This window comes from Euleptes europaea, chromosome 17 (genome assembly GCF_029931775.1).
Source record: "Euleptes europaea isolate rEulEur1 chromosome 17, rEulEur1.hap1, whole genome shotgun sequence".
Classification (NCBI taxonomy): domain Eukaryota; kingdom Metazoa; phylum Chordata; class Lepidosauria; order Squamata; family Sphaerodactylidae; genus Euleptes; species Euleptes europaea.
In genome coordinates, this window is record NC_079328.1 from 853183 (window position 1) to 2006615 (window position 1153433).

Genomic DNA, 1153433 nt, shown 5'->3' on the forward strand with positions numbered 1-1153433 from the left:
CAATTTCAGTGAATGGTTCCATTAATATTAATATCACATATGATATTTTATATCTTTGAGGATTTATTGAGTGAATGATAAAATTACACAGAAATTTATTGTACATGTAAGAGATGGAAATGTGATGATTCAGAGTTCATGTTCTCTTTTTCTTTGTCTGATTTAAAATAAATGTGATTAGGTACCAACTCCCTTGAGCAGACTTCACTGTAATTTGATAAAAACACTCTAACAGAATATAATCGGAGAGCTAACATTCTATTAGTTATTTGAAATGAAATCTTTCCACATTTGATTTACCATTTATAACTCACTACAGAACAATGCGGGCATGCCAGTGTATATGTGTGTGTTAAGTGCCGTCAAGTTGATTCTGACTTATGGCGACCCTATGAATTAATGACCTGTGCAGGCAGGCCTGGGGTGAATGCCAGAAGATTTCTCATCGGAGGACTCATCTGATGACCTTTAGCTGTTGGACTTCTTGTGCCCCCTCGCTGTCATGCCTTATGCCACTTGTGATGGCTCTTCTTGTAAGGTCTGCCTCACTCAGCCGTGTCCTCGGAGGAGCTGCAGCTTGTGGGCCCGCTAGGGGACTGTGCCTATGGCTTCCTCCTGGCTGGCTACGTGGATTTTGCAGAGTGCGCCCTGGAGCGAGAGGGCCTGTCCGGAAGTGCCACACCAATCAGGAGCCCAGGAGCCCACAGGAGTCAAGCTGCTCTACCTGCACTGACAGGTGGGCCAATGCTCTGTCTTCCACCGTATTTGCTACCCCTCCCCAATTTAGTATAATCTGCAAATATAATAAGCATCCCCTTATTAAATTTTAGAAATAAATTGTGAAAATTATTAAAACCAATGTTTAAAACAATGTATAAAAATCAAGATTTGAGGGATGCTAAAGCACTAGAAAACTGGACCACAGGTTGGTAAATAATCATAGGGCTGACAACTCTAGGTTGGAAAATTCCTGCAGATTTGGAGACCGAGCCTTGGGGAGGGTGGGGTTTGGGGAGGGGAGGGGCTTCAGCTGAGTATAATGCCACAGAGTCCGCCTTCCAAAGCAGCCATTTTATCCAAGGAAACTGATCTCTGTCATCTGGAGATCAGATGTATTTCTTGGTGATTTCAGGCCTCACCAGGAGGTTGCCAACCCTAATGAGTAGCCATATTAGTTTTTAAAAAATATCAAAATAGTCCCACTGCAACTGTCAGAATAATGGATTTATAAAAAAAAAAAATTAAACTTGCTGTGTATGCTTCGTAGGCCATGGGTTGTGTTCGACTATCCACTCATCGTGCCCAGGACCCAAGTGCTTCCAATGCACCAGATAGTAGAGCACTTTACCGCAGATCCGGGAATCATAGAATCATAGAGTTGGAAGGGACCACCAGGGCCATCAAGTCCAACCCCCTGCACAATGCAGGAAATTCACAACTACCTCCCCCCCGCCACATCCCTAGTGACCAGAAGATGGCCAAGATGCGCTCCCTCATCATCTGCCTAAGGTCACAGAATCAGCATTGCTGACAGATGGCACCCTCCTCTATAAGACAGCCCTTCAAGTACTTGAACATGGTTATCATATCCCCTCTCAGTCTTCTGTTGATGCAGTCCAAGATGCAGCCTTTTTAGTTACCGCATCACACTGCTGACTCATGTTCAGTGTTTGGTCTACTAAGACCCCAAGATCCTTTTCACACACACTACTGCTCAGACAAGTCTCCCCCATCCTATAATTATGCATTTGATTTTTCCTACCTAAATGCAGAACTTTACATTTGTCTTTGTTGAAGTGCATTTTATTAGTTCTAGCCATTTCTCCAGCCTGTTAAGATCATCCTGCATCTTGGCTCTGTCTTCTACCGTATTTGCTACCCTTCCCAATTTAGTATCATCTGCACATTTAATAAGCATCCCCTCTATTCCTTCATCCAAATCATTTATAAAGATGTTGAACAACACAGATCCCTGAGGAACGCCACTAGTCACTTCTCTCCAAGAGGATGAGGAACCATTAACTAGCACTCTTTGGGTACGATCTGTCAACCAGTTGCAGATCCACCTAACAATAATAGGATGTAACCCACATTTTCCCAATTTGTCAACTAGAATACTATGTGGAACCTTATCAAAAGATCTTGGACACTTCGAAATGTTCCTCCCCCCCCCACCATCACCGGGAGCTCGGGAGTAGGACCGGGGTGCCAATCTGGTGCAGGCACATGCCTCTTTAGCAAACTGACATGAAACACTGGGTGGACGCCTCACAGGGATTTCGGAAGGCTGAGTTCCACAGTGACTTCATTAATGAGCCATGAGACTGGGAATGGTCCCACATACTTCTCACTGAGTTTCTTACAGGGGCGTAAGGAGCGCAGGTTCTTTGTGGACAGATATACCTGATCCCCCACTTTGACATCCCACCCTGGAGAACGGTGTTTATCTGCTTGTGCTTTGTATTTGCGTTTGGCCCTTTCTAGGTTTTTTTATTACCAGGGCCAAATGTTTTGTATTACGTTTACCCAATCGGCCACTTCAGTGTCAGCCCCCTCCCCCGTAAGATTCACATTTCCTAAGAGTCCAAAGTCTTTACCGAAGATCACATGGAATGGCCTGAAACCTGTGGACTGATGGATGGCATTATTATAGGCACACTCTGCAAAAGGCAAAAGATCCACCCAATCATCCTGATGGTGATTTGCATAACAATGCAAATAACACTCTAGTACTGAATTGACCCGTTCAGTCTGACGGTTGGTCTGGGGGTGGTAGGCACTAGATAACCCCTGTTCAACCCCCACCAATTTCAGGAAAGCTTTCCAAAACTTTGCCATGTATTGTGGGCCCAGATCCGAGATCACCTTGCTCAGAAAAGAAAGATATTTGAAGACATGTGATACAAACAATTGACCTAGGTTTTGCGCCGTGGGAAGTCCCGTGCAAGGGACTAAATGCACTTGTTTAGCAGAAAAGGTCTGTGACCACCCATAGTACAATCTTCCCTCGGCTAGGAGGGAGATCTGTGAAGAAATCCATGGCAATAACTTCCCAGGGAGCCGAAGGTGTCTCCAAAGGCATTAACAGTCCGGTGGGTTTCCCCACCACCCTTTTGGCTGTAGCGTATATAGGGCAACTGCGAATGAAAGAATCTAAGTCCATTCTCATCCCTGGCCACCAGAATTGTCTGCGCAGAAGATGCAGGGTTTTAACGAAACCAAAATGCCCTGCCACCTTGGAGCCATGGCTCCGATCCATCACCTCCCTCCGGAGGGAAGCTGTGTTCCCAACCTTCCTGTGCAAACTCCATAAAATCACCTGCTCAGACTGTCAGGCAGAAACAAGGAACTTTATTGGAAGCTTCAGGTAGTACAGGCCTTACACTGGTAAAGTTGCAAGTGAATACAGTTTCACAAAGACAGAATTATAACCCCTACAGGGAAGCAGATGTCAAACGTATGTTATGGGAATCTATGAGATAATTGTGCATGGTACAAAACATCAAAGAACTCAGAGCTTGTTAGTACTATCTACCCACCAAGGCCACAGTGGTGGAAGGGAGTCAGTGAGAGCAAGGGAGGGACGTGGGAAGAGGGAAGAGACATTCCAACCTGGGGCCCGTCAGACGCTGCGCCTGAACCAAGGAAAGGCAAAAGGCCTGGACTGCTTTTACGAGTCCAGGGAGGGGAGGGAAAACATACAAGGCAAAGCGTACAGACCCTCACATTCTGCCCCCCTTAAGGCCCCCCTCCCCCGAATCCGGGCAGACGAGGCTTGTCAGGATAGGCAGAGTGAAACTCTCGAACCAGACAGGGAGCTGCCACATGGGGAGCAGCCACCCACTCATCCTGGGCGGACCCCAGGTGCTTCCAGCGGAACAAATAGAACAGTTTTCCCTTTTTCAGCTTAGAGTCCAACACTTTAGAAACTTCAAGATGCGATTCCCCTCCCACAACTGTAGGAACTTCGGACTTAGGGAGGGGGTGGAACTGAGGGGCAGCGACGTACGGTTTAAGTAGGCTGATGTGGAACACCGGATGCACCCCTCGAAGAGACTTGGGAAGTTCCAACTCTACCGTGACGTCATTGATCACCCGGGTGATGGGGAAAGGACCTACATACTTGTCACTAAGCTTTTTGCAAGGCCGAAGTGACCGTAGGTTCTTTGTGGAAAGGTAAACCTGCCCTCCCACCTTGAGTTCCCACCCCGGAGACCGATGTTTATCGGCCTGGTCTTTGTACTTGCGCTTGCCCCTTTCCAGGTTTTTCTGCAGCCAGGGCCAAGTGGTCTGCACTACTTGTACCCAATCCTGGACCTCCTGCACCCCCTCAAGTTCAGGACTGATGTTAGGAGAACCAAAGGGCCCAAAGTCCTTTCCATAAACCACGTGAAAAGGACTGAAACCTGTGGAGGAATGGGGGGCATTATTGTAGGCATATTCAGCAAAAGGCAGTAGGTCTACCCAATCGTCCTGGTGGTAATTGACATAACACCTTAGATAGCATTCTACTACAGCATTGACACGTTTGGTCTGACCATCGGTCTGGGGGTGGTAGGCTGAAGAGAGTCCTTGCTCTTCCACCCCCATGACTTTCAGGAAGGCCCTCCAGAATTTGGCTACGAACTGGGCCCCTCTGTCAGAGAGGACCTTCCTCGGAATCGAATGATGCTTCACCACGTGATTAATAAACAGTTTAGCCAACTTCTGGGCCGATGGTAGCCCCGCACAAGGAACAAAATGAACCTGTTTGGAGAATAAGTCTGTTATCACCCACAGTACAGTTTTTCCCCGACTTGGGGGCAAATCCGTGATAAAATCCATGGCGATCACTTCCCAGGGCATGGTCGTGGTCTCCAGAGGCTTTAAGAGTCCGGGAGGCTTTCCCATCCGTTTTTTGGCCGTGGCGCAAATGGGGCAGCTGCGCATCGGCCCTCATACCTGGCCACCAAAATTGACACCGCAATAAATGCAGTCTTAACAAACCCAAAATGCCCCGCAAGTTTGGCCCCGTGAACCAGTCCCAGCACCTCTTTTCGGAACACTTTGGGGACATAAAGCTTACCCCCCTGCAACCACAAGGAGCCCTGTTGGTCGAGATGTGCAGGGAGAACCTGCTGATCCGCTTCCCTCAGAGAAGCGTCCCGGAGCCGCTGTTGAAAAGCCTCCGGGATTCCCTTGAGGGGAGGAACATCCTGGCGGTGGGACTGGGACCGGGTGGTCACTGCAAGTCCCGAGACTTCCCCTCTCTGTTCGGGGGTAAACAAGGAATCCACCGGCCGGTCAAAGTCATTGCGGTATTGGGGGAGCCTAGAAAGAGCATCCGCTAACGCATTGTCCTTCCCTGGCACATGTTTCAGGACAAAGCGGAATTTGGCAAAAAACTGTGCCCAACGAATCTGTTTCGCGGTGAGCTTTCTAGCCCCTTTTAAAGCCTCTAGATTCTTGTGATCGCTGCAAACCTCAAAAGGGATCTCTGCCCCTTCCAGAAAATGCCTCCAAATGGTGAGGGCATGTTTAACAGCAGCGGCTTCTTTCTCCCAAATGGCCCAGTTGATTTCGGATTGGGAGAATTTTTTTGAAAAATAGGCACAAGGTTTCAGCTGACCGTTCTCGTCCCGTTGCAAGAGGGCCCTCCCCCCATGGCGACGTCAGAGGCATCGACCCTGACCACAAAAGGTTTTTCACAATCAGGGTGCGCAAAAACGGGTTCGGACGAGAAAAGCAGCTTGAGCGTATCGAAAGCCTGCTGGCAGTCCGAAGTCCATTGCAACCGAGCAGAGGGCAAGGCGGCTCCCGCCCCTTTCCCTTTTGTGCGCAGGAGCGAAGTGAGAGGGAGCGCTACCTGGGCAAAATTAGGGATGAAGTTTCGGTAAAAGTTAGCAAAGCCCAAAAACTGCTGTAAATGTCTGTGCGTGGGGGGGGGGTCCCACTCCATTACCGCCCGAACCTTCTCGGGATCCATCTCTAAGCCTTGATGGGAAATCACATACCCCAGGAAGGTGATGGAGGGTTGATGGAAATCACATTTAGAAACCTTAGCAAACAGTTTGTGCTCGCGCAGCCGCTGCAGCACCTCGCGTACCAGTTGTACGTGCTCCTCCATGGTTTTCGTATAAATGAGAATATCGTCCAGGAAAACCACCACCCCGCGGAACAACAAATCATGAAGCACTTCATTAATTAATTGCATGAACACACTCGGAGCCCCCGAAAGTCCGAATGGCATCACTAAATACTCAAACATTCCAAAACAACTGGAGAAGGCAGTCTTTGGTTCGTCCCCTTCTCGTATGCGAATTCGGTGGTAAGCCTCCACCAAATCCAATTTGGTGAAGATTCGGCCCTCTTTCAATTGTGCGAGAAGGTCTGGAATGAGAGGGAGGGGGTATGCATTAGACTGAGTGACAGCGTTCAGTCTACGGAAATCAATACATAGTCTTAAGTCTCCCGTCTTTTTCTTGACAAAGAAGGCAGGGGCTGAGTATGGAGCCTTAGACGGGCGGATAAAGCCCCGTGCCAAATTGGTGTCCAAATAGTCTCGCAACACCGCCTTTTCATTAGGACTCATGGGGTAGACCTTCCCCTTGGACAATTTGCCATCCCCCACTATCTCGATAGCACAGTCCGTTTCCCGGTGGGGGGGCAGTTCGTCGCATTCCCGCACGTCAAACACATCGGCAAACTGGGAATACTCTTTGGGAAGCAGGGGCAGTGGAAGCCCGATAGAAGGGGCCCCTACAAGGGCGGCTGCGGGAGTGTGCAGTACTCGGTCTTTATCATTAAGTTCACATGGGTTGCGGGGAAAGGTGAGCGTCCGCTCAACCCAGTCAATGGAGGGATTGTGCCCCAGCAACCAATTCATCCCTAATACAACGGATGCGGTGATGGGGGCAATGGTAAAATAAAGTTGTTCCCAATGCTCCCCTATAGCCATGATGACCGCGGCGGTGCGGTGAGTTACAGGTCCTTTTTTAAAGTCACTGCCATCCATCTGGGAAAAGCGGATGGGTTCAGGTAGCCACTTTCGCTTAACGCGCAATTGGCGGGCAGTCTCTTCGCTTATCAGGGTGCGGGCACAACCCGAGTCAACTAGGGCCGTAAATTCTAATGTGGGCCCCCCTTTTGGCAGTGAGAGATTGACTTTTACATACACATTGTCTTCCTGAGCGCTTACCATCAGTGGAGCTCCTTGCACAACGTTCGGAGCGGTCTGCTGAGGAGCCCCCTTTACAGCAGACCGACGGCGTTTTTTGCCGGCACGTCCCAGTCTTCCTCCTCGCTGGAGGAAGCAGCTGCGGTATTTGTAATCCGTGACTCCGATGAGTCAAAGGCTTCATTTGTAATCCGTGGCCCCGATGGGCCGGGAGAGCCCGAGGCTTCGACCTCGGCGCGTGCGTGCAAGGCCGAGGGTGTGCTCCGTCGGCTTGGTGCGCCGCTCCGGCGGCAAGGTTGCCCCTCGGGAGGGGGCTTCTCAGGTTCGGCCGTTGCCGGACGAGACGGTCCCGGACGTCCGGGTCGTGAAGGGCATTGAGAAGCAAAGTGTCCTTTCCCCCCGCAAACGAGACAGACCCCGCTCTCAAAGCATTTACGGCGTTCGGTCGCGGAGGGTCCTCCCCCCGAGGGGGGACGAGAGTCCTTCGGACCGCCGGGCCTGTCTCCACGGGTCTTGGTCTCCCGTCCGGTGCGTTGTCGGGACAGGAGCAGCAGTTGCTTTCGGTTTTCGATGTCAGCGGCGTGACGAACCCACCCTTCAACATCGGGAGGGTTACCTTGCATGAAAGCCCAGTGTTGCAATTCCGGGTTCAAACCTTTGCGGAAACACTGCACCCTGGTAGCTTCACTCCAGTCCAAAATGCGACTCGAGAGCGACTGAAATTCGCTTGCATACTGCGTGACAGATTTAGTCCCTTGGCGCAGTTGTTGCAAGGCAGTTTTTGCTCGCTCACCCAAATGCGGGTCCTCGAAACGGTGTCGAAGGGCGATCATGAAGTCATCGAGACTTCGCAAGACCGGAGAGCGGAGCTCATACTGCTGTACCATCCATGCGGCCGCCTCACCTAGTAGGAGGGATGCCACGTATTGGACCCGGGATTCTTCCGAGGTAAAAGTCCGGGCCTGTTCACGCATAAAAATGTCCACTTGCACCATAAAAAATGTCAGCTGGTCACTCGACCCGTCGTACGTGATTTTCAAATCTCGGCGGGCCGGTGGAGCGGGACGGATGGGAGGTGCGGGGGCCACGGGTGGGCCTGGCTGTTGCCCTCCGTCCGGCGGAGCCACGGGTGGAGTCTGAACCTTCAGTTCGTCCATGGCTTGGGCCATGTCCAGCATCACTGTGTTCATGGCATCCATCCGGTCCAGTAACTCCTGGCGCTCATTCTGCCAGCGCTGCCGCTCCTCATCCATCTGGTGAAGCAGCAGGGCTTCCTTTCGGGGGGGATCATCCTCGAACCCCAACCCGTGAACCACAGTCCGTCTTGACTGCGCGTCGCTCTGCGGGAGCGACCAATGCTGGGGAGATTCCAGCCAGGTCTCCAAGCGGGTGGGCTTGGACTTTGCACCCAAACCCGATCCTGAGTCTGCTCCACTGGGCGTCTTCCCAGTCGACTTCCCCTCCGAAGGGCCAGGTCGGGCTGATTGGGTACAGCGTCGTCCTTCTTGTCATCGTCATCCCCGTTGCCTGCCATAGCTGTCCAAGAACGGTACAGGAGCAGGACAACGAGGCAAAGGACTTGCAACTTAATGTGAGAGTTCCCAACCTTCCTGTGCAAACTCCATAAAATCACCTGCTCATGCAGAAACAAGGAACTTTATTGGAAGCTTCAGGTAGTACAGGCCTTACACTGGTAAAGTTGCAAGTGAATACAGTTTCACAAAGACAGAATTATAACCCCTACAGGGAAGCAGATGTCAAACGTATGTTATGGGAATCTATGAGATAATTGTGCATGGTACAAAACATCAAAGAACTACTTCCGGGTCAGGTGACCCCCCCGTTGCAAGCGCGAAATCGCGCTCCTGCCGTCCGCTGCTACGGGGCATACAATTAGCCCCGGGAAGAGCTTGCAAGCGGCACCCCTCGGGACAAGAGGGGATGCAGTCCTGGGTGCCGGTGGCGGAGCTGCCATGGGAGCGATAGCCACCGAGAAATCGGCGGCGGTCGCTCTGGCAGATTCCACCGAAGAGCCGGCGCCATCTTAAAGAAGACGGCAGGAGAGAGCGAGGTGGGACCTGACTTTTTATTTTATGAATTATCAATAAAGTTTTTTTCTGATTTTTAAAAATCACTATTTGGGGTGTGTGGCAGTTTTTTCTTTCTTGAAGGACAGTTCTGAAACTATCTATAATTCAGTTACGCTTTCTTGTTCTGTTTTTTGGCTTTTTGCCAGTTGAGTGACGCACTCAAAAAAAAAAAGTTTCTTTTAAAACCAAAGACCATTGAGCTAAGAGAAAAGAATTGGAGGACAATTAAGTGACATGGCATAGAGACTTTATTGTGGTCACAGTGATTTTTTCTCCAAAGTGGTTTGTTCTGAATGAAATGAAATAAAAGAAATTTTCTGCCCCCCCCTACCTTCCTTTGGATTATAATGGATTTTTAACTTCAGTCTCCAGTCCTTTTTGACTCACCAATGGGTGAGAAAGAGAAACATACTAAGGACATTTTAAAAGACACAAAGTTGGTGGTACAGCCTCCTGTTAGACGGCCCTCTGTGACTCAAATAACTCAAACAACTAAACAGACAACTTCTCCAGTTGCAACAACATCTATTGCTGCCAAGATGCCTTTAAAAACTAAACCTGAAGTGACTTTGACTTCTGTTTTTGAATTGCTAACTAAGACCCACCAGGATGTCACTGAAATGAAACAGGAGCTATCTCAGAATACAGCTACTATAGCTCAGAATTCAGCTGCAATAGCTGCCCTGCAGGATACAATCTCATCTTTGGCTGTCAGGCAAGACAGGGTAGAAACCAAGCTCAAAAAAAATTCACAGGAAACTAAAGAAACTAAGAAGAAGGTGGATACCCTGGAGATGTCAATAACATCTGTAGCTGACAGACAGGAGACCCAAAATGATCAGATGGCAATGATGGAGCTCAAGATAAAGGAATCTTCCCTACGTATTCGTGGATTGTGAGAGAAAATTGAGGATCGGGACTTGTGCAGATATCTGTCGGTTCTCCTGGCAGATTTTTTGCAAGAATCTGAGGAGGTGACTGCAGGGATGATTGTGACAGCCTACAGAATAAATTCAGCATATGCTACCAGGAATAAAGTACCGAGGGACTGCCTGATTCAACTTTTTTCTAGAAGCCACAGAGACTTAATACTTAATACTCATTATAAAACACCACTGAAGGTTGGAGATGAGTCACTGAGGCTGATGAAAGAAATACCTCCAAGACTACTGAGGAAGAGGAAGGATTTTATGGAGATCGCCCAGCGCTTAAGACTCAGTGGAATCCAATACAGATGGGAATATCCGCAGGGTGTCTCTTTCATTTTTAAGGAGAAAAGGTTCAAGTACACAGAAGTGGATAAGGCAGACCAGTTTTTAAGAAGATATGATGCAGAACTGGTTAAACCTCTCAAGTCAGCTAAACAAGTTCCAACTAGAGAATCTACAGAAGAAGAAAAGGCATCTGAAGCTTCTGGTGGCGGAGATTTGCCAGTAGTTTCATCAGAGGACTCTCCAAATGATGAACCTGAAGACTGAAGATTGAATAGATGGGGGGTAGAGGGGGGTTGTGGTAGTAGCAGTCAAGTATGTACTTACTGTGAAAATATATGGAATCTAACTGATAATTTGATATGTTACAGCTTATATCTTGGAATGTTAATGGATTGAACTCTCCCAACAAAAGGAGGAAAATATTTCATCATTTACGAAAATCTAATGCTAATATTATTTGCTTACAGGAAACGCATATACTCCCAAAGGATGTTGTCAGGCTGGAACATGCTAGGTTGGGTACTTTATTTACGGCTTGTAATAGCACTAAAAAAACTAATGGTATAGCTATGTATATATCTGCTTTATTACAACCAAAAGTTATTTATCAAGATATAGAGGGAAGAGTTTTGTTGTTGGAGGTAATAATTGGTTTTCAAAAGGTACTGCTTGTGGGAATATATGCACATAATACAAATCAAAAGGTATTCTATGAGAACTTAGCATTATTATTAGCTGAATATGCTACTGAAAAAATGATATGGATGGGGGATTTTAATGGAGTTAAGGTACCTAAGCTAGATAGATCTGGGAAAAAGAAAAAAGCAAGTAATGAAGGAAAGTTACCAGGGATTTTTGATGTTCTTATAGATCAGTGGGACATGTTTGATGTCTGGAGGTTGACACATGGTAATAGGAAGCAATATACTTTTTTTTCACAGAGACATCTCACGTGTTCCAGGATAGATATGATATGGATGTCAGAGGGTCTGGTACAGAAGTTAGAAAACTGTGAGATTTTACCTAGGGTGCTGTCAGACCATAACGCGGTTTTAGTTAAAATTGAAATGGGAAATAGAGGTTACAAACCCTGGAGAATGAATGACTTTCTCTTAAAAAATAAAAAAATTGTAGATAAATTGAAAACTGAAATATCAAATTATTTCAGAGAAAATATGGATAAAGGTACCAGTGAAGACATAGTTTGGGATGCCGGCAAAGCAGTAATTAGGGAATTTTTAATTCAACAAAACACAAGATATTATAGAGAAAGGGAGAATAAGAAAAAATGCATATTAGATGAAATAAAGCAAGCGGAGAGATATTTAAGTAGATTGCAAGATAAAGAGGCTAAACAAGAGCAACAGAATAAGATTAGAAACTGCCAACATCAATATGAATTCTTACTTGCTGATGAAATTGAACAAAAAGTTACGTATACTAAACAAAGATTTTTTGAACATGCTAACAAACCAGGTAAAATGTTAGCTTGGCAAATTAAACAGAAAGATAAAAAAACACCAATAACTCAAATAAGAAGGGAGGGCAAGATAACAAGAATTAAAGAGGAGATAGTAGATACATTTGTGAAATTTTATACAGATTTATATAAAAAAAAGTTAGTTTCAGAGGTAGAAATGGATGTTTATCTTGCTAAATGGGATTGGCGGAGAATAACACAAGAAAACAAAGAACTTTTAGATTCTCCAATAACCAAGGATGAATTGGAGCAGGCTATAAAAAAAAGCAAACTGAATAAATCTCCTGGACCAGATGGTTTTACAGCATATTATTATAAAACATTTAGAGAACAATTAACCCCCTATCTTTTGGAAGTTATGAATTTAGGGATGAAAAAAGGTATTATCCCTCAGACATGGAAGCAAGCAAATATAGCTTTAATACCAAAGGTGAATTCTGATATATTGGAAGTTAAAAATTATAGACCGATTTCATTGTTGAATATTGATTATAAATTATTTGTAGCAATTTTAGCTACTAGACTAAAAGGAGTATTGAATCAATTAATACATTATGATCAAGTTGGATTTTTACCAGGAAGATTGATTAGTCAAAACGTTAGGGTGGTAATAGATCTTTTAGAATATGCCGAACAAGACACAACACCAATTGCTTTAATATTTTTGGATGCTGAAAAAGCTTTTGATAATGTTAATTGGCAGTTTATGATTAAGGTATTAGAATATACGGGTTTTGGTGATAGTTTTAAAACTGCCATAAAAAGTATATACACACATCAAACAGCTAATTTGATTATGAACGGATCATTATCACCAAAGATTGAAATTCAAAGGGGAACGAGACAGGGTTGTCCTCTTTCCCCTTTACTTTTTATTTTAGTATTAGAGGTTTTATTGAATAATCTTAGAAAATCTAATGACGTAGTAGGGGTAAGAATAGGGAGAAATCATTATAAACTTAAAGCTTATGCGGATGATTTAGTATGTTTTTTGACTGACCCGAATGAACAGTTTGACAAATGGAATAAAATATTGGAGGTTTATGGAAAGATTTCAGGTTTTAAAATTAATAAGGCAAAAACAAAAATTTTGGTTAAAAATATGACTCTTTCACAGCAACAAACATTGACCAAAAAGTCGGGACTCAATATTGAACATAAAGTTAAATATTTAGGAATATGGTTATCGAATAATAATCTTAATTTATTTCAGGACAATTATGTGAAACAATGGCAACAAATAAAAAAAGATTTGATAAGTTGGGAAAAGATTCCATTATCACTTTGGGGAAGAATATCAGTAATTAAAATGATGTTATTGCCCAAGATGCTTTTTTTGTTTCAAAATTTACCAATAGTGACAGGGGTACAGACATTTGAGGAATGGAAAAAAGATATTCTGAGATTTCTTTGGGGTAAAGAGAGACACAGGATTGCATATAATAATTTAATAGAACTAAGGGAGACGGGAGGACTGGGATTACCGGATCTAAAAATGTATTACCAAGCGGCATGTTTCACCTGGATTAAAGATTGGATTCTCTTGGAGAATCCAAAGTTATTAGAATTAGAAGGATATAAGTTACGATTTGGGTGGCATGCTTATTTATGGTATGAGAAGCAGAAAGTGAATAAGGAATTTTATTTTCATATTATTAGGAAAAATTTATTACATGTATGGAATAAATATAAAGATGCTTTAGAAAGTAAAACTCCCGGTTGGATAAATCCTATAGAAGCTTTTATGCGAAGAGGTGCACATCTAAATTTGGACGGTGATATCTATAGAGAATTGATAGACTATAGAGATGGGGTATGGATATTGAAAACACGTGAAGAACTTCAATTAAAAGACTGGTTTATGTATTATAAATTAAATGATGTTTTTACTAAAGATAATAGATTGGGATTTAATCATACTAAATCTAACTTTGAGACAGTATTAATGAAAGGTAATAAAGGATTGATTGGTAGGATTTATAAAGTACTTATAGAATTGAACTTAGAACAAGAAAGGATTAAACCAGTCATGTTGAAATGGATGAGAGATTTAGGATATAATATTGATTTGGAAATTTGGGAAAAGCTTTGGAAAAATGAATTTAGGTTTACTATTTCGAATGAAATAAGAGAAAATTTATATAAAATGTTTTATAGATGGTATATAACCCCCGTTCTATTGAGTAAAATGAAAAAAGATGACAAAGCGTTATGCTGGAAGTGTGGTACGGATATAGGAACGTTTATGCATAGTTGGTGGTTATGTAAAAAAATTAGAAGATTTTGGCAATTAGTTATGAATGAAACTAACAATCTTATTAAAGTAAAAATCAAGCGAGATCCCGCTTTTTGTTTATTGGGCATTCCAAATAGAGAATTGGATAAAGGTGATAGAGTCATATGCCAATATAGTTTTGCAGCAGCTAGAATTATAATTGCAAAAAAGTGGAAGCAAACGATTAAACCTTCAATTAGAGAATGGAGAGAAAAACTATGGTTATATATGCGGATGGCCAAAATTACAGCATCTTTACATGGTAAAGACATGGAGGAATTTAAAATTATGTGGTCAAAGGCCGCTGCATATTGGGATAAATCGGCAAAAACGGATTTTAAAAATTTAATTAACGAATTATAGTATAATGTGATTTTAATTAATCTATAATAATGTGATTTTCTTTTATTAGTCACTACACCCCATCGGAAGTCCATTGGTGATGGGCACTGTGGTGGGTGGTGGATTTTTGAAGTAGGGCGTAATATATATTTTTATATGTATAACAATGTATGTGTAATAGAATTGTACGCTCTATCTATGTTTGTATTATTTTTTGTCTTTTTATTTTACTATTATTTTTTTTTTTTTTTTGGGATTTATTATAAAAATCAATAAAAAATTATAAAAAAAAAACATCAAAGAACTCAGAGCTTGTTAGTACTATCTACCCACCAAGGCCACAGTGGTGGAAGGGAGTCAGTGAGAGCAAGGGAGGGACGTGGGAAGAGGGAAGAGACATTCCAACCTGGGGCCCATCAGACGCTGCGCCTGAACCAAGGAAAGTCAAGAGGCCTGGACTGCTTTTACGAGTCCAGGGAGGGGGGGGGGAAACATACAAGGCAAAGCGTACAGACCCTCACAGAAGCAGGGATGTACAATTTATTCTCTTTAAACCAGAGCCCCCCTGCTAAGTCATTTTTTCGGGCAGTTTATTTTCAGTTCCTTCTGCCTGGCAGGCTTGAGTCAGGGCAGTCTTGAAGGAGTCGGGTAGTCCATCCATTGGAGGGGACCATCACATTTGGGAGCGGGTTAGGACGGTTAGGCCAGGCAAATCCCCCCGCTGCTCCGATGTAAACAGTGAATCCGTGGGACAATCCACTTTACTCTGATACTGGGGGAGACAAGAAAGCGCATCGGCCAGCTGATTTTGCTTGCCGGGTACATGCTTTAGAACGAAACGGAATTTGGAAAAGAATTAAGCCCAACACACCTGTTTTGCTGTGAGTTTCTGCGTTCCCTTTAAAGCCTCTTAATTTTTATGGTCTGTCCATACTTCGAACAGGACCTCGACCCCCTCCAGGAAATGTCTCCAGACTGAGAGTGCTTTTTACGGTGGCCGCCTCCTTTCCCCAAATGGGCCAGTTCAATTCAGACTGTGATTCCACTGTAAAACGACCTTTAACTAAATATGACCTTTAACTAAAACGACCTTTAACTAAAATGAACTAAATAACAAGCTTCACCCCCCCCTTTTTCTTTCTTACTGGATTACAAATATCAGCCATTTTAAGCTTTTGGGGAATGGGAGATAAAGACAAAGAAAAGAAAGATACAGAAAAACATCCCAAAGGAATTATAAAAGATCCTAGACAACTCCAGGTTCAGCAAACTTTACCATCTCACAGAAGAGCCTCTGTTACCAGCCCAGCTGTTTCACCTGCCACCTCACCAGTAACAGCAACACCTCTAGCTATAAAGATGGCTCTCAAAAAACCTGATGCTACCTTGAACTCTTTACAAGAACTGCTGACTAAAACACTTCAGGAGGTGACATCAGTGAAACAAGAGGTGACATCAGTGAAGCAGGAGATGGAATTAGTCAAGAAAGAGGTGGAATCTGTCAAACAAGGTCTGAACCAAAATACAGCAGTTGTAGGTCAAAACACAGCTGCCATTTCTGCGCTGCAAGACTCTATTTCATCTTTGACAGTGAGACAGGACAAGTTGGAGGCAAAACTTCAGAAACACTCAAAGGATAATAAAGAAACCAGAAAAAGAGTTGACATCTTAGAACTGTCAATGGAGGCAAGTCAAGAGAGAGAGGAAAAACGTGATGACCATACAGTAATGTTAAAATTAAAAATAAAGGAGAGCTGGATTCGCATATGCGGCCTCAAAGAAAAACTGGAGGGGAAGGATTTAAAAAACTATCTGAAAGGGCTGTTGGCTGATTTTCTTCAGGAAGAGGAAACAATCGTGGAAGGTATGATTGTAACAGCCTACAGAGTCAACTCTGCTTATGCAACAAAAAACAAAGTTCCAAGAGATTGCCTGGTTCAACTCTTTTCTAGAAGTCATCGGGACCTAATTGTGAACAAGCATTATACAAATCCACTTACAATAGAAGGTACACCGGTGAGGCTAATGGAGGAGATTCCTGGAAGACTACTGAGGAAAAGAAAGGATTTTGCAGAGATTGTGGAATGTTTGAGATTTAATGGAATACAACATAGATGGGAATATCCACAAGGTATTTCTTTTCTCTTCAAAGCAAAAAGATTTAAGATCACAGACACTGTCAAAGCTGAACAGTTTCTAAGAAGATATGAAGGAGATCTACGTAAACCACCAAGTCAACCATCTAAAGACTTAGTTGGAAAAGATCTCACCGAAGAAGAAAAGGCAGCAGAAGCAAGCGGGGGGGGGGGGAAACCATCATCGTCAGATGAGGACTCTCAAGAAGGTGGCTGAACTATATATAAGGGAAAGTAAAAGGAATAGGGGGGGTGGGGGTGAGATTAGATTTGGAAAAAATTAATTAAAAATGGGGTTTGATTGAACATTAAAATGTTACAAATACTGTCTTGGAATGTTAATGGTTTGAATTCTGCTAATAAGAGGAAGAAAATATTCTACCATCTACAAAAATCAAAAGCTAATGTTTTTTGTTTACAGGAAACTCATATTTTAACAAAGGATATTATAAGGTTGGAGCAAACAAAATTAGGTAAATTATTTACATCATGCAATAATAAGAAAAAAACAAATGGTATTGCTATGTATATTCCCTTTTATAAGATTTTATATAAAGATAACGATGGGAGGATCCTGTTGGTAGAAATTGTAAGTGGTTTCCAGAAAATTTTGTTAGTTAGTATCTATGCACCTAATATTAATCAAAAATATTTTATAATAATTTGGCAACAATACTAGCTGAATATGCTAAAGAAAAAATGATCTGGATGGGAGACTTCAATGGAGTGATGGATCCAAGGTTGGACAGATCAGCAAAGAAGAAAAAGGGTAAATGTGAGGGTAAATTACCAGGTATTTTTAACCATCTTACAGAACAGTGGGAAATGTTTGATATATGGAAACTGGTAAATGGTAATAAAAGGGATATACTTTTTATTCATCTAGACATTGTTCTCATTCTAGAATAGATATGTTTTGGCTTTCCAAAGGTATTACAGGTTTGGCTGAAAGTCCTGAAATTTTACCCAAGGTATTATCTGATCATAATGCGATTTTTTTGGAAATTAATATGGGTGATAAGAGAAATAAACCTTGGTCTATAAATGAATATTTATTCAAAAACAAGAAAATAGTAGACAAGTTAAAAATAGACATACAGAATTATTTTTTTGAAAATGTAGATAAAGGAATTTCGGATGAAATAGTATGGGTAAAGCAGTAATTAGAGGACTATTAATTCAACAAAATTCAAGATGGTTTAGATAGAGGGAGATGCAAAAGAAGATTTTAGAGGAAATTAAACAGGGTGAGAGACAGCTAAGAAAAATACAAGATAAATTATCTAAAAAAGAACAGATGGATAGGTTAAAAAATTACAATATCAATATGAATTTTTAATAACTTCAGAAATAGAGAAAAAATAATGTTTAATAGACAGACATTTTTCAAACATGCCAATAAACCGGGTAAATTATTAGCTTGGCAACTCAAACATAAAGAGAAGAAATCACCTATATTAAAAATAAAGAGGGATGGTAAAATAACAACAGATAAGCAAAAAATTATGGAAACCTTTATAGATTATTATTCAGATCTTTACAGACAAAGAGTTGTTTCAGAGAGGGAAATAGAGGTCTATTTAAACCAATTTGATTGGCATGGAATTTCAAAAGAACATAAAGATTTATTGGATTCTACTATTACTATGGAGGAATTAAAAACAGTTATAGGTAAAAGTAAATTAAATAAATCTCCAGGTGAAGATGGATTCACAGCATTTTATTATAAAACTTTTATAGAACAATTATCTCCACATTTATTAAGAGTAATGAATAATTGCTTGCAGAATGGATCCATTCCAAATACCTGGAAGTTTTACACCAGTTTAGGCAAAACTTTTATGCATGTATGGTGGATATGTAAAAAAATTAAAAGCTTTTGGAAAGAAGTTATTAGGGAAACTAATAATCTGATTAATGGTAGAGTAAAAAGAAAGCCTGCATTTTGTTTATTGGGAAGTCCACAAAAAATATGAGTAATAATGACAGGGTTATTTGTCAATATAGTTTTGCTGCTGCAAGAATTGTAATAGCTAAAGTTTGTAAGCAAGTGAATAAACCTTCAATTTGTGACTGGAGAGAGAAATTATGGATGTATATGAGGATGGCCAAATTAACGGAATTCCTACATGGAAAAGATATGGAAGAATTTAAAAAAACTTGGGCAAAGGCTGTCACATATTGGGATAAACTGGCAAAAATGGATTTTACTACTTTAGTGAGTTATAGAAACTAGTTTTTAATATTTTTATATTTTACTGTTAATAGATATTTTTAAAACTGTTTAGACACTTCTTCGGAAGTTGGGTGATGGATCACTTTCTTAGGGTGGGTGGAGGGTCGAAGGGGTATCTTTTTGAATCTTATAATTTTGTTACCATGAATGTATTAATTGGCATATATAGATACTCTTTCTTTAAAGTGTCAAAAGCCTGCTGACATTCTGGGATCCAATTCAACCGGGAGGAAGGCAGAGCCGCCGAACTTTCCTTCTCCTTCGTTTTTAGCAAGTCCGTTAGGGGTAAAGCCACTTGCGAAAAGATATTGAGAAACCCTCTGTAGAAATCAGCAAACCCAAGGAACTGTTGCAACTGTTTGCGCGTGGCTGGAGGCTCCCACTCCAAGACTGCCCTCACCTTGTCAGGATCCATGGCTAGGCCCTTGTGCAAAATTACATACCCTATGAAGGTTAATGTATCCTGGTGGAATGCACATTTGGATACTTTCGCAAACAGTTGATTGTCCCGGAGGTGTTTTAGCACTTCTTTGACCAAATTCACGTGCTCTCCGTAAGTTTTTGAATACATCAAAATGTCATCTAGATCCACAATCACCCCTTTGAACAGTAAGTCATGTAACACCTCGTTAATCATTTGAATGACACTAGGAGCCCCACTTAACCCGAAGGGCATAACCAGGTATTCAAACATTCCAAAACAGCTAGAGAAGGCTGTCTTCCACTCATCTCCTTCCCGTATCCGAACACGGTAATAAGCCTCAATCAGATCCAATTTGGTAAAGATGTGGCCTTCCTTCAGTTGGCTGAGCAGATCTGGAATCAATGGAAGGAGGCAGGCATTAGTCTGGGTGACTGCACTGAGTCTGCGAAAATCAATACATAGGCGAAGATCTCCTGTTTTCTTCCACAGAAAAAAGTAAGGAGCTGAGCAAGGCGCTGATGAGGGTGGGATAAACCCGTGGGCTACATTCTTGTCTAGAAAGTCCCGCAATACCGCCTTCTCCTTAGGACTCATGGGATAAACGTTTCCCTTCGGCAGTTTGCCCTCCCCCACCAGCTCAATGGCACAGTCTGTCTTGCAGTGTGTGTGGGGGTAGCACATCATACTCCTTTTCATTAAATACATCTGCAAACTGGGCGTATTCTACAGGCAGTTGAGGGGGTATAGGATCCTGATTCTTTGCAGCCATGGCACACCCCCGCACGGCCACCTCTCTCCGGTGTCGGTCGCACTGCGGCTGGGTGAAGGCAATAGTCTGGGCAGCCCAATCTATTGTGGGACTGTGCCCTTGTAACCAATTCGTTCTGAGCACCACCAGGTATTGGATGTTTGGAGCTATAGTAAAATGAATCTGCTCCCAATGAGTCCCAACTCCCAAAGCCACTCGGCCTGTGCGCCGGTGAACGGGTTCCCCCCTAAAGTCACTGCCATCCATTTGAGTGAAGTGGATGGCTTGGGGCAAATCCACCGCTTTCACTTTTAAAGCTTGGAAAGTCTCCTCACTGATTAAAGTTTGTGCACACCCTGAGTCAACTAAAGCCTCCACAGAAACTTGAGGGGGGCCCTTGAAACTTTGGAGGATGATGTCTAAAAATAAGGTCTCCCCCATCTCTCTCACCATCACTGGAGCTCCCTGCTGTTGGTCGGTTGAGGTCTGCTGCGGAGCCCCCGTTACAGCAGACCTGGGACTTTTTTGGCTGGCGACCCCACGCCTCCTCCTCCTCCGAGGTTGACGAGCTGTCCGGGCTTGGCACCCCGTTGGGTCAAGTTGTGAAGTATGCTGTTCCTCTCGGCTAGTCGGTGTGAGGTTGAGAGCGGAGGGCCCTTGTCTTCCAGGAGTGGCACTCTTCCGACATGATAACCATGTTCAAGTACTTGAAGGGCTGTCATATAGAGGAGGGTGCCGAGTTGTTTTCTGTTGCCCAAGAAGGTCGGACCAGAACCAACGGGTTGAAATTAAATCAAAAGAGTTTCCGTCTAGACATTAGGAAGAATTTTCTAACAGTGGAACAGGCTTCCTCGGGAGGTGGTAAGCTCTCTTTCCCTGGAGGTTTTTAATAAAAGGTTAGATGGCCATCTGTCAGCAATGCTGATTCTGTGATCTTAGGCAGATGCTGAGAGGGAGGGCATCTTGGCCATCTTCTGGTCAGTGGGGGTGTGGGGGGGGAGGTAGTTGTGAATTTCCTGCATTGTGCAGGGGGTTGGACTTGATGGCCCTGGTGGTCCCTTCCAACTCTATAATTCTATGATTCCTTGCCTCCGGGTCGCGCCTCCTCCTCCTTGCTTGAGCGCTGAACGGTCAGAGGCCCCTTGGGGTGGGAAGGGCAAGCAGCAGCGAAATGTCCCATTCTGCCACAAACCAGGCATGCCCCGCTCTGAAAATGCCTTGCTCTCTCCGTTATCGGGCGGCCATCCTCCCTGACAGTTGAAACCCCCACTTCAGATCAGGAGGGTCTCCTTGCATGAAAACCCAGTGGAGAATCTCTGAGTTCAGTCCTTCTCAGAAATACTGCACACGCATGGCTTCACTCCAGTCCACAACTTTGCTTGCCAGCAACTGAAATTCGCCTGCATACTGCATCACTGATCTGGCTCCCTGGCGAAGCTGTAAGAGAGCTGTCTTGGCCCGCTCGCTCTGGTAGGGATCCTCAAAATGCCACCTGAGCACTACCATAAAGTCATCCAGGGCCTGCAGCACACGGGAACAAAGGTAGAAATGCTGGACCATCCAGCTTGCTGCCTCCCCTTCCAGTAGCGAAGCCACGTATCGCACTCAACTCTCTTCCAAAGTAAAAGTAGCCCCCTGTTCTCTCATGAAACCGTCCACTTGAAGCAAGAAGTAGGGGAGCTTCTCCCCTGAGCCATCAAAGGAAGCTCGCAGCTCCCTTCGCGGAGCTGGTGGTTGAGGCTGGGGGGCGGGTTGACCCGGAGGAGCGGGTGCTTGCAGAGCTTGCAGTTGTTGCGGTGGCGGCGGAGCTGGCTGTGCAACCGGCACTTGACGGATCTCGCCCACCTCCTGCCAGAGTCCCTCTAACAAGCCCCGCAAAGAAGCAACCTGTTCCACAAGCTCCTGGTTCTGGTGTTGAAGATGATGATAGTCCTTGTCACTCTTCCACCCTCACTGCATTTGGCATTGGAAGCCCACTTCTCTGTCCCGCCAGTTTTGCGTTCGGCAGAGTTCCATGCCCCACACCGGAGACTCCTCCAAAACCCCTGTGTCTCCCATCATCCTGTCGAAAGGGAGATACCAGGGCCCCTCCCGGACACCTGAGCTCGCTGGCCGCCATTGCGGGGTAGTCACATTGGAAGGCTGCCCCGCCCGGGGATAGTGCATCCACAGTTGTGCAAAAAACTCCGACAGCCCCGAGGCCCTGCGAACAGCATTGCTTTCACCCGCTGGCAACTCCGCATCCAGAAATAGCAGCTTCTCCGGTCTCCTCCCTGGGACTACTGGCTCCTCGACGGTCCACCCGGCATCCTCCTCGGTGGTTCGGTCAGCACCCTCCTCAGCACTTGGTGAGCCGCTCAGTGAGCCTCTGGATACTGTCTGGCTCACCCGCCATGGCGTTGGAGGGGAAGGTGATACAGCTGCCCATAGGAGGTTGAAAATGGATTACTAGCTTAATGTCAGGATCAGGCGTCTGTCCCTAGCATCCCATAAGCAAACTCATCCAGGCAGGTAGTCCTGAAGCAGTAATACTTTATTAGGAGCAAAAAGACAGATAAAGAGCCGACTGCTTACACGCAGGTAAAGCTAGTAATGGTGAAACATTGGCAGAGTACCTGTTTAAAAGCATTACAGGCTACGATGGTAAACACGGCTACGCATCCCCAAGATAAGCTATTCCCAGGACAGGCAGACTAAACATCAGCGCAGCTGTGGGAGAAAGGAAGAGTGAAACTGTACACAGAGTTTACAGGCATGGGAATCAAGGACTTGGTGTGTAGCCAGAAGCTGGCCTGCTCATGTCAAGAGCCTTTACCCCTGCTAGCAGCAAAGGCCTGACACTGGGGTCCTTCCCTCCCCAAATCTCACCCCAAATCTCCAAGATGTTATTTGACACACTGGGAAATAACATTTTCCCCCTTTGTTTGGTTAAGTTCAGTAAGGCACATGCACAGTTTCATTTGACAGTTATGCAAACTGTGGCAGCCTATTTGTTCTGGGGGGGGGCATCAGACCCACATTACTACACTGGTCCTGTAGTCTTTTCACTGCCTGCCTGTTTGTTTTCAGGTCCAATTTCAGGTGCTGATGCTAACCTTTCAACACTTCCTGACTTGGGGCCCACAGACATTGAGGACTGTCTCTACCAATATAGACCCATGCAGCAACTGTTCTTTTAAAAACACCCTCTCTCAGCAGTCCCATTGTTCTCTTGAGAATGATCTGATATGGAACAGGCCCAGGCTGTTTCTGTTGCTGCCTCAGTGCTGTGGAAGAGTCTCTTGGAACGGGTGAGGCCAGCGATACCCTTGGGGTCTGCCAACAAGAGCACTGTTGAAGAGAGCTAACAGGTCAACTTGAAAGCTTTGCATTACATGTTTTAATTGTGCATTTTAACTATGTTAACATATGATTATTTTGTATCATATTAATTGTTGCTACACCTCTTGGGTCCTGACTATGCTGTGGAAAAGGCAGGATATATAAATACCCTACATAAATAACACATCAAGCAACCTGTTTCATACCATCAACTAAGCATTCTCCACTATGCAGTCCAGAACATTAATTTGTTGACATCTCAATGCATGCTATTGGACAAATATGTTTCAATTTGCAAACTAGGGCTACTTAAATAAAGATTTCAGATTGCCAAGGTATTTCAGGAATTCTTATGGCAGGGACAGCGAAAGGTTAAGCCCTGAGGACACAAGAAGTCTTCTGGATTCTCGAACGGGCAGCTACTCTGCTTGATATCTTTGGATGCCAGAAGAGCTTATTATGACCATCTGGTCTGATCTTCAGCACAGCCTCAGCTGCAAACATATTTTACTATCCAAGCTGAATAACTATATGGCTGACCTCACCCTTGTGTTTCAAAACATCGTAATTTCCAACATCAGAAAATCTTCAGTATCTTTTAAAAAGTTCATTCTTTGGGCAATTAGTAACACTATCTTTTTTACCATTGAACTTTCTTTTCAATCTGAATTTATCCAGTCCTGTTTCCAGACACAGTATTTGTGTGTATGTGGAATATGCAAATTTAAAATAGTCCACCTTCTACCTGTAAAATAATAAAGCAAGGCCTTGTTTCACTTTAGTAATCATCTCATTAATCTAAGATATGTCCGCAGACCAGTTCTCTCCATGCCTTAACACAGTTCAACTGAAAGTTCATCCATATTATGGGGGGTGGAGGGAGACAGGGAGGGGGGATGTTAACCATGTTGTTCGAAAAACTCTGCTAATTCCCAGGAGATAGAGCAGGATAGAAGACCAATAAATAAATAAATAATCTGGTCTGCTATGCAAATGCTCAGGAACATAATTGGAGGGCAAAAGAGATGACAGGAACTAATCTTCTTGGGGAAAATCTCTTGGGACTCTTCACCAATTTTTCAACCTAATATAGCCACATTAGCAACTCTCCTCCAATTTTTGGAGGATCCTGAACTACAATCATGAGACATCAGAGTCACCTGACAGGAAGAAGGGGAACAAGAGCTGTGACTTCAGTAGTCTCAAGGCCAGGGCCATGAGCAGCATACCATGACAGCTGGGGTATAATGCATTCTTTATTCTCAACAAAGCAGCCCATAAAGCACAGCAGGTTGTTAGACTTCTCTCATACACATAAAAACACATGAAGCTGCCTGACACTGAATCAGACCATGTCACGTCAGTATTGTCTCTTCAGGCTGGCAGCCGCTCTCCAGGGTCTCAGGCAGAGGTCTTTCCCATCAACTACTGGCTGATCTGTTTTTAGCTGGAGATGCCGGGGATTGAACCTGGGACCTTCTGCAAGCAAAACAGAGGCTTTTCCACGGAGCTACAGCCCTTCAAGTCCAGTCACCCAATACAAAGATTGAAAAAGCTACATTGTAAACAAAGAAACAAAGAAACAAATCAGGAGCCTCAGAAAATTCACACAATTAAAGAATATATTGTTATATTTTAAGATACCCTGGCATCATAAAATCATCGTAAATATCTAATGGGGGCATAATGTCTTGCCACTAGATGGTGGTTCTCTGAAGCAGGACCTCACTGGAAGATCTCAACTCCAGGTAGATGCATGTCAGAGAAGGCATTGCTTCAGGAGTGCTGCCTCCCCTCTATCCGTTTAAGGCTTTAAAGATCAAACCCAGCTGTTTTAATTGCTCACGGAAACAAATATGTAGCCAGTGTGGCAGAACTGGCATTCTAGGATCCCGGAAGTCATTTCAGACTGCAAATGGGAGGCTAAATTTTGAACTAATTTTCTAAGAGCTTGAGATATAGAATGTATTACAATAATCTAATCTGGGTGAATGTAGGGTATGTACATATATGGCCAGGTCAGAGTTCTTCAGGAAGAGTGGCAGCTGGAGTATCAGCCAAGAGTGGCCACTGCTGCCATCCAGAAGTAAGGCTGGTTAAGATGTAGCCCCAAAAGGTGACCCTGTAAAGACTCCAGGGGAGGGTGACTCTATCCAAAAGAGCCTGAATCCCACAACTAACGGCACCTCCTTCTTGTCTGGATTAAACTTCAGTTGGCTCACCCTTATCTGGCCCATCATTACCACCAGACACAGGTTCAGACAACCCACTGCCTTCTTAGGATAAACAGGAGGTAGAGCTGAGTATAAACAACATTGCTTACCTGTATCTGTTGTCCATTGAGTGGGATCTGCGCATGCACAGGCCAGCCGTGGAGAACATTTGCATAGAAAGCTTCTAGAAGGGACTATTCCCCTCCCCATCAGTGTCACACCTCAACCAATGGCTCTTCCTGCCAAAATGGTCACATGACAGAGGGGAGGGGGATCGGCTATCCTTCAGTTCTCCCATTGGAGCAGCCTCAGAGCATAGCTGAAGCAGTACACGGAGGGGATAGGAGGAGGGATGTGTGCCTGCACAGAAGACCACTTGATGAACAACAATTACAGGTAAGCAATGTTGTTTTTCATCGTCATGGCCTCTGTGCACTACCACATGGGAGATAAGCAAGCTAAACACTCAGGAGGTGGGAGTGAAACTGCAAATAACTTTATTTAAACACAGAATTTAAATTGGTTCTTGTAGGTTATCCGGGCTGTGTAACCGTGGTCTTGGAATTTTCTTTCCTGACGTTTCGCCAGCAACTGTGGCAGGCATCTTCAGAGTAGTAACACTGAAGGAGAGACACTGTCCTTCAGTGTTACTACTCTGAAGATGCCTGCCACAGTTGCTGGCGAAACGTCAGGAAAGAAAATTCCAAGACCACGGTTACACAGCCCGGATAACCTACAAGAACCAATGAACTCTGACCGTGAAAGCCTTCGACAATATACAGAATTTAAAATTGCTATTCCCAATGATGCATCATTATAGGAATCAACATCCACAGCATAATGTCGAATAAATGCAATGGGGAATACCATGTGGCTGCTTTACATACATCATGGATGTCCACAGCGGCAAAAGAAGTCGAAGAAGCTTGTGCCCTCGTGGAATGTGCACAGATGTCCAGAGGGCAATCACATTTGGCCACTTCATAGGCCATTTTGATCGCCTTAACAATCCAATGTAAAAATGTCTGGGCGGAATCCGCCTTACTCTTATTGTGCCCTTGGAAACAGATGAACAGATTCGGATCCTTCCTAATTAGAGGGGTTCTTGTGCAGATAGAACAATAAAGCCCTCTTTACATCTAAAGAAGGTAGTCTTCTAAATGTGGTTTAGATCCTGTTACTGTTAAGTGGATCTGTAGTTGGTTGACAGATTGCACCCAAAGAGTGCTTGTTAATGGTTCCTCTTCCACTTGGAGAGGAGTGACTAGTGGAGTGCCTCAGGGATCTGTCCTGGGCCCTGTGTTGTTCAACATCTTTATAAATGATTTGGATGAAGGAATAAAGGGCATGCTTATTAAATCTGCAGATGATACTAAATTGGGAGGGGTAGCAAATTCTGTAGAAGACAGAGCCAAGATACAGGATAATCTTGACAGACTGGGCTAAAACTAATAAAACGCACTTCAACAAAGATAAATGTGAAGTTCTGCATTTAGGTAGGAAAAATCAAATGCATAATTATAGAATGGGGGAGACTTGTCTCAGCAGTAGTGTGTGCGAAAAGGATCTTGGGGTCTTAGTAGACCAAACACTGAACATGAGTCAGCAGTGTGATGCTGTAACTAAAAAGGCAACTGCAGTCTTGGGCTGCATCAACAGAAGTATAGTGTCCAGATCACGTGAAGTGATGGTATCACTTTACTCTGCTCTGGTTAGACCTCAGCTAGAGTACTGTATTCAGTTTTGGGCACCACAATTTAAGAAAGATGTAGACAAGCTGGAACGTGTCCAGAGGAGGGCAACAAAGATGGTGAGGGGTCTGGAGACCAAGTCCTGTGAGGAAAGGTTGAAAGAGCTGGGTATCTTTAGCCTGAAGAGAAGACTGAGAGGGGATATGATAACCATCTTCAAGTACTTGAAGGGATGTCATATGGAGGATGGTGCTGAGTTGTTTTCTGTTGCTCAAGGTCAGACCAGAACCAACTCCGGGTCGTGGTGCCAGACAGGGCCCACTGACAGCAGGTTTGGGATCAGTGGGCACCACACATGCGCCCTCCCTTGAGACAGTCCCCACAGTATGTGGAACTAAGGTCGGTTGGGCCACATGGGGGCTACTAGAATGGCTGTGGCATGATCTGTGGCTATTTTTTGTACTGTCTTGAGCAGCAGAGGGAATGTGTACACAAACCAGCCACCCCAATGCATTTGAAATACATCTCCCACAGAGAGCTGTTGCTCTTGAGCAGAATACATTGCATTTTGTGTTGTCCCGAGTGGCAAAAAAATCTATCTTCAGTGTTCCCCACTGGTTGAACACCAGTTGAAGGTGGTGCTGGTTGACTGACCACGCATACTGAGTGACCATGTCTCTGCTGAGGGTGTCATCAAGTGTATTGGATACTCCTGCTACATGGATAGCCAACAGGTGGGTGTGGTGGTGTATAGCCCACTCCCATATCAGCATGGCCTCCTTGCACAGGGCAGCAGAGCCTGTCCTGCCTTGTTTGGACACGTAGAATTTCTCCAGTGTTGTCTGAGGCGATCAGCATGCTTTTGCCTTGTAGAACACCTGCAAAAGAGACAAGTGTGTGTGTTATAGCCCGTAACTCTATACGGGCTATATACCCCTACCCCTTATACCCATAACCCTAAAAGGTTTATATGCAAGGAAGATTCCGCTGTCGACCAGTGGCCTTTGGCTGAAAGTCACCCACACTGATCTCCCTAACCCCCTAGGGAGGTGTCTGTGAAAACTTGGAAGTCGTGAGACTGTACGCCAAACAGGACTCCCTGAAATAAAATCTGTTCCTGATTCCACCAAAAAAGGGATTGTATAACTGAATGGGAAATAGATAGTCTTTTCCACTGGGGATCCAAATTAACCTTAAAAGGCAGATAGGAACCACAGTTGGAGCTGTCACATTTTCCACTTTGTGTGCAGACCCATGGCTGAAAAAGTATAATTAAGCAGGATAAACAGCAATGAATGAAGAAGCAGTCTGAAGCATGAAAAAATTAACTGACAGAATGGAGCAGGTGCAGATGAGAGCAACAAGGATGATCAGGGGCCTGGAGACCAAGCCCTATGAGGAAAGGATTCAGGTTCCAGGGAAGGAATAATCTCTGATCAATCAGCTTATCTAGGGGACCCTAGATAAGGGAAGCAACAACAGAACATTCACAGAGCACATGCCAATCATCTTCCCACTAGCTCAATAGGAAAAAAAGCACAGGACTGAGAGATTTAAATCCCATCAAGGGAGAAGCTGTGAATAAGGCATGTGCGAATAAGGCACGAAGGGGGAAAGAAAGGAACTGGGAAAGAAAGAAAGAAAGAAAGAAAGAAAGAAAGAAAGAAAGAAAGAAAGAAAGAAAGAAAGAAAGAAAGAAAGAAAGAAAGAAAGAAAGAAAGAAAGGAAGGAAGGAAGGAAGGAAGGAAGGAAGGAAGGAAGGAAGGAAGGAAGGAAGGAAGGAAGGAAGAAAGAAAGAAAGAAAGAAAGAAAGAAAGATTGGGGCATAGGGGAAAGAAAAACAGACAGTTACAGGGAAAAGAAAGACAGGCAGAGGAACAGGGGGAGGAAGGAAGGAAGGAAGGAAGGAAGGAAGGAAGGAAGGAAGGAAGGAAGGAAGGAAGGAAGGAAGGAAGGAAGGAAGGAAGGAAGGAAGGAAGGAAAATAGAGAAAGGGAGAAAGAAATGGAGGGAGGGGGAGAAGAAAAGAAAAGGACGGAGGCCTGGGCCTCCGCGAACGCCCCGGGGAGGAGGAGGCAGGGGGGGAAGACGGCAGCGGAGAGGCACCTGAGGAGGAGGATGGCGGCAGTGGCCTGGAGCTGGACTTGTTGGAGCTGCCTGAGGGGGAGGAGGAGGAAGGTGGCGAGGCGGAGGCCCAGCCTTGTTGCTGCTGGCCACTGCTGCTGCTGTCATCCCCCAGGCTGGGCTTGGTGCTGCTGCCACTGGCAGAAGCCTTCGAGGGGGGCGGCGGGGGGGTGCCGCTCTATGGGCCGGGCGACGATGCTCTCACAGGCCAATGGAGGAGGAGTGGCAGTGGCGCCGCCGCCTCCCGGGCTGGTTTTGAACGGCGAGCAGGCGCTGCTGCTAAGGAAGAGCCTCTCCCACACATGCGAGCGTGCGCCCCCCCCCACACGCAGCCCTGCATGGCTGGGCTGAAGGCTTCCCGGCTTCCCCCCCCCACACACACACATGCGCGCGGCCTGGCCAGGCTGAAGGCTTCCCCCACTCCTTCCTATTATCTCCCAGCTCCCAGTAGTCAGTTTTTGGTGCTGAGGGAGAGAGAGGGATTGCCTTATTTCTTTTTATTTTACCAGAGTGTATTATGTGGAGATTATTTTTCTCCTTCTCCAGTCTCCACTGGATTTTACCTCAGAGAGAAATAGGACACAAGAGGCTTCTTAAAGATAACAAAGTAAACAGGGAAATTTATTAAACAGTATTCACAAGATGGATGTTGGAGGCAAGGCTGAATTGGAGGGAAAGCACAAAACCATATATAGATATATAGATAGATACATAGATAGATAGATACATAGATAGATACACACACACACAAGATTCACTTCAGAGAAAGAACTTAGTTTAGATTTAGCTTAGATGTTACACAAAATGTCTTTAGCTCAGATGTTTCTCAAGTTAAGTTCCTTCAATTCTTAAGTTACAAGCTTAGTTCTATTCCTCAGAACTCACACAGATTCAGTTTCACAGACTCTGTCCCCAGCCTAGCTACCAGGAATGGAGAGACTTTCAATCTCTATTCCCAGAGAACAGCAGAAGTATGGGGATTTTCCAAAATCCCTCTTCCAGTTCTCACTGAACTACCCCATAGCAGTGGCAGTAATCCTCCACACCAGAATAGCTCTCTCCCAGAGACTAATTCCCCTTTGTGACCTGAGAAAGGGCCCTTTTCCACCCTATCGCAATCCTGCCACTCCACAGGTTCTTCTGCAGGAGGATATATAGCGAAAGTCGGCTGTTTGATAGTTCCCACAATAGGAAAAGGGGAGGATTTTTTGCAAAGCTCCTGTAGGGGCATTTTTGGGGGTAGAGGTCCCAAATTTTCAGGGTAGCTTTCAGAGATTCTTCTTGCATGAACCCCAAAGTTTGGAGCAGATTGGGTCAGGGTGTCTGGTGTTATGGGATCTGTAGAGGTCGCCCCACCCTTCTCCATAGACAAGCATTGGCAAATTAGTGAAGGAACAATCTGACTCTTACCTTCCTGCTTGTGTATGGAGGCGGGAGGGGGTGACCTTTTCCAGACCCCATAACATCGGACCTCCCAACCCAATCTTCACCAAACTTGGGGTTTCTTGCAAGGAGAGTCCCTGCAAGCTACCCTGTGTGTTTGGGGGCTCTACCTCAAAAATTGCCCTCCCAGGGCAGATTTCTTTCAGAAAACCTGGAAATAAACCTAATCCCCATATTTACCGATATGGGAATTTGGCTTATTTCAGGTTTCCTGATAACAAATTATGCCCAATAAACCCAAACCCAAATTTTACCCAATTTTTTTTGCACACCCCTAATTGTAGGTCGTTAATATTACGTTGGACTGGTTTGAGTTGTGAGTTGCATGTGACCACCAGAGATGTTCTATTGTCATTTTCTTTGGGTTTGTCTTGTAGCAAGGTGTGCCTAGGTATCCTTCTGGCCTTTCCAATCATCTTTTTTACCATATCAGCAGGATACTGTAGTTGCAACAATGCTCGCTGTAGCTCCTTCAAGTGAGTTGGAGCATATGCGACTGTAGTGTAGTGCTTAGCTATAGACAATGAACTGTTTGATATGGTTGGGGTGGTACCTGGAGGCATGCAGAAATGTTTGCTGATCTGTCAGTTTCTAGTATATTGTGGTGCTTGTGAGTCCCTCGTGTATCTGTACTGCGGTGTCCAGGAAGTTTATTTCTTGTTCAGAGAAATTCATAGTTAGATTGATGGTGGGGTGGAAACTGTTGAAAGCCTGGTGAAATCTTTTGAGGGCTTCTTTGCCATGAGTCCAGACAAAGAAAATGTCATCAATTAATCTCAAGTAAAGGAGAGGTGCTAATGGGTAGGAGTTCAGAAAACATCATCATCATCATTACCTTTATTAGGCATTTACATCAGTATACCATAAACAGAATTACAAAATCGGTTAAAACAGATTACATTAAAAGGACATTACTTAGAAATATGTACAAGCTGCTCGCGAATCCTTTGTGCAGACAGGAGAAAACTAGCTACTTGTTGGGTAACAGTAGGGTTTCTATCAGATGGTACATCACCGACTGCTGATCTGAAAGACTCTCTTCACTAGGCAGTAGGGGTTTAATATAAGTATTCCTCGGCCTCATGTAAAGCTGGCAGTACATCAGCACGTGAGTTAAGTGTTCAGGATCCCCAGTCTTACATGGACAATAAAAGGGATTCCTTTGTATCTTCCTTGTAGGATAGCTGAGGGAAGAATGTTAAGTCTAGCGAGCATGAAAGCTCTGCGAATGTCCGGTGACTCCAAATAAGACAAGTAGGAAACTGCAACTCCATAAACCGGAGTAATACCATGAAACATGGGGGAACAGTGTCTATTAGCTAGGGAGGTTAGGGTCTGCATTTCTATATCTAGTAGGCGCTGACGTATCAATCTAAATGCTTGCTCTTTCCCAAGCATCAAAAGAGAATCAAATGGGATACCGACAGACTTGATTTTCCTGATAATTAATTTTGACCACTGGCTTATGTAACAATCTCCCAACAATGCAGGAATATAGCCAGGATATTCAGTTAGAACGTGCAGATGTAACCAGAACTTAATGGTCTGGATCCAAGCTCTGGTCTCCAAAAAACCCTGTCCCATCTCAAGGCACAGAGCTGCATACCCTACGCAATTGGGGACACCAAGAATGCGGCGTAACAAGGTGGACTGAATCCTCTCAATGTCCTGATTAAAGGCACTTACCCAAATAGGAACTCCATATAGGAGTTGGGAGATGGATTTAGCCTTAAACACTCGTAAGGCAGCAGGAACTAATTGGCCACCATAAACATAAAAGAAACTAATTGTGGCCTCGTTATTACGTTTAGCTGAGGACACAGCATAGTTCCTGTGAGTTGTCCAATTGCTGTGAGTTCAGAAAACTAGATGCTTCATGAAAAAGTTGGCATACTGTGGAGCCATGTGGGTGCCCATGGCTGTGCCACTGATTTGAAGGTATAACTCCTCACCAAACCTGAAGTAGTTCTGGGTGAGAACAAACCTGCAGAGTTCAGTGGCAAGATCCTTTGTTTGGGCCATAGCAACAGATCTTTTAAGACAGTGTATAACTTCTTAATAAACACAAAAATACATGCTAGCAAACAGGAACAAAGGCCCACGGAATCATGGAAATAATAATATGATACAACAGAAAGGTAGGGCAGGACTTTGTTTCAGCTGCCATTGTAACTGAGCCCCTCCTGTGGGCACTGGTTGCCTGGGGGGGGGGCTCAGCCCCCCAGCCAAGTTTGGGGGAGCTCGAGCCCCTCAGCTCCCACCATAGTTTACATTTATGCACCCATACGTTGTAATGAGGAATACTATGGTATGAATCATCTTGATCTTGGTTGTCAGCAACACACCTAAGAATCTTTTCTAGCTCCTTCATGGCTGCCCTTCGCGGTCTCAATCGCCTTCTGATTTCTTGGTTGCAGTCTTCCTTTTGGTTGACGATGGAGCCAAAGTCTTCAACAATTTAAATTTCTTCATTGTCAACCTTAAGGTTGAGTAATTCCCTAGTCGTCATTACTTTTGTCTTCTTGATGTTCAGCTGTAATCCTTCTTTGGCATTTTCTGCTTTAACCTACATCAATAGTTGTTTCAAGTCTTCACTATTTTCTGCCAGTAACATAGTATCATCAGCATATCTCAAATTGTTACTGTTCTTCCCTCCCCAATTTTCACTCCACCTTCATCTAAATCTAATCCAGCTTTCCTTATGATATGCTCTGCATATAGATTGAAGAGACAGAGAGATATAATGCTTCCTTATCTGACACCCCACCAACTGGAAACCATTCTGTCTATATTCTGTCCCAACAGTAGCCTCTTGTCCAGAGTACAGGTTGTACATCAAAAAAATCAGATGTTGTTGCATACCCATTTCTTTTGAAAACAATCATAGCTTTTCATGATCTACACAGTCAAAAGCTTTGCTGTAACCTATTTAAACATAAACTGACTTTATTCTGAAATTCTCTCATATGTGCCAGTAACCAATGTAAATTTGCAAATGTAAATTTGTAATATGATCACTAGTGCCTCTTCTTTTCCTGAATCAACCTTGAATATGTGGCATTTCTCATTCCATATATGGAAACAGTCTCTGTTGTGAGATTTTGAGCATCACTTTACTTACCAGACATGGTAGAAAGTCCCTTTCTTCTCTTTACATCTCCAACATTTATCTGAGTTTGTTTTGTCCATCTTTGCCAATAATACTGGAGAAGTATATTCTCTAGTGGAATGTATATTCACCATTTCCAGTTTGTGGACCATTGTTTTGTTTTCCATATTTGTTGACATATTCTTTCTAAGATTTTGATGGACTCCATTTCTGTGGTTTAGAATAGTTCTACTGATATTCCATCTACTCCTAGTGCTTTTTCAGTGCAGTTTCATTTCACTTTTCAAAACTATAGGTCCTTCTTCAAACGATTCTTCTTGAAAGAAATCTGCCATCCTTTCATCTCTTTTGTATAGTTCTTCAGTGTATTGTTCCCATCTTTTCTTTATTTTGTCCTGTTCAGTTAATGTATTTCCATGTTGATCTTTCTGTGCCTGTCTGAAGGCTGCTGGCTGCAACACCTCACCTCCTCACCGGTTTAGTAACCAACTGAACTCCCATAAGTATCAGTCATCTTTATTGATCTTCACATGTATCCAAAAGGCAGTCAGACTTTTGATCTTGCTGGTGTTGGGCAGAGGGATCATTTCTTGTGATCGGAGTCCTTATGTATGAGTCTGTGAAAAAAGAGACTGAATCGGCACATCTCTCACAGCTGCCAGTCCCTTAACAAATGAACAAAGGCAGTAAAACGTTTTGCGGGTGAGCCGTCTGTTGCCCAGAACAGGAAACTATGTTGACCAATGAGTCAATACAAAAACTCTTGGCTTTTTTTCATCCAAAGGTGATAATGTAATCCCTCTTTCATGTCCACTTTCTCCAACTTCATTAAGTTTACTTCTGGGATTTTAATCCAGCCACCTGATAATACAATTTCAAATTTGGTAAAGCCAGACTACCTCTTCCTTTTTTCATCCTGCAGTATTTTAAATCTGATCCTTGGTTTTTTTTAATCATTCCAGACAATTTTATTTAATTGTTATTGCCTGCCAGTCAGTCAGTCAGTCAGTGTCAGGCCCAGCCTGGGCAGTGTACAGAAACTGCCAGGCATGATCTGACAGAGGATGTTGTGCTATCACCAGGTGCCGGCCAAGGTAGGCACAACTGCCAAGTATTTGTTTTGACTCAGGACTCTGTGGGAATCTAACCTCAGTGGGAGGGGGGTTGCCATGGCATCCTGAATTGTTCCATGCCTTCTGATATAGGCCCTGCACCATGCTTTTAGTTTCCGTTAGTGCCAATTTGACTCCTAGCTGCTGTTAACCTGTAGATCTTCCAATAAACCAACTCTCTTTTGGACTACTCATCTGTGGATGTTTGTTTATGGGAGTATCACAGGACAAGTGCTTACATTTTGGTACTAACCTCTTTGACTTGGATTCTAATCCCTGGCTGGAGCCCTGGAGGATTTGCCGGGGTCTCGGGTTAGAGCAGAGGACGTACTCCCTGAGTGAGCTGTTCCTGGCCGGAGCCCTGGGGGGTTCGCCTGGATCTCGGGTTGGAGCGTAGGTCGTGCTCCCCGAGTGGACTGTCTCTGGCTGGAACCCTGGAGGGTTTGTCTGAACACTTGTTTTCTTTGTTGGGAACGCCGGACGAGCTCCCCGGCGATCCTGACTTATTGCGGGACGTTTTGGAGGAAACACTGCGAACGGACGCAGAAGCCTCCCGGCTAATTGGGTTTGTAGCTGACCAGTGGCATCACCTGGCTGCAACGTCCCCCTGGAAGACACCGGACGCTGATCAACGTGCCCAGGACAACCTCGAACAACTGGACATGCTCCTGGAAGAGGTCCAACCGGCGCAAGAGGACTTGGCAACACTGACTCATTTGTTGGCGAGACTTACGCTCCACGAGACTCCATCGGCACCAGCGGTCCTGATCCAGGGACCTAACGATTGCCCATGGTGGGAGCTGTAGGGGAAGCAGTTCCGCAATCCGTTCTGAATCCTGCCCTTTGCCAATGGGAGGCACAGAACGTGGCAGCCCAGACGGTCATGGTTCTGCTGGACTTGCCACCGGCTACAGCAACGGCAGCTGACATTAAGAAACTGCTGACTCCTGAGTTCGGCTCAGCGTCGGCGGATCTGGCTTCCTGGGTCCAACCGCTATTGGGCCAACCCAAAGAGATTGAGCTGCTCTTACAGCGGGAGGCCTTACCGATCGTGACGGCAGCTGCTGCCGTCCAACTTGAAAAGGATCGGGCTCTCGCTGACCAGAAGCGAGCGGAGGAGCAACTGTTGGCCGATGTGGCCGCCGCTCGGGCGCGAGCGATGGCAGAAGGCGATGTACGACCAAAGGGGAGTGGGGGACTGGGACAGTTTTTCCCCTCGTTTTCCCCAGATGGTAGCTTGCCTCGTGATGTGGCATGAAGATGACTCGCTTTTTCTTCTGACGTACTGGAGTACTCGGATGATGAGGGCTTATACACTGGGGAAGAATGGAATAGCCATTTCCGAGTCAGTCAACCCCGACATACGGGAGGATCTGAGGAGGAAATCCATATCCTACAGTTCCAAAATCGGGACCTGGCGGATCATTTAGCCCGTGTGCAGGACCAAATGGACGTACTGATGCGGGACTACGACCGTCTGAAACGAACTCAAGTAATTCCGGCGCAACCGCCCCGGCTCAACTGCCCCCGGCGCAACCGCAAGCACCTCCAGTGCTGCCGGCTCAACCACCAGTGCCTCCAGTACTGCCGGCCCAGCCGGTGCCAGCCCTGCCACTCCCTGGGCAACCTCCGATGCCACCAGCAGCGGCGGCCCCAATCGTGCAATGGAATCAGTCTCATTTACGAGTTACTTATGATGGCTCCATGGATACGTTGCCCTGTTTTTTACACCAAGTGGACAGTTATATGAGGGAACAGGGGCACCACTTTCCCCCGGAAAATAGCAGAGTACGGTTCATTTCCTCACTTTTGGTAGGAAAGGCAGCGGATTGAATGGTCCTCCAGTTCGACACCCGGGCCCGATCCATCCGCTCTCTCAACAAGTTTATGCGAGCAATAAGATGATGGTTCGAGGACCCGTTTCAAGGGGAGAAGGCCAAGGCTGCCCTCCTGCAGCTCCACCAAGGATCCTCTTCAGTCAGAGACTTTGCTGATGAGTTTCAGAGACTTGCGAGTAAGATTGTGGATTGGACTGAGGCTACTCGGGTGCATTCCGTGAAGCCTTACACCCCGAGATATTGAACTGGGCTTATATGCAATGGTATCCAGCCACCCTGGAAGAATGGATCCTACTGGCGGAAGAAGTGGAAAGCCGCCACCAGTTCATAACCCTGGCCCGACGGCGGGCCAAGGAGGGAGGAATCCAGAAAACCCCTCCAAAGGCCGCAGCTCCTGCTCCACGACCGGCTCAACCCGTGCTAGATCAAGTGTTGCGCTTTCAAAGGGGAGCCTGCCTTGTTTGCGGTGCCATGGTTCATTTTGCCACGGCCTGCTTATTTCAGTCGGAACAACCAGCTCCCACTCCCCGCCTGGAGGGGATACCTCGCGGAAAAGGACGTGCTCGGAGTAGCGCCGCAACGGATCGCAGTGCTGCACCGGGACGGAAAGCGCCCCCAGCCCTCCACGTCGAGGAGCCGGTACACGAGGTCTTGCCAGCGGACCCGTCAGGGTCCCGGATTACAATTGCCCCATCAGGGGATGGTTCTGCATCATCGGATGAGGACCGCCACTGGGAGTCTGCTTTGAACCTAGAGTCTCCCCTGGATCTTTCAAAAAACGGACTGGGTCTGCGGTGAATGGAGCGGCCCCGCAGACCTCCACAGATGTTTCTGCCAAACCCAAGGCTCCTGTAATGGTGAGTGAAGTGGGAGAGAGTGTATATGTGGACGTAGTCTTACAACATTATAGAAAGGGACCCCAGTTACAATTTAAAGCCCTCATAGACTCGGGATGTGCGCGCTCTTTGATCAATGAAGCCACTTTCAAGGCACTCAAAGTAAAATCAGTACCTCTGCCGACCCCTGTTCAGTTCGCCCAGATGGATGGCAGTGATTTTAAAGGTGGGCCGGTTGACCGTCATACTTGGGGTGTGGCGATGGGCATAGGCCATCATTGGGAGCAAACTGACTTCACTATAGCTCCCAACATACGATACGCTGTGGTGTTGGGAATAAATTGGCTGAGGGGACACAGCCCTTCCATCGATTGGGGGGCCGATACTTTGGTGTTTTCTAGTCCAGGTTGCGAACGGCATCGGTATGAAGTAGCTGTTAAAACCGTGCTCCCAACAACCCCTGCCTTGGCTTCAGATGCCCTTGAGTCATCCCAACTATCTGCCGAATATCAGGACTTTCCAGATGTCTTTAATGTTCAAGAGTGCGATGTGCTACCCCCCCACCTGTCAGGCTGCTATCTCGGTTTCGTTATTGCCTCTGTCTCTGTGCTGTATTGTCTGCCCCCCAAGGTCGCATACCTAGGCCTGGGAACTCAGCTCCTGGGAAACTGTATTCATGCGTGTAATCTCCCGCCTTGCCTGCCTTATAATATCTCCCAGCTAGTGAGCCTCTCAGAGCTGTCATTTTATTCGTTTGCACTGTATGCCTATTTGATCAGTAAAAACCATCTGTTTGGACTCTATATGACTTTGTGGTGATTTCTGGTTCTGTGGGCCAAGGGCTGACATTATGACAGCTCTCCCTCATCTTCACCGTTCTCCTAGCCAGGCTGGAGCCCAGGGGGGTTCGCCTGCCACTTGGATGGGAGCTGTGCAGCTCTCCAGGTGATCTACTACCCTGGAGCCCTTCTCAGAGGATCCTACTCTGTTACAAGACTTAATCGCTGAACTTTTCCGGACGTCCCGAGAGGTTTGCCGCTTGAGGGGACTGGTACAGGCGCAGTGGCAATCTCTTACAGGACGTCTCTGGATGTTAACATCGGAGGATACTGATGCTCGTTTAGATCTTCAGGACTTGGATCAATTACTGGACGATGCCCGATTGGCGACTGAGGATTTACAAATATTAACTGGACTTTTGGATAATCTTATTTCTCGACAAACTCTTTCTACCATGGCGGGAGCCCCGCCGGAGGGTTTTTCCCTGATCCCGGATGCGGCCAGCTGCCAGGCTGAGGCCAAGCGAGTCGCTATTAGCACCGCTCTTCTCCTTGTGGAATGTACAAAGGACACCCCGGTAGCCACCTTGGCTCAAGTTTTGACCCCGACGTTTGGAGCCGAGGCATCCGCACTGGCGGTTCGAGTACAACCTCTGCTGGGCGGGGAACCTGACCCCATACTCTTGCTCCTCGAGACAGAACTTTTGCCGCGTATTACGGCAGAGGCTGCCCTAAGACTTGAGAACGCCAAAGTTCTTGCGGATCAGCAAGCCGCCGAAGCGGCTAGGGTCGCAAGAAAGAGAGAGGCGGCGGAAGCAGCCAGGGCGGCTGCAGCAAGGATTAGGAATCAGGCGAACGTGGACACGCGCCCCAAGGACTATGTACTGGGACTATCAGGTCTAACTTTTTCCCCGGCGTTTGTCCCGTCGCGTGCGACCCAACGCGCACGCCGTTTGGCTGACCGACGTCGAGACTCAGATGAGTCTGAAGACGAGGATTTATATGAGGATAGCTCTCAATGGGCCACGAGCTTCCGAACCAGTAAGCCTCATCTTACTGGTGGCCCAAGTGAGGAGGTTCATCTTTTACGAGCCCAGAATCGGGAGCTCTCCGACCGTGTTGATCAACTCCAGGAAGTAATGGAACTTATGCTTCAAGAGAACAGGCAATTACAACACACCCTGATAGCTCAGAGACAGCCCGTTCCGATACCGGGTCAGGGGGTACCCGTACAACCACCCGCTAATGTGCCTGCTCCACCCTTACCTCCTGGAGCTCCTGTTGCTCCTCCGCCCGGACCACCCGTGCAACCACCTGCTAATGTGCCCGCTCCACCCTTGCCTCCTGGAGCTCCTGTTGCTCCTCCGCCCGGACCACCCGTGCAACCGGGTCAACCCGCGCCCGGCCCTTGGAAGCAACTCAAATTGAGGACTACGTATGACGGATCTCTTGAGACTTTGCCTTGTTTCTTGCATCAAGTGGACAGTTATATGCGAGAACAAGGTCAACTTTTCCCCACGGAAGATAGCCGGGTGCGGTACGTAGCTTCCCTCCTGACAGGCAAAGCGGCTGACTGGATGGTCCTCCAGTTTGACACCCGCTCTCGTGCGATTCGTTCCCTCAACAACTTCATGACTGCCCTGAGAAGGAGGTTTGAGGACCCCTTCCTGGGGGAAAGAGCCAAAACGGAACTCTTACAATTAAAACAAGGCTCTGCTACAGTTCGGGAATTTGCCGATGAATTTCAGCGACTGGCAAGTAAAATTGTAGGTTGGCCCGAGACCACCCTAATCCATCATTTCAGGGAAGCCTTGCATCCTGACATTCTGAACTGGTCTTACATGCGGGGCGATCCCGATACCCTCGAAGGCTGGATCCTATTAGCCGAGGAAGTGGAAAGCCGCCGCCGCTTTATTTCTCTCGTCCGTCAAAAACACAAGGAGAAGGGCACCCAAAAGCCTCAACCCAAGGCACCACTGCTCGTCCCACGAAATCCCCCACGTCCGCTCCAGGAACGTGAAGCCCGATTTCAGAGGGGTGCCTGTCTTACATGCGGAGAAATGGGCCACTTTGCAGCCGTTTGCCCACGCCGCCAGGAATTATTTCGTCCCAGCACGACAACCCGCGCCCGAGGTCGTCCACCACGCAGAGGCACCGCGGCCACCCGCAGCGCAGCTCCGGGAAGGCCCACACCCTCTGCACTCCATGCCGGGGACCCAGCCTCCCTGCCTGCTTCCAACGACCCCGCCGGGTCTCGGATTACAAGTGCCCCATTGGGGGACAGCTTTCCCTCTTCGGATGAGGAAAACCCTTGGATTTCTCCAGCCTTAAACCTGGAATCTCCCCTCGACTTGTCAAAAAACGGCTCCGGTCTGTGGTGAATGGAGCATCTCCACAGACCTCTCAGGATCTTCCTATCAAACCGAATGCTCCTACCAAAATCAAAGAAGTGGACTCCACCGTCTACGTGGATGCAGTTTTACAACAACTTAACGGAGGTCCACAAATCCCCGTCAAAGCACTAATTGACTCCGGTTGCTGTCGCACTCTCATAAGTGAAGCCACGTTTGCTGCACTCAGAGCCGACTCAGAGGCTTTACCCGCCCCCGTCCAATTTGCTCAAATGGACGGGAGCCAATTCCAGGGGGGTCCAGTTGATCACCGCACCATAGGGGTGGCAATGGGAATTGGTTCCCACTGGGAACAAATAGACTTCACTATAGCCCCTATCCGATTTGAAGTGGTCTTGGGAATTAACTGGATTAAAGGACATAGTCCCAGTATTGATTGGGAAACAAACACTATCTCTTTCGCTAGTCCCACCTGCGACCAGCATCGGCAAAACTTTGCTCTGCCATTTCCGCCCGTTCCAGCATTAACCTCTACTGCCCCAGTACCACCAGCTCTACCCGCTGTATACCGGGACTTTGAAGATGTCTTCGACCTTAGGGAATGTGATGCCTTACCCCCCCACCGGGCCTCAGACTGTGCGATTGAAGTAGTAAAGGACTGCACATTAACCAAAAGTAAGATTTACCCTATGAGCGCTTCCGAGCGCACTGTCCTCCGGGACTTTTTGGACAAAAACCTCGCCAGAGGGTTCATTCGCCCTTCGAATGCCCCAAACTCGGCCCCCGCGTTTTTCGTCCGGAAAAAAGAGGGCGACCTTCGCCTATGCATTGACTTCAGAAAGCTCAATGCGGTTACCCAGACCAACGCCTATCCTATCCCATTAATATCGGATATTTTGGGACAATTACAGGAAGGCCGTGTGTTCTCTAAATTAGACTTGGTGGAAGCCTACTACCGAGTCCGTATCCGCGAAGGAGATGAACACCTCACTGCCTTCTCTAGCTGTTTCGGAATGTATGAATTCCTTGTAATGCCATTCGGATTAAAAGGGGCCCCGGGGGTCTTCATGCAACTCATCAATGAAATCCTACATGACCTTCTATATCGTGGGGTGGTGGTCTACTTAGATGACATTCTCATTTATTCGAAAACTATGGACGAGCATGTGACTCTGGTCAGAGAAGTTCTACAACGTCTGCGTAACCATCAACTGTTCGCTAAACTAGCTAAGTGTGAATTTCACCAAAGCAAACTCACGTTTTTGGGATACATCATCTCCCACCAAGGTCTTCGCATGGACCCCGCCAAGGTCCAAGCCGTTCTCGATTGGACTCCCCCCACCAACCGTAAGCAAGTACAGCAATTTCTGGGATTTGCAAACTTCTATCGGGGATTCATCCCTAACTTCGCCCAAGTGGCTCTACCCATTACGGACCTGCTGAAAACTAAGGGAAAAGTAAGCTCGGCTGCCTTGCCCTCCGCAAAAATCCTATGGACTGAGCAATGCCAAGCCGCCTTTCTGGCCCTCAAACGCCTCTTCACTTCGGAGCCGGTGCTACGGCACCCAGACCCAAATCGAATGTTCATTGTGCAAGTCGATGCTTCCGATGTAGCCATGGGAGGGGCTCTCCTCCAGCAAGGACCGGACGGTCTTCTTCACCCTTGCGCTTACTTTTCAAAAAAATTTGCGCACGCTCAATTAAACTGGCCCATCTGGGAGAAAGAGGCCTCTGCAGTTCATCATGCACTGACTTTATGGCGGCAATTCTTGGAAGGGTCTAAAGTACCCTTTGAAGTTTGGACCGATCACAAAAATCTAGCTGCCCTCACGGGGTCCCATAAGCTATCGGCGAAACAACAACGGTGGGCGGAGTTCTTTGCTCAGTTCCGTTTCACCCTGAAGCACGTCCCTGGGAAGCAGAACGTTCTCGCGGATGCCCTCTCCCGTTTACCACAATATCCGGTAAAACTCGAAAGACCCACCAACTCTCTGTTCACCCCTATGCAACGTGGGGCCCTACCTATGCTGGCTGTGCAAACCCGATCCCAGCATCAGCACACCTTCCCTAACTCGCAAGCTCCGCCAGCCCAACCGGCTGCCCAGCCGCCACCGCAACAGACCGGAGTTCCCGCCCCTCCTACCCCTCCGACCGCTCAGCCGCCTGCAGTCTGCGCGCCGCCGCACGTAAGCACTAGCCCTATAACTGTTTCTCAGATCTCCATGACCGACGGGGGGGCTCCCTCCAAAATCCCCATCTCCGAATCCTTTTTAACTGTCCTTCGGGACCAGTGCCTTTTAGAACGTTCCGCTCATACCCTACCTCCTGGTGTTTTGGAACAAGGGGGGTCCTGGTACAAAGACTCAAAATTGTATGTACCCAAAGCTCTCCGGAAAGACGTTTTACATTTAGCTCATGGAGCCAAAACAGCTGGGCACTTTGGGTTTCTGAAGACCCTTCACTTATTGCGCAGACAGTTCTGGTGGGGGGGAATGCGTTCCGACATTGACTCCTTCATCCGCAGCTGTCCCGTTTGTGCCGCTGCGAAACGATCGCAGGGCAAACCCCCGGGACTGCTACAACCTCTTGAAACGCCCAGCAGACCTTGGGAAGTGATTGCTATGGACTTCATGACTGATCTCCCTCTCAGTGGGGGTAAAACTGTGTTGTGGGTTGTTACTGATTTGTTTTCTAAGCAAATACATTTGATTCCATGCGCAGGGATCCCCTCTGCTCAGAAACTGGCCCGCCTCTTCGTGACGCATATCTTTCGTTTACATTCGTTTCCGCGTAAAATAATTTGTGACCGCGGAAGTGGTTTCGTTTCTAAGTTTTGGAAAGCTTTCCTCAAGTTGGTGGGGGTGGAACAGGGATTGTCTAGTGCATACCATCCTCAAACTGATGGTCAAACTGAACGTGTCAATGCTGTACTTGAATGTTATTTGCGTTGTTATGTTAACTACCACCAGGATAACTGGGTGGAACTGTTACCTTTAGCAGAATATGCCTACAATAATGCCATGCATCAATCCACAGGTTTTAGCCCGTTTTTTGCTGTGTATGGACAAGATTTCAGTCCCATCGCTCCTACAGATGATGTAGAGGGGGAGGAGAACCCCGACATTGCCTCCTGGGCACACGCCCTCCGTACCACTTGGCCCTGGCTCGTTAGCAACCTCGACCGGGCCAAACGTAAATACAAAGCGCAAGCTGACAAACATCGCTCCCCCGGGGGTGATCTGCAAGTGGGTGCTTTGGTTTACCTTTCCACCAAAAATCTCCGTTCCACCCAACCGTGCCATAAGCTCAGCGCCAAATTCATTGGCCCTTTCCCCATTACTCGGGTCATAAACCCTGTCACAGTGGAACTGGCTCTCCCCAAATCCTTGAGGCGTGTGCATCCTGTTTTCCACATAAGCCTCCTCAAACCCCATGTTGCTTCTCCACGGTGGCATCCGGACCCACCGCCTGCGCAACCCATCATGGTGGGGGGGGAAGAACACTTCGAAGTCTCCAAGATCCTTGACTCCCGTATTCATCATGGCAATCTGCAATATCTAGTTCGTTGGAAACATTTCCCCCCTGCCTATGACGAATGGGTGCGCGCACGGGATGTCTCCGCCCCCGACCTCGTCGACGCCTTTCACATTGCTTACCCGAACAGGCCAGCCCCCTTGCGAACTGGGAGGGGGCCTTGAGGGGAGCAGAATGTCAGGCTGCTATCTCGGTTTCGTTATTGCCTCTGTCTCTGTGCTGTATTGTCTGCCCCCCAAGGTCGCATACCTAGGCCTGGGAACTCAGCTCCTGGGAAACTGTATTCATGCGTGTAATCTCCCGCCTTGCCTGCCTTATAATATCTCCCAGCTAGTGAGCCTCTCAGAGCTGTCATTTTATTCGTTTGCACTGTATGCCTATTTGATCAGTAAAAACCATCTGTTTGGACTCTATATGACTTTGTGGTGATTTCTGGTTCTGTGGGCCAAGGGCTGACACCACCACAGATCAGACTGTGCTATTGAAGTGGTGGGGGAGGGGAAACTACCAAAAAGCAAGATTTACCCCATGAACGCTTCTGAAAGAACAGTGCTTTGTGATTTCTTAGACAAAAATCCGGCTCGAGGGTTTATCCGACCCTCTACCACCCCGTATTCGACCCCTGCTTGCTTCATGCGCAAAAAGACCGGTGACTTGCGGTTGTGCATTGACTTTCGGAAACTCAATGCGGTCACCAAAACCAATGCCTACCCATTCCTCTGATCTCAGATCTTTTGGGGCAGTTAAAGGAGGGACGCATTTTTACCAAGTTAGACTTGGTTGAAGCCTATTACAGAATCAGAATTCGAGAAGGGGACGAGCCCCTAACAGCCTTTTCCAGTTGCTTTGGTATGTTCGAATTTTTGGTGATGCCTTTTGGATGGAAGGGGGCTCCGGGGGTCTTCATGCAACTCATTAACGAGATACTACATGACTTGTTATATAAAGGAGTGGTGGTTTATTTATATGACATTCTTATTTACTCTAAAACCATGGATGAACACGTTGCCCTGGTTAGGGAAGTGTTACAATGTCCCAGAGACAATCAACTCTATGCCAAGGTGTCCAAGTGACTTTTCTGGGCTATATTATTTCACACCAAGGACTCACAATGGACCCGGAGAAGATACAAGCCGTAACCAATTGGGAACCGCCCTCAACCCGTAAACAGGTTCAAAGATTTCTTGGATTTGCAAATTTCTACAGAGGGTTCCTCCCAAACTTCGCTCAAATTGCACTGCCCATCACAGACCTCCTTAAGACTAAGGGAAAGGGAAGCGCAGCCACTCTGCCCTCGGCTAGGGTGATTTGGACGCCCCAATGCCAAACTGCATTTGACAGTCTCAAATGACTGTTTACCTCCGAACCGGTATTGAAACACCCTGATTCGGACCAAATGTTTATAGTCCAAGTGGATGCTTCTGACATTGCAATGGGGGGAGCATTGCTTCAATGAGGGAAAGACGGTCAACTCCATTCGTGCGCTTACTTTTCAAAGTTCACGCAATCTCAGCTCAATTGGCCGATCTGGGAAAAAGAGGAATGTGCGGTTAAACATGCCCTCACTGTATGGAGACAATTTTTAGAGGGTTCCAAAGTCCCTTTTGAAGTGTGGAGCGATCACCAGAACCTGGAAGCATTGACGGGGGCTCACAAACTGTCCGCAAAACAGGTGCGATGGGCGGACTTCTTTGCCCAGTTTTGCTTTGTATTAAAATATGTGCCAGGGAAGCAAAACTTGTTGGCTGATGCTTTGTCTAGACTGCCCCAATACCCTACCAAGATTGAACGCCCCACAGAGTCCCTCTTCACTCCTGCTCAGAGGGGTTTGCTGCCCACCTTGGCGGTGCAAACCCGGTCACAGACCCGGCTCCCAACGCAGCCTTCGCAGGAGGGGAAGCCCAAAGCCTGACCACGTCGGTCAGCCTGTCCACCCCACTCTCCACACCTCCTTCACCGGCTTGGGTTCCACCCCTCATGCGATCCCAAAGTATCAGTCCCGAGGAGCAGGGGCCCGTCCGCCTAGGCGACCCGACAGCCCAACCTGCAGCAGAACCTGCAGCAGAACCTGCTGGCGTGGTGCCCACAACGCCGGACATGGAAGGGCTAACTGAGTCTTTCAAGGAATCTCTTCATTGTGGTTGCCAAGCCGAACTTTCTGCGAAAACCCTCCCAACTTCTCTGATTGAACGCAGGGGTTATTGGTATAAAGAAACTAAGTTGTATATACCTAAGGTACTACAGAGGGAAGTACTGCATCTGGTTCATGGGGCCAAAACCGCGGGACACTTTGGGTTTCTTAAGACTTTACATTTACTGAGGAGACAGTTTTGGTGGGTGGGCATGCGAACTGACATGGATTCGTTCATCCGCAGTTGCCCAGTATGTGCTACGGCCAAAAGACCCCAGGGCAAGCCGCCCGGACCGTTGCAACCTTTAGAAACCCCCACCAGACCCTGGGAAGTGATTGCAATGGATTTTATGACTGATCTACCCCTCAGCGAGGGAAAGACTGTTCTTTGGGTAGTCACAGACCTGTTCTCGAAACAGGTGCACCTTGTACCTTGCGCAGGTATCCCTTCCGCCCCAAAACTGGCCCGCCTCTTCGTGACGCACATCTTTCGATTGCACGGATTTCCGCGCAAGGTGGTCAGCGACCGCGGTAGTAGTTATGTGGCTAAATTCTGGAAAACTTTCCTAAAATTGGTTGGGGTGGAACAAGGACTGTCAACCGCCTTCCATCCCCAAACGGACGGCCAAACAGAACGTGTGAATGTGGTATTGGAATGCTACTTACGCTGTTATGTCAATTAGCGCCAAGATGATTGGGCTGAACAGTTGCCCTTTGCTGAGTATGCTTACAATAATGCTGTGCACCAGTCCACTGGGTTTAGCCCTTTTCAAGCTGTGTATGGACACGACTTCGGCCCCATTGGCGGTTGGACCGTAGATTTTTGGTGGACAAACCATGTCCCCCACTGAGTAGACCTTACCTGGCGATCGATGTTTATCAGCTTGAGCCGTGTATTTATGTTTAGCTAGCTCCAGGTTTTGTACCAGCCAAGGCCAGGTTGTTTGAATTGTGTGAACCCAGTCAGCAACACTCTCACCCCCCTCCACTCTGGAGACATTGTTATGGTTTATGGGCCCGAAGTCTTGCCCATAAATTGCCCGAAAGGGGCTAAACCCAGTGCATTGATGCACAGAATTATTGTATGCATATTCAGCAAAGGGTAACAATTCAACCCAATCATCCTGATGATAGTTAACATAACAGCGCAAGTAGCACTCTAGTACAGCATTTACTCGTTCCGTCTGGCCATCGGTTTGGGGATGGAAAGCACTTGAGAGGCCTTGTTCTACCCTCACTAATTTTAAGAAAGCTTTCCAAAACTTAGCCACGTAGTCACTCACAACCTTGCGCGGAAAGGAATGTAGACGGAAGATATGTGACACAAAGAGGCGGACTAGTTTTGGGGCGGACGGGATACCTGCGCAAGGGACGAGATGCACCTGTTTAGAGAACAGGTCAGTGATTACCCAGAGTACAGTTTTCCCTCGCTGAGGGGGAGGTCAGTCATAAAGTCCATCACAATTACTTCCCAGGGTCTAGTGGGGGTCTCTAACGGTTGCAATAAACCGGGAGGCTTCCCTTGGCCCCTTTTAACAGTAGCACAGACTGGACAACTGCGGATGAACGAATCCACATCAGTTCACATGCCCGCCCACCAAAACTGCCTCCGTAACAAATGTAATGTTTTCAGAAACCCAAAGTGTCCCGTGGTCTTGGCTCCATGGACTAGCTGTAGCACTTCCTTCCGTAGTCTTTTAGGCACATACAGCTTAGAGTCTTTGTACCAAAAACCTCCACGTTCAGTTAGAGTGGAGGGAAGGGTTTGCGCAGAGAGTTTGGCTTGGCAATCGGAACAAAGCGAGGCCAAAAAAGAGTCAATTAGATCCATCCCATCTGGCGGTGTGGGCTCCGTGTTGGCGGGAGGGGTTGTCCCCGAGGGGGGTTGGCTGGTTGGGCTGCCAGGGCGGCCAGGTGCCGGCGGAGCTGGCAAAGGAGGCGAGGGGGTGGGGCGGTCGGGCCGACCGGCGTGGTTGGGCTTGAAGTGCCGCCCCCGTGGAGGCTGTGGCAGAAGCTGGGTTTGTGATCGAGTTTGGACTGCTAGAGTGGGCAGCAAACCTCTTTGAGCAGGAGTGAACAGGGACTCCGTGGGGCATTCAACCTTGGTTGGGTATTGGGGAAGTCTGGACAGAGCATCAGCCAGGACATTCTGTTTCCATGGTACATGTTTTAATACAAAACAGAACTGTGCAAAGAAGTCCGCCCAGCGTACCTGTTTCGTGGACAGTTTACGGGCCCCCCTGAGCGCCTCCAGGTTCTTGTGATCGCTCCATACTTCAAAAGGGACTTTAGAACCCTCCAAAAATTGTCTCCACACCGTAAAGGCATGGTGGATGGCAGCCGCTTCCTTTTCCCAGATTGGCCAGTTGAGTTGAGCTTGCGCAAACCTTTTAGAGAAGCGCACGGATGCACAAGACCGTCCCTCCCCCGCTGTAGAAGCGCACCCCCCATTGCCACGTCTGAGGCGTCAACCTGGACTATGAACATCTGATCAGGATCAGGGTGATTTAACACCGGTTCAGAGGTAAATAGTCACTTGAGAGTATCAAAAGCGGTTTGGCACTGGGGGGTCCAATTGATTCTAGCTGAGGGCAACGCGGCGGCACTGCCTTTTCCCTTAGTCTTAAGGAGATCCGTGATGGGGAGTGCGATTTGAGCGAAGTTGGGGATGAACCCCCTGTAGAAGTTAGTGAACCCAAGAAATTGCAGGACTTGCTTACGGGTGGAGGGTGGTTCCCAACTGGTTACTGACTGCACCTTGTCAGGATCCATAGTGAGTCCATGGTGTGAAATAATATAGCCCAGGAAGGTTAATTGTTTTTGGTGAAATTCACACTTGGACACCTTAGCATAAAGCTGATTGTCTCTGAGGCATTGCAATACTTCCCTCACCAGGGTAACGTGTTCGTCCATTGTTTTAGAGTAAATAAGAGTATCATCCAAATAAACCACCATGCCCCTATACAACAAGTCATGTAGGAGCTCATTAATGAATTGCATGAAGGCCCCTGAGGCCCCTTTTAATCCGAAAGGCATCACTAAGAATTCATACATGCCAAAGCAACTGGAAAAGGCTGTTAGAGGTACATCGCCCTCCCAAATCCTGATTCTATAATAGGCTTCCACCAAATCAAGTTTTGTAAAGATACGCCCTTCCTTTAATTGTCCCAAGAGGTCCGAGATTAAAGGAATGGGGTAGGCATTGGACTGGGTGACTGCGCTGAGTTTTCGAAAGTCGATGCATAAGCGTAAGTCACCCATTTTTTTGCGCACAAAGAAAGCAGGGGCCAAAGAAGGGGCGGTAGACGGCCGGATGAAACCTCGACCCAAATTCTTGTCCCAGAATTCGCGTAGTACGGTACGTTCGGAAGCGCTCGGGATAAATTTTACTCTTAGGCAGTTTTTCATTTCCCACCACTTCAATAGCACAGTCAGTTTGGCGGTGGGGGGGGGGGCGGCAGAACATCACATTCCTGCACATCAAAAACATCTGCAAAGTCTTGATATTCAACAGGTAGTGGACAGGACGAGGGGGTGTCTGAGACTAAAGCCGAGGTTAATGGAGGTATAACAGCCACCTCGAGACAGTGTGGGTCGCAGTTAGGATCAGAAAACTTTATAGTCCCAGCTCCCCAGTCAATACAAGAGCTGTGCCCCTTGAGCCAGTTAATTCCCAACACCACTTCGTATCTGATAGGGGCTATGGTAAAGTCAATTTGTTCCCAGTGGTGGCCAATGCCCATCGCCACCCCGCGAGTGCGACGATCCGCTGGCCCACCCTTGAAATCACTGCCATCCATTTGGGCAAACTGAATGGGAGCTGGCAGGGTTTCTGACTTGACTTTGAAAGTGGTTTCGTTGATCAGGGAGTGGGCACACCCAGAGTCTATGAGTGATCTGACTTGTAACTGGGGGCCCCCTTTATGGCGCTGTAACACTACGTTTACATACACAGTCTCTTCGATCTCACTCACCTTCACTGGAGCTTTGGGTTTTGCAGGAATAGCTGCGAGGGTCCGCGGTGTCGCTCCATTCACCGCAGATCCCGCCCGTTTTTTGACAGATCCAAAGGAGAGTCAAGGTTCAAAGCAGGGGGGTCCCAGTCCCTGTCCTCATCCGAAGATGGTGAGCCGTCCCCAAGTAAGGCACTTGTAATCCGGAACCCCGATGGGCTCACTGGTGCAGGTTTGCGAGGCGCATCTCCGACGTGGAGAGCCGATGGCGCGGTCCGTCCTGGAGCAGAGCTTCGGTTGGCCGCGGTGCCTCGGCACTGAGGTCGTCCCCGATTCCGGGGCGGTTCATTCAGTCGAGAAGGAACCAACTGGTCTGGTCGAAGCGGGCAGGCTGCTGCAAAGTGGCCTATGGTTCCGCAAATGAGACAGGCTCCCCTTTGAAACCGAGACATGCGGTCTTGCGAGGGGAGAGCAGGTCTCCGCGGTGTAGGAGCTGCAGCCTTAGTAGGGGGCTTTTGGTTGCCCCCCTCCTTGGCTCGACGTTGGGCCAGCAAAATGAATTGGTGACGACTTTCCACCTCCTCAGCTAGTAAAATCCATTCTTCAAGAGTGTCTGGGTCTCGTCGCATATAAGCCCAGTTCAACATCTCAGGATGTAAGGCTTCCCAGAAATAATGTATTTGGGTGGCCTCGGTCCAGTCCACTATTTTACTGTCGAGCCTTTGGAATTTGTCCGCGAATTTCCGCACTGGTGTAGAGCCTTGTCGAAGTTGCAGGAGGGCTGCTTTGGCCTTCTCTCCCAGGAAAGGGTCCTTGAAATGTCATCGTAACGCTCGCATGAATTCATTGAGTGAGCATATGGATTGGGCCCGAGTGTCAAACTGGAGGACCATCCAGTCGGCGGCTTTCTGTCAGGCTGCTATCTCGGTTTCAGTATTGTTTCTGTGTTGGTACTGTACTGTCTAGCCTCAAGGCCGACCACACATACCAAGGCCTGGGAACACTGCTCCTGGGAAAGTTGACTCTGTCTGTGTATGCTGATGTTGTATAATCTCCCGCCATTTACTGCCTTACATAATCGTTTGGCTAGTGAGACTCTCATAGCTGCCATAGTTCCCTGTATGCACTGTATTGCCTTTTTGACCAGTAAAAGCCATCTGATTGGATTCTATATGACTCTGTGGTGATTTCTGGTTCGAAGGGTCAGGAGCTTACATTAAGGCAGCTATGAGAGTGTATGCTGATGTTGTATAATCTCCCGCCAAGCGGGGGAAAAACTGTATTATGGGTTGTTACCGATTTGTTTTCCAAGCAAATCCATTTGGTTCCGTGCGCAGGAATCCCCTCTGCTCAAAAAATGGCCCGCCTCTTCGTAACACGTATCTTCAAATTACATTCGTTTCCGCGCAAAATAATCTGTGACCGCGGCAGTGGCTTTGTTTCCAAGTTTTGGAAAGCATTTCTCAAGTTGGTGGGGGTAGAACAAGGATTGTCTACTGCATACCATCCCCAAACCGATGGTCAAACTGAACGTGTAAATGCTGTCCTTGAATGTTATTTACGCTGTTATGTTAACTACCACCAAGATAACTGGGTAGAAATGTTACCTTTTGCAGAATATGCCTACAATAATGCTGTACATCAATCTACAGGTTTTAGCCCATTCTATGCAGTGTATGGGCAGGATTTTGGTCCTGTCACTCCCACAAGCACTGTGGAGGGGGAGGGAGATTCTGACATTACTTCCTGGGCACACACCCTCCGTACCACTTGGCCTTGGCTCATTAACAATCTTGACCGAGCCAAGCGCAAATACAAAGCACAAGCTGATAAACATCGTTCCCCCGGGGGCGAACTGCGAGTGGGTAAATTGGTCTATCTTTCCACCAAAAACCTACGTTCCACCCGTCCGTGCCTTAAACTCAATGCTAAATTCATTGGCCCATTCCCGATCACACGGGTCATAAATCCTGTCACGGTGGAATTAGCTCTCCCGAAAACTCTGAGGCGTGTGCATCCCGTTTTCCACATTAGCCTCCTGAAGCCCCATACGGCCTCTCCACGATGGCATCCCGATCCGCCCCCCGAACAGCCCATTATGGTGGGGGGGGAAGAGCACTTCGAAGTTTCCAAAATCCTTGACTCCCGTGTTCACCATGGAAACCTACAGTATTTGGTCCGGTGGAAGCACTTCCCCCCTGCCTACGACGAATGGGTTCGCGCACGAGATGTCTCCGCCCCCAAACTAATCGATGCCTTTCACACTGCCTACCCGGACAGGCCATCCCCCTTACCGACTGGGAGGGGGCCTTAAGGGGGGCAGGATGTCAGGCTGCTATCTCTGTTTCAGTATTGTTTCTGTGTTGGTACTGTACTGTCTAGCCTCAAGGCCGACCACACATACCAAGGCCTGGGAACACTGCTCCTGGGAAAGTTGACTCTGTCTGTGTATGCTGATGTTGTATAATCTCCCGCCATTTACTGCCTTATATTATCGTTCGGCTAGTGAGACTCTCATAGCTGCCATAGTTCCCTGTATGCACTGTATTGCCTTTTTGACCAGTAAAAGCCATCTGATTGGATTCTATATGGCTCTGTGGTGATTTCTGGTTCGAAGGGTCAGGAGCTTACACTTTCCCAGTCAACAGAGAGGCAATGAAGCGCACCCGGCTGTCTTTCGTGGGGAAGAGCTGTCCCTGTTCCCGCATATAACTGTCCACTTGGTGTAGGAAACAGGGTAGGGCTTCAACTGAGCCGTCGTAGGTCACTCTTAACCGAGGTTGTTTCCACTGTATGGGAGGGGGCACTGGGGGCAGCACTGGAGGCGGCAACACCGGTGCTCCTGGAGCCGGTAAAACCGGTGCTCCGGGGACCAGCTGAGCTGGAAGTCTTGGAGGCAGCTGGGCCAGTAGTCCCGGAGGGGGGAGAAGTGGTGCCCTCAGCGGCGGAAATTGCGGTCGTGGAGCCGGCACCGGTTGGACTGGGGTAGTTTGAGCTCGTTGTAAAAGTTCATTTTCTCTAATTGCTCCATTTGGTCCTGCAGACAGGCCACACGATCGTTCAAGTCCCGGTTGTGGCCGCACAAAAGACGCATTTCGTCCCCAGTACCCCCCGTGCGTCTGGCCTGGCTAACCCGGAGATCAGTAGCCCAGTGGGTTCCTTCACCATACAGGTCCTCCTCATCCGAGTAGTCCGGTTTGATCAAGCGACCTGCAAGCTGATGTGCGCAGTTCGCGTCATGAGACGGGCCAAATGTCGGGGGAAATGGGGGGATGAACCCGAATCCTGTGCTGTCTCTGGGACGTGCATCCGTGACCGTGCGGGCTCAAACGGCGGCCAAACGTTGTTCCTCTTCTTTCTCAGCCCGCGCCAGAGCTGCCGCCGCATCTGCTGCCCTCAGCTGTTCCTCAGCTCGCTTGCGGTCAGCGAGCACTTGGTCGGCCTCGAGCTTGGCGGTAATCGCCGTTGTGACGATCGGGAGAGCTTCTTGCTCCAGAAACAGGAGGAGTTCAGAAGAATCTGGTAAGTCCAATAACGGCTGAACCGAACTGCCAGAGCAGCAGCGTCTGCCCCAAACCCAGGGGTTAAATGCTTCGTGAGTTCAGCCGCCGTGGCCGTGGCCGAGGTCAGTCCCACCAACAGTAAGGCCGTCCGGGCCGCTACATCTCATGCCTCTTTCAAGCACAAGCTGGGATCAGGAGCGGTTGGGATCGGGGCCTCCTCTGCCCGTGTTCCCGCCATGGATCGGGGCGAAGCGGATCGGGGCTGCTACCGGCTCTTGTTGCTCAAACCCGCTAACATACGGGTCAAGGCTGCTAAATCCTCCTGCACCAGTCGAACTTCTTCCACAAAACAGTATCCGGAGGTCGTGCTGGGCACTTTGATCTGTGTTGGGGCTCGTCCAGGGGGTCGTGTCAGCCAGGCGACGCCACTGAACTCGACTGAGTACAATCAGGCGATTGATCTCCGCATCCGTCCGCAGCGCCTCAGCAAGAACGTCATTCAGCAAAGAAGGGTCGTTGGGGTACTCGTCCAACATTCCCAACGGAGGGTACCAAGGTTCAGGACCCTTTCGGCCAGAAACCCTTTACCCGGGGAGCGCTGTCTGTACTCCCACCCAGGACCTAGGCAAACCCTCCGGGGCTCCAGCCACAGGTAATTCACTTGGAGAGCACGTTCCCTGCTCCCATCCGAGACCCTGGCGAACCCTCCAGGGCTCCAGCCAGGCAGGTAAAAAATAGAGAAGTGAGTCGTGCCAAAATGTGAGTACTTGTCCCCGTGGTTATCCCACAAACAACATCCACAGACGAGAAGTCCAAAAAGAGAGTTGATTTATTGGAAAACCTACAGGCTTACAGAGCTAACAGGTAAATTGCCATGACTGGGAACGGGTAGCACAGTACAAGGCCTATATTGGAAAGCATGAGTCACAATGGGTCACGGTAACCCCCCTCTCAACGAGGAGCCGTTCCCACGGGAGATAGCGCTGGAATACAGGAATTCAACAGTTAGCAGGCTTGGCCATGAGAGGCCTTGAAACCAAAACATTCTTAGTCTGACAGACTGCTGAGAGCAGAGGAAAGCAGGCCTGACACATATTGACATGTCTGGGGAGGAGGGAGGTGCAGATGTGGCTGCCTGGGTACACATGTTTCAAACGACCTGGCTGTGGTTGGTAAAAAATCTGGATCGAGCCAAAGCAAATATAAAGCTCAAGCAGACAAAGACCGGTCATCAGGTAAAGAGTACGGAGTGGGAGATACAGTTTTTTATTTGCTGATTTTCTCTACCTTTTAAGGAGAATCAAACCAGCTTACAATTGCCTTCCCTTCCCCACAACAGAGACCTTGTGAAATAGGTGGGGCTGAGAGAGTTCTGAGAGAACTGTGACTAGCCCAAGGTCACCCAGCTGGTTTCATGTGGAGGAGTGGGGAAACCAACCCGATTCACCCGATGAGCATCCGCTGCTCATGTGGAGGGGTAGGCAATCAAACCTGGTTCTCCAGATTAGAGTCCGCCAGTCTTAACCGTGACACCACGCTGGGCTCTCATGCACCCGCTGGCACCTTTCCTGGCACCTGCCAAGAGTTTCTAGTAAGTGAACGGGGTCAGGGAGGGCTTTTGCCCAGCAGGGCTTCTGAGTCGTCAGTGGAGATACGGTTGCCTGAGTGGGCTTTTAAAAGTGACTTTGCTGCCACCACAGCACAAAGATCTTCACTGAAGGTAAATGGCGCGCATGCAAGAAAATCCTCGTCAACAGTATGCGCCTTCTAAAAGGCAGCCTGTGAAGCAGGGCTTCTTCTGCCCCAAATCTGTGAAGCAGGGCTCCGCTCCGCGATGGGCCGTGCTGGGCCCCACCTCTTGCGGCAGCCATTCTGCGGCTGCACCCACCACCCTGGCCTAAGGACTCCAGAGGGGCCCGCAAAGGGCGGGGACCCCTGCCCGAAAGCCCGCTGCGCGCCGATTCTGTGGCCACCCCTTCGGCGGGGCTCAGCAGGCCACGGACGACGCTGTTGCTCCCCGGCGGGGCGGGGGGGGGGTCGGGCCCAGCCTCAGCGGGTCTCCTCGCCGTTCGACGCGGGCCTGGGCCGCAGGGCTTCCCGGCCGCCTGAAGAGAGGGCCCCGCCCGCCCGCGCCGCGCCTGCCCCCCGCGCCGCAGGGCCGCTGGAGCCCCCGCCTGGCTTCTGCGCCGACCCCCGCGGGGCGAGGGGCGAAGGGCAGCGAGCGGGAGGGCCGCCCCCCCCCCCCAGCCGCAGGGCCCGTCCCCGTCCCGCCGCCCCCCGCACTCTCCAGCCCGCAGGCCTCTGTCCCGCCGGGGCCCCGCCTGACGAGGCGCGGGGGGGGCGCGGCGGCGACGGAGCAGGGCAGCCCTACCGCGGGGGGGGGGCGGGGGGCGCTCCCGGCTGCTCCTCCCGGCGTGCCGGGGGCCGCCAAGGCCGGAGGGAGCCGAGCGCCCGGCGGGGTGAGGCGGCCTTCTGCTGCCGAGGAGACCCCCCCCCCGTCCCTCACCCCGGGCGGGCGCTCGTCAGCCCGCGCAGCCCAGCCGTCTCGGCGGAGCTGGTTTGGGGGAGCGCGGAGAGGGGCTGCCACCACACCCGCCCCCGCCTCTCCGCTGGCCGGGCGGGCGGGCGGGCGGGCATCTGCCAGGGCCCTCCGCAAGCCCCCGCCCCGCCGCCCGGCCCCTCCGACGCCCCCAGGAAGAGGCGCCGCCCCCCCCTCGCGCGCGCGCCGGCGCCCCTCCCCGCCTTGCCCAGCGGCCTCCCCCCTCCCCCCGTGCCACCTGCCCGCCGCCCCTCGGCGGGTTTTGTGCGCGGCGCGGCGCGTGGCGCGGCGCTCGTTGGCGGCGGCGTCTGCGGCGGGAGGGCTCCCTCCGGCGGGAGGGCTCCGGGGGACTGCGGCAGTAGCGCGCCCAGCCTGGTGGCAGCTCCGAGCGCGCCTCCCCTCCCAGGCGCCCCCCCCCCCGCCGCCGCCGCCGCCGCCTTCGCCCCGGCCCTGTCGGCGCGGCTGCCCGGACCCCTCCTCCTCCTCCTCCTCCGGCGGCGGCGGCGGCGGCGGGGAGCGTCCTGCGCGCCCTCGCCCTGCCTGGCGGCGGCTGCAGCGTGAGCGCCCCCCCCCCCCCCGTCTGCAGCGCGGCTGGGCGCTGCCCTCCGGACGCCCCGAGGCCCGGGCAGGCGCCGCCGCCCGGAGGACCCCTCCTCGTCCTCGTCCTCCGGCAGCAGCATGCCCGCCTCGCCGCCCGGGCCCGCCCGGCTGCTGCTGCTGCCGCTGCTGCTGCTGGCCGCCTGGGCCGGGGCGCGGGGCCCCCCCCGCGGGCCGCCCCCGCCGCCCCCCGCCGCCGCCCCGCTGGCCATCATGGGGCTGATGCCGCTGAGCGAGGCGGTGGAGAAGGGCGCGCTGGGGCGCGGGGTGCTGCCCGCCATGCAGCTGGCCCTGGAGCAGATCCTGCGCGAGGCGCTGCTCAGCCCCTACGCCCTCGACCTGCGCTACTACGACACCGAGGTGAGCGGCGGCGCCCGGCGGGGAGGGGCGGCTGCATCTTCTCCCCCCTGCCCCAGGGGCTGGCGGGGGGCCACAGGCCCGGGGCGGGGGAAGGGCGAGGGGGCGGGCGCGCCGGACACTGGCTGCCAAGCCCCGAGGGCCTCCGCCCCACGCCAGCGGGCTCGGGGGCGCTCAGCCCGCGGGGACGGCGGGCGGGCGGGCGGGCAGCGGGAGGAGAGCCCAGGAGGCCGCCGCCACGCAGCCCCCGCGCCCCGGGGGCCCAGCGATGCCGTCCCTGGCGGCCCCGGCCTAGAGAGGGAGGGAGGGACGGGGGGGCTCAGCGCAAAGGCCCTTCACTGACGCCCGCCGGCAGCATGCGGACACATCGAACGGGAGCTGGCCTGGAAAGAGTTAATCTTGCAGTCTCTCTCCCTCTCTCTCTCCCCCCCCCCGGTCCTTCTCTTGTGTCTGCCGTGCGTATCCCCCCCCCCCCCACACACACACACACAAGTGCTGGGGACCACGTCTGCCCTCTTCAGGTGGGTAGGAGAAGGCGGGGGGGGCGGGCCGAAGCCCCCCCGGCCTGCAGGCCGGATCCCTGGCCCGGCCGCTCTTCCCTGCTGGGGGCGGGGCGGGGGGGCCGCGTTTCAGAGGCGTCTTGCGCGGGTTTTGGTCGCAATTCACGCAAACGTGTTTGCTGCAGCACCAAACGCGGCTGCGACGCCAGGCCTTTCCGGGAGGGGGCGCCATTTGCTCACGCGATGCCTGCGGGGCCCGGGGAGAGTCCGTTGCCCGGAGACGGGCGGCGGCGAGCGCGTCTGCCCGGCGCCCACAGCGGCCTGACCCCACCGGCCCCCTGGCGCGTCCCGGCCTCCGTGGGGCGCTCGGTGGAAACCCCGAGCGGTCGGCAAGGGCAGGCGAGGCTCCGGGCACGCGTCTCCCCCGCGCCTTTTGAGTTCCCTAGCTGCTGGTTTCATTGAAAGGTGTCAGCGGCGGCGGCGGCGTGTCCTTTTCCGTCTCTCTTGAGAAAGCAAAACTATGGGTGGCAGAATTAACACGACAAGGAGAACCACCTAATGTGGAGGAGGGCAACTGTTGATCAAACTAAGTTTGTAATTACTTTTGCTGTAAGGAAAGTGTATTTCAAGAAATTAACACAAAAGGAAGATCTACCTTGATCTTTGTTCCCAAAACCTTATTTTCAGAAACAGAATAGCCTCATTTATTTGAATAGCCTTTCAGACAATTTGAACGTTTTGGGATCGTCTGAAATTCAGATAACAGGAAATGATAACCGTATTCATGGGACTGCATGAGATCTTGCAGCAAATTTGGGAATGAGGATGGCTGGTTCCCACAAGCACGTTTACCACATGACAACTGCAACATCACGTGATTAGTTGCATGTGAAAATGCATTAAGGCACATTAACAAAAGCGCAGAACGTGTCTCCTTGCATTGCCTCAAACGTAATGCAAACGGTGGAGTCAGTATGAAGGATTTCAGCAGTCAATCATCCCATCAGTATGCATTAGTCAAGTATAGAGAAATAATGTGCGTGCATTGTGTGAACCGGAGAAGTGGGTTCCGGCTCACAAAAGCTGATGCCACAACACGTTTTAAGGTACCACAAGGTCAACACAGATGACTATCTGAGACTCAGCTTCGGATAATGCTGCCTCTGGATTACTGTACCGTTAGACTAGGAAGGCCTGAGACAAGCAGAGCCAGAGGGAAGCCATTTGTAGTAGCCTGAAACCAGAGACCCAGAGGCCTGGACAAGTCTGGAAAGAGATGTGTCATTTTGCTGCTTCGTGATGAAACACATTGTCAGGGGCTCCAGGGCATGGAGACCTGATGACCCCAGAGTTTAAGTTACTGCAAATAATCCACCAGGCAAAAGGGTAAACAGAACAGGGTGGGAGGGGGGGTTATATGGCTGCTGCCAGAGAAAGGGGATGGGGTGTGTGAGAGCCCCCTGGACGATGAGATACATGTTTTAACTTGTATACTTCTAATATACTTTAAAAACCCTAACCAGATGAGCAAGAAAGGGAGGGTAGAAGGTACTCACATCAGGTTTTCCAAACCTCACAAGCCAGATGGATCTTTGGGAAGGGAATGAAGCTGACTTGAGCTGAAATCTCAGAAAGGGGGGAGGGAGTGAAATGCGGTAGCTAGAAAGGCAAATATGATTTTGTTCTATAACAACAGAAGTATAGTGTCCAGATCACGCGAAGTGATGGTATCACTTTACTCTGCTCTGGTTAGACCTCACCTAGAGTACTGGGTTCAGTTTTGGGCACCGCAATTTAAGAAGGATGTAGACAACCTAGAAAGTGTCCAGAGGAGGGCAACGAAGATGGTGAGGGGTCTGGAGACCAAGTCCTATGAGGAAAGGTTGAAGGAGCTGGGTATGTTTAGCCTGGAGAAGAGATGATTGAGAGGTGATATGATAACCATCTTCAGGTACTTGAAGGGCTTTTATATACAGGATGGTGTGGGGTTTCTGTTGCCCCAGAAGGTCAGACCACAGCCAACGGGTAGAAATTAAATGAAAAGAGTTTTCGGCCAAACATTAGGAATAACTTTCTGACACAGTGCATTCCTGAGATTCGGAGTGGGGGAACAGTGGAGAGGAGGCTCAGCCACGCCGCCTCCTAAAGTCGTTCTCCGCACGCCAACAAACAAACAAACTTTTAGCGGCTTTTTTGGGGTATAACTGGGCCTTTTCGCCCCATAGAGAAAAGCGAAGCTACGCCTGCTAAAAAGCAGGTGCAGCTTCGCTCTTCTTTGCACCGGCGTTCACAGGGCGAAAGGGGACAGGAAGCTGACTAATGGCAGCTCCTCCCCCTTTGCCCGCCCCCGGAATGCCTTCCGGGATGCCGGAACACCCCCTGTGGGCTTTTATGCCGGTGGGATGTTGGCGCAAGGCCCCGTCGGCATCCCAGAGCGGCGCTGCCATAGCAGCGTCCTGCCCTTCATACCAGCATTCTGGCCACTAACATCGGCGTAAGTACTCTGGACACCAGTGCGGGGGCCCCGAATGCTGTCACAGCACCTTCCTGGCCTCCTAAGGGCTTTCACCCTGGAGGCTCAGGAATGCGCTGTTTGAGAGGTTCCTTAGTGGAACAGGCTTCCTCGGGAGGGGGTGGGCTCTCCTTCTTTGGAGGTTTTTAAGCAGAGGCTAGATGGCCATCTGTTAGCAATGCTGATTCTGTGAACTTAGGCAGATTATGACAGAGAGAGTAGGAAGGGCTGGGTCAGTGCTTGGCTCTCGTTGGCTCTTTTTACATTCTTGGAGAACAGGTGAGGTGCGAGAAGATTGGAGGCTGGCAAATGTTGTCCCCATCTTCAAGAAGGGGAAAAAGGAGGATCCGGGTAACTACTGACCCATCAGCCTGACGTCTATAAAAGTCTTAGAACAAATCATCGAACAGTAAGTCCTTGAGCATTTAGAAAGGATACATTTAGAAAGGAGCCAGCATGGGTTTCTCAAGAACAAGTCATGTCAGTCTAATTTTATCTCTTTTTTTGAGTTACTTCCTTGCTGAGTCAGAGGAATGCTGTAGACATAGCTTATCTTGATTTTAGTAAAGCTTTTGAGAAGGTTCCACATCATATTCTTGTTGACAAATTGGGAAAATGTGGTTTAGATCCTGTTACTGTTAGGTGGATCTGTAACAAGCCCAAAGAATGCTTGTTAATGGTTCCTCATCCGAGAGAAGTGGATATGCCTCAGGGATCTGTCCTGGGCCCTGTTTTGTTCAATGTCTTTATAAATGATTTGGATGAAGTAATGAAGGGATGCCTATTAAATTTGCAGATGATACTAAATTGGGAGAGGCAGCAAATATGGTAGAAGACAGAGCCAGGATACAGGATGTTCTTGACAGGATGGAAAACTGGGCTAAAACTAATAAAATGAATTTCAACAGTGGTAAATGTGAAGTTCTTCATTTATGTAGGAAAAATCAAATGCATAATTATAGGATGGGGGAGACTTGTTAAAGTCCAAATAGAAATTGGGAAACGAGGCAGAGAATCTGATAAGCGTTTTTGAATTCAGGTTGATGCAGCTGAATTCCTTGTTAAACTGCTGAAGCAGGAGCAAACAACAGACACCCTCCTTCCTATCAATTTGAAATCTGTTTTTCCTGCAGTACATTATAATGTTACACTTCTGTGTAACCATGAAGCTCTGCTATGCTATAGAAATTTATGTCATAGCATCATAGAGTTGGAAGTGAGGCCTCCAGAATTCCAGGTGCAGCCTAACAAATGTGATGTCTGTAGTGGGATATCTTGTGATTTGGATGTTACGCCTCTGTTGATACATCCCAAGATCCCATTACCCTTTTTTGTCGCTGCATCACAGTGACTGCTCATGTTCAGCATACAGGCCACCTGAACCCCTAGATCTTGTTTGCACACAGAAGTGTATCCCCCGTCCATGTTTGCATGCTTCTCATTTTTGTTACCCAGGTGTAGAACTCGGCACTTGCCATTGTTGAATTGCACCTTGTTTGCATCTCGCCCACGTTTCCAGTGTGTTCTGATCTCGTTGAATTCTATCTCTGTCTTCTGGGGTGTTTGCTACTCCTCCCAATTTGGTTGTCATCTGCAAATGTTATGAGTAGTCCCTCACTGGCAGCCTTCAAGCAGCGGCTGGACAAACACTTGTCAGGGATGCTCTAGGCCTATCCTGCATTGAGCAGGGGGTTGGATTTAGGTGGCCTGTATGGCCCCTTCCAACTCTGTGAATCTTTGATTTCCGTCCCCCTCATCCAGATCATTTGTTAAAATATTGAAAAATGCTGTACCCAAAACCGAGTCCTGTGGCACCCCACTGGACACCTCCCTCCAATCAGGTGAAATGCCATTGATGACTAATGTCATGTGTCTGAACACACCTGTGCCATGTATACATTACTGTATCCATTATGGTTAGTATCCAGAAACCCCTAAAAGGGATGTCTTTTTGGGGGGGCTGGGGAACTGTGAATGTAAAGAAGGGGTGACTGTCACAAAAGATTTGATTCTAAGATGGATTCTGCCAGGAGATGGGCCACAGCAGCAGAGTTGAGCACCATGTGGAAGTGGTCCTGTACAGTCACAGCTTAGGATGACCTTATCCAACACTGTTGGGGCTTTCTAACAAGGGAAAACCCAGTCAAGGCACATATGATTTTTTCATAATTTTTGGATGACCATACGAGAATTTTTACCAAAATATTTGTGAAAAGACCCTGTCAGCAAATTGGTAAAAATCCACGATGGGTTGGAGAATTCTGATTGGTTTAGAAGAATAAAGCTGAATCAAGTATAAAAATGAGGGGTCTCTAGCAGGGAATCAGTGAGAGAGGATACAAGCGCCTCTCCCCCCCCCCCCACCTCATCCTCTCTCTGGATGGGGTACCCTCTGGAAGTGCCACCCTTTGCTGAAGGGAAAAAGGCCTCCTTGCTGAATGGCTCTGGTCTCTGTACCATTTTTGTGTGCGCCTTGCTGCCCCCTTCTGGTGGACTGGAGAGATTACTTTTTTGCCATTACTGTTTTATGCCAGGTTACTATTTTAATCTAGGTTAGATTAAGCTATATCCTCTGCGAATTTCTCTGTGCTGGGGTGCAGTCTGGAAAATTTCTCATGCAGTTAAAGGGAGGTAAAACTCTTGTTATCAATCCATCCCCATAAATCAATAAATCCCCATAAAATTGCGTAACCTGGTTCCAAACTCCTTTTCCAAGGGGCTGCTCCTCCCTGCACAAGAATTAAAAAAAAACCCTCACAACACAGGTTTAGCCTGGGAATGAAGCAGGTTAACAGTCGGCATTGAGCTACTTGTGCTCTTTTAGATAAGTGGATAGTCTTTCTGCCGTAGTTACATATTTAAGAAAGGTTTTAGTTGTGCATAGTTATATGTGAATAACTACTGGGATGTGGAATACATGTATATTTGACAGCAACACAGTGTGGATGGATTGATATCCATGTCTAAATGCACATCACCCACTGGTCTTAATCTAGAGTAGGAGATCTGTGCATCTGTGAGCAGATCTTCCCCTTGGGTTTGGGGCATATGGATCAAGTAGCCCTTTAAAAAATATGTGTACTTTCACTCTTTAGTATTCTTGAGAAATAAGAAATAATGTAAACCAATGCAGACTTTGATCTTCTGAGTAGACTCATGCTTGTTAGCATATATGTTACTGATGCCAAAATTGATATAGTTGATAAGAAAAATATACCACATCATGCTGAATGGGTGATGGGAAGGGCTTTTGAATCTGTAAAAAAAGCATATAGATTTGCATCTGTAAGCTGCTTCACTCATGAGAAATTTGCTGCAAAGATATAATTTTGGTGTTTGGTGCATTAGGTGACTTTTGTGTACTCTGTCATGTGTGATGATGTGTGATGAACTCCATATACATACAGGTTTGGAAGGTGCGATCATAGGCCTGTATGTAGCCACATCTTCTGTGCTACTCACTGCTCTTCAGGTCATCGTCGATGACCCTACTTGTATGGAGCCCCTTCCCCTAAAGTGAGCTTTCATAGCTGGGCCTCATGCTTCTTTTGCTGGAAGTTTTTTTGGCAAGAGATGTATAGAAAGCATGTGTATTGTGTGTGTACATATGCAGGATAAAGCAGAGGTGCCATCATTAAGTAATACAGATTGAGTATCCCTTCTCTGGACTGCTTGGGACCAGAAGTGGTCCATATTTCAGATCTTTCCATATTTTGGGATTTTTGCATATACATAATGAGATATCTTGGGGATGAGACCCAAGTCTAAACACAAAATTCATTTAGTTTTATATATGTTTAATATATACTTTATCCACATAGCCAGAATGTAATTTTAAACAATATTTTTAATAATTTTGTGTACATTGAACCATCGATGGCACTGCTGAGGGGGCCTGTGAGTTAATGCCTGCGTGCTGGCTCAAAAGGTCCCGTTTTCAGATCTGTCTAGATATCAGATATTTGGATAAGGGATACTCTATCTGTAATGTAAATTTATCTGTTTCCTTCACTTGTAACCTGCCTTCTCCCCAACCCAAAGTGGCCTATGTTGTTCCTCTCGCCTCCATTTTAATCCTCACAACAACAGTCCTGTGAGGTAGGTTGAGCTGAGAGAGTGATGGTCCCAAGGACACCGAGCAATGTTCCGTGGCAGAGTGGGGATTTGAACCCGCGTCTCCCAGATCCTAGTACAGCTCTCTAAGCACTGCACTACACTGGTGTAAATATACATTGAGTGACTGTTGTTGTAAGCAGTGAAATGAGGCCATGAGCAAGGTGGGGGTGCGGAAGAGCTACAAATCCCTTTGTGCAAAAAAAAAATAATGTTGCTACTGTTGCTAACATTTGTTAACATAGACTATATAGAATCCCATATAAAATTTTTACTAATATTTCTATAGTTATTCTGAGATTTAAAAGATATATATCACAACAAGGGGTTGAAAAGTACATTGGGTCTTTTTTGGTTTCACCTTGAATGCATCCAGGAGCAGCAGTATGAAATTTGTTTACTCCTGTCCCTGTGCAGAATCTGACGTGCTGCTCGGGGTGGGGGTGGGGGTGGGGGGGATGAAGTAAGGAGATGACAATATGCTAAAATATTAAAGTCTTTCGGCAGGGTGTCTAGAAACCCTCTGTTTAGTGGTAACTGTGCCATTGGAAATTGCCTGAGATGGTGAAAGGAGAGAGCTGTGGCTGAGCTGGCCATGGTGCTAACTCTCCCCGGCCCGGCACGCACAGCCAAGACCTGAGCGATAGCCCAGCAGCATCGAAGGCAAGGCATGACTGCGGTTTCGTGCATCATGGGTCTTATGCACATTTACACAGAATTTAGCCCGATTGAGTTAACTGGAACTCACTTCTTTGAAAGTGTGCTTAATACTGCAGACTTACTTATGCTCAAACGTACATTCTCTGGTTTACTGACCTCCCCCCCCCCCTGTCAAGTCACAGCTGACTTATGGCAACCCCTGGTAGGGTTTTCAAGGCAAGAGATGTTCAGAGGTGGTTTGCCAGGGCCTGCCTCAGCGTCACCACCCTGGTAGTCCTTGGAGGTTGCCCATCCAAATACTTGTCAGGATTGACCCTGCTTAGCTTCTGAGATCTGACGAGATCAAGCTAGCCTGGACTATCCAGGTCCGGGTGGTTTAGTGACTAGTCAGATGTATAATAGCAACCATCATCACAGAAGATTGATAGGAGTTTACAAAAGCAGCTTGCTTTCAGTATCTAGGGGTCTTACAGAGGAAATTGTCCGTTTCTCTGTTGCATCTAGAGAATGCAGGGGGGGGGGAGAGAGAGAGCCCTGTGAAGGCGGGCAAGTCAGTCGAGGGTATGATTTTTCTCTTCTGTGGAATTCTGTTTTCCCCCTCCCTTCTGTAAACAAAAGCTTTAGTTTCTGAGATTTCACAACATGATCCTTCAGCGATCCAACTTTTAGCTTGACAAATTTTTAGTGTTACAGTCCACGGTTTTTGAAACTGATCTAATGGCTAGAATGCTTGGTTGGCTGTAAAAAGACCTGTGCTTGGTTTATGAGTCATTGGGCCAAAGAGTACATTGCTGGTAGGACATTACAAGATAGTGACCCACACGAGGAGTACTCTGTAGCCATATTAGCTGCCTTCCAGGAAAGGGCAGACAGACGGGTGGAGAGGGGGAGATAAGACAAAAGAACATGGCTAGCTCCCTTTTCTTTCCTGTAATTTGCTGTAATGCAGAACTGTTTGTACTGCCAGTTGGACTCAAAATCCGCAAGCCTTCAATGCATACTTTTGGACTGCTTAACTCTCCTTGATTTCAATGGGATTTAAGGAGCCTGGGAGAAGGACTACAACCATGGTGTTTTTAATCTTATGCAGGAAATGTCTACAATGAATTAATGTGATTTTTAGAGGGGGGAATAATTTGCTTCATGCTAAAAGTAGGGGGGAAATGTTATCTACCTTGAGCCTTTGGAACTGGCTGGGTTATATGTCCGAAATAATGTGTTAATGAAAGAGGTTAAATTTAGCAGCACACAGGAAACAATGAACTACCTTTCCTTTGGTATGCAAAATTTTTAAATGTTTGGATAGTCAAAGTACTCACTGTTCCTCTTAATCAATAACAGTCAGAAGAATATTGAAAATAATGAGGCTGTGCGGCTAAATCAAGACCTTAATCTACTGCAGTTGCTTTAATTTCTCTGCAAATCATGATCAGGACTTAAATCGCTTTATGGAAATTCTCCACAGAGCAAGAATTTGCTCCTGTGTCTGTATCATGGATATGATAGTTGCACGAGTGTAGTTTTGCATAGATGACTTGCAACTTTTTCTTCTCACACATATTAGGCAATTAATGGTGTTCATATTGTGACTCATGTCAGCCTGGAAGTGGTGGTTAAAGAAGTACTCTCTGTACATGCCTAATGGCATTGTTCTTCCAACCAGAGAGGAAAACATCTCAGAATCATAGGGTTGGAAAGGACCTCCAGGGTCATCTAGTCCAACCCCCTGCACAATGCAGGAAATTCACAACTATTTCTCCCTCCCCACACATACACACTTCCAGTGACCCTTACTCTATGCCCAGAAGATGCCCCAAAAGCCCCCACCAGGATCCCTGGCCAATCTGGCCTGGAGGAAAATTGTTTCCTGACCCCAAAGGGGCACTCTGCATTACCCTGGGCATGTAAGAAAGGGCCATGGGAGCCAAGCACTGACTCAATCAGCCCTTCCTGCCCTCCCTCTCATGATCTGTCTGTTCACAAAATCAGCATTGCTGTCAGATGGCCAACTATTTAAAAACCTCCAAAGAAGGAGTGCACACCACCTTCCGAGGAAGCCTGTTCCATTGACAAACCGCTCTAACTGTCAGAAAGTTCTTCCTAATGTTTAGCTGAAAGCTGGTTTGATTTAATTTCAATCCATTGGTTCTGGTTGGACCTTTTGGGGCAACAGAAAACAACTCTGCACCATCCTCTATATGACAGCTCTTCATGTCCTTGAAGATCCTCTATATGACAGCTCTTCATGTCCATGTCAAAGATAGGACATTTTGGAGGACTTTCATTCATAGGGTCGCCATGAGTCGGAAGCGACTTGACGGCACTTAACACACACACAAACCCTTGAAGATGGTTATCATATCACCTCTCATTTGTCTCGTCTCCCGGCTAAACATACCCAGCTCCTTCATCCTTTCGTCATACAGCTTGGTGTCCAGACCCCTCACCATCTTTGTGATTCTCTCCTTGACACGTTCCAGCTTGAGTACATCCTTCTTAAACTGTGGTGCCCATAACTGAACACAGTACTCTAGGTGAGGACTAACCAGATCAGAGTAAAGCGATACCATCGCTTCTCATGATCTGGATACTATACTTCTGTTGATACAGCCCCAAATTGCATTTGCCTTTTTAGGCAAATCTTAGTGAATATACAACATGGATAGATAGAAGACAGAAGAATGTCCTCAGACAAGCTTCTGAAGCAGCTTTTGCGGTCCAGTTCCTAACTGGCTAAAAGTATTGCTAGCCTCCATCAATTGTATGTATACTACAGTCTTATGCAGATTTACTTAGGAATAAATCCCACTGAACTCAGTGGGACTTTATTTCCATGTGCCCATAGTACAATTAGGCTGTGAGGCCTAAGTCTGTGCACACCCACCTGTCAGTGAGGCTGATGGAATAAGGGGGCACTTTTGCGTAAACATCCATAGGATGGAATTGGGCTATCAGGAACAAATTCTGATTTGGGCTCTCTAGAGTAGATTGATGGTTTGACTGATGGCTGTTTGAGAATCAAGGAGCATTTTTGCACAAAAAAAGCAATCAGTTTCCCTGGTGCAAGTTAGTATTAATGGTTACTTTCCAGGCAGCAGATGTAGATGTGTCTTATGTATTTGTTGGTGTTCAGCTGTTTCCTTCTCAGTCAGCTAACATAAAAAGACAGATTAGAAATTCAAGACAGGCTGATCCCAAGAAGGTTTTTTTTTTTTTTTTATCATCATCAAGTCTTTATTGCATTAGCAAAAAAGCAACAATACAGAATAAGCAACAATATAGCAGTATACAGTATAGCAACAAGACAGTATAAGGTGGAAATTCCACCAAAATAAAATTTAAAAATAATAATTTTTTAAAATTTAGACACTTTTCAGAGAGTATTAAAATACAAATCCTTCATTAAAAATATATCTAGTAATAGGAAGAAAGAAAGACCATATAGTCCAGAGAAAAATAAAAATGACAAGTGACCCAGAGTGGACCCAGTCACAGGTCAGACACACTCTAGTCGGCCTCTACCCCCGTCATCTTTTTATCCTCCATGATGGCGGCAGCAAATCTTGCCATTTGGAAAGTGATGAATTTGTCTCTATCTTTCAGTAATACACCTATTTTCTCCTGATCTTCCTGGGAAGTGGGATATTATGATCCACAAAAATCTATTATATTCAACCTCATATCTTGGACATTGGAATGTGATGTGGGATAAATCCTCAATAGACTTCTGATCACAAGAGCAGACTCTTTTTCTATATGGGATCCCAATAAAACGTCCTTCCAATACTGTGAATGGTTAAACATCTAAGTGTGCCCTGGTGAAGGCCTTTCTGTACTTGCAGTTACTCAAACTGGTAAGGTGCCCTGAAAGAGTCAGGAGAAAGGAAGACAGTTGTCTATAAAGTATAGATGTTCTCAAGTTGCCTACAAGACAATTGGGTTGAGTACTCTGATCTAACAATCCTTGTTTTATGAGTAGTTTGGTTGCATAAAATCCAAAGGTCCTTAAGTATAGTACTGAGAAGCCAAGGCTAGCCACCAGTCTCAACACAGAACTGTGCCATGAGTTATTCTTCATCTCTTCATATGCCAAGGTCAAAAGGCCTGGAGATGTGCAGAAGATGACCTTCAGCCAGTAATTAATGGTGGTTTTATAAACTAGAGTTGTTATCAAGGGCAGAGATAATTCTGCTCTAACCATAGCTGAAGGTGTTAATGGCGGAACAACTAGCAACCAGCGTGCAAATTTGTTTTGAGAAATTTTTAAAGATTGGAGATTTCCAAATTGGTGCTCCATTCTGACATTGGAACAGTAATTTCATTTTATAAATTTCTATAGGTGGAGGACTCAGACAGCCTCTCCCTCCTATAAAATCAAAGAAGACCAAGGACAACCTTTTTGAGGTTATACTTAGCATAGTCAATATGGGTTGTCCAAGAGCCTGTCTGATTAAATATCACCCCTAAATATTTAAAGCAAGGTGGGGAAAAAATCAATAATTTTTTAAAATTGAATTTAAAATTTAAATCGGATTTTTAAAATAAATGCTTTTTGAAAAAAAATCTATCTAAAGATAATTTAAATAGTTTTCTGTTTAAGATGCATTATAGTCCAAAGGTTATTCATAATGAAATAAGGATTAGTTTTTAATTATGTAGCATGCTATGACTACTCCCCTCCTTCCTATTATCTCCCAGCTCCCAATAATCAGTATTTGGTGCTGAGGGAGATAGAGAGGGATCGCCTTACATCTTTTTATTTTGCCAGAGTATATTATGTGGAGATAATTTTTCTCCTCCAGTTCCCACCAGATTTTACCTCAGAGACAAATAGGACACAAGAGGCTTCTTAACGTTAACAAAGTAAACAGGGAAATTTATTAAATAGTATTCACAAGATGGATTTTGAGGCCAGGTTGAATTGGAGGGAAAGCACAAAACCAAGTGTCAGGTTCAACAGTAAACACACTCAGGCAGGCGATCCTGAAGCAGTATACTTTATTAGGAACAAAAAGGTAAATATAAGATCTGACTGTATGGAAACAGGTGAAGGCTGCTAATGACCACAATAGGGAACGCTCTAGCTTAAAAGCACTTTAGCCACTAAAGGAAAACACGATGAGGTAAACCCGAGATAAGAATTCTCATGAGGCGTAGACCAAACAACTAGGCAGCTGCAAGAAGGGAAGTACACACAGTATTTACAGGCATGTGAACCAAGGTCGCTTGACACGGAGCCAGAGCCAGGCCTGAACCAGCAATGGTCTGACGGAATCATGTCAAGGGATCAGGCCTGAACCAGCAAAGGCCTGACACCAAGATTTACTTCAGAGAAAGAGCTTAGTTGAGATTTAGCTTAGAATTTACACAAGATGTCTTTAGCTTAGATGTTTCTCAAGTTAAGTTCCTTCAGTTCTTAGTTTACAAGCTTAGTTCTGTTCCTCAGAACTCACACAGATTCAGTTCCACCGATGCTATCCCCAGAATTTTCTGCTGGCGTGACTGCGCTTGCAGTGAGGGCCGGTGCAGCTCCGTAGCTCCCCAGTGCCGGCGTGTTTGCTCCTGGGACCGTGTAAGTGCCTCTTATCCCGGGTTAAATGGGCATTTACACCACCGCAGGGTCACGCCAGCTCCTACGGAGCTTCAGCCCCCCCCTTAGGATTGCAGCCTTATTTTTCTCCATAAATGATATCTTCAGATGGAATCAAATGTGGCTTTGAGATCGATGAATGCCACATATAGTTGCTTAGATGATTCATTTGGGTATTTATTGATAAGGTGTTACAGTAGAAGGCAATTAATGTTCCAGCCTAAATCCAGTTTGCTCTGGTGCTAACAAGTTACAGTATTTTCCATTACCCATGTCTCCAGCTTCAATAGGAGAGGTTTCCTATTACATAGGAAGGCTTCCTGTTACACCCAGTACCCATGAACCCATGAAGCTGCCTTATACTGAATCAGACCCTTGGTCCATCAGAGGAAGGTTGTTGATGTGAAAGACCCCTGCCTGAGACCTTGGAGAGCCGCTTCCAATCTGAGTAGACAATACGTTCTCAAGTTGCCTTGAGCGGCTCTCCAAGGTCTCAGGCAGGGGTTTTCATGTCATCTACCTGCCTAGTCCCTTTAGCTGGAGATGCCGGGGATTGAACCTGGGACCTTCTGCATGTCAAGCAGATGCTCTACCACTGAGCCACAGCCCCTTATTGGTCTATAGTTTAGTGTTGGGTTTAGTTGGGTTGGTACTGTCAGAAACGCCAATCAATAATCAATAATCAATACTCTTATCCCCTTACCCAATCTTAGGGATAGAGAAGACCAGACACAGAGAGATCTGTTGAAAGCATTTATTTGGCCATAATAAATGGGAGACAGCTTAGCACATGTAGTGCTTCTAGCTGCTCAAAGCAAATGGTTCAGTGCTCGCTCTTTTATAGCCACAGATGTCCAGCCCCTACTGATGCCCGAACGCCAGCCCTTTTGGCTTCCCATGATTGGATAAGCCAAATTACAGTCTTTTCCGACCGCCCTAAAATCCATACATGGTATACATTGACATAATTGAAACACCCATCTCTAAAAATGGTTAGTTTGCTGATTTGATCAGTTTCAGTTCCCATGTCCTTTGAGTTGTTTATTTGTCATGTGTGCTTATCTTTGCAAAACATTCTGCTGACAAGACAGGTTATTTCTGATGTTTTATGATCTCATGACTGTCTGAGTCTCTGTTCACTTCCTCTTTCTCAGTAGTCATCTGTTGGGTGCTTTGGGTAGAGTCCAGACTCCCCCTCCCTTCTCTGACCACAGCCTGACTTCTATTTCTTAAGTCCCATCTTGTACTTTTAACCTTTTATTATTTTATATGGAACTCTAAAATCTTTTAGTATCTTATTGCTAAATCCAGAAATCAACAGTAGAATGTATTTGGAATTGTCTCTTTATCTTAGTCATGAAGCAGTCAGCCTGTGTGTTGAACTACTTCCTCAATATTCCAAATTATCAGACTTAAGGGCTTTACATTAACATTCTTCATTAAACAGTGTTTTTCTGTAGTCTGCCTGCTTTCAATAACTCTCACAGTGTTGTAAACTGTCTTTAGAAAGAAACTTGGTTTAGATTACATCTCCCATAGAAATCTAGGCTTCTTATTTTTAACTCTGCATAATTCACTTTACCCATTTATTTCTCTCTAGCAAGCTTGCTTCCCCCTCTGGGATTGTTTAATGTCTCTACCTATCCAGCCCCTGAAAGAGTTTTCTATTTTGTTCCCCAATGTCACTTTGGCTAAAGCTGACTAACTTTAAACTAGCATTTAGTGGCATAGATTGCATTTCCCATAGAAATCATGTTTGTCTGACTGCACTTAAGCCAAATTTTTAGCTGGCTATCTGCAAAACAGAGTCTGTGTCAGAAAAACGGGAAGTATCTATTCTACCTAGCAACTGTCCTTCTTAAGATTTCTTAGTTTGTTAACTTGGTTTTCTTATAGTGCAATATAAACTAATACTTAATAAATGTCTTTAATATACTGTTACTATTAACTGTTAAGTTTAAGCCTGCATTTCTATTCTATTCTCCTAAGCATAATTTTTATTTTACCCTTAATTGCCAAGCTTAGATTCGATTCCTCTTTTTCCCACATGCTTTGCATCTCTGGGTGCCTCTCGACCTTTTGCACCCGCTGTCTGTGCTTGATGGGATCTTGCAGAACCTCACACTGGAAGTCTAGGAGCCAGACCAGTGAACAGAGATATTTTTGGGGTGAAATGGCCCCACTCATCAACTTAATCAGGACACCCCCCCTTCTCTCTGCTATCTTCACTCTTTTGCTCTCCCAACCTCAGTGAGACCCATGCTTGCAAGTCCATTTATCAACCTTCTCATAGACAGCCTGCATAGTCTTTCAAGCATGGGAAAAGAGAACCTTGTCCATGCTCTTATTTCTTTAATCTATCCATATATATGAAACATTCCTATACTTTGAATATATATGCTTTAAAACAGAATAAATCTTAAACATTCTTCTCTTAACCCCCCCTCCTGCCTGTGCTATTTTAGAATCTCTCTGTCTGCTACCATGAGCTCAACAGGAAGTCTGTTCCTAGCCTCAGAAAAAGCGAAACTTCTGAGAGGCCCTGTGTGTTTCACAGAGTTAGAAAAATTTCAGCCTCTTGTCTTCTGCTTCTCTAAAATCCTCCAGCTCTCCCCGGGAGATAAGACATCTTAAAAAGCCATTGTATATATACTTACCACCTTTATATTTACTGTCATGGGTAAACAGGCAACTGTCTCTATCAGTATGCTCCTCCTTCTTATAAATTGGGACCACAATAGAAGAGGTCCATTCTTGAGGGAACCTAGCAGTCCTATTTATATGAGTGAACAGGGTGGCTAAAACAGATGCCCACCAGTCCTGGAAAGCCTTAAGCAAATCAGGGGGGATACTGTTTTTGTGTGTGTGTGTAAAGTGCCGTCAAGTCTCAGCCGACTTATGGCGACCCCTTTTGGGGTTTTCATGGCAAGAGCCTAACAGAGGTGGTTTGCCAGTGCCTTCCTCTGCACAGCAACCCTGGTATTCCTTGGTGGTCTCACATCCAAATACTAACCAGGGCTGACCCTGCTTAGCTTCTGAGATCTGACGAGATCAAGCTAGCCTGGGCCATCCAGGTCAGGGCTACTGTTTTTACCTGGGGCTTTATTACTCTTCATTATAGAAATTAAGGATTTTATTTAACTACTTTAAATAAATAATCAACATGGCATCCAGATTGTATTGGAACGTAAGGAGTTTATTCAAAGAGAGGCTTGTGAAAAAGCCAACGATGGTTCTACATGCCCCTGTGAAGCAATCAGGAATACCTATGCAGGACAACAGCCTGCGGGTGCCTGATTTGAGATTTCTTTGTGGTCAGCACTACCATACCAAAGGCCTTGAAAGGTAAGCTATGTAAGGTTGGATTCAGCCCGAGTATTCCATCGTTTGTGTTCAAGCCATCATCCCAATAATTTCATTCCAGCAGCTTCCCAGTAAACCATTGAGCATCCTTGGATCTACAGATCAGAAGAGGGTGTTGAGGAACAAATTTGTTTGGGTCAATTCCCAATTCTAGGTGTTGACTTGGTCTTCAACAGGAGATCCTGCAAGTCAACTGATCACTTCCCAAGAGCATCCTGGGAATTCAGTGACTCTCATAAGTTTCAGTGTTACCAAGTGCTGAGCTGCAGGACACTGTAGGTTCAGCAGCCCCATACTCCACTCTATTCTGATGCTGTGCAAAGCAACAGATCAAATGTATGACCTGCAGGATGATGGAGACCCTTCAGGCCATAGGACAGCTCCATGGTCATTACTGATTTCATACCTTGAGTTGCACCAGTTCTTGGCACGGATGTTGACATCCAAGCCTAAAAGGTGGTGTGTGCTCATTCCAACACCACAGCCAGTACCACCACCGTGAGCTCAGTTGTGCAGCACCTGACAAGGATTTTCTAAGCCCTTAGGGGCTTGTAAACTTTGGTTTTCCATCTCATCCCCCCCTGCTCTGAACATCCTGCCCCTTTTGTTAAAAATTGAGTCCTCCCCAGGCTGTTTTGAAAAGATTTTTTAGTTCTCCATTAATTTGCAAAGTAATATTCTCCCACCCCCTGCAAACCTGAGGATATGTTGAGACCTGTGTCTTGTGGCCCTGGTTTGTGGGTGGCCTGGTTTTGCTGCTTTCATTTACCAGCCAATTTACCAGTAAATTCAGTGATAGCTGAGGTGTGATTCTCCCTTTCCTTTTAGTGTTGAATTTCTCTTGCTAACTAATTGTATTCTTCTGTTGGGATGAAACAGGAGATCAATATGGTCAAGCAAGCAGACATAGTTTATATAATTTTTTTGGTAGTGGCAACTTTTGAGAAGAGTACAGTGAGGGGAAAAAAGTATTTGATCCCCTGCTAAATTTGCCCATTTGCCCTCTGACGAAGAAATGACCAGTCCATAATTTTAATGGTAGGTTTGTTGTAGCTGTGAGAGACAGAATAACAACAGGAAAACCCCCAGAAACCCAGAAGACAAAAGTCAGAGATTGATGTGCATTATAATGAGGGAAATAAGTATTTGATCCCCTATCATCCAGCCAGATCCTAACCCTAACCCTCAACCTCCTTGTAGCTGTGAGAGACAGAATAACCCCCAGAAACCCAGAAGACAAAAGTCAGAGACTGATGTGCATTATAATGAGGGAAATAAGTATTTGATCCCCCATCAACCAGCCAGATCCTAACCCTAACCCTAACCCTCAACCTCCCTCGGTCTGGGGCTCCAATTGAGATCTCATCTCGTGGAGTTGCAATGATCATGAGAACGGTGATGAAGCAGCCCAGAACTACACGGGGGGAACTTGTCAATGATCTCAGGGCAGCTGGGACGATAGTCACCATGAAAACAGTTGGTAACACACTACGCCGTGAAGGACTGAGATCTTGCAGAGCCCGCAAGGTCCCCTTGCTCAAGACAGCACATGTACAGGCCCGTCTGCAGTTTGCCAGTGCACATCTGAATGACCCTTCAGGGGACCCTTCTTGCAAGAACCCCCAAGTTTTGTAAAGATTGGGTCAGGGGGTCCCAAGATATGGGCCCCGGAAGGGCCCCCCCCAAAAAAATTGCCCATTGGAATAAAGCCACTGGAATGAATAGAAATAAATAGACCGTTTGGACCTGGAGTTTGCAAAACCATGCAAAGCAACACGTGACGCGACCTTGGGAAAGGGACAGAGGCTCACTAGCTATGCATAAGGAGCAGGTGGGGGTTGAATTTCCCCTTTTGCATCGGACTCGGGAGTCGGGAGTCTCGGGACCGGGAAAATGCATTGTTTAAGTCACAATTTGAAAACCAGTTTTGAGCGAGCATCAAAATAGACCTAACCGATCTTATGACTGAGGGAAAACCTGAGGACACACAACTGAAGCATCCCCCCCAAACCAGGGAGAGAGAGACACGAGCGGGCACACCCCCCCAGGCAGAATGGGTGAAACCCCCCCTCTCAAACCAGTACAGCTCGGCCCCAAATGGGAAAAAAACCAAGGAGGAGGAGGCGCGGTTGCCAAGCGGTGCCGGGGAGAGACGCAAGCCGCACCGTCGCACTCAACCCCAGGCTAGGGGGGGGGGGGAAAGCAGAGCACAGCACACACTCCTGCAGAGGCGAGCGGGCACACACCCTCTGCAGAACGGGCGAAGCCGCCCCCTCAAACCAGTACGGCTCGGCTCAACCCCAAACAGGAAAAAAAACAAGGAGGAGGAGGCACCGCCTGGGTGCCGATCATAGAGAGACTCGCTAGCCACCACACAGACTCAGCTTTAAACTTTAAAAATTTAAAAGCAGAACACACAATCCTGCAGAGGCGAGCGGGCACACACCCCTCAGCAGAATGAGCGAAAGCCCCCTTTGGCTTCCCCCCACAGAAACTGCTCCCCCCCACACAGACTCTGCTTCCCCCCCACACACAGGAGAAAAGGTATCGAGAAAAAACCCCAAAATCAAACTGTGTGGATGTCTTCCAGCAGGAGCACGGAGGACAAGTAAATCCAATCCTATTCCGGTAAGGACAAGGAAGGTGTCCCCCCCCCCCATCCTTAATGTGCATCTTTATTCCATTTACAGCACAGGTGCAGCTTTCCGCAGCTCCGGGGGAGGCATTTTTGGAGGTAGAGGTCCCCAAATGCAGTGTAGCTTCAGGGGACCCTTCTTGCAAGAATCCCCAAGTTTTGTGAAGATTGGGTCAGGGGGTCCCGACTTATGCCCCCCCCATCCAATGTAACTATGCCGAAAGTGCATCCAACAATGCTCAAAGCGTAAGTAAACAGCGTAACTAGCATGGGTAATGTTATCGTTTCATTACAACACAGCCAAAGTGCATCTCATAAGGCTACTAGCGTAAGTGCGACCTGCGCCAATTGCGTAACTTCAGTATTGATAGATTTCAATGCTGCTGGATTCAAATCTTCCACAGCAACAATCACACTCCAAAGAATTCAAGCTCCCCCAGGACAGGTAACCCCCCCCCCAAATCACACTCCACAGAGGTAGTCAAGGCCACCTCCCAGCAAAACAGGTAAACCTACCCCCCGTTGGCTCCCCCCCTCTCTCTCTCTCTCTCACACACACACAGAATCTCCCCACCACATACACACACACAGGAAAAAATTATAGAGAAAAGCCCCAAAATAGGTCTTACTGTGGATATCTTCTGACTCTTCTCTTCCATCAGGAGCAGGGACTGGGAGTCAGGACTCAGGAGTAATCCAATATGATTCCATTTATGCGCGGGAGGTTTTGCCTTGGATTTGCCGCTCTATAGATGCACAGGATCGCCTGCTTCCAATCATTCCAGTGGGTGGATGGAAGGGGACCGCATAACTCGGACCCCCTGCCCTGATCATTACCAAACTTGGGGGTTCTTGCAAGAAGGGTCCCCTGAAGCTACACTGAAATTTTGGGACCTCTACCTCCAAAAATGCCCCCCCCCCCCGGAGCTGTGGAAAGCCTCGAATGTGTTCTTATTTGCTTTATTCCAATGGGCAATTTTTTGGGGGACCCTTCCGGGCCCCATATCTTGGGACCCCCTGACCCAATCTTTAGAAAACTTGGGGGTTCTTGCAAGAAGGGTCCCCTGAAGCTACACTGAAAGTTTGGGACCTCTACCTCCAAAAATGCCCCCCCGGAGCCGTGGAAAGCCTCAAATGTGTTCTTATTCGCTTTATTCCAATGGGAAATTTTTTGGGGGGACCCTTCCAGGCCCCATATCTTGGGACCCCCTGACCCAATCTTTAAAAAACTTGGGGGTTCTTGCAATAAGGGTTTCCTGAAGCTACACTGAAAGTTTGGGACCTCTACCTCCGAAAATGCCCCCCTGGAGCCGTGGAAAGACACGAATGTGTTTTTAATGGCTTTATTCCAATGGGTAATTTGGGGGGACCCCTTCTGGGCCCCATATCTTGGGACCCCCTGACCCAATCTTTACAAAACCTGGGGGTTCTTTCAAGAAGGGTCCCCTGAAGCTACACTGAAAGTTTGGGACCTCTACCTCCAAAAATGTCCCCCCCAGAGCCGCAGAAAGCCGCGTCTGTGTTGTAAATGGAATAAAGATGCACATTAAGGATGGGGGGACCCCTTCCGGGTCCCATAACTTCGGACCCCCTGACCCAATCTTCACAAAACTTGGGGGTTCTTGCAAGAAGGGTCCCCTGAAGCTACACTGAAATTTTGGGACCTCTACCTCCAAAATGCCCCCCCCCAGAGCTGTGGAAAGCCGTGAATGTGCACACTCACCCCCCACAGGGATCTCTCTCACACACAGACACTCTCTCTTTCTCTCCCTGGGCCGCGCAGCAGCTGGGTTCATGCACTCAACCATGAATGATTGGCCAGACGAAGACCCAGCTTGGCCACCGATTGGCCGCAGGAGAATGCTGCTTACTAACTGGCGGTTATGCTGCTGTTTCTGAGCCCCCGAATTTGCCGAATTTATTCAGCGCGCCCCAAACTTGCCGAATTTGGCTCATCGTTTTCCTGCCTTTTTTGTTAATTTGGTTCCATCCGAATTGAAAACCGTTGAATCGGGGGAAATTCGGCTGTTTTTCGGTTCGGGACAAACCAAATCAACAGCCCTAATAACCATCTTCAAGTACTTGAAGGGCTGTCATATAGAGGATGGTGTGGAGTTGTTTTCTGTTGCCCCAGAAGGCCGGACCAGAACCAGTGGGTTGAAATTAAATCAGAAGAGTTTGTGGCTAAGAACTAGGAAGAATTTCTTGACAGAGCAGTTCCTTAGTTGAACAGGCTTCCTCAAGAGGTGGTGGGCTTTCCTTCTTTGGAGGTTTTTAAGAAGAGGCAAAATGGCCATCTGACAGCAGTGCTAATTCTGTGAACTTAGGCAGGGATTGGCCAGGGATCCTTGGGGGCTTTTTTGCCATCTTCTGGGCATGGAGCCAGGGATCACTGTGGGTGTGGAGGGAAGGTACTTGTGAATTTCCCGCCTTGTGCAGTGGGTTGGACTAGATGACCCTGGAGGTCGCTCCCAACTCTATGATACTATGCTCTCTGGGTTGCTATCTGGCAACCGTATAAATACCCCAGCTACAAATGGAGCCCTTAAACTTAACAAATGTGGGGGGCAGATCATATTAACAAAAATGCCATAGCAACTTTGTACTTGACGATACGTAGAAGCACTCCAAATTATATATTAATACATTGAAATTTCACTGAAGAGACAAATCTGTAAATCTGATTTGTTTGTAAATTTGTCAATTATGAGGTGATAATTTTTGGTCACAAAATGTCCAGAAATGACAAATATTTTCAAATTAGACTTCCCAGAACAATTTGCCTCAAGAATTATTCTTGTGAGGAACTGATTCACAGCAGCAGTGCTGTGAGCGGGATTATTGTCCAAATTGGAAAAGCCAGCCTTGGAGAGCACTTTATCCTTTAATAGCAATTAGCTGCATTCTTAAGAGGGACACGGCAGACCGAGGCAGTGGGGGCAACGAGAAAATGTCAGACTGACAGGCAGGCTGAGGCTTGTTGGCTCTAGAGATGAAAGCACCAAAGGGGAGAAGAAAGTCAGAGAGGAAGTCAGAGAAAGATGTTTACTTGGAAATGGAGGATGGGCATGTTGGGAATTTGTGTGCTTCTAATGATCAGATGTTCTGAGGAGAGACCTCGAGCTCTCCTATCTATTCTTGGGCTTTTACCCATCAACCATTTTATGGAGCCCGGTAATCTGTCGGCTGGAGTGTTACCTGCAATTCATATAGCCTTGCAACATTTACACAGGCATGCGTGGATTCTGAAGAACTACAAACTCCAAGTATCACTAAAGGACACTCAGGTAAATGCTGATGCATTTATGTAAAACATTGCAATTCTGCATTGTTTCTAAATCCTTCTGAGCTGCTTGATGTGTTTTCAGTTCCCCTGTGCACTAGGCAACTGGGCTGCACCACAACGCAGCTGAATACGGGAATCTTTAATTCCCTCCACCCTGCTCCCCAGTCTGTTTTGGAGCAGTGCTTCCTTCAAATGTGGTGTCTGAGGGTCACCAAATTGGAGAGGAAGGCATGGCTCCTATGTGATAGGTGTGTGGAGGAAGAGAATTTTGACCAGTACAGTTTGGGTGATATCATTGAAGGTGTCTTATATTGAGTCAAGGCATCAGTCCGTCTAATGGTGGTCTAGTGTTTCATGGTTTCTGGGTCAGATAGTGGGTCCCCACCCCTTTTATCTGGACAGAGCGCTGACCAGCTTTGTGCATGCAAGCATTCGCTGCAGACCTTTGGCTCCAACCTAAGAAAATCTGCATTTGGTGAAATTCCTTCTTTTCCCTTAAGGTGTTAGAAATGCAGGGTGGATAAAATTCAATGATTAAAAATATATATTAAAAAATCAGATTTTTAAAATTTTAAACTGGATTTTTAAAATTTAATTCAGATTTTTTAAAATAAAATGCTTTTGGAGGAAAAATCTAAAGATATTTTCTATTTAAGATACATTATAGTCCAAAGGCTATTCATCAGGAAATAAGGATTAGTTTTTAATTATGTAGCATGAGGCTGTACATTTATGCAATGTTTAAATTTTTTGGTAAATAAATCCCATTAATTTATTCACAATGTCATGCTCTTCAAGAGGTTTCTGTAAGATTATTTTGGGCAGTTTTTCTAATGAGAAGATATTATCACAGATGTTTGTTTTTTCAGTTCTCAAAAGTGTGAATTTGTCAGCAGAGATAACATGCTTTTCTTCACTGCAAAAATGTTATAAAATAAACATGCAGAGTTGAGGAAAAAACCTTAATCCCATTGTTCCTTTGCAAATCTAAATACACAGAATCAACCTCTTATCTGTTAAGTGCTCAAAAAGGGCAAGAGTCCAGTAGCACCTTAAAGACTAACAAAAACATTTTCTGGTAGGGTATGAGCTTTCGTGAGCCACAGCTCGCTTCTTCAGATACAGCTAGAATGTGAATCCATCGGTCTTTAAGTAGAGGAACAGTATGTAAATGTGAATAGCAGGCTTGATGGGATTAGGTGTGATATGCAGAAGAGTCTGTGATGTCCAGGGGAGAGATGGGTGTGGAGAAATCAGCATTGGTAATGGGCCATGAATGCAAGGTCTTTATTCAGCCCAGGTAAATTCATTGACTTTAGTTTGAATATCATTGAATATTTGAATAGTTTGAATGTTAAGTGCTGAGTTTCAAGAGGTTCAATGAATAGATTGTTTGGAGTGGAATAGATTTACGCAAGTAGCTAAATGTGAAGAGAGAGGGGCAAGCAGTAAAAGTGAAAATGCAACCTTGTGAGCAGAATACTCCACAAGTCTTGGGATCTTCGTGTAATAATTGTGCAAGTCAGTTGCGTGCCTGTGCAACTCAGACTTGAGGCAAGTGCTGAAGGCACTTCCCAACTCCAGTAGGTTCCAACAGCTGCACTAACACTTAACTGTGCAGAATAGGCACTTGAATGGACAGGGAGAAGTGTTTCTCCCTCTCCCATAATACTAGAATGTGGGGTCATCTGCTGAAGCTGGAGGGTGAGAGATTCAAAACAGATAAAAGGAAGTATTTTTTCACACAACGCATAGTTAAATTGTGGCACTCCCTGCCCCAAAATGTGGTGATGGCTGCCAACTTGGGAGGCCTTAAGAGGGGAGTGGACATGTTCATGGAGGAAAGGGGTATTCATGGCTACTAGTAAGAATGGATACTAGTCATGATGCATACCTATTCTCTCTAGTATCAGAGGAGCCTGCCTATTATTTTGGGTGCGGTGGAACGCAGGCAGGATGGTGCTGCTGCAGCTGTCTTGCTTGTGGGCTTCCTGGAGGCACCTGGTTGGCCACAGTGCGAACAGACTGCTGGACTTGATGGGCCTGGGTCTGATCCAGCAGGGCTTTCCTTATGTTCTTATGAATGTAGAAGCAAATCCAAAGGGGTGGTGGTGGTGGAAATAGTAACTGAAATCTGTAAGTCCTTGGCGAGGCCTTAAAGTCCTTGCCAGGCAACTAATGAGAGTTCACTGGTTCCAGGCCCTTCTTCCCAGGGCTCACCTGACACTGTCCAAACAACAAAGTCTCTACTTGGAACTTCAGTCCTGCAGCTGGAATCTCTGAAGTTATCTGGTCCAGTTCTTCGTTCCCCTTTTCCAGCTTTCCACAAACCCGTTTCTCCTCCTTGGCCTGTTTTTCCTGCTGGCCTGCTCCAGCCTAGGCCCACCAGCTGTATCTCTCCTCCTCCCTCTTCCCCTCTGGAACAAAGAAGGCCAGCCCCTCCAGAGCCAGGGCTGCTGGGAGATGTGGCCCCTTTGAAATTACATTACATTTGTGTGTGTGTGTGTATAGCCTGAGGTTTATCACAATATCCTCTCCCTGGAGGAGAAAACCTATAATGGCAGCAGGCTGTAAAAGAGACCCAGTTTGGGAATATTTTAATGAAGTTCTTCTTCCTTGCAATAATTGCATAATTATCTGTCTATGTACTTCTAATAGTATAACCAAATCAGTAATTTTGATATAATTGTAAAAACTACTCTGAAAATTTATTATTCCAAAAATGAAACCTTCATCTGGTTGTAAATATTAAGATTATACCAGCAAGAATGAGTCTTTCTGTAAAAAAAACCCATGATTTAAATCAAGCCTTACTGACTAGTGATTTAAATCATGATTTAAATTGATTTGATTTAAATCAAATCTACCCTGTAGAAATGTGTAGGAATTCCTTATGTTTTCAAAATGGGATGTGTGCTATTTTCAAATGCTGGGGCTAGGGAATGAATTTTTTCGAGGAGGGGGAGCAAGATTCAACAACAACATCAATGTAAGATAAATGCAGCTTAAGAACAATTAAGGATAACTGAAAAGCCAACTGAAAGGATAACTGGCTAGGAGCCATGCAGATCATTTGAGGAGAGAATTCCAGAGGCAAGATGCCCCCACTAGAAAGGCCCTTTCTTTAGTTTTCGCCCAGGTCAATTCTGATAGCCCGGAAGATGTGTGATGAGGTGACCCTCCAAGAATCCTGGCCCTTGACCAGTTAAGACTTTAAGGGTAATAAAATAAAGTATCTTGAATTGTGCCTGGAATAGAATGGGCAGCCAGACATGCTGAATTTTTTTAGAACAAGGGGAGCATATTTTGTTCCTGCTGCACTAAACTATTTCAGGTAAAGTCGATTGCCCAGATGTTGTATGGAACCTTTCTGGGGCCACCGCTGTCCAGTTTTGCACCATTGGAGTGAGTCCAATCTAGGTTCCTCAGGGCAATTTTCCAACTCCCCTGTTGCATTTCAAACTCATGGATTAGGCTAGAGGCAGGCACTCTGGAGGTGGAGGCTAGGATTGCTCTTTCTTCCATTCTCCTCTGGCTGAAAGTACATTGGGCCACAGAAGGGCTCCTTCCGCTTCTCCGCAGTGGCAACTTTAAATCTAGGTGGTGGCAGTCGACTTTAGGGAGGATCAGTAGTTTAGGCTTTGCCCCTCCAAGTTTTTGGGAGGTGAGCAGGGGAGCGGGTAAAGCGGGAAATCATGCAAGGGCTATTTGACACTGATCTCCAAACAGACCTCTCGAACTCCCCAGCATTTATGGCACCCAATAGGACCAGATTTGTTCTAGCACCAGCTGAGTATTTATCCCTGTTAGAGGTGAATACATATAGGCGGGCCTTTACATTGGCAAGATGCTCAGCCCTATTGACAGCAATTCTAGAAGGCAGATATAAGAAGGTACCAAGATCAGAGAGACTCTGCCCCTGCAAGTCGGGAGAAATAGAAACAGTTGAACATGCTTTCCTTATGTGTCCCTTTAATGAGGAAGCCAGCTCCCTTACTCAAAAAAACTACTGCTAGCTCTGAAGAGGGAAAAACCAAGAACTTACTTTGGGAGGGGGATGCCCCTGGCCATAAAGCAGGTCGCTAGATTTTGTGCATTTATTTGTAAGACTCGCCACTTAAGAGTGGGACTCGGAAACTTAAATGAACACTAATCTTTTAACCTCTCGCCATGCATAGAATTTTATATTGTTATAATAAGGTAGAATTTTTATAAGTATCCCAGGCGTCTTTTAATTTTGTATTTTATAAGAGTTTATATATATTGTTCTGGCTTGTGCTGTATTAATAAATATTCATTCATTCAAAGGGCAGCCAGAGGGGAAAATTATTGTGAGGGGGCACATTATTAGAGGTGAGCACAAGCGGAAGTAAAGTGTTTTTGTGGGGCACACAAGGGCTGTGCAATTGGCTGAAGCTGCTAGGCTTATGCCAGATTTGAATGTATGAACATCAGCCTCAGATTCATCCTTTAAAGACATCTGAGGCTGATGTTCATAAATTCAAAAAGAGAGGCTGGGTGGTGTAGTGGTTAAGAGCATTGGTTAGGAGCAGTGGACTCTAATTTGGAGAACCGGGTTTGATTCCCCACTCCTCCACATGAGTGGCGGAGGCTAATCTGGTGAACCGGGTTGGTTTCCCCACTCCTAGACATGAAGCCTGCTGAGTGGCCTTGGGCTAGTTACAGCTCTCTTAGAGCTCTCTCAGCCCCACAAGGTGTCTGTTGTGGGAGGGGAAGGGAAGGTGATTGTAAGTCGGTTTGATTCTTCCTTAAGTGGTAGAGAAAGTCAGCATATAAAAACGAACACTACTCCTTCTCTTTCTTCTCCTTCTCCTCCTCCTCTATGGAGAACATTGGAGTCCATGTGACAGAGGCAATTGCTGTGAACATCAGCCCTAGACTGGAAATATAGTAAGGCATTTAAGTGTCTGCATGTCTGGGGTGGGCACCTCTGACCCCACACACCACTGGTGGAGGAGCAGCTCCTGGCCCAGTCGCCTCAAGCCTGGTATCTGGAGCGGAGGCAGCAGCGGAACACCGATGGGAAGGCCCCAAGAGGAGGCAGCTGCAGCGGGGTGGCTGTAGGATATGGGGTGGCACCAGCAGTGCCAGTGAAAGTGAGCCTGGCACGGTAGCCACTCAACCCACTGGGAGCTGCCTGGCTCAGAATACGGCCTTTGGAAGAGGCAGGGGCGCCACTGAAGACTATGGCCGTGGGGAGCAGCTGGGCACAAGGGCAGCCGGATCTGTGGAAGATGGCTGGGTAGGCAGGGCAGGCCCGGGCACCTGACAGACCTGGACAGACGCCAGGGAGTCTGGAGCCCCAGCAGTGCTTGCAGAGAGGCAGCGGGCCCCGGCCCGACAGAAGATGGTCCAACCGCTGTCAGCCTAGCCCAGGGCCCACCACCAGAAGGGTGGAGGAAGGAGGAGAAAGTGGACTCAGCTTCCTTAGGCCTGCATGAGCCAGATGCAAGGCTTTTTGGGAATGAGTGGGAGGGCAGAGCAAGAGGGGTGGGCATCCTGTTGGGAGCCCCATTGGCCCTGGCCCCCGTCAGGGAGTCAAGATCCACCCCTGGGACAAAGTGACTGGGAAGGCCCGGAGATGTCCCTTCCCCAGAGAACCCTTTAAGAGGCAGACTGAGGAGGAGCCAGGGAGGAGGAGCCAGGCTCCTCCCCAGTGGTGGTCAGAACAGAGGGAGCCAGGTGTGAATTAACCCCCCTCCTCCTGGTAACTGAGGCTCTTCTGATGCCCTGTCAGGGAGAAAGGGAAAGCTGGAGGCTGCCACTGCCCTGGACTCTGTCCCTACTCTGAAAGTCAGACATTGCATTAATTATAGGCTCAAAGTGAAGATGGCTATGAGATATAAGTTTTGCAACGTCTGATAGTTTATTTTGTGTGGCGAAGTTTCTTAGAAGTAGGTTGAGGTATCTGCACCTGTTCTGCCTGCATCTCAAATGTGTATGTGTAAAACAAATAAAAGATTTTTCAGATTGCCATTTAAAATAAAACAAAAAAACTATTTGTTTTTTTCCTCCTTCTAAAAAATCTGGGTTGGACCTGCAATTATTTCCACAGGTGAGAGGCAGAGGATGGGAGGGGCAAAAGTTTTCAACTATTTTCCCACTTAAGATCCCACAGGACACCCCATGTTGTTCCTTGGGATATTCTGAACCCCCAGGGGCAGTTTTTGGATGCGGAGACTGTGGCTGTAGTGGAGTGGGGAGGCAGGAGAGCTCTGTTCCATGAGCAGGGAGAGATCTACTTACCGTTTGCTGGATCAAACTTTCTAATGCTGCTTATCTTGCAATTATACCTTCTGCAGTTTAGATTCAATAAATTAATCATAAAATAAATTAAACTTGCAAATATTCTGCACAGTTGGTTTGATCTAGCTCTTCAGGTCATGCCTGCATCCCCTGCTTATCTAAAGCACAAGTAACATTGTGTAGAAATATTCAGTGCAGAAATTAACACTTGGATGGACTTTAGGTTCATTTTCAGTCTTCGGTGCAGCCTCACATATGTGACTGCGCCTGTGCGCAGGCCTGCCATTGGAAACTTTTATTAGCCTCAGGCCTCTAATTGGGGATGCCCCTCCCTCTGGCAAGCGGGCTGGCTTCCCGCCGAAACCACCATGTGATCCTGGGCAGGGCCTTCCCTCCCTCCTCAGTTCCTTCTTTGCCGCCGCCGAGAACAGAGCTTTTCGACCTCAGCGTGTTTTTCTTCTTCTTCGGAGTTACTTTTGATTTTGTGAGTCATCGTTTCAGGCTGCCGCTCAGGGCTTCCTGACCAGCCCCGGTCTCCCACTCTCTCCCGTCGCCCAACCTCTTGGGGAGAAGAGAAATTCGGTGCCTCGGTCCCCTCGGCTGCATGCTGAGGGCCGGTATGTCCCCCAAACCGCCCTTCAAGAACTGCCCCAAGTGCTCGACTAAGATCCCTCACACAGACCAACACAATTTGTGCCTGATCTGCTTGGGCGAGGGACATAATGACTCGGCATGTAATATATGCCAGAAGTTCTCAACCCAGGCACGCAATGCCCGTGCTGACCAATTGAACATGGAACTGTGGAAGAAGGCCCTAATGGCCCCATCTCCCTCTGCCGGTTCCAGGACACCGCAAGGTGCGCAGTCAGTTCGCTCGGTTCCCATCTCCCCGACACCCGGATCCGGCGTTTCGGATCCTTCCCCTCAGTCGGATCTGATGCACATTTCGAAGAAGCACAAGTCCAAACACAGGGACAAATCCAGCGGCTCGAGCCGACCAAGATCGACCCCGACTACACCCGCTCTAACAGCTTCTGAACTGACCCACCTAGAGTCGGATCCGCCACTGGTTCCTAGGACCCCGTCATTCCACTTGGGTTCGCCCCTCCACGGCTTCTCCGATGTGGAGCTGGATCCGTTGGAAGAGCCTCATCAACCCTCAGATCCGAACCCCTTGGATCCGAAGCGGAACCTACAGCCTCATTCAACCCTTGCTGCCCAACCCAGCATCTCTCCAGCTCTGGTTCAAGACTGGATTGAAGTTTGCAGGTTTAAACAGCTCAACCTACAGGGCAGATCACTCGTTCACTGTGCCTCACCTTAGGTGCCGACTCCTTTCACTCCACTCACTCAACGGAGCCCAAGGTTGGAGTCGGAGCCAGAAGACTGTGGACAGTTCGGAAGGCGTCTCAGAACCCTCCCCAGATGAACTAGTAGGGGATACTGAGGCTGTTTCTCAGAGGATTTACGTCTGAGGACTGAGCAAATGATCCGGATGGCAGAGGCTTTAGACATAAATATCACCACCTCGGACAACAGACCCAAGGATAAGATTCTCAGTCGTCTGTATCCCTACTCCCCGGGCATTGCAGCCTTTCCTATCCTTGAAGGCCTATCTGACATCACGGAGGCAGTATGGAAGAAGCCAGCATCCACCCCGCCTTCAACCAAGAAAATTGAGAACCTCTATAGAGTCAAACCAGACTCAGCGGAGTTCTTAACCATTCATCCTCCTCCATCCTCCATAGTCATGGGGGAAATGCAAACCAGACAAAGACAGGGCCAACTACCCCTGCAGAGAAAGAAAGCAGGAAAATGGATCATTTAGGCAGAAAAGCTTATACTTCCTCAGCCTTGAGTTTTAGAATTGCCAACTTTTCCTCTAGGAAAAATCCACTCCCCATCTGGAACTTCTACCGGAAGAATCCAAGGCTGCCCTGAAGCTGATTCAAGCAGAGGCAAGTGCGGGCGAGCGCGCTGCAGAGATCGCATCCCGGTCCATGGCTACGGCAATCACTCTATGACGCCATTCCTGGCTACGCACCGCTGCCCTCACCCTGGACACAAGAGCTCAAATCGAGGACCTTCTGTTTGAGGGTGACATGCTTTTCACTTCAAGCACTACAAAGTTCCTGACAAACATCAAGAAGGATCGCCAGACAGCAAAGTCACTCGGCATCACACCCTCGTTCTCCTCCCAGAGAGAGAAGTTTCAACCTCACCAACAGGGTTTCGGGGCACCCTACTACAGAGGAAAGAGACACCAGAGATACCAACCATATCCTCAACAAGGGAAATTTCATCACCATCAATCATGTCAGAACCAACCAGGGCAGCGCAAGCCAAATTACAAGCAGAGACCCACCAGTAGCCCTCAGCACAAGGTTCCACGGCAATCCACCCAGAGATTCTGACTGCCTGAGCAGGCCACCCAGGAGAAGTTACCTTTCCTGGAGAGATTGGCCAGATTTGCTGAAGCTTGGCGTTACATCTGTTCAGACTCTTGGGTTCTTAGAGTCGTTTTGGAGGGCTACCACCTAGAGTTCAAGGCTCAGCCCCGATGTTTTCCTGCTAGTTTGGCAGGGGATAACCCCTTCCCAGAGTTTGCCTCACAGTTGCAGGAGCTCCTGCTGAAAGGCGCCATTGAGAGAGTTTCCCCAACTTATTTTGGTTTCTTCTCCAGGATTTTCATGGTGGAGAAAAAAGATGGGGGCTCTAGACCCATTATTGACTTGAGAGTCCTTAATAAAGAATTTCAAAGTTCCGCATGGTCTTGTTACCTTCTGTGATGGAACTTATTACCCCCAATACATGGTTTGGGGTACTAGACTTCAAAGACGCGTACTTCCATGTGTCTATACATCCCTCCCACAGGAAGTACTGTATGTTCAGATATGGGGAGGAAGTTTTCCACTATACAGTCCTTCCCTTCGGTCTAGCTACAGCCCCGCGAGTCTTCATGAAATGCATGGCCATGGTCATGTCATACTTCCGGAGCAAGGGGTGTAGCATTTTTCCGTACCTGGACGACTAGCTCATTACAGCCAACAGTCCAGCTACCTTGTCCTCCCATCTAAAGCTGGTCCTCTCCAAGTGTGAAAAGTTAGGCCTTATGATCAACCTGAAAAAAATCTAAGTTGACACCTTCCCTGAAAGCTCAGTTTGTGGGTGCTGTTCTGGACTCCAGCAGTGGGAGGGCTTTCCTCCCCCATGATAGGGTGATAGCAATCAAACGCATGGTTGAACACTTCCTACGGTGCAGACATCAACCAGTTATTTCTAACCAGAGACTACTGAGGCTAATGGCCTCCACTACAGCTGTAACCCCCTTTGCTAGGTTGCAGATGAGGGGACTCCAAAACTGGTTCCTCAAGTCCTTTGACTGCCCTCAACACTCCCAGTTGCATAGGCTTTCCATTCCATGAAGGATCCTAAAGTTGCTGAAGTGGTGGCTCTCAGAACCCAATTTCCTGCTGAGAATACCTTTCGGATATTGGAACCCTAATTTTACCCTAACTACAGATGCCTCCCAGGAGGGTTGGGGTGGTCACTGCGAGGGTATTTCAATACAAGGCAGGTGGGATACCACGGAGCTTTCTCTCCACATCAACATATTGGAGTTACGGGCTATCCGTTATGCACTTACCTCCTTTGCAGATATCCTTCTGGGGTCCAGAATGCTCCTGCAGTCCGACAACACCTCCGCGGTGTATTATATCAACAAGCAAGGGGGCACCAAGTCCATCCCACTATGCACAGAGGCACAGAGGGTCTGTCAAGTGGCTCTGTTGAACGACATTCACCTGAGAGCCATACATATAGCGGGCTCCCACAACACTTGGGCAGATACCCTCAGCAGGAAGTTCCACACGAACCACGAGTGGGATCTCCAAGAGACTTTCCTGCACCCAATTTTCCAGCTGTGGGGAGTTCCGCAGGTCGACCTCTTCACCACCCGAGAGAACAAGAAGGCAGAGAGTTTTTGCTCCCTGGCGGGAAGCGACCCAGAATCCTTAGGGGATGCCTTTCAAATTCCCTGGTCAGGCACTCTCTTTTATGCCTTTCTCCCTTTTCCCCTACTAGCAAGAGTACTGGGGAAGATCAGGGCGGACCACACCTCGTGCATACTGATAGCACCCCTGTGGTCTCGCCAGATCTGGTTTACGGAACTGTTACAGCTAGCGGGAGGGAACTACAGGGCCTTCCCAAGGAACCCGGGTTTACTCAGATGGGGCACCCTCAAACACCATGATATAGACAGGCTACACCTTGCAGCATGGAGAATAGAGCCCAATCGGAAGTAGGTCTATCCACCCAGGTGAAGGAGGTCATACACCAAGCCAGAAAGCCCTCCACATGCTACTCTTATGACAGAAAATGGGAGAGATTTGACAGATGGTCCACTTCAAAGGGATTGTCCCCCTTTGTTTGCCCTCTCTCTAGTATTCTAGACTACCTTCTGGAGCTAACCAAGACAGGACTCATGGTTTCCTCCGTACGGGTTCATCTAGCCGCTATTTCGGCTTTTCATGAGGGGTATACCGCATTTTCACACCCTCTTTCAAAATGCTTCTTAAAGGGGCTCATTAACTTGCTCCCACCCACGCCCAAGCTGGTACCACAGTGGTCCCTATCTTTAGTCCTGGCTAAGCTCATGTTGCCACCATTCGAACCCTTGGCCTGTTCACACTTGTCACTGCTCTCGGCCAAGGTTGCATTCCTGGTGGCCGTCACATCCACCAGAAGGGTGGGGGAATTAGCAGCCCTTAGAATTGATAGTCCATTCCTGAAGGTATGCAATGAAAGGGTGGTCCTACACCCCAGCCTTCAGTTTAAACCCAAGGTGGTTTCCAGATTTCATATGTCTCAAGAGCTGGTGCTCCCGGTTTTTTTCCCAAGACCAACTTCACCAGCTGAAAAGTCCCTCCACACCCTAGACGTTAAGAGGGCCATTATGTATTACATTGATAGAACAAAACACTTCAGGTGATCAAAAGCTCTCTTTATTTTCTACCAAGGTCCAGAGAAGGGAAAACCTGCATCCTCACAGTCTATCACTAGGTGGGTGGTCTCCGCAGTGAGGTCCTCTTATAAAGAGGCGGGCAAGACATGTCCGTTAGGGGTCAGGGCTCACTCTACCAGGGCCCAGGGCTCTTCTGCCGCTCTCCACAGAAAGGTCCCACTATGTGACATCTGTAAGGCGGCGACGTGGTCAACCGAGGACACGTTCATCGGACACTATGCCTTAGACCTGCAGGCGAGAAAAGATGCCAAAGTGTGGAAGGCGGTCCTCCAGACGTTGTTTTCCTAGATCGACACCAACCTCCAGATGTGAGTAGCTTGTTAAAATCCCATATGTGGGGCTGCACCGAAGACTGAAAATGAAAACAGAGTTGCACTTACCTGTAACTGCTGTTCGTTGAAGTCTTCTGTGCAGACACACATCCCTCCCACCGACCCCGCTATCGACCAAAAAAATAAAAATAAAGGAAAGAAAGAAAGTTGTTTCTGCCTAGGTGAAGTACTTTACACTTCTCCCTGTTGAAATCCATTTTATTGTTTATGGCCCAGCTCTCCAATCTATCAAGGTCATTCTGAACTCTGACCCTATCCTCTGGGGTATTAACTGCCCCTCCCAACTTAGTGTCATCTGCAAATTTAATTATCATGTCCTCTCTTCCATCCTCCAAGTCATTTATAAAAATGTTAAATAGCACCGGTCGCAAGACAGACCCCTGTGGCACTCCACTCGTCTCTCCTCTCCAGGATGAAGTTGTGCCGTTACTGAGCACCCTTTGGGTTCGGTTGGTCAAAGCCTGGAGAGGACCTGAAAAAGCCAGATAATTACCCTTTTTCGGTAATGGCCAATTCAGCTTTGGCTTTCCCCCCAGGTTTTGGAATTCGGTAAACCCGAACCCAAAATTTACCGATATGGCTTTTTCCAGCTTATTTTCGGTCCGGGTTTATCGATATGCACAGCCCTAAACATAATGAAAACCTCTGCTATATAGAGATGTCAAAATATCTAAGAATGCAATCTTATGCACCTTTCTTGCAACTGGCACATAGAATCAGATGTTACACATAATGGTTGAACCGTTATATTTGAGTTCAGTAGCATCTTGGAGACCAATAAGATTTTCAGGGTATGAGCCGTTGAAAATCAGAGCTCCCTTCATCAGGCAAAACTCCGTCAGAGCTGTGACTCTTGAAAGCTCCTGCCCTGAAATTCTTGTTGGTCTCTCAGGTGCTGCTGGACTTGAGTCTTACTGCAGACCGACATGGCAACCCTCTGAAACATAAAGGTAGGGCAGCATTCCAGCATGTCTGGAAAGTCCTCCTGAAGTCAGAGTTCAGAGTGCGCAGGGTAGCAAGTAGTGTTGCCTGGGCTTTGGTCCTGAGGGTGAGAGGTTGAAATTTCAGGACCGCCAGCTAGCCTACATACTTGATGGCTCCTTGTAAGATTTCTGTGCATGGCTGCTTCTGATAACTACAGTATAGCACAATAGGACAACTATTGACACAGAATTAAACCCTATCAAGCAAAAAAAAAAAATTGAGTGAGTTGGCAGAAGGGATTTTTGCTTTCTCCCATTTTCCCATGACAACACTGTACATGCCCTAAAATGCCATTCTTGAGGGTTGGGAGACCCTCAGGAATAATGTGGGATATGGTGTAAGGGGCTATATTCAAAAAGGGGAGTAGCCAGAAAATATCCCTGCACATGGAAGGTTACAGTGGGAATGAGAATACGCCAGCAGTGCAGTCTACAAACACACTGTGTTCATAGTTCAGTAGGATCCAATCCATAAAGATTAAATTGAAATGCAGTTCAGATGGTGGCAAACGGATGTAGATCAAATGTTCTTCTGAACAGTGTCTCCCTACCCAACAATGACTCTCTCCCAAATGCGTTTTATTACACTTTTTGAATATATTATGAATCTGTGGTGACTTCAGCATGCATACTAGACTTGAGTCCTAAATTCTGTCGACCACTGAGCCTGAATAGCCTGAACTACATTATGAGCCGTAATGAAGTTATCAGTAGTGGTGATATGAAGTATGGTGCAAATCTGTTGGCAGGACCATTCACTGATTTTTAGAAACTCAATTAGATTCACTGAAGTGGAATCTTTGAAATGTCTTTCAGCACAGTTGAATCTTATGAAATGTGGTAATTAATTGTTTTTAATTGTTTAATTTATTACATTAGATAATTCTGGAGGTTATGACCTTTCCCATTGGCCCTTATAAAGATTTACATATAATACATTTTATTCTGCTCTTCCTCCAAGCCTCTACTTAATTCTCCCTTAATTCTCACAACTGCCCTGGGAAGTGGTCTAGGCTGAGTGAGCCTGACTGGCCCAAGATCACCCAGCAAGCTTCATGGCAGGGCAGGGATTTGAAACCCGGTCTGCTATATCCGAGTCCAGCACTCCGACAGCTACACCAGACTGGCTCCTAACCTAGCTATGTCTTCGTGCATCTGTACCACCAAATGTATGTAATGAGTAGCTATGTCTGTGTGACTTCTGTAGGGATTTTAGTGTTTTGCTTTACAAATGACTGCTTTATATTCATTTTCATTGTTCAACTACTTCTGAAATAGGCTGTTTTTTCACTGTGAAGCTGACAAATTAAGCTGAGGGACCGGACTAATGTCTGCATACATCTAGTGAGTAAGTCTTTTTCCAAATATGACCCCAGGATGGTCTCCCATTTAGACAGTTTTTTTGGGTCAGATCTGCTCAGCTTCAACAGTACAGTTGCCATATTTCAAACCATTCAGACCTTGAGGTTTCAGTCCCTTATCCCCTTGGCCTCTCTCTAATGTTCTTCTCTGGACCACATAGTCTTTATCTGTCTCATAATTCATGGCTGTTACTGTGCCCACATTCCACATTCTCTTGCATACCCTGATCCTTAAATGTTACACCATCTGTTTTCCTTTGAAGCCTTTCATGTTCATGACCCTATCTTTGATATTTCATTATGACCTATTCTCTATTGGTGGTCGTCTTTGGGGATTGGCTGTTATGTCCTAAATTTCTCTTGCTTTTTTTTCTTTGACACCTTTCGGCATCATTTTTATTGTATGTAGGGTAGATGATAGCCCTGATCTGGATGGCCCAGGCTAACCTGAGCTCGTCATATCTTGGAAGTTAAGCAGGGTCAGCCTTGGTTAGTATTTGGATGGTCCAGGGTTGCTATGCAGAGGCACACAATGGCAAACCACCTCTGAATTTATCTTGCCTTGAAAACCTCACAATGTCCAAAAATAAAAAGAAGACATTTAAAAATAGAAGGTTAAAAAAAAATCTGTTGTAAGGCATCACATTCTCTTTACATGTAATAGCCTGTGCAGAAGATGCCAAGAAACGATGTAGTGCAGGCAACACTGGATGTTAACTTGGCAATACATTAACAAAGCCCTGCAAAATAAACTGGAATTCTCTTCCTCTTAGTAGAATGGCTTTGCTATTACCAGTGTTAACTTCTGGCATAATGGAGCATCTGACCTGTTTGAAAATCCCAGTCAGAGTACAGATGGTGAATTGCCAGATAGTGATTCAGAACGACGATGGTATCTTTCTTATCCACTTGATCATTGAGCATATAAACCCCAAAGTATACTGTATTCATTTACCCATAATTATAGACTCAGAGGCTTGTAAAGGTGCGGTGCTTGAGTGATTGTTGCTAATTTTAATGAACAGGTAATGCTGCTGCATCCTGGCGTTTTCTGTTTTTGACTTTCTGCTGCTCATACTAAAGCACAGCCTGAAGCCGTGCGCACTCAACAGCTGACCTGGCTCAAGGGGCTCTGATTCCTGAAAGCTTATGGCACGGGAAGTGTTAAAGATGCCACTGGACTCTTCAGTATTACAAAACACCCTGAATCTCAACACTGATGAAGCTAATACAGCAGTTAGATTGCCAGACAGAAATTCTAGAGACAGGTGTCAGTAAATAAGAAGCCAGCATTTTTCAGGACAGGGCTCCTTTTCCTGTGACTGCTGTGTGAAAAGAACATTCCACAGGTGAAACATCTCCCCTTGGCAATGTAGGAGCGTTCCCTCTTTGAACATATAGATGGTTGCCAGAAGCACCTTTTCCCAATGCAATGAAAACTGCCTCCTCCCCTTTTTGGATACAGCTAATCCGGCCCCTCAGATCCATGCTGCCAAAACCATGAGATTAGATTACTGCAAAGCATTCCATGTAGGTCTACTCTTGAAGATGACTTTGGAAACTGCAGTTGGTGCAGAATGCAGCAGTCTGTTTCTTGACAGATTGTATTGCAGCAGTATTGGATCAGCTCTGCTGGTTATCATTGTGTTCCCAGGTACAATTCAAGGTGCTGGTGTTGACCTTTTAAAGTCCTCTGTGTCCTGGGACCCACTTACTAGAAGGATCCCCTTTCTCTGTTGGAGCCCAGGGAGACCCTTTAGCCTTCTCACCAAGGCCTGCTTCAGCCCCCCGTCTCTCTAGGAGTGGCCAGCTCCATCCCAGAGGCTACAATGGACGTTCCTTCCCAGGAAGAACTGGCATTTTTTAGAAGTGCTTTTGGCTGAGCGTTGTTTTAAACTAGCTTTTTGAGTACCGTATATACTCGGGTATAAGCCGACCCGAGTATAAGCCGAGATGCCTAATTTCACCCCAAAAATGGGAAAAAATTAGGCACCCACGTATAAGCCGAGGGGGAAATGCACCCCCTCCCCTCCCACAGGCTTACCTGACCGGGCTCCAGGCGCGCAGACAGGCGGTGGCGGCGGCGGCGGCCCCCTCCCTGTGCGCAGGAGGCCCCGCAGGGTCAGCTGGCAAGCGGGAGGACCGGCCTGGGTGAGGTGGGGGGTGGGGGAGGTGGGGGGGGAAGAAGCCGCCGCCGCCGCTGCGCAGAAGGTGCGATTGGGTGGGGTGGGGGGAGAAGGCGGGACAGCCCACCCATCAGCTGGCCAGCGGGAGCACGCTGGGAGAGGGCCCGGCAGGAGATTCAGCGCGGCTCCGAAGAAACCGCCGCCTACCGAGAATTACCGTATTGACCCGAGTATAAGCCGAGGTGAGTTTTTTAAGCCAAAAATCATGGGTAAAAAACTCAGCATGTACTCGAGTATATACGGTAACGAATGATGTTTTAATTATTTACTTTTATATGCAGTTTTTGTACCTGGAAATTGCTTTGAGCTTTTTAGGAAAAGTGGTATAGAAGTACATTAAACAAATAAGTATACCGTGTGTTTTCTGAGGTTGTAAATGAGTGGTGAGATTCCTCATTCATCTTCACAGTGTTTTCATTTCCTATGGCAAATCCAGTTATTAATGGAGATGTTAGCATAGGATTCCTTGCTTTTGAATTATCCTTTCAGGGTGCTGTTGACGGCCCTTTGAACTGCAGCAATTAGCAGGTGACATTTCTTGAAGCCAGTGAAAAGCATCACCTCCTGATGTCTGTAAATCAAGCTGTGCTTTAAGAACCAGGCAAGGTTTTTTGGTTTTCTTGGCCACTCTGTTTCAATTTAACAATGCAGTCCTAAACAGAGTCACACCCATCTAAGTCCACTGAAGTCACTGGTCTTAGAAAGGTATAACTCTGCTTAGGATTGCACTGCAAATGTTGCAAAAATTTCTAGCAAAATACCCATGTACATAGCATCAGTGTGTGATGTTACAGTATTATTAAAACAACAGGTCACACTTTTCTAAAAACAAAAGGCACCTCTCTCTTCTATCACCTGAATACAATAATAATACTTGAACTGTCAGTATGTATAGCTTTAGCTAAAGCTCACCTCTTTATGTTAGGGAATTTGACCTCTGAGCAATACAGTTGCAACAGAGCTGTCCAGTTCAGCCTGTGTTCATGTCAGTTAAACATATCTATTACTAAGCCTACTTAGTGTGCCTAGAATAGATGTGTTGACACAAGGGGAGGGGGGAGGAACAGAAGGAAGCACAGCTTGCCAACCCTGCTGACACCCGTGTCGCTCGCTACTTTCCTGGATTCCATGTCACAGGAAATGTCTCGCTGGGACTGGGACTGTCTACATCAGGGGTGTCAAACAGGCGGCCCGCAGGACAGAAGCGGCACCCGGAGGGCTTCCGTCCGGCCCGCGAGGCAGCCAGCCCCCCTCCCCCGCCCCTTTCTGGGCTTCCCGGGGCTGTTCCGGCCCGAGCCCAGCCATCCATCCTTCCCCCGAGATCGTGCTGTCTCCCCGCCGGGAGGCAGCACGATCTTCAGTCCCTCCCCCACCCCAGGCAAGCTCCACGTGGAGCTTGCCTGGGGTGGGGGTGGAGAAGGTAAGTGAAGATCCTGCCATCTCCTGTCCGGGAGGCAGCCCGATCTTCAGTCCCTCCCGTCCCAGGCAAGCTCTCCATGTGGAGCTTACCTGGGGGTGGGGTGGGGGGGAGTGAAGATCATGTCATCTCCTGGCCAGGAGGCAGTGGGATCTTCAGTCCCTCACACGTGGAGCTTGACTGGGGGGGATTGAGGTTGTTCACACCTTCCCCTCTTCAGCCCAGAGGGACCTCTGTGTGTGTGTGTGTGAGAGAGAGAGAGAGAGAGTGAGTGCATGTGTGTGAAGTGCCATTGAAGTCGCTTCCAACTCATGGCGACCTAGGGTGGCCAACCTCCAGGCACTAGCTGGAGATCTCCTGCTATTACAACTGATCTCCAGCTGATAGAGATCAGTTCACCTGGAGAAAATGGATGCTTTGGCAATTGGACTCTATGTCACTGAAGTCCCTCCCCTCCCCAAACTCTGCCCTCCTCAGGCTCCACTCCAGAAACCTCCTGCTGGTAGTGACAAGGGACCTGGCAACCCTATGGCGACCCTTTGAATCAATGTCCCCCAAAACGTTCTATCCTTAACAGCCTTGCTCGGATCTTGCAAACTGAGGGCTGTGGCTTGCTTTGTAGAATCAATCCATCTCTTGTTGGGTCTTTCTTTTCTCCTGCTGCCTTCAACTTTTCTGAGCATGATTGTCTTTTCCAGTGACTCTAGTTTTCCTATAATGTGTCCAAAATAGGACAGGTTCAGTCTAGTCATTTTTGCTTCTAGGGCCGGTTCTGGCTTGATTTGATTTGTAACCCACTGATTTCTTCTTCTTTTTGACAGTCCACTGTATCTCTAACACTCTCCTCCAACACCCAAAATATGTATTTCCCTCCCTACATTACACTGCTCAAATTATGCAGCATGATGAGCAGCTTCCTGCTCACTAAGTGTAAATCTCAGCAGGTGGAGCTCTGGGGCAACTTCTGAGGGTCAGGACTAAGTGAGCAAGATGCTGATCTCCAATCCTCAAGCCTCAGCAATCTTACACTGCTGCTCTATAGGCAGGAAGAACTTCCCAAATGTTAATTCTCTGTGCAATTCCTAAAACAAACAAGGGGATGTACTAAAAGGAATGACAGGATTGCCCATTGGAAACAATGGGAGAGGCTTGCAGGCCCACTGGAGATAATGTGATCCAGGAATACCAGTTGACTTATGAGCACATACTGAATCAGACCCTTGGTCCATCAAAGTCAGTATTGTCTACTCAGACTGGCAGCGGCTCTCCAGGGTCTCAGGCAGGGGTCTTTCACATCTCCTACTTGCCTAGTCCCTTTAACTGGATTGAACCTGGGACCTTCTGCATGCTCAGCAGCTGCTCTACCACTGAGCCACAGCTTCCAACATCTCAGTATAAAAGGATTATTCTCTGGATCGGTGCCTCCTTTGCGTCTCATGAGGATGGTTCTGACTCTGGCAATCCAAGGCTGTTTTGCCTTCCAAGTTTCCCGGATCCCCCTGGCCCTTCAAATTGCCCCCAACCCAACCTTCCTCAAACAGAAGCCCCCCCCCCAGACCCCTTTCCCTTGCACCAAATAGCACGATGCTATGTAGAGTCACCCCCACCCTTAGCCCACTGAGCCTTAGATGGGAGTAGCAAAGCGATCCGACACAGGTCTTCTCAGAATCCCGCTCCAGTCTGATCAGTGGTGCTTACACCCCAGGAAAGCGATCTCAGGATGGCACTGCGCGGGATTGCATCGGAAAATCTCCCTTTTGCACACCTCCTCGACTCCCCTAGAGTGGCGGTGACCTTCCTGGACCCCCCCGGCCTAAAAGACACCCCCCAAAACCCCAGATTTCCCCCCTTTGCAGACAGCCCCCCGTTTTGCATTGAGTTCAGGATGGCAGTACACAGAGTTGCACTGGAAGATCTCCCTTCACATGCCTCAACTCCCCAGGGGTGGCAACGATCCTCCTGGATCACCCTCCCCCGCCAGAAAGACGCCCTTCCAATTTTCCCCTTTGCAGCCCCCCATTTTGCATTGAATTCAGGATGGCCCTGCGCGGGATTGCGGATTGCACTAGAAGATCTCCTGTGCACCTCCTCAACTTTCATGGAGGCTCCACTGAAATACATTACAGCACAAAAAGTTGCAAAGAAAATGCGGAATGGATTTTCCATTAAAGTCTCTGGGCCCGAATAGACTACTCTGGGTCTGGAATGACAGGTCACAGAGTAGAATGACAACCTCCGGGTAGCAGAAGTGTTCTGGGACTGGAATGGCAGCCCCCAAGAGGAATGACAGCCACTGGGAGTAGCAGAAGTGTTCTGGGACTGGAATGGCAGGTTGCAGAATGGAATGACAGCCCCTCGGAGTAGCAGAAGTTTTCTGGGACTGGAATGACAGTCCCAGAATGCATCTGCTACTCCCAGGGGCTGTCATTCCACTCTGTGAAATGTCAGGTAGACACCCTCCCAGTCCAGATCAAATTGAATGCCAGGGACCAGAGATATAAACTGTACAGAAGACACAGGCAAAGCCAATTAATGATATTATTTTTTACTTAAAATACAAACACGCTTAAAACAATAACAAAAATAATATCAGTAATTGACTTTGTCTGTTTCTTCTATGAAATTCGTATCTCTGGTACCTGGCACTGCATTTTATGGTATTTATTTATTTATTTGGTACACATGGCCCGGCCCAACCTATTGACATTTATGTTGTATCCGGACCACGTAACAAATGAGTTCGACACCCCTGGTCTACATCAACGTGCTGCCTGCTGACCTGCCCCTTCTTGATTCTCTTACTTGAAAAGACCAGGCCCCTTTCTCCCCCTTATGATGTGAGTCCGCAGGGCAAGGACACACACTGGCTCAGCCGGTCAAGGGGAGATAGGCTTCAGGTATGAACAATAACCCTCACATGTCCCTTCCTCATTTTCAAAAGACTGTTCAATTGCTGCATTCCACATCTGCTTCCTAAGGTTGTATTAGATCAGTAGTACTCTCATAGAATCATAGAGTTGGAAGGTACCACCAGGGTCATCTAGTCCAACCCCCTGCACAATGCAGGAATTTCACAACTGCCTCCCCCCCACACCCCCAGTGATCCCTACTCCATGCCCAGAAGATGGCCAAGGTGCCCTCCCTCTCATGATCTGCCTAAGTTCATAGAATCAGCATTGCTGACAGATGGCCATCTAGCCTCTGCTTAAAAACCTCCAGGAAAGGAGAGCTCACCACCTCCCGAGGAAGCCTGTTCCACTGAGGAACCGCTCTCTTAGAAAATTCTTCCTAATGTCTTGACAGGAACTCTTTGGATTTAATTTCAACCTGTTGGTTCTGGTCCGACCTTCTGGGGCAACAGAAAACAATTCGGCACCATCTTCTATATGACATCCTTTCAAGTACTTGAAGATGGTTATCATATCCCCTCTCAGTCTTCTCCTCTTTAAGCTAAACATACCCAGCTCCTTCAACCTTTCCTCATAGGACTTGGTCTCCAGACCCCTCACCATCTTTGTTGCCCTCCTCTGGACATTTTCTAGCTTGTCTACATCCTTCTTAAATTGTGGTGCCCAAAACTGAACACAATACTCTAGGTGAGGTCTAACCAGAGCAGAGTGAAGTGATACCGTCACTTTGCGTGATCTGGACACTATACTTCTGTTGATAGAGCCCAGGATCCCATTTGCCTTTCTAGCTACCGCATCACACTGCTGACTCATGTTCAGTGTTTGGTCTACTAAGTCCCCAAGATCCTTTTCGCACACACTACGGCTAAGACAAGTCTCCCCCATTCTATGATTATGCATTTGATTTTTCCTACCTAAATGCAGAACTTTACATTTATCTTTGTTGAAATGCATTTTTTTGGTTTTAGCCCAATTCTCCAGCCTGTCAATATCATCCTGTATCCTGGCTCTGTCTTCTACCATATTTGCTACCCCTCCCAATTTAGTATAATTTTCAATTTTAATAAGCTCTATTCCTTCATCCAAATCATTTATAAAGATGTTGAACAACACAGGCCCCAGGACAGATCCCTGAGGCACTCCTCTCCAAGTTGATGAGGAACCATTAACAAGCACTCTTTGGGTGTGATCTGTCAACCAGTTACAGATCCACCTAACAGTAACAGGATCCAAACCACATTTTACCAACTTGTCAACAAGAGTATTATGTGGAACCTTATCAAAAGCCTTACTGAAATCAAGATAAACTATATCTATTGTTGGTTCTTGTAGGTTATCTGGGCTGTGTGACCATGGTCTTGGTATTTTCTTACAGGCAGGCATCTTCAGAGGAGTAACACTGAAGGACATTAGCACATTATCTTGATACTTACAGGACAATGATTAGCACATTACCTTTGATACTTTTGCAGGACAATGACTCAGCTCAAACCCAACCCCCTTTTGACTATATATATTACTCTTCCAACACACTTGACACTGAGAGACACTGTCTTTCAGTGTTACTCCTCTCTGAAGATGCCTGCCACAGCTGCTGGCGAAACGTCAGGAAAGAAAATACCAAGACCACAGTCACACAACCCGGATAACCTACAAGAACTGATGAACTTTGACCGTGAAAGCCTTCGACAATATTATGTCTATTGTATTCCCCTGATCTAGCAAGGCTGTAACTTTCTCAAAAAGGTAGAAAAAATTAGTCTGACATGACTTGTTCTTGAGAAACCTGTGCTGGCTCTTAGTGATCAGATCCATCCTTTCTAAATGCTCCAGGACTGACTGTTCGATGATTTGTTCAAAAACCTTTCCCGGTATAGAAGTCAAGTTACCCGAGTCCTCCTTTTTCTCCTTCTTGAAGATGGGGACAACATTTGCCCACCTCCAATCTTCTGGCACCTCACCTGTTCCCCAAGAATTCTCAAAAATAATGGACAGAGGCTCAGAAATTATATCTGCAAGCTGTTTGAGTACCCTTGGATGCAATTCATCTGGCCCTGAGGACTTTGTTTCATTTAAAGAAACTAGGTGTTTGCGCACTACCCCAATGACATTCCTCGGCTGCAAGTCCCTTCCCTCATCATGGGTTCTGTTTATACCATGTTCAGCACTTATTCCCCAACAAGAAAAGACTGAGGAAAAGTAGGAATTGAGCAGTTCTGTCCTCTCTTCATCTCCTGTTATAATTTCACTTTCCGATCCCTGCAATGGGCTTATCTTGTCCTTGTTCTTATTCTTACTCTGTACATAGGAAAAGAACCCTTTTTTGTTATGTTTAGCATCTCTTGCTAGCCTAATCTCATACTGAGCTTTAGCTTTGCTAACACTCTCCCTACAGGCACTAGTTATCTGTTTATATTCCTCTTTGGTTATAAGGCCCTCCTTCCACTTCCTAAATGAGTCTTTTTTTTAAAATTTCTCAACTCTTTAAAAAGCTGTTTATGGAGCCACCCTGGCCTCTTTAGGCTCCTTCCATTTTCCCTTCTAATAGGAATGGTTTGTGATTGTGCCTTCAGTATTTCATTTTTAAGAAACTCCCACCCTTCTTGAACTCCCTTCTCCTTAAGTGTTTCTGACCATGGGATTCTACCTAGCATAAGTTTAAGTTTGTTAAAATTTGCTCTCCTAAAGGCCAACTTATATGTCTGACTAAGTACAGGTTTTCCTTTCCCCAAGATTGTAAATTCCAACAGTACGTGGTCACTACTACCCAGGTGCCTACTACTTTAACCTCATCAACCAGTTCTCCCCTGTTGGTGAGAATCAAGTCTAAGATAGCAAATCCCCTTGTTTCCCTGTCCACTTTCTGGAATAGGAAGTTGTCAGCAAGACAAGTCAGGAATTTATTGGACCTTGCATTTTTAGCAGAGTTGGACTTCCTGCAGATATCCGGGTAATTAAAATCTCCCATGACCACTGTGTTCCGTCTCTTTGAGAATTTCAGCTTGCAGAGAGCCACGTTCACAATTACCACCAACCAGAAGAGCGAAGTTTACTTCCATTCCTGGCATGAAGCCCGCATTTCAGGGGGGCTAGCAGCTGATCTGTTCTGTCCTCAGCTGTTTCAAAGCAGCCCACTTTTTCTGAAACACAAGGCAGGTGCCCCTTTGTGAAACCGTGCTTTTTTTAGTAGACTTCTTTCCATCTACTTCAAACTCTTTCTTATCCCTTCAAGAATATATATATATATATATATATATATATATATATATATATATATATATATATATATATATATATATATTCTTTCTTGCAGTCACACACAAGGCAGGGCCTTTGGGAGCCCTTGGTGGTGGAAAGTGCGGTCAGGCTGCCACTGACTCATGGCGGACCCCTCATGGGGTTTTCAAGGCAAGAGATCTGCCATTGCCTCTGCCTCTGCATAGCATCTCTGGCCTTCCTTAGTGGTCTCCCATCCTCATACTCATCAGGGCCAACCCTGCCTAGCCTCTGAGATCTGATGAGATGGGGCGAGCCTAGGCCATCGGAGTATAAAGATGGTATATAATTTTAAAGAAATAAACCAGTAATTCTCCAAAAGGAGAACTGAAATGATCCTTCAACTTCTCTGGTGATAAAGAAAATGAAACCCTGTTCTGTCTAGCCTGTAGTGTCCTGGTGTATAGTGGTAGCAATTTAATGCAGCAACAGTTTAATATTAGCATTTAGATTTCTTCCTGTACCCTGAACACACTTCCAAAACATTAATCAGCTAATGTTAACATTGGTGTACTGTGAGGTAAATAGGTACTATGACTAAAACTGAAAAAATAGTCATACTGTAGCACCTATTTACCTCACAGTAGGCCAGTGTTAACATTAGCTTATTAACCAAGAATTTTCATGCAGAGAGAAGTTAAATGATTTACTCTTTGGGGCATTTTTCACAGTAGATTTTGCTTCTGTTTTGCCACGGATTAAAAAAACCACGATTTAAATGTTTTTTTTCATGGCCGCGATTTATCCCCGTCAGTTATCTGTAGTTTTGGTTTTTCATGGGAACAAAGCACGCTGTATTTGACAACAGTTTGGTCTGTCCCTTTTGCAGGAGGCCTCCCCTTCCAACAGGCTCATTGTTTATGCCTGCCCCCAGCTCCGCCCCAACTCCGCCCAGCAGATTACCTCGGGCGGTTCACCAGCCCCAGCGCAAAAAACAAGCACCAGTCCCTCTGGTCTCCTCCATTTTTCTTCCACCCTCGCTCTGTTCTGCTTTTGGAACTGTCAGATTCCAAATTTGGGGGGGGGGGGGCAAGGCAGCGCTTTCCTCAAAGCTTCCCTCTATTTTCTATAGGTGTGGAACCCATTGCCCTTTAATGATAGACAGGATTGGAGGGGGGCAGGGAATCCATGTGCCCAGAGAAGTGTTTAGCTGAAAGTGGGAATGGCGGGGGGGGGGGGGGAGAGGAAAGACGTCCCCTGGCTTGCGCGCCGGCCATGATCCGGCCACATTGCATCGTGAGAGACAGGAGGGCTCCTAGCTTGCGCGCCAGCCCAGATCCAGCCAGTGTGCATGGCGGGGGGGGGGGGAGAGGAAAGAAGGCCCCTGGATTGCACGCCGGCCATGATCCGGCCACAGTGCATTGAGAGAGAGGAGGGAGATAAGAGCAGGCTGGCCGCCCCTCTTCAGAAGAGTGATGGGAGGGAGTTTCGCCTTGGGTTTTCTGCTCTCAGGATGCACATTTTCCCATATGATTTCTCAAAAATCCCCCCTCCCTCTGGGGCAGAGGGGCCAACAGCCCTTTCCCTTGAACATCCCCCCCCACAGGTCCAGCTGCCCTAGACTGAGCTGCCACCACCACCACCCCCAGCGCGTGAGGAGCACATGGTGTGGCCCTGCCGGTCTCCCCCTGGAGCCGTCCGTCCGACGTCCCCCTGGGCTTGGAGGTGTGGGCCCAGCTCCAAGGCCCATCCTGGGCGAGGGGCGGGGAAGGCGTGCGGGGACGGAGGGAGAGAAGTGCCAGGATTCTAGGCAGGCAGGCAGGCAGCCAAAGGGGCGGTATTCTTGTCCAAGCGCGAAACTCCCCCAGCCAATCACCGTTCTTGGGGGAGGAGAAAGGAGACGTCCCGGGGAGCGAAGCAAACATTTTTTCATGGGCATCCGTGCAACAAAACACGCGTCCACAGGAAAGATCATCTCAAAAGTGGTTTGGATTGCCTCTCTTTTAACCTGGCTTATTTTGCTCAGTGGGGGAAAACACGGATCTGCAGTGAATAACCAAAATTTGACTCTGACGCAAATCAGCGTCGAAACAGCAGCAAATCTCCATGAAGAATACCCCTTTGAGAAAGCCTCCACCAAATCTTTCACCCACAGACTTGATCTGAACCTTTTGATGTTAATGGAAAAATTCCCTTGAGTTGAATGAATCGGAATTGGGCAGTGTTTCATACTCCTGATTCAGTGTTCCTGTCCATGAACAAGTAAGATGAAAGCTGGTCAGAGGTTTATTATGTTTTTTCAAGAGGAAGCCCATGCCAGGAACGGCTTGTGAGTTTGGCCCTGCCTTAGATTATGGATACCCCAGGACACTTGTGGGCTTCCCTGGTTCTCTTTCAGCGCCCTCCTCTCAGAGGCTGCTGCCTGTGGGCTGGGTTTGGGTCTCCTCTGTTGAGCCTCCAGAAGAAGTCTGCTTTGTGTGTTTTGCCCTGTTTTTTGTTTTAGTTCCTTGCTAAGCTAGTGAATCCTGCAGACTTTGGCTGGAAAGAATAACAAAGGAGTAGCCATGTTGGACTGTTATGGCAAAATAAAAGTAGAATGACACTTGAAGTACTAACCGCATTTATTTCCAATGTGAGCTTTCAAGAGTCACAGTTCACTTCCTGAGAGATGGGTAAGAGTCTCTCTGCCCTATTCTGTTCTCAACTTTCCTGGACATAAAGTTGCCCAAATCTGGCTATATTTCATCTTTCCCCCTGACAGCCTAGGGTTGTGTTTCCCTGTGCGCAAGTCCTGTGTGTTTATAAGAGATGTTTCTAGTAAAGGGCAGACCAGAACACCATCGTGCACCTGTGCAGGTCTTTTTGGAGAAAGGGGGCCACCTGTGCAGAGCCCTAAGGAACAAAGTCTATGGCTTGGCCATCAAAACCCAAACTGGACAATGCTTACACCAAGAGGAAGCGTTGATCAACAGTTTCCCCCATTTTACTATTACTTTTTACATTTTAATAAGGTTGTGACATGATTATGATACTATCTTAATCTGTCCATGCATGCATTGCTTCAACATAGGTAGTTTCTACTAGATGTTGGAGTGGGAGAGTGTGGTATTTTAATAAACAGTGATACGTTCTCTAAGCACTGTTGTTTGTGTGTCTGCTCATCTATTAAAGTATGACAAACCTGGGATATTGTCTGGTTTATCTCTTAAAGGTAAAGGTAGTCCCCTGTGCAAGCACCGCGTCATTCCTGATCCATGGGGTGACGTCACATCCTGACGTTTCCAAGGCAGACTATGTTTCACGGGGTGGTTTGCCAGTGCCTTCCCCAGTCATCTTCCCTTTACCCCCAGCAACCTGGGCACTCATTTCACCGACCTCGGAAGGATGGAAGGCTGAGTCAACCTTGAACCGGCTGCCTGAAACCAACTTCCATCGGGATCAAACTCAGGTTGTGAGCAGAATTTTGACTGCAGGACTGCAGCTGACCACTCTGCGCCACTTTGGGGCTCAAGTTACAACCAACTTATGGTGACCCTTTGTGGAGTTACGTTCATGGCCTTACCTTGCCCTTTCTACTCAGTCAGAGTTTGGCCTAGTTCTCACAGAGAGGGAGACTTTGTTTCTCAATTGCCTCCCTTCACACTGGAGGTGACAGGTTATGTGATTGAATGTTCTTCCATATCTTAAACAGCAAAAGCCTATACAGAAAAAAACAGAACTTTCTGTGTGCAGGGAATTTTTTTTACTTCTGTGAATACGAGGCCTCTTCAGGATATTGTTCTTTCCCTCCTCTGTCCTACCATCTGGGCTGGGCGACCTGCCTTGTCTCTGTGGGCAAGCTGACATTTGTGCTGCAACAGTCCCTGCTGCATTGTTTGAAGCAAACTATCTGGAATAGGGGATGAAACCCGTCTTGTGAGTGTGCTGCAGCTTCCGTGCCTTTAATAGCAGAAATTAAGTCAGTGAAGAGAGGATTTTTCTTGGCATAGAGATGCAGTGGGAAAAACTCCACCTGCTTACTTGACATATAACATATTGTTGATAGCACAAGATCGGGGCCACTAGGAAGATGGCAGCCCAGGGGAGGGGCATCGAACTCCATTTCACATTCCCCAGAAAACTCTGAGTTGATGAAGGGATCTAGTTGTGTTGGTGGCTAAAAAGTAGCATGATTTGCTGAAGAATCTTTTGCATATTAACTAATTCAGCACACAGCCAACAATTAAAGTCAGAGCCTAAAGGGTAGGGTGTCTTGTCAGGGACCACCAGCAGAATATGATCAGATGACTGTAAAGGTCTTTGGGGGGGTATACCAGGAGAGGCAGTCCTGAAGATATAAAGGTCCCAGGCTGTTGTTAGTCCTGAAGGTGCCACAGGGCTTCTGTTGTACCATGAACAGAAGGAGACCAGCCCAGAGCAATTACTTATGAAGAGGCAAAATAGGTAATCTCCCGAGAGCAGGTAAGTCTGATACAACTTTACAGGAAGTGATTGAACGATCTGTTTGCACTCAACTCAGAGCTGCGGAAATGCCCCAGCGGGTGCTGATAGGCCCAGAGCAATAAAATGCCGTAGCTGGCAGCCATCTTTACCCAAGAGATCTTTGTTTCTCATGGCACATAGTTTGGGAATTGGATCTTTGAATTGTTCTCAATTTTAGTTTCCCATTTACTTTTACAATACAGGCCGAACATCCCTTATCCAGACTGCTTGAGACCAGTAGGATCTTTCCCATCTTTCCGAATTTTGAAATATTTGCATATACATAATGAAATACCTTGAGGATGGGACCCCAGTCTAAACACAAAATTAATTTATGTTTTATTTATGTTTTATATACACTTTATACACATAGCCCGAATGTAATTTTAAACAATATTTTAAGTAATTTTGTGTACATTGAACCATCAGAGAGCAAATTGGTGTGCTGCTGAGGGCCCTGTGGAGTGATGCCTGTGTGCCGGCTCAAAAAGTCTGGGACATCAGGTATATGGAATTAATACTGCCTATAATCAACCAGATCTTTGATCTACTGAAGATTATAAGACTTCCTTTAGAATATTTTTATCCATAGATACCTCAATACCTTTTGCATTCATGCTCCCCTCTTGGTTTTTGGGTTGTACTTTTATGCCTGGAAAATGGGGTAGCAAGGGAGACTCTGTGTGCGCCAGAGATAACTGCTGTGTAGCGTTTGTGGTGGAAAATGGAGTAGAGTGGAGCTGTCCAGCAAATTGTGCTGTCTCTTTTAAAATTCTCAGTAGCTGTTTTCTCATCACATGCCAGTGTGGTTAAATCTGTAGTTTGTAGACACAGGTAAAATGGTGGCAGCCTGTTCGGCATTGTGAGATTGCACACAGATCGTAGCATTCTGTATCAACAGATCTGAGGATGGACTGTGTGAAGTCTTTTGTACTAGTTTGTGTCCTGGAAGATATGTAAAGACCAAGAATGCCATTTACAGAAACCCTTGATATTAATTTTTGTGAATCGATTGGATCCTGAGAGGCTTGAATGAGAATTTTTCTCAGCAGTAACTTGGCAACTCTGCTTCCATTTTGCACTCAAGAGGCTCATGTGCAATTTGCATGGGAGCCAGTGTGGTGTGGGGATGAAAATGTCTAACTAGGATCTGGAGACCCATATCCAAATCTTTACTCTGCCATGAAGCTGATGAATGTGGTTGTGGAATAGTCACTTTCTTCTCTCAGCCTAATCAACTTCACAGGGTGGTTGGTAGGATAAAATGCCAGGTGGAGCTAGTATGCCACTCTGAGCTTTTGAGGAGAAGTGAAGTTCTAGCTTTGGGTAAAATATAGGAAGTCCTGCTGTTTGTGCCTGTGTGTGTATGAGAGAGATGCAGCGCTGTACAGATATACCATTGGAAAGTATCTAGGTGAGTGTAAGGGAAGGAGGGACAAACGGTATTGTGGTTGGACTCTGCTACAGACCTCCTGACCAGGGTGAGGAGGTGGAGATGCTGCCCTCCTGGAGCAGCTTGACAGGGTATCCAGGCAATATGACATTGTAGCTTTGGGTGACTTCAGTTTTCCTAATGTGTGCTGGGAGACAAACTCTGCTAAGGTGTCCACAGTCATGCAACAGTCATGCAACTTCCTGACCTGCCTGGCCAACAACTACCTTTTTCAAATGGTGAAGGAAGCTATGGGGGTCTGGGCCATACGTGACTTAATATTAACCAACAGGCAAGAATTGATTGATGGGGTGAAGGTAGTGGGGACCTCGGGGAAGTGACCATGTCTTCTTATAATTTCTTTTGCAGTGGAGGACCAAGGAACTTCGTAGCCAGACGTGTATGTTAGATTTTAGTAAGGCAGACTTTAATGAACTCAGAGGCATGATGAGAGTCATTCCACGGGCAAGAATTCTGGAAGGGAAAGGAGCAAGTGAAGGGTGGGCTCTCCTAAAACTTCTTGCAAGAACAAGCCATCACTATTCCACCAAGAAAGAAACTTGGTAGGGGATTGAAGGAGCCAATGTGGATGAACACAGAACTCCGTGATGAACTAAGGAAGAAAAAGGAAATTTTCAAGAAATTGAGGGAAAGACATACCTCTGAAGAAGAGTATCTGTGGGTTGCTGGGCACTGTAGGTCAGCCATCAGAGAGGCCAAAGCTCAAAGTGAGCTGATGCTGGCCAGGGAAGCTCACTACTACAAGAAATGCTTCTTCAGATATGTGAGGAACCAACGCAAGGGGAAAGAGGCAATAAGTCACTGTTGGGTGAAAATGGAGAAACGCTGACAAAGTACAGAGAGAAAGCAGAAAGGCTCAATGCCTTTTTTGCCTCAGTTTATTCCCTGAATAAGAGAACGGGCTCAGTGTCCGGGCTGCTGGTTGACATGGACCGAGAGGTTTTTGAGAGGCACCTGGCTGCATTAGATATGTACAAATTCCCTGGGCCAGACGGTATGCACTCGAGAGTGCTCAAAGAACTTTCCAGGGAACTTGCAGAGCAGTTGTCCATCATCTTCAAGATTTCTTGGAGGATGGGAGATGTGCCATAAGACTGGAGGATTGCAAATGTTATCCCAATCATCGAAAAAGGGAGGAGGGATGACCCAGGAAACTATAGGCCAGTATAGGCCAGTCAGTCTGACCTCTGTCCCAGGGAAGATACTGGAGCAGATTTTAAGGGGGTCAATTTCTGAGCATCTGAAGGACAACTTGAGGATCCGGGAAACCCAGCACGGATTTGGTCCTAAAATGTTCTGTCAGACCAATGTCGTTTCAAAATATTGTCGAAGGCTTTCACGGTCAGAGTTCATTGGTTCTTGTAGGTTATCCAGGCTGTGTAACCGTGGTCTTGGTATTTTCTTTCCTGACGTTTCGCCAGCAGTTGTGGCAGGCATCTTCAGAGGAGTAACACTGAAGGACAGTGTCTCTCAGTGTTAAGGGTGTAGGAAGAGTAATATATAGTCAGAAAGGGGTTGCGTTGAGCTGAATCATTGTCCTGCAAAAAGTATCAAAGGTAATGTGCTAATCATTGTCCTGTAAGTATTAAGATAATGTGCTAATGAGGGTGTGGTATGTTAATATGGAACTATTGTATCCTGAAGTGATCTGTTAATGTGTGAAATCCAAAGCTAATCTGCATGGCTATTGTTGACTGTTGACTGTAGTCTTTGTTAGTCTGGAGGTTTTCAGGACAGGAAGCCAAGCCTTATTCATTCTTAAACTCTTCTTTTCTGTTAAAGTTGTGCTGATGTTTATGAATTTCATATGAATGGCTTCTCTGTGCAATCTGACAAAATAGTTGGTAGAATTGTCCAGTCTTTCAGTGTCTTGGAATAAGACCCTGTGTCCTGTTTGTGTCAGTCCATGTTCAGCCACTGCTGATTTCTCAGGTTGGCCAAGTCTGCAGTATCTTTCTATCTGTTGTATTTTCTTGGTGGGTTTAAACACTGTTTGTAGGTTATGCCATTAAACCAAACAAAAATCAGAAAACTCAGGAAAAACAGTCTCCCATAGGAAAGGTATTCTTGCCATTTATTAAAGGAGTCACTGATAGGATGGAGAAACTTTTGAAAAAACATAACCTACAAACAGTGTTTAAACCCACCAAGAAAATACAACAGATGCTACGATCAGCAAAAGACAAAAGAGACCCCCTCACCTCTGCAGGAGTATATCGCATACCTTGCAGCTGTGGACAAGTTTACATCGGGACAACAAAACGCAACATACAAACAAGGATAAAGGAACATGAAAGATACTGCAGACTTGGCCAACCTGAGAAATCAGCAGTGGCTGAACATGGACTGACACAAACAGGACACAGGGTCTTATTCCAAGACACTGAAAGACTGGACAATTCTACCAACTATTTTGTCAGATTGCACAGAGAAGCCATTGAAATTCATAAACATCAGCACAACTTTAACAGAAAAGAAGAGAGTTTAAGAATGAATAAGGCTTGGCTTCCTGTCCTGAAAACCTCCAGACTAACAAAGACTACAGTCAACAATAGCAATGCAGATTAGCTTTGGATTTCACACATTAACAGATCACTTCAGGTTACAATGGTTCCATATTAACATACCACACCCTCATTAGCACATTATCTTGATACTTACAGGACAATGATTAGCACATTACCTTTGATACTTTTTGCAGGACAATGATTCAGCTCAACGCAACCCCTTTCTGACTATATATTACTCTTCCTACACACTTGACACTGAGAGACACTGTCCTTCAGTGTTACTCCTCTGAAGATGCCTGCCACAGCTGCTGGGGCAATGTCGTTTCCTTCTTTCATCGAGTGACAAGCTTATTGGATTGTGGGAACGCCATCATCTTTGGTTCTTGTAGGTTATCCGGGCTGTGTAACCATGTAACACGGTTACACAGCCCGGATAACCTACAAGAACCAATGAACTCTGACCGTGAAAGCCTTCGACAATGCCATCATCTTTGTTTACTTTGATTTCAGTAAAGCTTTTGTCAGGGTCCCACATGATATTCTGGTAGGCAAGCTGTAACACTGCAGACTAGACTCTAGAATAGTTAGGTGGAGCGGGAACCGACTGGAGAGCAATACCCAAAGAGTAGTTGTCAATGGCATTTCATCTGATTGGAAGGAGGTGTGTCCAGTGGGGTGCTATGGAGCTTGGTTCTGGGCTCGGCACTTTTCAATATTTTTATAAATTATCTGGATGAGGGGGTGGAGGGACTGCTAATTAAATTTGCAGATGACACCAAATTGGGAGAAGCAGCGAACACCCAAAAGATAAAGATAGAATTCAGCGAGATCTGGAAAAGTGGGTGGATGTGAAAAAGATTCAATTCAACAAGGATAAGTGCTGAATTCTACATCTGGGTAACAAAAATGAGAAGAATGAATACTGGATGGGGGATGGACTATAAGCTGCATATGAGCAATCAGTGTGATGCAGCGACAAAAAAGGCTAACGTGGTATTGGGATGTATCATCAGGGGCATAACAGCCAAATTGCAAGATGTCATAGTCCCACTGTATACTGCATTGGTCAGGCAGCACCTGGAGTCCTGTGTGCAGTTCTGGAGGCCTCACTTCAAAAAGGATGTAGACAGAATGTAGCAGGTGAAGAGGAAAGTGATAGGGATGATCAGGGGCTTGGAGACCAAGCCCTACGAGGAAAGGTTGATGGATTTGGGAATGTTTAGTCTAGAAAAGTAGAAGTTAAGGGGGGACATGATTGCTCTCTCAAAGTATTTGAAAGGCTGTCATTTAGAAAGCAGGGAGCTGTTCCTGTTGGCAGCAGAGGATAGGACTCACAATAATGGGTTTAAATTGAAGGCTGAAAGGTAAAGGCTGGACATTAGCAATTTTACAGTAAGAGTTATTCAACAGTGGAATCGGCTGCCTAGGGAGGTGGGTGAGCAGTCACTGGCAGTCTTTAAGCAGAGGCTGGACAAACACTTGTCAGCGATGCTCTATGCTGATTCTGCATTAAGCAGGAGGTTGGACTAGATGGCCTGTATGGCCCCTTTCAGCTCTGTGATTCTATGATTCATTGAAACCACTTGCTACTGCTATTTATGAATTCCTATTAGACTAATTTTATCAAAGGCAAAAAACATTAGTATCATCTAAGCAGAAATTAGTAAGTGCTCCTGCTACAAGGGAATGCAACCTTTCTAAACCCATGGAAGCAAATGGGTTCAGAAGGGTGTAACTCTGTTTAGATTTACACTGTAAATTTTAAAAAAGGAAGTCTAATAAAAGTATTTAAAACAGAATTGCTGAAGACAGACCTGAGAGGCAGACCTGAGTCAGCAGAGCTTGGAGGAGGAGGGGGGGGCGAGCTTCAGGAGTGGTTTGTAGCTGATTGTGCTGATTGGGGAGGGTCTGTTCTCCTGGAGGGGATTGCTGGCCCCAACCTCTGCCATGGCTGTGGAGCCTTAAATGCTAGAGCTCCTCATCAGAGTTGTGAGCCGAAAGGTGAGAGCTAAAAGGCTGTTGGCCTATGGCTCTTGGCCTGGGGGTCAGGCTTAAGAAGCTAAGAAGTTCATACATCCTATATGTGTTAAGTTTTTTGCTTCTACAGAGAGGGAGTCTTGTGAGGCAGTTTGGTAGGGGAGCTGTCAGGGGAGTGCAAGAAAAACTGAACCACTTCCACAATGGATCGAAGCAACATGGCTGGTGAGGGAGCTGAGGCAGTAACCTGCAAAATCTGGGGCACTGATTGTTCATATTCTTACCTGAGGGTAACAGCAATTACACTTGCAGCAGGTATAAGTTGGTAGCCCTACTGGACTTTAGGCATGCTTGTCCACACTTCGTTTTATAAGGGAAGGTGAAAAATGAATGGACAGAACGCATGAAGCACTCTTGAGGGCAACAGGAGTAGTGAAAGGTATCTCCGGAAATGGAGGAGCACCCAGGAACAGGAAAATCAGGAGACATTCTGAGTCTCTGTTGCTAAGCAATCAGTTCCAGGATTCTCCCCATAGGTATGGTTTCTGAACCATGGGGCCTCCCTCAGCCTCCATGAAGCTCGAAGGAAATTGCTCAGACCTCTGTGGATGAGAGGACTTGAGCTTCCACTCCCCAATATAGGGTAACTAGGAATTCCCTACTGAGAGGAGTAGAGGCTAAAGTGTGCCGACCAGAATTGTTGTTTCAAGAGGTATGCTGTCTGTCAGAGGCACACATCCAGGATGTGACAGAAAGACTCATCAAGCCCACAGATTATTATCCTTTCTTTCTCATCCATGTGGGAACAAATGATACTGCTGGCACAGCCCAGAACATAATAAAAGAGACTTAGAGGCTCTGGGTAAAATGGTGAAGGACCTGGGAACACAGGTTGTATTTGGGTCAGTTCTTCCTGTTGAAGGCCATGGCTTAGGAAGAGTGAGAAGAATACTGCAAATAAATGTAGACGGTGTCATCAGGAAAGGTTTGGTTTTTTGGACCATGACTTACACTTTTGAGATGAAGCTCTTCTATTAGGAGATGGTTTGCACCTAATGAGGGTAGGAAAAGTGTGTTTGGTAAGAGCCTTGCAAACCTGATAAGGAGTGAGACAAAGTCCTGCGTTGGAGTGAGACAAAGATTCAAAGCCTAGTAAGAATTGGCACATGTGTGAGGAAACATTAACTCGCAGGTAAGTACAGAGGTGAGATCCTCAGGGCACATAAACCATGGATTCCAATGTCTCTTCATTAATGCACAGAGTATGGGAAACAAGCAGGAGGAAACTGAAGTCTTAATACATGATGGGGACTATGACCTTATAGGCATAACTGAAACTTGATAGGATGACACTCATAGTTGGAATATTAGGATTGAGGGGTACAACTTGTTTAAAAAGGATAGACAAATAAGGAAGTTGGGAGGAGTAGCATTATATGTCAAAGATTTGTATACTTGTGAGGTAATACATGAATCTGAGCATGCAGGGTGATTTGAGAGTCTCTGGGTAAAAATAGAAGGAGTAAGAAATAATCGTGATATTGTCTGCAACTTCAAGTTGTCTGCAACTTCATTTTCCAGAAAGTAGAGAGGGAAACAAGGGGGGTCTGCTATCTTAGATTTGATTCTCACCAACAGGGAAGAATGAGGGTAAAGTAGTGGGCACCCTGGGTAGTAGTGACCATGTAATTTTTGAATTTGCAATCTTGGGTAAGGGAATAGCTGTACGTCGTCAGACATATAGGTTTCACTTGAGGAAGCAAATTTTAACAAACAAAGTTATGCCGGGTAGAATCCCATGGTCAGAAATACTTAAGGGGAAGGGAGTTCAAGAAGGATCTCTTAAAAGCGAGATGTTGAAGGCACAATCACAAACTATTCAAATGAGAAGGAAAAATGGGAGGAGCCTAAAGAAACCAGGGTGGCTCCATAAACAGCTTTCTAAAGATTTGAGAAATAAAAAAGACTCATGTAGGGAAAAAAAAGGAGAGCCTTATAACCAAGGATTAATATAAACCAATTATCAGGAAAGTGAAATTATAACAGGTGATGAAGAGAAGGCAGAACTGCTCAGTTCCTACTTTTCCTCAGTCTTCTCTTGCGAGGAAAACAGTGCTGAACCTGGCAAAAACAGAGCCCATGATGAGGGAAGGGAGTTGCAGGCTCCAATCGGCATAGGGATAGTACATTAACACCTAGTTTCTTTAAATGAAACGAAGTCCTCAGGGCCAGATGAATTGCATCCAAGGGTACTAAAGGAACTTGCAGATGTAGTTTCAGAGATTATGTTCATTATTTTTGAGAATTCTTGGAGAACAGGTGAGGTGCCAGAAGATTGGAGGCAGGCTAATGTTGTCCCCATCTTTAAGAAGGAGAAAAAGGAGGATCTGGGTAACTACCAATCTGTCAGCTTGATGTCTATACCTGGAAAAATATTACATCAAATCATCAAACAGTCAGTCCTTGAGCACTTAGAAAGGATGGCTGTGAGTACTAAGAGCCAGCACGGGTTCTTAAGAACAAGTCATGTCAGACTAACCTTATGTCCTTTTTTTGAGAAATTTACTGCCTTGTTGGATCAAGGGAATTCTGTGGGCATAGTTTGTTTTGGTTTCAGTAAGGTTATGATAAGGTTGCACAAGATATTCTTGTTGACAAGTTGGTAAAATGTGGTTTGGATTCTTTTACTGTTAGGTGGATCTTTAACTGGTTGACAGATCGCACCCAAAGAGTGCTTGCCAATGGTTCCTCATCCTCTTGTAGAGGAATGTCAAGCGGAGTGCCTCAGGGATCTGTCCTGGGCCCTGTGTTGTTCAACATCTTTATAAGTGATTTGGATGAAGGAACAGAAAGGACGTTTATTAAATTTGCAGACGATACTAAATTGGAGGGGTAGGATGAGGAGAGACTTGTCTTGGCAGTGGTATGTGTGAAAAGTAGACCATACACTCAACATGAGTCAACAGTGTGATGCAATAGCTAAAAAAGCAGATGCTATTTTGGGCTGTATCAACAGAAGTATAATGTCCAGATCTGAGAGGTAATATGATAAACATCTTCAAGTACTTGAAGGGCTGTCATATAGAGGATGGTACGGAGTTGTTTTTTATTGCCTCAGAAAGTCAGACCAGAACCAACAAGTTGAAATTAAATCGAAAGAGTTTTTGGCTAAACATTTGGGAGAACTTCCTAACAGCTGGAGCAGTTCCTCAGTGGAACAGGCTTCCTCAGGAGGTGGTGGGATCTCCTTCCTTTGAGGTTTTTAAGTAGAGGTTAGATAGCCATCTGACAGCAATGCTGATTCTGTGAACTTATGCAGATCATGAAAGGGAGCACAGGAAGGGTTGCATCTGTGTTTGTTCTCATGGCCCTTTCTTAAATGCCCAGAGTAATGGCGATCACCACTTTGGGGGTCAAGAAGCAATTTTCCTCCAGACCTAATTGGCCAAGGATCCTGGAGGGTTTTTTGCTATCTTCTGGGCATGGAGCAGGGGTCACTGTGGATTTAGAGCGGGCGGTAGTTGTGAGTTTCCCGCATTGTGCAGGGGGTTGGACTAGATGACCGTGGTGGTCCCTTCCAGCTCTATGATTCCAAGACCAGAATTGCTTTGTAGGGGGCATCTGGTGCTTTGGTGGACTGATGACTCTCTGTTCTTCAAAATAACTCAGAATAGTGATTGGGGTCCTCTTCCTCTTTTACAGTTCACATATCATGAAAGCTTTGAATAATCAATTGTGGCTGAGAACTCCTCCCCCAACCAATTTCTTGACCAGCTTTCTTATTTTTAAGGTAGCCTTTATTGAAAGCATTTATTTTCGCTGGAATAAGAAGACAATGATTTTGCTCAATGATAGTTCTATGCAGACTCTGTACACAGCGGTAGGGCTGTTGAATTTTTAAAAATTTTGTATAATTCGGATTCGGGTTTAAATGGCCTTTTTTAATTCGGGAAATCCCGAATTCCCCTATAGGTAGGAATTTGGGTTTAAATTCGGGATTCCCGAAAAAATTGGCTATTTAAAGCCATTTAAACACATTCGCGGCTTTCCGTGGCTCCTGCGGGGGCATTGTTTGAGGTAGAGGTCCCAAATTTTCAGGGTAGCTTACACGGACTCTCCTAGCAAGAACCCCTTAGTCTGGTAAAGATTGGGTCAGGGGGTCTGGAGTTATGGGGTCTGAAAGGGGTTGCCCCCATCCACCCATTAGAAAGAATAGAAGCCAGCTCATATTTATTAGTATGGGAGAAGGCCCCCCCTTCAGACCCCATAACTCCAGACCCCCTAATCCAATCTTCACCAAACCTGGGGGTTCTTGCAAGGACAGTCCCTTCAAGACACCCTGGAAGTTTGGGACCTCTAACTCAAAAAATGCCCCCCCAGGAGCTGTTCAAATATTTCCTTATTCTTTTTAATGGTGAGAAAATGTTGTTAAAAGACTTCCTTGTTTGCTGTTCACACTATAGGCGTGGGAACTCCCCCCACCTATTTTATCCAATGAGAGTTTTTTTGCACAGCTCCCGGGGAGGCATTTTTGCAGATAGAGGTCCCAATCCTTCAGGGTGGCTTGCAGGGACTCTCCTTGCAAGAACCCCCAGGTTTGGTGAAGATTGGGTCAGGGAGTCCGAAGTTATGGGGTCTGAAAGGGCACCTCCTTCAGACCCCATAACTTTGGACCCCCTGACCCAATATTCACCAAATCTGGGGGTTCTTGCAAGGAGAGTCCCTGCAAGACACCCTGAAAGTTTGGGATCTCTACCTGCAAATATGCCCCCCAAGGAGCTGTGCAAAAAAAATTCCTTATGCTTCTCAATGGTGGCAACAGCTCCTGAGGGGGCATTTTTATAGGTAGAGGCCCCAGATTTTCAGGGTAGCCAGAAGGGTCTCTCCCTGCAAGAACCCCCAGGTTTGGTAAAGATTGGGTCAGGGGGTCTGGAGGTATGGGGTCTGGAAGGGGTTGCCCCCATCCTCCTCCATTCAAATGCATTGGCAAAGTGGCTGTGTTCAGACTTTTTAGTATGATGTTTGCAATGTATCTGAATGGAGAATCTGGGCTTTATAAGGTGGGTACGTTCACCCCACACCTCCATAGAGGTGTGTATCACAGTGTATCTCTATGAAGGCACCGGGTGAACTTTCCCACCCACCGTTTAAAGCCCAGCTTCTCCATTCAGATACAGTGGAAAGATCATATTAAAGAGTCTGCCAAAGCATTTGAATGGAGGAGGATGGGGGCGACCTCTTCCAGACCCCATAACTCCGGACCCCCTGACCCAATGTTTACCAATCTTGGGGGATCTTGCAAGGAGAGTCCCTGTAAGCTACCCTGAAAATTTGGGACCTCTCCCTCAAAAAACGCCCCCGCAGGAGCCATGGAAAGCTGAATATTCTGGAACGGCAAATTCGGCTTTGCCAACCTCCTGGATTTTGCTGATTTGGTATACCTGAACCAGAAATTTACCGAATTTGCATTTATTCGGTATTTTTCTGGTTCAGTTTTTACCGAATCAACAGCCCTACACAGCAGCCAAATATGTTTCTTCAGATAGCCCTTGATTTTTATTTGATGATAACCAGAGGTCTCATCATTGTTATTGGCTGAAAATACCTTTCCTTTTATCCCTTAGAAGCTCCTTGATCAATTGATCTTGAGCAGCATATATCTAGTGTTGGAGGGATATAAGACTGAAACAAATCTTGCCACTGACAATGTAGCCTTGGGGTCCCTGTCGCTTAGTAAAAAAGGCATTATGTCAGTCACAGAAGCATTGGATTTGTATATTAAAAGGGGGGAAATATAGTGCGATCGAAGTTCCTCGTAAAAGCGGCATTCCAAAAGGGCATGGGCTAATGTGTCAATAGAGCCAGAAGAGCAAGGGCAGATCCTGTCTGAGTATGGTATATTCAGAATTCTGCCCTGCATTACCATAGAAGGATTAGCATTCAATCTAGCCAAGCAAAAAGCTCTACAGAGACGAGGAGTTGTCAGATAATATGTATAGGCAGGCAGACCACGTGGAGGGGGTATTCCGAAGAACTGGGATGAACAGACGCGACGAGCACGAAAAGTAGTGCTGTTATAATCGAGCTCTTTAATGCGCTTTTTAATTTTGGCAAAAGCTTCAATTTTCCCAAGATCTGATATCATATCCTGCGAGAAGCCCAGCAACGCCAGTTTCTCATCTAAGATTTTTTGCCATGAGGATTTGAAAGGGTCATGCTTCAGAGAAGCTAGGAACCCCTCAGCGCTAAAGCACAGTTTAAGGTGGAGTTTAAAGGCGGCCAACCACGCCCTAGCTTCAAGTGACATTTGGCCAAACTCGGAACGAAGAGTAACGCCAGCAACACATCGAGGGGCATTTAGGAGTTTTCGTAAGAACTGAAGCAGTGGACGATCTATAGATTCATTGATGACTGTAATCCAGATGGCAACACCAAAGAGGATAATTGGGGTAATTTTCAGGTTAAAAACCTGAATAGCCCCTGGAATATATTTGCCACCTTTGGTGTGAAAAAAATTGACAATAGCACCAACCCCAGGTTTAATTTTGTTGGACACTGCTTTTTGATGGGCATTCCAATTTAGGTTATGGGAAAACAGAATGCCAAGGTAAACAAACTCCTTGACTTGGTCAACCTCAAAGCCATCTAATACCCAGCGAAAAAGAGGCATTTTTCTCCTCTTAGTGAAGATCATGATCTTAGATTTATGATGGTTTACTCAGAAAAAGTTTGCAAAGATATTTTCAAACCAATTCTTGTGCGGGACAGGAGAACTGCATCGTCAGCATAGAGTAGAATCGGGGTGGAATGACTTGCAAGCTTTGGGGGGTGGCAAAACTCTGAGAAATTGGTTGCCATATCATTCAGGTATAGATTAAACAAGAGAGGAGCAAGGAGGCAACCTTGTCTAACTCCCTTGGCCAGTTCAAAAGGCTCGGTTAGTTCTCCTTGGTTGCCACAGCGAACCTGAGCTGTGAGGTCAGTATGAAATTGCTGGATAAGCCATAGTAACCTCCTATCCATAGTAGAATGTGATAGTTTCAACCATAGCCTCTCCCTCGGGATGGTATCAAAAGCTCCCTTAAGATCCATAAAACCCGCATAAAGGGTGCCATTTCGGGCGGAGGAATATTTCTCGGCTAGATGGGAGAGCACTAAACAGTGGTCCATGACAGACCAACCCCTTCTGAAGCCAATCTGTTCCCAGCCAAGGATGTCATTACTCTCAACCCAGTCCAACAGCCTCTTTAATAAGTAGGAGGAATACAATTTGCCTAAGCAAGACAAAAGGCTGATTGGACGATAACAGCTTGGGTCAGAGCGCTGACCTTTTTAAAGATTGGGACGATAATGGTATGTCTCCAAGATTTTGGAATAGCTCCTGATGCATTAATTTGTGTGAATACAGGAGCAAGAATGTTGGCCCACCATTCGCTGTTGACTTTAAAAAGTTCATAGGGAATTAGATCAGGACCTGGGGCTTTGCCTGAGCGTAGGCGATCAATGAGCGGTTTAATGTCCTTAGGAGACACATCTGGCCAGGAATTCAGCAAAATAGAAGGTGCTACAGGTATAAGACCCTGGTTTTCCACAGAGTAGAAAATACAGCACACGGGTTTAAGAGGAATTGATTCTTAACTGATTGAAAACAGGAAAATGCTGAACTGGGAATTAATCAGGAAGAAAGCAGGCTATTGTGGATCTAAATTTTAAAAGTGGATATTTGTATAGTGCAGGAACTGGCCTGATTGGGTTGAGAATATGTGATATTCAGTTGTTGGTTATCATGTTCTTGTTCCAAACAATTCTTATTCTGAAATATGAAGGAGCCTCTCAGGGTTTGATAGTACATTCAGGAGACTGATTTTACAAGGCAAAATCCTGTGGGCAAATAAGACAGAGATGATGAGAATGTAAAATTATAGCAATGATACATTAATAAGGGGGTTAGAAACTTTTTTTTAATTTACAGGCCTAAGCAGGTTTACTCAGTATCCTACTAAGGTCAATTAAATGGGGCTTATTCCCATGAAGGTGTTTTTAAGACTGCACTGTTAGTGGAATCCGTTAAAGAAAAGTCTCACTGGCATAAGAAAATCCCTGGTGTAAGAATATTCAGTTGCTTGTGAGGTCAATATCCAGCAGGGCCTTTCTTATGTTCCAGTGGAAGCCATTTTGCAGGGAGCTGATAGCACGCAACCACCGGCAGCACTTCCCCCCCCCCCGAGCTGATCAACTCAATTAACTAAGCATTGAGAGACTTTAAGACAAACAAATAAACACCATTCCTCCGGCTATGCAAAGGAATGGCTTCCTGGACATCGCGATGTGCAACCCGTGTATGAGCAGCAAAGCCCATCAGCGAGAGACTCCTGATTCCCCCAGGGTTGCACAAATCAATAGAGACAGTATAGTCTACCAAATTATCATACTTCCTCACCCCGGCAGCCGATCGTTAATCCTTTTGTCACCTTTTGTCTTAGCTTGGGAACCGCGAGGGTAATCCCATCACTCTCCCCCTCGGAAAATAGTATAACGGGTCCCCAAGATCTATACGTTACCTTAGGTCTTCCCTTGGCTTCTTTGCCGTTACTCTGTGAGTTGGGCTTTGCGCAGCCCATCCCCACTCTTTCTCTCCCTGGGAACCCCTCCACTCTGCCCCATTTACCCCAGTGTTTTAGTCCACGAAACTCAGGACAACTCCTCTTCAGGACAGGTACCGTATCACCCGTCATCTGGGACCTGCCACATTGGCTACCGTCACTCTTCTCCTCCCTTTTTGCTCTTAGAATCTGTATGAACATTGTGTATATGTTGTTTGTGTGCTTGTGAACATATCTGATTAATTAAGTAAAAACCTTTAAACTGAACCCATTTGCCTTCGTCTTTTCTATTGAATCTTGGATTGGACTCCCGTAAACGTTGGTTAACGATCCCTAGGTTATGCCCACTGCTGGTTATTGAACGCTAATTTCCCCATATTATTCATAACCGAGCATTTTGGCTAACACACTGACCTTTTTAGAGGATGTTGGGTGGAGCAGCCAGCTATTTAAAGAGGTCCAGGGGGAAGGGCCAGTGAGCTCATCATGCTAAGTCAAGTATCCATTGGCCCAGGGGCTTGTCATTCCCCAGGGCTGGATTGGAGAGGGAGGATTGGCTGAGCCCAGGGTTGGCCCTCCCTTGGGGACGCATATAAAGGGCATGCCCAGGAGCAGCCAGAGAGGAAGAGCCAGGCCTGCTCCAGGGCAACAGGGAATAGGGAAATGGCAGAGCAGAGGGGGGAACTTGGGTGAAGAGGAACCCCCTCCTCCTACCCTGTCCTGGGCCACCGGCCCAACCAGAAGCAGCCCTGGCTTTGGAAGGCCAGAGGCAGTCCTGGACTCAGACCCAAGAGCAGCAGAGACTGATACTTTGCTTGGGATGGGTGTGTGTGTGTGCCAGCGCCCAGATCAAAATTCAGTTTTGGATAAACAGGAAAAATTATGTCTGTGTCAGAGACAATCAAAGGTATAAAAAAGGGGGATAGGAGTGTGAGAACATTCGATAAGGAAATTCTTTGATATACTGTAAAGCTCTGTAAAACCACACACATTGTACAGTGTGAAATTAGTGTAGGCAAGATTGAAACAAGACCTGCCAGGTTCCCTTTGCTCTGCTCTTTCTCATCTGTTTTCATCCCCTGGCCTAGTAGCTTCTCTCCCCCCACCCTCCAATGGCTATTATGGTGTAAGACAGATGAATGCATTATGTTTGTGGCTAAATTTTGCATATAGAAGAACATAGAATCATAGAGTTGGAGTATTTGGTATTTGGGCAAGTATCAATTGGTAGATTCAAGAGCTTTGTAACTTAATGATAAATTGCCCAGTGAGGTGTGTATGGACTTTGTTTCCTGGACTTTTCATTTAAATGATGCAACGCCATCTCTGCTATGTATCTAGCCCCTTTTCTTTCAAAGATATAAAATATACACAAAGGTAATGCTGTACGCAATTTTTCACTAAGAAGTGAACTTACCTTCCAGCGTTGTGTCCAATGAGTTGTATGATCTACAAGCAAGGAAAGGAATTTGTTTATTAGTTGATTAAAATGTAGTCTGCCATCTGTCAGCTAGGGGGCAGTATATTGTGCTTGTTTTCGTTAATTGCATTATAGCTCCCATTTAAAACAAACAAACTCAATTTAACTGTTTTTTTGTGTCAGTTGGCTATGGTTTCTGCCTTTTCCATTCATTGTCTTACATTCGTCCAAGCATGTGGTGATAATGAAAATAAAAGCTCAGGACATGGAGTAGAAGTCACTGGGGGTTGTGGGGGGAGGTAGGGCTGAATTTCCTGCATTGTGCAGGGGGCTGGACCAGATGAGCCTGGAGGTCCCTTCTAGCTCTATGATTCTTGGGCCCCCAGACTTACCTGGGCCGATTGCAGGCCTGTGTGGGGTGGGGTGGGGAGGGAGGTGACACATCTTCAGCCCAGCTGAGGGCCGGCAGTGTGGCTGGCTAATGGCTGGAGGGGGGGCCTCCACACATGCAGTCTTTCCCAGCCTCCACAGCCTTTTGGAGCTTCCTGCCCCCCACCTGCCAATCAATCTCGGCCAGGCTTGGCTGGGGGACAAGGCCTGGCTGGTGGACTTCTCCCAAGGGGGTGTTTTCCCTCCCATTATATTAGACCCTGCCACGCTGCAATATTAGACCCTGCCACGCTGCCGTGGCCCAGTCAGCCTCGTGGTTTTTCCTACCCTTTCCTCTGTTTATGGCGTTTTGGGAGTGTTGTGTTGGGTCCGCAATTCATTATAATGTTGTCATTTTATTTCCTTTTTGCCACAACTGTGTTGGGTGGTATTGGCAGGGCTGGGTTCATTGTCCGGGAAAAAGCAGCCCGTGTGTCCGTTTCCCCCAACTTTGGGGATCCCCTTAAGGGACTTTGAGGTGAGGGCTTACAGGGGACATGCCCAGCTCAGGGGCTGTCAAGGTGCCCTCACTTTCAAGTGGTGGGAGCGACCACACAGTGGCTTCAGCCTGTGTGGAATCCTACCCCTGCCATCCTACAGTAGATTCTCTCCCCAGCAGGTGGTCTGGGGCGGGGTGGTATACATCATCTGGCAGGCGGATCAGTCGATGCGGAGATCTGACGCTCCAGGCTGTGCCAAGGCTCTGACAGCTGCTGTACCAATAAAAGTTGGGCCATTTTCTATCCAGAAATGTTTTATATGGTTATTGCATGTCCATGGGTATGGTGTGTGTGTGGGGGGGAGGGGTGCCTCACCTTCTCCTCACCCCTTCAGCGCTGGGGCCACAAAGGAAACTTCAATGGAACGGAGCAAATTAAACAATGGATGACTAAGTGTTGGATCATTCCACAATCCACATCTCTTTTTATTTATTTTTTCATTTTTTATTGATTATTTGAAAAAACAAAGAAAATCGATTTAAAATACAGAATAGAAAAATACAACAGAATACAAAAGACCAGAATATGTTAACTAAATTGAATACAAAAAGAATCCCTTTTATGATATTTTTAATACCCCCCACCCACCAATAGTGTACCCCCCTTATGTCTATCTCTATTTGGGCTTGGCTAACAAAACTCTGTGCCAGATAACAGCTAAAATGACAGGAAACGTTCAGCTGACCACATGCAAAGTTTGTCATACACTTTCAACACAATCCTGTGTTCAGAGAGTTGTCTGCGGTTTTCCTCACTCTGACCTTTCCCCTGTGGTGCGGGTAACCTCTTTACAGCTCAGCATCTTCTTTGTGTAACTAAGCAGTCTTCTTGACTTGGGGTGCATAACCCTTTCTTTAAACTGAGACTTTCTTTTCACACAATCACAGCAGCAAATCTTAGTTTACAGTTAAATGACAGGGAATAGCAAGCAGTCCTGACCTACATTGTGCCTGATACCTAAAGGATTGTACATGTTTTCAAAATGTCTTTGTTATATCCCCACTTATATATTAGTTGTTCACCTAAAAAAAGTAATGCTTGAAAAATCTCATGCACTGATCATGTAGAGCTTATAGTCATTGAATGTGGGTGAGTTAGATTTCTTCATTAAGTGTGGTCTTCTCTTGTTCACGGCTGCACTCGATCTATCAGCTTGACATGTTGTCAGGTGCATATAAATTAGCCTGAAATCCTCTCAAGATCAGAACAACAATGCTTAACCTTGTGTGTCAGATTTGGGATTAGTGTCATGCGTTGTACAAAATGTACAGTGTAAAAAATATTTGGAGCCAAAGATTTTCTGTATTTTCTCCCCCCCCCCATTTATCATAGTTGAAAAAAGGTAGATCGATACAAAAACATAACAAAAGCAATGCAAGAACAGGATATGACGCATGCAAAAACAATACACTCCAGACCGAGTGTCATGCAGTGCGGGCCCATGTTTGCAGGATTCCTCCCCGATTCCCCCCTGGGTAACCCCAGAGGACCCGCCAGCCTGATTGGCCCGGCGGCAGAGCCTGACTGTGACAGGAGGCCCACTTACCCCAGAAAACATGGGGTCAACGGGGGGAAGGACCCCGAGGAGCTTCAGGACCAGTGGAGCCCAGGCAGCGAAGCCAGCGGCCCCAGAAAGGCAGCTGGTGGCAACCCAAACGGGCGAGGCGGCCCGACAGAGGGCCAAGCCCAACTGCCGAATGCCCACTCAAGTGTGGCTCCCTCCGTGCTACAGCTGATGCCCTTGGGCCCATCAAGGGGAAGGTCTGCAATGGGAACAGGAGGCCGGGTGAGGGCAAAGGCTGGCTGGTGCTTCTCCCAAGGCAAAGAGAGGGAATGCTTAAAAAGGCCCCCTGGGGGTACCGCTCTCATTCCACATCCCACCACCTCACTCAGCTGCTCCAGCTATTTTTTCCATGATAGGGTCCTGGAAATATTGCAAAATACTAGAGCCAACTAGAGCTCTTCAGGAGGATGAAGGCCACCGTTCGTTCATGACATTAATGGTATGCTAATTTCTTTGCAACAAGCTAGGCCTAATGCAGATATTACCTGCAAGGAATACTGTAAACAACTTTTATTTGTTGGTTTTCTTATTTTCTGGGCACCATCGCTGCTAAGCTTACCATTGAGCATAGCAATATTTGAGGGGAAATTGTCAATAGTGCACAATCTTTCTGCATTTCACCCCATCCCTTCTAAGCAGCAAGCAAGAAGGAAACTCTGCATGGCAACCGTTGGTATATCCAACAACACAACAACAGATCTATTACAGCAATACTCTAGAGGGAGTATGCTTCAGTGAATAACTTCAGTCTGAAGGCATACAGTGAAGGTTATTACAATAAAGGAGTGAAAATGACAAATACGTTGATGGATTCTAGTTACACAGTTTGGACAAACAACTAAGTTTGTCACAGTTCTTGACTTTGCGTGTGATTTCAAGTGACTTCTGTTTTAATGCATGGAAAGGGAAGCGATAGCCATTATCCTCAGTACAATTTGAAATTATAATTGTTCTTTAAAATGGCCTATTACTGTCCAGTGTCTAATCAACCTTTCCTGAGGAAGGTAATTGAGTGAGGAGTGGATGAGCAGGCCCATGTCTTCCTGGATGCGACATTTCCTCTTCACAAAATCACACAAGGGTGGAAAAGACCACAAGGGCCATCCAGTCCAACTCCCTGCCATGCAGGATCCCACAATCAAAGCACTCCCGACAGATGGCCATCCAACCTCTGCTTAAAGACCTCCAAAGATGGGGACCCCACCACCCTCCGAGGCAGCGCATTCCACCGTTGAACAGCTCTCACCGACAGAAAGTTCTTCCTAATGTTTAGGCGGAATTGCTTTTCTCTTAGTTTAAATCCATTACTCCGTGTCCTAGTCTCTGGAGCAATAGAGAACAAGCTAGTTCCCTCATTAACATGGCATCCCTTCAAATATTTAAACATGGCTATCATGTCACCCCTTAACCTTTTCTTCTCCAGACTAAACAAACCTAGCTCCTTAAGTCTCTCCTCATAGGGCATAGCTTCCAGACCTTTGACCATTCTGGTCGCTCTCCTCTGGACACGCTCCAACTTGTCAACATCCTTCTTAAATTGTGGAGCCCAAAACTGGACACAGTATTCCAAATGAGGTCTGACCAATGCAGAATACAGTGTTAGTATTACTTCCCTTGATCTAGACACAATACTCCTATTGATGCAGCCCAGAATTGCATTGGCCTTCTTAGCCGCCATATCACACTGTTGACTCATGTTCAGTTTGTGATCCACTAAGACTCCCAGATCTCTTTCACATGTACTGTTGTCAAGCCAACTCTCTCCCATCCTGTACCTGTGCCTTATGTTGTTTCTGCCTAGGTGAAGTACCTTACACTTCTCCCTATTGAAATCCATTTTATTACTTATGGCCCAGCTCTCCAGTCTATCAAGGTCATTCTGAACTCTGACCCTGTCCTCTGGGGTATTAACTACCCCTCCCAACTTGGTGTCATCTACAAATTTGATTATCATGTCCTCTATTCCATCATCCAAGTCATTTATGAAAATATTAAATAGTACCGGTCCCAGGACAGACCCCTGTGGCACCCCACTGGTCACTCCTCTCCAGGATGAAGTTGACCCTTTTCAATTGGGCTTCAGGCCTGGCTTTGGGTCTAAGACTGCACTGGTTGCTTTGATTGACAATCTCCATTTAGAAGAAGAAGAGTTGGTTTTTATATGCTGACTTTCTCTACCACTTAAGGCAGAATCAAACCAGCTTACAATCACCTTCCCCTCTCCACAACAGACACCCTGTGAGGTAGGTGGAGCTGAGAGAGCTGTGACTAGCCCAAGGTCACCCAGCTGGCTTCATGTGTAGGAGTGGGGAAACAAATCCTGTTTACCAGATTAGCCTCCACAGCTCATGAATCAAACCCGGTTCTCTAGTCAACCACTCCAAACTACCACTCTTAACCACTACATCACACTACATCTGGATAAAGCCATGCTGGCACTGTTGATTCTTCTGGATCAATCACTGGCCTTCGATACAGATCAACATTTGGTCCTAATCGACTGCCTTGCCTCCCTGGGGATGAGGGGCACCACCATTAGTTGGTTCTCCTTGGTCCTCTAGGGACGCTCCCAGAGGCTAGCTATCGAGGAGGAGAGGTCTTCCCTATTAGACCTGAATTGTGGGATCCGATGTCAGGAGGTTTGGATTTCTGTGCCATCAATATGCTTATGACACTCAACTCTTCCTCCTGCTGGAGGAAATTGTCAGGGCTCAAAGCACTACCCTAGGGCCTAGATGCGGCAGCCCAGTGGTGAAGGAGGAGCTGGCTGAGGTTGAACCCATACAAGACGGAGGCCTTGTGGCTGGGAAAGACTGAGATGGTAGCTGTAAGGTCACTCCCAAGACTCGATGGTGTCCAGCTGACAGCTGTAGACTCTGTAATAGGGGTGTGCAGAAATAAAATTGGGGGAAATTTGGATTTGGGTATAATGGACCCAAATATTTTTTGGGATTCCCAAATATTCCTGACTCTCCATACTGGTATGTGGTTTTTTTGGAATCTGAAAAAATTCAGCTCCGTTATAGCCGATGGGGAATATTTCCGGGACTCTGGGGGCTGGTTTTTAAGGAAAAGGAACCAATCTCCAGAATAGCTTCTGGTGTCTCTTCTTAAAATAACCGCCATGTTTGGTAAAGATAGGGTCAGGGGGTCCAATTTTATGGGCCTTCAAAGAAGGTGCCTCCATCCATCTTCCTTTGTTTCAAAGGTAGAAAAAATGGGGCCCCATAAAATTGGACCCCTTGACCCAATCTTTATCAAACTTAGGGGTTCTTGTAAGGAGAGTCACCAGCAGCTTTGCTGAAAAATTTGTTACCTTTACCTTAGAAAACATCCCCCCCCCAGAGCCCCAGAAAGTTTCCCCATAGACTATAATGGGGCAGAAGGGAGTGGGGATTTGAACTTTAAAGTGCTGCAGAGTTCTGTGGGGATGTTTTGAAGCTGGTGTTTTTCTTTTAAACTAGGTTTCTACTGCTGTAGCCAGCAATTCCAAAAAGGTCCTGAGAAAAGCCAATTTTTTTCTGGCTTTTTTGGGATCCGGATTACCAAGTGCAATTCAAAAGCCCCTTTTCAGCCCCCCAAAAAGCTGAAAAATACCAGCAAGGTATTTTTCGGCCTTTTAAAGGTTCTGCTTTACTGAATGCATGCCCTTACTTTGTAAAGAGCCTCAAGGTGTGGTTGGATTCTGTGCTTTCATTGGACAAATAAGTATCCATGGTAGCAGAGTTGGTGTTATGTCACCTATGCCAGGCTCCTTATTTGTCTGGGTCGATCTTGCCACATGGATCCATGCAGCGGTCACCTCCAGATTGGACTGCTGTAATTCACTCTACATAGGCCGCCCTTGAAAACGCTTCAGAGACTGCAGGTGGTGCAGAATGCAGCTGCCAGGTTGCTGACTGGAACATCACGGCCAGATCATATTACTCCAGTTTTGTGGCAGCTGCACTGGCTACCAAATAGCCTTCAAATCTAATTCAGGTTTTAAGCCCTTAATAATCTGGGACCCTCATACTTACGGGACTGCTTCTCCCATTATGACCCCCCCCCCATACTCCCTTCTGTCATCTTCTAGGGGTCTCTTGCCTGGCCGCAGGATGGCTTGGTTAGCTGTCACCAGGGTGAAGAGGGTCGTGCCTTTGAGTGACTAGGCTCTTAGAATGGACCACTTCCTGTGAAGTGATATGTTATCTTATTCAGCCAGTCACCTATTAATCAGGACTCAACGACTTTACCTACTTTTAAAAAGCAAGTCTTTTTATTGATGTACTTCTAGTAAATATGTGTAAATGCAAGTTACAAAGGCTTTACACTCAGTTATAATGTATGCAGTAACAATGTATTCAGTTACAATGTATGTAGTAAAGTAAAGCAAGCAAGTCTCACATACTATTCAGTTTTAAAATCCAACTCTTAAAATATAACAGTCAAATAAGTCTGATTTAGTTCAAAGTATCTAATTCACAATATCTAGAATAAAATATTTTAGAGCCATACATACCGATACCATCTTCGAGACTCTCTGAGAGAGGTCTGAAAATCTAGCCTTTCTGTGCCTGTATTTATACTGTTTCAAACCCCTCAATACTGCTGATTCTGAGAAAATTTGGGCTGAGTAGTCCTCCTCCATTGTACTGCTCAGTCCTCCTCCATTACCTAATATGGGCTTCCTTTTCTTTTAGTTTATTTTACTAAACTATAAACAATCAGTTTTGAGCTTTGTGATCACTCTATATACTCAATTTTAACATTATTCTCATCTCCAGCATTCTCATCTCCATTACATTCATTTATGAATCAATAGTATCATGTTTACATGTTTAAATCATTAAACCCAATTATTGCTTATATTGCATTATGTCATCATTAGTTAGCATTGAATAGCCTTGTAGTGTGGAGGGTGGAGAACATCTCTATTCATGATGTCTTTGGAAGGGCAGGAAGACAGTCTATAGCTGAAAAAAATATGAAAAGGGCTCTGCTCTTCTCCATTGAAATGGCTGGAGAAGGTCAGGAAAAATTATGAAAAGTGCAGCACTGTATCCCAGCACTGACACTGAAATATCTGCCAGTATATTTCAGAAACATAAGCCTCTGGTTTAATATTTCCAGGCTTTCTTTCCTTCTTAAAAAGTAACTAAAACTTCTGCTATATAGTTTGCAATTTAGTCTTGTTGTTTGTATGTGTAGTTGTAGTTTTATAGTGAATTATTTCTGCATATGTGCAACTCAATATCATAGTTCATGTGCTGTAAGATGTCAGAGACTGTGACAAGGGGAAGGGCCTTCTCAGTCGTGGCCCTTACCCTACGGAATACACTCTCTGACGACACCCTTGCCCTGCTGATTTCTTTACTTTCCGCAGGGCATATGCAAAGGCCAAATTGTTTAAGTTGGCCTTTGCAGCATAAATCACATGTTTGAGTTGTTTTCTTAGTGGTTATGGTGCCAGCCACATATTTTAATGGTTTAACATTTTAATGTTAATATGTTATATTTGTTATCTGCTTTTATGTTGTTTTAAACTCATTTATACTGTTTTAATGTTGTAAGTCATTGCAAGACACGTTGGGTGACCGGCAATGAAAAAATCTAACAAATAAATAAAAATGTCATACAAATGATTTGAATTCTCAAAGCAAAATGTTTTCAGGTGTTTTGTCTACTCTTTTTAGCAACAATTTAAAGTTTGTTGGTTGTTGAATATTGAGCAGCTTCTCCAGCATTAGTTAAGCTAACACTTAATGTTGACTGCATTTTTTAAAAAAAATTATGGCCAATATTCAATGTATTTATTGATTAAGTGTTTTCCCTCCCACACAGTGTGACAATGCAAAGGGGCTCAAAGCCTTCTACGATGCAATAAAATATGGACCTACACACCTAATGGTTTTTGGCGGAGTATGTACAACTGTAACATCCATTATTGCCGAATCCCTAATAGGATGGAATTTGGTCCAGGTAAGAAACAATTATTTTTATACTGGATTGGTGAGTGCCTTAAAGCTATTTTGATGTTCTTTGGAAAATTAGCTTGAAGTTTGAACTTCGTGGGCAACATAACTGTTTCTAAGTAGTCCTGTCTAAAGATTGCCCTGGGTCCTTTAGTCCTACAAATTCACAAAAAAAGTGCTCAAAGTTCATTGGGGTCTCCTTGCCATACCTGTATAGACCCTTATGGTGTAATGCCCTGTTCTGTAATTGGTTTTGTGGTGTTGGTGGTGGTTATGCCTACACATACTGGATGCTTTTGTTCTCATGAACAAGTCACGTCAGACAAATCTTATCTCTTTTTTCAAGAAAGTTACTACCTTGCTGGATCAGGGGAATGCTGTAGACATAGTTTATCTTGATTTCAGTAAGGCTTTTGATAAGGGTTCCACATAATATTCTTGTTGACAAATTGGGAAAATGTGGTTTAGATCCTATTACTGTTAAGTGGATCTGTAATTGGTTGACAGATCGCACCCAAAGAGTGCTTGTTAATGGTTCCTCGTCCACTTGGAGAGGAGTGACTAGTGGAGTGCCTCAGGGATATGTCTGGGGCCCTTTGTTGTTCAACATCTTTATAAATGTTTTGTATGAAAGAATAAAGGGGATGCCTATTAAATGTGTGGACGGAACTAAATTGGTATAGGTAGCAAATATGGTAGAAGACAGAGACAGGATGCAGGATGATCTTGACAGGCTGGAGAACTTGGCTAAAACTGATAAAATGCATTTCAAGAGATAAATGTAAAGTTCTGCATTTAGGTAGGAAAAATCAAATACATCATTATAGGATGGGAGAGACTTGTCTTAGCAGTAGTATGTGTGAAAAGGATCTATGGGTCTTAGTAGACCAAACACTGAACATGAGTTAGCAGTGTGATGCGGTAGCTAAAAAGGCAAATGGGATCCTGGGCTCTATCAACAGAAGTATAGTGTCCAGATCACGCGAAGTGATGGTATTGCTTTGCTCTGGTTAGACCTCCCCTAGACTATTGTGTTCAATTTTGGGTACCACAATTTAAGAAGGATGTAGACAAGCTGGAACGTGTCCAGAGGAGGGAAATGAAGATGGCGAAGAGTCTGGAGACCAAGTCCTATGAGGAAAGGTTGAAGGAGCTGGGTATGTTTAGCCTGGAGAGGAGAATATTGAGAGGTGATATGAATATTGAGAGGTGATATGAATATATTGACAGATGATATGAATATATTGAGAGGTGATATGAATATTGAGAGGTACATCATCAAGTACTTGAAGGGCTGTCATACAGAGGATGGTGCCAAGTTGTTTTCTGTTGCCCCAGAAGGTTGGACCAGAACTGATGGATTGAAATTAAATCAAAAGAGCTTTCGGCTAAACATTAGGAAGAACGTTCTGACAGTTAGAGTGGTTTGTCAGTGGAACAGGCTTGGGAAGTAGTAGGCTGTCCTTCTTTGGAGGTTTTTAAACAGAGGTTAGATGGCCATCTGACAAATCATGAGAGGAAAGGCAGGAAGTGTTGATTGAGTTAGTGCTTGGCTCTCATTGCCCTTTCTTACAAGCCCAATGTAATGCCGATTGCCACTTTGGGGTCAGATTGGCCAGGGATTCTGGAAGGTTTTTTTTCTGGGCATGGAGTAAAAAAGTTCTTTAGAAACTTTAGAAAGCATGGAGTAAAAAAGTTCTTTAGAAACCAGGGTGGATGACTAAAAAACTTTTTGTTGAGATAGGATTTAAGAAGGGCATGTACAAGAAATGGAAAAAGGGAGAAATCAAAAAGAGGAATTCAAACAAGTAGCCAGCACATGTAGGGAGAAAGTCAGGAAGGCTAAATTGCAGAATGAGCTCCGGCTAGCCAGGGAAGTTAAAAACAACAAAAAAGGGTTTTTTGGTTATGTCCATAACAAAAGGAAGATAAAGGCAACGGTCGGGTCATTGCGTGGAGAGGATGGTGAGTTATTAACAGGGGAGGCAGAAAGATTTGCCCTGATGATGTAGGTGAATTTACCTTCAGCATTCAGAGATTGTGTGGAATCCTTTAGCGTAGGTGACTGTATTGTTAGTGACCATCTCCTTCTGATGATGAAGTTTAATGTAGAACTCCCTTTGTTTCTTTCCATTTTAACTTTGGGGTTGGAGAAGGAAACATATAATTTCCCAAGAATTCACTGGTCACCAGATGTAATTCAAAAGATATCTCAATTACTTAAAACTGAAAAAATATCTGAGTACAGAAATACAATAATTTGCTCAAGGGATCCCAGGGAAGCTGTTAATCCTTATGAAAATTTAATTACATGCATAGTTGATTCAGCAAAACAGCAATACAAGTGGCAGACAGAATTTTTAAAAATTCCCACCTATACCTGGTTTGATAAAGATTGCAAGACCTTAAAAACTCACATCTGTGACATCTATCGCCAGTATCGGAATTCCAGAAATGCCCTATTACCGATAGAATATTTCAACCTGAAGAATGTATTGCATCAACTTATCAGAGATAAGAGAAGGGAATACACCTATAAACAATGGGAAAATCTCTTTCAGGCCATAAACTCCAACAATTTGAGGGCATTTTGGTCATTAGTCTCTGGAGCACTTAATCCCAGAGGCCCAAATATGTCAAACATCTCACCTAGCAATTGGCACCAGTACTTTGCAGAAGTATTAGAGGAGGTTGTACTGGGCGGGAATGAGCTGTTACCCCCCCTGCCAGCTGAGACTCCGAAGTGGCCGCCTGTTTCTTCGGAAGAAGTGGTTGAGTTAATCCAACACATAAAACTGAGGAAAGCCCCAGGCCCGGATGCTCTGAGCCCTGAAGTACTTAAAGCAGATCCCAATTGGTGGGCCCCTGTATTGGCTCAATTGTTTACTTGGGTGGATAGAACTGGCATTATGCTAGAGGCATGGACCAAAGCAATATTGGTGCCCATACATGAGAAAGAGACTATACAACTCCAGCTAACTTTAGACCCATCAGTCTCCTCTCAATTGTAGAGAAACTCTATGCCAAACATCTATTTAATAAACTCTTAGCTTGGATGGCAGAACATAAGACTTTAGGCCCTGAACAAGCGGGCTTCTGACAGGGGAAATCCACTTTAGACCACTGTATTGTACTTGCACATCTTGTTAACAAGTACGCTAGGAAAACCAACACCAAGTTATACTCAGCCTTCCTGGACCTTAAGGGAGCATTTGATTCAATCCCGAGAAACCTTCTATGGGATAAGTTAATGAGCTTGAATATTGACAAGAGATTAGTATTCCTAATCAGAAGGTTGTATACCAACACAAGTTGCCAAGTCAAGTGCACACCGCTAGGCAAACTATCCCCGAAAATCAATATCAATAAAGGAGTTAAGCAGGGCTGCATTCTGGCCCTGACTCTTTTCAACCTCTTCCTAAATGATCTGGCTACTGTGTTAAGAGAGGTTGACGTCCATTGTCCCAAACTCAGTGCCACACATACTCCCCTGTTATTTTACAACGACGATGCTGTGCTATTGTCATGCTCAAGGGTTGGCTTAAAGAGATTACTAAACCAGTGCTATGAGTATTGTACTGCAAATGGTCTGGTGTGGAACTATGCAAAATCTAAGATCCTGGTATTCTCAAAGTCCTGGAAACCACTTAAATGGATAATTGGTGGCAACTCACTTGAGCAGGTCAAATATTTTAAATATTTAGGCATTTATTTCCATCATAATGCATCTTGGAAAACCCATTATTAATTTGCAACTAAATCAGCAGATTTAGTTGTTGTTTTTCAATAGAGGAAATCAGTATATTCCTGCTGCCCTTAAGGTCTTTAACGCCAAAGTCAATGCACAATTGCTGTATGGTATTCCTGTCTGGATCAGTGCACTAGGTTATTCACTGGAACTCACCCAAGCCAAATTCCTCAGAAAAATAATGGGTATGCCCTGTTGTGTCCCATAATCTGCATTGTGCTTGGAAACTGGCCAAATGCAACTTGAAACAAGAGCGTGGCTCATGACTGTAAAATTCTGGTTACACCTCCATTTTAAGGCAGATTCCTCTTCTCTTATCTACTATATGCTCATGGAGTCACATGCTTCTAAGTGACTTCAACATATTGAGAGCAAAATTAAATCTATTGGCTTTAACCTCGACTCCTTGAAACAAGAGCTTGGCTCATGACTATAAAATTCTGGTTACGTCTCCATTTTAAGGCAGATTCCTCTTCCCTTATCTACTATATGCTTATGGAGTCACATGCTTCTAAGTGGCTTCAACATATTGAGAGCAAAATTAAATCTATTGGCTTTAACCTCGACTCCTTGTTTATGCTTACTGAGGCAGAAGCTTTTCAAAGGATAAAGTGCAGACTCTTAGCTATAGGATTTCAAGACCTTAACAGCGCTGCTAATAAAACATGCTCCCCATCAAATTTAGGGGTACCTTTTGATGTTTATCAGCCCTCCGCATACTTATCTCACCTGTGTGATCCTTCTCAATGTAGAGCCATTTCTCTGGCCAGATTTAATGTTTTGCCATCTGCGCTACTTGAAGGCAGATTTCGGAAAACTCTGTCTGACAGGCTTTGCCCTTGTGGCATCAATTGTATTGAAACGGTTGCTCATGTCTTATTTTACTGCAGTTTCTACACAGAATCTTGTAACGAACTTTTAAGCCCCCTGTTGGTTAATAGACAGAAAGTCTCAGATTTTTTTAACGTTTCCTATTTATTGAATAACCATTCGTCCCATACATTAGAGACTGTGGCACAGTTTTTAAAGTTTGTTTTAAAAGCCTGCCAAACGGTTAATTAGATGGCAGTATCAACAAACAGCGCTCTTTGATGTAACTGTCTTTTAACTATGCCATAAAGGACACTTTTTAATATCTCCATTCCTTTTGCACCCTTTTTGTATTACATTTTTATGCCAATAAAGGAATGATGATGATGGCAGAATTACTTAACTCCTTTTTTGGATCAGTCTTCTCCCAAAAGGGGAATAGTGCTCAACCTGGGAATAATGGAGCAGAGGATGCAATAGGGGAATTACAGCATAGTATAGACACTGAGATAGTACAGGAATACCTGGCTACTGTTAATGAATTCAAGTCTCCGGGGCCGGACGAACTGCATCCAAGGGTGTTAAAAGAACTGGCTGAAGTGATTTCAGAACCACTGGCAATAATCTTTGAGAATTCATGGAGAATAGGAGAGGTTCCAGCAGACTGGAGGAGGGCAAATGTGGTCCCCATCTTTAAAAAGGGGGAAAAAGAAATCCCAAACAATTATCGCCCAGTCAGCCTGACATCAATACCAGGTAAAATACTAGAGCAGATAATTAAACAGACAGTCTGTAAGCACTTAGAAAGAAATGCTGTGATCACTGACAGTCAACATGAGTTTTTCAAAAACAGGTCTTGCCAAACTAATCTCATATCTTTTTTTGAAAGAGTGACAAGTATGGTAGATGAAGTGAATGCTGTAGATGTAGTGTACCTTGATTTCAGTAAAGCTTTTGATAAAGTCCCCCATGACCTTCTTGAAACAAAGCTAGTAAAATGTGGGGTGGACACTGCTACTGTTAGGTGGATTGGTAATTGGTTGACCAACCAAACCCAAAGGGTGCTCATTGATGGCACAACTTCATCCTGGAGAGGAGTGACCAGTGGGATACCACAGGGGTCTTTCCTGGGACCGACACTATTTAATATTTTTATAAATGACTTGGATGATGGAATAGAGAGCATGCTAATCAAATTTGCAGATGACACCAAGTTAGGAGGGGTAGTTAATACCCCGGAGGGTAGGGTCAGAGTTCAGAATGACCTCGATAGACGGGAGAGCTGGGCCATAAGCAATAAAATGGATTTCAATAGGGAGAAGTGTAAAGTACTTCACTTAGGCAGAAACAACATAAGGCACAGGTACAGGATGGGTGTCAGGCCTAGCCTGGGTGATGTACAGAGAATGCCAGGCATAGTCTGACAGAGAATGTTGTGCTTTCCCCAGGTGCTGCCGAAGGTCAGCCTCATCAACGGTCAACTGCCAACTATGTATTTTGACTCTGAACTTCGTGGGAACTTATTCCGGTGGGAGGGGGGTTGCCATGGTTTCCTGTGTTATTCTGTGTTCTTTCATTTATACCCAGCACCAAGCTTTTAGTTCTCATAAGTGCCGTCTTGATTCCTAGCTACTGTTAACCTGTGGATTCTCCAATATATCAACACTCTTTTGGACTACTTGTCTGTGGATGTTGTTTATGGGACCATCACGGGGCAAGTGCTTACATTGGGAAAGAGTTGGCTTGACAACAGTACATTTGAAAGAGATCTGGGAGTCTTAGTGGACCACAAACTGAACATGAGTCAACAGTGTGATATGGCGGCTAAGAAGGCCAATGCAATTCTGGGCTGCATCAATAGGAGTATTGTGTCTAGATCAAGGGAAGTAATACTACCACTGTATTCTGCATTGGTCAGACCTCACTTGGAATACTGTGTCCAGTTTTGGGCTCCACAAATTAAGAAGGATGTTGACAAGTTGGAGTGTGTCCAGAGGAAGGCGACCAGAATGGTCAGAGGTCTGGAATCCATGCCCTATGAGGAGAGACATAGGGAGTTGGGTTTGTTTAGTTTGGAGAAGAGAAGGTTAAGGGGAGACATGATAGCCATGTTTAAATATTTGAAGGGATGTCATGTTGATGAGGGAACTAGCTTGTTCTCTGTTGCTCCAGAGACTAGGACACGAAGTAATGGATTTAAACTAATAGAAAAGCGATTCCACCTAAACATTAGGAAGAACTTTCTGACGGTGAAGGCTGTTTGACTGTGGAATGTGCTGCCTCGGAGGGTGGTGGGGTCCCCGTGTTTGGTGATCTTTAAGCAGAGGCTGGATGGCCATCTGTCAGGAGTGCTTTGATTGTGGGATCCTGCATGGCAGGGAGCTGAATCCGCCCAGCAGATTACCTCGTGTGGTTCACCAGCTCCAGCGCAAAAAACAAGCACCAGTCCCTCTGGTCTCCTCCATTTTTCTTCCATCCTCGCTCTGTTCTGCTTTTGGAACTGTCAGATTCCAAATTGGGGGGGGGGGGAAGGCAGCGCTTTCCTCAAAGCTTCCCTCTATTTTCTATAGGTGTGGAACCCATTGCCCTTTAATGATAGATAGGATTATGGGGGGGGGGGGCAGGGAATCCATGTGCCCAGAGAAGTGTTTAGCTGAAAGTGGGAATGGCGGGGTGGGGGGAGAGGAAAGAAGTCCCCTGGCTTGCGCGCCGGCCATGATCTGGCCACATTGCATCGTGAGAAACAGGAGGGCTCCTAGCTTGCGCGCCAGCCCCGATCCAGCCAGTGTGCATGGCGGGGGGGGGGGGGTAGAGGAAAGAAGGTCCCTGGATTGCGCGCCGGCCATGATCCGGCCACAGTGCATCGAGAGAGAGGAGGGAGATAAGAGCAGGCTGGCCGCCCCTCTTCAGAAGAGTGATGGGAGGGAGTTTTGCCTTGGGTTTTCCGCTCTCAGGATGCACATTTTTCCCATCCGATTTCTCAAAAATCCCCCCTTCCCTCTGGGGTAGAGGGGCCAACAGCCCCTTCCCTTGAACATCCCCCCCATGGGTCCAGCTGCCCTAGACTGAGCTGCCACCACCACCACCCCCAGCGCTTGGTGTGGCCCCGCCGGTCTCCCCCTGGATCCGTCTGTCCGACGTCCCCCTGGGCTTGGAGGTGTGGGCCCATCCCAGGCCAGCCGCCAGCCTCCGGGACGGAGGGAGAGAAGTGCCAGGATTCTAGGCAGGCAGGCAGGCAGCAAAAGGGGTGGTATTCTTGTCTGAGCGCGAAACTCCCCCAGCCAGTCACCGTTCTTGGGGGAGGAGAAAGTGTGAGGGTTCCCAACCTCCCTGTGCAAACTCCATAAAATCACTTGCTCAGACGGTCATGCAGAAACAAGGAACTTTATTGGAAGCTTCAGAGAAGTATAGGCCTTACACTGGTAAAGTTGCAAGTGCTTACAGTTTCACAAAGACAGAATTATAACCCCTACAGGAAAGCAGATGTCAAATGTATGTTATGGGAATCTACGAGATAATTGTGCATGGTACAAAAACATCAAAGACCTCAGGGAGCTTGTTAGTGCTATCTACCCACCAAGGCCATAGCTGGTGGGAGGGAGTCAGTGAGAGCAAGGGAGGTGGACGTGGGAAGAGGGAAGAGACATTCCAACCTGGGGCCTGTCAGACGCAGCGCCTGAACCAAGGAAAGGCAAAAGGCCTGGACTGCTTTTACGAGTCCGGGGGGGGGGGGGGGAAACATACAAGGCAGAGGCGTACAGACCCTCACAGAAAGGAGGCGTCCTGGGGAGCGAAGCAAACATTTTTTCACAGGCATCCGAGCAACAAAACACGCGTCCACAGGAAAGATCGTCTCAAAAGTGGTTTGGATTGCCTCTCTTTTAACGCGGCTTATTTTGCTCAGTGGGGAAAAGCCGGATCTGCAGTGAATAACCAAAATTTGACTCTGACGCAAATCAGAGTCGAAACAGCAGCAAATCTCCGTGAAAAATACCCCAGTGTGTCCCAGGTTCTATTCGAGGACGGGAGCCAGCCCGGGCTCAATGGGAGATGCCTTTCAGGCAGTTTGGAATGGGGCTCTGTTTTATCTCTTTCCCCCATTCCCTCTACTTCACAAGGCCCTAGCCAAGGTGAACCACGACAAGACAGATGCCATCATTGTCACTCCGTTTTGGCCCAGGAGGTCGTGGTACGCAGTGCTCATGTCACTTGCACAAGGGAATTACATCCTTCTTCTGAGGAATCCCTCCCACTCCCCCCCCCCCGGACCTGCAGCTTGTGGCCTGGAGGGTGCTACCCCAGGGCAGTGGTCCGACAGGGTAGCTAAGGTTCTGCTGCATTCGTTAAAGTCTTTCACACAGCGGTCCTACGACGCTAAATGGAGATGTTTTTCTGATTGGGTTAAGGTTAAAAAATATTTCACCAATCAATTGCCCACTGTCTGTTGTGTTTGATTACCTTCTATCCCTCAAAGATGATGGCTTATCTAATTCTTCCATTAAAGTTTATTTAGCCGCAATATCGGCTTTTCATCCGGATATTGACTCTTTCTCAGTTTTTTCTCATCCCCTTTCCAAAAAGTTTTTGAAGGGTCTCAATAACTTGTACCCTCCTGTCACTCCACCAGTTCCCCAGTGGAGTCTCTCCTTAGTCCTTTCACAACTCATGAGACCTCTGTCTGAGCCATTAGCTACTTGCGAATTGGCCTTACTGTCGTTCAAGGCAGCCTTTTTAGTCGCCATTACCTCGGCAAGGAGGGTGAGCGACATGTCAGCACTGTCACATTCCCCTCCTTATACTAAGTTCCACTCGGATAGGGTAGTATTGAAGCCTAAGATTTCCTTTTTACCTAAGGTTGTTTCAGCCTTCCACCTTACACAGGACATTGTCCTTCCCGTTTTTTCCCCTCACCTATCCTCTGATGCTGATAGAGCATTACATTCCCTCGATGTCCGCAGAGCCCTTCTTTTTTACATTAAAAGGTCTCAGAACTTCCGTAAAGATGACAACCTTTTTGTTTGCTTCGGCGGACACCGCAAGGGTCGTCGAGCTTCTCCTCAGACCCTCTCGAGGTGGATCACGTCAACCATCAAAATGGCATATGAGTTTGCTCACCAGGAGTGCCCTCCTATGATCAAAGTGCATTTTCTACCAGAGCGTATGCGGCTTCCATCGCCTTTTCCTCTAAGATAGATCTCTGGGACATCTGTAAGGCTGCTACCTGGTCCACGCCCTCTACATTTATGAAACACTACGCTGTGGATGTGGACTCGGCAAGAGATGCAGCCGTGGGACGTGCCGTACTGAAATCTTTATTTCGGTGACTCTCCCACACCCACCATCCTGGTAAGCGAGCTCGCTACTCTCCCAATGTGGGACTGCATAGAAGGCACGCAGATGAAAACAGAGTTTCACTTACCTGTAACTGTTGTTCATCTGGTGGATCTTCTATGCAGGCACACATCCCTCCCTCCTTCCCCGCTGTGGGACCTCTCCGCTAGAGCAGTGGTTGGTTCTGTGGTTGGAGAACTGGAGGGAAGAGTGCTCCTTCCCCCTTGGGTCACATGACCGTGGGCGGGGAGATTGCATGCCCCAAGGGGAGGGGGAGCACTCTTAGATTTTGCTAGAAGCTGACAAATCTTATCTGTGGCTGGCCTGCGCCTGCGCAGTCCCAATGTGTGCCTGCATAGAAGATCCACCAGATGAACAACAGTTACAGGTAAGTGAAACTCTGTTTTTATCATACTGCCCTTATACAAATCTATGGTGAGACCACACTTGGAATACTGTGTACACTTCTGGTCATCACACCTGAGAAAGGATATTGCAGCGCTTGAGAAGGTGCAGAAAAGAGCAACCAAAATGATCAGGGGACTAGAGCAACTGCCCTATGAGGAGCCATTAAAAAGCTTAGGGCTGTTTTTAGCTGGAAAAGAAGGTGGTTAAGAGGAGACATGATAGAGGTCTATGAAATATTCATGGTATGGAGAGAGTGGACAGGGAGAAGCTTTTCTCCCTTTCTCAAAATACTAGAAAGCAGGGTCATCTGCTGAACTGGAGTGTGAGAGATTCAAAACAGACAAAAGGAAGTTTTTCTCCACGTAATGCATAGTTACATTGTGGAACTCCCTGCCCCAGGATGTAGTGATGGCTGCCAACTTGGAGGGCTCTTAAGAGGGGAGTGGACATGTTCATGGAGGAGAGGGTTATTCATGGCTACTAGTCAAAATGGATACTAGTCATGATGCACACCTATTATCTCCAGGATCAGAGGAGCATGCCTATTATCTTAGGTGCTGTGGAACACAGGCAGGATGGTGCTGCTGCAGTCGTCTTGTTTGGGGGCTTCCTAGAGGCACCTGGTTGGCCACTGTGCGAACAGACTGCTGGACCTCATAGGCCTTGGTCTAATCCAGCAGGGCCTTTCTTATTGTGACACACACACACACACACACAGAGAGAGAGAGAGAGAGAGAGAGAGAGAGAGAGAGAGAGAGAGAGAGAGAGAGAGAGAGAGTGTGTGTGTGTGTGTGTGTGTGTGTGAGTGTGTGAGAGTGTGTGAGAGTGTGTGTGTGTCTGGGGAAGGTAGAGGACCTGGCTGCCAGAAGCCCCCCTGCTTTCCAGTTTTGTGGCCGTTGGGCCAGTTGCCCTCTTTGGTGGCAGGACAGTGGACGTCAGGGAGACCATCTCGGGGGTGGGGGAACTTCACAAAGGGCTTGCATGCTGTTTGAGCAAGGTGATGATTTATTCTTTTGTCACGCTGCCATTCTTGTACTCCTCTGACTCATCCGACCTGCAAGCCAACAGTTGCGATTTCTCCCTTCTACTGAGTTAGTGCTTAAACCTTCTCCCATGAAAGATGGAAGGAATGTTACAGGATTGCAGAGCAATTTGCAAGATTTAAAATTGGAGCACTCTTGTCTACAAAACCTTCAGCAATGCAGAATGTTACATATATGATTGTGTCTCACTGAGTCATGGAATTACAGGAGTATAAAAATTCTTGCAGGATGTCCACAACATACAGAAATACGAAATGTTATACACTCCCAGTCTAAGGGCACAGCTAGATGATACAGTATCTCTGGAAACAGCCAGGGAATATGCCACAGTTATTTTACCTCAGGATTTCTGTTGCTTTAGCAATGCTGTGGAGGTCCAGCCCTGCTTGAGACCATGGTGTTGGGGCGAGGGGCCTTTGGTGCCCGCCCCTGCCTTGTCTTTCTTTTCTTTTTTTTTATAATTTTTTTATTGATTTTTATAATAAATCCCAAAAAAAAGGAAAAAAAAGAAAAAAAATACATAATAATAATAAAATAAAAATAAAAATACATAGAGCGTACAGTTCTGTTATTACACTGTTCATATAAAAACATATATTGTTAATATTGTTCTACATATATTGTTATACATAATTTGTTATACATATAAGGATATATATTACGCCCTACTTCAAAAATCCACCACCCACCACAGTGCCCATCACCAATGGACTTCCGATGGGGTGTGTTGACTAATAAAAAAAAAAATCACATTGTTATACATTAATTAAAATCACATTATACTATAATTCGTTAACTATATTTTTAAAATCCGTTTTTGCCGATTTATCCCAGTATGCAGCGGCCTTTGACCACATAATTTTAAATTCCTCCCTATCTTTACCATGTAAGGATACTGTAATTTTGGCCATCCGCATATACAACCATAATTTTTCTCTCCATTCTCTAATTGAAGGTTTAATCGTTTGCTTCCACTTTTTTGCAATTATAATCCTAGCTGCTGCAAAACTATATTGACATATGACTCTATCACCTTTATCCAATTCTCTATTTGGAATGCCCAATAAGCAAAAAGCGGGATCTCGCTTAATTTTTACTTTAATAAGATTATTAGTTTCATTCATAACTAATTGCCAAAATCTCCTAATTTTTTTACAAAACCACCAACTATGCATAAACGTGCCTATATCAGTACCACATTTCCAACATAACGCTTTGTCATCTTTTTTCATTTTACTTAATAAAACCGGGGTTATATACCATCTATAAAACATTTTATATAAATTTTCTCTTATTTCATTCGAAATAGTAAACCTAAATTCATTTTTCCAAAGCTTTTCCCAAATTTCCAAATCAATATTATATCCTAAATCTCTCATCCATTTCAACATGACTGGTTTGATCCTTTCTTGTTCTAAGTTCAATTCTATAAGTATTTTATAAATCCTACCAATCAATCCTTTATTACCTTTCAATAATACTATCTCAAAGTTAGATTTAGTATGATTAAATCCCAATCTATTATCTTTAATAAAAACATCATTTCGTTTATAATACATAAACCAGTCTTTTAGTTGAAGTTCTTCACGCGTTTTCAATATCCATGTCCCATCTCTATATTCTATCAATTCTCTATAGATATCACCGTCCAAATTTAGATGTGCACCTCTTCGCATAAAAGCTTCTATAGGGTTTATCCAACCGGGAGTTTTACTTTCTAAAGCATCTTTATATTTATTCCATACTTGTAATAAGTTTTTCCTAATAATATTAGAATTAAATTCCTTATTCACTTTCTGTTTCTCATACCATAAATAAGCATGCCACCCGAATCGTAGTTTATATCCTTCTAATTCTAATAACTTAGGATTCTCCAAGAGAATCCAATCTTTAATCCAGGTGCAACATGCCACTTGGTAATACATTTTTAAATCTGGTAATCCCAATCCTCCCGTCTCCCTTAATTCTATTAAATTATTATATGCAATCCTATGTCTCTCTTTACCCCAAAGGAATCTCAAAATATCTTTTTTCCATTCCTCAAATATCTGTACCCCTGTCACTATTGGTAAATTTTGAAACAGAAAAAGCATCTTAGGCAGTAACATCATTTTAATTACTGATATTCTTCCCCAAAGTGATAAAGGGACCTTTTCCCAACTTATCAGATCTTTTTTTATTTGTTGCCATTGTTTCACATAGTTGTCCTGAAATAAATTAAGGTTATTATTCGATAACCATATACCTAAATATTTAACTTTATGTTCAATATTGAGTCCCGACTTTTTGATCAATGTTTGTTGCTGTGAAAGAGTCATATTTTTAACCAAAATTTTTGTTTTTGCCTTATTAATTTTAAAACCTGAAATCTTTCCATAAACCTCCAATATTTTATTCCATCTATCAAACTGTTCAATCGGATCAATCAAAAAACATACTAAATCATCCGCATAAGCTTTAAGTTTGTAATGATTTCTCCCTATTCTTACCCCTACTACATCATTAAATTTTCTAAGATTATCCAGTAATACCTCTAATACTAAAATAAAAAGTAAAGGGGAAAGAGGACAACCCTGTCTCGTTCCCCTTTGAATTTCAATCTTTGGTGATAAAGACCCATTCACAATCAAATTAGCTGTTTGATATGTATATATACTTTTTATGGCAGTTTTAAAACTATCACCAAAACCCATATATTCTAATACCTTAATCATAAACTGCCAATTAACATTATCAAAAGCTTTTTCGGCATCCAAAAATATAAAAGCTATTGGTGTTGTGTCTTGTTCCGCATATTCTAAAAGATCAATTACCACCCTAACATTTTGACTAATCAGTCTTCCTGGTAGAAATCCAGCTTGATCATCATGTATTAATTGGTTCAGTACTCCTTTTAATCTAGTGGCTAAAATTGCTACAAATAGTTTGTAATCAATATTTAGCAATGAAATCGGTCTGTAGTTTTTAACTTCCAATGTATCCGAATTCACCTTTGGTATTAAGGCTATATTTGCCTGTTTCCAGGTCTGAGGGATAATACCTTTTGTCATCCCTAAATTCATAACTTCCAAAAGATAGGGGATTAATTGCTCTCTAAATGTTTTATAATAATATGCTATAAAACCATCTGGTCCAGGAGATTTATTCAGCTTACTTTTTTTTATAGCCTGCTCCAATTCGTCCATGGTTATTGGAGAATCTAAAAATTCTTTATTTTCTTGCGTTATTTTTCGCCAATCCCATTTAGCAAGATAAACTTCCATTTCTACCTCTGAAACTGACTTTTTTTTATATAAATCTGTATAAAATTTCACAAATGTATCTACTATCTTCTCCTTAGCTCTTGTTATCTTGCCCTCCCTTCTTATTTGAGTTATTGGTAATTTTTTATCTTTCTGTTTAATTTGCCAAGCTAACATTTTACCTGGTTTATTAGCATGTTCAAAAAATCTTTGTTTAGTATACATAACTTTTCGTTCAATTTCTTCAGCAAGTAAAAATTCATATCGATGTTGACAATTTCTAATCTTATTTTGTTGTTCTAATTTAGCCCCTTTGTCTTGCAGTCTATTTAAATATCTCTCCGCCTGCTTTATTTCATCTAATATGCATTTTTTCTTAGTCTCCCTATCCCTATAATATCTTGTATTTTGTTGAATTAAAAATCCCCTAATTACTGCTTTACCAGCGTCCCAAACTATGTCTTCACTGGTACCTTTATCCATATTTTCTTTAAAGTAATTTAATATTTCAGTTTTCAATTTGTCTACAATTTTTTTATTATTTAATAGAAAATCATTAATTCTCCAGGGTTTATAACCTCTATTTCCCATTTCAATTTTAGCTGATACCGCGTTGTGGTCTGACAACACCCTAGGTAAAATCTCACAATTTTCTAAATTCTGTACCAGACCCTCTGACATCCATATCATGTCTATCCTGGAACACGTGAGATGTCTCTGTGAAAAAAAAGTATATTGCTTCATATTACCATGTGTCAACCTCCAGACATCAAACATATCCCACTGATCTGTAAGAACATCAAAAATCCCTGGTAACTTTCCTTCATTGCTAGCTTTTTTCTTTTTCCCAGATCTATCAACCTTAGGTACCTGCCTTGTCTTTCAAGAGCCCAAGTACCCCAGGGTTTGGGGCTGTTGAAAAATAACATGCAGGTTGGAGGAGATGGGAGCTCCCCCTTCCAGTGCCATGTCCCTGAGCAGGATCGGGACCGTGTACCCTTTTTCAAGCAACAGGAATCCTGAGGTAAAATGACTGCAGCATCCCTGGGGTGTCTGTCTCCAGGGACGCTGTATCGCCATGTTGCGCCCTTAGATCGCCTGCTCCACTTATAAAGTCTGAGAATTAATTGGTGTGTGGGGGCATTTGTATGAAATTCACCACATCAAGTCTACCCCTGAATGGTAGCCAGTACTGGCAGAAAGCAAGCCAAGAGGTATTCTAGCTGGAAAAAGGGCTTACAGAATGGAGCAATGTTGGATTTCTCTGGCTTATAGACTTCAAGGCCTGCTGTATGCATACAGTGGAATGAAGTGGCAGACAAACAGTACCACTTTAGATTACCGCTGGGGGCTCACATCCCCCCCCCCCATGAAAGCCTTGATTGCTGGTGCAAAACTAACAAAATAGGGAGTGGGTTACATTAGGCCAGGGCCCCTCATTTTTAATATGCTGATTTATTTGGCAGGAGCATTTCATATGTGACAGCAGTCCATTTGTTGTCCTGTGGTCCCACCGTCTCATTCTGCTGCATTTATAAATAAGACTAATTGCTCTGACTGATCTGATCGAACTGTCTTTGGACTGTTTAGGTAGAGGGGTTTCTGTGCTTACAAAAAGAAAGTTACAGTATCTGGTTCATATATAAAATGACTGCTGAATCAAATTATACACCATAACAATCTGTATTGCTGTTCAATCAGCTCCTGAGTTAATTATATTCACAAATTGGTGGAGATGGCCTTAATGGTTGTGGCTCCAAAACTGGAACAGAAGTTCTCCCCGTGCAGATTCATCTGTCCACTTCTGTTGTCATTTTAAGCCAGCGCATGAAGACTTCTGTTTTGTTTGGTGTTGTCTCACTGAACCCCCCTTCCTCAATGAATGGTTTAATAGTTGTTTTTATGTCTTTGTACATGTTCTAGCTCTGTTTTAAATTGTTTTGATTATGGTTTTAATGGTTATTTTATTATTTATGTTTTCGTTTGTTAGCCACCTTGTTGACCCTTGTGAGGGCAGAAAGTTGGGATATAAAAATCTTGTAAATAAATAAATAAGGTGCCAGGTAGTTGTAGCCGACTTATGTTTACCCAATAGAGTTTTCAAGGCAGCAAGAGATGAACAGAAGTGGTTTGCTGTTGCCTGCCTTTGTGTAGCAACCCTGGTCTTCCTTGGTGGTCTCCCATCTGAGCACCAAGCAAGGCCAACCCTGTGTGAGGTTCTCCAGCCAACCTTGGCAATCCCAAAAAGTCACTCGCTCAGACAGGCAGATCTAAAGCAGGTAAACGTTTATTCAGGAGCCGCAGGTACAGCATAAGCAACCCACAGATTCAAAGCTGCTTATGACCATCCAGTCTACAAAGCATAACTTTAAGCACAAAGCAATCTCAGGTGCAAGATCAAGCAGGCCTGGGAATTGGGAGATAACAGTGCCTGGTGGGAAGCAGGGAGTGAGCAGCCATAATACTGAAGTTGCCTGCTTGCGACTCAAGGTCAGAGCAGGGGGGGAAGGCAGGGAGCGGGGATAGTTTAAACAGCTCAGGGAAACAAAACCAAAAGATGCTCTTGAACAGAAACGGGCCTAACTCATGTCAAGGGCCTGCCTGGACCGCACGACTCCTGACATTCTGCCCCCCTTAAGACCCCCCTCCCGGTTCCGAGACAGGTTGAGGTTTCTGAGGGTAAGCGTCATGAAACTGTCGTACCAGACGGGGTGCTGCTACATGCGAGCTGCAACCCATTCATCATGTGCTGGCCAAAATGCTTCCAACGTACCAGGTAAAACAACTTCCCCTTTCTTATTTTGGAATCCAAGATCTTAGAGATTTCTAGATGTACCTCTCCCCCCACTACAGTTGGTACTTCAGGTTTAGGTGCAGGATGGAATTGGGGAGCCGCTACATAGGGTTTGAGGAGACTGATATGAAACACTGGGTGAATTCCCCTGAGGGCTTTGGGAAGCCCTAGCTCTACAGTCACTTCGTTGATTACCCTGGTGATGGGATAGGGACCCACATACTTGTCACTGACTTTTTCACATGGTCGTAGGGTCCGGAGGTTCTTGGTGGACAAGTAGACTTGATCCCCCACTTTAAAATCCCACCCCGGGGAACGGTGTTTGTCCGCATGCTCCTTGTACTTGCGTTTAGCCCACTCCAGATTCTTCTGAAGCCACGGCCACGTGTTCTGGACCACCTGTAACCAGTCCCCCACTTCGCCTTTTACCCCCTCCTCCCGGTGTAGGTCTATGTTCCCAAAGGGACCAAAGTCTCTGCCGTACACCACCCGGAAGGAGCTGTACCTGGTAGACGAGTGGGGAGCATTGTTATAAGCATATTCAGCAAAAGGCAATAGATCTACCCAATCGTCCTGATGATAGTTCACATAACAGCGTAAATAGCATTCCAACACTGAATTAACTCGTTCCGTTTGTCCATCAGTCTGAGGATGGTGTGCCGAAGACAACTCTTGCTCCACCCCCATTAGTTTCAAAAAGGCTTTCCAGAATTTAGCCATGAATTGAGCCCCCCTGTTGGAGATTATCTTATGTGGGAACGAGTGATGTTTCATCACGTGTGTAACGAACATACGTCCTAGCTTCTGGGCTGTCGGTAAACCCGTACAAGGGACAAAATGCACTTGCTTAGAAAACAAGTCCGTCACCACCCACAATACCATCTTCCCCCTGCTGGGGGGAAGATCCGTAATGAGGTCCATGGCAATGACCTCCCAGGGAACGGACAGGACTTCCAATGGTTTGAGGAGTCCCGGGGGTTTCCCCATGAGTCTTTTGGTGGTTGCACAAGTGGGGCAACTGCACACAAAAAGGTCCACATCTGCTCCCATGCCCGGCCACCAAAATTGACGTCTCAATAAATGTAAAGACTTGACAAATCCGAAATGTTCTGCAGTTTTTGCCTCATGCGCCAACTCCAACGCCTCCCTCCGAACAGTCTCCGGGACATACAGTTTTTCCCCATGAAACCACAACTCCCCCCGGTGAGGGAGAGCTTGCGGGAGCGTTTGGCCCCCTTCTTCCTGGCGCGCGGCTTCAACAACCCTCGCGCGGAACGCTTCCGGGAGTCCACTTGCTGGGTTCGCCGCTCGGCTCTGAGAGCGAGTAACTATGACTAACCCAGGCACCTCCCTCCGTTGTTCCGGAGTGAATAAGGAATCCACTGGGCGGTCGATTTGACTGCGGTACTGGGGAAGACGGGACAACGCATCTGCCAAACAATTTTCCTTGTTTCAGGACGAACATGTTTCAGGACGAACTGGCATTTGGCAAAGAACTCTGCCCAACGAATCTGTTTGACCGACAATTTTCTAGACCCTTTTAACGCCTCCAAATTTTTGTGATCGGTCCAAACCTCAAATGGGACATCAACCCCTTCTAGAAAATGCCTCCAGAGAGTGAGGGCATGTTTCACGGCTGCGGCCTCCTTTTCCCAAATGGGCCAGTTGAGCTTGGCTTGGGAGAATTTGTTAGAAAAATATGCACAAGGTTGCAATCATCCACCCTCACCCATTTGCAAAAGCGCCCCTCCCATAGCCACGTCTGAAGCGTCCACCTGAACAACAAAAGGTTTCTCACAATCAGGATGTTTCAACACGGATTCAGATGTGAACAACTGTTTTAGCGTGTCAAACGCTTGTTGGCATTCGGGAGTCCAAAGCAACCAGGAAAAAGGCAATGTGGCAGCAGACCCCTTCCCTTTGGTCCGCAGCAGAGAAGTGAGAGGTAAGGCAACCTGCCCAAAATCATTTATAAAATTGCGGTAAAAATTAGCGAAACCAAGAAATTGTTGTAGTTGCTTGCGAGTAGTGGGGACTTCCCACTCCACTACTGCCCGAACCTTTTCTGGGTCCATGGCAAGACCCTGCTGCTATACTAAATACCCCAGAAATGTTATCGATGACTGGTGAAAGTCACACTTGGAAACCTTGGCATATAACCGGTGGGCCCGCAGTCGACTTAACACCTCCTTCACCAGAGCCACATGCTCGTCCATACTCCGAGTGTATATTAAAATGTCATCTAAATAAACACTCCTTTAAACAAGTCATGTAACACCTCATTAATCATTTGCATGAAGACACTCGGGACCCCAGTCAATCCGAAGGGCATCACTAAATATTCAAACATTCCGAAACAACTAGAGAAGGCAGTCTTGTGTTCATCTCCTTCTCTGATCCTAATGCGATGGTACGCTTCCACTAAATCTAGTTTAGTAAAAATCCGACCTTCCTTCAACTGAGCGAGCAGATCTGGAATGAGAGGAAGGGGGTAGCCATTAGTCTGCATGACCACATTGAGTCTGTGGAAATCTATGCAGAGTCGCAAATCACCAGTCTTTTTTTTCACAAAGAAAGCGGGTGCCGAGTGAGGCGCCGAGGACGGACGTATGAACCCCCTTGCCAAATTAGTGTCCAAATAGTCTCTTAACACCGCTTTTTCCTTAGAGCTCATGGGGTAGATTTTCCCTTTTGAAAATTTGCCCTCCCCCACCACCTCAGTTGCACAGTCAGTGGCTCGGTGGGGGGGGGCAATTCATCACATTCGTGCACGTCCAATACATCTGCGCACTATGCATATTCCTTGGGGAGTTGAGGTGGCGGAGCCTCTGCTGGCGGATGCTCTTGCAATGCGGCTGCTTGGCCTTACGAGAACCACAAACCACAACAGGAGATGAAGTTGTCCAAAGAAGCTGGTTTTACTGGTCACAAAGGTTAGCAGAGCACAGAGAACCTAAGACAGCAATGGGGCAAACTAGCTTGCACTTGATAATATAAAAGCATTGAAAAAAGCACTCAACAGTACAGTACAGCTTCAAGAGCTTACAGATTACAAACAGCACAAAGGCGCCGTGGTTCTCACGGACTACTGTCGGCTTCTAAGAGTCCAAAAATGCAAAACAAACCTTGAAGGCAAATTGGTGGGAAAACAAAACTAACTGAGACATAGACCTGACAGTTCTCTGAACGCCACCTCCCTCCTGTGCCGGTCACACTGGGCCTGCAAAAACGTAATAATCCGTTCTTTTCAGTCTATGGTAGGACTATGACCACGTAGCCAGTTCATTCCCAATACTATGGGGTACTTAATAGTGGGGGCTATGGTAAAGTGGAGCTGTTCCCAATGCTCCTGTCAGCCCTTGCCCTAGTCCGAACTAATAACCATGACAGGAGACACACTGGTCCAAGGAAGATGGTTTACTGGCAGCATAGGTAAACAGCATGTAGGATCTAAGACAGCAATGGAGGGCACTGGGGTACACTTGACTATATAAAAGCATTCAGAAAAAAGCATTAGCATTCAGCAGCCCAGGACAGGCTCAAGAGATTACTATTTCAAAACAGTCTAGAGATGCCTCCGTTCTCACGGAGTACCGTCTACTTCAAAAGAGTTCAAGAATGCAAAACAATCCTTGGGCAAGTTGGTGGAAAAGCGAAACTGAGACACAGGCCTGACATTCTGCTCCCCTTAGGGCCCCCTCCCAGTCGGCAAGGGGGATGGTTTATCAGGATAGGCGTTGTGGAAGGCGTGCACTAAGTCCGGGGCGGAGACATCTCGTGCCTTCACCCATTCATCATAGGCAGGGGGGAAGTGTTTCCAACGAACCAGATACTGTAGAGATCCATGACGTATGCGAGAGTCTAAAATCTTAGACACTTCAAAATGTTCCTCCCCCCCGCACCATCACAGGCTGTTCAGGGGGCGGTTCCGGGTGCCAATCGGAGGAGGCGACATGAGGCTTGAGAAGACTAACATGGAAAACAGGGTGGATACGCCTCAGGGTTTTGGGGAGAGTCAGTTCTACAGTGATGGGGTTAATTATCCGGGCGATTGGGATAAGGTCCCACGTACTTGGCACTGAGTTTATGGCAAGGTCGGGTGGACCGCAGATTCTTGGTGGAAAGATACACTAAGTCGCCCACTTGAAAGTCTTTACTGGGAGAACAATGTTTATCTGCTTCCGCCTTGTATTTGCGCTTGGCCCTGTCTAGATTCTTTACTAGCCAGGGCCAGGTGTCATGGATGGCTTGGGCCCAGGCATCCACCTCGGTACTTCCCTCTACCCCCGTCATATCCACATGAGCAATGGGGCCAAAATCTTGACCGTACACTACATAGAATGGACGAAACCCAGTATACTGATATACAGCATTATTGTAAGCATATTCAGCAAAAGGTAACAATTCAACCCAATCATCCTGATGGTAATTGACATAACAACGTAAATAACATTCCAGGACAGCATTAACACGTTCAGTTTGCCCATCCGTTTGGGGGTGATAAGCGCTAGACAACCCCTGCTCCACCCCCACCAACTTGAGGAATGCCTTCCAAAATTTTGCCACGTAGCTACTTCCGCGGTCGCAAATTATCTTACGCGGAAAAGAATGTAGACGGACAACATGTGACAGGAAAAGGCGGGCCAACTTGGGGGCAGACGGAACACCTGCACATGGAACCAAATGTACCTGTTTGGAAAATAAATCTGTAATAACCCAAAGTACAGTTTTTCCTTCACTCAGAGGGAGGTCAGTCATGAAATCCATGCCAATCACTTCCCAGGGTCTGCTGGGAATTTCCAGTGGCTGTAGAAGTCCCGGAGGCTTACCCTGGGCTCGTTTGACAGTAGCACAAATGGGACAACTGCGAACAAAGGAATCCACATCAGTACGCATGCCCACCCACCAAAATTGCCTGCGTAATAAGTGAAGGGTCTTTAGGAAACCAAAATGTCCCGCCATTTTAGCTCCATGAGCTAATTGCAATACTTTCCTCCTAAGTACTTTAGGCACGTACAGTTTCGAGTCCTTGTACAAATATCCACTCCGTTCAAGCAAGCCTTGGGGTAGAGTTTGAGCGGAGCGTTCGGCTAGGCATTGAGTACGAAGGGAGTCCAGGAAGAAATTGGACAGGATCACTCCCCCCCCACAGAAGAGGAGGGATCCGGAGCCGCTGGCGGAGGAGATGGAGGGGGGGGACTGCGGATGCTGCGGAGCGCCGGTGATGGTCGGCGCAGGCTGATTTGGAGAGGGAGTTGATTCTCTTGAGCCCGATGCTCTGCTGTCCATTGCTTGGGTCTGGGATTGAAGCAGAGTGTGGGATCGAGTTTGTACTGCCAGGACGGGCAGAGCCGCTTTGTGCGCCGGAGTGAATAAAGAGTCCGTGGGATGGTCAATTTTTACTGGATATTGGGGCAATCTGGAAAGAGCGTCAGCAAGCACGTTCTGTTTCCCAGGTACATGTTTAAGTACAAAAGGGAATTGGGCGAAGAAGTCAGCCCAACGCTGTTGTTTCGCGGACAGTTTGTGGGTCCCCGTGAGGGCCTCTAGATTTTTGTGATCGGTCCAGACCTCAAAGGGGACCCCGGACCCCTCCAAAAACTGCCTCCATAGGGTGAGGGCATGATGAACCTCTGCCGCTTCCTTCTCCCAAATTGGCCAATTTAATTGAGCGTGTGCAAACTTCTTGGAAAAGTAAGCACAGGGGTGGAGAAGACCGTCAGCCCCCCTCTGGAGAAGAGCCCCCCCCCCCATGGCCACACCAGATGCATCTACTTGCACAACAAACATTTGGTTCGGGTTGGGGTGCTGTAGCACCGGTTCAGAAGTGAAAAGCCGTTTGAGGGCTGTAAAAGTGGTTTGACATTGATCAGTCCAAAGTATCTTGGCGGTGGGTAACGTAGCTGAAACCCCTTTACCTTTAGTTTTAAGGAGGTCGGTGATTGGCAGTGCCACTTGAGCAAAGTTGGGAATGAAGCCCCGGTAGAAATTGGCAAAGCCTAGAAACTGCTGCACTTGCTTACGGTTGGAGGGAGGTGTCCAGTCAAGGACTGCTTGCACTTTAGCAGGGTCCATGCTGAGGCCCCGATGTGAAATGATGTACCCCAAAAACGTTAGTTGTTCTTGGTGGAATTCGCGTTTGGACAACTTAGCATAGAGTTGATGTTCACGGAGATGTTGCATCACTTCTCTAACTAGAGTAACGTGTTCCTCCATGGACTTAGAGTAAATAAGGATGTCATCAAGATAAACTACCACGCCACGATATAATAAGTCATGGAGGACCTCATTAATGAGTTGCATGAAGACCCCCGGGGCCCCTTTCAACCCGAATGGCATCACAAGGAATTCATACATGCCGAAGCAGCTAGAAAAGGCTGTGAGGGGTTCATCCCTGTCACGAATCCGCACCCGGTAATAAGCCTCAACCTGGTCCAATTTGGTGAAAATACGCCCCTCCTGTAGTTGTCCTAAGATGTCTGAAATCAATGGGATAGGATAGGCGTTAGTCTGGGTAACGGCGTTGAGTTTCCGGAAGTCTATACACAAACGCAGATCGCCTTCCTTCTAATGGACGAAGAAAGCGGAGGCTCAATTAGGGGCGGTTGACGGCCGAATGAATCCCCAAGCAAGATTTTTATCCAAAAAGTCTCGCAACACAGCGCGTTCAGAGACGCTCATAGGGTAAATCTTGCTTTTTGACAGTGTGCAGTCTTTTACCACTTCAGTGGTACAGTCCGTGGCACGATGGGGGGGTAAGGCATCGCACTCTTTCATGTCAAAAACATCTGCAAAGTCTCGATATACTTCAGGTAAAGCTGTTGGCATTACTGTATCAGAGGTTAAGGCAGGCGCGGGTGGAGGTACAACCGCGAGTTCACGTCGGTGTTGTTCACATTTTGGGCTGGCGAACGTGATTGTGTCAGCGTCCCAGTCTATGTAAGGGCTATGACCCTTGAGCCAATTAATCCCCAAAACCACTTCGTATCGGATGGGAGCCATGGTAAAGTCTATTTGCTCCCAATGGGAACAGATACCCATCGCTACTCCCCGTGTGCGACGATCGACTGGCCCCCCTCTAAGCTGGTTGCCGTCCATTTGGGCGAATTGGACGGGGGTCGATAATTCTTCGGATTTGACTTTTAGGGCTGCAAACGTGGCCTCATTGATTAAAGTGCGTCCGCAGCCAGAGTCTATTAGTGCTTTGACAAGTATTTGGGGGCCCTTCTTGTAGTTTTGTAGCACTACGTCTACATAAACAGTGTTTTCCACTTCACTCACCTTGACAGGAGCCTTGGGTTTTGCAGGAGATTCTGCAGGGGTCTGTGGGGACGCTCCACTCACCACAGACCATGCCCGTTTTTTGACAGGTCGAGAGGGGTTTCCAGATTAAGGGCTGGGGAATTCCATTGATTATCCTTGTCGGAAGAAGGAGAGTTGTCCCCCACTGGGGCACTTGTAATCCGGGACCCTACGGGGTCGATTGATGCAGCGAGGTTAGACGCCTCTTTAACGTGAAGTGTAGAGGGTATGGGTCGTCCCGGCGCTGCACTGTGGGTGGCCGCGGTGCCTCTGCGTTGAGGTCGTCCTCGAGCTCTTGCCGGTATGCTTGGGCGAGTGGTCTCAGGGTGTTGAGGGCAAGCCGCTGCAAAGTGTCCCATTCCCCCGCAAACGAGACAAGCTCCTCTCTGGAAACGGGTCTTGCGATCCAGAGGGAGCCGGGTTGGTCTCTGTGGGTGGGGAGTTGAAGGTTTGGTGGGCGGCTTTTGTCCGCCTTTCTCCTTAGCTCTATTTCGGACTAGCGAAACAAACTGCCGGCGGCTTTCCACTTCCTCAACCAGCAAAATCCAGTCTTCGAGGGTGTCTGGGTCGCCTCGTATATAAGACCAGTTTAGAATGTCTGGGTGCAATGCTTCGCGAAAGTAGTGGATAAGGGTAGCTTCTGGCCAGTCCACTACCTTACTCACAAGTCTTTGGAATTCGTCTGCGAACTCCCGAACTGTAGAGGAGCCTTGCCTGAGTTGTAAAAGTTCCGCTTTGGCTCTCTCTCCCATGAAGGGATCTTCAAACCGCCGTCGCAAGGCGAACATAAAATTGTCGAGGGAACGAATGGAGCAGGACCGTGTATCAAACTGTAGAATCATTCAGTCTGCCGCTTTTTCCGTTAATAGAGAGGCAACGAAGCGGACGCGGTTATCTTCAGTTGGGAAGAATTGCCGTTGTTCCCTCATATAACTATCCACATGATGCAAAAAACGTGTTAAGGTCTCAACAGAGCCGTCGTAAGTAACTCTCAGTTTAGGCAGTCTCCATGGCATTGGGGGTATAGGTGGGTAACCAGGGGCTGGAATTCCCGGTAAGGTGCAACAGGCACTCCTCCGGGCGCTGCGGGGCCAGGAGCTGCTGGTCCTCTGCCTGGTGTGACGGGTCCCCCACCAGGGGCTACAGGACCTCCTCCTGGAGCCACAGGTCCTCCATCGGGCGCGACGGGCCCTCCGGCGGGACCTCCTCCGCCAGGAGGACCCACCGGGGCAGCTGGTTGTTGCGGCAGCTGCTGCGGTATCACGGGAACGGGGGTAACGAGCGCAGTTTGAGCCCATTGTAACTGGTCATTGTCCCTGAGTACTATGGCCAGTTGATCTTGCAAGCGTGCGACCTGCTCCATGAGATCCATATTTTGGTTACATAGTGAAAACATCTCGTTGCCAGCACCGCTAGTTCGGCGGGACTGGCTGGATCGCAAACCAGTGGCCCAAGTGGATTCTCCTGTATATAAGTCCTCCTTGTCGGAAAGATCCGATCTCTCAGGCAAAGTCCCCGCCAATCTGCGGGTTCGTTGAACGCTACGAGACGGGACGAAAGACGGGAAGAATGAGGGTAATTCATAGTCCTTGGGCTGTCGGGGACGTGTGCCACTCCGTGCCCGTTCACGGGTCAAGCGATCCCTCTCTTCCTGCTCCGCCCGAGCCTTTGCTGCGGCTTCAGCCGCCGCTCACGCTTGCTCCTCCGCTTTCTTACGCTCAGCCAAATCCAGGTCGGTGGCCAGTCGGGCGGCCAACGCCACGGTAACGAGTGGGAGAGCTTCTTGTTCCAAGGTGTAGAGGAGTTCAGCGCGCTTATCCGGCAGGTCCAGCATGGGTTGGATCTGTACCGCTAAGGCCGCTGCATCCGCACCGAAATCAGGGGTAAGACGTTTCGTAAGTTCAGCCACAGAAATAGTAGCCACAGTGTGTCCATGAAAGAGGGCAGTCACTCGCTCGGCTACCGCTTTAGCTTCAGCTTGGCAGAGCTCGGGGGGTGGTGTGATCTGGGTCGCCATGTCAGCAGGACGGATGGGGAGCACATTGCGTTTCACGAGCAATAAGTTCGTCCAACAATCCAGTCAGTAGTTGTAAATCCTCAGCCGCCACTCGAGCATCATCCACCAACCGGTCGAGGATCTGGAGGTCTTGGCAGGCGTTGGTCGCGTCAGACATCCAGGGGACCGTTGCGACTAGAGAACGCCATTGAGTCTGAACAAGCCCATTTAGGCGACTAATTTCAGTGTTAGTTAGAAACAGTTTGGCTATAACATCCCGTACGAGGTCGGGGTCGTTGAGCGGCGTTCTCAATGGAAGGGACCACAGATGGAAACCTTCCAGGGCTCCTAGCAGGAACCCACTACCCGGGGATCAGGTCCACCAGGCCAGGGGCGAACCACACAGGGCTCCAGCCACAGAGAGATCACTCGGAGAGCACTGCTCTTGCTCCCATCCGAGCGGCAGGCGAACCCTCCAGGGCTCCAGCCTGACAGGTAAAAGAAGAAATAAGAGATTGCTGTCTCAATGTCAGCCCTTGCCCTAGTCCGAACCAATAACCACGACAGGAGACACACTGGTCCAAGGAAGATGGTTTACTGGCAGCATAGGTAAACAGAGCATACAGGATCTAAGACAGCAATGGAGGGTACTGGGGTACACTTGACTATATAAAAGCATTCAGAAAAAAGCATTCAGCATTCAGCAGCCCAGGACAAGCTCAAGAGATTACAATTTCAAAACAGTCTAGAGATGCCTCCGTTCTCACGGAGTACCGTCTACTTCAAAGAGTTCAAGAATGCAAAACAATCCTTGGGCAAGTTGGTGGAAAAGCGAAACTGAGACACAGCCCTGACAGCTCCCCAACTCCCAAAGCGACCCGGGCTGTCCTATGCGTGACCAGCCCCCCCTTAAAGTCACTACCATCCATCTGGGCAAACTGGATGGGTTCCGGCAACTCCACCCTCTTTACCCGTAATTCACGTGCAGTCTCTTCATTAATCAAAGTCCGAGCACAGCCTGAATCAACTAGCGCTGATACTCATAACACTGGTCTTCCCCGGGGTAATGTGAGGGCGACCTTAATGAGCACATTGTCTTCATGATCGCTTACCATCACTGGAGCTCCCTGCTCAAGGTCTGGAGTGGCCTGCTGTGAAGCTCCCTTTACGTTTTTTGCCGGCGGGCTCCACTCTTCCTCCTCGTTGGAGGAAGAGGAGTCTTTATTTGTAATCCACGGCTCCGATGAGCCGGTAGCTTTCGGCGGTTCTTGGGTGGGTTTAAGCTGAAGAGCATGGGTTTCCCCCGTCGTCCTGGCGGGGCGCTTCTGCGGCCCGCCTGTCCCTCGGTGCGCGCCTTCTCCGATTCCACAGTTGCAGGCTAGACTGGGGCCGTTTTTTCTGACCGGGATAGCCAACGAGCGGCAAAATGTTCCAAGCCTCCGCAAATGAGACAGGCACCACTCTGGAAACGTTTAATCTGTTCCGCCGCTGACAGACCCCCTCCTTGCAAGGACCGAAAATCTTTAGGGGCGCCTGGCCTGTCTCCATGGGGCTTGGCCTCCTGCGCAGTACACTGCTTCAAGAGCTGCAAAAGCTGCCTACGGTTTTCGATGTCGGCTGCATGTCGCACCCATCCCTCCACGTCCGGATGATTCCCTTGCATGAAAGCCCAGTGCTGCAATTCAGGATTGAGTCCCTCACGAAAGTACTGTACCCGGGTGGCCTCGCTCCAGTCCAGGATTTTACTCGAGAGCAATTGAAACTCGCTAGCATACTGCACCACCGACTTAGTCCCTTGGCCTGTTCCCCCCGGTGCGGGTCTTCAAACCGGTTACAGAGGGCTATCATGAAGTCATCCAGACTTCTCAAAACTCAGGAGCGCAGTTCGTATTGTTGCACCATCCACACCACCGCTTCCCCCTGAAGCAGCGATGCAACGTATTGAACCCAGCTTTCGTCCAAGGTAAAGGTTGCACCCTGCTCCCGCATGAACACGTCCACTTGGATCAGGAAATAAGACAAAAGGTCACTCGACCCATCAAACGTCACCTTCAACTCACGTCAGGTTGGAGGCGCTGGACTTGGCTGCCCCGGTGGCGGTGGCGGTGGCTGGACCGGTTGGTTCACAGGAGCCGCCGGTTGGTTGTCGGGAGGACAAGGCTGCTGTTGCCGCAAGTCGTTCAACTCCTGCCACATATCTTGCATCAAGGTTTGAATGGCATCCATCCTTTCCGCCATCTCCTGTTTCTCGAAGTGGAGTTGCTGGCGTTCCTCCTCCCACTCGCGCTGCCAGACCGATTCCCTATGGGCCGGGTCTTCCTCAAACCCCTCAAGCATCCCAGAAATCGCTGGCCTCCGGCGCCTACTGTCCGCCCCTGACCCCATCCAAGGTCGGGGAGAATCCATCCAGGATCGAATATGAGAAATCTTAGGTACCGCACCCTTCCCCGTGCCACTTGGTTTCTTGTCCACTGGCTTGTCCCCCTTCGAGCCAAGATCGGGCTCCTCCTTCTTGTCGTCTCCATTCCCCACCATAGCCATCCTCACATTGGGTTGGGAGCGGAGAATGGAGCAAAAAGATTAGCAGCTTAATGTGAGGTTCTCCAGCCAACCTTGGCAATCCCAAAAAGTCACTCGCTCAGACAGGCAGGTCTAAAGCAGGTAAACGTTTATTCAGGAGCCGCAGGTACAGCATAAGCAATCCACAGGTTCAAAGCTGCTAATGACCATCCATTCTACAAAGCATAACTTTAAGCACCAAGCAACCCCAGGTGCAAGATCAAGCAGGCCTGGGAATTGGGAGATAACAGTGCCTGGTGGAAAGCAGGGAGTGAGCAAGCCATAATACTGAAGTTGCCTGCTTGTGACTCAAGGTCAGAGCAGGGGGGAGGAAGGCAGGGAGCGGGGATAGTTTGAACAGCTCAGGGAAACAAAACCGAAAGATGCTCTTGAACAGAAACGGGCCTAACTCATGTCAAGGGCCTGCCTGGACCGCACGACTCCTGACTTTTGACACCCTGCTTAGCTGCTGAGATTGGGCTAGCCTGGGCCATTCAGGTCACGGCAATATATGCCTTTAAACTCCTTTAACTCAATTTGTATCTGGATCCTGGAGTAGGGGTACTGGATGGTGCTGTATTCAGAGCCTCCATTTAGAAGTCTGAGCTAGAGTCAAATTCAGTAGCACCTTAGAGACTAACAAGATTTTTGGGGTGTAAGCTTTTGCAAATCCCTTCATCAGATACTTTGAGACTTGAAAGCTCATATACCCTGAAATTCTTATTGGTCTCTAAGGTGCTGCTGGACTCGAATCCAGCTGCCCTACTGCAGACCCACGTGGGCTGCCCACTTGAAACTATCTTCACAAAGTTCTGAGGGCATACTGTATTTTCATTCAAATGATTTATAATTCATTGGACAGTACTTCCACATGGTAGTCTCTTCCCTTTTAATATGCTTCGCACAATCTGGGATAGTCTTGGATGTAATATATTTATATTGTGTTTTAACAACATTGCTTAATCTGTGGATATAAGCCTTGAGCAGCAATCCCATTGCTCCTGAGCCCCAGGGAGACGAATATTGATGTGAAAGCAAAAGAGAGAGAGAGAGAGAGAAAGCTGGAAGGAATCCCTGCAGGAGTCTGTAGCAATGGCCAGCATTGCTTGTCCAGATAGAACAGAATGATGGAATACGATTTCCTTTTCCTACCAGTTGCCGTGTGAGCCCAAGGCTAAGCCTGTGACCTTCTGTTTGGACTGTGCGAATCAAACATATAAGATTACCCTGCCTTAAGCTTTATCAGGATACCCCAGTATGTAGAAAAGTAGCCTTGGTTGCCATTGCAAAACGTCCTTAAAAGCGCACATGGCAAAACCCTCTTTCAGGTCAGGATTTATATATTGTCAGGTTATGAATAAATGTAAAAGAGAACTGAAGTGGGACATTCTTAGTGGTTGATGTGGCAACAGTGAATATAGCCTAAACTTGTCAGGCGATGTGACGGTGATATTGCTATAGCAATGCAGCCTTAATTGTGCCTCAGCACGTTTCTATGTGATGAGCAGTTGAAGGACAAATCCTGCTTACCTACCAGGCTTACACTTCATTAATCTTTTTTTTTTTTAAATCAGAATTTAAGTTGCAATATATTGGCAGATCTCTGTGTAGGCAATGGTGAAAGGTACAACAGCTTCAGGCAAGGTTTTTGCTAGGAAGAATATTCATTAGCAGGAAAGGAACTAAATGAATGCAACCATATCAAGGAATTTCAGTGTGTCTTTGGGGAGCATATTAATAACTCTGGCGAGGGCAGGAAAATCAGTTGTTGGTATATTCCTGGCTCTCCCCTGACTGTCCGTCTTCCTTTCCTTTCTTTATGAGCATGTAAGACAAGACAATTCAGCAGAATTCTGCCCAGTTACTCAAACAACAGTAACCTGTGCTGGCTTCCACCGTTAATGTTTAACGAGTGTGAATACACTGTGTACAGTGCTGGCTGTATGGCCTGGCCCAACGGGACCCATGTTGACTTTGGACTCCCAGGGGTCCAACCAGGAAGCAGGCCAGCCCCCAAGACAGCTGGGAAGGCAGAGCCCACTTGCCTGGCAAGGCTGGTTACCAGGGATGCTGAGGGAAGGCTTGGCTCCCTCGAGCCCATGGCAGGAGCAGTGGCGGTTTGATGGGGAAGCCCCGCTGATGTCCTCGAGCAACACCGATACTGCCCAATGGAGGGAAGACATCTGGAGCTGCAGCTGGCTGCCCAGATGCCTGATGCCGGGTGGGATGGGGCAGATCGCACCCCTGTGATTGGCTGTTGGCAGTGGGCGGCCAGGAAGGGTGAGGGTCCAGGCAGAGACTGGTGGGGATGGGGCAACAGGCCCAGCCCAGAGGCCTTCTGGGTAAGTGGCAGACTGAGCCATGGGAAGATGGAGCACGGTGGGGTGGGGAAGACTGGGGGATAGGAAGGATCAGGGTGGGAGGTGCACAGGAAGGAAGGCCCCAGGACCAGGCCAGGGAAGAAGCGGGTGCTGATGAGCCCAGGTTGCAAGCAGCAGAATCCAGTTGGGAGAAGGAGGAAGCAGGTGATGCAACCCCCTCCTCTCCCATTCGGGGGCCTGTGGGAACCTTCCTCCCTTATTGGGCACTGCAGCAGCACGACAACCAGCAGATGGGGCTTCACAAACTGGGATGATGGATAACCTGTTGAACAACCCCACATGTGCTTTTCTGGGAGGCTGTTCTGGAAGGCAGGGCAAACGCTGGGGCAAAAGCCTGACCAGCAGCTGTTGTGGAACAAGCCCTAGACAAAGAGGGCACAGAAAAAAGACCTTACCAGAAGTAACAAAGCTGTCCTGTGTAAGTGTAGTAAGAAAAGGTCTGATCCATCCTCCGGTGGGTAGTGCCGTGCCTATGGGCAGAGACTGCCCATAGTTCCTGAAGCTCTAAGTTGTATGCTGCCTGCATTGGGAATTATGCACAAGGGAAGGCTGGTGCTGGCACCCCAAATAATGATTTCTCCCCCTACCCCACCCCTGGACCCCTGTGCTCAAGTTAGAGAGCTAAATGTGGTGTAGTGGTTAAGAGTGGATTCGTATCTGGGAGGCCTGGGTTTGAATCTCTACTTGTGCTATGAAAACTTTCTGGGTGACCTTGGCCCAGCCATACCCTCTCAGCCTAAGCTACCTCACAGGACTGTTGTAAAGATAAAAAGGAGGAGAGGAGAAGGATGTAAGCCGCATTGGGCCACCGTTAGGGAGAAAGGCAGGGAACAAATGAATTAAATAAATAAATAAGTTACTTCTGGCTATAGCAGCACTTCTGGGCACAACTGGTCTGACTTCAAAATAAAATTAACATCACCTACCTGTAAAAGATTCACAGTTACAGAGCATGTGAGCTCATGTATAGCGTAACGCCCAGTTTTGTACACTTGACACATCCCATGCAAAAAACACATTTAATTTGTTTTATGGAGACTTGCTGATTGTGTTGCACAAGGGGGCTTCTTTTAATTGATGCACGTAGCGCCAGGGGCGTGTGGACTGTCCAATTTCCCAGTGGGGGGGGGGCTGGGGCTTGACCAGAGGCATTACTATGACATCATAGGGAGGAGCCAGTGATGTCACAGAGAGGGGCCTCTGTTGCCACTATCTATGGAGAAAGGGCCATGGGGGATTTAGGGATGGGCTCCCCAGAAATTTAGGGGTGCTTCTCATAAATTTAGGGGGGCTTCAACAAATGATCTTCAGACAGCTGAAATAAAACTTTAACTTTTAATTAATACGAACTGTTTATTTACATTTTTAGAATTACAGTTAAATTAAATATTGTCCCAGTCCCCTATTACCTCCTGCTGCTGCTCCCACAAGCATCCTCTCCTGCCATATTCAACCTATTCTTCCCAAATTCCCTTCACCTCCCCACCCCAATAGTTGCCATGTGTTGATATGATTAGTGGTAAACCTAAACAGGTTGCTCCATCTAGTTACAACCCATTTGTTAAGATTCAAAATAACCATTCAAAATAACCTATACTTAAACCTCCTTCTTTAGAGGTTTTTAAGCAGAGGCTAGATGGCCATCTGTCAATGCTGATTCTATGACCTTAGGGGAGGGCAGGAAAGTTTGCATCAGTGTTTGGCTCTCATGGCTCTTTCTTGCATGCCCAGGGTAGTGCCGATTTCCGCTTTGGGGTAAGGAAGCAAGTTTCCTCCAGGCCAGATTGGAAAGGGATACTGGAGGGCTTTTTTCCATCTTCAGAGTATGGAGTAGGGGTCACTGGGAGTTTTGGGGGGAGGTAATTGTGAATTTACTACATTGTGCAGGGAGTTGGACTAGATGACCATGGTGGTCCCTTCCAATTCTATGATTCTATGACATTGAATGTTAGTTCTAATTGACATTCTTTGAAAAAACTCATTAGCTATAACATTGAGATCAGTTCCCTGAGAGATCTGTTTATGCCCACGAGGAAGAGTCATGTGACTGGGCCTTGCCTGTCTCATGCTTGACCATAGAAAAGTCTTTATTCCATAAAGGCACGAGAAGGCACCTTTCTTTCTTTTCTTTTTTTATATGTTTTTATTTTTATAACATAAACACATAAAACAAAACAAACAAATACAATAATAAAAAGAAAATACAAAAGAATATCAATTATATAATCTACTTAATATAATCAAAATTACAAAATTCATAATATCCTTTTGACCCACCACCCACCCAAAAAGTGACCCATCACCAGACTTCCGGAGAAGTGTCTAATCAGTTTGAAAATTACATTATTAACAGTAAAAAAAAAAGAAAAGTTAAACTTATTTTTCATCTGAATGGCTTCTATGCAGTCCCACATTAGGGACTGCACAGGCGCAGGCCAGCCACGGATAAGATTTGTTAGCTTCTAGCAAATTCTAAGGAGAGTGCTCCCCCTCCCTTTGGGCATGCAATCTCCCCGCCCCTCGGTCACATGTCCCAAGAAGGAGGGGGCACTCTTCCCTCCAGTTCTCTTTCTGCCGCCACGGAGAGAGAACGTGTTAGCTAGTGCTCTAGCCATGGAATCCAAGAAAATTCCATTATTCAAGAACTGCACCTCTTGCGGCTCCAAAATGGCAAAGAATGATACTCACTCCGCGTGTCTCCTTTGCTTGGGAGAGGGCCATATTCCCTCAACCTGCAAGAGCTGCTCTAAGTTCACTCAGAATGCCTTGAGGATGAGATCTACTCGTCTTCTATCTCATCTCTACAAGGAATCTCTTCGTCCAAGGGGTCAATCGGCTGAACCGAGTACTTCTGCGGGTAAGACTCATTCAGATAAAGGTCCCCCGTCGAAGAAATCCAAAACGGGGGGGTCCCTCCAAAAAACCTTCGTCGGTGATTCTTAGCCCAGCAAAGCTTATTGCTCCGCCATCCCAAGATGGCCGCCCCGCAAAGTTCATTGCCCTATCGTCCCAAGATGGCCGCGGACGGGGTTCTTCGGGCCAAAATTCCCTTCCCAAGATCGCCTTGGCATCGATCACCATCGACCTCCCCTCGACGTCGATCCACAGCAGCGTCTTCTCGCCACCGATCACCATCGACCTCTCCTCGACGACGATCTGCAGCGGCGTCTTCTCGACACCGATCACCATCGACCTCTCTTAGATGTCGATCCGCAGCGGCGAGACTCGCCGAAGTGGCTGAACAGCCCATTTCCTTAGAGGCTCCTCCTCATCGCTCCCTGGCTACTGTGCCGGTGCGGCCGAGCAGTAGTCAGGATGACCCTGACGGCTTTAAGCAGAACCTCCTGCAGCTGTATAAGGACGTCCCTCAGGTGCGTGAAAAGTCCCCACGGCCTGCTGAGTCAGCGCCTCGGGCAGATCTTGCAGTCCCTCAGCTCAGGACCGAGCAACCAGCCGTCCATGGCGGAATACAGCAGGACCCCCAACGTTCTGCAGAGCAGATACAAGTGGAGTCTCCAAAAGGCTCTTCGAATATAGAGCCAGGCCAACGGCCTCGACTTTGGTCGTCCTCTCATCATTGATCTCCAACCCCACCCTTGGATAAGGGTGATCGATGCCGCTCGACTTCGAGTCATCGATCATGTTCGCAGCACCGTAGAACGGCTATACGTCAGAGTTGGTCGAGCCGTCGGAGTCGGTGAGCTGTCGGAGTCGGTCGAGCCATCGGAGCCGGTCGAGCCGTCGGAATCGAGACAGCTGTCGAAGTCGAGACAGTCGCCGGAGCTGAGATGGCCGTCGTCCTCCAGCTCCAGCTCAGTGAGACAGAGGCGCCGCCATTCCAGGAGCCATTCTAATCGGAGCAGGGAGGTCTCTCGACACCGTTACCCCACTCCTGTACACTCCGGCTTGTCGATGGGCCACCGCCGTTGCCGGATTCGCTCCCTATCACCATTGCGGAGCCCCCGCCTACGTTGCCACACGACATCGCAATACCCTGATGTCACAGAGGACACAAGTCGCCTAAGGCAAGCACTATCTCCTCCTGTGGCAAGGGACGCTGATCCATCCAAATACGACGAGTCCTACTCTCCTGATGAGGATGAGGAGTCCTGTGCTTCAGCCCTCTCGCCAGAGGACACTGTGGGAGACTCTAAACCGGGTTCCCCCACGGGGGACACTCGTTTATAAGCGGAGCAGCTAAGGGCTAAGGCCCTTAAAATTGAATGTAAACCTGAGGACTCGGGTCCCATTGATGACATAATGGATATCCTCCACAATCCAGATCTGGGCCCCGTAGCCTTCCCCATTGTAAAAAGTATATTGAAAGTGCTTCATGCTAACTGGGCTAAACCAGCCTCAGTTTCCTCCTCCAAAAAGGTGGAGAACATGTATAAAATACGTAAGGAAGGGGAGGGATTCCTTTTCCAACACCCTTCCCAAATTCAGTTATTTTAGAAGCCCTGCCAGGGAAATATAGGTCGGGTATACACTCCTTCCCACAAGATAAGGAAGGGTGCAAACTTGACATCCTAGCCAGAAAAATGTATTCCTCCAGTGCAGTGAATATCCACATCTCTAATATCCTCGCCATTATGGCGAGATGGCGCCAGCAATCCTCATGATACCTGAGGATCATCGTCCCTCAGCGTTAGCCATACAGAATGAGGGCATGTCCTTAGCAAAGCAACAGTTGACGGCAGCACGCCACGTTGCTAATGCTACTTCTCTCTTTAGCGACCAGACGGACACGTTTCTGGATCGGCTAAAAAAGAATAAGACCAATGCTAAGTCCCTAGGAATAGCACCTCAGGCATCTGACTTCAAAAGACGGTACTTTGGCCAGCAATTGGGCCAAACACCCCACCCGTACCGCTTTCAAGGGCAATTCTTGCAATCCTCTTTCTGCTCTTCCTTTCCTCATCCCCAGAATGAGAGGAAATTTCAGGGCAGACCCAGAGTACGGAAAGGCCCTAGGGGGCCTCCAGGGCAGTTTTCAAAAAACAAACAGGCATGACTAGTCGTACCTGTTGATTTCCGGGATCGGTTATCGCAATTCTTTCATGCTTGGTTTTCTATTACCTCCGATACCTGGGTATTAAAAATAATAAATGTTGGCTACTTTATCGAGTGTACTAGCTTGCCTGCATATAGACCTTTGGGTCGTTCCTGTTCGCCGACGCCTACCCTCCTGCTACAAGAAGTTGATTGCCTCCTTTCTAAGGGGGCTATTTGATGAGCATAGAAAGGGGTTTTATTCCCGGTTTTTTCTCATAGATAAGAAGGGAGGTGGCAAATGCCCCATCTTAGACCTCCAGGACCTTAATAAATATGTCAAGACTAGGAAATTTCGAATGCTATCGCTTTCAGAGGTCCCGCCGCTCTTGCACAGGCACATGTGGTTTGCGGTACTAGACCTTCGTGATGCCTACTTTCACATTGCCATTCACAAAGAATGTCGTCAGTATTTGAGGTTTTAATGCAGGGGTAGATACTACCAGTATAATGTGTTGCCATTCGGATTATCCACAGCCCCCAGAACCTTCACGAAATGCCTTGCTGTAGTGATAGCTAATCTAGTACTCAAGGGATGTGTAATATTCCCTTATCTAGACGACTGGCTGTTAGTGGGTACCTCCCAATCCCAATTGGCTACACAGGTCGACCTAATTTTTACAATCCTTAACACTTTAGGATTGATGGTTAATTTTGACAAATCCAAACTGGAACCGGCACAAGTTCAGAACTTTTTTAGGGGCACGCTTGGATGCAGTCCAGGCTAGGGCCTTCCTTCCGGTCGACGGGTCATGCCATTCAGAAACTGGTCACCAGGTTTATAAGAAAATGCCTCAGCCGAACATGTTCAACAGCTGTTCGGCCTTATGGCCTCCACCATGGCTGTGGTTGAATTTGCAAGACTCCGCATGCGTCTAATCCAAAATTGGTTTCTAAGCATTCAGAATAAATGTGGACCCCCAATATAAACAATTGTCTGTCCCTAGATATGTCATTGCCTCCCTACAGTGGTGGTTAGACGATTCCAATATCTTTTTGGGAGTCCCATTTCTAGGCCCTTCACCCGATAGACACCTTTTTCAGATGCCTCCCTCTCAGGGTGGGGGGCTCATTGTGATAACTTTATGTCAAGAGGTACTTGGTCACATCTAGAATCTTGATTGCATATAAACCTATTAGAACTTCGTGCCATCCGTCTCGCTCTGTCTTCGTTCACAGGGCACCTGGACGGACAGCACATTCAGATCGCTACGGACAGTTCCACTGCCCAGTATTATGTAAACAAACAGGGTGGCACAGGGTCCGTTTCACTCTCCAGGGAAGCCAGCAAGATCTGGGAATGGGCCATAGCTCACCAGGCTACCCTAGTGGCAATACACATCGCAGGGGTGACCAATACTCTAGCGGACGCACTGAGCCGTCTTCCCAACCAGATACACGAGCTCACCATATCCGACAGTTGTCTCCATCGGATTTTTCATCTATGGGGCCATCCACAAGTGGATCTTTTTGCGACTCACCTCAACACCGTTTGTCACAAATTTTGCTCAAGGGCAGGAACCGGTCCGGGCTCTCTGGGGGATGCCTTTCAGATGACTTGGAAGGGCGCTCTCTTTTATCTCTTTCCCCCATTCCCTCTGCGCCACAAAACCCTAGCCAAACTGAGTGTGGAGAACGCAGATGCTATTGTGATTGCTCCATTCTGGCCCAGGAGGTCGTGGTTCGCAGTACTAATGTTGCTTGCACAAGGGAACTATGTCCTTCTCCCGAAAGATCTCTCTCACTCCTCTCCAGACCTACAACTGGCAGCTTGGAGGATACAACCCAGGGTCAGTGGTCTGACAGAGTAGCCAAGGTTTTGTTACATGCCTTGAAAAGATCCACTAGGCATTCTTACGACACAAAATGGAATCGTTTTTCAATTTGGGCTGAAGCCAGGAATGTCTCACCAGTTTCATGCCCCCTGTCGGCTGTGTTTGAGTTTTTGATGTCACTCAAGGATGGATGGGGGTTTATCAAACTCTTCTATTAAAATTTATTTAGCCGCAATTTCGGCGTTTCACCCTAATATCGACTCCTTTTCAGTCTTTTCCCATCCCCTTTCCAAAATTCTTTTGAGAGGTCTCACTAACCTGTACCCTCCGGTTTCTCCTCCTGTCCCTCAGTGGAGCCTATCCCTCCTTTCGAACCAATGAAGCCTCCTTTCGAACCAATGGCTACGTGCCAAGTGTCATTGCTGTCATTTAAAGCTTCCTTTTTGGTGGCAATTACGTCAGCAAGAAAGGTGAGCGACCTTTCAGCACTTTCACATTCACCTCCCTTCACTAAGTTTCATTCAGACAGAGTGGTTCTCAGACCACAACTTTCCTTTTTGCCCAAGGTAGTCTCAGCCTTCCACCTTGCCCAGGACATTGTCCTCCCTGTTTTCTTTCCCCATCCCTCCTCGGAAGCGGAAAGAGCATTACATTCCCTAGATGTCAGAAGAGCCCTTCTTTTTTATATCAAAAGGTCTCAAGTTTTTCGCAAAGATGACAACCTGTTTGTGTGCTTTGGAGGGCATAGGGTCATTGTGCCTCCCCTCAAACTCTCTCAAGGTGGATCACATCTACCATCAAACTATCTTATGAGTTTGCCCGTCAAGAATGTCCTCCCATGATCAAAGCGCATTCCACGAGGGCATATACAGCCTTCTCTTCGAAGATAGACCGGGACATCTGTAGAGCTGCCACCTGGTCCACTCCCTCGATGTTCATGAGACACTACGCTGTAGATGTGGACTCCGCGAGAGAGGCAGCTGTGGGACATGCCGTGCTGCAGTCCTTATTCCAGTGATTGTCCCACACCCACTGTCCTGGTAAGCGAGCTCGCTACTCTCCCAATGTGGGACTGCATAGAAGCCACTCAGATGAAAAACAGAGTTTCACTTACCTGTAACTGTTGTTCATCTGATGGAACTTCTATGCAGTAACACATTCCCTCCCTCCTTCCCCGCTGTGGGACCATTAGGCTAGTCCTAGTGATTGGTTCTGTGGCGGCAGGTTGGAGAACTGGAGGGAAGAGTGCCCCCTCCCCCTTGGGACATGTGACCGAGGGGCGGGGAGATTGCATGCCCAAGGGGAGGGGGAGCACTCTCCTTAGAATTTGCTAGAAGCTAACAAATCTTATCCGTGGCTGACTTGCGCCTGCACAGTCCCCAATGTGTTACTGCATAGAAGCTCCATCAGATGAACAAGTTACAGGTAAGTGAAACTGTTTCTATAATTCATTAACTAATATAGTAAAATCCATTTTTGCCAGTTTATCCCAATATGTGATGGCCTTCATCCTTGTTTTTTTAAAATTCTTCAATATCTTTTCCATGAAGTAATTCTTTTAATTTGGCCATCCTCATATCCATAATTCCATAATTTCTCCATAATTTCTCTCTCCAGTCACTGATTGAAGGTTTATTTACTTGCTTCCAAACTTTGGCTACTGTAATTCTTGCAGCAGCAAAAGTATATTGGCATATGACCCTATCCTTTTTATCCATTTTTTCTTGAGGAATCCCCAATAAACAAAACGCAGGATTTCTTTTTTACTTTCATATTAATCAAATTATTTGTTTCTTTTATTACTTTTTTCCAAATTATTTAAATCTTTTTGCATATCAACCATGCATGCATAAAAGTTCCTCTTTCCCTTCCACATTTCCAACATAAATCTATATCTCCTTTTTTCATTTTACTTATCATCATGGGAGTTATATACCATCTATAGAACATTTTATATAGGTTCTCTCTAATTTCATTGGTTACTGTAAATTTAAATTCTTTTTTCCATAAGTTTTCCCATATTTCCAAATCGATGTTGTATCCTAACTCCTTCATCCATTTCACCATTACTGGCTTAATTCTTTCTTGTTCTAGATTTACTTCAATTAATAGCCTATATATCCTTCCTATCAATCCTTTATTTCCCTTTATTAATATATTTTCTAATTTAGATTTGTTTTTATTAAATCCAACTTGCTTATCTTTGTTAAATATATCTTTTAATTTATAATACATAAACCAATCTTTAATATTAAGTTCTTCTCTACTTCTTAAATCCCAATGTCCTTCCTTATAGTCTATAATTTCTCTATATACATCCATATCTAAATTTAATTGTATCCCTCTCTTCATAAATGCTTCAACTGGATTAATCCATCCCAGAGTTTTATTCTCCAAAAACCTTTTATATTTTTTCCAAGTTTGAAGTAAACCAAATCTAATAATATGAATATTAAAATCTTTGTTTACCTTTTCCTTATCATACCACAAGTATGCATGCCATCCTAAATGTAAATTAAACCCTTCTATTTCCAATATTTTGGGATTCTCTAACAAAATCCAGGTCTTTAACCAAACAAAACAAGATGCCTCATAATACATTTTCAAATCTGGCAATCCCAAACCTCCTGTTTCTGTTGGTTAAATTAAATTATTATCTGCTATTCTATGTCTTTCTTTGCCCCATAAAAAATTTAAAATATCTTTTTTTCCAAATTTTAAATATTTGGGCCCCTTTTACAATTGGTAAATTTTGGAACAAAAAGAGCATTTTAGGTAATACCATCATTTTAATTACCAAAATTCTACTCCATAATGATAGTGGTATCTTTTCCCAGTTTTTTAAATCTGTAACAATTTGTTGCCATATCTTGATATAATTATTTTTAAATAAATTTAGGTTGTTTGAAGTTAACCAAATACCCAAATATTTTATGTTCAATAGACAAGCCTGTCCTTTTTGATAGTTCTTGCTGCTGCAAGAATGTCATATTTTTAACCAGTATTTTAGTTTTAGTTTTGTTTATTTTAAAACCTGCAAGTTTTCCATAAACCTCAACCGTTTTGTTCCAGATATCAATTTGACTAATAGGGTTAGTCAGAAAACAAACTAAGCTTTAACCTTGAAATGATTTCTCCCTAGTTGACATCCTGTTATATCTGGAATATTTCTAATCTTTCTCAATAAAACGTCTAACACTAAAATAAACAATAAAGGTGAAAGAGGGCAACCTTGTGTAGTACCTTTTTGAATTTTGAATTGTAATGTTAAATTACCATTGATCAACAGTCTAGCTGATTGATAAGTATAAATATTTCCAATAGCTGACTTAATTTTCCCCCCAAGCCCATATATTCTAATATTTTTCATAAATTTCCAATTTACATTATCAAACGCTTTTTCTGCATCTAAAAATATCATTGCTATAGGAGTACTGACTGACTGCATATTCTAAAAAATCTATTACTATTCTAACATTTTGACTAATCAGTTTACCTGGGAGAAATCCAGCTTGGTCCTCATGTATAACCTGATTTAATACTGTTTTAAGTCTATTTGCTAAAATAGTTATAAAAATTTCACTATTGTGAAATTGGTCCATAATTTTCAACATCCAATAAATCCAAGTTTGGTTTTGGTATTGAAACTATATTTGCTTGTTTCCAGGTTTGTGGGATGGGTCCGTTCCGCAAGCAATGATTCCTCACCTTTAATAAATATGGAGATAATTGTTCTATAAAAGTTTTATAATAAAATGCTGTAAATGCATCTTTGTCTGGGGATTTATTTAATTTACTTTTACCTATAACAGTTTTTAATTCCTCCATAGTTATTCTAGAATCTAATAATTCCTTATGTTCTTGTGATATTCCATCCCAGTTAAATTGATTTAGATAGACATCCATTTTCCTCTCTGAAACAACATTTTGTCTATATAAATTTGAATAATAGTCTATAAGTTTCCATAATCTTTTGTTTATCTGTTGTTATTTTACCCTCCCTCTTTACTTTTAATATTGATGAGTTCTTCTCTTTATGTTTAAGCTGCCAAGGTAATAATTTACCTGTTTTATTGGCATGTTCAAAAAATCTCTGTTTAACATTATTTTTTCTCAATTTCTGAAGTTATTAAAAATTCATATTGATATTGTAACTTCTTTAACCTATCTGTTCTGGTTTAAATGACTTATCTTGTGATTTTCTTAGCTGTCTTTCTCCCAGTTTGATTTCTTCTAATATCTTTTTCTTTTGCGCCTCCCTCTCTTTAAACCATCTTGAATTTTGTTGTATCAGATGTCCTCTAACTACTGCTTTACCGGCATCCGAAACTACTTCATCTGAAACTCCTTTATCTTCATTCTCAGAAAAATAATTTTGTATATCTATTTTTATCTTATCTACATTTTTTTTATTTTTTTTAAAAAAATTCGTTTATAGACCATGGTTTATTTCTCTTGTCCCCAATCTTAATTCTGATTAAAACAGCATTATGATCAGATAATACCTTGGGTAAAATTTCCGGATTGTTTGACAAACTTATAATTCCTTTAGAAAGCCATAACATATCTATTCTTGAATGAGTAAAATGTCTAGATGACTTCCAGGTCAGGGGGGAATCGCCGCGGCTGCGCGACTGATCACGGGCCGGCTCAAAGCTGCCGGGGGGCAGGTAAACCACCCACCACCACCCGGCAAGTGGCACCCCTTGTGTAAGAGGGGATGCTGAACGCGGCACCGGTGAGCTCCCCGTCCTAGGAGCGGCTGTCGCTGCAGAAGCGGCGAAGATCGCTTGGACTGGTGAGCCGAGAAGCGGGCACCATCATTGTTTCAAGCAGCCGGGAAGAGTGGCGGGGAGACCCTGATTTCTATACTGCAAGTCTTTTTTTCTACAATACTTAACTAAAAGTTTACACGACTGAGGTGTCTAACAGTATTTGTTAATAAACGGAAAGCACTCTGGACTTTAGCTAAAACTCACTAACAACTACAAAGTGAAACTTGGCTTTTTACCAGCTGTGGCACACCCAAAATTCAGCTCTGCCATCTTTACTAACCATTTTAAAGAGCACAAATAATTTCTCTGATGAAGGAAAGCTGGCAAATGAAAGCAGACTGAAGAAACTAATGTGCTAAAGTGCTCTCTCGGGTCTGGACTATGAATCAAGTCTGATTTCCTGTTCTTTATGTGATTTTTAAACTGATGGTTTAAACAACAAGTGCAACCCCCCTTCTTTGGATTACAAACTGCAGCCAAGCCAGATTTTTTGGAATGGGAGATAAAGAAAAAAAAACACAGAAAAACACCCTAAAGGACTCCTTAAAGATACTAAACAGCTCCAAATTCATCAAAATCCACTACCCCAGAGAAGAGCCTCTGTATCCAATATAACTGTCCCATTAATCACCTCACCAGTTCAAACAGGGGCATCTGTGATTGCAAAGATGACACCTGAACCAAAACCTGAAGTCACCCTAAACTCTTTACATGAATTGATGACCAAAACATTTCAGGAGGTGTCATCAGTAAAGCAGGAGGTGGAATCAGTAAAAAAAGAACTGTCTCAAAATACAGTGGTTATTGGACAAAATACAGCGGCCATCTCTGCTCTGAAAGATTCCATTTCATCTTTGACAGTGCGACAGGACAAATTGGAGGCTAAACGTCAGAAACACTCAAAGGATAACAAAGAAACCAGAAAAAGAGTGGATACTTTGGAAATGTCGATGGAGGCAAGCCAAGAGAGAGAAGAAAAGCGTGATGACCACTCAGCGATGTTGGAACTTAAAATAAAGGAAAGTTGCATTCGCATACGCGGCCTCAAAGAAAAAAGATTCAAGATTTTGGACACTGTCAAGGCTGAACAATTTTTAAGAAGATACGAAGGAGATCTCTGTAAACCAACACGTCAGCCATCCCAAGATCTCTCTGAAAAGGATATCCCTGAAGAAGAAAAGGCGACAGAAGCATGTGGTGGGCCGAAGCTACCAGAAATTGAGGAGGACTCTCAGTCAGATGATGGCTGAACTATTAAAAATAAAAATGATACCAAAAGAAGTAATGGGGGGGGTGGGACGGGTGGTTAGAAAGTTAAGGTTAAGAAATGAGGTTGATTGAACATTAATATGCTACAGATATTGTCATGGAATGCTAATGGTCTGAATTCTCCCAATAAGAGTAAGAAGATACTTTACCATTTACAAAAGTCTAAGGCTAATGTTTTTTGTCTACAGGAAACTCATATTTTACCAAAGGATATCATAAGATTGGAACAATCAAAACTGGGTAAACTCTTTACTTCATGTAATGAAAAGAAAAAAACTAATGGAATAGCTATGTATGTCCCTTTGATATTGGAACCTAAGAATTTATATAAAGATAAAGATGGTAGGATTTTGTTGATAGAAATTGTAAGTGGTTTTCAAAAGATATTGTTGGTGGGTATATATGCACCCAATACAAACCAAAAAATGTTTTATAATAATTTGGCATCAATATTAGCTGAATATTCTAAAGAAAAAACAATTTGGATGGGAGATTTTAATGCAGTGGTGGAACCAAGATTGGATAGATCTGCAAAGAAAAAAAAAGGGTAACTGTGAGGACAAGTTACCTGGTATTTTTAATCATCTTATAGACCAGTGGGAAATGTTTGATATATGGAGACTGGTAAACGGTAATAAAAAGGGCTATACATATTACTCATCGAGAAGGCACCTTTCTGAAGTGCAGGAGGAAACAGGTATGGTAAGGGCTATTCTGATAAGTTTAGCAAATTCTGATAGTAGCTGTTGCAGACATTTTCCTTGTTCTCCACTGAATAGATCGATCACATCACAAAGAGCTAAAAGTTTGACTTTCCTCTCCCTTGCAATATCCAAAAACATATCCCAGTGAAGCTGTAGCCAGGCAGCATCCAAGTCAGTTTTGTACAAGTTTTGAATGTATGTACTATCATCCTCTCCTATGGCAAACTTTTCAATTTTGCTCATGTGTTCAGACACATCTGAGGAAAAGTGATTGTGTAAACTGCTGTAGATATTATCAATGACTTCATAAAAGATTTTCCTGTAGAAATTCTCAGGAGATTGAAACTGGTGAGAATCACACCTGGCATCAACCTGTCGTTCAGGCTTTCTGCATCTAGGAACTGTAGGACTCTCTAAATCTAAGTCTTTTGCTGTCGTGACTGTCTGTGACCAGTCCAGAACTGTTCAAAGTTGTTCCGCAGTTGCTTCGTACTCTCCTTTGCAGAAGCAAGGAGAAGCTCTGCTTGATGGACCTGTAGATGACTTTTTTGAAGAGCTTTGTTTCATGTGTCCAAATGACCAAACACAAGCAGCAGTAACTATAGCATGAAGTAAGTAACAAATCTCCACAAGCTTTGTGCATATCCATCTGCTTTTACCCCAGGATCTCCTCTCTCCTCAGAAGATTCCATGCTGGCCATAATTAGACAAGGAGCAGAGAATAAAACTGCTGCTACCATTCTGCCCTTATACAAATCTATGGTGAGACCACACCTAGAATACTGTGTACAGTTAATGCGGATTAGAGATCAGTGCTTGAACCTTGATGGTCGTTTTCTTACCTGCGGCCTATTATGACCATGTTATTTATTGCCCTACATTGGGCTGATGAATCCAAATGAGCAAAATGTGCCAATTTGATCTAGATAACACGTACCAGAAGACTCAAGTCATCATCCCTGGACTCTTTAATAACATGACAGAACACGGCTGCGTCTTCTAATGGATTTGTCTACTTGCATTTGCCTCTATTATGAACTTTTGCATTGACTGCCAATTTGGCTTTGTGAATTTTCCAGGTTTGATGTCGTTTTTGTTTTGTATTTCTGTTTGCATATTTGTCTTGTAGGTGTTTTGTATGTTTGCACTTTCACTTCTACAGCACTTTTTGCAAATATATCACTCTTTGTAGTTATTATTGTTCTTTGGTACTGTTTTTTCCTAATACTGACTGTAAGGGAGCTGCTCTAACAATCTACCTAGTGAGGCAAAAGTGTCTCAGATATATGTTCTCTGCCTGCTGAAAGTGTTTAAACAAAGCAAGACGTTTTGGTGAATTTTTCACAAAGGTGATCATGTCAAAATATTGTCGAAGGCTTTCACGGTCAGAGTTCATTGGTTCTTGTAGGTTATCCGGGCTATGTGACCGTGGTCTTGGTATTTTCTTTCCTGACGTTTCGCCAGCAGCTGTGGCCGGCATCTTCAGAGGAGTAACACTGAAGGACAGTGTCTCTCAGTGTCAAGTGTGTAGGAAGAGTAATATATAGTCAGAAAGGGGGGGGGTTGAGCTGAATCTGTCCGGCAAAAAGTATCAAAGGTAATGTGCTAATCATTGTCCTGTAAGTATCAAGATAATGTGCTAATGAGGGTGTGGTATGTTAATATGGAACCATTGTATCCTGAAGTGATCTGTTAATGTGTCCACAATACAGTCCACAATAGCCATGCAGATTAGCTTTGAATTTCACACTAAAAAATTAGCCTCCCAGATGCAGAGAAAAAGCATACAATGTAAGAGATGTGCAGATTTGTTTAATTGGAGCATGTTACATGTTATGTATGCATGGGTGTGTGTGATTGAATCAAGGGAATAACGATCCTTGTAATTGCTTCAGGGGAAACCCTGGGCAGCTTGGTGTTCCTCAAGGCTCCTGAACTGTATGTTCCCATTGGCTACTGGGGTTTCCCCCCCAATCATGGACTGGGGGGGAGTGGCTGCAGGCGGCCAGGGGGGCATATAAGCAGGGGTCTGGTCACTGTAAGTTAGTTCTGTTCTCGTTCACCTAATAAAGCGGTTGCTGTTGGAACTCCGTCTCTGACCTCGTGTGTTCCCCCACGCGGACTTAACATTGCAGAATTTAGCTTTTCTTAGCGCAGAATTTGGATTGCCCCGGTGCATCGCTCCCTGGTTATATCACACTGACTAAGCATTTCCTTGATTTTCAGCTTCGTGCAGAGGAGGCGGTTGTACAGAGGTAACCCTAATTCCGTGACAAGAGTATACCACATGGTGTCATTGAACACCATTTGCCTTTCTGTTTCGCAGTGTACTTTTCTCTGCTCCTCTGGCTCCTAGAGTCGCAATTTTGGATAGGATAACCCAAAAAGGTCTACTCCCTTGGTCTATGGTGATAACAAACTTTAGTCTAGATTTAGAGCCGCTTCTCAGCACAGAGACTAAGCCAGATAAAAAAACAATTGAAGGCAAAATAAACGTATCTTGCTGATAGCTGCAGTAGGCCACGTCTTAACTCAGTGCCATCTTTGCCGGAAGTCAACTGCCTCATTTTGGATAGGAATGCATTTGATTTCTTTTTTATTGCTTCCAGAAGAGGAATTGTCTAAAGAGCCTATTACTCACTGTACCGCTTGTGAGGTGTGCAGACCTTGCCATTGAACAAACCTTATCAAAGATAAGTGCTTAGAGCACTATTGTGCTGTTCAGATTCCTGTAGTTCTGATGTACATCAGTGGGTGGGGGATCACGATTGTATTGGCCCCGTATCTGAACAAAATGCTGGGATGGGCTTGCAAACTGACTGCACAATCTCTTAGGAAGTTCTTTTGTGTGATTCCCCATCAGGATGAAAATATGTGATGTCATATCAGTTGTTTCCAAACATCTTGTCAGGAGCAGGCCATGAAGACAGTTCATGGTTGTGCTCCCAGGTGTTGTTTTGCAGTTCACTTCCAAGGCCACTCCGTGCCCTGTGTTTAGACTTCATAGATTCCTTTGGTGTGGGAAATACCTAGTACTCCTTCCTGCCTCTGGGAGGGGGGTTGCCTGGGTTACCAGTTATCTCCTTTGCTTTTCCATATATGCCAAGTGCCTTGCCCTAGCCCCTCACTTGTGTCATTCTGAATATGGCTTCTGTAACCTGTCGAGTCTAATCAATAAATCTGCTTTTGTGGACCTGCTGTCTACTGGAATCTGTTTATGGGTTTGCCGCAGGGCTAGAGCTTACACATCTCCTCCTAAAGTGCAGAGCTGTCGCTGTGTTGTGTTCTTGCTCGGTGCCCCATTCCCATCAATGAAACTCCATCAAGAGAACCTTCTGGATGGCATCCAGGTTTTGTAGTCTTGTCACCCTGTGCTGCCATCCCTGGAACAGATCTACAGCAGTGATACTTAGGAGCTGCATGTGGCTCTTTGACATGCCACATGTGGCTCTTCTGAGCACCATTCCCCAGTGTGGCACCTGCCTCATGTTTCAGGGAAGTGGGCAAGGCCCTTGCTCCATTGGACTCGTGGTTGGCAGGTAGTTCCCACTGTTGGAGCAACAGGTGAGCTGCAAGCCTCCTTCAGGTGCAGTCCTCATGCCAGGGGTGGGAGTAAATGTGGCACTCCCAAGAACCGGGGCGTGAGCAGCGCTGATCTACATCACAGGGAGGAATTTCATGTGTGTCGCTGCATTTTGTCTGTAGCAACAAATCTAGATTATATTACACTGCAGAAATGCAGTGATGTGCATATCCAATCCTAACGGTCTTTCATGGTTTATCTTACAGTCCTGCAAAGTTTTAATAAAACTGGTTTGTTTATCCTTTGTTGGGTCTTCTTGCCTGGCTGTCATAAAGCTGTATACACTTTTTTTTTGGGGGGGGGGGGGAAGCTGTTGCAGACTTTTTATCAGATTCACTCCTGTCAAAAAATGGGGCATGAAACTGACAGGACCTTTTTGAACATTCAGAAAATATATGTTGCTTCATTTTTTAAAAGGAGAGGCTTACTTAGATGTTTATGAGAGGAGGTAACTTAGGTGATGTTTGGGCCCAGAGGTGCCATTTAGGGATGGTGTGAGCAGATTCCCCATCCTGCTGGGTTTCAGGGCCCGCACAGTTATTCCTCAGGAGCACCAGTATCTCTGCTGATGCCTTCATTCTACTTAATTATTGTTACAAACAATAAAAGGGATCTATGTAGAAGGCTGTGTTTGCTGAAGGAAGAACTCGCTTTGCTTTAAAAAAAAGATGTTTGTCGTGAGGCACATGACTGTTACTCATGTGACATAAACAACAACAAATTCTCCTAAAATGCCGTTAGTGCCATCAAGTCTCAACTGACTCTTGGCGACCCCAGCAAGGGGCTTTCAAGGCAAGTGAGAAGCGGAGGTGGGTTGGCCATCGCCTTCCTTAGCAGAGTCTTCCTCAGTGGTCTCCCATTCAGGTGCTGACCCCCCTTAGCTTCTGAGATCTGACAAGATCAGGCTGTACCATGATGCCTTCCTTGCCCTGAATATATCTAAAAGGGATCATTTAATCTTTCCCTGTTGAAATCTGAACTGGAACCCCCTGCTTGCTGCCTCTCTCTCTTCTTTGAGAAAGGCTCATCTGCTTGTACAGTACAGCAGGTGAGGGCCTAGTTGAACAAATGAATTGAGTCATTAGTGATGTCCCAGGCACTAACCTATTGGTAGCTGGGATGCTTGTGGTAACTACAGATCAATCAGCAACCAATTATAGCAGTGGGGCTACAAACCTATGGGAGAATTTAAGTTGTTCCAGGAAAAAGAAGAAGGTGAAGAGTTGGTTTTTATACCCTTCATTCTCTACCTCTAAGGAGTCTCCTCCCCACAACAGACACTTTGTGAGATAGGTGAGGCTGAGAGAGTTTGGAAAGAACTGTGACTTGCCCGAGGTCACCCAGCAGGCTTCATGTGGAGGAGAGAGGAATCAACCCCAGATTAGAGTCCACTGCTCTTAACCACTGTACCACGCTGGCTCCCAGGAACAAAATGTTGTATTTGAATGCTGAAAAAATGTGAAGCAAATTGCCCATCCTGCACTAACTGAGGTTTAACCGCTGGGTCACTTTATGAACAAATGTTTTGATAATGGGCACTGCTTCGTTTTTTATGATAAAAATGATCATGTAGACAGGAATTCACACCTGTAGACCCTAGAGGAGAATCTGCCCCTCCTGAGGAGTTCCACTTGATTCCTTAACTGGTAGTTTGTGTCTGCAGCATTAGAACTTTATGTCAGGACATTTTAGATGGTTGAGCTACATAGGAGACCAAAATTATTTTGTGTGTGCCTCATAGAGATGAAAATATGTAGCATTATATAAGTTATTTGTTTCCAAATATGTTTCCAAACTCATCTTCTCATGGTGATCCCCTCAAAGCCCAGCTCCTGAAGTTTAGCATGACCAGTGCAGGCATAAGATAGAGAAAACCATACTAATCTTTCTTTCTTTTTTTAAAGATATAAGAATATATAGGGTTTCCCCCCAAATTTATATTCTGGACATACTCTTCCTCCGACTTCACCTATTTAAAAAGATTTAAATCTTCTCCTCTGTTGTGAGCAAATTTATCCCTATCTTGTTATTGATAGCTCATGTATAGAGGCTGCTTATTTCTTACTTGTTCAAATGTTCAGTCCATGCATAGTGGTGTAGTTAATGAAAGAGAAGAGACCAAATCTTTTATTGTTCTGGGTGTATGAAATTGGGGTTAAAGTGTATTAAGTTTATTAACCACAGTAAGATCTTCAATATACGTTCTAGAATTTAAAATAAAACTGAATGCAGACTGACAGATGAACACATGTGTCAGTATTTTAAGCTGCCTGTCATGGAATGGGGGTGGGGCCTCATGGGTTTGCTCCCATTGATCTCTCCCTCCCCACACACACACACACACACACACACACACACACACACACACACCCTCCTTGCCTCCTGCCCCCTTCAGGCCTGGAGCAGGCAAGAGCCCTTAGCTTCCTGCCACCACTCTGCTTCTATCCAGCGGTTGCTATAAAGGGCATAAATAGTATAGATTTCAGCAAAGATGTATTTGGTTCCATTTGAACAGCCTTTGTGTGTGAGACTAGCAGTGCAATCCTAATCAGAATTATATTTTAAGCCTGTTGGCTTCAGTAGACTTAGGGAGAGGCCCACAGATCAGTGATGGAGCTCCTGCTTTTCATGCAGAGAGCCCCCCCGGCATCTCCAACTAAAAGGATCAGGTAGAAGGAACGTGCAAGACCTCAGCCTGAGACCATGGAGAGCCACTGCCCATGAGAGTGGGCAGTACTGACCTTGATAGACCAATGGCCTGGCTTCATGTGTGCGCATGTGAGAATGGGGTGACTTTGCTTAGGCTCTCTAGAAAGGAGAGGCTCAGGTCTTGTGACCATAACTGAGGCCTTGTGGTGGCCTCTTCTGTTAGTTGGCTGTTGTGTTCCAATAAACACAGTTCTTGTGACCACAACTACCTCCGATATGGATCCTTTCCCTCCCTAAAGGCATGACACACTGTAAGGTCACAGCCTTACATGCGTACTCACTTGCTAGTACTGGGATATAGTGGGAGAGGAACGAATATGCATTGGGTTGAGCTGTTATTCACCGTGTTTAATGGTTCCTCACAAAATCCAAATTAATTGGCAGGGAAAGTTGTAGTAGGATTCTTCCTATGCTGGATTTCCATGTTGCTGTCCTGAGAGTAAAGCACAGTGACTCAACCTGCGTGATTTATGTAAAGAGGCAGATGCAAACTGAAAGGGAAATTTATCAGACCCTGCAAGAATAATGGCTGTGGCGGTATGAAAGCTGCTGCAAGCATGCTGCTCCCACTAGAAGCAACCAAAAGGCTTAGAAATTACATTTTTACCCTAAATTATTCATTTTTGACCTTGCTGGTGGCTAGTTCCTCACAACAGGGTGCCCGCTGGTATTCAGCATCTGTTTCCTATCCCTAGTTCTGCAGATCTTCTCTCCATTATCCTGGCTCCGCTACCAGTGTGGACTTGGCTTCTCCTTTTCCTGCCATGTGACACTGATGCCACATAACTCCCATGTCGTGGGCTTGCAATTCAGCGGCTCCCAGGTTTAATGGCCACTACCTTAAAACACAAAAGGCCACGAAGAATGGCAGTGGCTGGGTGGGGGTTCTGCTGTGAATGTGTGTGTGTGTGAGAGGGGGAATCAAAATTGCTATTTCCCCCCTCACCAACAGAAAATGATCGTCATCCAGATGCTCTTGGATCATCACTCCTCACAAATAAGCATGCATTGGAAAGCATACATTTTATTCAAGTAGAAAATCTGTTTTTATTTAGAAATAAATTAGTTTCTGTTATGTTTTATTTTATAAACTGCCTTGAGCAGATTTCCTGGAGAGGTGGCATACATTTTTTCTAAATCAGTCAATTAATAAGGAAGTGTAGTGTTTGAATGCATGCTCTGTATGCTAAAAGTCCAAGTTCAAACTGGCATTTTACATTAAAGACTGTGAGACATTTCCCTGGGACCTTGGAATGCTGGAGTAAAGAGCACTGGGGTGGAAGGAGTGGTGGTCTACCAGGGCGTTCCTATGCATGTACACACTCAGAAGAAAATCCCATTGTTTCAGTAGGGCTTACTTCCAGGAAAGCATTCTCACGATTCCTTTGCTTTTCAGACCAAGCTTTTGTCATGGGCAGGATCTGTATTGTTATATTTGTACAATGACTGGATAAGTTATCTGTAGCAGAACATTCATCCTCTAAGAATGATAGTAAAAATTCTACTTCTGACAAAGAGCTTTGCTTGAAATTAGGGATCTGCAGAAACAGTCTCTTTATGTCTGCAGCTATTCCCATCTTTCAGCATATTGGTGTCCACAGCATTAAACTGCAAAAGTGGGTATTTCTCAGTTTGTATTGGAATCATACATTTGCTTGGATTTCCATGGAAAGAAGGCGGGATTCCCCCAGCTACTGCAGTCCTCCAAACCCCCCCCCCCCCGCTGTTCCTGTTGGCCCTTGTCCTCTGGAGCAGCGTTTGGGGTACAGCAGGAATGGGTACAGCATCTGATTGTTTTGATGCACAACCTGTTCTCTGGACAAGAGGCTACTGAAAGGATGACAGATTCCTTCCAAGAAGAATCTTTTAAAGAAGAACCTACAGTTTTGATGTCATCAAATAGTTCTCCCAGACGGGCCCAGTTTCGTGCAGTATTACTTGATCTACCAGGAGGAATATAAACAGAAAATAAAATAAGTGAAGAAAAAGTCAGGTTTACTCTAACTGCTAGCACCAACTCTTCAGCCAAAAGAAGAGCTCAATTGAGCTTATGCTTAAAGAAGTGGAGATAAAGCATGCTAGTCCTGCATGAGGGCGGCCCACAGAGCCTTTGATTGCTTTTTGGGTAAAAGAGGTAAAGCCTGGGAGAAAGATCTCATTTGTGGCCCAAGTTTCCTGAACAAGGATGATATCAAAGGTCGAAAGAAATAACTGTATATCAGGATCAGTAAGTTTAGCTGACCATCCAGCAACATTCCAGCTAAGAAATTTGCAGCAAGATGAGAGTCAGTCCTTATCAGGGAGATCTGTAGGAGACATCTCCCTAAGCAAGTTAGAATTTGCTGTAGGAGGACACACTATTATGGTTGGTTCCAGAGGAACTGGGGCATTGCCTTGAAATAGGTCAGACTCTTGGGTTGGCTGGTTTACTAAGTCAGGAGCCATATCAGCTGTGTGCTTGGAATTTGGTTGGTGCTCAGTTCTAGTACAAAGGGAAGGTACCCTTGGTTTAAAAGGGGGTAAATGGGCCTGTGCTGACTTAATCTGGGTAAGGTTATCTTTAAGGTTCCCTATCCTCATTATTATATTGTTTTGTTCCATTGTCGGGAGAATGCGAAAAGAATTAATTAGTTTTGCATCCTCCATTTCGAGTATATCATCGACCGAGTTACATGGCTGGAGCAGAGAGCATCTAGAATCTGGTGGTAAGCTTGATTTACGGTACATGAATTTTAGATTTGGATCAACTGGGGTGGCATTCTTTATACTAGTTGGAGACAGATCTTTTAAAGTCTTATCAACCTTGTGAGACTCAGCCTGGTTTTGGGGAGCAAATTTAGTTGATTTTTTAAAGAGGGGCTTGGGAGGGATCTTAGATGAGAGCAGAGGTGCTATTGTTGTTGTGCGAAAGGATTCTTTGGGGAACCTACAGTTTTAGAAAGTGACCCTAGAAGCTAAAATGACTAAACTGAGGTTATCGTAATATTGTCGAAGGCTTTCACAGTCAGAGTTCATCGGTTCTTGTAGGCTATCCGGGCTGTGTGACCGTGGTCTTGGTATTTTCTTTCCTGACGTTTCGCCAGCAGCTGTGGCAGGCATCTTCAGAGGAGTAACAATGAAGGACAGTGTCTCTCAGTGTCAAGTGTGTAGGAAGAGTAATAGATAGAAGGGGGTTGGGTTTGAGCTGAGTCATTGTCCTGCAAAGTATTAAAGGTAATGTGCTAATCATTGTCCTGTAAGTATCAAGATAATGTGCTAATGAGGGTGTGGTATGTTAATGTGGAACCATTGTATCCTGAAGTGATCTGTTAACATGGAATCCAAAGCTAATCCGCATGGCTATTGTGGACTGTAGTCTTTGTTAGTCTGGAGGTTATCGTACTTTGGGCACATTATAAGAAGACAAGAGTCACTGGAAAAGACAATCATGCTAGGAAAAGTTGAAGGCAGCAGGAAAAGAGGAAGACCCAACAAGAGATGGATTGACTCAATCAAGGAAGCCACAGCCCTCAATTTGCAAGATCTGAGCAAGGCTGTTAAAGATAGGACGTTTTGGAGGACATTGATTTGTGGGGTCGCCATGAGTCGGAAGCGACTTGATGGCACTTCACACATAGGAATGGGGAGGGAGGAAATCCTTTCCATGTGCAGAATTTACCAGTGGATCCAAACTATTGCGTCCACACTGTTATTTGTGATGGTCTTAATTGAATTGTGTATCTAATACTACTTTGACTTAAGGCATTTCCTTCTTGGGCAAAAAGCGATTCGCAGTCCCCTTGGGGTTTATTTTTTTGGGACAGTATCCCACTATCTCCCCATATAACTTTGAGTTAATCGTGGAATAAATGTAATTTTTTGTTTCTCCCCCAAAACTCTTTCCTTAGGCTTTATAAAATATACTTTCTGTATTTTGCTATTAATAATGAGTATTATGTTTGTGGTTTCTAGACAACTTGGCTGCATTCCTGATCACTGGTAGGCATAATGATCTTGGTGTGACCCTGCCTCCCCCCCTCTTTCCCTGCCTCCCCTCCGGGGGGGGGGAAAGAGCTTGTAACTGCCCCCAGCTGCTTGGTATCCAGTGCCTTCAAGGCTGCCCTTTTCCCCCAATTGACCTAGTTTACTTGCCCACACTTCACTCCCCCGTTTCCCCTCCCCATTGGTTGTGAGCTGGGATCTAAAAAAAGGTCTAGGAATCACCCACTTGAAAAGACTTCCAATTCACCCTTGCATAAGAAGTCAGCTGTGAGCAGTCTTTAGAGGCCCGGGCAAGTCTGCACTTGGACTGAAATGTTAGATCAGCATGAAGCAACCAGCAGACCAAAGTTGGAATATTGTGATTTTTAAATTTACACTTCTAAAAAGGATGTTGGGAAATATTATATTGTGGGTTGGATCCTACAGCTGTGCAAATAAAAGGAGCTCACACAAGAGGATCTTCCCCCCCACCCACCCCCTGTGAACTCCGAGGGTTGGGGAACTCTCGTGATCAAAACGCTACGCAGCGGGGGGGGGGGGATAAATTGGGCAGATTCATCCTGCTTCTGCCTTCTCCAAGCTGTCTGGGTTGTAATTATTTGTGATATTGTTGCCATTGGGTTGAATGATGAAAATTACCCCTCAAAAATTAAATGTATTTCTGTGAAATATTACAAAATATGTGGTACCTATTTCTAAAGGTATCTTGGTAGTGAGAGCATATTGTAGATAATCAGTATGCCATGACAGTCTACAAGTAACACACTTGTTAATTGCTCTCTTTATCATAATAAATGTTGGTTAAGTAACACACTTTATGGGGGAAGAGGAAAATCCTGCGAAGATATATAGCTTTCCCTTTCCCTCCCCTGATCAGGAATGGAGATCACAAAAAAATCATGATTAAACCACTCCAATGAAGCATAACATGAAAAAATTCATGCCTTATTCTTGTAACTTATAAAAGTGTTCTGGTATCTAGCAGATTATCTTGCTAATAATAAGCATCATAATTGGGCGCTGTAATATTTATTCACACTTAATTGGGAGCAACTTCAACTTAGCTTCTGGAACAAAAAACAAGTAAGATTTGGCTGATAGCTGATAGCATTTGGCTGATAGCAACTTCCTTTTTCAAATGGTGGAGGAAGCTATGAGGGGCTCGGCCATACTTAACTTAATATTAACCAACACAGGCAAGAGTTGGTAGATGGGGACCGTAGGGGAAGTGACTAGGGCTGTTGGGGGGAAAAATTCAGTAAAATTCAAATTCGGGTTTATTGGCCACCCCCCCCCCCCCGGGAAAACTTGAATGCCAAATTTCCTATACTGGTAAAGATAGTAATTCGGCTTTAAACTCAGGTTTCCCAAAAAAATCAGCCATTTAAACCCTATGGGGGCTTTTTGCGGCTCCTGGGGGGCATTTTTGCTGGTGGAGCCCCCATATATGCAGCATAGCTGCAAGGGATACTCCTTGCAAGAACCTCCGAGTTTGGTGAAGGTTGAGTGAGGGGTTCCGATTTTATGGGGTCTGGAAGAGGTCACCCCTTCCACCATTGAAAAGCAATGCAAACACTTTGCATTGGATTTCTATGGAGGAAGGGGGCAACCCCTTCCAGACCCCATAAAATCGGAACCCCTCACTCAAACTTCACCAAACGTGGAGGTTCTTGCAAGGAGAGTCCCTTCAAGCTTCCCTGAAAGTTTGGGACCTCTACCTGCAAAAATGCCTTCCCAGGAGCTTTGCAAAAAAAAAAGCCCATTGGATAACATTGGTGGGAAAAACTAATAAGTGCATTTCCTCCTTCACCTGGCGTCTAGCCATGCGAACTGGGTCAAACTAACAAGCTTTTCCCACCAATGTTATCCTATGGGTTTTTTTGTGAGGCTCCTGGGGGGGGGATTTTTGCGGGTAGAAGTCCCAAATTTTCAGGGTAGCTTGAAGGGACTCTCCTTGCAAGAACCCCCAAGTTTGGTGAAGATTGGGTGAGGGATTCCAATTTTATGGAGTCTGGAAGGGGTCGCCCCCCTTCTCCATTGAAAAGCAATGCAAAAGAGTCTTAAATTGCTTTTCAATGGAGAAGGGGGCGACCCCTTCCAGACCCCATAAAATCTGACCCCCTCACTCAACCTTCACCAAACTTGGGGGTTCTTGCAAGGAAAGTCCCTTCAAGATATCCTGAAAATGTGGGACCTCTACCTGCAAAAATGCCCCCCCCAGGAGCCTCACAAAAAGCCCATTGCCTTAAATTTCCCCAGCCCACTTTCTTCTTCCCTAACAACTAATGCAAGCCCTACACAACCACCAGATAACCTAGCATCACAACCTAGCTACCTAGAAGCACAACAGCCTAGCAGCACAACAAACCACATGGAGAAGTCTATTGAACCGAGACTCTTAATAAAACCCCTAAACACAACGCACCACAACAAAATCAAAAGTGGGGGCCCTTTTGCCATCTCCTACAAAACCTACACTATGCACAGAGCGGAGGCTGGACACAGCACCCAGGCATGCTCTGGCGGCACACACCCCACAAAACCCACGTCCAGCCACACGATACCAAGTAGCTGGAGGTCTGGGGGCACTGCTGCCAGCCCAGATGTGGCCCCAACCAAGCCAATCCGATGCACAGTGCCAAACCCGATGACAACAGCAACCAGGCATGCCACAAAGATAAACAAACACACATTTTCCCCATGGAAGGAAGGCCTAAGACAGTGAGAGGGAGGGGTTGGTAATGCACACAGCCCACCAGATGGAAACTGTGGCACTGTGGCTGCCTTTCACCCTCACAGGCTCTCCTATTTCCACCTCCCACCCCTGCCAAGAAGAAAATTAAGGGGTACACACACACACACTTACACTTGAAGACCTTCATTACTCTGGTGTCCACACTGCTGGTTTCTGCGGTTTTGGTGCAGCTGCATCAGTCTTGGCAGCATGCAGATTTGGTGTGGGTTGTGGTGTGTCCAAGGGGCTGAGTGAGTGAGCCGAGAACTACCTTCAAAATCCCCCTGTGGTGCACGGCCACGAAGGGTAAATGGAGGCCTCGGTGTGCTTGCGGGTGTGTTCCAGGTGGCGTTAGGGGTTGGGGAGGGGAGACAGTGCCAAGGGCCAATCTAATTGGGAATCTGACCTGCCACTTCTTTCTGATGCTGATGACTTTTTATTGCGGGAAGAGCGCTTCACCCAAACTTCCCAAGACAGGCCCCGAGGAGATGCGGGCACAAGCATATACTCACCTCATGCATCCTCAAAGTCCAGGGCTGGGAAGCCAAACAGAGGCAAGTTGATCTTGTGGAAGACCATCTGCTCTGCATGCCAGGGTGCCAAGCATGAGCGATGTGGGCTGAGCACGTCGCCCAACTGAGAAAAAGGCCGCTGACTCTGGACGCTTGTCGGAGTGCACGAGAGGAGCCTCTGGGCCACTAGAGAGAGGTCCGGCCAGACCAACTCCTTCATGGCCCAGTAGCTTAGCGGACTCGTGGACTGCGACTAGTAGGGCTCTGCAAGATAATCCCTTACCATCACAGCTGCTGTGTCCTGTATTGTGCGCCTCATCCTCCCAGAGGGGCCAAGTTCCCGCCCGAGGAGCTCCATCTCCAGGCTCATCTAGGCAGTTGCCCCGGGGGGGGGCATGGCAGATAGGGGGAGGTGGGGGACAAGCAGAAGAGGAGCTGCTTGGGCCCCCCGCCTCCTCCCCTGACAAGGTTCCCCTTTCGGCTTTCATTTGCTGCACACACTGGGGGAGCTCGTCTCTCCAGTGCAGCAGCTGGTCGGCCCACCCGGCGAAGCTGCCCTTGATGCGCAGGTCACACATGGTCGCCAACATGTAGACTGGCTCCTGGCCAACAGGCTCAAGACGGGTTGTCACACCATCTTGCAGCCTCTGCACCAGGGTGCACACTGCTGGAACTAACTCTGCCTGTCCTTCAGCTGGCTCCAGAAACTCGGCCATCCTCTCACTAAGTACGTGCGTCATGGGGACAAACAGAGCCAGCGTTGCCGTGTCAGAGGAGAGCACCTGTGTGTATTCCTTAAAGGGCTTAAGGACCTCCACAGTTTGAGAGATAGTCAGCCATTTGTCCCGGCTGAGCTGCCTCTCTCGCCCCATGGCATCCGTCTCTTGGAACAATGCCCTGAGGGCTCTCCTGCTCCACCAAATGCTCAAGCATGGCGTGGGTGGAGTTTCAGTGAGTGTCGACATCACCCTTTAGGTGGTGCTCTGGCACGCCTTCCCAGGCCTACATGTCACGCAGCATGTAGTTGTCCTTCAAACTGCATGAGAAGTGACTCATGAGCTGCTTTCATGATGAGATGCCGGAAATCACGAGTTGCGGCATCCAGCCTGGATTCCTGTTGGGAGCCCAGGCCCAGGGCATCCCTCACCACAAGGTGGAGAAGGTGGGCCGCACAGTAAATATATGCCTCCAGACCCAATGCCGCTGCCGCCGCCCTGATGTTTGCACTGCTATCCATCACCATGAAGCCCATGGCGACATCCCTGCCTACCCAGAAAGCTAACTGTGTTTTCAGGGCAGCGACGATATTGGCCAATGTGTGCGCCATGTCGAACAACTGGACATGGAGCATAGCCTGGCGATAGCCGGCCCGTCGGCACTCACCCTGCCTAGCGCTGCTCCCCACCCCACCCCGAAGGTCGTTGGGTTGCCACCAGTGCACAGTTAGGGAGAGGTACCCATGCTGCGACGGTGGGCTTGTCCACAGTTCGGATGTGAAGTAACAGTTCTCCCGGCAGTGCAGGAAAGCTCTGCCTTCACATACGCCCTGGCAGCCCTGTACAAAGAGGGTATCATGGACTCTGCCATTGTGGAGCGAGCAGGAAACTTGTACCAGGGTGCCAGGTCGTGAATCATCCTTTGGAAGCCGACTTTCTCTACCATGCAATAGGGCTTATCATCAACAGCGATCATCTTGCTGATGAGATGAGTGACCCTTCTCACCGCTGCCTTAACCCCACCTCTTGGCACCCTACTGGCACCACCCTCACCAAGCACCTCAGTCAGAGTTGCTTGGCGTCCCTTCCCTACCGGAGCCACTGCACTGTGTACAGCAGAGAGAGCATGAGGGGAGGGCGGTGATTGCCTCCCCCCTCAGCTGGCTTCTGGCCCCGTGGGCACACCAGCCTCTCTCTCTCCCCCTGAAGAAGCACCGCATGGTGGTGCTTCCTCAGATGGTTCCGGAGCGTGGAGGTCAAGAGATTATTAAGGTCTCTCCCTCAACTGACCCGCACCCTATAGAGCTGGCACTCTGCTTAACGTGTATTCACCTCCACCCAGAAGTGATTCCAGACTGGGGATGTGAAGGGGCACCCATGTGGACAGGCTGCCGCAGGTGCCACGGGAGCAGCCTGCCTAGAGGGGCTCGGGGCAGACACACCATGTCTAGAGAACGCAGGGGGAGATGGCGGCGGGGGAAGGGGTTGAGATGGCTGCACCTCTGGGTGCACCTCCATCTCTTCCTCTACCCTCTCCCCCTGTCTCCCCTTGGAAGGACTGCTGGGGTGTGAAGGAGGAGGCAAAGTCGATGGTGTGTCCAGCGACTGTGCAAGCTCCTCCACCACCCTCTTAGAAATGGGGGTCAGCTTTGAAAGACTCACATCCAAGAAGCTCAGCCCCAAGTCCTCCTCAGGCTGTTCCTCCTCCCCCTGCTGCTGGAAAGGCTCAACAACAGCAGCAGCAGGAGGAGGGACAGCCTGAACAGCAGACCCCCGCTCAGTGCCAGCACCTGCCGTCACCTGTGCGGATGGGGCAGCTCCAGAGGCCCCATCGCCAAAAAGACTCCTCCGTGGAATCTTGGATGGTAGCTCTGGCGCTGCTCCCTGCACAGGTCGGGGGCAAGCTGCAGTCCTCCCCCACGCCCCGCCCCTCTAGTCTTCTCCTTTACTTTGCCCCCGGGCCCCCTCTTACCTGCACCCCTGCCACTCATTGTTCCCCTGGGTCAAACGCTGGCTATCTGTAATGCGGGGACGTTTAAGGGCCTAGCTTGCTGTCCTGGGGTGCCCTGCCCTGAGAACTTTTTATGAACCCCCAAGAAAACTAAAAAATTTTTTTTGCAAACAAGAAGAGGCCCTAACCTAACGTCCACTTAATAATTTCTGGTATGTTTGATTTTTTAAAGAACTATCTGATGAACCTGGTCTAGAGACTTGTCTAAGTTTAACCTCTCACACTGCCCAGGAGATGGACTTCGTAAACTTTTTAAAAGGGGAAAATAGTGTACTGAGGATATATTAAACCCTATCTAACTCTGTGCTCCAACAATGGATCCCCAAGGAACCAGGAGGAGTTTACTCTGCTGTCAGGCTGTTATCTCGGTTTCTATGTTGCCTCTGTTCCTTTGCTGAACCGTCCAGACTTCAAGGACGGCTCCACATACCAAAGCCTGGGAACGCTACCCCTGGGAAAGTGTGCTCTGTTTATGCTTTGTGTGCTTTGTAATCTCCCGCCGTTTTCAAGCTTTATATTGCCAACTAACGAGCAAGAACCTCATAGCTGTCATCTTATCCTCAATGCACTGTATTGCCTATTTGACCAGTAAAAGCCATCTGCTTGGATTCTAATTGTCTCTGTGGTGATTTCTGGTTCTTTGGGTCAAGAGCTTACATTATGACAGCTATCTCTACAACTCTTCTTCAACGATCCCCTAGTCAGGCTGGAGCCCTGGAGGGTTCGCCTGCCACTCGGATGGGAGCTAGGAGGTCGTTCTCCGAGTGAACCGGGACTACTATTTCTTGGAACCCTGGAGTCCTCATTTGGGGATCCTACCCTTCTACAGGACATAGTCGCTGAACTCTTTAGGACTAATTTGGAGGCTTGCCGCTTGAGGGGACTGGTACAGACACAGTGGCAATCTCTAGTGAAAGTTCTCTGGATGTTAACGTCGGATGATACTAATACTCGGTTAGACCTCCAGGATTTTGATCAGTTGCTGGATGATGCCTGGCTGGCAACTGAGGACTTACAAGTACTAACCGGATTATTGGACGAACTTATTGCCCGTGAGTCTCTCCCATCCACGGCCCCTGTTACCCTGAGAAAAGGTACCATGGCAGGAGCCGCAGGTCTTTCCCTGATACCCGATGCAGCTAGCTGTCAAGCTGAAGCCAAGCGGGTCGCTGTCCATACGGCCCTCCTCTTTGCGGATTGTACAAAGGATACTACGGTAGCCACCTTGGCCCAACGTTTGGCCTCGACGTTTGGGGCTGACGCACCCACAATCGCGGTTCGGATACAACCATTGCTAGGCGGGGAACCCGACCCCATACTCACACTCCTAGAAACGGAACTTTTACCGCACATTACCACAGCTGAAGCTCTGAAACTTGAAAACCGGAAAGTTCTCGCGGATAAAGAAGCTGCTGAAGCGGCTAAGGCGGCGGCCGAAGCTCAAGCCGCAAGGGATAAAGAGTTACAATTGGCTGCGGATCGTGCGCGGACCAGCGGTCGCCCTAAGGACACTGTAAGGAGCGGCCCTCCGTTAGGTCTGTCTTTTTCCCCGGTGTTTGTCCCGTCGCGCACGACCCAACGCGCACGCCGCCTTGCAGACCGACGCCAAGACTCCGGAGAGTCTGAAGACGAGGACCTATATGGGGACAGTTCTCAATGGGCCACGAGTTTCCGGACAAGTAAACCTCATCGTACCGGTGGCCCCGGTGAGGATGTTCACCTGTTACGAGCCCAGAATCGGGAGCTATCTGACCGTGTCGATCAACTCCAAGAGCTAATGGAACGAATGCTTCAAGACAACAGGCAGTTGCAGCAAGCCCTGGGAGCCCAGGCACAGCCCGTCCCAATACCGGGTCAGGGGGGGCCAGTCCAACCTCCTGCACCACCTCCGCCTCCCGGAGGTCCCGTTTTACCTGCACCCGGGGCACCCGTTTTACCTGCACCCGGAGCACCTGTGCAACCGGGTCAGCCTATACCCGGTCCTTGGAAACAACTCAAACTGAAAACTACGTATGATGGATCTCTTGAAACCCTACCCTGTTTCTTGCATCAGGTGGACAGCTATATGCGAGAACAGGGACAATTGTTCCCTACCGAGGACAGCCGGGTGCGCTACGTAGCTTCCCTTTTGACAGGTAAAGCAGCCGACTGGATGGTCCTCCAATTCGACACCCGATCCCGCTCTATCCGTTCCCTCAACAATTTCATGACTGCTTTACGTAGGAGGTTTGAGGACCCCTTTCTGGGGGAACGGGCCAAAGCGGAACTGCTACAACTAAGACAGGGCTCTACTCCAGTCCAAGAATTTGCCGATGAATTTCAAAGACTGGCAAGCAAGATTGTGGGCTGGCCCGAAGCCACCCTAATTCACCATTTCAGGGAAGCCTTACACCCTGACGTCCTGAACTGGTCGTACATGCGGGGCGATCCCGACACTCTCGAGGATTGGATTCTATTGGCCGAAGAAGTAGAAAGCCGCCGGCACTTTATTTCCCTTGTCCGCCAAAAACACAAGGAGAAAAGCGTCCAAAAGCCCCAGCCCAAGGCACCACCCCCCGCTACACGGAAGCCGACGCGTCCACCCCAGGATCGCGAAACCCGATTTCAAAGGGGTGCCTGCCTCATTTGTGGGGAACAGGGCCACTTTGCAGCGATCTGCCCATACCGCCCTGAACCCTTTCGTCCCAGCACGGCAACTTGAGCTAGGGGACGACCGCAACGCAGAGGCACCGCGGCCACCCGCAGCGCAGCGCCGGGAAGACCCACACCCTCTGCACTTCACGCTGGAGACTCATCCATTCTGCCTGCATCAACTGACCCAGCCGGGTCCCGGATTACAAGTGCCCCATTGGGGGACAACTTTCCCTCTTCGGACGAAGAGAACCCATGGACTTCTCCGGCTTTAAACTTGGAATCTCCCCTTGATTTGTCAAAAAACGGCTCTGGTCTGTGGTGAGTGGAGCGTCTCCACAGACCTCTGAAGATTCTCCTGCTAAACCGACAGCTCCCACCAAAGTAAAGGAAGTAGAAACCACCGTTTATGTGGACGCAATTCTACAACATCACGAAGGTGGCCCCCAACTACCTGTTAAAGCACTTATTGACTCTGGTTGCAGTCGCACTCTCATAAGTGCAGCCACATTTGCAGCACTCAAAGTTGAGTCCGAGGCTTTACCAGCCCCCGTCCAATTTGCCCAAATGGATGGGAGCCATTTCAAAGGGGGTCCAGTTGATCATCGCACTATAGGGGTGGCGATGGGAATTGGCTCCCACTGGGAGCAAATCGACTTTACCATAGCCCCTATTCGATTCGAAGTGGTCCTGGGAATTAACTGGATTAAAGGTCATTGTCCCAGTATCGATTGGGACACGAACACAATCTCCTTTGACAACCCTAAATGCGACCAGCACCAACAGCCAGTTGCGGTGCTGTCTCCACCCGCTTCGGCATTACTCTCCGAGGTCCCATCACCATCAGCCCTCCCTGAGATATACCAGGACTTTGCGGATGTCTTTAACATTAAAGAATGTGATGCCTTACCCCCTCACCGGGCTACTGACTGTGCAATTGAAGTGGTGAAGGACTGCACATTAACCAAAAGTAAAATCTACCCAATGAGCGCTTCCGAGCGCACTGTGCTTCGGGACTTTTTGGACAAAAACCTTGCCAGAGGGTTCATTCGCCCATCAAATGCTCCCAACTCAGCCCCCGCGTTTTTCGTCCGAAAAAAGGAGGGCGACCTACGCCTCTGCATTGACTTCCGAAAACTCAATGCAGTTACTCAAGCCAACGCCTATCCTATACCACTAATTTCAGATATCTTGGGACAACTACAAGAGGGACGTATTTTTTCTAAATTGGACCTGGTAGAAGCCTACTACTGCGTCCGTATCCGCGAGGGGGAAGAACCCCTCACTGCCTTCTCTAGCTGCTTTGGAATGTTTGAATTCCTTGTGATGCCCTTCGGGTTGAAAGGGGCCCCGGGGGTCTTCATGCAACTCATCAATGAAATCCTTCATGATTTACTATACCGCGGAGTGGTGGTTTATTTAGACGACATTCTTATTTATTCGAAAACCATGGACGAGCATGTCACATTGGTCCGAGAAGTTCTACACCGCCTACGCAACCACCAACTCTTCGCAAAGCTGGCTAAATGCGAATTTCACCAGAGCAAAATAACTTTCTTGGGATACATAATCTCCCACCATGGCCTTAGCATGGACCCGGCCAAGGTCCGCTCCGTCCTCGAATGGGCACCCCCCTCCAACCGCAAGCAAGTACAACAATTTCTGGGCTTTGCTAATTTCTACCGCGGATTTATTCCTAACTTTGCCAAATAGCACTGCCCATCACCGACCTTCTAAAAACCAAAGGTAAAGAAAACTCTTCCACATTACCCTCCGCTAAAATGCTGTGGACTGATAAATGCCAAACCGCCTTTGTGGCTCTCAAACGCCTTTTCACATCGGAACCTGTGCTACGGCACCCAGACCCTAACCGAATGTTCATTGTACAAGTCGATGCCTCCGACGTAGCTATGGGGGGGGGGCCCTGCTGCAAAAAGGACCAGATGGTCTCCTTCATCCCTGCGCTTACTTCTCTAAAAAATTTGCGCACTCCCAATTGAACTGGCCTATTTGGGAGAAAGAAGCCTCAGCTGTTCACCATGCTCTTACTCTATGGCGACAATTCCTAGAAGGGTCTAAATTCCCCTTCGAAGTTTGGACCGATCACAATAATCTGGCCGCCCTCACAGGAACCCATAAGTTATCCGCAAAACAACAACGTTGGGCGGAATTCTTTGCTCAGTTTCGTTTTGTCCTGAAGCATGTCCCTGGAAAGCAAAACGTTCTCGCGGATGCTCTCTCCCGATTGCCTCAATACCCGGTGAAACTCGATCGGCCAACAGACTCTTTATTTACGCCCGCACAAAGAGAAGCCCTACCCGTATTGGCTGTACAAACTCGATCCCAAACGCTGCCCCAGCGACAGCACACGGTCACCAGCGTGCAAACCCCTCCAACCCTACCGGCTGCCCTGCTGCCTCCGCAACGGAATACCACGATGACCGACGTTCCGACTCCTCCAACCCAACTGGCCGCCCAGCCGCCTGCAGTCTGCGCACCGCAACACGTAAGCGCTTCCCCCTCATCAACCCGCCTAACTGCTCCTACTACCACTTTAAACAAGGGGGGGGGTTCCCGTCTCCGATTCTTTCTTAAAGTCCCTGCGGGAACACTGCCTTATGGAACATTCTGACCAAACCCTGCCTCCTGGTGTAGTTGAACAAGGAGGCTCTTGGTACAAAGACTCTAAATTATATGTGCCCAAAGCGCTCCGAAAAGACGTCTTACACTTGGCCCATGGAATAAAAACCGCTGGACACTTTGGGTTCCTAAAGACCCTTCACCTGTTGCGCAGACAATTTTGGTGGGGGGGAATGCGTTCTGATATTGACTCTTTCATTCGCAGCTGTCCTATTTGCGCCACGGTCAAACGACCTCAAGGCAAGCCCCCAGGACTACTGCAACCACTTGAAACACCCTCCAAACCCTGGGAAGTGATTGCTATGGACTTTATGACGGATCTCCCTCTCAGCGGGGAAAAAACTGTATTATGGGTTATCACTGACTTATTTTCTAAGCAAATACATTTGGTTCCATGTGCGGGGATCCCCTCCGCTCAGAAATTGGCCCGCCTCTTCGTGTCACATGTCTTTAGGCTACATTCGTTTCCGCGCAAGATAATCTGCGACCGCGGCAGTAGCTTTGTTGCAAAGTTTTGGAAAGCTTTTCTCAAATTGGTGGGGGTGGAACAAGGATTGTCTAGTGCATACCATCCCCAAACAGATGGCCAGACCGAACGTGTTAATGCTGTACTTGAATGTTATTTGCGCTGTTATGTCAATTACCACCAAGATAACTGGGTAGAACTGTTGCCTTTTGCAGAATATGCTTACAATAATGCTGTACATCAGTCCACTGGTTTCAGCCCATTCTATGCAATCTATGGACAGGACTTCGGTCCTATCCCCCCAGTAGAAGATTTGGAGGGGGAGGGGGATGCCGACATTGCCTCTTGGGCACACACCCTCCGCACCACATGGCCCTGGCTGATTAGCAACCTTGACCGAGCCAAGCGCAAATACAAAGCACAAGCTGACAAGCATCGGTCCCCCGGTGGGGACCTACAAGTGGGTAACCTGGTATACCTATCCACCAAAAACCTGCGTTCCACCCGTCCGTGCCATAAGCTCAACGCTAAATACATTGGCCCATTCCCCATCACTCGCATCATAAATCCTGTCACGGTGGAACTATCTCTCCCCAAAACCTTAAGGCGTGTGCACCCCGTTTTCCACATCAGCCTCCTGAAACCCCATAATGCATCTCCGCAATGGCATCCGGAACTGCCTCCCGAACAGCCCATAATGGTGGGGGGGGGGAGAACATTTCGAGGTCTCCAAAATCCTAGACTCCCGTATTCACCATGGGGTCTTGCAATACTTGGTCCGCTGGAAACACTTCCCCCCTGCCTATGACGAGTGGGTTCGCGCACGAGATGTCTCCGCCCCCAAACTCGTCAATGCCTTTCACATTGCCTACCCAGACAGACCAGCCCCCTTGCAGGATGGGAGGGGGCCTTAAGGGGAGCAGGATGTCAGGCTGTTATCTCGGTTTCTATGTTGCCTCTGTTCCTTTGCTGAACCGTCCAGACTTCAAGGACGGCTCCACATACCAAAGCCTGGGAACTCTACCCCTGGGAAAGTGTGCTCTGTTTATGCTTTGTGTGCTTTGTAATCTCCCGCCGTTTTCAAGCTTTATATTGCCAACTAATGAGCAAGAACCTCATAGCTGTCATCTTATCCTCAATGCACTGTATTGCCTATTTGACCAGTAAAAGCCATCTGCTTGGATTCTAATTGTCTCTGTGGTGATTTCTGGTTCTTTGGGTCAAGAGCTTACATCTGCAAGGACACGCTTCCCTCACTGTTGAACTGTAAATCTAATGGCAGCCACTGGGCACAATACAAGCCAGGAGGCTTTCGATAACTGTTTGACCTATTGATCTATTTAGAAATCAATATCCCTTGCTCTTTTAAAGACCTAACAGAGCCTAGTTGGTAAGAAGTTGAGGCCCTACAGTGAGGGTTTAAATGTGAGGGACCAATGTAGCCCTGCGACTTCCTAACAGATCTTATTAATGCTGGTTGTGTGTCTGTGAAGTCACCTCACCCTGCTAGACTACCAGAGAGAAACTATCAAACCAGCCCACTCAGACTAGGAAGTGCAAGACCAAAGCCCCAAATTCAGTGGAGTGATATTCACACCAGCAAATCACTCCAGCAGCAGGTGTACTGCCCCCCCTCCCACAGGCAGAAACAGGAATCGTTTTGAAGAAAAGGCCCAATTAAAATAAAATGATAAGGTCTCAAATATCTGTATGTCTTCTCCTCCTCCAGGTAACAGGCAGGAAATAATCCAATGGATTCAGCTGGCTGTAATCCACCAGATCAGCTCAGGATAGGCAGCAGGAACAAAAGCCAAAGTTTTTGCCCAGGAAGTCTCTCACTGAGCAACGACCAGAAGATATCAGGGAGTATTATAGCCTTTGGCCTACTCAGAAAAGTTTGTATGGGAGAATCAAGCTTCTCTGCCTGACCAAAGAATGCTCTTGCCCCAAAGGAGAGCTTTCTCCTTGCAAAGGTGGGAAAAGGTGGGGGAAAGCCGAAGCTGGATAAGCCGAATTTTTTTGGCTTATCAGAGAATATCCTAAATTTGGGTTTGCCTTTTCCCGCCTTTTTTTTTTTTTTTTTTTTTGCTCCAGTAAAACCCGAGTCCTGGAAAGCCAAATTGGCATTTATTCGGCTTTAATCCGGTTCCGGTTTTACCGAATCAACAACCTAGAAGTGACCATGTCCCCCTAGAATTTGTGTTGCAGTGGAGGACCAAGGAAGAAGAAGACAAAGGGTTGGTTTTTATACCCTACTTTTCTCTACCTTTAAGGAGTCTCAAAGCAACTTACAATAGCCTTCCCTTCCTCTCCCCACAACAGACACCTTGTGAGGGAGGGAGGGAGGGAGGGCTAAGAGAGTTCTAAGAGAACTGTGACCATCCCAAGGTCAGTCAGCAGGCTTTGTGTGTAGAAGAAGAATGGAACCTTGTTTTACTCTCTGAGAAGTGATTCTCGTCCATTGCTCGGGAACTAATGTTCAACTTCCTGTCTCCTGATGAGGATCACCTGAACTTCCAGTTTTTCTCTAAACAAGCTAATAGAGACAGGATAATGTATATAATTGAATAAACAACAACACTCTAAATGTGAGAAGTAAGTAGAAAAAAGGGAGCATAAAGGCACTACTAAGCATTAACAACTGTTAGCACAAGTGGAAAGGAAGAAGTCTTTATGATGTCCTCTTCCAAGAATCATCAGGCAACTCTTGATTGATCAGATCTCTGAGGCTACCTGAGGGAAGGGCATCTTGAAGATTGGGATATCTAGGAACTATATGCCTTTGGGTGGGAACTAATCCTTCAACACATGTTGTAAAATTCTTCTGCCGAATGCTGCATCTGCCAATGTGGATGTGTTGATGTGATATAGTGTCTCGTGGAGGTGGAAATAGTGGATCAGGTGGTGGCAGATCTCCTCGACAGAGGCCTCTTTGTTAAATGCTGCCGTGGTAGCCACACTACAAATGGAGTGAGCAGTTACACCCTCTGGGATTGGTAACTTGCTGGATCGGTAGGCCTCGATGATGCATTGTCAGATCGTGGAGCGCAGGGCCACTGGGGACATTTTTCATCCCTTGTTCAGGGCCGAGATCATGAAAGGAGCAGTTCTTTTGATGTAGATCTGAAGGGCTCTACGAAGGTCACATGAGTGCCAGTCCTTTTCCCTGGAGTTTAAAGGTTTGGGGTGAAAGGAAGGTAGATGCAACTCCTGCTGTCTATGGAAGGAAGTGTTGACCTTGGGAACAAAGGTGGGTGGCTACCTTGGGACCTTGACTACCTTGACCTTGGGAACAAATGGGGTCTGTCCACAACACCACCTTGTCTTTGTGGAAGACACATTTCAGGCCCCTGAAGCGCCCAGGCCTGCTGTGTGACTCTGTAGTGGTGCGTTTTGTGGATAAAATTGCTCACATCCAAAGTGACTTCAGTTCCTCCGCTGGTGGAGCCAGGGTCTCTTCTGTGAAACTACTCACCTTCCTTTTCCAGAAGCAACTGTCCCCCATTTAACTTTTGACGTGTTCCACATGCTCTCTTCCAAAGGGATTAAAGTACTGCTCTTGTAAGCAAAGCATCTTTACTTCCTAGGTTTAGGAAGGTAGACTTTTATCCCTTAAGCATAATGCTTTGTTGAGATATTTGATTTGGTTTCTAGTTTGTCACATCCCAAGGGCTTAATGTTTTGTAAAATGACCTTATTTTTAGTGAACACAATAGTGTCTTTGCTCCAAGTGGACATTTGCTTATGCTACTCAGCAAATTTCAGGATGGCATCACATAATATAGCTGTTAAATAATGTTGTGCTCATAGTTGAAGTGTTGTTGTGAGTATTATTTATTGGTCTTGTAACTTGCCGTTCATCTGTTCAGACAGAATTAAATGCAGCTGCGCCTCAGCAAGCAGGCCACATGGCAAATAACATGGCAGTGGTCACGGGAGGGTCTGTGCCTGGCATTTTCTGTCTCAATTGTGCTTTAAGGGAAGCCTCATAATGCTTCCTCTGCCCATCGGTTGTCCAAGGTAAGCACCCCCGGAAAATCTGCCCATGGGCTTCAATTCTTGCTGTGTAGGGTGAATGAGCCCAGGGAGCAGTCATTTCTCTGATTTCTCCTTGACCTCTGGGTCTAGGGAAGTCAAGGAAACTGCTAGCTGCAGATCTCTCCGTGTGTTCAGGTATCTGCTGCAGGGGCAGGATTAAGCCCACAGCTACCATTTCCCCCCTGAATTCATGAGTTGAAATGAAGCAGTGGGGTGGAAGATGGGGATGGAAAGAAAGCAAAGGAGTCTGGTAACCGCCTGCCCAGCAATGTCTTCTTGGGCTTCCTGTATAACCCTGTTGCACTTCTGAAAAATACCAAAGTAGTCTGTTCTGGTGAAATGAATACATAATGTCATTAATGCTCTTTATAAAGGCACCTGATTTATACGTGTTCATATAGAGACAACAGATGCGAAGGAAGGCAGAATTGCTGCCTTCCTTCCAGTAGTTGTGTAGAGGAGGGGATGTCAGTGGGTGTGGCCTGCCATGTAAAGGTAAGAAAAACGGTACCTGCCTTCCTTTGCATTTGGACACTCTAGTTTTGGTATCTTGTGGTTTGCAACTACAACAGGGGTTCCCAACCTTTTGGAGCCTGTGTGCATCTTTGGAATTTTAAGGCAGGGTGGTGAGTGTCACTACAAGATGGCTGCCACAGGAGATGGAGCCAAGCACACATACACAAGAGGAAGGGGGGTGGGGAAATATCAACACACACATATGGGGTGGTGGTAACACACATAGAAAAGAAGTAGGGCACGGAGGAATAAACACACACAAAGGGGGAAAAAACCAAGAGGGCAAAGGGTTGCTCCACTTTTTTTGATGTTCCGTAGCCCCACAGCCTCAAAGCTAATCCACAGATCCTGTTTACAGGATCCTGAATCATTTTCCGGGGGCTGGTGGGGAGGATACAAATGAAAAGCCCCTGTTTCTGCTTTCGCAATGGCCTACTTTCCTGCTTGCTTCCCTGATGCTCAAGGCAGGCACCCAGGGGACCATGATGGGGAACCCTGAGCGACAACATCCAGTGAAATTTATACGGCTGCCCACAGGTACAGAGATGCATCGCAGAATGTACGTTACAAGTCTTGAGTCCCGCACACTTGAGATGTAGAGTTGAGATGTAGATTGAAGACTGTACATTCATATTCTTGCAGTATGATTCCAAACTATGTGTGTGTGCGTGTGTGTGTAAAGTGCCATCAAGTTGCAGCTGACTTTAGGGATTTCAAGGCAAGAGACCTACAGAGGTGGTTTGCCACTGCCTGCCTCACTCCACCTTAAAGCTGTTGATTCACCTGAGCTTAGACTAGTGTAACTCTGCCTAGGATTGCACTGTAACACTTCCACTGAGTGTATTTATTTTAAGGTTTAAGATGAAGCCATTTGCCCCATCTTCTGTCTTGGCTAGTTCAATATTTATTTTCTAGTCTTGGTATGGCTCCCCCCCACCCAAAAAAAACACACAACTGACAGAAATGAGGGTCCGCTTTTACTTCCACGTCATCCCTGCTGGGAAAAGGTTCAACTTTTAAATTTCTGCCTGTTATACAAGATTGCCATTAATAACACAAGTAGCACTAACAGATTTTCTATCCTATACTTGTCTTTTCTCCTTTTTAATAATTATGAATAACACTGCCCACACACCACCATATACTTGTAATAAAAGGCAATATAATCTGTACTCGAACAACTTTATTCCAGGCAGAGACATTGAGTACATATCACATCTTTTTTAAAAAAGATTGTTTTCATTGATTGTTTTGTGAAATATTGCAATCTAGTGTCGATTACTCGTTTCTGAATGTAGCCTTTTGTTAGCCGCACTCCATAAACTCTTAAGACAAATTAGAGGTAGAAAGCTGATGTGACAGCTTGATTGTTGTGATTACAAAGCCGTTACTGTCGCAGCTGTTTTCACACTTGCAAGCTCTCAGCTCTAAAGATATCAGCTGATAGCCCATGTGTAACATTAAGTACGAGCGTTAAGAACAACTGAGAGTGAAAAAGAGGATTTAAGGGTAATTAAACTTTCCACTTGTGTCACCTGCGGAGGGGTAGCCGATCTGTTCCTACACTAATTACAAGAGGGGTTACCAACCAGTATCCTACCTGAAGCCTTTCTCCAAGCTAAGGAGACTTCATCCAATATAAGCTGCTCTTTGTGCTGGAAAATGAGCCAGTTCCATTAGAGGAAAGATTTTTAGGCTGGAGGAAGGCTTCACATTTTGCTGAGTAGAGCGGTAGGATATGTACGTACATAAGTGCTGTCAAGTTACAAGCGACTGATGGAGACCCCAGCCAGAGGCTTTCACGGCAAGTGAGAAGCTGAGGTGGATGGTCATGGCCTTCCTCTGCAGAGCCTTCCTTGGGGGGATGTCAGGCCTGCTTTCCACTGCTCGCAGCAGCCTGTCAGACTGAGAATGTTTTGGTTTCGGTTCCACCAGGTGCATCTGAACGCGGAGCCTGCTAACTGTTGAATTCTTGTTCCAGCGCTATCTCCTGTGGGAACAGCTCCTCGTTAGGAGGGGAGTTGCCATGACTCGTTGTGACTAATGCTTTCCCATATAGGCCCTGTACTGTGCTACCAGTTCCCATTCGTGCCAATTTACCTGTTAGCTCTGTATACCTGTAGGTTTTCTAATAAATCAACTCTCTTTTGGACTCCTCGTCTGTGGATGTTGTTTATAGGATTACCACGGGGACAAGTGCTCACATTTTGGCACGAATCCCTTCTCAATTTTCACCTGCCTGGCTGGAGCCCTGGAGGGTTCGCCGGGGTCTCGGATTGGAGCAGGGAACGTGCTCTCCGAGTGAATTGCCTGTGGCTGGAGCCCCGGAGGGTTCGCCTAGGTCCCGGGTGGGAGTAGAGACAGCGCTCCCCGGGTAGAGGGTTTCTGGCAGAAACCCTGGAGGGTCCTGAACCTTGGTACCCTCTGTTGGAACCGTCGGATGAGTACCCTGACGACCCTTCTCTGCTGAATGACATTCTTTCTGAGGCGCTGCGGACGGATGCGGAGATCAATCGCCTAATTGTGCTCATTCAAGTTCAGTGGTGTCGCCTGGCTGACGCGACCCCCTGGACGACCCCAACGCAGATCAAAGTGCCCAGCACGACCTCCGGATACTGGATAGTTTGGTGGAAGAAATTCGACTGGCGCAGGAGGATTTAGCAGCCTTGATCCGTTTGTTAGTGGGGTTAACTATACATGGGGAGCAACAGGAGCCAGCAGCGGCCCCGATCTGCCCCGCTCCGCCCCGATCCATGGCGGGAACACGGGCGGAAAAAATCCCGATCCCAACCGCTTCTGATCCTAACCTGTGCTTGAAGGAAGCACGGGATGTAGCGGCCTGGACGGCCTTACTGTTTATAGGACTGACCTCGGCCACACCCACGGTGGCTGAACTCACGAAGCATTTAACCCCTGAGTTTGGAGCAGACGCTGCTGCTCTGGCAGTTCGGGTTCAACCGTTATTGGACCTAAAAGATTCCTCTGAACTCCTTCTGCTTCTGGAGCAAGAAGCCCTTCCGATCGTCACCACGGCAATTGCTGCCAAGCTCGAGGCCAACCAAGTGCTCGCTGACCAAAAGCGAGCCGAAGAACAGTTGCGGGCAGCGGATGTGGCGGCAGCTCGGGCATGGGCCGAGAAGGAAGAGGAGCAACGTTTGCCGCTGCTCGAGCCCGTGCGACAACCGTCACGGACGTGCGTCCCAAAGACAGCACAGGATTCGGGTTTATCCCCTCGTTTTCCCCGACTTTTGGCCTGTCTCGCGATGCTCAACGCGCACATCGGCTTGCAGGTCACTTGATCGAGCCGGACTACTCGGATGAGGAGGACCTGTATGGTGAGGAACCCCACTGGGCTACTGATCTCCAGGTCAGCCAGTCGCGACGCATGGGGGGAACTGGGGATGAAATGCGTCTCTTGCGGGGCCAGAACCGGGACTTGACCGATAGTGTGGCCCGTCTGCAGGACCAAATGGAGCAGCTACTTCGAGAAAATGAACGTTTACAACGAGCTCAGATTCCCCCAGTCCAACCGGTGCCAACTCTGCCAACTCTTCCGGCTCCACGACCACAAGTTCCGCTGCTGAGGGCACCACTTCTCCCCCCTCCGGGACAACCAGCCCAGCCGCCTCCAAGACTTCTGGCTCAGCTGGTCCCAGGAGCACTGGTTTTGCCACCCCCAGCACCCCCTCTCATACAGTGGAAACAACCACGGTTAAGGGTGACCTACAATGGCTCAGTTGAGGCTCTGCCCTGTTTCCTACACCAAGTGGACAGTTATATGAGGGAACAGGGGCAGCACTTCCCCACCGAAGACAGCCGAGTGCGCTTCGCTGCCTCCCTATTGACTGGAAAAGCCGCTGACTGGATGGTCCTCCAGTTTGACACTCGGGCCCAATCCATACGCTCACTCAATGAGTTCATGCAAGCGTTACGGCGATGTTTTGAAGACCATTTCCTGGGAGAGAAGGCCAAGGCAGCCCTCCTGCAACTTTGACAAGGCTCTACACCAGTGCGGGAATTCACGGACAAATTCCAAAGGCTCGCCAGTAAAATAGTGGACTGGACCGAGGCTACCCGAATACATTATTTCCGGGAAGCCTTACATCCTGAGATATTGAACTGGGCTTATATGCAATGAGACCCAGACACTCTTGAAGAATGGATTTTACTAGCTGAGGAGGTGGAGAGTCGTCACCAATTCATTTCGCTGGCCCGACGTCGAGCCAGGAAGGGGGGCAACCAAAAGCCCTCGACTAAAGCTGCAGCTCCTACACCGCGGAGACCTGCTCTACCCTTGCAAGACCCTGTGTCTCGGTTTCAAAGGGGAGCCTGTCTCTTTTGCGGAACCATGGGCCACTTTGCAGCAGCCTGCCCGCTTCGACCGGACCGGTTGGTTCCTTCTCGACTGGATGGACTGCCCCGGAATCGGGGGCGACCTCAGTGCAGAGGCACCGCGGCCAACCATAGCTCTGCTCCAGGACGGACCACACCATCGGCTCTCCACGTCGGAGATGTGCCTCGTGAACCTGCACCAGCGAGCCCATCGGGGTTCCGGATTACAAGTGCCCCACTTGGGGACAACTCACCGTCTTCGGATGAGGACAGGGACTGGGACCCCCCTGCTTTGAACCTTGAATCTCCTTTGGATCTGTCAAAAAATGGGCGGGGTCTGCAGTGAATGGAGCAACACTGCTGACCCTTTCAGCTGTTCCTGCAAAACCCAAAGCTCCAGTGAAGGTGAGTGAGATCGAAGATACTGTGTTTGTGGACGTAGTATTACGGCACCATAAAAGGGGCCCCCAGTTACAAGTCAAAGCGCTCATAGACTCCGGGTGTGCTCGCTCCCTGATAAACGAAGCCACTTTTAAAGTGCTCAAAGTCAAGTCAGAGACCCTGCCAACTCCCATCCAGTTCGCCCAAATGGATGGCAGCGACTTTAAGGGTGGGCCAGTGGAACGTCGCACTCACGGAGTGGCGATGGGCATTGGCCACCATTGGGAGCAAATTGACTTCACAATAGCCCCTATCAGATACGAAGTGGTGTTGGGGATTAACTGGCTCAAGGGGCACAGCCCTTATATTGACTGGGGGCTAGGACTATAAAGTTCTCTGATCCTAATTGCGACCAACATCGTCTCGAGGTGGCTGTTGAATATCAAGACTTTGCGAAAGTTTTTGATGTGCAGGAATGTGATGTACTGCCCCCCCCCCGCCAAACAGACTGTGCTATTGAAGTAGTGGGAAATGAAAAACTGCCTAAAAGTAAGATATATCCCATGAGCGCTTCCGAACGTACCGTGCTACGTAAATTCTTGGACAAGGATTTGGGTCGAGGTTTCATCCGGCCGTCTACCGCCTCTTCTTCGGCCCCTGCTTTCTTTGTGCGCAAGAAAATGGTGACTTGTGCTTATGCATCGACTTTCGAAAGCTCAATGCAGTCACCCAGTCCAATGCCTATCCCATTCCTTTTATCTCGGATCTCTTCGGACAATTAAAGGAGGAGCGTATCTTTACAAAACTTGCCTTGGTGGAAGCCTATTATAGAATCAGGATTCGGGAGGGCGATGTACCTCTAACAGCCTTTTCCAGTTGCTTTGGCATGTATGAATTCTTAGTGCTGCCTTTCGGATTAAAAGGGGCCCCTGGGGTCTTCATGCAATTCATTAATGAGATCCTACATGACTTGTTGTATAGGGGCATGGTGGTTTATTTGGATGATATTCTTATTTACTCTAAAACTATGGACAAACATGTTGCCCTGGTAAGGGAAGCATTGCAACGCCTCAGAGACAATCAGCTTTATGCTAAGGTGTCCAAGTGTGAATTTCACCAAAAACAATTAACCTTCCTGGGCTATATAATTTTACACCACGGACTCACTATGGACCCTGACAAGGTGCAGTCGGTAACCAGTTGGGAACCACCCTCCACCCGTAAGCAAGTCCAGCAATTTCTTGGGTTCGCTAACTTCTACAGGGGGTTCATCCCCAACTTCGCTCAAATTGCACTCCCCATCACGGATCTCCTTAAGACTAAGGGGAAGGGCACCGCCACCATGTTGCCCTCAGCCAAAACCAACTGGACCCCCCAGTGCCAAACCGCCTTTGATACTCTCAAACGTCTGTTTATCTCTGAACCCTGATCCCGATCAGATGTTTATAGTTCAGGTTGACGCCTCAGACGTGGCAATGGGGGGTACACTTTTACAGCAGGGGAGGGACGGTCTTCTGCATCCGTGCGGTTCTCTAAGAAGTTCGCGCAATCTCAGCTCAACTGGCCAATCTGGGAAAAGGAAGCGGCTGCCGTCCACCATGCCCTTACGGTGTGGAGACAGTTTTTGGAAGGTTCTAAAGTCCCTTTTGAAGTATGGAGCGATCACAAGAACCTGGAGGCGCTCAGGGGGCCCCGTAAACTGTCCGCGAAACAGGTATGCTGGGTGGACTTCTTTGCGCAGTTCCGTTTCGTATTAAAACATGTACCAGGAAAACAGAATGTCCAGGCTTCCCCAATACCCAGCCAAGGTTGAATGCCCCACGGAGTCCCTGTTCACTCCTGCTCAAAGAGGTTTGCTGCCCACTCTAGCAGTCCAAACTCAATCGCAAACCCGGCTCCCGCCACAGCCTTCGCGGGGGGGGGGGCACTTCAAGCCCAACCATGCCGGTCGATCCAACCGCGCCACCCTCCTTGCCTCCTTCGCCAGCTCCGCCGGCACCCGGTCGTTCTGACAGTCCAGCCATCCATCCCCCCTCGGGGACATCCCCTCCCTCCAGCACGGAGCCCACACCGCCAGATGGGTTGTATCTAACACACTCTTTTTTGGCCTCACTTCATTCCGATTGCCAAGCCGAACTCTCTGCACAAACCCTCCCCTCCGCTCTGACCGAACGTGGAGGTTTTTGGTGCAAAGACTCTAAGCTGTATGTGCCTAAAAGGCTACAGAAGGAAGTACTACAGCTAGTCCATGGAGCCAAGACCACGGGACACTTTGGGTTTCTAAAAACGTTACATTTGTTACGGAGGCAGTTTTGGTGGGCGGGCATGCGAACTGATGTGGATTCGTTCATCTGCTGTTGTCCAGTCTGCGCTTCTGTTAAAGGGGCCAAGGGAAACCTCCCGGATTGTTGCAACCACTAGAGACCCCCACTAGACCCTGGGAAGTAATTGCTATGGATTTTATGGCTGACCTCCCCCTCAGCGAGGGAAAAACTGTACTTTGGGTAATCACTGACCTGTTCTCTAAACAGGTGCATCTTGTCCCTTGCGCAGGTATCCCGTCCGCCCCAAAACTGGCCCGCCTCTTTGTGTCACATGTCTTTCGTGTACATTCCTTTCCGCGCAAGGTGATAAGCGACCGCGGAAGTAACTACGTGGCTAAATTTTGGAAAGCTTTCTTAAAATTAGTGGGGGTAGAACAAGGTCTCTCAAGTGCTTTCCACCCAACGATGGCCAGACGGAACAAGTGAATGCTGTACTAGAATGCTACTTACGCTGTTATGTTAACTATCATCAGAATGATTGGGTTGAATTGTTACCCTTTGCTGAATATGCGTACAATAATGCTGTGCATCAATCCACTGGATTTAGCCCCTTTCATGCCATTTATGGACAAGACTTCGGACCCATAAGCCATAACGATGTCTCCGGGGTGGAGGGGGGTGAAAGTGTTGCTGACTGGGTACACACGATTCAGACAACCTGGCCTTGGCTAGTACGAAACCTGGAGCGAGCTAAACGTAAATACAAGGCTCAAGCTGATAAACATCGCTCTCCAGGCAAGGACTACTCAGTGGGAAACATGGTTTATTTGTCCACCAAAAATTTACGGTCCAACCGCCCATGTAACAAACTTAGTGCCAAGTTCGTGGGTCCCTTCCCCATTGCTCGTATCATTAACCCAGTGACTGTGGAACTTTCACTCCCAAAATCACTCAGGCGGATCCATCCTGTCTTTCATGTCAGTTTGCTTAAACCACATGTACCTTCTCCCGAGTGGCATCCTGAACCACTTCCTGAAATACTGGTGATGGTTGGGGGGGAGGTACATTTTGAAATTGCAAAGGTCTTGGACTCGCGTATCCGTCATGGATCTCTCCAATATCTAGTTTGTTGGAAACATTTCGGTTCGCTCACGATGAGTGGGTACACGCATGTGATGTGTCTGCACCCTGTTTGGTCCGCCAATTCCATACTGCCTACCAGCGCCCCCGAATGGAACAGTGGGGGAACAGTGGGGGGGGGGGCTAAAGGAGGGCAGGATGTCAGGCCTGCTTTCCACGGTTCTCAGCAGCCTGTCAGACTGAGAATGTTTTGGTTTCGGTTCCACCAGGTGCATCTCAAGGCCGAGCCTGCTAACTGTTGAATTCCTGTTCCAGCGCTATCTCCAGTGGGAACGGCTCCTCGTTAGGAGGGGGGTTGCCATGACTCGTTGTGACTAATGCTTTCCCATATAGGCCCTGTACTGTGCTACCAGTTCCCATTCGTGCCAATTTACCTGTTAGCTCTGTATACCTGTAGGTTTTCTAATAAATCAACTCTCTTTTGGACTTCTCGTCTGTGGATGTTGTTTATAGGATTACCACGGGGACAAGTGCTCACAGGGTCTCCCATTCAAGGACTGGCCCTGCTTAGCTTCCAAGATCTGACGAGATCAGGTTATTCCTTGCCGCCTTCCCTCGAGTGGTAGTACACGAGCCATCATATTATAAGAGTTGCTTCTTCCTCTTGCAACACGAGTTACCAGTTTTTGTTGATTGAAGGCAGAACCACTGTGTGTGCGTTGCAGTGTGTCTTATATTTTCTTAATGTTTTGCTCCATTTCTCTTGCCAATGTCTGCTTAGTACTATTTTATTTGCATACATCTAAGAAAGCAAATTTCACCTAAAACACTAAAGAGTTAAGCTCTTTTAAGTGGTCATTGTCTTAGAGTGAGATTATTAAGCAGATCCTTAATTCTCCTTTTTGAAAAGAATGAAGGGCATTTAAGTTTGGCAAGAAATGTAATTTCGGCATTGAACATGAACCAGAAAGAAATGGAGTTATGGATTAAAATAAACATCATAAGAACTTAAGAACTTTCTGGTTTACACCCAAATGCTATTTAATCTAATGTACTGTTTCAGTGGCCAAGAAGCCTATGAGGAAAGATTAGTCACAGCTGCTCTTCTGTCCGGTGTACATAAATCCATTCTCTGCAATGAAGCTACTTGGGTGGGTCAAGATTTCTTAGCCTAACCGACCTGTACAGGGTTGTTTTGAGGATAAAATAGCAGGAGGGGTAACTTGTGCTGCCCAGAGGACCTTGGAGGAAAGGGGCACGATAAAAATAAGCCAGTTGCTTGTTCACATTTATATGTATGTATTTAACTCATTTATACCCCCTTACACCCCCCTTCTCCATTTTATCCTTACAACAACCCTGTGAGGTAGGTTAGGCTGAGAGAGCGTTATTGGCCCAGGTCACCCAGTGAGCTTCAATGACTAAAGTAGGGATTCGAACCCGGGACTCTCAGATACTAGTCTGCCGCTCTTAACCACTGTACCACACCAGCGGTCTCTGTCTCTGGGCACAGAACGTCCATTTTAAACTATCATGACTAGTATCCATTGATCTGTATTCAGTGAATTTGTCTAATATATTTGTCTAATAAATTTCAAAAAACTATATTAGCTAATGGCCGTTGGTACGTCCTACAGTAATTAATATGCCACTTCAAGATGTGTTTAAGGTGGCTCAAAAATACAATACAATAACATTGTTTAGTGTGCATTGAATGAAAAAGTACTTCTGTTTATCCTGAGCAAATGCCAAAAGACTTGGTGTGTGAGAACATTTTCTCTCTAATCAGTTTCTCTAGATGGAACATTATTTTACAGCTGATTTCCCTCATCACTTCTGATAAGTTCAGTTGCCCCTTTCAATACCTTCACCAGCTCCCCAATAATCTTTTTCAAAGGGAGTGACTAGAACATCTGAGTACCGTTCGCGTGTAGCAATCCCTGTGAGGGGCACAGACAGTGGGCCGGCCTCTGGTGGGTATGAGTCCCGCAGGAACATCAAGAGGGTGGGCCACGTTGCCAGGCAGCCGAAGCCCGGCTGATGGCTGTGATGACTGGGGTGTGGATGGCAGAGGCAGGGTTGGCAGTTGCCACGGGCGGCTTTGGACAATGCTCCACTCAGCTCTGAGTACCATGGCAATGGGGGCTAGTGGAAGGACACACTCAGAGCTGATGCGGCTGATAGAGGGGAAGGTGTGGCCATCCCCGGCAGGGAAAGACCAACAGCTGGCTCTGCCCCGGGGATGAGGAGAGTACAGGAAGAGAAGGGCTAGCTGGGAATGAGGGGATGGAAATCTGGTCAGCCCAAGCCAGTTAGGACTTCCTTGCAGCTCTGGAAGTTCAGAAGGAGGGGGAAAGAGACAAAGAAAACTGAGAGTGCTGGAAACACAGTTTGAGGCATCCAAGGTCCACTGAATGTGGATGCCAATGGTGTTGTATACCTCCTCTCTCTCATCTGGGTGCCAGTTGGCAAAAGGGTCGTTTCAGGGAACTACTAAATGTGGTCCCTCATGGTACACTGCAGATTTACAGTGGCATTATTGTACTCATGCTTTATTCTCAGTTGCTTTTCCAATAATTTATATGGTACGTTTGTGTTTTTCATTGCTGCAGCATATTGAGCTGACATTTTTTAAAGAGCTTTCTACTGTGACTGAACTATCTTTCCTGGATAGTGACGTCCAATTTATTTCCTGTTTCACTGTATCTTTGGAGTTAGGATTTTCCTCCCTTCAACATGCATCACTTTATAGTTAAAGCACTGAATCTCATTTGCCATTCTGGTGCCCAACTATCCAGTTAGGAGAGAGGTTGGTTGCATCCAGATGTCATGGTAAACAGAGATTGATTTAAGCCACAGTTTGTTAAACAAATCATGGTTAGTACAGGAGGTAAAACAAACCCGAGTCTGTCTGCTACCTGCTTGTTTTCCTGCTGCCGAGTGGATCCTTCCTTGGCCTGCTCTCCCCAGAGCCCTCGTGCGGCCCTTCCTCTGGCATAGCAGCCCATGGGCCCATGGTCAGGTGAGGGGTAGAAAGGCTCACTGAAGCCCAGAGCAAGCCAAGCAGCTTCAGGGATTTTCTGGCTGCTCTCAGCTAAACCAAATGTCAGCTTCCTTCTTCCTCTCTGCCTAGCTGCTTCCCAAAATAACCTTTGAAAACACATGCAGTCTTTATCAACTCTTCCACCACACTTGGTTTTCTCACAGAAATAAAATAAATGCTCCCGAGGATGCTTGCCAGCGCCATCTTTCGCTGCATGCACATAGGGTTTTGGAAGGTTTGCAGGCATCCCTGGCTTGTGATGTGGGAAAGGGGGTGACTGATAGGGCATTTCTGGTTTTGGGGTGAGGTGGGGTTTCTGTGTTGCTCACAGCTTCTTATTCTCAGCAAGGTACATCTTCTTCCAGACCTTCCTCCTCCTCTTCGTTAACTCATCTCCCATCTGCCAACTGTCCTACACACTCCCTAACCTAAGTCCACTTTTTCACACTTGGATGCCCCCCCCCTTATGAATTAAACCTCAGGCTGCCCCCAGCACCTCCCTCCTTCAAATGAGTTTCAGTGATGACAGATACAAATTTTACTAAGGCAACAATGGAGCGCTAAATACAATAGCAAAGAGCAAGAAGCGCTAGTGTGGATTTCGCAGGTGCCTGTGGGAGCAAGGATTTAAAAAGGGACAGTGCACGGACTGGTGAATAGACAAAGTTCAGCGGATTTCATGCTTATCCATTGCCTGGGTTCGGATCAGAGTCAGCAGTGGCTGTTACATCTTCACCTAGGGATCTGGTGGAATTGGAGGCTGTTCTCCCAGGATCTTATGTTATAGGGCTCTGGCCACAGGCCGGCTGGCCAACTCTGCTGGCTAAAGGAGGACTTTAATAGCAATGGATGTTGAGTGAACAAGATGGCTTTTCTGCCCTCAGTGATGTTATGGAGGATGCAGCAGGCGTCCATAACGTCAGTCATGATGTCCCCTTCCAGGTCCTAGAGCAGTGATGGCGAACCTTTTAGAGACCGAGTGCCCAAACTGCAACCCAAAACCCATTTATTTATCGCCAAGCGCCAATACGACAATTTAACCTGAATACTGAGGTTTTAGTTTAGAAAAAACAACTCATACATTCACATATTTTGCGTTAAAAGAAAAACACAATAACAGAGCTTTCAATGATATAAACAACTTTTTATTGAAAGGTCAAAGTTTGCATTTGGCATGCATCTCTCCAGGACTTGTCCTCTGCTCAGCCACCGGACATTATTGTACATAAGTAAACAATTATACTGTGCCTGAACCTCCTCAAGAAGTGCTTGAAACTGTCGACAGTTCAGAGCACGAGCCATGATGTAATTCACCATTTTTGTGACATCTTTGAGGACATTGTCAAATGTTTTGAACAATTAATGTGATATTTGCTGTTGTGTGCATGCTGATAATTTGTCTACCCTTGGCTCATACTTTGTAAGTTTGAGAGCAACACATGCAGCACTCAGGTCATCTGTTAGCCTGTTTCTGGTGTCAGATTTGATATAATTCAAAGATGAAAACAGCTGCTCACAAGCATAAGATGATCCAAACAAAGTAAGGAAAGCAATCCCAAGTGCTTTCATTGACTTAAAATTATTTGGCAGAGAATTCCACACTTTAAGGATTTCATTTTCAGAACTAACTGTGCTGCCCATTGGGATCCCTTCTATCTTCTCCATCTTACGGAACTGTAAAAATCTGTTACTAAAATTCACCTTTGCAGCTACTACAATGCTAGAAAATTCCTTGTAGATTTCCTGATGGCTTGTAGGATTGCCTGCAAACGTTGTAGAATTTTCTAAATGCTTTTTTAGGGGGGCGGGGCCCCAGACAAACTGAAGACGAGCAGGGCCCCCGACAAACAGCTGAGCTGCCCCACAGCTGAGCTGAGGGGGGCGTGGCAAGGTGCTCAGCCACAGCCTTCCAGTCCAAACTGAAGAAGGGCGGGGCCAGACAAACAGTGAGGTTTGAGAGTGGGGGGCGTGGCAAGTTGCTCGGCCACAGCCTCCCCTGTCCAAACTGAAGATGGGCGGGGCCCCCAACAGACAGCTGAGCTGCCCCGCAGCTCAGCTGAGAGGGGGGGCGTGGCAAGGTGCTCGGCCACAGCTTACTGGTCCAAACGGAAGACAGGCGGGGGCACCCGACACAGCTGAGCTGCGGATGCAGCTCAGCTGCGGATGCAGCTCAGCTGAGAGAGAGAGAGGGGCTTGCCCTGGGTGCAAGGAGAGGGAGGGCGCCTGCGCAGGCTTGGGGAGCATGGGCTTGGGGAGAAGGAGCACCGCCCTCAGCGCCCTCACCACGGCAACACGGCACAGCCCTAGGCAGATGCGATGGGTCTGCGCATGCCCACAGAGAGGGCTCAGCGTGTCGGCTGTGGCACGCGTGCCATAGGTTCACCAACATGGTCCTAGAGGGTATCTGTCTTGCCTTCAATACCCTAACAGCTGTTTTCTCAGTTATCCTCACATGACCATGATACTAGTTATAGTCCTTCTTGGGAGTTGTGTGAAGAGTTTTTGAAATGTTACCGCCCATATTGTGTGAAGAGTCTTTGAAATGTTATCGCCCATATTGTGTGAAGAGTCTTTGAAATGTTATCGCCCATATTCTGAGTCCTCCGTCATCACGGGCTTCACAGGACACCACAGACTGCTTGTGAAAGCCTTGACTTGAAGGCCCGGGAGTCCAGTTGGGCCTGTAGCAGAGGACAATATTTATTTATTTGTTAGATTTATAGCCTGCCCTCTATCCCAGCTGAAGATTGGCTCAGGGTTGGTCACGTCAGCAATGTATCATAAAAACAAAAACATTCGATTCCATACAATATTAATTTAATATTAATAGTCAGCTACCCCCTGGCTGTGTATATCCACTTGACTTGCAGATAGCGTGGATGACCATGCTGTGGTTTCACTGGAAGATGTTGGAATTTTTTTGAGAAGATATAAAAAAGAACTAGTGGACCTCACTTTGGAACACGAGCAGGAACAAGAACAACAAGAAGACCTATCCTTGAAAGGAGCAGCTGGTGGATTATCGTCTTAAAATCTATTTTTATATAGATCAATCACCATGGCTAAAATAATTTCATGGAGTGTAAATGGACTGAATGAAAAAGTTAAAAGAGAAAGGATTTTTAGGTTTTTACTAAAACAAAAATACTCCTTAATTTGCCTACAAGAAACTCATATCTCAAAAAAGGATAGAAAATATTTGTAAAGGAAAACATTAGGACAGGCGTTTATTTCCTCGTCTAAAACAAAGACTAAAGGGGTAGTTCTATATGTACTACCCAATCTAAACCCTGAACTTATTTATAAGGATTAAAAAGGCAGAATATTGATAATTAGAACAAAAATATTAGGTCAAAAAACATTAGTAGTTGGAATCTATGCACCAAATGAAGGGAAAGCTAAGTTTTATAAACAATTACACGACATTTTACTTCAACATGCTGAAGAACAGATCCTGCTGATGGGAGACTTCAATGGAGTTACCTCTCCTGTTTTGGATAAGAAGACTAAAGCCAAAGATGATAAAAAAGGATGCCTTCCAAAAAATTTTTTTCGTATGATGGAGGAATTTAAACTGCAAGACATTTGGAGGACAATGAGCTCCAAATGAATAAAGAATATACCTTTTATTCAGCAAGACATGATTCACACTCCAGAATAGACATGATTTGGGCAAGCAAATCAATTTTTACACAGTTATGTAAAGTGCACATTGTACCAAGAACATTTTCGGACCATAATCCGGTCTCATTTGAATGGAATAAGAGACAAGCATTTAGATGGAGACTAAATGATAGACTCTTGAGAGATGAGAAAATAAAGTCTGAACTATGTACTCTTATCAAGGATTTTTTTGAAATTAACATGAATGGAGAAACCACCTTAAATACAATTTGGGATGCCTTTAAAGCAGTAAGTAGAGGCTTTATGATTCAGAAAAATACGGCTTGTAAGAAAAGGCAACTACAGTTGACAAATAATATCCTGTGGGATTTACAAAACTTAGAACACAATTAACTATGGAGTCTCAAGAGAGTCATAGAAATACTATCTTGTTGAAGATAAAAGCTCTTAAACATCAGTTAAACTTGGTGGTTACAGAAGAGATGAATAAGAATTTGAAATTTGTGAAGCAAAGATATTTTGAACATGCGAATCGCCCAGGTAAATTTTTGGCTACCCATTTAAGAGACTGTTCAAAAAAAATTATGGCCAAAATACAAACTATAAAAGGACCGGTTTATACAACAACAGATATACAGAAAGAATTTATATCTTATTATGCTCGATTATATCAAAAAGACAATAGATAAGATGGAAAAAAATAAATTCCATACATATCAAAAAAACTATCATTAGCCCAACAAAAGATTATTGATGCACCAATTTCTCTAGAAGAATTAGAAGAAGCAATCATTAAACAAAAACCAGACAAAACTCCAGGACCTGATGGAATAACAGCTTTGTTTTATCAGACAATTAAATCAAATTTGTCAAACCCTCTTTTAATGGTCTGCAATACCATATTGGATACAGGTTTATCACCTGAGACATGGTCACATGCTTTTATTTCCTTGATTCATAAAACTGGAAGAGACTCTGAAAAAGTAACTAACTATAGGCCTATTTCACTATTGAATGTGGATTACAAAATCTATGCCTCTGTATTGTCGAATAGAGTTAAAAAATTAATTAAAGACAATTCATGAAGATCAAATAGTTTTGTTCCGGGAAGACAAATTAAAGACAACCTTAGAGTTCTTTTGGATGCATTGGAATATTATGAACATAACATTCAACATAAAGCAGATTTTCCTTGATGCTGAAAAAGCTTTTGATATGGTCTCCTGGGACTTTATGAAAAAAGTTTTAGAGAAAATGAACTTTGGTGAAAGATTTCGTAGAGGCATTACAGCTATCTATACTAAACAACAAGCAAAAATACTGGTTAATGAATCAATATCGGTGTCAGCTCTGGGCTCACCAGGCAAATCCCAATAATCGACCTCAAGGCAGGAACTCCATTAAAGGTGGATTGATTAAGGAATACACAGCAAGTTACAGAAACCGACTTGGAATTTGGCAAGGATACTAATGGGTAACATACAGAGGATGCTGGAGAAATAAAGTTGAAGTGAAGTTTCAGACTTACTGGTTGCTACGGTAACCCAGAGATAGCCCTTGTTCCCAGGGAAGAGAGACAAAACAAACCCAGAGAAGAACAACAGTTTGACCTTGAAACACCACCTGGCTCCGCTGGATACCAGGCCGATGCCTGACAATTGGACAATTGTAGAATACAAAAAGGGACAAGACAAGGATGTCCGCTTTCCCCTTTACTTTTTATTTTGGTCTTAGAAACCTTGTGTTGTAAGATACGAGAAACAGAAGATATTCATGGCCTAAAGATAAATAAACATGAATTTAAAATCAGAGCATTTGCAGATGACCTTTTGTTAATTCTGGATGACCCGAATCAACTGGCAAATAAACTGTTAGAAATATTGAATTCGTATGGCCATGTTTCAGGTTTTAAAATTAATGAAGAAAAAACACAAATAATATTTAAAAATCTCCCTGGAGCAGAGCAGAAAGATTTTACAACTATTACAGGATGGAAGAAGACAAATAAAGTAAAGTACTTGGGGATTTGGATTTCTACTAAGAATAAAGATTTGATTAACAACAATTATTTTAAACTATGGGAAGTAATTAAAAAAGATATGTCAAACTGGATGAATAAAAAACTTTCTTTTTTGGGACGTATCTCGACAACTGAAATGAACATATTACCGTGACTATTATTTTTATTCCAAAATCTACCTATAATCTCTCAAGTAAAATATTTTAATTTTTGGAGAAAACACTTACTGAGTTTCATCTGGCAAGGAAAGAAACCAAGAATCGCTTATAAATATTTGGTGGACTCAAAAGAAAAGGGTGGCTTTGCACTCCCCAACTTTAAATTGTATGCTGAAGCGTCTGCTCTAATATGGCTAAAAGATTGGATGGAACTGACTAATACACGACTACTGGATTTAAAAGGTTTCGACAATGGAAGTGGTTGGCACGGATATTTGTGGTACGATAAAATTAAGACACATACATCATTTCAACAACATATGGTTAAATCTTCTTTATTTTAAAACCTGGCAAAAATATAAACATCTCTTAGAACCAAAGACACCATTGTGGGTCTCATTGCAAGAAATGTTGACATTACAACTATTGAGGCCAGCTCAATTTATTACATATCATGACCTCTTAAAGTGGGATTACAATAAATGTTCGTTAAAAGACTATGATGAAGTCAAGGACCACTTGACCTGGTTTCAATATCATCAGATAAATTCTGTCTTTGTTCAGGATTTGAAAACAGGATTATTTAAAAATAAATCAATTTTTCAAAAACTCTTACTGGATACAAATGACCATTTAATATCTAAAATGTACAAGCTATTGTTAGAGCTTTATTGTGAACAAGACCAAATATCTATGATTAGTTGGGCACAGATGCTGGGCCATGATATACTACTAAATAAATGGGAAAGACTTTGGTCACGAGATATGAAACTCATACTTTCTCAATCACTAAGGGAAAATATTTACAAAATGATGTATAGATGGTATTTTACACCTAAAAAACTGGCAATGACTTACAAATTGATGTCCCTGAAGTGCTGGAAGTGTAGCAGTGAAATAGGCTCATTTCATCATATGTGGTGGACTTGTGATAAAGCAAAAAACTTTTGGGACATGATTTACAATGAAATAAGGTTAATTATACAAAACAATGTACCTAAAACACCTGAAATTATTTTACTAAGTATGATACCTGACTCTATTATATCTCAGAGATCATTTTTTATATATGCCACCACAGCCGCGAGACTAATTTATGCAGCTAAATGGATGACAATGGAAATTCCAGACAAAAAAGACTGGATACAAAAGATGTTAGAAATGGCGGAAATGCCAAAACTTACTGCATTGATAAATCAAAAAGACAATGTACAATTCATGGGTGAATGGGAGGCATGGAAGGTTTACTGTGAAACTGAACTTCAACTGGGGAAATTTAAAGGTTACTCATTGATCTAATCTACTTTTCAAAGATATTGTTAAAGAAATGTGATACATTAATTTTGTTTTTAATTTTAAATAACTTATTTATTACTATACAATGCTTAATAATTAAAACTTATAATTGTTATATTATATTTGGTTCAAAACAATGAAATAAGCATCTTTGGTTTGAAATACTCTGTAACTATAGCTGAACTGATATCGAGCAAAGAAACCATATTTAGTTATACAAAACAATATAAGGATTAGAATTTTCAATACAAAAGAGCAAATAGGTTTATAACAAGATGGAGGAAGATGAAGGGAAAGTTTTTTATATCTATTTAATAACAAAGATATATTTTCAACAATAATGTAATTTTTTTTCTTTTTCCTACTGATAAATTTTACACATTGTTGAAATGTTTTCCTTATAATGTTATGAAAAAATAATAAAAACTGTTTATATATATTAAAAAGACCATGCTGTGGCAAGGCTTCCTGTCTGATTTAATTTAACCTTTTTTTTGCGGGGGGAATGAAAAACATATTAAAAGCAATTGCTTTGATTGCTCAATATAGTGCAATTTTGCTTAATTTTAAAATTATTGCTAGATAGCTCTGTGGTGATTTCCGCATTATATGCAGTGTATTAATTAGAATATTTTGTGGATTGTGAGATGCTCTTTGGAAGGAGACAAATAAGCAAATGGCATCAAAGCAACTGTGAAATTCTTTCATGCCTATATTTGCAAGCTCTACAGTCACAGGGCCCCATCCCATCTATTGTTACTCCAAAGAATTTCTAATGTTGGCTACTTTTAATTTTGTTTGTTTAACACAGATATATCTAGCAATCAGGTGGAAAGGAGGACCATCGGATATGTTGTGTTGACGGGATCCTTTTTTGGGGGGGGGTGCAGCTTTTCATTCAAGGTGCAGCAAGGTGTCTCTTGCTGATTCCCTCACAAAGCAAGGAACAGCCCAGGTTTTGCCTGAGCCCTTTTCTCCTTCTCTCAACCCAAGGAAACCCTTTCAGATTGCCCTCAATAACTCTTTGACACTCTGACAAATTCCTCATGTGCTCCCTGGGCAAACAATTCTCCATATTTTTTTTACTCCTGTACAGTTTCTAATTAGTTAGTAGAGCCGGGACGCTTTGGGTACAGCCGGCTCCAGTATGTCTGCAAGTGTAAGCATGATAAAACATGGTGTCAGGACCGGCTTGGCCGGAGAACGGAGTACTGTGGTTTAGCCAGGTGCTCACCCAAGGTCGCAACTGTTATGCTGCCATGCTAATGTTTTGGGAGCTGTATGTGTAGTCTAACTGCTGTGGGAACCGAAGGGCTGCCCTAGCGACCGGAGGTGGCCTGACTTTGTAGCCTTTTTTCCATATATATGATCCTCTGTAGATATTATCCCCATTAGAGTCCTTCTAGTTTTCTGGCTTCTGCATCTTGTTGTATATTTCCAAATAAACCAGCTTTCTTGGGATTTCCTGCCTGTGGAGTCTGTTTATGGATTTGCCAACGAGCACAGAGCTTACAGTAATGTGTTCAGTGTCATTAAAAAAAAAGTGTTCAGTGTCTCTCAGTCTTGTCTGTAAATTAAACAAATTAATTTTAAAGGCTCTGTGGAATAAGTTCTAAATTTGTTAGCTGACAGACCAAGGATTGGCGGTGGCTAATTAACTGGCATTTTTGATTGAGATGCAACTTTGATCATGAAATATTCAAAGAAATTTGTGATATTTCCCCAGCATTTTACTTTTAAGCTGCTTTTTTGATACTAAATCCAAGGTTTGAAACAAATGAATGTTATCTGATTTTCCTCTTAAAGTTAAATAGTGGTACAGAAAATTCCAAACTGCTTGATGGGAAGAAGGGTGTTGCCAGTGTACCAGTGATACTGAAAGCAATGGAATTAGACAGAGTCAGGGAAAACTTGCAGAAAGAGAGAGAATGTGCACGTGCAGAACAGGATCAAGAAGCTCAGCAGCCAGTGGGAAATCAGAGAAAGTTTTCACCAAATGGAAATAGTAGGTGAGAGATTAGACAGAGAATCAACTGAGAGTGTGAAAGGGAACAAATTGATCTATATAAGAGGGAGTTGAGGTCAAAGAGGAAGAGGACACAGCTCTTTTGATTCGACTGCAAAGGAGATACTCAGTGATTTTCTGTGCTGTTGCTATTAAAATACGCAGAGCTTTATTAGAGAATGATTGTTAGAATATTTTACAATTTTATAAATTTTAATGTGATAATTTTAACCAGAGGTTGCTTTTATTGACCTTACACCTTATGTATGTAGGGTTGCCAGGTCCTACCTCTCCTCCGGCGGGAGACTTTTAAGGCACATCTCGGGATCGTGCGGCAACGCATGGATGCGCCGACGCGCTTACGCGTCACTTCCGGTTGTAAACCGGTTGTAAACCAGAAGTGGCCTGCAGTGGCGTGTACACACGTGCACGTTTGCCCGCCAACTGTCAGCTGGCCGGTGGCCAAAGGGGCAAATTACTGGGGGTTTGCCCACCACCACCGGGCACCTGGCAACCCTATGTGTACGGGCAGTCTGTGATTCTGCGGTGCAAAACTATTGTGTCTGGAAATTTGATGTGTTGGCACGTGATCGGTCAGTCAACCGTATTAATAAACTTTACTTGACTACTCAGTGATTTTGGTGAGGACAGTTTCAAAAAGCAGAAGCCAGATTTTAGAGAGCCATGGTGTGAAAGTTGAGATGGCAAGATTAAGCAGCACTCTGTGGAGGCAGCGGAACGAGGCTGAGTTGGACTGGGAGAGTGGAGGTGGTTAAAGGGCGACTTTCTGAGAAGGAGTGTGTTTGAATGCAGAGAAGAACAATACTGGCCTGGTTTACAGGATTGTTGTAAGAATTACTGAGATGGTGTTCAAAACCTTTACAGTATACCCCAAAGCACTTTAAAGCTTAGTTACAATGCAGTCATAAGCAGAGTTACATCATTCTAAGCAACGGTTGATAACCTCCAGGTGGGGCCTGTCGATCTCCTGCTATCACAACCGATCTCCAGACAACAGAGATCAGTTCCCCTGGAGAAAATGGCTACTTCAGAGGGTGGACTCCTTGGCATTGTACCCTGCGGAGGTCCCTCCCCTCCCCAATTCCTGCCCCCCAAATCATCCCCACCTGGAGATGCCAACCCTATCTAGCATACTGACTTCCGTAGAAAGGTATTTCTCTGCTTAGGATTGCGCTGTTATGTCTCCTTAAGAGGCCCATGGGGCTGCTTTAATGATAGTCCTGCTCAGAATACTATTGTTTTAGATTTCCACCCACTGTAAAGTGATGCTAATGCCTTTTGCAGAAAGCAACAACGGAGTGTGAAATTCTGTGGAGGGTCTTGCTACTGTCGGAGATTCATAAATGCAAGCAATGGTCCACAGAAGATCTGTTCTCCACCTGCTACCCACTTTGGTTCTAATTCTTCCTTATGTCAAAGTAATAGAGAAAAAAATTACAGTATGTATTGGCCAGATTTTCCCCCTCCTTTGCTTTGTTGTTATGTGGAGTAGACTGGACAATGGGGAGGGTATGGGGGACTGGGCTGCCATTAGGGTGGAGGAGTGAAAGAACAGCTGACCACTGCTCTGTGCTTCTGAATGATGTTGATCTGATGCTCAAGGTGAGGTAGTTTTGATGAGGACTCACTAGCTACGACAGATTTGTCAGAGGATTCATTTGTGGGTGTTGTGATGGGCATGGGGCTCTTCCGTGCTTTAATAGCTGTGTAAAAGAAGGAATTTATTCATCATATCCTCTGCTGTGTAGTTGTTGAAGGTACAAGACCACTCTCCTCCTTGGTATTTGATAGCCTTGATGAATGCTTGCAGTAGAAACCATAAAGAAGACCTGTGACAACTTAAAAGACCAACAGATTAGTTCACGTGATTTTTGGGCTTCTGATGAAGTGGGCACTAGTCCACAAAAGCCTTTGCTTCAATGTATCTGCTAGTTGCTGAGGTGCCTTTTTTGGTTTTAACCAATGCTGCGGGTGGAGGCTTCTTCCGCTATGGCATTTACACTTGAACACATGAGTATTTTTTGGTGGAAATTTGGATTTCACTGCCATGTGTGAACCAAATATAATAAAAGCATTCTAGTATAGACTGTGGCATATGCTCATTAATTCTCTTGCTTTAAAAAAAAAACTTGGTTACATAGCTTTTAAGGCTTTTAGCATTTACAGCATTATGTTTGCTTTTTGTGTACAAAGCTACTCTTTTGTATATAACATCTGATAACTTTAACCTACAAATAAGAAAACCCCAGATGGAACCGATCAGCTTGAAATGTTAGAACAAGCCTGAAGGAGACGGCTCTACCGTTGCTGCTTAATACCAGAAACTTAGTGGGTGCCGCCGAGTGTAGGATTCCCCCTCCCCCCCCCGGTGTTCTCTAAATGGGGCATGTATACTGGTTATACACATGAGCAAGTACAAGAGTGCTTTGATTCAGATGTTCAGTTCCCTGGTGGCATCTATGGCATGGTGTGGGCCAGTTTTACATCTGGTAACAGCTAAATTACATCAGGTGTCAACAAGATGATTGTACATACAAGTGTACACCATATGTTCATACATATAGACATCCTCTGGTAAGTGAGGACAGGATCATGCGTATTGGACAAATTGTGTTGTACAAATTTGAATGTACAACTTCCTGGCTTACACATTATGCGGTGAGTGTTGTGCTCAAGAAGGTATGCTCTCAAGACTTGTTCTTGGTCCCTGCCATTCAGAGGACATCCCAATGTCTGAATCTAGAAAACAATGAACAAGGGTGCATTCATTCAGCTATTTCACATGGTCAGCATCATGTGATAACCGGATAGACATAATTTTTGTTTAAATATTTTATTAAGATTTTCAATATATACAAACAGACAAACATACAATTACACTTACATTCACACAGTTTATACTCCTTCGGGGAGTTTTTTTCCCCATCTTACATCTCAAAAGTCTTCTACATTATCTTTATGATTTGTATAATAAATTCCATCTATTTAAATTAATAAATTTTATGTAATCTTAGTTTTACTTTTAGCAATCTATCCTCGGATAGACATCATGTGCAAACAATGCATATTATCAAAACAATTCTGGAAGGAATGGCCATCCTTATCTATGCTGGGACCATCACCTGGAAGCCAGGAACATTCTGAAGTGCTAATGTCTTCCAGAGCAACATATTAATTTTAGACTCCGTGACAAGGCCACTAAAAAGCACTTAGTGTGCTTTAGGCATGTTTGTTGAAGGATAACTTGGTTGTGTGAACAGTGAACATAGGTTGGATTTCACAGATGTTTATTTTCTTGTTACAAGAGTGCAGAACATATCAACAGATACGAGATTATTTTTTAATAAGCTTATCAACAATTTTAAATCACTGGAAGACCCTTGGTCCCTGTGCTCTGTTGGTTCGTTCTCCAGGGCACCCAGTTGGCCACTGTGTGAGACAGGATGCTGGACTAGATGGACCCTCACTGGTCTGATTCAGCAAGGGCTCCGCTTATGTTCTGATAGCCTTATCAGTTAGTAATTGCTAGCGCTCATCAGATTTATCCCTTAAAAGGGCTATTTTAAATTGATGGTTGATCCTATTGGCCTCATTTAAAGACGTTTGGAGTCAGGGTTTGTTTTGTAGCATGAAGTGATAGAGCAATGTCCGCAATTCATTCGCTTTTTAAAATTCACATTTATTATATAGAGTCCATGGCTACATTAAGTGAATTAATTTTTAATTGTTTTTTGTGTTACAGCTCTCATTTGCAGCAACTACACCAGAGTTAGCTGATAAGAAAAAGTACCCTTATTTCTTCCGGACTGTGCCATCCGATAATGCTGTGAACCCTGCAATTCTGAAGTTACTTAAACATTATCAGTGGAAAAGGGTGGGAACTCTAACTCAAGATATACAAAGATTTTCTGAGGTAAGATCAGATTCAGTCTTCCCATCTGTGCCCGCATTTGTCTATGGCGTCTTCCTCAACACCCCAAGCACTGGCTTCTTTCATTGGTTCCCCCATAGCTACTACCATGCTGGATCAGGGGAATGCAGTTGACATAGTTTATCTTGATTTCAGTAAGGCTTTTGATAAGATTCCACATAATATTCTTGTGACAAGTTGGTAAAATGTGGCTTAGATTCTATTACTGTTAGGTGGATCTGTAACTGGTTGACAGGCTGACAGATCCCACCCAAAGAGTGCATGTTGATGGTTCCTTATCCTCTTGGAGATGAGTGACAAGTGGAGTCCCTCTGGGATCTGTCTTGGGCCCTGTGTTGTTCAAAATCTATAAATGATTTGGATGAAGGTATAGAGGAGATGCTTATTAAATTTGCAGATGACACTAAATTGGGAGGGGTAGCAAATATGGCAGAAGACAGAGCCAGGGTACAGGTTGATCTTGACAGGCTGGAGAACTGGATTAAAACTGATAAAAGGAATTTCAGTGGAGATAAATGTAAAGTTCTGCATTTGGATAGGAAAAATCAAATGCATAATTATAGGATGGGGAGACTTGTCTTGGCAGTAGTGTATGTAAAAAGGACCTTGGGGTCTTAGTAGACCGTACACTGAACATGAGTCAGCAGTGTGATGCATAACTAAAAAGGCAAATGCGATTTTGTGCTGTATCAGCAGAAGCATAGTCTAGATCATGCAAAGTGATCACATTTTGCTCTAGTTAGACCTCACCTAGAACAAACCTTCTTAAACTGTGGGTCGCCTAAAATAAGCTTCTTAACTGAATGTGGGGGTGGCGAAACAAGCATATCCATCTCAGTAGTATGCAAATTTGCTTTAGTCTTTAATAAATAGTAAAATTATATGTATACCAAATAATTGTTTTAAAATAAATTTGTTTATGATTTATTATCAGTAAACATTTGATTTGTATACCTCTTTTATATACCTGTATACCTGGGGTCACCTAAAAATTTATCGGGCAAAAAGGGGTTGCGAGTGGGAAAAGTTTAAGAAGTCCTGACCTAGAGTACTGTGTTCAGTTTTGGGCACCACAATTCAAGAAGGTCAAGCTGGTACATGTCCAGTGGAGGGCAACAAAGAGGGTGAGGGGTCTGGAAACCAAGTCCTATGAGGAAAGGTTGAAGGAGCTCGGTATGCTTAGTCAGGAGAGGAGAAGACTGAGTGATATGATAACCAAGTACTTGAAGGGCTGTCATATAGAGGATGGTGCAGTTTTTTCTGTTGCTCCAGAAGGTCAGACCAGAACCAATGGGGTGAAATTAAATCAAAAGAATTTCCAGCTAAACATTAGGAAGAACCTCCTTACAGTTAGAGCAGTTCCTCAGTGGAACAGGCTTCCTTGGGAGGTGGTGGGCTCTCCTTCTTTGGAGGATTTTAAGCAGAGCCTAGATGGCCATCTGTCAGCAATGCTGATTCTGTGAACTTAGGCAGATCACGAGAGGGAAGACTGGAAGGGTTGTGTCAGTGTTTAGCTCTCGTGGCCCTTTCTTGCATGCCCAGGGTAGTGTTGATTGCCACTTTGGAGTCAGGAAGCAATTTTCCTCCAGGCCAGATTGGCCAGGGATCCTGGAGGGATTTTGTTTTGTTTTGGCCATCTTGTGGGCATGGAGTAGGGGTCACTGGGAGTGTGGGGCGGAGTTAGTTGTGAATTTCCTGCATTGTGCAGGGGTTTGGACTAGATGACTCTGGTGACCCCTTCCAGCTCTATGATTTGATGATTCTATGATCCTATATATACACCTTTATCCAAATCTTCTGGTGATGCAGTGGAGATCCTAAATTGCTGCCTAGCTGCTCTGGTTAAAGGACTAAGGGTGAACAAATTGAAACTAAACCTTGGAAAGACAGAGGTAATGCTGGTTGGGAAGGCAGAAGTCTTGAAGGACATTACGCTCTCCACTGTTTATGGGGTTCATCTGACCCTCGCTAACTCAGTTAAGACCCTCAGGATTATAGTGGATCCGACATTATTGCTAGAGAAGCAAGTTAATGCAATTGCAAAAAAGAAAAAAGAAAAAAAAGAAAAAGGTGTTCTTCCAACTCAGCCTAGTCTGAAAAATGTCCCCTTACCTTGATTCAGATTATCTGGCCCCCTGGGTCCATTCCATGGTGACATCAAGGCTAGACTACTGTAACGCACTGTACACTGCATTACATCTCCCCTCAAAACCAATTTGGAAACTCCAGTTGGTGCAGAATTCCACAGCTTGGCTATTATCAGGAGGTAGATGGAGCACACACTCCCGTTCTGCAGTCACCCCACCAGCTGCCCATCCGTTGCCGGGCTCAGTTGCAAGTATTGGGCCGTCACGTATGAAGCCCTTAATTGGCTTGGACCTTCATATCTACGAGGCCGTCTCTCCCCTGTGCTCCGCCATGACAACTTTGCTTACCTGAGCCTTCTGGAGGTGCCAACCTGCAAATGAGGGAAGTCAACAACTGCCCGGGCACAGGCCTTCTCCATCGTGGCCCCCGCCTTGTGGAATGGCCCACCTGAGGAGGTCAGGAAGGCTCCCGCCCTCCTAGCTTTCTGCAAACTATGCAAAACTGAATTATTCCAGAGGGCTTTTCTATGCAGGTGATAGGGTTGCACTGTACAAAATGCTTCACAAAGTTATTTGGATAAATTATTAGTGACTGTGGTTTGTACTGCTGGGTATAGTTTGCTGTCAGTTGGATCCTACTGTGTAATTTTGTATCATTTGATGTATCTTGTTAACACTTCTGTTTTGCTTCAGTTCTGCTTTTTAGATTTCTGGTTGGTTCTACCACCTACTCCTATTTAATTGTTTATTGAGTGTCCCAACCAGTTGACTGTATTGACTCAGTCTGTGTAATCTGCCTTGAGTCCCAGGGATAAGGTGGACTATGAATAACGTAAATAAATAAGCTGTTCCACACCAGTAGATGTAGCATATGTGACATAATCTAGCAAGGTAGATCCAGCAAGGTAGTAACTTCATCAAAAAAGGAGATAAGATTAGTCTGACATGACTTGTTCTTGAGAAACCCATGCTGGCTCTTAGTAATCAGATCCATCCTTTTTAAATTCTCAAGGACTGACTGTTTGATGATTTGTTCAAAAACTTTTCCCGATATAGTAGTCAAGCTGATGGGTTGGTAGTTACTCGGATCCTCCTTTTTCCCCTTCTTGAAGATGTGTAAGCACTTGTCCCGTAGTACTTCCTAAAGCAACATCCACAGACAGGTAATTGGAAAACATACAGGTATTCAGAGCTTGCAGAAGTAAAGGCAGGAATGGGGGGGGGCAAGGATATACAGCAGAATATATGGAGGACTAGTGGTCATACAGGTAATAGCAGATAGTACCGGTTGGCACGGCAACCCCAGCTACGGGGCCAGGCTCCCACGGGCATCAAAGACTGGAAAGGAATGCAACCGTTAGATAAACAATCCTTGAGAGAGGCATCTGTGAGGAGACATAACAGAGAGGCCTGACATCCTACTCCCCTCAGGGCCCCCTCCCGCCTCGCAAGGGGGCTGGCTTGTGGGGGTACGCGGTATGGAAGGCGCGCACCAGGCGAGGGGCGGAGACATTGCGTGCGCGAACCCACTCATCTTGGGTGGGGGTAAAGTGTTTCCAACGAACGAGATACTGGAGGGAACCGTGATGGATACGCGAATCCAGGATCTTTGCAACTTCGAAATGCTCCTCCCCACCCACCATCACTGGTTGTTCAGGAAGAGGGTTAGGATGCCATTCGGGGGAGGGAACATGGGGTTTCAGGAGACTTACATGAAAAATGGGATGTATGCGCCTCAGTGTTTTTGGAAGGGAGAGTTCTACGGTCACAGGGTTAATGATCCGAGAAATGGGGTAGGGGCCCACGTATTTGGCACTGAGTTTTCCACACGGACGGGTGGACCGGAGATGCTTGTTGGACAGGTAGACCAAATCACCCACGTTAAAGTTCTGGCTGGGAGACCGGTGTTTGTCAGCCTGAGCTTTGTATTTACGTTTAGCACGCTCAAGTTTTTTCACCAGCCAGGGCCAGGTGGTCTGAATCATATGCACCCAAGCCGCCACGCCTTCGCCGCCCTCCTCCGAAACATCAACATGGCCAATGGGACTGAAGTCCTGGGCATAGACAGCTTGAAATGGGCTAAAACCTGTGGATTGATGTACAGCGTTGTTATAGGCATACTCAGCAAAAGGTAATAACTCAACCCAATCATCCTGGTGGTAATTGATGTAGCAACGAAGATAACATTCTAGTACAGCATTAACATGTTCAGTTTGCCCATCCGTTTGAGGATGGAAAGCACTAGACAGACCCTGTTCCACCCCCACCAGTTTAAGGAAAGCTTTCCAAAACTTTGCCACATAGCTACTTCCGCGGTCGCTCACAATCTTGCTCGGAAAGGAATGCAGTTGGAAGACATGTGACACAAAGAGGCGGGCCAGTTTTGGGGCGGAAGGAATACCTGCGCACGGGACGAGGTGTTTCGAGAACAGGTCGGTAATAACCCACAAAACAGTTTTCCCCTCGCTGAGAGGGAGGTCAGTCATAAAATCCATAGCGATTACCTCCCAAGGTTTGGAGGGGATTTCTAACGGTTGCAATAGTCCCGTGGGTTTTCCTTGGGCTCGTTTAACGGTGTGGGGCACAGCCAGGATCAGAGAACGTGATAGTATCGGCTTTCCAGTCTATAGAAGGGTCGTGCCCCTTGAGCCAGTTTATTCCCAAGATGACTTCGTACCGGATAGGAGCTATGGTAAAGTCGATTTGTTCCCAATGAGTGCCAATACCCATCGCCACCCTACGGGTGCGACGGTCGACTGGCCCCCCCCGAAAGCTACTGCCGTCCATTTGAGCAAATTGGATGGGATTGGGCAGTGTCTCGGATTTGACTCCGAGCGCTTTGAAAGTGGCCTCATTGATTAGGGAGCGCCCACAGCCGGAGTCTATGAGTGCTTTGACATGTATTTGGGGGCCCTTTTTGTAATGTTGTAACACCACGTCCACATATACGGTATTTTCGACTTCACTCACCATAACAGGAGCCTTGGGTTTCGCAGGAGAAGCTGCAGAGGTCTGTGGTGTCGCTCCACTCACCGCAGACCCTTCCCGTTTTTTGACAGATTGAGAGGAGATTCCAAATTGAGCACCGGGGGATTCCAGGTGTGATCCTCATCCAAAGAAGGAGAACTGTCCCCCAATGGGGCACTTGTAATCCGAGACCCAGGTGGGTCAGTAGACGTAGGGTCACTGGGGGTTTCTCCGATGTGAAGTGCAGAGGGTGCGTGTCGTCCCGGAGCAGCGCTACGGGTGGCCACGTGTCAGGCATATCAGTGTTGTTCACTCTTTTCACATCCTGCCATCCAGACTCAAGGAATGTTATCCTTACTGAACCGCAGCCAAGGTTGCAAGGGCTGTTATGTCTACCACTCTCTGTTTGAAGTTCTGGGAACCTACTTTGTTTTCACTCTCTGTTCGAAATTCTGGGAACCTACTTTGTTTACAATATGTAATCTCTCACCCTTCCTGTGCATCTATATTACCAAGTTTCAGCAAGACAGCCCCATAGCTGTCACCCTTTCCTTTATGCTCTGTTATTCTATTTGACCAGTAAAGACCAGCTTCTTTGGACCTAATTGTCTATGTCGTGGTTTCTGGTTCATTTGGACCAAGGGCTTACATTGTGACAGCTATCTCCATCCCACCTATCTACTTTCCTCCGTCAGGCTGGAGCCCAGGAGGATTCACCTGCCACTTGGATGGGAGCTAGGAGCGCGCTCTCCGAGTGATCCCACAGGGGCCGGTGCCCCGTGCGATTCGTCTCAAACCAGCTGGTTGTGATCCCCGGACTACGGGTGTCTGGACCAACCCTGGAAGGTGACGACCCCAATCTCTTTCGGGACGTTGTAGCTGAGCTGAGCAGGACTAGCACGGACGTTAGTCGCCTTAATGGATTACTACAGTCCCAATGGCGTTCTCTAGTGACTTTTCCTTGGATGTCTGATGTTGAGGATACCAACACCTGTTTAGACCTCCAAGTCCTTGATTGGTTGGTAGATGATGCCCAACTAGCAGCGGAGGATTTACAAATACTAACCGGTTTGTTGGATAAACTTATTACTCGTGAAACTCACTCAACAGAAGCCATGGCAGGAGCCACACCGGCAGGTTTTTCTTTGGTGCCGAATGCAGCCGACTGTCAGGCAGAGGCGAAACGGATCGCTATCCAAACAGCGCTTCTATTTGTGGATCTCACCAAGGATACTACGGTAGCCACTCTATCACAATTGTTGTCCCCAACTTTCGGGGCTAATGCACCTGCGCTCGCGGTCCAGATTCAACCGCTGTTGGGTGGGGAGTCCGAACCGCTCCTCGCCCTCTTGGAGAAGGAACTTTTACCGCTTGTGACCGCTGATGTTGCCTTGAAACTCGAGGCCACTCAAACTCTCGTGGACAGGGAAGCAGCGGCGGCGGCCAAAGCTCAAGCCGCACGGGACAGGGAACAACAGTTGGCTACGGAACGAGCACGGGCAAGTGTGCGCCCCAAGGATCCCGGTCAAACCGGCCCTTCGTGGGGACCAACGTTTCCCCCGACTTTTGCCCCGTCCCGCACCACCCAACGCGCACGGTGCCTCGCAGAACGGCTTCGGGGATCCGACAATTCTGACGAGGAGGACTTGTATGGAGACAGCTCCCACTGGGCCACGGGCTTCCGGGCCAGCCGGGCGCATCGTACGGGGGGACCTGAGGACGAGGTGCACTTGTTGCGAGCGCAGAACAGAGAATTATATGATCGTGTAGACGGTCTCCAAGAACAAATGGAACGTTTACTCCAAGAAAACGAACGATTACAGCGGGCGCAGGTAACCCCGGCGCAGCCCATCCTCCCCGGGCCCGCCGCACCAGTTCACCCACCAGTTCAGCCGGTGGTGCCCGCTCAACCACCAGCTAACCTCCCCGTTCAACCACTGGTCCCCGGAGCGCCAGTTGCCCCAGCTCCCGGGGCACCCATACAACCGGGACAACCCATACCCGGTCCATGGAAGCAACCCCGATTGAAAATGACCTATGATGGCTCGCTCGAGACTCTACCCTGTTTCCTACATCAAGTGGACAGTTATATGCGGGAACAAGGGCACTTCTTTCCCACAGAGGATAGCCGAGTCCGTTTTGTAGCTTCTCTATTGACGGGGAAAGCAGCTGACTGGATGGTCCTCCAATTTGACACTCGGTCTCGGTCTATCCGCTCCCTCAACAATTTCATGACTGCCTTGCGGAGACGGTTTGAAGACCCCTTTATGGGAGAACGAGCCAAGGCAGAACTTCTACAACTCAGGCAGTCCGAGTCTCAGGCAGTCTGCAACTCCAGTCCGAGAATTTGCAGATGTTCCAGAGACTAGCCAGTAGAATAGTAGACTGGCCGGAAGCCACCTTAATTCACTACTTCAGGGAAGCCTTACACCCTGACATTTTGAACTGGTCATATATGCGAGGCGATCCCAACACCCTCGAAGATTGGATTTTATTGGCGAAAGAAGTTGAAAGCCGCCGACGTTTCATATCCCTGGTCCGGCAACGACACAAGGATAAGAGTGCCCAAAAAGCCCCATCAAGAGTGCCGCTCCCCAGCCTGCGGAAACCAACGCGACCACCTCTGGATCGTGAAACAAGGTTCCAGAGGGGGGCTTGCCTCGTGTGCGGGGAATTGGGCCACTTTGCAGCGACTTGCCCTCAACGACCGAAGACCACTCGCCCCAGCGTGCCACTCCGAGCTCGAGGAAGACCTCGACGCAGAGGCACCGCGGCCACCCGCAGCGCAGCACCGGGACGACCCACACCCTCTGCACTTCACGTTGAGGAATCGGCTAACCTTTCTGCACCAAGCGACCCCGCAGGGTCTTGGATTATAAGTGCCCCAATGGGGGACAACTCCTTCTTCTGACGAGGATCAATGGAATGCTCCAGCTCTAAACCTGGAAACCCCTCTTGATCTGTCAAAAAACGGATTCGGTCTGTGGTGAGTGGAGCATCTCCACAGACCCCTGCAGAATCTCCTGCTAAACCCAAAGCTCCCGTCAAGGTGAGTGAAGTGGAAACCACTGTTTATGTGGACGCAGTGTTACAACACTATAAGGGGGGCCCCCAACTGCCTGTCAAGGCACTTATTGACTCTGGCTGCGGTCGCACTTTAATTAGTGAAGCCACATTTGCAGCTCTCAAAGTCAAGTCCGAGGCGTTACCCGCTCCCGTCCAATTTGCCCAGATGGATGGAAGCCCTTTTAAGGGGGGACCAGTCGATCATCGCACACAGGGAGTAGCGATGGGTATAGGTTCCCATTGGGAACAAATAGACTTTACCATAGCCCCCATTCGGTTCGAAGTTGTCCTAGGGATTAATTGGCTTAAAGGCCATAGTCCTTATATAGACTGGGAAACGGATACTATTTCCTTTACCAATCCTATGTGCGAACAGCACCGACAAGGAGTCGCAGTAACGTCTCCACCCACTCCGGCTTTAACCTCCGATGCCGCATCGCCACCGTCTTTGCCCGACGCCTACAGAGACTTTGCAGATGTCTTTGATGTTAAAGAATGTGACGCCTTGCCCCCCCGTCGTGCCACTGACTGTGCCATTGAGATAGTTAAAGACTGCACACTGACTAAAAGCAAGATTTACCCCATGAGCGTTTCCGAACGCCCTGTATTACTTGATTTTTTGAATAAAAATCTCGCTCGAGGGTTCATTCGGCCATCGAACGCTCCCAACTCAGCCCCAGCGTTCTTTGTCCGGAAAAAGGAGGGTGACCTGCGTTTATGCATTGACTTCCGAAAGCTTAATGCAGTTACAAGCCAAGCCTACCCCATACCGTTGATCTTAGATATCATGGGGCAGTTACAGGAGGGTCGCATTTTCTCCAAATTGGACTTGGTGGAAGCTTACTACCGCGTCCAAATTCGTGAGGGGGACGAACCCCTCACCGCCTTCTCTAGCTGTTTTGGAATGTATGAGTTTCTTGTGATGCCTTTCGGATTGAAGGGGGTCCCGGGGGTCTTCATGCAACTCATTAACGAAATCCTCCATGATTTGCTGTACCACGGCGTGGTAGTTTATTTGGATGATATTCTTATTTATTCAAAAACCATGGAAGAACATGTTGTTCTGGTCAGAGAAGTTTTGCAACGACTACGTAACCACCAACTCTATGCAAAACTGTCTAAATGCGAATTTCACCGAAAGCAGATAACGTTTTTGGGCTACATAATCTCTCACCGTGGCCTTAGCATGGATCCCACTAAAGTCCAATCGGTACTGGACTGGACTCTGCCCTCCACCCGCAAATAAGTACAGCAATTCCTGGGCTTCGCCAATTTCTACCGTGGTTTCATTCCCAATTTTGCTCAAGTGGCGCTGCCAATCACTGACCTCCTGAAAACGAAGGGCAAAAGGGTTTCTGCAACATTGCCCTCTGCCAAAATACTGTGGACTGCTCAGTGCTAGTCTGCCTTTGTAGCCCTTAAACGACTTTTCACTTCTGAACCGGTCCTGCGGCACCCAGATCCGAATCAAATGTTTATTGTGCAGGTTGATGCATCCGACATAGCCATGGGGGGGCCCTACTCCAGAGAGGACCGGACGGTCTCCTGCATCCCTTTGCCTACTTCTCGAAGGAGTTTGCACATTCCCAACTAAACTGGCCCATTTGGGAAAAGGAAGCAGCAGCCGTCCACCATGCCCTTACACTGTGGAGGCAATTCCTGGAGGGATCCGGGATTCCCGGACCGATCACAAAAATCTAGCTGCCCTCACTGGGACCCATAAATTATCCGCGAAACAATAGTGTTGGGCAGACTTCTTTGCTCAATTCTGTTTCATTCTCAAACATGTGCCCGGGAAACAGAATGTGCTTGCAGACGCCCTATCCCGGTTGCCTCAATATCCAATAAAACATGATCAACAGACTCTTTATTTACCCTGGCGCAAAGGGAAGCTCTGCCCCTGCTAGCCGTGCAAACCCGAGCCCAAACCCGTCTCCAGTAGGAAACCCATACCGTAGCCGACAAGGTATCCAGACCAGCAGGCTCCCTCGCCTGTCCCCCTTGTGTCACCTGTTTCCAGCGCTCCGCAGCAACCAGTCCCTCCTCTCCCTCCACCTCCACCAACTCCTGATTCACACTCTCCTACGAAAGGAGAGGGGGTGACCATCTCCAATACCTTCCTGGACTCCCTTCGGACTCAGTGGCTAGCTGAACGCACTGCCCAAACCTTGCCCCAAGGTGTACTTGAGAAAGGGGATTGTTGATACAAAGACTCAAAACTATACGTGCCTAAAATACTTCGACGAGAAGTTCTACAGTTAGCCCATGGAGCTAAAACTGCAGGACACTTTGGGTTTCTGAAAACTCTCCACTTGTTGCGCAGACAATTTTGGTGGGGGGGGAATGCGTTCTGATGTGGACTCCTTTATTCGTAGCTGCCCCATCTGTGCCACAGTCAAACGATCTCAAGGCAAAACCCCAGGACTACTGCAACCACTGGAAATTCCCAGCAGACCCTGGGAAGTGATTGCCATGGATTTCATGACGGATCTCCCCCTTAGTGGGGGGAAAACTGTACTTTGGGTTGTTACTGACTTATTTTTCAAGCAGGTACATCTGGTTCCGTGTGCAGGTATTCCCTCCGCCCCCAAGTTGGCCCGCCTTTTCATGTCACATGTGGTCCGGTTACACTCGTATCCGCGCAAGATAATTTGCGACCGCGGAAGTAATTTTGTAGCAAAATTCTGGAAGGCGTTCCTTTAACTGGTGGGGGTGGAACAAGGGTTGTCAAGTGCTTACCATCCCCAAACGGATGGACAAACCGAACGTGTTAATGCTGTGTTGGAATGTTATTTACGTTGTTATGTTAATTACCACCAAGATGACTGGGTAAAATTATTACCTTTTGCAGAATATGCATACAATAATGCTGTCCATCAATCTACAGGGTTCAGCCCTTTCTATGCTGTGTACGGTCAAGACTTCGGTCCTATTGCTCCAGTAGAAGTACCTGAGGAGGAGGGGGATTCCGATATAGCCTCTTGGGCACATACCCTCCGCACCACTTGGCCCTGGCTGATAAGCAACCTGGAGAGGGCCAAGCGCAAATATAAGGAGCAGGCAGATAAGCATCGCTCCCCCAGCAAAGATTTCCAGGTCGGTGAATTAGTGTATCTTTCCACTAAAAATCTACGGTCCACCCGACCTTGCCATAAGCTCAGTGCCGTTGCATGTACGCCCAGTTCAAAATGTCAGGGTGTAAAGCTTCTCGGAAGTAATGTATTCGGGTGGCTTCAGGCCAATCCACAATTTTACTGGCAAGTCGTTGGAACTCTTCTGCGAATTCTCGAACGGGAGTAGAGCCTTGCCAGAGTTGCAGGAGTTCGGCTTTGGCCCTTTCTCCCAAGAAGGGATCCTCGAACCGGCTCCGTAGGGCAAACATGAAATTGTTGAGAGAGCGAATGGATCGGGCCCGAGTGTCAAACTGGAGAACCATCCAGTCGGCCGCTTTCCCTGTCAGCAGAGAGGCAACGAATCGAATACGGCTGTCTTCAGTGGGGAAGTACTGTCCTTGTTCCCTCATGTAACTGTCTACATGATGCAGGAAACAGGGTAGGGATTCGACCGAGCCGTCGTAGGTCACCCTCAACCGAGGCTGCTTCCATTGTATAGGTAGTGGGGCAGGCGGCTACCCTGGAGGCGGCAGAAACGGTGCTCCAGGGGCCGGCAATGCAGGTGCCCCGGGAGCCGGTAAACCGGGAGCGCCAGGGGCCGGCACCCCCCGCTGGGCTGGCGCTGGTTGGCCCAGATGGGCTGGCGCTGGTTGGCCCGGCTGGGCTGGCGCTAGTTGGCCCGGCTGGGCTGGCGCTGGTTGGGCCAGCTGGGCTGTTGGAGCTTGTTGCAAACGGTCGTTTTCACGAAGCAACCGTTCCATTTCATCCTGCAGACGGGCCACACGATCATTCAAGTCCTGATTTTGGTCCCTCAAGAGGCACATTTCGTCCCCAGCTCCCCCCATGCGTCGGGACTGACTGACGCGAAGAGCAGTAGCCCAGTGAGATCCGTCACCCAGTGAGATTCGTCAGAGTAGTCCGATTCTGGCACGTTCCGCAAGGCGCCGTGCACGTTGTGTGGTGCAAGACGGGGCAAAAGCTGGAGAAAATGTGGATCCGAATGAGAATCCAAATCCTACAGTGTCTTTAGGACGTACGGCCGCGGCTGCTCGCGCTCAATCGACGGCCAATTGCTGTTCTTTGTCGGCCTGAGCCTTGGCCGCCGCCGCATCCGCCGCTCGTAACTGTTCCTCGGCCTTCTTTTGGTCTGCGAGTGCCTGGTCGGCTTTGAGCTTTAAGGCGGCGGTCGCAGTGACAATCGGCAGGGCTTCCTGCTCTAGGAGAGCGAGGAGTGAGGTAGATTCCCCACCAAGCAACGGTTGTACTTGGACAGCTAGTGCAGCTGCCCCATTCCCGAACGTCGGGGTTAACAGTCGCGTTAATTCGGCCACCAAGGTTGTGGTCGGGGGCAGTTCCACGAATAGCAACGCCGTCTGGATAGCGACCCGTTGTGCCTCCACTAAGCATGCGTTAGGATCTGGAACGAGTGACAGCAGGGTCTGTGCCCCCGCCATGGTTCGGGGTGAGTCGGGGTGGATAGGAACCACTACCAAGTCTTGTTGTGTCTCTTGCAACATCAATCTTGCTAACAAACGAGTCAAGGTTGCCAAGTCCTCTTGTGCTGCACGCACCTCGTCCAACAGCCTGTCCAGGGCCAGGAGCTCGTGATGGGCGCTGCGATCTGTGTCCTCGGACGTCCAGGGCCTCACTTCAGCAAGGCAGCGCCACTGAACTCGAACAAGTTCTACTAGGCAGTTGATTTCGGCATCAGTCCGCACTGCTTCGATGAGCACATCACGCAGTAGAGTAGGATCGTCAGGAATATTAGACGTTCCCAGTCGGAGGGCCCAGTGGCATAAACTTCCAGGATTCCAAGCGAGGAGCCCGTACTTGAGACGTAGGCGAACCCTCCAGGGCTCTAGCCAGGCAGGAGAAAGAAGAAGAGATTCCTGCCTTAATGTAAGCACTTGTCCCATAGTATTTCCTAAAGCAACATCCACAGACAAGTAATCCAAGGAAAGTTGAGTTTATTGGAAAACATACAGGTATTCAGAGCTTGCAGAAGTAAAGGCAGGAATGGGGGGGCAAGGATATACAGCAGAATATATGGAGGACTAGTGGTCATACAGGTCAGATCAGATAGTACCGGTTGGCACGGCAACCCCAGCTACGGGGCCAGGCTCCCATGGGCATCAAAGGCTGGAAAGGAATGCAACCGTTAGATAAACAATCCTTGAGAGAGGCATCTGCGAGGAGACATAACAGAGAGGCCTGACAAGATGGGGACAACATTTGCCCTCCTCCAGTCTTCTCCAAGACTTCTCAAAAATAATGGACAGAGGCTCAGAAATTACATTTGGAAGTTCTTTGAGTACCCTTGGATGCAATTCATCTGGCCCCAAGGACTTGGTTTCATTTAAAGAAACTAGGTGTTTATGTACTTCTCCTATGCTGATCCTAGGCTGCAACTCCCTTCTCTCATCATCTCTTGTTTTTGCCGTGTTGAGCACAATTTTCCCCACAAGAGAAGACCGAGGAAAAGTAGGAACTGAGCAGTTCTGCCCTCTCTTCATCGCTCATTACAATTTCACTTTCCTGTCCTCACAATGGGCCAATCATGTCCTTGTTCTTTTTCTTACTCTGAACATAACAAAAAACCCTTTTTTGTTGTTGGTTCTTGTAGGTTATCCGGGCTGTGTAACCGTGGTCTTGGAATTTTCTTTCCTGACGTTTCGCCAGCAACTGTGGCAGGCATCTTCAGAGTAGTAACACTGAAGGACAGTGTCTCTCAGTGTCAAGGGTGTAGAAAGAGTAATATATAGTCAGAAAGGGGGTGGGTTTGAGCTGAGTATTGTCCTGCAAAAGTATTGTCCTGTAAGTATCAAGATAATGTGCTAATGAGGGTATGGTATGTTAATATGGAACCATTGTATCCTGAAGTGATCTGTTAATGTGTGTAATCCAAAACTAATCTGTATGGCTATTGTTGAATGTTGTCTTTGTCTGGAGGTTTTTCAGGGCAGGAAGCCAAGCCTTATTCATTCTTAAACTCTCCTCTTTTCTGTTAAAGTTGTGCTGATGTTTGTGAATTTCAATGGCTTCTCTGTGCAATCTGACAAAATAGTTGGTAGAATTGTCCAGTCTTTCAGTGTCTTGGAATAAGACCCTGTGTCCTGTTTGTGTCAGTCCATGTTCAGCCACTGCTGATTTCTCAGGTTGGCCAAGTCTGCAGTATCTTTCATGTTCTTTTATCCTTGTTTGTATGCTGCGTTTTGTGGTCCCGATGTAAACTTGTCCACAGCTGCAAGGTATACGATATACTCCTGCAGAGGTGAGGGGGTCTCTTTTGTCTTTTGCTGATCGTAGCATTTGTTGTATTTTCTTGGTGGGTTTAAACACTGTTTGTAGGTTATGTTTTTTCAAAAGTTTCTCCATCCTATCAGTGACTCCTTTAATAAATGGCAAGAATACCTTTCCTATGGGAGACTGTTTTTCTTGAGTTTTCTGATTTTTGTTTGGTTTAATGGCCCTTCTGATTTCATTCTTGGAGTAGCCGTTTGCTAGCAGTGCGTGATTTAGATGGTTAGTTTCTTCCTTGAGAAACTTGAATAAGGCTTGGCTTCCTGCCCTGAAAAACCTCCAGACAAAGACAACATTCAACAATAGCCATACAGATTAGTTTTGGATTACACACATTAACAGATCACTTCAGGATACAATGGTTCCATATTAACATACCATACCCTCATTAGCACATTATCTTGATACTTACAGGACAATACTTTTGCAGGACAATACTCAGCTCAAACCCACCCCCTTTCTGACTATATATTACTCTTTCTACACCCTTGACACTGAGAGACACTGTCCTTCAGTGTTACTACTCTGAAGATGCCTGCCACAGTTGCTGGCGAAACGTCAGGAAAGAAAATTCCAAGACCACGGTTACACAGCCCGGATAACCTACAAGAACCAATGAACTCTGACCGTGAAAGCCTTCGACAATACTTTTTTGTTGTGTTTAGCATCTCTTGCTAGCCTGAGCTCATACTAAGCTTTAGCTTTCCTAACACTCTCCCTACAAACACTGGTTATTTGTTTATACTCATCCTTGGTTATAAACTCCTCCTTCAACTTCCTAAATAAATCTTTTCTGTTTTTCAGATCTTTAAAAAGGTAAAGGGCCCCTGTGCAAGCACCGGGTCATTCCTGACCCAAGGGGTGACGTCATATCCTGACGTTTACGAGGCAGACTTTGTTTACAGGGTGGTTTGCCAGTGCCTTCCCCAGTCATCTTCCCTTTACTCCCAGCAAGCTGGGTACTCATTTTATTGACCTTGGAAGGATGGAAGGCTGAGTCAACCTTGAGCCAGCTACCTGAATCCAACTTCCATCAGGATCGAACTCAGGTCGTGAGCAGAGCTTAAACTGCAGTACTGCAGTTTACCACTCTGCCACGGGGCCATACAGGCCATCTAGTCAAACCCCCTGCTCAATGCAGGATCAGCCTAGAGCCGTGTTGGCGAACCTATGGCACGCGTGCCGACTCTGGCACGCGTAGCCCTCTCTGCTGGCACGCGCCCCGGCCGCCTCCACTCAGCCCCCGGGGAAGCAGCCTTCCTTCCCCTTCCCTTCCCGGGCTGGAGGCGAGGGGCCGAGGCGCGGCTTTGCCTGGCCCCGCGCCACGGGCGGTCCGCAGCGATTACGGATTGGGGGCGGGGACAGCGGGCGAGCCGGCAGCAGTCGCCCTCAGGGCCCGCCCGCCCGCTCGCTGCAAAAGGCCTTTGAAGGCCGGGCCGCCACCTGCGGCGCCTCCCCCGCTTGGCCAAGAGGAGCCGCCGCCGCCGCCCCGGTTCTGCCCAGCCGAGCGGCCTGTGAAGCGGAGCCGGGGAGCGGGAGCGGCCCGTGCGGTGGGGGGGGCGTGCTGCGGTGGCGGCCAGCGGGATTTGCGCCCAAGCAGCCCCCGGAGCCTCTGGCCCAGCCTGGGCTCCGCTGCAGCTGCCAGAGAAACGCAGCGCAGCACGGCCCTCTCTGAAGCCGCAGCGTGCAGGAACGCTGCGGCCCCTTTAAATCCCCTCTCGCCATCGGCAAGAGGAGGCGGGAGGCGGGAGGCGGGAGGGAGGAAGACGCTTCCCCCAAGCCGGGAAGGCGAAGCGTCCCTGCACGCCGCGCGGCACAGGGGTTGAAACCTCTCTCGGCCGCCGCAGAGGGAGGGAGGGAGGGAGGGAGGGGGGGAAGAAGAGGAAAAAGCCAATCGCTCCCTCCCGGGCCGGAGCATCCGCGTGGGAGCCGATCAGGTGGAGGACTTTTGTGGACTTGGGGGGGGGGGGAGATGTGGGAAGGCTGAAGCCCGGTCGCAGGGAGCCGGCTGTGTGTGAAGGCTTTTCTCTCTTTTCTTCCTTTTTCAGTCACTCTCCTATTCTTTCTCTCCTCTTTCCCCTTCTCTTTCCCCGTCTCTTTCCCCTTCTCTTTCTCCTTCCCCTTCTCTTTCTCTTTCTCTTTCCCCTTCTCTTTCTCCTTCCCCTTCTCTTTCTCTTTCCCCTTCTCTTTCTCTTTCCCCTTCTCTTTCTCTTTCTTTCCCCTTCTCTTTCTCTTTCCCCTTCTCTTTCTCCTTCCCCTTCCCCTTCTCTTTCTCTTTCCCTTTCCCCTTCTCTTTCTTTCCCCTTCTCTTTCTTTCCCCTTCTCTTTCCCCTTCTCTTTCTCTTTCCCCTTCCCCTTCTCTTTCCCCTTCCCCTTCCCCTTCCCTTTCTCCTTCCCCTTCTCTTTCTCTTTCCCCTTCTCTTTCTCTTTCCCCTTCTCTTTCTCTTTCCCCTTCTCTCTCTCTCTCTCTCTCTTTCCCCTTCTCTCTCTCTCTCTTTCCCCTTCTCTCTCTCTCTCTCTTTCCCTCTCTCTCTCTCTCTTTCCCTCTCTCTCTCTCTTTCCCCTTCTCTCTCTCTCTCTTTCCCCTTCTCTCTCTCTCTTTCCCCTTCTCTCTCTCTTTCCCTCTCTTTCCCTCTCTCTCCCTCCCTTTCCCTCCCCCTCCCTCCCCCCTCTCCCTCCCTCCCCCCTCTCCCTCCCCCTCCCCCCTCTCTCTCCTTTCCATGCTTCCTTTCTGCCTTCTTTCTGTCCTTCATTCTTTCCTTCCTTCCTTCTTTCTGTCCTTCATTCCTTCCTTCCTTCTATCTGTCCTCCTTTCTTCCCTTCCTTCTTCCTTTCCGTCCTTCTTTCCTTCCTTCTTTCTGTCCTTCATTCCTTCCTTCCTTCTTTCCTTACTTCTTTCTGTCCTTCCTTCTTTCCTTCTTTCTGTCCTTCCTTCTTTCCTTCTTTCTTTCCTTCCTTGCAGATCGACCGCAGGCTGCAAGCTGCGCCCCCCTGGCACCTTGGTTGCCTGGGCCCACCGCTGGCTGCCTTCCCACCTGGGAGGAGGGGGAAGACCTGGGGGAGCTGAGACACCCTCCAAGCCTTCTCTGCATACCCTCCCCTAAGGTTGCCAACCTCCAGGTGGTGGCTGGAGATCTCCTGCTATTACAACTGATCTCCAGCCAATAGAGATCAGTTCCCCTGGAGAAAATGGCCACTTTGGCCATTGGGCTCTATGGCTGTGCAGTCTTCCTCCCCTTCACCCCCAAAACCTCCCGCCAATGGTGAAGAGGACCTGTCAACCCTAGCTTCCCCCCACACACACACACCAGGAGATCTACGCCCGGTATGGCCCCCGAACGATGTTATAAATATGCAAATGGCCCTTGGCAGAAAAAAGGTTCCCCACCCCTGTTCTAAACTAAAACCTCAGTATTCAGGTTAAATTGCCGCATTGGCACTTGGCGATAAATAAGTGGATTTTGGGTTGCAGTTTGGGCACTCGGTCTCTAAAAGGTTCGCCATCACTGGCCTAGAGCATCCCTGAGAAGTGTTTGTCCAGCCTCTGCTTAAAGACCGCCAGTGAGGAGTGGGAAATCAAACCTGGTTCTCCAGATTAGAGTCCACCGTTCCTAACCACTACACCATGCTGAACAAGATTGGAAGCCAGATACTTTTTATTCAGTCTGGGAAAGCCAAACAACACAGGGGATCTGGGATGGGCATCTGGGGATGTCAAAATAATGGACTTGGGGGGAGCCAGACTGAAGGGACAAACAGCCACTCAGATGAGGCCATAGGAGTGTTTCTCCAGCATCCAGTCACCTGTGAGGAGGGGGGGTGGAATGTTGGAGGGAGTCACAGGAGGAGCGAGTTCAGATCTGCTCAGGGACAGCTCAGGTCTGGCTCAGCAAAGGAGCAGGCGTGGAGGGCCCCTCGGCCTGGTGGCGTGGCACGGGGGTTGAGCTCTGTTTCTGGGGGAGAAGGGAGTGCCCATTTGTGAGGACAGTTTCTGGGGACGAGCAGACCTTGTCCTGCGTTTAGCAGGGGGTTGGACTAGGTGGCCTCTGCATGGCCCCTTCCAACTCTGTGATTCTATGATTCATGCAGTCTGACTCTGGGGGAAGGGGTGGCTGGTGTGGGTGGAATCCTGAGTGTGTGTGTGAGAGGATCCAACCTAGGGGTGAGTCAGTACAAGTCTACCTGTGCCTGAAAGCATTGTAGAAATGTCTAACTACTCTCTGAAGCCATAACCAGTTTAAATTGTTGTGCCTAAGCCAGGTTTCTATATTGCCTACCTGGAGACCTGCGCTGCTGGTTTGTTTCTTTAAAACCAACCTGTAAATAAACAGATCTTCTTAATTGTTTATATATTAATCCAGCTACAGTGATCTTAATAATCTCCTTCTGCACCACAAAACTTACCTCACAGCGGCGAACCCAACACCTATACCCCCCCTACCTGCAGAACACCTGGAAACTGAGGGGAAGATTTATAGTCCAAAATGAACCTAGATCCCAAAAGTCTTAGGAGGCTGTGTGCGTCCCCTAAATAGGGGGGGGAAAGGCTTGTCACAAAGACACAAACCAACATTGAAGCTGATTTGAGAAAGATGCTTTAATTCAGTAGTTGCCTCCAGTGTGAAGGATTTAAAAAAAGAAACGAGGCAGTAGCTCCCCAAGGAGAAAAATGCATACGTTCCCTCCTTATCTTGAGTTCTGGAGGACACCAAAATGCAAAAACAATGACACTTGGAGGAATTTCTCTGTACTCATCCTGGGGAGAAACACTAAAGCAGGAATGAAAGCGATCCCCTCTGTTTGTTGTGTTCCATTGCAGGAAGACAACGGTTCTCACTCGAGGCCAATTTCGTTTTCTTTTCTAGTGTTCGTTTTCCTCTCCCCTTCATGAAAGTTAACTGAGCCAAGGCTTGACAAAATACAGCAACGTTGGTAATCTATTAGGCATATTTTGCACCTTCCAAAATAATAGAAGTTTGTGCTGCTTTCTCTTGGGTGTCCCCAAGCTGAGTTTACAAAGTGTCACTTAAAAGCGGGTGGAAAGGGAAGCCTGTTAATTTTCTCATTATTTCTTAATGACAGAAACACCGGGAGGGCAACAGGTAATCTTCTGATTTCTTGGTGGCAGTCTCATGAACACACACATGAAGTTGCCTTATACTGAATCAGACCCTTGGTCCATCAAAGTCAGTATTGTCTGCTCAGACAGGCAGTGGCTCTCCAAGGTCTCAGGCAGAGAGGTCTCCTTTTTGGTTGATGATTGAGCCAAGGAATAGAAAGTATATTTAGGCAAATTATCATCAAGTAATAGTACATTCTGTTCATCTCCCTAAATGCACAGACAAATGTGAATTTACTGATTGTCTGGTTAAAAGAAGCAACATTTGGCCAAAGTTTCGGCAGCTTCAAAATATTTTGGGAGAAAAAAGATAATTTCAGTCATTTGCATTTGTATCGAATTGGTAAATTGTATCAAAGTGATAATTTTACTTTCCAAACATCATTTAAAAAGATGCAGACCTGGGGGAAAAGAATTGGGGGAAAGTACTTCCTTTCTGGCTACTCTAGTAATTATGTGTTTTATACTGGAAGGACTATATAGGGGAGGAGAGATGATTCAAAGGTACAACAGTGTGGTTGCTTGCCCTAACACTAACCACTAACAGTGTGGTTGCTTGCCCTAACTCCTCAGAGCTCTGCAGCACACCCCCAAAGGCATCAAGTGAGACGGCACACAGCGCCACTAGAACTCAGGAATCAATTCCAGGCCTTTATGGTGGCGGAAGAGCCAGAAACACTGCCAGTGGAAAAAACACAAACACAAGGAAGACAGAGGGAGGAGGGCAGGGGAACATGAAGAGATGGCACTGGAAGGAAAAGGAAAGTGTTGGTTGTCGGTGACTCCCTGCTGAGGGATATGGAATGTCATGTGTCCAGGCGTGACCCCATGAACTGAGAGGTGTGTTGCTTGCCAGAGGCGAAAATTAAAAATATTGCAGACCGGATACCAAAACTTGTGAAACCTAGAGATCATTACCCATTTGTGATGATCCATGTAGGAACCAACGATACAACCGTGAACACCACTGAAAACATTAAAGCTGACTATGAAGCTCTAGGGCTGTTGAATTAAAAAAAATTCGGTATAGTTCGGATTCGGCTGAATTCGGCCCGTTTAGATTCGGCATATGCCGAAGTCTGAACTCCCCCACTTCGGGTCCGTGCAATTCGGCGGGAATTCAAAGTGGTATCTTAAGAAGGATTGTCTGAAGCTATGCTGAAAGTTTGGGGGCTGTATCCCCAAAAAAGCGCCCCCTGCAGCCACGGAAATGGAAAAGGGAGGGGAGGTAAAAGGAGTGGAGCCCATATCTCAAGACCCCCTGACCCAATGTTTACAAAACTTGGGGGTATCTTAAGAAGGCTCATCTGAAGCTCCACTGAAAGTTTGGGGTCTGTACCCCCAAAAATGCTGAGGCAAATAGTGGTAACAGGGCAGGAAGTCCTAGAACATCTAGACAAACTGCAAAGTAACAAGTCACAGGGACCAGACGGTATTCATCCTAGAGTTCTTCAAGAACTCAAATGGGAAATTGCTGAACTTCTAACAAAGATATGTATTATGTCCCTTCGATCAGCCTCTGTACCAGAGGACTGGAGAATGGCCAATGTAACACCCATTTATAAAAAAGCTTCCAGGGGGGAACCAGGAAATTACAGGCTAGTTAGCTTAACTTCTGTTCCGAGTAAATTAGTGGAAAACATTATTAAAGATAGAATTGTCAAGCATATAGAAGGGTAAGGTCTGCTGGGCAAAACCCAACATGGCTTCTGTAAAGGTATGTCCTGTCTCACTAACCTATTAGAGTTTTTTGAAAGCGTCAATAAGCATGTGGCAGGAATGAGCCTGTGGATATTGTGTATTTGGATTTCCAAAAAGCTTTTGACAAAGTCCCCCACCAAAGACTGCTAAGCCAACTTCATAGTCATGGGATAAGAGGACAAGTCCTCTTATGGATTGAGAGCCGGCTGAAAAATAGGAAGCAGAGAGTAGGAATCAATGGTCAGTTCTCCCAATGGTGGGATGTGAGCAGTGGGGTACCTCAGGGATCTGTGTTGCGGCCGGTGCTTTTCAACCTGTTCATCAATGAAATGGAGTTGTGGTTAAACAGTGAAGTAGCCAAGTTTGCAGATGACACCAAATTATTTAGGGTGGTTAAAACAAAATCGGACTGTGAAGAGCTCCAGAAGGATCTCTGCATACTGGAAGAATGGGCATTAAAATGGCAAATGAGATTCAATGTGAGTAAGTGTAAAGTGATGCATATTGGGGCAAAAAATCCCAACTTCACATATACACTGATGGGATCTGTGCTGGCAGCGACAGACCAAGAAAGGGATCTTGGGGTGGTAGTGGATAGCTCAATGAAGATGTCAACCCCGTGTGCAGCTGCTGTAAAAAAGGCAAATTCCATGCTGGCCATAATTAGATGAGAAATAGAGAATAAAACTGCTGATATCATACTGCCCTTGTACAAATCTATGGTGAGACCACACTTGGGATACTGTGTACAGTTCTGATCACCACACCTAAAAAAGGATATTACAGAGCTTGAGAAGGTGTAGAAAAGAGCAACCAAAATGATTAGGGGACTAGAGCAACTGTCCCATGGGGAGCGGTAAAGACGCTTAGGGCTGTTTAGCTTGGAAAGAAGGTGGCTGAGGGGAGACATGATAGAGGTCTATAAAATTATGCACGGTTTGGAGAGAGTGGACATGGAGAAGTTTTTCTCCCTCTCCCATAATATTAGAACACGGGGTCATCTGCTAAAGCTGGAGGGTGAGAGATTCAAAACAGATGAAAGGAAGTATTTTTTCACACAACGCATAGTTAAATTGTGGAACTCCCTGCCCCAGGATGTGGTGATGGCTGCCAGCTTGGAGGGCTTTAAGAGGGGAGTGGACATATTCATGGAGGAGAGGGTATTCATGGCTATTAGTTGGAATGGATACTAGTCATGCTGCATACCTATTCTCTCTAATATCAGAGGAGCGTGCCTATTATCTTAGGTGCGGTGGAACACAGGCAGGATGGTGCTGCTGCAGTCTTCTTGTTTGTGGCTTCCTAGAGGCACCTGGTTGGCCACTGTGTGAACAGACTGCTGGACTTCATGGGCCTAGGTCTGATCCAGCAGGGTTTTTCTTATGTTCTTATGTTCTTAATGCAACGGGAACAAAAGATAATGGAGGTGAACCAATGGCTGTGTTGGTGGTGCCAGCAGGAGCAATTTGGATTCTGGGATCACAGGCTAGGTTTTCTGGATGACGACCTACTATCACCTGATGGAATTCACCTTTCAAGGTCCAGAAAGAATGTGTTTGGGAGAAACCTGGAGAGTTTCATCAGGAGGGCTTTAAACTAATATCACAAGGGGAAGGAGACAACAAACGTAGGGATTTTAATGAAGGAGATCAAACAGCAGAGTCCCAGCTGGGAGGGACGGGTCTAAAGGAGACGAACGTGCGGGGCTTCAGGTGCCCGTGTACCAATGCCCCAAACTTGGGCATTAAGAAGGAAGAGCTTGAGCTTCTAATGCAGTCAGAGGGATATGATCTAGTAGGCATTCCTGTTACTGGAATGTAGTAGTGGATGGATATGAGTTGTTCAAGAAGAACTGAAGAGGTCAAAGAGGTGGCGGAGTGGTGCTGTATATGAGGAGACGGTTTGCTTGTCAAGGAAGAAGAGTTGGTTTTTTTATATGCCAACTTTCTCTACCACTTAAGGAAGAATAAAACCTGCTTACAGTCACCTTCCCTCCCCCACCCCACAACAGACACCCTTTCAGGTAGGTGGGGTTGAGAGAGTGTGACTAGCCCAAGGTCACCTAGCAGGCTTCATGTGTAGGGGTGGGGAAACAAATCCAGTCCACCAGATTAGCCTCCACCACTCCTGTGGAGGAGTGGGGAATCAAACCTGGTTCTCCAGACCAGCGTTCGCCGCTCCAAACCTCCGCTCTTAACCACTACACCATGCTGGCTCTCACTGGAGGATACTGGAGAATTCATGTGACAGCCCATTGAAAACTATCAGGGTGAGGATAAGGGAAGGAAGGACAAACAGTATTGAGGTTGGGGTCTGCTGCAGACCTCCTGACCAGGGTGAGGAGGTGGACGCTGCCCTCCTTGAGCAGCTTGACAGGGTATCCACACAGCAAGACCTGGTAGTTATGGGTGACTTCAACTTCCCTGATGTGTGCTGGGAGACAAACTCCGCAAAGTGACCACAGTCACACAAGTGCCTCACCTGCCTGGCCAACAGCTTTCTTCATCAAATGGTAGAGGTAGCTATGAGGGGCTAAGCCATATTCAACTTAATATTGACCAATAGGCAAGAAATGGAAGATGAAGTGAAGGTGTTGGTGACTTTAGGGGGAAGTGACCATGTCCTGCTATAATTCCTCTTGCTGTGCGGAACTAAGGAAGTTTGTAGCCACACGTGTCTGTTAGATTTTGGTAGGGCAGATTTTAATAAACTCAGAGGCATGATGAGAATCATTCCATGGGCAAGACTGCTGGAAGGGAAAGGAGCAAATGAAGGGTGGTCTCTCCTACAACAAAAGCTCTTGCAAGCTCAAACCCTTGTTATTCCAACAAGAAGGAAATATGGTTGAGGAATCAAGAAGCCAATGTGGATGAACAAAGAACTCCATGATGAGCTAAGGGAGAAAAAGGAAATGTTCAAGAAATAGAAGGAAGGACATATCTCTAAAGAAAAGTGTCTGTGGGTTGCTAGGCACTGTAGGTCAGCCATCAGAGAGGCCAAAGCTCAAAGTGAGCTGATGCTGGCCAGGGAGGCTTGCTACAACAAGAAAAAATTCTTCAGATTTGTGAGGAGCAAACACAAAAGAGGCCATAGGCCCACTGTTGTTTGAAAATGGAGAAACTCTGACAGAGGACAGAGAGAAAGCAGAAAGGCTCAATGCTTATTTTGCCTCAGTTTCCCCCCTGAAAAAGAGAACAGGTTCATCTAAATAGCAAGCAAGCCACAGCATCCAGGCTGCTGGTTGACATGAACAGAGAGGTAATTGAAAAGCACCTGGATGCACTGGATGAGTACAAATCCCCCGGGCCAGACAGTATGTACCTGAGAGTGCTCAAAGAACTTTGTAGAGATCTTGCAGAGCGTTTGTCCATCATCTTCCAGACCTCTTGGAGGACAGGAGATGTGCCACAAGATTGGAGGAGAGCGAACGTTATTCCAATATTCAAAAATGGGAGGAAGGATGACCCAGGAAACTACAGACCAGTCAGTTTGACCTCTATCCCAGGGAAGATAATGGAGCAGATTTTAAAGAGATCAATAGGTGAGCATCTGAAGGACAACTTGGTGATCCAGGAAAGTCACCATGGATTTGTCCCCAACAGGTCCTGCCAGACCAACCTCATTTCCTTCTTTGATCGAGTGACGAGTTTATTGGATTGAGGGAATGCGGTTGATGTTGTTTACCTGGATTTCAGCAAGGCCTTTGACAAGGTTCCCCATGATGTTCTGATGGGTAAACTAGAGGACTGTGGACTGGACCCTAGGATAGTTAGGGGGATAGAGAACTGGTTGCAAAACCGCACATGAAGAGAAGTTGTCAATGGCATTTAATCTGAATGGAGAGAGGTGTCCAGTGGGGTGCCACAGGTTCTAAAACATTTTCAGGCCTAAAAACAGACTGTAAAATAATGTTTAAAAGATCAGCCCCTTAGTCAAAAGCCTGGGTAAACAGAAACATTTTGGTCTGGCTCCTAAAAAAATTAGTGTAGACACCAGGTGGGCCTAAAGGGGAAGGGCATTCCACAGGTAAGGTGCCACCAATGAATAAGCTCTGTCTCTGGTTACCAACCACCTGCCCTCTGAAGGCGGGGGCACACAGAGCAGAACTTCTGAGGAAGATTTTAGCTGGTGGGCTGCAAAATGTGGGAGGAGGTGGTCCTTCAAATACCCTGACCCCAAGCCATTAAATCCCCACAGAACATTTCTCAAGCTGTGGGTGGTAAAGACTACACATATGTAAAGACTACACTAGCCTCATCTACTGAGGAGAATACAGGGTTCTACCATTACTCAAGTATCCCCCATCCTATAATTATGCATTTGATTTTTCCTACCAGACTAATCTTATCTCTTTTTTTGAGAAAGTTAATACCTTGCTGGATCAGGGGAATGCTGTAGACATAATTGTCGTGCCGCGCCTGGCCTCCGGCGACCCCCGGGGTCTCTGCCCTGGAGAGGGGTGGGGGCGGGGGAGCCTCCTCGGCCTCAGACCAGTCCGAGGGGGAGTCAGAACTTTCTCCTCCCTCGGACGTTGCCAGGTTGCTGGCCAAACCTCATTCAGCCTGCACGCAACCCCTTTCTGGCTTCCTCCCCGGCCTCGGCTCCCCTCTCACCTTTTAACCCTCCCCGGCCAGAGAGGCCCCGCCCCTTCCCCGCTACCGCCCCCCTTCCCCGTGTTCCCCCGTGCCGGATGGCCGCTCGTGCGGCTCTATCGGGCTCGCCGGCAGCTGCGGCGGCCCTTCCCCGACCCGCCCGCGCCCTCCCGACCATCAGCTGGTGAGAGGGGCGGAGTCCGTCGGGCCACGTCACTCCGGCTGCGTCGGGGCCTGCGGCTCCTGGCCGGGTTGCTTCGTTCCTGGGTGGCCGCGCCCCGTCCAGCCGGCTGCCTGGGAAAAGAAGGGAACCGGCGTTGTGGCCCCCCGACTCTCCCTGAGGGGGCCGGGTGATCCAGCGAGCCCCCCCGCCTACCCCATGAGTACACTGGAGCCCGGGGGGTCGGAGGCGGGGAGACAGCGGCCCGGGAGCCGGCCTGTAGGCTCGTCCTGGGACAATAATATTGTCGAAGGCTTTCACGGTCAGAGTTCATTGGTTCTCGTAGGTTATCCGGGCTGTGTAACCGTGGTCTTGGTATTTTCTTTCCTGACGTTTCGCCAGAAGCTGTGGCAGGCATCTTCAGAGGAGTAACACTGAAGGACAGTGTCTCTCAGTGTCAAGTGTGTAGGAAGAGTAATATATAGTCAGAAAGGGGTTGGGTTTGAGCTGAATCATTGTCCTGCAAAAAGTAACAAAGGTAATGTGCTAACCATTGTCCTGTAAGTATCAAGCTAATGTGCTAATGAGGGTGTGGTATGTTAATATGGAACCATTGTATCCTGAAGTGATCTGTTAATGTGTGAAATTCAAAGCTAATCTGCATGGCTATTGTTGACTGTGGTCTTTGTTAGTCTGGAGGTTTTCAAGACAGGAAGCCAAGCCTTATTCATTCTTAAACTCTCTTCTGTTAAAGTTGTGCTGATGTTTATGAATTTCAATGGCTTCTCTGTGCAATCTGACAAAATAGTTGGTAGAATTGTCCAGTCTTTCAGTGTCTTGGAATAAGACTCTGTGTCCTGTTTGTGTCAGTCCATGTTCAGCCACTGCTGATTTCTCAGGTTGGCCCAGTCTGCAGTATCTTTCATGTTCTTTTATCCTTGTTTGTATGCTGCGTTTTGTTGTCCCGATGTAAACTTGTCCACAGCTGCAAGGTATACGATATACTCCTGCAGAGGTGAGGGGGTCTCTTTTGTCTTTTGCTGATCGTAGCATTTGTTGCATTTTCTTGGTGGGTTTAAACACTGTTTGTAGGTTATGTTTTTTCAAAAGTTTCTCCATCCTATCAGTGACTCCTTTAATAAATGGCAAGAATACCTTTCCTATGGGAGACTGTTTTTCCTGAGTTTTCTGATTTTTGTTTGGTTTAATGGCCCTTCTGACTTCATTCTCGGAATAGCCGTTTGCTAGCAGTGCGTGATTTAGATGATTAGTTTCTTCCTTGAGAAACTGTGGTTCACAGATCCGTCTTGCACGGTCCATTAATGTTTTGATTATTCCTCTTTTCTGTCGGGGGTGGTGGTTGGAGTTTTTGTGTAAGTAGCGATCTGTTTGAGTTGGTTTCCGGTAGACCTTGTGACCTAACTGAAAGGATCGCGAGTCTCGATTCCAGAGGGGGGCCTGTCTCGTTTGCGGTGGAATGGGTCACTTTGCAGCGGCTTGCCCTCAACGCCCAGAAAACACTCGCCCAAGCATACTGTCTCAAGCTCGGGGACGACCTCAACACAGAGGCACCGCGGCCACCCGCAGCGCAGCGCCAGGACGACCCACACCTTCTGCACTTCACGTCAGAGAATTGTCTAACCTTCCCACACCAATCGACCCCGTGGGGTCCCGGATTACAAGTGCCCCAGTGGGGGACAGCTCTCCTTCTTCCAACGAGGATAACCAATGGAATTCCCCAGCCCTCAACCTGGAATCCCCTCTTGATCTATCAAAAAACGGATACGGTCTGTGGTGAGTGGAGCATCCCCACAGACCCCTGCGGAATCTCCTGCAAAACCCAAGGCTCCTGTCATGGTGAGTGAAGTTGAAAACACTGTTTATGTGGACATAGTGTTACAACACTATAAAAAGGGTCCCCAATTGCGTGTCAAGGCGCTCATAGACTCCGGCTGCGGACACACTTTAATCAATGAGGCCACGTTTGCAGCCCTGAAAGTCAAGTCCGAGGACCTACCAGCCCCCGTCCAATTCACCCAAATGGACGGTAGCCACTTTAAAGGGGGGGCCTGTCGACCGTCACACACAAGGAGTGGCAATGGGAGACTTTACCGTAGCTCCCATCCGATACGAAGTCGTTTTGGGGATTAATTGGCTTAAAGGTCACAGTCCCTATATAGACTGGGAGGCTGACACAATTACATTTACCAACCCTAAATGTGAACAGCACCGACATGAAGTCGCGGTTGTACCCCCACCCGCTCCAGCCTTAACCTCCGATACCTCACTGCCGACGCCATTACCCGGAGTATACCGAGACTTTGAAGATGTTTTTGATATAAAAGAATGCGATGCTTCCCCCCCCCCCACCGTTCCACAGACTGTGCGATTGAAGTAGTAAAAGACTGCTCACTATCTAAAAGCAAGATTTACCCTATGAGCATTTCCGAACGCACTGTGTTACAAGACTTTTTGGATAAAAATCTTGCTCGAGGGTTCATTCGGCCATCGACCGCCCCCAACTCAGCCCCTGCTTTCTTTGTCTGTAAGAAGGAGGGTGACTTACGTTTGTGCATTGACTTCAGGAAACTCAACGCAATTACCCAAACCAAGGCCTATCCCATACCATTGATCTCAGACATTTTGGGACAATTGCAAGAGGGGCGTACTTTCACCAAATTAGACTTGGTTGAAGCTTATTACCGAGTCCGAATTCGTGACGGAGATGAACCCCTTACAGCCTTTTCTAGCTGCTTCGGGATGTATGAATTTCTTGTAATGCCTTTCGGATTGAAAGGGGCCCCGGGGGTCTTCATGCAACTCATTAATGAGATCCTCCATGATTTATTATATTGCGGCGTTGTGGTTTATCTTGATGATATCTTTATTTATTCTAAATCCATGGAGGAACACATTGCTCTGGTCAGAGAAGTGTTGCAACGTCTACGTGATCATCAGCTCTATGCAAAGTTGTCTAAATGTGAGTTCCACCAGGAACAATTAACTTTTTTGGGGTACACAATTTCCCATCGGGGCCTCAGTATGGACCCTGCTAAAGTCCAAGCGGTACTTGATTGGACTCCTCCCTCCACCCGTAAGCAAGTGCAACAGTTTCTAGGCTTTGCCAGTTTCTACCACGGTTTCATTCCCAACTTTGCTCAAGTGGCGTTGCCAATCACCGACCTTCTTAAAACGAAGGGTAAAGGGGTCTCTGCTACGTTGCCTACCCCCAAAGTGCATTGGACTGATCAATGTCAAACTGCTTTTGTAACCCTCAAGCAGCTTTTCACTTCTGAACCTGTACTGCAGCAGCCTGACCCAAACCACATGTTTGTTGTGCAAGTTGATGCGTCTGACGTGGCCATGGGGGGGGGGGGGCTCTGCTACAGAGGGGGTCTGACGGTCTGCTTCACCCCTGTGCTTATTTTTCTAAGAAGTTTGTGCACGCTCAACTGAACTGGCCAATTTGGGAAAAGGAGGCGGCAGCCGTCCATCATGCCCTGACTTTATGGAGACAATTTCTGGAGGGGTCCGGGGTCCCCTTTGAGGTCTGGACCGATCACAAGAATCTAGAAGCCCTAATGGGGACCCACAAATTGTCCGCAAAACAACAACGTTGGGCTGACTTCTTTGCACAATTTTGTTATGTGCTTAAACATGTGCCTGGGAAGCAAAACGTGCTTGCTGATGCTCTTTCCAGGTTGCCCCAATATCCAGTAAAAATCGATCGTCCTATGGACTCTTTGTTCACCCCGGCGCACAGAGGAGCTCTGCCCGTGCTAGCTGTAAAAACTCGGTCCCAAACACTGCTCCAGTCCCAGACCCGAGCAGTGGAGAGCAGAGCGTCGGGCACAAAAGAGCCGACTCCCTCACCAAATCCACTCGCGCCACCTGTCACCAGCGCCTCGCAGCAACCGGTTCCCTCCCTGCTCCGTCGCCATCGCCAGCGGCTCCTGATTCACCCTCCTCTGCAGGGGGGGGTGATCCTGTCCAATTCCTTCCTGGACTCCCTTCGTACTCAATGCCTGGCCGAACGCACCACTCAAACTCTACCCCAAGGCTTGCTTGAATGGGGTGGTTGTTGGTACAAAGATGCGAAATTGTACGTGCCTAAAGTACTTCGGAGAGAAATTCTGCAATTGGCCCATGGACCTAAAACTGCAGGGCACTTTGGTTTCCTGAAAACCCTTCACTTGTTACGCAGGCAATTTTGGTGGGTAGGCATGCGTACGGATGTGGATTCCTTTATTCGCAGCTGTCCCATTTGTGCCACTGTCAAACGATCCCAGGGCAAGCCCCCGGGACTGCTACAACCACTGGAAATTCCCAGCAGACCCTGGGAAGTGATTGCCATGGATTTCATGACCGATCTCCCACTTAGTGAGGGAAAGACTGTACTGTGGGTTGTTACTGATTTATTTTCCAAACAGGTCCATTTGGTTCCGTGTGCGGGTATACCCTCCGCCCCCAAGTTGGCCCACCTTTTTGTGTCACATGTTTTCCATCTGCATTCCTTTCCGCGTAAGATAATTTGCGACCGCGGAAGTAGCTACGTGGCTAAATTTTGGAAAGCGTTTCTCAAGTTGGTGGGGGTGGAGCAGGGTTTATCTAGCGCTTATCATCCCCAAACGGATGGGCAAACTGAACGTGTCAATGCTGTATTGGAATGTTATTTACGTTGTTATATCAATTATCATCAAGATGATTGGGTTGAACTGTTGCCCTTTGCAGAATATGCTTACAATAATGCTGTACATTAATCTACAGGTTTTAGCCCTTTCTACGCTGTGTATGGTCAGGTTTTCGGTCCTATTGCTCGTGTAGATATAACTGAGGGGGAGGGAGATGTCGATGTAGCCTCTTGGACTCAGGCTCTCCGCACCACCTGGCCCTGGCTAGTGAAAAATCTGGACAGAGCCAAACGCAAATATAAAGCTCAAGCAGATAAGCATCGCTCTCCCAGCAAAGACTTTCAGATTGGTGACTTAGTGTACCTTTCCACCAAGAACCTACGATCCACCCGCCCTTGCCATAAGCTCAGCGCCAAGTACGTGGGGCCATATCCCATTGCCCGGATAATTAACCCCGTCACTGTGGAACTGACTCTCCCTAAGACCTTGAGGCGTATCCACCCAGTCTTCCATGTCAGTCTCCTCAAGCCTCATGTCACTTCCTCGGATTGGCACCCGGAATCGCCTCCCGAGCAGCCTGTGATGGGGGGGGAGGAGCATTTTGAGGTGTCAAAGATTCTGGACTCTCATGTACGTCATGGCTCTCTACAATATCTGGTTCGTTGGAAGCACTTCCCCCCTGCCTACGATGAGTGGGTGCGTGCACGCGATGTCTCCGCCCCACACTTAGTGCACGCCTTCCACACGGCCTACTCTGATAAACCATCCCCCTTGCAAAACGGGAGGGGGCCCTAAAGGGAGCAGAATGTCAGGTCTGTATCTCAGTTAGTTCCGTTTTCTCACCAACTTGCCTTCAAGGATTGTTTTGCATTTTTGGTCTCTTTGAAGCCGACAGTAACCCATGGGAACTGCGGCGCCTCTGTACTGTTTGTACTCTGTAATCTCATGAAACTGTACTGTACAGTTGAGTGCTTTTTTCAATGCTTTTATATTATCAAGTGCAAGCCAGTTTGCTCCATTGCTGTTCTGGGTTCTTTTGCTCTGTTAACCTATGCGACCATTAAACCAGCTTCTTTGGACAACTTCGTCTCCTGCTGTGGTTTGTGGTTCTCAGTAGGACAAGTGCTGACATATACAACACTTTGGCAGATTTGAAATGCTATTGCAAAAAGTTAGGAGCTACGAGGATGGCACCCTGCCTGCACAGCCCAGGCAAGCCTGCCCCAGCAAGACATTCACACATATTTGCCAAGGACCTACATATAACATCTAATGTGTATGAGCCCAAATATTTAGAATGTGTGCAAAAAAAATTTTTTAATTTATTTTTAGGTAGGTTAGTGCTTGTGTTATATCAAAACCTGATCACCGGATCAAGTTTTGAAATAACACAAACACTAACCTACATAAAAATAAATTTTAAAAAAACCCTTCAGGATCAGGTTAGAAATCTCTGATCTCTGATACCATGATTAATATGGCTACCCGTCTCTTATCTTTTACATGTAATTTCTCCTCCCCCAGAATCCTGATATTTTCATTTGAAGTGTTTTCTGCCCATCATTCCATTCAATTTGCCATGGATAGATTTGTAATTAGAAAGAGGAAAGTCCTTTCTGATGCTGAAGATTCCTCTTGCGCATAAAATCCTAGGTTGGCATAACTGTGGGTTTTCTTTGGAGTCATGGTTATGGGCGCTGTTCTGAATTGCCTCAAAATGTGCTTGTACTCACTTATAGAATGTGAGTTTGAAGTGAGAAGAAATTGCTACTACTCTGAACACTGCTCAGAAATTGAGTGCACAGCAGCTGTTTGGTATTCTGCCCTGGCTCAGAGACTTCAACCATGGATTTACCAAATGAAGGCATCTGTGATGCCATAATTTAGTAAATTTCAGTACTAAGTCACCTTTATGAATAAGGCAGAAACAAGACTCCTGTAAATGAATGTCCAGGACAGCTTTTAAAATATTCCCCTACAGACTTTGCTGTGTTGCCTTTCTTTAGTGTCAAATTTGTGACCATTAGTTTGTCCTAAGCACATGGTATGCATATTTGCAGATCTTAGAGTGACTATTCTAAAAGTGAATTTCAAAAACAGGACATAGAATTATAGAATCATAAATTATAGAGTTGGAAGGGACCACCAGGGTCATCTAGTCCAACCCCCTGCACAATGCAGGACATTCACTACATGATTGCTGAGATACCACTATATCCACTGGCCAACTCGCACCTTTTCCTAAGTTTGGCCAAACCTGGGGTGTTGGTGGGGGTGCCCTGGGGTACTTGGGTGCCCATAATATCTGGGGAGCCCCTCCCTAAACCCCATGGCTTTGCCTCCATAGATAGTGGCAATGGAGGTCCCTCCTTGTGATGTCACTGGCTCCTCCATATGATGTCATAGCAATGCCTCTGGCCCAGCCCCAGCCCCTCCCCCCCAGAAATTGGAAAGTCCACGCTCCTGGCTTGTGGTTTTATTGCTGCATGTGTGTGTGCTTAAAAACTATATTTTCAATAAAAATCCTTAAAATTATAAGAACGCTTCATTTATTAAGGGTATTTCTGCTGGTGTGCTCATCTTCGTAAAAATTGGTATGAAGATCTCTTACCCCTCCCTCTCGCTTAGCTAGTCTCCAAAAGCTAATTCCCCCAACTCAAACGGAGATGGGGTAACAGCTGGGTGTGCCATTGGTAAAACCATGGTGAAGGATCACAGTCATTAAGTGGCATTGGATAATTAAGACCTGCGAATTTGTACTGAGGTAGCTGACTCCTAATTTGATCATAAATTACCAAAATATTTGATTGAATGACTTCTAGTCATCCCATCGATTGAGAACAATTGCTCTTTGAATAAACAATAGCATATTCCTTCAAAAATTCTTAATGGCTTCAAAAATATAAATGTAATAATAATTAAACAATAATTTTAATAATACTTTAAACAATAATTTTAAAGATCGGTCAAAAGGGTTTTATTCCTTTATTGGGGCTCGAGGGGCAAGTGTAATAAATCATATTATGTATGATCAGTGGGTTTTGATATCCTCAATAGGGTAAAAGTGATCATCTCCCTATATCAATATCCATTCTCCCCTTGGCTGGAAATGGGTGCCCTTCACTCTGTAAAGATAATACCCCAAAACTAATTATGAAAAGGATCAAATGGAGTGAACAAGTAGATCTCAATGTTAAACATTGCCTATTTTCAGACGATCTAATGCTGTTAAGATCCCAACTAACGACAGGAGACACATATGCTATTGATACTTTTAATGACATTGTTGACCGACTGACACCATGGTTAAGAACTCAAAGACCAGTGAAGGTAGACATAACAAAAAACACCTGGTTCAACTACGAATGTAGGGAAATGAGGAAATCCCTCAGATACTGACAAGGTAGAGTCAGAATGGACAAATCCCCCTATTACATTGAAAGGCTGGCACAATTTCGCTATAAATATAAAAAACTTTTTGAAGAAAAAGAAATCACAGTATAATAGAGCACAGTGGGAAGAACTAGCCCTGTCCATCACTAACAAAAATAATAAAAAAAGTTTGGAGCTGATTGCCTGTGGCACAAGAGCTAGTAACTATGTGATGGCAAATATTACACAGGATAGGTGACATAATCATTTCCTCTGCCTTTATGGCACCCCCAGGGATATTTCTCCCATGGAAGTTATGTTTAAAGAACAAAATTCATTGCCCACATGGGACCCGGTGTCAACAGAGGAATGTGTCCAGCTGATCAAGGGGCTAGTTGGGGGGAAAGCCCTGGGAGACGATTATATCCCTCCAGAATTATTTAAATCGAATATCCATTGGTGGGCTTCAGTGTTAGCAGCTCTATTTACAACAATTAACAATCTATGCATGATACCAGCCAGATGGAAACAAAGCATCATCATCCCTATCTTTAAGAAGGGGGAAACCTCAGACCCTGCCAATTATCGACCTATCTGTAAGCCCTTGGCCCGAAGAATCCCCAAAAGCAACAACCCAGACAGGTAGTCCTAAGGCAAGTTGACTTTATTAGAAAAACAAACGGGTTAACAGTGCTTGCAAACTAACTAAGCCAAGAATGGCTGGCTGGTGCAAATCAGTAATATATATTAGCCTAGCTGATATGGCAGGTTGGCATAGTAACTCAGTTTCCCATGGGAGAGGAATGCACGAGATAAAAGTGTCCGTTAGAACAACAAAGCGAGGCAGCTGCAAGAAGCCGCGAGAAAGTCATAACACCTCAGAGGAGCCGAGGAGCTGAACAGGCCCACTCCTGACATCCTGCTCCCCTTAGGGCCCCCTCCTGACCCGAAAGAGGGCTGGCTTCTGGGGGTAGGTGGAGTGGAAGGTTCGCACTAGCCGAGGGGCGGCGACGTCGCAGGCGCGTACCCATTCATCATAGGCAGGGGGGAAGTGCTTCCAACGAACGAGATACTGGAGGGAGCCGTGGCGAATGCGAGAGTCCAGGATTTTAGCAACCTCAAAATGCTCCTTCCCCCCCCACCATCACCGGTTGCTCAGGAAGCGGGTCGGGATGCCACTCCGGGGAGGGAGTGTGCGGTTTCAAAAGGCTTACATGGAAAACTGGATACGTCTGAGTGCCTTTGGCAGAGTGAGTTCCACTCTCACGGGGTTGATGATACGAGACACGGGATAAGGTCCCACATATTTGGCACTTAGTTTGTCACAAGGACAGGTGGAACGAAGGTTCTTGGTAGACAGGTAGACCAAGTCCCCCACTTTATAGTCCTGGCCAGGAGATCGATGTTTGTCAGCTTGAGCCTTGTATTTACGTTTGGCTCGTTCCAAATTCTTTATCAGTCAGGGCCAGGTGGTATGAATTGCCTCTACCCATGTAGCTACATCTCCATTGCCTTCCCCCCTGGAAATATTTAGCTGTTCGAAAGGACCAAAGTCTTGACCATATACAGCTTGAAATGGACTAAACCCTGTGGATTGGTGAATAGCATTGTTGTAGGCATATTCAGCAAAAGGCAACAGTTCAACCCAATTATCTTGGTGATAATTGACATAGCAATGAAGGTAACATTCTAACACAGCATTGACACTTTCAGTTTGCCCATCAGTCTAAGGATGGAATGCACTAGAGAGACCCTGCTCCACCCCCACCAATTTAAGGAAAGCTTTCCAAAATTTGGCCACATAGGTGCCCCCCCTGTCGCTCACTATCTTCTGCGGGAAGGAATGTAGACGGAAGACATGTGACACAAAGAGGCGGGCCAGCTTTGGGGCGGAGGGAATACCTGCGCATGGGATGAGGTGCACCTGTTTGGAGAAAAGATCCGTAACAACCCATAGAACAGTTTTACCCTCACTAAGAGGGAGGTCAGTCATAAAATCCATTGCAATGACTTCCCAGGGTCTGGAGGGGATTTCTAAGGGTTGCAAGAGTCCGGGGGGTTTCCCTTGAGAACGTTTGACAGTGGCACAAGTTGGGCAGCCGCGAACAAAGGAGTCCACGTCAGTGCGCATGCCCGCCCACCAGAATTGCCTACGCAACAAGTGAAGAGTTTTCAAGAATCCAAAGTGCCCTGCTTTTTTAGCTCCATGGGCTAATTTTAACACTTCCTTCTGCAAGTCCTTGGGCACGTATAGTTTAGAGTCTTTGTACCAGCAACCGCCACGTTCCAGAAGGGAGGAAGGGTGTGAGCGGAGAGTTCATCCTGGCAAAGGGCACGGTGTGAGTCCAGGAAGGAATCAGACAGGTCCATCTTACTCGGTGAGGTGGACGAGGCTGGTTGTGGAACCGGAGGAGCAATTGGAGGAGAGGATGGCACATCCGCACGTACGGGCACCAGGGGGGTGGCTATGGAGGGCGAGGGAGTCAGGTTTGAGTTCTGAACATCCCCCCCCCAGTGCGGGGCTGTCGTAGGTTCTGTGATCTGGTCTGGACGGTGAGGGTGGGCAAGAGACTTCTTTGCGCTGGGGTGAATAAGGAGATCGTGGGACGGTCAACTTTGGTAGGATACTGGGGGAGCCTGGAGAGAGCGTCCGCCAGTACATTTTGCTTGCCCGGGATATGTTTGAGTACAAAACAGAATTGGGAAAAGAAGTCAGCCCAACAAAGTTGCTTCGCAGACAGTTTATGGGTCCCAGTTAGTGCCTCCAGATTTTTGTGATCTGTCCAGACTTCAAAGGGGACCCGGGGACCCTCAAGGAATTGTCGCCATGTAGTCAGAGCATGGTAGACGGCGGCTGCTTCTTTTTCCCAAATGGGCCAGTTGAGTTGGGAGTGCACAAACTTTTTAGAAAAATAAGTGCAGGGGTAAAGCCTTTCCTTCCTTTCCTTTTATCCCTTAGAAGCTCCTTGATCAATTGATCTTGAGCAGCATATATCTAGTGTTGGAGGGATATAAGGACTGAAACAAATCTTGCCACTGACAATGTAGCCTTGGGGTCCCTATCACTTAGTAAAAAAGGCATTATGTCAGTCACAGAGGCATTGGATTTGTATATTAAAAGGGGGGAAATATAGTGCAATCGAAGTTCCTCGTAAAAGCGGCATTCCAAAAGGGTATGGGCTAATGAGTCAATAGAGCCAGAAGAGCAAGGGCAGATCCTGTCTGAGTATGGTATATTCAGAATTCTGCCCTGCATTACCATAGAAGGGTTAGCATTCAATCTAGCTAAGCAAAAAGCTCTACAGAGACGAGGAGTTGTTAGATAATATGTATAGGCAGGCAGACCACAAGAAGGGGGTATTCCGAAGAACTGGGATGAACAGACACGACGAGCACGAAAAGTAGTGCTGTTATAATCGAGCTCTTTAATGCGCTTTTTAATTTTGGCAAAAGCTTCAGTTTTCCCAAGATCTGATAACATATTCTGCGAGAAGCCCAACAACGCCAGTTTCTCATCTAAGATTTTTTGCCATGAGGATTTAAAAGGGTCATGCTTCAGAGAAGCTTGGAACCCCTCAGTGCTAAAGCACAGTTTAAGGTGGAGTTTAAAGGCGGCCAACCACGCCCTAGCTTCAAGTGACATTTGGCCAAACTCGGAACAAAGAGTAACGCCAGCAACACGTCGAGGGGCATTTAGGAGTTTTCGTAAGAACTGAAGCAGTGGACGATCTATAGATTCATTGATGACTGTAATCCAGATGGCAACACCAAAGAGGATAATTGGGGTAAAGCAGACCATCATTGCCCTGCTGCAGAAGGGCACCTCCCATGGCTACATCCGAAGCATCTACTTGTACTATAAACATACGATCAGGATCAGGATGTTTTAAAACTGGTTCAGAGGTGAACAAACGCTTAAGGGTATCAAAAGCAGTTTTACATTGGAGAGTCCATAGAACTTTGGCTGTGGGGAGAGAGGCGGAAGCCCCCTTGCCTTTAGTCTTGAGGAGATTAGTGATAGGCAGAGCAATTTGGGCAAAGTTGGGAATAAACCCCCGATAAAAGTTTGCAAAGCCAAGGAATTGTTGCACTTGCTTACGAAGGGGGAGCCAAATCAACAACCGACTGGACCTTGGCGGGGTCCATGGTGAGACCTTGGTGTGAAACAATATAACCCAGAAATGTCAATTGGCTTTGGTGAAATTCGCATTTGGATACTTTAGCATAGAGCTGATTGTCCTGGAGCCGTTGTAGTACTTCTCGCACCAAAGCTACATGCTCTTCCATGGAGTTAGAATAAATGAGGATGTCATCTAGATAAACCACCACGCCCCGGTATAACAAATCATGGAGGATTTCATTAATGAATTGCATGAAGACCCCCCGAGCCCCCTTTAATCCGAAGGGCACGTTGAGGAATTCAAACATACCAAAACAGCTGGAAAAGGCTGTGAGGGGCTCATCTCCATCACGAATGCGGACTCTGTAATAGGCTTCGACTAAGTCCAGTTTGGTGAAAATGCGCCTCTCCTTTAGCTGTCCCAAGATATCTGAAATTAGAGGGATGGGGTAGGCATTAGTCTGAGTGACAGCATTGAGCTTCCGAAAGTCAATGCAGAGGGGCAGATCGCCTGTCTTTTTGCGGACAAAAAAGGCAGGAGCCGAGCAAGGAGCTGAAGAAGGTCGAATGAAACCATGAGCAAGGTTTTTATCCCAAAAGTCTCGCAATACAGTACGTTCGGCAGTGCTCATGGGATATATTTTACTTTTAGGCAATTTACCGTCCCCCACCACTTCAATAGCACAGTCCATTCTACGGTGGGGGGGCAGAGCATCGCACTCTTTGACATCGAAAACGTCCGCGAAATCCTGATACTCAACAGGCAGTATTAGAGGGGGGGTGTCAGAGAATAAGGCTGTGGCTGTCGGGAGAACTACTGCAGTTTCGTGTCGGTGTTGGGCGCAGTCGGGATGCGAGAAGGTGATAGTATCGGCTTTCCAGTCTATAGAAGGGCTGTGTCCCTTTAGCCAGTTTATTCCCAAAATGACTTGGTATCGGATGGGGGCTATAGTGAAGTCTATTTGTTCCCAATGAGATCCGATACCCATCGCAACACTGCGAGTGCGACGGTCTACCTGGCCACCCCTAAAGGTGCTGCCATCCATCTGAGAGAACTGGATAGAGTCAGGTAGTGTCTCGGACTTAACTTTAAGTGCCTTGAAAGTGGCCTCATTGATTAAGGAGCGCCCACAGCCCGAGTCTATGAGGGCTTTGACATGTAGTTTGGGGCCTCGTTTGTAATGTTGTAACACTACATCCACATATACAGTATTTTCAACTTCACTCACCATAACAGGAGCCTTGGGTTTTGCAGGAGAAGCTGCAGGGGTCTGCGGTGTCGCTCCGCTCACCGCAGACCCTTCCCGTTTTTTGACAAGTCAAGAGGAGATTCTAGGTTGAGGGCAGGGGGATCCCAGGAGCGATCCTCATCAGAAGATTGAGAGCTGTCCCCCAATGTGGCACTTGTAATCCAAGTCCCAGATGGGACGGTTGGAGTGGGTTCACCAGTGACTTCTCCCACGTGAAGTGCCGAGGGCGTGTGTCGTCCCGGCGCAGTGCTGTGTGCGGCAGTGGTGCCTCTGCGTTGAGGTCATCCCCGAGCCCGGGGGGGTCCTTCTGGACGAGAAGGAAGAGCGAGGTCTGGCCGGCGCGGGCAGGCTGCTGCGAAGTGGCCCATGGTGCCGCAAATGAGACAGGCTCCCCTCTGGAACCGGGATTCGCTGTCCTGTGAGGGTCGTGTTGGTCTCCGCGGGATGGGGGTTGAAGCCTTAGAGGGAGGCTTTTGGCTGCTCCCCTCTTTGGTCCGACACTGAACCAGGGAGATGAACTGGCGGCAGCTTTCCACTTCTTCCGCCAGCAGGATCCAATCCTCCAAGGTGTCAGGATCCCCTCGCACATATGCCCAGTTCAAAATGTCGGGGTATAATGCCTCCCGGAAATAGTGTATGCGGGTAGCTTCTGGCCAGTCCACTATTTTACTGGCGAGTCGTTGAAACTCATCGGCGAACTCCCGAGCTGGGGTTGAGCCCTGCCGGAGCTGCAAAAGTTCGGCTTTAGCCCTTTCTCTCAGAAAGGGGTCCTCGAAACGTCTCCGCAGGGCCCTCATGAAATTATTGAGAGAGCGTATGGAGCGAGCCCGAGTGTCAAACTGGAGAATCATCCAGTCCGCCGCTTTTCCCGTTAAGAGGGAGGCGACAAAACGAACCCGGCTGTCCTCAGTGGGGAAAAACTGGCCTTGTTCCCTCATGTAACTGTCCACATGATGCAGGAAACAGGGTAAAGCCTCGACCGAGCCATCATAGGTGATCTTTAGTCGGGGTTGTTTCCATTGAATTGGTTGCACAGGGAGCGGTAACACCAGCACTCCAGGGGGTGGCTGGGCTGGCACGACGGGCGCACTGGGCATGATCGGCGCGGCGGGCGCACCTGGCCCAATCGGCGCGGCGGGCACACCTGGCCCGATCGTTGCGGCGGGCGCACCAGGTCCCCCGCCAGGTGCCTGGGGTGGATGTTGTGGAGCTGGCTGCAGAGGCTGGGTAGGATCTGGTGGAACAGGGGCGTTTTGAGCCCGTTGCAACTGTTCATTCTCGCGGAGCAGTTGTTCCATCTGTTCCTGTACGGTTTACCTGGTCAGCCAATTCCCGGTTCTGGCTCCGCAAAAAATAAGTGTCATCGCTGATCCCTCCGGTACGTCTGGATTGGCTGACCCGGAGGTCGGAGGCCCAGTGGGATCCGTCGCCATATAAGTCCTCATCGTTGGATACGTCCGACTCGGGGTATTGTTCAGCAAGGCCGGGCATGTTGCGTGGCGCGAGACAGGATGAACGTTGGGGAGAAAGAGGGTCCGAAAGAGAACCCTGATCCCAAAGGTCCCTTGGGACGCACGTCTTTCGTATTTGCCCTGGCGCATTCGGCTGCCAACTGCTTCTCTCTGTCCTTGTCGGCCTGAGCCTTGGCCGTTGCTAATGCCGCTTTCTGCCGTTGTTCCTCGGCCCGTTGGTTTGCGAGTGCTTGGTCCGCTTCCAGCTTCAAAGCGAAAGCTGCTGACCAACGGAAGAGCTTCTCGCTCCAGAAGGGTGAGGAGCGGGGCCTGATCCTGTCCAAGTAGAGGTTGCACCTGGACAGCCAAGGCAGCTGCCCCAGCTCCAAACGACGGAGTCAACAGTCGTGTTAAGTCGGCCACCGTAGTTGTGGTCAAGGGTAGATCCACAAATAGTAACGCGGTCCGAATAGCGATGGCGTGTGCCTCGGCTTCACAAACTTTAGGATCAGGAACCAGGGGCTGTGGCTGTTGTCCCGCCATGTCGCGGAGCGAGTCGGGTAGGTCCGGAACCACCGCTTGATCCTTTTGCAAAGTCAATTTCGCTAACAAATGAGTCAGGAGAACCAAGTCCTCTTTTGCCTCCCGCACCTCTTCCAACAACCCGTCCAGGGCTAAGAGGTTGTGACGGGCTGCACGGTCCGCTTCCTCAGACGACCAGGGCATCGTTTCCGTAAGGCAGCGCCACTGATGCCGAAGAAGACCCACTAGGCGGTTAATTTCTGCATCAGTCTGTAAAGCTTCCACTAGCACATCATGCAGCAGAGTAGGGTCTTCAGGAAAGACGGAAGATCCCACTAATAGAGTCCAACGGGTTAAGTCCTCCAGGATTCCAGGCGTGGAACCTGTGCTCGGGGAGACACGACCTCCATCCGAGATGTAGGCGAACCCTCCAGGGCTCCAGCTACGCTGGTGAATAGGGTGATTCTTGGCTTAATGTAAGCCCTTGGCCCGAAGAATCCCCAAAAGCAACAACCCAGACAGGTAGTCCTAAGGCAAGTTGACTTTATTGGAAAAACAAACGGGTTAACAGTGCTTGCAAACTAACTAAGCCAAGAATGGCTGGCTGGCGCAAATCAGTAATATATATTAGCCTAGCTGATATGGCAGGTTGGCATAGTAACTCAGTTTCCCACGGGAGAGGAATGCACGAGATAAAAGTGTCCGTTAGAACAACAAAGCGAGGCAGCTGCGAGAAGCCGCGAGAAAGTCATAACACCTCAGAGGAGCCGAGGAGCCGAACAGGCCTGCTCCTGACACTATCAGCCTCTTAGATGTTGCCTCTAAGCTATATACTCACCACCTGTTAAATAAGTTGGTAGATTGGGCAGACCAGGTAAACCTCCTTAACCAGGAGCAAGCAGGTTTCCGTAAGGAACATAGCACAATTGATCATTGTCTAGTTCTTAAAGCCCTGATTGAGAAATATTCGGTCAAATTAAAATGCCAGCTTTTTGTAGCCTTTGTTGACCTGTCCTCAGCTTTCGATTCAATCGACCAAAATAGGCTTTGGCAGAAGTTGGCGGATACCTCTATTGACCAGAGGCTTTTTAGATTGATAAGGGAATTGCATACAGACCTCACAGCTAGAGTCAGAGTGGAAGGAACTGGAAGTTTAATGGAACCGATCCCCCTAACGAAAGGATTGAAACAGGGTTGCCTGCTAGCTCCTCTCTTCAATTTTTATAATAATAATATAGTACAAAAGATGAATGTGTTAACACATTTCTCCCCCGTTTTGGCTGGAAGGAAAATAACAACCTTATTATATGCTGATGATATGGCTATTTTGGCCCTCACGAAAACTGGGCTAAAGGAAAGGCTGGAAACGCTGGTTGAATACTGTAACAGGGAATACCTAAAGACTAACTACAACAAAACTAAAATAGTTGTTTTTGGCAATCGTAGGATTGGCCACAGTTGGACAATAGCAAACCAAAAAGTAGATCAGGGCCAGCTTTTTAAATACTTAGGCATAATTTTCCAACCCACATTGTCATGGCAAATGCAATGTAAATCTGCCATTCTGTCAGCACGTTGAACTATGGATGCCATTTTAAAATTCTACTATTCCAGAGGAGGCTATATGGTTGCCCCAGCAATTAAAGCTTTTGTGGGGAAAGTAATACCGCAGTTATATGGAATTGAGATCTGGGGGCAAAACCCAAAAATATTGCACGATTTGTAGAAAATCCAAAATAGTTTTATTAGGAAGATCTTGGGTTTGCCTCAAGGGGTGCCTGCAGCATTCCTTAGAGTAGAGGCAGGCTTGCCGTCAGTTGCCATGAGAGCCCATTTAAGAATTTTACTTTTTAACCAAAAACTGAGAAAATCGACTAACTCAAAATTGGTGTATTACAACTATATGTTCTGTTCAAAGGAAAACCATTGGGATAAGGTTCTTATACCCATCCTACAATTGTATAATTTGCCTTTGCTAGAAATCTTAAACACATGGGACCCAAAAGATATCAAAAAATGGATTGCTGACAAAGAAACTGATAATGATATGTGCCTAATACAAAAGTTCTCCCCATGGTATCTGTTATTCAAATCGAATAAGTTATTTTCAAAAATTTTAATGGAACTTTCTGACCCAGGGTTAAGGAGAGCATTTACTACGACACTATTCCAAACAATGCCTTCAGCATTCACCCATGGTAGATATAAAAAAATTCCTTATAACCTAAGGCTATGTCCCTGCTCCTCAGGTTCAATAGAGGATCTCCCACATATTTTGTTTAGTTGCCCATTTTACAACTCCATTCATTTTAAATTAACCCAGCACATCCCAGATGTTTTAGACACAGTTGAGGGCCAAGTTAGATTTTTAATGGCAGACGTTAATTCAAAGATGACGCTTAGTGTGGCCTTTGATATCATGCTAGCTTCTAAGCTAAGGAAGAAATTTGTTGAAAATGAGACCCCGAAGTTGACACAGAAAGAATAATTTAGAAGAACTATAACATTAAATTCAGTAATCAATATGTATATATGTGGCTGTCGGTAACATTTTAAAAATTTTATTCATGTAACTCTGGGTGTTGTGGGTTATACATTTTGTATGGTTTTAATCTGAACACTCTTAAGGTCTGTGACTAAAACATTAATAAAATTGAACATTGAATAATTTTAATAATAATTTTAAAATAGTAAGTTTAATATGAAATAAACTTCCATTTAAAGAAGAGTTGAAGAGAAGTCTTCAAATTCATTCATGCTTCAAAAACCCATAGAAATGGGAAATGATGTCTGCCGTGCCACGTGCCACTTGTGGTGAGCATCATCTCAGTGCTGTGCAGTTCAACATTTGGTGCTCACTTTCAACCTAATTCCCAGGTGGCTACGATTTCCCTTACTGTTATAAGCCCCCCCTTTCTGGGGAGGCATTTATCGTCAGTGTTTTGGATGTGCAATCAGATTCCTATAGCACTGACACACACACACACACCCCCGTGTGCAGGGTTTCATGCTCCCAGCCAGCAGAGGAAGATAACCTGGGCTAAAAGCCCCTCAGGGAAATGTAGCCGCGCCCTTAGAGGCCTTAGAGGCCGGTGAGTCCAAGGTGGAGAGGGCTGCAGGAGGTCTGAGGTGCAATCGATGGCCTCCTCCTTACTGGCCATGCTCACTCTCGTGGCCTCTTTCCCGCGGCCTTTCCTTTGCTTTCTTTCTGTTCCTTTTCCTTCTCTTTCATGTCTGCCACAACAAACAGCGACATCAGGCAGACCACTGGCGTGGGAGGTAATAATGCTGTGGGGTTGGGGCTTCTTTTTGCAGTGTGCCATTGGTTTGGGGAGTGTGCCAGCTCATCAGGTGGGTCTAATATTCCGGCAGATGCTTTGCCACCTCCGTTTTGGGGGTTCGTTCGCTTTTTCTATGTATGGCTGCTTGGTGTAACTACTGCATAAATATAGTGAAGATGGGAGGCAATCATTTGACACTAAGAAATGACCAGAATTTGTTGATCGGCACTTAGTTAATCTCTATTTGATTTCTGCGCATGATGAATCTTTCATCTCCACAAAGTGCACGGTTGTTGAGGCAAATGAAACTGGTGAGTGGTCTGTGGAAGTACAACAAGAGTTACAGGAGAGGGACTCAAGGGGGAGAGAAAATCCCCCATCAGTCCGTCCCCTGCTGCCCCCCCCCCGCTTCCCCCTGCTCTTGGCCTCCTCCCTCCCTCCCTCTTCGGAGCAGGGCCGCTCCTTCCCCGGCTGTCACTCGGTGCTCCTTATCCTTTCCTTGACTGCCTCCCAGGTCTACTCTAACAGCCGCCCTCTGAGAACGGTCTCCAAGGGCCTTGCAAGAGGTGGTCTTCGCCTGTGATGTGGTTGCTATGGAAACCCGCACTGCAGGCCTCTTTTTTTACTTTGTGACAAAGGTGTTTGCTTGTTTTAGTATTTTATTCCCTGATTCCCCCCCTACTGCAAATCTGAAACGCCCCCTAGGCTTTTTTTGGCTCAGTGAAACCTTGGGGGGGGGGAGAATGTAGAAGCCCCTCTCTCTCCCCCCCGCCCCATTCCATGATCCTGAGCTGAATCAGGCTCGTGCTGACCTTCAAAATGCCACTCCCTGCAGCCGGTGTTGGGCTGGTGGGGGGGGAAGAGAGGGGAGCAAGTAATGTCCAGCAAATCCAGTGCGTTATGTTCTAGAACAGGAAAGGTATTTTGTAATTGGATCAAGCTAATGTATAAGATTACCAGAACCAGAATAGTAAGTTACGGAGAAGACTACAAGGAGGGTGTGGCCCCTGCCACTGTTATTATTTGATTCATCAATTGAAATCCTGTCAATCGCTACACGACAACAACATAATAACAAGGAAAGCAATTTTTAAAATATTACCGAATATCAGTACTCAAAGTGAAAATATTGCCCAAGTTTATTTTTGTCAAAATGACGCTCGCTTGGATAATTCCACCTTTTCAAATTCAAATGCTTTTTAACAACTTTATATAGGAGAGCCACTAGTAGTGGTAGTCAAATTATTAGTATGTGGCCACAGGTCTTCACAAAATGCCATCCACAGAATAGCACAATGTTAAAAAAAGAGACATGTACAAGAAAATAAAATCTAGCAGGATTAACATTGATATGAACCACCAAAAACAACGTCATTTGTGGGATTCTGCTCTAGAGCTAACTACCTTAGCTCTTTATTTTTCTTGCTGCCAGAGCAAACAATGATGTCCTATGAGAAATAGACTCTTTGGAGTCAGACAGCAACAATATGATTTTCTCGTTTTCTGAGTGGAGGTTTGTACCCACTTGTAGCCCAAGGAGAGGAACTAAAACAAGTAAATTCATGATGTGAGAAAACAACTTTTATCAGAAATTAAACAATTAGGATCTTTGCAGATCTTCAGCAAGAAGCCCTTTCCCCCTTTTTCAGTATGTGCAGATGAGAATTTTTATACAAACCAAACAGTCTTAGTGGGATTTTTTTAGGTCACTTAATGAGTTTGAGTGTATAGCCACACTTTATGGACTGATAGCAGATACAGGAAATAAAGTTACAACATATAAAAGTAGATGGGAGAAGGCTCTATCAAGAAGTAACCCAGAAGAACTTTGGCTGAAACTACACAAAAATATTACAAAAATCTCAGTTAATGTAAGAATAAGAGAAAATATAATAAAAACCAAGTGCAGATGGTACCTTATGCCTGATTAAATAGCTAAAACAGTGCCAGACGTTTCCAATAAGTACTGGCAACATAATAAAAGTACAGGTACTGTATTACATACCGTATATACCCGTGTATAAGCCGACCCGCGTATAAGCCGAGGTGCCTAATTTCTCCCCCAAAATGGGTCGGCTTATAGCCCCTCCCCCCCCCGCAGGCTTACCTGGGCTCCCAGCAGCAAGCGGCGCGGGCCTGGCGGCTGCGGCGGCACAACCGGGCAAGTGCCGGGGCAGCCTCCCTGCAGCTGCAGAAGGCCGCCCCAGGCCGCCCTCGACCGCGAGAAGCTGCGGCGTGGCCGGGCGAGGGCCAGGGCAGCCTCCCTGCAGCCACCCCAGGCCGCCCCAGGCCGCGAGAAGCGGCGGCGCAGCCAGGCGAGGGCCGGGGCAGCCGCCCCAGGCAGCCCTCGGCCGCAAGAAGTGGCGGCGTGGCCGGGCGAGGGCCGGGGCAGCCTCCCTGCAGCCGCCCCAGGCCGCTCCAGGCTGCCCCAGGCCGCGAGAAGCGGCGGCGCGGCCGGCCGAGGGCCAGGGCAGCCTCCCTGCAGCCGCCCCAGGCGGTCCCAAGCCGCGAGAAGCGGCGGTGTGGCCGGGCGAGGTCCGGGGCAGCCTCCCTGCAGCTGCAGGAGGCTTCCCCAGGCCGCTCTTGGCAGCAGGAAGCGGCATGGGCCCGGCAGCGGCAGCAGTAAGTTTCCCCTCCCCCCTCCCCTACCCTACCGTATTGACCCTCGTATAAGCCGAGTTCGGCTTTTTCAGCCCTTTTTTGGGGCTGAAAAACTCGGCTTATACGCGAGTATATACGGTATATTGGTGGTCATGCCTACAGGTGCAGAAATTCTGGACAGATATCTCCAGGGTGATAAATGAATTTTTAGGTAGTAAGATACCCTGCAATCCCAATATAGCTCTCTTAAATATTCTTTCTTGCAGGAATGCAACAGAAAACAAAATATTTACTTCTGAATTTATTGACAGCAGCACAAGTTTGGGTTTACAAAATATGGAATATTGCACTCATAGATAAAATTACAATGTACAAGAAAATGAAAGTTGGTAAGAAAGTTGGTACAGAAACAGTTTATTCTCACTCTGGGAGAGGAGGCCATCTTAAGAGTGGGTGTTTCCTCTTCCTCTAGTTCTGGGAGGCAGGACCTAAACTTTTAAGTGCCTATCTCTGGAGGAAACGCCCCCGCCCTTTTCAGTCTTGTTCCTGCCTCGTCCGGGAAGAGCAGTGTAGCCACAGCTCTCTACCTTGAGCTATTCTATTTTCACTTATTCTATTTCTATTTTCTATCTCTACCTAGTTTTAACCTATTTTAAAAAAAATCTGTCCTTCTATATCTCTATCTCTCCCCTTTTAGTGTTAGTCTGAGGCGGGGCAGGGGAAAGTTTTCCTTCCCGCCAAAACAAGATGGCGACCGATCGTCTTGATAATTACATCTCTGAGGGAGATTTGGACCCGGGTCTACTCCAGGCAATGCCGGTCGCCCGGGATCCGCCTACTGACAATCACTCCGGTGATTTACTAGGCAAATCAAAGAAAGCGGCAAACAAGCGTAAGAGAGGAAATTCTCATTCAGGCAGCCCAAAACGCCTCCTCTCTGCAGCTCGCGCCCGCACGTCAGCGGCTGCAGCGGTTAAAACCGCAAAGGGGACAGAGAAAGAAAAATCCTCCGGATCCGGGCACGGCCGGGGAAAAACAGCGGCTTCGGCCGTTATCCCCTCTACCAGCAAACATGCTAATGATCAGGCTGTAGGCGTCTCACCAGCAGAAAAGCCCGGTCCGGCCGAGTCTGCAGCTGCGTCTGAAGCCGGTAAAGTACTTCCCCCCCCCCTTCCCTCTCAGTCTGCCGCAAGTGAGATTGCTCTCCTCAGGGCAGAGCTCGCGTCTATAATTAAGGACGCATTTGCAGAGGGGCTGCGGGCGGCTCAGCTTCCTTCCCCGACCCCTTCTGTTTCTGGCATGCAAATGCAAATTCCTAGGGACAACGACCAGGCGGGGGATGGGGAGCAGACAGGTCAAAATACTTTGCAGGGGAGCGGCAGTTGGCCCACTAAGGCAGCTCTAAAAGCCAATGCTCCTTCTCAGCCACAGCAATCTGAGCAGGTTGCCTCCCCCTTCTCCTCTGATAATGAAGTTTCTGATAGAGAGGAGGGTGAATTCTCTGAAGGAGAAGACCCTTCACCCCAACCTGCCAAACAAAATAGGCTATTTGAGGCTGAAGATTTTCAACCTTTTTTAACTAAAGTCCTGGCTGCTTTAGACCTTAATGAAGACTCAACCCCCTCTCAAGACAATAAAAAAGGTGCAAAAGAATTTTTCCATATGCATAACATCTCTGACAGAGTGGTTCCTGTACCAGATTATTTTTTGTCTTTGTTACAGGGGGAATGGGAAAGACCGATGGGGGGAAAGCAGTTTCCACCAGTTACTAAAAAACTATATAATGTGGCCACTAATGCTTCTGAGTTACTCAAACTCCCTCTAGTGGAAAGCCCCATTACTGCATTACATTCTTCTGATGCAGTCACAGAAGAAGGCCTAGTTTCTATAAAAGACCCAGTTGATAGGAAAACTGAACTGGCCTGTAAAAAAGCCCATGAAGCCTCAGCCCTGGCTATTGGCTCCTCCATTACGTCTGCTTTAGTGTCCAGGGCAGCTATAGTCTGGACTAGGAAGTTGTCCAAGCTTATTCCTGAAGAAGATAGAAGTGCTATGGAGGGAGTTTCCAGAATCCTGAGGGCAGTATCCTTTCTAGCAGACTCTACACTAGATACTATGTGCTTCTCAGCACGGGCCCTAGCTATTGCAACTGCAGCTAGGTGGGCCTTATGGTTACGTCCATGGCAAACCGAACACAGATCTAAATCTGTACTGATGGGATATCCCTACCAGGGCAAGAAATTGTTCGGAGAAAAATTAGATGAGATATTAGTGGAGTCAAAAGATAAGAAGAAGTATCTTCCAAGAAGTCTACATAAGGAATCAAAGGGATTCTCTACTTCTACTTCCTTTCGTCCATTTCACCCATACTCAAGATACAGACCTGATCAGAGGAGAGGCCATTGGAGCTATAGCAGGGGTTCCTTTCGCAGAGGAGGGCGCTTCTCTAGGAACTCCAGAACTAACAACTTTCAAAGTGACAGAGGGGAAAAGCCCTTTCGTCAAACAAGACAGTGACGCCAAATGCGATCCAGTAGGGGGCAGGCTCAGCCTGTTCCGCAACCAATGGTCCCTCTCCCATCCGGACCACTGGGTTCTACAGATTGTCTTACACGGTTACCAAATCCAATTTCCCAAAATTCCAAGAGATCGACTGGTAGTGTCCCCTGTGTCCCGTCAACCGGACAAAAGACTCAGAACTCTAGCAGCCATACAACATCTGTTGGAGATAAAGGCAATAGAATATGTGGCCCCATCGGAACAATTGTTGGGCATATATTCCGTATTCTTTACAGTGCCAAAAAGAGACGGGGGATGGCGGGCCATCCTCGATCTAAAATACCTAAACAAGCATGTAACATACAGAAGATTCAGGATGGAGACACTGCACTCCATATCGGAAGCACTAAGACCAGGAGACTTCCTTACCTCCGTAGATTTAACCGAGGCGTATCTGCACATTGCCATTCATCCAGACCACAGGCGATTTCTGAGGTTTCTCCACAATGGACACCACTTTCAATTCAAAGCCCTCCCCTTCGGTTTGGGGTCAGCCCCACGGGTCTTCACCAAGGTTCTGGTGACCTTGGTAGCGCTAGCACGTCAAGAGGGTGTAAGAATCCATCCTTACTTAGACGACATTCTAATCTGTTCATCGTCAAAGACTCAAAGCGCTCTACACACAAGCATCATACTCAAACTTTTGAAAGACCACGGCTTTTTAGTAAACCAGAAGAAAAGTTATCTTCAACCAACTCAACATCTACGTCATCTGGGTGTATATATCGACACCGTCGCCAACACCTTTGTCTTACCCCCAGACAAGATTCGCAAAATTTGCAGCTTGGCCAAATCAACAAATCAAGCTACCACGGTTCGTCTCATGACCCTGGCGAAGTTGCAGGGTCTAATGATATCCTGTATTCCGGCGGTGCAGTGGGCCCGCCTACACTCCAGGCCTCTTCAGTGGTTCTTAAAGATCTATCAAAAAGACATATTGGTCAAGAAGAACAAATCCCTGCTTCTTTCTACAGCGACAAGACACAGCCTCAAGTGGTGGACCATTCCAGAAAATCTTCAAAAAGGGGTCCCATACATACGACAAGCACCAGTCCAGGTATTCACGGATGCATCTCTCACAGGTTGGGGAGCCATTCTGAACGGTCACCCAGCACAGGGCACCTGGTCAACTCAAGAACAACAGATGAACATCAACGTCCTAGAACTCTGTGCAATCTATTATGCCCTCCTGCACTTCAAACATCATCTATCAGGCACAGATCTACTGGTGAGAACGGACAATGTGGCAGCCAAAGCTCACCTCAACAAGCAGGGGGGCTCGCGGTCTTCTGCTCTTCACAAAGAAGCCCTGAGAATCCTGTCCTGGGCGGAGACCAACCTGTGTTCCATAACAGCGGAACACATTCAGGGAGTGCTCAACGTAGACGCAGACTGGCTCAGCAGGCAAAATCTCAACAAAGCGGAGTGGTCTCTGAACCAGGAAGTCTTTCAGCTCCTCACGAATCGGTGTGGCATGCCCCTAGTAGATCTCTTCGCGTCAAACAAAAACCATCAGCTGCCACGGTATTACACCAGGTATGTCCAGAAGGGAGCGGAACAGACAGACGCACTCATGGCACCTTGGCCAGCGGGACTGCTATATGCCTTTCCACTGTTCCCACTCCTTCCCAGGGTCCTCAGACGAATCAATCTGCTTCAGGCCACAATCATTCTTGTGGCTCCTTACTGGCCGCGTCGCCTATGGTTTCCCACTCTGCTAGAGATGTCCATCGCAGAACCGTGGACGCTTCCACCTCGACCAGATCTCCTCCTTCAGGGGCCGATCCATCACCCGGACCCAGGTTGGTACAGACTGACCGCCTGGGTATTGAAAGGAGTCGCCTCCTAAAACTAGGTTACGACACAGAGGTTGCTGAAACTATTCTTTCATCCTGAAAGCAATCTACAAAAAGAATCTATAACACAACATGGAAAGCTTTTGTCAGATGGTGCCAGAGAAAACACGTGGACCCTATCAAGCCACATATCTCCAAAATACTAGACTTTTTACAGGACAGATGAAGACAGAACCTGTCTCCAGCCACACTACGCCGACAGCTGGCGGCAATAGCTACTATTGTCCCAAAGCTTTCAGGTTATCCCTTGACTAGACATCAACATATTAAGGCCTTTCTAAAGGGACTCACCTTGATTTCTCCTCCAGTTAGACACAGATTCCCTACCTGGAGCTTACACACAGTATTAACAGCCCTTACACGGCCACCCTTTGAACCTCTGAAGCATGTCACATTAAGCTACCTGAGGATGAAGACGCTTTTTCTAACGGCTGTAACTTCAGCCAGGCGGGTGTCAGAGATAGGAGCCCTATCCATCAGACCGGGTCTTTGCACTTTTCACAAGGACAAGGTGGTCCTTGCTCCTGACCCTTCCTTTATACCAAAAGTTAACTCCAATTTTCATAGGAACCAAGACATCGTCCTCCCCTCGTTCTGTCCAAATCCTAAAGCTCCACAAGAGAAAATTTGGCACACCTTAGATCTCCGACGAGCCCTTAAAACATATATTTCTCGTACAGAACACATTAGAGTATTTGATGCGCTTTTTATCAATTTAACAGCACCTAACAAAGGTAAACCCATGTCCCGTGCCTCAATTAGTCGCACTATCACGCAGTGTATTGCTCAGGCATATAGAGCGGCAAAAATTCCAGTACCTTCTGGCTTGACAGCTCACTCAGTCAGAAGCACTGCCACGTCAGCGGCCTTCGACCGCAGAGCTCCTATAGAGGAGATTTGTAAGGCCGCCACGTGGTCCTCAATCTCCACATTCGTGAGGCATTACAAGCTTAACCTGTATGCCTCAGCTGATGCCGCCTTTGGCAGGCGGGTTCTTCAAAGCGTTCTCCAAGACGTCTGATCCCACCCGGGCAGGGACAGCTCTTTTAAGTCCCACTCTTAAGATGGCCTCCTCTCCCAGAGAGAGAAAGAGCCTTGGTTACTCACCGTGAAGGCTTCTTCTGCTCTGGGATACGGAGGCCATCTTGCCCGCCCAGACGTCTAAGTAAAATTAGGAGGATGCTGTTCAATTGAATTCTCACAAATTGGATTCTCTAAAATAATTTGGATCAGTAAAATAATATAATTCGAATCACAAGTTGAGTTTACTAATGGTAGTTTTTTATTAATAGGGTTGTAGTCAAACTTACAGTTGTCTTAAGCATTCTACTTTATCTTTCTACTTTTTTTTCTTACTGATGTTCAATTTTAACTGTTTGTGCTCCTTGCTCGGAAAGTTTTTAGACTGAAAAGGGCGGGGGCGTTTCCTCCAGAGATAGGCACTTAAAAGTTTAGGTCCTGCCTCCCGGAACTAGAGGAAGAGGAAACACCCACTCTTAAGATGGCCTCCGTATCCCAGAGCAGAAGAAGCCTTCATGGTGAGTAACCAAGGCTCTTTCAGACATGGTAGCCTTTTCTTTTATACTAGAATAGAAACAAACCAAATGAGCAAGTAAAAGAGACTATTTTAAGATATATCTGAATAAGCAATGCAGTGTTATATATGAGATAAGTATTCAATTTGACATGCATGTATTAGCAATAGTTAATATTCCTTATAACTGGTTATTGTTTGATTACAGTAAGGTTCTACAATTTATTTGAAACAAAACTGTAGATTGAACTGTCTCCCTGGTGTAAAGGGGTAGTTCGTGTCTGGCTTGTTTTTTCATGTTACTTTTTAAATACAACAATTAAAATGTAATGTCTAGTGTAGCTCTAATCCTATCTATTTGGATACTTGGTAGAGTTCATAGCAGGCCTTGGGCAAGTAACTGTCTTAGCCTCACTTACTGTTTTTATAATGAAAATAATGGCGTCTATCTTGCAGGGTAATTGTGAAGCCATGTGCAAAAGAAGATCGTAAAACACTTTGCAAATTAAAATGCTATCCAAATATCTAATGATTTTTTATATTTTTTAAGTTAAGTACACCTAAAAATATGAATATGACCCTCATAGGCTTTATTTATTGGTAAACTTTTCACAGAATTGGGGAGGGGTGGGGTTTCTTATCAAGAACACACTCGGTGGCATGCCCAGTTAATGTGTGAAATGGTCCTGAGTCATACAGAGATAGTATTTATAAACTTTGATGACTGTCAGCACAAACCTCAGTGGGGCTTACTCCCTGCAAAGTGCTTTTAAGATTGCACTGTTAGACACTTTTATTTGTTTTGTTGGGATGGAGTTGTGTCTCTATGTACACTCACAAGATTGTTTACCTACTTTTAGCCAAGTTGGTTTCCAACCTGGGCATTTCTGCACTGACTAATTGGCCTAGCGTACCCCCGAGGGTTTAATTTGAAGTCAGTGGGAAGTTTCTCTGACAGCCTAATTTAGGCCACAGAACCGTTATTCCCAGTAATAATCTGCGTGAAGGAGAGAAACAAGACTTGACTCAGAACCCCAAGCAGATTTTGCAAGGACAACGGTTGGAAATAGGTTTTTAAAAATCAACTCAGTATATTTGCTGTGGTGAGCTTCATAATAAAGAACGGCAAGAGAACCAAATGACTTTCCCAGGATAAACAGTATGTGTGGCAGGGTTGCTATTAATGTTCTCAGTGTGATTGGCCATCTTGGATTTAGGATCTTTATACATTACTCTTTTAAGTGTGAAATTAAATTTAAAATTGTATACCTAAAAATATAAAGTATGATTGCTAGTATTTGCAAACACATGTATGTTACAAATGTACTTCTTAGAGACGGGAATAGCTGTGGCTGCTTTTTGCATATATAACTGGCAGAAAACCTAGGTATCTCCATGTGTGAAACATTCTTCTGTAAGACACTTGGGGGTTATATATTTACGTTTATATTTATTTCGGGTTATCAAACTTTTATTTTTATTTGGCAATATAAAAACAACATCCATTTATGATAACTGGTGGCTGGTAAATGCCTCACTTCTTTTAAAGTCTTCTATGTTAATCTTGAATTGATGGAAATGTGGACATTGTGTTACATATGTGTCATGGATATGGCCAGAAATATAGGGGAACAGTTGCTGGACTTGAGCAAAACTATCTGCCCACAGAAAGAGAGCGAGCCCTGGCCTCTCAGGGAGGTCTGGAGATCTGGAACAAAAGAGCCTTCAGGAGCAGTAAGAAGAAGACAGAGTGGCGACAGAATTATATGGCCTAGAGCAGATTAAAAGCAGCCTAACCCATTAGCAAGAGATATTCATCTGCATGGCTTCTATGCAGGCACACATTGGGACTGCGCAGGCGCAGGCCAGCCACGGATAAGATTTGTCAGCTTCTAGCAAAATCGAAAGTGAGAGTTCTTCCCCTCCCCTCGGGGCATGTAGCCTTCCTGCCCACCGGTCACATGACCCAGGGGGAGGGAGCACTCTCCCCTCCAGTTCTCTTTCTGCCGCCACGGAGAGAGAACATGTCTTTAGCTTCTCTTCATTATGGAGTCTATGAAGGCTCCTTTCTTCAGAAATAACTAAGTCCGATTTCACAAAACTGCCTTCCTCATGTAAGACCTGTGCTAGGTCACTCAGAGGGCATTGAAGACTCGGACTGATCGCCTTTACATGAGTCCTCAGCGAGGTTACCTCGAAAGCTTCCACCTTGAAGAAAATTCCCCGTCGGGACACTCGGCAAGACATCGGAGGTACGTCTGGGCGAGACAAATCCTCCCTTTGGCCTTCTAAGCAGTGAAAACCCTCACTAAACCGGCCAAGTTTTCTTGTCCCTGTCACTCGGAACGCGGAGTCGCCTCGGCGCCATGCCGCGCCGACACCATCTCGGTACCGATCGGCATCTAACTCACCTCGGCATCTGTCATCCATCATCGTCGATGTCTCTTGGCGCTGAGCGACGACGTCTACGGAGCTTGAGGATACCTCTCATCATTCCCTGGTTAACCCCTCTGCCTGTTCAGAGCGGGTCCCAGGATGCCCTGGTTAGCCCCTTTTGCTCCTGTTCAGATGTGAGCTCTAGTTTCATGAGAATCGCATAAACAGACTTCAGCAGATAGACAGTCCAAAGAAAGCTGATTTATTAGAAAATCCACCTGTAACAGAAGCCAGGAGTCAAAATGGACACTAGTAAAAGCTACGGGTACAGTACAGGGCATATATAGAAGAGCAAAGGGCAAATCTGGGTAGATCTGGATACTATGGCAACCCCCCTCCCTGGAGCTGACAGGAGGCTAGGAGAGTTCCCACATAAAGAAGTCTAAACACACTGTTTACAGGGCACGAGGCTGGCCTTGGCTGGCACCTGGAGGAACCACAACATTCCTTTCTCAGATCCATGCCTGACATTCTGCCCCCCAAAGGCCCCCCCTCATTTTCCCGGAGCTGGTTTGTGAGGATAGGCAGTATGGAATTCGTGGACTAAGAGGGGGCGGAAACATCGCGAGAACGCACCCACTCATCCTGAGCAGAACTGAAGTGCTTCCAGCGAACCAGATATTGGAGGGTACCATGGCGGATACGCGAGTCCAGGAGTTTTGCTACTTCAAAATGCTCCCCCACACAGACCATCACAGGCACTTCAGGCGGTGGTTCAGGATGCCAATCCGGCGAGGGAACGTGTTGCTTTAACAGACTGACATGAAACACGGGATGAATTCTCCTCAGGGATTTGGGGAGGGAGAGTTCTACTGTCACCTGATTGATAATCCGGGAGATGGGGAATGGACCCACATACTTGGCACTGAGTTTGCCGCACGGGCGGGTAGATTGCAGATTCTTGGTGGATAAATACACCAGATCCCCCACCCTGTACTCCCATCCCAGTGAACGGTGTTTGTCAGCTTGAGCCTTGTATTTACGTTTGGCTCGTTCCAGATTCTTAATCAGCCACGGCCAGTTCAGAAGACGCTTCGAGGACCCGTTTCAGGGAGAGAAGGCCAAGGCTGCCCTTTTACAACTCCGTCAGGGATCCTCTTTGGTCAGGGAGTTTGCTGATGAGTTTCAGAGACTTGCTAGTAAAATCGTCGACTGGACGGAAGCTACCTGGATGCATTACTTTCGAGAAGCCTTACACCTCGAGATTTTGAACTGGGCTTATATGCAGCGGGATCCAGCCACCCTGGAGGAGTGGATCCTACTGGCGGAGGAAGCTGAAAGCCGCCGCCAGTTCATTTCTCTTGCCTGACGTCGGGTCAAGGAGAGGAGAGGCCAGAAAAACCCTCCCAAGGCCGCCGTTCCCGCTCCGCGGAGACTGGCTCAACCCTCGCAAGACCGAGCGTCGCGGTTTCAAAGGGGAACCTGCCTCGTTTGCGGTGCCATGGGTCACTTCGCTGCGGCTTGCCCGTCGTGTCTGGAACGACCGACTCCCACTCCTCGGCCGGGGGGGACTCCTCGTGGGAGAGGAAGTGCTCGGAGGAGAGGCGCCGCAGCTGATCGTAGCTTCGCTCCAAGACGGAAAGCGCCCCCAGCCCTCCACATTGAGGAAACTGCAAACGAGTTCTCGCCAGCGGACCTGTCGGGGTCCCGAATTACAATTGCCCCGGAGGGGGACAGCTCCTCTTCATCCGAGGAAGGTGGCCACTGGGACTCCCCTGCCCTAAACCTGGAGTCTCCCCTCGATCAACCAAAAAATGGACTAGACTCCGCGCCGACTTCGACATTCGGAAGAGGCTTGTCCGGAGTCGGAATAGCAACACCCTTATGTGACTGCAAAAGGAATTGAGTGCGGAGCTGTTGCTCATCCTGGGACCCGCTCTGATGTCAGGCATGGATCTGAGAAAGGAATGTTGTGGTTTCTCCAGGTGCTACCTCAGAGCTCTTTCTGAGCAAAAGAAAGGCTTGGATTTCTCCCCCCCCCCTTTCTTTCAAATTGCTCCGTTTTTTGTTTTTTGTTCTTAAAATGCTTTTTTATGTGGAATTTGGGTTGCGGGGTGGGGGAGGAAGTCTTCTCTCAGGGTGAGTTGCGAAGTCAGCCAATTACAGAGCAGCATTTAAAGGGGTGGGACTTGATTTGAACTTGGGAGTTTCCCCCAACCCGGATTACTTTGATCCTGGCTGAAATGGGGAATAAAGGAGGTTAAAACGACCATGCATAAATGACCGAGAAGTGGCAAGAATGAACTAACTTTTTGATATTTTCTCAGAAGGCATTTAAAGTATAATTAGCAGTTGTTAGGAGATCATTTTGAAATCTGAGAGCTTCTTCTCAGAAGGGGCTCTTCGCCTGTGACCTGCTTACTTTTGAGGTAAGAAATTTTTATGGACTCATATAATTGCTGTCCTTCAATGATCTATGTAACAGTGATGGATGGATGAGGTAATGCTTTGTGGAATTAGTTGATGTTAAGAACACAATAGTTATGCTTTTATAAAATGGAAGCAGAGATTCTCTAGGAGTGTTTACTTGTGTACTTACTCAGAACCAACCTATGGTGTTACTGAGGTGTAACTCTGGCTAGGAGTTAAATGATCAGCTATAGTAAAGCTAACTAGATGTTTAGGGTTTCGTAAGTGCACCCCTACATCTGAATCAGGCCTGATCAGAAGTACCCAGAACACATAAATGCTTTTAAACTGAAAGTTCTTCTTTGAATGTATTTATTTTAAGGAGAAATGTAGTGTTTTCAAGAGCAGTTCCAAATACCCTTCCAGACTGGCTTGAAGGGTATTTGCTTCATTGCTCTTTCCATTCTTTGTTTACTACACAGAGCTTTAAAGCTGACCACTGAAAGAAGTAACCTCAAGGTTGAGCCTTCTGGGCATAGGACTGTATGACAAACATGTTTATATTATTTGATACCTTGGTCATTAGTTTACCATATTAAAAAGATTCATCTGCGTGGCTTCTGTGCAGTCCCACATTGGGACTGTGCATGGGCAGGCCAGCCACAGATAAGATTAGTCAGCTTCTATGAGAAATGAAACTAAGAGTGCCCCTCCTCCCCCCCTTGAGTCATGTAGCCTTCCTGCCCAAACAGTAACATGACCAAGTGGAAGGGGCTCTCTTCCCTCCAGTTCTCTTTCTGCCATCACGGTGAGAGAACATGTTTTCTGCTTCTCCTTGTCCTCTGCCTCTCGTTTCTATGGAATCTAAGAAGGCTCCTCTTTTCAAAAATTGCCGCACATGCGGCACTAAAATGACAAAGAATGATTGCCACCTAGATTGTCTCCTCTGCTTGGGGGAGAGTCATATCCCTTCCTCTTGCAAATTCTGTGCGAAGTTTACTGTGAAGGCCTTGAGGGTTCGTTCTTCTTGCCTCAAGTCCCACCTCCATGAAGAGTCTCTTCACCCGAATCCAGGAGAGGGTTCATCAAAACGCCCTTTGGATACTACCGGATCGGGGGCTAAGTCTTTGGAGCCCCCTGGAAAGGTCTCTCACAAGGAACCACAGCAGGGCACTGGAGGTACGTCCAAATGTGTTAAATCCTTGGCTTATGCTCAGTCCCCTGGAAAGGCGGCAAAGACTGACCTAATTAAACCCACTAAATTTCTTGCCCCGGAGGCTTCGTCTCGGCTTCCACAGGATCCCTCTCGATGTGGATCTCCTTTGAAGTCCCCTTGGTGCCGATCTCCCCGTATCGAGGTCGATCTGAGCGGCAGCCTACCCCGCCGCCCATCGTGCTAGAGGATTCACCTCCTCGCGATGCCCTGGCTACTCCCTCTGTCCAAGTTCAGAGCGGGGCTCAGGATGACTGGCAGCTCTTTAAGCAGCACCTCCTTCAATTCTATCAGGACGTGACTCCTCCTCACTGTCTCCCGACTCCGGAAAAGCCCTCATTGACTGCTGAGGCTGGGGCAGAGTGGATGTCTCCACCACTCCCAAACCCTCCTGCCCCTGCGGGCAAGGACCTCAACACCACGGCGCAAGTCTTGCAAATTGAGCACCGCTCAGGCTCCCGGTGCCGTTCAACCTCCAGCTGCCACTCAGGCTCTCGACTTCGGTCCGGCTCCCGAGCTCTCTCCAATTCTTGACGCCGCTCTATTTCTCAACGCCACTCAAACTCCCACCGCCCGTCCACTCATTGATGCCGATCCAAGTCTCCCCGCCGGTCAGACTCTCGACACCGGTCAAATTCCCAACACCCGTCCGATCCTCGATGCCGTCACTGGTCCAACTCTCGACGCCGGTCCAACTCTTGACGCCGGTCCAACTGTAGGGGTCACCATGGCTGTTCATCACCAGCATATTCCTCCTCGACCTCGACCTGCTTTTCAGGCTCCTGGTGCAATAGATGGGCTTGACATAGCCATTCATGTTCTTCGCGATCCCGCCACAGGCGCCACCGACGTGGTCGTAGGAGCCAATCCCCCTGCTTGTCATCGCTGCCAACATTCACCACATTCCAGGCGCCGAGACAATTCTCAACATCATTCTTCCCATCACCATCATCAGCACCATGAGGACTCCTGACACCGAGGGGCTTCTTGGGACCACCAAATCCCTAGGCAAGACCCCTGTTGGAGGACTCCCCCTTCTAAATCTCCTTCTATCTCAAGGGACCTTGTCCATTCAGAGTCTGACATGGCTGCGACCCAGGATTCTGATTCTGAATCTCGCACCTCACAACCCTCACCGGAGGACACTTTTGGGGACACTAAACCAGTCTCCCCTATGGGGGATGTTCGCCTTTATGTGGAACAGTTAATCCGTATGGCCAAAGCGCTAAATATTGATTTCCGCTCTGATGATTCAGGTCCCGTTGATTCCATCATAGATATATTACACTCCCCAGTTGCAGGTCCAGTCGCCCTTCCTATATTGAAGAGCATCTTAGACGTGGTTAATGCCAATTGGGTTAAACCTTCTTCAGTCCCCTCCTCCTCTAAGAGAGTGGAGAATCTTTATAAGATCCGCCGTGAGGGTGGAGAATTCCTATATCAACATCCTCACCCAAACTCGGTGGTCATAGAAATGTTACCCGATAAATATAGTTCGGGCCCGCATTAATCTCCCCAAGACCGGGAGGGCTGCAAGTTAGATGCCTTAGGGCGAAAGGTCTACACTTCAAGTGCCATAGGCCTTCTCATCTCCAACTTTTTCGCCAACATGTACAGATACCAGTATGCCTTATGGGATAGGATTTCCCCTCAAATTAGTATCCTGTCTGAGGATCAGCGGCCTTCAGCCAAAGCTATCCAGAACGAGGGCATGACCCTCGCCAGACAGCGGTTAACTGCAGCCTGCCACGTCATGGACTCATCCAGCAAGTCCATGGCCTCGTCAATAGTCCTCCATAGGCATGCATAGCTTAGGCAATCCGCCCTCCCTTATGATCTGTGGTCCCATATTGAGGACTTGCCCTTTGAGGGCACCTTGCTATTCAGCTACCAAACCGAAGCATTCCTTGACAGGCTCAAAAAGAACAAGTCAAATGCTAAAACCTTGGGTATCACCCCTAGTGTACCGGCTTTCAAGCCTAGGTATTTTGGTAGGCAGTCAAACCAAACAGGTCGACCCTATCATTACCAGGGTGCTTACCAACAACAACAAACACATTTCCGACCTCCTTCTCTAACATCCAGCAGGACAGGAAGTTCTCTGGCAGACACAGGCCCAGAAAAGGTCCAAGGGGATCCCCTATGTGTTCTGCAAAGCCTAAGCAGGCATGACTAGATGTTACAGTGTTTCACAGACCAGTTGTCTGTTTTCTATGATGTTTGGTGCTTGATTACTGATGATTGGGTCCTTAAGCTAATAAAGAATGAGTACTTTATAGAGTTTGAAACTTTGCCTCCCTATTATCTCCCGGCGTTCACTCCTTCGCCGGCTCCTGCCCAACTTTTACAGGAGGTGCAAGACCTTTTGGTCAAAGGTGCCATCCGGGAAGTTCCCCCTGAGGACTGGGGCCATGAGTACTATTCTCGCTTCTTTCTAGTCGACAAGAAGGAGGAGGCAACACCCAGTCCTGGGTCTGCAGGAGGTAAACAAGTTCCTGAAAACTAAGAAATTCCGTATGCTGTCACTTCCAGAAGTCCTGCCCCTTCTGGATGAACAGATGTGGTTTGCTGTCTTAGATTTGTGTGACGCATATTTTCATATTGCTATCCACAATGACAAAACTTACGTTTTGTATGCAATGGGAAACACTATGAGTATAACATTTTGCCCTTCGGCTTGGCTACAGAGCCCAGGAACTTTACTAAGTGCCTCTCAGCGGTAGTGGCACATCTGGCTCTGCGAGGCTGTATGATTTTTCCATACCTCGATGATTGGCTGCTGGTAGGCCACTCTGAACAGGCCTTAAACGCTCAAGTCTCTGTCGTCCTATCAGCTCTTGAGAAACTAGGCCTCATGGTTAATTATAAAAAATCTCAGTTGACTCCCTTGAAGGCACTAGATTTCATCGGCACCCATCTGAACTTGGTCACGGCCAGGGCTTATCTCCCTATGCAGAGAATCTGAGCCATCCAAAAGCTAGTTTGGATTCTCTCTAAGAATAGGTTCCAAACAGCCCATACAATTCAATAGCTCCTGGGTCTCATGGCCTCCACCACCGCTGTTGTGGCTTTTGCACGCCTATGCATGCGCCCTCTACAAAATTGGTTCTTCCAACCCTTTCAGCTCAATGTTGACCCACAACACAAAAAATTGTCCATTCCCAGGTTTGTAATTAAGTCGCTAACATGGTGGTCCCTCGAAACGAACCTCTCGCCGGGTGTTCTGTTTCATACCCCCACCCCTCAGATTCACTTATTCATGGATGCCTCCTTGTCGGGCTGGGGAGCACATTGACTCGATTTCTGAACTCAGGGTACCTGGTCTGCCCAGGAATCCACCCTGCACATAAACCTTCTCGAGCTTCATTTTATTAGGCTTGCTCTCTGTTCCTTTGCAGGAATCCTGGACGGCCGCTTCATTCAGGTCATGACAGACTGCCCAGTACTACGTGAACAAGCCGGGTGGCACGAGGTCCATTTTGCTGTGCAAAGAGGCCATCACAGCCTGGGAGTGGGCCATATCACACGACATCGCTCTAAGCGCCATTCACATTGCAGGCACAAGCAACACACTAGCAGAGACCTTAAGCCGTCATCCAGATGACATGCATGAGCTCATGGTCGACACACACTGTCTTCGACAACTGTTCTACATTTGGGGCACACCCCACATGGACCTCTTTGCCACTCACTACAGTGTCATTTGTCCACTATTCTGCTCCCGGGCAGGGGCCAGCCCAGGCTCCATGGGAGACATATTCCAGACGAACTGGTCAGGCACCCTGTTTTACCTGTTCCCACCTTTGCCCCTGTTGAATAGGGTCATAGCCAAAATCAAGACGGACAGGACCAACTGTATCCTCATAGCCCCATTCTGGCCCAGAAGGTCCGGGTTTCCGGCTTTGATGTCCCTAGCCAAGGGGAATTACAGGTCCCTCCCCAGAATATCCCACTCTGCCCCGTGCAGTGTCGACCTGACAGCCTTTAGGATACAAATGTAGAGGGCTGGTCAGAAAGGGTGGCCCGAGTGCTTTTACAGTCCCTCAAATCTTCCACCAGAAGTTCTTACGATGCTAAGTGGAAGCATTTTTCTGTTTGGGCTGTTAACAAGTGTTTATCTCCAGTTACTTGTTCCCTGTCATCTATTTTTGACTACCTGATTTGCCTGAAGGATGCTGGACTCTCCAATTCCTCAATTAAAGTGCATTTGGCGGCCATTTCAGCCTTCCATGTTGACCTCGACTCCTTTTCTGTGTTTTCACACCCGCACTAAAAGAAATTTTTGCGGGGCCTTACCAATCTCTATCCACCCGTGTCTCCACCTATTCCGCAGTGAAGCCTATACCTGGTCTTATCCCAGCTGATGAAACATCCCTTCGAACCTTTGGCCACCTGTGACCTTTCCCTTTTCTCTTACAAGACTGCCTTCCTGGTTGCCATCACTTTGGCCAGGAGAGTTAGTGACCTGGCAGCCCTCTGCCACTCACCGCCGTTTACCAAATTCCACACTGACCGGGTGGTTTTGAAACCTAGACTTTCCTTCCTGCCCAAGGTGGTTTCCTCTTTCCACCTCTCCCAGGACATCATCCTCCCCATTTTCTTTCCGAACCCTTCCTCCAATGCAGACAGAGCATTGCACTCCCTAGACATCCATAGAGCCCTTTTGTTTTATCTGAAAAGAACCACAGACTTTAGAATGGACGATAATTTGTTTATTTGTTTCAGAGGCCACCATAAGGATCACTGAGCATCCGCCCAGATCCTATCCAGGTGGATTTCTTCAGCAATTAGGTTATCCTATGAATGTGTTCACATTGAGTGCCCACCTATGATCAGGGCACACTCTACTAGAGCTTATGCTGCCTCTGTCACCTTTTCATCCATGATCGACCTTCGGGACATCTGTCGAGCTGCTACTTGGTCGACTCCTTCCATGTTCATGAAGCATTATGCAATCAACGTGGATTCCACCAGAGAGGCAGCAGTGGGACATGTCGTTTTGCAATCCTTGTTTCGGTGATAGTCTCACAACCAACATCCTGGTAAGTGAGCTTGCTACTCTCCCAATGTGGGACTGCACAGAAGCCACGCAGATGAAAAACAGAGTTTCACTTACCTGTAACTGTTGTTCATCTGGTGGTCTTCTGTGCAGGCACACATCCCTCCCTCCTTCCCCGCTGTGGGACCTCTCCACAAAACACGTCGATGGTTCCGTGGCGGCAGGTTGGAGAGGGAAGAGCGCCCCTCTCCCTTAGTCATGTGACTGTTTGGGCGGGAAGGCTACATGACTCAAGGGGGGGAGGAGGGGTGCTCTTAGTTTCATTTCTTATAGAAGCTGACTAATCTTATCCATGGCTGGCCTGCACATGCACAGTCCCAATGTGTGCCTACACAGAAGACCACCAGATGAAAAACAGTTACAGGTAAGTGAAACTCTGTTTTTTTGCTTCCAGACATTTTTATCCCACATTCTCCATGGTTTTCCCACAGCAGTTAACAACATACAATTAAACAACAAATAATACTGTTTTAAATGTTAAAGCTTTTAAATGGACAAGTTTCTTTATCTTCCCATACCTTTGTGTTGTGGCTGGTTGGTATGCTTGTCAATCCAACAGAATCCACAATAACTCACTCCCTTTATGATCTGTAAGGGATAATTTCCTTCAAAACATTTTGTAGAAGCCATCTTTCAGTAGATTGCCTGCTACCGACCCGGGACTCTTACTGGAAGACCTCAGAAAGAACAGGAAGTCATCCGTAATGTTCTCTGAAGAAACAAATGCTAGCTTAGTTCATTCTGCTGTTCAGGAGAACATTACATGCTGGCTTAGTTCAATCTTTGGTTCCACTGGGATGTTTTTATAAGACAAAGTAGTGTGAGCTTTACGCTCAGTATACTCCCGTTATTCTGACTTGAGACTAGCAGCTACACTGAGGTGCAGTCAGATTTCATTTAATATCTAATCACAATGTAGTTTTTAGCCCTGTTGTTCTTTCATTGCTTCCTTTATGGGAGTTTTGGGGATTAAATTTCATTTCCGTGTTATTCTCCTGGGGTGCAATCAAACACCTATTAATTTGCCTGCAAGATAAAAAAAATCATTGTTTCCATCTCAGGCAGATTTAACAAGCGCAAAGGATGGGAAAGAAGGACCTGTAGTTTTTCTCGGCACCCATCCTTCGGCAGTGCAAAGGCTAGCCTGCTAACTATTTTGGCATTTTTTAAAAAATTACTGAAGCGGGTAGAAACTATACCCGTTATAGTTCCTCCTCCCTGGTGGATTAAATCAGCATCAGTTTAATTCCTGTAGACACTTCAGGACAACGGGAAAAAAGGACAACCGGAAGATGACAAATCAACAAAGCCTCTGGGTTGTTACCTTGGGAGTTGGCTGTGGAGCCTTGAGGAGTCCTAAAGAAGTTGGGCCGTTCGACAGCAGCTGCTCAGACGGATGAGTCATGCTGGAGCCAACAACCGTATGCAATCCAGTGGATCCTCATTGGCCCCTTGATGCACCGCTGAGTCCGTGGTCCATGCTGCTTGAATTGCAGCACAGCAGAACGGCAGTCCGGCTGCCCTGATGAGGCAGGATGTCCGGCTGTTCCGAGGCTGTCGGTTCAAGACTCCAGCAGCTGTCAGTGAGAACCTGGTAGAACATGAGGACCTGTGCGCTGGAGTCTAGCATGAAATTGGGTGATAATTTGTGAAGACTTTTCTTTGGGAGTGGCTAAACTACCATTCTCTGAATGCGACTGGATACTTGTCTAAAACTATTAATAGACTTACTTTGTGGAACAAGCAATCTCTTTTTATAGCCTGTCCTAAATTAAAAACCCACTCAATGAAGTAGATTGCAGTTCATGCCTGCTTTAAATAATAGTCTTGTTGGAAGTGAACAAGTCCCAAAGCGGAGCAGGAGCTACATGTAACACAATAAGCTCTCTGTACTTGGCCAACAATCATTCTCACTGAGGGAGAATCAAGACAAATCTAAAAAGGAAAATTGATCACATGTAATACTCACTTTGGATATTACACTAATTTGCAGGAGCAAAATTTGTGTGTAATGAAACATCTCTTTCCTGATTCCACTCCCCCCATTTTTACATTTGCAGCCTGATTTTCAAAATGTTTACTTAGAAGTAAGTTCCACTGAGTTCATTTGTAGAAAATTTGCAGCCTTTAGTGTATGTTAAGTGTTGACATACAGACATAAACGGGTTTTATAATAACCCCCTTTCCAGGAAACCTTGGGAGGCATCTTTAACATAGAATTCTTATAGCCTTCACCTAATTACAGTTCCATGCATCTCTGGAGGAAGCTCAGCTTATACAAACTGAGATTCACTTGCAGCTTAGGAACGGGCCACATAGTTCAGTACTGGAACACATATGCTTTGCATTCCGAAAAGCTCCAGATGGTCCCTCGCATCACAGGGAGCCAGGGCTGGAAAAGACCTCTTCTCGAGGCCATGGAGAATGATTGCCAGTTGGCGGGGGCAGTTCCGGACTAGACCAGTGGTCTGACTTCACATGTGGGTGGAAGTTTCATACATTTCTTCATATGGCCCCGAGGAACTATTCTAAAATAATTTAATGCCACAATATATATTTCAGAAGTTACAAAAGCATTTGGTAATGAATAGATTTGAAGGTGCGTGACTGTAAGGCCTGAGTCCACCTGTCAAATCCCAAACAACAGAACATCCAAACAGTTGTCTAAGAAGCCATTTATTTGGGAAGCATAAGGTGAAAGGCAGCAACTTACAGGAAAAGGGATGAGGGCTCAAGTGGGGAAAGGCGGGCAGGTTGAAACATATACATCAGAAGGGCACCGTTATACATCAGAAAGGCGCCGTTAGATACCAGGCTGACTCTGGTTCCCATGATAGTTTACAGCTATCGGCCGGGGTGCAGGCCGTCATAACAAACTGCTGAGCTACTTGACCTTGACTCCAGCTGCGCTCCAGCTTGGAGCTCACAGTGTCTGCTAAGAAATTAAGTTCACGAATTTGCCTCAGAGAGTGCAGCCCAACAACCCAAGAATTTCAGATAAAACCTCTGAGAATCCATCTATTTTATTGCATGGTGTTGCTTACAAAATTGGGAGTTGGTGTAGGAAACTGATTGGCTTATGACATATGTTTTAATAATAAATAAATAACTTAAAATATTTTGAATACCATAATTTCTAACATGTTTATTGTACTTTAGTATGGATTTTCAGCTAAGTATTTTCTATAAAATGTGTAGCCTAGCCTGTAAAGAGCAACACAGAATAAAAACTAAGTAAAAATTACAAAAGATTTGTATTGTTCTGAGCAAAGACTTCTGAATTGATGTCTCTCCTTCCCACAGTTATTGAAACAAGGACCCCTATTTTCCCCTCATCTACACTAATATTGTGCAACACCAAATCAGTGAAGCACAAAACGGCACAGCTCTATGAGATGTTACCTGAAGAAAAAATTGACCTGGCTTGCATAACAGAAACATGGCTGGAAGAAAATGGCATGATGTGTCTGTCCCAACCAATGCCCACTCGTTATGCAGTCCTCCACCAGCCCCCCACAACTGGCCGGGGAAGAGGCGTAGTTGTTATCCTCCATGAATCTTTCAACTTCTGTAGACTTTCAGTGCAAACTATCACTGGCATTGACAGTATGCTCCTTACTCTAGGGACCAAGGATAGATCAGGTGTTCTTCTTGTCAACCAACCACCTAGTTTCCCTTTGAGTTTCCCTTTATGAGTTGGCAGAGGCGTAGTTGGATGTGGTGCTGGAGACTCTTAGACTGATTGTTTTGGGGGATTTCCATGTTCATGCTGCGGATACCTCATTGGGACCGGCCCAAGATGTTATGGCTTCTTTGACTCCCTTGGATCTGTTCCAAATTGTGACTGGCCCAATACGTGGAAGAGATCACACCCTTGACTTACTCTTTTGCAGTGAGCCTTTGAGGGAAGATTTGGTTTCAGGGCTGGAGATTCATCCTGAGGCCTGGTCTGACCACTACCTAGTTAAAACCAAGGTGAATGTGGCCCCAACATCCCGCATGAGAGGAGCCTGGTTAAAACGGTCTGCCTACAGAGGCTCATGAATTTTACTGGGTTCCAGAACACTCCAGGAGATTTTAGGATTATAAACATATGTACTGTTGAGGCTGCAGTGGAAACGTGGAATGTGAAGCTCCTTTAAGCTATCAACAAGTTTGCCCCTCGCCGACCTCTCCTGCCCATGGGATGAAACCCAGCCCCTTGGTTTACCATGGAGCTGAGTAATCTGAAAAGGGCTGGGAAACATCTAGAATGGTGCTGGCAGAGGACTCCTGCTGAATCTGACAGATAATGCTATAGAGCTCATTGTCAGACCTATGAAGCAGCAGTAATGGCTGCAAAGAAAGGTTACTTCTCTACTATTATCGCATCAGCTAGTTCACATTCATCCCAGTTGTTCAAGGTAGCTCAGCAACTGCTGCTGCCTAAAGCTGAGTCATGTCCCAGGAACAGACAATTAGCTGTGATATCTTTGCCAAGGTTTTTGCTGATAAAATATTGAGAATACACTCTGATTTGGATGTCAGGTATAACACAGGCACACCAGAAGAAACAATTAATACGCTACCTGGGCTATTTATGGATCCATTTTGACCCTATTTCTATGATGGCTGTGGTCATGATCCTGGGATCTGTGAAGGCCACTACTTGTACCCTTGATCCTTGCCCGTCCTAGCTGATAAAACCATGTAAGGACCACATCAGCAAACCCTTAGCATCTACTAAAAATCAGTCACTAATTCAGGGCACCTTCCCTCAGCCACTCAAAGAGGCATTTATCCATCCCCTACTTAAAAAACCATCCCTACATAAACATGATGTGGCCAATTATTGCCAGGTCTCGGTTCGACCCTTTCTGGGCAAAGGGACTGAGAGAGCAGTAGTGGACCAACTCCAAGTCTTCTTGGATAACTCATCTGGCTTAGACCCTTGTCAGTGTGACCTCAGGCTGGGCTCTTGGACAGAGACGTCTCTGCTAGCTTTAGTTGCTGACCTCCAAAGGCCTCAAAGGCCTAGCCTCTCTGTTGTTCTTATTGGATTTATCTGCAGCCTGTGAGACAGTAAATCATGCCATCTTGTTGAGGTGCCTAAAGGCAGAAGTAGGTTTCAGGGGATGTGTGTCAAACTGGTTCAAATGATTCCTCATGGATTAGACTCAAACCAGTTGGAAACCAGTTGTCATCAGTGGGGGACCTATCTTGTGGTGTTCAAAAGGGCACAATTCTGTCCCCCAAGCTTTTCAATCGCTATGTAAAGCCCTTAGGACAAATCATGAATAGCTTTGGGTTTGGTTGTCATCAATATGTTGATGATGCACAGCTCTATATATCTTTATCCAAATCCCTTGGCGATGTGGTAGAGGTCCTAAATTGCTGCCTGGCTGCTGTGGCAAATTGGCTAAGAGTGAACAAACTGAAACGAAACCCTGGAAAGACAGAGGTAATGCTGTTTGGGAAGGAGGAGGTCTTGAAGGACATTGTTGTCCCCATTTTTGATGGAGCTCAACTAACCCTTGCTGACTCAGTTTAAAGGCTTGGGGCCATCCTGGATCCAGCTTTATAACTGGAGAAGCAAGCTAAGGCAGCTGCAAAAAAGGTTCTCTTCCAACTCAGCCTAGCCCATAAGATGGCCCCTTACCTTGATATGGCTGACCTGGCTACCTGGATCCTCACCCCATTGACAATAGACTACTGTAATGCACTGTACATTGGTCTCCCCTCAAAGTCAACTCGGTTACTCCAACTGGTCCAGAATGCCATGACTTGGCTGTTAGCAGGAGCTAGATGGAGCATGCATGTTACTCCCATCCTGCAGACACTCCATGGCTGCCCATTTCTTAACAGGCTCAGTTTAAAGTACTGGCTATCACATACAAAGCCCTTCATAGCCTTGGCCTTTTGCTGGATTTAAGCAATGCCTCACCAGTGCAGCTAACCGTAGAGTTTTAAAGCCAGCTTGTAACATTTTATTTCTTCTGGGAAAATGATAAATAATGGCACATTATTGGAAATGCTGCCAAATACAAGCAGTCGTAGAGGACATCATGCTAAGGATGAGCGGATTTGTGCTGCATCCAACTCCTGCATAATTCTTTAGGACTATTTTAAAGATTGATCCTGGGCATGGAGCAAATGGCGCTCGCCACAGCTTTTCCTCCAATACCAACATGCACATATTTACATACATACACACCCATATAGCCCTCTAGCACATACACACTGCAAAAAGTGTGGTTTTGTCAGGATCATAATTCTGATTGCATTATGGTGCTTTTGGTACATAATTTTCCCAGTGTGTATGTGCTAGAGAGGGCTATATGGGTGTGTTTTGCAATAAACAACCCCTCAAGTGGTTGATGTTTTCTAGCAGGTTGCACTTTCCTCTAAGAAACAGTGGGCCAAAATCTGGGCAGTCATTTAATAAAGTAAGAGTCAGAAAGTATCTTAGAAGTTTTTATAGAATATAGCAGTGTATTGCAATACATAATGAGATCCAGCATGGTAGTGGTTAGAGTGTTGGACTAGGTAGGAGATCCAAGTTCAAATCTCAACTCTTCTGTGGAAGCTTGCTGGGAGCCCTTGGGCCAATCACAGAATCATAGAGTTGGAAGGGGCCATAGAGGCCATCTAATCCAACCCCCTGCTTAATGCAGGATCAGCATAGAGCATCCCTGACAAGTGATTGTCCAGCCTCTGCTTAGAGACTGCCAGTGATGGGGAGCTCACCGCCTCTCTAGGTAGTTGATTCCACTGTCGAACAACACTTACTGTAAAAAAAATTCCCTAATATCCAGCCGGTTCTTTTCCTCCCACAATTTAAACCCATTATTGCAAGTCCTATCCTCTGCTGCCAACAGGAACAGCTCCCTGCCCTCATCTAAGGGACAGCCCTTCAAATACTTCAAGGGAGCAATAATGTCCCCCCTCAACCTCCTCTTCTCCTGACTAAACATTCCCAACTCCCTCAGCCTTTCCTGGTAGGGCTTGGTCTCCAGGCCCCTGATCATCCTCCTCGCTCTCCTCTGCACCCACTCCATTCTGTCCACATTCTTTTTGAAGTGAGGCCTCCAGAACTGCACACAATACTCCAGGTGTGGCCTGACCAATGCTGTATACAGCGGAACTATGACATCTTGCAATTTGGATGTTATGCCTCTGTTAATGCACGCCAAGATCACATTAGCTTTTTTTTTTTTTTTTACATCACACTGGCTGTTCATATTTAACATCTGGTCCATCCGTACCCCAAGATTCTGTTTACACACACTGCTACCCAAAAAGAGTATCCCCCATCCAGTATGTGTGCTTTTCATCTTTGTTACCCAGGTATAGAACTCTGCACTTGTCCTTCTTGAATTGTGTCTTGTTCACATCCACGCACTGTTCCAGTGTGTTTGGAGCTAGTTGAATTCTATCTCTATCTTCCTGAGGGGTTCACTGCTCCTCCTGATTCGGTGTCGTCTGCAGATTTAATGAGTAGTCCCTCCACACCCTCATCCAGATCATTTATAAAAATATTGAAAAGTACTGGGCTCAGAACTGAGCCCTGTGGCACCCCACTAAACACCTCCTTCCACACTCTCAGGCTAACCTACCTCAGAGGGTTGTTTTGAGGTTAAAGTGGAGAAGGGGAGAATATTGGAAGTCACTTTGGGTCCCCACTGGGGAGCCAAATAAAGTAAATGAATAAACTATGTGTCAGGCCAATTTCTTCATCTTGGCCTGACTTTGCTCCAGGCCTGTCTGACAAGGCCCCGGCCACGTGCCTTTTGGTTCTCATGCTTTGTACAGTAAATCTCTCTCTGTGCCCATCCTGTTTACCACAGCTGCACTCTCGTTATGCCTTGCTATGACTTTCTACCCTGAGAACACTTATCATAGATTCTACTGGCCTGCCTGACACTATGCAATGTATTTTAACCCTGTATTCTAACCATATTCTCCATTAGTAGCCTCCTTCTGCTGGAGTGGGAGTCGACTTCTGAATCTGTCCAATCTTGCTCCCAAATAAAGCCTAACCTGTTTCAGAGCCTTGCCTGAGTGAGCTTTGCTTGAGGGACACTGGGGACAGAACTCTGAGTCTGACATTAGGCTACTAATCAATAATTTCCCCATTTTCCTCTCTTGTGGGCCACCCGTTGTTCACTATGGCGGAGAATGGGGATACACCTAAAGTACCGGATACGGTGGAGCTGATCCCGGACACCGAGGAGCCCAATGTGGGCGGACAGCCCGACAGCGGCGAGCGGCCGGTGGGTGCTCCAAGAGGGCGTCCCGAATTCCGGCGGAGCGACTGGCTGGATTCCCCCCACTTGTGGATGACTTCGGGGACAGAGGCTCGCCGGCAGCGACCCGTGATTTTGGGTTTCCCAGAGGGCCTGTGGGGTCCATAAACTTTTTCCAAGGGCTTGCAACGGCATGAGTGGGAGACGGAATGCCAGCACCTTCTGCACCAGAATCGGGAGCTGGAGGAACAGCTCACCGTGATGCGAGGGTTTATGCAGGACTTGTGGCAGGAGATGGATAAGCAGTGACGTGCTCGCCCCCCCCCCCTGACCAGCCGGTAGGACCTCCAGGGCAACCCGTTCCAGTGCCAGCCCAGGTACCGGCCCCGGTGCCGGCCCCTGCACAACCTGTTCCGCCGTCCGGGGGTCCTGCGCCACCGGCCCCACCGCCGCCTCCTCCCAGGAGGGAGTTGAAGGCGACGTTTGGTGGGGCTAGTGAAAAGCTGGCTTATTTTTTAATCCACGTGGATGTGTACATGCGGGAGCAAGGGGCTACTTTTGCCACAGAAGAAAGTCGTGTGCAGTACATAGCTGCCCTGCTGGAGGGTGAGGCGGCAGCCTGGATGGTCCAACAGTACGAGCTACGCTCCGGTGCCCTCCACAGCCTTGACAATTTTATGCTAGCCCTCAGACGACGCTTTGAGGACCCCCACCAGGGCGAGAGGGCAAAGACGGCCCTTCTACAGCTGCGCCAGGGGACTAAATCTGTGATTCAGTATGCCAGTGAATTTCAATTACTTGCCAGCAAAATCATGGACTGGAGTGAGGCCATCCGGGTTCAATATTTCCGTGAGGGTCTCAATACCGATTTGCTGCATTGGGCTTTCCTGCAAGGGAACCCACCAGACCTGGAGGGCTGGATCTGTCTGGCGGTGGACGTAGAAAACTGCCGACAACTTCTGACCCTGTCCCGGCAATGTAACATGCAGGAGTCAAACCCACGACAAGAGAGAGCCGTCCTGGGAAGAGGTGGCCCGACCCCGGGGAAGACTCCAACAACGGAAAAAACCAAGCGTTTCCAAAGTGGTGCGTGCCTACTATGTGGACGGATGGGCCACTTCGCAGCCAATTGCCCCACCCGACCAGAAGGACCACCACTCCTTCCATGAATACCCAAGGAGGAGGCCAGACGTCCCGAAGGGAAGGACCATTGTCGGAGCGCTGCAGCAGACAGGCAGGGGAAGCCACCCACCGCTCTCAATCTCCAGTGGCCAGGTTGACAGGAGCAGCATCCTTCTGGCTCTCCGGAGCCACGGATTACAAATACCCGTCCCTATAGCCCCTCCACCACTTCCAGTGAGGAGGAGACTTGGAGCCGTTCGTCACTATGTTTTCTTGGGAATCCATCACAAAAGGGAAGTCAGTGGAGCAAAATGTATTTGCTGTAGTATTGAGAAAGGTGATTTCCTTGGAAAGCAGGACACTTCCTTGGTAAGGGTGGTGGGCATGCCCATCAGGGAGGGGCAGGTGAGGCAAAGCAACTTTGTGTGGTGCTGTTCTCAACAAATGGCTTGGGTGGTGCGGGCCGTTCAGTGATGCCTATGCCTTCGTTTGTTTAGTAAGCTGGCCTGGAAGGTCCTCCTGGGCTCCACTGGGCTGGTGGAGGTCAGATCGCAAGGGAGCCTGTGAGGGCCGAGTGCTCCTCCATCTCCAGGGTGAAGGAGATGAAGGGGCAGAGGAGCAGGGCAGTGAAGGCCAAGGCAGTCGAGGGCAAAGCTACATGGTGGTGGGACACAAAGGGCTCCCTGAGAGGTTGCAGAACTGGCCATGGAAGAAGTTACAACTGGTTTGGCTGTATCTGATTTTCATTAAACCACACACTTCCTCAAATAATTCCAGAGTACAGTCTGTTTAATAATAATAATAATAATAATAATAATAATAATAATAATAAGAAGAAGAAGAAGAAGAAGAAGAAGAAGAAGAAGAAGAAGAGTTGGTTTTTTATATGCTCATTTTCTCTAGCTTTTAAGAAGAATCAAACCGGCTTACAATCTCCTTCCCTTTCTCTCCCCACAACAGACACCTTGTGAAGTAGGTGGGGCTGAGAGAGTTCAGAGGGAACTGTGACTGGCCCAAGGTCACCCAGCAGGCTTCATGTGTAGGAGTGGGGAAACCAACCTGGCTCTCCAGATTAGAGTCCGCCACTCATGTGCAGGAGTGGGGGAATCAAATCCAGTTCTCCAGATTAGAGCCCACTACTTTTAACCACTACACCGTACTGGCTCTGTGGAGAACTGTGAAGTTGGAGCATATGGGACAAACCATAAGGAGAACCTGTCTTACTGAATGCAGCGGTTTTTAATTGCACAGTTAAGTGCCAAAGTTTCATTGACTTCAGTGTTGTTTGACAACCAAATGCAGATCAAGAACATGAAAGAGTAAGAAATAATAATGAGAGCGCCAGCGTGGTATCGGACTAGGACCAGGTTCAGATCCCCACTCGTGCCATGGAAACTTGCTGGGTGATCCTGGGCCAGTCACACACTCTCAGCCCTGACTCTGGCAAGTATTTGGATGGGAGACCTCCAAGGAATACCAGGGTTGTGACTCAGACAGGCAGTGGTAAACCACCTCTGAACATCTCTTGCCTTGAACCCCCTACGGGGTTGCCATAAGGGACTTGACGACAAAACAACAACAATAATAATAAACTGTTAGACATTTTATAATAGGAGCCAGCCACTTATTTCTGCTTTGTTTCTGGTATCCTGGACACTTTAAAAACACATTTCTTCGTAGCTGTATCTGAAGAAGTGAGCTGTAGCTCATGAAAGCTCAGACCCTGCCAGAAATTTTGTTAGCCTTTAAGGTGCTACTGGACTCTTGCTCTTTTCAACTGCTAGTGACAGATGAACATGGCTACCCATCATGATCTGTTTCTTCATAGTAAAGTCACTTCACCAGAAAATGAAGAGATTAGTGATTTGAAGGCTAGCCTCTTTCTTTGTAGAAGGAGAAGTGACAAATGACTCTCGTCACTTGTAAAATCTTCACACAGCAGTTACTCCTGAGTAAATTCTTACTGTGTGGTCACTAACGCAAGAGTGGATCTGATTGCAGGGGAGGATACCAGCTTGCCACATTATAAGGACGACTTGGTGAGTCCTCTGGGTGGAAGATATGTTGTTGCAGGCCTTCCTCTCAAGTAGACTCACTTAGGCTGATGCGCAGCAGCTTGCCGTATGAAGCGGCAGGCCAAAGAAGCCTTCCCCGCCAACAGACCTGCTTGGTAGGAAAGGTGGCCACCCTCTTGCACCAGAAGCAGAGAGCTGCAGCCTGCCCTGCAAAATTCATGTCTGCATGTGAACAGGAATGGAGCAAGCTGTACTTTGCAAGAGGATACCCTTGCAAATCGATTTGCTTCAGGATGTCTATTCATACTCTTGAGGAAGGGAGTGCTTTTTCAAACCATCAAATTTTGACGAGGAATTTCTCATCAGAGAGGTATTTACTTTGGGGGGGGGTATCCATTACTAGGAACATTAGCAGGATGATAGATTGTGCCATTTACTGGAAGTATTATCTTTTATCTTTAAACATGCTTTTCAAATACAATAAGCTTCGGCAATTTCACTCATAACCTCAGTAAAAGAAAAAAATGGCAGGCAGGCATTATTGATCTTGAGTAACATGAAGAAAAATCTACAGGTTGGGATTTTGGAAACCAATTACCTGTAGCCTTGCCTGTAAAGCAGCAACTCAGAGGAAGTTATATTCAGTGAAATGCCAGTTTTCCAAATACAAATCAGAAACCTGTTTTCTTAGGTCCAAGCCTTCCTTGAGAGTCATTATTTCTAAAATTTTGGGTAATGGGCAGCTGAGCACAAGGTAGAAGCAGTTGTCTGCTGGGTTTTCATATTTTAACCACATCTAGTGCCTTTTCATTTCCCATTCTGTCTCGCTTCGTACTTAACTTTCACAAATAGTGTTGTTGCAGCTTCACATACTGTGAACCTTCTTTTGGGAGTTACCAAAACTTTGGAGTCTCCCACCCCAAGCAGTCTTGTCTGTTTTCCTCTCTGGCTGTCTTCCTCTAGTAAGTGAAGATTGTTTTGTTTTGTTTGGCAGACCCCCCCAAAACTGTTATTGGCCTTCCTCTCTGATTTGGGTTGCATGTGTGTTTATATGCTGCTGTTTCAATGTTTTGATGCTCACTGCCTTGGGGTGGAAAGGCGGCATAGAAATGTTTTTAAATAAGTAAATAAATCTTTTTTAAAAGGACAAATGCTGCTAAACCTGCATTTCAGTTCAGGTTTTTCACTGAAGACGATTAGTGTTTGAGATTTCCCAGCAACAGCTTGAAGGTGATGGTCTCATGACTTCTGCAAGAGTCAGCTCATAACTATCTGGCACTTCCCTGAGTGGTATGAAATTTCAGGGGACTGCTGCTAATAGCGTAGAGACTAGAAACGTATGGAGGCAAACAATCAGATGGGGAGCGCTAGCTTTTAAAGCACCGATTACCCATTCACCAAAAGCCAGCCAGAAGCAAGCATCATCTTGTTGCTTTTCTTTCACTGATGATGTTACAGCTGTCAAATTTCCTTCAGCCCCTCCCCCTCCCCCGGCAAGTATGATGCATCTAGAAGCTTGTCGCTGTCAGCAACCGAAAGCCCTTAGTCCTCAGATAAGCCGTCATTTTCTATATCTCAGCTCTCACTAAAGAAGGCTGAGCAAAAAGCTTATTAGGCCAGGCAAAAGCTCAGTCAAAAAAACTCTTGTTTTGTATGCAGGCTGGACTACAGATGTACACATTATGAAACCATTATTTCCAATAACCGAGGGCCAATTTTATTTTATCAGCAAGATAAGGAACTGCAACAGCCAAGAGCAAAACTCACCCCATACATAATCACAGTGGCTGGGCCAAAGAGGTGGGAGGCAGCACGATAGTACTTGATGTGGGCCTCCTACCATGCCACCCCTTTGCTGTGTGCATGCCCTCCTGGGCCTAGTTGATAAAAAGGTTATTTATTAACAAATAAAAGGAATTCTGCGCACACTTAGAGGTGCTTATTCTTTTATCCATACACGTTGTAGCCAGGAGGCTTGCAATCAGTAATTGAAAACAAGATAGCAAGTTGAGTAGTATAGTGTAGCATGGTGTAGTGGCTAGAGCGTCTGGCTAGGAAGTGGGAGACCCAGGTTCTAGTCCCAGTGCAAAATGAGCACCTGTATACAAATGAACATTTTGGCATAACTGGGTTATAACTTTCAGCATACCTTCAAAGCAGCCATTAAATAATAACAGCCTTATCATTACCAGACAGCAGATAGATTAAATGATAGTCGTGAGAACAAACAGGAAAGAGTGAAATCCATGGAGAAACAGAAATCACAACTGAATAAAAAATGGGTATGTGTTTCTGTCTTTGCCTTTCCACATAGGCAGACTCTCTGTTTGTTTGGACTATCTAAGAATCTGCCAAATAATTTGTTTTTTTTTTTTTTTTTTTTTTTTTAATAATTTTTTTTATTGAATTTTACAATATAAAAAAAAAAAAAAAAAGAAAAAAGAAACAAGAAAAAAAGAAAGAAAAAAAATACATATATAGATATAAAAGGGTATTCACATAACATATTGAATACATTTCATTTTTTAATACATTCATCAAAAGAAAAATACCCTTTCCCCCCACCCACCAAAAGTGACCCATCACCATGACTTCCATAGAAGTGTCCGGTAGCTTTATTTATTTATCTAAATTCTAATATTGCTTAAAGAATAATTTTCTATAGCTCACTAAATAACAAAGTAAAATCCATTTTTGCCAACTTATCCCAATATGAGGTAGCCTTAAACCATGTTAACTTAAATTCTTCCAAATCATTTCCATGCAGAATTTCTGTTAATCTGGCCATCCTCATATATAACCACACTTTCTCTCTCCATTCTGTAATTGAGGGTTTACTTGTTTGTTTCCATACTCTCGCTATCACAATCCTTGCAGCAGCAAAACTATATTGACAAATAATCCTATCCCGATCATGAATATCGTTTGTGGGTATTCCCAATAAACAAAATAATGGTTTTCTTTTCACTTTACTATTAATCAAATTATTTGTTTCTTTTATTATTTTTTTCCAAAATTTTTTGATTTTTTTACAAGTCCACCAGACATGCATATAAGTTCCTCTTTCTTTTCCACATTTCCAACAGATTCCTTTATCTTGACTGTTCATTTTAGATATCATAAATGGGGTTATATGCCATCTATAAAACATTTTATAGAGATTTTCTCTAATTTCATTAGTTATTGTAAATTTAAACTCCCTCTTCCATAAATTTTCCCATTTATCCAGGTCTATATTGAATCCTAAATCCTGCATCCATTTGATCATGACTGGTTTAATTCTTTCTTGTTCTAAATTAATAGTCATCAATAATTTATACATCCTACCAATCAATCCTTTATTTCCTTTATCTAATATCTTTTCTAACTCGGATTTATTTTTACTGAATCCAAGTTTACTATCTTTATTAAAAATATCTTGTAGTTTATAATATAAAAACCAGTCTTTTATATTTAACTCTTCCCTGCTTTTTAAAGCCCATTTACTCTCCTTCCATTCAATAATACCCCTATATATCTCTATATCTAAGTTTAATTGTTTTCCCCTCTTCATATAAGCTTCTATTGGATTAATCCACCCCGGGGTCATATTTTCTAAAGTCTTCTTATATTTTGTCCAAATTTGAAATAACCCAGCTCTAATAATATGAATTTTAAAATCTCTGTTTACCTTTTCCTTTTCATACCACAGATATGCATGCCAGCCATATCGAAGATTATACCCTTCTAACTCTAATAATCGATAATTTTCTAATTTAATCCAGGTTTTTAACCAGAGAAAGCAGGAAGCCTCATAATATTGTTGCAAGTCAGGTAAACCTAATCCTCCTGTTTCTCTTAATTGAATCAAATTTTTATACGCTATTCTATGTTTTCCTTTTCCCCACAAAAATTTTTGAATATCCTTCTTCCAAATTTTAAAAACTTTGAACCCCTTAATAATCGGTAAATTTTGAAATAAAAAAAGCATCCTGGGTAATACCATCATTTTAATCACCGATACTCTACCCCACAATGATAAGGGTATTTTTTCCCAATTTGTCAAATCGGTATTTATTTGTTGCCATGTTTTTTCATAATTATTTTTAAATAGGTTAAAGTTGTTAGGAGTTAACCATATTCCCAGATATTTTACTTTATGTTCTATACCAAAACCTGTTACTCTCGCTAATTCCTGCTGCTGCAAGAGTGTAATATTTTTGACCAATATTTTAGTTTTATTTTTGTTTATTTTAAAGCCTGCAAGTTTTCCGTAAACCTCAATCATTTTGCTCCATTCAGCTATCTGAGTAATAGGATCAGTTAAAAAACACACTAAATCATCTGCATATGCCTTAACTTTATAATGATTTCTCCCTATTTTATAACCTACAATCTCTGCATTCATTCTAATTTTTCTCATCAATACCTCTAAAATAATAATAAACAACAGTGGTGAAAGGGGGCACCCTTGTCTGGTGCCCTTTTGTATTTCAAATTGTGATGATAATTCTCCATTAATTATTAGCTTAGCAGTTTGACAAGTATAAATATTTCCAATAACCTTTTGAAATTTATCACCAAAACCCATATATTCTAACACTTTCCTCATAAAATTCCAATTTACATTGTCAAACGCTTTTTCTGCATCTAAAAATATCATTGCAAAAGGTGTATTATCAAATTCTGCATATTCTAGTAAGTCTAACACAACTCTAACATTTTGATTGATTAACCTCCCCGGAAGGAATCCTGCTTGGTCTTCATGTATAATACTATTAAGAATTTTCTTCAATCTATTCGCTAAAATCATCACAAACATTTTATAATCATTGTTTAATAATGATATTGGTCTATAGTTTTTAACTTCCATTAAATCAGCGTTTGGTTTAGGTATTAAAACTATATTTGCTTTCTTCCAGGTATTTGGAATGGATCCTCCCTGTATACAATTATTCATAACTCTCAATAAATTTGGTGATAGTTGATCCATAAAAGTTTTGTAATAAAGATTTGTGAAGCCATCTTCTCCTGGTGCTTTGTTTAATTTACTTTTCTTTATTACTGATTTTAACTCCTCTAATGTTATTTCTGCATCTAATAATTCTTTCTGTTCCTGTGAGATTTTATCCCATACAAATTGTGTTAAATATTTTTCTATCTCTTTTTCTAAAACTATTCCCTGTGTATAAAGATTAGAATAATAATCTATAAAAGTTTCTGTAATTTTTTGTTTATCTAATAAAATTTTTCCATCCTTCCTTATTTTCAATATTGGCTTTCTCCTCTCTTTATGTTTAAGTTGCCATGCTAACATTTTGCCTGGTTTATTTGAATGTTCAAAAAATCTTTGTCTATTATATAATATTTTTCTTTCTATATCGGTAGTTAATAAAATCTCATATTGTTGTTGCCAAGTTTTTATTTTATCAATCTGTTCTTGTTTAAGTAATTTGGTTTGTGCTTTTCTTAACTGTATTTCCGCCTGTTTAATTTCCTCCAGTATTTTTTTCTTTTTTGACTCTCTTTCTCTAAACCACCGCGAGTTTTGTTGTATTAAAATGCCTCTTATCACTGCTTTCCCCGCATCCCAGACAACATCTTCAGATGTGCCTTTATTTATGTTATCTTGAAAATAATGTTGTATTTCTACTTTTATTTTGTCTGTAATTTTCTTATTTTTTAATAAATATTCATTAATATGCCAAGATTTGTTTTTCTTAATTCCCAAATTCATTTGCAACAACAGTGCATTATGATCTGAAAGAATCTTCGGTAAAATTTCAAGGTCATCTAGTTTGCATATAATATCTTTAGATAGCCAAATCATATCTATTCTAGAGTGAGATTTATGTCTTGAAGAGTAAAAAGTATATCCCTTTTTATTACCTTTTTTCATTCTCCACGCATCAAACATTTCCCATTGTTCTGTTAAATGATCAAAAATACCAGGTATTTTACCTTCAAATTTCCCCTGTTTTTTTTTTGCTGATCTATCTAAACGAGGATCTGTTACTCCATTGAAATCACCCATCCATAACATATTTTCCGTAGCATATTCAGCCAATGTCGATATTAGATCCATATAAAATAATTTTTGGTTATTATTAGGTGCATATATACCGACTAATACTATTTTTTGGTAACCACACAGAACCTCTACCATCAAAATCCTCCCTTCCCTGTCTTTATACAACATCTTTGGTTCAAATATTAAAGGAATGTACATAGCTATTCCATTAACCTTTTTCTTATCATTACATGAAGTAAACAGTTTACCTAATTTATTTTGTTCTAATCTTAAAACCTCTTTTGTTAAAATATGTGTCTCCTGTAAACAAAAAATGTTAGCTTTTGATTTCTGTAGATGATAGAATATTTTTCTCCTCTTATTTGGAGAGTTTAAACCATTAACATTCCATGATAGTATCTTCATCATTTGTTGGTTAGTAACTCAAATTTTCCCCCAGGTATAATACCCCTTCCCCCCCTCCTCCCCCAATAGTATCCCCATCTCCTTCTCATAAATCCTCAGACCCTAATTCAGTCTGTGTCCTCTTCTTCCGTCAGAGATTTTCCTCCTGAAGCTTCTGCAGCCTTCTCATTCTCTGTAAGATTCTTTTCAACCAGTTCTTTAATTGGTTGTTGTGGTGGTTTACTTAATTCTCCTTCATATCTCCGAAAGAACTGATCAACTTTAGCCATGTCAGTAAGTTTGAACCTCTTTGTTTTGAATATAAATGAGACTCCTTGAGGGTATTCCCATCTATGTTGTATTCCATTATATCTCAGCCTTGCCACCAATTCTGCAAACTCCTTTCTTTTTCTCAGTAGTCTCCCTGGTATCTCCTTCATTAGTCTCACTGGTTGACCTTCTATTGTTAAAGGATTGTTGTAATGTTTATTTAGTATCAGGTCCCGGTGAGATCTTGAAAAAAGCTGTACCAAACAATCCCTTGGAACTTTGTTTCTGGCTGCATAAGCAGAGTTGACTCTATAAGCTGTAATTATCATCCCTTCCACTATTGCTTCTTCTTCTTGCAAAAAATCAGCCAGGAGCACTTTCAAATATTCTTTCAGGTCAGAACCTTCAGTCCGTTCTTTAAATCCGCGAATACGAATCCAGCTCTCCTTTATCCGCATTTCTAACATCGCCACATTATCCTCTTGCCGTTCTTCACGTTCCTGGCGGGCCTCCAGTACAAGTTCCATAGTATCAACCTTTTTTCTGGTTTCTTTATTTTCCTTTGCTTGTTTTTGCTGTTTCGCCTCCAACTTGTCTTGCTTCACAGTCAAAGCTGAGATAGAGTCCTGCAATGTTGAGATAGCTGCAGTATTCTGGTTAAGACCTTGCTTTACATAGTCCATATCTTGCTTCATTGAGACAACTTCAGATTTTACTTCTGTCACTTCTTTTTTGACTTCAACCACTTCAGTTTTAACTGATGTCACTTCCTGAAGTGTTTTTGTTAGCAGCTCTTGCAAAGAGTTCAGCGTGGCATCAGCTTTCTTAGTCATTTTTGTCAAAGAAGTTGATCCTGTTACTGGGGAGGAATCTGGAGAAATAGCTGGACTAGTGAGAGATGGTCTTCTTTTTGTTTGCATAGATAATTGAGTCTGAAGGGTCTTGGGGTCTTTAATAAGTACTTTAGGGTGCTTTTCTGAGTCCTTTTTATTTTTTCCTTCTTTATCTCCCATTGAAGGGCTCAAAAATGCAACATTTGTAATCCAAAGGAGAGGAGAGGGGGGGGGGAGAGATGACAGTCTCACAACATCAGTTCAAAGAATCTCAGTAATGGAGCATTTAACTGGTAAAGTCAATCTTGAAGAGCCAGCTCAGTGATCATAAATCTGCTGGATATCTCTTAAAACTGTCAAAGTCAACAGAGCAGGAAATTCAACTGCGCCACAGTCTGGCAAAAAGCCAAGTTTCTTTTTGTATTCGTTAGCAAGTATAGAAAAAAAAAACCAGCTTGCTTCTCCCTATGAGTTATACCACCAGACACCCCCGTGAATCACTAGTTGTACATCAAAAGAGTAAAAAAAAAACCTGTTGTTTCTTCCGTGCCTTTAAACCGCCGTCCCGATCAGCCTGAGAACAATGGCGCCTGCTTCTCCGCTGGTTCGCCCGAACGCTCCCCGCCGCTTCCAAGGCAGGGAGCGCATCAAGGGCAAGCCGCGAGCCGGCCGCTTGCTCAGCTTCCCCTCTACTTCAAGGGGAGCCGTGGCTGTTGTTCGGGGGAGGGGGGATTCCCTCCCTCCCTTGCCACTTTGATCGGGGCTCGAGAATCGTGCTGCCACGGTGATCAGCAACGGAAGTGGAAGTCCCCAAATAATTTGTTGAGGGGTAAGGCATTATGTCTGGCAGAGAAAAAAGGTCTTCAAAAGGTTGGAATGGTTAAGAATTCTAGATAGTCTGGAAGCACCGGAAATGATGGGTCGTACTGTCCCCAGAAAGAGGACATTTCCTTTTGGCATCACTACATAGTTCAGGATGGTCCCTTCATTCTAGATCTGTATCTTATTCATTACTGAAGGGAGGTCTGAGGGAAAACTTGGACAGGAAATCTGTAAACTTGAAAGTCTTTCATCTACTATCTTTTTTCCAGTTCTTCCTGTCGAAGGTTGTGACTTAGTGACTTAGTAAGTGAAAGATGAATACTCCAAATTAATGACTGGCTGTGTAGGTGGTGTCGTCAAGGAAGGTTTGGATTTTTGGACCATGGCTTACGCTTTCGAGATGAAGCTCTTCTATCGGGAGATGGTTTGTTTTTGGTGAAAGCCTCGCCAACCTGTTAAGAAGGGCTTTAAACCTATGGGGGAGCAAGACAAGTACTTAAACCCTAGCATGATGACAATAACTGGAGATGAGGACAATAAAGATTTGCAGGGAGTGCCATGTATGTGAGGAAACATAAACTCGCAGGGAAGTTCAGAAACAAAAACCTCAGGGCACATAAACCATGGATTCTGATGTCTGTACACTAATGCGCAGAGTATGGGAAACAAGCAGGAAGAACTTGAAGCCCTAATACAGGAAGGGGATGTTGACCTAATAGGAATTACTGAAACTTGGTGGGATGTCACTCACGATTGGAATACTCACAACATCCCCAGTCGTACCCAAAACAATGCTCTCTGTATCCTCTAATATCATTTGACTCAGTTCCCTGGATGTTCTCTTTGCGCCTTTGGGGTTGCTTGTGTTGGCCTGACTATTTTCATGCCTTTTTTCATACCCAACACCCCGTTTTCTCTGCTGGGTTCAGGTACCTGTTCAGTGTGATAGTCTCTAGGGGTAGTCTTTATTCATCCCCCCCCCCAATTATATACAATCCAAGGGTCCTTCTGTTATGTGGACATTGTCCAGCTACAAGGAGGCAGGCTTAAGAGGCCCTCCTGTGCAGCTAACAGCTGCCCTGAAAAGTGCTCTTGGTAGCTAGTAGCTACTCATGTTCTTTCACAACTTTGGCAGAATATCAACACCTATCTGCAACCTTCTTGCCTTTTTTCCTAACCTTCAAACTTCCACTGAGGTCTATAATTTGTGTCTTTCAAAAAACACACTAGCAAGTCACTTATGTGCTTTTAACATCTCAGTCCAATGCTGATCATTTTCATTTCAAACAACCATCATTTAGAATGCTTTTGAAAATCCAAAAAAGACTTTATTCTTTTATGCAAATCAATCATATTTCTTCCTCCCATAATTAACTTCTGTGAAACTGGACCCTGTTTCTCAAGGTCCAGAAGAAGGCACTGTTGGTGTATCAAAGGAGGTCCAATTGCAGGACTCCTGACAACATACCATACGTGGAAATCCTACTTCTGGGTGATATTTACATTCGTGGCATTACCTTGTCTTCTGGAAAGCAAAACAGTCTTCTTGTTTATAGAATGTGGTGACTTGGTAGGGCTGATCTTGTAAAGAAAAGCACTCAAGGGTCTTTGGACACACCTACTGACATTTCTTTGTCTCACAGGAGAACTTTCACAAACTCATTTTTTTTCCTGTTGACTAAAATCCATCTTATTTCAAGATGGATACAGCCTGAACATGGGTGCTTCAGGTTTCATGAGGCAAAAGTATCAGATTCTCAGGGCACTAGGAGCAGAGCCTGGCTTTTTTAATTCAGAGAGAGCACCTGGTCGTCTCTAAAGGGGTTAGGCATTCAACAGGCTTTCCTGCAGTTGGGACTTATTCATCTGGTTGTTTCCTGTGCTGTTCCAGCAATGTCTATAGGATGTGCATCAGTCAAACAATGAGTTACTTAGACCTTACCTGGTTGGCATAGAATCCTAGAAACTTTTTGAGCTGTTGTCGAATGCAAGGTTTGATCCCCTGAGGAAGTGTTTTGATGTGAATCGTGTCGGGATCATGGAATAAATATCGTTTACATCTTTGAAGATTCTTCGTGCACCTTTTGTTTTGTTTTGCTTTGTTTACACCTTTGCTGGTGCAGCCCATCTGTGCAGTTTTTCAATATGTTGGCATAGAATCCAGCCATTAAGAACCAGATCCAGTGCTGCTGTGGTAACATGTGAATCAGTCTTGACAGGCTGCCTCGGGAGGTGGTGGGCTTCTTTGGAGGTTTTTACGCAGAGGCTAGACGGTCCTCTGACAGCAATACTGATTCTGTGAACTTAGATCATGAGAGGGAGGGCAGGAAGGGTTGCATCAGTGGTTGGCTTTTGTGGCCCTTTCTTACATGCCCAGGGAAATGCCGATCACCACTTTGGGCTCAGGAAGCAATTTTCCTCTGGGCCAGATTGACCAGGGATCCTGGAGTGGGTTTTTTTGCCATCTTCTGGGCATGGAGTAGGGGTCACTGGGGATGTGGGGGGGAGGTAGTTATGAATTTCCTGCATTGTGCAGGGGTTTGGACTAGATGACCCTGGTGGTGCCTTCCAACTCTATGATTCTACGGCTCTATGATTCTACGACTGCAGACTTCTTAGGTCTTTTACCTCCCCCCCCCCCCCGCTTATTATCTAGGTAGCTGCTCTTCAACCCCCCCTTGGGGTATCTAATTATAGTTTTGTATTTCCGACGTGTTCTGGATGGTGGGCCCGTAGGTGGAGCCGGTCTTTGTGCTTCATGCTTGGCTTCCCTCCAAAGTTTCTTTGAACCATTTTTAATTCTTATGTGTCAGCATCCCAGCTTCATATTCATTTTCTGTGGAGCTTATTGTTCCTTTATTGACTCTGTATTCCGCAGAATGTTCCATGTGTTTAAAATCTAAGCCTTTGCTTTCTGCTCTCTTGAAAGGAAAGACAGGAGCGGTTCCTTCTACTTTATTCATGTATGCATTTCCTTCTCCTGTTTCTGAAACCCAAAGTGTCTAGCTGAATAAAACACAAACAGCTGAAAACTGCTCAAATAAAACAGGAACTGAATTTTATACAGAGGGGAATACTGTTACCCTAGTCCAGCAACACTGCTTGCTTAAAGTTAGTAGCAAATTGTTGCTTTCATGCAGGAGCTCCTCTTAATTAAGATGCATTCTCCAAATTCCTTGGACAATATCCAAGGTCCAGAATTCACTGCCACTGTCCAGAGACTTACTGGCCGCTCGGTCCGATTTGGGTGTGTGTGTGAATTGGAAGCCGTCTGTGATGTGGGAGCTTCACGAAGAGGCTTGTATGTCCAAGGGCCCAGTTGATGCCGCATGGTCTTTTTTGAGGCTTTCATGACCACTTTGCATATTAACTTAGAGGCAGGTGTGGAGGGGACAGGTGTGCACCTGCTCCTCCACTGTGCAAGAGGATTGATCAGCCATGATTGTGTCTGAATCAGCCCATGGCTAGTGTAGAAAGCCAATTTTAATTTGCAGGGATTCTTTTATCTGCTGGTTTGTTGTGGTTTCTGCACCCCAATTTTGCTTCAGTTCTCTAAAACTCTAATGAAATCTACCTTTCTAGCTAATGTTTTTTCTTCTTCTTGTAATGGGAAAATAAACACAGTGGTTTGCACTGCTTCTCTCTCCTCTTCTCTCCTTTCCCCCCCAATTAATTCAATGTGGTTTAGAAGTGGCTCATATGAGTGAAATTGCCAAAGCTTATTTGGAAAGCATGTTTAAAGAGCCCTGTGGTGCAGAGTGGTAAGCTGCAGTACTGCAGTCCAAGCTCTGCTCACAACCTAAGTTCAATCCCGACAGAAGTTGGTTTCAGGTAGCCGGCTCAAGGTTGACTCAGCCTTCCATCCTTCTGAGGTCGGTCAAATGAGTACCCAGCTTGCTGGGGGCAAAGGGAAGATGACTGGGGAAAGCACTGGTAAACCACCCTCAAACAAAGTCTGCCTAGGAAACGTCAGGATGTGACGTCACCCCATGGGTCAGGAATGACCTCATGCTTGCACAGGGGACCTTTACCTTTTACTTTTAAACAGCAGGTATCTTTTTTTTTGGGGGGGGAGAGGAGGAATTTGGGGCATGGTGTTTTATCTTTGGCTTTAGCTGGGGATGTTTTAACTATTCTTGCAAGCCACCTTGACCCAAGAGGAAAGGTGAGATAGAAATGTTTTAATATATAAAAAACAAAAACTCAAGGCAGCTTACAGTATAAATGGAAATAAAATGCAATAAATGCATAAAACCACTAATTTAAAATCTAAAATTTACAACTGCCGGTAGGCAAAAGAACTATAATTAATTGAATGCCATACTGAATAAAATCATCTTCAGCTGCTTCCTAAAGGTTGGTGGGGGGCAGGCACACCTTCATGGGGAGGTTGTTCCATAATTGTGGGGCTGCCACTAATGAACTTATCTGGTCACTGGGACAGTCAACGGGGCCTCTCCCTGTGATCTCAGCACCTGGGCTGGAATGTGTGAGAGAGGGCTGCCCTTCAGATACCCCGGCCCCAAGCCATTTAGCGCTTGAATTGGGCTAGGGAGCAGATTGGAAGCAAGTACAGTTGCTGTGATATCGCAGTCACATGATCCCAATAACTGACCCCAACCATCACAGCATTCTGCACTAGCTGCAGCCTCTGCACAGAGGTAGCCCAAGTAGAGCACATGGCAGTAATCCAGTCTAGATGTTACTCAGGCATGGATCACTGTGGCTAGATTGGACTGAGCCAGGAATGGGCACGGCTGGTGCCCTCGTCAAAGGTGGGCGGTAGCAGTCCTAACTGCAGCAGCCACTGGGTTGTGGACCTGGCTGTTCAGGGGGAGGGCGACCCCACCCAAGACAGGGGAGAGCTGAACTCCCTGGTCTGCCTTTCTTCTCACCTAGAGCACCTCTGCCTTGCCAGGATCAAGTGTCAGCTGGTTGACCCTCATCCAGCTTGTCACTGACTTCCAGCACCGTTGACTTCATTGCCCACTGTGAAGTTCTTAAGCTGCCCTCAGCAGTCCCCAAAAGTCACTTGCTCGAACAGGTAGAGTTGAAGCAGGTAAATCTTTATTGAGGAGCTTGAAGGTACACAGAATGAGCAATTCACGAAGGCAAAGCTGCTAATGGCGGCTAAGACTACAAAACATAACTTTAAGCATCACACCATCCCAGGTGCAGAGCTGAGCGGGTTGGGAACCAAGAGATAACAACCCCTGGTACAAAGTAAGGGAGTGAACCAGCCATAACATCGAGAGGCCAGCTAGGGGCCCAAGGTCGGAGTAGGGAGGAGGGATGTGGGAGAGTGGGCTGAGTGAACAGTACTAAGAAGCGAAACTAAAACAGCAATGGGCCTAACTCATGTCAAGAGCCTGTCAGACTGCTTGACAATGCACAGAGAACAAACCCGCCTGACCTGTTGCTTGACAGAACCAGGCACCGACCGTCAGAATCCTGATACAGCGGTCAGGATCCTGATACCTACTAGCGATTCCTGAAAAATCATTTGGTGATCTGGCCGGGGAAAGAATTGTGCCTGCACAGGGTAGTGGCGAGTGTGTCGGACTAGGGTCTGGGTGACCTGGGTTCAAATCCGTGGTCCTCCGTGGAAGTTCACTGGGTGGACTTGGGCCGGCCACATCCTGTTAGTCTGACCTCCCTCACAGGGTGGTTGTGACGGTGGAGTGGAGAAGGGGGGAATGTTGTCAGCTACTTCAGCTGCCCTTTGGGGCGAAAAGTAGGGTATAAATGTTGTCCGTGCCACCTTTTCCCCAGGAGGCAGCCTTTAGTATTTAAAAGGGGGCTTTGGAGAGCATCACACACATCTGCATATAAAGTCTACTTTGGTTGGTAGTTTTTTTGTCCAAGGGCAATTTAGAAAGAAAAGCGGCCGGATGCCAGAGTAATTTCTGGTTCATTCTAATTCAGGTTCAGGTTATCACCCACATAGCCCTTCATAGCTCCAGACTCACAAATCAACTGTGCTCCCTTCCCATAAAGAGGGTAAGATTGTAGCATAATGGGACATGGAAAGGGGACTTTTATAAAGGGAACAGGATTGTAGTCTGTCACACACTTGGTTTTATTTGCATTTAGCCATAGGCCATTACAAACTTGTCAAGGATACCACAGATACATAGTAAAGGAAAAATTATTTGTATATATTTTATATATTATTTTGCTCTTAATGCATCTTTTTCTTTGTTTCTTTCTTTTTTTAATCCTTGTTCGATTGCTTGGTTTGATGTCTCATTCTATTTGAATGCATTTTCTTACTCTGTGTAATCAGCCTTGAGTCTGAGCAAGAAAAGCAAGCCTATAAATAAATAACTAAAATGTATCCCTAAATAACTAAAATGTATTCAGAACAGAACAAATCTGGTTGTATTGTAGGGCTTGGATATAGAGCAACTGGTATTTAGTTTAAGCAGAGATTCTGTTGACTAGACACTTAAATGTCTGGCTTGCTATTTGAAATTATTTTTAATGATGTGTCTTCACATCTGTCTAACTTACAGGTTGTTCTTTAAATAGAACACTGAACTTCAAAGAGGATATCAGACAAAATTTCAAAAGCACTTCTAGTCAGAGAAAAGAAAAATACCAATCTCATCACTGGTTTCTGTCCTGGAGAACTTGTGTGTCTGTTGTGAAGCATGGGTCCTGATGAGCTAAGCTATTTTTAATATATAGTATTCACTTAGTCCCTGTATATTCCAATGTACATGATTGGAGCATTCTTCCAAAATCTCCCCCAGTTTAGTATCTTGTGCACTGTTGATCATATTATCTCATGTTAACAAGTATTTTACAATATCTTGCTTAGTTTTTCACATTTCCTTTTTAAAAATGTCTTACAGCTCCATTCCATTCCATTCCATAAACCTTTAATGGCATAGACATTATGACAAATATCACAAACAGAAAACATACATCTTAAAATCGGTATGATAAGATCAAAACTGAAACCATAAGTGTCAGGATCCTGACTGTCTCATCTGGGTCCTGACTGTCTCATGCCAGGTTCTGTTGAGTAACAGGTCATGTGGGTTCGTCTAACAGTCAATCAGGCTCTTGACATGAGTCAGGCCCATTGCTGGTCTCACATCTCATTTAGGTTTCGTTTCTTTGAACTGTTCAAGCAGCCCACTCTCCCATCCTCCCTCCCTGCTCCGACCTTGAGCCCCTAGCAGGCCACTCAGTATTGTGGCTGGCTCACTCCCCTGCATTCTATCAGGCGCTGTTATCTTATGGTTCCCAAGCCGCTTAGCCTTGCACCTGGGATGGTGTCATGCTTAAAGTTATGCTTTGTAGTTTCGGCTGCCATTAGCAGCTTTGACTCCGTGGATTGCTTATGCTGTATACCTTCAAGCTCCTCAATAAAGATTTACCTGCTTCAACTCTACCTGTTCGAGCAAGTGACTTTTCGGGATTGCTGAGGGCAGCTCAAGAACTTCACATTAAGCTGCTAATCCTTCTACTCCAGTCTTCGCTCCCATCCCAACGTGAGGATGGCTATGGCGGGGAATGGGGACGGCAAGAGTAAGGAGGACAAGACGGTGCTGGGCGGGCCTGATCCTGACTCCAAGATGGAAAAGCCGGTGGGGGAGAAGCCAAGTGGCTCTGGCGTGGGCTCGGGCTTGGGCGCGCAACCCAAGACCACCCACATCAGCACCTGGCTGGAATCTCCCCGGCCCTGGCTGTCGGGGACGGACAGTCGGCTGCGGAGGCAAGTGATTTTGGGCATGAGGTTTGAGGAGGACCCGGCCCGAAGGGAGGCGGTGTGGCGGCATGAGTTGGAAGAAGAACGCCATCAACTTCGCTTTGAGAAGGAAGAGATGGCAGAAAGAATGGATGCCATGCAAACTTTGATGCAAGAGATGTGGCGCAAATTAGGTGATCTACGGTGGCAGCAGCCTCAGCAGCCTCCGGCGGTTCCGGGAGGCCAGCCGGTTCAACCACTGCTGCCGCCTCCACCGCCGCCGCTGGGGGCGCCGGGTCCAGCACCCCCACCTCGGCGTGAGTTAAAGGTGATGTTTGATGGGTTGAGCGACCTTTTGTCTTATTTTCTGATCCAAGTGGATGTGTTCATGCGTGAACAAGGGGCGACTTGCCCCTCATATGAGAGCCGGGTTCAATACGTTGCTTCGCTGCTTCAGGGGGAAGCGGCAGCGTGGATGGTGCAACAGTATGAACTACACTCTCGAGTTTTGAGAAGCCTGGATGACTTTATGGTGGCCCTCCGTAACCGGTTCGAAGACCCGCATCGGGGGAACGGGCCAAGACGGCTCTTTTGCAACTGTGCCAAGGGACTAAGTCGGTGGTGCAGTATGCCAGCGAGTTTCAGTTGCTCTCAAGTAAGATCCTGGATTGGAGTGAAGCTACCTGAGCGCAGTATTTTCAGGAAGGGCTCAATCCCGCGTTGCAACACTGGGTGTTTATGCAAGGGAATCTGCCGGACGTGGAGGGATGGGTACGGCATGCAGCCGACATCGAAAATCATAGGCAGCTGTTGCAGCTCTCAAAGCAGCGCACAGCACGGGACACCAAGCCCCGTGGAGACAGGCCAGGCACCCCAAAAGATTTTCTCTCCGGGTTTGGAGGGAGTCCGTCAGTGGCCAAACGGAATAAACAATTCCAGAGTGGTGCCTGTCTCGTTTGCGGAGGCTTGGGACATTTTGCCGCTCGTTGCCCATCCCGGGTCGAGAAGCCAACCCCAGCCCAGCCAGCAGCTGTGGAAGCAGAGAGGGCGTGTGCTGAGTGACAGGCCCACCATAGAAGCGCCCCACCGGGATGACGGGGGACACCCACCGCTCTACAGCTTCAACCATGACAAGACTTGTCAAAAGCTCCCGGCTCATCGGAGCCGTGGATTACAAACCAAGCTCATCGGAGCCGCGGATTACAAATCATGCTTCCTCCTCCAGTGAGGAGGACAAGTGGAGCCTGCCGGCAAAAAATGCTGTCGGTCTGCTGTAAAGGGGGCTCCACAGCAGACCACTCCGAACGTTGAGCAGGGAGCTCCTGTGATGGTAAGCGATCATGAGGACAATGTGTATATTGAGGTGGCCATCGCGTTACCTAGGGGGGGACCCGTCCTCCGAGTACCGGCCCTAATTGATTCCGGCTGTGCTCGGACCTTAATGAATGAAGAGACTGCCCATAAGTTACGGGTGAAGAAGGTGGAATTACCTGAGCCCATTCAGTTTGCCCAGATGGACGGTAGTGACTTTAAGGGGGGACTGGTCACTCATAGAACCGCCCGAGTTGCCTTGGGAGTTGGGGAGCATTGGGAACAGCTCCATTTCACTATAGCCCCCTCTGTCAAATATCCTATTGTATTGGGAATGAACTGGTTACATGGACATAGTCCTTCCATAGACTGGAATGCCCAGACTATCACTTTTGCGCAAGCCCAATGTGAGCGACACAGGAGGGAGGTGGCGTTCAAGGAGCAAGCGGCCGCGTTTCAAGAGCAGCCGCCTACAGAGGCTCCACCGCCTCAGCTCCCCAAGGAATATGCACAGTTTGCTGATGTGTTTGATGTGGGTGAGTGTGATGAATTGCCCCCCCCCCCATCGAGCCACTGACTGTGCCATTGAAGTAGTGGGGGAAGGCAAACTCACCAAAGGGAAGATTTACCCTATGAGCCCTAAAGAAAAGGCAGTGTTAAGAGACTATTTAGACACCAACTTGGCAAGGGGATTTATCCGTCCGTCCTCTGCGCTTCACTCGGCACCCACTTTTTTTGTTAAGAAAAAGACTGGGGATTTGCAACTCTGCATAGATTTTCGCAGACTCAATGCGGTCACCCAGACTAATGCCTACGCCCTTCCAGATCTGCTCGCTCAGCTGAAGGAAGGCTGCATTTTTACTAAACTTGATTTAGTGGAAGCGTACCATCGTATTAGAATCAGAGAAGGTGATGAACCCAAAACAGCCTTCTCAAGTTGTTTTGGAGCGTTTTAATATTTGGTCATGCCGTTCGGCTTGACGGGGGCTCCGAGTGTCTTCATGCAAATGATTAATGAAGTGTTACATGACTTATTGTTCCAAGGAGTGATTGTTTATTTAGACGATATTTTAATATACACCAAGACCATGGAAGAACATGTGGCCTTGGTTAAAGAGGTGTTAAGTCGATTGTGCGCTCACAGATTGTACGCCAAGGTTTCCAAATGTGACTTTCATCAATCTTCCATTACGTTCCTGGGATATATAGTGTCACATCAGGTACTTGCCATGGACCCTGAGAAGGTTCGGGCGGTAGTGGAGTGGGAAGCCCCCACTACCCGCAAACAACTACAACAGTTTCTCAGTTTCGCCAATTTCTACCACAATTTTATTCATAACTTTGCGCAAACAGCCTTGCCTCTGACTACGTTGTTGCGGACGAAAGGCAAGGGACCTGCAGCTACACTGCCATCAGCCAGGTTACAATGGGGTCCAGATTGTCAACAAGCGTTTGACACATTAAAACAATTATTCACTTCTGAGCCAGTGTTGAAACACCTCAACTGTTAAAAACCTTTTGTTGTACAGGTGGATGCTTCAGACGTAGCTATGGGGGCACTTTTACAAAGGGACGAGGGTGGTCAGTTGCAGCCGTGTGCATATTTTTCTAAGACGTTTTCTCAAGCAGAACTCAACTGGGCTATTTGGGAAAAAGAGGCTGCAGCAGTAAAACATGCCCTCTCGGTTTGGAGACATTTTCTGGAAGGGGTGGACATTCCTTTTGAGGTCTGGACCGATCACAAAAATCTGGAGGCACTAAAAGGGTCTAGGAAGCTGTCTGCCAAACAGGTTCGTTGGGCGCAATTCTTTGCCAAGTTCCGATTTGTGTTGAAACATGTCCCAGGGAAAGAAAATTGTTTGGCTGAAGCATTGGCCCGACTCCCCCAATACCGTGGTCAAATAGACCGACCGCTGGATTCGTTATTCACCCCGGAGCAATGGGGGGGGGTACCGAATTGGCTGTGCTTACTCGTGCACAGAGCTGAGCAGGGAATTCAGACTCGGCAACCGGACTCCCGGAAGCTTTCCGCGCGAGGGTGGCCGAAGCCGTGTGCCAGGAGGAACAGGACCAAAAGCTTCCTCAAACCATTACTCGTCTACCGGGTATAGTCCATTCCATGTGGTATACGGCAAGGACTTTGGACCCTTTGGAAACGTGGATGTACTCCAGGAAGAGGGGGTCAAGAGAGAAATGGGTGATTGGGTACAGGTTGTTCAAAACACATGACCATGGCTTCAGAAAAATCTAGAGCGAGCAAAACGCAAATACAAAGAACAAGCAGATAAACACCGTTCACAGGGAGGGGATTTCAAGGTGGGGGACCAGGTCTATTTGTCCACTAAACATTTGCGGTCCCTGAGACCATGTAAGAAATTGAGTGACAAATACGTGGGTCCATATACCATCACCAGGGTGATCAATGAAGTGGCTGTGGAGCTGGCGCTGCCCAAAGCTCTCAGAGGTGTACACCCTGTGTTTCACATAAGTCTTCTCAAACCGTATATTACAGCTCCCCATTTCCACCCAGAACCTAAGCCCGAGGTGCCAACTGTGGTGGGAGGTGAGGTACATCTCGAAGTGTCAAAAATTTTGGATTCCAAACTGATGAAGTTTGGATTCCTAACTCAGATGGCTTTCGGATCGCTGGGCCAGTCAGCCCCTCCCACTCGCAGCCGCCCTCCCGGTCCAGGATGGCCAGGGGGGACCCTGCAGGCCTCCAACCCGTTGGCGAGGTCACTCTCCGGGCTACCCTATCTGGAGGGGGCTAGCGCCTCCATACCACCTGGCTGTGGCAGCTTCCTCATCCCCACCACTGCTCAGCTGAGGGCATTGCAAGGCTGTGGGAATACTCATCAGATCAGCGGGCATCTGCCCCTGGCAAGGGCTCATGGGGCCCAGGTTGCTAATTTCCAAGTGCAGGTGTTGAGCCAAATGTGCAGCCATTATATGGAGCACGCCCCACATACGGGACAATAGAAGCTGAATACCTGCTGTCGACTGGTGTGACCTGGCCAAACTCTTTTCTCCTAACAAAACTCTCCCCCTATTCTTGGGGGGGGGACCTCTCTTGTACCAAAAATATATAATCACCTGGCGGGGTTGGAGGTGGGGGTGCGTCCTGACGTGGGATATGGCCCCCCCAGGTGCCAGCCCTGGATGGGGTCACCACTCCCCCTCCATCCTTCAAACAACATTCACACCTGTGCATGGGTGGCCCGCACCTGCTGCCTCTGGTGCCCCACTGTGTTGGCAAGCACAGAATGCTCGGCACGCTGCCTAGGCAGGGTAGGATGACATCACCTGGCAGCAGACGTGGCAGAGCCGGCAGAAGGGCAGCAGATGGCAACAGCTGCCCCTCCGGCCTGGTGGACCCAAACTCTGGACCGCCAGTCACTCACCTCTCTGGGCCCCCAGCTCCCCTCCTCACTCTCCACCCCCATTCCTCTCCACCCCATAAAGTGTTCCTTGCCACTGTTGCCATCTCCGCTTCCTTCCTTGTGGGTCATGGGGGCAAGGGGAGGCCACTCCTGGGCCGGGCAACACCTGGCTTATAAAGAAGCACTGGAGGGTGTCATGGTGAGGGACCCAGGACCGAGGTGTTGGACAGCAGCCCGGGCCACCTTCTGGCACAGGAAGGCCATCTGAGGGAACAGCTGCTGGACAGCTCCATGGCAGGCACTGGGCGGGGAGCAGAGGCCCTGAGGGCAGTCCTCTTTGGCATGGCACTGTCTTTTCCCGGCCCTCTATGCGTGCATTTGCATGTTGACAGAGGCAGCTCAAATGGGGCTCCCACAGGCCCCAGAGCCCCCTGCCTACCCTTCCCCCAGTCCTGCAATCATCTTCCGGCCCCTCCATACTGGGGGGGGGCTTTCCCCTCGCCCCAACCCCGTTTACCATCACCTGCCAGCCATGGCTGTCAGGGCAGGTGGAGCCATCGCCGCTCTCCCATCCCTCATGGGGTCTGGCTGCCATCCGAGCTTGGACATCCTACGCTGTCGATGCAAGGAACCTCAAGGCCTGCACAGACACAGGAACAGCCATCTGATCAGATGAGTTGTTCCCATGTCCCGACGTTGTGGCGGGATGCTTTTAACCGTCTCCCTGTCATTTTGGTGCCAATGGCGCCTGCCGTTGGCCCCTACCCAATCCAGACTGGCTGCACTCTCCACAACGTGGCACCTTCAAGCTCAGAGGCCAACCGACCCCGGCCCCCTCTTCAGGGGGATCTTTCTGTTGTTTGTCAAAGGATGGAGGCCTAACCTCATGGGGATCTTGCATCGGCCCCTGCAAGGACACAGCTGCCTCACTCTGACCCTGGCTGGCAGTGGGAGTGGCCAGCCAAGCAGGAGGACTGTGCCTATGGCCCCGGATGGACCGGGAGACACCAGATGCCTTGAACAGCCCCTCCATCCATCTGTGTGTAAGGCTCAGCATGATGCTTAGCATTAGCCATTCTATTCCTGGTGACACAAGATTCCCAGCCAGCCGCCATGCCTTGCCTCATCCTGTGGCAGGAGGGATCTGACCAGCCTTCACCTGGCTGACAGGCAGCTGGTTGGATGGGGTGTACAGCAGAGGCAGCTGGCAGACTGTGGAAGGGAGAAAACCACCACACCTGGGACCACATTCCACCTTTTCCGGCTTCCGCGGCAGCAAGGGCACACCCAGTACACGGCCAGGACTCACCCAATCATGGAAGCGTCTGAACCCCGTTGAGAGACCACAAGTTTGGAGGGGGGGAGTGGGACCAGGGGAGGCATCAGGGCAGCCACGAGTGGCGGGGGTCTGCCAATTGAATGACAGGTGGAAGGAGACTGTGGCTGCCACAGTGACCACCACCAGGGTCAACGCTGATCTGCGTGACCACAGCCGTTGCATAGGGACAGCCGCTGCAACGGCAGGTCACCCCTCACCATGTCGCTCATGGACAGTGGAGTGGGTGGGCTGAGAGGTATGGAGGGACAGATCAACTGCCTTGACATGTCGGGCCCACCTGGGTGGGGAACACCACCACAGTGCCCCCCACCCCTCTCCCCACAGACACTCCCTACTGTAGCCAGGAGTTTTCCCATGTGGCCCACTGTGGCCCAGTTCCGCCCCTCCCCCCCAGTCCGCCCCCTCCCTTCCCAGGGCGTTTCCACTGTGGGGGTGGGGACTGCTGTCATGCGGCCATGCTCACCTCCACCCATCCCCATTCCAGTCTCCTCCCCACCGGGAGAAGGCCCCTCCCCCGGATGCTCGTCTCGATGATCTCCTGCTCCGCCAAGCCTGCACCGCTGTGGTGCCACACAGCCCTCGAGCGGCACTCTTTATTTTTCACATTTCACACTATTTTCCTTGCCATCCCATCCCATCCCAAACTCCTTAGGAGCCCACCCACCTGCACCATTGCTGCGCCTCTCCCCACCCCGGCGCAGCTCCCTGACCCTCAGAAATGGGCTGTTTTGCTTCTGTCGGAGTAAGTTTGCATGTAAGTTTTATGGCAGTATTTTTGTCCTGCAATATTTCTTAGCACATACAGTTCATCTGGGGTTCTCTTGGTCTCTGGTTGTCTGTACCATCCTGCTGAATTGGTGGAAAGTGCTGTCAAATCATAGCAAATTTATGGTGACCCCTGGTAGAGTTTTCAAGGCAACAGATGAACAACGATGGTTTGCTGTTTCCGGTCTCTGCATTGTGACCCTGGACTCCCTTGGTGGTCTCCCATCCAAGTACTAACCAGGACCAACGCTGCTTATCTTCCAAGATCTGACGAGATTGGACTAGCCTGGGCCATCCAGATCAGGGCAATCTTTCCTTGGAAGTATAAAAATGAACATTTGGTCCCTGCCTTCCATTTTTATTTGATAACTTGCTCCACCCAAGGAAGCAACCAGTATTGGGGTACTAGGCCTTTGTCATGAACTGTAATGATAAAAGTTTCTTTAATGAAAAGATAAATTATTGTGTGTATTTGCTATAATTTTACATTGAAAACATCCTTTATTAATCCTGGAAAATATAATCCCTTCCCCTTACATAAATGACTTTTTAATATGTTTTTGTTGATGCTTTTCTTGGTATACTGAACTGATTAGTCTGGATGAGCGCTTTTTTCTTAGCTCCCCTTCCTCCCAAAAAAGAACCCCAAATTAATTTAACATAGAAATTATTAATGGAGGAAAACTCAGCAAAATTCTTGTGGTATGAACCATCTGTTCTGTCCAGTTCTCATTCATTGTTACTCTCTGATGATCAACATCTGGTGGGATTATCCTTTCCCTCCCACCCTCCCCTTCTCTACACACACACACACACACACACACACACACACACAGAGAGAGAGAGAGAGAGAGAGAGAGAGAGAGAGAGAGAGAGAGAGAGAGAGAGAGAGAGAGAGAGAGAGAGAGAGAGAGAGAGAGAGAGAGAGAGAGTAATAACAAAGGATTTATCCAGCAATACCCACATTCAGCTTTAGTTCCATGCGGGTGAGACTTATTGGTAGTATATGATGAAAGCAGCAATTGTTATTGTAACGGTGGCTTTTGGTGTAGGACGTACAAAACAAGCTTTAGTTATTACAGAACTGGTTTAGCTTCCAAGCTGAGTTATGGTTGGTACTGATACAGATTAATTAGTTGCAAATTATAAAAAATGATTTATTATATTACCAGTCAGGATAATATATATAATATTTTTACCTTACACCCAGGTAGCATGGCTTAAATAATGCACATGGCTTAAACAATTAGGATTTTCAAGGAAAGGTGCTGTCATCATTGGTGTCACTATTGGTAGCGTCAGAGCACCCCACTTATTTTTTTAAAGGGCCCTAAAATATTGTTATAATGCTGTAGTGTTGTAACGATAGTTTAAATTTTAAACAGTAAGTCTCTAGCTCTTTCTCTTATGGAGAGAGAGAGCTTTTCCTTTATATCTCTGCGAGGGAAGGAGATGGAGACTTACTTTTTAAAAAAATGAAAGCTGGGAATTCAGAGAACCTGGTTAAATGTTCATTACAACACTACAGTGTTCTATCAATATTTTAGGGATTTTAAAAATGAAATCACTCAGGATTGGTTTAACAATCATGACAGTTCAGTCATTGAAAAGTGGGCTGGAGGGGAGTGGGGCAAACAAAACCAATAGAAACATTACGCACTACAAAAAAGGCAACTCAAAATCTGCTTCCAGAAAAACATGAGGATAAAAGTGGTCTTCAAAGAGCTGGAAGAAACCAAGGGAAAAACAAACAACAACAACAAACCAAAGTGAAAACTCAAGGCAGAAAAATGCATGCAGAAATCAAGGGATAAACCGAAGCAGCATGGGACCAGAAATAATGGGGGGAAACTAGCTGTATTGTTTTATAATTCTATGCTGTCCATTGGCTGTAACAACAATAAACAAACAATGGGGGGAAACCCATGTGGAAAAGCCCAATGTTTCTAGAATAAACAGCTACAACAAACTAGGACAAATGGATTTATGGCTGCTGATTTTCTGTCCTGTTTCCTTGCTTCAAAATATGATCTCCACACAGATTGTCAAAACTATCATTACTTCTTTGTTTTGCTCTTTACACTCGCCAGTTTTTATGCCCTTGCTTTCAAATCTCGCAACCTCGTTACTGTTTTCAGACGGTTGACTTGTTTATCCTTTGATGCTAAAGCCGAGTGTTTGATTCTATGCTGTGGGGAGGGAGGAATGGTGAAATTACTGCAATCCCATCAGTGTTGGTACACTTTAAATAAAGATCACCTCTCTTGAATTGAAAGAATTGGCAGACTACACTGGTAGTCCCCCTCACCCCTTATACACTTATATCTTTCAAATACAAGACCTTTTACATTTACTGAGGTTCATCCTGCACCCTATACCCACAATTCTCTATGTAGTCAGCCAATTTATGGCCTTAGGTTCTTAGAGAAGCCATACATTGCTGAGACAGGACAAAGTATTTCATTTTAAAAACAGACTCCTCCTGTTTCCTGGACAAATGGGCAGACATGTGCTGCTCCTCTCCCCTTTCTATCAGTGGGAGGACATGGATAAGTTTGTATCTCTTAGGGGTGTGGTGTACGCTGTATGCCACTCTGAACTCCTTGGAGGAAGGGTTACTGTAAAAGTAACACAAAATGTGGCTGTGCATGCAGGAGGAAGAGAACATTAAGGGATAATTAAAGGGCAGGAGAGAACATCTACTCACTGTCTGTGTATAAGTGGAAAGCACGTGAGGAAGGCAAAATCTCCCTTCTTGGGAGGTCTTTTGTTGACCCTGGAAGTAGACTTATGTGCCTCTGGGTACAATTATAGTGTTTGCACATGGTGGTTCAATATACCTATATTTACAGTCGTTATGGAGAATTGTAATAAGAGTCAGTATCAGTAGAACTTCATGCCTCGTTTAAAAATGTATATATTACAGTGAATAACAATAATGAGGCAAATGTCAGTATTGATAAATGAATGGAAACAACCCAGAGGAATTTTATAAATATCCCTAAAGAGGTCTATGCTTCTCTACTTTTCAGACATACAGAATGAATTCTGACAGACACATCATTATTATTAAGTGATATATATCTGAGTTTTTGGACATTCCACAATATATAAATAAAAAGTCACCGATATGTAAACAATGCAGTTATGAACATGCAGATTTTATTTGTGCTTTTGGATGTGTCCAAAGACTTCTCAGTTTGGGGGCTTGGTTTTAAGCAACACTGAAGCAATAATTGGGTATTCAGTAGTATTCTGTTATCCTTTTGTCCAAAATAGTACAAAACAAAACAAAACCAAAGACTGGGGAATTATATTACTGGTTTAGTAATTGCTGCTGGAATGGTGGCTGCCTGCCTTTGGAAGGCAAACAATCCTCCTTTGATAATGGAATGATTCCATATAATCTGAGATGTTGCCCTTGGCTGTGATCCAAAGAGCTACTGTAGGTCCACCCAAGGGATTGGGCATGCCCAGTGACTTTTTTGGCTCTATGACAGACAAAGTTCACACTTTTTTGGGGAAGTCCCATCAATTTTTCAAAACAGATTTACAGAGTAGTGATTGATGGCAACTGTTCTTTGAATACGCAGCCCCCAAAGAACCCTTGGACATATGAGACTAGTTGAGTTGTTTTTCTTGTATAACAGCTAATATGTTTAATTTAAACTTTATGCAATTATGGAAGGGGCATCAAATTGATTGATGGAAAGTTGCTACTTGGTTATAGATTTCTGGATTATTGTAAGCTCTTGACCCAAAGAACCAGAAATCACCACAGAGACATTTAGAATCCAAGCAGATGGCTTTTACTGGTCAAATAGGCAATACAGTGCATTGAGAATAAGATGACAGCTATGAGTGTCTTGCTAGCTAGTTGGCAATATAAGGCTTGAAAACGGCGGGAGATTACAAAGCATAAACAAGGCATAAACAGAGCACACTTTCCCAGGAGTAGCGTTCCCAGGCTTTGGTATGTGGAGCCGTCCTTGAAGTCTGGACGGTTCAGCAAAGGAACAGAGGCAACATTGAAACTGAGATAACAGCCTGACATCCTGCTCCCCTTAAGGCCCCCTCCCATTCTGCAAGGGGGCTGGTCTGTCTGGGTAGGCAATGTGAAAGGCGTTGACGAGTTTGGGGGCGGAGACATCTCGTGCGCGAACCCATTCGTCATAGGCAGGGGGGAAGTGTTTCCAGCAGACCAAATATTGTAAGACCCCATGGTGAATGCGGGAGTCTAGGATTTTGGAGACCTCGAAATGTTCTCCCCCCCCCACCATTAGGGGCTGTTCGGGAGGCGGTTCTGGATGCCATTGCGGAGATGCAATATGGGGTTTCAGGAGGCTGATGTGGAAAACGGGATGCACGCCTTAAGGTTTTGGGGAGAGATAGTTCCACTGTGACAGGATTTATGATGCGAATGATGGGGAATGGGCCAATGTATTTAGCGTTGAGCTTATGGCACGGACGGGTGGAACGCAGATTCTTGGTGGAAAGGTATACCAGGTTACCCACTTGCAGGTCTCCCCCGGGGGAACGATGCTTGTCGGCCTGCGCCTTGTATTTGCGTTTGGCCCGGTCAAGATTGCTAATCAGCCAGGGCCATGTGGTACGGAGGGTGTGTGCCCAAGAGGCAATGTCAGCATCCCCCTCCCCCTCCAAACCGTCTATTGAGGTGATAGGACCGAAGTCCTGTCCATACACCGCATAAAATGGGCTGAAACCTGTGGATTGATGTACAGCATTATTGTAGGCATATTCTGCAAAAGGCAACAGTTCTACCCAGTCATCCTGGTGGTAGTTGACATAACAGCGCAAATAACATTCAAGTACAGCATTGACACGTTCAGTTTGACCATCTGTTTGGGGATGGTATGCACTAGACGACCCCTGCTCCACCCCCACTAATTTGAGAAAAGCTTTCCAAAACTTAGCAACGAAACTACTTCCGCGGTCGCAGATTATTTTGCGCGGAAACGAATGTAGTCTAAAGACATGTGACACGAAGAGGCAGGCCAACTTCTGAGCAGAGGGGATCCCTGCACATGGAACCAAATGTATTTGCTTAGAAAATAAGTCAGTGATAACCCATAAAACAGTTTTTCCCCCGCTGAGAGGGAGATCTGTCATAAAATCCATAGCAATCACTTCCCAGGGTCTGCTGGGTATTTCAATTGGTTGCAGTAGTCCTGGGGGCTTGCCTTGAGATCGTTTCACTGTGGCGCAAACAGGACAGCTGCGAATAAAAGAGTCAATGTCAGAACGCATTCCCCCCCACCAAAATTGTCTGCGCAACAGGTGAAGGGTCTTCAGGAACCCAAAGTGTCCAGCTGTTTTTACTCCATGAGCCAAGTGTAAAACGTCTTTTCGGAGCGCTTTGGGCACATACAATTTCGAGTCTTTGTACCAAGAGCCTCCTTGTTCGATTACACCAGGAGGCAGGGTTTGACCTGAGCGTTCCATAAGGCATTGTTCCCGAAGGGAATTTAAGAAAGATTCGGAGATGGGGACCCCCCCCCCCTTGGTCATAGTGGCATTAGGAGCAGTTATGGGGGTTGACGAGGGGGAAGCGCTTACGTGCGGTGATGTGCAGACTGCAGGTGGCAGGGTGGCCGGTGGAGCTGGAGGAGCGGGAGCGTCGGCCATCGTGAGTTTCCGTTGCGGGGGCGGCTGGGCAGTCGGTAGGGCTGGAGGAGCTTGCGCGCCGGTTATTGTGTGCTTTCGCTGGGGCAGCGTCTGGGATCGAGTTTGTACAGCTAGTACAGGCAGGGCTTCTCTTTGTGCGGGTGTAAATAAAGAGTTTGTTGGCCGATCGAGTTTCGCCGGGTATTGAGGTAACCGGGAGAGAGCATCTGCGAGAACGTTTTGTTTCCCAGGGACATGCTTCAGGACGAAACGAAACTGAGCAAAGAATTCTGTCCAACGCTGCTGTTTTGCGGACAATTTATGGGACCCCGTGAGGGCAGCTAGATTTTTGTGATCGGTCCAAACTTCAAAGGGGACTTTAGACCCCTCCAGGAATTGTCGCCATAGAGTAAGTGCATGGTGAACGGCCGATGCCTCTTTCTCCCAAATGGGCCAGTTCAATTGGGAGTGCGCAAACTTCTTCGAGAAGTAAGCGCAAGGGTGAAGGAGACCATCCGGTCCTCTTTGGAGAAGAGCCCCTCCCATAGCCACGTCGGAGGCATCGACTTGCACAATGAACATTTGATTCGGGTCTCGGTGCCGTAGCACAGGTTCCGAAGTGAAGAGACGTTTGAGGGCTACAAAAGCGGCTTGGCATTGATCAGTCCACAGTATCTTAGCGGAGGGTAAAGTAGCCGAGCTTTCTTTACCCTTGGTTTTCAGCAGGTCGGTAATGGGTAGCGCCACTTGGGCGAAGTTAGGGATGAACCCACGATAGAAATTAGAAAACCTAGAAACTGTTGCACTTGTTTGCGGTTGGTGGGAGGAGTCCAATCGAGAACGGATTGGACCTTGGTAGGGTCCATGCTAAGGCCATGGTGGGAGATTATGTATCCTAAGAACGTTATTCTGCTCTGATGAAATTCGCATTTAGCCAACTTTGCAAAGAGTTGGTGATTGCGCAGGCGCTGCAGAACTTCTTGGACCAGAGCTACATGCTCATCCATGGTTTTCGAATAAATAAGAATGTCATCCAAATAAACCACCACCCCGCGATACAGCAAATCGTGGAGGATTTCGTTGATGAGTTGCATGAAGATCCCCGGGGCCCCTTTTAACCCGAAAGGCATCACGAGGAATTCAAACATTCCAAAACAGCTAGAGAAGGCAGTGAGGGGCTCGTCTCCCTCGCGGATGCAGACCCGGTAGTAGGCTTCTACTAAGTCCAACTTGAATATACGACCCTCCTGCAACTGCCCCAAAATATCTGATATTAGTGGTATAGGATAGGCGTTGGCTTGAGTAACTGCATTGAGTTTTCTGAAGTCAATGCATAGGCGAAGGTCGCCCTCCTTTTTTCGGACGAAAAATGCGGAGGCTGAGTTTGGGCCATCGATGGGCGAATGAACCCTCTGGCAAGGTTTTTGTCCAAAAAGTCCCGTAGTACAGTGCGCTCGGAAGCGCTCATAGGGTAAATCTTACTCTTGGTTAGTGTGCAGTCCTTTACCACTTCAATTGCACAGTCAGTGGCCCGGTGGGGGGGTAAGGCATCACATTCTTTAATATTGAAGACATCAGCAAAGTCCTGGTATACATCAGGTAGGATCGGCGGTGCTGGGACATCGGAGGTTAATGCTGGAACGGGTGGATATAGCAGCGCAACTCGCTGCCGATGCTGGTCGCATTTGGGGTTGGCAAAGGAGATAGTGTTCGTCTCCCAGTCTATGTCCCAGTCTATGGGACTATGTCCATTAATCCAGTTAATTCCCAAGACCACTTCAAATCGGATAGGGGCTATGGTGAAGTCTATTTGCTCCCAGTGGGAGCCAATTCCCATTGCCACCCCTATGGTGCGATGATCAACTGGGCCCCCCTGGAAATGGCTCCCGTCCATTTGGGCAAATTGGACGGGGGCTGGTAAAGCTTCGGACTCGACTTTGAGTGCTGCAAAAGTGGCTTCGTTTATGAGAGTGCGACTGCAACCGGAGTCAATGAGTGCCTTAACGGGTAGTTGGGGACCACCTTCATGGTGTTGTAAAACTGCGTCCACATAAACGGTGGTTTCTACTTCCTTTATTTTAGTGGGAGCATTCGGTTCAGCAGGAGAATCTGCAGAGGTCTGTGGAGACGCTCCACTCACCACAGACCGGAGCCGTTTTTTGACAAATCAAGGGGGGATTCCAGGTTTAAAGCCGGAGAATTCCATGGGTTCTCTTCATCAGAAGAGGGAAAGTTGTCCCCCAATGGGGCACTTGTAATCCGAGACCCGGCAGGGTCATTCGTAGTAGGCAGGATGGCTGAGTCTCCAGCGTGAAGTGCAGAGGGTGTGGGTCTTCCCGGTGCTGCGCTGCGGGTGGCCGCGGTGCCTCTGCGTTGTGGTCGTCCTCTGGCTCGGGTTGTCGTGCTGGGACGAAAGGATTCAGGGTGGTATGGGCAGACTGCTGCAAAGTGGCCCATTTCCCCACAAGTGAGGCAGGCACCTCTTTGAAATCGGGTTTCGCAATCCTGGGGTGGACATGTAGGTTTCCGTGGATTGGGAGGTGGTGCCTTGGGCTGGGGCTTTTGGACGCTTTTCTCCTTGTGCTTTTGGCGGACAAGGGAAATAAAGCATCAGTGGCTTTCCACTTCTTCGGCTAATAGAATCCAATCCTCAAGAGTTTCGGGATCACCCCGCATGTACGACCAGTTCAGAACGTCAGGGTGTAAGGCTTCCCTGAAATGGTGAATTAGGGTGGCTTCGGGCCAGCCCACAATTTTACTTGCCAGTCTTTGAAATTCATCGGCAAATTCTCGAACTGGAGTAGAGCCTTGTCTTAGTTGTAACAGTTCCGCTTTGGCTCGTTCCCCCAGAAAGGGGTCCTCAAACCTCCTACGTAAAGCAGTCATGAAATTGTTGAGGGAACGGATAGAGCGGGATCGGGTGTCGAATTGGAGGACCATCCAGTCGGCTGCTTTACCTGTCAAAAGGGAAGCCACATAGCGCACCCGGCTGTCCTCTGTAGGGAAAAACTGTCCTTGTTCTCGCATATAGCTGTCCACTTGATGCAAGAAACAGGGTAGGATTTCGAGAGATCCATCGTACGTAGTTTTCAATTTGAGTTGTTTCCAAGGACCGGGCATAGGCTGCACGGGTGTGGTAACATGCGGTAAAAGTTCCGTTTCCAGGAGTGTGAGTATGGGGTCGGGTTCCCCGCCCAGCAATGGTTGTATTCGAACTGCAATCGCGGGTGCATCGGCCCCAAACGTCGAGGCCAAACGTTGGGCCAAGGTGTACAATCCGCAAAGATGAGAGCCGTGTGGACAGCGACCCGCTTGGCTTCAGCTTGACAGCTGGCTGCATCGGGTATCGGAAAAACCTTCCGGCGCGGCTCCTGCCATGGCACCTTTTTCCAGGGCAACAGGATGCGTTAGAGCCGTGGATGGGAGAGTCTCCCGGGCAATAAGTTTGTCCAATAATCCGGTTAGTACTTGTAAGTCCTCAGTTGCCAGCCGGGCATCATCCAGTAACTGATCAAAATCTTGGCGGTCTAAATGAGTATTAGTATCCTCCGACGTTAACATCCAGAGAACTCTCCCTAGAGATTGCCACTGTGTCTGTACCAGTCCCCTCAAGCGGCAAACCTCTAGGTTAGTCCTAATGAGTTCAGCGACTATGTCCTGTAACAGGGTAGGATCCACAAATGAGGACTCCAGAGTTCCAAGAGGTAGCAGTCACGGTTCACTCGGAGAGCGACCTCCTAGCTCCCATCCGAGTGGCAGGCGAACCCTCCAGGGCTCCAACCTGGCTAGGGGAACGTTGAAGAAGGGTTGTAAAGACTGATAGCTGTCATAATGTAAGCTCTTGACCCAAAGAACCAGAAATCACCACAGAGACATTTAGAATCCAAGCAGATGGCTTTTACTGGTCAAATAGGCAATACAGTGCATTGAGAATAAGATGACAGCTATGAGTGTCTTGCTAGCTAGTTGGCAATATAAGGCTTGAAAACGGCGGGAGATTACAAAGCATAAACAAGGCATAAACAGAGCACACTTTCCCAGGAGTAGCGTTCCCAGGCTTTGGTATGTGGAGCCGTCCTTGAAGTCTGGACGGTTCAGCAAAGGAACAGAGGCAACATTGAAACTGAGATAACAGCCTGACATCTATACAATTCCATGTTTGGTGTTACAGGTCTATACTTTATAACAGAAATGGATAATGAATCCAAAATAAGCCTTGTGTAGTTACAAGGTAGAATACATTATAATTTGGATTATTTCTGTAGCTTCTTGTGTAGTATGTAAGTGGTTCATGTTAATGTACTTGTGTTTGATAGAAAGGGAAGTAATGTTATAAGTTCTGATGAGAGTGTTAAAAAAGTGAAATCAGTGGAATGAAGATACAATGGATCTGTGGAAAGAATGTTCACAGGATAAGACCCAGGCTGTTACCGGGTATTCCCAGCGATGTATCAAGAGTTTGGAAATGTTATAAAAAACATCGCTTTAAAAGGGTTTTTGGATGCCATGGCTAAAAAATGGTTGGAAGACGTCTTCACAGCTAAAGGGGCCAAACAAAGTGCGAACAGTATTTTTTATAACAGTTTCAAACTCTTAATACATCAGTGGGAATACATAGAAAGTGCGAACAGTATTTTTTATAACATTTTCAAACTCTTAATACATCACTGGGAATACCTAGTGTGGTAACAGCCCCAGTTTTCCTGTGATGCTTGATGGATTGAGGATTTGAGATTTAGGGTTAATAGGATTTAGGAGCAAGCTTTGCAGATGGATGAGGACCAGTCTGCTTGTTTGGACTGCAGCAGCAGGACCCCTTACTTGCAGCAGAGCAGCTACATTACAATCTTGTTTTTTGGAATACTTGTTGGGAAATCCCCACTCCCACTCTTAATAGTACTTACTATAACTCTTTTGCTGCTTGGTTACATCATCGTAACAAAATGCAAAAGGTGCAGAGTAAGAGTGCAAGCCTACACATTTTTTCCTTTCATTCTGCAACAGGTACGGAATGATCTGACCGGTGTCCTGTATGGTGAAGATATCGAAATCTCAGACACAGAGAGTTTTTCTAACGACCCTTGCACAAGTGTCAAAAAGCTCAAGGTGAGTGTTCATGAAATTCAAGGAGCAAATTGGACAAGAGATCTTAAAGAAAGAATTGAATGAAAATAGCATATTTGACAAGTCTCCTTTTTACAGTTTCCTTTGAGGCGGTTTTTTGTTTTGCTGTTATATTAGTCATGTAATACTGTCTGTAAAAAGTAAATGCAGCTATGACATATGACTATTACCTTTTGTAATGATGCGAAATAAAGTGAACAGTTCAACAGATTATGCTATCCGCTAAAGCAGTGGCTTTCACAATGACTTGCCTGCAAAGGAACCACTGGATGCTTGGCAAAGAATCACTTGGCATTGCAGAGGATTCTGGGTAGTATTCTAGGGTGCGCACTCGCTTCATGTGTCTGGTGTATGCATGTGGGAAGAACGCCTGGACATCACCTTTCAGGGTTATGGCCACACATATGGCAATGTGATCCCCATTTGGCTACAGTCCCAACTTTGCTAATTTGTTTATTTGTATCCTGCTTTTCTTCACAATAGGGACCCAAAGTGGCCTACAACCCAAAAATAAAATATAAACAAATGGGGGGGGGGGAGAAGCTTCTGAATCCAGAGCAGGTTTTCCTCATTCTCTCTGGGGTATTCTTCACGGAGATTTGCTGCTGTTTCAATGCTGATTTGGGTCGGAGGCAAATTTTGGTTATTCACTCCAGATCCGTGTTTTCCCCCACTGAGCAAAATAAGCCGGGTTAAAAGAGAGGCAATCCAAACCACTTCTGAGCCGTACTTTCCAGTAGAAGAGCGTTTTGTTGCTCGGATGCCCATGAAAAAATGTTTGCTTCGCTCCCTGGGACGTCTCCTTTCTCCTCCCCCAAGAACGGTGATTGGCTGGGGGAGTTGCCACTCTAACAGCATCGCACCGGCAGGAGGGAGACCCAAAGCAGACTGGCTGCCCCTCTTCAGAAGGGTGATGGGGGTTTTGGCTTGGATTTGCCCTCTCAGGATGCCCCCCCCAACACACACACACATAGGATCGCACCGACTGGAGGGAGACCCAGAGCAGACTGGCTGCCTCTCTTCAGAAGGGTGATGGGGGTTTTGGCTTGGATTTGCCCTCTCAGGATGCCCCCCCCAACACACACACACATAGGATCGCACCGACTGGAGGGAGACCCAGAGCAGACTGGCTGCCTCTCTTCAGAAGGGTGATGGGGGTTTTGGCTTGGATTTGCCGCTCTCAGGATGCCCCCCCCCAAAAAAAAACACACACAGGATCATAGGAAGAGTGGGCGGGATTAGGCGGATTTGGAGCGGTGAGTCATGAGCGGCAGCAGACGTAAGCAGCGCAGAGAAGTGCGCTGTTTCTCCCATGAAAAATTGAAAATGCCTTGGGATGGGGGGAGAATCTGCGCTGCCATGAAAAAGCTATTTAAATCGGTTTATTGTTTGTCCGATTCGAAACCGAAGCAAAATCCACCGTGAAAAATACCCCCCCCTCTCTCTCTCTCTCTCTCTCTCTCTCAGTCTCTCTGCTTGCAGAGCTTCCTTCAAGCACTAGAATCATAGAAGCATAGAGTTGGAAGGGACCACCAGGGTCATCTAGTCCAACCCCCTACACAATGCAGGAAATTAACAACTACCTCCCCCCACATCCCCAGTGACCCCAACCCTCCCCCCGCCATGCAGGATCCCACAATCAAAGCACTCCTGACAGATGGCCATCCATCCTCTGCTTAAAGACCCCCAAAGACGGGGACTCCACCACCCTCCGAGGCAGCACATTCCACCGTCGAACAGCCCTCACCGTCAGAAAGTTCTTCCTAATGTCCAGGTGGAATCGCTTTTCTATTAGTTTAAATCCATTACTCCGTGTCCTAGTCTCTGGAGCAACAGAGAACAAGCTAGTTCCCTCATCAACATGACATCCCTTCAAATATTTAAACTAGGCTACAGCCCTTAGGCAAATACTTGCACCTCTTTGCATGGCATGCTCAGAGCTTAAGTACCTGTAAGAACATTAGAAAGGAAGAAGAAGGAGAGAAGGAGTTGGGTTTTGTACCCCACTTACTCAACTACCGCTGCTAGCCAGCTGGCAGGGTCCCCTCCCCAGTTCCTCCCTGGCAGAAGTACTTCTGGGCATGCTGAGGCCTTCAGTACCCAACCTGAGCAGAGCAGAAACACAGTTCAGCTGCTTCTAGCCAGTTTCCCCACCCTCTGCCCTGCCCGTTGTAATGCACAATTCGTCACATTGCAGAATGTGCAAAGGGAGCAACAGAGTGGTATAGTAATTAGCGTGTTGGATTAGAATCTGGGAGAACCAGGTTCAAATCCCCACGCTGCCATGGAAGCTCACAGGGTTATTTTGAGGATAAAAGGGAGAAGGGGAGAATGTTGTTACCCACAGGAAAGAAAAGTGAGATATAAGTGAAGTAAATAGATCCTTCTGTTTTCTTAGTGGGCAACAGGGAAATCCCACTTTGGATAACAAATTCACAGACTTGTTACATGTGCATGAGAATGTTTTATTTTTATTTAAGCGTCTTTCCTCTTTGAGAATTCTGGCTTCTTAATTTGTTGTCTGCCTTACCTACATCTCCAGCATTATATCAGATTGTGACATCAGAGGCCTAATTGTCTTGCTACGGATTATAGTTATGTTTATTACATTAGCCCTTAAGGACTGACCAAAAGAATCGAGAAGTTAAAGTTCCCCACTAGGATGTGGGAGCTGCCATGGCAAATTCTTGTATAATAAAACTAGGACCCGTGAATCTTAACGCTACCTGACTATCTTCTTATTTTCTGGGCTCCTCAGCAAAAATAGACATTGGCTCACTTGACTCCATTCATTCTTTGGATAAATCTGAAGAAATGCATAGTGCATGTAGAGTTAATGTTTAAGGTAATCTACTGCAGTGTTCGGTTTCTGGTATCTTGTTTGTTTCCAGTTGTGGTAAATTATCCTGGTCCCTTAATTTGGCAAGATAAATATTACTGGAGTGGAATCCAGCCTGATCCTTTGCACCACCCTTACTGCACTGTATAGAACTGGAGGAAACAGCTGGAATCAGGAATGAAAATAATAGACTGAACAAGATCATCCCACCGCAGCAAGGGCCTTTCTCTCTCTCTCCCCCCGCCCCCCGTATTCCATTTGTACAGTTGTTAAGCTATATTAAGTCTGTACAGAGCGTGATTTGTTTTTGAAAGGAGGGAGTACTCCCATTTTTATTATTTTTAAATTTTATTTCATTTATAGCCCACCTTTTATCCCAATGGGGACCCAAAGCAGCTTATATTATTCTCCTCTCCTCCATTTTTATTGTCACAGCAGTGCTGTGGGGTGGGTGATGCGGAGTGTGTGTGTGTGTGTGACGGTCGCATGGCCACCCAGCAAACTTTCATGGCAAGTGGAGATCTGAACCCAAATCTCCCTAATCGTAGTCTGATGCTGTAACTACCATACTGTGCCGGGTCTCGTGAATAAAGCTATGGTTCTCAAACTGTTTTGTCAGGTTTGAGGATTGTAGCCCTGCTTCCTGATCCCAGATAAATTACATAGAAGTAAAAGCTCCAGTGGTTTTGATGGAATCTGCTTCAAAACAACATAGAAAAAACTGGTGTGTTAGGCATAATATGAATTATTGGGAGGGTCCAGTTTCCTTTTAAAGATGATGATAATGTTGGTATGAAAGAGTTTAATCATTTTATCTATATGTTACTGTAACATATATACTTAATGAAAACGAATCAAAGTCTGATTTAGTTCCTACCTTTGGCAGCTACTCTTAGAAGTTCCAAAGTAGCTCGGACTGACTAGGGCATCTGATTTTTTACACCCCCTGCAAAGGATTGGGTCCTTTCTGACTTCTGCATCCCTCCTTGGAGGATAGAGAACGGCTGCTGCCTCAGCCTAGAGCATGGAGGCCCAGGTCAGACTCCTCCCACTTTTCCAACCATCCTCAGGCAAGAAGAAGAAGAAGAAGAGTTGGCTTTTATATGCCAACTTTCTCTGCCACTTAAGGAAGACTCAAGCCAGCTTACAATCACCTTCCCCTCCCCTCCCCACAACAGACACCCTGTGAGGTAGGTGGGGCTGAGACAGCTCTTAATAGAACTGTGACTAGCCCAAGGTCACCCAGCTGGCTTCATGTGTAGGAATGGGGAAACCAACCTGGTTCACCAGATTAGCCTCTGCCACTCATGTGGAGGAGTGGGGAATCAAACCCAGTTCTCCAGATCAGAGTCCACCACTCCAAACCACTGCTCTTAAGCACTACACCACACTGGCAAGCGAAAAACAATCTGCAGCGCTTAGTTGTGAGACCCCTCGAGCCAGCGTGGTGTAGTGGTTAAGAGCAGTGGTTTGGAGCGGTGGAGTCTGACCTGGAGAACCAGGTTTGATTCCCCACTCCTCCACATGAGCAGCGGAGGCTAATCTGGTGAACGGGATTTGTTTCTCCACTCCTACACACATTGAAGAAAGCTGATAGGAAGAAAGTAGACTCCTTTGAAATGTGGTGTTGGAGGAGAGAGTTACGTATACCATGGACTGCCAAAAAAACCAAATCAGTGGGTTATAGATCAAATCAAGCCTGAACTGGCCCTAGAAGCTAAAATGACTAAACTGAGGCTATCGTATTTTGGTCATATTATGAGAAGGCAAGAGTCACTAGAAAAGACAGTCATGCTAGGAAAAGTTGAGGGCAGCAGGAAAAGAGGAAGACCCAACAAGAGATGGATTGACTCAATCAAGGAAGCCACAGCCCTCAATTTGCAAGATCTGAGCAAGGCTGTCAAAGATAGGACATTTTGGATGACATTGATTCATAGGGTCGCCATGAGTCAGAAGCGACTTGACGGCACTTAACACACATTTATTTGCATTATAGTTTCACACACAAATAGAAAGGCTTTTGTCAAAAAAGTGCTGGAAATGAAATGAAATGTCCTCCCTTGGGGATGCTCTTTAATGCATCGTTTAATGGTGCGTAAATCATGGGAGGGAATGTGGTGTGGTATAGGCCGATCTCATTAGATCTCAGAAGCTCAGCAGGATCTGTACTTGGAAAGGGAACCAACAAGGAAGACTACAGAGGAAGGTGATGGTAAACCACCTCTGCTTACTCATTTGCCTTGAAAGCCCCTGGCTGGGGTTGCTGTAAGTCAGTTGTGACTTGACAGTCCTGGTGATACCCCCCCCCCACAAACATACACACACATACACTCTTTCTAGGAAAAACACCAAAGGAGTATTTTCCTCCGCAGGGCGGGTGTGCATATGGGCTGTTGTACTGTAAACAATGCTTTCAGTGTCTCTGCTAATTCACAAAGGGAAAGACAAAATGTTAAAATTAGTTCATGAGCATTTGTTATTTATTACAAATTGTGTGTAAATAAATAAGTTTATTATTGTGTGTGTGTTACCTTCTCTGCTCTGCTCATTGACCTCAACTGCCTAAACTGGGGCCTGTCAGTGGATAGAGGGACAGATGAGCATGTTTCATTACCACAGCAATTTGCTGGTGTTAAGTTGTTCTGGTGCTTCTGGGCCATCCTGGTGCAGCTGATAAAGGCTCCCTTTGAGTGGCTTCCTTGGAATGCTATCATTAAATATTACTTTTCTCTTTTAAAACATGTCACAACTTGATGCTTTTCTGTATAACATGAGTCACTTATGTGTAGTTTAAACTGGTTCATAGAGCTACAGTGCTAAACATCCAGGTAGAGGAGGATGTCACTAATATAATGCATTAAAAGAAACTTGAAATGTGGAGGCATGTCTAATTTGCATGTGAGCAGTATGTGGGGTGGGGGGGCGGATTTTGAAGGTGGGTCATTCCAGCATTGTGATTCCATTAATGCATCATTTTTCATGTCTGCAGGGGAATGATGTTCGAATTATCCTTGGCCAGTTTAATGAGGAAATGGCAGCAAAAGTATTCTGCTGTGTAAGTAAAGAAAAAATAGTAGTGTTATTTGATCAACGTACTTCCCCAAGCAGTGAGATGTCCAAGCTGGAGAACTGCTGGGTTTCGTTTCCTTTGAATGAGAGTGCGCAGGAGGCTTGTGAGGCCTTTGTACTGTTTGCTTTTTTGTTTTTTTTACAAGCAGAGCCTAGTGGAAACAAAAAGGCACTCCCAGAGTAGGCAGCAAATTCAGTAATTTCAGTACCAGTTCCCCAGAAACCACCAATTGCAGCCAGTACCAGAGATTACCCCTAGTCAAACTGTCTTCTTCCCACACATGTACACACCATGAAAGTATTGCTGTAGTACCCCATCCCTGCGAGAGAATTCAGAAAATCACCCACTGACATTAAGAATCATTAACATTCTTTCATGTGTCCCGGACCACTTACAAGAACCATGCACGGTGATCAAGCTGGCTGAACGCAGAGTAGCATTTTGAACATATATTCAGATGACTCAATATATTGTAAATCTGTCTGAAAACTGAAATTTGTCCAGTCTGCACTGACAATTCCTTGATATAAGAGAAGAAGAAGAATAGTTGGTTTTTATATTCTCTACCACTTAAGGGAGACTCAAACTGGCTTACAATCACCTTCCCTTCCCCTCCCCACAACAGATACCCTGTGAGGTAGGTGGGGCAGAGAGAGCTCTAACCGAGCTGTAACTTGCCCAAGGTCACCCAGCTGGCTTCATGTGTAGGAGTGGGGAAACCAATCCAGTTCACCAGATGAGCCTCTGCTGCTCATGTGGAGGAGCAGGGAATCAAACCTGGTTCTCCAGATCAGACTCCACTGCTCCAAACCACCGCTCTTAACGACTACACCACGCTGGCTCTTCAGCATCATTTAAAGCATGGAATTAAAATGTAGTGCATGATTAAGAGCAGTGTTGTAGTCCAGAGCTAGATGCTTTATAGACAAGGCTGTGAGCACTTGTTCCTGAATGAAAACATCAAACATTTGTACCAAGTTCATCAAAATTCTACAACAGCAGGAAAAATGGAACCCTGAGATATACTCACCTCCAGGGTGACTGTTATGATCAAGGTTGGGATCCATATGGTCCCCTCGGATCTGATTAAGCAGAAGCAGGCTGCTATCTTCTACATGTCTCAGACCCTCCATCAAATGCACACAAAGAAGCACAATCCCTAGGTGAGCTGGCTTTTGACTATGATCAACCTGCTTACGAGGACAGAGAACCAGACTACACTTCTCACATGCTGGGCAAAAACATCCACATAGCCACAGACAATACCATGGCCATGTTCTACATAAACAAACAAGATGACACCTCTTCACTCACACTGTTCCATCTTTCCACAGATATGGGAATGGGCCATTTGCAACAATGCCACCATCCAGGCTATTCACATCCAGCCCAACAACCAGTGGACTTTCTCATCTGCACCCTCTAGCACCTCACAAGTGGCCGTTCAACTGAGTTTTTCTCACCCAATATTCCAACATTGGGGAGTGACAACAATAGACTTACTTGCTACCAGACAAATAAAAAAAATGCAAATTCTTTTGTTCCCATGGTGCATGAGATTCAATATTCATAGAAGACACTTTCCATGTCCAGTGGATGGGAGGCCTGCTATACATGTTCCCCAATACCACTAATCCCAAGGGTCCTCTACAAAATGAGGGAAGGAACCACATCGGCCATCTTAATAGCTCCCTTTTGGCGGAGACAAACATGGTTTCTGACTCTGCTGGCTGTGTCCCACAACAGGTTCACACATCCTTCTCCTCCAGGAACATGACCTTCTTCTACAGGGCCTCTTCCTGCACCCAGTTTACTGAACCTGTAAAAGAGGTTCTTCTTGGCACTAGAAAACCTTCTAGTTGGCACACTTGTTCTGCCAAGTGGAAGTGTTTCTGTGCATGGGCTAAGGACCAAAACGTAGAACCCATCGAAAAGGTCTTTGAATATAACCTAAACTTCATCCAGGGAGGATTTTTGTCCATGTCCATAAGAGTCCATCTCTCCGGCTTATCATACTTCCACATCCATATTGAGGGGGGATCCTTGTTTGCTTAAAGGTAATCCAAACTATGCCTTAGATCAATTCCCCCAGTCCAACCTCTGGTCACTTGATTTGAGCCCATGGCCACCGGCTCCCTCACCTTGAAAACAGTGTTCCTTATTGCCATCATGTCAGCCAGAAGGGTCAGCAAACTTCAGGCACTGCAGCATGACCCTCTCTTTCTGAAAGTATTCAACACTAGGGTAGTCTATTGCACTTTGTTCCAGTTTCTTCTTAAAGTAACATCCAAATTCCATCTAAACTAAGACATCACCCTCCTGGTGTTATATCTGCAACTGCAGGATGACATGGAATGAGCTCTCCACTCATTAGATGTGGGTAGAACACTTCTTTTCTATATGGGCAGAACAACACCCTTTTGAAAAGAGGGCAAACTTTTCATTTTGTTAGAACCCAACTGGGGCAAGAAGCCGGCAACACAATCCAGTTCCAGATGGATAATCATCTGCGTTAAACTGTGTTTTAAACTAGCACAGGTTCACTGTCCACTGAGGCTTCACGCTTGCTCCCCTCGAATCCAGTCCACTTCAGCTGCTTTTCACTGTGGTCTCACCATTGGCTGCCTCTGCAAGGCTGCAGCAGGGTCTGTCTTTCTCCTGCAATGTAATGAAGCCATGACAGCCCAGTCGGGCCTCAGCCAGGAATAATCGGCCAGATCACAGTGAGAAGGACTCAGCTGGTTGCATCTTGGGTATTCAGTGCAGGTTCTGAATTGCATACATGTGGATGTAGTGAAATGGGGATTTTGTTTATTAAAATTGGTCTCTTTTTAAATGTGTACTTTTGTAAGATAGGTTTTTTTAAGTGCATTATGTTTTATAATAAGTGGTGTTCCCCCCCCCCCAACAATAATATTGATTCTCCTTTTTATGTTTGCATTGTAGGCATATAATGAAAATATGTATGGCAGTAAGTATCAGTGGATCATTCCTGGGTGGTATCAGAGTTACTGGTGGGAACAAGTTATTCCAAAGCTAAATACATCACACTGCCTCAGTAGAGACCTTCTCAAAGCCATGGAAGGATACATTGGAGTAGATTTTGAACCTCTCAGTTCCAAAGCGATAAAAACCATTTCAGGAAAGGTGAGACAGTTTTATCATTTTGAAAATTTACAAATATTTCCCAGATGTACTGTATTTTTACTGTCAAATTGTCTGTTGAGTGAAGCAGCAGTTGTGGATGATTTCAATTTTTTCCCCAATTTTTCAATTTTTCCAATACCTTTATTGGCATACCATCAAGCAGTCGATCAAATAAAACCAACCCTCTAAACATCATTTAACCTCCGCCTCTTAACAATTTCAACAAAAAATTTAGTCACAGATTCAGTAGTCTCAGAATCTTGGGAGGATAACAACAATTTGATCTTACTATCATCAGCTTGATCTACATGATTTGAGAGAAAGGGATCTAAAAGGACCGCACAAATTTCACAATAAAATGGACAATACAAGAGCATATGGTCAATACTTTCTATCTCCCCCAGGGCACATTTACACACACTGGCAGAGTACGGAATTTTCTTATATCTCCCATACAGAATAGCAGAAGGGAGAACATTAAAACGGGCTAACATAAATGCCCTCCGGAGATGAGGGACAGGATGATTTCTTATAGTAACCTTTAAGACCCAGTCCTCTACCTTGTGATACCAACACAAAAGCAGAATTCAGCAACCACCACCAAAAGTCCCAGGTGGCTCCATTTAGGAAACCATGCCCTCTATTAAAGATGCAGGAGCAAGGGGTGTGTGTGTGTATGGGTATACTTAAAAGATAAAAGAATTTTTGGATACAACTTGGTAATATTTATCTGTCATCAGTGTTGAGAGGTTTAAAGATATTAGGGGTGTATCCAAACATACATAAAAAGAAGAGTTACTGCACTCTTGAGAAAAATGTACTTAACATATTCTTGTCAGACTTATGCTTGAGTTTTGGGGAAACAGGTTCTACTAATCTGCAGCAGAAGCTGCCTGTGAAGAGAGCTGACTCGTTGGTTGTTATGTCATGAACTCTCTCCTTCCCCACAAGTATTTTAGACATGAGGTACCAAACATACTTTTGATTGCTTAAGGATACAACATCACTTTAAAAATATGTTAAATGTGCCTAATATAAGCATTTTGGAGCAGGGGAAGGGAGAGAAGAGAAAGGCAATGTCAATCAGCAGTGGAATCTCTGGAAAGGTCAGAGGTGTAGGTAGGAAAGAGGAAGCCCTGCTCACCCAATGGAGGAATTAACCCTGTTGACATCTGTTTAAAAGTATGCATGTTTGTTCCTTAGAGAATGTGACCCTTTTTATTAGATGGTTTTATTAGGTGGTTAGTGAACTTGAAAAATGATTTTGAGCTTCATTTAGCAAATGAATTTCACCATGGTAACGGTGCCCCCTAAACAACACAGTGAAGATTTTGCTTCACATTTAAATGAACCAACCTTATTTTGGAATGGTAATTCCCAAGCTATGTTGCATGAGAAATTAATTAATTAAATAAACCCAGTCTCCCATAATTCCAAAGCATCCTACACAGATCATGGTGTTTCTGTCCATGATCCATTGCTTTGGCCTCACTTCCAATGTGCTCCCACTGCAGGTGGGCAATTCAGCCACTTCTTTGGAACTGGTGTGACCCAAGGATACTCACTCAGTCGTTCAGAAGCCACATGTGGCTTTTGGACATGCGTTCAGTAGTCATGTGGTTCCTTTGCTTGATGGTAATTGAGAATGTGGTTCTCTGTGAGCCACGGAGTAGCTACCATTGATGTAATTAGATCATTCATTTACTCTGTACTGAAGTGGAGACTCAGTAGACTGGTTCACGCTCGCAGGAGGACATACCTGTTACAGCTGGTAAGCGGCTTACTAGGCATAGTCCCTTCATCAGTAGATGCCTCAAGGTGCTTCCCAAGTTTTCCTGTCCTCGTTTTTTTAAAAAAATATCTATTTTAAAGCTTTAAAACTGGTATTTTAAATCCTGGTTGTCATCTACACACTTGCCTGACTTATCATCAGTTTTTCATAATCCCATTATTCCTTTTTTTAAAGCTCCATTTAATTGATTATTGGAACCAATATGGAAAGCAACTGGTTAATGAATTCCTCCTCCACCACTGAATGGTGTAAAGTTAAGTTGAAGAAATTATGACAAGACCTTCTTGCATATATATTATTATGTCATGCAAGCCCTGTGGCGCAGAGTGGTAAGCTACAGTACTGCAGTCAAAGCTGTGCTCACTACTTGAGTTCGATCCCGACAGAAGTCAGTTTCAGTTAGTCGGCTCAAGTTTGACTCAGCCTTCCATCCTTCTGAGGTCGGTAAAATGAGTACCCAGCTTGCTGGGGGTAAAGTGTAGGCGACTGGGGAAGGCGATGGCAAACCACCCCGTAAATATAGTCTGCCTGGTAAACATTGTGATGTGATGTCATCCCATGGGTCAGTAATGACACGGTGCTTGCACAGGGGACTACCTTTACCTGTGTTCCATGAGAAATGAATTAATTAAATAAACATAGTCTCCCATAATTCCAGAGCATCTCTACACAGATCAGGGTGTATCTGTCCACCTCCAATATGCTTCCACATTCTGATGTAAAACGATAACTAAGCTGTGAATTGGATCCAGCCGTCTTTTTTGCTGTATCTTGGCCAGTTCCCCTCTTTATTGTAGCTCCTGTTCCACATGACATTTGTCCATGCAACTCCCATGATCCAAAACATAACCTTTTTGGTGGTCCTCCCTTTTTCACCAGTGGAAAAACTAGTCATATCCAACTCTGTATTTCCACTAAGAATTGTTGAGAGATACTAAATAAAATCATTGTTGAAAATGCCAGGCACCACAATGACATTTCTTGGCACCATGGCAACCTTGCACCTGGGATTTATCAAGCCCTGGATTAATATGTCTGTGTACGACAGTATCTGGATCACAAAACGACGTATATGCCTTGCTTTCACTGCTCTGGTGCCGTTGACTTTTTCAGTGAAGGGAAGTTTATATACCTCAGTCAGTATCTTGTGAAAATTTCTGCTCAGGGGCTTCTATGAGCAGTCTGCTCATGTGACCAATGTAATATAACCTAAAGATACTCGCAGGAGACACCGCAGCAGTCTTGAGGGTCAGCACATGCTGAGGGCTGTGGTACAGAAATTTCTTCTCACAGTAATTGCTGCTACTTCTTTCTTATACCGCTCATGCAAGTAAACCGCACAAGTAGTTACTTTCTCCCAGCAGACATACATTGCCATCCTGAGCAGGTCTACTCAACTGTCTTCAAGGATGCTTCCTCCCAGGACGGTGTTCTTAGGATTACGCTGTTAATGTCTGGATGAGATCTCCGAAGAGATTGCCTCTAGTAGATCATAGGCAGCAAAGGAAGGTTAACGCAGCACAGAACTGTAGTAACCCCCAAAAGGTGAAAGCAAGTATTAAATGTTGGAGCTACTAGATGTTGAGAGCTGAACTACACATATCTGGAGGAAGTATTGGACTGAAAAATGGTCACTATCCTGCGGTCAAAACTGCTAATTGATTTCTGTTTTAAATGGTAGATTGTAAATAGTAGAGATGTAGTTTAACATGCTGACCAATGAACGAGTTTTCCTTTCCTTTCTGCAGACTCCACAGCAGTATGAAAATGAATATAATGAAAGGCGGGGAAGCGTTGAGTCAAGTAAGTTCCATGGCTTTGCTTATGATGGAATATGGGTAATTGCCAAGACTCTGCAGCGAGCTATGAAGTATCTCAATGCTACCAACAAAAACCAAAAAATCGAGGACTTCAACTACACCAACAAAGAGCTTGGGAAGATTTTCCTGGATGCAATGAATGAGACAAACTTCTTCGGCGTCACGGTAAGACCAGCTTTGAATTTAAGCGAATTCTGTAGCGGTGCATCTTTTCTTGCAACGATTTTCAGCTCCTGGTTATTAGGAAAACAACCTCCATAGGGAAAAAAATCTGCTAATTACCAGTTTAGAAAATAACTTATGAAGCCGAATGGAAGTTCTGTTGAATTGCTGATGCCTGGTGCTGCGGGGCTTGGCGTGGAAACAGGGGCCCAGCCAAGGCATGTTGGGAATGTTTAGTGAGCAGCGAAAGATGGCCTCCCCCCCCCCCAGCCTTTCAGTGCAGAGCTTTGGGTGGGGGGAGGATTCTGATCTGCACTTGTTAATGCAAAATTAGAGGATGGTGTTCATTCCTGATTAGTAAACATAGCCTTAAAGAACAGCTCATCAGTACAAAATTAAGAAATAACTTTCTCCGGCTGTCACTCAGGTTGGTTTTTGAAAGCTAGTTTGTAAAAAACATGAATTACAGAAGCCTGAAAGGACCAACCCTTTCCTTTCACACATTACATTTTTATAATTGACACCGTAAAATTAGAATGTGATCAATAAATGTTTGTAATCAGGTACGGTCACCAGGGAGCCGGTATTGGTAATGGCTGTCTGTCAAGTGTACATTGGGTGCTAAACCTTTGGCTGCTCATGTGTGAGAGTTCAACCATCTGGTTGGAAGCAGAGTCATGGTGGGGTTTGTACCACCTTGGGCCTTGACCTCATGCTACAGAGAAGTAGGAAGGAAACATCTTTGCTGTGGGGAGTGATTCTCCTTCTGTCTGTAATAAGTAAAATTACATATGTGGGTTATCCCTGTTGTGTTGTGTTACAGTTTCCTGCGCCCTTGCTTCATATTCCTAACAACCCCCAAGAGGGGTACAGAGACTCGTAACCTGATGGCAGTGCTCCACAGGGGCAGGAATCAAAGCATGTGTGCAGGAGAGGCAGAATCAGTTCATTGGGACTCAATACATGGCATGCCTTAAGGGTCCATTTTATCCCCAGTGCTCTTTGACCTCTATCTTAAACGTTTGGCTGAGGTCACCCCAGTGAATTATCACTACCAGTATGCCGATGGTGCCTGGCTTTACATTTCATTCTGCAAGCTTCAGGAAGCTAGTGTGAGGGTGCTGAGACTGCAATGGTCAAATCACTGAGGATGAACAAACTGACGTTTAATCCAGACAAGACAGAGGTGATATTGGTTGGGAACATCACATAATTCAAAATCCTGATGCTTTCTTCTGTTAATGGTTTTGTACGCTTCCAGCTATTTGGTTATACCAACAGCTGGTGGCATAGATGAGGAAATCAAATTGCAATTGTACGGCAGACTCCCCAGGATGTTTCTTGGAAAACAGATAATACTGATAAAAAAATAAGTGACAACTCCTAACTTGGGCATTTCTATTTGTCCTCCCTGTAAGAATTTATAATTCCTCCTGAATGAGTTCCTGTTAATAGAATCTGCATCCTTCTCTGATTCTTCTGGTTATTTATTTCCTTTTGACAAAGGCTGGTGATCTTGATAAATCAAAAGAACTGTAGATTCCTCTACTCTCAAAAGTCTGATTACTATTGAAGACAAAACAAACAAGCAAAAATAAATGGCTCTGCACCCGTCCCATTGAATCAAATGGGAGCAGTCGAGAACATTCTCTTGTGGAATTCACGTTGGTTTTAAATAAGGCTTGTGAAGGAGAGCCCCCCCCCCCCGCATGGATTGTTTTGAATCAGCCCTCAAATCCCACCCTTCTTTTATACCACTCCATCACATGGTTGATTAGTATACAGTTCGTTATTTATCTGTCTCAGAAGTGCTGTCTTCTAGCCATTCATGTTCCATCTTAAGGATTTTGTTTCTTTCTTTGTTAAAATATTTATATCCTGATTTTCTCCCATTCAAGGATATTGTGCAAGATTGGCAACCCCATGTAATGCATCGGTTTCTGGACTGTACTACTCTAGCCTGCAGGTGGGGGGGTATGTTTGCTGGGAGAAAGAAACCCCTTGCACATGAATTCTCTACACTTACAAAGCTAATTGCTCAGGAAGAAATTTTGAATGAACAGTAAATATTTCAAAGATTCAGATATTTAGGCTGCAAGCCGAAGGAGATTTTCCTTGGAGTAAGCCCTACTGAGTACCAGGTCTGTGTAGACCTGCTCAGGATTTCTCCCTTACTCTACTTGCTGAAATGGTATAGTTCAGAATCAGATCTACCATGTTGAGCCACTCATTTAACCGTTCTTACAATCATAGAGTTAGAAGGGACCACAAAGGTCATCTAGTCCAACACCCCGCACAATGTAGGAAATTGACAACTGCCTCCTCTGCAGCACCCCCAGTGACCTCCATGCCTAGAAGATGGCCAAAAAAACCCTTCCAGGATCCCTGGCCAATCTGGCCTGGAGGAAAATTGCTTGGTGATCAGCATTACCCTGGGCATGTAAGAAAGGGCCACAAGAGCCAAACACTGGCACAACCCTTCCTGCCCTCCCTCTCATGATCTGCCCAAGTTCACAGAAGCAGCATTGCTGATAGATGGCCATATAGCCTCTTCTTAAAAACCTCCAAAAAAGGAGAGCCCACCACCTCCCTAGGAAGCCTATTCTTGCTGTTGATGCTATCTTTAGAGATGCTGCCAAATTCCACCACAGCTAGAAACTTGAGTTCTGGCATGGATCTGTGACCCACTGCTTTGTGGTAAGTTTGGGGTACACTGTGATAATATCTGAAGGCTATGGGCAGTCAAGACCCTCACCAACTTGGAGACTTCTGGGCAGGCAGAGAAAGGCCAGGATTCTGTGCAGTTAGAGTAGACTGCCAGAATTGTTTGGAATGGAACCAAGTGGTTCTGCTGTTTCCTAGTTGCCTCTACAGCCACCAGCATGAAGACATGCTGAACAACTGAACAAAGAAAATAGAAAAAATGCTCCCAACTCAAGTGCTTAGACATATCCTGGGATCAATCTAGGCTGTTGGGTCCCAAAGTCAAGCTTCATTACACTCATGTGCATTTTTACATTTACTGCAGAAAGGAAAATTTTTAAACAACTGACCTGAAAATAAATCTGTTTGAGGTGCATGATTGCAACAAACATTATCTGTTGGAGAGCCCCCCCCCCCAACAAAGTTAAATGGAGAACATCCTTTCCAGTGCCTAATGAGCTTTCCAGGCAGAAGGGCCTTTAATATTTTATGGGCTTCCCAGTTCAGTTCCTTGTAAAGGTTGCTCAGGAAGTGCATCCATTTTAAAATGTGCAAGAAGTGGGAAGCCTTTTAAACAGCCACATTAATGTACACAATTCCCCAGTGTGTTCCCTTGGCTTGGCTTTTTGTCTGCCAGAAAACAACACAGCTTCTATAAATGCACGCTTTTGCTTGGAGGAGCTGCCAGTCACTAATGCCTTCTAGCAGGCATAATCCAGGGGAAAGAAATGTCCCCATGTTGGAATGTACTGAGAAAAATATTAAGACACATACCTGGACATTCAGAAAAATTGGAACGCTTCCCGCCCCCCACCCCCAATGCTGTGTTCTAGTTGTCTGGAGAGCTTGTGCTGTGCTGGGCAACACCCAGGGAGAACTTGGTCCAAAGCAGCTAGTGACAGCAAGAGGACAGCCTGCGGGGGCCATTGACCGGGCCGGCAGGCAACCTCCGTTCCCTGGAATCACAGGACTGGATGCTATCAGGTACAAAGCTCCACTTCCCTTCTTTGCAGGGTGCATGACTGCCTGAGCCACGCAAGACATTTAAAAAGACAATGCTGAGGTGTGCTCAGTGTGGCGATTGCAAAATGCCCTTTTCAGGAACACAGAAGACAGCAAACAGTCTGGGATGGTTGGTGTGCTAATTCAGACTCTTCCCCCCAAAGGTCTGAGTTTCCACTCTCACATTTGGAGCCTGATAACTCCTGCTCAGAGAGGTCTGTGGAAAGTTTCCCTTGGATTCTGTGACTGGCAGGTTCCAAGACCTCCTGGCCAAGATGATCTGCCTGGAGATCAAGAGCAGAGAGACCTGAGGCCTTTCCCAGAATGTTGCCTGATAGTTATCATTGCCAGCAAAATAAGTAAAATAAATAGCACGTCTGTATTTTGTGCAGCCCCTCTGTGCCCACTATGTGTTAATTGTTTTAACATTGTTTAAGAAATAAATCTTGGTGTGTGAAATGAGGCCACTGGTATATAATAATATGTCCATACTCTGCCTTGTTCCCTAATTTCACCTGGAGGTATATTTTGCTGGGGATTTCTGCAGCAACGGTACGTTATTGCAAAAGCACTTCTTTTCAGAACATAAAAATAATAGCAGCTGACAGCTTTGTGCTATAATAAATTTTAAATGTTTTGGACAGCAGCTCCAAAACGAGCTGTTCCCAGTGAATCTCCTCTTGAGTTCCTTATCCCATAAATTTGTGGCAGAAAATAATTGTCAATATTTCAGAGGTCAGTGTAAACACATACTTGGTTAATAGAAGCTAAGAACATTTAGAGTTAATTTTATAAATATTTGTGATGTGATGTGATAAAGTTTATTGTCTGTGGCCAAAGGCCATCACAATCCACCATTCAAAACATTTAAATAACACAAAAATATCATAAAATAACATTAAAATAACTTTAAAACAGTCTGACCCACAAGAAACTAGAATTAAAATATGTTAAGTTCACTGAATAAAAACAGCTTTAGCCCAGATTTTCTTAGCTGCTAAAGCAAAGAGGAACACTTGATAAGAAACATCAGGATTAGTGTCTGATAGGAGAAAGAGCAGCTTCTCTAGATCTGGAGAAAGATTTAGGCCCTTTAGAATCGCTCCGAGGAATTTAAGTCTGGGCTCTGTGTAGAGAGGACAGAATAAGGTGTAATGAGTTAGGTCCTTTGGAGCGGCCCCAGAAATACATAGGCCCTGAGAGGCCCATGGTGTTCGGGAGTAACGTCCAGCTATCCAAGCCGTTGGCATGGTTTGAAACCGGAGAGAGGTAAAAGCTATTCTGAGGTTATGGAAGAGGATACTGACCAGGTATGAAGCTCCGACATGATCCCTTTTAAACTGTTCAAACCATGGTGAGAATTTGGACTGGGAGATTGATTGCCTGTCTGATGCAGCATCACATTTGAACACCCAATCCCGAATGTTGCTACCTGCTATGGGGACAGCCTGGGTGTCATCTGATATGGAGTAGCAATGCAGGATGTTGTTATAGCAGGCTAAAGTGAGGGGGGAAAGTATTTGATCCCCTGCTAAATTTGCCCGTTTGCCCTCTGATGAAGAAATGCCCAGTCCATAATTTTAATGGTAGGTTTATTGTAGCTGTGAGAGACAGAATAACAACAGGAAAAACCCCAGAAACCCAGAAGACAAAAGTCAGAGATTGATGTGCATTATAATGAGTGAAATAAGTATTTGATCCCCTATCAACTAGCTAGATTAGGGTTAGGGTTAGGGTTCTGCTGTCCATTGAAGCAATCAATCCATCAGATTCCAAACTAGCCACCATGACCAAGACCAAAGAGCTGTCCAAGGATGTCAGAGACAAGATTGTAAACCTGTACAAGGCTGGACTGGGCTACAAGACTATTGCCAATCAGCTTGGTGAGAAGGTGACAACCCTAACTCTAACTGTCAACCTCCCTCGGTCTGGGGCTCCATGCAAGTTCTCATCTTGTGGAGTTGCAATGATCATGAGAACGGTGATGAAGCAGCCCAGAACTACACGAGGGGAACTTGTCAATGATCTCAGGGCAGCTGGGACGATAGTCACCATGAAAACAGTTGGTAACACACTACGCCGTGAAGGACTGAGATGTTGCAGAGCCCGCAAGGTCCCCTTGCTCAAGACAGCACATGTACAGGCCCGTCTGCAGTTTACCAATGCACATCTGAATGACCCAGAGGAGAACTGGGTGAAAGTGTTGTGGTCAGATGAGACCAAAATCAAGCTCTTTGGCATCAACTCAACTCGCCGTGTTTGGAGGAGGAGGAATGCTGCCTACGACCCCAAGCACACCATCCCCACCGTCAAACATGGAGGGGGACATATTATGCTTTGGGGGTGTTTTTCTGCTAAGGGGACAGGACACCTTCGCCGCATCAAAGGGACAATGGACGGGACCATGTATCGTCAAATCTTGGGTGAGCACCTCCTTCCCTCAGCCAGGGCATTGAAAATGGGTCGAGGATGGGTATTCCAGCATGACAATGACCCAAAACACGCGGCCAAGGCAACAAAGGAGTGGCTCAAGAAGAAGCACATTAAGGTCCTGGAGTGGCCTAGCCAGTCTCCAGACCTTAATCCCATTGAAAATCTGTGGAGGGAGCTGAAGGTTCGAGTAGCTACACATCAGCCTCGAAACCTTACTGACTTGGAGAGGATCTGCAAAGAGGAGTGGGACAAAATGCCTGCTGAGATGTGTGCAAACCTGGTGGCCGCCTACAAGAAACGTCTGACCTCTGTAATTGCCAACAAGGGTTTTGCCACCAAGTACTAAGTCATCTTTTGCAAAGGGATCAAATACTTATTTCACTCATTATAATGCACATCAATCTCTGACTTTTGTCTTCTGGGTTTCTGGGGTTTTTCCTGTTGTTATTCTGTCTCTCACAGCTACAATAGTAGGGCTGTTGATTCGGTTCATCCCGAACCGAAAAACAGCCGAATTTCCCCTGATTCTGTGGTTTTTAGTTCGGATGGAACCGAACTCAAAAAAGGCGGGAAAATGGGGAGCCGAATTCAGCGAATTCGGGGTGTTCGGCGAATAAATTCAGCAAATTCGGGGTTCGGCGCAGCAGCATAACCGTCAGTAAGCAGCATTCTCCTGCAGCCAATCGGTGGCCAAGCTGGGTCTTCTTCTGGCCAATCAGTTTGAGCGATTGAGTGCATGAGCCCAGCTGCTGCGCGGCCCGGGAAAAGAAAGAGAGAGTATCTGTTTGTGTGTGAGAGAGAAATCCCCGTTGGGGGGGGTGCTTGTACACATTCGCTCCTTTCCGTGGCTGCAGGGGGCGCATTTTTTTGGGTAGAGACCCCAAACTTTCAGCGGAGCTTCAAAGGACCCTTCTTGCGAGACCCCCCAAGTTTTGTAAACATTGGGTCAGGGGGTCCCGAGATATGGGGCCCGAAAGGGGTCCTCCCCTTAATGTGCATTTTTATTCCATTTAAAGCACACATTCGCTTCTTTTCGTGGCTGCAGGGGTGCATTTTTGGGGGTAAAGACCCCAAACTTTCAGCGGAGCTTCAAAGGACCCTTCTTGCAAGACCCCCCAAGTTTTGTAAACATTGGGTCAAGGGGTCCCGAGATATGGGGTCCCCCTTTTTCCCTATTGGGATGAATGGGATCAGCCAATCCTGTGTGCATCTCGAGAGCGGCAAATCCCAAGGCAAAACCTCCCGTGCTTTAATGGAATCGTATTGGATTATCCAGTCCTCCCAGTCCCTCCTGATGGAACAAAAGACATCCACAGTAAGACCCCTTTTGGGGCTTTAATCTATAATTTTTCTCCTGTGTGTGTGTGTGGGGGGGGAAGAAGAGTCTGTGTGTGTGTGGGGAGGGAGCAGTTTCTGTGGGTGGGGGGGAAGCCAAAGGGGCTTTCGCCCATTCTGTCTGGGGGTGGTGCCCCCTCGAGTCTCTCTCTCCCTGGTTTGAGGGGGGGGCTTCAGTTGTGTGTCCTCAGGTTTTCCCTCATTCATAAGATCGGTTAGGTCTATTTTGATGCTTGCTCAAAAATTGTTTTCAAATTGTGACTTAAAGAATGCATTTGCCTGGTCCCGAGTCCAATGCAAAAGGGGAAATTCCACCCCCTCCTGCTCCTGATGCTTAGCTAGCATGCCTCTGTCCCTTTCCATGGTTTGCAAACTCCCAGGCGTCAGGTGTTGCTTTGCATGGTTGCAAATGTGATGGTTTGCATGGTTGTGTTGCTTTTCATGGTTTGCAAACTGCTTCGCACCTGCCCCGCCCTTGCTTCCCGCAGCTCAGCTGTTTATCGGGGCTGGGAGCTTAGATGGGCGGCAAGCTCTGCTAATTGCAAATGCACATTAAGGAGGGGGGACCCCTTTCGGGGCCCATATCTCAGCCCCCGCTGATCCAATCTTTACAAAAGATCCAATCTTGGGGGTTATTGCAAGAAGGGTCCTTTGAAGCTACGCTGAGGGGCGTAGTAACACCTTGAATATTGACTTCTGTAACATGTCGTGCTTAATCAATAAAACTGCTTTCATGGACTTGCCATCTGCTGGAATCTGTTTATGGGTTTGCCGCAGGACTAGAGCTTACAGCTCCTGACACCCTCACTCGAGTATAAGCCGAGGGGGGCTTTTTCAGCATAAAAAATGTGCTGAAAAACTCGGCTTATACTCGAGTATATACGGTATTTTATAAAATTTATACCCCTCCGTTTTGTCCTCACAGGGGCCACCAAGGCAGGTAACAAAACATACATAATAAAATAACTTTGTAAAAAAAGTTAAAATCCAAATGAAACAAAGTCTTCCCCCACTGGTGGAAGCCGGCCACAGACGGGGGCAGGTGATTCTCCCTGGGGAGAGAGTTCCAGAATTTCAGTACCACTTGTGAGGAGGCCCCCCTCTTCCGGGTTTCCACCTGCCTAATCTCAGAAGGTGGAGGTAACTGAAGCAGGGCCACGGAAGATGACCATGCTCAGGTGGGTTCACAAAGGCAGACGTTTAATCTGTTTAAGCACTGATATTCTACTTTTCTCCTCAGTGGGGAGTACAAGACAGTACAAAACGCAGTGTCAAGAAGGAAACGTGAAACGGGAGGGGGACTTCTGCGGGCCTTCCTCTCTCTTCCTCCAAACGACCAGGCTGTGGCTTCCATGCTAAGACCCCCAACTTGTGCCTGTGGCTCGATACTTCTGGGTCAGTTCAGGCTTAGAAAGCCTCCTGGCAAGCAGGGGTGGCCTGTGAAGGGGAACAGCCCTGGAAAAGCCTCCCCCCCCCCAGGACAGAGGGAGAAGCAGCCTGTCTGCCTTGCCCCGGCCTGCCCCAGCTCTGTCCAGCAGCCTGCCCAGGGGCAGGGCGGGGCCTCCCTTACATTATGTGAGGGTCAACGGGGGGTGCAGCAGTGTTTCATGTCCATTCCCTCCCCACCCTTTAAAAAAGTTAATGTGATCATTCTGACCATTTTCACTAGTTAGTCAATCTGTGAGGGCCCCCGAAAACCACTGCTGCGCAGGATTGCACTGGTGCCTGGGAGTCTGGTGTGGTGCAGTTTTTGGCACACCTTATTCTAAGAGTTTTTACATTTGTTGTATTGAGATACCTGCTCTGGGACTGGATTTTAGGGGTGGTAGTGGGATAGACTGCCATTTGGGTTAACTTTTGAAAGGTCTCCAGTTTTAAAATTCAGTTCCTGCATTTAACTTCCATGGGCCATGTTTCTTTTAAAAACTATATGAGGTTTTGAGGTTTCCACTGTTACTCTGCCAAAGAGGCAGGCCCTTTTTCCAGTTTAATATATTAACATTTAAATTGTGACATGTATTGCTTCTTCAGCATGTGATAGAAAGAATCCAAATGCATCCAAAAATCCCAAGAATATGAATGAAGGACAGACTCTAGAAAGGTTTTGGGTTAAATTCATCTCCAAAGATGTGTAAAATTTCAGGTTTTTTGTTGCGTTTGTCCCCCACCCCACCCCACCCATCCCCTCCACTTACTGTTTCCGCCTCTTGTTTAGTCTTGATAGTTCTGTCATGATGAAAGTGATGGATTCACTAGCACAGCCTCGGTTGTCGAGTGCAAATATTTAGTCTGAGATATAGAAGCCTGACATTTTAATATTTAAATTATCCTGAGAGAAGATACAAGAGAGAGGAAACTCATGTGATCATTATTTGATTGAGAGAGTAAGAGAAGTTTACAGTTATCGGCTCTTCTAAGCACTGTTTGTCTTTGGTAAGATTTTAGCAAAATGTTAAATCATGAACCAGACTATATCAGCTATAGATATCAGTGTTTGTTTGTTTTTAAAGAATATTGATAGTGGGTTAATAATTGTTGCCCAAATTCTCGATAGTGATAGTTGTGTGCTGGGGAGTGGGCCACTGACTCACGGTGACCCCCCCCAGCGCCATGTGGCGTCCAGGCACGAGGTGTTTGGAGGGGGTTTGCCCTGGCCATGATCCCAGCAGCCTTTGAATTACTACAGCAGGCTGGAAATTTATTTTCTGGCTGAGAGCCAGTGTGGTGTAGTGATTAAGAGCAGCAGACTCTAACCTGGAAAACCGGGTTTGATTCCTCACTCCTCCACTTGAAGCCTGCTGTCAGGCCTGCTCTCTGCGTTTATGGACAGTTTTGGTTTCTCACAGATACTCTGGTTTGCTCAAGGACTGTTTTCCTAACGACTGCATTCCTCTCTGGCTTTGAGGCTCGTGAGAGCCTGGCCCGTTGGACTGAGGGGTTTCCATGCCAACCTGTGCTGTCTTGATATGACCTGTTTCTCCATATATTCTGCTGTATGTCCCTTTTGCCCCATTCCTGCCTTTTTTACCTTTGCAAGCTCTGAAGACCTGTATGATCTCCATTAAGGTCAACTCTTCTTTGGATCACCTGTCTGCGAGGGTTCTTGTGGGAGTGCATCGGGAACAAGTGCTTACACCTGCTGGGTGACCTTGGGCTAGTCACAGTTCTCTCAGAACTCTCTTGGCACCCCCTGCCTCACAAAATGCCTGTTGGGGGCGGGGGACAGCAGCTTGCTTCTGCTTGGTCAGAACCGAGGGGAGTTTATGGATCCCTGCCTTGATCATCATAGTCATAGTAGAGCTCTTGGTACAGCGATCGGGATGGCATAACACCGAATTCCATCAGATCCAGCTGGTGCACACCATCCAGACAGATATGTTTGGCTGATGACAGGGGATAGACAGTTCAGATTCCTGTACCTCGTCCTCTTACACAGAGTGGGACAAGGTCAGGAAACGGCCTGACCATGAGGGCATTTGTGGAACGGAGACTGACTCTTTCACCAGTTTGAGCTGAGTTGTGAAAAACCGAGTCTTTGGGATGAGAATTGGTCAGAGTAGAAGGCGACGTCTTCTGTTTGCGAGGCTTCTCTAGGTGTTTGTGTCATGGCCATCTTTGGTGGTGGTTCCAATGAGCTCTGGAGACGCAGGGGTGGAGCCCAGAGCTTTGCTCGTGGTTTTAGGCAGGACCAAATTGGTTGGGTTCAGTCTCTGTCAGCATGAGGCATGAGTGTTGGGCTCAGCTTTTTCTCCTGAGTGGTGCTGTACAGAAGCCTTCTCAAGAGCGCTGCATTTCTGCCTTGCTTTCTGTGTCAGTTGCTTTCTGGCCGACAGAGCTGTTCTCCCAGGCCCAGGAGGCGTTTCTCGTGGTCGTCTGTGTGGGGAGCAGCACCCCGTGTTCCACTTAAACCATCACACTTCCAGTGCTGGGCCCACAACCACAGGATGAAAGGGAGCCAGCTCTGCATTCCCTCCAGAGAGACGTCTTGAGGGGAGGCAGCACAGCATGAGGTTCAGCCATCCACTTCATTCTTCCTGGTGAATTTTCGTAAGGGATACCGAATGGTTGCAAGGTTGGGAATGAAACGCCCACAGTACGTAGCGAGACCAAGTAAACGTCTAAGTTCAGATGAAATATTTGGGTCTGCAGCTTTCTTTAGATTAGAAGAAATACCCTTGGCAGAGAAAATGTATTTTAAAAAATCTAGTTTGTCCTTATTATACATGAGCCCAACTTTGCCAGGGAGGGCAGGCGATAAGAGCAAAAAATAAAAATAAATAAATTGTATTCACATCTCAAAATTTAATGTGAGATTGCATTGTTGTAGCCGATCTAGAACAGCTTCAAGTCTGTCATCGTGTTCTGTTTTGAGTTGCCCCAAATTCAAGAATGTCATCACTGAGGTTGAGCCCCCCCTCCCCCGCTAGTCCAGACAAGGTTTCCCAGATGACATTCTTAAAAATTTCAGCAGCTGAAGAGATGCCAAAACTCAGCTGTTTGTAGCACTGCAGACCAACATGGGTGGTGAACGTAGTGATGTATCCGGATTTGGGTGAAGTTTTAGTTGCCGTTATCCAGCCTTAAAATCAAGTTTGGAGAATATATTAGCTCCATTCAGGTCTGGGATTATGTCATCCACGGTAGGTGTGATGTAATGTTCTCACTTTATGGCTTGGTTGGGCAAGTGCATATCAACACAGTCTGGTTTTTCCTGGTTGTCAGGGTTTGGGAGCAACTACAGTTGGTGAGACCCAATTATATCAAGCTTTTCTAAACGTTCCAGTTACTCTTCAACTAGCTTTTGTGTACATGGAATGGAAGGCGTCTGTGTAGTAAAACGACAGGCTTCACAGTGGTATTGATACGAAGCTTAACCTGATAGTTCTTATTCTTACCTACGCTTCAAAACATATTTATGTGAGCTTGAAGAATCCGATCCAGACAGCTTGGATGAATGTTGCAATAGCTGTTCCATAGTTGAGCAGGTTATCAGGGCCATCTGCTGCAACATAGAAAGCAGCTGTGGTCTGGCCATCTTGAAACTGTAGCTGTGTTTGGAATTGCCCACAGATTGAAAATGGTTGATGTGACCCATATGCATGAATCTTTGTATCTGTCTATTGTAAAGTGGGTTTTTTAATCAGCATGTCATATGTTTGTCTAGCTGTAACATTGACTGAGGCACCAGCACCTATGAGGATCTCTGTTTCTTGCCCGTGTAGGAATGTTTTGCATTGTGGTTGAACACAAGTTTCCTTTTGTGCCTTGTGCACTGAGGAGATGGTGAAAGTAAGAGGCCATCTTGTTTTTCAGTGCTGTGGTGCTCATCACACAGAAACGTGGGTGTTCCAGGTTCATCTGTTGAGTCAGAATCAACTGCATTAATAGTCTTTTGTGCCTTTGGATTTCTGTATTGGGATGGTATAGTAATTTTATGAAGTGATTGTCATTTGGACCCTACAGACTGCTGCAGAATGGATCAACTTGTCCCATTTGTGATAAAAAAAACTTCCTTTGGCTGGACAGGCGTGTTCATGGGATAATGCTCACCACAAGAATAGCATGAGATGCCTGCTCAATGTTTGGCTCTGTCCATCACGGGCTTGACAGCCATTGCCGCTCCTTCTGTGCTGAAGTCCAGTGGCAAACCACCTCTGTTTTTTTCCTGCCTTGAATTCTCTACGGGGTTACCACAAGTCAGCTGCGACTTGACAGCACTTTGCACCATGACAGATACGCCACCCAAGCATGTACACTGACAAAATTTGTGTGCTTTTTTAAGTGTCCTGATCACCACAGCATTTCTTTTGGCAATTGTAGTTATTGCTGTCCTTGTCTCAAGGGGAATGCATTCATTTGCATCTATCTATCTATCTATCTATCTATCTATCTATCTATCTATCTATCTATCTATCTATCTATCTATCTTATGATTTGTGGGAATTCTGTATTTTCTGTAAGGGAAGGTCAAAACCTGTATAGAATGGATAAATTTGAAAGCATTGGTTTCAATCTAATGTGATCAGATTGCTAGGTCCTTCAGCAAGCGTTTCCCACAAGTTGCACAGAGATGTTGATGTGAGTTGGCAGGCCAATTTGGGGAGGGAGGAGAAGAGGAGGCGAGTGGGGACCCTTTGCTGAATCGAATGCTGGAGGCTTTAAAACGTCCATGTTCCTGCTGTAACCGGGAAGAGATTTCTTGCTTTCTATCTGTGTAGGAGAAGGGAAAAGAGAACTCTTCTGCATTGGTTGGCATGGGTGTATTCGAGCAGAGTCGTTCTTTGTTTTTTGTTTTTCATTACGGAGGGGAGGATGTTACAGAGGTAATCCTGCTAAATGCCAGCCCACCTTTACCCTTTTTATGTCTTCAAAGGGCAGCCTGGCATTTTGCAGGTTTATTTCTGCAACCTCTTCCTCATCACGGCTAAGCATAAAGAATCAGTTTGCTCTCTCTCTCTCTCTCTCTCTCTCTCACACACACACACACACACACACACACACTGTTCTTTGTTATTTCTTGTGGGAATGTACACTCATGGCTGACAAGTCCCGGATGAGGGCAGAGGCACATTTCCCTTTTGGCCTTCCCTTCAGGTTCTGTGAATTCCGTGGCATTCCCACAGCACAGCCTCTGAGAAATAGGACACCGTAGAAGCCAGGGGGGGTTGTGAATTGTTCTCAGAGCTTTCACAGGCTTTTTTTTTTTAATGAAAGTGATCCTGTTTCAAATAATGTGTAGACACATTCCGCTGTCTCGTAGGGAACTGCTCTTTGACTGCAGAAGAATTTCAGTTCTTTCCCCAGCAAGAGATTCTTTTATAGAAACAACAAGTGGGGTTTGGCTGGAAAGAGGTGGGAAGTCCTATTGAAAAGAAAGGTATATTTTCATGAGAAAAGTGTAAGGGCGTTAGTGGTGCAACAGAATGAGCTATAATGTAAATTTGAACCCTATTATTAGAGTTTTCAATTATTATCTCTGCCCCCAGTTTACTTGATTTGTTAATTAACGCTGTACATGATAAAAATATAACCAGTGCAATGCATGTTTCGGTCGGGGTTAAGAAATATGTGAAAACCCCTGGGGATCTGCACCTTAAAATCCACCGTATGCTTTTCCGAAGCAAACCATTCCTTGTTTTCTTCAAATGTTCACATTAGGTGCTATTCAGTGGTCCAGCAAGGATGCAGTTCAGATCTCTCATGCTTGAAAATTAATGAGCAATTATAATGTTTACTAAGTTGCTGCTATGTAATATTAACCAGCTCTTGAAAATATAATTTTGTCCCTTTGTACAACATGTAGTCCTGAAGGCCCTGATTGACTTTCCACCTTGTCCCTGTATGGGCGGCGAGCCGATTTACGCTCGCTCGTGGAGACTCATGGATCCAATTGGATTCCAGAGGGCTCTGCGGGATCCTATTTCCCCTGGTGATTTTCTCGATGTGATAGTAGATGATTGGCAAAGCCGGCTCTCTGCTGCCATCGGTGAAATTGCACCCAGACGCTCTCTTTGCCTCTGCAAAACTTGGTATACCAAGGGCCTCTGGGTGATGAAGTGGGAGCTTAGACGGCTAGAGCGAGTTTGGCGTCAAACTCACGACGAGGCTGCAAGAACATCTTATAGGACGTTGATGAAAGCCTATGAGATGGCGGTGAAGGCTGCTAAGAAAGAATAATATGCTGCTGAAATGGCATCCGCTAGCTCTCACCCAGCACAATTGTTTAAAGCAGGGGTCCTCAAACTTTTTAAGCAGGGGGCCAGTTCACTGTCCCTCAAACACTGTTGGGGGCCGGACTATAGTTTGAAAAAAATATGAACAAATTCCTATTCACACTGCACATATTTTATTTGTAGTGCACAAAAAATAAGAGAAACAATGTAATATTTAAAATGAAGAATCATTTTAATCAACATAAACTTATAATATTTCAATGGGAAGTATGGGCCTGCTTTTGGATAATGAGATGGTCAATATCCGGTTCCATATTTGTCACTGCTAGTCATAGCAAGTGATAGAAGTCCATTCTAACTAATAGCCATGAATACCCCTCTCCTCCATGAATATGTCCACTCCCCTCTTAAAGCCCTCCAAGCTGGCAGCCATCATCACATCCTGGGGCAGGGAGTTCCACCATTTAACTATGCGTTGTGCGAAAAAATACTTCCTTTTATCTGTTTTGAATCTTTGAATGTGGAATCTTTGAATGTGTTTTGAATCTTTGATGTGGAAGACCTCTGCCCAAGACCCTGGAGAGCCACCGCCAGCCTGAGTAGGCAGTACTGAGGGGGACCAGGGGCGCCACCCTGAAATCTCTGTAGCCCTATAAAAGAGCAAAAATCCAGCAGTACCTGAGAGACCAACAGAATTTCTGGCAGGGAATGAGCTTTCGTGAGTCACAGCTCCCTTCTTCAGATACCAATCTCTGAAATCTCCGCAGAGGCTTAGCGGAGGAGTTTCGGCTGGGCGTGCTGAGGGTCTCAGGGCTAACCTCTGGCAGCATCTTTGGCTAAAAGGGCAGGGAGGAGGTGACAAGAAAGACCTCTGAGGCCTGAGACTCCAGAGAGCAGCTGCCAGTCTGAGTGGACGAGGCTGACTCTGACGGACCATCCCAGAGAAGGCGGCGTAACGCGACCCTCCGGCTTGCTCTACCCCTGCCCCAGGAGGGCAACCCCAGGCCCAGCATGGCGGTCAGAGCGGTTATCCAAGGGGTCAGTCCAAGACACCAGCTGCCCCCCCCCATCCTGCTTTCCCAGAAAGAAGGCAGGGAGTTCCTGAGGACCGCGAGAAGTCAGTTAACAACAAGCTGCTCATGGTGGCCCCTTTGCCCTGGCACCGATCCTGGAGTAGGAGGAGGGGGGAGGTCGCTCTTTCTGGCACAAGGGGCCTGGGGCAGGACTGGCACAGAAAGGAGTTCCTTCAGATGAGTCCCATGGCATGGCATGGCATGGGACAAGCAGGAAGTGGGCACACAGGCTGCCCTCTGAGGTTCGCATCTGAAGATGGGTGTGAACTCAGACCAAGGGGAGGGGGGGAATTCCACCTCAGGATTCTGGGCAAGTCGGTTTCCCCCTGCAACTTCAGCTCCCTTTTCAGAAACCATATAACCAACCCTGCAAGGCAGTTGTGAAGGCACGCCAGGAAGCATCGTCAAAACACAGTCCGCATGCATGCGCACGAACACAACTCTCCCTCTTCTCCTCAAAGATCCGAATGCTCCAGCCCACCCCACCTCCTCGCAAAACCGCTCCCTAGGCACGTTGAGGGCTGGAAACGGGAGTCTGAAAAGTGTTTCCCCCCCCCCCAACAGGCCGAGAGGGGGAAAGCTCCGCAGGGCGAGGCCTTTCCTCACCTGAAAAGTGTTTTCCCCCCGGGGGGGGCGCTCGGCGGGCTTCGCGGGGCTCGGCAAGGACGAAGGCCTTGGGCGAGGTGCACTCCTGGCGCCGGAGCCGGCCGGCCAGCAGTCACTAGAGGCCACCCTGCCGCTGGGGCCCGGCGTCCGGGCCATCGGGCAGAGCAGGTCGCGCTTGCTGGGGAAGGTGTGCAGGCAGGCGGCGGCAGCAGCGGCTCCCTCGCTGCAGGTGCGGCCATGCGCAGGAGCCCCGAGCCCAAGCGTGGCAGCTCCTGGCCCTGCCGCAGGCGGAAGCTGAAGCTCTTGTGCAGCGCACCCCAGCCCGCCCGGCCCTCTGCCGCCGTGCTCGCCCACGCCCAGCAGCAGCCGCCGCTGCCGGCATGCCCCAACCTGGCGCCGCAGCACCTGGCAAGCGCCCGCCTGCATCCTGCCCACGGGGAGTGGCGGCCCAGCAGCCCCGGGGCGGCACAGAGCAGGGGGACGGCTGGACCTGCATCCTCGCGGCTTGTCTCTCTTCCCTCTTCCCTCCCGTGTGTAGGGAGCTGGGAGGAAGTGACCGGTGGTCACTTCCTCCCAGCATTACCTCGCGGCTGCACTCTTTTAAAGGGGCCGGGTTCAGGACCCTGACGGGCCGGATCCGGCCCACAGGCCGTAGTTTGAGGACCCCTGGTTTAAAGTAATCAAAGTGTTTAAAGTAACAACCAAATTTAACTACTAATTCGGCCCATAGCTGTGAGGCATTTGCAAGCTTTTTTGCAGATAAGGTCTTGTCACTCCGCCATGACCTCTCCGCCAATTTTGATACTGTTAGGGAACTAGAGGCCCCTTGCCCGTCTTCTGGTCCGTTTTTGGACCATTTCAGCCGGCTTTCTCAAGCCAATGTTGGCAGGATCCTGTCGGCTGTTAGGCCTACCACGTGCCTCCTAGACCCATCCCCCTCCTGACTGGTGAAGGCCTGTCGGGAAGAGGTGTGGGGCCCTCTGGGAGAGATTATTAACTTGCCCCTTACTTCTGGGACTTTACTTCTGGGACCGGCTAAAGGAGGCCGTGATTCGTCCGCTCTTTAAAAAGCCATCACTTGATCCTACAGATCTAGCCAACTACCGCCCAGTTTCGAATCTCTTGTAGGGCAAGGTAGTTGAGAGAGCGGTCGCTGAGCAGCTGCAGAGATTTCTGGATGACGCATCAGGCTGGACCCATTCCAGTCGGGTTTCCACCCTGGTCATGGGATGGAGATGGCTTTGGTTGCCCTCACAGACAATCTCCGTCGTCAGCTGGATCAAGGCAGGTTGGGGCTGCTGATATTGTTGGATTTGTCAGTGGCCTTCGACATGGTCGATCACAATCTTTTAGACCACTGCCTCACCTACATTGGGATCCGCGGAGTAGCCTTTCAATGGCTGCGCTCCTTTCTCCAGGATCGGGGACAGAGAGTGGCACTAGGAGAAGAGGTTTCGCAGCGGCACCCCTTGGTGTGTGGGGTGCCGCAGGGTGTGATCCTCTCTCCTATGTTGTTTAACATCTATATGCACCCTCTTGCCCAGCTGGTTAGTGTTTCGAGCTGGGTTGTTATCAGTACACTGATGACACCCAGCTTCACCTGTTGATGGACGGCCATCTGGACTCTGCCCCAAACACACTGGCCAGGTGCTTGGAGGCTGTGACTGAATGGCTGAGGAAAAGCCGGCTGAAATTAAATCCATCAAAGACAGAGGTCCTGTGGCTTGGCAGGAGGAGCTCAGGGGTGGGGTGCCGACTCCCGGCTCTTGACAGTGTGAATTTAACACCTTCATCCACCATCAGGAGGCCAGGTGTGATTCTGGATGCCGTCTATGGAGGCCCAGGTCACAGCCGTGGTCAAGGTGGCCCTTTTCCACCTCCGCTGGGCCCGGCAGCTGGTGCCTTATCTCTCCTGCCCCGATCTAGCCACAGTGATCCATGCGACGGTCACCTCTAGGCTAGACTACTGTAACTCGCTCTACTTGGGACTGATCAACAGGCTCCAGCTGGTGCAAAATGCTGTAGCGAAGCTCCTTTCGGGGGTCAGGCTGCGAGAGCACATAACACCAGTGCTGAAACAGCTGCACTGGCTCCAGCTGGAGCATCAGATCAGGTTAAAGGTGCTGGTTTTGACCTTTAAAGCGGGACCGCCTCTCCCCAGAGAACTTTACGCTCAAGCAACAACAATTTGGTGTTGGTCCCCAGCCCGCGGAGTGTGTGGCTGTCCTCAACAAGGGCCAGGGCGTTTTCAGCCCTGGCACCGGCCTGGTGGAACAGTCTTCCAAGTAACATCAAGGCCCTGCGGGATCTAAAGGAGTCCCACAGGGCCTGCAAAACAGACCTGTTCCGCCAGGCCTATATCTGAGGGCAGCCACAAGCCTTTTTCTAAGCTGTTCTCCATTTTCATCATTTGCTGGCCTCCCCATCCTCCCCCAACTAGATCTGGGGGTACACTGTTCTCCAGGCCTGTTTAAGGTCTAGTGGCACAAACAAAAGAGAATGCCATCTTGTTCTATTGTTTTAAGAAAGTATATAAAGACAGTTATAAAAGTAAGGGTGGGGGAGGGGGGAGGCCAGCATTAGTACCACCTGCAAGTTCCCTCAGTTGCAGGGCCTGGCCGAAGAACCTCTGTCTTACAGGCCCTGCAGGACTCATTTCAAGTCCTGCAGAGCTTTGGCGTTACCAGGCAGAGCACATCCCACCAGGCTCTTGTTGAGGACAGCCGCACACTCCTCGGGCTGGGGACCAACAACAACTTCTTATCAGCTGGATGCAAATTCCTTCGGGGGGAGTCCCAGGAGAAGCTGTCCCAAAGACATGCAGGTCCCATGTAAGGCTTTAAAGATCAAAAGCAGCACCTTAAACCTGATCCGATGCTCCACCTGGAGCCAGTACAGTTGTTAAAGCACTGGCTATATATGTTCTTGGAGCGAGGCCCCCGCAAGGAGCCTCACCGCTGCATTCTGTAGTAGATGGAACCTTCAGGTCAGTCTCAAGGGCAGCCCTACGTACAGCAAGTTACAGTGATCCATCCTAGAGGTGACCGTCACATGGATCACCGAGGCTAGGTCAGGGCAGGAGAGGTAAGGCACCAACTGCCGGGCCCGGCGGGGATGGAAGCATGCCCCCCTGACCACGGCTGTGGCCTGAGCCTCCATAGATGAGGAGGCATCAGGGATCATGCCCAGACTCGTGGCGGCAGGTGCAGATGTTACTCTCATGCCGTCAAGAGTCAGGAGCTGGCACCCCACCCCCGAGCTGCCTGGCTGAGCCGCAGTCTTCGCTGGATTCAGCTTCAGGTGGCTCTTTCTCAACCACTCATTTGGGGGGGGGGCATTTTGCATTGCTAAAAATCACCCCTCCCTGTTATGTATGTATATAATTGGGGAGTAAGCAAGGGGAGACCTAGGAGCTTGAGTTCTGCCCAAAGGATCCTAAACCCTGCTCACCCTATTGGTCAAGCAAATGGACCCCATTGGCTCTAAGCCAACATGTACTATTGGTCACCAGGAGGTTAGGTCCCCCTATCACGGATCAAGGGGGGAGTGGCCGCAGGCGGCCAGGGAGCATATAAACAGGGTTTGCTCATTGTGTTAGTTAGTTCTGTTCCTGTTCTCAATAAATGTGGTTGCTATTTGAACTCTGTCTCTGACCTCGTGAATCCTTCCCACGCGGACTTAACAGTGGCGACGAAGACTGGGGAGTGACCCAGCTGACCTGCTGAATCACTCCTGCTCTGCCGTTTCACAGTGACTGGTAGGCAGCCCGGTCCGCATTGCTGAATCACACACCGGTTGTCCCACAGCTACCGCCTCGCTCTGTGACCTCACTGTGTCCGGTAGGCAGCCCGGCCCAATTGCTGATTCACTTGGATTCTCGGGTGAGACGATGTAAGGTCTGAGTCCACCTGTCAAATCCCAAACAACAGACCATCCAGACAGAGTTGTCTAAGAAGCAGTGTCAGCCCTTGTCCAAGCCCGAACCAATAACCACGACAAGAGACACGCTGGTCCAAGGAAGATGGTTTACTGGTAGCAAAGGTAAACAGAGCATACAGGAACTAAGACAGCAATGGAGGGCCCTGGGATACACTTGACTATATAAAAGCATAGCAAAAAGCATTCAGCATTCAGCAGCCCAGGACAAGCTAAAGAGATTACAATTTCAAAAGAGTCTAGAGATGCCTCCGTTCTCACGGAGTACCGGCTACTTCAAAGAGTCCAAAAATGCAAAACAATCCTTGGGAGCAAGTTGGTGGAAAAGCGAAACTGAGACACAGGCCTGACATTCTGCTCCCCTTAGGGCCCCCTCCCAGTCGGCAAGGGGGATGGTTTATCAGGGTAGGCGGTGTGGAAGGCGTGCACCAAGTCCGGGGCGGAGACGTCTCGTGCCTTCACCCATTCATCATAGGCAGGGGGGAAGTGTTTCCAACGAACCAGATACTGTAGAGACCCATGACGTGTACGAGAGTCTAAAATCTTAGACACTTCGAAATGTTCCTCCCCCCCCCACCATCGCAGGCTGCTCAGGGGGCGGTTCCGGGTGCCAATCTGAGGAGGCGACATGAGGTTTGAGGAGACTAACATGGAAAACAGGGCGCACAGGATGTCTCCGCCCCGCACTTAGTAACTGCCTTCCACACCGCCTACCCGGATAGACCGTCCCCCTCGCACGGTGGGAGGGGGCCTTAAAGGGGGCAGAATGTCAGGCATTTCAGTTGCTGTTCACTTTCACTTCCTGCCAACCAGACTCAAGGAATTGTAGGCAGGGGGGAAGTGCTTCCAGCGAATTAGGTACTGCTTGGATCCATGTCGTATACGTGAATCTAGGATCTTTGACACTTCAAAATGCTCCCCCCCCCCACCATCTCGGGCTGCTCGGGAGGTGGCTCCGGATGCCAGTCCGAGGAGGCGACATGCGGTTTAAGGAGGCTGATGTGAAAAACAGGGTGGATACGTGTCAGGGTTTTGGGGAGGGTCAGCTCCACAGTGACAGGATTGATGATCCGGGCAATGGGATAGGGTCCAATGTATCTGGCACTAAGCTTATGGCAAGGTCGGGTGGACCGTAGGTTTTTAGTGGAAAGATACACTAATTCACCGACCTGGAAATCTTTGCTGGGGGAGCGATGCTTATCTGCCTGCACTTTATACTTGCGCTTGGCTCTCTCTAGGTTGCTTATCAGCCAGGGCCAAGTGGTGCGGAGGGTATGTGCCCAAGAGGCTATATCGGAATCCTCCTCCCCCTCAGATACTTCCACCGGGGCAATAGGACCGAAGTCCTGACTGCACACAGCATAGAAAGGGCTGAACCCTGTAGATTGATGGACAGCATTATTGTACGCATATTCTGCAAAAGGCAAGAGTTCTACCCAGTCATCTTGGTGGTAATTAACATAACGCAAATAACATTCCAACACAGCATTAACACGTTCGGTTTGTCCATCCGTTTGGGGATGGTAAGCACTTGACAACCCTTGTTCCACCCCCACCAGTTTAAGGAACGCCTTCCAGAATTTCGCCACAAAACTACTTCCGCGGTCGCAAATTATCTTGCGCGGGAACGAGTGCAACCGGAAAACATGTGACACGAAGAGGCGGGCCAACTTGGGGGCGGAGGGAATACTCGCACACGGAACCAAATGTACCTGTTTGGAAAATAAGTCAGTGACAACCCAAAGTACAGTTTTCCCCCCACTAAGAGGGAGATCCGTCATGAAATCCATGGCAATCACTTCCCAGAGTTTGCTGGGAATTTCCAGTGGTTGCAGTAGTCCTGGGGTTTTGCCTTGAGATCGTTTGACTGTGGCACAGATAGGGCAGCTGCGAGTGAAGGAGTCCACAGCAGAACGCATCGCCCCCCCACCAAAACTGTCTGCGCAACAAGTGAAGAGTTTTCAGGAACCCAAAGTGTCCCGCAGTTTTAGCTCCATGGGCTAACTGTAGAACTTCTCTTCAAAGTATTTTAGGCACGTATAGTTTTGAGTCTTTGTACCAACAACCCCGTTTCTCAAGTACACCTTGGGGCAAGGTTTGGGCAGTGCGTTCGGCTAGGCACTGAGTCCGAAGGGAGTCCAGGAAGGTATTGGAGATGATCACCCCCTCTCCTTTTGTAGGAGAGGGTGAAGCAAGAGCTGGTAGAGGTGGAGGGGGAGGAGAGACTGGTTGCTGCAGAGCGTTGAATACAGGTGGCGCAAGGGGGACAGGCGAGGGAGCCTGCTGGTCCAGGCTGGATACCTTGTCGGCTACGGTATGGTTTCCCTGCCGGAGCCGGGTTTGGGCTCGGGTTTGCACGACCAGCAGGGGCAGGGCTTCCCTTTGCGCCGGGGTAAACAAAGAGTCTGTCGGTCGATCACATTTTACTGGGAATTGAGGAAACCGGGATAGGACATCTGCAAGTACGTTCTGTTTCCCGGGTACATGTTTGAGAACAAAACGGAATTGAGCAAAGAAGTCTGCCCAACTCTGTTGTTTTGCGGACAATTTATGGGTCTCCGTGAGGGCAGCTAGATTTTTGTGATCGGTCCAAACCGATGGGGGGCTATGGTAAAGTCTATTTGCTCCCAATGGGAACCTATACCCATCGCTACTCCCCGTGTGCGATAATCGACTGGTCCCCCCTTAAAAGGGCTTCCATCCATCTGGGCGAATTGGACGGGAGCGGGTAACGCCTCGGACTTGACTTTGAGGGCTGCAAATGTGGCTTCACTAATTAAAGTGGAGACGCTCCACTCACCAAAGACCGAATCCGTTTTTTGACAGATCAAGAGGGGTTTCCAGGTTTAGAGCTGGAGCATTCCATTGATCCTCGTCAGAAGAAGGAGAATTGTCCCCCATTGGGGCACTTATAATCCGAGACCCTGCGGGGTCGCTTGGTGCAGAAAGGTTAGCCGATTCCTCAACGTGAAGTGCAGAGGGTGTGGGTCGTCCCGGTGCTGCACTGCGGGTGGCCGCGGTGCCTCTGCGTTGAGGTCTTCCTCGAGCTCGGGGTGGCATGCTGGGGCGGGTGGTCTCCGGTCGTTGAGGACAAGTCGCTGCAAAGTGGCCCAATTCCCCGCACATGAGGCAAGCCCCCCTCTGGAACCTTGTTTTGCGATCCTGAGGGGGTTGCGTTGGTTTCCGCAGGCTGGGGAGCGGTGCTCTTGATGGGGCTTTCTGGGCGCTTTTATCCTTGTTCCGTTGCCGGACCAGGGAAATGAAACGCCGGCGGCTTTCAACTTCTTCAGCCAGTAAAATCCAATCTTCGAGGGTGTTAGGATCGCCTCGCATATATGACCAGTTCAAAATGTCAGGGTGTAAGGCTTCCCTGAAGTAGTGGATTAGGGTGGCCTCCGGCCAGTCTACTATTCTACTGGCTAGTCTCTGGAATTCATCTGCAAACTCTCGGACTGGAGAAGAGCCCTGCCTGAGTTGTAGAAGTTCTGCTTTGGCTCATTCTCCCATAAAGGGCTCTTCAAACCGTCTCCGCAAGGCAGTCATGAAATTATTGAGGGAGCGGATAGACCGAGACCGAGTGTCAAATTGGAGGACCATCCAGTCAGCTGCTTTCCCCATCAATAGAGAAGCTACAAAACGGACCCGGCTATCCTCTGTGGGAAAGAATTGCCCTTGTTCCCGCATATAACTGTCGATGTAGGAAACAGGGTAGAGTCTCGAGCGAGCCATCATAGGTCGTTTTCAACGGGGTTGTTTCCATGGACCGGGTATGGGTTGTCCCGGCTGTACGGGTGCCCCGGGAGCTGGTGCAACTGGCGCTCCGGGGACCAGTGGTTGAACGGGGAGGTTAGCTGGTAGTTGAGCTGGCACCACCGGCTGAACTGGTGGGTGAACTGGTGCGGCGGGCCCAGGAAAAATGGGCTGCGCCGGAGTCACCTGCGCCCGCTGTAATCGTTCGTTTTCCTGGAACAAATGTTCCATTTGATCCTGGAGACGGTCTACACGATCATATAACTCCCAGTTCTGCACCCGCAACAAGTGCACCTCGTCCTCAGGTCCCCCCGTACGATGCGCCCGGCTGGCCCGGAAGCCCGTGGCCCAGTGGGAGCTGTCTCCATACAAGTCCTCCTCGTCAGAATTGTCGGATCCCCGAAGCCGTTCTGCGAGGCGCTGTGTGCGTTGGGTGGTGCGGGACGGGGCAAAAGTCGGGGAAAACGTTGGTCCCCACGAAGGGCCGGTTCGACCGGGGTCTTTGGGGCGCATACCCGCCCGTGCTCGTTCCGCAGCCAACTGTTGTTCCCTGTCCCGTGCAGCTTGAGCTTTGGCTGCCGCCTCCGCTGCTTCTCTGTCCGCGAGAGCTTGGGCGGCCTCGAGTTTCAAGGCAACATCTGCGGTCACAAGCGGTAGAAGTTCTTTCTCCAAGAGGGCGAGGAGCAGTTTGGACTCCCCACCCAACAGCGGTTGAATCTGGACCGCGAGCGCAGGTGCATCAGCCCCGAAAGTTGGGGACAACAATTGTGATAGAGTGGCTACCGTAGTATCCTTGGTTAGATCCACAAATAGAAGCGCCGTTTGGATAGCGATCCGTCTCGCTTCTGCCTGACAGTCAGCTGCATTCGGCACCAAAGAAAAACTTGCTGGTGTGGCTCCTGCCATGGCTCCTGTTGAGTGAGTTTCACGAGCAATAAGTTTATCCAACAAACGGGTTAGTATTTGTAAATCCTCCGCTGTTAGTTGGGCATCATCTACCAAACGATCAAGGACTTGGAGGTCTAAACAGGTGTTGGCATCCTCAACGTCAGACATCCAAGGAGAAGTCACCAGAGAACGCCATTGGGACTGTAGTAATCCATTAAGGTGACTAACTTCCGTGCTAGTCCTGCTCAGCTCAGCTACAACGTCCCGTAAGAGATTGGGGTCGTCACCTTCCAGGGTTGGTCCAGACACCCGGAGTCCAGGGATCACAACCGGCTGGTTTGGGACGAACCGCACGGGGCACCAGCCCCTGTGGAATCACTCGGAGAGCTCTCTCCTCGCTTTCATCCGAGTGGCAGGCGAACCCTCCTGGGCTCCAGCCTAACAGAGGTAAGTAGTTAGATATCGGGTTAGCTGTCACAATTTAAGCCCTTGGTCCAAATGAACCAGAAGCCACGACATAGACAATCAGGTCCAAAGAAGCTGGTCTTTACTGGTCAAATAGAATAACAGAGCATAAAGGAAAGGGTGACAGCTATGAGGCTGTCTGGCTGAAACTTGGTAATATAGATGCACAGGAAGAGCGAGAGATTACATATAAAAAATAAAGTAGTTTCCCAGAGCTTCAAACAGAGTGTAGTAGGCATAACAGTCCTTGCAACCTTGGCTGCAGTTCAGTAGGCATAACAGTAGGCATAACATTCCTTGAGTCTGGTTGGCAGGAAGTGAAAGTGAACAGCAACTGAAATGCCTGACAGGACCGCAGATTTTTGGTGGAAAGGTACACTAAGTCGCCCACTTGAAAATCTTTACTGGGAGAACGATGTTTATTGGCTTGAGCTTTGTATTTGCGTTTGGCCCTGTCTAGATTTTTGACTAGCCAGGGCCAGGTGTTGCGGATGGCTTGAGTCCAGGCATCCACCTCGATACTTCCCTCCACCCCCGTCATATCCACATGAGCAATGGGGCCAAAATCTTGACCGTACACTACATAGAATGGACTAAACCCGGTAGACTGATGCACAGCATTATTGTAAGCATATTCTGCAAAAGGCAACCATTCAACCCAATCATCCTGATGGTAATTGACATAACAACGTAAATAACACTCCAGGACAGCATTAACACGTTCAGTTTGCCCATCCGTTTGGGGGTGATAAGCGCTAGATAAACCCTGCTCCACCCCCACCAACTTGAGAAATGCCTTCCAAAATTTAGCCACGTAGGTACTTCCGCGGTCACAAATTATCTTACGCGGAAATGAATGTAGGCGGACAACATGTGACAGGAAAAGGCGGGCCAACCTGGGGGCAGACGGAATACCTGCACATGGAACCAAATGTACTTGTTTGGAAAATAAATCAGTAATAACCCAAAGTACAGTTTTTCCTTCACTCAGAGGGAGATCAGTCATGAAATCCATGCCAATCACTTCCAGGGTCTGCTGGGAATTTCCAGTGGTTGTAGAAGTCCCGGAGGCTTACCCTGGGATCGTTTGACAGTGGCACAAATGGGACAACTGCGAATAAAGGAATCCACATCAGTACGCATGCCCACCCACCAAAATTGCCTGCGTAACAAGTGAAGAGTCTTTAGGAAACCGAAATGTCCCGCCGTTTTAGCTCCATGAGCTAATTGCAGGACTTCTAAGCACTTTAGGCACGTACAGTTTTGAGTCCTTGTACAAACATCCACTCCGTTCAAGCAAGCCTTGGGGTAGAGTTTGAGCGGAGCGTTCGGCCAGGCATTGAGTACGAAGGGAGTCCAGGAAAGAATTGGACAGGATCACTCCCCCCTCCACAGGAGAGGAGGGATCCAGAGCCGCTGGCGGTGGAGATGGAGGGGGGGGACTGCGGGTGCTGTGGAGCTGGCGCAGGCTGATTTGGGGAGGGAGGTGGTTCTCCCGAGCCCGATGCTCTGCTGTCCATTGCTTGGGTCTGGGATTGGAGCAGAGTTTGGGACCGTGTTTTTACTGCCAGGACGGGCAGAGCCGCTTTGTGCGCCGGTGTGAACAAAGAGTCCGTGGGACGGTCAATCTTTACTGGATATTGAGGCAACCTGGAAAGAGCGTCAGCAAGCACGTTCTGCTTCCCAGGTACATGTTTAAGTATAAAACGGAATTGGGCAAAGAAGTCAGCCCAACGCTGTTGTTACGCGGACAGTTTGTGGGTCCCCGTGAGGGCCTCTAGATTTTTGTGATCGGTCCAGACCTCAAAGGGGACCCCGGACCCCTCCAAAAACTGCTCCATAGGGTGAGGGCATGATGAACGGCCGCTGCTTCCTTCTCCCAAATCAGCCAATTCAATTGAGCATGCGCAAACTTCTTGGAAAAGTAAGCACAGGGGTGGAGATGTCCGTCAGCCCCCCTCTGGAGAAGAGCCCCCCCATGGCCACATCGGATGCATCCACTTGCACAACAAACATTTGGTTCGGGTTGGGGTGCTGCAGCACCGGTTCGGAAGTGAAAAGTCGTTTGAGGGTTGTGAAAGCGGTTTGACATTGATTAATCCAAAGTACCTTGGCGGTGGGTAACATAGCTGAGGCTCCTTTGCCTTTAGTTTTAAGGAGGTCGGTGATTGGTAGTGCCACTTGAGCAAAGTTGGGAATGAAACCATGGTAGAAATTGGCAAAGCCTAGAAACTGCTGCACTTGCTTACGAGTGGAGGGAGGTGTCCAGTCAAGAACCGCTTGCACCTTAGCAGGGTCCATGCTGAGGCCCCGATGTGAAATGTTGTACCCCAAAAATGTTAGTTGTTCTTGGTGGAACTCGCATTTAGACAACTTAGCATAGAGTTGATGATCCTGGAGACGTTGCAATACTTCTCTAACTAGAGTAACGTGTTCTTCCATGGATTTAGAATAAATAAGGATGTCATCAAGATAAACTACCACGCCACGATATAATAAGTCATGGAGGATCTCATTAATGAGTTGCATGAAGACCCCCGGGGCCCCTTTTAACCCGAAAGGCATCACAAGAAATTCATACATGCTGAAGCAGCTAGAAAAGACTGTGAGGGGTTCATCCCCGGCACGAATCCGAACCCGGTAATAAGCTTCGACTAAGTCCAATTTGGTGAAAATACGCCCCTCCTGTAGTTGTCCTAAGATGTCGGAAATCAATGGGATAGGATAGGCGTTAGTCTGGGTAACTGCGTTGAGCTTTTGGAAGTCTATACACAAACACAAATCACCTTCTTTCTTACGGACAAAGAAAGCGGGGGCTGAATTAGGGGCGATTGACGGCCAAATGAATCCCCGAGCAAGATTTTTATCCAAAAAGTCTCACAACACAGCGCGCTCGGAGATGCTCATAGGGTAAATCTTGCTCTTGGACAGTGTGCAGTCTTTCACAACTTCAGTGGCACAGTCCGTGGCACGATGGGGGGGGGGGTAAGGCATCGCATTCTTTCATGTCAAAAACATCTGCAAAGTTTCAATATACTTCAGGTAAAGGCGTTGGCACTACTGTATCAGAGGTTAAGGCAGGCGCGGGTGGAGGTACAACCGCGAGTTCACGTCGGTGTTGTTCACATTTAGGGCTGGCGAACGTAATTGTGTCAGCGTCCCAATCTATGTAAGGGCTATGACCCTTAAGCCAATTAATTTCCAAAACAACTTCGTATCGGATGGGAGCGATGGTGGGGCGGGGTGATCGGGGTCACCATGTCAGCAGGACAGATTGGGAGCATGTCCAAAGCTGACTGCGTTTCACAAGCAATAAGTTCGTCCAACAATCCAGTCCTCAGCCACTGCTCGAGCATCATCCACCATCGGTCGAGGGTCTGGAGGTCTTGGCAGGCATTGGCAGGGTCAGACATCCAGGGGCCCGTTGTGACTAGAGAATGCCATTGAGTCTGAACAAGCCTATTTAAGCGACTAACTTCCGTGTTAGTTCGAAATAGTTCGGTTTATTTGGGAAGCATAAGGTGTGTAGCAGTGTGTAGCAGCAACTTACAGGAAAAGGTACGAGGACTCAAGTGGGGGGAAGCAGGCAGGTTGAAGCATATACATCAGAAAGGCACCGTTGGATACCAGGCTGAGCCTGGTTCCCATGATAGATTACAGTTATCGCGCCGGGGCGCAGGCCGTCATAACAAACCTCTGAGCTAGTCAACCTTGACTGCAGCTGTGCTCTCAGCCTGGAGCTCACAGACGAACACACCGCACTTACGGCCACCACCGGGTCATTGGAAGCATTCGACATCTCCAACCTCGGTGACTGGGAGTGCTACGTTTCCCAAGTCTCCTTCTTCATGGTGGCAAACAAGTTCACGGACGCCGAGCAAAAGCGGGCAGTTTTCCTCAGTGTCTGCGGGCCCCAGACGTTCCAGCTGGCCCAGACCCTCATGGCCCCCGCTAAGCTCGAGGAGACCAGTTTCGATGCCATCATGATGGCACTGGGCGGCCATTTCACCCCGCAGCCCATGGTGTTGGCCCGCCGCCATGATTTCCACCTCTGCGACCAGCAGCTTGGGAGACCGCTGCCGAGTACCTCGCCGCTCTCCGCCACATCGTGAGGTCCTGCGCATTCTCAGCCCTCGATGAGATGCTCCGGGACCGGTTTGTGTTTGGCCTCCGGGACGCGAAGGTGCGCCGCCCCATGAAAGGAAAAAAAGAGGCGACAGTGGCGTTGGCCGTTGAGGAGGCGACCGCTGCTGAATCTGAGGACCGGGACGAGCGTCTTGGGGACAGCGCCGCCACTTCCTCTGCCAGGGGTCCGAGAGAGATGGCCCCCATCCATTTTGGACACACCAGCGACGGCAACTCCGGCGATAAGGCCCACAAAATGTCCGCCAGGGCGCCCAAGCCACGGGGCCCGGCTTCAAGGGCCTGCGCCAGCTGTAGCGAACCCCATGACCGCCGCACGTGCTGATTCTGCAATGCCCTTTGCAGGGCGTGCGGCCGATCCGGCCACATCGCCAAGGTCTGCCACTCGTCGAGGAAGCCGTCTCGCCTGGAGAAGAAAGATGGTGCCACCCGACCGGTCCACGCTCTCTCTGACGACAACAAATCCGAGTCCCCATGCCGTGACTGCCGTGACGGCCATCGGGTCCATATCCTTGGCCTGCACAAAGTGCACGGCTCGACAAGCTCTCCACCACCGTTTTCATTGAAGGGGCACCCTGCGAAATGAAAGTGGATTCCTGGTCCGCCCTCTCCATCATTTCTGCGGACACCTTCCGGGACCTGGCCAAGTGCACCCCAATGCCCAAGCTGGAGCCCTCCAACCTGATAATCACGGACTTCCAACGCCACCATGTTCTGGTCAAGGGTGTTGCTCGCGTGAACGTGTGCTACGGGTCCCTCACCAGCCGCCTGCGCCTCGTCGTCGTCGAGGGCCCCCGCGTCAGCCTTCTGGGATTTGAGTGATTCCAGGCTCTTGGACTTAAAATCACGGGCCTCCACCGCATCAGCCTCGCCTCCCTTGCCTCCGTCTGGTCCGAGTTCGAGGATGTTTGGCGAGGATCGTTGGGGGGCAGCCTGTTGGAGGGCTGCCTGTCCGTGTCCCCTTCGCACTCAAGGACCGGATCAACACGGAGCTAGATCGGCTCATTGCCCAGGGCATCCTGGTTCCAGTGCCCAAAGCGAAGTGGGAGACTCCAATTGTGATGCCCTTGAAGCCGAATTGGGACGTTAGCATCTGCGTGGACTACAAGTGTACTCTGAACCGGGCCCTTCAGAGTCACGCATACCCCGTGCCGGTCGTCAGCCACCTTCTGGCATCCCTCGCCAGGGGCCGGGTCTTCGCCAAACTGGATCTGGCCCAGGCGTACCAACAGCTGCCGGTGGACGCAGAGTTGGCGGAGGCGCAAACCATCATCACGCACCGGGGCGCATTCAGGGTGACCCGCCTGCAGTTCGGGGTCAGCACAGCCCTGGGTATCTTCCAAAACATCATGGAGGACCTCCTGAAGGGCCTGCCTGACGTCGTTCCATACTTCGACGACGTCCTGATCGCCGCTGCCTCTGAGGGGGAACTCCTGGACTGCGTCCGCCAGGTGTTCGGCCATTTCAGATCCATGGGTCTCACAGTCAAGCGTGAGAAATGCCAGCTGGGCCTGCCGCAGGTGGAGTTCTTGGGCTACCTCATCGATGCTGCTGGTATCCACCCAACCCCATCGAAAGTCAAGGCGATCCACAGCGCCCCTCCACCCAAGTGCAAGCAGGAACTCCAGGCGTTCTTAGGACTTTTGCATTTCTACCACGCCTTCCTGCCCAACAAGGCATCGGTCGCCGAGCCCCTCCACCGCCTACTGGACAAGTCTACTTCGTGGTCATGGAACAAGCTGCACCAGTGAGCCTTCGAGGCCGCTAAGGGCCTCCTCTCCTCGTCCAGCCTGCTCGTCCACTTCGACGAGAAATTACCGGTGGTGCTGACCTGTGACGCCTCCCCATACGATGTCGGCGCGGTCCTGCAGCATCGTTTGCCTGATGGTCGGGAAGCCCCGATCGCCTTTTACTCCAGGACACTCACACCGGCCGAGCGCAACTATGCTCAGATTGACCGGGAGGTGCTCGCTGTCGTGGCCGGCATCAAGAAGTTCCACGACTTCGTCTACGGCCGCCGGTTCACTATTGTGATGGACCACAAGCCGCTCTTGGGATTGTTTGTTCCGGATTGCCAGACGCCACAGATCCTGTCGCCCCGCATGCTCCATTGGTCGATCTTCATGAACGCCTACGAGTTCCAGCTCGCCCATCGGCCCAGGAAGTCCATCGGCAATGCCGACGCACTCAGCCACCTGCCACTGGAGGTTTGCGACCCTGACTCTCACCCCACCGGCGACGTCATGCTGTTGGAGTTGCTGCCTACACGTGTCAGACGTCGCCGCGCACACGGCTAGGGATCGCACCCTCGCCCGGGTTCTCAACTGGGTGGGGAAGGGGTGGCCAGCCGCCAAGCCGGACGGGGAATTCAAGCCATTCGCCACGCGCCAACACGAGCTATCACTCAACAAGGGGTGCCTGCTCTGGGGGAGCTGCATGGTGGTTTCGGCGAAGCTGCGCACAAGGGTCCTGGAGGCTCTACACAGCTGCCACCCGGGAATCGTGCGCATGAAAGCCCTGGCTAGGAGCTACGTGTGGTGGCCAGGCATCGACGCTGCTGTCGAGGAGTGGGTGAGCTGTTGCTGACCCTGCCAGGAGTCGCGACCAGAGATGCCACGCGCCCCGACCCAGCACTGGGAGTCCACACACACACCCTGTTCCTGCATGCACATAAACTTTGTGGGGCCCTTCCAGGGTAAGACTTTTCTGATTATCGTGGACTCCTACTCTAAATGGCTGGAGGTGGTCGATGTCAGATCCATGACCTTGCACACGGTCATCCGAGAGCTGCTCAAGGTCTTTGCTTGCCGGACACCGTGGTCTCTGACTATGGGGCCCAATTTACATCCTCCAAGTTCAAGGAGTTCCTGGCCAAGAACTTGATCCGCCATGCAACCTCAGCCCCATTCCACCCCGCCATCAACGGACAGGCGGAACAGATGGTCCGGACGACCAAGGATGCATTGCGGCACATCGACCGCCGTGACTGGGACAAGGGGCTGGTGGACTTCCTCCTAGCACAGCACACTACACCCAACTCCGAGACCGGGAAGAGTCCCGCGGAACTCCTCATGGGTCGCCGGCCGAAAACGCTGCTTGACCGGTTGCACCCCGACCTGGCTCCTGAGTACCCGGTCCACAAGGACTCAACTGCCACACCAAGGGTCATTGAGCAGGATGACCACGTGTTCGCTCGAAACTATAAAGCAGGCTCTGCCTGGATTCCAGCCACAGTCCAGGACACCACTGGCCCGGTATCCTATCAGGTCACCACCCCGGAGGGGCGCGTTCTGTGGTGCCACATCGATCAGCTACGCCGCCACCCCGCCGACTTGCCGGAAGCAGCCACGGTTCCAGCACCGCTGCCGATTCCTGTCGCCAGGGAGTCAGAACAACCGGAGCAACCGTTGCCGCTGCGAACGACGGACACCACCAACAGCCTGGCGGACGACAACGCAGCCTCCAAGGGTGAGACTGATCCGGCACCGATGGATCGCCCGACATCCCCCATCCCAGCGCCACGCCATTCCCAGCAGAATCAATCGTGGCCAAGCTACCTCCAAGACTTTGTGTGCTCCCAGTGCACAGCAAGGGTCACTCGGACTTAGGGGGGATGGGTGTTGTGTATGTATATAGTTGGGGAGTAAGCAAGGGGAGACCTAGGAGCTTGAGTTCTGCCCAAAAGATCCTAAACCCTGCTCGCCCTATTGGTCAAGCAAACAGACCCCATTGGCTCTAAGCCAACATGTACCATTGGTCACCAGGACGTTAGGTCCCCCTATCACAGATCAAAGGGGGATTGGCCGCAGGCGGCCAGGGGGGCATATAAACAGGGTTTGCTCGTTGTGTTAGTTAGTTCTGTTCCTGTTCTCAATAAAGGCAGTTGCTGTTTGAACTCCGTCTCTGACCTCGTGAATCCTTCCCACGCGGACTTAACATTCCCCTTGTGCCCGTGGTAATCTAGGCTGGATCCCAACCCTATGATCAACACATTTCTTTTTCCTTGCAGTAAGTCTTGTGCTATTTATGATGTGGCTCATCAAGGTAAGCATTTAAGAACTGACACAAGTATATAACCTATGTTTCTGTGGTACAGTCCTCTCATGCAGCTGTAACACTGTGGAACAACTGGGGGAGGGGCTGCTTGTTTGTAACCAGCTAATACCAGAATGGCCCTCCATTTTGCAAAATTTAGACCTGGATTAGACGTGCAGTAGGAAGAGACAAGTAACCACAAGGAAGAGAGTGGAGATGAGGGAGTGGGCGGCACCCTTTCAGACCACAGGCCTGCCTGGGCCACCGGGGAGCTGCTCCGAGCAACCACAGCTGCTGCGGCCAGGCCCAGACACGGCTGCTGGGGCCTGGAGCCGCACTGGGCCACGGGGATAGGGATGGGGGGGGGGAGAGCATGGGGTTCTCTCCTGCGAGTCTTGCAGGCGCCCACCAACCAGAGGAGATCAGGAAAGGGAGAAAGAGAGGGGAGAGGGGAAGAAAGGGGGTATTGTCAGAGAAGGGGAGGGGGAGAAATGGAGGGGGGAGATTGACAGAGAAGGGGTGGGTAGATTAAACTGAGAGTGTGTGACTGGCCCAAGGTTCATCAAGCTTCACTGGCAAAGTGGGGATTTGAACCGGCATCTCCCAGATCCTCGTCTGAAACTCTAACCACTACACCACAGTGGCTTTCAGGGCATGGCTCATTCATTCAGGAACGAATGCCTTCAGTGTTTGCTGCTGGGCACCTACAGCAGTATCGCCAGCCCTCCACCCTTAGTTTCTGTCAGTGGAAGGCAGAGGAAGAGGCCTTTTTACGGCTGGTTTGGCCTTTAAGGGCAATCTCATTGGGTCCGGGGCCAGCAGCAACCCCGGGGTGACTTGCTTCCACCCAATTTGCATGGCTCATGCAGGCCCACCCTACAAAAGCCAGCATGGTGCAATGGTTATTAGGACTCAGATCTCTACTGTGCCAGCCCTTGCAGCCTCCCCACCATGCTGTTGGGTCCAGACACACAGCTGGGGCTGGCCTGGCAACACGCACTGCGCAACTGGGCCAGACTTTTCCCAGGGAAAGGCTGCCTGGAGGAGGGAAGAAGGGAAAGCTGAAGTCAGGGGAGCAGATCAAGGCAAGTAGACTGGTAGGCAGGAAGGAGAGAAGGAGGCTGTGGGAACTTTCAGGAAAGGGAAAGAGGGGAAAGTGTGGAAGAGACAATGCGATCCCCCCCTGCCCGTCAACGCCTTGGTATGCTGCTGTAGTTTTGTACTAAAGCTGTACCTTCCCTTCCTCACCAGACCCCATTGTCAGCTGCGCTAGCTTTAGTAGGCTGCCAGAATTTGTTCTTGTCACGGACCTCAGCCTTCTTTGGGGTTCTAACAATATGCTGGAGCCTCACAAGTTCTGAAAGCCTCCAGCTGGGTAGATGGACCAAGGAGTTGTCTCCGAGGCGCCATCAGGGAGGGTTGATGGCTCATTGGTGGCTCATCATCTCTTTGGCATGCAGAAGGGCCCCCGCTTCAGTCCCCGGCATCACCAGTTACAAAGGCCAAGGAGCAGGTGATGTTAGAAACCCCTGGCTGACAACCCTGGAGAGGCAGAGTAGACAATACTGACCTTGGTGGATTTTTACTGCTTCTGAATTTTTTTGAAGCCCAGCACAAAGTGGAAGGTTGCATTCAGATATCATTAACGATGGGAATGAGTGAAGCCCTTGGTTTTTTGCAGTTAAATAGCTTTGCTTAGAATTCTAGTTTGTAGGCAGGGTACAAACCGCAATTTCTTAAACTGCGTAGTTTGGTTGTCACAACAAATTGAAGACTTCTTGAGAATGAGAACTGCAGAGTTGTGGTGTGGCAGGCAAAGAAGCAGAGGAAAAGAGCCCCTGATGCTGAGGACTTTTGGCATCTCCTTGTAAAAACAAACTATGGCTTTTTCATAATATTTGAATGCACAGAAAGGGAGAGGGGGATCCCTGGTCTGCCCTGGAGTTTTCCATATGTGTCAAAGGACCCTGGGGAGGAGAGGAAACGGTCTCTCCTGTCCAGGGCCCAACTGTTTGCAGTGCGGTGGAACGAAGGGGCTACCTCCAGGCTGCATTTGTGGACTCCGTATTCGGTCAGAAAGATAGATATAGCTAAACAAAGAAGTGTAAGGAAAGATCTGCCAATTCATAGAAAAGCTCACAAATTCCACTATCAATTTGTAGATAGTGTACTGTGTCTAATGTCACTTTGGATATTTCTTGGCATTATTTAGGCATGGGTGCATTGTGTTTTGAAGCACAGATTCTTTTGTGTGTGATACCATTGAAAAAGCATGCAGTCTTTACCGTGTCTGCGTACTCTATATGTAAACAGAAGAGAAAGTAACTTGCGGGACCTGAAGTGTATACAATTAAGAAGGACATGAAATAATCATAAATTATCCTTTTAAAAATTGATTGCTTATTTGTTTCACCAACTTGAAATGTAACAGTTCCCCAAGCATACTGCTTACCTGGAGAGCCAGCATGGTGTAGTGGTTAGGAGCGGCAGACTCTAATCTGGAGAACCAGGTTGGTTTCCCCATTCCTCCACATGAAGCCTGCTGGGTGACCTTGGGCTAGTCACACTCTCTCAGCCCCACCTACCTCACAGGGTGTCTGTTGTGGGGAGGGGAAGGGAAGGCGATTGTAAGCCGGGTTGAGTCTCCTTAAAAGGTAGAGAAACTCTGCATCTAAAACCCAGCTCTTCTTCATTTTAAAAAATGCTGCCATTGGTTTTCTCAGCCGGCCGATGTGCTCTCAGCCGGTCAGATCTGATGATGCTCAGTGGGATATTATCTTCATGCATCACCACCCTTCTCCTTGAGCAGACAGGATTTCATAAATGAACTAGTTTTTGTTTTTAATTCCCTTGGAGAGATGCTCTAATTATGAATTGTACTTATAAAGCATGGAGGAATTTTAATAAAATATAGGCAAATTAAATGCCACAATTAAAAGTAACTGAATTCTTAATTTTTCACATTCATGATTTTTTTCAGTTACAAAAATTGCTGATCTGCTATGCTGACCACCTGATCAAGATGGATTGTAGGATTTCCTCAAAACCAATCTATCTGCCGTTCCATATTTTAGAGAATCCCCTTGAAATCTGTGGTAGTTGCATGCATATAACCCTGCCTACAACTCCAATGTGAAACTGCAGTCCTGAACAATGTTGCGCATGCCTTAATGTCCTTTTTAAATGGGAGGGAAGCTGCACTATGTTGTAGCCACCCCCTGCAGGGTGTGCACAGATCGGTTGGGGCTGCACATGGAGATTGGTTTGAGAATGACAGAGCAATGGTTGGGGTGGGCTGGGGGACCAAGCAGCCAGTTAGTAGGGTTTCCATTTCTTTTAAAGAACTGCATGAACACATCTCCATTTGTTGGGATGAAAAAGGGAATTAATTGGGCATGAAGCAGCTATGTATCCTGGAATGCCCTTCCAGCGAGGGATCCACACATGAAAGCATACTTACATGCATGCCTACCCATCAGTGCATTTAAAACCCATTTAAATTTGATGAAAAGACCTTGGTCAAAAGGTATCCTGTGAAAAATATCTGCTGTTGTGCTTGGGAGTTGCGTCACTCTGGTGATCAGCAATGCTTGGCCATTAGTTAGCCCTAAATAAACGCTGTTTGCTGGAGGAGCAGCAGCAGTTGTATTTATGTGTAAAAGGTGTTAATGTAACAGTTGTAGTGGAATGACTGTAGGTCGAGGAAAAGATGGGGTGTTGCAGACTCCCAGTTTCTGGGGCATTTTCTGACACAAGCACATGGTGTCGATTTTTTCATTTTTTACAGGTTTTTTTTTTACAAAATATAATCAGCTGCCAGAACAAATGCAAGACAGGATCCAAACCAAACAGAGCAGTGTTCTGCACCCAGGGGAGGGTTTTACAGCTTCTTCTGTTCTGGTAGCAGCTCTGACAAAGCCCCTTCAAACTTTAGGGACCGTCTGTCTTTCTTTTATTCTCTGCTCGTATGACTGCAGTCTTGAGCACTGGCAATTCTAACAACAAAACAACAATTAAAAAGAGAGTAATAGCAATAATAATGAATACACCTGTACAACCAGGGCATCAGGTTGCCCAGATTTAACTAACTATTCGATTTGCTTGCATAGGAGAAATGCCTAACGACAACCTGGGTGGTGCTACGAACGCTTCCAGTCTGCACCTTACAATGGACAGGAAAGCTAACGAAATCCTTTAGAAAGGGCGAGACAAACATGATTCTGGGCCTGTGAAATTTTGGACAGTCCAACAGACAATGGGGCCAGGTGTCCAGGCTCCCTGTGTCACAGCTGCAAATGAATTCCTCCCAAAGCAGCCAAAAAGTTCTGCTGTTAATTCACAGTGGGTAGCCGTGTTAGTCTGTCTGCAGTAGTAGAAAAGAGCAAGAGTCCAGTAGCACCTTAAAGACTAACAAAAATATTAACAAAAATATTTTATCCTGCCAGAAATATTTTTGTTAGTCTTTAAGGTGCTACTGGACTCTTGCTCTTTTCTAGTTCTGCCGTTGGCATTGAATTAAGGCGAGCCAACACTAAGGCCAGTCACTATTTGAGAACCATCAAGAAGGCAAGATAGGCTGGGCTGGAGTTTGAATACGCCAGTCCCAAATAGAGAAGAGAACAGACTCTACAGGCCCATATTTTGCTACTGAACTCATCTAAGGCATAGATAGAGGTGTTTCAAAATCAGATTTCTAACAGAGGTCAAACTGAGGCAATCAGTATCATTAGGGGAGATCCTCAAACAGTCCAGGCAGGAGGCTACCAGTTTCTGCCAGGTTGTTCTAAAGCCAGCCATCCTCAGTAAAAAGAGGAGGCGAAAGTTAGCTTGAGCCAAAATCTAAAAGCGGATGTCCAGGCTCTTGCCTCTAGGGAAGCGCACACCCGGTTCAGCTCCCGGCACAGCCCCCCTGCCACACAACGTGGAGCCCCTGTGATTCTTTGAAAGAATCAAGCGGAAAAGGTACCAAGGTGATTGTGGCAAAAGGGACCCTCTATAACCCTCTATAACAGCATATTTGAAGAAGGGAGCTGTGGCTCACGGAAGCTCCCGCCTTGCCAGAAGTTTTGTGAGTCTTTCAGGTGCTCCTGGACTCTGGCTCTTTTCTGCTGCTACAGACAGACTCACACAGTCACCCATTGTGATCCTATAACCGCATACGACGAGGTTTTAGTGGCTGTCACTGTAAAGAAACGTGCTGCACACATGTACTTACCTTTCTGGATCTCAGCCACAATATAGAAAAATTTACATACAAGATGCACGGTTCACCATTTTATCTGCCAAAATGACTGGTAGAATTGCATGACAAGAAACTGTTCATCAGTGTTTGTTGGTAGTATGGATAGGTTAATTCCATTCAATGGTATGGTTCATTATCATGAGTCAACAATTCAAAAAGTATTTCTGCAGATCTGACAGAATTATATTCTTAGTAAATGAGAGCATTATCCTTGAGACGTTAGGTCCCTCTTTGCCAGGTCCCTCTTTGCAACTGGCTGGAGGTTTTTGGGGTGGAGCCTGAGGTTGGTGGGGTTTGGGGAGGGGAGGGACTTCAATGCCATAGAGTCCATCTTCCAAAGCGGTCCTGTAAACTCTGAGCACCCAGCTTGCTGAGGGCAAAGGGAAGACGACTGGGGAAGGCACTGGCAAACCACCCCGTGAAACATAGTCTGCCTTGGAAACGTCAGGATGTGACGTCACCCCATGGGTCAGGAATGACCCGGTGCTTGCACAGGGGACCTTTACCTTTTAAAACTCTGAGCAACTGCCACATATACGTTAAGCCAGTGTACCGTTCTGGTGTTTCAGAGGGTTACTTTCGACTTGGATTCTAAGTAATAATTTGTTCTAGAATTTAACAGAAGTGTTTTAAAATAGATCCTGGATACTTTTGGATCATGTTCTGAAAAAATGTGTTGTGTTCCAAACAGTGTCTGTTCTTAATTTCCCGCCTCCTCGCCATAGCAACTCGGAGTCCCTCCTACGTTTGTTGATAGCAACGACTGTTTGAGTTAGAGAGTCCGTGTTGAAGCAGATGGAGTGATTCTTAGGTGCTAAACTGACACAGAATAATCCGTCATGTATTTCGAAGACAATATAAAATAGAAGACATCAGGTAACTGTTGTGGAATTTATCCTGAGTGCTAACTTGTCAGGATTTAGCTCAGTCCAAATATAGCCATCCCATTCAAAGGAGAAGGTCCCACTAGTTTTATGGGTGACGTTATAACTGCTGTTGGCACAAGCAGCGTCAGAAGGGAACGGAGTGGCAAACATCGCCCCCCCTCCTCCCCCCCCCCCCGGCTCGCAGTGCCTTGCTGCTGCTTCCTCTTGGCCTGAGACAACACAGGAAGGCTCTTCCGTTGCTGTCTGTTCAGAAAAACATGCATGACAGCAGCTAAATGATAAAAACAAACAGAATGCTAAATTATAATTTTAAGACAGAAATCCTTATACCTGAAACCCCAAGATGGGAATATAAATCTTATTGAATTTTGTGTTGCAACTGAGTCAACATGCTCAGGATTGGCACAGCAGTATTCAGGACTCTGCCAAATGTTTTAGGGCAAAGTTTTTGACAGAGAAGAGGGGCTTTTGGAATGCCTGAGCTTTTCCCCAGAAGCTTCATCTTTTCCGTGCCTGTTCACCAGTGTGGTGTAGTGGTTAAGAACGGTGGTTAGGAGTGGTGGACTCTAATCTGGAGAACTGGGTTTGATTCCCCGCTCCTCCACATGAGTGGCGGATGCTAATCTGGTGAACCACATTTGTTTCCCCACTTCTAGACATGAAGTCTGCTGGGTGACCATGGGCTAGTCACAGTTCTCTTAGAGCTCTCTCAGCCCCGCCTACCTCACAGAGTGTCTGTTGTGGGGAGGGGAAGGGAAGGTGATTGTAAGCCGGTTTGATTCTTCCTTAAGAGGTAGTGAAAGTCGGCATATAAAAAAACACCTCTCCTCCTTCTATTCCCAGTTGTTTATGGCCATCTTGTTTGTATTTCCCCCCCCAGTTAGGCTGCTTCTACAATGAGATCCTGGCCAATCAGGATTCATGTTCTGAATGTGATGCATCACACTGCCAAAGAGCCAAGCCAGCTTGACATTGTGGCAGCATACTTATATGCGAATGAAGCCGTTTCCAAGTGAGGGCAATGTTTTCTGTATTGTGTTGCTCTCAGTCCAGATGGGTGGGAGGATAGGAATTAGACTATGCTTTAGGTTGGGGAGGAAGGGGGTGCAACTACTGCTGCTAATGGAAGGCATCTCACCATACACGGGATGCAGGCATTTTCTGCCTGTGACATCACTTCCTGCACTGGACTATTGTTAGGATGAGCGAAGGCTTTTCTTTTGCATACTGCATCACTTTTCAGTATGAGTTGATTCATCTGTTGGTCTCTACTACAATTACTGTCTTTCTAACATGACAATACTTCCTTAGGTCAAGATACTGCTCATCTTCACATAATATTCTTTAATCTTGTACATATTTCATGTAGATCCCATTTTATGCCAAAAGAAAGGTTCAAAAGGGAAAATAGGGTTGTGGAATCAAAATTTTGTAGAAATTTAGCGACTGTGTATCACACTTGATTGTGTATTCTAGCACTGTCTTTGATTTTCTGTTTTTCTTCAAGCTCTGATCTGGGTCACTAAATTCTTTTGTAGATCAAATATGCGTGTGATGTCATCTTCTGGATCACAGACCTTTATGCTTCAGTTTCCCTGTGATTTCTGTTTCCTGTTCCTTTTGTTCCTTAAACACCTACGTATCATTTTTCAGAGCATCAAACCTGCATTTGGTTTTTGTTTCCTAGGCATCAGACGGAACCTTTAAAAAAAAAGTCGGGTTTCTTGTGACCTTCTCAATGATTTTCTGTGCTGGTGGTGCCAAAATCATTAAAGGACGTTCTGTTCTTAGTGACATTAAATGTTGCTGTTTGTCCTTTGATGTAAAACTATATTGGGAGTTCAGAATATTCTCCTAGACCCATGATGCTTCCCTCAGATGTGTGCGCATGCATACTTGCAGTGACCTTCAGGCCCCCAGTCTGGTTTAGGGGAGGGGGTTGGACCCCCCCCCCACCTCCGCGCACACAAACATATTGAGTGGAAGAAAAAGAGACTTCAGCTGCCAGGGATTTGGGGCAGGAACTGCTGCTCAGGCGTGACTTTGGAAATCAGGCACCTCCTGCAGTCCGAGGAGTTAAAAGGAGAAAAGCCACCAGAAGGTTAATTAATTAACCCTTCTGGAGGTAGGGGTTCGGAGCAAGTGTGGGGGGGGGGAACACAGCATCAGTCTATTCCAGATAAAAGAAAAAGGAGTCGGTTTATAGGCAAAAGGAAAAAATGCAGGTGGAAATTTGGAATAAGTTCAGTTGTGATTGACTCAAGTAAATATGAAAATATGAAAGCAAAGAGAAATTATTATTACTATTATTATTATTATTTGGTTATTTATAGTCCACCTTTCTCCCTGAGACTCAAGGAGGACTCCGTCATGTGTCAGTCAAGTACAATCAGAAGGTTGGGACATCCAGTGAACAGCACAAGAGGGTTTGGACTGCGTTAGGTGTTTTTTTTAAAACCAGCTCCGAACTCTGCGGAAAAAAATCAGCGGGGGATGCCCAAGCTCGCCGCCCCTGACCTGTGTGCCAAAGATCGGCGTTCTGGACGCCTCTCTCCGCGAGTTAGTGACAAGATCCCGCCCGGCAAGGTTGGCGCTGTGTTTTAAAAACAGCTCCGAACGCCGCGAAAATCGGCAGGGCGGCCAGGCTCGCCGGCCCCGACCTCCGGGCCAAAGCTCAGTGCTCTGGCCCCCTCTCTCCGCGAGCTGTTGGGGATGGCCCGCCTGACAGGGCTGTCGTTGTGTTTTAAAAAACCACCCGTGTGGGCAAAAACGGGGGCGGCTGTGTGTTTCGTTCACGTGTAGGAGCCATCCTGCCTCTTTTCCACAGAAGAGTTTAAGAAAAAGGAAAACTTTCCTCTGTGTTTTATTTTCAAGGGGGGGGGCAGCTAAGTAAGCAGGAGTCTGAGCCCCGAGCCCTCCTCATTCAGCCCCTGGCCTCGTTCAACCACTTAGAAATTGGTAGTTTTCTCCTTTAGAAAATGTCATAGCCAAAGCTCGGCGCTCTGGCCGGTTCTCTCCGGGAGTTGGGTCAGAAAGGCCCGCCCTGCAGGGTCGGCGTGAACCGCTTTTAAAAAAAAAACCCCACCCCTGAGGGTCAGAAACAGGGGGCGTTTGTGTACTTTGTGCCCGTGAATGAGCCATCCTGCCTATGGCTAAAGAAAAAAAAAAGCTAGGAGGGTCTGGTTCAAAACCTTACCTCTACGTTTTATTTTCACAGGGACCAGCTCAGCCAGAGTCTGAGCCCTCTCCCCACACCCTCCTGCTGCCCATGCTCTAATCTAGGGTCTCGTTCAGCCAGTTAGAAATTGGAAGTTTTCTCCTTTAGAAAATGTCCTGCTTTTAACACTGTGTGTTGATCTAGAAAGTCAGCCCTGCAGGCTTGGCGTTAAGGGGCTAAAAAACAGTCTCTCGCGGGGGGGCGGGGGGCGGGTGTCTGTGTGCCTTGAGAGAAATCAAAGTCTCTGTCCTGTGGGGCCCCGTCGCTGTCTCTGAGGCAAAGTTTTCACACACACACACACACACACACACACCCTAGAAAAACAGGAGGTTTCTCCAGAGGGGCCGTGTTTCAGGCTCCCTGCTGTTCTTGCCATAGAAGGTGTAAGATGTATGGTAAAAAAGATAAGGAGAGAAGCCCACCCCCTCCTCTCCCTTCTCCCCCCCCTGGGAGTAGCCTATCAAAACTGTTAAAGCCAGTCAGGTGGGGGGGGAACGGAGGCGTTTCCTTGTATAGACGGGGCTGGAGCACCGTTTTGAACTTTTCCCTACGCTTTTCTGCTAGGTAAGATCTTGTTTGAACACAAGAGCACTAATAAACTGGGGGGGGGGGTCAGCCCCTTTTAAAAAACACTGCGTTGAAACAACTGTTGGAAAGGTTCGAATGCCTAATCTACTGAACTCACCCTTTTAACTATTTTTCCTTCTCTCTTTACACTGTCTCTCTCAGAACTCGTGGCTTTTAAAAACAGGAAGCCCGGGCTCATAAGCAGCGGGGGGAGGGGTGAGAGAACAGCTAGCTGGCTTTTGGAGGTGGAGAACTGAGTTGGGGCTAAAAATCTGCTTTTCTCAAAAAGTGCCCTGAAAGGAACTTGCGTTTAGAGGGCTGATTTAGGGCAAAAACGCACGGCCTCTTGAGCCTCCTTTCTTCCCTGTTCCAGCCAGGATGCAGCCAGGATCGAACGCACAAACGTGCGTTCGATCCTGGCTGCATCCTGGCTGGAACAGGGAAGAAAGGAGGCTCAAGCGGCCGTGCGTTTTCGCCCTTAGACTGTTTTCTTCCGTCTGTTCAGGAACGGAATGAGTGGGGCTAGGATCAACTCCCTTCTTTAAAAAAAAAAAAATACCGTTTGCAGCCAGCCCCCACCCTCTGCCTATCACTTCAGTTTTGTTTCGTCTTGGTGTGAGGGTCTGGACGCCTTTGCCTTGTATGGTTTCCCTCCCCCCCCCCTGGACTCGTGAAAACAGTCCAGGCCTTTTGCCTTTCCTTGGTTCGGGCGCTGCGTCTGACAGGCCCCAGGTTGGAATGTCTCTTCCCTCTTCCCACGTCCCTCCCTTGCTCTCACTGACTCTCTTCCACCAGCTATGGCCTTGGTGGGTAGATAGTACTAACAAGCTTCCTCAGTTCTTTGATGTTTTGTACCATGCACAATTATCTCGTAGTTTCCCATAACATACGCTTGACATCTGCTTCCCTGTAGGGGTTATAATTCTGTCTTTGTGGAATCATGAGCACTTGCAACTTTACCAGTGTAAGGCCTATACTTCTCTGAAGCTTCCAATAAAGTTTCTTGTTTCTGCATGACCGTCTGAGCAAGTGATTTTATGGAGTTTGCACAGGGAGGTTGGGAACCCTCACATTAAGTTGCAAGTCACTGCCTCGTTGTCCTGCTCCTGTACCGTTCTTGGACAGCTATGGCAGGCAACGGGGATGACGACGACAAGAAGGACGACGCTGTACCCAAACAGCCGGACCTGGCCCCTTCGGAAGGGAAGTCGACTGGGAAGACGCCCAGTGGAGCTGACTCAGGATCGGGTTTGGGTGCAAAGCCCAAGCCCACCCGCTTGGAGACCTGGCTGGAATCTCCCCGGCATTGGTCGCTCCCGCAGAGCGACGCGCGGTCAAAACGGACTGCGGTTCACGGGTTGGGGTTCGAGGACGATCCCGCCCGAAAGGAAGCCCTGCTGCTTCACCAGATGGATGAGGAGCGGCAGCGCTGGCAGGAAGAGCGCCAGGAGTTACTGGACCGGATGGATGCCATGAACGCAGTGATGCTGGACATGGCCCAAGCCATGGACGACCTGAAGGTTCAGACTCCACCCGTGGCTCCGGCGGACGGAGGGCAACAACCAGGCCCACCCGTGGTCCCCGCACCTCCCATCCGTCCCGCTCCACCGGCCCGCCGAGATCTGAAGATCACGTATGACGGGTCGAGTGACCAGCTGACGTTTTTTATGGTGCAAGTGGACATTTTTATGCGCGAACAGGCCCGGACATTTACCTTGGAAGAATCCCGGGTCCAATACGTGGCGTCCCTCCTACAAGGTGAGGCGGCCGCCTGGATGGTACAGCACTTTGAGCTCCGCTCCCCGGTCTTGCGAAGTCTCGATGACTTCATGATCGCCCTTCGACACCGTTTCGAGGACCCGCATTTGGGTGAGCGAGCAAAAACTGCCTTGCAACAACTGCGCCAGGGGACTAAATCTGTCACACAGTATGCAAGCGAATTTCAGTCGCTCTCGAGTCGAATTTTGGACTGGAGTGAAGCTACCAGGGTGCAGTGTTTCCGCGAAGGTTTGAACCCGGAATTGCAACACTGGACTTTCATGCAAGGTAACCCTCCCGATGTTGAAGGGTGGGTTCGTCACGCCGCTGACATCGAAAACCGTAAGCAACTGCTGCTCCTGTCCCGACAACGCACCGGACGGGAGACCAAGACCCGTGGAGACAGGCCCGGCGGTCCGAAGGACTCTCGTCCCCCCTCGGGGGGAGGACCCTCCGTGACCGAACGCCGCAAACGCTTTGAGAGCGGGGTCTGTCTCGTTTGCGGGGGGAAAGGACACTTTGCTTCTCAATGCCCTTCCCGACCCGGACGTCCGGGACCGTCTCGTCCGACAACGACCAAACCTGAGAAGCCCCCTCCTGAGGGACAACCTCGCCGCCGGAGCGGCGCACCAAGCCAACGGGGTGCACCCTCGGCCTTGCACGCACGCGCCGAGGTCGAAGCCTCGGACTCTTCTGGCCCATCGGGGCCACAGATTACAAATGAAGCCTTTGACTCATCGGAGTAACGGATTACAAATACCGCAGCTGCTTCCTCCAGCGAGGAGGAGGACTGGGACATGCCGGCAAAAAACGCCGTCGGTCTGCTGTAAAGGGGGCTCCTCAGCAGACCGCTCCGAACGTTGTGCAAGGAGCTCCACTGATGGTAAGCGCTCAAGAAGACAATGTGTATGTAAAGGTCAATCTCTCACTGCCTAAAGGGGGGCCCGATGTGAGAGTCTTGACCTAGCTGTGCTAACTTCACAAAATCACTTGCTCAGACTTGGATGCAGAAACAAAGGATTTATTGAAGACCAGATAGTACCAGACAGACACGGGTTTGAAGTTGCAAGTGAGCTGGCTTATCGGGGTTACAGTATATATCTACTACAAGTCTCTTTTGTCGTGGGAAGTTACAAAATAGATTGGTGCAATACAAAACATCAAACAGGTCCCAGAGAGACTGTTAGGACTATCAGATCCCCAAGGCCATATTCGGCCCGAGGGAGTGCAGGCAGGAAGCGCAGCAGGGGAGGGCAAGAGCGGCACCTGGGAAAGACGGATGAGGCGCCGGGGCCCAGGAAGGCAAGGGAGGTGTGAACTGCTTTTACGAGTTCAAAGGAACAGAGATAGAGGAAGCAGGAATGGGGAAGGGGAGTCAGAGACACATGGCCCTCACATTCTGCCCCCCTTAAGGCCCCCCTCCCGCAAGGTCGGGAGGGTGAGGCTTATCGGGGTAGGCGCAGTGGAACTCGTGAACGAGGCGGGGGGCCGCCATGTGTGGGGCTGCCACCCATTCATCATGTGCAGGGCCCAGATGTTTCCATCGGACAAAGTAATACAGTTTTCCCTTCTTCCACTTGGAATCCAAAACCTTGGACACCTCCAGGTGTGTGTCCCCACCTACTACTGTCGGAACCTCAGGTCGAGGGGGGGGAGTGGAATTGGGGAGCGGGTACAAAAGGTTTGAGAAGGCTGATATGAAACACGGGGTGAACGCCCCTAAGGGTCTCTGGCAGTTCCAATTCCACAGTGACATAATTGATCACCCAGGAAATGGGGAAAGGACCCACAAAACGATCGTTTAGCTTTTTGCAGGGCCGAAGCGAGCGCAGGTTCTTGGTGGAGAGATAAACTTGCTCCCCCACCTTGAGCTCCCAGCCCGGGGACCGATGTTTGTCGGCCTGTTCCTTGTACTTGCGCTTGGCCCTCTCTAGGTTTTTTTGTAACCAGGGCCAAGTGGATTGAACCACCTGCACCCACTCCTGGACCTCCGGGACTGCCTTGAGTTCAGGAGTGACGGGGGTGGAGCCGAAAGGGCCAAATTCCGTGCCGTACACCACCTGGAAAGGGCTAAACCCAGTGGAGGAGTGGGGGGCGTTGTTGTAGGCATACTCAGCAAACGGCAGTAGGTCCACCCAATCGTCCTGGTGGTAATTAACATAGCATCGGAGGTAACACTCGACCACGGCATTTACACGCTTGGTTTGACCATCAGTTTGGGGGTGGTAAGCTGAAGAGAGTCCCTGTTCCTCCACCCCCATCAATTTCAGGAAAGCACGCCAAAATTTGGCAACGAACTGGACCCCCCTGTCGGAGAGGACCTTTCTAGGAATCGAGTGAAGCCTCAGGACATGAGTAACGAACAGTTTGGCTAGTCCCTGGGCCGAGGGGAGTCCGGCACAGGGGACGAAGTGGACCTGTTTAGAGAAAAGGTCCGTGATCACCCATAGGACCGTCTTACCCCGGCTAGGAGGTAGATCGGTGATAAAGTCCATGGTGATCACTTCCCAGGGCCGGGAGGGCGTTTGTAAGGGCTTCAGAAGCCCCGGGGGTTTTCCCATCCTTTTCTTAGCAGTGGCGCAGATGGGGCAGCTGCGCACGTATAGTTCCACATCGGCTCTCATGCCCGGCCACCAAAATTGCCGTCTCACTAGGTGCAGGGTTTTTACAAAACCAAAGTGACCCGCAAGTTTGGCCCCGTGGACAAGTCCCAAGACCTCCTTGCGGAGAGGCGAAGGGACATAAAGCTTTCCACCCTGCACCCAGTAGGAATCCCGCTGTTCCATGCCGGTGGGAAGAAGCTGTTGTTCCGCTTCCTGCAGAGACGCGTCTCGGAGTCTCTGTTGGAAGGCTTCCGGAACTCCCTTGAGCATGGGGCTACTCGGTTGGCGGGCTTGGGACCGGGTGGTGACGGCTAAACCTGGGACCTCCCCCCGTTGCTCGGGGGTGAACAGGGAGTCCACTGGACGGTCAAAGTCGTTGCGGTATTGGGGAAGTCGGGACAGGGCATCTGCCAGGGCATTTTCTTTCCCGGGGACGTGCTTAAGGGTGAAACGGAACTTGGCGAAGAATTGAGCCCACCGAATCTGTTTGGCGTTGAGCTTTCTAGCCCCCTTGAGAGCCTCCAAATTTTTGTGATCGGTACACACTTCAAACGGAAATTCCGCCCCTTCGAGAAAATGCCTCCAGATGGTGAGGGCATGCTTTACTGCCGCCGCCTCCTTCTCCCAGATAGCCCAGTTGATTTCAGACTGAGAAAATTTCTTGGAGAAGTAGGCGCACGGTCTCAAATCCCCACTGCTGTCCTTTTGCAGGAGTGCCCCTCCCATGGCCACGTCCGAGGCGTCCACTTGGACCACAAAGGGCTTAGAGCAGTCCGGGTGGGCTAACACGGGTTTGGACGAAAAGAGCAATTTTAGCTCATCGAAAGCCTGCTGGCAGGGGGGGACCACTGCAACTTGGCTGAGGGTAACGCGGCGTTAGCTCCCTTCCCCTTGGTGCGCAAGTGGGAAGTGAGGGGAAGAGCCACCTGCGCGAAATTGGGTATGAAGTTGCGGTAGAAGTTGGCAAACCCCAAAAACTGTTGTAATTGTCGGCGTGTGGTGGGGGGTTCCCAATCCCGCACTGCCTGAACCTTACCGGGATCCATCTCCAGCCCCTGGTGGGAAATCACATAGCCCAGGAAAGTGATGGAAGGTTGGTGGAATTCACATTTTGACACCTTAGCATACAATTTATGGTCCCGCAGACGTTGGAGGACCTCACGCACAAGGCAGACATGCTCGTCCATGGTTTCAGAATAAATGAGAATATCATCCAGGAATACCACCACCCCCCGGAATAACAAATCATGTAATACTTCATTGATTAATTGCATGAAAACACTCGGAGCCCCAGAAAGTCCGAACGGCATCACTAAATATTCAAACATGCCAAAACAACTAGAAAAGGCCATCTTGGATTCGTCCCCCTCCTTAATGCAGATGCGGTGATAGGCTTCCACCAAATCCAGTTTGGTGAATATTCGGCCTTCCTTCAATTGTGCTAGAAGGTCTGGAATGAGAGGGAGGGGGTAAGCGTTAGACTGAGTGACAGCATTCAGTCTACGAAAGTCAATACACAGTCTCAAGTCCCCTGTTTTCTTTTTGACAAAAAAGGCGGGGGCGGAGTACGGAGCCTTAGAGGGACGTATGAAGCCCCTTGCTAGGTTAGTGTCCAAATAGTCTCGCAACACCGTCTTTTCATTAGGACTCATGGGGTAAACCTTCCCCTTGGACAACTTGCCCTCTCCCACGATCTCGATCGCGCAATCGGTTTCTCGGTGTGGGGGCAGTTCATCACATTCCCTCACATCAAACACGTCCGCGAACTGGGAGTACTCCGAGGGTAGATGGGGTGTAGCGGGGATGGGCTCGGGGGACCCCACCAACGCGGCGGCCGGGGCACAAAGTACTTGGTCCTTGTCGTGCATGGCGCAGGGGTCCTCGGGGAAGGTGAGGGTCTGCTTGACCCAGTCAATAGTGGGGTTGTGTCCCTGTAACCAATTCATCCCCAAAACTACGGGGGCAACTATGGGGGCAATGGTAAAGTACAGTCGTTCCCAATGTTCTCCCACCGCCATGACCACCGCAGTGGTACGGTGAGTGACGGGCCCCTTTTTAAAGTCACTACCGTCCATTTGAGAAAAACGGAGAGGGCCCGGGAGCCGTTTGCGTCGGACCCGTAATTTCTTGGCAGTCTCCTCACTAATCAAGGTACGGGCACACCCTGAGTCAACTAGTGCGGGAAATTCAAACACTGGCCCCCCTTTGGGTAAAGACAGGTGGACCCGGACGTACACATTATCCTCTTGGGCGCTTACCATCGGTGGAGCTCCTTGCACAACGACAGGCACGGTCTGCTGAGGAGCCCCTCTTACAGCAGACCGATGGCGTTTTTTACCAGCATCTCCCACTCTTCCTCCTCGGTGGAAGAAGGAGACGTGGTAGTTGTAATCCGTGACTCGGCGGAGTCAAAAGCTGTATTTGTAATCCGGGGTCCCGATGGACCAGTGGAGGTGGAGGCTCCCTCTTGGGCGCTCGCGTGCAGTGCGGTGGGTGCGCTCCGGTGTCCGGGGGCGCTGCTTCGGCGTCGAGGTTGGCCCTCCGCCGGGGTTTTCTCCGGTTTGGTCGGGGTTGGGCGAGGAGGAGCCGGGCGTCCGGAACGGGACGGGCATTGCGAGGCGAAATGGCCTTTACCTCTGCACACCAAGCACACCCCGGTTTCGAAGCGTTTGCGGCGTTCGGCCGTTGAGGGGCCGCCGCCGCCCGGGGTGCGGGAGTCTTTGGTACCGCCTGGTCTGTCCCCTCTCGGCTTGAAGTCGCGGCCGGTGCGCTGTTTGGACAAGGTCAGAAGCTGCTTCCGATTTTCGATGTCGGCGGCGTGGCGCACCCAGCCCTCGACGTCCGGGGGGTTACCTTGCATGAAGGCCCAATGTTGCAGGTCCGGGTTTAGTCCTTCCCTGAAGCACTGCACCCGGGTAGCCTCGCTCCAATCCAGAATTCTGCTCGACAGAGACTGGAATTCACTCGCATACTGCGCCACCGACTTAGTCCCTTGGCGCAGTTGCATCAGAGTGGCCTTGGCCCGCTCCCCCAGGTTCGGGTCTTCGAACCTGTTGCGGAGTGCAACCATAAACTCGTCCAGGTTCCGCAGCACAGGGGAGCGGAGCTCGTACTGTAACACCATCCATGCGGCCGCTTCGCCTTGTAGGAGGGAGGCCACATACTGGACCTGGGACTCTTCCGAGGTAAAGGTCCGGGCCTGTTCCCGCATAAAAATATCCACTTGGACCACAAAGAAGGTTAGCTGATCTCCCGACCCATCATACGTGATCTTCAGGTCACGGCGGGCCGGGGCGCTGGGAGGAACGGGGGGAGCCGCCGGCGTTCCATCCGGGGGGTTACTGGGGGGAGGCTGTACCTTCAGTGCGTCCATGGCGGCAGCCATCTCACCCATCACGGCTTGCATGGCATCCATCCGCTCCAGCATGGTTTGGCGTTCCTCCTGCCATTGTCTCTGTTCCTCGTCCATCAGGACTTCCCTACGCGCGGGGTCGTCCTCGAGTCCCGTACCGGACAACCCCAAGCGGCGGTGCTTCGCCTCGGTCCGGGAAAGCGACCAGCCCTTAGGAGAGTCCAGCCAGGAGTTGAAGGTGTTCTTGGGTTTCGTACCCAAGCCCGGTCCCGGGTGGGGGGCGCCGGGTACCTTCCGCCTGGCACCCTCTTCCTTAGGGTCCGGTTTCTCCAGAACCTCGGGTTTGTCCGGTGAACCCGGGGGAGTTGAGGTATCCTCCTCGCCTGGCATGACTGTCCCTTAAGGTACAGATGCAGAACGAAAAGGCAAGGACTTGCAACTTGATGTGAGAGTCTTGACCTAGCTGTGCTAACTTCGCAAAATCACTTGCTCAGACTTGGATGCAGAAACAAAGGATTTATTGAAGACTTCAGATAGTACCAGACAGACACGGGTTTGAAGTTGCAAGTGAGCTGGCTTATCGGGGTTACAGTATATATCTACTACAAGTCTCTTTTGTCGTGGGAAGTTACAAAATAGATTGGTGCAATACAAAACATCAAACAGGTCCCAGAGAGACTATCAGATCCCCAAGGCCATGTTAGGACTATCAGATCCCCAAGGCCATATTCGGCCCGAGGGAGTGCAGGCAGGAAGCGCAGCAGGGGAGGGCAAGAGCGGCACCTGGGAAAGACGGATGAGGCGCCGGGGCCCAGGAAGGCAAGGGAGGTGTGAACTGCTTTTACGAGTTCAAAGGAACAGAGATAGAGGAAGCAGGAATGGGGAAGGGGAGTCAGAGACACATGGCCCTCACACCCACGTTAGAATTTACGGCCCTAGTTGACTCGGGTTGTGCCCGCACCCTAATAAGCGAAGAGGCTGCCCGACAATTGCGCGTTAAGTGAAAGCGGCTACCTGAACCCATCCGCTTTTTCCAGATGGATGGCAGTGACTTTAAGAAAGGACCTGTAACTCACCGCACCGCCGCGGTCGTCATGGCTATAGGGGAGCATTAGGAACGACTTTATTTTACCATTGCCCCCATCACCACACCCATTGTGTTAGGGATGAATTGGTTGCTGGGGCACAATCCCTCCATAGACTGGGTTGAGCGGACGCTCACCTTTCCCCGCAACCCGTGTGAACTTCATGATAAAGACCGAGTACTGCACACTCCCGCAGCCGCCCTCGTAGGGGCCCCTTCTATCGGGATTCCCCTGCCCCAGCTTCCCAACGAGTATTCCCAGTTTGCCGATGTGTTTGACGTGCGGGAATGTGACGAACTGCCCCCCCACCGGGAAACGGACTGTGCTATCGAGATAGTGGGGGATGGCAAATTATCCAAGGGGAAGGTCTACCCCATGAGTCCTAATGAAAAGGCAGTGTTGCGAGACTATTTGGACACCAATTTGGCGCGGGGCTTTATCCGCCCGTCTAAGGCTCCATACTCAGCCCCCGCCTTCTTTGTCAAGAAAAAGACGGGAGACTTAAGACTGTGTATTGATTTCTGTAGACTGAATGCTGTCACTCAGTCTAATGCATACCCCCTCCCTCTCATTCCAGACCTTCTCGCACAATTGAAAGAGGGCCGAATCTTCACCAAATTGGATTTGGTGGAGGCTTACCACCGAGTCCGCGTACGAGAAGGGGACGAACCAAAGACTGCCTTCTCCAGTTGTTTTGGAATGTTTGAGTATTTAGTGATGCCGTTCGGACTTTCGGGGGCTCCGAGTGTGTTCATGCAATTAATTAATGAAGTGCTTCATGATTTATTGTTCCGCGGGGTGGTGGTTTTCTTGGACGATATCCTCATTTATACCAAAACCATGAAAGAGCACGTACAACTGGTGCGCGAGGTCCTGCAGCGGCTGCGCGAGCACAAACTGTTTGCTAAGGTTTCTAAATGTGATTTCCATCAATCCTCCATCACCTTCCTGGGCTATGTGATTTCCCATCAAGGCTTAGAAATGGACCCCGAGAAGGTTCGGGCGGTAATGGAGTGGGACCCCCCCATCACACGCAGACATTTACAGCAGTTTTTGGGTTTTGCTAACTTCTACCGAAACTTCATCCCTAACTTTGCCCAGGTAGCGCTCCCTCTCACTTCGCTCCTGCGCACAAAAGGGAAAGGGGCAGGAGCCGCCATGCCCTCTGCTAGGCTGCAGTGGACTTCGGACTGCCAGCAGGCTTTCGATACGCTCAAGCTGCTTTTTTCGTCCGAACCCGTTCTCGCGCACCCTGATTGTGAAAAACCTTTCGTGGTCCAGGTCGATGCTTCTGACGTTGCCATGGGGGGGCCCTCTTGCAACGGGACGAGAACGGTCAACTGAAACCTTGTGCCTATTTTTCTAAAAAGTTCTCCCAATCCGAAATCAACTGGGCCATTTGGGAGAAGGAAGCCGCTGCTGTCAAACATGCCCTCACCATTTGGAGGCATTTTCTGGGGGGGGCAGAGATCCCTTTTGAGGTTTGCAGCGATCACAAGAACCTGGAGGCCTTAAAAGGGGCTAGAAAGCTCACCGCGAAACAGATTCGTTGGGCACAGTTCTTTGCCAAATTCCGCTTTGTCCTGAAACATGTACCAGGGAAGGACAATGCGTTAGCTGACGCTCTTTCTAGACTCCCCCAATACCGCAATGACTTTGACAGGCCGGTGGATTCCTTGTTTACCCCTGAACAGAGAGGGGAAGTCTCGGGACTTGCAGTAACCACCCGGTCCCAGTCCCACCACCAGGATGTTCCTCCCCTCAAAGGAATCCCGGAGGCTTTTCAACAGCGGCTCCGGGACGCTTCTCTGAGGGAGGCGGATCAGCAGGTTCTTCCCGCACATCTTGACCAACAGGGCTCCTTGTGGTTGCAGGGGGGTAGGCTTTATGTCCCCGAAGTGCTCCGAAAAGAGGTGCTGGGAATGGTTCACGGGGCCAAACTTGCGGGGCATTTTGGGTTTGTAAAGACTTTGCATTTATTGCGGCGTCAATTTTGGTGGCCAGGCATGAGAACTGATGTGGAGTTGTACGTGCGCAGCTGCCCCGTCTGCGCCACGGCCAAAAAACGGATGGGAAAGCCCCCCGGACTTTTAAAGCCTCTGGAAACCCCGACCATGCCCTGGGAAGTTATTGCCATGGATTTTATCACTGATTTGCCCCCGAGTCGGGGAAAAACTGTACTGTGGGTGATAACAGACTTAGTCTCTAAACAGGTTCATTTTGTTCCTTGTGCGGGGCTACCATCGGCCCAGAAGTTGGCTAAGCTGTTTATTAATCACGTGGTGAAGCATCATTCGATCCCGAGGAAGGTCCTCTCCGACAGAGGGACCCAATTCGTTGCCAAATTCTGGAGGGCCTTCCTGAAAGTCATGGGGGTGGAAGAGCAAGGACTCTCTTCAGCCTACCACCCCCAGACCGACGGTCAAACCGAACGTGTAAATGCTGTAGTAGAATGCTATCTAAGGTGTTATGTCAATTACCACCAGGACGATTGGGTAGACCTACTGCCTTTTGCTGAATATGCCTACAATAATGCCCCCCATTTCTCCACAGGTTTCAGTCCTTTTCATGTGGTTTATGGAAAGGACTTTGGGCCCTTTGGTTCTCCTAACATCACTCCTGAACTTGAAGGGGTGCAGGAGGTCCAGGATTGGGTACAAGTAGTGCAGACCACTTGGCCCTGGCTGCAGAAAAACCTAGAAAGGGCCAAGCGCAAGTACAAAGACCAGGCCGATAAACATCGGTCTCCGGGGTGGGAACTCAAGGTGGGAGCTCTTGACCCATAGAACCAGAAATCACCACAGAGACAATCAGATTCCAAGCAGATGGCTTTTACTGGTCAAATAGGCAATACAGTGCATTGAGGATAAGATGACAGCTATGAGTTGTCTTGCTCGTTAGTTGGAAATATAAGGCATAGAAACGGCGGGAGATTACAAAGCATAAACAGAGCACTATTTCCCAGGAGTGGCGTTCCGAGGCTTTGGTATGTGGAGCCGTCCTTGAAGTCTGGACGGTTCAGCAAAGGAACGAAAGGAAACATCTAAACCGAGATTACAGCCTGACATCCTGCTCCCCTTAAGGCCCCCTCCCATCCGGCAAGGGGGCTGGTCTGTCTGGGTAGGTATTGTGAAAGGCGTTGATGAGTTTGGGGGCGGAGACATCCCGTGCGCGAACCCATTCGTCATAGGCAGGGGGGAAGTGCTTCCAGCGGATCAGGTATTGCAAGGCCCCATGGTGTATGCGGGAATCCAGGATTTTGGAGACTTCGAAATGTTCTTCCCCCCCACCATTATGGGCTGTTCAGGAGGCGGCTCCAGGTGCCATTGCGGGGAAGCAAAATGGGGCTTTAGAAGGCTCATATGGAAAACGGGGTGCACACGCCTCAGGGTTTTGGGGAGAGACAGTTCCACCGTGACAGGATTTATGATGCGAATGATGGGAAATGGGCCAATGTACTTAGCATTGAGCTTATGGCACGGACGGGTGGAACGCAGGTTCTTGGTGGAAAGGTATACCAGGTTACCCACTTGCAGGTCCCCACCGGGGGAACGATGCTTGTCAGCCTGCGCCTTGTATTTGCGCTTGGCTCGGTCAAGGTTGCTAACCAGCCAGGGCCATGTGGTACGGAGGGTGTGTGCCCAAGAGGCAATGTCGGCATCCCCCTCCCCCTCCAAACCTTCTATTGGGGTGATAGGACCGAAGTCCTGTCCATACACCGCATAGAACGGGCTGAAACCTGTGGACTGATGTACAGCATTATTGTAAGCATATTCCGCAAAAGGCAACAGTTCTACCCAGTCATCTTGGTGGTAATTGACATAACAGTGCAAATAACATTCAAGCACAGCATTAACACGTTCGGTCTGGCCATCCGTTTGGGGATGGTATGCACTAGACAACCCCTGCCCCACCCCCACCAATTTGAGAAAAGCTTTCCAAAACTTTGCAACGAAGCTACTGCCGCGGTCGCAGATTATCTTGCGCGGAAATGAATGTAGTCTAAAGACATGTGACACGAAGAGGCGGGCCAACTTCTGAGCGGAGGGGATCCCCGCATATGGAACCAAATGTATTTGCTTAGAAAATAAGTCAGTGATAACCCATAATACAGTTTTTCCCCCGCTGAGAGGGAGATCCATCATAAAATCCATAGCAATCACTTCCCAGGGTTTGCTGGGTATTTCAAGTGGTTGCAGTAGTCCTGGGGGCTTGCCTTGAGATCGTTTGACTGTGGCGCAAATAGGACAGCTGCGAATAAAAGAGTCAATGTCAGAACGCATTCCCCCCCACCAAAATTGTCTGCGCAACAGGTGAAGGGTCTTTAGGAACCCAAAGTGTCCAGCTGTCTTTACTCCATGAGCCAAGTGTAAGACGTCTTTTCGGAGCGCTTTGGGCACATACAATTTCGAATCTTTGTACCAAGAGCCTCCTTGTTCGATTACACCAGGAGGCAGGATTTGATTAGAGCGTTCCATAAGGCATTGTTCCCGAAGGGAATTTAAGAAAGATTCGGAGACGGGGACCCCCCCCCTTGTTTACAGCGGCAGTAGGAGCAGTTATGGGGGTTGACGAGGGGGAAGCGCTTACGTGCGGTGGTGCGCAGACTGCAGGCGGTTGGGTGGCCGGTTGGGTTGGAGGAGCTGGAGCGCCGGTCATCGTGGGTTTTTGTTGCGGGGGCAGCTGGGCAGTCGGTAGGACTGGAGGAGTTTGCACGCCGGTTACTGTGTGCTTTCGCTGGGGCAGCGTCTGAGATCGGGTTTGTACAGCCAGTACGGGCAGGGCTTCTCTTTGCGCGGGCGTAAATAAAGAGTTTGTTGGCCGATCGAGTTTCGCCGGGTATTGAGGCAACCGGGAGAGAGCATCTGCGAGGACGTTTTGTTTTCCTGGGACATGCTTCAGGACAAAACGAAACTGACCAAAGAATTCTGCCCAACGCTGTTGTTTTGCGGATAACTTATGGGTTCCTGTGAGGGCGGCTAGATTCTTGTGATCGGTCCAAACTTCGAAGGGGACTTTAGACCCTTCCAGGAATTGTCGCCATAGAGTAAGTGCATGGTGAACAGCTGAGGCTTCTTTCTCCCAAATAGGCCAGTTCAATTGGGAGTGCGCAAATATCTTTGAGAAGTAAGCGCAGGGGTGAAGGAGACCATCTGGTCCTCTTTGGAGTAGGGCCCCTCCCATAGCTACGTCGGAGGCATCGACTTGTACAATGAACATTCGATTTGGGTCTGGGTGCCGTAGCACAGGTTCTGATGTGAAAAGGCATCAAAGGTTCTGATGTGAGGGCTACAAAGGCGGTCTGGCATTGATCAGTCCACAGTATCTTAGCGGAGGGTAATGTAGCAGAGCTTTCTTTACCCTTGGTTTTCAGAAGGTCGGTGATGGGCAGCGCTATTTGGTCGAAGTTAGGGATAAATCCGCGGTAGAAATTAGCAAAGCCCAGAAACTGTTGTACTTGCTTGCGGTTGGAGGGAGGAGTCCAATCGAGGACGGATTGGACCTTGGCCGGGTCCATGCTAAGGCCATGGTGGGAGATTATATATCCCAAGAAAGTTATTTTGCTCTGGTGAAATTCGCATTTAGCCAGCTTTGCAAAGAGTTGGTGATTGCGTAGGCGGTGTAGAACTTCTCGGACCAAAGTGACGTGCTCGTCCATGGTTTTTGAATAAATAAGAATGTCATCCAAATAAACTACCACCCCGCGGTACAGTAAATCATGGAGGATTTCGTTGATGAGTTGCATGAAGACCCCCGGGGCCCCTTTTAACCCGAAGGGCATCACAAGGAATTCAAACATTCCAAAACAGCTAGAGAAGGCAGTGAGGGGTTCGTCCCCCTCGCGGATACGGACGCGGTAGTAGGCTTCTACTAGGTCCAATTTGGAGAAAATACGTCCCTCTTGCAGTTGTCCCAAAATATCTGAAATTAGCGGTATAGGATAGGCGTTGGCTTGAGTAACTGCATTGAGTTTTCGGAGGTCAATGCAGAGGCGTAGGTCGCCCTCCTTTTTTCGGACGAAAAACGCGGGGGCTGAGTTGGGAGCATTCGATGGGCGAATGAACCCTCTGGCAAGGTTTTTGTCCAAAAAGTCCCGTAGTACAGTGCGCTCGGAAGTGCTCATTGGGTAAATTTTTCTCTTGGTTAATGTGCAGTCCTTCACCACTTCAATTGCACAGTCAGTAGCCCGGTGGGGGGGGGGTAAGGCATCACATTCTTTAATGTTAAAGACATCCGCAAAGTCCTGGTATATATCAGGGAGGGATGGCGGTGATGGGACTTCGGAGATTAATGCCGAAGCGGGTGGAGACAGCACCGCAACTTGCTGTCGGTGTTGGTCGCATTTGGGGTTGGCAAAGGAGATCGTGTTCGTGTCCCAGTCTATACTGGGACTATGACCTTTAATCCAGTTAATTCCCAGGACCACTTCAAATCGGATAGGGGCTATGGTAAAGTCTATTTGCTCCCAGTGGGAGCCAATTCCCATCGCCACCCCTATAGTGCGATGATCAACTGGGCCCCCTTTGAAATTGCTCCCATCCATTTGGGCAAAATGGACGGGGGCTGGTAAAGCCTCGGACTTGACTTTGAGTGCTGCAAATGTGGCCTCATTGATGAGAGTGCGAGCGCAACCGGAGTCAATAAGTGCCTTGACAGGCAGTTGGGGACCCTCTTTATAGTGTTGCAACACTGCGTCCACATACACCGTATTTTCTACTTCTTTCACCTTCGTCGGTTTCGTAGGTTTTGCAGGAGAAACTGCGGGGGTCTGCGGGGACGTTCCATTCACCGCAGACTGTGACCGGTTATTAGACAGGTCAAGAGGCGAGTCCAGGTTTAGCACTGGGGTATCCTGGAGATGATCCCTGTCCGAAGATGGAGAATTGTCCCCCACTGGGGCACTTGTAATCCAAGACCCGGAGGGGTCTGTAGAAACAGGAAGATCGGGAGAGTCTCTGAACTGAAGTGCAGAGGGTGTGAACCGACCTGGCGTTGTACTGCGGGCGGCCGCGGCGCCTCCGCGTTGAGACCTTCCCCGGTTTTGTGAGAGGTCAGGAAGCGAGTCCAGGGTTAACGCTGGGGTATCCCAGGGAGGATCCCTGTCCGAAGACGAAGAATTGTCCCCCAATGGGGCACTTGTAATCCAGGACCCGGAGGGGTCTGCAGAAGTAGGAAGTGCAGAGGGTGTGGGCCATCCCGGTGCTATACTGCGGGTGGCTGCGGTGCCTCTGCGTTGAGGTCGTCCCCGAGCTCGGGGCAATGCATTCGGTCGAGGGAGTTCCAGGCGTTGAGGACATGCTGAAACAAAGTGGTTCATCGCTCCGCAAACAAGGCAAGCTCCCCTTTGGAATCGGGATTCGCGATCTCGAGGGGGCCGTGCTGATCTCTGCGGGCAGGGAACAGAGGCTTCGGGGGGAGGCTTTTGGTCTCCCCTCACCTTGGGTCGCTGACAAGGTAGTATCTCTGCCGAGCCGGCAAAAGAGATCTTCAGTTTGGGTGGTCTCCATGGAACTGGAGGTAGTACGGGTGCTGGTGTAGATCCAAGCAACGGGGCCCCTGGACTTCCTGGCGGTGGCAGGACGGGAGCTCTGGGGTCTCCTGGCGCCACAGGCACTGCTAGAGTTACTGGCAACATGGGCGTTCCGCCTAGAGGTGCCGCAGGTTGCTGCGGTTGAGCCTGATCAGGAGACCCTGGTTGTGGAGCTGGGGCCGAGCCATCCGGGTCGGCTTGTATCTGCTGCAAGCAGTCGTTGTCGTGAAGCAAAACGTGCATTTGACCCTGCAAGTGGGCCACCCGGTCTATGTGTTCCCGATTGTGCTGTTGGAGCAAAAACATATCCTTGCCCGCATCACCTAAGCGACGGGGCTGACTGATTCGGAGGTTTGCAGTCCAGAGAGTTTCCTCATAGTGCAAGTCCTCTTTGGTCCCCTTACGATCTGCTAAAACTTGATCCGTTTCAAGTTTGGTGGTCAGGGTCATGGTCACTAGTGGCAGAGCTTCCTGCTCCCATGCCGAAATAGAGCCGGCTTGATCCAGAAGATCCAGTTGCGGCTGGACCTGAACCGCTAAGGTCGCTGCGTTGACGCCAAAGACGGGGGTTGACAGCTTAGCAATCCCGGCGGTGGTCGAGGTCATTCCGTGGAGGAGCGCAACCATCTGTTTTGCCAGTGCTTTTAACCCGGCTCCGCACAACTGGGCCAGTTGAGCATCCTCCACTAGACAATCTGACACTAGGAGGTTGTGGCGGGCGCTGGCCTCCACGCTGCGCCCGTACAAGTCCAGTCAGGCGGCTACGTTCCACTTCTGCCCGATGAACGTTGTCTAGGGCGTCCTCAAAGGAAGGTATCAAGGAGGAGACCCTTCCAGGGCTCCAGCTCCGGGGAACAGATCCACCGGGACCGGGGCGAACCACACCGGGCTCACTTGGAGAGCTCTGTCGTAGCTCCCATCCGAGCGGCAGGCGAGCCACACGGGGCTCCAGTCACGGTAAACTCACTCGGAGAGCTTTGTCTCAGCTCCCATCCGAGTGGCAGGCGAACCCTCCTGGGCTCCAGCCTGACTGATGAAAAGGGTGATGAAGGGGATAGCTGTCATAATGTGAGCTCTTGACCCATAGAACCAGAAATCACCACAGAGACAATCAGATTCCAAGCAGATGGCTTTTACTGGTCAAATAGGCAATACAGTGCATTGAGGATAAGATGACAGCTATGAGTTGTCTTGCTCGTTAGTTGGAAATATAAGGCATAGAAACGGCGGGAGATTACAAAGCATAAACAGAGCACTATTTCCCAGGAGTGGCGTTCCCAGGCTTTGGTATGTGGAGCCGTCCTTGAAGTCTGGACGGTTCAGCAAAGGAACGAAAGGAAACATCTAAACCGAGATAACAGCCTGACATAGGGCAGGTTTACCTTTCCACAAAGAACCTACGTTCACTTCGGCCTTGCAAAAAGCTTAGTGACAAATATGTAGGTCCTTTCCCCATCACCCGTGTGATCAATGACGTCACGGTAGAGTTGGAACTCCCCAAGTCTCTCCGAGGGGTGCATCCAGTGTTCCACATCAGCCTACTTAAACCGTATGCCGCTGCCCCTCAGTTCCACCCCCTCCCTAAGTCCGAAATTCCTACGGTTGTGGGGGGGAATCGCATCTTGAAGTTTCTAAAGTGTTGGACTCTAAGCTGAAAAAGGGAAAACTGTTCTATTTGATCCGCTGGAAGCACCTGGGATCCGCCCATGATGAATGGGTGGCCGCTCCCCATGTGGCAGCTCCCCGCCTGGTTCAGGAGTTTCACTCTGCCTATCCGGACAAGCCTCGTCCTCCCGGACTCGGGGGAGGGGGGCCTTAAGGGGGGCAGAATGTGAGGGTCTCCACACACTATAAGGCTGTCTCCTTCTCTACCCCTCTGACCTCTGATTACCACCTCACAATCAAAGGGGGGAAATAGGAAAAAACACTGTCTTCTCTTCCACTCTATATTAAATAGGGTTTTTTTAAAAAATGGCTCCTTAGAGCCTTGCTCTCAAACGGGGGGGGGGGCAGCCTCTTCTCTAGCACGCTGACCTCGCAGGCCAGACTCGCTAATGCGCCCTCAGGCAAAAACACTAGAACACGACCAGGGCTTGGCACACTGGGACACACACACACACGCACACTGGGGGGGAGGGGGGAGGGGCTCTGGGGGAAGGGCCATGCATTTTCTGACATGTCCCGCCCACTGAGTTTGATGCAAGCTATCTACTATACACTACTGAGGCCTTCCCTCCTCCTGTGGTACAAGTTTAGTTATGAAGTCGTAGAAACATCCCTCCCTACTGGGAATTACTTTGGTGCCATGAATAGACAATTTGAACAGATTTCAGCGTTATAAAGTTGATTTTACTATATTGCATTACATATTTTATTGTATTGTGTTTTATGTACTGTATTTAATTTATTATATGAGCCTCCCCGAGCCCAAATTTGATAAACGTTTTTATCATCATCATCATCATCATCTTGAAGTCCATCTGATTCAATGTGAGCCTGCCTGGTTGCTGTGGACTGGAAGCTCCATGTGTGTGTGTTAAGTGCCATCAAGTCGCTTCTGACTCATGGCGACCCTATGAATGAAAGTCCTCCAAAATGTCCTATCTTTGACAGCCTTGCTCAGATTGCAAACTGAGGGCTGTGGCTTCCTTGATTGAGTCCATCCATCTCTTGTCAGGTCTTCCTCTTTTCCTGCTGCCTTCCACTTTTCCTAGCATGACTGTCTTTTCCAGTGACCCTAGTCATCATCATCATCATCATCATCATCAAGTCTTTATTAGCAAAAAAAAGCCATAGCAACAATACAGACAAGGTGGAAATTCTGCCAAAACAAAATAAATGACATCTTTAAAAAATAGTAACATAATTTAACATAGGTTAAAAAATTAAACATTTCTCATAAAATATTAAAATGCAAATACAAATTCATCATTAAAATATGATAGGAAGGAAAGATCAAACGATCCAGAGACAAATAAAAGATGACAAATGACCCAGAGTAGAGCAATTGTGGGTCAGAGATATTATGGTTGGCATGTCCCATCATCCTTTTATGCTTCATGATGGCGGCAGCAAATCTTGCCATTTGAGAAGTAATGTATTTGTCTCTGTCTTTCAATAATATGACTAATTTCTCCTGATCTGATCTTCCTGGGAATCAGGATAATATGGTTTGCAAAAATCGGTTACACTCATCCTCGTATCTTGTACATTGGAATGTGATGTGGGATAGATCCTCAACAGACTTTTGATCACAGGAGCATACTCTTTCCCTATATGGGATCCCATTGAAACGGCCTTCCAAGACTGTGAGCGGCAAAATATCTAAGCGTGCCCTGGTGAAGGCCTTTCTATGCTTGCAGTTCCTTAAACTGGTGAAATACTCTGGAAGAGTCAGGGGAGAGAGAGATAGCTGTCTATAAAGTATTGATGTTCTCAAATTGCCTACAAGACCTATATCAGTTTGAGCACTCTGATCTAACAATCTTTGTTTTATGAGTAGTTTGGCTGCATAGAATCCGAGGATCCTCAAATATTCTACTGAGAAGCCAAGACTAGCCACCAATCTCAACACAGAACTGTGCCATCTCTTCATACACCAAGGTCAAAAGGCCTGGGGATGTACAGAAGATGATCTTCAGCCAGTAATTAATGGTTGTTTTATTAACTAGGGTTGTTATTGAGGGTAGAGTTAATTCTTCTCTAGCCATAGCTGAAGGTGTTGATGTTGGGACCACTAACAATCGGTGTGCAAATTTGTTTTGAGAAGTTTCTAAAGATTGGAGATTTCCAAGACCCAAGATCGGTGCTCCATATAGAAGTTAGGACAGTAATTTCATTTTATAAATTTCTATATCTGGAGGAATCAGACAGCCTCCTCTTCTCCTATAAATCTAAGAAGACCAAGGACAGCTTTTTCAAGGTTATGCTTAGCGTCGTCAATATGAGTTGTCCAAGAGCCTGACTGATGAAACATCACCCCTAGATATTTAAAGCTAGTCACCTGTTCTAAGGGTTTCTCATCCATTGTCCATTTATAATAATGGGGTCTTCTACCAAAAACCATAATCTTGGTTTTATCATAATTAAAATGGAGTAGATTTTCTTTACAGTAGGAGCTGAACTGTTTCAACAGCCTTCTAAGACCAATTTGAGTATGGGAAATTAGCAGTGTGTCGTCTGTGTAAAGCAAAAGTGAAATGGCATTCCCACCTACTTTGACTGGAAAGAAATGAGGACCTGACAGGGATTTTACCATATGATTTATGTAAAGGTTAAAAAGCAGTGGGGCCAAAATACAGCCTTGGCAGACCCCTTGTGTGGTTTTAACTGAGCCAAACAATTGGCCATGGACACCTAGTCTGATTTTTAAACTGGTGTCTGTATAAAGGCCTTTTATACGCTCTAGCAACCTATGATCTATATTCACATTACTTAATTTTCTCCATAAATGAAATCTTGAGATGGAATCTAATGTGGCTTTAAGATCGATGAATGCCACATATAATTGCGTAGATGATCCATTTAAATATTTATTAATAAGATGTTGCAGCAGAAGACAGTGATCCAGGGTGGAATGTGTAAGCACCTGTTCCATAGAATTTCCAATAGCCACACCAGGAGACTTAGTAGTCCAAAAGAGTTGGTTTATTGGTAACACAGGTAAGCAGAGCTTAGAAATCGAAAGGCAGCAATGAAAGGGAAATGGTACACACTTGATTATATGAGAACACTACAAAAGCAGAAGCAATACAGTCTCATGAGATAACACGAAACAGCTGGGGAACACTACGTCTCCCCTGGGCCGTCTCGACCCTGGGAAGCATAGCGAAGCTAGTGGTTTAGATAAGCAACCTTGGACTCCGAGCCGAAACAAATGTTCAAAGGCAGCCAACGCTGCCAGAGTTCAAAGGCAGCCTGACATTCTGCTCCCCTCAAGGCCCCCTCCCACCTCGAGGAGATGGTTTGCCGGGATAGGCGTGATGGAACGCTCGCACCAGGCGAGGGGCGGAGACATCGCAGGAGCGCACCCACTCGTTGTAGGCAGGGGGGAAGTGTTTCCAATGAACAAGATATTGAAGAGAGCCATGATGCAAACGGGAGTCCAGAATTTTGGCGACTTCAAAATGCTCCTCCCCCCCCCACCATTACAGGCTGTTCAGGCGGCGGGCCCGGATGCAAGTTGGGGGCGGCGACATGAGGCTTGAGGAGGCTGACATGGAAGACAGGATGGATGCGTTTTAATGTTTTAGGGAGGGTTAGTTCCACAGTGACTGGGTTGATTATTCGAACAATGGTGTAAGGTCCCACGTATTTGGCACTGAGTTTGCCACACGGGCGGGTAGACCGTAGATTTTTGGTGGACAGGTACACCAGGTCTCCTACTTTATAGTCTGGGTTGGGGGAGCGATGTTTGTCCGCCTGGGTTTTGAATTTCCATTTGGCTCTTTCCAAGTTCTTGACCAGCCAAGGCCAAGTGGAGTGGACAGCTTGGACCCAAGACTCCACATCCGCACCCCCCTCCTCCCCAGAAATATCAACCCGGCCCACGGGATTGAAATCCTGACCATACACAGCATAAAAAGGACTGAAACCAGTAGATTGATGCACAGCATTGTTATAAGCATACTCAGCAAAAGGTAACAATTCAACCCAATCATCTTGATGGTAGTTAACATAACAACGCAGATAGCATTCCAGAACAGCGTTTACTCGCTCAGTTTGTCCATCCGTCTGAGGGTGGAAGGCACTTGACAACCCCTGCTCCACCCCCACCAACTTGAGAAAAGCTCTTAAAAATTTGGCAACATAGCTCCCCCCGCGGTCGCTGACGATCTTACGCGGAAAGGAATGTAAACGAAAGACATGTGACACAAAGAGGTGGGCCAACTTTGGGGCGGAGGGTATACCAGCGCAGGGGACGACATGTACCTGCTTGGAGAACAAGTCAGTAATCACCCAAAGAACCGTTTTACCCTCGCTGAGAGGGAGATCTGTCATAAAGTCTATGGCAATCACTTCCCAGGGTCTGGAGGGGACTTCCAGGGGGTGCAAAAGTCCAGAGGGCTTTCCTTGGGATCGTTTGACAGTGGCACATATAGGGCAACTGTGAATGAAAGAGTCCACATCGGCACGCATGCCAGCCCACCAGAATTGCCTGCGCAATAAATGGAGAGTTTTTAAAAAGCCAAAGTGCCCCGCAGTTTTGGCTCTGTGGGCTAATTGCAGGACTTCCTTCCAAAGCACTTTGGGCACATATATTCTCGAGTCTTTATACCAACAACCACTTCGTTCCAGCAGGGATGGGGGCAGTGCCTGAGCAGTGCGTTCAGCTAGACATTGGGCACGAAGGGAGTTCAGGAAGGAGTCGGGCAGGATCACCCCGACCGCGGAGGGGGGTGAGGCAGGGCTCGTCGGCAATGGTGGTGGGGCGTCGGGGAGGACTGGCTGACCTGGAGGAGGCACAAGTGGGACCAGTGAGGGAGTTGATTCGCCCCTTTCAGAGGATTTGCTGTCCGCTGCTTGGGACTGGGACTGGAGCAGAGTTTGGGACCGGGTTTGTACAGCCAAAACCGGTAGCACATCCCTTTGCGCCAGGGTGAATAAGGAGACTGTCGGACTGTCGATTTTTACCGGATATTGGGGAAGCCTGGAAAGAGCATCTGCCAGCACGTTCTGTTTTCCAGGCACATGCTTGAACACAAAACGAAATTGAGCAAAGAAGTCAGCCCAATGCTCTTGTTTTGCAGACAGTTTGTGGGCCCCCGTAAGGGCCTCCAGATTTTTGTGATCAGTCCAGACCTCAAAGGGGACCCTGGAACCCTCCAGAAATTGTCTCCACGTAGTGAGGGCATGGTGGACGGCTGCAGCTTCCTTCTCCCAAATCAGCCAGTTCAGTTGGGAGTGTGCAAATTTTCTTGAAAAATAAGCACAGGGGTGAAGAAGACTGTCTGGTCCTCTTTGCAAAAGAGCCCCCTCCCCATAGCTACATCAGACGCATCCACTTGTACTACAAACATATGTTCAGGATCAGGATGCTTCAGCACAGGTTCTCAAGTGAATAGCTGCTTGAGATTGGTGAAGGCAGTTTGACATTGATTTGTCCAATGAATCTTAGCAGTGGGCAACGTGGCAGAGACCTCCTTACCCTTGGTTTTTAGGAGGTCGGTAAGTGGCAGTGCCACTTGAGCAAAGTTGGGAATGAAACCACGGTAAAAATTGGCAAAGCCGAGGAACTGCTGTACTTGTTTGCGGGTGGAGGGAGGAGCCCAATCGAGCACAGATTGTATTTTAGCAGGGTCCATGGTGAGGCCCTGGTGTGAAACTATGTATCCCAAGAAAGTTAATTGTTTCTGGTGGAATTCACACTTAGATATCTTAGCATAGAGCTGATTGTTTCTGAGATGCTGTAACACTTCCCTGACCAGAGCAACATGTTCATCCATGGAATTAGAGTAAATAAGGATATCATCGAGATAAACCACCACACCCCGATATAATAAATCATGGAGGACCTCGTTAATGAGTTGCATGAAGACCCCCGGGGCCCCTTTTAATCCAAAAGGCATCACCAGAAATTCATACATTCCGAAGCAGCTAGAGAAGGCTGTGAGGGGTTCGTCTCCGTCACGAATCCGGACCCGGTAATAAGCTTCAACCAAGTCCAGTTTGGTGAAAATGCACCCCTCCTTCAGTTGTCCCAAGATATCAGAGATCAGCGGGATGGGGTAGGCACTGGTTTGGGTGACTGCGTTGAGTTTTTGAAAGTCAATGCACAAGCGCAAGTCACCCATCTTTTTACGGACAAAGAAAGCGGGGGCTAAGTTGGGAGCGGTTGATGGCCGAATGAACCCTCGAGCAAGATTTTTATCCAGAAAGTCTCGCAGCACGGCGCACTCGGAGACGCTCATAGGGTAAATCTTACTCTTAGTCAGCTTGCAGTCCCCCACCACTTCAATTGTACAGTCCGTTTTGCGGTGGGGGGGGGGGCAATGCATCGCATTCTTTCACATCAAAAACATCTTCAAAGTCTCTGTATACATCGGGTAATTGGGTCGACGGTAGGGCATCGGAGGCTAAGGCCGAGGCGGGTGGAAGAACAACCGCGACCTCACGTCGATGCTGGTCACACTTAGGGTTGGTAAACGTAATAGTATCAGCCTCCCAGTCTATGGAGGGACTGTGCCCTTTAAGCCAGTTGATTCCCAAAATGACCTTGTATCGGACTGGAGCTATGGTAAAGTCTATCTGCTCCCAATGGGAACCAATGCCCATCGCTACTCCCCGCGTGCGACGGTCGACCGGACCCCCTTTAAAGTGGCTCCCGTCCATTTGGGCGAATTGGACGGGAGCCGGTAGGTTTTCAGACCTCTCAGTAATATTGGGGAGGAGAAGTAGGATAAAGTTTTGAGGGAGCAATATTTGTTTGAGAAGGCACAGTTATTTTCAACCTTTGTTTTTTCCTACTGTGGGGAGAGATTATATGGAATAGCATGGCATATGAATCCAGTCTCATGCTACTGAACTAGCGTTTGTTAGGACTGGTTTCCAGACCTAGTTTTATCAATAGAATCTGTGGTCTTTGGGCAAATTAAGTTTAATCTCAACCCTGCATGTGTATATGAACATCAAATTTGCCCGCCTGCCTAGTTCATTATTCTATTTCCTACAGTGGCCAGCCAGATTCCTCTGGAGTACTCAGTATTTTCAATGTTTGGATAACTTGATATCCAAATATGCCAATAGTTCTGTTTTGGGAAATCCAGCACGTGAGCCAGCCGAGGGCAAATCATCAGAAACAGCCACTTTAAGTTTTGGTTATGTATGTCATATCCTGCCCCCCTGTCAAATGAGTTCGACACCCCTGGTTTATCCTGTGTATACCAGGATCAATCCTGGGGGAAACTCTCATTACAAAGGCAGTGTTTCTTCTATAAGGTGTTTTTATTACTAACAATATACTTTCAGTCAAGAGGGTATAACACACACACACAATTCATACAAGAGCTTAAGAAGGTAAGAGTGAAAAGTTGAATAAATAGCTTAGGGATGGGTGATATTTACCAGTCCAAAAGAGAAGTCCAGGAAAGCAGTGCTGTAGAGAGAAATTACCAGCATTTTTTGGGAGCAGAAAAGGGATCTACATGCAAGTTTGTGTGGGGGTGTGTGTGCTGTTTGAATCCAAGACACACACACACACCATGGATGCCAAAAAGACCCCTATTTATACCCCCAAATGGGTCCTGAGGCAATGTGGGATGATCTGGCAGTGTGAAAACTACCTAGAACAAAAAAAAAAAAGATTGCTTATCTGGGGTCCTGATCAAAGAGACAGGAGATGCTTAACATGTAAAACAAGAGATGTTTTTGAAGTGAAAACCAGAGATGTTTGATGTGTTTATTTTAATATATTGTCAGGATGCAGGAGGATGTTTGTGTGATCCTCTTAAGTACTGGTTGATTGCCCAGGAGGGGTGCAATAAAGATGGTGTAAGCTGGTCTGCTAGGAATTGCTAATTAAGTCACCTTTTAGTGTGCCTGAGGGATTTTCCATCCTTTCTCCAGCCACTGAGCCCTGGGAAAATGTAAAGCTGTCAACCCTCTTCCTGCCAAGGTCAAACAAACACGCAAGATGTATGCCTGACTCCTCTGAGTCATTTTGTGTGGAGCAGTATTCTGGTCAAATAAAACACCCCTTTAGCGGGGGATGGTTCGGCTGCCTACCCTGGAGGTTGGCAACCCTAAGTACACTACATCGCCCCTTTCCCAGATGCTGACATCATTATCCTGTTATTTCCCCTGGGCCTGTCAGCAGCAGTCAGGGATGTGGAACAGAGGTGAATATGCAGAAAAGCAGAAGCGTGATATCAGGACACTAAGCATTGCATAGGTGGAGGTAGCAGCCTGTTGTTTCTTGAATCATTTAATTCTACCATGCTTGCTGCAGACGAAAGAATCCATACAAAGTGCTCTCACATCTGTGCACATTTGTGGGCATAATGGGCATTGGTTGGTGCTCCTGCCTTTGCTCTCTGTCTCAAGATGAACAGGAATGCACATGGGGGTGGGGAGAATCACATCTCTGCAATGAATTACTTGCATCTGGCTAGTTGAGGGAGAACTAGCTGACACTTTTGAGAACCTCTGTCTGACAGAAATTACTTTTTGCTCATCTGAGATTAAAACATTGTTTTCGATTCAGATGTCCTGTATGCACAAATGTTTTCTAATCTGATGTATTTTACGCACAGATAAGGTCTTTGCTTTCCAGGGGTCTCATGCTAACTTAATTAAAATGTATTTGATTAGTCATCATTAATATAAACACTTGAACTTCCTATTAGCATTCCTTAGGCACATACCAGACATTCTTCTGTGATTGCTTTTGTGCACTTAGAAAGCAGAAATGAAATATGATCTAATTTTTAAATCAATTATTTGCATTGGATCTTTTGCCATTATAAATCTTGCTTTTAAATGTGAGCAAAAAGTGGGTAATTAAAAAAATTATTACTGTGGCTGCGTCTGGATAATAAGAATCACTGAAAACATGAACTCTGCAGCGGTGTCAGAAATGGGATTACTTTTTTCTCTTATAGCCTCGTATATAACTTTTTTCTCTTATAGCCTCGTATATAGCCTATATAACTGAGTTATATAGAAGAGAAGAGGCAGCTCATTAGCTCTATTCTGACACGTGTTGCACTGGAGAACTACCATGTTCTAGACCTGATGCTGTGGTGGACTAGAGAAGAACCTAGCAAAAAGAAAAGGAAAAGGAGGCAGTAAATTATCTGAATTATATACAAACATTTCATACCTCTAGGAATAAACCTCCACACTCCACAGACTGGTGGGTGTATTCTGACATTCTTCAGACTGTGGATGGAGAATCAGTTTTGAAAGCTTTATTTGAAAGCTTTCCTGGATAGGAATATGGATGCATGTGGGGTCCCTTGTACTTGCATCTGCAGAGCTCCCTAGCACATTTGCATTCCACGCACTCTACAAAGAGCATAGAGCTAACAAGAAGTTTAGCTTTGGGGTTTTATTTCTTTGCTTTTGCCTTGTGGAATATGAAGCTTTTTACATGCAGTCTGATGTGTTATGTTGCAGAATTCTGCCACCTTTTTATGCATGTGCAGTAGAATTACTTGAGAATAGTAAGTTAGTAGCATGAATTGCACTGCTACACACTGCAGGAGTAAATAATTTTCAGTGCACACTTGTGTTTAAAAGAAAGCAGCAACAATACTCCCTGCAGGCAGAAATCTTTAAATTTTTGCTAATTTTTAAATTTCATTTATATTCTACATTTGGGGACCGAAAGTGGTTTTAAACACCCCCTTTTATCCTCACAACAACCCTGTGAGGAAGATTTGGGTAAAAATGTGTGACTGGCCCAAGGGCACAAGCAAGCTTCCATGGCAGAGTGAGGATTCGAACCTGGGTCTCCCAAATCCTAGACTGACACTCTAACCACTACACCACACCAACTTCTTATGTGTAAGGCTTGATGTGATCACAAGGTAAGAAGGAGAAGCTTAAAGGTTACGTGCATTAAAAGAAGCCAGTGAACAGAAGAATATGAGAGGGGCTGGCAAAATGAGAAGCAGGGAAACCATCAGTATGAGAGAAGATTTATGTGTGTGTGAGAATTCTCAGAGTGAGTTGTGGCTGTACTGCAAAAATAAGAAATGACAGGCCAGGTAAGCATTAACAGGGAGAGAGAAAATAAGAATGACTGGAGCGAGAAGTACAACATCTTTAACCCTACAGGCGAGCAGGGACTTTTTTTTTTTAAAGAAGGAAAAAGATGATGACGCCTAGGGAGGAAAATGGGGGGGCAGTCTATTGTATGATGCTTACACACTCATGAGGAGACTGTTAAGGGAAAATAGGAGGACTGGAGGAATGCATTTGAAGGCAATATTCCTAATAGAGGTAACAAAGAGGTAACAAAGACCAAAATAACTGATGAGTTTGCCAAGATTGAAAATATATCTTCAAGAGGTATGCAAAATAGCACTCGCTAAGAGAACTTTTAGGGGCTCAAAATGTTTTGTGTGCACTGGTCAGGTTTGAATGTTGCTCTGAGGTTTTAAATGTATATTCATGTTCATATCTTCAAGAACTTGAAGGGCTGTCATATAGAGGATGGTGCCGAGTTGTTTTCTGTTGCCCCAGAAGGTCGAACCAGAACCAACAGGTTGAAATTGAATCAAAAGAGTTTTAGGCCAAGCATTATCAATCAATCAATCTTTATTTTACGGTCATTTGACCAAAAAAATTAAATTTGTAATAAAACAGTATCAGTCAATCGAAAAGTCCACAAAATAAAATTTATCAATAAAATCCCATATCTAAAAAGGTAAGCAAGCTAGCTTCTAAAACGGTTATCTATCAAATTGTACCTATTTGTACATTACATCCTTTCAGGCTGTATATAGCAGCACAAAATTTGGCTACACATCTCGAAGTTTGTGTGTTACTATCTTCCAGTAGTTGTTGGATACAGATTTTATCAGGTCGCCCTGTATTATTTCTTAGAGTTTCTTGAATAGTCTTAGATCTTAACTCATGATGGAGAGGGTAGTAGAAAAAGACGTGTTCCCGGGTCTCAATTTCTTCACCATTGCACGGGCAGACTCTCTCGGAAAGGAATTTTTTTATATCTGCCTTCTACGATGGCCGATGGCAAAGCTCCACATCTGGCTAATGTGAAAGTCCTTCTAAATTTGTTCACCTCCTGTGTCATCAGACATGGGGCTGCTGTCATCAGGTGTCTGAACTTCTGTGAGGCTATGAAACCAGGGGACCTTGCAAGGTCATGCTGTCTCTCAGTGTCTTCCACTCTCTGCCTCATTACTTTTTAAAACTGATCTCCACTCAGTGTCAATAGATCCTGGGGTGAAAACCCTAGTTTTCTTAGGTTTAATTGCACCTCCTCGGACCTTTTGGATTGATATGCATCCAGACTAATCATTGCAAGGAGGCCGGGGTTTTGTATATTTAGTTTGGCCCACATGTAAAAGGACATGAGATGGATTTTAGCTCCAATTCTCATCATGCCTGTCTCCAATCGGATCATAGAATTGGAGTCACATCACGGTACTTGTAAAATAGCGCGTAAGATTTTGACTGCACCTTCAGGCCTGGGCCTACAAACCCCAAGTATGTACCATACAGTAATTGTGCCAAAACCTTTGCCTAATACTACTTTAGGGCAGCCGGGATATATCAACCTCCTTTGGAATGGAAAATTTTTATTATAGCATGGGCTGAGCTCTCAGCACGATCAGCAATGTAGTTATAATGGGCCAAGTTTGATCCCGAGGCCTGTATTAACACTCCCAGAAATTTAAAGGAGTTTACTTGCTGAATGTCATTTCTGTCTAATTTCCATTTCCTAATTTTTGGGTGCTTCCCAAAAGACATTATTTTAGTTTTAGGATAGTTAATTTGGAGATGCTGAGTTTGACAGTATTTGGAGAATCTGTTAAGTGCTTTCCTCAGACCTACCGGGGTTCTAGACAGCAACACTGCGTCGTCTGCGTATAACAGCACTGGAATATGTCGGTGGGCCAGTTTCGGGGGATGAAAGTTTTTATCATTTAGATAGTCTGCCATATCATTTATATAATAGATAAACAGCAAAGGGGCTAAAAGACAGCCCTGTCTGACTCCTTTTTTTGTCCTAATTGGGTCTGGGGAGATGACCTTTAGCTCTGCATCTGATTCTGAGGTGTGTGTGTGTGTTAAGTGCCGTCAAGTCGCTTCCGACTCATGGCGACTCTATGAATGAAAGTCCTCCAAAATGTCCTATCTTTGACAGCCTTGCTCAGATCTTGCAAATTGAAGGCTGTGGCTTCCTTTATTGAGTCAATCCATCTCTTGTTGGGTCTTCCTCTTTTCCTGCTGCCCTCAACTTTTCCTAGCATGACTGTCTTTTCCAGCGACTCTTGTCGTTTCATGACGTGACCAAAATACGACAGCCTCAGTTTAGTCATTTTAGCTTCTAGGGTCAGTTCAGGCTTGATTTGATCTATAAGCCACTGATTTGTTTTTTTGGCAGTCCACGGAATCCGTAACACTCTCCTCCAACACCACATTTCAAAGGAATCTATTTTCTTCCTATCAGCTTTCTTCACTGTCCAGCTTTCACACCCATACATAGTAATAGGGAATATGATGGCATGAATTAATCTAGTCTTGGTGGCCAGAGTCACATCCTTACACTTCAAAATCTTTTCTAGCTCCTTCATGGCTGCCCCTCCCAGTCTCAATCTCCTTCTAATTTCTTGGCTGCAGTCTCCCTTTTGGTTGATGGTGGAGCCAAAGAATAGAAAGTCTTGAAAGTCTTGACTCTGAGGTATGAATGGTCATGTATAAGGGCCAAGAGCCTTCTGTTGATATTTGTTGCTTCTAACTTTTGCCATAATTTAGGCCTTGAAATTGAGTCAAAGGCTGCTTTTAGATCAATGAAAGCTGCACGCAGGGACGTTGGACCCTTTGAAGTATATTTTTCACTTAGGTACTGCAATAGTAGGCAATGGTCAGTTGTGGATTTACCTTCTCTAAAGTCGGCCAAGCATTATGAAAAACGTCCTGACAGTTAGAGCAGTTCCTCAGTGAAATGGGCTTCCTCGGGAGGTGGTGGGCTCTCCTTCTTTGCAGGTTTTAAAGCAGAGGCTAGATGGCCATCTGACAGCAATGCTGATACTATGAACTTAGGCAGATCATGAGAGGGAGGGCAGGAAGGGTTGTGTCAGTGCTTGGCTCTTGTAGCCTCTTCTTACATGCCCAGGGTAATGCCAATCACCACTTTGGGGTCAGAAAGCAATTTTTCTCTAGGTCAGATTGGCAGTGTGTTTGAGGGAGGCAGTTGTGAATTTCCTGCATTGTGCAGGGTGTTGGATTAGATGACCCTTGAGGTCCCTTCCAGTTCTATGTTTCTATGTTTCAATTTCTATTTAGAATCATAGAATCATTGAGTTGGAAGGGACCACCAGGGCCATCAAGTCCAACCCCCTGCACAATGCAGGAAATTCACAACTACCTCCCCCCTCCACATCCCTAGTGACCAGAAGATGGCCAAGATGCCCTCCCTCTCATCATCTGCCTAAGGTCACAGAATCAGCATTGCTGACAGATGGCCATCTAACCTCTTCTTAAAAACCTCCAGGGAATGAGAGCTTATAACCTCCCGAGGAAGCCTGTTCCACTGAGGAACCGCTCTGTTAGAAAATTCTTCCTAATGTCTAGACGGAAACTCTTTTGATTTAATTTCAACCCGTTGGTTCTGGTCCGACCTTCTTGAGCAACAGAAAACAACTCGGCACCATCCTCTATATGACAGCCCTTCAACTACTTGAACATGGTTATCATATCCCCTCTCAGTCTTCTCCTCTTCAGGCTAAACATACCCAGCTCCTTCAACCTTTCCTCGTTGGACTTGGTCTCCAGACCCCTCACCATCTTTGTTGCCCTCCTCTGGACATGTTCCAGCTTGTCTACATCTTTTTTAAATTGTGGTGCCCAAAATTTGCTGTATACCACCATGAGTCCTTTGGAAATAAGGCAGTTTATAAATTTGTCAATAAATAAAGTACTATAAAGAGGAAAGGGCTGAGCCTCAAGAACTGAGACAGAGGAAAAGAAAAAATGTTGGTATGTAGAGAACCATTGAAAGAATGAAACCTAAATAGAATTGGAAGCTTTGGCAAAGGACTTCTTAACTGGCTGAAGGAAATCACCAATAGATTCACCAATGTTCTCCATTGTTTGGAAAATTGGAAAGGGGTGCTACTTTCTGATAGTGTTCCAATGTGAATCTGTTCTGAAATCTTCCAGTAATGTTGAAGAGATCTCAAAGATGTCTTCTTTTCTGCCACTGGAAAGAATAGCATGGTATAATTTAATAATAATTTAGCATCATCTGTAAATTTAATTAGCATCCCCTCTATTCCTTCATTCAAACCATTTATAAAGATGTTGAACAACACAGGGCCCAGGACTGATCCCTGAGGCACTCCACTAGTCACTTCTGTTCAAGTGGATGAGGAGCCATTAACAACCATTAACTCCTTGGGTGCAATCTGTCAACCAGTTACAGATCCACCTAACAGTAATAGGATCTAAACCACATTTTCCCAATTTGTCAACAAGAATATTATGTGGAACCTTATCAAAAGCCTTGCTGAAATCAAGATAAACTATGTCTACAGCATTCCCCTGATCCAACAAGATAGTATCTCAAAAAAGAAGATAATATTAATCTGACATGACTTGTTCTTGAGAAACCCGTGCTGGCTCTTAGTGATCAGATCCATCCTTTCTAAATGCTCATGGACTGACTGTTTGATGATTTGTTCGAAAACTTTTCCCAGTATAGACGTCAAGCTGATGGGTCGGTAGTTACCCGGGTCCTCCTTTTTCCCCTTCTTGAAGATGGGGACAACATTTGCCCACCTTCAATCTTCTGGCACCTCACCTGTTCTCCAAGAATTCTCAAATATAATAGACAGAGGCTCAGAAATTACATCTGCAAGTTCTTTAAGTACCCTTGGATGCAATTCATCTGGTCCTGAGGACTTTGTTTCATTTAAATAAGCTATGTATTTGTGCACTACCCCAATGCCAATCCTAGGCTGCAAATCCCTTCCCTCATCATGTGTTCTGTTGTGTTTAGCATCTCTCACTAGCCTAAGCTCATACTGAGCTTTAGCTTTCCTAACACTAAAGGATATTCAACCCTTATGATGTTGTGCATGCCGTGTGTCACAATGACAGCCTGAAGGGAAAGTGTGCAAGAGAAGAAAGTTGCAGGTGTCAGATACAGGTTGAATATCCCTTATCCATAAACTGGAATGATCCAAAATCCAAAACGTTTTTGAGCCAGGCTGCCTCTGGCCCCACCCTGATGGACAGGCTCTCCTGGGCCCAAGATGACTTACCATGGAAGGACGGGGAACTGCTGCCGCTGCCGCACTGACACAGCCTGGCTCAGAGGCCAGCTGCAACCCTGGCGGTTCCTTGGACAGCTAAGCTGGAGCAGGTGGCAGCCGAGAGGGGAGGAGAGAGACGGATGCTGGTGGCCTGACAGGCAAGCCCGTCTGGCCAGGGAAAGGGGGAGTGTGAGAACAGAGGCTGCTGAAGGGTTGTAGATGAATCGGGAACATGGGAAGCACCTGAGGGAATGGGGAGGCCTTAAGGAAGAAAAAATGATGAAAAGAGAAATGAAATACAATCTGGGGAGGAGACAGGGACAAGGTGGGGGAAGAGGGTGTGGCCAGAAGTGAAAACTACTCACTGGTTGTTTTTCATATTCCAAAATCCAAAAAAATCCAAAATGCTTCTGGACCCATCATTTCAGATAAGGGATACTCTGTATAGATTTTCTCCCTCAGCACAGCCACCAACTGGCTCAACTTCTTAAGAGTTGATGAAAACAAGACTAATTCAACTTCCTTGCCAAAGTATAGCTGCAAGTTTCTAATCAACACGCCTGCCTCAGCGTTTTCCGCAACAGCTTGTCGTTTTGACCTTAAGTAATATTTCTACACAGGCAAAACCAGAATCTGGCTGTTGCATCTTAAGATCTAAGATACAGTCAAGAGCATTTATAGACTAGGACAGAATAAACTAATGGGCATGCACGATGCCTTATAGTAGAATCTGGTTTCATTCATCCTTCTGTTTTTGGAATACATGACAGAAGGTCCCTAGTTTTAGACCTGATTTGATATTCGAATGGCATATCATTTTTAAAATAAGTTGCATTTACAGGTGCTTTATGATGTGCAGAAAGTCAAATTTATCTACATAGTATTCATTTGTAATTTGTCAATTATGATCAGAAGTGGCATTAGCAAAGATAATTTTTAAATATTATTTACGTTATTTATAGTCCACCTTTCTCACAGGGACTCAAGGCAGATTACACACGGTGAGTCAGTAAGTACAGTCAACAATATTGGGACATTTAGTTACCAATGCATTAAGATTTTAGAAGTCTGGAACCACCAGAAAGAACTGAAGCACTGCACAAGTATTAACACAGCTAGGGTTGCCAACCTACAGGTGGTGGCTGGAGATTTCCCACTTTTACAACTGATCTCCAGGTGACAATTCATCTGGAGAAAATGGCCATTTTGGAAGGTGGACTCTATGGCATTATGCCCCACTGAAGTCCCCTCCTCCTCAAATCCCGCCCTCCTCAGACTCCACCCCTGAAATCTCCAAGTATTTCCCACCCTGGATCTGGCAGCCTTAAACATGACACATTAAGGAGTATAGAGATTACATAATAGGATCCTACTACAATAAGCAATTCACAGCCATGTAGACCACAGTTCCAATAATTTATCCAGAGTAATTTGTAAAACCATTTAGTACCGTGCAAGCCTATTGCTTGCACAGAGAAGCCCTCTGTGAGGGTCTTTCTTCCCTTTCTGAACCCTGACCCTTTTTTCTTCTGTTACCAATAACTTTGAGGGGTTTTAATATTTCTTTAACCCCACAGTCTGTCACCTTTGTTTGTGTGAGGAGAAAGTTTCCCTTTCCTCCCCCCAGGTGAAATTGAGAGGCTTAGAGGCTGAAACTGATTTTATAATTATTAATATAATTCTCTTCTCCCCCATTTGTGTAATTTAAGTATAATTAATATAAATGAAAGTTTATTATTTACAGAGAGGTAGTTAGATTGTTTTTCTTCAAGAGAGGCACAAAGCTTAGTTGGATATGAACAGCTCAAATCTTAAATGGTTACAGGCACAGTACTTCGTTCTCAGTACAGTTTCTTCAGGTTATTCAGTAAAATACTCAGATGTTGTTCAATATTTTCATATACTCAGTGTACTCAGTGTGGACTCAGTTTACCCTAGCACACAGAATACCAGAAAGTGGAGGTTTATCCACAAGCTTTCCCACTCCCCACCAGCTGCAGAAAACAGGGTGAGCGAAACTGTACACAGACGTTCAAGGACTTGACGTGCGGCCAGAACCTGGCCTAACTCATGTCAAGAGCCTTTGCTCCAGCTAAAAGGCAAAGGCCTGACACCTATTTCAGGAGCCCCCTCCCACTTAGTGACTGAAGAAAGGGTTTTCTCTCTCTATCCCAATCTTCCCCTTGTCACCACTCAGGTTTGGTTTATACACGCTAGGTAATATAGGAACACGCAGGTTCTCAGAGTCTCTCCACACAACTGCACAGTTCATGAGCTCAGAGCTAAAAGATCAAGAACTTCTCTCTCCCTCTAAGAAGACCCCTGTAAGCTCACCAGACTCTGCCCACTGCCTGCTGGCATTGGCTGGCAGAACTCCTTAGTCTCAATGCTTACATTTAACCCTGTATCTATCACACCCTCTTGAATAGTTCAGTTCTGCATAGTTTGTAGAAGGCCAGGAAAGTGGGAGCTTCCCAGACCTCCTCAAGCAGGCCGTTTCACGAGGCAGGAGAAAGCAGACATGCATGCAGTTGTTGATTTTGCCCATTTGCAGGCTGGCACCTGCAGAAGCCCTGCTGGCATGAGCAACGTTGCCAGGGCAAAGCACAGGGAGAGAGGCGGCCCTGCAAATATGAGGCCCTGAAGAGCTTTGTACATGACAGCCAAGACCTTGAACTGAGTCCGGTAACAAATGGGTAGCCAGTGGAGCAGATGGGAGTAAGATGCCTGCTCCATCGAGCTCCCGCCAGTCGCCAAGCTGCGGCATTCTGGACCAGTTGGAGTTTCTGAGGTGATTTTGAGGGGAGAGCAATGTACAGTGCCTTACAGTAGTCCAGTCTAGGGGTGTGTATTTGGCTGAAACAAAGCTGAAAATATACCCGGAAAATACCGTATCAGTATTTTTTGGCTCTACTAGATACTTCAGGGATTTTTCAGAAAACCAAAAAAAGGTCCTAAAAAATCCTGAAAATATTCGGCACTTTTGGGAAGATCAAGCACCAGTGCTTGCAGGCTCCTGGGGAGTGTTTTTTTTCCTCCTCCCCGTGCTCTTGACTTGCAGTTTCAAATTGCCTTTGTTCTGCCACCTCCCGGGAGCTCAAAGGGCTGCCTCTGTCAGTTTCAGGAGGGTTTTTGTGTGTGTGCAAGCTTTAGAATGCTTTATTCTCCTTTCTCAGCCACGCTGTTTCAATGCTCACTCAGTCTTAAAGTTCTTTTTCTCGGTTTGGATGCACATTATTTCTCCTGTTGAGCTCGCACTGGCAGACTGGTACTGGGTTGTCCTGGGCATTCTGTACAATGAAATTGGTTCTTCTGGCCTTGCATCCCACCCCGCCCCCCACCCAGCTTGGATGTGGAATGTTGCCAGTGATTCTCTGGATGCACATTAGTCCTCCTGTTGAGCTGACCCTGGCAGATTGGCTCTTGCTTCTGCTGGGCATTCTGCATTGCCATGACTTCCTCTGGGCTTGCAAAAAAAAAAAAATCTTGAGTTCCCACTCCAGAGATTCTCTGGTTTGACACAGGTTCTACTGGTTTTGCACTGTCTGAGTGGGCCTGGGATCTGATGGGCTTCTGTGCTGGTTGTGCTGGGCTAGCAAAAGTGGCCCCCTGAGTGCTGTTTCCAGTCTTCTTGCCCTTGGATGTTAAAAAGGGGGGGGAGGAAGGGGAAAAAAACCTTTTTAACATGCTGGCATTCTGTGTTTGGGGAATTGTTCTGTTGAGCTTGCATTGCCAGTGTGGGCCTGGGTTCTGGCAGGCATCCGCAGTCACGTTGCATTGGTTCATCTGGGCTAGCAAAAGTGCCCCCCTTCTTTGTTTTTGTGTGTTATGATTCTCTGATGTAGCATGGGTTCCCATAGGCTTTCCAATTGGCTTGTGGTTCTGCTAGATCCCTGGGTTCTGGTTTGGTTCTGTTGGGCTTGTGTTAGTTCTTGTGGTGGGAGGCATCGACATGAGGTTGCTGACAGGCAGGCCTCTTTGCTTTTCCCCCAGAGGAAAAAAGTCCATTTTCCCCCAATTGGAAACAATGGAGGATGGATTGGGGCCCATAAAATTGGACCCCCTGATCTTTATGGGAGTTTATGTAAGGAACATCACCATCAGCTATGCTGCAACTTTGGTGTCTCTAACTTAAAAAAAACACACACCCCGAGCCCCAGAAAGATTCTCCACAGGGTATATTGGAGCTGTGTTTTTTTGGGATTCCAGGGGTGGGGGGAACCATGGAAAAACCCATACAGGTATGGGAATTTGGGAAAATTCAGGAATCCTCAATTTTTCTGGGTCCAATATATACTAATCCAAATGTTCCTGGTTTGGGGGGTGGTGGTTTGCTCACCCCTAGTCTAATCTCAGTGTTGTGTGGATCCAGGTGGTCAGGTCAGCTGTATCAAGGTAAGGGGGCATCTTATGAGCTAGGCTGAGTTGATAGAAAGCCTTTTGGGCAGCTGCATTAACCTGCTTCTCCAGTTATAAAGCTGGATCCAGTATGACCCCAAGGCTGTTAACTGAGTCTGCAAGGGTCAGTTGAACTCCATCAAAAGTGGGGAGAACAATCTCCTTCAAGAGCTCCTCTTTCCCAACCAGCATTGGTGGGGGAAACTGCCCTCAAGTCAAAGCTGACTTGTGGTGATAGCTTAGGGTTTTCAAGGTAAGAGACATTCAGAGGTGGTTTGCCATTGCCTGCCTCCAGGTCTGGTATTCCATTGAGATCTCCCATCCAAATACTAGCCAGGGCTGGCCCTGCTTGATTTGACAAGATCAGGCTAGCCTGGGCTCAACCAGCATCACTTCTGTCTTTTCAGAGTTTAGTTTTGATTTGTTCACTTTTAGCCAGTCAACCACTTGGCCAGGCAGCAATTCAGGACCTCTACCACATCATCAGGAGATCTGGATAAGGATATAGCGTGGTGTGCCCTGACCCGGATGGCCCAAGATGGCCTGATCTCATCAGATCTCAGAAGCTAAGCCAGGTTGGCCCTGGTTAGTAGTTGGATGGGAGACCACCAAGGAATACCAGGGTCATTATGCAGAGGAAGGCAATGGCAAATTACCTCTGTTAGTCTCTTGCCTTGAAAATCCTACTGGATTGCCATAAATTGGCTGCAACTTGATGGCACTACACATAGCATGGTGTAGTGGTTAAGGTGTTGGACTAAGTCCTGGGAAACCCAGGTTCAAACCCCCACTTGCTCCATGGAAGCTTGCTGGGTGATCTGGGGCCAGTCACATACTCTCAGCCCTGACCCTGCCTAGCATTTGGATGGGAGACCTCCAAGGAATACCAGGATCTCTATGCAGAGAAAGACAAAGGCAAACCACCTCTTTTGCCTTGAAAACCCTACAGGATCGCCATAAAGTCAGCTGTGGCTTGAAGGCAAAAGAAAAAGAAAAAAATAGAGCTGAGTATTTGTCAACACATTGATGACAACCAGCTTTAGACCTAGAAATTATTTGTCCTAAGGGCTTTACTTAAAGATTAAAAAGCATAGAGGACAGAATTGTGCCTTGTGGAACCCCAAAGGATCAGTTCCAAACCAATGACAACTGGTTTCCAACTGGTTTGAGTCCAATCCATGAGGAATCATTTGAACTCACATCCCCTGAAACCTACTTCTGCCTTTAGGCGCCTCAACAAGATGGCATGATTTACTGTCTCACAAGCTGCAGATAAATTCAGTAAGAACAACAGAGAGGCTAGGCCTTTGACTACACTCAGATGGAGGTCAGCAACTAAAGCTAGCAGAGACGTCTCTGTCCAAGAGCCTGGCCTAAGGTCACACTGACAAGGGTCTAGGCCACATGAGTTATCCAAGAAGACTTGGAGTTGGTCCACTACTGCTCTCTCAGTCCCTTTACCCAGAAAGGGTTGAACAGAGACCTGGCGATAATTGGCCACATCATGTTTATGTAGGGATGGTTTTTTAAGTAGGGGATGGATAACTGCCTTTTTGAGTGGCCGAGGGAAGGTGCCCTGAATTAGTGACTGATTTTTAGTAGATGCTAAGGGTTTGCTGATGTGGTCCTTACATGGTTTTATCAGCCAGGACGGGCAAGGATCAAGGGTACAAGTAGTGGCCGTCACAGATCCCAGGATCATGTCCACAGCCATCACGGAAATGGGGAAGAAGAAGAGTTGGTTTTTATATGCCTACTTTCTCTACCGCTTAAGGAAGAATCAAACTGGCTTACAATCACCTTCCCTTCCCTTCCCCACAACAGACATCCTGTGAGATAGGTGAGGCTGTGAGAGTGTGACTAGCCCAAGGTCACCCAGCTGGCTTCATGTGGAGGAGTGGGGAATCAAACCAGGTTCTCCAGGTCAGAGTCCACCACTCCAAACCATCGCTCTTAACCACTACACCATGCTGGGGTCAAAATGGATCCATAAATAGCCCAGGTAGTATATTAATTGTTTCTTCTGGTGTGCCTGTGTTATACCTGACATCCAAATCAGAGCATATTCTCAGTATTTTATCAGCAAAAACCTTGGCAAAGGTATCACAGCTAATTGTCTGTTCCTGGGACATGAGAGTCTCAGCTTTAGGCAGCAGTAGTTGCTAAGCTACCTTGAACAACTGGGATGAACGTGAACTAGCTGATGCGATAATAGTAGAGAAGTAACCTTTCTTTGCAGCCATTACTGCTGCTTCATAGGTTTGACAATGAGCTCTATAGCATGATCTGTCAGATTCGGCACAAATATGGGACCTGCCTGGAATGTCTTCTTCCAAAATAATTCTTATTTGCTGTTACAGCTGTGGGATGCTCTGTTTGAAAGGAAACCCCCCCCCCCGAATAGTCCTGTCAATACCTAGTATTAGGGGGCGGCACTCAGACTTGGCCAGTATTCAGCTTCGGCTCTTGGTCTATTTGCAGGGGCGCTTTGCCGTGTTAGCATGATTTCTAAGGAGGAAGAAACCTAAAATATCACAAGAATAGAAAGCTTTTAAAAAAAGTTATTTTAGCTTTTTTCGGAATGGGAGAATCAGTTTTACTTGCGTTAGACATATAACATGATCATCTAAATAGTACAATAATCATTATGTGTGTTAAGTGCCGTCAAGTCGCTTCCGACTCATGGCGACCCTATGAATCAATGTCCTCCAAAATGGCCTGTCTTTGACAGCTTTGCTCAGATCTTGCAAATTGTGGGCTGTGGCTTCCTTTATTGAGTCCATCCATCTCTTGCTGGGTCTTCCTCTTTTCCTGCTGCCCTCAACTTTTTCTGGTGACTCTTGTCTTCTCCTAATGTGACCAAAATACGACAGCCTCAGTTTAGTCATTTTAGCTTCTAGGGTCAGTTCAGACTTGATTTGATCTATAACCCACTGATTTGTTTTTTTGGCAGTCCACGGAATCCGTAACCCTCTCCTCCAACACCACATTTCAAAGGAATCTATTTTCTTCCTATCAGCTTTCTTCACTGTCCAGCTTTCACACCCATACATAGTAATAGGGAATACAATGGCATGAATTAACTTAATCTTTGTGGCCAGTGACACAACAATTTCAATTTCTTCACTGTCAACCTTAAAGTTGTGTAATTCTCCTGTAGTCGTTACTTTTGTATTCTTGATGTTCATCTGTAGTCCTGCTTTGGCACTTTCTCTTTTAACTTTCAGCAGTAGTCGTTTCAAGTCATCACTATTTTCTGCCTGTAATGTAGTATCATTGGCATATCTCAAATTGTTAATGTTCCTCCCTCCAATTTTCACTCCACCTTCATCTAAATCTAATCCAGCTTTCCTAATTATATGTTCTGCATATAGATTGAAGAGACAGGGAGATAAAATACATTCTTGTCTAACACCTTTGCCAATTGGAAACCATTCTGTTTCTCCAAAATCTGTTCTCACTGTGGCCTCTTGTCCAGAGTACAGGTTGCGCAACAAAACAATCAAATGTAGTGGCTCACCCATTTCTTTTAAATCCAGCCATAGCTTTTCGTGATCCATACAATCAAAAGCTTTGCTGTAATCTATGAAACACAAGCTTATTTTCTTCCGAAATTCTCTCGTATGCTCCAGTAACCAGCGTATATTTGCAATATGATCTCTAGTGCCTCTTCCTTGTCTGAATCCAGCTTGAACATCAGGTATTTCTCATTCCATATATGGTAACAGCCTTTGCTGTAAGATTTTGAGCATCACTTTACTTGCGTGAGAAATTAATTCGATGGTCCGATAGTTGCCGCAATCTTTGAGGTCTCCTTTCTTGGGAATTGGAATGTAAATGGATCGTTTCCAGTCTGTGGGCCATTGTTTTATGTTATATTTGTTGGCATATTCTTGTCAAGATTTTGATGGACTCTGTTTCTGTGGCTTGGAAAAGCTGTATTGATATCCCAGCTGCTCCTGGTGATTTGTTTCTCCCAATTGCTCTCGGTGCAGCTTTCACTTCACTTTCTAAAACTGTAGGTTCTTCTTCCAAAGATAATTCTTGGAAGGAATCTGTTATCCTTTCCTCTCTTCTGTATAGTTCTTCAGTGTTGTCAGACTCTATGACTCCATTGCATCTCAGGAATTATCAACTTCACTCCAGACGTTTGCAGAGAGTTTTAAAAGGTTTTATTCCCAAAAGTAACGAGTACAACAGTCTAAGAGAACTTAAGGTTTAGAATGATACCATACATGTGGAAGTCAGTTTTATAGGATGCACACTCTAGGATGTTTACACGTAAACGCTTTGAAATGCAAAACATCAGAGATCTCTCCACATCAAGAGAGAGCGGATTCCGGTGAATTCACACCTTGAGATCAGAGCAGAATTTACAATAGGGAAGTTACTTTGAAATGGGGATTCAAGGGGTCTTTAGGTATCGCACCTCTCTCCCAAGCTGGAGAAACTTTCTCACGGGAAGAAAGGTGGAAGGAAAATGAGCTTGCTATCCAGGGCTCGACTGCATGCCCTCGCTGACAAGTGTACTGTACCCACCTTTTCTTTATTTTGTCCTGTTCAGTTAATGTATTTCCATGCTGATCATTCAGCATGCCTAACCGTTCTTTAAATTTCCCTTTGATTTTTTGGATCTTGTGGAACAGATTTCTTGTTCTTCCTTTTCTGTTGTTCTCTTCTGTTTCTTTACACTAGTTATTATAATAGTTCTTTTTGTCTCTACATGCGAGTCATTGGAATGTTGCACTTAGACTTTTGATTCTGTACAATAATCATTATCCTCCTTTTTTTGTATGTGAACAAATTTTAAACCCCCCTCTTTCCATGAGTGTTCTCTATATACTGCCTTATACATCTTATTACTTTGACCGCTCCATATGTATTCCTAAAATGTATTTCATAATTATGTATTTTGGTGTTAATTCAAGATAATAGAAGAGATATGAAAGCCCTGAACAACAATAACTACAGCAGCACAACCTAGAAATGTTTGGGAAAAAAACATTTTTAAGGTCTGTTTTCAGTTTTATCTGTTGGAAAAATCGGGCATTTGAAAAGAATATTTTCTGTTTTAGAATAAGTGAAATTCAAACTGTGAAGCATAAACATTTTTATGTAAGACAAATCTACAGCTTAGATCATGGTAATTCCTATGTGTCTTGTAGACATAGGAAATTTATTTTCCAAGTATATTTTATGTTTAAATGTGAATAATTTTTGGCCACAATATGTTGTAATGTGTTTGATTGTAATACAGTATTACAGAATTCTGAGTTTTCAATATTATAAAGTGCAAACTGGTATCTAAATATGTTAGTAGTCTCTGTTGCGATTCTTTATTTTTTTTACTATACACTGTCTTTTGTTTCCTATAAAACGTTTGTTTCTTGTTTTCAACTACCTCTCAGATGGCATAAAACTAAAATAAATGAGTGGAAGAGCCACTATAGGTTAACCACTAGTGATATAATCTTCTTATTATGTGTTGTCACCTCAAATACAATATGTTTCAGTGCAGTTAGTTCATCCATCTGCTCGATTTGAGCCCTGTTCACAAGTTACAATGAACGCACATACAATCCATGTACAGTGTTTTTTCTTTATACATATGTTGAGTAACTCGATGATGATGATAATTTTAACCACACTTTTCCCCAACCAAGGTCAGGATCAAGGCGACTTATTACATTCGACAGATGTACAGCGGAACATATGATTTAAATCACACATTTATCTGAGTACATGTCCCCGGTTTCATTTGTAGAATCATAGAAACAGAGTTGGACGGGACCTCCATACTCATCTAGTCCAACATCCTGCACAATGCAGGAAATTCACAACTAATCCTGCACAATGCAGGAAACTCCCCCCGCACACCGCCAGTGACCCTCTACTCAATGCCCAGAAGATGGCCAAAAAACCACTCCAGGATCACTGGCCAATCTGGCCTGGAGGAAAATTGCTTCCTGACCCCAAAGTGGCAATCAGCAGTACCCTGGACATGTATGGAAGGGCTGCAAGAGCCAAATACTGATGCATCCCTTTCTGCACTCCCTCTCTTGATCTCTCTAAGTTCACAGAATCAGCATTGCTGACAGATGGTCATCTAGCCTCTGCTTAAAAACCTGCAAAGAAGGAGAGTCCACCACCTCCCAAGGAAGCCTGTTCCACTGAGGAACTGCTCTAACTGTTAGAAAGTTCTTTCTAATGTTTAGCCGAAAAATCTTTTGATTCAATTTCAACCCGTTGTTCTGGTCCAACCTTCTGGGGCAACATAAAACAACTCGGCCCTCCTCTATATGACAGCCCTTCAAGTACTTGAAGATGGTTATCATATCACCTCTCAGTTATCTCTTCTCCAGGCTAAACATACCGTGCTCCTTCAACCTTTCCTCATAGGACTTGGTCTCCAGACCCCTCACCATCCTCGCTGCTGTCCTCTGGACACCTTCAAACTTGTCTACATCCTTCTTAAATTGTGATGCCCAAAACTGAACACAATACTCTAGGTGAGGTCTAACCAGAGCAACGTGTTACCATCACTTCATGTGATCTGGACACTATTAGTTGTCAATGGTGTTTCATTTGAATGGAGAGAGGTGTCCAGTGGGCTGCCACAGGGTTTGGTTCTGGGCCCAGTACTTTTAATTTTTTTAAAAATAAATGATCTGGATGAGGGTGTGGAGGGACTACTCATTAAATCTGCAGATGACACCAAATTGGGAGGAGCAACGAACACACCAGAAGATAGAGATAGAATTCAACAAGATCTGATCACACTGGAAAAGTGGGCAGATGTGAGCAAGATGCAATTCAACAAGGATAAGGGCCAAGTTCTACATCTGGGTAACAAAAATGAGGGACACACACACTGGATGGGGGGATACACTTCTGAGTAGCAGTGTGTGTAAACAAGAGCTTGGGGTACAGGTGGGCCATAGGTTAAATATAAGCAGCCAGTGTGACGGAGCAACGAATAAAGCTAATGCAATCTTGGGGGTATCAACAGAGGCCTAACATCCAGATCGCAAGATGGCATCGTTCCACTGTACACTGCATTGGTCAGGCCACACCTGGAGTATTGTGTGCAGTTCTGGAGGCCTCACTTCAAAAAGGATGTGGACAAACTCAAGCGGGTGCAGAGGAGAGCGACAAGGATGATCAGGGGCCTGGAGACCAAGCCCTACCAGGAAAGGCTGAGGGAGTTGGGAATGTTCAGTCTGGAGAAGAGGACGTTGAGGGGGGACATGATTGCCCTCTTTAAGTATTTGAAGGGCTGTCCCTTAGAGGAGGGCAGGGAGCTGTTCCTGTTGGCAGCAGAGGATACGACTCTCAATAACAGGTTTAATTTGTGGGCAGAATGGTACCAGCTTGATATTAGGATTTTTTTATAGTAAGAGTAGTTCAACAGTGCAGTCAGCTACCTAGGGAGGTGGTGAGCTCCCCCTCACTGGCAGTCTTTAAGCAGAGGCTGGATACACATTTGTCATGGATGCTCTAGGTCCATGTTGGCGAACCTATGGCACGCGTGCCGACTCCGGCACGCGTAGCCCTCTCTGCCGGCACGCGGCCCCTCCCTCTCCAAACTGAGCTGTGGCCGTGACTCAGCTGAGCCGCGCGTGCCGGCCTCCTCAGAGCTTTGCGGGTCGCAAGGAGGAGGAGGAGGTGAACCCGCGGGACGGTCAGCAGGGGGTTGCCGTGCCTTCCAGCGCTCCGGCCTCCCACCGTCCCCGCTTGCTGAGTGGCGATAGCGGCGCTTCCCCCCCCCCCGGCGATATCCGTCTACTGCCGCCGGAGTGCAGGCTTCCCCAGGCAGGGAGCAAGCGGGAGCACAAGGCGCCGCGATGCCGCTAGGCCTGAAGCCGACATGCAGCGTGTGTCGCACCACCTCCTCCTCCATGTGGAAGAAAGGCGGCCAGGGCGAGATCCTTTGCAACAACTGCACGGGCCGGCCGGGGCCGCCAGGGGCCGGAGGGGCCACCTACACCACCACCTACACCACCACCGCCTCCCCACCCCCTGCTGCCGCTGGCCAGCCTTCCATCACGGGCTGGAGCGCCGCTCTGGAGGAGTTGGCTTGGCCGGGCCTCTCTTGCCCAGAAACTGCCGCGTTGGCCAGTTCACTTTAGGGCGAAAACGCATTGGGGGTGGGGGTGTTTGCCTTGGATTCGCCGCACATCTCCCCCATCTGAATTCTCAAAACTCTGCACGGGGGGGGGGGTATTGTTGTGTTTGGAGAATTTGGATGGGGGAGATGTGCATCTGGAGAGGGGCAAATCCAAGGCAAAACCTCCCCCCGTGCGTTTTCGCCCAAAATTTATTCTGGGTTGCTGCATAGTAAGTCGAGTTGCTTCTGCTAGCACGAGTGAGAAGCGCCTTCTGCAAATAGTGGGAGGATAAAGGGGAAACGCTCTTCTTCCCCCCCCCCCCCAGGGCACATATTCAAGTATTGCAGCCCCAGCGTATGTTTGTTTACTCGGAAGCTGGCCCTCCCACAAGTCCAAAGGGCTTCCTCACAAGTATCTGCTGAAGCTGGAGGGTGAGAGATTCAAAACAGATAAAAGTATTTTTTCACACCACAAATAGTTAAATTGTGGAACTCCCTGCCCCAAAATGTGGTGATGGCAGCCAGCTTGGAAGGCTTTAAGAGGGGAGTGGACATGTTCATGGAGGAAAGGGGTATTCATGGCTATTAGTTAGAATGGATACTGGTCATGCTGCATACCTATTCTCTCCAGGATCAGAGGAGCATGCCTATTATCTTGGGTGCTGTGGAACACAAGCACCCAACAAAAGGATTCTTCATAATAAGCTGTACAATAGTGAAGAAAATTTCATTTTTAAAAGATCCCATGATCAGAATACTTATACTTGTTTTAAAAGTATAGTCATTCTTATTGGTAGTGAAGTGTGCAATGTCCACAACTGACTAAAATGCTGTTCAGTTCTTATTTTTTTTAATGTATATAAGTCACCAAAAGCTAAGCAACTTGTTGCATGATTTAACTTTCTCGTTCAGACTGGTAGGACGATTTTGAACATTTAAGAATTACATGCTAAGAATGTTCTATTTTCTAAGAATATTTCTTTAATACAAGAAAAATACATTTAAGTTTTTTCAGCTGTGAGTAAAGGTCCATGGGTAGAGAAAGCTCTCCTGACACAATGCAACCTCATATTTTGTTAACTTAAGATGCCAGGCACTGAATCTGGAATCTTGTGTATTTTAAACAAGGGCCTTACCACTATACTACACACACCCCTATGTCATCTCCACACTTTTTGGTTCTCTATTTCTACAGAAAACTTACCTTTCATAAAAAGTTGTTTGTATCATTGAAAGCTCTGTTATTGTGTTTTTCTTTTAACGCAAAATATGTGAATGTATGAGTTTTTTCTAAACTAAAACCTCAGTATTCAGGTTAAATTGCCGTATTGGCACTTGGCGATAAATAAGTGAGTTTTGGGTTGCAGTTTGGGCACTCGGTCTCTAAAAGGTTCGCCATCACTGCTCTAGGTTGATCCCGCATTAAGCAGGGGGTTGAACTAGATGGCCTGTATGGCCCCTTCCAACTCTATGAGTCGATATTTCAGTTGATGTAGCCCAAAATCACACTTACCCATTTAGCTCCTGCATCACACTGCTGACTCATGTTCAGTGTTTGGTCTACCAAGACCCCTAGATCCTGTATTTGAAGAGAGGGTTTGCTTGTTAAGAAATACTGGAGAAGGAGGGTGACAGCCCAGTGAAAAGTATCTGGGTGAGGATAAGGGAAGGAAGGACAAACAATAGTGTGGTTGGATTCTGCTACAGACCTTCTGACCAGGGTGAGGAGGTGGACGCTGCCGTGAGCAGCTTGGCAGGGTATCCAAACAACAAGAGCTGGTAGTTATGGGTGATTTCAACTTCTCTGATGTGTGCTGGTAGACAAACTCTGCAAAGCGACCACAGTCACGCAAGTTCCTCACCTGCTTGGCCGACAACTTCCTTCATCAAATGATGGAGGTAGCTACAAGGGGCTCAGCCATACTTGACTTAATATTGACCAACAGGCAAGAGATGGTAAATGAGGTGAAGGTGGTGGGGACCTTAGGGGGAAGTGACCATGTCCTCCTGGAATTGCTTTTGCTGTGGGGGACCAAGGAAGTTTGTAGCCACACGTGTCTGTTAGACTTTGGTAGGGCAGATTTTAATAAGCTCAGAGGCAGGATGAGAATCATTCCATGGGTAAGACTCCTGGAAGGGAAAGGAGCAAGTGAAGGGTGCTCTCCTAAAACAAAAGCTCTTGCAAGCTCAAGCCCTTGCTATTCCAACAAGAAGGAAACATGGTCAAGGATCCAAGAAGCCAATGTGGATGAACAAGGAACTCCATGATGAACTAAGGGAGAAAAAGGAAATGTTCAAGAAATGGAGGCAAGGGCATACCTCTGAAGAAGAGTATCTGCGGGTTGCCAGGCACTGTTGGCCAGCCATCAGAGAGGCCAAAGCTCACAGGGAGCTGAGGCTGGCCAGGGAGGCTCATTACTGAGCTGTAGGATGTATGCATGCTCACTGTCACATGGCTCAGATGTTAACAAACCGCGTGATCAAGCACCCTCTGGATGCTTCAGCTTCTCCAACTGTCAGGCTTCAGCAAATACACAGCGTTTCAGGCAATAGACCTTCAATCCAGGCAGAGCAGCGATTCAAAGATTTATTTCAGAAAGTCAGTGATTTCAGTAAGAGACGCGCAAGGTTGGAATACATGACAGGGGGAGTGTGGATACATTTATAGGGCTGATACAATAGACAATGTAGTTGTTTCCTGCCGGTAACGACTTAAGTAACACTGAAACAGAAACAATCATGAACAATCAGTGGAGGAGATGGCCGAGCTCTCGGCTTTGTGCGCGGGACCCGATATCAGATCGAAGATTTACACGGGCGGGTCCCAATACAATTGTAAATCTCTGGCCGGAGCTCGTGTGCAAAACGGGGGGGGGGGAGGAGTGTACGGAGAACTCCATTTTGTTTGCGGGGAAACCATCTTGTTTGAGGACAGAGCTGTCAGAAGCCCTATCTGACACCAACCCACACATTAAAGGGATGCCTTTCAGAAGCACTGATCCTGCACATTACAAAGACCTCATGGCTGCCAGACATGTTCGGATCAGAGATGTTTTGGGACTTCTGTGCTTGGAACTCATTTGCCAGGCATGTAGGTGCCTGATTCAGCTAGGGACTCTGGTGCGTAAGGACAGAGTACTTATCCTCCCAAAGGCGTGGTTTCAATCCGAAGTGACATTGGGTTCGTTGGTTTGTTGGGGAAATGTAAATGCAGCCACCAATACATGTCAGTTTCTTCAGTGGGGCAAATAGTGACTCCCTTTGCTGGTTCAGGTCGTGGGGAAAAGCATGGTGGGGGGGGGAGGCTTAAGCCCTTCCCCCCCTGTGCTCTGTTGTCCTGACCCAAATCGAGCTCCCACATGTACCTAGGAATTAAGTTCAGAGCATGGAATTCCAGGTGTATGTCTGATCGAAAGTCCTTGTGGCATCTGTGGAAACTGTGCACTGTAGGAACCCTTGATACCACACCCAGTATAGGAAGATGATGTCCAGCAGGATTATTCAGCAGGTATTCTTTTGTCAGCTAAAGCTGGAACTCATGTCTTCCTTGTTTAACTAGCAGTGCAGTCCTAAGCAGAGTCACACTCTCCTAAGCCCAGTGGATTTAGAGGAGTGTGAGAGTGTTTAAGATTGCACTGTCAGAACAAGATCATTAAAGGAACAGCTGGTCTTGAGAGCTTTCAACTCTTCCACTCACCTAATAGTGTGCAGGTTACACATCTCCTTGCTGTGGTTCCTTGTCCACAGAGGAATTACTCAAATTATTGACTCCCTCTAAAACTTCAGGAGAGCTTTTTTCAATGATTGGATGGCATTTACAGTTAATTGCTTTTCAGCCTTCTAAGAGTGTAACATTTATTTTCAAGCTGTATAACGTGTGCAATTAGAAAAGGGAGGGAATATTTCTTTACAGTGGTGAACTTGCTTTGGATAGCTGTTGAGCATAAAAGGACCTTTCTTTCTCTCAGCTGTTGCACCTCAATCATCCCCGCCCCCATCTCCGTTCCAGCAGCATTGGCCTGCCCAGCAGCCTCAGGGTCTGTTGTGTAGATGGGTTCTGTCACTGCAGCTCTCTGTTGACTTGAGTGATTTGATTTCCAAGTATATTATCGATCAGTGAGAAAAGTCTGTCTTAGATAATTAATCTCTTTGTCCTTTAGAGTGAATTGCAGCATTATAAGATTATCATAAATCTTATTATAAGGTATTTATTTACTTTATTTAGGGGCAAGTTGTGTTCAGAAATGGAGAGAGGATGGGGACCATCAAATTTACACAGTTTCAAGGTAGGTAATGGATATTTATTCCTTTACATTAATGTTGTTATATTTTTGTGTGCCAGCATGTGAACTGGAGAGACATTTGCTCTAATGGCCACTTCACACTATATGGTAGCTGGAAAGGGAAGGAACTGAACGTGTGGTAATAAAACATGGCAGAATGCCCGGAAATAATGGGCTTTCTTTTTCTTGGGGAGGGGGAAATGCTTTGTGTGAAATTCTGCTCCGTCTTAATACTGTGGTGTTCTTTGCTCATAAAAACAACTGGAATCATACATATGGCACAATCTAACATGTATATCTGAGTCGAACATATTGAAAAACTGAACTAAATAATAGAAGTACCCTGTGCTCCTGCTTCCCTGAAAAATGAAGCAGATTTAGAACTTATAACATTAGAACAGCTGTTCTAATAAAAATGCTTTAACTGAGTTGCTCATCCTTTAAAAAAATGGATTGTGATATTTGATCACAGCTGGGTAAGATTTTTAATAACACAGCCACTTGGGTGAATCCCAAGGAGGGGGGTCAGGGAAGGCAGACAAACAGGTGACGGCCTGCCTTTCGGCTTCAAGGGAATGGTTAGTGTGCCCTGTTAGTGACCCATTCAGCAGATGCCAGGGAAAAGCCAGTGCAGAGAGCCACTGTGGTATAGGAATTAAAGTGTTAGATTCCAACCAAGGAGACCCCGTTCAAATTCCTTCTCTGTCATGGAGTTTATTGATTGATTATGGGCCAGTCATTCTCTCTCGGTGTAACCTATCTCACAGGGTTGTTGTAATAAAATGAAGGGAAGGGACCATGTTGAGCACTCCGACCTCCTCCAAGAATGAGTGGGATAAAAATCAAATAAATAAATAAGCAGTTCATAGAGTTTGCATTTCTGAATTGATTTGTGGTGATCACTTGGACCTACCTGTGAAGGGGCATTACTTTGAAGAGTTATATGGAGAGTAAAGCCTCTTTGACTGTGTTAAAGCGATACATTAACCACTAACCCACAGCGCTTCTTGGTAACTGAATGCTCCCATAAAACATTCAGTCTTTGTACAGCACAGCCCTTAATCTCTAATGGAGATATTGAGGTTTATTTATTTGTTCCAGGTTCAAAGTGAAGCCCTGAATTTCCCAGTGCTTGGCTCCATCTCCCTGTTAGCATGGCAAGCTTTGGGGAAATTTGATTTTTTTATCAGATCGGGATTTTCTTCCTGATCTTTTAAAATGGACTGAGCTTGACCCTTTTGTGTCTTCTTGGACAAAGACAGTAGACAAAAGACTTTCAAGTTTACAGATTTCCTGTCCAAGTTTTCCCTCAGACCTCCCTTTAGTAATGAGTAAGATACTCACAGATTTAGAACGAAGGGCCCATCTTGAACTATGTGGTGATGCCAAAAGGACAGAGCACCCAGTGCTCCTAGATGATCTTGAATTCTTAACCATTTTGAAGACTTTGCTTCTTGGACAGGCATAATGCCTTACCCCTCAATGAATTATTTGACAGATTCTCAAATACCCCCATTGAACAGAGCCTGCCCATGTGGAAAGCTTTTGACAAAGTCCCCCACCAAAGACTGCTAAGCAAACTTCATAGTCACTGGATAAGAGGACAAGTCCTCTTATGGATTGAGAGCTGGCTGAAAAATAGGAAGCAGAGAGTAGGAATCAATGGTCAGTTCTTCCAATGGCGGGATGTGAGCAGTGGGGTGCCTCAGGGATCTGTGTTGGGACCGGAGCTTTTCAACCTGTTCATCAATGACTTGGAGTTGGGATTAAACAGTAAAGTAGCCAAGTTTGCAGATGACACCAAATTATTTAGGGTGGTTAAAACAAAATCGGACTGTGAAGAGCTCCAGAAGGATCTCTGCTTGCTGGAAAAATGGGCATTAAAATGGCAAATGAGATTCAATGTGAGTAAGTGTAAAGTGATCCATATTGGGACAAAAAATCCCAACTTCACATATACACTGATGGGATCTGTGCTGGCAGCAACAGACCAAGAAAGGGATCTTGGGGTGGTAGTGGATAGCTCAATGAAGATGTCAACCCAGTGTGCGGCTGCTGTAAAAAAGGCAAATTCCATGCTGGCCATAATTAGACGAGGAATAGAGAATAAAACTGCTGATATCATACTGCCCTTGTACAAATCTATGGTGAGACCACACTTGGAATACTGTGTACAGTTCTGGTCATCACACCTAAAAAAGGATATTACAGAGCTTGGGAAGGTGCAGAAAAGAGCAACCAAAATGATTAGGGGACTAGAGCAACTGTCCTATGGGGAGCGGTTAGGACGCTTAGGGCTGTTTAGCTTGGAAAGAAGGCGGCTGAGGGGAGACATGATAGAGGTCTATAAAATTATGCATGGTTTGGAGAGAGTGGACTGGGAGAAGTTTTTCTCCCTCTTCCATAATACTAGAACACGGGGTCATCTGCTAAAGCTGGAGGGTGAGAGATTCAAAACAGATAAAAGGAAGTATTTTTTCACACAACGCATAGTTAAATTGTGAAACTCCCTGCCTCAGGATGTGGTGATGGCTGCCAGCTTGGAGGGCTTTAAGAGGGGAGTGGACATAATCATGGAGGAGAGTGGTATTTATGGCTATTAGTTAGAATGGATACTGGTCATGCTGCATACCTATTCTCTCTAGTATCAGAGGAGCCTGCCTATTATTTTGGGTGTGGTGGAACACAGGCAGGATGGTGCTGCTGCACTCGTCTTGTTAGTGGCTTCCTAGAGGCACCTGGTTGGCCACTGTTTGAACAGACTGCTGGACTTGATGGGCTTTGGTCTGATCCAGCAGGACCTTTCTTATGTTCTTATGTTCTTAAAGGCAAAGACAGAATCACTTACCTATTCTTTATTCTGTAGTGATTTATAATCTTATACAATATCTTCTTTTATTAGTCTATTGATTTCACACTTTCCTGTATGTCCTCACAACTACCACTTAATCTATCTGCTGTCTGGTAAAGATAAGGCTGTTACTCTAACCGTAGTTTATTATTTAACGGCCACTTTGAAGATACGCCGAAAGTTATAATCATTTGCACACAGGCACTCTTTTTTCTAGTGAAACCGGAACTGGCATTTCCCAGCCAATAAATAGACAATATATTAATTAAAACTTTTGTTTAAAAATAATCTGCTAACTCTAGATCTGATTAAACAAAATATTATTGAATACAGACACAGAACACTGGCAGACCCCATAGAAATCAGTCCTGTATAAGCATACGTCTCGTTCCTGTTCTACCTAAGTTAAAAAGCTTAAGTTCCAAAAATGGCTACTGAGTTTATGTTCCGTGTGATTACAGTTTAATACAGTCTCTGGCCTTTACATTATAAAGGACACTTGGACACAGCTTGTTCTGACTGAAATACTTTTGAGTTCAGTTAGCTTCTCAACTAGAATATCCACTATTTTCAAATCTGCATGAGAAATTTGTTCCCTTCTCTTGTTACATCGCTAAGAGTTTCTTTCTCGGGGATTTTTTTTAAAGCCAGTTTTCCTTCTGGGCTGGCAGCCAAGTCGATAGGATGTACAAAAATATTGTGAATGGGCTTTGATTAGGGCTTGTTAAAACCCCAAAGATTTGGAGGAGTCTTGTGTGAATTCCACCTGGAGGAAAACAGTCGGTGCTTCTGGGCATGAGGAGAAATGGATACAGGTAGAAAAGGTTGCTCCAAACATGCATGGCCTTCCCTGGGTTTCTGTATGTGACTAGAAGTTGAAGGTGTGAACTGACTAAAGGCCTTGTGTTTGGGCTGAGGTGACAGTTTGGTTGGCTACATTTAGATGTCACATTTAGCCAGCATTAAACTGACACATGTCAGCTGGTTGTTGGGCATGGGCATATGATGCCCTTCTTCTCCTCCCTTCCTTCACGTATGGAGCAGGAGGAAAGAATCCTGGTTCGAAACTAATCCCGTGATTTATTTACTTATTGTATTCATTTAGAATATCTCTGTGCTTCCTTTCCACCCAAATAGGGTCCCTAGAGTGGTGAACATTAAAACATTGATTATCATTTAAGATAAAGTATATATAAAATAATTCAATCAAAACACACAAACTTGCAAAATCAGGAAGGAAGACAAATAACAGTTATTGGTTGTATGCCAATCAAAATTTTAAAAAGTCTTCTCCTCCTGGGAGAAGACAACAGTAGAGGAAGACAGGTGAACCTCCCTGGGGAGAGACTCCAATGTTTTTGCACCACAACCGAGAAGGCCCTTTCTCGGGTTCCCATCCATCTAGCCCGAGATGGTAGAAGTATCAGGAGCAGGGCCTCCTAAGATGACTGGAGTGGATGGGGAGGTTCATACGGGAGAAGCTGATCCATATGTATGAATGCAGGTGTGTGAGTTAACCTCAGTTGGTGTTGAAGCAGGTCAGTGCCTTTCAGTGACATTGCTCTTAGAATTGACCCCTTCCTGAGAAGTGGTATGTTATCTTATTCAGTTACAGCCCATTCCTGAGGGGGGGGCGAAACCTCATAGGAGGCGGCCTGACCCCGCCGCCAGTGTAACTGTGTGTAATCACAAGATTACACGCACTTACGCTGGCGGGGAAGGTGGCTCCGCCGGTGCCCAAGCGCCGCAGAGCTGCGCCTCGCCTCTCCTCCAGCGCGGCCTCTCCGTGGCACAGGCCACTGCGTACAGTGGCCGCGCCGGCGCAGGGGGGGTGGGCCAGGAGGAGAAGCCGGTTCGGCCTGGTACACCTGTGCCGAGAATGGCGGTGCTGCGCCTGCTTTTTAGCCTGCTTTTTAGCAGGCACAGCCTCGCTGTTCCCTATGGGGCGAAAGGCCCCAGTTGAACAAAAAAACCCGCGAAACTTTTTTTTGTTTGTTTAACGGCGTGCGCGATTCGGCTTAGGAAGAGGCGCCACTGTGCCTCTTCCCCGCCGACTCCGCACGCCGTCAGCTCAGGAACGGGCTGTTAGTCACCTACTAAGCAGGACTCAACTTAATTTACTTACACAAGAGTAAGTCTTTTTATTGAATAGCTTCAAATAAAATATGTATGTATGTATGTATGTATGTATGTATGTAAAGTCTTTAACATATAAAGAATGTATATATGTAGATGGATACGAAGTCTTTAAATGTTACAAAAGTTCAGACATTATAAGTCTTACAGAACATTCCTGAAATGCGCTGGTGGCTTTACCCAAAGGCCTTTGGAGGCCGACTAAGGCCTCCGCTGGTGCAGTGGCCCACAATGCTGGTGCCCGAAAGGCGCACACCAGTGTGAGTGGCCCCAGAGCCAGCGTGCAGGCAGCCGCCACAGCAGCACTGGGCCCAGCCACCGCCACAGCCTCCCGCCAGCCTCCAGCCGCTGGCACAGGCCACGGCAGCAAGCCTGGAGGCGTTCTGGCGCCCCGGGAGGCATTCCCTGGGCGTTTTGGCACCAGCTGGGGGGCAGGGCCGATGCTAGTCAACCTCCTGAGCTGAAACGGCTCGGGAACGCCCCTTTTTGTTTTGACGAGATACGCCAGCTTTTTGCTGGCATATCTCTCGTGCAACCCTCAGGGTTTTTGGTGCCGGGTAGAGGTTTCGGCAGTGCCGAAACATCCTTAGGAGGCAACACCACTGGGTTGCCTCCTAAGCCCGGCTCAGGCATTCCTTTCGGGAATGAGCTGTTAAACATATTTCATGTTACAAGCAATCTCTAAAGCAATCTCTATCTTAAACCTCTATATTAGAGTTTCAAACCTTAAAACAGTAATAATATTTCATTTAGAAAACACAACAGTTACAGAAATATGTAAAATGGTTATAAGTACCTGGTTCAGTGAATAAGATCTGATTTAGTTAAAAGTATCTTAATTCAAAATATTTAGAATATAAGTAAGTTAGTAGACATTATGTGATCTGTGAAACTCTCTAGTCCATTAGGACTAGAGAGATCTGAGAGTCCCCAGTCTATGCTAAGACTAGGTAGATCTCTAAGACCCTTCATTTGTTAGAGAAATCTCTGAGAATCTCCAGTATATGCAAAGACTAGAGAAATCTCTGAGAATCCTCAGTCCATGCAAGGACTGAGTCTATGAGCCTCTCCATATTTTGGAGAGACCTCTGATCTATGCAGAGATCAAAGAGATCTGTGTGTGAACCCCTAGTTCATGCAAGATCTAGGAAGCTCTATAACCATGTTGGTCAACCTATGGCACGCATGCCAAGTCTGGCATGCGGACCTCTCTCTGCGGGCACGCGCAGTGCAGGCAGCGAGGCGCAGTTCAAAGCCCGCCCCTTCCCTGGACTGCCCGGCCGGGCGGCGGGGGCTTGGAACTGCGCTGCGTGCAGACAGCGAGGCGCAGTTCAAAGCCCGCCCCTTCCCTGTACTGCCCAGCTGGGCGGCGGGGGCTTTGAACCACTGCTTGCAGGCAGCACGGCGCGGTTCAAAGCCCGCCCCTTCCCTGGTCTGCCCAGCTGGGTGGCGGGGGCTTTGAACCGCGCGGCGCTTCTTTCAGGCAGCGCAGCATGGTTCAAAGCCCGCCCCTTACCTTGACTGCCCAGCCAGGGAAGGGGCACCCAGCTGGGCAGTGGGGACTTTGAACCACGCCACTCTGCCTGCTCCCCACTGCCCCCTCTCCCGAGCGATCCTGGCCCCGGAGAGGGCCAGGCTCGCTTTCCCCGCCGCCGCCCCTCTCCCGTGCGATCCTGGCCCCAGAGAGGGCCAGGTTCGCTTTTCCCGCTGCCCTCCCTCCCATGTGATCCTGGCCCCGGAGAGGACCAGGTTCGCTTTCCCCGCTGCCCCCCTCTCCCGTGCGATCCTGGCCCCGGAGAGGGCCAGGTTCGCTTTCCCCGCCCCCCCCCCCCCCCGTGCGATCCTGGCCCCGGAGAGGGCCAGGCTCACTTTCCCTGCCGCCGCCCCTCTCCCATGCGATCCTGGCCCCGGAGAGGGCCAGGCTCGCTTTCCCCGCCGCCCCCCTCTCCCGTGCGATCCTGGCCCCGGAGAGGGCCAGGCTCGCATTCCCCGCCGCCCCCCCTCTCCCGTGCACAGTCAGGCTGCTGCTTTCTTCTCCCTCCCATGCAGGCCAGGTCTACTCATTGGTTTCTATGTGCATAGAAACCAATGGGTAGACCTGGTCTCCTTGGGGGGGGCGGTCTCAGTCAGGAGGCCAGGTCTACTGCCATGCAAACCAATGGGTAGACCTGGCCTCCATGGGGGGAAAAACGATTTCCATCCAGAGGCCAGGTCTACCCATTGGTTTGCATGACAGTAGACCTGGCCTCCCGACTGAGACCCATGGAGGCCAAGTCTACCCATTGGTTTCTAAGAGCTTCCTATCTACGCAAAGATAGGAAAAATCTATGGGACCACCTAGCCTAAAGGCCAGGGAGATCTGAGAGCCTCCAGGCCACGCAAGGGCTGGAGAGATCTAACTTTTCCTGCCTTTCTGTCCCTCTTTTTATATGTTTCCAATGTTAATTAAACAGTATGGTTTGCACACTCTGAGCTGTCCTCAGTTGCAAGTCCACTTCAGCTGATCACTCCTTGTGTACTCCCATATAAGGCGTTCCTCCTTCAGCACAGCTGTCTGTTGTTATGTCAATGTATGAAACAGCCAGTTACATCTCTACAAAATTCAGTTATATTAACTATTCTATACATTTATAATATTCCATTCTACTAACATCTTCATATCCTAAAGAATACGATAAAAATGAGTACAATATCAATATTCTATTAAATCCCTATAACACATAAAACCAATACCATTCCAATGTTCTTAATAAAGCTTTTCTTTAGACACTCTACTGCAGCACACTTTGCTGCTGACTTCCAGCTGCAAGTTACCTGGTCAGTCATTCTTAGCTGTTGACCTTGGTGCACTTCCAAGCCTCTGCACTGGGCTCACTTTGAGAGCCTCGCAGAGAGACTTCATGGAATTATGACCCCTTGAGGGAATGACCAGCTCTCGCTGTAGAGGAAGCACTTTCTGTCATCCAGCTTTTACTAGGAAGAGAGAATGGATTTAAATGAGAGTTTAAAAGGATTTTAATAGGAGCTCCATGATTCCAAATAGGAAAATTCTACAAATGCTTTATAAGTGAAAGGCTGTAACAGTGCCCCCCCCTCAACTGGGATTAAACCCTGGAATAAACCCTGGTTTGTGAGAGAAAACTATCTCCAATTAACCTGCATGCCTGCATTCATGTATTGTGGGTAGCCAGAGTTAGTTTCTAAGTAGGATTCCCTCACTGTGCTCTATGCAATGAAGGAAGAGTGTGCAAACCTGCACTCAAATCAGGTTTGTGCCTCTGGTGTTCTAATGTCAGTTAAATGTAATGTCTGGATGCAGCCTTTGTATCATATAAATATGGATTGCCCATTTTCACACTTACAAGCCATCACTTGATTCTACAGTCAGGTGAGGAAACAGGCAGGTACAAACCAGTCTTTACTCTTCTGACCTTCAACTTGTTGAGCAGCTCTTCACATGATGTGGCTGGATAAAGAGAAAAGCGTAAATTATTCTTGATTTTTAATTACACTTGATTTGATTCCAGCCATTTTTGCAGACTTGCTCCATCCAACTCTTCTAAGGCATTTTTTCTCTTTACTTAGCTCTTATTTCACCACATAATAAATTCCTCCAAGTATTGCTAATGTAGTTCCTTGCTCACAGAAGCATAATTCCATCCGCCCTTGACAAGCCAGAAACCTGGTAAAAATATTTTCATTTCTTTGTTCTCATCTACCATTAGGTACTGACTATAATGTAGCATAGATGTGAGGGTCTGTACGCCTTTGCCTTGTATGGTTCCCCCCCCCCCCGGACTCGTAAAAGCAGTCCAGGCCTTTTGCCTTTCCTTGGTTCGGGCGCTGCGTCTGACAGGCCCCAGGTTGGAATGTCTCTTCCCTCTTCCCACGTCCCTCCCTTGCTCTCACTGACTCCCTTCCACCAGCTATGGCCTTGGTGGGTAGATAGTACTAACAAGCTTCCTGAGTTCTTTGATGTTGTGTACCATGCACAATTATCTCGTAGTTTCCCATAACATACGCTTGACATCTGCTTCCCTGTAGGGGTTATAATTCTGTCTTTGTGGAATCATGAGCACTTGCAACTTTACCAGTGTAAGGCCTATACTTCTCTGAAGCTTCCAATAAAGTTTCTTGTTTCTGCATGACCGTCTGAGCAAGTGATTTTATGGAGTTTGCACAGGGAGGTTGGGAACCCTCACATTAAGTTGCAAGTCCTTTGCCTCGTTATCCTGCTCCTGTACCGTTCTTGGACAGCTATGGCAGACAACGGGGATGACGACGACAAGAAGGACGACGCTGTACCCAAACAGCCTGACCTGGCCCCTTCGGAAGGGAAGTCGACTGGGAAGACGCCCAGTGGAGCTGACTCAGGATCGGGTTTGGGTGCAAAGCCCAAGCCCACCCGCTTGGAGACCTGGCTGGAATCTCCCCGGCATTGGTCGCTCCCGCAGAGCGACGCGCGGTCAAGACGGACTGCGGTTCACGGGTTGGGGTTCGAGGACGATCCCGCCCGAAAGGAAGCCCTGCTGCTTCACCAGATGGATGAGGAGCGGCAGCGCTGGCAGGAAGAGCGCCAGGAGTTACTGGACCGGATGGATGCCATGAACGCAGTGATGCTGGACATGGCCCAAGCCATGGACGACCTGAAGGTTCAGACTCCACCCGTGGCTCCAGCGGACGGAGGGCAACAACCAGGCCCACCCGTGGTCCCCGCACCTCCCATCCGTCCCGCTCCACCGGCCCGCCGAGATCTGAAGATCACGTATGACGGGTCGAGTGACCAGCTGACGTTTTTTATGGTGCAAGTGGACATTTTTATGCGCGAACAGGCCCGGACTTTTACCTCGGAAGAATCCCGGGTCCAATACGTGGCGTCCCTCCTACAAGGTGAGGCGGCCGCCTGGATGGTACAGCAGTATGAGCTCCGCTCCCCGGTCTTGCGAAGTCTCGATGACTTCATGATCGCCCTTCGACACCGTTTCGAGGACCAAATCTGGGACTAAATCTGTCACGCAGTATGCAAGCGAATTTCAGTCGCTCTCGAGTCGAATTCTGGACTGGAGTGAAGCTACCAGGGTGCAGTGTTTCCGCGAAGGTTTGAACCCGGAATTGCAACACTGGGCTTTCATGCAAGGTAACCCTCCCGATGTTGAAGGGTGGGTTCGTCACGCCGCTGACATCGAAAACCGTAAGCAACTGCTGCTCCTGTCCCGACAACGCACCGGACGGGAGACCAAGACCCGTGGAGACAGGCCCGGCGGTCCGAAGGACTCTCGTCCCCCCTCGGGGGGAGGACCCTCCGTGACCGAACACCGCAAACGCTTTGAGAGCGGGGTCTGTCTCGTTTGCGGGGGGAAAGGACACTTTGCTTCTCAATGCCCTTCCCGACCAGGACGTCCGGGACCGTCTTGTCCGACAACGACCGAACCTGAGAAGCCCTCTCCCAAGGGACAACCTCGCCGCCGGAGCGGCGCACCAAGCCGACGGGGGCGCACCCTCGGCCTTGCACGCACGCGCCGAGGTCAAAGCCTCGGACTCTTCTGGCCCATCGGGGCCACGGATTACAAATGAAGCCTTTGACTCATCGGAGTCACGGATTACAAATACCGCAGCTGCTTCCTCCAGCGAGGAGGAGGACTGGGACATGCCGGGAAAAAATGCTGCTGTAAAGGGGGCTCCTCAGCAGACCGCTCCGACCGTTGTGCAAGGAGCTCCACTGATGGTAAGCGCTCAAGAAGACAATGTGTATGTAAAGGTCAATCTCTCACTGCCTAAAGGGGGGCCCACGTTAGAATTTACGGCCCTAGTTGACTCGGGTTGTGCCCGCACCCTGATAAGCGAAGAGGCTGCCCGACAATTGCGCGTTAAGCGAAAGCGGCTACCTGAACCCATCCGCTTTTCCCAGATGGATGGCAGTGACTTTAAAAAAGGACCTGTAACTCACCGCACCGCCGCGGTCGTCATGGCTATAGGGGAGCATTGGGAACGACTTTATTTTACCATTGCCCCCATCACCGCACCCATTGTGTTAAGGATGAATTGGTTGCTGGGACACAATCCCTCCATAGACTGGGTTGAGCGGACGCTCACCTTTCCCCGCAACCCATGTGAACTTCATGATAAAGACCGAGTACTGCACACTCCCGCAGCCGCCCTCGTAGGGGCCCCTTCTATCGGGATTCCCCTGCCCCAGCTTCCCAACGAGTATTCCCAGTTTGCCGATGTGTTTGACGTGCAGGAATGCGACGAACTGCCCCCCCACCGGGAAACTGACTGTGCTATCGAGATAGTGGGGGATGGCAAATTATCCAAGGGGAAGGTCTACCCCATGAGTCCTAATGAAAAGGCGGTGTTGCGAGACTATTTGGACACCAATTTGGCGCGGGGCTTTATCTGCCCGTCTAAGGCTCCATACTCAGCCCCCGCCTTCTTTGTCAAGAAAAAGACGGGAGACTTAAGACTGTGTATTGATTTCCGTAGACTGAATGTTGTCACTCAGTCTAATGCATACCCCTCCCTCTCATTCCAGACCTTCTCGCACAATTGAAAGAGGGCCGAATCTTCACCAAATTGGATTTGGTGGAGGCTTACCACCGAGTCCGCATACGAGAAGGGGACGAACCAAAGACTGCCTTCTCCAGTTGTTTTGGAATGTTTGAGTATTTAGTGATGCCGTTCGGACTTTCGGGGGCTCCGAGTGTGTTCATGCAATTAATTAATGAAGTGCTTCATGATTTATTGTTCCGCGGGGTGGGGGTTTTCTTGGACGATATCCTCATTTATACCAAAACCATGAAAGAGCACGTACAACTGGTGCGCGAGGTCCTGCAGCGGCTGCGCGAGCACAAACTGTTTGCTAAGGTTTCTAAATGTGATTTCCATCAATCCTCCATCACCTTCCTGGGCTATGTGATTTCCCATCAAGGCTTAGAAATGGACCCCGAGAAGGTTCGGGCGGTAATGGAGTGGGACCCCCCCATCACACGCAGACATTTACAGCAGTTTTTGGGTTTTGCTAACTTCTACCGAAACTTCATCCCTAACTTTGCCCAGGTAGCGCTCCCTCTCACTTCGCTCCTGCGCACAAAAGGGAAAGGGGCAGGAGCCGCCATGCCCTCTGCTAGGCTGCAATGGACTTCGGACTGCCAGCAGGCTTTCGATACGCTCAAGCTGCTTTTTTCGTCCGAACCCGTTCTCGCGCACCCTGATTGTGAAAAACCTTTCGTGGTCCAGGTCGATGCCTCTGATGTAGCCATGGGGGGGGGGCCCTCTTGCAACGGGACGAGAACGGTCAACTGAAACGTTGTGCCTATTTTTCTAAAAAAGTTCTCCCAATCCGAAATCAACTGGGCCATTTGGGAGAAGGAAGCCGCTGCTGTCAAACATGCCCTCACCATTTGGAGGCATTTTCTGGAGGGGGCAGAGATCCCTTTTGAGGTTTGCAGCGATCACAAGAACCTGGAGGCCTTAAAAGGGGCTAGAAAGCTCACCGCGAAACAGATTCGTTGGGCACAGTTCTTTGTCAAATTCCGCTTTGTCCTGAAACATGTGCCAGGGAAGGACAATGCGTTAGCTGACGCTCTTTCTAGACTCCCCCAATACCGCAATGACTTTGACAGGCCGGTGGATTCCTTGTTTACCCCTGAACAGAGAGGGGAAGTCTCGGGACTTGCAGTAACCACCCGGTCCCAGTCCCACCGCCAGGATGTTCCTCCCCTCAAGGGAATCCCGGAGGCTTTTCAACAGCGGCTCCGGGACACTTCTCTGAGGGAGGCGGATCAGCAGGTTCTTCCCGCACGTCTCGACCAACAGGGCTCCTTGTGGTTGCAGGGGGGTAGGCTTTATGTCCCCGAAGTGCTCCGAAAAGAGGTGCTGGGAATGGTTCACGGGGCCAAACTTGCGGGGCATTTTGGGTTTGTAAAGACTTTGCATTTATTGCGGCGTCAATTTTGGTGGCCAGGCATGAGAGCTGATGTGGAGTTGTACGTGCGCAGCTGCCCCGTCTGCGCCACGGCCAAAAAACGGATGGGAAAGCCCCCCGGACTTTTAAAGCCTCTGGAAACCCCGACCATGCCCTGGGAAGTTATCGCCATGGATTTTATCACTGACTTGCCCCCGAGTCGGGGAAAAACTGTACTGTGGGTGATAACGGACTTATTCTCTAAACAGGTTCATTTTGTTCCTTGTGCGGGGCTACCATCGGCCCAGAAGTTGGCTAAGCTGTTTATTAATCACGTGGTGAAGCATCATTCGATCCCGAGGAAGGTCCTCTCCGACAGAGGGACCCAATTCGTTGCCAAATTCTGGAGGGCCTTCCTGAAAGTCATGGGGGTGGAAGAGCAAGGACTCTCTTCAGCCTACCACCCCCAGACCGACGGTCAAACCGAACGTGTAAATGCTGTAGTAGAATGCTATCTAAGGTGTTATGTCAATTACCACCAGGACGATTGGGTAGACCTACTGCCTTTTGCTGAATATGCCTATAATAATGCCCCCCATTCCTCCACAGGTTTCAGTCCTTTTCATGTGGTTTATGGAAAGGACTTTGGGCCCTTTGGTTCTCCTAACATCACTCCTGAACTTGAAGGGGTGCAGGAGGTCCAGGATTGGGTACAAGTAGTGCAGACCACTTGGCCCTGGCTGCAGAAAAACCTAGAAAGGGCCAAGCGCAAGTACAAAGACCAGGCCGATAAACATCGGTCTCCGGGGTGGGAACTCAAGGTGGGAGGGCAGGTTTACCTTTCCACAAAGAACCTACGTTCTCTTCGGCCTTGCAAAAAGCTTAGTGACAAGTATGTAGGTCCTTTCCCCATCACCCGTGTGATCAATGACGTCACGGTAGAGTTAGAACTCTCCAAGTCTCTCCGAGGGGTGCATCCGGTGTTCCACATCAGCCTACTTAAACCGTATGTCGCTGCCCCTCAGTTCCACCCCCTCCCTAAGTCCGAAATTCCTACGGTTGTGGGGGGGAATATGCATCTTGAAGTTTCTAAAGTGTTGGACTCTAAGCTGAAAAAGGGAAAACTGTTCTATTTGATCCGCTGGAAGCACCTGGGATCCGCCCATGATGAATGGGTGGCCGCTCCCCATGTGGCGGCTCCCTGCCTGGTTCAGGAGTTTCACTCTGCCTATCCGGACAAGCCTCGTCCTCCCGGACTCGGGGGAGGGGGGCCTTAAGGGGGGCAGAATGTGAGGGTCTGTACGCCTTTGCCTTGTATGGTTTCCCCCCCCCCCCCGGACTCGTAAAAGCAGTCCAGGCAGTGAGAGCAAGGGAGGGACATGGGAAGAGGGAAGAGACATTCCAACCTGGGGCCTGTCAGACGCAGCGCCTGAACCAAGGAAAGGACTTTCCTTGGTTCGGGCGCTGCGTCTGACAGGCCCCAGGTTGGAATGTCTCTTCCCTCTTCCCACGTCCCTCCCTTGCTCTCACTGACTCCCTTCCACCAGCTATGGCCTTGGTGGGTAGATAGTACTAACAAGCTTCCTGAGTTCTTTGATGTTGTGTACCATGCACAATTATCTCGTAGTTTCCCATAACATACGCTTGACATCTGCTTCCCTGTAGGGGTTATAATTCTGTCTTTGTGGAATCATGAGCACTTGCAACTTTACCAGTGTAAGGCCTATACTTCTCTGAAGCTTCCAATAAAGTTTCTTGTTTCTGCATGACCGTCTGAGCAAGTGATGTTATGGAGTTTGCACAGGGAGGTTGGGAACCCTCACAATAGAGTGGGAAGTGCTTAAGCCTGTTGAAATAAACTGAATTAAGTGAACATAATTCAGTGGGTTCATGCCTTATAACATAGCAGCATAAATACAGTGCATTGATTTTAATATGTTATAATAAATCTGTTTTACTTAAGCCAAAGACTGAGACTTTTTGGCTGATTTCAGTGGGTCTGAGGATGCTTCTATCGATTGCATCAGAGGATTTAGGTCAATGATTTTCAGGCTTTCTAATTGGATGCAGGCCTTTCCACACTGTATTCTCCACTTTAGAAACCCTACATGTTTGCTCAGGAACTCCTGGCTGTTACAGAAGACCCTGGAGTTTATTGTAGGTGTCCCAAGACGCGGTCCACGTCTGTCACCTCAGGACTGTTGGCCCCGACAGCCCCACCTGAAGCTGCGGGCAGACTCACCTGCACGCTGGCACGCCCGAGGAGGAGGGCCCGGCAAGCAGCAACCAGGCTGAAACTAGGGCCTCTGCAAACGCCACAGCTCAGGGAGAGGCAAGCCGAGCTGATGCAGAAGCCGCAGCTACACACGGCCCCACACCCATCAAAGAGGCATGCCGCCAGGAGAGCAGGCAGGGGCCTCAGCAGCTGGCAATCCAGCTGCTGGCCCTTCTGGAGGAGCATGTGGCTTAGGACCTCACCGGCCCAGGAGGGCAGGGCCAGGGGAGGATCAGGACGGCCAGCCATGAGGCTGCCGGTCCCAGCTTTATCACTTCTGGATGGGGTGGGGCCAGAGAGGAGGAAGGGAGAGAAAGGGGCAGGCCTTCCCCTATATAAGACCCAGGCTGAGGGGGAGAGGGCAGTCTTGCCTGCCTTCACCCAAAGAGACAGACAGGTGGACCGAGTCTGCAGGGAAGGGGGGAGAAGTGCAGTTCAAACCCCCCCCCCAGTATTCTGAGGCCGGTCAGAGCTCCCTATTGCAAACTCCCCTGCTGCTCCCTGGGAAAAGGGAGAGAGAAGAAAGGTCATCAAGGCCCTCAGATCCACTGTCGGCAGCACAGACCCTCTGCAACCCACCTATGATCCCCAGACAGCACGGGGTGGGGGTGGGGCGCAAGAACGCCACAGTAGGATTTGCCCACTCTTAGCACTGGCCAGGTAATTTGGGCTTCTGTCATCCTATCCACTCATATCCTGCACTTCTGTGCAGTGTGAGCCTCATATGATAAGGTTGTTCGTGGTGCGCTAGAGGGCCAGTTCTTAGGTTGTTTATTCATGGTGGTTTGTAGGGCTGTCGATTTTGGTCGTCCCGAACCAAAAAACAGCTGAATTTCCCCTGATTCGGCGGTTTTTAGTTCGGATGGAACTGAACTCAAAAAATGGGGAGCCGAATTCAGTGAATTCGTGGTGTCAGCAAATTCGGGGTTTGGCGCAGCAGCATAACCGTCAGTTAGTAAGCAGCATTCTCCTGCAGCTAATCGGTGGCCAAGCTGGGTCTTCTTCTGGCCAATCAGTTTGAACGATTGAGTGCAGGAGCCCAGCTGCTGCGCGGCCCGGGAAAAGAAAGAGAGAGTATCTGTTTGTGTGTGAGAGAGAAATCCCTGTGGGGGGGTGCTTGTGCACATTCGCTCCTTTCCGTGGCTGCAGGGGGCGCATTTTTGGGGATAGAGACCCCAAACTTTCAGCGGAGCTTCAAAGGACCCTTCTTGCGAGACCCCCCAAGTTTTGTAAACATTGGGTCAGGGGGACCCGAGATATGGGGTCCCCCCTTTTCCCTATTGGGATGAATGGGATCAGCCAATCCTGTGTGCATCTCGAGAGCGGCAAATCCATGGCAAAACCTCCTGTGCTTAAATGGAATCATATTGGATTATCCAGTCCTCCCATTCCCTCCTGATGGAACAGAAGACATCACAGTAAGACCCCTTTTGGGGCTTTAATCTGTAATTTTTCTCCTGTGTGTGTGTGTGGGGGGGGAGAAGCAGAGTCTCTGTGTGTGTGGGGAGGGAGCAGTTTCTGTGGGTGGGTGGGGGAAGCCAAAGGGGGCTTTCGCCTGTTCTGTCTGGGGGTGTGTGTGCCCCCTCGAGTCTCTCTCTCCCTGGTTTGAGGGGGGGGGCTTCAGCTGTGTGTCCTCAGGTTTTCCCTCATTCATAAGATCGGTTAGGTCTATTTTGATGCTTGCTCAAAAATTGTTTTCAAATTGTGACTTAAAGAATGCATTTGCCTGGTCCCGAGTCCAATGCAAAAGGGGAAATTCCACCCCCTCCTGCTCCTGATGTTTAGCTAGCATGCCTCTGTCCCTTTCCATGGTTTGCAAACTCCCAGGCGTCAGGTGTTGTTTTGCATGGTTGCAAAGGTGTTGCTTTGCAAGGTTGTGTTGCTTTGCATGGTTTGCAAACTTCTTCTGTCCCTTTCCATGGTTTGCAAACTCCCAGGCGTCAGGTGTTGCTTTGCATGGTTGCAAACCTGATGGTTTGCATGGTTGTGTTGCTTTTCATGGTTTGCAAACTTCTTTGCACCTGCCCCGCCCTTGCTCCCCGCAGCTCAGCTGTTTGTCAGGGCTGGGAGCTTCGAGTGGGCGGCAAGCTCTACTAATTGCAAATACACATTAAGGAGGGGGACCCCTTTCGGGGCCCATTTCTCAGCCCCCGCTGATCCAATCTTTACAAAAATTGGGGGTTATTACAAGAAGGGTCCTTTGAAGCTACGCTGAAAGTTTGGGACCTCTACCCCCAAAAATGCCCCCTCGGAGCCGCGGAAAGGTGCGGTTGTGATTTTAATGGCTTTATTCGGTCGAATTTTTCCCTGAACTCCGGACCTCATTCCAAATTGCACGGACCCGAAGCGGGGGAGTTCATACTTCGGCATTTCCCGAATAAAAACGGGCCGAACTTTGCTGAATCCGAATTTTACCAAAAAAAATTTCCAACAGCCCTAGTGGTTTGCCACATTTTCTATGCTGGGTTGCCACGAGGCTAATTTTTAATTATTCATGACCGTTTCGGGTTTGAACACAAACTTTGCTTTATCCCCGCATCATCAGAAACCTGTTTTGCCGCGATCCTGGAGTTTGCCCCGCCTTTTTTGTTGCGGAGGTCCATGAAAAACACTGGATTCGGATCACTTCTCCCCGCCCATGCCGGCAAACGTCTCCTCCCTCTCCCATGACTCCCCACCCAGGCCAACAGAGATTGGACAAGTGTGTTCCGTCTGGAACCGTGCCCCCTTTCCCACCCTTTGTGCTGCCATGTTTCACACCAAGACTCTCCCTGGGTCACCATTTCTTGATTTGCCTTTTGAACGGTCCTCCATTTCACATTAGCACCAATGATAGTTAGCAACACAAATGTCTTTCGCCTTTAGCCAACATGGTTTAAAAGAAGCACATCCTACGGGGCGGGGCAGGGAGCACCCGGTGAGCCAGGGGGGGAACCCTGCAAACTCTGGCGGCAAGCTGGGGGGGGAGCGTGAAGTGGATGGACTGGGAGAGCTGGAAGCGGGATGACAGGCTAGCCCATTGTAGGTGTCAGGCTAGCCCATTGTAGGTAATAGGCTAGCCCATTAGAAACAACGGGAGCAGCTGCACAGCCCGTTTGAAAGAATAGTCATGTAGCTAGGATCAGAGACCTTACTGGAAAATCCATGCCACATTCTCATTGCAACTCTTTTTCTATGGAGCCCAAGCAAGTCCATGGGCAATCCAGGTGCCTATTATCTTCAATGAGCTGTGCAACCGCGATGTACTAAAACGAATGACAGGCTAGCCCATTAGAAACAATGAAAATGGCTGTGCAGCCCATTTGAAATAATAGGAGCCTTGATTGCCCATAGACTTCCATTGGCTACAAATGTCCCAGAGCTGGATTGACAGCCCGCCAAGTGGATTGACAGCCCGTGGGACTAGCAGAAGTGTTTTAGGGCTGGATTGACAAGTGTCCCAGGCCTAGATTGACAGCTCCCCAAGTGGAGGCTGTCAATCTAGCCCTGGGACAGTTGTGCTAGTCCCAGGGGCTGTCCATCCACTTGGGGGCTGTCAATCCAGCCCTAAAACCCTTCTGCTAGTCCCAGGGGCTGTCAATCCACTGAGGGGGGGCTGTCAGTCCAGTCCCAGTGTCAGGCCTAGCCTGGGCAATGTGCAGAGAATGTCAGGCAGAGTCTGACAGAGAATGTTGTGCTTTCACCAGGTGCTGCCCAAGGTCAGCCTCATCAACGGTCAACTGCCAACTATGTATTTTGACTCTGAACTTCGTGGGAACTTATTCTGGTGGGAGGGGGGTTGCCATGGTTTCCTGTGTTATTCTGTATTCTTTCATTTATACCCAGCTCCAAGCTTTTAGTTCTCATAAGTGCCTTCTTGATTCCTAGCTACTGTTAACCTGTGGATTCTCCAATAAATCAACTCTCATTTGGACTACTTGTCTGTGGATGTTGTTTATGGGACTGTCACAGGGCAAGTGCTCACACCCAGAGTATTGTATCTGGGTTTAGAGACCTTGCTGGAAAATCCATTCCACATTTTCTTTGCAACTCTTTTTGTGCTTTAATGTATTTCAATGTAGCCAATGAAAGTCTATAGGCAATCCAGGCTCCTATTATTTCAAACGGGCTGTGCAGCCGCTCCCCTTGTCTCTAATGGGCTAGCCTGTCATTCGTTTTAGTACATCCCGGTTGCACAGCTCATTGAAGATAATAGGAGCCTGGATTGCCCATGGACTTGCTTGGGCTCCATAGAAAAAGAGTTGCAATGAAAATGTGCCATGGATTTTCCAGTAAGGTCTCTGATCCTAGCTTCATTACTCTGGTTTGTCAAGTGTTTGCAAACAGAGCTGCTGGTTCTTTTTTTGGGGGGGGGGTTAACTTGTAACCTTTTCTCCCTGTAGACTGTGGTGGACCTTGAATTGTTTCTGCATCTCCAAGAAAGGGATGCTTTGCGGGTGGCGGTTGGTGGTGGGGGAGGATTGCTTGCAGCGCCAATGAGGACACTTGTCCTCATGGTTTTTTCCTGCTAGATCGCCCCTCTGAAGCAAGTGCAGATTGGTCATGGGGGTGAACCTTATGAAATGTGAAGCTGCTTCCCTTCTTCCCTGCAGAGCAGGTCGCGTGTATCATTTTTAATTTGACTGCCGTATCCACAGAGGTGAACTGCCCGCTGTAATCCGATGGGCAGAGTTGGGGTGGGAGTGGGTGCGGGCATTGTCAGCAGGGGGAGGGTTGTAACAACAGTGGACAGACCCAACCATTGTCGAATACTGCGGGCTTTGTTTCATGAATAACCAAAAGACCATCGGGCTTAACGACGATGATTCACGTCCATGATTAACCTTTTACATTCGCTTTTTTCCCTGCTCCGCCGCAAGAGAGCAGCAAACTCGTGCGTGAATAATTGGCCTTAGGGATGTTTTCCCACCATCATTTGCTGCTGAGGAATCTGTTTTGAGGAACAAGCCAGCTCAAAGAAAGGACAATGCCTAACTCAACACAAATTTAAAAAAAGAAAAGAATTGAGGGACATACTGTGTACAGAATAGACATCCTTCTCAATTTATTTTGTAAAGGTGCCATCATAGATACACAAGCATCATACTAATTCAAATTGCTTTGATAAAAACTGTGCAGACTAACAAACTGTATGATTTAAAAACTCAAAAAATAACCACAATGGCTCAACAGATTGCCAGACAATTTGTTTGGGGAACATTAGAGCTAGTTTTGGTTTTCTGACTGCCCTGCAGCAAACGCATAAACAGAATCCAGCAGACGGCAAGTCCACGAAAGCAGTTTTATTGGTTATCCTTGACAGGTTATTGGTTTTATTGGTTATCCTTGACAGGTTTCAGAAGCCATATTCAGAAGGACACTAGTAAGGGGCTAAGGCAAGGCACATGGTATATATGGAAGAGCAAAAAGAGATAACTGGTAACCAAGGCAACCCCCCTCCCAGAGGCAGGAAAGAGTTCTTGGCGATTCCCACAGAGAGGGAATCTATGCAGACTAAACACAGGGCACGGACTGGCCTTGAACAGAACAGCACAACAGCACCTGGAAACAACTCAACTGAATCACCACATAGCATCCTGACATTCTGCCCCCCTAAAAATCCCCCCTCACCCTCCCATCGTGGGTTTGTGGGGGTAGGTGGTATGGAATTCTTGTACTAAACGGGGGGCAGAGACGTCACAGGCACGCACCCATTCATCTTGTGCGGGACTAAAATGTTTCCAGCGGACTAGGTAATGAAGGGTACCATAACAAATGCAAGAATCCAGTATTTTAGCTACTTCAAAATGCTCCTCCCCCCCACCATTTCGGGCACTTCAGGTTGTGGGTCAGGATGCCATTTCTGAGAAGGAACAAATGGTTTTAACAGACTGACATGGAACACAGGACGGATTCTCCACAGAGACTCAGGCAAAGAGAGTTCTACAGTCACTGGATTGATAATCCGGGAAATATGGAACAGACCCACGTATTTGGCACTGAGTTTATTGCACGGGTGGGTGGATCGTAGGTTCTTGGTAGACAGATATACAAGATCCCCCACTTTGCACTCTTTACCGGGGGAGCGATGTTTATCCGCCTTAATTGAGTTTGGCTCGCTCCAGGTTTTTGACCAGCCATGGCCAGGTTGTTTGTATGGAACATACCCATTCGGCCACACCGGCTTCCCTCTCCTCCCCAGAAATATCAACATGGCCAACCGGGCCAAACTCTGTACCATGGACAATCTGAAACGGGCTGAACCCAGTGGACTGGTGAACCGCATTATTATAAGCATATTCGGCAAAAGGTAACAGGTCCACCCAATCATCCTGATGGTAATTAACGTAACAGTGCAAACAACATTCCAAGACTGCATTCACCGTTTGGTTTGACCATCCGTCTGGGGATGGAAGGCACTAGACAGTCCTTGTTCCACTCCCACCAGTTTGAGAAAAGCCGTCCAGAATTTGGCCACAAAATTTGAACCCCTGTCCGTGATTATCTTGCGCGGGAAGGAATGGAGACAGAAGACATGTGACACAAAGAGGCGGGCCAATTTCGGGGCAGAAGGGATACATGCGCAGGGCACAAGATGCACCTGTTTGGAAAACAAGTCAGTAATTACCCAATGAAGGTGGAGTGAAAATTGGAGGGAGGAACATTAATAATTTGAGATATGCTGATGACACTACATTATTGGCAGAAAATAGTGAAGATTTGAAACAACTATTGCTGAAAGTTAAAAGAGAAAGTGCCAAAGCAGGACTACAGCTGAACATCAAGAAAACAAAAGTAATGACTACAGGAGAATTACACAACTTTAAGGTTGACAATGAGGAAATTGAAATTGTTCAAGACTTTCTATTCCTTGGCTCCACCATCCAAGTACCGCTTGCACCTTTTCTGGATCCATAGTTAGTCACTGGGGCGAAATAATATATCCCAGGAAAGTTAATTGCTTCGTGTGGAACTCGCTTCGTGTGGAACTCGCAGTTTGGCATAGAGCTGATTATCTCTGAAACGTTGCAACACTTCTCTGACTAAGGCAACATGCTCATCCATGGTTTTAGAATAAATGAGAATATCATCTAAATAGACCACCACTCCTTTGAACAATAGATCATGGAGGATCTCATTAATGAGTTGCATGAAGACCCCCTGGGGGCCCTTTAATCCAAAAGGCATCACCAGAAATTCGAACATTCCAAAGCAACTGGAAAAGGCAGTCAGAGATTCATCCCCCTCCCGGATTCTGACTCTGTAATAAGCTTTGACTAAGTCCAATTTAGTGAAAATGTGTCCTTCTTTCAACTGTCCCAAGAGATCAGAAATGAGGGGAATGGGATAAGCATTCGTTTGAGTAACAGCATTGAGTTTTTGAAAGTCAATACACAAACACAAATCTCCTGTTTTCTTACGTACAAAGAATGCCGGTGCCGAATAGGGTGCGGTGGAGGGTCGGATAAAGCCGCGAGCCAAGTTCTTGTCTAAGAATTCACGGAGCACTGTCCGTTCCCTAGGACTCATTGGATAGATTTTACTCTTTGGCAGTTTTTTTTTTTTTTTATTTTATTTATTTTTTCTTTTTCTTTTTTTAATAAATTTTATTGATTTTTTTAAAACTATAAATTCTCCATAATTTTGACAACAATGTAAAAATAATATCACAATCACAATTATATTGATTGTTGTCTTAATTACCATTAAACACAAAAGTATAACGACTTCCCCATCACCTCCATCTACCTCTTAATAAAGTAATATTATCCTTCGTTAGCATGTACTGATCCTAGCATTAATTTCATTCTAAAGTTGCATATTTTATAAAGTTTTACATTCTGGATCAGAATAAAAAGTAACCTTCTATTATTCCCAGATCTTGTACATTATCACAATGATTCCTTCAATTCTCCCCTTTTCCCTAGTTTCTCCAACTCCACCAGTTCTAACATAAAAATAATTTAATCCCTTTATTCTGAAACCTTTGTCCCTTTCCATTTGGCTGCATCAAATTGCAGCCATTATAACATAAATTTAATCATACTAAACAACATTCTTTCCAGTATTTTGGGGATATTTCCTGTATAATCAATTTATTTCAGTGTAAATCATATCCCAGATCCATATCAAAAGTCTACCCATTCCAGTATACCTTTATATCAATTGATAATCTATATTAGGAGGACTTATTTATATAATCCAAAAGTGATGTCTTAATCTTAATTCCACTACTTCATTAATAGCCATGCCACCCATCCACACTGTCAAAACCTTCCAATCCAGCAATCATATTTAAGTCAATCCTTTAACCATGGTCTAATACTTCCTTCTGTAACTGAAATAAGCCAGTCAGGTATGGGAACAGGATTTTTTTGTTCTCTCTCATTTCCTCAGATAAGGTGCGTATCCAAAAATAATTCTTTCTGGGCTTCATCTTCATCGTGGCTTCAATCTGTATTCCTTGACCTGCTCTCTTCTTCCTTATATCCACACGTCCTTCCATGACTTTTTTAGATGAAAAGTCCATTTCATGTATGTCTGATCTCTTTGTCGCCGGCTGGTTACTTTCTTGAACTTCTGTCTTCTTCTTTATATCCTTGTGTTCTTCCGTAACTTTTTGGGCAGAAGGATCCATTGCTTGTATGTCTGTATTTGTAGTCATCATTTGAATTTTCAAGGCTTTTATGTCTTCTGTAACCAGATTCAACTTCTGATTACATACCTGTGATGATTGGTCAAGAATCATCATCATTGAAATCAATTGAGCCATCTGTGTTGAAATCTGTTGTAATTGTTTAATTGTCGCCTCAGAATGTTTAGCCAGCATATCCTGTACTTTTTTTTCCATGGTTGAATTCTGTAAAATTCCCTTTGATTTCATAAGAGCAGGGCTATATATTTAGCCAGATCAGGGAGAGGTTCCAGAATATATAGCTTAATTAAATTTGATGTTCATCTGGCAGGAGACCACTCCAGGTGATAAGTAATAGTGGGTAGTTCAATGATCAGCTTAATAATTTTTTCGGATTGAAAAGAGCCAAATTTGGCTTTAAAAAAGCTTAATAAAGTTTTGAAATACCAGCGAGTTTTACTGGATGCTCTAGGTCGGATCTACCAGGAAGTATTCCGGAAGTTGAGTTTGCCGTGGACCTTCTACCGCCTCATCTCGATGGTTGTTTCCTTCAGGGATTGTTTCTGTGTTACTCAAGTGCGACGTGTATTCGGTCCTACGACTTGCTTCCTGTTGTTGTGACTCAGATGATAGAGAGGGTGGTATAGAGGGACTTCCGGTCTGATGAATCCCTTGCTGCTAACGTGGCAGGAAATTCTTTTTCACCAGAGAATCAGGAAGAAATTCACCCTCTCCTTCCCTCAAAGTTGCTTCTCATTGGTGGAAATTTTAGTCCATCATCTAAGCGTCCTTCCAACTCTTTGTTTTGGTTTAAGCTGATCTATTTGATAAGGCTCCTGCTGCTAATCCTGATGGAATTTACGAATCAAACTTTCCCGATTGAGATAAGGGAGGAGCAGAGGTACTGGGAATATCTTCATCTACCCCCCGGTTATTCAGTAATGCCAGTAAAAGACGAAGGGTTCTTTGTACTCACTTGGGCATCGAGAGGTGAGGTTCTTTTCTTAAAATAGTCCTTATGTTGGTGTTAAGATGGTGGAGGGTAGAGCCTTATGCCAAAGTTGCGTTTTGGCGATTCCTTTCCCTAATTGCCCTCGCAGGACCGGCGTCCAAAGCTCTGGGGGACTTATAAAAAGCTCCCTCAGAGTCTTTGGGAGGTCAAACTGCGTTTGCGGGCTGCAGGGAATACCTGCTGTCCGACCCACTTGCAAGGGTCGGATTGGGGTGCATATATCACCCCTAAATTAACGCAAACTTGGATTTCCCCCAGGACAGCCTGAGGGAACGTCTTACTCGTCCCAGCACACCACCGGAAGTCTCCTCTTTGGCAGTTTTTCATCCCCCACCACTTCAATGGCACAGTCCGTTCAGCGGTGGGGGGGGGTAATACATCACACTCTTGCACATTAAACACGTCTGCAAAGTCCTGATAGTTGAGTGGCAATTGGGTCGGACTGGAGGTGTCCGAAGCCAGGGCAGAAGTTGGTTTGACTACTGTTTTTACAGCCACTTCATATCGGTGTAATTCACATAATGGGCTATTGAATGTTAAAGTCCCAGCTTCCCAGTCTATGGTGGGATGGTGCCCTTTGAGCCAATTTGCTCCCAACACCACAGCATATCGAACGTTGGGCACAATAGTAAAGTTGATTTGTTCCCAATGGTGGCCAATTCCGATCGCTACTCCGTCAGTACGATGGTCCACTGGCCCTCCCCTGAAATCACTGCCATCCATTTGAGCAAATTGAACAGGTGCCGGCAAAGGGACTGATTTCACCTGGAGCGCCTTAAAGGTGGTTTCGTTAATTAACGAGCGGGCACATCCAGAGTCTGTTAAGGCTTTAACTTGTAACTGAGGACCTTTTCTATAATGTCGTAATATCACATCTACATATACAGTCTCTTCTACGTCACTCACCATGAAAGGAGCCTTGGTTTTCACAGGAACACCTGCGGAGGTCTGCGGTATCGCTCCCTCTACTGCAGACCCAGTCCCTTTTTTGGCTGTTCGCTGGGGGATTCCAAGTTAAGGGCTGGGAAATTCCAGTGGTCACCTTCCTCTGAAGAAGCGGGGCTACTCTCCCCAGGAGTAGTAATTGTAATCCTGGACCCCGACGGGTCTGCTGGTGAAAGGTCCATTGTCACTTCTCTGGCATGCAGAGCTGGGGGGGGCTTTTCATCTTGGGGCGATACTTAGCTCGGCTGCGGTGCCTCTCCCCCGAGCGCGTCCTCTTCTGCGGGGTGTCCCTTCTGGCTGGGAAGTGGGACTCGGCAGTCCCGGACGTGACGGGCAAGTGGCAGCGAAGTGACCCATGGTGCCGCAAACGAGGCAGGCTCCCCTTTGAAATTGCAACACTCATTCCTGTGGCGGTGGAGCCAGCCTACGCCGGGCTGGTGAAGCGGCGGGCTTGGGAGGGTTTCTCTTGGCTTCCCTCTCCTTGGCCTGCCATCGGGCGAGGGAAATGAATTGACGGCGGCTTTCCACTTCCTCCGCCAGTAAAATCCACTCTTCCAAGGTAGCTGGGTCTCGCTGCATGTATGCCCAGTTCAGAATTTCCGGATGTAATGCTGCTCTGAAGTAATGAACCCGGGTAGCTTCCGTCCAATCCACGATTTTATTGGCGAGTCTTTGGAATTCATCCACAAACTCTCGGACTGAAGAGGACCCTTGGCGAAGTTGTAGGAGGGCTGCCTTGGCCTTCTCTCCCTGAAACGGATCCTCGAAACGCCTCCTTAATGCTCGCATGAATTCATTAAGCGACCGTATGGAGCGGGCCCGGGTATCAAACTGGAGGACCATCCATTCTGCAGCCTTTCCAGCCAAAAGTGAGGAAACAAAACGTACTCGGCTGTCTTCCGTGGGGAAGGTATGCCCCTGTTCTCTCATATAGCTATCCACTTGGTGTAGAAAACAAGGCAACGGGTCCACGGAGCCATCAAATGTCACTCGCAAACGGGGTTGCTTCCACTGCACGACTGGGACCACGGGGGGGTGCCAGTGGTAGTCCAGTGAGCAGCTGCCCCTGCTGTCCCGACAGTTGCGGTGGGGCCGGCTGTCCCGGCTGTCCCAGCAGTTGCGGTGGCTGCTGACTGGGCGGTTGGTGGCCTGGGGCCAGCATAGGTGCCACTTGAGCTGGCTGTAGGCGACCGTACTCGTGCATCAATAAGTCCATTTGGTCCTTCATCTGGGCCATACATTCCAACAGCTCTCAGTTTTTTTTTTAATAAATTTTTTTATTTTCATAATAAACACAAAAAAAAGAAAAAAGAAAAAAGAAATACAAAGTACAAAAATTAAGAAAAATAAAAATTACAGGTTCAGCGCACTGTTTCTCCATTAATACAATATTCAAATCTATCTATAAATCATACTGTGCCCTGAATCCAAACCACATCCCCCCACCCCAGTGCCCTCCACCAATGGACTTCCGATGGAGTGTTGCGACATATAAAAAAAAATTCTATTATCATATCATATTTGAAATCATATTGTACTATAATTCATTAATTATACTTTTAAAATCCGTTTTTGCCACTTTATCCCAATATGCGGTGGCCTTTGCCCACATACATTTAAATTCCTCCATATCTTTATCTTGTAAAAATGCTGTAATTTTGGCCATCCGCATATACATCCATACTTTTTCTCGCCACTCTTTGATTGAAGGTTTATTTGTTTGCTTCCATTTTTTAGCAATTATAATTCTTGCCGCAGCAAAACTGTATTGGCATATGACTCTATCACCTTTATCTAGATCGTTTTTTGGAATACCCAAAAGACAAAAGGCGGGGTCTTTCTTAATTTTTAATTTAATCAAATTATTGGTTTCCTTCAAAACTAATCTCCAAAACCTCCTTATTTTTTTGCAAAACCACCAAACATGCATAAATGTACCTATTTCCATACCACATTTCCAACATAAAGCTTCATCATCCTTCTTCATTTTGCTTAGTAGTACTGGGGTTATATGCCATCTATAAAACATTTTATACAAATTTTCTCTTATTTCATTTGAAATTGTAAACTTAAATTCCTTTTTCCATAACTTTTCCCAAATTTCCAAATCTATATTATAACCTAAATCTCTCATCCATTTCAGCATCACTAATTTAATCCTTTCTTGTTCCAAATTTGTTTCTATAAGTAATTTATAAACCCTACCTATCAATCCTTTATTTCCCTTGGATAATATAATCTCAAATTTTGATTTGGTTTGATTAAAACCCAATTTATTGTCTTTATTAAAAACATCTCTTAATTTGTAATACATAAACCAATCTTTAATCAAAATTTCTTCTCTTGCTTTCAATGTCCATGTACCCTCTTTATATTCCGTTATTTCTCTATAATTGTTACAGTCCAAGTTTAAATGTGCACCTCTTCTCATAAATGCTTCTATAGGATTAATCCAACCAGGTGTTTTACTTTCAAAAACTTCTTTGTATTTATTCCATATTTGTAATAAGTTTTTTCTAATAATATGAGAATTAAATTCTTTGTTTACTTTCTCCTTTTCATACCACAGATAAGCATGCCACCCAAATCTCAACTTAAAACCTTCTAGTTCTAATAATTTCGGATTCTCTAAGAGAATCCAATTTTTAATCCAGGTAAAGCATGCTGCTTGATAATACATTTTCAAATCTGGTAAACCAAATCCTCCCGTATCTTTTTGTTCAATTAAGTTATTATATGCAATTCTATGTCTTTCTTTACCCCAGAGAAATCTCATAATATCTTTTTTCCAGACATCAAATATCTGTACACCCTTAAGTATTGGGAGGTTTTGAAACAAAAAGAGCATTTTTGGTAATATCATCATTTTAACTACTGAAATTCTTCCCCACAGTGATAATGGCAATTTTTCCCAACTTGCTAAATCATTTTTTATCTGTTGCCATTGTTTCACATAATTGTCTTGAAATAAATTAAGATTATTATTTGATAACCATATTCCTAAATATTTGACTTTATTTTCAATAGTAAACCCCGTCTTTTTTGATAATATTTGTTGTTGTGAAAGAGTCATATTCTTAGTTAAAATCTTGGTTTTAAATTTATTAACTTTAAATCCTGAAAGCTTACCATAAACCTCCAAAAAAAATTTCCATCTGTCAACTTGTTCAATCGGATCAGTCAAAAAACATACTAGATCATCCACATATGCTTTAAGCTTATAGTGATTTTTACCTATTCGTACACCAACTACATCACTTTTTCTAAAATTATACAATAATAATTCTAACACTAAGATAAACAATAAAGGGGAAAGAGGACACCCCTGTCTCGTTCCCCTTTGAATCTCAATTTTGGGTGATAAAGATCCATTTATAATCAAATTAGCAAATTGTTGTGTATATATTCCTTTTACAGCTGTTTTAAAATTCTCACCGAAATCCATAAAATCCAATACCTTAAACATAAACTGCCAATTAACATTATCAAAGGCTTTTTCAGCGTCCAGGAATATCAAAGCTATTGGTGTTGTATCTTGCTCTGCATATTCTAAAAGGTCAATTACCACCCTCACATTCTGATTCATCAGCCTTCCTGGTAAAAAACCAGCTTGATCTTCATGTATTACTTGATTTAATACTCTTTTTAATCTACAAGCTAAGACTGTGACAAATAATTTATAATCAGTATTTAACAAAGAAATTGGTCTAAAATTTTTAACTTCCAATATATCAGAATTTACCTTTGGTATTAATGCTATATTTGCCTGTTTCCAAGTTTGAGGGATAATTCCTTTTATTAATCCTAAATTCATTACTTCCAATAAATAAGGGGTTAACTGATCTTTAAATATTTTATAATACAATGCATTAAATCCATCTGGACCGGGAGATTTATTTAATTTACTTTTTTTTATTGCATCCTCCAACTCCTCTTTAGTTATTGGAAGATCCAAAAAATCTTTATTTTCTTGTGTTATTTTTCCCCAATCTCCTTTAGTAAGATACATATTCATTTCTTCCTCTGAAGATACTTTTTTACTATATAAATCTGTATAAAATTCTACAAATGTTTCAAGTATCTCTTCTTTTGTTCTTGTAATCTTCCCTTTCCTTTTAATTTGAGTTATTGGTATTTTTTTTTCCTTCTGCTTTAATTGCCATGCTAACATTTTTCCCGGCTTATTTGCATGTTCAAAAAATCTTTGTTTGTTATACATAAGTTTTCTTTCTATTTCTTCTGCGATTAAAAATTCATATTGCTGTTGCCAATTTCTAATCCTAATCTGCTGTTCCTGTTTAATTACTTTATCTTGTAGAGTACTTAAATATCTTTCTCCTTGTTTTATTTCATCTAATATATGTTTTCTCTTATTCTCCCTTTCCCTATACCATCTTGTATTTTGTTGAATTAATAATCCTCTAATTACTGCCTTGCCGGCATCCCAAACTATATCTTCACGAGTACCCTTATCTGTATTTTCTTTAAAATAATTCGATATTTCCATCTTCAATTTATCAACTATTTTAGTATTTTTTAAAAGGAAATCATTAATTCTCCAGGGTTTATATCCTCTATCTCCCATTTGAATTTTAACTGAGATCGTATTATGGTCTGACAAAACTCTAGGTAAAATCTCTGAGTCCTCAGCTTTCTCTATTAGGCCTTTCGATAACCAGAACATATCTATTCTGGAATATGTAAGATGTCTTTGTGAAAAGAAGGTATAACCTTTCTTGTTTCCATGTGCCAATCTCCATACATCAAACATATTCCATTGGTCAGTAAGAACATCAAAAACCCCTGGTAATTTTCCTTCGTTAGACGCTTTTTTCTTTTTCCCAGATCTATCTATCTTAGGTACTTTAACACCATTAAAATCCCCCATCCATATCATTTTTTCTATAGCATATTCGGCTAGTATAATTGCTAATTTATCATAAAATACTTTTTGATTTATATTAGGTGCATATATTCCCACAAGCATTATCTTTTGAAATCCAGATGTTATTTCAACTAACAAAACTCTTCCCTCTGTATCTTGATAAACAACTCTTGGTTCCAATGAGACAGGTATGTACATAGCTATTCCATTAGTTTTTCTATCATTGTTACACGCCGTGAAAAGTGTACCCAACCTTAAATGTTCCAATCTAAATATATCCTTTGGAAGTATGTGAGTTTCTTGCAAACAAATAATGTTAGCATCACTTTTGTGTAGCTGGTGAAATATTTTTCTTCTTTTGTTAGGAGAGTTCAATCCGTTAATATTCCAAGATAAGACCTGTAACATATCAAGAATCAGTTAGATCCTATAATTGTGAGCTCTTGACCCAAAGAACCAGAAATCACCACAGAGACATTTAGAATCCAAGCAGATGGCTTTTACTGGTCAAATAGGCAATACAGTGCACAGAAGATAAAATGACAGCTATGAGTGTCTTGCTAGCTAGTTGGCAATATAAGGCTTGAAAACAGCGGGAGATTACAAAGCATCACCAAAGCCTAAACAGAGCACACTTTCCCAGGCTTTGGTATGTGGAGCTGTCCTTGAGGTCTGGACGGTTCAGCAAAGGAACAGAGGCAACATAGAAACTGAGATAACAGCCTGACATCCTGCTCCCCTTAAGGCCCCCTCCCATTCTGCAAGGGGGCTGGTCTGTCTGGGTAGGCAATGTGAAAGGCGTTGACGAGTTTGGGGGCGGAGACATCCCGTGCGCGAACCCATTCGTCATAGGCAGGGGGGAAGTGTTTCCAGCGGACCAAGTATTGCAAGACTCCATGGTGTATGCGGGAATCCAGGATTTTAGAGACTTCGAAATGTTCTCCCCCCCCCCCACCATTATGGGCTGTTTAGGAGGTGGCTCCGGGTGCCATTGCGGGGAAGCAACATGGGGCTTTAGAAGGCTGATATGGAAAACGGGGTGCACACGCCTCAGGGTTTTGGGGAGAGACAGTTCCACCGTGACAGGATTTATGATGCGAATGATGGGAAATGGGCCAATGTACTTAGCATTGAGCTTATGGCACGGACGGGTGGAACGCAGGTTCTTGGTGGAAAGGTATACCAGGTTACCCACTTGCGGGTCCCCCCTGGGGGAACGATGCTTGTCGGCCTGCGCCTTGTATTTGCACTTGGCTCGGTCAAGGTTGCTAACCAGCCAGGGCCGTGTGGTACGGAGGGTGTGTGCCCAAGAGGCAATGTCGGCATCCTCCTCCCCCTCCAAACCTTCTATCAGGGTGATAGGACCGAAGTCCTGTCCATACACCGCATAAAACGGGCTGAAGCCTGTGGACTGATGTACAGCATTATTGTAAGCATATTCTGCAAAAGGCAACAGTTCTACCCAGTCATCTTGGTGGTAGTTGACATGACAGCGCAAATAACATTCAAGTACAGCATTGACACGTTCGGTTTGACCATCCGTTTGGGGATGGTATGCACTAGACAACCCCTGTTCCACCCCCACCAATTTGAGAAAAGCTTTCCAAAACTTAGCAACGAAACTACTTCCACGGTCGCAGATTATTTTGCGCGGAAACGAATGTAGTCTAAAGACATGTGACACGAAGAGGCGGGCCAACTTCTGAGCGGAGGGGATCCCCGCACATGGAACCAAATGTATTTGCTTAGAAAATAAGTCAGTGATAACCCATAATACAGTTTTTCCCCCGCTGAGAGGGAGATCCGTCCTAAAATCCATAGCAATCACTTCCCAGGGTCTGTTGGGTATTTCAAGTGGTTGCAGTAGGCCTGGGGGCTTGCCTTGAGAACGTTTCACTGTGGCGCAAACAGGACAGCTGCGAATAAAAGAGTCAATGTCAGAACGCATTCCCCCCCACCAAAATTGTCTGCGCAACAGGTGAAGGGTTTTCAGGAACCCAAAGTGTCCAGCTGTCTTTACTCCATGAGCCAAGTGTAAAACGTCTTTTCGGAGCGCTTTGGGCACATATAATTTCGAGTCTTTGTACCAAGAGCCTCCTTGTTCGATTACACCAGGAGGCAGGGTTTGATCTGAGCGTTCCATAAGGCATTGTTCCCGAAGGGACTTTAAGAAGGATTCGGAGATAGGGGCCCCCCCCTTGGTCATAGTGGCATCAGGAGCAGTCATGGGGGTTGACGAGGGGGAAGCGCATACTTGCGGTGGTGTGCAGACTGCAGGCGGCAGGGCGGCCGGTGGAGCTGGAGGAGCGGGAGCGCCGGCCATCATGAGTTTCGGTTGCGGAGGCGGCTGGGCAGCCGGTAGGGCTGGAGGAGCTTGCGCTCCGGTTATTGCGTGCTTCTGTTGCGGCAGCGTCTGGGATCGAGTTTGTACAGCTAGTACAGGCAGGGCTTCTCTTTGTGCGGGTGTAAATAAAGAGTTTGTTGGCCGATCGAGTTTCGCCGGGTATTGAGGTAACCGGGAGAGAGCATCTGCGAGAACGTTTTGTTTCCCAGGGACATGCTTCAGGACGAAACGAAACTGAGCAAAGAATTCTGCCCAACGCTGCTGTTTTGCGGACAATTTATGGGACCCCGTGAGGGCAGCTAGATTTTTGTGATCGGTCCAAACTTCAAAGGGGACTTTAGACCCCTCCAGGAATTGTCGCCATAGAGTAAGTGCATGGTGAACGGCCGATGCCTCTTTCTCCCAAATGGGCCAGTTCAATTGGGAGTGCGCAAACTTCTTCGAGAAGTAAGCGCAAGGGTGAAGGAGACCATCCGGTCCTTTTTGAAGAAGAGCCCCTCCCATAGCCACGTCGGAGGCATCGACTTGCACAATGAACATTCGATTCGGGTCTGGGTGCCGTAGCACGGGTTCCGAAGTGAAGAGGCGTTTGAGGGCTACAAAAGCGGTTTGGCATTTATCAATCCACAGTATTTTAGCGGAGGGTAAAGTAGCCGAGTTTTCTTTACCCTTGGTTTTCAGCAGGTCGGTAATGGGTAGCGCCACTTGGGCGAAGTTAGGGATGAACCCGCGATAGAAATTAGCAAAACCTAGAAACTGTTGCACTTGTTTGCGGTTGGTAGGAGGGGTCCAATCGAGAACGGATTGGACCTTGGTAGGGTCCATGCTAAGGCCATGGTGGGAGATTATGTATCCTAAGAACGTTATTTTGCTCTGATGAAATTCGCATTTAGCCAACTTTGCAAAGAGTTGGTGATTGCGCAGGCGCTGCAGAACTTCTCGGACCAGAACTACATGCTCATCCATGGTTTTTGAATAAATAAGAATGTCATCCAAATAAACCACCACCCCGCGATACAGCAAATCGTGGAGGATTTCGTTGATGAGTTGCATGAAGACCCCCGGGGCCCCTTTCAACCCGAAAGGCATCACGAGGAATTCAAACATTCCAAAACAGCTAGAGAAGGCAGTGAGGGGCTCGTCTCCTTCGCGGATGCGGACCCGGTAGTAGGCTTCTACTAAGTCCAACTTGGAGAATATACGACCCTCCTGCAACTGCCCCAAAATATCTGATATTAGTGGTTTAGGATAGGCGTTGGCTTGAGTAACTGCATTGAGTTTTCTGAAGTCAATGCATAGGCGAAGGTCGCCCTCCTTTTTTCGGACGAAAAATGCAGGGGCTGAGTTTGGGGCATTCGATGGGCGAATGAACCCTCTGGCAAGGTTTTTATCCAAAAAGTCTCGTAGTACAGTGCGCTCGGAAGCGCTCATAGGGTAAATTTTACTCTTGGTTAGTGTGCAGTCCTTTACCACTTCAATTGCACAATCAGTGGCCCGGTGGGGGGGTAAGGCATCACATTCTTTAATGTTGAAGACATCAGCAAAGTCCTGGTATACATCAGGGAGGGATGGCGGTGATGGGACTTCGGAGATTAATGCCGAAGCGGGTGGAGACAGCACCGCAACTTGCTGTCGGTGCTGGTCGCATTTGGGGTTGGCAAAGGAGATCGTGTTCGTGTCCCAGTCTATACTGGGACTATGACCTTTAATCCAGTTAATTCCCAGGACCACTTCAAATCGGATAGGGGCTATGGTAAAGTCTATTTGCTCCCAGTGGGAGCCAATTCCCATCGCCACCCCTATAGTGCGATGATCAACTGGGCCCCCTTTGAAATGGCTCCCATCCATTTGGGCAAAATGGACGGGGGCTGGTAAAGCCTCGGACTTGACTTTGAGTGCTGCAAATGTGGCTTCATTGATGAGAGTGCGAGCGCAACCGGAGTCAATAAGTGCCTTGACAGGAAGTTGGGGACCCCCTTTATAGTGTTGTAACACTGCGTCCACATACACCGTACTTTCTACTTCTTTCACCTTCGTCGGTTTCGTAGGTTTTACAGGAGAAACTGCGGGGGTCTGCGGGGACGTTCCATTCACCGCAGACTGTGACCGGTTATTAGACAGGTCAAGAGGCGAGTCCAGGTTTAGCACTGGGGTATCCTGGAGATGATCCCTGTCCGAAGATGGAGAATTGTCCCCCACTGGGGCACTTATAATCCGAGACCCGGAGGGGTCTGTAGAAACAGGAAGATCGGGAGAGTCTCTGAACAGAAGTGCAGAGGGTGTGAACCGACCTGGCGTTGTACTGCGGGCGGTCGCAGCGCCTCCGCGTTGAGACCTTCCCCGGTTTTGTGAAAGGTCAGGAAGCGAGTCCAGGGTTAACGCTGGGGTATCCCAGGAAAGATCCCTGTCCGAAGACGAAGAGTTGTCCCCCACTGGGGCACTTGTAATCCAGGACCCGGAGGGGTCTGCAGAAGTAGAAAGTGCAGAGGGTGTGGGCCAACCCGGTGCTGTACTGCGGGTGGCCGCGGTGCCTCTGCGTTGAGGTCGTCCCCGACCTGGCGTTATACTGCGGACGGCCGCGGCGCCTCCGCGTTGAGACCTTCCCCGGTTTTGCGAGAAGTCAGGAAGCGAGTCCAGGGTTAATGCTAGGGTATCCCAGGGAGGATCCCTGTCCGAAGACGGAGAATTGTCCCCCAATGGGGCACTTGTAATCCAGGACCCGGAGGGGTCTGCAGAAGTAGGAAGAGCAGAGGGTGTGGGCCGTCCCGGTGCTGTACTGCGGGTGGCCGCGGTGCCTCTGCGTTGAGGTCGTCCCCGAGCTCGGGGCAATGCATTCGGTCAAGGGAGTTCCAGGCGTTGAGGACATGCTGAAACAAAGTGGTTCATCGCGCCGCAAACGAGGCAAGCTCCCCTTTGGAATCGGGATTCGCGATCTCGAGGGGGCCGTGCTGATCTCTGCGGGCAGGGAACGGAGACTTCGGGGGGAGGCTTTTGGTCTCCCCTCACCTTGGGTCGCTGACAAGGTAGTATCTCTGCCGAGTCGGCAAAAGAGATCTTCAGTTTGGGTGGTCTCCATGGAACTGGAGGTAGTACGGGTGCTGGTGTAGATCCAAGCAACGGGACCCCTGGACTTCCTGGGGGTGGCAGGACGGGAGCTCTGGGGTCCCCTGGCGCCACAGGCACTGCTAGAGTTACTGGCAACATGGGCGTTCCGCCCAGAGGTGCCGCAGGTTGCTGCGGTTGAGCCTGATCCGGAGACCCTGGTTGTGGAGCTGGGGCCGAGCCATCCGGGTCGGCTTGTATCTGCTGCAAGCAGTCGTTGTCGTGAAGCAAAACGTGCATTTGACCCTGCAAGTGGGCCACCCGGTCTATGTGTTCCCGATTGTGCTGTCGGAGCAAAAACATATCCTTGCCCGCATCACCTAAGCGACGGGGCTGGCTGATTCGGAAGTTTGCAGTCCAGAGAGTTTCCTCATAGTGCAAGTCCTCTTTGGTTCCCTTACGATCCGCTAAAACTTGATCCGTTTCAAGTTTGGTGGTCAGGGTCGTGGTCACTAGTGGCAGAGCTTCCTGCTCCCATGTCGACATAGAGCCGGCTTGATCCGGAAGATCCAGTTGCGGCAGGACCTGAACCGCTAAGGTCGCTGCGTTGGCGCCAAAGACGGGGGTTGACAGCTTAGCAATCCCGGCCATTGAAGCGGTGGTCGAGGTCATTCCGTGGAGGAGCGCAACCATCCGTTTTGCCAGTACTTTTAACCCGGCTCCGCACAACCGGGCCAGTTGAGCATCCTCCACTAGACAATCTGACACTAGGAGGTCGTGGCGGGCGCTGGCCTCCACGCTACGCCCTTACAAGTCCAGTCAGGCGGCTACGTTCCACTTCTGCCCGATGAATGTAGTCTAGGGCTTCCCCAAAGGAAGGTATCAAGGAGGAGACCCTTCCAGAGCTCCTGCTCCGGGGAACAGATCCACCGGGACCGGGCTCACTCGGAGAGCTCTGTCGTAGCTCCCATCCGAGTGGCAGGCGAACCCTCCTGGGCTCCAGCCTGACTGATGAAAAGGGTGATGAAGATGATAGCTGTCATAATGTGAGCTCTTGACCCAAAGAACCAGAAATCACCACAGAGACATTTAGAATCCAAGCAGATGGCTTTTACTGGTCAAATAGGCAATACAGTGCACAGAAGATAAAATGACAGCTATGAGTGTCTTGCTAGCTAGTTGGCAATATAAGGCTTGAAAACAGCGGGAGATTACAAAGCATCACCAAAGCCTAAACAGAGCACACTTTCCCAGGCTTTGGTATGTGGAGCTGTCCTTGAGGTCTGGACGGTTCAGCAAAGGAACAGAGGCAACATAGAAACTGAGATAACAGCCTGACAATAATTCACATTCAACATTAACAACCATGTCATTTATTGCCCCCCTTCCCCCCGTTATTTAGTCTTCAGCTTCATCAATTGGAGAATCCTCCGAAGAATCTATTGGCATTGGCAAATCTCCACCTCCAGCTGCTTCAGATGCCTTTTCTTCTTCTGTAGATTCTCTGGTTGGAACTTGCTTGGTTGATTTAGCAGGTTTAGCCAATTCTGCCTCATATCTTCTTAGGAACTGCTCAGCTTTGTCCACTTCTGTATATTTGAACCTTTTTGCCTTGAAAGTGAAGGAAATACCTTGTGGGAATTCCCATCTGAATTGGATTCCATTAAATCTTAAATATTGAACAATTTCCATAAAGTCTTTCCTTTTCCTCAACAGCCTAGCCGGTATTTCTTTCATCAGTCTCAAAGGCTCATCTTCAACTTTGAATGGTGTCTTGTAGTGTGTATTTAATATCAAATCCCGATGACTCCTCGAAAATAATTGGAGCAGGCAATCCCTAGGTACTTTGTTTCTGGTTGCATATGCAGAATTAATTCTGTAGGCTGTCACAATCATCCCTTCAATCACTTCTTCAGTTTCCTGTAGAAAATCTACCAAAAGAGCTGTCAGGTATCCACGTAAATCCCGATTTTCCACTTTTTCTTTCAGTCCTCGTATGCGCAGCGAAGATTCCTTTATCTTAAGCTCAATCATCGCTATCTGATCTTGTTGCCTCTCATCTCTGTCATATGAGGCTGTTATTGCCATCTCAAGGGTATCTACCTTCTTCTTGTTTCCTTTGATTTCCTGTATATTTTTCTTGAGCTTAGTTTCAACTTTGTCTTGTCTGATGGTCAGGGATGAAATTGTGTCTTGCAGAGTAGCTATTGCAGCAGAATTTTGAGATGTAGTTGCTGTGTTCTGGGATAACTCCTGCTTCATTTCTGTGACATCTTGATGAGTCTTAGTTAAAAGTTCAAAAACAGAATTCAGTGTTACTTCAGGCTTTACTTTTGGAGGCATCTTAGCAATAACAGATGTTGATGTAACTGGAGACGTTATCTGTTTAGGTGGAATTTGAGTTATTGAAGGCCTTCTTTGTGGAAGCTGTACAGCCAATTTTGTATCCTTAAGAATGTCTTTGGAGTGTTTCTCTTTTTCTCCCATTGAGAAACTGTGAAAGCTGAAGGCAAAACAGCTGGCAATTGTAATCCAAAAAGAAATAGGAGGGTGGGGGGGGCAGAGACTTTCTTTTAGTTCATTACACAAAAATTATTTCAGATGGAAGAATCCCAATCAGAGAAAGCAATCACTATGACATCTTAAATAGTATTATTCCATGTCACTTGATTGTTCTCCAACTCTTTACTTTTATTTCCAAGTTCTTGCTTTAATGAGAAAACTTTTTAAAATGCGTCACACAGCTGGCAAAAAGCCAAAAGTCTCAAAACAGAGCGTAACAGAACTATAGATGATTGTGAGTAATGTCTTTCTTAAACAATATTGCCACACACCCCAAGTTAATCTTTTAAGTGTAAAAAATTTTTTTAATAAAAACGTGAAGACAAGTCGGATCCCACCTTGCTTGCTTCTTGCTGCTCCTTTAAGATGGCGCTGGCCATTCAGCGGATTCCCATCAGAGCGACCGCCGCCGATTTCAGGGCGGCTATCGCTCAGATGACGGGTCCGCCACCAGCACCCGACTCTGCATCCCCTCTTGCTCCGAGGGGTGCCGCTTGCCGGATCTTCAAGGGGCTAATTAATTGCCCCTGCGGCAGCGAGGCAGCAAGAGCGCGGCTCCGCACTTGCGGCGGGGGGGGGCGTTCCAACCCCGAAGTCCAACAGCTCTCAGTTTTGAAACAGCAAGGTATTGATTTCTTCCTTGGCCCCCCCAGTCCGTCGGACTTGGCTGACTCGGTAGTTCGTATTCCAGTCGGCCTCATCCGCATACCAGGCCTCCTCCTCCTCATGATCCTGGACATCAGGAGCAAAGGTGAGCCGTTGTCTGCGTGCTACTTCCCTGGGGAGCCCGGGTTCCGGGGAGCCGAAAGAAAACGAGGGGAGAGACCAGTCCAGTCCCCCGCCAACTTTCGACCACACTCCAGTTCCCGCCGTCGCTTGCGCCCGAGTGGCGGCCGCATCCGCCAACAGTTGCTCCTCCACCCGCCTCTGGTCAGCGAGAGCTCGGTCTGCCTCAAGTTTGGCGACCGCGGAGGCCGTCACAATTGGTTCGGCCACTTGTTCCAAGAGCAGTAGGATTTCCTTATGTTGGCCCAACAGTGGTTGGACCTGTGGGGCAAGATCCGCAGAGGAAGGAACAAACTCAGGGTTTAGTATCTTCTCGACATCAGCTGCCGTTGCCGTGGTTGGCGGCAAGTCCATGCGGGCCAGGACCGTCCTGGTGGCAACGCTCTGTGCATCCCGGTGGCATAAGGTGGGATCCAGAACAGTTTGCAGAACATCTTCCTCCCGAGCCCCCGCCATTCGGGAATGGGACCTGAGCCCCTGGATTGGGGCCACCGACTCCGGTTGCGCCCCGCGGAGCGTAAGCTCAGCCAATAACCGAGTTAGCAGAGTAAGATCCTCTTGCGCCAACCAGGTCTCCTCCAGTAAAGCATCCAGACCCAAAAGGTTGTCACGGCCACATAGATCAGCGTCCTGGGTCCTCCAGGGGGTCGCCTCTGCCAGGCGACACCACTGATCCGTTACCAGGCTAACCAGCCAGGTGGCCTCTGCGTCGGTTTGCAGCGTCTCCTCCAAGACGGCATGCAGCAAATCAGGGTCCTCGGGGAGCTCGTCCTGTGCCCCAAGCCGAGGTGACGAGTGCCCAGGCAAACCCTTCAGGGCTCCAGCCAAGGGCAACAAGTTAGGATAGGCAGGACTAGTGTCCTAATGTAAGCTCTAGCCCTGCAGCAAACCCATAAACAGAATCCAGCAGACAGCAAGTCCACGAAAGCAGTTTTATTGGTTATCCTTGACAGGTTTCAGAAGCCATATTCAGAAGGACACTAGTAAGGGGCTAAGGCAAGGCACATGGCATATATGGAAGAGCAAAAGAAGATAACTGGTAACCAAGGCAACCCCCCTCCCAAAGGCAGGAAAGAGTTCTTGGCAATTCTTGGTGATTCCCACAGAGAGGGAATCTATGCAGACTAAACACAGGGCACGGACTGGCCTTGAACAGAACAGCACAACAGCACCTGGAAACAACTCAACTGAATCACCACATAGCATCCTGACAGCTGGCTCATTTGTACAAGAAATGTCTCAAAACATCACCTGGGTTAAGTATGTTCATGGGGGTGGGGGTTATGTTGCCGCGTGCTGGTTTTGTAGGTTGGCCAACACCATGAGCAGTTATTTGTTCAAGTGAGCCTGAGAATAGAACACTTTAATTTTTTTCTCAGTCAAATGGACCAGACGGATTTCATTCTTTCTCACCATTATACTTCCAGTTAAACTTTGTGAGAGCAAATTTTGTGAGAGGCAGAACGTACAATCTGAAATGCAAACTAAAAGTATACTTTTGAGTGAGAAGAGGCTGCCTTAAAATACAGTACTCCGATTGGTAGTAAGCGGAGAATTAAAACAATTAACTTGCTTAATTTAATTTTCTGTTGTGTGGCATTTTTAAAAACAATGTCATGTTAAATATTTTAACAGCTTTCTAAAAGTAACGCTTGTGTGCCTTCTTCTTGTCTAAATATGGGCTCCCTGTGCACAGCTGTGGGGGGGGGGGCTTTTCCTGTCATTTTGGATGTTCAAAAGGTCAGCATTAAAAAAAACTCCTCATACAAAGCAATTCTTGACTGACTTTGCTAATGTGACATTTAAAGCAAAGTTGTGACAATGTGAGATGACAGCAGGGTTAACATTGTTTAGCATTAGCAAGTCGTGTGGTGCCCGTCTATGAGACGGAAGCTGCTCTCAGACCAGCCAGACTTCCTCATCCAAATGTCAAGGAGAAGGACACACACCACACACACACACACACACACACCCAAGTTTTGTAAAGATTGGGTCAGGGGGGGCTGAGATATGGGCCCTGAAAGGGGTCCCCCCACCCTTAATGTGCATCTTTCAGCAGAGCTTGCCGCCCACGCACAAAGCTCCCAGCCCCGACAACAGTTTGCAAAGCAACTCAACCTTGTAAAACAACACTTTTGCAACAGGGAAAAACCAGAAGACACACAACTGAAACCTCCCCCCTCAAACCAGGGAGCGAGAGACTCGAGGGGGAACACACACCCCAGGAAGAACCGACGACAGCCCCCTTTGGCTTCCCCCCCACCCACAGAAACTGCTCCCTCCCCACACACACACAGACTCTGCTTTCCCCCACACACACACACATACACAGGAGAAAAGTTATAGATTAAAGCCCCCAAAGGGGTCTTACTATGGCTGTCTTCTGTTCCATCGGGAGGGGCTGGGGAGGACTTGTAATCCAAGATGATTCCAATTAGGCACGGGACGTTTTGCTCTGGAGAAGATGCACACAGGATCGGCTCGCTGATCCATTCATCCCAATAGGGAAAAGGGGAAAGGGGAAAGCCCATATCTCGGGACCCCCTGACCCAATGTTCACAAAACTTGGGTGGTCTCTTAAGAACACTGGTCTGAAACTCCGCTCAAAGTTTGGGGGCTATATCCCCAAAAAAGCGCCCCCTGCAGCCACATAAATGGAAAAAGGGGGGAGGGAAAAGGGGGAGAGCCCATATCTCGGGACCCCCTGACCCAATGTTTACAAAACTTGGGGGGTATCTTAAGAAGCTTCATCTGAAGCTCCACTAAAAGTTTTGTGTCTGTACCCCAAAAAATACGCCCCCTGCAGCCACAGAAAGGAGCAAATGTGCACAAGCACCCCACACACACACACGAGGATTCCGCTCTCTCTCTCCCTGGCCGGGCCACACATCAGCTGATTCCTCCAGTACTCAATCCTGACTGATTGGCCAGAAGAAGACCCAGCTTGCCCACCGATTGGCCGGGGGAGGAGAATGCTGCTTACTGACAGTTATGCTGCTTACTGACTGCCGAATTTGCCGAATTTATTCACAAACTCCCGAACTCGCTGAATTCGGCCCGCCCGGTTGCCCGCCAGTTTTGAGTTTGGTTCCTCCCGAACTAAAAACCACCGAATCAGGGGAAATTCGGCTGATTTTCAGTTCGGGCCGAACCGAATTGACAGCCCTAGTCCTTGGCTTTGGAGCAACATGGCTTTAAACAACTTGTCTGCTTTTGCTCCTCAGAACGGTGAGGTTTCCATCCCGTGGGCTTCAAAGAGATGGGTATATTTTCCTAAGGCAAACGATCTCCCATCCATTACAGGGAGGAGGCAAGGGTATCTTCTTCAATCCCTGTTACGCTGCATATTCTGCACTTCCACCAAGAGCAGTGTGATGGGGTGAAGACCTCAAAGGCTATAGGTTATAGCTTAAAGTTGCACCAAGTATCCCTTAGTTTTGATTTTGAGGTAGAAACTAGTCATTTTAGAGGGGTAGACTTTCCACCTGATTTTCACCCATCAATATCCATTAATTCTGATATCTAAGCGCAGCAAGGCATGTTGGTTACATGAGCTTTCATTGCCTACCAGACACAGTGGTTAAATCTGCCTGGTCAGGTTATTCCTCAGTCCTTCATAGTACTTCTTTTTCTTGATCATTCAGATTGTGCCTGGAAGTTTTGTATAACAATCAAGTGGTTGAGTGTCAACATGTGCATCAGTGACTGCAAAATATCTGCCAGCAGATTAGTCTCAGTGTCTCTCAAGTTATTCTTTTTTCTGAATTTGTTCAGTGCCAAACCTCCGTGAAAAAAATGACCATAGCGTCTTCTAAGTCATGCAACTTGTTTTCCTCTTCTTGTAGCTAAGTCACAGTTCTGGTGCAACCATTGCTCAGACCTGTCACCAAACCTACACAGATTCTGAGAACCCCCTTGTCACCTGGCAATTCTCCTTTGTTGGCTCCTTCAGTGTCTGAAAGCGAAATAGTTGATTCTGGTACTCCCATCCCGTCATCAACCCTTATTTTTTCATTAGTCAGATCTGACATCTTCGTGGGAGCCAGTGCCACACCCCCTCTGCTTCTCCTCCGATGTCCCTTATAGAGGACCTGTATGATGCAAATTATTATGCAAGGAGAAACAAAAGGGTTGCCCAGTCCCAGGAGATTAAAAATAAGGCCAAGGCCGATAGGGAAAATATATTTTATTATGCAGTTTAAAATCTCTATGCTTTTTGCCCAAGAGGCTTGTTTAGGGGAATCTGTTAGTCTTGCCATGGTTTTTCAAAGATCAAACCTCTCCAAATACAGGGCAAATTGTGTGGCTCAGCTGCAGCAACGTCACTCCACCATCATCCCTGGCTCTGTACCAGGGCTCTACTGAGTGAAACTCGAACAGGAGTCAAAGACCTCCTTTTTCATGGGACTGAACTGTTTAGCATCCAAATGGACAAGGTCCTAAGCAAGATGAGGAAGGATACGTTTACAGCCAAAGCCTTAGTCTTTATCCCCTCCGCTCCGAACCCACAGAGGCCAAGACCATGCTTTAGGCTTTATGGTAATGTTTGTGGACAGAGCGCAAAAACTTCCACAGGCCAGTCCCTCAGCTAGGCCTTCTTAGCAGCCAAGAGGAGAAGCTTCCCCCTCTCAGAAGGGAAAGTCCAGTTCCCAACTCCAAAACAGTCATAATTAGGGTTTTTGACAATTACAGTCTGTGCTCATTACAAAAGATTTCCCGTATCACTTGGAAGGATGTTTGTCAAGATCCTGTGTATGCGCACCCAGAAACTGTGGTTTCTCAGGATGTTTGATGCCCACTGATACCCGTAGTACAGAAAATTAAATGTGCCAAGACGCATCATCCGTTCCCTGTCTTGGTGGACTCTCCTGACAGGGGTCCCATTCCACTCCCCCTTACCAGAGGTCACCCTCACAACAGACGCCTCTGTGGTGACAGTGGGGATGGAGGTTCGGAGGCAGCTGCCTTCTGGACTGAGGAATGTCCAACCCCCCACTCTGGCGTCTCCTATAGATTCTGTAAACCCCAACCACCCACAATCAAATAGAAAAGGGGACACAAGCATGGGACTGGGGGTGCTTAAGCTGTGTGCTCCCTGAAGGTCTCTCATCTGGAAACCTGCTAAACCAAGGCTGTAATTATTTGTAAACAGAAATCACCTTTTCCTAGATATTTGACTAGACAGACAAGACACAGATGGAGATGAACAAAGGTTTATTTAACAGAAAATAAAGTATTGACTAGGATAACTATTATGTATGGATGACTCTCCAAGTGGATGAGGAACCATTAACAAGCACTCTTTGGGTGCAATCTGTCAACCAATTACAGATCCACCTAACAATAACAGGATCTAAATCACAATTTCCCAATTTGTCAACAAGAATATTATGGGGAACCTTATCACAAGCCTTACTGAAGCCTAGATATACTATGTCTACAGCATTCCCTTGATCCAGCAAGGCTTTATCAAAAAAGGAGATAAGATTAATCTGACATGACTTGTTCTTGAGAAACCCGTGCTGGCTCTTAGTAATCAGATCCATCCTTACTAAAAGCTCAAGGACTGACTGTTTGATGATTTGTTCAAAATCTTTTCCTGGTATAGACGTCAAGCTGATGGGTCGGTAGTTACCCGGGTCCTCCTTTTTCCCCTTCTTGAAGATGGGGACAACATTTGCCTGCCTCCAGTCTTCTGGCACCTCACCTGTTCTTCAAGACTTCTCAAAAATAATGGACAGAGGCAAAGCCGAACATGCTACTGCTCAGCAGACTACTTTAACAACTTTACCCTTGAACCTCCACTTAGAAGGGTCCCCTAAGGAGATGGAAACTAATATCCCTCTGTCTTATCCTCTACCCACATTACCTTCAACGCAGTCTCCCTTTACTACTGCGACTGTTAATCTGGTCTCACCCTCCCAACAAAATATTCAAACAGATGCTGAGGTGGAAGAATTGCCTTCTCAGGCATCCCAAGCCAGAGAAAATCTGGAGAACTTAACTGAAGACTCCTTTTTACTCTCATTTGGGGATCTCCCTGCCCAGGAACAACAAGACGTAATTGAGAGATTGGAATGTACAAAAAACTGTTTATTGACACTAAAAATGAAAAAGTCTGTTAGTCCTTCTACTACATCGGATCCTCATTTCACCCAGGAAACAGATTTGACAGACATTGATGACCCTTATACTGCTTCTCTGCAAAAACTGACAAATATATCTCCATCTTCCCCATTGGATGCAACTGAGCCTACTATCGTCTTGGAATCGTCAGGAATGCCCATGGGTACTCCCTCCTCAATCAAATGGCTGTATTTTTAATGACCCTCTGAAAAAGCTTGATCTGATAGAAGAAAAGGATTGACTATCTCCAGACTGTAATAACAGAGCTTTTAATTTGTTATCATGGAATATTTCTGGGTGGAATAACAAAAGACAGGATACTGATTTTATTAATTTTCTTAAAGGGTTTGATGGTATATTCCTACAGGAAACTTGGGAAGCTACTGACTTGAGTATAAATGGTTTCCAAACTTTTCTCCTCCCAGCCTATAAAGTGTCCTCAATGGGTCGCCCAAAATGCGGCCTAGCCAGTTTGATCAGGAACAATAGCTTCTTTAAGCAAACCTTTTTGGGAAATTGTGATTGTTTTGCTCAAGCAATATTACTCTCCTCTCCTACTCTGAGCCTTATTATGATTAATACCTATGTGCCACCCTCTAATAATATTAAGGACTTGGACACTATGTGGTCCAACCTCTCTAAATTTACTTTTAAAATAGCTCAAAATCATCCGTTGGCTCAAATTGTTTTATTGGGAGATGTAAATGCTCGAATTGGGTCAAACCAGCAGGAATGGTCCTCCTCTATGGGTTTTGATGGGGAAGACTTGTTACCTCCCCAATTAAGTTTGCCTCATTACTCTACTGATAAAATTTATAATAAGGCTGGAGTTAGACTGATAGAGTTCTGTGTGACTCATAGCTTAATAACCCTAAATGGACTACCACAATTCCCTTCATCAACAAACTCCACCTTTATATGTACAAGAGGCTGTAGTGTGATTGATTATGGTTTATGCTCTTTGAACTCGTTGCCTCTTGTCAAGTCAGTGAATATTGAAACCCGTACTGAAAGTGATCATCTCCCCCTTTCATTTCTATTAAACTTGCCAATAAAGACCTTCAATTTTTTAAATCCCTCCCCTGATGAGAATAAGGTTCTAATCCTGACAAGGATTAAATGGTCAGAATCTACAGAAATTGAATTGTTCAATATCCTCCAATCTGACTTATTGTCCAAACTAAAGATGTCCATAATTGGCTCTTCCTCTCATAAGGAGGTGCTAATAGCCTTTTCTCAAGTTATAGAGCAATGTAGCTCTATAGCCAAACCGATACGTAAAACTACTTTTGAAACATCGACCTGGTTTGATCATGAATGTTTAACTCAAAAAAGGAATTTGCGATCGGTTTTTGGGAAATCTAGGAAAGGAGGCCAAACAATCGATATGGAGCAATATTTATCGTCAAAAAAAGCTTATCAGGAATTAGTGGTTAATAAAAAGAAAGCCTATTATCAAAAAAGATGGGACCAGCTCTTTTTATCTCTGAAATCAAGTGACAGTAAAATCTTTTGGAGAACAATTTCTTGTCTATTAAACAACAAACCCTCTCCTGACTCAGGTATTATGCCTCAAGTATGGGTTGATTATTTTTCTAACGTCTTTGGCCATGCTGTGGTCCCTCCATCTGATAATGAGAAAATTATTCCCGCAAATATCCCTCCATGGCATGCAGTAAGTAGGGAAGAAATTATGACCCTAATTTCTAAACTAAAAAGCGGTCGAGCACCAGGTCCTGATGGGCTCCCTGTCGAACTCTTTAAGAAATATGCTGATTGGTAGGCTCCACTACTAGCCAGTCTTTTTACATCTATTGATCATTATGGTATCCTTCCTGATTCATGGCTGAACTCAATATTAATGCCAATCTATAAAAAGGGAGACCCCAATCTACCGGGAAATTATCGTCCTATTAGCTTGCTATCAGTACTGGGCAAGTTATATGCTAGACACCTTGAGACCCGCCTTTCGGAGTGGTCTCAAGCTAAATCCATTATTGGCCCAGAGCAAATAGGATTCACTAAGAACAAATCATCTTTAGATCACTGTATCGTTTTATCCTTTCTTGTGGAAAAATACATGAAGATAGGTGGGGGGAAATTGTTTGCAGCTTTCATAGACCTAAAAAGTGCTTTTGACTCTATTCCTAGAGAGAAACTGTGGGACAAATTGTCAAATCTAGGAATTGACCCTAGGCTGCAAATACTTTTAAAGAAATTACACTTAAATACCACCTGCCAAGTTAAATACTCACCTAATGGTGGACTGACTAAGAAAATCTTAATTCAAAGAGGCGTTAAACAAGGGTGTGTTTTAGCTCCCCTACTATTTAATAATTTTCTTTCTGATCTAGTGCAGTCATTGGGTTCAGTTAATGGTCATCCACCTATATTAGGGTCCCAGTCTTTACCTCTACTTCTTTATGCGGACGACACCGTCATTTTTTCTTTCACTAAAGTAGGCCTCCAACGATATCTAGATGCTTTTAATAATTAAAGTAGTGGTATTTTCCAAAAAATGGTCCTCATACAAATGGCACATTGGGAAGGATTCAATTGAACAAGTTAAAAGCTATAAGTATTTGGGAATTACTTATAACTATAATCTCAATTGGTCTATACATCGACAAAATACTATTTAAGCCACCAGGATTTCCTTAAATCAACTCAAGCAGTTTTTCTACGCGAAGGGGAATCAGTGTGTTCCTGCAGTGATCAAAATCCTGAATTTGAAAATATTCCCCCAACTTCTGTTTGGTGTTCCCTTATGGCTTGGAACTCTTAATCAAGAAGTGGAGAACATCCAAGCCATATTTCTTAGACAAATATTGGGGATACCTAAATGTGTCTCATTTTTCACAATTTGTCGTGAAACTGGGCAAAACTTGATTGCCACCAAAGCCTGGATTCAAGCAATAAGATATTGGCTCAAATTATATTTTCAAACTGAGCCAGGTTCCCTTTTATATTTCTTGAAAAGTGAACTTCATTATTTCTCATGGGACATATTGATTAGATCTAGACTCTGCCAAATTGGAATTGATTTAGATAATCTTGCTCTGGCCAATGAATCTTACATCTTTAAAAGAATCAAGCAACGTCTCCTTGATGTAGAATTGCAGAATTTTAACCCAGCTCTTCCCCCCATCTGCTCTCCGGCGGCCCTAGGCCTTAATAATGGATTGGGTAAAATGGCTAGGTATCTAGATAACCTAGAGATACCTTCTCAACCCCGCGCTTTTCTATTAGCTAGGGTTAATGCATTCCCATCTAGGATGCTCTTAGGCCGATACCTCCAGATCCCTAGACATGAACGCCTTTGCACATGCGGTTTAAACTTGTTAGATACAATTGACCACATCCTTTTAGATTGCCCCTTCTATGTGACTCTGCGGGATAAACTGCTATCTACTTTGCTCCAGTACAAGACATACAGGAGTAATGAAGTGAAATGCAAATTTCTTTTGAGTGACCATGATCCTAAAATTACGGCTACCGTGGCTGAATTTCTTACAGGAGTTCTTAAAGAACAAGAAAAGTTGTAACTTATATGTATTGCCCTTTGGAGGTATATTGTTGTTTTTTTCTATCTCTGTCTTTTGGTATGCCAATAAAGGTTAATGAAATGAAATAAAATAATGGACAGAGGCTCAGAAATTACATCTGCAAGTTCTTTAAGTACCCTTGGTACCTAAAATACATAGAGGGAAGCAGCAACCAGATTGTAAATTTCCTCAGCCAATCTGCATGACCACCTCACAAATGGGAACTGAATAATCACTGACACCTCCCTATGTTCCAACAACGAGCCTCTCCCAACACAGGTCTGTTTGCAAGAGAAACAAACAAGCAGCTTGGCACCCTCAATCCTTGGGGGCCGCCTTATGGATTTCATGGACGGGGGACACAGACCCTGACGTAGCGAGTGCTGTGCAAGATGAGGGTGGAGAACACAACATCCATAGTATTCACCCTCTTCTGGCTGAGGCAGGCATAGTTCCTCACACTGCTCAAGATGTCTTGAAGCAAATGCCCATTCTCCCACCCCACCATGATCTCCTATGTTGGGGCCCTTCTACACCCAAATGTACACAACATACATTTGACAGCATGGCTCATTCATTTCCTGACAACTGCTTTTTCAGGACCTGTAAAACAGGTACTATTAAATGTTAAGAAAACATTGACATGGCACTCTTACTCCTCGAAGTGGAAATGCTTCTCATTATGGGCCAGTCAGAAACAATTCGACCTGGTGGCATGTCCCCTGCATAAAATCTTTGACTACCTCCTTCACCTAGTTCAGGGAAGAATGTCCTCATCCTCCCAGGGTGCACTTGGCAGCAACAGCCTGCTTCCACACACATACAAGGAGAAAGTCAGTTTTTGCCTAGAGAATCCAAAACATTCCTAAAAAGCCCATGGAAACAATTCCCACCAATCCAGCCCCCAATCCCTCAACGGAGCCTTTCATTGGTATTAACCAGATTAACGACCAAGCCTTTGAACCCCTGGCCACTGACCCATTCAGACCACTCAATGAACAACAGTAAGCCCTTATGTTTCCCCTATCTTGTGAGACATAGTGTGGTTAAGGTTCATAGATCCTGGCTTAGTTTCTTAGTGTGTCATTCTTTACCTTTAAGGGAGGTTAGAAAAAGAAAAGGAGCCCCATGGTGCAGAGTGTTGAGCTGCAGTACTGCAGTCAAAAGCTCTGCTCACGACCTGAGTTTGATCTCGACGGAAGTCGGTTTCAGGTAGCCGGTTCAAGGTTGACTCAGCCTTCCATCCTTCCGAGGTCGGTGAAATGAGTGCCCAGGTTGCTGGGGGTAAAGGGAAGATGACTGGGGAAGGCACTGGCAAACCACCCCGCAAAACAACAGTCTGCCTTGGAAACGTCGGGATGTGACGTCACCCCATGGGTCAGGAATGACCCAGTGCTTGCACAGGGACCTTTACCTTTAGAAAAAGAAAAGGCTCAGCAAGACAGATATGAGTGGTCTTAACCAGACTAGAACACTGATAAGAAAGTAAGACCTTCTTTTTCCTCCTCAGTAGGGAAGAAAAGGTTTGGTGACAGAGGCAACAGGTAGTTTTGTTACTCCCAGAGATTGACCTGTTGAAGCTATGAAGTGTTGGAACAGTCCTTTCCTGCGGGACAGAGGAGACCTGGCTATCACAATGTGCATGGACAAGCACAAGCACTATTAAGGGTCACCAGTGTATCATGGCAGTTCATTAAGATTCCCAAAGACTCAGATTATTTATAATTTAATTACAGTAGTTCTCCTGCAGTCAGCATATTTACTACATTTACAGAACTGAAGCAAAGCTTGTCTTCTTCTTTCACTCAGGCATCTGACTAGGGAACAGCTCATGTCAAAGTAGTTGGAACTAGCAAATTCATTAATGCTTCAAAACCAGCTGACATTCCTTCTTGTCTTCAACCACAGTGTCACGCAGCAAGACATGTCTTTAAAACTCCATGTCTTTAAAACTCCTCCATAAATATCAGCCTGGCAAAGACTTGATTCTAAGGAGCTGCTCCAGATTTGTGTGTCTAGAAGGCAAAGAAGATTGTGCTACTGGTACTTTAGCAAAAACAAAAAAACAGAGGCCGTACAGCTGAAGCTGTGCCCGGGTGGATTACACAGCCCGTTAAAAGGGGAAAAGTGCAGCAGAATTTTTTTTTAACAATGAGGCTGCGTGATTCTAGCCAAATCCAAGCATTTCTGGAGGGGAAAACCCCTTGATTTTAATGGGAGCATTAAATATGGGAGCACTTAAATATGGAGCAGGAAAGTGTTTGATTTTGGCAGGATCATGACCAAGATGATTAATCATTGAATCAGACTCCCAAGAAAAATAATGAAGAAAAAAAGAATTCAAAATGAAACGAGATGTTCACACTATATATATAAATTAAGTAATTAAAACGATTACTGGGTTTATCTGCTGCCTTTGATACAGTAGACCACACTATCTTACTGACTCCTGGGGGCCTCCTGTCTGCAGGATGGCCTCTCCTCCTCTGCGCTGCCACCACAACTCTGCTTATCCAAACAGGGCCCTCTACTGGTGCCACCCTGCAAATGGGCACAATAAACAGCTGCCCGTACGTGTGCGTTCTCTGTAGTAGCTCCCATCCTATGGAACAGCCCGCCTGAGGAGGTGAGGAAGGCGCCCAGACTTTTGGCTTTCTGCAAACTCTGTGAATCAGAACTATTCATGAGCTTGTTTTTGTAAAAGGATAGGGCTGCATTATAACCTAAATGATTCAGGAATAAAAATTTAGGGCAACAATGGCCAGCTGAACCTGGCCTATTAAATAGTTTAATCTGCCTTACCTCCTGACAAGGCCTTACCAGTTTTAGTCAAGGAGCAGTGAAATTTGTGTCCGCACCTTCAGTCGCACAGAAAAGACCACAATCTCAAAATATGTCTCAGACAGCCAATTCACACTCCAATGTAGCACTTCTGTTTCGTTTGGGTTTCCAATGCCCTGGCACTTCTCAAGGGCATGTGCGTCATAAGTAGGAAGCCCTTATAACTCAATCATGCTGAGTTTTCTGTAGAGCTTGCCACCCACCCTTACTCAGATTCCACATGAGAGCAGAATATATGTCTAACCCTTGGAACACTGCCTGGAGAATGAGTGGACCCCAAAAATGCAAAAATTGGGGACCCCTGTTTTGTGTAATTGCTTAAGGAAAATGTAGGGGTGTTGAGCAAAGTGATGCTCCTCACAGCTCTATACTGGTCTCTTGCCCCATCTCCTATCAGTCTCATAATCCTACACTCTTATACTTCATTTTAGCCTTCCTGTGAAGGAAGCAGCACATAATAGGGTGTCTCCCCCTCCCGGACCATCTGCTCTTTACTGAGAGAGAACATCTGGCATTGGGAGGCATAGGTCAAGTCCACTCCCTGGGGCAACTGGAGCCAGGAATTCTCTCTGCCTTTCTAACTAAACCAATAGGCTTGTCCTGTCCCAGCCATGTGACCTTATGAAGCAATCGTTTGCATTAGGACTGATAGCTGCTCTATTAGGTAGATCAGCTTTAATCAACAGCTGCAAATGGTACTTAAGAAAATAATCGCAGCAAAGTGGGTCAACATGAATCGGAAGTGAGTCAGGCCTTTTGGGAATCCTGCCCAGTCATTTGTTTTAATGAGCACCCAAGGTTTTAAAACCAGCTTACCAGTTTTAATCAGTGACGACCCATACTATGCTGAAGTATCCAAGTGGATACAGAAACTGTCATTTAAGTCCGGCTTTGTAGGCTCTTTAATTGCAAGCGATAACTAACTGGCCCTACTCTTGTGATGTGATTTGACAAGGATTGTAATCTTGTCTCAGTTAAGACATAATCAGTCCTGTGATTTTGGCTGGTATCGTGAACTGCCTTCTTGTGTCCATGCATCATTACTTGTCTAGTTTTTCTTTCTGTGTGCAACACATTAAAAAAAGAAATACAGAGCATTTGAGAACAAAAACCCAAACCTGAGAATGTTTGACAAGTACTGTGTGTATGTGTTAAGTGCTGTCAAGTAGCTTCCAATTTATGGCTTTATGAATTCATGTCCTCCTCCAAAATGTCCTAGCATTAACAGCCTGCTCAGGTCTTGCAGATCGAGAGCTGTAGCTTCCTTTATAGTCAATCCAGCTCATGCTGGACCTTCCTCTTTTCCTGCTGCCTTTGACTTTTCTTAGCATTACTGTATTTTCCTTTCCTTTTCCTTTATCCCTTAGAAGCTCCTTGATCCATTGATCTTGAGCAGCATAAATTTAATGTTTGAGGGATATAAGGACTGGAATAAATCTTGCCACTGACAATGTAGCCTTGGGATCCCTATCACTTAATAAAAAAGGCACTATGTCACACAGAGGCATTAGATTTATATGTTAAAAGGGGAGAGATATAATGTGATCTAAGTTCCTCATAAAAGCGGCATTCCAAGAGGGAATGAGCTAATCAATCAATAGAGCCAGAAGAGCAAGGACAGGTCCCTTCTGGGTATGGTATATTCAAACTCCTGCCCTGCATAACCATAGAGGGGTTAGCATTCAGTCGAGCTAAACAAAAGGCTCTAGAAAGACGAGGAGTTGTCAAATAATAAGTATAAGCAGGCAAACCATGTGGTGGTGGTATTCCGAAAAACTGAGATGAACAAATGCGGCGAGCACGAAAAGTAGTGCTGTTATAATCAAGCTCTCTAATGCACTTTTTAATTTTGGTGAAAGCTTCGGTTTTCCCAAGATCTAATAATATATCCTGAGAGAAGCCCAACAATGACAATTTCTCCTCTAAGATTTTTTGCCATGAGGATTAAAAAGGGTCATGCTTCATGTATTTTCCAGTAAATCTTGTCTTCTCATTATGTGATATGATAGCCTCAGTTGAGTCACTTTAGCTTCTAGGGACAATTCAGGCTTGATTTGATCTAGAACCCAATTAATAGTCTTTTTGTGGTCCACGATATCCGTAACACTCTCTTTGAACACCACATTTTAAAGGAATCTACTTTCTTCCTGTCAGCTTTCTTCATTGTTCAGCTTTTACACCCATACATAGCCATAGGGAATACTATGGGATGAATTAACTTCATCTTGGTCACCAACACATCCTTACACTTAAAAATTATTTTCTACCTCCTTCATGGCTTCCCTTCCCAGTCTCATTCTCTTTCTGATTTCTTGGTTGCAGTCTCCCTTTTGGTTGATGATGGAGCAAAGGAACAGAAAAACTTGAACAATTTCAATTTCTTCATTGTCAACCTTAAAAAGCTGTGTAGTTCCTCAGTAGTCATATCACAAATTGTTAATGTTCCTTTCACCAATTTTAACTCCTCCGTCATGTAAATCTACTCCAGCTTTCCTTCTGCATACAGATTGGATATGGAGATAAATTACATCCTTGTCTGCCAATGGGAAACCATTCTGTTTCTCTATATTATGTCCTAATAGTAGCCTCTTGTCCAGAGTACAGGTTGTGCATAAAAAAAAAAATCAGTTGCTGTGGCATACCAATTTATTTTAAAACCAACCATAGCTTTTTATGATCCACACAGTCAAAAGCTTTGCTGTAATTTATGAAAAACAAGCGGATTTTCTTCTGAAATTCCCCCGTATGCTCCAGTAATCACTCTAAATTTGCAATATGATTTCTACTGCCTCTTCCTTTTCTGAATCCAGCTTGAAAATCAGGCATTTCTAGTTCCATTTATGGTAACAGTCTTTGTTGTAAGAATTTGAGCATCACTTTACTGGTGTGAGAAATTAATGCAATGGTCCAATAGTTGCTGCAGTCCTTAACATCTCCTTTTTCCGGACTGGAATGTAAATTGACGGTTTCCAGTCTGTGGGCCATATTTTCCATATCTGTTGGCATATTCTTGTCAAGATTTTGATGGACTCTGTTTCTGTGGTTTGGAATAGCTCTATTGATATCCCATCTGCTCCTGGTGATGTGTTTCTCCCAATTATTCTCAATACAGCTTTCGTTTCACTTTCTAAAACATAGGTTCTTCTTCAAAAGATTCTTCTTGAAAGGAATCTGTCATCCTTTCATCTCTTTTGTATAGTTATTTAGCATATCATTCGCATCTTTTCTTTATTTTATTTTGTTCCATTAATATATTTTCATGTTGATCTTTCAGCATGCCTGGCTGTGCTTTAAATTTCCCTTTGATTTTTGGATCTTGTGGAACAGATCTCTTGTTCTTACATGATCATCATCATCATCATCATCACCATTTAGATTTTTAACCCACCCTCAATCCCACTGGTCCTTATAATAGTTCCCTTTGTCTCTATGTGCTGAAGCAGGTCAGTGCCTTTCAGTGATCATGCTCTAGAGTTGACCCCTTCCTGAGAAGTGGTATGTTATCTTATTCAGATAATCGCCTAATAAGCAGGACACAACTTAATTTACATACAGAAGTGAGCCTTTTTATTGTATAACTTCAATATAATATGTGTATATGTATGTATTGTAAAGTCTTAAAGGTCTTGAAAGTGTATACAAGAATACCAGCAAGTTCTATATACTAAGCAATCTTAAAATCCAAAATTTAAAATATAACAGTTAAAGAAGTCTGATTTAGTTAAACGAATCTGATTCACAATATCTAGAATAGCATGTAAGTAAATGGATATACATACCAAACCAGGTATCTTCTGAGACCCTCCTTAGTCTACGCAAAGACTTGGAGAGATCTAATTTTCCTACCTTTCTGCACTCCTATTTATATGTCTCCAATATTAATTAAATAATAGGAGAGCAGAAAATCTTGCTATATTTCAGCCTCTGAAGCAGTCGAGATTAAGCAGTCAAAGTAGCTTCAGGGTCACTGCTGTTTCTTGCTACAATATTCTTACTAGCATTGTTGTCATGACAACATACTGAATAGTCTGCTCAATCACTACAAAAATCAGTTATATTATTAATTCAATACATCTGAAACATTTAATTCTACTAACAGTTCAATACTTTAAATGTGGCGAGTTAAATAAGCATAGTATAGCATTTCTATTAAAACCCTATAATATATAAAAATGAAACCATTTCAATACCCTTAGAAAAGCATCTCTTGGATATCTTTTAGACACGTTTCAATGGGCTGTGACTGAGACATGACCTTGAGGTTGAAAAAGACATCATTTCGAGGTTGGAAAATGTCACAGCTGGATGCTAGCTAGAGAGGCATTCCTGAATGTGAAGATAACACTTGGAATGTACTCAAGGTCTCTTCATAGGCATCAATTAAACAACGTATAATCGACACAGAGCGTCAAACAGATCTTGCCATAACACCAAACTTCATTATTAGTGAACCCTGCAGATACCTTACTACTCCCATGGAGTATCTAAGCAGACTTGAAATTCCAAAACATCAAAGAGCTTTCACCCTGGCCAGATGCCAAGCCCTCCCATCAGCCATCCAGGAAGGCCGCTACAGAAAGATGCCATATGAGGAGAGAAAATGCCCCTGTGGTTCTGGATATATAGAAACCCTTGAACATGTTCTTTTTCATTGTCAATACTATACAGCTATCAGAGAAAGGTTCATCTCACCACTAATTCATAAATCTTCCAGCCAGTATGGACAGTTCCATATGTCATCCCTGCTACAAGATGTCAACTCAGATATAACGTATTTAGTTGCTAATTCTGAGCCGCTGCAATTGACATATGACGGAGGAGAGGCTGTGCTAACCAGCAGTTTTGAAAATGAAGGCAAACCGTTATATTGTATGTGCTTTCCTTTTCTTACCAAGTGGTTCATTCATTTTACTAACTAATGAACCATCATGTTTTATTCAGATGTTTTTTTAGACGACTGTAAATTGGTAACTTACCTATTTTATTTGTGCTGGTCATTGACTGTAATAAAATTTCTATTCTTGAAACGTCTCTTCATGGAATGAAGGCATTCCTTGCTCCCCAGCCTTGCTATAGAAAGAGGCATTTTCTGCCAACCAGCTTTCACTAGGGAGAGAGAAGCCCTTGAATGGATTTCAATGAGAGCTTAATGATTCAAAAATAGGGAAATTCTGTCTATGTACAACACTTACATAAAATACATATGGTCCCATATGTCAAAGCCTGTAAAAGTGTGAGTTGCTGGAACGCTGCATTTAGACTCTTGATTGTATTTCTGTCACCTTTTACTTTTGCTTCTCACCTAACTTTAGCAATTTTAAGAGTTTCCTTAGTCATCCACCAAGGCTTTTCATTTCTTTTGGCTACATTCTGACTTGATAATATATCTGGTTTCAATCCATATTTCTTCTGGTTCACGTTCACTTGCACTTAGTAATGCAAATCTGTTCTTTACATGGTCTTGAGAAATACTAATGTAACTCAATGTGTATACACCAATAGGTGACCATGATTTAAATAAAGTTAAGCATTTGATACCCTCGGGATGGTATCAAAAGCTCCCGTAAGATCCATAAAACCCGCGTAAAGGGTGTCATTTTGGGGGGAGGAATATTTCTCGGCTAAGTGAGAGAGCACTAAACAATGGTCCGTAACCGACCAACCCCTTCTGAAGCCAATCTGTTCCCAGCCAAGGATGTCATTACTCTCAACCCAGTCCAACAGCCTCTTTAATAAGTAGGAGGAATACAATTTGCCTAAGCAAAACAAAAGACTGATTGGACGATAACAGCTTGGGTCAGAGCGCTGACCCTTTTTGAAGATTGGGACGATAATAGTATGTCTCCAAGATTTTGGAATGGCTCCTGATGCATTAATTTGTGTAAATACAGGAGCAAGAATGTTGGCCCACCATTTACTATTGACTTTAAAAAGTTTGTAGGGAATTAGATCAGAACCTGGGGCTTTCCCTGAGCGTAAGCGATCAATGAGCGGTTTAATTTCATTAGGAGACACATCTGGCCAGGAACTCAGCAAAATAGAAGGTGCTACAGGTATAAGTCCTTGGTTTTCCACAGAGTAGGAGAAAAGGCTCTTGAAGTAAGCTACCCAGACCGATGACAGGATACATGCGGGGAGTCTGACATAGCCATTACTTAAAGAAGTCACAGTCCGCCAGAAGGTTGAATTATCATTGTTGTTTATAGCTGTAATCAAGCTCCTCCAATATATAAGGCCTCTTTTTTCCTCCAGTTTACCAATCCTTGTAGTTCTTTTTAATGGTTAACAATTCCTTCAATATTGAAATAGTATTGTTCCTTTTGAATTCTCTATGTTTCCTGGTTATTGCTCGTTTGAGGAGTCTGCACTCACAGTTAAACCAAGAATTTTGTTTGGATAAAGCATGTGAGCTTGAGGTAATTTCCTTAGTAAATAAGGGTTTAAATAAATCAATTAATCTGAAAAAAACGTTTAGGACAGTAGCTGCAGACTCTTGCCCAAGGAGGGCAGCTCTCAATGAAGTCACCTCCAAAAGCTGCATTCTGCCACGCACCAAGGAGTCAAACTCAGGACGCCAGTAAACACATGCTAGGGCTTTTGGGGACTGATGCAATGTTTGATGGTGGGATGATGTCAGATGTTGAACACATGTTAGGTTGGCCGAAAGAGAAATAGGGAGATGGTCACTGCCCATGTAATCACAGACTTCCATATTACTGATTAAAGGTAAGAGATCTAGTGAAACCAGAAAATAATCGATAACACTGGCACCATTTTGGCTAAAAAAAAGTAAAGTCTCCATTAGGGTCGACCCGTGATCGCCCATTTACTATTATTAGGTTTCTCTGGATAGCGAATTGGGCCAGACTTAAGCCGGAAGAGTTAATTACCGAGTCCCTGGTGTACCATAGGGAGCTCAGGAAAGATTCATCAAAATTCCCTATAAGGTTTTGGAAGAGTATTATTATCCAGCCCTATTCGTGCGTTAAAGTCACCAGCCATAAGAACTGGAATGGATGGTTGTTTTTGAATTAGATTTACTGTTCAGGTGGTGCGTGTTCCCTTTCCTCTTTCCTAATGTGAGAGGCTTTTAGTGGAGATCCGTGGCTGATTCTTCTTTATTATTTTATGTTGCGCCCCTGCCGGTGCCGCCGCGCTCTCTGGGGTGACCTCCGCTGCCTGGGGTCTAGCCGCAGTTGCCGGGGCCCTCGCAGAGGGGGTCTCCTCGGCCGCAGACCACCCAGAGGGTGAGGAAGAACTCTCCTCCTCCAAGCTTGCCATCTTGATAGCCCTCAGGAACTGCTGAGCCCCAGCGGCCGGCCGGCCGGCCAGCCAGCCTCCTCCTCGGCCTCCACCCCCTCTGCTTTATACCTCCCCCCACTGGTAGCTCCGCCCACCCTTCCAACCCCTGAATCACCCTGAGGCTATAAAGGCCTCTCCCATCACCCCCTGCTCTCTTTGGTCAGAGAGCTTCCCAAGAGGGGGGGGGTGTCCCGTCTTTGCCCCGCCCTCGCTCCTCCTCCCCCCCTGGGCTCGTCTGGCCCTGGGCAGTTCCTTCCCTCCTCAGGCCTTCTTCCCCCATCATGGCTTCCCTCCCAGCCTCCCATGCCACCCCCACATGGCAACTGTGGGCCGGAGGCCAGCCCGCAACCGGGCTGCTGAGTCCCAGTGGCCGTGCGCGGCTCTGCCCATCCACTCCCCCCACCCGGCGGTTTCCTGGGGCCCCGGACAGTTTGCCGGCCTGGGAGGCAGTGGGCTCGGTTGCCGTGGTCGGGCCCCTTCTGCCAGACACAGCTCGTCCGGGCTTCCTCCCCCACCCATCAGCTAATGGGCAGGCCTCGCGATGGTTGCTGGGGTCCCTGGCTTGCTCGACGGCTCGGGAAGTGGCAGGTCTGGCCGTTTGCCGCTCGGGGCTCCTCCTCACATCTCCCCCGGTAAGTGGGGTTCTGGGGTTCTGTCCTCCTCACCTCTGGGGCTGCCTCTCCTGGGTGGGGGTGTTTGGATGTCCCAGGAGCCCAGGAGGGAGGGCGACACAGGACTTTTTATAAAGTATACTTTCGTTCCACTCTTCCTTCCAGGAGCTCAGAATGGTGTATGTCATCTTCCCTCCTTGTACTTAACTCTCACACCAACCCTGTGAAGTAGGTTGCTTGTGTGGGCTCTGGGCTCCTTGCAAACATCCTGCAAAAGAGGCACCAGCTGAAACTGGCCAGAAGGGGGGGGTTAAAAGAAAGAGAGCTTGCAAGAAAATAAGGTAGGAAAATAGAGAGAAAGAAGGCAAGATGTTTACCAATGGGGGGGATCATTGCATTTATTTTTCTTCTGTGCAGCTAAATGGGATGGAGGAAGAACTAGGCACACTATTCAGAAGCCTAATTGGGAGAGTAGCTGTGATCAAGAAACTTACTTGCTAACTTTAAAAAAAAACGCCAACGGCTGCGCAGCTCGCTCGCCCCCAGCCCCAGCCTCAAGAGGCGTCCAGTGGGGGAGGCGGCATGTGCCTACAGCAGAGTCCCTGGGCTGTTTGGTTCCCAGCAGCAGCATGAACCACTGGCCACCAGGAAGGGCCCCCCGCCCTGCCCCTGGAGGCTCAGCCAGCCCAACTGAAGGCGGCACCACCCCACCACCACTCCGGGCGCTTCAGGCACAGTGCCGTCGGGGAAACCTGGCAAGGCAGAAGGCCATTCTTGCCGCCAGTGCCCCAGAAGTGCCGCTTGCTTGTTGAACCTGGCCCCGCCGCAGTTCCTCAGAAGCAGGCCTCCGACGCGAAGCAGAGTTTTCAGGTGCCCCCTCCTTGCCAGGAAGTGATTTCAGCCAACAGAGGCTGGGAGGGAGAGCCCCCACCAGACCACCATGAGCTCAGCCAGGTCACTGGAACTGCCGTCTCCTTCCAGCTCCTGGCTGTTGCTTCTTTATCTGAGGCCTTTCAGCAATCTGGTCCCTTTGGAGCGAACACAGGAGCTTCTGAAAAGCTTCCCCCCACATACACCAGTTGAAAAACAACTAGGCCTCAGGCTCCACAACCTACCAAGGTTACCGTAGGCAAGCGAGCAACATGCACTCCTCCCAGGATGCAAGTTTAGTGGTTGCCTAGTCCTGCCCACTGGTCTATATTCCCAAAACTTTGCATACGCACCTGGGATTGCAACATCCGTCTTCCAGGATACCGTCCAGAGTTCATTTGTGCCACCTGCAGCCCTGGCGCCTCCCTCCACCTTTTAAAAAACAGTACTCCCTGCATGGATATGTGTGAGGGTTCCTGACCTCTCTGTGCAATTCCCAAAAATCACTTGTTCATCCAGACGTATTGAAACAAGGTTTCTTTATTGGAAACTACAGTAGATACAGTCCACACACTGATAGAAAGTTGCAAGTAAGCCAGTTTGCTAAACTACATGATTATATCCCCTACAGGGTAGCAAAAGGTCACACCTATTGTTATGGGAAGCTACAAGATAGATGGGCATAGTACAAACATCAATCGCCCCCAGAGAGCCAGTTAGGGTTATCTACATCCCAAGGCCGGAATTGGCAAGAGGGAGTGAACCAAAGCGCGGCCGGGGAAACACAGCAGGGGAGGCACTTGTGAGACATACCAGTCAGGGCTTGACAGATATGGTGCCTGAGACCAGGGAAGGCCAAATGGTCTGAACTGCTTTTACGAGTCCAGAGGAGAAGGGGGGGGATTGTGATAACAGCACACAAAGACATACAGACTCTCACATTCTGCCCCCCTTAAGGCCCCCCCCCCACCAAGGTCGGGCGGACGGGGCCGGTCAGGGTAAGCGGAGTGAAACTCTCGGACCAAACGAGGGGCGGCCACGTGAGGAGCTGCCACCCACTCATCCTGAGCGGGGCCCAGGTGTTTCCACCGAATTAGATAGAACAGCTTTCCTTTCCTCAGTTTGGAGTCTAACACTTTAGAAACTTCCAAGTGCGTCTCCCCCACCACCACCGTAGGAATTTCAGGCTTAGGGAGAGGATGGAACTGGGGGGCGGAAACGTACGGTTTCAGCAAACTGATGTGGAATACAGGGTGAACGCCTTTAAGAGACTTAGGAAGTTCCAATTCCACAGTAACATCGTTGATCACCCGGGTGATGGGAAAAGGACCCACGTACTTGTCGTTCAGCTTTTTACAAGGTCGAAGGGAGCGTAAGTTCTTGGTGGAAAGGTACACCATTCCCCCTACTTTGAGTTCCCACCCCGGAGACCGATGTTTATCCGCTTGATCTTTGTATTTGCGTTTGGCCCTGTCCAGATTTTTTTGCAACCAGGGCCAAGTGTTTTGCACTATTTGTACCCACTCCTGAACCTCCTGCACCCCCTCGAGCTCGGGGGTGATGTTGGGGGAACCGAAGGGTCCAAAGTCCTTTCCATATACTACCCGAAAGGGACTGAATCCCGTGGAGGAATGGGGGGCATTATTGTACGCATATTCAGCAAATGGCAATAGATCCACCCAATCGTCCTGGTGGTAATTGACATAACACCTTAGATAGCATTCAACCACCGCATTGACTCGCTCGGTTTGACCATCCGTCTGGGGGTGGTAAGCTGAAGAGAGCCCCTGTTCTTCCACCCCCAGTATTTTTAGGAAGGCTCTCCAGAATTTGGCTACAAACTGAGCCCCCCTGTCGGAGAGGACCTTCCTCGGAATCGAGTGATGTTTTACCACGTGATTAACAAACAATTTAGCCAGCTTCGGAGCCGAAGGAAGCCCTGCACAAGGAACGAAGTGAACCTGTTTGGAAAATAAGTCAGTTATTACCCATAGCACAGTTTTTCCCCGACTGGGGGGCAAGTCAGTAATAAAGTCCATAGCAATCACTTCCCAAGGCATGGTAGGAGTTTCAAGCGGTTTCAAGAGTCCTGGGGTCTTTCCCATCCGTCTTTTGGCAGTGGCGCAGGTGGGGCAGCTGCGCACGTACATCTCCACATCAGTTCTCATGCCGGGCCACCAAAACTGCCGCCGCAGCAAATGCAAGGTCTTAACAAACCCAAAATGTCCCGCAAGCTTGGCTCCGTGAACCATCCCTAGCACCTCTCTTCGGAGTGCTTCTGGAACATAGGTTTTACCCCCCTGTACCCATAAAGAGTTCTGTTGGGTGAGCTGCGTGGGAGAGCTTGCTGTTCCGCTTCCTTCAGAGAAGCCTCTTGGAGCCGCAGTAAAAAGTCCTCCGGGATCCCTTTGGGGGGAGGGACCTGCTGGTGTTGGGAGTGGGAGCGGGTGGTTACTGCAAGACCTGAGGCTTCCCCCCTCTGCTCAGGGGTGAACAAAGAGTCTACAGGTCGGTCGAAGTCGTTGCGGTACTGGGGAAGCCTAGAGAGAGCATCTGCTAAAGCATTATCCTTCCCTGGGACATGTTTCAAAACAAAGCGGAACTTAGCAAAAAACTGAGCCCAACGAATCTGTTTTGCGTTGAGCTTTCTAGCCCCTTTTAGAGCCTCTAGGTTCTTGTGGTCAGTGCGAACCTCAAAGGGGGATTCCGCCCCCTCCAGAAAATGTCTCCAAATAGTGAGAGCATGTTTGACTGCAGCTGCCTCCTTTTCCCATATGGCCCAGTTAATCTCCGACTGGGAAAACCTTTTGGAGAAGTAGGCACAGGGTTTCAATTGATCGTTTTCATCCCGCTGTAAAAGAGCCCCTCCCATGGCAACATCTGAAGCATCCACCTGGACCACGAAAGGTTTATTACAGTCGGGGTGGGCAAGAACGGGTTCGGACGAGAAAAGCAGCTTGAGCGTATCGAAAGCCTGTTGGCAGCCCGCAGTCCATTGTAACTTAGCCGAAGGCAGAGCGGCGTTCGCTCCCTTCCCCTTAGTGCGCAGGAGCGAGGTGAGAGGGAGCGCTACCTGGGCAAAATTAGGAATGAAGTTTCGATAAAAGTTGGCAAAGCCTAAAAATTGTTGCAAGTGTCTACGCGTGGTGGGAGGTTCCCAGTCCATTACCGCCCTAACCTTTTCGGGATCCATCTCCAGGCCCTGATGGGAAATTACATAGCCCAGAAAGGTGATGGAGGGTTGGTGGAAGTCACATTTGGAAACTTTAGCAAACAGTTTATGTTCGCGCAGCCGTTGCAGCACTTCGCGCACCAGCTGAATATGCTCTTCCATGGATTCAGAATAAATGAGGATGTCGTCCAGAAATACCACCACCCCTCGAAACAATAAGTCATGTAGGACTTCATTAATCAACTGCATGAACACACTCGGAGCCCCTGAAAGTCCGAACGGCATTACTAAATATTCAAACATTCCAAAACAACAAGAAAATGCAGTCTTCGGTTCGTCCCCTTCCCGAATGCGTACACTGTGGTAAGCCTCCACCAAATCCAATTTGGTGAAGATTCGGCCCTCCTTCAATTGTGCGAGAAGGTCTGGAATGAGGGGGAGGGGGTAGGCGTTAGACTGAGTGACAGCATTCAGTCTACGGAAATCTATACAAAGTCTTAAATCCCCCGTTTTCTTTTTGACAAAAAATGCGGGAGCCGAGTAGGGAGCCTTGGACGGGCGGATGAAGCCCCGCGCCAGGTTGGTGTCCAAATATTCGCGCAACACAGCCTTTTCATTTGGACTCATGGGGTACACCTTCCCTTTAGACAATTTGCCGTCCCCGACTATTTCAATGGCACAGTCCGTCTCTCGGTGGGGGGGCAATTCATTACATTCCCGCACATCGAACACATTGGCGAACTGAGAGTACTCGCTGGGGAGCTGGGGCAAAGCAGTCTCGGGAAGGGGGGCTCCTACGAGGGCGGCTGCAGGAGCTCTGAGCACCCTTTCTTCATCATGGAATTCGCACGGGTGGCGTGGGAAGGTGAGCGTCCGCTTCACCCAGTCTATGGAGGGATTGTGCCCCAGCAACCAGTTCATTCCCAAAACTACGGGTGCAACAATAGGTGCGATGGTAAAATAAAGGCGCTCCCAATGTTCCCCTATGGACATGAGAACCGCTGCGGTGCGGTGGGTTACGGGCCCCCGTTTAAAGTCACTGCCATCCATCTGGGAAAAACGGATGGGTTCGGGCAGTCGTTTCCGCCTGACTTGCAGCAACTTGGCTGCCTCTTCACTCATCATGGTACGGGCGCAACCCGAGTCTACCAGGGCGGTGAATTCTAAGGTGGGACCCCCCTTAGGTAGTGAGAGTTTGACTTTAACATATACATTGTCTTCTTGGGCGCTTACCATTAGTGGAGCTCCTTGCACAACGTTCGGTGCGGTCTGCTGAGGAGCCCCCTTTACAGCAGACCGGCGGCGTTTTTTGCCGGCAGGTCCCAGTCTTCCTCCTCGCTGGAAGAAGTGGTGGTGGTGTTGGTAATCCGCGACTCCGATGAGTCAAAGGTCTCCATTGTGATCCGTGACCCCGAAGGGTCGGCGGTGTCCGAGGTAACGACCCCGGTACGGGTGTGCAGGGCTGAGGGTGCGCTGCGTCGGCTCGGAGGAGGTGCGCCGCTCCGGCGGCGGGGTTGCCCCTCGGGAGAGGGTTTCTCCTGTTCGGTTGTGGTCAGACGAGTCGGTCCCGGGCGTCCGGTTCGAGAAGGGCATTGCGAAGCAAAGTGTCCTTTTCCCCCGCAAACGAGACAGACCCCGCTCTCAAAATGCCTACGGCGTTCGGCCATGGAGGGTCCACTCCCAGAGGGGGTGCGAGGGTCCTTTGGCCCTCCGGGTCTGTCTCCACGGGGTTTGGTCTCTCGTCCGGTGCGTTGCCGGGACAGGAGCAGCAGTTGCTTACGGTTTTCAATGTCGGCCGCGTGGCGGATCCAGCCTTCAACGTCGGGCGGGTTGCCCTGCATGAAAGCCCAGTGTTGCAACTCCGGGTTTAAACCTTCGCGGAAACACTGCACCCGGGTATTCTCGCTCCAGTCCAAAACTCGACTCGACAGCGATTGAAATTCGCTTGCATACTGCGCAACGGTTTTAGTCCCTTGGCGTAGTTGCTGTAGGGCAATCTTGGCTCGCTCACCCAAATGCGGGTCCTCAAAACGATGTCGAAGGGCAACCATGAAGTCGTCAAGGCTTTGTAAAACCGGGGAGCGTAGTTCATACTGCTGTACCATCCAGGCGGCCGCTTCCCCTTGAAGAAGGGAAGCGATGTATTGGACCCGGGAATCCTCTGAAGTAAAGGTCCGGGCCTGTTCACGCATAAAAACATCCACTTGTACCATGAAGAAGGTTAACTGGTCACTCGACCCGTCATATGTGATCTTCAAGTCTCTGCGCGGTGGCGGAGCGAGGGGTACCGGTGGGTTGGGCGGCGGTTGTCGTCCCCCGTCCGGTGGAGCTGCAGGTGGGGGCTGAATCTTCAGTGCATCCATGGCTCTGGCCATCTCCAGCATCGCGGTTTGCATCAGGTCCATTCTTTCCAGTAATTCCTGGCGTTCAGACTGCCAGTGCAGCCGTTCTTCATCCATTTGATGAAGGAGTACAGCTTCCTTCCGGGCGGGATCGTCCTCGAACCCTACCCCGTGTAGCACAGTCCGCCTTGACTGTATGTCGCTCTTCGGTAGCGACCAATGCTTGGGAGTTTCCAGCCAGCTTTCCAAGCGGGTCTTCTTTGGCTTAGTTCCCAAATTGGGCCGGTCGTCGGGTCCACTCGGTGTCTTCCCCGGCGACTTTCTGTCCGGCGGGGGCACGGTCGGCTCTGTGGGAACAGCGCCGTCTTTCTTGTCGCCGTCCTCCGGCTTGTCGTTGGAATCCCCGTTGCCAGCCATAACTGTCCAGAGGCGGTACAGGAGCAGGTCAACGTGGTAAAGACTTGCAACTTAATGTGAGGGTTCCTGACCTCTCTGTGCAATTCCCAAAAATCACTTGTTCATCCGGACGTATTGAAACAAGGTTTCTTTATTGGAAACTACAGTAGATACAGTCCACACACTGATAGAAAGTTGCAAGTAAGCCAGTTTGCTAAACTACATGATTATATCCCCTACAGGGTAGCAAAAGGTCACACCTATTGTTATGGGAAGCTACAAGATAGATGGGCATAGTACAAACATCAATCGCCCCCAGAGAGCCAGTTAGGGTTATCTACATCCCAAGGCCGGAATTGGCAAGAGGGAGTGAACCAAAGCGCGGCCGGGGAAACACAGCAGGGGAGGCACTTGTGAGACATACCAGTCAGGGCTTGACAGATATGGTGCCTGAGACCAGGGAAGGCCAAATGGTCTGAACTGCTTTTACGAGTCCAGAGGAGAAGGGGGGGGATTGTGATAACAGCACACAAAGACATACAGACTCTCACAATATGCAGCAGTAGCTACCTATTTGGCGGCATTGAGGACTTGGCACTGTCAGCAGCATGTGCATAGAAGACAAAAATAAAAATGTCATCCTATGTACCATGCGTTTGAAATGAGTTGTAATTTCTGCTTCATACTAATGGAACAGATGGCCTTCTTGGGAATACAAGAAGAATATAAATGACAGCTTCTTTAATTAATTGATAATATAGTTGCCTATAACATTTTAAATTAATGTATTCTAGGTTCTGTAATCTTTATGTATTTATTTGAAGAACAAGTTCAATTTGATGTGTGATTTAAAAAGCACATGATTGAGTGTTTGTTTTTCGCTTCGTGTGATTTTGCAGGTCAGTAAACAGGGAGAAGTTGGAAAAGGTCTAATGAGGAACAATTATTCTGGAAGACAAGTCAGGAAGCCCAGCCATTTAAGATTAGAGTTACTAGATTTCAGCCAAAATTACAAGTTGGGGACTCAGTGTAGCTTTCTATTTATTTAGAAGAAGAGTTGGTTTTTATATGCTGACTTTCTCTACTACTTAAGGAAGCTCAAACTGGCTTACAGTCACCTCCCCTTCCCCTCCCCACAACAGACACCCTGCGAGGTAGGTGGGGCTGAGAGTGTGACTTGCCCAAGATCACCCAGCTGGCTTTGTGTGGAGGAGTGGGGAAACAAATCCAGTTCACCAGATTAGCCTCTGCTGCTCATGTGGAGGAGTGGGGAATCAAACCCGGTTCTCCAGCTCAGAGTCCACTGCTCCAAACCACTGCTCTTAACCACTATACCACGCTGGCTGGGAAATTTATATTCCACTTTTCTCCCCAATGGTGACTCAAAACAATTTACAGAAACATGCATAGAAAGAAAAACATCACAGGTCACAGATTAACAGAGCAGACTCGCTCGTCCCCACAGGCTGTGACTCAAGGACCACGATCTCTTTGGCTCTTCAGCTCCCACCTCTGGCCTGGTTTAGGGTTGCCAGGTCCAAGTTGGGAAATTCTTGGAGGTAAGGGGGTGGAGGATGGGGTTTAGGGAGGGGGGTATAAAGCCATTTTCTCCGGTGGAACCTGATCTCTGTAATCTGGAGAGCTGGCGACCCTCAGCTAGGACCAGCATAAATACCTGCAACAGGGGAGAAACAAAAGCTCTGCCCAGATCTCATGTAGATATCCCAAATATTTTCCCACCTTGCTCCCCAACCCCAACCCCAAATGATTCCTTAGATTCAGATAATTGCACAAAGAGCCATGTATGTGCCCAGGAGAATGCCAGGCCTTTGCTGCCAGCAGGAGTAAAGGCTCTTGACATGAGTAGGGCAGTTTCTGGTTACACGTCAAGTCCTTGGTTCTCATGCCTGTAAACCGTGTGTACAGTTTCGCTCGTCCTGTTTTCCACAGCTGCGCTCTAATGTTTAGTCTTCCTTCCTGGGAATCGCTTATCTCGGGGTTGCTTAGCCTTGTTTACCTTCACAGCCTGTAGGGCTTTTAAACATGTAATCTGCCTATGTTTCGCCATTACCAGCCTCACCTGCCTGTAGGCAGTCAGTCCTTTAATCTGTCTTTTTGCTCCTAATAAAGTATTACTGCTTCAGAGCTACCTGCCTGGATGAGTTTGCTTATGGGATGCTAGGGACAGACGCCTGATCCTGACAGAGAGTTGTGTTTCTCAGCCAGAATTCTCCCCCCGCCTCCAACTGCATACTGCATATCAAACTTTATTTGAAATGTCATGAGCTTTTAATAAGGCATGGGGTTTTTGGTACAAACAACTGTACCAACAAACTGTATGTACTGATGACACTGTATAATAACCACAACAGAAATCCTTGCAGGAACCACACATTCCAGTGTGTGTTTTTATGCTGATTTTATCTATCCACACTTCATTTCCCCCCTATGATATACTATTAAAATGCTCATTATCCACTTTCTGTTGTAAATTGTTACAAGTAAAATACCTTTTCAAAGCATGAGTCGAGATACTCCCCCCATATGGTCCAGCCCATCGGCCTCACAAGACCTGCTTCCTTGAGCTCCCATCAACACAGGTGAGGCAGGGGGCAACCAGAGGTGGGGCTTTTTCAGTGGTGGTTCCTCACATGTGGACTGTCTCTCCCCTTGAGGCTCGACTGGCATGAATGTTGCTTCCTTCTAGGCTCCAGGCGAAAACATTTCTGTTCACCCAGGCCAGGGGTCGCCAAACTCATTAGTCAAGAGAGCCAAATATCAACAGTACAACGATTGAGATTTCTTTTGAGAGCCAAATTTTTTAAACTCAAACTATATAGGTAGGTAAACTGTTTATTAACTTAATTAATTAAAATTTAGCAGAAGTGGAAACCAGAGCACCTACTGCACAGTGGGGTGGTGAATGGCTGTGGGGAGAGTGTAAACCACCACTCCCGGTTCCTTTTGAAAGAGGCACAAAGTAGCAGGAAGAGGGGAAACCTGTAGTAATAGGCCAGGGGAGGGCTAACAATCGCCAGACAAAAAGGCCCACTGTTTTCTCCCCACCCAGCGAGGATCCAGATGTCCAGGGATCCCAGGCACAGAGGAAGAGGCCAGCAGGTCCCCGGTCTGTGTGTGTTCCATACAAACAAACAAGGGGGAGATGCACAGTCCATCCTTCCTTCCCCCTGCCACGGACAAGCCAGTTCCCTCCTGGCCAGAGGGAGGACAGGTGCTCACCCCCCCACACCATTCTGGGACCAACAGGCTCCAGATTCAGGGCAGGCAGGCGGGTGCCCGGGCAAGGTGGCTTGGCTGGAGGAGCCCCCCCCCCAGCTGGGGGGCAGGCAGGCAGGGCCGCGCACCCAGTCGGCTTCCAGGGGGGGAGAAAGGAGAGTCCCCCAACTGCCCCTTCCTCCCTCCCTCCCTTGAGGCCACGGTGCCAGCCCCCTCCCAGGGGCGGCCTGAGCACAGCCTTGGGCCCGCTCTGCAGCCCGGGGGCGAGAGCGGCCGTACCGAAAGAGAGGCCCGCGCGGCAGGGAGGGGGGAGGTGGCGGCCGCCGGGGCAGCTCGCTCTCTGCCTCCCCCTCCCCTCCGGGCTGCGGGCGGCCTCAAGCGAGAAAGGTGCTGCGCGGGGCTTCCTCGTCCGGGCGAAGCGCGTCCAAAGCAATGAGAATTTCTCTCGAGCCTTTCTGAAGAGGGACTCGAGGAGCCAAAAGCAGAAGCCAAGAGGAGTGGGTGGGCTTACCGTGCAAATATCAAAACAACGGCTGCTCCCTCCGCTGCTTAAGAAACCCCCAATCCCCACAGCAGGCCAGCCAGCAGCAGCAGCACGTGGTCGCTCCTTTGTAATTTGAGTGCCTCCTGCGCAGACTTCTCCCCACAGCAGGCCCGCCAGCAGCAGCGGCACGTGGTCGCTACTACGTAACCCAAGCGCCTCCTGCGCAGACTCTCTCCCGCCCCCCGCCCCTTTTGCTACTCAGCCGGGCCCGGACATGGAAAGAGCCGCACTCAAGGGCTCAAAGAGCTGCATGCGGCTCGGGAGCCACACTTTTGCGACCCCTGACCCAGGCTATTTTTAAGGGGCTTGATCTTTAAACACTAGTTCAGCCTGGAAACTGTTATTTGAAACTTTCAGTGATCTATTTTTATACTGGGCTGGGATTTTTTTTAATGCTGGCTTTTAATTAATAACTTTTAATGTTTTGTTTTTATTGTTTTTATTTTGTAAGCTGCTTCGGGCAGGTTCCTGGAGAAGTAGCATAAAAAATTCTAAATAAATAAATCAATAAATAAATATGATATATATTAGGGTTGTGCAAAAAACAAGTAAATTTTGGGTTCAGGTTTATTGGGCCCAGGTGGTGTGTTTTTTTGGCAAACCCAGAAAAGCTGAATACCCATACCAGTAAAGGGGTATTTGGATTTATTTCCAGTTTACCAAAAAAACTGGGCCCATTTTAGTCTATGGGGATTTTTCCGAAGCTCCTGTGGGGGCAGTTTTTGGAGTTAGAGTTCCAAATTTTCAGGGTAGCTTCAAGGGACTCTCCTTGCATGAACTTTGAAGTTTGGTGAAGATTGGGTTAGGGGGTCCAATTTTATGGGGTCCTGAAGGGGTTGTCCCCCTCCTCCATAGAAAAGCATGGTAAAGTTTACAATGTTTTTCTATGGAGGAGTGGGTCAACCCCTTCAGGACCCCATAAAATTGGACCCCCTGACCCAATCCTTACCAAACGTCGGGGTTCACGCAAAGAGAGTTCCTTGAAGCTACCCTGAAAATTTGGGGACTCTGCTTCCTAAAACGTCTCCCCGAGAGCTCATTAAGAAAATATTCCCATAGGAAAAAGCCTGGGGAAAGCCAAAGCCGAAAAAAGCTGAATACCTATTCGGATAATTCAGCTATCCGGCTTCGGCTTTATTCCCAGTTTTAATATTCGGGTTAAATTAAACCTGAAAGAAGCTGAAAAGGCCTGTTTGGGGTTTATTTTCAGTTCAGGTTTATTGATAAGCGCAGCCCTAGTATGTATATCTATGCAAATTGTGAGCATTGATAAATGTTATACTCTTGGCTGCTTTCCAAAGAACAAAAACCAAAATTACCATAAATTTAAAATTGCCATATTATTGACAGATTTAATTTGATGTCTCACCATTATTAATAAATGCCAGACTTTTTTCATGCCATTGAGTGTGAATTTTACCACATTAGAACATAAATATCCTTACAATTGCAACACTTTTAAAGTATCTGTGTTTCTCTGTGTGGGGATTTTTTTGAGCAAGGGGCTGGCTGTGTGCTCACAGCAATCTGGGACATCACAAGCAATGCAATTTGGAGTATTGGCTGCAAATGATGCACAGTGTGAGGACAGAATTCACAGGCAAGCCAGGATGGTGTGTCCAGCCCATTGAAATGTGTTGGGACGTTTTGTGTGATTCAGCTGAATACAAACGCTAATCAAGGAGGGAAATGCACACAATTCTACTTCACAAGTTTAATCAGCTTGGCAAGGAATCCTTTCCTTACATTATATAATATATCATACTTGCAGGGAAGCATTCTGGCATTTTCTGACAGGATGACAATCAAAATTAAAGTCTTTGTGGCTGTAGGCAATTAGCTTTACAGTGCAGGGCAATGTGTTCCAAACAGTACGCATTATGCCGCGTTATAAAACCTTTTCTCCTCTGTACTACATATTTGGGCCTCAGGTTATGTTTTATTTGGATGGTTTATGTGCATATTTTAGTATGAATGAGTTAATGAAAAACCTTTAATGGCATAATTACAATTGTTACAGAAGGTACATAAAATATGCAGTTATTAAGATACAATCATAGGCCAGTAAATTCCAAAAGTAGAAATTACAAACTTGGGGCTTTTTGAACTTTCATCACATCCACTAGAAAATTGGCAACATCTGCGGTAACCTCCGGATCGGAGTCATTTAATAAAAATGAACATTTTGCTTGGGTAGATAGGTAATATTTGGAAAGAAGCCAATTTTTTAACCATTTCCCACGGGGTGTTTCATATAGAGGGCAGACCAAAAAAATATGATCAATTGAGTCCAGGGAATAGGTATCACAGGGACAAGTCCTTTCCTGGATCGATATTTGTTGATACTTTCAATATAGCATCCTTGAAGGAAAGGCATTAACCCTAGCGAGAGAGAAGGCTCTGCGGAGGGGTGGGATGTCCAGAGTGTGAAAATAATGGGGAATATTGTTGGTTAAATTCTTGAGACCCAACATTGCTGGGGAGCAGACCATGGGTTGAGTGGGGAGTAACGTCTGACGCTCCATATCCAAGAAACGCTGTTTAACAATTTTAAAAATATGGGCCTCAGTAGTTAAAGCCAGGTCTTCCACAAAGACTCCAGATGATCTTATTTTAGACAGAATTAGACAATCCCAGGAGGTATTATGAAGTTCTTTTAGCAGCAGAGACATCAGAGAACCACACTCTGTTCTAAAAAACAGTTTAAGCCAATAGCGAATGGTTAGCAGCCATGCCTTGGTTTCACACAAGCTTTGACCAAGTTCAGAGGTAATAGCATAATAAGAGACACAGCGAGGGAGACCAAGAAGTTTTCTAAAAAAGTTAGCTTGAATGGATTCTAAGTCCCAATTGAACGCATTGGCCCAGATAGGTACACCGTACAGAATCTGGGGTAAGATTTTGGAGTTGAATACCTTAACTGCGGCTGGAACATACTGGTTACCCTTATAAAGAAAGAAGGACATCAGTTGGTTTGAAGAAATTCTCCCTAGTTTGATAATCCTGGATCTATGAACTGCCCATTTAAGGTTATAATTAAAAGTAATGCCAAGATATTTAAAACTCTTCACCTGTTGGATTTTGGCCTGACCAATACGCCAGCTGGTGGGTGACCATTTTTTTGAAAAAACCACATTATTAGTCTTAGAGTAATTAATTTTAAGAAGATTTAGATGACAGTATTCCTCAAACGCACTTAAGTAGCGTTTGAGTCCAATTTTAGAGTAGGATAAAATAGCGGTGTCATCAGCATATAAAAGAATAGGAACGGCTTTGCCTCCCAATTTAGGAGGGTGTCCATTAATAGGCTCTAAAGAACAAGCTGTGAGGGGTTCCTTTTCTGTGTGCTTCTGTTTTTGCTCGTATAAGCAGCAAGGCAGATCTGCGTTAACTTTGGTTCAGGCTGTTGTAAATCCTAGCAGGCCCCAAGCTGGAATGTCATGCTGACTCCCATTCCCTCCCTGCCTCCCTCCTGCTTCCTGCTTCCCTGGCCTTGGCTTCTGTAGATTGCAATAACGAGCTTCTTGGGACCTTTTGATGTTCTTGTGCGAGGCATGGCCTGACACGATTATCTCATGGTTCTCAAAACATGTAACGGACATCTGCTGTGTATAAATGTTTATAATCTTGCTCTTTTGGAAATGCTAGCACTTGCAACTTTGACCCTGTAGGGGCCTAGTCATACCTGATGCGTTCCAATAAACTTACCTGTTTCTGAATGGTCGTCTGAGCAAGTAATTTTATGGAAACTGCCCAGGGAGGCTGGAAAGCCTTACATTAAGTTACAAGTCCCTTTGCCTCGGTTCCTGCTCCTGTACCACGTTTGGACAGCTATGGCAGGCAACGGGGATGACAAGAAAGAGGAGGATGACACCGTACCAAAGAAACCCGATCCGGCCCCCTCGGAAGGGAAGTCAACTGGGAAGTCGCCCAGTGGAACCGACTCAGGATCGGGTCCGGGTACGAAGCCTAAATCCACCCAGTTAAACACCTGGCTGGAGTCCCCCCGAGGTTGGTCGCTTCCGAAGAGTGAAGCGCGGGCGCGGAGGACCGCAGTTACCGGGGTTGGGTTCGAGGACGATCCAGCCCGTAAGGAAGCCCTCCTGCTGCACCAGATGGAAGAGGAACGTCAACAGTGGCAGGTGGAACGGCAGGACATGCTTGAACGGATGGATGCCATGACCGCGGTGATAGGGGACATGGCTCAAGCACTGGATGACCTGCGAGTAAATCCACCGCAGCCGCCGGCAGCCAGTGCAGCCCGTGGCTCCCGCACCGCCTGTCCGCCCCACTCCGCCGGTTCGCCGAGACTTGAAAATCACGTATGATGGGTCGAGTGACCAGTTGACATTTTTTATGGTGCAAGTGGATATTTTTATGCGGGAGCAGGCCAGGACCTTCACCTCGGAAGAGTCCAGGGTCCAATATGTGGCCTCTCTACTGCAGGGTGAGGCAGCCGCCTGGATGGTCCTGCAGTATGAGCTCCACTCCCCTGTCTTGCGAAGTCTCGATGACTTCATGATAGCCCTTCGGCATCGTTTTGAGGATCCACACTTGGGTGAGAGAGCCAAAACAGCCTTGCTACAATTGCCCCAAGGGACTAAGTCAGTGGCGCAGTATGCAAGTGAATTTCAGTCGCTCTCGAGTAAGATTTTGGACTGGAGTGAGGCTACCAGAGTGCAATATTTCCGCGAAGGGTTGAACCCGGAATTGCAACACTGGGCTTTTATGCAAGGTAACCCTCCAGATGTGGAAGGATGGGTCCGGCATGCCGCCGACATTGAAAATCGGAAGCAGCTGCTGCTCCTATCCAGGCAACGTACCGGCCGAGAGACCAAAGTCCGTGGAGACAGACCCGGCGGTCCAAAAGAGTCTCGTTTCCCCCCGGGGGGAGGGCCGTCAGTGACTGAACGCCGCAAACGCTTTGAGAGCGTGGCCTGTCTCGTTTGCGGAGGTAAGGGACACTTTGCGTCTCAGTGCCCTTCCCGGATCGGACGTCCGGGACAACCTCGGCCGGCAGCGACCGAACCCGAAAAGACCCCTCCTGAGGGACAACCTCGCCGCCGGAGCGGCGCACCTGGCCGACGGAGCACGCCTACGGCTCTGCACGCACGGACCGAGCTTGGAGCTTCGAAAGCTGCTGACCCATCGGGGTCCCGGATTACAAATGAAACCTTTGACTCACCGGAGTCACGGATTACAAATGCTGTGTCTGCCTCCTCCAGCGAGGATGAGGAATGGGACATGCCGGCAAAAAACGCCATCGGTCTGCTGTAAAGGGGGCTCCTCAGCAGACAGCTCCGAACGTTGTGCAGGGAGCTCCTCTAAGGGTAAGCGATCAGGAAGACAATGTATATGTAAAAGTTATTCTCACCTTGCCAAAAGGGGGACCGTTGTTTGAACTTACAGCCCTGGTTGACTCGGGCTGTGCTTGTACCCTGATAAGTGAGAAAGTTGCCCAGCAACTGTGGGTTAAACGAAAGCGATTACCCGAACCCATCCGCTTTTCCCAAATGGATGGTAGTGACTTTAAAGGGGGTCCAGTTACCCACCGCATGACTGCGGTGGTGATGGGCGTGGGAGAACATCGGGAGCGAATCTATTTCACCATCGCTCCCATCCAGGCTTCCGTTGTGTTGGGGATGAACTGGTTGCTGGGACATAACCCCTCCATAGACTGGGTTGAACGGACTCTCACTTTCCCCCATACCCTGTGTGAGCACCATGATAAGGATCGAGTGCTCAAAACCCAAGCGGCCGCTCTTGTGGGAGCCCCTCAGGCCGAGGCTTTCCGACCCCAGCTCCCCAGCGAGTACGCTCAGTATGCTGACATGTTTGATGTGCAGGAATGTGATGAATTGCCTCCTCACCGGGAAACTGACTGCGCTATCGAAGTGGTGGGGGATGGCAAGTTGTCCAAAGAAAAAATTTATCCCATGAGTCCCAATGAAAAGGCCGTGTTACGAGACTATTTGGACACTAATTTGGCGCGGGGTTTCTTCCGTACTCAGCCGTACTCGGCTCCCGCCTTCTTTGTCAAGAAAAAGACGGGTGACTTGAGACTGTGTATCGATTTCCGTAGACTGAATGCAGTCACTCAGTCTAATGCATACCCCCTCCCTCTCATTCCAGACCTGCTCGCACAATTGAAGGAGGGCCGGATTTTCACTAAACTGGATTTGGTAAAAGCCTACCACCGCATTCGCATACGAGAAGGGGACGAACCGAAAACAGCCTTCTCTAGTTGTTTTGGAATGTTTGAGTATTTGGTGATGCCGTTCGGACTTTCTGGAGCTCCGAGTGTGTTCATGCAATTAATTAATGAAGTGTTACATGATTTGTTATTCTGCGGAGTGGTGGTTTACTTGGACGATATCCTCATTTATTCAAAAACCATGGAAGAGCACGTACAATTGGTCCGAAATGTACTGCAGCGGTTGCGCAATCACAACCTGTTTGCTAAGGTTTCCAAATGTGACTTTCATCAACCCTCCATCACCTTCCTAGGGTATGTGATCTCTCACCAGGGTTTGGAAATGGACCCCGACAAGGTTCGGGCGGTTATAGAGTGGGACCCCCCCTACCACGCGTAGACATCTACAACAGTTTTTGGGTTTTGCAAACTTTTATCGGAACTTTATCCCAAACTTTGCCCAGGTAGCGCTCCCTCTCGCTTCGCTCTTGCGCACGAAGGGGAAAGGGGCGGCTGCTACTTTGCCTTCTGCTAAATTGCAGTGGACTTCGAACTGCCAGCAGGCGTTTGAAACGCTCAAGCGGTTGTTCACGTCCGAACCCGTTCTCGCTCACCCAGACTGTGAAAAGCCTTTTATCTTTCAAGTGGATGCTTCAGACGTTGCCATGGGGGGGGGGCCTTTTGCAGCAGGACGAAAATGGCCAGCTGAAACCGTGTGCTTATTTTTCCAATAAATTCTCCCAATCTGAAATCAATTGGGCCATTTGGGAGAAGGAAGCGGCGGCAGTAAAACATGCCCTCACTATTTGGAGACATTTCTTGGAAGGGGCAGAGGTTCCCTTTGAGGTCTGGAGCGATCACAAAAATCTGGAGGCCTTAAAGGGGACTAGAAAGCTCACATCGAAGCAAATTCGTTGGGCACAGTTTTTTGCCAAGTTCCGATTTGTTCTTAAACATGTGCCTGGGAAGGACAATTCGTTAGCAGATGCTCTGTCTCGGCTTCCCCAATACCGCAATGACTTTGACCGGCCAATTGAATCCTTGTTTACCCCGGAACAGAGAGGAGAGGTTTCGGGACTGTCAGTAACCACCCGATCACAGACCCGGACCCTGAAATTTTCTCCTTTGAAAGGAGTACCGGAGGCGTTCCAACAGCGGCTTAAAGAAGCCTCCCAAACGGAGGAGGAACAGCAGAGCCTCCCCGCAAACCTTAACCGACAGGGACCCTTCTGGTTCCAGGGGGATAGACTTTATGTCCCGGAAATTCTTAGAAAAGGTGTTAGAGATGGTCCACGGAGCCAAACTTGCAGGACATTTTGGGTTTGTAAAGTCTTTGCATTTACTGCGGCGACAATTCTGGTGGCCAGGCATGAGGGCTGATGTGGAGTTATTTGTGCGCAGCTGTCCTATCTGCGCCACTGCCAAGAAACGGATGGGAAAACCCCCTGGTCTTTGGAAACCTCTGGAGACCCCGATCATGCCTTGGGAAGTAATAGCTATGGATTTCATCACTGATCTACCCCCAAGCCGGGGTAAAACGGTACTGTGGGCGATAACAGACTTATTTTCAAAGCAGGTTCACTGTGTTCCTTGTGCGGGGTTACCCTCAGCTCAAAAACTGGCACGACTGTTTGTAAATCACGTGGTGAAACATCATTCGGTTCCATTTCATTTCGGCCAATGAAAAGCAGTGCTTTTCAATCTGGGAGAAAGCTGATAATATCTCCGTATGCGAGTCAGAGTTCAAGATTGATGATTTCTGGGCCAGCAATTCTTTAGAATGGAGAAGAGTGGAAGAGGAAATTCTCATAGAGTCAGTGTCAGGCCTGTGTCTCAGATAGTTTCATTTTCTCACAGACTCCCCTTCAAGGACTGTTTTCCCAAAACTGCATTCCTGTTCCCCTTGAAGCTTGCAGATGTCCGTGGGAGCAGCGGCGCCTCTGTGCTGTTTGTAATGTGTTCGAAATGATCTCCTGAGACTGTACTGCTGAGTGCTTTTGTCAATGCTTTTATATTATCAAGTGCATGCCAGTTTCCCCCATTGCTGTCTTGGGTTCTCTATGCTCTGTTTGCCTTTGTGACCATTAAACCAACTTCTTTGGACAACTACGTCTCCTGCTGTGGCTAGTGGTTCTCGATAGGGCAAGTGCTGACATTAAGACAGCAATCAATTCTCTCACCTGTCAGGCTGGAGCCCCGGAGGGTTCGCCTGCCACTCAGATGGGAGCAGGGACGGTGGTCTCCGAGTGACCTACCCGTGGCTGGAGCCCCGTGTGGTTTGCCCGGACCCGGTGAATCTGTTCCCCGGGTGACGGGTTCCTGCTAGGAGCCCTGGAGGGTTTCCATCCGTGGTCCCTTCCGTTGGGAACAGCGACTGACGACCCCGAACTCGTACGGGACGTTATAGCTGAACTACATCGAACTGATGCGGAAGTTAATCGCCTGACTGGACTTGTTCATGCTCAGTGGCGTTCTCTAGCCGCGACGGTTCCCCTGGACATCTGACATTGAAGATACCAGCACCAGCCAAGACCTTCATACCCTTGACTGGTTGGTGGAAGATTCTCGGTTGGCAGCTGAGGATTTACAATTGTTGACTAGCCTTTTGGCCGGACTTACTGCCTGAGAAATGCCAACAACTCTGAACGCGGTCCTGATCCGTTCTGCCGACATGGCGACCCCGGTAACACCACCCCCCGAGCTCTGCCAAGCAGAAGCGAAAGCGGTGGCCACACGGGTGGCTGCCCTCTTCCAGGGCCACACTGCGGCCACTATTTCAGTGGCTGAACTCACGAAACATCTCACCCCCGACTTCGGTGCTGATGCGGCGGCCTTGGCGGTACAGATCCAGCCGATGTTGGATCTGGCAGATCGCGCTGAGCTCCTCTACACTTTGGAACAGGAGGCCCTTCTACTTGTTACCATGGCACTGACTGCCAAACTGGAAGCTGACCAGGCCCTAACGGAGCGCAAGAGAGCAGAGGAGCAAGCACGGACAGCGGCTGATGCCGCGGCAAAAGCTCGGGCTGAGCAGGAGGAGAGAGAACGCTTAGCCGCCAAACGGGCGTGGAGCGGTGCGCGCCCCCAACAGCCCGGGGGCTATGAATTACCCCTGTTCTCCCCGTCTTTCGTTCTGTCGCATAGCGTTCAACGCTCCCGCAGGTTGGCGGGGACTTTGCCCAAGAGGCCAAACAATTCCGACGAGGTGGACTTATATGGTGGGGAGTCTCTCTGGGCCACTAATTTACGGGTCAGCAAGTCCCGCCGGGCTGGCGGCACTGGCGACGAGGTATTTTTGCTACGTAACCAGAATCTGGACCTTATGCAGCAGGTGGGCGCTTGCAGGATCAACTGACCTTAGTACTCAGGGACAACGACCAGTTACAACGGGCTCAAGCTGCGCCCGTTGCCCCCGCTCCCGTGACACCGCAGCAGCCACCACAACAACTGCAGCAACAACCGCCGCAGCAACCAGCTGCGCCGGTGGTTCCTCCTGACGGAGGCCCCGCAGCTCCTGGTGGGGGTCCCGTCGCTCCTGGTGGAGGACCCATAGTTCCGGGCGGAGGCCCCGCAGCGCCCGGCAGGGTGCCTGTTGCACCTGCTTTACCGGTGCCACCCGGTGCACCGGGGTTATCAGGAGTTCCAGTTCCTGGATATCCGCCTGTACCCCCAATGCCATAGAAGCCACCGAAACTGAAGGTTACTTATGATGGCTCTGTTGAACGATGTGAATTGTTCTCTAGTTGTAGAAACTGCAGGAAAAATTGGATCCACTTTGGCAGAAATAGACCCTAATGCATTCCACTTAGAGTGGGGCACCAGACAAGAAGCCTCCAAACTGCAGTCTTATCTGGAGAACCAGATTTGATTTCCTCACTACTCCACGAGCGGCAGACTCTACTCTGGTGAACCGGGTTGGTTTCCCACTCCTTCACAGCTGAGTGACCTTGGGCTAGTCACAGTTCTCTTCAAACTCTCTCAGCCCCACCTACCTCACAAAGTGTCTGTTGTAGGGAGAGGAAAGGAAGGATATTGTAAGCCAGTTTGATTCTCCTTAAAAAGTAGGAAAAGTAGGCATATAAAAACCAACTCCTCCTCCTCTTCTTCTTCTTCTGCAGCTCATAGTTCTGGATGCTGCAATATTCCCTGCAGTCCATCCCATGATTCACTGCTGAAGCTGCCCATTCCTGAATTAGATGATAAACCCTTATGTAGGAAATCGCAGGATAACATGTGACCGCGGTACCTTCTTGCCTGGTAATGTTTATGTTGGACAAAAGCCACTCTGTTCATGATTTTTGAGTATTTTAAATTATTTAATCCGGTTAGCTAAAACTAGAAATAGTTCTACAGCAGAATGTTTCTGCCTGCTGCTGCTCATCCATCAAACACCCTCTTTTAACTGATCCTTTTGATCAGAAGAATCTGCAAAATCCATCATCTACACTTATTTGTTTTTTGATGTGGGAGGGAAATCAACAATCGCTAAATTGCTTTTGGAGGGGATGTAGAATAGCTAATTGTATTTCCAGAGGAAAAGAGGTGTGTAAAGCATGATGTGCTAACAAACTCATTCATGGTTTTAATGTTTCCAGTGTACCTTCACACATTTAATTTGCAGGAGTGTCTAGGAAAAAAGAAGACTAAGGGGGAATGCAATTGAGATTTATAAAATTGTGCATTGGGTGGAATATGAAATACTGGAACTTGGGGGCAGCCAGTGAAGTTGATGGACAATAAATTCAGGACAGACAAAAGAAAGTGCTTCTTTATTCAGGGAGTAAAGTAATTAAATTGTGGAGGTCACCACTAATGGATGTAATGGGGGCAATGAGCATAGATGGCTTTAAAAGAGGATTAAATAAATTCACTGGGAGAGGTCCACCGACGATAACTACAGGGAACCTTCATTTCCCAGAGCAGGACACCTCTGATCATGAGTGCTAGGAAGCGACATCAGGGGACGGCCTTGGCTGTTCCTTGGCCCTTGAGCATCATGTGGAGGAGTGTCACACTTAGGATCTGGGAGACCCAGGTTCGAACATTCACTCTGTCGTGGAGGCTTGCTGGGTGACCTTGGGCCAGTTGTACTCTCTCGGCTTGAGCTACCTTACAGTGCTGTCAGGAGGACAAGATGAGGAAGAGGAGAACAAATGTCAGCTGATTTGCCTCCCCAGTGCTGGACTAGACAGGCCCACTGATCTGATCCAGCCAGGCTCTTCATATGTTTCTCGGTTTATTAAGCCTTGATTTTCTCTGGCTTGTGCCATTAGACAAAATAATAATATTTACATAACTCTTTGGAATTTAAAATTATTCTTTATGCAGACGATCTTTTATTATTTATTTCGGAACCTCAGTCTCCCATTCTTGCATTAATGAATATGAGTAATACCATTGGTCACTTGTCTAGATAGTCGATTAATTGGCTAAAATCTAAATTAATGCCACTGGGAGACAGGATATCACGGAGCGTATTTGCCTGTAGACATTTTTGGTGATGCCCAGATGTCATTACTTATCTTGGAATACGGAGTCCTAGAGATATTACGCACACGAGTAGGACAAATTTTAACAAGCTAATTGCTGATATATCTTTAGATTTGGATGGATGGGCGGCTATGGTAAAGTAAATACACTCAAAATGAATATTATACCTATGATTATTTATATTTGATGTGCAATTACTTCCTACATATTTTGCAGATATATTAATAAAATTTATGCTTTGTTTTAGAAATATATGTGGGGTTCCTCACCTCCTTGGATTTCTTTAAAGAGAATGCAACTTCCATAAAATGAAGGAGGATTTGGTTTCCCTGACCCTCGTTTATATCACTAGGCATACAAGTTTGTTAACTTGTGCTAATTATTGGGATCACTCCTTGTACTTCGACTATCCATCTTGGGCTCATTTGGAGGCTTCTTGTCTGGTGCCCCACTCTAAGTGGAATGCATTAGGGTCTATTTCTGCCAAAGTGGATCCCATTTTTCCTGCAGTTTCTACAACTAGAGAACAATTTGATCCATTTTCACCTGCTAAATTAACATTATGGGCCAATCCAGATCTAAAAATTGAGAAGAAATCTTTTTTATGGAAGCCTTGAACCAATATGGGGATTTTTCCATTGGACCAATTGATAGATTATGGTGATGAGTTTTAATCTAGATATGACTTGTCACCTTCAGTAGAATGGTAATATTTACAGTTGCAACAGTTGTTGGTATCTAAATATGACCCTGTGGTGTTAAATGTCTCAGAGACCCCCTTGTTCCTGGAAATTCTAACTGAATCAAGGCAAAACATTTGTTTATAAATATTTGATGTTTATTAATAAATGTGATGTGCAGAGTCTTGGGAATGAATGGAATAGGAAGTTAGATTGCCCTATTTTGCCAAGGCAGTGGGATATGGCCTTATAGCGTATACCTGCTCTCTCCATGGATCTTAAATTGAGACTTATTCTGCAAAAAGTTGTATTTAGGATACAGTGGACACCGTAGCGACTCTTTAGCAGATTTATACAGAGTTATACTCTGGAAGAAGAAGAAGAAGAAGTTGGTTTTTATATGCCAACTTTATCTACCACTTGAGGGAGACTCAAACCGGCTTACAATCACCTTACCTTCCCATACCCACAACAGACACCCTGTGAGGTGGGTGGGACTGAGAGTGACTGGCCCAAGGTCACCCATCTGGCTTCATGTGTAGGAGTGGGGAAACCAATCCAGTTCACCAGATTAGCCTCCACAGCTCATGTGGAGGAGTGGGGAATCAAACCCGGTTCTCCAGATCAGTCCACTGCTCCAAACCACCGCTTTTAACCTCTACACCACGCTGGCCTTATTCTTGTTGCATTATAGGAATTTTAGGCTGTAGTATAAAGAGATGAAATGTGTATTGTGGGACTTATCAGTGTTGTTTTCATGGGGTGTTTATGCTCCAAAATTGTTGAGTAAAGCCAGAACACTTGGGGATTCTGACTGGCATGTGGGTTTATGGCAAAGCTATTTGGATTCGTCTGGCTGGCTGTCTGCTTGAGATTGCTTGTTGTGAAATACCTAACCACTCTGCAATGAGAACAGGGTACATAACTCAGTAGTTCTGTGGAACAGAGAAGGACCGCAATAGCCAAAGGAAACTGCAGTCTGCAGCAAACTAGGGGAGAGAAAGCTTAAATCTGCCATTTCAATAAAACTGCTCACAAGAATGCCTACATTTGGAGAAAAATGAACTTGTTTACCATTGAAATCTAGGACCATGCTGCCTGGATTGAAAGACCCCAATGCATGTGTGTACAAGATAACAGATACGGGGCAGGGAATCATTAAGAACATAACTGTTGAGATTGGTGCAGTTGTGAATATTGAATGCATAGAAAGGAAACTTGCACTTCTGTAGCATAACAAATCCTGAGCTTCTACAGACTCCTTTGTTCCCATAATGACTAGTCAATTATCAATATTTCCCACTTATATCAATGGGGAAAAAGATCTCTCTGTAAGCCTGCAAGTTAGTTATACTGCAAATAATTTGAATAGTACTGTCGGCATTACTGCACTTAATTTTATTTATTTATTTACATTATAGTCTTCCTTTCTCACTGAGACTCAAGGCAGTCAACGCCGCCAACAGCATGAGATATCTAATAAGCAATGGACTAGAATTATAGATACCTGAAACAAAGTATAAAGTATGAGACATGATAGAACAATACAGAAAATGGTATTACATAAGTAGAAAAATGCAGTGAGAGTAAGATAATACCTACAGTAAACATGTAACACATACTATACATAGTGTAAGCAGTAGTATAATCTGTGATGGTCATTTTCCAGAGAAATGCATTGGGCCTCTCAATCCAAGAAATAATGTGTATTTATGGGTAATTTGTTTTCTGTTGTAACAGGTAACTTGGAGTTCATCTGAATGGCTGTTATGCAGTCCCACATTGGGACTCCGCAGGCACAGGCCAGCCACTGATAAGATTTGTTAGCTTCTAGCAAATTCTAAGTAGAGTGCTCCCCCTCCCCTTGGGCATGCAATCTCCCCGCACCTCTGTCACATGTCCCAAGGGGGAGGGGGCACTCTTCCCTCCAGTTCTCTTTCTACCGCCACAGAGAGAGAACATGTTAGCTAGTGCTCTAGCCATGGAATCCAAGAAAATTCCATTATTCAAGAACTGCACCTCTTGCGGCTCCAAAATGGCAAAGAATGATACTCACTCCGAGTGTCTCCTTTGCTTGGGAGAGGGCCATATTCCCTCAACCTGCAAGAGCTGCTCTAAGTTCACTCAGAATGCCTTGAGGATGAGATCTACTCGTCTTCTATCTCATCTCTACAAGGAATCTCTTCGTCCAAGGGGTCAATTGGCTGAACCGAGTACTTCTGCGGGTAAGACTCATTCAGATAAAGGTCCCCCGTTGAAGAAATCCAAACGGGGGGTCCCTCCAAAAAACCTTCGTCGGTGATTCTTAGCCCAGCGAAGCTTATTGCCCCGTCGTCCCAAGATGGCCGCCCAGCGAAGTTCATTGCCCCGTTGTCCCAAGATGGCCGCGGACGGGGTTCTTCACGCCAAAATTCCCGCCCAAGATCTCCTCGGCATCAATCGCCATCGAGATCTCCCTCTCGGCATCGATCACCATCGACCTCCCCTCGACGTCGATCCACAGCGGCGTTGTAAGCACTTGCCCTATCGAGAACCACTAACCACAGCAGGAGACGAAGTTTCCCAAAGAAGTAGGTTTAATGGTCACATAGGTAAGCAGAGCATAGTGAACCCAAGACAGCAGTGGAGGAAACTGGCTTGCACTTGATAATATAAAAGCATTGAAAAAAGCACTCAACAGTACAGTTTTAGGAGATTACATACAAACGGTACAGAGGCGCCGCTGTTCCCACGGACTTCTGTCGGCTTCAAAGAGACCAAGAATGCAAAACAATCCTTGAAGGCAAGTTGGTGAGAAAATGAAACACAGGCCTGACATTCTGCTCCCCTTAGGGCCCCCTCCCGTTCTGCAAGGGGGATGGTTTATGGGGTAGGCGGTGTGGAAGGCATGCACCAAGTGTGGGGCGGATACATCTCGTGCACGCACCCATTCATCGTAGGCAGATACTGCAGAGAACCGTGACGTACACGAGAGTCCAAAATTTTTGACACTTCAAAATGCTCCTCCCCCCCCCACCATCACAGGCTGCTCAGGAGGCGATTCCGGGTGCCAATCTGAGGAGGCGACATGAGGCTTGAGGAGACTGACATGGAAGACAGGGTGAATACGCCTCAAGGTCTTAGGGAGAGTCAGTTCCACAGTGACGGGGTTAATTATCCGGGCAATGGGATATGGCCCCACGTACTTGGCACTGAGCTTATGGCAAGGTCGGGTGGACCGCAGGTTCTTGGTGGAAAGGTACACTAAGTCACCAATCTGAAAGTCTTTGCTGGGAGAGCGATGCTTATCTGCTTGAGCTTTATATTTGTGTTTGGCCCTGTCCAGATTTTTTATTAGCCAGGGCCAGGTGGTGTGGATAGCTTGAGTGCAAGAGGCCACATCGACATTTTCCTCCTCCCCCGTTACATCCACACGACCAATAGGACCGAAATCCTTACCATACACAGCGTAGAAAGGACTAAAACCTGTAGATTGATGTACAGCATTATTGTAAGCGTATTCTGCAAAAGGCAATAGTTCAACCCAATCATCTTGGTGATAATTGACATAACAACGTAAATAACATTCCAATACAGCATTGACACGTTCAGTTTGTCCATCCGTTTGGGGGTGATAAGCACTAGATAAACCCTGTTCCACCCCCACCAACCTGAGAAACGTCTTCCAAAATTTAGCCATGTAGGTACTTCCGCGATCGCAAATTATCTTACGCGGAAAAGAATGTAGATGGAAAACATGTGACACAAAAAGGCGGGCCAACTTGGGGGCGGAGGGGATACCCACACACGGGACCAAATGTACCTGTTTGGAAAATAAATCAGTAACAACCCACAGTACAGTTTTCCCCTCACTGAGTGGGAGATCGGTCATGAAATCCATGGCAATCACTTCCCAGGGTCTGCTGGGAACTTCCAGTGGTTGTAACAGTCCCGGAGGCTTGCCTTGGGATCGTTTGACAGTGGCACAAATGGGACAGCTGCGAACAAAGGAATCTACATCCGTACGCATGCCCAACCACCAAAATTGCCTGCGTAACAAGTGAAGGGTTTTCAGGAAACCAAAGTGCCCTGCCGTCTTAGCTCCATGGGCCAATTGTAGGATCTCTCTCTGAAGTATTTTAGGCATGTACAATTTCGAGTCTTTGTACCAACAACCACCTCGCTCAAGCAAGCCTTGGGGTAGAGTCTGAGTGGTGCGTTCGGCTAGGCATTGAGTACGAAGGGAGTCCATGAAGGAGTCAGAAAGTATCACCCCCCCCCTGCAGAAGAGGGTGAATCAGGAGCCGTCAGCGGTGGCGACGGAGTGGGGGGGAACCGGTTGATGTGGGGCGCTGGTGACAGGCGGCGCGGGTGGTCTGGGGAGGGAGTCAGCTCTTTTGTGCCCGGTGCTCTGTTGTCCACTGCTTGGGTCTGGGACTGGAGCAGAGTTTGGGACCGAGTCTTTACAGCTAGCACGAACAGAGCTCCCCTGTGCGCCGGGGTGAACAAAGAGTCCGTAGGACGGTCGATCTTTACTGGATATTGGGGTAACCTGGAAAGAGGATCAGCAAGCATGTTTTGCTTCCCAGGCACATGTTTAAGTACAAAACGGAATTGAGCAAAGAAGTCAGCACAACGCTGTTGTTTTGCGGACAATTTGTGGGTCCCCGTGAGGGCCTCTAGATTTTTGTGATCGGTCCAGACTTCAAAGGGGACCCCGGACCCCTCCAAAAATTGCCTCCATAGAGTGAGGGCATGATGGACGGCTGCCGCCTCCTTTTCCCAAATTGGCCAGTTCAGTTGAACGTGCGCAAATTTCTTAGAAAAATAAGCACAGGGGTGAAGAAGACCGTTAGACCCCCTCTGCAGAAGAGCCCCCTGTGAGAGTTCCAGACCTCCCTGTGCAAATTCCATAAAATCACTTGCTCAGACTGTTATGCAGAAACAAGGATCTTTATTGAAAGCTTCAGGTGGTACAAGTCTTACACTGGAAAAGTTGCAAGTGAATTCAGATTCTCAAAGACAGAATTATAACCCCTACAGGGAAGCAGATGTCAAACGTGTATTATGGGAACCTACGAGATAATAGTGCATGGTACAGAACATCAAAAGAACTCAGAGCTTGTTAGTACTATCAACCACCAAGGCCACAGACAAAGGCATACAGACCCCCCTTAAGGCCCCCCTTCCCCGAGTCCGGGCGGACGAGGCTTGTCGGGATAGGCAGAATGAAATTCTCGAACCAGACGGGGAGCCGCCACATGGGGAGCAGCCACCCACTCATCCTGGGCAGAGCCCAGGTGCTTCCAGCGTACCAAATAGAACAGTTTTCCCTTTTTCCCTTAGAAACTTCAAGATGCGATTCCCCTCCCACCACTGTAGGAACGTCAGTCTTAGGGAGGGGGTGGAACTGAGGGGCAGCGACGTACGGCTTCAGTAGGCTGATATGGAACACCGGATGCACCCCACGAAGAGACTTGGGGAGTTCCAATTCTACCGTGATGTCATTGATCACCCGGGTGATGGGGAAAGGACCTACATACTTGTCACTAAGCTTTTTACAAGGCCGAAGTGACCGTAGGTTCTTGGTGGAAAGGTAAACCTGCCCTCCCACTTTGAGTTCCCACCCCGGAGACCGATGTTTATCGGCCTGGTCTTTGTACTTGCGCTTGGCCCTCTCCAAGTTCTTTTGCAGCCAGGGCCAAGTGTTCTGCACTACTTGAACCCAATCCTGGATCTCCTGCACCCCCTCAAGCTCAGGAGTGATGTTAGGAGAGCCAAAGGGTCCAAAGTCCTTTCCATACACCACGTGAAAAGGACTGAAACCTGTGGAGGAATGGGGGGCGTTATTGTAGGCATACTCAGCAAAAGGCAGTAGGTCCACCCAATCGTCCTGGTGGTAATTGACATAACACCTTAGATAGCATTCTACTACAGCATTGACTCGTTCGGTCTGACCATCGGTTTGGGGGTGGTAGGCTGAAGAGAGTCCCTGTTCTTCCACCCCCATGACTTTTAGGAAGGCCCTCCAGAATTTGGCTACGAACTGAGCCTCCCTGTCGGAGAGGACCTTCCTCGGGATCGAATGATGCTTCACCACGTGATTGATAAACAGTTTAGCCAACTTCTGGGCCGACGGTAGTCCTGCACAAGGAACAAAGTGAACCTGTTTAGAAAATAAGTCTGTTATCACCCACAGTACCGTTTTTCCCCGACTTGGGGGTAAATCAGTGATAAAATCCATGGCGATCACTTCCCAGGGCATGGTTGGGGTCTCTAAAGGCTTGAATAGTCCGGGGGGTTTTCCCATCCGTTTCTTGGCCGTGGCGCAGATGGGGCAGCTGCGCACATACAATTCCACATCGGCCCTCATGCCTGGCCACCAAAATTGGCGTCGCAAAAGATGCAAAGTCTTGACAAACCAAAAATGCCCCACAAGCTTGGCCCCGTGAACCAGTCCCAACACCTCTTTTCGGAGCGCCTCGGGGACGTAAGGCTTACCCCCCTGCAGCCACAAGGAGCCCTGTCGGTCGAGATTTGCGGGGAGGACCTGCAAATCCGCCTCCCTCTGAGAAGCGTCCCGGAGCCGCTGTAGAAATGCCTCCGGGATTCCCTTAGGGGGGGGAACATCTTGACGGTGGGATTGGGATCGGGTGGTCACTGCAAGTCCCGAAACCTCCCCCCTCTGTTCAGGGGTAAACAAGGAATCCACCGGACGGTCAAAGTCATTGCGGTACTGGGGAAGTCTGGAAAGAGCATCCGCCAACGCATTGTCCTTCCCTGGCACATGTTTCAGAACAAAGCGGAACTTGGCAAAAAACTGTGCCCACCGAATCTGTTTCGCGGTAAGCTTCCTAGCCCCCTTTAGAGCCTCAAGATTCTTATGATCGGTGCAAACCTCAAAAGGGATCTCTGCCCCTTCCAAAAAATGTCTCCAAATGGTGAGGGCGTGTTTAACCGCTGCGGCTTCTTTCTCCCAAATGGCCCAGTTGATTTCGGATTGGGAGAATTTTTTAGAAAAATAGGCACAGGGTTTCAATTGACCGTTCTCGTCCCGTTGCAAGAGAGCCCCCCCCCCCATCGCTACATCAGAGGCATCGACTTGGACTACGAAAGGTTTTTCACAATCTGGGTGTGCAAGAACGGGTTCGGACGAAAAAAGCAACTTGAGCGTATCGAAAGCCTGCTGGCAGTCCGAAGTCCAGTGCAACCGAGCCGAGGGCAAGGCGGCTCCCGCTCCCTTCCCTTTCGTGCGTAGGAGCGAAGTGAGGGGGAGCGAATCTGAATTGACTTGCAACTTAATGTGAGAGTTCCAGAATCTGAATTGACTTGCAACTTAATGTGAGAGTTCCAGAGATAATAGTGCATGGTACAGAACATCAAAAGAACTCAGAGCTTGTTAGTACTATCAACCACCAAGGCCACGGTGGTGCTGGGGAGTCAGTAGGAGCAAGGGAGGGGTGTGGGAAGAGGGATAGACATTCCAACTGGGGCCCGTCACACACTGAGCCTGAACCAAGGAAGGTCAAGAGGCCTGAACTGCTTTTACAAGTCCAGGGGGGGGGGAAACATACAAGCATACAGACAAAGGCATACAGACCCTCACACACACACACCCATGGCCACATCAGATGCATCAACTTGCACAACAAACATTCGGTTTGGGTCTGGATGCTGCAGTATAGGTTCAGAAGTGAAAAGCTGCTTGAGGGTTACAAAAGCAGTTTGACATTGATCAGTCCAAAGCACTTTGGCGGTAGGCAACATAGCAGAGACCCCTTTACCCTTCGTTTTAAGAAGGTCGGTGATTGGCAATGCCACTTGAGCAAAGTTGGGGATGAAACCACGGTAGAAATTGGCAAAGCCTAGAAACTGTTTCACTTGTTTACGGGTAGAGGGAGGAGTCCAATCAAGTACCGATTGAATTTTAGCAGGGTCCATGCTGAGGCCCCGATGGGAAATTATGTATCCCAAGAAAGTTAATTGTTCCTAGTGGAACTCACATTTAGACAACTTTGCATAGAGCTGATGATTACGTAGATGTTGCAACACTTCTCTGACCAGAGTAACGTGCTCATCCATGGATTTAGAATAAATAAGGATATCATCAAGATAAACCACCACGCCGCAATACAATAAATCATGGAGGATCTCGTTAATGAGTTGCATGAAGACCCCCGGGGCCCCTTTTAACCCGAAAGGCATCACAAGAAATTCATACATGCCGAAGCAGCTAGAGAAGGCTGTGAGGGGTTCGTCCCCGTCACAAATCCGGACCCGGTAATAAGCCTCAACCAAGTCCAATTTGGTGAAAATGCGCCCCTCTTGCAATTGTCCCAAAATGTCTGAGATCAACGGTATTGGGTAGGCGTTGGTTTGGGTAATTGTGTTGAGTTTGCGGAAGTCAATACACAAACACAAGTCACCCTCCTTCTTACGGACAAAGCAAGCAGGGGCTGAGTTGGGGGCGGTCGATGGCCGAATGAAGCCTCGAGCAAGATTTTTATCCAAAATGTCTCGTAACACAGCACGTTCGGAAACGCTCATAGGGTAAATCTTGTTTTTAGTTAGTGTGCAGTCTTTTACTACTTCAATTGCACAGTCCGTGGTACGGTGGGGGGGCAAAGTATCACATTCCTTTATATCAAAAACATCTTCAAAGTCTCGGTATACCTCGGGTAATGGCGTCAGCAATAAGGTATCGGGTAATGGCATCAGCAATAAGGTATCGGAGGTTAAGGCTGGAGCTGGTGGAGGTACAACCGCGACTTCACGTCGGTGCTGTTCACATTTAGGATTGGTAAACGTAATTGTGTCAGCCTCCCAGTCTATGTAGGGACTGTGACCCTTGAGCCAATTAATCCCCAAAACAACCTTGTATCGGATGGGAGCTATGGTAAAGTCTATTTGCTCCCAATGGGAACCGATACCCATCGCTACCCCCCGTGTGCGACGGTCGACTGGCCCCCCTCTAAAATGGCTACCGTCCATTTGGGCGAATTGGACGGGAGCCGGCAGGTCTTCGGGCTTGACTTTCAGGGCTGCAAACGTGGCCTCATTGATTAAAGTGTGTCCGCAGCCGGAGTCTATGAGTGCCTTGACACGTAATTGGGGGCCCTTCTTATAGTGTTGTAACACTATGTCCACATAAACAGTGTTTTCAACTTCACTCACCATGACAGGAGCCTTGGGTTTTGCAGGAGATTCCGCAGGGGTCTGTGGGGATGCTCCACTCACCACAGACTGTGCCCGTTTTTTGACAGGTCAAGAGGGGATTCCAGATTTAGAGCTGGGGAATTCCATTGATTATCCTCGTCGGAAGAAGGAGAGCTGTCCCCCACTGGGGCACTTGTAATCCGGGACCCTATGTGGTTGATTGGTGCAGGAAGGTTAGATGATTCTCTGACATGAAGTGCAGAGGGTGTGGGTCATCCCGGCGCTATGCTGCGAGTGGCCGCAGTGCCTCTGCGTTGAGGTCGTCCTCGAGCTTGGGCGAGCGGGTTCTGGGCGTTGAGGGCAAGCCGCTGCAAAGTGACCCATTCCACCGCAAACGAGAGAGGCCTCTCTTTGGAATCGAGATTCGCGATCCAGATGGGAGCTGGGTCTCCGCGGGTTGGGAGTCGAAGGTTTGGTGGGCGGCTTTTGTCCGCCCTTCTCCTTGGCTCTATTCCGGACTAGCGAAACGAATCGCCAGCGGCTTTCAACCTCCTCAGCCAGTAAAATCCAATCTTCGAGGGTATCTGGGTCGCCCTGCATATAAGACCAGTTTAAAATGTCTGGGTGCAATGCCTCACGAAAGTAGTGGATAAGGGTAGCTTCAGGCCAGTCCACTACCTTACTGGCGAGTTGTTGGAATTCATCTGCAAATTCCCGAACTGGAGAGGAGCCTTGCATGAGTTGTAAAAGTTCCGCTTTAGCTCTCTCTCCCATAAATGGATGTTCAAAGCGCCGTCGCAAGGCGAACATAAAATTGTTGAGGGAACGAATGGAGCGGGATCGTGTATCAAACTGGAGAATCATCCAGTTGGCCGCTTTTTCCGTTAACAGAGAGGCAACAAAACGGACATGGCTAGCTTCGGTAGGGAAGAATTGTCTTTGCTCCCTCATATAACTATCCACATGATGCAAAAAACGGGGTAAGGTTTCAACTGAGCCATAATAAGTAACCTTCAGTTTCGGCAGCTTCCATTGCATTGGGGGCACAGGCGGGTATCCAGGAACTGGGGCCCCTGGTAATCCCGGTGCACCTGGTAAGGCAGGTGCAACAGGCACTCCCCCGGGCACTGCAGGGCCAGGAGCGACGGGACCCCCGCCAGGAGCTGCGGGACCTCCGCCCGGAACTACGGGTCCTCCACCCGGCGCAATGGGACCCCCGCCAGAAGCTGTGGAGCCTCCGCCGGGAGGAACTGCCAGAGCAGCTGGTTGTTGCGGTGGCTGTTGCGGTGTCACGGGAGCGGGGGCAACGGGTGCAGCTTGAGCCCATTGTAACTGGTCGTTGTCCCTGAGCACTAAGGTCAGTTGATCCTGCAAGCGTTCTATCTCCTCCATAAGATCCAGATTTTGGTTACGTAGCAAAAACACCTCGTCGCCAGTGCCGCTAGTCCGGCGGGACTGGCTGACCCGTAAATCAGTGGCCCAGAGAGATTCCCCACCATATAAGTCCTCCTCGTCGGAATTGCCTGGTCTCTCGGGCAAAGTCCCCGCCAACCTGCGGAAGCGTTGAACACTACGAGACGGGACGAAAGACGGGGAGAACGGGGCCACTCGGCACCCGTTCGACGGCTAAACGTTCCTTCTCCTCCTGTTCTGCCCGAGCTTTTGCCGCGGCTTCAGCCGCTGTCCGCGCTTGCTCCTCCGCTTTTTTGCGCTCAGCTAGGACCTGGTCGGCCTACAGTTTGGTGGTCAGTGCCGTGGTAACGAGTGGAAGGGCCTCCTGTTCCAAAGTATAGAGGAGCTCAGCGCGATCTGGCAGGTCCAACATCGGTTGGATCTGTACCGCCAAGGCCACCGCATTTGCACCGAAGTCGGGGGTGAGATGTTTCGTAAGTTCCGCCACTGAAATAGTGGCCGCAGTGTGGCCCTGGAAGAGGGCAGTCACCCGTGTGGCTACCGCTTTTGCTTCCGCTTGGCAGAGCTCGGGGGATGGTGTTACCGGGGTCGCCATGTCGGCAGAACGGATTGGGACCGCGGTCAAAGTCAGTTGCGTATCGCAAGTACTAAGTCCGGCCAAAAGGCTAGTCAATAGTTGTAAATCCTCAGCTGCCAATCGAGCATCATCCACCAACCGGTCAAGGGTCTGGAGGTCTTGGCATGCGCTGGTATCTGCAATGTCAGACGTCCAGGGGACCGTTGTGGCTAGGGAATGCCAATGAGCCCGAACAAGTCCAGTCGAGCGATTGACTTCTGCATCGGTTCGATGTAGCTCAGCTATAACGTCCCATACAAGTTCGGGGTCGTCAGTCGGTGTTCCCAATGGAAGGGACCACAGATGGAAGCCTTCCAGGGCTCCTAGCAGGAACCCGCCACCCGGGGATCAGATCCGCCGGGCCCAGGGCGAACCACATGGGGCTCCAGCCACGGGTAGATCACTCGGAGAGCACTGCCTTAGCTCCCATCCGAGTGGCAGGCGAACCCTCCGGGGCTCCAGCCTGACAGGTGAAAGAAAAGAGAATTGCTGTCTTAATGTAAGCACTTGCCCTATCGAGAACCACTAACCACAGCAGGAGATGAAGTAGCCCAAAGAAGTAGGTTTAATGGTCACATAGGTAAGCAGAGCATAGAGAACCCAAGACAGCAATGGAGGAAACTGGCTTGCACTTGATAATATAAAAGCATTGAAAAAAGCACTCAACAGTACAGTTTCAGGAGATTAGAGTACAAACGGTACAGAGGCGCCGCTGTTCCCACGGACTTCTGTCGGCTTCAAAGAGACCAAGAATGCAAAACAATCCTTGAAGGCAAGTTGGTGAGAAAACGAATGTAACTGAAACACAGGCCTGACAGGCGTCTTCAAGACACGGATCACCATCGACCTCTCCTCAACGTCGATCTGCAGCAACGTCTTCTCGACACCGATCACCATCGACCTCTCTTAGATGTCGATCCGCAGCGGCGAGACTCGCCAAAGTGGCTGAACAGCCCATTTCTTTAGAGGCTCCTCCTCATCACTCCCTGGCTACTGTGCCGGTGCAGCCGAGCAGTAGTCAGGATGACCCTGACGGCTTTAAGCAGCACCTCCTGCAGCTGTATAAGGATGTCCCTCAGGTGTGTGAAAAGTCCCCACAGCCTGTTGAGTCAGCGCCTTGGGCAGATCTCACAGTCCCTCAGCTCGGGACCGAGCAACCAGCCGTCCACGGTGGAATTCAGCAGGACCCCCAACGTCCTGCAGAGCAGATACAAGTGGAGTCTCCAAAAGGCTCTTCGAATATAGAGCCAGGCCAACGGCCTCGACTTCGGTCGTCCTCTCATCATCGATCTCCAACCCTGCCCTTGGCTAAGGGCGATCGACGCTGCTATACGTCGGAGTCGGTCGAGCTGTCGGAATCGGTCGAGCTGTTGGAGCCTGTCGAGCCGTCGGAGTCGAGACAGCCGTCGGAGTCGAGACAGCCGTTGGAGCCGAGACAGCCGCCGGAGCCGAGACAGCCGCTGGAGCCGAGACAACCGCCAGAGCCAAGATGGCCGTCGTCCTCTCCACTCCAGCTCAGTGAGACAGAGGCACCGCCATTCCAGGAGCCGTTCTAATCGGAGCAGAGAGGTCTCTCGACGCCGTTATCCCACTCCTGTACACTCCGGCTCGTCGATGGGCCACCGCCGTCACCGGATTCGCTCCTGATCACCATCGCGGAGCCCCAGCCTACGTTGTCACATGACATTATGATACCCTGATGTCACAGAGGACACAAGTCGCCTAAGGCACTATCTCCTCCTGTGGCAAGGGACGCTGATCCATCTGAATATGACGAGTCCTACTCTCCTGATGAGGATGAGGAGTCCCGTGCTTCATCCCTCTCGCCAGAGGACACTGTGGGAGACTCTAAACTGGGTTCCCCCATGGGGGACACTCGTTTATATGCGGAGCAGCTAATCAGCATGGCTAAGGCCCTTAAAATTGAATGTAAACCTGAGGACTCGGGTCCCATTTATGACATAATGGATATCCTCCACAATCCAGATCTGGGCCCCGTAGCCTTCCCCATTGTAAAAAGTATATTGGAAGTGCTTCATGCTAACTGGGCTAAACCAGCCTCAGTTTCCTGCTCCTCCAAAAAGGTGGAGAACATGTATAAAATACGTAAGGAAGGGGGGAATTCCTTTTCCAACACCCTTCCCCGAATTCAGTTATTGTAGAAGCCCTGCCAGGGAAATATAGGTCGGGTATACACTCCTCCCTACAAGATAAGGAAGGGCGCAAACTTGACATCCTAGCCAGAAAAATGTATTCCTCCAGTGCAGTGAATATCCGCATCTCTAATTTCCTTGCCATTATGGTGAGATACCAAGTCTGCCTTTGGGACCGTATGTCGCCAGCAATCCTCATGATACCTGAGGATCATGGTCCCTCAGAGTTAGCCATACAAAATGAGGGCATGTCCTTAGCAAAGCACGCCACGTTGCTGATGCTACCAGCAAAGTAATCGCTTCCTCTATAGTCCTTCGCAGACATGCGTGGCTACGCAGTCTGCGCTCCTCATGATACAAAGATCCGTATTGAAGACCTTCCATTCGAAGGGACTTCTCTCTTTAGCGACCAGACGGACATGTTTCTGGATCGGCTAAAAAAGAATAAGACCAATGCTAAGTCCCTAGGAATAGCACCCTAGGCGTCTGACTTCAAAAGACAGTACTGTGGCTGGCAATCGGGCCCTTACCGCGTTCAAGGGCAATTCTCGCAATCCTCTTTCCGCCCTTCCTTTCCTCATCCCAGAATGAGAGGAAATTTCAGGGCAGACCCAGAGTACGGAAAGACCCTAGGGGGCCTCCCGGGCAGTTTTCAAAAACAAACAGGCGTGACTAGTCGTACCTGTTGATTTACGGGATCGGTTATCTCAATTCTTTCATGCTTGGTTTTCTATTACCTCCGATACCTGGGTATTAAAAATAATAAATGTTGGCTACTTTATCAAGTTTACTAGCTTGCCTGCATATAGACCATTGGGTCATTCCTGTTAGCCGACGCCTACCCTCCTGCTACAAGAAGTTGATTGCCTCCTCTCTAAGGGGGCTATTTCAGAAGTCCCTTTTGATGAGCATAGAAAGGGGTTTTATTCCCGGTTTTTTCTCATAGATAAGAAGGGAGGTGGCAAACGCCCCATCTTAGACCTCCAGGACCTTAATAAATATGTCAAGACTAGGAAATTTCGAATGCTATCGCTTTCAGAGGTCCTGCCGCTCTTGCACAGGCACATGTGGTTTGTGGTACTAGACCTTCGTGATGCCTACTTTCACATTGCCATTCACAAAGAATGTCATCAGTATTTGAGGTTTGAATGCGAGGGTAGATACTACCAGTATAATGTGTTGCCATTCGGATTATCCATGGCCCCCAGAACCTTCATGAAGTGCCTTGCTGTAGTGATAGCTCATCTAGCACTCAAGGGATGTGTAATATTCCCTTATCTAGATGACTGGCTGTTAGTGGGTACCTCCCAATCCCAATTGGCTACACAGGTCGACCTAATTCTTACAATCCTTAACACTTTAGGATTGATGGCTAATTTTGACAAATCCAAACTGGAACCGGCACAAGTTCAGACCTTTATAGGGGCACGCTTGGATGCAGTCCAGGCTAGGGCCTTCCTTCCGGTCGACGGGTCGTGCCATTCAGAAACTGGTCACCAGGTTTATAAGAAAATGCCTCCAATCAGCCTATCATGTTCAACAGCTGTTAGGCCTTATGGCCTCCACCACGGCTGTGGTTGAATTTGCAAGACTCCACATGTGTCCAATCCAAAATTGGTTTCTAAGAGCATTCAGAATAAATGTGGACCCCCAATATAAACAATTGTCTGTCCCTAGATACGTCATTGCCTCCCTACAGTGGTGGTTAGACGATTCCAATATCTTTTCGGGAGTCCTGTTTCTACGCCCTTCACCCGATAGACACCTTTTTTCAGATGCCTCCCTCTCAGGGTGGGGGGCTCATTGTGATAACTTTACGTCAAGAGGTACTTGGTCACATCTAGAATCTCAATTGCATATAAACCTATTAGAACTTCGTGCCATCCGTCTCGCTCTGTCTTCGTTCACAGGGCACCTGGACGGACATCACATCCAGATCGCTACGGACAGTTCCACTGCCCAGTATTATGTAAACAAACAGGGCAGCACCGGGTCCGTTTCGCTCTCCAGGGAAGCCAGCAAGATCTGGGAATGGGCCATAGCTCACCAGGCTACCCTAGTGGCAATACACATCGCAGGGGTGACCAATACTCTAGTGGACGTGCTGAGCCATCTTCCCAACCAGATACACGAGCTCACCTTATCCGACAATTGTCTCCATCGGATTTTTCATCTATGGGGCCATCCACAAGTCGCAAATTTTGCTCAAGGGCAGGAACCGGACCGGGCTCTCAGGGGGATGCCTTTCAGACGACTTGGAAGGGAGCTCTCTTTTATCTCTTTCCCCCATTCCCTCTGCTCCACAAAACCTTAGCCAAACTGAGTGTGGAAAACACAGATGCTATTGTGATTGCTCCATTCTGGCCCAGGAGGTCGTGGTTCGCAGTACTAATGTTGCTTGCGCAAGGGAACTACGTCCTTCTCCCGAAAGATCTCTCTCACTCCCTCCAGACCTACAACTGGCAGCTTGGAGGATACAACCCAGGGTCAGTGGTCTGACAGAGTAGCCAAGGTTTTGTTACATGCCTTGAAAAGATCCACTAGGCGTTCTTACGACATAAAATGGAATCGTTTTTCAATTTGGGCTGAAGCCAGGAATGTCTCACCAGTTTCATGCCCCCTGTCAGTTGTGTTTGAGTTTTTGATGTCACTCAGGGATGGATGGTGGTTTATCAAACTCTTCTATTAAAGTTTATTTAGCCGCAATTTCGGCGTTTCACCCTAATATCGACTCCTATTCAGTCTTTTCCCATCCCCTTTCCAATTTTTTTTTGAGCGGTCTCACTAACCTGTACCCTCCGGTTTCTCCTCCTGTCCCTCAGTGGAGCCTATCCCTGGTTCTATCACAACTCATGAAGCCTCCTTTTGAACCAATGGCTACGTGCCAAGTGTCATTGCTGTCATGTAAAGCTGCCTTTTTGGTGGCAATTACGTCACCAAGAAGGGTGAGCAACCTTTCAGCACTTTCACACTCACCTCCCTTCACTAAGTTTCATTCAGACAGAGTGGTTCTCAGACCACAACTTTCCTTTTTGCCCAAGGTAGTCTCAGCCTTCCACCTTGCCCAGGACATTGTCCTCCCTGTTTTCTTTCCCCATCCCTCCTCGGAAGCAGAAAGAGCATTACATTCCCTAGATGTCAGAAGAGCCCTTCTTTTTTATATCAAAAGGTCTCAAGTTTTTCGCAAAGATGACAACCTGTTTGTGTGCTTTGGAGGGCATAGGGTCATTGTGCCTCCCCTCAAACTCTCTCAAGGTGGATCACATCTACCATCAAACTATCTTATGAGTTTGCCCGTCAAGAATGTCCTCCCATGATCAAAGCGCATTCCACGAGGGCATATACAGCCTTCTCTTCGAAGATAGACCGGGACATCTGTAGAGCTGCCACCTGGTCCACTCCCTCGATGTTCATGAGACACTACGCTGTAGATGTGGACTCCGCGAGAGAGGCAGCTGTGGGACATGCCGTGCTGCAGTCCTTATTCCAGTGATTGTCCCACACCCACTGTCCTGGTAAGCGAGCTCGCTACTCTCCCAATGTGGGACTGCATAGAAGCCACTCAGATGAAAAACAGAGTTTCACTTACCTGTAACTGTTGTTCATCTGATGGAACTTCTATGCAGTAACACATTCCCTCCCTCCTTCCCCGCTGTGGGACCATTAGGCTAGTCCTAGTGGTTGGTTCTGTGGCGGCAGGTTGGAGAACTGGAGGGAAGAGTGCCCCCTCCCCCTTGGGACATGTGACCGAGGGGCGGGGAGATTGCATGCCCCAAGGGGAGGGGGAGAACTCTCCTTAGAATTTGCTAGAAGCTAACAAATCTTATCCGTGGCTGGCTTGCGCCTGCACAGTCCCCAATGTGTTACTGCATAGAAGCTCCATCAGATGAACAACAGTTACAGGTAAGTGAAACTCTGTTTTTTCTGCTCCTTATTAGATAGTTTATCTAGTAATCTTTTGTTTAAATACCGCAGACTGAAAAATCTAAAGATCTGATGATTTTTAGATCTTTGGCCTAAACTGGCAGAGTGGAGTTACCAGCTCCAGGTTGAGAAACATCTGGAGATTTGTGGGGTGGGGCCTGAGGAGGGCAGGGTTTGGAGCGTGGAGAGACTTCAGTGTGGTATGATGTCAAAAAGTGGCCATTTTCTCCAGGGGAACTGATCTCTGTCGCCTGGAGTGGGTCAGCAAAAGTGAAGCACAAACAAGAACTGTTGGTTTCTGTGGGGAAAGTAAGCACACTAGTGAAATAATGGGACTCGGAAAATGTTGTAACATTAGTCAGATTATGCCCATAGAATCATAGTCTCAAATACAATTCAAACTGATTTCTTCTGAGCACAAAATACAGCATCATTCCAATGTGAAAATGCAGGAATCTACTAACATCTTTCTCCCTCTGCCCCTTAGTCAATGCCAGGAAGTAAAGTATTTTATTGTAATAAGAAATAAACCTGTGAATCCCTCCCTAAAATATTAAACAGAAATATTATTGTTTTTTTCCTGTGTTGTGATTGACAGCTTCACTGGCCTTATCTAGTTGCTGGCATTCATCTCGGAGGGAACTCCATTTTGTCTTGATGTGCTTTAGAAAAATTCCTTATCTTCCTTTACTCTGCTGTCTGCAGATATTTCCCTGATATCTTTAGCTTCCCTTATCAGTTGTCTGACAGGTAGCAAGTGCCATTTTGGCTGATTATGCCTGCTCACTTTACCCTTCTTTATTCCCCGTTTCAGCCAGGATCAAAGCAACCTGGGTTGGGGAAAACTGTATGCATTGGCTTGAATGATCAGGGAATAAACTGTGTGCAGATGGGGGGCATTGGATACAGGAAAGCAGTCTCCCAAGTTCAAATCAAGTCCCACCCCTTTAATTGCTGGTCTGTGATTGGCTCACCTCGTGAGAGAACATTTCCTTCCCCCCAGACCCAACTGCCACATAAAAAAGCATTTTAAGAACAAAAAACAAAAAAAGGAGCCATTTGAAAGAGGGGGGGGGGAATTCAAGCCTTATTTTTAAAAAGCCTTTCTTTCTCTCAGAAAGAGCTCCCAGGAAGCAGGAAGCAATTGAATCCCTTCCTCTTCGTGATTGGCTGTGAGAGATGCCAATCTTCGCTGCTTCCCCTTGTATGGCTATCAGCAAACAGAACAGAAGAGAGGTTTGGAAAGGGGGCAGGAAAAGCTCAATGCGAGGCAAGCGTTATGCACACTCTTTGGATCTGGTTTTGGCTAGGAAAGACTGCAAGAAGAGGAATGGGAAAAGCCGAGTTTGTTTAAGGTTGAAACGGGGTTGAGCCGAAAAGGAATGAGGTAACGTGCATTTTCAAAAACTTGATCGTGGCTGAAACAGGGAATGAAGGAGGCTAAACCGACCATGCATAACCGACCTTTATCTGTTTTTATCAAACCTAATTTACCCTTTGTAATATTATTTATTTCTACTCTTCTCAGTCATAGTGATTAAATATACCAATCACATCTGCTACGTTTCTGTTTGGTGATCCCAAGGAAGTCTTTGCAGCTCTGCACAGAAGCGGAACATCTCAGAATGCCCCGGACAGTGGCCGGGGCCCCACCGCCGTCACCTTCAGACGCTCCTGATTTTATTGCAGGGGGATTCCACGTAAAGGGCACAATTCCTGTAATGCCACAAAGGCCCCATCCGGCTGCATTCCTGCCATCTACTTTAAACGTTCCCTTTCCATTTTCTGTCCCTTCCTCCCCAGATCTTATCTCTTCCTGCTCAGTTTCTCATAGTTGAGCAACATTGCCCCTAAATTACAAAAGAAGGCAACTGGTTTTTTAAATATATGAACAATTTTCTGCCCTTGGAGGTGGCTGTCCCCTATTGTTCCCATGCAAGTTACTCAACTACACACATCATTTGAGTGGAACGTGGGAAGCCCAGAGCAGTGAAACACACAGAGATTCCTCCCTTGTGAACGGCGATTGGCTGGGAGAGTTTCAAGCCCGGGGGACAGACCAAACCGTTGTAAAATACTGCTTGCTTTGTTCCTGTGAAAAACCAAAAGTACTTCTGGATTGACGGGGATATAAAAACATGAATTTAAATTGCGCCCATGAAAAATAAATTTTAATTGCTTTTTTTTTTTGCTCCCCGGCAAGAGAGCATCAAAATCTTCCGTGAAAAGTGGGCCACAGAGATGGAGTAAAACCAGCCTTTTCCGGTAGAAGCTCATGGGAAGACAGAAAGGCTCGAACAGGGCAGAGGGATGTGAATTTTTTTATTGATAGCCAGAGTGAAGTGCAGCCCGCTAGCTATTCAAAAATATGGACTTTTTAGAAATAACACAAATACAGCCTAACAGAGATTGTATTAGTCAAAAAGGGCAAGAGTCCAGTAGCACCTTAAAGACTAACAAAAATATTTTCTGGTAGGGTATGAGCTTTCATGAGCCACAGCTCACTTCTTCAGATACAGCTAGAATGTGAATCCATCGGTCTTTAAGTAGAGGAACAGTATGTAAATGTGAATAGCAGGCTTGATGGGATTAGGTGTGATATGCAGAAGAGTCTGTGATGTCCAGGGGAGAGATGGGTGTGGAGAAATCAGCATTGGTAATGGGCCATGAATGCAAGGTCTTTATTCAGCCCAGGTAAATGCATTGACTTTAGTTTGAATATCAACTGTAATTCAGCAGTGTCTCTTTCCAATCTCCCTTTAAAATTCCTTTGTAAGAGAACTGCTACTCTTAAATCTGCAACAGAATGTCCTGGAAGGTTGAAATGTTCTCCCACTGGTTTCTGAATATTGTGGTTTCTGATGTCAGACTTATGTCCATTTAATCTTTGTCTAAGAGACTGACCTGTTTGTCCAATGTAGATTGTGGAAGGGCGTTGCTGGCATGTGATGGCATAAATCACATTAGAAGATGAGCAGGAATATGAACCTGAGATAGTATGGCTGACATTGGTGGGTCCAGAGATGATGTTCCTAGAATCTATATGAGGGCAAAGTTGGCACCTTGGTTTGTTGCAGGCCTTGGTGCCAGAGTCCATGTTCTTGTTAAGTAGTTTATCATCATGGGTGAGAAGTTGTTTTAGGTTAGCCGGCTGTCTGTAAGCAAGAAAGGGACACCCCCCCAGTGCTTCAGCGAGGGAAGTGTCACAATCCAGCATAGGTTGTAGGTCCTTAATAATACGTTGGACTGGTTTTAGTTGGGAGCTATAAGTGACAACCAGAGGTGTTCTGTTGTCATTCTCTCTGGGCTTATCTTGTAGTAAGTTGTGCCTGGGTATCATTGTATTGTTTGTATTGTTTAAGAGCAATTACAATCTCATTGTATTGTTTCCTTTCCCCCCAGTCATTCTTCCTAATGCCTCAGTTTCGTGACATAATTGTAGTGGAATTAAACTTGAACAGTTAAAAAAAATGGCAGGTTTTTTGCCACAGTTAGATGCTTATGGCTACAGCAATAAATTACGTGGAGACACCACCCACAGCTTACTCTCTGAATGAATATTTTTATTTTATAGTAATAGTATAGTTGCTGTGTTCTTTATAGAGAAAACATGAGTTCACTGTTTCACCCATTTTAACTTTATACATCTTGATGACTGAGAGACTGTGAAAGGTATACTTCTATAGGAGCCTAAGAGTATAAAGGCAACTCTGAATGGAATAAATATAAACAGCCGAAACGCATTTGGTCTGAGCTGTGATATTGTTTGGATACATTGTTGCACTGTTGTACTTTTATGTTTTTATGTTTATTTGGCATGTTTAGCATAGATACATAGAGGCTAGAACAGGGCTGCGTACAAGTTGTTTATATTTATATTTATTTTTGTGTCTGCATTAAATTTTTCTATATATTATTCACAAAATCACTTGTATCAATATTAGCCCATGGTTTCATGTTGATGCCTTATCGTTTTGGCTACCTTATTTTATTGTAACAACTGAATGACTTTATTTCTAACAGCACTCTAGCGGTTCTCCTGCTGGCTGCCAGCGAGTGCCAGCAGGGTGGGAATATGAATGGCAACTTTTTAATGACGCTTCAGGGATCGTCTCCTCCTCCCCCAGAGAATTATGAGAATCATACTTGGGCTGTTAAAACTATGATTCCCAGGGGTTCCTTTGGAAGAGAAGAGTTCTTGTGATGTCTAATTGCAGTGTGTATATCCTGCAATGTACCTTGAGTTTCAGCAAGAAAGGCAGGCGATAAAAAAGTAAATAACAAGAAGAACAATAAATAATCATTGTTAAACCAGATAAAGTCTGTACTGTGACTGTGCCTCTCGTACCAGATTTATAATTGCCGTTCTAAGTGTCCCTGTTCCTCAGGAGGCAGCTGGAAGACCCTGCTGGATCCGACCAGTGAGCCTCCACCTAGTCCAGAATCCCTGCTTCATGTAGCGGGCAACCAGTTGCTCTGGAGGGCAAATGGGGCACGGAGGCCAAGGCCCTGCTTGCTCTTCTGCTGCCTCCTGGTGCTGGGATTCAGAGGTTTGCTGCCTCTAGATATGGGGCGAAAACGCATGGTCGCTTTATCCTCCTTTAATCCCTGTTTCAGCCAGGATTCAGCCAGGATCGAACGCATGCGTTTAGCCTAATGTGCGTTCGATCCTGGCTAAAACAGTGATTAAAGGAGGATAAAGCGACCATGCGTTTTTGCCCATGGAGGCTCCCTTCCGTTGCCATGGCCTGTGGCCACTGATGGACCTCTCCTCCTCCATGAACCTGTCTAACCCCCTTTTAAAAACTATCTGTGCTCATGGCCCATCTTTACCTCTCTTTTGCTTTTTGTTTCTGAACCATAGTAAACATCCAAATCTTTCAATTTAGGTGGATTTGGTACAAAATGAATAAATGTTAACATATGGGACTCCCCAAATTTAGGGGCCTTTAGAAGTGGTCTCCAGTGCAGCAGAGGATGTTTGGGGGGGGGGGTGGAGAGAGAGAAAGGAAGCCCTAGTGTGTACTTAGGAATGCCAACAGGCCTGAAGAAAAACCATGTCCTGCCCCTTTAATAGAGGCTTAATGGGATGTTACTAACCTCCATGCCAGGAGAACCTTACCTGCCCATTTGCACACTAAACCTCTATTAAAGGGAAAGAACATTTTTCTCCAGTTCTGTTGGCAACCCCAAGTGTGTACTTGGAACTGCCTGAATATACCTACAGGGATTCTTTCAATCCCAGCCAAACTGGAAGCCTAACTACATGTTTGGTGTTTGGTGGTACTCTCACCCTGGTATGTCATGTCAAGCAGATGCCACAGGACTTCTCTGCTGAAGCACAGGCTCTCCGGCGGGCCACGTGGCCCATGAATACACTTAAGTTTCCCCAGTGTGGCTTCATAGTGGCTCCGTGGGGCTATTTGAATGCAGGGGAAATGATGTGAGGGGAGGAGGGTTAAGTGCCCTAGCCCCACACACCATGATCCTGATCAAAATTGAGCCATGTGCCCAAGAACCTAACAGGAAACTCTCAGCACACTGCTGTTTGCCGCCATTCCTGGGATCTATTCTGGCTCATGCCTCTGAGTCCTGAAAGTAAATTCCCAACACTGAAATTCAGTTGTTACCCAGGAATCTTTGATAGCAGCTCGGTTCCCAAGTGTCAGGCCTGTCCCTGCATCTTGGCCTGTCTGACAAGGCCTGTTTGACAAGGCCCCAGTCATGTGTCCTTTGGTTCTCATGCTCTGTACAGTTTATCTTTCTGCCTACTGGTGTGGTATGAGCCCGTCCTGTTTACCACAGCTCACAGCTGCACTCTAGTTATGCCTTGTTATACATTGTTATGACTTCCTACCTGAGAACGCTTATCATGGTTTCTACTGGACTGAGTGACAACATGCAATGTATTTTAACCTTGTATTGTAATTCTATTCACCATTAGTCGCCTTCTTCTGCTAAGCTGGCAGTCAACTACTGACTTTGTCCATCTTGACCCCTAATAAAGCTTAACCTGTTTCAGAGTCTTGCCTGAGCGAGTTTTGCTTGAAGGGACACTGAGGACAAATCTCTGAGTCTGACACCAAGCAGCCTTTCCATAGGTGCAAGGGCTTCCCTCTGTGGAGTGCTCTTTCATCTCCCTGAAGGTGACTTCCTCATCTTTGGACTGAAGCCTGAAATGCCGTATTTTGAGAGGCATTTAGGGATTGCAGCATGAAGGGGGAGATCAGAAAGTCTGTGAGCAGAAGTTTTTGCACCTCGATACACTGCTCTATATCCAAGCCAAAGTTTGGCATCAACTTTTAGACTCTATAATATTTTACATGGTAGTGACTCAACAATATAGTACCTAGGATGCTTGCACACTTTACCACATCTTGGGTTCTGTGTTGCTTCTCTGAGCCGCTTCATCTGCTACCTTGACTCTTAGTGTAGGAACAGTGAAAGAGGCAGAAAGGTAAATAAGGCGGCTCTTAGAAATGAAGCACCCGGGGACTGGCATAAACAATCCCATTTGTTTGTTTCTCTGCAGACAAACGGGAAGTGAAGGTGGGAGAATATAATGCTGTAGCTGACACACTGGAAATCATCAACAACTCCATCAAGTTCCAAGGTAAGGCAGAAACAGACATCAGCGCAACAGTCTTGTGGTTTGCTGTACCATTTTTAGGTCACGTGCGAGAAATGGAAATGTTTCTCTATCCCTGGCGAAGAATTCCTGTCCTGTAGCTTTACATGAGCAGAGTCAGGGCTTGTACAGACAGCCCCTGCGGATGTGGCTGCTTCTCAAAGTGTTACAGCGGCAAACGCCAGGCAGTGAGCAGAAAGGCGTGCGAGGAAGAGGTCAGCCAGCACCTTCTTTCCGCAAGAGTATCTGTGCTGCTGATCACAGAGGCTGAGTGAGGGTGTGGAAAGGGACAGGGTGCCGGAGATCTGGAGGCCACTACTCAAACAGATCTTGGGCCCAGTCATTCATTCTCAGCATACCTATTGCACAGGGATACTGTGAGGATAAAACGGAGGAGGGGAGAATGTGGCAAGCCACTCCGATGCCCGTTGAGAAGAACAGTGAGGTATAAATGAGGTGAATAAATAAACAACTCCAGAGCACTGTGCTGAGGGCCCGCGCTTCCTGTGGGACCCTTGGTGCTCCATCAGAAATCAAGAACATGTTCAGGGAAGGACAAAGTTTCTTAGTACCTCCAAATCCTCTGAGGCACCAGGCAGTGCGGCCTGTGGTTTGTCCTGTGGAGGTAGCTGAGCTAAGGGGGCTCTATGGGAAAATCAGCTGTGGAAGCAAGAGGGAGAAGTGGTGCAGACTCCACCGTACGTTCAGATCTGGGTGGCAGTCATTTTTTAAGCTACTCCAAATGCAAACAATGCCCATCTTCCTCACCCACAGCAGTCGTTTACCTAGACCTTCTGTTTCCATTTCCAGGTGCCATTTTAGGCATATGGTGGGTAGAGGCACGTCACCCATGAACTTAAGTAGACCAGGCTCACCCCACCTGCTAAACATCTGCTGAGGTGTCCATTTCAAAACCACATGTTGTTGCCTCTCCAGGGGGGTGGCACTCCAGCAGGAACTCAGGTCCCCTTTTGGAGGAGGGATTCTCTGTTCACTAACCATTATCCATAGAATCCCATTGGGGAGAGGGGAGAGTGCAGTGGGGAAGAAAGGAAATCCCGTTCATGCCCCATGCACAATAGGCTGTGTTAAACTGAACTAAGTTGACTAAACCTTCCATATTCCAGGCTTTTCTAGAGGTAAGAAAGGGAGGACAGGACCAGAGAGGAAAGGGTCTCTCCCTGCAACCCTGAAGGAGCAAGTTCTTCTAAGGGGTATTCGAGGTGCTGACAGTTCTGAGCGAAACTGTTTTTCCTTTTAATTTCCAGATGGGGCAAGTAGAGTGTTCTTATTCAGTGGAGATTGTATACAAGCAAGCCAGTAAACACTAAGCCTTTCATAATTCTGTTAGGAACTACTTCCAGGTTTCCCAGGTAGAAGTATCTGTGGCAGCCGTGGGCTAGTGGGTATTCCAGTGGCTTGCAATGTGATGGCACTTAAGTAAGAATTGAGGCTTCAGTTGCAACACCAATTTACTGTTCATCACCTTTAGGTGGCAGATCTTCAAATAGTGCACGTTTCAGGACCATCAGTGTTTTAGAAAATAATCTTAAAGGGTATTGTTCCTCACAGCAATCCTGCTTTCTGAGAGGGCCGTGGTCCAATCTGGAAGAGAGTTCCAGGACTGCCCGGTGTTTTTTGAGGTGTCTGAGGTGTTGAGACATCAAGGTCTCACTTGCAAATTCTCAGGAGTTCCCCGGGGGTTGGGGCACCCCTGGCTTCATGTCTTTGGATCCTACTGTCTTCTGGAGGAAGTTTCTGCAGAAGTCCAAGGTGTTCTGAGATGTAGCCTGAACCACAGGATTCCCACCCTGTGGATGTGACTAATTTTGTGCATCCTAGATATGCAAATTGCCCTCTGGACTGTGTGTGTAAAGTGCCGTCAAGTCACAGCCGACTTATGGCGACCCCTTTTGGGGGGTTTTCATGGCAAGAGACTAACAGAGGTGGTTTGCCAGTGCCTTCCTCTGCACAGCAACCCCGGTATTCCTCGGTGGTCTCCCCTCCAAGTACTAACCAGGGCAGACCCTGCTTAGCTTCTGAGATCTGACGAGATCAGGCTAGCCTGGGCCACCCAGGTCAGGGCAAAGAGCCCTCTGGACTACGGGAAGAAAAAGTGAAAGGGTATTTCTGAGCACATCAGTAGTGAGTGTTTTTGCTGGTCTCATGTGGGAGGCAGCTTTGTGTAGTGGTTAGAGTCTAGGAGTCGGACTGAGGAGCCCAGGTTGAAATCTCCGCTTTGCCCATGAAGCATCCTGGGTGCCCGTGGGCCAGTCACACTCTCAGCCTGGCCTACCTTACAGGTTGTTGTGAGGATAAAATGGAGAAGAGAATGATGTACGCCGCCCTAAGCTCTTTGGGAGAAGAATGGGATAAAAATGTATTGCTTCCTAAAGTGTGTAATTTTGAAGTTGGCAGATTTTTTTCACCAGTTACCGTCATGTTGATAAGGGTGGGACTGAGAGTTGTGCTGCCATTTCAGTTCCAGCGTGGAAGCAGCTCTGATTCTTCCCCTGTCTGTTGTACTTTGATTATGTCATGAGAAGACGAGACTCACTGGAAAAGACAATAATGCTTGACAAAATCAAAGGCAATGGGAAAAGAGGAAGACCCAACATGAGATGGATTGACTCAAGAAAGGGAGCCACCACAGCCTTCAGTTTGCAAGACTTGAGCAGGGCTGTCAATGATAGGACATTTTGGAGGTCATTAATTCATAGGATCTCCATAAGTCAGAAGTTACTTGATGGCACATAATGCACCCATTAGAACAGGACCCACCATTTCTGTGGGGCTGTGACAAACTCATCTCATATGTGCAATTTTTTGAGTCACCAAAAAAAGCAGCTATATGGCCCTTGCAGCTGGAGCAGGGCCTTCCTGGACACTAGTAAACGATACCCCTTGCTTGGGCCTTGGTTGGAACTTTTACGGTGTCTTTTGACCTGTAGATGGCACTACTCTAGATATAAAGACTGCCTGTTGGATACCTAGGAAAAACGTGTGTTAAGTAAAGTTTAATATAATCTGCTTCTATTTGTGCCCTACTTCAAAGATACAGATACATAGTACTCCTGAGCATTTGCAGAATATCTTTTCCTCACTGCTGAGTAACTGCAACTTTTCCCAGCCCCTATAACTTAACATTAATGAGCAGGATTTCCTTTCAGGACAATTGACAGGTTGAGTCCTGGTGTTTCTTTCCAGAGAAACTGAACATACCCACCAACATTTTAGAGAGAGTGATAAGTATTCTTATTTGAATGGGAGACCACAACGGATATCCAGAGTTGTTATTCAGAGGAAGGCAATGGAAAACGACTTCCGTTTGTCTCTTGCCTTCTGTCCCCATCCTTTTTGAAGTGAGGCCTCCTGAACTGCACACAATACTCCAGGTGCATCAACCTCATTCCCTCAATCCAATAAGCTCGTCACTCGATCAAAGAAGGAAACGAGGTTGGTCTGGCAGGACCTGTTGGGGACAAATCCATGGTGACTTTCCTGGATCACCAATGCGGTGTACAGCAGAACTATGACATCTTGCGATTTGGATGTTATGCCTCCATTGATGCACCCCAAGATTGCATTAGCTTTTTTTGTAGCTGCATCACACTGGCTGCTCATATTTAACTTACAGTCCACCCATACCCCAAGATCTTGTTCACACCCTCTTCTACCCAAAAGTATATCTCCCATCCAGTATGCATGTCCCTCATTTCTGTTACCCAGATGTAGAACTTGGCACTTATCCTTGTTGAATTGCATCCTGTTCACATCCGCCCACTTTTCCAGTGTGTTCAGATCTCGTTGAATTCTATCTCTGTCTTCTGGTGTGTTCGCTGCTCCTTCCAATTTGGTGTCATCTGCAAATTTAATGAGTAGTCCCTCCACACCCTCATCCAGATCATTTTTTAAAACATTGAAAAGTACTGGGCCCAGAACCAAACCCTGTGGCACCCCACTGGACACCTCTCTCCATTCAGGTGAAAAGCCATTGACAACTACTCTTTGAGAGCGGTTCTCCAACCAGTTCCCTATCCACCTAACTATCTTAGGGTCCACTCCACAGTCCTGTAGTTTACCCATCAGAAGAAGAAGAAGAGTTGGTTTTTATATGCGGACTTTCTCTGCCACTTAAGGGAGAATCAAACTGGCTTACAATCACCTTCCCCTCCCCACAACAGACACCCTGTGAGGTAGGTGAGGCTGAGAGGCTGTGACTAGCCCAAGGTCACCCAGCTGGCTTCATGTGTAGGAGTGGGGAGACAAATCCAGTTCACCAGATTAGCCTCCGCTGCTCATGTGGAGGAATGGGGAATCAAACTCGGATCTCCAGATCAGACTCCACCGCTCCAAATCAGAACATCATGGGGAACCTTGTCAAATGCTTTACTGAAATCCAGGTAAACAACAGCAACCTCATTCCCTCAATCCAATAAGCTCGTCACTCGATCAAAGAAGGAAACGAGGTTGGTCTGGCAGGACCTGTTGGGGACAAATCCATGGTGACTTTCCTGGATCACCAAGTTGTCCTTCAGATGCTCACCTATTGATCTCTTTAAAATCTGCTCCAGTATCTTCCCTGGGACAGAGGTCAAACTGACTGGCCTGTAGTTTTCTCCCTTTTTTGAAAATTGGGATAATGTTTGCCCTCCTCATGTAGCACATCTCCCATCCTCCACAAGGTCTGGAAGATGATGGACAAACACTCTGCAAGCTCTCTAGAAAGTTCTTTGAGCACTCTTAGGTGCATACCGTCTGGCCCGGGGGATTTGTACTCATCCAATGCAGCCAGATGCCTTTCAACAATGTCTCTGCCCATGTCAACCAGCAGCCCGGACGCTGTGGCTTGCCTACTGTCATCTCTAGATGAGCCTGATCTCTTTTTCAGGGGAAAAACTGAGGCAAAACAGGCATTGAGCCTTTCTGCTTTCTCTCTGTCCTCTGGCAGAGTTTCTCCATTTTCACCCAACAGTGGGTCTATGGCCTCTTTTCCCTTGCGTTTGCTCCGCACAAATCTGAAGAAGCATTTCTTGTTGTAGCAAGCCTCCCTGGCCAGCATCAGCTCCCTGTGAGCTTTGACCTCTCTGATGGGTGACCTACAGTGCCCGGCAACCCACAGACACTCTTCTTTAGAGGTATGTTCTTCCCTCCATTTCTTGAACATTTCCTTTTTCTCCCTTAGCTCATCATGGAGTTCTTTGTTCATCCACATTGGCTTCTTGGTTCCTCAACCATGTTTCCTTCTTGTTTGAATAACGAGGGTTTGAGCTTGCAAGAGCTTTTGTTTAGGAGAGCCAGCCCACCCTTGCTCTTTTCTTTTTCAGCAGTCTTGCCCATGGAATGATTCTCATCATGCCTCTGAGTTTACTAAAATCTGCCCTACCAAAATTTAACAGACACGTGTGGCTACGTACTTCCTTGGTCCCCCACAGCAAAAGGAATCCCAGGAGGACATGGTCACTATCCCTAAGGTCCCCACCATCTACCATCTCGTGCATCTTGGTCATATTAAGTCAAATATGGCTGAGCCCCTCATAGCTACCTCCACCATTTGATGAAGGAAGTTGTTGGCCAGGCAGGTGAGGCACTGGTGTGACTGTGGTCACTTTGCAGAGTTTGTCTCCCAGCACACATCAGGGAAGTTGAAACCCATAACTACCAGGTCTTGCTGTGTGGATGCCCTGTCAAGCTGCTCAAGGAGGGCAGCATCCACCTCCTCACCCTGGTCAGAAGGTCTGTAGCAGACCCCAACCTCAATACTGTTTGTCCTTCCTTCCCTTATCCTCACCCAGATAGTTTCCACTGGGCTATCACCCTCCTCCTCCAGTATTTCCTGACAAGCAAACCCTCTCCTCACATATAGCGCCACTCTGCCACCTCTTTGACCTTTTCGGTTTTTCTTGAACAACTCATATCCATCCGCTACTATATTCCAGTCATGGGAATTGTCCCACCAAGTCTCTGTAATGCCTACTAAATCATACCCCTCTGACTGCATTAGAAGCTCAAGCGCTTCCTTCTTATTGCCCAAGCTTTTGGCATTCCTACATGGACACCTGAAGCCCCAAACCTTTATCTCCTTTAGACTCGGCCCTCCCAGGTGGGCCTCTCCTTGATTTAAATCCCTACGTTGGTCATCTCCTTCACCCTGCGGTATTAGTTTAAAGCCCTCCTGATGAATCTCCCCAGGTTTCGTCCAAAAACATTTATACCTGACCTTGAAAGGTGAATTCCATCACATGCTAGTAGGTTGTCATCCAGAAAACCTAGCCCATGATCCAAGAATCCAAATTGCTCCTGCCGGCATCACCAACGCAGTGGTTCACCTCCATTATCTTATGTTCCCGTTGCCTTCCCCTTCCTCTGACAGGAAGGATTGAAGAGGACACCACCTGTGACCCCATTCCCTTCAGCTTCCTCCCAAGAGCTTCATAGTCAGCCTTAATGTTTTTGATGGTGTTCACGGCTGTATCGTTGATTCCCACATGGACCATCACAAATGGGTAATGATCTTTAGGTTTGACCAGTTTTGGTATCTGGTCTACAATATCTTTAATTTTTGCCCCTGGCAAGCAGCATACCTCGTGGGCCATGGGGTCACGCCTGGACACATGACATTCCATACCCCTTAGCAGGGAGTCACCTACAACCAACACTTTCCTTTTCCTTCCAGTGCCATCTCTTCATGTCCCCCTGACCTCCTCCCTCTGTCTTCCTTGTGTTTGTGTTTCTTCCGCTGGCAGTGTTTCTGGCTCTTCTGCCACCGTAAGGGCCTGGAATCGATACCTGAGTTCTAGTGGCACTGAGTGCTGTCTCGCTCAATGCCTTTGGGGACGTGTTGTGGTGCTCTGAGGAGCCTCATTAGGCCAGGCAACCACACTGTTGTCCTTTTGAATTCTCTCCCCTTCCCTATGCAGGGCCTCGAGGCTTCTGTTAACAAAATCCTCCCCTTCGTTGATGTCATGGAGAGTAGCAGTCCTTTCCTCCAGGCTCTGAATTTTGTCCTCTAAGAGCCCTATCAACTTACACTTGTGACTGGTGAAGTCCATCTTGTCCTTAGGGAGAAAAGCAAACATGGCATCTAACCCAGCTCTGCCTCTGGCGAGAGGAGCCTTGTAAATCAAAGGCTCCCAGTCCCACCTCACAACAGCCAACAGCAGAGGGTGGGGCCAGCACAGAGAAATTCCCAGAGTATGCAGATTAATCTAACCTAAATTAATCTAACCTAGATTAAAACAGTAACCTATCATAAAACCATGCTTTAAATTTCCCTTTGATTTCTTGGATCTTGTGGAACAGATCACTTGTTCTTCCTTTTTTGTTGTTCTATTTCTTTACACTGGTCATTATAATAGTTCTCTTTGTCTCTACATGTGAGTCGCTGGAACGCTGCACTTAGACTTTTGATTCTGTTTCTGTCACCATTTACTGTTTCTTCTCATCTATCTTTGGCAATTTTAAAAGTCATCCATCGAGACTTTTCATTTCTTTTGGCTACAGGAATAGTCTTTGCACATTCTTCCTTGATAATATCTCAAGTTCCCACACATAGTTCTTCTGGTTTACATTCACTTGAATTTAGCAGTGCAAATCTGTTCTTTACATGGTCTTTAAACTCTTCAGGAATGTTGCTTAGATTGTATTTTGGCACTATGAATGTTCTGGTGTTTTTCTTCAGCTTTATCTTGATTTTCCATATTAACAGTTCATGATCTGTACTGCAGTCAACTCCTGATCTTGTTTTAGCAGAGAGACTAGATCGAAGAGAACACCACCTGTGCCCCATTCCCTTCAGCTTCCTCATGAGATCTTCATAAACAGCCTTAATGTTTTCGATGGTGTTCACAGCTCTGTCACTGGTTCCCACATAGACCATCACAAATGGTCCTTATTTACACATACTTGGTCAAAATGTTTCCTGAAGGGTTTAATAAACGTTTTCCCACCATGACCTAAAATCATGCCTTAACGGTCTTTGTCCTTGTGTCAGGTCAAGTTCTGTTATGATCTGCTCAGACCGGTGTTTTTGGTTTGGCTTTCCCACCATGGCCTCGCACCTGACTTTTGTTGAGACTCTCTCCTTCCTGAGAACTTCCTGCCTATCTCCCCGTTGCCTGGCAGCAACCTAGCCCCTGTCCCAGAAAGTTGCTTTTAGATCCTAGCCATGCACATCGTTAACCATTGCCTGCTTTATCCGCCTAAGATGCTGTCAGCTCTGTACTCTGTAACCCGCTAAGACTTCCATTAAAGTTTTTTACTTCAGACCATCCCTGTCTGAGTGAATGCTTAGGAGGAGCTAGGGGTGGACGCCTGTCTCTGACACCTTGATTCTCTCACGGTTAATGGGATCATCCTTTGAGCTGTTGAGAACCTGTCCACCAACCAAATTATCTGTCAAGGTGGCATTACTAGTTGTGGTCACCCCTACAAGAAGGGTCAGCAAGTTGGCAGCTTTAAGGATAGAGTCACCCTTCTTAAAAGTTTTTAATGAAAGAATTGTTCTTCACCCCAGTTTGTACTTCCTCCCCAAGGTGGTCTTGAAGTTTTATTTAGCTCAGGAGATTGTTCTTTCCAAACCAAAGCAGAGAAGACATTATACACACTAGACATCAGGAGAGCAATACTTTATTACGTAGACAGGAGAAAGGTTTTCAGGGTGGATAAGTCTTGTTGTGTTTGTTATGCGGGCCCCAAGGAAGGTAGGGCCGCATCAGCACAGACAGTGTCTAGATGGGTGATGCCAGCCATCAGATCTTGTTATAAAGCGGCAAGCAAGGACTGTCCACTCGAAATAAAGGCCCACTCAACAAGAGCACTGGGATTTTCAGCTGCATTACACCAGAGAGTGCTGCTGGAAAGCTGCTACCTGAGCCACGGAAGCCACGTTCGTGAAGCACTATGCCTTGGATCTGCAAGCAAGGAAAATTGCGGAGGTTGGTTCCAGTAAGAGCATCACCCCACCACGTTGGTGGGGTTCCAGTAAGAGCATCACCCCACCAGCTTGCCAAAATCCCAATGTGGGGGCTGCACTGAAGACTGAAGATGAAAACAGAGTTGCACTTGCCTGTAGCTATTGTTCATCAAGGTGCAGACTCACATACCCTCCCTCCTGCCCCACTGTAAGCTCTTTTACAGTGAGGGAAAAAAGTTCAGGGCAGCTGGGACCATAGTCACCATGAAAACAGTTGGTAACACACTACGCCGTGAAGGACTGAGATCTTGCAGAGCCCGCAAGGTCCCCTTGCTCAAGACAGCACATGTACAGGCCCGTCTGCAGTTTGCCAATGCACATCTGAATGACCCAGAGGAGAACTGGGTGAAAGTGTTGTAGTCAGATGAGACCAAAATCGAGCTCTTTGGCATCAACTCAACTCGCCGTGTTTGGAGGAGGAGGAATGCTGCCTACGACCCCAAGAACACCATCCCCACTGTCAAACACGGAGGGGGACATATTATGCTTTGGGGGTGTTTTTCTGCTAAGGGGACAGGACACCTTCACCGCATCGAAGGGACGATGGACGGGACCATGTGTCATAAAATCTTGGGTGAGCACCTCCTTCCCTCAGCCAGGGCATTGAAAATGGGTCGAGGATGGGTATTCCAGCTAGGGCTGTCGATTCAGTTCGGCCCAAACTGAAAAACAGCCGAATTTCCCTTGATTCGGCGGTTTTTAGTTCGGGACGAACCGAACTCAAAAATGGCGGGAAACCGGGGGAGCCGAATTCAGCAAGTTCAGGAGTTCACAAATAAATCCGTCAAATTCAGGGCTGTCAGTAAGCAGCATTCTCCTCCCCCGGCCAATCGGTGGCCAAGCTGGGTCTTCTTCTGGCCAATCAGTCAGGATTGAGTACTGGAGGAATCAGCTGATGCGCGGCTGGGCCAGGGAAAGAGAGAGTGAGAGAAATCCTTGTGTGTGGGGGGGGGAGGGTGCTTGTGCACATTAGCTCCTTTCCGTGGCTGCAGTAGAGCTTCAGACAAGCCTTCTTAAGAGACCCCCTAAGTTTTGTAAACATTGGGTCAGGGGGTCCCAAGATATGGGCTCCCCCTCTTTTCTCTTTCCGTGGCTGCAGGGGGGACCCCCCAAGTTTTGTAGACTTTGGGTCGGGGTCCCGAGATATGGTCTCCCCCCTTTTCCCTCCCCCCTTTTCCATTTCCATGGCTGCAGGGGGCGCTTTTTGGGGGGTGCAGCCCCCAAACCTTCAAGATATCTTCAGACGAGCCTTCTTAAGAGACCCCCCAAGTTTTGTAAAGATGGGTTCAGCAGGGGCAGAAATATCGGCTCCCCCCCTTTTCTCTTTCCGTGGCTGCAGGGGGTGCATTGTTTGGGGTACAGACCCCAAACTTTCAGCGGAGCTTCAGACAAGCCTTCTTAAGAGACCCCCCAGGTTTTGTAAGCATTGGGTCAGGGGACCCCGAGATATGGGCTTTCCCCTTTTCCCTTTTCCCTATTGGGATGAATGGATCACCCGATCCTGTATGCATCTCCAGAGCAAAACGTCCCGTGCTTAAATGGAATCGTCTTGGATTACCCAGTCCTCCTCCCAGCCCCTCTTGATGGAACAGAAGACAGCCACAATAAGACCCCTTTGAGGGCTTTAATCTACACTTTTTCTCGTGTGTGTGTGTGGGGGGGGTGGGTGGGTGGGAAAGCAGAGTCTGTGTGTGTGTGGGGAGGGAGCAGTTTCTGTGGGTGGGGGGGAAGCCAAACGGGGCTTTCGCCTGTTCTGCCTGGGGTGTGTGTGCCCCCTCGAGTCTCTCTCTCCCTGGTTTGAGGGGGGGCTTCAGTTGTATGTCCTCAGGTTTTCCCTCATTCATACGACGGTTAGGTCTATTTTGATGCTTGCTAAAACTGGTTTTCAAATGGTGACTTAAAGAATGCATTTGCCTGGTCCCGAGTCCCATGCAAAAGGGGAAATTCCACCCCCTCCTGCTCATTATGCATAGCTAGCTGCCTCTGTCCCTTTCCATGGTTTGCAAACTCCCAGGTGTCAGGTGTTGCTTTGCATGTTTGCAAAAGTGTTGCTTTGCAATTGTGTTGCTTTGCAGTGTTGCTTTGCAGTTGTGTTGCTTTGCAAACTTCTTAGCACCTGCCCCGCCCTTTACATGTGTGCAAAGGTGTTGCTTTGCAGTTGTGTTGCTTTGCAGTGTTGCTTTGCAGTTGTGTTGCTTTGCAAACTTCTTTGCACCTCCCCCCCTTGCTCTCATCAGCTGTTTGTCGGGGCTGGGAGCTTTGTGCGTGGGCACAAGCTCTGCTCAGAGATGCACATTAGGGGTGGGGGGGACCCCTTTTGGGGCCCATATCTCAGCCCCCCCAGACCCAATCTTTACAAAACTTGGGGGTCTAGCAAGAAGGGTCCTTTGAAGCTCCGCTGAAAGTTTGGGACCTCTACCCCAAAAATGCCCCCCCAGAGCCGCGGAAAGGCGCGGTTGTGTTTTTAATGGCTTTATTCGGCTGATTTTTTCCCCCGAAATTTGAATTCCCGCCGAATTGCACGGACCCGAAGTGGGGGAGTTCGGACTTCGGCATATCCTGAATATAAACGGGCAGAATTCAGCCGAATCTGAACTATACCGAATTTTTTTTAATTCAACAGCCCTAATTCCAGCATGACAATGACCCAAAACACGCGGCCAAGGCAACAAAGGAGTGGCTCAAGAAGAAGCACATTAAGGTCGTGGAGTGGCCTAGCCAGTCTCCAGACCTTAATCCCATCGAAAATCTGTGGAGGGAGCTGAAGGTTCGAGTAGCTACACATCAGCCTTGAAATCTTACTGACTTGGAGAGGATCTGCAAAGAGGAGTGGGACAAAATACCTCCTGAGATGTGTGCAAACCTGGTGGCCACTTACAAGAAACATCTGTAATTGCCAACAAGGGTTTTGCCACCAAGTACTAAGTCATCTTTTGCAAAGGGATCAAATACTTATTTCACTCATTATAATGCACATCAATCTCTGACTTTTGTCTTCTGGGTTTCTGGGTTTTTTTCTGTTGTTATTCTGTCTCTCACAGCTACAATAAACCTACCATTAAAATTATGGACTGGTCATTTCTTCGTCAGAGGGCAAATGGGCAAATTTATCAGGGGATCAAATACTTTTTTACCTCACTGTACATTTTTTAAGGGGTTACTACTACGTGGTTGAGCTTGTGGCGGCAATCAGGAACTGAGGGAGAGGGTGGCGCTCCTCCCCTAGTCAGGTGACGGTTTAGGCAGGAAATTGTCCTACGCAGACAGGGAGTGCTCCCCACGTAGGCTTAGAAGCTGGAAAGTTCTGCTGGTGGCAGCCCTGGGTGTAGGGGGCGCAGTCCCAAACATGTGTCTGCACAGAAGACCTCGATGAACACCAGTTTCGGGTAAGTGCAACACTGTTTTTCTGTTCGTTTGCTCATACTTCAGCAGTCTGACAAAGTATTCAGCTGTGTCAAACTGTTCTGGACAATCTTATCAGATTCTCTGGCTTTTACCTCCCAGTTCCTATTTTGACTTTAAGATCAGCTATTGGACTGTTGAGCCTCCTATATGGACATGAGCAATATCTTTTCTTTTCTCATGAATGGCATTTTAGCCTATTATTTATATTTTAAAAGTCACCCATGGAACTTTTCCTTGGATAAAATCTACCTAAGATGGCAAAATTCCTTCTTGTTTGGCAGTACTCCCTTCAGCTTGGGGTAAGTTGACATTTCCCCTCTTTCTGGGGTTTTAGCTCAAATCAGCTAAATTGATTATTAACCAGCTCTGCCTTCTCAAAGATCTATCTGTCGGGCTTGTTGGGTCAGAAAAAAACCTAAATAGTTAAGTCGTAAAAAATGCCTGGTGTGAGATCCTTCTACACCCCCTTTTTCTTGTCCATCTGGTTAGGTGAAGGCTAAAGTATATTAGAAGTGTACAAGTTAAAACGTGTATCTCATCGTCCAAGGGGCTCTCACACACCCCATCCCCTTTCTCTGGCAGCTGCCATATTCCTCCACCTTGTTCTGCTTACCCTTTTGCCTGGTGGATTATTTGCAGTAACTTAAACTCTGGGGTCATTAGGGTCGAAAACGCATGGTCGCTTTAGCCTCCTTTATTCCCTGTTTCAGACAGGATTCCGCCAGGATTGAACACACGTTCGGCGAAACGCATGCGATCTTGGCTGAATCCTGGCTGAAACAGGGAATAGAGGAGGCTAAAGCGACCATGTGTTTTCGGCCCAGGTCTCCATGCCCTGGAGCCCCTGCCAATGTGTTTCATCAGGAAGCAGCAAAATGACACATCTCTTTCCAGACTTGTCCAGGCCTCTGGGTCTCTGGTTTCAGGCTACTACAAACGGCTTCCCTCTGGCTCTGCTTGTCTCAGGCCTTCCTAGTCTAATAACTGGGAGAGATTTATGCAGGGATTTAAACCACTGATGTTGTGTTGTCCCCTCTCCAATATCATGGTGACATTTGCAGTCACAATGTAGTGGAGCAGGGTTGACTTTTCTTTCAGTTTAAAAATGAATTTGGTGGAAGTATGGTAGTGTTCAAATTGGTTGCATATTAGGCTCTTCAGTTAGGCCCTTTGCAAACATGTTTGCAATTATATATATGCTGGCTGCTGAAATCAGGGCTCAGTGAGAAGAAAGCAGGCGCCTGAATCCATTTAACTTTGCATATGAACACATGAAGCTCCTTCATACTGGACTGTTCTGCTTGCCCATCTAGCTCAGTACTGGGCATTCTGATTGGCCATAAATCCCAGGTTCTCCAGTTGGTGTCTTTCTCAAGCAGATCTGAGATCCTTAGTTGGTGTTTGTTTTGTGTTAAGTGCCAGCAAGTCACTTCCAACTTATGGAAACCCTATGAATCAATGTCCTCCAAAACGTCCTATGGTTAACAACATCGCTCAGGGCCGTGGCTTCCTTTATAGATGCAATCCTTCTAATTTTGGGTCTCCCTCTTTTCCTGCTGATTTCGACTTTTCCTAGCATTATTGTCTTTTCCAGTGGCTCTTTGTCGTCTCATAATGTGACCAAAGTACGATAGCCTCAGTTGAGACATTTTAGCTTCTAGGGACAGTTCAGGCTTGAGCTGATGTAGAACCCACTGATTTGTCTTGTCACCGTGAAGATGGAGGTGGTTCTGCTCCCCTTTCCCCATGGCCAGCTTGCTGTTTTCCAGGAGTTTTGTCCCTCATTTTGAGGAGAAAGCAGAAGGAGAAAAGCTCTTCCCCACCCTTCATACACACAAGGGCTGGCTCAGGTGCAGCGGGGGTGAGTCAGACAACCCAGCATGCTCAGAAGTAACTTATTGGTTTTAAGGGGTTATAGTTATGTGCTTAATATTAACAGCTGCATTATTGTTGTGTATGTCTGGTGGGAAGAGCCCCATGGTGCAGAGTGTTAAGCTGCAGTACTGCAGTCCCGAGCTCTGCTCACGACCCGAGTTCGATCCCAACGGAAGTTGGTTTCAGGTAGCCGGCTCAAGGTTGACTCAGCCTTCCATCCTTCTGAGGTCGGTGAAATGAGTACCCAGTTTGCTGGGGGTAAAGGGGAGATGACTGGGGAGGGCACTGGCAAATCACCCCGCAAACAAAGTCTGCCTTGGAAACGTCGGGATGTGACGTCACGCCATGGGTCAGGAATGACCTGGTGCTTGCACAGGGGACCTTTACCTTTACCTTTATGTCTGATGGGAGGGTGCACACAGGGCCTAAAGAAGTCAGGTGGCTCTTTCAGTTGAGGATAATTGCCAATTTGGTTCTCTATGAATTGTGGAGTATCATTGTATAAATGCAATAATTATTTAAAATATTAATAAAGTTTGAATATGTAATAAACCACATATATATGCACATAACTTACCCAGAATGTTTAGTGGAGAAGCATCTCTCAAAGGTTGAGCGCATACAAACGTGACGTTCCGGGTTACCAATGCAATCCTATGCATAGTTACACCCATCCAAGCCCATTGAAATTATGGGGCTAGAAGACTGCACTGTAAATTGTGGGCAGTTGGTGATGGTCCTGGGGTCTTACTATAATCTTGTGATCTGTATAAAAAACTATCAATAGCAGGATTGGTGTTGCAATATTTCATACTGTTTTGCAAAACCAAATAACCTAAAACAGACTATCAGACGGCCTCTGTCTAAGGCCTGGAGGTGGGCAGTACTGGACTACTTGAGCTGGTGAGAAGAGCATCTTTTACTTTTTGCCTTGTTTGTACCTCCGTGTAATTCTTATAGTAACAACTTAATACATTTACAGTAGTAGGATGGCAGCTCCTTGGTGGGAACAGGGGTTATTATGGGAATGCTGAGTTTGTTTGTTTTTCTTTGTCATATTTTAGGAATAGAAGCACCAAAGGACAGAACAATTATCCAAAGTCAACTCCGCAAGATCTCCTTGCCTCTCTACAGTATTCTTTCAGCACTCACTATTCTGGGAATGATCATGGCCAGTGCTTTTTTGTTCTTCAACATCAAAAACCGAAATCAGAAGTAAGCAGGGCTCTCTGGGTGGTTGCATTTTCTTGTTTGTAAATTCTACACATGAGGGAAATTAAAGACCATGAAAATATAATGTGCATGATCATGTCAAAAAGGAATCATTTTAAAGGCTGCAATCTTATGCACTTATCTGTGAGTAAATCTGTTTAGGAGGACTTTTGCAGAAATATGACTAGCACCTAGCAATGTGCCTCTTTGATTTTAGCGAAAGACTTGAACATGTACTCAGGTTTTTCTCCTTGAAACCAGGAGGTCCTGAAGGGGCTTAATAACGTGGTCAGGACCATGTCCTAAAAATTTTAAAAATTCAACTTAATTTATGTTACTGTATAATATCTTTGTGTAGGAATGTTTTATTAAATCAATTTATTCGGTTAGATCAAAATTAGTATTTTCAACCATGTATTATTAGCATAATCCCCAGATAATTAAACTGCTATGTAATATAAGGAATTGCTGTAGTGTAGCAGATCAAAGACATTTAACTATAATAATGCTCATCTAAACTTATTTATAAAGCAGCACATAGATTTGCATATTTCCTGAATCTGTACATAAAGCTGCTTTGCTTAGATTCAACAGTCTTGCATAAGATTGTTCATGTTTTGGATGGTTCCCAACAGCCGTTTGAAAGCGCCCCCGTGTTTTCAGGTGGAACACCTGCCAAATAAAGGCTATACCACTGCTCCAGGAAACTGTCGTTGTTTTTTGTTTCTGATTTGGATGCTATACTTGCCTCTCATTTTCTCGTACCAGTAATTTTTCCCATAGGCAATGAATTTCAACTCCAAGATGTATTAGTTTGTGTTTCAAACCATGAATGAACTAAACTAATATTAAAAATACATTCCATTTTAAAATGGATTGATTGGACTTGTACAGAATACAAACTGTGATTATTTGGTACTATATTTTCCAATATAGTTATAATATTTGTATGTTTCTATATGTTAATTTTTATCACCAGAAATTTACCTGTGTGTGTGTGTGGCATATTTTTGCTGATTCTTTCATACGCTAACAATGCAGTCCTATGAAGTATGCTACTTCAGTCTAAGCCCATTGATTTCAATGGGTTTAAGCTGGAGTAACTCTTCGTAGGGTTGCCCTGTAAGTCTTCCTGGAAGCCCCTGCTCTTTGGAACCCTCCCTGTTGAATCTCCTGCACTCTGTTCTGAGAGCACTCATGGATTGCCTTGTATAGTGACAGTTTTCTGGTCTTCTCTCTATAGGTTGATAAAGATGTCCAGTCCCTACATGAACAATCTTATTATTCTTGGGGGGATGCTCTCCTATGCATCTATATTCCTTTTTGGCCTTGATGGATCCTTTGTCTCTGAAAAGACTTTTGAAACACTTTGCACTGTAAGTAACTCTGAACCGCATTAATAACGGTGATCCCTGTGTGGTGTAACAAAGGACGCGGTGGCAGGGTCTTTCTGCAGAAGGGGTGGGGCTTGCTCTGCGGCCAAGTGTGCCTTTGAAGCCTGGCCAAATAGGAAAAAGGGGAAGGAGCAAGAGTGACAAGAGAGCATGGAAAGGGTGGGTGGGATGAGCCGTACAATCCTAAGACCACTTTCCCGGGAGTAAGCCCTGTTGAATAGACCTGCTTGGGCTTCTGAGTAGGCATGCTTAGGCTTGCTCTCTGAGTCAGAGAAGAAGCGACAAAGAGCAGGATCACCTGCTGGGAAGCAGCAGGGAAGGGAGCCGAGGGGAGGGGCCTCCTACCCACTACTGGGGGGGTGGGGAGAGATTCTGTAAGCTAACTAGACTAGACCTACCTACTCAGAGCAAGTAAGAGGATGAGCCCCAGCACAGGAGACCTGCCCATCACTGATGGAAACTTTCCCTGATATCAGCAGATAGGAGAGAGGCAAAATAATCTTTAAATTACCAAACATCCATTTGTGCTGGTTTGGAAGCAAGTCATCTTCTGCATTCTTTCCTGAAGGCCAGCGTGCCCTCTCCCTTCCTTCTAGTTGGTAAGGGGGGGGGGTCCACTTCCTCTTTCCTTTATCCTGTCAAAGCTCAGCCCTGTTACTGTTTGGAATATTCCAGATTGGATCCAGGTCGGATCCAGCAATTCAGATTACAGATGTTCTCTGCTTTCCCCTTCTCCTAGTAGTTCTTTCTGATCCCTGGAAAGCTGACCCCCTGGATCATGGGAGCTAGGTGGAGCCCTGTGGGTCAGTGGGGACAGTGCTGTGGGAGGGGGGGGGAAGAGAGAAGTCATATTCTGTTTTCCCTCAGCAAAGCCCCACTAATGGAAGAGGCAGGAAGGGTGGTTTCTACCTCTTTGTCTTCCTCACTGCAGCACACTGACCTGCATGCCTGTTATTCTGGGTCTCCCTGACTCCAGAAATCAACTTGCTCAGGATCAGAAGGGGCAACCTTTATTAAGTACAATTGTAGCAGATGTCAGCTCTTGACCCAAAGAACCAGAAATCACCACAGAGACCGTTAGAATCCAAGCAGATGGCTTTTACTGGTCAAATAGGCAATACAGTGCATATAGGATAAGATGACAGCTATGAGGGCCTTGCTCGTTAGTTGGCGATATAAAGCTTGAAAACGGCGGGAGATTACAGAGCACACAAAGCATAAACAGAGCACACTTTCCCAGGGGTAGTGTTCCCAGGCTTTGGTATGTGGAGTCGTCCTTGAAGTCTGGACGGTTCAGCAAAGGAACAGAGGCAACAGAGAAACCGAGATAACAGCCTGACATCCTGCTCCCCTTAAGGCCCCCTCCCATCCTGCAAGGGGGCTGGTCTGTCTGGGTAGGCAATGTGAAAGGTGTTGACGAGCTTGGGGGCGGAGACATCTCGTGCGCGAACCCACTCGTCATAGGCAGGGGGGAAGTGTTTCCAGCGAACTAGATATTGTAAAACTCCATGGTGAATACGGGAGTCTAGGACCTTGGAGACCTCGAAATGTTCTTCCCCCCCCCACCATTATGGGCTGTTCGGGAGGCAGTTCTGGATGCCATTGCGGAGAAGCAATATGGGGTTTCAGGAGGCTGATGTGGAAAACGGGGTGCACACGCCTTAAGGTTTTGGGGAGAGATAGTTCCACCGTGACAGGATTTATGATGCGAGTGATGGGAAATGGGCCAATGTACTTATCGTTGAGCTTATGGCACGGGCGGGTGGAACGCAGGTTTTTGGTGGGTAGGTATACCAGGTTACCTACTTGTAGGTCCCCACCGGGGGACCGATGCTTATCGGCTTGTGCTTTGTATATGCGCTTGGCTCGGGCAAGATTGCTAATCAGCCAGGGCCATGTGGTGCGGAGGGTGTGTGCCCAAGAGGCAATGTCGGCATCTCCCTCCCCCTCCACATCCTCCACAGGGGGGATAGGACCGAAATCCTGTCCATATATTGCATAAAACGGGCTGAAACCAGTGGACTCATGTACAGCATTATTGTAAGCATATTCTGCAAAAGGTAACAGTTCTACCCAGTTATCTTGGTGGTAATTGACATAACAGCGCAAATAACATTCAAGCACAGCATTAACACGTTCGGTCTGGCCATCCGTTTGGGGATGGTATGCACTAGACAATCCCTGCTCCACCCCCACCAATTTGAGAAAAGCTTTCCAAAACTTTGCAACAAAGCTACTGCCGCGGTTGCAGATTATTTTGCGCGGAAACGAATGTAGTCTAAAGACATGTGACACGAAGAGGCGGGCCAGTTTCTGAGCGGAGGGGATCCCCGCGCATGGAACCAAATGTATTTGCTTAGAAAACAAGTCAGTGATAACCCATAGTACAGTTTTTCCCCCGCTGAGAGGGAGATCCGTCATAAAATCCATAGCAATCACTTCCCAGGGTTTGGAGGGTATCTCAAGCGGTTGCAGTAGTCCTGGGGGCTTGCCTTGAGATCGTTTGACTGTGGCGCAAATAGGACAGCTGCGAATAAAAGAGTCAATATCAGAACGCATTCCCCCCCACCAAAACTGTCTGCGCAACAGGTGAAGGGTCTTTAGGAACCCAAAGTGCCCTGCGGTTTTCATTCCATGGGCCAAGTGTAAGACGTCTTTTCGGAGCGCTTTGGGTACATACAATTTTGAGTCTTTGTACCAAGAGTCCCCTTGTTCAATAACACCGGGAGGCAGGGTTTGATTGGAATGTTCCAAAAGGCAGTGTTCCCGCAGGGACTTTAAGAAAGAATCGGAGACGGGACCCCCCCCCTCGTTCAAAGTAGTAGTAGGAGCAGGTAGGGGGGTTGGCGAGGGGGAAACGCTTACGTGTTGTGGTGCGCAGACTTCAGGCGGCTGGGCGGCTGGTTGGGTTGGAGGAGCCGGAGCCGGAGTCGGAGCCATCGTGGTGTTCCGTTGAGGAGGCAGCAGGGCAGCCGGTAGGGTTGGAGGAGTTTGCCCGTTGGTGACTGTGTGCTGTCACTGGGGTAGCGTTTGGGATCGGGTTTGTACAGCCAATACGGGTAGGGCTTCTCTTTGTGCGGGCGTAAATAAAGAGTCTGTTGGCCGATCGAGTTTTGTCGGGTATTGAGGCAATCGGGAGAGAGCATCCGCGAGAACGTTTTGTTTTCCTGGGACATGCTTCAGGACAAAACGAAACTGAGCAAAGAATTCCGCCCAACGTTGTTGTTTTGCGGATAACTTATGGGTTCCTGTGAGGGCGGCCAGATTCTTGTGATCGGTCCAAACTTCGAAGGGGAATTGTCGCCAAAGAGTAAGAGCATGGTGAACAGCTGAGGCTTCTTTCTCCCAAATAGGCCAGTTCAATTGGGAGTGCGCAAACTTTTTAGAGAAATAAGCGCAAGGATGAAGGAGACCATTAGGTCCTTTTTGTAGCAGGGTCCCCCCCATAGCTACGTCGGAGGCATCGACTTGTACAATGAACATTCGATTAGGGTCTGGGTGCCGTAGCACCGGTTCCGATGTGAAAAGGCGTTTGAGAGCTACAGAGGCGGTTTGGCATTGATCAGTCCACAGTATTTTAGCGGTGGGCAATGTGGCAGAGTTTTCTTTACCTTTGGTTTTTAGAAGGTCGGTGATGGGCAGTGCTATTTGGGCGAAGTTTGGAATAAATCCGCGGTAGAAATTAGCAAAGCCCAGGAATTGTTGTACTTGTTTGCGGTTGGAGGGAGGTGCCCATTCGAGGACGGAACGGACCTTGGCCGGGTCCATGCTAAGGCCATGGTGGGAGATTATGTATCCCAAGAAAGTTATTTTGCTCTGGTGAAATTCGCATTTAGCCAGCTTTGCGAAGAGTTGGTGGTTGCGTAGGCGGCGTAGAACTTCTCGGACCAATGTGACATGCTCGTCCATGGTTTTTGAATAAATGAGAATGTCGTCTAAATAAACCACTACTCCGCGGTATAGTAAATCATGAAGGATTTCATTGATGAGTTGCATGAAGACCCCCGGGGCCCCTTTTAACCCGAAGGGCATCACAAGGAATTCAAACATTCCAAAGCAGCTAGAGAAGGCAGTGAGGGGTTCGTCCCCCTCTCGGATGCGGAAGCGGTAGTAAGCTTCTACTAGGTCCAATTTAGAAAAAATACGTCCTTCTTGTAGTTGTCCCAAGATATCGGAAATTAGTGGTATAGGATAGGCGTTGGTTTGAGTAACTGCATTGAGTTTTCAGAAGTCAATGCAGAGGCGTAGGTCGCCCTCCTCCTTTCGGACAAAAAACGCGGGGGCTGAGTTGGGAGCATTCGATGGGCGAATGAACCCTCTGGCAAGGTTTTTGTCCAAAAAGTCCCGAAGCACAGTGCGCTCGGAAGCGCTCATTGGGTAGATTTTACTTTTGGTTAATGTGCAGTCCTTCACCACTTCAATTGCACAGTCAGTAGCCCGGTGAGGGGGTAAGGCATCACATTCTTTAATGTTAAAGACATCCGCAAAGTCTTGGTATATTTCAGGGAGGGCTGGTGTTGATGGGACCTCGGAGAGTAATGCTGAAGCGGGTGGAGACAGCACCGCAACTTGCTGTCGGTGCTGATCGCATTTAGGGTTGTCAAAGGAGATTGTGTTCGTGTCCCAATCGATACTGGGACAATGACCTTTAATCCAGTTAATTCCCAGGACCACCTCGAATCGAATAGGGGCTATGGTAAAGTCGATTTGTTCCCAGTGGGAGCCAATTCCCATCGCCACTCCTATAGTGCGATGATCAACTGGACCCCCTTTGAAATGGCTCCCATCCATTTGGGCAAATTGGATGGGAGCTGATAAAGCTTCGGACTCGACTTTGAGTGCTGCAAATGTGGCTGCGCTTATGAGAGTGCGACTGCAACCAGAGTCAATAAGTGCTTTCACGGGTAGTTGGGGGCCACCTTCGTGATGTTGTAGAATGGCGTCTACATAAACGGTGGTTTCTACTTACTTTACTTTGGTGGGAGCTGTCGGTTTAGCAGGAGAATCTGCAGAGGTCTGTGGAGACGCTCCACTCATTACAGACCGGAGCCGTTTTTTGACAAATCAAGGGGGGATTCCAGGTTTAAAGCCGGAGAATTCCATGGGTTCTCTTCATCAGAAGAGGGAAAGTTGTCCCCCAATGGGGCACTTGTAATCCGAGACCCGGCGGGGTCATTCGATGTAGGCAGGATGGCTGAGTCTCCAGCGTGAAGTGCAGAGAGTGTGGGTCTTCCCGGCGCTGCGCTGTGGGTGGCCGCGGTGCCTCTGCGTTGAGGTCGTCCCCTAGCTCGAGTTGCTGTGCTGGGACGAAAGGGTTCAGGGCGGTATGGGCAGACCGCTGCAAAGTGGCCCTGTTCCCCACAAACGAGGCAGGCACCCCTTTGAAATCGGGTTTCGCGATCCTGGGGTGGACGCGTCGGCTTCCGTATAGCGGGGGGTGGTGCCTTGGGCTGGGGCTTTTGGGCGCTTTTCTCCTTGTGTTTTTGGCGGACAAGGGAAATAAAGCGCCGGCGGCTTTCCACTTCTTCGGCTAATAGAATCCAATCCTCAAGAGTGTCGGGATCGCCCCGCATGTACGACCAGTTCAGGACGTCGGGGTGTAAGGCTTCCCTGAAATGGCGAATTAGGGTGGCCTCGGGCCAGCCTACAATTTTGCTCGCCAGTCTTTGAAATTCATCGGCAAATTATCGGACTGGAGTAGAGCCCTGTCTTAGTTGTAGCAGCTCTGCTTTGGCCCGTTCCCCCAGAAAGGGGTCCTCAAACCTCCTACGTAAAGCAGTCATGAAATTGTTGAGGGAACGGATAGAGCGGGATCGGGTGTCGAATTGGAGGACCATCCAGTCGGCCGCTTTGCCTGTCAAAAGGGAAGCTACGTAGCGCACCCGGCTGTCCTCGGTAGGGAACAATTGTCCCTGTTCTCGCATATAACTGTCCACCTGATGCAAGAAACAGGGTAGGGTTTCAAGAGATCCATCATACGTAGTTTTCAGTTTGAGTTGTTTCCAAAGACATGGGTATGGATTGATCCGGTTGCACAGGCTGACCCGGTTGCACAGGTGCTCCGGGTGCAGGTAAAACGGGGCCTCCGGGAGGTGGAGGTGGTGCAGGAGGTTGAACTGGTCCCCCCTGACCCGGTATTGGGACGGGCTGTGCCTGAGCTATCAGGGCTTGCTGCAACTGTCTGTTGTCCTGAAGCATTTGTTCCATTAGCTCTTGGAGTTGATCGACACGGTCAGATAACTCTCGATTCTGGGCTCGTAACAGGTGAACATCCTCCGCTGGGCCACCGGTACGATGAGGTTTACTTGTCGTGGCCCATTGAGAACTGTCTCCATATAGGTCTTCGTCTGCAGACTCTCCGGAGTCTTGGCGTCGGTCTGCAAGGCGGCGTGCGCGTTGGGTCGTGCGCGACGGGACAAACACCGGGGAAAAGACAGACCTAACGGAGGGCCGCTCTTTACAGTGTCCTTAGGGCGACCGCCGGTCCGCGCACGATCCGCAGCCAATTGTAACTCCTTATCCCTTGCGGCTTGGGCTTCGGCCGCCGCCTTAGCCGCATCAGCAGCTTCTTTATCCTCGAGAACTTTTCGGGTTTCAAGTTTCAGAGCTTCAGCTGCGGTAACGTGCGGTAAAAGTTCCGTTTCCAGGAGTGAGAGTATGGGGTCGGGTTCCCCGCCCAGCAATGGTTGTATCCGAACCGCGATAGCGGGTGCGTCGGCCCCAAACGTTGAGGCCAAACGTTGGGCCAAGGTGGCTACCGGAGTATCCTTTGTACAATCCGCAAAGAGGAGGGCCGTATGGACAGCGACCCGCTTGGCTTCAGCTTGACAGTCAGCTGCATCGGGTATCAGGGAAAGACCTGAGGCTCCTGCCATGGTACCTTTTCCCAGGGTAGTAGGGGCCGTGAATGGGAGAGACTCACGGGCAATAAGTTCGTCCAATAATCCGGTTAGTACTTGTAAGTCCTCAGTTGCCAGCCGGGCATCATCCAGCAACTGATCAAAATCCTGGAGATCTAATCGAGTATTAGTATCATCCGGGGTTAACATCCAGAGAACTTTCACTAGAGATTGCCACTGTGTCTGTACCAGTCCCTCCAAGCGGCAAGTCTCTAGAGTGGTCCTAAAAAGTTCAGCGACTATGTCCTGTAGAAGGGTAGGGTCCCCACATGAGGACTCCAGGGTTCCAAGAAGTAGTAGTCCCGGTTCACTCGGAGAGCGACCTCCTAGCTCCTATCCGAGTGGCAGGCGAACCCTCCAGGGCTCCAACCTGGCTAGGGGAACGTTGAAGAAGAGTTGTAGAGATAGCTGTCATAATGTCAGCTCTTGACCCAAAGAACCAGAAATCACCACAGAGATCGTTAGAATCCAAGCAGATGGCTTTTACTGGTCAAATAGGCAATACAGTGCATATAGGATAAGATGACAGCTATGAGGGCCTTGCTCGTTAGTTGGCGATATAAAGCTTGAAAACGGCGGGAGATTACAGAGCACACAAAGCATAAACAGAGCACACTTTCCCAGGGGTAGTGTTCCCAGGCTTTGGTATGTGGAGTCGTCCTTGAAGTCTGGACGGTTCAGCAAAGGAACAGAGGCAACAGAGAAACTGAGATAACAGCCTGACAGCAGCGCTGGCACAGCACAGGAGAGGACCCCATAATCAGGCAACCTGCCTGTTGGCCGATAACAAAACCTTCATCCCAGCCCACCCACTGGGGGACTGCTGTGGGATGGCAAAGCACAGGGATCCCACATGGGTGTCCTCCACCACTTGCTACCTGTGAGGGTTGGAGCTGGGTGCCAGCCCCTAAGCTGGGCACAACACAAACAGCTCTGCCCTCAAGACCCCGGATCAATGGAGGCCAGCACCCTGGCTCAGCCTCCCCCAATCTGGATCCGGCCCAATGCCCCAAACCACCCACAAAAGCTGTGGCAAAGCATGCCCCATAACCCACACACCAAAGCATCCGCTACACCAGGGCTCTCCAGTGTGGTGCTCGTGGGGCCCCATGGAGCCCGGTGACACCTTTTCTGGTTCTCACCAACTGTTTTTAGGAAGTGGGTGGGGCCAGTTGGGGCTTTTGCCCAGGAAGGCTTCTAATTGACTATTGGAGATTTGATTGGGTGTGCAGTTTTTTTTTTTAAAGCAGCCGCACTGTATTATTGAAGTTAAGTTTTGTGGCTGGCTCCGCCTCCTCCGGCAGCCATATTGTGACAGCCATATTGGTGCCCACCATGCCGCATCAGAATTCCAAATTCGCCTGCAAAATTCAAAGAGATTGGGGACCCCTGCTCTAAGCACCATGCCAAGGGCACCAGTTAAGTCTGGGACTGTCAGTCCATTCTCGAAAATAAAAACACCTCTCCAAAACAACCATCTAGCTACACTTAACAGGTAATCCTGCTTTTATCCAGCTATGGGGAAAATAACCTGATAGAATTTATTAGGAACAGTAGATATACTACAGTAGGAGAGTGGCCAGGAAGAAAATGGAAGAGAAGGAAGGACACAGTAGAAAACAAAAGAGAAAATAATCGGAACTGCCACAGGTTTCACCCAGAGTAAAACTACTAAACTACCAGAATACATAATTTGTGTGTGTTAAATGCCATCAAGTCACTTCTGACTAATGGCGACCCTATGAATCAGTGTCTTCCAAAACAGCTTATCATTATCAGCCCTGCTCAGGTCTTGCAAACTGAGAGCAGAGGCTTCCTTTATAGAGTCCATCCATCTCATGTTGGGTCTTCCTCTTTTCCTGCAGCCTTTGATTTTTCTTAGTATTATTGTATTTCCAGTGACTCTTGTTTTCTCATGATGTGACCAGAGTATGACAGCCTCAGTTTAGTCATTTTATCTTCTAGGGAAAGTTCAGGCTTGATTTGATCTACAACCCACTGATTTGTCTTTTTGGCAGTCCACGGTATCCGTAAAATTCTCCTCCAACACCACATTTCTAATGAATCTACTTTCTTCCTGTCAGCTTTCTTCATTTCACGCCCATACATAGTAATATGGAATACTATGGGATGAGTTAACTTCATCTTGGTTGGTAGTCACATACCCTTACACTTAAGAATCTTTTCTAGGTCCTTCATGGCTTCCCTTCCCAGTCTCATTCTCTTTCTGATTTCTTGGTTGCAGTCTCCCTTTTGGTTGATGACGGAGCTAAGAAATAAAAAGTTTTGAACAATTTCAATTTCTTCGTTGTCAACCTTAAAGTTGAGTAATTCCTCAATAGTCATTACTTTTGTCTTCTTGATTTTCAGCTGTAATCCTGCTTTGGCACTTTCTGCTTTAACCTTCACCAGTTGTTGTTTCGAGTCTTTGCTGTTTTCTGCCAGTAATGCAGTGTCATATGTGTATCTCAAATTGTTAATGTTCCTTCCACCAATTTTTACTTCTCTTTCATCTAAATCTAATCTAGCTTTCCTAATGATATGTTCTGCATATAGATTGAAGAGACAGGGAGATGAAATACATCCTTGTCTGACCCCTTTGCCAATTGGAAACCATTCTGTTTCTCCATATTCTGTCCTAATAGTTGCCTCTTGTCCAGAGTACAGCTTGCGCATCAGAACAATCAGATGCTGTGACACCTTTCAAATCAGCCGTAGCTTTTCATGATCCACTTGCAGCACATTCCAAACTCAAATCAGGTTCCTGCAGACCTGAAAGTGGAAAACTGCTAGGAGCACTGGATACTCAGCATCTTGTGGGGATTGATCTCGAGTGGGGATTTCAACCCGGGTCTCACGAGACCTACTTTGACATTGTAATCACTGCAGTACAGATTAACATCCTTCATTTCTCCTTACGTACCTACAATTTCTTTAAACATCTGCTAAACCTGAACATCTTCTCTATGGTTTTCTAATGGCCAGTGCCTTATGTCTTCCTTTCCCACCAGCTCTCAATGTTCAATGTTTTAATCTTCAGTTCTTTTTGCTTTCTCACTTATTCTGTGTTTATATATTTTTCCTTCATCTCTATGAACTGCGGCTGTATTGTTCACTTAGTCTCCATCCTACTTTCTCTGCCAAACTCTGCAACAGTGTTGAGCAGTTCACCAAAGCAATTTTAACCATGCCCTGACCTGGATGGCCCAGGCTAGCCTGATCTCATCAGACCTCAAAAGCTACGCTGGGTCAGCCCTGGTTAGTATATGGATGGGAGACTCCCAAGGATGTCCAGGGCCGCTGTGCAGAGGCAGGCAATGGCAAACCACCTCTGTTCATCTCTTGCCTTGAAACTGCCTCCAGAGTCTCTATAAGTCATCTGTGACTTGATGGCACTTCCCACCACCATTTTAACCATCTGTCACTGTCAGCTGTCACCAAGAGTTCTCTAACTGCCAATTCTGTACCCCTACCCGTTTCATCATTGTATGTTCCTAAGGCGAGTTTATGGGGATTCCCCCTCCCAGTTTATGTTTACAATGTGTTTTCTTTTTTGCACACCTGGGGAGGACCCTGAGGATATCACAGCATCTCCTTTTGTGGACTCCTGTTTCTTCTGACTGGCATGGGGCCAGCAAGTTTGGGGACCCACAATTGATTCTCTGCTTGGGGATTGTCACTATGAGGAACTGCGAGAGGGAGAAGGTGCAGAAAAGAGAGGTTCACCAAAGAAGGTGCAGAAAAGAGCAACCAAAATGATTAGGGGACTAGAGCAACTGTCCTATGGGGAGCGGTTAGGACGCTTAGGGCTGTTTAGCTTGGAAAGAAGGCGGCTAAGGGGAGACATGATAGAGGTCTATAAAATTATGCATGGTTTGGAGAGAGTGGACAGGGAAACGTTTTTCTCCCTCTCCCATAATACTAGAATGCGAGGTCATTTGTTGAAGCTGGAGGGTGACAGATTCAAAACAGATAAAAGGAAGTATTTTTTCACACAACGCATAGTTAAATTGTGGAACTCCCTGCCCCAGGATGTGGCTGCCAACTTGGAAGGCTTTAAGAGGGAGGAAAAGGGGTATTCATGGCTATTAGTTAAAATGGATATTCATGGAAGAAAGGGGTATTCATGGCTACTAGTTAAAATGGATACTAGTCATGCTGCATACCTATTCTCTCTAGTATCAGAGGGGCATGCCGATTATATTAGGTGCTGTGGAACACAGGCAGGATGGTGCTGCTGCAGTCGTCTTGTTTGTGGCTTCCTAGAGGCACCTGGTTGGCCACTGTGTGAACAGACTTCATGGGCCTTGTTCTGATCCAGCAGGGCCTTTCTTATGTTCTTATGAGAAACAATTTAGAAACATCCCCCACCCATCTGCAAAATTGCTTCCTCAAGGATTTTAAGTGTTCTCAGTGGACTGAGCAGTGAAATTTCTCATTTTTCCTTTGACTTATTGCCAACCACTCTCAACACTGGATTCCTAGTAGACCATATTCAGTCTTCATCAAGTCATTTTATGTATTTTGGTTAACTTACAAAGTTATTTCTTTTTTTTTGCATGCATGAAGAGTCGTTGGAGTACATAGAAAGTCCTACCTAGTCTGCAGGCAGTACAGATTTGCTCTTTTCATAATTAAAATAGAAGGAGGTCTCTTCAAAGCTATGATGATAATAGAAGTTTCCAGAATCAGTCGTTTGAAGCTGCCAGTGCCCCATTCCAAATGCCTAACTGAATGCAGTTTGTGGTGAATAACTACTAGGGACCCTAGATGGGGATCTACATTAAAAATCATGTCCATCTAGTTCTATGAGGCCGGATAAGCGTTGTGATGGAGATGGGAGTTACACATTGAGATATGCATTCATCTGTATCAATGTAGGGTTGCCAGGCGGGGCCTGGAAACCATCTTGAGAGGACAGAAGCAGAGGCATGGGGGGGGGGGTTTGGTGACGGTGTGATGTCCTCTCTAGGAATCACCAGAAGCTCTGTGGTAAAACCATCGGGGGTTCCTCTGCTTCCAGTATGGGTATGGCAATCCTGATCAGCTGTGAGTGTGGAAGATGACTTTACATGTGAAGATCTCTCTTGTTCAATAAAGGCATACACCCCTGAACTCCACTGAATAAATACTTGGTTTATTCCAGTGGTATTTTGCATTATTAATCTCCAGCTCTACTAGGTAAAATGAAATAAATCTTTTTAGTAAGGCAGATTTTTTGTGAGTTTTCACTTCCTGTGGGTTTGAAGGGATGGAGGGGGCTGGATGCAATAATTGTGATGGTAGGAATTTGGTTTCAGACCGTTTACAATTATTTCTGACACAAAGGAGCAATACAAAATTGCAGTTTCTTTCTGATAAGTGTCACAATGCTTGGGCCTGTGTTTGTAACCCTGTTTTTAATTTAAAAATACTCTTGTTGTTATGTGTCATTTTGAATAAGTCTAATAATTACAAGATGACAGGGAAAAGAAAAATAACGGAAGTGCAAGTGGCTCTGTGAACAATATAGAAAGGAAAATAAAGGGGAAATGTCTCACTCAAGCAGAAAAGGTAGAGTTGCACCAGTTGGCTTAAGCAAAGCTGTCTCCTCCTCGCCAAAGGCTGAATGTAGATCAGCTGGGCTGGACTGAGAGACAGCGGCAGAGCTGCTGGCAAGGTGGGTGCTGGTTTTGCCTTTCCTAAAACCTCTGGGAAGCATGAACTGAGGTTGCTGTGAAAGGACTGTGTTTGAGGGTGAGTGGGTGTGTGTAGCCTGCTTGTGGTCTGCTAAAGAGGAGGGTTTGATTGGTGCTGGGGTTGTGCTGTGTGTGAGAGGCAGAGGCTGTGAGCATTTAAATTGCAAAGCTCCTCGTCACCACAGGCGCGAGACTTTGGTGTGAGCTGAAGGGCGAGAACTCAAGTGCTTTGGCCCTGTGGCTCTTAGCCTGGGGATCGGCCCCAGGGACCCTGTAGGGTGGGGAAAGAATCCTGTTATCAGGGCAGAGTAGATCTGTGTGCCCTGCAGGAGTACCGAGCGATTTAAGCTTCGGTGTGAGTTAGCAGCTGGGCAAGGAAGCCAGGGTACTCTGTCCTTATTCAGTACAGGAAGGGCGTGAAGCGGATCGTGCTGTTCAGATGACAGGCTCTTAGAATGTTTCACTTACTGAGAAGTGAAGGTATCTTATTCAGCCAGTCTGTGAGAGTTCCCAACCGACCTGTGCAAACTCCATAAAATCACTTGCTCAGACGTTGATGCAGAAACAAGGAGTTTATTGAAGGCTTCAGACAGTATAGGTCAAACACGAGTAAAAGTTGCAAGTGAGCAAGACTCCAAAGCTACAGAATTATATCCCCTATAGGGCAACAAAGTTCACACCTATGTTATGGGAAGCTACAAGATAGATGGGTACAATACAGACATCAATCGACCCCAGAGGGCTTGTTAGGGCTATCTGGTCTCCAAGGCCGAATCTGGCAAGAGGGAGTGAATCAAAGCACAGCAGGGGAGGCATATGTTAGAGGGGAGGCATTCCAGCCAAGGCCTGACAGATATGGCGCCTGAACCCAGGAAATGCCAAACGGTGTGAACTGCTTTTACGAGTTCAAAGGAGAGGGGGGGGAAGACTGGGACCAGCAGACAGAGACATGCAGACCCTCACATTCTGCCCCCCTTAAGGCCCCCTCCCCCGAGTTCGGGCGGACGAGGCTTATCAGGGTAGGCAGAGTGGAATTCTCGAACCAGGCGGGGGGCGGCCATGTGGGGAGCCGCCACCCACTCATCATGAGCGGAGCCCAGGTGTTTCCAGCGAACCAAATAGAACAATTTACCCTTCTTCATCTTGGAGTCCAACACCCTGGAAACTTCCAAATGCATTCCCCCCCCCCCACAACAGTAGGAACCTCGGACTTAGGGGGAGGATGGAACTGAGGGGCAGCTACATATGGTTTGAGCAAACTGATGTGAAATACGGGATGTACCCCTCGAAGAGACTTGGGGAGTTCTAACTCCACAGTGACGTCATTGATCACTCGGGATATGGGGAAAGGACCCACGTATCTGTCACTCAGCTTTTTACAAGGTCGAAGTGAACGTAGATTCTTTGTGGAAAGGTAAACCTGCCCCCCCACCTTGAGTTCCCATCCCGGAGACCGATGCCTATCCGCTTGGTCCTTATATTTACGCTTGGCTCTTTCTAGGTTTTTCTGCAACCAGGGCCAAGTGGACCGCACCACTTGCACCCAATCCTGGACTTCCTGAACCCCCTCGAGTTCAGGGGTGATGGTAGCAGAGCCAAAGGGGCCAAAGTCCTTCCCATACACCACATGAAAAGGACTGAAACCTGTGGAGGAATGGGGGGCATTATTATAGGCATATTCGGCAAAAGGTAACAGGTCCACCCAGTCGTCCTGGTGGTAATTAACATAACATCTGAGATAGCATTCGACCACGGCATTGACACGCTCTGTTTGACCATCGGTCTGGGGGTGGTAGGCTGAAGAAAGCCCTTGCGCTTCCACCCCCATGACTTTCAGGAAGGCTCTCCAGAATTTGGCAACGAACTGTACCCCTCTGTCCGAGAGGACCTTCCTAGGGATCGAATGGTGTTTCATCACATGATTAACAAACAATTTAGCCAATTTCTGAGCTGATGGCAGCCCGGCACAAGGGACAAAGTGAACCTGTTTGGAAAATAAGTCAGTGATTACCCATAGTACAGTCTTTCCCCTACTGGGCAGCAAGTCAGTGATAAAATCCATAGCGATTACTTCCCAGGGCATGGTTGGCGTTTCCAGAGGTTTCAAAAGTCCAGGGGGCTTTCCCATCCGTTTCTTGGCCGTGGCGCAGACAGGGCAACTGCGAACGTACAGTTCCACATCGGCCCTCATGCTAGGCCACCAAAATTGTCGCCTTACCAAATGCAAGGTCTTCACAAACCCGAAATGACCCGCAAGTCTGGCCCCGTGAACCATTCCCAACACCTCTTTGCGTAGAAGTTCGGGAACATAGAGTTTACCAAGAGTCTCGTTGTTCAATGCCCGCGGGAAGGGTCTGTTGCTCTGCTTCCCTCAGGGAAGCGTCCCAGAGCCGCTGTTGAAAAGCCTCCGGGACACCTCTGAGGGGAGGGGCTTCCTGACGGTGGGATTGGGACCGGGTGGTTACTGCGAGTCCCGAAACGTCCCCTCTTTGCTCAGGGGTGAACAGGGAGTCCACTGGCCGGTCAAAATCATTGCGGTACTGTGGAAGCCGGGAGAGAGCATCCGCCAGAGCATTGTCCTTCCCAGGCACATGTTTCAGGATAAATCGGAATTTAGCAAAGAATTGAGCCCAACGAATTTGCTTTGCGTTGAGCTTCTTAGCTCCTTTTAAAGCCTCGAGATTCTTGTGATCGGTGCACACCTCAAAAGGAGTCTCTGCCCCTTCCAGAAAGTGTCTCCAAATGGTGAGGGCATGCTTTACAGCAGCAGCCTCCTTCTCCCAAATGGCCCAGTTAATCTCGGACTGGGAAAACTTTTTAGAAAAATAGGCGCACGGTTTTAAGTGACCGTTTTCGTCCCGCTGCAAGAGGGCTCCCCCCATGGCAACATCTGAGGCATCGACCTGGACCACGAAAGGTTTATTACAGTCCGGGTGAGCAAGCATGGGTTCGGACGAGAAGAGCAGCTTAAGCGTATCGAAGGCTTGCTGGCAGTCTGGGGACCATTGCAACCTAGCAGAGGGCAGAGTAGCGTTTGCCCCCTTCCCTTTGGTGCGCAGAAGCGAGGTGAGGGGAAGCGCCACTTGTGCAAAGTTGGGAATGAAGTTTCGGTAAAAGTTGGCAAAGCCCAGAAACTGTTGCAACTGTCTACGTGTAGCAGGAGGCTCCCAGTCCATAACCGCCCGAACCTTCTCGGGATCCATTTCTAAACCTTGATGTGAAATCACATAGCCCAGGAAGGTGATGGAGGGTTGATGGAAATCACATTTGGAAACCTTAGCAAACAATTTATGCTCACGCAGCCGCTGGAGTACTTCGCGCACCAGCTGCACATGCTCTTCCATGGTTTCCGAATAAATGAGTATATCGTCCAAGAAAACTACTACCCCACGAAACAATAAGTCATGTAAAACTTCATTGATCAACTGCATAAACACACTCGGAGCCCCCGAAAGTCCGAACGGCATCACCAAATACTCAAACATTCCAAAACAACTAGAAAAGGCAGTCTTAGGTTCGTCCCCTTCTCTTATACGGACACGGTGATAGGCCTCCACCAAATCCAATTTGGTGAAGATCCGGCCTTCCTTCAATTGCGCAAGAAGGTCTGGAATGAGAGGGAGGGGGTAAGCATTAGACTGAGTGACAGCATTCAGTCTACGAAAATCAATACACAGTCTCAAATCTCCCGTCTTTTTCTTGACAAAGAAGGCGGGGGCCGAGTAAGGAGCCTTGGATGGGCGGATAAAACCCCGTGCTAGGTTGGTGTCCAAATACTCCCGCAGTACCGCCTTTTCATTTGGACTCATGGGGTAGACCTTCCCTTTTGATAATTTACCATCCCCCACAATTTCAATAGCGCAGTCAGTCTCTCGGTGGGGGGGTAGTTCGTCGCATTCCCGTACGTCAAACACATCGGCGAATTGGGAGTACTCGCTGGGTAGTTGGGGTAGGGGAGTCTCAGGCGCGGGGGCCCCTACTAAGGCGGCTGCTGGAGTACAAAGAACTCGGTCTTTATCGTGCAATTCGCAAGGGTTGCTAGGGAAGGTGAGTGTCCGCTTCACCCAGTCTATGGAGGGGTTGTGACCCTGTAGCCAATTCATCCCCAACACTACAGGTGCAACTATGGGAGCAATAGTAAAGTAAAGCCGTTCCCAATGTTCCCCCACGGCCATGACCACCGCGGTGGTTCGGTGAGTCACGGGTCCCTTCTTAAAGTCGCTGCCATCCATTTGAGAGAAGCGGAGGGGGTCTGGGAGCCGCTTACGTTTGACTCGCAATTGTTTGGCAGCTTCCTCGCTTATCAGGGTGCGAGCGCAGCCCGAGTCAACTAGGGCTGGGAATTCTAACACAGGACCCCCTTTGGGTAACGAAAGGTTGACCCTAATATAAACATTGTCCTCCTGAGCGCTTACCATCAATGGAGCTCCTTGCACAACTTTCAGAGCGGTCTGCTGAGGAGCCCCCTTTACAGCAGACCGGCGGCGTTTTTTGCCGGCAACTCCCAGTCCTCCTCTTCGCTGGAGGAAGTAGATGTGGTATTTGTAATCCGTGACTCCGATGAGTCAAAGGTTTCATTTGTAATCCGTGGTCCCGATGGACCAGTCGAGCCCGAGGCTTTGGCTTGGGCGCGTGCGTGTAGGGCGGGAGGTGCGCTCCGGCGGCTGGTTGTGCCGCTCCGGCGGCGAGGTTGCCCCTCGGCCGGGGTCTTCTCCGTTTCGGTCGCTGTCGGACAAGGCGGTCCCGGGCGTCCGGAACGGGAAGGACATTGAGAGGCAAAGTGTCCTTTTCCCCCGCAAATGAGGCAGACCCCGCTCTCAAAGCGTTTGTGGCGTTCGGCCATGGAGGGCCCCCCTCCCCCAAGGTGACAAGAGTCCTTCGGGCCGCCGGGTCTGTCTCCACGGGGTTTGGTTTCCCGCCCGGTGCGTTGTCTGGATAGGGTCAACAGTTGTTTTCGGTTCTCGATGTCGGCGGCATGACGGACCCACCCTTCAACATCGGGAGGGTTACCTTGCATGAAAGCCCAGTGTTGCAATTCCGGGTTCAGCCCCTCTCGGAAACACTGTACTCGGGTAGCTTCACTCCAGTCCAAAATTCTACTCGAAAGCGACTGAAATTCGCTCGCATACTGCACAACCGATTTAGTCCCTTGGCGCAGTTGCAACAAGGTGGCTTTTGCTCGCTCCCCCAAATTCGGGTCCTCGAAACGGTTTCTGAGGGCGACCATGAAGTCATCGAGGCTTCGTAAGACTGGGGAGCGGAGCTCATACTGCAGTACCATCCAGGCGGCCGCTTCACCCTGGAGAAGAGACGCCACATACTGAACTTGGGACTCTTCTGAGGTAAAGGTTCGGGCCTGCTCGCGCATAAATATATCCACTTGTACCATAAAAAACGTCAGTTGGTCCCCCGACCCGTCGTACGTGATCTTCAGATCCCGGCGAGCCGGTGGAGCGGGACGGATGGGGGGTGCGGCTGGTGCTCCATCCGGCGGATCCCCGGCGGGGGTTTGTACCTTCAGTTCGTCCATGGCGCAGGCCATCTCAAGCATCACAGCTTGCATAGTGTCCATCCGATCGAGCAATCCCTGGCGTTCCTCCTGCCAGCGTTGCCGTTCCTCACCCATCTGGTGAAGTAGTAGGGCCTCCTTCCGAGCGGGATCCTCCTCGAACCCCGCACCGGGAACCGCGGTCCGTCGTGCTCGCACGTCGCTTCGGGAGAGCGACCACCCTCGGGGGGAATCCAGCCAGGAGTTAAAGGTGGTAGTTTTGGGTCTTGTACCCAGTCCCGACCCCGAGTCAGGTCCGCTGGGTACCTTCTCAGTCGACTTCCCGTCCGAGGGGGTAGGGTCGGGCTGTTTAGGTACCACGTTGTCCTGTGGTTCTTCCTTCGGGTCATTGTTATCCCCTCCGTCTTGCATAGCTGTCCAGAAACGGTACAGGAGCAGTACGAAGAGGCAAAGACTTGCAACTTAATGTGAGAGTTCCCAACCGACCTGTGCAAACTCCATAAAATCACTTGCTCAGACGTTGATGCAGAAACAAGGAGTTTATTGAAGGCTTCAGACAGTATAGGTCAAACACGAGTAAAAGTTGCAAGTGAGCAAGACTCCAAAGCTACAGAATTATATCCCCTACAGGGCAACAAAGTTCACACCTATGTTATGGGAAGCTACAAGATAGATGGGTACAATACAGACATCAATCGACCCCAGAGGGCTTGTTAGGGCTATCTGGTCTCCAAGGCCGAATCTGGCAAGAGGGAGTGAATCAAAGCACAGCAGGGGAGGCATATGTTAGAGGGGAGGCATTCCAGCCAAGGCCTGACAGATATGGCGCCTGAACCCAGGAAATGCCAAACGGTGTGAACTGCTTTTACGAGTTCAAAGGAGAGGGGGGGGAAGACTGGGACCAGCAGACAGAGGCATGCAGACCCTCACACAGTCATTGATTAAGCAGGACTCAACAACTTTACTTACTTTTAAAAAGCAAGTCTTTTTATTGATATACTTCTAGTAAAATATGTATAAATGCAGATTATCAAGTCTTTAACACTTCTATAAAAACTCTTGTAAAAATACAATGTATGCATTTACAATGTATGCAGTAAAAGCAAGCAAGTCTTACATACTATTCAGTTTTAAAATCCAACTTCTAAAATATAACAGTCAAATTATTCTGATTCAGTTCAAAGTATCTAATTCACAAAGTCTAGAGTAAAGTATTTAAGCCATACATACCATTCAGCCTTTTCTGAGAGCCTTTTGGAAGGTTCTGATTCTTTAGCTGTACTTTGGCTGTATTTATACTGTTTCAGACTCATTAAGAGTGAAGAGGGATTTTTATTCCCACTTTCAGACAACATTTTTATCCATCAAGAGGGTTACCTTTTATTCCCTCTGTCAGATAACATGAGCAGTGCAGTAATGTCATAGTTGCAGCTGCTCAGCTCCCCATGACCATATATGGGCTTCCTTTCCTTTCAGTCTATTTTGCTTAAAGTATAAACACTCATTTCTGAATTTCATGATCACATTATATACTTAATTTTTATACCATCCTCTTCGTTAGGACAATACGCATTAAATGAGACTACTTATAAATCTGTAGCACAATATTTAACTATATAACTCATAAAACACAATTATAGCTTACACTTCCACTTTGTGACCATCTGGTCAGTAGCACATAGCCTTGAGCAATGGTTATAGAAAGCAAGAAAGCCTATTACTCATATCTTTGATAAGACTGCAGGAATCTTTAATGCCTTTAAGTTATAAAAAGCAAAGTTGAAACTATTAATGCATTTTCAGTACATTAAGATATCTTCAATAGACCTTGAGGATGACAGCTGGCAGCTGAATCAGAAAAGGTGATTTTAGTTACATCTTTCTGACAGATAATGAAAGTGACTCTACTCTTTTCCCTTTCAAGGATAAGACCAGGGTAAGTTAGTTAGTTAGCTCTTGGAAGAGCTGACCTTGAGTGAATTCTGTCAGCCTGTTCTAAGGACATTTGGATTTCACAGGCTTTTCATTACACAAGCCTCTGCAGTTTACGTTCAGTTTACATGATGTATTCAAGCTCTACATGGAATTAATTCTGCACATGTACACAAAATACCATAATTATGTCAGACCGTGACAGGCGCAGGGTATAGAGGTCAGGACTCTTTCATTTCCAGGGCTAAAACACCAAAAATAAAAAATAAAATACCAGTTATGAAGATAGAAAACCAGCAGGAAGCAGAGAGTAGGAAGCAGAGAGTAGGAATCAATGGTCAGTTCTCCCAATGGAGGGAAGTGAGCAGTGGGGTCCCTCAGGGATCTGTGTTGGGACCGGTGCTTTTCAACCTGTTCATCAATGACCTGGAGTTGGGATTGAACAGCAAAATAGCCAAGTTTGCAGATGACACCAAATTATTTAGGGTGGTTAAAACAAAATCGGACTGTGAAGAGCTCCAAAAGGATCTCTGCATACTGGAAGAATGGGCATTAAAATGGCAAATGAGATTCAATGTCAGCAAGTGTAAAGTGATGCATGTTGGGGCAAAAAATCCCAGCTTCACATATACACTGATGGGATCTGTGCTGACAGCGACAGACCAAGAAAGGGATCTTGGGGTGGTAGTGGATCGCTCGATGAAGCAATGCTGTCAGCAATGCTGATTCTGTGACCTTAGGCAGATGATGAGAGGGAAGGCAACTTGGCCATCTTCTGGTCACTAGGGGTGTGTGCGGGGGGAGGTAGTTGTGAATTTCCTGCATTGTGCAGGGGGTTGGACTAGATGACTCTGGTGGTCCCTTCCAACTCTATGATTCTATGAAGATGTCAACCCAGTGTGCGGCTGCTGTGAAAAAGGCAAATTCCATGCTGACCATAATTACACAAGGAATAGAGAATAAAACTGCTGCTATCATACTGCCCTTGTACAAATCAATGGTGAGACCACAGTTGGAATACTGTGTGCAATTCTGGTCACCACACCTAAAAAAGGATATTGTAGCGCTTGAGAGCAACCAGAATGACCACAGAGCAACTGCCCTATGAGAAGCGGTTGAAACGCTTTAGGGCTGTTTTGCTTGGAAAGAAGGTAGTTAGAGGAGACATGAAAGAGGTCTATAAAATTATGCATGGTATGGAGAGAGTGGACAGGGAGAAGCTTTTCTCCCTCTCTCATAATACTAGAATGTGGGGTCATCTGCTGAAGGTGGTGAGAGATTCAAAACTGATAAAAGGAAGTATTTCTTCACACAATGCATAGTTAAATTGTGGAACTCCCTGCCCCAGGATGTGGTGATGGCTGCTGACTTGGAAGGCTTTAAGAGGGGAGCGGACATGTGTATGGAGGAGAGGGCTATCCATGGCAACTAGTGAAAATGGATACTAGTCACAATGCATACCTATTCTCTCCAGGATCAGAGGAGCAGGCCTATTCTATTAGGGGCTGTGGAACTCAGGCAGGACAATGCTGCTGCAGTCATCTTGTTTGTGGGCTTCCTAGAGGCACCTGGTTGCTCACTGTGTGAACAGACTGCTGGACTTGGTGCACCATTGTCTGATCCTGCGTGGCCTTTCTTGTGTTCTTATGTTCCTTTCCAAGTCTCGATTGCTTTTATTACCCGCTTAGGAGTTAAACATAAATATCTTAATGTTTACGTCTGATGTTTGTCTGATGCTGAGTTTTTCTATTTGAAACGAAGACGCTGCCTGTGATAATGTGCCTGGTGAAAAGTGGAGCACAAAAGCTGCAGCATAAATACTAACAATGGACTATGTGTTAGGAGTCAGGAGTCATGCGGTCCAGGCAGGCTCTTGACATGAGTTAGGCCCATTTCTGTTCAAGAGCATCTTTCGGTTTTGTTACCCTGAGCTGTTCAAACTATCCCCACTTCCTGCCTTCCCCCCCCCTGCTCTAACCTTGAGTCGCAAGCAGGCAACTTCAGTATTATGGCTTGCTCACTCCCTGCTTCCCACCAGGCACTGTTATCTCCCAATTCCCAGGCCTGCTTGATGTGGCATGAGTTGAACGACTTGCGGCAACAGCAGCCTCGTCCTCCTGACAACCAATTGGCGGCTCCTGTGAACCAACCAGTCCAGCCACCACCTCTGCCGCTGTGGCAGGCCGGGTCCAGCGCCTCCAACCCGGCATGAGTTAAAGGTGACGTTTGATGGGTCGAGCGACCTTTTGTCTTATTTCCTGATCCAAGTGGACGTGTTCATGCTGGAGCAGGGTGCAGCCTTCACCTCGAACGAAAGCCGGGTTCAATACGTTGCATCGCTGCTTCAGGGGGAAGCGGCGGCGTGAATGTTGCAACAGTACTAACTGCACTCCCGAGTTTTGAGAAGTTTGGATGACTTCATGATAGCCCTCCGTAACCGGTTTGAAGGCCAGGGGGAACAGGCCAAGACGGCTCTTTTGGAGCTGCGCCAAGGGACTAAGTCGGTAGTGCAGTATGCTAGCGAGTTTTAATTGCTCTCGAGTAAAATCCTGGACTGGAGCGAGGCCACCTGGGTACAGTACTTTCGGGAGGGGCTCAATCCTGAATTGCAGCACTGGGCTTTCATGCAAGGGAATCCTCCGGACATAGAGGGATGGGTGCGACATGCAGCCGACATCGAAAACCGTAGGCAACTTTTGCAGCTCTTGAAGCAGCGTACCGCGTGGGAGGCCAAGCCCCGTGGAGACAGACCAGGTGCCCCTAAAGACTTTTGGTCCCTGCAAGGAGGGGGTCCGTCAGCAGCAGAACGGATTAAACGTTTCCAGAGTGGTGCCTGTCTCGTTTGCGGAGGCTTGGGACATTTTGCCGCTAGTTGCCCATCTTGGTCAGAAAAAACGGCCCCAGTCCAGCCCGCAGCTGTGGAATCGGAGAAGGTGCACACCGAGGGACAGGTGCGCCGCAGAAGCGCCCCGCCGGGACGACGGGGGACACCCACGGCTCTTCAGCTTCAACCCACCCAAGAACCACCGAAAGCTACCAGCTCATCGGAACCACGGATTACAAATAAAGACTCCTCTTCCTCCAGCGAGGAGGAAGAGTGGAGCCCGCTGGCAAAAAACGCCGCCGGTCTGCTGTAAAGGGAGGTCCACAGCAGGCCGCTCCGGACCTTGAGCAGGGAGCTCCAGTGATGGTAAGCGATCATGAAGACAATGTGTTCATTAAGGTCGCCCTCGCGTTACCCCGGGGGGGACCCGTGTTACGAGTATCAGCAGTAGTTGATTCAGGCTGTGCTCGGACTTTGATTAATGAAGAGACTGCACGTGAATTACAGGTAAAGAGGGTGGAATTGCCCAAATCCATCCAGTTTGCCCAGATGGACGGTAGTGACTTTAAGGGGGGGCCGGTCACGCACAGGACATCCCAGGTCGCTTTGGGAGTTGGGGAGCATTGGGAACAGCTCCATTTTACCATAGCCCCCACTATTAAGTACCACATAGTGTTGGGAATGAACTGGCTACGTGGTCATAGTCCTACCATAGACTGGAAAGAACGGAATATTATGTTTTCGCAGGCCCAGTGTGACCGGCACAGGAGGGAGGTGGCTGTGTTGCAAGAGCATCCACCAGCAGAGGCTCCGCCGCCTCAACTCCCCAAGGAATATGCAGTTTGCAGATGTATTTGATATGCGCGAGTGTGATGAATTGTCCCCCCACCGAGCCACTGACTGTGCAATTGAGGTGGGGGGGGGCAAACTCTCAAAAGGGAAAATCTACCCCATGAGCCCTAAGGAAAAAGCGGTGTTAAGAGACTATTTGGACACTAATTTGGCAAGGGGGTTCATACGTCCGTCCTCGGTGCCTCACTCGGCACCCGCTTTCTTTGTGAAGAAAAAGACTGGTGATTTGCAACTCTGCATAGATTTCTGCAGACTCAATGCGGTCACGCAGACTAATGCCTACCCCCTTCCTCTCATTCCAGATATGTTCGCTCAGTTGAAGGAAGGTCGGATTTTTACTAAACTAGATTTAGTGGAAGCGTACCATTGCATTAGGATCAGAGAAGGAGATGAACACAAGACTGCCTTCTCTAGTTGTTTCAGAATGTTTGAATATTTAGTGATGCCCTTCGGATTGACTGGGGCCCCGAGTGTCTTCATGCAAATGATTAATGAGGTGTTACATGACTTGTTGTTTAAAGGAGTGATTGTTTATTTAGATGAGATTTTAATATACACCCGGACCATGGACGAGCATGTGGCTCTGGTGAAGGAGATGCTAAGTCAGCTGCGAGCCCACTGGTTATATGCCAAGGTTTCCAAGTGTGACTTTCACCAGTCATCGATAACATTTCTGGGGTATATAGTATCGCAGCAGGGTCTCGCCATGGACCCAGAAAAGGTTCGGGCAGTAGTGGAGTGGGAAGTGCCCACTACTCGCAAGCAACTACAACAATTTCTTGGTTTCGCCAATTTTTACCGCAATTTTATAAATGACTTTGCGCAGGTTGCCTTACCTCTCACTTCTCTGCTGCAGACCAAAGGGAAGGGGTCTGCAGCCACGTTGCCTTCCACCCGGTTGCTTTGGACTCCCTAATGCCAACAAGAGTTTGACACGCTAAAACGGGTTCACATCTGAACCCGTGTTGAAACATCCTGATTGTGAGAAACCTTTTGTTGTTCAGGTGGATGCATCAGACGTGGCTATGGGAGGGGCGCTTTTGCAAATGGGGGAGGGTGGACGATTGCAACCTTGTGCATATTTTTCTAAGAAATTCTCCCAAGCCAAGCTCAACTGGCCCATTTGGGAAAAGGAGGCCGTGGCCGTGAAACATGCCCTCACTCTCTGGAGGCATTTTCTACAAGGGGTTGATGTCCCCTTTGAGGTTTGGACCGATCACAATAATTTGGAGGCGTTAAAAGGGTCTACAAAATTATCGGCCAAACAGATTCGTTGGGCAGAGTTCTTTGCCAAATTCCGGTTCATCCTGAAGCATGTTCCAGGGAAGGAAAATTGTTTGGCAGATGCGTTGTCCCGTCTTCCCCAGTACTCCAGTCAAAGCGACCACCCAGTGGATTCCTTATTCACTCCGGACTTCCCTGGGAAGTCATTGCCATGGACTTCATTACGGATCTTCCCCCCAGTAGGGGGAAGACGGTATTGTGAGTGGTGACGGACTTATTTTCTAAGCAAGTGCATTTTGTCCCTTGTATGGGTTTACCGACAGCCCAGAAGCTAGCATTTATGTTCATCACACACGTGAAGAAACATCACTCATTCCCACGTAAGATAATCTCCGACAGGGGGCTCAATTCGTGGCTAAATTCTGGAAAGCCTTTTGAAACTAATGGGGGTGGAGCAAGGGTTGTCTTCGGCACACCATCCTCAGACTGATGGACAGATGGAACGAGTTAATTCAGTGTTGGAATGCTATTTACGCTGTTATGTGAAGTATCATCAGGACGATTGGGTAGATCTATTGCCTTTTGCTGAATATGCTTATAACAATGCTCCCCACTCGTCTACCGGGTACAGCCCCTTCCGGGTGGTATACGGCAGAGACTTTGGTCCCTTTGGGAACGTAGACCTACGCCGGGAGGAGGGGGTAAAAGGCAAAGTGGGGGACTGGTTACAGGTGGTCCAGAACACGTGGCTGTGGCTTCAGAAGAATCTGGAGTGGGCTAAACGCAAGTACAAGGAACATGCGGACAAACACCGTTCCCCGGGGTGGGATTTTAAGGTGGGGGATCAAGTCTACTTGCCCACCAAGAACCTCGGGACCCTACGACCATGTAAAAAACTCAGTGACAAGTATGTGGGTTCCTATCCCATCACCAGAGTAATCAACGAAGTGACTGTAGAGCTAGGGCTTCCCAAAGCCCTCAGGGGAATTCACCCAGTGTTTCATATCAGTCTCCTCAAACCCTATGTAGCAGCTCCCCAGTTCCATCCAGCACCTAAACCCGAAGTACCAACTGTAGTGGGAGGAGAGGTGCATCTAGAAGTCTCTAAGATCTTGGATTCCAAAATAAGAAAAGGGAAAGTGTTTTATCTGGTACGTTGGAAGCATCTGGGACCAGCACATGATGAATGGGTTGCAGCTCTGCATGTAGCAGCGCCCCGTCTGGTACGACAGTTTCATGACGCTTACCCTCAAAAACCTCAACCTGTCTCGGAACCGGGAGGGGGGTTTTAAGGGTGGCAGAATGTCAGGAGTCATGCGGTCCAGGCAGGCTCTTGACATGAGTTAGGCCCGTTTCTGTTCAAGAGCATCTTTCGGTTTTGTTTCCCTGAGCTGTTCAAACTATCCCCGCTCCCTGCCTCCCCCCCCCCTGCTCTGACCTTGAGTCGCAAGCAGGCAACTTCAGTATTATGGCTTGCTCACTCCCTGCTTCCCACCAGGCACTGTTATCTCCCAATTCCCAGGCCTGCTTGATCTTGCACCTGGGGTTGCTTTGTGCTTAAAGTTATGCTTTGTAGAATGGTGTGAGGGTTTGCATATCTGTATCTGCTGGTCTCGGCTCCCCCTTCCTTTGAACTCGTAAAAGCAGTTCACACCGTTTGGCATTTCCTGGGTTCAGGCGCCGTATCTGTTAGGACCTGACGGGGATGCCCTCCCCTCTGACTGATTGCTTTCCTGCTGTGCTTTGATTCACTCCCTCTTGCCTGAGTCACTCCCTCTTGCTAGATTCGGCCTTGGAGGCCAGATGGCCCTAGCAACCCTCTGGGGTTGATTGATGTCTGTATTGTACCCATTTATCTTGTAGCTTCCCATAACATAGGTTACCCAGTTACCCTGTAGGGGATATAACCCTGTAGTTTTGGAAACGTGCTCACTTGCAACTTTTAACCGTGTTTGACCTGTAACTGTCTGAAGCCTTCAATAAACTCCTTGTTTCTGCATCAACGCCTGAGCAAGTGATTTTATGGAATTTGCACAGTTCAGTTAGGAACTCTCACAAATGGATGGTCATTAGCAGCTTTGAACCTGTGGATTGCATATGCTGTACCTGCGGCTCCTGAATAAACGTTTACCTGCTTTAGACCTGCCTGTCTGAGCGAGTGACTTTTTGGGATTGCTGAGGTTGGCTGGAAAACCTCACACTATGATTTTAAGTGCATCATCAACGTTGCCAGCTGAACACTCTGTCCCACACTCAGAACTGTTGGGACACCAAGGCCTGCAGTTTTGCAGTTGCTCTTTATTCCCGCCCTTCCTAACCCTAACCCTAACCTTCCATTTCCCTGTCCTTGTTTAGTGCTTGTTCTGGGGTCTGTATTTTTTACCGTGCCATAGTCCTCCAGGTGAGGCAGGTAGTCTCCAGAACAGTTTATTGTTCTCTCCTGAGCACTGGACACTAGGTGGCCCTTCTGCCGCTTGCACTGCACACTGTGTGTGAGGTGTGGGTCTTGGTGTTTATGCCGGGACAACACACAGTGGTGGCTGAGAGATCGTGCATGAGGGTCTCACAGCGAGCTCTTCCACACTCTTGCTTTTGTCGCTTGTGTGTCCCCGTTGCTGCTTATTTTTCCTTTTCTGTGTGTGTTTTGCTCCCTCTAGTGGTTGATTTGATATTACATTGCTGTATGTCCAGCAGAACCCCCCCCCCAAGGCAAAAGGGACACACACAAGCAACAGAAGGAAGAGTGCAGAAGAGCCCCCCATATCTCAGCTGGCAAAGATTTTTTAAATTCAGATAATTCTGCATACCTGGGGTTACTGCTTGGTTTGCAGAACCCTCTACCATAGTCCTGGGTGGCTCCGTTGTGTGGTTTTTTGGTTCGCATGGCCCTTCACACATGGCTATTAGACATATAGATAGAGGTCAACTCTTTACCTCAGCTTTATGTTACCTTCTCAAATACTTTTCTTTTACAAATCCAGTTGAAATCAAAAGACTGTTACTGATTTGCAACCCAATAATAAATTTTCTGTGGAGAAATGCATGCACATCCATTATTTCCCATTATGCTTAGTGACACTTCAGTTCATATTTGGTTGAAGCTTTTAAGCCTTTTTCAGCAGTCATGAAAGCCATAGACTTGTTTGAAATTATACTTGATTTTTCTCACACATTTATGTCTCTGGGGCCTGGTTCTTGAAGACAGACAACATGGAAGTTGATATAAGAAGGAATTAGCTTATATCCCTACGCAAACCTAAGCACCTGGGTTACATCTGCTTGCCTTGGTTAAAGACATAAGCTGAATTTGTTCTTCATTTCAGGTCCGGACATGGATACTTACAGTGGGCTATACAACTGCCTTTGGAGCAATGTTTGCAAAAACGTGGAGAGTCCATGCCATTTTCAAAAATGTAAAAATGAAGAAAAAGGTGAATATAAAAATTATTCTGTCATCTTCTTCCCCTGCCCTTTTGGGACTTGTATCTGTGTTTTATGAATTTTTACCATGTAACAATGCTATAGAAGTTCATGGGACTTGATCATAAGTGTGATTTGTATTGCTCTAGATTTGAACTTTGAACCTTGTCACCTGCTTAGCAAGAGATAGTTTGTTCAGTCTAAGACCTGGGCTGCAAGACATGCAAAATGTCTTTTCCTAAACTGTGGTTTCTCTCATGTGAAGACCTCTTCTATCTTTGAAAGTTTGAATGTTTGAAGCAGAAACTTTTTGCAGTAACGTCTTGTTATGTGGCTGCTCATTTATTTAATGGCAGCTCTTCATCCTTCCCCATTTGTTTTTGTTTTTAAGACAGAAGAATTCAGTTGAGTCAAGTGACATAAGTTAGTCAGCCATTCCCTGCCAGTATGAGGAATAATTGTTTCATGTGTCCCTGCCCAATGATAGATGATCTTTGCCTGGGAAGTTGTTCTCCCCCCAACAAATTCTCACAAGAAAACAGAGCTGGGAGGGAGGAGTCATATAGGGCCACACCTGGTACTTGGTACAATCTGGCCTAATTTTGGAAAAAAATATGGTGAAAGGTGGCTAAGATGCAGCATAATACACAAAGGATTTTCACTGAACAAATGACCAAACATGAAATATTCTGGAAATTTGACTAAAAGGATAAATTATGCTTTGCGGAGGCAAAAAATATTTATTTATTTAGATATTTAAACTAGGGATGTGAAGTTTAAAATTGTATTAATTTCAGATCTGGATTTTGGGGAGGGCATGGATTCCATTATCCCAGATTTTTGGGAGGCAGCAGGAGCCGGGTGGGAGAGAGAAGAAGCTGGCCCCAGCAGACAGCTGCAATTGCCTCAGGTTGATTTAAATTTTAACTCTGGAGGCCTGGCCTACTCTTATAGAGAATAATAGCCCTTTAAAACTGAAAGGGACCAGTGATGCCACCTAACAGCTGTTTGCCGGGGCCAGTTTCTCTCTCTCTCTTCCTGCTCCTGGCCTCCCCAAACCCCGAAACACTCCCAAAATCCCAGGAGAATAATTTTCATTATTCTTGGAATTTTGGGAGTGTTTGGGGTACTTTCAGATATGTTCGGGTCAACCAAAACAATGAATTCTATGATTCTATGAATTCTGGGTATTTTTTTGGCTGGGGAATATACACATTCCCCATTCCCTAATTTATGCCCTGCTTTTCTCCCCTATGGGAAATATAAGACTCTTACAACATCCTTCTCCCATTCTCCCCTCACCAGCCTATACACACACACACACACACACACACACACACACATGGGGGGGGGGAGGGACCAGAACATTTACTATAAGTAGAGTTATTGATAATAAAAAAAAATACAGAGCCATCCTTCATCAGATTTTTCTGAAATTTGGCCCCTTACAAAAATTCTTCATGCCAAATTTCATACCTCTAAGGCAAACTTTGATTTTTTGATGAATGCGATTTTGGGGTTGCAAAAGGCTAAAAAAGCATTCTTTGAAAATGGCTTCATATGATCCCCTTGTAATCCTAATTTCTTGTGGGAATTTTTGAGAAGCCAAATTAATGAAGAGAATTTACCTGACAAGCATAATCTATCAATGCGTATGTTCACAAGAATCATTCTCACCATTTAGCTGACTATTTCTTTGGTACAGAATCTTCTACCACCTCTTAAGTGGGGGTGACTGTGCATATCATACTAGGGAAGCAGAATTCCTGAGCAGTTAGTGATGTTCATCTGACAAAGTCTCTGATTCAAGCTCTATCCTTTGTTTTGTTCCTGGGAAGCAGGTATGCCAGGAAAGAGATACTCATCCTGTAAGATGCCTTCTAATTGGTCCCAGTAAGCTTCCACCTTGAAATGGCACAGTGGGAGCTTGCTTGCAAGTAGGTTCTCTTGTAGGCAGGAGCCCCAATCTTTCATTTCAAGCAGTGCCTTGGAATGTATTATCTTCTGGCAAGTGGATCTTCCGGCAAGGAAAAGAGCTTCATTCAGCCTGCATGATGGTTGGAAACATCCTCTTTGAAACCAGGAGACGGAGTGCTAGAAAGACCCCCGTCTGTCTCTGTATAAACCACAGAAAATAGGGCAAGGGGAGACAGCGTTAAAGTTTGTTCTTCTGTGTCTTAGAAGGAAATCAGCTGTTGGAGACATGATTTAGCAGTTGTTACTCCAAGGCTGTCTAGGGGGTCCTTCCCTGTGTTTCTGAGTTCCAGAGACTTTCTGAGAAGTTCCAGAGACTACTTCTACTACGTGGTCACTTCCTTTGGAGAGCCAGCATGGCGTAGTGGTTAAGTGTAGCAGGCTCCAATCTGGAGAACCAGATTGGCTTCCACACTCCTACACAGGAAGCCAGCTGGGTGACCTTGGGCTAGTCACAGTTCTCTCAGAACTCTCTCAACCCCACCTACCTCACAAGGTGTCTGCTGCGGGGAGAGGAAGGGAAGTTGATGGTAAGCCACTTTGAGACTCCTTAAAGGTAGCAAAAAGCAGAGTATAAAAACCAACTCTTCTTCTTCTTGTGATAAGAGACTGTGGATAAAATAGTAGGTATACAAGTATACAAGCGTAGAAGAGCGTGCAAATCCCCGGGCAAGCAGTGCTGTTCTTCCCTCCTGAAACTTAGACTCTTGACTTCTCAACTGGCTGCATTCGAGTTCCCACCTGTTTCTCACTAGCTCAGTGCACACAGGTGAAAACCGGCCTCAGACCCCCAGCCTGGCTGGTAGGTAGATCCTGTCATAGAAACATCTTCTCTACATTAATATCCATGAGGGAAATGACATGCTATCACTAAGCAAGTTACTAAGAAATAACTTACTTGACAGTCACTAACATTTTACCTCAAACATATCACAGAACAATCTCAACAGGGCAACGATTAATTCTTATATTTCAGATTTCCCCATCTGTGATGGATATAAGACTGGGATCACATTGTATTATCAGTATTCATGATAGCACTATCTTAATTTAACCACGTGTGATCTCTGGATCAAGTTGATACTAATGCTTGCATTCTTTGACTTTATCTCTAGGATGGAGCAACCAGCTTGGCTGTGTGGCATTGTAGAGTTGAAAGTATTGGGTCTGGATGTGGTGGTTTCTGGAGTTTAAATTATATGCTCTGCCAGTGTGGGTGTGATATATGACTGCCATTGCAGCTTGGACCTGGACGTAGTGCCCTTATCCTCATTGTTGCCATCCTATTGTCAAATTGCTCTGAAAGATCCTCATCATGGTGTGCCAAGAGTTTTTGTCCCTATTTTTCTTCCACTGGTTGGTACTGATGTTTGTTGACATACATGTCATTGAGAAGGAGCCTCAAAAGGAGGCTGTTGCTGTCCTTAGGTTGAGAAACTGCAGCTGTCATCTTTGGTGGCTGTTGCTGATGCAGTTGGAAGTTGGAAGCCCAACTTCCACATGGAGATTTTTGCCAAGGTGGTAGGAATTTTAGGGAAGGGGGAAGGGAGCATTTCCTGCCTGTCCTGGGCCATCTTGCCATTTTCTGGTAGTTCAGATCTTTTCTGAATTGTGGGTAATTTTGATGACAATTTGTAATTTCCAAAGCTGAGGGGATTTGTGTGTGTTAGAAGGGTAAATTTATTTACTGTATGTTCATTATTGCCTAACAGTGGAGTCTTCCTCCAAACCTGAAGTATTCATGCTTAACAAGGGTGTAGAATGAAAAGCAGAGAAGTCTAGGAGGGGAATCAGTTGGCGGGACACAGCCTAGCCCATTTTACTCCAAGGGAAAGATGCTGCCTGTGTGTGGCTCTGCCTCGCTGAGAGCGCCAGCACCCTTCTCGAGAAGGCCAGTTTCCTCATGAGAAGAGTTGCTGTACTGCAGTATTCTCTTCCTGCTTTGTCAGCACTTTCAAATTCTACATCACACACACGCACACACACACACACACACCGGCTTCATCAAATGGTTTAAGATCTGTCCTATTTTGATAACATAGCCCTAGGCTCTATGCTTTATTTTATTAAGTTCTGAGATAACATTTTTCTTTTTTTTTCCAGATTACGTTTTCTTAACATCTCTAGTTCATCACTGTTATTTCTCATTTCCAGATCTATCTACTGGGGAGGGTGGGTGTAAAAAGATGATTTTTCTGTAGATGAAAAAAAATCACTGTTTTATTTGTTTGTTTACATTATTTATAGTCCACCTTTCTAGCTTGGACTCAAGGCAGATTACACAGAGGGAGTCAATGCAACTGACAGATGGGACATTCAATAAACAACACAATAAGATTAAGGTTGCAGAACCAACCAGAAATCAAAAAACAGAACTGAAGTACAGCATAAGTATTAACATGACACATATGTATAGCTTGTTGAAATTAGGATTCTACTATGGAATTTTCCATCATTTGGTTTCAACAAGCTATACACAGTAGTATAGACTCTAGTCCCTAATAATTTTTCTAAGTAACACTGTGAATAATTTAGCACTGTGCAAGTCTGTTGCCTGCGCAGAAAAGCCCTCTTGAATATTTCAGTTTTGCAAAGTTTGTGGCAAGCCAGGAGAGTGGGAGCTTCCCAGACCTCCTCAGGCAGGCCGTTCCACAAGGTGGGGGCCACCACGGAGAAGGCGCTTGTTGATCAGGCCCATTTGCAGGTTGGCACCTAGCAGAAAGCCTTACTCGGATGAGAGAAGCCGTCGTGGTGGAGCTGAGGGGGAGAGAGTGCCTTGCAGATGTGAGGGTCCAAGGCCAGGAAGGGCTTTGCGGGTTGTGGGCAGTACCAGAAATTGAGCCTGGTAACTGGTGGGCAGCCAGTGAGGTGTCTGCTGGATGGGAGTAATGCGCACACACCACCTAGCTCCCAATAACAGCTGAGCTGCGACATTCTGCACCAGTTGGAGTTTCCAAATTGATTTTGAGGGGCGACCGAGGCATAGTGCATTGCAGTACTCTCAATGTTACTGTGGCATGGGGACAAGTGGCCAGATCAACCAGATCAAGACGAGGGGCCAGCATTTGAGCTAGGCTGAGTTGGAAAAAAGCCTTTTAAGGAACTCCATTAACTTGCTTCTCTAATAATTTTCACTAAAATGGATAGTACAATGTAAACCCAGATTGGAAAGGATCTAACCAATTGCCTCATCCAGGAAAGCTTGGAGTTGTCCAACCACCACCCGATCAATCACCTTGTTCAAGAATGGAACATTTGAGACTAGTTGATAATTATTGAGCTCATAGAATCATAGAATTATAGAGTTGGAAGGGACCACCAGGGTCATCAAGTCCAACCCCCTGCACAATGCAGGAAATTCCCCACACCTAGTGACCAGAAGATGGCCAAGATGCCCTCCCTCTCATCATCTGCCTAAGGTCACACAATCAGCATTGCTGACAGATGGCCATCTAACCTCTTCTTAAAAACCTCCAGGGAAGGAGAGCTTACCACCTCCCGAGGAAGCCTGTTCCACTGAGGAACCACTCTAACTGTTAGAAAATTCTTCCTAATGTCTAGACAGAAACTCTTTTGATTTAATTTCAACCTGTTGGTTCTGATCTGACCTTCTTGAGCAACAGAAAACAACTCGGCACCCTCCTCTATATGACAGCCCTTCATGTCAACCAGTTGCAGATCCACCTAACAATAATAGGATCTAAACCACATTTTCCCAATTTGTCAACTAGAATACTATGTGGAACCTTATCAAAAGCCTTACTGAAATCTAGATAAACCATGTCTACAGCATTCCCCTGATCCAGCAAGGTAGTAACTTTGTCAAAAAAAGGAGATAAGACTAGTCTGACATGACTTATTCTTGAGAAACCCGTGCTGGCTCTTAGTGATCAGATCCATCCTTTCTAAATGCTCAAGGACTGACTGATGATTTGTTCGAACACTTTTCCTGGTATAGAAGTCAAGCTGATGGGTTGGTAGTTACCTAGATCCTCCTTTTTCCCCTTCTTGAAGATGGGGACAACATTTGCCCGCCTCCAATCTTCTGGCACCTCACCTGTTTGAAAAGACTTTTCAAAAATAATGGACAGAGGTTCAGAAATTACATCTGCAAGTTCTTTGAGTACCCTTGGGTGCAATTCATCTGGCCCAGAGGATTTTGTTTCATTTAAAGAAACCAGGTGTTTGTGCACTACCCCAATGCCAATTCTAGGCTGCAAATCCCTTCCCTCATCACGTGTTCTGTTTATGCCATGTTGAGCACCACTTCCCTCATGAGAAAAGACTGAGGAAAAGTAGGAATTGAGGAGTTCTGCCCTCTCTTCATCTCCTGTTACAATTTCACTTTCCGGTCCATGCAATGGGCTTATCTTGTCCTTGTTCTTACTCTTACTCTGTACATAGGAAAAGAACCCTTTTTTGTTGTGTTTAGCATCTCTCTCTAGCCTAAGTTCATACTGAGCTTTAGCTTTCCTAACTCTCTCCCTACAAGCGCTAGTTATTTGTTTATATTCCTCTTTGGTTATAAGGCCCTCCTTCCACTTCCTAAATGAGTCTTTTTTATTTCTCAACTCTTTAAAAAGCTGTTTATGGAGCCACCCTGGCCTCTTTAGGCTCCTCCCGTTTTTCCTTCTCATAGGAATGATTTGGGATTGCGCCTTCAGTATTTCATTTTTAAGAAACTCCCACCTTTCTTGAACTCCCTTCTCCTTAAGTGTTTCTGACCATGGGATTCTACCTAGCATAAGTTTAAGTTTGTTTAAATTTGCTCTCCTAAAGACCAGCCTATATGTCTGACTACGTACAGGTTTTCCTTTCCACAAGATTGTAAAACGTGGTCACTACTACCCAGGGTGCCTACTACTTTAACCTCATCGACCCGTTCTTCCCTGTTGGTGAGAATCAAGTCTAAGATAGCAGACCCCCTTGTTTCCCTGTCCACCTCCTGGAATTGGAAGTTGTCAGCAAGACAAGTCAGGAATTTATTGGATCTTGCATTTTTAGCAGCGTTGGACTTCCAACAGGTATCCGGGTAATTAAAATCTCCCATGACCACCATGTCCCTTCTCTTTGAGAACTTTGTGATCTGGTCTAGGAGCGTCCCATCCAAGTCCTCTGCCTGGTTTGGCGGTCGATAGCAGACCCCCACGAGAATATCACGATTATTTTTTATTTCTTTTATGTTTACCCATAGAGTCTCGACTGCACTACCATGCTCAGATTCATGTACTTCTTCACAAGTGTACACATCTTTGGGTCCAGGCAAAGCTTCTTTAGGAGTGGACGCACCGCAGCCTGCTTCAAGGTTGGGGCAACCCCCCCCCCTCTTAACAAAGTATTAACTACCTCTTGAATCCAGTCAGCCAGTCCCGCCCCCCCTCCCAGCGGGGCAGATTTAAATAACCAGGAAGGGCAAGGGTCATACAAACAGGTGGTCGGCCTCAAACATCCAAGGATCCTGTCCGCAGCCTCAGACTAAACGAACTGAAAAGTATCCCAGACAACTGGACCAGTCAGCACCCTGGCACCATTCCGACCCTGTCACTGTTAATGCAGAGTCCAAGTTGTAATGGATGCGAGAAGTTTTATCTGTGGAGTGATATGGTTTGGGATCACATGGCTCAAGCTTAAAGGCAGCCAGGGGGTGCTAATTTTTGATTGGGAAAATATTGTAGGGAGGAGGAGGAGGAGAAGAAGAAGAGTTGGTTTTTATATGCTGACTTTCTCTACCACTTAAGGAAGAATCAAAGCGGCTTACAATCACCTTCCCTTCCCCTCCCCACAACAGACACCCTGTGAGGTAGGTGGGGCTGAGAGAGCTCTAACAGAGCTGTAACTTGCCCAAGTGCACCCAGCTGGCTTCATGTGTAGGAGTAGGGAAACAAATCCAGTTCACCAGATTAGCCTCCGCCGCTCATGTGGAGGAGTGGGGAATCAAACCCGGCTCTCCAGATCAGAGTCCACCACTCCAAACCACCACTCTTAACCACTACCCCACAGACCTCCCCAGTGCAAATCCATCTTCATCTTCCCTCATGACTCTAATTAGCATGTCTGGTATTGCAGTTAAAAAACCCCACATCACCTATTCTGTGGCTGTATGACATTTCTAAAGAACTTCCTTTATGGCGCTTTTGCACCTTTCTGTCATCAGTGCCACAAAGGAGCCGACTTCATGAGCTTCCTCTGTTCTCACTGGCAAATTAGTGATCAGAAGACCCTAAGTTTTGTAGTGTACTGTTTTATAGCAAAGACCTGCTACAAATGAGATACTCCCCCCACCACCACCATGTTTACTGCATATTGAAATAATTGGGGGCAGGGTGGGAAGGGGAGTGTCTGATTTCATTTTGCATTGGAAATTCCATTTTGTTAGAAGTTTGAAAAGAACTGCTGCTATTACTGTAGCATCTGCTGAAAGCTGCAGTGAATATTTTTCAGAATGTAAAGGTAAAATATGCCATCGAAAATGTGACACTGACTCCTGGCGACCCCATGAAGTCCCACCTCCTGGGGTTTTCAAGGCAAGAGATGAGCGGAGGTGCCAGGGCCTTCTATTGCATAACAACCCAGTACTTCCTTGGCTGTCTCCCATCCAAGTACTATCTATGACTGACCCTGCTTAGCTTCTCAGTTTGGATGAGATCAGGTTAGACTGGGTTATTAGGGATGGTTTTCAGAATGTAAAGGAGCACAAAAAGCATCTGAAGTGTATGTGCATGTGCCGAGCAATATGAATATTATTGTCTGTTCCAATATCTTCATTCTAGGTGATTTAGAGATGTCTATACTTATACAGAGCAAGAAAGCTGGAAATCAATAAAATGTAGTTTGTGAGGTGATTTTTTCCCTCTCTTCCAGTATCACAGAGACCTTTTCTATGCATAATTAAAAAGCCTTGTTAGCGGTGGCACATAGCTTTATTTGTGGGACTTCAGGAAGGCTCCATGGGGAGGGATCTTGGACTCGTATGGCCACCCCCTTCCATGCTGTGTTTTTTCCCCTCTCTTTCTCTAGATCATTAAGGACCAGAAGCTACTAGTGATAGTTGGTGGGATGCTGCTGATAGATCTTTGCATCTTGATTTGCTGGCAGGTTGTTGATCCCTTAAGGAGGACAGAGGAAAACTACAACATGGAGGTATGTCATTGCAACTGTTTGTACTAACCCCATTTGCTATTGGAAATTGCAATGCAAAGTAATGAATGAAAATATATTAGACACGGTCAAGCATGGATTGTTTGAGTGAAAAGGAAAGAAAAAAATTGACTCATGACTAAAGAACATTGTGTCTGCATTCTAAACAGGGCCCTGAAACTCTCCCTCATGTATGAGTTTTCAGCTGCAGTAGGGCGGTGAACACAGGGGAGGTTCTCTTCTAAAAGATGGTGCTGCTATAAATAATAGATTTTCAGACTCCATTAGCAGAATTCATGAGGAACTGATGCAAGCTGGACATGAAGTAAATACTACAAGAAAAATCCCTACATACAGAGCTATGTCTGCATTACTGTTGTGGATCTATTATAATTTCCTTCTCCATTAGTTTTCTTGACCCAGTTCACTCATATATGATGACATCCTTCTTTAATGTCAGTCCAAGAAAGGTTACCCTGGAGATAGAAAAGTGTGCTACTTGACTAATGGGGCTTTTGAGCTATGTGTTGTGGTGTCTTTATGGAAGGTACACCTTTACAAAGTAGAAGGCCTTCAAAGCAGGATAAATGGTAGCATTTCTTAGTGACCATGTTCTTTGTGGGCAGTGGTTGAATATCTTAAATGGTGTTTGTGTAATGTGAGATACATTTAATAAATTAATTCAGAATGGAATTTCTGTCTCACATTGTTTGCATTTTTTCATGATGTACCCACATGCAGGTTTAAAGTCCTTAGACTCCTTTTGTTGGTGGCCTTTGCCCAACAGGGGAGGACTTCCTAAGTGAGAAAGAATATACCTTTTCTGCTGTGACTCTGACTCTTTCCCACAGTCCCCCCTCTGAGATGCCTGTTTGCGTTTAGAAGGCCATAGAAAACCGTTCTCTCTTTTGGAAGAATATGATGCTGCTGATTGTGCATTGGTGGTGGTTGCAGCTGTTCCAATTTATTGTTATGCTTTTGATATTTTTATTTGATTATATTTTAAGCTGATGCATTTGCAAGTCATCTCATTGTTAGCCACCTCAAAAATATGGGGAGGCAGGACAATTAATCTTGTGCCATCTGCTCGTACTTCCTATATTCTCTGATCTAATGTTTCAGAATTCCCATTATATAGTTGCAAAGGTAGCATGCTTGGATGCTTTTATTTCCAAATCAACCACATGCTGGAGATGCATTTAGTAAAGGCTGGGAGATTTTATGAGTCTGTAAAGGTCCTTGTGGAAGACGGTGGCTGTTTCAAAGCATGTAAGAGAGCATCACCTGATCTGAGAACTTGCCCAGAGTATTCTGACTGACAGCTCGTCCTGTTGGCTTGAGAAAGCGGAGTGCAAGATGCCTGAAACAGCACTCCAGACATTTTTATGTCATTCAGGAAGGAGCCAGACAAATGTGATGGGTTGCATTTTCAGGGTTTGCACTGCGTGCCCTGGCCTGACTTTCCCTGAACCCAGGACAGCTGACTTCTGGGTTCTTGGGAGCTTTTTCTCCAGCCATGAGCCAGGAGGTTTTGCCACAGCAGCTGGCCTTTGTGTGGAGATTCAGGGCTTTGGAATGAAACGAATGCCACCTGCCAGCATTGTGGTGAACGTGCCCTGCAGCATGAACTGAGGACCGTCTCCATCTCTTACAACTGGAGAGTATTAGAAAAGGGCAAGAGTCCAGTAGCACCTTAAACACTAACAAAAATATTTTCTGGTAGGGTATGAGCTTTCGTGAGCCACAGCTCAGTGAGCTGTGGCTCACGAAAGCTCATACCCTACCAGAAAATATTTTTGTTAGTCTTTAAGGTGCTACTGGACTCTTGCCCTTTTCTACTACTGCAGACAGACTAACACGGCTACCCACTGTGAACTGGAGAGTATGTTTTTCTTATGGTTGAAATTACTGGTGCATATTTTATAGTGTCTTGTGTGAAATTTGTTAAGATATCCAGAAGCCAGAGAACTGTGGCGTGGTAGCTCAATGACAAAGCAATATGCGTGGTATTAAATTGAAACATGAGACCTGCTCTCAGAACCATGGCCAGGTTCACATCCCAGATGTAACAACTACTGTCTTGTGATGAGTGACAGAAAAGTTCTGGTTTTCGTCCTGGAATTATATTTGTCCTTGTTTCTGAAATCACTTGACCCACACTGGTGTCTAGTATGCCCACAAATACCCCATCCCACTTAACCTCAACAATGTTTAGATTTTATAAAATCTAATGAACAAATGAGGCTACAAACGTTTTATAAATATACCAATTAAATTTAAAGTTCTCTCTTTTTCTGGACTTTTTCATTGCAAAATAATTAATTAAGCCCTCAAAGATAATTTATTTAGCACATTCACACATGATAGACAAAATAGCTAGGCAGCATAACCATTCTTTCTTCATAGTAGTCACCAGTAGGGGTGTACATAACAGAACTCCGAAGTCAAAAATGTACATGAAAATCATGGTTTCGGGTTGTTACAATTGTTTCTTGGCATTAGCAATCTGTGATTCTTAGTCAAATCCACATTGTACTCGAGTTCAGGGGTGCTTCCCAACCTAGCAGCAGCATGCAGATGGACTCGTCCTGTTGATTCCACTGGCTTCCAATCAGATCCTTGCAAGGGAAGAGCACCAAGGTTTCCAACCAATCAGCTTTTGCAGACCCTGGACTTGGCTATCCATTGGAAAGAATGGTGTCTGCAGTGTGCGTGTGTGGAAACTCCACCTTTCCTCCCCCTATGAGTGAAGGGGAGATGGCATCCCTCCCCCCCCACTAAAGGGAGATGGCTTTCCTCCTCCCCTCTGCACAAGGGGAGATGGCTTTCCTCCCCCCCCCCTGCATGAAGGAGTGATGGCATCCCCCCCCCCATGGGTTTTGCGGGGCCCCACTTGTCTGCACTAATAGTAGGAAGATCAATTCTCCCATGTATTTGAATGAATTTGGGCCTTTTTTTCTATGCCATTTCTCTAGCTTCTTAGGTAAGTGGTGTGATTGACAGCAGCTACAGCGGTTTCTGCCCAGCAGTTACCAGCTGCTTATGCTGATTTGACTCTGTTACAAAAACTGGATTGTAAATGATTTACTAATCTTATCCAGTCACTAAAGGGAGAGGAACCTTTTCTTGTAATGTCTGCAAACTATTTTTTTTAAAAATTTAATCCTCATCTTTTCTTTTGAAGTGATGCCATGAACTCAGGACACAATCAAAAGGATCAGAGCCATCAGGAAATCTGTGGCATCACTTATAGTACTCATAATCCTAGATCTTGAGCTCAAGCAGGTCTTAGGGTTTTTGTGTGTGTGTGTGATGAAATGGGGTGCCTTTGCGACTTAGAAACTTCGATATGAAGTTGTTTTGGGAATTAATTGACTTAAGGGTCATAGCCCTTACATAGATTGGGACGCTGACACAATTACGTTCGCCAGCCCTAAATGTGAACAACACCGACGTGAACTCGCGGTTGTACCTCCACCCGCGCCTGCCTTGACCTCTGATACAGTAGTGCCAACGCCTTTACCTGAAGTATATCGAGACTTTGCAGATGTTTTTGACATGAAAGAATGCGATGCCTTACCCCCCCATCGTGCCACAGACTGTGCCATTGAAGTTGTGAAAGACTGCACACTGTCCAAGAGCAAGATTTACCATATGAACATCTCCGAGCGCGCTGTGTTGCGAGACTTTTTGGATAAAAATCTTGCTCGGGGATTCATTCGGCCGTCAATCGCCCCTAATTCAGCCCCCGCTTTCTTTGTCCGTAAGAAAGAAGGTGATTTGTGTTTGTGTATAGACTTCCTAAAGCTCAACGCAGTTACCCAGACTAACGCCTATCCTATCCCATTGATTTCCGACATCTTAGGACAACTACAGGAGGGGCGTATTTTCACCAAATTGGACTTGGTCGAAGCTTATTACCGGGTTCGGATTCGTGACGGGGATGAACCCCTCACAGCGTTTTCTAGCTGCTTCGGCATGTATGAATTTCTTGTGATGCCTTTCGGGTTAAAAGGGGTCCCGGGGGTCTTCATGCAACTCATTAATGAGATCCTCCATGACTTACTATATTGTGGCGTGGTAGTTTATCTTGATGACATCCTTATTTATTCTAAATCCATGGAAGAACACGTTACTCTAGTTAGAGAAGTGTTGCAACGTCTCCGGGATCATCAACTCTATGCTAAGTTGTCTAAATGTGAGTTCCACCAAGAACAACTAACGTTTTTGGGGTACATCATTTCACATCGGGGCCTCAGCATGGACCCTGCTAAGGTGCAAGCGGTTCTTGACTGGACACCTCCCTCCACCCGTAAGCAAGTGCAGCAGTTTCTAGGCTTTGCCAATTTCTACCGTGGTTTCATTCCCAACTTTGCTCAAGTGGCACTGCCAATCACCGATCTCCTTAAAACTAAAGGCAAAGGAGCCTCAGCTACGTTACCCACCGCCAAGGTACTTTGGACTAATCAATGTCAAACCGCTTTCACAGCCCTCAAACGACTTTTCACTTCCGAACTGGTGCTGCAGCACCCCAACCTGAACCAAATGTTTGTTGTACAAGTGGATGCCTCCGATGTGGCCATGGGGGGGGGCTCTTCTCCAGAGGGGGGCTGACGGACTTCTCCACCCCTGTGCTTACTTTTCCAAGAAGTTTGCGCACGCTCAATTGAATTGGCCAATTTGGGAGAAGGAAGCGGCGGCGGTTCATCATGCCCTCACCCTATGGAGGCAGTTTTTGGAGGGGTCCAGGGTCCCCTTTGAGGTCTGGACCTATCACAAAAATCTAGAGGCCCTCATGGGGACCCACAAACTGTCCGCGAAACAATAGCGTTGGGCTGACTTCTTTGCCCAATTCCGTTTTATACTTAAACATGTACCTGGGAAACAGAACGTGCTTGCTGACGCTCTTTCCAGGTTGCCTCAATATCCAGTAAAGATTGACTGTCCCACGGACTCTTTATTCACACCGGCGCACAAAGCGGCTCTGCCCGTCCTGGCGGTAAAAACGCGGTCCCAAACTCTGCTCCAATCCCAGACCCAAGCAATGGACAGCAGAGCATCGGGCTCAGGAGACCTCCCTCCCTCCCCAAATCAGCCTGCGCTGACTCCGCAGCACTCTCAGTCCCCCCCCCCTCCATCTCCACCGCCAGCGGCTCCGGATCCCTCCTCTCCTGTGGGGGGGGGGAGTGATCCTGTCCAATTCATTCCTGGACTCCCTTCGTACTCAATGCCTGGCCAAACGCTCCGCTCAATCTCTACCCCAAGTCTTGCTTGAACGGAGTAGATGTTTGTACAAGGACTCAAAACTGTACGTGCCTAAAGTGCTTAGAAGAGAAGTCCTGCAATTAGCTCAAGGAGCTAAAACGGCAGGACACTTCGGTTTCCTAATGACCCTTCACTTGTTACGCAGGCAATTTTGGTGGGTGGACATGCGTACTGATGAGGATTCCTTTATTCGCAGTTGTCCCATTTGTGCCACTGTCAAACGATCCCGGGGTAAGTCTCCTGGACTTCTACAGCCACTGGAAATTCCCAGCAGACCCTGGGAAGTGATTGGCATGGATTTCATGACTGATCTCCCTCTGAGTGAAGGAAAAACTGTACTTTGGGTTATTACTGATTTATTTTCCAAACAAGTACATTTGGTTCCATGTGAAGGTATTCCGTCTGCCCCCAGGTTGGCCCGCCTTTTCCTGTCACATGTTGTCTGTCTACATTCCTTTCCGCGTAAGATAATTTGCGACCGCGGAAGTACCTACGTGGCTAAATTTTGGAAGGCATTTCTCAAGTTGGTGGGGGTGGAGCAGGGTTTATCTAGCGCTTATCACCCCCAAACGGATGGGCAAACTGAACGTGTTAATGCTGTCCTGGAGTGTTATTTACGTTGTTATGTCAATTACCATCAGGATGATTGGGTTGAATGGTTGCCTTTTGCAGAATATGCTTACAATAATGCTGTGCATCAGTCTACCGGGTTTAGTCCATTCTATGTAGTGTACGGTCAAGATTTTGGCCCCATTGCTCATGTAGATATGACAGGGGTGGAGGGAAGTATCGAGGTGGATGCCTGGACTCAAGCCATCCGCAACACCTGGCCCTGGCTAGTCAAAAATCTAGACAGGGCCAAACGCAAATACAAAGCTCAAGCTGATAAACATCGTTCTCCCAGTAAAGATTTTCAAGTGGGCGACTTGGTGTACCTTTCCACCAAAAATCTGCAGTCCACCCGACCTTGCCATAAACTCAGTGCCAAGTACGTGGGGCCATATCCCATCGCCCGGATAATTAACCCCGTCACTGTAGAACTGGCTCTTCCGAAAACCCTGAGGCGTATCCACCCTGTTTTCCATGTTAGTCTCCTCAAACCTCATGTCGCCTCCTCAGATTGGCACCCGGAACCGCCCCCTGAGCAGCCTGCGATGGTGGGGGGGGGACATTTCAAAGTGTCTAAGATTTTAGACTCTTTGTCAGCCCTTGGCCCACAGAACCAGAAATCACCACAAAGTCATATAGAGTCCAAACAGATGGCTTTTACTGGTCAAATAGGCATACAGTGCAAACGAATAAAATGACAGCTATGAGAGACTCACTAGCTGGGAGATAATATAAGGCAGAAAAGGCGGGAGATTACAAGCATAGGCTGAATACAGTTTCCCAGGAGCTGAGTTCCCAGGCCTAGGTATGCGACCTTGAGGGCCAGACAGTACAACGCAGAGACAGAGGCAATAACGAAACCGAGATAGCAGCCTGACATTCTGCTCCCCTCAAGGCCCCCTCCCAGTTCGCAAGGGGGCTGGCCTATCCGGGTAAGCATTGTGAAAGGCGTTGACGAGGTCGGGGGCGGAGACATCCCGTGCGCGCACCCATTCGTCATAGGCAGGGGGGAAATGTTTCCAACGGACTAAATACTGCAGGTTGCCATGGTGAACACGGGAGTCAAGGATCTTGGAGACTTCGAAGTGTTCCTCCCCCCCCACCATGATGGGTTGCGCAGGAGGTGGATCCGGATGCCACTGTGGAGAAGCAACATGGGGTTTGAGGAGGCTAATGTGGAAAACAGGATGCACACGCCTCAAGGATTTGGGGAGAGCCAGTTCCACCGTGACAGGGTTTATGACCCGGGTGATGGGGAAAGGGCCAATGAATTTAGCACTGAGCTTATGGCACGGTTGGGTGGAATGGAGATTTTTGGTGGAAAGGTAAACCAAAGCACCCACTTGCAGATCACCCCCGGGGGAGCGATGTTTGTCAGCTTGCGCTTTGTATTTACGCTTGGCCCGGTCGAGGTTGCTAACGAGCCAGGGCCAAGTGGTACGGAGGGCGTGTGCCCAGGAGGCAATGTCGGGGTTCCCCTCCCCCTCTACATCATCTGCAGGAGCAATAGGACTGAAATCTTGTCCATACACAGCAAAAAATGGGCTAAAACCTGTGGATTGATGCATGGCATTATTGTAGGCATATTCTGCTAAAGGTAACAGTTCCACCCAGTCATCCTGGTGGTAGTTAACATAACAGCGTAAATAACATTCAAGTACAGCATTGACACGTTCAGTTTGACCATCAGTTTGAGGATGGTATGCACTAGACAACCCTTGTTCCACTCCCACCAACTTGAGGAAAGCTTTCCAAAACTTAGAAACGAAACCACTTCCGCGGTCACAAATTATCTTACGCGGAAACGAATGTAAACGAAAGATATGCGTCACGAAGAGGCGGGCCAGTTTCTGAGCAGAGGGGATCCCTGCGCATGGAATCAAATGTATTTGTTTAGAAAACAAATCAGTAACAACCCACAACACAGTTTTACCTCCACTGAGAGGGAGATCAGTCATAAAGTCCATAGCAATCACTTCCCAAGGTTTGCTGGGCGTTTCAAGAGGTTGTAGCAGTCCCGGGGGTTTGCCCTGCGATCGTTTCGCAGCGGCACAAACGGGACAGCTGCGGATGAAGGAGTCAATGTCGGAACGCATTCCCCCCCACCAGAACTGTCTGCGCAATAAGTGAAGGGTTTTCAGAAACCCAAAGTGCCCAGCTGTTTTGGCTCCATGAGCTAAATGTAAAACGTCCTTCCGGAGAGCTTTGGGTACATACAATTTCGAGTCCTTGTACCAGGACCCTCCCTGTTCCAAAACACCAGGAGGTAGGGTATGAGCGGAGCGTTCTAAAAGGCACTGGTCCCGAAGGACAGTTAAAAAGGACTCGGAGATGGGGATTTTGGAGGGGGCCCCCCCGTCGGCCATGGAGATCTTAGAAACAGTTATGGGGCTAGTGCTTACGTGCGGCGGCGCGCAGACTGCAGGCGGCTGGGCGGCCGGAGGGGTAGGAAGGGCGGGAACGCCGGTCTGTTGCGGTGGCGGCTGGGCAGCCGGTTGGGCTGGCGGAGCTTGTAAGTTGGGTAAGGCGTGCTGATGCTGGGATCGAGTTTGCACAGCCAGCATAGGTAGGGCCCCACGTTGCATAGGGGTGAACAGAGAGTTGGTGGGTCTCTCGAGTTTTACCGGATATTGTGGTAAACGGGAGAGGGCATCCGCGAGAACGTTCTGCTTCCCAGGGACGTGCTTCAGGGTGAAACGGAACTGAGCAAAGAACTCCGCCCACCGTTGTTGTTTCGCCGATAGCTTATGGGACCCCGTGAGGGCAGCTAGATTTTTGTGATCGGTCCAAACCTCAAAGGGGACTTTAGACCCTTCCAAGAATTGTCGCCATAGAGTCAGTGCATGATGAACTGCTGAGGCCTCTTTCTCCCAGATGGGCCAGTTTAATTGAGCGTGCGCAAATTTTTTTGAAAAGTAAGCGCAAGGGTGAAGAAGACCATCCGGTCCTTGCTGGAGGAGAGCCCCTCCCATGGCTACATCGGAAGCATCGACTTGCACAATGAACATTTGATTTGGGTCTGGGTGCCGTAGCACCGGCTCCGAAGTGAAGAGGCGTTTGAGGGCCAGAAAAGCGGCTTGGCATTGCTCAGTCCATAGGATTTTTGCGGAGGGCAAGGCAGCCGAGCTTACTTTTCCCTTAGTTTTCAGTAGGTCCGTAATGGGTAGAGCCACCTGGGCGAAGTTAGGGATGAATCCCCGATAGAAGTTTGCAAATCCCAGAAATTGTTGTACTTGCTTACGGTTGGTGGGGGGAGTCCAATCGAGGACGGCTTGGACTTTGGCGGGGTCCATGCGAAGACCTTGGTGGGAGATGATGTATCCCAAAAACGTGAGTTTGCTTTGATGAAATTCGCACTTAGCTAGTTTTGCGAAAAGTTGATGGTCACGCAGGCGTTGCAGAACTTCCCGGACCAGAGCCACATGCTCGTTCATAGTTTTCGAATAAATGAGAATGTCATCTAAATAGACCATCACCCCACGATATAGAAGGTCATGTAGGATTTCATTGATGAGTTGCATGAAGACCCCCGGGGCCCTTTTAATCCGAACGGCATCACAAGGAATTCATACATTCCGAAACAGCTAGAGAAGGCAGTGAGGTGCTCATCCCCTTCGCGGATACGGACTCGGTAGTAAGCTTCCACCAAGTCTAATTTAGAGAACACACGGCCTTCCTGTAATTGTCCCAAAATATCCGATATTAATGGGATAGGATAGGCGTTGGTCTGGGTAACCGCATTGAGCTTTCTGAAGTCAATGCACAGGCGAAGGTCGCCCTCTTTTTTCCGGACGAAAAACGCGGGGGCCGAGTTTGGGGCATTCGAAGGGCGAATGAACCCTCTGGCGAGGTTTTTGTCCAAAAAGTCCCGGAGGACAGTGCGCTCGGAAGCGCTCATAGGGTAAATCTTACTCTTGGTTAATGTGCAGTCCTTTACCACTTCAATCGCACAGTCTGAGGCCCGGTGGGGGGGTAAGGCATCACATTCCCTAAGGTCGAAGACATCTTCAAAGTCCCGGTATACAGCAGGTAGAACCGGTGGTGCTGGGGCAGTAGAGGTTAATGCTGGAACGGGCGGATATAGCAGAGCAAAGTTCTGCCGATGCTGGTCGCAGGTGGGACTAGCGAAGGAGATAGTGTTTGTTTCCCAATCAATACTGGGACTATGTCCTTTAATCCAGTTAATTCCCAAGACCACTTCAAATCGGATAGGGGCTATAGTGAAGTCTATTTGTTCCCAGTGGGAACCAATTCCCATTGCCACCCCTATGGTGCGGTGATCAACTGGACCCCCCTGGAAATGGCTTCCGTCCATTTGGGCAAATTGGACGGGGGCGGGTAAAGCCTCAGAGTCGGCTCTGAGTGCAGCAAAAGTGGCTTCGCTTATGAGAGTGCGACAGCAACCGGAGTCAATTAGTGCTTTGACGGGGAGTTGTGGGCCACCGTTAAGGTGTTGTAAAACTGCATCCACGTAGACGGTGGAGTCCACTTCTTTGATTTTGGTAGGAGCATTCGGTTTGATAGGAAGATCCTGAGAGGTCTGTGGAGACGCTCCATTCACCACAGACCGGAGCCGTTTTTTGACAAGTCGAGGGGAGATTCCAGGTTTAAGGCTGGAGAAATCCAAGGATTTTCCTCATCCGAAGAGGGAAAGTTGTCCCCCAATGGGGCACTTGTAATCCGAGACCCGGCGGGGTCGTTGGTAGTAGGCAGGGAGGCTGGGTCCCCGGCATGGAGTGCAGAGGGTGTGGGTCTTCCCGGAGCTGCGCTGCGGGTGGCCGCGGTGCCTCTGCGTGGTGGACGACCTCGGGCGCGGGTTGTCGTGCTGGGACGAAATAATTCCTGGCGGCGCGGGCAAACGGCTGCAAAGTGGCCCATTTCTCCGCAAGTAAGACAGGCACCCCTCTGAAATCGGGCTTCACGTTCCTGGGGCGGACGTGGGGGATTTCGTGGGACGAGCAGTGGTGCCTTGGGTTGAGGCTTTTGGGTGCCTTTTTCCTTGTGCTTTTGACGGACGAGAGAAATAAAGCGTCGGCGGCTTTCCACTTCCTCGGCTAATAGGATCCAGTCTTCGAGGGTATCGGGATCGCCCCGCATGTAAGACCAGTTCAGAATGTCAGGATGCAAGGCTTCCCTGAAATGATGGATCAGGGTGGTCTCGGGCCAACCTACAATTTTACTTGCCAGTCGTTGAAATTCATCGGCAAATTCTCGAACTGTAGCAGAGCCTTGTTTTAATTGTAAGAGTTCCGTTTTGGCTCTTTCCCCCAGGAAGGGGTCCTCAAACCTCCTTCTCAGGGCAGTCATGAAGTTGTTGAGGGAACGAATAGCACGAGAGCGGGTGTCAAACTGGAGGACCATCCAGTCAGCCGCTTTACCTGTCAGAAGGGAAGCTACGTAACGCACCCGGCTATCTTCTGTGGGGAAAAGTTGTCCTTGTTCTCGCATATAACTGTCCACTTGATGCAAGAAACAAGGCAAAGTCTCGAGAGATCCGTCGTACGTAGTCCTCAATTTGAGTTGCTTCCAAGGGCCGGGCGCAGGTTGGCCCGGTTGCACGGGTGGTCCGGGCGGAGGAACAACAGGAGCTCCAGGAGGCAAGGGTGGAGCAGGCACATTAGCGGGTGGTTGGGGTGGCTGTACGGGTACCCCCTGACCCGGTATCGGAACGGGCTGTCTCTGAGCTATCAGGGTTTGTTGTAATTGCCTGTTCTCCTGAAGCATACGTTCCATTAGTTCCTGGAGTTGATCAACACGGTCGGAGAGCTCCCGATTCTGGGCTCGTAAGAGATGAACCTCCTCACTTGGGCCACCAGTAAGATGAGGTTTACTGGTCCGGAAGCTTGTGGCCCATTGAGAGCTATCCCCATATAGATCCTCGTCTTCAGACTCTCCTGAGTCTCGACGTCGGTCAGCCAAACGGCGTGCGCGTTGGGTCGCGCGCGACGGGACAAACGCCGGAGAAAAAGACAGACCTGATAGCCCTTGTACATTGTCCTTGGGGCGCGTGTCCACGTTCGCCCGATCCCTAATCCTTGCTGCAGCCGCCCTGGCTGCTTCCGCAGCTTCTCTCTCTCTTGCGACCTTAGCCGCTTCGGCGGCTTGCTGATCCGCAAGAACTTTGGCGTTCTCAAGTCTTAGGGCAGCCTCTGCCGTAATGCGTGGCAAAAGTTCTGTCTCCAGGAGTGAGAGTATGGGGTCGGGTTCCCCGCCCAGCAGAGGTTGTACTCGAACCGCCAGTGCGGGTGCCTCGGCTCCAAAAGTCGAGGTCAAAACTTGAGCCAAGGTGGCTACCGGGGTGTCCTTTGTACATTCCACAAGGAGAAGAGCGGTGCTAATAGCGACTCGCTTGGCCTCAGCCTGACAGCTGGCTGCGTCCGGGATCAGGGAAAAACCCTCCGGCGGGGCTCCCGCCATGGTAGAAAGAGTTTCTCGAGAAATAAGATTATCCAAAAGTCCAGTTAATATTTGTAAATCCTCAGTTGCCAACCGGGCATCGTCCAGTAATTGATCCAAGTCTTGAAGATCTAAACGAGTATCAGTATCCTCCGACGTCAACATCCAGAGAGTTCCTTTAAGAGATTGCCACTGTTCCTGTACCAGTCCCCTCAAGCGGCAAACCTCTCGGGTAGTCCGGAAAAGTTCAGCGATTAAGTCTTGTAACAGAGTAGGATCCTCAGAGAAGGGCTCCAGGGTAGTAGATCACCTGGAGAGCTGCACAGCTCCCATCCAAGTGGCAGGCGAACCCCCCTGGGCTCCAGCCTGGCTAGTAGAATGGTGGAGTGATAGCTGTCATAATGTCAGCCCTTGGCCCACAGAACCAGAAATCACCACAAAGTCATATAGAGTCCAAACAGATGGCTTTTACTGGTCAAATAGGCATACAGTGCAAACGAATAAAATGACAGCTATGAGAGACTCACTAGCTGGGAGATAATATAAGGCAGAAAAGGCGGGAGATTACAAGCATAGGCTGAATACAGTTTCCCAGGAGCTGAGTTCCCAGGCCTAGGTATGCGACCTTGAGGGCCAGACAGTACAACGCAGAGACAGAGGCAATAACGAAACCGAGATAGCAGCCTGACACTCTTGTAGACATCATGGGTCTCTACAGTATCTGGTTCGTTGGAAACACTTACCCCCTGCCTATGATGAATGGGTGAAGGCACCAGATGTCTCCGCCCCAGATTTGGTGCACGCCTTCCACACCGCCTACCCCGATAAACCATCCCCCTCGCCGACTGGGAGGGGGCCCTAAGGGGAGCAGAATGTCAGGCCTGTGTCTCAGTTTTGCTTTTCCACCAACTTGCTCCCAAGGATTGTTTTGCATTTTTGGACTCTTTGAAGTAGACTGTACTCCGTGAGAACGGAGGCATCTCTAGACTGTTTTGAAATTGTAATCTCTTTAGCCTGTCCTGGGCTGCTGAGTGCTGAATGCTTTTTTCTATGCTTTTATATAGTCAAGTGTATCCCAGTACCCTCCATTGCTGTCTTAGTTCCTGTATGCTCTGTTTACCTATGCTACCAGTAAACCATCTTCCTTGGACCAGCGTGTCTCTTGCCGTGGTTATTGGTTCGGGCTTGGTCAAGGGCTGACAGCAGCGTCTCAACCGAACTGTCATACGTAATCTTCAACTTGGGTTGCCTCCATGGCATTGGGGGTGCAGGTGGGTGTCCAGGAATTGGTGCCCCTGGTACACCTGGGCCACCTGGTAGCAACAGTAGGGCAGGGACTCCTGGCACTACGGGACCTCCGCCAGGGGCAACAGGCCCTCCGCCAAGGGCAATGGGTCCTCCACCAGGGGCAACGGGTCCTCCGCCGGGAGGCACCACCAGCGCAGCTGGTTGCTGCAGCGGCTGTTGTGGCGGTTGTTGTGGCTGCTGCAGCGTCACCGGAGCTGGGGCAACGGGCGCGGTTTGGGCCCATTGCAACTGGTCGTTGTCACGGAGTACTAGGGCCAGTTGGTCCTGTAAGCGCGCCACCTGTTCCATAAGGTCCAGATTCTGGTTCCACAACAAAAACACATCGTCGCCGGCACCACCAGTGCGGCGGGATTGGCTTGCCCGTAGGTTAGTAGCCCAGAGGGACTCCCCACCATATAGGTCCTCCTCGTCAGAATCATCCGGTACAGTGGGCAAAGGTCCCGCGAACCTATGGGCGCGTTGGACGCTGCGAGACAGAACGAAAGTCGGGGAGAACGAGGGAAACTCATAGCCCCCGGAGTGTCGGGGCCGTGTGCCGGAACGTGCCCGTTCGGCAGCCAAGCGTTCCTTCTCCTCCTGTTCAGCCCGAGCCTTGGCCGCAGCATCCGCCGCTGCCCGTGCCTGATCCTCAGCCTTCTTGCGTTCAGCTAAGGCCTGGTCGGCCATCAACTTAGCAGTGAGGGCTGCGGTAACCAGCGGGAGAGCCTCCAGTTCCAAAACCAAGAGGAGTTAAGAAGGGTCGGTAAGACCCAACAGCGGTTGGATCTGCACCGCCAAGGCTGCCGCACCAGCACCAAAGTCAGGGGTCAGAAGCTTTGTGATTTCTGCCACCGAAATCGTCGCCGAGGTCTTGCCCTGCAAGAGCGCAGCCACCCGTGTCGCTACCGCTTTTGCCTCTGTTTGGCAAAGCTGGGGGGCCGGCGTGGCTGGAGTTGCCATATTTGGTGATTCAGCAGGGCGGATTGGGACCCCTGCCTGATCCAACTGCATGTCACTGGAGGTTAGTCCCGCCAACAGGCTAGTTAACAACTGTAAATCCTCCGCCGCCAAGCGAGTATCCTCCACCAACCAGTCCAGGGTGTGGAGGTCTTGGCGAGCACTGGTGTCCTTGACCTCGGACGTCCAGGGAACCGTCGCGGCCAGAGAATGCCACTGAGCTCGAACAAGTCCAGTTAGGCAGTTGACTTCCGCGTCTGTACGATGTATCTCAGCTAAAACGTCCCGTGTTAAATCGGGGTCGTCATCCGCTGTCCCCAAGGGAAGGAACCAAGGATGGAAGCCTTCTAGGGCTCTGGGCAGGAACCCACCACCTAGGGAGCGGATCCGCTCCCACCCGGGTCCCGGGCGAACCGCACGGGGCTCCAGCCACGGGTAGGTCACTCGGAGAGCACCGTCCCAGCTCCAATCCGAGCGCCAGGCAAACCCTCCGGGGCTCTAGCCTGACAGGTAAAAGAGGTGAGATTGCTGCCTTAATGTAAGCACTTGTTTCATAGAAATCCCAAAAGCCACACCAGGAGACTTAGTAGTCCAAAAGAGTAGGTTTATTGGTAACATAGGCAAGCAGAGCTTAGAAATCGAAAGGCAGCAATGGAGGGAAAATGGCATGCACTTGATTATATGAGAACACTAAAAAAACAGAAGCAATACAGTCTCATGAGATAATCCCAAATAGCTTAGACACACCAAGGCTCCCACGGGCACCCGCCAGCTTCAAAGGGAACAGGAATGCTATCGTTAGGGAAACAGACCTTGAACGGGAGTCTGTGAGAAAATGAAACTAACTCAGACCCAGAGAGCAGGCCTGACACGAAATAGGAAGCGTGGCAAGTTAGGGCAGAGTTTGAGTGGTCTAAGGCTCCTTGCAAGGCGGCACTTCCGGTTGTAAACCGCAAGTGCTGCGTCGGCGCACTCGAACACAAGATCTGGACAGAAACCTCCCGCCGAAGGTGAGTGGGGACCTGGCAACCCTATGCACAGCCCATATAAAAACATTGTGATAAACTGGTTTAGGATGCTAATGTGTGTGAAGGAAACAGATCCCAATTTGACTTCAGGCATCCGCATGGCAAAGGAGTCCATGGCAGGCACGCCAAGCCCTGAAAGTGGCCACAGAGGACGATTTTCCCCCTGAACAAATTATGTCCCATTAAGAAGTTATCTGGAAAGGGAAATTCTGTAAAAGAATGTATCCTTTAGGAAACATAATTGGTAGTGGAAGCATTTAGACATTACTGGCCCCTCCCAAGCTGGATGAAAACATCCAAAGAGAGGTGAGATTTTTGTTGTTGTTAATTTACTCAATGTGTTTGAAACACTGCTCTTTACAAAGGGTATTTTCCAACATTTACAATGAGATGGGTGATTTTCCTTGTCTGAAAAAATCACTGAAAAAGGAGGCATTCTTTAACACTGCTAAAATGCTGCATACAACTGAGTAATTTCCACACAGCTTTATATTATATTAAAGACACTGGAGAATGTTCTCATTTAGTATTGGCCATGCTGTAATTTTAACAACAACAACAATATAATAGTAGTAGTAGTAGTAGTAGTAGTAGTAGACCATTTATAGGTTCTGTTACTGCATGCCAGCTGAAAGTGTATTTTAAAATTTCAGCATGACTCTCATTAATCCTTTCTGGGCTTTTATTACCTGCCTCTCCAGCTGCTGTTTAAGCCATCCGTTTCCAGTGTTTCTCTTTTCACCTTGCTTTGCTTTGACAGCACACATATTTGTGTATAGTTTTGTGTACCTGCCACTATCTTCTGCACAAGATGTCTTTTTTAAAAAAGAGAACATATGTGATTAGCACACCTCAGTTTATTGTAACCCTACCTTGCCATAAATAAGTTCTTTGATAGTTACTCTGTGAGTTACGAAACTGGAATTACAGCATAGATTAAAAATTATTGTGCTACATTCTATATTTAGGCACACAAAGCTATGAATTTAAGTCTCTGCATCTAGCTGCAAGATTGGGCTGCGAGTGCACTGTAGTTCTATGAAATGCAGGAATTCAGCTTTGCGAGAATCTTTCCTTTTCTTCACCCTACAAATGACAGCCAGCTAACCAGAGTGGGGGCAGGGGAACACCAAGCAGAAGAATGCCACAACGCACTTGGAAAACGAACACATGAAGCTGCCTTACACTGAATCAGACCATTGGTCCATTATGGTCAATATTATTACTCAGACTGGCAGCGGCTCCCCAGGCCCTCTGGTGGAGGTCTTTCACATCACATATTGCCTGGTTCTTTTAACTGGAGATGCCAGGGATTGAACCTGGGAACTTCTGTATTCAAAGCAGAGGCTCTTCCATGGAGCCACAGACCCTCCCCTGCTTTACTCAGTGTTGCCACAGCAATGCGGACTGGGGGCAACCACACATCCCCGATGGTGTCTAGTGGAGAGCAGAGCTGCATAGAAACCTTTAGCCTTCCTACCAAACAGATATATACAAGTGGGGGACCTGCAAGACTTGTGGGGGTGATCCCATCCTCACTGTCTCTCTCCAGGCTGCCCACTCATCAGTCTGCCGACTCACTTAAGAACATCAAAAGAGCCCTGCTGGATCAGACCAGTGAGGGTCCATCTAGTCCAGCATTCTGCCTCACACAGTGGCCGGCCAGTTCCTCTGCAGGGCCAGCAACAGGGCAGAGAGGCTGAGGCCTTCCCTTGATGTTGCCCCCCAGCACTGGGATTCAGAGGTTGACTTCCTCCAAATATGGAGGTTCCCTTTAGTCACCATGGCTAGTAGCCACTGATAGACCTCTCCTCCATGAATCTATCCAATCTCCTTTTAAAGTTGTCTATGCCTTTGACCGCCACCACATCCTCTAGGAGCAAATGCCACATTTTATTCACTCGCTGTGAAAAGAAGTATTTCAAGACAAATGACAAAGTGCCAGGCTGCAGACCCAGTGGAGATCACCATACAAGACAAATGACGGAGTGCCGGGCTACAAGCCCAGTGGAGATCACCATACAAGACAGCAGGCTCCACCAGGCTTGGAATGCCAGAACGGCCTAATGAGCAACAGCTGGCTCTCCTATCCCAATAAGATAAGAGCCTGTTTAAGCAGTCAATGAGACGGGCCCATTGTGGGAGCGACTCATTGCACCCACTCTGTGTTCTGGCTGTGTGCTCTTGTTGTTTACTGGACCCCTGTTATCCTGACCTCTGAACCGAACCTGACTCTGTACTTGGATTATTGCCCCTTCTTGTACTGACACCTTAGACTTGGACCTGGACAACACAGTACACAGCCTTGGACTGGTTCCCTGACTACGCTTCCTGCCTCTGGCCCTTGTATCTGCCTGCATCAGGACTGTCATTGTGGTTTGGTGGCTGCCTGCTGGACCCAGCTGGGTTCCAGAACTCACCGACTTCAGTGGTTGCTCTTTGAGGCGAGAGTCACAGAGGAACTGTACGAGTTGGCCGAATGATGCAGCTCCTTTTATGTTTGGCTCTCGTTCATCAGGGAGGGGTTGCTGCACTGTGAAAGGGAATTGTGTTGTGCTCCTGTACCCAGGTCTCCAGGTAAGACTGGGCCACAGTGGAACCAGGCATCAAGTGGGATGGGAGCTTTTCATTGCATCAGCGAAGATTCAAACCAGAACTCGGTGTTTATTTGTTTCTTTAGAAAAAGAATCATGCTGCTTCTCCAGGAACCTGTACAACTTGTCTTACAAAATAAAAATAATTAAATCAAAACATTAAAAGATATTAATTAAAGTCCAGTGTTAAAAACCTAGCCCTGCATAAGAACATAGACCATAAAAGCACACCACTGAGAGCTTAAAATAACACTTTCCAGACAAAAATAGTATTTGAAGATCAACCCTCTTGATTAAAAGCCTGGGTGAATAGGAACATTTTGGCCTGGTGGCTAAAATAAAGTAACACAGGCACCAGGTGAGCCTCAAGGGGAAAGGCATTCCATAAAGGGAGGTGCCACTACTGAAAAAGCCCTGTCCCTGGTTGCAACCCATGTCACTTTTGAAGACAGGATCACAGAGAGCAGGGCTTGTGAGGTAGATCTTAACTGGTGGCCTAGGAGAAGGCAGTCCTTCATGGCATCCATGTTAAACTCTTGAGTAGCAGGTTGGCCATGCTCTTTCACACAGATACTTCCAGACATTCTCTGCCGTCCCTTGTGGTTACTTTGTGGTGCTCTTGATGTAGATGAAACAGTGTGAAGTTCTGCCTCTGCCGTCTCATTAGTGCCCTCCACATCCGAGTGCCCTTGCTCCATCAGAGCCTCCTCAGACTGGGAGGAGGAGGAGGATAAAGAACTCACTCCATTTCCAGCTGCGAGGTTCCCCATGCTGAGGATGCGTGGCAGCCTGCATCCTCCTCAGCTCCTTCACTAGCTTTTATAGGGTTAGCTCCACCCACCACCCAGGTGCTTCCCGCCCATATGCCTGCCCTTCTTTACGCCGGGCTCACCCGGCCATGGCTCAGAGGCCTTCCTGTGGGCCTAGCGGGCCTGCCCTTCTCCTCCTTACTCGCCTCACCCACAGGGTTGCCGGGTGTATTGGCCTTTTCTGGCTCCCCCTTTTGTCTGCCACAGGGGCTTCTTTGGAGAGGCGTTTCCCATGCCTTGTGGCATCCCCTGCATCGCTGTGCAGTGGGGCATTCGGATCCCAGCTCCCCAGCACATAGCCTGAAATGGCACTGGAGTAGGAGCCGGCTCCAGGCCCTCCTGGGGACTCCTGGTCTTCGGTCAGCATTTCAAGGTGCTGGCTTGGCCCTCAGGTAGGTGGGTGCATGGTGGGAGCATCTCCAGGCGGGTGCCGCTCGCACGGCTCGGGACATAGAGGGAAGACAATTAGAACCTAGCTTGTGCTGAAGCTATATTTTATGAAGCAGTATACAAATGACAATAAATATACACATGCAATGCAGTAGTATGGATTTTAAAAGTGAAATTTATTAGTATGTGTTCAAATGTGCAGCAATTCGGTTTTATTGTGTTTTTTACTTTATGGCCTAAATTTGGCTATTCCTTTACAGGTTGCTAGAATGAGATGAGATGTGTTGAAAAGTAATTAACCAATTAAAATATGTGCCCTAAAATCACTGTATCTCATTCTGAATGAAGCCCTAGAGTGTGGATCAAAAATCAACAGTATGGGGCCATGGACAGATAGGGGAAATTTTTCTACCAACTTGAGAGAAGGTCCAGTTTTGTGGAAAAATCTAAACTTTAAAAATCCCATACTATTGAGGGTTTAACCACCCCTAAATAATGAAAACAACACCTATAGTGTAAAGAGATGAATTTCTTCTGATATCTTGGTGGCCATTTTGGGATTTTCTAGACAACCACAACAACGTTTTCTTCTAAGCCTTGGTTTCTGTCAGTGGGGGGTGGGGGAGAGACTGGGAAAAAATGACAGGAAAGAAGGTCGTGGTAGCCAACCTCCAGGTGAGGTTTTGAGATCTCCTGCTGTGACAGAAATTAGTTCCCGCGGAGAAAGTGGCTCTTCTTTGGAGCGTGCCCTCTTTGGCATTGTGCCCTGCTGTGGTCCCTCCCCTCCCAAATCCCACCCTTCCCAGGCCCCACCCCTCACCCCCTCCAGGTATTTCCTCATCCAGAGCTGGTAAGTCTGGGTAGCCGGGAAAGGGGAGGAAAAACAATCCGAAGGAGATGAAAAGAAAAAGGTAGTTAGGTGGATGGGGAGGAGGAGAAGGGGGAGCGCCCTGCTGCAGGAGGGAAGGAGAGAAAGCTTTAGGGCTGAGGTGGCCGCAAAAGGTGGCCCCAGCAAACCCTACTGTGTGGCATAGTTCATATTTGTAATCAACCTCAAACATATTTACTTTTTCAGTGACTATTGACTAGATTTAAAAGCTTCTTCTGTATTTTAAATTAGTTCCTACTCGTTTAGCTTCAGATGCAGAATAGTTTTCATGTATGAAAGCCACCAATTTTCACACTTAAACAGAATGGGTAGTGAAGGACAATTCTGAAAACAGCTCCAATTCCCATTGGCTATAAAATGGTGGTTTTCTTACTGTTTATCACTACCAGTGATTTTTTACATCTCCTTGGCTATGCATGTAGGAGTGCACCTATGCCTCTAACTGAGTTTTACCTGTATATTTGTATACAAAGAAAATACTACAATAATTCTATTCATCTCTGGTACTCTGTCATGTTAATGGAATCCAGCTCAGTTAAGGGCAAACCCCTGGAACTTCTCACCACTCGGGGAGAGGGGCATGCATGACAGAATGTAGGTTAACATTTAAATAACAATTAACATATAATCCAAACATATGTATATGCTATTTAAATGGTGCTTGCCAGGCAATTCAATCAGCTAACAGCTGGATTAGAAAGAACTTTGTCAAAGGAGAGTGCATTATGAAATGAAGCATGTAATTGGCTGAGGTGGTTTCCGTGGGTGCTCAGCCGACCGGGGGTTGGAGCTGGTTAGTCAGCTTGTTCTTTGAATATTGTTGTATCCATCTGTTTCTCATACATATATATTCTTGTTTGAAGCCCTCCAGTCCTTAGGAGTTAAGTGCATTCTAGAAAGTGTTTGCAAAACCAGCCATTATAGCGCTCAGGTGGGTGGCAAACAGCCAGAAGTGGGACGGGGGAGCTGCCCGTTTCAGTGGCTCCTGCCGGATGTTCCGTGGCAAATGGAAAAAGAGGTTTCATCTTGCTGCCGTTCAAGGCCCTCACAAAATCCGCAGTCGCTTAATCCAGAGCTGGCTTAAGTCCAGTTGAAAAAAGATGTTTGACATTCCTATGAAAAATAATCACTGTGCCATATTTTTCAATCATTTTTGCATAAGTTTCTAAGGAAACAGATGACACCACAATCACTGGAAGGCAGCAGGAGTAGCTGACTCAGCTGGTGGCCAGTTTTTGTTCCAGTTTCCATGGAGACAGATTTGAAATCAGCATAAATAAACTTGCATAACACTAAAGGTTAGACAACCATTTTCCTAGTTACTCACCTGGGATTTCTCCCTCTTTACTGAGCATTGCCTTGAATTGATCCCATCAGCTGATGATCATAGCCTATCGAGCACCAACTGTGCTCCCCAAGAACAGCCAGCACTGGGACCCTCATAGAAGAAGATGGGGAACACATGAACACATGAAGCTGCCTTATACTGAATCAGACTGTCAGTCCATCAAAGTCAGTCTTGCCTACTGTCAGGCCTGTATCTCAGTTACTTTCGTTTTCCCACTGACCAGACTCAAGGACTATTATGCATACCTAAACGCCTTTGAAGCTGTGAGAACCACAGCGCTGTTTGTGTTCTGTAATCTCTTGCTTTTTTTCATGCTTTTATATTACCAAGTGCAAGCCAGCAAGCTCCATTGCTGTCACCCTTTTCCTTTATGCTCTGTTAACCTATTTGACCAGTAAAAAACCAGCTTCTTTGGACCTGACTGTCTCTGATGTGGTTTTTGGTTCAGATTGGGCCAAGGGCTTACATTGTGACAGCAATCTCTTCTTACCTTCTACTACCTGCCTAGCGGGATCCTGGAGGACTTGGATCCTTGGGCCCTACTACTGGGGTCGTCGACTTGCCCTGACGACCCTACCCTCCTACGGGATGTGTTATTGGAAGCAATACGGACTGATGCGGAAATCAACCGCCTAGTGGAACTTTTCGAGGCCAGTGGCAATCGCTAGCCGCGGCACAACCTTGGACCTCTGAGGACTCGGATCAGAATTCCTACCACGACCTTGTGATCCTGGACGGGCTTCTGGATGAAGTGCATGCTGCCCAGGACGACCTGGTCACCTTAACTCGCTTGTTGGCGAGGTTAACTTTAAAGAAAGCTCAACAGCAACCTTTGGCAGCGTCCCCAATCCGCCCCACCGTATCCCGAGCCATGGCGGGCCCGGCGCCGGAAGGAAATCCGCTGGTGCCAGATGCGGCTGAATGTCTAGCAGAGGCACAACGGACTGCTGTCCAAATGGCGCTACTGTTTGTGGGACTTCCTAAAGATACCACGGTAGCCGATTTAATACAGTTGTTGACCCCAACTTTCGGGGCTGGACCACCCGCGCTAGCGGTCCAGGTCCAACTGCTGTTGGGCGGGGAGTCAGAACCGCTCCTCGCCCTTTTGGAGCAGGAACTCCTGCCGATCGTTACCACGATGGCTGCCTTGAAGCTCGAGGCCGCCCAGACTCTCGCGGACCAAAAGGCAACAGAGGCAGCTGCTAAGGCTCAGGCCGAAAAGGCAAGGGAATGGCATTTGGCTGCCGAACGGGCGTGAGCGGATGTGCGCCCCAAAGACACCGTGCGGACCGGCCCCTCGTCGGGTCCAACATTTTCTCCAGCTTTTGCTCCGACCCGCACCACCCAACGCGCGCGTCGCCTCGCAGAACGGCTTCGGGGCTCTGACAATTCTGACGAGGAGGACTTGTATGGGGACGGGTCCCATTGGGCCACCGGTCTGCGGTCCAGTCGAGCACGTCGTACGGGTGGCTCTGAGGACGAAGTGCACCTATTGCGAGCCCAAAATCGGGAGTTATACGATCGTGTAGACCGTCTCCAGGACCAAATGGAATGCTTGTTCCAAGAGAATGAGCGCTTGCAGCAGGCACTGACGGCTCCGGCCCAACCGCTCCCAGCGCAGCCCGTTCTCCCTGGCCCAGCTGCACCAGCTGTGCCAGCAGTACCAGCTCAGCCGGTTGCACCAGCTCGCCCACCCACTCAGCCACCCGCACTCCCCCAGGCCCCTGGGGCTCCGGTTGTACCCCTTCCCGGGGCACCTGTGCAACCAGGTCAACCCATGCCCAGCCAATGGAAGCAGCCTCGGCTGAAAACGACGCATGATGGTTCGCTCGAGACTCTGCCCTGTTTTCTACATCAAGTGGACAGTTACATGAGAGAACAAGGGCAATACTTTCCCACAGAGGATAGCCGAGTTCGTTTTGTAGCCTCTTTATTGACAGGGAAAGCAGCTGACTGGATGATCCTCCAATTTGACACTAGGTCCCGATCCATCTGCTCCCTCAACAATTTTATGTTTGCCTTGCGGAGACGGTTTGAGGACCCCTTTATGGGGGAACGAGCCAAAGCAGAACTGTTACAACTCAGACAGGGATCCTCTCCAGTCCGGGAATTTGCAGATGAATTCCAGAGATTGGCCAGTAAAATTGTGGACTGGCCAGAGGCTACCCTTATTCATTATTTCAGGGAAGCCTTACACCCTGACATTCTGAACTGGTCGTAAATGCGGGGTGATCCCGAGACCCTGGAAGATTGGATTTTGCTAGCTGAGGAGGTAGAAAGCCGCCGACATTTCATTTCCCTGGTCCAACAGTGGAACAGAGAAAAGAGCGCCCAAAAACCCCCACCAAAAGCGCCGCTTTCCAGCCTACGAAAACCTACGCGGCCACCTCTGGATCGCGAAACAAGATTCGAGAGGGGGGCTTGCCTCGTTTGCGGGGAATTGGGCCACTTTGCAGCGGCTTGTCCTCAGCGCCCAGAGACCACTTGCCCCAGCATTCCACCCCGAGCTCGAGGGAGACCTCAACGCAGAAGCACCGCGGCCACCCGCAGCACAGCGCCGGGACGACCCACACCCTCTGCACTTCACGTTGAGGAGTCGACTACCCTTCCTGCACCAAGCGACCCCGCAGGGTCCCGGATTACAAGTGCCCCAAAGGGGGACAACTCTCCTTCTTCTGACGAGGATTATCAATGGAATTCTCCAGCTCTAAACCTGGAAACCCCTCTTGACCTGTCAAAAAACGGATACGGTCTGTGGTGAGTGGAGCGTCTCCACAGACCCCTGCAGAATCTCCTGCTAAACCCAATGCTCCCGTCAAGGTGAGTGAAGTGGAAACCACTGTTTATGTGGACGCAGTGTTGCAACACTATAAAGGGGGTCCCCAATTGCCTGTTAAGGCACTTATAGACTCTGGCTGCGGTCACACTTTAATTAGTGAGGCCACGTTTGCAGCTCTCACAGTTAAGTCCGAGGCTCTACCAGCTCCCGTCTAATTTGCCCAGATGGATGGAAGCCATTTTAAGGGGGGGCCAGTCGACCATCGCACACGGGGAGTGGCGATGGGTATTGGTTCTCATTGGGAACAAATAGACTTTACCATAGCCCCCATCCGATTCGAAGTTGTTCTAGGGATTAATTGGCTCAAAGGTCATAGTCCCTACATAGACTGGGAAACTGACACTATTACTTTTGCCAATCCCAAGTGCGACCAGCACCGACTCGAAGTCGCGGTGGTGCCTCCACCCGCTCCGGCGTTAACCTCCGATGCTTCATCGCCGACACCTTTGCCCAAAGTATACAGAGACTTTGCGGATGTATTTGATATTAAAGAATGCGATGCTTTGCCCCCCCACCGTACCACAGACTGTGTAATTAAGGTGGTAAAAGACTGCACATTGACTAAGAGCAAGATTTACCCTATGAGCGCTTCCGAACGCACTGTGTTACGTGACTTTTTGGATAAAAACCTTGCTCGAGGGTTCATTCGGCAATCGAATGCTCCCAACTCAGCCCCCGCGTTCTTTGTCCGGAAAAAGGAGGGTGACCTACGTTTATGCATTGACTTCCGAAAGCTTAACGCAGTTACCCAAGTCAACGCCTACCGCATACCGTTGATTTCGGACATTTTGGGACAATTACAAGAGGGACGTATTTTCTCCAAATTGGACTTAGTGGAAGCTTATTATCGAGTCCGTATCCGTGAGGGGGATGAACCCCTCACCGCCTTCTCTAGCTGTTTTGGAATGTATGAATTTCTTGTGATGCCTTTCGGGTTAAAAGGGGCCCCGGGGGTCTTCATGCAACTCATTAACAAAATCCTCCATGATTTACTTTATCGCGGCATGGTAGTTTATCTGGATGACATCCTCATTTATTCAAAAACCATGGAAGAGCATGTTGCTCTGGTCAGAGAAGTTTTGCAACGTCTGCGTGACCACCAGCTCTATGCAAAGCTGTCTAAATGTGAATTTCACCAGGAGAAAGTGATTTTCTTGGGGTACATAATCTCTCATCGTGGAATTAGCATGGACCCCGCTAAAGTCCAATCGGTTCTTGACTGGACTCCTCCCTCCACCTGCAAACAAGTGCAGCAATTTCTGGGCTTTGCTAATTTCTACCGCGGTTTCATTCCCAACTTTGCCCAAATGGCGTTGCCAATCAGTAACCTCCTGAAAACAAAGGGTAAAGGGGTTTCTGCAACGTTGCCCTCTGCCAAAATACTTTGGACTGATCAATGTCAATCCGCCTTTGTAGCCCTCAAGCGGCTTTTCACTTCTGAGCCTGTACTACGGCACCCGGACCCAAACCAAATGTTTATTGTACAGGTTGATGCGTCCGATGTAGCCATGGGGGGGGGGGCTCTTCTCCAGAGAGGACCGAACTGTCTCCTTCACTCCTGTGCCTACTTCTCGAAGAAGTTTGCACATGCCCAACTGAACTGGCCCATTTGGGAGAAGGAGGCAGCCGTCCATCATGCCCTCACTCTGTGGAGGCAATTCCTGGAGGGGTCCAGGATCCCCTTCGAAGTCTGGACCAATCACAAAAATCTAGCTGCCCTCACGGGGACCCACAAACTGTCCGCAAAACAACAGCGTTGGGCGGACTTCTTTGCGCAATTCCGTTTTGTTCTTAAACATGTGCCCGGAAAACAAAACGTACTTGCTGATGCCCTATCCAGGTTGCCTCAATACCCAGTAAAAATTGATCGGCCGACAGACTCTTTATTCACCCCTGCACACAGAGGGGCCCTGCCCGTACTGGCCGTGCAGACCCGGTCCCAAACTCGGCCCCAACCTGGAGACCGCACAGTAGCCGACAGAACATCCAACACTTTTTTTTTATATATATATAAATTTTATTGGGTTTTATGATAGAAATTTTCCATTGCATTAAACAACATCTATAACAATATCGAATTTCAATTCTAACCTAAAGTTGTTATAATTCCATATCATATAATAAAAAAGAGAAAAGAAAAAAGAAAAAAAGAAATGGAAAATTTTTTGACTTCCCCATCACCTCTATCTGCCTCTTAATAAAAAGTTCCTCCCGTCATAGGTAATCTAATCTTGATAAAATATCAATACCATATATAAAAAACCATAATCTGTTAGTAAGTATAATTATGCTTATTCAATATAAAAAAAAATCAAAAATAATCCTCTGGATCAGATTAGAAAATATTCTTCCATTCTTCCCAATTTTAACTCATATTCACAATAATGCATCCACGCCCCCCATTCCCCCAAAAACCGAACGTCATTTTCTTCATTTAGAATAGCTGTGAGTTTTGCCATTTCTGCCACTTCAAACATTTTAACAATCCAGTCTTTTTTCTCTGGAGTTTCTAGCCCTTTCCATTTCGCTGCATAAAGCAGTCTCGCAGCTGTTGTGGCATATATCAAAAAGGTTCTTTGTGTTGCTAAGTCGTCTGGAATCATACTCAATAACATCATTTCTGGTGTTTTGGATATATTCTTTTGTAGTATTAATCTCAGTTCGTTATAAATCATGTCCCAGAAGTCTTTGGCTTTGTCACAGGTCCACCACATGTGATAAAAGGAACCAATTTCTTTGTTACATTTCCAACAAGTAGGGGACATCGTTTTATAAATCTTTGCAATTTTCTTGGGTGTTAGATACCATCTATACATCATTTTATAGATGTTTTCTCGCACTGACTGTGCTTTTATTCCTTTTAAATCTTTAGACCATAATCTTTCCCATTTATTTAAAACAATATCATGTCCCACATTTTGAGCCCAATCGATCATAGTTGGTTTAATCGTGTCCTGCTCACAGTATATTGTTAAAAGGAGATTATACATTTTAGAAATCAGCTTTGTATTATTGTCTAGTAGAATCCTTTGAAAAGGAGATTTTTCTTTAGAGAAACCTTTTTTTGCATCTTGTACAAAAACTGATTTGATTTGGTAATATTGAAGCCATTGTAAATCATCCTTAAGCAGTTGAAAGTCTTTTAGTGAGCATTTCTTTCCTTCCCAATTAATTAGATCTTGATAAGTAATAAATTTGTCTGGTCTAAGTGGGCGCAAAGTTAGCCTTTCTTGGGGCGATATCCACATCGGTGTTTCTGGTTCCAAAATGTGTTTATATCTCATCCAAATACGAAGTAGAGAGGACCTGATTATATGATTACGGAATGTTGCTTGTAATTTAATTTTATCATACCACAAATAACCATGCCATCCACTTAAGTTATTATAACCTTCCAAGTCTAGCAAACGTACATTTGACAAATTCATCCAGTCTTTTAGCCATACTAAAGCTACCGCTTCAGCATAGAGTTGAAAGTTAGGCAGTGCTAAACCTCCTCTAGTTTTTAGATCCACCAAGTATTTATAAGCAGTCCTTGGTTTTTTTCCTTGCCAGATGAAGTTTGAAATGTCTTTCCTCCAAGTTTCAAAATATTTTGTTTGTGATATTATTGGTAAATTTTGGAATAAGAAGAGCATCCTCGGTAAGACATTCATTTGGATCGTTGAGATACGTCCCATTAATGACAATTTTTTGTTTGACCATATAATCATATCAGTTTTAATCTTACCCCATAACTTGAGGTAATTGTTGGTTAACAGATCTTTATTCTTTGCAGTGATCCAAATTCCCAGGTATTTAACTTTGTTAGCTTTCTCCCAGCCAGTATATGATATAAATTCCTGTTGTTGTATTTCCGATAAATTTTTAAATATTATCTTTGTTTTTTCTTGATTCACTTTAAAGCCTGATACTTTTCCAAAATCATCCAAAGTCTCCTGAAGTATATTCATTGACTGTGTTGGGTTTTCCAAAATTAGCAGTAGGTCATCCGCGAATGCTCTCAACTTAAATTCATGTTTTTTTAATTCTTAGCCCGCGGATGTCCTCCATACTTCTTAGTTTCACACATAGCGGTTCCAACACCAACAAAAATAAAAGTGGAGACAAAGGACATCCCTGTCTAGTCCCTTTCGTGATTTGGCAGTTATCTGACATTGATTCATTAACCAAAATTTTAGCTTGTTGGGAGGTATAAATAGCCGATATACCTTTCTGAAAACGATCTCCAAAATTCAATTTATCCAAAATCCGTTTCAAAAAGTTCCAAGAGACCATATCAAAGGCTTTTTCTGCATCCAAAAATACAAAAGCCGCAGTTTGTTGAATATTATGGTCATAATATTCCAGTGAATCTAGTAAAATTCTTACATTGTCTTTTATTTGCCTTCCTGGTATAAAACCTGCTTGGTCCTCATGTATAAGATCCTTAATAAATTGCTTTATCCTACATGCCAAAACCGAAGCAAAAATTTTGTAATCCACATTTAAGAGCGATATAGGTCTGTAATTAGATGTTTTTTCTGGATCTCTTCCTTCTTTGGGTATCAGTGATATAAATGCGTGTGACCAAGTCTCCGGGGATGTTCCCTCGTCCAAAATTGCATTGTAAAGTGAACCAAAAAATCCAACTAAATTGTCACTAAATGTTCTATAAAATAGTGCAGTAATTCCATCTGGTCCAGGTGTTTTATCCGTTTTTTGTCTCAGTATTGCTTCTTGTATTTCTTCTCTTGTTACTGGAGCTTCAATACATTCTCTCTGGGTCATTGACAAAGCTTTCATCTGTATTGAGTTTAGAAATTTATCTATTTTCTGTTTTGGAGTATTTTCTTTCTGATATAACTTAGAGTAAAATGAAACAAATTCTTTCTGAATTTCTGAAGTTGAATAAACTGGTCCTTTAGCAGTTTGGATTTTTGTTATAATCTTCTTTTGAAATGAGTCCTTCAGTTGTGTTGCTAAAAATTTTCCTGGTTTATTTGCATATTCAAAATACTTTTGTTTAGCAAGTTTCAGATTTTTATTCATTTCCTCCATTATTACCAAATTTAATTGGTGTTTAGATGCAGAAATCTGTATTTGAATTTCTCTTCTCTCCTCTTCCTGTGTTACCATTACCAATTTCTGCTCCAAATTTTGTAAATTCCAAAGTATGTTGTTTGTAAATTGCAATTGAGTCTTCTTCCAGGCCGAGTGTTTCTGTATCATAAAACCTCTCAGAACAGCTTTGAATGTGTCCCAAACTGTATTTAAAGAAGTTTCCCCATTAAGGTTAATTTCAAAAAAGTCTTTCATTAAAACCTGTAATTCCTTTTGTATCTTGTTGTCTTTTAAAAGTTTATCGTTCATTCGCCATCTAAATGCTTGTTTATTGTTCCAATCAAAGGTAACAGGATTGTGATCAGAAAAAGTTCTAGGTAAAATATGAATTTTACGTAGTTGCGTGAAAATTGATTTACTGGCCCATATCATATCGATTCTGGAGTGTGAATCATGTCAACAGAACATCCAACACTGACCAGTCGTCTCCCTTGCTGGCTCCCCTTGCGCCGCCTGTACCCAGCACCCCGCAGCAGGCTGTTTCCCCCCCCTCAATCGCCACCAGCTCCCGATCCACCCTCTTCTGCGGGAGGGGGGGGAGTGAACCTATCCACCACCTTCCTGGACTCCCTTCGTGCTCAGTGCTTAGCCGAACACACTGCCCAGACCCTACCCCAAGGTTTGCTTGAGCAAGGTGGTTACTGGTACAAAGACTCGAAGTTATACGTGCCTAAGTTACTTCGAAGAGAAGTCCTGCAATTGGCCCATGGAGCTAAAACTGCAGGGCACTTTGGATTCCTGAAAACCCTTCACTTATTGCGCAGACAGTTTTGGTGGGGGGGGGATGCGTTCTGATGTGGACTCCTTCATTCGCAGCTGCCCTATTTGTGCCACGGTCAAACGATCTCAAGGCAAGCCCCCGGGACTGCTACAGCCGCTAGAAGTTCCCAGCAAGCCCTGGGAGGTGATTGCCATGGATTTCATGACGGGTCTCCCACTTAGTGGAGGCAAAACTACTGTGGGTTATTACTGACTTATTTTCCAAACAGGTACATTTGGTTCCGTGTGTGGGTATTCCCTCCGCCCCCAAGTTGGCCCGCCTCTTTGTGTCATATGTTTTCCATCTACATTCGTTCCCACGCAAGATAATCTGCGACCGCAGTTTTTTTGCTAAGTTTTGGAAAGCTTTTCAGACCGGCAGCGGCTCTCCAGGGTCCCAAGCAGAGGGTCTACAGGGTCTACAGGGTCTCAAGCAGTCACCGTCCTGTGCCATTAAAGTCAGGACTGGTTTTATAATTCACTTTACTAAAAGGATTATTGTTCATCTGCATGTGAGCACTTGTCCCCGTGGTAATCCCATAAACAACATCCACAGGCGAGTAGTCCAAAAGAGAGTTGATTTATTAGAAGAATCTCGGTAATTAAAATGATGGTGTTACCTAAAATGCTTTTTTTGTTTCAAAACCTACCAATTGTGAAAGGTGTACAGATATTTGAAGATTGGAAAAAAGATATTATGAGATTTTTATGGGGTAAAGAAAGACATAGGATTGCATATAACAATTTAATAGAATTAAAGGAAATGGGAGGAATGGGATTACCAGATCTGAAAATGTATTATCAAGCAGCTTGCTTCACCTGGATTAAAAATTGGATCCTCTTGGAGAATCCGAAGTTATTAGAATTAGAAGGATTTAAATTGCGGTTTGGGTGGCATGCTTATTTATGGTATGACAAGGAGAAAGTAAATAAAGAATTTAATTCTCATATTATTAGGAAAAACCTATTACAAATATGGAATAAATATAAAGTAATGTAAGCTCTTGACCCAAAGAACCAGAAATCACCACAGAGACACTTAGAATCCAAGCAGATAGCTTTTACTGGTCAAATAGGCAATACAGTGCATGGAGAATAAGATGACAGCTATGATGACTTGCTCGCTAGTTGGCAATATAAAGCTTGAAAACGGCGGGAGATTACAAAGCACACAAAGCATAAACAGAGCACACTTTCCCAGGAGTGGCGTTCCCAGGCTTTGGTATGTGGAGCCGTCCTTGAAGTCTGGACGGTTCAGCAGAGGAACAGAGGCAACATAGAAACCGAGATAACAGCCTGATAAGTAGCCTTTGAAAGTAAAACTCCCGGCTGGATAAATCCTATAGAAGCATTTATGAGAAGAGGCGCACATTTAAATTTGGATTGTAATAATTATAGAGAAATGATTGAATATAGAGATGGGATATGGGTACTGAAAACACGAGAAGAACTTCATATTAAAGATTGGTTTATGTACCATAAATTAAGGGATGTTTTTAATAAGGATAATAGGTTGGGTTTTAATCAAACCAAATCTAAACTGGAGATTATATTAATCAAGGGTAATAAAGGACTGATAGGTAGGATTTATAAAGAACTTATAGAAATGAACTTAGAACAGGAAAGAATTAAACCAGTGATGTTGAAATGGATGAAAGATTTAGGTTATAATATAGATTTGGAGACTTGGGAAAAGTTGTGGAAAAAGGAGTTTAAATTTACCATTTCGAATGAAATAAGAGAAAATTTATATAAAATGTTTTATAGATGGTATATAACCCCAGTATTACTAAGTAAAATGAAAAAAGAAGATAAAGCTCTCTGTTGGAAGTGTGGTACGGATACAGGTACATTTATGCATGGTTGGTGGTTTTGTAAAAAAATTAAGAGATTTTGGCGATTAGTTTTGAATGAAACTAATAATTTGATTAAATCAAAAATTAAGAGAGATCCCTCCTTTTGTTTATTGGGCATTTCAAAAAAAGATTTAGATAAAGGTGACAGAGTCATATGTCAATATAGTTTTGCAGCAGCAAGAATTATAATTGCTAAAAAATGGAAGCAAACGAATAAACCTTCAATTAAAGAGTGGAGAGAAAAACTATGGATGTATATGCGGATGGCCAAAATTACAGTTTCTTTACATGCTAAAGATATGGAAGAATTTAAATCCACATGGTCAAAGGCTGCCGCATATTGGGATAAATTGGTAAAAACGGATTTTAAAAGTATTATTAAAGAATTATAGTATAAAGTGATTCTTAACTAATGACATAATAATAGAATTTTTATATATTGCCGTAACATTCCATCGGAAGTCCCTTGGTGAAGGGCACTGTGGTGGGGGATGGGATTTGGAGCCAGGGCACTAATAGGGCTTTATAATGAATAATGTATCAGTAGTTAATCAGTGCTCTGTATATGTATTTTTTCTTTCTTTACTTTGCATTATATTTTTTTCTTTTTTCTTTTTTTCTTTTTTTTCATGTATTCTTTGTATGTTTTCATTATAAAAATGCAATAAAAAGTTATTAAAAAAACAAAAAAAACAATGCTGGTCTTCCTTGAAGGACCTGTCACAGTCTCTGACATATTTATGGTATTTTGTGTACATGTGCAGAATTAATTCCATATAAGTTCCATATGTAAAGCTTGCAAACTGAACTATAAAGCTGCAGAGGTTTGTGAAATGAAAAGCCTGTGTAATGTGAATGTACTTAGAACAGGCAGACAGAATTCCCTATCTACTAGAAAATGTTAAATGTAAGCTGTCAGCTGAAATCTCCAAGGCAGAACAGTTTTTCCCTTCTCAGTGCAGTAATAGCTGAAAGATTCCTGCAGTCCTATCAAAGATAAAAATAATATGCTTCCTTGCTTTCTGTAATCTTGCTCATGCTACTGGCAGATGGTCACAAAGTGACAACATTAGCAATAATTGTGTTTTATGAGTTGTATTGTTATATATTGTGCTACAGATTTCTAAGTAGTCTCGTTTAATGCGTATTGTCCTAACAATGAAGATGGTATAAAAATTGAGTATATAATGTGATTCTGAACCTCAGAAATGATTGTTTATACTTTAAACAAACTAGACTGAAAGGAAAGGAAGCCCATATATGGACATAGGGAGCTGAGCAGCTGCTACTAAAACATTACTGACTGCTCATGATATCTGACAGAGGGAATGTAAAGTGTAAAAAGTATTCCTCCTGTGTGATGAAAAAGTTGTCTAACAGAGGGGAAAAAAGAATCTCTCTTTACTCTCAATGAGTCTAGAAACAGTATAAATACAGCCACAGTACAGCCAGTACTTCAGAGTGTTATTGCTGGCAGACTGCAGCTGTCTGATGTAACATTTCTCCATCTCAGAGACCTGAGATGTAAAACATTGAGACTCTGATCCTTGCATGGACAGCAGTTCTTTGAGGTATCTTGAAGTATCAAGATCTGGATATTTCAACATATCTTACTTACAGTCTTCTTGTGAGACTGCTCTATTCCTAGAAGAGGATAGAGACCCTTAGAATTCCTATCCCTTGAATGGGAATCTAAGTGCAGTGATCTTTCCATATATTGGAATACTGAGAGTCCATTGGATTTATGGATTCTTACAAACTAAACCTATTTGGCTTACCAATGCTAAAGAGCATCCTGAACACAGGGCTAATAGCTAGACCTCTGAGATAGTATCAGAAAATCCTCTACTTAACAGAGGGACTTCTGAACCTCCTCAGAGCAAGAGACCAGAGATGTTCCTGAAGAGAAAGGAGACTCTCTGTACTCTGTGAGACATGCACAATGCTTATACATTGTACAGCACATACACAGATTTGAACCATAGGTTCACATACAAAACTCTCTACAATTAGGCACAGCCAGAGAGACTTTAAACAGCTTTAAGCTAACACATAGTATTTATATATTCAGCATTGCTGTCTAAAACTAAAAAGAATATGCATAGCATGTACATAGACCTGATCTTAATGATGATCAGAGGTCTTCTTCATAAGTTAAGAATATTAATAGAAGTCTTTAAAGGATTCAAGACTTAGAAAATACAGATACTCTGGGATAACTTCATATGTTCTCATAGAGCTTAGAAGACTACAGATGACACAGCAAGGTATAGTGTGTCTTCTGTACTGAAATATTAGGATGTTTTGAATGATTTAAGTTAGGATGCTTCTAACCAAATCTTCTTCCAAAGAATTAACCATATTTTGACAGGATTTCTGTAATTTTATATTTTGAATGAAAGTGCATTGTACTAAGAATACTTTATGAGTATATTCTGACCAAGATACTCCTTTATGAAGGCCCTTGTCCCAATCTGAAACAGAAACCACATCAGAGACAGTCAGGTCCAAAGAAGTTGGTTTTTACTGGTCATATAGGTTAACAGAGCACAAAGAAAAGGTGACAGCAATGGAGCTTGCTGGCTTGCACTTGGTAATATAAAAGCATGAAAAAAGCAAGAGATTACAAAATACAAACAGCGCTGTGGTTCCCACAGCTTCAAAAGAGTTTAGATATGCATAACAGTCCTTGAGTCTGGTCAGTGGGAAAATGAAACCAACTGAGACACATGCCTGACATTCTGCCCCCCTTAAGGCCCCCCCATCTTGCAAGGGGGATGGCTTGTCCGGGTAGGTGGTGTGAAAGGCGTTCACTAAGTGTGGGGCGGATACATCCTGTGCACGCATCCACTCATCGTAGGCAGGGGGGAAGTGCTTCCAGCAAATTAGGTATTGCAGGGACCCATGTCGTGTACGTGAATCCAGGATCTTTGACACTTCAAAATGTTCCTCCCCCCCCCACCATCACGGGTTGCTCGGGAGGCAGTTCCGGGTGCCATTCCAAGGAGGCGACATGAGGCTTGAGGAGGCTGACATGGAAGACTGGGTTGATACATTTTAAGGTTTTGGGGAGAGTCAGTTCCACAGTGACAGTTTATGATCCGGGCAATGGGATATGGCCCTATGTACTTGGCATTGAGTTTGTGGCAAGGGCGAGTGGATCGCAGGTTTTTGGTGGAAAGATACACCAATTCACCAATTTGAAAGTCCTTGCTGGGAGAGCGATGCTTATCTGCTTGCGCTTTATATTTGCGCTTGGCTCTGTCTAGGTTGCTCACCAGCCAGGGCCATGTGGTGCGGAGAGCATGCGCCCAAGAGGCCACGTCAGGATCCCCCTCCCCCTCGGTTACCTCTACAGGGGCAATAGGACCGAAGTCCTGACCATACACAGCATAGAAAGGGCTGAATCCTGTAGATTGATGTACAGCATTATTGTAAGCATATTTTGCAAAAGGCAACAGTTCAACCCAATCATCTTGGTGGTAATTGACATAACAACGTAAATAACATTCCAGTATAGCATTGACACAATGTGAGCTCTTGACCCATCGAACCAGAAATCACCACAGAGACAATCAGATTCCAAGCAGATGGCTTTACTGGTCAAATAGGCAATACAGTGCATTGAAGGCAAGATGACAGCTATGGTTTGTCTTGCCCGTTATTTGGAAATATAAGGCAGAGAAACGGCGGGAGATTACAAAGCATAAACAGAGCATTATTTCCCAGGAGTAGCGTTCCCAGGCTTTGGTATGTGTAGTCGTCCTTGAAGTCTGGACGGTTCAGCAGAGAAACGAAAGGAAACATCTAAACCGAGATAACAGCCTGACATCCTGCTCCCCTTAAGGCCCCCTCCCATCCGGTAAGGGGGCTGGTCTGTCTGGGTAGGTATTGTGAAAAGCGTTGACGAGTTTGGGGGCGGAGACATCCCGTGCGCGAACCCATTCGTCATAGGCAGGGGGGAAGTGTTTCCAGCGGATCAGGTATTGTAAGGCCCCGTGGTGTATGCGGGAATCGAGGATTTTGGAGACTTCGAAATGTTCCTCCCCCCCCACCATTATGGGCTGTTCAGGAGGCGGCTCCGGGTGCCATTGTGGGGAAGCAACATAGGGCTTTAGAAGGCTGATATGGAAAACGGGGTGTACACGTCTCAGAGTTTTGGGGAGAGACAGTTCCACTGTGACAGGATTTATGAGGCGGATGATGGGAAATGGGCCAATGTATTTAGCATTGAGCTTATGGCACGGACGGGTGGAGCGCAGGTTCTTGGTGGAAAGGTATACCAAGTTACCCACTTGCAGGTCCCTACCGGGGGAACGATGCTTGTCGGCTTGCGCCTTGTATTTGCGCTTGGCTCGGTCTAGGTTGCTAACCAGCCAGGGCCATGTTGTACGGAGGGTGTGTGCCCAAGAGGCAATGTCGGCATCCCCCTCCCCCTCTAATCCGTCTATTGGGGTGATAGGACCGAAGTCCTGTCCATACACCGCATAAAACGGGCTGAAACCTGTGGACTGATGTACAGCATTATTGTAGGCATATTCTGCAAAAGGCAACAGTTCCACCCAGGCATCTTGGTGGTAATTGACATAACAGCGCAAATAGCATTCAAGTACAGCATTGACACGTTCGGTTTGACCATCCGTTTGGGGATGGTATGCACTAGACAACCCCTGCTCCACCCCCACCAATTTGAGAAAAGCTTTCCAAAACTTAGCAACGAAAATACTTCCGCGGTCGCAGATTATCTTGCGCGGAAACGAATGTAGTCTAAAGACATGTGACACGAAGAGGCGGGCCAACTTCTGAGCGGAGGGGATCCCCGCACATGGAACCAAATGTATTTGCTTAGAAAATAAGTCAGTGATAACCCATAACACAGTTTTCCCCCCGCTGAGAGGGAGATCCGTCATAAAATCCATAGCAATCACTTCCCAGGGTTTGCTGGGTATTTCAAGTGGTTGCAGTAGTCCTGGGGGCTTGCCTTGAGATCGTTTGACTGTGGCGCAAACAGGACAGCTGCGAATAAAAGAGTCAATGTCAGAACGCATTCCCCCCCACCAAAATTGTCTGCGCAACAGGTGAAGGGTCTTTAGGAACCCAAAGTGTCCAGCTGTTTTTACTCCATGAGCCAAGTGTAAGATGTCTTTTCGGAGCGCTTTGGGCACATACAATTTCGAGTCTTTGTACCAAGAGCCTCCTTGTTCGATTACACCAGGAGGTAGGGTTTGAGCAGAGCGTTCCATAAGGCATTGTTCCCGAAGGGAATTTAAGAAAGATTCGGAGACGGGAAACCCCCCCCTTGTTTACGGTGGTAGCAGGAGCAGTTATGGGGGTTGACGAGGGGGAAGCGCTTACGTGCGGTGGTGTACAGACTGCAGGCGGCTGGGCGGCCGGTTGGGTTGGAGGAGCTGGAGCGCCGGCTATCGTGTGTTTCCGTTGTGGGGGCAGCTGGGCGGCAGGTAGGGCTGGAGGAGCTTGCGCGCCGGTTATCGTGTGCTTCCGCTGGGGCAGCATCTGGGATCGAGTTTGTACAGCCAGTACGGGCAGGGCTTCTCTTTGCGCGGGCATAAATAAAGAGTCCGTTGGCCGATTGAGTTTCGCCGGGTATTGAGGCAACCGGGAGAGAGCATCTGCGAGAACGTTTTGTTTTCCAGGGACATGCTTCAGGACAAAACGAAACTGAGCAAAGAATTCCGCCCAACGCTGTTGTTTTGCGGATAACTTATGGGTTCCTGTGAGGGCGGCTAGATTCTTGTGATCGGTCCAAACTTCGAAGGGGACTTTAGACCCTTCCAGGAATTGTCGCCATAGAGTACGTGCATGGTGAACGGCTGAGGCTTCTTTCTCCCAAATGGGCCAGTTCAATTGGGAGTGCGCAAATTTCTTTGAGAAGTAAGCGCAGGGGTGAAGGAGACCATCTGGTCCTCTTTGGAGCATGGCCCCTCCCATAGCTACGTTGGAGGCTTCGACTTGTACAATGAACATTCGATTTGGGTCTGGGTGCCGTAGCACAGGTTCCGACTTGAAAAGGCGTTTGAGGGCTACAAAGGCGGTCTGGCATTGATCAGTCCACAGTATCTTAGCGGAGGGTAATGTAGCAGAACTTCCTTTACCCTTGGTTTTCAGAAGGTCGGTGATGGGCATCGCTATTTGGGCGAAGTTAGGGATAAATCCGCGGTAGAAATTAGCAAAGCCCAGAAACTGTTGTACTTGCTTGCGGTTGGAGGGAGGAGTCCAATCGAGGACAGATTGGACCTTGGCCGGGTCCATGCTAAGGCCATGGTGGGAGATTATATATCCCAAGAAAGTTATTTTGCTCTGGTGAAATTCGCATTTAGCCAACTTTGCAAAGAGTTGGTGATTGCGCAGGCGGTGCAGAATTTCTCGGACCAAAGTGACGTGCCCATCCATGGTTTTTGAATAAATAAGAATGTCATCCAAATAAACTACCACCCCGTGGTACAGTAAATCATGGAGGATTTCGTTGATGAGTTGCATGAAGACCCCCGGGGCACCTTTTAACCCGAAGGGCATCACAAGGAATTCAAACATTTCAAAACAGCTAGAGAAGGCAGTGAGGGGTTCGTTCCCCTCGCGGATACGGACGCGGTAGTAGGCTTCTACTAGGTCCAATTTGGAAAATATACGTCCCTCTTGTAGTTGCCCCAAAATATCTGAAATTAGCGGTATAGGATAGGCGTTGGTTTGAGTAACTGCATTGAGTTTTCGGAAGTCAATGCAGAGGCGTAGGTCGCCCTCCTTTTTTTGGACAAAAAACGCGGGGGCTGAGTTGGGAGCATTCGATGGGCGAATGAACCCTCTGGCAAGGTTTTTGTCCAAAAAGTCCCGTAGTACAGTGCGCTCGGAAGCGCTCATAGGGTAAATCTTACTCTTGGTTAATGTGCAGTCCTTCACCACCTCAATTGTACAGTCAGTGGCCCGGTGGGGGGGTAAGGCATCACATTCTTTAATGTTAAAGACATCCGCAAAGTCCTGGTATACATCAGGTAGGGATGGTGGTGATGGGACATCGGAGATTAATGCCGGAGCGAGTGGAGACAGCACCGCAACTTGCTGTCGGTGCTGGTCGCATTTGGGGTTGGCAAAGGAGATAGTCTATACTGGGACTATGACCTTTAATCCAGTTAATTCCCAGGACCACTTCAAATCGGATAGGGGCTATGGTAAAGTCTATTTGCTCCCAGTAGGAGCCAATACCCATCGCCACCCCTATAGTGCGATGATCAACTGGGCCCCCCTTGAAATGGCTCCCATCCATTTGGGCAAATTGGACGGGGGCTGGTAAAGCCTCAGACTTGACTTTGAGTGCTGCAAATGTGGCCTCATTGATGAGAGTGCGACCGCAACCGGAGTCAATGAGTGCCTTAACGGGTAGTTGGGGACCACCTTCATAGTGTTGTAAAACTGCATCCACATAAACGGTGGTTTCTACTTCCTTTACTTTAGTGGGAGCTTTCGGTTTAGCAGGAGATTCTGCAGAGGTCTGTGGAGACGCTCCACTCACCACAGACCGGAGCCGTTTTTTGACAAATCAAGGGGGGATTCCAGGTTTAAAGCTGGTGGATTCCATGGGTTCTCTTCGTCAGAAGAAGGAAAGTTGTCCCCCAATGGGGCATTTGTAATCTGGGACCCGGCGGGGTCATTCGATGTAGGAAGGATAGATGAGTCCTCAATGTGAAGTGCAGAGGGTGTGGGTCTTCCCGGCGCTGCGCTGCGGGTGGCCGCGGTGCCTCTGCGTTGAGGTCGTCCTCTAGCTAGGGCTGTCATGCTGGGACGAAAGGGTTCAGGGCGATGTGGGCAGACTGCTGCAAAGTGGCCCAGTTCCCCACAAGTGAGGCAAGCACCTCTTTGAAATCGGGTTTCGCGATCCTGGGGTGGACACGCGGGTTTCCGTGGATTGGGGGGCGGTGGGGCTTTTGGACACTTTTCTCCTTGTTTCTTTGGCGGACAAGGGAAATAAAGCGCCAGCGGCTTTCCACCTCGTCGGCTAATAGAATCCAATCCTCGAGGGTGTCGGGATCACCCCGCATATACGACCAGTTCAGAATGTCAGGGTGTAAGGCTTCCCTGAAATGGTGAATTAGGGTGGCTTCGGGCCAGCCCACAATTTTGCTTGCTAGTCTTTGAAATTCATCGGCAAACTCTCGAACTGGAGTAGAGCCCTGTCTTAGTTGTAGAAGCTCCGCTTTGGCTCGTTCCCCCAGAAAGGGGTCCTCAAACCTCCTCCGTAAGGCAGTCATGAAATTGTTGAGGGAACGGATAGAGCGGGATCGGGTGTCGAACTGGAGGACCATCCAGTCGGCTGCTTTACCTGTCAAAAGGGAAGCCACATAGCGAACCCGGCTGTCCTCTGTAGGGAAGAACTGTCCTTGTTTTCGTATATAGCTGTCCACCTGATGCAAGAAACAGGGCAGGGTTTCGAGAGATCCATCGTAAGTAGTTTTCAACTTGAGTTGTTTCCAAGGACCGGGCATGGGTTGGCCCGGTTGCACGGGTGCCCTGGGTGCAGGTAAAACGGGACCTCCGGGAACCGGAGGTTGAACAGGCACGTTAGCGGGTGGCTGGGCTGGCACTCCCTGAACTGGTACTGCGGCCCCCTGTGGAACGGGTTGTGCCGGGGTTGTCAGGGCCTGCTGTAACTGCCTGTTGTCCTGAAGCAAGCGTTCCATTAGCTCCTGGAGTTGATCTACACGGCCAGATAGCTCTCGATTCTGAGCTCGTAACAGGTGAACGTCCTCACCCTGGCCACCTGAACGATGAGGTTTGCTTGTCCTAAAACTTGTGGCCCATTGAGAACTGTCCCCATACAAGTCCTCTTCCTCAGACTCCTCGGAGTCTTGGCGTCATTCCGCGAGGCGGCGTGCGCGTTGGGTCGTGAGCGACGGGGCAAATACCAGGGAAAAAGACAGACCCAATGGAGGACCGCTCGTTCCGGAGTCTTTGGGGCGGCCGCCTGTCCGCGCCCAATCCGCAGCCAACTGCAGTTCTTTATCCCTTGCGGCTTGAGCCTCGGCTTCCTCCTTAGCCGCTTCAGCAGCTTCCCTATCCGCGAGAGCTTTTGCGCTTTCAAGTCTCAGAGCGGCAGCTGCGGTAATGTGCGGTAAAAGTTCCGTTTCCAGGAGCGTGAGTAGGGGATCGGGATCCCCACCTAGCAATGGTTGCACTCGGACCGCGACCGCGGGTGCATCGGCCCCGAACGTCGAGGTCAAACGTTGAGCCAAGGTGGCTATCATGGTATCCTTTGTACAATCCGCAAAGAGGAGGGCCGTCTGGATAGCGACCCTCTTGGCTTCAGCTTGACAGTCAGCTGCATTGGGTACCAAAGAAAAACCTGCCGGTGCGGCTCCCGCCATGGTACCTTCCCCCAAGGCGACAGGACGCGTTAGAGCCGTGGATGAGAGAGTCTCACAGGCAATAAGCTTATCCAATAAATCGGTTAGTATTTGTAAGTCCTCAGTTGCCAGCCGGGCATCATCCAGCAACTGATCAAAATCCTGGAGGTCTAAACGAGCATTAGTATCCTCCGACGTTAACATCCAGAGAACCCTCACTAGAGATTGCCACTGTGTCTGGACCAGTCCACTCAAGCGGCAAACCTCTGAATTAGTCCTAAGGAGTTCAGCTACTATGTCCCGTAGAAGGGTATGATCCTCAGATGAGGACTCCAGGGTCCCAAGAAACAGTAGTCATGGTTCACTCAGAGAGCGCCCTCCTAGCTCCCATCCGAGTGGCAGGCGAACCCTCCGGGGCTCCAGCCTGACTAAAGAATCGATGAAGAAGAGTAGAGATAGCTGTCATAATGTGAGCTCTTGACCCATCGAACCAGAAATCACCACAGAGACAATCAGATTCCAAGCAGATGGCTTTACTGGTCAAATAGGCAATACAGTGCATTGAAGGCAAGATGACAGCTATGGTTTGTCTTGCCCGTTATTTGGAAATATAAGGCAGAGAAACGGCGGGAGATTACAAAGCATAAACAGAGCATTATTTCCCAGGAGTGGCGTTCCCAGGCTTTGGTATGTGTAGTCGTCCTTGAAGTCTGGACTGTTCAGCAGAGAAACGAAAGGAAACATCTATACCGAGATAACAGCCTGACACACGTTCAGTTTGCCCATCCGTCTGGGGATAAGCACTAGACTAACCTTGCTCCACCCCCACCAACTTGAGAAAAGCTTTCCAAAATTTAGCCACGAAACTACTTCCGCGGTCGCAGATTATCTTGCGCCGGAAGGAATGTAGACGGAAAACATGTGACACAAAGAGGCTGGCCAACTTGGGGGCGGAGGGAATACCTTCACATGGAACCAAATGTACCTGTTTGGAAAATAAGTTAGTAATAACCCAAAGTACAGTTTTGCCCCCACTAAGTGGGAGATCCGTCATGAAATCCATGGCAATCACCTCCCAGGGTTTGCTGGGAATTTCCAGCGGTTGTAGCAGTCCCGGGGGCTTGCCTTGAGACCGTTTGACCGTGGCACAAATAGGGCAGCTGCGAATGAAGGAGTCCACATCAGAACGCATCCCCCCCCACCAAAACTGTCTGCGCAACAAGTGAAGGGTTTTCAGGAACCCAAAGTGCCCTGCAGTTTTAGCTCCATGGTCCAATTGCAGGACTTCTCTTCGAAGTATCTTAGGCACGTATAATTTTGAGTCTTTGTACCAACAATCACCTTGATCAAGCAAACCTTGGGGTAGGGTCTGGGCAGTGCGTTCGGCTAAGCACTGAGCACGAAGGGAGTCCAGGAAGGAGCTGGATAGGATCACTCCCCCTCCTCCCGCAGAAGAGGGTGGATCAGGAGCTGGTGGCGATTGAGGGGGGGAACTGGTTGCTGCGGGGCGCCGGGTACAGGCGGCGCAAGGGGGGCCAGCGAGGGAGTCGGCTGGTTAGTGTTGGATACTCTGTCGGCAACTGTGCGGTTTCCAGGCTGGGGCCGAGTTTGGGACCGGGTCTGCACGGCCAGTACGGGCAGGGCCCCTCTGTGCGCCGGGGTGGATAAAGAGTCTGTCGGCCAATCAATTTTTACTGGGTATTGAGGCAATCTGGATAGGGCATCAGCAAGTACGTTTTGTTTCCCGGGCACATGTTTAAGAACAAAACGGAATTGCGCAAAGAAGTCCGCCCAACGCTGTTGTTTTGCGGACAGTTTGTGGGTCCCCGTGAGGGCAGCTAGATTTTTGTGATCGGTCCAGACTTCGAAGGGGACCCTGGACCCCTCCAGGAATTGCCTCCACAGAGTAAGGGCATGATGGACGGCTGATGCCTCCTTCTCCCAAATGGGCCAGTTCAGTTGGGCATGCGCAAACTTTTTTGAGAAGTAGGCACAGGGGTGAAGGAGACCGTCTGGTCCTCTCTGGAGAAGAGCCCCCCCCCCCATGGCTACATCGGACGCATCGACCTGTACAATAAACATTTGGTTTGGGTCCAGGTGCCGTAGTACAGGCTCAGAAGTGAAAAGCCGTTTGAGGGCTACAAAGGCGGATTGACATTGATCAGTCCAAAGTATTTTGGCAGAGGGCAACGTTGCAGAAACCCCTTTACCCTTTGTTTTCAGAAGGTCAGTGATTGGCAACGCCACTTGAGCAAAGTTGGGAATGAAATCACGGTAGAAATTAGCAAAGCCCAGGAACTGCTGCACTTGTTTGCGGGTGGAGGGAGGAGTCCAATCAAGTACTGATTGGACTTTAGCAGGGTCCATGCTAAGGCCACGATGAGAGATTATGTACCCCAAGAAAGTCACTTTTTCCTGGTGGAATTTGCATTTAGACAGCTTTGCATAGAGCTGGTGTTTACGCAGACGTTGCAAAACGTCTCTGACCAGAGCAACATGCTCTTCCATGGTTTTAGAATAAATGAGGATGTCATCCAGATAAACTACCACGTCACGGTAAAGTAAATCATGGAGGATTTCGTTAATGAGTTGCATGAAGACCCCAGGGGCCCCTTTTAACCCGAAAGGCATCACAAGAAATTCATACATTCCAAAACAGCTAGAGAAGGCGGTGAGGGGTTCGTCCCCCTCATGGATACGGACCCGATAATAAGCTTCCACTAAGTCTAATTTGGAGAAAATGCGTCCCTCTTGTAATTGTCCCAAAATGTCCGAAATCAACGGAATGGGGTAGGCGTTGGCTTGGGTAACTGTGTTAAGCTTTCGGAAGTCAATGCATAAACGTAGGTCACCCTCCTTTTTCCGGACAAAGAACGCAGGGGCTGAGTTGGGGGCGTTCGATTGCCGAATGAACCCTCGAGCAAGATTTTTATCCAAAAAGTCATGTAACACAGCGCGTTCGGAAACGCTCATAGGGTAAATCTTGCTCTTAGTGTGCGGTCTTTTACCACCTCAATTTCACAGACTGTGGTATGGTGGGGGGGGTAAAGCATCACATTCTTTAATATCAAAAACATCCGCAAAGACTCGGTATACGTCGGGCAAAGGTGTCGGCGATGAGGCATCGGAGGTTAAAGCTGGAGCAGGTGGAGGCACCACCGCGACTTCGAGTCGGTGTTGTTCGCACTTGGGATTGGCAAAGGTAATAGTGTCACCTTCCCAGTCTATATAGGGACTATGACCTTTAAGCCAATTAATCCCTAGAACAACTTCGAACTGGATGGGGGCTATGGTAAAGTCTATTTGCTCCCAATGGGACCCAATACCCATCGCCACTCCCCGTGTGCGATGATCAACTGGTCCCCCCTTGAAATGGCTCCCATCCATCTGGGCGAATTGGACGGGAGCTGGTAGAGCCTCGGATTTTAGGGGTGCAAACGTGGCCTCATTGATTAAAGTGCGGCCGCAGCCGGAGTCTATAAGTGCCTTAACAGATAATTGGGGACCCCCTTTATAGTGTTGTAACACTACATCCACATAAACAGTGTTTTCAACTTCACTCACCATGAAAGCAGATTTGGGTTTAGCAGGAGATTCTGCGGGGGTCTGTGGCGACGCTCCACTCACCACAGACCGTATCCATTTTTTGACAGGTCAAGAGGGGTTTCCAGGTTTAAAGCTGGAGAATTCCATTGATCATCCTCGTCAGAAGAAGGAGAGTTGTCCCCCATTGGGACACTTGTAATCCGGGACCCTACGGGGTCGCTTGGTGCAGGAAGGTTAGCCGATTCCTCAATGTGAAGTGCAGAGGGTGTGGGTCGTCCCGGCGCTGTGCTGCGGGTGGCCGCGGTGCCTCTGCGTTGAGGTCTTCCTCGAGCTCGGGGCGGCATGCTGGGGCTAGTGGTCTCTGGGCACTGAGGACAAGCCGCTGCAAAGTGGCCCAATTCCCCGCAAACGAGGCAAGCCCCCCTCTCGAATCTTGTTTCGCGATCCAGAGGTGGCCGCGAGGCTTTCGCAGGCTGGAAAGCGGCTTTTTCGATGGGGGTTTTTGGGTGCTTTTTTCTCTGTTCCGTTGTCGGACCAGGGAAATGAAATGTCGGCGGCTCTCAACCTCCTCAGCTAGCAAAATCCAATCTTCCAGGGTCTCGGGATCACCCCACATATACGACCAGTTCAGAATGTCAGGGTGTAAGGCTTCCCTGAAATAATGAATAAGGGTGGCCTCTGGCCAGTCCACAATTTTACTGGCAAGTCTCTGGAATTCATCTGCAAATTCCCGGACTGGAGAGGAGCCCTGTCTGAGTTGTAACAGTTCTGCTTTGGCCCGTTCCCCCATAAAGGGGTCCTCAAACCGTCTCCGCAAGGCAAACATAAAATTGTTGAGGGAGCGGATAGATCGGGACCTAGTGTCAAATTGGAGGACCATCCAGTCAGCTGCTTTCCCCGTGAATAAAGAGGCTACGAAACGAACTCGGCTCTCCTCTGTGGGAAAGTATCGCCCTTGTTCTCTCATGTAACTGTCCACTTGATGCAGAAAACAGGGCAGAGTCTTGAGCGAACCATCATAGGTCGTTTTCAGCCGAAGCTGCTTCCATTGGCCGGGCATGGGCTGTCCCGGATGCACAGGTGCCCCGGGAAGGGGTACAACCGGAGCCCCAGGGGCCTGGGGGAGAGCGGGTGGCTGAGTGGGTGGGCGAGCTGGTGCAACCGGCTGAGCTGGTACTGCTGGCACAGCTGGTGCAGCTGGGCCAGGGAGAACGGGCTGCGCTGGGAGCGGTTGGGCCGGAGCCGTCAGTGCCTGCTGCAAGCGCTCATTCTCTTGGAACAAGCGTTCCATTTGGTCCTGGAGACGTCAGGGCAAGTCGATGACCCCAGCAGCAGGGCCCAGTGATCCAAGTCCTCCAGGATCCCGCTAGGCAAGTCGTAGAAAGTATGAAGTGATTGCTGTCACAATGTAAGCCCTTGGCCCAATCTGAACCAGAAACCACATCAGAGACAGTCAGATCCAAAGAAGTTGGTTTTTACTGGTCATATAGGTTAACAGAGCACAAAGAAAAGGTGACAGCAATGGAGCTTGCTGGCTTGCACTTGGTAATATAAAAGCATGAAAAAAGCAAGAGATTACAAAATACAAACAGCGCTGTGGTTCCCACAGCTTCAAAAGAGTTTAGGTATGCATAACAGTCCTTGAGTCTGGTCAGTGGGAAAACGAAACCAACTGAGACACAGGCCTGACAGAAGGCATAGAGATTGTGAATGATTACTTGCTACATTTTGTTACATAAACATATTTAAGACTAATGATGTCTAGCCTCATATGATATTTTAAAGCTTTGTAAACCAAAAGCATATATTATATAATGTAAATAAATGTGTTTTTATTATACTTCTACTCTTGTCCAGTATTATAAATTTATTGGCGTGTTAAAGAGATGTTCTAGGAACCATAACAAGTTTCTAGGAACCGTTGATTCCGGTCTAGTGATGTCTCACTGAATAAGATAACGTATTCCTTCTCAGGAAGGGGTCCTTTCTAAGAGTGTAGGCACTTAACGGCCCGAACCGTGACAGACCCACACCCAAATACTCGCCAGGACCAACCCTGCTTAGCTTCCGAGATCTAACAGATTGGACTAGCCTGGGGCTTTTCAGATCAGGGCCGTAATAGACTTGGGTTTCTAAAATGTTTTCTGTTTATTTTGGTTAGTGCTATTTGCATCCTCATCCACATGTTTTGCCTGTTTGTCTAACTCCTTCAAATTAACAGAAACCATAGCTTCTTACTTTGATGAGCATCCCTTTTGGTGAAGAGACCATTAATTATTTAGAATTTCCAAACCCTTAGAGCTCAATACTTTGAACATATCAGTATAAATAAAGTATTTTGAAGATCACTGTTTTAAAATAGGTCACTGTTTTCAAAAGGCTGCCAGCCATCAAATCTTGAGAAATCAGGGAAATCCTTCCTTAATTAATCTGCATTTGTTAGCTACAATATGAGCTTGCTTTCAATAACCATAGCAAGTACATAGAGTCCATTTACAAGCGAAAGCCTGAGGAGCCTTTTCTGATTCCTCTCTAACTTGGAAAGGTTCTTTCTATTAATTACATTCTCAATTTTATCTGAAAAGGGGACTCGACTAAGTTCTTGTTATTGACTAAAGAGCTTGTCATTGACTAAATTTAGTGATGCTTTTAAAGGCAGAATAATTATGTAACATGTTCCATTTGGTATTGGGGTCAGTCACTCACTCAGTCTGACCGACCACATCGGGTTGTTGTGAGGATAAAATGAAGCAGAGAAGAAACAGGTAAGCTACCCTGATCTGCTTGTAATAAGAGCTGGATAAAAACTTTATATCATTTTTTCCTCATAGCAACTCTGTGAGGTAGGTCAGAATGAAAGAGAGATTGACAAAAGGCTCCCAGTGAGTTTCACAACTGGTTGGGGATTTGAACCTGGGGCTTCCCAGTCCTAGTCTGACTGGCTCAGGTAAGCAGTAGACACAACAATGAAGAACTTTCTGAGGCTGGGGAGGCATTGAGGTGCGCCCTCAAAACATAGGGCCTGACTTGGAGGCTCGCAAAACCGGGGGTGGGGGGCGCGAAGTTCTGCCCCGCCAAGCTGCCTCTGGCCGCCTTGCAGGCATCTCACCTAAAAGCGGTTTGACAGTGTTCCACAACAACCGGCAGGGTCAGGTGGAAGTCTTGCTAAACCTTCCCCTGGCCCCGCCGCCAGCCCTGGCCCAGACCCAGCAGCCCTTGCGGACATTTGTGTGTCGCCCAGAATGACCGGAGCCCGGCTGCTCAGCTGGCCACCCAATCGGCCTGGGAGGAATGGCCTGGGTGCCACCCCCATCACCCCTGTCCAGCGTGCCCACCTCCCTGGGGTGATCACCTCCACCCATCACTTCGCCCAGCTGGCACGGCGAAGTGCTGAGGACTCTCAAGATGGGATCCCCAGGGTATGCACAGGCACAGGAACAGCCATCTGGTCAACCTGGTGGGATGCTCTGTCTGGTGGCATCAGGGCCCTGCAGGACCTCAAAGAGTTCCGCAGGGCCTGCAAGACCAGGCCTATGGATGAGGACAGCCACGAATGTCATCTTGGTGGCCTCCCTATTCTCCTCCTTTTATATTTTTTATGTTAACTGAGGGGTAACCTGCTGCCCTCTCCAGCAACATGAGTGATATTTAGGCATCATCTGTAGTTCTATAGTTTTTAAGTTTTAACTGGGATTTTATTGTTTTAAATTTAGATTTTTTGGTTAATTTTTATTATTGATTATATTGATGTATTTTATATGTTAGCCACTCTGAGCCTGGCTTCGGCTGGGGAGGGGGGGTTATAAATACATAAATAAATGAGCCATTCCCGTGTCCTGCCTTGGTGGTGGCATGCTTTTAGCCACATGCCAGTCACCAAGAGGGCAGTGGCAGGAACCGTTGGCCCCTCTTGTCTCGAGCTGGGCTACACTCATGACAGCGGTGCACGTCCAAGCTTGGATGACGGCAGACCCTCGACCCATCACTTGTTGAAAGTCAGGACAGGCTGCTGGTTAGAGCCGATGGCACCCAAATGCTGGCCAGAGGGGCGGAGAGGCACTGGCCCCGTTGTCAGTGTCTGGGGCTCAACGGCAGTTCCCCCCAGGGGGCATTGAGGCCATGGATCAGAAACCTGCAGTGGCCATGACTGGAGACCAGGGCCCACGTGCACTCAACCATTCATAGTTCACGTAGACGCTTCCGACGTAGTGATGGGGGGTGCACTTCTGCAACGGGGGGGTGGGGTGGATGGACACCTGCATCCGTGCACTTATTTTTCCAAAAAGTTTACCGAATCCGAGCTCAATTGGGCTATTTGGGAAAAGGAAGCCGCCGCTGTAAAACATGCCTTGACTGTGTGGAGACAGTTTTTGGAGGGTTTCATGGTGCCTTTTGAAGTGTGGTCCGATCACAAAAATCTAGTCGCCCTGACAGAGGCCCGCAAACTGTCCGCAAAAAAAGTGCGTTGGGCGGACGTCTTTGCCCTATTTCGATTCATCCTGAAGCATGTACCAGGGAAGCAAAATCTACTGGCTGACACCCTATCTAGACTTCCCCAATATCCCACCAAGGTTGACCGACCCACAGATTCGCTCTTCACCCCTGCCCAATGGGGTCTAGTGCCCACTCTGGCTGTGCAAACCAATGACGCCACCCATCTCGCTTCCTCCTCCCTCGGAACAATCTACAGCCATGTCTCCTGAGGGACCCGAGCACCCTGTTCAACCGCCCCCCACTCCCGTATCAACTCCGTCCCCGGTCCAGCTTCCCGCCAGCACTACTCTGAAGGGGGTGGAAGGTCTGTCCGAGTCCTTTAGGGACACCCTTTTTCGTGGTTATCAAGCGGAACTTTCCTCGCAGACCCTTCCAGCTTCTCTAGTTAAACGCAGGGAATTTTGGTACAAGAATTCTAAACTGTATGTACCGGAGGTGTTGCGGGGGGAGGTTTTAGTTTTGGTTCATGGTGCCAAGACCGCTGGACATTTCGGATTCCTTAAGACGTTGCATTTACTTAGAAGGCAATTTTGGTTGGCGGGCATGCGGTCAGATGTGGACTCCTTCATCCGCAGCTGCCCCATCTGTGCAACAGCCAAACGGGCACAGGGAAAACCGCCTGGACTTTTGCAACCGTTAGAGACCCCCTCTAAGCCTTGGGAGGTGATTGCAATGGACTTCATGACGGATTTACCCCCTAGTGGGGGAAAGACTGTACTTTGGGTGATTACTGATCTGTTTTCCAAACAGGTGCATCTTGTGCCCTACGCAGGTATCCCTTCTGCCCCAAAATTGGCCCGCCTCTTTGTGTCACGTCTTCCGTCTCCATTCTTTCCCACACAAGGTGGTAACAGACAGGGGCTCAATTTTTGTGGCCAAATTCTGGAAAGCTTTCCTCAAACTGGTTGGAGTGGAACAGGGACTATCTAGTGCCTTCCATCCCCAAACAGATGGTCAAACTGAAAGGGGTAAATGTGGTCTTGGAGTGCAAGTTCAGCCAATAACCGAGTTAGGAGAGCAAAGTCCTCTGGCCTCCTCCAGCAAAGTTTCCAGTCCCAAAAGGTCGTTGTGGGCATGAAGATCAGCGTCCTGAGTCCTCCAGGGGGTCGCCGCTGCCAGGCGACGCCACTGATCAATCACCAGCCCAACCAGCCGGGTGGACTCCGCGTGAGTCCGCTGCGCCTCCTCCAAGATGGCATGCAGAAAGTCGGGGTCCTCGGGGAGCTCGTCCTGTGCCTTAAGCCAAGGAGATGAGTGTCCAGGCGAACCCTCCAGGGCTCCAGCCAAGGTCAGTAAGTAAGGTCCCACTGGTGCAGGAGGTTGGCCTGGAATAGGCTGCACCAGAGGTTGCTGGCCAGGGGGTTGTTGTCCTGGAACCGGTGCCTGCGCAGGTGGCACTTGTCCCGGCTGCCCCAGCGGCACTTGCCCTGGAGGTTGCTGTGGTCCTGGCTGTGCCGGAGGCTGTTGGCCATGAGGTTGCTGTCCTGGGATCGGTGCCTGCACAGGTGGCACTTAAGCTCGTTGCAGGCGACTGTATTCACACATCAACAAGTCCATTTGGTCCTGCATACGGGCCATACAATCCAAAAGCTCTCGGTTTTGAAACCTTAAGGTATGGATCTCCTCCTCAGCCCCCCCGGTCCATCGGGCTTGGCTGGCTCGGTAGTTTGTATTCCAGTCTCCCTCCTCTGCGTACAAGTCCTCCTCCTCCTCATATTCTTGGGGTGCAGGAGCAAAGGTGAGTCGCTGCCTGCGCACTACTTCCCGGGGCAGGCCAGGAGACGAGTGCCTAGGCGAACCCAGGGCTCCAGCCAAGGTCAGCAATTAAAAATGGTTGACTAGTGTCTTAATGTAAGCTCTAGCCCTGCGGCAAACCCATAAACAGATTCCAGCAGAAGGCAAGTCCACGAAAGCAGTTTTATTGGTTAACATCGACAGGTTACAGAAGCCATATTCAGAAAGACACTAGTAAGGGGCTAAGGCAAGGTACGTGGCATATATGGAAAAGCAAAAGGAGATAACCGGTAGTCCAGGCAGACCCTTGTGATGTGGCCGACCTTGCCACACGCCCGACATATTGCGTCACGGAACCTACATGATTGACAGTCGTGCTGGTCTCCACAGCTTGCACACGGTTTTCCTGCCGTTTTCTGCAGGCTGGAACCCTTGGAACCCCCAGAGCCCAGTTTTTGTACTTCCTGCTCCTCACTGTCATCCTCGAAGTGGACAGGAACCAGCCTTTGGGATGATAGTGGCGAAGATTGGTCTGCATGGTGCACCTCATTAATCATTTTGTTGGCTGCCTCTGCTTCCTCTAGGGCAGAGTTGAAGGTGACATCCTTTTTTGTGAAAAGGTGCCTCTAAACCTTCTCATTGTAGAGGCCACAAACTAGCTGGTCCCTGAGGGTGGTGTCGAGGTCAGCAAAGTTGCAGTAGCGGGCGGCCTTACGCAGAGCCACGACATATGCAGCAACAGACTCATCTGGGGCTTGATTCCGCTGCTAGAGTGCATGCCTCCAGGCAATCTTGGTTGGTTGAGGCACAAAGTGCTTTTGCAGAGTCTCTAAGATGCCTGTTAGTGGTGTCTCTTTGAGTTTGGCAGGAGACAAATGCCTGTGAAAGTTCAAATGTGTCAGCTCCACACACGCTGAGGAACGTTGCCCTTTTAAGATCAGTGTGAGTGATCTTTTTCTCCTTCAAGTAAAATGCAAGTCATGTTGCATAGCTGTCCCACCTCTCAGGGGTGGATGTATCAAACTCCTCGATGCAGTCCTGAGTAGCCATCGTGGGTTGTGTTGAGTCTCTCCTCGTGGTATCACCTGCAATCTTAGCTCGTCCAAGTCTTGGCCTTGGAAGTGATCTCAGCTGGAATTAGCCGGGCTGCCTACCAGCTCAATAATCCCACCTTCGGCGCCAGTATTATGTATGTGTAGGTTACACACGAGGCCGGAGACAGAGCTTTAACAGCAACCGCTTTATTCAGCTAATAGGAAAGAGAGAACTAACTTAACTGCACCCCAACTTATATACAGTTCCCAACCACCCGGAGCCACCCCTCCCCAGTCCATGTGAAGCGGGTCGTGCTGTTAAAGGGACAGGCTCTTAGAATGGACCACTTCCTGAGAAGTGATATGTTATCTTATTCAGCCAGTCACCTACTAAAGCAGGACTTTACCTACTTTTAAAAAGCAAGTCTTTTTATTGATGTACTTACAGTAAAATTGTGTATATGTGTAAATGCAAGTTTCAAAGTCTTTACATTCAGTTATAATGTATGCAATGACAATGTATGTTACAATGTACGCAATAAAGCAAGCAAGTCTTACATACTATTCAGTTTTAAAATCCAACTTCAAATTATAACAGTCAAATAAGTCTGATTTAGTATAAAGTATCTAATTCACATTCTAGAATAATAATTCAAAGCCATACATACCAACACCTTTCTTCGAGACACTCTGAATGAGGTCTGAAATTCTAGCCTTACTGTGCCTGTATTTATACTGTTTCAGACTCCTCAATAATGCTGATTCAGAGCAAACGTTGGGCTGAGAAGTCCTCCTCCATTGGACAGAGGAGTCCTTCTTTATTGCCTAATATGGACTTCCTTTCCTTTTAGTCTACTTTACTAAACTATAAACAATCAGTTTTTGAGCTCTGTGATAACTTTATATACTCAATTTTAACACCATTCTCATCTCCAGCACAATACGCATTCATTACATTCATTTATGAATCAATAGTATCATGGTTACATGTTTAAATCAAAAAAACATAATTACATTGCTTATATTGCATTAGTTAGCATTGAATAACCTTGTAGTGTGGAGGGTGGAGAGCATCTCCGTTCATGATGTCATTGGAAGGGTAGGAAGACCTTCTATAGTTAAATATATATGAAAAGGGCTCTGCTCTTCTCCACTAAAAGGGTGGAGGAGCTTCTGACCCTACTATATTTGTCAGTAGTTGTCAGAAACATAAGCCTTTGGTTTAATATTTCCAGGCTTTCTATTCTTCTTAAAAGTAACTACCGTACATACTCGAGTATAAGCCGAGTTTTTTAGCCATGATTTTTGGCTTCAAAAACTCACCTCGGCTTATACTCGGGTCAATACGGTAATTCGCCTGCCGGGCCCTCTCCCAGCGCCCTCCCGCTGGCCAGCTGATGGGCGGGCTGTCCCGCCTTCTCCCCCCCACACCACCCGATCGCGCCTTCTGCACAGCGGCGGCGGCGGTTTCTTCCCCCCACCCCACCCCACCCGATTGCACCTTTTGCGCGGCGGCAGCGGTTTCTTCACCCCCACCCCACCCCACCTTCTGCTGGGTGGCGGTGGTTTCTTCCCACCCCACCCCAGCCCCCACCTCACCCGGGCCGGTCCTCCCACTTGCCAGCTGAACCTGTGGGGTCTCCTGCGCACAGGGAGGGGGCCACCGCCACCTGCCCGCGGGCCAGGAGCGGCCTGCGGGGCCTCCTGCGTGCAGGGAGGGGGCTGCCGCCACTGCCTGCCTGCGCTCCTGGAGCCCGGTCAGGTAAGCCTGCGGGGGGGAGGGGGTGCATTTCCCCCTCGGCTTATACATGGGTGCCTAATTTTTTCCCATTTTTGGGGTGAAATTAGGCACCTCAGCTTATACTCGGGTCAGCTTATACCCGAGTATATACGGTAAACCTTTAGTTATATAGTAGTTTAGTTGTTTGTATGTGTAGTTTTAGTTTTATAGTGAATAATTCTGCATATGTACAACAGAATACCATAGTTCATGTGCTGTAAGATGTCAGAGACTGTGACACATGGTTGAATGGCCAAAGTCCACCATCCAATAGGAGAAACAGACGATGGAGCCTGGAGCAGAGCCTCAAGCTCAACACAGTTCAGCACAGCTGAGTTCAACAGTTCAAGAGTTCAATAATTCAGCATAGTCCTTGCACCAACTAAATACATTACAGTACAAGACTGATGTTTGTTATTATCTCTATATAATACCTAGAAAAGAGGCACCATGGTGAAATGTTTAGGCAGCGTGGCAACCTAGTACCCAGGATTTGTCGAGCCCTAATGTTTGAGTGACGGGTTCTGTCACCCAGTGTGGAGTGTGTGTGAATGCATTGCAGTGAAAAGGAGTGATCAGTAGCCTCTCAACACACAGGATGCCAGCTGGTTCATAAACACCTGTGCAACTGACCCTATGCTCATGGCTGCAGCATTTATGCATGCCTGGCACATGTGGGTTAGCACCATGGAAAGGTGATCCCTAAAAAGGTGTGTGTATGTTTCAGTGATAGGAAGAGAGAAGGTAAGTGAGAGGGTTGAATATGTCCTTTGGTGAAACAGAAAAGGCCAAACATGTTACATTGCTTTCAACAGTGCAGGCTGATTATAAAGCACTCTTCAATTATTTTTTTTAATATACTTGGAATTTGGCATGTGTTTCAGTCTGTTCTTCAATGTTGCTAGCTTAAATCCTTACTTACTAACACTGTAATACAGAACTGCTTATTGGAGTAACTGCATTGGTTTGTGCTGTAAGACTCCCTCGGGGCTTATAAGGGTATGCCCACACAGTGTGAGCTAATTTACAGGTCAGGGTCCTTTAGTGTACTGCTGTTGTTCTTTTTCTGACACATCACATTCTGTGGTTTCTTCTTTATCACAAAACCAATTTACAATGTGCAAGAGGACTTTTCCTGCTTAAAAACAACAACCCACAAGCTGTTAGAGAAATTGGATTCACTAGAGTCACAGAGAAGGTAGAAGGCAAAGGCAGCAAGGATGTCAGAATTTTCCGGGGCCGGGGGGGGGGGAACTCTGAAGTTCTGTGTTTCAAGGCCACAGCTGTTGGGAAAACGTTTTGTGGCAGGTTTGTTCAGCTAATAACACTGAGACAGGAGAGACTGGGGAGGCGATGAAATCGTCTGAATTCTCCTTGTCCTTACCAACCACTGAGCAGAAGCCAAGCCCTTGGCTATGCAATGGGAGGGTAACATTGGGACATTTTGTCATGAAAGCTCAGAAAAGGGGTTTTCTGGGGGTTTTTTTCATGGAGGCTTCTCTGGTTCCGGAAGAGGCTGAGCCCTGTGGAGCTGAGGTAGAAGACAGTTTTTTTGTTTAACTGGCATCCCAGCTCCAAAGGCAGGTGGATTAACATTGCATGGAGAGGAATGTGTCACTACAGCTGGGGACCCCAGCCTTTTTAAGCCTGTGGGCACCTTTGCAGTTCTGACATGGTGCGTTGGGTGCAGCCACAAAATGGCTGCATCAAATGGCTGCTGCAGAAAGTGGAGCCAGCAAAAAAATGGCTGCCACAGGAAGGACAAATAGTATTGTGGTTGGAGTGTGCTACAGACCTCCTGACCAGGGAGAGGAGGTGGGTGCTGCCCTCTTTGAGCAGCTTGACAGAGTTTCCAGGCAATATGACATTGTAGCTTTGGGTGACTTCAGTTTCCCTAATGAGTGCTGGGAGACAAACTCTGCTAACCTTCCACAGTTACACAACTTGCTGATCTGCCTGGCTGACAACTTTCTTTTTCAAATACTGGAGGAAGCTATGACGGGCTCAGTCATACTCAACTTAATATTGACCAACAGGCAAGAATTGGTAGATGGGGTGAAGGTGGTGGGGAACCTAGGGGGAAGTGATCATGTCCTCCTAGAATTCCTTTAGCTGTGAAGGAACAAGGACGTTTGTAGCTAGATGTGTCTGTTAGATTTTAGCAGGGCAGACTTTAATGAACTCAGAGGCATGATGAGAGTCATTTTTGGGGCAAGAATACTGGAAGGGAAAGGAGCAAGTGAGGGGTGGGCTCTCCTAAAAGAAGACCTCTTGCAAGCTCAAGCCCTCACTTTTCCAACAAGTCAGAAACATGGTAGGGGATCCAAGAAGCCAATGTGGATGAACAGAGAACTCCATGGTGAGCTGAGGAAGAAAAAGGAAATGGTCAAGAAATGGAGGCAAGGACATACCTCGAAAGAAGAGTATCTACGGGTTGCTAGGCACTGTGTCAGGCTCAGGCATCTATCCCTAGCATCCCATAAGCAAACTCATCTAGGCAGGTAGCTCTGAAGCAGTAATACTTTATTAGGAGCAAAAAGACAGATTAAAGGACTGACTGCCTACAGGCAGGTGAGGCTAGTAATGGGGGACACAGGCAGGTTACATGCTTAAGACACTACGAACTGAAAAGGTAAACATTGCTAGGCAACCTCGAGATAAGCGGTTCCCAGGAAGACAGACTAGACATTACCACAGCTGCAGAAAACAGGATGAGCGAAACTGTTCACAGACGTTCATAGGCATGAGAACCAAGGACTTGACGTGTGCCCAGAACATGGCCTGACTCATGTCAAGAGCCTTTGCTCCAGCAAAAAAGGCAAAGGCCTGACACACTGTAGATCAGCCATTAGAGAGGCCAAAGCTCACAGTAATCTGAGGCTGGCCAGGGAGGCTCACTACAACAAGAAAAGCTTGAGCCTCAGATCAACAATACAAGGTCTTTTTTTCCCTAAGCTCTAAAGAAATGAATAACTAACTCACAGAGGTGTCTGACAGTGTTTAAAATCGTGATAAGCAACCTGGACTTTGCTATATACTCGCTAACAATTCTAAAGTGAAACTTGGCATTTTGCCAGTCTGTTGCGCACTTGGAATTTGCCAGCTAAGCCAAACTAGAAACAGATCTGAGTGGACTTGGAAGGAGTTTAAAAGCTGGTAATGGAAAACTGAATGATGATACATCTGTACTATGTCTCTCCAGGACTGATTACTGCAGCAATTTAAAGTTCCAGTGGCAAATTATTCATGAACTGATGTGTTAAATAATAAGTTTCACCCCCCCTTTTCTTTCTCTTGGATTATAAAAGCAGCCACTTCAAGTTTTTTTTTTGATGGGAGATAAAGAAGACAAGGAAAAGAAAGATACAGAGAAGCATCCTAAAATGTTTATTAAGGAGCCTAAACATCTTCAGATCCAGCGACCTTTTCCATCACATAGGAGAGCTTCTGTCACCAGTCCAGCTATTTCACCAGCCACCTCTCCAGTAACAGGGACAACTATTGCTACCAAAATGGCTAAAAAACCTGATGCTACCCTGAATTCTCTACAAGAACTTTTGACTAAAACACTCCAGGAGGTGACATCAGTTAAAAAAGAGGTGCCAGAAGTTAAACAAGAGGTGGTATCAGCCAAGCAAGAGATGGAATCTGTCAAACAAGGTCTGAACCAAAATAAGCTGCCATTTCTGCATTACAAGACTATTTCATCTTTGACAGTAAAACAGGATAAGCTTGAAGCAAAAGTTCAGAAACAAAGGATAACAAAGAAACCAGAAAACGGGTTAGCGTCTTAGAACTGTCAATGGAAGCAAGTCAAGAGAGAGAGGAAAGACGTGATGACTATACAGCAGTGTTGGAGTTAAAAATAAAAGAAAGTTGGATTCGTATACGTGGTCTCAAAGAAAAACTGGTGGGTACAGACCTAAAAGAATATCTGAAAATGCTGTTGGCTGACTTTCTTCTGGTAGAGGAAACGATTGTGGAAGGTATGATTGTAACAGCTTACAGAGTTAACTCTGCTTACGCAACAAAATACAAAGTTCCAAGGGATTGTTTGGTTCAGCTTTTTTCTAGAAGTCATCGGGACCTGATTCTGAATAAGCATTATACTAATCCACTGACAATAGATGGTACTCCGGTGAGGTTATATGGGAAAATTTATGGAAGAGAGAATTTAAATTTACAATAACCAATGAAATTAGAGAAAACCTATATAAAATGTTTTATAGATGGCATATAACTCCTGTGGTGATATCTAAAATGAATAGAGGAGATATGGGATTATGTTGGAAGTGTGGAAAGGAAAGAGGTACATATATGCATGTATGGTGGTTATGCAAAAAATTAAAAGCTTTTGGAAAAAAGTACTGAGGGAAATGAATAATGTGATTAATGGTAGAGTAAAAAGGAAGTCGGTATTCTGTTTATTGGGTATTCCACCAAAAATATGAGTAATAATGATAGGGTTATCTGCCAATATAGTTTTGCTGCTGCAAGAATTGTGATAGCTAAAGTTTGGAAGCAAGTGAATAAACCTTCAATTATTGACTGGAGATAGAAATTATGGATGTATATGAGGATGGCCAAATTAACGGAATTCCTACATGGAAAGGATATGGAAGAATTTTAAAAAACATGGTCGAAGGCCGCCTCATATTGGGATAAATTGGCAAAAATGGACTTTACAGTATTACTTAGCGAGTTATAGAAACTAGTATATTATTGTGTTAACAAGTATTATTATAAATACTGTTTAGACACTTCTTCGGAAGTCGGGTGAAGGGTCACTTTTTAGGTGGGTGGAGAGTGAAGGGGTATCTTCTTGGATTTTATAATTTAGTAATCATGAATGTAATAATTTAGGTATATTGATACCCTTCTGTATTTTCTTTTTGTATTTTTATGTTAATTTCATTGTATTTGTTTTGTTTCTGTTTTGTGTTATAAAACTTAATAAAAAAATATAAAAAAAAATAAGGGTGGAGGGATGACCCAGGAAACTACAGGCCAGTCACTCTGACCTCTATCCCAGGAAAGATAATGGAACAGATTTTGAAAGGGTCAGTCTATGAGCATCTGACAAAAAACTTGATGATTCGGGGAAGCCAGAACAGTACCAGACCAACCTAATTTCCTTCTTTGATCAAGTGCCGAGCTCAATCGTGGGAATGCCATCAACGTTGTTTACCTCGATTTCAGTAAAGCTTTTGACAGGGTCCCACATGATATTCTGATGGGTAAACTGGAGCACTGCAGACTAGACTCTACTTAGGTGGATAGGGAACTGGTTGGAGAATCACACCCAAAGAGTAATTGTCAATGGCATTTCATCTGATTGGAGAGATGTGTCCAGTGGGGTGCCACAGGGCTCAGTTCTGGGCCCGGTACTTTTCATAGAATCATAGAGTTGGAAGGGACCACCAGGGTCATCAAGTCCAACCCCCTGCACAATGCAGGAAACTCACAACTACCTTCCCCACACACACCCAGTGACCCCTACTCCATGCCTAGTAGATGGCCAAGATGCCCTCCCTCCCATGAACTGCCCAAGGTCATAGAATAAGCATTGCTGACAGATGGCCATCTAGCCTCTGCTTAAAATCCTCCAGGGAAGGAGCACTTACCACCCCTCGAGGAAGTCTGTTCCACTGAGGAACTGCTGTAACTGTTAGAAATTTCTTCATAATGTTAAGACAGAAACTCTTTTGATTTAATTTCAACCCGTTGGTTCTGGTCCGACTTTCTGGGGCAACAGAAAACAACTCGGCACCATCCTCCATATGACAGCCCTTCAAGTACTTGAACATGGTTATCATATCCCCTCTTAGTCTTCTCCTCTTCAGGTTAAAAATACCCAGCTCCTTCAACCTTTCCTCATAGTACTTGGTCACCAGACCCCTCACCATCTTTGTTACCCTCCTCTGGACACATTCCAGCTTGTCTACATCCTTCTTAAATTGTGGTGCCCAAAACTGAACACAGTACTCTGGATGAGGTCTAACCACAGCAGAGTAAAGTGATACCATCCCTTCGTGTGATCTGGACAATATACTTCTGTTGATACAGCCCAAGATCGCATTTGCCTTTTTAGCTACCGCATCACACTGCTGACTCATGTTCAGTGTTTGGTCTACTAAGACCCCAAGATCCTTTTCACACAGACTACTGCTAAGACAAGTCTCCCCCATCCTATAATTATGCATTTGATTTTTCCTACCTAAATGCAGAACTTTACATTTATCTCTGTTGAAATGCATTTTATTGGTTTTAGCCCAATTCTCCACCCTGTCAAGATCATCCTGTATCTTGGTTCTGTCTTCTATCGTATTTGCTACCCCTCCCAATTTAATATCATCTGCGAATTTAGTCAGCATCCCCTCTATTTCTTCATCCAAATCATTTATAAAGATATTGAACAACACAGGGCCCAGGACAGATCCCTGAGGCACTCCACTAGTCACTCCTCTCCAAGTGGATGAGGAACCATTAACAAGCACTCTTTGGGTGCGATCTGTCAACCAATTACAGATCCACCTAACAATAACAGGATCTAAATCAAATCTTCCCAATTTGTCAACAAGAATATTATGGGGAACCTTATCAAAAGCCTTACTGAAATCTAGATAAACTATGTCTACTGCATTCCCCTGATCCAGCAAGGTAGTAACTTTCTCAAAAAAGGAGGTAAGATTAGTCTGACATGACTGGTTCTTGAGAAACCCGTGCTGGCTCTTAGTAATCAGATCCATCCTTTCTAAATGCTCAAGGACTGACTGATTATTTCTTCTAAACCTTTTCCCAGTATAGATGGGTCAAGCTGATGGGTCGGTAGTTACCCAGATTCTCCTTTTCCCTTTTCTGGAAGATGGGGACAACATTTGCCCGCCTCCAGACTTCTGGCACCTCTCCTGTTCTCCAAGAATTCTCCAAAATAATGGACAGAGGCTCAGAAGTTACATCTGCAAGTTCTTTAAATACCCTTGTGTGCAATTCATCCGGCCCTGAGGCTTTTGTTACAATTTCCCTTTCCAATTTCCCTGCAGTGGGCTTATCATGTCCTTGTTCTTCCTCTGTACATAGGAAAAGAACCCTTTGTACATAGGAATCCTCTGTACATAGGAAAAGAACCACTAGCCTAAGCTCATACGGAGCTTTAGCTTTCCTAACACTCTCCGTACAAGCACTGGTTATTTGTTTATATTCCTCTTTGGTTATAAGGCCCTCCTTCCACTTCCTAAATGAGTCTTTTTTATTTCTCAAGTCTTTAAAAAGCTGTTTATGGAGCCACCCTGGCCTCTTTAGGCTCCGCCCATTTCTCCTTCTCATAGGAATGGTTTGTGATCGCGTCGTCAGTATTTCATTTTTAAGAAACTCCCACCCTTCTTGAACTCTCTTCTCCTTAAGTATTTCTGACCATGGGATTCTACCCAGCATCAGTTTGAGCTTGTTAAAATTAAAGTCCAACAGTACCCAGCTTGCTGGGGGTAAAGAGAAGATGACTGGGAAAGGCACTGGCAAACCACCGCGTAAACAAAAGTCTGCCTAGAAAACGTCAGGATGTGATGTCACCCCATGGGTCAGGAATGACCCGGTGCTTGCACAGGGGACCTTTATCTTTTAAAAGTCCTACCTATATGTCTGACTACGTACAATTTTTCCTTTCCCCCAGATTGTAAATTCCAAGATTACATGGTCACTACTACCTAGGATTCCTACTACTTTAACCTCATCAACCAGTTGTTCCCTGTTGGTGAGAATCAAGTCTAAGATAGCAGATCCCCTTGTTTCCCTGTCCACTTTTCTGGAATAGGAAGTTGTCAGCAAGACAAGTCAGGAATTTAGTGGACCTTGCATTTTTAGCAGAGTTGGACTTTCAACAGATATCTGGGTAATTAAAATCTCCCATGACCACCATGTCCCGTTTCTTTGAGAACTTTGTGATCTGGTTTAGGAGTGTCTCATCCAAATCCTCTGCCTGGTTTCGTGGTCAATAGCAGACCCCCACCATAATATCTTCTGGTCACTAGGGGTGTGGAGGGGGGAGGTAGTTGTGAATTTCCTGCATTGTGCAGGGGGTTGGACTTGATGGCCCTGGTGGTCCCTTCCAACTCTATGATTCTATGATCACTATTATTTCTTATTCCTTTTATTTTTACCCATAGACTCTCGACTGGACTTCCATTCTCAGATTCATGTATTTCTTCACAAGTAATCACATCTTTGACATATAATGCTACTACTCCCCCCTCCTTATCTGTCTAACCCTTTTAAACAAGTTGTACCCCTCAATCTTAATATTCCAATCATGAGTGACATTCCATCAAGTTTCAGTAATGTCTATTAGGTCAAAATCCCCTTCCTATATTACGGCTTAGAGTTCTTCCTGCTTGTTTCCCATACTCTGCGCATTAGTGTACAGACTTCAGAATCCGTGGTTTATGTGCCCCAAGGTTTTCATTTCTGTACTTACCCATGAGTTTATGTTTCCTCGTGTACATGCCACTCCCTGCAAATCTTTATTGTTCTCATTTCCAGTTATTGTCAGCATACTAGGCTTTAAGTTTTTTGTCTTGCTCCCCCATAGGATTTTGTTTAAAGCCCTCCTTATCAGGTTGGCAAGGCTCTCACCAAACACATTTTTTCCTACCCTTGTGAGGTGCAAACCATCTCCCAATAGAAGAACTTCATCGCAAAAGCATAAGCCATGGCCCAAAAATCTATGGGGAGATCCTGTAACCAATTGCTGAGCAACAGAGGATCAAAATGAGTTTTCATTCTCCTGCTCCTGTGGGTCACATTCTTCCATGTACCCTCCTCCTGTGTTGGTTACACCTCCATTCATTGAGATTCTTTTCTCTCCTCCTCCTGTTGCCCCCTAAAGAGTGCTTCATGTGTTCTGTCCATGAACTCTTCCCCTTCTTTTATAAAATGGAGTGTGGACAAGCGTGCCTCTAGTCCCTGTATCTTCTCCTCCAGCAGGGCTACCAACTTACACTTGCTGAGAGTATAATTATTGTTACCCTCAGGTAAGAATACAAGCATGCCACAGACCTTGCATGTTACTGCCTCAGCTCCCCTCACTAGCCACAATCCATTGCTGAAGTTGTTCAGGGTTTTTTCCTGCGCTACTCAGATAGTTCGCCTGACAAACTGAAGAGGCAAAAACACTCAACACATTAAAAAATATAGAAACTTGTCAGCTGCTTACAGGGCCCCCAGGCTAAGAGCCCCAGGGCAAGAGCCCTTGTGCTCTCGCCCTTCGGCTCGCGCAATTGACCCCAAGCACACTAGCCCTCCTCACTTAGGAAACAACAACTAAACAAAAGAACAAAGGGAACTACTCAGAAACCCCTTTCTAAGCATCCTATTCATGGATCTCCCACCATGGAGTGTACTTTTGGCCTACTACATTCCTGTGATACTTGAACACTTGAATGGCTTTTTAAATGTCTCCCGGTTTTGCATGCTACTTTTACAGTGCCATCCTAAGTGGAATTACACACCTCTCTCTGCTAAAATCAATGGGTTTAGGGGGCATAGCTCTGCTTAGGATGGTACTGTTAACATCCAGAAGACTTACCATTTTGATAGCTGATCCTCAGTTCTGCTATTTTTCATTAGGAACTACAGAGACTTTAAAGCCAAAACCTATTGTGCAGAGCAACCTGAAACAAAATATGCACATATTTTTAATGCACAACTTTTTATACAATTACAAGACTGCAAAATCGATGACTTGGTCTGAGCACAAAATTGCAGGCAAGGCATTGTGCAGGCCTCAGTTAAGTCCAAACAAAGCAGAAAGCAGTGAATGGCGGAAAACACGTGTGGCAGATTTTGAATTCTGAAATTTAAAAAGTGTATTAAAGAGATTGATTATGTTAGCAAATGGTTTTGTGCTCGTCGCGTTTGCTAGTGTCAGTTCTTTGGAATTCCTCCTCCACATTGTTTGCCTGCTGAAACTTATTTCTTGACAACTCCTCGTTTCTTAAAAGCTTTTTTTCTTGCTAGAAAAAATGCAGAGAGCCAGCGTGGTGTAGTGGTTAAGAGTGGTGGTTTGGAGCGGTGGACTCTAACCTGGAGAACCGGGTTTGGCTCCCCACTCCTCCACATGAGCGGCAGAGACTAATCTGGTGAACTGCATTTTGGTTCCCCACTCCTCCACATGAAGCCAGCTGGGTGACCTTGGGCTAGTCACGGCTCTCTCAGCCCCACGTACCTCACAGGGTGTCTGTTGTGGGGAGGGGAAGGGAAGGTGATTGTAAGCAGGATCGATTCTTCCTTAAGTGGTGGAGAAAGTCGGCATATAAAAGCCAACTCTTCTTCTCCTTCTTCATAAGCCTTTTATAGTTATGCAAAGTAGATACATGAACCTACCATATTTGGAAAGGACTTGCCCATGTTCTTCTGGTTCTCTTGATTCTCTAGCACACGTGCTTCTGGAATGTTGTTTTTATGAGGATCTAAGATGAAGATATATTTATTCCTCTTCTAACAGATTGGACTAGTACCTCTGTATCTGGGTTAATACCCTATTAAGTGACAGTGATCATAAGGTTATATTGGCAGTGGCAAAATTTATCTGAGTCCTTAAATCCTTTAAACAATAGATTTAGAATTATGCTGCTCAAGATTTATGAATCAAGGAGCTTCTAAGGGAGAAAAGAAAGGAAAAGAATTCCCTTCCTACAAGTCTTTAGCAGGAAAGTGGGGGGGGGGGAGATTGCTTTGTGAATTGCAAAAAATAGTCTTACTCTGCTGCAACATATGACTTCTCTGTTAATTAGATAGTGTTGTTGCTTTATTTCACTGGGGTACATTGCCTTTGATTGAAAAATTCTGTGGAAAGGTGGCTGATAATTTCTAATATATAAATAAATAAATTCCTCCTACTGGTGGTTGAAAACAAAACGGGGAAAAGTCACGTGTTGGCCTTAGAAACAGCAAAAACCTCCTTAGACTGAGCTGTGGGTTAGATAGATAGACAGTTTATTTGCAGCCCTTGGCCAGATAAAACAAGATACATGGACTAAAATGGTCTTACCGACAAAGGTTTACAGTCGGAGTCTTAAGTCACTTAAAAAAATAAAAATATAAAAATAAATAACATCCAAGTTACATCTGCCATTTGCACTAAGAGACTACTCTGTGCCAACGAATTTTCATTGCAGCAGTACAAAGTTTTGCTACCTGAGAGGTGATTGAGGGATTATCTCCTTGTAGGAGCTTTTCTATCTTTTCTCTTTCCCTGTCGGGTCCCATTCTCAGTATGAGGGGCTCAATAAACTTAGGACGGGGTATAGTGTAAAAGTTACAGTTCAGGAGAACATGTTCAGTGGTTTCTAAATCCCCGGATTTGCAGGGGCATAGTCTCTCTGCCCTGGGTATCTTCTTGAATTTCCCCTCTAACATAGCAGAGGGTAAGGCTGCGCACCTAGCCAAGGTAAAAGCCCTCCTATATTTGTTTATCTCTAAGTAACGGAGATAGGCTGTCGGTGCAAGGATAAATTTGGAGTGGGGAGGAGCCATAAATAGGGGCACTCTTGCTAGATCTACTTGTCGCTTGATATCTTTAACCCTTTGGTTTATAGTTGACTTAGCTTGATCCCACCGTAACTGAAGTAGTGCTAGGGGGGTAAAACCCAGGTTAAAATCAATGAATGCCGCATATAAAGAGGGTTGTCCCTTATTAGAATAGTGGGTTTAGACTGGTAACCACAGGAACTTATAAAACAACATGCATGATAAATTAATTGCAGTTGGCTCCTTTGCATTTCCTGCTTATGCTGCTTCCTGAACAGATGCCTAATTTCTAGGCCCTCCTCCCCAAACTTGAAAGAATAAAACTATGTAAAATTTGTTGAAAATGTTTGGGTAAAATATAATATATTATCTCCTTTCCATGGACAAGAAGTTGTTCCCTATGGGTATGCAGCAGCTTCAGAATAACTGTGACTCCCACTTCCCCAGATTTTGAATGGTCTCAAAACAAGGTTTCAACATTTGATTATTACTGCATGGGTGGTATCTTCAAGCCATGTCGATGTTGCTTTGTTTCTTAAAATGTCAATGACCACATCTGTTTCTACTCTGTGCTGTCACACAAAGAGTATCCTCTGTGTAGCAGATAAAGTTGACTAGTACTTCTGGGAGAATACAGTATGTTAACATAGTATGCTTACTGAAACCTTTTATGTTGTTTTTATGGACCAGTTCTTTAAAACATGTCCTTCTTGTAACATAGCCTGGTCAGGCGGCTTGTACAAGTAATGATAATAATACTTAGCATTTATATTGCACTTTAGAGCATCAAAAGCTGTTCTTGTATATTATTCCAGTAACCCTTGCCAAAAACCTTATTGCAAATGGCAATAAGAGTGGCAGAGCTGACTCTGAGAGAGAGAGCAGCTTTCAAGGCTGAGGTGAGATAGAAACAGGGGAATCAATAGCCTCTACCAAGGGGTAGTATATGGAGATGCTTTGCAGCCTCTGTCTGGAATGCCAGAGGATGTGAGTGTGCCCCGCCTGGCTTCTGCAGATAAGTGGTAAAACTCTCCTCATTGCTTTGCGGGGCATTACAGATGACCGGCTCATTAAGTGTTAGGAAAGCTAAAGCTCAGTATGAACTTAGGCTAGCAATAGATGCTAAACGCAACAAAAAAGGGTTCTTTTCCTATGTATAGAGTAAGAATAAGAGCAAGGACATGTTAAGTCCATTGCGGGGACCAGAAAGTGAAATTATAACAGGAGATGAGGAGAGGGCAGAACTCCTCAATTCCTACTTTTCCTCAGTCTTTTCTCATGAGGGAAGTGGTGCTCAACATGGCATAAACAGAACACGTGATGAGGGAAGGGATTTGCAGCCTAGAATTGGCATTGGAGTAGTGCACAAACACCTGGTTTCTTTAAATGAAACAAAATCCTCTGGGCCAGATGAATTGCACTCAAGGGTACTCAAAGAACTTGCAGATGTAATTTCGGAACCTCTGTCCATTATTTCTGAAAAGTCTTGGCAAACAGGTGAGGTGCCAGAAGGTTGGAGGCGGGCAAATGTTGTCCCCATCTTCAAGAAGGGGAAAAAGGAGGATCTGGGTAACTACCGACCCATCAGCTTGACTTCTATACCAGGAAAAGTGTTCGAACAAATCATCAAACAGTCAGTCCTTGAGCATTTAGAAAGGATGGATCTGATCACTAAGAGCCAGCACGGGTTTCTCAAGAATAAGTCATGTCAGACTAGTCTTATCTCCTTCTTTGAGAAAGTTACTACCTTGCTGGATCAGGAGTATGCTGTAGACATGGTTTATCTAGATTTCAGTAAGGCTTTTTTTTATTATTATAGTTTTTATTTATATAATTAAGAGGGTACAGGGAAAAAAAGGGAAAGGGTAAACATTATATTTATAAAAACAATACAGTATTATAAAACAGTTTCTGAATAAAACTTAATTACAGAATGTCATTTGTTTATTCTACTTATGTCAGGCTGATTTCTATTATCTGATAATCCAGATTTTGCTTAGCAATTAATTAAAGTAAGAAAGATAGTACATAGCTTATTATGGATGTTTAAATCAACGTACTTCGTTCAAATTAACTACAATTCATATAAATATAAAAAGACGCCCACTTCTCAAATTGCTCAGTAGATTCACTGGATTTAAAATTTAATTCGAAAGTCATTTTGGCCATACTTGCATATTCCAGGAGTTTTTCTTTCCAGTCTTCTATTTCGGGTGTATGAGTTTGTTTCCAGGTTCTTGCTAGCACCGTTCTGGCAGCGGTTGTTGCGTATTTAAAAACGTCATGGGATTTCAAAGGCAAGTTTGGCGGCACTATACTGAGTAGATAAAATTTGGGATCAAATGTAAACTTCATATCTAACATCAACTGTAGTTCTCGATGAATTCTTTTCCAATATAGTTGTAATTTTGGACATGTCCACCAAACATGAAAGTAGGAACCGTCTGTCACTTGACATTTCCAGCATGCGCCTTTTTTCCCTGGAGTAGTCATCTGGGAAAGCATATTAGGAGTCAAATACCATATGTAAAAAGTTTTATACCAATTTTCTTTCACTTCTTGGCAAACAGTGTATTTCATTTCCGAAGTACAAAGTTTTTCCCATAAGTCCATATTGATCATTTCTCCAAAATTTTGCATCCACTTTATCATATTTATTTTCACTTGTTCTTCTTCTGTATCGTATTTCAAGAGGAGCTTATAAATTTTCCCTAGTACGTGTGAATCATTTTTAGATATTAACTGCTCAAATTCTGTTAATTCGCGAAATGGCTGAGGGTGTAAACAATCTTTTTAAAGTTCAGTGCTGTACTACTAAGATTTAAAGACCCACTCTATGTGCCTGTGTGTATGTGCAAACTGTAAGCACTTGTCCCAACGACAACCAAAAGCCACACCAGGAGACTGAGTAGTCCAAAAGAGTTGGTTTAATGGTATCACAGGCAAGCAGAGCTTAGAAATCCAAAGACAGCAATGGGGGAAAATGGCATGCACTTGATAATATAAGAACATTGAAAAAAGCGTTCAGCAATACAGTCTCATGAGATTACTTCAAACAGTCTAGAGGCATCCCAGCTCCCACGGGCAACAGCTAGCTTCAAAGGGAGCAGGAATGCAGTTTAGGGAAACCAGTCCTTGAACAATCCTTGGAGGAAAGTCTGTGAGAAAACGGAACTATTTGAGACTCAGCGAGTAGGCCTGACATCCTGCCCCCCTTAGGGCCCCTCCCGTCCTGCAAGGGGGATGGCTTATGGGGCTAGGCGGTGTGGAAGACGCGCACTAGGTGCGGGGTGGAGACATCCCGTGCACGAACCCACTCATCATAGGCAGGGGGAAAGTGTTTCCAGAGAACCAGGTATTGCAGAGAGCCATGATGCATACGAGAGTCCAGGATCTTTGACACTTCAAAATGCTCCTCCCCCCCCCACCATCACCGGCTGTTCTGGAGGCGGTTCCAGGTGCCAATCTGAGGCGGCAACTTGAGGCTTGAGGAGGCTGACATGGAAGACAGGATGGATGCGCCTCAAGGTTTTAGGGAGGGTCAGTTCCACAGTGACTGGGTTAATCAGCCGAGCAATGGGATACGGCCCCATGTACTTGGCACTGAGCTTATCACACGGCTGGGTGGACCGTAGATTCTTGGTGGATAGGTACACTAAGTCACCAATCTGGAAGTCTTTGCTGGGAGAGCGATGTTTATCTGCTTGAGCTTTATATTTGCGTTTGGCCCTTTCTAAATTTTTTACCAGCCAGGGCCAGGTGGTATGGATAGCTCGAGCCCAAGAGGCTACATCATCACTTCCCTCCTCCCCCGCAACATCAACATGACCAATAGGACTGAAATCTTGACCATACACAGCATAAAACAGACTAAAACCTGTAGATTGGTGCACAGCATTATTGTAGGAATACTCAGCAAAAGGCAATAGTTCAACCCAATCATCTTGGTGATAGTTGACATAACAACGCAAATAACATTCCAGTACAGCATTTACATGTTCAGTTTGCCCATCCGTTTGGGGGTGAAAGGCACTAGACAAACCCTGTTCCATCCCCACCAACTTGAGAAAGGCTTTCCAAAACTTAGCTACGTAGGTCCCCCCGCGGTCGCTTATTATCTTATGCAGAAAGGAATGCAAAAGGACAACATGTGACATAAAGAGGCGGGCCAACTTCGGGGCTGAGGGTATGCCTGTATTACAAGTCAGTAATAACCCACAGAACAGTTTTTCCTTCGCTGAGCGGGAGATCAGTCATAAAATCCATAGCAATTACTTCCTGGGGCTTGGTGGGAACCTCTAGCGGTTGCAACAGTCCAGGGGGTTTGCCTTGGGATCGTTTGACAGTGGCACAGATGGGGCAGCAGGCCAAAATTGCCTGCGCAACAAGTGAAGGGTTTTTAAGAATCCGAAGTGTCCTGCCGTTTTGGCTCCATGGGCCATTTGCAGGACCTCTTTCCGAAGTGTTTTAGGCACGTATAATTTCGAGTCTTTGTACCAACAACCACACTGTTCTAGCAGGCCCGAGGGCAGTGCCTGAGTAGTGCGTTCGGCTAGGCACTGAGTACGGAGAGAGTCCAGGAAGGAGCCGGACAGGATCACACACCCCCGTAGAGGGAGGTGAAGCAGGAGCCTCCGGCAGTGGCAATGGGATGGAGGGGAGAGATGGTGGGTCCGATGAGGGGGTTGGTTTCTTCTTGACAGATGCTCTGCTGTCCGTTGCTTGGGGCTGGGACTGGAGCAGAGTTTGGGACCGAGTCTGTACAGCTAGAACTGGTAGAGCTCCCCTTTGCGCTGGGGTGAATAAGGAGACCATGGGACAGTCGAGTTTCACCGGATACTGGGGAAGCCTGGAAAGAGCATCAGCTAGCATGTTTTGCTTTCCAGGCACATGCTTGAGCACAAAACGGAACTGAGCAAAGCAGTCAGCCCAACGTAGTTGTTTTGCGGACAGCTTGTGGGCCCCCGTGAGGGCCTCTAGATTTTTGTGATCGGTCCAGACTTCAAAGGGGGCCCTGGAACCTTCCAGGAACTGCCTCCACGTAGTGAGGGCATGATGGACGGCTGCAGCTTCCTTTTCCCAAATCGGCCAGTTTAGTTGAGAGTGCGCAATTTTTTTTGAAAAATAAGCACAGGGGTGAAGAAGACCGTCTGGTCCTCTTTGCAAAAGAGCCCCCCCCCCCATAGCTATGTCAGACGCATCTACTTGCACAATAAACATTTGGTTTGGTTCGGGATGCTGCAGCACAGGTTCAGAAGTGAAAAGCTGTTTGAGAGTTGCAAAGGCAGTTTGACATTGATCTGTCCAATGCACCTCGGCAGTGGGCAACGTGGCAGAGACCCCTTTACCCTTAGTCTTAAGGAGGTCGGTGAGTGGCAGTGCCACTTGAGCAAAGTTGGGAATGAAACCACGGTAAAAATTGGCGAAGCCGAGAAACTGCTGCACCTGCTTGCGGGTGGAGGGAGGAACCCAATCAAGTACAGATTGTATCTTAGCAGGGTCCATGGTGAGGCCCTGATGTGAAACTATGTATCCCAGGAAGGTTAATTGCTCTTGGTGGAACTCACACTTAGACAACTTAGCATAGAGCTGATTGTTTCTGACACGTAGTAACACTTCTCTGACCAGAGTAATATGTTCATCCATGGAATTAGAGTAAATAAGGATATCATCGAGATAAACCACCATGCCCCGATATAATAAATCATGGAGGATCTCGTTAATGAGTTGCATGAAGACCCCCGGGGCCCCTTTTAACCCAAAAGGCATCACCAGAAATTCATACATTCCGAAGCAGCTAGAGAAGGCTGTGAGGGGTTCATCCCCGTCACGAATCCGGACCCGGTAATAAGCTTCAACCAAGTCCAGTTTGGTGAAAATGTGCCTCTCCCTTAGTTGTCCCAAGATGTCCGAGATCAGCGGAATGGGGTAGGCGTTGGCTTGGGTGACTGCGCTGAGTTTTCGAAAGTCAGTGCACAAGCGCAAGTCACCCGTCTTCTTACAGACAAAGAAAGCAGGGGCTGAGTTGGGAGCGGTTGACGGCCGAATGAACCCCCGAGCAACATTTTTGTCTAAAAAGTCTCGCAGCACGGCGCGTTCGGAAACGCTCATAGGGTAAATCTTGCTTTTAGTCAGTTTGCAGTCTCCCACCACTTCAATTGCACAGTCCGTAGTACGGTGGGGGGGTAATGCATCACATTCTTTTACATCAAAAACATCCTCAAAGTCTCGGTATACCTCGGGTAATTGGGTCGACGGTAGAGCATCGGAGGTTAAGGCTGAGGCGGGTGGAGGAGCAACCGCGACCTCATGTCGATGTTAGTCACACTTAGGGTTGGTAAAGGCAATAGTGTCAGCCTCCCAGTCTATGGAAGGACTGTGCCCTTTGAGCCAGTTAATTCCCAAAATGACCTCGTAACGGACTGGAGCAATGGTAAAGTCTATCTGCTCCCAGTGGGAACCGATGCCCATTGCCACTCCCCGTGTGCGACGGTCGACTGGCCCCCCTTTAAAGTGGCTACCGTCCACTTGGGCGAATTGGACAGGAGCCAGTAGATTTTCGGATTCGACTTGTAGAGCTGCCAACATGGCCTCATTGATTAAAGAGCGCCTGCAGCCAGAATCTATGAGTGCTTTGACATGTAACTGGGGGCCCTTTTTATAGTGTTGTAACACTACGTCCACATACACAGTATTTTTGACTTCACTCACCATGACAGGAGCCTTGGGTTTTGCAGGAGTTTCCGCAGGGGTCTGTGGGGACGCTCCACTCACCACAGACCGTGTCCGTTTTTTGACAGGTCAAGAGGAGATTCCAGATTTAGAGCTGGGGAATTCCATTGATGATCTTCGTCGGAAGAAGGAGAGCTGTCTCCCACTGGGGCACTTGTAATCCGGGACCCTACGGAGTCGATGGGTGCAGGGAGACTAGACGATTCTCCGATGTGAAGTGCAGAGGGTGTGGGTCGTCCCGGCGCTGCGCTGTGGGTGACCGCGGTGCCTCTGTGTTGAGGTCGTCCTCGAGCTCGAGGCGGTACACCCGATCGAGTGGGCTCTGGACGTTGAGGGCAAGCTGCTGCAAAGTGACCCATTCTACCGCAAACGAGACAGGCTCCTCTCTGGAATCGGGACTCGCTATCCAGAGGGAGTCGGGTTGGTCTCCGCGGGTTGGGAGTCAAAGGTTTGGGGGGAGGTTTTTGACTGCCCCTCTCTTTGGCCCGATTTTGAACCAGGGAAACGAACTGTCGGCGACTTTCTACTTCTTCGGCCAGTAGAATCCAATCCTCCAGGGTATCTGGGTTGCCTCGCATATAAGACCAGTTGAAAATGTCCGGGTTCAAAGCTTCTCGGAAGTAGTGGATAAGAGTAGCTTCAGGCCAGTCCACTACTTTACTCGCGAGTCGTTGGAATTCATCTGCGAATTCCCAAACTGGAGAGGAGCCTTGCCTGAGTTGCAAAAGTTCCGCTTTAGCTCTCTCTCCCATGAAGGGATCCTCAAAGCGCCTTCTCAAGGCGAACATGAAATTGTTGAGGAAGTGAATGGAGCGGGATCGCGTATCGAACTGGAGAATCTTCCAATCGACCGCTTTTTCCGTTAGCAGGGAGGCAACGAAACGAACGCGGCTATCTTCAGTAGGGAAGAATTGTCTTTGCTCCCTCATATAACTATCCACATGATGTAAAAAGCGGGGCAAAGTTTCAACTGAGCCGTCATAAGTAATCTTCAACTTCGGTTGTCTCCATGGCATTGGGGGTGCAGGCGGGTATCCGGGAACTGGGGCTCCTGGTAACCCCGGCACGCCCGGTAGTACCGGTAAGGCAGGTGCAACAGGTACTCCGCCGGGCACCACGGGGCCCCTGCCAGGAACTATGGGTCCTCCGCCAGGAGCAATGGGACCCCCGCCAGGAGCTGCTGGGCCTCCGCCAGGAGGAATCACTGGTGCAGCTGGTTGCTGCGGCACTTGTTGCGGCTGTTGCTGCGGTGGCTGCTGCGGTGTCACGGGAGCTGGGGCAACGGGCGCAGTTTGAGCCCGTTGTAATTGGTCATTGTCTCTGAGTACCAGGGTCAGTTGGTCCTGTAAGCGCGCCACCTGCTCCATAAGGTCCAGATTTTGGTTTTGCAGCAAAAACACCTTGTCGCCGGTGCCGCCAGCCCGGCGGGACTGGCTGACCTGTAAATTAGCGGCCCAGAGAGACTCCCCACCTTATAGGTCCTCCTCGTCGGAATCGTCTGGTATCTCAGGCAAAGTTCCCGCCAACCTGCGGGAGCGTTGAACGCTACGCGAAGAGATGAAAGAGAGAACGGGGGTAGCTCATAGCCCCCGGGTTGTCAGGGCCACACGCTGCCCCGCGCCCGTTCGGCAGCTAAGCGTTCCCTCTCCTCCTGGGGGCTGGTGTGACCGGGGTCGCCATGTCTGAAGACCTGGCAGGACGGGTCAGGACCGCAGTCAGAGTCTGCGTTTCACTGGCAGTTAGTCTGGCCAACAGGCTAGTCAACAATTGTAAATCCTCTGCTGCCAATTGAGCATCTTCCAGCAACCAGTCAAGGGTGTGGAGGTCTTGGCAGGCGCTGGTATCCGCGATGTCAGACGTCCAGGGGACCATCAAGGCTAGAGAACGCCACTGAGTACGAACAAGTCCAGTCAGGCGATTAACTTCCGCATCAGTTCGATGTAGCTCAGCTATAATGTCCCGTACGAGCTCGGGGTCGTCAGTCGCTGGTCCTAAAGGAAGGGACCAAGGATGGAAGCCTTCCAGGCCTCCTAGTAGGAACCCACCACCCGGGGAGCAGATCTGCTCTCACCCGGGTCCGGGCAAACCGTGCGGGGCTCCAGCCACGGGTAGGTAACTCGGAGAGCACCGTCCTAGCTCCGATCCGAGTGGCACGCGAACCCTCCGGAGCTCTAGCCTGACAGACAAGAGAGGTATGATTGCTGTCTTAATGTAAGCACTTGTCACAACGACAACCAAAAGCCACACCAGGAGACTGAGTAGTCCAAAAGAGATGGTTTAATGGTATCACAGGCAAGCAGAGCTTAGAAATCCAAAGACAGCAATGGGGGAAATGGCATGCACTTGATAATATAAGAACATTGAAAAAAACGTTCAGCAATACAGTCTCATGAGATTACTTCAAACAGTCTAGAGGCATCCCAGCTCCCACGGGCACCAGCTAGCTTCAAAGGGAGCAGGAATGCAGTTTAGGGAAACCAGTCCTTGAACAATCCTTGGAGGAAAGTCTGTGAGAAAACGGAACTATTTGAGACTCAGCGAGTAGGCCTGACACAAACCACCTTCTGAAAGTATCACTCTATTCCTTGCACCCGCTGGAAAACTGCACACCGCTTTCTGAAGACTGTTAAAATGTAAAAGGGGTATGCAAACATCCTTCATTTTTTCCATTCTCAATTCAACTCCCCTTTTCTACACCTTATAGGAATTTATTTATTTAAAACATTTCTACTCCCTGTTCCTCCCCATGAAGCCTGGGGGGTGACCTTGAGCTAGTCACAGATCTCTCTGGACTCTCTCAGCCCCCTCCCCCCCCCACCCTGCTGCTGCTATACTCTAGACTAGGGTCTCGTTCAACCACTTAGAAAAAAATAGAGGGCTCCTCCAACCATCTTGTCGTCGTCCCCGTGCACGCTTGCTATAAAGCTCGAAAGCCCTGTCCTGTGGGGCCCCGTCGCTGTCTCTGAGGCAAAGTTTCAAAATCCCCATGTTTGATAAAGATTGGGGAAAGCTAGAAGCCGTGTGATGTGCTTGCCCTGTCGTTCATACTGCTGAGACTATTTTTTGCAGAGAGCTGTTTGGTAAAAGATAAGGAGAGAAGCCACCCCCTCCTCTCCCCCCTTTCTCCCTCAACCCTCCCCCTGTCTCCCTGGTTGGAGAGCACATGGGCTGCAAACAGCCTGTCAAATTCTTAAAGCCAGATCAGTTGGTAGGCAATGGAGGCTTTTCCAAATACCCAACTCCGCCTCTTCGATGTATAGACCGTGTGAGCCCCTGCCTTTCTTTCTTTCGCTGGACATCTCTGCAGGGATAAGATCTGGATGAACATTAGTGTGACAAGAGGTAGTCATATATGCTACTTGAGTCAGCAGTGTGATGCGGTAACTAAAAGGGCAAATGCAGTCTTGGGCTGCATCAAGAGAAGTATAGTGTCCAGATCACGCGAACTGATGGTATCGCTTTACTCTGCTCAGGTTAGACCTCAACTAGAGTACTGTGTTCAGTTTTGGGCACCACAATTTAAGAAAGATGTAGACAAGCTGGAACGTGTCCAGAGGAGGGCAACAAAGATGGTGAGGGGTCTGGAGACCAAGTCCTATGAGGAAAGGTTGAAGGAGCTGGATATGTTTAGCCTGAAGAGGAGAAGACTGAGAGGGGATATGATAACCATGTTCAAGTACTTGAAGGGCTGTCATATAGAGGAGGGTGCCGAGTTGTTTTCTGTTGCCCAAGAAGGTCAGACCCGAACCAACGGGTTGAAATTAAATCAAAAGAGTTTCCGTCTAGACATTAGGAAGAATTTTCTAACAGTTAGAGTGGTTCCTCAGCGGAACAGGCTTCCTCGGGAGATGGTAAGCTCCCCTGGAGGTTTTTAAGAAGAGGTTAGATGGCCATCTTTCGGCAATGCTGATTCTGTGACCTTAGGCAGATGATGAGAGGGAGGGCATCTTGCCCATCTTCTGGTCAATAGGGGTGTGGGGGGGAGGTAGTTGTGAATTTCCTGCATTGTGCAGGGGGTTGGACTTGATGGCCCTGGTGGTCCCTTCCAACTCTATGATTCTAAGATTCTATGATTCTAAGTCAACGGCTGGTCAGTGGTCATCTGTGCCCATGTATTATGTCCCACGGAGACATGTTTGAACCACAACTGCTCCTATGTCTGTAGAAGCAAACATCTTGAATTTCATCTCATTTTAGAATTGTTTTCCTCTGGCAAAGAAATCTACAAAGTGCTTCATTTCTTTTAGAATGAGAGCAACTAAGAAATGAGAGGGACTGAACTTTTCCTATGACAGCTTGGTTAAAGGAAAACAGAACTGTGACGCTTACAGACAGATGGCGGCAGTGGGTGGAGCCTGCTTTTAATGGGATGCAGATCAGACTTGGGAAAAATTAAAATAACCTTACTTCCTGAAAACTATTGTGTAATAAAATATAATCTATAATCTATGAGTAACAGAATATTGGTTTTATATTCAATGCTAAATGGAAGAGTGTAACTCTCCAGGACAGTTGACTTTAAGGACCACAAAATTATGCCTTTTACTCCCAACATAACATCTTTATACATATCTAGGGACATGTTTTTGTAGTAGTAGGGGGTATTTTCCCAATAACATAAATTATGCATAAATTTGATGTGTGGTGCTTTCAATTTGAAGTATCCCGAGGATGATTTTTAGCAGCAACTTCAATACTGCACAGTCTTGCAGAAAAAAATTGTATTTGCATGCCTTTGGAGATAGAGATCAGTGCTGGCTATTATGGAAAGGTTAGTTAAGCTCTTAGAGCCAAACTTCAGGTGATGCTGGATAACTGGAGCTCCCAACATGCAACATGTGGCTCTGAGAAGCTTCCATAGGGTACGCATTGCCCAAATGGCCCACATGTGTTTATACTGTGAGGAAAGGGGCATCCCCCTGTTAAAAGGTCAGAAGCCTATGCGCTCATGTGCTCAAGGCAAATATTATTGGGACTGGCTTGCTTATGTCTACCAAGGTCCAAGTCTTGATCTAAAGCCTCTTAAGGGTGTGCAGATTCTTTTAATAAACAGATATGGGTTTAAAGTTAAGGATTTATTAAGAAAAAAATAATAATAAAGGAAATTACCAAATTGAATAGAGAGTTTGAAATACATACGCGTGCACACTCTTTCTCTAAATATGTTCTACAAATCCTAACTTCTACTAAATCCTAACCCAAACAAATAGTACTAATTTAAAAAGAGTCTAAAGAGAAATGGGGAGGAGGAGGAGGAAGAAAGAAATACTAGATTCTGCTGGGTAGGGTGGGCTATAAGCCTAATTAACATAAATAAATTAAATAAATAAGTAGTCTATCCTGGTGAGTAAAGTCTGTAGAGTTTGTCAGAGGAAGGAGAAAATGACCTGGGAGAGGGCAATGTGGGGGAGCTGAGCACGACCTGCACAGAGGCCCCCCTTGGGGCAGCAGGGCCAATGCAGAGGCCTGCCCACGTTCCCCACAACTAGGTGTGAGGGTCTGTATGCCTGGCCTTTGGTAGGCCTTTGCCTTGTATGCTTCCCCCCCCCCCCTGGACTCGTAAAAGCAGTCCAGGTCTCTTGACTTTCCTTGGTTCAGGCGCAGTGTCTGACGGGCCCCAGGTTGGAATGTCTCTCCCTCTTCCCACGTCCCTCCCTTGCTCTCACTGACTCCCTTCCACCACTGTGGCCTTGGTGGGTAGATAGTACTAACAAGCTCTGAGTTCTTTGGATGTTTTGTACCATGCACAATTATCTCGTAGATTCCCATAATACACGTTTGACATCTGCTTCCCTGTAGGGGTTATAATTCTGTCTTTGTGAATCTGGATTCACTTGCAACTTTACCAGTGTAAGGCCTGTACTTCTCTGAGGCTTCCAATAAAGTTTCTTGTTTCTGCATGACCGTCTGAGCAAGTGATTTTATGGAGTTTGCACAGGGAGGTTGGGAACCCTCACACTAGGCTTGCCAGGCCCCGCTGCTCTTTGGTTTCCATAGAGTTTTGGCCGGGCTTGCTAGAGCTTCCTCGTCACTTTCGGGTTTACCCAAAAGTGACACGTGCGCCGCATCCGCGCGCATGAGCTTGCAGTGCCCGTGCATGACCCCACAGAGCCCACACGCATGCCCACAGTGCCCACCGGCCCTCAGCTGGCCGGCGGGCAGCCCGGTGGATGGGCAGTAGTTTACCCGCCACCACCGGGCAATTGGCAACCCTACCCACAACACGTTCCCATGTGGGGGTTGTGGAGCCAGTTGCTGGAGCCCAGAATTGGGATGGAAACCAACGGCTGGACAACAAAAGCTGGGATTCTTGGGGCTAACTTTAAACGCCATAAATGTGAAGATAAAGAGGGGAATAAGATCTCAAAACAGATTGGATCGGAGCCAAAAGTTTCAAACCTCATTGATAGATTGGTAAGTTAACCATTGAGGGGGAGATATCTCTCAAAGGGGGAAATTGGGGGGGGTATCAATTATTTGAAGAGGTTTATGGCCCAAATGGAATGACAAGCTTGGTTATATGGTCACCACTTGTTTGGATTGAATTGGGGGGAAGGCATAGTGAAGGAAATAAATATATCAGAATCGAAGACTGATGAGCTGATGTGTCATTCCTAACTCCGATTCTGTTTGTGTTTGTGGAATGCTGAGTATAATTACCTGAGACACTGTTATTACCTTTGAGTGGGGGGGGGAGCTTGCTAGCATTTGTTCCTCTCTTTGAAGTGGGGTAACTTGTTCTGCAGCATTTCCCTTCTGCCCCCAGATTAGAGAAATACATTCCTATCTACTATTCCAAACTTGGTAGAGGCCAAATTAAGAAATACAAGTGGACTTGCAGGTGGGAGACGTCTCATTTCCCCTTCCCCCACTATTCCTTTTCCCTTTCCTGAAAGCCCCAATAGCCTCTCCCCCTTTCCTGCTTCTTTCTCTCCTTAGAGTTGCCACCTCTGGGTTGGAAAATTCCTGGAGATTTGGGGGTGGAGCCTTGGGAGGCAAGATTAGGGAGGAGACCACCCTCCAAAGCACCTCTTTTCTCCAGGGGAACTGATCTCTGTCATCGTCCCCCTCCCCTATCTCCAGCTTTCTCATTTTACCTTTTCTGCCCCCCCCCCACACTCCATCTTTACTTTTTTTCCCTCCTACCTTTTGCCTTTTAAGTCTGTCCTCCACCATTGCACTGACACTAACAATGGTGGTTAGGAACTTTCTGACAGTCCCACAAATGCCACTGAGATCTTAGAACAAGCTTGATGGCTTTCTTTTCTTTAAAAAGGAGACATTCCTTCTATAAGTTTAGGATTTTTTAAAACCTCACAATGTATTTTTTTCCATTTTATGTTTTTGGCAAACCTTGGTATGCTACCAGGCTTGTAGAAAAATACCCTTTATATATACATGGTCCCATAGTGAGGGGTTTTTGTTCCACGCTCTAAGGCTGTTGTTCAGAATGAAATATAATGATAGCAAACAGACCTGCCCTGAATTTCTTTGGAAGCAACGTGTCCCCAATGTAAGAGGCGGTGATCTTTAGTGCGGGAGCTGCTACTTTCAGTTAAATGTGGCCCAGGCCTGCTCCATACTGGGTTGGGAGTTCTCCTGGGTAGGTTCTGATATAAGATGCCCCAGCCTGGGTAGGTTCTGATATAAGATGCCCTGATATACCTGCCCCAGCCTAGTCACTAAAGCAAAATAACAATCACCCGGTGCTGTATTGAGAGATACTCAACCAATAATACACAGCACACTAAATTTTCAATCAAAATTATAACACACTCAATCTCAAGGCAAACACAAAAGTGTATTAATATAGAAGTAACAAGCTTAAAGATCTAACTATCTATCTAAAACATGCAATAGTGTACAAACACACAGTGGTACTGAACAAACTATGTACAATATATACCATGAACAGAGTAGTCCCACAGTACATCAATATCACTTTTCAGTACAAAAGATAATAAGCCGTGTATGGACTTAACAAGCCTCAAAAGCACGGTAACTAGTTTTAGTTGCTTTTGAGGCTTGTTAAGTCCGTACTGTATTGTTCATTGTATATATTGCACATAGTTTGTGTTTGCCTTGAGATTGAGTGTGTTATATTTTTGATTGAAAATTTAGTGTGCTGTATATTATTGGTCCAGCCTAGTCACTGGCAGACAGAAGATGGCTCTGCAGTTTAGACTCTCCCTTCACCACTATCCTAGGCCTTTGCAATAGCCACTGGGCTCTTCTGGGCTGCTGTTACTCCTCACGTTCATTGTAACCTTTTGAAAATAGTAGCATTTTCAAAAGCCCCTGGAGCTTCCAATAAATGGATTAAAACAACTGGAGACGGGGAATTGATTCTAGCTGAGCAGAACACTCCGGTGCAGAATACATATATGTGCAATAGATTTAATTGGATGCTTTCCGTTGTGAGGCAGAGGCCCACAGATATTTAAAACTGGGATCTGGACATAAATTTTTTTCCTTAAAAGCAGGAGGTTAAAAAATGATAACAAGATTCCGTTCTGTAATAGAAAAGATTTTTCTTTAATGGTACCAAACAAGGATGATCTGCTCCCCCCCCCCCCCGCCACTGCAGCCCAGTGGAATGTTTAGAGTGAGTCATCTCTTTGAAGTGCAAATGCACCTTAAGAGGGATGTTAAATATTTCAAGTAATTGGTATGAACATGAAATCTCTCATTAATGTCTAGTAGACTACTGCAAAACGCAGATAAGGCCATGAGGACAGCCTTGTGCTGGGGAAGGAGGGAGAGCTCAGCCATTGGGGAGGAGTGTCCTTGGCCCAGAAAGGCAGCTCCCTTTCCTGACTTCCCTCCCCATGTGGTGCCGATGTCTGCTGGGGGAAAATACGAGTAAAGTGCAAAATTAAAGCAACTGTTAATCTTCTTGACTCAAAAGCGCTGCTGTCTAATGCTAACATGGCATGCAAGATCTGAGCAAGAGACCAACACTGGTCTTCTACCTGCTTCGAAGATGGCTGTTTTGAATGGATTTCCTTTTGAAATGCTTTTGTCTGTCCCATCTCATTGATTTTGACATGCATGTCCATTTTGAAATTTATTTGACTGACTTAAAATGAAATGACAACAGTAATTAGCATCCCCTTTCATAGTTAATTAAGGGAAATTATATACAATTATATGCAAACATTGGTGCATGGAGCTAATTATTTTGGGCTCTTTGGGTCTTTTAAGAAAAATCATTAATAATGGCTATTGTGAAGCTGTGTGAAATACCCCAGAGCTTCCAGACATATTATGAATGGCTCTCCCACTGCTGCATCTTCCTCTTTATCTTTGCTGCTCTGCTCCAGGACCCAGCTGTGGGATATGGCTGTTTTTTTGCAGAATGTGCTCACAGAGAAGCATTTTGATGTCAAAATAGATGAGAGTTCTCCAGAAATAGAGACAAGAATAAATTATTACTCCTAATTCACGCAAGAATTAGGTTCCTAATTCACGCAAGAACTAGGCTGTCAGAGTTTTACATCTTTGATAGATGGAGGAAGTCCATAGGTCAGCATGTTTAGACCATCAGGAACCTCTCTAACCTTTAGTCAGAGAAAGGTCTCTATTTCTACCTTTTAGAATTCTTATCAGAGCCATTTATCTTGTAGATCGGCTGGTTCAGTCAACTTTAGTTCCAGCATCTCTTAGCTAAAGCATTCTATAAATAAACCATAACTTGTCAGTAGCCAGTAGCTCAATCAGTCATTCAGCTGCAAGCTGCAATGGATACAATACACTTCTGCCATCTACAGTGGTTAGTGGATATGACCCTTGTCTATCATTTGCTTAGTCAGATAAGTACTCCTGTAGCTGAGTGCAGCTCAGTGCTCCTGCAGCTGTGACCTTCAGCTGAGTCAGTAGTATTAAATGATTACAATATCAAGACCTTGATTTTTATAGCAGGTTGCTAACCTTGAGCTTAATACTGTCACAGTATTCTACAGCATAGCAAGTAAGCCTTGAGCTTATACAGCCAAAGGTATTCCAGTTTATGAAGTGACATCATCTTTATAACACATTTTAACACATTTTTATCCTTATGAGGCCTAATGGGACATACTTCCATACCAAAATCCTGGTTATACATTGCAGCCTATGACAATACAGTCAAAAGCTTTGCTATAATCTATAAAACATAAGCTGATTTTCTTCTGAAATTCTCTCATATACTCCAGTAACCACCATAAATTTGCAATATGATCTCTAGTGCTTATTCCTTTTCTGAATCCAGCTGGAACATCTGGCATCTCTTGTTCTATATATGGTAACAGTCTTTGTTGTAAGATTTTGAGCATTACTCATGTGAGAAATTAATAGTTGCTGCAGTCTTTGACGTCTCCTTTTTTGGAATTGAAATGTAAATTGAGCACTTCCAGTCTGTGAGCCATTGCTTTGTTTTCAATATTTGTTGGCATATTCTTGTTAAGATTTTGATTAAGATTTTGTTAGCCATTTCTGTGGCTTGGAATTGATACCCACTGATATCCCATCTAGTCCTGGTGATTTGTTTCTCCCAATTGCTCTCAGTGCAGCTTTCACTTCACTTTCTAAAACTGTAGGTTCTTCTTCAAAAAATTCTTCTTGGAAGGAATCTGTCATCCTTTCATCTCTTCTTTATAGGTCTTCCGTGTATTGTTCCCATCTTTTCTTTATTTTGTCCAGTTCGGTTAATGTATATCCATGTTGATCTTTCATCATACCTAACTGTGCTTTAAATTTCCCTTTGATTTCTTGGATCTTGTGGAACAGAGTTCTTGTTCGTCCTTTTTAGTTCTTTTTTTTCTTTGCACTGGTTATTATAATAGTTCTCTTTGTCTCTATGTGCAAGCTGCAGAAGGGTGCATTTAGATCTGATTCTACTTCTGTCACTTTTTACTTTTGCTATTTGTCTTATCTTTAGCAATTTTAAGAGTTTCCTCAGTCATACATTGAGGCTTTTCATTTCTTTTTGCTACAGGAACAGTCTTTGCTCATTCTTCCTTGATCATATCTCTGGTGTCAACCCATAGTTCTTCTGGTTCACATTTACTTGAACTTATTAATGCAAATCTGTTCTTTCTGTGGTCTGTAAACTCTTCAGGAAGGCTACTTCTTCTTCATCATTGACTTCGGACCTGACATTATTCATGGCAACACTAGGACTGTTCCAGATTGTTTCAGGTTCCACACATCAAGCGGGCCACATGCTTGATTTGATCTTCTCGATGGGTGTGGATGTGGGTCGGGTCTCTATAGATATAGTGCCATGATCAGACCACTTTGCCCTGAAGGCCCATCTGGGCCTCCCAGCCCCTCTGTGTTTGGGTAGTGAACGGATTTATGCTTGCCTGTGGAGATTTATGGATCCAATTGGTTTCCAGAAAGCTCTGCTGGAGCCAATACCCCTGGCGGTTCTTTAGATGAGCTGCTGAATGACTGACATAGACATCTTTCCGAAGCCATTGACAGAATTGCTCCCCTACGTCATCTTCACCCCCATTCCAAATTAGTCCCGTTGTATACCACAGGGCTAAAGGAGAAAAAAAGGGAGCTTAGATGACTAGAGTGAAATTGGCGGCAAACTCAGTACGAAGTGGCAAGAACATCTTATAGGATGTTTGTGAAATCTTATGAAATGGCAGTGAAGGCCACTAAGAAGGAGTACTATGTGGCCTCCATTGTGTCCACGAGCTCTCACCCGGCACAATTATTTAGGGTAATTCAGTTATATTAGACAAGGTATAATTAGACAAGGTATTCAACAATCAATATAGGTAAACATCAGAGTATAAGTTCTAATAAACAATTGTTGAAAATACGTACATATCTAGATAAAAAATAAAATATAAAGACTTCCCCTACATCTCCCTCAATCTTGTCATTTATTTGTAATCTCCTTTGTTTAAGATTCTAATCCCAATATTGTTACAAACGTTTATAAGATATTTTTTTCTTTATTTAACATTACTCATAATCTAAGTATTTGCTACTTCATTTATCTATATTCAAATAAAGAAAAATAAAAAAGAAAGAACAGAAATAAAAAGCACTATTTTTATAATAAAAAATGGATTAGATAATAAGTATCATTTTTAACTTCCTTTGAGAATGAATATCATTATGATTCCTCCATTTCTCCCACATATCTAACAAGTATCAGTTATGTTAATGCCATTAATTATTCTGTTTTTGTCAGAGCCAAGCCATTTAATCAGTCCTTTTTAATTAAATCCCGAGAAAAACTAAAACCTTTGACCCAGTCTCTTTATCTTAAATTTCCAGCATCTTCCTCTTTTTCCCAGTAGTTTTAAACGTCGAAGGGCATCCATGGAAGTTGTTAGTGCAATTCCCTCTGTAAAAATCGATGGGGGATAGTAAATCTGCAGCGTGTTTTCTTCCATCCCTAAGGCAAGAAGAAAAATCCCGGTATTTCCAGCTTTTTGCCCTTTTAAATTCTCCCAGTTAACTTTAAAAAGTTCATCAGGTAAATCATACAAGCAAAAGTCAAAGTCTCTTACGTTCATATCCATAGTTATCAATTGGGTTGGTGCAATTTCTTCTTGCAGATGTATATCCTTTGGTAGTCCTTCATAGCTCTCAATCTCCTTTACAGAATTTAATTCTTCTTTTAATAGTTTGTCGTTTGGGGAGCTTCCTTCTCTCATCTCTGATCTCATTGTCATAATTCGGTCTTTTAAATCCTTGAGATCTCCTGAAATTACATCCAGTTTCTGATTGACAAGTTCGTAGATATTGTTTGTCAGAGAGACTAGTCGATCCATGAATTTAGTCTCACTTTCCATGGTTGCTACTTCTGGTAGTTTGTTGAGGTTTAATTTGTAAAATCCAGACAGGTATACATTGTGAGTTGTAAAGTGGTGTTACAGGGGACAGGATATAAGGTTGCACGCCTTCCGTTCCTTCCTTTTGCCTAGGAACTTGGGAAGTATTTGCCAGTTACACAGTGGTGCCACACATCCGGTCTCAAATCCCGTAGTATTCTCGCGATGGCAGACGATAGCTGATGCTTCCGGATAAGACGTGGCTTGAAAATTTGTTTACTCAGAAAAGCCTCCTCCCGGAAGTGGGGGGGAATCTGCTCGTCCCGCCCCTTTACACTTCTGAGTTTCTGATTGGTGGCTATAACGTCATTCAAAAGGTCCCAATTGTTATGTCTATCCACCGATCAATTTGATTAAGATCCCGCTGGCTTATCCAATGTTTTTAATTGTCAAAGAGTCATCCAAACCTCAGATGGGGATTCTATAGATATTTTTCCCACTCCTTTGGGATTTCCAATTCCATGTAAGCACTTGGTCCATAGAAATCCAAAAACCACACCAGGAGACTTAGTAGTCAAAAAGAGTAGGTTTACTGGTAACAGAGGCAAGCAGAGCTTAGAAGTCCAAAGGCAGGAATGGAGGGGAAATGGCAAGCATTTGATTATATGGGAAACCAGAAAAGCAGCAGCCATACAGTCTCAGGACATAACTCCAAACAGTCTAGAAACCCCGAGGCTCCCATGGGCGCCTACTAGCTTCAAAGGGAATAGGGATGTGAGCGGTTAGATAAACAGTCCTTGAAGGAGAGTCTGTGAGAAAACAAAACCATCTCAGATACAGCGAGCAGGCCTGACATTCTGCTCCCCTTAGGGGCCCCCCCACCCTGCAAGGGGGACGGCTTGTGAGGGTAGACATCATGAAAGGCGCGCACTAGGTGCGGGGCGGAAACATCTCGTGATCGAACCCATTCGTCATAGGCAGGGGGGAAGTGTTTCCAACGAACCAGGTACTGAAGAGAGCCGTGACGGACATGAGAGTCCAGGACCTTAGCAATTTTGAAATGCTTCTCCCCACCCACCATCACTGGTTGCTCTGGAAGAGGTTTGGGATGCCATTGTGAGGACGCAATATGAGGTTTCAAGAGGCTTACATGGAAAACTGGATGGATGCGCCTCAGAGTCATCGGAAGAGAGAGTTCCACGGTTACTGGGTTAATGATTTGAGCAATGGGATAGGGACCCACATATTTGGCACTGAGTTTATTACACGGGCGGGTGGACCAGAGGTTTTTTGTTGACAGGTAGACCAGCTCTCCCACTTTAAAGTCCTGACTAGGAGACCGGTGCTTGTCGGCTTGAGCTTTGTATTTACGTTTAGCTTGCTCCAGATTCTTTACTAGCCGGGGCCAGGTGGTATGAATTACATCCACCCAAGCTGCCACATCTTTACCACCCTCCTCCCCCGAAACGTCGGTATGGCCAATGGGACCGAAGTCCTGGCCATACACGGTTTGAAACGGGCTGAAACCTGTGGATTGGTGTACAGCATTGTTATAAGCATACTCAGCAAAAGGCAACAACCCAACCCAATCGTCCTGGTGGTAGTTCACATAACAACGGAGATAACATTCCAAAACTGCATTGACCCGTTCAGTTTGTCCATCAGTTTGGGGGTGGAAAGCACTAGAGAGACCCTGTTCCACCCCGACTAATTTGAGGAAAGCCTTCCAAAATTTGGCAACATAACTACTTCGGCGATCACTCACAATCTTGCGCGGAAATGAATGCAGTCAGAAGACGTGACACAAAGAGGCGGGCCAACTTTGGGGCGGAGGGAATACCAGCACACGGGACGAGATGCACCTGTTTAGCAAACAAGTCGGTAATAACCCATAAAACTGTTTTTCCCTCACTGAGGGGGAGATAAGTCATAAAATCCATAGCAATTACTTCCCAGGGTCTAGAAGGGATCTCCAATGGTTGCAATAGTCCAGGGGGTTTCCCTTGGGCCTGCTTGACAGTGGCGCAGACTGGACAACTGCAGATGAAGGAGTCTACGTCGGTGCGCATGCCCACCTACCAGAACTGCCTGCGTAATAAGTGGAGATTTTTCAAAAAGCCAAAGTGTCCTGCAGTTTTGGCGCCATGGGCTAATTGCAGGACTTCCTTCTGAAGTACTTTGGGCACATACAATTTCGAGACTTTGTACCAACAACCACCTCATTCTAGTAGGCCTGAGCAGTACGTTCAACCAGGCATTGGGCACACAGGGAGTCCAGGAAGGAGTCGGGCAGGGTCATCCCCACCGTGGAGGGGGGTGAAGCAGGGCTCGCTGGCAGTGGCGGCAGGGCGGAGGGGAGGATTGGTTGAGTTGCTGCACTAGGTGCAGGAGGTGTAGGTGGGTCCGGTGAGGGAGTCAATTCCCTCCTAACAGAGGCCCTGCCATGCGCTGCTGGGGCTGGGGCAGAGTTTGGGACCGAGTTTGTACAGCCAAAACTGGTAGAGCTTCTCTTTGAGCTGGGGTGAACAAGGAGACCGTTGGACGGTCGATTTTCACCGGGTATTGGGGAAGCCTGGAAAGGGCATCAGCCAGTATGTTCTGCTTTCCAGGCACATGCTTGAGCACGAAACGGAATTGAGCAAAGAAGTCAGCCCAACGCTGTTGTTTTGCGGATAGTTTGTGGGCCCCCGTGAGGGCTTCTAGATTTTTGTGATCAGTCCAGACCTCAAAGGGGGTCCTGGAACCCTCCAGAAATTGCCTCCACGTAGTGAGAGCATGGTGGATGGCTGCAGCTTCCTTCTCCCAAATCGGCCAGTTCAGTTGGGAGTGCGCAAACTTCTTTGAAAAATAAGCACAGAGGCGGAGAAGACCATCTGGCCCCCTTTGCAAAAGAGCCCCCCCCCCCATAGCTATGTCAGAGGCATCCATTTACACTATGAACATATGGTTAGGATCGGGATGCTTTAGCACGGGTTCAGAAGTGAAAAGCTGCTTGAGAGTCGTAAAGGCAGCTTGACACTGATTTGTCCAGTGAATCTTAGCGGTGGGCTATGTGGCAGAGACCCCCTTACCTTTGGTCTTTAGGAGGTCGGTGAGCGGCAGTGCCACTTGAGCAAAGTTGGGAATGAAACCACAGTAAAAATTGGCAAAACCGAGAAATTGCTGCACTTGCTTGCGGGTGGAGGGAGGAGCCCAATCAAGCATAGATTGTACCTTAGCAGGGTCCATGGTGAGCCCCTAGTTTGAAACTATGTAACCCAAGAAGGTTACTTGTTTCTGGTGGAATTCACATTTAGAAACTTTAGCGTAGAGTTGATTGTCTCTGAGATGCTGTAACACTTCCCTGACTAGGGCAACATGCTCATCCATGGAATTAGAGTAAATAAGGATATCATCGAGATAAACCACCATGCCTCGGTATAATAAATCATGGAGGACCTCGTTAATGAGCTGCATGAAGACCCCCGGGGCCCCTTTTAATCCAAAAGGCATCACCAGAAATTCGTACATTCCGAACCAGCTAGAGAAGGCTGTAAGGGGTTCATCTCCGTCATGAATCCGGACCCGGTAATAAGCTTCAACCAAGTCCAGTTTGGTAAAAATGCGCCCCTCCTTCAGCTGTCCCAAGATGTCCGAGATCAATGGGATGGGGTAGGCGCTGGTATTGGTGACTGCGTTCAGTTTTTGAAAGTCAATACACAAGCGCAAGTCGCCCGTTTTCTTTCGGACTGTCAGGCCTGTATCTCAGTTGCTTTCGTTTTCCCACTGACCAGACTCAAGGACTGTTATGCATACCTAAACTCCTTTGTGTTTGTGTTCTGTAATCTCTTGCTTTTTTCATGCTTTTATATTACCAAGTGCAAGCCACCAAGCTCCATTGCTGTCACCTTTTCTTTGTGCTCTGTTAACCTATATGACCAGTAAAAATCAACTTCTTTGGACCTGACTGTCTCTGATGTGGTTTCTGGTTCAGATTGGGCCAAGGGCTTACATTGTGACAGCAATCTCTTCTTACCTTCTACTATCTGCCTAGCGGGATCCTGGAGGACTTGGATCCCTGGGTCCTACTACTGGGGTCGTCGACTTGCCCTGACGACCCTACCCTCCTACGGGATGTGTTATTGGAAGCAATACGGACTGATGCGGAAATCAACCGCCTAGTGGAACTTATTCGAGGCCAGTGGCAATCACTAGCCGCGGCTCAACCTTGGACCTCTGAGGACTCGGATCAGAACGCCTACCACGACCTTGTGATCCTGGATGGGCTTCTGGATGAAGTGCATGCTGCCCAGGACGACCTGGTCACCTTAACTCGCTTGTTGGCGAGGTTAACTTTACAGGAAACTCAACAGCAACCTTTGGCAGTGTCCCCAATCCGCCCCGCCGTATCCCGAGCCATGGCGAGCTCGGCGCCGGAAGGAAATCCGCTGGTGCCAGATGCGGCTGAATGTCTAGCAGAGGCACAACGGACTGCTGTCCAAACGGCGCTACTGTTTGTGGGACTTCCTAAAGATACCACGGTAGCCGATTTAATACAGTTGTTGACCCCAACCTTCGGGGCTGGGGCACCCGCGCTAGCGGTCCAGGTCCAACCGCTGTTGGGCGGGGAGTCTGAACCGCTCCTCGCCCTTTTGGAGCAGGAACTCCTGCCGATCGTTACCACGACTGCCGCCTTGAAGCTCGAGGCCGCCCAGGCTCTCGCGGACCAAAAGGCAGCAGAGGCGGCGGCTAAAGCTCAGGCCAAACGGGAAAGGGAACAGCAGTTGGCTGCCGAACGGGCGCGAGCGGATGTGCGCCCCAAAGACACTGTGCGGACCGGCCCCTCGTCGGGTCCAACATTTTCTCCAGCTTTTGCTCTGACCCGCACCACCCAATGCGCGCATCGCCTCGCAGAACGGCTTCGGGGCTCTGACAATTCTGACGAGGAGGGCTTGTATGAGGACGGCTCCCATTGGGCCACCGGTCTGCGGTCCAGTCAAGCACGTCGTACGGGTGGCTCTGAGGACGAAGTGCACCTATTGCGAGCCCAAAATCGGGAGTTATACGATCTTGTAGACCGTCTCCAGGACCAAATGGAACGCTTGTTCCAAGAGAATGAGCGCTTGCAGCAGGCAGTGACGGCTCCGGCCCAGCCGCTCCCAGCACAGCCCGTTCTCCCTGGCCCAACTGCACCAGCTGTGCCAGCAGTACCAGTGCACCCACCAGCTCAGCCGGTTGCACCAGCTCGCCCACCCGCTCAGCCACCTGCTGCCCTGTTTTCTACATCAAGTGGACAGTTACATGAGAGAACAAGGGCAATACTTTTCCTAAGAGGATAGCCGAGTTCGTTTCGTAGCCTTTTTATTGACAGGGAAAGCAGCTGACTGGATGGTCCTCCAATTTGACACTAGGTCCCGATCCATCCGCTCCCTCAACAATTTTATGTTTGCCTTGCGGAGACGGTTTGAGGACCCCTTTATGGGGGAACGAGCCAAAGCAGAACTGTTACAACTCAGACAGGGATCCTCTCCAGTCCGGGAATTTGCAGATGAGATCCAGAGACTTGCCAGTAAAATTGTGGACTGGCCAGAGGCCACCCTTATTCATTATTTCAGGGAAGCCTTACACCCTGACATTCTGAACTGGTCGTATATGCGGGGTGATCCCGAGACCCTGGAAGATTGGATTTTGCTAGCTGAGGAGGTTGAAAGCCGCCGACGTTTCATTTCCCTGGTCCGACAACGGAACAAAGAGCACCCAAAAAACCCCATTGAAAGCGCCGCTTTCCAGCCTACGAAAACCTACGCGGCCACCTCTGGATCGCGAAACAAGATTCCAGAGGGGGGCTTGCCTCGTTTGCGGGGAATTGGGCCACTTTGCAGCAGCTTGTCCTCAGCGCCCGGAGACCACTCGCCCCAGCATGCCACCCCGAGCTCGAGGGAGACCTCAACGCAGAGGCACCGCGGCCACCCGCAGTGCAGCACCGGGACGACCCACACCCTCTGCACTTCACGTTGAGGAATCGGCTAACCTTCCTGCACCAAGCGACCCCGCAGGGTCCCGGATTACAAGTGCCCCAATGGGGGACAACTCTCCCTCTTCTGACAAGGATTATCAATGGAATTCTCCAGCTCTAAACCTAGAAACCCCTCTTGACCTGTCAAAAAACGGATATGGTCTGTGGTGAGTGGAGCGTCTCCACAGACCCATGCAGAATCTCCTGCTAAACCCAAAGCTCCCATCAAGGTGAGTGAAGTGGAAACCACTGTTTATGTGGACGCAGTGTTGCAACACTATAAAGGGGGTCCCCAATTGCCTGTTAAGGCACTTATAGACTCTGGCTGCGGCCGCACTTTAATTAGTGAGGCCACGTTTGCAGCCCTCAAAGTTAAGTCCGAGGCTCTACCAGCTCCCGTCCAATTTGCCCAGATGGATGGGAGCCATTTTAAGGGGGGGGGCAGTCAACCATCGCACACGGGGAGTGGCGATGGGTATTGGTTCTCATTGGGAACAAATAGACTTTACCATAGCCCCCATCCGATTCGAAGTTGTTCTAGGGATTAATCGAAGTTGTTCTAGGGATTAATTGGCTCAAAGGTCATACATAGACTGGGAAACTGACACTATTACTTTTGCTGATCCCAAGTGCAAACAGCACCGACTCAAAGTCGCGGTGGTGCCTCCACCCGCTCCGGCGTTAACCTCCAATGCTTCATCGCCGACACCTTTGCCCAAAGTAAACGGAGACTTTGCGGATGTTTTTGATATTAATGCGATGCTTTGCCCCCCCACCGTACCACAGACTGTGCAATTGAGGTGGTAAAAGACTGCACATTGACTAAGAGCAAGATTTACCCTATGAGCGCTTACGTGTCTTTTTGGATTAAAATCTTGCTCGAGGGTTCATTCGGCAATCGAACGCTTCCAACTCAGCCCCTGCGTTCTTTGTCCGGAAAAAGGAGGGTGACTAACGTTTATGCATTGACTTCCGAAAGCTTAACGCAGTTACCCAAGTCAACACCTACCCCATACCGTTGATTTCAGACATTTTGGGACAATTGCAAGAGGGATGCGTTTTCTCCAAATTAGACTTAGTGGAAGCTTATTATTGAGTCCGTATCCATGAGGGGGACGAACCCCTCACCGCCTTCTCTAGCTGTTTTGGAATGTATGAATTTCTTGTGATGCCTTTCGGGTTAAAAGGGGCCCCTGGGGTCTTCATGCAACTCATTAACGAAATCCTCCATGATTTACTTTATCGCGGCGTGGTACTTTATCTGGATGACATCCTCATTTATTCAAAAACCATGGAAGAGCATGTTGCTCTGGTCAGAGAAGTTTTGCAACGTCTGCGTGACCACCACCTCTATGCAAAGCTATCTAAATGTGAATTTCACCAGGAGAAAGTGACTTTCTTGGGGTACATAATCTCTCATCGTGGCCTTAGCATGGACCCCGCTAAAGTCCAATCGGTTCTTGACTGGACTCCTCCCTCCACCCGCAAACAAGTGCAGCAATTTCTGGGCTTTGCTAATTTCTACCGCGGTTTCATTCCCAACTTTGCTCAAGTGGCGTTGTCAATCACTGACCTTCTGAAAACAAAGGGTAAAGGGGTTTCTGCAACGTTGCCCTCTGCCAAAATAATTTGGACTGACCAATGTCAATCCGCCTTTGTAGCCCTCAAGCGGCTTTTCACTTCTGAACCTGTACTACAGCACCCGGATCCGAACCAAATGTTTATTGTACAGGTTGATGCGTCCGATGTAGCCATGGGGGGGGGCTCTTCTCCAGAGAGGACCGGACTGTCTCCTTCACCCCTGTGCCTACTTCTCGAAAAAGTTTGCGCATGCCCAACTGAACTGGCCCATTTGGGAGAAGGAGGCATCAGCCGTCCATCATGCCCTCACTCTGTGGAGGCAATTCCTGGAGGGGTCCAGGATCCCCTTCGAAGTCTGGACCGATCACAAAAATCTAGCTGCCCTCACGGGGACCCACAAACTGTCCGCAAAACAACAGCGTTGGGCGGACTTCTTTGCTCAATTCCGTTTTGTTCTTTAACATGTGCCTGGAAAACAAAACGTACTTGCTGATGCCCTATCCAGGTTGCCTCAATACCCAGTAAAAATTGATCGGCCGACAGACTCTTTATTCACCCCTGCGCACAGAGGGGCTCTGCCCGTACTGGCCGTGCAGACCCGGTCCCAAATTTGGCCCCAGCCTGGAAACCGCACAGTAGCTGACAGAGCATCCAACACTGACCAGCCGTCTCCCTCGCCGGCTCCCCTTGTGCCGCCTGTACCCGGCACCCCGCAGCTGCCGTTTCCCCCCCCCTCAATCACCACCAGCTCCCGATCCACCCTCTTCTGCGGGAAGAGGGGGAGTGATCCTATCCAACTCCTTCCTGGACTTCCTTCGTGCTCAGTGCTTAGCCGAACGCACTGCCCAGACCCTACCCCAAGGTTTGCTTGAGCAAGGTGGTTATTGGTACAAAGACTCGAAGTTATACGTGCCTAAGTTACTTCGAAGAGAAGTCCTGCAATTGGCCCATGGAACTAAAACTGCGGGACACTTTGGGTTCCTGAAAACCCTTCACTTGTTGCACAGACAGTTTTGGTGGGGGGGGATGCGTTCTGATGTGGACTCCTTCATTCGCAGCTGCCCTATTTGTGCCACAGTTAAACGGTCTCAAGGCAAGCCCCCAGGACTGCTGCAACTGCTGGAAATTCCCAGCAAGCCCTGGGAAGTGATTGCCATGGATTTCATGACGGATCTCCCACTTAGCGGGGGCAAAACTGTACTATGGGTTGTTACTGACTTATTTTCCAAACAGGTACATTTGGTTCCATGTGTGGGTATTCCCTCCGCCCCCAAGTTGGCCCGCCTCTTTGTGTCACATGTTTTCCATCTTCATTCGTTCCCGCGCAAGATAATCTGAGACCACGGAAGTAGTTTTGTTGCTAAGTTTTGGAAAGCTTTCCTCAAGTTGGTGGGGGTGGAGCAAGGTTTATCTAATGCCTATCATCCCCAGACAGATGGGCAAACTGAACGTGTCAATGCTGTGCTAGAATGTTATTTACGCTGTTATGTCAATTACCACCAAGATGATTGGGTAGAACTGTTACCTTTTGCAGAATATGCTTACAATAATGCTGTACATCAATCTACAGGTTTCAGCCCATTCTATGCTGTGTATGGTCAGGACTTCGGTCCTCTTGCCCCTGTAGAGGTACCCGAGGGGGAGGGGGATCCTGATGTAGCCTCTTGGGCGCAGGCCCTCCGTACCACATGGCCCTGGCTGATGAGCAATCTTGACAGAGCCAAGGGCAAATACAAAGCGCAAGCAGATAAGCATCGTTCTCCCAGCAAGGATTTTCAAATTGGTGAATTAGTGTATCTGTCCACCAAGAACCTGCAGTCCACTCGCCCTTGCCACAAACTCAGTGCCAGGTATATAGGGCCATATCCCATTGCCCGAATCATTAATCCTGTCACCGTGGAGCTGGCTCTCCCTAAAGCCTTAAGACGTATCCACCCAGTCTTCCATGTCAGTCTCCTCAAGCCTCATACCGCCTCCCCTGAATGGCACCCAGAACCGCCTCCCAAGCAACCCATGATGGTGGGGGGGAGGAGCATTTCGAAGTGTCAAAGATCCTGGATTCCCGTATACGGCATGGATCCCTTCAATACCTAATTCGCTGGAAGCACTTCCCCCCTGCGTACAACGAGTGGGTGCGTGCACAGGATGTCTCCGCCCCACACTTAGTCAACACCTTTCACACCGCCTACCCGGACAAGCCGTCCCCCTAACAAGCCGGGAGGGGGCCTTAAGGGGGGCAGAATGTCAGGCCTGTATCTCAGTTGCTTTCATTTCCTGGCGTTTTCTCACTGAGCAGACTCAAGAACTCAAGGACTGTTATGCATACCTAAATGCCTTTGAAGCTGTGTGAACCACAGCGCTGTTTGTGTTCTGTAATCTCTTGCGTTTTTTAATGCTTTTATATTACCAAGTTCAAGCCAGCAAAAGCCATTGCTGTCCCCTTTTCCTTTATGCTCTGTTAACCTATTTTGACCAGTAAAAACCAGCTTCTTTGGACCTGACTGTCTCTGATGTGGTTTTTGGTTCAAATTGGGCCAAGGGCTGACAGGGCTGCTTTGGCACCCAGGCTTATGTTCTGGAGCATCCATGGAACACTTTGCTCCAGTCTTCCTGTCTTCAGCCTCGGTTTTCTGCTTCCCAGACCTGCTTTGCTACAATCTTTTTGGGAGGAGAGATGGCCAAGCGCATCATCATGCCACGTGGATGGGAAGGTGCACATTTTCAAAGATCCCACCCATACTGGCACCGTTTTCCTCCTGTCGGCCCTTCACAGCCCCCATTTGTCCACCTGCACAACTAGAGGGCTTTGGGGTGGTTTTAAAAATAAACACTAACTTATTACCATAGTGCAATACCATTAAGTCAGTTATTTAAAAACCCTCCAAGAAACCCTCCGGTGGTATGGCAATGAAAAACACAGGAAAAATTGTGTCTGGCAGAGAAAAGTGTGCAGAAAACGTCCATGCATTCACAGCAGCAATCCTTACCAAACAGAGAATCCTTGCCATGTGGATGCATCTCAACCCCACTCCTGTGAACCCAATATTTGAACTGGATGTACCTAGTGCCATTTTTTCATTCATTTTTTTCTCAGTGCAGATGGTATTCTACAGAGTAATACATTTATTTATTTATTTATTTATTTATTTATTTATTTATTTAGAGAGCGAGTCCTTCCTCTAATATGACACCAGAAAGGGAGAGGGTACGGTAGCAAGGGATGAATGTAAGCAAACGCAATTACATGCATTTTAATCTCATTTAGGCTTGAGTTGAGGACTAAGGGGTTAAACCAAAGGATTAATTTCTAAGGCGACCAGCAGAAATACATGGTAACAAGCAGAAAACTGGCGCCTTGAGAAAGTCTTACTATAATTGCTAGTTCTGTTATCACTCATGGCCCCTAAATATTGGGTTTCCTACTAATAGAATGCTTTGGGCTGATAATCTTAACAGCTTCAAAGAACATTGATTCTTCTGCTGAAAAGGGTCAGACTTTCTGGGACCATGGCCTTCATCCAGTACGTTAATGCTTCCCATGAGTTGTGTAATCTGTTATCATTGGAGGGGGTTTGAATGATTGTTTTGAACAGAGTTTCTTTCCAAAGGGGACTTGGCTGTAGTTGCAGCAGAACAGCAAGTACTGTACAATTAACTCAATTAACAAGGCATCGGTCGCGGAGCCCCTCCACCGCCTCCTCAACAAGGCTACTCCGTGGTCCTGGGGCAAGCCGCAGCAACGGGCTTTTGAGGCCACCAAGGGCCTACTTTCCTCCTCCAGCCTGCTTGTGCACTTCGACGAGCGGCTGCCGGTTGTGCTTGCCGGCGATGCCTCATCCTATGGCATCGGAGCAGTCCTCAGCCACCGGATACCTGATGGGCGGGAGGCCCCAATCACCTTCTACTCCTGGACCCTGTCCCCAGCGGAGCGCAACTATGCGCAGATAGACCGGGAGGCCCTTGCCATTGTGGCCAGCATGAAGAAATTTCATGATTACGTCTACAGCTGGCCGTTAGAGATTATCACCGACCACAAGCCACTCCTGAGCCTCTTCCTTCTGGATCGACAGACGCCCCAGATCCTGTCTCCCTGCATGCTCCGCTGGTCCTTTTTTAAAAATGCCTATGACTTCTGCCTCGCTCACCGTCCCGGGAAGTCCATCGGCCACGCGGATGCTCTCAGCCGTTTGCCTCTCGAGGGGCCCGAACCCAACCCATCCCAGTGTACAATGTCCTGCTCCTCGAGTCCCTGCCGGAGCTGCCCCTGCACACCTCGGACGTCATCACACACACCACGAAGGATCGCACCCTCGCCCGTGTCCTCAACTGGGTGGGGAAGGGGTGGCCTGCGGCTCGGCCAGGGGAAGAATTCAAGCCATTTTCCAGCCGGCAGCACAAACTGTTGATACACAATGGGTGCCTGCTCTGGGTAAGTCGCGTCATTATCCCACCCAAACTCCGCACGAGAGTCCTGGAGGCACTACAAGTCAGCCACCTGGGAATCGTCCAAATGAAGGCGCTAGCGCGGAGCTACATCTGGTGGCCGGGCATCCTTTTCCTTTTATCCCTTAGAAGCTCCTTGATCAATTGATCTTGAGCAGCATATATCTAGTGTTGGAGGGATATAAGGATTGAAACAAATCTTGCCACTGACAATGTAGCCTTGGGGTCCCTATCGCTTAGTAAAAAAGGCATTATGTCAGTCACAGAGGCATTGGATTTGTATATTAAAAGGGGGGAAATATAGTGCAATCGAAGTTCCTCGTAAAAGCAGCATTCCAAAAGGGCATGGGCTAATGAGTCAATAGAGCCAGAAGAGCAAGGGCAGATCCTGTCTGAGTATGGTATATTCAGGATTCTGCCCTGCATTACCATAGAAGGGTTAGCATTCAATCTAGCCAAGCGAAAAGCTCTACAGAGACAAGGAGTTGTCAGAAAATATGTATAGGCAGGCAGACCACGTGGAGGGGGTATTCCGAAGAACTGGGATGAACAGACGCGATGAGAGGTGGCCAGGCATCAACGCCGCGATGGAAGAGTGGGTAAGCCGTTGCCAGCCCTGTCAGGAGTCCTGCCCCGAGATGCCGCACGCTCCTTTCCAGCGATGGGAGTCAACGCATGCACGCTGGTCCGGCGTCCATATCGACTTCGTGGGGCCGTTCCAAGGCATAACGTTTCTAGTCATTGTGGACTGTTACTCCAAATGGCTGGAAGTCATGGCTGTGGCATCCATGACTTCAAAGACCGTCATCCGGGAGCTGCGCCGGCTATTCGCAACCCACGGCCTGCCGGACACTGTCGTCTCTGACAACGGGGCCCAGTTTACGTCTGCCGAGTTCCAGGACTTCATGGCGAGGAACGTGATCCGCCATGTGACCTCGGCACCCTTCCACCCCTCCACCAACAGCCAGGCGGAGCAAATGGTCCGAAAGACCAAGGACGCGTTGCGGCGCATCGTCCACGGGGACTGGGACACGCGGCTGGCAAACTTCTTGCTGATGCAGCACATCACCCCCCACTCCGCAATGGGCAGAAGCCCCACAGAACTCATAATGTGTCGCCGGCCGAAAGGACTGCTCGACCACCTGCACCCTGACCTTGTGCCGGAGAAGCCCTGCCGGCTCTGCCCCGCTGCTCCAAGACCCGTAGAACAGGAAGACCCGGTAAATGCCCGGAACTACGGCACAGGCCCGGCCTGGATCCCAGCCACGGTCCAGGAAGCAACCGGCCCGGTCTCCTACAGGGTCGCCACTTCGAACGGGCGAGTCTTGCGGCGGCACATCGATCAGCTGCGCCGCCGCCCAGCAGACTTGCCCGACCACGCCACCTCTCCATAACTCCTATTGGCCCCCAGCACCTCAGAACGAGTACTAGCTGAACCAACGGAGTCCGCACCACCCGACTGCCCGCCACCAGCCAGCGAGTCTGCACCGCCCGGAGACGGAGCGGAGGACCACCCTGCCACCGCGCGAAGTGACAGCCCAGCACCCGTCAAGCAACCAGCAACCCCCTTTCCAGCACCACGTCGCTCCCAGCGCACGCGGTCATGGCCCAGTCACCTAAAGGACTATATGTGCTCATGTATTGTCAAGACTTAGGGGGGAGGGGTGTTATGTATGTACATAGTTGGCGGATATGCAGAGGGAAACTTAGGAGCTTGAGTCCCTGACAAAGGATCCTAAACCCTGCACACGCTATTGGCCCAAGCCTGCCTGTGCCATTGGCCCTAAGCCGGCGCACGCCATTGGTGACCCGGGGTTATTGGAAGCTTCAGGTTAGTATAGGCCTTACACTGGTAAAGTTGCAAGTGCTCACAATTTCACAAAGACAGAATTATAACCCCTACAGGGAAGCAGATGTCAAATGTATGTTATGGGAATCTACGAGATAATTGTGCATGGTACAGGAACATCAAAGACCTCAGGAAGCTCGTTATTGCTATCTGCCTACCAAGGCCATAGCTGGTGGGAGGGAGTCGGAGAGAGCAAGGGAGGTGGACGTGGGAAGAGACATTCCAATCTGGGGCCTGCTAGACGCAGCGCCTGAACCAAGGAAAGGCAAAAGGCCTGGACTGCTTTTACGAGTCCAGGGGGGGGGAAACACACAAGGCAAAGGCGTACAGACCCTCACATTCTGCCCCCCGTAAGGCACCCCTCCCCCGAGACCGGGTGGACGAGGCTTGTCCGGATAGTGTGAGAGTTCCCAACTCCCTGGGCTAACTTCGCAAAATCACTGCTCAGGCTTGGATGCAGAAACAATAGATTTATTGAAGGCTTCAGACAGATGAGACAGACACGGATTCAAAGTTGCAAGTGAATTGGCATAGCCGGGTTACAAAATATATCTATTCCAGGGCACTAGGGTTCACACTGATGTTATGGGAAGTTACAAGATAGATTGGTGCAATACAAAACATCAAACGGGTCCCAGCAAGGCTGCTAGGGCTATCAGATCTTCAAGGCCGGACTCGGCCTGAGGGAGTGCTCACAGGAAGCGCGGCAGGGGAGGGCACCTGGGAAAGACAGCAGAGGCGCCGGGTTGCGGGGAGGTGTGAACCGCTTTTACGAGTTCAAAGAGATAGGCAAAGAACAAAAGGGGGGAAGGGAAGCAAAGAATACCAGACCCTCACATTCTGCCCCCCTTAAGGCCCCCCTCCCGCAAGGTCAGGAGGACGGGGCTTATCGGGATAGGCGTTGTGGAAATCTTGTACCAGGCGGGGGGCCGCCATGTGTGGGGCTGCCACCCATTCATCATGTGCAGGTCCCAGATGTTTCCACCGGACAAAATAGAACAATTTCCCCTTTTTCCATTTGGAATCCAACACTTTGGACACTTCCAGATGGGTGTCCCCTCCCACAACCGTAGGAACCTCAGGCTTCGGAGGGGGGTGGAACTGGGGGGCCGCAACGTACGGTTTGAGGAGACTTATATGAAAGACGGGATGGACGCCCTTAAGGGTCTTTGGGAGTTCGAGTTCCACAGTGACTTCATTGATCACCCGGGTAATGGGAAAAGGGCCCACATATCGATCGTTAAGCTTTTTGCAGGGCCGGAGGGAGCGCAGGTTTTTAGTGGAGAGATAGACCTGCCCCCCCCCACCTTGAGTTCCCAGCCCGGGGACCGATGTTTGTCGGCTTGTTCCTTGTACTTGCTCTTGGCACGTTCAAGATTTTTGAGCAACCAGGGCCAGGTAGACTGGATTACTCGTGCCCACTCCTGGACTTCGGGGACTGTTTCGAGCTCAGGGGTGACGGGAGCGGAACCAAAAGGACCAAATTCCGTTCCGTACACCACGCGGAAAGGACTGAAACCTGTGGAGGAGTGGGGGGCATTGTTATAGGCGTATTCAGCAAACGGCAGCAGATCCACCCAATCGTCTTGGTGGTAATTGACATAACAACGGAGGTAACATTCGACCACTGCATTTACCCGTTCCGTTTGACCATCGGTCTGAGGGTGGTAAGCTGAGGAAAGACCCTGTTCTTCCACCCCCATCAACTTTAGGAAGGCTCGCCAGAATTTGGCGACGAACTGGACTCCCCTGTCGGAGAGGACCTTCCTAGGGACCGAGTGTAGTCTGAGGACATGAGTGACAAACAACTTAGCCAATCCCTGGGCCGAGGGGAGTCCGGCGCAGGGAACGAAGTGGACCTGTTTGGAGAAAAGGTCCGTGATCACCCATAGAACCGTTTTACCCCGGCTGGGAGGTAGGTCGGTGATAAAGTCCATGGCGATCACCTCCCAGGGCCGGGTGGGGCTCTCCAGGGGCTTTAATAGTCCAGGGGGTTTTCCCATTCTTTTCTTGGCCGTAGCGCAGGTGGGGCAGCTGCGCACGTACAATTCTACATCGGCTCTCATACCTGGCCACCAAAATTGTCTTCTCACCAGGTGCAGTGTTTTGACAAAACCAAAATGACCTGCCAGTTTGGCCCCGTGGACCAGTCCCAGAACTTCCTTGCGGAGAGAAGTTGGGACGTAGAGTTTTCCCCCCTGTACCCACCAGGAGTCCCTTTGCTCCATGCCCGTAGGGAGAATCTGCTGCTCCATTTCCTGCCGAGATGCGTCCCGGAGCCTTTGCTGAAAGGCCTCCGGGATACCCTTGAGCATGGGATTCTCTGGCAGCCGGGTGTGAGGGTCTCTGTGTCTCTGACTCTGTGTCTCTGCTTTCCATCACCTGCTGTGTTATCAGTGAACTCATAAAAGCAGTTCACACCTTCAGGTCCCAGGCGCCTGGCCTGATCGCTCCAAGTATCTCCCCCCCCCCCGCTGTTCTTCCTGTCTGTACTCCCTCAGGCCGACGCGGCCTTGGAAGTGTGATAGCTTCAGCAGACTTCCTGGGACTCGTTTGATGTTTTGTATTATGCCAAGCTTGTAACTTCCCATAACAATAAGTGTGAACCCCAGTGCCCCAGTGCCCTGGAGTCAATATATTCTGTAAACCCGATAAGCCCCTCACTTGCAACTTTCTACCTATGCCTGTCTCATCTCCTGATGTCTTCAATAAATCCTTTGTTTCACTATCCACGTCTGAGCAATTGATTTGGAGAATTAGACTCAGAGAGGGGGAACTCTCACATTAAGTTGCAAGTCATTGCCTCTCGGACTGCAGCTGTACCTATTGGGACAGAATGTCAGCCGACGAGGAAACCACCCCTACCCCAGAGGTACCGGAGGAACCAGAGGTGCCGGAGAAACCGGACCCCAAGGAGGAGGGCGCCAAGCCAAAGAAACCTAGGGGTCCCATCCCCGACCAGGGCCGGGAAGGACGCCCCCGGGGATTCTTCAACAACTGGCTGGACTCTCCCAAAGGTTGGTCTCTCTCACGGACTGCGGCGAAGGAACGCCGGTTGGCCTTCCCCAGTACGGGACTCGAGGGGGATCCGGCACGCAAGGAGGCTGTAATGGAGGAGGAACGGCGGCAGTGGCAGGAGGACCGCCAAACCATGCAGGAGCAGATGGAGACCATGCAGCGGGTGATGGGTGAGATGGCAGCGGCCCTCGATGCACTGAAAGTGCAACCACCCGCCGGCAATCCCCCGGATGGGGCGCCGGCAGCTCCTCCCGCACCTCCTAGCCTCCCGTCCCGTCGGGACCTGAAAGTCACGTATGACGGTTCAGGGGACCAGTTGACCTTTTTTATGGTCCAAGTGGACATTTTTATGCGGGAACAAGGTCGGACCTTCACCTCCGAGGAGTCCCGGGTGCAGTACGTGGCTTCCTTACTGCAAGGGGAGGCGGCCGCCTGGATGGTGTTGCAGTATGAACTCCGCTCGCCGGTGCTGCGAACCCTGGACGAGTTTATGGTAGCACTCCGAAACCGCTTTGAGGACCCGACTCTGGGCGAGCGGGCTAAAGCCTCCCTGATGCAACTGCGCCAAGGGACCAAGTCGGTGGCGCAGTATGCAAGTGAGTTCCAGTCGCTGGCTAGCCGAATTCTAGACTGGAGTGAGGCCACTCTGGTACAGTGTTTTAGGGAGGGTCTCAACCCGGACCTCCAACATTGGGCCTTCATGCAAGGGAACCCCCCGGATGTGGAAGGCTGGGTTCGCCACGCTGCGGACATTGAGAATCGTAAACAACTCCTGAATTTGTCTAAGCAGCGTATCGGACGAGACCCGAGACCCCGGAGTGACCGGGGCCGAGACTTCCGACCGGGAGGGAGCGGGGGTCCCTCGGCCGCTGAACGCCGCAAGCGTTTTGAGACCGGTGTCTGCCTGACCTGCGGGGGAAAGGGACACTTTGCGTCGCAATGCCCCTCTCGTTCGGGTCGTCCCAACCCCCCTCGCCAAGCCCCGACCGAACCGCAGAAGGCGGCTGCGGAGGACCAGCCCCGCCGCAGGAGCGGACCACCGGGCCGGCGTTCCGGCGCACCCTCCGCTCTCCATGCGCGCCCCCAGGATGTGATCTCCACCTCTACAGGCCCAACGGGGTCCCGGATTACGAATACTACTTTTGATTCGGACGGATCCCCGAACGCCACCACTCCGTCCCCCTCTTCCAGCGAGGAGGAAGAGTGGGAACAGCCGGCAAAAAACGCCGTCGGTCTGCTGTAGAGGGGGCTCCGCAGCAGACCGCCCCTGTCGTTGTGCAAGGAGCTCCACCGATGGTAAGCGCCCAAGAGGACAATGTGTATGTGCGTGTTCACCTGTCCCTACCCAAAGGGGGTCCCAGTTTAGAATTCCCCGCTTTGGTTGACTCGGGGTGTGCCCGCACCATGATTAGTGAGGAAGCTGCCAAGAAACTGGGAGTCCGGCGCAAGCGGCTTCCGGGACCCCTCCGCTTTTCCCAAATGGACGGGAGCGATTTTAAACGGGGCCCAGTGACCCACAGAACTGCAGCCGTGATTATGTCTGTGGGGGAACATTGGGAACGCTTGTATTTTACCATCGCCCCTATTGTAACCCCAGTGGTGTTAGGGATGAACTGGCTACGGGGACACAACCCCTCCATCGACTGGGTTAAACGGGTGCTCTCGTTTCCCGAAAGCCCCTGTGGGTTGCATGACAAGGAACGGGTACTCAGGACTCCGGCCGCCGCATTGGTAGGGTCCCCCACCCCAGCCTCCGCTCCTCCTCAACTGCCCACCGAATACTCGCAGTTTGCGGATGTCTTTGATGTTAGAGAATGTGACGAACTACCTCCCCACAGAGAGACGGACTGTGCCATCGAAATTGTGGGGGAAGGCAAGCTGTCTAAAGGGAAGGTCTATCCCATGAGCCCTAGTGAGAAGGCGGTGTTACGGGACTATCTGGATGCCAACTTGGCGAGGGGTTTCATACGCCCTTCCAAGGCTCCTTATTCGGCCCCAGCCTTCTTTGTGAAGAAAAAGACGGGAGATCTAAGACTGTGTATTGACTTTCGTAGGCTGAACGCAGTCACCCAGTCTAACGCTTACCCTCTCCCTCTTATTCCCGACCTTCTAGCACAATTAAAGGAGGGCCGAATCTTCACCAAACTGGACTTGGTGGAAGCATACCACCGCATTCGCATTAAAGAAGGAGACGAACCCAAAACGGCCTTTTCCAGCTGTTTTGGAATGTTTGAATACCTAGTCATGCCGTTCGGACTTTCGGGGGCTCCCAGTGTTTTTATGCAATTGATTAATGAGGTTTTACATGATTTGCTGTTTCGGGGGGTGGTGGTATTTCTCGATGACATCCTTATTTACTCTGAAACCATGGAAGAACATGTGCGTCTGGTTCGAGACGTGCTCCAGCGGCTGCGGGAGCACAAACTGTATGCTAAAGTGTCCAAATGTGAATTCCACCAACCTTCCATTACTTTCCTTGGGTACGTGATCTCCCACCAGGGTTTGGAAATGGACCCCGCTAAGGTCCAAGCGGTGCGGGATTGGGAAACCCCCACTACCCGCCGCCAACTCCAGCAATTTCTGGGGTTCGCCAACTTTTACCGCAACTTCATTCCTAACTTTGCCCAAGTTGCGCTTCCCCTCACTGCCCTGTTGCGTACCAAAGACAAGGGGGCTAGCGCCGCGCTTCCCTCAGCCCGTTTGCAGTGGTCCCCCCAGTGCCAACAGGCTTTTGAACGTTTAAAACTACTTTTTTCGTCCGAACCCGTGTTGGCTCACCCTGATTGCACTAAACCTTTTGTGGTGCAGGTAGATGCCTCGGATGTGGCCATGGGCGGGGCCCTATTGCAAAGGGATGTAGGGGGGCGGTTGCGGCCGTGTGCCTACTTCTCCAAAAAGTTTTCCCAGTCCGAAATCAACTGGGCTATTTGGGAGAAGGAGGCGGCAGCGGTCAAACATGCCCTCACCATATGGAGGCACTTCTTAGAAGGGGCCGAACTGCCATTTGAGGTGTGTACCGATCACAAGAATCTTGAGGCTCTCAAGGGAGCTAGAAAGCTCAACGCCAAACAAATTCGGTGGGCCCAGTTTTTCGCCAAATTCCGGTTCACCCTCAAACATGTTCCTGGCAAAGAAAATGCCCTAGCCGATGCTCTGTCACGACTTCCCCAGTATCGCAACGATTTCGATCGCCCGGTCGACTCCCTGTTCACTCCCGAGCAGCGAGGGGAGGTCCCAAGCTTAGCCGTCACAACCCGGTCCCAGGCCCATCAACCAGGGACCCCCCCTACGCTCAAGGGTATCCCGGAAGCCTTCCAACAGCGGCTCCGGAACGCCTCATTACAGGAGGAGGAGCACCATCTCCTCCCCACTGGCATGGAACGAACTAACACCTGGTGGGTTCAAGGGGGTAAGCTATATGTCCCATCTTCCCTTCGCAAAGAGGTGTTGGGACTTGTACATGGTGCCAGGTTGGCGGGTCATTTCGGCTTCATAAAAACTCTTCACCTGGTTAGGAGGCAATTCTGGTGGCCCGGTATGAGGTCCGATGTGGAGCTGTATGTGCGCAGCTGCCCTACTTGCGCCACAGCCAAGAAACGAATGGGAAAACCCCCCGGGCTTCTCAAACCGCTTGAGAACCCCTCCCGTCCCTGGGAAGTCATAGCCATGGATTTTATCACCGACCTACCTCCCAGTCGGGGAAAGACGGTCCTTTGGGTAATCACGGACCTTTTTTCCAAACAGGTCCATTTCGTTCCATGTGCGGGTCTTCCTTCGGCCCAAGGCTTGGCTAAACTGTTTGTTACGCACGTCCTCAGACTACACTCGATCCCTAGGAAGGTCCTCTCCGACCGGGGGGTCCAGTTTGTAGCTAAATTCTGGCGAGCCTTCCTAAAATTGATGGGGGTGGAGGAACAGGGCCTCTCTTCCGCCTATCACCCCCAGACTGATGGTCAAACTGAACGTGTAAACGCGGTGGTAGAATGTTATTTGCGTTGCTATGTGAATTTCCACCAAGACGACTGGGTCGACCTGCTGCCATTTGCCGAATATGCGTACAACAATGCGCCCCATTCCTCTACCGGCTTTAGTCCCTTCCAAGTAGTGTACGGGACGGAATTTGGTCCTTTCGGTTCCGCCCCCGTCACACCAGAGCTCCAGTCCACCCCCGATCTTCAGGAGTGGATTCAGGTAGTTACATCTACCTGGCCGTGGCTGCTCAAAAACCTTGAGAGGGCAAAAAGCAAGTACAAGGAACAGGCAGACAAACACCGGTCTCCGGGATGGGAACTTAAAGTGGGGGAGCAAGTTTAGCTGTCCACCAAAAACCTCCGCTCTCTTCGTCCCTGCAAAAAACTCAGCGACCGTTATGTGGGACCTTTCCCCATTACCAGGGTGATCAACGAGGTTACCGTGGAACTAGAACTCCCAAAGACCCTCAAGGGAGTCCATCCCGTCTTTCATATAAGCCTCCTCAAACCCTATGTGGCAGCTCCCCAGTTCCACCCCCCTCCCGAACATGAGATTCCTACCGTGGTGGGAGGGGATACCCATTTGGAAGTGTCCAAGGTATTAGATTCCAAATGGAAGAAAGGGAAACTGTATTACTTTGTTCGTTGGAAAAACCTTGGGTCCGCGCACGACGAGTGGGTGGCCGCACCCCACATGGCGGCCCCTCGCTTGGTCCGAGAATTCCACCTCGCTTATCCCGATAAGCCTCGGCCTCTCGAGGACGCGGGAGGGGGGCCTTAAGGGGGGCAGAATGTGAGGGTCTCTGTGTCTCTGACTCTGTGTCTCTGCTTTCCATCACCTGCTGTGTTATCAGTGAACTCATAAAAGCAGTTCACACCTTCAGGTCCCAGGCGCCTGGCCTGATCGCTCCAAGTATCTCCCCCCCCCCGCTGTTCTTCCTGTCTGTACTCCCTCAGGCCAACGCGGCCTTGGAAGTGTGATAGCTTCAGCAGACTTCCTGGGACTCGTTTGATGTTTTGTATTATGCCAAGCTTGTAACTTCCCATAACAATAAGTGTGAACCCCAGTGCCCCAGTGCCCTGGAGTCAATATATTCTGTAAACCCGATAAGCCCCTCACTTGCAACTTTCTACCTGTGCCTGTCTCATCTCCTGATGTCTTCAATAAATCCTTTGTTTCACTATCCACGTCTGAGCAATTGATTTGGAGAATTAGACTCAGAGAGGGGGAACTCTCACACCGGGCTTGTGACCGGGTAGTGACAGCGAGCCCCGGGATTTCCCCTCGTTGTTCTGGGGTGAAGAGGGAGTCCACGGGGCGGTCAAAATTATTGCGGTACTGGGGAAGTCGGGACAGGGCATCCGCCAGGACATTTTCCTTTCCGGGGACATGTTTGAGGGTGAAGCGGAATTTGGCGAAAAACTGGGCCCACCGAATTTGTTTGGCGTTGAGTTTCCTAGCCCCTTTGAGGGCCTCCAAATTCTTGTGGTCGGTACACACTTCGAATGGAAATTCGGCCCCCTCCAAGAAATGCCTCCAGATGGTGAGGGCATGTTTTACCGCTGCCGCCTCCTTCTCCCAAATAGCCCAATTGATTTCCGATTGGGAGAACTTTGTGGAGAAGTAGGCGCACGGCCGCAACTTCCCTTCCCCGTCCCTCTGCAGTAGGGCCCCCCCATGGCAACGTCGGAGGCATCCACCTGAACCACGAAAGGCTTGGTGCAGTCCGGGTGGGCTAAAACCGGCTCTGACGAAAACAGCAATTTAAGCTCGTCAAACGCCTGCTGACAGAGAAGAGACCACTGCAAACGGGCCGAAGGTAGGGCGGCGCTCGCCCCCTTCCCCTTGGTACGCAAAAGGGAAGTGAGGGGGAGGGCCACCTGCGCGAAATTGGGGATGAAGTTGCGGTAGAAATTGGCAAACCCCAAAAACTGTTGTAGGTGGCGGCGCGTGGTGGGGGGCTCCCAATCCCGCACGGCTTGAACCTTTTCGGGGTCCATTTCCAAGCCCTGGTGGGAAATGACATAACCCAGGAAGGTGATGGAAGGCTGGTGAAATTCGCATTTGGATACTTTGGCATACAGTTTGTGTTCCCGCAAGCGTTGGAGGACCTCGCGAACCAACCTAACGTGTTCCTCCATGGTTTCAGAATAAATGAGAATGTCATCTAGAAATACCACTACCCCCCGAAACAACAAATCATGTAAAACCTCATTGATTAATTGCATAAAAACACTCGGGGGCCCTGAAAGTCCGAAAGGCATAACAAGGTACTCAAACATTCCAAAACAGCTGGAAAAGGCCGTCTTGGGTTCGTCCCCCTCCTTAATGCGGATGCGGTGGTAGGCTTCTACCAAATCCAGTTTGGTGAAGATTCGGCCCTCTTTTAGTTGCGCAAGAAGGTCTGGAATGAGAGGGAGGGGGTAAGCGTTAGACTGGGTGACTGCGTTCAGTCTACGAAAGTCAATGCACAGTCTTAAGTCCCCCGTTTTTTTCTTAACGAAGAAGGCGGGAGTGGAGTACGGGGCTTTGGAGGGGCGAATGAAGCCCCTCGCCAGGTTGGTGTCCAGATAGTCCCGCAGCACCGCCTTTTCGTTGGGGCTCATGGGGTAAACTTTCCCTTTGGACAACTTGCCTTCCCCCACAATTTCAATAGCACAATCAGTGTCCCGGTGTGGGGGCAATTCGTCACATTCCCTCACATCAAATACATCCGCGAACTGGGTATATTCCGCGGGAAGGCGGGGTGGAGGGGTGACTTGGGGGAGGGATCCCACCAATGCGGCGGCCGGGGTGCAAAGCACTCGGTCCTTGTCGTGCGCCCCGCAAGGGTCCTCCGGGAACGTGAGGGTTCGCTTGACCCAGTCGATCGAGGGGTTATGCCCCTGTAACCAATTCATCCCCAAAACTATGGGGGCGACTATGGGGGCAATAGTAAAATATAAGCGTTCCCAATGTTCCCCCACAGCCATAATCACCGCAGCGGTCCGGTGAGTCACAGGTCCCTTCTTAAAGTCGCTACCGTCCATCTGGGAAAAGCGGAGGGGGCCTGGGAGTAGTTTGCGCCGGACGCCTAACTTTTTGGCGGCTTCCTCGCTAATCAAAGTGCGGGCGCACCCGGAGTCTACCAAGGCGGGAAACTCTAAAACCGGACCCCCCTTGGGCAGCGAGAGGTGTGCCCGAATATACACATTGTCCTTTTGGGCGCTTACCATCAGTGGAGCTCCTTGCACAACAACGGGAGCGGTCTGCTGAGGAGCCCCCCTTACAGCAGACCGACGGCGTTTTTTGCCGGTATCTCCCACTCTTCCTCCTCACTGGATGAAGGAGACGTGGTAGTTGTAATCCGTGACTCGGCCGAGACAAAAGCTGCATTTGTAATCCGGGGTCCCGATGGACCAGTGGAGGTGGAGGCTTCCTCTTGGGCGCTTGCGTGCAATGCGGTGGGTGCGCTCCGGCGTCCAGGAGCGCCGCTGCGGCGTCGAGGTTGGCCCTCCGCCGGGGTTTTCTCCGGGTCAGCCGGGGTCGGGCGAGGGGTAGCTGGGCTCCCGGAACGGGATGGGCACTGCGAGGCAAAATGGCCCTTGCCCCCGCACACCAAACACACCCCGGTTTCAAAGCGCTTGCGGCGTTCGGCCGTTGAGGGGCCCCCCGGGGTTCGGGAATCCTTGATACCGCCCGGCTTGTCCCCCTTCAGCTTAGAGTCGCGACCGGTGCGCTGCCTGGACAGGGTCAGGAGCTGCTTCCGATTTTCGATGTCGGCGGCGTGGCGCACCCAGCCTTCGACGTCCGGGGGGTTGCCTTGCATGAAGGCCCAATGTTGCAGGTCCGGGTTTAGTCCCTCTCTGAAGCACTGCACCCGGGTAGCCTCACTCCAGTCGAGAATTCTGCTCGACAGAGATTGGAATTCACTCGCATACTGCGCTACCGACTTAGTCCCTTGGCGCAGTTGCATCAGAGTGGCCTTAGCCCGCTCTCCTAGGTTCGGGTCCTCGAATCTGTTGCGGAGAGCGACCATAAACTCATCCAGATTCCGCAGCACTGGGGAGCGGAGTTCATACTGTAACACCATCCACGCGGCCGCTTAGCCTTGAAGAAGGGAGGCCACATACTAGACCTGGGACTCTTCCGAGGTGAAGGTCCGGGCCTGTTCCCTCATAAAGATATCCACTTGGACCATAAAGAAGGTTAACTGATCCCCCGACCCATCGTACGTGATCTTCAGGTCACGGCGGGCCGGAGCGCTGGGAGGAGCGGGAGGAGTCGCCGGCGTTCCATCTGGAGGGTTGCCGGGGGGAGGCTGTACCTTCAGCGCGTCCATAGCGGCTGCCATTTCACCCATCACGGCTTGCATGGCATCCATCCGCTCCAGCATGGCTTGGCGTTCCTCCTGCCAGAGTCTCCGTTCCTCGTCCATCAGGACCTCACTACGCGCGGGGTCGTCCACGAGCCCCGTACCGGACAATCCCAGACGGCGATGCTTCGCCTCGGTCCGGGAAAGCGACCAGCCCTTCGGAGAGTCCAGCCAGGAGTTAAAGGTGTTCTTGGACTTCGTCCCCAAGCCCGGTCCCGGGTGTGGGGCACCGGGTACCTTCCGCCTGGCATCCTCCTCCTTCGGGTCTGGTTTCTCCGGAACCTCGGGTTTCTTCGGTGAACCCGGGGGAGAAGAAGGATCCCCGTCGCCTTGCATTACTGTCCCTTAAGGTACAGACGCAGAGCGAAAAGGCAGAGACTTGCAACTTAATGTGAGAGTTCCCAACTCCCTGGGCTAACTTCGCAAAATCACTGCTCAGGCTTGGATGCAGAAACAATAGATTTATTGAAGGCTTTAGACAGATGAGACAGACACGGATTCAAAGTTGCAAGTGAATTGGCATAGCCGGGTTACAAAATATATCTATTCCAGGGCACTAGGGTTCACACTGATGTTATGGGAAGTTACAAGATAGATTGGTGCAATACAAAACATCAAACGGGTCCCAGCAAGGCTGCTAGGGCTATCAGATCTTCAAGGCCGGACTCGGCCTGAGGGAGTGCTCACAGGAAGCGCGGCAGGGGAGGGCACCTGGGAAAGACAGCAGAGGCGCCGGGTTGCGGGGAGGTGTGAACCGCTTTTACGAGTTCAAAGAGATAGGCAAAGAACAAAAGGGGGGAAGGGAAGCAAAGAATACCAGACCCTCACAGATAGGCAGAGTGAAATTCTCGAACCAGGCGGGGGGCCGCCACATGGGGAGCGGCCACCCATTCGTCATGGGCGGGTCCCAGGTGCTTCCAGCGGATCAAATAGAACAATTTTCCCTTTTTCAGCTTAGAGTCCAACATTTTAGAAACTTCAAGATGCGATTCCCCCCCCACAACCGTAGGAATTTCGGACTTAGGGAGGGGGTGGAACTGAGGGGCAGCGACGTACAGTTTAAGTAGGCTGATGTGGAACACTGGATGTACCCCTCGAAGAGACTTGGGAAGTTCCAACTCCACCGTGACGTCGTTGATCACTCGGGTGATGGGGAAAGGACCTACATACTTGTCACCAAGCTTTTTGCAAGGCCGAAGTGACCGTAGGTTTTTTGTAGAAAGGTAAACCTGTCCTCCCACCTTGAGTTCCCACCCCGGAGACCAATGTTTATCGGCCTGGTCTTTGTACTTGCGCTTGGCCCTTTCCAGGTTTTTCTGCAGCCAGGGCCAAGTGGTCTGCACCACCTGTACCCAATCCTGGACCTCCTGCACCCCTTCAAGTTCAGGAGTGATGTTAGGAGAACCAAAGGGCCCAAAGTCCTTTCCATAAACCACACGAAAAGGACTGAAACCTGTGGAGGAATGGGGGGCATTATTATAGGCATATTCAGCAAAAGGCAGTAGGTCTACCCAGTCGTCCTGGTGGTAATTGACATAACACCTTAGATAGCATTCTACCACAGCATTGACATGTTCGGTCTGACCATCGGTCTGGGGGTGGTAGGCTGAAGAGAGTCCTTGCTCTTCCACCCCCATGACTTTTAGGAAGGCCCTCCAGAATTTGGCAACGAATTGGGCCCCTCTGTCGGAGAGGACCTTCCTCGGGATCGAATGATAATTCACCACGTGATTAATAAACAGTTTAGCCAACTTTTGGACCGATGGTAGCCCCGCACAAGGAACAAAGTGAACCTGTTTAGAGAATAAGTCTGTTATCACCCACAGTACAGTTTTTCCCCGACTTGGGGGCAAATCAGTGATAAAATCCATGGCGATTACTTCCCAGGGCATGGTCAGGGTCTCCAGAGGCTTTAAGAGTCCGGGGGGCTTTCCCATTCGTTTTTTGGCAGTGGCGCAAATGGGGCAGCTGCGCACGTACAACTCCACATCGGCTCTCATAGCTGGCCACCAAAATTGACGCCGCAATAAATGCAAAGTTTTTACAAACCCAAAATGCCCCGCAAGTTTGGCCCCGTGAACCATTCCCAGCACCTCTTTTCGGAGTACTTCGGGGACATAAAGTCTACCCCCCTGCAACCAAAAGGAGCCCTGTTGGTCGAGATGTGCGGGGAGAACCTGCTGATCCGCCTCCCTCAGGGAAGCGTCCCGGAGCCGCTGTTGAAAAGCCTCCGGGACTCCTTTGAGGGGAGGAAAATCATGGCGGTGGGATTGGGACCGGGTGGTTACTGCAAGTCCCGAGACTTCCCCTCTGTGTTCAGGGGTAAACAAGGAATCCACCGGTCGGTCAAAGTCATTGCGGTATTGGGGGAGTCTAGAAAGAGCATCCGCTAGCGCATTGTCCTTCCCCTGCACATGTTTCAGGACAAAGCGGAATTTGGCAAAAAACTGCGCCCAACGAATCTGTTTCGCGGTGAGCTTCCTAGCCCCATTTAAAGCCTCCAGGTTCTTGTGATCGCTGCAAACTTCAAAAGGGATCGCTGCCCCCTCCAGGAAATGCCTCCAAATGGTGAGGGCATGTTTAACAGCCGCGGCTTCCTTCTCCCAAATGGCCCAGTTGATTTCGGATTGGGATAACTTTTTAGAAAAATAGGCACAAGGTTTCAGCTGACTGTTCTCGTCCCGTTGCAAGAGGGGCCCCCCATGGCAACGTCAGAAGCATCGACCTGGACCACAAAAGGTTTTTCACAATCAGGGTGCGCGAGAACGGGTTCAGATGAGAAAAGCCGCTTGAGCGTATCGAAAGCCTGCTGGCAGTCTGAAGTCCATTGCAACCTAGCAGAGGGCAAGGCGGCTCCCGCCCCTTTCCCTTTTGTACGCAGGAGCGAAGTGAGAGGGAGCGCCACCTGGGCAAAGTTAGGGATGAAGTTTTGGTAAAAGTTAGCAAAGCCCAAAAACTGCTGCAAATGTCTGCGCGTAGTGTGGGGGGGGTCCCACTCCATTACCGCCCGAACCTTCTCGGGATCCATCTCTAAGCCTTGGTGGGAAATCACATACCCCAGAAAAGTGATGGAGGGTTGATGGAAATCACATTTAGAAACCTTAGCAAACAGCGCCTGAACCAAGGAAAGGCAAAAGGCCTGGACTGCTTTTACGAGTCCGGGGGGGGGACACACACAAGGCAAAGGCGTACAAACCCTCACAGTCCCCCACAGCAAAAGGAATCCTAGGAAGACATGTCCCCTCATTTACCATCTCTTGCCTGTTGGTCAATATTAAGTCGAGTATAGCTGAGCCCCTTGTAGCTATCTCCACCATTTGATGAAGGAAGTTGTTGGCCAGGCAGGTGAGGCACTTGTGTGACTGTGGTCACTTTGCAGAGTTTGTCTCCCAGCACACATCAGGGAAGTTGAAGTCACCCATAACTACCAGGTCTTGTTGTGTGGTTACCCTGTCAAGCCGCTCAAGGAGGGCAGCATCCACCTCCTCACCCTTGTCAGGAGGTCTGTAGCAGACTCCAATCTCAATACTGTTTGTCCTTTCTTCCCTTATCCTCACCCAGATAATTTCCACTGGGCTGTCACCCTCCTCCTCCAGTATTTCTTGACAAGCAAACCCTCTCCTCGCATATAGCACCACTCCGTCACCTCTTTGACCTTTTCAGTTTTTCTTGAACAACTCATATCCATCCACTACTATATTCCAGTCATGGGAATTGTCCCGCCAAGTCTCTGTAATGCCTACTAAATCATACCCCTCTGACTGCTCAAGCGCTTCTTTCTTATTGCCCAAGCCTTGGGCATTGGTTTGATCCAGTGACTTAGTTCTTGTTCCATAGCTCCAATATCTGAATGTCTCCAGTTTAAAATTAATCTTCAGTAGCATAGCTAGTCTCTGCCTGAGACCCTGGAAAGGCCAGTAGGTTGTACTGTACTGAACTGGTCTACTACTCTGCTTCCGTATAGGACAGTGTGATATGTTTATATTATGTTAATAGGTAAGGAATTGTTTACCATCTCTGTTTCCCCTGGAGGGTACTCACCAGGCCTCACTCTTTTCTCCAGCTATGCACAGGGTCATGTTGCTGTCCATGTCACATAGTTACACTGTGTTTATGCACTGCAGAGGAACATGTGATCCAGAGTAGTAGGGAACAGAAACCTAGTCTTTTAGGCTTTTTTTAAAGCAGAAGATTCTGCTGGGTAGGTCCCTACCATAAAATTACAGCTTTTGTTTGGTTTTAAAAGTTGGTCTTCACTGTTCAATAACTGACTTTGCATTTTCATACATTTAAATGAATTCATCTGGAAATTGTGTGTATTTGTGTTTGGAGGGGTCAAGATCTGACCATGTGCACTTTAAATATTTGCTTAATATTTGCTGGTCTGCACCTTTTTGTCTTCTAATTGCTGTGGTTTGGTTTTGGAATTGGAATTTTGCATCTGTACATGTGTAAACTCTAGTCCTGCGCCAAATCCCATAAACAGATTCCAGCAGACAGCAAGTCCACAAAAGCAGTTTTATTGATTAAGCATGACAGGTTACAGAAGCCATCTTCAGGATGTTACTAGTGAAAGGCTAAGGGAAAGCATTTGACATATATACAAAGCAAAAGAGATAACCAGCAACCCTGGCAACCCCCCTCCCAGTGGCAGGAAGGAGGACTTGGCATTTCCCACACTGAAGGAATCTATGAAGCCTAAACACGGGGCACGGAGTGGTGATCTAATCTGGCCTTGGAGAGAACTTGCAAAAAACACCTGGGAGCGCAGCCATGAACTGTCTTCATGGCCTGCTCCTGACATTCTGCCCCCCTAAAGACTCCCCTCGCCCTTTCCCGAGGGTTTGTGAGGGTAGGCGGACTGGAATTCTTGCACCAGGCGGGGGGCGGAGACGTCACAGGCATGCACCCATTCATCTTGGGCGGGACCGAAATGTTTCCAGCAAACCAGGTATTGAAGGGCCCCGTAGCGAAAGTGGGAATCCAGTATCTTAGCCACTTCAAAATGTTCTCTCACCACCACCACCATTTCAGGCACCTCGGGTTGCGGCTCAGGATGCCACCTTTGGGAAGGAACGTACGGTTTTAAGAGACTGATATGGAACACAGGATGAATTCTCCGTAGAGACTTGGGCAAGGAGAGCTCTACAGTCACTGGATTGATAACCCGGGAAATGGAACGGACCTACGTACTTGGCACTGAGTTTAGCATACGGACGGGTGGATTGTAGGTTCTTGGACAGATAGACGAGATCCCCCACCCTGTACTCCCTACCGGGGGAGCGATGTTTGTCTCCCGTGTACCTTTTCCCAATATGAGCTAGTAAAATAGATTTTACTAAGAAAACAACTTTGTTTTTATTGTGTGCTTGACCTGAATTCTTTCTAACTGCAATCACGGTTCATTGGGCCTCTAAAGACTCCAACAAGTGGTAGCAGAGTTACGGTTCGTGATCTTTATGATCTTTATGATTGCTGGTTATGAAAGCTGAGCCTAAAAGCACAACTTTTGATTTTTGAATCGTGTTCCATCGGGGAACTGAGGATTACAAAAGGATCAAAGAAAGCAGCCTGCAGACCCTCTCTCTCTCTCTCAGCGCTTGCAGCAGGAAACTCTCTGAAAGACTGTTTGAGAATTGAAAAGGGGCCACGCTCTCTGTAAGGACGAAATCAGAAGATCATCCTACAAGATGATGGAATCCAGTAACGTGAGTGCAGAAATAGGTCAGACTGTACCAATTCCACCTATAGACAAAGTTCCTTTTTCTATATGGAAAACCGCAGTTGAGAATGCCTTCCATGTGCTGGACATTAAGCATGTCCTAACGGATTCCAAGCCAAATGATGATAAAAGCGCAGCGTATACAAAATTCCTAAAAGATGAGTCCCATGCCATTTGCATACTCATAAGCTCACTTAGCTCTTCTGAAAACAGCCTCATTCTGTCCCACAAATCTGCTAAAGAGATTTGGGATGCACTTAACCAACTTTATGGTCATAAGACAAAAGGGCAGATAAGATTAATGAAGGCGACTTTCTATTCTAAGAGAATGGAGACAAATGTTTCTTTAACAAAGCATTTGCGGGATATGCAAAATCTCCGAGCTGAGATAAATTTAGCAGGCGGCGAGATCTTGGATGAGGAATTTATTACGGTATTTTTGGCCAGTCACTCCTCCCGGTACAAAACTGAAAGGAGGACTTTATTAGGCAGAAACAATATTACTTTGCAAGGCATGATTGCTGCTTTACGCGAATATGAAACAGATGAACTACAAGGTGAAGTAACCGATGGGATCTCAGTAATGCATGTACATGAACAGAAATCTGTAAAATGTTATAATTGTGGAAGATATGGTCACAAATCTAATGAATGCAAATATGAATGCAAAGATTCAAAGGGTAACTGGTGGAAAACTTGCTTGGAGTCAGACAAAACATGTCACAAAGCTCGTTCAAAGGCCTCTGCAGTGTTGTCTATGAAAGTCTTTTTTTTTCTCTGCCATTGTTGCATCAGCTAAATCTCACCCAGCACAACTAGTCTGTGGACTATTAACACTGCCATCCAGTCTTTTTGTGGATGATGATTTAACCCAATACTGTGACACTTTTGCCAGATTCTTTGGCAATAAAGTGTTTCTCTGATCTGGGCCAATTAAGATGTCAGTTTAGTTACAGATCAGATGCCAGAAACCTCAGCTCACTGCAATTGCCTGGATAGTTTTGGCTTAATCTCTCTGACCAATGTGAATGGGCTTCTTGGGACTGTGTGTGAAGACAATCTCCTGCGAGCCAGATCATGGGGTCTTCTGGGTGGAATAAATTAGAGGTGCCTTTGGTCAGAACTGTAAATTCTTTGTTAGTAGAAGAGGGGTTCTCTACACCACCTAAAGAGGCTGTGGTGGAAATTTCCTTGTCAAGAGATGCTTCATCCTGTGAGCCAAGAGAGCGATTGTCCAGGCCCAGTCAGGAGCCCCCTGCCAACCCTGTAGGGAAGCCGCCTCTCGGCGGCGGCAGCCTCACCTTATGGCTTTTTCAGGTGGCTTTTGCTTCCTGTTGACCTGCTGGCCCAGCCTGTTCACATTTTTTGTTTCGATGCATATTGCTCAGGTCAATGATTACAACAAAAACTGCCCCTGCACTTGTATTATTGCCCCCTCCCCACAGGGGAGGCACCAGCTGGAGATGGAGTTCCAGCTTGCCTGAAGCCATCTGTGAAGCTCATGGCCAAGGAAGATTTGAACCTGGGATTTCTCAGCTCCCTTTCTTCACCAACTATCTTTGTACCAGCTCTTGGCAATCTTGAATTTTATTGCTTGGTAGAGACATCACTGGGTAGTGAAGGATGTGATAAATATGTATGGTAGTCTGGGCAATAGCTCTTTGTGGAGGGGGTTAAGGTTAAGATGTTACACCTTAAGACTGGTTCAGGCCTTCGGTAAAGTAGCAAGATGCTCAAAGAGGCCAGATATGCCCACTTGCCAGTGGTAAGAATCATGTCCAGGCAGTTGGCGGGGGGGCGGGCGGGTTGTCAATCAAAACTTAACTCTTTCTCTCTCGCTCTCCAACCTTCCCCATCCATGATGTGCCACAAATAGCAAATTTCGGGAAATGGGTATGTGGGCTCATAAAAATTTGTATGGGCAAGTAATTCCTGCCAGTTCTTTATCAAGATGTTGCTAGAGTAACACTTTTGATCATTACCAGGCTGAGGCCTCCCAAAACGAGTGGCCATCCTAGGCCTCAGGGAACCTGGTGAGGATCTACGGCTGGTAGGGAAAATTGTTATTCCGCCGCTGCCTCCCCATAATTGGCATTGAGTTGAGAGAGAGTCACACAAAATGTCAGAGTTCAATTGGTATTGTCTCCAGAGGCTGCAACTGTATTTTGGATTAGTAATGGAGACTTCTGTGACTATCGATGCAGTGAGGTCCCTCATCCGTGACGGCATCTCCCAAGTGCGACTGCAGTAATGCATAAACGTAATTGGAATGAATATTCTTCTCAGCCATTCCCTACCAAGTGGAGCATAAACAGATCTAGTTTTTACAACTGTTTGTCACAGAAGCAGAAGAGGAAACCCATGCCTTGAAAATGTTCATTTATGTGTGCCTCCCAAGCTAATCATAACTATTTATGTTATTGTTTATTAATGCCCACTTCAGATGTGCCCCCCCTTTTAGGAATGGGGGGCTGGATTTGATTATAACTGAAATATTCTCCTTTGTATGACAGAGTCAGGAATAATCAGTCAGTATGAAAATATGCCCAGTAGAACTATGTTAAATAGAATCTGCTATGACATCTGCTGTGGGGGGGAAAGCCTTAAATTATTGAAGGGAAATATGCCGCATGAAGGATTCACTGATTTGAGCAGAACACTCAATGCTAGCCTACCTGTTTTTCTTTGCTTCTGATATATTTCTGAACTGCTATTTTGTATTCAAGCTGCAATAGAAAGATTAACCTTAAAAAATAAAAAAATAAACACAAAGAGTAAACCATCTGGTGAAAACAATCGGGGGGATTGTATGGAGATCTTTGAAAATAGCATTTTTCTAAAAAGACTTACCATCTAAGGTTTGTATTCCTGTTTGAGATACTGAAAACATTGTTTACTCAAGAGGAGGGGACACAAAAATCCTGTTGGTCTGAATGTTTTCATGTAGAAAACACAAAATTCTACAATCATCTATACAATTGTGATCAGATATGAAAAATGTAAATATGTAGGAGTTTCATTAATTAGCCATTAATGGCTCAAAGAGACACCTGTCTTCTGTGATCTGCTTTTACTGATCAATCTGCCAAATCAACATAAGCAATAACACTTTGATCATTAGAAAATGAAATAGCGTCAGCATGAGCATTATCAATGCGCAACGGCAATCTGGGACACTTTTACCTGAATCCTCAAGATGAAATTACAAGCTCTTGATCACCAGGTGTCCCAGATATGCTCTGTTTGTACTTTCTTAGGGCCCTGTCATGCAGAGTTATGTTATAAACTGTCTGAGTTAAATATAAATTTTTGTTAAACCTGTGGATCTGTTGGCCAGTCTGCCTCTTCTACTAAGGATTTTGGTGGTTCATAGATACTGTCTGTTCTGAACTGCTGATTTCTGATAACCCCAGATACTTGAAAATATATCCAGTCTTTACGATCCTCCTGGGACAAGCCTGAACAGGCTGTTCTACCTCGGGAGTGGGGGACACACACAAGATAGCACCCTGGGGAACTGCGCAGCTCAAGGTTGCCTTTACTACACCATTTCCTAGATTAGGGCCTTCAGCGGGAGACCCATCACAGTCCACCTTGCTTCTGTAGTCTTCTCAGTCCCTGTGTAAATTCTGCTCTTGGGCTAGTTCTCAAATATTTTTTTGTATAAAAAACATAGACAAGGATTTTGTGAGATGTCTTCGAACAGGAGCTAGAGAAAACTATGCTCGTTGATTTCCATGCTGAGACTTCTTCAGGCAGGGATCCAGAAACAACTGCTTCTTAGTACACATCTCCCAGGATAATATGAGTTAACATAAGAGTAACATATCAGATAATATGAGTATAACATCAGAGTAAGAAAATTATGGGCCAAAGGAATAAAAAACACTGGTTGCTTTTAAACTGGAAGGGCCTTCGCCCAATTAAATTCAACTTGAGCATATTAAAGTGGGCAGCTGAAATGATCTTGCTTTCACATTCACGGAGGAACAGAAAAAGCCATGGCGGATTGGAGAACGGCAAACAGAATTATATTTTTAAGAGTGTGAATAAGGTAATAGCAGAGTACTAAAGATCAGCCAGCAGCCTGTCCTATACCCTTCAAGTCGTTAGAACAGGTCATAAATCAATTTACTAATGCCCGGAGAGAAGCACGCCCATTCTGTAATAACACGGCTGATCTAGAAGGCTGGGAAACAAAGTCTGCGCAATATATTTTGATTTTAGTAAGACATTTGATAGAGTGCAACGTGCTAGGCTAATTAACATGATAGAGTGTTATAGACTGGATGGAATTATTATTGGGGGATTGCCCAAATAGCTAAAAACTAATCCCAAATTATTAATCATCCTTGATTCACTATCAGATTGGCAGGATTATGTCTGTAGGTTTGCCAAAAGCTCTTTTCTCTAGTGATTTAGGTGAAGGGGTATATGCATTGACAAATCTAAAGGTAATGCAAAGTATATTCAAGGCAGATTCAGCAGAAGTGTTATGAATCAAAGTTCACATTTAAACATTACCAAAGATCACATTAACTTCCTACTATGCTTTCCCTACTTCCACAATCAACAAGAAGTCCAACGATAGTGTCAGGCCTGCTTTCCACAGCTCTAAGCAGCCTGTCAGACTCCTGTGAGGTTCTCCAACCTCCCTGGGCAATTTCCAAAAAAATCACTCGCTCAGACGACCGTTCAGAAGCAGGTAAGTTTATTGGAAGGCATCAGGTAAGGTCAGGGCCTACATGGTCCAAAGCTACAAGTGCTCACATAGTCAAAAGGGCTAGAATATAAACAGTTCTAATTTACAGACGCCAGTTGCATGTTTTGAGAACCAAGTGATAACAGCGCTGAGCTAAGTTACTGAATACACATCAAAGGCAGCAGAGGAGCTCGTTAACTCAAGCCTGAGAAAGCCAAGGTCGGCAGAGGGAGGTGGGAAGGAGGAAAGGAAAACGTCTGGGACATTCCAGCAAGGGCCTAAATGGGAAACAGTCCAACTAAGGCCTGAACCCTTCTACTAACAGAGACCTGGCCTGTCGCTTGTACGGACAGACCAGACACAGACCAGAACAGAACAGAGCAATTCCTCACATTCTGCCCCCCTTAAGGCCCCCCTCCCCCCGTCTCGTCAGGACATGGCTTGTGGGGGTAAGCGGTATGGAACCCGTGCACCAACCGGGGGGCTGCCACGTGAGGAGCCGCCACCCATTCGTCCTGGGCGGGGCTCAGATGTTTCCAGCGAACTAAGTAAAACAGCTTCCCTTTTTTCAGTTTGGAATCCAACACTTTCGAGACCTCAAGATGCATCTCCCCCCCCCCACAACCGTAGGAACCTCTGGCTTAGGTTGAGGATGGAATTGGGGGGCTGCAGTGTAGGGTTTGAGCAGGCTAATATGAAACACCGGATGTACCCCTTTTAGTGGTTTAGGGAGAGCCAACTCAACCGTGACGTCATTAATGACCCGAGTGATAGGGTAAGGGCCCACATACTTGTCACTGAGTTTTTTACAGGGACGCAGCGATCATAGATTCTTAGTGGAGAGATAAACCTGATCGCCTACTTTAAGTTCCCACCCAGGTGAACGATGTTTATCTGCCTGGTCCTTGTATTTGCGTTTTGCCCGCTCCAAATTCTTTTGAAGCCAGGGCCAAGTTGTTTGTACCATCTGCATCCATTCTTGGGCCCCCTGCACACCCTCCATTTCCGGGGTAACGGTAGTAGACCCGAAAGGCCCAAACTCCTTCCCATACACCACTTGGAAAGGACTGAAACCTGTGGAGGAATGAGGAGCGTTATTGTAGGCATATTCAGCAAATGGCAGCAAATCCACCCAGTTGTCCTGTTGGTAGTTCACATAACACCTTAAATAACATTCCACTACAGCATTCACACGTTCAGTCTGGCCATCGGTTTGAGGATGGTAAGCAGAAGACAGGCCCTGCTCTTTCACCCCCATTATTTTCAGAAAGGCCCTCCAAAACTTGGCCACAAATTGAGCCCCCCTGTCGGAGAGGACCTTCCATGGAACCGAATGATGCTTTACCACGTGATTAACAAACAACCGTGCCAGTTTTTGTGCCGAAGGCAATCCGGCACAAGGAACAAAATGAACCTGTTTCGAAAATAAGTCAGTAATTACCCACAAAACCGTTTTACCCCGGCTCGGGGGCAAATCAGTAATAAAGTCCATGGCTATAACTTCCCAAGGCATGGTCGGGACTTCCAGTGGTTTTAAAAGACCTGGTGGCTTTCCCATGCGTTTCTTTGCAGTAGCGCAGGTGGGACAGCTGCACACAAATAATTCAACATCAGCTCTCATACCTGGCCACCAAAATTGTCGTCGTAGCAAATGTAAGGATTTTACAAACCCAAAATGTCCTGCTAATTTGGCCCCATGTACCATTCCCAAAACCTCCTTTCTAAGAGTCTCAGGTACATAAAGCCTATTTCCCTGGAACCAAAAAGTCCCCTTTTGAGTAAGGTTTGGAGGAAGATTTTGCTTCTCTTCCTCCAACTGTGTGGCTTCTTTAAGCTTCATTTGAAAGGTCTCTGGTACTCCCCGAAGAGGAGCAACGTCAGTGGCGCGAGTTTGGGAGCGGGTAGTTACTGATAGTCCAGGCACTTCCCCCCTCTGTTCCGGAGTGAATAGGGATTCAACGGGTCGGTCAAAGTCATTCTGGTATTGGGGGAGTCGGGACAAGGCATCTGCCAAGGCATTGTCCTTACCAGGCACATGTTTGAGGACAAACCGGAACTTGGCAAAAAACTGTGCCCAGAGAACCTGTTTTGCCGTCAACTTTCTAGTCCCTTTTAAAGCCTCTAAATTTTTGTGATCGCTCCAGACCTCAAAGGGGTCCTCTGCCCCTTCCAGGAAATGTCTCCAAATAGTGAGAGCGTGTTTCACCGCCGCTTCCTTCTCCCATATCGCCCAGTTGATTTCTGTTTGGGAGAACTTTTTTGAGAAATAAGCACACGGTTTTAAGTGGCCGCTTTCATCCCGTTGAAGGAGGCCCCCCCCCCATGGCAACCTCAGAAGCATCCACTTGAACTATGAAAGGTTTCTCACAGTCGGGGTGGGAGAGCACAGGTTCAGAAGTAAATAATCGCTTGAGCGTCTCAAACGCCTGTTGACAGGCAGAAGTCCATTGCAGTTTTGCAGACGGCAATGTGGCTGCCGCTCCCTTTCCTTTCGTGCGCAACAGCGAGGTTAGAGGGAGCGCCACCTGAGCAAAGTTCGAAATAAAGTTCCGATAAAAGTTAGCAAAACCCAGAAATTTTTGTAATTGCCTGCGCGTGGTGGGGGGGGTCCCACTCGACCACTGCCCGAATCTTGTCGGGATCCATCTCTAACCCTTGATGTGAAATGACATACCCTAGAAAAGTAATGGAGGGTCGGTTAAAGTCACATTTTGAAACCTTGGCAAACAGCTTGTGGGCGCGCAATCGCTGCAGTACTTCTCGCACCAGCTGTACGTGTTCCTCCATAGTTTTTGTATAAATGAGAATATCATCTAAGTAAACCACAACTCCGTGGAATAACAAATCATGTAACACTTCATTGATTAGTTGCATGAACACACTCGGAGCCCCTGTAAGTCCGAAAGGCATCACTAAATATTCAAACATTCCAAAACAACAAGAAAAAGCGGTTTTTGGTTCATCCCCTTCTCTTCTTTGGATGCGATGGTAGGCTTCCACTAAGTCCAGTTTAGTGAAAATCCGGCCCTCCTTCAATTGTGCAAGCAAATCTGGAATGAGAGGGAGGGGGTAGGCATTAGACTGAGTGACTGCATTCAGTCTGCGAAAATCAATACACAGTCTTAAATCCCCCGTTTTCTTTTTTACAAAAAAGGCGGGAGCCGAAAATGGTGCTTTGGAGGGGCGGATAAAACCCCGAGCTAAATTAGTGTCCAAATAGTCCCGCAAGACAGCTTTTTCGTTAGGACTCATGGGGTAAATTTTTCCTTTGGATAGTTTGCCATCTCCTACCACTTCTATGGCGCAATCGGTCTCCCGGTGAGGGGGCAATTCGTCACACTCTCGTACATCGAACACATCAGAATATTTAGCATACTCCTGAGGGAGCTGTGGGTTGACAGTTCCCGTTGGCCGCGCCTCAACTAAGGCAGCTGCCTGGGTTTTGAGCACCTGGTCCTTGTCGTGATGCTCACACAAGGTCTCAGGGAAAGTGAGGGTTCGTTCTACCCAATCTATGGAGGGGTTATGTCCCAGCAGCCAGTTCGTACCCAAAATCACGGTCGTGTTGATAGGGGCAATGGTAAAATGGAGCCGTTCCCAATGTTCCCCCATGCCCATCACTACCGCGGTTGTGCGGTGAGTGACCGGACCTCCTCTAAGGTCGCTACCGTCCATCTGGGAGAAATGTACGGGTTTGGGCAACTGCATCCTTTTCACCCGCAATTGGCGGGCGACTTTTTCACTTAGCAGGGTGCGGGAACAGCCGGAATCCAAATCTTGTTCTTGTTCGCTTACCATCATTGGAGCTCCTTGCACCGGGTCCGGAGCGGTCTGCTGAGGAGCCCCTTTTACAGCAGACCGGCGGTGTTTTTTGCCGTCGGGTCCCATTCCTCCTTGTCACTGGATGAGGTCAACTCGGGATTTGTAATCCGTGGCTCCGATGAGCCCAAGGTTTCATTTGTAATCCGTGGCCCCGATGGGCCAGTAGCTTTCGAAGCTCCAGGGTTGGATTGCGCTTGAAGGGCCAAAGCAGTACTCCGTCTGCCGGGTGCACCGCTGCGGCGGCGAGATTGTCCCTCAGCGGGTGGCTTTTCCGGTTCGGCCGTTGCTGGTCGGGGTGGTCCCGGGCGTCCAGGTCTGGAAGGGCATTGAGAAGCAAAATGCCCCTTACCTCCGCAAACGAGACAGGCTCCACTCTCAAAGCGTTTGCGGCGTTCAGCTACCGTCGGTCCCCCTCCTGAGGGGAAACGGGAGTCCTTCAGTGCGCCTGGCCTGTCTCCACGGAGTTTGGTCTCCCGACCCGTACGTTGCCTGGATAAAAGTAGAAGCTGCTTTCGATTCTCGATGTCGGCTGCATGCCGGACCCAGCCTTCTACATCAGGGGGGTTACCTTGCATAAATGCCCAGTGCTGTAATTCCGGGTTCAAGCCCTCGCGGAAATATTGCACCCTGGTAGCCTCACTCCAGTCCAAAATCTTGCTTGAGAGCGATTGAAATTCACTTGCATATTGCGCTACTGACTTAGTCCCTTGGCGCAATTGTAGCAAGGCAGTCTTAGCTCTCTCGCCCAAGTGTGGGTCTTCAAACCGATGTCGAAGAGCTATCATGAAGTCAAGACTTCGCAAGACAGGGGAGCGGAGTTCGTACTGCAGTACCATCCAGGCGGCCGCTTCACCCTGTAGCAAAGAAGCAACGTACTGGACCCGAGACTCCTCAGAGGTAAAGGTCCTAGCTTGCTCTCGCATAAAAATATCCACTTGAACCATAAAAAATGTCAACTGGTCACTTGACCCATCATAGGTGATTTTTAAGTCCCGGCGTGCCGGCGGAGCGGGGCGGGCTGGCGGCACAGGAGCCACAGGCTGTACGGGCTGTCCCCCTCCCGCCGGCGCTGCCTGCTGTTGTGGCGGATTCACCCGCAAGTCATCCAGCGTCTGGGCCAAGTCCTGCATTACGGCATTCATGGCATCCATGCGTTCAAGCATGTCCTGTTGCCACTGTTGGCGTTCCTCTTCCATCTGGTGTAGCAGGAGAGCTTCCTTCCGGGCCGAATCGTCCTCGAAACCGACCCCGGGAACTGCAGTCCTCCTAGCCCGCATTTCATCCCTGGAGAGCGACCAAGTTCGCGGAGACTCCAACCAGGTGTTCAAGCGGGTAGATTTGGGCTTCATACCCAAACCCGATCCAGAGTCGGCTCCACTGGGCGCCGTCCCAGTCGACTTCCCTTCCGAAGGGTTAGGATCGGGGTTCGTTGGCACAGTGCTGTCCTCGTCCTTCTTGTCATCCCCATTGCCTGCCATAGCTGTCCAAAGGTGGTACAGGAGCAGGAACTGGAGCAGGGACTTGTAGCTTAATGTGAGGTTCTCCAACCTCCCTGGGCAATTTCCAAAAAAATCACTTGCTCAGACGACCGTTCAGAAGCAGGTAAGTTTATTGGAAGGCATCAGGTAAGGTCAGGGCCTACATGGTCCAAAGCTACAAGTGCTCACATAGTCAAAAGGGCTAGAATATAAACAGTTCTAATTTACAGACGCCAGTTGCATGTTTTGAGAACCAAGTGATAACAGCGCTGAGCTAAGTTACTGAATACACATCAAAGGCAGCAGAGGAGCTCGTTAACTCAAGCCTGAGAAAGCCAAGGTCGGCAGAGGGAGGTGGGAAGGAGGAAAGGAAAACGTCTGGGACATTCCAGCAAGGGCCTAAATGGGAAACAGTCCAACTAAGGCCTGAACCCTTCTACTAACAGAGACCTGGCCTGTCGCTTGTACGGACAGACCAGACACAGAACAGAACAGAGCAATTCCTCACAACTCCGACTGTTTTAGTTTCGATTCCACCAGGTGCCTCTCAAGGCCGAACTGGCTAACCACTGAATTCCTATTCCAGTGTTATCTCCCGTGGGAACAGCTCCTCAGTAGAGGGGGGGGCGCCTTGACCTGTTGTAACTGATACTTTCCCTTATATGCCTACCCTGTACTCCCAATTGCCATTCGTGCCAATGTGCCTGTAAGCTCTGCATACCTGTATGTTTTCCATTAAATCAGCTCATTTTTGGACTCTTTGTCTCTGGATGCTGTTTGTGGGATTACCACGGGACAAGTGCTTACAGGTAGTGCTACTCAGTTTAATTTCCTTTAAATGAGAGGGTACTGTAAAGGTGTGAGAGCCAGCATGCTGTAGTGGTTAAGAATGGCAGATTCCCCACTCCTCCACATGAAGCTGGCTGAGCCAGTCACAGTTCTCTCTGAACTCTTTCAGCCCACGCGGAGGCAGGCAGTGGCAAACCACCTCTGAACATCTCTTGCTTTGTAAACCCTACAGGGTTGCCATAAATCAGCTGTGACTTGACGGCACACACCCACCCACAGTAAACTCACAGTGAGCTTGTAATTTTTGTTTTATTTACAGAGTCACTTGGAAACAAGCATATTCCTAAAAACAGGCAGCAAAACCTCCAAACCTACATTAGATTCCCCGAAAGCCACCGTTTCAGCCCACAAGGCTCCACTCCAATTTTAGCTAATTCTCACAGAATTCTCAGCTCTTGGCTGGTTCCAAACTATTTATCTCCCCCTCTCCCAACTGGAGGATGTCACCTTCCCAACAAGCTGGAGATAGATCCTCTGGCTACCAGGGGGCATTGCATGGAGGATCCCCATCTATCTTGGAACCCTTAACAGTATGATAAAAACAAAAACAGCCGTCTCTGTTTAAAGTCAGAACTAATTTTATGGACACCAGCAGCAACTCTGTTGAGGAGCATTCTGAAAATGAAAGGCCAGTGGAAAGTGCATTGGGTGCCCCTGCGAGAAATACTCTGCTGTGACTTTGCTGGACTGTAGTTCTTATAAGCACAGATCTTGGAGCTTTGCGTCGTCCCAGAGCATGGGGGGAATGCATGATTAAGGGGCTACGCTAGGCTGGGCCTTGATTCAGAGAAAGACTAGAGCTGCATGGTTGCTTAGGTTTTATAAGCTATGCAAGGAAGGGCTGTAGCAAAAGGCTTTTTAAAATTAAGCTTCTAGTTCTGATGATCTTTTAATGGCCTGTTGACTTCTTTAGTAAGAGGTTTTGTATTTTGGGCAGTACAATGCTTACTGATTATTGTTGATTGGATTGATTTGAGTGAGTGCTTTTCTTATGAGGCGAAAACGCATGGTCGCTTTATCCTCCTTTAATCCCTGTTTTAGCCAGGATCAAACGCACATTAGGCAAAACGCATGCATTTGATCTTGGCTGAATCCTGGCTGAAACAGAGATTAAAGGAGGATAAAATGACCATGCGTTTTTGGCCATAGAGTGATTTTATCTCTGTTGTTGTGTGTGTGTAAAGTGCCGTCAAGCCGCAGCCGACTTATGGCGACCCCTTTTTGGGGTTTTCATGGCAAGAGACTAACAGAGGTGGTTTGCCAGTGCCTTCCTCTGCACAGCAACCCTGGTCTTCCTTGGTGGTCTCCCATCCAAATACTAACCAGGGCTGACCCTGCTTAGCTTCTGAGATCTGATGAGATCAGGCTAGCCTGGGCCATCTCTGTTGTTAGGCTCTTCAAATTTGTTGAGTAGTGAAGGATATTGTAAGCACTTGTTCCCGATGGACTCACACAAGCAACACTCGCAGACAAGTTGAGTTTATGGGGAACCAACTCTGGCTACTCTGACAAAGAAGAGTTGACTTTAATGGAGAACATACAAGTATTCAGAGCTTGCAAAAATAAAAAGGCAGGAATGGAGCAAAAGGAAGATACAATGGAATATATGGGGGAATAGTTCTAATCATGATAGCACAGGTTGGCATGGTAACCCTTCAGTCCGACAGGGCCGGCTCCCACGAGCTCCCGCGAGCTTCAAAGGGAAAAGGAATGCGATCGTTAGGAAAACAGTCCTTGAGTGGGGCGTCTGTGAGAAACCACAACTATCTCTAAACACAGAGAGCAGGCCTGACAGATATAAATTTTAAATAAGATCTAACTTGCCACATGGTTATGAAAAAATATTGGTAGCTAATACTTGGTATTTATGCTCTGGCACATAATCTTAGCAATTCTTTCAACTACCCTGTAGAGGAGGTCGGTATCATTATCTCTCCCCCCCCCCCCGGTTGCGTACGAGGGGTTCAGAGCAATGGCAACCAAAGGCCACCTTGTGCTTTTGATGCTGATATGAGGTTTGAACCCTTAGCTGTTACATTTGTGTAAACAATGATGAGAACCTGAGTAAAAATTAATGCTCAGCATTGCCAAGATAGAAGTGTCTCATGTTGGATTGTGAATGCAGTGCTGGGTTACCCTAAAAAACATTCCTTTCTGCATATCCTTGACACAAGACTGAATGTTGCTGAATGGTGTGTTGATAAGTTGTTCACTTGATGGCGACCAAAATTTGTGACAGAATGGAACGCACAGAGCTGGAACAGAGACATGAGATTTCAAATGTGCACCACAACAGTTGGTTCCCCATAAAGGCAGAGTAGGAGAAAGTCATTAGGAAATGCCCCTCTACGATAATATGGCACTGCTAGGCTCCAGGTGTGGATCTTGCTTATCTTCTAACCTTATCTTCTGAAGTTGATCTTCAGCATTCCCGTGCAGTCACACAGTTGCCCGGACTGCTACATTTTGGAACCAGGTGAGCACAAAGCTGCTCAACTACTGCACCTGTATGTATGTGTGTGGGGGGGGGGGGTTGGAGAGAATATGGAAAGAGGACACTGGTTTGGGGGAATGAGGCTGGGCTCCAGCCTTTTCGGTGATGCCCTCACCGTCTCTGGAACAGCCTCCTGGAGAGGTCAAGGAGCTTTCCAGCGAGGCTGCAAAACAGAGCAGTTCTGGAAAGCCTTGGGGGGCAGCCTGAGCTGGGACAAAGAGGGAATACCTGCTGCTGAGGGGGCATAAGGTGTTTGTAAACTAGTTTTGATGCTTTTATATCTGTAGTTTTTAATTTTTTTAATTTTAAAACATTGTTTTTACATTTTCTGCTACCCGCCCTGGGACCTGAAATTCTAAGGAGATAAATGGGCATATCTGTCTGTCTGTCTGTCTATTTCTCAGTAGAATATATCTGCAAGTTACCAATGGTTCTTTTTATGGTTGATGTATCTGGAAAGGAACAATCGCTTGATTCTCAGCTTCCGGGGGTGGGGGAGCTTGACAGTAGCTCAGAATCGAGCAACTGCTCCTTTCTAGACACATCAACCATAAGAAGAACTATTATGTTTTAGATGCCCCCCCAAAAGCCATCAAAGATAAAATGGTAACTTGCAGATACATTGTACTGAGAAATTTCATGGCATATGGGACAAGGGAAATGTGCATCCATAAGAGATTAATCTATACCTCCAACAGCATTGTACTAGATTTTTGAATCTCAGTAAGCTACAGCCAAGAATGCTTCCCCGAAGGAAGTTGTTTAAATAGAGATGCAAATGGAAAGGGTAAAAGTGTTTCAGTGATAACTCATGTGTGAATACTGTGGAGGTGAAGTGGCTAGGACAAAACTTTGCTTTCTCGATTTTGTCAGCCTGATCAGCAACACTTGTGAGCAACATTTCAGTTTCTTACTTGAATCAAAAACTAGGCCGGACTCCATATGTGTTCACTACAACATTCTGCAAAGTGAAATATCTGGGTCAGGCAGGCTGAGAGTCAAATTAGGTTTGAGCTCCTTGTTATTAAGGTCGGTGTCACAACATTTTATGCATTTTACAGGTTTCTCAGTGTCCTGTCAAAGAAGACAACCTAGTCTCAATAGGCGAATGTAGCCTTGGTCTAAATAAAGCTCTGCTTATTCTATCGGATATATTCTCAAGTGATTTCGGCAAGCAGGATCCCACTTGGATGTGAATAAATGCTACCGGCTAAGAACATTTCTTAGCAGTGAGAATTTAAAAGTTCTGAGCAGGGTGGATTTCCTTTGGGAAACTTGACAACTAGAGGGAATTTTAATGTTTTAAGACTCTGCTGGAGCTGGATAAATGTAAAAACCCAAAGTTCATGTTTTGGCAGCTGAGATTTGAATCTGTTAGCTGAAAATGAAAAAGCAGGCTCTTCTTTGGAAAACGAACCAGGGAGGAAGTCCATGCTGCCATCCAGTGGATCCAAGTTAGGAGAACCATTGATTCCCTCCTATGTTGTTGTTTTTTTAAAAAATAAATAAATAAGCATTTCTGTGTTGCAACCTGGAGATTTTTGGGGGGATGGGGAGCACTTTTAATTGGCCTGCAGCAGCAGATGTTGGTGCTGCTGCACATCTGGCTCAGCTTCTCACTAGGCTCTGCCACTCCCACCTGCTAAAATGGGGCTTCTACTGTGCCCTAGGGAGAATTGTCCAGGTGGCAACAAAGCAATTATTCCTCTTATTAAAGAGGAATTACTGGTCCTATATGCTTTTAACAGAAGCCCGATAAGCAGAAATTTAAGCAGGTGAGGGTTTTCCCCCTAACACTTTATCTCCATGCAAGGAAAAACTTCCGTTACCTAATTTCAACAAATCAGGCTGGTATCAGGGCTCCGATGACAAGCAAGTTTGCTTTTTCCTGCATGGCTCATTCCACGCCTTTGCTTTATCCTCCTTTGATGCTCCGTCCCCGCACCAGCCCTCCTTCCACCAGTGTCCTCCTCTCTCCAAGATCTATTTCTGAGCTTCACCCCAGGGGCAGACTCCGTTTTGCAATATGGCTCCCGCCTGCCTTGTTCCAAAACTACAAAATGAGGTTGTTGCCACACTGCTTTGGTGGCTGAGTTGCCTTGGGATTGGGGGGCAGACCGCTGTTCCCTCTGCCTCATCTCCAAGATCTCTTGTGCAATACACAGACTCCAGACATGGTTTATAAAGGAATGTAGGAGGCAGTCTAAATAGAAAGGATGTTCCCATGCCCCACTAATTATTAATGTTAATGGGCAAGAAGAGCCGTGACAATTCTTGAGGGACTGGCAACTAAAAGCTTCGTTTATGCTCAGCAGATTTACAGGAAAGTGGAGTAGGCACTTTGATCATCAGTCAAAGGACTGACGATCTTCAGGTTTTGTAGGACACAACATGAAGGACATTTTAGCTGCAATACTTGGTCCTTCTGCTAGACATTAATTCTAGCACTAGCAAAACTGTTAGGGATTCAGTGCGAGTTCCATTCCTGTCAGGGCAGTTAAAGGGTTAACTTGTTTACCTCAATAGTTTAGAATTGTCTCAAGGTGATGATGCAAGAGACCGATGTAAGTATTCTATTGGCTGGAGAATCGCCATTACAAACGTGCACCAAGTCACGAAGTCAGAACTGTTTTATTACCCTGTTCTTTGTTTAAGGTGTAAACTTTGGGGCAGGGTGAGCCAGTTGCTTCTTCAGTCTCAAACAAGCAAGATGCCTGCTCTCAGCCCTCTTGGGCTAAGAGACAGAGAAAGGGATTTTAAGCCTCAGAAACCTGCTAATACTTTTAGCAAGATTTATAGGGAACTAGATAGAAAGATTGTTACTTGTTTATCTCCCGTGTACCTTTTCCCAATATGAGCTAGTAAAATAGGTTTTACTAAGAAAAACAACTCTGTTTTTATTGTGTGCTTGACCTGAATTCTTTCTAACTGCAATCACTGTTCATTGGGCCTCTTAAGACTCCAACACAAACACACAGTGGAGAAATGTGAATGAAATGCCACATTGAGATAAGTATGTATTTTAATCAAAAAATGTGCACATCATAAAAGCTGAGTTTATCCAAAACAAGTAGCATCTCTATTTAAGATCATGTACTAAGGATTCATCTCAGAAGCTACAGTGAGGGGGAAAAAGTATTTGATCCCCTGCTAAATTTGCCCTTTTGCCCTCTGACGAAGAAATGACCAGTCCATAATTTTAATGGTAGGTTTATTGTAGCTGTGAGAGACAGAATAACAACAGGAAAACCCCCAGAAACCCAGAAGACAAAAGTCAGAGATTGATGTGCATTATAATGAGTGAAATAAGTATTAGATCCCCCATCAACCAGCCAGATCCTAACCCTAACCCTAACCCTCAGCCTCCCTCGGTCTGGGGCTCCATGCAAGACCTCATCTCGTGGAGTTGCAATGATCATGAGAACGGTGATGAAGCAGCCCAGAACTACACGGGGGGGAACTTGTCAATGATCTCAGGGCAGCTGGGACCATAGTCACCATGAAAACAGTTGGTAACACACTACGCCGTGAAGGACTGAGATCTTGCAGAGCCCGCAAGGTCCCCTTGCTCAAGACAGCACATGTACAGGCCCGTCTGCAGTTTGCCAATGCACATCTAAATGACCCAGAGGAGAACTGGGTGATTCAGATGTGCATTGGCAAACTGCAGACGGGCCTGTACATGTGCTGTCTTGAGCAAGGGGAACTTGCAGGCTCTGCAAGATCTCAGTCCTTCACGGAGTATGTGTTACCAACTGTTTTCATGGTGTGACTATGGTCCCAGCTGCCCTGAGATCATTGACAAGTCCCCCCCCCCCCCCGTGTAGTTCTGGGCTGCTTCATCACCGTTCTCATGATCATTGCAACTCCACGAGAGTTGCATGGAGCCCCAGACCGAGGGAGGCTGAGGGTTAGGGTTAGGGTTAGGATCTGGCTGGTTGATGGGGGATCCAATACTTATTTCACTCATAATAATGCACATCAATCTCTGACTTTTGTCTTCTGGGTTTCTGGGGGTTTTACTGTTGTTATTCTGTCTCTCGCAGCTACAACAAACCTACCATTAAAATTATGGACTGGTCATTTCTTCGTCAGTGGGCAAACGGGCAAATTTAGCAGGGGATCAAATACTTTTTCCCCTCACTATAAGCAGGGTCAGCCCTGGTTAGTATTTGGATAGGAGACCACCAAGGAATACCAGGGTTGCTGTGCAGGGGAAGGCACTGGCAAACCACCTCTGTTAGTCTCTTGCCATGAAAACCCCAAAAGGGGTCACCATAAATCGGCTGCAACTTGACCGCACTTTACACACACTAAGGATTAGTTTCTCCAATCCCCTTTGACCCCACACTCTTCGGTATTCCCATTACGAATAGTTAAAAACATCATGCCTTTGGGGGCAGAGTATATTATCTTTCAATGCATTTTAACCATCTACATCACAGTAGCAACCCACACCTTCCTATGGATTGAATATGCCAGATTCTTGTGTTGTTTCATAATTTAAGGTTCACATATACATACAAAAAATATACATGGGTCAAAATGAGGACCCATATTGAATAAAATGTCAGGAGCAGGCCATGAGGATGGTATGTGTTAGTGTTGTGCTGCTTCCAGGTGCTGTTGTGCTATTCTGTCCAAGGCCAGTCTAAGCCCCGTGTTTAGTCTTCATAGATTCCCATACTGTGGGAATCGCCGAGTTCTCCTTCCTGCCTGTTGGAGGGGGGGTTGCCTGGGTAACCGGTTATCTCCTTTTGCTCTCCCATATATGCTATGTGCCTTGCCTTTGACCCTTACTAGTGTCCTTTTGAATATGGCTTCTGAAACCTGTCGATTCTAACCAATAAAACTGCTTTCGCAGATTTGCCGTCTGCTGAAATCTGTTTATGGGTTTGCCGCAGGGCTAGAGCTTACATTAGGATACTAGTCTTATCCTTACTTGCTGACCTTGGCTGGAGCCCTGGAGGGTTCGCCTAGACACTCGTCTACTCGGTTTGGGGCGCAGGACGAGCTCCCCGAGGACCCCGACTTTCTGCGTGCTGTCTTGGAGGAGGCGCAGCGGACTTACGTGGAGTCCACCCGGCTGGTTGGGCTAGTGATTGATCAGTGGCGTCGCCTGGCAGTGGCGACCCCCTGGAGGACTCAGGACACTGATCTACGTGCCCACAACGACCTTTTGGGGCTAGATACTTTGCTGGAGGAGGCCCGGTTGGCGCAAGAGGACTTTGCTCTCCTAACTCTGTTGTTGGCTGAGCTTGCGCTCCGCGGGAAGCAACGGGAGTCGGCGGCCCCAATTCAGGGGCCTGAGTTCTGTTTCCCAATGGTGGGGGCTCAGGGGGGAGACGTTCCGCAAACTGTTCTGGATCCCACCCTATGCCGCCTGGAAGCACAGAAGGCTGCTGCCAGGACAGTCTTGGTTCTTGTGGATTTCACTCCGACCACGGCGACGGCGGCCGACGTCGAGAAGATACTCCTGAATTCAGTCCTGCCTCTGTGGATCTGGCTCAACAGGTCCAGCCACTGTTGGGCCAGCACAAGGAAATCCAAATGCTCTTGGAGCAAGCGGCCGAACCAATTGTGACGGCTGCCGCTGCCGCCAAACTTGAGGCGGACCGAGCGCTCGCTAACCGGAGGTGGGCGGAGGAGCAACTGTTGGCGGATGCGGCCGCCGCTCAGCCACGGGCGTCAGCAGGAACTGGAGCATATTCAGAAGTTAGCAGGGGACTGGACTGGTCTTTCCCCTCATTTTCTTTGGGCTCCCTGGAACCTGCCCTGCCCAGGGAAGTGGCAGGCAGGCAACAGCTCACCTTTGTTCCTGATGTGCAAGAGTATTCGGAGAAGGAGGACTTGTATGCAGAGGAGGGCGACTGGAATACGAACTACCGAGTCAGCCAAGCCCGACGGACTGGGGGGGCTGAGGAGGAGATCCATGCTTTGAGGTTTCAAAACCGAGAGCTGTTGGATCGTATGGCCCATATGCAGGACCAAATGGACGTGTTGATGTGTGAGTACGGTTGCCTACAGCGAGCTCAAGGGGCGCCTGCGCAGGCACCGGTCCCAGGCCAACAACCCCTGGGCCAGCAGCCTTCGATGCAGCCGGCTCCGGTGCAGCCAGCTCCAGGGCAACCTCCGTCACGGGGGCGGGGAGTTGCCTGGATAACCGGTTATCTCCTTTTACTCTCCCATATATGCTATGTGCCTTGCCTTTGACCCTTACCAGGGTCCTTTTGAATATGGCTTCTGAAACCTTTTGATTCTAACCAATAAACCTGCTTTCGTGGATTTGCCATCTGCTGAAATCTGTTTATGGGTTTGCCGCAGGGCTAGAGCTTGCATAAATACTATCCCCTAATCCAGCTACTGATAATCTACAGCATGGAACCATGGGCATAAAAAAAACATGTAGAAATATTACCATCCTGTATTTGGGGTCAAGATGAATTAGAGCTTTTTCATACATGACCCTTGAACGCCATTCCTACGATCTCGTTCTGAAGTTCCCAGCTATTACTCCTCCCCCATGGCAATTTTGGATCTTGGAGTATTTCCTTTCTGCCAAAATGTTCCATGGATCATTGTTGGTACGGCGGCTATGGCTGTGGTTTCCCCCACTCTTTAGTTTGGCTGCACAAGGGCAGAAGCAAGCACATGCTCACTCGTTAAAGTGGTAAGGAGAACAAGAATGGACAAATCCACACACTTGCTGATGGGATTACTTATTTTAGCCAGTGTTCAAGAAGGGAATGGAATATGGTGAGCCATTCCTTAAGCCTCTCCTTGCTTCTTTCTAGAGCTCCGTGTCCGGGTTCAGGCAGACACCCGGGGCAACAGGCAGTAAGCGTAGTCCAAGGTACAGTCCAGGGTCAGCACACAAGTAGGAGTCCAAGCACTAAGGAACAGCACAGCAGCCGGTTCACAAGGGTTGTGGCCAAGTTGCTTCCACGCTGATTCACCCTTCTCTGGGTGCTTTTATCAGGGAAACCCTGGTTGGGAGCAGGGGCAACTCCTCAGGCTGCTGAGTCATCCACAGACAGGTGCCCCCCATCACTGGCTGAGCAGCCCTGATCCTCTGGTGACTCCAGCTCACAGGCAGAGATTGACCAGTTCTGGACTGCCAACCATGCACTACGGCGCCACTCCTGTGCCTCCCTCCAGGCTGCCTTCTCTGGTGTTCCAAAGGCTCTGGTGACCTGCGGGGTGGGGGGGAGGCTGGCGGCTGCTGTGCTTCAGCTTCAAACCCCACGCTGTGAGACTGAGGGTGTGGTGCACTGACTTCGGCCTGAGACTCCCCCTCTGCACCAGATGGAGTCTCTGCCTTCTCCGGCGGGTCTTCCTGCTGCCTCCAAGGGCTGAGGCCGGCTTCCTCCGTCTCTTCCTCATCCGAGGAGGCATTGGCAGGCAGACACACAATACTCCAGTACTTGATTTTGGGGGAGCAGTTTCTGACCTATATTTTTGCAAATTCCACAGGTGTCCCATGTGCCTTATCTACACAGTTTCACAGCTTTCATGTTAAATAAAGCTGAAAAAACTGAATAAACTTTGTGACTTAGCTAAATATATCAAAAATAAAAATGTAAAGAAAAAATAGCAAATGACAAATTCCCTTTCCGCCCTGTGACATGTGAACTATGCAGTGATACTCCAGGGTAAGACCACTTCCACCAATGGTCCTAGACTGGAGTAACTCTGCTTAGGATTGTACTGTTTAGTTAGGAAACAAGAACTCCCTACTGTGAATGTCCCGTGTCCCCTCCCCCCCCCCCCGGCCACCAGTTGAGGATGGAGGCGGGGGGGATGGCTGCCAGATTCAGATTGGGAAACTCCTGGAGATTTGGGGATGGAGCCTGGGGAGGACAGGGACCTAAATGAAGGTACAAGGCCACAGAGCCCACCCTCCAGAGCATCCCTTTTCTCCAGGGGAGCCGATCTCTGTCATCTGGAGATGAGCTGTCATTCCAGGGGATCCTCTAGTCCCACCTGGAGGCTGCTGGCATCCCTACTGTGAGCTGACATGGGGCTTTTCTACGTGGGTTTTTCCCATTGGTTCTGGCCCCACACTGCTTGGGTTTATCGCCTGATTTCCACATGCATTTTTCTGCCTTTAGGTTTCACTTCAGGGTTTTTCTGCCCCTCCTCTCCCCCAGGTTTTCCGTCACTTTTGAGACCACTTTTACCACAATGTTTTTTCTGGAAACTGATTTTGCATCGGCTTTTTCCTGGTGCATCATGTCTCTGTGGGTTTCTTTCATCCCCCCCCCCCCATCTCCAGCCCACTTTTAATCATTAAACCACTCACTCTCCCTCCACCTTTAAGACAAGTAACTTGTTGTTTTTTTACCCTAAAACATTGATATAGTGCTATGATGATAGTTTAAGCAAGTTCTCTGAATTCCCAGCTTTCTTTCTTCTTTTTTTAAAGGAAGTCTTTAGTCTTTTCCCTCATGGAGATATAAGGAAAAAGGCTTGTCTCCACAAGGGAAAGGGATAGAAACCTACTTTAAAAAAAAAAATAAAAGCTGGGAATTTAGAGAATCATCACTATACTACAGCACTATATCAATATTTTAGGGCCAGATTTTTTAAATAAGGGGGGGGGTGCTGTGACACCACCAATAACAACACCAATCCTCCCTTGAAAAGCCTCAAGGCTTTATTTAAGCCGTGTGTGGAAGAAAATAAACTGACTCCACAACTGTGAAAATTTTTCCCAAACTGATTCTAATGCTTGTGGATCTACTCCCAAGAAAATCAGGAGTAACTCGAGTGTGCGAAAAAGGTCTAGATGTCCTTAAGCAAACCAAGCTTAATAACAGGATAATAATATTGGCTTACCTTTAAAAAGCTGTGATGAGGATTGCATGGTAACTTATGTCAAGCCTGCTTTAATATTCTAGCAGTGCTCGGTAAAGGCTGATTACACGGAGGGTCTTTTCTGTGTTGTACCTGCCAGTGGGCGCAGTTCATTATCAGGTTTGAAAAAGATCATGGGACTTGTTTGATGACTTACGATAGATGTTGTTGGATGATGTGAGTAAAGATGTGCACTCTGCTTTATATTGTGCATGAGCAATAAAACAAAACCCGTTTCCCCAATTCATCAGCATTTCTTGTCTCTTAGCACCCTTCAGCCGGACCGCTTGCTCCCAGAATCCTTTCTTTGGCTCACACACAACCATAGGAGCGTACATCAAATGCAATTCTCTTTTTTGTATTCTTCTGTCCACTTGCAGCCCGACCCTGCAGGCCGAGATATTTCTATTCTTCCCATTTTGGAGCACTGTGAAAACACCCACATGACCATTTGGCTTGGGATTGTTTATGCCTACAAGGGCCTGCTTATGGTAAGTCTCTCCTCTCTCTCCCTTAAGAAGGGCTGTTTTTCAAAGCAAAGTGTCTGTGCTACAGGGGCTGTTTGCTCAGAGGAAGTTGAAATACTAATGATCTATAGAGAAACTGTGGGTTCTTCTCTATAGCTGAACTATTTATCACCAAGTTCTCCTTGGACATTGGTAAACCTGGGTTATTGTGCTTTAAGGATGGCTGTTGAGAACCAACATTCTGTTCATTGTTTTGCATCGGCTGCCTTCAGCTAGGGACTCTTTGCATTTTAAAGCTCTATTTTACCTTCTGTGATTTCCATGACGTGAAATCGTTGGCTGAAGGTGTCAGGGGATTGGGGGGAGGGGAGTGTCATCTGTATGCCAGCGACACTCAGCTGTTTTTCTCCTTTTCATCTGGGATGGATGTCATGATGAGGCATTCAGAGACAGTGCTGGTGTTGACCTTTAAAGCCCTACACAGATGGGACCAGCATACCTGCCCACTCCCTTATGGACCTGCCCAACCCCTGCAGTCACCTTTGGAAGCCCTGCTTCAGGTGCCCTCACCATCTGAGGCTAGGCAGGTGGCAACCCGAGAAAGGGCCTTCTCGGTCATGGGGCCCAAACTTTGGAACTCTCACCTCAGCGGGTGAAATGTGTTTGTGTTTATATGTTTTATTGAATTGTTTAATCGTTTTACAAATACTTTCTTTTAAATGCTCTTTTAATGTTTCGATGTTTGCCACCTTAGGGACCCTATTTGGGTAGAAAGGTGGCATAGAAATGTTTTAAATAAATAATGGACTGGATGAGAACTAACAAAACAAGATGGACCTGCTACTAAGTAGGGTGTTCTTTGGTTCCAGATAATGGAATATTATCTCTTCTGGATGAAATGGCATTCTCCCTCCCCTCCCCTCCCCCCCCCCAAAAAAAAAGGTCAGATTTGCAGCTTGTGAGGGAGGCTACTTTTATGACTGGCCCTGTCTCGTGATGCCTGTACAGCATCTGTGGTGTGAAGCACTTTTCCCCTGTTTCGTTTGGTCTGCCTGCTGCACCCTTTCCTTGAAAGGAGCTGTGTGGCTACGTGAGCCCCTCCTTAGTCAGTCAGATTCCACTGCTGTTAGGGGCTCTTTCTGGGACTGCCATTGAAGACTTCTCAGAAAATTCAGCTGGTACAAAATGCTGCCGCAGGTACCTTGGCAGGGACAAGCCACAGTGCTCCTGCCGCTCCCTGCATTGAAAGCTCTCCGTTGGCTTTGAATTTGCTTCTGGGGTACAGTTTAAAGCGCCAGGGTCTGAAGCGACAGGCTTCTGCAACCTCTGTCTTCCTGGGGGCCGTGCAGGGAAGGAAAAGAGTGTCTAACTTCAGACCTCCACTCAGCTTTGCTATTCCCAGCTTAGTCGTTAGCATTTTAAAGGAGAAAAGACAAAACATGCATATTTTCCACTTATAATGGGAGTGCCAACAGGGAGCCCACTACTGAATAGCGACTGAGGGCCAAACTACACGTTACACATGGCATGAGTTTGCCACAGGGACTAGCAGCCAGCCGCTGAGTTGCCAGCGGCAACTCCATTTAGAAGTACTGCAGAGGCGGGATACTGATCGGTTCCATGGTGTGGAGGGTGGAGGGACTTTTGCCGGTTTGTGGGCTTCCTAGAGGCACCTGGCTGGCCACTGTGTGAACAGTCTGCTGGACTAGATGGGCCTTGAGTCTGATCCAGTATGGCCTTTCTTATGTTCTTGTGCCCCCAAACCATTTTCCTGATCTGAAACTATACTGGGGGGATTTTCTTTGCCCTGTCCTGTCCCCCCCCCCCCCGCCCTTGGTACCATTTCAGTTTAGGAAAACAGTGCAGGGGAAAGGCAGGAGCCTCTCCTCCCACAACATTCATGGGCAGAATTGGGCCCCTGCGGCACTGCTAAATGGAGTCATCACTGGGAACTCACAACTGCAATATGGCTGCTAGTCCCTCTGGTGAACTCATGTGATATGCTAATGTGCACTTTAGCCCGAAGTGGAAGTGGAAGGGTTAAAGTCCCTCCCTCTTCCTTGAGTAGCCCCAAGGCACATTGATGCTGCAGTAGCCTACAAGTTGTATTTTATAGATGGATCTAAACACCGTTTGAGCGTTGATTCCTCAGTGGTTGGAGGATGGGGCTGTCTTGATCCTTGAAAAGCACCTCCTCTTTACAACAGGCAGGGTCCTTGAACTAGGAGGAGACCTTAAAGAGGAAGGGTCTTTCCTAGAGCTACTTATACCAACCCTACCTAGTCAGCGGGCATCAGGGACACTCCTACAGGAGTGTTTCATGGGACCAGGTTCTTCAGTAAGTTAGGATGCTTTCCTCTTCCCTAGCGTACCCTTGTCTTAGAAGTGCAGGTCACTTTGACGGAGCTGCCCTTAAGCCATGATCCTAGCATAAAAGTGAGGGAGAAAAGGTGCCCTGTGCCTGATGTGTGGGCAGCTGCATGCCCATCTTCTTTCCCGGCCATGCCAGCCATTTCCTCGATACAGGGTTGTGGTGGGGTAACGTAATCAAATGTTGACAAACAGCTGAAAAGAAAGTGCATTCCAGGAGCTCGTCCAGTTCCATGGCTTGTGGTCTTGCAAGAGTAAATAACTTCCTTAGCACATTCTTAAGTGCTGATTCCTCAGCAGTACTTTTTATAAACCCACCCATGTAGCCATGTCCTCTTAACCTCAGTGTCCTTCAAGCCATGAGCCACTTTGCTGGTGTCATTTCCATGCAGAGGGTCTCCAAGATGAATGCCCCATACAATGAGGGGGAAAAGTATTTGATCCCCTGCTAAATTTGCCCGTTTGTCCTCTGACGAAGAAATGACCAGTCCTTAATTTTAATGGTAGGTTTGTTGTAGCTGTGAGAGACAGAATAAAACAGGAAAACCCCCAGAAACCCAGAAGACAAAAGTCAGAGATTGATGTGCATTATTATGAGGGAAATAAGTATTTGATCCCCCATCAACCAGCCAGATCCTAACCCTAACCCTCAACCTCCCTCGGTCTGGGGCTCCATGCAAGATTTCATCTCATGGAGTTGCAATGATCATGAGAACAGTGATGAAGCAGCCCAGAACTACACGGGGGAACTGAAGGACTGAGATCTTGCAGAGCCTGCAAGGTCCCCTTGCTCAAGACAGCACATGTACAGGCCCATCTGCAGTTTGCCAATGCACATCTGAATGACCCAGAGGAGAACTGTGTTACCAACTGTTTTAATGGTCACTATGGTCATTGACAAGTTCAAATACTTATTTCAAATACTTATTTCACTCATTATAATGCACATCAATCTCTGACTTTTGTCTTCTGGGTTTCTGGGGGTTATTCTGTCTCTCACAGCTACAAGGAGGTTGAGGGTTAGGGTTAGGGTTGGGATCTGGCTGGTTGATAGGGGATCAAATACTTATTTCCCTCATTATAATGCACATCAATCTCTGACTTTTGTCTTCTGGGTTTCTGGGGGTTTTCCTGTTGTTATTCTGTCTCTCACAGCTACAACAAACCTACCATTAAAATTATGGACTGGTCATTTCTTCGTCAGTGGGCAAACGGGCAAATTTAGCAGGGGATCAAATACTTTTTTCCCTCACTGTAATTGAGTAACCAGGTACATATTTTTCATAAGACCAAGGCTGGTCTTAGAACTGACCCAACATTTGTGTGTGTGTGTGCATAAAGTGCCATCAAGTGACATCCAACTTACTGCGACCCCATAGGGTTTTCAAGGCAAGTGATGTTCAGAGGTGGTTTGCCATTGCCTGCCTCTGCATACCAATCCTGGACGTCCTTAATGGTCTCCCATCTATGTACTAACCAGGGCCTTAGCTGCTTAGCTTCCAAGATCGGGCTAGCCTAGGCCAGCCAGGTCAGGGCCCAAACCCTCGTGCCAATTTCCTTTTTCATAGGTCACCAGGAATTGTGTTGCCCTCTTTTTATCTGACCCCTTTTCATCAGTAGGCATACACTGACTGTCAAATGGATCTCATTCTTTTACATTTCTAGGGTGAGGGAGTTTAGCAATCCTTATGTATAGCTTTTAGGAAGCCCTCCATGAGGCACGTTTGTCTAGCTCCTTTATCTAGGTAGATGGGGAAAGGGATTGTATACACAGAAGAACTTGTCAAGTGAAGGGCAAGAGACACCTTTGGACAGCATCATTGTGAACTTACTGCCGGAGGTGGGGGGGGGGCCACATCTGTGGCCCATCCATTGAGGCTGCTCAAGGCAGCAACGTCCAAACCGGAACGTGCGTCCATAGAACATGATAGTATAGATTTCGTGTTCCTCAGCTGATACGACCTTTGGCAGAAGAAAGTAATATTTCAGTGACAGGTGTTCAGACCCTGTAGGATGGACTTTTTTCAGCAGGGCAGGACTGGGCTGTCCCTTCTTGTACAGACCCTGGAGATCCATGGCGATCTTCTGTGGAGAGCCTTTTTCCGGGACACCCACCTTCAGAGGTGAGTCAGGTGAAGACTGAAAATATTGGACATGATACAGTCAAAGTTGAGGACTTTTAAATCCTATTCATATCAGTGGATAGAGTTGATGATTAGTCAGTGGGATTTTGAAGTTCTTAACTTTGGCTGGATCTTATTATGCTTCTTAAAGCATAATAAATATATTATGTGTGATACGTGGTAATCTACTGATCATTTAAAAATTATAATCTTTTTCTTTCTCTCCCCCCCCCCTCCCCCCCCCTCCGGTTACAGTTATTTGGTTGCTTCTTGGCTTGGGAAACTCGGAACGTGAGCATTCCCGCTCTGAATGATAGTAAATATATCGGCATGAGTGTCTATAATGTGGGCATCATGTGCATTATTGGAGCCGCTGTTTCCTTTCTCACACGGGACCAACCCAACGTGCAGTTCTGCATTGTGGCACTAGTCATTATATTCTGTAGTACTATTACACTCTGCTTAGTCTTTGTTCCTAAGGTAAGTTATAGATTTACTCTGGGTCATATTGTTTGCATTACGTGTTGTTTTGTGAAGGATGCGTACATTCACTTCTTTAAGAACCATGGGGCAATTCCTCTAGAATGCTTCCAATGGTCAGAAGCAGGAAGTCTCTGGACACTGATGCTGGGGAGCCCTGACAGGGGGAGGTTTCAGCTCCATGCCCTGTCCATAAGGCATTCTGAGGGGCCTGGTTGGGCCACTGCGTGTGACAGGAGGCTGGATTAGAGGGATTGTTGGTCTGATCAAGTCTGCCTACTTTGGGCTGAAAATCTTACCCACGTTGCTATATGAATGGGAAATTACCACTGTCAATAGCTTGAATTTAGGAGCCCGTATTGGTGGGTTTGAGGATGGAAAATCCAAAAAAGAGGAATGAAACAAATGTAATTTTTAATTATAAATTGGGGGGGAAATCTACAGAGCCCTGTTATTTCTGTGATGTATGAACTTTTTGTGATGCTCCAGTAGTGTTAGAAACCCAACATGGTGTGGAAGGAATCCTTCCAACTTGCACCATCACTCCAGTTTCCAGGATCGGGGGGGGGGGGAGGACCACTTTTTACATTACCTTGGAGGCTGCCATGCCACGGAAGACTGGTGGCATGTTAAGAAACCTTTAATTTAGCACAGGTACCAAAACAACAACAACAAATAAATAAATATTCTTCAGATTTTTAACACTGGTTTTAACACTTTCAGTTAATAACCCTGAGAACAAACCCAGATGCTGCAACTCGAAACAGAGGGCTCCAGTTCACTCAAAATCAGAAGAAAGATGACTCGAAAACATCAACGTCTGTCACCAGTGTCAACCAGACCACCACGACTCGGTTAGAAAGTCTACAGTCAGAAAATCATGAGCTGAGAATGAAAATTACAGAGGTATCGCTAACTGTGTGATTTGGTTATTGGCTGCTCCATCTTGTGGAGATTGCATGGCTTCTAATTTTATACAGCCAGGAACTTGTCCAAAACTGAGAATAACTCTTTCATCAGAACTTTTCAACTTCAAACCTGACAGTAGTGTGGAGACCGAGATAACCCCTCATATCCTGACTCACTGAGCCTAAGAGTTCATCTGGTATTTAAAATGACAGACAACCCCCCAGCTGCCCTCGGGTCCCTCAGGCCAAGTATGCTGACATATTGCCATTACTCCTGAATATATCAGCATGCACTCAACAGAGAGGCTCCTGCCAATTATTTTACAACATTATTGACCAAAAGGATATACCTTAATTACTTCTTGAAGGTACCTGTGCTCACCACTGATGAGTTTTGCACCCATGCAGAATTGTAGTTTGGACACTCCTAGAGCAGAGAGGAACATGGCCTCAGACTGCTCATGCTCTGAGAGGGGGAGGAGTTGCATCTTCCGGCTCAGTTCCTTTCCATCTATCACAGCCTTGGCAGCACTAGGGAACTTCTCTGAGAGGATTTTCTTCTCCAGAGCTGGCCTTAATTGTTTTCCTTGTAAATAGTTTCTTTCTCCAAGAATGCACAGATGACCACTCAAGCAACAACTCCATGAAAACAGCCTGTCTTAACTGTAAACTATGCCCTGTTTGTCCAGTCGGTTTGGCGTGATTCCTTCTAATTCATTGAAGGGATTGTTTCAAAGGAGGGTTAGAGTATCCAGCACTGTACAATATTAATATTAACACGTATGCAGTACAACGTTCACGCAATTTGTACAACGTTCCCAGGCCAGTGGCATCCAACTGACGACTCACTATACTATTCAACAGTGGCCGCCAGATGGAAGTGTGGGGTGTAGTGGTAAGAGTGTCAGACAAAGATCTAGGAGACTCAGGTTCAAATCCTCACTCTCCTGTGATTGGGTGGCCCTGGGCCAGGCACTCAGCCTCAGTGTCTCTGACCTCACTGGGGCTGTTATGGGAATAAAGTGGAGAAGGAGGAGAACAATATAGGAGAAAAGTGAGGATAAAGGGAAAAGATGGGGTATACATGAATTAAATAATAAAGCAGGTAGGGGGCAGGGCAGGTTGATGAGTGGGAAGGAGAGAAGGAAGTCGGGAAAGATGAGGATATGGGGGCTGCCAGGAGGAGAGAAAGAGGAAATAGCATGGGGAGGGGGCACAGGTACCCCCAGTTCCCAGCTTGTTATCAACCACTTTTGACAACTGCATGCAGATGGTTTTTATCTCCAAATTGCAAATGAGGGGAATTATTTTGTCCACATATATTGGCTCAGTAACCCTTATAATGCCCCTGTTAGGCAGGCCAGTATTATTATAATTTTTAATATAATTTTTATTAACAGAAAAATATTTTTCTTTTTTATAATAAAGAACATAAAGAAAAAAAGTAGAAAGAAAAAAGATTTTAAACAGTTAAACAAATTAACAAAAAAACAAAACAAGAAATAATATAAAATTTAAAGTGAAAGTCCCCTTCCCTCCCTCGTGTTGTGTGCCCACCCACCACCCAGTGTGACTTCCGGAGAAGTACTCCTTAACTTTATATCATCCATTATATATTTAGTTTCCCTTTACTACAATATTTTATTTACAACTCTTTCACAATCTTCATAAAATCAATCTTTGCCGTGTTAGCCCAGAGTACAAAGGCCTTATGCCAGTATCTTTTAAACTCTTCTACATCATTTCCATGCAGACTATTAGTTAATTTGGCCATTTGTACAAAATATAATACTTTATCTCTCCAATCCTTTAAAAGAAGCCTAGTTTCTCCCTTCCAGGTTTTAGCTAATATTATTCTTGAAGCTACAAAACTATAATGGCAAATTATCTTGTCTGCCTTCTCCATTCCTTTTGGTAAACAGGCCTATTAGGCAGGATTCCGGTTTCCGTTTTATGTTCCCGTAAATAAAATTGTTAGTTTCTCTTATAACCTTTTTCCAAATTTTTTTTAACTGAATTGCAAATCTACCAAGCGTGGAAAAATGTGCCTTTTTGTTCTTTACATCTCCAACATTTATCAGAAATAGATTTGTCCATTTTGGCCAATATCTCTGGGGTTATAAACCATCTATAAAACATCTTATACATTCTCTCTTATACTACTAGCAATTGTAAATTTAAATTCTTTTTTCCAAAGTCTTTCCCAATCTTCCAGATGAATATTATGTCCTATATCTACTGCCCATGCTATCATAACCTTTTTGACTCTTTCTTGTTCTAGATTATATTCTAGTATCAACTGATACGTTTTGGAAATCAAACCTTTATTTTCCGATTCTAATACTACCGCCAAAGTTGAGTTCTTGTCTATGAACCCTAACCTTTGATCTTTTTGAAATATATCATTTAATTGGAAATATTTAAACCAATCTAAAATACCTAATTCTTCCTTACTTTTTAATTTCCATTGACCATTTTCATACTGTATATATTCTCTATATGTCTTGCAATGAGCATTCATATTTGGACCTCTTCTTGAGAAAGCCTCCAGGGGTCTAAGCCATCCTGGAGTTTTAGATTCAAAACCTCTCTTATATCTCTTCCAAACTTGTAATAAACTCGCTCTTATAATATGATGCTTAAATTCTTTGTTCACCCTGTCTTTATCATACCATAAATATGCGTGCCAGCCGAATCTCATATTATGTCCTTCTAAATCTAACAATCTGGGGTTTTCTAACATAATCCATTGTTTTAACCCAGTGGTCGGCAAACTGCGGCTCTTTGGCCCCTTGAGTGCAGCTCTGCCACAAATGACAACGTGCGGCCGCGCAGTCAGCAGTCTCATAGTGTACCAGGCAGGCGGGCCAGGCAGGCAGGCGGCTTTGACAAATTCTGAAACAGGAACAACATCTTTGGAAGAACCATCATCTTTATTATGGCAATCCTGCCTAGCCATGAGATTGGTAATTTTTCCCAATTTATTAGGTCTTTTTAAAATTTTTCCCATATTTTCACATAATTATTTTGGTATAAATTTATACTACTCTTAGTGATCCAAATACCTAAATATTTAATTTTACTCTCTATTTTACAGCCTGTTATTAAAAATAATTCCTGTTGTTGTTTCTTTGTAAAAATAAATTCGCTAATATTTTAGATTTATCCCTATTTAATCTAAAACCTGAGAGGTTTCCATAGGCTCTAAATACTTCCATCCATTTTTTAGCATTGTCAATAGGGTCGGCAAGAATGCACACCATATCATCAGTGTAAGCTCTTACCTTATATTCATATTCATAACCCCTTTTAAAGCTCTATCTTCCCTAATTTTTTCATTTAATATTTCTAGTACTAAGATAGATAATAATGGGGAGAGAGGACAGCCCTGTCTGGTACCCTTTTGAATCTCTATCTTATGTGTCTCTTCCCCATTTATAAGTAAAGTAGCCATTTGAAAGTTATATATGCTATCTATGGCCCTCCTAAATTTAGGGCCAAAATTCATTTGTTGCAGCACTTTTTTCATAAAATTCCAATGAACATTATCAAATGCTTTTTCAGCATCCAGAAAGAATAATGCTAATTGCAAGTCAGGTTTTTGGTCTATTAAATTCTATTAAATTCAGCACTACTCTAACATTTTGACTAATTTGTCTTCCCAGTAAAAAACCAGCCTGATCTTCATGAATTATCTCATTAAGTACAGTCTTCAGTCTGCTTGCTTAAATATCAGCAAACAGTTTATAATCATTATTCAACAATGAGATAGGCCTATAGTTTTTTATATCCAAATGGTCTGTATCTTGTTTTGGTATTAGGGTAATATTAGCTTGTTTCCATGTTTGTGGTATTACTCCAGTCTCCAAACTAGCATTCATAATCTTCAGAAGGAGAGGACTAAGGAGATCTTTAAAACACTTATAATAAATTGCTGTAAAACCATCGGGTCCTGATGATTTATTAAGTTTACTTTTATTAATTGCTTTGTTTAATTCCTCCTGAGTTATAGGTTCCTCCAAAATATTTTGTAATGTTTGATTAATCTCTTTACATTTATTTTCCAACAGATATACAGCCATCTGTTGTTCAACTACATCCCCTCTTGCATATAATCTAGTATAATATTCTATAAATGTTTTTTTGAATATATTTGGGGTCAATTGTTATAACACACCCTCTTTTAATTTTTAAAATTGGTTCTTTCTTGTTCCCTTTCATTTGCAAGGCGAGTAATTTACCTGCTTTATTTGCATGCTCAAAATATCTCTGTTTATTAAACAAAACAATTTTTCAATCTCTGCTGTGATTAGAACTGCATACTGTTGTTGTAGTGTCTTTAGTTCTTCTGTATTCTTTGTCTACTGGTTTTATCTATATTTTTTATAAGGAGCCTTTCTTTTTGCCTTATATTCTCTAAAAGACTTTTTAATTTTTTCCTTATTGTTATACCAAATAGAATTTTGTTGGATCAGGACCCCTCTAATGACTGCTTTCCCAGCATCCCAAACCACTGTATCTGGAGTTCCCCTATCTAAGTTATTAATTAAGTATTCTTGTGTAGCTAACTGTATTTTTTCTCTACACTCCTTCCTCCTCAATAAGTTTTCATTAATCCTCCATATTTTTCTTTTATCAAAACCCATTTTAAATTTAGCTCTTATTGCATTATGATCTGTTAAAACCTTTGGTAAGATTTCTACTTCCTCTAACTTATTCATTAAAGCCAAGGAGGACCAAATCATATCAATTCTTGATGAGGAGAGATGTCTGTCTGAAAAAAAAGTATAGCCTTTTCTTGTAAAATTCCTACTTCTCCAAGTATCATACATATTCCAATGATGAGCCATATTACAAAAAGCATCTGGAAGCTTCCCTTCCCTTTTGTCTCTCTTCTTTTTAAAACTTCTGTCTATACTAGGATCTATTACCCCATTAAAGTCCCCTAGCCATATCATTCTATCATCTCCAAATTCAGCAAGTATAGGTCCCAGCTCCACAAAAAATTGTTTTTGGTTCTTATTTGGTGCATATAGACCTATAAGAATAATATCTTATGACTGTATAGTTATTTTTATAATTAAAATTCTGCCTTCTTCCTCATTATAAATTAATTCTGGTTCCAAATATTTAGCCACATAAAAAGCCACTCCATTCGTTTTTTTGTTACCATTACAAGCCGTGAACAAGTCTCCCAGTCTATTACATTCTAGCAGATGTACATCTTTCTGTAGCATGTGGGTCTCCTGTAAACAAATAACATCAGATTTCAATTTTTTTTAGATGCTGAAAAATCTTTCTCCTCTTATTTGGAGAATTAGAGCCATTTATATTCCAAGATAATATCTTAATAGACATAAATTTCTCAAATGTCTCCCTCCCTCCCTCCTGCAACACCCCTAAATAAACAAATCAAGTTATATTCAGTCCCGCAGTTAACCTCCTCCCTCCCATCTAAATTTAAACAGCATCAGAGTCCTCTTCCCCTGTTATCCCTCCACTCGCTTCTGATTTTTTCTGGTCATCTGGTCTTTTCCAGTCTTGTGGATCTTGAAATTCCTGCGGTGATGTCTTCCCTTTTTAAAGTTTTTTGTCATAACTCTGTAGAAATTCTTCCGCCTTCAGAGTGTCCAAAATTCTATGTGTCTTTCCCTTGTAAAAAAAAAAAAAAAAAGGATACTCCTTGTGGTATTTCCCAGCGAAATTGGATTTGATTAAGATTGAGTCTTTCCGTCAGAAATTTAAAATCTTTTCTCTTTCTCAGAATTCTTGGAGGAATCTCCTTCATGAGGTGTAATTTTACTCCCTCAATTGTCAGTGGATCTTGGTAGTGCTCACGAAATATGAGATCTCTGTAGCTTTTGGATTGTAGCTGGATTATACAATCTCTGGGTACCTTGTTTATCTTGGCATAGGCGGAGTTAATTCTATAGGCTGTCACCAGCATACCTTGTATGACATTTTCATCATCCTCTTTCAGAAATGTGGCCAGATGTGAAATGAGGAAGTCTAGCAAATTCGTTGTTTCACTCCCTTCTCGAAGTCCACGTAATCTTATCATCAACTCCTTCATTTTTAAATCCAACATTGCTATCTGATCCTGATGCAGTTCCTCTCTTCTTTCAAGCCCCTCTACTTTACATTCCACCGTCTCCATCTTCTTTTTTGTATCCTTACTGTTTTGCCAGGTCTTTTGGAGTTTTGTCTCCATTTTATCTTGTTTTGCGATAAGGCCGGTGAGACTGTCCTTCAAGGAATCAATTGCTTTGGTGTTTTGTTGCACAGATTCTGACTGTTGTTTCAAAAGTTCTGTATGTTGAGAAATCTGTTGCGAATGATCTGTCAAGATTGTGGTATGTTAGTTTAAAATCCGCTGATTTTTAATCACTGTCTCATGGATAGATGCCAACATCTCCTCCATACTCAATTTAGTTTTCGTTTTTTCCCCCTTCAAAGTCTGTGGGGCAGCAATTGTTAAAACAGTCAATGTCTGGGGAGTCCATATGGAAGCCCTTCTCACCGGTACTGTAGACAGTGTTAATTGCTGGGTTGTTAAAGGTTTTTTTTATCCTCCTTTTTCTCCATTTAGGGGCTTTATTGCGGGTCTGTAGACTTTCTGCAGGAGCGGGGGGGGGGGGGAGGTCTTAAACCAATTCAATTAACGTGCCATCCCAAACTATTTCACACAGTCCTGATTCAATCCTATAAAACATAGGTCTTGGAGAGAATATTTTCTTCAAACTGAACTGTTAGTGTTTGGACATTCTAAAGATATATCTCCATTATATTTTTACCAAGATGTACCCAGGCAGATAAATCTGTGTAAACCTTTCCAACAGCTGAGAGCTCTGCAACAGTAAAACTCCTCCCCTCCTTCTTCTTCATCTGCCGAAAGAGTTGTAAAAAAGTCTTTAAAGATTTATAGCTTGTTAACACCGCTGAGAGGTACTCCAGTTTGTGACTTGTAAGTAATTGAGAGTTATTTAGTACTTAGATTTATTGCTTACAGTTCTTTTAAGCGTCCATCTGGCCATCGGGAGATTTTAATCATGGTGCCGGGAGTGTCCCGTCACTGCGAACACTGCAATACTCAGCCAGAGCCTCGCCGTCACCTCGCCTCAGGACCTGCCGCCATTCACGCCTGGTACCACTCACCTCCATATACCAGAGGTGGTGTTTTGATATAGGGGGCCCTTTCGGAACCCCCCCTTCTGTCCCCCCTCACCGGCGTGCAGAAAATCGCACACCTGCACTCAGAGCTGTAAACCCCGGAAGTCCCAGGCAGGCCAGTATTATTATCGGCATGTATGTCGTATCAGCTTTTTTCAACAAGCTAGCCACACAGTATATGTGCACGAGCTGACTTTTCACATAACTGCTTGATTGTTGGGGTCACAATACATCCCAACCGGAGTATTTTTAAGGACTGCTGATATGATAGGAGAGTTGTATGTTTGTTTCAGTCTCTCTCATTGACCAGAGTGGGAAATAATAGTACCCCAGTTTGGTTGGGTTGTGTTCTGCCTTAGCTGTTCTGGATGATGATGTAGCAGGAAAAAATAGGGGTGAGGTTGATCATTGTTAAATGGACTTTTCAGTCATCCCTCTGTTAGGGGTCTGTGGATTTGATGTGAAAAACCTTCTGCTCTACCTCTTAGACAAAAAGTGATTGTTTGAGTTTGCCTTAGATTAGACTATGTATTTTTTATTAGATCTGCCACCTTTTTAAATATGATCTGTATTTCTTCATATCATTCTTACTTGGGGGTGGGGAGACTTGTTTGCTCATCCCTGGGTGAAGGCGAGATATTTTTACAGCTCTACTCAACATTTCTAGACACCCTCTTTGGTAAGATAGCCTGGGTGAGCTCTTTTATAATAAGTGTAGGGGTCCCCAACCCCCCTCCTTCAGACCCAGCAGCTGCTCTCCTCCTCTTCCTCTCCATCCCCCACTGCCAGCTATTCCGTGGGGAGGAAGAGGGCCAGTGGGCCTCTGTGAGCAAGTGGGAATGGAGAGACAGCTGCCAGCACCACTCTCCTCGCAGAGCATGATTTCTGGAGAGTCGTCGTCCTCTTGTGATACACAGCAATGGTAGCAGGCATTTGGAGGAAGTGAGGCCTGAGGGGAGTCGCAGCCCCCTGTGCTGCCTCAGGCGTCCCTGGTTCTAGCAGTGGGGATTGTCGTTGAGACGGCCCGGCTCCTGATCCTCCGTTGTGGACGGTTTGGGTGGAATCCGGGATAGCCTTGTGGGTGCTGCATACTGGGGGGGGGGAGCTGCGCTGTGGCTGGAGCTGCAGCGGCTGCGCCCCACCCAACAGCAACAGAGGAGCAGCCGCAGCAGCAAAGCACTCCAGTCAGTGGTGGCAGCTGATGCCCAGTGGAAAATAGGACTGTGGCACAGTACTTCTGTGACACTCGGTCTAGATTCTCTGTTACTCCAGATGCCCAGCAGCAGTAGCAATCAGAATAGGGAGGTTTGGTGCCTCTGAGCTCTGCACTTCATTGGACATTCAGTCTGCCTAACATAAAATCTTGCCCGTGGTCAGGAATTGCAAGGAGGCTTAGATATGGTGAGGGGGGGTCAAAGGGAGGAGCCCCCACTGCAAAAGTAGAGCTTGCACAACTTGCACAGGCCTGTGTGCTGGCATGGTCAAACTCCATTACCCTTTTGCTAACCTAAGTTATAACTTCAGGAACCACCACAGGGAAGAAACCAAGAAACTCTGGGCAATCGTCCACACCTTTCCCCCATAAATTTCTAAGATTGGCCCTTAGATGGACCAGCTGTTCTCAACCAGGGCCAGGGCTTTTTTGGCCCTGGCCTGGTGGTGAGATCCGGGCCCAGTGGGACCTCATTCAGGTCCGCAGGGCTTGTAAAATGGAAATATTCCACCCGGCCTACAGTTGAGGGCAGTGACAGTATTATATTAACTGGATTCCCTTTCCCAACCAACGGGTTGAAATTAAATCAAAAGAGTTTCCATCTAGACATTAGGAAGAATTTTCTAACAGTCAGAGCGGTTCCTCAGTGGAACAGGCTTCCTCGGGAGGTGGTAAGCTCTCCTTCCCTGAAGGTTTTAAAGAAGAGGCTAGATGGTCATCTGTCAGCAATGCTGATTCTGTGACCTTAAGCAGACGATGAGGGAGGGCATCTTGCCCATCTTCTGGTCACTGGGGGTGTGGGGGGGGAGGTAGTTGTGAATTTCCTGCATTGGGCAGGGGGTTGGACTTAATGACCCTGATGGTCCCTTCCAACTCTTATGATTCTGTGATTCCCTTCTCCCCTCCCTCCCCTTTTCTTCTCCTTTCCCTTCTTATTCCCTTCCCCTTCCCTTTCCCCTCCTTTCCTTTTTGTTTGCTTTCCCCCGTCTTTTGGTTTTCTGTCTCCTCCCCACTGAAGCAGTGAGATTGCTGCTAGCAGGTGCCCGCCTATTGTCATTCTGGCCTGCCACCATCTGGGAATATTTCTGCCTTTTAGGGGGTAGGGTAATGAGAGTATATTTTAGGATGCCATCGACATATAGGATATATACCCATTAGCTCAGATTAGGCTTTTATGGTTTTAACCGTATATTTAAATTTTATATATGTATGTATATTGTGTGTTGTTAGTTATTTGTTTATACTCATCCTTGGTTATAAACTCCTCCTTCAACTTCCTAAATAAATCTTTTCTGTTTTTCAGATCTTTAAAAAGGTAAAGGTCCCCTGTGCAAGCACCGGGTCATTCCTGACCCATGGGGTGACGTCACATCCCGACGTTTCCAAGGCAGACTTTGTTTGCGGGGTGGTTTGCCAGTGCCTTCCCCAGTCATCTTCCCTTTACCCCCAGCAAGCTGGGTCCTCATTTCACCGACCTCGGAAGGATGGAAGGCTGAGTCAACCTTGAGCCGGCTACCTGAAACCGACTTCCGTCGGGATCAAACTCAGGTCGTGAGCAGAGCTTGGACTGCAGTACTGCAGCTTACCACTCTGCGCCACGGGGCTCTTACCTTCAGATCTTTAGAAATCTGTTTATGGAGCCACCCTGGCTTCTTTAAGCTTCTCCCATTTTTCCTTCTCTTAGGAATAATTTGTGATTTTGCCTTCAGTTTTTTGCTTTTAATAAACTCTCACCCCTCGTGAACTCCCTTCTCCTTAAGTATTTCTGACCATGCGATTCTACCCAACATAACTTTTACTTTGTTAAAATTTGTCTTCCTGAAGTCCAACCTATATGTCTGACTACGTACAGCTATTCCCTTCCCCAGGTTTATAAATTCCAAAATTACATGGTCACCACTACCCAGGGGGCCCACTACTTTCACCTCATCCACCAGTTCTTCCCTGTTGGTGAGAATCCAGTCCAAGGTAGCAGATCCCCTCTCCACTTTCTAGACAATGAGGTTGTCAGCAAGACAAGTCAGGAATTTATTTGACCTTTCACTTTTAGCAGAGTTGGACAGATATCTCCCATGACCACGTCCCGACTCTTTCAGAACTTTGTAATCTGGTCTAGGAGTGTCTTATCCAAGTCCTCTGCCTGGTTTGGTGGTGTATAGCAGACCCCTACCATAATATTACTATTATTTCTTACTCCTTTTATTTTTAACCAGAGATTCTTGAATAGACTTCCAAGCTCAGGTTCATGTTTCTTTTAAAAAGGTTAGTGTTCTTTTTACCCAGTCTTTTCCTTTGTAATAACCCCAGTGATCAATATTTTAAAAGTCCAACACTAGGCAATACAGACTATGTGCAAATAGCTAAATGTTACTGCTGATTTCTTTAATTCAGAGAGACTGGAATTAGCTCTGCTGCCCAGAATCGTACAGTTGAATTGTTTGCAGAGACTGGGAAATGTGTTTGGTGGGTGGGACTGGAATTGTGCAAAGTTAAACATTAAAAAGAAATGTGGCACGTCCCTCAGATGGAGGAGCATTTCAGATGTATGTTCCAGAGCATCACAGACTTCAGAGGTATATGCTTGGGCCCAAGACAAGTTTCTCTAGGCTGGACAGAGAGCTTTATGATGAACTCATTGTCTTTTGAAACAATTCAAAGTGATCCTAGTCCAGATACAAAGGACCTCTATCCGCGCAGGAGCCCCGAGGAAGCCCCGAGTTCAAACAGCGCCTCAAAACTGAAAAGCCTTCAGGTGGCCGCAAGCGCCTTCGGTTCAGGCAGCTGCTGCGGGCTGCAGTCGCCCAGGAAGACCCCTTCCCAGCCCCTCAGTGCCCCTGCCTGCATTGCATGCCCCTCCTCGCAACTTCCTTGTTCTTCTCTGCTGCAGCCTCAAGCATCCAGGTGCTAATGAAGGGTGAGACTGTGAGCTGGGGGGCTGGCCTCCGGCACTGGGGAAAAGATGGGGAAAATGCCTGCAGCCCCCTTCCCCCGATTCCTTATAATGTAGTGGCTCTGTTCGGGGCTCCTTTGTGATCCACACTGGTTTCCGTAGGTACAGATTCTCCCATTAGAGTGATGAGCTGGTGAGCCCAACTTGTTGAATGATGCCCTTTTGAGAGGGAAGACATCCACACCCTTACGGCACACCCTACAGGCAAATTACTTTCTTCGGTATCATTTATTCCGTATTCCACATCTCACATAATGCTACGATCTGATGAAATGTGGCCCCTGAGGAAAGCGAGGGAAGAAAGAGAACAAATACAGTTTGCTGCTGTTTTTCTGCCCACGGACTAAGGATATATTGTGTAACAATAGGAAAGTCATTACATGCTTGCTTGTGCAATCAGTCACTTGCTTTCTTCCTGCGTCAAAGCTAGTGGGGGTGGGTTGAGACATGTGGTGTACCTTCACCATGCATTTAAATTTCATGCAGACACACGGTTATTTCCAGCAATATGGGCACCATATCAACAAAACACAGGAGGTGATTTCTGTTGGCGGGGGGACTGTAAATGTTTTCCAGAAACAAATGCAAAGCCCTTTGGTTGTGTGCCATATCAACAATGAAAAGGCACAGTTGCGACACATAAGAGGACTGTTTGTAAAAAGGAGGCTCAATTATCTGGACTATTCCGGCTGAAACCTTACTAGCAACCTTACAGTTCCTGTTTTGAATGTGTATTCCAACACAAAAAAGGTTTGGTTCAAAATATTTTAGAGGAATGTGAGCATGCGTACAATAAAATAAAAATACAGCATGCCAGGTTTCCCCTCCTTCCTCTCCTTTATCCATTTTCTCTCCAATAATCACACTTCCTGCCTCCATCAGCTCAGACCTCACTTCCTAAACACAGTCTTGACTCTGTTCTTCAGCAGCTTCCCATAACAACCAGACACTTCTAGCCTTGATTCTCAACAGAGAATTTACAGGGGAAACAAAAATGCTTTTTGGAGTCAGGAAGCAATGAAAATAAAACAACTCCTCAGGTATGTGTTCTTCACAAGGCGAGAAGTATCAGAACCACAAGTCACTATCAAAGGTCATCCGACTGGCCCATGTCTCTGTTGAAAGGATGAAGCTCTGCCACCACTGGACACCCCCTCCACAGCAATTTAACCCCATGAATAACCCTAAGGGAAAATAAAAAGTCTACACAGGATGAACATCTGAAACATTCAGTATCTAATAATAGGTTCTCAATAACAAGGATGTTAAAGCCAAATCAAAAATCAGTACGTAATTCAGAACTGGCCCTGACCTGGATGGCCCAGGCTAGCCTGATCTTGTCAGATCTCAGAAGCTAAGCAGGGTCAGCCCTGGTTAGTACTTGGATGTGAGACCACCAAGAAATACCAGGGTCACTATGCAGAGAAAGGCAGTGGCAAACCACTTCTGTTAGTCTCTTGCCATGAAAACCCCAAAAGGGGTCACCATAAGTCGGCTGCGACTTGAAGGCACTTTACACACAATTCAGAACTACAGAAAAAGTTTATAAGCCTGTATAGGAATTATACCATTTAAATTACTCACACGATGATATCACAGAGTGTTTTTCCCCTCTATAATTGCATCACATTATTTTTAAAGGATTCCATGGAATTTTTCAATTCCATAAATGTTGGCATCATTCTTGAAATCACCTGTTCACTTCCTGCAAAATTAAACAGAAGAATAATAAAATGAAACTAATGATAAGCAAAATTAATTCCAAATAAAACATTAGATCAAAAACCATTTCTAGCACACCTTTACCCATGTGACCACAACTTGCACCTAGACATAAAATACCATTGCTTTGGACATATCTAGTCCAAATTGGGAGAGAAAACCATGTCGACTGCCGTGTTCCATACACATTCGATTTAAAGAATTATTCTTCTGTGGTATCTTAATAATCTGATCATGAGTATGAAAAAATTCTATCTCTTTTTCCTTCTAAAAGTGGATCCAAAATATAGATCCAAAATTGCATTCTGGTGTTTACTTGCTGGCAAAGATTCCAAAGGGGAATACAAAATTCATTTCCAAAACATGTACTCCTAAAATCAATCATTACAACAATAACATTATAAGCAAGTATCTCGTGATAAAAAAATTCTAAGGTCAATCCACTTTCAAAGGCTCAGTCATAAAATATAAAGTCAACAGGTTATAGAATACTTCTGACATTAATTGGGAAGAGACCATCACAAGACCTTAGCCGATTTCTATATGTGTGCATGTATTTTGTGTGTCACAAAGGAGGGGAAATTCCTGCTTTTAGTGCATAAAGAGATTGCAAAAACTGGCTGCTGTGATCCTCTTCCAATGTGTTTTTTCTTTTTTTAACAGCTGGACAAATCTCTAGAGGAGGTCACTATGCAGCTTCAGGACACTCCTGAGAAGACAACCTACATTAAGCAAAACCACTATCAAGAGCTCAGTGACATCCTCAGCATAGGCAACTTTACAGAAAACAGAGGTATGCAGGTAGTCCAGCCAAGTTCAGATTGGCAGGTGGCCTGGTGGGGGGAGCAGGCCACCTCTCACGTGCGAAGAGGCCACAGGAAGAGGTGCTGTGGTGCTCCCTGCTGCGATTGGCAATGTTAGGGCTATCGGAGAGTGAAGCAAGTATTGCCCACGCCTTAAAAAAAACAGCTGGGGACCTGCCTACTTTTCTTTTTTAAAAATCTGGATTCTTGAGAGAAGCATTCAGTGGCCCATTCTGCAGAGAGATATCTGACCAAGCCCACGTGTATTTTCCCCTCTCACAAGAATTGCTCGATAAGTTTCTTCACTGGCACAACTTGTCAGGAGGCTTCAGGAAAACAGCAGAGTGAATTTCACAATCTCCCTTAAAAACCTTAAAAAACATGTTAAGCTTGGAAAGGTGTATGTGTGATGTATAATTCTAGCACAGCCTCTCTGCCTCACCCACCTCCTCCTTAAGCTGAGGAGAATCTTCACTTTTGTCCCTTCAAGAATTCTGCTGAAAAGACTGACAATGGTGGTAGATTACTTCTCGACTGGTGGCATCCTCTCCTCATCCTGGGTTCCTTCACATGTTATAGTTGACTGTTGTATACAGAATATAGTGTGAGCAGCTCTCTGATCCTGTCCACACACATACCCACAGCAGCCTAGGATCTGCTCCCCGCCTGCCATGGATGAGGCTGTGATACCCACACACACACACGTTCCCAACAGGATGAGATCAGCATGTGGGAAAGTGGTTTCCACACAACTGTGTGTGTGCATGTATGGAAAGTACTTATGTCAGGGTCAGTGTTTCAGAGATCAGATTTGCCTATGCAGAACACCCAAACGGTACAACCCGGAAGCACCAGGCTTGTGCCGTCTCTCTGTGCTCTGGCAGCTAAGATTTGGTTTCTTCATTGCCTTAAATGGCAATGGGGCTGCCTCGGTTTATGAATGTTGCAGTGCTCCTCAGACAATGTGGGTATCTTCCACCCCTGCTGATTGAATAGCTGTGTGTCATGCTGGTGACATGCATATCACCCACATGGTATGTAACGGTGCAATCCACCATGCCCATGTAAGCAGATCTGGTGCAGGCTACCTGGATGATAGGTAGCCTCTGCAAGTAGCCACGTAGATAAGCTCTGGAGCGTTCATTCACTTCATTGGGTCTTTCCAAGGGTTTCTACTCGAGCCCTGCTGAAAAACGAGTAGGCAATAGAGCAACAGAGGTGCCTTGAGACCTTCTCTCTGCCCCCCTTTTCCGTCAAATGAATTCCCCCCCCCAAGAAGTATATATGGTTTCCTCAGGCAACGTTTTTACATCTTACTCAATGACAGAGAATGTTTACAGACTAATTTTGAGTATGTTTTAAAATGGATTCACCATGCAGGATAGATCTATCAGTGGCTGCCAGCCATGGTAACTAAAGGGAACCTCCACATTCAGAGGCAGTCAACCTCCGAATGCCAGTGCCAGGAGGTGACATCAGGGAAAGGCTTTGGCCCCCACGCCCCATTTGATGACCTTGCAGGGCAACTGCTTGGCCACCGTGTGAGACAGGATGCCGGACTGGATGGCTCTCACTGCTCTGATCCAGCAGGGCTCTTCTTATTTCTTACAGTAAATTTGAAGTTTTCAAAGTGGGTAGGGGTGGGAGATTGGACATGATTTCCAGGTGATGTTGTCCCAGATAAACAGGCCCTGCTTTGCAGCGGACAGAACAAGCATGTTGTAATGTGTAGGCTATAACACGATGCTCCTTCTAATCAGAACACTAGAGGAGCAATGCTGCTGCTTGTGGGGCCTTGATCTCCATTCCGCAGAACGAAAAGCTGTGGGTCTAAAAGAGATAAGCTGAACTAGAGATACATCTGATCCAAATATATATCCGAAAAATACTGTATTGGTATTTTCCAGGTATCTTTGGGCCTCTGGATGGTATCTAGGATTTTCTGGGATACCAGGAAATGGGTCCCAAAAAATCCCAGAAATCACAGAGTCATAGAGTCAGAAGGGGCCACACACAGGCCATCGAGTCCAACCCCCCCTGCTCAATGCAGGATCAGCCTAGAGCCTCCCTGACAAGTGCTTGTCCAGCCTCTGCTTGAAGACTGCCAGTGAGGGGGGAGCTCGCCCACCTTCCTAGGGAGCCCATTCCACTGTCAAACAACTCTTACTGGAAAAAAATTTCCCCTAATATCCAGCTGGTACCATTCCGCCTTCAATTGAAACCCATTATTGCAAGTCCTATCCTGTCAACAGGAACAGCTCTCTGCCCTCCTCTAAGTGACAGCCCTTCAAATACGTAATAGAAATATTTGGGAGTAACCAGGAACATCAGGAACCAGCATTTGGGCTCACAGGACTGTTTCCCCCCTCCCCTTGAATTTTGTGGTGTGTCAGTGTCTTCTCTCCAGGGCTTGGTTTTGGCTTGCCAGGTAAATTTGGCTTCACTTCTGTCCTTAAAAATTAGTTCTATGGGTCTTGCAACTTTCTTTGCGAGAGTTCGTTGTGTTGGGTTTGTGGTTTGCTGTGGATTCTCTCTTTTTACATTGCCTTGGATTCTTGGGTTGTACATTTGTTGGGTTTGCAACAATATTCCTATTCTGTTTGGCTTGGAGGATTCTCAGGTTTGACATTGGCCTGGATGTACATTTGGGTTAGGCTTGCCACATTGTCCCATCCTTCTGCTAAGATTCTCTGGTTCTTCATGGATTCTTTGGACTTCCCTGGAGAAAGAATCGAATCCCCGCCCCCAGGAAACAATGGAAGATGACTGGGGCCACCTTGTCCATAGGGGTCACTTGAAACTTGGACGTTACTTAAAGGACAGGCACGGAGGGGAGGGGCGTCGAGCTATGTAGAAGACGTCCGATCACTACTCTCTGCACCAATTTTCTTAAAAATCGCTGCAGTTAAATCCTAGCTAAGCCAAAAATATCCAAAAAGCTATGGGAAAATCAGGGGAAGGCAGAAACAGGAAAAGCAACCTGGAATCGCCAGATTTGAAGCCTTTTCTGCGTAGAGGACCTTCAGAGCCTCCAGAGTTCCTAGGCAGCCAGGCAGGCAAAATGGCCTCCGAACAAGTTAAGCTGGAAGAAAAGTGCGAAGAACAAGCTCCAGAAGCCTTGGAAAATCAAATAACGAGTGCCCTTCGCCAACTCGAGCACAAAATCGTAAGTAGGATGGAAGAATTACTCCAACCTATTTCTTCTTCTCTTCTAGAGCTCCAAAATAACTTAAAGCAAACAGATAAAACTGCAGAAACAGCATTAGAGCTGGGGATAACTGCTCAAGAAGAGATCAGAGCTTTGCAGTCAAATGAGGTCATCTTGAAAGAAAAAATAATCATTATGGAGAATAAACTGCGTCAAGATAATCTGAAACTTAGAGGCTTCCCTGAGAAGGTGGAACAATCCGAACCTCTGGAAATATTCATAGCTAATTGGTTAGCTAATATATTTAACTTGGAGGATGGGGTAGCTCCCTATATTGCTCAAGCCCCATTCCTAAACCAGACTCATCATTAAGGAGAGACATTATAGTGAAAATATCAGACAACAGAACCAAAAACAAGATTTACAACAAGGCCAGAGCTAAAGGTTTTCTTCTTCTTAAACAGTTGAAAGTCAAAGTTTTCCCAGATCTTGCACCGGAATCCCTTGCTAAAAGAAGAATCCTGAAACCTGTCACATCCTCTCTTTCAGCAGCATCTACAAGATACAAATGGCTGTCTAATTCAAATATTTTGGTACAAAAAAACGGCCATACTTTCACAGCTGAAGACCTGGACTCAGGATACAAACTCCTTCAAGACTTACAGATAGACATAAAGGAAACCTTGAATGAAGATCTGGCGAAAACTCAATCAACTAAAGGCTCCACAGAACTGAAAAAGCATTTCACACCAAAAAAAATGCGGCTTTTGCATATATTAACAAGCTTATGTGGTGCAGTTCAGGGTAGTTTGATCTTCTCCCTCCTTATTATAACCACCCCCCGGCTACAGGTGTCATTATTGACCCTGTATTTTAATAGGCTAGATATAGAATTAAGTGCTTTCTACTGTTAAATAACAAGGGTGAGTTTAATACACCTATTTAATTTGTGTGTGTGTGTATGTTTGGGTATAGCCTTTTCCGAAGGGGCTTAGTTTAGTTTAGTTTAGTTTAATAAGTAAATTGAAATTTAGATAAGTCTTTAAAGTTATAGAGTTATAATTTTGTAAGTTGTTATTGATGTCGCACAAAATCTCCCTCAACTGTAGAGGTTTAAATAATCAGATCAAGGCCAAGCGTATCCAGTCTGTGATTCTAAAAGAACACCCGGATATAGTTTTCCTTCGGGAAACTCACCTAAAAAATTCTAAAACACAACCATTCCAATCAAAGAGATTGGCTGAGACATTATATGCTTCTGGCCCATCCAAATCAAGAGAAGTTGCCACCTTAATTTCCAGTAATGTTAATTTTACCCTACAAAAAACTAGTAAAGACTATAATGGTAGGTATATCTTAGTTTCAGGCTTATTAAATGGCGTCAAAATTACTTTGGCATCAGTATATGTCCCAAACACCAATCAAACTCAATTCATTGAGAATGTTCTTATGAAATTAGAAAACTTCAAAGAGGGAGAAGTTATTATGGAAGCAGATCTCAATATTATTAACAACCCTCATTTAGATAGGTCTAAAATCACAAACAAAAAACGTAGTTCCCCATCTGAGCTGGGAAACAATACATCAAAATTAGCCATAACACTTCAAAAATTTAATATGATTGATTTGTGGAGAGTCCACAATCCCAATTGCAGAGATTACACTTATTATTCCTCACAATTTGAGACATACACTAGAATCGATTATATCTTAATTAAAAAAAAATATTACCTCTATTCAACTCAACAAAGATAGGACTAAAGTTATGGACTGATCACCACTGGGTTGAGAGCACAATAAAAAATCCCAAAACCAATATAAAAAATTACAGTTGGTCTCTCAACAGAAACTTGCTGACAGACGGCTCTATTGCAAAAGAAATCGAACTTGAAATAAAAAATTATCTAGACCTCAATTGGAATTGTGGAGTAGCTCTGCCAATAACTTGGGACGCCCTTAAAGCTGTATTGAGGGGAAAATTCATTGCCATGGCCTCAGCAGTTAAAAAGAAAAAAAAATCAGATTAGACCCATGTTGGCAAACCTATGGCACGGGTGCCACTTCCGGCACGCGTAGCCCTCTCTGCCGGCATGCGCGGTTCCTCCAAGCCGCTGGCCCCTCCGGCTCTGCCCTGGGTGATCTCCAACCAATAGAGATCAGTTCCCCTGGAAAAAATTGCCACTTTGGCAATTGGACTCTATGGCACTGAAGTCCTTCCCCAAACCCTGCCCTCCTCAAGCGCCACCCCAAAAACCTCCCACTCATGGCGAAGAGGAACTTGGCAACCCTAGCCTCTCCCTCTTGGCCCCCTCTGGCGGTGGTATTCAGGTTAAATTGCCTCATTGGCACTCGGCGATAAATAAGTGGGTTTTCGGTTGCAGTTTGGGCACTCGGTCTCTAAAAGGTTCGCCATCACTGGATTAGACAAAACATCACAACTACTATTACTAATCTAGAACATCTTCATAAGTAAACGGGAAGTAAATCTATTTATAAAAAATTATTAACAGAAAGGAAAAAACTCGAACTCTTGGAATCCTCCCAAATTCAAAAAAACATATTATTTATGAAGCAGCGCTATTGGCACTCTGGCCCTAAATCATTAAAAAGTTTGGCCTGGAGAACTCGACAGAAATTAAACAAAAGATTGGTGAGTTCCATCAAGGATGAAAAGGGCCATACCCAAATGGATTCTAACTCTATTATAAAATTATTACACACATTCTATTCAAAATTATACTCTTCCCATAGACCAAACACTCAACAAATTGAGAACTATCTAAATACAATAGATTATACCAGTCGCTTATCAGCTTACCACCAAAAACTCTTAGATCAACCCATAACCCCCCAAGAAGTTTTAGATACTATTAAAAAAATAAAAATTAACAAGGCGCCTGGAATTGATGGCTTTTCATCAGAATTTTACAAAAAAAAAATTCTCATTTACTCGCTTCTCCTTTTACAGAAATTTGCAATATGGTAATGGAAAGGGCAATAACTCCCCCCTCCTGGTCGGAATCTGCCACAATTTTAATACCAAAGCCAGGAAAAGACCTCTCAAATCCATCCTCATACAGGCCCATTTCTCTTTTAAACCAAGATTCAAAAATATTTGCATCAATTTTAACAGCCAGACTGAACAGGTTTATAGGCAACTATATCAATACAGACCAATCAGGCTTCATTCCCCAGAGGCAGCTAACAAACAATATCAGGAAAACCTTGAACATTATTAAATATTGCAAAAGCTCGAAAACTGATTCGGTCATTATTTCTTAAGATATTGAAAAAGCGTTTGACTCGGTAGAAACTAATTACCTAATTCTTTTATTACAGAAAATGCAATTTGGGCCAAAATTTATACAAGCAATCAAAGCAAGTTACACTCACCCCACTACTAAAATAAAAGTTAATGGCTTGACTTCAGAATCAATCAGACTACACAGAGGAACCAGACAAGGGTGCCCCTTGTCTCCATTATTGTTTGCATTAGCGATTGAGCCCCTCGTCCATCACATTAGAACTAATTCAAAAATTGAAGGTATTAGCGTAGGAAACAAGACATACAAATTGTCACTGTTCGCAGACGATACGGTTCTTTATATCACAGAACCCTGCTCATCACTCCGTGGATGAAACTATTGGGCATTTTGCCAGTATTTCAGGTTTAAAAATTAACAAAAATAAAAGTGAACTTTACCCTATACATTTATCACCTAAATCCTTCTCAACAATCAAAGAGTATTTTGACTACAAGTGGGTGTCTACAACTTGAAACCACCTAGGTTTGTCAATCCCTGTCAATATTGCCGATCTAGAAAAAATCAATATAACTAAAATAAATCAGAAACTCAACCAGTTATACTTGGAATGGCAAAGAATACAACTTTCCCTATTTGAAAGAATTAACCTTATTAAAAGTTTAATTCTTCCCCACTTTATATTCTTATTTAGATCTCTTCCCATCTTACTCCTGTTGGAAGTATTGGCAAAACAAGATCCAAAGGTTCATTTGGAATAATTACAAACCAAGAATCTCACTAAATACACTTCGGTCTCCATCCGTGAAAGGAGGCCTAGATGTCCCGGATATCCGCCTCTACCATGAGGCTATTCACCTCAAAAATATAATAGTACTAATGAAAGATAAGCCTGCCCCGGACTGATTAGACTTGGAATTCTCTGGCAGAATACAAATCTCAATATTTGAATTCCTCTGGAATAATCCCACTGATAGACCAAATAGAACAACTCAGAATTCCTTTCTTAATTTCAGTATAAAGATCTGGGACAAATATCAACAAACTTTAGCACCCTATCCATCTAGAATATCCCCCTTTACAGGACAAAAATGGTTTAAGCCAGCTTTTAGCACTAATGACTTTACTTGGTGGAGGACAAATGGGAAAATTACTTTTGAAGACATCATCAAAGCAGGACATCTTTTAGATAAATCTAGGATTGAAGCTTGTACTAGCTCTAAGTTACCCTGGTTTCAATATTTCCAATTAAAACATTTATGTAATAATAAACAATTTTTACAAGCTTTTAAAAAACCCCTAACTGATTTTGAAACTCTGGTTAAATTACACGCCAATAGACAAAAAGGCCTAATCTCAAAACTTTATCATATTTTACTGGGGAAAACATTAGAAAAAGGAGTTATTACCTACTTAACTAAGTGGAACAAAGATTGTGGAAAAATAATTTTAGACAAACATTGGTCACAAACTTGGAAATCATACAGCTATACATCAAGAATAGTTTCTGTCAAGATGCAAATGGTGAAACTGTTTACCAGGTGGTATCTAACTCCTGTGAAATTAAACCATATTAAAACTCCTTCTCTCCAAAGTGTTGGAAAAATTGTGGTAGTCTGGGTACCTACCTACATTGTTGGTGGTTATGCAAACACATTAATTCTTTTTGGGATGATATTCTAAGAGAAATCCTTTTACTCACAGGTTATTCCATACCAAAACAACCAGAACTCATATTACTAAATCAAGGATATGATCCCAAAATTCCCAAGATTAGAATCCAGCTCATACAAATTCTTATTTCTATAGCAAAAATAATAATAGCATCACAATGGAGAAACAAAAATCCTCCCACAGTTTCTATGTGGTTGAATCGTATTAAAGACTTCCTGATTATGGAAAAAATATCAGAAAAAGTACAGCAAATGGAAAACCCCAACTACGAGTCACTTTTCTTAGAAATGTGGTTTCCAATCCTAGAAAAATTTGATATGTTGGCTTTTCCCGATTTTAAATACCTGTTTTAACTACTCAATACGTTCCAATGGGTAAAGGTTTAACCTACTATTCTTAAAGTCATTACCTCTTGATCTAATTTATCATAATGTGTGATGTTGAATAGTTACGAATTGGATTGTATTTGTTTGTTTGTATGTGCAAGTTAAAAAAAATAAAAAACTACAAATTAAAAAAAAAACTTAAAGGACAGGCACCAGCAGCTCCACTGCAGTTTTGGTGCAGTTTGCCCACAAAACAACCTGTCCCATTCCTCCAGAAATATTCCCCATAGGAAATAATGGAGCCAAACAATATCGGACTTAAAAACAGGGGATCCAAATACCAAACTGGTATTTGGAACCCAGATAACCGGGAGTACCAATATTTGGTAGCTCCCTGACACCTGAATCTGAAGAATACTGTTGTTGTTTTTAACCAAGGTGCACTTCCTGTGGCCGCGCTTCCATCTCTGCCTCCATTGCACAGGAAGAGCCACAAGGACAAGCAAGACAAGAGCGGGGATACAAAGAAAGGGCAGAGGAAGGAAAAGGGAAGAGTGTTGGTCAGTGGGCAACTCTCTGCTGAGGGCATTGGATGCCTAGGCCTGACCCCTTGGCCCTAAAGGTGTGTTGCTTGCCAGGGGCAAAGATTAAAGGTATTGCAGACCAGATGCCAAAACTGGTCAGACCTACAGATCATTGCCCATTTGTGATGGGCCACGTGGGAATGAAGGACATGGCTGTGAAGTTCTTGGGAGGAAGCTGAAACAAATGGGGGCAAAGGTGGAGTTCTCTTTGATCCTTCCTTTCAGAGGAAGAGGAATTTACACAGGTCACCAGGATGGCTTCCAGAGCCCTGGAAACTTGTTTCACCTTGTTCCCTGTTAACTTTGGTCCCATATGCCGTTATGGCAGACCGGGGTGCTGGGACAGATAGGGGGCCAGCATGTGCTGGGAGACCAACTCTACTAAGCATCCACAGTCATGCAACTTTCTGACCTGCCTGGCCAACAACTTCATTTTTCAAATAGTGGTGAAAGTTATGAGGGGCTCGGCCATACTCGACTTAATATTGACCAACAGGCAAGAATTGGTAAATGGGGTGAAGGTAGTGGGGACCCTAGGGGGACGTGACCATGTCCTCCTAGAATTCCTTTAGCTGTGGGGGAACAAGGACGTTTGTAGCCAGATGTGTCTGTTAGAATTTAGTAGGGCAGATTTTAATAAACTCCGAGGCATGATGAGAGTCATTCCATGGGCAAGAATGCTGGAAGGGAAAGGAGCAAGTGAGGGGTGGGCTCTCCTAAAAGAAGACCTCTTGCAAGCTCAAGCCCTCACTTTTCCAACAAGTCAGAAACATGGTAGGGGATCCAAGAAGCCAATGTGGATGAACAGAGAACTCCATGGTGAGCTGAGGAAGAAAAAGAAAATGGTCAAGAAATGGAGGCAAGGACATACCTCGAAAGAAGAGTGTCTGCGGGTTGCTAGGCACTGTAGGTCAGCCATCAGAGAGGCCAAAGCTCACAGGGAGCTGATGCTGGCCAGGGAGGCTCGCTACAACAAGAGCAGCTTCTTCAGATACGTGAGGAACCAACACAAGGGAAAAGAGGCCATAGGCCCACTGTTGGGTGAAAATGGAGAAACTCTGCCAGAGGACAGAGAGAAAGCAGAAAGGCTCGATGCCTGTTTTGCCTCAGTTTATTACTTGAAGAAGAGAATGGGCTCATCTAGAGATGGTAGTAGGCAAGGCACGGGATCCGGGCTGCTGGTGGACATAAGCAGAGAGGTAGTTGAGAAGCACCTGGCTGCATTGGATGTGTACAAATAACCCGGGCCAGATGGTATGCACCCGAGTGTGCTCCAAGAACTTTCTAGAGAGCTTGCAGAGCCTTTGTCCATCATCATCAAGATCCCTTGGAGGACAGGAGATGTGCCACAAGACTGGAAGAGGGTGAACATTATCCCAGTCTTCAAAAAGGGAGGAGGGATGAGACTACAGGCCAGTCAGTCTGACCTCTTTCCCAGGGAAGATACTGGAGCAGATCTTAAAGGGGATCAGCCTGTGAGCATCTGAAGGACAACTCGGTGATCTGCGGAAGCCAGCACAAATTTGTTCCTAGCAGGTCCTGCCAGACCAACCTCGTTTCCTTCTTTGATGGAGTGGTGAGCATATTAGATCGTTGGAATTCTGTTGATGTTGTTTACCTTGATTTCAGTAAAGCCTTTGACCAGGGGTCCTCCTGCATGGTGCTCTGATGGGTGAGCGCTGGAGCTCTGCAGACTAGACTCTAGGATAGTTAGGTGCACAGGGGACTGGCTGGAGAACCAAACCCAAAGAGTAGTTGACATTAGGAAGAAATCTTTTACATGAAGAGTAGTTCAGCAGTAGAGTAGTTCCTAGGGAGGTGGTGAGCTTCTCCCCCTCACTGGCAGTCTTCAAGTGGCGGCTGGACAAACATTTGTCAGGGAAGCTGTAGGCTAATCCTGCATTGAGCAAGGGGTCGGACTAGAAGTCCTGTATGGCTCTTCCAACTCTATGATTTCTCAGCCAGTGTTGCCATCTCTGTCTCCACTGCAAGGGTCTGGAATTGATTCCTGAGGTCCAAAGGTACCGAGAGCCATCTCGCTTGACACCTTTGGGGTCGTGCTGTATGTCTCAGAGGCTCATTAGGGAAGTCAGCCGCCATGTTGTCCCTCTGATGGGTCTCCCCATCCCTCTGCAGGGATCCCTCTGTGAATGAACGTCCTCCTCTTCCTTGATCTCATGCACGTTGGCGATCCTTCCCTCCAGGCTACGCACCTTGTCTTCTAAGAGCCCTGCCAGTTTACATTTTTGACAAGTGAAGTCCTCTGTGTTGTCAGGGAGGAAAACAAACATGGCACACTCCCTGCAGGTGACTGCAAATGGGCCTTGAGCATTCATTGTCACCTCCACTCTAGAATTTCCTTCATGCAATGATGTAAACCTGGATCTTACAGGCCTGACCTAACATCTACTGAATCCAAAAGTCTAACACATGTAGAACGTAAAAACCCTCTTATGGGAACCCCAGGCCAAGAGCCCCACATCTGCTTCCTTAGAGCCTTTAACCAGGAGTACCAGGGTGGAACCTGGGACCTTGTGGGTGCAAAACATGCTTAGCCACTGAGCCACAGCCCCTCCCTTGGCTGTGTATGAGGCTTTCCCTCCCATTCATCTGCAGAAGTTGTTTAGGGTGAGGTTTTTTGAAGGAGGAATGGAAAGCAGAGCTTAAGAAGGATTTGAGTTCAGAAATTTCTTGACAATGGACAGCTGTTTGGACAAGTCCCTGAACATGTTTCGGGAAATAGGAGGGCTGTTGACTGACGCAGTGGCTGTGAGGATGCCGTTGGTTTTCGAGACGGGCCTGCTGCTGATCCCTCGTGAGGTTTTAACATTTTAGATGTTTGAATCTGGGTTCTTAGTGCTACAATAACCATTGCTGCACATTATTATGTTTGCTCTAAAATGTAAAGCTTTAAAAACTGCTGCTGTGGCCCTAGGGTGGTCCCTACTGTTTTGCAAATAAAAGATGTCGTCTCCTTTCACTCAGATGCTGAGAAAGCTGTACTGAAAAATCACCTTGATCAAAACCCACAAGCACAATGGAATACTACGGACCCCCCCAGGACAGGCAAAGACTTCATAGAAGATATCAACTCACCAGAACAGTAAGTGGCCCCATTTTTACTTCTCACATTGGAAACAAAAACTGGGGATGCTTTAGATTGGGGGTTATGGCTCCTGAAGAGTTTAGTATTATTTTTAAATCTATATATCATATCAAAATTATATTATTGAAAGATCCTTTGCAATGCAAACTAATCCACAGTGGGTAGCCATGTTAGTCTGTCTGCAGTAGTAGAAAAGGGCAAGCGTCCAGTAGCACCTTAAAGACTAACAAAAATATTTTCTGGTAGGGTATGAGCTTTCGTGAGCCACAGCTCACTTCTTCATATACAGCTAGAATGTGAATCCATCTGTCTTTAAGTAGAGGAGAGTGAATTCAGACAAGCATTAGTATGTAAATGTTAACGGTATGTAAATGTGAATAGCAGGAGTGATGGGATTAGGTGTGGTATGCAGAAGAGTCTGTGATGTCCAGGGGAGAGATGGGTGTGGAGAAATCATCATTGGTAATGAGCCATGAATGCAAGGTCTTTATTCAGCCCAGGAAAATGCATTGACTTTAGTTTGAATATCAACTGTAATTCAGCAGTTTCTCTTTCCAATCTCCCTTTGAAATTCCTTTGTAAGAGAACTGCTACTCTTAAATCTGCAACAGAATGTCCTGGAAGGTTGAAATGTTCTCCCACTGGTTTTTGAATATTGTGGTTTCTGATGTCAGACTTATGTCCATTTAATCTTTGTCTAAGAGACTGACCTGTTGACTGACTTGTCCACAATCTACATTGCCCGTTTTCCCGTTCCCAATGGCGGGAGCGGGAGGGAGAGATGTCCCGAATCCCAGCCAGTGCAGCCGGGACACGCAAAACGCAGCCGCCAGGACCGTATTGTCCCTTATGGGTTTACCGCCAACCATGGCGTCGGAGGACGATGTGATTAAGGTACTACATCCAGAGTTTGGCTCTTCCTCCATGGAGCTTGCCCGCAAGGTTTTACCCTTACTGGGCAATCATAAAGAAATCCAAGTGTTGCTGGAACAAGCAGCTGAGCTGCTGGTGGCGGCCGCCGAGGCAGCCCGGCCCGCCGCTTTGGAAGCGGCTCAGGCTCAAGCTGCTCAACAACAGGCAGCGAAGCAACTTTTAGCGAAGGCAACCGCCGCTCAGAAGAAGGTCGCCCTAGAGCGGGCGGCCATAGCCACCGGAGCGCGACCGAAAGGCAGGGGGGACTGGAGTGGCCCTCATTCTCGTTTTCCCCGAAGCCCTATCCGCCCTGAGATGTGGCCCGTCGGAGGCAGCTCGCCTTCGCATCTGACATACAGGATTAGTTGGATGAGGTTGAACCCGACGAAGAGGGCTCAGACGACTGAAATACAAACCTCCGTGTTGGCCAAGTCCGACGGACTGGGGGGGCTGAGAAAGAGATACATGTTCTGAAGTATCAGAACCGAAAACTGTTAGAGCATATGGCCCAAATGCAGAACCAAATAAACGTGCTAGTGCGCGAATACGGTCACTTGCAGCAGATCCAAACCGTACCCCCGCCTGTACCGGCGCAGGTACCGCCGCCACCCCCAGGGCAGCAGCCGGTTCCTGGACAGCCAATACCCGGGCAGCCAGCACTGCAACCGGTGGTACTGGTTGTACCTTGGCAGCAGCCCCAACTTCGTATAACTTTTGACGGCTCAGCAACTTTTGTCCTGCTTTCTACACCAGGTGGACAGTTATATAAGAGAACAGGGGCATGCTTTCCCAACAGAAGATAGCTGGATAAGGTTCGTCTCTTCTCTTCTGACTGGGAGGGCTGCAGAGTAAATGATCCTGCATTTTGATACCCGGGCCCGATCCGTCCGCTTGCTCAATGAATTTATGCGAGTGTTAAGACGACGTTTTGAGGACCCGTTCCAGAGGGAGAAAGCCAAGGCTGCCCTTTTACAACTCCGGCAAAGATCTTCGATCAGGAAGTCTACTGATAAATTTCAACGACTCGCTAATAAAATCGTCGATTGGACGGAGGCTACATGGGTGCATTACTTCCGAGAAACCTTACACCCCGAGATTTTGAACTGGGCTTATATGCAACGGGATCCAGCCACCCTGGAGGAGTGGGTTGTACTGGCAGAGGAAGTAGAAAGTTCATCTCTCTTGCCCGACGTAGGCCAAGGAAGGGGGAGGCCAGAAAAATCCTCCCAAGGCCGCAGCTCCTGCCCCCTCGGAGACCAGCTCAACCCTCACAAGACCGAGTGTCGCGGTTCCAAAGGGGAGCCTGCCTCGTTTGCGGTGCCATGGGTCACTTCGCTGCGGCCTGCCTGTTGCGCCCGGAGCAACTGGCTCCCACTCCCCGGCCAGAGGGGACACCTCACGGGAGAGGACGCGCTCGGAGAAGAGGTGCCACAGCTGATCGTTAGCGTCGCTCCAGGATGGAGAGCGCCTCCAGCCCTTCACATCGAGGAGTCTGCAAGTGAGCCGTCGCCAGCGGACCCGCCGGAGTCCCGGATTACAATTGCCCTGGGAGGGGACAGCTCTGCTTCATCGGAAGAAGGCAGCCACTGGGACCCTCCTGCTCTGAACTTGGAGTCTCCCCTGGATCAATAAAAAAACAAACTGGGTCTGCGGTGAATGGAGCGACACCGCAGACCTCCGCAGATGCTTGTGAGTGAGGTGAGAGAGACTGTTTATGTAAATGTAGTATTACAACATTATAGAAAGGGCCCCCAGTTACAAGTTAAAGCTTTAATAGACTCTGGTTGTGCCCGCTCCTTGATCAATGAGGCCACGTTTCAGGCACTCAAAGTTAAGTCGGTGCCTTTGCCGGCACCTGTTCAGTTCGCTCAGAGAGATGGCAGTGATTTCAAGGGTGGGCCAGTGGACCATCGCACTTGGAAAATAGAGATGAAAATAGGCCACCAATGGGAACAAATCAACTTTATAATAGCCCCCAGTATTTGTTACGCTGTGGTGTTGAAAATAAATTGGCTCAGGGGGCACAGCCCCTCCATTGACTGGGAGGCCGAGACTTTAGCATTTTCCAATCCGATATGTGAACAGCACCGGTACGAAGTAGCTGTCAAGACCGTAATCCAATCAACTCCTGCCTTGGCTTCAGACACTATTGGTCCATCCCAACTATCTCCTGAGTACCAGGACTTTGCGGGTGTCTTTAATATACAGGAGTATGATATGTTACCCCACCACCACCACAGAACAGACTGTGCTATTGAGGTGGTGGGGGATGATAAACTGCCAAAAAGCAAAATTTATCCCATGAGCGCTTCTAAAAGGACAGTGCGCCGTGAGTTCTTAGACAAAAACCTGGCTCGAGGTTTCATCCGACCCTCTACCATGCCTTATTCAGCCCCAGCTTTCTTCGTGCGTAAAAAGACTGGTGACTTGCGTTTGTGCATCCATTTTCGAAAGCTTAATGCGGTTACCCAAACCAATGCCTACCCCATCCCTCTGATCTCAGATGTTCTGGGGCAACTAAAGGAAGGACGCATTTTCACCAAATTGGATTTGGTCAAAGCCTATTATAAAATCAGAATTCGAGAAAGAGATGAACCCCTCACAGCCTTCTCCAGTTGCTTTGGCATGTTTGAGTTTCTAGTGATACCTTTTAAATTAAAAGGGGCTCCAGGGGTCTTTATGCAACTCATTAATGAGATCCCACACGACTTGCTATTCAAGGGGGTGGTGGTCTACTTAGATGACATTCTTATTTATTCTAAGACCATGAATAAACATATTGCCCTGGTTAGGAAAGTGTTACAACGTCTCAGAGACAATCAGCTCTACGCTAAGATGTCCAAGTGCGAGTTCCACCCAAAACAGTTAACTTTTCTGGGCTATATAATATCGCACCAAGAACTTACAATAGACCCAGAAAAGGTGCAAGCCGTGATCAATTGGAAACCACCCTCAACACGTAAGCAGGTTCAAAGATTTCTCGGGTTCACAAATTTCTACAGGAGGTTCCTCCCCCACTTCGCCCAGATTTCGTTGCCCATCACAGACCTCCTTAAAACTAAGGGAAAGGGAAGCGCGGCCACCTTGCCTACGGCCAAAGTAAATTGGACCCCCCAGTGTCAAACTGCTTTTGTGTCAGGCCTGTCTCTCAGTTTCACTTTTCCACCAACTTGCTCCCAAGGATTGTTTTGCATTTTTGAACTCTTTGAAGTAGACGGTACTCCTGGGCTGCTGAATGCTTTTTTCTATGTTTTTATATAGTCAAGTGTATCCCAGTGCCCTCCATTACTGTCTTAGTTCCTGTATGCTCTGTTTACCTATGCTGCCAGTAAACCATCTTCCTTGGACCAGTGTGTCTCTTGCTATGGTTGTTGGTTCGGGCTTGGTCAAGGGCTGACAGTCTCAAACAACTGTTCACCTCTGAACCGGTTTTACAGCACCCTGATTGTGAACAAATGTTTGTAGTCCAAGTAGACGCGTCTGAAATAGCCATGAGAGGTGCACTGCTGCAGCAAGGGGGGGATGGTCAACTGCATCCGTGCGCTTACTTCTCTAAGAAGTTCACGCAATCTCAGCTCAACTGGCCAATCTGGGAAAAGGAGGCTGCTGCGGTTAAACATGCCCTCACGGTGTGGAGACAATTTTTAAAAGGCTCTAAACTCCCTTTTGAAGTTTGGAGCGATCACAAAAACTTGGAGGCATTAACGGGGGCTCGCAAACTGTCCGCAAAACAGGTACGATGGGCGGACTTCTTTGCCCAATTCCGCTTCGTATTAAAACATGTGCCAAAAAAGCAAAACTTGCTGGCCGATGCTTTGTCTAGGCTACCCCAGTATCCTACCAAGATCGAGCGCCCCACAGAGTCTCTATTTCAGAGAAATTTACTGCCCACCTTGGCAGTCCAAACCCGGTTGCAGACCCGGCTCCCAACGCCGCCGCCTTCGGAAGGGGGGGAAGCCCAACGCCCGACCACGTTGGTTGAGCCGTTCACTTCGCTCACCTCGCCTCCCTCACCGGCCCTGACTCCTCCACCCATGCAGCCTACCGGCACGAGTTCCGAGGTGCAGGGACCCGACTGCCCGGCTGAACCATCCACCCTGCCCCCCTCAACGATGCCAGCCTCTCCTCCCTCCGAGACACCTGCCAGTACAGTTCCCAAGGTGCCGGATGTGGAGGGGCTTACTGATTCCTTCAAGGAAACTCTTTGTCGCAGTTGCCAAGCAAAACTCTCCACCCAAACCCTCCCGGCTTCTCTGATTAAACACGGAGGTTATTGGTACAAAGAATCAAAGTTGTATATTCCTAAGATCCTGCGGGGGGAGGTTTCGGGTCTGGTTCATGGGGCTAAAACTGCGGGACACTTTGAATTTCTCAAAATGTTGCATTTGCTGAGGAGACAGTTTTGCTGGGTGGGCACGCGATCCAACGTGGATTCTTTTATCCGCAGTTGCCCAATGTGCGCTGCAGCCAAGAGGCCCCAGGGCAAGCCACCCGGACTATTGCAACCTTTAAAAAACCCCACTAGACCCTGGGAGGTAATCGCAATAAATTTTACAACTGATCTACCCCTCAGTGAAAAAAACTATACTTTGGGTGATCACAGATCTGTTCTTGAAACAGGTGCATCTTATACCTTGCGCAGGTATCCCTTCTGCCCCAAAACTGGCCCGCCTCTTTGTGTCACATGTCTTCCGATTGCAGTTTTCCGCGCAAGGTGGTCAGCGACCACGGGAGCACATATGTGGCTAAATTCTAGAAAGCTTCCCTAAAATTGGTTGGGGTAAAACAAGGACTGTCAAGCGCCTTCCATCCCCAGACGGCCAAACGGAACGGGTGAATGCTGTATTAGAATGCTACTTGCGCTGTTAATTATCACCAAGATGATTGGGTAGGACTGTTGTCCTTCGCTGAATATGCTTACAATAATGCTGTGCACCAGTCCACTGGATTTAGCCCTTTTCGAGCTGTGTATGGACAAGAGCTTGGCCCCATCGGCCGTATTGATGTTCCAGGGGAGGAGGGAGGCGGCGATGTGGCTGAATGGGTGCACACGATTCAGACAACCTGGCCGTGGCTGATAAAAAATCTGGAATGAGCCAAACGTAAATATAAGGCTCAAGCTGACAAACACCCTTCACCGGGAAAAGAGTACGGGGTGGGGGATTTGGTTTATTTGTCCACCAAGAATCTACGATCCACCCGCCCATGCGACAAACTCAGTGCCAAGTATGTGGGTCTGTTCCCCATTTCCCGGATCATCAACCCGGTGACTATAGAACACTCACTCCCCAAACCACTGAGGCAAATCCATCCCGTGTTTCATGTCAGTCTATTGAAACCGCATGTTCCCTCCCCGGAGTGGCATCCTGAACCACCGCCTGAGGCACCTGTGATGGGGGGGGGGGGGAAGAGAACATTTTGAAATCACAAAAATCCTGGACTCGCATATCCATCATGGTTCTCTCCAATATCTAGTTCGCTGAAAGCACTTCAGTTCTGCTCAGGATGAGTGGGTGCGTTCATGCGATGTCTCCGCCCCTCGCCTGGTCCACGAATTCCATGCTGCCTACCCTCACAAGCCAGGTCCCGGGAACTGAAGGGGGGGCTTTGGGGGGGCAGAATGTCAGGCATGGCCTGAGAAAGGAATGTTGTGGTTTCTCCAGATGCTGGCCAAGGCCAGCTCTAGCCCTGCAAACAACGTGTTTAGACTGAACTCTGTGGGAATGCCGGTAGAATCCTACCTCCAACAGCTCCTGGGAGGGAGGTTGCCATGGCATCCAGATCTACCCCGATTTGCCCTGTGCTCTTCCATATATGGCCTGTACTGTGCTTGTAGTTTTCATTAGTGTCCATTTGACTCTTAGCTTCTGTTAACCTGTGGATTTTCCAATAAATCAACTCTCTTTGGACTGCTTGTCTGTGGATGTCTGTTTATGGGATTATCATGGGAGCTTACACTTCCTCTGCTCATTCTTTTCGCTTTTGGCTTCTGCAGCATCCAGCGTCGCCTGTCCTTACAGCTGCCCATCCTCCACCACGCCTATTTGCCATCAATAGGAGGGGTCGACGCAAGTTGTGCCAGCCCGTGTGTAAGCCCCAGTGCCAGTCCGAGGCACAGACACGTACCGCCATCTTTTCGCGTGATGGTCTCTGGCCTGTAGGAAGGTGGGCGCAGAGTTTCCTGAACTGCTTGTGGTACTCAGTGACTGGACTAGACGTCTCGTGTCAAACTCTTTTGCCTTCTACATAATCCGGACTCTTACCACAGAGGAACTGGTGATGTGACGAGGCCATCCATCATCGAGGGTGGATCAGCTTCACTGCTGTGGAAAAGCAGCACACCAAGTGGAGCAGGGCTGCCCAGAGCTTGATTTGTAGCCTTATTTGTGGACACTGTTATTTCTTCACGAAGAAAGAAACCAAACCATGTCTCTCCCCAAATGTCTGCTGGCGGCAAGGTGGCTGCAAACAGAAACTTGACACTCGCAAAAAAACAAACAAAAGACAAATGAACCCCACTCCAGTGTCACTAAGCTTTATGCAGCTACTGAAAACATGGAGCCATGTGCAAAAAAGAAAAAAAGAGGAATCACACGCGAGCTCTACCAGCTGAAAGGGTGCAGGGATTAGTCTGTGGTGCAGGGATTAGTCGCGGCTGCCAGAGGCGGCAGGCACCAGTTAGTGGGGCTGACGTTTATTTCTGGGGCTTTGTTCTAAGGGGAGGGGGACCCTCCCAGCAGTGGCTTCTCAGGTAGTGCTAAGGCTTGCGCTCGGCCAAGCTCTGCTTCTCCCGTGGCCCAGGTGGGACAGAGAATGCTTCAAGGGGGGAAGCGAGCCCAAGACCGCCCGCCCCATAAGAGAGTCTGTCCAAGAGGTGGTCAGCCGAGGGATGGGGCTTAGTGGGGTCCCGGGGCCAACCATCTGCAAACTTGGCGCCGATGCCTGAGGACAGGCCGCCAAGCCTTGATGCCACAAGATGAATGGTTGTCATTGCCCCCCCATTTGCTTGATTTAAGCCACAATGTAATTGCAGTACAGTTAATTGAGAGTAGGAAGGGCCGGGAGTTCAGGCATCACCCTTTGCTGCTGCAGCCAAAGTCTGCAGAGGCACAGAGCGGAGGTACAGGAATCTGGGTTTTGTACTTGTGTGTATGAGTGACAATGTGGGCAGCTGAGCATCAGCCAGTCTGAACTACGTTTGCTGGGGTTCTATGTGCTTGTGTGTGTGTAACCTCCTGTCCTTCAAATTGGGAAATAAATGTTTTAAACCAGAAGAGTTCATCCCCCCCTCCGCCCCCACAATGATTTCTGCTAGATGGAAGACCGCTTTAATTATTATTAGAGAACACAAGAGCATGCATAATGAACTGTGCCAGAGTGCTTCCATCACTTACTGATGAGATTTCAACCAAGTCTGTTTGTATCCTCGGGTATTATGTGCAACCCTGCAAAGAGTAAGGGTGTCTATGCAGGTATAATCTAAAGAGGAGCTCTCCCCCCACCCCCGCACCTTTCTTTTTAGAACTACCTGGCAGAGAGAATGTCAGCTGGGGGTGGGGAGGAGGGCTCCCACCATTGCACTGGTGGAAAGAGCCACATCTGCCGAAGTCCTTCCTGCTATGCAGCTACAGGCTGGTCCCTTCACAACCCAAGAACATCTCTGCTGCATGGGGAAAGCCCCCCCCCCCAGCTTCCTTCTTCTTCTACGGCATGTATGAGCCAAGGCTGATGCTTAACCACGTGTCTGTGAGAAGGTCCTGATCCCACAAAGTCCAGCTCCTTTTCATGGTGACTGTGGTGAGCCAGTTCTTATGTGCCTGCTTAAACCCCAGCATCAACTGTGCAAAAGGGGCAGCAGCATCTTTTAGAGCCTGGCATTACCGACAGGCACGGTGCTCACCCTGCTGCCCAATATGGTTCACCCATTGCAGCACTTTTCTTTAAAAATGTGCAAGACCCTCTGCTGTCAGAGATGCCTACGGGACATAGGAAACAAACTGTGGCCCCTCTCTCACAGTGGAAGACCATCTGTGTTTAGCTCCAGCCCCGGCCCCAGAGACTAGGGGTCCTTAGGGAGTGCAACACTGCTTGAAGCCAGTAGATTCTCTCTCCCACCACCCCACCACCATAAATGTTGTATTAAAGCTTTCAAAAGAGGGGCCTGGGCAGCCACAAGGGCCCCCTCCTGCCCTGTGCCATCCAGATGGCTCTCGTGTCCAGCAGTGGTGCCGGAATAACCTTGACCAGCCAAGTGACTGCAGCTGCCCCCCACCCCCACCCCTCCTCCCCAGTTCTCTCACCCGTGAATCTTAATCCACTCAAAGGGCCCCACAAAATCTCTCCCAGAACACACCTCACTAACAAGAAGTCATGGAGACACCAGGAAGTGTTCGGACAACCGAGTGTTAAGTCTACCGCACGGAAGTAGATCACATTACTCCGTTTGAGCACTAACCACTGAAGGTGTCGTCTGGTGTGTGTGTGTGTGTGTGTTGACAGTATTCTCTTAATTTATTAATAAGACTTCATCAGGACTTTATTGAATACAAATACTACTTTTCAAAAAAGGACAATAATATTGTATATAATGTATACACAAATTTCTGTAGAAAATATTATTCCAACATAGCAAAAAAAAAAAATCAAGAAGTATTGGACTGTTGGCGGTGAGTGTGTGTCTGTAACTCTTTGTGAATACTGACTGTGTGCTGTTTATTAGGTTTAAATCATGCAGTACATCTTTGTCTCAAATGCAACTGTAGTTTCTCCCACATTTTTTTAAATTTCCTGCAGAAAAACAAGACCCACAAAGTGACTATAGCTATTTAATGGTTATTTCTTTTTTTAAATACAGCAGCAAAAATGTACTGTAGAAGTTTATGATGAGGCTGTGCCCCAAATGGCATTTTCCAATAATGTTAGTGCATAAATGCTTTAACCTAGACTGGAACTGCCAGAACCTAAAACAAAAAAGTACATGGAACATTTCTTGTATACCCCTTATACTGCATGAAAATTCAATTTTTAATAAATTGTTGCAAAAACCTGTTTTATTAATAAAATAGAGAAAACCTAATCCCCGGCTCCTTGACTGCGCTTTCTTAACCCCACCCTCTTGCCCACCTGCGCACAGAGGCATCCTTTCCAGGGAGGGGAGGGGGTTCAGTTCTGGCCCCGTCTAGCCAGGTACTGCTGTATTTCCCCCCCTCTATCGGACCACGCCATCACTCTGGTCACGGTGGCCCGTTTTTATGCCACATTGTACGTGCTCTGGGTTAAATGTGAAGAAGCCTAGCCCCCCCAAAACACACACACACACACACACACTTGGGTGCACTTTAGGCCAGGGGTCTCCAACATGGTGCCCATATGCTCCTTTCCTGGTGCCCACTCCAAGTATTTCCAGAGACTCGGGTGGGGGCCAGGTGGGGCGGTGGCCAGTCAGGAGCCTCGCTTGGCCACCGGAGAGTTGATGGTTTGTGCAGCTTTTTGAAAATGTTGCTTTTGCAACAGCTGCTGCCGCGCCACAAGGCCCTTCGCTGCTTGACTGAAGGTGAGCTGCAGCCACTGCTCTGCAGATGGCTCCACCTCCTGTGGCAGCCATTTTGTGGCTGTGCCCACCACACTGTGTCAGAAGTCCAAAGGTGCCTGTGGGCTCAAGAAGTTTGGGGACCCCCTGCTTTAGGGCATTAGAGAGGGTTTTTTTTTTAAAAAGGTGCACATTGGGATTTATCTCATTGTGGTACCCCCTCCGTCACCACAAGCATCAACAACTCGGCCCTCTAGGGAAAAGCTTCTGCAGGTGAGCAGGGCCAGAGGATTCATGTCCGTCTCCAATTCTTCCTCCTGCAAGGGGCCAAGAAGTCCCAGGCGACCTTTTCCGGCTTCACGAAGACTCTACAGAGAAAGAGCACATCATCAGGCTCGTCTCAGGGGGCAACATGGGAATTCTCCAGCATGTCACCACGACTTGGTGCTCTTGTGTTGGGCCACCAGCAGCTCCCCCTAATGGAACAGCTTTGCCCCCAGTGGAGGAAGCTGGGGAGATCTGTGCTGATCTCCCCTGCCACACGACGGCCAGTTTGCTCCCTGCACTGTGTATTAGGCCCCCGGACTCTCAGGAACGGGGGGTGGTGGTGGTGCAGGTACAGAAGGCTGCAAGTGAGAGCGGGGGGGGGGGGCTGAGGGAGTTGGTTCCGCTTCAGCCCATCTGAACGGGGCTGGAGTGAAGGGAATATAACCACTGGAAGAAGGAATATAACCTACAAATGTGCTTTCTATTATTAAAAACGATTCCATCCTTGGTTTTGTTTTAAATGGGCACAACTATATCAAGTGGCAAAATTGTCAGCTCTTCCGAGCAGGTTGTTGTTCCAACAATAGTACATATGGGTAGCCACTATGGAGTTGCAGCTGCACCTGTGAGACTACAGGCCCTGGGTGGGGAAGACACACCCATCAAGCGCAGTGGCGTCACAGTGACAGGGACGTACAACCATGTGCGCTGTGTATCCATAGCCCTTCCTTGTGGGAACAGAGATGCGAATGGCTGGTTACCCCCTCCTATTCAACACATACACAGAGCACCATTCTAGCATCAAACACAAGAAGGCCCTGAAATGTCCCCGTGCCCGCACACATGCGCGAGCAAAACTACTCGCCCGTTTTCCTTTCATGTCTGTTGCCACTCTGCCCCCTCCCACTCCCCCACATTGGGATTTATCTCATTGTGGTACCCCCTCCGTCACCACAAGCATCAACAACTCGGCTTATAGGCCTCCCTTTCCTGGCCAAGCCAGGCTCAGAGTGGCTAACAACCTTATTAAAACAATTTTAAACCAATCCATAAATATACAGCAATAAAATACAGCTAAAACAGCATTAAAACCAGGCACCCTTAGCTATAGCAGCAAACAGTACCTCTATAAAACAACAACCTATAACAAGAACATAAGCAGTATTAGCACTTTTCCATTAGCAGGAACAGCAGAGGCTAGAAAGGAGAGGAAGGGAAGGCCAGCCAGAGGGAACAGGGTTACTGTCCTCAACCATATGCCTGGCAGAACAGCTACATTTTACAAGCCCTGTGGAACTGCTTTAAGTCCTGCAGGGCCCGAGCCTCACTGGGCATCATGTTCCATCAGGCCGGGGCCACGGCCAAAAAGGCCCTGGCCCAGGACAGAGAGCTTCAAAAAATTCTAGCTATGATATGGGTAAAATTAATTTGGTTTTCTTGTCTCCCTTTTCTTATGGTTTTCTATTTTCAGATGAAAATATCTCACAAGGTTTAATTCTGGATGTGTTTTTTAGAACTTTCTGTATTTATGACCACTGAGGAAGGCCTATTCAGGCCAAAACACGTCTGGTCTAGCATTGGTCATTTAAATTGATGGTATATCAACAATATAATAATTTAATAACTGATATTTTTATATGAAGCCTGCATTCCAGGCCCCGTGTTTTTAACAATTTTATAGTGTACACCTAGCAATAAATGTAATTATTTTGTTATAGTGTATAGTTTGTAGCTCAACCTTTGAAGCTCTCTCTACACATTTGGTTGAGATTCCCCCCCCCTTTTTTTTTTCCTGCTTGAGGACAGCCAGATGCTTTTTGGGCCAGGGATCACCATCTGAGCAAAGTGCTCCTTGGGGGGGGGGTCTATCGGGAGAGGCAGATTTAGGGCTTTGACGGTCAATACCAAAACCTTAAACCTGATCCAGTGCTCAATCTGGAGCCAGTGCAGCTGGCGAAGCCCTGGTTGGACCTGCGCCCTCCAAGGGGTCCCTGTAAGGACCCATGCCACTACATTCTGGACCAGTTGAAGTTTACGGAGCCCTGCACACAGCGAGTTATAGTAGTCTAGCCTGGAGGTGACCTCTGCGTGGATCCCTGTGGCTAGGGCGGGGCGGGAGAGGTAGGGGCACCAGCAGCCTAATCTGGCAAAGTTGGTAGAATGCCACTCTGGCTGTGTTGGTGACCTGTGCCTCATAGAATCATAGAGTTGGAAGGGGCCATATAGGCCAACCCTCTACTTAAGACAGGATCAGCCTAGAGCATCCCTGACAAGTGCTTAAAGTCTGCCAGTGAGGGGGAGCTCACAACCTCCCTAGGTAGTTGATTTCCCTGTTGAACAACTCTTACTGTAAAAATTGTTTTCCTAATATCCAGCCGGTACCTTTCTGCCCGCAATTTAAACCCATTATTGCAAGGCCTATTGTCTGCTGCCAACAGGAACAGCTCCCTGCCCTCCTCTAAGTGACAGGCCTTCAAATATTTAAACAGAGCAAACATTTTCCCCCCTCAACCTCCTCTTCTCCAGACTAAACATTCCCATGTCCCTCAGCCTTACCTGGTAGGGCTCGGTCTCCAGGATCCTGATCATCCTCATCGCTCTCCTTTGTACCTGCTCGATTCTGTCCACATCCTTTCTGAAGTGAGGCCTCCAGAACTGCACACAAGACTCCAGGTGCGGCCTGACCAGCGCAGTGTACAGCGGAACTGTGTTATCTTGCGATTTGGATGCTATGCTTCTGTTGATGCACCCCAAGATTGCATTAGCCTTTTTTTGTCGCTGCATCACGCTGGCTGCTCATATTTAACTTACGGTGCACCTGTAGCCCAAGATCCTGTTCACACACACACTGCTACTCAGAAATGTATCCCCCATCAAGTATTTTTTTAATTTATTCAATTTTACGGTCCTTAGAACAAACATAAAATGTTTGCAGGTGCATTGCCTTACCCAAACAGGCAGTATAAAACCCCCATCAAGTATGTGTGTTCCTCATTTTTGTTACCCAGGTGTAGAACTCGGCACTTATCCTTGTTGAATTGCATCTTGTTCACATCTGCCCACTTTTCCAGTGTGTTCAGATCTCACTGAATTCTATCTGTCTTCTGGGGTGTTTTCTGCTCCTCCCAATTTGGAATAAATTTAATCCAATCCACAGTCCTCTAGTTTACCCAGCAGAACATCACAGGGAACCCTGTCAAGAGCTTTACTGAAATCCAGGTAAACATCATCGACAGCATTCCCTCGATGTAGTAAATCACTTGATCAAAGAAGGAAACGAGGTCGGTCTGGCAGGACCTGTTGGGGACAAATCCGTGCTGACTTCCCCAGATCACCAAGTTATCCTTCAGATGCTCACAGATCGACCTCTTTAATATCTGCTCCAGCATCTTCCCTGGGACAGAGGTCAAACTGACTGGCCTGTAGCTTCCTGTGTCATCTTTCCTCCCTTTTTGAAAACTGGGATAACATTAGCTCTCTTCCAGTCTTGTGGCACGTCTCCCGTCCTCCATGAGACCAGGAAAATGGTGGCATTGTGAGGGAGGGCGTCCAGAGTCATCCCCAGGCTCTTGACGGATGCTGTTAACTGCACACCGTCAAGAGCTGGGAGCTGGCAGCCGGCATCTTCATCCCCGACCCACCCACAGGACCTCCGTCTTCCATGGGCTTAGCTTCAGCCGGCTCTGCTTCAACCATCCCGTCACTGCCTCCAGACACCTGGCTAGATTTTCTGAAGCAGCATCCGGGCAGCCCCCACCCCCCATCAACAGATATAGCTGGGTGTCATCAGCATACTGATGGCATCCCAGTCCAAAACTCTGGACCAGCTGGGTGAGGGGGCACGTATAGATATTAAACATCGGGGAGAGGATCGCTCCCTGAGGGACTCCATATGCCAGTGGGCATCATGGTGACATCCTCTCCCCTTGTGCCACCCACATGCATTTATTTGGTTTATTTTTATTCCACCCTCCCCCAAGGAGCTCAGAGCAGTGTATATGAAGAAGAGTTGGTTTTGGTATGCCAACTTTCTGTACCACTTAAGGAAGAATCAAACCGGCTTATAATCACCTTCCCTTCCCCACCCCACAACAGACACCCTGTGAGGTAGGTGGGGCTGAGAGAGCTCTAAGAGAGCTGTGACTAGCCCAAGGTTACCTAGTTGGCTTCATGTGTAGGAGTTGGGAAACCAACCTGGTTCACCAGATTAATGCCGCTGCTCCAAACCACCACTCTTAACCACTACACCACACTGGCTCTTCTCCATTTTATCCTCACAACAACTCTGTGAGACAAGCCCAAGGTCACCCAGCAAGCAGAGCAGGGGCCACTCCGATCCCAGTCTAACAATAACCCCTATACCAAGCTAATGGCTAATACAGGAACCTGTGAGTAAGCAGATTAGCAACAACAACAACATGTTGTGCTATTGTAAAATGCTCCTTAGACCCTATCGAAAGGTATTTCTGCCACATAAGACCTGATCAAACCTTCATGCCCCAATCACAAATTCATCAATTGAAGGACATTAACAGGGACCAAGAACATTCTAGCTCAAACCATAAAGCTTGAGTAACCATGAAAAGTTCTCAACTCCGAAAGCTTGTAAATAGTTTAATGTTCCTAAGATGACAGAGTGTATCCCAAGTAAGGGGCTTTCGATTAAATTATACTCAGTCACAAGTATGAAAAACAGTTAAAAAAACCCTTCCTGCTATCCATAAAAACATTCTTCTTTAGTAACATGAATATATGAAGTTTCCTTATGCAAAATCAAGCCAAATGGATCTATAAAGTTTACTTCAAATGGCACTGGATCTTCCAGGTCTCTGGCAGAGTTCTCTCAGCCCTGCTACTTTTAACTGAAGATCGCTGGAACTGAAACATGGACCCTTACACATGGACCAAACATGGACCAAAACCCCAGCTTGACAAACCCCAGGCCAGCTTGACAAACCCCAGGCCACCCTGGTACCAAAAAAATTGTGTGCCTCATATTTTCAGAATTTATTTTATTGCAAGAAGTACAAAGCTCATTTATCACCTTACATCAGAATGCTGTGCTGAAGAACATAAAAATAAATATCCATTAAAATCTTGTCATTGCTTGTTTATTTGTTAACTTCACACCACCCAATGGTAGGTAGATGAATTCATTCCTTAACCAGATTCTGTCCATACAGGTTCCAACATTCAATTCACCTGAGCATTTTAGAGCAATAATGAAATTATGACAAACTGAGAAGTTAGGCGAGGGTTAGAGGGGAGCCTTTTGTTGTGATGGTGACAACTGAGGTTGCCCCACATTTATTAATATACCACACTTTTGTCATAGTTTAAAAAAACCCTTATGAGAAACTGTGAAGATTTTAGGATTAGGCTTTGTGATAGCAATAACCAGAGATGTGAAGGCCTTGGGGGGGAAATCTAGTTTTTTCCCAATGACTTTTTTAAAAAAAGTTTTTAATGGAAAAATTGGGAAACTGGGGGGGGGGGGAAATCACTGGGGGGGAAAATCACATATTTTTCTCCTTTGCAGTGTGTGAAATGCTATTTAAGGAAAGGTTGATGCTCTCTTTCAAGCACTAGGTATATTTGCAATTTTGCTGATAGAAAACCAAAGGATTTATACTTTTTAATTCCATAAATGTGTCAAATAATACAATTTTATATTCTCACTAAGATATAAATTATGCACTTATGTTGTTAAAGCAGTAAACTAAGTTTAGGCTTGATATTTCAATTTCCTCCAAAAATTCCATTAAAATAATGCGCACACGCACAGGCACACCAGAAATTCCACATATTTAGCTGTAACAAATACCAAACCCTGAAGGGTGAAAAATCAGTCTGGCGCCTGGATTTTTGAGGCTCACTGGTACAGTCAAAGAAAATTTGTTCCTAAGCTATTTTGTTCCTAAGCTATTTTGTTCTTAAGCAATTACCCTGAGTACAAATCAAGGGAGAGCAGGTTAGTTTTCTTTCCACCAGGAGCAACACAGAGTCTTGCAACCAATTAGATTAGCGATTCCACATAGGAAGGCCTCGTCCCAGGAGGCTCCTACACCAAAGCAAAAGCCCGGACAGAACAAAGCATCAAGAATGAGGCATCAGTGATGGTTATAACCATCATCTTGCTGTCGTGCGCCTGACGGTCAATTAGGAGCCCTTTGTACAACTGATATACTTGAAATGTGGCTCTCAGATGAAATGTACACCAGGTGCACTTCTCCTGGGGAAAAAACAATTCCTCTGGATTTAGCAATTAGCTTGAGAGACTTCAATTTTACACAAAACCTATCTCAGCAGGGTCAAAGAAGGTGCAAGTTCTGAAAGGATGACTACTTTCTCGCCAACTTCAGCACCACACAGACAAGAGGGCTGCGGCCCCTGGCAAGAAAAATAGGGGCTGCTTTGGTGGATTGGTCAAAAGCTCACCAGCTGTTTGTGGGGGCTTGATACCACACTCCGTACGCATTTCTACTGAGAAACTCCCATGCACTTAACACCTTTGGCAGATGTTTTGAAGGTGAAGATACTTCCACCACCACGGCACAGCTTTGGGTAGCTGAAGAGCGAGAGAATTCAGTGAGCAAGCACATCAAAAAACAACATCTTTTCTCCAGTGCAGCCTGAAATCAGTCTGCTGCCTCGTGGCAACAAAGGCGAGGTCACACACATTCCATAGATCAGGAAATCAGTCAAATAGCCACTGCTCATCCGGCATAATTATATCGGAGATTCAAAGTTGTGAAAAAGACTGCAAAAATCATCTAACGGTTAGGAGTCATCCCCATTCAGATGGTGAGACAAAAGCTAGGGGCTGATGACTCATGCGCACAATAGAAGTGTGAACTAAAATTAAGCTGACCATGTGGAAAAATATACAAAGTACATCACAAATGCAAATGACTACTTTTAGGGGAAGCGAAGCCGAGGGAGAGGAAATGTCTCTGCTCTGTCCCACTGCAAGCCAAATCTGCCAGGGGCAACGCCAACCCACACCCACTTCTGGTCTGTATCCAGCAGAGCTCAAACGAAGGAAAGTTCCATCTTCCATGCTGAACAGTAAAGCACACAACAATGGGCACTGTTATTGAAACGGCTTTAATAAATAAGGCTTGTCAGATACAGTTTCAGACTAGGATATAGCAAAATTAAAAAAGGAAACACATTTAAAGCAGGTAAAAACAGATTTCCAGAGTAATCAAGCGGGTGTGACCTGAAGCCGTCGCTCACAGTCGGTGCCTCTCAATATCGAAGATCTTCACAGCGTGGTCGGCTCCCCCGCTGGCCAGCTGGAGCCACCTGCCGCTCTCGGGGGAGTCGTGGCCCGCTCTGCCGACCCGCTTCCTCCAGCTCAGCCGCTTGACAGCAAGGGAGTGGCTTTGGCTGCGACAGAGACAGAGGGGGGGGGGAGGCAGTGAGGGGCCGGGGCTCCCCAGGTATCTCCTGCAGCCACAAAATGTCACGCTCAGCAGGGCTCGAAGGACTGAGGACATCACCGCTTCTCTAATTAGACAATGCGGCTAGCTGGGAATAACCAAATCACTGCTGCCTGTAGGTATGAAACGTGCCACTGCACCGGTGACATTTCATCACCCTGTCCCATTAATATTTAAAAGGGCAATTCTCAGTATTGTAATTATCATTTCAAACAGCCCTATTAAAGAAGCTGCCTTAGATGGAACCAGATCCTCGGTCCATCAAGGTCACTCTGGTCTATTCAGACTGGCAGTGGTCTTTCCTATCACCCACTACCTGGTCCTTTTTAATTAGAGATGCTGGCGGTTGAATCGGGGACCTTCTGCATGCAAAGCAGAGGTTCTTCCACACCTAGCCAATCGCCAGTGGTCATGTCTCTCAGAAAGTTTTAAAAGTTTCAAACAACACATCAGTTCAAGTCAAAGGCTCTGTGCAGACACTAAGTCCCCGTGATCTGGCAACCTCTCTGTCTCAGGGGCCCTGTTCTGCCCTCATCTGTACAATTCCCTCCTTCATTTTCTGGTTTCACTAACCACAGGTTGTGATGATGACGTCCAAACTGGCATCCTGCAGTTAGCATCTTGCCTCCCAAACATAGCCAAGAAACACATTTTTAGTCAAGGGTTTGGTGGCAGTCGACTGGACCCAAGCAGGGAGGCTTTCTTCCCACACAAGGAGCCTTCTGGACCCACAAAGAGCCTCTGGGGTCAGGGGAAGTTTCCTTGCCCAACAGCACAACAGATCCATGGGATCCAACCCAACACAGTACCCAGAGGTCGCCAGTTTTCTACGTTGCCATTCAAGCACTAGGAAATGGAGGCCAAAGGGGGGAGGGTTCAAGCCCCCATGAAGGTGCTGCCAATTGCCCCTGAAGCGTGGATAAATCATGGTTAAAGTGTCAGACTAGGATCTAGGAAACCCAGGTTCAAATCCCCACTCTACCATGGAAGTTCGTTGGGTGACCTTGGACCAGTCACACGCTCTCAGCCTAACCTACCTCACAGCAACACTGCGAGGATAAAATGGAGGAGAACAAAGGAAGCCGCTTGGAGTCTCCCACTGGGGAGAAAGGCAGGGCAGAAATAAACAAAAGCAAACCAACTGAGTCTGAGCCTGATAGGAAGCCCTGTCTGCCAACTCCCTCGTATGCCTTTTCTGAATGGGTCTTGCTCAGAACTACCCCACTTACCTGAAAGGAAGACTTGGTTTTTTTCAACATACGGCAACAAAAAAAAAGAGGGGGGGGTTATACAGAAATAAAAATTCTTTCACATATAGCTTGTTTAAAAGGGGGATTATTTTACATTCTGGATTATCTTCCTTTTAAGAAAATATGACACTACTTCATCATCGTTTTACCGACTGTAGCTTGGAGAGAAGACATGGTAGATATTTATAAAATGATGCATGGGGTAGAAAAAGTAGAAAGAGAGAGGTTTTTTTCCTCTCCCATAATACTGGAATTTGGGGACACCCATGATGTTAATTCAGCAGTAGAAGTAGTACTCAACAAATGATTAAATTGTGGAATTCGCTGCCAGTGGATGTAGTGATGGCAACAAGCAAAAATGTCTTTTTAAAAAGAGGCTGTGTAGATTCATGAGACAATAGGTCTATCAGCGGTTACTAGCCATGTTGACTAAAGGGAACCTCTACACTCAGAGGGAGTCAACCTCTGAATACCAGTGCCAGGAAGCAACATCAGGGGAAGTCTTTGGTCTCTATGCCCTGTTGCTGGTCATCTAAAGTAACTGGTTGTCCACTGTGTGAGAGAGGATGTTGGACTAGATGGACCCCTGGTCTGATCCAGCAGGGCTCTTAGAATCATAGAATCACAGAGTTGAAAGGGACCACCAGGGCCATCCAGTCCAACCCCCTGCACAATGCAGAAAATTCACAACTACCTTCCACATCCCCAGTGTTCTTTTGAAAAGGTATGGGTGGGAGAGACTTGGAGAAGATTGTCGAAGAGAATTTAGCCTCTGAAATTTGGAAGATTGCTGGTCTGTAATATAAATTTAATAAATTTGTTCAAACAAATAGGTTCTATGAGGGATAATTCTGGCTGCAAGGTAAGCCACAGACGGGTCTTTGCAGCTGTGCACAGCCTACCCACTGTGCTGATGGGCACATGTCTTATGGGCCTCAACATTTGGGGTGTGTGCAGAGAACTGGGCAATCACTTGGAGAAAGAACAGCTGCTGTTGGTGCCTTTGGGTCCATCTAGATGACTGGAGAAGTCATCAGTATGAAGCTGGCAAGAGATCCAAACATTTGTGGTCTCACAGGGCCTCTGCAGCCACAGCCCAAAATCCCAAAAGGCACAGAACGGATAAATGAAGGGTTTCATGTAAGGGGCATACATGCATGTATACCACTCCATTTTCTCTGCACACCATGCGTGACAGATAAAGATGTGGACCGACTCCATTGAAAAGCACTGCATTTGAGGTGATGCGGGATGGTGCCCGTCTACTACCCACGGTCCTGTTGTCCAGGATGTATCTAATTCACATCCATAAGTGACCTCTGGATGAACACTAGTGTGCAAACAAGGACTCAAAGAAACAAAAAAGAGATTTTAAGTCTGTTCTGATCGCTATACAATTGTATATCTCTATACAATTCTGCTACTAATTCTAGAAAGCCAAACAGATCATTGTTCCAGAATACGAGCTGAATTGTCATTTGCAATGTTTAGTTTAACCCTCTTTGAAATTCAGCTGAACATTTTTTATATCAAAACTGCACTGCAACCAAAACGATCATTTGGTGATTCCAGAATGAATCACCAATACATAAAGCCATTAGGTGGGGTAATTTTTAATTTCTGTATTGGGTTTGGAAGCTTCTAATGGGAAAGCAAGGGTCAAAATCATCCAGGATGGGAGCTGTAGCAAGGAGGCGAATTAGCTGAGTGAAGAAAGCCAGCTGGATCCAACCTCTCTCTCAGTCACTTTCTACAATTCGGTTTTATAATATGGATTATGTTTTCAACCTGCTACCTAACCCATACAGGCTCAAACTGAAACCAGATCAGAACGACTTCAGCAATAGCTGAAGCCGAACTCAAGACTTAAATTGTATCGCTTTGACTCTTGACCATTTCCTTTAATTTAATCACACTCCAAGGGATACACAGAGGGACTGTTTGGCGACAAATGGAGGCTTCTCTAAAGAAAAGCTGCCACCCTTGAAACCGAAGCAGCCCAGGGCAGCCCCTCACAGATCCCAGGTGCAGAACAGCTTTACTGCGGGAACCTCTCCGATCCCTCCTGTACAGACCGTGCTGTTACAAAATGATGGATCCCACTTTCCGAGAGCCAAGAGAACCTGGAGGGTCTTTACCCTCTGGTGTTCTCCTAACTGCCATAGTGCTCAGCAACAAGGAAGAAAGAGAACGAGGTTTTTGCAGGAAGAAGGGGAACAGAGAGAGGCAGGCAGGCAGGCAGGACAGGCCACAAACTGCCCAGCAAAAAGCGACACACAGCAATTGGAAACACACACATGATTCCACATGCTTCTGACAGCTCCTCTTTTCAGCACCAGAGACAATGTTGGCAAATCACTGTCTGGGTGAAATAACAATACTTGTTCATTGCACTAGAATAACATTATTACTTGGCTTTTTATATACTTTAGACTGATCCAAACAATAATCCTTTGCAGCCCTCCCAGTCAGGAGAGTATTTTTGCCCTGATTTTGCAGATGCAGAACTGAAAGTGAACGATAATGACCACATAGTCAGTTACTGGTTGGGGTGGAATCTAACCCAGAGGCACCCCAGCTTGTCCTTGGGGCTCTGTGCTAAACCAGCTCCAGTCATAATGAGTTCTTTGCAATGATGCCTCTGGGGACCCAAGTCTTCAAATATGCCAGAGTCCCCACCCCCTGGGCCTGGTGGCCAAGCCCTGCCAAAACATAGAGGCATTGAGGAGAGCAGGGCTTGGCTTCCAGTGGCTTTCAAACCTCATCAGAATACATTACCTGCTGTCAGTCTCCCCACAGTAAGTCCAATTGGAGCACAGCAACCACTCATTGTGCAGCTTCCATTTGTACAAGAGGATCTTCCCACCTTCTGTCCCCACTGCAACGAGGTAACTGCATCAAAAGAACACATCTCAGGGTTTCTGAAGCTGAGCACGCCACCCAGAGACACATGGGCAAATTCTGAACCACGTTCCACAACTTAGTGCCGCCGTTCCCAAGAGAACAGGCCCTTTGAAACAAAACAAGAACCCCATGAACTATGACTGCAAAGAGGGGTTTGCTGATGTGTACAGACTTAGGCCTGCTTCACACATTCTGGAGAATGGGGTGGCAGAACGTTGAAGCAGGGGGGTGGGCGGCTCCCCTGCAGAGGGCAAGTGGCGCCTTCCAGTTTCTTTCTCATTCTCCTTCGTCTAGAAATTTAAAGCTTGCAGCAAACAGAAAGCAAGGTAGAATGATCTTCTTTGCCTGTTGCGTTGATAATTCTCTTTGCAGGTAGTTTTTAACAATAGGGAAACATTCCAAAAATGTGATATTCCATCCACAGTCTGCCCCAGTGCAGTCCATTACATAAGAACATAAGAAAGGCCCTGCTGGATCAGACCAAGGCCCATCAAGTCCAGCAGTCTGTTCACACACTAGCCAACTAGGTGCCTCTAGGAAGCCCACAAACAAGACAACTGCAGCAGCATTATCCTGTCTGTGTTCCACAGCACCCAAAATAATAGGCATGCTCCTCTGATACTAGAGAGAATAGGTATGCAGCATGACTAGTATCCATTCTAACTAACAGCCATGAAAACCCCTCTCCTCCATGAATATGTCCACTCCCCTCTTAAAGCCCTCCAAGCTGGCAGCCATCACCACACCACATTCTACCATTGCGGCATTTTACTCCTGATTTTCTTGCATGTGTAAATCAGGCCAGAATTCAAGGTTTGTGCAGGTGAATTTTAAAAGTCCCATCTGCAAAGGGTGCCTGTTCCTACCAAGCCTTCCCTCTGAGTTGTCTCCCTAAGCCTTCCCACCCTCTGTAAGGGCTGCCCACCTACCACCCAATCCCATCCTAGTAGACGCCCACTTGTTTTCCCCCCGTTATAACTGGACTGCTCCAAATTTCACACAGCCAAGTACAAACACAGCTGAACAAAGGTGCACAATTTAATTTTCTCAATGGTCATTTATGCATGATAGCTTTACCCTCCTTTATGTCTCGTTTCAGCCAGGATCAAATTTTTCAGTATGCACGTTACTTCATTCCTTGGAAGCTCAACGCTGTTTCGACGCAAAGCGAACCTGGCTTTTCCAATTCCTCTTCTGGCCCGAATTAAACCGTTCATCCTGGCTTATTCCAGAGACACAGAGCAGGTGTACTCTGTTCTCGGGTTGTGCTTCGCCCCACCCTTTTCCAAAACCCTCTTCAAGGCAGCATGCAGACAGCCAAACAGGGGAAGTACAGAAGATTGGCTTCTCTCACAGCCAGTCATGAAGCAGTGTGTAAAGAGGCAGGGATTCAAGTGCTTCCTACTTCCTGCTGCCTCTGAGCTCTTTCTGAGGCTTTTTTAAAACGAGGCTTGGATTTCTCTCCCTCCCCCTTCTTTCAGATTGCTCCATTTTTATTTTATTTTTTGTTCTTAAAATGCTTTTTTATGTGGCAGTTGGTTCTGGGGTGAAAGAAATCTTCTCTCAGGGTGAGTACTGCGAAGCCAGCCAATTACAGACCAGCATTTAAAGGGGTGGGACTTGATATGAACTTGGGAGACTGCTTTTCTGTATTCATGCCGCCATTAGTACACAGTTTCGTCCCTGATCATTCCAGCCAATGCATACAGTTTCCCGCAACCCGGGTTACCTTGATCCTGGCTGAAATGGGTAATAAAGGAGGTTAAAGAGACCGTGCATAAATGACCAATGTGCAACCGTGGCAGTGGCTCCTGCCCATATCCCTCCACTCCAACAAGTCAAGTTTACTCATTTATCCATTCATTTGTTGGAATATTTATCCCCCACCTTTCCTTTTGGCTCAAATTTGGAGTCTCCCTCCAGTCTAAGGAGGCCTTCCACCAACCCAAGTGGCTCTTCCATTGGAGAAGCCAAAAAAAAAAAAAAAAGGCTGCAAAAGGCACGACTGCGAAAGGCATCTCTGTGCATCTGACACCACACCCAAATTGCGCATACGTGAAATCTTCACCTGGCCCCAGTCTTAAAAGTATCCCTATCATGCAATATTGGAACTACAGGTAGCAAGTGACATTACAGCTGAACATCTGGATCAGAAGAGGCACAATTCCTGTACAGAATTACACATGAGTAACTACATAAGCACAAGCTTTGAGGCAGAACAACACATGCATCAGGGCACCCTAAACAGCACAGAGTGCAGAAGCTGCTAGGGGTTTGGACTAGGAAATCAGGCGACAAGGAAGCACTTTATGCAAGCAGAAGAGTTGGGGATGCAAACTACATACCTCCCATCAGAAGCAAGCACAGGGCTAACGCTAACAGCAGTGACTGAATCACCGACTTCCAGGACTGAAAAACAAAGTTTGACAGCAGCCGGGTCTTCCCTTTTATTCTCCTCTGCTGAACAACATTCGCCCCACATGACGACCTATTTGGAAGTGCAAAAAATCATTCATGGAAGCTACTCAACTGGTGTAGGAACTTTAAGAAGAGGGTATCGAAATAAGAGGACTGACCCACTGATGAAGCAGGAGTCACCACCCCTTATGTGGCACTCCTCCCTGCGTTGAGGAATTAACTGCGGGGTGGCGGGGGGGGGGGCGATTGAGTTCAGCATTTTAAATTCTCACTTCTCTTCACCAACCCCCTGTTCTCCAGAACCCTTTTTCACCTTTTTGTGAGTCCTCCAAAAAATATGGTATCCCAGATGCCCCTCAACAGTGGCCCAGCCACACCGAGTACTCAGGCTAATGCAGCACTTAGATTCAAACACAACAACAGCAGCGGCAGCATCAGAAACAAAAAAATGTAGTTATGCAAAACATGTATCCAGCATAAGGAGTTGGTCGAGGGCTGTCAGGCACAGGTCTCTCCTTGAATGTATGCCTGAGATGGCTTATCACATGCATGCATATATAAATAAAATAATAAATCATATATATCAATAAAGTCGCCTTATCCGAAGTGTTCTCTTTTGTCTTGTTTCTTCTTCGTAATCCAGACTGAGGCGCTGGTACAAGCTGGCCAACTCAACAGCACTGGGGCAGGACAGAATGTATAGGGAGATATTCCCTGTCTGCAGGTCTCTGGAGCCTGCCAGTGAGAATTCGTGGGGCAAACTTAAATATCCTCAGTCTCTCGGAAAGAATGGTGTCCTGCACAGCTCTTCCAATGTGGCTGAAGGATGCTGTTTTTTGCACTCCACAGGGCGATTCCTGGATGCCACCGGCTGAGACGGCAGCACCCGATGGCAGCTTGAAGGCAGGCAGCGCCCCCTCCATGCCCAGCACAGACCTTTGGGCACTGAGCCACGGCAAAGAGGGGAGGGCTTTTTCAATTGTGGCTTGAGGAGCATATGATAAGGCTGCATGCTTGGTGGAGGAGAGAAGGTTAAGAAGAACCGCCCCGCTCAACTCTTGCGGAAGGCAGCACTAGCTGAAGCCCACTAGGCGAGCCAGCACACCCCTGCCCTCCCACAGGCTCTCTATACTGGACTTGGGGAGGGGAAGAGAGGCCGGCATTCACAAAGGTGGCTTGACTTGTTACTGAAACCATTTCCCCACCCCCAAAAAACACTGTGGAAACTAACATACATGAAAACGTTTGCATGAAAACGTCTGTGGCCCCGAGTGTTTGATTGAGTAAGTGAGTGAGTGAGTGAGCGAGCGTGTGAGTGAGAGAGAGAGAGAGAGAGAGAGAGAGAGAGACAGAGACAGAGACAGAGACAGAGACAGAGACAGAAAGAAAGAAAGAAAGAAAGAAATAATTTTTGCTGTTTTATTACTACAGATTAATAAAGCTGCCCTATGAAATTTGTCACAATGGTTAAATGGAATGAAAGTCAGCTAAAAGACATAATAAAGATGTAACTGAAGATCAGCGCAGAGATGCACCTGCCTATAAATAGTTAGGCCTGAAGCTGCAGTTGCTAGAATGAGGTAGCAAAGACAGCACCCACAGGCAAAAAATAAAAATAAAACGCCAAATTGTGTCACAGATTGCATGATTCCTTTCCCCTTGGTGTATGGATCTTAGACTAATTTACGCAAACAAATCAGAAGCAGAAACAATAGTTTCAGTTTAGTACAATTCTTGCAACTTGCCAATTATGTCATGTATCAGTCAAGGCCATCAGAGATGCTCAAAGGTAATAGGACTCGTACTTTAAAGATGCAAAGTTTGCCCCACACCAAAAGCTGGCAGTACAATGGAAAAACAGGCAAACAAGAATTAAACATTCATCGTTTCCCTCCACAACAATATGGGTGAACAGTGGGGCTGGGGAACTCCGAATTTGCCCATCGCCATTCTGAGACATATAACAATGGGATAATGAAAATTGGAAGGATTACTGGTTCCCTCCCACTTAGAGCAAGCGCTTCTGAAACTGTGGCCCATTAGCAAAGGCCATAACAAAGGCAGAGCAATCGCTAAGTGTATACACAAGATTAATTCCTATTTGAAACCCCCCCAAACCTGTCTTTATAGAACCCCCTACTAAGAAGGCATTTGCCCCCCCCCAAAAAAGTGGGGGGTTTACAGAAGGATAACAACTAAAGGCAGGATTTTCAAATGAACATGGAGCTTGCAAGCAAAAAGATAGCTTATTGTAGACTGTATAAATAAAGCAATATTTAAAGCTCTTGGTTCACTTTGTTAGCAGGAAAAGAAAGGCCGCTCAAAGCTAACTGAAAGCTAACAACATCTGGAAAGGCCCTGTGGTTAACAGAAGACACTCCATGATCGGCAAACGTCCTTGGCTTGTTTTCAGTAAAAATGTACCCTAACTACTGTTCCAAACCAATTATTAACCATCCACCCCACACTGCTCCCCCCAATCACAACAGAAGGCAAGTGCTGCTGACAAAACCTGCTCTCGTGCAGCCATTGGGTTGGATCCCACAGTTGTGCCCTACCAGCAGAGGCGCTTTCCTCCAGTAGAAAACGACTCCCCCTCACGCAAGATGCTTCCTGGGCCAGGGGATGCCTCCTTCTGCCAGAGGAAAGCACCTCCACTAGCGGGACACACTGCTGGCAACCAGGCCTCGTGCTGTTCGTCCTGCCTTCCATCTCCCCTGCTCTACTTCAGACCATCTGCGGAGTTCCCCTGCCTTTCTTTATGGTGCAAAGAATTGTGCAACTGACGCCAATGCTCAAATAATATCAGGCTGAGAAAGGTGGGAGAGGCTCAGTCTTTTCAGCTGCTGTCCTCATGTTGGGGGGGCTTCCCTCCCCACCATCACTGCAAGCTTTCAAGTGTCGTTTACAACTGTTTATTATTATTATGAACTAACTTATGGTCATTACTGTTTTCCTGGGGCCTGGGATTATCTGCCTGCCTGATGTTTTATAGTGTGTGTGTGTGTGTGTGTGTGTGTGTGTATGGGGGTGGGGGGGTCTCTAGGATTTTAAAAAATATACAATTTAACTAGCTAATTTTAAAAAAAATTGATGGTACAAATCATCTTCACAGAGCCACATAACTATAAATCTCTGCTACAGAAGGACACTTTAAGCATGGCTGATGCTTGAAGAGATTTTGCTAGTCTTTAATGTGTCACTGAAAACCTGTTTCAAGGCACAAAGTTCTCAATATAGGTCCTGTACGTACACTCCCTGTACACTGTGATTCTTCAAAAAAAGGAGGAAAATACAAAATACATCAGCATATCTTTTCCTTTCCATTAATTTTTTTGAAAGATCTAACTCTTATGGTTCCAAAGATCTGCTTAGAAGAGCCTGTATCCTGCAATTGCTCGGTGGTCTCACAAGCCAGCTGCTGGGCAAGCCCCCCACTGCTTCCCCCCCACCCCCCAGCTTCTTGCCCCTCCCCCAGGACTAGCTAAACCGAAACACTGCAAAACAGCAAGACCAGTAAAATGATGCAAAAGAGGAATTATGCAAATCTGATCAATAAGCTTAATACAGACACGTAGGCGACATCGATCCTGCTTTCCCTGATGCAGAATTTGGATGGCCTAGGTGCACAATTTTATCCATTCACTTTTAGCAAAGAATATACACACCTTAAACATAAAACCTTTCCCCCAAAATAGACGCCTTCAGCAGCCCCCTGCATCTGACAGTCTCTGGAATACCAGACTGGGTCTTCTGAAAACCCCCAACAACGATCGTTTCTATAATCCGTTGTTTGAAATCCTTATATTCAACAACTGTAAGCCTGTTAAACGAACAGCAACTGGGGGAATATGTTTTGAGCAAAATTTCTCCTCTAGTTGCTAATACACTGTACATCTTCCACATGAGACAAACAAGGACTTGCAGTAACACAGTACACCCTATATATTTAAAATGAGAGCAAATTACTTTTATGAGGAAGATAACACCAGCATACAGTACGTGCTTCTTCCATCTTTATCCCAAAATGGGAAGGCAGGGTTTAATTTTTTATTGGTTTTTTGCTGCCTTGGATCCTTTCAAAAGGTTGAGCTCAACTAATTAGCCATCTCATGCAAAGCAGAATGCGCGCGCCCAGATGTGGGCCTACTGATAGTTTAGGCACAAGCAGCCTTTCAAACATTGGTTCTTGTAGGTTATCCGGGCTGTGTGACCGTGGTCTTGGTATTTTCTCTCCTGACGTTTCGCCAGTAGCTGTGGCAGGCATCTTCAGAGGAGTAACACTGAAGGACAGTGTCATTGTTACTCCTCTGAAGATGCCTGCCACAGCTGCTGGCGAAACATCAGGAAAGAAAATACCAAGACCATGGTCACACAGCCTGGATAACCTACAAGAACCAATGAACTCTGACCGTGAAAGCCTTCGACAATATTTTGAAAGCCTTTCAAACAGTTTTGGGATATGGGCGAATAAGGTTCTGTGACAGCCAAATTCAACTACTCCTCAATAACAGCACACTTAAAAAAGCCACCGGCAACAGGCAATTCCCCACCACCACCCAGGGGTGCTGCTGGTGGGAACAGGCACATTTAGCTTTGCCCTTGGGGCCAGATCTCTGCCTCGGCAACTGAGGCCCTGGCAGCCCTGCTAGTGCCAGCAGTGCAGGCGGAAAGAGCAGCCTCGGCTGATGCCCATTCCTACCTGACAGACTGGCACAGCATCAAGCTGGCTCCCAGGTGAGTCATGGAGATGCCGTTGATGCCACCGGGATCTGGCTTGCTTCAAGAGGGTCTAGCCAAGAACAACCCCTCTTGGTTTGCCAGCAGATAGAAGCTGTATTTCTCTCAGCACTTCAGTCATAACAAGGGCTTTTACTGCCCCTGACATACAGCATGTAACAAAAGGGAACGCAAAACGGCACCCAGCAAAACACACACACCTTTGGCATGCCTTACCTTTTTGTCTCTGCTTCCTGTAACAAAGTATTTGCTGTCGGGAGTCCAGTCGCAAGACCAAATAATGCGGCTGTGCACCACCTGGTTTTGGTCTGTGCAGAGAAAGAGGCTGAAAGCTGGTTCTGGAATGAGACATGCCTCCCTTATTGCAACATGTAAGTTCAGACAAGTGAACCATCTGTCATCCAGGACAAGGACAGCCTACAGATAAAGTCCGCCCCCCACTGATTCCTGTTGTGTTCCCATCTCCTCTGATCCTTCTCACCTTAGCAGGCACCCTTCCATATCACTACGAAAACTTCTGGGGCATCTCTTCAGATCAGATTATTTGGCCTAAGAGACTAGACCGTCCCCATGCCAGGCCCCTTGGGGCCATGACGACGGCAATGCCAGCTGATGAGAAGCTGCTCCTGCCCCCTTCCAAAGGATGCAACCCATCCCTGCCATGCCAACCCAGGGCACAATGCCACCTGCTGCTCAGACCGCCTCCTTCAGGGGATGCGTTCACTTCTGCCCCACACATCCCCAAATCTGACAAGACTGTTGGCATGAAAGCCACGGCAACGCTGCAGCAGGGACTCACCAAGCAGCACATGCGGCTCGCTTTACATAACAACAAATCCAGTGCAGTCCTTGCAGCACCCCGGTCTGTAACCTGCATCTGGAAGTGCTGCCAGGCAGCTCTCGCGGAAGAGACACAAACACACCCGTTCCTCAGTCACCTGCTGGCATCACACCCACCTCGGACAACCACACTTTCAGCAGCAGAGCTGCCGGCTGTGATACTAACAAAGTACTCAGCAGAGCTACTCCCCCAACTTCCTCAGCACCACAATGCTGTGGCAGAAATGCCAACATCTCTGCAGAGCGCTCCCGCTTGCCGGACTCTACCAGCTACATCCCACCCCCCGCCCCCAGGCAGCACAAACACTTTAGGGGATTGTTACCCGCTTCCACAGTACAACAGTGGAGAAGGCTCCCAGTAGAAAACTTTAAACACAATCCTTGCCCAGGCCTTTTAAAACGATGCAAGCAGATGCACAACCCAAAGATAAGCTTACACATGAGTAAAGCCATGTCTTTCTCACATATGTGTCAGGGGCAACACTGAGTTTTCTGAGTTTTTTCCCAGAGCTACCAGTGATGTATCACTCACCATGGCAGGAAACAACTAGCAACATTAAAAATATATATTCAATTTTTGTTCTAAATGATAAGGCGAGCACAGCTCCCAAACCTTACCTGGTTCTGCTGGACTATCTTTGCATTTCCAAAGAGACCATTTCCGGTCTCTCGACACGGCCAACAGGAATGTGCCAGTGGGGGAAAAAGCCATCTGTGTCACCGTCAGACTGTGAAACGGCAAGCTCTGTAGCTGCTTCCAGGTCATGGCGCTCCACAAAATGATGGCTGCATGCTCTTTTTTAGAAGCCTGTTAGGACAGGAAGCAAAAGCACACAGAGAGGCCGAATGAAAGCAAGCTTCCAACGGCCATCGGAACGCTCACAGCAGGGGGTGCATCTGTTGGGCTTGGACTGGAGACGTAGGGTCAAATGCCACCCCCTTGGGCATGAAACTCACTGGGTGATCCGGGGTCAGCCTCTTTCTCTGCCTGCCCTACCTGATAGGACTGTTGTGACGGTAAAATGAGGTGACCCTCATATTTTCGGCTCTGAGCACCTTGGCACGAATGGCAGAGAACACCTTTTTGAATAAAACTTTAACTGAACTGTGGTATATTTGTCAGGGAAGAAAAGATTATACTCAGATTTTATTTACTTACTTCATTTATACCCCACCTTTCTCCCAAAGGGGACCCAGAGTGGTGGACACTGTTCCCTTCTCCTTCATTTCATCTTTATACCAACCCTGTGAGGTTGGTCAGGGCTGAGAGTGTGTGACTGGCCCGAGGTCACCCAGTCGGCTTCCCTGGCAGAGTGGGGAACTGAACCGGGGTCTCCCAGGTCTAGTCTGAATCTTACCACTACTCCACATGGGCTTTTGTGAGATAGCAGCAAGCAGCCAGCCCTGGGCAAGGGGTCCCAAGACTCCGGCCACTGTGCCACACTGCCTCTCCTGTACTAATGAGCAGTTCTTCTTCTTGTGTTTTAGCATGAGTCTTAATTTGATTCTCTGCCCCGTCCTTTGCAAAAAGCTCGATATTTTCTTTTCTGCCATCTATGCAACTGACAGTACATAAAGTACCTTCTGTTAATATTACGCATGCTCATGGATCTCAATATATTAAGATATTCCTTCTTAAAGCAAAGAGACTAAACCTCTCAAGGGAGTCACTTGGCCAAGCCCTTTGACTCACTCCCTTTTCTTACCTTACACGCAGAGGCAATGATTGTTGTGGCACTGTTGCAAGCAACACAGAAAATTTCATAGCCATGTCCGTATCTAAAGTGACAAAAGAAATGAAAGAGGGAAAGGATTTTAAGCGCAAACTCCAGACACAAAGTCTCACACCAATCTCTAATGAGCCATTCATCAAATCAGCAGCTTTTCAACATTTTACTGTCAGGGAAAATTTCCACACTGGAGCCTTCATAGCTCTGCCCTGTTACACAAGGTTCTGAGTGCCTCCCACAATGTGCACATTCCCAGTAGACCTGCTAAGTTTAACCGCTTTCGTGAGCTGAGCACATGCTAGACAACAGACCCTGCTCTATTCTGTGTCTGACCACTGCAGGAACATACCGCTTGCGGTAGTCAAGCCGTATTTCAGAGACAAGGATCATAATCCTCAGCGGAACCCTTTGGGTCTCTTTGTGAGAAACACGTCCAATTAATTCATTCACAAACAAGGAAGTCAAATCCTGGCATAAGTATAAAGAATATTCCCACTCCCAGCGAGCACATTTGTATGAATTTTACCTCATATGTGTGCATGTGTGTGTGTGCGTGTGTACACACATACCAACCTTGCACCTACTACCACAGCTCAACATTTCTCATGATTACTGGGAAAATGCCTCTCCAATCTGTAGGAGGGTCAATTTCCTCAGGCTGCTTCATAAGATATGCAGTCTAAGATCTGAATGTGCTTTTCTTTGATTTCAGTTAATGTAAACAGCCCTGACTTTAGGACTTAACATGGCAGATAAAACTTGCAGTCACTGAAGTTTTCCAAGCCTTGTAAAAGTGCCAGACTCTGACCCACCAACCTGTTCAAGACAGGAGTTCAAATAAATCTTTTTCCAGCGTTATAACACACGAGAACCCTCCTTCACTGACCCATTCTACCCCCCCACACACACACACTTTCTCAGAAATGACGCCATTGGCTTCCGCTCTGCCCCCCAATGCTCTAGACCAGGGGTGTCGAACTTGTTTGTTCAGAGGGCCGGATATGACATACATTTCACTTGGTCGGGCCGGGCCTTGCGTACCAGATCAAGCAAATGAACAAATAAATAAATACCATAATGTAATGCCAACAATGTGATTCTGAACAACAAATTCACATCTGTCATTTTGCTCAAGAACAGGACAGATGTGCCCTGGATTCGGACAATGGCATAGTGGATACTTTGTCTCACCGTGTCATGGCCCAGGCTTCAACAGGCGAAACTTCATCAGAGGAAGAGCCTGAGCAGGGAGAAATAACGGGCATTGCACCTCAGACAGCTGAGAATGCAGGGCAGGGCGAAGGACAACAGGTAGGAGTAAACACCAGCCCCGCTGAGGAGTTGGAAGTAAACACAGAATCACCTCCTTTGGCACAACCAGATGCAGCTGTAACTCCACAGAAGCAGGACCCACCCAGCTCACCTGAAGCCACTCAACAACAGCACAGGCAAAAAGGAAGAATGGAGTTGCAAAGTAAAAGGAGAAGTGCGCGTCTACAGGCACTAAGGAGACGGCTCCAAGACTGTGAGTTGTCTGAGGATGAGAACTAAGGCAAAGAGAAACAGCTTAAACCCAGGCTTGGAACAGACAGACGTTGCGAAAGCAATTGTTGCAAAAGGATCTCTGACTTTTGTTGCTGAAGCTCCTAGACTTGGTTAAACGGACTTCTGACCCTTGGACCGGACTTTTGACTTCCCCTCTGCACGCCGACTTTATTTTGGTTTCCAGCTCCTGGCGGGACTCCCCCGGATTCCTGCATTCCTGAGTTAACAGCCTGCTCTCAAGACCAGTAGCCGGTAGTAACCCGAGACGACCTGGCCTAGCACACACCGTCAGGAAAAGCTGGCATCTGGCTGCTGCCTTGCCCTAGCCCCTTCTGGATGACCATGATGGCGGAAGTACCTCTACTCTGGAATCCTATCCACCAGCTTTGCCCTCACAGCACCCTGAGAGGAAGGCTAGGGTGAGACGTGGTGACTGACCAAGGTCAGTCCAGTGCATTTCCTGGCTATGTGGATTCTGCCTATTGTCAATCCTAGATATCAGCATTTCAAGCAGTTGGCCCCTGCCTGAGACACTCGTGAGCCATTATCTGGTGTTTTTTATAGGCATGTGCTTGGGGGCCAGTGGCTTTAAAGAGCCTGACGCCTCTTACGGGACCGGCTGGGCCCTTGAAGGCTGGCACTGCCAGAGGCTCAGCATGCCTGACCAAAAGGCATCCCCTAACCTATGAGCTTGTAGGCCACACCTGCTGCACCCCTGGTCACTATCAGCCATTCCCAGGATGAAGGAAGGCTTTCTAAAGTGGCCTTTGGCCCAGCTTTCCTCTTCGTATCTTTTAGAAGCAGTGGAACACATTTTATATTCAAAATGACTTATGGTGACGACAGAATATAATAATCACAACACTGTTACCTGCCCTGAGCCTCCGGGATAGGGTGGGCTATACTTCATTAAAGAAAGAAATACTGACAACACGCAGTATTATGGAGTACCTGCGTGGTGTGGTGATTAGGGTGCTACGTCTGGAAGGTTATAATCCACACAGTCAGAAAATGCACTGGACTAACCTTGGCCTGTCACCACGTCTCACCCTGGCCTACTTCTCAGGGTGCTGTGAGGGCAAAGCAGGAAGAAAGTCACATGGGTTGCCTTGAGCTTGTTGGATGAAGGACAGAATGGAAATTTGTGATGAGACACTTGGTCCCAAATTAGCCCAGAATAACTCTGTCTTTGAAGAGGAAATAGAAAATGGCTTAAATAAGTAAGTTAAAACAACACTTTCCAAGTTCCTTTAGTCACACACACACCCTGTATTCTAAAGCAAAAATAACTTACAGTTTTTGGGTTTCAGGCCATAGCGTGTTCTGCAAGAGATGATCTTCCGTGGGAGGTTCTGCAAGAAATGATTGGTTTGAAACAGGGGGCTTTCTCACCCTCACCAGATTTTGTTCATGATGGGTAACCATGTTAGTCTGTCAATAGCAGCAGAAAAAAGCAAGAGTCCAGGAGCACCTTAAAGACTAACAAAATTTCTGGCAGGGTAGGAGCTTTCATGAGCTACAGCTCACTTCTTCAGATACAACTAGAATGTGATTCCGAGCGAATCAGACACACAATGGCAATGTAAATGTCATAAGCAAGTGAATGACATTAGCAGGAGTGACTGGATTAGGTGTGGTATGCAGAGGGGTGGTAGGCATGGAGAAATTAGCATTGGTAATGAGACAGGAATCCCAGATCTCTATTCAATCCAGGAGAATGCATTATCTTGAGCTTCATTATTAGTTGTAATTCAGCAATCTCTCTTTCTAATCTCCCTTTCACATCCCTTTGTAATAGAACTGCTACTCTTAAATCAGCAACTGAAAGTCCTGGAAGGTTAAAATATTCCCCTGTTGTTTCTGATGTCAGACTTATGTCCATTAATCTGTCGCAGGGACTGGCCTGTTTATCCAATGTAGAGGGTAGAAGGGCATTGCTGGCATGTGATGGCATAAATCACGTAGAAGAGGAACAGGAGTATGAGCCTGATGTTGCTGGGCCCAGTTATGGTGCTGCTAGGATTTATATGAGAGCAAAGTTGGCACCTTGGTTTGTGGCACGCCTGGGTACCGGAGTCCGTGCTCCTGTTAAGTAGTTAACCATTGTCTCCTGCCAGAAATTTTGTTAGTCTTTAAGGTGCTACTGGACTCTTGCTCCTTTCTACAGATTTTGTTCCTTCATCAGTTCCCTTCCATTTCAATTCCAAAACTTTGCTTCAAAAATAAAACTACGCACAAATCATGGCCCATACCTGTAAGGCTACATGGCTGAAAGTAATTCTCACAATACTGACTGAAAGGATTAACATTTTTCTCCTCTTCCGTTGTCCGAACTGCTGTGTCCTCTGCCAGAACAAATTTTTTTTTAATCAGCAAGAAAATAACAAGGAAAAGTTGGAATAGCTAAGAAAAATTACACAAAAACATCCAAAGTCTAGGTTATAACCCAATTACCCATTGACAGGAAACCCAAGAAATGTTACATTGTAGGAAAAATATTTGTGCCTCAAAACACTAGCTAAAAGAGGACCTGATAAAATGTTAATTCACACAATAGAGAAAAAATTGAAGAACTGTGTACAATTCCTTTACCCCCCACCCCCCAGGTCCCAGAAACATCTAGTCACTCTCCCAAGAAGGGGCAAAATAAAAACTCAGTTTCTTTTCTTTTTTTTGAAAATTTTTATTGGTTTTTATAATATAAATTTTCCATATAAACAAACAACAATGAAAGTAATATGAAAATCTAAATCATAACTAATGTTGTTGTAATTATTTAAGTACTTAATAAAGATAAAAAATAAAGGAAAATTTTTCGACTTCCCCATCACCTCCGTCCGCCTCTTAATAAAGTATTCTATCCCATCGTGATATGATCTGATCTTAATTATTCTTATATCTCAGTTAAGTTTCATTTACAATAATTAATATAATTAATTACACTTCTTTGTGTTAATAATGTCATCTAATGTCATCTAGATCAGAATAAAAGGTACTCTTCCATTTTCCCCAGTCCTAATTCATATTCACAATATTTCATCCAAGCCTCCCATTCCCCCATAAATCGTACATTGTCTTTTTGGTTTAAAGTAGCTGTAAGTTTTGCCATTTCCACCAGTTCAAACATTTTCATAATCCAGTCTTTTTTCCCAGGGATATCTGCCCCTTTCCATTTTGCTGCATAAAGCAATCTTGCAGCTGTTGTCGCATAAATCAAAAAAGTCCTTTGTATTAACAGGTCATCAGGTATCATACTTAGTAGCATCATTTCTGGTGTTTTGGGTATATTTGTTTGTACTATTAATCTTAGTTCATTATAAATCATGTCCCAAAAATCCTTAGCTTTATCACAAGTCCACCACATATGATAAAATGAACCAATTTCTTTATTACATTTCCAACATTTAGGGGATGTCACTTTGTAAATCCTTGCGATCTTCTTTGGTGTTAAATGCCATCTATACATCATTTTGTAAATATTTTCTCGAATTGACTGTGCATTTATTCCTTTCAGGTCTTTCGACCATAGTCTTTCCCATTTATTTAAAGCGATATCGTGTCCCACAGTTTGAGCCCAGTTAATCATTGTTGGTTTAATTGTTTCCTGCTCACAATATATTGTTAAAAGAAGATTATACATTTTGGAAATCAGTTGAGTATTATTATCTATTAACATCCTGTGAAAAAGCAATTTTTCTTTGGAAAATCCATTTTTCATATCTTGTGCAAAAACTGATTTGATTTGATAATACTGAAGCCATTGTAAATCGTCTTTAAGTAACTGAAAGTCTTTTAGTGAGCATTTTTTCCCTTCCCAGATTGTTAACTCCTGATAAGTAACAAATTTATCCGGCCTAAGTGGGCGTAATGTTAACATTTCTTGGGATGATATCCACATCGGTGTTGCTGGTTCAAGAATATGTTTATATCTCATCCAAATACGAATTAAGGAGGACCTGATTATATGATTACAAAATGATGCTTGTGTCTTAATTTTGTTGTACCACAAATAGCCGTGCCATCCGCTTATATTGTTAAAACCTTCAAGATCTAACAAGCGTGTATTTGATAGGTTAATCCAGTCCTTTAGCCATACTAAAGCGGCCGCTTCAGCATAGAGTTGAAAGTTTGGTAGTGCTAAACCTCCTCTAACTTTAGAGTCCACCAAGTGTTTATAAGCAATCCTCGGTTTTTTCCCTTGCCAGATGAAATTTAATATGTCTTTCCTCCAAGTGTCAAAATACTTAACATGTGATATTATAGGCAAGTTTTGAAATAAGAAGAGTATCCTTGGCAAAATATTCATTTGGACTGTTGATATACGACCCAAGAGTGACAGCTTTTTATTTGACCAAATGATCATGTCAGTTTTTATCTTATCCCATAATTTAAAATAATTATTAGTTATCAGTTCTTTCTTCTTCGTAGAGATCCAAATTCCCAAATATTTGACCTTATTAGCTTTCTCCCAACCTGTATATGATATAAAGTCCTGCTGTTCCCTTTCTGTCAGATTCTTGAATAATGTCTTTGTTTTTTCTTGATTAACTTTAAATCCCGATATTCTTCCAAAGTCGTCCAAAGTCTCCATCAATATCTTCATTGATTGTGTTGGATTTTCCAAAATTAACAGGAGGTCATCCGCGAAAGCTCTCAGTTTAAATTCATGTTTTTTAATTTTTAATCCGCGAATGTCCTCCATAGCTCTTATCTTGCAACATAATGATTCCAACACCAAAATAAATAGTAACGGAGACAAAGGGCATCCTTGTCTAGTTCCTTTTTTAATTGAACAATTATCAGACATCGATTCATTCACCAAGATTTTTGCCTGTTGGGATGTATATATGGCCGATATACCTCTCAAAAAACGGTCTCCAAAATTTAATTTCTCCAATATCTTTTTCATAAAATCCCAGGAGACCATATCAAAAGCTTTCTCAGCGTCCAAAAATACAAAGGCAGCCGATTGTTGGATATTCTGGTCATAATATTCCAATGAATCTAATAAAATTCGTATGTTGTCTTTGATTTGCCTTCCTGGAACAAAGCCTGCTTGGTCTTCATGTATTAAATCTTTAATAAAATGCTTCACCCTATTCGATAAGACCGAGGCATAAATCTTATAATCCACATTTAGCAATGAGATAGGTCTATAATTTGACGTTTTTTCTGGATCTCTTCCTTCCTTATGTATTAATGATATAAATGCATGTGACCAAGTCTCTGGGGATACTCCCTTATCCAAAATTGTGTTGCAAAGTAATAAGAAAAATTCCACTAAATTATCACTGAATGTCCTGTAAAATAGCGCAGTTATTCCATCTGGTCCGGGTGTCTTGTCCGTTTTTTGTTTCATTATTGCTTCTTGTAGTTCCTCCTTTGTAATTGGAGCATCTATCAATTGTTGTTGGGTTGTTGAAAGAGCTTTCATCTGTATTGAATTTAAAAACTTGTCTATTTTTTTTTTTTGAAATGTTATTTTTCTGATATAGCTTAGTATAGAATGAAACAAATTCTTTTTGTATATCCAAAGTTGTATATACTGGTCTCTTAGCGGATTGAATTTTCGTTATGATCTTCTTTTGAAATGAGTCTTTTAGTTGGGTTGCTAAAACTTTTCCAGGTTTATTAGCATGTTCAAAGTACTTTTGTTTGGCAGATTTTAAATTTTTATTCATTTCCTCCATCATTACCAAATTCAATTGATGTTTAGATACAGAGATCTTCATTAATATTTCCTTTTTTCTTCTTCATGTATGGCCATAATAAGTTTTTGTTCCAATTTTTGTAAATCCCAAAGTATATTATTGGTGAATTGTAGTTGAGTTTTCTTCCAGGCCATATGCTTCTGTATCATGAATCCTCTTAGAACAGCTTTAAATGCAGTGTGTTAGTGAGTTTCTGAGGGCAACCATGTTGATCTGCAGTAGAACAGCTAGATACGAGTCCAGGAGCACCTTAGAGACCAATAAGGGACCGCACCTTCAAGAACCAAAGCTCTTTTCACCAGGGAATGGAAACGTGAGTCCTCATATCCCAGTCAGAAGGTAGGAGGGGTGTTGCAAAGAAGGAACTCAGGGTGCAGAAGCACAAAAGGGGCATGGCAATCAGCTTGATTAGAGCAGAAGGGAAATGCTTCCATAATGTCTAGATGGGAAGTGGATACACGAGTCTGGTTTTCAGGGCAAGTGCTAGCTAGAGCTTGCCAATTTATGAACTACATAAAAACAAATGTCATGCAAAAGCAGGGAGGGCAGACTACACAAGTCTTGCATTCCTCCATGGTCTGCAAGAGTCTCAACTGGAATTGCAGGACCACAGAAGATGCTTAAATACCACTAAACGTCAGTAATTTGCTTTTATGTTTGTGCCTAGAAAGCACTAATCACTGCAACTGAATATTTGATTCATATTAATATCTTAAATAAAGGAAAATATAAAGAGGTCCTTCCTAATTGGTCTCTCCATATGTTGGATTATGGGGAGTCAAAAGTGATTAAGAGTGCGTCTGTTTGTGAGAGGGGGCTTTGCAGCGGGGGAAACAAAGCACATTCCAAAGTGCTAAAACTGAAAATGAGCTGCAGACAAAGGGGGGCTGAGAGACTAATTTTATTCAGAGCAGTGAACATATAAAGTCTGCTCGGCAGCCTCAATTCGTTAGGTATGAACTCCAGAAATCTGGTTTTGCCGATACTCATCAAAACAGGATGCTTAGGTATCTTTAGGACAAACAGAATCCCAAATTAGTCCCAGAATATTTTAGCCTTTAACTCAGGGATACTCATGCAGACACGCACACTGTTTGATGCACGTCACTGGACGCATAAACATATTCTAGTAAGCAATACGAAATTTGTGTATGTGGCATTGGACCTTGAACGGCTCCTTTACACATTCAAGTCACCAGTTCGTTTTGAAGTCATTAAGTGATCAGTTCCCATGTGTGAACAGGTACGAGGTGTAGAAGGGCTCGATTCGAGTCCAGGAGCATCTTAGAAACCAACAAGATTTTCAGGGTATGGACTTTTGAGTGTCACAGCCCCCTTCATCAGTGTTGACTCTTGAAACCTAGGGTGACGTCTCTTGAACTCAGGAGTACGCAGGAGAGCGCTCGGCGAGTCTGCTCTGTGGCCCCTCATGGGTTAATCCCCTCTAAATCCATTCCACAACCTCTCTTTAATTTAACGGTGCATCAGTATAGAAGAGCGTTTATGCTGGCTAGGCTGAATGTGTTCCCGCCTATGGTTACCGAAGGACGCTCTGCAGGCATTCCCTGTTCAGACAGAAGCCGCGTCTGTGAGGATGGCCATATAGAGACCTGGAACATTTTGCTGTACTGCTGTCGTTGGGATGATTTGAAGTGGAAATATTTAGGACAACTTTTACTTTATAAATTTTATCTCTCCCAGCAAAGCTTAATTCAATGGTTGCCATTTGGCACAAATAAAAGAATTACATTATTAGTGGCTAAATTTTTCTGGGCAGTAATTAAATGTAAAAAGTGTTAATTTGGGGGGTTATATTAGTGTGGTGCTGCTTGTGGCCTTTTGGCTGTTTAAGCAATCTCATTTAACTAAGGCTCTTGAAACCTCGTACCTGGAAACTCTTGCTGGTCTCTAAGGTGCTCCTGGACTTGAATCGAGCTCTTCTGCTGCAGACCGACACGGCCACTCTCCCCTCCCAAAAGACAGAGCACTGAAACAGTGGGCGCTTTCCTGCTGTCATGACTGATTCATTCCATCAGGCACGGCCCGGGCACGGCAACAGACCAGGCACAGACAAGACCAGAAAGGAAACCTGATCCCAAGGAGAAACGGGCCATGAAGAAAATCTGGTTCCTTGTGGCCTGAAACTGAGTGCCCTGGTTCTGGACCACTGCCTGGCAAGGTGTCGTGAGTCAGCCTGAACTCTCCTCGGAAGAAGAGGAGGAAGGAGTGGCAGAGCAGGATGCACCGGTGTAAGTCTTACCAGGGCGACTGGACCATACGTCTGAACCAGCAAAGATGACAGATGCAGAAGAAGGTGGTACATATTGGGAAGGAGCAGAGGAACAGAAAAGGTTATCACCTCTAGACCTGCCCAGCCCAGTTAGCCGTCAAAGATCAAAGGTTCGGCTCAGTTTGCAGGAGAGGCGTTGCAGCGTGAGATTGCAGGCAATTAGTCGTAGGTGTTTGCAGGAGCAGACACCAGTGAGTGATGCAGAACAGCTGGCCCAGGGAGTTTAGGAGGAACAGCCATAAATCTTAGGCTGGCCAGTCAGTCAGTGTGGGAACAACTTTGCTAATTACTACAAGCTCTGCTGCTCGTGCTGAGATCTCTGCGCACAGTATTATCTTGCTTAGGTGCCAGCTACCAGCTCCTGCCCTTCTGGTGTCCCTGCAGAACCTGGGAGGACAGAGCCTACACCATGACGCAAAGGAACTCGTACTGGTGAGTGAACCTGTTCCTTGTTTAGAGTGCTGCCTTGGTTACGCACTCAGTCCACACACACTACCGGGAAGAGTAAACCGCAACAGGCTCTGCTCCCCCCAGTACTCTCCATTGCTGGGAGTGGAGTCAGAGGCCAAGCACCTCAGCCTGGTCCCTGCCTGTACGCAACACAAGGAAAGGGGTCTATCCCGCTGTTTATTGCAGGCATTATCATGCCCTTATTGCATTGCTTTCTACTTTTGTAATTCTGTTTGTTTACACTGTGATATATCATTTCTGGTACTCTTTTTTGGCATTGTTTCTGATTTTTGTGATCCTAGTCCTGTTACATTGTTTGTGGGGCATTGTGCTATAGTCTCAGCAAGAAACATGAGCTATAAATAAAACAAAAAATACATACATGCATAAAGCAAAATAGGGAGAAGGCCACCCATACGCCAACCCCTCCCCTTCATCCACATCTACCTGCATATCACAGTTCTTAAGACACAGACACACAAAATGCCTTACCTGGAAAGACAGCTTTATTTGACAAGCCCAAAGCTGGCACAGTAGCACCTTCTGGAAGATCAATCGTTTGCTGAAAAGCAAAAAAAAAAAAAAAAAAAAAAATTCCCAGAATAAGCAACTGGATCAACTTTTTCAACCCCAAAGATACCTTAATAATTTGTCCACAAGCAACTGAGCTATGGTTTTATATTACAGACAGACAGGGTTTGCGGGCTCAAGGTTAGTTCATAACTTTTTTTTATACAAAAAGAAATTGCAACAATTCTCCAAGAATCAGCTAAATCTCAAATGAGGATTCTAAATTTATAAAGCACATTGTGCCTCAAGATATATATTTTTTTCTTACAAGAAAGGTAAATACCCACTTACACCGAAGTACAGCTTCTCCAGAGAGACACCAGAAATGCTGCTGAAGTTTTCCACAAAATTTCTAGGTGCCGTAAACACTCGAAGCACTTTCTCATCTGCTCCGGATACAAACTGAAATCGCCCAATCACAGCTAAGCACTGCATGTCGTACCCATGGACCTGAGGCCTTGCCACTTCGTGCCACGTTACCTATAAGAATAGTTCACACTGGCTGGTAACTAGTTAAGAGGACCATTTGTATTTATACATGCTATCCATCTCTGCAGTCATTGGGATGTGGTGATTAAGACAGACCCAGGTTTAAATCCCCTCTCAGCCACAGTACTCCCTAGATGAACTTGAACCAATAACCATGGACACGTCTCACCTACTTCACAGGGATTTTGCCAGGAAGAGAGGGAATCCACGACTCCCGTCAAAACTTCTCAAAGGAAAGACAGCATGAAAGACAGACAATTTTAGTTCCACTGATCTAGGATCTGCTCTAGAGTTTCCAGGATCATGATGTTTCACTAAAATATTTTAATTTTCACACATACTTACAAGCATTTAGACTATTCATTCAGGAAGTGAATGAATTCCAACAATGAGGCGACTTAATGGGAATGAATTCCCATTCCAACAAAGAGCCAAAGCTCATTAGAAGTACCAGGGAATCTCTCCTGAGAAAAATTGAGCCAGATTACTGGTTTTTTTTTTAAATCAAGGGTATAACAAGGACCTTTTTTTAAAAAAGCAGAGATTACAACCCACTCTAAACCCATTCACTGCTCCATGCTAACTTTAGATAATCCTCTCTCTTTAACATTCTTGACCAGGAAACAGAATAAAGCCACAGAATGCTACAAGAGCCATGACACCAATAAATCTAGCTGGAACTCAACAAACAGGATGTTATTTTGAAATAACTCCTTCCAGAATGATCTTTACTCTTATGCAATATTGTGGAAATATTGTTATAGCAAACTAGAGATCAAGAGACAGTACAAACAAGTTTTAGCACATTTGAGACACAAATCATTTCTCAAGATTCCCATTTTGCTGGAATATATCTGATTAACTGCTACATGCTATTTACTAAGCTTACCCCCCCAAAAAAAGTACCTCTGGTTGGTTCTCTCTTTTCCATGGAGCAAAGATTCTTGTTGTTTGATCAGAACCAACAGTGATGATAAATTCTCCCTCTGGGTCCCAGTTCACATCTTGTACACTATTGAAATGCCCTGAAATCACCACTTCCGGAGTCCACTCTTGCTATTAAACCAAGAGAATCGATATTTTGGGTTGAACCGTCATTCAGCAGACAGAAGGAGAAACTGACCGCAAAGGAGGTACATAACAGGCAGGGGAAAATAGCTGGATTCAGGTAGCCAAATACATAGTCCAGAATAGAATTGACAAAGGGTGGGAGTGGGAGGGCCCCGAATGGTAAAGCACAGCCTCTTCAGATGACAAGCAGTTTGGGCATAATCCTGCCAATGCTAAATTCCTACTGATTTTAGTGGCAAGATCTGATTATCTGTTTAACTGCCCCAATGCAGTTAATGAGGGTTAAACAGTCTTAACTCTGGATGAGTAAATACTTTTTGCCAGTTTGAATTTATTTTATCTCCTCCCTCCCAATTTTATATTTATCAAGGAAATACATTGGTTGCATCCAAGGAGCAGATCTTCCCTCTCCTCCTGTCTCCTGGGGCTTTTTGCACTACCCAAGTAGCTTGCGAGAGACAGCTTGAAGGGATATCCATGCAGCCGCACATTTGAGCAAGTAGACGAGCTTTCTGCTTGTGCAAAGGGTGTTTTCAACACAACACAACTCCCCTTAAACGTTCACAACCTCTCTGCACCCTGCCCGCCAATCCATAGGGAAGTGCCATGACAAAAACTTAACAAGAAACACCATTGCTTAGTGGTTAGAGTCTCAGACTGGGATCTGGGAGACCAGGGAAGCCCACCAGGTAACCTTGGGGCCAGCCACAAACTCTCAGCCTAACCGACCTCACAGGTTGTTGAGAGGATAAAATGAAGAAGGGGATAATTTCATTTATTTACATTATTTATAGTCTGCATTTCTCATAGGGATTCAAGACGGATTACACATAGTGAGTCAGCACAAACAACAAAACGGGACATTCAATAACCAATCCATCAGGATTTTAGAAGTCTGGAACCACCAGAAGTCTGGAACCACTAAAGCACAGAGTAAGTATCCACACGACACATTAAGTGGTACAGAAATTGCACAATAGGATGTTGTAAGCCACTTTGGGTCCCCAGAGGCAAGAAAAGTAGGGTATAAATGAAGTAAATAAATACTCTAACTGCAGAATACATGATTTGCGTAAGATCCCAGGTTCAAACCCTAGTAATAGGGTTGAGAAAGAACTTTGAGATCTTTGAAATCCCCTGTAGTTGGATGACTATACTAGTTGTATAATCAGTAGTCTTGCCTTGTCCACTGAAGTCTGTTTCCAAAGATGCAGCGCTCCATGAAAAGCATGAGCAAGAATCTTTGTGCCATCTGGGCTGAAGCAGCAGTCAAAAAACCCGAGTGTATTTCCACCCACTTCTCCGACTCGGACCTGATTGAAAAGTAAGATGCAGAATGGCCAAGTCAGTCATGGGCCTTCTTGAATCTAGTTAACGGCTAAAGGCATAATCTCTACGCAAAATAACTAAGCCCCAGCTATGGTTTAGCATCGTATCCAGAAGAATGCGCTTCTAAAGGGACTTCAGTATCTCTACTTGGCAGAATTAAGAAACCATGAAACACAGCAATTAAAAACAGATAACAGAAGCCATTAAAACATACATGCACTGGAGAGAAAATCTGACTAAGACCACCTTCCAGTATTTTTAAGGGTTCTGGCTGTCACCAGAAGCCCTCTAAAGAAGAAGCTGCCTGCAGTGTAAAAGGGAGAGCGTTCCAAAGAGCACAACACCCATGATTGACAAACAGGGAGCTTCATTCATGCCCCCTCCCACGGTTTTGCACTAAATGTGCACAGAGCTTATGCAAACCCAGTCCCTTCATAACAGTGAGTTTGAAATGGGCTTGCAAACCAATTTACAATCTCTAGATTATGGGGGAATGATGGGTTTGCAAATCCACAGCTAACACAGGAAGGAGGAGGAATTGCTCCAGAGAGTTAAAAAGGGGTGGAGTGGGGGGTGATCTTGCATTCATATGGTTAGCTCCTGATTTTCAAATCATGGTATGCAGACTGCCAGGGTCACATCTGTTCCAGGCGTTAGGCAGGGTGATGGCCACTAGTTTAGCTCACTTTTTAAAGGAACTGAAAGATAGTCAACAGCTATTAGGTGTAACAGTTACACTTCTGAATCCCCTATGGGGGAGGTATCTGGTAGTTCAGGGGTCCCCAACCTCTCTGAACCCGTTGGCACCTTGGAAGTTCTGACACAGGGTGGTGGGCGCAACCACAAAATGGCCACCGCAGGCTGTAGACATACACACACACACACACACACACAGAGGAAACCCAAACTCAGGAGACACGCAGAGTAATTTTTTTAAATGCACCAGAAAAGAAGAGACAGAGAATAAAACAAACACTACAGCGGCAGCTTGTGCTGAAACAATGTTATTTTAATTTGCACAGCCCATCAGATCCCCAACAGTCATCAGAAGCCCTGCTAGGAAGCAGCCCCACCTGGCCCCACCCACCTCCTAAAAACACTTGGCGGGCACCAGAAAAGGTGTCAGCGGGCGCCATGGCACCCATGGGCACCACGCTGGGGACCCCTGTGGCAGCTCCTTCAAAAGTCAGAGAAGTCCGAAGTGTATTTCAAGGCAAACAGTCATGTCCCGGCCCTTCTGCTCAACCTAGAGGTGGGCAGGAGGGCCTGGTTCAGGGGACAAAGGCTCCTTCACTGCACAGCCAGTGTGGAATGAAGTTCTTGCTCTTCGTGTTTTTAAGGACCATTTTTGTGTCACCTGAACATACGGCAGGATGCTGCTCTTTGTACTTTTATTGTCTTCTATGAAGACTTTTCAACTTAATTCTTTTGGGCTTGGATTTGACTTCAGGTTCACCGCACCCACTTAACTTTCTGAAACGTCTAGGACAAATAAACAAATAAGGGGGGGGGAGAATAAAAAACTGCATCTACCTGTTCTAACCAAACCCCAGATTCCTCATCTGGAGCCCACAAAATTATGGTTTTGTCCATCGAAGCAGAAAGCAATCTCATTGGCTGCTTCCTCCTGCCATCTACAGTACAAAGGAAAAAAATTACCCCATTAGAAGAGGCTAGAACCTCTTTTATTATATACTAATGACATGAGAAAAAGCAGGAGCTTTAAAGAGAAATCTGGAAAACAATGATATATAATATGACTACTACATGAAAGAAGGGAGAAATTTCCTAGCTGCAACGTACAGCACCTTCAAGAAGACTAAAAAGAAAAAAAGTCCTGTATATTAAACGTTTGGCACTACATTTGTATCTGACAAAGTAAGTGCTGACTCACAAAAGCTTATACCCTGGTGAATTTTTGTGGTCTTTAAGGTGCTATTGGGCTCAAATTTTGGTTTTTGACTGGTGAATTACAAGTTCAGCTCGTACTTAAAATGCACGGCATGTGCCTAGCCATGGTCCACTTTGGGAGAGAAGAAAGAGACCGGAACACTGGACCGAGGCCAGGAGGTCCGGAGGGCATCTGACTGGTGGATAATTCCTGCTATGAGGATTCGGAGGCAGGAAGATTCTCTGACACTTATAAGGATGGGCTAATAAAGACCCCCCCCCAAGACTCTCACAAGACCATCAAGGTGTGAGCTCTTGACCCAAAGAACCAGAAATCACCACAGAGACATTTAGAATCCAAACAGATGGCTTTTACTGGTCAAATAGGCAATACAGTGCACAGAAGATAAAATGACAGCTATGAGTGTCTTGCTAGCTAGTTGGCAATATAAGGCTTGAAAACAGCGGGAGATTACAAAGCATCACCAAAGCCTAAACAGAGCACACTTTCCCAGGCTTTGGTATGTGGAGCTGTCCTTGAGGTCTGGACGGTTCAGCAAAGGAACAGAGGCAACATAGAAACTGAGATAACAGCCTGACATCCTGCTCCCCTTAAGGCCCCCTCCCATTCTGCAAGGGGGCTGGTCTGTCTGGGTAGGCAATGTGAAAGGCGTTGACGAGTTTGGGGGCGGAGACATCCCGTGCGCGAACCCATTCGTCATAGGCAGGGGGGAAGTGTTTCCAGCGGACCAAGTATTGCAAGACTCCATGGTGTATGCGGGAATCCAGGATTTTAGAGACTTCGAAATGTTCTTCCCCCCCCACCATTATGGGCTGTTTAGGAGGCGGCTCCGGGTGCCATTGCGGGGAAGCAACATGGGGCTTTAGAAGGCTGATATGGAAAACGGGGTGCACACGCCTCAGGGTTTTGGGGAGAGACAGTTCCACCGTGACAGGATTTATGATGCGAACGATGGGAAATGGGCCAATGTACTTAGCATTGAGCTTATGGCACGGACGGGTGGAACGCAGGTTCTTGGTGGAAAGGTATACCAGGTTACCCACTTGCGGGTCCCCCCCGGGGGAACGATGCTTGTCGGCCTGCGCCTTGTATTTGCGCTTGGCTCGGTCAAGGTTGCTAACCAGCCAGGGCCATGTGGTACGGAGGGTGTGTGCCCAAGAGGCAATGTCGGCATCCCCCTCCCCCTCCAAACCTTCTATCGGGGTGATAGGACCGAAGTCCTGTCCATACACCGCATAAAACGGGCTGAAGCCTGTGGACTGATGTACAGCATTATTGTAAGCATATTCTGCAAAAGGCAACAGTTCTACCCAGTCATCCTGGTGGTAGTTAACATAACAGCGCAAATAACATTCAAGTACAGCATTGACACGTTCGGTTTGACCATCCGTTTGGGGATGGTATGCACTAGACAACCCCTGTTCCACCCCCACCAATTTGAGAAAAGCTTTCCAAAACTTAGCAACGAAACTACTTCCGCGGTCGCAGATTATTTTGCGCGGAAACGAATGTAGTCTAAAGACATGTGACACGAAGAGGCGGGCCAACTTCTGAGCGGAGGGGATCCCCGCACATGGAACCAAATGTATTTGCTTAGAAAATAAGTCAGTGATAACCCATAATACAGTTTTTCCCCCGCTGAGAGGGAGATCCGTCATAAAATCCATAGCAATCACTTCCCAGGGTCTGTTGGGTATTTCAAGTGGTTGCAGTAGGCCTGGGGGCTTGCCTTGAGAACGTTTCACTGTGGCGCAAACAGGACAGCTGCGAATAAAAGAGTCAATGTCAGAACGCATTCCCCCTCACCAGAATTGTCTGCGCAACAGGTGAAGGGTTTTCAGGAACCCAAAGTGTCCAGCTGTCTTTACTCCATGAGCCAAGTGTAAAACGTCTTTTCGGAGCGCTTTGGGCACATACAATTTCGAGTCTTTGTACCAAGAGCCTCCTTGTTCGATTACACCAGGAGGCAGGGTTTGATCTGAGCGTTCCATAAGGCATTGTTCCCGAAGGGACTTTAAGAAGGATTCGGAGATGGGGCCCCCCCCCTTGGTCATAGTGGCATCAGGAGCAGTCATGGGGGTTGACGAGGGGGAAGCGCTTACTTGCGGTGGTGTACAGACTGCAGGCGGCAGGGCGGCCGGTGGAGCTGGAGGAGCGGGAGCGCCGGCCATCATGAGTTTCGGTTGCGGAGGCGGCTGGGCAGCCGGTAGGGCTGGAGGAGCTTGCGCTCCGGTTATTGCGTGCTTCCATTGCGGTAGCGTCTGGGATCGAGTTTGTACAGCTAGTACAGGCAGGGTTTCTCTTTGTGCGGGTGTAAATAAAGAGTTTGTTGGCCGATCGAGTTTCGCCGGGTATTGAGGTAACCGGGAGAGAGCATCTGCGAGAACGTTTTGTTTCCCAGGGACATGCTTCAGGACGAAACGAAACTGAGCAAAGAATTCTGCCCAACGCTGCTGTTTTGCGGACAATTTATGGGACCCCGTGAGGGCAGCTAGATTTTTGTGATCGGTCCAAACTTCAAAGGGGACTTTAGACCCCTCCAGGAATTGTCGCCATAGAGTAAGTGCATGGTGAACGGCCGATGCCTCTTTCTCCCAAATGGGCCAGTTCAATTGGGAGTGCGCAAACTTCTTCGAGAAGTAAGCGCAAGGGTGAAGGAGACCATCCGGTCCTTTTTGAAGAAGAGCCCCTCCCATAGCCACGTCGGAGGCATCGACTTGCACAATGAACATTCGATTCGGGTCTGGGTGCCGTAGCACGGGTTCCGAAGTGAAGAGGCGTTTGAGGGCTACAAAAGCGGTTTGGCATTTATCAGTCCACAGTATTTTAGCGGAGGGTAAAGTAGCCGAGTTTTCTTTACCCTTGGTTTTCAGCAGGTCGGTAATGGGTAGCGCCACTTGGGCGAAGTTAGGGATGAACCCGCGATAGAAATTAGCAAAACCTAGAAACTGTTGCACTTGTTTGCGGTTGGTAGGAGGGGTCCAATCGAAAACGGATTGGACCTTGGTAGGGTCCATGCTAAGGCCATGGTGGGAGATTATGTATCCTAAGAACGTTATTTTGCTCTGATGAAATTCGCATTTAGCCAACTTTGCAAAGAGTTGGTGATTGCGCAGGCGCTGCAGAACTTCTCGGACCAGAACTACATGCTCATCCATGGTTTTTGAATAAATAAGAATGTCATCCAAATAAACCACCACCCCGCGATACAGCAAATCGTGGAGGATTTCGTTGATGAGTTGCATGAAGACCCCCGGGGCCCCTTTCAACCCGAAAGGCATCACGAGGAATTCAAACATTCCAAAACAGCTAGAGAAGGCAGTGAGGGGCTCGTCTCCTTCGCGGATGCGGACCCGGTAGTAGGCTTCTACTAAGTCCAACTTGGAGAATATACGACCCTCCTGCAACTGCCCCAAAATATCTGATATTAGTGGTATAGGATAGGCGTTGGCTTGAGTAACTGCATTGAGTTTTCTGAAGTCAATGCATAGGCGAAGGTCGCCCTCCTTTTTTCGGCCGAAAAATGCAGGGGCTGAGTTTGGGGCATTCAATGGGCGAATGAACCCTCTGGCAAGGTTTTTGTCCAAAAAGTCTCGTAGTACAGTGCGCTCGGAAGCGCTCATAGGGTAAATTTTACTCTTGGTTAGTGTGCAGTCCTTTACCACTTCAATTGCACAGTCAGTGGCCCGGTGGGGGGGTAAGGCATCACATTCTTTAATGTTGAAGACATCAGCAAAGTCCTGGTATACATCAGGGAGGGATGGCGGTGATGGGACTTCGGAGATTAATGCCGAAGCGGGTGGAGACAGCACCGCAACTTGCTGTCGGTGCTGGTCGCATTTGGGGTTGGCAAAGGAGATCGTGTTCGTGCCCCAGTCTATACTGGGACTATGACCTTTAATCCAGTTAATTCCCAGGACCACTTCAAATCGGATAGGGGCTATGGTAAAGTCTATTTGCTCCCAGTGGGAGCCAATTCCCATCGCCACCCCTATAGTGCGATGATCAACTGGGCCCCCTTTGAAATGGCTCCCATCCATTTGGGCAACATGGACGGGGGCTGGTAAAGCCTCGGACTTGACTTTGAGTGCTGCAAATGTGGCTTCATTGATGAGAGTGCGAGCGCAACCGGAGTCAGTAAGTGCCTTGACAGGCAGTTGGGGACCCCCTTTATAGTGTTGTAACACTGCGTCCACATACACCGTACTTTCTACTTCTTTCACCTTCGTCGGTTTCGTAGGTTTTACAGGAGAAACTGCGGGGGTCTGCGGGGACGTTCCATTCACCGCAGATTGTGACCGGTTATTAGACAGGTCAAGAGGCGAGTCCAGGTTTAGCACTGGGGTATCCTGGAGATGATCCCTGTCCGAAGATGGAGAATTGTCCCCCACTGGGGCACTTATAATCCGAGACCCGGAGGGGTCTGTAGAAACAGGAAGATCGGGAGAGTCTCTGAACAGAAGTGCAGAGGGTGTGAACCGACCTGGCGTTGTACTGCGGGCGGTCGCAGCGCCTCCGCGTTGAGACCTTCCCCGGTTTTGTGAAAGGTCAGGAAGCGAGTCCAGGGTTAATGCTAGGGTATCCCAGGGAGGATCCCTATCCGAAGACGGAGAATTGTCCCCCAATGGGGCACTTGTAATCCAGGACCCGGAGGGGTCTGCAGAAGTAGGAAGTGCAGAGGGTGTGGGCCGTCCCGGTGCTGTACTGCGGGTGGCCGCGGTGCCTCTGCGTTGAGGTCGTCCCCGAGCTCGGGGCAATGCATTCGGTCGAGGGAGTTCCAGGCGTTGAGGACATGCTGAAACAAAGTGGTTCATCGCGCCGCAAACGAGGCAAGCTCCCCTTTGGAATCGGGATTCGCGATCTCGAGGGGGCCGTGCTGATCTCTGCGGGCAGGGAACGGAGACTTCGGGGGGAGGCTTTTGGTCTCCCCTCACCTTGGGTCGCTGACAAGGTAGTATCTCTGCCGAGTCGGCAAAAGAGATCTTCAGTTTGGGTGGTCTCCATGGAACTGGAGGTAGTACGGGTGCTGGTGTAGATCCAAGCAACGGGACCCCTGGACTTCCTGGGGGTGGCAGGACGGGAGCTCTGGGGTCCCCTGGCGCCACAGGCACTGCTAGAGTTACTGGCAACATGGGCGTTCCGCCCAGAGGTGCCGCAGGTTGCTGCGGTTGAGCCTGATCAGGAGACCCTGGTTGTGGAGCTGGGGCCGAGCCATCCGGGTCGGCTTGTATCTGCTGCAAGCAGTCGTTGTCGTGAAGCAAAACGTGCATTTGACCCTGCAAGTGGGCCACCCGGTCTATGTGTTCCCGATTGTGCTGTCGGAGCAAAAACATATCCTTGCCCGCATCACCTAAGCGACGGGGCTGGCTGATTCGGAAGTTTGCAGTCCAGAGAGTTTCCTCATAGTGCAAGTCCTCTTTGGTTCCCTTACGATCCGCTAAAACTTGATCCGTTTCAAGTTTGGTGGTCAGGGTCGTGGTCACTAGTGGCAGAGCTTCCTGCTCCCATGCCGACATAGAGCCGGCTTGATCCGGAAGATCCAGTTGCGGCAGGACCTGAACCGCTAAGGTCGCTGCGTTGACGCCAAAGACGGGGGTTGACAGCTTAGCAATCCCGGCCATTGAAGCGGTGGTCGAGGTCATTCCGTGGAGGAGCGCAACCATCCGTTTTGCCAGTACTTTTAACCCAGCTCCGCACAACCGGGCCAGTTGAGCATCCTCCACTAGACAATCTGACACTAGGAGGTCGTGGCGGGCGCTGGCCTCCACGCTACGCCCTTACAAGTCCAGTCAGGCGGCTACGTTCCACTTCTGCCCGATGAACGTAGTCTAGGGCTTCCCCAAAGGAGGGTATCAAGGAGGAGACCCTTCCAGAGCTCCTGCTCCGGGGAACAGATCCACCGGGACCGGGCTCACTCGGAGAGCTCTGTAGTAGCTCCCATCCGAGCGGCAGGCGAGCCACACGGGGCTCCAGGCACGGTAAACTCACTCGGAGAGCTTTGTCTTAGCTCCCATCCGAGTGGCAGGCGAACCCTCCTGGGCTCCAGCCTGACTGATGAAAAGGGTGATGAAGGTGATAGCTGTCATAATGTGAGCTCTTGACCCAAAGAACCAGAAATCACCACAGAGACATTTAGAATCCAAGCAGATGGCTTTTACTGGTCAAATAGGCAATACAGTGCACAGAAGATAAAATGACAGCTATGAGTGTCTTGCTAGCTAGTTGGCAATATAAGGCTTGAAAACAACGGGAGATTACAAAGCATCACCAAAGCCTAAACAGAGCACACTTTCCCAGGAGCTGTCCTTGAGGTCTGGACGGTTCAGCAAAGGAACAGAGGCAACATAGAAACTGAGATAACAGCCTGACACAAGGCCCGTATTGTCTACTCTGACTGACAGTGGCTCTCGGGTTTCCAGATCATCAACTATCTGATCCTTTTCAAATCATCTAACTGGAAACGCCTGAGATTGAGCCAGGGGCCTTCTGCATGCAAAGCAGATGATCTACCACTGAATGATGGCGGAGATGTTCAGGATCAGTGTCCCCTATCAGTTGCTGACCAAAGCCGTGTTGACTGAGGTAGCTTTGGAATGCGGAAGAGTCTCCATTGCCACTCCGTGAGGGAAGCCCTGAGTGTCAGAAGCTCCTGGTGACAGCTCCTCACCGAGGCTGAGCAGCGATTCCTGCTGCAGACTGTCGGCCTTCAGCCAAATAAGCCAGAGCCGAGCAACCCTCAATCCCTGCTACCAGCCAGGACTTAGAAACTGCCCTCCCACAAACGGTGGCCAGGGAGGCTGCAAAAAGCCATTCTGACTTTCTGATAGTTCTCCGCAGGGAGACCTTCGGCGGCCTTCGCACAGAGAGAGACGATGCCACTCCGCCTCTGGAAAGCGTCACGGCCACGGGAAGAAGGGCGACTGGTGCAGCTCCAGAGCCTGGGGCAAAAAAAGAAGGCGCTAGCCACAGAGCTTGATCCCTGCAGAAGGACCCGCCAGACCGAGAAAGCGCCTCTCTCAGAAATCCTACGCCCTGAGGTACCATCACCAAACACAACATCCCAAGGAACTCCACGGACAAAGGTGGCCGGGGAAGCCCATGCAACTGTAGGGCATCAACCTGAGTCTTGTAGGTGAGCATCAGAGGGAGGCTCCCCTTCAGGAGCATCTGAAAAGTGGCTACTGAATGAGCAGCTGGCGGCTCCCTGGGCCCAAAAAAACTTGATGATGCAGCAGTTTGCCCATGAGGCCTACTCAGCGACAATCCTTGATGCAGACCTCTCTGCATGGCTGCCTCCCGGGGGGGGGGGGGAGGTTACGAACACTTTTGCCTTGTATGCCCACAGAAGAGACAACTAACAAGCCACTAGTGTCATCTCAATCACATCATTTGAGCAGCCCATTCTCACAAAAAGTTGGTACTCAATTTTTTAAAGAAAACCTCGCTGATGGCACCACGTGGTCTTGTTGGCCAATAAGGAAGCACACAGATCAAAATTGCCTTCTTCGGTCTGCATTTCCTTATGAGTCCAGCAAGCTCGTTCCCACAATCAATGGGATCCCCAGGAGAACCCTCCCCCCCATCCTGTCCCTGAAACTAGGGAAGCGACAGGAGGCCTTACGAAGGGTAGAAAACGTCTTTGCAAAACCCAGGCCAGAGTGACTGAACAAACGCTTGGCCTACCAATTTTTCTTTCGGGATCTGAAGAATTCAGGAAAGGGGTTGTCGTTTGCCTATGGAACTCACAGCACAGAGTCCCCTAAGGCACTGCGCTCTCTGCTGCGGAAGGAAGAGAACTGAAGGAGCCTGAATCCCCCCACTGAAGCAGGGAATCAGAGAATCCTCCTGCTTCATAGTTCCAAAGGGACAAATCAACAGTCGATCAGCCCTTCTCCTCCGAGTGAGCCATTAAAGGGGAAACAAAAGGAGATGACACAGAAGTAGCCCCCAAAATTAGTGCCAAAGGTGGGTCATACATCTAAGTATCTACGCAGGCAACTGTAGTTATTGTCCAGGCCTACATATTCTTCTGGATTGCTCTACTACAACTCAGCCACAGGCAGTGTTACTTCTGTAACAGCTGCAAAGATCATGCAGCTTCTCCAAAACTTCTCTACTGCATGCCCATGCAGAGCAGGATTCTGCAAGACAGTACAGAGAAGAGTCCAAAAGATCCAATGGTGCTGCCACATCATGCAGGGGTGCTGTGAAATGCAAGTCCACCTGGCTCCAGCACGCAGAGGTACCCTGTTGACAATTACATTCTGGGCAGAAGGATGGAATCACATGCAATGGAAACATGGGGCTGGCAGGTCCTCTTCCCCCATTTCATGTAGTAATGGAAGTGTGCGACGTGACTATTCTTCACATCTCTAGCTACCACTCCGGGGTGTGTGTGTCAATACAGAGTTGGCATCTTCGGCAACAGAACAATGTTCTCTGCCGTGTCTAGTTCTGCCCTAAGCTGTAGCTGCTCGCACACTCCTTACCTGTGAAAAATGAAGGCTGCCAATGGGCAGCATAGACCCAGTTTTCATGTCCAGCTAACACAGAGTCCAACGTCACAGCATAGGATGTGTCCAAACCTGGCCCGCAAAGCAAAACCACAATCTTCACAGCTATTCTAATAAGAGCCAACCTCACCAAGTACAGCACACTGATAACATTCAGGATGATGGCGTCCTGTTAGACAGCCCTACCTGTCCAAGTTACATGACAATCCCACTATATTCACGGAAAGCAATTAGATGGCCATACAAGCACAGCTTGGATCTAAGATTCTGCAGGATAGTTGAAAGTTTGAAACAAAAACAATCAAAGCTAAATTAAAGCATTGCCAACTTTTCATCTTTGAGAACTGTTTTTTTTAATTAAATGCGTAATAATCTACATTTAAAATTAAATGCATTTTAGCACAATCTAAAGATGTGGGGGAGATGGAAAAACCTCAGAAAAATCATCCCAAGGGCTCCTTCCACCAAAGGAGCTGTGGTTGTGGAAGAGGAAGGAAGCACAATTTCAACCACTTCCCCCTCGTCACAACAGCCCCCCTCCAAATCACATGGCTATTAGTGCACGTGGCTCCCAACCATCCCAGGAACAAGGTAGTAATGCCTGTTCCAGGGTCAGAAGAGACTGCTGGAAGAAGCAGAAGGCAACAAAACGAACCTTGGATTACTTACCATGAAGGCTCCTTCTGCTCTGAGGTAAGGAGGGCATCTTGAAACATTGGGTGACTCCCACTGGTTACTCAGGGAGGCAGGATCAAATTTCAGCTTCCTGTCTCCTGGGCTGGAATCACCCTTTCTCAGTTCCCAAGATACAATGAGACCGAAGGAACCAGAAGGCACGCCTAACTAGACAAAAAACAGAATAGGTGCCAACAGTTAAACAAAAACAGAAGGACAATAGAAGGACTGCAGGGGATCATTAATGGACCCAGATTATCCTTTTCCCTATAAACATTCTTACACCTTGATTCGAGACTATTTCATGACCTGAACGTCGATCTGTGCCCATTAGGTGCAGGACAAGCTTTGTAAACATATTGCCATTTTACTGACTTCTTTGTCAATCTTATTCATTTTTGGGCAGAGCAAGATGCCCTCCTTACCTCAGAGCAGAAGGAACCTTCATGGTAAGTAATCCAAGGTTCATTCTCGCTCTGAGGAGGAGGGCATCTTGAAACATTGGGATATCAAGAGCTGTGACCCATTATCAGGTGGGTACTAGTCTTCTTCCACCATTCGTAGCAGAGCTCTTCATGTGAAGGCTGCATCTGCTGATCCTAAGGAATGTGTTCAGTATTGTCTCACTAAGGCAAACATGGGAGACCACACTGTTGTATGCATAACACCTCTGTCAAGCTTGCCTATCAAAAGTTGAAGGAAAAGGGGGGCTGCGCTGGGTGTGCACAGTAATGCCTGTTTGATACACCATCCAATATTATGACTGAGGGACTCTCGAGACTTAACCTTTCCCTTCGTTCAGGAAGGTCCACGAAGAGATCAAAACATCAGACCTCCTCATGGATTGGTTGCGACTGATGTAAGTGTGAATAAAACTTGCAGGTCAAGCCTGTGTCACACCTTCTCCTTGACATATTTGGCTGCAGACAGAATAAGGAAGATGGAATCGTTATTCCTTATAAACTGAGCAGTTTCCTTAAAGGATGAAAGTAGGAACAAGGCACAGTACCGCCTTGACTTTAAGAAATATACACACACACATAGAACCTTCCTGAACAATAGGGTTCTCGGTTTGGGTACCCCGTGGGTTGACACAACTGGTGTCGGGACAAGACTTAATAGGAGCCACCTGAGCGTGACTTCCTTCAGGTGTCTTTTCTTTTAATTTCATAAGGAAAACTTGGAAAACACCTAATGGATGAAGAGACGTTCCCAAGTAGGGCACCCTGGCACAATCCTTCCTACAGGAAAGCTAGAAACTGCCAGACCTAATAACTTAGGGTTCCATATGCGAGACATGTGCTAGAGGATGCTCATTCAAGAAAGAGAGCATATCCTCTGAGAGGTAGATCTTCAAGGGTTAGAAGCACTTGCCGTGACTGGAGTAGCTCCCACAAATCACTGCCAATTTCTTTCAATAACCGGGCAGTTGGTGTAGCAGTCAGTCTGGAACCGGGGATCAAAGTAGGCCATGTGTAAAAATCCTGGCATACTGGGAGCTTTCACAGTTCCTATATGGACTAATTTACCCCAGATGGAAACCATGTTTTTTACCTTAGTCCACATAGGTACATGAATTCAGCTAGTGCTTGTTTCTGTTATAACCTTCTCAGGCTCATGGAATACTCTATAGAGGAGAAAAGACAAACATTAGGCCTTAGACCAAGGAGAAAATAGAGGGGCATCCATCCCTTCTGTTTCACCCTTGTGAGGTGATACCAGGAGAAATTTCTGGGCCATAGAGATTAGAGGCTAGTGCAGTGGAATCCCAGTCTGGGCGCTGCCTGTTGGAGGAAACGTGACTGACTACTCATTTGACTGTGAACTGATGTCTTAGCCATTCCACTGGTGCGATGGGCTATCCCTGTGTATGTTCTATGGGAAGGAACGGGCATCTAAGATAAGGATGGGAAGGAAATAGCCTCGGTGAAATAGCCTTCTTTGATCCTCCAGCAAGGGAAGAGATCTGTGTCCTCCTAGATTGTTATGTTATATTTCTTATCAGAGAGTAGTCTATTCTGACGAGGGCAGAATATGAACAAGGGCCTAAATCCCTACTTAGCTCCTAAGGAGTGAGGAGCTCGAGCTAGCCTGGCCCACCTGGGATGGTTAGCCTGCCCTCGACAGTAAGGAGGCACCTCTGTAGTGTTCTAGGGATGCCCCGAGTTCCAGTATGTTCAGATGCCCACGCCAGACCACGAACCTTGAATGGATTGATTGGGGGGGGGGGATCCCTACGCCCAGTCGACCTGGTGACCAAGAAATTTGAATTAAAGAGTAATGGGAGTACAGCTAACAGGAGTGCTGCTGGTCCCAGTGAGGTTGCTGGAATGGCCCACCAGGACAGGCTTTGTTGAACAGGAGTGGTAAATGTGATCTCTTGACTTCCTGTCAGAGCCATCTAATGACAGGTTTCGAGAGATTGTTGTAGTGGTCTGGTGTGCAATAGAGGCTTAATGAACCGATCCTATGTATGAAATCGTAAGCCCTTAGCAATTTTCCTGAGATCCCTAGGATCTGGGTGGGCTGGATCGAAAAATCAGGCTTTAGGCTACTAGAGATATAAACGCCTGGGGCAAATTGTAGATACTAAGGAGGCCAATTACACAACTTTAAGGTTGACAATGAGGAAATTGAAATTGTTGAAGACTTTCTATTCCTTGGCTCCATCATCAACCAAAAGGGAGACTGCAGCCAAGAAATCAGAAGGAGACTGAGACCAGAAAGGGCAGCCATGAAGGAGCTAGAAAAGATCCTTAAGTGTAAGGATGTGTCACTGGCCACCAAAGTCAACTCATGCTATATTATCCCCTATTAAGCAAGGGCGTGTTGCATATAATAGCTGGCTAAATCTCCTGTTATCACACAGTATTTCAACACGCAGCCACAAAAATTCCTTTTGTTATTTTTATAAATATTTTTCTTATGCTCACATAGACAAGTACTTCCAGTTCACAGAATCATCTTTATAAACAAAGAAACCTTGTAATATTGCAACTAACACAAGCTTATCAAATAACTATAAAGAGACAGGATCGAATTACTGTTCATCAGAGTCACACAAGTCTCTACAGCAACACATTCACTTGCTGCGATCCTCTGTGTTGTATAAGCACTGGGCTCCTCCGTAGTCAGCTGATGGCGGCTGACCAATAATGTCTCTTTCTCTCTTTCTCAAGGCTGTATCGTTGTCCGTGTGCAGCAAGCACCGTGGTAAAAATCACAGCCAGAAGTTATGTCAACAATATGACAAGCCACCAGTTTAAGCTTTGTTTCGCTGGTGATTGCTTCATCAGATTAATAATTATCCCCTATAACTATGTATGGGTGTGAAAGCTGGACAATGAAGAAAGCTGATAGGAAGAAAGTAGACTCCTTTGAAATGTGGTGTTGGAGGAGAGTGTTACGGATACCATGGACTGCCAAAAAAACAAATCAGTGGGTTATAGATCAAATCAAGCCTGAACTGACCCTAGAAGCTAAAATGACTAAACTGAGGCTATCGTATTTTGGTCACATTATGAGAAGGCAAGAGTCACTAGAAAAGACAGTCATGCTAGGAAAAGTTGAGGGCAGCAGGAAAAGAGGAAGACCCAACAAGAGATGGATTGACTCAATAAAGGAAGCCACGGCCCTCAATTTGCAAGACCTGAGCAAGGCTATCAAAGATAGGACATTTTGGAGGACACTGATTCATAGGGTCGCCATGAGTCGGAAGCAACTTGACGGCACTTAACACACACACACACACACATACACACACACAAGGAGGCCAAAGGCAGGGCCCAGAACTGAAGGGCTGGTCCCAGGGAATGAACCACGGAAAACCTCCGTGGTTGCTGTGAATCATGTTGTGTAAAAAGTCTTTGAGAGGACGAGGGAGGTCAAGACTACACTTGGGCAAAGATCTGAGTGATCAACTCACCAAGTCCGCCCATAGAAGGATTTCTGCACTATAGACGTGTTGGTGTGATTGGGGTCTAGTACATTATGTCAATCCCCTTAGTCTTAATAACAGAGAGAAAAAGGGGTCAAAGGCTGCACCTAATGTGCGTTTGACAGCACACTGTTTTGATCACTCCATTCAGAAATAAGCCAGCATTTGAATGACCGCCAGGATCAAATGAAGTGATCCTGGTGGAGAATGGCACTGAGAGATGACCAGTTTTGATTACTGGAGTCAGGAAGTGAAGGAAGCCAGGATCTAGGGACTGGTTTAACCTTCCCCACAACTCTGGTGACCTGACATCGCTACTTCCATGTATGGTAAGCTCCTACAGTTCTTTCAGAGTGAATATGTTGGCAGAGAGCTATCCTTAGGGAAGAGGGTCCCCAAGAGGACCTTCTGTACTTACCTTTGCTGTTTGGCCACTGTGTATCCCCTATTCCGGTAATTGCTTTGGTAGGGAGAGATGAGACTGGGGAGGAGTTACTGTGTGTGGAAAACCCCTGGTCTCCCTGCAAATGCACCTGGGGATGGTCTTATTCTTGTCCCTAGTTCTACTGATATTTTAGTCTATTTGTCTATTTGTCTCCAAACCCCTCAGGGGGTTGGACATAAACATTATTTTGTGTACGGATAAGCTTGTCATGCCCTGAACCACAGTGCCCGCCTTTTTCCTTGATACGGGAAGGTGGCTGCCAAGGGTAAGGAAATCATGATGTCAGAGATAGAGCAAAGGAAGAAGACTCTTGTGAGACCACAACTTGCCCCTAGAGCGCAACAATCCTGAGTTTAACTTATAACCAGTGGTGCAGGCTAACACAGCTTTACTGATGATGGCTAAGGACACTGCTCTTTGAATACAAAGAACTGGTGCCTGTGCGCCTTTTTGGGATCCAAGAGCTCTCCTGACCAAGGAATCATGGTTGAACCCCCGACAGCTGCTAATCGTAAGCCTGAGACAGGAGTTCCTTTAGGGGGCACCTTCCCAATGTCACCTACGGCATAGCCTTGGCATGGGGGATGAAGATATAAGGTCCTTTGGTAATGTTAGTACTGTTCTGCTTGCCAGGGGTTTTTTCTCATTGACCTTGACCAGTGACACAGACATGCTGGAAGCAGTACCAGTTTGACTTCATATGTGAAATGTGATCTTGGGCTGTATCAACAGATGTCTAGTGTCCAGATCACGCAATGTAATGGTATCACTTTGCTCTGGTTAGACCGCACCTAGAGTATTGTGTTTTTCCACAGGAGTAGGAAAATCAGAACACATCCTGATCCTCTCTTGCTCAGAAATCGGTTCCAGGATCTCCCAATAGATACTGATTCTGGACCACTGGAACAAGGGCTATCCCCCCAAAGCATGAAAGAAATTCCTCAGGCTCCTGCGCATGAGAGGACTCGATCTTCCGCCCCACAATTTAGGAAGAGGCGTGTTCTCGTAATTGGGGATTCCCTCCTGAGAGGGGCAGAGTCTAAAGTATGCCGACCTGACTTGTTGTTCCGAGAGGTGTGCTGTTTACCGGGTGCACGCATCCAGGATGTGACAGAAAGGGTAGGCTCATCAAGCCCACAGATTATTACCCTTTCTTACTTGTTCATGTGGGAACAAATGATATTGCACGGCACAGCCCAGAATGTATTAAAAGAGACTACATGGCTCTGGGTGAGAAGGTGAAGGACTTGGGGGCGCAGGTTGTGTTTTCGTCAGTTCTGCCAGTTGAAGGTCGTGGCTTAGGAAGGGAAAGAAGAATACTCCAAATTAATGACTGGCTGCGTAGGTGGTGTCGTCAAGAAAGGTTAGGATTTCTGGACCATGGCTTACGCTTTCGAGAAGAAGCTCTTCTGTCGGGGGATGGTTTACACCTCACGAGGGTAGGAAAAAATGTGTTTGGTGAGAGCCTTGCAAACCTGATCAGGAGGGCTTTAAACTAAATCCTATGGGTGAGCGAGACAACAATTTAAAGCCTTGTACGCTGATAATACCTGGAGACAAGAACAATAAAGATTTGCAGGGAGTGGCATGTATGCAAGGAAACATAAATTCACAGGTAAGTACAGAAACGAAAACCACGGGGCACATAAACCACTGATTCCGATGTCTGTACACTAATGGGCAGAGTATGGGAAACAAGCAGGAAGAACTCGAAGCCCTAATACAGGAAGGGGATTTTGACCTAATAGGCATTTCTGAAACTTGGTGGGATGTCACTCATGATTGGAATATTAAGATTGAGGGGTACAACTTGTTTAAAAGGGATAGATTGATAAAGAAGGGGGGAGGAGTAGCGCTGTATGTCAAAGATGTGTACACTTGTGAAGAAGTACATGAATCTGAGCATAGTAGTGAAGTCGAGACTCTATGGGTAAACATAAAAGGAATAAGAAATAATTGTGATATTCTCGTGGGGGTCTGCTATCGACCGCCAAACCAGGTAGAGGACTTGGATGGGACGCTCCTAGACCAGATCACAAAGTTCTCAAAGAGAAGGGACATGGTGGTCATGGGAGATTTTAATTACCCGGATATCTGTTGGAAGTCCAACGCTGCTAAAAATGCAAGATCCAATAAATTCTTGACTTGTCTTGCAGACAACTTCCTATTCCAGAAGGTGGACAGGGAAACAAGGGGGTCTGCTATCTTAGACTTGATTCTCACCAACAGGGAAGAATGGGTCGATGAGGTTAAAGTAGTAGGCACCCTGGGTAGTATAGGAGCCCCGTGGCGCAGAGTGTTAAGCTGCAGTACTGCAGTCAAAAGCTCTGCTCACGACCTGAGTTCGATCCCAACGGAAGTTGGTTTCAGGTAGCCGGCTCAAGGTTGACTCAGCCTTCCATCCTTCCGAGGTCGGTGAAATGAGTACCCAGCTTGCTGGGGGTAAAGGGAAGATGACTGGGGAAGGCACTGGCAAACCACCCCGCAAACAAAGTCTGCCTTGGAAACGTCGGGATGTGACGTCACCCCATGGGTCAGGAATGACCCGGTGCTTGCACAGGGGACCTTTACCTTTTTACCCTGGGTAGTAGTGACCACGTACTCTTGGAATTTACAATCTTGGGGAGAGGAAAACCTGTACGTAGTCAGACATGTAGGTTGGACTTCAAAAGAGCAAATTTTAACAAACTTAAACTTATGCTAGGTAGAATCCCATGGTCAGAAATACTTAAGGAGAAGGGAGTTCGAGAAGGGTTGGAGTTTCTTAAAAATAAAATACTGAAGGTGCAATCCCAAACCATTCCTATGAGAAGGAAAAATGGGAGGAGCTTAAAGAGGCCAGGGTGGCTCCATAAACAGCTTTTTAAAGAGTTGAGAAATAAAAAAGACTAATTTAGAAAGTGAAAGAAGGGCCTTATAACCAAAGAGGAATATAAGCAAATAACTAGTGCTTGTAGGGAGAGTGTTAGGAAAGCTAAAGCTTATTAATACTTATTAATCTGATCTAGAAGACACAATTAATATTAAGAGTTATAATCATTTATATTAATAGAAGATGTTTTATGAAAGTTAAATGAATTTATGATATTTAAGATCAGACCAATTACGATGGGATGAATATTTTATTAAGAGGCGGAGAGAGGTGATGGGGAAGCCATAAATTTTCCTCTAATTTGTTTTTTTTTTGTTATGAATTCAAGAAATTATAACAACATAGAGTTAGAATTTTGAATTTCATATTGCTTTTATTGTTATTTACTATCATGGAAAATTTGTATTATAAAAACCAATAAAATTATTATAAAAAAAAAAAGGAAAGCTAAAGCTCAGTATGAACTTAGGCTAGAGAGAGATGCTAAACGCAACAAAAAAGGGTTCTTTTCCTATGTACAGAGTAAGAGTAAGAACAAGGACAAGATAAGCCCATTGTGTGGACCGGAAAGTGAAATTGTAACAGGAGATGAAGAGAGGGCAGAAGGTTCAATTCCTACTTTTCCTCAGTTTTTTCTCATGAGGGAAGTGGTGCTCAACATGGCATAAACAGAACATGTGATGAGGGAAGAGATTTGCAGCCTAGAATTGGCGTTGGGGTAGTGCACAAACACCTGGTTTCTTTAAATGAAACAAAATCCTCTGGGCCAGATGAATTGCATTCAAGGGTACTCAAAGAACTTGCAGATGTAATTTCGGAAACGCTGTGCATTATTTTTGAAAAGTCTTGGCAAACAGGTGAGGTTGGAGGCGGGCAATTGTTGTCCCCATCTTCAAGAAGGGGAAAAAGGAGGATCCAGGTAACTACCGACCCATCAGCTTGACTTTTATACCAGGAAAAGTGTTCGAACAAATCATCAAACAGTTCGTCCTTGAGCATTTAGAAAGGATGGATCTAATCACTAAGAGCCAGCATGGGTTTCTCAAGAATAAGTCATGTCAGACTAATCTTATCTCCTTTTTTGAGAAAGTTACTACCTTGCTGGATCAGGGGAATGCTGTAGACATAGTTTATCTAGATTTCAGTAAGGCTTTTGATACGGTTCCAGTTGACAAATTGGGAAAATGTGGGTTAGATCCTATTATTGTTAGATGGATCTGCAACTGGTTGACAGATCGTACCCAAAGAATGCTAGTTAATGGTTCCTCGTCCACTTGGAGAGAAGTGACTAGTGGAGTTCCTCAGGGATCTGTGCTGGGCCCTGTGTTGTTCAACATCTTTATAAATGATTTGAATGAAGGAATAGAGGGGATGCTTATTAAATTTTCAGATGATACTAAATTGGGAGGGATAGCAAATACGGTAGAAGACAGAGCCAAGATGCAGGATGATCTTGACAGGCTGGAGAAATGGGCTAGAACTAATAAAATGCACTTCAACAAAGACAAATGTAAAGTTCTGCATTTAGGTAGGAAAAATCAAATGCATAATTATAGGATGGGGGAGACTTGTTTGAGCAGTAGTGTGTGTGAAAAGGATCTTGGGGTCTTAGTAGACCAAACACTGAACATGAGTCAGCAGTATGATGCTGTAACTAAAAAGGCAAATGCAGTCTTGGGCTGCATCAAGAGAAGTATAGTGTCCAGATTACGCGAAGTGATGGTATCGCTTTACTCTGCTCTGGTTAGACCTCAACTAGAGTACTGTATTCAGTTGTGGGCACCACAATTTAAGAACGATGTAGACAAGCTGGAACGTGTCCAGAGAAGGGCAACAAAGATGGTCAGGGGTCTGGAGACCAAGTCCTTTGAGGAAAGGTTGAAGGAGCTGGGTATGTTTAGCCTGAAGAGGAGAAGACTGAGAGGGGATATGATAACCATCTTCAAGTACTTGAAGGGCTGTCATATAGACGAGGGTGCCAAGTTGTTTTCTGTTGCTCAAGAAGGTCGGTCCAGAACCAACGGGTTGAAATTAAATCAAGAGAGTTTCCGTCTAGACATTAGGAAGAATTTTCTAACAGTTAGAGCGGTTCCTCAGTGGAACAGGCTTCCTCGGGAGGTGGTAAGCTCTCCTTCCCTGGAGGTTTTTAAGAAGAGGTTAGATGGCCATCTGTCAGCAATGCTGATTCTGTGACCTTCGGCAGATGATGAGAGGGAGGGCATCTTGGGCATCTTCTGGTCACTAGGGGTGTGGAGGGGGGAGGTAGTTGTGAATTTCCTGCATTGTGCAGGGGGTTGGACTTGATGGCCCTGGTGGTCCCTTCCAACTCTATAATTCTATGTTCAGTTTTGGGCACCGCAATTTAAGAAAGATGTAGACAAGCTGGAACGTATCCAGAGGAGCGCAACAAAGACGGTGAGAGGTCTGGAGACCAATTACAATGAGGAAAGGTTGAAGGAGCTGGGTATGTTTAGCCTGAAGGGGAGAAGACTGAGAGGGAATATGATACCCATCTTCAAGTACTTGAAAAGCTGTCATATGGAGGATGGTGCAGAGTTGTTTTCTGTTGCCCCAGAAAGTCGGACCAGAACCAACGGGTTGAAATTAAATCAAAAGAGTTTCTGTCTTGACATTAGGAAGAATTTTCTAACAGTTAGAGAGGTTCCTCAGTGCAACAGACTTCCTCAAGAGGTGGTACGTTTTCCTTCCCTGGAGGTTTTTAAGCAGAGGCTAGATGGCCATCTGATAGCAACGCTGATTCTTTGACCTTGGTCAGTTCATGGGAGGGAGGGCATCTTGGCCATCTTCTAGGGGTCACTGGGAATGTGTGGGGGAGGTAGTTGTGAGTTTCCTGCATTGGGCAGGGGGTTGGACTTGATGGCCCTGGTGGTCCCTTCCAACTCTATGATTCTATGAAACCCTTAAGAGCCCTAGGCCAAAGGCCTTGCTCTGGTTCCTCCACTGAGTCCTGAGTTTTCAACCAGACCGAGCCTTAAGGGCCATGTCCGGCAGGGAATAGTACTCCTCTACGGAGAGAGACTGGTTATTACACCTTAATTTGTCGGTTCCTCCCTTTGAAAGGAACTTTTCTTTCCCCCCTTACCTCATCGTGAGGGGCGGGAGGGGGCTGTACCATGCGGCTGGAGTGGGTGCCCAAAGGGATAAACTTCCTAGCCGCCTTACTTGACCATGGCCTTGATAAGCATGAGTTTCCATCATTATGCTTTCCTGATCAGAAAGTCCTTGCAGGGGGGAGCTTGGGGAAGAACCTGCATTCCCCTAATGAACATGGATTTATAGGTATGTGGGAATTTATATGTATGTGGGAAAGTGCCTGGGAAATCTTACACAATTACCTCTGACTTTAAAAGAGGGAACTTCTCTAAAATGAGAAACCTGGTAAAAAGGAAGTTGACAAGAACAGTTAGGAGGGTTAAATCTCTGGAAAAGGCTTGGGGGTTACTCAAGTCCACAATTCTAGAGTCTCAGCTAGACTGTATACCGCAGATCAGGAAACATGATATTAAATCCAAGAGGTCACCACCATGGCTGACGGGTAAGGTGAAGAAAGCTATTAGAGAGAAAAAAGGCTTCCTTCAGAAACTGGAAGGATTGCCCAAACGAGGAGAACAGAAGCAAACACAAACTTGCACAAAGGAAATGCAAGCAAACAATTAGAGATGCAAAAAAAGAATTTGAGGGACATATTGCTAAACTCATCAAGACCAACAATAAGAAATTCTTTAAGTATATTAGGGGTAGGAAACCAGCTAGGGAAGCAGCTGGACCATTGGATGACAATGGGAATAAAGGAACAATAAGGGAGGATAAAGTGATTGCTGAGAAACTAAATGAATTCTTCTCATCTGTCTTCACTGCTGAAGATATAGGGCAGATTCCTGCTCCTGAACAGAGGTTTTAGGAAGGGGAGAATAAGGAACTGGGGCAAAAAGTGGTAACAAGGCAGGAAGTCCTAGAATGTCTAGCCAAACTACAAACTAACAAGTCACAGGGACCAGACGGTATGCATCCTAGAGTTCTTCAAGAACTCAAATGGGAAACTGCTGAACTCCTAACAAAGATATGTAACCTGTCCCTTAGATCAGCCTCAGTACCAGAGGACTGGAGAATTGCCAATGTAGCACCCATTTATAAAAAAGGTTCCAGGGGGGACCCAGGAAATTACAGGCCAGTTAGTTTAATGTCTGTTCTAGGTAAATTAATGAAAAGCACTATTAAAGATAGAATTGTCAAGCATATAGAAGGGCAAGGCTTGCTGAGCAAAACCCAACATGGCTTCTGTAAAGGTAGGTCCTGTCTCACTAACATTTTAGAGTTTTTTGAGGCAGTAAGCATGTGGGCAGGAATGAGCCTGTGGACATTGTCAAAAGCCTTTTGGAAACCCAAATACACAAAGTCCCCCACCAAAGACTGCTAGTCAGGGGATAAGAGGACAAGTCCTCTTATGGATTGAGAGCCGGCTGAAAAATAGGAAGCAGAGAGTAGGAATCAATGGTCAGTTCTCACAATGGAGGGATATGAGCAGTGGGGTCCCTCAGGGATCTGTGTTGGGACCGGTGCTTTTCAACCTGTTCATCAATGACCTGGAGTTGGGGGTAAACATCAAGATGGCCAAGTTTGCAGATGACGTCAAATTATTTAGGGTGGGTACAACAAAACTGGACTGTGAAGAGCTCCAAAAGGATCTCTACAAACTGGAGGAATGGGCATTAAAATGGCAAATGAGATTCAATGTGAGCAAGTGTAAAGTGATGCATATTGGGGCAAAAAATCACAACTTCACATATACACTGATGGGATCTGTGCTGGCAGCAACAGACCAACAGATCTTGGGGTGGTAGTGGATAGCTCAATGAAGATGTCAATCCAGTGTGCAGATGCTGTAAAAAAGCCAAATTCCATGCTGGCCATAATTAGACAAGGAATACAGAATAAAACTATCATACTGCCCTTGTACAAATCTATGGTAAGACCACACTTGGAATGTACATTTCTGGTCACACCTAAAAAAAGGATATTGCAGAGCTTCAGAAGGTACAGAAAAGAGCAACCAAACTGATCAGGGGACTAGAGCAACTGCCCTATGAGGAGCAGTTAAAACGCTTAGGGCTGTTTAGCTTGGAAAGAAAGTGGTGAAAGGGAGACATGATAGAGGTCTATAAAATTATGCATGGTATGGAGTGAGTGGACAGGGAGCTTTTCTCCCTCTCTCATAACACTAGAATGTGGGGTCATCTGGTGGAGGGTGAGAGATTCAAAACAGATAAAAGGAAGATTTCACACAACGCATAATTAAATTGTGGAACTCCCTGCCCCAGGATGTGGTGATGGCTGCAAACTTGGAAGGCTTTAAGAGGGGAGTGGACATGTTCATGGAGGAGAGGGCTATTTATGGCTACTAGTAAAAATGGATACTTGTCATGATACATCCCTGTTCTCTCCAGGATCAGAGGAGCATGCCGAATATATTAGGTGCTGTGGAACACAGGCAGGATGGTGCTGCTGTAGTTGTCTTGCTTGTGGGCTTCCTAGAGGCACCTGGTCGGCCACTGTGTGAACAGACTGCTGGCTTGATGGACCTTGGTCGGATCCAGCATGGCCTTTCTTATGTTCCTAACCCCTTCTCTAGGGTTTTTATACAGTCACTGTAATCAGCCTGCAAGGCTGGGTGTGTCGTCCCCCCCAGTAGCCGGTTCCGGAGGGAGAGGGTGGTACGTTACCATTTGATGAAAAACTCAGCCAGAGCCATCTGCTTCGAAAGGCTGCCCTCTGGAAAGTTGGGTGTACTCTCAAGGCCGTGTAAGACTAAGCTGTTAGCCAAGGGGTGCTTTATTTGCCAGGCCTTTACTGGCTGCCACGTCTGCGCTCTTTCCTGTGGCCACAATCAGCTCGCCCCTTCTCACCTCCATTTTGCCGTAAAAATGGCTGTGAGAGGTTTCGTCACTCCTGGCATCAGCTCTCCTTCTCCGTTATGCCGTGAAAACAGATGCGGGAGGTTTCATCACTCCTCGCCCTGGCTCTCCTCCTCCGTCTTTGCCTGAAAATGGCTGCAGGTGGTTTCGTCGCTCCTCCATGGCTAGGCTGTAAGTGGACAGTTTAATCTGACCTCTGTGCTGCTGATCCTCCATTTTGTTTTGATGGGAGGAAAAATACTGAGAGGGAAAGAGAAATGGCAGAGGAGGACAAGGTTGAGAGGAGAGAGGGCGAAAGCCAGCTCAGAGATGGGATTAGGAATGAAAGTAAGAATTTTTAAGAAATAATGCAGTATGGTAGGTTTCCTAAATTAAGAAAAGAGCTATTTGTAACAGAGAGCAAAAGGAGATAACAAAGTGAATTTCCTAAAGTAAAAATGAAACCAATTTGCAGCAGAGAGCTGCTTTGCAGCTGCTCTTCCTGTGCCAGGCAGGAAACAAACTGAAGAAGGGGCAATTCCAGCCCAGCAGACAGGAAGTTGAAATCTGATTCTGCCTCCCTGAGATAACAAAGTGAAATAATGGGAATCGCCCAATGTTTCAAGATTGGAAATCACCCAATGTTTCAAGATGCCCTCTCTCCTCAGAGCAAGAACTCCACCATCGCCTGCACTTTCCACGAGCGGATGGCTGGATCCAACCGCATGAACAGAGTGACAACCTGGCAACGCAATGGTTAGCTAATGAGGAGAAAGAACAAGAGAATAAGCTGGTTCTCCTTTAGAAGCATCACTGCTGTGTGTGCTGGGAGCTGGCTAATGCATTGGTGTCGTCGTCCCCCCCCCACACACACACACTCTATTGCTCAGGCAAAAGGGGAGATCTATGGGAAGAAAACTTATTTCCGTTTGGAAAGCCAGACCCACCTCAGGCCAATTGTGGAGGAGAGGAAGGTTTCGTCTGTGGATTCTTCACCACAAAAGACAACCTCAGACACAAGAATGGCAGACCTTACCATTAACCCTACTGAAGACACTTCTACACAACCTGGGTGGGGGGGAACCAACACAACTACGCACAAAATACAGACTTGCCTCTATTATCTTTCACAGTGAAAATATTCTCCTTCAACCTAATAACATCATTTTCTCCCATGTCCCGAAGTGGCGGCGAAGTTGCATGAACCTTCCAGATTCTTATCAAGCAATCCTGAGCACAGCTTGCCAAAAAGAGAGCTCCATCTTTAAAAAGAAAAAAGAGAAGACAAAAGAAAGGAAAATTTAAAAATTCAGACCTTTAATTTCTGCCCGCCTAAATTAATCACATTTCTTCTTTCCACCCCTTTCTTCCCTTCTTTTTCTTTAAGAAATGTATCCATTGCAACACAATTCTTCCTTCTAGCCAATAACAGGAAGTTTCACCTTGTTTAAAAGGAAGTGCTCTGTATACTGACACAGTTCAATTTAAGCCGTTTGGCTTACAGACTGCACCTGACTGCTCTCAGAGACAGAGACAGAGAGAGAGAGAGAGAGACAGAGAGAGACAGAGAGAGATAAGAAACACTCTCAAAATGCAATACTTTGAAATAAGCCTGTGGTTCCCTTTAACTGTAAGTGCCAATGATGAAGGAGACAATTTTTCTAAAAAGCAATTTGTAATAGAGCTGTTGTTCCTGAAGCAGCAGCCTGGCTAGAGTGGGCATAAGGTTCAAGTAATATGTCTGCACTGAAATACACCAGGGAGAAAAGTGTTGCACAAAGAGCCAATAGCTGACAAATGGTCAAGAAATGCACATCTGTAGTGGAAATAACTCAGACAAGGTGTAAGAGAAACACCCTGGCCCTGTGTGTTGCTGAGCATCCGTTTGTCTGGGAAGCTACCTGCCCAGAAGGAGATCAGTATTTACCACAAGCAGGTTGATGATCACAACCGAAATAAAGACTTTGCTCTAGTGCATCTTAATACTGCAGTGTGGAGACCAAGATTTATACCGTATTCACTGCAATACTAGAAAAGGGGTTCTTGTAGGTTATCCGGGTTGTGTAACCGTGGTCTTGGTATTTTCTTTCCTGACGTTTCGCCAGCAGCTGTGGCAGGCATCTTCAGAGGAGTAACACTGAAGGACAGTGTCTCTCAGTGTCAAGTGTGTAGGAAGAGTAATATATAGTCAGAAAGGGGTTGGGTTTGAGCTGAATCATTGTCCTGCAAAAAGTAACAAAGGTAATGTGCTAACCATTGTCCTGTAAGTATCAAGATAATGTGCTGATGAGGGTGTGGTATGTTAATATGGAACCATTGTATCCTGATGTGATCTGTTAATGTGTGAAATCCAAAGCTAATCTGCATGGCTATTGTGGCTATTGTTAGTCTGGAGGTTTTCAAGACAGGAAGCCAAGCCTTATTCATTCTTAAACTCTCTTCTTTTCTGTTAAAGTTGTGCTGATGTTTATGAATTTCAATGGCTTCTCTATGCAATCTGACAAAATAGTTGGTAGAATTATCCAGTCTTTCAGTGTCTTGGAATAAGACCCTGTGTCCTGTTTGTGTCAGTCCATGTTCAGCCACTGCTGATTTCTCAGGTTGGCCCAGTCTGCAGTATCTTTCATTTTCTTTCATGAACCTGAGAAATCAGCAGTGGCTGAACATGGACAATTCTACCAACTATTCTGTCAAATTGCACAGAGAAGCCATTGAAATTCATAAACATCAGCACAACTTTAACAGAAAAGAAGAGAGTTTAAGAATGAATAAGGCTTGGCTTCCTGTCTTGAAAACCTCCAGACTAACAAAGACTACAGTCAACAATAGCCATGCAGATTAGCTTTGGATTTCACACATTAACAGATCACTTCAGGATACAATGGTTCCATATTAACATACCTGTAAGCTCCTGACCCAAAGAACCAGAAATCACCACAGAGACACTTAGAATCCAAGCAGATGGCTTTTACTGGTCAAATAGGCAATACAGTGCTTATAGAGTAAGATGTCAGCTATGGGTGCCTTGCTAGCTAGTTGGCAATATAAAGCATGGTAACGGCGAGAGATTACAAAGCATAAACATCAGATACACTTTCCCAGGAGAGCGTTCCCAGGCTTAGGAATGTGGCGTCGTCCTTGAGATCAGGACGGTTCAGCCAGGAGACAGAAGCAACACTGGAACTGAGATAACGGCCTGACATCCTGCTCCCCTTAAGGCCCCCTCCCATCCTGTAAGGGGGCTGGTCTGTCTGGATAGGCGATGTGAAAGGCGTTGACGAGTTTGGGGGCGGAGACGTCTCGCGCACGTACCCATTCGTCATAGGCAGGGGGGAAGTGTTTCCAGCGGACTAAGTATTGTAAACTTCCATGGTGAACGCGGGAGTTCAGGATTTTGGAAACCTCAAAATGTTCCTCCCCCCCCACCATCAGAGGCTGCTCAGGAGGCGGCTCTGGATGCCATTGCGGAGATGCAATATGGGGCTTTAGGAGGCTGATGTGGAAAACAGGATGCACTCGCCTCAGGGTTTTGGGGAGAGACAGTTCCACCGTGACTGGATTTATGATGCGAACGATGGGGAAAGGACCAATGTACTTAGCGTCAGGTTTATGGCACGGACGGGTGGAACGCAGATTTTTAGTGGACAAGTACACCAGTTTACCCACTTGTAGATCTCCCCCGGGGGAACGATGCTTGTCGGCCTGCGCTTTGTATTTGCGTTTGGCTCGGTCAAGGTTGCTAACCAGCCAAGGCCATGTGGTACGGAGGGTGCGTGCCCAAGAGTCAATGTCGGCATCCCCCCCCCTCCTTCAGATCACCAATTGGGGTGGCAGGACCGAAGTCCTGTCCATACACTGCATAAAAGGGGCTGAAACCTGTGGATTGATGTACAGCATTATTGTAGGCATATTCTGCAAAAGGTAACAGTTCTACCCAGTCATCCTGGTGGTAGTTAACATAACAGCGCAAATAGCATTCAAGTACAGCATTGACACGTTCAGTCTGGCCATCCGTTTGGGGATGGTATGCACTAGACAATCCCTGTTCCACCCCCACTAACTTGAGAAAGGCTTTCCAAAACTTAGCAACGAAGCTACTTCCGCGGTCGCAGATTATCTTGCGCGGAAACGAATGTAGTCTAAAGACATGTGACACGAAGAGGCGGGCCAACTTCTGAGCAGAGGGGATCCCTGCGCATGGAACCAAATGTATTTGTTTAGAAAATAAGTCAGTGATAAGCCATAATACAGTTTTTCCCCCACTGAGAGGGAGATCAGTCATAAAGTCCATAGCAATTACTTCCCAGGGTCGGCTGGGTATTTCAAGTGGTTGCAATAGTCCCGGGGGCTTGCCTTGAGATCGTTTGACTGCGGCGCAAACAGGACAGCTGCGAATAAACGAGTCAATATCAGAACGCATTCCCCCCCACCAAAATTGTCTGCGCAATAGGTGAAGAGTTTTCAGGAACCCAAAGTGTCCGGCTGTTTTTACTCCATGGGCTAAGTGTAAAACGTCTTTTCGGAGCGCTTTGGGCACATACAATTTTGAGTCTTTGTACCAAGAGCCCCCTTGTTCGATTACACTAGGGGGTAGGGTTTGGGCTGAGCGTTCCAGACGGCATTGTTCTCGAAGGGACCTTAAGAAGGGTTCGGAGATGGGGATCCCCCCCTTGGTCATAGTGGTTTCAGGAGTTGTTACGGGGACTGAAGAGGGGGAAGTGCTTACGTGCGGTGGCGCGCAGGCTGCAGGCGGCTGGGTGATCGGTGGAGGAGCGGGAGTGCCGGCTGTTGTAAGTTTCCGGGCAGGCTGGGTAGTCGGCTGTGGGGCTGGCTGGGCAGCCGGCAGGGCTGGAGGAGCGGGTGCGCCGGTTATTGTGTGCTGCCGCTGGGGCAGCGTTTCGGAACGAGTTTGTACAGCTAGTACAGGTAGGGCTTCCCTTTGCGCGGGGGTAAATAAAGAGTTTGTAGGTCGATCAAGTTTCGCCGGGTATTGTGGCAACCGGGAGAGAGCGTCTGCGAGAACGTTTTGTTTCCCCGGAACGTGTTTCAGGACGAAACGAAACTGAGCAAAGAATTCCGCCCAACGCTGTTGTTTTGCTGACAATTTATGAGACCCCGTGAGGGCAGCTAGATTTTTGTGATCGGTCCAAACTTCAAAGGGGACTTTAGACCCTTCCAGAAATTGTCGCCATAAAGTTAGTGCATGGTGAACGGCTGATGCCTCTTTCTCCCAAATGGGCCAGTTCAATTGGGAGTGCGCAAACTTCTTTGAGAAGTAAGCGCAAGGGTGAAGGAGACCATCCGGACCTCTTTGGAGGAGAGCCCCCCCCATAGCCACGTCGGAGGCATCGACTTGCACAATGAACATCTGATTCGGGTCTGGGTGCCGTAGTACGGGTTCTGAAGTGAAGAGGCGTTTGTGAGCGACAAAGGCGGCTTGGCATTGATCGGTCCACAATATCTTAGCGGAGGGTAAAGTAGTTGAGCTTTCTTTACCTTTGGTTTTCAGTAGGTCGGTGATGGGTAGCGCCACTCGGGCGAAGTTAGGGATGAGCCCACGATAGAAATTTGCAAAACCCAGAAATTGTTGCACTTGCTTGCGATTGGTGGGTGGAGTCCAATCGAGGACGGATTGGACTTTGGTAGGGTCCATGCTAAGGCCATGGTGGGAGATTATGTATCCTAAAAACGTTATTTTGCTTTGATGAAATTCACATTTGGCTAACTTTGCAAAGAGTTGGTGATTGCGCAGGCGCTGCAGAACTTCTCGGACCAGATTTACATGCTCGTCCATGGTTTTTGAATAAATAAGGATGTCATCCAGATAAACCACTACTCCGCGGTATAGCAAATCGTGGAGGATTTCGTTGATTAGTTGCATAAAGACCCCCGGGGCCCCTTTCAACCCGAAAGGCATCACGAGGAATTCAAACATTCCAAAACAGCTAGAGAAGGCAGTGAGGGGTTCGTCCCCCTTGCGGATACGAATTCGGTAGTAGGCTTCTACCAAGTCTAACTTGGAGAATATACGACCTTCCTGTAATTGTCCCAAAATATCTGATATTAGTGGTATAGGATAGGCGTTGGCTTGAGTAACTGCATTGAGTTTTCTGAAGTCAATGCATAGGCGAAGGTCGCCCTCCTTTTTTCGGACAAAAAACGTGGGTGCTGAGTTTGGGGCATTCGATGGGCGAATGAATCCTCTGGCAAGGTTTTTGTCTAAAAAGTCTCGTAGAACAGTGCGCTCGGAAGCGCTCATAGGTTAGATTTTACTTTTGGTCAGTGTGCAATCCTTGACTACTTCAATTGCACAGTCAGTGGCCCGGTGGGGGGGTAAGGCATCACATTCTTTAATGTTGAAGACATCCGCAAAGTCTCGATATGCATCAGGTAGGATCGGGGGTGTTGGGATCTCGGAGGCTAATGCTGAAGCGGGTGGATGTAGCAGCGCAACTCGCTGTCGATGCTGGTCGCATTTGGGGTTGGCAAAGGAGATAGTGTTCGTCTCCCAGTCGATACTGGGACAATGTCCTTTGATCCAGTTAATTCCCAGGACCACTTCGAACCGGATAGGGGCTATGGCGAAGTCTATCTGCTCCCAATGGGAGCCTATTCCCATTGCGACCCCTATGGTGCGGCGATCAACTGGACCCCCCTGGAAATGGCTCCCGTCCATTTGGGCAAATTGGACGGGGGCTGGTAAAGCCTCGGACTCTACTTTGAGTGCGGCAAACGTGGCTTCGTTTATGAGAGTGCGACTGCAACCGGAGTCAATAAGCGCCTTTACTGGTAGTTGGGGACCACCTTCATGGTGTTGTAATATTGCGTCCACATAAACGGTGGTTTCCACTTCCTTTATTTTAGTGGGAGCATTCGGCTTAGCAGGAGAATCTGCCGGGGTCTGTGGAGACGCTCCACTCACCACAGACCGAAGCCGTTTTTTGACAAATCAAGGGGGGATTCCAGGTTCAAAGCTGAAGAATTCCACGGGTTCTCTTCATCCGAAGAGGGAAAGATGTCCCCCAATGGGGCACTTGTAATCCGAGACCCGGCGGGGTCATCCATGGCAGGCAGGGTGGCTGAGTCTCCGGCGTGAAGTGCAGAGGGTGTGGGTCTTCCCGGTGCTGTGCTGCGGGTGGCCGCGGTGCCTCTGCGTAGGGGTCGTCCTCTGGCTCGAGTCATCGTGTTGAGACGAAAGATTTCAGGGCGGTATGGGCAGGCTGCTGCAAAGTGGCCCACTTCCCCGCAAGTGAGGCAGGCGCCCCTTTGAAATCGGGTTTCACGATCCTGGGGCTGACGTGTGGGTCTTCGAGGGACAGGAGGCGGCTGGCTTGCCCCTCTAGGCTGGGATTTTGGGGCGCTTTTCTCCTTGTGTTTTTGACGGACAAGGGAAATAAAGCGCCGGCGGCTTTCCACTTCCTCGGCCAATAGTATCCAATCCTCAAGGGTTTCGGGGTCACCCTCATGTACGACCAGTTCAGAATATCAGGGTGTAAGGCTTCCCTGAAGTGGTGAACAAGGGTGGCTTCGGGCCAGCCCACAATTTTACTTGCCAGTCTCTGAAACTCATCGGCAAACTCTCGAACAGGAGTAGAGCCCTGCCTTAATTGTAACAGTTCCGCTTTGGCTCGTTCTCCCAAAAAGGGATCCTCAAACCTCCTCCGTAGAGCAGTCATGAAATTGTTGAGGGAACGAATAGAGCGGGATCGGGTGTCGAACTGGAGAACCATCCAGTCGGCTGCTTTACCTGTTAAAAGGGAAGCTACATAGCGCACCCGGCTATCCTTTGTAGGGAAAAACTGTCCCTGTTCTCGCATATAACTGTCCACTTGATGCAAGAAACAGGGTAGGGTTTCGAGAGATCCATCGTACGTAGTTTTCAACTTGAGTTGTTTCCAAGGACCGGGCATCGGATGTCCCGGTAGCACGGGTGGGCCGGGTGGAGGTAAAATGGGACCTCCGGGGGGGGGGTAGAGGTGGGGCAGGCACATTAGCGGGTGGCTGAATTGGCGCCCCCTGCCCCGGTATTGGAACGGGCTGTGCCTGGGCTAACAGGGCTTGTTGTAATTGTCTGTTGTCCTGGAGCATACGTTCCATTAACTCTTGGAGCTGATCGACTCGACCGGAGAGCTCTCGATTCTGGACTCGTAAGAGGTGAACATCTTCTCCTGGCCCCCCGGTACGATGAGGTTTACTTGTACGAAAACTCGTGGCCCATTGAGAACTGTCTCCATATAGATCCTCTTCCTCAGACTCACCGGAGTCTTGGCGTCGATCCGCAAGGCGGCGTGCGCGTTGGGTTGTGCGCGACGGGGCAAATACCGGGGAGAAAGACAGTCCCAACGGATGGTCGCTCCTCATAGTGCCTTTGGGGCGGCTGCCCGTCCGCGCCCGATCCGCAGCCAATTGTAACTCCTTGTCCCTTGCGGCTTGAGCCTCGGCTGCCGCCTGAGCCGCTTCTGCGGCTGCCTTATCAGCGAGGACCTTTTCGTTTTCAAGTCTCAGGGCTGCAGCTGCAGTAACATGGGGTAAAAGTTCCGTTTCCAGGATAGCAAGAATAGGATCTGATTCCCCGCCCAGCAATGGTTGTATACGAACAGCAATAGCAGGTGCATCGGGCCCAAACGTCGACGCCAAACGCTGGGCCAAGGTAGCTACCGGGGTATCCTTTGTACAATCCACAAAGAGGAGAGCTGTGTTTGGCTTCGGCTTGACAGTCGGCCGCATTGGGTACCAGGGAAAAAACTTCCGGTGCAGGCCCTGCCATGGCACCTATATCCAGGGTAACAGTACGCGTTAGAGCCGTAGACGGGAGAGTCTCCCGGGCAATAAGTTTGTCCAATAATCCGGTTAGTACTTGTAAGTCCTCGGTTGCTGATCGGGCATCATTCAGTAGTCGATCAAAATCCTGGAGGTCTAAACTGATATTAGTATCCTCCGCGGTTAACATCCAGAGAGCCCTCCCTAGAGACTGCCACTGAGTTTGTACCAGGTCCCTCAAGCGGCAAACCTCTAGAGTAGTCCTAAAAAGTTCAGCGACCAAGTCCTGTAACAGGGTAGGATCCCCAAATATGGACTCCAGGGTTCCACAAGGCCGCAGGCACGGTTCACTCGGAGAGCAACCTCCTGGCTCCCACCCGAGTGGCAGGCGAACCCTCCCGGGCTCCAACCTGACTAGGGGAACATTGAAGAGTGATAGCTGACATAATGTAAGCTCCTGACCCAAAGAACCAGAAATCACCACAGAGACACTTAGAATCCAAGCAGATGGCTTTTACTGGTCAAATAGGCAATACAGTGCTTATAGAGTAAGATGTCAGCTATGGGTGCCTTGCTAGCTAGTTGGCAATATAAAGCATGGTAACGGCGAGAGATTACAAAGCATAAACATCAGATACACTTTCCCAGGAGAGCGTTCCCAGGCTTAGGAATGTGGCGTCGTCCTTGAGATCAGGACGGTTCAGCCAGGAGACAGAAGCAACACTGGAACTGAGATAACGGCCTGACAATACCACACCCTCATCAGCACATTATCTTGATACTTACAGGACAATGGTTAGCACATTACCTTTGTTACTTTTTGCAGGACAATGATTCAGCTCAAACCCAACCCCTTTCTGACTATATATTACTCTTCCTACACACTTGACACTGAGAGACACTGTCCTTCAGTGTTACTCCTCTGAAGATGCCTGCCACAGCTGCTGGCGAAACGTCAAGAAAGAAAATACCAAGACCACGGTTACACAACCCGGATAACCTACAAGAACCAATGAACTCTGACCGTGAAAGCCTTCGACAATATAACTAGAAAAGGGCTTTCCACAATCCAGCTCAGTGAGCCCTCACCAAGACAGCTCCTGCACAGCAACAATTCTCGTTGCTGCCGAGAATGCACAGGCAAACTGCCTCTGAACATCTCCTGCCTTGAAAACTCAACGGGGTCCCCATGAATCAGCTGTGATTCCACCATTAAAATTACACTGGTCTCATCATCACAGGGCTCATTTCTGCCTACTCTTCATTAGGCATAAAAACCTGCTCCAGCTTCAATTCAAGAAGAAATTACATTTGTCTCAGATGCCCAGCTAGCTCTTTTAATCTGGCTTTTTTGGCTATACTAGAATACTAAAAATGCTTTTGTTTCATTTCATACTTACCACAAACTGCCCACTCAACCCCTCTTATCCAGTCTTCGTGGCCCCGAAGTAGCAACTGTTTCTGAAACTGAAATAAACAAACATCTTCACCACGTAACACAATCATCTGAAAGTCAATATTCTACATTGCAAGGAAATTAAATGAACAGAACAAAGATATATATTTGGGGATGGAATTATGCACCCCAAACATTAATTGCCAGGTCCCATGGGCTTAGAAGGGGGTGATTCTGTTTGGGATGGTCCTGTTAATTTCTGTGAGCGGGATTCATCTCTCAGACGATCACTCAAACACTGGTTTGTCTTGACAACCGCTGATTTCATTGCCTTCTCTCTGAAACATGGAAGGACATTGCTGGGGAAAAGCTATGAACTCTGTGTTCACGCATTATGTGAAACCATAACGGTCATTAATAAACCAGCATCAGATCCTTGCTCCAGATGGACCATAACTAACCACTGTTAGTAGGATGGCCTGCATTCAGACAACCACCCTAAGCACAGTTTATTTATTTAATGTGATGTCTGAACTGATCTAGTATAATATGAGAGGCAACTGTTTCCTTTCACATCGGGAAAGAATCAGGATCTCACTCAACTTTTATTTTTATTTTTTTGCAGTCAAGTCACAGCTGACTTACGGTGACCCTCACAGGTTTTCCAAGGCAAGAGATAAACAGGAGTGATTTGCTGTTGCCTGCCTCTGTGCAGCAACCCTGGACTTCCTTCATTATATTAACCAGGGCTGACCCTGCTTAGCTTCTGAGATCAGGCTAGTCTGGCCCATCCAGGTCAGGGTCACACAAATAGGAAAAAGTCATGCTCTTTGCACAGGTATGCCCTTTATAACTGCTGCAATAAATGCAGTTTTGCAGTTGAGCATATGCATCCAAGTGCAAAATATCACGAAGTGCAGCTCCCAGAGCACAAAGGGAGGACATAGATAAGGAGGTGGCCAAAGGAGTTACTTAAATGTTGGAGGACAGAAATGCTCTAATAGTCAGTTACTGGGCTACAGGAAATATTCCCAGCAGCTAAGTTTAAACCAACAGTTACAACAGCACTGAATGAGGACACTCAATTCACAGAAGACCAGACCAAGCAGCAGTTACCTGCCCATCCTGCTGCACGTACAAATGAATTTTGCAATCATCACCACCACAAGCCAGTACTGCCACTGAAACAAAACAGTTGACAATGTCAGAGGTTTGCTTTGGTTTAGACACAGTACAAAACCGCACTTTATTGTCACTATGACTAGCTTATGAAACCAGAGCGCAGCTTGCTACAGATGGATCCCTCATGCTGGTTTGCCTTGAGAAATGCTGGCTTCATCACTGCCGCTCCGGTCCCAGAGAATCACGCCAGCTCCATTTATTTATTTAGAATATTTTTATGCTGCCGCTCCTGGAACCTGCCCAAGGTGGCTTACAAAATAAAAATAAAACATTAAAAGATATTGATTAAAATTGAGCATTAAGAATGCAGCCCAGCAAAATAAACAAACAAACCAGTCCATAAAACAGACTTAAAATAAGTTTCCAAACTAAAGTAATGTTAAAAGATCAACTCCTTAATTAAAAGCCTGGGTAAAAAGAAACATTTTGGCCATTTAGAGCTTTAAAGGTAAACCAGAAATGTCAACTGTGCCCAGAAACAAATGGGCAGCCAGTGCAGATCTCTCAGCGCAGGAGTGAGACAGCCCCTGTATCCGGCCCCTGAGAAGAGCCAGGCTGCGGCATTTTGAATAAGCTGAACTTTCTGGATAGTTCTCGAACACATCCCCACGTAAAGCACATTAGAGTAATCTAACCTGAATGTAATCACAGTATGGATCACCATGGCCAGAGTAGGCTTTTTGAGGAATGGCCGTAGAGGAGATCTGGGCCTGCAACTGTAGGCTCAGATCCAGTAGGACCCCAAGCTGTTCCTTTGGGGGGGGGGGGAGTGTGTTAAGCCAAAATGTCACCACTCACATATGTGAAACCATCATTAAGACTAACTGCAGTTAATAAACTAGGTACAGAATCCTGGTTTGGTGGCTCCCAGCCAACCGACCACAATTAGCAGAGCAGCATCTGCAAGGAACAAGCCAGATTCAAGCCAGCATGCCAATGAGTCCATAGCTTTCATTCACTGATTTATACCCCAACTTTCTGCCCTCTGCAGGGCCACCAAAGAAGCTAATAAATTAAAAACAAAAAAAATCTTTCCCTGATGGCAGAAAAAGCAACAGAAGGGGGACAGAGCAGTCTCTCTGGGGAGGGAGAGTTCCAAAGTGTTGGTGCCACAACCAAGAAGGCCCTCTTCCCAGGCTGCCACCCACTGCTGGTGTTGACCTTTAAAGCCTTCTATGGCTTGTGACCATCATTTCTGACTCCCTTATGAACCTACTCGACCGCTACAGTCAGTAGGGCCAAACCAGATCTAAAAATTGGGAAGAAATCCTTTTTATGGAAGGCTTGGAATAGGGGGATTTTTACATTGAACCCATTGATAAGAGTATGATGATGAGCTTTAGTCATTTTCTCAGCTGCAACATCAGGCTCAAATCCCCACTCTGCCACAGAAACCTGCTGGGTGGACCTGGGCCAGCCACACACTCTCAGCCTTGACTCTGGCTAGCATTTGGATGGGAGACCTCCAAGGAATACCAGGGTTGTGACGCGGAAGCAATCACTGGCAAACCCTGCAGGATCAGCATAAGTCAGCTGTCCTCTTCGCTCCTGGAAATGCTAATTACATCAAAGCAGAAAAAAAAACCCACAATATTTGTTTATAAATATTTGTTGTTGACTAACAAATATGATATGCAGAATCTCAGGAATGAATGGAATAAGGAGCTAGATTGTCCTATTTTGCCAAAGCAATGGGATATGGCCTTAAAGTTTATACCTGCTGGCTCCATGGATCTTAAGTTGAGAATTATTCAGCAAAAAATTATGTTTAGGATACTCTGGACAACGTAGCAACATTTTAGCAAAGGACTGAGTAAAGTGTCTAATTGGTGGCACTGAAACTCACAGGACATGTCCCTTAAACATATGCTTTGGGCATGTCCAGTCATTCAGTTTTTCTGGGAAGAAAATATTACTCATATCAATTTTGTATTAGAATGTTCATTGATGTTTCAGAATGCTTATGTTTTTAAACTATCTGCCCGTCTCTTGGAGGCTAACCAATGGTCAATGAAAATGGACCCTCCATGCCCTTACTACAGCTAAGACTCATATTACAACATTGGAAAGATAAAAGCCCATCTCTGGTAAATCAGTGGATTGAGGACCTTAGAACTCTATCAATATCTGAACACATGGTATATAGACAGCAATTGTGTATGGACTTATTTCTATGTATTTGGAAACCGTACATAGAAACTGGACTGTAGGTCCATCAATAGTGTTGTTATATTTTTGTCTTTATATATTTCTTTTCTTTCTTTTAAAAAAATCTTATTTGGTTGCTGGATTTTAAGCTTTTCCCTTTGTTCTCCCCCCCACCGTTTTTTAAATAAACTTTAAAAAAACAGCCCCTTGACATAAGTCCATAAGTTACAACTAACTGAGGTTATTCAACCACCTTCAGATCCTGGCTTGCAGACCCGAACCCCTGTAGCCGGTGGAGTGGCCCTGCATTCAGACCATCTCACTAACTCAGTCTGCAAAGTAAACCGTGGCTTCATGTGGTCTGAACTGCCCTTAAGTTTCTCTGCCCATCCTTCAATCCCCAGTTTCCCAAGATAGCACTTTTCTCTACCTTAAGGAATCTCAAAGCGGCTTACAATTGCCTTGCCTTCCCCCTCACAACAGGCACATTGTGAGGTAGGTGAGGCTGAGAGAGTTCGGAGAGAACTGTGACTAGCCCAAGGTCACCCAGCTGGCTTCATGTGCAAGAGTGGGGAAACCAACCCGGTTCACCAGATCAGGGGCTGCCACTGTTAACCACCTACATCACGTGTAAACATTTATACAAGTGTATGAATGGATGGATACATGATACCGTGCAGCAATGTGCAACTCCATGGTGCCGAGGATTAAGGTGGTGCAATTATGATTTCTAAATAAATAAGTAAATAAATAAATTAGAACTGTGCATTTATACCATCCTAATGCAATTGCTTGACAATGAGGAAATTGAAATTGTTCAAGACTTTCTATTCCTTGGCTCCACCATCAACCAAAAGGAAGACTGAAGCCAAGAAATCAGAAGGAGATTGAGACTGGGAAGGGCAGCCATGAAGGAGCTAGAAAATATTTTGAAGTGTAAGGATGTGTCACTGGCCACCAAGACTAGATTAATTCATGCCATCGTATTCCCTATTTCTATGAATGGGTGTGAAAGCTGGACAGTGAAGAAAGCTGATAGGAAGAAAATAGATTCCATTGAAATGTGGTGTTGGAGGAGAGTGTTACGGATTCCGTGGACTGCCAAAAAAACAAATCAGTGGGTTATAGATCAAATCAAGCCTGAACTGACCCTAGAAGCTAAAATGACTAAACTGAGCTTATCGTATTTTGGTCACGTCATGAGACGACAAGAGTCACTGGAAAAGACAGTCATGGTAGGAAAAGTTGAAGGCAGCAGGAAAAGAGGAAGACCCAACAAGAGGTGGATTGACTCAATAAAGGAAGCCACAGCCTTCAATTTGCAAGATCTGAGCAAGGCTGTCAAAGATAGGACATTTTGGAGGACTTTCATTCATAGGGTCGCCATGAGTCGGAAGTGACTTTACGGCACTTAACACACACAATGCAATTGATTTAGGAACCGTGTCTATTTATGAATAAACCACCAACTTTATATAAATGTTGCATTTATGATTCTGGTATTACTATGTAGATACCAAGAAAAACATTAGATTTACATGCAAGTTCCTGGAAGCAGAATTTTAAGACAAGAGCATTAAGGCAGGTAAATAACAACCCTTTACTGTTTCTGGCACACCACCAAATCCGATCGACTTTCCAACATACTTTGCCTCAGTAACTAGCTGCTTGTCTAGGCCTGCTGGCAACCTTAGCACTAAATCTCAGAGGGTCAGAATGGGGGGTGCGCCTTCTGTCCTCTACAGGAGGAGGACAACATTTCCTTCTCCTTCCTACGAAGTCCCCAGATGTTGTCTAGTTTTTTCATTTGACCTGAGCCACCCCTACCCTGTATAAACAAAGGCAGCAAAAAGTTTTTAAAGTTAGTTTTGCATGATTTGATATCCTAGGTATGTACATTTTACAGTCTTCCTCCTTCTCAATGCAAACTTTAAAGGTTTACCCCAAGAGCATTGTCTTTAGCACTACTCAAAATGATCACCTTACCCCACATCCATTTAGCACTGATTTTTGTAACATACTTTAAAAACATAATACTTGATTCACTTCCCACTGTTACCCACTGATTGCAATGCTTACGATGCCCATTCATCATTTCTGGAAAATAACACACACATTCATACAAAATATTAGGAAGATGCTCTTACCGCCACTGCCCAGCAGCAAGGACAAAGAAACATCCATAACAAATCCATTTCCAAACTGCAGGGTCTGAAGGCATTTAACTGGGATAGGGGAGCAGAGGAGAGAGGAAAGGAATTAGTTGGCTCATAAGTAGAAGACTATCACCGAGACAGCCAGCAGGGAGCCACAGCAATAGATTGCTAATTATAATGAAATAAAACCAATCCAAGATTAATTTGTACAGGTCTGGAAAATAATGTGGTCAGAGTGGACTGCACAACTTCTTTTACTGAAGCTGAACCCAACCCTTGAAGACACTGCCCCCTCCTCGGCCCAAACATTTCTCTTAATAGTACATGCTTACAGCGTAGCAGAATGTAAAACACCTTTAAGGAGTACAACATAATACGGAGGAATGGAATGAGCTATACGTTACATCAGGTCTCAACAAATCCTAGGTGCCAGAGGTCACCACAGAGCCTAGAAATTTCATTGTCATTTTACTGGCACTCCTTGGAGGAAATACAACCCACGTTTATCAACTTGAATCAGAATATGTTCTGTTATCTGACTTAGTAACAAATACTCATTAAGTTCTTGTCATTATGTGTTTACATGTGAACTTGTAATTTACAGCATTCTGTGGCAGCCGATGGGATTCCATTTCTTACCCAGAGCTGCTTTCTATAGTGGCTCCAAAGTCAAATAAATTGAGGCTTTTTGAAAAAAGTAATATGAGAAATTATAGAGAAAAAATTAGGTTAAGGTAAATTTTATGCTAAAGTAATGACAATTAGAGTCACCCCCATATTTACTTACTTATAGCCTAGAACATTTTTGTCATAGAATGAATAAAAGTACAAGAAGCTGTGAAAACAACTAAGCCATTAGGTTTTGTGGTAATGAGGATTAAAAAATAGCTCCTAAATTTTTGTTCTGGCTCCTAGATCCAAGGAAAATTTATCAAGGAAGGCCTCACTTACGTGAAGTGTCTCTATTCTGAATGTCACTTTCTTAACCGTTGGTGCCTTCTTTATTCAATTTACGTAACTTGCTTTGACAAGTGAATATTAAGAAGTCCTTTGGCAGATCCGACCACAAGACCCACCTACTCCAGCATTCCATTTGCAACCTTAGCTGGCCATGATCTTCGTGAACAGGCCTCCCATTTACCCACTCAGGGAAGGGAATTACCTGCCCAAGTCTCAATTTCCCACCCAGAGGAATGGAGCAGAAGAATAAATGGCTGCCATATAGTGATGCTCTAGGAATATCCCGTAGTCTCTATGTTAAAGCACAGAGTTTAGAGGAGGCAGCCTACAGCATTACCCAGAAGTGACATCACATCCTCTTCAAACACCACCTCCAAAATCTCCTGGCATTTTCCAAGGCAATATTGGGAACCCTACTCAAGAAACTCATGATCAGGCCACAAAGGCAATGGCCACCCCTAGCTGCATTTGTACCCACAGGTACACAGCCTCTGCATGGAGAGGTTCTATTTGGCTAATAGCATTAGAAGGTAAAAGTAGTCCCCCCTGTGCAAGCACCGGGTCATTCCTGGCCCATGAGGTGACATCACATCCCGACGTTTACAAGGCAGACTATGTTTACGGGGTGGTTTGCCAGTGCCTTCCCCAGTCATCTTATCTTCCCTTTACCCCCAGCAAGCTGGGTACTCATTTTATCGACCTCAGAAGGATGGAAGGCTGAGTCAACCTTGAGCCGGCTACCTGAAACTGACTCCTGTCAGGATCGAACTCAAGTCGTGAGCAGAGCTTCTGACTGCTGTACTACAGCTTACCACTCTGCGCCACGGGGCTCTAATAGCATTAATAGAGGCATAAATCTGTCTAGTTCTAATTTATCACCCAATTTGACAAGATTGTAACTTGTACTGGCTTAGTAAGACTCATTATGGCAACGATCAATAATGTTTGCTCTTGGGGTGTCTCAAATCTTTACTATTTTTGATTCTCTGGTTAACCTTGCCAGGGTGTATTTTAAGGATTCTTAAAACAAGGCTGGTTAGCACACCAGGAATCACCCTTCTAAACAACCCAGTCACTTATTTTGTAGCTGGCCGGGATCCAGATTCTCTCAAAAACACACCACTAAACTGCGCAACGTGGAATGCAAAGGCACTGTTTGAAAATTTGTGATCAATCATCTGTTTACAGCATGTAAGCAAGATTTATTTATTTATTTAAAACAATTCTGTGCTGCCTTTCCACTCAATTCAGGATCCCCAAGGAAGCAAACTTTACAACAAAACATTAAAACATGTGAGACATTAAAAGGCATTTAAAATACAAATATATAAAAAATATTTTAAACAAATAAAATGCAATATAAACACATAAAACCACACAAACAGGGAAGAGGGATCATAAGAGTTAGTGAGGGAACACCAAACAAAACAAAAAAGTTTTCACTTGCTGGTAGAAGATGATAAGAGGGAAGCAGGTGGATATTCTTGGGGAGGGAGTTCCAAAAGATTACCTTCCGTTCCATGCCTTGACCAGATTCTGACCGTTGAGTCAGAAGCCGCAGAAGCTACGAGTAGATCCGATTCTGCAGAAGACTCATTTGCCAAGGAAACAGCATCTAAAGCGCAAACTGCTTCCGTGTGGCCCTCAAGGCGAGTGTAGTTTACAAGCTAAACAGAAAGATTCGTGATCACACAAAGACATGACAAACATGCCTGAAATTCAAACCACATTGCCAGTCAAAATGTATGGATGTTCAAAACTGACAGACCACTGAAATAGCTGGAAGGCTAAATGAAGTTCAATATTAAACCTTTGGAGGATAGCATCATTACAGTGCAATTATTTTATAAGGAAAAGGAATATCGATTAAATATCGATTAAAGCATTTTAGGTCAAAAGCTAGTAACAGGGTTGCTGACGCAACCACCTGTGTAATGCAGGGAACCTTTGGGTCCATTCCTTTCCTCTTCTGTTAGCCATTCTAGGTTCCACTCAGTTCAAGCATTCCATTTTAGAAAGGAGCCTAATCTCTACTTAAAAAACGGTAAGCACTTAAATCAGTGGTTCCCAACCTTTTTTTGACCAGGGACCACTAGGACTTTTTTGTTCGGTGCAGGGACCCCAAGGTTCAAAATAAAAATTCAGAGTATTTGAAAATAAACTTTAATCATAACTGTTAGTTAAACATTAAACTTAGAATAATATTTGAATAAATTTTTTATAATAGAGAACTTTTAATTGTAAATCAGTGTGATTTTTGAGCTTGCATCCTTTTTACAAGCTGGGCAATTCTGGGGCTAATACTGTTGCTCAGAGCTACACAAATATCATCACTTGCTTCCAATCGATTTCTGGTCTTGTTCTTAATTATAAGCAAAGCAGAAAACCCTTGTTCGCATAAATAAGTTGTGGAGAAGAACATAAGATATCGCAAGGCGAATCCCCGAACTGTAGGATATGAAATTGCTTTTTTACACCAGAACTCTTCAAGAGAAACTGATTCAAACGCATCCTTACAGTGCCTATCATTTTGGAATTTAATGAGCTCTTCCTGGATTTCTTCTGCAACCTCTTCAACAGCAATACCAAAAGGATTGCGAATCAGCTTTGGGGTATCTTTTGATTCTGTCTGGTTATATTCCGGGATGTAACGGTGGAATTCATCGACCAGCATTTGCAGATGACTTCTGATGTTGTCTTGTATATTTGCGGTGATCATGTCATCTTTACTATCATCGACCAGTGCTTTTAATGTCAAACGCAGAATAATTGTTTTCGCCTACCCATAATTGAAGTTTGCAAATAAAGGCACACAGTTTGTCTTCAAACATAAAAATGTTTCCCACACCTGCTAAATTTATGTTTCCAGAACCTTGCAACTGTAAGTTTAGTTTATTCAAATGTGAGAAAATATCCACAAGATAAGCCAAATGCATCTGACTTTTCGAATCAGAAAATAGCTCTAGTAAATCTTTAATTTTCTTCTCTGCTAGAAACAGCTCAACCTCTTTTCTTAGTTCAAATAACCTTCCCAGCATATTGCCTTTCGATAGCCAACGAACTTTGGTGTGGAAAAGAAGAGTCTCATGATCGGAGTCCATTTCAGTGCACAGTTTTTTAAAAAGGCGTGTATTTAAGGCGCTGCTTTTAATAACATTGACCACTTTTATGGCCATTTCCATGGTATTAACAAGGCTATTAGGAAGAGTCTTGGAAGCTAACGCCTGACGATGTATGATACAATGAGTTGTTATTGCTGAAGGATTCTTCTGTTTTATTAATGTTGCTAGACCAGAGCGTGATCCTAACATGGCTGGAGTGCCATCCGTACAGAAGCCGGCGAGCTTTTCCCACATAATGCTATGTTTCTCAAAATACTCCGCTATTATATTCATGACATCGATACCTTTTGACGTTGTTTCCAGTTTCCGCGAAATCAATAATTCTGTCAGCCCTTGGCCCACAGAACCAGAAATCACCACAAAGTCATATAGAGTCCAAACAGATGGCTTTTACTGGTCAAATAGGCATACAGTGCAAACGAATAAAATGACAGCTATGAGAGACTCACTAGCTGGGAGATATTATAAGGCAGGAAAGGCGGGAGATTACACGCATAGGCTGAATACAGTTTCCCAGGAGCTGAGTTCCCAGGCCTAGGTATGCGACCTTGGGGGGCAGACAATACAGCGCAGAGACAGAGGCAATAACGAAACCGAGATAGCAGCCTGACATTCTGCTCCCCTTAAGGCCCCCTCCCAGTTCGCAAGGGGGCTGGCCTATCCGGGTAAGCAATGTGAAAGGCGTCGACGAGGTCGGGGGCGGAGACATCCCGTGCGCGCACCCATTCGTCATAGGCAGGGGGGAAATGTTTCCAACGGACTAAATATTGCAGGTTGCCATGGTGAACACGGGAGTCAAGGATCTTGGAGACTTCGAAGTGTTCCTCCCCCCCCCACCATGATGGGTTGCGCAGGAGGTGGGTCCGGATGCCACTGTGGAGAAGCAACATGGGGTTTGAGGAGGCTAATGTGGAAGACAGGATGCACACGCCTCAAGGATTTGGGGAGAGCCAGTTCCACCGTGACAGGGTTTATGACCCGGGTGATGGGGAAAGGGCCAATGAATTTAGCACTGAGCTTATGGCACGGTTGGGTGGAACGGAGATTTTTGGTGGAAAGGTAAACCAAAGCACCCACTTGCAGATCACCCCCGGGGGAGCGATGTTTGTCAGCTTGCGCTTTGTATTTACGTTTGGCCCGGTCGAGGTTGCTAACGAGCCAGGGCCAAGTGGTACGGAGGGCGTGTGCCCAGGAGGCAATGTCGGGGTTCCCCTCCCCCTCCACATCATCTGCAGGAGCGATGGGACTGAAATCTTGCCCATACACAGCAAAAAATGGGCTAAAACCTGTGGATTGATGCATGGCATTATTGTAGGCATATTCTGCTAAAGGTAACAGTTCCACCCAGTTATCCTGGTGGTAGTTAACATAACAGCGTAAATAACATTCAAGTACAGCATTGACACGTTCAGTTTGACCATCAGTTTGAGGATGGTATGCACTAGACAACCCTTGTTCCACTCCCACCAACTTGAGGAAAGCTTTCCAAAACTTAGAAACGAAACCACTTCCGCGGTCACAAATTATCTTACGCGGAAACGAATGTAAACGAAAGATATGCGTCACGAAGAGGCGGGCCAGTTTCTGAGCAGAGGGGATCCCTGCGCATGGAATCAAATGTATTTGCTTAGAAAACAAATCAGTAACAACCCACAACACAGTTTTACTCCCACTGAGAGGGAGATCAGTCATGAAGTCCATAGCAATCACTTCCCAAGGTTTGCTGGGCGTTTCAAGAGGTTGTAGCAGTCCCGGGGGTTTGCCCTGCGATCGTTTCGCAGCGGCACAAACGGGACAGCTGCGGATGAAGGAGTCAATGTCGGAACGCATTCCCCCCCACCAGAACTGTCTGCGCAATAAGTGAAGGGTTTTCAGAAACCCAAAGTGCCCAGCTGTTTTGGCTCCATGGGCTAAATGTAAAACGTCCTTCCGGAGAGCCTTGGGGACATACAATTTCGAGTCCTTGTACCAGGATCCTCCTTGTTCCAAAACACCAGGAGGTAGGGTATGAGCGGAACGTTCTAAAAGGCACTGGTCCCGAAGGACAGTTAAAAAGGACTCGGAGATGGGGATTTTGGAGGGGGCCCCCCCGTCGGCCGTGGAGCTCTTAGAAACAGTTATGGGGCTAGTGCTTACGTGCGGCGGCGCGCAGACTGCAGGCGGCTGGGCGGTCGGAGGGGTAGGAAGGGCGGGAACTCCGGTTTGTTGCGGTGGCGGCTGGGCAGCCGGTTGGGCTGGCGGAGCTTGTAAGTTGGGTAAGGTGTGCTGATGCTGGGATCGAGTTTGCACAGCCAGCATAGGTAGGGCCCCACGTTGCATAGGGGTGAACAGAGAGTTGGTGGGTCTCTCGAGTTTTACCGGATATTGTGGTAAACGGGAGAGGGCATCCGCGAGAACGTTCTGCTTCCCAGGGACGTGCTTCAGGGTGAAACGGAACTGAGCAAAGAACTCCGCCCACCGTTGTTGTTTCGCCGATAGCTTATGGGACCCCGTGAGGGCAGCTAGATTTTTGTGATCGGTCCAAACCTCAAAGGGGACTTTAGACCCTTCCAAGAATTGTCGCCATAGAGTCAGTGCATGATGAACTGCTGAGGCCTCTTTCTCCCAGATGGGCCAGTTTAATTGAGCGTGCGCAAATTTTTTTGAAAAGTAAGCGCAAGGGTGAAGAAGACCATCCGGTCCTTGCTGGAGGAGAGCCCCTCCCATGGCTACATCGGAAGCATCGACTTGCACAATGAACATTTGATTTGGGTCTGGGTGCTGTAGCACCGGCTCCGAAGTGAAGAGGCGTTTGAGGGCCAGAAAGGCGGCTTGGCATTGCTCAGTCCATAGGATTTTTGCGGAGGGCAAGGCAGCCGAGCTTACTTTTCCCTTAGTTTTCAGTAGGTCCGTAATGGGTAGAGCCACCTGGGCGAAGTTAGGGATGAATCCTCGATAGAAGTTTGCAAATCCCAGAAATTGCTGTACTTGCTTACGGTTGGTGGGGGGAGTCCAATCGAGGACGGCTTGGACTTTGGCGGGGTCCATGCGAAGACCTTGGTGGGAGATGATGTATCCCAAAAACGTGAGTTTGCTTTGGTGAAATTCGCACTTAGCTAGTTTTGCGAAAAGTTGATGGTTACGCAGGCGTTGCAGAACTTCCCTGACCAGAGCCACATGCTCGTCCATAGTTTTCGAATAAATGAGAATGTCATCTAAGTAGACCACCACCCCACGATATAGAAGGTCATGTAGGATTTCATTGATGAGTTGCATGAAGACCCCCGGGGCCCCTTTTAATCCGAACGGCATCACAAGGAATTCATACATTCCGAAACAGCTAGAGAAGGCAGTGAGGTGCTCATCCCCTTCGCGGATACGGACTCGGTAGTAAGCTTCCACCAAGTCTAATTTAGAGAACACACGGCCTTCCTGTAATTGTCCCAAAATATCTGATATTAATGGGATAGGATAGGCGTTGGTCTGGGTAACCGCATTGAGCTTTCTGAAGTCAATGCACAGGCGAAGGTCGCCCTCTTTTTTCCGGACGAAAAACGCGGGGGCCGAGTTTGGGGCATTCGAAGGGCGAATGAACCCTCTGGCGAGGTTTTTGTCCAAAAAGTCCCGGAGGACAGTGCGCTCGGAAGCGCTCATAGGGTAAATCTTACTCTTGGTCAATGTGCAGTCCTTTACCACTTCAATCGCACAGTCTGAGGCCCGGTGGGGGGGTAAGGCATCACATTCCCTAAGGTCGAAGACATCTTCAAAGTCCCGGTATACAGCGGGTAGAGCCGGTGGTGTTGGGGCGGTAGAGGTTAATGCTGGAACGGGCGGATATAGCAGAGCAAAGTTTTGCCGATGCTGGTCGCAGGTGGGACTAGCGAAGGAGATAGTGTTTGTTTCCCAATCAATACTGGGACTATGTCCTTTAATCCAGTTAATTCCCAAGACCACTTCAAATCGGATAGGGGCTATAGTGAAGTCTATTTGTTCCCAGTGGGAACCAATTCCCATTGCCACCCCTATGGTGCGGTGATCAACTGGACCCCCCTGGAAATGGCTTCCGTCCATTTGGGCAAATTGGACGGGGGCGGGTAAAGCCTCAGAGTCGGCTCTGAGTGCAGCAAAAGTGGCTTCGCTTATGAGAGTGCGACAGCAACCGGAGTCAATTAGTGCTTTGACGGGGATTTGTGGGCCACCGTTAAGTTGTTGTAAAACTGCATCCACGTAGACGGTGGAGTCCACTTCTTTGATTTTGGTAGGAGCATTCGGTTTGATAGGAAGATCCTGAGAGGTCTGTGGAGACGCTCCATTCACCACAGACCGGAGCCGTTTTTTGACAAGTCGAGGGGAGATTCCAGGTTTAAGGCTGGAGAAATCCAAGGATTTTCCTCATCCGAAGAGGGAAAGTTGTCCCCCAATGGGGCACTTGTAATCCGAGACCCGGCGGGGTCGTTGGTAGTAGGCAGGGAGGCTGGGTCCCCGGCATGGAGTGCAGAGGGTGTGGGTCTTCCCGGAGCTGCGCTGCGGGTGGCCGCGGTGCCTCTGCGTGGTGGACGACCTCGGGCGCGGGTTGTCGTGCTGGGACGAAATAATTCCTGGCGGCGCGGGCAAACGGCTGCAAAGTGGCCCATTTCTCCGCAAGTAAGACAGGCACCCCTCTGAAATCGGGCTTCACGTTCCTGGGGCGGACGTGGGGGATTTCGTGGGATGAGCAGTGGTGCCTTGGGTTGAGGCTTTTGGGTGCCTTTTTCCTTGTGCTTTTGACGGACGAGAGAAATAAAGCGTCGGCGGCTTTCCACTTCCTCGGCTAATAGGATCCAGTCTTCGAGGGTATCGGGATCGCCCCGCATGTAAGACCAGTTCAGAACGTCAGGATGCAAGGCTTCCCTGAAATGATGAATCAGGGTGGTCTCGGGCCAACCTACAATTTTACTTGCCAGTCGTTGAAATTCATCGGCAAATTCTCGTACTGTAGCAGAGCCTTGTTTTAATTGTAAGAGTTCCGTTTTGGCTCTTTCCCCCAGGAAGGGGTCCTCAAACCTTCTTCTCAGGGCAGTCATGAAGTTGTTGAGGGAACGAATAGCACGAGAGCGGGTGTCAAACTGGAGGACCATCCAGTCAGCCGCTTTACCTGTCAGAAGGGAAGCTACGTAACGCACCCGGCTATCTTCCGTGGGGAAAAGTTGTCCTTGTTCTCGCATATAACTGTCCACTTGATGCAAGAAACAAGGCAAAGTCTTGAGAGATCCGTCATACGTAGTCCTCAATTTGAGTTGCTTCCAAGGGCCGGGTGCAGGTTGACCCGGTTGCACGGGTGGTCCGGGCGGAGGGACAACAGGAGCTCCAGGAGGCAAGGGTGGAGCAGGCACATTAGCGGGTGGTTGCACGGGTGGTCCGGGCGGAGGAGCAACAGGAGCTCCAGGAGGCAAGGGTGGAGCAGGCACATTAGCGGGTGGCTGTACGGGTACCCCCTGACCCGGTATCGGAACGGGCTGTCTCTGAGCTATCAGGGTTTGTTGTAATTGCCTGTTCTCCTGAAGCATACGTTCCATTACTTCCTGGAGTTGATCAACACGGTCGGAGAGCTCCCGATTCTGGGCTCGTAAGAGATGAACCTCCTCACTTGGGCCACCAGTAAGATGAGGCTTACTGGTCCGGAAGCTTGTGGCCCATTGAGAGCTATCCCCATATAAATCCTCGTCTTCAGACTCTCCTGAGTCTCGACGTCGGTCAGCCAAACGGCGTGCGCGTTGGGTCGCGCGCGACGGGACAAACGCCGGGGAAAAGGACAGACCTGATAGCCCTAGTACATTGCCCTTAGGGCGCGTGTCCACGTTCGCCTGATTCCTAATCCTTGCTGCAGCCGCCCTGGCTGCTTCCGCAGCCTCTCTCTCTCTTGCGACCTTAGCCGCTTCGGCGGCTTGCTGATCCGCAAGAACTTTGGCGTTCTCAAGTCTCAGGGCAGTCTCTGCCGTAATGCGCGGCAAAAGTTCTGTCTCCAGGAGTGAGAGTATGGGGTCGGGTTCCCCGCCCAGCAGAGGTTGTACTCGAACCGCCAGTGCGGGTGCCTCGGCTCCAAAGGTCGAGGTCAAAACTTGAGCCAAGGTGGCTACCGGGGTGTCCTTTGTACATTCCACAAGGAGAAGAGCGGTGCTAATAGCGACTCGCTTGGCCTCAGCCTGACAGCTGGTTGCATCCGGGATCAGGGAAAAACCCTCCGGTGGGGCTCCCGCCATGGTAGAAAGAGTTTCTCGAGAAATAAGATTATCCAAAAGTCCAGTTAATATTTGTAAATCCTCAGTCGCCAATCGGGCATCGTCCAGTAATTGATCCAAGACCTGAAGATCTAAACGAGCATCAGTATCCTCCGACGTTAACATCCAGAGACGTCCTGTAAGAGATTGCCACTGTTCCTGTACCAGTCCCCTCAAGCGGCAAACCTCTCGGGTCGTCCGGAAAAGTTCAGCGATTACGTCTTGTAACAGAGTAGGATCCTCAGAGAAGGGCTCCAGGGTAGTAGATCACCTGGAGAGCTGCACAGCTCCCATCCAAGTGGCAGGCGAACCCCCCTGGGCTCCAGCCTGGCTAGTAGAATGGTGAAGAGAGATAGCTGTCATAATGTCAGCCCTTGGCCCACAGAACCAGAAATCACCACAAAGTCATATAGAGTCCAAACAGATGGCTTTTACTGGTCAAATAGGCATACAGTGCAAACGAATAAAATGACAGCTATGAGAGACTCACTAGCTGGGAGATATTATAAGGCAGGAAAGGCGGGAGATTACACGCATAGGCTGAATACAGTTTCCCAGGAGCTGAGTTCCCAGGCCTAGGTATGCGACCTTGGGGGGCAGACAATACAGCGCAGAGACAGAGGCAATAACGAAACCGAGATAGCAGCCTGACAAATTCCTCTTTAATAGTGTTGTCGTCTAAAAAGCAGACAAATACGAGCAACTGACTGCAATTAGAAACGTCTGTCGATTCATCACACTGCAAAGCGAAACATGGCGAATTTTTTATTTTTGAAACAAGCTGCTCCTCGATGTCATTTGAAATAATTTCAATTTGAGCTTTTACCGTGTTGTTCGATAGAGGTATTTCTTGTATTTTCTTTTTGGCTTCCATCCCTAAAACCTCTTTGACAGCTATCATCAAACAAGGTTTGACGAATGTTTCTCCCATTGTGTGTGGTTGTGTGAGGCTCACTTGCACCCTCCCCCGGCCTCCCCGCCCCCGCATGTTCCTTACTTGTCACGTGCTGCTCCCGCGAGTCACCACCACACACCGCAGCACTCTGCGCCCGCAAGCTGCCGCCATGCCGCCCACGTAAATATTATTTTATTTTAGGTTTATAACTTTGTTTTGAGGACCCCTGGTTTAGTTCTCGTGGACCCCTGGGGGTCCACGGACCCCTGGTTGGGAACCAGTGACTTAAATGAACCACACTTATTGTAAAAAGTCTGCAAAGTACTTGGCAGTCATTAGGCTTGTAGTCACACAAATGGGTCCTTCTTTTCCTGGAACATATCCTGAGAACATCTGGTGCAGCCTACGCCTCATCCCAGCAGTAATTCACATGACAGCCCCATGTCTGGGTATTCTTCCAGGAAAGCCTCTTGAAAGAGGTGTCACAGTCTCTGACATCTTACAGCACATCTTACTATGATATTGTGTTGTACATATGCAGAAATATTCACTATAAAACTAAAACTACAAACAACAAACTAAAACTACACATACAAACTGCAAACTATATAGCTGAAGTTTTAGTTACTTTTAAGAAGGAAAGAAAGCCTGGAAATATTAAACCAGAGGCTTATGTTTCTGAAATATACTGGCAAATATTTCAGGGTCAGAGCTGACTGACTTGCTGAGCTTTTCCTATTTTTTCCTATTTTGACACGCCCGGCCGCCACGTTTCCCCACTCTTCCGAGCCTCCTCCCTCCAGCCGGAGGTTGCAGCCAGCCGCCCCATCCCGGTGCCATTCAGGCTGTGCTGCCGCTGTGGCTCCTGTCTTCAGCTTGCCGGCCCAGCAGTTTTCTGGGTGAGTGTGAGCCCAGCTTGTGTTGGCCCCGGCAGCCTGCACCCATTGTGCTCTGGCCCACAGGCTCCCGGGGGTGTCTTGTGATGGGTTTGGGGGGGGGGAAGTCCAGTGGTGAAGGCCCGCGTTGCATGAGTCTTGTTTACTTACATTGAACCTTTTGAGGTTTCTAATGTCTGCTGATCTTGCTAACTTTGTATTAAAATGTTAACATTTCATTACTAATTTATTTATTTGCTTCATTTCTACCTTGCCTTTCTCCCTATTGGGGACCAAAAACATTTTACATAGTTCTCCTCTTCTGCATTTTATCCTCACAACAACCCTAAGAGGTAGGTTAGGTTTAGAGTATATGTGACCCAAGGTCAATCAGCAAGCTACCATGGCAGACTGAGAGGTTCAACCCAGGTCTCACAAATCCTAGTCCAACATTCTAACCACTGGCTTTAGACCTGTTTTCTAGTTTTACTAATTTAGGAATGGTATTCGTTCTTATATGAAATTCTAGCTTTTAAAAAGACGTCCATTAGAATTTGTTTCACTTTAATTACCAATGAAGAATGAACCATTTTAAAATAAGCTTGTATAGCCCAACACTAGCAGTTTTAAGCCAATAAAATGTCTGAGTGACAGAGAGTGAAAGAAATAAAGAAAACACAGCCCTGGCTGTACAGGTAAAGGCACTGTAAAGGCAGTTAGATTGGGAAGAACAAAAAATCTTCAGGCTTTGTTCCTGTTTTGTGGGCTTCAAAAATAGAATTTCAACTATGTAGTAAGTCAGGATAGCTCTACATACCTTCCCATTTCGTGTTTCCCAAAGAATAAGACATTTGTCAGATCCTCCAGAAATCAATTCTGTCTCCCGAGCTGTGAGAAAGAGAAACACCACAAAGTTGAACAGTCTAAATGTACATTAAAAGATTTTCCAAGGACTATTTTTCGTTTCAGTGATTCTTCTTTCCCAAAGACAAAATATGATTAACAGATGACTCTATCCTTTGTTGTTAGAGGTCATAAGAACATAAGAATAACCCTGCTAGATCAGACCGCAGGTTCATCTAGTCTAGCGTCCGGTTTCCATCAGTGACCATGTGGTTGACTCCTGGGAAACCCATACAAAGACAACAAACTTCTCCTGATTTTGTCCCCTCATCATACTGGACTACAGTTTCTTTCTAGGCCCCATAATTTCCAAAAGAAAGGGAGTTGAGGACTCTTGAGTCTCTAAAGGCAGCAGGCCATCACTGACTGGGCTAGAGACTTTCCTAACAGAATGTCAAATCCATATGAGTTTTAATCGAAACAAATGTTTTACAAATGTTTCTTAGTACTCTTGTAGGAAGGTTTTAATTCCAATAGCCCCATTAAATTTTTCACATTACTTAGTTAATAAAATTATCTTTAAAAAATCACTTAGAAGTAGAACTCTTTACAAATGAGGATTTGTACAATAAAATAAACTGCAGTGTTCAATAAGGGTACCTTTTTATATCACATTTTCTCCCCAACGTGACAATAAATGCAGAGACGGAACCAACGTTTAAACACAGAACAAAGTAATAAAAACATATGTACAAAATTTAATTCCGTTATCTCAAAGAATAACGTTATCTCAAAGTAAACTTCACTTGGCCAATTAAGACAACACAGCCTTGTTGTACTTTTGAAAAGTACATGAGATAAAATAGCTGTATCACATGCATATAATAATTCAGTGATCAGTCTATTTGCTAATTTAGGCAAGTGGCAGTCTGGATGATACAAGGCCTGTTTGTACCATGGAGCTGATACAGAAATGAAATACCAGAGGAGTCAAAATGCAATCTTGCTACACGACCCTCTTGATGGCCCTGTTGGTTACATCTTACTGTCAGAAAGTTGTTTTTGTGCAGCGTGCAAATAAGCACGAATAATCTTCAGTCTAGTGAAGAACCACTGACTTTCTCCACTTGCCCGGCCACTGTTTGATAGTATTCCCTAACAGTGCAAGGCAAACCACTTTTGTAACCCAGGGGAGTCTGAAAATATTTTTGTGCCAGAACGTGGGAATCTGCCATTCACATGAACACAGAGAGCTGTCTTATTGGTCCGTTCCACTGGTCCATCAAATTCAGCATTGTCTACTCAGCCTGGCAGTGACTCTCCAGGGCCTCAGGCTGAAGTCTTTCCCATCACCTACGGCCTGGCCCTTTTAACTGGAGATGCTGCCAGGGATTGAATCTGGGACCTTCTGCATGCCGAGCAGATGCTCTACCACTGAGCCATTACTCCCTCCCACTCAAAGAATGGGGGAAATTCAAACATCTCACTTAGGTCCGAGCCCTCAACCAGGCCTACAGATGCTCTTTGCATCCGACTCACATAGTCAAGCTGTGCTGCTTCTCTCTATGCTTCTGTCTGTATAAGTATTATTTAATAAAATGTAATAACTGCATTCTCTACTTACATGTACTCAAAGTGGCATACAACAATTTTTTTAAAATTAGCACGCTATATCAGAGTCCTAGATATTATTGCAAAGGCTGGTAATGGTGGGTCCAGACTCAATACCCCTCCCAGGGGCTACTCATCTGCTCCTCACCACAGCTCCTGACCTAAAGGGCAGCCCCCCCCCCCCCACTAAACATCTGAACAGCCGCATTTTGCGTTGTAGGCCCAACTTAAATGTTGGTACTGGAGGAGCAGAAGAGCTTTCCCTTGTGAGAGCGCACAGGATCAGTTCATATCACAAGGCAACCTGTGCAAAGTGGACCCGCGTATTCCGTGCACCAGAACGTCCACAAAGGCTGTGGGGGCCTACGGCGCGCCACTTGAGCACACCTAGCTGCTTCGTTCAGGCTGCAGGAGAGTTGAAGGAGACACTGAGTCTGTACAAAAGCTGAACACATGAATCTGCCTTATACTGAATCAGACCCTTGGTCCATCAATGTCGGTACTGTCTACTCAGACTGGTAATGGCTCTCTTGGATCTCAGACAGAGATCTTTCACATTACCGACTCCCTGGTTCTTTTGACTAGAGATGCCAGAGACTGAAGCTGGGACCTTCTGCATGCCAAGCAGATGCCCCCCCTTGAGCCACAGCCCCTCCCCTCCAGCAATCTCTTTTGCCTCATGAATCTCACATGTAAGTGAGGCCTTAGAGAGCACGGCTGAAGGACATCACAACAAGCCTGTGACTGCCAAAGTCTCTGTGCTGCTCATGCTGGGGAGGAAGGGAGCCAAGGATTCTTGGCCAGCATGGGAACAAATCTATGGGCAGGCTTCATTCTGAGAGACCAGCACTGAACTCCAAGCATAACCCAATTAAAAAAAAAAATAGCTGCTGACCACTGTGGTATTAGCTCCCATATGGACCAATGTCTCCCCAACTAATTTAAATCACAGTGGGTAGCCGTGTTAGTCTGTTTGTAGTAGTCAAAAAGGGCAAGAGTCCAGTAGCACCTTAAAGACTAACAAAAATATTTTCTGGTAGGGTATGAGCTTTCGTGAGCCACAGCTCACTTCTTCAGATACAGCTAGAAACTAGCTGTATCTGAAGAAGTGAGCTGTGGCTCACAAAAGCTCATACCCTACCAGAAAATATTTTTGTTAGTCTTTAAGGTGCTACTGGACTCTTGCCCTTTTTGACAACTAATTTAAAGAAATCTAAGACACTTAAATGTGGGAAATAACACTTTGGAAGAATTTAACCTAGTTTTAATTTAATTATTACATTTTTATCCTAGTCTTCCTACACAGCCTCCTTCCATTGTATGCGCACATCAATTTAACCCAAGCTCATCTTGGGGCTGAACCTACACGTCAATCTCCAATTCAACACCCCACTGTCTAGATAATATCTACTGAACCAATTCCTTGTATCATAAGGACAACATTGATTGCAAGACTTCTGTTCAGAGAAAGTATATCATACTTAGCACAAACACTGGTCTGGAGCTGTACATTAGTAAACAGAAAGGGCGGAAACAGGCACCCTGCTTTCAAACAATTGTACTTACAGCCATTGTTTTTGTAAATCCACTGAACACAATTTACTCTTTCAGTGTGACCATTCAATGTACCAACTACTTTTCTTTTCTGTAAAGAAGAAAAAGAATTTAACTTACAAAACCCAATTTTTCTTAAGTTATAAAAAGGACAGACAGAAACATGTATCTTCTCTTTTTTTTAAAAACTAGCAAGCATATAATTAATTCTTCAAAGCAGTTTTAAAACTGCATTCCTTCTATCTTTCTGTTACCTAAGGTGTTAAACATACAAAATACTTCCAGACAAGGTTGTATCATTTTTAAATATTTTAGCCTTCCAGGAACATACAGTCATAGGGAGCTGCTTGGATGGCTGACATTAACGAAGCAAGTCACGCAACACAAACAGAGACTGTAGGGACTGTTCACATGTGCACGTTCACCAATTCATGACTGAATGTGCGGACTCATTCCACTAAGACGGACTTGTACTTGTCAGTGACAGACCTCAAGCACGCTTCCCAACTCACCCTTTCACGGCTGAACTCTATCTTACCTCTTTTTACCCTTCCTCCAGGAAGCTTCAGGCAGCAGACAACACACTCCCTTTTATTCTTAGCGATTAACACTGAGACATTAAGACTGATGACTGTCAGGACTGTTAGTTTCGTTTTCCCACCAGCTTGCCTTCAAGGATTGTTTTACATTTTTGGTCTCTTTGAAGCCGACAGTAACCTGTGAGAACTGCGGCGCCTCTGTACTGTTTGTAATCTGTAATCTCATGAGCTGTACTGTACTGTTGAATGCTTTTTTCACTGCTTTTATATTATCAAGTGCAAGCCAGTTTGCTCCATTGCTGTCTCGGGTTCTTTTGCTCTGTTAACCTATGCGACCAGTAAACCAGCTTCTTTGGACAACTTCGTCTCCTGTTGTGGTTTGTGGTTCCGAATAGGACAAGTGCTGACATTAAGACAGCAATGGAGCAAACTGGCTTGCACTTGATAATATAAAAGCAGTGAAAAAAGCATTCAACAGTACAGGACGTTTTGGAGGACTTTCGTTCATGGGGTCGCCATGAGTCAGAAGCGACTTGACGGCACACACACTCAAAAACCACATGCAGTGAATGCCTGGCAGCCGGGGGCGGAAAGCGTCCCCTTTGCAAGCACACGGGCCCATCTTCAGTCGTGGGCATCCCCAGTTAAGAGGATCAGGTTGCAGAGGAGGCGAACGGCCTGTGCCCACCCCACCCACCCACCCCACTCGGGAGGCCGGCCAGTTTCACGGGTTTCACCCGTTTCACGGGTGCCGGCTGGCTGGGAAACGTAGCACGCAGCTTCGCGCGCTCAGTGAGGATTTGAACCAGCCACCGTCCGACACTTCGACCACCCTGGCGCCACTCGGTCCACAGCGGGAGGGGGGGGGGCCTCGCCCCCCTTTTTTTCTTCTTCTTCTGCCCGGGTCCCGGTGCTTTCGGCACCAGTACGGGGCCGCCGGGATCCTTCATCCATTCCTTCGCATTTTGCTGCCTCCCGAGACAGCGGCCGCCTCCTTCGACAAGGGCACCTGGGAGGGGGGGAGGAGCCTCCCCGCTCGCCCGCCCGCGCGCCTCACCTGCGGGTCGTAAAGGAGGACGGAGCGACACGAGCCGAAGGCCACCAGCCCGCCCCGCCCCCACGCCACCCCCCCGGGCCCGGCCCGGTTGGCGCCGCCGGCGACGTGGCCCAGCTCCAGCACCACCGCGGCGGCGGCGGCCATTTTCTCTCGCGCGCTTGGCCGAGAGCGGCCGCCGTAGCGGAGGGGGAGGGGGCGGGCCTACGGTTCTCTCGCGAGACTTCCGGGCCGCTGGTGCGCAGAGCCTTTGCTGCCGAGGAGACTCTGCGAGGCTCTGAGGAGCGACAGGCGGACGCGCAGCGGGTGGCCGCTGCCCACCGGAAGCGGAAGAGCGCGAGGCCAGCCGTCCGTTCGCACAGTGGCCGACCAGGGGCCTCTCTAGGAAGCCCGCAAGCAAGACGGGGCGGCAGCGGCGGCGCTTCTCCTGCCTATGCGCCACAGCCCCCCCCCCCCGCCGGCCCCTCTGACCCCGCAGAGAAGAGGCCCGCGCCGGGACCAGCAGCCGTCTCCACCCGATGCCACGGATGGCCCCTTCCTCCACGCGCGAAAACGCATGGGCACTTGAGCCTCCTCTCATCCCTGTTTCAGCCAGGATCGGACGCACATTGGGCAAAACGCATGGCGTCCGATCCTGGCGGAAACAGGGATGAGAGGAGGCTCAAGTGCCCATGTAATTTCGGAACTCCTGTCCGTTATTTTTGAAAAGTCTTTTCAAACAGGTGAGGTGCCAGAAGGTTGGAGGCGGGCAAATGCTGTCCCCATCTTCAAGAAGGGGAAAAAGGAGGATCCGGGTAGCTACCGTACCGACCCATCAGCTTGACTTCTGTACCGGGAAAAGTGTTCGAACAAATCATCAAACAGTCAGTCCTTGAGCATTTAGAAAGGATGGATCTGATCACTAAGAGCCAGCACGGGTTTCTCAAGAATAAGTCATGACAGACTAGTCTTATCTCCTTCTTTGAGAAAGTTACTACCTTGCTGGATCAGGGGAATGCTGTAGACATAGTTGATCTAGATTTCAGTAAGGCTTTTGATACGGTTCCCCATAATATTCTAGTTGACAAATTGGGAAAATGTGGGTTAGATCCTATTATTGTTAGATGGATCTGCAACTGGAGACCAAGTCCTATGAGGAAAGGTTGAAGGAGCTGGGTATGTTTAGCCTGAAGAGGAGAAGACTGAGAGGGGACATGAGAACCATCTTCAAGTACTTGAAGGGCTGTCATATAGCTGTAAGCATATGGGCCACCCAAAGCTCCCAGGCGGGTCCTGGCATCCCAAGCAGAGACGTGCACATGAAGTTCAAGCCGCGCACCTAGCCCCAAATGCTACGGGGAAGGCAGACGCGCGCCAGTGAAATTAACATGAACCGCTCCATTCACCGCGAAGCAGCCGGCAGCTGAGAAACAGAGACCAGGGCACCCCTCCAGTGAACCTGAGAGACTCCATTTCCCTATGGGTTCCTGTTCCAGCAAGAAGCCATTTCATGGAAGCGAGAAGGTCACGTCGTCTGCTCCTGCACTCCCCCCCGCTTGCAACATCAGCAGATTAATGGGCCATCATTTTAATTTCCATTCTCCAGTTTGAGGAGATTCTTTTGGAACATGAATTTCTCCAGTCAATATGAGGGTAGTTAATGAATCCCATTATTACTACTTCATCACCTTTCATGCTTCCCTGATTTCATTCTTTATCTCTAGATCACTCTGAGCCTTTTTGTCAGGGGGCCAATAGAAAGTCCCCAGTTAAATATCTAGGGATATGGATAAGTAAAGATAGAACTAAATGCTTAAATTCAAGTTGTGGACAAATAGCAGAAGAACTAAAAGAATTGGTTCTTGTGGGTTATCCGGGCTGTGTAACCGTGGTCTTGGTATTTTCTTTCCTGACATTTCGCTAGCAGCTGTGGCAGGTATCTGCCTTCAGTGTTACTCCTCTGAAGATGCCTGCCACAGCTGCTGGCGAAACGTCAGGAAAGAAAATTCCAAGACCACAGTTACACAGCCCGGATAACCCACAAGAACCAATGAACTCTGACCGTGAAAGCCTTCGACAATAACTAAAAGAATATTTTCAGAAATGGCTCCCTTTGAATTTTTCTTTCTTAGGTCGAGTCAACTTAATTAAAATGATAATCCTGCCAAAAATAAATTTTATCTTTAATAACTTATTTGTAGACATACCCAAAAAATGATTGAAGAATGGCAAAAGATTTGCAATAGATTCATCTGGCAAAATAAAAAGAATAGATTTAGAAATAATAACCTATATGAGATTAAAAGCAAAGGAGGGATAGGTATGCCAAACTTATTAACATATTATCAGGTGGCTAGGATAAAGTGGTTAAAATCATGGGTAGTAAATGATGAAAAGGAATCGTATATCAAAATTGAGCAAGACTTCATTAAATTCCCGCTAAATAGATGGCTTTGGGTTAAAAAACCCATGGGAAAATTTTTTTACAACAACGATAATAATTGTATTAATACCATTAAAAACAATGGGATGCTTTAGAGGGAAAATAGCCCCAGATATTTCCCCACCGTCTTCCTTTTTATGGAATATCTTTTCCAAGAACCCAGAATTCCAACTACCTCATAGAATAAAGATAGATAAACAATAAACATAATTATTGGACTAAAAATAGTAATTTGGGGTTAGAACCTTTATGTAAAATTTTAGATAACAAAGAAATTAATATTACATTTTTAGAATATTTACAAATGAAAAAGTGTTGGAATAACCTAAAAGAAAATGATATAACCGAAATTAGAGATAAATCAGAGTTTGAGAAACTGATGCTACAAGACAAAACTCCAACTTCAAAAATATATACAATTCTATTGAAAGATAAATGTAACAATGGAGTATCGAGATAAATGGAGTACTTATTTGGATAGAGCACTGAGTGACCAAGAATGGGAATACATTTTCACAAAGGGGTTAGATTTTACAGTATGCAAATGAGAGAAAATCCAATAAAGATGGTATATATGTGGTATATAACCCCACTTAGACTAAGTAAAATCCATAAATTAGAAAATGGCAGCTGTTGGTATTGTGATAGAAAACAAGCAGATTTTATACACATGTGGTGGAAATGTGAGAGAGCTATATCATTTTGGTCTGAAATACTGAAACGCTTAGCTGTTGGAGTGGAGATGGATATCCCATGTAAACCCGGGATATTCCTGTTAAACCTGGTACCTAATCTAACTAAAGACCAACTTTGTATGGGGTTATATATGATAACTGCTGCTAGAACGACCTTTGTCAGACATTGGAAACAAAAATCAACTCCAAAAATAGAGGAATCGCTGGTTAAAGTTAAATAAATATATGTTTTAATTAAGCTAACAACATTTCAGAAAAATAGAGATACAATAAGTTTAGATGAGTTATGGTCACAAGCTATAAATAAAATAGAGAATTTTATAAATAAGGGCGAGAAAGGGGAATGCGTTGTGCTCAGTCAGGACAGAATGATGGATTTAAATTGCGATTTGGGTGGCATGCCTATTTATGGTATGACAAGGAGAAAGTAAATAAAGAATTTAACTCCCATATTAATAGGAAAAATTTACTACAAATATGGAATAAATATAAAGTTGTTTTTGAAAGTAAAATTCCCGGTTGGATAAATCCTATAGAAGCATTTATGCGAAGAGGTGCACATTTAAATTTGGACTGTAATAATTATAGAGAAATGATAGAATATAGAGATGGGATATGGGCATTTCAAACACGAGAAGAACTTCAGATAAAAGATTGGTTTATGTACTACAAATTAAGGGACGTTTTCAACAAGGATAATAAATTGGGTTTTAACCATCCCAAATCTAAATTTGAGATTGCATTATCTAAGGGTAATAAAGGATTGATAGGCAGGATCTATAAAGTACTTATAGAAATAAATTTAGAACAGGAAAGGATTAAACCAGTGATGTTGAAATGGATGAGAGATTCAGGTTATAATATTGATTTGGAGATTTGGGAAAAGTTGTGGAAAAAGGAGTTTAAGTTTACTATTTCGAAAGAAATAAGAGAAAATTTATACAAAATGTTTTATAGGTGGTACATAACCCCAGTATTATTAAATAAAATGAAAAAGGATTACAGAGTTTCTTGTTGGAAGTGCAGCACGGAAATAGGCACATTTATTCATGCTTGGTGGTTTTGTAAAAAAATTAGGAGATTGGCAATTAGTTTTGAATGAAACTAATAATTTGATCAAAGTAAACATTAAGAGAGATCCCACCTTTTGTTTATTGGGTATTCCAAAAAAAGATCTAGATAAAGGTGATAGAGTCATATGCCAATATAGTTTTGCAGCAGCAAGGATTATAATTGCAAAAAAATGGAAGTAAACAAATAAACCTTCAATTAAAGAGTGGAGAGAAAAATTATGGACGTATATGCGGATGGCCAAAATTACAGTTTCTTTACATGGTAAAGATATGGAGGAATTTAAATCTACATGGTCAAAGGCCGCTGCATATTGGGATAAATAGGCAAAAACGGATCTTAAAAGTATAGTTAACGATTTATAGTACAATGTTATTTTTAATTAATGATATAATAAGATAATTTTTCTGTTTTGTCACGACATTCCATCGGAAGTCCAATGGTGAAGGGCACTGTGGTGGGGGGTGGGATTTGGAGTTAGGGCATGATGGGGTATTATAATGTATTACTAGATAATCAGTGCTCTGTATATGTATTTTATTTCTGTATTATATATATATATATATATATATATATATATATATATATATATATATATATATATATATATATATATATATATATATTTGTATTCTTTGTATGTTTCATTATAAAAAAGCAATACAAATTTATATATAAAAAAGGACAGAATGATGAATATGAAAAAGAAATAAGCTGTAACATAGGAATCCTGTTATTTTATTGTGTGGATATATATATTAGATTTTAAATCATGAAGATTGTCTTTTCTGCTTCTTTTAGTTGCTGTTTGGTTCTCTCCCCTCCACCAGGTTTCTGTAATGCTCACTATATCCATGTTTTCCCTTAAAACCATTTTCACTTGGAGGCTTCTAGCATTAGCATAGAAACACCTCCACGCTGTGACTTGCCCAGCATGTGCCCCTAGGCATCCTTAAGTGGCTCTCCTGCTTTATTTTACAATCCCCTTTCATGTCTATGCCATTACCGTGTGGGCAATCAGAAGCAATTTCCCCTTTGTCCATTTGCAATGAGTCTGCTCAAACCTAATGCTTCTCAGCTCCTGTCGGCTTTCCCCCAGGGTCAGTTTAAAAGCTGCTCTGCCACTTTTTTATGTTATGTGCTAGCAGTCTGGTTCCATCCCAGTTCAAGTGGAGCCCATCTCTTTTTTATAGGCCCAGCTTGTCCCAAAATGTTGCCCAGTCCCTAACAAATCTAAAGCCCTCCTCCCTACACCACTGCCTCATCCACGCATTGAGACTCCCAAATGTGCCTGCCTAGCTGGTCCTGCGCATGCCTAGCATTTCAGAGAAAGCTACCTTGGAGGTCCTGGCTTTTAGTCTCCTTGGAATTTGGATTCCAAGATCTCCGGACTACACTTCCCCACATCTTTGCACAAAAGTGCACCACGACCACTGGCTCCTCCCCAGCACTATCCACCAGACTACCTAAATGATGGGTAATGTCCACTTCAAGGGGCTACAGCTGGTCCCTGTCTCTGCGGCGTGGGGCTTTGTGGGTGGGGTGCTGAGGCTGGGGGCGGGGCTTGAGCTGAGAGCACTGCCTTCATACCCCTCTTCACTGAGTTATTGGTCCTTTTCTCGTTCCTGAATTCAGCGCTTCTGGGGGTGCATGGGAGATCAGTGATGAATATTGCTAGGCAACAACCTCTGTCCCTCTGGGAAGAGCGTTGATTGGCTTGACAAAGAAGGCCATTCTCAATGATGAGCGGCTGGCCCAGCGGGTGGGGGGTTGGGTGTCTGAACCAGGTGCTACCCCATTCTAGGCCCTATCTTTGGGAGGGGAGGGATCACCTGGCCCATGATCCGCTCACAGTTATCAGACCCTGGAGTGCCTCTGCCTTTTCGACTAGCCCCCTTCTTATGTCCTAAGACTGGACATCTAATTAGCATTTTTTTTGCTACCATCTGTGAAAGGAGATGCTCCACCTACCAGAATACTGTATATCAGGCTGCAGACATAGGGGCGGGGTCAGTCTCTAAGGACACCAAGTTGTCCTTCAGATGCCCGCCTGTTGATCTTTTTAATATCTGCATATAATACTACTCCTCACCCTTCCTTATTTGTCTGTCCCTTTTAAACAAGTAGTACCCCTCAATCCTAATATTCCACTTGTGAGTGTCATCCCACCACATTTCAGTAATGCCTATTAGGTCATAGTCCCCTTCCTGTATTAGGGCTTCAAGTTCCTCCTGCTTGTTTCCCATACTCTGTGCATTAGTGTAGAGACACTGGAATCCATGGTTTATGTGCCCTGAGGGTTTTATTTCTGTTCTTACCTGAAAATTAATGGTTCCCTGCATATGTGCTCCTCCCCGCACACCTTTAGTGTTCGTATCTCCAGTTATTGGCATCATACTAGGCTTTGAGTTTTTGTCTCGTTCCACCATAGGATTTAGTTTATAACCCTCCTTATCAGTTCTTGTAGGTTATCCGGGCTGTGTAACCTTGTCTTGGTATTTTCTTTCCTGACGTTTCGCCAGCAACTGTGGCAGGCATCTTCAGAGGAGTAACACTGAAGGACAGTCTCTCTCAGTGTCAAGGGTGTAGGAAGAGTAATATATAGTCAGAAAGGGGTTGGGTTTGAGCTGAGTACTGTCCTGCAAAAGTAATGTGCTAATCATTGTCCTGTAAGTATCAAGATAATGTGCTAATGAGGGTATGGTATGTTAATATGGAACCATTGTATCCTGAAGTGATCTGTTCCATATTAACATACCATACCCTCATTAGCACATTATCTTGATACTTACAGGACAATGATTAGCACATTACTTTCGCAGGACAGTACTCAGCTCAAACCCAACCCCTTTCTGACTATATATTACTCTTCCTACACCCTTGACACTGAGAGACACTGTCCTTCAGTGTTACTCCTCTGAAGATGCCTGCCACAGTTGCTGGCGAAACGTCAGGAAAGAAAATTCCAAGACCACGGTTACACAGCCCTGATAACCTACAAGAACCAATGAACTCTGACCGTGAAAGCCTTCGACAATACCTCCTTATCAGGTTTGCAAGGTTCTTGCCAAACACATTTTTCCTACCCTTGTGAGGTGCAACCATCTCCCAACATAAAAGCTTCATCTCGAAAGTATAAACCTTTTCTGATGACACCATCTACATAGCCAGTCATTTATTTGCAGTATTCTTTCCCTTCCTAAACCATGACCTTTGACAGGGAAAACTGACAAAAACACAAACTGTGCTCCCAAGTCCATCACCTTTTTACCCAGAGCCTCATAGTCTCTTTTAATAATTTCTGGGCTGTGCTAGGCAGCATCATTTGTCCCCACATGGATGAGCAGGAAGGAATAAATATCTGTGGGCTTGATGAGTCTTTTTACCCCTTCTGTCACATCTTGGTAGACAGCATACCTCTTGAGATGACAAATCAAGTCAGCACACTTTAGCTTATACCCCTCTTAGTAGGGAATCTCCCATTACCATCAGGATATAATTACAGGATATAAAACAATACAGACAGGCAGCAAAAGACAACCAATGAACAATGCAAAAAGACTATGATTACAGAATTATGAAACAATGCAAAAACAATATGAATACAGTTGCCTGGCAAGCATGAGGAAAGGGGAGAGGCAGGGACTTCCAGTTGGCGGGGAAGGAATCGGCCTCTGTAGCACAATGACATTGTTTCTGGAGCAACCCAGAAGGGATGTCACTGCACTCGGGGCTGACACTGTAGTATTTGTGAGGCTCTCCAGCCACCCTGGACTATTCCCAAAAAGCCACTGGCTCAGACGTTCAGGTCAGAAGCAGGTAAACTTTATTGAAGAAGCAACAGGTTCAGCCAAGCCCTCACAGAGGCAAAGCTGCAAGTGATTACTCAGAGAATATTGCAAAGTTATAAACATGTCTACAGTGCAGGTGCCCAGCCCAGTGCTTTGGGAAAGGAATTGATAACAGCGTCTAAAGCAGGAAGGCGAAGCAAACATCAAAACATAGACTTGGGCTTGCTCGTTAGCAGTTGCTCGTTAGCAGTCAAGGACACGGGGGGGAGGGAATCACTGGGAGTGTGAACATCCCGGCAGAGGCCTGACTCATGTCAAGAGCCTTAGCCACTTGTACGGGGGAAAACGAAAGAAATGCCAGACAGTGTACCTCATAGTACTTGCCCAACGCTCTGTGATATATCCATAAAGTTTTGTGTGAATGCAAGAGTGTCATCTGGTGTTATAATATCACTTCCAGGTCATGCCAGTAGTAATGTCATCACACGGGATGCTTCCCTCCATTTCACCCAGGCATTTCCTCCTGCTGCCCAGCTGAGCAGTGTCGGGAAGTGTGAGTTAGGAGCAAAACTGGCAACACTAAATGCGAACAACAAACTGTCTAAAGCAAGGTATACTGTAAACAATACAGAAGGTGGATTACCAGGTCTAAGACAATGTCTTTAGCTTATTCAACAGCACTCTGTTTATTTTATATTTTGGGTCTGCCCCATGTGGAAAGCCTCAGCCAGGTAACAAACCTTTACTTTTCTCATTAACCAAACCCAGTCCAAATTCTAAGGCCATGTCTGGCAGATTTCCGGGGCAGGGGAGTCACTCATAATCCTTGCAAGGGTCTCTCAGCAATCATCCCTGTGCTGCCATTTGCCCTACAGAGCTGTAGAATGATGTTGCGGACATTTCACTGTGGCTCGTGAGGGGCTGGGGGATAGGAGATCCTGCCTTGCTGGGGTCCGCTTCTGCTGTGCAGACTGGCAGGGGACCAGCAGAAGATCAACTCAGGATGTGTGCCCAGCTGCAGACACACCCTTTGGCCATCCAAAAGCCCATAAAAACACCCATCAATTAAAATAACACAAAACTAACAGCAATAGTTAGCAACACACTAATACATGTTCTCAGAATCTCATGCAAGGCAGGGCACAAATTACCCTCCTGAAATAGAATGTGTCAGCTTAACTCAACAAGTTTAGGCTATTGTTAGTTGCTCTAGTAATCAACCACCTTTTCTAAATGATTTCTTTGAGAGTCCTGTAGTGGCAAAGCATATCTGAAGTATTTCCACCGCTCTTAATTACAGGATGCTGCATCACAATCTTGGGGGGAGGGTTCAGTTGATGGTGCCGGGGGTCTCTAGAATGACAAGGATGAGAAAGATGTCCTCAGATGCCTCAGATGAGAATCCAAATGAACATGATATTCCAAGACAACCACTTTTATGGTGGCAAAAATACTCTATACTACAGAACCCATGCCACAAATACTTCACCTCCTGGTGGTGGCTATCTTTGCCAACTACTTTGCATAATCAAGTCACCAGCTCCGATTTGGTCACCCCATCTTGTTTATTTCTGCCATATAAAGACATAGTACATCTTGTTAAATATTTCAGGCTCATCAGCAGCAAGCCAAGAGTTTAATGCCAGTGATCAGGTCATAAGGCATTACTTAGGGAGAATTTTTGTTTACAGTTTATTTATTTGTTGTATTTATACTCTAAATTGACTCAATAAAGGAAGCAACAGCCATTAGTTTGCAAGACCTGAGCAAGGCTGTTAACAATAGGACATTTTGGAGGTCATTAATTCATAGGGTCACCAAAACTCAGCAGCAACTTGATGGCACTTAATACACACACACACATTTATATTCTGCCCTTTCATTTGTGTGCCCAACGTGGGTTGCCTCTCTTGTTCCTGTCCTCCTTTTGTTTTTGGTTCTCCCTTCCCCAATATAAACATTTATAATTGCAATGTAAACTGTGGCTCAGTGGTAGAACATCTGCTTGGCATGCAGAAGGTTCAGTCCCCAGTTTAAAAGATCGGGTAATAGGTGGTGTGAAAGACTTCTCCTTGGACTCTGGAGAGCCGCTGCAACTCTGAGTAGACAATATGGTCTGATGGTCTGATTCAGTATAAGGCAGCTTCATGTGTTCCTTGGGCCAGGAACCTGTCTTTCTTTTTCTTTTTTGCTGTATACTCTCTGCACAGCACTATTTACACTGATAGCATCTATATTCTTAAGTCTATTGAGTGCACATGGGTGGTTTATATTTTTCTAATACAGGTTTTTAATTTTCTGCTTGTTGCATTTTGAGATGACATATTCTTGTATATTCTGAATATTTGAGTACTGTTGTTTGAAGATTACTACAGATGGTTGCTTAGTGAGTAAAACTTCATCTGGCTGTAATCCTAGAGTTCATTTTACGCACATTTTGTTCCTCCGATTTATTGTGTGTATCCATCTATGTGCACTATTGTATCCCATGTATTTTGCGGACACTGTGTGGCCAGATCATCATCACTCATTTAGGCCACCTGTAAGCGTTAGTCCCATGATAATCCCATAAGCAAACATCCACAGACAAGTAGTCCAAAGAAAGTTGATTTATTGGAAAATCCACAGGTTAACAGAAGCTAAGAATCAAATGGACACTAATGAAAACTACAAGCACAGTACAGGGCATATATGGAAGCATTGGGCAAATTGGGGTAGATCTGGATGCCATGGCAACCCCCCTCCCAGGAGCTGTCAGGAAGGTAGGATTCTACCGGCATTCCCACAGAGTTCAGTCAAAACACGTTGTTTGCAGGGCTATAGCTGGCCTTGGCCAGCAGCTGGAGAAAACCACAACATTCCTTTCTCAGGCCATGCCTGACACCACCTCACAAATAGTGACGCCAGACATTTAGAAATACGTTGAGAAGGAACTTTCCAGGGTCCCAACATGGAGCTTTTGCTGATAGAAATGTGTACAGTTCACTGGAAACCAGGGAGCACGTGGGGGTACAGCCGAAACTGCAAGCCTGTTACCATATGATCTATTTATGTCATTTCAGAAAAAAATGGACTTTTTCTTTCATGATTCATGAGATTGTAAGATGGCATCAGAGGACCTGGGAGGCTAGCTTACGAGTCTGTCTAGGGCAGGGGTCGGCAAACTCATTAGTCAAAAGAGCCAAATATCAACAGTACAATGACTGAGATTTCTTTTGAGAGCCAAATTTCTTAAACTATATAGGTAGGTACACTGTTTATTAACTTAATAAACTTTAATTAAAGTTTTAAGTCTTAATTAAACTATAGGTACATTGGGGGGAGATGCTAGGGTTGCCAGGTCTCCAGCCACCACCTGGAGGTTTGGCAATTAAAAAAAAGGCACCAGCAAAAATACACCCAATAAGGTAACTACAATACAAAGTTGCTATTAGAAAAATATATTGAAAATGGATTCTCACTAACACAACCTCAGTTGAGCAGATAGAAAAAATATTTTTTTACAAGTGGTCTAAATTAGACCCAATATGACGATGCAAGAGCGTTACAAGAAAGTGAGCATAGGCACAATTGCTCAATTCGTTTCAAGTCCATACACATAAAATGCACAATGCAACAGGGCTGGAGAATTCCATTGGTTATCCTCGTCGGAAGAAGGAGAGCTGTCCCCCACTGGGGCACTTGTAATCCGCGACCCTACGGGGTCGATTGGTGTGGGAAGGTTAGACGATTCCCCGACGTGAAGAGCAGAAGGTGTGGGTCGTCCCGGCGCTGCGCTGCGGGTGGCTGCGGTGCCTCTGCGTTGAGGTCGTCCCCGAGCTCGAGGCAGTATATTTGGGCGAATGGTTTCTGGGCGTTGAGGGCAAGCTGCTGCAAAGTGACCCATTCCACCGCAAACGAGACAGGCCCCCCTCTGGAATCGAGACTCGCGATCCAGTCGGAGTCGGGTTGGTCTCCGCGGGCTGGGAATCGAAGATTTGGTGGGTGGCTTTTCTCCTTGGAGAGAAGTCCTTGGCTCTATTTCGGACTAGCGAAATGAAATGGCGGCGGCTTTCAACTTCCTCAGCCAGTAAAATCCAATCCTCCAGGGTATCTGGGTCGCCCCACATATAAGACCAGTTCAAAATGTCTGGGTGCAACGCCTCACGAAAGTAGTGGATAAGGGTAACTTCAGGCCAGTCCACTACCTTACTCGCGAGTCGTTGGAATTCATCTGCAAACTCCCGAACTAGAGAGGAGCCTTGCCTGAGTTGTAAAAGTTCCGCTTTGGCTCTCTCTCCCATGAAGGGATCTTCAAAGCTTCGTCGCAAGGCGAACATAAAATTGTAGAGGGAACGAATGGAGCGGGACCGCGTATCAAACTGGAGGATCATCCATTCGGCCGCTTTTTCTGTCAACAGAGAGGCAACAAAGCGGATGTGACTGTCTTCGGTTGGGAAGAATTGTCTGTGCTCCCTCATATAACTATCCGCATGATGTAAAAAGCGGGGTAAGGTTTCCACAGAGCCGTCATAAGTAACTTTCAGTTTTGGCGGTCTCCATGGCATTGGGGACACAGGCGGGTATCCAGGGGCTGGAATTCCTGGTAAAACAGGTGCGACAGGCACTCCCCCGGGTGCTGCGGGGCCAGGAGCTGCGGGTCCTCCGCCCGGAACTACGGGTCCCCCGCCAGGGGTTGCGGGACCTCCGCCTGGAATTACAGGTCCTCCACCAGGCGCGAAGGGAGCCCTGCCAGGAGCTGTGGGGCCTCCATCAGGAGGAACCACTGGAGCAGCTGGTTGTTGCGGCAGCTGCTGCGGTATCACGGGAACGGGGGTAACGGGCGCAGTTTGAACCCATTGCAACTGGTCATTGTCCCTGAGTACTAAGGCCAGTTGATCTTGCAAACGTGCCACCTGTTCCATGAGGTCCATATGTTGGTTGCGTAGCAAAAACATCTTGTTGCCAGCGCCGCTAGTCTGGCGGGACTGGCTGGTCCGCAAATCAGTGGCCCAAAGAGATTCTCCAGTATATAAGTCCTCATCGGAATTATCCGATCTCTCGGGCAAAGTCCCCGCCAACCTGCGGGTCCGTTGAACACTACGAGATGGGATGAAAGATGGGAAGAACAGGGGTAATTCATAGCCCCTGGGCTGTCGGGGACGCGCGCCACTCCGCGCCCGTTCAAGGGCTAAGCGCTCCCTCTCCTCTTGTTCCACCCGAGCTTTTGCTTCAGCATCAGCCGTCGTCCGCGCTTGCTCCTCCGCTTTCTTGCGCTCTGCCAGGTCCAGGTTGGCTGCCAGCTTGGCGGTCAGCGTCGCGGTAACGAGTAGAAGGGCTTCCTGTTCCAAAATGTAGAGGAGCTCAGTGCATTGGTCCTGCAGGTCCAGCAACGGTTGGACCTGTACCACCAAGGCCGCCGCATTTGCACCGAAATCGGGGGCGAGGTGGTTCGTAAGTTTCGCCACTGATATAGTGGCCGCAGTGTGGCCCTGGAGAAGGGCAGTCACCCACATGGCTACCGCTTTAGCCTCCGTTTGGCAGAGCTCGGGGGTGTGTGTGTGACCGGAGTCACCATGTCGACAGAGTGGATCGGGACGGCAGGCAAAGTCGGTTGCGCTTCACAAGTAGTGAGTCCGGCCAACAGGCTAGTTAACAGTTGTAAATCCTCAGCTGCCAATCGAGTATCATCCACCAACCGGTCAAGAGGCTGGAGGTCTTGGCAGGCACTGGTATCCACAATGTCAGACGTCCAGGGGACCGTTGCGGATAGGGAACACCATTGAGCCCGAACAAGTCCAGTCAAGCGGTTGACCTCTGCGTCGGTCCGATGGAGCTCAGCTATAACGTCCCGTACGAGTTCGGGGTCGTCAGTCGGCGTTCCCAACGGAAGGGACCACGGATGGAAGCCTTCCAGGGCTCCCAGCAGGAATCCGCTACCCGGGGATCAGATCCACCGGGCCCGGGGCGAACCACACGGGGCTCCAGCCACGGTTAGATCACTCAGAGAGCACTGCCGTAGCTCCCATCCGAGTGGCAGGCGAATCTAGGATCTTTGACATTTCAAAATGCTCCTCCCCCCCCCCCACCATCACGGGCTGCTCGGGAGGTGGCTCCGGATGCCAGTCCGAGGAGGCGACATGAGGTTTAAGGAGGCTGACATGAAAAACAGGGTGGATACGTCTCAGGGTTTTGGGGAGGGTCAGCTCCACAGTGACAGGATTGATGATCCGGGCAATGGGATAGGGTCCAATGTATCTGGCACTAAGCTTATGGCAAGGTCGGGTGGACCGTAGGTTTTTAGTGGAAAGATACACTAATTCACCAACCTGGAAATCTTTGCTGGGGGAGCGATGCTTATCTGCCTGCACTTTATACTTGCGCTGGGCTCTCTCTAGGTTGCTTATCAGCCAGGGCCAAGTGGTGCGGAGGGTATGTGCCCAAGAGGCTATATCGGAATCCCCCTCCCCCTCAGGTACTTCCACCGGGGCAATAGGACCGAAGTCCTGACCGTACACAGCATAGAAAGGGCTGAACCCTGTAGATTGATGGACAGCATTATTGTACGCATATTCTGCAAAAGGCAAGAGTTCTACCCAGTCATCTTGTTGGTAATTAACATAACAACGTAAATAACATTCCAACACAGCATTAACACGTTCGGTTTGTCCATCCGTTTGGGGATGGTAAGCACTTGACAACCCTTGCTCCACCCCCACCAGTTTAAGGAACGCCTTCCAGAATTTCGCCACAAAACTACTTCCGCGGTCGCAAATTATCTTGCGCGGGAACGAGTGCAACCGGGCCAACTTGGGGGCGGAGGGAATACCCGCACATGGAATCAAATGTACCTGTTTGGAAAATAAGTCAGTAACAACCCAAAGTACAGTTTTCCCCCCACTAAGGGGGAGATCCGTCATGAAATCCATGGCAATCACTTCCCAGGGTTTGCTGGGAATTTCCAGTGGTTGCAGTAGTCCTGCGGTTTTGCCTTGAGATCGTTTGGCTGTGGCACAGATAGGGCAGCTGCGAATGAAGGAGTCCACATCAGAACGCATTCCCCCCCACCAAAACTGTCTGCGCAACAAGTGAAGAGTTTTTAGGAACCCAAAGTGTCCCGCAGTTTTAGCTCCATGGGCTAACTAGAACTTCTCTTCGAAGTATTTTAGGCACATATAGTTTTGAGTCTTTGTACCAACAACCCCCTTGCTCAAGTACACCTTAAGGCAAGGTTTGGGCAGTGCGTTCGGCTAGGCACTGAGTCCGAAGGGAGTCCAGGAAGGTATTGGAGATGATCACCCCCTCTCCTTTCGTAGGAGAGGGTGAAGCAGGAGCTGGTGGAGGTGGAGGGGGAGGAGAGACTGGTTGCTGCGGAGCGCTGGATGCAGGTGGCGCAAGGGGGACAGGCGAGGGAGCCTGCTGGTCCGGGCTGGATACCTTGTCGGCTACGGTATGGTTTTCCTGCTGGAGCCGGGTTTGGGCTCGGGTTTGCACGACCAGCAGGGGCAGGGCTTCCCTTTGCGCCGGGGTAAACAAAGAGTCTGTCGGCCGATCACGTTTTACTGGGTATTGAGGCAACCGGGATAGGGCATCTGCAAGCACGTTCTGTTTCCCGGGTACATGTTTGAGAAAAAACGGAATTGAGCAAAGAAGTCTGCCCAACGCTGTTGTTTTGCGGACAATTTATGGGTCCCCGTGAGGGCAGCTAGATTTTTGTGATCGGTCCAAACTTCAAAGGGGACCCCGGCCTCTTAGCTGTCACAATGTAAGCCCTTGGTTCAAATGAACCAGAAACCACGACATAGACAATCAGGTCCAAAGAAGCTGGTCTTTACTGGTCAAATAGAATAACAGAGCATACAGGAAAGGGTGACAGCTATGAGGCTGTCTGGCTGAAACTTGGTAATATAGATGCACAGGAAGAGCGAGACATTACATATCAAACACAAAGTAGTTTCCCAGAGCTTCAAACAGAGTGTAGTAGGCATAACAGTCCTTGCAACCTTGGCTGCAGTTCAGTAGGCATAACAGTAGGCATAACATTCCTTGAGTCTTGTTGGCAGGAAGTGAAAGTGAACAGCAACTGAAATGCCTGACACTCACCCCCGATTTCGGTGTGAATGCGGCGGCCTTGGCGGTACAGATCCAACCGATGTTGGACCTGCAAGATCAGCGCGCAGAGCTCCTCTACGTTTTGGAACAGGAGGCCCTTCCGGTCGTTACCGCGGCGCTGACCGCCCAGCTGGCAGCCGACCAAACCCTGGCTGAGCGCAAAAAAGCGGAGGAGCAAGCGCGGACGGCAGCTGAAGCCGAGGCAAAAGCTCGGGCAGAGCAGGAGGAGAAGGAGCGCTTAGCCCTCGACCGGGCGCGAACCGGCACGTGCCCCCGACAACCCGGGGGCTATGAACTACCCCCGTTTTTCCCGTCTTTTGTCCCATCTTGTAGCGTTCAACGGACCCGCAGGTTGGCGGGGACTTTGCTCGAGAGGTCAGACAATTCCGACGAGGAGGACTTTTACACTGGAGAATCTCTTTGGGCCTCTGATCTACGGGCCAGCCAGTCCCGCCGACCTAGCGGCGCTGGCAATGAAGTATTTTTGCTACGTAACCAAAATATGGATCTCATAGAGCAGGTAGCACACTTGCAAGATCAACTGGCCTTAGTACTCAGGGACAATGACCAGTTGCAATGGGCTCAAACTGCGCCCGTTACCCCCGCTCCCATGATACCGCAACAGCTGCCGCAACAACCAGCTGCCCCGGTGATTCCTCCTGACGGAGGTCCTGCCGTGCCTGATGGAGGACCTGTAGTTCCAGGCGGAGGCCCTGCAGCCCCTGGCGGGGGTCCCGTGGGGGACCCGTAGTCCCGGGTGGAGGACCAGCAGCTCCTGGCCCCGCAGCGCCCGAAAGAGTGCCTGTTGCACCTGCCTTACCGGGAATTCCAGCTCCAGGATACCCGCCTGTGCCCCCAATGCCATGGAGACCGCCAAAACTGAGGATTACTTACGATGGCTCTGTTGAGACCTTACCCCGTTTTTTCCATCATGTGGATAGTTATATGAGGGAGCAACGACAATTCTTCCCAACCGAAGATAGCCGCGTCCGTTTCGTTGCCTCTCTATTAACGGAAAAAGCGGCCGACTGGATGATTCTACAGTTTGATACACGGTCCCGCTCCATTCGTTCCCTCGACAATTTCATGTTCGCCTTGAGATGGCGGTTTGAAGATCCCTTCATGGGAGAGAGAGCCAAAGTGGAACTTTTACAACTCAGGCAAGGCTCCTCTCCAGTTCGGGAGTTTGCAGATGAATTCCAAAGACTTGCGAGTAAGGTAGTGGACTGGCCTGAAGCTACCCTTATCCACTACTTTCGCGAGGCACTGCACCCAGACATTTTAAACTTGTCCTATATGCGAGGCGACCCAGATATCCTCGAGGATTGGATTTTGCTGGCTAAGGAAGTTGAAAGCCACCGGCGGTTTGTTTCGCTAGTCTGAAATAGAGCTAAGGAGAAGGGCGGACAAAAACCGCCCACCAAACCTTCGACTCCCAACCCGCGGAGACCAACCCGACTCCCTCTGGATCGCGAGTCCCGTTTCCAGAGAGGGGCTTGTCTCGTTTGCAGGGGAATGGGTCACTTTGCAGCGGCTTGCCCTCAACGCCCAGAGACCACTCACCTAAACATACCGCCTCGAGCTCGAGGACGACCTCAATGCAGAGGCACTGCGGCCACCCGCAGCGCAGCGCCGGGACGACCCACACTCTCTGCACTCCACGTTGAGCAATCGTCTAACCTCCCCGCACCAATCGACCCCGTAGGGTCCCGGATTACAAGTGCCCCAGTGGGGGACAGCTCTCCTTCGTCCGATGAGGATAATCAATGGAATTCCCCAGCTCTGAACCTGGAATCCCCTCTTGATCTGTCAAAAAACGGACACGGTCTGTGGTGAGTGGAGCGTTTCCACAGACCCCTGCAGAGTCTCCTGCTAAACCCAAGGCTCCTGTCATGGTGAGTGAAGTTGAAAACACTGTTTATGTGGACGTAGTGTTACAACACTATAAAGGAGGTCCCCAATTGCATGTTAAGGCGCTTATAGACTCCGGCTGCAGGCGCACTTTAATCAATGAGGCCACGTTTGCAGCCCTAAAAGTCAAGTCCGAGGCCCTACCAGCTCCCGTCCAATTCGCCCAAATGGATGGTAGCCATTTCAAAGGGGGACCAGTCGATCATCGCATACAGGGAGTGGCAATGGGTATCGGTTCCCATTGGGAGCAAATAGACTTTACCATAGCTCCCATCTGGTACGAAGTTGTTTTGGGGATTAATTGGCTTAAGGGTCCTAGTCCGTATATAGACTGGGAGGCTGTCACAATTACGTTTACCAATCCTAAATGCGAACAGCACTGACTTTAAGTCGCGGTTGTACCTCCACCCGCTCCAGCCTTAAACTCTGATACCTCATCGCCGACACCATTGCCCGAGGTATACCGAGACTTTGAAGATGTTTTTGATATAAAAGAATGCGAAGCTTTGCCTCCCCACCGTACCACAGACTGTGCAATTGAAGTAGTAAAAGACTGCACACTGACTAAGAGCAAGATTTACCCTATGAGCGTTTCCAAACGTACTGTGTTACGAGACTTTTTGGATAAAAATCTTGCTCGAGGGTTCATTCGGCAATCGAACGCTCCCAACTCAGCCCCTGCTTTCTTTGTCCGTAAGAAGGAGGGTGACTTACGTTTATGCATTGACTTCCGAAAACTCAACGCAGTTACCCAAGCCAACGCCTACCCCATACCGCTGATCTCAGACATTTTGGGACAATTACAAGAGGGGCGCATTTTCTCCAAATTAGACTTGGTTGAAGCTTATTACCGGGTCCGGATTCGTGAGGGGGATGAACCCCTCACAGCCTTCTCTAGCTGTTTCGGGATGTATGAATTTCTTGTGATGCCTTTCAGGTTGAAAGGGGCCCCGGGGGTCTTCATGCAACTCATTAACGAAATCCTCCATGATTTACTATACCGCGATATGGTGGTTTATCTTGATGATATCCTCATTTATTCAAAATCCATGGACAAGCACGTTGCTCTGGTCAGGGAAGTTTTGCAACGTCTACGTAATCACCAGCTCTATGAAAAGCTGTCTAAGTGCGAATCCCACCAGGAAAAAGTAACTTTCTTGGGGTACATAATCTCCCATCGAGGCCTCAGCATGGACCCTGCTAAAGTCCAATCGGTACTTGACTGGACTCCCACCACCCGTAAACAAGTGCAACAGTTTCTGGGCTTTGCTAATTTCTACCGCGGTTTCATTCCCAACTTTGCTCAAGTGGCGTTACCAATCACCGATCTTCTGGGGGAAAAAAGGTAAAGGGGTCTCTGCTACGTTGCCTACTGCCAAAATACATTCGACTGATCAATGTCAATTGCTTTTGTAACCCTCAAGCGGCTTTTCACTTCTGAACCTGTGTTACAGCATCCCGACCCAAACCGAATGTTTATTGTGCAAGTCGATGCATCCGATGTAGCCATGGGGGGGGGCTCTTCTCCAAAGAGGACCAGACGGTCTTCTTCACCCCTGTGCTTATTTTTCAAAAAAAATTGTGCACGCCCAACTGAACTGGCCCATTTGGGAGAAGGAGGCATCAGCCGTCCATCATGCTCTTACATTGTGGAGGAAATTTTTGGAGGGGTCCAGGGTCCCCTTTGAAGTCTGGACTGATCACAAAAATCTAGCTGCCCTCATGGGGACCCATAAATTGTCCGCAAAACAACAGCGTTGGGCAGACTTCTTTGCTCAATTCCGATTTGTTCTTAAACATGTGCCCGCGAAGCAAAACGTGCTTGCTGATGCTCTTTCCAGGTTGCCCCAATACCCGGTAAAGATAGATCGTCCTACGGACTCTTTGTTCACCCGTGCACACAGGGAGGCTCTGCCAGTGCTAGCCGTACAGACTCGATCCCAAACTCTGCCCCAGTCCCGGACCCGAGCGGTGAACAGCAGAGTGTCGGGCACAAAATGACCTGGCTCCCTTACCAGACCCACTCGCGCCACCTGTCTCCGGCGCCCCGCAGCAACCAGCTCCCCCCCCGCTCTGTCGCCATCGCCAATGGCTCCTGATTCACCCTCCTCTGCAGGGGGGGGGAGTGATCCTGTCCAATTCCTTCCTGGACTCCCTTCGTACTCAGTGCTTGGCCGAGCGCACTGCCCAAACTCTACCCCAAGGCTTGCTTGAACAGGGTGGTTGTTGGTACAAAGACTCAAAATTGTACGTGCCTAAAGTACTCCGGAGAGAAGTCCTGCAATTGGCCCATGGAGCTAAAACTGCAGGACACTTTGGTTTCCTGAAAACCCTTCACTTGTTGCACAGACAGTTTTGGTGGGTGGGCATGCGTTCGGATGTGGATTCCTTCACTCGCAGCTGTCCTATTTGTGCCACTGTCAAGCGATCCCAAGGCAAGCCCCGGGACTGCTACAACCACTAGAAATTCCCAGCAGACCCTGGGAAGTGATTGCCATGGATTTCATGACCGATCTCCCACTGAGGGGAAAACTGTACTGTGGGTTGTTACTGATTTATTTTCCAAACAGGTACATTTGGTTCCGTGTGCAGGTATCCCCTCCGCCCCCAAGTTGGCTCGCCTTTTTGTGTCACATGTTTTCCGTCTGCACTCCTTCCCGCGTAAGATAATTTGCGACAGCGGAAGTAGCTACGTGGCTAAGTTTTGGAAAGCTTTTCTCAAGTTGGTGGGGGTGGAACAGGGTTTATCCAGCGCTTATCACCCCCAAACGGATGGGCAAACTGAATGGGTCAATGCTGTATTGGAATGTTATTTACGTTATGTTAATTACCATCAAGATGATTGGGTTGAGCTGTTGCCCTTTGCAGAATATGCTTACAATAATGCTGTACATCAATCCACAGGTTTTAGCCCTTTCTATGCTGTGTATGGTCAGGATTTCGGTCCTATTACTCGTGCAAATGTAACTGAGGGGGAGGGGGATTCCGATGTAGCCTCTTGGACTCAGACTCTCCGCACCACCTGGCCCTGGATGATGAAAAATCTGGACAGAGCCAAACGCAAATATAAAGCTCAGGCAGATAAGCATCACTCTCCCAGCAAGGACTTTCAGATTGGTGATTTAGTGTACCTTTCCACCAAGAACCTGCAGTCCACCCGCCCTTGCCATAAACTCAGCGCCAAGTACGTGGGGCCATATCCTGTTGCCCGGATAATTAACCCCGTCACTGTGGAACTGACTCTCCCTAAAACCTTGTGACGTATCCACCCTGTCTTCCATGTCAGCCTCCTCAAGTCTCATGTCACTTCCTCGGAGTGGCACCCGGAATTGCCTCCTGAGCAGCCTGTGATGGTGGGGGGGGGAGGAGCATTTTGAAGTGTCAAAGATTCTGGACTCCCGTGTACGTCATGGTTCCCTACAATATCTGGTTCGATGGAAACACTTCCCCCCTGCCTACGATGAATGGGTGCGTGCACGAGATGTCTCCGCCCCACACTTAGTGCACGCCTTCCACACTGCCTACCCCGACAAACCATCCCCCTTGCAAAGTGGGAGGGGGCCTTAAGGGGAGCAGAATGTCAGGTCTGTGTTTCAGTTAGTTTTGTTTTCCCACCAAGTAGCCTTCAAGGTTTGTTTTGCATTTTTGGACTCTTTGAAGCCAACAGTAACCCGTGTGAACCACGGCGCCTTTGTGCTGTTTGTAATCTGTAATCTCTTGAAGCTGTACTGTGCTGTTGAATGTCTTTTTTTCAATGTTTTTATATTATCAAGTGCAAGCCAATTTGCTCCATTGCTGTCTTAGTTTCTCTGTGCTCTGCTAACCTATATGACCAGTAAAACCAGCTTCTTTGGACAATTTCGTCTCCTGTTGTGGTTTGTGGTGCTTGTTAGGCCAAGTGCTTACACTGGGCTCCAGCCTGACTGGTGAAAGAATAGGATTGCTGTCTTAATGTAAGTACTTGTCCTATTCGGAACCACAAACCACAGCAGGAGACGAAGTTGTCCAAAGAAGCTGGTTTACTGGTCGCATAGGTTAACAGAGCAAAAGAACCCAAGACAGCAATGGAGCAAACTGGCTTGCACTTGATAATATAAGAGCAGTGAAAAAAGCATTCAACAATACAGTACAGCTCATGAGATTACAGATTACAAACTGTACAGAGGCGCTGCAGTTCTCACGGGTTACCGTCGGCTTCAAAGAGACCAAAAATGCAAAACAATCCTTGAAGGCAAGCTGGTGGGAAAACGAAACTAACAGTCCTGACACTTGGCCATCAATGATTTGTTCCAGTCCTGTATACATACAGGATTATTCACTAATCACAATTTAGTAAACATTAGTCAAAGCTAAACATACTTTAAAGCAGGGGTCCTCAAACTTTTTAAACAGGGAGCCTGTTCACTGTCCCTCAAACACTGTTGGGGGCCGGCCACCACCACCCCGCCCAAATGGGAAGGCAGCCAGGCGCCCAGGCAAAGAAAAGTTAACTTGTGGCAGGAGGATGTGCCGCCCCTCCCTCAGGTGCCTCTCCATAGCCGACACTCCCCCCTTCGCTGGGCTGAGAGACCCCCCCGCCACCGCTGCACGCCCTCCTTTCCTGCCTCCTGGAGCAGGAAGCGGGCTGAGCTGGCCTCCTGCTTGGCAAAGAGCACCTGAGGGGAAGGGGGAAGGGCGTGGGAGGAGGCCAGCGGGATACGGGGGTCTCTCAGCCCTCCCCTCCCCAGAGGCGCCGCCACCCAAGCCCGCCGTGGGGGGGCCCCGGCGCTCGCTTGCCTCGCTCCTGCTCAGCTTGCAGGCAGACGGGGATGTTTTTCTTCCAGCCTGGCATGGCTCCTTCAGGGCTGCGGCGGCTGCTGTGGCATGAGGAACAGCGGCGGCGAGGGGCACATTGCAGTCCAAGGCGGAATCTCCCGTCCCCCGAGCCACGTGCGCGCCTGGGGAAAGGAAGGCGGCGGCGGCAGCTCTTCAGGGCAGCCGCGGCGGGGAAGGTGCAGAGGCGGCGGCGGCTCCCGGGTCGGCGCGGGTGTCACCACTCCACTGCTGCCGCTGCCACTTTATACGGCAAACGGACGCCTTAGTTTGGGGGACGGGGGCGGCGGCGGCTCCGGAGGCAGGAGGGGGCCGGGTTCAGGACCCTGACGGACCGGATCTGGCCCTCGGGCCTGCTTTAAAGCAATGCAGTGGGACATTACCGCAACTAGTTTTAAGACCTGTTGGCTGTGACAGGGTTTTGCCGTGACTAACTGTGGCTCAGCTGGGCCCTTAATTATTGGGAATCTCGCTGAGGCTGGCGATGTGATAGCCGAGTGGACATTGCATACAGATTGCCCCCGTGTATTTTGTATGTCATATTCATAACAGGAGACAAAGAAATCCTCCTGCTCTTTCCTGTATCTAGCTATGTCCCTGTAAAATAACTCTATTTAAAGAGTTCTGTTTTAGCACCTCCTTCTTACTTGGCAGAAGGTCATTTATATTTGGCAGGAACTTTTTTTAAATAGAGGGGTCAGGAAAAAATATGACTTTTGACTGACAGGTTGTTGTCACCTTTCTAAAAATGCTCAAATTTTTACAGTTCATTTATTTAGCTTTGCAGACCACAACGTGTTGAAGGCTTGAGGTGTATTAATACTACAGGGAGTGGGGTGGCATTTCAAAATCGTTCCAGTGATTCTTTGTGGGCCTCCAGCTTGGACCCATAAAGTGGCTGGCTCTCACACCAATTCTTAAGACAAGCATGGGGGGGGGGGGCACCAACATAGAAATGGAAAGACTTTGCATACACGGGGAAAGTCCCAGGTATACATAAAATGTATATTTTCCCCCAACACCTCCATATCTCCCTCTTGGCACTGGGGCCACTGAGAGGCTGGCGGAGGAACAAATGAGTCAGCAAAAGTGAAAGGCTCCCAGATGGGGAGCCTTTAAAGGTCTTGTGGCAACTTCACCATAGTCCTGTTATTGGGGTTTGTTAAGAGGCCCAATGAATCGTGATTACAGTTAGAAAGAATTCAGGTCAAGCACACAATAAAACAGAGTCAAACTTGTTTCTTAATCAAACAAAATAATCCTTTACTGTACTAAAATTAGGAAGGGTAACATGGAGTAAAAACAAATAACATCTTTCTATCTAGTTCCCTGTAAGTCTTGCTAAAAGTATTAGCAGGTTTCTAATGCTTAAAATCCCTTTGTCTGTGTCTTAGCCCAAGAGAGCTAAGAACAGACATCTTGCTTGTGTGAGATTCAAAAGTAACTGGCTCAAATCTCTTTGTCTGTGTCCCAGCTCAGGAGAGCTGGGACAAGCATCTTGTTTGTTTGAGACTGAAGAAGCAACTGGCTCACCCTGCCCCAAAGTTTCACCCCTTTAACAAAGTACAGGGTAATAAAACAGTTCTGACTTCGTGACTTGGTGCACGTTTGTAATGGCGATTCTCTAGCCAATAGAATACTTGCATCTGTCTTTTGCATCATCACCTTGAGACCAACTATTGATGTAAACAAGTTAACCCTTTAACTGCCCTGACAGAAATGGAACTCGCACTGAATCCCTAACACCTGTTGTTAGCGGGTGAAGAATAAGCTGATTGTCTCCAACCCACTCCTAATTCCGCTTTCCACCACCTTACTTGAACCTTGCTGTTTGTGCCATCTGTGGAAGCTGCTAACTCAGAAGACAAAGTAGCAGAAGTCCATTTTTAAAGCAAGGGTGTTCGATCCAGGATACATTTTCCATTCACATTACAAAATGCAAAAATTGTTATTGCCTCAGGTATGGGAATGGCCTTAATTATTTTTACATTCATAGTTTTGATTTTTAACACATCACAATTTTTAAAATCTTGGATAGGCTGGGGAACCTTAAGGACAGACTCATCCAGATTAGGTGAACTCTGGATCAAATATTACCAGCTAGAAAGAAGGCTCCTTGCTTTTCTAACTAAGTCAAAAATCAATCAAAGTCCCTCATCTGGCATTATTTTATATTAAAAAAATATATAAGCCTTAACTTTCAGCTTTTACTACATTCTACACTACTTCTTATCGAAGAAGCCTTTCCAGGATTCCACCGTATGTATTTATTTATTAAATCTATTTCTACCCCACCCTTTCCCGACCAAGATCAGGCTTAGGGCAGCTAACATCGAGAAATAAGCAAACATTTACGTTAAGTAGATATTCACACATACTGTGAGAAATTTATTTGTATGTGGCCATGGGCCTTCACAAAACATCATCCACAAAGTAATACAATATTTAAAGAAGACATATACAAGAAAATAAAATCTAGTAGGGTCGTTAAGTAGATATTAAAACATACTTAAAACAGTAACAAAACCTCATCTTAAGAAATGGTGCCAGAATAGAGGTCCCCTCATCATGTGGGTGAATAGTACTTAAAGGCAATGGGAGCCAGCGTGGTATAGTGGTTAAGAGCAGTGGTTTGGAGTGGTGGACTCTGATCTGGAGAACCAGGTTTGATTCCCCACTCCTCCACGTGAGCGGCGGAGACTAACCTGGTGAACTGGGTTAGTTCCCCCACTCCTACACACAAAGCCAGCTGGGTGACCTTGGGCTAGTCACAGTTCTCTCAGCCTCACCCACCTCACATGGTGTCTGTTGTGGAGGGTGGAGGGAAGGTGATTGTAAGCCTGTCTGAGTCTTTCTTAAGTGGTGGAGAAAGTCAGCATATAAAAACCAACTCTTCTCCCATTTCCTTTGGAACCAACTATAATAGTACGCACCCCTATTTTTAATTCAAATTTGCCTTTGGAGACATCTCCCATAGTTCTTCCTGATATGGACTGACTCTTTCTCTGTTGTAAATTTATGTGCTGGAGTGTTGCTGGTTGGTCAGCTAGAATTACTGGCTCTCGTACGTTGTCATTGTTTTCAGCGTTTGATGTCATTCTTGTACAGGAAGCCCGGGCTACCAATGAGTTTTTTCTTCCAGGTTTCTCATAATTTTCCCAGAAAGCAATCAAAGGACCTATGGTCTGCCCTTGTGTGGGTTTGGCTTATCTTATTTCTACATCTCTGAGCACAAAATCGATTGATTTCCTCATTGCCAATGAGTTGGCTTTTGCAATTAGGCTAAATCTGACTTTCTTCTCTTTGATTCTCTTTTCCATCTATACCCCCTGCTAGGTCAAGTACTGGTGTACGAAATTGGACTGAATTGAGATAATTATTTGATGACATTAAAAACAGCTACCCAAACACTCCAATTCTTATGGCTGCTGACTTTAATGCACAGATAGGGCAGGATGATAACATCCTTTCCCAAAAACTGATAGGAACCTTTGATGATGATTTTTTTAGCTCATCTTGGTACGGTAGAACTCCTAAGGATTATGTAATAAACTCTGCTGTTTTGTTTGGTTCATTTTGCTATTCAGAGAAATCTAATAATTGTAACTGGGTGACCACAGATCGATCCAAATGGAGATTTTACTTTTTTTTGACAAAACGGTGCCAGCGTTACTGACTACTTCCTGGTCACATTGAACCTCATTGAAAGCCTGTGGCTATATGAGTAGTGGCCATCTCCCTATTTATCTTTTAGTTGACTTATCTTGTGCATATCCTTTAACGCCAACTCATCATCAGTCATTACACCAAAGCCATAAGAGCCTAGGATGTGTTCGATGGAACCCTAAGCTTGATTCCTTAGTGTGATATAGAATGGAGTCTTCAGAGATGACTTCGCTAAGGACAGCTCTTCTTGGGCCTAAGATTGCTGTTATTGGTTTAAATGCATTTGTAATCTAATTTATGTTAATCTTCATTTATTAAGAAAATTATTCTAAAACTTTTAGTTTCAGCTAGGCAAAACTCTTGGTTTAATAGAGAGTGCAGTCTCCTTAAAAGAGCAATTTCTTAGAAACATAGAGAATTCAAAAGCAGTAATAATGTGTTCTGAAGGCGTTGTTAGTTCTCAAGAGGAATTATAAGAGCTTGATTAACTGGAGGAAAAGGGGGGATTTATATAAGAACAGGAGACGTCTGATTACAGCTATAAATAGCAATGACAACTCAACCTTTTGGTCTGTTGTCAATTCTGCCAATAATGGTCATGTGAAAGTCTCCGCCTGTATTCCATCTTCCATCTGGGTAACTTATTTTAAGAACCTTTTTTCTTATTCCCCAGAAAATCAAGGATCTGGAACTGTAGTAACCTCTACCATTTTGCACACATGGCCAGATGTGTCCCTTGATGAAATTAAGTCCCTTATTGGTTGCCTACATCAGGGGAAAACCCCAGGTTCTGATTTAATCCCAAATGAACTATTTAGAGTGAACCCTCATTGGTGGGGTGATATTCTTGCTCCTATTTTCACAAACAGCAATGCTTCGGGAGCCATTCCAAAATCATAGAGACACACCATAATACTTTCAATCTTTTAAAAGGGTCAGCATTTTTACCCAAGTTGCTATCACCCAATCAGCCTATTATCTGTTTTGGGCAAACTCTTGCTAAGGAAATTGATTGGATTGAGCAAAATGATGTCCTTGGCTGAGAGCAGAGCAGTTTTAGTCAGTCCTTGAGGGTTTAGAAAGGATGGATCTGATTACTAAGAGCTAGCATGGGTTTCTCAAGAACAAGTCATGTCAGACCAATCTTATCTCCTTTTTTGAGAAAGTTACTACCTTACTGGATCAGGGGAATGCTGTAGAGATAGATTATCTTGATTTCAGTAAGACCTTTGATTAGGTTCCACATAATATTCTTGTTGACAAATTGAGAAAATGTGGTTTACATCCTATTACTATTAGGTGGATCTGTAACTGGTTGACAGATCGCACCCAAAGAGTGCTTGTTAATGGTTCCTCATCCACTCGGAGAGAAGTGACTAGTGGAGTGCCTCAGGGATCTGACCTGGGCCCTGTGTTGTTCAACATCTTTAGAAATGATTTAGATGAAGGAATAGATGGGATGCTTATTAAATTTGGAGATGATACTAAATACTAATAAAATGCACTTCAACAAAGATAAATATAAAGTTCTGCATTTAGGTAGGAAAAATCAAATGCATAATTATAGGATGGGGGAGACTTGTCTGAGCAGTAGTGTGTGTGAAAAGGATCTCGGGGACTTGGTAGACAAAACACTTAACATGAGCCAGCAGTGTGATGCGGTAGCTAAAAAGGCAAATGCGATCTTGGGCTGTATCAACAGAAGTATAGTGTCCAGATCACGCAAAGTGATGGTATCGCTTTACTCTGCTCTGGTTAGACCTCTCCTAGAGTATTGTGTTCAGTTTTGGGCACCGCAATTTAAGAAAGATGTAGACAAGCTGGAACGTGTCCAGAGGAGGGCAACAAAGATGGCGAGGGATCTGGAGACCAAGTCCTATGAGGAAAGGTTGAAGGAGCTGGCTATGTTTAGCCTGAAGGGGAGAAGACTGAGAGGGGATATGATAACTATCTTCAAGTACTTGAAGGGCTTTCATATGGAGGAGGGTGCTAAGTTGTTTTCTGTTGCCCCAGAAGATCGGACCAGAACTAACAGGTTGAAATTAGATCAAAAGAGTTTCTGTGTTGACATTAGGAAGAACTTTCTAACCGTTAGAGTGGTTTCTCAGTGGAACAGGCGTCCTCGGGAGGTGGTAAGCTCTCCTTCCCTGAATGTTTTTAAGCAGAGGTTAGATGGCCATCTGTCAGCAATGCTGATTAAACTACCTTAAGCAGATGATGAGAGGGAGGGCATCTTGGCCATATTTTGGGCATGGAGTAGGGGTCACTGGGTGGCTGGAGGGGTAGTTGTGAATTTCTTGCATTGTGCAGGGGGTTGGACTAGATGACCCCGGTGGTCCCTTCCAACTCCATGAATCTGTGCTTCTAAGAGGTCTGTTATGGACCATTGTTTGATACTTTCACATTTAGCTGAGAAATATTCTTCCCCTCCCAGTGGTGCTCCTCTATATGCTGGTTTCACGGATCTTAAAAGGAGCCTTCATTGCTATTGCCAGGGAAAGACTCCGGAGGAAATTATGTAATTTGACCATGGATAGAAGATTGTTATGGCTCATACAGCAATTTCATACGAATCTTACAGCTCAGGTTCGCTGTGGTTATCAAGGAGAATTGACCGAGCCTTTTGACTTGGTCGGGGGGGTGGGTGGGTTAGACAAGGTTGCCTCCTTGCTCCTTTACTGATGAATTTATATTTGAATGATTTAGCAGCTAATTTTCAAGAAGTTTGTCACCCATCAAAGCTAGCAAACCATAGTATTCCAATCTTATTTTACACTGATAACACATGTTTAAAGGGCCGTCTTCTTCCCTGTGTGCCAACTATGCCAATCAGGCAGCCATCGGTAAGCTCTCCTGACACTTAGGGTGGCCCGTCCGGCATCGACCAGAGCCCCGGGCCTTTTCCATCATGGTCCCAGCTCTGATGTGGGCTCCTTGAAGAGCTGAGCCCCACCCTGGAGATCTCCAGGAGGTGCTGCTGGACCTGCCTGTTTGCCAGGGCTTTTGAGGAGGTTTAAATGGCAGGCAAGAGCCCCGTGGTGCAGAGTGATAAGCTGCAGTACTGCAGTCCAAGCTCTGCTCCCGACCTGAATTCGATCCCGATGGGAGTCGGTTTCCGGTATCCGGCTCAAGGTTGACTCAGCCTTCCATCCTTCCGAGGTTGGTCAAATGAGGACCCAGCTTGCTGGGGGTAAAGGGGAGACGACTGGGGAAGGCCCTGGCAAACCACCCCATAAAAACAAAGTCTGCCTAGTAAATGTCGGGATGTGACGTCACCCCATGGGTCAGGAATGACCCGGTGCTTGCACAGGGGACCTTTACCTGTTTACTTTTAAATAGCAGGCATCTTTTATTTTGGTGGGGGCGAGGAATTTGGGGCATGATGTTTTATCTTTGGCTTTAGCCGGGGATGTTTTAACTATTATTGTAAGCCATCTTGACCCGAGAGGGAGGGAGGGAGGCAGGCCTCTGCCCTTCTCATAGGCATATCCTGAAACAGAAACAGGCCCTGAGCAGCACCAGCGGGGCCACGTTAAAGCCGCGGGGCGTCGACATCCGTGCCTGCGGCCAACTGCCGGCGCCAGAGTCGCCCCCTCCCCTGGGCGCTGCCCCCGGCCACGTGGGCGCCCCTTCTCTCTCTCTCTCTCTCTCTCTCTCTCTCTCTCTGTCGGGCTCGTGGGCCGGCAAAGGGCCTGCGGGCCTTCCGCCACCGTCCTGTGGGGCGTGCCAGCGGCGCCCCTTCCGGCTGAAAGGCCTGCGGGGGGCGAGGGGGCCCCTTCAGCGACACAGAGCGGCCATTGGGACACAGGCCGCAGCAAGGAGCAGAGGGAGAAATTTCCACAGGAACATTGAAACCCCCCCCCGCCCCCCGCCTTGACTTGAAAGGACTGTCACGACGACGACGACGCGGGTTGTTGAAAAGCGTCTCGCCTTGTTTCACCTGCATCGTTGTGAGAGTCTCGCCTGGAAACGCTGCCCCGGGGGGGGGAGTGGTTGCCCAGCAACGGGGCAGTTTGGAAGGAGGAGGGAGAAGCAGCTGCAGGAGAAGGGGGGCGGGCGGGGCGGGGCGGGGCGCGTTTCCCCCTCCTGATGGGGTGAATTTAAGAAGCAGCTCCTGAGAAAAACAGGCGGGGAGACAAAGGCCGCGGGCGGCAGAGCCGGACCCCCCCCCCTCCCCCCGCCATGGCGATGCTGGGACGGCGAGGGGAAGGGGTTCCTTTCTCTTTTCTCACTGACTTTGGGATGGATTAATATAGCTTTTGTTCACGCTGTTTTGTTTCAAACTCCCAGTCTGACTTTACTGTTTCCCTCCCTTTTCAATAAATGTTACTTGTTTAAGTGTTTCAGGTTTCGAATGGGGCATCCACCACCCTGTGGTCACTAACCTAGCCCTTTTACAACTAAAAGGGTTACAACGACAACAACAATAATAATTTTAACAACTTAGCTTTTATTATAGCACTGCCAAGTATTCAAAGTACTTTGCATTCATTATCTTTTTGTCATCCTTGTGTATAGAGAGCTGTAGCTGTCTTCCCCATAGAGCTACCAGCAGCTTCTTCAGCAAACGTGACACGGTTTGGAAAGAAAAGGCTGCACCGCAGCGATGGGAGAGCCTAATTGTAGGAAGAGCCTACGAAGCTGCCTTAGACGGAGCACGGCTGGGCTCTCCAGCAGAAAACGGCCTTGGACAGCTCCTGGGATCCTTTAACTGGAGATACTCCTGACTAGAACTGGGACCTCCTGCGTGCAAGCCATCTGTCCACCTGTGAGCCGCAGCCCCTCCGCCTGGCCCTAAATTATCTACCCTTACAGCTGGTTTTCTTTTTTAAACGTGTACGGAAAGTCTGTTACACCACACGCACATGAAAGGGAATCAGTGGTGAGTGACTGACAGAACCCTCTAGAACCCCAGGAACATTTGAGGGTGAGACATGGTGATGGTGCAGCATGCAATGCCACAATGTCACTTCCTGTTACATACCCAGAAGTGACATCTAGGAATTCCTGTGTGTTACTTCAACACTGTGATGTCTCTTCCAGGTATGTAACCAGAAGTGATGTGGCATCACAGTATCACCACTTTCCCTGATTTTTCTCCGGCTGCTCCACCAAGCAGCAGCAGCCCCCGGCGGGGCTCATGGGCAGGAGATCCCCTAGCTGCCTCAGTACCCTCATAAGCAGAGTTTCACCCTTCGAAGACCACCAAAGTAAATGGGCTTGGAAGGGCGTGACTCTGTTTAGGATGGCATTGCAAGTGGTGCATATGGACACCTGTGGTCTTGCTCTCATAGTGACGCAAAGGTCAGCTGCTTTCCCCACTCAGCAGAGATGCCATTTGGTCAAGCCAGGTGGACAGTTTCTTCCTCCCCCCATGTTTCATACCCCATACAGTTATTCGTCAGGAGACCTTGTGTTTCTGGTTCTTACAACTCATAAGAATTTGCTAGATTTTTTTTTAAGCATCCACATCAAATGCTGCCTTGCTGTTGAATCTTGAATATATCCGCCAATAACAGATTTTTGAAGCTGGCAGTGAGTATTCCACTACCATTGAAAACTCTTCCCCCCCCAAAAAAAAACCAGAAATGAGCACTAACAAGGGAGAGAAATGGCGCCTTCTATGACTCAAACCCCACGTGGACAGCGACAAGAGTCTGCAGGGCCCTTGGATTCTTCATCCTTTGACAACTGACCACTGAATATGGGAACAGACTCTGTTGAAAAGCCTTATACGCATGGCCCTGCGGTGTGTTTGGTCTGGTATGGATTTATTTATTTATAGGCCGCCTTTCTCACTGAGGCTCAGGTCACATGACAGAATTAGAAAAGGAATCCAAAGGGGTGTGTGTGTGTCTGTTTAGTATGTGCAACCATGCAGCAAAACTGGGTAACAAAATAAAATTAAAAACAGTATAATATTGTATAAACAATGGAATATTGGGGGGGGGGGGATACCATTTTTTTTGCCCTGACCTGGATGGCTCAGGCTAGCCTGATCTCGTCAGATCTCAGAAACTAAGCAGGGTCAGCCCTGGTTAATATTTGGATGGGAGACCACCAAAGAATACTGGGGTTGCTGTGCAGAGGAAGGCACTGGCAAACCACCTCTGTTGGTCTCTTGCCATGAAAACCCCCAAAGGGGTCGCCATAAGTTGGCTGCGACTTGAAGGCACTTCACACACACCAATTTTTTCATACATCCTATTTATTTTTAAAATGTGTTTCCCCTGAACATTTCTGTTTTATTATCACCGTATTCCTTTTATAAAAATGCTCTCCTGAACAATTCCATTTTATGCATTCTGCAGAATGCTAAATGGGTTTTTTTTTTCCTGACCAGGCCACTCCACTGGGTGGGAGCCACCACAAAGAAAACTGAGGATTATTCATCCATGGAAGTTACCGCAAGGCTGCAGTTAACAGCTGGTGAGCATGCCGATGGGAAGTTCGAGGGCTGGTTTGCAGTGTTGTGCTTCCCAAGTGGCGTGCCTCCTTCCCCAGTGCCTCAGATGCTACCCTTCAAAAGCAACTGATATCAAGCGACAGTAATTTCAGACTCCTCAAGACACCTTTTCCAGTGTAAGAAAGGGCTTTAAGCTGCCAGGCCTTTGCATTACAGGGGCCTTCCCCCATCCCCTCTGAGTGCCAGGAATACTAAGCCTCTCTGAGCAGAGCCTGAGCCATTTCTCTGCAGCAGCTCCAAGCACAATAAAAATAATTAACAGAAGCTCAGCAGCAGTATGATTTCCAAACAAACCCAGGCAATTTAGCAACCTGCTCCTAAGGTTGCAATCCTAGGCACATTTAGCCCTGAGTAAAATACAGTGGATGTTTCGTATATGAATAGGCAGGGCTGCCGAGAGCCACCATGGGTCCCCAGACAAAGACTCCACCTGCCCCCCTTATCCAAATCAAATATCATAACAAAATAAACCACTTGGCTGGCAGTTACCATGCATCTATAATAATAAAGGGTGTCCTTTCAGGCGAATGGCCTTCATAATGAGCAACAAAAGCAAGTGGCCTTGGCAGCAGAGAGATCCCCATTTAACATTCTTAAATTTCATAGGACAAGAGGAGCCTTTTACATTCCTGCAGCCCTTAAATTATTTCCGGCAAAATCAGTAAGCCAAATGTCCTATGGCACAATTTTAGGCTTCCCCAAATCAAGCTATAGTCCATTGGAGAAAGTGCAATCAAAATTTTGTAGAGCTCTGCTGCAAGTCCCATGTTGTGTTTCAAATTTGTGGATCCGCTTGGAATTAGGCAATCTGAAAACAGAGGCAAGAATTACCCTCGCCTCAACTTTACTATGGCTGAAGACCCATGAAGCTTCAGAAGGCTTACTTCCCTTGCTTTGTTTGGACCAGTTTAAATCTAAATGGTGGATGGAATCGGTTAAAAGAATGGAACCATTGGGTCTCTCCCCCCAATTATTAATAACACTCAATAGAGAACAAGCAAAGTTGATAGTGAGGCAAAGATTATACGACACTGAAAGACAAACGGACCTTAGGTGCTCCCCAACTTACCTTGCTCCCTCCAAGGTAAGATACCAGCTGGCTCCTGCTCAGTATAGTCATACTATAGAAGTAAACAAGCAAAGGTGAGCTCTAACCGGGGCCTCGCTAGAGGTTCTGTACTTCCCTCAGAAGCTTTGGAGGGAAAATTTAGAAAACTCCCAAGAGCTCAGTGGGAATATCCTTGGGGGGCCAGGGAAATTGAAGACTCTGGCCATGTTATTCTTAGATGTAATTATTATAAGGACATTAGACAAAAGTTGATTCATCCACTGGTGAACCTAAGGAAGTTTGATTCAGAAGAAGAGGAAATGAAATTTCTGCTGTGGGAAGGGGACGCCTTTAGTCTTTCCCAAGTTGCTAAATTTTGCTCAGTGGCTATTAAGGTCCGTTTGAGAGAAGACCACTAATGGTCTTGTCAATATTGGTCACAAGTAACTTTTAGGTACATTTTAGTATAATATATTTATTGCAACTATTGTAGCATTTTAATGTATTTATGTTAAGCTATGGAGATACTTTCAATTTGATACCTACCCTTTTAAAGTCCTTTTTAAGATTGTAGGTGTGTACTATGTTCTGGCAAAAGCTGTAAATAACAAATAAAATCAGCCTATCTGTCCACTTGTGGCAGGCACAACTCATCAGGGAATAAAGTGAGGTGACCCAAAATTGGCTACCGGCTTCCGGATGATTGTGGGACTTCCAGGGCCAAAAATGAAAGGCACAGGACTATCCTGGCCCAGGTTCTCTCCAGACACCCCTTTGTGCTATTTGCAATGGAAGCAAAGGGTCTCTGCTTGTGGCAAAAGCATTAACTCGTCAGAAAATAATGCTGCATGATTGAAAACGGGGCCACTGGATGCTGCAGTGCCACAAATGAAGAAAACTGGAATACCTTAAAACAGGTTATCTTCACAACAGTCAACGTGTCATAAGAGAACTTTTCCATTCCATTTATTTACTAGCTCCTTTGACCAAAGGTCTTGAGCTTAACCATAACAATAATACATAATACAACAACACATAATCAATTTACAACACCCAACGTATACTTAAGGTTAAAACACAGTAGAAAACAATTACTAAACATAGCATCACTAATACCATAATAATATATTCCCCCTGAACCAGTCTCATTGAAATCACAAAATCTGTTTCAACATTCAACTCGCAGTTTACGTGCTTGTTTTGTTTTGACGTTTGAGCGACATCACCTCCGCCAAAAATCTTGCAACAGAACTAGTGATATCAGGATTATGTGGGATATCACCCAGGACTCCAAGGGAAGTTTGTATTTAGACAATATTGGGGTGATCCAACGCAACCGAGGAGCTGACCAGTGCTGATAACACAATAAGAGATGGTGTAAAGTCCCAATATCTCCAGATTTACATTCACAAACTCGATCTGAGTATGGAGTTTTCGCAAAACGACCTGACATCTCTGCAGTTGGGTAAGCATTTAATCTGGCAAGCATAAAGGCACGTCTATGGCTTGGGATTGTCAGCAAGCTCACATAAGAGGGCACGAACTCAGGAGGGGGAATCCCCAGTGCAAGGGTAGAACATACGCGCCTAGCGCGGAATGTAGTGCTAACACACTCAAGATTTCTCACCCTTGACCTATAAGAGAACTTTTAAGCAGCCTGACATGTGTCTCTAACACTCAGATCCCCAGTCTGCCATGGAAGGTGATGCACTCTCAGCTAGACCTACCTCACAGGGTTGTTGTAAGGATAAATCGGAGGACAGGAGAACAATGCCGCTTTGGGTCTCCATTGGGGAGAAAGACTGGGTATCACATTTGTTATAAATCCAATTTTGTCACCAAGAAAAGAAAAAAGGATGATCGCTATTGCTGTTGCTTCCTCAAGTATTGCGGCAACCATTTTGGCAGGGAGAAGAACCGATCATTCAGTATCCAAACTACTGTCGAATATTGCCAGCCCAGCCCAGCGGTCATGGGCAGGCCCCTCGTATCTACAGAAGCCCTCATAATGGTGTAAAAGAAGCAGGAGGAGTCTTCCTCCCTCTTTCCAGACAAGCGGTGCCTGCCAAAAATGCCCTCTGTACCTGCTCCACTTGCACTGCCCTTCCATTTCAATATTACTCTCTATAGCCATGTGCCGCCTACTTTTGTAATTTCATATTTACGCACACGTATATGTGTCTACCAATACAGGATACACTTCACAAAAACTTCATGTCACAATAATTATTTAGTATGTAAATCAGTAAGAAATCTATTTCAGTTTACCCCTGTAACTTTACCCAGCACAGAAGCAGAGACAAACTGGGTTATGTAGTGGTGCTGGATGAGAAGTGCTGGGACCCCGGGGATTGATCTTGCTGACATTAAAACAGTTTACATCATTTGTCCTACAGTAAAGTAGCTATTAGCTCTCCCACCAACACAATAATAACAATAACAACAACCCTAGTGCCTGAACTGAGAATGCTAACTTCTGTTCCACAAGTATAACCACTAAAACAGATTAATGTTCTTCGGGGGGAGCATCCTATTGCTACTTTGTTAGATCATGGGGAAATATTAACTACTCCCCTGCTGTCTATAATATTAACAAAGGTTTGCTACCTATATTACTTATTAAGTACATTCTAAGTTGCTAAGCAGGATAGGGGTGAGAGGTAATTGAAACCAAGACTTGAAATAAAAGGGGGGCACACAGAAAAATTAGGTGGAGGGAGAGATAAATGAATGAGAAAAGTGTGTGAAAGAGGGAGAGAAAATAGGGAAAAGAGAGGGAAAGGGGTGTTTTTTTTTTTTTACATTGCTGCAACTCACTAACTACCACTTTGCAAGATCTGGCTAGGCAGGCAAAGCTATGGAGTGGGGTGCAACAAAAAGAAGAGGGTAGGATGCTGGGAACGACAACCTTGTTAGCAGGCTGTGGCTTGGCAACTACTTTAGCAGCCATCAGCCATGCTGGTTGTTTGATGGGCTTAGCGTGATCTGTTAGGCAAGTCTGCTTCAGTCTTATAGAAAGCCGATAGTCAAGAGTGCCTTTAACTGTGCTCAGACTTCTTGCAGCCAGAAGTGCATTAAAAGAAAAATAAATGAAAAGGTGCTTGGGGCATGCAGTGCCATCTTCAACAGGAGTTCAGTGGAAAGTACGTTCTAGTATCCTGGCTATTGCTGACTGCCTTAGAGGCACATGGAATGCCGTGGTTCAGCTTGATCTTGTCAGATCTCAGAAGTTAAGCACTTGGATGGGGGACCCCATCCCCCATCCAAGTGCTTAACTATATTAGAGGATGACTAATAAAGCATACAAGAAATTAGAAATGAATTTATGTCTCGAAATACTCATATCCTGCTTTCCTTCCCAGTAAGTGCCCACAGTGGCTTACAACGCTGTTCTCCCCTCTTTAATTTTATCCTCATAACAACCCCGTGGGGTAGGTTAGGCCGAGTGTTTGACTGGCCCAAAGTCACCCAGCAAGCTTCCACATGGCAGTGTGTGGATTTGAACTTGGGTCTCCCAGATCCTAGTAGGACACTCTAACCATTACACCAATGGCATTTTATCCTAACGTTTTATGGCCCACTTCTTCTAAATGGCTCCTTGCTAGGCAAACATTTCTAAGCTGTATGGGGGGGGGGGTGGACCCCAAACGGGCAGGGGGCTGAAGCAGCCAGGAGATCCAGGAAGCAGCGGGTACAAGGCGAACACAGAATTAGGTGTGGTCCTTATGACTGCACGTGTATCTTTCCTTCCCACCCGCTGGAGCCCTGAAGGCAGCAAACAAGTTGAGGATCAACTTGGGGAACAGGCGCGGGGGGGGGGGGGCCGCGACCGCCACACAGGCATCCAGGCAGGCAGTGGGGGGGGGGGCGGGGGGCGCCACAGTTTCGGCGGCGGGAGTGGCCAGGGCCCGGTGGGGCAGAGGCAGCCCCGCAGCCCGCCGGCCCCCCACGCGCGGCCTTCCCAGGAGGGCCGGGGGCGTTGTCCTGGCTGCAAAGCGGGGCAGAGGCGCTTTCGCCACGGAGCCGGGGGGGGGGGCGCAGGGGCCGGGGGGGGAACCCTCACGGGGCGCAGCCCGCTTGCAACTGAAGAGCTTTGACCCCGGCGCCACAAAGCCCCAGAGAGGCAGGCAGGCGGAGCCGCCCCTCCGAGCGCCGCTCGCGGCTTCAGCGCCGGGACCTTCGGCCTCGCCAGACGGGCCCCGCCCCGCCCCGCCCCGCCCCGCCCCGGCCGGGGAGGCGCCCGAGAGGCCCCGTCGAGGGTCGAGCCCCGGGCGGGCGGGCGGGCGGGCGAGGGGTCGCTTTCAGGGGCCGCCGGACTCGCGGCAGGCGGCGGCCAGGCCGGGGGGGCGGGCCCTCTCCCCCTCCCCTCCCCCCTCCGGCCACGCCCTCGGCCGCGGGAGCCCCGGGCAAAGTTGTGCGGGGCGCGGCAGAAGGCGGGAAGCCGGCGGCGGAGCGGGACCCCGAGCCGGAGCGCCCTCCCCCCTCCCCTCCCCTCCCCCCCCATGGCGGCCTTGGCGGGGGCGTCGTGGCCGCGCTCGGCGCTGGGCTGGGAGGCGCTGCCGGGGCTGCAGATCCGCTCGCGCTCCGTGGAGCAGACCCTCGTGCCGCTCGTGGCCCAGGTGAGCGGGCCGACCCCCGACCCCCGACCCCCGACCCCGCCAGCCCCGGTTGCGCGGCGCGTTGCTTCGGGCAGGGCTGCGGGGCGCCGCTCCCCCTCCCCCCCCCACACTCACTTCGCGCAAAGTTTGTGGGGGGGGGCTGCCGGGCGCGCGCGCGTTAGTACGGCCTGAATGTGACCTTATCTGGGGGGAGGTGCGCGCGCACCGCGCGTGCTTGTGGGGGCTCGAGCAGGGCGCGCGCCGCAGAGGGGCCGGCGGGGACCGCGCTCGGCCGGGGGTGGAGGGGGGGGTGCGGGGCGCGGGCCCTGCGCCCCCTCGAACCCTCGACGCCGCCCCCGAGGAGCAGCTGCCCCCCCCCCGTCCGTCCATCCGTCCATCCGTCCATGGAGGTGCGGCATAAGGGGGGCGGGAGGAGGGAGGGAGCTAGACGGGTCAATGGTCTGACTGTATACAGCAGCTTCATGGATATTATCCCTCCCTGTCTAGTGGCAACTCTAGTGAGAACAAACGTTAAATGTCCAATAATTTTCAAAAAACGTTAGGCCCCAGGACTGCCCAGTTACAGAAGAGATAGAATCATAGAATTGGAAGGGGCCCTAGAGGCCATCTAGTCCAACCCCCTGCTTAATGCAGGATCAGCCTAGAGCACCCCTGACAAGGGTTTGTCCAGCCTCTGCTTGAAGACTGCCAGGGAGGGGGAGCTCACCACCTCCCTACTGTCAGATAGGCTCTCCGCCAGCCCCGGAGAGAAACAAGATGGTTTCCCCCACGGACAAAATGGGGTCCTTTTGCACTCCGTCCCTCTCCGTTTGCACCTGGTCTCCTGCCCAAGATCTGCAGCTCAATGGAGACCCACCCCGGTAATGGCTGCTCAGATACCAGGTCCCGCAAAACAGTACTGGGAGCCCGGGAAGATCTGCCACTTAACGCACGCATTTTATTCTGAATACTTTTGCTCATGTCGTTACCGGTAGTTTCCAATAATCCAATCAACCCCATTGTATCCACCCTATATATGTTTCTGTATTCCCCATACCTGTACGCTAGCCTTAAGTCTTTGACCTGCTGAAATCGCTGTCCTTCTGAAATAAACTTTTTAACTCGCTGCATCATCTGGAGGAAAGTTATTGCCAGGAACACATCGACTTGCTGAGGCCTGACACCTAGGTAGCTGATTCCACTGTTGAACCACTCTTGCTGTAATTTTTTCCCCTGATATCCTCTCTGCCCGCAATTTAAACCCGTCATTGCGAGTCCTATCCTCTGCTGCCAACAGAAACAGCTCCCTGTCCTCCTCCAAGTGACATCCCTTCAAATACTTAAAGAGAGCAATCATGTCCCTCCTCTACCTCTTCTCCAGACTAAACATTCCCATGTCCCTCAGCCTTTCCTGGTAGGGCTTGGTCTCCAGGCCCCTGATCATCCTCATCGCTCTCCTCTGTACCCGCTCCATTCTGTCCACATCCTTTTTGAAGTGAGGCCTCCAGAACTGCACACAATACTCCAGGTGTGGCCTGACCAGTGCAGTGTACAGCAGAACTGTGTTATCTTGCGATTTGGATGTTATGCCTCTGTTGATACACCTCAAGACCGCAATAGCCTTTTTTGTCTCTGCTCATATTTAACTGTCTGCTCATATTTAACTTACGGTCCACTCGTACCCCAAGATCTTGTTCACACCCATTGCTGCCCAGAAGTGTATTCCTCATCCAGTATGCATGTCCCCCATTTCTGTTACCCAGATGTAGAACTCAGCACTTATCCTTGTTGAATTGCATCCTGTTCACATCTGCCCACTTTTCCGGTGGGTTCAGATCTCGTTGAATTCTATCTCTATCTTCTGGTGTGTTCGCTGCTCCTCCCAATTTAGTTTCATCTGCTATTTAATGAGTAGTCCCTCCACCCCCTCATCCAGATCATTTATAAAAATATTGAAAAGTACCGGGCCCAGAACCGAGCCCTGTGGCATCCCACTAGATACCTCCCTCCATTCAGATGAAATGCCATTGACAGCTACTCTTTGAGTCCGGTTCTGCAACCAGTTTCCTATCCACCTAACTATCTTAGGGGCTCATAGTCCTCTAGTTTACCCATCAGAACATCATAAGGAACCTGACAAAAGCTGTACTGAAATCAAGGTAAACAACATCGACAGTGTTCCCTCGATGCAGTAAGCTCATCACTCGATCAAAGAAGGAAACGAGAAGGAAATTAATAATTACCCCCCACATCCCCAGTGACCTCAGCCCTTCCCCCGCCATGCAGGATCCCACAATCAAAGCACTCCTGACAGATGGCCATCTAGCCTCTACTTAAAGACCTCCAAAGACGGGGACTCCACCACCCTCCGAGGCAGCACATTCCACCGTCGAACAGCCCTCACCGTCAGAAAGTTCTTCCTAATGTTTAGGTGGAATCGCTTTTCTCTTAGTTTAAATCCATTACTCCGTGTTCTAGTCTCTGGAACAACAGAGAACAAGCTAGTTCCCTCATCAACATGACATCCCTTCAAATATTTAAACATGGCTATCATGTCTCCCCTCAACCTTCTGTTCTCTAGACTAAACAAACCCAACTCCCTAAGTCTCTCCTCATAGGGCATGGATTCCAGACCTCTGACCATTCTGGTCAAAAGCTACCCAGTCAAAACCAACATTTAATTAGAATAGAAGCAATTTGCTTTGGTGAGAAATTTTTTGAATTTGAGGGTTAAGGGTTGCTGCAAGCTATAAACATTATAAGGTTGCAATCCTGTGCTCCATTAAATTCCATAATTCTTTAAACAAAGATTTACAGGACTAGACTGCATATTTGTTGTCGTCCCCCCAAGTAAACTCAAATAACTAGCTGTATGTACATGAAATATCAGCCCTTTCGAGTAGTACAGACCTGCTTATGAACCACATGTCTCATTTAGTATGCTTTTTGAATATTTTACTTTTAGCATATTGACTAAGAATGATTTGCTCAGTCATTATATTCATCTATTTGCTCTAAGCTGCCTTGGAAATTGTTTTTAAATAGAAAATAAGTATAATAATACATCATCAGTATATCTAATTCTCAACTGGCCAGATCTGTGGATACAAATTTGGAGATTAGAACCATGAATAGACAAAATGGATTTTTTTTACAAACCTGAAGATCCCCAAGTTTGCCCACAAATCTGAATGCTAAAAAAAACAGCCATTGGGGATGAACCCCCTTCCCAAATAACAGAAGCAGTGTCTGTAGCTTTCAGAATTGAATGCCCTCTCTGGGGGAAGGAAGGAGGGAAAGATGAAGACGGGGCGCAGATAAAGGTGGATTGGCTGGCTGGTGGATAGGAAGGAGAAAAGGAAGCAGGAAAAAAGGAGAGGTTATGGAGCTTCCAGGGAAGGGAAAGAGGAAATAGTGGGCAAAGGGAAGATGAGATACTTCGCGCAAGCCCATGCAGGTCACCTGGCTTGTACCCATATTCCAGATTCTTCCAATTCCTAGGGTTGCCAACCAAGCTGGAGGAAAATGCCCTGACCCTGTAATGGAGGCTTCCTGTGTGGAAATGGGCAGCTGAAACTTTTCATAGTATGGAGGTCAGTAGGCAAATAACAGCTCTGTAACCCTCTGTTAAAGTCCTAGGACCTTTTTTCTCCAGGCAGTTGGCAACTTTACCAGTTGCAGATACTGAGAAGAGGTGCATATTATTGGAATGGTAAGAGAAGCTGTGATGGGGATATGAACTGTGCTGCTCAAGGAGAGAAGGAGCTCTAAGACGTGCTATAGTGACATAACATGTAAAGAAATCCACATGCGTTAGAATCCGTGTACGGTAATGATCATGTAGCTGCAATTCTGTATTGAGTGTATCTATAAAATGGCTCTGATTAAAAAAATTATTAGCCTACCGTTAACTCCCATTGTACTCAGTGGTGCTTCTGAGAAAACAAGGCTACAATCCTCAAAACACTTTCCTAGGAGTAAGCCTCATTGAATAAAATAGGATTTACTTCTGAGTAGACCTGCTCGTGAGCACTCCTTGCATGTAGAATGATAACTGTCTTTTCTGCTAGTGCTTTAAATATAAACTGTAATCCGTGCATGAAATTCTCCCGGGTGGCCCCATTAACTTCAGGGACACTTAATACAAACTGCTATTTTAGAAGGCAATCTGTCACTTAAACTGATGCGGTCGCATTTAAGCTGGTAGGGAAGATCTGTTTCAGTCTTAAGTGCTTTATGGATTGCAGAGCAATCCCCATGCCATGTCTTTTAGGAGAGCTCTGTTGGTTTATGAAAATATAGCAGAGTGACTGCAGATTTAAGACAATTGGACTTAGACTGGAGTGACTCTGCATAGGATTGCATTGTGACTGATCCAAGAATAGGTCAGAATTAACGGTAGCTGCAGCGGAGGTAGAGCTTGCTCAATCTTGCTGTGCTCAGGTCCGTGTATGACTGTCCATAGCAAGTGATTTGTGGGTTAAATACTACTTTACGTTACCTGTAATTATTGAAATATATTCTCACAGCTTTTTCATTCAGGGTAGTATTCTGTGTTTTTGCCATCGTACCAAATATAATGAGATGTATCTGTGCATTTCCTTCTGGATGACCAGCTTCATTTCACTGGAGTGGCAAAGATGCTCTCCTTATCTTTCTGCTCAAAATCTCTTCCCCACTTTTTTGTCACTGTTAAAAAAGTCATTATCATCCAGACAGAACCTTGTGGTAATAGTCGACACCGCTCTCCTTCCACAGCAGTTACTCTTCATTACAGACAAAAATCCTTTGTTTTCTTTTGGCATCTCTTGCTAAAAACCTTAATGCATCTTGATAAAAGTCTGCAGCTCCTCTGCTTGTAGCTGACCTATTCAAAACCACTCTTGTCAAATTACTTCCTGTCTTTCTGTCACTGGGATTGCTTTGACTCTTTTTGCTGGTTTTCCATCACTGGCCGCATCATGTTCAAGTTTCTAGTTCTTAGGCTTTCCTTTTGTAAATCTCTAACCTTATCGCTCCTAGATTATCATTGAGTTTCTGGTGAGTCCTAGAGCTACCCTTGTCACTTCTGGGTAGTTCTAGGAATCTCCAGGAACTTGATGGTCAGAACTTTCTGTAAGCAGATGAGACCTTATTTTTCTTTTTAATTTTTCTCTCCAGGGGGCTAGAGCAACTGCCCCATAAGGAGCGGTTAAGGCTCTTAGGGCTGTTTAGCTCAGAAAGAAGGCGGTTAAGGGGAGATATGATAGAGGTCTATAAAATTATGCATGGTTTGGAGAGAGTAGACAGGGAGAAGCTTTTCTCCCTCTCTCATAATACCAGAACACGGGGTCATCTGCTGAAGCTGGTGGGAGATTCAAAACAGATATGAATATGAAAGCCTTTATTGGCATTAAAAGGGAAATCGTACAGTGAAGTTCAAAACAGATAAAAGGAAATATTTCTTCACACAACACATAGTTAAATTGTGGAATTCCTTGCCTTAGGATGTGGTGATGGCTGCCAAAATTGGAAGGCTTTAAGAGGATAGGGCTATCCATGAAGAATAGGGCTATCCATGACTACTAGTCAAAATGGATACTAGTCATGACGCATGCGTATTATCTCCAGGATCAGAGGAGCATGCCTGTTATCTTAGGTGCTGTGGAACACAGGCAGGATGGTGCTGCTGCAGTTGTCTTGTTTGTGGGCTTCCTAGAGGCACCTGGTTGGCCACTGTGCGAACAGACTGCTGGACTTGATGGGCCTCGGTCTGATCCAGCCGGGCTTTTCTTATGTTCTCATTCCTACATTTGTTCATCCAGTGTCCTATTTTGACCATTATGTTTAGTACCCTTTATTTTCTTGTATCCTTTGCCTTTTTCTCTCCTCACGCTCTTTGCCTCCTTTAAATTTCTCCTCAGAATGTAATTCTTCTGCAAAGCCTTCTTTGGGACACTGTTGAGTTATTAATTGTTCAATTTTATGCAGAATTTCTCCAGTGTGAAATCATTTATTTCAGTGGCCTTAGACTGGAGTAACTCTGCACAGGATTGCACTGTGGGTCTACTCTGTGAGGTAGTATTCCTTTACGACACCATATCTTTTTTTCTTATCTAGTTTGTCATGGTTTAATTTGTATAGTTCCCAGCAGAGCATTAAGAGTCCAGATGAATAGCGAGGAGGTTGGCTGGTGGCATGCCTGCCGCTGGTGGCCCTCCATCCTTCACCAAAATACATGACCTCTGCCTGTGAGACGGCCGCTCTCTGCATCAAGCAAGCAGCCCTGGGAAATTTCCATCGAATTAAGATGGCCGGGTGTTGTCTAGTAGTTGCACAGGCTACTCTGAATGGTTAACCGTAGTTTCCTGTTCTCCGGAGACGATTTATCATCAGATTCAGGCATTCAAGGCCCCAGCTAGTTTGGCCGTGACCATGCCCTCGTGCCTCAGACATGATTGGGGGCTGCTCACTCCAAGGGTAAGGCTAAAGAAGACAGTTGGTTCTAAGCAGTAGTGTGGAATGAGGGGTGAATAGCTTGTATTCTGTGGGGTGAGTCTCTCAGGATTACTCCTGCCAAGCCAGGTGTACAGTTTGCTTGCTTCCCACTTTCCTTTTTGGGGAGCTTGAAGGTACGTCTGAGGCATGGAGTCTTCAACCTTTTTGAGCCTGGGGGCACCTTTGGAATTTCGAGGTGGGGGGTAAGGTGCTTGTCACTACAAAATGGCTGCCACAGGAGGAGGAGGAGAAGAATTGGTTTTTATATGCCGACTTTCTCTACCACTTAAGGGAGAATCAAACCTGCTTACAATCACCTTCCCTTCCCCTCCCCACAACAGACACCCTGTGAGGTCGGTGGGGCTGAGAGAGCTCATGTGGAGGAGTGGGGAATCAAACCTGGTTCTCTAGATCAGAGTGCACCGCTCCAAACCACCTCTTTTAACCACTACACCACGCTGGCCAAAGACACACACACAAGAGGAAGAGGGATGGGGAATATAATTGTCCCGAAATACAGAAGGCGGCCAAGGGGCGCAATACGCACACCCAAGGGGGCCAAGGGGGCACAGGGAGTGCTCTGCTGCTCTGGTGGTCCCCAGCCCCCACCTCCTTCTCACAACTAATCCATGGGTCCTGTTCACAAGATGTAGGATCCTTCTCCAGTAATTGGTAGGGAGGATCCAAGTGACAGGCCCTTCGTTTGTATGAAAGCGGCCCATAGTTGGTTCTGCCTTCGCAGTGGCCCTGCTGGATTTCCTCAAGTGCATAGTGAGCTCCTGGGGAAGTGCCTGCGAACACCGTGACGCCCATGAGCGCCACGCGGGAGGGCCCTGGGCTCAGCCAATTCGGCATGCTGCTGTGTCATAGCCCACTTCCTGTGTCCGAATGGTGAACAGGTGCAACGTAGAGACCGGTCCCACCCCCAGCCGTGTGCAAAATATTACTGGGATTTCCAGAACGGACACTTTAGAGCACTCTCTGCCTTTCTCCTTCGTTTGCGGATAGTGGAGGTCCCACCAGTGTGCTGGCTATATGCAGTTCTTTGACCTTCGTTATGCACATAAATATTTGGGGGTGCCCGGAGATTGTCACTGCCCACCGAATTATCTCCGCTGCCTGCTGTACAGTTTATTCGTCCAGCTGTGGATTTACTATTTTTGTTTTTGCCAAACACACAATTCAGTGTGTTTTCCATTTTCTTTTTAAAAGTAGTTGATGGTTATCTTCATGTTAAGATCCTGAGAGAGTTAACATCCATGATGTTTTATTTATGAGTTATTTTACTGCATTTATATCCTTTGCTTTCTTCCATCATGGCATTCAAGGCTGCCTCCGGTGGGTTCCCTGTGAGATCCTTCGGCCATGCTTTGACCACACTCAAATGTGCTCAGCTGTAGCAGGATTACTGCATCCTGTGCCGAACCAGAGACTCCTTTCACCATGTCTCTTGTATACGAAGGAGTCATGGCTGCTGAAGTGAATGGTGGCCTTTATCCCTTTTTGATCTTTTCCTTGTATTGGTGCAAAAATTTTGTGCTCCTTTGATCGTTATTTACTACAGTTCTTTTGTTGTGTCCCAAATCGCACCCAAAGAGTGCTTGTTAATGGTTCCTCATCCACTTGGAGAGGAGTGACTAGTGGAGTTCCTCAGGGATCTGTCCTGGGCCCTATGTTGTTCAATATCTTTATAAATGATTTGGATGAAGGAATAGAGGGGATGCTTATTAAATTTGCAGATGATACTAAATTGGGAGGGGTAGCAAATACGGTAGAAGACAGAGCCAGGATACAGGATGATCTTGACAGGCTGGAGAATTGGGCTAAAACCAATAAAATGCATTTCAACAGAAATAAATGTAAAGATCTGCATTTAGGTAGGAAAAATCAAATACATAATTATAGGATGGGGGAGACTTGTTTGAGCAGTAGTGTGTGCGAAAAGGATCTTGGGGTCTTAGTAGACCAAACACTGAACATGAGTCAGCAGTGTGATGTGGTAGCTAAAAAGGCAAATGCAATCTTGGGCTGCATCAACAGAAGTATAATGTCCAGATCACATGAAGTGATGGTATCGCTTTACTCTGCTCTGGTTAGACCTCTCCTAGAGTATTGTGTTCAGTTTGGGGCACCACAATTTAAGAAAGATGTAGACAAGCTGGAACGTGTCCAGAGGAAGGCAACAAAGATGGTGAGGGGTCTGGAGACCAAGTCCTACGAGGAAAGGTTGAAGGAGCTGGGTATGTTTAGCCTGAAGAGGAGAAGACTGAGAGGGGACATGATAACCATCTTTAAGTACTTGAAGGGCTGTCATATAGAGGAGGGTGCAGAGTTGTTTTCTGTTGCCCCAGAAGGTCGGACCAGAACCAATGGGTTGAAATTAAATCAAAAGAGTTTCCATTTAGACATCAAGAAGAATTTTGTAACAGAGCGGTTCCTCAGTAGAACAGACTTCCTCAGGAGGTGGTGAGCTCTCCTTCTCTGGAAGTTTTAAAGCAGAGGCTTGATGGCCATCTGTCAGCAATGCTGATTCTATGACCTTAGGCAGATGATGAGAGGGAGGGCATCTTGGCCATCTTCTGGGCATGGACTAGGGGTCACTGGGTGTCTGTGGGGGAGGTAGTTGTGAAATTTCTGCATTGGGCAAGGAGTTGGACTAGATGACCCTGATGGTACCTTCCAACTCTATGATTCTGTGAAATCTGAGGCAATATGATTTGTGTGTTTGTGTGCTGTCAAATCACATCTGACTTATGGTGACCCCTGGTGAGGTTTTCAAGGCAAGAGACATTTGGAGGTGGTTTGCCATTGCGTTCCATAGTGTCATGGCCCTGGTATTCTTTGGAGGTCTCTCATCCAAATCCTTGCCAGGGTCAACTTTGCTTAGCTTCTGAGATCTGACGAGATCAGGTTCGCCTGGGGCTATCTGGGTCAGGGCCAAACTGACTTATGGCAACCCGTGGTGGGGTTTTCAAGACAAGGGACATTCTGAGGTGGTTTGCCATTGCCTACCTCTGCATAGCAACACTGGTATTCTTTGGAGGTCTCCCATTCAGATACTATCCAGGATTAGGGCTGAGAGTGCTTGACTGGCCCAGGGTCAACCAGCAAGCTTCCATGGCGAAAGTGAGGATTTGAACCTGTATTTCCCACGTCCTAGTCTGACACCTTAACCACTACACCATGCTGGCTCTCAATATGATTAAGCTTCTAGAAATACCTTACTGCCTACTTTTCTTCTGTACGTGGGTTGTAGGGACCAAAGCATGCCACTCTGGTAATGTCAGCAGTGGTTGCTAGAGACAGGGATGGGCGGGCCCTTTATCTCTTGGAATGTTAAGCATCTTTTCAAGGTGCGAAGCTTCCGTTATACTGCAGACCTTGTTGTAATGTTGATGGGTGGAGGGGTTGGCCCATACCTTCAAGACTTGCAACAGAAATTCCAAAGTATTCTTTCATTTTTATTTATTTTGAACATATTTATGCCTCCTCTTCAGGAACCTGCCCAAAGTTGCTAACAAAATAAAAATAATAAACACAAAACCTTAAAATATATTAATGTTTGTTTGTTTATTTGTTATGGCCAATGGCCAGCATAAAATTACAAAAAATATATTAATTAAAATCTAGCTGTAAAAAAGCCCCAACCCAGCAAAAAACAGGTCATCAAAACAGACCGTGGACAGCTTAAAATAATAGTTTTCAGGCTAAAATAGTGTTGGGAAATCTATCCCTTGCTTTAGACGCCTGCTTGAACAGAAAGGTTTTGGCCTGGCACCTGAGTAGCCACCAGGTGAGCCTCAAAGGGAAGGGGCATTCCACGAGTGAGATGCCTCTGCTGCACCTGGTGAGGCAGTGGCACAGAGGGCAGGGCTGGCGAGATGGTCTTGACTGGTACATCTGTCTGTATCTGCCAGGTGACAAAATGAAGGGATGCAGAGGAAACAGAAGATGTTTGGACTGGGATTGGTGAGGTGGGTAATGCTGCTTTTTCTGGAAGATAACCAAGGTCCGATTTCCCTTTGTGACACAGTAGTGTTTAGCAAACGGACCAGTGATGATTGTTTCACAGTTAAAAAGCCACACCTGAATCATTCTTCTGTTCTAAGTCCCAACGGTGTTGCTGGGAGAATTGGTGATTGTAAGTAGTTGGAAGTGACTTGACGACACTTCACACACACACACACACACACACACACACACACACTCACTCATGAGTTTGGTGAGAAAAAGCTGCTCAGCAGCAGCCTGCTGCTCATGAAGGGTGGGAGCTGTGAAGCCAAGGCCGCCTGGGGCTTTGTCCACACCGGGTGGGTGGGCAAGAGGACGTTGCTTCTCCTGTTGGATGAGAGGTGGTGGTATAAAGGGAAGGTGGCAGAGGATGATAACCAAAAGGATTGAACGTGGCCTCGCTTTCAGAACAGAAGAATATTTTATTTCTGTTTGGCCAGGGAGTGTTATGTTCCCCTCTGGTTGCCAGCCTGGAGACCTTGGGGTTTGTCTGCGCTTGCTACCAGAAACATTTTTAAATAATTCTCCTGTAGACAGGGTGGCCGTAGTTGTTTCTTAGCAGGCAAAGAAAGGCCTTGGGGCTAGCCTGCGTTAATTTCCAGATTGATAACCTTGCACATGCTCAGAGATAAGCACCAAACCCTCTGGCTGTCTTTTAAGTAGAGTACACACACAGTTCAGCGCTCGATCTGCGTTTTCATCAAGAAAGGAAATTGCCTTTGAACTGGAAGATTTTTTTCCAGACAGTAAATGAGCAAAGGTCCAGCATAAGTGTACATAAATGGGTATAGACCAAAAATGCCCGGTAAGAACACGGTGTTCAATTGCCTGTGGGACCATCAGTCACTTAGGAATGGGCATTAGCGTTCAAAGATGTGTGTCGTTCTACGTGATCCAATCCCCACATTAACATTTCTGCTGGTAGAGAGAGCCCTGGAAGTGCCTGGGCATGTTAACTTTGTCAGGGTCAGCAAGTGGCAATCTTGCTGGGAGTTGATGTGTTGCATCCAAAGGGTCAAGTTGGTCTTCCTTCCCCTTGTACTGCCTAGGAAGGTTCAGAAGATGGGAAGTGGATGTGGGAGGAATAATGTGGATGAAAACAAAGAAACTCTCCTCTTTCTAGCTCATTTGTTCACTCCTCAGCACCCCTCTTCATAGTTCCGGAACGATTTCAAAGGATGGGGGTGGGATGCAGGTCTCCGAGGTCGTGGCAATTGGGTGCCCCAAGGCTAAGGTTGGGTTTGGCCCTCTGGGCATCCCATTTCCAAGTGGTTTGCTAACAGAATTAGCTGCTGATTCGGGGCAGTAGAGGGATTTTTGTGTAGTAAGTATTTATGGAAGAAGAAGTAGCGTTTCCATGGCCCCCGTCTTACTGGCTTCACATGTCCATTACCCCCAAAATGTTTACAACTCTTTCTGTAATCTGGGACAAAACCGCAACAAATATTTCTGAATAATTGTGGGGGAACCGTCCTAACTACCCACCGTGAGCAGAGTTGCACAGCCTGCATCCCCTTTTTGGGCAGAGGAAATAAACGTTGCAAGTTGAAGCAGAACTGTGCATTTTGGATTGATGTACATGATGAGGGGGTGGATTTGTGGTGTGTGTGTGATTCTGTGAGATTTACAGTACAATCCTACTTGGTTCCTTGATTACTTGGTTTCAGTGGGCTCTGCCTGGGGTCACCCCCCCGTCACGTGTCCTAGCTGTGAGCAGCCTAGCTGTGTTGAGGATTTCAGCCTTTTTGTGAGTGTGTATCATACATATGGGTGCTTTCCCATATAAATAACAGCATTGAAATTTGGGATGTTTAGTGCAGAATTTCAGCTTCCTCTCTGTTCTGTGTATGGATAGCATCAAACTGGTTTAAATCTTGAGCTGTTTTAAGTTTCCTTTGCTGTGAACTGCACTTAGGCTAACTGAGCACTTATGCTTTTTAAATATAAATACACATAGACTTAATCTGTCAGGTATGCAGCTAACTAACAAATTTAACTCTTGGTAATATTAATACCACTTGAAGGAGTTTCGAAGCTTGAGGCTCTGGGGGAAGAGGCCGTGGGTGCTGGAATGCCAGGGGGCGGGTGACTCTTTCAAAGGGAACCACAGTGAGGTTCAATGCAGTATAACATTAGTCACTAAAAATGAAGATGTGTGTTTTTAAACTATAGGAAATTGAACAAAACGAGTTCCTTTTGACTCTCAGCAAGAAAGGGGGACTATGTAGTAAATACCGTATTTTCCGGCGTATAAGACGACTGGGCGTATAAGACGACTCCCAACTTTCCCAGTTAAAATATAGAGTTTGGGATATACTCGCCGTATAAGACTACCCCTCTTCCAACGCACTCCAAATAAAAATTAAAAATAACCTCCTGCTCCGCTTCCCCCTCCCTGGAAGGACGGGGGGTGGGAAGGGGACGGGAAGGGCTTTCCCCGCGCGGCTGCTTGGACCGGGATGGGGGGGGAGAGGCACAAAGGCAGGCGTGGCGGCCGTCACGGGGACGGAGAAGGGGGGTTCCTGCGGCGCCCATGTGGGGAGGGGGATTCTCCTTCCTTTTCCTCCCAGCTTCTGGAGCAGGGGTCCTCAAAGGGCTTTTTTCCAGCCCGGGAACCGAAAAAGCCAGTCCCCCCTTGCCCCCCTCCCCAGAGCTTTTCTGGGCTTCCTGGCCGCGTGCGCCCAGCCGGAAGCCTCCCTCCCGCCCCAGTCGCCCCCTTCCCTGCTCCCTCTCCAACCCCAAACCCCCTTTTCTGGGCGAGCGAGGCATCTTGCCGCCTCGCATGCCACCCAGTCGCCTCCTTCGCCCTCTCCCTCCCACCCTCCCCGGCCCAAAACCTCCTTTCCTGGGCGCACGAGACGTCTTGCCGCCTCTCGCACCGCCCAGTCGCCCCCTTCGGCCTCTCCCTCCCAGGCCCGAAATCCCCTTTCCTGGGCCCGGTCACCCCCTTCTCTTCCGCAGCACGCCCCACCGGGAGACTTCTCCCATTGCCTAGCTTTGTGGCTGGGCCTGGCCTCCTCGAGCTCCATGCAGAGGCGCCTGGTCCTTCGGGGCCCTCCACGATGCAGCCCAACATGGCCCTGGCATTCCTGTTTTGGCTGCAGTCGGGCAGCGTTCTCACGGCTCGGGGCTCTCTCTCCTCCCGGGGGTATCCTTGTGGCCTGGAGGTAATTGTAAGGGACCCTTGGGGGGGGGGTGCTGGGCATATCTCCAGGGAGAAGAAGAAAAAGACTTGTGGCCATTGATGCATGGGAGGTTTTGCCTTGGATTTGCCACTCTCCAGATGCACATTTTCCCCATCCGAATTCTCAGAACTCAAAAGTAAGCTCCCCCACCCCCAGGCAGAGTTTGGAGAATTCAGATGGGGAAAATGTGCATCTAGAGAGCGGCAAATCCAAGGCAAAACCTCCCGTGCATAAATGGCCTTGGTTTTTACATGCTGACTTTCTCTACCACTAAAGGGAGACTCAAATTGCCTTACAATCCCCTTCCCATACCCTCCCACAACAGACGCCCTGTGAGGCAGGTGGGGCTGAGAGAGCTCTAACAGAGCTGTAACTTGCCCAAGGTCAGCCAGCTGGCTTCGTGTGTAGGGGTGGGGAAACCAACCTCCGCTTCTCACGTGGAGGAGTGGGGAATCAAACCCGGTTCTCTAGATCAGAGTCCCTGCTCCAAACCGCCACTCTTAACCACTACATTTGTAAGGCACAGGCGCTTGCCGCAGACTCCAGCCTCTTTATTCCCCATTAACTCGCCTCTGTGCGTGTGTGCGGAGAGGGCAAGGGAGGCTGGGGCAGGGGCGAGGCTGCGCCTGCCGCAGAGCGAAGGGGAAAGATCTGGGCTCGGGAGGAGGATGCTTTTCAGGAGAGCCCCCTCGCGCCGCTTCCTCCTCCTCCTCTCCCGCACACGCGGGGAATTTTTTCATATTTTTTTCAAACTATAGTCCGGCCCCCAACAGTGTTTGAGGGGCAGTGAACTGGCCCCCTGTTAAAAAAGTTCTGGAGCCTTCAGGAGAGGCGCTTCGTGGCTTAACGGCCCCTTCCCCCCCCTTGGGATCTTGCACGTGGCAAATGGAGGAGAGGGAGAGAAAGCAGAACGCCCCTCTTCGCCATTCAAAGCGGCTTAGTGGCAGGGGACGGTCTGCTGATCACCAGGCTGGAGCATGGCACGGCTGCAGTTGCGACGCCGGAGCGGGTGGGCAGGAGCCAGGAGGCGGAGAAGGACGCGGGGAGAGTGGCCGCCCCAGCCCCGGCCAGCCAGCCACCTGCCTGCCTTGCGCTGCCGCCGGAGCGCTGCCGAGCGCTTCCCTCCGTGCGCCCCGGCGCGCCTGGCTCCGACTCCCAGCCGGGCAGCGACCACCCTCGCCGGGCTCGCCTCCCCTCCCTCCTCCGGCGGACATGGACATTCTCCAGTCCGGCTCGGAATTCAGCACCCGCCCTTATATACCCGGCGTATAAGACGGCCCCCGACTTTTGAGGAGATTTTCCTGGGTTAAAAAGTCATCTTATACGCCGGAAAATACGGTAAATAAAAAATGTGCAGCTCACTCTGTTGTCATTTTCCCAGGTATAGAATCCAAATTTTGGCAATCATTATTAAGTGCATGCAATTCTCTCTTATAGTATTATTTCACTGTTTATAGAATATCCCAGAGCCACACTTCTTTGTATTTCCAAAAAAAACTTGTCTAATTGAAAGAAAATTGGATCATAAATATCCTGGAATTGCATTGTGTGTCTCAGATGCTTCTCCAAGCCCGTCTGGCAGCAAGGGTGGCCGGCCTTGGGAGGAACAGCTCCTCTCCCCTTAGCAACGTTACCTCATGGAGCCACAGCGGGGTGTTGGGTGCTCTGGAATTTGGGGTGATGACGGAGAATGGCAGGCTTCTGGTGCCCACGGTGCCAACTGAAGCACCCTGTACCATCAGCCTGCCCCAGAATCTGTGGCAGACGTGCAGAGGTTCCACCACTGATCGATTGGTGCAGAATTTTAAAAAAATATTTTAATTCATTTGTACCCCATCTTTCTCCCCAATGGGGACCCAAAGCAGCTTACAACATTCTCCCCTGCTCCATTTTATCTTCACAACAACCCTATGAGGTAGGTTAGCTGAGAGTGTGTGACAGGCCCAAGGTCACCAGGCGAGTTTCTATGGGAGAGTGGGGATTTAAACCTGCGTCTCCCAGATCCTAGTCAAACACACTTAAGTTTCCTGAAGTGTGGCAAATATGAAGTGGCGAGGCGCACATTTGCTAGACTTCCCCTCATCACTGTTGTCTCTGTATACTTTGCATAGCTGTGAGTGGCAGTTAAGCCGGGGCATTTTTTGTACAGGCTGAAGTTGCTTTTGCATTGAAAGTGGACTACTGAAGGCCCTGATAACAACACATGAACATGGGAGCTGCACACAAAGCGTGGGGGCTGATTTCGTGCTCTATGCAGTTTATACCACATTATCTGAGAATGTGTATTAGTTACCCTTGTACGTATTAGTTACCTTTTTAAAATGCACACACGCTCATGTTTTCTCTCATCCCTTTCTTTTAAGTTAATGGGTCTAATTTGTTGAATATAGTTTTAATGCAATTTGTCCTTTATATCCCTAAGAGAACCATCCTTTAATTTTCAGTCTTCGGTGCAGCCCCACATGTGGGACTGCGCCTGCGCGCAGGCCTGCCGCCGGAAACTTTTATTAGCCTCAAACCTCTAATTGGGGATGCCCCTCCCCTTGATGCACGGACCGGCCTCGCACCGAACCGCGTGCTCCTGGGCGGGGCATCCCCTCCCTCCTCAGTTCCTTCTTTGCCGCCGCCGAGAACGGAGCTTTTTCCTGACCTCAGACTTTCTTCTTCGAGATTACTTTTGATTTGTGAATTCTTCACTCCGGGCTGCCACTCAGGGCCTCCTGACCAGCCCTCGTCTAGTTCTTCTTCAACCGTATCCAGAGAGACAAGTGATCTCCTGTTGCCTCGGTCCCCTCGGTCACGTGCCGAGGGCCGGTATGGCTACTGAAATGCCCTTCAAGCTTTGTCCTCAGTGCGCCACAAAAATCCCGCACATGGACCAGCATCTTGCCTCGGTCCCCTTGGTCGCGTGCCGAGGGCCGGTATGGCTTCCAAAATGCCCTTCAAGCTTTGTCCTCAGTGCGCCACAAAATCCGCACACGGACCAGCATGATCTGTGCTTACTTTGTTTGGGTGAGAGACATAACGTTTCGGCATGTAACATATGCCAAATATTCTCCACCCGGGCTCGCAACGCCCGTGCCGATCGATTGAATGCAGAGCTGGGAAAAAAGCCCTGATGGCTCCGTCCCCATCAGCCAGCTCCAGGACGCTGCGAGGCGCACTGTCCGCCTGTTCGGCCCTGATCTCGCCGACGCCCGGATCCAGCTCAGATCCGAGACCTTCGGATCCGTCCCCTCAGTCGGATCCAACGCATGTCCCCAAGAAGCACAAGCAAAATCCTCCAGCCGCCCGGTTTTTCCAAGCAGGCTACACCCACGCAGGCGATCTCGGATCCGACGATCCTTGAGACAGCACCACTCCCAGTACACTCGGGCTTCCCGCTCCAGTGTTTCTCCGATGTTGAGCTGGAACCGTTGGCGGACCCTCTCCTATCCTCGGATTCGACCCCGTCGGATCCGAAGAGAGCTGCACAACCCCACTCTGCTCCTACTACTAACCCATTTTCTCCAGCACTGGTACAAGATTGGATGGCATTTTGCCGGTACAAGCAAATCAGTCTGCAAGGCAAACTGCTCGCCCTCAACACCCCGCAGCTGAATTAACCCTTTACTCCCCTTACTCAATGGAGCCCTAAGACTGACTCAGAGCCAGATGAATCAGAAGCAAGAGCTTCAGTGGACAGCTCAGAGGGCATCTCTGATCCCTCTCCTGATGAGTTGGTGGGGGATACTAAAGCTTTCTCACCCTCAGAGGACCTAAGACTGAGGACTGCGCAAATGATCCGGATGGCAGAGGCATTGGATATCAACATTTCCACATCAGACAACAAGCCTAAAGATAACATACTCAACCGTCTATATCCGGATTCACCAGGCATTGCAGCCTTCCCCATCCTGGAAGGTTTATTTCACCAGATCGGTTTGGAAGAAACTAGCTTCTTCCCCCCTCCATCCAAGAAAATAGAAAATCTCTATAGGGTCAAGCCGGACTCTGCAGAGTTCCTAATGGTTCACCCCCCCCCCATCTTCTATAGTTATGGGGGAAATGCAATCCAGACAGGGGGAAGGCCATCACTCCACCCCTATGGACAAAGGGAGCAGGAGAATAGACTAGCTAGGCAGACGGGCGTACACCTCAGCAGCTTAAGCTTCCGTATTGCAAACTATCAAATGACCTTGGGGGGCTATCAACTTTCCCTATGGGAAAAAGTCACCCCTCATCTAGACCTCCTACCCGAGAGGTCCAGATCCACCCTAAAGCTCATCCAAGCGGAAGCAATCCGCTTGTCCAAACAAGAGATTAGCGCAGACCAGCACGCTGCCGAGCTTGCGGCCAGGTCTATGGCCACAGCGTTTTCCTTGTGAAGCCACTCCTGGTCACGCACCACTGCCCTCCCCTTAGATACGAGATCGCAAATAGAGGATCTTCCATTCAAAGGTGATGCTCTGTTTGCAGCAGGGACAACCTAGTTCCTGACTAACATCGAAAAAGATCGCCAGACAGCAAGATCACGCGGCATCACTCCCTCTTTCCAAATTCAACGAGAGAGATTCCAGCCCCGTTACCAGAGCTTCGGGACACCCTTCCATAAGAGTCAACGGTACTAAAGATACCAGCCATATCCTCCACAGAGAAAGTTCCATCAACAGCCCAACCAATCCGGGCAATGCAAACATAATTTTAAGCAGAGGCCCACTACTTGCTCCTCGCACAAGGAGCAAGGGCAACCCAACCAGAGGTTCTGACTACCTGAGACGACCACTCAAGAGGAATTTCCTTTCCTGGAGAGACTGGCCAGATTTGCTGAAGCCTGACATTCCATTTGTTCGGACTTTTGGGCACTCAGAGTCATTTTGGAGGGCTATCGCCTGGAGTTTAAGGCTCAGCCCACGTGTTCTCCCACTAGTTCTGCACGGGACAACCCTTTTCCAGAGTTTGCCTCCCAGTTATAAGAGCTCCTGCTGAAAGACACTATTCAAGGAGCTTTCCCAACATGTTTTGGTTTTTTCTCCAGAATTTTTATGGTGGAGAAAGAGGATGGAGGCTCCAGACCTATTATTGACCTCCGAGTCCTTAATAAATGTTTACGGATTTCTAAATTCTGTATGGTCTCACTGTCTTCTGTGATGGAGCTCATTACCCCCAAAAGATAGCCCAACTACCTTGTCGTCCTCTCTTGAGCTGGTGCTTTCCACATGTGACAGGCTGGGTCTCATGGTTAACCTAAAGATGTCCAAGCTGACACCTTCTCCACAGGCTCAGTTCATAGGAGCGGTGCTAGACCCTAACCGGGGAAGAGCTTCCCTACCCCAAGAAAGGGTAATAGCAATCAAACGCATGGTGCAACACTTTACAAGGTGTAGACATCAACCGGTTATTTCCATCCAGAGATTGTTAAGCCTTATGGCTTCCACTACAACTGTCACCCCCTTCGCTAGATTGCAGATGAGGGGTCTCCAAAACTGGTTTCTACAAGCTTTGATTTCGCCGTCACTCACAGTTACATAGGCTCTCCATCCCTAGGAGAATCCTAAGATCTTTGCAATGGTGGCTCTCTGAGTCTAATCTCCTAAGGGGTATTCCCTTTAGCTACTGGAACCCTGATTTCACCCTAACCACTGACGCCTCCCTGGAGGGTTGGGGGGGCATTGTGGCGATATGTCCATACAAGGGAGGTGGGATGTCAGCGAGTCATCCATATATATTAACCTGTTAGAATTACGGGCTGTACGTTATGCACTTACCTCCTTTACACATTTCCTTTGGGGGCCAAGGACTCTCCTTCAATCCGACAACACCTCCACTGTGTATTACATCAACAAACAAAGGGGCTCCGGATCCATACCATTGTGTTTGGAGGCACAGAGAGCCTGGCAGGTGGCTCTCTCAAATGACATTCACTCGAGGGCGATACACATAGCTGGAGCACACAACACCTGGGCGGATTCCCTCAGCAGGAGATTCCTTTCGAATCACAAATGGGAGCTTCAAGAGTTGTTTCTTCAGCCGATCTTTCAGGATTGGAGGGTCCCTCAAGTCGACCTGTTCGCCACCAGAGAGAACAGGAAGGCGGAGCAAAATTTTGTTCCCTAGTGGGGAACGACCCGGGGTCCTTAGGGGATGTCACTTGGTCTGGCACCCTTTTTATGCCTTTCCACCCTTCCCTCTGCTAGCGAGGGCTCTGAGGAAAATCAGAGCAGACAACACCTCGTGCATCCTGGTAGGCCCTCTGTGGCCCCGACAGATCTGGTTTTCGGAACTTAAGCATTTAGCAGGAGGGAACTACAGAACCTTCCCCAGACACCCAGGATTGCTCAGGTGGGGCAATCTCAAACACCACGATGTGAACAGACTACATTTTGGCAGTTTGGAGGGTGGAACCCAGCCAGAGACGGGCTTTTTCCTCCCCAGTAAAGGAAATGATTCTTCAAGCCAGAAAACCTTCCACACGTGATTCTTATGATAGAAAGTGGGAGAGATGTCACAGATGGTCCCAAGTCTCGGGGGCTGTCTCCCTTTCCCTGCCCCCTCCCACGTAATTTGGATTACCTGTTGGAATTGACCTAGACGGGTCTCACAGTATCTTCTGTACAGGTACATTTAGCCGCAATTTCGGCCTTTCATGATAAGATAGAAGGGTACACATTTTTCTCTAACCCCCTCTTCGCGTGTTCCTAAAGGGGCTCAATAATTTGTTTTTTCCCAATATACAAGCTGACCCCTCAGTGGTTCCTCTCCCTGGTACTGGCCAAGCTCATGCTACCCCATTTAAACCCTTGGTTCACGTACATTTGTCTCTACTTTCAATCAAGGTGGCATTCTTAGTTGCTGTCACACCTACCAGAAGGGTTGGTGATCTGGCTGCCCTTAGGGTAGATAGTCCTTCCTCAAGGTGTACAACGAGGGAGTGGTCTTGCACCCCAGCCTCAAGTTCAACCCAAGGTGGTCTCTAGCTTTCACATGACTCAAGACCTGGTACTCCCAGTTTCTTCCCGATCCCGGCTTCTCCAGATGAGAAGACCCTCCACACCCTGGATCTTAAGAGGGCCATCCTGTACTACATTGATAGAACAAAACACTTCAGGAAGTTTAAATCCCTCCGTATTTGCTACCAGGGTCCCAAAAAGGGAAAGCCAGCATCCCCCCAGTCCATAGCTAGATGGGTGGTCGTAGCTATAAGACTCGCTTACGAAGACGCGAGCAAGACATGCCCTTTAGAAGTCCAAGCCCACTCTACCAGAGCCCAGGGCTCTTCTGCTGTTCTTCACAGACAGGTTCCCATCCGTGACATCTGTAAGGTGGCGACGTGGTCAAACGAGGACACGTTCATCAGACACTACGCCTTGGACCTACAGGCAAGAAGAGGTGCTGAAGTAGGAAAGGCGGTCCAACCATTGTTCTCCTAGATCGACACCCACCTCCAGATGGGGTAAGCTTGTTAAAATCCCACATGTGGGGCTGCACCGAAGACTGAAAATGAAAACAGAGTTGCACTTACCTGTAACTGCTGTTCATTGAGGTCTTCGGTGCAGACACACATCCCTCCCTCCAACCCCGCTGTCGACCTAAAAAAAAAAAAAAAGGAAAGAAACGAGAGAGACAACAAGAACATAGCAGAGATGTAAGATTATCAGGCTGAAGACATGTTGCCACCGGGCACATAAGGGCCTACTATCCGCTGATTTACAAGCGTCGGTGGCGGGCGAGGAACTGAGGAGGAAGGGGAGGCCCAACTCAGGAGCACGCGGTGGGTTCGGCGCGAGGCTGGCCCGCGCATCAAGGGGAGGGGCATCCCCAATTAGAGGTTTGAGGCTAATAAAAGTTTCCGGCGGCAGGCCTGCGCGCAGGCCAGTCCCACATGTGTGTCTGCACCGAAGAACCCAATGAACAGCAGTTACAGGTAAATGCAGCTCTGTTTTTCACCTGCTTCTGTTACGACTGCTAAGATCAGTGAAGGGTGGCACAGCCAAGAGGTCATTATTGTGCCGAAAGCCCGAGAGTTGGGGCCAAACCAGTTGGGGCAAAAGTTTGAAGGAAAAACATATAGTTACATATTCATTTAAAAGTCTTTTACTGCCAGATCTTGTATCTAAAGAATATGAAAAAGCAAAATGATCCCATCACCACTAAGTAAATATGTAGTTTGAGTAGTGTTAGCTATGGTTCATAGTATAATTTCAGCACACAATTTTTAAAGGATGTAAATCATCTTACTCAGGTGTATATCTGAGTTATAATTTTTCTGAAATGCCCACAGATACTGCGTGCTTTAGAGAGACCACTGATTTTTCTCAGTGATTAATTGTTTTTTCGTCCTAGCATAGGCTCGATTAAATATCAAAACAGGCTTTGTGGTTTTGTGCTGTTTCCTCCTGGTCACAAATGATCAGCCCTTTTCTACTGTTCTAGAATGGGAAGTCCCACATTGAGTGTAATTTTTTTGGCTGAGTGCCTGGAGGGCTGGGGTGTGTTCAGTGTACACAGGATTTAAATCTGACCCTTCAGTGGGATGACTGGGGCATCCGTTCTGTTGTTCGCGGGTAGACAGAAGAAGCTGGAGGGTAAGAATTTGGAGCAGATGGGTTCAGAGTGTTCCTGCTTTGCCTGGAAGAAACATAACTCTGCTACTTCCTCCTTGGGTTGCTGCCAACCTGACCCTTCCGCACTGTGGCTAGTAGACGTTTTAAGGAGAATGCTTCTCCTTCCCTGTAGAAAACTATATAAACTGTTGGGAGAAGATAAGGACATTTCTTTCAAAGTACAGGAATGGGTTGTCAGAAGGAGAAGTTAACGCTCTCCCAAAACATATTGCTAAATTGGAGGACACATACATTCTCTGTAAGAGGTCATTGCAAGAGAAGTGAACGGGAAAAACTGTATTTTAGACAAGCCTTGCGGGGGGAGACAGTAATTCTGAGGCTGAAAAAAAATCCATTCTCACTATGTTATTTCCATTCCGATGTACTTTGGCTCTTCTGGGCCCTGTAAGATGTTTGGCAGTCTTAAAGAGGAAGACCCGGCTCCTCCCCTTCCTGTGTCGCGAGTGCTGCGGAGGTTGGGGGCAGGGAGATGACAGCCTCAAATGATCCTCTGTGGCCTTTTCTTGACTGTAATTTGGTTGTTGTTCTCTTTCCCTGCTGCCTTTCCCTGCAGCTCAAGGCTTGAGATAGCAACAGACCATTTAACACACTTGTCAGTTCGAATGTTTCCTACGGGCTTCCCGGAGTCTTGCTAATTTCACTCTGTTGGTGGTTCTTAATTGCATAAGCAGCAGTGGAACCACTGAAGAATCACTGGGCGCCTGCTCTGATGGAAACTGTTGCTGCCCTCAACCATAGGCCTGGCGGAACATCTTGGTCTTACAGGCCCTGCGGAACTGAGTAAGATCCCGCAGGGCCCTGGTCTCATCTGAGAGAGAGTTCCGCTAGGCCAGGGCTGAAAAAGCCCTGGCCCTGGCTGAGGACACCAGACATTTCACGGGCTGGGAACCACCAGTACGTTTGCTTCTGCTGAGCATAGTGCTCTCTGGGGGGCGTATCAGGAGAGGTGGCCCTATAGATAACAAGGGTTCCAGACCGTTTAGGGCTTTAAGGGTTAAAACCAGCACCTTGAACCTCATCCGATATTCCAGTGGGAGCCAGTGCAGTTGGCGGAGCACTGGCTGTCTATGAGCTCTCAGCAGGGTCTCCATAAGGACCCTCGCTACTGCATTCTGAGCCAGATGGAGCTTTTGAATCAGTCTTGAGGGCAGCCCTATGTAGAGCAAGTTACAGTAATCTAGCCTGGAGGTGACCGTCGCATGGATCACTGTGGCTAGGTCGGGGCGGGAGAGGTGTGGCACCTGCTGCCTAACCCAGTGGAGATGGTAAAAGTCTGACTGGGCTGTGGCTGTGACCTTAGCCTTCATGGACCAGGAGGCATCTAGGATTACACCCAGGCTCTTGACAGCGGGAGCAGGTGTTGGTTGCATGCCGCCAGGAGCTGGTGCATCTTCTCTAAGCTGCCCCGACCCAGCCACAGGACCTCCATCTTTAATGGATTTAGTCTCAGAGCTTCCCCTTGATGTTGCCTCTTGGAACTGGTATTCAGAGGTTTGCTGCTTCTGAATGTGGAAGTTCCCTTTAGTCCCCATGGCTAGTAGCCACTGATAGACCTCTCCTCCATGAATCTGTCTAATCCCCTTTTAAAGTTGCCACTGATACACCTCTCCTCCATGAATCTGTCTAATCCCCTTTTAAAGTTGTCTACACCTTTGGCTGTCATTACATCCTCTGGCAGTGAAGTCTATCTCCACCTTACCTTTCTTATAAGCTTTAGTATGGTTCTTTTTTTCTTTTTAAATTTTTTATTATATAAGTCGGGTACAGAAGGAAAATGGGGAAGGGAGAAAATATGAGCATCAAACGTATGGTAACAGAAAAACTGAAGATAAAAAATTCTAACACAGAGCAGGCAGGTAACGTTGCCATAATTTTTCATCGCTTGGGCAAGTTATATAAATAACATATACAGAAAATAATCACTATCTATATCTGGTTAATGTGTTAACAAGCCTAATGATTATCTATAAATAAAATTAGAATTACATCATAATACAACTGAAATCTCATCTTTCACTTTCTTGTTTTTAACTGTGAGCCTCTACATACTTATAAAATGATTTCCATGTCTCATAACGCTGCTCAAAAAAAGTATCATTATGAGTATTTATCATATTGGTCATTTTTGCCATAGTGGTGTATTCCATTAATTTGTCCTTCCATTCTTTTGTATCTGGAATGAGTGATAGTGTCAGGCGTTTACCTGCAGTATCCCATAAGCAAACCCACTCAGGCAGGTGTTCCTGAAGCAGTATACTTTATTAGGAGCAAAAAGGTAAATATAAGAACTGACTGTATAGAAACAGAGGAAGGCTGCTAATGACCCCAATAGGGAAAGCATAAGCTTAAAAGCACTTTAGTCACAACATTAAAACAGTGAGATAAAACCAAGATTAGAGTTCTCATGAAGCGTAGACCAACCAACTAGGCAGCTGCGGGAAGCTGGACAGAGGGAAGTGTACACAGTATTTACAGGCATGTGAACCAAGGTCTTTTGACACGGAGCCAGAGCCAGGCCTGAACCAGCAGTGGCCTGACATTCTGCCCCCCCCCCAAGGCCCCCTCCCCAGCTTCTCCCCAGGATGGGGTCTATGGGGGTAGGCATCATGGAATTGTTGAACCAGTCGAGGGGCAGCTACATGGTGTTCGGCCACCCACACATCACGTCCTGGACCTAAGTATTTCCAACGGACCAGGTAGAAGAGCACCCCCCTGTCAGCGTTTGTAGTTAGTTTAGTTGCCACCCCGCCACAAGTGAACACAGCAGAGTCAGCACAGTTTATATTAGTGCTATTTATTTTGTATAGTGTCAAGGTGCTCCGCCAGCAAACTCCTTTCTCACAACCCACACTATATACAAGTATCATACAGTTATATATTACTGGCTCAGCCTACCAGCCAATCAACTGATAGCTGCCCAGTTACCAAGTCATTCTTGTTCAGACCAGTTTTTCTGCACGGTCAGTGCTCTGTCATGTGACTATAGCTGTCACCTAGCTGTCACATAGATTATTACAATCTTACAGTCTGCAGTCTCATATATGCCAACACTCCTCCTAGACCAAAGCAGTAAGCCCCAATGATTGTCTGAATTTTATAACCTTTTCTGCAGGTAAACATTTAGTAAATACATCAGCCACGTTGTCACTAGATACACAATGTTTCAATAACATAAACCCATTGTTCACAGCTTCCCTGACATTCTGGTACCTGATGTTGATATGTTTGCTTCTGGTTCTTATACCTTGATCACCTGCTAACTGCTGTGCCGCAGTACTGTCACAATATACACTTCAGGCGAATCCCACCTTAGATGTAAATCTATTAACTGTTGATGCAACCATTCTAACTGTATTACACAGTCACTGAGTGCAGAGTATTCTGCCTCACAAGTACTAGTAGACACCTGGGTTTGCTTAAAACCACTTTAGTCACAAGAGTAAAACAGTGAGATAAAACCGAGATAAGAGTTCTCATGAAGCATAGACCAAACAACTAGGCAGCTGCGGGAAGCTGGACAGAGGGAAGTGTACACAGTATTTACAGGCATGTGAACCAAGGTCTTTTGACACGGAGCCAGAGCCAGGCCTGAACCAGCAAAGGCCTGACAGAGTCATGTCAAGGGATCAGGCTGAAACAGCAATGGCCTGACAGATAATTTCCATTTCCTCGCTAAAACCACCCTCGGAGTGGTGGTGGCATATTTTAATATTTCTTTGAATCGTGTGGGAAGTTCTACAAGTGAGATACCTAGCAGCATATTTTTGGCATCAAAAGGGCATTTCTGCTGAAACATCTTTTGGAGTTCTTGATGGATGTTTCTCCAATATATCTGTAATTTTGGACAGGTCCACCATACATGATAAAAAGAACTGTCTGGTGCATCACATTTCCAATAAGCAGCTTGACTAGTCTTATTCATCTTTTTTATCATATTGGGAGTAAGATACCATCTGTAGAACATTTTGTACCAGTTTTCCCGAACTTCTTCACTGGCTGTAAATTTCAATTCTGTGGTACATAAAACTTCCAATTTCTCCATTGGTATCATTTTGCCATAGTTCTGCATCCATTTGATCATGTCACTGTTTACCTGTTCCATTTCAGTTTCATATCTTAGTAATAATTTGTAAATCCTTCCAAACAGATGATCTTGATGTTTGGTTATCATAGTTTCGAATTCTGTTGGAGGTCTCAAAACTGCCGGTTTGTCAGGAGCAAGCCAGGGGGATGGTATGCGGTAGTGCGATTGTGCTGCTCCCAGGGGCTGTTGTGCTGTTCTGTTCAAGGCCAATCTGTGCCCCATGTTTAGTCTTCATAGATTCCCATACTGTGGGAATTGCCAAGTGCTCCTTCCTGCCTCTGGGAGGGGGGTTGTCTAGGTTACCAGTTATCTCCTGTTGCTTTTCCATATCTGCTCTGCACCTTGCCTTTGCCCCTTACTAGTGTCCTTTTGAATATGGCTTCTGTAACCTGTCGATTCTAACCAAATAAAACTGCTTTCCTGGACTTGCCGTCTGCTGGAATCTGTTTATGGTTTTACCGCAGGGCTAGAGCTTACACGGTTTTAAAACAGTCCTCTTTAAGCCTGGATCTCAGTTGAAGATATGTCAACCAATTTAGATCTTTTCTCTCCCTTTTCAGAACAGACAATTGTTCGATTTCCCCCAGGTCGTCAATCATATCTTGATATGTAAAATAATCACCACTTTTCATTGTGGCATGGTAGGTTTCCATGGGGGACATTATTATGGGTGGAAAGCTCTAGTATGGTTCTGTTGGAGGCTGGACTAGATGGAATTTTGGTGGGATCGCTTACAAGCTGCTGTTATCCTTCATTTGTGCAATTTCGGCAGTGTTGCTGTTCATTAAAAGAAAAAAATGTGGAGGAGAACTAGAGAATGCATGAGGAGTGCACCCTGTGACATTTTCACTGGAGATTTGGTAAAAAAAAATAACAGGAAGACAGTGACAGGACGATGGTGGGACTGAAATCCTGGTCAGGAATTCCTGTGAGGACAGCGGCCTCAAGGTGAGCACAGGCACGAGACAGGACGTGGCACAGGGTGCAGGGGTCCAGCTCTAAGTTCAATTTAATGATGTATCAGCATTAAACCAAAACCAGTGACCAGTTGCTAAAGAGAAGGATCACGTTCAGTTGCAGTTGAGCATAGACAAATATGCTCCCTTTTGCTTATACTGTTTAGTGCACTAGAAAAATGTCTTAATTCTAAATTTAGTTGGTGGGGAGGAAGGGAGGAACCACCCTCCAATCTTAAATGTTTGTATGAGATTCAGAGGCTTTTTTATCGTGAACTAATAAGCGTGCTGACATAAACGATCACAGGAAGGTTTCAGATGTGCACTTGCTATAGTTTTCACTGAGGTTTTTAACCTTGTGTCTAAACCAGTGGTTCCCAACCTTTTTTTGACCAGGGACCACTAGGACTTTTTTGTTCAGTGCAGGGACCCCAAGGTTCAAAATAAAAATTCCGAGAATTTGAAAATAAACTTTAATCATAACTGTTAGTTAAACATTAAGCTTAGAATAATATTTGAATATATATATTTTATAATAGAGAACTTTTAATTGAAAATATTAATTTATTATGGGTTTATAACTTTGTTTCGTGGACCTTAATTTAGTTCTCACGGACCCCTGGGGGTCCACGGACCCCTGGTTGGGAACCAGTGGTCTAAACTGTACCCCTTCAGGCCACAGGTGGGGCTTGTATGATGCTGGGGGGGAGTTTTGGGGAATCCTAAAAGTTTAATTCTGTGTGGCACTAGCATAAGAAGCTGGTGGAAGGGGATATCGCTGGCCTTCCACAACCAGCTGCTGGCAACCCTTGAAAAGATGGTTGAAAGTATGGAAATCGAAGCCGAGACCGTCAGAGTTAAGGAAACGTAAAAGTTGCTAAGATTCAGTTTATTGCAAAAAATCTTAAGATATTGAAAGGGTAACAAGAACATACAATTCTGTGATTTTGAAAAATGAAAGTGGTTGTATAGATAATGTACTAGGAACAATTAATTTAATTAAGCTGGTTTTGGCTTTTGTAAAAACTTATTTCTTGTATTCTTTTTTGGTTGTTATGTAAGATTGTTTTGAATTTTTCTTTTCATATATTGTTATATGTCGTCTGTAACTTAAATTTACCTCACTGTCTGGCCAACTAATCAGCTTTCTATCAATACCAGGAAAGCTGTATGCAGCCCATTTACAATTGAAACTTCGTAGTTGGAGCTACAACCTGAATACCTGGTCCGGAACAAATTGGCTTAAAAAAAAAAGGTTCATCTACATTACATCATGCATGTATCCTCTCTTGCTGACAAATGTACATCATATCCTGAGGGGAAATTGTTTACTGCTTTAATGGATCTCACAGTGGCCCTTTGATAACATCTCCCTCACAAGGCTTTGGAATAAACTGAATCAGTTGGGAACTCCCAAACAATTATTACATCTGATTGTTTCTTTACACACCTCAGCTTCCATGAGAGTAAAATGTCCCATAACTGATCATTTCTCAAATCTAGTTCTGGTTACAGAAGGAGTTAGACAGGGATGTATCATAGCCCCTGATCTATTTAATCTCTATCTTACATGATTTACCTAATAAATTGCAAGCCAACTATTTCCACACTACCAGTTTGGCTGCTCATTCAATACCAGTTTTTATGCAGACGACGCAGCCCTTCTTTCCTGCTCGAGGGTGGGATTAAGAGAACTTCTCCAAGCTTTTGCCTCGTACGGTCACGACAATCTGCTTTCTATTAATTATGCTAAATGAAAAATGTGTTATCAGAAATACCCATTACAACGGAAAGTAAATCACTGGGTTCTGGACGGGCATTGGACTGAGCAAGTGTCCAGCTTCAACTACTTAGGCTTCTACTTTGCCTCTTCCAATAAGTGGAAATCTCATTAGTTTCATCATCTTGAGTCTACTAAAGACCATTTAGCTGCAATTATGAGATTTTTCTATCATTCAGGAAGGCAATCTATTCCATTAGCTCTGGAAGTCTATAAGGCAAAAATTAGATCTTTTCTTCTTTACGGAGCCCCAGTTTGGTTTTCTACACTTTCCTCCAAAGTTGGGCCAGTCTCTGAACTCTCTCAGCCCCACCTACCTCACAAGGTGTCTATTGTGGGGAGAGGAAGGGAAGGAGATTGTAAACTGGTTTGATTCTCCTTAAAAGATAGAGAAAGTCAGCATATAAAACTAACTCTTCTTCTAATCTGTTTCTCTACAGAATTGTGAATATTAGAGAGTAGTGACTTGCCGTAATAGATCTGTTTGGTATCTGGCTCCCCTCTGTTTTGTCAAGTGGTGAGGACAATTTTACCATTATCCTGCTTGTCAGATTCTTGTTGAATTTGTTATATTGAGGCACAGTAAAATGAAGTATCCCGTTATGGACCTTGGGAGAAAGATTGCATTTTTGAATATTCCTGTATGTAAAAAAATCAGTTTCCTATCAAGTAGGAAGCCAGCACAGCAGGGAGAAAAATGGGCTAGGATGTGCCACTTGTAGGAAGTTCCTTTAGTGTGCAGCGTCTGTCAAAAATTGCCTTCCTCCCCTCTTCATTTGAAATGGTACATTCCACTCCACCATCTAATTCTGTCCTGTTTGTAGATCTTGCCTTATTTAAATGTGACCTTGATGGGCGAGGAGATTGCATGCGTGCTGTTTTGCATGTGCTCATCACTGCGTTTAAACTGGGCTCTGCTTTCTGTTCAGTCCTGCTCTGTCTGCAGTGTTAGTGTACTTTGCAAGGTGTAAAAAAGAGCCCCTAGTCAGATTGGGTTTCTTGATTCTTGTTTCTTACACCATCCTTTCATTTTACACCTGGAATGTGTTCTGTTTCTCTTTGGTACATTTTATCTTGCCCTCCATCCATGGGGCTTAGGGTAGCATACATGATCCCCCCTTCCCCATCTTATCCTGTGAGGGAGGCTGGGCTGAGAGAGGGTGACTGGCTCAATGTCACCTAGCAAGGTTCTGTGGCAGAATGGGGATTCGAACCGGGGTCTCGCAGATCCTAGCCAGACACTCTAATCTCTGGCTCTCCACACTATTAGCAAATTTGAGCCTTGAGTTTAGGAGGTCAGTGATTATCCCAAGATAACATCATATAAACAGGTCCTGACACCATTCGCTGGTCTCCTGCCACAGTGAAAGGAGACCTTGTTTGAAAGAAATCTTTGACTATTAATTTTAGCACGCATAACAAATAGTCTACTAGAAATACACGATCATCCATGTAAACTTGTAGCATGTGATTTTATTTATAGTAGGTATAAATATTTTGTTTTAACTAGGTTATGCGCTTTTTGGGTGTGTGCTGGACGCTTATATTCTGCTTCACTAATGATGTAGTTACTTGCTAAGAGGCATCCAAAATAGTATAGCTATGTAAAGCTGCTGTTCCATAAAACCTAAAAGAAACCATTCAAAATGACACAACCCCCCCCCACACACACACACACTCAGCATTTATGATGTTTTGAGTTTGGAGATTTAAATCTGGGGCTGGTTAATGTGGGGTAACTATTCATTTTTAATTGTTTGCACTCAACTTTACTTTATTTGCTTTGTTTGTAGTCTGTCTACAAAGTTTGTAGTCTGTCTACAAATCCAAGGTGGATTGCAGGATGTAACCAGTGCAGTCGGGCAGGCTAGAGTGGCCGATGAACCATACAGGAGCACTGAATCACAGAATTAGAGAACTACGTGATTGACAAGTTATCTTAGGCATGGTATACTATAACCAATATAGAGAGGGGATCACACAGTATCAGACAGTGATCCTGTTTGCTGTTTCATTCTACAATACAAACACAGCTAGATTCGAGTCCACAAGCACCTTAGAGACCAATGAGATTTTCAGGGTGAGCTTTCGAGAGTCAAAGCGCCCTTGATCAGACACGCCCTTGGTCAGACTCTCATAACGCTCATCCCACCCAAATTTTGTTGGTCTCTAAGGTGTTCCTGGACTCGAATCTAGCTGTTCTGCTGCAGACCGACACACTTCTCTACACAGAGGAGGAAGTTGTAAACACCTGAAGTAGCCATAGAGTTGGGTCCCGCTAGCTTCCTTCTGGCAAGAAGGAGCCTCCCGCAAAGGAAGATGCTCTTATGAGCACCTTACACCTTCTGCAGAAGGCCTTTGCTGGTAGAACCGAGCCGCAGGATCCAACCTATTGTTTGCAGCACCAAAAAGAGTTTCTTAAGGGCATTTGGTGAAGTAGATTGACTCTGACTCTTTGTAGGAAGGAATCTGGTTCATCAGATGTTCATAGTCCTGTTGATACCTGTCTTGTCTTAGGCCTGATGCATATCGTTGCTGTGCCTGGTGATCCTCTTTCTGCTCTGGAGTGGCAGATGTAGCCCCCTTTCCCTCTACCATGTGCAAGATGGAATGTGTGAAGCAAGTGCACCTTGCAGAAGTGTGACTTGAGGGGTGAATGTGATGCTACTCCGGCCTCTGTGTGGAGTGCCTGCTTTACAGATATGGTTGTTAGCACTGGATTGGGAAATTGAAGCAGATTTTGGGTTCAAACCTGGGAGGGTGGGTTTGGGGAGAGGAAGGACCTCTGTGGGTTTTAATGCTATAAAGGTTCATCCTCCAAAGCAGCCATTTTATCCAGGAGAAGTCACCTTGGTTGCTTGGAGATGAGTTATAATTCCAGGGGATCTCCAGGCCCCACCTGGAGGTTGGCAACCCTGATCACAGATAGCATTGTGTTGTTGAATGGGAAAGGCAAAAGCTCGTTCCTTTGCTGTCTGAAGAAAGCCATTCATTTGACAAGCATGTGGATCTGGTCTTAGTGGATTGCAGCCAAACCCCTTTGGCAGGTGGCAGGTGACAGGATCTGTTGTAGCGTGAACCTTCACTCAGGAAGGTTGTGAAAGGGAAATCGTTTCAGTTATTTTTTTCTTTCTTTTTGGATGTGGTCTTCAGTTGAACATCTTGGGTACGCTTCATGCTAAAAGTGCCTCTCGCACACATAATTAGTTTCATATCTTTGTGTACAGATAACCACGCTCATCAATCATAAGGATAAACCAAAGCGGTCAGAGAGGACTCTGAAAGTGATCCAGCGAGTGGGCCAGTCTGTAAACCTGGCGGTTGGGAGATTTGTGACCGTGGGTGAAGCGATTGCCCAGGAAAACCAGGAGCTGAAGGAGGAGATGGCTGCTGCCTGCATTGAAGCAAAGCTAGCAGGTGGGTTTGGAGGAGGCCAGGAGGATTGCAAGCCTCTTTGCAGTGAGAAGCCAGGGAGTTGGGGATCGCAGCCATTTGGGGGCCCATTGTTTTTTGCAATGGAGAGATGCCGTTTCAGTCCTTTGGATGTTTGGAGCGTTGTACCTCCCGTCCCATCCCCCTGCAGACAGGCCTTCCAAGCTTGGACTTCTGCTGTTTGCTGAAGTTGTCGGAGCAGCCAGTTAGTTAGAGGACAGTGTGTTCACCCAGAGGAAATGTGAGGCGACCTGGCTCCTCACCAGTTTTTGATGCTACAGTATAAGCCAGGGGTGGGGAACCTTTTTTCTGCCAAGGGCCATTTGCATATGTATAACATCGTTCGGGGGGGGCATACCAGGCGTAGATCTCCTGGTGTGTGGGGGGGGAGAAGCTAGGGTTGCCAGGTTCTCTTCACCACTGGCGGGAGGTTTTGGGGGTGGAGCCTGAGGAGGGCAGGGTTTGGGGAGGAAGACTTCATAGCTATAGAGCCCAATGGCCAAAGTGGCCATTTTCTCCAGGGGAACTGATCTCTATTGGCTGGAGATCAGTTGTAATAGCAGGAGATCTCCAGCCACCACCTGGAGGTTGGAAACCCTAGGGGAGGCTGTGCAGAGAAGGCTTGGAAGGTGCCTCTGCTCCCCCAGGTCTTCCGCCTCCTCCCAGGTGGGAGGGCAGCTAGCGGTGGGCCTAGGCAACCGAGGTGCCAGGGGGGCGCAGCTTGCAGCCTGCGGTTGATCTGCAGGGAAGGAAGGAAGGAAGGAAAGAAGGACAGAAAGAAGGAAGGAAGGAAGCAGGGAAAGAAGGAAGGAAGGAAAGAAAGAAAGAAAAGGGAAGGAGAGAGAAAAAAAGAAAAAAGAGAAAGGGGGGAGAAAGAAAGAGACAGAAAAAGAGGAGAGAAAGAATAGGAGAGAGAGTGACAGAAAAAGGAAGAAAAGAGAGAAAAGCTTTCACACACACACACAGCCGGCTCCATGCGACTGGGCTTCAGCCTTTCCACCTCTCCCCCCCCCCCCCCCGCAGTCCACAAAAGTCCTCCACCTGATCGGCTCCCAAGCTCATGCTCCGCCGGGAGCGGCTGGCTTTTTCCTCTTCTTCCCCCCCTCTCTCAGCAGCGAGAGAGGTTTAAACTCTTGTGCCGTGGTGTGCAGGAACGCTTCGCCTTCCCGGCTTGGGGGAAGCGTCTTTCTCCCTCCCCGCTCCTCTGGCTGATTAACAGCTGACAGTCGGCGAGAGGGGGTTTAAAGGGGCCGCAGTGTTCCTGCACGCTGCAGCTTCAGGGAGGGCCGTGCCACGCTGTGTTTCTGTGGCAGGGCCCTGGAGCTCCCGAGGGCTGCCATAAATGGCCCGCGGGCCTGATGTTCCCCATCCCTGGTATAAGCAGAGGTTGGGATTATAGTTCCATTGACTCCTCAGGATATCATCTGTGGCTTCCCATCCCTCAAGTTTTGGGGTAGGTTTGGGGGATGGGACGGAGAGGCACAAAATCCCAGCTGCCTCCTTGTCTAAAACAGGGCTGGCCAATTCCTCCATTTTCAGGGACCACTCTACAGAACAAACCATGATGAAGAAACGCTGGGCTTGGAAAAGGCAAACTAGGCATCAAGAAGGTGCACAGTTCCCCCCTCAAAAAAAAAAAAAAAAAAAAACCTTCTCATTGGCCTTGCAGCACTGAAAAGTGCCATTGGGCATTTTTGGAGATGGCGCGCTTTTGCTGAAAACTCACCACTTTCCTCTCTATAGTGAATCTGAATCTGTAACGTAATGTTCCTGCATCATCAGGGCCTCCTCGCAGCCTGCAAGGTTACAACAAAATGGAGATGGGGTGAGAAAAGAGCCCAACACCATGGGATTGTGACTCATGTTTTAGTGTGCCTGTCATGACGTGGAAAAGTATAGGCACAGATTCGGGGCTGAGGCTGCGGGAGGTGGGGCCCGTGGCTCGGTGGTGGAGCCAGTAGCTTTGCCTGCAGAAGGTCCACACGGTTCAATATCTGGCATCCCCAGGAAAAAGGGGGTGTGAAGGACCGGGAGAGCAGCTGCCAGTTAGAGTAGGCAAGGTTGACTCTGGTAGGCCAGGAGCCTGACTCAGTCTTTGGCGGCTTCATGTGAAATGTGAAAGCTGCAGCCTTTGGTAGCTTCAGGTTGCCAGCCTTCGGGTGGGCGGGGGCTACGACTCTGTCAGAATTACAGCTGATCTCGAGACTAAAGTGAGCGTTCCCCTGGAGAAAATGGCCAATTTGGAGGGGGAGATTCTATGGCATTATACCACACAGAGGTCCCTCCCCTCCCCAAACCCCTCCCTACCCAGGCTGTACCCCCAAATCACCAGGAATTTTCAAACCTCGAGTTGGCAACCCTCCAGCTGCACGATCTCTATAATTCCTAGTTTCAACAATAGAGATGGAGCAAGGGGCCTCAGCAAAGAGACTGAGGTGGGTCACTGTTAAAAAAAAAGATTTGGGAGGATATTGCATTTCCTTTAGTAGCTCTCTGGACTTTTCCGTGGATGTCTGCCTTCCGCTCATGCTTCGATTCTATCCAGTTCTTGGAATAGCTCCAATAAAACATCAATTGCTGTACTTCGCTTTGTTTGTAGGGGAGACGATTGCTCAGCTTACTGATGTAGCAGCCTTGGATCATCCGGAATCTGATGGCCAGATAACCATTTTTACGGACAAAACCGGAGTTGTAAAAGCTGCCCGATTGCTGCTTTCTTCAGTGACTAAAGTATTGGTGCTGGCTGACCGAATAGTGATTAAGCAGATTATAACTTCCAGAAACAAGGTATTCAAAATCTGGCTTGAGAGTTGAATAAAAATGATATTATTGCCTTGTGTAATAGTCACATCTGGAGGAATGAGAAAGCAAGCTCTTCTCGGTGCATATTGCTCTGCAGCACAGCATATGGTTGGACTATTCAGGGAGAATTAAAGGCTACACGTGACTTGAGTTGGAAGGTCAAATGCCATTTTGATGCTGAAAAGATGAAACAGTTCATAATGTTTTGGGAAGGAGAAGTAACAATGACTCTGGCACAGGAGATAAAAAAAATAAGGCCAGGCCCAGTGGCCCACTGACCTTACACTCTGCTCTGAAAAACAGATTCCCCTGAAGAAGCCCCTTGCGTGAAACACTAATAAAATATATTGTTACCTATTTTGCAACATTGGCTTTGGCCTTATTTTTTATCTCATAATGTTTTGGGGAAATTCCAAAAGTTTTTTGCATTGATTTTATAAATTCATCATTTATAGCATACTCAATATATTTTACAGGTACTTTTAACAATGGAACAGTTAGAGAAAGTGAGTACTTTTCAAGAATTTGTGCAAATATTCAGTCAGTTTGGAAACGAAATGGTGGAATTTGCCCATTTAACTGGAGATCGACAAAATGTAAGTACTCCTCAAAAATATATCCTATGAGAGCCAGCATGGTGTGATGATTAGAATGTCACACTAGTATCTGGGAGCACCAGGTTCAAATCCCTACTCTGCCGTGGCAGTTTGCTAGGTGAACTTGGGCCAGTGACACTCTCTTACTCTAACCTACCTCACAGGGTTGTTGTGAGGAAAAAACGAAGGAAAAGAGAGTGATGTCAGCCACTTTGGGTCCCCATTGTGGAAGGCAGGATATAAATAAAGTAAACAATGTTTAAAAAATAATAATTAAAATCATGTGTTCTCAACTGTGATTAAAAAAATAGTTTAAATTTGTTTTTTCAGCTATAATAAGGTCTTTTTAAAATAAGCTGATTTAAAATGAGATCTAAACTTAATGCAAACATATAACCTCTTGAAACTGAATTTATGACCCTGTTATGAACAGATTATGGCTGCTTTTCTTTGTACAGAAAAAACTGCTAGGAAAACACTTTCATCAACCATCAGACCGCACAGTCATTCACGAGTTAGATCCTAGGCCTGAAGCCCCCTTGGCCCACGGACCCTAGTCCGTCCTGTGGGGTATCAAGGGGACCTCAGTGAACAGAGTGAGGGCCGAACTAGGGAGTCTGCATTGGGAGGGGGAAATCAGTGGGCGTCGCCCTCCCTTCCTCTGCCCATAGAAGCACTGGCAGAATGTCCACCTTCGGATCCAGTCTGGGGCTATCAACTGCCAGGCGGCACCTCAAGGCGTCATCCACTCTCTGTCTAGGATTAGATGACTTTTTACCCCTGTTTAATGCCTAGTATTACCTGATCTCTGCAATTGGCTGACTACTATTTATTTAACTGTTTATTTTATTTATAGCCCATTTTTCTCACTGAGACATATATATTTGAAGTAATATATTTATTACTTCACCTACTAATGAAAGAAAATGGATATTTGCCTTCCATCTTGTGGGGAATACCAGTTGGCCCAGTAAGGCCTACCAGCTTTCTTGTTGAGATTATTTGCTTTTTTGTAATTTAGGGACAGGACAAGGCAGAATAGTTGTATGAAGAAGGTACCCTAATAGAAAAAGACACTGGAAAGAGGCACATTCTAAAGTTGGTTCCAATGAGCATTGCTGTGGGCTGTAAAAAGAGGTCCATCTCTAGGGAAGTGAGCATTAAGTACCTAAAAAAACAATGTATCACATGTTATTTTCTGAAATGGTAAAGATATTACGTCAAATATTTAAGAAACCTAGTGGTACAAAAGTTGTCTTCAGTTTCCAATCAATATTTTTATGGTTATAGCAATCTGCCCTCCTATATACAGAACAGCTGTCTGCCTTCTGTCAACTTTAAAATTCCCATTTGCTATTTCATACCTTTTTGTGTGTAATTTACTTGGCACAGATAGGTAACTTGCTAGATGCTTGGAACAAATTGTGTGTTTTGTGTGTTGCATGTGCGGGGGCAGTTTATCTTCCACAGTGCATTTCCTGGGGCAGGGGGTCGGGACTGGGTAGTGTTGGGAAAGAGATGCTGGGAGGGAGGGATCCTCAGTCTGAGCTGGCAAGAATGCTTTGAATGTACTCTAAATTGCTGAGCACATTTACAAAGTGGCTGAAAAGGGAATTTACTAAGTTATCTTGGTGAGTGGGCATCCTAAGTGGGGCAAGGAATTTTAGTTGCCCCAGATAACATGAACATGACAGTTGGAATGTACTCTGGACTGCCTCAGTGACCAGATCTTTTGAGCTTGGCTTGTTGAAGGCCATTGATTTAACCAAAGCCCCCAAATTTGCATCCATTGTCCACGTTGATCTTGGATTGTTGATTATTGAGCCCACGTGGGTGGGTTGTGGGATCACAATGCTGCCATTACAGCAGAAGCCCAAACTGGCTCCATTTTCATGACTCAGCCATCACGTGCTGCAGCATCCTGTGGTCCTGCTAGCCACCCCCACCCCCCAAGCCCTCTGCTGCATTCAGCCCAGCCTCTCTTTAAACGTGGATTTTTGGGACTCGCCTCTCTGGTGAGCCCCTCCTCTGCACCTTCCTTCAGGTTCTTCTTTCTCTGTCCGTTTCATGGTCTGCACCATTTCTTTAGCATCAGAAGAATCCTCCCGCCCTCAGCCACTCATATTTGAGATTTCTAGCTGCATCCAAACAAACAGCTTTCCCTTCCCTCACAGAAACAGGAATGCAGGCTGTTTAGGTCCCTGAGAGCACCCGAACATTCTGTGCCATCACAGCGGCTCAGCCAATGAATGTAAGGGGGCTTTATCACCAGAACATGACATTGGATGGGATAATTGGCTGCTTGTTTGCATCATCATAGTTGGAGAAAAAACAGTTCACAGCAGAGCTTGGCTCTCTTCTTTTTTACCATTGTTTTCTGTGGCGCAGAGTGTAAGCTGCAGTACTGCAGTCAAAAGCTCTGCCCACGACCTGAGTTCGATCCCGACGGAAGTCGCTTTCAGGAAGCCGGCTCGAGGTTGACTCAGCCTTCCATCCTTCCGAGGTCGGTAAAATGAGTACCCAGCTTGCTGGGGGTAAAGAGAAGATGACTGGGGAAGGCACTGGCAAACCACCCCATAAACAAAGTCTGCCTAGAAAACGTCGGGATGTGACATCACCCCATGGGTCAGGAATGACCCGGTGCTTGCACAGGGGACCTTTACCTTTACCTTTCTGTTATGAGCGCTGAATGTTTCAGTCACTTGTTTTGTTTACGCTATCCTTTCTCCCCAGAGTTTTCAGTAGATAAATCTCTTTAAAAAACACAATGCATTCAGGTATCAGCTTGTTCAGTTTACCATAGGGCAAACCAACACTTCTTTAAGCTACCTTAAATCTGTCTTCCTTCCTCTTTCTTTCCACTAATGGCACAAATCTTCCAAGAGACAGAATACTGAAGGTGGGGGGGGGGGGAGGGGTGAGACAGGAGTGGCCCCCATGTAAAAAAGCGTCTGAAAGGGAGCAGCTGGAATCCGCGCAGGACGTGAGATCACAGATGGTCCTGAATTGCACTTGCATAGATTATGTAGAGTGAAACTGCACATTTTAAGTGTATTGTTGTTGGAGATTTTGGAGAGCATGAGCAATAAGCTGTCAAGAGTCAAAGCTCCCCTCATCAGATAGGGAATCTTTTGAAATCTTCTACCCTGGAAATCTTGCTGGTCTCTAAGGTGTTCCTAGACTCCAGTCTTGCTCTTCTGTTGACCAACACAGCTGCCCACCCGAAGCTCTTCATGGGGAATGTTGCTTTGGATTTCTTGATAACTTTTCTTTGTTAAACAAAAAATTAGGGTACTGAAAGGTGGCTCTTTATCTACAAGTGTCGTCATCCCACTTTTTCCCTCCAGCCGGTGAATTTAGATGTAATTGTCGTCCAGTTTGTCTCCAGCTATACATTGAAATATCGAGATGAAACAAAACTTACTGAGCACCAGAAAACAGCACACGGCTCTTTTAGAAAAGAGAAATCAAAAGAGCATGGTGAAGGAAGGAGGGCCTGTTATGATTTGCAATGGTTTATTGCTTTTGTATTTAAAAATAAAGCTTTAAAAACTAAAAGGGGTAGGATCCGCCTGTATCAACTAATATAGAAAACGAACACTTTCTTCAGCTGGGGTTCCCATGTTGAGGGCAGTTGCTGGTACAGAAGAGCTTCATTCCTACCGAGCTTCCAGTCATAATAGTTGATGTTTTAGTGTAACATTTGTTGATGACATAGCTTTCCTTTATAGCTTTTTAAATAAGATATCTGTGTAGTGTTTGCTAGACATCAGTAATTGGAAAAGCCATTTTAAAGAAAGAGACACAAAATTTGCAGACTTAGGAAAGCCACAGTCAGACTGTGAGAAGAATGGCCGAATTGTCCATTCAATGACAGTTTCATTGATTAGCTGAAGCTACTTGGTGTTTCTCTTAATGCTTCATCTGTAGTCGTCATGCAAGTAAGTGCGAAATCTAGATTTTTTTGTTTGGTTGGTTTTTGTTAAAATAAGATCCTGGAGTTAGTTCGTGAACTACAGCAGGGAAGTAAACACAGGCTGAATTTCAGATTTGGCAGAGCTGCCAAGAGGATCAAAGGCCATACAAGAATTCTTCTGTAGCTCTTAAAAACCTTTCTGTGGATTGGATTACTTTTGTTCTGTCTTGCAGCCAGCAAAGGCAGCCGGGTTTTGCTCCACGCCCTTCTTCTCCCTCCCTGTTAGTTATTTCCTGCTTTGTTCTCATTTTGGGGTTGAGAGGGATGGGTTGTTGCAGGTGCCCCAGCCGTTGATCCAGCTGCACCTGCCTGCCTTTGCCCTAGATAGGCACATTTCTCTAACCTCACTCTAGGAACTCTGTTTAAATCGAGAGCATTTCGATGTAACTTTTTGTTGCACATCTACCTGTATTCTTTTGTTGTTCAAAGGCAAGGTATCACTCCGAAGGACGATTTGTTTCAGGGAGCTACAGAGCACAACAAAAGCCTTGTCTTGGGTAGCAGACACGTGATTGCGGGCAGCTGCCATGTGCTGAGTCAGACCAAGGTTAGCATTGTCTACCTTAACTGGCAGTAGCTCTCTAGTGACTCAGGTGGAGGTCTGGTAACTTCATCTACTACTGATCCCCTTTTAGTGGAGATGCTGGGGATTGAACCTAGTACCTTCTGTATGCAAAGCAAATGCTGTACCACTGAGCCATATGGCTCCTCTCATGACTGCTCCTGGTAAAATGCTCCGTGCCCAGCTCCCCAGGAGGGGAGGGTTTAGACCCATGTACTGGCTTAGAGTCTTTTACTCCAGGGCTGCTTTGTAACTTCTAGGTGGCCCTGTCAGCATCAAAGAGGGAAGGTGTAAGGCTTTCCAGCCCCCCTGGGCAACTTCCATAAAATCACTCGCTCAGACGACCGTCAGAAGCAGGTAAGTTTATTGAAAGGCATCAGGAAGATCTAGGTCCTTACACGGTCCAAGTCGCAAGTGCTTGCATTTACAAAAGAGTGAGATTATAAACAGTTCTACCACGCAGGTGTCAGCACATGTTTTGGGAATGGGGCGATAACTGTACCAAGCCAGACTACCAGGCAGACATCAAAGTCATCTAGAAGCTCGTTACTACAACTCTTCAAAGCCAAGGTCAGGGAAGGGAGGAGGGCACAGTGAGAGGAGTGAAAGCGAAGCATTCCAGCCAAGGCCTACGCAGGGGGGGATATTCCAGCCAAGCCTGAACCAAAGTCTCAGCAAAGATCTGACCTGCTGCTTGTACGGGCAGACCAGAACGAGAACCAGAGCAGTTCCTCACAGAAGGGCCATGGCTCAGTGGGAGAGCATCTGATTGGCATGCAGAAGGTCCCAGGTTCAATCCCTGGCATCTCCAGTAAAAAGAACCAGGTAGTCGGTGATGTGAAAGACGTGTGCCTGAGACCCTGGAGAGCCGCTGCCAGTCTGAGTAGACAGTACTGGCCTTGATGGACCAGTGGGCTGATTCAGTATAAGACAGCTTCCTGTGTTCATGTGTTCAAGTTACCAAACCAAGAGAAATTTTGCTCCATTGGTGCATAGATTCCCCTCTGAAGGCACTGCTGCACATTCGGTAGTCTGGAGGTTATCTTCCATTTTGAGAATCCTCTTTAATGGAAGTATCCTGTTTCTTGGTATATGCAAGCTTGTTGCCTCTGGCAGGCTGATGTCTCTGAATCAGATGTCCCAATTGGGGGGATGTCTCATATTTTCCTTCAAGTTCAAATATGGGAGAGACTGTTCATGATTCAGTACAAGCCACATATATCATGATACCCAAGAGGAAGACTCATTGCAAAGGACCCACGAAGGAGCCTGGGGCCCCCGGTCTGAGGCAAGTCTGAGGGAGGGCACTTTGGCCATCTTCTGGGCATGGAGTAGGGGTCACTGGGGTGGGTGGGAGGGAGGTAGTTGTGAATTTCCTGCATTGTGTGGGGGTCATCTCTTCCAACTCTATGATTCTAAGTATCCTCAAAGACAGGAACAAGAGGTGTACCAGTCTGTTGGATCTAGAATAATAGACACAAAGAAGTCCAGAGATGTTGGTATAATCTTTGTTGTCTTATTCTACTGTGTTTCCTTTTGAGACTCTTGGATTCCATCCCCGTGGATTTGACATAATTGCAAGAGAAAGTTTTAGAGATGCTGTACCAGTATTTTATTTTTTTGCCTATGTGGAACTAATAGCAGTTTTGAGAGGGCAGAGCAAGGTTAATATCGGGGAAAGTACAGGAGGAAGAGGCTGACTCCTTTATTCCCAAATGCCCATTCAGACCAGCACCCCACATATGTGCTTTGAAGGGGGAGGGAAAGCACAAGAACATGGTCACAGCCCTGGTGCATGAAATCAAGCTGAACTCAGCGTATTTAAAATACAGCTGACTAAGGGGAATGTTTCCTCAAGGATCGCTGGAGACTGTATTTCTGTGAAGGGACTGTGGCCACCTTCCCCACATTGCAGTTCTGAGATTATTTGGGAGAGCCACGCTAGTTAAACTGGCAGGGGAAAATTTGCATGGCTCTTGGAAAAGACACACCAAGGTTGTTGCTGGTTCACTGTTGTGCTGGGGGAAGGGAATGTCAGCCAGGGATGTTTAGGATGCTGGCTAAGCCTCACTCCATCCCCGACACGTCGATAACACCCCCCATTTCTGGGATGCAGCTGGTGCCGGTGTGGTTTGGTGCCAGCAAATCTTCCCATTACACCAGTGTGTCTCCCACTGATACGGGTGTAGTACTTAGTCGCCCTCCTAAGTCATTCAGAGGCGGGGCTTAGGATAAGACTGTTTCTCAGAAATTCATCGTCCCCCCTCAGCAGATCAATTCCCATGCAAAACCGTTTGATTGCCTTCCAGCAAGAACATTTCTTTTTTGTTTCCTCAGGATCTGAAGGATGAAAAGAAAAAGGCTAAAATGGCAGCTGCTCGCGCTATTCTGGAAAAGTGCACCATGATGCTTCTCACAGCTTCCAAGGTAACACATTTTCTCTTCTTCTTGTCTTTGTGAAGCACAGATTTGTGAGCTGCAGTCAGAAGCCTCCTTTGGCCCTGCAATACGCAGGGAAGGAATTGACTGAAACTACATCAGTCAGCGCGTGAGGAGGCTGGGGGGCAAGCCAAAGGGCAGTGACAGAAATGTTGACAAATGCCACGAATGGCTAATTGATGGGACCGATAGTCGGCCTTTGCCTGACTCGCTTGAGGCAGGAAGAGGCACACAGACTGCACAGGGGCATCTGGTTAACTTAAAACAAATTGTTTCCAAGACCTGTCTGAGGCACCCTGACTGTGAATCTGCCCGTGTGAACAAAGCAGCAGTCTTTCACAGAATGAGACTCGCCTTGGAGCAAGTGATAGAGATTGTGACAGATTCCCGTCCCAGCAGAGAGCAAGAACCAGCCCCCGTGAGCATCTATACCATCATCAAGGAGTTCAAGGTGAGGACCAAGTCATTATGTGTTGCTTTTGAGAGTATAGCTTAAATCCGAAGGGGCATACACAGGGATGTACAGTAAAAGCTTTGTTATCCTGCACCCTTGGGGAAAGGGGATTCAGGCTAATCAAATGTGCTGAATATTCAAGCTTATTGCTCTGCCGCAGAGGAATCCACAGCTACCAACCCCCCCCCAAATAGGGAACCCCATGGCAACAGCCCCTACATCTGGCGGTGCACTTTCCCCTAAGCCACGGAGCCCTCCTGCGCACAGGCCAGCCAACGGGCCAGCTGCTCAGGACTCCTTCAGCAAAGGTGCCTCTCCACAGCTCAGGGCAGGCTTAGGGGGACGGAGGGAGGCCCCCAGGGATGGTGTCAACCGGCTTTCAGGAGCCCAGCAGCACCTGGAGGCATCAAGCTTTCCTTCTGCAGAGACAGGAGTAGGGTGCGCTTTTGCCCAGAGGGAGAGGGGGGGAACTCGCCCCTCCATCCTGAGCTTTCTGGATAATCAAGTACCAGATAACAGAGCTTTTACTCTGATCAGTTTGTGTACATCTGGACTGAAGGTAAAGGTAATTTTCAAAGGCCCTCTAGGTAATTTTCTTGGTTTTTCCGAAATGTAATAAATAATAATTATATAGTCTACATGTGGGTAGTTGGAAGTAGCTGTCAACAGATGCCTTAACTGTCAGGCCTAGCCTGTACAGGAAATGCCAGACGAGGTCTGACCGAAGATGTTTATGCTTAGTGCAGGTGCTGGCCAAGGTCAACTGTAGCAACTGCCAACTTGTGTTTTAACTCTGGACTCTGTGTGAATCTTACCTCAAGGGGAGGGGGGTTCTCATGGCATCCAATGCTTTTGATTTCATATATACCCTGTACCATGCTCTTAGTTCTCATTAGTGCCATCACAGGGCAAGTGCTTACATTATGGCACTAATCATCCTCTCCTTACCTTTTTTACCTGGATTTTAATCCCTGGCTAGAGCTCTGGAGGGTTCGCCTGGGTTTCGGGTTGGAGCATAAGCCGTGCTCCCCGAGTGGACTGTCTCTGGCTGGAGCCCTAAGGGGATCGCCGGGACCTCGGGTGAAGCAGAGGACTTGCTCCCAGAGCGCATAGACCGTGGTTGGAGCCCTGGAGGGTTCCCCAGGACGCTCGTCTCCTCGACGTGAGCTGCGAGACGAGGACCCCGCTTTGTTGCAGGACGTTTTGGAAGAAATACTGCGAACTGACGCGGAGGCCAACCGGCTGCTTGGCTTTGTGAGCGACCAGTGGCGTCATCTGGCTGAGGCGTCCCCCTTGAAGTCTGCGGACACTGACCAACTTGCCCAGGACGACTTCAGCATCTGGACACTTTGCTCGAAGAAGTCCAGCTGGCGCAAGAGGACCTAGCTACCTTGTTTCGTTTGTTGGCGGAGCTCACCCTCCGTGAGTTACCACAAACGCCAGTGGCCCCAATCCGGGGGCCTGAGGAGTTTTCTACTATGGCAGGAGCTGTTGGGGGAAATGTCCCGTCAACCGTTCCCGATCCCACTTGGTGCCAACGGGAAGCTCGGAACGTGGCAGCCAGGACGGTTATGGTCCTCTTGGACTTGCCGCCAGCTACGACAACCGTGGCCGACGTCGAGAAACTACTAGCTGCCCGGGTCCAACCGCTGTTGGACCAGCCCAAGGAGATTGAGTTGCTCTTGCAACAAGATGCCCTACCGATCGTGACAACGGCTGCCGCCGCCAAGCTCAAGGCGGATCAAGCCCTTGCTGACCAAAGGCGAGCGGAGGAGCAACTTTTGGCCGATGTGGCTGCCGCTCGGGCGCGAGCAGCGGCAGGAGCCAACATGCGCCCGAAGGGGACCAGAGGACTAGGACAGTATTTCCCCTTGTTTTCCCCGGATCGAGGCCTGCCCCGGGGTGTGGCACGCAGACAACGGCTTGCCTTCACTTCCAACATGCCGGAATACTCGGATGAGGAGGATTTTTATACTGAGGGGGATGAGTGGAATACCAACGTCCGTGCCAGCCAAGCCCGCCGCACCGGGGCATCTGAAGAGGAGGTCCATCTCCTACGGTTCCAAAACCGGGACTTAACGGACCGCTTGGCCCGCGTGCAAGACCAAATGGATTTACTGATGCTTGACTACGACCAGCTACAGTGGACTCAGGTGCCTCTGAAGCAACCACAAGCACCTCCGGCGCAATTAGCCCAGGTACCAGTGCTACCGGCACAGCCGGCTCCTGGACAACCAGTGCTCCCGGCCCAGCCGCTGCCTGGACAGCCGGTGCTTCCGACCCAGATGCTCCCTGGACAACCGGTGCTACCGGTCCAGCCGCTCCCTGGACAACCACCAGCACCACCTCCGCCAGCCCCAATTGTGCAGTGGAATCAATCCCGTTTACGGGTAACTTATGATGGCTCTGTGGATACATTGCCCTGTTTACTACACCAAGTGGACAGTTATATGAGAGAACAGGGGCACAATTTTCCCACAGAAAACAGCAGAGTACGGTTCGTTTCCTCACTTTTGGTAGGAAAGGCCGCGGATTGGATGGTCCTCCAGTTCGACACCCGGGCCCGATCCATCCACTCTCTCAACGAATTTATGTGAGCGCTAAGGCGGCGATTTGAGGACCCGTTCCAAGGGGAGAAGGCCAAAGCTGCCCTCCTCCAGCTCCGTCAAGGATCCTCTTCAGTCAGAGATTTTGCTGATGAGTTTCAGAGACTTGCAAGTAGGATTGTGGATTGGACTGAGGCCACCCGGGTGCCCTATTTCCGGAAAGCCTTACACCCCGAAATATTGAACTGGGTTTATATGCAATGGGATCCAGCCACCCTAGAGGATTGGATCCTGCTGGCGGAAGAAGTAGAAAGCCGCCGCCAGTTCATCACTCTGGCCCGACGTCGGACCAAGGAGGGAGGAAACCAGAAAACCCCTCCAAGGGCCGCAGCTCCTGCCCCGCGGAGACCGGCTACACCTACGCAAGACCGAGTCTTGCGCTTTCAAAGGGGAGCCTGCCTCGTTTGCGGTACTATGGGCCATTTTGCTGCGGCCTGCCCGTTTCGTTCGGAGCAACTGACTCCTGCTCCTCACCCGGAGGGGACACCTCAGGAAAGAGGACGCGCTCGGAGGAGAGGCGCCGCAACGGATCGTAGTGCCGCACCGGGACGGAGAGCCCCCCCCCCCAGCCCTCCACGTCGAGGAGCCGGAACACAAGACCTCGCCAGCGGACCCATCGGGGTCCCGGATTACAATTTACCCATCGGGGTCCGGATTACAATTGCCCCAACAGGGGAAGGTTCTGCATCGTCGGATGAGGACCGCCACTGGGATGCTGCTTTAAACCTGGAGTCTCCCCTGGATCTTTCAAAAAACGGACTGGGTCTGCGGTGAGTGGAGCGGCCCCGCAGACCTCTGCAGATGTTTCTGCCAAACCCAAGGCTCCTGTAATGGTGAGTGAAGTGGGGGAAACTGTATGTGGATGTAGTCTTGCAGCATTATAGAAAGGGACCCCAATTATAAGTCAAAGCCCTCATAGACTCGGGATGTGCCCGCTCTTTGATCAATGAAGCCACTTTCAAGGCACTCAAGGTGAAAACGGTACCTCTACCAAACCCTGTTCAATTCGCCCAGATGGATGGCAGTGACTTTAAAGGTGGGCCGGTTGACCATCATACATGGGCCATCATTGGGAGCAAATCGACTTCACTATAGCCCCCAATATTCGGTACGCTGTGGTGTTGGGCATAAATTGGCTGAAAGGACACAGCCCCTCCATTGACTGGGGGGCCGAGACGTTGTCATTTTCCAGCCCTGGTTGCGAACAACATCGGTACGAAGTAGCTGTTAAAACCGTACTTCCATTGACCCCTGCCTTGGTTTCAGACGCCCCCGGGCCATCCCAACTGCCTGCCGAATATCAGAATTTTGCGGATGTCTTTAACGTACAAGAGTGTGATGTGCTACCCCCCCCCACCGCAGGTCTGACTGTGCTATTGAGGTGGTGGGGGAGGGAAAACTGCCGAAAAGCAAGATTTATCCCATGAGCGCTTCTGAAACAGCAGTGCTCCGTGAGTTCTTAGGCAAGAATCTGGCTCGAGGTTTTATCCAACCCTCTACCGCTCCATATTCAGCCCCCGCTTTCTTCATACGCAAAAAAATCGGTGACTTGCGCCTGTGCATTGACTTTCGGAAACTCAATGCGGTCACCCAAACCAATGCCTACCCCATTCCTCTAATCTCCGATCTCTTGGGACAGTTAAAAGAAGGACGCATTTTTACTAAATTGGACCTGGTCGAAGCCTATTATAGAATCAGAGTCAGAGAAGGGGACGAACCCCTCACAACCTTTTCCAGTTGTTTCGGGATGTTTTAATTTTTGGTGATGCCTTTCGGATTAAAGGGGGCTCCGGGGGTCTTCATGCAACTCATTAACGAGATTCTACATGACTTGTTGTATAAAGGAGTGGTGGTTTACTTAGATGACATCCTCATTTACTCTAAGACCATGAAAGAGCACGTTGCCCTGGTTAGAGAAGTATTGCAACGTCTTAGAGACAATCAACTCTATGCTAAGGTGTCCAAATGTGAGTTCCACCAAAAACAGTTGACTTTTCTGGGTTATATAATTTCACATCAAGGACTAACGATGGACCCAGAAAAGATACAAGCTGTAACCAGTTGGGAACCACCCTCAACCCGTATACAGGTTCAACGATTTCTCTGGTTCGCGAATTTCTACAGGGGGTTCCTCCCCAACTTTGCTCAGGTCGCTCTGCCCATTACAGACCTCCTTAAGACTAAAGGAAAGGGGAGCGCTGCGGTCCTACTGTCGGCTAAAGTGAATTGGACCCCCCAATGCCAAACTGCTTTTGACAGTCTCAAGCAACTGTTTACCTCAGAACCGGTATTGAAACACCCTGATCCTGAACAGATGTTTATAGTCCAGGTAGACGCTTCTGACATAGCGATGGGGGGTACATTGCTACAGCGAGGGGGGGATGGCCACCCTCATCCGTGCACTTCTTCAAGAAGTTCACGCAGTCTCAGCTCAATTGCCCGATCTGGGAAAAAGAGGCAGCCGCGGTCAAGCATGCCCTCACAGTGTGGAGACAGTTCTTAGAAGGTTCTAAGGTCCCTTTTGAAGCGTGGAGCGATCACAGGAATCTGGAAGCGTTAACAGGCTCGCAAACTGTCCGCTAAACAGGTACAATGGGCGGACTTCTTTGCTCAATTCCGCTTTGTGTTAAAATACATGCCAGGAAAGCAAAACCTGCTGGCCGATGCTTTATCCCAACTGCTCCAATACCCTACCAAAATTGAATGCCCCACAGAGTCCCTCTTCACTCCAGCTCAGAGGAGTTCACTGCCCACCTTAGCGGTGCAAACCCGGTCGCAGACCCGACTCTCATCACAGTCTCCACGGGGGGGGGGGGTCCTAAGCCCGACCCCGTTGGTCGGCCCATCTACGCCTCCTTCGCCGGCTCTGGTTCCACCCCCCACACAGTCCCAAGATGCCAGTCCCGGAGGACAGCCGTCCACCCAACCCCCCCCCCCCGGCATTGACGTCTCATCCTGCGCTGAAGCCTGCTGACGCAGTGCCCTCTGCGCCAGACATGGAGGGCCTGACCGAGTCCTTTAAGGAATCCCTCTGTTGCAGTTGCCAAGCTGAACTGTCTGCAAACACCCTTCCAACGTCTCTGGTTGAACGCGGGGGTTATTGGTTTAAAGACTCTTAAGTTTTATGTGCCTAAGGGACTGCGGAGGGAGGTTCTGCGTTTGGTCCATGGAGCCAAAACTGCCGGGACACTTTGGGTTTCTAAAAACCTTACATCTGTTGAGGAGGCAATTTTGGTGGGCGGGCATGTGGACTGATGTGGATTCATTCATCCATAGTTGCCCAGTGTGCTGCTGCCAAAAGACCCCAAGGCAAACCGCCCGGACTGTTACAGCCTTTGGAAACCTCCACTAGACCCTGGGAGGTAATCGCGATGGACTTTATGACCGATCTACCCCTCAGCGAGGGAAAAACTGTACTCTGGGTAATCACGGACCTGTTCTTGAAACAGGTGCATCTGGTACCTTGCGCAGGTATTCCTTCTGCCCCAAAACTAGCCCGCCTTTTTGTGACGCACGTCTTCCGCCTACATGGATTTCCGCGCAAGGTGGTCAGCGACCGCGGAAGTAGTTTTGTGGCTAAGTTCTGGAGAGCTTTCTTAAAGTTGGTTGGAGTAGAACAACCGCCTTCCATCCCCAAACTGACGGCCAAACAGAACAGGTGAATGCTGTGTTGGAATGCTACTTACGTTGCTAGGTCAGTTACCACCAAGATGATTGGGTAGAACTGTTGCCTTTTGCTGAGTATGCTTACAATAATGCTGTGCACCAGTCCACTGGATTTAGCCCTTTTCGGGCTGTGTATGGACAAGACTTTGGCCCCATTGTGTCTGTTGACTTATCTGGGGAGGAGGGAGGTGGAGATGTGGCTACCTGGGTGCATACGATTCAAACAACCTGGCCATGGTTCTTGTTGGTTATCCGGGCTGTGTGACAGTGGTCTTGGTATTTTCTTTCCTGACGTTTCGCCAGCAGCTGTGGCAAGCATCTTCTCGAGAGACACTGTCCTTCAGTGTTACTCCTCTGAAGGTGCCTGCCACAGCTGCTGGCGAAACGTCAGGAAAGAAAATACCAAGACCCCGGTCACACAGCCCTGATATCCTACAAGAACCAATGAACTCTGACCGTGAAAGCCTTCGACAATATTTTTAACCTAGCCGTGATTAATAAAAAATCTGGAATGTGCCAAACGCAAATATAAAGCTCAGGCTGACAAGCACCGTCGCCAGGTAAGGAATACGGGGTGGGAGATGCGGTTTATCTACGGTCAACCCGCCCATGTGGCAAACTCAGTGCCAAGTTTGTGGGTCCATTCCCCATTTCCCACGTTATCAACCCGGTCACTGTGGAACTCTCTCTCCCAAAGTAATTAAAAAGAATCCATCCCGTGTTCCATGTCAGTTTGTTAAAACCGCATGTTCCCTCCTCAGAGTGGCATCCCGAATCACCACCCAAAGTGCCTGTGATGGTGGCGGTGGGGAGCATTTTGAGGTTTCCAAAATCTTGGACTCGCGTATCCATCATGGATCCCTCCAATATCTGGTTCGTTGGAAGCACTTCAGTTCTTCTCAGGATGAGTGGGTGCATTCACGTGATGTCTCCGCCCCCTGTCTGGTCCATGAATTTCATGCTGCCTACCCGCACAAGCCAACGCCCGAGTAGTGGTAGGGGGGGGCCTTTGGGGGGGGGCAGAATGTCAGGCCTAGCCTGTACAGGAAATGCCAGACGAGGTCTGACCGAAGATGTTTATTCTTAGTGCAGGTGCTGGCCAAGGTCAACTATAGCAACTGCCAACTTGTGTTTTGACTCTGGACTCTGTGTGAATCTTACCTCAAGGGGAGGGGGGTTCTCATGGCATCCAATGCTTTTGATTTCATATATACCCTGTACCATGCTCTTAGTTCTCATTAGTGCCATCTTGAATATCAGCTGCTGTTAACCTGTAGATTTTCCAATAAATCAACTCTCTTTTGGACTATTTGTCTGTGGATGTTGTTTATGGGATTATCACGGGCCAAATGCTTACATTAACGTAGTCAAATGTCAGAGTCTTGGCCCTTCACATTGCTGATGGCAGCAGAGAAAATGAAGCTGCCAAAACAATATTTAGAAGACGGGGGTGGGGGGGTGCTGAACTTCCAGTGGCCCCCCTTCTGTCCATTGTGAGGGAACCACAGTGGCCACATCTATTGTGTATGGAAGGACTCTGGGCTCCTGAATTAGATGCGCAAGTCTCCGTTTTGTATAAGGGACACCCAGTAATTGGTATAAAGGGACAGTGTGTCTTTGCCTTTCACATGGGTGTTTATTTCTTGATGTAATACTCTTTTTATTTGTACAACTAATAGTACTCTAAATTAATTGAGTCACACATGGATATGCTCCAGGGTGGTAATGTAAAAGCCATTTATAAAAAAGTTTCCGGGGGGACCTAGGAAATTACAGGCCAGTGAGCTTAACGTCTGTTCCAGGTAAATTGATGGAAAACATTATTAAAGATATAGAAAGCATATAGAAAGGCAAGCCTTGCTGAGCAAAACCTGTAAAGGTAGGTCCTGTCTCACTAACCTTTTAGAGTTTTTTGAAGGTGTCAGTAAGTATGTGGACAGGAATGAGCCTGTGGACATTGTGTATTTGGATTTCCAAAAGGCTTTTGACAAAGCCCACCACCAAAGACTGCTAAGCAGACTTCGTTGTCATGGGATAAGAGGACAGGTCCTCTTATGGATTGAGAGCTGGCTGAAAAATTGGAAGCAATGGAGGGATGTGAACAGTGGGGTCCCTCAGGGATTTGTGTTGGGACCGGTGCTTTTCAACCTGTTTATCAATGACCCGGAGTTGGGGGTGAACAGCGAGGTGGCCAAGTTTGCAGATGACACCAAATTATTTGGGGTGGTTACAACAAAATTGGACTGTGGAGATCTCCAAAAGGATCTCTTCAAACTGGCATTAAGTGGCAAATGAGATTCAGTGTGAGCAAGTGCAAAGCAATGCATTTAAATGGGCATTAAAATGGCAAATGAGATTCAGTGTGAGCAAGTGCAAAGCAATGCATTCGGGACAAAAAAATCCCAACTTCACAGATACACTGATGGGATATGTTCTGGCAGCGACAGACCAAGAAAGAGATTGTCAGCTCTGGGCTCACCAGACAAATCCCACAAAACAACTTCTAGGCATAGAAAGGTGATTTATTGAGAAATATATAGCGAGTTGCAGAAAATGACTTGGAGGCAGCAAGGATACTAATGGGGGCAAGACTAAGGACACAGGAGAGATAAAAGAAAACTTTCTGGAGGACTACTGGTTGCTACGGTAACTCACAGACAGCCCTTGTTCCCAGGAATAGCGAGACATAATAATCTTAGAACAGAAACACAGTCCGACCTTGAGGCACCACCTGGCACGGCCGGATACCAGGCCGATGCCTGACAGAGATCTTGGGGTGGTAGTGGATAGCTTGATGAAGATGTCAACCCAGTGGGCAGCTGCTGTGAAAAAGGCAAATTTCATGCTGGCCATAATTAGACGAGGAATAGAGAATAAAACTGCTGATATCATATTGCCCTTGTACAAGTCTATGATGAGACCACACTTGGAATACTGTGAATAGTTCTGGCCACCACACCTAAAAAAGGATATTGGGGAGCTTGAGAAGGTGCAGAAAAAAAGCAACCAAAATTATCAGGGGACTAGAGCAACTGCCCTATGAGGAGTAGGCTTTTTAGCTTGGAAAGAAGGCAGTTAGGGAAGACATGATAGAGGTCTATAAAATTATGCATGGTATGGAGAGAGTGGACAGGGAGAAGCTTTTCTTCATAATACTAGAACGCGAGTAGCAATAAGGGGGACCTCTTATCTTAACTCAGAGGGGGCGGGACGTGTCATTTTTTGCCAGCTTGTGTGTGTGTGTGCATTGGTGTGACTGAGGGGGCGGGGCAACGTGTTTCAGCTGCTGGCAGGCAGGGTGTGTGTATGTGTGTGATTCCCAGTGTCTTTTTTAGAATGCACTACATCCTCCAGCCTGTGGGGGGGGGGTGTTCCAGAGCATATGGTTAGGTTGCCAGAATCCAGGCTGGAGTTTTCCCCAAACAAGTGATTTTTTTTTACTAGGGAGAGGTTGTGGTTGTTGGAGCATGCTTTTATGGCCTGCAGACCCTCTTCCCCCTTTAAAAGCATGCCCCTTCAGTTTTTTCCCCCCAATCATGCAGCATAGGGCAGAGAGAGAGAGAGAGAGAAGGTTTCATAAACCCCCTGTAAGGAGCGGGGGCTTGGGTGTGTTTTTTTTAACTGTGCTTACCCCACAGCAGCTCTCTTAGTGTAAGAAAGCCTGGACGGGCTGTTGAGGTCTATACAATGGAGGAAACGCCTCTTGGGAGGGGGAAAGAGAGAGGGAGGGAGGAGCCAGCAGGAGGTAGGGGTGTGTTTGGAAAAACACATGTGATCTGCCCCCACCTTCATTGGGGAGGGGGAGGAGGAGGGGGCTGGGGGCCTAACACAGCTACAGCGAGGGGATCTGCAGGCAGGCAGGCAGGCAGGAGAAATTCCTATTCCACCTTTGATTATGAGGTGGTAATCAAGAGGTGTAGTCTCATCCTCTGGCTCCTGTGGCACAGGAGTGCTTATACAGCAGACTCTCCCCCAACCCCTCCAAACGCAAGTTCCTTGCAGGAACTTTTGAGAAAGCAGATTTTTTTTTTTTGCACAAAGTCAGCTGGGGACAGAGAAACATTCCCCACCCCCGTGAGAATTTGCAAGACCATGCAGCCTGAAGGCATAAAAAAAGCAGCTAGCCTTTCTACGCACGATGGTTCTCACGAGTCAGAGAGGCAAGCAGGCAGACTCCAGAGCTAGGGGTTGCCGCTAGCTGGTATCTAGACACACACACGCACAGAGAGTGAGAGTGAGAGAGACGGATCTTTTTTTTCTTTCCACTTTACACCCAAGGCAGCTCGTTTTTATTTATTTTTACAGAAGGGAGCTGATTCCTAGCCCCACTCATTCTGTTCCTGAACAGACAGAGAGTAGCGGAAGGTCTTTCTGAGGGGGAGGTGAGGAGGGGAACTTTCAAACCCTTAAGACAGAAGAAAACAGACAGTCCCAACGCAAGTTCCTTGTAGGAACTTTTGAGAAAGATTTTTGCCTAAACTAACTGAAGTGGGTCGTGCTGTTCAGATGACAGGCTCTTAGAATGTATCACTTACTGAGAAGTGAAGTTATCTTATTCAGCCAATCATCGAGTAAGCAGGGCTCAACAACTTTACTTACTTTTAAAAAGCAAGTCTTTTTATTGATATACTTCTAGTAAAATATGTATAAATGCAGATTATCAAGTCTTTAACACTTCTATAAAAACTCTTGTCAAAGTACAATGTATGTATGTACAATGTATGAAATAAAAGCAAGCAAGTCTTACATACTATTCAGTTTCAAAATCCAACTTCTAAAATATAACAGTCAAATTATTCTGATTCAGTTCAAAGTATCTAATTCACAAAGTCTAGAGTAATATATTTAAGCCATACATACCATTCAGCCTTTTCTTGAGAGCCTTTTGGAAGGTTCTGATTCTCTGTGCTTACTATGGCTGTATTTATACAATTTTCATACCATTCTCATCGTTATTACAATACGCATTAAATGAGACCATTTAGAAATCTGTAACACAATATAGAACTATATACAGCATAAAACATAATTATTGCTGACACTGCAACTTGTAACCAGCTGGTTAGTATGAAACGTAGCCTTCAGCAAGGTTATATACTGTAGCCTTTAGCAAGGTCACAGAAAGCAAGAAATTACTGTCTTGAGGTTATAAAAAGCAAAGTTGAAGCTATTAATGCACTCACAGTGCAGTAAGATCTTTTTAGTAGACCTTGAGGATGGCAGGACTTTTCTGCCTTTGAGATTCAGCTGACAGCTGGCAGCTGAATCAGAAAAGGTGATTTTAGTTACATCTTACTGACAGATAATGAAAGTGACTCTATACCTCTCCCTTCAAGGACAAGACCAGGGTAACATAATTAGCTCTTAAAGAATTCTGACCTTGAGAGAATTCTGTCAGCATTTTGTAAGCTGTTACCAGGCTTTTCATTACACAAACCTCTGCAGTCTATGGTTCAGTTTTATATGCTGTGTTCAAGCTCTTCATAGAATTCTGCACATGTACACAAAATACCATAATTATGTCAGAGACCGTGACATAAGTTCTCCATCTCCAAAAGTCCGCTAGCTGTTATCTCACGCTGTGCTGCTTATCAGCAGGGCTTCTTTAAAAACCAAGAGTTCTGAGAGAGACAGCCACAGAGAGGGAGAGAAATCAGCACGCATGCAAAACTCAGACTTAAGAGGAGGGGAAGGAAACTTATGCAGTCTGAGAGAGGGAGAGAGAAGCGACGCTTTCATAGTTACTGTAAGGAGGGGGGCTGTGAACCCCCCTAACCCCCAGTTTATTTGTGCTAATGTTCAACCAGATCTTACCTCTCCAGAGAAGCGTAGCGAAAGAAAGTTAAAAGCTGTGCTCCAACTGTCTATACAGCGAAGAGGTGGAGTTGGGTATTTGGAAAAGCCTCCGTTCCCTACCACCTGATCTGGCTTTAAGAATATGACAGGCTGTTTGCACCCCATGTGCTCTCCAACTCAGGGAGGGTTGAGGGAGAAAGGGGGGGAGAGGAGGAGTTGGCTTCTCTCGTTATCTTTTACCAAACAGCTCTCAACAGTATGAAACGACAGGGGCAAGCACGTCACACGGCTTTCTAGCTTTCCCCAATCTTTATCAAACACAGGGCTTCTTTTAAACTTTGCCTCAGAGACAGCGATGGGGCCCCACAGGTCAGAAAGTTTGTGGATTGACAGGTCCCGAGGGGGGGAGGGGGGGCACAAGATGATCGGAGGAGCCTTCTATTTTTTTCTAAGTGGTTGAACGAGACCCTAGACTAGAGCATGGCAGCAGCAGGGAGGGGGAGGGGGCTCAGACTCCTGCTTGCTTAGCTGGCCCCTGTGAAAATAAAACACAGAGGAAAGTTTTCCTTTCTTAAACTCTCCTGTTGAAAAGAGAGGTCAGATAACTAATTCATGTGAACAAAGCACTCACACGGCCACCCCTGCCCCCGAGCCCCCCTGAGAGAGACCGAACAGGGCCTCCTGTTTTTGCCCCACATGTGTGGGTTTTTTTTAAAAAAAAAACACGACCGCCCTACCCGGCGGACCACCCCCAACAGTTCGCGGGGAGAACCAGCCAGAGCGGTGAGCTTTGGCACAGAGGTCAGGGCCGGCAAGCCTGGGCACCCTGCCGATTTTCGTGGCATTCTGAGCAGGTTTAACAACGACCACTAGGGGCGCTCTGCCACACATGTATCGGTGGGGGTGTCACTTGTCACCTATCGCCACGTGCGTCTAGGTGAGGGGGTGGCGGATCTGTTACCAAATCTTCAGATTGCACGGCTTTCCGCGGAAGGTCGTGAGTGACAGGGAGTCCGTCTTCGTGTCAAAGTTTTGGAAAGCATTTTTAGGGATTGTGGGTATACAACAGGGTTTGTCTTCAGCCTATCACTCGCAGACGGATGGGCAGACCGAAAGGGTTAACACAGTGATAGAATGTTACATGCACTGTTTTGTAAATTACCACCAGGACAATTGGGTTGACCTGCTACCATTGGCGGAGTATGCCTATAATAACTTGGTACACTCTGCTACTGGCTTAAGCCCTTTTAAAGCGGTCTACGGAATGGAATTCGGATCCTTGGGGGCCGTACCCCTCCCGCCGGGCGGCAACCCCCCAGAGGTGTCAGTATGGGCTAACACAGTGAGGAACACTTGGCTCTGGCTTGTGAAAAACTTGGAGCAGGCGAAGGAGAGATACAAAGCACAGGCAGACAAACACAGGGCGCCCCAATAAGAATTAAAGGTTGGAGGGAAGGTATACCTCTCCACCAAAAATCTCAGGTCTATACATCCGTGTAAAAAACTGTGTCAAAAATTTGTGGGGCCGTTCCCAATCTCCCGGGTTATCAATGAGGTTACTGTGTGAAAAGGATCTTGGGGTCTTAATAGACCAAACACTGAACATGAGTCAGCAGTGTGATTCAGTAGTTAAAGAGGCAAATGCAGTCTTGGGCTGCATCAAGAGGAGTATGGTGTCCAGATCACGCGAAGTGATGGTATCGCTTTACTCCACTCTGGTTAGACCTCAACTAGAGTACTGTGTTCAGTTTTGGGCACCACAATTTAAAAAAGATGTAGACAAGCTGGAATGTGTCCAGAGGAGGGCAACAAAGGTGGTGAGGGGTCTGGAGACCAAGTCCTATGAGGAAAGGTTGAAGGAGCTGGGTGTCAGGAGCAGGCCATGAGGATGGTATGCGGTAGTGCGATTGTGCTGCTTCCAGGTGCTGTTGTGCTATTCTGTCCAAGGCCAGTCTATGCCCCATGTTTAGTCTTCATAGATTCTGGTCCTGGTCCTCATGGACTTACCGCCAACCACGGCAACGGCGGCTGATGTTGAGAAGGTACTAAACCCTGAGTTCGGTCCTTCCTCTGCTGATCTTGCTCAACAGGTCCAACCGCTGTTGGGCCAACACAAGGAGATCCTAATGCTCTTGGAACAAGCGGCCGAACCAATAGTGACGGCTGCTGCGGTTGCCAAACTCGAGGCGGACCGAGCGCTCGCTGACCAGAGGTGGGCGGAAGAGTAACTGTTGGTGGATGTGGCCGCCGCTCGGGCGCGAGCGACAGCAGGGACTGGAGCGCGGCCAAAAGTTAGCGGGGGACTGGACTGGTCTTTCCCCTCGTTCTCTCCGGACTCGCCGGAACCTGGCCTGCCCCGGGAAGTAGCGCGCCGGCAACGGCTCACCTTTGCTCCTGATGTGCAAGAATATTCGGAGGAGGTGGACTTGTATGCAGAGGAGGGCGACTGGAATATGAACTACCGAGTCAGCCAAGCCCGACGAACTGGGGGGGCTGAGGAGAAGAGCCATGCCTTGAGATTTCAAAACCGAGAGCTGTTGGATCGTATGGCCTGTATGCAGGACCAAATGGACTTGTTGATGAATGAGTACGGTCGCCTACAGCGGGCTCAAGCAGTGCCTGCACAGGCACTGGTCTCAGGCCAACAACCCCCTGGCCAGCAGCCTCCGCTACAGCCGGCTCCAGGGCAACCTCCGGTGCAACCGCTTCCAGGACAGCCGGCCCCGGTGCAGCTGCCTCCGGGGCAGCCAGCTCCAATACAACCGGCCCCCGGGCCACGACCGGCACCACCCCCTGTGATCCCGGTTGTGCAGTGGAAGCAACCCCGTTTGCAAGTGACATTTGATGGCTCCGCGGATGCATTGCCCTGTTTTCTACACCAAGTGGACAGTTACATGCGAGAACAGGGGCATGCCTTTCCCACAGAAGACAGCCGAGTAAAGTTCGTTTGCTCACTTTTGACTGGAAAGGTTGCAGATTGGATGGTCCTCTAGTTTGATACCTGGCCCGCTCCATACGGTCGCTTAATGAATTCATGCGAGCATTAAGGAGACGTTTCGAGGATCCGTTTCAAGGGGAGAAGGCCAAAGTGGCCCTCCTACAGCTCCGTCAAGGATCCTTCTCAGTCCGAGAGTTTGCGGATGAGTTCCAAAGACTCGCTAATAAAATAGTGGATTGGACGGAAGCTACCAGGGTGCATTACTTCCGAGCAGCGTTGCATCCTGAGATTCTAAACTGGGCATACATGCAGCGAGACCCAGCCACCTTGGAAGAATGGATTTTGCTGGCGGAGGTAGTGGAAAGCCGCCACCAGTTTATTTCCCTCGCCCGATGGCAGGCCAGGGAGGGGGGAAGCCAGAGAAACCCTCCCAAACCTGCCGCTCCTCAGGCCCCGCGGAGGCTTGCTCTACCTCCGCAAGACTGAGCGTTGCGGTTTCAAAGGGGAGACTGTCTCGTTTGCGGTGCCATGGGTCACTTTGCTGCCACACGTCCCTCACGTTCGGGACTGCCGAGTCCCACTCCCCAACCAGAGGGGACTCCTTGCGGAAGAGGATGCGCTCAAGGAAGGAGCACCGCAGCCGAGCGGAGCATTGCTCCAAGACGAAAAGCGCCCCCAGCTCTGCACATTGGAGAAATGACAACGGACCTTTCGCTAGCAGACCCGTCGGGGTACAGGATTAGTTACTACTCCTGGGGAGGGCAGCTCCCCTTCTTCAGAGGAAGGTGACCACTGGAACTCCCCAGTTCTTAACTTGGAGTCTCCCCTCGAACAGCCAAAAAATGGACTGGGTCTGCGGTAGAAGGAGCGATACCGCAGACCTCCGCAGTGGTTCCTGTGAAACCCAAGGCTCCTGTCATGGTAAGTGAAGTAGAAGAGACTGTATATGTAGATGTAATATTACGACATTATAGAAAAGGTCCTCAATTGCAAGTTAAGGCCCTAATAGACTCTGGGTGTGCCCGCTCGTTAATTAACAAAACCACCTTTAAGGCGCTCCAGGTGAAATCAGTCCCTTTGCCGGCACCTGTTCAATTTGCTCAAATGGATGGCAGTGATTTCAGGGGGGGGCAGTCGACCGTCGCACTGACAGAGTGGGGATGGGAATTGGCCACCACTGGGAACTAATCAACTTTACAATGGTGCCCAATGTTCGATATGCTGTGGTGTTAGGAGCAAATTGGCTCAAAGGACACAGTCCCACCATAGACTGGGAAGCTGGGACTTTAACGTTCAATAGCTCGCTGTGTGAGTTGCACCGATACGAAGTAGCCGTTAAAACCGTAATCAAACCAACTCCTGCTCTGGCCTCAGACACCTCCAGTCCGACCCAAGTGCCACCTGAATATCAGGACTTTACAGACGTGTTTAATGTGCAGGAGTATGATGTGTTACCCCCCCACCGCCGGACGGACTGTACTATTGAAGTGGTGGGGGATGGAAAACTGCCAAAAAGTACAATTTATCCGATGAGTCCTATGGAACGGAAGGTGCTCCGCGAATTCTTACACAAGAACTTGGCTAGCGGTTTCATCCAACCCTCCATCGCGCCCTATTCGGCACCGGCTTTCTTCGTGCGTAACAAAATGGGATTTGCGTTTGTGTATTGACTTTCGAAAACTCAATGCTGTTACTCAAACGAATGCTTATCCCATCCCCCTCATTTCTGATCTCTTGGGACAATTGACGGAGGGACACATTTTCACCAAATTGGACTTAGTCGAGGCTTATTACAGAGTCAGAATCCGGGAGGGAGATGAATCTCTGACAGCCTTTTCCAGTTGCTTTGGGATGTTCGAATTTATGGTGATGCCTTTTGGATTAAAAGGGGCCCCGGGAGTCTTCATGCAATTCGTTAATGAGATCCTCCATGAGCTACTATTCAAAGGGAGTTGTGGTTTATTTAGATGATATCCTCATTTACTCTAAGACCATGGATGAGCCTGTTGCCTTGGTTCGAGAGGTGTTGCAACATCTGAGACAATCAGATGATATCCTCATTTACTCTAAGACCATGGATGAGCATGTTGCCTTGGTTCGAGAGGTGTTGCAACATCTGAGACAATCAGCTGTATGCTAAAATGTCTAAATGCAAGTTCCATAAAAAGCAATTGACTTTCCTAGGATATATTATCTCACACCAGGGACTAACTATGGGTCCTGAAAAGGTGCAAGCAGTGCTCAGTTGGGAACCACCCTCTACTCGTAAACAGGTCCAAAGATTTCTCGGGTTCGCAAATTTTTACAGGGTGTTCCTCCCACATTTTGCTCAGATTGCGTTACCCATCACGAACTTCCTTAAGACTAAGGGAAAGGGGAATACTGCCACCTTACCCAACGCCCGGGTGGAGTGGACCCCCCAGTGTCAAGCCGCCTTCGATAGCCTTAAACAGCTTTTTACATCCGAGCCTGTTTTGCAGCACCCGGACTGCAGTCAACCATTCATAGTGCATGTAGACGCTTCTGACGTAGCGATGGGGGGGTGCACTCCTGCAGCGGGGGGAGGATGGGCACCTGCATCCGTGCACTTATTTTTCTAAAAAGTTCACTCAATCCGAACTCAATTGGGCCGTTTGGGGAAAGGAAGCCGCTGCAGTAAAGCATGCCCTGACTGTGGAGGCAATTTTTAGAAGGTTCCAAGGTGCCCTTTGAAGTATGGTCCGATCACAAAAACCTGGAGGCCCTAACGGGGGCTTGCAAGCTGTCCGCGAAGCACGTACGCTGGGTGGACTTCTTTGCCTAATTTCGATTCGTCCTAAAATATGTACCAGGGAAGCAAAACTTTCTGGCTGATGCTTTATCCAGATTTCCCCAATATCCCACCAAGGTTGATCGGCCCACAGAGTCGCTTTTCACCCCTGCCCAACGAGGTCTGTTGCCCACTTTGGCCGTACAAACCCGTTCTCGGACCCGATCCCTCCCGCCGCCACTTTCAATGGAGGGGGAAGCCCCATGCCTGGCTGAGCCGGCAGCGCCACCGCCTCGCTTCCTCTTCCCCCTGAGCGACTGACAGCCACAGTTCCCGAGGTGCGGGGGCCCGAGCGCCCCGTTCAGTCGCTCCCTGCACCTGTGTCGGCTCCGTCCCAGGTCAAGCTGCCCGCCGACTCCTCTCCTGAGGGGGTAGAAGGGCTGTCTGATTCCTTTAAGGAGACTCTCCTCGCAGTTGTCAAGCGTAACTGTCCCCGCAGACCCTTCCAACTACTCTAATTAAACGCGGGGGGTTTGGTACAGATTCTAAATTGTATGTTCCAAAAGTGTTGCGGGGGGAGGTTTTGGGTTTGGTTCATGGCGCCAAGACCGCTGGACATTTCGGATTTCTCAAGACATTGCATTTGCTACGGAGACAATTTTGGTGGGCAGTCAGATGTGGACTCCGTAATCCGCAGCTGCTCCATATGTGCAGCAGCCAAACAATCTCAGGGCAAGCCGCCCAACTTTTACAACCGTTAGAGACTCCCTTGAAACCATGGGAAGTAATTGCAATGGATTTCATCAAGGCTCAGGCTGACAAACATCACTCCAGTATGGAATGCAAAGTGGGGGACCTTGTCTATCTGTCCACCAAGAACCTACGATCCACCCGCCTTGTGATAAACTCAGTGTCAAGTATGTGGGTCCGTTCCCCATTTCCCGGATTATTAATCCAGTGGCTCTGGAACTCTCCTTGCCCAAGTCCCTCCGGAGAATCCATCCTGTGTTCCATGTCAGTCTTTTAAAACCGTATGTTCCTTCCCAAAAATGGCATCCTGAACCACAACCCGAAGTGCCTGAAATGGTGTGTGTGTGTGTGGGTGGGAGCATTTTGAAGTAGCTAAAATACTGGATTCTCGCATTCGCTATGGTACCCTTCAGTACCTGGTCCGCTGGAAACATTTTAGTCCCGCCCAGGATGAATGGGTGCGTGCCTGTGATGTCTCCGCCCCCCGCTTGATACAAGAATTCCATGCAGCCTACCGTCACAAACCCAAGGTGGAAGGTGGGGGGTCTTTGGGGGGGCAGAATGTCAGGAGCAGGCCATGAGGATGGTATGCGGTAGTGCGATTGTGCTGCTTCCAGGTGCTGTTGTGCTATTCTGTCCAAGGCCAGTCTATGCCCCATGTTTAGTCTTCATAGATTCCCATACTGTGGGAATCGCCAAGTACTCCTTCCTGCCTCTGGGAGGGGGGGTTGCCTGGGTTACCAGTTATCTCCTTTTGCTTTTCCATATATGCCATGTACCTTGCCTTTGCCCCTTACTAGTGTCCTTTTGAATATGGCTTCTGAAACCTGTTGATTCTAACCAATAAAACTGCTTTCATGGACTTGCCGTCTGCTGGAATCTGTTTATGGGTTTGCCGCAGGGCTAGAGCTTACACTGGGTATGTTTAGCCTGAAGAGGAGAAGACTGAGAGGGGATATAATAACCATGTTCAAGTACTTGAGAGGCTGTCATATTGAGGATGGTGCCAAGTTGTTTTCTGTTGCCCAAGAAAGTCGGACCAGAACCAACGGGTTGAAGTTAAATCAAAAGAGTTTCTGTCTAGACATTAGGAAGAATCTTCTAACAGAGCGGTTCCTCTGGAACAGGCTTCCTCGGGAGGTGGTAAGCTCTCCTTCCTTGGAGGTTTTATGAAGAGGTTAGATGGCCATCTGTCAGCAATTCTGATTGTGTGACCTTAGGCAGATGATGAGAGGGAAGGCATCTTGGCCATCTTCTGGTCACTAGGTGTGCGGGGGGAGGTAGTTGTGAATTTCCAGCATTGAGCAGGGGGTTGGACTAGATGACCCTGGTGGTCCCTTCCAACTCTGATTCTATGATTCTATTCTATCCTTTGGTGACTTCATCGCGGGTTTCTCTCTGCCCACTCCCCCGCCCCCCTTCAGAATAAAGTGGAAGGTCTGCGAGACAACCTTTACCTTCTGCCGAAAGAGAGTCTTCGGGCAATGATGCGGGTCATCCTCGAGCACACGGAGGATTTCACCGACTCTGCTTACACCAGCCATGAGAACCGAGAACACATCTTGGAGCTGTCCAAGCACGCCAAGTCTGAACTGGAGCGGCTGCTGTCGGCGTGGATGTCTGCCGTAAGCTGGCTGCTTCCTTAGAAATGAATACACTTCAGGATCAATTTACACAGAATTGATGGCATGATAGCGATAGTCACTGGCCACATGACAAGCACCGCGAGGACAGCGATCTTCCTGGGTTGTGCCTCTGTCTGTGCCATGGAGTCCCTGTGTGTTGCTTGTAGGCTTCCTGGTGGGTAAGGAACACTTACAGCCAGAATGGTGCCGGCTTCTTAAAACCGGCGACGCTTTTGCCCCCGTTGTGCATTGCATTGCGGTGTCTATATTGCCAGTTAGCAGCGTGGTGAATCATGGAAAGTACCACATCCATAGAACAGCAGTGTTTGAATCAGGTTGTGGTCCCAAAAGGGTGGGCTGGGGGGCAGAAATGCACCTTCCCTGTATTTCTAAATCCCCCCTGAGGAATGCAGAGTTCCTGCAGGAGAGAACTGGCAGGCGGGGAGAGTTCAGTCCTGCTCCCATTGTTGTCAAGCCTGCCCAAAGCTTTGTAGAGATCTCTGATGTATACGTAACTCTTCTGTCAAGCGGATGCAGTCCTGTTTGTTTAACTGCTGGAGAAGGCTCTGCAAATGCATCTCCATCTCCCTTGCAAGTACGGAGCTCTTTTTGATTGGGAATGGAACAGGCCTGCTTAAGAGAAGCTACATGTGCGTGCAGAAAGTCCTGCATGGACACCAGAGCTGAAGCTTCACAGCTTGAATTGGTATAAACTCCTCTTCATTTGAAACAGGACAGAGATCTCATTCAACAAAAACAAATGCCTCGTTTTTAATTGCCCACTCAGTAGAAGTTGGATTTTAGCTTTATTGCTTAATCAAGGTTTTTAAAAATATATTTTAAATTTTGCCCAAAGAGCTAAATTGCTTGAGATAATTTCTTTTGTGGGGTTGGGGAATTTTGTCTCTGTAGCAAAGCCTGAAGAAGAGGGATGTCACAGAGGACATGGAAGTAGCCCTATTGAAAATGTGTCAGTCCTTGAATGAGCTTCAGAGAGAAGTAAGTGAAATTCTGTCTGTCATATGTTTGGGGGCTTCTTGCACTTGAAGATGTGTAACTTTTGAAAAAATAAATAGGTGGCCAGCAATATAGTTGTCAAATACTAGTTTCTAACTAACTGGCTCTTTCAGGCCAATCTTTTCCCCGGTTATCTTGAACCAGTTACCTGAGTAGCAGGCAGTTGGGCAAAAATCCAAGTTCCTAAGGAAATGTTAGGAATGGGGCTGACAGTGAATCTCTTGTGCATTTCCTCCTTCATAGAGTCCACTGCCCTGTTCGTGTTAGGGAGTGTTATTGATGGGAAGCGGGTATGAGCTTGATCAGGGTGGCCTGTTGGAGTCCCATGTAAACCACGCTGAATTTACCCAATAAAAGGAGTATGAGAAACATCCATAGCTCAGTGTAACAATTGGCTCCACTATGCTTATGCTTTAATGCCATTTGTACTCCACCTTTCCACAATGTTTCCAAGGCCTTTTAAAAAATAAAACACACATGCTGAAATGTACAAAGAAACCTGGAAACAGTATAAAACACCAAAGACCAAAATACCAGCAACCAAAACAGGAGTGTTTTCAAGAGGATAAGTAGGCTTTCCATCACTCTGGGGCTACCAATGAAAAGGTACTGCTTGTTTCATGATGGCCGGTAACTTGGAGCAGGGCCTCATGGATCACTCTCAACATTCCTGAAAGGAGGTGAGTCACCCTTCTCCTTTCCTCTCCTCCTCTTTGAGCTCTTGCGTCGCTCTTTGTGAGTGAGCACTTTCTATTAGCAGGGACCCCATCTTTTGTGAGTGTTGCTGAGGGCCGTCTGCACCATTGCAGTCCATATTGCATACCAAAGATAAATTCTGTGACCAGTATAAATTATGCATACTTTTGTTGGTGTTTGGCTAATTTATTGTGGTTTTGCTAGGAGCCAGGCAGGACACCAATACTGTGCCTCTGACCACTGAAAATCTAGGCCAGCTGCCTCCCTGCCCTCTGAGATTTCTGCAGGCTTTGTTTGCCCCGAGACTTTCAAGCATATCTTCACCATAAGAATTGCAAACTTTTTAAAAAATGAATATGAACACTGTGATTTTTGCTTGAGGACAGAGGACATTCTGCCTGAAACATTTGAGTCCTTGCCTATCCATCACCCCTAGAGGCAGGAGGTAGGTAGATCTTTCTGTCTCCAGGTGGGAGGGAGAGGGTGCCCGCCAGACGTCAGGCTTCTTCCTGCCTCCCAGTGACAGCACCCAAGGAAGGAGCTCCGTGGCCATCAGGCTGTCTTTCTAGGGGGCCTCTCCTTGTTTTTTGTCACCTCACTTCTCTTTGTTTACGTTTAGAAACAAGGGAACAGGCTGCAAAGGGGCCTGACAAGTGCTTCTGACAGAGCTTACACACACGCGCACACACACACCGCCAAAGCCCCCAAAACAAACTCAGAGCCACTTCTGAGCTCAGGGTTACAGTCAAACATGTTCCTGCCCTAAACTGGCAACAAAAGTGTCAGTAGCCATTGAAAGTGAGGACTGCATGTTTTATTACGATGCCTCTGCTGCAGATTCAGAAAGGAGAGAGGGGAATTGTTAGAGGATGAACCCCCTACCCCCAACCCAAGAGTCTCACAGGCTTTTCTTCCAGGAAGAGCTTCCTCTTTTACTGTTCTGGATCCTAAACTTTTTAAAAGCTCTCTGCACCTAAAGCAGAGCAGTCTAAAATTTTCAAGGGGGATGAGGATACTGAGGTATTTTCCAAAACCAGGGAGCTGGGATCATAAAATCATAGAGTAGGTAGAGTAAGTAGGTAGAGTACAGGCCACCTAGTCCGACCCCCCCCCTTCTCAATGCATGATCAGCCTAGAGCATCCATGACAAGTGCTTTTCCAGCCTCTGCTTGAAGACTGCCAGTGAGGGGGGAGCTCACCACCTCCTTGGGAAGATGAGTCCACCGTTGAACAACTCTTCCTGTAAAATTGTTTTCCTAATAACCTTTCCACCCGCAATTTAAACCCATGATTGCGAGTCCTGTCTTCTGCTGCCAACAGGAACAGCTCCCTGCCCTCTTCTGACAGGCCTTCAAACACTTCAAGAGAACAATCATGTCCTCCCTCAACCTCCTCTTCTCCAGACTAAACATTCCCAACTCCCTCAGCCTTTTTTCATAGGGCTCGGTCTCCAGGCCCCTGATCATCCTCGTCGCTCTCCTCTGCACCCATTCGATTCTGTCCACATCCTTTTTGAAGTGAGGCCTCCAGAACTGCACACAAGACTCTACGTGCAGCCTGACCAATGCAGTGTACAACGGAACTATGACATCTTGCGATTTGGATGTTTGCCTCTGTTGATGCACCCCAAGATCGCATTAGCTTTTTTTGTCGCTGCATCACACTGGCTGCTCATATTTAACTTACAGTACACCCATACCCCAACATCTTAAAACCATAGACTCATAGAATCATAGAGTTGGAAGGCACCACCAGGGTCATCTAGTCCAACCCCCTGCACAATGCAGGAAATTCACAACTACCTTCCCCCCCCATCCCTAGTGACCCCTACTCCATGCCCAATAGATGTTCACACACTGCTGCCTAGAAGTGTATCCCCCATCCAGTATGCATGTCCCTCATTTTTATTACCTAGGTGTAGAACTTAGCGCTTGTTGAATTGCATCCTGTTCACATCTGCCCACTTTTCCAGTGTATTCCGATCTCGTTGAATTCTATCTCTATCTTCTGGTGTGTTCGCAGCTCCTCCCAATTTGGTGTCGTCTGCAAATTTAATGAATAGTCCCACCACACCCTCATCTGGATCATTTTTAAAAACATTGAAAAGTACCAGGCCCAGAACCGAACCCTGTGGCACCCCACTGGACACCTCCCTCCATTCAGATGAAATGCCATTGACAGCTACTCTTTGAGTACAGTTCTCCAACCAGTTCCCTATCCACCTAACTATCTTAGGGTCCAGTCCACAGTCCTCTAGTTTATCCATCAGAACATCATGGGGAACCTTGTCAAAGGCCTTGCTGAAATCCAGGTAAACAACATCAACTGCCAGTTCTTGTAGGTTATCCGGGCTGTGTTACTGTGGTCTTGGTATTTTCTTACCTGACGTTTCGCCAGCAGCTGTGGCAGGCATCTTCAGAGGAGTAACACTGAAGGACAGTGTCTCTCAGTGTCAAAGTGTGTTGGAAGAGTAATATATATAGTGAGAACAGGGTTGAGTTTGAGCTGAGTCATTGTCCTGCAAAAGAATCAAAGGTAATGTGTTAATCATTGTCCTGTAAGTATCAAGGTAATGTGCTAATTAGGGTGTGGTATGTTAATGTGGAGCCATTGTTTCCTGAAGTGATCTGTTAACATGTGGAATCCAAAGCTAATCTGCATGACTATTGTGGACTAACTGTAGTCTTTGTTAGTCTGGAGTCCACAATAGCCATGCAGATTAGCTTTGGATTCCACATGTTAACAGATCACTTCAGGATACAATGGCTCCACATTAACATACCACACCCTAATTAGCACATTACCTTGATACTTACAGGACAATGATTAACACATTACCTTTGATACTTTTTCAGGACAATGACTCAGCTCAAACTCAACCCCCTTCTGACTATATATATTATTCTTCCAACACACTTTGACACTGAGAGACACTGTCCTTCAGTGTTACTCCTCTGAAGATTCCTGCCACAGCTGCTGGCGAAACATCAGGAAATAAAATACCAATACCATGGTCACACAGCCCAGATAACCTACAAGAACTGATGAACTCTGACCGTGAAAGCCTTCAACAACATCAACTGCATTCCCTCGATCCAGTAAGCTCATCACTTGATCAAAGAAGGAAACAAGGTTGGTCAGGCAGTACCTGTTGGGGACAATTCCATGCTGACTTCCCTGGATCACCAAGTTGTTCTTCAGGTGCTCACATATTGATTTCTTTAATATCTGCTCCAGTATCTTCCCAGGGATAGAGGTCAGATTGACTAGCCTATAGTTTCCTGGGTCATCTTTCCTTCCTTTTTTGAAAATTAGGATAATGTTTGCTCTCCTCCAATCTTGTGGTACATCTCCTGCCCTCCAAGTGGTCTGGAAAACGCTGGACATTTGTACTCATCAAATGCAGCCAGGTGCTTCTCAACTACCTCTCTGTTCATGTCAACCAGCAGCCCAGATGCCGTGCCTCGCCTAGTATCACTTCTAGATGAGGCCATTGGCTTTTTCAGGGGGAAAACTGAGGCAAAATAGGCACTGAGCCAATCTGCTTTCTCTCTGTCTTCTGTCAGAGTTTCTCCATTTTCACCCAACCGTGGGCTTATGGCCTCTTTTCCCTTGGATTTGCTTCTCACATATCTGAAGAAACCTTTCTTGAGAGCTGGTGACTGGTGTAGTGTTTAAGAGCTGTGGTTTGGAGTGGTGGATTCTGATCTAGAGAACCGGGTTTGATTCTCCCACTCCTCCACATGAGTGGCGGAGGCTAATCTGGTGAACTGGGTTTATTTCCCCACTCCTACACACGAAGCCAGCTGGGTGACCTTGGGCTAGTCACACTCTCTCAGCCCCACCTCACAGGGTGTCTGTTGGGGGGGGGAAGGGAAGGTGATTGTAAGCTGGTTTGAGTCTCCCTTAAGTGGTAGAGAAAGTTGGCATATAAAAACCAACTCTTCTTGTTGTTGTAGTGAGCCTCCCTGGCCAGCATCAGCTATCTGTGAGCTGTTTTCCCTTTTCCTTACTTCTTCAGGACTGAAATACAGAAGGAATGGGCTGCTCCAACTAGTCAGAGCTGCCTTTGGGGCATGCAAAAACATCTTTGCTGCTTTCCACCCAAAGTGGCCAGGCTCCTGAAGGTCCCAGTGATGGACCCCCAGTGGCAAGCTTGGCCTCAGGCGGGGTCCTGCCTAAGGATGGGGGGTGGCGAAGAGCGACGCAGCCCTATGCTGACCCCATGAGGCTCTGCCATCAGAGCTTCAGTTGCCACATCTGTCATGATAAGATCATCAGTTTTGTGACTTTGCAAACTCAAAGGAGTTTCCAGATGCTGCTAGCAATTTCCCATCTAGCTGTTTTCACAGCTTAGAGCGCACTGCAGCATTCATTTCAGATGCCGGCCCAGACTCTGTGATGTTGTCTGCGAGAACCAGGACAGCAGCAGTCTCAGTTCCCAGAAACCTTTGGTTCAAGTATTGGTCAATCAACACCCCCACCGAAGCCAATCTAGCATCTTGGGCCTTCCTGGGGTGGGGTGGGGAGAACTGCTTGGAGATCAACTGGGTGAAATCCTTGTTAGGAAGATAGGATCGGAAGGCGACCGTGCCCTTTTCTCATAAGCAAGATGACGAGAAGCTAAAGTTCTGCAGCAGCCAGTCCCTTTCACACCCACAGAACACTTCAAGCATTCTGCAGTGACTTCAAGAGGTCATCTTGCATGAAGCCACAGCAAGGGTACAGGTCCTCCACTCAGACCCAGTCAGCGCCTAAATCATCTGGCCAATCCAAGGGGCATAAACATCCTCAGTGATACGACTGACGCTGAGTCACTTCCTGGGCGGGAGACATCTGCAGCCTCCCTCAGGCCTGGGAGAAGCCCACTTCAGGCAGACAGGTCATCAACAGGGTCACACCAGGGTATTGCCTAGAGTTTCTCTCACCCCCCCCCCACATAGAACCACTACCCACCCTCCCCAAGTTCCACTCACCAGATCAAATGTCGACATGCAAGAGACGCTATTTCTCATCTACTGAAAATAAATGCAAAGTTCCTTGGTCACAATGCCTGTTCCTCGGTCACAAAGATGCTGTGGGGCTTGACTCCATCCTTTCTTCAGTTCTCAAAAAGAACAGAAGATGGACGTTAAGTTTTGCAACCAGTTCCTGAAATACAAAACATTCTAGATGGGAACTCTCAGAGTTATAGCCGAAGTCCTTCACCCAGGGGATTTCATGGAGTCAATTGGTCTCACAGAATTGACCTCTTATCCTACACTGAACAGGGGGTTGGACTAGATGGCCTGTATGGCCTTTCCAACTCTATGATTCTAAGCATTCTTACATGTTCTAATCTCTGTACCCTGGGGATACATCTGCATCCTTACCTAGACAGCTTGCTCGTCAGGTCATCATCCAAATCACGATCTCTGCAGGATATGGCCGTGGCCCTATAGTGTCTGGAACAGGATGCCTTCCTCATAAACTTCAAAGAGAGTTGCCTCAACCTCTCTGTCGGTTCTACACCTGGGAGCAATAATAGTGCAAACTTTCTTCCCCAGGACAAGGGGAGGGGGATTATGTCTGCAGTTCAAAAGGTGCGCTCAGCCCACTAAGTGGATTTGATGCTTCTAGCACAACTGCGGGGCTTGATGATAGTGGCATGACTGACCTTCCCAAAGGCCACTGTCTTCAGGTGGCACCTTCTCAGATAGAGGTGAAGTTGTTCCTCTAGCAAGATCTAGAATGGCGGATAGTGGAAGATCCATCTACTCAGCAGCGAGCTGATGCAGGTAAGGAGAGATGTACAGATCACCACTTGCGCCAGAGTCTCTCAGGCTGGGGAGCCCCATTGTCCCTTGAGTCATGTCCACAAGACCCAGAGGCCTCTAGAGGCCTCTAGAAGTGTCCGCTCTCTGGAACTCAGGGCCATCTGCACTTTCAGGACAAAATTCTGATGGCAAATGTCTGCACGAGGACAAGAGTAGAGGCACAGGTGAATTGGCAAGAGGGGGCACTTGCTCAGGCACTCTTCAGCAAGAGGCAGCAAAGGTGGTGAGCTGGGCAGAGAATCATCTCTCTTCCTTTACATAAGAGCATGCCTGAAGTTCCCTCAGCATCCAAGCCGCCCGGCTCCGTCATGGCACCTCGGACCCAGGCACACCCGGTCATGGAACTTTTCTCTATTCCAGGATCTGGCCAACTCCCATCTCCAAGGATCTGGTTCTTCTCGTATTGGTGCTGACAAGAGCAGGTATGTGGCCCTGAGGACAAAGTGGCCACCAAGCCTGTTCTGTGCTTCTCCCCCCACAAAAAAAAAACACACCATTGAACAAGCTCCGAGCGGAGAGACCCTGTCCATCCAGCATGTTTCAAAGGACATGTTGACTCAAGGCCCTGTTTGCCACCCAGATCCAGGGTGGCTCTGTCCTGAGCCCAATAGTGCTTGAGCAACGAGCTCTGCTGAAAACAAGTTTCTCTGAACCTGGCACTGAAACGATGTTTGCATGTCGAAGGCAGTTGACGATACTTGGAAAGCCGATATATGAGATGATGCAGGAAGAAAGGCTTCCAAGTAAGGAGCTCTGATCTTGCTCAGATTACGGCCTTTTTGCAAGACAGTCTTTCCCAAGGTCTGATACCTAACACTCTGAAAAGACAGGTGGTGGCCCTTACTTGGCCCTTCCTCCATTAGAATGTGTCCCTCCACCCAGACACCCTATGATTAAGGGCTTTCTAAAAGGAGCAACACTCCTCCATTCTCCAGTAGTTTACTATTTTCCTTCCTGGTGGCTTCATATGGTTCTACAGGCCATGTCCCCAGCTCCCTTTGAGCCTCTCAGGGGAACTTCTCTTAAATTACTTTCTCAGAAAGTCTTAATTTTGGTTGTGGCAACTTCAGCCATGAGAATCTTTGGGTTGGATTCCCTATCTTTTGCAAAGGAACTGTGCATGTTCCATAAGGACCAAGTTCTGCTGCAACCCCTGATCCATTAGGCAAATGGTTGACTCAGTTTTTCATTGAGCGCAAGGAATCCATCTTTCTGCTTGATCCCATCGCATCCAAAGGAGAGATTGGCATTCTCTAGACCTCAGCCTTCCTGCCATTCAGACATTTGTTTGTGGCTTACCCTCCAGTTGTCAAAAGGGATTAAATCACAAAAGGGACCCTGAGTAAATGGATCAGAAAATGTATCTCAATAGCCTCCTCATCTCAAGGTCTGGAGATTCCAGAAGGCATTACCGCTCATGCAGTCTGTAATGCGGCAACGTCCACAGCCCTTGAGACTAACGCTTGAATTGCTGATATTGACAAGCTGCACCATGGGGGGGGGGCATCAGTGCCCACCCTTGTCAGACAGTATAACCCGGGCTCCATAACCTCGGCAGATGCTTCCGTTGGATAACAGGGCCTGTAGCAAGTTAGTTAATTCTTATGTGTTCAGTATGATATGGGGAGGTTGCTTCAACCGCCATATTTTCTACTCTAAACGTTATTTTCTTCGCTATTATTCATCCTGTTGATGTTGTTATGTAAAAACATGTCATGTTCAGTTGTTTTGACATCGATGACCGATGCTATTTGTTAATGGTTAGGGACGGCTAATCCAGAGAGGCGCCTGATTGCAGATGAGATATTTGCTAAGGAACTCTCCAAACGGAGGATGATGGGCACTTCCTCCCACCTGGAGACAGAAGAGCAGCCTATTTCCTGCTTCCAGGGATGATGGGTAGGAGAGTATTCAAATGTTCCAGAATGTCCTCCTCTTCCTCAAACAAAATGAACTTTCACAGTAAGTCCAGTGTTTCATTCTCAGGCCGCAGTTTGCTACCTATGGTGTTTCTGCTTTCCCACAGAACTACACCATACCTGTTACACTGCTTACAGGTAAAGGACTCCTGCCTACCAGGTGAAACAGCAAACTTTGGGTGTTTAATCTGGATAGATATGTTGCTAGAGGCAATGTGGTGTAGTGGTTAAGAGCGGCAGACTAAACTGGAGAACTGGGTTCGATTCCACACTCCTCCACATGAAGCCTGCTGGATGACCTTGTCACTACAGCTCTTTCAGAATTCTTTCAGGCCACGCAGAGGCCGGCAATGGCAAACTACCCCCAACATCTGTTGCCTTGAAAACTACAGGGTTGTCATAAGTCGTTTGTGACTTGACGGCACTTTCTACCACACCATCACAGGTCTGCTGCTCTGTGGGATCAACTGTTCTCAAAACATGTCATTGTGGAGGGGAGTGAGTAGCCATTAATATGCTTGAGAGGGATTCCTGGGAAAGGCCTTATTCTGAGAACCTGCACAGGTAAGTATGTCCACTAGAGTGAGGAGCCATTTAGCAGTGTGATCCAAAGCAGATTGACATCCTTAAAAAGGTAAAGGTGCAAGAACCGGGTCATTACTGATCTGTGGGATGACGTCACATCGCGACTTTTCCTAGGCAGACTGTGTTTACGGGGTGGTTTGCCAGTGCCTTCCCTAGTCGTCTACACTTTACCCCCAGCAAGCTGGGTGCTCATTTGACTGACCTCAGAAGGATGGAAGGCTGAGTCAACCTTGACTTGGCTACCTGAAACCGACTTCCATTGGGATCCAACTCAGGTTGTGAGCAGAGCTTTTGGCTGCAGGACAGCAGCTTACCACTCTGCACCACGGGGCATTTAGCAGTGCGATGCAAAGCAGAGTTACATCCTTAGGAGTCCATTAAAGTCAATGGACTTAGAAAGGTATAACTTTGCTTAGGATTGCACTGACGTATGGGACCACACCCTACTGAAATAGCTGTAGACCCTTGTTCTTGCTTGTCGCTCATTATGTACCTGTTTTCCGTATTACTCCAGCGTTGCTGCAAAAGCTAGTAGCCCACACAAACAATTAACTAGGCTGCTTGGCTCCGCATGCCTGTTGGTCATCTGTAGCCTTTGGGGGGGGGGATTCCTCTTTTTGAATATTTTGCCTGGTCACCTGGAGGCAATTATTACTTGCACCAAGTGACTTGGAAAGCTGCTGTTTCCAAGCCTGCCATAACCTCCAGGGTTTCCCTCCCTCCTTCCTGATGCCAAAGCTCCACAGCGCAGCCACATCCGTTGCCACAGACCTGCTGAAATATCATTCAGATCACTTGGTCTTGAAAGCGTTGAAAGCTTCCGGGGAGGAAGGAAACATCGAAGCCACCGCAGAACACAGCTGCAGGCTCTCTGAGCAGAAAGAACAGTTGCTTGAAGTAAGTCAGAATCGCATTCATTCTTTTGTCCAGGGCAAGAAGGAAGGGTTCAAAACTCCCTGTGTGTGAAGGCAGCCAGAATTCGGCTCCTTTTGGGGTGCACCTATGGGCAGGGGGTTTTACTGACCCACACGCATAGTGGCCTCCCAGGGATGGCTGTGGTTTGATGCGGTCCTCGGCCACCTTGCTTCTCAGGCACATTTGCTGAGGCTGGTAGAAAAAGGTCAGGAGAAGGGGAGTTTGGGGAGATGTGGTGAGTGGGAAAGAGTTACCTGTCCCCCTCCCCATTCACAGTTTTTTAAATGTTTGGCAGACGATTTCTCAGGGATCCACACAACACCCAATTTGACCCTGTGTTTGTGGATGCTGTTGGTGAATTATAAAAGCTTTTTATTTGGCACCCATACCAGAATTTTGCCTGTTATTCTTTAGCCATCCTGTAACTGGCTGTTGGGTGTTTCTGCTTTGGCAGATATGTCATTTATTGAGGCATGTCTCTGGGACAGAACCACTTGAAATCACCTGCCTACATGCAGAAGACACTTTCCAGGTGACCGGGCCTCAGGTATGTATAATTTTTCACTTCTTGTGGTACATGTCTGCTCATCCACCTGTCCGTTCTACACTCGATCACTCAGATCAAGGGAGAAGGTCCCCTCTTTTATATTTTTATTTTAAATATTTACATTCCACACGACTCAAAGCAGCACACATAAATTTAAGAACAAGCCCAATATCACACTGATGGGACGTGCAGATAAAAGGGAAGTTGGCTCACGGGCTAGCGAAGGCGCGCTGAAAGAGATCCGCTCCACAGGGCCCTTGAGAGCTGCGTGGGGCTAGGGCTTTACTCCCATCTCTGGGCCGCCCATTCCACAGGGCAGGGGGCAGCTGTAGGGGCAGCCCAGCCCCCAGTGGCAGTGGGGGAACTGCCAGAGCAATCCCTGGTCTGATGTCCGGAGCTGCTTTGGGAGCGTATACCTGTGGAGGCGGTCTGGCAGACATGCGGGTCCCAAGTCTGTTTGTGGCTCCTGGCAACAGTTCTGGCCCTATCTCTGCCAGTAAAAGAACAGTCCATGGTTCATATCCGTTCAAATGTTACACTAAACCATGGCTAACACTTACCTGGAGGAAGTTTGCGCCAGAGAGGGGAGTGGGAGAGGAAGCAGGGCTCCCGATGTGCAAACCATGAGGAGGGGCAGTGGTGGTAGAGCAACTGCTTGGCATGCAGAAGGTCCACAGCATCTCCAGCTACAGGGGCCAGGCAGTAGGGGATGGGAAAATCTACCTGGGAGAGCTGCTGCTCTCCAGACCTTGATGGACCAATGATCTGATTCAGTATCAGGAAGCTTCAGGTATTCATGAGCCAGCAGTTAGCATTACTTTGGCGCCAGATCTTTGAGGCAGTCTGGAGCTTTCCTTTGGCCTGGGGCTGTGAAATTGCCTTATTTCAAGTTAGACCACTGCTGCGGTTGACTCCCCAGCTGCCCAGTGTCTCGGGCTGCAGCATTTCCCAGTTCTGCTCCAGAGATACCAGGGCCGGCAAAGCCTGTGTCCATCCCCTAATCTACGGTCTCCCTTTTGGCCAAAATGAAGCCCAGTTCTGCCAGCGCTCTACCAGATCCGTCCCAACGGCCCAAGTAAATCAGACTTCCTGATAACAGCTTCCTTCTGACCTTGCGAGTGCTGTGGAAAGAGAGACACACTGACTACATGAATATTATATCTGTAGCAAAATGGCTTCAGGACAAAAGGCACATCAAATCATGAGACTGTTTTTGGGAGGCCTCCTGGGGAGCAGCGGTTTGACCCACAGTTGTGATATTGCGCAGCGTAGTAATGCACTTGTTTAAGCTCTGCTGATGTTTTTCTCCCTGCAATTGAGGTGTTGGGTACATTTATAAAAAATTGTGGAATTGGCCTGGAAGTTTGTTCCTAAAGCATAATAGCGGAATGAAAGTGGGTCTCCCCCCACCCCGATTAACTAGAGCTGTTGGCTCAGCCCAGTTTTGCACAAAGGACCCTCGACTCTCTTTGCCTTTGCAAAGCTGTGATGAGCCAGTGCTGGGCTGGTCTTCCTTGGCACACGTGCGCTTTGCCTCCGGGGGTGGACGCCGGTTAGCCGTTTCACATGCGCCGCGGCAAGCTCTGCCTTGTTTCCTTCAGATAATTTCTGCGGCAGAAACCCTGACGCTCCACCCTTCCAGTAAGATTGCAAAGGAGAACCTGGAGGTGTTCTGTGAGGCGTGGGAGTCCCAGCTGAGCGACATGGCCCTGCTGTTACAGGAAGTCAGCGACATGTTTGAAGGAAGACGAGGTGAGAGAGCCGTTCTTAGACCCAGACAACCTACTGTCCTTAAATACAAGCTGCCAGTTTACAGCACACGCGTATTCTGAATGTGGCGCCTCCTGTCACATCAAAGGCATTTGAGGAGCTAAAGCAACATCCGACATAAGCAAACTGCTTAAATTAAGCAACGCCAGAGGCGAGTTGTTGGCCACTTAATGCAGCCCCCCCACCCGTCCATTTGTTTATTTACTTTACTGATAGTTCACCTTTCTTGCTGAGACAGAATTTTAAAACAATGCAGAAAAAAGTGTAAGATACACATTAAATAGTGCAGTAAGACTAGATTACAAAATTAGAAAACAGCAATAAAAATTGGCATAAGATGACGCATACCACAAACAATTCAAAAACGGGATTCTAAAAATGAGGAAAAGTGCCACAAAGAGAAGAGAATGGGTGTAACCAGAGCCGTAAACTGCAGCCCTTAATAAAACCACCTCCTGACTACTTCTGTTACACGCGTTTTGAGGAATGGGAGCAGTGGGGCCGCCTCCCTTCCCTTCTCAGGCAGGATTGTTTGATCTATTAAATGTGTAACATCTGGAGGGCAGATGTAGGCTGCAATCCTAAGGACTGTTTCCTGGGAGTGGGGCACATAGAATGAAACGGGCTGAGCCCCGTAGAGGGGGGCTGCTTCAGATTATTGCCCGGTGGTCCTGAACTCTCTGGGGCTTGGGGCTGGGAGACCTTAGAGACAGTCCCAGTTGGGTTGTGCGTCCACCACATTTTGGGAGAGACACAACACCACATCACACTTGTTGGTGGGGCAGACACTGATGTATCTGTGGGGCTGAGTAAAGCATATAGTACCTCTTTTGCTCTGACTTAGCACCTAGACAAGAGGTCCCCAGCGTGGTGCCCGTGGGTGCCATGGCACCTGCCAGCACCTTTCCTGGTGCCCACCAAGGGCTTTTAGACAGTGGGTGGGGTCGGGTGGGGCTTTTCCCAACAAGGCTCCCGATTGGCCATTGGAGATTTGATTGGCCTTGTAAAAATATTGCTTTGGCAGCAGCTGCCACCACAGCACAGACGTCTTCACGGTGGGACTAAAGGTGAGCTGCGGCAGCCATTTTGGGGCTGTGCCCACCATATTGTTCCAGAATTCCAGTGTCACCTGCAGGCTCAGAAGGGTTGGGGACCCCTGACCTCGACGGTCTCTAGCCCCCTGTGTTTTGAAGGGAATCACATCCAGAGATTGGGCCCCTTACTCTGAAGGATCCATGCCTGTGCTCTGGCTGACCTGTAGTGTTCGAAAAAAGAATGGAGGCTTGGCATAAAGGAGCTATTCCCCCCCCCCCCACACACACACACATACACAGACTGGTTCAGCATAATGGATGGGCTTTTGAGGGCACCCTTTCTGTTTGTGTGTGCTTGTGCGGGGGGTGCTGCTGCAGGAGGCGCTGGGTGGGCCATGCATGGCAGGGGGGACGGGGTCTGCTCTGGAAGCCCGGCCTCCTGCTCATTGGAAAGCACCTGATAAGATTCTGAGGAGCCCCCAGGTTCCTCATAACACAGTTTGAAAGCTACTGTTTTTGAGGAATACATTTTATACAGTGATGATGTTGTGTAAGTCTTACTGTTCATGGGTGTGCAGCCATAAATTTTCAAGCATTACCTTTGTAAGACAGGCCAGTTTAAACATTGTGTGTGTGTGTGTGTGTGTGTGTGTGTGTGTGTGTGTGTGTGTGTGTGTGTGAGTCCTAAAGAGGCCTCCCTTCCACTTTCTGTGGTTCCCTCGAAACCAGCCCTCTCTGTGCCCTGTGTTTTCTGCTCTCTCTCTGCTCACTTCACAATGTAGTGAATGTAGCTATTTGATTTTTGAACTGCTGTCCTTTCTGCTTGGATGGGAATCTCTCTGATGGCTCTTCGCACCTTTTGCCCTATTTTCTGTGGTTGGTAAGTTACCTGGTATTTGTACAGCATGTAGCAAAAGAAACTGTAAAAGAAACTAAATCTGTCTCTGTCGACGTCGCTGCCTAAAGCAATGTAATCGATTTGTCAAGAACGTCAACTGACTTTTCATTTCTAAGTATCACATGATTTCCTCCTGATGAGCTTCTCTTTGGCTTTTCAGTCTTATGAAAGAACCATTCATACATGGTTCACGGGATTGTGCCATTCTTCATGTTGTAGAACATGTAATGTATGATTTATTGATTTGTGTGTGTCTTTTTATAGTAAACAACAACTCAGGGGGAAAATGTTAGATTTGACATGAGACAGATGCGACATGTATTGGTACCTATTAATGTATGAGGCTGCTGCAGTGTGCCACGTGTGTTTGTGTGTGTGTAAGCTGTCAGGAAGTCCAAGATGTTTCGTGGCCCACGTATGCGCTGCCTCATTTTGGACTTCTGTTTTTATGAGGGCATGATTTGTCCTCCTTGGGATCCCTTCAGCCAAAGCATGGGATCCTGTGGATCTATTCAGCTAGCAGAGACCCTTTCTTCCAGCAGCAGGAGCTTCCTCTAAGACAAGACACGTCTTGCCAGAGGTCAGGGCTTCTGCTAGTGTAATAGCTCTGCCTGATCCAACCCAATATTATGTGTGGGAGGTCACAACAGAATCCTGTCTCCCTCTTCCATAGGGTGAAGACTGAGGTAATGCTTACAGAGTAATTGGCGGCTAGTTTGGAAGCAACGTTTGTTGCAGAAGTAACTTTTCCTCTGCCACAGAAAGAGGGATTAGTTTGAAGAGAGGGAAGCCAGCTGCAAAAAAGTGCAGATTGGCTAGTGCCTGTGGTGTCTCACGCAAGCAGTCCATTCCCAGTTCAGTTTTTCATCTCGTTTCTCATCCGGTCTTCAAATCAAGTGACAGATAAACATCATTTTTTTTAAAAAGCGCTAACAATTTGCCTGAAGTATTAAAGAGAGAACAAGCGTGAGCAGTATTCAGTTTGCTGATGTGAAAGTCTGTCCTGTAAGTTGCCAAGCGCCTAGGCTGACATTGGGGGTGAGTGTGGGCAAGAACTCGCTATGACATCTGCCTTAATGTTACATTCGTGTTCACCTGTACATGCAAACAGCAGCATTTCTCCTTAGATTTCCAAATTCACTTTAGCACAGGGCTCTTGTGATGTTAACCGATGCGTGGACAGGGAAAATACCAACACTGGTGCTGTTGTAAAGTACACAGCACTTGCCAAGTTTTTCCCTTCCTCATAAAAGGCACAGGAAAGGCGCATCTCAACGGTCTTACTTAGTTTTTCCATGATGCAGCTCCCAGTTTGGCTGGGGTCTCCCACAACATAGCGTATTTGTTGCAACAATTTATCTTGGCTAAATGGAGCAAAAGTATGGAGGGCCCTTTCCCCAGCCTTCTCTGGCACAAATCAGATCTCCTGTCTGGAGGGAATGGCTGTTTGCTCTCCAGCTTTGCTTGTACGCTGTGGCAGGTGGGCCGTTCGCCATTTCCTAGCTGTCAAAAATGGGAGACATTTCCCCAATCTGACTTAAACTGATCCCTCTTCTGTGTTGTCCCTCAGTGGGCTCTTGATATAGCAGATATGGATAAGAGCATGTTCAGATACAAATGTTCAGGTGGTTTGAAGACTATGAGGCAAAAAATAGGGGCGCTCTTTGGAAATAGCGTAATGAGAACTGGATAGCGTGGAATGGCTTTTCCAGTCTTGCCTATTTATTTGTTCGGGATTCCTGAATTATATTGAAAAGCACAACAAGTTTGTTGGACGAGAGTTTCTTCGTTCTCCTTTGTGAGCCCTTTGGTCTTTTTTTTTACGAAGCTGATGTCTGTGCAATCACGTGTGGGTTGCAAATCCCAGGCTGAGCGCTGAATTCCCAGGCACACATAGGTCCCATTTGGATTGGGACCATGGCGCACAGGGAGAGGAGGCTTATACCTGAAATGGTGCACCTATTGGGTGCACGTGACTTCCCAATGGGGCAAACAGGCCCCCCAGGAGCTATTTCATGTCAGGAAAATGGCGTGGGAGGAAGGCATTAACTCCCACTCCCTACGTGGTGCAGTCCTGAACCCAACTGGGCTCCTGGCACCTGGAACCTGATTTCCCAGTACAGAATTTGCAACTCACGTCTTTATTGCACCAACCGAGGGAAACTTGTAGTGTGAGGTTAGGCCCACAGTGGGGAACACCAGCGTGACAGCGTGGCAGGCATGACTTCTGCATAAAGTGCGGGGAGTGTTTGAGTGGGTTTTAGCCAAGGGGGCACATCCCGCCTCAGAGGAAATGTGTAGAATGTATATTTTGATATTTTCCCTAACCTTTCTGAAGCACACATCTTAGAAGTGAATTTTCTCCGAACTACCTTAAACTTTCCACATTGATGACATGGTGATGCACTTTGAACTATATTATATAAAATTTACCAATGAAATGCTGTTTATTCTACATAGACTTAGAAAATGTTCCTGGACTATGGAGCTAAAAATCCAGTGTGTGTTTTTGCACATTCATGACATGATCTAAATGTTTCCCTAAAGAAGATGGGGGGGGGGGGGCTAAGCCATCTAAAATAATTTGCTATATTTTGGATGTTTGTACCAAAGCAAAGTGATTACTCAGCAATCCTGGCGGGAAGAATACAGACCTTGAACCACGGGGTGTCATGCACTATGATCCAAGTTCCGTGTCATTCTTCTCTTGACACTTGGTTAATTCACCCAGCCATTTTTGAGATTAAAGAGTACTTTTTCCTGCTGTATCTGCAAGGAAAATATAGTTTTGCATGCGAGCCAACATGTGACGATCATATGCTAAACAGTACTTGTTCCAACTGAGGTATCATGTGAATACTAAAGCAGTGGGGTAATTGAGACCCTTTCATTGTGGGAACAGTCCTCAGCTTTGGCCTGAGTACTACGAATCATGAGGGTGCCGATAAATACCTGAAGTAAGGAGATAAACCGTGGTTGCCCCCAGCACATTTGTCTTGAAGTGAAAGAATGTGAAGAAACAACCTTCCATTCCAGTACTTCTGAACACTTCTGGGTGGGCACCTCAAATGTGGTTGTGATTCTCTGTAACAGCAGTGCTTGAAACTCTAGCAAGATAGTCCTGGGCAGGAGCTGGGTGGAGCCTGTTCCTCCCCCTCCTCCCGATCCAGCAAAGTACATAAGTGAATCATTTGCAGAGCCCACTTATTTAAACAGGAATGTTGTAATTATTTAAATCAAGGGGGTTTAAAGCATTTAATTTTGGTGCTGGCTGGTCCCTGGTGATTCACTCAGTTGCTCATAACTATTTGAGGCTTCACACAGGTCACACACATATAGTCAGTCCCTGAGCGCTGTTCATCTTGCTCAGAGGCACAGCCGAGACTGGCTGCAAGAAACAGACTAGAATGGCTCCGTAGAAAAATAAGCCTGAGCCCCTTCCACTCGATTTCACTTTGGAGATAACGCCCATCTCACCCCCTCCCCCGCCCTCTCAGCGCGGCTTCGTCTTGCAAAGCAGCCGCTGCTGTCAGTTTCCCAGTCTGAATGTTAAATTGCATTTTTAGAGAGCAAAACATTTCACCCCTGGATTGGCTCCGAATCACCTTGCTAGGCATGTGCTGAATTCACATGTCACAAAACTGGCCCCGCCAGCTGCTTTGCTGTGGAACGTTCTGGAATTTAACGAGTACAAATATTCTTACCTTCTTTGATGGAGTTAAGGTTACAGTTCGCCATTTCTGTGCATTCCTGCTTGGAAGATGGCCGAGCCCATCCCACAGACAATAAAACGTTTAGTGGGCTATCCCCCTCCCCTCCATCTTGCCCCTTAATTTACAAATTTCTATATTTTTTCAGTAACGTGATTTTTAAAAAATGTCACTTTAAAATTTCTGGGTTTGATATGGAAACTGTGATGGAAAGAAAAGGTGTGCTGAGTAATAATCCTTGTGAAAATAATGCTGTTTTAACTATGGCTGTCAACTGAAGAGCAGCCCAAAATGTGCTGGTCGCTTTCTAATAAACCAAGTGTATTTTTACAATGAACAGTCTGGCTCAAATTTAATTTCTGGATTTCATGGACAAAGCAGGAGTGCAATTAGTTTTATTTCCGCACCTCCCTCCCTGCGCTGAACCCTTTCTTGGCTTCCCTTGTGCCACATCTTCTCCACGCCTGGACCTCTTATTTCCTTTTGGCACACGTTCTGCCTTTTCTATTCCGCATCTTCACAGTCATGGGCAGAGGCTGGGCGTGAAGGAAGTGGGGCATGACGCATTTCTACAGCTGCCACTTATGTACAATTTCCCTGGAAGCCTTTGGGTTTGGGCCAGTATTAAAGACGGGACGCAGGATTGGAGAGAGCTTCCAGCTGACCCAGTGTGGCCTGCTGTTCTGCTCAGTAGGAAGCCTTCCTCTGGCCCATGGGCAAGAGAGCCGCTTGCATTGGTGGAAGCCTTGTTAGGCTGAAGGAAAGCAGTGTGGTGGTGTCAGGGCTAGAGTGTTGGACTAGGAGCTTGGGAGACCCAGGTTCCAGTCCCCACGCTACCATGGAAGCTCACTAGGTGATCTTGGGCCAGCCACACAGCCTAACAGGATTGTTGTGAGGATAAAATGGAGGACTGGAGACTGATGTAAGCTTCTTTGGGTCTCCCCCATGGGGGAGAAAGGCAGGGTATGAATGAAGTATGTAAATAAATATTCATATACTTCCTTTGGTGAGCAGACTGGTAGGAGACAAGCTAATGTTCTTACCTGCTACCCTAGCCATGCAACACCAGGTTTGGCTACCTTTCCTGAACCTGAAAGATGTGATGTAGAATCTTCTGGTATTCAAAATATTGGTCCAGTAGACAGAACCTCTGTCACGTATTTTTATTCCTTGGTTGAACCAAGATTGCTACTGGAACTTTGCCCTGATTTAGACAGACTTCTTGGGGAGCTGAGACGGCCCCACCCCCACCCCACCCACATCTAGCACTGATGCTACATGCGATGCTGACTCCCTGATGGGGCTGAATGGTACGAGTTGACCTTCGTGACACAACGCCTGTTTCATACCTGATGTTTCCTGCATGAAAGAGAGTGAGGGAATCGTGGGCTGCCTCCTGCCCAAGAATGCAATTCTGCCCAATGTTATATCTCAACCGGTCCATAGTTTTAAAGATTGCTTAATACTGCATCTTTTCCATATCCTCCACTAAATCTCCCAAGTTGCTAGTTGTCTAACATACTAACCATCTTTCTGATTTCATTGATATGTTTCTCAAATGTAGTTTTTGTTGCATTTTGGGGAAATGGCATTCACTGGAATCTGGCTGTCAAACCGTTCTACTCTGTCATGACACAGCAGGTCAGGTGTGTAAGCGGGGGGCAGAACAGCCAGTCTTGAGAGAGATCAAGCCCCTCGGACCCACCCAGAGGCCATCAGAACCCCCTGAATGATGTTGCTGCACCATCCCCCCCCCCCCGTAAACCACGGATGTAGGGCAGGAACGAGCTCTTGTTTAAGACGTTTTACTGTGGTTTGTAAGAATCTACAGCAAAACAGAATCGGGTACTGCAGTTTGCCAACAGGGAATGTCTCTGAACCGATAGATCATTGCTGCTGTTGTAGAGGCTACCGCCCCATAAAAATGAGTCTGAGCAGACAGGAAATGGAAGCAGGTAAGCAGCTGTAAGCTATGGGTTGCCTGTACTGCTGGGGCCACCAAACTATGGTTTGGGTTCTAACAGATGGTTAATGCAAATGTGGTTTTGATATGATCTGACCTGAGCCGTAGAATTATAACACTTTTGTGAAAGGGATTCTTCTGACTACTGTTACCTCAGTAGTCTGTACAACGACACTGTAAGGTAGGCTATAAGAGAGTAAAGACCCAGCCAGGGGTGTCCTCAGCTAAAATGAAATTTGAACCAGGGTCCTCCAAGCTCAAAGCTCACTCTCTTCACTGCTAAGCAAGGTCTCATGATGTTGACCTCTCTGTAAAACGATCTCCCCTTCTTGGGTATTTAGTAAGGTCTTGGGAGGGGGCCTTCTCAACTTTTCAGGCATTCAGAAAGAAAGAAATCTCAGCAGTAGCCGACTCTCCCCTTTTTACTGAAAACACCTGGAAGAGTGACCCTGTGTGATCTATGAAGAGGAACCGCCGCAGGTAGGTGACTTTGACTAAAGCTGAAAGAAACAAAGCAAAAGGTTTAATTGCATAAATTAGATTTATGCATTTCTGTTACTACCATTTTTATTCTCATGCCAATAAAGGTGACTGAAACTGATAAAGGGAATGTGCATGACCAATTTTGCTGTAAATGTATGTGTGTCGTTCATAGGAGAGAAGCGTGCCTACCTGTCTCTGCCCAAGCCAGGGGTGAGTTGACCTTTTTTAGTGGTAGGCTTCACGTTTTATATGCTGACACAACTTACTGTCTCCCTTCCAGTTGACCAGTCTTTCTTTTCGTAATGGCAGCAGAGGAATGCCAGCCCTGCGTGTCTTTGTCAGAGAGCACGGTTTCCATTTCTGCAATCGCTCTCCAAATTGTAATAAAAACGTGGATATACATTTATTTTCAGTGCCATGTGATTTCTGCATAAGTATGTTTCTGAGAATTCCCCTCATTCTTCCAGTCTCAGCGTCATTCAGACTTGTGAAGGGAAAATCTCTACGCCCTGCATCCCACCCTGTTCTCTGCTTAGTTTTTTTGCAAGAGACCTTTTTAATTCAATTGTCTATTAACTGTGGTCCTAATACTTACATGGTCTTTTTGCTTAAGAACTTTGATAATTTTAGCCTCAGTTTACTATTGTAAAATTCGTAACATTTTGAAACATCAAGTTGGATCCAGACTAAATTTCCATGGCAGAATAGAACTTTCCTGCATCCCCTGTCCCAACTGCAGCCCACGGATGGCCACAAAACGCGGCTCCTGGAGGAAAGGGGACCCTGAGGAATGACCCTGGGAGGGATTTCTGCAAGGAGGAGTCGGTGGAAATTGCCAGTGTAGTCTGGATCCAACCCATCATGTGCAGCAGGAATCCATCTTTCTACATAGCTGCTTGATTGCTACTTTTTGTTAAATTATTTTCCCCCATTTAAACTTTGCTAGCTAAAAACTAACTCAGTTTCCCCACCTTTTTTTTGGTGCCGGGGGTGGGGGGCGGTTGAGGGATCAGAAATAATGTATAGGGGTGCTACTGTGTGGCTTGGTATCCTGCTACCTAGTAAGACCCCTACTGAGCAAAATCTGTGTTGTTTAGCCATATAAAATCGTAGAATCATAGTTGGAAGGGACCACCAGGGTCATCTAGTCCAACCCCCTGCCCAATGCAGGAAATTAACACCTCCTCCCCACGTACCCAGTGACCCCAACCCTCCCCCCACCATGCAGGATCCCACCAGTGACAACATCGCATGCTCACCTTCTTAAAAACACCAGTGTATATTATTTCTCCATCCCTTTGCCCTGTATCCTGTCCCAGCCCACAGTTTGGAGAAACTTTGGAGTACGCCATAACTGTGGTTGTAGAAAAGCTGCAGTTCAAAAGGAGTGTTCAGTTCAACATTCTATGGGGCCTTAAGCCAGTAGTGGAGAACACATCGACCCCGGAAACAAAAGGGGCATGGTATTCTGTTTGTTGAAATGTCACATAAAGATTCCAGTTGGTGTTCTAGATTCTCATACAGTGAGACTCTGATAGTTATTGACATTGTAAAGTCCTTTCACGTCCTTTACAGGTGGGAAAAACAATTGTAGAATGAAATTGCCTTAAAGCTGAGTGAGTAAGCCAAACAAACCAAGCATTGACATTGATACTGAGAACCCTTTTGCTCAGTGGGGGACTCCATGACATTGATAAGGAGCCTTGCCAGCCAGCCAGAAGGACACTGTCAGTCTCCCTGACATGGAGATTTTGCACACACCTGTGCCATTCTGGATGGTGAATCCCTTATAAAATGTTCAGTCCTACAGCACATGCTTTGTGTGCACCTCCTGTTAAAAAGGAAAGACCTCTGTGAGAACTTGGGAGAGCCATTGCAATCAGAACAGGTAGCAGTGTGCTGGTTAGCCCCTGCCCTGATCTGGCTAGCCCAGGCTAGCCTGATCGCATCAGCTAAGCAAGGTTGGCCCTGGTTAGTATTTGGGTGGGGAGCCACCAAGGGAGTCCAGGGTTGCTACGCAGAGGCAGGCAATTGCAAATTATCTCTGAACATCTCTTGCCTTGAAAATTCCACGGGGAAGCCCTAAGTCAGCTATGACTTGGTGGCTCTGTCTACCACCACCAGGTAGGCCTTTGTGCCAACTCACACTGATCACACAGGTGGCTAATCATCTTTGAAAAGGAAGTAGTTTTCAGTGGCCACCTGGGAAGTAGCCCATAAAGAACTGTATAGATTTTAAAACAGCAGCATCACGAAAGTAGAAGAGGCAGCAGTATGCTCCCTGGTGGACCTCTGGAGCTCAGTTCCCTGTAGGTCTGGATCAGGGAGCAACACGGTTTGTGGTGTTAGGTTTTCCCCTGAGATGCTGCTATCAACTTTGGTAGGCTTTTCCACTTAAAGGAATCATTATTTTTTACTTCTTTTCCAGTGGTAACACTGCCACCAAATGCTAGTTGATCGACTTTAGTTTTGATTTTTTTTTCATTTTCTCAACAGAAGCATAATGCAAATTTGAAAGCCTTAAAGCCAGTCCGACTTGATAGTGAGGTCAGTGCTTTTTTTAGCGCATTCTGTAAACGCTTGGCATTTTGATAGCCTCGATAGCACATTGTGAGCTACAAGGGATGGCTACCGTATCACGTGTATGCCTGTCACTTGCAGGAACAAGCAAAACTTGGGAAATCAGGCTTCGAACTGCGTGAGTTGACCTCATTCGTCAACTCAGAGATGGAGAGATGGGATGACCCAGAAAATGAGATTGTGCAGCATGGACAGTGCTTATCCAGCATGGCCTATTCCATGTACTTATTTACAAGGTAATGATATAGAACAGTTATTATCTCTCCAATTTCTGTAATCTAGATTGCAAATTCCTTGAGGCCATGACTTGTCTTTCTTTACTTTTGTTTTAGGCCCTGACAAGTCATAACGCTAAAATGTGTGGCCAACACGGAAAATGGCAATTGTGTAGCTCCCTTCGCTCTCTCTGTGATTACAGTGAGGGGAAAAAGTATTTGATCCCCTGCTGAATTTGCCCGTTTGCCCTCTGATGAAGAAATGACCAGTCCATAATTTTAATGGTAGGTTTATTGTAGCTGTGAGAGACAGAATAACAACAGGAAAACCCACAGAAACCCAGAAGACAAAAGTCAGAGATTGATGTGCATTATAATGAGTGAAATAAGTATTTGATCCCTTTGCAAAAGATGACTTAGTACTTGGTGGCAAAACCCTTGTTGGCAATTACAGAGGTCAGACGTTTCTTGTAGGTGGCCACCAGGTGTGCACACATTTCAGGAGGCATTTTGTCCCACTCCTCTTTGCAGATCCTCTCCAAATCAGTAAGATTTTGAGGCTGATGTGTAGATTTTCGATGGGATTAAGGTCTGGAGACTGGCTAGGCCACTCCTTTGTTGTCTTGGCCGTGTGTTTTGGGTCATTGTCATGCTGGAATACCCATCCTCGACCCATTTTCAATGCCCTGGCTGAGGGAAGGAGGTGCTCACCCAAGATTTTACGATACATGGTCCCGTCCATCGTCCCTTCGATGAGGTGAAGGTGTCCTGTCCCCTTAGCAAAAAAACACCCCCAAAGCATCATATGTCCCCCTCCATGTTTGACGGTGGGGATGGTGTTCTTGGGGTCGTAGGCAGCATTCCTCTTCCTCCAAACACGGCGAGTTGAGATGATGCCAAAGAGCTCGATTTTGGTCTCATCTGACCACAACACTTTCCCCCAGTTCTCCTCTGGGTCATTCATATGTTCATTGGCAAACTGCAAACGGGCCTGTACATGTGCTGTCTTGAGCAAGGGGACCTTGCGGGCTCTGCAATATCTCAGTCCTTCACGGCGTAGTGTGTTACCAACTGTTTTCATGGTGACTATGGTCCCAGCTGCCCTGAGATCATTGACAAGTTCCCCCCGTGTAGTTCTGGGCTGCTTCATCACCGTTCTCATGATCATTGCAACTCCACGAGATGAGATCTTGCGTGGAGCCCCAGACCGAGGGAGGTTGACAGTTAGGGTTAGGATTGTCACCTTCTCACCAAGCTGCTTGGCAATAGTCTTGTAGCCCAGTCCAGCCTTGTGCAGGTCTACAATCTTGTCTCTGACGTCCTTGGACAGCTCTTTGGTCTTGGTCATGGTGGCTAGTTTGGAATCTGATGGATTGCTTCTGTCGACAGCAGAACCCTAACCCTAATCTAGCTAGTTGATAGGGGATCAAATACTTATTTCACTCATTATAATGCACATCAGTCTCTGACTTTTGTCTTCTGGGTTTCTGGGGGTTTCCCTGTTATTCTGTCTCTCACAGCTACAATAAACCTACAATTAAAATTATGGACTGTTCATTTCTTCGTCAGAGGGCAAACGGGCAAATTTAGCAGGGGATCAAATACTTTTTCCCCTCACTGTAGAACTAACGGACACGATGTGTCTCGTGTTGTGATGTCCCAGCATCATGTGTTTCCCTAGCCCCGATGGCTGCTTGGAGGGGAGGGAATGCAGGATGTGACGCAGCACAAGATTTTGCAAGTCTTACTGAACATTTCAGAGTGGGACACTAAATGCCAGGTGGCCATTTTCAGTTGCAGCCACCCTTCTGGTGTCGTGCCAGCTTTGGCCCTGGAAAAGGCCACATACAAGGTTGGCCTGTCTGCAGAAGCAGCCCAACTGGGGGCTTGGGGGGGGGGCTAGCACCATTTGGGAGCATAAGTGACTGGGCACACCATCTGATGTGATGGAGAATTCGGAAGTGCCCAGGGCCCGTGCCCAGCCCGCTGCTTGCATTCCGCCACCCTCTCCAATCTTGCAGGGGATTTGGGGGGGACCTGAACTCCTGTGTTGTTGTTTTTCAGTTGCACACCTCTTAATTTTGTATCAGAGAGTTATCAATATGGCTCCAAAATTATTTTAACCTGAATTGAGGTTTCCGATTTTTCTTCCTCAAAACCTTAATGAGACAGGAAAAATTAAGCTTCAGGTGTTAAGACTGTAGTACTAGAACAAAAGTCAAGTCCAGTAACACTTTAAAGGCCAACAATATTTTTGAAGTCATTTGTGAGTCAAAGCTTACTTTGGCAGATATGTTATCTGACAAAGTGAGTTTTTACTCATGAACACCCTTCTGCCCTGGGAAATGTTGTTGGTCTTTAAAGAAAAATCAAGTGCTGGTTATAGCATATGTTCCATATTCTGTCCTGTGGTCGTTTCATATTGCATCCTCATTCACAACTGTTTTCAAGTTACGTATTCAGACATTCCTTTTTGTGCGTAATTTACGAACAGTCAAAGTGATGCGTGCTTCTTTGGAAGCAAGGCCCACTGAGTACAGTGGGCTTACTCTCTAAGTAAGGAAATGTATGTCACACTCAGGATAGCAACCCAAGTAATTTCAGTTCCATTTACTACTTTCTGATATAGGCAGTTTTTTGCAAATTTGGCCAGTCTTACCTTAGTCATCAAGACATCTTCTGTTCCCCTCCTAGGAAAGCCTTTATTATGAACCAGTTCAGCTTCAGTGTGTTTGCATTTTGGGGGGAGGGTTTTTGTGTGTGTGATCTTGGGGTTTGTAGATGAAACTGTATTCAGGCTGTTGATGGAATTATTTCTCTCTTTCCCCCCCATTTAGGGGGGAAGGGCTTCTCAAAACCACCCAGGATTTATTTCAACAAGCAGAGGTAATGTAGCAACCAGGAGAAAGTTCGTCATTTTAAGTCTCAGCCCTAAAGCCATAGACTGGTTTGGAGTAGCAATGAAAGGCTAGCAGTCCTTGATGCTCACTGTACAATGCAAGAGCTGAGTGAGCTAAATCTTTCCCTTGATGAATCAGGAGGTTATGAACCTGTTGGCTTAACCCTACAGGCTCTGATGGGCTGCATTCTGCTGGGGGTGGGGCACAGGCAGGCCAGCTACGTCCTGTGGAGCTCGGGCAGCGCCCGGGTGCTGCTGTTCCTCCACATGCCAGGCCTCCAGCCAGTCACTCTCCACTCTCCCACAGCTCGTTCAGGCTCCTAGGCCGAAGAGACACTCTTCTGAAGCGGCGTTTCCATCAGCGCTGCTTCCCAACCCTGGTTCACAGTGGGGGTTCCCTCCCCCCACTTAACAACACCAATTCAACACACAGATTGGAATAAGCAAGCCCCACTTGCCCTCAAAGGCAACCAACAAAACACCGCCACACACATACTGGCTTTGTGATGGATTTTTTCCCAATTTTACACTGATCCCAAAGAACTGTTATTCTTGCTTGCCGGCAAGAGAATAAGTAAGGGGTTGGCAGTTGTGCCTTGAAATCAGCATTGGACTTGTGGATCACAACTGAGCAGGCCTGCAGCGTGTGCGCTGTTGTAGAGGAGTGGGGTCAGGGGCTGCCGCCTTGCTTGATGATTCCATTTTGTCTTTTCCTCCCTGTCTTAGGCCTTTGCTGCAGAAGGATTAAAGCTCGTTTCAGTCCTCCTTGCATTTTCTAACCAGGTACTGTACAGCGTCCAACTGCTGGCTGTTTTATCTCTGCTTTTATGTCCTTAGATAGCACGCAAGTCTGGCTTTTCCTCATTTGTACAGACGTTTTTCCTTGTATAAATTCGGTAATGTTGAGCAGGCCTTAATCGAATTCAATCTCTTTCAGCTAGAGGATGATGACAAACCATTGCTTCTGCAGGAGATCGAAAAGATGGTCCCTGCTTATCAGCAGCTTCAGGTAACAGCTAAAGCCCACATTCAGGGTAAATCGGCAACTTTTACAAAGGTGAGCTGTTCTAATAAAAGGTTTAACAAAGCATTGCTCTGGGATACATCATTTCATATCTTATTTTTGTCACCCGTTACTCCAGCAAAGTACACATCAGTTGTGTGGGGGTTGTTTTGGGGGTGCTCTCTTGCTAAAGCTAAACAGGTGCCATCCTCGTCAGCATCTTGGGGAGACCACCTGACAGACCCATGTTAGCCGTTCACAAGTCCCAGCTACACATTCTTCAGCATCGTGTTCAACATAACCCTGCTGGTCATTTCCCTCTAGAAAAGGAAAGATGCTCTACAGACATATGACAGAAGATGCGTGACTCTCCCCCACCCACTGTGTTTTTTCAGCTCTCTCCCTCCCCCTCCCCTGGGTTCCATTCAGGTATTTCTGAGATCTGGAGCCCCGGTGGGGGCAAAAGTAGATGGGGGGGGGGTAACAGCTAAGTGCACACACTGAGCCTCTGCCACTTTGCCATTGCACCCTCCATTTAAAAACACAGCTGTGGGGCGGTTGATTGAATAACATGGATGGTTCTGATGAAGCCTTGTTTGCTCTCAAAACTTTGATGAACTCTCTCAGTCCCACCTGCCTCACGAGGTGCCTGTTGGAAGAGGAAGAGATTGTGATTATAAGCCACTTTGAGACTCTTTAAGGAAGAGAAAAGCAGGGTATAAAAACCAACTCCTCTTCTTGGTCTCCCGTCCAAGCGCTGACTATGGCTGTTGGTCTATGGCAGTCCATGTCTGGAGATGCCAAGGACTGAACCTGGGATTTTCTGCATGCAAAGCAGATGCTCTACTGCCAAGCCTGGTTCCACCTGAGCTGGGCAAACAGAACTGCCAGAGGTGTTGAGCAAATAATCATTGTACTGAATACAAATATTGAAATATTTGCTGTGAAAATTCTTGCCTTATTTTTAACAAGCACTTAATGACTTCACTTCTTCTGTACTTAGGTGTATACCTGTATTCAAGAAGCCAAGCATATTCTGAATATATTGGTCCAAGTACTGCCACTAAGCTGCAAGTTACTGAGAAAAGTGAGTGGACGTGCATATAAATGTGACAAGATGTACCGATTTCTGGTTGAGAGACCACTTTGAATTCTTCTAAAACACCTTTGTTGCAGCCCAGAGCTGAAAACAGCTACCTTACGGGGCATCGTCCTTGGAGAGAAAATGGCTTCCACGCCACCACGAAAGACTGCAGCAGCCCAGCAGTGAAAACTGACTCTCTTGAGATCAAGTCCTTGAAACAACATGTAGCAAACCTCACATTTTTGGAACACAAACACTTCTAAGGCCCTTATTTGGAAACAAAAAGATTTCCATATGGGAGTTGCATGCTAAGCCCCTCCTAATTGCTTTCTTTTGAGAAAGGTGAATCCAGGTTAGAGGCAAGCTCTTGTAACCTTTTCACATCTGATAGATGTCACGGTACTTGGCAGTTAACAACAGCAAGTCAGTTTTTATTGACTGCATATTTTTGTAATGTGAATGTAGTTCTTTTTTCCATTATTAATACTGCTGTTTTTGTAGTCATGTATATTTGTGAGTGTTTTGCTCTTTTGCTCCAAAGATGATGCTGTGGAGGCTGAGGCACACAGGAACTGGACACACTTGGATATGCAATAGGGGAAGCTCCCTGGGTTTTGGGTTTTTGGATCACGCATCATGAATGTGATTCAAAGACCCTGTACCTACCTAGTTTTGCTGGCAGACTATTTAAAAAAGGGAGTACCAGGGAAGGCCTACCTCAGAGTAGCATGCCACCATGTCTGTAGGTGGATCACGGGGGGGGGGGGGCAGAAAATACCTCTTCAGGGCTGGATTTGACCCCCTTCTTCTGGCTCCATTAACGGATTACAAGAAAGCTCTAATGAGGACATTCTGGAAAATTCCCTTTTTATAAATGTTTGCCAAGTTCTTTAAGCTTAAGAATGAAAAATATCAGTAGTTTTGATTAAGCTAGTTAGAATTAAGAATTTATTCTTTTTTAATATTATGCCCACCTTTATAATAGTAGAATTTTCACGGTATGACCCAAGCGTATTGAATCAGAAGTCCAAGTGACTCCGTGTGCCTTAGAAATTGTAGCATTATGAAGATAGTTCGAGCTTGCTTTGAGCGGGTGCTTGCAGCACTAACTGAAACGTGAGTCAGCTCCTGCACGCTAGCCCTGGATTTCAATGTTCTGGTCTCAGCATCATCTGTTAGCAACTTAATGGCTATAGCAGTGTGGTTGTGAACTTCCCCTTATGCCGAACATGATGTGCTGCAGCAGACAGGAGAGTCTCCCTCTCATTTGTCTCTGAGATGCACAGTGGAGGCTATCTGGGGGGGGGGGAGTGGCAGGCAGGTACTTCACCATTCTCCACCCCTCCCACCACTAGAAAAGACTAGGCTGCCTGTTGAAGGAAAGAACAGCCACTGAAGTGACGGTTAACCACCACTTCTTGTTCAACATTTCCCCGCCCCGTGACCCTTCCCTTCATCTAAGGCCAATGAACACAATTGAAAATCTTGGGTTGGGTCCTGCAGATGATTTCCCACCCCTCCACCCCCAGTTACTGGAAGGGGCATGTCCCCAGAAGCAGTATTTCAGAGGGTATTTTGGGCTGCAGGGAGAGAGGAGAGACAGGAGGAAGTCATGTTCCATGGATGGAAGATTTTTGTGGATGGAAATTACTGCTGGATCAAAGCCCCGGGGTTTCTGCTGGTGGAGACCCATCCAACCTGCTGGAACCAGGTGTCTATTTCAGCCATTAAACTCTTCATGGTAACAAGACTGCTATGGTAGTTCATCACTTTTGGACTAAACTTAATAAACAAAATAATGAAACCTGGATCTTAAAAAGTTTTTATTAGCATTAAAATATTCTATGTTTAAAGAAGCAAGATAGTATTTCAGCAGTATTTTAAGGGCAGGTTCCAACTATATTTGATAGAAGTGTTCATGCTTACTTACAGGCATACTCCCTTATGAGTGTAGGATTAACATTTAGTGAAATGGGCTGGTTTACTCTGGTGAAAATTAGTCGCTTTTAAAGCACGTTGCTATAATAAACTGAAGATTCCTGTATCCAGTCTCTGTTGTCCCCTTAAGTATAATACCAAAGAAGTCACTTTGTCACAGGAGATCCCTGGAAACTGCCCTCCGTATTTTCACTATGAAATATTTAGTTCTTCTGTGTATTGTTAGCTGCTGTTTGTAGAAGTAGGATCATCACAAAGTGGAATTAAAACGTTTTGACAAGACCTCTTCGTACTCTTTCCGTGTCAGAAGCCCCCGAGTAATACTTTTGCTTTCTTCAAACTTTGGCAGTACAACTGCGATGTATCCGTCTGTGAAAGGCTACAAGGAGGAGAAAAAAAACAGAGAAGTGAGGCTAAGGATTGAGGGGGGGGGGAGGAGACTGACAGCCCCTTGCTGAGGCTTACCTTTTGCTGCAGGAGGGATGGGTTGTTGAGAATGTTTTCATTCACTTCAATCAATCTTCCTCTTATGCAGCTGCAGAGAATTTCCAGTTTAGTAAAAACAGCAAGAATGATTCAAGTCCAGGAATGCAAAACACTTATTAACTTACCTGTATATGGTATATTCTTCCCCATCGGAGCAAAAAATGCGACACAGAGGGGCAAGTTCTGTTAGAAACTGAGCACCCTGGGCAGAAGCAGAGCATAGGAAAGTTACAAGGTGGCTACTGTTTGCTACCTACAAATGTTCTCAAAGATTTAAAGCAGGGAACGAACGTTTCTAAAAGAACATGAGAGTCATGCTGTGGATTACTGATTACCATGTTTTCCCCTCCTCCCTTTTGGCCAGAGTAATGGGCTTTTAATAGCGGGTAACCAATACCCTGTCCATGCATGAATCTCATTAGGCTGGCCTTGCGTACTGAGCTAAGCACCTAATTGACTTGGTAGGGTAATATATATTGCAACTTGCCTTGAGACCTTGGAATAGGGAAGAGGAGAATTCAAAAATGATAGTTTCTTGCAGGTAAGCCTTTATTTGATTTGTAGCTCAGATCAATTGACAGTGATGAGTTCAGAGGGCAGCCCAAGAATTTTCGCAAGCCTGAGCTGTCAGTTAACCACGAGCAGCCCCTGTGAGGCACCAGCAGCCTCTCCCAGCTGCCGCACAGCTCAGAGAGAGGGGGGCAGGGCGGTCTACAATCCAGTCCCGATGGCACGTGAGGCTTGTACATTTGTACAAGTGGCAGTAAGGCCTCAACTTTCAGCCAAGGTAAGAATGACGTGAGCCGTACCCGTTTTGACTTTCCAGAGACTTTATTTTGTAGCCGACTACAGTTTGCACTGATCTGGTAGCTAATTCTCTCAATCGCTTTTCCCTTCTGTAAAAGAGGATGGGCATCTGCTAGAGCAATGACACAAATTCTACAAGAGAAGAAATTAGAACCATTATCTACTAAAGCTCCATCTTACATTGCTAGGTTAACAAATTCAGTGCATGCCCTCCATCTGAAGTTACGCTCTCTCAAGCATGTTTTACTTAAGGAAAGCCAGCGTGCTTTATACCACAGCTACTGGAGAGAAGTACAAAACTGAGCCAGAACAAATATAATGGATTGAAACATTTTTTAAAAGAACGGTGGCATCAATTGAACCCTGCCTAATTTTACCTGCAGAAGTGCGGCCTTATGTATGGTAAATTTCAGCTCAGCATTCAAAAACAGTTTGTGTATTTGGCTCTGCATGTGATTTTATGCTTGTGATTTTATGCTTGTGAGCAGCTTAGACCAGTGGTCTCCTCAGCTGGACCAAGGACAGGACAAGTAGTTTCCCTCAAACGGAGCTACATGAAACAATCAAAAGCACTTTTGGAAAACACCAAGGGGAAAGTGGCAACCGACAGGACAACTGACCTCATTAATGTTGAGGAAACCATGTTGTATGAAGCTGGAGAACACTGGCAGCAATTTTTTCATCCTCTGGATCCATTGAACCCCACTGTTTGTTAAAGGTTTTATTTAAGCGGGATAAATGTGTATCTTGGTTCTGATAATGGGGTTTAACCTCAGTCATGCAATCGAGCCCTGAAACAACCAGCTTAAAACATCATTTTCTTCCATTTTACCCTCACAACCACCATGTGAGGTAGGTCAAGGTGACAGAGTGGCTGGCCCAAGGCCACCCCGCCAGCTTCTGTGGCAGAGTGGGGATTTGACAGCAGGTTGTGTACATCCTGGTCTCACTGCTACACACTGGCTCTCAGTGTACACGTGTGTCGTACACATAACTTTTAGGCCAACAGAACTCCCACCTGTTCTCCCATTTCATTCACACACAGAATCTGGTTAACAACTCTTCACGCACTAACAATTACATTGGCCACCGTTTAAAGGACTGCTTGAATTAAGCTGCAGTCTTAAGATGCCTGCCTTTTTTTTTTTTTTTTAGCGTATGGGGGAAATTCAGGTATCAGCCCCTTTCCTTTTCTCCTCACCACCCTGTGAGGTAGGTTAGGCCGCGTGCGTGACCGGCCGAGGTCACCCAGCAAGCTTCCCCGGCAGCCTGGGGGTTTGACCCTGGGCTCCCAGGCGGGACACCGGAACCGGAACCGCCGCATCCCGCTGCTTCTTGTTACTCCACTCGCCGGGGGCGTTTCCGTACCGGGATGCAAGAAGAGGCCTGGGCTGCCCGCGTGGGAACCGCCCCCCCCCCCAAGGCGCACTTCCAAGCAGACGCGCCGAAGAGCGGGCCGTGCGGAGGCTCACCGGTTGGAGTGCTGCAACACGCAGTGGTCCTCGCTCCCATGACCTTTCACGTCTGGCGGCGGCGGCGGCGGCGGGGGGGGGGGAGGAGGGAAACGAGCGGGTTACACGGAGGCCAGGAGCGCGCGGGGGGGGGGGCGGGGGGGGCAAGGGGCGGCCCTCCCCGGGCGTGGAGCCCCTCGGCCCTGCTTCCCCCCGCCAGCGCGTGGCCCTTTCAGAGCCGCAGTCCCGGCACGAGGAGTTGGTGGGGGAGGCCGTGAAGGGTCCGGGGGCGGGGGGGTCGCGGGGCCACCAACGGCCCCCTTCCACGCGGCGCCGGGCTCAGCAGGAGGCCGCGGGCACAGCTGCCGCCGGCGCCCCCGGGCCAGGGCCCCGCTCCCTGGGGGGGGGGGGCCGCGGGCGCTTTTCGTGGCCGGGGAGCAGCGCGTCTCCCCCCCCCCGCGCTTTTGCACAACGGCTTGACGCCCGGGGAGGGGGGGGAGGGAGGGGGGGCGGCGGGGTCTCCTCACCGGGCTGGTACCAGCGGGTGAAGTAGCGCTCGGCCACGCCGGGCACGGCCGCCCCCCGCGCCCCCTCCGCCGGCCCCTCCGCCATGACGCCCACGGGCCCGGGCGACCCGGATGCGCTCGCCGCGGCCTTCCGGCAGGGCTCCAGATGGAGCCGCGCCCCCCCCGCTCTGCCCCCGCCCCCCCCCGCCCCCTTGGCGAGCCGCCTTGCGGGGGAAACCGCGCGGGACCCGCTGGCGTCGCCCTTGCTGCAAAGGGACTAAAAACCACAGTTTACAATACTATTTTTGTATTTTGGAGACTTATGATTGATAGCTCAACCCTAGTTATCTCACTGCCCCGACCTGAATGGCCCAGGCTACACTAAGCTCAGCCTCATAAGCTAAGCAGAGTAAGCCCAGGTTTGAACTCAGATGGGAGCCCCCCAGGGAAGTTCACAGTTGCTATGCGGAGGCAGACGGTGACAACCCACCTCTGCTCACCTCTTGCCTTGAAAACCGTACAGGGTCACTGTAAGTCACCTGTGACTTGACAGCACTTTCCATCACCCATTATCTCTCGACATAAGACACTCAGTTGGAGCAAATGTTACAAATAGAATGAATCTGCTTTCCTTTTGCAGATCATTATGCCCAAGAAGTTACTGCTAAGGGTCCCGGGACCAAAACAATATGCCACACTGGGGCTATGGCAAGTGTGAGATGGAAGCAGCAGCTTCATAACTCTGCTCACCTTTTCATACCATGTGTGTGTGTGCATACCTTAAGCTGATTGCCAGAGGAAGTGAGCAGGAGAGAAGCACCCACACTCAGCAAATGGCTGCTGTGCAATGCCACTGAAATAGGCATCACCCAAAGGATGAAAGTTGGGAAGATCCACAGTTTCCTGGCTCCAGCAGGGTACCTTTCATGTGCAAGGCAACAGAGTTGCACTTACCTGGAACTGCTGTTCATTTAGGTCTTCAGTGCAGGCACATATATGGGACTGCACTTGTGCAGGCCTGCTACCAGAGGTTTTACAAGCTATAGCCGCTACGGGGCACAGTGAGCTAGACCTGTGTGGGCGTTCCAGCCCCAACCCATGTGTTCCCAGCATGCTGCGCCCCCTTCCCTCAGTTCCGCGAGCCACTGGAGTCAGGCCGGAAAGCCCATAGCGCTCACAGTGAGGTAGAAGGAAAATATGTGTGTCTGCACTGAAGATCTCAAGGAACAGCAGTTACAGGTAAGTGCAACTCTGTTTTCATTGTCGGTCTTCAAGTGCAGTCCCACATATGGGACCATCCCAAGCCTCTTACCAGGAAGGTGGAATGTGAGACGAGCTCTTCACATCAGACAAATAACAATTGAAGCACAGCTTTCCCCATTGACGCTTCTTCTTGCGCCTGCAGGTCCAGTGCATAATGTTCCATAAATGTATCCGCCGATGACTGTGTTGCCACTCGGCACACCTCTGCAATCGAAACTCCCTGCAGACATGGGGCTGATGAAGCATGCGCTCTGGTTGAGTGGGCGTGGACCCCCACCGGGCATGGAACCCCTGCCTTCTTGTAGCATAAACGAATAGAGAGGGACTGTGGTGAGGCCCTGTCCCCTTTCTTAAGACCCGAGTGGCAGATAAACAAGGACATAGCCTTTCTGAACTCTCCAGTACAATGTAAATAAAACAATAAAGTTTGTCTAACATATGTAGAGTTCTTTCCACCTCTGAGGACGGTTTGGGGAAAAACACTGGGCGAATCAGTTCCTGGTTCAAATGGAACCTGGAAACATAAAATTGAACTGAGGGACACAAAACCACCTTCTGTGGGAATACCTTTAAAAATGGTGGGTCCACTCCAAGGGCCGCCAATTCACTTACTATGTGTGCTGATGTAATAGCTACCAGAAAACAGGCTTGGTGCTGTGGACAACCCGAAAGGTAAAACCTGGTACTGATAAATTTCTGTAGCATATCTGAACCTTTAGAAACCTACGATGGGACTTACAAATAGATATATGAAAATAGGCGCCTTTTAGGTCTAGCACCACGGTTTAGGTCTACCACCACAGTGAACGGTTTAAACGTCTCAGACCTAGGATGGGCCTTTTGCTGCCATCCTTCTTATTGACTCGGAAAAAACAGGAATAAAATCCCAAACTAGAAGCTGGTGAAGCCACCAACTCAACAGCTCCCTTACAAAGTAGCGATTGCAATTCTGAGGCCAGCTCAGGAAGGGACTTTTGAACAGCCCGAAGCAGCAAGGGGTGGACTTCAGCTTCAACTTATAACCTCTGTCAACTATGGCTAAGACCCACTCATCCGTTGTGATTTCTCACCAGACTGAGGAGAAAAGGGACAACCGGTCCCCAAATACCCAATCCTGGGTATGCTGAGGTAGTCAGAAAATAGGCGTTTGGGAAGATTGGCCTTGCTCCCTAGCATTCTGCTGTGGCCTGGGCCTGTGTCTAGATGATGAATTCTGACATTTTTTGAAAGATTGCTGATATTGAGGACGATGACTAGGATACCGTTGTCTTGGGATGAGCCTCTGGTCCCTCTGGTATGGGGTCCAGTGTCTGGTGTAGGGTCTCTGCTTGGGCTGAGAAGGAGATGAAGTAATTCCCAGAGACTTGGCAGTTTGCCAGTTCTTCTTGATTTGGGCTAAGGTGTCATCTGTTTTCTCTGTAAACAAGGAATTGCCCTCATATGGAAGATCTACACATTAACGTGTACCCCAGGGTAGCACTGTAGATATAGTCCATACATGTCTCCTTAAAACCACAGATGTGGCCATATAACGAGCTACAGCAGCCGCACGTTTGCTCACGTTAAACCGCTGCTTTGAGAGGCGTAATGCTTCTGTTTGGAGCAACCTCACCAAGGAGCTCTTTTCCTCTGGGATCAGATCCAAATAGGGAGACAATTTTCCCCATAAAAATAACTGGTATCCAACATGATCGCCTAGTAATTTGAAATGCGTATACTAAGTGCCGCAGAAAAATAACCCTTACAACCCAGAGTCTAGTTTTTTTCCTTTCCTTGTCAGCCAGAGATGCGCTTTGGAATGGGCGGCTTGCATCTCCTCCGTGATCAATGAAGGAGGAGGAGGGTGTGTGGTCATGAAAGGCGCAGAATCTTTCTATATTGTATAAAAGCCTTCTACTCCTGTCAGTAGCAGGAGCTGGTTTCTGCCATATCTCCAGGATGGAATCTAAAAGGCCTTACAACATAAGGAAGGCTACTACTCTACTCCTGAAGATTCTGAATACAATCTGCCCAGGATCTTATCCATAGGATGGCAGGCTGTAGTCGAGACCTCTACATCCAATGCCTTGGCCATTCTCAACATCTGCTCTGCATACATGTGCAGATCCTCCATAGGGGATGCATTGAGAGATCTACTAATGGACTCATCTGGCATTAGGTATGATACCCCTTTGGAACTGATCTGGGAACTGGCAGAAACCCTCAGACACATCTCCACCAATCTCAAGTACTGGAGATGAAGGTCTTTTAGAAACAGTAGCCGGTGCAGATTTAGATGTCGGGGAAAATGACTCCGAATGTTCAAAATGTCTGGGATGATCTTCATAGTAGTCACCCCAGTCTCTCATGCCCATTGGGGACATTATAGATGTGTGAGGAGCCCAAATGGGATCCTCTCCGCAGCAGTCAGATCCATGCTCCCTACCCAAGTGAGGTTGGGAACCCTCACATTAAGTTGCAAGTCTCTGCCTCGTTGTCCTGCTCCTGTACCGTTCTTGGACAGCTATGGCAGGCAACGGGGATGACGACGACAAGAAGGACAACGCTGTACCCAAACAGCCCGACTTGGACCCTTCGGAAGGGAAGTTGACTGGGAAAACGCCCAGTGGAGCTGATTCAGGATCGGGTTTGGGTACAAAGCCCAAGCCCACCCGCTTGAATACCTGGCTGGAGTCTCCCCGGCATTGGTCGCTCCCGCAGAGCGACGCGCGGTCAAGACGGACTGCGGTTCACGGGTTGGAGTTCGAGGACGATCCCGCCCAGATGGATGAGGAGCGGCAGCGCTGGCAGGAAGAGCGCCAGGAGTTACTGGACCGGATGGATGCCATGAACGCGGTGATTCTGGACATGGCTCAAGCCATGGACGACCTGAAGGTTCAGACTCCACCCGTGGCCCCGGCGGACGGAGGGCAACAGCCAGGCCCACCTGTGGTCCCCGCACCTCCCATCCGTCCCGCTCCACCGGCCCGCCGAGATCTGAAGATCACGTATGACGGGTCGAGTGACCAGCTGACGTTTTTTATGGTGCAAGTGGACATTTTTATGCGCGAACAGGCCCGGACTTTTACCTCGGAAGAATCCCGGGTCCAATATGTGGCGTCCCTGCTACAAGGTGAGGCGGCCGCCTGGAATGGTACAGCAGTATGAGCTCCGCTCCCCGGTCTTGCGAAGTCTCGATGACTTCATGATCGCTCTTCGACACCGTTTCAAGGACCCGCATTTGGGTGAGCGAGCAAAAACTGCCTTGCAACAACTGCGCCAAGGGACTAAATCTGTCACGCAGTATGCAAGCGAATTTCAGTCGCTCTCGAGTTGAATTTTGGACTGGAGTGAAGCTACCAGGGTGCAGTGTTTCCGCGAAGGTTTGAACCCGGAATTGCAACACTGGGCTTTCATGCAAGGTAACCCTCCCGATGTGGAAGGGTGGGTTCGTCACGCCGCTGACATCGAAAACCGAAAGCAACTGCTGCTCCTGTTCTGACAACGCACTGGACGGGAGACCAAGACCCGTGGAGACAGGCCCGGCGGTCCTAAGGACTCTCGTCCCCCCTCGGGGGGAGGACCCTCCGTGACCGAACGCCGCAAACGCTTTGAGAGCGGGGTCTGTCTCGTTTGCGGGGGGAAAGGACACTTTGCTTCTCAATGCCCTTCCCGACCCGGACGTCCGGGACCGTCTCGTCCGAAAACGACCGAACCTGAGAAGCCCCCTCCCGAGGGACAACCTCGCCGCTGGAGCGGCGCACCAAGCCGACGGGGCACACCCTCGGCCTTGCACGCACGCGCCGAAGTCGAAGCCTCGGGCTCTCCTGGCCCATCGGGGCCACGGATTACAAATGAAGCCTTTGACTCATCGGAGTCACGGATTACAAATACCGCAGCTGCTTCCTCCAGCGAGGAGGAAGACTGGGACATGCCGGCAAAAAACGCCGTCGGTCTGCTGTAAAGGGGGCTCCTCAGCAGACCGCTCCGAACGTTGTGCAAGGAGCTCCACTGATGGTAAGCGCTCAAGAAGACAATGTGTATGTAAAGGTCAATCTCTCACTGCCTAAAGGGGGGCCCACGTTAGAATTTACGGCCCTAGTTGACTCGGGTTGTGCCCGCACCCTGATAAGCGAAGAGGCTGCCCGACAATTGTGCGTTAAGCGAAGGCGGCTACCTGAACCCATCCGCTTTTCCCAGATGGATGGCAGTGACTTTAAAAAAGGACCTGTAACTCACCACACCGCCGCGGTCGTCATGGCTATAGGGGAGCATTGGGAACGACTTTATTTTACCATTGCCCCCATCACCGCACCCATTGTGTTAGGGATGAATTGGTTGCTGGGGCACAATCCCTCCATAGACTGGGTTGAGCGGACGCTCACCTTTCCCCGCAACCCGTGTGAACTTCATGATAAAGACAGAGTACTGCACACTCCCGCAGCCGCCCTCGTAGGGGCCCCTTCTATCGGGATTCCTCTGCCCCAGCTTCCCAACGAGTATTCCCAGTTTGCCGATGTGTTTGACGTGCGGGAATGCGACGAACTGCCCCCCCACCGGGAAACGGACTGTGCTATCGAGATAGTGGGGGATGGCAAATTATCCAAGGGGAAGGTCTACCCCATGAGTCCTAATGAAAAGGCGGTATTGCGAGACTATTTGGACACCAATTTGGCACGGGGCTTTATCCACCCGTCTAAGGCTCCATACTCAGCCCCCGCCTTCTTTGTCAAGAAGAAGACGGGAGACTTAAGACTGTGTATTGATTTCCGTAGACTGAATGCTGTCACTCAGTCTAATGCATACCCCCTCCCTCTCATTCCAGACCTTCTCGCACAATTGAAAGAGGGCCGAATCTTCACCAAATTGGATTTGGTGGAGGCTTACCACCGAGTCCGCATACGAGAAGGGGACGAACCAAAGACTGCCTTCTCCAGTTGTTTTGGAATGTTTGAGTATTTAGTGATGCCGTTCGGACTTTCGGGGGCTCCGAGTGTATTCATGCAATTAATTAATGAAGTGCTTCATGATTTATTGTTGGTGGTTTTCTTGGACGATATCCTCATTTATACCAAAACCATGAAGGAGCACGTACAACTGGTGCGCGAGGTCCTGCAGCGGCTGCGCGAGCACAAACTGTTTGCTAAGGTTTCTAAATGTGATTTCCATCAATCCTCCATCACCTTCCTGGGCTATGTGATTTCCCATCAAGGCTTAGAAATGGATCCCGAGAAGGTTCGGGCGGTAATGGAGTGGGACCCCCCCATCACACGCAGACATTTACAGCAGTTTTTGGGTTTTGCTAACTTCTACCGAAACTTCATCCCTAACTTTGCCCAGGTAGCGCTCCCTCTCACTTCGCTCCTGCGCACAAAAGGGAAAGGGGCAGGAGCCGCCATGCCCTCTGCTAGGCTGCAATGGACTTCGGACTGCCAGCAGGCTTTCGATACGCTCAAGCTGCTTTTCTCGTCCGAACCCGTTCTCGCGCATCCTAATTGTGAAAAACCTTTCGTGGTTCAGGTCGATGCCTCTGACGTTGCCATGGGGGGCCCCTCTTGCAACGGGACGAGAACGGTCAACTGAAACCTTGTGCCTATTTTTCTAAAAAGTTCTCCCAATCCGAAATCAACTGGGCCATTTGGGAGAAGGAAGCCGCTGCTGTCAGCTCTTGACCCAATGAACCAGAAATCACCACAGAGACAGTCAGAATCCAAGCAGATGGCTTTTACTGGTCAAATAGGTAATACAGTGCATATAGGATAAGATGACAGCTATGAGGGTCTGGCTCGTTAGTTGGCAATATAAGGCTTGAAAAAGGCGGGTGATTATAGAACACACAAAGCATAAACAGAGCACACTTTCCCAGGAGTAGCGTTCCCAGGCTTTGGTATGTGAAGCTGTCCTTGAAGTCTGGACGGTTCAGCAAAGGAACAGAGGCAACAGAGAAACCGAGATAACAGCCTGACATCCTGCTCCCCTTAAGGCCCCCTCCCATCCTGTAAGGGGGCTGGTCTGTCTGGGTAGGCAATGTGAAAGGCGTTGATGAGCTTGGGGGCGGAGACATCTCGTGCGCGAACCCACTCGTCATAGGCAGGGGGGAAGTGTTTCCAGCGAACTAGGTATTGTAAAATTCCATGGAGACCTCGAAATGTTCTTCCCCCCCCCCACCATTATGGGCTGTTCGGGAGGCAGTTCTGGATGCCATTGCGGAGAAGCAATATGGGGTTTCAGTAGGCTGATGTGGAAAACAGGGTGCACACGTCTTAAGGTTTTGGGGAGAGATAGTTCCACCGTGACAGGATTTATGATGCGAGTGATGGGAAATGGGCCAATGTACTTAGCGTTGAGCTTATGGCACGGTCGGGTGGAACGCAAATTCTTGGTGGATAGGTAGACCAGGTTACCTACTTGTGGATCCCCACCGGGGGACCGATGCTTATCGGCTTGTGCTTTGTATAAGCGCTTGGCTCGGGCAAGATTGCTAATCAGCCAGGGCCACGTAGTGCAAAGGGTGTGTGCCCAAGAGGCAATGTCGGCATCCCCCTCCCCTTCCACATCCTCCACAGGGGGGATAGGACCGAAGTCCTGTCCATATATTGCATAAAACGGGCTGAAACCAGTGGACTGATGTACAGCATTATTGTAAGCATATTCTGCAAAAGGTAACAGTTCTACCCAGTTATCTTGGTGGTAATTGACATAACAGCGCAAATAACATTCAAGTACAGCATTAACACGTTTGGTCTGGCCATCCGTTTGGGGATGGTATGCACTAGACAATCCCTGCTCCACCCCCACCAATTTGAGAAAAGCTTTCCAAAACTTTGCAACAAAGCTACTGCCGCGGTCGCAGATTATTTTGTGCGGAAACAAATGTAGTCTAAAGACATGTGACACGAAGAGGCGGGCCAATTTCTGAGCGGAGGGGATCCCTGCGCATGGAACCAAATGTATTTGCTTGGAAAATAAGTCAGTGATAACCCATAGTACAGTTTTCCCCCCGCTGAGAGGGAGATCCATCATAAAATCCATAGCAATCACTTCCCAGGGTTTGGAGGGTATTTCAAGCGGTTGCAGTAGTCCTGGGGGCTTGCCTTGAGATCGTTTGACTGTGGCGCAAATAGGACAGCTGCGAATAAAAGAGTCAATATCAGAACGCATTCCCCCCCACCAAAACTGTCTGCGCAACAAGTGAAGGGTCTTTAGAAACCCAAAGTGCCCTGCGGTTTTCATTCCATGGGCCAAGTGTAAGACGTCTTTTCAGAGCGCTTTGGGTACATACAATTTTGAGTCTTTGTACCAAGAGCCCCCTTGTTCAATAACACCAGGAGGCAGGGTTTGATTAGAATGTTCCATAAGGCAGTGTTCCCGCAGGGACTTTATGAAAGAATCAGAGATGGGAAGCCCCCCCACCCTCGTTCAAAATAGTAGTAGGAGCAGGTAGGGGGGTTGGCGAGGGGGAAACGCTTACGTGTTGCGGTGCGTAGACTTCAGGCGGCCGGGCGGCCGGTTGAGTTGGAGGAGTCGGAGCCGGAGCCGGAGCTATCGTGGTGTCCCGTCGCGGAGGTAGGAGAGTAGTCGGTAGGGTTGGAGGAGTTTGCCCGCTGGTGACTGTGTGTTGTCGCTGGGGCAGCGTTTGGGATCGGGTTTGTACAGCCAATACGGGCAGGGCTTCTCTTTGTGCGGGCGTAAATAGAGAGTCTGTTGGCCGATCGAGTTTTGCTGGGTATTGAGGCAATCGGGAGAGAGCATCCGCGAGAACGTTTTGTTTTCCTGGGACATGCTTCAGGACAAAACGAAACTGAGCAAAGAATTCCGCCCAACGTTGTTGTTTCGCGGATAATTTATGGGTTCCTGTGAGAGCGGCCAGATTCTTGTGATCGGTCCAAACTTCGAAGGGGACTTTGGACCCTTCTAGGAACTGTCGCCAAAGGGTAAGAGCATGGTGAACAGCTGAGGCTTCTTTCTCCCAAATAGGCCAGTTCAATTGGGAGTGCGCAAACTTCTTAGAGAAATAAGCGCAAGGATGAAGGAGACCATTAGGTCCTTTTTGCAGCAGGGCCCCCCCCCCCCATAGCTACGTCGGAGGCATCGACTTGCACAATGAACATTCGATTAGGGTCTGGGTGCCGTAGCACCGGTTCTGATGTGAAAAGCCGTTTGAGAGCTACAAAGGCGGCTTGGCATTGATCAGTCCACAGTATTTTAGCGGAGGGCAATGTGGCAGAGTTTTCTTTACCTTTGGTTTTTAGAAGGTCGGTGATGGGCAGTGCTATTTGGGCGAAGTTTGGAATAAATCCGCGGTAGAAATTAGCAAAGCCCAGGAATTGTTGTACTTGCTTGCGGTTGGAGGGAGGTGCCCATTCGAGGACGGAACGGACCTTGTCCGGGTCCATGCTAAGGCCATGGTGGGAGATTATGTATCCCAAGAAAGTTATTTTGCTCTGGTGAAATTCGCATTTAGCCAGCTTTGCGAAGAGTTGGTGGGTGCGTAGGCGGCGTAGAACTTCTCGGACCAATGTGACATGCTCGTCCATGGTTTTTGAATAAATGAGAATGTCGTCGAAATAAACCACTACTCCGCGGTACAGCAAATCATGAAGGATTTCATTGATGAGTTGCATGAAGACCCCCGGGGCCCCTTTTAACCCGAAGGGCATCACAAGGAATTCAAACATTCCAAAGCAGCTAGAGAAGGCAGTGAGGGGTTCGTCTCCCTCTCGGATGCGGACGCGGTAGTAGGCTTCTACCAGGTCCAATTTAGAAAAAATACGTCCTTCTTGTAGTTGCCCCAAGATATCTGAAATTAGTGGTATAGGATAGGCGTTGGTTTGAGTAACTGCATTGAGTTTTCGGAAGTCAATGCAGAGGCGTAGGTCGCCCTCCTTTTTTCGGACAAAAAACGCGGGGGCTGAGTTGGGAGCATTCGATGGGCGAATGAACCCTCTGGCAAGGTTTTTGTCCAAAAAGTCCCGAAGCACAGTGCGCTCGGAAGTGCTCATTGGGTAGATTTTACTTTTGGTTAATGTGCAGTCTTTCACCACTTCAATTGCACAGTCGGTAGCCCGGTGAGGGGGTAAGGCATCACATTCTTTAATGTTAAAAACATCCGCGAAGTCTTGGTATATTCCAGGGAGGGCTGGTGTTGATGGGATCTCAGAGAGTAATGCCGAAGCGGGTGGAGACAGCATCGCAACTTGCTGTCGGTGCTGATCGCATTTAGGGTTGTTAAAGGAGATTGTGTTCGTGTCCCAATCGATACTGGGACAATGACCTTTAATCCAGTTAATTCCCAGGACCACCTCGAATCGAATAGGGGCTATGGTAAAGTCGATTTGTTCCCAGTGGGAGCCAATTCCCATCGCCACCCCTATAGTGCGATGATCAACTGGACCCCCTTTGAAATGGCTCCCATCCATTTGGGCAAATTGGACGGGGGCTGGTAAAGCCTCGGACTCGACTTTGAGTGCTGCAAATGTGGCTGTGCTTATGAGAGTGCGACTGCAACCAGAGTCAATAAGTGCTTTAACGGGTAGTTGGGGGCCACCTTCGTGATGTTGTAGAATGGCGTCTACATAAACGGTGGTTTCTACTTCCTTTACTTTGGTGGGAGCTGTCGGTTTAGCAGGAGAATCTGCAGAGGTCTGTGGAGACGCTCCACTCACCACAGACCGGAGCCGTTTTTTGACAAATCAAGGGGAGATTCCAGGTTTAAAGCCGGAGAAGTCCATGGGTTCTCTTCGTCCGAAGAGGGAAAGTTGTCCCCCAATGGGGCACTTGTAATCCGAGACCCGGCTGGGTCAGTTGATGCAGGCAGAACAGATGAGTCTCCAGCGTGAAGTGCAGAGGGTGTGGGTCTTCCCGGCGCTGCGCTGCGGGTGGCCGCGGTGCCTCTGCGTTGCGGTCGTCCCCTAGCTCGAGTTGCCGTGCTGGGACGAAAGGGTTCAGGGCGGTAAGGGCAGACCGCTGCAAAGTGGCCCTGTTCCCCACAAATGAGGCAGGCACCCCTTTGAAATCGGGTTTCGCGATCCTGGAGTGGACGCGTCGGCTTCCGTATAGCGGGGGGTGGTGCCTTGGGCTGGGGCTTTGGGGCGCTTTTCTCCTTGTGTTTTTGGCGGACAAGGGAAATGAAGCGCCGGCGGCTTTCTACTTCTTCGGCTAATAGAATCCAATCCTCGAGAGTGTCGGGATCGCCCCGCATGTATGACCAGTTCAGGACGTCAGGGTGTAAGGCTTCCCTGAAATGGTGAATTAGGGTGGCCTCGGGCCAGCCCACAATTTTGCTCGCCAGTCTTTGAAATTCATCGGCAAACTCTCGGACTGGAGTAGAGCCCTGTCTTAGTTGTAGCAGTTCGGCTTTGGCCAGTTCCCCCAGAAAGGGGTCCTCAAACCTCCTACGTAAAGCAGTCATGAAATTGTTGAGGGAACGGATAGAGCGGGATCGGGTGTCGAATTGGAGCACCATCCAGTCGGCCGCTTTGCCTGTCAGAAGGGAAGCTACGTAGCGCACCCGGCTGTCCTCGGTAGGGAACAATTGTCCCTGTTCTCGCATATATCTGTCCACCTGATGCAAGAACAGGGTAGGGCTTCAAGAGATCCATCATACGTAGTTTTCAACTTGAGTTGTTTCCAAGGACCGGGTATGGGTTGACCCGGTTGCACAGGCTGACCCGGTTGCACAGGTGCTCCGGGTGCAGGTAGAACGGGAGCTCCAGGAGGTGGAGGTGGTGCAGGAGGTTGGACTGGTCCCCCCTGACCCGGGACGGGCTGTGCTTGGGCTATCAGGGCTTGCTGCAACTACCTGTTGTCCAGCAGCATTTGTTCCATTAGCTCTTGGAGTTGATCGACACGGTTGGATAACTCTCGATTCTGGGCTCGTAACAGGTGAACATCCTCTCCTGGGCCGCCGGTACGATGAGGTTTACTTGTCCGGAAACTCGTGGCCCATTGAGAACTGTCCCCATATAGGTCCTCGTCTGCAGACTCTCCGGAGTCTTGGTGTCGGTCTGCAAGGCGGCGTGTGCGTTGGGTCGTGCGCGACGGGACAAACACCGGGGAAAAAGACAGACCTAACGGAGGGCCGCTCTTTACAGTGTCCTTAGGGCGACCGCCGGTCCGCGCACGATCCGCAGCCAATTGTAACTCCTTATCCCTTGCGGCTTGGGCTTCGGCCGCCGCCTTAGCCGCTTCAGCAGCTTCTTTATCCTCGAGAACCTTTCGGGCTTCGAGTTTCAGAGCTTCAGTTGCGGTAACGTGCGGTAAAAGTTCTGTTTCCAGGAGTGAGAGTATGGGGTCAGGTTCCCCGCCCAGCAATGGTTGTATCCGAACCGCGATAGCGGGTGCGTCGGCCCCAAACGTCGAGGCCAAACGTTGGGCCAAGGTGGCTACCGTAGTATCCTTTGTACAATCCGCAAAGAGGAGGGCCGTATGGACAGCGACCCGCTTGGCTTCAGCTTGACAACTAGCTGCATCGGGTATCAGGGAAAGACCTGAGGCTCCTGCCATGGTACCTTTTCCCAGGGTAGTAGGGGCCGTGAATGGGAGAGACTCACGGGCAATAAGTTCGTCCAATAATCCGGTTAGTACCTGTAAGTCCTCAGTTGCCAGCCGGGCATCATCCAGCAACTGATCAAAATCCTGGAGATCTAAACGAGTATTAGTATCATCCGAGGTTAACATCCAGAGAACTTTCACTAGAGATTGCCACTGTGTCTGTACTAGTCCCTCCAAGCGGCAAGCCTCTAGAGTAGTCCTAAAAAGTTCAGCGACTATGTCCTGTAGAAGGGTAGGATCCCCACATGAGGACTCCAGGGTTCCAGGAAGTAGTAGTCACGGTTCACTCGGAGAGCGACCTCCTAGCTCCTATCCGAGTGGCAGGCGAACCCTCCAGGGCTCTAGCCTGACTAGGGGATCGTTGAAGAAGAGTTGTAGAGATAGCTGTCATAATGTCAGCTCTTGACCCAATGAACCAGAAAACACCACAGAGACAGTCAGAATCCAAGCAGATGGCTTTTACTGGTCAAATAGGTAATACAGTGCATATAGGATAAGATGACAGCTATGAGGGTCTGGCTCGTTAGTTGGCAATATAAGGCTTGAAAAAGGCGGGTGATTATAGAACACAAAGCATAAACAGAGCACACTTTCCCAGGAGTAGCGTTCCCAGGCTTTGGTATGTGAAGCTGTCCTTGAAGTCTGGACGGTTCAGCAAAGGAACAGAGGCAACAGAGAAACCGAGATAACAGCCTGACACCCTCACCATTTGGAGGCATTTTCTGGAAGGGGCAGAGATCCCTTTTGAGGTTTGCAGCGATCACAAGAACCTGGAGGCCTTAAAAGGGACTAGAAAGCTCACCGCGAAACAGATTCGGTGGGCACAGTTTTTTGCCAAATTCCGCTTTGTCCTGAAACATGTGCCAGGGAAGGACAATGCGTTAGCGGATGCTCTTTCTAGACTCCCCCAATACCGCAATGACTTTGACTGGCCGGTGGATTCCTTGTTTACCCCTGAACAGAAAGGGGAAGTCTCAGGACTTGCAGTAACCACCCGGTCCCAGTCCCACCGCCAGGATGTTCCTCCCCTCAAGGGAATCCCGGAGGCTTTTTAACAGCGGCTTCGGGACACCTCTCTGAGGGAAGCGAATCAGCAGGTTCTTCCCGCACATCTCGACCAACAGGGCTCCTTGTGGTTGCAGGGGGGTAGGCTGTATGTCCCCGAAGTACTCCGAAAAGAGGTGCTGGGAATGGTTCACAGGGCCAAACGTGCGGGGCATTTTGGGTTTGTAAAGACTTGCATTTATTGCGGCGTCAATTTTGGTGGCCAGGTATGAGAGCCGATGTGGAGTTGTACGTGCGCAGCTGCCCCGTTTGCGCCATTGCCAAGAAACGGATGGGAAAGCCCCCCGGACTCTTAAAACCTCTGGAGACCCCGACCATGCCCTGGGAAGTGATCGCCATGGATTTTATCACCGATTTGCCCCCAAGTCGGGGGAAAACTGTACTGTGGGTAATAACAGACTTATTTTCTAAACAGGTTCACTTTGTTCCTTGTGCGGGGCTACCATCGGCCCAGAAGTTGGCTAAACTGTTTATCAATCACATGGTGAAGCATCATTCGATCCCGAGGAAGGTCCTCTCCGACAGAGGGGCCCAATTCGTTGCCAAATTCTGGAGGGCCTTCCTGAAAGTCATGGGGGTGGAAGAGCAGGGACTCTCTTCGGCCTACCACCCCCAGACCGACGGTCAGACCGAACGGGTTAATGCTGTGGTAGAATGTTATCTAAGGTGTTATGTCAATTACCACCAAGACGATTGGGTAGATCTACTGCCTTTTGCTGAATATGCCTATAATAATGCCCCCCATTCCTCCACAGGTTTCAGTCCTTTTCATGTGGTTTATGGAAAGGACTTTGGGCCCTTTGGTTCTCCTAACATCACTCCTGAACTTGAGGGGGTGCAGGAGGTCCAGGATTGGGTGCAAGTAGTGCAGACCACTTGGCCCTGGCTGCAGAAAAACCTGGAAAGGGCCAAGCGCAAGTATAAAGACCAGGCCGATAAACATCGGTCTCCGGGGTGGGAACTCAAGGTGGGAGGACAGGTTTACCTTTCCACAAAGAATCTACGTTCACTTCGGCCTTGCAAAAAGCTTAGTGACAAGTATGTAGGTCCTTTCTCCATCACCCGGGTGATCAATGACGTCACGGTAGAGTTAGAACTTCCCAAGTCTCTTCGAGGGGTGCATCCGGTGTTCCATATCAGCCTACTTAAACCGTACGTCGCTGCCCCTCAGTTCCACCCCCTCCCTAAGTCCGAAATTCCTACGGTTGTGGGGGGGGGGGAAACGCATCTTGAAGTTTCTAAAGTGTTGGACTCTAAGCTGAAAAAGGGGAAACTGTTCTATTTGATCCGCTGGAAGCACCTGGGATCCGCCCAGGATGAATGGGTGGCCGCTCCCCATCTGGCGGCTCCCCGCCTGGTTCGAGAGTTTCACTCTGCCTATCCGGACAAGCCTCGTCCGCCCGGACTCGGGGGAGGGGGGCCTTAAGGGGGGCAGAATGTGAGGGTCTGTACGCCTTTGCCTTGTATGTTCCCCCCCCCCCGGACTCGTAAAAGCAGTCCAGGCCTTTTGCCTTTTCTTGGTTCGGGCGCTGCGTCTGACAGGCCCCAGGTTGGAATGTCTCTTCCCTCTTCCCACGTCCCTCCCTTGCTCTCACTGACTCCCTTCCACCAGCTATGGCCTTGGTGGGTAGATAGTACTAACAGGCTCCCTGAATTCTTTGATGTTTTGTACCATGCACAATTATCTCGTAGTTTCCCATAACATACGTTTGACATCTGCTTCCCTGTAGGGGTTATAATTCTGTCTTTGTGGAATCATGAGCACTTGCAACTTTACCAGTGTAAGGCCTATACTTCTCTGAAGCTTCCAATAAAGTTTCTTGTTTCTGCATGACCGTCTGAGCAAGTGATTTTATGGAGTTTGCACAGGGAGGTTGGGAACCCTCACAGTGAGCATCCTAGCCGGGTGTCAGATTCTAGGACTCCATTGCCTCTCAGGAATCATCAACTTTACTCCAGACGTTTGCAGAGAGTTAAAGTAGAATTTATTTGAAAGGAAGAGTACAGTAATCTAAGAAACACGTTACAATGGCGCAAAATCATTTGGAGGGCATTCTTATAGAGTACACAAGCTAGAAATGTTTACAAGTAAAAGCTTTGAAATGCAAAACATTAGAGGTTCCCCAACACCAAGAGAGAGAATTCACACCTTAAGATCAGAGCAGGATTACAATCAGGAAGTCACTTTGAAATGGAGATTTCTCGAGCCTCTGGCTGTTGCCCCTTCCTTCCTTTCTCTTTCCCACGGGAAGGAGAGGTGAAAAGGAAGTCACCTCGCTATCCAGGGTTCGATTGCATGCCCTCGCTGACACCGGGATCCACTTCACCGCCAGAAAAGGACATATGTGGGGACTCGAGCCTGAACCTCTGGTGATTCCCCTTGCATTTGTCCTACTTTTTCTCTTTTTCTTTCTCTCTCAATTTAGGCTTTTTAGTAGACATTTCCAAGGAGCCAGTGAAGCGGAATGGTTCTGGCGCTTCAGTTCCCACCCCCGGACCAATGAGACTGATCTGACAGACGCAAGCCAAAGATCCCTTTGAAGTGTGGGTCGGTTCCGAGGCGGATTTCTTCAGGGGTTCTCCTGCTCCCAGAGCTTGTTGCCAGAGCGTGGCTTTTAGTTTCAGCGCTCTGTTGTTCCGTGCCTTAGTAGTGAATTTTTGGCACGCTTTACAAGCTGCAACGTTATGCCCTTCCCCCAGACAGAGCAGGCAAAGCTCATGCTCATCAGTCTGAGTTAGTTTAGCACTACACCAAGTGCACTCCTTAAACAAGCTCTTCTGAGCTTTGTCTATCGTCACAACGACACAGAAGGAGAAACTCCAACTCTTCTCCAAATTCCTCAAAATCGAAACTTCCAGAGTTCGGCTAGATGCGACTGACTGATAGTGACAAAAAAGGAATTCAGGGAAGGGGGCGCAGCATGCTGGGAACACGTGGGTTGGGGCTGGAATGCCCACAGGTCCAGCTTACTGCAGCCCCTAGTGGCTATAGCTTATAAAACCTCTGGTAGCAGGCCTGCGTAGTCCCATATGTGTGCCTTTGTGAACACTTGTCCCGTGATAATCCCATAAACAAACATCCACAGACGAGTAGTCCAAAAGAGAGTTGATTTATTGGAAGATCTACAGGTTAACAGCAGCTAAGAGTCAAGATGGCACTAATGAGAACTAAGAGTATGGTACAGGGTATATATGAAATCAAAAGCATTGGATGCTCTGAGAACCCCCCTCCCCTTGAGGGGGTTCACACAGAATCCAGTGTCAAAACACAAGTTGGCAGTTGCTACAGCTGACCTTGGCCAGCACCTGCAGTAAGCATAACATCCTCAGTCAGACCTTGCCTGGCATTTCCTGTACAGGCTAGGCCTGACAGCCTTCACTTGAAGACCAAAAATGAACAGCATGTTATTATAAAGTAATGTGGGGCTTTTAAAATACCACCTCAAGACAACTGAAGCACAAAGGAGGCACTTAGCCTGGATAACGACATTTAGAAGTTATTTATTTTCATTAATTCAGTTAGTATTGCAGATTAAGATTGGTGACTGAACCAAGCTAGACTATGAAATGCCTATCAGCTTTGGCATTTCCTTCTTAGATGTTCTTAAAGCTTTTCATAGCATCCAGGGCTCTCCACAATCCAGTGCTCCAGGAAGTGAAGGATGTTCTTTCCATCCCTGTTTCTAATTTTAGCATATGAATAGCGTGAAAAAGTTTTCATGATTAAACTAGTTGCCTTTTGCTGTTGAAAGCTCAGTAGATACCCAACACCACTACTTAATTTAGACAAAACTATCTGCAATAGTTAGTTGGGCAGACCGGATGAACAGTTGAAGATGGAACTATCTGCAGTTCCTTCCCCACATCCGTGCTCCTGTTTGCATAGTCTACGCCTCGTGACTCTCACAGTATTGTGTCACCCCACACACACCCTCTTGGCAAGCTGCTCTCTTTTCTACCGTTTCAGTTCTACCAACACTTCCACCAAATCTCATCACATAGCACGGTCAACCCACTGTGCTGCATTCTACCAAGCAACTGCACAAATTGTTCTGGAAGGAGATTCCCCCTCCCCCCTGTATTTTATTACGTGTTTTACTCTTAACTACTCTTAACTATTTAAACCTACGTATACCTGTTGCTTATCTGTTATATCTGAATGGCAATCTAAATGATAATCCCTTCACTAAAAGTCTTGGTTACGTTAGCTTAACTGCTGAAGAATGTACAGAATACTAATTTCCCACACTCTGCAGCAGGAATGAGAGAGACAACATCCAGGTTTTTCTATTTTTAACAACATTGAAAAACAATACCACTTCACATGAATGTACCAATTTGGTAACATATACAGCACAAAGACAAAGCCGGATTTATTTATGGCATGCTGTAGATGTGTTCACAACAAATCAATAAATTAAAAAAAAAAAACCTCTTCCATTACAGTTTTAGCTTCCCTGACATTTGGCACAATGTGGCATTTGACAGAGCGGACTCCCCGCACTGCACAGCACTCGGCTGCAGGTGCAAGCAGGTTCGCACCGTGGAAATGCCTAATGTAACTGCAGGGGAGAGAAGAAAGAAGTGCCCACCGTTAATTCTCAATACTGAGATCAACATCCAAAAAGTAAACAAAATATTATAAGTTTATGCTAAAGACAATTTTGTGTTCAAACACAGAGATAAGTAACATGATGCCAAAACCTAACAAAATTCCAGCATTTTGTAACATGAAATATCCCCAGCGGCTACATCCATGATCGCTGGCATCATTGTGGAGCATTTCAGGCACCTGAATAAAACATAAAAAGAAGTCATTTGCCATTGATGCAGTGTCATTATGCCAGCCACAGGAAGCGTGCTGAGAGGGGGGGCCCTCCTGCCCCCTCAACGGGCTGTTCTGGAGGCAGCTGGCTGGACACTGTGAAGACTCAGTGCCAAATGGAACCTCCATCTGATCCCACAAGGCTTCTTTTAGACAGAAATCCACACGGTGGCATATATACTCTAGCATAAATTTCTTAACAGGCTGGGTTCCTCACCTCACTCACTTTTACGCCAAGGCTTGCAGACTTGCTATGCCAACATATAAATTTAAGACAAGGCATACTGAGGATTCCAGGATGTCCCAAACCTTGATGTCATGAGTGCTGAAGGAATGTCCAGCTGCAAATATTTACAAACAAGGTAATACCAATATCCAGTGCCCTTTATGTCACTATATATGAATCCAGCATTCTGATCCCCATGTCAGTAGTGAACTCCATGCAAAGAGGGGTGGCCATGACGAATCCAACTTTATGAAACACCAAATTTTGCATGTGTGTGTATAAAGTGCCATCAACCTATGGCGACCCCGTAGGGTTTTCAAGGCACATGAGTAGGAAGAGGTGGTTTGCCATTGCCTTCCTCTGCAAAGTCTTCCTTGGTGGTCTCCCACCCAAGTACTGATCTGGCTTAGCTTCTGAAATCTCATGAGTTCAGGCTGTACTAAATCATTTCACATCCCAATTTCTGAATACTCCCATTTAACAGCAACATCTACAGGTATCCTTGTGTTTTTAAAAAGCCACCCAGATTCTGTCAAGCAACACTACAAGGGACGCAAAGGCACACTCCTCAAAGATCTGAATGCAGCACTGGCAGGGGCTGCCAAAAGTGGGGAAGGCGGTGAGAAGAAAGACAACACTGAGCAGGGGAAAACAAGAGTGTCCCCCCACCACGATTTTGCGCGGGCTCTTCACTCGTACTTACCATATCAACAAGAGCCACATACATGAAGAGCCCAGCTGTAAGTGCAAAGATCCACATGGAAACGTTGTCAGCATAATGACCAATGAGTATCCCAGTGGCCATGCCAAGGTATGCCAGCATAGCCGAGAGAGCATTATAAAGAACAGCTTGTTTGACAGTCATTCCAGCTTTGAGAAGTACAGCAAAGTCTCCTGCAGAAGATAGGGAATGCTTGTGATAAAGGGCACTATATTAAACATTCCTCAATATAGCACTCCCATCTCCCCACCATCAGCGATTGCCCAGAAACAATGAGGACTTAACATGCTCTTTTTCTGTCTTGATTTCTTTGCTTTTGCCTGTCTTTCAGGAGACCCAAGAAACAGACTTGATTAGCCACATAACATGTAATTGTGTATAAAAAGTTTACCTGGGAATGAGCTCTCCCCATGCACCACAGGAAATATATTGAGACCATCTCAATTTTATGTTAAACTGGAATTTAAAAAACACGGGGTTCCCACATTTGCTCATTTGGGTAGAATGTGACATTAAAACGTTGTTTAAATCAGTGGAAGACACCTCTTGATTTGTCATGCGGGGAGGAGGGCAAGTTTTAAACAACTTCGAAAGAGGTTAGCTAAAACTCCTTTAAAGGATCTTGGATGAGAATGTCCGATTCAACAACGAACATCACAATATTAAATATCAGCACCATGTAGAAATGTTGCTTTTCTTGTTCTAGTATTTAATTCTATGGAAACAGCATGTGTTTATTTTATGAAGTAGCTTTGGATAGTTTCTGAAAGAGGAAGACGAAAAATATTTTAAGTCTTGGAAGAAAGTTGATGAAGGCAGACTGAACAGCCCAACTGTCTACTTCACAAGGAAATATTTCAATCTTCAAGACATTGGTGTTCAAGCATAAAACAAACAAGGAAGCTGACTGAGACAAGAGAAGTGTGGATTTGCAATTTTATTTACTTTTTTATTTATTTTGGGTCTCTTATTACAAGTCATGACCTTTAGGTGAACAACCTAAGGTATCAGATGAAAGCATTTGAGAGTCTGTTGTAGGTTTTCAACAGATTTTGTGTTAAAAGCATAGATTTTTGCAAACTTCAACATATTTTTAAATAAGTTTCCAGATTTTTCCTGAAGGGAACATTGCGTGGATGGGAAATGAGTGGATGGGAAAGACAATGCAGACAATGCTGTCAGCAGTTATGTAGTCAGCAGAAATCAGCTGCCTGAGAACTTGGGGACAAACAGACTTGTGGTTTTACTAATAGGTACAGCCCTGACCTGGATGGCCCAGGCTAGCCTGGTCTCGTCAGATCTCAGAAGCTAAGCAGGGTCAGCCCTGGTTAGTATTTGGATGGGAGACCACCAAGGAAGACCAGGGTCGCTGTGCAGAGGAAGGCACTGGCAAACCACCTCTGTTAGTCTCTTGCCTAGAAAACCCCAAAAAGGGGTCGCCATAAGTCGGCTGCGACTTGACAGCACTTTACACACACACAGTACTGATAGCGAAGTACAGAGACCAAAAAAAAAATGGTTCAGAGTGACCTTTTAAATCTGGCTCATTCCTTCCCCCGCCCCCCCATGGGAATGAATGTGGTTTCATCATTCATGTGATATTGTTTGGTTTTTAAGTATATATGGAAATACCTTATATGCATTTTAATAATGATTTGTTTCGTCTTTGTGGTCAACAGTCTTTGAAGTAAAGACGTGAGAAGAAGATTGTTATTTAGGACAATGTCTTTTGATATTTGTATTCCGTGCGTCATTTGTCCATCAGACATAGGATCAAAGACAGAGATTAAGATTTATCAAAATACGTTTTGTCCAATTAATGCATTTTTGTGTCTTTTGATCTATGAGCATATAGAAACTTTCCCAAAGCACTATTTTGCAGTAAACAACTCAAAAAGGTACATAAGCATATCCAATATTGTGCAAAGTTGGAGATCTCTCCCATTATGCCTATGACCAGTTAGGCTGTGGGATGAGCTCCCCAACAAGACTCCTCTGATGGGTATGTAACTTTGAATTTTGCTATTGTGTACCAGTATCCAGATCCATAATATTTTGCTAGAATATGTTATATTTTTCCATGTAACCAACTCTCATATATTTTTGTGATTTTATATTTTACTTTTTCATTTTTTATACTGAAGTAATTACAATAAAAAGTATTTTTTTTTTAATTCAAAGTTTGTATCAGTGCTTGGGGGACTGGTTAAATAAGATAAAGTATTTTTCAGTGAAATTCAAGATCTAAAAACCTTAGTCACCTATCACAGCACATGACCACTTCAGGTCTGTCCCACAACTACACTTTTACCTCATTCACTATGCTGTCCACCATACAATGTGACCCTATTTGGGACTGGGGGACAAAAAAAAAGGCTATTTCCTTTATAATCTGTCAAAAGTAGTGGGAGCGATAACAGTGGGATGCTTTTTAGACTGAACTGCCTTGTTACCTGAAACAACTGAAGCTATATGAGTAATGGAGAACTACCAAAGCTAATTTCTACAAATTAAAATGACTAACCCAGTGTTGCACACTAAGTAAATTTTTTTGTAACTAGCAGTTATTTATAGGGGAAGTTTTGGTTCATTTTATCTCATCCCTAAACATGCTTCTGAAACAAACATATTCTCTTGTGCAACCAATACTAAAACAATCTTGAATGATGAGTATTTACTTTAAACCTTGTTGCTAAAGCAGTGGAATTTACCTATTTATACTTGGTTGATTGCCTACATCTCCATCACACCCTTTAAGGCATGGAGAACAATACCCCATGGAGACAGGCTATAACAAGATGCTGGAACCTCTGCAGAAGAGGCCTTCAACGGGCCCCTCCTCAAGCACACCACCACTCCTGCGTACCCAGGACAAAAAGCTCCTGCCCAGCCAGGAAAGCTCAAAGGGGAGTTACAGGAGCAGACTGAAGAAGTCAAACACCACCACCACCTTCCACAGCACCACACCCAGGAGCAAGTAGAGACCTCTGTGACATCACAGGGACTTCCCAACAGAACTGGTGAGCCAGGCACTGCTGGTTGGCTATGGACCTCTGCAGATGCCATACCTTGGCTGCCCTTACAACAGCCCTATGCTGTAATTACCAAGAAGCTACTATGTACGACAATGTCCGTCTCTTACCTAACTCATGTGGTAACTCATGACAAAATACTGCAACAGATGTACTTAAACCACTGGATAAGCCTTCCGTAAACGCAGCACCTGGGTGAAGAAAAAGAACACACCCTGGAGAAGCCATCTTGCTTGGGCAATGCAACTGGATACGTACGTAAAAATCAAAGGGCTGACCAAACCACAAACAAGGGGCGCACATTCTGGTCACCATACTGCAAGCAGAACAAGAAAGAGCTCATAGAGCAGCTTACAGAATATGAGAATATAAGGCTCTCAGGGAAGCAATTCTTAGTATGGTCTGGGTCTAGGCATGGTAGAAGAGCCTTTGGCTTCAGGACTAGCAGCTGGTAAGTGGGAAGAAGAGAGGTCTTACATTATTCACACAGAGCAAGGTTAGAAGATGACAACCATTCACCTCAGAACAAATGTTTAGCATTGATATTGAAGCATACAGTTGGAAGGGACCACCAAGGTCATCTAGTCCAACCCCCTTCACAATGCTGGAAATTCACAACTACCTCCCCCACACACACCCAGTGACCCCTACTCCATGCCCAAATCAGGTAACAACAGTTCAGTCCCACTGAAATCCATGGCCTGGTTGTCTGTAAAAGTGTTTAGAATTAGATGCAATGATGGATATCTGTCAGGCCTGTCCCTGAATCTTTGATTTCAAGAACTCTTAACCTGATTCCATGACGTTAGAACTAATAGGAACATTGCTAAAGTGACCTTTCATTGATTTAATGTCAAAAGTACATTTTCAGACAATACAAGTAACAACCAACATCAACCAGGAGCACAATTGTATACTGACTCTAATACGTTCATAATAATTTGAAACCCAACTAGAATTTCTGCAAATTCAAGAAGGGTGATGATTTTTGCTGATCCCCCCACCCAAAAAACCCTATTCCTCAGAGCTTCCCAGGAGCAGCATTTGAGGGGCACTCTGGATTGCTCTGTATGGCAGAATTGGCAAAAATCCCCTCCTTTGTGCCCTTGGAAATTTCTACACTAGATCCAAGCCACATTGATACCTGGCCTCCTATTTCTACAGAGGATCTCTATATCCACAATCTGTAATTCTACAGTGGTAATGCATTCATAATGAGTGGGGACAGAAAACAGAGCGAAATGAACCAACGTACAAATTGGAGGAAAAATACAAAATCCAGAAGCGGCAACTCACCAATGGCAAGACCATCGCTGAAGTTGTGCAGCCCATCCCCCATGATCACCATCCAGGCCAGGGTGGCTACACCAGCATCCTTCAGCTCTTCGCGTGAATAGCGCTGACTGTGGCTGTGTGGGTGATGGTTCTGGTGGTGATGGTGATGCAAAATGTGATGGTAGTCATGGTGATGATGACTATCGGACTGCCCAAGAGTGTCGTGTAAATGGGAATGGCATTTGTTTCTGCATCCCCTGGATGCGTATTCATGATCAGCAGCCGCCCCTTGGTGGGAGCGAACTATCATGACTTCTTCTTCTTCTTGTACTACTGGCTTCTGAGAAAGAAAGCTGGACGGATCTTGGGAATCTGCCCCTAGGTAACCTTCAGGACCTTGATAAAAAAAGAAAAAAAATAGATGGATTCTCCATTTTGTTAAGGCAGAGAACTACAAAATCTTTTTCACTTTACATACTGCAACATTTTCAGTGTTTAAATACCTTGACTCTAGAAAACTAACTCATTTCTGATCCAGCTCTATATTATTTGCCCCTGTGGACTGCATCCATATGTATACTGGTTCACTCCTGGATGCCTTCATGTAATTCTGTGCATGGCGGCAAGGGTTATGTACAGAAACTAAGTGGCTGACTTCATGAGCGAAGGAGCCCCAGGGTGCACCAGGGTAGAGGGGAAGGGCTTGTCCACAATGCTGGTCTCAAAAGCATCCTACTGCAAACTCAGAATCTCACCACAACAGCACAAATCTTTACTCCTGACAAGAACACCTCATCAACTGAGGAAGGTAGTCCGAGAAGTCAGCAGCCCAACTATGTTCTTTTTTGGACAAGAAGCTCAAGAAATCTATAAAGGAGATGAATGACTGCAATGTGGACTTTAAAGGAAATGAAAGAAAACCTCAGCATCTTTGACTTTCGCTATCAGGATAGGCAGCCTGGACAAGAGACAGCAAATAGGTCAAGAGGAAAGTCTGATTCAAGAGAAATCCTTCCTGATGGCCCAAAGAGATAGAATGAACGCACAAAAGCATATGTAATAAAAGAAGCCAAGCATCATGCTTGAAACTGAGGCTCTGGGAACCCCTAGTGGTGCTGCAAATAAAGTTGCCAGGAAGCCACTCTGGAGGATGATGACAGCAGCACGAGTAGGACCAAATATTCTCCACCGTTGTCTCCAGAGATGCAGCATATGAGCCATTAGAAGCACTGCTGGGAAGTGGTCTTGGTCCTACAGCCACTGATAGCAAGGCAATCCCTATCCTATCATGCAGTCTTCCACTGTCAGTTTCACAGCTAAGTCCTACTGAGTCAGGTGTTATAGTATTGTTGTAGCTGCCATTTTCTTAACCCAGGGAAGAGTGGCTGGAGTAATCAGCAAAGCGGCTTCAAAGCAGATTTCCTCAACGCAAAGGCAGTCAGTCTCCCGCTCACCACAGAGAATTGCTTTCCCCAAGGACAAAGAAGCAACTGCTTATGGCAAGAACCATGTGTGGAACTGCCTATGAGAGCTGCTTCTAATGTATCTTGATGTTAACAGCTCAGTACTCCAATGGAGTACCGTAGTTGTGGACTTGATGCTGCCCCCACCCCGGAAAGCCAGTAGCATAATGTGCATTCACATTAAACACTCATATCACACACAAAATCCTTTGCAGAGTGAAATGGAGTTTGTTATTCCTGTCTACACACATAGAAGGAAAATGAACACTATGGGGAAAAACACTAATATATGTACATATGAAAACACTATACATTTGCTTTCTTATTTATTCTAAGTTTGAATTACAAATTAGTCTATTTAAAACGTCAACTGAAACAACATTCAATACTAGCCTTTTGTAATGCACGAAATTAAAAGCTTCCTAAAATTTCAGACATGCCTGAAAATGCAATATGTAATGTAAATAAGAAAGCAGCAAATTGTATTAGATATGGCACTATAAAATGCACCCTGTGCAGAAAGCCGAACGCTACTCCATATGAAAACTGAGTTGTTAATATCAAGACATATTAGAAGCAGCTCTAACAGACAATTCCACACACTGTTCATGCCTTAAGCAGCCGCTACGAGCCACTCAAAGCCATTCAATAACACTTTCCTGAGAAAGTAACTTTCCATACGATCCTGAGAAACATTGCTAATTAGTATAAAATGCAGGACATCCAGTGCTGGTGAGAAATGGTTCCTGGAAATCAAGATCGCACCAATACAGACAGCTGAATGCCACTGACAGGTGATTATCTGAATTTCCCTTGCAAGCAACACATTGCAGGAATGCAATCACATACTGTTGACAACAACCTCTGAACTTTGCAGAGATCTCCAGAGCACCTCAGCAGAGAGTATGCTGGAAAATCAGTGGCAACTCCAAGGCAGTTCATCACGCCAGTAACAACTGTCACATTTTACTTACATGTGCAGAAGACAGAAATTGCACAAGATACCTAAACAGTCAAACCACACAAGAAAAATTGAGGGAAATCTTTGGCGCTACTCTTACTCAGCAGAGGTCATATGCTCCAGCTCCCAGGTATGCTTTCAAAATTGCTGTCTCCACTATTCAGTAAAGTCTGAAAATGGAGAGAAAGCACAAGTTGCTCCCAGGGCCTATAAAGTACCAGCAAAGCCTATAATTTTCTCAGCTGCATGTTCAGACTTAACCTCGCCACAGAATAAAGACAGAAACGTTAAAATCCCTTATGGAAAAGAGAGGCACGTGGGAGCAGAAATACATTAGTTGCAAACCTAAGATTGAAAATCGTACATATTTTAAAACAGCTGAAATGCACAAAGGCAGAAAGTCAATTTGCCATCACTTATTACGGTACGCTGCTTTATACAAGATGCCCATTATTTCAAGAGACTGAACCCTGCTCTCCTACCAGTTCTACCCAATTCAGTTATGCCAAATACTTGAATTTTATACAATCCCGTTGATTTAACCAAGCAGTGGATTGGGTTTTATTGACACTTTTGACTCAATTGACAAGACAGCAGTCTTAGCAAAACACCACCATGTAATCAGCACAACTTCCTGAATCTAAATCCACTTCAATATTATTCTCCAACAGCATCTGTCTACAACTCTTCATTTCAATCCCACAATGAGATTACTCCAGGGTGATGGCACATGTTGTCCTACTCCTAGGTGTATTCATGGCTCAGAAGAGCTCAGCTCAATAGCATAGTCTCACAGACTAATAGCAGCTACAAAGATCACCTGGATGAGCCCCCTTTCATCTATTAGTTCTTCAACAGTACTAGAATCTATGAGTGTTAATAATGTCACCATGAACTGTGAACACCTTGCCCTCACTGCTACTCAAAACCTCACAACATGATCAACAAACCAAGATATGTATAAAGCTTGTAAAAATTTCAGCCACTGATATGTCACCATAATGGTTAGACAGAACCACCAATCAAGATAGTTAACAGGCAAAAACGAAGCATTTTTGTAAGGTTGTCCAGCATGATATTTTTTGTTTATTAAATCTAAATCAATTTGCACCACCCTTTCAATGCATATTTCTAGACTGAAAGTAATTCTAAATAGTGCTAGAAATTTTGGAATTTAGAAGGAGTGGCTGATTCTAGATATTACTGAACAAGGGTAAAAAGAAATGATCCACTGCAATTAAATTATTTAATATGGCACTGATTACTTCAAACACAAATAATGCTGACAATTTGTTTGGGGAATCAGCAATCAGAATGGGAAAGGCAGCAACCCATAAACATGCAATTTGTGGCAACTCCAGGTATGAGACAGACTCTCAATCATTTGACATTACCAACTCAGCAATCTCAGATAATTTTCTAATGTGTGTCAGTAGTTTTGCTGCCCAGCAACATTAGGTTACTTAGCCAATGGCAATTCATCATCACCAGGCCTTAGGAAATAAAGAAGAGAACCCTAAGCCATTTTGAATGGAACAGCTGCACAGCAGGTACTGAAACTTACGATCATCTGCATCTGATTTTTCTTCATTTGTTGAAAGCTGTGAATCATATTTAGACAGCTGCTTCTTGATTTCTGCTTCATCTTCATCATTTTTTTTCTGACACCAAGAACACATAACAAAGTTATTAACATTTTTAGCTACGTATCCTGAATGGGACAGACTAGGGCTGTTGATTCAGTTCGGCCCAAACTGAAAAACAGCCGAATTTCCCTTGATTCGGTGGTTTTTAGTTCGGGACGAACCGAACTCAAAAATGGCGGGAAACCGGGGGACCCGAATTCAGCGAGTTCACGAATAAATCCGGCCAATTCGGGGCGTCAGTAAGCAGCATAACGGTCAGTAAGAAGCATTCTCCTTCCCCGGCCAATCGGTGGTCAAGCTGGGTCTTCTTCTGGCCAATCAGTCAGGATTGAGTACTGGAGGAATCAGCTGATGTGCGGCCCGGCCGGGGAGAGAGAGAGAGAGGGAAATCCTTGTGTGTGTGTGGGGGGGGGGGGTGCTTGTGCACATTCGCTCCTTTCTGTGGCTGCAGGGGGCGTATTTTTTGGGGTACAGACCCCAAACTTTCAGCAGAGATTCAGACAAGCCTTCTTAAGAGACCACCCAAGTTTTGTAAACATTGGGTCAGGGGGTCCCGAGATATGGGCTCCCCCCTTCTTTCTTTCCATGGCTGCAGGGGGTGCATTTTTGGGGGTACAGACCCCAAACTTTCAGTGGAGCTTCAGATGAGCCTTCTTAAGATACCCCCCCAAGTTTTGTAAACATTGGGTCAGGGGGTCTCGAGATATGGGCTCCACCCCTTTTCCCTCCCCCCTTTCCATTTACGTGGCTGCAGGGGGCGCTTTTTTGGGGATACAGCCCCCAAACTTTCAGCATAGCTTCAGACAATCATTCTTAAGATACCACCCAAGTTTTGTAAAGATGGGTTCAGTGGGGGCAGAAATATCGGCTCCCCCCTTTTCTCTTTCCGTGGCTGCAGGGGGCGCATTTTTGGGGGTGCAGACCCCAAACTTTGAGCGGAGCTTCAGATAAGCCTTCTTAAGAGACCACCCAAGTTTTGTAAACATTGGGTCAGGGGGTCCCGAGATATGGGCTTTCCCCTTTCCCCTATTGGGATGAATGGATCAGCTGATCCTGTATGCATCTCCAGAGCAAAACGTCCCGTGCCTAAATGGAATTGTCTTGGATTACCCAGTCCTCCCCAGCCCCTCCTGATGGAACAGAAGACAGCCACAGTAAGACCCCTTTGGGGGCTTTAATCTATAATTTTTCTCCTGTGTGTGTGTGGGGGGGGGAGCAGAGTCTGTGTGTGTGTGGGGGGGGAGGGAGCAGTTTCTGTGGGTGGGGGGGGAAGCCAAAGGGGGCTTTTGCCGGTTCTGCCTGGGGTGTGTGTTCCCCCTCGAGTCTCTCTCTCCCTGGTTTGAGGGGGGGTTTCAGTTGTGTGTCTTCAGGTTTTCCCTCATTCATAAGAGCGGTTAGATCTATTTGGATGCTTGCTCAAAACTGGTTTTCAAATGGTGCCTTAAAGAATGCATTTGGAGTCCCATGCAAAAGGGGAAATTCCACCCCTCCTGCTCATTATGCATAGCTAGCTGCCTCTGTCCCTTTCCATGGTTTGCAAACTCCCAGGTGTCAGGTGTTGCTTTGCACAGTTGCAAAGGTGCTGCTTACAAGGTTGTGTTGCTTTGCAGTCGTGTTGCTTTGCAGTTGTGTTGCAATGCTTTGCAAACTTCTCAGCTGTTTGTCGGGGCTGGGAGCTTTGTGCGTGGGCGGCAAGCTCTGCTCAGACATGCACATTAAGGGTGGGGGGAACCCCTTTCGGGGCCCATATCTCAGCCCCCCCTGACCCAATCTTTACAAAACTTGGAAGGACTTCCCGCTGAATTGCACGCACCCGAAGCGGGGGAGTTCAGACTTCGGCATATCCCGAATCTAAACGGGCCGAATTCAGCCGAATCTGAACTATACTGAATTTTTTTTAATTCAACAGCCCTAGGACAGACACATTATTGCTATGCAACTGATAGGGATGTAGAAGGCATCAAGATGGAACAGACCCCTCCCCCCAAGCTTAAATGCAGAAGGAAAACCTCTCATGTCAACTTCATGGAAGTAACGTCAAGAAGCAACATTATTCAGTTAAACATGCTGTTATTTCAAGTCTGGAAAAATATTTAAACAACAGATTTTCTATTTATTGTATCACATCAAAGTACATTTTACCAAGGTTTTGATGCAGATCTATCTTATTAAAAATAATCTCTCTCTCTTTGTGTGAATGCAATTAATCCAACTGCTATTTTTCCGATGGTAAAGTGTTAAGAACTTCCAATTCAGTTACTGATTTAAATATCCAGTAAAATGGTGCAGCTTTATACAATGGCACCAGGCCTCATTTGCCCAATGCACACGGACAATGTGTGGATCAGCCATTAAATTGGTTTTTAATACAGTGGCATTTTTACATTCTTCCTCTCAGCCCTCTCAGGACTCTGCAGTCGGGCACCAGAGGGCAGAGGGGCTTACAGGATTTACAGTTAACTGTTTCACACTGTCCTATTCTGTCATTATCCCAAATGTCAAAACCATTTAGAGTTCTTTACTTATTTTTGCCCTGTATCAAGGCTATGATCCTGTGCACATTTATCCATGAGCAATGAACTTACTTTTGTGTTAAATGCTGCATGAAGAGATGGAAAATATTAACATAGGCTTTCAGAACTGGTACTCATGAAACATGAATTTAAAATAAAAACTGGCTCAACACAAATATTTATTTACATTTGTTTCAATGGGAGTGCACTAAACAAAAGCTGAAAACTTCCAAATAATCTTTGCCAAGGGAAGAGCTGTGTGCTTGAGCTGAACTGTGTCCCTGTATGCTCGACCACAACGAAAGCCACCAGGCAGACCCAGAGGTGGGAGAGCCCGTTTGGTGGGCTGGTGTGCAGAAAGACTCATGGGAGCTTCCCCCCTCCTCCAGTATCCAGAGACAGGACAGTCTGTCCCCATTTCCCTACCTTTTTTTTCTTGTCTTTAAACTGCTTAATTAAAGTGATTAAGTGCTCCACTAGAAACATGAAATATAGCCCTCCAAGTGCTGTGAGGCCCTTCCAGGTAGAATCCAAATAAGCACTCTCTTCTCCACTTTGGAAAACGACATGCCTCATCAGAGGATCGTTACTGTGCTCCATTAATGGTTGCTCATGATGATGATGATTTCCATGAGACTAAAGATTGGAAAAAGGAGGATCGGTTAGTGCAGAGTGTTATGCTTGGGGAGTCCGAAGCTAGGGCAACTGCTGGTTTTCATGTGAGAAGGTATAATAAAATGGGCAGGGAGAGTCATGTGAAGGGAACTGGGTTCCTCTGGAGACAGCCCACCTGGATTAAATGCCAAATTGAGGAGGTGAACGCCAGTCATAAACGCCAGTCACCTTATGGGGACCGGGAGCTGAGGGCCACATGACAGATGTCCTAATGAGAAAGAAGGAATACAGGCATATCCATATCTAGGTCTCCTTCCATTACAATACCTTCTCCCACCTCATACCTCCCGAGCCCCCCCCCCCAATCACTGGGATCCCCAGCCCAATGGGGCTGTGGCCTCTCCCACAGATGTCCTCCATTTACCATTCCCCACCAGTTCTCCCCCACAACAGTACTTACAATTTTAATCATCCACTAATCACATACCAGTTCAACAATAACCTTCCACTCCCTCTCCCCCAACTATGTAAAAAAACCTGAAGTGGCTAGATATACAATTTCAACTAATTTTTTTTAAGCCACTGCGTCCAGATCACTGGCCAAAATGGCCTGCCAAGATATCAAAGGAGATGAAGAATAGACTTTTGGGCCTTCCACCATCAAGGAGGGAGAGAGACCAGAGCATCCCACGGGTCTTCCCACAGAGAGAAGTCACAACCTGCCATGCTATCTGAAAATTGGCATTGCAGGGGTGTCCAGAAAAGCACTGTAGGGTTCCAAAGCACGCATAATTTACCCAGTCCACAGCAGACTGGGTTTGAACCTCCTCCAGCCTTTGATAATAGGCACAATATGGGCCGAGGTCAGCTCTCTCGCAGTTCTCAGGTCCAAAAGTGCTGTGGCAGACTTCCAGCATCAATTTGCGATGTTCAGATTTTTTGGGGAGGGGGGAGGCTATGCAACCTCCGAAGCCTCCTCAGAGTCCTCCAATCATCTGACACAATCATCGTAAGACTTCTCCTCAGTGATCTTCCCTTTGGTAACCCAAAGACTGCTGCAGCTCCCAAGGGGCACCTGGAAAGCATCAAAGACTTCCAACTCCAAAGTCCTCTGAGATATTCGAGGAGTACCGAGCTCAATACTCTCACAATTGAAGCCGAGAACGAGTTCTTTGGAGTGATGGAAAGCTTCCCCCCAGCAACCGGCTGGAAGACCAACATCCGATGAACCGATTCGGTGACCAGGTCAGTCTACAACCAGCCCAGCACCAGTCGTCTCCGAGTTCCCAGACTTACAATGGGATTTGGCCGAAAGGCAGCCCCTCTCTGCATAGTAAGTGTAGTAGTACCTGGGCCTCCTCCTCCCATATCAGATCCATTTGAGGTCATATCTTGGGTGCTCGATAAATTCCTTGTTTTGTGGTAGTGGTGATAAAATTGTACTGAAATACATTACTAAAACTGCTGTAAACTAATTGCTAAAAAGCATTTTTTCTATCTGCAGCAGCAGATCAACAAGTGTATCTATCACTTCTTCCCAGGAGCTCAGTACAGCATCCATGATTTTTCCCTACTGTTGTATCCTCACAACAGCCCTGTGAGCTAGCCGAGGCCAACAGTAACTGGCTCAAGGTCCCCAAGTGAGCTCTGTGGCTAAGTGGAGATTATAACGGGGATCTATCTGTTCACAGATCACTACTTTAACCACTACACAAGATACGTTGAAAAGTGCTGAGTGCTAATAGATTAAGATGTCTGGAAGACTGGCTGCAAGTATATCAACTGCAGAATGCAAAGACGCTCTGCAGCCTGTGTCTTCTTTGCATTATTGATAGCAGAACTCCGAATTAATGTACATTATTTTCTTATTTCTTGTGTAATTTGCATTTATTGTTGTTCAAAAGGCTGCAACATATTTTACACTTGAATTAAACTTAGAACGTTCTTAGCCCTTTGTTTCAAATAGCCAAGGAGGAATGCCCACTGGAATTCCAAGCAGAAATACAACAATGCATGAATCTATCTTGGGGACTACTTGACCCAATCCAGTTCCGTATGTTGGTGCACTGCTGCTGAATGAGTGGCTGCTACCACTAGCGCTCACTCACCACAGTGAGATGCACGGCATTATCACAGAATGCTGTAGGCCCAGTGGTGGACAGAATGGAGAAGGGGGGTCTGGGGGGTCCTCACAGATGCACCACCCTCTGACCATGCTGGCCATCACTGAGTCAGCTGTGTCAATCAATCTTTAAAGTATTAATGGATTTTGTTTTCTTATATACCCCATTTCCACACTTTCAAGATGCACTTGCAGCAAGTTTGATCCAAAAATAGCATCACTGTGTTTTATTGAAGCTTGCTGCTATTCTCCATTTTCTTACTTAAAGTCTTCCCCGATCAAAGTTATATCTACATTATGCTCCAAAGTGACCCGTATAGGTTAAAAAAATAGAAGAGACTTACATGTGGAAGAAGATGCAAAAGAGCATCTCCACTTAGGGTACCAACTGCTAATGCCACAAGGAAACTGAGAAGGAACTTGAAAAATACACGATTCATAAGTGGCACCAACACAACACCCAGTAACGAAAGAAAACTGATGATGGAGATCGATATAAATCCTCCAATCCAAGCTGAAAAGAAAAGCAAACATTATTTTAAATGCTTCAGCCATGCATTCCTCTTTCCCTGACTATGTGGTTTCCTACTTCCACGTTAAAACAATTTTTTTAAAAAAAGGAATAAGCTAGGCACAACCATTCATACATAAACTGGCACAAGCACATCTTTTAAAGTCTGCAAGCATTCAGTCACAGGAAGAGTTCTATATAGTTCAAGATACTGTACACTGCATTTTGAGTACTGGTTAATCCAAGTAATAATCTCACTTGCCTGGTGTTCCTTACCCTTTCACACCAAAACAAAATGCTGATTTTACATTCTTGCTCAATATTTTTGCTCTCCGTGCAGCACCAAACAACATGACAATATTTAAGCAAGAATACTGAACTCCAACAAACCTACCTACTTGCAATGAATATGTTTTTGGAGGAGATTCCGCCTTTTCGCTTGTTGCATGAATTATACAGTATCTGCCATCAATCTGGTTTACAATAGCCGGACAAAGATAACTAAATTCTGTAGCTGTCAACATGGCTTGTGTGTTTATTCCATGAGAAAGCATCAGTTTTGATGCATTGAAACACTGTCAAAGAAAACATTCAGGAGACTTCAGTACATACATAAACATTAGGATGACGTCAAACTATAGTAGCACTAGTCAATTAAAGGAACGTTTCACAAATTGCATTTTTTTAAAAGCAAATAAAAAGCAAACAAGCAAAACCTACGACCTAGTTACATCGTTTATTATCAGTATTCATTGTGCAATATCAAACAAAATGCACTGTTGTTTAAACACACATTTCTAGCACAGTGTAGGAGAATTCAAAGAACCAGGCAATTAACTCCATGAGTCAGAAGGGCCTCAGATTCAACAGCCTGGATCCTTCAATTAGTTCCCAATGGAAGAAGGGCACTTCTGTCAACAGAGGGTGGGGTGATTTCTATCAATTGTTCTTTGTATACTTATTTCCAACTCTAACAAACAGACCTTCAGAGGAGAATCCAAAGAGGAGGCAATTAATACTGAGTCCTCCTCTCCCACCTGCAGACCCCAGTGATGACTGCTCAGGAACGGAATTCCAGGGACCTCAGTGGGCTCCAATGGGAAGGAGAGGCAGGAAAGTTGCACTCGACCCACTGGACCCACCCAAGCTACTGTTCCCCATCAGCAGCTCACTATGCTCTATGACAGACCATTTCTGAAGTAGAGGAGGGTTTCACAAGTAATTACAATATTTAGATATAACCTGCTTTGCACCCCAGTTGGGACTCAAACCAACTTACAACTTCTGTCTCCTTTCCTTCATTTTATTTTCACATCTTTGTGAGGTAGGTTGATCTGAGAGAGGGTGAGTGGCCCAACATCACGCAGTGAGTTTCCATGGCACAACAGCAATTTGAATCTGGCCCTCCCAGCTTAGTTTAACACTCAACCACTACACCACACTGCCTCTCACTGGCTTCTCATGTAGCATGAGAAAACAAGATAAAAATTCCACTGGGCGAGCACAAGCACCTGGTATTAGCCTAAACAGTCACAGGTTTGAAATCCAAATGCTGAAAATAGTAGAGGATAGGGAAGAAAGGGGAAAGTGAGACTGTATTTGATTAGAGAGTAGCAGGTTACAGACTGCCCAAACACTTCTATCTATGCACTGGATTATTTGATTAAATCCCAAACAAGAAATAATCCAGAGCAGAGAAGTTTGATTGCTTAGGAAAACTATTTTTCCCAGGGGGTGGGCAATAATTTTTTTAACGTCCAGAAATAAGAATCGTTGGGAGCTTTTATATGGCATGAAGTGTCAACTCAGAATTATCAGGCTTGTGAACAGCAACTTACCTGATCACTTGTACCGAGCAAGGCCCCTCAAGACCATCAGAAAGGATACTCCTTTGTCAATTGCAAACAAGGAAGTTCTTTTTTCCCTTTTAGGTCTTCTCTGAACCAAAAAATACCAGGATAGCTATGTACTGTTACCAGCTTGTTACTAGTTTGTAATAGAGCCAAATATAGCTACTTCCCATTGTTCTTTACTAAATGGTATGCGTACCTTGAAAACTCAAGATTTGCTTTAGTGCCAGTAAAGATAATATAAAATGTCTCACTTAGATATAGTCTACAACTTCCACCCAAAAATTCTCAGTATCCTGGTCTTCCCTACCTTACATCAAGTTTAAACAGAATTCTATAAACATTCCTGCTGGTCTCCTAGTTCAATCAAGGGAAAAAAATTAAACATTCGAATGTATTCTTGGTGTGAGGGGCAGAGCATCTGCTTGGCATGCAGAAGGTCCCAGGTTCAGTCCCTGGCATCTCTAGTGAAAGGGACTAGGCAAGTAGGTGATGTGAAAGACCTTTCTCTGCCTGAGACCCTGGACAGCCACTGCCAGTCTGAGTAGACAATACTGACTTTGATGGACCAGGGGTCTGATTCAGTATAAGGCAGCTTCATCTGTTCATGTGACTGTTCCTATAATCTTTCAAATAATGAGGCTAAGTTTGTTATTTAGCATACATTATACAAGCAAAACAAAGCAATACAAATCAAAAGCGATCAATAAAGAGATATTTTAAAACATGATTCAACAAACTCAAGTTTACTTTTTAAGAAAGTCTTTGTTTTCATTTTAAAAGCTTGATTCCAGGATTTGCCAGTGGTTCTGGGCAAAGCTCTTCCAGACCCTAACAGCCCCCACTACCACTGCTACTATTCTCTGTAGTATCTCTCTCTTCTCAGTTTCATAGCTCATGAAGTTCCTGCTTTCAGCTTGCCTATACAACAGGCTGAAAATAGCAAAGAAGTTTAAAATGAAACCAGAGGTTTATCTTCCTTGAGGGAAAGTACAAGCCAATCTAATTGAAAATTTAATGTCCTCTAACTCCAGTAAGTGAAACACTTTTGTCAATAATTCAATCTATGACCACAAGGACTTACAAATAAATGCATTTGCAGATGTCTCATAAATAATATTTCACAAAGGATGAGTTTATTTATCATTAACTGTGGAAATTAAAACAAAGTGGTATACTGGCTTGCTGTAAGTTAGAGAAGCAAGCCAATTACAAAGGGGTTACTATTACTTGGGACTTCCAGCTATGGAAGCTAACCCATCTGACACTGTTTGTTCTTGTTTCTCTTTCTTCAAATTTTATGGCCTATCAGAATCTTTCAGCATGGTTTATCTGGAAAAACGCAACCCCAAAGGCTACACACCCATGATCACCAGCACTTTATAGAACACTTCATGGATAAGTGTGCATTAAAAAAACGGACAAAATTCATCCCTTTACATCTCTGAACACTCTAATGGCAAGTACCAAAGTTGGAATGAAATGCAATCAAGGATAACAAATCCACATTTCATAACCTTGAATATGAATACTAAATTAGGAAACAGAGAGAACATCTTTATCTAATATAATCTAATATCTCTGGTGCTGGAAAGCCTCTATGTAAAATCACTGAAATGCAAATCTATGGACTTTTTCTAGAGTCATTAACAAGATGGAATATTTTTAATCAGTGTAAATTAAATCATTAAAAAAAGGAGAGAAAGATGTAAATACTTGATTTAAATCGTTTACATTTTCTAATTCCAATACTTTCTAATTCCAATACTTTCGGAACAAGTAAACTAATTATATTGAGAGCCAGCATGGTGTAGTGGTTAAGAGTGGACTCTAATCTGGAGAACAGGTTAGGTTCCCTGCTCCTCTTGGTGAAGCCTGCTGGGTGCCTTTGGACCAGTCATAATTCTCTCCAAACTGTCTCAGCCCCACCTACCTTACAAGGTGCCTGTTGTGAGGGGGGGGGGGAAGAGAAAGATGGCGATTGTAAGCCGCTTTGACATTCCCTTAGAGATAAGCGGGGTATAAAACCCAACTCTTCTTCTTCTAATTAGTGCAGTTTCTATTAAGTTAAATTTTTATACTACCTGGAACAGTGATTCAAAACTTTTATTCATGGTGTCCGTGGCCTTTAAGGTTTACAGCTTAAGAAGATTGAATTTCTCCTTCAGGGAACCTTTTAAGTCACAAATAATTTGTATAGTTATGCAAGGGCATGTAGCCTAGTGAACAGTTTTGTGGACTAGCAATTTTTCTGGATCTGCAAGGCTGACTAGTCAGGGTTTGAGGGGGCCCTCAATTTTGAAATTAACTGTTTTTTTCTCCATAGCAAAGATAGTCAGCAAGACCATCACTCTGAAGACTACTAGGCCTAATTTCCCAGAGGCAAAACGTTATTTTAAAAAGAGGGAAGTGTATTTTGAGCAACATATTCAAAATTTGGAAATTAGCACACTGCAGAACGTATGTAGTCAGAGGACATAAAACAGGAGTACAAAATCACCAGAGAATTTGAAGGATCACCATACTGGGATAAAGAATTGTGTTCCTGGACTGGATCTCCATTTCTGGGTTGAATCTTCAGTAACACAGTATCTCAAAGGACAAAAAGAGACCAAATACTTGAATAAAAATGCAAAGAGAGTAAAGAGGCAGGCATGTGCACAGGACTGCCCTTAAGGACCAATTCAGACATCAAGGCTTTGCGGTCATGTTAGTATCTATTAGGCACAGTACAGAAGGAAAGATAGCCCATGAACTGCGGAATATTTTCTGAGCTCAGCAAATACAACCTCACCTCTTGTGTACTTGGTTTTCTTATTTTAGAATACATGTAGCTTCCCCTTTCAGATTCCCTCACAGAAAGAGACTCATTTGCTTTCCCACTCACAAGCAAACTCATATTGCTGCTTTCCAGGCCGAGGCTGGGTAGGGGGCTGTCCAGTCCAGCGTGTGAAGCCTTCCATTCTACAGGATCGGAATGCGGGACAAGAGGGTTGCCTTCCGTGGCCGTGGTGTAAGCAGATGTGATTATCGTTACTGTCGTGCTCTTGCTATTCATAGAGCCCTGGTGGTGCTTACTATTCTCTACTCCAGACAAAACTTTTGTCTGGCTTTTACGGAGATCTTTGCTTACACCATTAGATTCATTGCTGGGGCAACCTGTTTTCTCCAAGTTGGTACCCAGTGCGACGTGCTTACGATGGTGGTGGTGGTGTTCATGGTCTATGGTAACTCTTTTAATCTTTTCAATGCCCATGTTACGTAGCAATTTCCTAAACCCTTCAATGGTTAACGTACTGTTCTCCCCATAACGAGAGAAAAGTTCCTGAAGATGATGCCTCTGCATAAGCATGGCCAAATCGACATTGATGCTAGCTGCCTTCTCAGGGATGAGGCTGTCTGGAGTTTGTGCAGTAGTGGCTTGTTCCAAGACATTGTGGCGAGCGTCACAAAACAACACAGAAAGTGAGAAGAGAAAAGTCACAAACAGTTTATTTTCCATAGCAGAACCTGTAAGAAAAGACAGACATAAGAAGGGTTAAGAACCCTGCACATGTACCCCATTCTGTATAAATCAAAGAGAATGTGTTATAGAAACTGCTGCAGATTTATAGTGTTAAATGACTTATACACCTTTTGTTTTGGCACATAATGACTTATACACCTTTTTTTTTTTGCACATATGCACTGATAAGAATAAAAGTCTGCAGAGAACTCTCATGGCAGATTACTTTAGCCATCACTATATTTTGGTAAAACTGTATACAACACCAGCATGACATGACCAGAAATTTGCAAAGCTTCTCAGCGTGGAAGGGACAGTATGTAGTGAGGCCATAACACTAGGGAAGGTAGAAGTTAACTCTTCTCCCCTACATGGTTTCCACATATGAAAATGCTCCTTCCCCAGCACTGCCTTTAGCTCTGGTGGTGGTGGGAAACAGGCACACAGGTAATTGCCTTTTTTAACCTTCTGGGGCTAAAGCAGCCAGGAGGGCATTTTTAATTGGAGATTAAATTCCTTATCCTAGCCAGATACATTTCAATCCTCCACTCTGGTGCTTTTTAGGGCCAAAATACATCTAGCAAGCTCCCTTTCACAGAACTTCAATGATACAGATAGTTCGACCCTTTAACTCAGGGGTATCAAACATAAGGCCCAGAGGCAGGATCCGGCCCCTTGAGAGCTCTTATGTGCCCCGCGAGCCAGCCACCCCCCCAGTCCTGAGGTGTTCATTATCAAAGACTGTTAAATAAAAGAAAACACTGTAAGAGTGTTATTGTGTTAAGCATGCTTGTATTTTAAGTAAAAAATAATATCATTAATTGGCTTTGCCAGTGTCTTCTATAAAGTTTGTTTCTCTGGTACCTGGCATTAAATTTGATAGTACGCATGGTCCTGCCTGACAAAGTGACATTTATGTCACATCCAGCCCTCATAACAAATGACTTCGACACCCCTGTTTTAACTGATACATCAGTGCAGCCAAATTTTGCATTAATAATAAATATTCCTTCAAGATTTCAAGGAAAACAGACATGCCGCAGGAAACTGGGCTTCAATAAAAATTATTCTGAATTTGTGTTCAAAAAATAATTTTTAATGTTTATTTAAACAGAAACTTCAAGTTGTTCAGAAAAAATTCACCAGAGGCAAAATTCTCTTTACTGCTTGTCTGAACACGAAGGTCTTTATTGTCTGAAACTCTGTGGGAATGAGCTTTTTAAGGAGGGAACCGCAAAACCTCAGTCCCCCAATTTGTGAGGTCTTACTCTATCTAGCCTTAAAATCTTCATCTCCCAGGGCTTCCATGTTTCATAAAGGCTAGAGGGAAGGGTCATATGAAAGAAAGCACACACCAAAAAAAGTGTGTTATACCAGCAGGAAGAATAATGCCATTATTGTGAGTTGTGCCTAGAAAAAATGCTTTAGAGGTTACTGCAGACCCCACAGAACTTCAGAAATCTGATTGTAGCTGAAAAGAAACTAGATGGACAGAGTACAAATATCTCCTCTCCAGTGACTACAGACACCTCTAATTGCAAACAGGGAAAAAATCATAGTACCAATAGCTCTCATGCTATGCCGTTCTAGTGTAGGTGTGGATAGAAGGGGAAACAATCTAAGATCACAATGGGCTGTCAAAGAGCAATTTTCTGAACAAGAACTTATTATTTGTTTGATGAATGTCTCTTTCTCAACATGAATGCTTGCATCCTTGGCCTCTCCCGCTTCTTCCTACTTGAAAACCTGTGCATATCTCTATAAACGATCTAAAGTTAATAACTGTGTTGAATGAAAGTACAAAGCAAAGGGCACATAGTGATTTTGTAACCCCCAGGTGATCAATGCGCTTTGTTTTCAGGGAGCTAGAATGTGACGATGAGGCAGATGCAAACAATTTTGCTTTTACACAGCAGAGATTACTTCTCCATTTTTCTTGGTTAAAATGTTTCCACGCGGATAGCAACAGGAGCCCGCCCCGCCCCGAGCGCCCCGCCCCCGCCGCGAGCGCCCCGCCCCTTCCGGCAAAGGGTCTCTTTGTGCGGCCGGCGTTGAACGCCCTCCCCCCGCCCCCCTCCATGGTTCCTGGGGCTGAGGCGGGGCTGCCCTCGGCCACAGGGCACCGATGAGATGGGGGCCGAAGGACCGGCCGTGGGGCGCGCTCGCAGGCGGCGGGGGGGCGCCGCAGTGCCCGGAGGCAGGGGGCCCGGGGGGGGGAGCCGCGCCCACCCTGCCCAGGAGCCGCTGGGGCAGGCGGCCCGGCTCGCCCTGGGGGTGGGGGTGGGGAAGCGCGCGAAGCCGCCCCACCCCTCCGACGCAAGGGCCCGGCGCCCCCTCCCCGTGAGGCTCGGAAGGGGGCCAGGGAAAGCGGCCCCTCTCGCCCGCCCTCCTTCCACGCGGGCTAATCAGAGGTAGACTGCGTCGGGGGATGGAGGCTCCCCCTTTCCCATGAGCGACCACCTCCGCCCCCTGCCCAGAACGGGAGAAGGACGGATGCCACCTTCCCGGCGACAGGCGGGACTTTTCGGGCTCCATGGCAACTGCACAAAGCCCTTCCCCCCCCCCCCGAAAAGAACCATTACCCAGCCTGAGCCGCTCTGCCGCAAGACCCGGCCTCCTCGCGAGGAAGCCGCTTCCCTCCCCTCATACGAGCAGCTGCCTGCCGGCCTTCCCTTCTCGAGTCGGAGCCGCGGAAGCGCCGAGCGAGCCGGGCAAACAACAAATCAGAACGCAGGCCCAGATCACGAGTGCGAGTGAGAACCAATGAGCGGCGCGGGCTCGGCCACGCCTTTTCTCGCCTCCCCGCAGACGCCGTCCTGAGGAGAAAGGCCCGCACAAAGGAGGCGGCGGCGTGCGCATGCGTACTGCGGCGGGGGTGCGCTTTAAAATGCTCGTCTCGAGAGCGGCGGCCGCCGCGAAGGGGGCCCCCCCTCCCCCCCTCCCCCGCTCATAAATCTGCTGAGTTCAATCTGTGTCGCTCCGAGCTCTTCCCATTTGTTTCAGACATAGCTCCTGGGGGTCATTTTGTTTCATCTACAATATCCGTCATAAACATTAAAGTGTACCCGTTTCTCTAGAGGGGCGGCTGTGTTCGTCTATTACAGAAAAATGAAATAGAAGGACGGGGGCCCTTTCCAGACGAAGACGGCCACCCTACCAACACGTTCCTGGGAGTAAGGCCCATTGACTGCATTAGAACTTACTGCTGAGAAGACCTGGTTAGGATTGTTCCCTAACAGCCTTTATTCCAGCACTCCTTCAGAGAGGAGTCAGTGAACTCTGAGCCATGAAAAAGTCTGCTGGAATTAATTTAGTTAGAATTTAAGGGGATTTCTCTTTAATTTGGGGGCGGGAGGAACAAATACGCTAGAAGAAAGGCATCCAAGTGCGGTTCAGATATTTTCTTAATGGAATCTGCTTCCAACAAACGAGCATAATATTTTTAATGCTTCCTGTTTTATATCTCTCATTGAAATATTATGATTTCTCCAACACCACCTAGTGAACTTTATGACTGAACAAAGAAACTTGCATGGGAATCTCTGGTTTTGTTTGGCGATTTTATTTTAATAGCCTGCAATCAGACATTTTAAAAAGTAACAGGTTCAGAAACATCTGAACCTGCCACCTTAAATATTGTCGAAGGCTTTCACGGTCAGAGTTCATTGGTTCTTGTAGGTTATCCAGGCTGTGTAACCGTGGTCTTGGTATTTTCTTTCCTGACGTTTCGCCTGCAGCTGTGGCCGGCATCTTCAAAGGAGTCACACTGAAGGACAGGGTCTCTCAGTGTCCAGTGTGTAGGAAGAGTAATTTATAGTCAGAAAGGGGTTGGGTTGAGCTGAGTCATTGTCCTGCAAAAAGTAACAAAGGTACTGTGCTAACCATTGTCCTGTAAGTATCAAGCTAATGTGCTGATGAGGGTGTGGTATGTTAAAATGGAACCATTGTATCCTGAAGTGATCTGTTAATGTGTGAAATCCAAAATTAATCTGCATGGCTATTGTTGACTGTAGTCTAACCTACAAACAGTGTTTAAACCCACCAAGAAAATACAACAGATGCTACGATCAGCAAAAGACAAAAGAGACCCCCTCACCTCTGCAGGAGTATATCGTATACCTTGCAGCTGTGGACAAGTTTACATCGGGACCACAAAACGCAGCATACAAACAAGGATAAAAGAACATGAAAGATACTGCAGACTTGGCCAACCTGAGAAATCAGCAGTGGCTGAACATGGACTGACACAAACAGGACACAGGGTCTTATTCCAAGACACTGAAAGACTGGACAATACTACCAACTATTTTGTCAGATTGCACAGAGAAGCCATTGAAATTCATAAACATCAGCACAACTTTAACAAAAAAGAAGAGAGTTTAAGAATGAATAAGGCTTGGCTTCCTGTCTTGAAAACCTCCAGACTCACAAAGACTACAGTCCACAATAGCCATGCAGATTAGCTTTGGATTTCACACATTAACAGATCACTTCAGGATACAATGGCTCCACATTAACATACCACACCCTAATTAGCACATTACCTTGATACTTACAGGACAATGATTAACACATTACCTTTGATTCTTTTGCAGGACAATGACTCAGCTCAAACTCAACCCACTTCTCACTATATATATTACTCTTCCAACACACTTTGACACTGAGAGACACTGTCCTTCAGTGTGACTCCTCTGAAGATGCCTGCCACAGCTGCTGGCGAAACATCAGGAAAGAAAATACCAAGACCACGGTTATACAGCCTGGATAACCTACAAGAACCTGCCACCTTAAGTTTCACATGAGGCTAGGCGCATAGCTCTGGAAATGGCATTTTATAACCGAGGTGCCACACCTGAACAGGTCCTGCCTCTAGTGACTTTATTCAGAAGGGAGCAAGGGCTCTGAAGATCAAAGCTGCTTGGACTGCTGACCTCTGCGCTATTCCCAGGTTTGGCAAAAAGGGCCAGAATCCAAAATGCAGCCGTGGCATCATGGAAGGCTTCAAAGTGGAAGGGATGCCAAGCAGCTGAGTACAAGATACTGCTTCTGCCTGGAACAGATCTGCCCAATGGATTAGACAGGCCTGGCAAGATTATGATGCTACTTCCTCTGAGTCTAGAGTGATCTACTGGCATGTTTCTGAAGGCTCAGCACATTTCAAAGGTGGTTGTTTAGTGTAGCTGCAATCTAGTGTACTTCAGTTGTAGCTGAGTACCGATGAATTGCAGCCTGATGACGACAAACTCCCACATCTGTTCTGAAACCAGGTGTTGCCCATAATGTGGTGAGGTCTGGGTTTCTTTCATAGCTCTCTTATCTGAATTGTACTGGATGAGGGTGCAGCACTGAGAGATGATGTAAGAGGCAGCTGGCAAAACTACTCATCTTTATCTTAATGGAAGATAGGGTTGCCAGGTCCCGCTTTGCCTCCAGCGGGAGGTTTTTGGGCGGAGCCTGAGGAGGGGAGAGGAGGGACTTCAATGCCATAGAGTCCAATTGCCAAAGTGGCCATTTTCACCAGGGGAACTGATCTCTATTGGCTGGAGTTGTAATAGTAGGAGACCTGCAGCTAGTACTTGGAGGTTGACAACCCTAATGGAAGATCTTCTGCCATCTTGCAATCTTCATGTTAGTCAAGTCATAAGTTTGAGTTGGTGAGGTATGGATATGCAACTCTGTTGATTTTCCTGAACTTCTCAGTAGCTTTTGATACCATCAATCATGGTATCCTTCTGGGCCACTTATCTGAGATGGGACTGGGAGGCACCATTTTGTGTAACCAAGCCTTAAACCAGATTGGGAAGGGATCTAAACAACTTGCCTCGTCCACAAAGGCTTGAAATTGTCCAGCTACCACCCAATCAATCACCTTATTCAAGAATGGTTGATAATAGTTGATAATTATTGAGTTCTTGGGTCCAGGGAAGACTTCTTTAGGAGTGGACGCAGCACAGCCTGTTTCTCTTAAGGAAGCATTAACTACTTCTTGAACCCCATTAGCTACCACCACCACCACCACCCCGGAAGATTTAAGTTACCAGGGAGGGCAAGGATCATACAAGGCGGGGGTAAGCCTTAAACTTCCAAGGACCCTGCCCTCCTCCTTGGACTGCATAAATTGAAAAGTATCTCAAACAATTGGACAAGTCAGCACCCTGGCACAATCCAACCCTGTCAGTGCGAATGTAGAGTCCAAGTCGGAACGGATGCGAGAGATTTTATCTGCAAAGTGCTGAGCAAAACACAGAGGGGTGGGAAATCTGTTAAGGTGATCTGCCCCAGAGCCAGATGGATCCGAATGGCTTTCCGATGGCTCTAGGCCAGGGGATTTTCCTGTTGATATAGTGGTGCTCCTGTCGATGCCCTGGTTGACCTCTGGAATGAGGAAATGTCCCAATCAGTTGACCAGAACGGCTAGAAAAATAGCACAGTAGCCAAATGTTCCCACCAGCCCCACCAGCACAGGCAGTGCCACCAGAGGAGGAGCCCGCTGCCGAGCCCCAACGCTCCCCAGTTCTGCATCCTCTAAACCAGGGGTGTTGAACTCATTTGTTACGAGGGCCAGATATGACATAAAAGTCACTTGGTCAGGCTGGGCAATGCCATGCCCGCCCAGATCAGAAGCGAGGGGTGTGTGTGTGGCTGACTCGGCTGGTGAGCCCACAGCGAGCCCATATCAGGACAGGGGGGTTGGCTGCCTTGGCTGGCTCATGGGCCAGATCAGAGCTCTTAAACTAATATCACAAGGGGAAGGAGATGACCAGTGCCTGGATTTAAATGAAGGAGAGCAAATAGCAGAGGCCCACCTGGGAGGGCCTGGTCTAAAGGAGACAAAATGCGGGTCTTCAGGTGCCCGTGTACCAATGCCCAAAGCTTGGGCAAGAAAAAGGAAGAGCTGGAGCTTCTAATGCAGTTAGAGGGATATGATTTAGTAGGCATTACAGAGACTTGGTGGGACGATTCCCGTGACTGGAATGTAGTAGTGGATGGATATGAGTTGTTCAAGAAAAACTGAAAAGGTCAAAGAGGTAGTGGAGTGGCACTATATGTGAGGAGAGGGTTTGCTTGTCAAGAAATACTGGAGGAGGAGGGTGACAGCCCAGTGGAAAGTATCTGGGTGAGGATAAGGGAAGAAAGGACAAACAGTATTGTGATTGGAGTCTGTGAGTAGCTTGACAGGGTATCCAAACAACAAAACCTGGCAGTTATGGGTGATTTCAACTTCCCTCATGTGTGTTGGGAGACCAACTCTGCAAAGCAACCACAGTCATGCAAGTGCCTCACCTGCCTGGCCGACAACTTCCTTCATCAAATGGTGGAAGTAGCTACAAGGGGTTCAGCCATATTCAACTTGATATTGACCAACAGGCAAGAGATGGTAAATTAGGTGATGGTGGTGGGGACCTTATGGGGAAGAGACCATGTCCTCCTAGAATTCCTTTTGCTGTGGGGAACCAAAGACGTTCGTAGCCACAAGTGTCTGTTAGATTTTGGTAGGGCAGATTTTAGTAAATTCAGAGGCATGATGAAAATCATTCCATGGGCAAGACTGCTGGAAGGGAAAAGAGCAAGTGAAGGGTGGGCTCTCCTACAACAATTTGTTGACAAATTGGGAAAATGTGATTTAGATCCTTTAACAGTATGGCTCTTTTACAGGTGGATCTGTAATTGGTTGACAGATTGCACCCAAAGAGTGCTTGTTAATGGTTCCTCATCCACTTGGAGAGAAGTGACTAGTGGAGTGCCTCAGGGATCTGTCCTGGGCCCTGTGTTGTTCAATATCTTTATAAATGATTTGGATGAAGGAATAGAGGGGATATTGTCAAAGGCTTTCACGGTCAGAGTTCATTGGTTCTTGTAGGTTATCTGGGCTGTGTGACCGTGGTCTTGGTATTTTCTTTCCTGACATTTCGCCAGCAGCTGTGGCAGGCATCTTCAGAGGAGTAACACTGAAGGACAGTAACACTGAAGGACAGAGAGACACTGTCCTTCAGTGTTACTCCTCTGAAGATGCCTGCCACAGCTGCTGGCGAAACGTCAGGAAAGAAAATACCAAGACCACGGTTACACAGCCCGGATAACCTACAAGAACCAATAGAGGGGATGTTTATTAAATTTGCAGATGATACTAAATTGGGAGGGGTAGCAAATACAGTAGAAAACAGAGCCAGGATACAGGATAGGGTTGCCAACTTCCAGGTAGTTGGAGCAACCCAAAACAGCACTATAACACTATAAAGCAAATAAGTGAATTTTATAAAGTGCAAAGTGAATAAATATATACAGCATATACAAAGGGAGTACAAACAGATACAAAATTTACACTAACAATCCAATAAATATGACTTATCAAGAGGATGCCAAAGATCCTAATTCAACAGGTAAGTTCAAGTATTCAACCAATTAAGGTATCATTTGATATTAGAATTTTTTTTTTGAGTCTTTCAAATTCTTTTTAGGTTGCAGTTATTGGAACCAAGCCACAGGAAAAAGATGTCAGACGTGTCGTCTAGATTGGGACCACGTTTCGCATATGGCTTCTTCGGTGACCTGTATCTGTGTATCACAAATGCATGTATTCAACCAATAAATCAACATTCATAATATACATCAAAACACCATCCAACAACAAAAAGACTATGCAAGCACAAATATTCTTACCAATAATAAATATATGTATAAGTGCCTTAGTAGGTGTTGTCTCATAGGGACCGCAAAGATTTGTATCCAGGTCTCCAAAAGGACGGAATAGTCAAGGAAAGATAAGGATGGAATTTAAAAGTAAAAGGATTTGGCTCTTAAATGATCGCAGCTGTAGCAGACAGACTCAGAAAAAAAGGGCTCTTAAAGTGATACTATCCTAAAAAACAGGAATAATCTAGTTCATTGTTTAGACCATTGGGAGACAATGTTCCCATAAGGAAAATAAGTTTGGTCTCCATTTGGTGCAGTGTTTTTTGGATATTTTGCGAGTCATAGGGTCGACCAAGGAATTGCCATAACACACAAAAGGAGAAATCCCTGTCTCCATGTCCTTTTTCTAAAAAATGGGCCGTGAGCGGGGCTTCAAAATTTTTGGAGCGAATTCTAGAGGAATGTTCAGAGATCCTAGTCCTCACGGGGCGAATGGTGCTGCCAATGTATTTTAAACCACATTTACATTCCACGCAATAAACGACATTTTTTGAAGCACAATTAAAGAAATTTTTTAGAAAGAAACGGAAACCAGTGGTAGTAGATGTGAGCTCTTTGACTGTAAGGCATAAGTTAGACACTGAGCACGTACCGCAACGATGATGTCCTATTGCTGGCGGCAAAAGTAAAGAAGTGGAAAAAGAAGGCTGGGGAGAAATGTCAGTATGAACCAGGAAGTCACGCATGGATCGTGGGCGGCGTAATCCACATAGAGGTGGATTTTTACAGCCAGGTAAAGTTTCTACTAGATGCCAATGTCTTTTGATTATGTTATTGATCAGATGAGCCTTGGAGCTATGTTGTAGGGACCAAGTAATGTTAGTAGAAGATGTAGGTGGTTTTGATCTTAAAAGTTCCTGTCTGTCTTTCAGATCTGCTCTGGTTTTGGCTAACTGTAAGACGGGGGGTGGATATCCTTTGGCTGACAATGCATTGTTTAAAGAAGCAGCTGTATAGTGATAGTCTGATGAAAGAGTTGAATTCCGCTTTATTCTTAAAAAATGACTATAAGGAAGGTTATTAATTAAGTGTGGTGGATGAAAAGAAGAAAAATCAAGTCCTGCATGCTTAGTTAAGGGTTTGGTATAGGGTTTTACAGCCAGAGTAGACCCAGCAGTAACGAACCCTTCCAAATCCAAAAATGGAATGGAAGTCTTGCTGAACGTACCAGTAAAAGTAAGGTGAGTATGAAGAGTATTAATCCATTCTAAAAACTGTTTGTAGGCAGTCACTGACTTGAAATTAAAGAACAAATCATCAACAAAACGTTTATAAATAAGAATGTCATCTGAAAAGGGATTATTTTGAAATATGAACTTTTTTTCGAAGTAAATCATAAAAATATTGGCTATTGAAGGGGCACAAGCTGCGCCCATACTTACTCCATTAACTTGTAAATAAAATTGATCTTTATACCTAAAGTAATTATGCTCAAATAATATGTCCAAAAGTTGCAGCAAAAATTGGGTAGGCGGTGAGGGATCATTTCTTGAGTCTAAGAGATTTTGGATAATATTGCACGCTTCATTGAGGGGTATATTCGTATACAAAGATACGACATCTAAAGTAGCAAAAATACTGTCAGATGGAATAAGTTTGTTTTCCAATTGAAAAATAAAATCTCGGGAATCTAGAAGAAAAGAAGAGGTGGAAGAAGCATAAGGTTTTAAATAATAGTCTAGGAACTGGGCAATAGGTTCTAGAAGTGAACCTGAGCCAGAAATAATAGGACGACCAGGGGGAGGGCGAGTAGTTTTATGCACTTTGGGTAAAGTGTAAAATACAGGTGTTCTAGGAAATTTATTCTGTAGAAATTCAGCAGTTTGTGATGTGATATAGCCCGCTGCCAGACCTTCATAGACAGTTGTTCTAATAATTAATTCTATAGCTTTAGCAGGGTTACATTGGCAGCACCATTCGCCCCGTGAGGACTAGGATCTCTGAACATTCCTCTAGAATTCGCTCCAGAAATTTTGAAGCCCCGCTCACGGCCCATTTTTTAGAAAAAGGACATGGAGACAGGGATTTCTCCTTTTGTGTGTTATGGCAATTCCGTGGTCGACCCTATGACTCGCAAAATATCCAAAAAACACTGCACCAAATGGAGACCAAACTTATTTTCCTTATGGGAACATTGTCTCCCAATGGTCTAAACCAGTGGTTCCCAACCTTTTTTTGAACAGGGACCACTAGGACTTTTTTGTTCAGTGCAGGGACCCCAAGGTTCAAAATAAAAATTCTGAGAATTTGAAAATAAACTTTAATCATAACTGTTAGTTAAACATTAAAGAATAATATTTGAATATATATTTTTATAATAGAGAACTTTTAATTGAAGATATCAATTTATTACGGGTTTATAGCTTTGTTTTGCGGACCTTAATTTAGTTCTCACGGACCCCTGGGGGTCCACGGACCCCTGGTTGGGAACCAGTGGTCTAAACAATGAACTAGATTATTCCTGTTTTTTAGGATAGTATCACTTTAAGAGCCCTTTTTTTCTGAGTCTGTCTGCTACAGCTGCGATCATTTAAGAGCCAAATCCTTTTACTTTTAAATTCCATCCTTATCTTTCCTTGACTATTCCGTCCTTTTGGAGACCTGGATACAAATCTTTGCGGTCCCTATGAGACAACACCTACTAAGGCACTTATACATATATTTATTATTGGTAAGAATATTTGTGCTTGCATAGTCTTTTTGTTGTTGGATGGTGTTTTGATGTATATTATGAATGTTGATTTATTGGTTGAATACATGCATTTGTGATACACAGATACAGGTCACTGAAGAAGTGTAAATTTTGTATCTGTTTGTACTCCCTTTGTATATGCTGTATATATTTATTCACTTTGCACTTTATAAAATTCACTTATTTGCTTTATAGTGTTATAGTGCTGTTTTGGGTTGCTCCAATTATCCTTACAGCACTGAGCCTTCTTTTCTTGAACTTCCAGGTAGTAGCAGGAGATCTCCTGCTAATTCAACTGATCTCCAGCCGATAGAGATCAGATCACCTGGAGAAAATGGCCGCTTTGGCAATTGAACTCTATGGCATTGAAGTCCCTCCCCTCCCCAAACCCCGCCCTCCTCAGGCTCTGTCCCAAAAATCTCCTGCCAGTGGCAAAGAGGGACCTGGCAACCCTAATACAGGATGATCTTGACAGACTGGAGAACTGGGCTAAAACCAATAAAATGTATTTCAACAGAGATAAATGTAAAGTTCTGCATTTAGGTAGGAAAAATCAAATGCATAATTATAGGATGGGGGAGACTTGTCAGCAGTAGTGTGTGAAGAAAGGATCTTGGGGTCTTAGTAGACCAAACACTGAACATGAGTCAGCAGTGTGATGCGGTAGCTAAAAAGGCAAATGCAGTCTTGGGCTGCATCAACAGAAGTATATTGTCCAGATCATGCGAAGTGATGGTATCGCTTTACTCTGCTCTGGTTAGACCTCAACTAGAGTACTCTGTTCAGTTTTGGGCACCACAATTTAAGAAAGATGTAGACAAGCTGGAAAGATGTAGACAAGTTGTCCAGAGAAGGGCAACAAAGATGGTGAGGGGTCTGGAGACCAAGTCCTATGAGGAAAGGTTGAAGGAGCTGGGTATGTTTAGCCTGAAGAGGGGAAAACTGAGAGGTGATATGATAACCATCTTCAAGTACTTGAAGGGCTGTCATATGGAGGATAGTGCCGAGTTGTTTTCTGTTGCTCCAGAAGGTTGGACCAGAACCAACGAGTTAAAATTAAATCAAAAGAGTTCCTGTGTAGACATCAGGAAGAATTTTCTAACAGAGCAGTTCCTCAGTGGAACAGGCTTCCTCGGGAGTTGGTAAGTGCTCCTTCCCTGGAGATTTTAAAGCAGAGGCTAGATGGCCATCTGTCAGCAATGCTGATTCTATGACCTTAGGCAGTTCATGAGAGGGAGGGCATCTTGGCCATCTTCTGGGCATGAAGTAGGGGTCACTGGGTGTGTGGGGGGGAGGTAGTTGTGAATTTCCTGCATTGTGCAGGGGGTTGGACTAGATGACCCTGGTGGTCCCTTCCAACCCCATGATTCTATGATTCTAAGAGCTCTTGAAAGCTCAAGCCCTCGCTATTCCAACTAGAAGGAAACATGGTAGAGGATATAAGAAGCCAATGTGGATGAACAGAGAATTCCATGATGAGCTAAGGGAGAAAAAAGGAAATGAAGAAATGGAGGCAAGGACATACCTCTGAAGAAGAGTGTCTGTGGGTTGCCGGGCACTGTAGGTCAGCCATCAGAGAGGCCAAGGCTCACAGTGAGCTGATGCTGGCCAGGGAGGCTCGCTACAACAAGAAATGCTTCTTCAGATATGTGAGGAGCAAACACAAGCTAAAAGAGGCCATAGCCCCATTGTTGGGTGAAAATGGAGTAAGTGGAGGACAAAGAGAAAGCAGAAAGGCTCAATGTTTATGTTGCCTCAATTTTTCCCCTAAAAAAGCCAATGGCCTCATCTAAAATTATAGCAGGCAAGCCACAGCATCCGGGCTGCTGGTTGACGTGAACAGGGAGGTAGTTGAGAAGCACCTGGCTGCACTGGATGAGAACAAATCCCCCAGGCCAGATGGTATGCACCCAAGAGTGCTCAAAGAACTTTCTAGAGAGCTTGCAGAGCCTTTGTCCATCATCTTCCAGACCTCTTGGAGGACAGGAGATGTGCCGCAAGACTGAAGGAGGGCGAACCTTATCCCAGTCTTCAAAAAAGGGAGGAGGGATGACCCAGGAAACTACAGGCCAGTCAATTTGACCTCTATCCCAGGGAAGATAATGGAGCAGATATTAAAGAGATCAAAAGGCAAGCATCTTTTTTAATAAAGTTTTTATTGTTTTCTCATTTTATACATCATAAATCATTTCCCATTAATACTTAACAATATAAAGTTGAATCTATAAAAATGTCTAATCTAAGAAATAATAAAACATAATTGACTTCCCCTTCACTCTCTTCTGTCCATAATTAAATTGTATATACTTTTGCTAACAGTATAACCCCCCTACTCAGTTACTTTATAAGTATCTTACTTAATCTAATTAATATACCTGTAATCATCCTAATATTTTCACTATACCAAATAAATGTGAGGGATTAAATCAAAGAGTATCCTTTAAAATGACCCATTGAAAAATATTTTTCACAATAAGTTCTCCACACCTCCCACTCCCCCAAAAATTGTACATTATCGGTCTGATTAATATAAGCAGTAAGTTTCGCCATCTCCATCAATTCCATCATCTTATATATCCAGTCCTTTTTCCCCCGGTATCTCATCAGCCTTCCATTTTGCTGCATATATCAACCATGCAGCTGTGGTGGCATATATCAAAAATGTTCTATGAGTCAAGATAGTGTCCAGCATCATACTCAATAGCATCATTTCAGGTGTTTTAAGTATATTTTGTTGTAAAATTAACCTTATTTCCTCATATATCGTTTCCAAAAATATCTTGGCTTTTTCACAAGTCCACCAAATATGATGAAAGGAACCAATTTCTTTCTTACATTTCCAACAATTTGGTGACATTGAGGGAAATGTCTTTGCCAGTTTCTTCGGTGTTAGATACCATTTATACATCATTTTATATACATTTTCTCTTAACAGTTGTGAAGATATTAACTTCAAGTCTTTTGTCCACAGTTTTTCCCACTTCTGCAACATTATATCATGTTCCAGCATTTGTGCCCAACTAGTCATAGTAGGTTTTATCCGATCTTGTTCACAATAGAGTTCTATTAAGAGTTTATACATTTTAGATATTAAATGGTCACCAGTATCCAACAAAAGTTTCTGAAGAGTTGATTTAGTACTTGAAAATCCAGTTTTTAAATCCTGCAAATAACCCGAGTTAATTTGATGATACTGTAACCAATTCAATGACTCTTTAACGTCTTCATATTCTTTAAGTGAACATTTTGTACTATCCCATTTCAAAAGATCTTGATAAGTTAAAAATTGAGCAGGTCTAAGTGGGCACAAGGTTAACATTTCTTGTGGTGAAATCCATAGTGGAGTCTTTGGTTCTAACAGATGTTTATATCTAATCCATATTCTGTAAAGAGAAGATTTAACCATATGTTGCTGAAATGATGCATGGATCTTAATTTTGTTATACCACAAATAACCGTGCCATCCACTTCTATTATCATAGCCCTCTAAGTCCAATAGTCTGATATTTTTTAAGTCCATCCAATCTTTTAGCCATACTAAAGCAGCCGCTTCAGCATATAGTTTAAAGTTTGGAAGTGCAAGTCCACCTCTTTCTTTAAGATCTATCAAATATTTATATGCAATCCTCAGTTTTTTACCTTGCCAAATAAAGTTCAGTAAATCTTTTCTCCAAGTATCAAAATATTTTGCTTGAGATATAATAGGCAAATTTTGAAACAGGAATAGCAATCTTGGAAGTACATTCATTTGTATCGTTGAAATGCGACCTAACAGGGATAAGTTCTTATTTGTCCATATCATCATGTCTTTCTTTATTTCTTCCCACAGTTTAATATAATTATTCACAACCAAGTTCACATTTTTTGTAGAGATCCAAATTCCCAGGTATTTCACTTTTTTTTACTTTCTGCCAGCCTGTTATAGCAGTAAAAGTTTGTTGTTCTGAAGTACTAACATTTTTAAAAATCGTCTGTGTTTTTTCCTGATTGATTTTAAATCCTGAGACTTTACTGTATGAATCCAATATCTCTTTCAACTTTATTGCTGATTGGTTAGGATCATCTAAAATCAATAACAAATCATCAGCAAATGCTCTCATTTTAAATTCCTGTTTATTTATTTTCAACCCAGTTATATCTTTTGATTCACGAATCTTACAGCATAGGGACACCAGAACCAAAATAAAAAGCAGAGGTGAAAGTGGACATCCCTGTCTGGTCCCTTTTTGTATATCACATTCTCCTGACATTGATTCATTCACCAATATTTTTTGTTTGTTGTTTGGTATATTTAGCATCTATACCTCTTCTGAATCTTTCTCCAAAATTCATTATTTCCAAAGTCTTTTTCATGTAGTCCCAGGAAACCATATCAACTGCCTTTTCTGCATCCAGGAAAACAAAACCTGCCTTGTGTTGAATGTGGTGTTCATAATATTCCAAAGCGTCTAAAAGTACTCTAATATTATCCTTGATTTGTCTTCCTGGTACAAAACCTGCCTGATCTGCATGTATCAGGTCCACAATAATTTTTTTAATTCTAGATGACAAAACTGAAGCATAGATTTTATAATCCACATTAAGTAGCGAAATTGGTCTATGATTAGTTACTTTTTCAGGATCTCTTCCAGATTTATGTATCAATGAAATAAACACATGTGTCCATGTTTCTGGTACCATTCCTGTTTCCATTATTGAATTGCAAAGTGTCAAAAATGGTTTCATCAGTGGAAGTTTAAAAGTGCGATAAAACAAAGCAGTTATACCATCCGGTCTTGGAGTTTTATCTATTTTCTGTTTTTTAAAAGCTTCTTCTAGCTCCTCCAAAGAGATCGGTTCATCAAGAAATTTCTGTTGGGCCATTGATAGTTTTTTAATATTTGTAGAACATAAAAATTTCTCCATCTTTTTTATTGGTATTTCATCTTTTTGATACAACCTAGCATAAAAAGATACAAATTCTTTCTGAATATCTGCTGTGGTGTAAACAGGTCCTTTTACTGTTTGTAGTTTAGCTATAATCCTTTTTTGAAACGAGTCTCGAAGTTGAGTTGCCAGAAACTTTCCCGGTTTATTTGCTTGTTCAAAATATCTTTGTTTTGCATATTTCAATTTTTTGTTCATTTCTTCAGAAACCACCATATTTAACTGATGCTTGGGAGCCTTTATCCTTTCCAATATGTTATCCCGTAGGCGTTTTTGTACTTCCAAAGTCAAATCTTGTTCAAGCTTTTGTAAATCCCATAATATGGTATTTATCAACTGGAGCTGTTGCTTTCTCCATGTCGGGTTCTTCTGAATCATAAATCCCCTAACCACTGCTTTAAAGGCATCCCATACGACATTTAAGGTGGTTTCCCCATTCAAGTTGATTTCAAAGTAATCTTTAATCAAAATAGATAATTCCTCCAATAGTTTCTGGTCTTTCAAAAGTTTATCATTTAACTTCCATCTAAAAGCTTGTCGGTTATTCCACTCAAAAGAGATCGGATTATGATCAGAAAAAGTCCTTGGTATAATATGTATTTTCCGCAATTGTGTAAAAATTGATTTACTTCCCCAAATCATATCAATCCTGGTGTGAATCATGTCTTGCTGAATAAAAAGTAAATTCTTTGGCTGTCGTATTCATTGTTCGCCAAATATCTTGTAAATCCAAATCAGTCATCATATTGAAGAAGGTCTTTGGAAGGATTCCTTCTTTCTCAGTTTTAACTCGTGTTTTTTGTCCAAAAGGGGAAAGGTAATTCCATTAAAGTCACCCATTAGAAGGATCTGTTCTTGAGCATGTTGTAACAAAATTTCATGTAATTGTTCATAAAATTTAGCTTTCCCTTCATTAGGTGCATAAATTCCTACCACCAATGTTCTCTGACCTAATATTTTTGTCCTAATTATCATAATACAGCCTTCTTCATCTTTATACACCAGTTCAGGATTCAAACTTGGATGTGCATAAATTACAACTCCTTTAGTTTTTGTTTTAGATGAAGCAATAAATGCTTGGCCCAGTATTTTCCTATCCAAATATTTTCTATCCTTTTTGGCAATGTGGGTTTCTTGTAGACAAATTAATGTATTTTTTGCAACAATTTGAAGATTCTTGCTCTTTTTATTTTTTCATTAAGTCCATTTACATTCCATGAAATAACTTTCGCCATGATGATTCTTCAGTGTGATATAAGAGTCTTATAATCTGGTTCCTCCTGATGCTCCTTTCAGTGAAAGATCCTCTTCTTCTTTTTCTCCTTCCTTTTCCGATTCAGTAAATGTACCATCTGCAAAATCTCTTTTGTACTTCCTCATGAATTTCCCCACATCTTGTAGGGAAGTGACAGTTGTTCTGACTCCCTTGTGGATAAAGGTTAAACCCTGTGGCGGTATCCATCTGTATTGTACACCATTTTTTCGAAGTGTTGCAGTGAAATCTTTAAAAATATTTCTTTTTGCCATTAAGTGTCTAGGGATGTCTTTCAGTATTATCAAAGTGGTATCTCCTACCATCATCGGATTATCATAATGGAGTTTCATAATAGCATCTTTCATCCTAATGTCATAGAAAGTAACCATCACGTCCCTTGATTTGGTTTTCTTGAGTCTGGTAGGTAAAGGGATCCTGTAGATTCTATTCACTGCAGCATCTAATTCTTGTTCACTAATTTGAGTTAAATCTGCAAGACACCTTATTAATGATTGTCTGGAGTCACCTACGTCTTCATGAAGATTCCGTATGCGTAGGTTAGATTCTCTAGCCTTCATGTCCATTATTGCCAATTGGTCTTTCACTGTATCCTCTTGGACCAGAATTGCATCAATTTGTCACTCATGGTTCTCTACCTTCTTCTTGACATCCTTTTGGTCTTCCATTACTTTCTTTAATGAGCTATCCAGTGTCTTCACATCCGTGGTGATTGTAGTAACCTGGTTCTTCACTTCCTTCAATTCTTCAGTTACTCCATCTTTGTGTCAATGTCTGGGCCAAGGAATTCATCATTGTAGTCAATTGCTCCATTTGTTTAGATAGCTGTTCATGTTGTTTGGCAGCATTTCATTTTGCTTAACAAACAGTTCTTGAATTTTCTTGTCCATGGTTGCTTCTTGAGAAAAAACCTTGGGTTTAGATGTTGCAGGTGACACTACTGATCCGGATCTTGGACGTGACATTTACCAATTGTCACTATTTAAAGCGATTTGGGCAGGTCCTTTTATAAGAGTTCTAATGAATATGGGTAGTTTAGTAACAGTTAGGGAGCATAATCGTCAAAATCTTTTTCCCAAAAACTGCTTTAAAACTTGTAATATTAAACGTTGACGTTTTAAAAAACCAATAAGTTTTTTACAGATGCTCTAGGTCGGCACAAACAGGAAGTAGGAAGTTAACCGGAAACGATGCAACCGCGGACCTTCCGATGTCCCCTTTTTGTAGTTTTTTCGAGGTAACCTTTAGATGGTGCACCCGGGGAACTCCTTCCGGTCCTGCGCGTTCGTAGAGCTTCCCTTCTTCCCAAAATCGGCAGACGTATTTTACAGAGCACATCCAGAAATTGCAGAAACGAAAGTTAAAAGCACAAACTGGGAGCAGCCAAAAAAGAGGTAAGGTGGCCAAGGGGAAGGAGGGGTTTATTCCTCCTATCCCCTCAAACGCCACAGCTTGATTAGTCCTTCTCACGTCGATCAGAAAAGTTCAGTTGTTATGTCTACCCATAGATCAATTTGATAGAGTTCCTGCCGCTTTATCTGATGGCTTATCATAACAAAAGAAGTCTTGTTGTGGTGGGGGGGAGTATGCAAAGGCCCCTGGAGTTGCCAACTACCCGATTGACTTTGTTTGCTCTGTAAGATCAAAAGTATTTCTTGTACTCACTTAGACTTCTGAGAGAGGTATTTTCCTTAAATAGTTCATAGGATGTCAGGCCGTTATCTCAGTTCCAGTGTTGCTTCTGTCTCCTGGCTGAACCGTCCTGATCTCAAGGACGACGCCACATTCCTAAGCCTGGGAACGCTCTCCTGGGAAAGTGTGTCTGATGTTTATGCTTTGTAATCTCTCGCCGTTACCATGCTTTATATTGCCAACTAGCTAGCAAGGCACCTATAGCTGACATCTTACTCTATAAGCACTGTATTGCCTATTTGACCAGTAAAAGCCATCTGCTTGGATTCTAAGTGTCTCTGTGGTGATTTCTGGTTCTTTGGGTCAGGAGCTTACATTATGTCAGCTATCACTCTTCAATGTTCCCCTAGTCAGGTTGGAGCCCGGGAGGGTTCGCCTGCCACTCGGGTGGGAGCCAGCAGGTTGCTCTCCGAGTGAACCGTGCCTGCGGCCTTGTGGAACCCTGGAGTCCATATTTGAGGATCCTACCCTGTTACAGGACTTGGTCGCTGAACTTTTTAGGACTACTCTAGAGGTTTGCCGCTTGAGGGACCTGGTACAAACTCAGTGGCAGTCTCTAGGGAGGGCTCTCTGGATGTTAACCGCGGAGGATACTAATACCAGTTTAGACCTCCAGGATTTTGATCGACTACTGGATGATGCCCGATCAGCAACCGAGGACTTACAAGTACTGACCGGATTATTGGACAAACTTATTGCCCGGGAGACTCTCCCGTCTACGGCTCTGACGCGTACTGTTACCCTGGATATAGGTGCCATGGCAGGGCCTGCACCGGAAGGTTTTTCCCTGGTACCCAATGCGGCCGACTGTCTGGCCGAAGCCAAACGGATCGCTGTTCACACAGCTCTCCTCTTTGTGGATTGTACAAAGGATACCCTGGTAGCTACCTTGGCCCAGCGTTTGGCGTCGACGTTTGGGCCCGATGCACCTGCTATTGCTGTTCGTATACAACCATTGCTGGGCGGGGAATCAGATCCTATTCTTGCTATCCTGGAAACGGAACTTTTACCCCATGTTACTGCAGCTGCAGCCCTGAGACTTGAAAACGAAAAGGTCCTCGCTGATAAGGTAGCCGCAGAAGCGGCTCAGGCGGCAGCCGAGGCTCAAGCCGCAAGGGACAAGGAGTTACAATTGGCTGCGGATCGGGCGCGGACGGGCAGCCGCCCCAAAGGCACTATGAGGAGCGACCTTCCGTTGGGACTGTCTTTCTCCCCGGTATTTGCCCCGTCGCGCACAACCCAACGCGCACGCCGCCTTGCGGATCGACGCCAAGACTCCGGTGAGTCTGAGGAAGAGGATCTATATGGAGACAGTTCTCAATGGGCCACGAGTTTTCGTACAAGTAAACCTCATCGTACCGGGGGGCCAGGAGAAGATGTTCACCTCTTACGAGTCCAGAATCGAGAGCTCTCCGGTCGAGTCGATCAGCTCCAAGAGTTAATGGAACGTATGCTCCAGGACAACAGACAACTACAACAAGCCCTGTTAGCCCAGGCACAGCCCGTTCCAATACCGGGGCAGGGGGCCCCAATTCAGCCACCCGCTAATGTGCCTGCCCCACCTCTACCCCCCCCGGAGGTCCCGTTTTACCTCCACCCGGCCCACCCGTGCTACCGGGACATCCGATGCCCGGTCCTTGGAACCAACTCAAGTTGAAAACTACGTACGATGGATCTCTCGAAACCCTACCCTGTTTCTTGCATCAAGTGGACAGTTATATGCGAGAACAGGGACAGTTTTTCCCTACAGAGGATAGCCGGGTGCGCTATGTAGCTTCCCTTTTGACAGGTAAAGCAGCCGACTGGATGGTTCTCCAGTTCGACACCCGATCCCGCTCTATTCGTTCCCTCAACAATTTCATGACTGCTCTACGGAGGAGGTTTGAGGATCCCTTTTTGGGAGAACGAGCCAAAGCGGAACTGTTACAATTAAGGCAGGGCTCTACTCCTGTTCGAGAGTTTGCCGATGAGTTTCAGAGACTGGCAAGTAAAATTGTGGGCTGGCCCGAAGCCACCCTTGTTCACCACTTCAGGGAAGCCTTACACCCTGATATTCTGAACTGGTCGTACATGAGGGGTGACCCCGAAACCCTTGAGGATTGGATATTATTGGCCGAGGAAGTGGAAAGCCGCCGGCGCTTTATTTCCCTTGTCCGTCAAAAACACAAGGAGAAAAGCGCCCCAAAATCCCAGCCTAGAGGGGCAAGCCAGCCGCCTCCTGTCCCTCGAAGACCCACACGTCCGCCCCAGGATCGTGAAACCCGATTTCAAAGGGGCGCCTGCCTCACTTGCGGGGAAATGGGCCACTTTGCAGCAGCCTGCCCATACCGCCCTGAAATCTTTCGTCCCAACACGATGACTTGAGCCAGAGGACGACCCCTACGCAGAGGCGCCGCGGCCACCCGCAGCACAGCACTGGGAAGACCCACACCCTCTGCACTTCATGCCGGAGACTCAACCACCCTGCCTGCCATGGATGACCCCGCCGGGTCTCGGATTACAAGTGCCCCATTGGGGGACATCTTTCCCTTTTCGGACGAAGAGAACCCATGGAATTCTTCAGCTTTGAACCTGGAATCCCCCCTTGATTTGTCAAAAAACGGCTTCGGTCTGTGGTGAGTGGAGCGTCTCCACAGACCCCTGCAGATTCTCCTGCTAAGCCGAATGCTCCCACTAAAATAAAAGAAGTGGAAACCACCGTTTATGTGGACGCAATATTACAACACCATGAAGGTGGTCCCCAATTACCAGTAAAGGCGCTTATTGACTCCGGTTGCAGTCGCACTCTCATAAACGAAGCCACGTTTGCCGCACTCAAAGTGGAGTCCGAGGCTTTACCAGCCCCCGTCCAATTTGCCCAAATGGACGGGAGCCATTTCCAGGGGGGTCCAGTTGATCGCCGCACCATAGGGGTCGCAATGGGAATAGGCTCCCATTGGGAGCAGATAGACTTCACCATAGCCCCTATCCGGTTCGAAGTGGTCCTGGGAATTAACTGGATCAAAGGACATTGTCCCAGTATCGACTGGGAGACGAACACTATCTCCTTTGCCAACCCCAAATGCGACCAGCATCGACAGCGAGTTGCGCTGCTACATCCACCCGCTTCAGCATTAGCCTCCGAGATCCCAACACCCCCGATCCTACCTGATGCATATCGAGACTTTGCGGATGTCTTCAACATTAAAGAATGTGATGCCTTACCCCCCCACCGGGCCACTGACTGTGCAATTGAAGTAGTCAAGGATTGCACACTGGCCAAAAGTAAAATCTACCCTATGAGCGCTTCCGAGCGCACTGTTCTACGAGACTTTTTAGACAAAAACCTTGCCAGAGGATTCATTCGCCCATCGAATGCCCCAAACTCAGCACCCATGTTTTTTGTCCGAAAAAAGGAGGGCGACCTTCGCCTATGCATTGACTTCAGAAAACTCAATGCAGTTACTCAAGCCAACGCCTATCCTATACCACTAATATCAGATATTTTGGGACAATTACAGGAAGGTCGTATATTCTCCAAGTTAGACTTGGTAGAAGCCTACTACCGAATTCGTATCCGCGAGGGGGACGAACCCCTCACTGCCTTCTCTAGCTGTTTTGGAATGTTTGAATTCCTCGTGATGCCTTTCGGATTAAAAGGGGCTCCGGGGGTCTTCATGCAACTAATCAACGAAATCCTCCACGATTTGCTATACCGCGGAGTAGTGGTTTATCTGGATGACATCCTTATTTATTCAAAAACCATGGACGAACATGTAAATCTGGTCCGAGAAGTTCTGCAGCGCCTGCGCAATCACCAACTCTTTGCAAAGTTAGCCAAATGTGAATTTCATCAAAGCAAAATAACGTTTTTAGGATACATAATCTCCCACCATGGCCTTAGCATGGACCCTACCAAAGTCCAATCCGTCCTCGATTGGACTCCACCCACCAATCGCAAGCAAGTGCAACAATTTCTGGGTTTTGCAAATTTCTATCGTGGGTTCATCCCTAACTTCGCCCGAGTGGCGCTACCCATCACCGACCTACTGAAAACCAAAGGTAAAGAAAGCTCAACTACTTTACCCTCCGCTAAGATATTGTGGACCGATCAATGCCAAGCCGCCTTTGTCGCTCTCAAACGCCTCTTCACTTCAGAACCCGTACTACGGCACCCAGACCCGAATCAGATGTTCATTGTGCAAGTCGATGCCTCCGACGTAGCTATGGGGGGGGGGCTCTCCTCCAAAGAGGTCCGGATGGTCTCCTTCACCCTTGCGCTTACTTCTCAAAGAAGTTTGCGCACTCCCAATTGAACTGGCCCATTTGGGAGAAAGAGGCATCAGCCGTTCACCATGCACTAACTTTATGGCGACAATTTCTGGAAGGGTCTAAAGTCCCCTTTGAAGTTTGGACCGATCACAAAAATCTAGCTGCCCTCACGGGGTCTCATAAATTGTCAGCAAAACAACAGCGTTGGGCGGAATTCTTTGCTCAGTTTCGTTTCGTCCTGAAACACGTTCCGGGGAAACAAAACGTTCTCGCAGACGCTCTCTCCCGGTTGCCACAATACCCGGCGAAACTTGATCGACCTACAAACTCTTTATTTACCCCCGCGCAAAGGGAAGCCCTACCTGTACTAGCTGTACAAACTCGTTCCCAAACGCTGCCCCAGCGGCAGCACACAATAACCGGCACACCCGCTCCTCCAGCCCTGCCGGCTGCCCAGCCAGCCCCACAGCCGACTACCCAGCCTGCCCGGAAACTTACAACAGCCGGCACTCCCGCTCCTCCACCGATCACCCAGCCGCCTGCAGCCTGCGCGCCACCGCACGTAAGCACTTGCCCCTCTTCAGTCCCCGTAACAACTCCTGAAACCACTATGACCAAGGGGGGGGATCCCCATCTCCGAACCCTTCTTAAGGTCCCTTCGAGAACAATGCCTTCTGGAACGCTCAGCCCAAACCCTACCCCCTAGTGTAATCGAACAAGGGGGCTCTTGGTACAAAGACTCAAAATTGTATGTGCCCAAAGCGCTCCGAAAAGACGTTTTACACTTAGCCCATGGAGTAAAAACAGCCGGACACTTTGGGTTCCTGAAAACTCTTCACCTATTGCGCAGACAATTTTGGTGGGGGGGAATGCGTTCTGATATTGACTCGTTTATTCGCAGCTGTCCAGTTTGCGCCGCAGTCAAACGATCTCAAGGCAAGCCCCCGGGACTATTGCAACCACTTGAAATACCCAGCCGACCCTGGGAAGTTATTGCTATGGACTTTATGACTGATCTCCCTCTCAGTGGGGGGAAAACTGTATTATGGGTTATCACTGACTTATTTTCTAAACAAATACATTTGGTTCCATGCGCAGGGATCCCCTCTGCTCAGAAGTTGGCCCGCCTCTTCGTGTCACATGTCTTTAGACTACATTCGTTTCCGCGCAAGATAATCTGCGACCACGGAAGTAGCTTCGTTGCTAAGTTTTGGAAAGCCTTTCTCAAGTTAGTGGGGGTAGAACAGGGATTGTCTAGTGCATACCATCCCCAAACGGATGGCCAGACTGAACGTGTCAATGCTGTACTTGAATGCTATTTGCGCTGTTATGTTAACTACCACCAGGATGACTGGGTAGAACTGTTACCTTTTGCAGAATATGCCTACAATAATGCTGTACATCAATCCACAGGTTTCAGCCCCTTTTATGCAGGACTTCGGTCCTGCCACCCCAATTGGTGATCTGGAGGAGGGGGGGATGCCGACATTGACTCTTGGGCACACACCCTCCGTACCACATGGCCTTGGCTGGTTAGCAACCTTGACCGAGCCAAACGCAAATACAAAGCGCAGGCCGACAAGCATCGTTCCCCCGGGGGAGATCTACAAGTGGGTAAACTGGTGTACTTGTCCACTAAAAATCTGCGTTCCACCCGTCCGTGCCATAAACTTGACGCTAAGTACATTGGTCCTTTCCCCATCATTCGCATCATAAATCCAGTCACGGTGGAACTGTCTCTCCCCAAAACCCTGAGGCGAGTGCATCCTGTTTTCCACATCAGCCTCCTAAAGCCCCATATTGCATCTCCGCAATGGCATCCAGAGCCGCCTCCTGAGCAGCCTCTGATGGTGGGGGGGGAGGAACATTTTGAGGTTTCCAAAATCCTGAACTCCCGCGTTCACCATGGAAGTTTACAATACTTAGTCCGCTGGAAACACTTCCCCCCTGCCTATGACGAATGGGTACGTGCGCGAGACGTCTCCGCCCCCAAACTCGTCAACGCCTTTCACATCGCCTATTCAGACAGACCAGCCCCCTTACAGGATGGGAGGGGGCCTTAAGGGGAGCAGGATGTCAGGCCGTTATCTCAGTTCCAGTGTTGCTTCTGTCTCCTGGCTGAACCGTCCTGATCTCAAGGACGACGCCACATTCCTAAGCCTGGGAACGCTCTCCTGGGAAAGTGTGTCTGATGTTTATGCTTTGTAATCTCTCGCTGTTACCATGCTTTATATTGCCAACTAGCTAGCAAGGCACCCATAGCTGACATCTTACTCTATAAGCACTGTATTGCCTATTTGACCAGTAAAAGCCATCTGCTTGGATTCTAAGTGTCTCTGTGGTGATTTCTGGTTCTTTGGGTCAGGAGCTTACAGGTTATAGGTGCTGGAGGTCCAAGCCGGTAGCCAAGAAAATGGCCAAGGCGATGTTTTCTCCCCTCAATGCCGAGCAGGACAGCATCCACACCTCCGGGGGACTTAAAAAAGCTCCCTCAGAGAGTATGGGAGTCACACAGCTATCTTCGGGCTGCAGAGGAATTCCTGCATCCCAGTCCACTGTTAGGGCCGGGTTGGTGTGCTATTTGCACTCCAATTTAAAGCGTATCTTGGATTCTCCTGGGAACTCTCCCTGGAGACTGTTGCCGGGACCAGCTCAGGCACCGGAAGTCTGAAATGAAATGAAATGTTTAATACGGTCCCAGACCAACAATAAGAACTTTTACATAATAAAACAGTAACTATATGCATCAATACATCAATAAATATATAATCAAACATTTGTAGGGGAACTATTAAAAACATAAGCGTAACTAGAACACAGTTAAAACTCATTCGTTGGGTTCGACCCATGCTCGTCTAGCCTTCATGATTCGCCATCCAAATTTGGCCATTTTAAAAGTTAGCTCAGAGTCTTTAACTGAGAGCAAGTTAGAAAGGCGAGTCACTCTAGTGCTCCCTGAGTGGTCAGCTATTACAAGGGAAATGTCTTCTCTTATTTTATTATAAATTTTACAGTTATAAATGGCATGTTCAAGGGTCTCTGTGCTCCCATCAGAACAAGGGCATAGACGTTCACCATAGGGGATCTTCTTGTATCTACCTTCCATTATATCTGAGGGGAGAGCATTGCAGCGTAAGAAGGTGAAGGCCCTCCTATAATCAGGATTTTCCAGATGAACAAGATATGGAATTGGGATCACATTAGTAAGGGTATTTCGATTGTAACAGACATTTTTAAGTCTATTCAGATTCAGATCATGCTGTCTTTCTACGTCTTGTATTCTTTGCCTTATCAAGACCCTGGCCTGAAAATACTCCATAGATGAAAGTAGTTCTTGAGAGAGACCATAGAAGCTTAATTTTTTCTTCAGACTCCTCAACCAGGGAGAGGTAAAGGTGTCGTACAGGATCAGATTAACGAGTCCTTTAGGACAGAGTGCTATTTTAAGCCAATAAGAAATTGTGGCTATCCATATCCTCGCTTCAATCGTAACCTCCCCAGTCTCTATTCGGACTGCAGCATTAGAGACACTGGAGGGGACTTGTAAAACAGCTGTCAAAAATTTAGATTGAATCTTCTCCATCTTGGAGTAATTTGCCATGGTCATAAGTGGCGCCCCATATAGCATTTGAGAAAGAGGTTTAGCCTTAAATAGCTTAACAGCTGCCATAACTGAGCGTTCCCCTTTCGTCCAGAAAAACATTTGTATAGCTGCAGCACTTTTTTGGGCATTTGAGGCAGCATAAGTTATGTGAGACATTTTTGAACCTGATGCCTGAAAGACCATCCCCAGGTATTTATAGCAGTGCACTTGCTCTATTTTGACCCCCGTTCAACCACCAAGAGTGGAATTTTGTTTTTTTTGCAAAAACCATCACCTTCGTCTTGGAGTAGTTAACCTCAAGTTGGTTGTCAGCACAGTAGAGTGCAAGCGAGCGCAAGGCCCTTCTAAGCCCAATAGGTGTTCTGGAAAGAAGAACGGCGTCATCCGCATACAATAACAGTGGGATGTGTCTTCCCACCAGTTTTGGGGGATGCAACTCTGACTTATTTAGGCATGATACCAGATCATTGATGTAAAAGTTAAACAGAAGTGGTGCCAATATGCATCCCTGTTTGACCCCCTTCCCTGTTTCAATAGGATCAGTAAGATGTCCTTGGGGGTTACATCTTACCCATATTGTGGTCTTTTCATATAAAACTAGAATTAAAAACAGAAGACGCCTGTCTATTGTTGTAGCCTCTAGTTTTCCCCAAAGAATAGCTCTAGGGATTGAGTCAAAAGCTGATTTTAAATTGATGAAAGCTGCATACAAGGAGGTGACAGACTTAGCAGAATATTTGGCAATAAGATGGTCCAACAATATACAGTGATCTACAGTAGAGCAGCTTAGGCACCAGAAGTCTGCAAATGAGCAATAGGCAAGCATCTGAAGGACAACTTGGTGATCCAGGAAAGTCAACATGGATCGATCAATCAATCATTTATTGCGGTCAAAAGACCAGTTCAGCACAGACTTTAAAACTCTACAACATTCATTTTTCCCCCATGTAAAATGTACAAATCCAGTATTATTTAAAATTCACAACTGCATAACAAACAGATATTAGTTCTAAAAAGGACTGACTAATAAAATCATAAATCCCTGTCCTGCTCTGGGGTAAAAGTATGACTCAATTTGGCCTTTCTGGTGATACACACCAGTCTGCAAAACCTGGCCACCTGTTTTGTTATCTCTGGTGAAGCATCACTGAAAAGAAAATTTATCTATTTCGTTAAAACCTGTGCTTTTCTCTAGAACTTAATACAAAAGAGTATACAAATCTATAATGAGATAGAAGGAGATGAAGGGGAAGTTTTCATATTTTATATTTGTATTTTCAACAATAAAAAACAAAACAAAAAAACCTGTGCTTTTCTCTGAAAGAGGGCCTAATATCTTTCCACGCACCTCCTTATAAAAACTACATCTAAAAAGAACGTGCTCCACTGTTTCCAGTTCCTCAGAGGCACAAGGACATTACCTGTGTGAGTTTAAATTCCCTCCAGAAGGGCCAAGGGCAGAGCCAAGCAGCGTGCTAAGTTAAAGGCTCTCCTGGTAATGATTGCTTCTATCTTCGAAAGGTATTCTGCAGGGCAAGTTTGATACGGCTAACGGGTAAGGTGAAGGAAGCTATTAGAGAAAAAAAGTCTTCCTTCAGAGACTGGAAGGTTTGCCCAAACAAGGCGAACAGAAGCAAACACAAACTTGCACAAAGGAAATGCAAGCAGATAATTAGAGATGCAAAAAAAGATTTTGAGGGGCATATTGCTAAACACATCAAAACAAACAATAAGAAATTCTTTAAGTATATTAGGAGTAGGAAACCAGCTAGGGAAGCGGTTGGACCATTGGATGACAATGAGAGTAAAGGAACTCTAAGGGAGGATAAAGCGATTGCTGAAAAACTAAATGAATTCTTCTCATCCGTCTTCACTGTTGAAGATACAGGGCAGGTTCCTTCTCCTGAACAGAGATTTTGGAGAGGGGAAATGAGGAACTGAGGCAAATAGTGGTAACAAGGCAGGAAGTCCTAGAACATCTAGACAAACTGCAAACTAACAAGTCACAGGGACCAGACGGTATTCATCCTAGAGTTCTTCAAGAACTCAGATGGGAAATTGCTGAACTTCTAACAAAGATATGTAATATGTCCCTTCGATCAGCCTCTGTACCAGAGGACTGGAGAATGGCCAATGTAATACCCATTTATAAAAAAGGTTCCAGGGGGGACGCAGGAAATTACAGGCCAGTTAACTTAACGTCTGTTCCGGGTAAATTAATGGAAAGCATTATTAAAGATAGAATTGTTAAGCATATAGAAGGGCAAGGTCTGCTGGGCAAAACCCAACATGGCTTCTGTAGGTCCTGTCTCACTAACCTATTAGAGTTTTTTGAAAGCTTCAATAAGCATGTGGACAGGAATGAGCCTGTGGATATTGTGTATTTGGATTTCCAAAAAGCTTTTGACAAAGTCCTCCACCAAAGACTGCTAAGCAAACTTCATAGTCATGGGATAAAAGGACAAGTCCTCATGGATTGAGAGCTGACTGAAAATAGGAAGCAGAGAGTAGGAATCAATGGTCAGTTCTCACAATGGCGGGATATGAGAAGTGGGGTGCCTCAGGGATCTATGTTGGGACCGGTGCTTTTCAACCTGTTCATCAATGACCTGGAGTTGGGGTTAAACAGTGAAGTAGCCAAGTTTGCAGATGACACCAAATTATTTAGGACTGTGAAGAGGTCCAGAAGGATCTCTGCATGCTGGAAGAAGGGCATTAAAATGGCAAATGAGATTCAATGTGAGTAAGTGTAAAGTGATGCATATTGGGGCAAAAAATCCCAACTTCACATATACACTGATGGGATCTGTGCTGGCAGCGACAGACCAAGAAAGGGATCTTGGGGTGGTAGTGGATAGCTCAATGAAGATGTCAACCCAGTGTGTGGCTGCTGTAAAAAAGGCAAATTCTATGCTGGCCATAATTAGACGAGGAATAGAAAATAAAACTGCTGATATCATACTGCCCTTGTACAAATCTATGGTGAGACCACACTTGGAATACTGTCGCGGTTCGGGCCGTTAAGTGCCTACACTCTTAGAAAGGACCCCTTCCTGGGAAGGGATATGTTATCTTATTCAGCGAGACACCACTAGACCGGAATCAACGGTTCCTAGAAACTTGTTATGGTTCCTAGAACATCTCTTGAACATGCCAATAAATTTATAATACTGGACAAGAGTAGAAGTATAAAAAACACATTTATTTACATTATATAATATATGCTTTTTGGTTGCAAAGCCTTAAAATATCATATAAGGATAGACATCATTAGTCTTAAACATGTTTATGTAGCAAGTAATCATTCACACTCTCTATGCCTCCATAAAGGAGTATCTTAGTCAGAATATACTCATAAAGTATCCTTAGTGCAATGCACTTTCATTCAGAATATAAAGTTACAGAATGCTGTCAAAATATGGTTAATTCTTTGGAGAAAGATTTGGTTAGAAGCATCCTAACTTAAATCATTCAAAACATCATAATATTTCAGTACAAAAGACACACTATACCTTGCTGTGTCATCTGTCATCTGTAGTCCTCTAAGCTCTTATGAGAACATATGAAGTTATCCCAGAGTATCTATATTTTCTAAGTCTTGAATCCTTTAAAGACTTCTATTAATATTCTTAACTGATCATCATTAAGATCAGGCATTGTCTATGTACATGCTATGCATATTCTTTCTAGTTTTAGACAGCAATGCTGAATATATAAATACTATGTGTTAGCTTAAAGCTGTTTAAAGTCTCTTTGGCTGTGCCAATCTGTGTATGCGCTGTACAATGTATCAGCATTGTGCATATCTCACAGAGTACAGAGAGTCTCCTTTCCCTTCAGGAACATCTCTGGTCTCTTGCTCTGAGGAGGTTCAGAAGTCCCTCTGTTAAGTAGAGGACCTTCTGACACTATCTCAGAGGTCTAGCTATTAGCCCTGTGTTCAGGATGCTCTTTAGCATTGATAAGCCAAATAGGTTTAGTTTGTAAGAATCCATAAATCCAATGGACTCTCAGTGTTCCAATATATGGAAAGATCACTGCACTTAGGTTCCCATTCAAAGAATAGGAATTCTAAGGGTCTCCATCCTCTTCTAGGAATAGAGCAGTCTCACAAGAAGACTGTAAGTAAGATATGTTGAAATATCCAGATCTTGATACTTCAAGATACCTCAGAGAACTGCTGTCCACGCAAGGATCAGAGTCTCAATGTTTTACATCTCAGGCTTTTGAGATGGAGAAATGTTACTTCAGACAGCTGCAGTCTGCCAGCAATAACAATCTGAAGTGCTGGCTGTACTGTGGCTGTATTTATACTGTTTCTAGACTCATTAAGAGTGAAGAGAGATCCTTTATCTCCTCTTTCATATCCATTAAGAGGGATACCTTTTATTCCCTTTGATATTGTGAGGGCCTCTGACCTCCCGCCCTTGTGTATCCTTATCCCCAGCATTCTTTGAACTCGTAAAAGCAGTTCACACCTCCCTACGCTTCCCTGGGTTCAGGCGCCACATCCGTCTATCCCAGGTGCCGTCTTCCCCTCCCCTGCTGCGCTTTCTGTATTCACTCCCTCGGGCCAGATTCGGCCTTGAAGATCTGATAGCCCTAACAGTCTCGCTGGGACCGTTTGATGTCTGTAATATACCAATCTATCTTGTAGCTTCCCATAACAGAAGTGTGAACCCCAGTGCCCTGTAGGAGATATATTCTGTAACCCTGATAGTAAGCTCACTTGCAACTTTAAACTCATGTCTGCCTTGTACCTTCTGAAGCCTTCAATAAATCCTTTGTTTCTGCATCCAAGTCTGAGCAAGTGATTTTGCGAAGTTAGCCCAGTTGGGTTGGGGACTCTCACAGATATGATGTGCAGTGCAGAAATGGCTTACTACCAGCTGCTCAGCTCTTTATGACCATATTTGGTCTTCCTTTCCTGTCAGTCCACTTTGCTTAAAGTATAAACACTTATTTCTGAGTTACATGATCACGTTATATATATAATTTGTATACCATCCTCTTCGTTAGGACAATACGCATTAAATGAGACTACTTAGAAATCTGTAGCATAACATTTAACTATATAACTCATAAAACACAATTATTGTTTACATTTGTCACTTTGTGAACATCTGTTAGTAACTGACAGCCTTGGACAGATTACAGAAGGCAAGAAAGCTTATTACTCATATCTTTGAGAGAACTTTAATGCCTTTAGGCTATAATAAGCACAGTTTTAGCTATTAATGCACTCTTAGTACATTAAGATATCTTAAGACCTTGAGAAGGACAAAAGTGTTCTGCTTTTGAGATTCTGACATCTGGCAGCTGAGTCAGAAAGGTGATTTTAGTCAAACCTTATTGATAGATAAGGAAAGGTGCTCTGCTCTGCCCCTTCAAGGACAGATCAGGGTAACTTTATTAGGTAGCTCTTGATAGAGCTGACCTTGGGAGTATTCCATCAGCCTGTCAGCATTACACAGACTTTCATTATACATTACACAAACCTCTGCAGTGGCTCAGTTTGCATGATGTGTTTAAGCTCTATATGGAATTAATTCTGCACATGTTCACAAAATACCATGATTATGTCAGGGACCGTCACAATACTGTGTACAGTTCTGGTCACCACACCTAAAAAATGATATTACAGGGCTTGAGAAGGTGCAGAAAAGAGCAATCAAAATGATTAGGGGACTAAAGCAACTCTCCTATGGGGAGCAGTTAGGACGCTTAGGGCTGTTTAGCTTGGAAGGAAGGCGGCTAAGGGGAGACATGAATGAGGTCTATAAAATTATGCATGGTTTGGAGAGAGTGGACAGGGAGACGTTTTTTCCCCTCTCCCATTGTGAGGGTCTGTATGCCTTGCCTTGGGTAGGCCTTTGCCTTGTATGTTTCCCCCCCCTCCCTGGACTCGTAAAAGCAGTCCAGGCCTCTTGACTTTCCTTGGTTCAGGCGCAGCGTCTGACGGGCCCCAGGTTGGAATGTCTCTTCCCTCTTCCCACGTCCCTCCCTTGCTCTCACTGACTCCCTTCCACCACTGTGGCCTTGGTGGGTAGATAGTACTAACAAGCTCTGAGTTCTTTGATGTTTTGTACCATGCACAATTATCTCGTAGATTCCCATAACATACGTTTGACATCTGCTTCCCTGTAGGGGTTATAATTCTGTCTTTGTGAATCTGTATTCACTTGCAACTTTGCCAGTGTAAGGCCTATACTTCTCTGAAGCTTCCAATAAAGTTTCTTGTTTCTGCATGACCGTCTGAGCAAGTGATTTTATGGAGTTTGCACAGGGAGGTTGGGAACCCTCACATTAAGTTGCAAGTCTCTTGCCTCGTTGTCCTGCTCCTGTACCGTTTTTGGACAGCTATGGCAGGCAACAGGGATGACGACAACAAGAAGGACGACGCTGTACCCAAACAGCCCGACCTGGCCCCTTCGGAAGGGAAGTCGACTGGGAAGGCGCCCAGTGGAGCTGACTCAGGATCGGGTTTGGGTGCAAAGCCCAAGCCCACCCGCTTGGAGACCTGGCTGGAATCTCCCCGGCATTGGTCACTCCCGCAGAGCGACGCGCAGTCAAGACGGACTGTGGTTCACGGGTTGGGGTTCGAGGACGATCCCGCCCGAAAGGAAGCCCTGCTGCTTCACCAGATGGATGAGGAGCGGCAGCGCTGGCAGACAGAGCGCCAGGAGTTACTGGACCGGATGGATGCCATGAACGCAGTGATGCTGGACATGGCCCAAGCCATGGACGAACTGAAGGTTCAGACTCCACCCGTGGCTCCGCCGGACGGAGGGCAACAGCCACCCGTGGCCCCCGCACCTCCCATCCGTCCTGCTCCACCGGCCCGCCGAGATTTGAAAATCACGTATGACGGGTCGAGTGACCAGCTGACGTTTTTTATGGTGCAAGTGGACATTTTTATGCGCGAACAGGCCCGGACTTTTACCTCGGAAGAATCCCGGGTCCAATACGTGGCGCCCCTCCTACAAGGTGAGGCGGCCGCCTGGATGGTACAGCAGTATGAGCTTTGCTCCCCGGTCTTGCGAAGTCTCGATGACTTCATGGTCGCCCTTCGACACCGTTTCGAGGACCCGCATTTGGGTGAGCGAGCAAAAACTGCCTTACAACAACTGCGCCAAGGGACTAAATCTGTCACGCAGTATGCAAGCGAATTTCAGTCGCTCTTGAGCCGAATTTTGGACTGGAGTGAAGCTACCAGGGTGCAGTGTTTCCGCGAAGGTTTGAACCCGGAATTGCAACACTGGGCTTTCATGCAAGGTAACCCTCCCGATGTGGAAGGGTGGGTCCGTCACGCCGCGGACATCGGAAACCGAAAGCAACTGTTGCTCCTGTCCCGACAACGCACCGGACGGGAGACCAAGACCCGTGGAGACAGGCCCGGCTGTCCGAAGGACTCTCGTCCCCCCTCGGGGGGAGGACCCTCCGCGACCGAACGCCGCAAACGCTTTGAGAGCGGGGTCTGTCTCGTTTGCGGGGGGAAAGGACATCTTTCTTCTCAATGCCCTTCACGACCCGGACATCCGGGACCGTCTCGTCCGGCAACAGCCGAACCTGAGAAGCCCCCTCCCGAGGGGCAATCTCGCCGCCGGAGCGGCGCACCGAGCCAACGGAGCACACCCTCGGCCTTGCACGCACGCGCCGGGGTCAAAGCCTCAGGCTCTCCCGGCCCATCGGGGCCACGGATTACAAATGAAGCCTTTGACTCATCGGAGTCACGGATTACAAATACCGCAGCTGCTTCCTCCAGCGAGGAGGAAGACTGGGATGTGCCGGCAAAAAACGCCGTCGGTCTGCTGTAAAGGGGGCTCCTCAGCAGACCGCCCCGAACGTTGTGCAAGGAGCTCCATTGATGGTAAGCGCTCAGGAAGACAATGTGTATGTAAAAGTCAATCTCTCACTGCCCAAAGGGGGGCCCACATTAGAATTTACGGCCCTAGTTGACTCGGGTTGTGCCCGCACCCTGATAAGCGAAGAGACTGCCCGACAGTTGCGCGTTAAGCGAAAGCGGCTACCTGAACCCATCCGTTTTTCCCAGATGGATGGCAGTGACTTTAAAAAAGGACCTGTAACTCACCGCACTGCCGCGGTCGTCATGGCTATAGGGGAGCATTGGGAACGACTTTATTTTACCATTGCCCCCATCACCGCACCCGTTGTGTTAGGGATGAATTGGTTGCTGGGGCACAATCCCTCCATAGACTGGGTTGAGCGGACGCTCACCTTTCCCCGCAACCCATGTGAACTTCATGATAAAGACCGAGTACTGCACACTCCCGCATCCGCCCTCGTAGGGGCCCCTTCTATCGGACTTCCACTGCCCCAGCTTCCCAAAGAGTATTCCCAGTTTGCCGATGTGTTTGACGTGCGGGAATGCGACGAACTACCCCCCCACCGGGAAACGGACTGTGCTATCGAGATAGTGGGGGATGGCAAATTGTCCAAGGGGAAGGTCTACCCCATGAGTCCTAATGAAAAGGCGGTGTTGCGAGACTATTTGGACACCAATTTGGCACGGGGCTTTATCCGCCCGTCTAAGGCTCCATACTCAGCTCCCGCCTTCTTTGTCAAGAAAAAGACGGGAGACTTAAGACTGTGTATTGATTTCCGTAGACTGAATGCTGTCACTCAGTCTAATGCATACCCCCTCCCTCTCATTCCAGACCTTCTCGCACAATTGAAAGAGGGCCGAATCTTCACCAAATTGGATTTGGTGGAGGCTTACCACCGAGTCTGCATACGAGAAGGGGACGAACCAAAGACTGCCTTCTCCAGTTGTTTTGGAATGTTTGAGTATTTAGTGATGCCGTTCGGACTTTCGGGGGCTCCGAGTGTGTTCATGCAATTAATTAATGAAGTGCTTCATGATTTGTTGTTCCGCGGGGTGGTGGTTTTCTTGGACGATATCCTCATTTATACGAAAACCATGGAGGAGCACGTACAACTGGTACGCGAGGTGCTGCAGCGGCTGCGCGAGCACAAACTGTTTGCTAAGGTTTCTAAATGTGATTTCCATCAACCCTCCATCACCTTCCTGGGGTATGTGATTTCCCATCAGGGCTTAGAGATGCATCCCGAGAAGGTTCGGGCGGTAATGGAGTGGGACCCCCCCCCACCACGCGCAGACATTTACAGCAGTTTTTGGGCTTTGCTAACTTTTACCGAAACTTCATCCCTAATTTTGCCCAGGTAGCGCTCCCTCTCACTTCGCTCCTGCGCACAAAAGGGAAAGGGGCGGGAGCCGCCTTGCCCTCTGCTCGGTTGCAATGGACTTCGGACTGCCAGCAGGCTTTCGATACACTCAAGCTGCTTTTCTCGTCTGAACCCGTTCTTGCGCACCCAGATTGTGAAAAACCTTTCGTGGTCCAGGTCGATGCCTCTGACGTCGCCATGGGGGGGGGGCTCTCTTGCAACGGGACGAGAACGGTCAGCTGAAACCTTGTGCCTATTTTTCTAAAAAAATCTCCCAATCCGAAATCAACTGGGCCATTTGGGAGAAAGAAGCCGCTGCTGTTAAACATGCCCTCACCATTTGGAGGCATTTTCTGGAAGGGGCAGAGATCCCTTTTGAGGTTTGGAGCGATCACAAGAATCTAGAGGCTTTAAAGGGGGCTAGAAAGCTCACCGCGAAACAGATTCGTTGGGCACAGTTTTTTGCCAAATTCCGCTTTGTCCTGAAACATGTGCCAGGGAAGGACAATGCGTTAGCGGATGCTCTTTCCAGGCTCCCCCAATACCACAATGACTTTGACCGGCCGGTGGATTCCTTGTTTACCCCTGAACACAGAGGGGAAGTCTCGGGACTCGCAGTAACCACCCGGTCCCAGTCCCACCGCCAGGATGTTCCGCCCCTCAAGGGAATCCCGGAGGCTTTCCAACAGCGGCTCCGGGACGCTTCTCTGAGGGAGGCGGATCAGCAGGTGCTCCCCGCACATCTCGACCAACAGGGCTCCTTGTGGTTGCAGGGGGGTAAGCACAAGAGGTGCTTGGACTGGTTCACGGGGCCAAACTTGCGGGGCATTTTGGGTTTGTAAAGACTTTGCATTTATTGAGGCGTCAATTTTGGTGGCCAGGTATGAGGGCCGATGTGGAGTTGTACGTTCGCAGCTGCCCCATTTGTGCCACGGCCAAAAAACGGATGGGAAAGCCTCCCGGACTCTTAAAGCCTCTGGAGACCCCGACCATGCCCTGGGAAGTGATCACCATGGATTTTATCACGGATTTGCCCCCAAGTCGGGGAAAAACTGTACTGTGGGTGATAACAGACTTATTCTCCAAACAGGTTCATTTTGTTCCTTGTGCGGGAATACCATCGGCCCAGAAGTTGGCTAATCTGTTTATTATTCACGTGGTGAAGCATCATTCGATTCCGAGGAAGGTCCTCTCCGACAGAGGGGCTCAGTTCGTAGCCAAATTCTGGAGGGCCTTCCTGAAAGTCATGGGGGTGGAAGAGCAAGGACTCTCTTCAGCCTACCACCCCCAGACCGATGGTCAGACCGAACGTGTCAATGCTGTAGTAGAATGCTATCTAAGGTGTTATGTCAATTACCACCAGGACGATTGGGTAGACCTACTGCCTTTTGCTGAATATGCCTACAATAATGCCCCCCATTCCTCCACAGGTTTCAGTCCTTTTCACGTGGTTTATGGAAAGGACATTGGGCCCTTTGGTTCTCCTAACATCACTCCTGAACTTGAGGGGGTGCAGGAGGTTCAGGATTGGGTACAAGTAGTGCAGACCACTTGGCCCTGGCTGCAAAAGAACCTGGAAAGGGCCAAGTGCAAGTACAAAGACCAGGCCGATAAACATCGGTCTCCGGGGTGGGAACTCAAGGTGGGAGGGCAGGTTTACCTTTCCACAAAGAACCTACGGTCACTTCGGCCTTGCAAAAAGCTTAGTGACAAGTATGTAGGTCCTTTCCCCATCACCCGGGTGATCAATGACGTCACGGTAGAGTTAGAACTTCCCAAGTCTCTTCGAGGGTGCATCCGGTGTTCCATTTCAGCCTACTTAAACCGTACGTCGCTGCCCCTCAGTTCCACCCCCTCCCTAAGTCTGAAGTTCCTACAGTTGTGGGAGGGGAATCGCATCTTGAAGTTTCTAAAGTGTTGGACTCTAAGCTGAAAAAGGGAAAAGTATTCTATTTGGTCCGCTGGAAGCACCTGGGGTCCGCCCAGGATGAGTGGGTGGCCGCTCCCCATGTGGCGGCTCCCCGTCTGGTTCGAGAGTTTCACTCTGCCTATCCTGACAAGCCTCGTCCGCCCGGACTCGGGGGAGGGGGGCAGAATGTGAGGGTCTGTATGCCTTGCCTTGGGTAGGCCTTTGCCTTGTATGTTTCCCCCCCCCCCTCCCTGGACTCGTAAAAGCAGTCCAGGCCTCTTGACTTTCCTTGGTTCAGGCGCAGCGTCTGACGGGCCCCAGGTTGGAATGTCTCTTCCCTCTTCCCACGTCCCTCCCTTGCTCTCACTGACTCCCTTCCACCACTGTGGCCTTGGTGGGTAGATAGTACTAACAAGCTCTGAGTTCTTTGATGTTTTGTATCATGCACAATTATCTCGTAGATTCCCATAACATACGTTTGACATCTGCTTCCCTGTAGGAGTTATAATTCTGTCTTTGTGAATCTGTATTCACTTGCAACTTTACCAGTGTAAGGCCTATACTTCTCTGAAGCTTCCAATAAAGTTTCTTGTTTCTGCACGACCGTCTGAGCAAGTGATTTTATGGAGTTTGCACAGGGAGGTTGGGAACCCTCACACCCATAATACTAGAATACGGGTTCATCTGCTAAAGCTGGAGGGCGAGAGATTCAAAACAGATAAAATGAAGTATTTTTTCACACAACGCATAGTTAAATTGTGGAATTCCCTGCCCCAGGATGTGGTGATGGCTGCCAGCTTGGAAGGCTTTAAGAGGGGAGTGGACATATTCATGGAGGAGAGGGGTATTCATGGTTATTAGTTAGAATGGATACTAGTCATGCTGCATACCTATTCTCTTTAGTATCAGAGGAGCATGCCTATTATTTTGGTTGCGGTGGAACAAAGGCAGGATGGTGCTGCTGCAGTCGTCTTGTTTGTGGCTTCCTAGAGGCACCTGGTTGGCCCCTGTGTGAACAGACTGCTGGACTTGATGGGCCTTGGTCTGATCCAGCAGGGCCTTTCTTATGTTCTTAAGTTATGTTCTTATGATATTTAGTATTTATCAGTGCTCTAAATAAAGGAGCATGCCCCAGATCTGTCTGTCTTTCTATGTCTATTATTCTTTTTTCACTGCTTGTCTGGCGGCTGTATAACCCATTTTCAGCAGGTTCTCAGGGAGGAGGCCTAGAACTTTTAGTTTGCTTCTTACTGCAGTAATTCATCTGGACATAAACTTATCTCCAAAATCAGTGGGAGCAACCCACGTGGTATAACATTTATTTTGAGCTATAAGTGTAATGAAGATATTGTAACCCTGGCCTCTATTTTTATTTGTTTGGTCTCCAGCCTCACCATGGTGTTAGATACACAATTTGGCACCTGCAATAGAGCCCTAAGGAATTTAGTTTGGGTTCGTTCTAATGGTGCAAAGCAGGAAGGTGCTGGCCCCAAGAAGGACCCGTATAACATCTGTGCGACTGTTTTTACCTGGAATAATTTGAGGGCAGCAGGGACATTGAATCCCCACTTGAGCGATAAAACTTCAGGATACCTAGTGCTGATCTATTTCCAGCTTCTGCTACGTAATTGCTATGGGCATAGCATGAGCCATTTGATTGCAGTATCATACAAAGATACCTGAAGTTTTTAACCTGCTCTATATGATATCCGTTAATTGACCATTTCCTAAAGGTCCGACCCCTGCCAAAAGACATGATTTTCGTTTTCTGGTAGTTAATGATAAGTTCTTGATTTTTGCAGTATGCTGCAAATCTGGCAAGTGCCCTTCTCAGTCCTATCGGTGTTCTCGAAAGAATAATGGCATCATCAGCATATAATAAAACCGAGAAAGTCAACATGGATGTGTCCCCAACAGGTCCTACCAGACCAACCTTGTTTCCTTCTTTGATTCAATCAATTTTTATTTTACGGTCATTTGACCAAAAATAGAACACATCTAATCAAGAGTAACATAAATTTGTAATAAAACAGTATCAGTCAATTGAAAAGTCCACAAAATAAAATCCCATATCTAAAAAGGTAAGCAAGCTAGCTTCTAAAACGGTTATCTATCAAATTGTACCTATTTGTACATTTCATCCTTTCGGGCCTTATATATAGCAGCACAAAATTTGGCTACACATCTCGAAGTTTGTGTGTTACTATCTTCCAGTAGTTGTTGGATACAGATTTTATCAGGTCGCCCTGTATTATTTCTTAGAGTTTCTTGAATAGTCTTAGATCTTAACCCATGATGGAGAGGGCAGTAGAAAAAGACGTGTTCACAGGTCTCAATTTCTTCACCATTGCATGGGCAGACTCTCTCGGAAAGAGGAATTTTTTTATATCTGCCTTCTACGACGGCCGATGGCAAAGCTCCACATCTGGCTAATGTGAAAGCCCTTCTAAATTTGTTCACCTCCTGTGTCATCGGACATGGGGCTGCCGTCATCAGGTGTCTGAACTTTTGTGAGGCTATGAAACCAGGGGACCTTGCGAGGTCATGCTGTCTCTCAGTGTCTTCCACTCTCTGCCTCATTACTTTTTAAAACTGATCTCCACTCAGTGTCAATAGATCCTGGGGTGAAAACCCTAGTTTTCTTAGATTTAATTGCACCTCCTCGGACCATTTGGACTGATATGCATCCAGACTAATCATTGCAAGGCCGGGGTTTTGTATATTTAGTTTGGCCCACATGTAAAAGGACATGAGATAGATTTTAGCTCCAATTCTTATCATGCCTGTCTCCAGTCGGATCATAGAATTGGAGACACATCTTGGTACTTGTAAAATAGTGCGTAAGAATTTTGACTGCACCTTCAGGCCTGGGCCCACAAACCCCAAGTATGTACCATACAGTAGTTGTGCCAAAACCTTTGCCTAATACAACTTTAGGGCAGCCAGGATATATCGACCTCCTTTGGAATGGAAAATTTTTATTATAGCATGGGCTGAGCTCTCAGCACGATCAGCAATGTAGTCATAATGGGCCAAGTTTGATCCCGAGGCCTGTATTAGCACTCCCAGAAATTTAAAGGAGTTTACTTGCTGGATGTCATTTCTGTCTAATTTCCATTTCCTAATTTTTGGGTGCTTCCCAAAAGACATTATTTTAGTTTTAGGATAGTTAATTTGGAGATGCTGAGTTTGACAGTATTTGGAGAATCTGTTAAGTGCTTTCCTCAGACCTACCGGGGTTCTAGACAGCAACACTGCGTCGTCTGCGTATAACAGCACTGGAATATGTCGGTGGGCCAGTTTCGGGGGATGAAAGTTTTTATCATTTAGATAGTCTGCCATATCATTTATATAATAGATAAACAGCAAAGGGGCTAAAAGACAGCCCTGTCTGACTCCTTTTTTTGTCCTAATTGGGTCTGGGGAGATGACCTTTAGCACTGTATCTGACTCTGAGGTATGAATGGTTATGTACCGCCCGTATAAGGGCCAAGAGCCTTCTGTCGATATTTGTTGCTTCTAACTTTTGCCATAATTTAGGCCTTGAAACTGAGTCAAAGGCTGCTTTTAGATCAATGAAAGATGCATGCAGGGACGTTGGACCCTTTGAAGTATATTTTTCACTTAGGTACTGCAATAGCAGGCAGTGGTCAGTTGTAGATTTACCTTCTCTAAAGCCCGCTTGTTCTGGCACTATCACATCTTCTTGCTCCAGCCAAATAAGGAATTTATCCAGTAAATGTCTGGAGTAGAGTTTACTGTGTGTGTGTAAAGTGCCGTCAAGTCGCAGCCGACTTATGGCGACCCCTTTTGGGGGTTTTCATGGCAAGAGACTAACAGAGGTGGTTTGCCAGTGCCTGCCTCTGCACAGCAACCCTGGTCTTCCTTGGTGGTCTCCCATCCAAATACCAACCAGGGCTGACCCTGCTTATCTTCAGAGATCTGACGAGATCAGGCTAGCCTGGGCCATCCAGTTTACTAAGGATACTTAAAAGGCTAATAGGCCTATATTTTGCAGGATCTTTTTTGTCGCCCTTTTTAAAAATAGGAACCACTATTGCCATATTCCACTCCTTTGGGATTCGGCCTGTTTGGTCGATGTAAGTAAATAGGGTTGCCAGAAAAGGGGCCCACCAGTCAATGTTTTCCTTTAATAATTCAGGAGAGTTACCATCAGAGCCAGGTGCCTTGCCATTTTTTAACCGTCCTTCCTTCTTTGATTGAATGATGAGCTTACTGGATTGAGGGAATGCGGTTGATGTTGTTTACCTGGATTTCAGTAAGGCTTTTGACAGGGTTCCCCATGATGTTCCGATGGGTAAACTAGAGGACTGTGGAGTGGACTCTAGGATAGTTAGGTGGACAGGGAACTGGTTGGAGAACCGCACTCAAAGAGTAGCTGTCAATGGCATTTCATCTGAATGGTGGGAGGTGTCTAGTGGGGTGCCAAAGGTTTCTGTTCTGGGCCCGGTACTTTTCAATGTTTTTATAAATTATCTGGATGAGGGTGCGGAGGGACTACTCATTAAATTTGCAGATGACACCAAATTGGGAGGAGCAGCGAACACACCTGAAGACAGAGATAGAATTCAACAAGTTCTGAACACACTGGAAAAGTGGGCGGATGTGAACAGGATGCAATTCAACAAGGATAAGTGCCGAGTTCTACATCTGGGTAACAGAAATGGGAGACATGCATACTGGATGGGGGATATACTTCTGGGCAGCAGTGGGTGTGAACAAGATCTTGGGGTACAAGTGGACCTTAAGTTAAATATGAACAGCCAGTGTGATGCAGCAACAAAATAGCTAATGTGATCTTGGGATGCATCGACAGAGGCGTAACATTCAAATCGCAAAATATCATAGCTCCACTGTACACAGCATTTTTCAGGCCGTACCTGGAATATTGCGTGCAGTTCTGGAGGCCTCACTTCAAAAAGGATGTGGACAGAATGGAGCGGGTGCAGAGGAGAGCGATGAGGATGTCCAGGGGAATGGAGACCAAGCCCTACCAGGAAAGGCTGAGGGAGTTGGGAATGTTTTGTCTGGAGGAGGTTGACGGGGCATATGATTGCTCTCTTTAAGTATTTGAAGGCCTGTCACTTAGAGGACAGGGAGTTGTTCCTGTTGGCAGCAGAGGATAGGATTCGCAATATTGGGCTTAAATAGCAAGTGAAGAGGTACGGGCTGGATATTAGGAAAAAATATTTTTACAGTAAGAGTTGTTCGACAGTGGAATCAGCTACCTAGGGAGGTAGTGAGCTCCCCCTCAATGGCAGTCTTTAAGCTGGACAAGCACTTGTCAGGGAGGCTCTAGGCTGATCCTCCATTGAGCAGGGGATTGGACTAGATGGCCTGTATGGCCCCTTCCGACTCTATGATTCTAAGGGTCCAGATCGAGCCCATGGGCTGTAGGTTTGGCACCCCTGCTCGAAACATTTGAAAGGAATTACAAATGTCAGCAATTTGGTCAGTACTGATACAAATAAAAATAAACAGACAGCAGAACACAATTAATTAACTCTTCTGCTAAAATTAGCCAAGCTGTTTTTATTTTAAATGTGCAGGTTTCATCTTCCCTGCAAGGTAATGCTGCATTTCAGAGCAACCAGTTTTGCTGTTCTTTATAATCTGTGGTTTCAGAACATCACTGCAGCTTCCCTGAATCCTGAACAGAAAATTGGTCATGGCATTTTTTTGGTCTGTTTGCCCTGTTATTTCTGAATAAAATGTGACATAGCATATATAACGTGATTATTTTCCACAGGCTTTGCTTTTAAGTTCTGTGCAATGTTTCTCTTTTCCTCTCAAGCCCTTCATGACAACAAAAGAAGAGCCCTGTCGGATCAATGCCAAGGAGGGTCCATCTCCTCCCACACCCTGTTTCACACAGTGGCCAACCATCTAAAATTGCACAGCTAGGTTGTTCTGAAATGTGCCCTTGAGATGTCAGTAAAAAAACTACCTTTACAATGAAAGGCGTCTTGGCTATTTTCTGTGCAGAGTCAAGTTAAGCACACTGAAACCCCACCTGCTTAACAGTGCCATCCTCAGCTGTGCTATGCCCTTCTGAGTCCACTGAAGTCAGTTAATCAGTTCCAGGGCTTTAAGATGGGTATAGAGATAAGCACAGGAATAACGGTCAGCAATATCTATTAACAAAGGCAGACATCAAAAATGAATAAGGGACACTATGTCTGTGTGTTAAGTGCCGTCAAGTCGCTTCTGACTCATGGCGACCCTATGAATCAAAGTCCTCCAAAATGTCCTATCTTTGACAGCCTTGCTCAGATCTTGCAAACTGAGGGCTGTGGCTTCCTTTATTGAGTCAATCCATCTCTTGTTGGGTCTTCCTCTTTTCCTGCTGTGACACTATACCAGTGTGCTTTTATAAAAACATTGCCAGCTGTCTGGAGTCTTTTGAGCCTCCAGAGGAGTATCTTGCATTTAGAGCTGCTAAAATATACTTTATTGATCTAATGCAGAAATCATCCGATGGTTATCAGAGATTCTTATATCAAAAAAATCCCTAATGATCTGTTAGCTGACACCTTGGTACAAACTAGGAGCATCACTCAGTAAAGGAACTGTCCAGTGGGAGGCCTAGTTACTTTTTTAGGCATTACGAAAAGGCACCACTTAAGAGTAAATCAAGAGTCACCTTCCCTCTTGCCAGTACAATGACTAACTGCTGCAAAACACAACTAGTTTATCATGCCCCTCTGTTTATGGTGTCTCCAACTTGAGCCCCATGAGTACGTTGAACCATTCAATGTGAGGGTAGGAAAACTTACTCACTATTATAACATTACTGTGTTTTGCATCTCAGGGTTAACACCACCATTTTGGTCCAGAAAGTTATTCCTAATGTTTAGCCAAAAGCTCTTTTGATTTAATTTCAACCCGTTGGTCTTGGTCCAACCTTCTGGGGCAACAGAAAACTCCATACCATCCTCTATATGACAGCCCTTCAAGTACTTGAAGGTGGTTACCATATCACCTCTCAAGTCATCTCCTCTCCAGGCTAAAAATACCCAGCTCCTTCAACCTTTCCTCATAGGATTTGGTCTCTTCATTGGCCTCTTCTGGGCATGTTCCAGCTTGTCTATATCCTTCTTTAACCGTGGTGCCCTAAACTGAACACAATATTCCAGGTGAGATCTAGCCAGAGCAAAGTGATTCCATCATGATCTGGACATTATACTTCTGTTGATAGAGCACAAAATCGCATTTGTCTTGTTAGTTACTGCATCACATGGCTGACTCATGTTCAGTGTTTGGTCTACTAAGACCCCTAGATCCTTTTCGCACACACTACTGCCAAGACAAGTCTCCCCCATCCTATAATTATGCCTTTGATTTTTCCTACCTGAATGCAGAACTTTACATTTATCTCTGTTGAAATGCATTTTATTAATTTTAGCCCAGTTTTCCAGCATGTCAAGATCACCATATATCCTGGCCCTGTCAGCTACCGCGTTTGCTACCCCGCCCAATTTAGTATCATCTGCGAATGTATTAAGTATTGTAAGCCGGGGCTCCCTCTTCTGTGCTCTTCTCGACCCCCTCCGTGCGGCCCTTGCTCCCCAGTCCCTGTTGGGCCAGCCTCAGCCCCTGTTTGTCATGAGTCAGCCTGCAGAGACCTCCTCTGACGAAGAGGAAATAGAAGCCAGAACAGAGGGACATCCTCAGGCAGAAGTCCCACAGGAACAACCACAGGGCCTACAGCCTGCCAGAATAGAGGATCAGCCAAAGTCAGGAGATGACTCACCATGCCTGCAGCCTGCCAGCTCAAGGACTCCAGTTGGACCTGACACCTTGCAACATGCAGTGTCTCCAGAGGCCTCACCAAGGCCACTGGAGCAGAGAAGAAAACAGGTTCGTCTGGCAATGCAGCAGAGACGGCAGAGTGCTCGACTGAAGGCGTTACAGAGGAACCTCCCCAGCAGCAGTGATGAGGAAGAGCAGGGCTGAAGCACCACCTGTGAACTCAGCCTCATCAGCATCAGCTGGCTCTGCTACAGCAGCAGGGAAGGGATTTAAGCCATCAGTTAGGCTTGGCTGTTGTGCAAGCAACTTGTCACCAACCTCTTTGTGTACCGGCCTTGTTTCCCTGCTATCCTTTGGATTCCTGGTATCCTGACTTCTTGGACTGGCTCTGACTAACGCCTTGGACTTCCCTTGCTTGTATTGCTATCTCGGACTCTGCCTTCATTGTGAATGACCTTGGACTGTTCCCCAGACTACGCTTACAGCTTACAGCCCTCACTCCTCGCCTCTACCACGACACTGTTCCCATTATCCCCTCGTCAACCAGGCTTCCTGCAGGCGGGGCCTGGCTCTGCCATTGACGTTACTCCCAAGGAGGGCTTCTCTCCCCCGTTCCCTCCTTGTCATCTGACTCCTCTGGGGAATGTTGTCTTGCTGGTCCCCTCCCCAGCCAGGCAGCCCATGTTCCTGCTGGGCTGTCTGCTGAGAGGGGGTGGGGTCAGCACCCACCCTTAGCAGCAGGCCCGGGAGCGGTGGAGGTGGAGGAACCTGTGCTGTCTCCATTTCCCTCCCGTTTTTCAGGTAAGTGGGGTCCCAGGGGTCTTTCTCGCCTTCCTTTGTCTCGCCCTTCCCTTTTCTGGGGCTGGAGGCCGCTCCCCTTGGGCAAGCCAGCGTCGGGTGGGACTCTGTCCCTTCCCCCTGCTCAGCTGCCTCCATGCCAATCCCAGCATGGGCCCCTTCTCCCAGCATGGCTGAATTCACCGGGAGCCTCCCCAACGGCATCTCCCCCACATCGGGCGCTGTGTCTGCATCAGCCCAGGGCCACTCAGTGCCGACCCATGGGGTCAGCGCATCTGCTGCAGCCTTGTCCACTGCCTCTGCGATGTCTCCCCTGGCAGTGAAGTCCGGGGAGGCCATGCCTGACCCAGGCGCATCTGCCGAAGCCACAGCCGAACCCGGAAAGTATCCCCTCTATTCCTTAATCCTTAATTGAACAACACAGGGCCCCGGACAGATCCCTGAGGCACTCCACTTGTCACTCCTCTCCAAGAGGATGAGGAACCATTAACAAGCACTCTTGGGGTGCAATCCATCAACCAGTTGCAGATCCACCTAACAGTAATAGGATCCAAACCACATTTTACCAACTTGTCAACAAGATTATCATGTGGAACCTTATCAAAAGCCTTATCGAGGAGCTTTTGCTTCATTTGGTTTGTAATGCTAACATGCTCCTTTGCACAACAAATGCCTCTCCTCTTGCTTGTGTTCAGATCTTCACACATATAGCAGTCACGAGCTAGCTCGAAGGTGATTTAAGAAGAATCAGCTGTGAAAACACTCTGTATCTCATTTAATACCATAGAGTGTGTCGCATCCCAGCTGGGACCCCTGCGCTGTCAGGCGGGACTGACCCTGATGCAGAGCCTCCTGAGTGAACCCAACCCTTTTTCTTTTTCTTTTTTTTAAATATATTTTTATTATTTTTCAATAATAACCAACATTACATTTAGACATACACCCTCTATATCAATAAAAATGACCATTAAAAATTCATAAAATTATTAGATGTATGTTTTCAAAATACAATCAAAAATAATTGACTTCCCCACCATCTTCCTCCCTCTCTAAAATATCTAATATCTCCTTTGCATCCATGCATTCTAATTCATTTATAATTCACCCTATTTCATAGTGTACTTTCCCCTTATCCAATATATTCAATATTAATAATACCAAGGAGAGAAAAAGAGAAGAAAAAAAAGAAAAAGAAAAGAAAGAATAAAAGAAAAATAAGAGAAATCTCACTTCCCTCCATATATTCATCTCAAAATACATGTGTAAATCTAAAAAGAAAAGCGAAAAAGAGGACTTATATATATATATATATATATAAGTCCTCTTTTATATATATATATATATAAAATCTTGTACAAAGATAATGATTATAGTATTTTCCCTCTACCCCTCACCTTTCCCATGTTGAAAATCAAATTAGTGTTCTTCCTGCTTTCTCAGCCCTTCTTCTTATTCTTTTTCTTCTGTCGGGAGTTTCTGTCGCCCATCACTTTTTTGCTCGAAGTAGTCTCCTTTCTGGAACAGTCAGTGCCCTGTGTTTCGTGAGCTATAGAATCTTCTTCTTGTTTTCCAACAACATGAGTTGATAGCTCACTGTTTCTTGTCAAAAAAAATTCCACGTCTGCCAATGAGTTAATAGCATGTTTAGTTTGTTTATAGGTAAAGGTAAGACCTTGTGGTAGCAACCAGGTATATTTTATTCCTTTGTTTCTGAGTAATTCAGTAAAATCTTTGTATACAGCTCTCTTTTCCATCAGGTGACGTGGAATATCTTTGGGAATTATCAATGGTATATTATCAAATCTCAGTTGATTCTCCAGTTGAAATTTTATGATAATATTTTTCATCCTGATGTCAAAGAAAGAGATCAAAATTTCTCTGGCTTTTGCTTGTACCCGTGTTGATAAAGGAATTCTATATATCTTATTTATTGCTGCATTCAATTCTTGTACATTTAGATGGAATATTTCAGCCAGCGATTTGATGATGTCATCTCTGGTAACCCCCAGTCATTCCGGATAATTGCGTATGCGTAGATTATATTCTCTTTGCTGTAGGTCCAAAATAGCAAGTTGGTCTTTCATTTGCTGTTCCTGAAGTTGTATAGCATCAATTAGTTGTGCCTGGGAATTCATGTCTTTCTTAAGCCTGTTGACATCGTCCGTGTTGTTGTTAATTGAAAGTTGCATCTTATTCATACTCTCTTTCATTTGTGAAACTTGGGTTTTTATTTCCTTGATCTCATTTATAACATCAGCAAACTGTTGAGTAATGATTAAAGTCATTTGTGTAACCGATTGCTCTTGTTGCTTGGAGACCTGTTCAAATTTTTTCTTAACTAGTCCATTTATCAATTCATTTTGCTCAGCCAGCATTTCCTGTATCTTCTGATAGTTTATTTCCATGATTGTCTGTGGCTTTCTCCTTTTCCCCGACCAGAGATAAATATAAGCAGGCAGACCAGTTCAATAAAATTGTGGAAAGAATCTGTTAGCTTTAGTGCTGTTACTAGGCAAAACTGGAAGATGCAAGGATGTAAGCCTTTCGTGACTCTCACTCTGATACAGGGAGTAGGATGTATTTTGATGTTGCACAGAGCGAGGCACACCGATAAGACCCTCCTCTTTGATTTCCAAATCCTAGAGAAGTCTCTTCCTGGAGGACTCTTCCAAACGGGGGAAACGAAAGCTAAAAATATTCCTCCTCCCCTTCACACTGCAGCTGTCGATTGGAAGCTGTCGATGCCACTCAAATCTTCCAGGTTGTTTTTGTTTGCCTGCTAATTCAATTTATGTTGTTTTAAACAGACTTTTTAAGCAGGATGTTCATTTAAAAGTCTGGGTGGTGGGGTGTAAAGTCTTAGTTGGATTTTAAACAGTTCCAGTTGTTCAAATCCTTAGTAGTAAGCAAAAGGAATTCAAGTAACTTACATGGAGTTTGAAAGACGGGGTTTCTCTTTCATTTGCTTGTAGAATTTATTAGTGTAATGTGAAGGGGACCACAGCTTCTATTCCTCGAGGCGTTTTACGGCGATGAAATCCTCCTCAGCCGGCAGGACTCAGACCATCTCTCCCCCTCAGCAGGAGGGGGAGGGAACCCAACCTTTTTTCGCTAGGGTTTCCTTGGCCTCAGACCACTCAGCGGAGGAGGACGACCCTTCCTCTTCTGAGCTGGCCAGCTTGCTTGCTCCTCAGACACGGGAAGTGAGCTTCTCCAGCCATCCTCATCGGCCTCCACCCATCCAGCTTTTATATCTCTCCACCACCTGTGCTCCCCCCAATCGCCTTAATCCGAGGCTACATCTAACCTCTCCCTCTTCTCTGGCTTGCCTTATCCCAGTAGTCCCGCCTATGGGTGCGGGTCCCACCTCTGTCCGGCTCGAGCTCTACCGCCCGCCCTGAGCCGGTCAAGCTCTGAGCGAGTCAGGACGTCGGGCCCCTGGCCTCCATGTCTGCTCCCTCCCGCAACCCCACCACGACCCTCCTTCGGTCGTTGGGGCGGAAGCCATGCCGGCCCGTCTGCCACCTGCATCCCCCTGGCCTCTGCAGCCTCCCCCCCCCTTGCCAGCTGAGAGGTGTGGGGTCCGGCGCTTCCCCGGGGCCTCTGCTCGCCCCCCAGCTCGGGCACCCCATAACGCCGCCGCGGATGCTGGACCCTGCTTGCGGGGCTCGCCCCCCCGCCTCTTTCCCCGCTCGCCAGCTGACGAGCGGGGCCGTTGTCGGCCATGTGGGACTCCAGCCACTTCACCGGGGCGCATGGAAGAGGATCGGGTCGGCCTCTGTCGCCCCTCCTGGCTCCTTCCCCGGTAAGTGGGGTTTCCGGGGGTCTTTCTCCCCCCCTCCCGTCAATTGTGGCTGGGACCGGGGTTCCCGGGCCATCCCAGGAGCTCGGTTGGGAGGGCAACCCGGGACAGAGAAACTTACACAACCTGACTTTGTAACTTCATAGAAAAATATGTGTTTTCTCTCCTTTTTTGGGGTGTATAATCTTTACTTTGACAATCTAGGATAGCTTGTTGGTTTAGCAGGTGTACCATCCTATCTTCGCTTTGAGGGCAAAAGCTGCCAGTATGAGCATACTTACTAATCGGTAAAGTACTTATGTATGAGTGTTTACTCAACCTGGAGCAAATCATATCCAGACAAAGAAAGAGACTGCTCTGCCCAAGTGGGCTGCTACCCTCTATCCCACACAGCAAGGCTGCTTCCTGAAGAATTTCACCACTGCCAGCTGCCCACCTGGGAACCAGAAAGGTCAGTGAGTGACTTTGAACCAGCCTGCCCCTGTTCTCGGGCGGGGAGGGGAGACCCCGATCCTTAGGGGAGGCTGGGATTAAAATATAGAGAACATGATGCAGTCATAAACACTATAGGTAGGACTGATCAGCAGCTTTCCCTCCCATTCTAAACAGACAGGGTTAGATCTTGCCATTCTGCTCAGCTAAGATTTTCTTCAGTGATGCCATCACAGGAGGTGCCTCTTCTGCCAGAGGGAGAAGGGAGCTTCTCTGGGATACTTTCCCCTTCACCACTGTCCATCGCAAAGCCAAAGTCTCTTCTGGACAAGGTCAGTGTCTGCTGTCGCCTTGTGGTGTTAGTGAGCTGTTGGAAATGTTACCATGAATTCACATAAACATTCATAATGAACCTCCACTCTCTTGAACTTCGTTATGATTATTCCCAGGTAATCATCTGTCATAATTAGGATAACCTTTGTGCTGGGCATGTATTTCACTAGAACATCTGCATACTAGCTACGTTCTGTACTGCAGGGCAATATCTCTTTTATTCATGATAATGGCCTTTAAAAAGAGACTTCACTCTGTTCCCCCCTTTGCCCACAATGCCTTTCTCATATGGTCATGAATATTTTAAGTGCTTCATTATATTTCCGACTCAGTTCCATTAAATATGATGGCATGAACAAATTCTTCAGTCCTGTTCTCATATTTCCCGCATAGTGACAAGGTTTTCTATAGCTGTCATTTGCTTTACTGGAGAGTTTGGCAAGTTGAGCAGGTGGTGGCTGAGTAGTTGCAGTCTTTCCTGGAGGAAACATCAGCCCTAGACCCTTTCCAGTCCAGCTTCACGCCTGGCCATGGGACGGAGGCAGTGCTGGTCACCTTCATGAACGCGCTCCATAGGCAGCTGGATTGGGCCGGGGCAGCACTGCTGCTGCATTGTTAGATCTCACAGTGGCGTTCGACACTGTGGCGTTCGATCTGTTGACCTGCCGCCTCGCCGACATAGGAGTGCATGGGACTGCCCTCCAATGGCTGATCTAATTCCTCCAAAGTCAGGGACAGAGGGTGACGTTTGGGGGGAGGGTCTCGACACAGCATCCTTTGGTGTGCACAGTCCCACAGGGAGCGATCCTCTCCCCAATGCTTTTCAACATCCACATGTGTCCCATACAATAAAAGCTGAAACCCCCAGTAAAGATTGCTTCTGTATAGAGAGTTTTCCACAGGATTTATCTTCATGTACACGGATTAAAAGATCTCTATGTTATCCCCTCTTGCTAAAAGCTCAGTCTCCAACACTAATTCCCCCAATAAAAGCAGAGACCTCCTGATTTGGGCAACACTGCTATGAAGCTCATAATCACCTTCTCCAACTCTAACCTGTGAGGATAAAATGAAGGAGGGAAGAACCATACAGCCCCTGAACTCCTCAAAGGGGGGATAACCATTTTGTAGACAGAGGAAATTATGGAAAGAAATGGTCAGACTGGTCTCTCTCTTTCTTCCATAATATATCTTGGTATTTGTAGTTTGTGAACCTGAGGGTAGGTTATTGGATGTCTCATTTGATGTGAGCAGTTCTGGGGGACAACTGATGCCTGGAAAGGCAGGGAATGAGAGGGTGGGTTGCCAGCTCCAGGTTGGGAAACTCCTGGAGATTTGGGGGTTGAGTCTGTGGAGAACAGGGACCTCAGTGAGGTATGATGCATAGAATAATAAATTATAGAATCATAGAGTTGGAAGGGACCACCAGGGTCATCTAGCCCAACCCCCTGCACAATGCAGGAAATTCACAACTACCTCCCCCTCACACATGCAGTGACACCTACTCCATGCCCAGAAGATGGCCAAGGTGCCCTCCCTCTCATGATCTGCATTGCTGACAGATGGGCATCTAGCCTCTGCTTAAAAACCTCCAGGGAAGGAGCACTTACCATCTCCCGAGGAAGTCTGTTCCACTGAGGAACTGCTCTAACTGTTAGAAAATTATTCCTAATGTCTAGACGGCAACTCTTTTGATTTAATTTTAACCTGTTAGTTCTGGTCCAGACCTTCTGGGGCAACAGAAAATAACTCGGGACCATCCTCCATATGACAGCCCTTCAAGTACTTGAAGATGGTTATCATATCCCCTCTCAGTCTTCTCCTCTTCAGGCTAAACCAGGGGTCGCCAAACTCATTAGTCAAGAGAGCCAAATATCAACAGTACAACGATTGAGATTTCTTTTGAGAGACAAATGTTTAAAACTCAAACTATATAGGTAGGTATACTCTTTATTAACTTAATAAACTTTAATTAAAATTTAGCAGAAGTGGAAACCAGTAAAGCACCTACTGCACAGTGGGGTGGTGAATGGCTGTGGGGAGAGTGTAAACCCCCCCCCCCCGGTTCCTTTTGAAAGAGGCACAAAGTAGCAGGAAGAGGGGAAACCTGTAGTAATAGGCCAGGGGAGGGCTAACAATTGCCAGACAAAAAGGCCCACTGTTTTCTCCCCACCCAGCGAGGATCCAGATGTCCAGGGATCCCAGGCACAGAGGAAGAGGCCAGCAGGTCCCCGGTCTGTGTGTGTTCCATGCAAACAAACAAGGGGGAGATGCACAGTCCATCCTTCCTTCCCCCCGCCACAAACATGCCAGTTCCCTCCTGGCCAGAGGGAGGGGCAGGTGCTCACCCCCCCCCACCATTCTGGGACCAACGGGCTCCAGATTCAGGGCAGGCAGGTGGGTGCCCGGGCAAGGTGGCTTGGCTGGAGGAGCCCCCCCCCCAGCTGGGGGGGAAGGCAGGCAGGGCCGCGCACCCAGGTGGCTTCCACGGGGGGGGGGGAGAAAGGAGAGTCCCCCAACTGCCCCTTCCTCCCTCCCTCCCTCCCTCCCTCGAGGCCATGGCACCAGCCCCCTCCCCCCTCCCAGGGGCGGCCTGAGCACGGCCTTGGGCCCGCTCTGCAGCCCTGGGGGCGAGAGCGGCCGTACCGAAAGAGAGGCCCACACGGCAGGGAGGGGGGAGGGGGCCGCCGCCGGGGCAGCTCGCTCTCTGCCTCCCCCTCCCTACGGGCTGCGGGTGGCCTCAAGCGAGAAAGGCACTGCGTGGGGCTTCCTCGTCCGGGCGAAGCGCGTCCAAAGCAATGAGAATTTCTCTCGAGCCTTTCTGAAGAGGGACTCGAGGAGCCAACAGCAGAAGCCAAGAGGCAGTGGGTGGGCTTACCGTGCAAATATCAAAACGGCGGCTGCTCCCTCCGCTGCTTAAGAAACCCCCAATCCCCACAGCAGGCCAGCCAGCAGCAGCAGCAGCACGTGGTCGCTCCTTTGTAATTTGAGTGCCTCCTGCGCAGACTTCTCCCCACAGCAGGCCCTCCAGCAGCAGTGGCACATAGTCGCTCCTACGTAACCCAAGCGCCTCCTGCGCAGACTCTCTCCCGCCCCCCGCCCCTTTTGCTACTCAGCCGGGCCCGGACATGGAAAGAGCCGCACTCAAGGGCTCAAAGAGCCGCATGCGGCTCGGGAGCTGCACTTTTGCGACCCCTGGACTAAACATACCCAGCTTCTTCAACCTTCAGCCCAAGATCGCATTTGCCTTTTTAGCTACCGCATCACACTGCTGACTTATGTTCAGTGTTTGGTCTAGTAAGACCCCAAGATCCTTTCCATACACACTACTGCTAAGACAAGTCTCCCCCATTCTATAATTATGCATTTGATTTTTCCTACCTAAATGCAGAACTTTACATTTATCTCTGTTGAAATACATTTTATTGGTTTTAGCCCAGTTCTCCAGCCTATCAAGATCATCCTGTATCCTGGCTCTGTCTTCTACCATATTTGCTACCCCTCCCAAATTAGTATCATCTGTAAATTTAATAAGCATCCCCTCTATTCCTTCATCCAAATAATTTATAAAGATTGGTTCTTGTTGGTCTTGGTATTTTCTTTCCTGACATTTCGCCAGCAGCTGTGGCAGGCATCTTCAGAGGAGTAACACTGAAGGACAGTGTCTCTCAGTGTCCAGTGTGTAGGAAGAGTAATATATAGTCAGAAAGGGGTTGGGTTGAGCTGAGTCATTGTCCTGCTGTCAGCCCTTGGCCCACAGAACCAGAAATCACCACAAAGTCATATAGAGTCCAAACAGATGGCTTTTACTGGTCAAATAGGCATACAGTGCAAACGAATAAAATGACAGCTATGAGAGGCTCACTAGCTGGGAGATATTATAAGGCAGGAAAGGCGGGAGATTACACGCACAGGCTGAATACAGTTTCCCAGGAGCTGAGTTCCCAGGCCTAGGTATGCGACCTTGGGGGGCAGACAATACAGCGCAGAGACAGAGGCAATAACGAAACCGAGATAGCAGCCTGACATTCTGCTCCCCTCAAGGCCCCCTCCCAGTTCGCAAGGGGGCTGGCCTATCTGGGTAAGCAATGTGAAAGGCGTCGACGAGGTCGGGGGCGGAGACATCCCGTGCGCGCACCCATTCGTCATAGGCAGGGGGGAAATGTTTCCAACGGACCAAATATTGCAGGTTGCCATGGTGAACACGGGAGTCAAGGATCTTGGAGACTTCGAAGTGTTCCTCCCCCCCCACCATGATGGGTTGCACAGGAGGTGGGTCCGGATGCCACTGTGGAGAAGCAACATGGGGTTTGAGGAGGCTAATGTGGAAAACAGGATGCACACGCCTCAAGGATTTGGGGAGAGCCAGTTCCACCGTGACAGGGTTTATGACCCGGGTGATGGGGAAAGGGCCAATGTATTTAGCACTGAGCTTATGGCACGGTTGGGTGGAACGGAGATTTTTGGTGGAAAGGTAAACCAAAGTACCCACTTGCAGATCACCCCCGGGGGAGCGATGTTTGTCAGCTTGCGCTTTGTATTTACGTTTGGTCCGGTCGAGGTTGCTAACGAGCCAGGGCCAAGTGCTACGGAGGGCGTGTGCCCAGGAGGCAATGTCGGGGTTCCCCTCCCCCTCTATATCATCTGCAGGAGCGATGGGACTGAAATCTTGTCCATACACAGCAAAAAATGGGCTAAAACCTGTGGATTGATGCATGGCATTATTGTAGGCATATTCTGCTAAAGGTAACAGTTCCACCCAGTTATCCTGGTGGTAGTTAACATAACAGCGTAAATAACATTCAAGTACAGCATTGACACGTTCAGTTTGACCATCAGTTTGAGGATGGTATGCACTAGACAACCCTTGTTCCACTCCCACCAACTTGAGGAAAGCTTTCCAAAACTTAGAAACGAAACCACTTCCGCGGTCACAGATTATCTTACGCGGAAACGAATGTAAGCGAAAGATATGCGTCACGAAGAGGCGGGCCAGTTTCTGAGCAGAGGGGATCCCTGCGCATGGAATCAAATGTATTTGCTTAGAAAACAAATCAGTAACAACCCACAACACAGTTTTACCCCCACTGAGAGGGAGATCAGTCATGAAGTCCATAGCAATCACTTCCCAAGGTTTGCTGGGCGTTTCAAGAGGTTGTAGCAGTCCCGGGGGTTTGCCCTGCGATCGTTTCGCAGCGGCACAAACGGGACAGCTGCGGATGAAGGAGTCAATGTCGGAACGCATTCCCCCCCACCAGAACTGTCTGCGCAATAAGTGAAGGGTTTTCAGAAACCCAAAGTGCCCCGCTGTTTTGGCTCCATGAGCTAAATGTAAAACGTCCTTTCGGAGAGCTTTGGGTACATACAATTTCGAGTCCTTGTACCAGGACCCTCCTTGTTCCAAAACACCAGGAGGTAGGGTATGAGCGGTGCGTTCTAAAAGGCACTGGTCCCGAAGGACAGTTAAAAAGGACTCGGAGATGGGGATTTTGGAGGGGGCCCCCCCGTCGGCCATGGAGATCTTAGAAACAGTTATGGGGCTAGTGCTTACGTGCGGCGGCGCGCAGACTGCAGGCGGCTGGGCGGTCGGAGGGGTAGGAAGGGCGGGAACTCCGGTTTGTTGCGGTGGCGGCTGGGCAGTCGGTTGGGCTGGCGGAGCTTGTACGTTGGGTAAGGTGTGCTGATGCTGGGATCGAGTTTGCACAGCCAGCATAGGTAGAGCCCCACATTGCATAGGGGTGAACAGAGAGTTGGTGGGTCTTTCGAGTTTTACCGGATATTGTGGTAAACGGGAGAGGGCATCCGCAAGAACGTTCTGCTTCCCAGGGACGTGCTTCAGGGTGAAACGGAACTGCGCAAAGAACTCCGCCCACCGTTGTTGTTTCGCCGATAGCTTATGGGACCCCGTGAGGGCAGCTAGATTTTTGTGATCGGTCCAAACCTCAAAGGGGACTTTAGACCCTTCCAAGAATTGTCGCCATAGAGTCAGTGCATGATGAACTGCTGAGGCCTCTTTCTCCCAGATGGGCCAGTTTAATTGAGCGTGCGCAAATTTTTTTGAAAAGTAAGCGCAAGGGTGAAGAAGACCATCCGGTCCTTGCTGGAGGAGAGCCCCTCCCATGGCTACATCGGAAGCATCGACTTGCACAATGAACATTTGATTTGGGTCTGGGTGCTGTAGCACCGGCTCCGAAGTGAAGAGGCGTTTGAGGGCCAGAAAGGCGGCTTGGCATTGCTCAGTCCATAGGATTTTTGCGGAGGGCAAGGCAGCCGAGCTTACTTTTCCCTTAGTTTTCAGTAGGTCCGTAATGGGTAGAGCCACCTGGGCGAAGTTAGGGATGAATCCTCGATAGAAGTTTGCAAATCCCAGAAATTGCTGTACTTGCTTCCGGTTGATGGGGGGAGTCCAATCGAGGACGGCTTGGACTTTGGCGGGGTCCATGCGAAGACCTTGGTGGGAGATGATGTATCCCAAAAACGTGAGTTTACTTTGGTGAAATTCGCACTTAGCTAGTTTTGCGAAAAGTTGATGGTTACGCAGGCGTTGCAGAACTTCCCTGACCAGAGCCACATGCTCGTCCATAGTTTTCGAATAAATGAGAATGTCATCTAAGTAGACCACCACCCCACGATATAGAAGGTCATGTAGGATTTCATTGATGAGTTGCCTGAAGACCCCCGGGGCCCCTTTTAATCCGAACGGCATCACAAGGAATTCATACATTCCGAAACAGCTAGAGAAGGCAGTGAGGTGCTCATCCCCTTCGCGGATACGGACTCGGTAGTAAGCTTCCACCAAGTCTAATTTAGAGAACACACGGCCTTCCTGTAATTGTCCCAAAATATCGGATATTAATGGGATAGGATAGGCGTTGGTCTGGGTAACCGCATTGAGCTTTCTGAAGTCAATGCACAGGCGAAGGTCGCCCTCTTTTTTCCGGACGAAAAACGCGGGGGCCGAGTTTGGGGCATTCGAAGGGCGAATGAACCCTCTGGCGAGGTTTTTGTCCAAAAAGTCCCGGAGGACAGTGCGCTCGGAAGCGCTCATAGGGTAAATCTTACTCTTGGTTAATGTGCAGTCCTTTACCACTTCAATCGCACAGTCTGAGGCCCGGTGGGGAGGTAAGGCATCACATTCCCTAAGGTCGAAGACATCTTCAAAGTCCCGGTATACAGCGGGTAGAGCCGGTGGTGCTGGGGCAGTAGAGGTTAATGCTGGAACGGGCGGATATAGCAGAGCAAAGTTTTGCCGATGCTGGTCGCAGGTGGGACTAGCGAAGGAGATAGTGTTTGTTTCCCAATCAATACTGGGACTATGTCCTTTAATCCAGTTAATTCCCAAGACCACTTCAAATCGGATAGGGGCTATAGTGAAGTCTATTTGTTCCCAGTGGGAACCAATTCCCATTGCCACCCCTATGGTGCGGTGATCAACTGGACCCCCCTGGAAATGGCTTCCGTCCATTTGGGCAAATTGGACGGGGGCGGGTAAAGCCTCAGAGTCGGCTCTGAGTGCAGCAAAAGTGGTTTCGCTTATGAGAGTGCGACAGCAACCGGAGTCAATTAGTGCTTTGACGGGGATTTGTGGGCCACCGTTAAGTTGCTGTAAAACTGCATCCACGTAGACGGTGGAGTCCACTTCTTTGATTTTGGTAGGAGCATTCGGTTTGATAGGAAGATCCTGAGAGGTCTGTGGAGACGCTCCATTCACCACAGACCGGAGCCGTTTTTTGACAAGTCGAGGGGAGATTCCAGGTTTAAGGCTGGAGAAATCCAAGGATTTTCCTCATCCGAAGAGGGAAAGTCGTCCCCCAATGGGGCACTTGTAATCCGAGACCCGGCGGGGTCGTTGGTAGTAGGCAGGGAGGCTGGGTCCCCGGCATGGAGTGCAGAGGGTGTGGGTCTTCCCGGAGCTGCGCTGCGGGTGGCCGCGGTGCCTCTGCGTGGTGGACGACCTCGGGCGCGGGTTGTCGTGCTGGGACGAAATAATTCCTGGCGGCGTGGGCAAACGGCTGCAAAGTGGCCCATTTCTCCGCAAGTAAGACAGGCACCCCTCTGAAATCGGGCTTCACGTTCCTGGGGCGGACGTGGGGGATTTCGTGGGACGAGCAGTGGTGCCTTGGGTTGAGGCTTTTGGGTGCCTTTTTCCTTGTGCTTTTGACGGACGAGAGAAATAAAGCGTCGGCGGCTTTCCACTTCCTCGGCTAATAGGATCCAGTCTTCGAGGGTATCGGGATCGCCTCGCATGTAAGACCAGTTCAGAATGTCAGGATGCAAGGCTTCCCTGAAATGATGGATCAGGGTGGTCTCGGGCCAACCTACAATTTTACTTGCCAGTCGTTGAAATTCATCGGCAAATTCTCGAACTGTAGCAGAGCCTTGTTTTAATTGTAAGAGTTCCGTTTTGGCTCTTTCCCCCAGGAAGGGGTCCTCAAACCTCCTTCTCAGGGCAGTCATGAAGTTGTTGAGGGAACGAATAGCACGAGAGCGGGTGTCAAACTGGAGGACCATCCAGTCAGCCGCTTTACCTGTCAGAAGGGAAGCTACGTAACGCACCCGGCTGTCTTCCGTGGGGAAAAGTTGTCCTTGTTCTCGCATATAACTGTCCACTTGATGCAAGAAACAAGGCAAAGTCTCGAGAGATCCGTCATACGTAGTCCTCAATTTGAGTTGCTTCCAAGGGCCGGGCGCAGGTTGACCCGGTTGCACGGGTGGTCCGGGCGGAGGAGCAACAGGAGCTCCAGGAGGCAAGGGTGGGGCAGGCACATTAGCGGGTGGCTGTACGGGTACCCCCTGACCCGGTATCGGAATGGGCTGTCTCTGAGCTATCAGGGTTTGTTGTAATTGCCTGTTCTCTTGAAGCATAAGTTCCATTACTTCCTGGAGTTGATCAACACGGTCGGAGAGCTCCTGATTCTGGGCTCGTAAGAGATGAACCTCCTCACTTGGGCCACCAGTAAGATGAGGCTTACTGGTCCGGAAGCTTGTGGCCCATTGAGAGCTATCCCCATATAAATCCTCGTCTTCAGACTCTCCTGAGTCTCGACGTCGGTCAGCCAAACGGCGTGCGCGTTGGGTCGCGCGCGACGGGACAAACGCCGGGGAATAAGACAGACCCGATAGCCCTAGTACATTGTCCTTGGGGCGCGTGTCCACGTTTGCCAGATTCCTAATCCTTGCTGCAGCCGCCCTGGCTGCTTCCGCAGCCTCTCTCTCTCTTGCGACCTTAGCCGCTTCGGCGGCTTGCTGATCCGCAAGAACTTTGGCGTTCTCAAGTCTTAGGGCAGTCTCTGCCGTAATGCGCGGCAAAAGTTCTGTTTCCAGGAGTGCGAGTAGGGGGTCGGGTTCCCCGCCCAGCAGAGGTTGTACTCGAACCGCCAGTGCGGGTGCCTCGGCTCCAAAAGTCGAGGTCAAAACTTGAGCCAAGGTGGCTACCGGGGTGTCCTTTGTACATTCCACAAGGAGAAGAGCGGTGCTAATAGCGACTCGCTTGGCCTCAGCCTGACAGCTGGCTGCATCCGGGATCAGGGAAAAACCCTCCGGCGGGGCTCCCGCCATGGTAGAAAGAGTTTCTCGAGAAATAAGATTATCCAAAAGTCCAGTTAATATTTGTAAATCCTCAGTCGCCAATCGGGCATCGTCCAGTAATTGATCCAAGTCCTGAAGATCTAGACGAGCATCAGTATCCTCCGACGTTAACATCCAGAGACGTCCTTTAAGAGATTGCCACTGTTCCTGTACCAGTCCCCTCAAGCGGCAAACCTCTCAGGTCGTCCGGAAAAGTTCAGCGATTAAGTCTTGTAACAGAGTAGGATCCTCAGAGAAGGGCTCCAGGGTGTAGATCACCTGGAGAGCTGCACAGCTCCCATCCAAGTGGCAGGCGATTGCCACTGTTCCTGTACCAGTCCCCTCAAGCGGCAAACCTCTCGGGTCGTCCGGAAAAGTTCAGCGATTAAGTCTTGTAACAGAGTAGGATCCTCAGAGAAGGGCTCCAGGGTGTAGATCACCTGGAGAGCTGCACAGCTCCCATCCAAGTGGCAGGCGAACCCCCCTGGGCTCCAGCCTGGCTAGTAGAATGGTGAAGAGAAGAGATAGCTGTCATAATGTCAGCCCTTGGCCCACAGAACCAGAAATCACCACAAAGTCATATAGAGTCCAAACAGATGGCTTTTACTGGTCAAATAGGCATACAGTGCAAACGAATAAAATGACAGCTATGAGAGGCTCACTAGCTGGGAGATATTATAAGGCAGGAAAGGCGGGAGATTACACGCACAGGCTGAATACAGTTTCCCAGGAGCTGAGTTCCCAGGCCTAGGTATGCGACCTTGGGGGGCAGACAATACAGCGCAGAGACAGAGGCAATAACGAAACCGAGATAGCAGCCTGACACCTGCAAAAAGTATCAAAGGTAATGTGCTAATCATTGTCCTGTAAGTATCAAGATAATGTGCTAATGAGGGTGTGGTATGTTAATATGGAACCATTGTATCCTGAAGTGATCTGTTGATGTGTGAAATCCAAAGCTAATCTGCATGGCTATTGTTAACTGTAGTCTTTGTTAGTCTGGAGGTTTTCAGGACAGGAAGCCAAGCCTTATTCATTCTTAAACTCTCTTCTTTTCTATTAAAGTTGTGCTGATGTTTATGAATTTCAATGGCTTCTCTGTGCAATCTGACAAAATAGTTGGTAGTATTGTCCAGTCTTTCAGTGTCTTGGAATAAGACCCTGTGTCCTGTTTGTGTCAGTCCATGTTCAGCCACTGCTGATTTCTCAGGTTGGCCAAGTCTGCAGTATCTTTCATGTTCTTTTATCCTTGTTTGTATGCTGCGTTTTGTGGTCCCGATGTAAACTTGTCCACAGCTGCAAGGTATACGATATACTCCTGCAGAGGTGAGGGGGTCTCTTTTGTCTTTTGCTGATCGTAGCATCTGTTGTATTTTCTTGGTGGGTTTAAACACTTTGTAGGTTATGTTTTTTCAAAAGTTTCTCCATCCTATCTGTGACTCCTTTAATAAATGGCAAGAATACCTTTCCTATGGGAGACTGTTTTTCTTGAGTTTTCTGATTTTTGTTTGGCTTAATGGCCCTTCTGATTTCATTCTTGGAATAGCCGTTTGCTAGCAGTGCATGATTTAGATGATTAGTTTCTTCCTTGAGAAGCTGTGGTTCACAGATCCGTCTTGCACGGTCCATTAATGTTTTGATTATTCCTCTTTTCTGTCGTGGGTGGTGGTTGGAGTTTTTGTGTAAGTAGCGATCTGTGTGAGTTGGTTTCCGGTAGACCCAACTTGTGACCTAACTGAAAGTTTGTTTAACGGATGACAAGAGTATCAAGAAATGGGAGTTTACCCTCAATTTCCTTTTCCATGGTAAACTGAATGTTTGGATGGATATTATTAAGATGGTTTAGAGAGTCCATTAATTTTTCTTCACCATGGCTCCAAATAGTAAATGTATCATCTACAAACCTGAACCAGACTGTAGGTTTATAAGTTGCTGATTCTAATGCTGTCTTTTCAAACTATTCCATGTAAAAGTTTGCTATTACTGGACTGAGTAGACTTCCCATAGCTACTCCATCAATCTGTTCATAAAATTCTTTATCCCATAGGAAATAACTTGTTGTCAAACATTAATGGACCATGCAAGACGGATCTGTGAACCACAGTTTTTCAAGGAAGAAACTAATCATCTAAATCACGCACTGCTAGCAAACGGCTGTTCCAGAAATGAATTAGACAGCCAATGTGCAGTGAATTGATGTAATTGTAACATCCCTAATCCAAAGTTATAAAATTTGATGTAATCCTTTGTTTAAGTGTGAGGACTGTCCTGCACATTTGGGCAGTTTCACCCGGTATGTATATTAGGCCTAATAAACAACTGCTTTGAACTATCAACCTCTTCCTGTTTTATGGTCATTGGGAGTTAATACCATAACTCAGGCTCTTCACTACAAGGAGCTCGGCCATAATATGGACCAACGGGAAAGAGATGGTAGATGAGGTGAAGGTGGTGGGGACTTTGGGGGAAGTGACCATTTCCTCCTAGAGTTCCATTTGCTGTGGGGGACCAATGACGTTTGTAGCCACACGTGTCTGTTAGATTTTGGTAGGGTAGACTTTAATGAACTCAGAGGCAGTGTCAGCTCTTGACCCATCGAACCAGAAATCACCACAGAGACAATCAGATTCCAAGCAGATGGCTTTACTGGTCAAATAGGCAATACAGTGCGTTGAAGGCAAGATGACAGCTATGGGTTGTCTTGCCCGTTATTTGGAAATATAAGGCAGAGAAACGGCGGGAGATTACAAAGCATAAACAGAGCATTATTTCCCAGGAGTAGCGTTCCCAGGCTTTGGTATGTGTAGCCGTCCTTGAAGTCTGGACGGTTCAGCAGAGAAACGAAAGGAAACATCTAAACCGAGATAACAGCCTGACATCCTGCTCCCCTTAAGGCCCCCTCCCATCCGGCAAGGGGGCTGGCCTGTCTGGGTAGGTATTGTGAAAGGCATTGATGAGTTTGGGGGCGGAGACATCCCGTGCGCGAACCCATTCGTCATAGGCAGGGGGGAAGTGTTTCCAGCGGATCAGGTATTGCAAGGCCCCGTGGTGTATGCGGGAATTGAGGATTTTGGAGACTTCGAAATGTTCCTCCCCCCCCACCATTATGGGCTGTTCAGGAGGCGGCTCCGGGTGCCATTGTGGGGAAGCAACATGGGGCTTTAGAAGGCTGATATGGAAAACGGGGTGTACACGCCTCAGAGTTTTGGGGAGAGACAGTTCCACTGTGACAGGATTTATGAGGCGGATGATGGGAAATGGGCCAATGTATTTAGCATTGAGCTTATGGCACGGACGGGTGGAGCGCAGGTTCTTGGTGGAAAGGTACACCAAGTTACCCACTTGCAGGTCTCTACCGGGGGAACGTTGCTTGTCGGCCTGCGCCTTGTATTTGCGCTTGGCTCGGTCTAGGTTGCTAACCAGCCAGGGCCATGTTGTACGGAGGGTGTGTGCCCAAGAGGCAATGTCGGCATCCCCCTCCCCCTCTAATCCTTCTATTGGGGTGATAGGACTGAAGTCCTGTCCATACACCGCATAAAACGGGCTGAAACCTGTGGACTGATGTACAGCATTATTGTAGGCATATTCTGCAAAAGGCAACAGTTCCACCCAGTCATCTTGGTGGTAATTGACATAACAACGCAAATAACATTCAAGTACAGCATTGACACGTTCGGTTTGACCATCCGTTTGGGGATGGTATGCACTAGACAACCCCTGCTCCACCCCCACCAATTTGAGAAAAGCTTTCCAAAACTTAGCAACGAAACTACTTCCGCGGTCGCAGATTATCTTGCGTGGAAACGAATGTAGTCTAAAGACATGTGACACGAAGAGGCGGAGGGGATCCCCGCACATGGAACCAAATGTATTTGCTTAGAAAATAAGTCAGTGATAACCCATAACACAGTTTTTCCCCCGCTGAGAGGGAGATCCGTCATAAAATCCATAGCAATCACTTCCCAGGGTTTGCTGGGTATTTCAAGTGGTTGCAGTAGTCCTGGGGGCTTGCCTTGAGATCGTTTGACTGTGGCGCAAACAGGACAGCTGCGAATAAAAGAGTCAATGTCAGAACGCATTCCCCCCCACCAAAATTGTCTGCGCAACAGGTGAAGGGTCTTTAGGAACCCAAAGTGTCCAGCTGTTTTTACTCCATGAGCCAAGTGTAAGATGTCTTTTCGGAGCGCTTTGGGCACATATAATTTCGAGTCTTTGTACCAAGAGCCTCCTTGTTCGATTACACCAGGAGGCAGGGTTTGATCAGAGCGTTCCATAAGGCATTGTTCCCGAAGGGAATTTAAGAAAGATTCGGAGACGGGAACCCCCCCTTGTTTACGGTGGTAGTAGGAGCAGTTATGGGGGTTGACGAGGGGGAAGCGCTTACGTGCGGTGGTGCGCAGACTGCAGGCGGCTGGGCGGCCGGTTGGGTTGGAGGAGCTGGAGCGCCGGCTATCGTGTGTTTCCGTTGTGGGGGCAGCTGGGCGGCCGGTAGGGCTGGAGGAGCTTGCGCGCCGGCTACTGTGTGCTTCCGCTGGGGCAGCGTCTGGGATCGAGTTTGTACAGCCAGTACGGGCAGGGCTTCCCTTTGGGCGGGCGTAAATAAAGAGTCTGTTGGCCGATCGAGTTTCGCCGGGTATTGAGGCAACCGGGAGAGAGCATCTGCGAGAACGTTTTGTTTTCCTGGGACATGCTTCAGGACAAAACGAAACTGAGCAAAGAATTCCGCCCAACGCTGTTGTTTCGTGGATAACTTATGGGTGTGAGAGTTCCTGACCTCCCTGTGCAAACTCCATAAAATCACTTGCTCAGACTGTCATGCAGAAACAAGGATCTTTATTGAAAGTTTCAGGTGGTACAAGTCTTACACTGGAAAAGTTGCAAGTGAATTCAGATTCTCAAAGACAGAATTATAACCCCTACAGGGAAGCAGATGTCAAACGTGTATTATGGGAACCTACGAGATAATAGTGCATGGTACAGAACATCAAAAGAACTGAGAGCTTGTTAGTACTATCAACCACCAAGGCCACGGTGGTGCTGGGGAGTCAGTAGGAGCAAGGGAGGGGTGTGGGAAGAGGGAGAGACATTCCAACTGGGGCCCGTCACACGCTGAGCCTGAACCAAGGAAGGTCAAGAGGCCTGAACTGCTTTTACGAGTCCAGGGGGGGGGAAGCATACAAGCATACAAGACCCTCACATTCTGCCCCCCTTAAGGCCCCCCTTCCCCGAGTCCGGGCGGATGAGGCTTGTCGGGATAGGCAGAATGAAATTCTCGAACCAGACGGGGAGCCACCACATGGGGAGCAGCCACCCACTCATCCTGGGCAGAGCCCAGCTGCTTCCAGCGTATCAAATAGAACAGTTTTCCCTTTTTCAGTTTAGAATCCAACACTTTAGAAACTTCAAGATGCGATTCCCCTCCCACCACTGTAGGAACTTCAGTCTTAGGGAGGGGGTGGAACTGAGGGGCAGCGACGTACGGCTTCAGTAGGCTGATATGGAACACCGGATGCACCCCACGAAGAGACTTGGGGAGTTCCAATTCTACCGTGACGTCATTGATCACCCGGGTGATGGAGAAAGGACCTACATACTTGTCACTAAGCTTTTTACACGGCCGAAGTGACCGTAGGTTCTTGGTGGAAAGGTAAACCTGCCCTCCCACTTTAAGTTCCCACCCCGGAGACCGATGTTTATCGGCCTGGTCTTTGTACTTGCGCTTGGCCCTCTCCAAGTTCTTTTGCAGCCAGGGCCAAGTGGTCTGCACTACTTGAACCCAATCCTGGACCTCCTGCACCCCCTCAAGCTCAGGAGTGATGTTAGGAGAGCCAAAGGGTCCAAAGTCCTTTCCATACACCACGTGAAAAGGACTGAAACCTGTGGAGGAATGCGGGGCGTTATTGTAGGCATACTCAGCAAAAGGCAGTAGGTCCACCCAATCGTCCTGGTGGTAATTGACATAACACCTTAGATAGCATTCTACTACAGCATTGACTCGTTCGGTCTGACCATCGGTTTGGGGGTGATAGGCTGAAGAGAGTCCCTGTTCTTCCACCCCCATGACTTTTAGGAAGGCCCTCCAGAATTTGGCTACGAACTGAGCCCCTCTGTCGGAGAGGACCTTCCTCGGGATCGAATGATGCTTCACCACGTGATTGATAAACAGTTTAGCCAACTTCTGGGCCGACGGTAGTCCTGCACAAGGAACAAAATGAACCTGTTTGGAAAATAAGTCTGTTATCACCCACAGTACAGTCTTCCCCCGACTTGGGGGCAAATCCGTGATGAAATCCATGGCTATCACTTCCCAGGGCATGGTCGGGGTTTCCAGAGGCTTCAAGAGTCTGGGGGGCTTCCCCATCCGTTTCTTGGCTGTGGCGCAAATGGGGCAGCTGCGCACGTACAGCTCCACATCGGCCCTCATACCTGGCCACCAAAATTGACGCCGCAATAAATGCAAAGTTTTTACAAACCCAAAATGCCCCGCAAGTTTGGCCCCGTGAACCAGTCCCAGCACCTCTTTTCGGAGTATCTCGGGGACATAAAGCTTACCCCCCTGCAACCACAAGGAGCCCTGCTGGTTGAGCTGTGCGGGGAGGACCTGCTGATCCGCCTCCCTCAAAGAAGCGTCCCGGAGTCGCTGCTGGAAAGTCTCCGGGATGCCCTTGAGGAGAGGAATATCCTGGCGGTGGGACTGGGACCGGGTGGTCACTGCGAGTCCCGACACTTCCCCTCTCTGTTCGGGAGTAAACAGGGAATCCATTGCGGTACTGGGGGAGCCTGGAAAGAGCGTCCGCCAACGCATTGTCCTTCCCTGACACATGTTTCAGGACAAAGCGGAATTTGGCAAAAAACTGTGCCCACCGAATCTGTTTCGCGGTGAGCTTCCTAGCCCCCTTTAGAGCCTCAAGATTCTTGTGATCGGTGCAAACCTCAAAAGGGATCTCTGCCCCTTCCCAAAAATGTCTCCAAATGGTGAGGGCGTGTTTAACCGCAGCGGCTTCTTTCTCCCAAATGGCCCAGTTGATTTCGGATTGGGAGAATTTTTTAGAAAAATAGGCACAGGGTTTCAGTTGACCGTTCTCGTCCCGTTGCAAGAGAGCCCCCCCCCCATGGCTACATCAGAGGCATCGACCTGGACCACAAAAGGTTTTTCACAATCTGGGTGCGCAAGAACGGGTTCGGACGAAAAAAGCAGCTTGAGCGTATCGAAAGCCTGCTGGCAGTCCGAAGTCCATTGCAACCGGGCCGAGGGCAAGGTGGCTCCCGCTCCCTTCCCTTTCGTGCGTAGGAGCGAGGTGAGGGGGAGCGCTACTTGGGCAAAATTGGGAATGAAGTTCCGGTAAAAGTTAGCAAAGCCCAAAAATTGCTGCAAATATCTGCGCGTGGTGGGGGGGTCCCATTCCATTACCGCCCGAACCTTTTCGGGATCCATTTCCAAGCCTTGATGGGAAATCACGTACCCCAAGAAGGTGATGGAGGGTTGGTGAAAATCACATTTAGAAACCTTGGCAAACAGTTTGTGCTTCCCGCACCAATTGTACATGCTCCTCCATGGTTTTCGTATAAATGAGAATATCGTCCAAGAAAACCATCACTCCGCGAAACAATAAATCATGAAGCACTTCATTAATTAATTGCATGAACACACTCGGAGCCCCCGAAAGTCCGAACGGCATCACTAAATACTCAAACATTCCAAAACAACTGGAGAAGGCAGTCTTTGGTTCGTCCCCTTCTCGTATGCGGACTCGGTGGTAGGCCTCCACCAAATCCAATTTGGTGAAGATTTGCCCCTCTTTCAATTGTGCAAGAAGGTCTGGAATGAGAGGGAGGGGGTATGCATTAGACTGAATGACAGCATTCAGTCTACGAAAGTCAATACACAGTCGCAAATCTCCCGTCTTTTTCTTGACAAAAAAGGCGGGGGCCGAGAATGGAGCCTTAGACGGGCGGATAAAGCCCCGTGCCAAATTGACGTCCAAATAGTCTCGCAACACTGCCTTTTCGCTAGGACTCATGGGGTAGACCTTTCCCTTAGACAATTTGCCGTCCCCCACTATCTCGATGGCACAGTCTGTTTCCCGGTGGGGGGGCAGTTCGTCGCACTCCCGCACATCAAACACATCGGCAAACTGGGAATACTCTTTGGGAAGTTGGGGCAATGGAAGTTCAATGGAAGGGGCCCCTACGAGGGCGGCTGCAGGGGTGTGCAGCACTCGGTCCTTGTCATGAAGTTCACACGGGTTGCGGGGAAAGGTGAGTGTTCGCTCAACCCAGTCTATGGAGGGATTGTGCCCCAGCAACCAATTCATCCCTAACACAATAGGTGCGACGATGGGGGCAATGGTAAAATAAAGGCGTTCCCAATGCTCCCCTATAGCCATGATGACCGCCGCGGTGCGGTGAGTTACAGGTCCCTTCTTAAAATCACTGCCATCCATCTGAGAAAAACGGATGGGTTCGGGTAACCGCTTTCGCTTAACGCGCAACAGTTGGGCGGCCTCTTCGCTCATCATGGTGCGGGCACAACCCGAGTCCACCAGGGCCGTAAACTCTAACGTGGGCCCCCCTTTTGGCAAGGAGAGATTGACTTTTACATACACATTGTCCTCTTGAGCGCTTACCATTAGTGGAGCTCCGTGCACAACGTTTGGAGCGGTCTGCTGAGGAGCCCCCCTTACAGCAGACCGACGGCGTTTTTTGCCAGCAGGTCCCAGTCCTCCTCTTCGCTGGAGGAAGCGGCTGTGGTGTTTGTAATCCGTGACTCCGATGAGTCAAAGGCTTCCTTTGTAATCCGTGACCCCGATGGGCCGGCAGAGTCCGAGGCTTCGACCTCGGTGTGAGCGTGCAAGGCCGAGGGCGCGCTGCGTCGGCTCGGTGTCGGTGCGCCGCTCCGGCAGCGAGGTTGCCCCTCGGGAGGGGGCTTCTCAGGTTCGGTCGTAGCCGGCCGAGTCGGTCCCGGACGTCCGGGTCGTGAGGGGCATTGAGAAGCAAAGTGAGAGAGTTCCTGACCTCCCTGTGCAAACTCCATAAAATCACTTGCTCAGACTGTCATGCAGAAACAAGGATCTTTATTGAAAGCTTCAGGTGGTACAAGTCTTACACTGGAAAAGTTGCAAGTGAATTCAGATTCTCAAAGACAGAATTATAACCCCTACAGGGAAGCAGATGTCAAACGTGTATTATGGGAACCTGAACTTGAACTTGAAAAACCTTTAATGGCATAAGTAATATTACAATTGTTATTATGGGAACCTACGAGATAATAGTGCATGGTACTAAACATCAAAAGAACTCAGAGCTTGTTAGTACTATCAACCACCAAGGCCACAGTGGTGAAAGGGAGTCAGTAAGAGCAAGGGAGGGGTGTGGGAAGAGGGAGAGACATTCCAACTGGGGCCCGTCACACTCTGAGCCTGAACCAAGGAAGGTCAAGAGGCCTGAACTGCTTTTACGAGTCCAGGGGAGGGGGAAAGCATACAAGCATACAAGACCCTCACATTGGGTTCCTGTGAGGGCGGCTAGATTCTTGTGATCGGTCCAAACTTCGAAGGGGACTTTAGACCCTTCCAGGAATTGTCGCCATAGAGTAAGTGCATGGTGAACGGCTGAGGCTTCTTTCTCCCAAATGGGCCAGTTCAATTGGGAGTGCGCAAATTTCTTTGAGAAGTAAGCGCAGGGGTGAAGGAGACCATCTGGTCCTCTTTGGAGCAGGGCCCCTCCCATAGCTACGTCGGAGGCATCGACTTGTACAATGAACATTCGATTTGGGTCTGGGTGCCGTAGCACAGGTTCCGACGTGAAAAGGCGTTTGAGGGCTACAAAGGCTGTCTGGCATTGATCAGTCCACAGTATCTTAGCGGAGGGTAATGTAGCAGAGCTTTCTTTACCCTTGGTTTTCAGAAGGTCGGTGATGGGCAGCGCTATTTGGGCGAAGTTAGGGATAAATCCGCGGTAGAAATTAGCAAAGCAGGATGAGAATCATTCCATGGGCAAGACTCCTGGAAGGGAAAGGAGCAAGTGAAGGGTGGGCTCTCCTAAACAAGAGCTCTTGCAAGCTCCAGCCCTCGCTATTCCAACAAGAAGGAAACATGGTTGAGGATCCAAGAAGCCAATGTGGATGAACAAAGAACTCCATGATGAGATAAGGGAGAAAAAAGGAAATGTTGAAGAAATGGAGGCAAGGACATCTCTAAAGAAGAGTGTCTGCAGGTTGCCGGGCACTGTAGGTCACCCATCAGAGAGGCCAAAGCTCATAGGGAGCTGATGCTGGCCAGGGAGGCTCGCTACAACAAGAAAAATTTCTTGATTTGTGAGGAGCAAACACAAGGGAAAAGAGGCCACAGGCCCACTGTTGGGTGAAAGTGGAGAAACTCTGACAGAAGACAGAGAGAAAGCAGAAAGGGTGAATGCTTATTTTGCCTCAGTTTTCTGCCTGAGAAAGAGAATGGGCTCATCTAGAGATGATAGCAAGCAAGCCACAGCATCCAGGCTGCTGGTTGACATGAACAGGGGTAGTTGAGAAGCACCTGCTTGCATTGGATGAGTACAAATCCTCCGGGCCAGACAGTATGACCCAGGAGTGCGCAAAAAACTTTATAGAGAGCTTGTAGAGCCTTTGTCCATCATCTTTCAGACCTCTTGGAGGACAGGAGATGTGCCACAAGGCTGGAGGAGGGCAAACGCTATCCCAATTTTCAAAAAAGGGAGGAAGGATGACCCAGGAAACTACAGGCCAGTCAATTTTACCTCTGTCCCAGGAAAGATACTGGAGCAAATATTTAAGAGATCAATAGGTGAGCATCTGAAGGACAACTTGGTGATCCAGGGAAAGTCACCATGGATTTGTCCCCTGCCAGACCAACCTTGTTTCCTTCTTGATCGAGTGATGAGCTTACTGGATCAAGGGAATGCTGTTGATGTTGTTTACCTGGATTTCAGTAAGGCTTTTGACAAGGTTCCCCATGATGTTCTGATGGGAAAACTACAGGACTGGGGGGTGGACCCTAGGATAGTTAGGTGGATAGGGAACTGGTTGGAGAACCGCACTCAAAGAGTAGTTGTCAATGGCATTTCATCTGAATGGAGGGAGGTGTCGAGTGGGGTGCCACAGGATTCACTTCTGGGCCCAGTACTTTTCAATATTTTTATAAATGATTTGGATGAGGGTGTGGAGGGACTACTTATTAAATTTGCAGATGACACCAAATTGGGAGGAGCAGAGAATACACCAGAAGACAGAGATAGAATTCAACAAGATCTGGACACAGTGGGAAAGTGGGCGGATGTGAACAGGATGCAATTCAACAACAATAAGTGCTGAGTTCTATAGTTGGGTAATAAAAATGAGGGACATGCATACTGGATGGGGGATACACGTCTGGGCAGCAGTGGGTGTGAACAAGATCTTGGCGTACGGGTGGACCTTAAGTTAAATATGAGCAGCCAGTGTGATGCAGTGACAAAAATGGCTAATGTGGTCTTGAGGTGTATCAACAGAGGCATAACATCCAAATCACAAGGTGTCATAGTTCCGCTGTACATTGCATTGGTCAGGCCGCACCTGGAGTATTGTGTGCAGTTCTGGAGGCCTCACTTAAAAAAGAATGTGGACAGAATGGAGGGGTGCAGAGGAAAGCGACAAGTATGATCAAGGGACTGGAGAACAAGCCGTACCAGGAAAGGCTGAAGGAGTTGGGAATGTTTAGTCTGGAGAAGAGGAGTTTGAGGGGGGGCACGATTGCTCTCTTTCAGTATTTGAAGGGTTGTCGCTTAGAGGAGGGCAGGGAAAGGATAGGACTAGCAATAATGGGTTTAAATTGCGGGAGGAAAGGTACTGGCTGGATATCAGGAAAAACATTTTTACAGTAAGAGTTGTTCGGCAGTGGAATCAGCTTCCTAGGGAGGTGGTGAGCTCCCCCTCACTGTCTTTAAGCAGAGGCTGGACAAGCACTTGTCAGGGATGCTCCAGGCTGATCCTGCAATAAGCAGGGGGTTGGACTTGATGGCCTGTATGGCCCCTTCCAACTCTATGATTCTATGAAAGGTAGAGAAAATCAGGGTACAAAAATAACTCTTCTTCTCTTCTACAAATACAGAACAGTAATTTTTCATGTCTTTAAATAAATTTTTTACTCCATTTGAGCTTCCACTTAATATACTTTATGTAACTGGTGGGCTGCAGCCAGAATATGCATTACATTTACACGGAATAATAACTGGTGAATTATTTGATAAATTGTTAAACAGAAACACGAGGGTGGGCAAGATTATAAATATACTTCTATTGATTAGCAAAAAAGTTGATATTATATCCTGAAGACCTTATTCAAATAACATTGCCAAATGAATCAAAAGAGGCATGATAACCTAGGGCAGCTTTCAACAGTCTACAGTTTTAAACTTTGGCTGACGTGCAAACTGTGCGAATGTGTAAAGTGCTGTTAAGTTGCAGCTGACTTGTGGCGACCCCAGAGGGCAGGGGCATTGAACTCATTTAATAGGAGGGCCGGATATGACATAAATGTCACTGGGTCAGGCCGGGCCATGTGTAACAAATCAAACAAACAAATAAATACCATAATGTAATGCCAGGATGCTGAACAACAAATTCACATCTATCATTTTGCTCAAGAATAGCAATTTCTAAAAAGCCTTTGGCTTGCATCCTTTATTAATCATAGGAAAGAGTTGGTCTCAGTATGATAAAATGAAAATTTGCAAACATATATTACAATTCATTATTATTCTTTATGCGCCTGAACAATTGATATCCACAATCCTCTTTTCAACTATTTCAAAAGCATCATACTACATAATAACATACAAGCCTAAAAAGAAAAACAAAGAGACAATTTTGTTGATTTTTCCTCCTTTTTTTTGCTCATTGCACTACGTCTGCAGAACACAAACTACTGACAAATTGGATCAGGTTTACAATTTCACTGTTCTCTATTTGATCTGAGAAACTCTGGATTACAAATTTGAGTGCACAAACTTCCTCCAGCCTAGCAATCTGTTCTGCAGTACAAGTATCCTAGCCACCTGGTCTTGGGAGCCTGCAAGCGGCGCTCAGATCGCTCTTCCCAACAAGGGGGGGCGGAGCATGCCTATTCTATTAGGAGCTGAGGAACTCAGGCAGGATAATGCTGCTGCAGTCATCTTGTTTGTGGGCTTCCTAGAGGCACCCGGTTGGCCACTGTGTGAACAGACTGCTGGACTTGATGGGCCTTGGTCTGATCCAGCAGGGCTTTTCTTACATTCTTTTCTTATGATACATTCTCAAAGAACTGAATCAACTCCCTATAATTTGAAGCCACTGACTGTAAGTAAGCTGCTCTAACAGTTCACCTAGTGAGGCAAATGTGTCTCAGTTTTATATTCTCTGCCTGCTGGAAGTGTTTAAAAAAAGCAAGACGTTTTGGTGAAGTTTTCGCAAAGGTCATCATGTCAGATAACTCAGGAAATTTCTATACATATTAACATTTTCTGACACATCATGTACCACTAAGTTCACAACGTGTGCAAAGCAATGAACATATAGTGCTCTTGGCTCCTCAGCCTTTACAGGAGCCTGTACTCCACTAAGATGTCCAGCAACATTCGATGCTCCATCATAGCATTGGCCACGACATCTGTCAAGAGGAAAATCAAAGCGACAGAGTACCTATTTCAAAATAGAAAAGAGAGTTTTAGCAGTGGTGGATTCAGTTTCATAAAATCCAAAAAAGAATTTCTCCACAAACATATCCTCTGTAGCAATGCGGAAGTGAAATGAAACTTGTGGTGTAGTGTCAGGCCTGTATCTCAGTTGCTTTCGTTTCCTTTCATGTTCTCACTGATCAGACTCAAGAACTCAAGGACTGTTATGCATATCTCTATGCCTTTGAAGCTGTGTGAACCACAGCGCTGTTTGTGTTCTGTAATCTCTTGCTTTTTTTCCATGCTTTTATATTACCAAGTTCAAGCCAGCAAAAGCCATTGCTGTCACCTTTTCTTTATGCTCTGTTAACCTATTTTGACCAGTAAAACCAGCTTCTTTGGACCTGACTGTCTCTGATGTGGTTTTTGGTTCAAGTGGGCCAAGGGCTTACATTGTGACAGCAATCCCTCATCTCCCTGTCAGGCTGGAGCCCCGGAGGGTTCGCCTGCCACTCGGATGGGAGCGAGGAGAGCGCTCTCCGAGTGATTCGTGGCTGGAGCCCCATGTGGTTCGCCCCAGGCCCGCCGGATTTGATCCCCGGGTAGCGGGTTCCGTCTAAGAACCCTGGAAGACAACCCCGACCTCGTACGGGACGTTGTAGCTGAGCTACTTAGGACTAGCACGGAGGTTAGTCGCTTAAATGGACTAGTACAGACCCAGTGGCGATCTCTAGCGATAACCCCCTGGATGTCCGACGCTGAGGATGCCAGCACCTGTCTAGACCTCCAAGCCTTTGATCAGCTGGTGGATGATGCCCGACTGGCGGCTGAGGATTTACAACTTAACTGGCTTGTTGGATAAACATATTGCTCGTGAGACTCTGTCCACGGTCCCAGGTCGTCCTGCCGTCTTGGCGACGGGAGCCATGGCGGGAGCGGCCCCGGAAGGTGTTTCTCTGGTGCCAAATGCAACTGACTGTCAAGCAGAGGCGCAACGGATCGCTGTCCAAATGGCGCTACTGTTTGTGGGACTACCGAAGGATACCACGGTAGCCAATCTGTCACAATTGTTGACCCCGACTTTCGGGACTGGTGCACCCGCTCAAGCGGTCCAGGTTCAACCGCTGTTGGGCGGGGAGTCTGAACCGCTCCTCGCCCTTTTGGAGAAGGAACTTCTACCGCTCGTTACCACGGCTGCTACCCTGATGCTCGAGGCCGCCCAAGCTCTCGCTGACAAGGAGGCAGCTGCGGCGGCTGAGGCAGCAGCCAAAGCTCAGGCCGAGCGGGAAAGGGAGCAGCAGTTGGCTGCAGAACGGGCGTGGGCGGGTGTATGCCCCAAAGACACCGGGAGGACCGGTCCCTCGTGAGGGCCAACATTTTCTCCGGCTTTTGCTCCGTCTCGCACCACCAAACGCGCGTGTCGCCTCGCAGAACGGCTTCGGGGCTCCGACGATTCTGATGAGGAGGACTTGTATGGAGACGGCTCTCATTGGGCCACGGGATTGCGGACCAGTCGAGCACATCGTACAGGTGGACCTGAGGAAGAGGTGCATCTATTGCGAGCTCAAAACCGGGAGTTATACGATCGTGTAGACCGTCTCCAGGATCAAATGGAACGCTTGTTTCAGGAAAACGACGCTTGCAGCAGGCGCTGACAACTCCAGCGCAGCCCATTCTCCCTGGGCCCGCAGCACCGGTTCACCTACCAGGCCAACTGGTTGTGCCAGTTCAACCACCCGCTCAACCACCTGCTCTCCCCCTGATCCCTGGAGCCCCGGTTGTGCCAATTCCCGGGGCACCCGTGCAGCTGGGACAACCCGTGCCCTGCCAGTGGAAGCAACCTTGGCTGAAAACGACCTATGATGGTTAACTCGAGACTTTGCCCTGTTTTCTGCATCAAGTGGATAGTTACATGAGAGAACAGGGGCAATACTTTCCCACAGAGGACAGCCGAGTCCATTTCATAGCTTCCTTATTGACGGAGAAAGCAGCTGACTGGATGGTCCTCCAATTTGACACTAGGTCCCGATCTATCCGCTCTCTCAACAATTTCATGCTTGCCTTGTGGAGACGGTTTGAGGACCCCTTTATGGGAGAACGAGCCAAAGCAGAACTATTACAACTCAGACAGGGCTCCTCTCCAGTCCGAGAATTCGCGGATGAATTCCAGAGACTGGCAAGTAAGATTGTGGATTGGCCTGAGGCCACCCTTATTCATTATTTTAGGGAAGCCTTATACCCTGACATTCTGAACTGGTTGTATATGCGGGGCGATCCCGAGACCCTAGAAGATTGGATTTTGCTAGCTGAGGAGGTCGAGAGCCGCCGATGTTTCATTTCCCTGGTCCGACAGCGAAACAGGGATAAGAGCGCCCAAAACCCCCCACCGAAAGCGCCGCTTTCCAGCCTACATAAACCTACGCGGCCACCTCTGGATCGTGAAACGAGGTTCCAGAGGGGGGCTTGCCTTGTTTGCGGGGAATTGGGCCACTTTGCAGCGGCTTGTCCTCAACGCCCGGATGCCACTCGCCCCAGCATGCCACCCCGAGCTCGAGGGAGACCTCAACGCAGAGGCACTGCGGCTACCCACAGCGCAGCGCCGGGACAACCCAGGGACAACCCACACCCTCTGCACTTCACGTTGAGGAATCGGCTAACCTTTCTGCACCAAGTGACCCTGCAGGGCCCCGGATTACAAGTGCCCCAATGGGGGACAACTCTCCTTCTTCTGACGAGGATAACCAATGGAATGCTCCAGCTCTAAACCTGGAAACCCCTCTTGATCTGTCAAAAAACGAATACGGTCTGTGGTGAATGGAGCGTCTCCACAGACCCCTGCAGAATCTTCTGCTAAACCCAAAGCTCCCGCCAAGGTGAGTGAAGTGGAAACCACTGTTTATGTAGACGCAGTGTTGCAACACTATAAAGGGGGTCCCCAACTGCCTGTCAAGGCACTTATTGACTCTGGCTGTGGCCGCACTTTAATCAGTGAAGCCACATTTGCAGCCCTCAAAGTCAAGTCCGAGGCTTTACCAGCTCCTGTCCAATTTGTCCAAATGGATGGGAGCCATTTTAAAGGGGGACCAGTCGATCATCGCACACGGGGAGTAGCGATGGGTATTGGTTCTCATTGGGAACAAATAGACTTTACCATAGCCCCCATCCAGTTCGAAGTTGTCCTAGGGATTAATTGGCTTAAAGGACATAGTCCCTGTATAGACTGGGAAACTGACACTATTACCTTTGCCAATCCCAAGTGCGAACAGCACTGACAGGAAGTCGCGGTGGTGCCGCCACCCGCTTCGGCTTTAACCTCCGATGCCGCATCGCCACCGCCTTTGCCCGAAGCATACGGAGACTTTGCAGATGTCTTTGATGTTAAAGAATGTGATGCATTGCCCCCCCCACCGTACCCACTGACTGTGCAATTGAGGTGGTAAAAGATTGCACACTGACTAAGAGCAAGATTTACCCCATGAGCATTTCCGAAAGCGCTGTGTTACGTGACTTTTTGGATAAAAATCTTGCTCGAGGGGTCATTCGGCAATCGAACGCTCCCAACTCAGCCCCAGTGTTCTTTGTCCGAAAAAAGGAGGGTGACCTGCGTTTATGCATTGACTTCCGAAAGCTTAATGCAGTTACCCAAGCCAACGCCTACCCCATACCGTTGATTTCAGATATTTTGGGGCAATTACAGGAGGGACGCTTTTTTTCCAAATTGGACTTAGTGGAAGCTTATTATCGCATCCATATCCGTGAGGGGGACGAACCCCTCACCACCTTCTCTAGCTGTTTTGGAATGTATGAATTTCTTGTGGTGCCTTTCGGATTAAAAGGGGCCCCGGGGGTATTCATGCAACTCATTAACGAAATCCTCCATGATTTGCTGTACCGCGGCATGGTAGTTTATCTGGATGACATCCTTATTTATTCAAAAACCATGGAGGAACATGTTGCTCTGGTCAGAGAAGTTTTACAACGTCTGCGTAACCACCAGCTCTATGCAAAGCTGTCTAAATGCGAATTTCACCAAGAGAAAATAACTTTCTTGGGGTACATAATCTCTCATCGTGGCCTTAGCATGGACCCCGCTAAAGTCCAATCGGTACTTGACTGGACTCCACCCTCCACCCGCAAGCAAGTGCAGCAATTTCTGGGCTTTGCTAATTTCTACCGCGGTTTCATTCCCAACTTCGCTCAAGTGGCGCTGCCAATCACAGACCTCCTGAAAACAAAGGGTAAAGGGGTTTCTGCAACGTTGCCCTCTGCCAAAATACTGTGGACTGATCAATGCCAATCCGCCTTTGTAGCCCTCAAACGGAAGTAGTTTTGTTGCTAAGTTTTGGAAAGCTTTTCTCAAGTTGGTGGAGGTGGAGCAAGGTTTATCTAGTGCCTATCATCCCCAAACGGATGGGCAAACTGAACGTGTCAATGCTGTGCTAGAATGTTATTTACGCTGTTATGTCAATTACCACCAAAATGATTGGGTAGAACTGTTACCTTTCGCAGAATATGCTTACAATAATGCTGTACATCAATCTACAGGTTTCAGCCCATTCTATGCTGTGTATGGTCAGGACTTCGGTCCTCTTGCCCCTGTAGAGGTATCCGAGGGGGAGGGGGATCCTGATGTAGCCTCTTGGCCGCATGCCCTCCGTACCACATGGCCCTGGCTGGTGAGCAATCTTGACAGAGCCAAGCGCAAATACAAAGCGCAAGCAGATAAGCATCGTTCTCCCAGCAAGGACTTTCAAATTGGTGAATTAGTGTATCTGTCCACCAAGAACCTGCGGTCCACTCGCCCTTGCCACAAACTCAGTGCCAGGTATATAGGGCCATATCCCATTGCCTGGATCATTAATCCTGTCACTGTGGAGCTGACTCTCCCTAAAACCTTAAGACGTATCCACCCAGTCTTCCATGTCAGCCTCCTCAAGCCTCATACTGCCTCCCCGGAATGGCACCCAGAACCGCCTCCCGAGCAACCCGTGATGGTGGGGGGGGGGAGGAGCATTTCCAAGTGTCAAAGATTCTGGATTCCCGTATACGGCATGGGTCCCTTCAATACCTAATTCGCTGGAAGCACTTCCCCCCTGCGTATGACGAGTGGGTGCGTGCACAGGATGTCTCCGCCCCACACTTAGTAAACGCCTTTCACACCGCCTACCCGGACAGGCCGTCCCCCTAACGGGCTGGGAGGGGGTCTTAAGGGGGGCAGAATGTCAGGCCTGTATCTCAGTTGCTTTCGTTTCCTTTCATGTTGTCACTGATCAGACTTAAGAACTCAAGGACTGTTATGCATACCTCTATGCCTTTGAAGCTGTGTGAACCACAGCGCTGTTTGTGTTCTGTAATCTCTTGCTTTTTTCCATGCTTTTATATTACCAAGTTCAAGCCAGCAAAAGCCATTGCTGTCACCTTTTCTTTATGCTCTGTTAACCTATTTTGACCAGTAAAACCAGCTTCTTTGGACCTGACTGTCTCTGATGTGGTTTTTGGTTCAAGTGGGCCAAGGGCTTACATGTAGTGGTTAACAGTGGTGGTTTGGAGTGGTGGACTCTGATCTGGAGAACCAGGTTTGATTCCCTACTCCTCCACATGAGAAGCAGACACTAATCTGGTGAACTGGATTCCCCCCCCCCACTCCTACACATGAAGTCAATTGGGTGACCTTGGGCTAGTCACACTCTCTCAGCCTCACCTACCTCACAGGGTGTCTGTTGTGGGGAGGGGAAGGGAAGCCGGTTTGATTCTGCCTTAAGCAGTAGAGAAAGTCGGCATATAAAAACCAACTCTTCTTCTTGTGTGGTGATATCTGTGGTCTCGTCAACAATTACATTGTAATAAATACCTGCTTTAATCTCTCTCACTAGTATACGTAGAACATTGTCAGCCATGACCTCAAGCATTTCATTCACAAAGGTAGGTGAAATCCATTTATAGTTTGTATGATTCAACCATGATTTCAGTTGTGGAACATCTGCAGCAGGTAGCAGCAAGAGCTGTTTCAGGTTTGACGCTTCCTCATCATGGCTGCATATTGCGATGTCAGCAGTGCCCTGGCAAAGCACCTTACTGATGCTAAAATTGTCAGCAGTGCCTTTCTAGCATCTAACATTTGCTTCTGCTGGCCTTCTCAAAACTTGCTCTGTACATTTACTCCTGCTTTAACAGAGGCTATAGCTTAGACAGCTGCACGGTGTGTCGCGGTTCGGGCCGTTAAGTGCCTACACTCTTAGAATGTACCATTTACTGAGAAATGGAGTTATCTATTCAGCGAGACACCACTAGACCGGAATCAACGGTTCCTAGAAACTTGTTATTGTTCCTAGGACATCTCTTGAACACGCCAATAAATTTATAATAATGGACAAGAGTAGAAGTATATATTAAAAAACACATTTATTTACATTATACAATATATGCTTTTTGGTTGCAAAGCCTTAAAATATCATATAAGGATAGACATCATTAGTCTTAAACATGTTTATGTAGCAAGTAATCATTCACATTCTCTATGCCTCCATAAAGGAGTATCTTAGTTAGAATATACTCATAAAGTATCCTTAGTGCAATGCACCTTCATTCAGAATATAAGGTTACAGAAATCCTGTCAAAATATGGTTAATTCTTTGGAGAAAGATTTGGTTAGAAGCATCCTAACTTAAACCATTCAAAACATCATAACATTTCTGCACAGAAGACACACTATACCTTGCTGTGTCATCTGTATCATCTGGAGTCCTTTAAGAGTCTAAGCTCTATGAGAACATATGAAGTTATCCCAGAGTATCTATATTTTCTAAGTCTTGAATCCTTTAAAGACTTCTATTAATATTCTTAACTGATCATCATTGAGATCAGGCATTGTCTATGTACATGCTATGCATGCTCTTTCTAGTTTTAGACAGCAATGCTGAATATATAAATACTATGTGTTAGCTTAAAGCTATTTACAGTCTCTTTGACTGTGCCAATCTGTGTATGTGCATTGTGCATATCTCACAGAGTACAGAGAGTCTCCTTTCCCTTCTCTGGTCTCTTGCTCTGAGGAGGTTCAGAAGTCCCTCTGTTAAGTAGAGGACGTTCTGACACAATCTCAGAGGTCTAGCTATTAGCCCTGTATTCAGGATGCTTCTTAGCATTGGTAAGCCAAATAGGCTTAGTTTGTAAGAATCCATAAATCTGATGGACTCTCAGTGTTCCAATACATGGAAAGATCACTGCACTTAGATTCCCATTCAAAGAATAGGAATTCTAAGGGTCTCTATCCTCTTCTAGGAATAGAGCAGTCTCACAAGAAGACTGTAAGTAAGATATGTTGAAATATCCAGATCTTGATACTTCAAGATATCCCTGAGAACTGCTGTCCACGCAAGGATCAGAGTTTCAATGTTTTACATCTCAAGCCTTTTGAGATGGAGGTGCTACACCAGACAGCTGCAGTCTGCCAGCCATACCACTCTAAAGTGCCAGCTGTACTGTGGCTGGTATTTATACAATTTCTAGACCCATTAAGAGTGTTCCTTTATCCCCTCTTCCTTATCCTTCAAAAGGGTACCTTTATTCTCTCTTATCAGATACCAGGAGCTTAGTGGCATCTGCTCCCGTCCTCTGATATCTTATTGTCCAAATATGGACATCCTTCCCTTTCATTCCTCTGTGCCTAAAGTATAAATACTCATTTCTGAGTTACATGATCACATTACATATTTAATTTCTATACCATCCTCTTTGTTAGGACTATACGCATTAAATGAGACTACTTAGAAATCTGTAGCACAACGTTTAACTATATAACTCATGAAACACAATTATTGTTTACATTTGTCATTTTGTAACATCTTTTAGTAACTGACAGCCTTGGGCAGATTACAGAAGAGCAAGTAAGCCTGTTACTCTTATCTTTAAGAGAACTTAAATGCCTCAGTAGCACAGTTTCAGCTATTGAGACCTTGAAAAGGCCAAGTATTCTGACATCTGGCAGCTGAGTCAGAAAGGTGACTTTTGCTGCCCCTTCAAGGGAAGGTGCTCAGCTCTGTCCCTTCAAGGACAAAGCCAGAGTAACTTTAGTAGTTAGCTTTGATAGAGCTAACCTTGAGAGTAGTCTGTCAGCCTGACACAGAGCTAGCCTGTCAGCATGACACAGACTTTCATTATACATTACACAAACCTCTGTATGTGTATGATGTGTTTAAGCTCTATAATGAATTAATTCTGCACATGTTCACAAGATACCATGATCATGTCAGGGCCTGTCATAGGTGCAAGTTAGAATTCTGACGGGTCTGAAATCTAAACAGTGACTTCTTCCAGTTTGAGAAGCCATTTCGAACAAAAGTTTCATGGACATCCTTGTCTCTTGATATATTTGCTGATCGACAGATCAGCAAATATATCTACATGCCTCCAGGTGCCACCCCAACCATATCAAACAGTCCATTGTCTATAGCTAAACCCTACACTATAGTTGTATCTGCTCCAACCCCTCAGACAGAGATACTCACTTGAAGGGGCTGCAGCGAGCATTTTTGCAACTAAAATATCCTGCTGATATGGTAAAAAAGATTGGAAAGGCTGGAATGATACCCAGGCACAGTTTGCAACTAGACAAACCCAAAGAAAATGACAATAGAACACCTCTGGTGGTCACATACAGCTCGCAACTCAAACCAGTCCAGTGTACTATTATTAATGACCTACAACCAATTCTGCACTGTGACACTTCCCTCTTCAGAGAAGAGAGCTTCTAATGTGAAGCTAAAGCCAGGCTGACAGTACCAAGATACTTGGAAAAGAACCTATGAATGGCTCTCTCATGATGTGGAAATGGAAAAAGCATATTGTGACATCTGTTGCTTAGTAGCAAATGACATGAATGTTCCTCTTCCAAACACATCAAGAGACAAGGATGTACATGAAACTTTTGTTCGAAATGGCTTCTCAAACTGGAAGAAGTCACTGTTTAGATTTCAGACCCTTCAGAATTATAACTTGCACCGTGCAGCTGTTCAAGCTGTAGTCTCTATTAAAGCAGGAATAAACGTACAGAGCAAGTTTTCAGCAGGCCAGCAGAAGCAAATGTGAGATGCTAGAAAGGCACTGCTGACAATTTTAGCATCAGTAAGGTACCTTGCCTGTCAGGGCATCGCAATATGCAGCCATGACGAGGAAGAGTCAAACTTGAAACGGCTCTTGCTGCTATGTGCTGCAGATGTTCCACAGCTGAAATCATGGTTGAATCGTACAAACTACAAATGGATTTCACCTACCATTGTAAATGAAAGGCTTGAGATCATGGCTCACAATGTTCTATGTACACCAGTGAGAGAGATTAAAGCAGCTGTTTATTACAGTGTAATTGTTGATGAGACCACAGATATCACCACACAAGAACAGGTTTCATTTTGCTTCCGCATTGCTACAGAGGATATGTTTGTGGAGGAATTCTTTTTTGGATTTTATGAAACTTAATCCACCACTGCTAAAACTCTCTTTTCTATTTTGAAATAGGTACTCTGTCGCTTTGATTTTCCTCTTGACAGATGTCGTGGCCAATGCTATGATGGAGCATCGAATGTTGCTGGACATCTTAGTGGAGTACAGGCTCCTGTAAAGGCTGAGGAGCCAAGAGCACCATATGTTCATGGTTTTGCACTCGTTGTGAACTTAGTGGTACATGATGTGTCAGAAAATGTTAATATGTGTAGAAGTTTCCTGAGTGAGTTATCTGACATGATGACCTTTGTGATGACCAAAACATCTTGCTTTGTTTAAACACTTCCAGCAGGCAGAGAACATAAATCTGAGACACTTTTGCCCCACCAGGTGGACTGTAAAAGCAGCTTCGTTACTGTCAGTGGCTTCAAATTATAGGGAGTTGATTCAGTTCTTTGAGAATGTATCATAAGAAAAGAATGTAAGAAAAGCCCTGCTGGATCAGACCAAGGCCCATCAAGTCCAGCAGTCTGTTCATACACAGTTGCCAACCAGGTGCCTCTAGGAAGCCCACAAACAAGACAACTGCAGCAGCATTATCCTGCCTGTGTTCCACAGCACCTAATATATTCGGCATGCTCCTCTGGTACTGGAGAGAATAAATATGTATCATAACTAGTATTCATTTTGACTAGTAACCATGGATAGCCCTATCCTCCATGAAATGTCCACTCCACTCTTAAAGCCTTCGAAGTTGGCAGCCATCACAGCATTGGGAAGGGAGTTCCACAATTTAACTATGAATTGCGTGAAGAAATACTTTTTTTTATCTGTTTTGAGTCTCTCACCCTCCAGCTTCAGCAGATGACCCTGCGTTCTAGTATTATCTCTCCATAGCATGCATAATTTTATAAACCTCTGTTAGCCAAAATGCCCGGTTATGAATTGTTATATGGGGGAATTAGCGACTCAATAACCGGCAATGGGCATAACTTGAGCTGGGATGCAACCTTTATCTACCAGAGTCCATACCATGACCAGTAAAGAGGCAGAAGCAATGGAATTAGGTTAAAAGTAATTTACTCAGATTATATGTTCACACGCACATACAAAACTACACATACACATCACACAACATACAGAGTCTAGGAATCAAAGAGAGGAATAAAGGGACTTTTGCCATGTGGCAGGCAGAGGAGAAAATATACTGTACCTCTCTTCAGATTAGTTGTCCGTCCTGAATTCCATGCAGTTTTGGGGGATAAAAAGGGGACAGGGGGGGGCTAGGTGTCCAAGCATGAACACCCACTCTGGCAGAGTGCCAGGCAGTATGGAGGGGAAGGCCCAAGGAGGAGAGAGAGCGAATGGGCTCAGAGCACCCCAGTTATACTGTTTTTCTGGGGGCGGGGAGAGGGGTTTTACCCCTCCTAGGTTCCCAGGTGACAAAGGATTAAGCTGTGGGGTAGTGAGAATTTGGAAATCTATTCTGATTCCAATGGCTTTTGCAACTGGAACTTCTCTGCTGACGAGATTAGCATTCAGAAACAATGGGAGCGATCTGTGCAAACGTCCTGGGGTCGCTGCTGCTGAGGTGGAGGAATGAGTCATCAGGATATCTGGATGGCTGCTGATGATCCATTAAGCGGTGGATGTTGCAAGGGGGGGTGCTTGACACTGATTTCCTGACATTCTGCTTCTCTTGACATGGCTGCAGCTGGAATAGAGCCTATACAGGAACATGGCTTTCACTAGAGCAGGATACACAGGAACATGGTTGCCCTCTGGTTTGCTGGAGGGACTACTTTGGCTGCTGCTCTTTGACTGCTGGTTTCGAGGGATGAAGAGAAGTCCTTTCCATGGCGGCACAGGCTTGCCACTTGGTCTGGAGAGGCTGCTGCACACATCTGCCGGGGTTGCCATGACCAGTCCAGGAGATTGGCAATCCGTTAGGCTACACCTCTATCATGTCTCCCCTTAACCACCTTCTTTCCAAGCTAAACAGCTTTAAGCGTTTTAACCACTCCTCATAGGGCAGTTGCTTTAGCCCCCTGATCATTTTGGTTGCTCTTTTCTGCACCTTCTCAAGCTCTGCAATATCCTTTTTTAGGTGTGGTGACCAGAACTGTACACAGTATTCCAAGTGTGGTCTCACCATAGATTTGTACAAGGGCAGTATGGTAACAGTAGTTTTATTCTCTATTCCTCGTCTAATTATGGCCGGCATGGAATCTTCTGAGGAGAGAGGTCCTGGGGCAAAAGCAGATGCATATGCACAAAGCTTGTTAAGATTTGCTACTTACTTCATGCTACAGTTACTGCTGCTTGTGTTTGGTCATTTGGACACATTAAACACAGCTCTTCAAAAAAGTAATCTACATTCCATCAAGCAGAGCTTCTTTTTGCTTCTCCAAAGGAGAGTACAAAGCAACTGCGGAACAACTTTGAACAGTCATGACAGCAAAAGACTTAGAGAGTCTTGCAGTTCCTAGGTGCAGAAAGTCTGTACGACAGGTTGATGCCAGGTGTGATCCTCACCAGTTTCAATCTCCTAAGGATTTCTACAGGAAAATCTTTTATGAAGTCATCGATAATATCTAGAGCAGTTTACACAATCACTTTTCTTCAGATGTGTCGCAAAACTGAAGAGTTTGCAATAGGAGAGGATGATAGTACATACATTTTAAACTTTGGATGCTGCTTTTGGATATTGAAAGGGTGAATATTTGATTTTACTTTAATTTTAAACATGTAAATAGTTTGCATTGTTAATTAAAAGTTAAAGTTGTATTTCAGCTGTCTGAAGAACATTTGTTGAAGCCCCCCTAAATTTCTTGGGAGCCCCTCCCTAACTCCCCCATAGCCCCTCCCTGTGATGTCACTGGCTCTTCCCCATGATGTCATAGCAATGTCTCTTGCCCAGCCCCAGCCCCCAGGAAATCAGAAAGTCTAGGTCCCTGGTTGTGAGTTGTATATGACCACCAGAGGTGTTCTATTGTCATTTTCTTTGGGTTTGTCTTGTAGCAAGGTGTGCCTAGGTATCCTTCTGGCCTTTCCAATCATCTTTTTTACCATATCAGCAGGATATTGTAGTTGCAAAAATGCTTGCTGTAGCCCCTTCAAGTGAGTATCTATGTCTGAGGTGCTGGCGAAGATGCGACTCTAGCGTAGGACTTGGCTATAGACAGTGGACTGTTTGATATGGTTGGGGTGGTACCTGGAGGCATGTAGATATGTTTGCTGATCTGTTGGTTTCCAGTATAATGGGGCGCTTGTGCGTCCCTCCTGTATCTGTACTGTGGTGTCCAGGAAGCTTATTTCTTGTTCAGAGAAAATCATAGTTAGATTGATGGTGGGGTGGAAGTTGTTGAAAGCCTGGTGAAATCTTTGGAGGGCTTCTTTGCCATGAGTCCAGACAAAGAAAATGTCATCAATTAATCTCAAGTAAAGGAGAGGTGCCAATGGGTAGGATTTCAGAAAATGCTGTTCTAGATCGGCCATGAAAATGTTGGCAAACTGTGGAGCCATGCGGGTGCCCACGGCTGTGCCACTGATTTGAAGGTATAACTCCTCACCACACCTGAAGTAGTTGCGGGTGAGAACAAACCTGCAGAGTTCAGTGGCAAGATCCTTTGGGCCAAGGGAACAGGTCTTTTAAGGCAGTGTATAAATTCTTAATAAACACACAAATACCTACTAGAAACAGGAACAAAGGCCAAAAGAATAATGGCAATTGTAATATGATAAAACAGGAAGGTAGGCAGGACTGTCCTTCAGCTGCCATTGTAACTGAGCCCCTCATGTGGGCACTGGTTGCCTGGGGGGCTCAGCCCCCCCGGCCGCGTTTGGGGAGGGGCTTGAGCCCCTCAGACCCCCCCCCATAGTTCACGTCTATGCCTTCATCAACCAGCCAGCATGGTGTAGTTGTTAAGAGCGGTGGTTTGGAGCAGTGTACTCTAACCTGGTAAACTGGGTTTGATTCCCCACATGAGCGGTGGAGGCTAATCTGGTGAACTGTTTCCCCACTGCTACACATGAAGTCAGCTGGGTGACCATGGGCTAGTCACACTCTCTCGGCCCCACTTACCTCACAGGGTGTCTGTTGTTGGGAGTGGAAGGTGACCGTAAACCAGTTTGAGTCTCCCTTAAGTGGCAGAGAAAGTGGGCATGTAAAAACCAGCTCTTCTTCTTCTTCTACACCAGAGGGTGGAGGAGGGGAAGAGGTAGCGTCATCCTCTGTGACTCTTTTTCCTTTCACAGATTCCCTTTGCAATCTACAGCTGGCATTAATTGTCTGTTCATTACCTTCAGCATTTCCTCCATCTTGTCAGTGTTCAGTTTCAGCTAGTTCATCCTTTACCATTTAACCACAGCAGTAGTTAAATGCTGTAGCTGCAGCATTTAACGACAGCATCATCAGGAAAGGTGGATGACGAAATAAAGAGCTGGATGTTGTCACCATAGGGATGACGGCCTACGCCAAATCCATGGATGGTTTCTCCTGTGCTTTACGTAGAGATCGAATGGCCCGGGGGATGAGATTTAGCCCTGAGGAACCCCACAGGACGAGTCCCACAGCGGAGACAGTTGGTCTCCAAAGGCAACCCTCTGGGTCCTACCTGTAAAGAGTAATTGAAGCCACTTCAAGGTAGATGAACCCTTAATCCCAACTTCTGACTTCCAAGCACCTCAGCAGGATGGTATAGTCCATGGTGTCAAAAACTGCAGATTGATCCCATAAGGGCAACAAAGACGCATGTCCCTTGTCAATTTTCTCCTACTCCAGTAGCCCAGACAGGGGAGTGAATGACCTTTGTGGGATTTACTTCTGAGGACCCCATGTATAGTTTTGGGCTGCAAGAATTTGACCATCAATCTTTAAAGCTCTAAGAATAAATGTCATCAAATCACAGCCAGCTTGTGGGTGACCCCACAGGGCTTGCAAGGCAGATGTTCAGAGGTGGTTTGCCATTACCCGCCTCTGGACCTCTTTGGTGGTCTCCATTCTATGAATGTTATGGGATAAAGTAGGCAAGTGTGGTTGAAACAATTTAATCTGCTGACATTCAGGATTTTCTCATTACATCACCCCTCTCCAGTGCAAAAGACAATATTTAAACCTCCTTAGGTGCAAGAAGGCTTAGGCTGAACAGCTGGCAAAACTTGTACTCATTCCAGGTACAGAGCTTGGCCAATCGAAAGCTGAAGAAACCGTTTGCATCAATAGGTCCAAAGCTGGGAATCCTGCAACAGAGAATTCCTGCTTTTGGCTTCCCTGATTTTTGTCTGTACATGACAAACGGGAAGAAAGACAGCCCTGATGTTATACCAGGGGAGAAGAGAGGGCTTGCCTGTTTGATCTCTTGGGAGAATACTGGCCAGGGTAACAACGTGATAGACAGCTGGCCAGGAGCCGTGTTCATGGTGCCCGTCGGTGTGTCTCCCCGGCACTGTCAGGCTGCTATCTCGGTTTCGTTATTGCCTCTGTCTCTGTGCTGTATTGTCTGCCCCCCAAGGTCGCATGCCTAAGCCTAAGCCTGGGAACTCAGCTCCTGGGAAACTGTATTCCTGCGTGTAATCTCCCGCCTTTCCTGCCTTATAATATCTCCCAGCTAGTGAGCCTTTCATAGCTGTCATTTTATTCGTTTGCACTGTATGCCTATTTGATCAGTAAAATCCACCTGTTTGGACTCTATACGACTTTGTGGTGATTTCTGGTTCTGTGGGCCAAGGGCTGACATTATGACAGCTATCTCACATCTTCACCATTCTCCTAGCCAGGCTGGAGCCCAGGGGGGTTCGCCTGCCACTTGGATGGGAGCTGTGCAGCTCTCCAGGTGATCTACTACCCTGGAGCCCTTCTCAGAGGACCCTACTCTGTTACAGGACTTAATTGCTGAACTTTTCCGGACGAACCGAGAGGTTTGCCGCTTGAGGGGACTGGTACACGCGCAGTGGCAATCTCTTACAGGACGTCTCTGGATGTTAACATCGGAGGATACTGATGCTCGTTTAGATCTTCAGGACTTGGATCAATTACTGGACGATGCCCGATTGGCGACTGAGGATTTACAAATATTAACTGGACTTCTGGATAATCTTATTTCTCGACAAACTCTTTCTACCATGGCGGGAGCCCCACCGAAGGGTTTTTCCCTGATCCCGGATGCGGCCAGCTGCCAGGCTGAGGCCAAGCGAGTCGCTATTAGCACCGCTCTTCTCCTTGTGGAATGTACAAAAGACACCCCGGTAGCCACCTTGGCTCAAGTTTTGACCCCGACGTTTGGAGCCGAGGCATCCGCACTGGCGGTTCGAGTACAACCTCTGCTGGGCGGGGAACCTGACCCCATACTCTTGCTCCTCGAGACAGAACTTTTGCCACGCATTACGGCAGAGGCTGCCCTAAGACTTGAGAACGCCAAAGTTCTTGCGGATCAGCAAGCCGCCGAAGCGGCTAGGGTCGCAAGAGAGAGAGAGGCGGCGGAAGCAGCCAGGGCGGCTGCAGCAAGGAATAAGGCGAACGTGGACACGCGCCCCAAGGACTATGTACTGGGACTATCAGGTCTCACCTTTTCCCCGGCGTTTGTCCCGTCGCGTACGACCCAACGCGCACGCCGTTTGGCTGACCGACGTCGAGACTCAGATGAGTCTGAAGACGAGGATTTATATGGGGATAGCTCTCAATGGGCCACGAGCTTCCGAACCAGTAAGCCTCATCTTACTGGGGGCCCAAGTGAGGAGGTTCATCTTTTACGAGCCCAGAATCGGGAGCTCTCCGACCGTGTGGATCAACTCCAAGAAGTAATGGAACTTATGCTTCACGAGAACAGGCAATTACAACAAACCCTGATAGCTCAGAGACAGCCCGTTCCGATACCGGGTCAGGCGGTACCCGTACAACCACCCGCTAATGTGCCTGCTCCACCCTTACCTCCTGGAGCTCCTGTTGCTCCTCCGCTCCGACCACCCGTGCAACCACCTGCTAATGTGCCTGCTCCACCCTTGCCTCCTGGAGCTCCTGTTGCTCCTCCGCCCGGACCACCCGTGCAACCGGGTCAGCCCGCGCCCGGCCCTTGGAAGCAACTCAAATTGAGGACTACGTATGACGGATCTCTTGAGACTTTGCCTTGTTTCTTGCATCAAGTGGACAGTTATATGCGAGAACAAGGTCAACTTTTCCCCACGGAAGATAGCCGGGTGCGGTACGTAGCTTCCCTCCTGACAGGCAAAGCGGCTGACTGGATGGTCCTCCAGTTTGACACCCGCTCTCGTGCGATTCGTTCCCTCAACAACTTCATGACTGCCCTGAGAAGGAGGTTTGAGGACCCCTTCCTGGGAGAAAGAGCCAAAACGGAACTTTTACAATTAAAACAAGGCTCTGCTACAGTTCGGGAATTTGCCGATGAATTTCAGCGACTGGCAAGTAAAATTGTAGGTTGGCCCGAGACCACCCTAATCCATCATTTCAGGGAAGCCTTGCATCCTGACATTCTGAACTGGTCTTACATGCGGGGCGATCCCGATACCCTCGAAGGCTGGATCCTATTAGCCGAGGAAGTGGAAAGCCGCCGCCGCTTTATTTCTCTCGTCCGTCAAAAGCACAAGGAGAAGGGCACCCAAAAGCCTCAACCCAAGGCACCACTGCTCGTCCCACGAAATCCCTCACGTCCGCTCCAGGAACGTGAAGTCCGATTTCAGAGGGGTGCCTGTCTTACATGCGGAGAAATGGGCCACTTTGCAGCCGTTTGCCCACGCCGCCAGGAATTATTTCGTCCCAGCACGACAACCCGCGCCCGAGGTCGTCCACCACGCAGAGGCACCGCGGCCACCCGCAGCGCAGCTCCGGGAAGGCCCACACCCTCTGCACTCCATGCCGGGGACCCAGCCTCCCTGCCTGCTTCCAACGACCCCGCCGGGTCTCGGATTACAAGTGCCCCATTGGGGGACAGCTTTCCCTCTTCGGATGAGGAAAACCCTTGGATTTCTCCAGCCTTAAACCTGGAATCTCCCCTCGACTTGTCAAAAAACGGCTCCGGTCTGTGGTGAATGGAGCATCTCCACAGACCTCTCAGGATCTTCCTATCAAACCGAATGCTCCTACCAAAATCAAAGAAGTGGACTCCACCGTCTACGTGGATGCAGTTTTACAACAACTTAACGGAGGTCCACAAATCCCCGTCAAAGCACTAATTGACTCCGGTTGCTGTCGCACTCTCATAAGCGAAGCCACGTTTGCTGCCCTCAGAGCCGACTCAGAGGCTTTACCCGCCCCCGTCCAATTTGCTCAAATGGACGGGAGCCAATTCCAGGGGGGTCCAGTTGATCATCGCACCATAGGGGTGGCAATGGGAATTGGTTCCCACTGGGAACAAATAGACTTCACTATAGCCCCTATCCGATTTGAAGTGGTCTTGGGAATTAACTGGATTAAAGGACATAGTCCCAGTATTGATTGGGAAACAGACACTATTTCTTTCGCTAGTCCCACCTGCGACCAGCATCGGCAAAACTTTGCTCTGCCATTTCCGCCCGTTCCAGCGTTAACCTCTACTGCCCCAGTACCACCGGCTCTACCCGCTGTATACCGGGACTTTGAAGATGTCTTCGACCTTAAGGAATGTGATGCCTTACCCCCCCACCGGGCCTCAGACTGTGCGATTGAAGTAGTAAAGGACTGCACATTAACCAAAAGTAAGATTTACCCTATGAGCGCTTCCGAGCGCACTGTCCTCCGGGACTTTTTGGACAAAAACCTCGCCAGAGGGTTCATTCGCCCTTCGAATGCCCCAAACTCGGCCCCCGCGTTTTTCGTCCGGAAAAAAGAGGGCGACCTTCGCCTGTGCATTGACTTCAGAAAGCTCAATGCGGTTACCCAGACCAACGCCTATCCTATCCCATTAATATCGGATATTTTGGGACAATTACAGGAAGGCCGTGTGTTCTCTAAATTAGACTTGGTGGAAGCCTACTACCGAGTCCGTATCCGCGAAGGAGATGAACACCTCACTGCCTTCTCTAGCTGTTTCGGAATGTATGAATTCCTTGTAATGCCGTTCGGATTAAAAGGGGCCCCGGGGGTCTTCATGCAACTCATCAATGAAATCCTACATGACCTTCTATATCGTGGGGTGGTGGTCTACTTAGATGACATTCTCATTTATTCGAAAACTATGGACGAGCATGTGACTCTGGTCAGAGAAGTTCTACAACGCCTGCGTAACCATCAACTGTTCGCTAAACTAGCTAAGTGTGAATTTCACCAAAGCAAACTCACGTTTTTGGGATACATCATCTCCCACCAAGGTCTTCGCATGGACCCCGCCAAAGTCCAAGCCGTCCTTGATTGGACTCCCCCCACCAACCGTAAGCAAGTACAGCAATTTCTGGGATTTGCAAACTTCTATCGGGGATTCATCCCTAACTTCGCCCAAGTGGCTCTACCCATTACGGACCTGCTGAAAACTAAAGGAAAAGTAAGCTCGGCTGCCTTGCCCTCCGCAAAGATCCTATGGACTGAGCAATGCCAAGCCGCCTTTCTGGCCCTCAAACGCCTTTTCACTTCGGAGCCGGTGCTACGGCACCCAGACCCAAATCAAATGTTCATTGTGCAAGTCGATGCTTCCGATGTAGCCATGGGAGGGGCTCTCCTCCAGCAAGGACCGGACGGTCTTCTTCACCCTTGCGCTTACTTTTCAAAAAAATTTGCGCACGCTCAATTAAACTGGCCCATCTGGGAGAAAGAGGCCTCTGCAGTTCATCATGCACTGACTTTATGGCGGCAATTCTTGGAAGGGTCTAAAATACCCTTTGAAGTTTGGACCGATCACAAAAATCTAGCTGCCCTCACGGGGTCCCATAAGCTATCGGCGAAACAACAACGGTGGGCGGAGTTCTTTGCTCAGTTCCGTTTCACCCTGAAGCACGTCCCTGGGAAGCAGAACGTTCTCGCGGATGCCCTCTCCCGTTTACCACAATATCCGGTAAAACTCGAAAGACCCACCAACTCTCTGTTCACCCCTATGCAACGTGGGGCCCTACCTATGCTGGCTGTGCAAACCCGATCCCAGCATCAACACACCTCGCAAGCTCCGCCAGCCCAACCGGCTGCCCAGCCGCCACCGCAACAGACCGGAGTTCCCGCCCCTCCTACCCCTCCGACCGCTCAGCCGCCTGCAGTCTGCGCGCCGCCACACGTAAGCACTAGCCCTATAACTATTTCTCAGATCTCCAAAACCGACGGGGGGGCTCCCTCCAAACTCCCCATCTCCGAATCCTTTTTAACTGTCCTTCGGGACCAGTGCCTTTTAGAACGTTCCGCTCATACCCTACCTCCTGGTGTTTTGGAACAAGGGGGGTCCTGGTACAAAGACTCAAAATTGTATGTACCCAAAGCTCTCCGGAAGGACGTTTTACATTTAGCTCATGGAGCCAAAACAGCTGGGCACTTTGGGTTTCTGAAGACCCTTCACTTATTGCGCAGACAGTTCTGGTGGGGGGGAATGCGTTCCGACATTGACTCCTTCATCCGCAGCTGTCCCGTTTGTGCCGCTGCGAAACGATCGCAGGGCAAACCCCCGGGTCTGCTACAACCTCTTGAAACGCCCAGCAAACCTTGGGAAGTGATCGCTATGGACTTCATGACTGATCTCCCTCTCAGTGGGGGTAAAACTGTGTTGTGGGTTGTTACTGATTTGTTTTCTAAGCAAATACATTTGATTCCATGTGCAGGGATCCCCTCTGCTCAGAAACTAGCCCGCCTCTTCGTGACGCATATATTTCGTTTACATTCGTTTCCGCGTAAAATAATTTGTGACCGCGGAAGTGGTTTCGTTTCTAAGTTTTGGAAAGCTTTCCTCAAGTTGGTGGGGGTGGAACAGGGATTGTCTAGTGCATACCATCCTCAAACTGATGGTCAAACTGAACGTGTCAATGCTGTACTCGAATGCTATTTGCGTTGTTATGTTAACTACCACCAGGATAACTGGGTGGAACTGCTACCTTTAGCAGAATATGCCTACAATAATGCCATGCATCAATCCACAGGTTTTAGCCCGTTTTTTGCTGTGTATGGACAAGATTTCAGTCCCATCGTTCCTACAGATGATGTGGAGGGGGAGGGGAACCCCGACATTGCCTCCTGGGCACACGCCCTCCGTACCACTTGGCCCTGGCTCGTTAGCAACCTCGACCGGGCCAAACGTAAATACAAAGCGCAAGCTGACAAACATCGCTCCCCCGGGGGTGATCTGCAAGTGGGTGCTTTGGTTTACCTTTCCACCAAAAACCTCCGGTCCACCCAACCGTGCCATAAACTCAGCGCCAAATTCATTGGCCCTTTCCCCATTACTCGGGTCATAAACCCTGTCACAGTGGAACTGGCTCTCCCCAAATCTTTGAGGCGTGTGCATCCTGTTTTCCACATAAGCCTCCTCAAACCCCATGTTGCTTCTCCACGGTGGCATCCGGACCCACCGCCTGCGCAACCCATCATGGTGGGGGGGGAAGAACACTTCGAAGTCTCCAAGATCCTTGACTCCCGTATTCACCATGGTACTCTCCAGTATCTAGTTCGTTGGAAACATTTCCCCCCTGCCTATGACGAATGGGTGCGCGCACGAGATGTCTCCGCCCCCGACCTCATTGACGCCTTTCACATTGCTTACCCGAACAGGCCAGCCCCCTTGCGAACTGGGAGGGGGCCTTGAGGGGAGCAGAATGTCAGGCTGCTATCTCGGTTTCGTTATTGCCTCTGTCTCTGTGCTGTATTGTCTGCCCCCCAAGGTCGCATGCCTAAGCCTAAGCCTGGGAACTCAGCTCCTGGGAAACTGTATTCCTGCGTGTAATCTCCCGCCTTTCCTGCCTTATAATATCTCCCAGCTAGTGAGCCTTTCATAGCTGTCATTTTATTCGTTTGCACTGTATGCCTATTTGATCAGTAAAATCCACCTGTTTGGACTCTATAAGACTTTGTGGTGATTTCTGGTTCTGTGGGCCAAGGGCTGACAGGCACCCGCTCGCTTCTTCCTGGCGCGCCTCCGCTCCCGTTAGAGGCGGGACTTCAGAAGAGCCCAGGCGGCATCGGGACTTTGGTGTCTTGACGGCTCCCCCTCCCTCAGCCTGCTCCCTTCACCAAGGGTGGGTGGGTGCTTGCAACCCCCCAACATTTTTGTGAGCCTCCTGGTCTTTGGGGATTGCCCCCCCCCTCAAGGGAGGCCTTTTACTGTGGTGGCCGCTACCTGGCCTCAAAGGTGCCCATAAGTTCCACAAGGCTGGGCAACCCCGGCCTAAAGAGACCTGGGTTCAAATCCCAGAGCCAGCCAAACGAGTATCCCGCGAGGACCTTCTTGGCGAGGGCTGCCCCATGATGGGGCCTCAGCCGCCGGGAATCCAAGGCCCACCCCCCCTCTCGCCCCGGCCGCCTTGGGCTCTGGGGCCGGCGCCGGAGGCCTGCAGGCGGCTTCGGGGGGGGGGGCGGCGGCGGGACCCGCGGGCTCCCCTCCGCAGCCCGCCCCCCGGGGCCAGAGTCTGCCGCGCGACGCCTCCGGCGGGGGGGACCCTCTTTCCCGCCCTCCCTCCGGGCAGGGGCAAGAACGGCGGGGGAGAGGAAGGGGGGGCTCCCGCTTCCTGCCCCGGATCGACCCCCCCCCCCGGGCTCCTGTTTGGCCTGGGGTGGGCGACCCGTCCTTCGGTGCCCTGGCGGGGGGCGTGGCGGACGGGCGCCCCACCCCCCGCCCCGCCCGGCTCCCCGGGGAGGGGGGAGGAGGGGGCTGGCGGCGGCGACAGCAGCAGCAGCAGCAGCGGCATCGTCACGTGGAGCCCCCTCCCCTCCCCTCCCCTCCCCTCCCCTCCCTCCGCTGCCCTCCTTTGTTGTAGCCGGAGCGGCGGCGGCGGCGGCGAGGCGGGATGCGGCGTGCTGGCCGGCGGGTGGGCAGCCCTTGACGGAAGGGGGGGCGCAGCCGCAGGGTGCCCATGGCGGCCCCCGCCCGCCGCCCCCGCCCCCCGCCGGCGCTGGTGCTGGGGGTGCTGGTGCTGCTGGCCCTCCGCGCGCCCCCCGCCCGCGCCTCCAACCCCCCCGCCCTCCACGCCGACCCCCCCGCCCCGCACTGCGCCAGGGCCAAGGCGGGCGCCAACTGCTCAGGTACGCCGACGCGACGCCCCGACGGGGGGGGCGGGGGCGGGGGGCTCCCTGCCGGGGGGGCGGCGGGGGGGGGCTCCCTGGAGCGGCAACAAAGGCCGCCCGCCACGCTCTGCCGGGGGCCGAGGGGCGCTTGTGCCCGCCCCCTCCCTCCCTCCCCCCCCCGGCCGTGGGGCTGGGGGCACCTTCTTTCTTCTTCCCCCTGGAGAGCGGCGGAGGCGGCTGCGGGGCCCGGCCGGCCGGCCCGCCTTGCCGGGCCCGCCTGGAGAAGAGCCGCTCCGCCGGGGCCAGGCGGGGGGGGGGGCGGCGGCGCTGCAGCCCCCCTTTGTCTTCCTCGGCGGCTGTCCGCGCCCGCGAGTGGCGGCGAGGCGAGGCGAGGCGTCGTCGTCGAGGGCCCGGGCGGGCGGAGGGGGTTGGGGGAGCCGCGGCGGCCGCTGCCGTCCGGCGTCTCCGTGTGCCCACCTCCCCGGAGAGTGGCGGGCCGGGGGGCGGAGGCGGGCTGCCTGGAGCTCCGGGGTGGGCCGGGCCGGGCCGGCCTGCTCCGCCAGCCCTCGACAGGCGGGGGGGGGGGGGCGGCGGCTTCCCGGTGGGGCCCCTGGTCAGGGAAGCCGTGGTGGCGGGAAGGGGCGAGCCGCTCTCCGCAGCCCACCCGGTGCGGAGGCGCCAGCTGCGGGGGGCCACCGGAGGACGAGCGGAGGGAGGGAGGGAGGGGCGTCGCTCTCCGCTGGCGGCATTCTTCACCTGGCGTCCAGGTAGAAGCAACCGGCTGGGGCTGGGGGCTGGGGATTGGCAGGGGCAGAGGTCATGCCGGAAGGGGGCGCGCGAAAGGGTCGGCACCTGTCGCTGAACTGCTGAGTCTCCCTGTCTTTTGGCTGTGTGATGAACGTGGGGCTTGATACGCAGCACCCAGTTGCAGCTTGCGGGGGGTGTGAGAGTAAAGCCCCAGCGAACCCCGTGGAAGCTCACTTTTCCGTCCGCGTGCATAGATAGGCCTGACGCACAAACTGCATTTCTGACGGAGCGTTCGTTTGTTTGAAACACAATTTAACCCCATGCCTCTGCTGCTTGATCTAGACAGTGCAGCCAATATTGGTTAGCAAATGGTCCGGCAAGCAGGCTGTTTGCAATATCGCTTCAGTCTCTCTTGGTTTGCTCTGTGCCTCCTTGTGGGTTTCAGTGTGCTCCGGTGCCAGACCTATGGCTGGTGTGACTGGAGCAAAGCACCGTTCTTCTACTTCTTGCATGCTTCGCCTATTCCCCACCATTTAGCCTGATGATACTCTTTCCTGCAAAGAAAGAATAGTGCAGGGGTCAGCAAACTCAGTCAAAAGAGCCAAATATCAACAGTACAACGATTGAGATTTCTTTTGAGAGCCAAATTTCTTAAACTTAAACTATATATGTTTATTAACTTAATAAACTTTAATTAAAGTTTTAAGTCTTAATTAAACTATAGGTACACTGAATAAAACTTGA

At 47.1% G+C, this 1153433-nt stretch overlaps 5 protein-coding genes and 1 non-coding gene across 6 annotated transcripts; 2 read left to right on the forward strand and 4 right to left on the reverse strand.

Annotated features, from left to right (window-relative positions):
* The first annotated feature begins 57359 nt into the window (after positions 1–57359).
* On the forward strand, positions 57360–783268 carry GABBR2 (gamma-aminobutyric acid type B receptor subunit 2). The gene is made up of 19 exons (XM_056862472.1): positions 57360–57533; positions 132645–132782; positions 228468–228638; positions 337800–337901; positions 343748–343813; positions 346775–346975; positions 350516–350752; positions 444710–444770; positions 551245–551325; positions 566659–566809; positions 568050–568182; positions 596442–596549; positions 605530–605652; positions 744269–744379; positions 749104–749328; positions 750052–750234; positions 763955–764084; positions 776075–776192; positions 783103–783268. Exons 1-19 carry the CDS (start codon positions 57387–57389, stop codon positions 783266–783268), a joined length of 2652 nt encoding a protein of 883 aa, XP_056718450.1. The 5' UTR covers positions 57360–57386.
* On the reverse strand, positions 71444–71515 carry TRNAV-GAC (transfer RNA valine (anticodon GAC)). Its single transcript has one exon. It is a non-coding gene; the product is annotated as a tRNA-Val (tRNA).
* A 10870-nt stretch (positions 783269–794138) lies between the features above and the next one.
* On the reverse strand, positions 794139–879429 carry ELP2 (elongator acetyltransferase complex subunit 2). Its single transcript, XM_056862935.1, has 22 exons — positions 879286–879429; positions 877704–877780; positions 874499–874571; positions 864064–864220; positions 861585–861662; positions 857224–857288; positions 856112–856178; positions 847067–847213; positions 832087–832182; positions 823219–823319; positions 821538–821669; positions 820192–820341; positions 819088–819276; positions 818719–818788; positions 812028–812120; positions 811070–811127; positions 808207–808279; positions 807119–807308; positions 805877–805998; positions 800848–800990; positions 798377–798490; positions 794139–794295 (listed from the first exon to the last, which is right to left on the reverse strand). The coding sequence occupies exons 1-22, from the start codon at positions 879427–879429 to the stop codon at positions 794139–794141; spliced, it is 2496 nt and encodes an 831-aa protein (XP_056718913.1).
* Positions 879430–917757: 38328 nt separating this feature from the next.
* Positions 917758–1010540, forward strand: CTNNAL1 (catenin alpha like 1). The gene is made up of 18 exons (XM_056862936.1): positions 917758–917874; positions 950177–950366; positions 952981–953168; positions 953660–953779; positions 960655–960744; positions 961037–961207; positions 981140–981340; positions 982253–982339; positions 992112–992270; positions 992743–992835; positions 994437–994587; positions 1002866–1002903; positions 1005190–1005240; positions 1005355–1005509; positions 1008326–1008374; positions 1009114–1009170; positions 1009325–1009444; positions 1010394–1010540. The coding sequence occupies exons 1-18, from the start codon at positions 917758–917760 to the stop codon at positions 1010538–1010540; spliced, it is 2184 nt and encodes a 727-aa protein (XP_056718914.1).
* A 2122-nt stretch (positions 1010541–1012662) lies between these two features.
* ABITRAM (actin binding transcription modulator) lies at positions 1012663–1015768 on the reverse strand. The gene is made up of 6 exons (XM_056862937.1): positions 1015684–1015768; positions 1015178–1015229; positions 1013708–1013837; positions 1013024–1013100; positions 1012878–1012947; positions 1012663–1012791 (listed from the first exon to the last, which is right to left on the reverse strand). Exons 1-6 carry the CDS (start codon positions 1015766–1015768, stop codon positions 1012663–1012665), a joined length of 543 nt encoding a protein of 180 aa, XP_056718915.1.
* Positions 1015769–1034096: 18328 nt separating this feature from the next.
* Positions 1034097–1054784, reverse strand: SLC39A6 (solute carrier family 39 member 6). Its single transcript, XM_056862266.1, has 9 exons — positions 1054077–1054784; positions 1049827–1050007; positions 1049266–1049435; positions 1046611–1046820; positions 1043590–1043686; positions 1039623–1039997; positions 1038437–1038517; positions 1035277–1035467; positions 1034097–1034314 (listed from the first exon to the last, which is right to left on the reverse strand). The coding sequence occupies exons 1-9, from the start codon at positions 1054782–1054784 to the stop codon at positions 1034162–1034164; spliced, it is 2166 nt and encodes a 721-aa protein (XP_056718244.1). The 3' UTR covers positions 1034097–1034161.
* Positions 1054785–1153433: the final 98649 nt, after the last annotated feature.

Excerpts from the sequence above, each read along its gene's own strand:
- GABBR2 (XM_056862472.1), top strand. The coding sequence starts at position 57,387 with ATGGGGCTGATGCCGCTGAGCGAGGCGGTGGAGAAGGGCGCGCTGGGG. Across the intron at positions 228,639-337,799 it reads ATATACAAAGATTTTCTGAG|GTACGGAATGATCTGACCGG; the intron begins GTAAGATCAGAT and ends ATTCTGCAACAG. Across the intron at positions 346,976-350,515 it reads TAAAAACCATTTCAGGAAAG|ACTCCACAGCAGTATGAAAA; the intron begins GTGAGACAGTTT and ends TCCTTTCTGCAG.
- ELP2 (XM_056862935.1), bottom strand. The coding sequence starts at position 879,429 with ATGGCCGCCGCCGCCGCGGTGGTGCTGGAGCTGGGCCACGTCGCCGGC. Across the intron at positions 861,663-864,063 it reads GTCAAGGCATGGAACGGAAG|TTAAATGCCTTCAGACCCTG; the intron begins GTAATCTTTTGG and ends CCCCTATCCCAG. Across the intron at positions 807,309-808,206 it reads TCATTGCCTCTGCGTGTAAG|GCTTCTAAAAAAGAGCATGC; the intron begins GTAAGAAAAGGG and ends CTGTCCTAACAG.
- CTNNAL1 (XM_056862936.1), top strand. The coding sequence starts at position 917,758 with ATGGCGGCCTTGGCGGGGGCGTCGTGGCCGCGCTCGGCGCTGGGCTGG. Across the intron at positions 950,367-952,980 it reads CATTGAAGCAAAGCTAGCAG|GGGAGACGATTGCTCAGCTT; the intron begins GTGGGTTTGGAG and ends CTTTGTTTGTAG. Across the intron at positions 992,836-994,436 it reads TCCAGGTGACCGGGCCTCAG|ATAATTTCTGCGGCAGAAAC; the intron begins GTATGTATAATT and ends TGTTTCCTTCAG.
- ABITRAM (XM_056862937.1), bottom strand. The coding sequence starts at position 1,015,768 with ATGGCGGAGGGGCCGGCGGAGGGGGCGCGGGGGGCGGCCGTGCCCGGC. Across the intron at positions 1,013,838-1,015,177 it reads GTGTTGCAGCACTCCAACCG|AATTTGTGTCATTGCTCTAG; the intron begins GTGAGCCTCCGC and ends CTTCTCTTGTAG. Across the intron at positions 1,012,792-1,012,877 it reads CATCCCTCCTGCAGCAAAAG|CCTTTCACAGACGGATACAT; the intron begins GTAAGCCTCAGC and ends TCCTCCTTGTAG.
- SLC39A6 (XM_056862266.1), bottom strand. The coding sequence starts at position 1,054,784 with ATGGAAAATAAACTGTTTGTGACTTTTCTCTTCTCACTTTCTGTGTTG. Across the intron at positions 1,043,687-1,046,610 it reads TTAAAGACAAGAAAAAAAAG|AAAAAAAATGATGAAGATGA; the intron begins GTAGGGAAATGG and ends TCTTGGTGTCAG. Across the intron at positions 1,034,315-1,035,276 it reads ATGTGGCTCTTGTTGATATG|GTGCCTGAAATGCTCCACAA; the intron begins GTAAGTACGAGT and ends TGTTTTATTCAG.